The sequence below is a fragment of the Synchiropus splendidus genome, chromosome 13 (genome assembly GCF_027744825.2).
Source record: "Synchiropus splendidus isolate RoL2022-P1 chromosome 13, RoL_Sspl_1.0, whole genome shotgun sequence".
NCBI classification, from domain to species: domain Eukaryota; kingdom Metazoa; phylum Chordata; class Actinopteri; order Syngnathiformes; family Callionymidae; genus Synchiropus; species Synchiropus splendidus.
The window spans coordinates 19882713-21036145 of NC_071346.1; the positions used below are offsets into that span (position 1 = coordinate 19882713).

A 1153433-nucleotide genomic window follows, 5' to 3' on the forward strand; every position below is an offset into this window, starting at 1 on the left:
AGAAAACGCGTATTCAGCCTGAGATTAGGTCGATTCCGGAACGCCAAACATAAAAATGTTTATAACTTTGGAAAAACACTTCAGACAGCTTAGATGTGATGTGCAACTACTAGAAAGACCCTTTCTGCAATAGTGGGATATGAAAATTTCATCTTCTGAAGATTCCCTGCAAAGTTCAAGCAGAATGCGTGAATCGCGTTTTCAGCCTGAGATAAGGTCGATTCCAGAACGCCAAACATAAAAATGTTGATAACTTTGGAAAAATACTTCAAACAGATTAGATTTGATGTGTAACTACTAGAAGGACCCTTTCTACTATAGTGGGAGGTTAAAATTTCATGTTCTGAAGCTTCCCTCCAAAGTTATTGCACAATGCAGAAAACGCGTTTACAGCCAGAGATAAGGTCGATTCTGGAAAGCCAAACATAAAAATGTTGATAACTTTGGAAAAACACTTCAGACAGCTTAGATTTGATGTGCAACTACTAGAAGGACCCCTACTGCTATAGTGGCAGGTTAAAATTTCATGTTCTGAAGCTTCCCTCCAAAGTTATTGCACAATGCAGAAAACGCGTTTACAGCCAGAGATAAGGTGGGTTCCGGAAAGCCAAACATAAAAATGTTGATAACTTTGGAAAAACACTTCAGGCAGCTTAGATTTGACGTGCAACTACTAGAAAGACCCTTTCTGCTACAGTGGGAGGTTAAAATTTCATGTTCTGAAGCTTCCCTGCAAAGTTATGGCACAATGCAGAAAATGCGTTATCAACCTGAGATAAGGTGGGTTCCGGAACGCCAAACATAAAAATGTTGATAACTTTGGAAAAACACTTCAGACAGCTTAGATCTGAGGTGCAGCTACTAGAAAGACCCTTTCTGCTATAGTCGGAGGTGAAAATTTCATTTTTGAAGCTCTCCTGCAAAGTTATGGCACAATGCAGAAAACGCGTTTTCAGCCTGAGATAAGGTGGGTTCCGGAACGCCAAACATAAAAATGTTGATAACTTTGGAAAAACACATCAGACAGCTTATGTTTGATGTGCAACTACTAGAAAGAGCCTTTCTGCTACAGTGCGTAGTTAAAATTTCATGTTCTGAAGCTTCCCTGCAGTTATGGCACAATTCAGAAAACGCGTTTTCAGCCTGAGATAAGGTTGGTTCCGGAACGCCAAACATAAAAATGTTGATAACTTTGGAAAAACACTTCAGACAGCTTAGATCTGAGGTGCAGCTACTAGAAAGACCCTTTCTGCTATAGTCGGAGGTGAAAATTTCATTTTTGAAGCTCTCCTGCAAAGTTATGGCACAATGCAGAAAACGCGTTTTCAGCCTGAGATAAGGTGGGTTCCGGAACGCCAAACATAAAAATGTTGATAACTTTGGAAAAACACATCAGACAGCTTATGTTTGATGTGCAACTACTAGAAAGAGCCTTTCTGCTACAGTGCGTAGTTAAAATTTCATGTTCTGAAGCTTCCCTGCAGTTATGGCACAATTCAGAAAACGCGTTTTCAGCCTGACATAAGGTTGGTTCCGGAACGCCAAACATAAAATTCTTGATAACTTTGGAAAAAACTTGTCAGACAGCTTAGATTTGATGTGCAACTACTAGAAAAACCCTTTCTGCTATTGTGGGAGGTGAAAATGTCATTTTCTGAAGCTTCCCTGCAAAGTTATCGCACAATGCAGAAAACGTATTTTCAGCCTCTGATGAGGTGGGTTCTGGAACGCCAAACATAAAAATGTTGATAACTTTGGAAAAACACTTCAGACAGCTTATATTTGATGTGCAACTACTACAATGACAATTTCTGCTATAGTGGTAGGTGAAACTTTCATGTTCTGAAGCTTTCCTTCAAAGTTATGGCACAATGCAGAAAACGCGTTTTCAGCCTGAGATAAGGTGGGATCCGGAATGCCAAACATAAAAATGTTGATAACTTTGGAAAAACATTTCAGACAGCTTAGATTTGATGTGTATCTACTAGAAAGACCCTTTCTGCTATAGTGGGATGTGAAAATTTCATGTTCTGAAGTTTCCCTGCAAAGTTATATCACAATGCAGAAAACGCGTTTTCAGCCAGAGATAAGGTCGATTCCGGAACGCCAAACATAAAAATGTTGATAACTTTGGAAAAACACTTCAAACAGCTTAGATTTGATGTGCAACTACTAGAAAGAACCTTTCTTTTATAGTGGGAGGTGAAAATTTCATGTTCTGAAGATTCCCTGCATAGTTATGGCACAATGCAGAAAACGCGTATTCAGCCTGAGATTAGGTCGATTCCGGAACGCCAAACATAAAAATGTTTATAACTTTGGAAAAACACTTCAGACAGCTTAGATGTGATGTGCAACTACTAGAAAGACCCTTTCTGCAATAGTGGGATATGAAAATTTCATCTTCTGAAGATTCCCTGCAAAGTTCAAGCAGAATGCGTGAATCGCGTTTTCAGCCTGAGATAAGGTCGATTCCAGAACGCCAAACATAAAAATGTTGATAACTTTGGAAAAATACTTCAAACAGATTAGATTTGATGTGTAACTACTAGAAGGACCCTTTCTACTATAGTGGGAGGTTAAAATTTCATGTTCTGAAGCTTCCCTCCAAAGTTATTGCACAATGCAGAAAACGCGTTTACAGCCAGAGATAAGGTCGATTCTGGAAAGCCAAACATAAAAATGTTGATAACTTTGGAAAAACACTTCAGACAGCTTAGATTTGATGTGCAACTACTAGAAGGACCCCTACTGCTATAGTGGCAGGTTAAAATTTCATGTTCTGAAGCTTCCCTCCAAAGTTATTGCACAATGCAGAAAACGCGTTTACAGCCAGAGATAAGGTGGGTTCCGGAAAGCCAAACATAAAAATGTTGATAACTTTGGAAAAACACTTCAGGCAGCTTAGATTTGACGTGCAACTACTAGAAAGACCCTTTCTGCTACAGTGGGAGGTTAAAATTTCATGTTCTGAAGCTTCCCTGCAAAGTTATGGCACAATGCAGAAAATGCGTTATCAACCTGAGATAAGGTGGGTTCCGGAACGCCAAACATAAAAATGTTGATAACTTTGGAAAAACACTTCAGACAGCTTAGATCTGAGGTGCAGCTACTAGAAAGACCCTTTCTGCTATAGTCGGAGGTGAAAATTTCATTTTTGAAGCTCTCCTGCAAAGTTATGGCACAATGCAGAAAACGCGTTTTCAGCCTGAGATAAGGTGGGTTCCGGAACGCCAAACATAAAAATGTTGATAACTTTGGAAAAACACATCAGACAGCTTATGTTTGATGTGCAACTACTAGAAAGAGCCTTTCTGCTACAGTGCGTAGTTAAAATTTCATGTTCTGAAGCTTCCCTGCAGTTATGGCACAATTCAGAAAACGCGTTTTCAGCCTGACATAAGGTTGGTTCCGGAACGCCAAACATAAAATTCTTGATAACTTTGGAAAAAACTTGTCAGACAGCTTAGATTTGATGTGCAACTACTAGAAAAACCCTTTCTGCTATTGTGGGAGGTGAAAATGTCATTTTCTGAAGCTTCCCTGCAAAGTTATCGCACAATGCAGAAAACGTATTTTCAGCCTCTGATGAGGTGGGTTCTGGAACGCCAAACATAAAAATGTTGATAACTTTGGAAAAACACTTCAGACAGCTTATATTTGATGTGCAACTACTACAATGACAATTTCTGCTATAGTGGTAGGTGAAACTTTCATGTTCTGAAGCTTTCCTTCAAAGTTATGGCACAATGCAGAAAACGCGTTTTCAGCCTGAGATAAGGTGGGATCCGGAATGCCAAACATAAAAATGTTGATAACTTTGGAAAAACATTTCAGACAGCTTAGATTTGATGTGTATCTACTAGAAAGACCCTTTCTGCTATAGTGGGATGTGAAAATTTCATGTTCTGAAGTTTCCCTGCAAAGTTATATCACAATGCAGAAAACGCGTTTTCAGCCAGAGATAAGGTCGATTCCGGAACGCCAAACATAAAAATGTTGATAACTTTGGAAAAACACTTCAAACAGCTTAGATTTGATGTGCAACTACTAGAAAGAACCTTTCTTTTATAGTGGGAGGTGAAAATTTCATGTTCTGAAGATTCCCTGCATAGTTATGGCACAATGCAGAAAACGCGTATTCAGCCTGAGATTAGGTCGATTCCGGAACGCCAAACATAAAAATGTTTATAACTTTGGAAAAACACTTCAGACAGCTTAGATGTGATGTGCAACTACTAGAAAGACCCTTTCTGCAATAGTGGGATATGAAAATTTCATCTTCTGAAGATTCCCTGCAAAGTTCAAGCAGAATGCGTGAATCGCGTTTTCAGCCTGAGATAAGGTCGATTCCAGAACGCCAAACATAAAAATGTTGATAACTTTGGAAAAATACTTCAAACAGATTAGATTTGATGTGTAACTACTAGAAGGACCCTTTCTACTATAGTGGGAGGTTAAAATTTCATGTTCTGAAGCTTCCCTCCAAAGTTATTGCACAATGCAGAAAACGCGTTTACAGCCAGAGATAAGGTCGATTCTGGAAAGCCAAACATAAAAATGTTGATAACTTTGGAAAAACACTTCAGACAGCTTAGATTTGATGTGCAACTACTAGAAGGACCCCTACTGCTATAGTGGCAGGTTAAAATTTCATGTTCTGAAGCTTCCCTCCAAAGTTATTGCACAATGCAGAAAACGCGTTTACAGCCAGAGATAAGGTGGGTTCCGGAAAGCCAAACATAAAAATGTTGATAACTTTGGAAAAACACTTCAGGCAGCTTAGATTTGACGTGCAACTACTAGAAAGACCCTTTCTGCTACAGTGGGAGGTTAAAATTTCATGTTCTGAAGCTTCCCTGCAAAGTTATGGCACAATGCAGAAAATGCGTTATCAACCTGAGATAAGGTGGGTTCCGGAACGCCAAACATAAAAATGTTGATAACTTTGGAAAAACACTTCAGACAGCTTAGATCTGAGGTGCAGCTACTAGAAAGACCCTTTCTGCTATAGTCGGAGGTGAAAATTTCATTTTTGAAGCTCTCCTGCAAAGTTATGGCACAATGCAGAAAACGCGTTTTCAGCCTGAGATAAGGTGGGTTCCGGAACGCCAAACATAAAAATGTTGATAACTTTGGAAAAACACATCAGACAGCTTATGTTTGATGTGCAACTACTAGAAAGAGCCTTTCTGCTACAGTGCGTAGTTAAAATTTCATGTTCTGAAGCTTCCCTGCAGTTATGGCACAATTCAGAAAACGCGTTTTCAGCCTGAGATAAGGTTGGTTCCGGAACGCCAAACATAAAAATGTTGATAACTTTGGAAAAACACTTCAGACAGCTTAGATCTGAGGTGCAGCTACTAGAAAGACCCTTTCTGCTATAGTCGGAGGTGAAAATTTCATTTTTGAAGCTCTCCTGCAAAGTTATGGCACAATGCAGAAAACGCGTTTTCAGCCTGAGATAAGGTGGGTTCCGGAACGCCAAACATAAAACTGTTGATAACTTTGGAAAAACACATCAGACAGCTTATGTTTGATGTGCAACTACTAGAAAGAGCCTTTCTGCTACAGTGCGTAGTTAAAATTTCATGTTCTGAAGCTTCCCTGCAGTTATGGCACAATTCAGAAAACGCGTTTTCAGCCTGAGATAAGGTTGGTTCCGGAACGCCAAACATAAAATTCTTGATAACTTTGGAAAAAACTTGTCAGACAGCTTAGATTTGATGTGCAACTACTAGAAAAACCCTTTCTGCTATTGTGGGAGGTGAAAATGTCATTTTCTGAAGCTTCCCTGCAAAGTTATCGCACAATGCAGAAAACGTATTTTCAGCCTCTGATGAGGTGGGTTCTGGAACGCCAAACATAAAAATGTTGATAACTTTGGAAGAACACTTCAGACAGCTTATATTTGATGTGCAACTACTAGAATGACAATTTCTGCTATAGTGGTAGGTGAAACTTTCATGTTCTGAAGCTTTCCTTCAAAGTTATGGCACAATGCAGAAAACGCGTTTTCAGCCTGAGATAAGGTGGGATCCGGAATGCCAAACATAAAAATGTTGATAACTTTGGAAAAACATTTCAGACAGCTTAGATTTGATGTGTATCTACTAGAAAGACCCTTTCTGCTATAGTGGGAGGTGAAAATTTCATGTTCCGAAGCTTCCCTGCAAAGTTATGGCACAATGCAGAAAACGCGTTTTCAGCCTCAAAAAAGGTGGGTTCCGGAACACCAAACATAAAAATGTTGATAACTTTGGAAAACCACTTCAGACAGCTTAGATTTGATGTGCAACTACTACAAAGACCCTGTCTGTTAAAGTGGGAGTTGAACATTTCATGTTCTGAAGCTTCCCTGCAAAGTAATCGCACAATGCAGAAAACGCGTTTTCAGCTTGAGATAAGGTGTGTTACGGAACGTCAAATATAAAAATGTTGATAATTTTCGAAAAACACTTCAGACAGCTTAGAATTGATGTGCAACTACTAGAAAAACCCTTTCTGTTATAGTGGGAGGTGAAAATTTCATTTTCTGAAGCTTCACTGGAAAGTAGTGGCACAATGCGTAAAACGCGTTTTCAGCCTGAGATAAGGTAGATTCCGGAACGCCAAACATGAAAATGTTGAAAACTTTGGAAAAACACATCAGACAGCTTAGATTTGATGTGCAACTACTAGAAAGACACTTTCTGGAATAGTGGGAGGTTAAAATTTCATGTTCTGAAGCTTCCCTGCAAAGTTATGGCACAATGCAGAAAACGCGTATTCAGCCTGAGATAAGGTGGGTTCCGGAACGCCAAACATAAAAATGTTGATAACTTTGGAAAAACACTTCAGACAGCTTAGATTTGTTGTGCAACTACTAGAAATACCCTTTCTGCTATAGTGGGAGGTGAACATTTCATGTTCTGAAGCTTCCCTGAGAAGTTATGGCACAATGCAGAAAACGCGTTTTCAGCCTGAGATAAGGTGGGTTCCGAAACGCCAAACGTGAAAATGTTGATCACTTTGGAACAACACTTCAGACAGCTTTGATTTGATAGGCAACTTCTAAAAAGACCCTTTCTGCTATAGTGGGATGTTAAAATTTCATGTTCTGAAGCTTCCATGCAAAGTTATGGGACAATGCAGAAAACGCATTTTCATCCTGAGATTAGGTCGATTCCGGAACGCCAAACATAAAAATGTTGATTACTTTCGAAAAACACTTCAGACAGCTTAGATTTGATGTGCAACTACTAGAAAGACCCTTTCAGCTATAGTGGGAGGTGAACATTTCATGTTCTGAAGCTTCCTTGCAAAGTTATGGCACAATGCAGAAAATGCGTTTTCAGCCTGAGATAATGTTGATTCCGGAACGCCAAACATGAAAATGTTGAAAACTTTGGAAAAACACATCAGACAGCTTAGATTTGATGTGCAACTACTAGAAAGACACTTTCTGGAATAGTGGGAGGTTAAAATTTCATGTTCTGAAGCTTCCCTGCAAAGTTATGGCACAATGCAGAAAACGCGTATTCAGCTTGAGATAAGGTGTGTTACGGAACGTCAAATATAAAAATGTTGATAATTTTCGAAAAACACTTCAGACAGCTTAGAATTGATGTGCAACTACTAGAAAAACCCTTTCTGTTATAGTGGGAGGTGAAAATTTCATTTTCTGAAGCTTCACTGGAAAGTAATGGCACAATGCGTAAAACGCGTTTTCAGCCTGAGATAAGGTAGATTCCGGAACGCCAAACATGAAAATGTTGAAAACTTTGGAAAAACACATCAGACAGTTTAGATTTGATGTGCAACTACTAGAAAGACACTTTCTGGAATAGTGGGAGGTTAAAATTTCATGTTCTGAAGCTTCCCTGCAAAGTTATGGCACAATGCAGAAAACGCGTATTCAGCCTGAGATAAAGTGGGTTCCGGAACGCCAAACATAAAAATGTTGATAACTTTGGAAAAACACTTCAGACAGCTTAGATTTGTTGTGCAACTACTAAAAATACCCTTTCTGCTATAGTGGGAGGTGAACATTTCATGTTCAGAAGCTTCACTGAGAAGTTATGGCACAATGCAGAAAACGTGTTTTCAGCCTGAGATAAGGTGGTTTCCGGAACGCCAAATATAAAAATGTTGATAACTTTGGAAAAACACTTCAGACAGCTTAGATTTGATGTGCAACTACTAGAAAGACCCTTTTTGGAATAGTGGGAGGTTAAAATTTCATGTTCTGAAGCTTCCCTGCAAAGTTATGGCACAATGCAGAAAACGCGTATTCAGCTTGAGATAAGGTGTTACGGAACGTCAAATATAAAAATGTTGATAATTTTCGAAAAACACTTCAGACAGCTTAGAATTGATGTGCAACTACTAGAAAGACCCTTTCTGCTATAGTGGGAGGTTAAAATTTCATGTTCGTAAGCTTCCATGCGAAGTTATGGCACAATGCAGACAACGCGTTTTCAGCCTGAGATAAGGTCGATTCTGGAACGCCAAACATAAAAATGTTGGTAACTTTCGAAAAACACTTCAGACAGCTTAGATTTGATATGCAACTACGAGAAAGACCCTTTTTGCTATAGTGGGAGGTCAAAATTTCATGTTCTAAAGCTTCCCTGTAAAGTTATGGGACAATGCAGAAAACGCATTTTCATCCTGAGATTAGGTCGATTCCGGAATGCCAAACATAAAAATGTTGATTACTTTCGAAAAACACTTCAGACAGCTTAGATTTGATGTGCAACTACTAGAAAGACCCTTTCAGCTATAGTGGGAGGTGAACATTTCATGTTCTGAAGCTTCCTTGCAAAGTTATGGCACAATGCAGAAAATGCGTTTTCAGCCTGAGATAAGGTAGATTCCGGAACGCCAAACATGAAAATGTTGAAAACTTTGGAAAAACACATCAGACAGCTTAGATTTGATGTGCAACTACTAGAAAGACACTTTCTGGAATAGTGGGAGGTTAAAATTTCATGTTCTGAAGCTTCCCTGCAAAGTTATGGCACAATGCAGAAAACGCGTATTCAGCTTGAGATAAGGTGTGTTACGGAACGTCAAATATAAAAATGTTGATAATTTTCGAAAAACACTTCAGACAGCTTAGAATTGATGTGCAACTACTAGAAAAACCCTTTCTGTTATAGTGGGAGGTGAAAATTTCATTTTCTGAAGCTTCACTGGAAAGTAATGGCACAATGCGTAAAACGCGTTTTCAGCCTGAGATAAGGTAGATTCCGGAACGCCAAACATGAAAATGTTGAAAACTTTGGAAAAACACATCAGACAGTTTAGATTTGTTGTGCAACTACTAGAAAGACCCTTTCTGGTATAGTGGGAGGTGAAAATTTCATGATCTGAAGCTTCCCTGCAAAGTTATGGCACAAAGCGTAAAAAGCATTTTCAGCCTGAGATAAGATAGATTCCGGAACGCCAAACATAAAAATGTTGATAACTTTCGAAAAACACTTCAGACAGCTTAGATTTTATGTCCAACTACTAGAAGGACCCTTTCTGCTATAGTGGGAGGTTCAAATTTCATGTTCGGAAGCTTCCATGCAAAGTTATGGCACTATGCAGACAACGCGTTTTCAGCCTGAGATAAGGTCGATTCTGGAACGCCAAACATAAAAATGTTGGTAACTTTCGAAAAACACTTCAGACAGCTTAGATTTTATGTGCAACTACTAGAAACACCCTTTTTGCTATAGTGGGAGGTCAAAATTTCATGTTCTAAAGCTTCCCTGTAAAGTTATGGGACAATGCAGAAAACGCATTTTCATCCTGAGATTAGGTCGATTCCGGAACGCCAAACATAAAAATGTTGATTACTTTCGAAAAACACTTCTGAGAGCTTAGATTTGATGTGCAACTACTAGAAAGACCCTTTCTGCTATAGTGGGAGGTGAACATTTCATGTTCTGAAGCTTCCCTGAGAAGTTATGGCACAATGCTTAAAACGCGTTTTCAGCCTGAGATAAGGTGGGTTCCGATACGCCAAACCTGAAAATGTTGATCACTTTGGAACAACACTTCAGACAGCTTAGATTTGATGTGCAACTACTAGAAAGACCCTTTCTGCTATAGTGGGAGATGAAAATTTCATGTTCTAAAGGTTCTCTGCAAAGTTATGGCACAATGCGTAACACGCATTTTCATCCTGAGATTAGGTAGATTCCGGAACGCCAAACATAAAAATGTTGATAACTTTCGAAAAACACTTCAGACAGCTTAGATTTGATGTGCAACTACTAGAAAGATCCTTTCTGCTATAGTGGGAGGTGAAAATTTCATGTTCTGAAGCTTCCTTGCAAAGTTATGGCACAATGCAGAAAACGCGTTTTCAGCCTGAGATAAGGTGGGTTCCGGAACGCCAAACATAAAAATGTTGATAAATTTCGAAAAACACTTCAGACAGCTTAGATTTGATGTGCAACTACTAGAAACACCCTTTTTGCTATAGAGGGAGGTCAAAATTTCATGTTCTAAAGCTTCCCTGTAAAGTTATGCGACAATGCAGAAAACGCATTTTCATCCTGAGATTAGGTCGATTCCGGAACGCCAAACATAAAAATGTTGATTACTTTCGAAAAACACTTCTGAGAGCTTAGATTTGATGTGCAACTACTAGAAAGACCCTTTCTGCTATAGTGGGAGGTGAACATTTCATGTTCTGAAGCTTCCCTGAGAAGTTATGGCACAATGCAGAAAACACGTTTTCAGCCAGAGATAAGGTGGGTTCCGAAACGCCAAACGTGAAAATGTTGATCACTTTGGAACAACACTTCAGACAGCTTAGATTTGATGTGCAACTACTAGAAAGACCCTTTCTGCTATAGTGGGAGGTGAAAATTTCATGTTCTAAAGGTTCCCTGCAAAGTTATGGCACAATTCGTAAAACGCATTTTCATCCTGAGATTAGCTCGATTCCGGAACGCCAAACATAAAAATGTTGATATCTCTCGAAAAACACTTCAGACAGCTTAGATTTGATGTGCAACTACTAGAAAGACCCTTTCTGCTATAGTGGGAGGTTAAAATTTCATGTTCGGAAGCTTCCATGCAAAGTTATGGCACAATGCAGACAACGCGTTTTCAGCCTGAGATAAGGTCGATTCTGGAACGCCAAACATAAAAATGTTGATTACTTTCGAAAAACACTTCAGACAGCTTAGATTTGATGTGCAACTACTAGAAAGACCCTTTCAGCTATAGTGGGAGGTGAACATTTCATGTTCTGAAGCTTCCTTGCAAAGTTATGGCACAATGCAGAAAATACGTTTTCAGCCTGGGATAATGTTGATTCCGGAACGCCAAACATAAAAATGTAGATAACTTTGGAAAAACACTTCAGACAGCTTAGATTTGATGTGCAACTACTAGAAAAACCCTTTCTGTTATAGTGGGAGGTGAAAATTTCATTTTCTGAAGCTTCACTGGAAAGTAATGGCACAATGCGTAAAACGCGTTTTCAGCCTGAGATAAGGTAGATTCCGGAACGCCAAACATGAAAATGTTGAAAACTTTGGAAAAACACATCAGACAGCTTAGATTTGATGTGCAACTACTAGAAAGACACTTTCTGGAATAGTGGGAGGTTAAAATTTCATGTTCTGAAGCTTCCCTGCAAAGTTATGGCACAATGCAGAAAACGCGTATTCAGGTTGAGATAAGGTGTGTTACGGAACGTCAAATATAAAAATGTTGATAATTTTCGAAAAACACTTCAGACAGCTTAGAATTGATGTGCAACTACTAGAAAGACCCTTTCTGCTATAGTGGGAGGTTAAAATTTCATGTTCGTAAGCTTCCATGCAAAGTTATGGCACAATGCAGACAACGCGTTTTCAGCCTGAGATAAGGTCGATTCTGGAACGCCAAACATAAAAATGTTGGTAACTTTCGAAAAACACTTCAGACAGCTTAGATTTGATATGCAACTACGAGAAAGACCCTTTTTGCTATAGTGGGAGGTCAAAATTTCATGTTCTAAAGCTTCCCTGTAAAGTTATGGGACAATGCAGAAAACGCATTTTCATCCTGAGATTAGGTCGATTCCGGAATGCCAAACATAAAAATGTTGATTACTTTCGAAAAACACTTCAGACAGCTTAGATTTGATGTGCAACTACTAGAAAGACCCTTTCAGCTATAGTGGGAGGTGAACATTTCATGTTCTGAAGCTTCCTTGCAAAGTTATGGCACAATGCAGAAAATGCGTTTTCAGCCTGAGATAATGTTGATTCCGGAACGCCAAACATAAAAATGTAGATAACTTTGGAAAAACACTTCAGACAGCTTAGATTTGATGTGCAACTACTAGAAAAACCCTTTCTGTTATAGTGGAAGGTGAAAATTTCATTTTCTGAAGCTTCACTGGAAAGTAATGGCACAATGCGTAAAACGCGTTTTCAGCCTGAGATAAGGTAGATTCCGGAACGCCAAACATGAAAATGTTGAAAACTTTGGAAAAACACATCAGACAGCTTAGATTTGATGTGCAACTACTAGAAAGACACTTTCTGGAATAGTGGGAGGTTAAAATTTCATGTTCTGAAGCTTCCCTGCAAAGTTATGGCACAATGCAGAAAACGCGTATTCAGCTTGAGATAAGGTGTGTTACGGAACGTCAAATATAAAAATGTTGATAATTTTCGAAAAACACTTCAGACAGCTTAGAATTGATGTGCAACTACTAGAAAAACCCTTTCTGTTATAGTGGGAGGTGAAAATTTCATTTTCTGAAGCTTCACTGGAAAGTAATGGCACAATGCGTAAAACGCGTTTTCAGCCTGAGATAAGGTAGATTCCGGAACGCCAAACATGAAAATGTTGAAAACTTTGGAAAAACACATCAGACAGTTTAGATTTGATGTGCAACTACTAGAAAGACACTTTCTGGAATAGTGGGAGGTTAAAATTTCATGTTCTGAAGCTTCCCTGCAAAGTTATGGCACAATGCAGAAAACGCGTATTCAGCCTGAGATAAGGTGGGTTCCGGAACGCCAAACATAAAAATGTTGATAACTTTGGAAAAACACTTCAGACAGCTTAGATTTGTTGTGCAACTACTAGAAATACCCTTTCTGTTATAGTGGGAGGTGAAAATTTCATTTTCTGAAGCTTCACTGGAAAGTAGTGGCACAATGCGTAAAACGCGTTTTCAGCCTGAGATAAGGTAGATTCCGGAACGCCAAACATGAAAATGTTGAAAACTTTGGAAAAACACATCAGACAGCTTAGATTTGATGTGCAACTACTAGAAAGACACTTTCTGGAATAGTGGGAGGTTAAAATTTCATGTTCTGAAGCTTCCCTGCAAAGTTATGGCACAATGCAGAAAACGCGTATTCAGCCTGAGATAAGGTGGGTTCCGGAACGGCAAACATAAAAATGTTGATAACTTTGGAAAAACACTTCAGACAGCTTAGATTTGTTGTGCAACTACTAGAAATACCCTTTCTGCTATAGTGGGAGGTGAACATTTCATGTTCTGAAGCTTCCCTGAGAAGTTATGGCACAATGCAGAAAACGCGTTTTCAGCCAGAGATAAGGTGGGTTCCGAAACGCCAAACGTGAAAATGTTGATCACTTTGGAACAACACTTCAGACAGCCTAGATTTGATGTGCAACTACTAGAAAGACCCTTTCTGCTATAGTGGGAGGTGAAAATTTCATGTTCTAAAGGTTCCCTGCAAAGTTATGGCACAATGCGTACAACGCATTTTCATCCTGAGATTAGCTCGATTCCGGAACGCCAAACATAAAAATGTTGATAACTCTCGAAAAACACTTCAGACAGCTTAGATTTGATGTGCAACTACTAGAAAGACCCTTTCTGCTATAGTGGGAGGTGAAAATTTCATGTTCGGAAGCTTCCATGCAAAGTTATGGCACAATGCAGACAACGCGTTTTCATCCTGAGATAAGGTCGATTCTGGAACGCCAAACATAAAAATGTTGGTAACTTTCGAAAAACACTTCAGACAGCTTAGATTTGATATGCAACTACGAGAAAGACCCTTTTTGCTATAGTGGGAGGTGAAAATTTCATTTTCTGAAGCTTCACTGGAAAGTAATGGCACAATGCGTAAAACGCGTTTTCAGCCGGAGATAAGGTAGATTCCGGAACGCCAAACATGAAAATGTTGAAAACTTTGGAAAAACACATCAGACAGCTAAGATTTGATGTGCAACTACTAGAAAGACACTTTCTGGAATAGTGGGAGGTTAAAATTTCATGTTCTGAAGCTTCCCTGCAAAGTTATGGCACAATGCAGAAAACGCGTATTCAGCTTGAGATAAGGTGTGTTACGGAACGTCAAATATAAAAATGTTGATAATTTTCGAAAAACACTTCAGACAGCTTAGAATTGATGTGCAACTACTAGAAAGACCCTTTCTGCTATAGTGGGAGGTTAAAATTTCATGTTCGTAAGCTTCCATGCGAAGTTATGGCACAATGCAGACAACGCGTTTTTAGCCTGAGATAAGGTCGATTCTGGAACGCCAAACATAAAAATGTTGGTAACTTTCGAAAAACACTTCAGACAGCTTAGATTTGATATGCAACTACGAGAAAGACCCTTTTTGCTATAGTGGGAGGTCAAAATTTCATGTTCTAATGCTTCCCTGTAAAGTTATGGGACAATGCAGAAAACGCATTTTCATCCTGAGATTAGGTCGATTCCGGAATGCCAAACATGAAAATGTTGAAAACTTTGGAAAAACACATCAGACAGTTTAGATTTGATGTGCAACTACTAGAAAGACACTTTCTGGAATAGTGGGAGGTTAAAATTTCATGTTCTGAAGCTTCCCTGCAAAGTTATGGCACAATGCAGAAAACGCGTATTCAGCCTGAGATAAGGTGGGTTCCGGAACGCCAAACATAAAAATGTTGATAACTTTGGAAAAACACTTCAGACAGCTTAGATTTGTTGTGCAACTACTAGAAATACCCTTTCTGTTATAGTGGGAGGTGAAAATTTCATTTTCTGAAGCTTCACTGGAAAGTAGTGGCACAATGCGTAAAACGCGTTTTCAGCCTGAGATAAGGTAGATTCCGGAACGCCAAACATGAAAATGTTGAAAACTTTGGAAAAACACATCAGACAGCTTAGATTTGATGTGCAACTACTAGAAAGACACTTTCTGGAATAGTGGGAGGTTAAAATTTCATGTTCTGAAGCTTCCCTGCAAAGTTATGGCACAATGCAGAAAACGCGTATTCAGCCTGAGATAAGGTGGGTTCCGGAACGCCATACATAAAAATGTTGATAACTTTGGAAAAACACTTCAGACAGCTTAGATTTGTTGTGCAACTACTAGAAATACCCTTTCTGCTATAGTGGGAGGTGAACATTTCATGTTCTGAAGCTTCCCTGAGAAGTTATGGCACAATGCAGAAAACGCGTTTTCAGCCTGAGATAAGGTGGGTTCCGAAACGCCAAACGTGAAAATGTTGATCACTTTGGAACAACACTTCAGACAGCTTTGATTTGATAGGCAACTTCTAAAAAGACCCTTTCTGCTGTAGTGGGAGGTGAAAATTTCATGTTCTAAAGGTTCCCTGCAAAGTTATGGCACAATGCGTAAAACGCATTTTCATCCTGAGATTAGCTCGATTCCGGAACGCCAAACATAAAAATGTTGATAACTCTCGAAAAACACTTCAGACAGCTTAGATTTGATGTGCAACTACTAGAAAGACCCTTTCTGCTATAGTGGGATGTTAAAATTTCATGTTCTGAAGCTTCCATGCACAGTTATGGCACAATGCAGACAACGCGTTTTCAGCCTGAGATAAGGTCGATTCTGGAACGCCAAACATAAAAATGTTGATAACTTTCGAAAAACACTTCAGTCAGCTTAGATTTGATGTGCAACTACTAGAAACACCCTTTTTGCTATAGTGGGAGGTCAAAATTTCATGTTCTAAAGCTTCCCTGTAAAGTTATGGGACAATGCAGAAAACGCATTTTCATCCTGAGATTAGGTCGATTCCGGAACGCCAAACATAAAAATGTTGATTACTTTCGAAAAACACTTCTGAGAGCTTAGATTTGATGTGCAACTACTAGAAAGACCCTTTCTGCTATAGTGGGAGGTGAACATTTCATGTTCTGAAGCTTCCCTGAGAAGTTATGGCACAATGCAGAAAACGCGTTTTCAGCCAGAGATAAGGTGGGTTCCGAAACGCCAAACGTGAAAATGTTGATCACTTTGGAACAACACTTCAGACAGCTTAGATTTGATGTGCAACTACTAGAAAGACCCTTTCTGCTATAGTGGGAGGTGAAAATTTCATGTTCTAAAGGTTCCCTGCAAAGTTATGGCACAATGCGTACAACGCATTTTCATCCTGAGATTAGCTCGATTCCGGAACGCCAAACATAAAAATGTTGATAACTCTCGAAAAACACTTCAGACAGCTTAGATTTGATGTGCAACTACTAGAAAGACCCTTTCTGCTATAGTGGGAGGTTAAAATTTCATGTTCGGAAGCTTCCATGCAAAGTTATGGCACAATGCAGACAACGCGTTTTCAGCCTGAGATAAGGTCGATTCTGGAACGCCAAACATAAAAATGTTGGTAACTTTCGAAAAACACTTCAGACAGCTTAGATTTGATATGCAACTACGAGAAAGACCCTTTTTGCTATAGTGGGAGGTCAAAATTTCATGTTCTAAAGCTTCCCTGTAAAGTTATGGGACAATGCAGAAAACGCATTTTCATCCTGAGATTAGGTCGATTCCGGAATGCCAAACATAAAAATGTTGATTACTTTCGAAAAACACTTCAGACAGCTTAGATTTGATGTGCAACTACTAGAAAGACCCTTTCAGCTATAGTGGGAGGTGAACATTTCATGTTCTGAAGCTTCCTTGCAAAGTTATGGCACAATGCAGAAAATGCGTTTTCAGCCTGAGATAATGTTGATTCCGGAACGCCAAACATAAAAATGTAGATAACTTTGGAAAAACACTTCAGACAGCTTAGATTTGATGTGCAACTACTAGAAAAACCCTTTCTGTTATAGTGGGAGGTGAAAATTTCATTTTCTGAAGCTTCACTGGAAAGTAATGGCACAATGCGTAAAACGCGTTTTCAGCCTGAGATAAGGTAGATTCCGGAACGCCAAACATGAAAATGTTGAAAACTTTGGAAAAACACATCAGACAGCTTAGATTTGATGTGCAACTACTAGAAAGACACTTTCTGGAATAGTGGGAGATTAAAATTTCATGTTCTGAAGCTTCCCTGCAAAGTTATGGCACAATGCAGAAAACGCGTATTCAGCTTGAGATAAGGTGTGTTACGGAACGTCAAATATAAAAATGTTGATAATTTTCGAAAAACACTTCAGACAGCTTAGAATTGATGTGCAACTACTAGAAAAACCCTTTCTGTTATAGTGGGAGGTGAAAATTTCATTTTCTGAAGCTTCACTGGAAAGTAATGGCACAATGCGTAAAACGCGTTTTCAGCCTGAGATAAGGTAGATTCCGGAACGCCAAACATGAAAATGTTGAAAACTTTGGAAAAACACATCAGACAGTTTAGATTTGTTGTGCAACTACTAGAAAGACCCTTTCTGGTATAGTGGGAGGTGAACATTTCATGTTCTGAAGCTTCCCTGAGAAGTTATGGCACAATGCAGAAAACGCGTTTTCAGCCTGAGATGTGGTGGGTTCCGAAACGCCAAACGTGAAAATGTTGATCACTTTGGAACAACAATTCAGACAGCTTTGATTTGATAGGCAACTACTAGAAAGACCCTTTCTGCTGTAGTGGGAGGTGAAAATTTCATGATCTGAAGCTTCCCTGCAAAGTTATGGCACAAAGCGTAAAAAGCATTTTCAGCCTGAGATAAGATAGATTCCGGAACGCCAAACATAAAAATGTTGATAACTTTCGAAAAACACTTCAGACAGCTTAGATTTTATGTCCAACTACTAGAAGGACCCTTTCTGCTATAGTGGGAGGTTCAAATTTCATGTTCGGAAGCTTCCATGCAAAGTTATGGCACTATGCAGACAACGCGTTTTCAGCCTGAGATAAGGTCGATTCTGGAACGCCAAACATAAAAATGTTGGTAACTTTCGAAAAACACTTCAGACAGCTTTGATTTGATGTGCAACTTCTAGAAAGACCCTTTCTGCTATAGTGGGAGGTCAAAATTTCATGATCTGAAGCTTCCCTGCAAAGTTATGGCACAAAGCGTAAAAAGCATTTTCAGCCTGAGATAAGATAGATTCCGGAACGCCAAACATAAAAATGTTGATAACTTCGGAAAAACACTTCAGACAGCTTAGATTTGATCTGCAACTACTAAAAAGACCCTTTCTGCTATAGTGGGATGTTAAAATTTCATGTTCTGAAGCTTCCATGCACAGTTATGGCACAATGCAGACAACGCGTTTTCAGCCTGAGATAAGTTCGATTCTGGAAGGCCAAACATAAAAATGTTGATAACTTTCGAAAAACACTTCAGACAGCTTAGATTTTATGTGCAACTACTAGAAACACCCTTTTTGCTATAGTGGGAGGTCAAAATTTCATGTTCTAAAGCTTCCCTGTAAAGTTATGGGACAATGCAGAAAACGCATTTTCATCCTGAGATTAGGTCGATTCCGGAACGCCAAACATAAAAATGTTGATTACTTTCGAAAAACACTTCTGAGAGATTAGATTTGATGTGCAACTACTAGAAAGACCCTTTCTGCTATAGTGGGAGGTGAACATTTCATGTTCTGAAGCTTCCCTGAGAAGTTATGGCACAATTCATAAAACGCGTTTTCAGCCTGAGATAAGGTGGGTTCCGATACGCCAAACCTGAAAATGTTGATCACTTTGGAACAACACTTCAGACAGCTTAGATTTGATGTGCAACTACTAGAAAGACCCTTTCTGCTATAGTGGGAGATGAAAATTTCATGTTCTAAAGGTTCTCTGCAAAGTTATGGCACAATGCGTAACACGCATTTTCATCCTGAGATTAGGTAGATTCCGGAACGCCAAACATAAAAATGTTGATAACTTTCGAAAAACACTTCAGACAGCTTAGATTTGATGTGCAACTACTAGAAAGATCCTTTCTGCTATAGTGGGAGGTGAAAATTTCATGTTCTGAAGCTTCCTTGCAAAATTATGGCACAATGCAGAAAACGCGTTTTCAGCCTGAGATAAGGTGGGTTCCGGAGCGCCAAACATAAAAATGTTGATAACTTTCGAAAAACACTTCAGACAGCTTAGATTTGATGTGCAACTACTAGAAACACCCTTTTTGCTATAGTGGGAGGTCAAAATTTCATGTTCTAAAGCTTCCCTGTAAAGTTATGGGACAATGCAGAAAACGCATTTTCATCCTGAGATTAGGTCGATTCCGGAACGCCAAACATAAAAATGTTGATTACTTTCGAAAAACACTTCTGAGAGCTTAGATTTGATGTGCAACTACTAGAAAGACCCTTTCTGCTATAGTGGGAGGTGAACATTTCATGTTCTGAAGCTTCCCTGAGAAGTTATGGCACAATGCAGAAAACGCGTTTTCAGCCAGAGATAAGGTGGGTTCCGAAACGCCAAACGTGAAAATGTTGATCACTTTGGAACAACACTTCAGACAGCTTAGATTTGATGTGCAACTACTAGAAAGACCCTTTCTGCTATAGTGGGAGGTGAAAATTTCATGTTCTAAAGGTTCCCTGCAAAGTTATGGCACAATGCGTACAACGCATTTTCATCCTGAGATTAGCTCGATTCCGGAACGCCAAACATAAAAATGTTGATAACTCTCGAAAAACACTTCAGACAGCTTAGATTTGATGTGCAACTACTAGAAAGACCCTTTCTGCTATAGTGGGAGGTTAAAATTTCATGTTCGGAAGCTTCCATGCAAAGTTATGGCACAATGCAGACAACGCGTTTTCAGCCTGAGATAAGGTCGATTCTGGAACGCCAAACATAAAAATGTTGGTAACTTTCGAAAAACACTTCAGACAGCTTAGATTTGATATGCAACTACGAGAAAGACCCTTTTTGCTATAGTGGGAGGTCAAAATTTCATGTTCTAAAGCTTCCCTGTAAAGTTATGGGACAATGCAGAAAACGCATTTTCATCCTGAGATTAGGTCGATTCCGGAATGCCAAACATAAAAATGTTGATTACTTTCGAAAAACACTTCAGACAGCTTAGATTTGATGTGCAACTACTAGAAAGACCCTTTCAGCTATAGTGGGAGATGAACATTTCATGTTCTGAAGCTTCCTTGCAAAGTTATGGCACAATGCAGAAAATACGTTTTCAGCCTGAGATAATGTTGATTCCGGAACGCCAAACATAAAAATGTAGATAACTTTGGAAAAACACTTCAGACAGCTTAGATTTGATGTGCAACTACTAGAAAAACCCTTTCTGTTATAGTGGGAGGTGAAAATTTCATTTTCTGAAGCTTCACTGGAAAGTAATGGCACAATGCGTAAAACGCGTTTTCAGCCGGAGATAAGGTAGATTCCGGAACGCCAAACATGAAAATGTTGAAAACTTTGGAAAAACACATCAGACAGCTAAGATTTGATGTGCAACTACTAGAAAGACACTTTCTGGAATAGTGGGAGGTTAAAATTTCATGTTCTGAAGCTTCCCTGCAAAGTTATGGCACAATGCAGAAAACGCGTATTCAGCTTGAGATAAGGTGTGTTACGGAACGTCAAATATAAAAATGTTGATAATTTTCGAAAAACACTTCAGACAGCTTAGAATTGATGTGCAACTACTAGAAAGACCCTTTCTGCTATAGTGGGAGGTTAAAATTTCATGTTCGTAAGCTTCCCTGTAAAGTTATGGGACAATGCAGAAAACGCATTTTCATCCTGAGATTAGGTCGATTCCGGAATGCCAAACATAAAAATGTTGATTACTTTCGAAAAACACTTCAGACAGCTTAGATTTGATGTGCAACTACTAGAAAGACCCTTTCAGCTATAGTGGGAGGTGAACATTTCATGTTCTGAAGCTTCCTTGCAAAGTTATGGCACAATGCAGAAAATGCGTTTTCAGCCTGAGATAATGTTGATTCCGGAACGCCAAACATGAAAATGTTGAAAACTTTGGAAAAACACATCAGACAGTTAAGATTTGATGTGCAACTACTAGAAAGACACTTTCTGGAATAGTGGGAGGTTAAAATTTCATGTTCTGAAGCTTCCCTGCAAAGTTATGGCACAATGCAGAAAACGCGTATTCAGCCTGAGATAAGGTGGGTTCCGGAACGCCAAACATAAAAATGTTGATAACTTTGGAAAAACACTTCAGACAGCTTAGATTTGTTGTGCAACTACTAGAAATACCCTTTCTGCTATAGTGGGAGGTGAACATTTCATGTTCAGAAGCTTCACTGAGAAGTTATGGCACAATGCAGAAAACGTGTTTTCAGCCTGAGATAAGGTGGTTTCCGGAACGCCAAACATAAAAATGTTGATAACTTTGGAAAAACACTTCAGACAGCTTAGATTTGATGTGCAACTACTAGAAAGACCCTTTTTGGAATAGTGGGAGGTTAAAATTTCATGTTCTGAAGCTTCCCTGCAAAGTTATGGCACAATGCAGAAAACGCGTATTCAGCTTGAGATAAGGTGTTACGGAACGTCACATATAAAAATGTTGATAATTTTCGAAAAACACTTCAGACAGCTTAGAATTGATGTGCAACTACGAGAAAGACCCTTTCTGCTATAGTGGGAGGTTAAAATTTCATGTTCGTAAGCTTCCATGCGAAGTTATGGCACAATGCAGACAACGCGTTTTCAGCCTGAGATAAGGTCGATTCTGGAACGCCAAACATAAAAATGTTGGTAACTTTCGAAAAACACTTCAGACAGCTTAGATTTGATATGCAACTACGAGAAAGACCCTTTTTGCTATAGTGGGAGGTCAAAATTTCATGTTCTAAAGCTTCCCTGTAAAGTTATGGGACAATGCAGAAAACGCATTTTCATCCTGAGATTAGGTCGATTCCGGAATGCCAAACATAAAAATGTTGATTACTTTCGAAAAACACTTCAGACAGCTTAGATTTGATGTGCAACTACTAGAAAGACCCTTTCAGCTATAGTGGGAGGTGAACATTTCATGTTCTGAAGCTTCCTTGCAAAGTTATGGCACAATGCAGAAAATGCGTTTTCAGCCTGAGATAATGTTGATTCCGGAACGCCAAACATAAAAATGTAGATAACTTTGGAAAAACACTTCAGACAGCTTAGATTTGATGTGCAACTACTAGAAAAACCCTTTCTGTTATAGTGGGAGGTGAAAATTTCATTTTCTGAAGCTTCACTGGAAAGTAATGGCACAATGCGTAAAACGCGTTTTCAGCCTGAGATAAGGTAGATTCCGGAACGCCAAACATGAAAATGTTGAAAACTTTGGAAAAACACATCAGACAGCTTAGATTTGATGTGCAACTACTAGAAAGACACTTTCTGGAATAGTGGGAGATTAAAATTTCATGTTCTGAAGCTTCCCTGCAAAGTTATGGCACAATGCAGAAAACGCGTATTCAGCTTGAGATAAGGTGTGTTACGGAACGTCAAATATAAAAATGTTGATAATTTTCGAAAAACACTTCAGACAGCTTAGAATTGATGTGCAACTACTAGAAAAACCCTTTCTGTTATAGTGGGAGGTGAAAATTTCATTTTCTGAAGCTTCACTGGAAAGTAATGGCACAATGCGTAAAACGCGTTTTCAGCCTGAGATAAGGTAGATTCCGGAACGCCAAACATGAAAATGTTGAAAACTTTGGAAAAACACATCAGACAGTTTAGATTTGTTGTGCAACTACTAGAAAGACCCTTTCTGGTATAGTGGGAGGTGAACATTTCATGTTCTGAAGCTTCCCTGAGAAGTTATGGCACAATGCAGAAAACGCGTTTTCAGCCTGAGATGTGGTGGGTTCCGAAACGCCAAACGTGAAAATGTTGATCACTTTGGAACAACAATTCAGACAGCTTTGATTTGATAGGCAACTACTAGAAAGACCCTTTCTGCTGTAGTGGGAGGTGAAAATTTCATGATCTGAAGCTTCCCTGCAAAGTTATGGCACAAAGCGTAAAAAGCATTTTCAGCCTGAGATAAGATAGATTCCGGAACGCCAAACATAAAAATGTTGATAACTTTCGAAAAACACTTCAGACAGCTTAGATTTTATGTCCAACTACTAGAAGGACCCTTTCTGCTATAGTGGGAGGTTCAAATTTCATGTTCGGAAGCTTCCATGCAAAGTTATGGCACTATGCAGACAACGCGTTTTCAGCCTGAGATAAGGTCGATTCTGGAACGCCAAACATAAAAATGTTGGTAACTTTCGAAAAACACTTCAGACAGCTTTGATTTGATGTGCAACTTCTAGAAAGACCCTTTCTGCTATAGTGGGAGGTCAAAATTTCATGATCTGAAGCTTCCCTGCAAAGTTATGGCACAAAGCGTAAAAAGCATTTTCAGCCTGAGATAAGATAGATTCCGGAACGCCAAACATAAAAATGTTGATAACTTCGGAAAAACACTTCAGACAGCTTAGATTTGATCTGCAACTACTAAAAAGACCCTTTCTGCTATAGTGGGATGTTAAAATTTCATGTTCTGAAGCTTCCATGCACAGTTATGGCACAATGCAGACAACGCGTTTTCAGCCTGAGATAAGTTCGATTCTGGAAGGCCAAACATAAAAATGTTGATAACTTTCGAAAAACACTTCAGACAGCTTAGATTTTATGTGCAACTACTAGAAACACCCTTTTTGCTATAGTGGGAGGTCAAAATTTCATGTTCTAAAGCTTCCCTGTAAAGTTATGGGACAATGCAGAAAACGCATTTTCATCCTGAGATTAGGTCGATTCCGGAACGCCAAACATAAAAATGTTGATTACTTTCGAAAAACACTTCTGAGAGATTAGATTTGATGTGCAACTACTAGAAAGACCCTTTCTGCTATAGTGGGAGGTGAACATTTCATGTTCTGAAGCTTCCCTGAGAAGTTATGGCACAATTCATAAAACGCGTTTTCAGCCTGAGATAAGGTGGGTTCCGATACGCCAAACCTGAAAATGTTGATCACTTTGGAACAACACTTCAGACAGCTTAGATTTGATGTGCAACTACTAGAAAGACCCTTTCTGCTATAGTGGGAGATGAAAATTTCATGTTCTAAAGGTTCTCTGCAAAGTTATGGCACAATGCGTAACACGCATTTTCATCCTGAGATTAGGTAGATTCCGGAACGCCAAACATAAAAATGTTGATAACTTTCGAAAAACACTTCAGACAGCTTAGATTTGATGTGCAACTACTAGAAAGATCCTTTCTGCTATAGTGGGAGGTGAAAATTTCATGTTCTGAAGCTTCCTTGCAAAATTATGGCACAATGCAGAAAACGCGTTTTCAGCCTGAGATAAGGTGGGTTCCGGAGCGCCAAACATAAAAATGTTGATAACTTTCGAAAAACACTTCAGACAGCTTAGATTTGATGTGCAACTACTAGAAACACCCTTTTTGCTATAGTGGGAGGTGAACATTTCATGTTCTAAAGCTTCCCTGTAAAGTTATGCGACAATGCAGAAAACGCATTTTCATCCTGAGATTAGGTCGATTCCGGAACGCCAAACATAAAAATGTTGATTACTTTCGAAAAACACTTCTGAGAGCTTAGATTTGATGTGCAACTACTAGAAAGACCCTTTCTGCTATAGTGGGAGGTGAACATTTCATGTTCTGAAGCTTCCCTGAGAAGTTATGGCACAATGCAGAAAACGCGTTTTCAGCCTGAGATAAGGTGGGTTCCGATACGCCAAACCTGAAAATGTTGATCACTTTGGAACAACACTTCAGACAGCTTAGATTTGATGTGCAACTACTAGAAAGACCCTTTCTGCTATAGTGGGAGATGAAAATTTCATGTTCTAAAGGTTCTCTGCAAAGTTATGGCACAATGCGTAAAACGCATTTTCACCCTGAGATTAGGTCGATTCCGGAACGCCAAACATAAAAATGTTGATAACATTCGAACAACACTTCAGACAGCTTAGATTTGATGTGCAACTACTAGAAAGACCCTTTCTGCTATAGTGGGAGGTGAAAATTTCATGTTCTGAGGCTTCCTTGCAAAGTTATGGCACAATGCAGAAAACGCGTTTTCAGCTTGAGATAAGGTCGATTCTGGAACGCCAAACATAAAAATGTTGGTAACTTTCGAAAAACACTTCAGACAGCTTAGATTTGATGTGCAACTACTAGAAAGACCCTTTCTGCTATAGTGGGAGGTGAACATTTCATGTTCTGAAGCTTCCCTGAGAAGTTATGGCACAATGCAGAAAACGCGTTTTCAGCCAGAGATAAGGTGGGTTCCGAAACGCCAAACGTGAAAATGTTGATCACTTTGGAACAACACTTCAGACAGCTTAGATTTGATGTGCAACTACTAGAAAGACCCTTTTTGCTATAGTGGGAGGTCAAAATTTCATGTTCTAAAGCTTCCCTGTAAAGTTATGGGACAATGCAGAAAACGCATTTTCATCCTGAGATTAGGTCGATTCCGGAATGCCAAACATAAAAATGTTGATTACTTTCGAAAAACACTTCAGACAGCTTAGATTTGATGTGCAACTACTAGAAAGACCCTTTCAGCTATAGTGGGAGGTGAACATTTCATGTTCTGAAGCTTCCTTGCAAAGTTATGGCACAATGCAGAAAACGCGTTTTCAGCCTGAGATAAGGTCGATTCTGGAACGCCAAACATAAAAATGTTGGTAACTTTCGAAAAACACTTCAGACAGCTTAGATTTGATGTGCAACTACTAGAAAGACCCTTTCTGCTATAGTGGGAGGTGAACATTTCATGTTCTGAAGCTTCCCTGAGAAGTTATGGCACAATGCAGAAAACGCGTTTTCAGCCAGAGATAAGGTGGGTTCCGAAACGCCAAACGTGAAAATGTTGATCACTTTGGAACAACACTTCAGACAGCTTAGATTTGATGTGCAACTACTAGAAAGACCCTTTCTGTTATAGTGGAAGGTGAAAATTTCATTTTCTGAAGCTTCACTGGAAAGTAATGGCACAATGCGTAAAACGCGTTTTCAGCCTGAGATAAGGTAGATTCCGGAACGCCAAACATGAAAATGTTGAAAACTTTGGAAAAACACATCAGACAGCTTAGATTTGATGTGCAACTACTAGAAAGACACTTTCTGGAATAGTGGGAGGTTAAAATTTCATGTTCTGAAGCTTCCCTGCAAAGTGATGGCACAATGCAGAAAACGCGTATTCAGCTTGAGATAAGGTGTGTTACGGAACGTCAAATATAAAAATATTGATAACTTTGGAAAAACACTTCAGACAGCTTAGATTTGTTGTGCAACTACTAGAAATACCCTTTCTGCTATAGTGGGAGGTGAACATTTCATTTTGAGAAGCTTCACTGAGAAGTTATGGCACAATGCAGAAAACGTGTTTTCAGCCTGAGATAAGGTGGTTTCCGGAACGCCAAACATAAAAATGTTGATAACTTTGGAAAAACACTTCAGACAGCTTAGATTTGATGTGCAACTACGAGAAAGACACTTTCTGGTATAGTGGGAGGTGAAAATTTCATGATCTGAAGCTTCCCTGCAAAGTTATGGCACAAAGCGTAAAAAGCATTTTCAGCCTGAGATAAGGTAGATTCCGGAACGCCAAACATAAAAATGTTGATAACTTCGGAAAAACACTTCAGACAGCTTAGATTTGATGTGCAACTACTAGAAAAACCCTTTCTGCTATAGTGGGAGGTGAAAATTTCATGTTCTGAAGCTTCCTTGCAAAGTTATGGCACAATGCAGAAAACGCGTTTTCAGCCTGAGATAAGGTGGGTTCCGGAACGCCAAACGTGAAAATGTTGATCACTTTGGAACAACACTTCAGACAACTTAGATTTGATGTGCAACTACTAGAAAGACCCTTTCTGCTATAGTGGGAGGTGAAAATTTCATGTTCTAAAGGTTCCCTGGAAAGTTATGGCACAATGCGTAAAACGCATTTTCATCCTGAGATTAGGTCGATTCCGGAACGCCAAACATAAAAATGTTGATAACTTTCGAAAAACACTTCAGACAGCTTAGATTTTATGTCCAACTACTAGAAGGACCCTTTCTGCTATAGTGGGAGGTTCAAATTTCATGTTCGGAAGCTTCCATGCAAAGTTATGGCACTATGCAGACAACGCGTTTTCAGCCTGAGATAAGGTCGATTCTGGAACCCCAAACATAAAAATGTTGGTAACTTTCGAAAAACACTTCAGACAGCTTAGATTTGATATGCAACTACGAGAAAGACCCTTTTTGCTATAGTGGGAGGTCAAAATTTCATGTTCTAAAGCTTCCCTGTAAAGTTATGGCACAATGCAGAAACCGCGTTTTCAGCCTGAGATAAGGTTGATTCCGGAACGCCAAACATAAAAATGTTGATAACTTTGGAAAAACACTTCAGACAGCTTAGATTGGATGTGCAACTGCTAGAAAGACCCTTTCTGCTATAGTGGGAGGTGAAAATTTCATGTTCTAAAGGTTCCCTGGAAAGTTATGGCACAATGCGTAAAACGCATTTTCATCCTGAGATTAGGTCGATTCCGGAACGCCAAACATAAAAATGTTGATAACTTTCGAAAAACACTTCAGACAGCTTAGATTTGATGTCCAACTACTAGAAGGACCCTTTCTGCTATAGTGGGAGGTTCAAATTTCATGTTCGGAAGCTTCCATGCAAAGTTATGGCACTATGCAGACAACGCGTTTTCAGCCTGAGATAAGGTCGATTCTGGAACGCCAAACATAAAAATGTTGGTAACTTTCGAAAAACACTTCAGACAGCTCAGATTTGATATGCAACTACGAGAAAGACCCTTTTTGCTATGGTGGGAGGTCAAAATTTCATGTTCTGAAGCTTCCCTGTAAAGTTATGGGACAATGCAGAAAACACATTTTCATCCTGAGATTAGGTCGATTGCGGAATGCCAAACATAAAAATGTAGATAACTTTGGAAAAACACTTCAGACAGCTTAGATTTGATGTGCAACTACTAGAAAAACCCTTTCTGCTATAGTGGGAGGTGAAAATTTCATGTTCTGAAGCTTCCTTGCAAAGTAATGGCACAATGCAGACAACGCTTTTTTAGCCTGAAATAATGTCGATTCTGGAACGGCAAACATAAAAATGTTGATAACTTTCGAAAAACACTTCAGACTGCTTCGATTTGATGAGCAACTACTAGAAAGACACTATCTGCTATATCGGGAGGTGAACATTTTATGTTCTGAAGCTTCCATGCAAAGTTATGGCACAATGCAGAAAATGCGTTTTCAGCTTGATATAGGGTGGGTTCCGGAACGCCAAACATAAAAATGTTGATAACTTTCGAAAAACACTTCAGACAGCTTAGATTTGATGTGCAACTACTTGAAAGACCCTTTCTGCTATAGTGGGACGTCAAAATTTCATGTTCTGAAGCTTCCCTGGAAAGTTATGGGACAATGCAGAAAACGATTTTTCATCCTGAGATAAGGTCGATTCCGGAACGCCAAACATAAAAATGTTGATAACTTTCGAAAAACACTTCAGACAGCTTAGATTTGATGTTCAACTACTAGAAAGACCCTTTCTGCAATAGTGGGAGGTGACAGTTTCATGTTCTGAATCTTCCTTGCAAAGTTATGGCACAATGCAGAAAATACGTTTTCAGCCTGAGATAAGGTTGATTCCGGAACGCCAAACATAAAAATGTTGATAACTTTGGAAAAACACTTCAGACAGCTTAGATTTGATGTGCAACTACTAGAAAGACCCTTTCTGCTATAGTGGGAAGTTAAAATTTCATGTTCGGAAGCTTCCATGCAAAGTTATGGCACAATGCAGACAACGCGTTTTCAGCCTGAGATAAAGTCGATTCTGGAACGCCAAACATAAAATTGTTGATAACTTTCGAAAAACACTTCAGACAGCTTAGATTTGATGTTCAACTACTAGAAAGACCCTTTCTGCAATAGTGGGAGGTCAAAATTTCATGTTCTGAAGCTTCCCTGGAAAGTTATGGGACAATGCAGAAAACGCATTTTCATCCTGAGATTAGGTCGATTCCGGAACGCCAAACATAAAAATGTTGATAACTTTGGAAAAACACTTCAGACAGCTTAGATTTGATGTGCAACTACTAGAAAGACCCTTTCCGCTATAGTGGGAGGTGAAAATTTCATTTTCTGAAGCTTCCCTGCAAATTTATGGCGCAAAGCGCAAAAAGCGTTTTCAGCCTGAGATCAGGTAGATTCCGGAACGCCAAACATAAAAATGTTGATAACTTTGGAAAAACACTTCAGACAGCTTAGATTTGATGTGCAACTACTAGAAAGACCCTTTTTGCTGTAGTGGGAGGTGAAAACTTCATTTTCTGAAGCTACCCTGCAAAGTTATGGCACAATGCAGAAATCGCGTTTTCAGACTGAGATAAGGTGGGTTCCGAAACGCCAAACGGAAAAATGTTGATCACTTTGGAACAACACTTCAGACAGCTTAGATTTTATGTGCAACTACTAGAAGGACCCTTTCTGCTATAGTGGCAGGTTAAAATTTCATGTTCTGAAGCTTCCCTGCAAAGTTATGGCACAATGCAGAAAACGCGTTTTCAGCCTGAGATAAGGTGGGTTCCGAAACGCCAAACGTAAAAATGTTGATCACTTTGGAACAACACGTCAGACAGCTTAGATTTGATGTACAACTACTAGAAAGACCCTTTCTGCTATAGTGGGAGGTTAAAATTTCATGTTCGGAAGCTTCCATGCAAAGTAATGGCACAATGCAGACAACGCTTTTTTAGCCTGAAATAAGGTCGATTCTGGAACGGCAAACATAAAAATGTTGATAACTTTCGAAAAACACTTCAGACTGCTTCGATTTGATGAGCAACTACTAGAAAGACACTATCTGCTATAGTGGGAGGTGAACATTTTATGTTCTGAAGCTTCCATGCAAAGTTATGGCACAATGCAGAAAACGCGTTTTCAGCTTGAGATAAGGTGGGTTCCGGAACGCCAAACATAAAAATGTTGATAACTTTCGAAAAACACTTCAGACAGCTAAGATTTGATGTGCAACTACTTGAAAGACCCTTTCTGCTATAGTGGGAGGAGAAAATTTCATGTTCTGAAGCTTCCCTGGAAAGTTATGGGACAATGCAGTAAACGATTTTTCATCCTGAGATAAGGTCGATTCCGGAACGCCAAACATGAAAATGTTGATAACTTTGGAAAAACACTTCAGACAGCTTAGATTTGATGTGCTACTACTTAAAAGACCCTTTCTGCTGTAGTGGGAGGTGACAATTTCATGTTCTGAATCTTCCTTGCAAAGTTATGGCACAATGCAGAAAATACGTTTTCAGCCTGAGATAAGGTTGATTCCGGAACGCCAAACATAAAAATGTTGATAACTTTGGAAAAACACTTCAGACAGCTTAGATTTGATGTGCAACTACTAGAAAGACCCTTTCTGCTATAGTGGGAAGTTAAAATTTCATGTTCGGAAGCTTCCATGCAAAGTTATGGCGCAATGCAGACAACGCGTTTTCAGCCTGAGATAAAGTCGATTCTGGAACGCCAAACATAAAATTGTTGATAACTTTCGAAAAACACGTCAGACAGCTTAGATTTGATGTTCAACTACTAGAAAGACCCTTTCTGCAATAGTGGGAGGTCAAAATTTCATGTTCTGAAGCTTCCCTGGAAAGTTATGGGACAATGCAGAAAACGCATTTTCATCCTGAGATTAGGTCGATTCCGGAACGCCAAACATAAAAATGTTGATAACTTTGGAAAAACACTTCAGACAGCTTAGATTTGATGTGCAACTACTAGAAAGACCCTTTCTGCTATAGTGGGAGGTGAAAATTTCATTTTCTGAAGCTTCCCTGCAAATTTATGGCGCAAAGCGCAAAAAGCGTTTTCAGCCTGAGATCAGGAAGATTCCGGAACGCCAAACATAAAAATGTTGATAACTTTGGAAAAACACTTCAGACAGTTTAGATTTGATGTGCAACTACTAGAAAGACCCTTTCTGCAATAGTGGGAGGTTAAAATTTCATGTTCTGAAGCTTCCCTTTAAAGTTATGGTACAATGCAGAAAACGCGTTTTCAGACTGAGATAAGGTGGGTTCCGAGACGCCAAACGTAAAAATGTTGATAACTTTGGAAAAACACTTCAGACAGCTTAGATTTGATGTGCAACTACTAGAAAGACCCTTTTTGCTGTAGTGGGAGGTGAAAATTTCATTTTCTGAAGCTTCCCTGCAAAGTTATGGCACAATGCAGAAAACGCGTTTTCAGACTGAGATAAGGTGGGTTCCGAAACGCCAAACGGAAAAATGTTGATCACTTTGGAACAACACTTCAGACAGCTTAGATTTGATGTGCAACTACTAGAAAGACCCGTTCTGCTATGGTGGGAGGCGAAAATTTCATGCTCTAAAGGTTCCCTGCAAAGTTATGGCACAATCCGTAAAACGCGTTTTCAGCCAGAGATAAGGTCGATTCCGGAACGCCAAACATAAAAATGTTGATAACTTTGGAAAAACACTTCAGACAGCTTAGATTTTATGTGCAACTACTAGAAGGACCCTTTCTGCTATAGTGGCAGGTTAAAATTTCATGTTCTGAAGCTTCCCTGCAAAGTTATGGCACAATGCAGAAAACGCGTTTTCAGCCTGAGATAAGGTGGGTTCCGAAACGCCAAACGTAAAAATGTTGATCACTTTGGAACAACACTTCAGACAGCTTAGATTTGATGTGCAACTACTAGAAAGACCCTTTCTGCTATAGTGGGAGGTGAAAATTTCATGTTCTAAAGGTTCCCTGCAAAGTTATGGCACAATCCGTAAAACGCGTTTTCAGCCTGAGATAAGGTTGATTCCGGAACGCCAAACATAAAAATGTTGATAACTTTCGAAAAACACTTCAGTCTGCTTCGATTTGATGAGCAACTACTAGAAAGACACTATCTGCTATAGTGGGAGGTGAACATTTTATGTTATGAAGCTTCCATGCAAAGTTATGGCACAATGCAGAAAACGCGTTTTCAGCTTGAGATAAGGTGGGTTCCGGAACGCCAAACATAAAAATGTTGATAACTTTCGAAAAACTCTTCAGACAGCTTAGATTTGATGTGCAACTACTAGAAAGACCCTTTCTGCTATAGTGGGAGGTCAAAATTTCATGTTCTGAAGCTTCCCTGGAAAGTTATGGGACAATGCAGAAAACGATTTTTCATCCTGAGATAAGGTCGATTCCGGAACGCCAAACATAAAAATGTTGATAACTTTGGAAAAATACTTCAGACAGCTTAGATTTGATGTGCAACTACTAGAAAGACCCTTTCTGCTGTAGTGGGAGGTGGAAATTTCATGTTCTGAAGCTTCCTTGCAAAGTTATCGCACAATGCAGAAAATGCGTTTTCAGCCTGAGATAAGGTTGATTCCGGAACGCCAAACATAAAAATGTTGATAACTTAGGAAAAACACTTCAGACAGCTTAGATTTGATGTGCAACTACTAGAAAGACCCTTTCTGCTATAGTGGGAGGTTAAAATTTCATGTTCGGAAGCTTCCATGCAAAGTTATGGCACAATGCAGACAACGCGTTTTCAGCCTGACATAAAGTCGATCCTGGAACGCCAAACATAAAAATGTTGATAACTTTCGAAAAACACTTCAGACAGCTTAGATTTGATGTGCAACTACTAGAAAGACCCTTTCTGCTATAGTGGGAGGTCAAAATTTCATGTTCTGAAGCTTCCCTGGAAAGTTATGGGACAATGCAGAAAACGCATTTTCATCCATAGATAAGGTCGATTCCGGAACGCCAAACATAAAAATGTTGATAACTTTGGAAAAACACTTCAGACAGCTTAGATTTGATGTGCAACTACTTAAAAGACCCTTTCTGCTGTAGTGGGAGGTGACAATTTCATGTTCTGAATCTTCCTTGCAAAGTTATGGCACAATGCAGAAAATACGTTTTCAGCCTGAGATAAGGTTGATTCCGGAACGCCAAACATAAAAATGTTGATAACTTTGGAAAAACACTTCAGACAGCTTAGATTTGATGTGCAACTACTAGAAAGACCCTTTCTGCTATAGTGGGAAGTTAAAATTTCATGTTCGGAAGCTTCCATGCAAAGTTATGGCACAATGCAGACAACGCGTTTTCAGCCTGAGATAAAGTCGATTCTGGAACGCCAAACATAAAATTGTTGATAACTTTCGAAAAACACTTCAGACAGCTTAGATTTGATGTTCAACTACTAGAAAGACCCTTTCTGCAATAGTGGGAGGTCAAAATTCATGTTCTGAAGCTTCCCTGGAAAGTTATGGGACAATGCAGAAAACGCATTTTCATCCTGAGATTAGGTCGATTCCGGAACGCCAAACATAAAAATGTTGATAACTTTCGAAAAACACTTCAGACAGCTTAGATTTGATGTGCAACTACTAGAAAGACCCTTTCTGCTATAGTGGGAGGTGAAAATTTCATGTTCTGAAGCTTACTTGCAAAGTTATGGCACAATACAGAAAATGCGTTTTCAGCCTGAGATAAGGTTGATTCCGGAACGCCAAACATAAAAATGTTGATAACTTTGGAAAAACACTTCAGACAGCTTAGATTTGATGTGCAACTACTAGAAAGACCCTTTCTGCTATAGTGGGAGGTGAAAATTTCATTTTCTGAAGCTTCCCTGCAAATTTATGGCGCAAAGCGCAAAAAGCGTTTTCAGCCTGAGATCAGGTAGATTCCGGAACGCCAAACATAAAAATGTTGATAACTTTGGAAAAACACTTCAGACAGCTTAGATTTGATGTGCAACTACTAGAAAGACCCTTCCTGCTATAGTGGGAGGTTAAAATTTCATGTTCTGAAGCTTCCCTTTAAAGTTATGGCACAATGCAGAAAACGCGTTTTCAGACTGAGACAAGGTGGGTTCCGAAACGCCACACGTAAAAATGTTGATAACTTTCGAAAAACACTTCAGACAGCTTAGATTTGATGTGCAACTACTAGAAAGACCCTTTCTGTTATAGTGGGACGTCAAAATTTCATGTTCTGAAGCTTCCCTGGAAAGTTATGGGACAATGCAGAAAACGATTTTTCATCCTGAGATAAGGTCGATTCCGGAACGCCAAACATAAAAATGTTGATAACTTTGGAAAAACACTTCAGACAGCTTAGATTTGATGTGCAACTACTAGAAAGACCCTTTTTGCTGTAGTGGGAGGTGAAAATTTCATTTTCTGAAGCTTCCCTGCAAAGTTATGGCACAATGCAGAAAACGCGTTTTTAGACTGAGATAAGGTGGGTTCCGAAACGCCAAACGGAAAAATGTTGATCACTTTGGAACAACACTTCAGACAGCTTAGATTTGATGTGCAACTACTAGAAAGACCCGTTCTGCTATAGTGGGAGGTGAAAATTTCATGCTCTAAAGGTTCCCTGCAAAGTTATGGCACAATCCTTAAAACGCGTTTTCAGACAGAGATAAGGTCGATTCCGGAACGCCATACATAAAAATGTTGATAACTTTGGAAAAACACATCAGAGAGCTTAGATTTGACGTGCAACTACTAGAAAGACCCTTTCTGCTATAGTGGGAGGTGTAAATTTCATGTTCTGAAGCCTCCTTGCAAAGTTATGGCACAATGCAGAAAATGCGTTTTCAGCCTGAGGTAAGGTTGATTCCGGAACGCCAAACATAAAAATGTTGATAACTTTGGAAAAACACTTCAGACAGCTTAGATTTGATGTGCAACTACTAGAAAAACCCTTTCTGCTATAGTGGGAGGTTAAAATTTCATTTTCTGAAGCTTCCCAGCAAAGTTATGGCGCAAAGCGTAAAAGCGTTTTCAGCCTGTGATAAGGTAGATTCCGGAACGCCAAACATAAAAATGTTGATAACTTTGGAAAAACACATCAGAGAGCTTAGATTTGACGTGCAAATACTAGAAAGACCCTTTCTGCTATAGTGGGAGGTGTAAATTTCATGTTCTGAAGCTTCCTTGCAAAGTTATGGCACAATGCAGAAAATGCGTTTTCAGCCTGAGGTAAGGTTGATTCCGGAACGCCAAACATAAAAATGTTGATTACTTTGGAACAACACTTCAGACAGCTTAGATTTGATGTGCAACTACTAGAAAGACCCGTTCTGCTATAGTGGGAGGTGAAAATTTCATGCTCTAAAGGTTCCCTGCAAAGTTATGGCACAATCCTTAAAACGCGTTTTCAGACAGAGATAAGGTCGATTCCGGAACGCCATACATAAAAATGTTGATAACTTTGGAAAAACACATCAGAGAGCTTAGATTTGACGTGCAACTACTAGAAAGACCCTTTCTGCTATAGTGGGAGGTGTAAATTTCATGTTCTGAAGCCTCCTTGCAAAGTTATGGCACAATGCAGAAAATGCGTTTTCAGCCTGAGGTAAGGTTGATTCCGGAACGCCAAACATAAAAATGTTGATAACTTTGGAAAAACACTTCAGACAGCTTAGATTTGATGTGCAACTACTAGAAAAACCCTTTCTGCTATAGTGGGAAGTTAAAATTTCATTTTCTGAAGCTTCCCAGCAAAGTTATGGCGCAAAGCGTAAAAGCGTTTTCAGCCTGTGATAAGGTAGATTCCGGAACGCCAAACATAAAAATGTTGATAACTTTGGAAAAACACATCAGAGAGCTTAGATTTGACGTGCAAATACTAGAAAGACCCTTTCTGCTATAGTGGGAGGTGTAAATTTCATGTTCTGAAGCTTCCTTGCAAAGTTATGGCACAATGCAGAAAATGCGTTTTCAGCCTGAGGTAAGGTTGATTCCGGAACGCCAAACATAAAAATGTTGATAACTTTGGAAAAACACTTCAGACAGCTTAGATTTGATGTGCAACTACTAGAAAAACCCTTTCTGCTATAGTGGGAGGTTAAAATTTCATTTTCTGAAGCTTCCCAGCAAAGTTATGGCGCAAAGCGTAAAAGCGTTTTCAGCCTGTGATAAGGTAGATTCCGGAACGCCAAACATAAAAATGTTGATAACTTTGGAAAAACACTTCAGACAGCTTAGATTTTATGTGCAACTACTAGAAGGACCCTTTCTGCTATAGTGGCAGGTTAAAATTTCATGTTCTGAAGCTTCCCTGCAAAGTTATGGCACAATGCAGAAAACGCGTTTTCAGCCTGAGATAAGGTGGGTTCCGAAACGCCAAACGTAAAAATGTTGATCACTTTGGAACAACACTTCAGACAGCTTAGATTTGATGTGCAACTATTAGAAAGACCCTTTCTGCTATAGTGGGAAGTTAAAATTTCATGTTCGGAAGCTTCCATGCAAAGTTATGGCACAATGCAGACAACGCGTTTTCAGCCTGAGATAAAGTCGATTCTGGAACGCCAAACATAAAATTGTTGATAACTTTCGAAAAACACTTCAGACAGCTTAGATTTGATGTGCAACTACTAGAAAGACCCTTTCTGCTATAGTGGGACGTCAAAATTTCATGTTCTGAAGCTTCCTTGCAAAGTTATGGCACAATGCAGAAAACACGTTTTCAGCCTGAGATAAGGTTGATTCCGGAACGCCAAACATAAAAATGTTGATAACTATGGAAAAACACTTCAGACAGCTTAGATTTGATGTGAAACTACTAGAAAAACCCTTTCTGCTATAGTGGGAGGTGAAAATTTCATTTTCTGATGCTTCCCTGAGAAGTTATGGCACAATGCAGAAAACGTGTTTTCAGCCTGAGATAAGGTGGGTTCCGAAACGCCAAACGTAAAAATGTTGATAACTATCGAAAAAACACTTCAGACAGCTTAGATTTGATGTGCAACTACTAGAAAGAACCTTTCTGCTATAGTGGGAGGTCAAAATTTCATGTTCTGAAGCTTCCCTGGAAAGTTATGGGACAATGCAGAAAACGCATTTTCATCCTGAGATAAGGTCGATTCTGGAACGCCAAACATAAAAATGTTGATAACTTTGGAAAAACACTTCAGACAGTTTAGATTTGATGTACAACTACTAGAAAAACCCTTTCTGCTATAGTGGGAGGTGAAAATTTCATTTTCTGAAGCTTCCCTGCAAAGTTATGGCACAAAGCATAAAAAGCGTTTTCAGCCTGAGATAAGGTAGATTCCGGAACGCCAAACATAAAAATGTTGATAACTTTGGAAAAACACTTCAGACAGCTTAAATTTGATGTGCAACTACTAGAAGGACCCTTTCTGCTATAGTGGCAGGTTAAAATTTCATGTTCTGAAGCTTCCCTGCAAAGTTATGGCATAATGCAGAAAAGGCGTTTTCAGCCAGAGATGAGGTGGGTTCCGGAACGCCAAACATAAAAATGTTGATAACTTTCGAAAAACACTTCAGACAGCTTAGATTTGATGTGCAGCTACTAGAAAGAACCTTTCTGCTATAGTGGGAGGTCGCAATTTCATGTTCTGAAGCTTCCCTGGAAAGCTATGGGACAATGCAGAAAACGCATTTTCATCCTGAGATAAGGTCGATTCCGGAACGCCAAACATAAAAATGTTGATAACTTTCGAAAAACACTTCAGACAGCTTAGATTTGATGTGCAACTACTAGAAAAACCCTTTCTGCTATAGTGGGAGGTGAAAATTTAATTTTCTGATGCTTCCATGCAAAGTTATGGCAAAATGCGTAAAACGCGTTTTCAGCCTGAGATAAGGTCGATTCTGGAACGCCTAGCATAAAAATGTTGATAACTTTGGAAAAACACTTAAAACAGCTTAGATTTGATCTGCAACTACTAGAAAAACCCTTTCTGCTATAGTGGGAGGTGAACATTTCATGTTCTGAAGCTTCCTTGCAAAGTTATGGCACAATGCAGAAAACGTGTTTTCAGCCTGAGATAAGGTTGATTCCGGAACACCAAACATAAAAATGTTGATAACTTTGTAAAAACACTTCAGACAGCTTAGATTTGATGTGCAACTACTAGAAAAACCCTTTCTGCTATAGTGGGAGGTGAAAATTTCATTTTCTGATGCTTCCCTGAGAAGTTATGGCACAATGCAGAAAACGCGTTTTCAGCCTGAGATAAGGTGGGTTCCGAAACGCCAAACGTAAAAATGTTGATAACTATCGAAAAACACTTCAGACAGCTTAGATTTGATGTGCAACTACTAGGAAGAACCTTTCTGCTATAGTGGGAGGTCAAAATTTCATGTTCTGAAGCTTCCCTGGAAAGTTATGGGACAATGCAGAAAACGCATTTTCATCCTGAGATAAGGTCGATTCTGGAACGCCAAACATAAAAATGTTGATAACTATCGAAAAACACTTCAGACAGCTTAGATTTGATGTGCAACTACCAGAAAGAACCTTTCTGCTATAGTGGGAGGTCAAAATTTCATGTTCTGAAGCTTCCCTGGAAAGTTATGGGACAATGCAGAAAACGCGTTTTCATCCTGAGATAAGGTGGGTTCCGGAACGCCAAACATAAAAATGTTGATAACTTTGGAAAAACACTTCAGACAGCTTTGATTTGATGTGCAACTACTAGAAAAACCCTTTCTGCTATAGTGGGAGGTGAAAATTTCATTTTCTGAAGCTTCCCTGCAAAGTTATGGCACAAAGCGTAAAAAGCGTTTTCAGCCTGAGATAAGGTAGATTCCGGAACGCCAAACATAAAAATGTTGATAACTTTGGAAAAACACTTCAGACAGCTTAAATTTGATGTGCAACTACTAGAAAGACCCTTTCTGCTATAGTGGGAGGTCAAAATTTCATGTTCTGAAGCTTCCCTGCAAAGTTATGGCACAATGCAGAAAATGCGTTTTCAGCCAGAGACAAGGTGGGTTCCGGAACGCCAAACATAAAAATGTTGATAACTTTCGAAAAACACTTCAGACAGCTTAGATTTGATGTGCAGCTACTAGAAAGAACCTTTCTGCTATAGTGGGAGGTCAAAATTTCATGTTCTGAAGCTTCCCTGGAAAGTTATGGGACAATGCAGAAAACGCATTTTCATCCTGAGATAAGGTCGATTCCGGAACGCCAAACATAAAAATGTTGATAACATTCGAAAAACACTTCAGAGAGCTTAGATTTGATGTGCAACTACTAGAAAAACCCTTTCTGCTATAGTGGGAGGTGAAAATTTAATTTTCTGATGCTTCCATGCAAAGTTATGGCAAAATGCGCAAAACGCGTTTTCAGCCTGAGATAAGGTCGATTCTGGAACGCCAAACATAAAAATGTTGATAAATTTGGAAAAACACATCAGACAGCTTAGATTTGATGTGCAACTACTAGAAAGACCCTTTCTGCTATAGTGGGAGGTGAACATTTCATGTTCTGAAGCCTCCCTGCAAAGTTATGGCACAATGCAGAAAAAGCATTTTCAGCTTGAGATAAGGTGGGTTCCGGAACGCCAAACATAAAAATGTTGATAACTTTCGAAAAACACTTCAGACAGCTTAGATTTGATGTGCAACTACTAGAAAAACCCTTTCTGCTATAGTGGGAGGTGAAAATTTCATTTTCTGATTCTTCCCTGCAAAGTTATGGCACAATGCGTAAAACGCGTTTTCAGCCTGAGATAAGTTTGATTCTGGAACGCCAAACATAAAAATGTTGACAACTTTGGAAAAACACTTCAAACAGCTTAGATTTGATGTGCAACTACGAGAAAGAACCTTTCTGCTATAGTGGGAGGTCAAAATTTCATGTTCTGAAGCTTCCCTGGAAAGTTATGGGAAAATGCAGAAAACGCATTTTCATCCTGAGATAAGGTCGAGTCCGGAACGCCAAACATAAAAATGTTGATAACTTTGGAAAAACACTTCAGACAGCTTAGATTTGATGTGCAACTAATAGAAAGACCCTTTCTGCTATAGTGGGAGGTGAAAATTTCATGTTCTGAAGCTTCCTTGCAAAGTTATGGCAAAATACAGAAAACACGTTTTCAGCCTGAGATAAGGTTGATTCCGGAACGCCAAACATAAAAATGTTGATAACTCTGGAAAAACACTTCAGACAGCTTAGATTTGATGTGCAACTACTAGAAAAACCCTTTCTGCTATAGTGGGAGGTGAAAATTTCATTTTCTGAAGCTTCCTTGCAAAGTTATGGCACAATGCAGAAAACGTGTTTTCAGCCTGAGATAAGGTTGATTCCGGAACGCCAAACATAAAAATGTTGATAACTCTGGAAAAACACTTCAGACAGCTTAGATTTGATGTGCAACTACTAGAAAGACCCTTTCTGCTATAGTGGGAGGTGAAAATTTCATTTTCTGAGTTTTCCCTGAGAAGTTATGGCACAATGCGGAAAACGCGTTTTCAGCCTGTGATATGGTGGGTTCCGAAACGCCAAACGTAAAAATGTTGATAACTATCGAAAAACACTTCAGACAGCTTAGATTTGGTGTGCAACTACTAGAAAGAACCTTTCAGCTATAGTGGGAGGTCAAAATTTCATGTTCTGAAGCTTCCCTGGAAAGTTATGGGACAATGCAGAAAACACATTTTCATCCTGAGATAAGGTTGATTCCGGAACGCCAAACATAAAAATGTTGATTACTTTGGAAAAACACTTCAGACAGCTTAGATTTGATGTGCAACTACTAGAAAAACCCTTACTGCTATAGTGGGAGGTGAAAATTTCTTTTTCTGAAGCTTCTCTGCAAAGTTAAGGCACAATGCAGAAAACAAGTTTTCAGCTTGAGATAAGGTGGTTTCCGAAACGCCAAACATAAAAATGTTGATAACTTTAGAAAAACACTTCAGACAGCTTAGATTTGATATGCAACTACTAGAAAGACCTTTTCTACTATAGTTTGACGTGAAAATTTCAAGTTCTGAAGCTTCCCTGCAAAGTTATGGCACAATGCATAAAACGCGTTTTCAGCTTGAGATAAGGTGGGTTCCGGAACGCCAAACATAAAAATGTTGATAACTTTCGAAAAACACTTCAGACAGCTTAGATTTGATGTGCAACTACTAGAAAGACCCTTTCTGCTATAGTGGGAGGTGAACATTTCATGTTCTGAAGCCACCCTGCAAAGTTATGGCACAATGCATAAAACACGTTTTCAGCTTGAGATAAGGTGGGTTCCGGAACGCCAAACATAAAAATGTTGATAACTTTGGAAAAACACATCAGACAGCTTAGATTTGATGTGCAACTACTAGAAAGACCCTTTCTGCTATAGTGGGAGGTTAAAATTTCATGTTCGGAAGCTTCCATGCAAAGTTAAGGCACAATGCAGACAAAGCGTTTTCAGCCTGAGATAAGGTCGATTCTGGAACGCCAATCATAAAAATGTTGATAACTTCCGAAAAACACTTCAGACAGCTTAGATTTGATGTGCAACTACTAGAAAGACCCTTTCTGCTATAGTGGGAGGTGAAGATTTCATGTTCTGAAGCTTCCTTGCAAAGTTATGGCACAATGCAGAAAACGCGTTTTCAGCCTGAGATAAGGTCGATTCCGGAACGCCATACATAAAAATGTTTATAACTTTCGAAAAACACATCAGACAGCTTAGATTTGATGTGCAACTACTAGAAAGACCCTTTCTGCTATAGTGGGACGTGAAAATTTCATGTTCTGAAGCTTCCTTGCAAAGTTATGGCACAAGGCAGAAAACGCGTTTTCAGCTTGAGATAAGGTGGGTTCCGGAACGCCAAACATAAAAATGTAGATAACTTTCGAAAAACACTTCAGACAGCTTAGATTTGATGTGCAACTACTAGAAAAACCCTTACTGCTATAGTGGGAGGTGAAAATTTCTTTTTCTGAAGCTTCTCTGCAAAGTTAAGGCACAATGCAGAAAACAAGTTTTCAGCTTGAGATAAGGTGGGTTCCGAAACGCCAAACATAAAAATGTTGATAACTTTAGAAAAACACTTCAGACAGCTTAGATTTGATATGCAACTACTAGAAAGACCTTTTCTACTATAGTTTGACGTGAAAATTTCAAGTTCTGAAGCTTCCCTGCAAAGTTATGGCACAATGCATAAAACGCGTTTTCAGCTTGAGATAAGGTGGGTTCCGGAACGCCAAACATAAAAATGTTGATAACTTTCGAAAAACACTTCAGACAGCTTAGATTTGATGTGCAACTACTAGAAAGACCCTTTCTGCTATAGTGGGAGGTGAACATTTCATGTTCTGAAGCCTCCCTGCAAAGTTATGGCACAATGCATAAAACACGTTTTCAGCTTGAGATAAGGTGGGTTCCGGAACGCCAAACATAAAAATGTTGATAACTTTCGAAAAACACTTCAGACAGCTTAGATTTGATGTGCAACTACTAGAAAGACCCTTTCTGCTATAGTGGGAGGTGAAAATTTCATGTTCTGAAGCTTCCTTGCAAAGTTATGGCACAATGCAGAAAACGCGTTTTCAGCCTGAGATAAGGTAGATTCCGGAACGCTATACATAAAAATGTTTATAACTTTGGAAAAACACATCAGACAGCTTAGATTTGATGTGCAACTACTAGAAAGACCCTTTCTGCTATAGTGGGAGGTTAAAATTTCATGTTCGGAAGCTTCCATGCAAAGTTAAGGCACAATGCAGACAAAGCGTTTTCAGCCTGAGAGAAGGTCGATTCTGGAACGCCAATCATAAAAATGTTGATAACTTTCGAAAAACACTTCAGACAGCTTAGATTTGATGTGCAACTACTAGAAAGACCCTTTCTGCTATAGTGGGAGGTGAAAATTTCATGTTCTGAAGCTTCCTTGCAAAGTTATGGCACAATACAGAAAACACGTTTTCAGCCTGAGATAAGGTTGATTCCGGAACGCCAAACATAAAAATGTTGATAACTCTGGAAAAACACTTCAGACAGCTTAGATTTGATGTGCAACTACTAGAAAAACCCTTTCTGCTATAGTGGGAGGTGAAAATTTCGTTTTCTGAAGCTTCCTTGCAAAGTTATGGCACAATGCAGAAAACGTGTTTTCAGCCTGAGATAAGGTTGATTCCGGAACGCCAAACATAAAAATGTTGATAACTCTGGAAAAACACTTCAGACAGCTTAGATTTGATGTGCAACTACTAGAAAAACCCTTTCTGCTATAGTGGGAGGTGAAAATTTCATTTTCTGAGTCTTCCCTGAGAAGTTATGGCACAATGCGGAAAACGCGTTTTCAGCCTGTGATATGGTGGGTTCCGAAACGCCAAACGTAAAAATGTTGATAACTATCGAAAAACACTTCAGACAGCTTAGATTTGGTGTGCAACTACTAGAAAGAACCTTTCTGCTATAGTGGGAGGTGAAAATTTCATGTTCTGTAGCTTCCTTGCAAAGTTATGGCACAATGCAGAAAACGCGTTTTCAGCATGAGATAAGGTTGATTCCGGAACGCCAAACATAAAAATGTTGATAACTTTGGAAAAACACTTCAGACAGCTTAGATTTGATGTGCAACTACTAGAAAAACCCTAACTGCTATAGTGGGAGGTGAAAATTTCTTTTTCTGAAGCTTCTCTGCAAAGTTAAGGCACAATGCAGAAAACAAGTTTTCAGCTTGAGATAAGGTCAATTCCGAAACGCCAAACATAAAAATGTTGATAACTTTGGAAAAACACTTCAGACAGCTTTGATTTGATGTGCAACTACTAGAAAGACCCTTTCTGCTATAGTGGGAGGTGAACATTTCATGTTCTGAAGCTTACCAGCAAAGTTATGGCACAATGCAGAAAACAAGTTTTCAGCTTGAAATAAGGTGGGTTCCGGAACGCCAAACATAAAAATGTTGATAACTTTAGAAAAACACTTCAGACAGCTTAGATTTGATATGCAACTACTAGAAAGACCTTTTCTACTATAGTTTGACGTGAAAATTTCATGTTCTGAAGCCTCCCTGCAAAGTTATGGCACAATGCATAAAACGCGTTTTCAGTTTGAGATAAGGTGGGTTCCGGAACGCCAAACATAAAAATGTTGATAACTTTCGAAAAACACTTCAGACAGCTTAGATTTGATGTGCAACTACTAGAAAGACCCTTTCTGCTATAGTCGGAGGTGAAAATTTCATGTTCTGAAGCTTCCTTGCAAAGTTATGGCACAATGCAGAAAACGCGTTTTCAGCCTGAGATAAGGTAGATTCCGGAACGCCATACATAAAAATGTTTATAACTTTGGAAAAACACATCAGACAGCTTAGATTTGATGTGCAACTACTAGAAAGACCCTTTCTGCTATAGTGGGAGGTGAAAATTTCATGTTCTGAAGCTTCCTTGCAAAGTTATGGCACAATGCAGAAAACGCGTTTTCAGCCTGAGATAAGGTCGATTCCGGAACGCCATACATAAAAATGTTTATAACTTTCGAAAAACACATCAGACAGGTTAGATTTGATGTGCAACTACTAGAAAGACCCTTTCTGCTATAGTGGGAGGTGAACATTTCATGTTCTGAAGACTCCCTGCAAAGTTATGGCACAATGCAGAAAACGCGTTTTCAGCTTGAGATAAGGTGGGTTCCGGAACGCCAAACATAAAAATGTTGATAACTTTCGAAAAACACTTCAGACAGCTTAGATTTGATGTGCAACTACTAGAAAGACCCTTTCTGCTATAGTGGGAGGTGAAAATTTCATTTTCTGAAGCTTCCTTGCAAAGTTATGGCACAATGCAGAAAACGTGTTTTCAGCCTGAGATAAGGTTGATTCCGGAACGCCAAACATAAAAATGTTGATAACTCTGGAAAAACACTTCAGACAGCTTAGATTTGATGTGCAATTACTAGAAAAACCCTTTCTGCTACAGTGGGAGGTGAAAATTTGATTTTCTGAGTCTTCCCTGAGAAGTTATGGCACAATGCGGAAAACGCGTTTTCAGCCTGTGATATGGTGGGTTCCGAAACGCCAAACGTAAAAATGTTGATAACTATCGAAAAACACTTCAGACAGCTTAGATTTGGTGTGCAACTACTAGAAAGAACCTTTCTGCTATAGTGGGAGGTGAAAATTTCATGTTCTGTAGCTTCCTTGCAAAGTTATGGCACAATGCAGAAAACGCGTTTTCAGCATGAGATAAGGTTGATTCCGGAACGCCAAACATAAAAATGTTGATAACTTTGGAAAAACACTTCAGACAGCTTAGATTTGATGTGCAACTACTAGAAAGACCCTTTCTGCTATAGTGGGAGGTGAACATTTCATGTTCTGAAGCTTACCAGCAAAGTTATGGCACAATGCAGAAAACAAGTTTTCAGCTTGAAATAAGGTGGGTTCCGGAACGCCAAACATAAAAATGTTGATAACTTTAGAAAAACACTTCAGACAGCTTAGATTTGATATGCAACTACTAGAAAGACCTTTTCTACTATAGTTTGACGTGAAAATTTCATGTTCTGAAGCCTCCCTGCAAAGTTATGGCACAATGCATAAAACGCGTTTTCAGCTTGAGATAAGGTGGGTTCCGGAACGCCAAACATAAAAATGTTGATAACTTTCGAAAAACACTTCAGACAGCTTAGATTTGATGTGCAACTACTAGAAAGACCCTTTCTGCTATAGTGGGAGGTGAAAATTTCATGTTCTGAAGCTTCCTTGCAAAGTTATGGCACAATGCAGAAAACGCGTTTTCAGCCTGAGATAAGGTAGATTCCGGAACGCCATACATAAAAATGTTTATAACTTTGGAAAAACACATCAGACAGCTTAGATTTGATGTGCAACTACTAGAAAGACCCTTTCTGCTATAGTGGGAGGTGAAAATTTCATGTTCTGAAGCTTCCTTGCAAAGTTATGGCACAATGCAGAAAACGCGTTTTCAGCCTGAGATAAGGTCGATTCCGGAACGCCATACATAAAAATGTTTATAACTTTCGAAAAACACATCAGACAGGTTAGATTTGATGTGCAACTACTAGAAAGACCCTTTCTGCTATAGTGGGAGGTGAACATTTCATGTTCTGAAGCCTCCCTGCAAAGTTATGGCACAATGCAGAAAACACGTTTTCAGCTTGAGATAAGGAGGGTTCCGGAACGCCAAACATAAAAATGTTGATAACTTTCGAAAAACACTTCAGACAGCTTAGATTTGATGTGCAACTACTAGAAAGACCCTTTCTGCTATAGTGGGACGTGAAAATTTCATGTTCTGAAGCTTCCCTGCAAAGTTATGGCACAATGCGTAAAACGCGTTTTCAGCCTGAGATAAGGTCGATTCCGGAACGCCAAACATAAAAATGTTGATAACTTTGGAAAAACACATCAGACAGCTTAGATTTGATGTGCAACTACTAGAAAGACCCTTTCTGCTATAGTGGGAGGTTAAAATTTCATGTTCTGAAGCTTCCTTGCAAAGTTATGGCAGAATGCAGAAAATGCGTTTTCAGCCTGAGATAAGGTCGATTCCGGAACGCCAAACATAAAAATGTTCATAACTTTGGAAAAACACTTCAGACAGCTTAGATTTGATGTGCAACTACTAGAAAAACCCTTTCTGCTATAGTAGGAGATGAAAATTTAATTTTCTGAAGCTTCCCTGCAAAGTTATGGCACAATGCAGAAGAACGCGTTTTCAGCTTGAGATAAGGTGGGTTCCGGAACGCCAAACATAAAAATGTTGATAACTTTCGACAAACTCTTCAGACAGCTTAGATTTGATGTGCAACTACTAGAAAGACCCTTTCTGCTATAGTGGGACGTGAAAATTTCATGTTCTGAAGCTTCCCTGGAAAGTTATGGCACAATGCAGAAAACGCGTTTTCAGCCTGAGATAATGTGGGTTCCGGAACGCCAAACATAAAAATGTTGATAACTTTGGAAAAACACTTTAGACAGCTTTGATTTGATGTGCAACTACTAGAAAGACCCTTTCTGCTATAGTGGGAGGTGAACATTTCATGTTCTGAAGCTTACCAGCAAAGTTATGGCACAATGCGTAAAACGCGTTTTCAGCCTGAGATAAGGTCGATTCCGGAACGCCAGACATAAAAATGTTGATAACTTTGGAAAAACACATCAGACAGCTTAGATTTTATGTGCAACCACTTGAAAGACCCTTTCTGCTATAGTGGGAGGTGAAAATTTCATGTTCTGAAGCTTCCTTGCAAAGTTATGGCACAATGCAGAAAACGCGTTTTCAGCAGATAAGGTCGATTCCGGAACGCCAAACATAAAAATGTTGATAACTTTGGAAAAACACATCAGACAGCTTAGATTTGACGTGCAACTACTAGAAAGACCCTTTCTGCTATAGTGGGAGGTTAAAATTTCATGTTCTGAAGCTTCCTTGCAAAGTTATGGCACAATGCAGAAAATGCGTTTTCAGCCTGAGATAAGGTTGATTCCGGAACGCCAAACATAAAAATGTTCATAACTTTGGAAAAACACTTCAGACAGCTTAGATTTGATGTGCAACTACTAGAAAAACCCTTTCTGCTATAGTAGGAGGTGAAAATTTAATTTTCTGAAGCTTCCCTGCAAAGTTATGGCACAATGCAGAAAACGCGTTTTCAGCTTGAGATAAGGTGGGTTCCGGAACGCCAAACATAAAAATGTTGATAACTTTCGACAAACTCTTCAGACAGCTTAGATTTGATGTGCAACTACTAGAAAGACCCTTTCTGCTATAGTAGGATGTGAAAATTTCATGTTCTGAAGCTTCCCTGCGAAGTTATGGCACAATGCAGAAAACGCGTTTTCAGCTTGAGATAAGGAGGGTTCCGGAACGCCAAACATAAAAATGTTGATAACTTTGGACAAACACATCAGACAGCTTAGATTTGATGTGTAACTACTAGAAAGACCCTTTCTGCTATAGTGGGAGGTGAACATTTCATGTTCTGAAGATTCCATGCAAAGTTATGGCACAATGCAGAAAACGCGTTTTCAGCTTCAGATAAGGTGGGTTCCAGAACGCCAAACATAAAAATGTTGATAACTTTCGAAAAACACTTCAGACAGCTTAGATTTGATGTGCAACTACTAGAAAGACCCTTTCTGCTATAGTGGGAGGTCAAAATTTCATGTTCTGAAGCTTCCCTGGAAAGTTATGGCACAATGCAGAAAACGCGTTTTCAGCCTGAGATAATGTGGGTTCCGGAACGCCAAACATAAAAATGTTGATAACTTTGGAAAAACACCTTAGACAGCTTTGATTTGATGTGCAACTACTAGAAAGACCCTTTCTGCTATAGTGGGAGGTGAACATTTCATGTTCTGAAGCTTACCAGCAAAGTTATGGCACAATGCGTAAAACGCGTTTTCAGCCTGAGATAAGGTCGATTCCGGAACGCCAGACATAAAAATGTTGATAACTTTGGAAAAACACATCAGACAGCTTAGATTTTATGTGCAACTACTTGAAAGACCCTTTCTGCTATAGTGGGAGGTGAAAATTTCATGTTCTGAAGCTTCCTTGCAAAGTTATGGCACAATGCAGAAAACGCGTTTTCAGCAGATAAGGTCGATTCCGGAACGCCAAACATAAAAATGTTGATAACTTTGGAAAAACACATCAGACAGCTTAGATTTGATGTGCAACTACTAGAAAGACCCTTTCTGCTATAGTGGGAGGTTAAAATTTCATGTTCTGAAGCTTCCTTGCAAAGTTATGGCACAATGCAGAAAATGCGTTTTCAGCCTGAGATAAGGTTGATTCCGGAACGCCAAACATAAAAATGTTCATAACTTTGGAAAAACACTTCAGACAGCTTAGATTTGATGTGCAACTACTAGAAAAACCCTTTCTGCTATAGTAGGAGGTGAAAATTTAATTTTCTGAAGCTTCCCTGCAAAGTTATGGCACAATGCAGAAAACGCGTTTTCAGCTTGAGATAAGGAGGGTTCCGGAACGCCAAACATAAAAATGTTGATAACTTTGGACAAACACATCAGACAGCTTAGATTTGATGTGTAACTACTAGAAAGACCCTTTCTGCTATAGTGGGAGGTGAACATTTCATGTTCTGAAGCTTCCATGCAAAGTTATGGCACAATGCAGAAAACGCGTTTTCAGCTTGAGATAAGGTGGGTTCCGGAACGCCAAACATAAAAATGTTGATAACTTTCGAAAAACACTTCAGACAGCTTAGATTTGATGTGCAACTACTAGAAAGACCCTTTCTGCTATAGTGGGAGGTCAAAATTTCATGTTCTGAAGCTTCCCTGGAAAGTTATGGCACAATGCAGACAACGATTTTTCATCGTGAGATAAGGTCGATTCTGGAACGCCAAACATAAAAATGTTGATAACTTTCGAAAAACACTTCAGACAGCTTAGATTTGATGTGCAACTACTAGAAAGACCCTTTCTGCTATAGTGGGAGGTGAAAATTTCATGTTCTGAAGCTTCCTTGCAAAGTTATGGCACAATGCAGAAGACACGTTTTCAGCAGATAAGGTTGATTCTGGAACGCCAAACATAAGAATGTTGATAACTTTGGAAAAACACTTCACACAGCTTAGATTTGATGTGCAACTACTAGAAAGACCCTTTCTGCTATAGTGGGAGGTGAACATTTCATGTTCTGAAGCTTCCATGCAAAGTTATGGCACAATGCAGAAAACGCGTTTTCAGCTTCAGATAAGGTGGGTTCCAGAACGCCAAACATAAAAATGTTGATAACTTTCGAAAAACACTTCAGACAGCTTAGATTTGATGTGCAACTACTAGAAAGACCCTTTCTGCTATAGTGGGAGGTCAAAATTTCATGTTCTGAAGCTTCCCTGGAAAGTTATGGCACAATGCAGAAAACGCGTTTTCAGCCTGAGATAATGTGGGTTCCGGAACGCCAAACATAAAAATGTTGATAACTTTGGAAAAACACTTTAGACAGCTTTGATTTGATGTGCAACTACTAGAAAGACCCTTTCTGCTATAGTGGGAGGTGAACATTTCATGTTCTGAAGCTTACCAGCAAAGTTATGGCACAATGCGTAAAACGCGTTTTCAGCCTGAGATAAGGTCGATTCCGGAACGCCAGACATAAAAATGTTGATAACTTTGGAAAAACACATCAGACAGCTTAGATTTTATGTGCAACTACTTGAAAGACCCTTTCTGCTATAGTGGGAGGTGAAAATTTCATGTTCTGAAGCTTCCTTGCAAAGTTATGGCACAATGCAGAAAACGCGTTTTCAGCAGATGAGGTTGATTCCGGAACGCCAAACATAAAAATGTTGATAGCTTTGGAAAAACACTTCAGACAGCTTAGATTTGATGTGCAACTACTAGAAAGACCCTTTCTGCTATAGTGGGACCTGAAAATTTCATGTTCTGAAGCTTCCCTGCAAAGTTATTGCACAATGCGTAAAACGCGTTTTCAGCTTGTGATAAGGTTGATTCCGGAACGCCAAACATAAAAATGTTGATAACTTTGGAAAAACACATCAGACAGCTTAGATTTGATGTGCAAATACTAGAAAGACCCTTTCTGCTATAGTGGGAGGTGAACATTTCATGTTCTGAAGCTTCCCTGAGAAGTTATGGCACAAAGCAGAAAACGGGTTTTCAGTCTGAGATAAGGTGGTTTCCGAAACGTCAAACGTAAAAATGTTGATAACTTTGGAACAACACTTCAGACAGCTTAGATTTAATGTGCAACTACTAGAAATACCCTTTCTGCTATAGTGGGAGGTGAACATTTCATGTTCTGAAGCTTCCCTGCAAAGTTATGGCACAATGCCGAAAACGCGTTTTCAGCTTGAGATAAGGTGGGTTCCGGAACGCCAAACATAAAAATGTTGATAACTTTCGAAAAACACTTCAGACAGCTTAGATTTGATGTGCAACTACTAGAAAGACCCTTTCTGCTATAGTGGGAGGTGAAAATTTCATGTTCTGAAGCTTCCTTGCAAAGTTATGGCACAATGCAGAAAACGCGTTTTCAGCAGATGAGTTTGATTCCGGAACGCCAAACATAAAAATGTTGATAGCTTTGGAAAAACACTTCAGACAGCTTAGATTTGATGTGCAACTACTAGAAAACCCCTTTCTGCTATAGTGGGAGGTGAAAATTTCTTTTTCTGAAGCTTCCCTGCAAAGTTATGGCACAATGCAGAAAACGCGTTTTCAGCTTGAGATAAGGTGGGTTCCGGAACGCCAAACATAAAAATGTTGATAACTTTCGAAAAATACTACAGACAGCTTAGATTTGATGTGCAACTACTAGAAAGACCCTTTCTGCTAGAGTGGGACGTGAAAATTTCATGTTCTGAAGCTTCCCTGCAAAGTTATGGCACAATGCCGAAAACGCGTTTTCAGCCTGAGATAAGATGGGTTCCGGAACGCCAAACATAAAAATGTTGATAACTTTGGAAAAACACTTCAGACAGCTTTGATTTGATGTGCAACTACTAGAAAGACCCTTTCTGCTATAGTGGGAGGTGAACATTTCATGTTCTGAAGCTTACCAGCAAAGTTATGGCACAATGCGTAAAACGCGTTTTCAGCCTGAGATAAGGTCGATTCCGGAACGCCAGACATAAAAATGTTGATAACTTTCGAAAAACACTTCACACAGCTTAGATTTGATGTGCAACTACTAGAAAGACCCTTTCTGCTATAGTGGGACGTGAAAATTTCATGTTCTGAAGCTTCCCTGCAAAGTTATGGCACAATGCCGAAAACGCATTTTCAACCTGAGATAAGGTGGGTTCCGGAACGCCAAACATAAAAATGTTGATAACTTTTGAAAAACACTTCAGACAGCTTAGATTTGATGTGCAACTGCTAGAAAGACCATTTTTGCTATAGTGGGAGGTGAAAATTTCATGTTCTGAAGCTTCCCTGCAAAGTTATGGCACAATGCGTAAAACGCGTTTTCAGCCTGAGATTAGGTCGATTCCGGAACGCCAGACATAAAAATGTTGATAACTTCGGAAAAACACATCAGACAGCTTAGATTTGATGTGCAACTACTAGAAAGACCCTTTCTGCTATAGTGGGAGGTTCAAATTTCATGTTCGGAAGCTTCCATGCAAAGTTATGGCACAATGCAGACAACCCGTTTTCAGCCTGAGATAAGGTCGATTCTGGAATGCCAAACATAAAAATGTTGATAACTTTCGAAAAACACTTCAGACAGCTTAGATTTGATACGCAACTACTAGAAAGACCTTTTCTACTATAGTTTGACGTGAAAATTTCATGTTCTGAAGCTTCCCTGCAAAGTTATGGCACAATGCCGAAAACGCGTTTTCAGCTTGAGATAAGGTGGGTTCCGGAACGCCAAACATAAAAATGTTGATAACTTTCGTAAAACAGTTCAGACAGCTAACATTTGATGTGCAACTCCTAGAAAGACCCTTTCTGCTATAGTGGGAGGTGAACATTTCATGTTCAGAATCTTCCCTGCAAAGTTATGGCACAATGCAGAAAACGCGTTTTCAGCTTGAGATAAGGTGGGTTCCGGAACGCCAAACATAAAAATGTTGATAACTTTCGAAAAACACTTCAGACAGCTTAGATTTGATGTGCAACTACTAGAAAGACCCTTTCTGCTGTAGTGGGAAGTTAAAATTTCATGTTCGGAAGCTTCCATGCAAAGTTATGGCACAATGCAGACAACGCGTTTTCAGCCTGAAATAAGGTCGATTCTGGAACGCCAAACATAAAAATGTTGATAACTTTCGAAAAACACTTCAGACAGCTTAGATTTGATGTGCAACTACTAGAAAAACCCTTTCTGCTATAGTGGGAGGTGAAAATTTCATTTTCTGACGCTTCCCTGCAAAGTTATGGCACAAAGCGTAAAAAGCGTTTTCTGCCTGAGATAAGGTCTATTCCGGAACGCCAAACATAAAAATGTTGATAACTTTCGGAAAACACTTCAGACATCTTAGTTTTGATGTGCAACTCCTAGAAAGACCCTTTCTGCTATAGTGGGAGGTTAAAATTTCATATTCGGAAGCTTCCATGCAAAGTTATGGCACAATGCAGACAATGCGTTTTCAGCTTGAGATAAGGTCGATTTTGGAACGCCAAACATAAAAATGTTGATAACTTCCGAAAAACACTTCAGACAGCTTAGATTTGATGTGCAACTACTAGAAAGACCCTTTCTGCTATAGTGGGACGTGAAAATTTCATGTTCTGAGGCTTCCCTGCAAAGTTATGGCACAATGCAGAAAACGCGTTTTCAGGCTGAGATAAGGTCGATTCTGGAACGCCAAACATAAAAATGTTGATAACTTTCGAAAAACACTTCAGACAGCTTAGATTTGATGTGCAACTACTAGAAAGACCCATTCTGCTGTAGTGGGAGGTGAAACTTTCATGTTCTGAAGCTTCCTTGCAAAGTTATGGCACAATGCAGAAAATGCGTTTTCAGCCTGAGATAAGGTAGATTCCGGAACGCCAAACATAAAAATGTTGAAAACTTTGGAAAAACACTTCAGACAGCTTAAATTTGATGTGCAACTACTAGAAGGACCCTTCCTGCTATAGTGGCAGGTTAAAATTTCATGTTCTGAAGCTTCCCTGCAAAGTTATGGCACAATGCAGAAAATGCGTTTTCAGCCAGAGACAAGGTGGGTTCCGGAACGCCAAACATAAAAATGTTGATAACTTTCGAAAAACACTTCAGACAGCTTAGATTTGATGTGCAGCTACTAGAAAGAACCTTTCTGCTATAGTGGGAGGTCAAAATTTCATGTTCTGAAGCTTCCCTGGAAAGTTATGGGACAATGCAGAAAACGCATTTTCATCCTGAGATAAGGTCGATTCCGGAACGCCAAACATAAAAATGTTGATAACTTTCGAAAAACACTTCAGACAGCTTAGATTTGATGTGCAACTACTAGAAAAACCCTTTCTGCTATAGTGGGAGGTGAAAATTTAATTTTCTGATGCTTCCATGCAAAGTTATGGCAAAATGCGCAAAACGCGTTTTCAGCCTGAGATAAGGTCGATACTGGAACGCCAAACATAAAAATGTTGATAAATTTGGAAAAACACATCAGACAGCTTAGATTTGATGTGCAACTACTAGAAAGACCCTTTTTGCTATAGTGGGATGTGAAAATTTCATGTTCTGAAGCTTCCCTGCAAAGTTATGGCACAATGCAGAAAACGCGTTTTCAGCTTGAGATAAGGTGGGTTCCGGAACACCAAACATAAAAATGTTGATAACTTTGGAAAAACACATCAGACAGCTTAGATTTGATGTGCAGCTACTAGAAAGACCCTTTCTGCTAGAGTGGGACGTGAAAATTTCATGTTCTGAAGCTTCCCTGCAAAGTTATGGCACAATGCCGAAAACGCGTTTTCAGCCTGAGATAAGGTGGGTTCCGGAACGCCAAACATAAAAATGTTGATAACTTTGGAAAAACACTTCAGACAGCTTTGATTTGATGTGCAACTACTAGAAAGACCCTTTCTGCTATAGTGGGAGGTGAACATTTCATGTTCTGAAGCTTACCAGCAAAGTTATGGCACAATGCGTAAAACGCGTTTTCAGCCTGAGATAAGGTCGATTCCGGAACGCCAGACATAAAAATGTTGATAACTTTCGAAAAACACTTCACACAGCTTAGATTTGATGTGCAACTACTAGAAAGACCCTTTCTGCTATAGTGGGACGTGAAAATTTCATGTTCTGAAGCTTCCCTGCAAAGTTATGGCACAATGCCGAAAACGCATTTTCAACCTGAGATAAGGTGGGTTCCGGAACGCCAAACATAAAAATGTTGATAACTTTTGAAAAACACTTCAGACAGCTTAGATTTGATGTGCAACTGCTAGAAAGACCATTTTTGCTATAGTGGGAGGTGAAAATTTCATGTTCTGAAGCTTCCCTGCAAAGTTATGGCACAATGCGTAAAACGCGTTTTCAGCCTGAGATTAGGTCGATTCCGGAACGCCAGACATAAAAATGTTGATAACTTCGGAAAAACACATCAGACAGCTTAGATTTGATGTGCAACTACTAGAAAGACCCTTTCCGCTATAGTGGGAGGTTCAAATTTCATGTTCGGAAGCTTCCATGCAAAGTTATGGCACAATGCAGACAACCCGTTTTCAGCCTGAGATAAGGTCGATTCTGGAATGCCAAACATAAAAATGTTGATAACTTTCGAAAAACATCTCAGACAGCTTAGATTTGATACGCAACTACTAGAAAGACCTTTTCTACTATAGTTTGACGTGAAAATTTCATGTTCGGAAGCTTCCATGCAAAGTTATGGCACAATGCAGACAACGCGTTTTCAGCCTGAAATAAGGTCGATTCTGGAACGCCAAACATAAAAATGTTGATAACTTTCGAAAAACACTTCAGACATCTTAGTTTTGATGTGCAACTCCTAGAAAGACCCTTTCTGCTATAGTGGGAGGTTAAAATTTCATGTTCGGAAGCTTCCATGCAAAGTTATGGCACAATGCAGACAATGCGTTTTCAGCTTGAGATAAGGTCGATTTTGGAACGCCAAACATAAAAATGTTGATAACTTCCGATAAACACTTCAGACAGCTTAGATTTGATGTGCAACTACTAGAAAGACCCTTTCTGCTATAGTGGGACGTGAAAATTTCATGTTCTGAGGCTTCCCTGCAAAGTTATGGCACAATGCAGAAAACGCGTTTTCAGGCTGAGATAAGGTCGATTCTGGAACGCCAAACATAAAAATGTTGATAACTTTCGAAAAACACTTCAGACAGCTTAGATTTGATGTGCAACTACTAGAAAGACCCTTTCTGCTGTAGTGGGAGGTGAAAATTTCATGTTCTGAAGCTTCCTTGCAAAGTTATGGCACAATGCAGAAAATGCGTTTTCAGCCTGAGATAAGGTTGATTCCGGAACGCCAAACATAAAAATGTTGATAACTTTGGAAAAACACTTCAGACAGCTTAGATTTGATGTGCAACTACTAGAAGGACCCTTTCTGCTATAGTGGCAGGTTAAAATTTCATGTTCTGAGGCTTCCCTGCAAAGTTATGGCACAATGCAGAAAACGCGTTTTCAGGCTGAGATAAGGTCGATTCTGGAACGCCAAACATAAAAATGTTGATAACTTTCGAAAAACACTTCAGACAGCTTAGATTTGATGTGCAACTACTAGAAAGACCCTTTCTGCTGTAGTGGGAGGTGAAACTTTCATGTTCTGAAGCTTCCTTGCAAAGTTATGGCACAATGCAGAAAATGCGATTTCAGCCTGAGATAAGGTAGATTCCGGAACGCCAAACATAAAAATGTTGATAACTTTGGAAAAACACTTCAGACAGCTTAAATTTGATGTGCAACTACTAGAAGGACCCTTCCTGCTATAGTGGCAGGTTAAAATTTCATGTTCTGAAGCTTCCCTGCAAAGTTATGGCACAATGCAGAAAATGCGTTTTCAGCCAGAGACAAGGTGGGTTCCGGAACGCCAAACATAAAAATGTTGATAACTTTCGAAAAACACTTCAGACAGCTTAGATTTGATGTGCAGCTACTAGAAAGAACCTTTCTGCTATAGTGGGAGGTCAAAATTTCATGTTCTGAAGCTTCCCTGGAAAGTTATGGGACAATGCAGAAAACGCATTTTCATCCTGAGATAAGGTCGATTCCGGAACGCCAAACATAAAAATGTTGATAACTTTCGAAAAACACTTCAGACAGCTTAGATTTGATGTGCAACTACTAGAAAAACCCTTTCTGCTATAGTGGGAGGTGAAAATTTAATTTTCTGATGCTTCCATGCAAAGTTATGGCAAAATGCGCAAAACGCGTTTTCAGCCTGAGATAAGGTAGATTCTGGAACGCCAAACATAAAAATGTTGATAAATTTGGAAAAACACATCAGACAGCTTAGATTTGATGTGCAACTACTAGAAAGACCCTTTTTGCTATAGTGGGATGTGAAAATTTCATGTTCTGAAGCTTCCCTGCAAAGTTATGGCACAATGCAGAAAACGCGTTTTCAGCTTGAGATAAGGTGGGTTCCGGAACACCAAACATAAAAATGTTGATAACTTTGGAAAAACACATCAGACAGCTTAGATTTGATTTGCAGCTACTGGAAAGACCCTTTCTGCTATAGTGGGAGGTGAACATTTCATGTTCTGAAGCCTCCCTGCAAAGTTATGGCACAATGCAGAAAAAGCATTTTCAGCTTGAGATAAGGTGGGGTCCGGAACGCCAAACATAAAAATGTTGATAACTTTCGAAAAACACTTCAGACAGCTTAGATTTGATGTGCAACTACTAGAAAAACCCTTTCTGCTATAGTGGGAGGTGAAAATTTCATTTTCTGATTCTTCCCTGCAAAGTTATGGCACAATGCGTAAAACGCGTTTTCAGCCTGAGATAAGTTTGATTCTGGAACGCCAAACATAAAAATGTTGATAACTCTGGAAAAACACTTCAGACAGCTTAGATTTGATGTGCAACTACTAGAAAAACCCTTTCTGCTATAGTGGGAGGTGAAAATTTCATTTTCTGAAGCTTCCTTGCAAAGTTATGGCACAATGCAGAAAACGTGTTTTCAGCCTGAGATAAGGTTGATTCCGGAATGCCAAACATAAAAATGTTGATAACTCTGGAAAAACACTTCAGACAGCTTAGATTTGATGTGCAACTACTAGAAAAACCCTTTCTGCTATAGTGGGAGGTGAAAATTTCATTTTCTGAGTCTTCCCTGAGAAGTTATGGCACAATGCGGAAAACGCGTTTTCAGCCTGTGATATGGTGGGGTCCGAAACGCCAAACGTAAAAATGTTGATAACTATCGAAAAACACTTCAGACAGCTTAGATTTGATATGCAACTACTAGAAAGACCCTTTCTGCTATAGTGGGAGGTGAACATTTCATGTTCTGAAGCCTCCCTGCAAAGTTATGGCACAATGCATAAAACACGTTTTCAGCTTGAGATAAGGTGGGTTCCGGAACGCCAAACATAAAAATGTTGATAACTTTCGAAAAACACTTCAGACAGCTTAGATTTGATGTGCAACTACTAGAAAGACCCTTTCTGCTATAGTGGGAGGTGAAAATTTCATGTTCTGAAGCTTCCTTGCAAAGTTATGGCACAATGCAGAAAACGCGTTTTCAGCCTGAGATAAGGTAGATTCCGGAACGCTATACATAAAAATGTTTATAACTTTGGAAAAACACATCAAACAGCTTAGATTTGATGTGCAACTACTAGAAAGACCCTTTCTGCTATAGTGGGAGGTTAAAATTTCATTTTCGGAAGCTTCCATGCAAAGTTAAGGCACAATGCAGACAAAGCGTTTTCAGCCTGAGAGAAGGTCGATTCTGGAACGCCAATCATAAAAATGTTGATAACTTCCGAAAAACACTTCAGACAGCTTAGATTTGATGTGCAACTACTAGAAAGACCCTTTCTGCTATAGTGGGAGGTGAAGATTTCATGTTCTGAAGCTTCCTTGCAAAGTTATGGCACAATGCAGAAAACGCGTTTTCAGCCTGAGATAAGGTCGATTCCGGAACGCCATACATAAAAATGTTTATAACTTTCGAAAAACACATCAGACAGCTTAGATTTGATGTGCAACTACTAGAAAGACCCTTTCTGCTATAGTGGGAGGTGAACATTTCATGTTCTGAAGCCTCCCTGCAAAGTTATGGCACAATGCAGAAAACGCGTTTTCAGCTTGAGATAAGGTTCGTTCCAGAACGCCAATCATAAAAATGTTGATAACTTTCGAAAAACACTTTACAGAGCTTAGATTTGATGTGCAACTACTAGAAAGACCCTTTCTGCTATAGTGGGACTTGAAAATTTCATGTTCTGAATCTTCCCTGCAAAGTTATGGCACAAGGCAGAAAACGCGTTTTCAGCTTGAGATAAGGTGGGTTCCGGAACGCCAAACGTAAAAATGTTGATAACTTTCGAAAAACACTTCAGACAGCTTAGATTTGATGTGCAACTAGTAGAAAGACCCTTTCTGCTATAGTGGGAGGTTAAAATTTCATGTTCGGAAGCTTCCATGCAAAGTTATGGCACAATGCAGACAATGCGTTTTCAGTCTGAGATAAGGTCGATTCTGGAACGCCAATCATAAAAATGTTGATAACTTCCGAAAAAAACTTCAGACAGCTTAGATTTGATGTGCAACTACTAGAAAGACCCTTTCTGCTATAGTGGGAGGTGAACATTTCATGTTCTGAAGCCTCCCTGCAAAGTTATGGCACAATGCAGAAAACACGTTTTCAGCTTGAGATAAGGAGGGTTCCGGAACGCCAAACATAAAAATGTTGATAACTTTCGAAAAACACTTCAGACAGCTTAGATTTGATGTGCAACTACTAGAAAGACCCTTTCTGCTATAGTGGGATATGAAAATTTCATGTTCTGAAGCTTCCCTGCAAAGTTATGGCACAAGGCAGAAAACGCGTTTTCAGCCTGAGATAAGGTGGGTTCCGGAACGCCAAACAAAAAAACATTGATAACTTTCGAAAAACACATCAGACAGCTTAGATATGATGTGCAACTACTAGAAAGACCCTTTCTGCTATAGTGGGATATGAAAATTTCATGTTCTGAAGCTTCCCTGCAAAGTTATGGCATAAGGCAGAAAACGCGTGTTCAGCCTGAGATAAGGTGGGTTCCGGAACGCCAAACAAAAAAATGTTGATAATTTTCGAAAAACACATCACACAGCTTAGATTTGATGTGCAACTAGTAGAAAGACCCTTTCTGCTATAGTGGGAGGTGAAAATTTCATATTCTGCAGCTTTCCTGCAAAGTTATGGCACAATGCAGAAAACGCGTTTTCAGCCTGAGATAAGGTTTATTCCGGAACGCCAAACATAAAAATGTTGATAACTTTGGAAAAACACTTCAGACAGCTTAGATTTGATGTGCAACTACTAGAAAGACCCTTTTTGCTATAGTGGGAGGTGAAAATTTCATGTTCTGAAGCTTCCCTGCAAAGTTATGGCACAATGCAGAAAAGGCGTTTTCAGCGTGAGACAAGGTCAATTCTGGAACGCCAAACATAAAAATATGATAACTTTGGAAAAATACTTTAGACAGCTTAGATTTGATGTGCAGCTACTAGAAAGACCCTTTCTGCTATAGTGGGAGGTGAAAATTTCATATTCTGAAGCTTCCCTGCAAAGTTATGGCACAATGCAGAAAACACGTTTTCAGCCTGAGATAAGGTTGATTCCGGAACGCCAAACGTAAGAATGTTGATAACTTTGGAAAAACACTTCAGACAGGTTAGATTTGATCTGCAACTACTAGAGAGACCCTTTCTGCTATAGTGGCAGGTTAAAATTTCATGTTCTGAAGCTTCCCTCCAAAGTTATGGCACAATGCAAAAAACGGGTTTACAGCCTGAGATATGGTGGGTTCCGGAACGCCCAACATAAAAATGTAGATAACTTTGGGAAAACACTTCAGACAGGTTAGATTTGATCTGCAACTACTAGAAAGACCCTTTCTGCTATAGTGGCAGGTTAAAATTTCATGTTCTGAAGCTTCCCTCCAAAGTTATGGCACAATGCAGAAAAAGCGTTTTCAGCCTGAGATAAGGTGGGTTCCGGAACGCCAAACATAAAAAAAACTGTGTATAAAATGTGATGTGTAACTACTAGAAAGACCCTTTCTGCTATAGTGGGAGGTGAAAAGTTCATGTTCTGAAGCTTCCCTGCAAAGTTATGGCACAATGCAGAAAATGCGTTTTCAATAAGGTGCGATCCGGAACGCCAAACATAAAAATGTTGATAACTTTGGATAAACACTTCAGACAGCTTAGATTTGATGTGCAACTACTAGAAAGACCCTTTCGGCTATTGTGGGAGGTGAAAATTTCATGTTCTGAAGCTTCCCTGCGAAGTTATGGCACAATGCAGAAAACGCGTTTTCAGCCTGAGATAAGATGGTTTCCGGAACGCCAAAAATAAAAATGTTGATGACTTTGGAAAAACACTTCAGACAGCTTAGATTTGAGGTGCAACTACGAGAAAGACCCTTTCTGCTATTGTGGGATGTGAAAATGTTATGTTCTGAAGCTTCCCTGCAAAGTTATGGCACAAGGCATAAAACGCGTTTTCAGCCTGAGATAAGGTGGTTACCGGAACGCCAAACATAAAAATGTTGATAACTTTGGAAAAACACTTCAGACAGCTTAGATGTGATGTGCAACTACTAGAAAGACCCTTTTTGCAATAGTGGGATATGAAAATTTCATGTTCTGAAGATTCCCTGCAAAGTTATGGCACAATGCAGAAAACGCGTTTTCAGCCTGAGATAAGGTGGGTTCCGGAACGCCAAACATAAAAATGTTGATAACTTTGGAAAAACACTTCAGGCAGATTAGATTTGATGTGCAACTACTAGAAAGAGCCTTTCTGCTACAGTGGGTGGTTAAAATTTCATGTTCTGAAGCTTCCCTGCAAAGTTATGGCACAATGCAGAAAACGCGTTTTCAGCCTGAGATAAGGTGGGTTCCGGAACGCCAAACATAAAAATGTTGATAACTTTGGAAAAACACTTCAGACAGCTTAGATTTTATGTGCAACTACTAGAAAGAGCCTTTCTGCTACAGGGGGTGGATAAAATTTCATGTTCTGAAGCTTCCCTGCAAAGTTATCGCACAATGCAGAAAACGCATTTTCAGCAAGAGATAAGGTCGATTCAGGAACGCCAAATATAAAAATGTTGAAAACTTTGGAAAAACACTTCATACTGCTTAGATTTGATGTGCAACTACTAGAAAGACCCTTTGTGCTATAGTGGGAGGTGAAAATTTCATGTTCTGAAGCTTCCCTGCAAAGTTATGTCACAATGCAGAAAACGCGTTTTCAGCCTCACATAAGGTCAATTCCGGAATGCCAAACATAAAAATGTTGATAACTTTGGAAAAACACTTCAGACAGCTTAGATTTGATGTGCAACTACTAGAAAGACCCTTTCTGCTATAGTGGGAGGTGAAAATTTCAGGTTCTGAAAATTCCCTGCAAAGTTATGGCACAATGAAGAAAACGCGTATTCAGCCGGAGATAAGATCGATTCCTGAACGCCAAACATAAAAATGTTTATAACTTTGGAAAAACACTTCAGACAGCTTAGATTTGATGTGCAACAACTAGAAAGACCCTTTCTGCTACAGTGGGAGGTGAAAAATTTTTGTTCTGAAGCTTCCCTGCAAAGTTATGGCACAATTCAGAAAACGCATTTTCAGCCTCACATAAGGTCGATTCCAGAACGCCAAACATAAAAATGTTGATAACTTCGGAAAAACACTTCAGACAGCTTAGATTTGATGTGCAACTACGAGAAAGACCCTTTCTGCTATAGTGGGAGGTGAAAATTTCATGTTCTGAAGCTTCGCTGCAAAGTTATGGCACAATGCAGAAAACGCGTTTTCAGCCTGAGATAAGGTCGATTCAGGAACACCAAACATAAAAATGTTGAAAACTTTGGAAAAACACTTCAGACAGCTTAGAGTTGATGTGCAACTTTGAGAAAGACCCTTTCTGCTATAGTGGGATGTGAAAATTTAATGTTCTGAAGCTTTATGCAAAGTTATGGCACAATGCGTAAAACGAGTTTTCAGCCTGAGATAAGTTCGATTCCGGTACGCGATACATAAAAAAGTTGATAACTTTTGAAATACACTTCAGATCGCTTACATTTGATGTGCAACTACTAGAAAGACCCTTTCTGCTATAGTGGGAGGTGAAAATTTCATGTTCTGAAGCTTCCCTGCAAAGGTATGGCACAATGCAGAAAACGCGATTTCAGCGTGAGATAAGGTCGATTCCGGAACGCCAAACATAAAAATGTTGATAATTCTGGAAAAACACTTCAGACAGCTTAGATTTGATGTGCAAACACTAGAAAGACCCTTTCTGCCATTGTGGGAGGTGAAAATTCGATGTTCTGACGTTTCCCTGCAAAGTTATGACAAAATTCGTAAATCGTGTTTTCAGCCTGAGATAAGGTCGATTCCGGAACGCCAAACATAAAAGTGTTGATAACTTTGGAAAAACAATTCAAGCAGCATCGATTTGATGTGCAACTACTAGAAAGACCCTTTCTGCTATAGTGGGATATGGAAATTTCATGTTCTGAAGCTTCCCTGCAAAGTTATGGCAGAATGCGTGAATCGTATTTTCAGCCTGAGATAAGGTCGATTCCGGAACGCCAAACATAAAAGTGTTGATAACTTTGGAAAAACAATTCAAACAGCATCGATTTGATGTGCAACTACTAGAAAGACCCTTTCTGCTATAGTGGGATATGGAAATTTCATGTTCTGAAGCTTCCCTGCAAAGTTATGGCAGAATGCGTTAATCGTATTTTCAGCCTGAGATAAGGTCGATTCCGGAACGCCAAACATAAAAGTGTGGATAACTTTGGAAAAACAATTCAAACAGCATCGATTTGATGTGCAACTACTAGAAAGACCCTTTCTGCTATAGTGGGACGTGAAAATTTCATGTTCTGAAGCTTCCCTGCAAAGTTATGGCACAATGCAGAAAACGCGTTTTCAGCCAAAGATAAGGTCGATTCTGAAATGCCAAACATAAAAATGTTGATAACTTTGGATAATCACTTCAGACAGCATATATTTGACGTGCAACTACTAGAAAGACCCATTCTGCTATAGTGGGAGTTGAAAATTTCATGTTCTGAAGCTTCCCTGCAAAGTTATGGCAGAATGCGTAAATCGTGTTTTCAGCCTGAGATAAGGTCGATTCCGGAACGCCAAATATAAAAATGTTGATAATTCTGGAAAAACACTTCAGACAGCTTAGATTTGATGTGCAAACACTAGAAAGACCCTTTCTGCCATTGTGGGAGGTGAAAATTCGATGTTCTGAAGCTTCCCTGCAAAGTTATGGCACCCTGCGTTATACGCGTTTTCAGCCTGAGATAAGGTCGATTCCGGAACGCCAAACATAAAAGTGTTGATAACTTTGAAAAGACACTTCAGACAGCTTAGATTTGATGTGCAACTACTAGAAAGACCCTTTCTACTTTAGCGGGAGATGAAAATTTCATGTTCTGAGGCTTCCCTGCAAAGTTATGGCACAATGCAGAAATCGCGTTTTCAGCCTGAGATAAGGTGTTTTCCGGAACGCCAAACATAAAGATGTTGATAACTTTGCAAAAACACTTCAGACAGCTTAGATTTGATGTGCAACTACTAGAAAGACCCTTTCTGCTATAGTGGGATATGGAAATTTCATGTTCTGAAGCTTCCCTGCAAAGTTATGGCAGAATGCGTGAATCGTATTTTCAGCCTGAGATAAGGTCGATTCCGGAACGCCAAACATAAAAGTGTTGATAACTTTGGAAAAACAATTCAAACAGCATCGATTTGATGTGCAACTACTAGAAAGACCCTTTCCGCTATAGTGGGACGTGAAAATTTCATGTTCTGAAGCTTCCCTGCAAAGTTATGGCACAATGCAGAAAACGCGTTTTCAGCCAAAGATAAGGTCGATTCTGAAATGCCAAACATAAAAATGTTGATAACTTTGGATAATCACTTCAGACAGCATATATTTGACGTGCAACTACTAGAAAGACCCTTTCTGCTATAGTGGGAGTTGAAAATTTCATGTTCTGAAGCTTCCCTGCAAAGTTATGGCAGAATGCGTGAATCGTGTTTTCAGCCTGAGATAAGGTCGATTCCGGAACGCCAAACATGAAAGTGTTGATAACTTTGGAAAAACACTTCAAACAGCTTCGATTTGATGTGCAACTACTAGAAAGACCCTTTCTGCTATAGTGGGACGTGAAAATTTCATGTTCTGAAGCTTCCCTGCAAAGTTATGTCACAATGCAGAAAATCGCTTTTTCAGCCTCACATAAGGTCAATTCCGATACGCCAAACATAAAAATGTTGATAACTTTGGAAAAATACTTTCGACAGCTTAGATTTGATGTGCAAGTACTAGAAAGACCCTTTCTGCGATAGTGGGAAATGAACATTTCATGATCTGAAGCTTCCATGCAAAGTTATGGCACAATGCAGAAAACGCGTATCCAGCCTGAGATAAGGTCGATTCAGGAACACCAAACATAAAAATGTTGAAAACTTTCGAAAAACACTTCAGACAGCTTAGATTTGATGTGCAACTACTAGAGAGACCCTTTCTTCTATAGTGGGATATGAAAATGTCATGTTCTGAAGCTTCCCTGCAAAGTTATGGCAGAATGCGTAAATCGTGTTTTAAGCCTGAGATAAGGTCGATTCAGGAACCCCAATCATAAAAGTGTTGATAACTTTGGAAAAACACTTCAAACAGCTTCGATTTGATGTGCAACTACTAGAAAGACCCTTTCTGCTATAGTGGGATGTGAAAATTTCATATTCTGCAGCTTTCCTGCAAAGTGATGGCACAATGCAGAAAACACGTTTTCAGCCTGAGATAAGGTTGATTCCGGAACGCCAAACATAAGAATGTTGATAACTTTGGAAAAACACTTCAGACAGGTTAGATTTGATGTGCAACTACTAGAAGGACCCTTTCTGCTGTAGTGGGAGGTGAAAATTTCATGTTCTGAAGCTTCCCTGCAAAGTTATGGCACAATGCAGAAAAGGCGTTTTCAATAAGGTGCGATCCGGAACGCCAAACATAAAAATGTTGATAACTTTCGAAAAACACTTCAGACAGCTAAGATTTGATGTGCAACTACTAGAAAGACCCATTCTGCTATAGTGGGAGGTTAAAATTTCATGTTCTGAAGCTTCCCTGCAAAGTTATGGCACAATGCAGAAAACGCGTTTTCAGCCTGAGATAAGGTCGATTCAGGAACGCCAAATATAAAAATGTTGAAAACTTTCGAAAAACACTTCAGACAGCTTAGATTTGATGTGCAACTACTAGAAAGACCCTTTCTGCTACAGTGGGAGGTGAAAATTTCATGTTCTGAAGCTTCCGTGCAAAGTTATGGCACAATGCAGAAAAGGCGTTTGCAGCCTGAAATAAGGTTGATTCCAGAGCGACAAACATTAAAATGTTGATAACTTTGGAAAAACACTTCAAACAGCTTAGATTTCATGTGCAACTACTAGAAAGACCATTTCTGCTATAGTGGGAGGTGTAAATTTCATGTTCTGAAACTTCCCTGCAAAGTTATGGCACAATGCAGAAAACGCGTTTTCAGCATGAGACAAGGTCAATTCCGGAACGCCAAACATAAAAATATGATAACTTTGGAAAAACACTTCAGACAGCTTAGATTTGATGTGCAACTATTAGAATGACCTTTTCTGCTTTAGTGGGAGGTGAAATTTTCATGTTCTGAAGCTTCCCTGCAAAGTTATGGCACAATGCAGAAAACGCAGTATTAGCCGGAGATAAGGTCGATTCCGAAAAGCCAAACATAAAAATGTTGATAACTTTGGAAAAACACTTTCGACAGCTTAGATTTGATGTGCAACTAATAGAAAGACCCTTTCTGCTGTAGTGGGAGTTGAAAATTTCATGTACTGAAGCTTCCCTGGAAAGTTATGGCACAATGCAGAAAACGCGTTTTCAGCCTGAGATAAGGTCGATTCAGGAACGCCAAATATAAAAAGGTTGAAAACTTTCGAAAAACACTTCAGACAGCTTAGATTTGATGTGCAAGAAGGAGAAAGACCCTTTCTGCTTTAGTGGGAATTGAAAATTTCATGTTCTGAAGCTTCCCTCCAAATTTATGGCACAATGCAGAAAACGCGTTTTCAGCCAGAGATAAGTTCGATTCTGGAATGCCAAACATAAAAATGTTGATAGCATTGGAGAAACACTTCAGACAACTTATATTTGATGTGCAACTACTAGAAAGACCCTGTCTGTTATAGTGGGAGTTGAAAATTTCATGTTCTGAAGCTTCCCTGCAAAGTCAAGGAACAATGCAGTAAACGCGTTTTCAGCCTGAGATAAGGTGTGTTCCGGAACGCCAAACACAAAAATGTTGACAACTTTGGAAAAACACTTCAGACAGCTTAGATTTGATGTGCAACTACAAGAAAGACCCTTTCTGCTATAGTGGGAGGTCAAATTTTCATGTTCTTAAGCTTCCCTGCAAAGTCAAGGAACAATGCAGTAAACGCGTTTTCAGCCTGAGATAAGGTGTGTTCCGGAACGCCAAACGTAAAAATGTTGATAACTTTCGAACAACACTTCAGACAGCTTAGATTTGATGTGCAACTACGAGAAAGACCCTTTCTGTTATAGTGGGAGGTGAAAATTCCATGTTCTGAAGCTAACCAGAAAAGTAAAGGCACAATGCAGTAAACGCGTTTTCAGCCTGAGATAAGGTGTGTTCCGGAACGCCAAACGTAAAAATGTTGATAACTTTCGAACAACACTTCAGACAGCTTAGATTTGATGTGCAACTACTAGAAAGACCCTTTCTGCCATTGTGGGAGGTGAAAATTTCATGTTCTGAATCTTCCCTGGAAAGTTATGGAACAATGCGTTAAACGCGTTTTCAGCCTGAGATAAGGTTGATTCAGGAACACCAAACATAAAAAAATATGATAACTTTTGAAATACACTTCAGAGAGCTTAGATTTGCTGTGCAAGTACTAGAAAGACCCTTTCTGCTATCGTGGGAGGTGAAAATTTCATGTTCTGAAGCTTCCATGCAAAGTTATGGCACAATGGAAAAAACGCGTTTTCAGCATGAGATAAGGTGGGTTCCGGAACACCAAACATAAAATTGTTGATAACTTTGGAAAAACACTTCAGACAGCTTAGATTTGATGTGCAACTACTAGAAAGACCCTTTCTGCTATAGTGGGAGGTGAAAATTTCATTTTCTGAAGCTTCCCTCCAAAGTTGTGGCACAAAGCGTAAAAAGCGTTTTCAGCCTGAGACAAGGTAGATTCCGGAACGCCAAACATAAAAATGTTGATAACTTTGGAAAAACACTTCAGACAGCTTAGATTTGATGTGCAACTAATAGAAAGACCCTTTCTGCTAAAGTGGGAGTTTAAAATTTCATGTTCTGAAGCTTCCCTGCAAAGTTATGGCACAATGCAGAAATCGCCTTTTCAGCCTGAGATAAGGTCGATTCCGAAACGCCAAACATAAAAATGTTGATTACTTTGGAAAAATACTTTCGACAGCTGAGATTTGATGTGCAACTACTAGAAAGACCCTTTCTGCTATAGTGGGAGGTGAAAATTTCATGTTCTAATGTATCCCTGCAAAGTTATGGCAAAATGCAGAAAAAGCGTTTTCAGACTGAGATAATGTGGGTTCCGAAACTCCAAACATAAAAATGTTGATAACTTTGGACAAACACTTTAGACAGCTTAGATTTGATGTGCTACTACGAGAAAGACCCTTTCTGCTATAGTGGGACGTGAAAATTTCATATTCTGCAGCTTTCCTGCAAAGTTATGGCACAATGCAGAAAACGCGTTTTCAGCCTGAGATAAGGTCGATTCCGGAACGCCCAACATGAAAATGTTGATAACTTTCAAAAAACACTTCAGACCGCATAGATTTGATGTGCAACTGCTAGAAAGACCCTTTCTGCTATAATGGAATGTTTAAATGTCATGTTCTGAAGTTTCCCTGCAAAGTTATGGCACAATGCAGAAAAGGCGTTTTCAATAAGGTGCGATCCGGAACGCCAAACATAAAAATGTGGATAACTTTGGAAAAACACTTCAGACAGCTTAGATTTGATGTGCAAGTACTAGAAAGACCCTTTCTGCTATAGTGGGAGGTGAATATTTCATGTTCTGAGGCTTCCCTGCAAAGTTATGGCACAATGCAGAAAACACATTTTCAGACTGAGATAAGGTGGGTTCCGAAACTCCAAACAAAAAAATGTTGATAACTTTGGACAAACACTTTAGACAGCTTAGATTTGATGTGCAACTACGAGAAAGACCCTTTCTGCTATAGTGGGTGGTTAAAATTTCATATTCTGCAGCTTTCCTGCAAAGTTATGGCACAATGCAGAAAACGCGTTTTCAGCCTGAGATAAGGTTGATTCCGGAACGCCAAACATGAAAATGTTGATAACTTTCAAAAAACACTTCAGACCGCATAGATTTTGTGTGCAACTGCTAGAAAGACACTTTCTGCTATAGTGGGAGGTGAAAATTTCATGTTCTGAAGCTTCCCTGCAAAGTTATGTCACAATGCAGAAAACGCGTTTTCAGCCTCACATAAGGTCAATTCCGATACGCCAAACATAAAAATGTTGATAACTTCGGAAAAACACTTCAGACAGCTTAGATTTGATGTGCAAGTACTAGAAAGACCCTTTCTGCTATAGTGGGTGGTTAAAATTTCATATTCTGCAGCTTTCCTGCAAAGTTATGGCACAATGCAGAAAACGCGTTTTCAGCCTGAGATAAGGTGGGTGCCAGAACACCAAACATAAAAATGTTGAGAACTTTGGAAAAACACTTCAGACAGCTTAGATTTGATGTGCAACTACTAGAAAGACCCTTTCTGCTATAATGGGATGTTTAAATGTCATGTTGTGAAGTTTCCCTGCAAAGTTATGGCACAATGCAGAAAAGACGTTTTCAATAAGGTGCGATCCGGAACGCCAAACATAAAAATGTTGATAACTTTCGAAAAACACTTCAGACAGCTTAGATTTGTTGTGCAACTCCTAGAAAGACCCTTTGTGCTATAGTGGGAGGTGAAAATTTCATGTTCTAAAGGTTCCCAGCAAAGTTATGGCACAATGCGTAAAACGCGTTTTCAGCCTGAGATAAGGTAGATTCCGGAACGCCATACATAAAAATGTTAATAAGTTTGGAAAAACACATCAGACAGCTTAGATTTGATGAGCAACTACTAGAAAGACCCTTTCTGCTATAGTGGGAGGTTAAAATTTCATGTTCGGAAGCTTCCATGCAAAGTTATGGCACAATGGAGAAAACGCGTTTTCAGCTTGAGGTAAGGTGGGTTCCGGAACGCCAAACATAAAAATGTTGACAACTTTCGAAAAATACTTCAGACAGCTTAGATTTGATGTGCAAATACTAGAAAGACCCTTTCTGCTATAGTGGGATGTGAAAATTTCATGTTCTGAATCTTCCCTGCAAAGTTTTGGGACAATGCAGAAAACGATTTTTCATCCTGAGATAAGGTCGATTCCGGAACGCCAAACATAAAAATGTTGATAACTTTCGAAAAACACTTCAGACAGCTTAGATTTGATGTGCAACTACTAGAAAGACCCTTTCTGCTATAGTGGGAGGTGAAAATTTCATGTTCTGAAGCTTCCTTGCAAAGTTATGGCACAATGCAGAAAACCTGTTTTCAGCCTAAGATAAGGTCGATTCTGGAACGCCAAACATAAAAATGTTGATAACTTTCGAAAAACACTTCAGACAGCTTAGATTTGTTGTGCAACTCCTAGAAAGACCCTTTGTGCTATAGTGGGAGGTGAAAATTTCATGTTCTAAAGGTTCCCAGCAAAGTTATGGCACAATGCGTAAAACGCGTTTTCAGCCTGAGATAAGGTAGATTCCGGAACGCCATACATAAAAATGTTAATAAGTTTGGAAAAACACATCAGACAGCATAGATTTGATGAGCAACTACTAGAAAGACCCTTTCTGCTATAGTGGGAGGTTAAAATTTCATGTTCGGAAGCTTCCATGCAAAGTTATGGCACAATGGAGAAAACGCGTTTTCAGCTTGAGGTAAGGTGGGTTCCGGAACGCCAAACATAAAAATGTTGACAACTTTCGAAAAATACTTCAGACAGCTTAGATTTGATGTGCAAATACTAGAAAGACCCTTTCTGCTATAGTGGGACGTGAAAATTTCATGTTCTGAATCTTCCCTGCAAAGTTTTGGGACAATGCAGAAAACGATTTTTCATCCTGAGATAAGGTCGATTCCGGAACGCCAAACATAAAAATGTTGATAACTTTCGAAAAACACTTCAGACAGCTTAGATTTGATGTGCAACTACTAGAAAGACCCTTTCTGCTATAGTGGGAGGTGAAAATTTCATGTTCTGAAGCTTCCTTGCAAAGTTATGGCACAATGCAGAAAACCCGTTTTCAGCCTAAGATAAGGTCGATTCTGGAACGCCAAACATAAAAATGTTGATAACTTTCGAAAAACACTTCAGACAGCTTAGATTTGATGTGCAACTACTAGAAAGACCCTTTCTGCTATAGTGGGACGTAAAAATTTCATGTTCTGAAGCTTCCCTGCAAAGTTATGGCACAATGCAGAAAACGCGTTTTCAGCCTGAGATACGGTAGATTCCGGAACGCCATACATAAAAATGTTTATAACTTTGGAAAAACACATCAGACAGCTTAGATTTGATGTGCAACTACGAGAAAGACCCTTTCTGCTATAGTGGGAGGTTAAAATTTCATGTTCGGAAGCTTCCATGCAAAGTTATGGCTCAATGCAGACAACGCGATTTCAGCATGAGATAAGGTCGATTCTGGAACGCCAAACATAAAAATGTTGATAACTTCCGAAAAACACTTCAGACAGCTTAGATTTGATGTGCAACTACTAGAAAGACCCTTTCTGCTATAGTGGGACGTGAAAATTTCATGTTCTGAATCTTCCGTGCAAAGTTACGGGACAATGCAGAAAACGATTTTTCATCCTGAGATAAGGTCGATTCCGGAACGCCAAACATAAAAATGTTGATAACTTTGGGAAAACACTTCAGACATCTTAGATTTGATGTGCAACTACTAGAAAGACCCTTTCCGGTACAGTGGGAGGTGAAAAATTCATTTTCTGAAGCTTCCCTGCAAAGTTATGCGACAAAGCGTAAAAAGCGTTTTGTGCCTGAGATAAGGTCGATTCCGGAACGCCAAACATAAAAATGTTGATAACTTTGGGAAAACACTTCAGACATCTTAGATTTGATGTGCAACTACAAGAAAGACCCTTGCTGCTATAGTGGGAGGTTAAAATTTCATGTTCGGAAGCTTCCATGCAAAGTTATGGCACAATGTAGACAACGCGTTTTCAGCCTGAGATAAGTTCGATTCCGGAACGCCAAACATAAAAATGTTGATAACTTTGGGAAAACACTTCAGACATCTTAGATTTGATGTGCAACTACAAGAAAGACCCTTTCTGCTATAGTGGGAGGTTAAAATGTCATGTTCTGAAGCTTCCCTCCAGAGTTATGGCACAATGCAAAAAAAGCGTTTAGAGCCTGAGATAAGGTCGATTTAGGAACGCCAAACATAAAAATGTTGATAACTTTCGAAAAACACTTCAGACAGCTTAGATTTGATGTGCAAATACTAGGAAGATCCTTTCTGCAATAGTGGGACGTGAAAATTTCATGTTCTGAATCTTCCGTACAAAGTTTTGGGACAATGCAGAAAACAATTTTTCATCCTGACATAAGGTCGATTCCGGAACGCCAAACATAAAAATGTTGATAACTTTCGAAAAACACTTCAGACAGCTTAGATTTGATGTCCAACTACTAGAAAGACCCTTTCTGCTATAGTGGGACGTGAAAATTTCATGTTCTGATGCTTCCCTGCAAAGTTATGGCACAATGCGTAAAACGCGTTTTTAGCCTGAGATAAGGTCGATTCCGGAACGCCATACATAAAAATGTTGATAACTTTGGAAAAACACATCAGACAGCTTAGATTTGATGTGCAACTAGTAGAAAGACCCTTTCTGGTACAGTGGGAGGTGAAAATTTCATGTTCTGAAGCTTCCTTGCAAAGTTATGGCACAATGCAGAAAATGCGTTTTCAGCCCGAGATAAGGTTGATTCCGGAACGCCAAACATAAAAATGTTGATAACTTTGGAAAAACAATTCAGACAGCTTAGATTTGATGTGCAACTACTAGAAAAACCCTTTCTGCTATAGTGGGAGGTGAAAATTTCATTTTCTGAAGCTTCCCTGCAAAGTTATGTCACAAAGCGTAAAAAGCGTTTTCTGCATGAGATAAGGTCGATTCTTGAACGCCAAACTTAAAAATGTTGATAACTTTGGGAAAACACTTCAGACAGCTTAGATTTGATGTGCAACTACTAGAAAGACCCTTTCTGGTCCAGTGGGAGGAGAAAAATTCATTTTCTGAAGCTTCCCTGCAAAGTTATGGGACAAAGCGTAAAAAGCGTTTTCTGCATGAGATAAGGTCGATTCCGGAACGCCAAACATAAAAATGTTGATAACTTTCGAAAAACACTTCAGACAGCATAGATTTGATGTGCAACTACTAGAAAGACCCTTTCTACTATAGTGGGAGGTGAACATTTCATGTTCTGAAGCCTCCCTGCAAAGTTATGGCACAATGCAGAAAACGCGTTTTCAGCTTTAGATAAGGTCGATTCCGGACCACCAAACATAAGAATGTCGATAACTTTGGAAAAACACATCAGACAGGTTAGATTTGATGTGCAACTACTAGAAACACCCTTTCTGCTATAGTGGGAGGTTAAAATTTCGTGTTCTGAAGCTTCCCTCCAAAGTTATGGCACAATGCAAAAAAAGCGTTTAGAGCCTGAGAAAAGGTCGATTCAGGAACGCCAAACATAAAAATGTTGATAACTTTGGAAAAACACTTCAGACAGCTTAGATTTGATGTGCAACTACTAGAAAGACCCTTTCTGCTATAGTGGGACGTGAAAATTTCATGTTCTGAAGCTTCCCTGCAAAGTTTTGGCACAATGCATAAAACGCGTTTTCAGCTTGAGATAAGGTGGGTTCCGAAACGCCAAACATAAAAATGTTGATAACTTTCGAAAAACACTTCAGACAGCTTAGATTTGATGTGCAAATACTAGAAAGACCCTTTCTGCTATAGTGGGACATGAAAATTTCATGTTCTGAAGCTTCCCTGCAAAGTTATGGCACAATGCCGAAAACGCGTATTCAACATGAGATAAGGTGGGTTCCGGAACGCCAAACATAAAAATGTTGATAACTTTAGAAAAACACTTCAGACAGCTTAGATTTGATGTGCAACTACTAGAAAGACCCTTTCTGGTACAGTGGGAGGTGAAAATTTCATGTTCTGAAGCTTCCTTGCAAAGTTATGGCACAATGCAGAAAATGCGTTTTCAGCCTGAGATAAGGTTGATTCCGGAACGCCAAACATAAAAATGTTGATAACTTTGGAAAAACACTTCAGACAGCTTAGATTTGATGTGCAACTAGTAGAAAAACCCTTTCTGCTATCGTGGGAGGTGAAAATTTCATTTTCTGAAGCTTCCCTGCAAAGTTATGGCACAAAGCGTAAAAAGCGTTTTCTGCATGAGATAAGGTCGATTCCGGAACGCCAAACATAAAAATGTTGATAACTTTGGGAAAACACTTCAGACATCTTAGATTTGATGTGCAACTACAAGAAAGACCCTTTCTGCTATAGTGGGAGGTTAAAATTTCACATTCTGCAGCTTTCCTGCAAAGTTATGGCAAAATGCAGAAAACGCGTTTTTAGCCTGAGAAAAGGTTGATTCCGGAACACCAAACATAAGAATGTTGATAACTTCGGAAAAACACTTCAGACAGGTTAGATTTGATGTGCAACTACTAGAAAGACCCTTTCTGCTATAATGGGAATTGAAAATTTCGTGTTCTCAAGCTTTCCTCCAAAGTTATGGCACAATTCAGAAAACGCGCTCACAGCCTGAGATAAGGTGGGTTCCGGAATGCCAAACAAAAAAATGTTGATAACTTTAGAAAAACACTTCAGACAGCTTAGATTTGATGTGCAAGTATGAGAAAGACCCTTTCTGCTATAATGGGAATGGAAAATTTCATGTTCTGAAGCTTCCCTCCAAATTTATGGCACAATGCAAAAAAAGCGTTAACAGCCTGAGATAAGGTGGGTTCCGGAACGCCAAACATGAAAAATGTTGAAAACTTTGGAAAAACACTTCAGACAACTTGGATTTGATGTGCAACTACTATAAAGACCTTTTCTGCTATAGTGGAAGTTTAAAATGCCATGTTCTGAAGCTCCCCTGAAAAGTTATGGCACAACGCAGAAAAAGTGTTTTCAGCCTGAGATAAGGTGGGTTCCGGAACACCAAACATAAAAATGTTGATAACTTTGGAAAAACACTTCAGACAGCTTAGATTTGATCTGCAACTACTAGAAAGACTCTTTCTGCTATAGTGGGAGGTGAAAATTTCATGTTCTGAAGCTTGATGCAAAGTTATGGCACAATGCGTAAAACGCGTTTTCAGCCCGAGATAAGGTCGATTCCGGAATGCCAAACATAAAAATGTAGATACCTTTGGAAAAACACTTCAGACAGCTTAGATTTGATGTGCAACTACTAGAAAGACCTTTTCTGCTATAGGGGAAGTTTAAAATTTCATGTTCTGAAGCTTCCCTGCAAAGTTATGGCACAATGCGTAAAACGCGTTTTCAGCCCGAGATAAGGTCGATTCCGGAATGCCAAACATAAAAATGTTGATAACTTTGGAAAAAGACTTCTGACAGCTTAGATTTCACGTGAAACTGCTAGAAAGACCCTTTCTGCTATAGTGGGGGGTGAAAATTTCATGTTCTGTAGCGTCCCAGCAAAATTATCGCACAATGCAGAAAACTAGTTTTCAGCCTGAGATAAGGTGGGTTCCAGAACGCCAAACATAAAAATGTGGACAACTTTGGATAAACACTTCAGACAGCTTAGATTTGATGTGCAACTACTAGAAAGACCCTTTGTGCTATAGTGGGATGTGAAAATTTCATGTTCTGAAGCTTTATGCAAAGTTATGGCACAATGCGTAAAACCCGTTTTCAGCCTGAGATAAGGTCGATTCCGGAACGCCAAACACAAAAATGTTGATAACTTTGGAAAAACACTTCAGACACCTTAGATTTCACGTGAAACTACTAGAAATACCCTTTCTGCTATAGTGGGAGGTGAAAATTTCATGTTCTGAGGCATCCCTGCAAAGTTTTGGCACAATGCAGAAAACACGTTTTCAGCCTGGGTTCCGGAACGCCAAACATAAAAATGTTGATAAGTTTGGAAAAACACTTCAGACAGCTTAGCTTTGATATGCAACCACTAGAAAGACCCTTTCTGCTGTAGTGGGATGTGAAAATTTCATGTTCTGAAGCTTCCCTGCAAAGTTTTGGCACAATGCAGAAAACACGTTTTCAGCCTGAGATAAGGTCGATTCCGGAACGCCAAACATAAAAATGTAGATAACTTTTGAAATACACTTCAGACAGCTTAGATTTGATGTGCAACTACTAGAAAGACCCTTTCTGCTATAGTGGGAGGAGAAAATGTCATGTTCTGAGGCATCCCTGCAAAGTTTTGGCACAATGCAGAAAACACGTTTTCAGCCTGAGATAAGGTCGATTCCGGAACGCCAAACATAAAAATGTAGATAACTTTTGAAATACACTTCAGACAGCTTCGATTTGATGTGCAACTACTAGAAAGACCCTTTCTGCTATTGTGGGAGGTGAAAATTTTATGTTCTGAAGCTCCCCTGCAAAGTTATGGCACAATGCGTAAAACGTGTTTTCAGCCTGAGATAAGGTCGATTCCGGAACGCCAAACATAAAAAAGTTGATAACTTTTGAAATACACTTCAGACCGCTTACATTTGATGTGCAACTACTAGAAAGACCCTTTCTGCTATAGTGGGAGGTGAAAATTTTATGTTCTGAAGCTCCCCTGCAAAGTTATGGCACAATGCGTAAAACGCGTTTTCAGCCTGAGATAAGGTGGGTTCCAGAACGCCAAACATAAAAAATGTTGAAAACTTTGGAAAAACACTTCAGACAGCTTAGATTTGATGTACAACTACTAGAAAGACCCTTTCTGCTATAGCGCAAGTTTAAAATTTCATGTTCTGAAGCTTCCCTGCAAAGTTATGGCACAATGCAGAAAACGCGTTTTCAGCCAGAGATAAGGTTGATTCCGGTACGCCAAACATAAAAATGTTGATAACTTTGGGAAAACACCTCAGACTGCTTAGATTTGATGTGCAACTACGTGAAAGACCCTTTCTGATATCGTGGGTGGTGAAAATTCGATGTTCTGAAGCTTCCCTGCAAAGTTATGGCACAATGCGTAAAATGCGTTTTCAGCCTGAAATAAGGTGGGTTCCGGAACGCCAAACATAAAAATGTTGAAAACGTTGGAAAAACACTTCAGACAGCTTAGATTTGATGTGCAACTACTAGAAAGACCTTTTCTGCTTTAGCGGAAGTTTAAAATGTCATGTTCTGATGCATCCCTGCAAAGTTATGGCACAATGCAGAAAACGGGTGTTCAGCCTGACAAAAGGTTGTTTCCGGAACTCCAAACATAAAAATGTTGATAACTTTGGAAAGCCACTTCAGACAGCTTGGATTTGATGTGCAACTACTAGAACGACCCTTTCTAATATAGCGGCAGGTGAAAATTTCATGTTCTGTGGCATCCCTGCAAAGTTTCGGGACAATGCAGAAAACACATTTTCAGACTGAGATAAGGTGGGTTCCAGAACGCCAAACATAAAAATGTTGATAACTTTGGAAAAAACATTTCAGACAGCTTAGATTTGATCTGCAACTACTTGAGAGACCCTTTCTGCGATAGTGGGAGGTGAAAATTTCATGTTCTGAAGCTTTATGCAAAGTTATGGCACAATGCGTAAAACGCGTTTTCAGCCTGAGATAAGGTCAATTCCGGAACGCCAAACATTAAAATGTTGATAACTTTGGAAAAACACTTCAGACAGCTTAGATTTGATGTGCAACTACTAGAAAGACCCTTTCTGCTATAGTGGGATGTGAAAATTTCATGTTCTGAAGCTTCCCTGCAAAGTTATGGCACAATGCAGAAAACGCGTTTTCAGCCTGAGATAAGGTCGATTCTAGAACGCCAAACATAAAAATGTTGATAACTTTCGAAAAACACTTCAGACAGCTTAGATTTGATGTGCAACTACTAGAAAGACCCTTTCTGCTATAGTAGGAGGTGAACATTTCATGTTCTGAAGCTTCCATGCAAAGTTATGCCACAATGCAGAAAACGCGTTTTCAGCGTGAGATAAGATCGATTCTGGAACGCCAAACATAAAAATGTTGATAACTTCCGAAAAACACTTCAGACAGCTTAGATTTGATGTGCAACTACGAGAAAGACCCTTTCTGCTACAGTGGGAGGTGAACATTTCATGTTCTGAAGCCTCCCTGCAAAGTTATGGCACAATGCAGAAAACGCGTTTTCAGCTTGAGATAAGGTGGGTTCCGGAACGCCAAACATAAAAATGTTGATAACTTTCGAAAAACACTTCAGACAGCTTAGATTTGATGTGCAAATACTAGAAAGACCCTTTCTGCTATAGTGGGACGTGAAAATTTTATGTTCTTAATCATCCCTGCAAAGTTATGGGACAATGCAGAAAACGATTTTTCATCCTGAGATAAGGTCGATTCCGGAACGCCAAACATAAAAATGTTGATAACTTTCGAAAAACACTTCAGACAGCTTAGATTTGATGTGCAACTACTAGAAAGAACCTTTCTGCTATAGTGGGAGGTGAAAATTTCATGTTATGAAGCTTCCTTGCAAAGTTATGGCACAATGCAGAAAATTCGTTTTCAACCTGAGATAAGGTTGATTCCGGAACGCCAAACATAAAAATGTTGATAACTTTGGAAAAACACTTCAGACAGCTCAGATTTGATGTGCAACTACTAGAAAGACCCTTTCTGCTATAGTGGGAGGTGAAAATTTCATTTTCTGAAGCTTCCCTTCAAAGTTATGGCAAAAAGCGTAAAAAGCGTTTTCAGCCTGAGATAAGGCAGATTCCGGAACGCCAAACATAAAAATGTTGATAACTTTGGAACAACATTTCGGACAGCTTAGATTTGATGTGCAACTACTAGAAGGACCCTTTCTGCTATAGTGGCAGGATAAAATTTCAAGTTCTGGAGCTTCCCTGCAAAGTTATGGCACAACGCAGAAAACGCGTTTTCAGCCTGAGATAAGGTGGGTTCCGGAACGCGAAACATAAAAATGTTGATAACTTTGGAAAAACCCTTCAGACAGCTTAGATTTGATGTGCAACTACTAGAAAGACCCTTTCTGCTATAGTGGGAGGTAGAAATTTCATGTTCTGAAGCTTCCCTGCAAAGTTATGGCACAATGCAGAAATCGCGTTTTCAGCCTGAGATAAGGTGGGTTCCAGAACGCCAAACATAAAAATGTTGATAACTTTGGAAAAACAATTCAAACAGCTTCGATTTGATGTGCAACTACTAGAAAGACCCTTTCTGCTCTAGTGGGAGGTGAAAATTTCAAGTTTTGAAGCTTCCCTGGAAAGTTTTGGGACAATGCAGAAAACGATTTTTCAGCCTGAGATAAGGTGGGTTTCGGAACGCCAAACATAAAAATGTTGATAACTTTGGAAAAACACTTCAGACAGCTTAGATTTGATGTGCAACTACTAGAAAGACCCTTTCTGCTATAGTGGGAGGTGAACATTTCATGTTCTGAAGCTTCCCTGCAAAGTTATGGCACAATGCGTAAAACGCGTTTTCAGCCTGAGATAAGGTCGATTCCGGAACGCCAAACATAAAAACGTTGATAACTTTCTAAAAACACTTCAGACAGCTTAGATTTGATGTGCAACTACTAGAAAGACCCTTTCTGCTCTAGTGGGATGTAGAAATTTCATGTTCTGAAGCTTCCCTGCAAAGTTATGGCACAATGCAGAAAACGCGTTTTCAGCCTGAGATAAGGTGGGTTCCAGAACGCCAAACATAAAAATGTTGATAACTTTGGAAAAACAATTCAAACAGCTTCGATTTGATGTGCAACTACTAGAAAGACCCTTTCTTCTCTAGTGGGAGGTGAAAATTTCATGTTCTGAAGCTTCCCTGGAACGTTTTGGGACAATGCAGAAAACGATTTTTCAGCCTGAGATAAGGTGGGTTTCGGAACGCCAAACATAAAAATGTTGATAACTTTGGAAAAACACTTCAGACAGCTTAGATTTGATGTGCAACTACTAGAAAGACCCTTTCTGCTATAGTGGGAGGTGAACATTTCATGTTCTGAAGCTTCCCTGCAAAGTTATGGCACAATGCGTAAAACGCGTTTTCAGCCTGAGATAAGGTCGATTCCGGAACGCCAAACATAAAAACGTTGATAACTTTCTAAAAACACTTCAGACAGCTTAGATTTGATGTGCAACTACTAGAAAGACCCTTTCTGCTCTAGTGGGATGTAGAAATTTCATGTTCTGAAGCTTCCCTGCAAAGTTATGGCACAATGCAGAAAACGCGTTTTCAGCCTGAGATAAGGTGGGTTCCAGAACGCCAAACATAAAAATGTTGATAACTTTGGAAAAACAATTCAAACAGCTTCGATTTGATGTGCAACTACTAGAAAGACCCTTTTTGCTCTAGTGGGAGGTGAAAATTTCATGTTCTGAAGCTTCCCTGGAAAGTTTTGGGACAATGCAGAAAACGATTTTTCAGCCTGAGATGAGGTGGGTTTCGGAACGCCAAACATAAAAATGTTGATAACTTTGGAAAAACACTTCAGACAGCTTAGATTTGATGTGCAACTACTAGAAAGACCCTTTCTGCTCTAGTGGGAGATGAACATTTCATGTTCTGAAGCTTCCCTGCAAAGGAATGGCACAACGCAGAAAACGCGTTTTCAGCCTGAGATAACATGGGTTCCGGAACGCCAAACATTAAAATGTGGATAACTTTGGAAAAACACTTCAGACAGCTTAGATTTGATGTACAATTACTAGAAAGACCTTTTCTGCTATAGCGCAAATTTAAAATTTCATGTTCTGAAGCTTCCCTGCAAAGTTATGGCACAATGCAGAAAACACGTCTTCAGCCTGAGATAAGATAGATTCCGGTACGCCAAACATAAAAATGTTGATAACTTTGAAAAAACACTTCAGACTGCTTAGATTTTATGTGCAACTACTAGAAAGACCCTTTCTGATATAGTGGGTGGTGAAAATTCGATGATCTGAAGCTTCCCACCAAAGTTATGGCACAATGCGTAAAACGCGTTTTCAGCCTGAGATGAGGTCGATTCCGGAACGCCAAACATAAAAATGTTGATAACTTTGGAAAAACACTTCAGACAGCTTAGATTTGATGTGCAACTACGAGAAAGACCCTTTCTGCTATAGTGGGAGGTGAAAATGTCATGTTCTGAAGCTTCCCTGCAAAGTTATGGCACCATGCGTAAAACGCGTTTTCAGCCTGAGATAAGGTCGATTCCGGAACGCCAAACATAAACATGTTCATAATTCTGGAAAAACACTTCAGACAGCTTAGATTTGATGTGCAACTACTAGAAAGACCATTTCTGCCATTGTGGGAGGTGAAAATTCGATGTTCTGAAGCTTCCCTGCAAAGTTATGCCACAATGCAGGAAACGCGTTTTCAGCCTGAGATCAGGTCGATTCCGCAACGCCAAACATAAAAATATTGATAGCTTTGGAAAAACTCTGTAGACAGCTTAGATTTGATGTGCAACTACTAGAAAGACCCTTTCTGCTATAGTGGGAGGTTAAAATTTCTTGTTCTGAAGCTTCCCTGCAAAGTTATGTCACAATGCAGAAAACGCGTTTTCAGCCTCACATAAGGTCAATTCCGGAACGCCAAACATAAAAATGTTGATAACTTTGGAAAAACACTTCAGACAGCTTAGATTTGATGTGCAACTACTAGAGAGACCCTGTATGCTATAGTGGGAGGTGAAAATGTCATGTTCTGAAGCTTCCCTGCAAAGTTATGGCACAATGCAGAAAACGCGTTTTCAGCCTGAGATAAGGTTGATTCCGGAACGCCAAACATAAAAATGTTGATAACTTTGGAAAAACACTTCAAACAGCTTAGATTTGATGTGCAACTACTAGAAAGACCCGTTCTGCTATAGTGGGAGGTGGAAAATTTTTGTTCTGAAGCTTCCCTGCAAAGTTATGGCACAATGCAGAAAACGCGTTTTCAGCCTGAGATAAGGTTGATTCCGGAACGCCAAACATAAAAATGTTGATAACTTTGGACAAACACTTCTGACAGCTTCGATTTGATGTGCAACTACGAGAAAGACCCTTTCTGCTATAGTGGGAAATGAACATTTCATGATCTGAAGCTTCTCTGCAAAGTTATGGCACAATGCAGAAAACGCGTTTTCAGCCTGAGATAAGGTCGATTCAGGAACACCAAACATAAAAATGTTGAAAACTTTCGAAAAACACTTCAGACAGCTTAGATTTGATGTGCAACTACGAGAAAGACCCTTTCTGCTATAGTGGGAGGTGAAAATTTCATGTTCTGAAGCTTCGCTGCAAAGTTCTGGCACAATGCGTAAAACTCGTTTTCAGCCTGAGATGAGGTTGATTTCAGAACGACAAACATAAAAATGTTGCTAACTTTGGAAAAACACTTCAGACAGCTTAGATTTGATGTGCAACTACTAGAGAGACCCTTTATGCTATAGTAGGAGGTGAAAATGTCATGTTCTGAAGCTTCCCTGCAAAGTTATGGCACAATGCAGAAAACGCGTTTTCAGCCTGAGATAAGGTTGATTCCGGAACGCCAAACATAAAAATGTTGATAACTTTGGAAAAACACTTCAGACAGCTTAGATTTGATGTGCTAATACTAGAAAGACCCTTTCTGCTAAAGTGGGACATGAAAATTTCATGTTCTGAAGCTTCCCTCCAAAGTTATGGCACAATGCAGAAAACGCGTTTTCAGCCTGAGATAAGGTGGTTTCCAAAACGCCAAACGTACAAATGTTGATTACTTTGGAACAACACTTCAGACAGCTTAGATTTGATGTGCAACTACGAGAAAGACCCTTTCTGCGATAGTGGGAGGTGAACATTTCATGTTCTGAAGCTTCCCTGAGAAGTTATGGCACAATGCAGAAAACGCGTTTTCAGCCTGAGATAAGGTGGGTTCCGAAAAGCCAAACGTAAAAATGTTGATCACTATGGAACAACACTTCAGACAGCTTAGATTTGATGTGCAACTACTAGAAAGACCCTTTCTGTTATAGTGGGAGGTGAAAATTTCATGTTCTGAAGCTTCCCTGAGAAGTTATGGCACAATGCAGAAAATGCGTTTTCAGCCTGAGATAAGGTGGTTTCCAAGACGCCAAACGTAAAAATGTTGATTACTTTGGAACAACACTTCTGACAGCTTAGATTTAATGTGCAACTACTAGAAAGACCCTTTCTGCAAAAGTGGGAGGTGAACATTTCATGTTCTGAAGCTTCCCTGAGAAGTTATGGCACAATGCAGAAAATGCGTTTTCAGCCTGAGATAAGGTCGATTACGGAACGCCAAACATAAATATGTTGATAACTTTCGAAAAACACTTCAGACAGCTTAGATTTGATGTGCAACTATTAGAAAGACCCTTTCTGCTATAGTGGGACCTGAAAATTTCATATTCTGAAGCTTCCCTGCAAAGTTATGGCACAATGCAGAAAACGCGTTTTCAGCTTGTGATAACGTGGGTTCCGGAACGCCAAACATAAAAATGTTGATGACTTTCGAAAAACACTTCAGACAGGTTAGATTTGATGTGCAACTACTAGAAAGACCCTCTTTGCTATAGTGGGACGTGAAAATTTCATGTTTTGAAGCTTCCCAGCAAAGTTATGGCACAATGCCGAAAACGTGTTTTCAGCCTGAGATAAGGTGGGTTCCGGAACGCCAAACATAAAAATGTTGATAACTTTGGAAAAACACTTCAGACAGCTTAGATTTGATGTGCAAATACTAGAAAGACCCTTTCTGCTGTAGTGGGACGTGAAAATTTCATGTTCTGAAGCTTCCCTGCAAAGTTATGGCACGATGCAGAAAACGCGTTTTCAGCTTGAGATAAGGTGGGTTCCAAAACGCCAAACTTAAAAATGTTGACTACTTTGGAACAACACTTCTGACAGCTTAGATTTAATGTGCAACTACTAGAAAGACCCTTTCTGCTATAGTGGGAGGTGAAATTTTCATTTTCTGAATCTTCCCTGCAAAGTTATGGCACAATGCGTAAAACGCATTTTCAGCCTGAGATAAGGTCGATTACGGAACGCCATACATAAAAATGTTGATAACTTTGGAAAAACACTTCAGACAGCTTCGATTTGATGTGCAACTACTAGAAAGACCCTTTCTGCAATAGTGGGAGGTGAAAATTTCATGTTCTGAAGCTTGCATGCAAAGTTATGGGACAATGCAGAAAACGCGTTTTCAGCTTGTGATAACGTGGGTTCCGGAACGCCAAACATAAAAATGTTGATAACTTTCGAAAGACACTTCAGACAGCTTAGATTTGATGTGCTAATACTAGAAAGACCCTTTCTGCTAAAGTGGGACATGAAAATTTCATGTTCTGAAGCTTCCCTCCAAAGTTATGGCACAATGCAGAAAACGCGTTTTCAGCCTGAGATAAGGTGGTTTCCAAAACGCCAAACGTACAAATGTTGATTACTTTGGAACAACACTTCAGACAGCTTAGATTTGATGTGCAACTACGAGAAAGACCCTTTCTGCGATAGTGGGAGGTGAACATTTCATGTTCTGAAGCTTCCCTGAGAAGTTATGGCACAATGCAGAAAACGCGTTTTCAGCCTGAGATAAGGTGGGTTCCGGAACGCCAAACGTAAAAATGTTGATAACTTTGGAACAACACTTCAGACAGCTTAGATTTGATGTGCAACTACTCGAAAGACCCTTTCTGCTATAGTGTTAGGTCAAAATTTCATGTTCTGAACCTTCCCTGGAAAGTTATGGGACAATGCAGAAAACAATTTTTCATCCTTAGATACGGTCGATTCTGTAACGCCAAACATTAAAATGTTGATAACTTTGGAAAAACACTTCAGACAGCTTAGATTTGAAGTGCAACAACTAGAAAGACCCTTTCTGCGATAGTGGGAGGTGAACATTTCATGTTCTGAAGCTTCCCTGAGAAGTTATGGCACAATGCAGAAAACGCGTTTTCAGCCTGAGATAAGGTGGGTTCCGAAAAGCCAAACGTAAAAATGTTGATCACTATGGAACAACACTTCAGACAGCTTAGATTTGATGTGCAACTACTAGAAAGACCCTTTCTGTTATAGTGGGAGGTGAAAATTTCATGTTCTGAAGCTTCCCTGCAAAGTTATGGCACAATGCGTAAAACAGCGTTTTCAGCCTGAGATAAGGTCGATTCTGGAACGCCAAACATAAAAATGTTGATAACTTTCGAAAAACACTTCAGACAGCTTAGATTTGATGTGCAACTACTCGAAAGACCCTTTCTGTTATAGTGGGAGGTCGAAAATTCATGTTCTGAAGCTTCCCTGGAAAGTCATGGCACAATGCAGAAAACGCGTTTTCAGCCTGAGATAAGGTGGGTTCCGGAACGCCAAACATGAAAATGTTGATGACTTTGGAAAAACACCTCAGACAGCTTAGATTTGATGTGCAAGTACTAGAAAGACCCTTTCTGCTATAGTGTTAGGTCAAAATTTAATGTTCTGAAGCTTCCCTGGAAAGTTATGGGACAATGCAGAAAACAATTTTTCATCCGGAGATACGGTCGATTCTGTAACGCCAAACATTAAAATGTTGATAACTTTGGAAAAACACTTCAAACAGCTTATCTTTGATGTGCAACTACTAGAAAAACCCTTTCTGCTATAGTGGGAGGTGAAAATTTCATTTTCTGAAGCTTCCCTGCAAAGATATGGCACAATGCAGAAAACGCGTTTTCAGCCTGAGATAAGGTGGGTTCCGGAACGCCAAACATAAAAATGTTGATAACTTTGGAAAAACACTTCAGACAGCTTCGATTTGATGTGCAACTACGAGAAAGACCATTTCTGCAATAGTGGGAGGTGAACATTTCATGTTCTGAAGCTTCCCTGAGAAGTTATGGCACAATGCAGAAAACGCGTTTTCAGCCTGAGATAAGGTCGGTTCCGGAACGCCAAACGTAAAAATGTTGATAACTTTCGAAAAACACTTCAGACAGCTTAGATTTGATGTGCAACTACTCGAAAGACCCTTTCTGCTATAGTGGGAGGTCGAAAATTCATGTTCTGAAGCTTCCCTGGAAAGTCATGGGACAATGCAGAAAACGATTTTTCATCCTGAGATAAGGTCGATTCCGGAACACCAAACATAAAAATGTTGATAACTTTCGAAAAACACTTCGGACAGCTTAGATCTGATGTGCAACTACTAGAAAGACCCTTTCTGCTATCGTGGGAGGTGAACATTTCATGTTCTGAAGCCTCCCTAGAAAGTTATGGCACAATGCGTAAAACGTGTTTTCAGCCTGAGATAAGGTCGATTCCGGAACGCCAAACGTAAAAATGTTGATAACTTTGGAACAACACTTCAGACAGCTTTACATTTGATTTGCAAGTACTAGAAAGACCCTTTCTGTTATAGTGGGAGGTGAAAATTTCATGTTCTGAAGCTTCCCTGCAAAGTTATGGCACAATGCGTAAAACGTGTTTTCAGCCTGAGATAAGGTCGATTCTGGAACGCCAAACATAAAAATCTTGATCACTTTGGAACAACACTTCAGACAGCTTAGATTTGATGTGCAAGTACTAGAAATGTCACGGTACGAAGGGACGAGGGAGCTAAAGCCACGTAGGAGGACTTGACCAAGACCCAAGTGCGAGTGGTGAAAGGCACTGGAGGAAGGACGGAGTAAAAATTAGATATTTAATAATTAAACAAACAACTGAATCAGAACTGAAAGCGTCACCAAACCGGGAAGAAACAGAGCAAACGCAGAGTGTAAAAACAGCAATGAAACTAACAGAAGTACACAAAAATTAGTAAAAAGTCAAAACAGAAAGCGTCACCGAACCGGGAGTTAAATGAACTTAAATCACAAATGAAACCGAGAATAAACTACAAAAGAAAACCAAGGAACACGCGGCAAACAGCAAGAAACCAAAAACACTAACTCAGGATAGCAGGGTTAAACAATGTAATAAAAGAACTAGCAAGCGCACAGAAGTAAAAGCCGAACACAGGGAGAGAGACACAAGAACCGCAGAAGCCGAACACAGGGAGAGACACAAGAACCGCAGAAGCCGAACACGGGGAGAGACACGAGAACCGCAGAAGCCGAACACAGGGAGAGACACGAGAACCGTGAGTTACCACAGGGGATCGAGAGGAGTCCAAAATCACAGCAATCACCACAGGGAACGTGGAAACACACAGGGACTAGGAGAAGTGGCAGGAAACAAAGACACAACGATCTGGCACACGTTGCTAGAGCCCAGGTGTTCTTGAAGAGCGTAATCAGGGGATAATCGGCTCCAGCCGTGTGCCAAAGGAACAGAGGGAGAGAAGCAAAACCAGGACTCTGAGCCTGGAAGCGGAGCCATGACAGTACCCCCCCCTTAAAGAACACCTCTCGGTGTTCAACCAGTCATGGATGGACGGTCGTCGTAGACAAGGGGAGGAGGAGGCCCATTGGAGCGACAGGATGAGCCGGGCTGCAGCGACCCGGAAGACAAGCTGGGGTCCTGGGGAGGTGGTGACGCTGGAGACGTCGGGAGGCCGCGGCGGCGGCGGCTTGGGAGCCATGCTGGAGACGTCGGGAGGCCGCGGCTTGGGAGCCATGCTGGAGACGTCGGGAGGCCGCGGCGGCGGCGGCTTGGGAGCCACGCTGGAGATGTCGGGAGGCCGCGGCGGCTTGGGAGCCACGCTGGAGACGTCGGGAGGCCACGGCGGCTTGGGAGCCACGCTGGAGACGTCGGGAGGCCGCGGCGGCTTGGGAGCCACGCTGGAGACGTCGGGAGGCCGCGGCGGCGGCGGCTTGGGAGCCACGCTGGAGACGTTGGGAGGCCGCGGCGGCGGCGGCTTGGGAGCCACGCTGGAGACGTCGGGAGGCCGCGGCGGCGGCTTGGAAGCCATGCTGGAGACGTCGGGAGGCCGCGGCGGCGGCGGCTTGGAAGCCCCGCTGGAGACGTCGGGAGGCCACGGCGGCGGCGACTTGGGAGCCCCGCTGGAATCGTCAGGAGACGGCGGCTTGGGAGCCGCGTAGGGGCCCTCGAGAGGAGACGGCGGCTTGGGAGCCGCGCAGGGCCCCTCGGGAGGAGACGGCGGCTTGGGAGCCGCGCAGGAGGGTTCGGGAGACGGCGGCCTGGGAGCCGCACAGGAGGGTTCGGGAGACGGCGGCTTGGGAGCCGCGTAGGGACCCTCGGGAGGAGACGGCGGCTTGGGAGCCGCGCAGGGGCCCTCGGGAGGAGACGGCCTTACCAGGGGAGGCGCCGGCTGGAGAACCGCGCCGGAGAACAGGGGAGGCCCCGGCTGGAGAGCCGCGCCTGAGAGCAGGGAAGGCGTCGGCTGGAGAGCCGCGCCGGAAAACACGGGAGGCGCCGGCTGGAGAGCCGCGCCGGAAAACAGAAAATTTCATGTTCTAAAGGTTCCCTGCAAAGTTATGGCACAATGCGTAAAAAGCGTTTTAAGCCTGAGATAAGGTCGATTCCGGAACGCCATACATAAAAATGTTGATAACTTTGGAAAAACACTTCAGACAGCTTAGATTTGATGTGCAACTACTAGAAAGACCCTTTCTGCTACAGTGGGAGGTGAAAATTTCATGTTCTGAAGCATCCCTGCAAAGTTATGGCACAATGCAGAAAACGCGTTTTCAGCCTGAGATAAGGTGGGTTCCGGAACGCCAAACGTAAAAATGTTGATAACTTTCGAAAAACACTTCAGACAGCTTAGATTTGATGTGCAACTACTCGAAAGACCCTTTCTGCTATAGTGAGAGGTCGAAAATTCATGTTCTGAAGCTTCCCTGGAAAGTCATGGGACAATGCAGAAAACGATTTTTCATCCTGAGATAAGGTCGATTCCGGAACACCAAACATAAAAATGTTGATAACTTTCAAAAAACACTTCGGACAGCTTAGATCTGATGTGCAACTACTAGAAAGACCCTTTCTGCTATCGTGGGAGGTGAACATTTCATGTTCTGAAGCCTCCCTAGAAAGTTATGGGACAATGCAGAAAACGCGTTTTCAGCCTGAAATAAGGTGGGTTCCGAAACGCCAAACGTAAAAATGTTGATCACTTTGGAACAACACTTCAGACAGCTTAGATTTGATGTGCAAGTACTAGAAAGACCCTTTCTGCTATAGTGGGAGGTGAAAATTTCATGTTCTGAAGCTTCCTTGCAAAGTTATGGCACAATGCAGAAAATGCGTTTTCAGCCTGAGATAAGGTTGATTCCGGGACGCCAAACATAAAAATGTTGATAACTTTGGAAAAACACTTCAAACAGCTTAGATTTGATGTGCAACTACTAGAAAAACTCTTTCTGCTATAGTGGGAGATGGAAATTTCATTTTCTGAAGCTTCCCTGCAAAGTTATGGGACAATGCAGAAAACAATTTTTCATCCTTAGATACGGTCGATTCTGTAACGCCAAACATTAAAATGTTGATAACTTTGGAAAAACACTTCAGACAGCTTAGATTTGAAGTGCAACAACTAGAAAGACCCTTTCTGCGATAGTGGGAGGTGAACATTTCATGTTCTGAAGCTTCCCTGAGAAGTTATGGCACAATGCAGAAAACGCGTTTTCAGCCTGAGATAAGGTGGGTTCCGAAACGCCAAACGTAAAAATGTTGATCACTTTGGAACAACACTTCAGACAGCTTTACATTTGATGTGCAAGTACTAGAAAGACCCTTTCTGTTATAGTGGGAGGTGAAAATTTCATGTTCTGAAGCTTCCCTGCAAAGTTATGGCACAATGCGTAAAACGTGTTTTCAGCCTGAGATAAGGTCGATTCTGGAACGCCAAACATAAAAATGTTGATAACTTTCGAAAAACACTTCAGACAGCTTAGATTTGATGTGCAACTACTCGAAAGACCCTTTCTGCTATAGTGGGAGGTCGAAAATTCATGTTCTGAAGCTTCCCTGGAAAGTCATGGCACAATGCAGAAAACGCGTTTTCAGCCTGAGATAAGGTGGGTTCCGGAACGCCAAGCGTAAAAATCTTGATCACTTTGGAACAACACTTCAGACAGCTTAGATTTGATGTGCAAGTACTAGAAAGACCCTTTCTGTTATAGTGGGAGGTGAAAATTTCATGTTCTGAAGCTTCCCTGCAAAGTTATGGCACAAAGCGTAAAAAGTGTTTTCAGCCTGAGATAAGGTCGATTCCGGAACGCCAAACATAAAAATGTTGATAACTTTGGAAAAACACTTCAGACAGCTTAGATTTGATGTGCAACTACTAGAAAGACCCTTTCTGCTATAGTTGGACGTGAACATTTCATGTTCTGAAGTTTCCCTGCAAAGTTATGGGACAATGCAGAAAACGATTTTTTATCCTGAGATAAGGTCGATTCCGGAACGCCAAACATAAAAATGTTGATAACTTTCGGAAAACATATCAGACAACTTAGATTTGATGTGCAACTACTAGAAAGACCCTTTATGCTATAGTGGGATGTGAAAATTTCATGTTCTGAAGCTTCCTTGCAAAGTTATGGCACAATGCAAAAAACGTGTTTTTAGCCTATGATAATGTGGGTACCGGAGCGCCAAACGTAAAAATGTTGATAACTTTGGAAAAACACTTCAGATAGCTTAGATTTGATGTACAACGACTAGAAAGACCGTTTCTGCTATAGTGGGAGGTGAAAATTTCATGTTCTGAAGCTTCCCTGCAAAGTTATGGCACAATGCAGAAAATGCGTTTTCAGCCTGAGGTAAGGAGGGTTCCGGAACGCCAAACATAAAAATGTTTATAAATTTGGAAAAAACATTTCAGACAGCTTAGATTTGATGTGCAACTACTAGAAAGACCCTGTCTGTTATAGTGGGAGTTGAAAATTTCATGTTCTGAAGCTTCCCTGCAAAGTTATGGAACAATGCGGAAAACACATTTTCAGCCTGAGATAAGGTGGGTTCTGGGACGCCAAACTTGAAAATGTTGATAACTTTCGAAAAACACTTCAGACAGCTTAGATTTGATGTGCAAGTACTAGAAAGACCCTTTCTGTTATAGTGGGAGGTGAAAATTTCATGTTCTGAAGCTTCCCTGCAAAGTTATAGCACAATGCGTAAAACGTGTTTTCAGCCTGAGATAAGGTCGATTCCGGAACGCCAAACGTAAAAATGTTGATAACTTTGGAACAACACTTCAGACAGCTTAGATTTGATGTGCAACTACTAGAAAGACCCTTTCTGCTATAGTGGGAGGTAAAAATGTCATGTTCGGAAGCTTCCATGCAAAGTTATGGCACAATGCAGACAACGCGTTTTCAGCCTGAGATAAGGTCGATTCTGGAACGCCAAACATAAAAATGTTGATAACTTTCGAAAAACACTTCAGACAGCTTAGATTTGATGTGCAACTACTCGAAAGACCCTTTCTGTTATAGTGGGAGGTGAAAATTTCATGTTCTGAAGCTTCCCTGCAAAGTTATGGCACAATGCGTAAAACGTGTTTTCAGCCTGAGATAAGGTCGATTCTGGAACGCCAAACATAAAAATGTTGATAACTCTCGAAAAACACTTCAGACAGCTTAGATTTGATGTGCAACTACTCGAAAGACCCTTTCTGCTATAGTGGGAGGTCGAAAATTCATGTTCTGAAGCTTCCCTGGAAAGTCACTGCACAATGCAGAAAACGCGTTTTCAGCTTGAGATAAGGTGGGTTCCGGAACGCCAAACATAAAAATGTTGATAACTTTGGAAAAACACCTCAGACAGCTTAGATTTGATGTGCAACTACTAGAAAAACCCTTTCTGCTATAGTGGGAGGTGAAAATTTCATTTTCTGAAGCTTCCCTGCAAAGATATGGCACAATGCAGAAAACGCGTTTTCAGCCTGAGATAAGGTGGGTTCCGGAACGCCAAACGTAAAAATGTTGATAACTTTCGAAAAACACTTCAGACAGCTTAGATTTGATGTGCAACTACTCGAAAGACCCTTTCTGCTATAGTGGAAGGTCGAAAATTCATGTTCTGAAGCTTCCCTGGAAAGTCATGGGACAATGCAGAAAACGATTTTTCATCCTGAGATAAGGTCGATTCCGGAACACCAAACATAAAAATGTTGATAACTTTCGAAAAACACTTCGGACAGCTTAGATCTGATGTGCAACTACTAGAAAGACCCTTTCTGCTATCGTGGGAGGTGAACATTTCATGTTCTGAAGCCTCCCTAGAAAGTTATGGAACAATGCAGAAAACGCGTTTTCAGCCTGAAATAAGGTGGGTTCCGAAACGCCAAACGTAAAAATGTTGATCACTTTGGAACAACACTTCAGACAGCTTAGATTTGATGTGCAAGTACTAGAAAGACCCTTTCTGCTATAGTGGGAGGTGAAAATTTCATGTTCTGAAGCTTCCTTGCAAAGTTATGGCACAATGCAGAAAATGCGTTTTCAGCCTGAGATAAGGTTGATTCCGGGACGCCAAACATAAAAATGTTGATAACTTTGGAAAAACACTTCAAACAGCTTAGATTTGATGTGCAACTACTAGAAAATCTCTTTCTGCTATAGTGGGAGGTGAAAATTTCATTTTCTGAAGCTTCCCTGCAAAGTTATGGGACAATGCAGAAAACAATTTTTCATCCTTAGATACGGTCGATTCTGTAACGCCAAACATTAAAATGTTGATAACTTTGAAAAAACACTTCAGACAGCTTAGATTTGAAGTGCAACAACTAGAAAGACCCTTTCTGCGATAGTGGGAGGAGAACATTTCATGTTCTGAAGCTTCCCTGAGAAGTTATGGCACAATGCGTAAAACGCGTTTTCAGCCTGAGATAAGGTGGGTTCCGAAACGCCAAACGTAAAAATGTTGATCACTTTGGAACAACACTTCAGACAGCTTTACATTTGATGTGCAAGTACTAGAAAGACCCTTTCTGTTATAGTGGGAGGTGAAAATTTCATGTTCTGAAGCTTCCCTGCAAAGTTATGGCACAATGCGTAAAACGTGTTTTCAGCCTGAGATAAGGTCGATTCTGGAACGCCAAACATAAAAATGTTGATAACTTTCGAAAAACACTTCAGACAGCTTAGATTTGATGTGCAACTACTCGAAAGACCCTTTCTGCTATAGTGGGAGGTCGAAAATTCATGTTCTGAAGCTTCCCTGGAAAGTCATGGCACAATGCAGAAAACGCGTTTTCAGCCTGAGATAAGGTGGGTTCCGGAACGCCAAGCGTAAAAATCTTGATCACTTTGGAACAACACTTCAGACAGCTTTGATTTGATGTGCAAGTACGAGAAAGACCCTTTCTGCGATAGTGGGAGGTGAACATTTCATGTTCTGAAGCTTCCCTGAGAAGTTATGGCACAATGCAGAAAACGCGTTTTCAGCCTGAGATAAGGTGGGTTCCGGAACGCCAAACGTAAAAATGTTGATAACTTTCGAAAAACACTTCAGACAGCTTAGATTTGATGTGCAACTACTCGAAAGACCCTTTCTGCTATAGTGGAAGGTCGAAAATTCATGTTCTGAAGCTTCCCTGGAAAGTCATGGGACAATGCAGAAAACGATTTTTCATCCTGAGATAAGGTCGATTCCGGAACACCAAACATAAAAATGTTGATAACTTTCGAAAAACACTTCGGACAGCTTAGATCTGATGTGCAACTACTAGAAAGACCCTTTCTGCTATCGTGGGAGGTGAACATTTCATGTTCTGAAGCCTCCCTAGAAAGTTATGGAACAATGCAGAAAACGCGTTTTCAGCCTGAAATAAGGTGGGTTCCGAAACGCCAAACGTAAAAATGTTGATCACTTTGGAACAACACTTCAGACAGCTTAGATTTGATGTGCAAGTACTAGAAAGACCCTTTCTGCTATAGTGGGAGCTGAAAATTTCATGTTCTGAAGCTTCCTTGCAAAGTTATGGCACAATGCAGAAAACGCGTTTTCAGCCTGAGATAAGGTGGGTTCCAGAACGCCAAAAATAAAAATGTTGATAACTTTGGAAAAACACTTCAGACAGCTTAGTTTTGATGTGCAACTACTAGAAAGACCCTTTCTGCTATAGTGGGAGGTGAAAATTTCATGTTCTGAGGCTTTCCTGCAAAGTTATGTCAAATTGCCTAAAACGCGTTTTCAGCCTGAGATAAGGTTGTGTCTGGAACGCCAAACATAAAAATGGTGTTAACTTTGGAAAAACACTTCAAACAGCTTAGATTTGATGTGCAACTACAAGAAAGAACCTTTCTGCTATAGTTGGACGTGAAAATTTCATGTTCTGAAGTTTCCCAGCAAGGTTATGGCACAATGCTGAAAACACGTTTTCAGTCAGAGATAAGGTTGATTCCGGAACGCCAAACATAAAATTGTTGATAACTTTGGAAAAACACTTCAGACAGCTTAGATTTGATGTGCAACTACTAGAAAGACCCTTTCTGCTATAGTTGGAGGTGAAAATTTCATGTTCTGAAGTTTCCCTGCAAAGTTATGGCACAATGCAGAAAACACGTTTTCTGTCTGAGATAAGGTTGATTCCGGAACGCCAAACATAAAAATATTGATAACTTTGGAAAAACACTTCAGACAGCTTAGATTTGATGTGCAACTACTAGAAAGACCCTATCTGCTATAGTGGGAGGCGAACATTTCATGTTCTGAAGCTTCCCTGCAAAGTTATGGCACAATGCAGAAAACGATTTTTCAGCCTGAGACAAGGTGGGTTCCGAAACGCCAAACATAAAAATGTTGATAACTTTGGAACAACACTTCAGACAGCTTCGATTAGAAGTGCAACAACTAGAAAGACCCTTTCTGCTATAGTGGGGTGTTTAAATGTCATGTTCTGAAGCTACCCTGCAAAGTTATGGCACAATGCAGAAAACGCGTTTTCAGCCTGAGATAAGGTGGGGTCCGGAACGCCAAACATGAAAATGTTGTTAACTTTGGAAAAACACTTCAGACAGCTTAGATCTGATGTGCAACTACTAGAAAGACCCTTTCTGCTATCGTGGGAGGTGAACATTTCATGTTCTGAAGCCTCCCTAGAAAGTTATGGAACAATGCAGAAAACGCGTTTTCAGCCTGAAATAAGGTGGGTTCCGAAACGCCAAACGTAAAAATGTTGATCACTTTGGAACAACACTTCAGACAGCTTAGATTTGATGTGCAAGTACTAGAAAGACCCTTTCTGCTATAGTGGGAGCTGAAAATTTCATGTTCTGAAGCTTCCTTGCAAAGTTATGGCACAATGCAGAAAATGCGTTTTCAGCCTGAGATAAGGTTGATTCCGGGACGCCAAACATAAAAATGTTGATAACTTTGGAAAAACACTTTCGACAGCTTAGATTTGATGTGCAACTACTAGAAAGACACTTTCTGCTATAGTGGGAGGTGAAAATTTCATTTTCTGAAGCTTCCCTGCAAAGTTATGGGACAATGCAGAAAACAATTTTTCATCCTTAGATACGGTCGATTCTGTAACGCCAAACATTAAAATGTTGATAACTTTGGAAAAACACTTCAGACAGCTTAGATTTGAAGTGCAACAACTAGAAAGACCCTTTCTGCGATAGTGGGAGGTGAACATTTCATGTTCTGAAGCTTCCCTGAGAAGTTATGGCACAATGCAGAAAACGCGTTTTCAGCCTGAGATAAGGTGGGTTCCGAAACGCCAAACGTAAAAATGTTGATCACTTTGGAACAACACTTCAGACAGCTTTACATTTGATGTGCAAGTGCTAGAAAGACCCTTTCTGTTATAGTGGGAGGTGAAAATTTCATGTTCTGAAGCTTCCCTGCAAAGTTATGGCACAATGCGTAAAACGTGTTTTCAGCCTGAGATAAGGTCGATTCTGGAACGCCAAACATAAAAATGTTGATAACTTTCGAAAAACACTTCAGACAGCTTAGATTTGATGTGCAACTACTCGAAAGACCCTTTCTGCTATAGTGGGAGGTCGAAAATTCATGTTCTGAAGCTTCCCTGGAAAGTCATGGCACAATGCAGAAAACGCGTTTTCAGCCTGAGATAAGGTGGGTTCCGGAACGCCAAGCGTAAAAATCTTGATCACTTTGGAACAACACTTCAGACAGCTTAGATTTGATGTGCAACTACTAGAAGGACCCTTTCTGCTATAGTGGGAGGTTAAAATTTCATGTTCTGAAGCTTCCCTGCAAAGATATGGCACAATGCAGAAAACGCGTTTTCAGCCTGAGATAAGGTCGATTCCGGAACGCCGTACATAACAATGTTGATAACTTTGGAAAAACACTTCAGACAGCTTAGATTTGATGTGCAACTACTAGAAAGACCCTTTCTGCTATAGTGGGATGTGAATATTTCATGTTCTGAAGCTTCCTTGCAAAGTTATGGCACAATGCAAAAAACGTGTTTTTAGCCTATGATAATGTGGGTTCCGGAGCGCCAAACGTAAAAATGTTGATAACTTTGGAAAAACACTTCAGATAGCTTAGATTTGATGTGCAACTACTAGAAAGACCCTTTCTGCTATAGTGGGATGTGAAAATTTCATGTTCTGAAGCTTCCTTGCAAAGTTATGGCACAATGCAAAAAAAGCGTTTACAGCCTGAGATAAGGTGGGTTCCGGAACGCCAAACATAAAAATGTTTATAAATTTGGAAAAACATTTCAGACAACTTAGATTTGATGTGCAACTACTTGAAATACCCTTTCTGCTATAGTGGGAAGAGAAAATTTCATGTTCTGAAGTCTGCCTGCAAAGTTATGGCACTATCCAGAAAACGCGATTTCAGCCTGAGTTGAGGTTGATTTCAGAACACCAAACATAAAAATGTTGAGAACTTTGGAAAAACACTTCAGACAGCTTAGATTTGATGTGCAACTACTAGAAAGACCCTTTCTGCTATAGTGGGATATGAAAATTTCATGTTCTGAAGCTTCCCTGCAAAGTTATGGCAGAATGCGTAAATCCTGTTTTCAGCCTGAGATAAGGTCGATTCCGGAACGGCAAACATAAAAGTGTTGATAACTTTGGAAAAACACTTCACACAGCTTCGATTTGATGTGCACCTACTAGAAAGATCCTTTCTGCTATAGTGGGACCTGAAAATTTCATGTTCTGAAGCTTCCCTGCAAAGTTATGGCACAATGCGTAAAACGCGTTTTCAGCCTGAGATAAGGTTGATTTCAAAACGCCAAACATAAAAATGTTGAGAACTTTGGAAAAACACTTCAGACAGCTAAGACTTGATGTGCAACTACTAGAAAGACGCATTCTGCTATAGTGGGAGGTGAACATTTCATGTTCTAAAGCTTCCCTGCAAAGTTATGGCACAATGCGTAAAACGCGTTTTCAGCCTGAGATAAGGTCGATTCCGGAACGCCAAACGTAAAAATGTTGATTACTTTGGAAAAACACTTCAGACAGCTTAGATTTGATGTGCAACTACGAGAAAGACCCTTTCTGCTATAGTGGGAGCTGTAAATTTCATGTTCTGAAGCTTCCCTGCAAAGTTATGGCACAATGCAGAAAACTCGTGTTCAGCCTCACATAAGGTCAATTCCGGAACGCCAAACATAAAATTGTTAATAACTTCGGAAAAACACTTCAGACAGCTTAGATTTGATGTGCAAGCACTAGAAAGACCCTTTCTGGTATAGTGGGAGGTGAAAATGTCATGTTCTGAAGCTTGCCTGCAAAGTTATGGCACAATGCAGAAAACATGTTTTCAGCCTGAGATATGGTTGATTCCGGAACGCCAAACATAAGAATGTTGATAACTTTGGAAAAACACTTCAGACAGCTTAGATTTGATGTGCAACTACGAGAAAGACCCTATCTGCTATAGTGGGAATGAACATTTCATGATCTGAAGGTTCCCTGCAAAGTTATTGCACAATGCAGAAAACGCGTTTTCAGCCTGAGAAAAGGTCGATTCAGGAACACCAACCATAAAAATGTTGAAAACTTTCGAAAAACACTTCAGACAGCTTAGATTTGATGTGCAACTACTAGAAATACCCTTTCTGCTATAGTTGGAGGTGAAAATTTCATGTTCTGAAGTCGACCTGCAAAGTTATGGCACAATGCAGAAAACGCGTTTTCAGCCTGAGATAAGGTGGGTTCCAGAACGCCAAAAATAAAAATGTTGATAACTTTGGAAAAACACTTCAGACAGCTTAGTTTTGATGTGCAACTACTAGAAAGACCCTTTCTGCTATAGTGGGAGGTGAAAATTTCATGTTCTGAGGCTTTCCTGCAAAGTTATGTCAAATTGCCTAAAACGCGTTTTCAGCCTGAGATAAGGTTGTGTCTGGAACGCCAAACATAAAAATGGTGTTAACTTTGGAAAAACACTTCAAACAGCTTAGATTTGATGTGCAACTACAAGAAAGAACCTTTCTGCTATAGTTGGACGTGAAAATTTCATGTTCTGAAGTTTCCCAGCAAGGTTATGGCACAATGCTGAAAACACGTTTTCAGTCAGAGATAAGGTTGATTCCGGAACGCCAAACATAAAATTGTTGATAACTTTGGAAAAACACTTCAGACAGCTTAGATTTGATGTGCAACTACTAGAAAGACCCTTTCTGCTATAGTTGGAGGTGAAAATCTCATGTTCTGAAGTTTCCCTGCAAAGTTATGGCACAATGCAGAAAACACGTTTTCTGTCTGAGATAAGGTTGATTCCGGAACGCCAAACATAAAAATATTGATAACTTTGGAAAAACACTTCAGACAGCTTAGATTTGATGTGCAACTACTAGAAAGACCCTATCTGCTATAGTGGGAGGCGAACATTTCATGTTCTGAAGCTTCCCTGCAAAGTTATGGCACAATGCAGAAAACGATTTTTCAGCCTGAGACAAGGTGGGTTCCGAAACGCCAAACATAAAAATGTTGATAACTTTGGAACAACACTTCAGACAGCTTCGATTAGAAGTGCAACAACTAGAAAGACGCTTTCTGCTATAGTGGGAGGTGAAAATTTCATGTTCTGAAGCTTCCCTGCAAAGTTATGGCACAATGCCGAAAACACGTTTTCAGCCTGAGATAAGGTGGGTTCCGGAACGCCAAACATAAAAATGTTGATAATTTTGGAAAAACACTTCAGACAGCTTAGATTTAATGTGCAACTACTAGAAAGACCCTTTCTGCTATAGTGGGAGGTGAACATTTCATTTTCTGAAGCTTCCCTGCAAAGTTATGGCACAATGCGTAAAAGGCGTTTTCAGCCTAAGATAAGGTCGATTCCGGAACGCCAAACATAAAAATGTTGATAACTTTGGAAAAACACATCAGACAGCTTAGATTTGATCTGCAACTACTAGAAAGACCCTTTCTGCTATAGTGGGAGGTGAAAATTTCATGTTCTGAAGCTTCCCTGCAAAGTTGTGGGACAATGCAGAAAACGATTTTTCAGCCTGAGATAAGGTCGATTCAGGAACACCAAACATAAAAATGTTGATAACTTTCGAAAAACACTTCAGACAGCTTAGATTTGATGTGCAACTACGAGAAAGACCCTTTCTGCTATAGAGGAAGTTGAAAATTTCATGTTCTGAAGCTTCCCTGCAAAGTTATGGCACATTGCAGAAAACGCGTTTACAGCCATAGATAAGGTGGGTTCCGGAACGCCAAACATAAAAATGTTGAAAACTTTCGAAAAACACTTCAGACAGCTTAGATTTGATGTGCAAGTACGAGAAAGACCCTTTCTGCTATAGTGGGAGGTGAAAATTTCATGTTCTGAAGCTTCCCTGCAAAGTTATTGCACAATGCGTAAAATGCGTTTTCAGCCTGAGATAAGGTCGATTCCGGAACGCCATACTTAAAAATGTTGATAACTTTGGAAATACACTTCAGACAGCTTAGATTTGATGCGCAACTTCTAGAAAGACCCTTTCTGCTATATTGGGAGGTCAGAATTTCATGTTCTGAAGCTTCCCTGCAAAGTTATGGGACAATGCAGAAAACGATTTTTCATCCTGAGATAAGGTCGATTCCGGAACGCCAAACATAAAAATGTTGATAACTTTCGAAAAACACTTTAGACAGCTTAGATTTGTTGTGCAACTACTAGAAATACCCTTTCTGCTCTAGTGGGAGGTGAAAATTTCATGTTCTGAAGCTTCCCTGCAAAGTTATGGCACAATGCAGAAAACGCGTTTTCAGCCTGAGATAAGGTCGATTCCGGAACGCCAAACATAAAAATGTTGATAACTCAGGAAAAACTCTACAGACAGCTTAGATTTGTTGTGCAACTACTAGAAATACCCTTTCTGCTGAAGTGGGAGGTGAACATTTCATGTTCTGAAGCTTCCCTGAGAAGTTATGGCACAATGCAGAAAATGCGTTTTCAGTCTGAGATAAGGTTTGTTCCGGAACGCCAAACATAAAAATGTTGATAACTTTGGAAAAACACCTCAGACAGCTTAGATTTGATGTGCAACTACTAGAAAGACCCTTTCTGCAATAGTGGGACTTGAACATTTCATGTTCTGAAGCTTCCCTGAGAAGTTATGACACAATACAGAAAACGCGTTTTCAGCCTGAGATAAGGTGGGTTCCGGAACGCCAAGCATAAAAATGTTGATAACTTTGGTTCAACACTTCAGACAGCTTAGATTTGATGTGCAACTACGAGAAAGACCCTTTCTGCTATAGTGGGAGGTGAACATTTCATGTTCTGAAGCTTCCATGCAAAGTTATGGCACAATGCAGAAAACGCCTTTTCAGCCTGAGATAAGGTTGATTCCGGAACGCCAAACATAAAAATGTTCATAACTTTGGAAAAACACTTCAGACAGCTTACATTTGATGTGCAACTACTAGAAAGACCCTTTCTGCTATAGTGGGAGGTGAACATTTCATGTTATGAAGCTTCCCTGCAAAGTTATGGCACAATGCGTAAAACGCGTTTTCAGCCTGAGATAAGGTCGATTCCGGAACGCCAAACATAAAAATGTTGATAACTTTGGAAAAACACATCAGACAGCTTAGATTTGATCTGCAACTACTAGAAAGACCCTTTCTGCAATAGTGGGAGGTGAAAATTTCATGTTCTGAAGCTTCCCTGCAAAGTTATGGCACCATGCAGAAAACGCCTTTTCAGCCTGAGATAAGGTTGATTCCGGAACGCCAAACATAAAAATGTTCATAACTTTTGAAAAACACTTCAGACAGCTTACATTTGATGTGCAACTACTAGAAAGACCCTTTCTGCTGAAGTGGGAGGTGAAAATTTCATGTTCTGAAGCTTCCCTGCAAAGTTATGGCACAATGCGTAAAACGCGTTTTCAGCCTGAGATGAGGTTGATTTCAGAACGCCAAACATAAAAATGTTGATAACTCAGGAAAAACTCTACAGACAACATAGATTTGATGTGCAACTACTAGAAATACCCTTTCTGCTATAGTGGGAGTTGAAAATATCATGTTCTGAAGCTTCCCTGCAAAGTTATGGCACAATGCGTAAAACGCGTTTTCAGCCTGAGATAAGGTTGATTCCGGAACGCCAAACATAAGAATGTTGATAACTTTGGAAAAACACTTCAGACAGCTTAGATTTGATGTGCAACTACTAGAAAGACCCTTTCTGCTATAGTGGGATATGAAAATTTCATGTTCTGAAGCTTCCCTGCAAAGTTATGGCAGAATGCGTAAAACGTGTTTTCAGCTTGAGATAAGGTCGATTCCGGAACGCCAAACATAAAAGTGTTGATAACTTTGGAAAAACACTTCAGACAGCTTCGATTTGATGTGCACCTACTAGAAAGACCCTTTCTGCTATAGTGGGAGGTGAAAATTTCATGTTCTGGAGCTTACCTACAAAGTTTTGGCACAATGCAGAAAACGCGTTTTCATCCTGAGATAAGGTGGGTTCCAGAACGCCAAACATAAAAATGTTGATAACTTTGGAAAAACACTTCAGACAGCTTAGATTTGATGTGCAACTACTCGAAAGACCCTTTCTGCTACAGTGGGAGGTGAAAATCTCATGTTCTGAAGCTTCCCTGCAAAGTTATGCCACAATGGAGGAAACGCGTTTTCAGCATGAGATAAGGTCGATTCCGGAACGCCAAACATAAGAATGTTGATAACTTTGGAAAAACACTTCAGACAGCTTAGATTTGATGTGCAACTACTCGAAAGACCCTGTCTGCTATAGTGGGAGGCGAATATTTCATGTTCTGAAGCTTCCCTGAAAAGTTTTGGCACAATGCAGAAAACGCGTTTTCAGCCTGAGATAAGGTCGATTCCGGAACGCCAAACATAAAAATATTGATAACTTTGGAAAAACACTTCAGACAGCTTAGATTTGATGTGCAACTACTAGAAAGACCCTTTCTGCTATAGTGGTAGTTGAAAATTTCATGTTCTGAAGCTTTCCTACAAAGTTATGGCACAATGCGTAAAACGCGTTTTCAGCCTGAGAGAAGGTTGATTCCGGAACGCCAAACATAAGAATGTTGATAACTTTGGAAAAACACATCAGACAGCAAAGATTTGATGTGCAACTACTAGAAAGACCCTTTCTGCTATAGTGGGAAATGAACATTTCATGATCTGAAGGTTCCCTGCAAAGTTATGGCACAATGCAGAAAACGCGTTTTCAGCCTGAGAAAAGGTCGATTCAGGAACACCAAACATAAAAATGTTGAAAACTTTCAAAAAACACTTCAGAGAGCTTAGATTTGATGTGCAACTACTAGAAAGACCCTTTCTGCTATAGTGGGAGGTGAAAATTTCATGTTCTGAAGCTTCCCTGCAAAGTTATGGCACAATGCACAAAAAGCGTTTTCGGCCTGAGATAAGGTCGATTCAGGAACACCAAACAAAAAAATGTTGAAAACTTTCGAAAAACACTTCAGACAGCTTAGATTTGATGTGCAACTACTAGAAATACCCTTTCTGATATAGTGGGATGTGAAAATATCATGTTCTGAAGCTTCCCTGCAAAGTTATGGCACAATGCGTAAAACGCGTTTTCAGCCTGAGATAAGGTGGGTTCCAGAACGCCAAACATAAAAATGTTGATAACTTTCGAAAAACACTTCAAACAGCTTAGATTTGATGTGCAACCACTAGAAAGACCCTTTCTGCTATAGTGGCAGGTTAAAATTTCATGTTCTGAAGCATCCCTCCAAAGTTATGGCACAATGCATGAAAACGCGTTTTCAGCCTGAGATAAGGTCGATTCCGGAAAGCCAAACATAAAAATGTTGATAACTTTGGAAAAACACTTCAGACAGCTTAGATTTGATGTGCAACTGCTGGAAAGAGCCTTTCTGCTATAGAGGAAGTTGAAAATTTCATGTTCTGAAGCTTCCCTGCAAAGTTATGGCACATTGCAGAAAACGCGTTTACAGCCATAGATAAGGTGGGTTCCGGAACGCCAAACATAAAAATGTTGAAAACTTTTGAAAAACACTTCAGACAGCTTAGATTTGATGTGCAAGTACGAGAAAGACCCTTTCTGCTATAGTGGGAGGTGAAAATTTCATGTTCTGAAGCTTCCCTGCAAAGTTATTGCACAATGCGTAAAACGCGTTTTCAGCCTGAGATAAGGTCGATTCCGGAACGCCATACATAAAAATGTTGATAACTTTGGAAATACACTTCAGACAGCTTAGATTTGATGCGCAACTTCTAGAAAGACCCTTTCTGCTATATTGGGAGGTCAGAATTTCATGTTCTGAAGCTTCCCTGCAAAGTTATGGGACAATGCAGAAAACGATTTTTCATCCTGAGATAAGGTCGATTCCGGAACGCCAAACATAAAAATGTTGATAACTTTCGAAAAACACTTTAGACAGCTTAGATTTGTTGTGCAACTACTAGAAATACCCTTTCTGCTCTAGTGGGAGGTGAAAATTTCATGTTCTGAAGCTTCCCTGCAAAGTTATGGCACAATGCAGAAAACGCGTTTTCAGCCCGAGATAAGGTCGATTCCGGAACGCCAAACATAAAAATGTTGATAACTCAGGAAAAACTCTACAGACAGCTTAGATTTGTTGTGCAACTACTAGAAAGACCCTTTTTGCTATAGTTGGAGGTGAAAATTTCATTTTCTAAAGCTTCATTGCAAAGTTATGGCACAATGCAGAAAACACGTTTTCAGCCTGAGATAAGGTGGATACCAGAACGCAAAACATAAAAATGTTGATAACTTTGGAAATACACTTCAGACAGCTTAGATTTGATGTGTAACTACTAGAAAGACCCTTTCTGCTATAGTGGGAGGTGAAAATTTCATGTTCTAAAGCTTCCCTGCAAAGTTATGGCACAATGCAAAAAACGCGTTTTAAGCTTGAGATAAGGAGAGTTCCGGAACGCCGAACATAAAAATGTTGATAACTTTGGAACAACACATCAGACCGCTTAGATTTGATGTGCAACTACTAAAAAGACCATTTCTGCTATAGTGGGAGGTGAAAATTTCATGTTCTGAAGCTTCCCTGCAAAGCTTTGTCACAATGCAGAAAACGCGTTTTCGGCCTGAGATAAGGTCGATTCAGGAACACCAAACAAAAAAAATGTTGAAAACTTTCGAAAAACACTTCAGACAGCTTAGATTTGATGTGCAACTATGAGAAAGACCCTGTCTGCTATAGTGGGAGGTAAAAATATCATGTTCTGAAGCTTCCCTGCAAAGTTATGGCACAATGGAGAAAACGCGTTTTCAGCCTGAGATAAGGTGGGTTCCGGAACGCCAAATATAAAAATGTTGATAACTTTGGAAAAACACTTCAGACAGCTTAGATTTGATGTGCAACTACAAGACAGACCCTTTCTACTATAGCGGCAGGTGAAAATTTCATGTTCTCTGGCATCCCTGCAAAGTTATGGCACAATGCAAACAACAATTTTTCAGACTGAGATAAGGTGGGTTCCAGAACGCCAAACATAAAAATGTTGATAACTTTCGAAAAACACTTCAGACAGCTTAGCTTTGATGTGCAACTACTAGAAAGACCCTTTCTGATATAGTGGGTGGTGAAAATTCGATGATCTGAAGCTTCCCACCAAAGTTATGGCACAATGCGTAAAACGCGTTTTCAGCCTGAGATAAGGTCGATTCCGGAACGCCAAACATAAAAATGTTGATAACTTTCGAAAAACACTTCAGAGAGCTGAGATTTGAAGTGCAACTACTAGAAAGACCCTTTCTGCTATAGTGGGATGTGAAAATTTCATGTTCCGAAGCTTCCCTGCAAAGTTATGGCACAATTCAGAAAACGCGTTTTCAGCCTGAGATAAGGTCGATTCCGGAACGCCAAACATAAAAATGTTGATAACTTTGGAAAAACATTTCAGACAGCTTAGATTTGATCTGCAACTACTAGAAAGACCCTTTCTGCTATCGTGGGAGGTGAAAATTCCATGTTCTGAAGCTTTATGCAAAGTTGTGGCACAATGCGTAAAAAGCGTTTTCAGCCTGAGATAAGGTCGACTCCGGAACGCCAAACATAAAAATGTTGATAAGTTTGGAAAAACACTTCAGACAGCTTAGCTTTAATGTGCAACTACGAGAAAGACCCTTTCTGCTATTGTGGGATGTGAAAATTTAATGTTCTGAAGCTTCCCTGCAAAGTTATGGCACAATGCAGAAAAAACGTTTTCAGCCTGAGAAAAGGTCGATTCCGGAACGCCAAACATAAAAATGTTGATAACTTTGGAAAAACACTTCAGACAGCTTAGATGTGATGTGCAACTACTCGAAAGACCGTTTCTGCTATTGTGGGAGGTGAAAATTCGATGTTCTGAACCTTCCCTGCAAAGTTATGGCACCATGCGTAAAACGCATTTACAGCCTGAGATAAGGTCGATTCCGGAATGCCAAACAAAAAACTGTTGATAATTTTGGAAAAACACTTCAGACAGCTTAGATTTGATGTGCAACTACTAGAAAGACCCTTTCTGCCATTGTGGGAGGTGAAAAATTCATGTTCTGAAGCTTCCTTGCAAAGTTATGGCACCATGCGTAAAACGCGTTTTCAGCTTGAGATATGGTCGATTCCGGAACGCCAAACATAAAAATGTTGATAACTTTGGAAAAACACTTCAGACAGCTTAGATTTGATGTGCAACTACTAGAATTACCATTTCTGCTATAGTGGTAGGTCAAAATTTGATGTTATGAAGCTTCCCTGGAAAGTTATGGGACAATGCAGAAATCGCATTTTCATCCTGAGATTAGGTCGATTCCAGAACGCCAAACATAAAAATGTTGCTAACTTTGGAACAACATTTCAGACAGATTAGATTTGATGTGCACCTACTAGAAAGTCCGTTTCTGCTATAGTGGGAGGTGAAAATTTCATGTTCTAAAGGTTCCCTGCAAAGTTATGGCACAATGCGTAAAACGCGTTTTCAGCCTGAGATAAGGTCGATTCTGGAACGCCAAACAGAAAAATGTTGATAACTTTGGAAAAACACTTCAGACAGCTTAGATTTGATGTGCAACTACTAGAAAGACCCTTCCTGCTATAGTGGGAGGTGAGCATTTCATTTTCTGATGCTTCCCTCCAAAGTTATGGCACAATGCAGAAAACACGTTTTCAGCTTGAGATAAGGTGGGTTCCGGAACGCCAAACATAAAAATGTTGATAACTTTCGAAAAACACTTCAGACAACTTAGATTTGATGTGCAACTACTAGAAAGACCCTTTCTGCTATAGTGGGAGGTCAAAATCTCATGTTCTGAAGCTTCCCATGGAAAGTTATGGGACAATGCACAAAATGATTTTTCATCCTGAGATAAGGTCGATTCCGGAACGCCAAACATAAAAATGTTGATAACTTTCGAAAAACACTTCAGACAGCTTAGATTTGATGTGCAACTACTAGAAAGACCCTTTCTGCTCTCGTGGGAGGTGAAAATTTCATGTTCTAAAGGTTCCCTGCAAAGTTATGGCACAATGCAGAAAACACGTTTTCAGCTTGAGATAAGGTGGGTTCCGGAACGCCAAACATAAAAATGTTGAAAACTTTGGAAAAAACATTTCAGACAGCTTAGATTTGTTGTGCAACTACAAGAAAGACCCTTTATGCTATTGTGGGAGGTTAAAATTTCATGTTCTGAAGATTCCCAGCAAAGTTATGGCATAAAGCAGAAAACGCGTTTTCAGCCAGAGATAAGGTGGGTTCCGGAACGCCAAACATAAAAATGTTGATAACTTTGGAAAAACACTTCAGATAGCTTAGATTTGATGTGTAACTTACTAGAAAGACCCTTTCTGCTATAGTGGGATGTGAAACTTTCATGTTCTGAAGCTTTCCTCCAAAGTTATAGCACAATGCAGAAAACGCGTTTTCAGCCTGAGACAAGGTGGGTTCCGGAACGCCAAACATAAAAATGTTGATAACTTTGGAAAAACACTTCAGACAGCTTAGATTTGATGTGCAACTACTAGAAAGACCATTTCTACTATAGTGGCAGGTGAAAATTTCATTTTCTGAATCTTCCCTGAGAATTTATGGCACAATGCACAAAACGCGTTTTCAGCCTGAGATAAGGTGGGTTCCGGAACGCCAAACGTAAAAATGTTGATAACTTTGGAAAAAACATTTCAGACAGCTTAGATTTGATGTGCAACTACTAGAAAGACCCTTTCTGCCACAGTGGGAGCTTAAAATTTCATGTTCTGAAGCTTCCCTGCATAGTTATGGCACAATGCTGAAAACGCGTTTTCAGCCTGAGTTAAGGTGGGTTGAGATAAGGTGGGTTCCGGAACGCCAAACATAAAAATGTTGATGACTTTCGAAAAACACTTCAGACAGCTTAGATTTGATGTGTAACTACTAGAAAGACCCTTTCTGCTATAGTGGGAGGTGAAAATTTCATGTTCTGAAGCTTCACTGCAAAGTTATGGCACAATGCAGAAAACGCGTTTTCAGCCTGAGATAAGGTGGGTTCCGGAACGCCAAACATAAAAATGTTGATGACTTTCGAAAAACACTTCAGACAGCTTAGATTTGATGTGCAACTACTAGAAAGACCATTTCTACTATAGTGGCAGGTGAAAATTTCATGTTCTGAAGCTTCCCTGCAAAGTTATGGCACTATGCGTAAAACGCGTTTTCAGCCTGAGATAACGTCGATTCCGGAACGCCAAACATACAACAGTTGATAACTTTGGAAAAACACTTCAGACAGCTTAGATTTGAATTGAAACTACTAGAAAGACCCTTTCTGCTATAGTGGGAAGAGAAAATTTCATGTTCTGAAGCTTCCCTGCAAAGTTATGGGACAATGCAGAAAACGCGTTTTCAGCCTGAGATAAGGAGGGTTCCGGAACGCCAAACATAAAAATGTTGATAACTTTTGAAAAAACATATCAGACAGCTTAGATTTGATGTGCAACTACTAGAAAACCTTTCTGCTATAGTGGGAGCTGAAAATTTCATGTTCTGAAGCTTCCCTGCAAAGTTATGGCACAATGCAGAAAACGCGTTTTCAGCCTGAGATAAGGTGGGTTCCGGAACGCCAAACATAAAAGTGTTGATAACTTTGGAAAAACACTTCAGACAGCTTATATTTGAAGTGCAACTACTAGAAAGACCCTTTCTGCTATAGTGGGAGGTGAAACTTTCATGTTCTGAAGCTTTCTTTCAAAGTTATGGCACAATGCAGAAAACGCATTTTCAGCCTGAGATAAAGTGGGTTCCGGAACGCCAAACATAAAAATGTTGATAACTTTCGAAAAACACTTCAGACAGATTAGATTTGATGTGCAACTACTAGAAAGAGCCTTTCTGCTACAGTGGGTGGTTAAAATTTCATGTTCTGAAGCTTCCCTGCAAAGTTGTGGCACAATGCAGAAAACGCGTTTTCAGCCTGAGATAAGGTGGGTTCCGGAACGCCAAACATAAAAATGTTGATAACTTTGGAAAACCACTTCAGACAGCTTAGGTTTGATGTGCAACGACTACAAAGACCCTGTATGTTATAGTGGGAGTTGAAAATTTCATGTTCTGAAGCTTCCCTGCAAAGTTAAGGATCAATGCAGAAAACGCGTTTTCAGCCTGACATAAGGTGGGTTCCGGAACGCCAAACATAAAAATGTTGATAACTTTGGAAAACCACTTCAGACAGCTTAGATTTGATGTGTAACTACTAGAAAGACCCTTTCTGCTATAGTGGGAGGTGAAACTTTCATGTTCTGAAGCTTTCCTTCAAAGTTATGGCACAATGCAGAAAACGCGTTTTCAGCTTGAGACAAGGTGGGTTCCGGAACGCCAAACATAAAAATGTTGATAACTCTGGAAAAACACTTCAGACAGCTTAGATTTGATGCGCAACTACTAGAAAGACCCTTTCTGCTATAGTGGGAGGTGAAAATTTCATGTTCTGAAGCTTCCCTGCAAAGTAATGGCACAATGCAGAAAACGCGTTTTCAGCTTGAGATAAGGTGGGTTCCGGAACGCCAAACATAAAAATGTTGATAACTTTCGAAAAACACTTCAGACAGCTTAGATTTGATGTGCAACTACTAGAAAGACCCTTTCTGCTATAGTGGGAGGTGAAAATTTCATGTTCTGATGTTTCCCTGCAAATTCAAGGAACAATGCAGAAAATGCGTTTTCAGCCTGAGATAAGGTGGGTTCCGGAACGCCAAACATAAAAATGTTGATAACTTTGGAAAAACACTTCAGACAGCTTAGATTTGATGTGTAACTACTAGAAAGACCCTTTCTGCTATAGTGGGAGATGAAACTTTCATGTTCTGAAGCTTTCCTTCAAAGTTATGGCACAATGCAGAAAACGCATTTTCAGGCTGAGATAAGGTGGGTTCCGGAACGTCAAACGTAAAAATGTTGATAATTTTGGAACAACACTTCAGACAGCTTTGATTTGATGTGCAACTACAACAAAGACCGTTTCTGCTTTAGAGGGAGGCGAAAATTTCATGTTCTGAAGCTTCCCTGCAAAGTTATGGGACAATGCAGAAAACGATTTTTCATCCTGAGATAAGGTCGATTCCGGAACGCCAAACATAAAAATGTTGATAACTTTCGAAAAACACTTCGGACAGCTTAGATTTGATGTGCAACTACTAGAAAGACCTTTTCTGCTATAGTGGGAGGTGAACATTTCATGTTCTGAAGCTTCCGTGCAAAGTCATGGCACAATGCGTAAAACGCGTTTTCAGCCTGAGATAAGGTCGATTCCGGAACGCCATACATAAAAATATTGATAACTTTGGAAAACCACTTCAGACAGCTTCGATTTGATGTGCAACTACTAGAAAGACCCATTCTGCTATAGTGGGAGGTGAAATTTTCATGTTCTAAAGGTTCCCTGCAAAGTTATGGCACAATGCGTAAAACACGTTTTCAGCCTGAGATAAGGTGGGTTCCGGAAGGCCAAGCGTAAAAATGTTGATAACTTTGGAACAACACTTCAGACAGCTTAGATTTCATGTGCAACTACTAGAAAGACCCTTTCTGCTATCGTGGGAGGTGAAAATTTCATTTTCTGAAGCTTCCCTGAAAAGTTATGGCACAATGCGTAAAACGCGTTTTCAGCCTGAGATAAGGTCGATTCTGGAACGCCAAACATAAAAATGTTGATAACTTTCGAAAAACACTTCAGACAGCTTAGATTTGATGTGCAACTACTAGAAATACCCTTTCTGCTATAGTGGGAGGTAAAAATTTCATGTTCGGAAGCTTCCATGCAAAGTTATGGGACAATGCAGAAAACAATTTTTCATCCTGAGATAAGGTCGATTCTGTGACGCCAAGCGTAAAAATGTTGATAACTTTGGAACAACTCTTCAGACAGCTTAGATTTGATGTGCAACTACGAGAAAGACCCTTTCTGCTATAGTGGGATTTGAAAATTTCATGTTCTGAAGCTTCCCTGCAAAGTTAAGGAACAATGCAGAAAACGCGTTTTGAGCCTGAGACAAGGTGGGTTCCGGAACGCGAAACATAAAAATGTTGATAACTTTCGAAAAACACTTCAGACAGATTAGATTTGATGTGCAACTATTAGAAAGACCATGTTTGTCATAGTGGGAGCTGAAAATTTCATGTTCTGATGCTTCCCTGCAAAGTTAAGGAACAATGCAGAAAACGCATTTTCAGCCTGACATAAGGTGGGTTCCGGAACGCCAAACATAAAAATGTTGATAACTTTGGAAAAACACTTCAGACAGCTTAGATTTGATGTGCAACGACTACAAAGACCCTTTCTGCTACAGTGGGAGGTTAAAATTTCATGTTCTGAAGCTTCCCTGCAAAGTTATGGCACAATGCAGAAAACGCGTTTTCAGCCTGAGATAAGGTGGGTTCCGGAACGCCAAACATAAAAATGTTGATAACTTTCGAAAAACACTTCAGACAGATTAGATTTGATGTGCAACTATTAGAAAGACCATATTTGTCATAGTGGGAGCTGAAAATTTCATGTTCTGATGCTTCCCTGCAAAGTTAAGGAACAATGCAGGAAACGCGTTTTCAGTCTGAGATAAGGTGGGTTCCGGAACGCCAAACATAAAAATGTTGATAACTTTGGAAAACCACTTCAGACAGCTTAGATTTGATGTGCAACGACTACAAAGACCCTTTCTGCTATTGTGGGAGGTTAAAATTTCATGTTCTGAAGATTCCCAGCAAAGTTTTGGCATAAAGCAGAAAACGCGTTTTCAGCCAGAGATAAGGTGGGTTCCGGAACGCCAAACATAAAAATGTTGATAACTTTGGAAAAAACATATCAGACAGCTTAGATTTGATGTGCAACTACTAGAAAGACCCTTTCTGCTATAGTGGGAGGTTAAAATTTCATGTTCTGAAGCTTCCCTGCAAAGTTATGGCACAATGCAGAAAACGCGTTTTCAGCCTGAGATAAGGTGGGTTCCGGAACGCCAAACATAAAAGTGTTGATAACTTTGGAAAAACACTTCAGACAGCTTATATTTGAAGTGCAACTACTAGAAAGACCCTTTCTGCTACAGTGGGAGGTTAAAATTTCATGTTCTGAAGCTTCCCTGCAAAGTTATGGCACAATGCAGAAAACGCGTTTTCAGCCTGAGTTAAGATGGCTTCCGGAACGCCAAACATAAAAATGTTGATAATTTTGGAAAAAACATTTCAGACAGCTTAGATTTGATGTGCAACTACTAGAAAGACCCTTTCTGCTATAGTGGGAGCTGAAAATTTCATGTTCTGAAGCTTCCCTGCAAAGTTATGGCACAATGCAGAAAACGCGTTTTCAGCCTGAGATAAGGTGGGTTCCGGAACGCCAAACATAAAAATGTTGATCACTTTGGAAAACCACTTCAGACAGCTTAGATTTGATGTGCAACTACAAGAAAGACCCTTTATGCTATTGTGGGAGGTTCAAACTTCATCTTCTGAAGATTCCCAGCAAAGTTATGGCATAAAGCAGAAAACGCGTTTTCAGCCAGAGATAAGGTGGGTTCCGGAACGCCAAACATAAAAATGTTGATAACTTTCGAAAAACACTTCAGACAGCTTAGATTTGATGTGCAACTACTACAAAGACCGTTTCTGCTTTAGAGGGAGGTGAAAATTTCATGTTCTGAAGCTTCCCTGCAAAGTTATGGCACAATGCAGAAAACGCGTTTTCAGCCTGAGATAAGGTGTGTTCCGAAACGCCAAACGTAAAAATATTGATCACTTTGGAACAACACTTCAGACAGCTTAGATTTGATGTGCAAGTACCAGAAAGACCCTTTCTGCTATAGTGGTAGGTGAAAATTTCATTTTCTGAAGCTTCCCTGCAAAGTTATGGCGCAATGCGTAAAACCCGTTTTCAGCCTGAGATGAGGTTGATTTCAGAACGCCAAACATAAAAATGTTGAGAACTTTGGAAAAACACATCAGACAACTAAGATTTGATGTGCAACTACTAGAAAGACGCATTCTGCTGTAGTGGGAGGTGAAAATTTCATGTTCTGAAGCTTACCTGGAAAGTTATGGGACAATGCAGAAAACGATTTTTCATCCTGAGATAAGGTCAATTCCGGAACACGAAACATAAAAATGTTGATAACTTTAGAAAAACACTTCAGACAGATTAGATTTGATGTGCAACTATTAGAAAGAACCTGTTAGTCATAGTGGGAGCTGAAAATGTCATGTACTGATGCTTCCCTGCAAAGTTAAGGAACAATGCGTAAAACGCGTTTTCAGGCTGAGATAAGGTCGATTCCGGAACGCCAAACATTAAAATGTTGATAACTTTGGAAAAACACTTCAGACACCTTAGATTTGATGTGTAACTACTAGAAAGACCCTTTCTGCTATAGTGGGAGGTGAAACTTTCATGTTCTGAAGCTTTCCTTCAAAGTAATGGCACAATGCGTAAAACGCGTTTTCAGGCTGAGATAAGGTCGATTTCGGAACGCCAAACATTAAAATGTTGATAACTTTCGAAAAACACTTCGGACAGCATAGATCTGATGTGCAACTACTAGAAAGACCCTTTCTGCTATAGTGGGAGGTGAACATTTCATGTTCTGAAGCTTTCCTTCAAAGTTATGGGACAATGCAGAAAACGCATTTTCAGCCTGAGATAAGGTGGGTTCCGGAACGCCAACATAAAAATGTTAATAACTTACAAAAAACACTTAATTCAGATTAGATTTGATGTGCAACTACTAGAAAGACCCTTTCTGCTATAGTGGGAGCTGAAAATTTGATGTTCTGAAGCTTTCCTTCAAAGTTATGGGACAATGCAGAAAACGCATTTTCAGCCTGAGATAAGGTTGTTTCTGGAACGCCAAACATAAAAATGTTAATAACTTTCGAAAAACACTTCAGACAGATTAGATTTGATGTGCAACTACTAGAAAGACCCTTTCTGCTACAGTGGGAGCTGAAAATTTCATGTTCTGAAGCTTCCCTGCAAAGTTATGACACAATGCAGAAAACGCGTTTTCAGCCTGAGATAAGGTGGGTTCCGGAACGCCAAACATAAAAATGTTGATAACTTTGGAAAAACACTTCAGACAGCTTATATTTGATGTGCAACTACTACAAAGACCCTTTCTGCTATAGTGGGAGGTGAAACTTTCATGTTCTGAAGCTTTCCTTCAAAGTTATGGGACAATGCAGAAAACGCATTTTCAGCCTGAGATAAGGTGGGTTCCGGAACGCCAACATAAAAATGTTAATAACTTACGAAAAACACTTCATTCAGATTAGATTTGATGTGCAACTACTAGAAAGACCCTTTCTGCTACAGTGGGTGATTAAAATTTCATGTTCTGAAGCTTCCCTGCAAAGTTATGGCATAAAGCAGAAAACGCGTTTTCAGCCTGAGATAAGGTGGGTTCCAGAACGCCAAACTTAAAAATGTTGATAACTTTGGAAAAACACTTCAGACAGCTTAGATTTGATGTGCAACTACTAGAAAGACCCTTTCTGCTACAGTGGGAGGTTAAAATTTCATGTTCTGAAGCTTCCCTGCAAAGTTATGGCACAATGCAGAAAACGCGTTTTCAGCCCGAGATAATGTGGGTTCCGGAGTGGCAAACGTAAAAATGTTGATAACTTTGGAAAAACACTTCAGACAGCTTAGATTTAATGTGCAACGACTAGAAAGACCCTTTCTGCTATAGTGGGAGGTCAAAATCTCATGTTCTGAAGCTTCCCTGCAAAGTTATGGCACAATGCAGAAAACGCGTTTTCAGCCCGAGATAATGTGGGTTCCGGAGTGGCAAACATAAAAATGTTGATAACTTTCGAAAAACACTTCAGACAGCTTAGATTTGATGTGCAACTACTAGAAAGACCCTTTCTGCTATAGTGGGAGGTGAACATTTCATGTTCTGAAGCTTCCTTGCAAAGTTATGGCACAATGCAGAACACGCGTTTTCAGCTTGAGATAAGGTGGGTTCCGAAAAGCCAAACATAAAAATGTTGATAAGTTTCGAAAAACACTTCAGACAGCTTAGATTTGAAGTGCAACTACTAGAAAGCCCCTTTCTGCTATAGTGGGACTTGAACATTTCATGTTCTGAAGCTTCCCTGAGAAGTTATGGCACAATGCAGAAAACGCGTTTTAAGCTTGAGATAAGGTGGGTTCCGGAACGCCAAACATAAAATTGTTGATAACTTTGGAAAAACACATCAGACAGCTTAGATTTGATGTGCAACTACTAGAAAGACCCTTTCTGCTATAGTGGGAGATTAAAATTTCATGTTCGGAAGCTTCCATGCAAAGTTATGGCACCATGCAGACAAGGCGTTTTCAGCCTGAGATAAGGTCGATTCTGGAACGCCAAACATAAATATGTTGATAACTTTCGAAAAACACTTCAGACAGCTTAGATTTGATGTGCAGCTACTAGAAAGACCCTTTCTGCTATAGTGGGAGGTGAAAATTTCATTTCTGAAGCTTCCCTGCAAAGCTATGGCACAATGCGTAAAACGCATTTTCAGCCTGAGATAAGGTCGATTCCGGAATACCAAACATAAAAATGTTGATAACTTTCGAAAAACACTTCGGACAGCTTAGATCTGATGTGCAACTACTAGAAAGACCCTTTCTGCTATAGTGGGAGGTGAACATTTCATGTTCTGAAGCTTCCCTGAGAAGTTATGGGACAATGCAGAAAACGATTTTTCAGCCTGAGACAAGGTGGGTTCCAAAAAGCCAAACATAAAAATGTTGATAACTTTGGAACAACACTTCAGACAGCTTAGATTTGAAGTTCAACAACTAGAAAGACCCTTTCTGCTATAGTGGGAGGTCGAAATTTCATGTTCTGAAGCTTCCCTGAGAAGTTATGGGACAATGCAGAAAATGCGTTTTCAGCCGGAGATAAGGTTGATTCCGGAACGCCAAACATAAAAATGTTGATAACTTTCGAAAAACACTTCAGACAGTTTAGATTTGATGTGCAATTACTAGAAAGACCCTTTCTGCTATAGTGGGAGGTGAAAATTTCATGTTCTGAAGCTTCCCTGCAAAGTCATGGCACAATGCAGAAAACGCGTTTTCAGCTTGTGATAACGTGGGTTCCGGAACGCCAAACATAAAAATGTTGATAACTTTCGAAAAACACTTCAGACAGCTTAGATTTGATGTGCAACTACTAGAAAGACCCTTTCTGCTATAGTGGGATGTGAACATTTCATGTTCTGAAGCTTCCCTGCAAAGTCATGGCACAATGCGTAAAACGCGTTTTCAGCCTGAGATAAGGTCGATTCCGGAACACCAAACATAAAAATGTTGATAACTTTCGAAAAACACTTCAGACAGCTTAGATTTGATGTGCAACTTCTAGAAAGACCCTTTCTGCTATAGTAGGAAGTCAAAATTTCATGTTCTGAAGCTTCCCATGGAAAGTTATGGAACAATGCAGAAAACGATTTTTCATCCTGAGATAAGGTCGATTACGGAACGCGAAACATAAAAATGTTCATAACTTTCGAAAAACACGTCAGACAGCTTAGATTTGATGTGCAACTACTAGAAAGACCCTTTCTGCTATAGTGGGACCTGAAAATTTCATGTTCTGAACCTTCACTGCAAAGTTATCGCACAATGCAGAAAATGCGTTTTCAGCTTGTGATATCGTGGGTTCCGGAACGCCAAACATAAAAATGTTGATAACTTTCGAAAAACACTTCAGACAGCCTAGATTTGATGTGCAAATACTCGAAAGACCCTTTCTGCGATAGTGGGAGGTGAACATTTCATGTTCTGAAGCTTCCCTGCAAAGTTATGGCACAATGCAGAAAACGCGTTTTCAGCCTGAGATAAGGTGGTTTCCAAAACGCCAAACGTAAATATGTTGATTACTTTGGAACAACACTTCTGACAGCTTAGATTTAATGTGCAAATACTAGAAAGACCCTTTCTGCTATAGTGGGAGGTGAAAAGTTCATTTTCTGAAGCTTCCCAGCAAAGTTATGGCACAATGCGTAAAACGGGTTTTCAGCCTGAGATAAGGTCGATTCCGGAACGGCAAACATAAAAATGTTGATAACTTTCGAAAAACACTTCAGACAGCTTAGATTTGATGAGCAACTACTAGAAAGACCCTTTCTGCTATAGTGGGACCTGAAAATTTCATGTTCTGAAGCTTCCCTGCAAGGTTATGGCACAATGCCGAAAACGCGTTTTCAGCCTGAGATAAGGCGGGTTCCGGAACGCCAAATATAAAAATGTTGATAATTTTGGAAAAACACTTCAGACAGCTTAGATTTGATGTGCAACTACTAGAAAGACCCTTTCTGCTATAGTGGGAGGTGAAAATTTCATTTTCTGAAGCTTCCCTGCAAAGTTATGGCACAATGCGTAAAACGCGTTTTCAGCCTGAGATAAGGTCGATTCCGGAACGCCAAACATAAAAATGTTGATAACTTTGGAAAAACACATCAGACAGCTTAGATTTGATGTGCAACTACTAGAAAGACCCTTTCTGGTATAGTGGGAGGTGAAAATTTCATGTTCTGAAGCTTCCCTGCAAAGTTATGGCACAATGCAGAAAACTCGTTTTCAGCTTGAGATAAGGTGGGTTCCGGAACGCCAAACATAAAAATGTTGATAACTTTCGAAAAACACTTCAGACAGCTTAGATTTGATGTGCAAATACTAGAAAGACCCTTTCTGCTATAGTGGGACGTGAAAATTTCATGTTCTGAAGCTTCCCTGCAAAGTCATGGGACAATGTAGAAAACGATTTTTCATCCTGAGATAAGGTCGATTCCGGAACGCCAAACATAAAAATGTTGATAACTTTCGAAAAACACTTCAGACAGCTTAGATTTGATGTGCAACTACTAGAAAGACCCTTTCTGCTATAGTGGGACGTGAAAATTTCATGTTCTGAAGCTTCCCTGCAAAGTTATGGCACAATGCACAAAACGCGTTTTCAGCTTGTGATAACGTGGGTTCCGGAACGCCAAACATAAAAACGTTGATAACTTTCGAAAAACACTTCAGACAGCTTAGATTTGATGTGCAAATACTAGAAAGACCCTTTCTGCTATAGTGGGACGTGCAAATTTCATGTTCTGAAGCTTCCCTGCAAAGTTATGGGACAATGCAGAAAACGATTTTTCATCCTGAGATAAGGCGGGTTCCGGAAAGCCAAACATAAAAATGTTGATAACTTTTCAAAAACACTTCAGACAGCTTAGATTTGATGTGCAACTACTAGAAAGACCCTTTCTGCTATAGTGGGAGGTGAACATTTCATGTTCTGAAGCTTCCCTGCAAAGTTATGGCACAATGCAGAAAACGCGTTTTCAGCTTGAGATAAGGTGGGTTCCGGAACGCCAAACATAAAAATGTTGATGACTTTGGAAAAACACTTCAGACAGCTTAGATTTGATGTGCAACTACTAGAAAGACCCTTTCTGCTATAGTGGGAGGTGAACATTTCATGTTCTGAAGCTTCCCTGAGAAGTTATGGCACAATGCAGAAAACGCGTGTTCAGTATGAGATAAGGTGGTTTCCGAAACGCCAAACGTAAAAATGTTGATAACTTTGGAACAACACTTCAGACAGCTTAGATTTAATGTGCAACTACTAGAAACACCCTTTCTGCTATAGTGGGAGGTGAAAATTTCATTTTCTGAAGCTTCCCTGCAAAGTTATTGCACAATGCGTAAAACGCGTTTTCAGCCTGAGATGAGGTCGATTCCGGAACGCCAAACATAAAAATGTTGATAACTTTCGAAAAACACTTCAGACAGCTTAGATTTGATGTGCAACTACTAGAAAGACCCTTTCTACTATAGTGGGACCTGAAAATTTCATGTTCTGAAGCTTCCCTGCAAAGTTATGGCACAATGCCGAAAACGCGTTGTCAGCCTGAGATAAGGTGGGTTCCGGAACGCCAAACATAAAAATGTTGATAACTTTGGAACAACACTTCAGACAGCTTAGATTTAATGTGCAACTACTAGAAAGACCCTTTCTGCTATAGTGGGAGGTGAAAATTTCATTTTCTGAAGCTTCCCTGCAAAGTTATTGCACAATGCGTAAAACCCGTTTTCAGCTTGTGATAAGGTCGATTCCGGAATGCCAAACATAAAAATGTTGATAACTTTGGATAATCACATCAGACAGCTTAGATTTGATGTGCAACTACTAAAAAGACCCTTTCTGGTATAGTGGGAGGTTAAAATTTCATGTTCTGAAGCTTCCCTGCAAAGTTATGGGACAATGCAGAAAACGATTTTTCATCCTGAGATAAGGTCGATTCCGGAACGCCAAACATAAAAATGTTGATAACTTTCGAAAAACACTTCAGACAGCTTAGATTTGATGAGCAACTACTAGAAAGACCCTTTCTGCTATAGTGGGACGTGAAAATTTCATGTTCTGAAGCTTCCCTGCAAAGTTATGACACAATGCCGAAAACGCGTTTTCAGCCTGAGATAAGGCGCGTTCCGGAACGCCAAATATAAAAATGTTGATAATTTTGGAAAAACACTTCAGACAGCTTAGATTTGATGTGCAACTACTAGAAAGACCCTTTCTGCTATAGTGGGAGGTGAACATTTCATGTTCTGAAGCTTCCCTGCAAAGTTATGGCACAATGCAGAAAACGCGTGTTCAGTATGAGATAAGGTGGTTTCCGAAACGCCAAACGTAAAAATGTTGATAACTTTGGAACAACACTTCAGACAACTTAGATTTAATGTGCAACTACTAGAAACACCCTTTCTGCTATAGTGGGAGGTGAAAATTTCATTTTCTGAAGCTTCCCTGCAAAGTTATTGCACAATGCGTAAAACGCGTTTTCAGCCTGAGATAAGGTCGATTCCGGAACGCCAAACATAAAAATGTTGATAACTTTCGAAAAACACTTCAGACAGCTTAGATTTGATGTGCAACTACTAGAAAGACCCTTTCTACTATAGTGGGACCTAAAAATTTCATGTTCTGAAGCTTCCCTGCAAAGTTATGGCACAATGCCGAAAACGCGTTGTCAGCCTGAGATAAGGTGGGTTCTGGAACGCCAAACATAAAAATGTTGATAGCTTTCGAAAAACACTTCAGTCAGCTTAGATTTGATGTGCAACTACTAGAAAGACCCTTTCTGCTACAGTGGGAGGTTAAAATTTCATGTTCTGAAGCTTCCTTGCAAAGTTATGGCACGATGCAAAAAACGTGTTTTTAGCCTATGATAATGTGGGTTCCGGAGCGCCAAACGTAAAAATGTTGATAACTTTGGAAAAACACTTCAGATAGCTTAGATTTGATGTACAACGACTAGAAAGACCGTTTCTGCTATAGTGGGAGGTGAAAATTTCATGTTCTGAAGCTTTCCTTCAAAGTTATGGCACAATGCAGAAAATGCGTTTTCAGTCTGAGATAAGGTGGGTTCCGGAACGCCAAACATAAAAATGTTGATAACTTTGGAAAAACACTTCAGACAGCTTGGATTTGATGTGCAACTAATACAAGGACCCTGTCTGTTATAGTGGGAGTTGAAAATTTCATGTTCTGAAGCTTCCCTGCAAAGTTAAGGAACAATGCAGAAAACGCGTTTTCAGCCTGAGATAAGGTGGGTTCCGGAACGCCAAACATAAAAATGTTGATAACTTTGGAACAACACTTCAGACAGCTTAGATTTAATGTGCAACTAGTAGAAAGACCCTTTCTGCCATAGTGGGAGGTCAAAATTTTATGTTCTGAAGCTTCCCTGCAAGGTTATGGCACAATGCCGAAAACGCGTTTTCAGCCTGAGATAAGGCGGGTTCCGGAACGCCAAATATAAAAATGTTGATAATTTTGGAAAAACACTTCAGACAGCTTAGATTTGATGTGCAACTACTAGAAAGACCCTTTCTGCTATAGTGGGAGGTGAACATTTCATGTTCTGAAGCTTCCCTGCAAAGTTATGGCACAATGCAGAAAACGCGTTTTCAGCTTGAAATAAGGTGGGTTCCGGAACGCCAAACATAAAAATGTTGATGACTTTGGAAAAACACTTCAGACAGCTTAGATTTGATGTGCAACTACTAGAAAGACCCTTTCTGCTATAGTGGGAGGTGAACATTTCATGTTCTGAAGCTTCCCTGAGAAGTTATGGCACAATGCAGAAAACGCGTGTTCAGTATGAGATAAGGTGGTTTCCGAAACGCCAAACGTAAAAATGTTGATAACTTTGGAACAACACTTCAGACAACTTAGATTTAATGTGCAACTACTAGAAACACCCTTTCTGCTATAGTGGGAGGTGAAAATTTCATTTTCTGAAGCTTCCCTGCAAAGTTATGGCACAATGCCGAAAACGCGTTGTCAGCCTGAGATAAGGTGGGTTCTGGAACGCCAAACATAAAAATGTTGATAGCTTTCGAAAAACACTTCAGTCAGCTTAGATTTGATGTGCAACTACTAGAAAGACCCTTTCTGCTATAGTGGGACCTGAATATTTCATGTTCTGAAGCTTCCCTGCAAAGTAATGGCACAATGCCGAAAACGCGTTTTCAGCCTGAGTTAAGGTGGGTTCCGGAACGCCAAACATAAAAATGTTGATAATTTTGGAAAAACACTTCAGACAGCTTAGATTTGATGTGAGACTACTAGAAAGACCCTTTATGCTATAGTGGGATATGAAAATTTCATGTTCTGAAGCTTCCCTGCAAAGTTATGGCAGAATGCGTAAATCGTGTTTTCAGCCTGAGATAAGGTCGATTCTGGAACGCCAAACATAAAAATGTTGATAACTCAGGAAAAACTCTTCAGACAGCTTAGATTTGATGTGCAACTACTAGAAATACCCTTTCTGCTCTAGTGGGAGGTGAAAATTTCATGTTCTACAGCTTCCCTGCAAATTTATGGCGCAATGCAGAAAACACGTTTTCAGCTTTAGATAAGGTCGATTCCGGAACGCCAATCATAAAAATCTTGATAACCTTGGAAAAAAACTTCAGACAGCTTAGATTTGATGTGCAACTACTAGAAAGACCCTTTCGGCTATTGTGGGAGGTGAACATTTCATGTTCTGAAGCTTCCCTGAAAAGTAATGGCACAATGCGTAAAACGCGTTTTCAGCCTGAGATAAGGTCGATTCCGGAATGCCAAACATAAAAATGTTGATAACTTTGGAAAAACACTTCAGACAGCTTAGATTTGATGTGCAACTACTAGAAAGACCCTATCTGCTATAGTGGGAGGCGAACATTTCATGTTCTGAAGCTTCCCTGAAAAGTTATGGCACAAAGCAGAAAACGCGTTTTCAGCCGGAGATAAGGTCGATTCCGTAACGCCAAACATAAAAATGTTGATAACTTTGGAAAAACACTTCAGACAGCTTAGATTTGATGTGCAACTACTAGAAAGACCCTATCTGCTATAGTGGGAGGCGAACATTTCATGTTCTGAAGCTTCCCTGAAAAGTTATGGCACAATGCAGAAAACGCGTTTTCAGCCGGAGATAAGGTCGATTCCGTAACGCCAAACATAAAAATGTTGATAACTTTGGAAAAACACTTCAGACAGCTTTGATTTGATGTGCAACTACTAGAAAGACCATATCTGCTATAGTGGGATTTGAAAATTTCATGTTCTGAAGCTTCCCTGCAAAGTTATGGCAGAATGCGTAAATCGTGTTTTCAGCCTGAGATAAGGTCGATTCCGGAACGCCAAACATAAAAGTGTTGATAACTTTGGAAAAACACTTCAAACAGCTTTGATTTGATGTGCAACTACTAGAAAGACCCATTCTGCTATAGTGGGAGGTTAAAATTTCATGTTCTGAAGCTTCCCTGCAAAGTTATAGCAGAATGCGTAAATCGTGTTTTCAGCCTGAGATAAGGTCGATTCCGGAACGCCAAACATAAAAGTGTTGATAACTTTGGAAAAACACTTCAGACAGCTTAGATTTGATGTGCAACTACTAGAAATACCCTTTCTGCAATAGTGGGGGGAGAAAATGTCATGTTCTGAAGTCTCCCTGCAAAGTTATGGCACAATGCAGAAAACGCGTTTTCAGCCAGAGATAAGGTTGATTCCGGAACGCCAAACATAAAAGTGTTGATAACTTTGGAAAAACACTTCAGACAGCTTAGATTTGATGTGCAACTACTAGAAATACCCTTTCTGCAATAGTGGGAGGTGAAAATTTCATGTTCTGAAGCTTCCCTGCAAAGTTATGGCACAATGCGTAAAACGCGTTTTCAGCCTGAGATAAGGTTGATTCCGGAACGCCAAACATAAAAATGTTGATAACTTTGGAAAAACACTTCAAACAGCTTTGATTTGATGTGCAACTACTAGGAAGACCCTTTCTGCTATAGTGGGAGGTGAAAATTTCATGTTCTGAAGCTTCCCTGCAAATTTATGGCGCAATGCAGAAAACGCGTTTTCAGCTTTAGATAAGGTCGATTCCGGAACGCCAATCATAAAAATCTTGATAACCTTGGAAAAAAACTTCAGACAGCTTAGATTTTATGTGCAACTACTAGAAAGACCCTTTCGGCTATTGTGGGAGGTGAACATTTCATGTTCTGAAGCTTCCCTGAAAAGTAATGGCACAATGCGTAAAACGCGTTTTCAGCCTGAGATAAGGTCGATTCCGGAATGCCAAACATAAAAATGTTGATAACTTTGGACAAACACTTCTGACAGCTTCGATTTGATGTGCAACTACGAGAAAGACCCTTTCTGCTATAGTGGGAAATGAACATTTCATGATCTGAAGCTTCCCTGCAAAGTTATGGCACAATGCAGAAAACGCGTTTTCAGCCTGAGATAAGGTCGATTCAGGAACACCAAACATAAAAATGTTGAAAACTTTCGAAAAACACTTCAGACAGCTTAGATTTGATGTACAACTACTAGAAAGACCTTTTCTGCTATAGCGCAATTTTAAAATTTCATGTTCTGAAGCTTCCTTGCAAAGTTATGGCACAATGCAGAAAACGCGTTTTCAGCCTGAGATAAGGTCGATTCCTGTACGTCAAACATAAAAATGTTGATAACTTTGGGAAAACACTTCAGACTGCTTAGACTTGATGTGCAACTACTTGAAAGACCCTTTCTGCTATAGTGGGAGGTGGAAATTTCATGTTCTGAAGCTTCCCTGCAAAGTTATGGTACAATTCAGAAAACGCGTTTTCAGCCTGAGATAAGGTGGGTTCCGGAACGCCAAACATAAAAATGTTAATAACTTTGGAAAAACACTTCAGACAGCTTAGATTTGATGTGCAACTACTAGAAAGACCTTTTCTGCTATAGTGGAAGTTTAAAATGTCATGTTCTGATGCATCCCTGCAAAGTTATGGCACAATGCAGAAAACGGGTGTTCAGCCTGAGAAAAGGTTGTTTCCGGAACTCCAAACATAAAAATGTTGATAACTTTGGAAAGCCACTTCAGACAGCTTGGATTTGATGTGCAACTACTAGAACGACCCTTTCTACTATAGCGGCAGGTGAAAATGTCATGTTCTGAAGCTTCCCTGCAAAGTCATGGCACCATGCGTAAAACGCGTTTTCAGCCTGAGATAAGGGCGATTCCGGAACGCCAAACATAAACATGTTCATAATTCTGGAAAAACACTTCAGACAGCTTAGATTTGATGTGCAACTACTAGAAAGACCATTTCTGCCATTGTGGGAGGTGAAAATTCGATGTTCTGAAGCTTCCCTGCAAAGTTATGCCACAATGCAGGAAACGCGTTTTCAGCCTGAGATCAGGTCGATTCCGGAACGCCAAACATAAAAATATTGATAGCTTTGGAAAAACTCTGTAGACAGCTTAGATTTGATGTGCAACTACTAGAAAGACCCTTTCTGCTATAGTGGGAGGTTAAAATTTCATGTTCTGAAGCTTCCCTGCAAAGTTATGGCACAATGCAGAAAACGCGTTTTCAGCCTGAGATAAGGTTGATTCCGGAACGCCAAACATAAAAATGTTGATAACTTTGGAAAAACACTTCAAACAGCTTAGATTTGATGTGCAACTACTAGAAAGACCCGTTCTGCTATAGTGGGAGGTAGAAAATTTTTGTTCTGAAGCTTCCCTGCAAAGTTATGGCACAATGCAGAAAACGCGTTTTCAGCCTGAGATAAGGTTGATTCCGGAACGCCAAACATAAAAATGTTGATAACTTTGGACAAACACTTCTGACAGCTTCGATTTGATGTGCAACTACGAGAAAGACCCTTTCTGCTATAGTGGGAAATGAACATTTCATGATCTGAAGCTTCCCTGCAAAGTTATGGCACAATGCAGAAAACGCGTTTTCAGCCTGAGATAAGGTCGATTCAGGAACACCAAACATAAAAATGTTGAAAACTTTCGAAAAACACTTCAGACAGCTTAGATTTGATGTGCAACTACGAGAAAGACCCTTTCTGCTATAGTGGGAGGTGAAAATTTCATGTTCTGAAGCTTCGCTGCAAAGTTCTGGCACAATGCGTAAAACTCGTTTTCAGCCTGAGATGAGGTTGATTTCAGAACGACAAACATAAAAATGTTGCTAACTTTGGAAAAACACTTCAGACAGCTTAGATTTGATGTGCAACTACTAGAAAGACCCTTTCTGCTATAGTGGGGGGTTAAAATTTCATGTTCTGAAGCTTCGCTGCAAAGTTATGGCAGAATGCAGAAAAGGCGTTTTCAGCCTGAGATAAGGTGGGTTCCGGAATGCAAAACAAAAAAACGTTGATAACTTTCGAAAAACCCATCAGACAGCTTAGATTTGATGTGCAACTACGAGAAAGACCCTTTCTGCTATAGTGGTAGGTGAAAATTTCATGTTCTGACGCTATACTGCAAAGTTATGGCACAATGCAAAAAATGCGATTTCAGCCTGAGATAAGGTCGATTCCGGAATGCCAAACGTAAAAATGTTGATAACTTTGGAAAAACACTTCAGACAGCTTAGATTTGATGTGCAACTACTAGAGAGACCCTTTATGCTATAGTGGGAGGAGAAAATTTCATGATCTGAAGCTTCCCTGCAAAGTTATGGCACAATGCAGAAAACGCGTTTTCAGCCTGAGATAAGGTTGATTCCGTAACGCCAAACATAAAAATGTTGATAACTTTGGAAAAACACTTCAAACAGCTCAGATTTGATGTGCAACTACTAGAAAGACCCTTTCTGCTACAGTGGGAGGTGAAAATTTCATGTTCTGAAGCTTCCATGCAAAGTTATGGCACAATGCAGAAAAGGCGTTTTCAGCCTGAGATAAGGTTGATTCCGGAACGCCAAACATAATAATGTTGATAATGTCATGGCTCCGCTTCCAGGCTCCGAGTCCTGGTTTTGCTTCTCTCCCTCTGTTCCTTTGGCACACGGCTGGAGCCGATTACCCCCTGATTACGGTCTTCAAGAACACCTGGGCTCCAGCAACGTGTGCGAGATCGTTGTCTTTGTTTCCTGCCAGTTCTCCTAGTCCCTGTGTGTTTCCACGTCCCCTGTAATGTTTCCTCTGGTTCCTGTGCTTCTGGACTCCTCTCGTTCCCCCGTGGTAACTCCTGGTTCTCGTGTCTCTCCCTGTGTTCGGCTTCTTTTGTTCCATTTGCTAGCTCTCCTGGTTCTCGTGTCTCTCCCTGTGTTCGGCTTCTTTTGTTCCATTTGCTAGCTCTCCTGGTTCTCGTGTCTCTCCCTGTGTCCAGCTTCTTTTGTTCCATTTGTTAGCTCTCCTGGTTCTCGTGTCTCTCCCTGTGTTCGGCTTCTTTCGTTCCATTTGCTAGCTCTCCTGGTTCTCGTGTCTCTCCCTGTGTTCGGCTTCTTTCGTTCCATTTGCTAGCTCTCCTGGTTCTCGTGTCTCTTCCTGTGTTCGGCTTTTAGTTCTGTTTGCTAACAAGTTAATTGAACTCGTGGCTCTCTTTGTTTTCGTTCTCTTGTTCTGTGCGCTTGCTAGTTCTTTTGTTACACTGTTTAACCCTGCTGTCTTGAGTTAGTGTTTTTGGTTTCTTGCTGTTTGCCGTGTTTCTTGGTTTCTTTTGTAGTTTATTCTCGGTCTCATTAGTGATTTAAGTTCATTTAACTCCTGGTTCGGTGACGCTTTCTGTTTTGACTTTTTACTCATGTTTGTGCACTTCCGTTAGTATTGGTTACTCTGTTTTTACATTCTGTGTTCGCTCTGTTTCTCCCGGTTCGGTGACGCTTTCTGTTCTGTTTTAGTTTGTTTAATTATTAAATATTATTTATAATTCCCTCCTGCCTCCTGTGCCTATAACCACTTGCACTTGGGTCCTACACCACGTCCTCCTACGTGGCTTTAGCTCCCTCGTCGCTTCGTTCCCGTGACAGAAATGATCTGGCCATAATTATGGACCCAGCAGTGGTGAAAGGCTGGCAGGAGGAACTAGACGCTCAGGCCACCAGTATAGGTAATACGGAGAGGATGACTCTGTCCATTTTTGAGGTGTTGGACTCAATATCTCAATCAGTCGCGCGGCTTTCCTCCCACTCTGCTCTGTCCGGTGTTCCGCTTGCTTCCTCTGCTCATCCGTCGGAGCCAATTCTGTCGGTTCCCGTCCGTGATATTTTTTTTCGAGACTCTTGTGTTTACCCGTCTTCGCCTCCCGTGGACACCGGCGCGACTCTCAAGCCGGCGCCTCCCGTGGACACCGGCGCGACTCTCAAGCCGGCGCCTCCCGTGGTCTCCGGCGCAGCTCTCAAGCCGGCGCCTCCCGTGGTCTCCGGCGCTGCTCTCAAGCCGGTGCCTCCTGTGGTCTCCGGCGCTGCTCTCCAGACGGCGCCTCCCGTGGTCTCCGGCGCTGCTCTCCAGACGGCGCCTCCCGTGGTCTCCGGCGCGGCCCTCCAGCCAGCGGCCCTCCAGCCGGCGCCTCCCGAGCTGGCGCCTCCCGTGTTTTCTGGCGCGGCTCTCCAGCCGGCGCCTCCCATGTTTTCCGGCACGGCTCTTCAGCCGGCGCCTTCCCTGGTCTCTGGCGCGGCTCTCCAGCCGGCGCCTTCCCTGGTCTCTGGCGCGGCTCTCCAGCCGGCGCCTTCCCTGGTCTCCGGCGCGGCTCTCCCGCCGGCGCCTCCCGTGTTTTCCGGCGCGGCTCTCCAGCCGGCGCCTTCCCTGGTCTCCGGTGCGGCTCTCCAGCCGGCGCCTCCCGTGTTCTCCGGCGCGGCTCTCAAGCCGGCGCCTTCCCTGGTCTCCGGCGCGGCTCTCCAGCCGGCGCCTTCCCTGGTCTCCGGCGCGGCTCTCCAGCCGGCGCCTTCCCTGGTCTCCGGTGCGGCTCTCCAGCCGGCGCCTTCCCTGGTCTCCGGCGCGGCTCTCCAGCCGGCGCCTTCCCGTTTTCCGGCGCGGCTCTCCAGCCGGCGCCTCCCCTGTGTTCCGGCGCGGATCTCCAGCCTGCACCTCCCGTGTTTTCCGGCGCGGCTCTCCAGCCGACGCCTTCCCTGGTCTCAGGCGCGGCTCTCCAGCCGGCGCCTTCCCTGGTCTCCGGCGCGGCTCTCCAGCCGGCGCCTCCCCTGGTCTCCGGCGCGGCTCTCCAGCCGGCGCCTCCCCTGTTCCCCTGTTCTCCCAAGCCGCCGCCGCCGCGGCCTCCCGACGTCTCCAGCGTGGCTCCCAAGCCGCCGCCGCCGCCGCCTCCCGACGTCTCCAGCGTGGCTCCCAAGCCGCCGCCGCCGCCTCCCGACGTCTCCAGCGTGGCTCCCAAGCCGCCGCCGCCGCCTCCCGACGTCTCCAGCGTGGCTTCCAAGCCGCCGCCACGGCCTCCCCACGTCTCCTGCGTGGCTCCCAAGCCGCCGCCGCGTCCTCCCGAAGACCCCAGCCGCAACTTCCCACCTGCCACCTCCCCAGTACCCCAGCTTGTCTTTCTGGTCGCTGCAGCCCGGCTCTTCCAGTCGCTCCAATGGGCCTCCTCCTCCCCTCGTCTACGACGACCGTCCATCCAGGACTGGTAACTCCAAGAGGTGTTCTTTAAGGGGGGGGTACTGTCATGGCTCCGCTTCCAGGCTCCGAGTCCTGGTTTTGCTTCTCTCCCTCTGTTCCTTTGGCACACGGCTGGAGCCGATTACCCCCTGATTACGGTCTTCAAGAACACCTGGGCTCCAGCAACGTGTGCCAGATCGTTGTCTTTGTTTCATGCCAGTTCTCCTAGACCCTGTGTGTTTCCACGTCCCCTGTGATGTTTCCTCTGGTTCCTGTGCTTCTGGGCTCCTCTCGTTCCCCCGTGGTAACTCCTGGTTCTCGTGTCTCTCCCTGTGTTCGGCTTCTTTTGTTCCATTTGCTAGCTCTCCTGGTTCTCGTGTCTCTCCCTGTGTTCGGCTTCTTTTGTTCCATTTGCTAGCTCTCCTGGTTCTCGTGTCTCTCCCTGTGTCCGGCTTCTTTTGTTCCATTTGTTAGCTCTCCTGGTTCTCGTGTCTCTCCCTGTGTTAAGGCTTCTTTCGTTCCATTTGCTAGCTCTCCTGGTTCTCGTGTCTCTTCCTGTGTTCGGCTTTTAGTTCTGTTTGCTAACAAGTTAATTGAACTCGTGGCTCTCTTTGTTTTCCTTCTCTTGTGCTGTGCGCTTGCTAGTTCTTTTGTTACACTGTTTAACCCTGCTGCCTTAAGTTAGTGTTTTTGGTTTCTTGCTGTTTGCCGTGTTTCTTGGTTTCTTTTGTAGTTTATTCTCGGTCTCATTTGTGATTTAAGTTCATTTAACTCCCGGTTCGGTGACGCTTTCTGTTTTGACTTTTTACTCATGTTTGTGCACTTCCGTTAGTATTGGTTACTCTGTTTTTACATTCTGTGTTCGCTCTGTTTCTCCCGGTTCGGTGACGCTTTCTGTTCTGTTTTAGTTTGTTTAATTATTAAATATTATTTATAATTCCCTCCTGCCTCCTGTGCCTATAACCACTTGCACTTGGGTTCTACACCACGTCCTTCTACGTGGCTTTAGCTCCCTCGTCCCTTCGTTCCCATGACAGATAACTTTGGAAAAACACTTCAAACAGCTTAGATTTGATGTGCAACTACTAGAAAGACCCTTTCCGCTATAGTGGGAGGTGAAAACTTCATGTTCTGAAGCTTCCCTGCAAAGCTATGGCACAATTCCGAAAACGCGTTTTCTGCCTGAGATAAGGTCGATTCCGGAACGAAAAACATAAAAATGTAGAAAACTTCGGAAAAACACATCAGACAGCTTAGATTTCATTTGCAACTACGAGAAAGACCTTTTCTGCTATAGTGGTTCGTGAAAATTCGATGTTCGGAAGCTTCCCTGCAAAGTTATGGAACAGTGCGTTAAACGCGTTTTCAGCCTGAGATAAGGTCGATTCCGGAACGCCAAACATAAAAATGTTGTTAACTTTGGAAAAACACGTCAGACAGCTTAGATGTGATGTGCTACTACTGGAAAGATCCTTTCTGATATAGTGGGTGGTGAAAATTCGATGTTCTGAAGCTTCCCTGCAAAGTTATGGCACAATGCGTAAAACCCATTTTCAGCCTGATATAAGGTCGATTCCGGAACGCCAAACAAAAAAATGTTGATAACTTTCGAAAAACACTTCAGACAGCTTAGATTTGATGTGCAACTATTAGAAAGACCCTTTCTGCTATAGTGGGAGGTGAACATTTCATGTTCTGATGCTCCCCTGAAAAGTTATGGCACAAAGCAGAAAATGCGTTTTCAGCCTGAGATAAGGTGGGTTTCGGAACGCCAAACATAAAAATGTTGATGACTTTGCAAAAACACTTCAGACAGCTTAGATATCATGTGCAACTACTAGAAAGACCCGTTCTACTATACTGGGAGGTAAAAATTTCATGTTCTGAAGCTTTATGCAAAGTTATGGCACAATGCGTAAAACGCGTTTTCAGCCTGAGATAAGGTCGATTCCGGAACGCCAAACATAAAAATGTTGATAACTTTGGAAAAACACTTCAGACAGCTTAGATTTGATGTGCAACTACTAGAAAGACCCTTTCTGATATAGTGGGCGGTGAAAATTTCATGTTCTGAAGCTTTCCTGCAAAGTTATGGCACAATGCGTAAAACGCGTTTTCAGCCTGAGATAAGGTCGATTCCGGAACGCCAAACAAAAAAATGTTGATAACTTTCGAAAAACACTTCAGACAGCTTAGATTTGATGTGCAACTATTAGAAAGACCCTTTCTGCTAAACTGGGAGGTGAACATTTCATGTTCTGATGCTCCCCTGAAAAGTTATGGCACAATGTAGAAAACGCGTGTTTAGCCTGAGATAAGGTCGATTCCGTAACGCCAAACATAAAAATGTTTATAACTTTGGAAAAACACTTCAGACAGCTTAGATTTGATGTGCAACTACTAGAAAGCCCCTTTCTGCTATAGTGGGATATGAAAATTTCATGTTCTGAAGATTCCCTGCAAAGTTATGGCAGAATGCGTAAATCGCGTTTTCAGCCTGAGATAAGGTCGATTCCGGAACGCCAAACATAAAAATGTTGATAACTTTGGAAAATCACTTCAGACAGCTTAGATTTGATCTGCAACTACTAGAAAGACCCTTTCTGCTATAGTGGGAGGTGAAAATTTCATGTTCTGAAGCTTTATGCAGAGTTATGGCACAATGCGTAAAACGTTTTTCAGTCTGAGATAAGGTGGGTTCCCGAACGCCAAACATAAAAATGTTGAAAACTTTGGAAAAACACTTCAGACAGCTTAGATCTGATGTGCAACTCCTAGAAAGACCCTTTCTGCTATAGTGGGAGGTTAAAATTTCATGTTCTGAAGCTTCCATGCAAAGTTATGGCACAATGCAGACCACCCGTTTTCAGTCTGAGATAAGGTCGATTCTGGAACGCCAAACATAAAAATGTTGATAACTTTCTAAAAACACTTCAGACAGCTTAGATTTGATGTGCAACTACTAGAAAGACCCTTTCTGCTATAGTGGGAGGCGAACATTTCATGTTCTGAAGCTTCCCTGAAAAGTTATGGCACAATGCAGAAAACGCGTTTTCAGCCTGAGATTAGGTGGGTTACAGAACGCCAAACATAAGAATGTTGATAACTTTGGAAAAACACTTCAGACAACTTAGATTTGATGTGCAACTATTAGAAAGACCCTTTCTGCTACAGTGGGAGGTGAAAATTTCATGTTCTGAAGCATCCATGCAAAGTTATGCCACAATGCAGGAAACGCGTTTTCAGCCTGAGATAAGGTCGATTCCGGAACGCCAAACATTAAAATATTGAGGTCTGTTTCAAGATGGCGCCGACGAAGGCTGGCCTGGAATTACCGTGCATGTTATTTTGTTTATTTTTGTGTTTTGGTGGAGCATCTGCGTCTTCTTACACACGAGATCAGTTGATGAACATCAGTGCTATGACTCCGTCTGACTTACTACCAGTATTTTTGGTGTCAGTCGCGGAGTTAGTTCATCTTTTGGCGGGGCGGAAGAAACTGAGGAGGAGAGGGAAACGTGCCGGTGCGCTCGTTCGCCTTCGTCGAAGAGGATCGCGCACTCCACTTCCCGGGATAATACTCTCCAACGTCCGCTCGCTCAGCAATAAGATGGATGAACTGGCGCTGATGTTGAGACGGAACAGAGACTTCTCCTCCTCTTGTGTTTTGTGTTTCACGGAGACGTGGTTGAGCGATCTCATCCCGGACACTGCGCTTCATCTGGAGGGTTTCCAGCTTCACCGCGCGGACCGGGTTCCGGAGCTCACCGGCAAAACCAAAGGCGGAGGAGTGTGTTTCTACATCAACAATCGCTGGTGTACGGACGTGACGGTGATCTTCCAGCACTGCTCTCCCTCTCTGGAATGTCTGATCGTGAACTGTAAGCCGTTTTACTCCCCACGTGAGTTCGCTTCGTTCATTCTGGCTGCCGTGTATATCCCGCCCAGCGCGGATGTACGTGAGGCTCAGAGTGCGCTCGCGGATCAGGTCCTGCATGTGGAGCGAACTTTCCCGGACTCTCCTGTGATTGTGCTTGGTGACTTCAACAAGGCAAATCTGAGTGAGGAGCTTCCCAGGTACAGGCAGGTTGTAAAATGTCCCACCAGAGAGCAGAGCGTGCTGGATCACTGTTACTCATCGCTCCGCAACTCTTATACCGCCCTCCCTCGAGCTGCACTGGGACTCTCTGACCACTTGATGGTTCATCTTGTTCCTACATACAAGCAGAAGCTGAAGCTGGCAAAGCCTGTTGTGAGGAGCATGAGGATCTGGACAAGTGAAGCTAAGGAGGAGCTGCAGGCTTGTATGGAGACCACAGACTGGGAGGTGTTCAGGACTGCGACCAATAATCTGGATGAGTACACAGACACTGTGACTTCATGGATCAACTACTGTGAAGAGTGCATAGTTCCAACACGCACCAAGGTCAGTTATGCAAATGACAAACCTTGGTTCACAGCTAAACTCAGCCAGATCAGACGGGAGAAGGAGGCAGCTCGCAAGAGTGGGGACAGGAACTGCTACAAAGAGCTGAAGTATGGGTTTCAGAGGGAGCTGAAGAAAGCTAAGGCCGCATACTCTGACAAACTCACGCAGCAGTTCTCAGCCAATGACTCGGCTGCGGTGTGGAGAGGGCTCAAGGTGATCACTAACTACAAGCCACGTGCCCCCCACACTCTGAACAACCTCGCTCTTGCACAGGACCTCAACAACTTCTATTGTCGCTTTGAGCAGCCATTTTGCACCAACACCTCTGTGGTCTCTCCAGCCCCAAGTTCCACTTTAAAACAAAGGACTGTGCTGTCTCTTAGTGACACAACTAAGAGCAATGATGTCACTGAGACAGCAAAGACCGCAGTCACTTTTGATGAGCCACCCCCTCACCTCCCCCCTCTTTCTCTTGACATCATGGAGCAAGACGTGCGCACTCAGTTCAGGAAGCTGAACCTTCGGAAGGCGGCAGGTCCGGACAGAGTTTCCCCTGCCATCCTGAATCATTGTGCTGCTGAGCTGGCTCCAGTGTTCACGGACATCTTCAATGCTTCCTTGGTGTCCTGTCATGTACCTGCCTGCTTTAAGTCCACCACTATCATCCCTGTTCCCAAGAAGACCAGGATCACAGGACTGAATGACTACAGACCGGTGGCACTGACGTCTGTGGTCATGAAGTCCTTTGAGCGCCTGGTTCTCTCTCACCTGAAGTCCATCACTGCTTCTCACCTGGACTCATTGCAGTTTGCCTACAGAGCCAACAGATCTGTGGACGATGCAGTGAACCAGGCCCTTCATTTCGTTCTGGAGCATCTGGACTGCCCAGGAACCTATGCCAGGATCCTGTTTGTGGACTTCAGCTCTGCCTTTAATACAATTCTTCCAGCTCTGCTTGAAGACAAGCTTCGCCAGCTGGACGTGCCTGACTCCCTCTGCAGATGGATTACAGACTTCCTGACCAGCCGGAGTCAGCGTGTGCGGCTAGGGACGACTGTCTCTGACACTCGGACCCTCAACATCGGGTCTCCTCAGGGCTGTGTTCTCTCTCCATGGCTCTTCTCTCTGTACACTAACTGCTGCACCTCCAGCCACGAGTCCGTGAAGCTGATCAAGTTTGCGGACGACACCACCATCATCGGGCTCATCTCAGATGGAGATGAGTCGGCTTACAGGAGGGAGGTGGAGCGGCTGGTGTCTTGGTGCAGCCACAACAACCTGGAGCTCAACGCTCAGAAGACAGTGGAGATGGTCATGGACTTCAGAAGAGTAACAGCTCCTCTGTCCCCTCTCATTTTGGCTGGTTCACCTATACCTATTGTAGACTCCTTCTGCTTCCTGGGAACCACCATCACTGAGGACCTCAAATGGGAGCAAACCATCAGGTCCCTCATCAGGAAGGCCCAGCAGAGAATGTTCTTTCTGAAGCAGCTACGAAAACTACGACTGCCGACGAAGTTGCTGGTGGAGTTCTACACGGCCATCATCCAGTCCATCCTCACCTCCTCTATCACCGTCTGGTACAACAGTGCCACCTCCAGGGACAAGAGCAGACTGCAGCGCATCGTACGTTCTGCTGAGAAGGTGATCGGTTGCAGCCTGCCACCTCTTCAGGACCTGTATGTCTCTAGGACCCAGAGACGTGCAGGTCGGATCAGAGCCGACCCTTCTCACCCTGGACATGGACTGTTTGTTCCTCTTCCCTCTGGCAGGAGGCTACGGTCCATCCAGACCAGAACCTCCCGTCACAGGAACAGCTTCTTCCCCTCGGCCGTCAGACTGTTAAATTCGTGAACAGCCTTGTTGTTATGTTATTCTATTTATTTTATTTTATTTATTTATTTATTTATTTATTTATTTATATTTTTATTTTTATTTTTATTTTTATTTTTATTTTTTTATTTATTTACTTATTTTTGTTGCACTTTATTCCAAGGCACTTTCCTAGTCAGTGGGCTCCCCACTGACCATGGCAATAAATTTGATTCTGATTCTGATTCTGATTCTGATTCTGAAAAACACTTCAGACAGCTTAGATTTGATGTGCAACTACTAGAAAGACCCTTTCTGCTATAGTTGGAGGTGAAAATTTCATGTTCTGAAGTTTCCCTGCAAAGTTACGGCACAATGAAGAAAACACGTTTTCAGTCTGAGATAAGGTTGATTCCGGAACGCCAAACATAAAAATGTTGATAACTTTGGAAAAACACTTCAGACAGCTTAGATTTGATGTGCAACTACTAGAAAGACCCTTTCTGCTACAGTGGGAGGTGAAAATTTCATGTTCTGAAGCATCCCTGCAAAGTTATGCCACAATGCAGGAAACGCGTTTTTAGCCTGAGATAAGGTCGATTCTGGAAAGCCAAACATAAAAATGTTGATAACTTTGGAAAAACACTTCAGACAGCTTAGATTTGATGTGCAACTACTGGAAAGACACTTTCTGCTATAGTGGGAGGTGAAAATTTCATGTTCTGAAGCTTTCCTGCAAAGTTATGGCACAATGCGTAAAACGCATTTTCAGCCTGAGATAAGGTGGGTTCCAGAACGCCAAACATAAAAATGTTGATAACTTTGGAAAAACACTTCAGACAGCTTAGATTTGATGTGCAACTACTAGAAAGACACTTTCTGCTATAGTGGGAGGTGAAAATTTCATGTTCTGAAGCTTCCCTGCAAAGTTATGGCACAATGCAGAAAACGCGTTTTCAGCCTGAGATAAGGTGGGTTCCGGAACGCCAAACAAAAAAATATGATAACTTTGGAACAACACTTCAGACAGCTTAGATTTGATGTGCAACGACTAGAAAGACCCTTTCTGCTATAGTGGGTTTTGAAAATTCAATGTTCTGAAGCTTCCCTGCAAAGTTATGGCACAATGCGTAAAACGCGTTTTCAGCCTGAGATAAGGTCGATTCCGGAACGCCAAACATAAAAATGTTGATAACTTTGGAAAAACACCTCAGACAGCTTAGATTTGATGTGCAACTACTAGAAAGACCCTTTCTGCTATAGTGGGAGGTGAAACTTTCATTTTCTGAAGCTTTCCTTAAAAGTTATGGCACAATGCAGAAAACGCGTTTTCAGCCTGAGATAAGGTGGGTTCCGGAACGCCAAACATAAAAATGTTGATATCTTTCGAAAAACACTTCAGACAGATTAGATTTGATGTGCAACTACTAGAAAAACCCTTTCTGCTATAGTGGGAGGTTAAAATTTTATGTTCTGAAGCTCCCCAGCAAAGTTATGGCACAATGCAGAAAACGCGTTTTCAGCCTGAGATAAGGTGGGTTCCGGAACGCCAAACATAAAAATGTTGATAAGTTTGGAAAAACACTTCAGACAGCTTAGATTTGATGTGCAACTACAAGAAAGACCCTTTATGCTATTGTGGGAGGTTAAAATTTCATATTCTGAAGCTTCCCTGCAAAGTTATGGCACAATCCAGAAAACGCGTTTTCAGCCTGAGATAAGGTGGGTTCCAGAACGCCAAACTTAAAAATGTTGATAACTTTGGAAAAACATTTCAGACAGCTTAAATTTGATGTGCAACTACTAGAAAGACCCTGTCTGTTATAGTGGGAGGTTAAAATTTCATGTTCTGAAGCTTCACTGCAAAGTTATGGCACAATGCAGAAAACGCGTTTTCAGCCTGAGATAATGTGGGTTCCGGAACGCCAAACATAAAAGTGTTGATAACTTTGGTAAAACACTTCAGACAGCTTAGATCTGATGTGCAACTACTAGAAAGTCCCTTTCTGCTAGAGTGGGCGGTTAAAATTTCATGTTCTGAAGCTTCCCTGCAAGGTTATGGCACAATGCAGAAAACGCGTTTTCAGCCTGAGAAAAGGTGGGTACCGGAACGCCAAACATAAAAATGTTGATAAGTTTGGAAAAACACTTCAGACAGCTTAGATTTGATGTTCAACTACCAGAAAGTCCGTTTTTGCTATAGTGGGATGTGAAAATTTCATGTTCGGAAGCTTCCCTGCAAAGTTATGGCACAACGCAGAAAACACGTTTCCAGCCTGAGATAAGGTGGGTTCTAGAACGCCAAACATAAAAATGTTGATAACTTTGGAAAAACACTTCAGACAGCTTAGATTTGATGTGCAACTACAAGAAAGACCCTTTATGCTATTGTGGGAGGTTAAAATTCCATATTCTGAAGCTTCCCTGCAAAGTTATGGCACAATCCAGAAAACGCGTTTTCAGCCTGAGATAAGGTGGGTTCCAGAACGCCAAACTTAAAAATGTTGATAACTTTGGAAAAACACTTCAGACAGCTTAGATTTGATGTGCAAATACTAGAAAGACCCTTTCTGCTATAGTGGGACGTGAAAATTTCATGTTCTGAAGCTTCCCTGCAAAGTCATGGGACAATGCAGAAAACGATTTTTCATCCTGAGATAAGGTCGATTCCGGAACGGCAAACATAAAAATGTTGATAACTTTGGAAAAACACATCAGACAGCTTAGATTTGATGTGCAACTACTAGAAAGACCCTTTCTGGTATAGTGGGAGGTGAACATTTCATGTTCTGAAGCTTCCCTGCAAAGTTATGGCACAATGCACAAAACGCGTTTTCAGCTTGTGATAACGTGGGTTCCGGAACGCCAAACATAAAAACGTTGATAACTTTCGAAAAACACTTCAGACAGCTTAGATTTGATGAGCAACTACTAGAAAGACCCTTTCTGCTATAGTGGGAGGTGAACATTTCATGTTCTGAAGCTTCCCTGCAAAGTTATGGCACAATGCAGAAAACGCGTTTTCAGCTTGAGATAAGGTGGGTTCCGGAACGCCAAACATAAAAGTGTTAATAACTTTGGAACAACACTTCAGACAGCTTAGATTTGATGTGCAACGACTAGAAAGACCCTTTCTGCTATAGTGGGTTTTGAAAATTCAATGTTCTGAAGCTTCCCTGCAAAGTTATGGCACAATGCGTAAAACGCGTTTTCAGCCTGAGATAAGGTCGATTCCGGAACGCCAAACATAAAAATGTTGATAACTTTGGAAAAACACCTCAGACAGCTTAGATTTGATGTGCAACTACTAGAAAGACCCTTTCTGCTATAGTGGGAGGTGAAACTTTCATTTTCTGAAGCTTTCCTTAAAAGTTATGGCACAATGCAGAAAACGCGTTTTCAGCCTGAGATAAGGTGGGTTCCGGAACGCCAAACATAAAAATGTTGATATCTTTCGAAAAACACTTCAGACAGATTAGATTTGAAGTGCAACTACTAGAAAAACCCTTTCTGCTATAGTGGGAGGTTAAAATTTTATGTTCTGAAGCTCCCCAGCAAAGTTATGGCACAATGCAGAAAACGCGTTTTCAGCCTGAGATAAGGTGGGTTCCGGAACGCCAAACATAAAAATGTTGATAACTTTGGAAAAACACTTCAGACAGCTTAGATTTGATGTGCAACTACAAGAAAGACCCTTTATGCTATTGTGGGAGGTTAAAATTTCATATTCTGAAGCTTCCCTGCAAAGTTATGGCACAATCCAGAAAACGCGTTTTCAGCCTGAGATAAGGTGGGTTCCAGAACGCCAAACTTAAAAATGTTGATAACTTTGGAAAAACATTTCAGACAGCTTAAATTTGATGTGCAACTACTAGAAAGACCCTGTCTGTTATAGTGGGAGGTTAAAATTTCATGTTCTGAAGCTTCACTGCAAAGTTATGGCACAATGCAGAAAACGCGTTTTCAGCCTGAGATAATGTGGGTTCCGGAACGCCAAACATAAAAGTGTTGATAACTTTGGTAAAACACTTCAGACAGCTTAGATCTGATGTGCAACTACTAGAAAGTCCCTTTCTGCTAGAGTGGGCGGTTAAAATTTCATGTTCTGAAGCTTCCCTGCAAGGTTATGGCACAATGCAGAAAACGCGTTTTCAGCCTGAGAAAAGGTGGGTACCGGAACGCCAAACATAAAAATGTTGATAAGTTTGGAAAAACACTTCAGACAGCTTAGATTTGATGTTCAACTACCAGAAAGTCCGTTTTTGCTATAGTGGGATGTGAAAATTTCATGTTCGGAAGCTTCCCTGCAAAGTTATGGCACAACGCAGAAAACACGTTTCCAGCCTGAGATAAGGTGGGTTCTAGAACGCCAAACATAAAAATGTTGATAACTTTGGAAAAACACTTCAGACAGCTTAGATTTGATGTGCAACTACAAGAAAGACCCTTTATGCTATTGTGGGAGGTTAAAATTCCATATTCTGAAGCTTCCCTGCAAAGTTATGGCACAATCCAGAAAACGCGTTTTCAGCCTGAGATAAGGTGGGTTCCAGAACGCCAAACTTAAAAATGTTGATAACTTTGGAAAAACACTTCAGACAGCTTAGATTTGATGTGCAAATACTAGAAAGACCCTTTCTGCTATAGTGGGACGTGAAAATTTCATGTTCTGAAGCTTCCCTGCAAAGTCATGGGACAATGCAGAAAACGATTTTTCATCCTGAGATAAGGTCGATTCCGGAACGGCAAACATAAAAATGTTGATAACTTTGGAAAAACACATCAGACAGCTTAGATTTGATGTGCAACTACTAGAAAGACCCTTTCTGGTATAGTGGGAGGTGAACATTTCATGTTCTGAAGCTTCCCTGCAAAGTTATGGCACAATGCACAAAACGCGTTTTCAGCTTGTGATAACGTGGGTTCCGGAACGCCAAACATAAAAACGTTGATAACTTTCGAAAAACACTTCAGACAGCTTAGATTTGATGAGCAACTACTAGAAAGACCCTTTCTGCTATAGTGGGAGGTGAACATTTCATGTTCTGAAGCTTCCCTGCAAAGTTATGGCACAATGCAGAAAACGCGTTTTCAGCTTGAGATAAGGTGGGTTCCGGAACGCCAAACATAAAAATGTTGATAACTTTGGAAAAACACTTCAGACAGCTTAGATTTGATGTGCAACTACTAGAAAGACCCTTTCTGCTATAGTGGGAGGTGAACATTTCATGTTCTGAAGCTTCCCTGAGAAGTTATGGCACAATGCAGAAAACGCGTGTTCAGTATGAGATAAGGTGGTTTCCGAAACGCCAAACGTAAAAATGTTGATAACTTTGGAACAACACTTCAGACAGCTTAGATTTAATGTGCAACTACTAGAAAGACCCTTTCTGCTATAGTGGGAGGTGAAAATTTCATTTTCTGAAGCTTCCCTGCAAAGTTATTGCACAATGCGTAAAACGCGTTTTCAGCTTGTGATAAGGTCGATTCCGGAACGCCAAACATAAAAATGTTGATAACTTTGGATAATCACATCAGACAGCTTAGATTTGATGTGCAACTACTAAAAAGACCCTTTCTGGTATAGTGGGAGGTTAAAATTTCATGTTCGGAAGCTTCCATGCAAAGTTATGGCACAATGCAGACAACGCGTTTTCAGCCTGAGATAAGGTCGATTCTGGAACGCCAAACATAAAAATGTTGATAGCTTTCGAAAAACACTTCAGTCAGCTTAGGTTTGATGTGCAACTACTAGAAAGACCCTTTCTGCTATAGTGGGAGGTGAACATTTCATGTTCTGAAGCTTCCCTGCAAAGTTATGGCACAATGCAGAAATCGCGTTTTCAGCTTGAGATAAGGTCGATTCCGGAACGCCAAACATAAAAATGTTGATAACTTTGGAAAAACACTTCAGACAGCATAGATTTGATGTGCAACTACTAGAAAGACCCTTTCTGCTATAGTGGGACCTGAATATTTCATGTTCTGAAGCTTCCCTGCAAAGTAATGGCACAATGCCGAAAACGCGTTTTCAGCCTGAGTTAAGGTGGGTTCCGGAACGCCAAACATAAAAATGTTGATAACTTTGGAAAAACACTTCAGACAGCTTAGATTTGTTGTGCAACTACTAGAAAGACCCTTTCTGCTATAGTGGGAGGTGAACATTTCATGTTCTGAAGCTTCCCTGCAAAGTAATGGCACAATCCGTAAAACGCGTTGTCAGCCTGAGATAAGGTCGATTCCGGAACGACAAACATAAAAATGTTGATAACTTTGGAAAAACACTTCAGACAGCATAGATTTGATGTGCAACTACTAGAAAGACCCTTTCTGCTATAGTGGGAGGTGAAAATATCATTTTCTGAAGCTTCCCCGCAAAGTTATTGCACAATGCGTAAAACGCGTTTTCAGCCTGAGATAAGGTCGATTCCGGAACGACAAACATAAAAATGTTGATAACTTTGGAAAAACACTTCAGACAGCATAGATTTGATGTGCAACGACTAGAAAGACCCTTTCTGCTATAGTGGGTTTTGAAAATTCAATGTTCTGAAGCTTCCCTGCAAAGTTATGGCACAATGCGTAAAACGCGTTTTCAGCCTGAGATAAGGTCGATTCCGGAACGCCAAACATAAAAATGTTGATAACTTTGGAAAAACACCTCAGACAGCTTAGATTTGATGTGCAACTACTAGAAAGACCCTTTCTGCTATAGTGGGAGGTGAAACTTTCATTTTCTGAAGCTTTCCTTAAAAGTTATGGCACAATGCAGAAAACGCGTTTTCAGCCTGAGATAAGGTGGGTTCCGGAACGCCAAACATAAAAATGTTGATATCTTTCGAAAAACACTTCAGACAGATTAGATTTGATGTGCAACTACTAGAAAAACCCTTTCTGCTATAGTGGGAGGTTAAAATTTTATGTTCTGAAGCTCCCCAGCAAAGTTATGGCACAATGCAGAAAACGCGTTTTCAGCCTGAGATAAGGTGGGTTCCGGAACGCCAAACATAAAAATGTTGATAAGTTTGGAAAAACACTTCAGACAGCTTAGATTTGATGTGCAACTACAAGAAAGACCCTTTATGCTATTGTGGGAGGTTAAAATTTCATATTCTGAAGCTTCCCTGCAAAGTTATGGCACAATCCAGAAAACGCGTTTTCAGCCTGAGATAAGGTGGGTTCCAGAACGCCAAACTTAAAAATGTTGATAACTTTGGAAAAACATTTCAGACAGCTTAAATTTGATGTGCAACTACTAGAAAGACCCTGTCTGTTATAGTGGGAGGTTAAAATTTCATGTTCTGAAGCTTCACTGCAAAGTTATGGCACAATGCAGAAAACGCGTTTTCAGCCTGAGATAATGTGGGTTCCGGAACGCCAAACATAAAAGTGTTGATAACTTTGGTAAAACACTTCAGACAGCTTAGATCTGATGTGCAACTACTAGAAAGTCCCTTTCTGCTAGAGTGGGCGGTTAAAATTTCATGTTCTGAAGCTTCCCTGCAAGGTTATGGCACAATGCAGAAAACGCGTTTTCAGCCTGAGAAAAGGTGGGTACCGGAACGCCAAACATAAAAATGTTGATAAGTTTGGAAAAACACTTCAGACAGCTTAGATTTGATGTTCAACTACCAGAAAGTCCGTTTTTGCTATAGTGGGATGTGAAAATTTCATGTTCGGAAGCTTCCCTGCAAAGTTATGGCACAACGCAGAAAACACGTTTCCAGCCTGAGATAAGGTGGGTTCTAGAACGCCAAACATAAAAATGTTGATAACTTTGGAAAAACACTTCAGACAGCTTAGATTTGATGTGCAACTACAAGAAAGACCCTTTATGCTATTGTGGGAGGTTAAAATTCCATATTCTGAAGCTTCCCTGCAAAGTTATGGCACAATCCAGAAAACGCGTTTTCAGCCTGAGATAAGGTGGGTTCCAGAACGCCAAACTTAAAAATGTTGATAACTTTGGAAAAACACTTCAGACAGCTTAGATTTGATGTGCAAATACTAGAAAGACCCTTTCTGCTATAGTGGGACGTGAAAATTTCATGTTCTGAAGCTTCCCTGCAAAGTCATGGGACAATGCAGAAAACGATTTTTCATCCTGAGATAAGGTCGATTCCGGAACGGCAAACATAAAAATGTTGATAACTTTGGAAAAACACATCAGACAGCTTAGATTTGATGTGCAACTACTAGAAAGACCCTTTCTGGTATAGTGGGAGGTGAACATTTCATGTTCTGAAGCTTCCCTGCAAAGTTATGGCACAATGCACAAAACGCGTTTTCAGCTTGTGATAACGTGGGTTCCGGAACGCCAAACATAAAAACGTTGATAACTTTCGAAAAACACTTCAGACAGCTTAGATTTGATGAGCAACTACTAGAAAGACCCTTTCTGCTATAGTGGGAGGTGAACATTTCATGTTCTGAAGCTTCCCTGCAAAGTTATGGCACAATGCAGAAAACGCGTTTTCAGCTTGAGATAAGGTGGGTTCCGGAACGCCAAACATAAAAGTGTTAATAACTTTGGAACAACACTTCAGACAGCTTAGATTTGATGTGCAACGACTAGAAAGACCCTTTCTGCTATAGTGGGTTTTGAAAATTCAATGTTCTGAAGCTTCCCTGCAAAGTTATGGCACAATGCGTAAAACGCGTTTTCAGCCTGAGATAAGGTCGATTCCGGAACGCCAAACATAAAAATGTTGATAACTTTGGAAAAACACCTCAGACAGCTTAGATTTGATGTGCAACTACTAGAAAGACCCTTTCTGCTATAGTGGGAGGTGAAACTTTCATTTTCTGAAGCTTTCCTTAAAAGTTATGGCACAATGCAGAAAACGCGTTTTCAGCCTGAGATAAGGTGGGTTCCGGAACGCCAAACATAAAAATGTTGATATCTTTCGAAAAACACTTCAGACAGATTAGATTTGAAGTGCAACTACTAGAAAAACCCTTTCTGCTATAGTGGGAGGTTAAAATTTTATGTTCTGAAGCTCCCCAGCAAAGTTATGGCACAATGCAGAAAACGCGTTTTCAGCCTGAGATAAGGTGGGTTCCGGAACGCCAAACATAAAAATGTTGATAACTTTGGAAAAACACTTCAGACAGCTTAGATTTGATGTGCAACTACAAGAAAGACCCTTTATGCTATTGTGGGAGGTTAAAATTTCATATTCTGAAGCTTCCCTGCAAAGTTATGGCACAATCCAGAAAACGCGTTTTCAGCCTGAGATAAGGTGGGTTCCAGAACGCCAAACTTAAAAATGTTGATAACTTTGGAAAAACATTTCAGACAGCTTAAATTTGATGTGCAACTACTAGAAAGACCCTGTCTGTTATAGTGGGAGGTTAAAATTTCATGTTCTGAAGCTTCACTGCAAAGTTATGGCACAATGCAGAAAACGCGTTTTCAGCCTGAGATAATGTGGGTTCCGGAACGCCAAACATAAAAGTGTTGATAACTTTGGTAAAACACTTCAGACAGCTTAGATCTGATGTGCAACTACTAGAAAGTCCCTTTCTGCTAGAGTGGGCGGTTAAAATTTCATGTTCTGAAGCTTCCCTGCAAGGTTATGGCACAATGCAGAAAACGCGTTTTCAGCCTGAGAAAAGGTGGGTACCGGAACGCCAAACATAAAAATGTTGATAAGTTTGGAAAAACACTTCAGACAGCTTAGATTTGATGTTCAACTACCAGAAAGTCCGTTTTTGCTATAGTGGGATGTGAAAATTTCATGTTCGGAAGCTTCCCTGCAAAGTTATGGCACAACGCAGAAAACACGTTTCCAGCCTGAGATAAGGTGGGTTCTAGAACGCCAAACATAAAAATGTTGATAACTTTGGAAAAACACTTCAGACAGCTTAGATTTGATGTGCAACTACAAGAAAGACCCTTTATGCTATTGTGGGAGGTTAAAATTCCATATTCTGAAGCTTCCCTGCAAAGTTATGGCACAATCCAGAAAACGCGTTTTCAGCCTGAGATAAGGTGGGTTCCAGAACGCCAAACTTAAAAATGTTGATAACTTTGGAAAAACACTTCAGACAGCTTAGATTTGATGTGCAAATACTAGAAAGACCCTTTCTGCTATAGTGGGACGTGAAAATTTCATGTTCTGAAGCTTCCCTGCAAAGTCATGGGACAATGCAGAAAACGATTTTTCATCCTGAGATAAGGTCGATTCCGGAACGGCAAACATAAAAATGTTGATAACTTTGGAAAAACACATCAGACAGCTTAGATTTGATGTGCAACTACTAGAAAGACCCTTTCTGGTATAGTGGGAGGTGAACATTTCATGTTCTGAAGCTTCCCTGCAAAGTTATGGCACAATGCACAAAACGCGTTTTCAGCTTGTGATAACGTGGGTTCCGGAACGCCAAACATAAAAACGTTGATAACTTTCGAAAAACACTTCAGACAGCTTAGATTTGATGAGCAACTACTAGAAAGACCCTTTCTGCTATAGTGGGAGGTGAACATTTCATGTTCTGAAGCTTCCCTGCAAAGTTATGGCACAATGCAGAAAACGCGTTTTCAGCTTGAGATAAGGTGGGTTCCGGAACGCCAAACATAAAAATGTTGATAACTTTGGAAAAACACTTCAGACAGCTTAGATTTGATGTGCAACTACTAGAAAGACCCTTTCTGCTATAGTGGGAGGTGAACATTTCATGTTCTGAAGCTTCCCTGAGAAGTTATGGCACAATGCAGAAAACGCGTGTTCAGTATGAGATAAGGTGGTTTCCGAAACGCCAAACGTAAAAATGTTGATAACTTTGGAACAACACTTCAGACAGCTTAGATTTAATGTGCAACTACTAGAAAGACCCTTTCTGCTATAGTGGGAGGTGAAAATTTCATTTTCTGAAGCTTCCCTGCAAAGTTATTGCACAATGCGTAAAACGCGTTTTCAGCTTGTGATAAGGTCGATTCCGGAACGCCAAACATAAAAATGTTGATAACTTTGGATAATCACATCAGACAGCTTAGATTTGATGTGCAACTACTAAAAAGACCCTTTCTGGTATAGTGGGAGGTTAAAATTTCATGTTCGGAAGCTTCCATGCAAAGTTATGGCACAATGCAGACAACGCGTTTTCAGCCTGAGATAAGGTCGATTCTGGAACGCCAAACATAAAAATGTTGATAGCTTTCGAAAAACACTTCAGTCAGCTTAGATTTGATGTGCAACTACTAGAAAGACCCTTTCTGCTATAGTGGGAGGTGAACATTTCATGTTCTGAAGCTTCCCTGCAAAGTTATGGCACAATGCAGAAATCGCGTTTTCAGCTTGAGATAAGGTCGATTCCGGAACGCCAAACATAAAAATGTTGATAACTTTGGAAAAACACTTCAGACAGCATAGATTTGATGTGCAACTACTAGAAAGACCCTTTCTGCTATAGTGGGACCTGAATATTTCATGTTCTGAAGCTTCCCTGCAAAGTAATGGCACAATGCCGAAAACGCGTTTTCAGCCTGAGTTAAGGTGGGTTCCGGAACGCCAAACATAAAAATGTTGATAACTTTGGAAAAACACTTCAGACAGCTTAGATTTGTTGTGCAACTACTAGAAAGACCCTTTCTGCTATAGTGGGAGGTGAACATTTCATGTTCTGAAGCTTCCCTGCAAAGTAATGGCACAATCCGTAAAACGCGTTGTCAGCCTGAGATAAGGTCGATTCCGGAACGACAAACATAAAAATGTTGATAACTTTGGAAAAACACTTCAGACAGTATAGATTTGATGTGCAACTACTAGAAAGACCCTTTCTGCTATAGTGGGAGGTGAAAATATCATTTTCTGAAGCTTCCCCGCAAAGTTATTGCACAATGCGTAAAACGCGTTTTCAGCCTGAGATAAGGTCGATTCCGGAACGACAAACATAAAAATGTTGATAACTTTGGAAAAACACTTCAGACAGCATAGATTTGATGTGCAACTACTAGAAAGACCCTTTCTGCTATAGTGGGACCTGAATATTTCATGTTCTGAAGCTTCCCTGCAAAGTTATGGCACAATGCCGAAAACGCGTTTTCAGCCTGAGTTAAGGTGGGTTCCGGAACGCCAAACATAAAAATGTTGATAACTTTGGAAAAACACTTCAGACAGCTTAGATTTGATGTGCAACTACTAGAAAGACCCTTTCTGCTATAGTGGGAGGTGAACATTTCATGTTCTGAAGCTTCCCTGAGAAGTTATGGCACAATGCAGAAAACGCGTGTTCAGTCTGAGATAAGGTGGTTTCCGAAACGACAAACGTAAAAATGTTGATAACTTTGGAACAACACTTCAGACAGCTTAGATTTAATGTGCAACTACTAGAAATACCCTTTCTGCTATAGTGGGAGGTGAAAATTTCATTTTCTGAAGCTTCCCTGCAAAGTTATGGCACAATGCAGAAAACGCGTTTTCAGCCTGAGGTCATTTGGGTTCCGGAACGCCAAACATAAAAATGTTGATAACTTTGGGAAAAACATTTCAGACAGCTTAGATTTGAAGTGCAACTACTAGAAAGACCCTTTATGCTATAGTGGGATGTGAAAATTTCATGTTCTGAAGCTTCCTTGCAAAGTTATGGCACGATGCAAAAAACGTGTTTTTAGCCTATGATAATGTGGGTTCCGGAGCGCCAAACGTAAAAATGTTGATAACTTTGGAAAAACACTTCAGATAGCTTAGATTTGATGTACAACGACTAGAAAGACTGTTTCTGCTATAGTGGGAGGTGAAAATTTCATGTTCTGAAGCTTTCCTTCAAAGTTATGGCACAATGCAGAAAATGCGTTTTCAGTCTGAGATAAGGTGGGTTCCGGAACGCCAAACATAAAAATGTTGATAACTTTGGAAAAACACTTCAGACAGCTTGGATTTGATGTGCAACTAATACAAGGACCCTGTCTGTTATAGTGGGAGTTGAACATTTCATGTTCTGAAGCTTCCCTGCAAAGTTAAGGAACAATGCAGAAAACGCGTTTTCAGCCTGAGATAAGGTGGGTTCCAGAACGCCAAACATAAAAATGTTGATTACTTTGGAAAAACACTTCAAAAAGCTTAGATTTGATGTACAACTACTAGAAAGACCCTTTCTGCTTTAGTGGGAGGTGAAATTTTTATGTTCTGAAGCTTCCCTGCAAAGTGATGGCACAATGCAGAAAACGCTTTTACAGCCTGGGATAAGGTGGGTTCCGGAACGCCAAACATAAAAATGTTGATAACTTTGGAAAAACACTTCAAACAGCTTAGATTTGATGTGCAACTACTGGAAAAAGCATTTCTGCTATAGTGGGAGTTGAAAATTTCATGTTCTGAAGCTTCCCTGCAAAGTTATGGCACAATGCAGAAAACGCGTTTTCAGCATGAGACAAGGTCAATTACGGAACGCCAAACATAAAAATATGATAACTATGAAAAAACACTTCAGACAGCTTAGATTTGATGTGCAACTACTAGAAAGACCCTTTCTGCTATAGTGGGAGGTGAAAATTTCATGTTCTGAAGCTTCCCTGCAAAGTTATGGCACAATGCAGAAAACGTGTTTTCAGCCTGAGATAAGATCGATTCTGGAACGCCAAACATAAGAATGTTGATAACTTTGGAAAAACACTTCAGACAGGTTAGATTTGATGTGCAACTACTAGAAGGACCCTTTCTGCTATAGTGGCAGGTTAAAATTTCATGTTCTGAAGCTTCCCTCCAAAGTTATGGCAAAATGCAGAAAACGCTTTTACAGCGTCAGATAAGGTGGGTTCTGGAACGCCAAACATAAAAATGTTGATAACTTTGGAAAAACACTTCAAAAAGCTTAGATTTGATGTACAACTACTAGAAAGACCCTTTCTGCTTTAGTGGGAGGTGAAATTTTTATGTTCTGAAGCTTCCCTGCAAAGTGATGGCACAATGCAGAAAACGCTTTTACAGCCTGGGATAAGGTGGGTTCCGGAACGCCAAACATAAAAATGTTGATAACTTTGGAAAAACACTTCAAACAGCTTAGATTTGATGTGCAACTACTGGAAAAAGCATTTCTGCTATAGTGGGAGTTGAAAATTTCATGTTCTGAAGCTTCCCTGCAAAGTTATGGCACAATGCAGAAAACGCGTTTTCAGCATGAGACAAGGTCAATTACGGAACGCCAAACATAAAAATATGATAACTATGAAAAAACACTTCAGACAGCTTAGATTTGATGTGCAACTACTAGAAAGACCCTTTCTGCTATAGTGGGAGGTGAAAATTTCATGTTCTGAAGCTTCCCTGCAAAGTTATGGCACAATGCAGAAAACGTGTTTTCAGCCTGAGATAAGATCGATTCTGGAACGCCAAACATAAGAATGTTGATAACTTTGGAAAAACACTTCAGACAGGTTAGATTTGATGTGCAACTACTAGAAGGACCCTTTCTGCTATAGTGGCAGGTTAAAATTTCATGTTCTGAAGCTTCCCTCCAAAGTTATGGCAAAATGCAGAAAACGCTTTTACAGCGTCAGATAAGGTGGGTTCTGGAACGCCAAACATAAAAATGTTGATAACTTTGGAAAAACACTTCAAACAGCTTAGATTTGATGTGCAACTACTAGAAAGACCCTATCCGCTATAGTGGTAGGCGAACATTTCATGTTCTGAAGCTTCCCTGAAAAGTTATGGCACAATGCAGAAAACGCGTTTTCAGCCTGAGATTAGGTGGGTTCCAGGACGCCAAACATAAAAATGTTGATAACTTTGGAAAAACACTTCAGACAGCTTAGATTTGATGTGCAACTACTAGAAAGATCCTTTCTGCTACAGTGGGAGGTGAAAATTTCATGTTCTGAAGCATCCCTGCAAAGTTATGCCACAATGCAGGAAACGCGTTTTCAGCCTGAGATAAGGTTGATTCCGGAAAGCCAAACATAAAAATGTTGACAACTTTGGAAAAACACTTCAGACAGCTTAGATTTGAAGTGCAACTACTAGAAAGACCCTTTCTGCTATAGTGGGATGTTAAAATTTCATGTTCTGAAGCTTCCCTGCAAAGTTATGGCAAAATATGTAAAACGCGTTTTCAGGCTGAGATAAGGTGGGTTCCGGAACGCCAAACATAAAAATGTTGATAACTTTGGAAAAACACTTCAGACAGCTTAGATTTGATGTGCAAATACTAGAAAGACCCTTTCTGGTATAGTGGGAGGTGAAAATTTCATGTTCTGAAGCTTCCCATCAAATTTATGGCACAAAGCAGAAAACGCGTTTTCAGCCGGAGATAAGGTGGGTTCCAGAACGCCAAACATAAAAATGTTGATAACTTTGGAAAAACACTTCAGACAGCTTAGATTTGATGTGCAACTATTAGAAAGACCCTGTTTGTCATAGTGGGAGTTGAAAATTTCATTTTCTGAAGCTTGCCTGCAAAGTTAAGGAACAATGCAGAAAACGCGTTTTCAGCCTGAGATAGGGTGGGTTCCGGAACGCCAAACTTAAAAATGTTGATAACTTTGGAAAAACACTTCAGACAGCATAGATTTGATGAGCAACTACTAGAAAGACCCTTTCTGCTACAGTGGGAGGTTAAAATTTCATGTTCTGAAGCTTCCCTGCAAAGTTATGGCACAATGCAGAAAACGTGTTTTCAGCCTGAGGTAATGTGGGTTCCGGAACGCCAAACGTAAAAATGTTGATAACTTTGGAAAAACACTTCAGACAGCTTAGATTTGATGTGCAACTACTACAAAGACCCTGTCTGCCATAGTGGGAGGTGAAAATTTCATGTTCTGAAGCTTCCCTGCAAAGTTATGGCACAATGCAGAAAATGCGTTTTCAGCCTGAGATAAGGTAGATTCCGGAACGCCAAACATAAAAATGTTTTTAACTTTGGAAAAACACTTCAGACTGCTTAGATTTGATGTGCTACTACTAGAAAGACCCTTTCTGCTATAGTGGGAGGTTAAAATTTCATGTTCTGAAGCTTCCCTGCAAAGTTATGGCACAATGCAGAAAACGCGTTTTCAGCCTGAGATAAGGTCGATTCCGGAACGCCAAACGTAAAAATGTTGATAACTTTGGAAAAACACTGCAGACAGCTTAGATTTGATGTGCAACTACTAGAAAGACCCTTTCTGCTATAGTGGGAAATGAACATTTCATGATCTGAAGGTTCCCTGCAAAGTTATGGCACAATGCAGAAAACGCGTTTTCAGCCTGAGAAAAGGTCGATTCAGGAACACCAAACATAAAAATGTTGAAAACTTTCAAAAAACACTTCAGACAGCTTAGATTTGATGTGCAACTACGAGAAAGACCCTTTCTGCTTTAGTGGGAGGTGAAAATTTCATGTTCTGAAGCCTTCCTGCAAAGTTATGGCACAATGCAGAAAACGCGTTTTCAGCCTGAGATAAGGTGGGTTCCAGAACGCCAAACATAAAAATGTTGATAACTTAGGAAAAACACTTCAGACAGCTTAGATTTGATGTGCAACTGCTAGAAACACCCTTTCTACTTTCGTGGGACGTGAAAATTTCATGTACTGAAGCTTCGCTGCAAAGTTAATGCACAATGCAGAAAAAACGTTTTCTCCCTGAGATAAGGTGGGTTCCGGAACGCCAAACATAAAAATGGTGATAACTGGGAAAACAATTCAGACAGCTTAGATTAGATGTGCAACTACTAGAAAGACCCCTTCTGCTATAGTGGGAGGTGAAAATTTCATGTTCTGAAGCTTCCCTGCAAAGTTATGGCACAATGCGTAAAACGCGTTTTCGGCCTAGGATAAGGTCGATTCCGGAACGCCAAACATAAAAATGTTGATAACTTTGGAAAAACACTTCAGACGGCTTAGATTTGATGTGCAACTGCTAGAAAGACCATTTCTGCTATTGTGGGATGTGAAAAGTTCATGTTCTGAAGCTTCCCTGCAAAGTTATGGCACAAAGCAGAAAACTCGATTTCAGCCTGAGATCAGGTGGGTTCCGGAACGCCAAACATAAAAATGTTGATAACTTTGGAAAAACACTTCAGACAGCTGAGATTTGATGTACAACTACTAGAAAGACCCTTTCTGCTATAGTGGGAGGTGAAAATTTCATGTTCTGAAGCTTCCCTGCAAATTCATGGCACAATGCAGAAAACGCGTTTTCAGCCTGAGATAAGGTTGGTTCCGGAACGCCAAACATAAAAATGTTGATAACTTTGGAAAAAAACTCTTCAGATAGCTTAGATTTGATGTGCAACTACTAGAAAGACCCTTTCTGCTATAGTGGGAGGTGAAAATTTCATGTTCTTAGGATTCCCTGCAAAGTTATGGCACAACGCAGAAAACACGTTTTCAGCCTGAGATAAGGTCGATTCCGGAACGCCAAACATAAAAATGTTGATAACTTTGGAAAAATACTTCAGACAGCTTAGATTTGATATCCAACTATTAGAAAGACCCTTTCTGCTATAGTGGGAGGTGAAAATTTCATGTTCTGAAGCTTCCCTGCAAAGTTATGGCACAATGCAGAAAACGCGTTTTCAGCCTGAGATAAGGTCGATTCCGGAACACCAAACCTAAAAATGGTGATAACTTTGGAAAAACACTTCAGACAGCTTAAATTTAGAGATAAGGTCGATTCCATGTGCTACTAACTACTAGATGCTCTGAACTCAGGGTGAACTTGTAAGCAGACAATGTTTTTAAGCTGAGCTTGCAATTATGGTTAACGCTTAGAAGGTACGTCGTATTAATAGAACATTGCGGTCTTCACTTAGAAGATAAGTTACATTTATCAAAACAATGAAAGTAACACTCAGCATGTTCAATAAATCTAAAACATTTGCATAAGACATGATGGGTGTCTCTAATGAAGTTAAAACTTTCCACAAAGGACGACAGCTAGAACACGTGATATAAATTAAAACTTTCCACTGAAGATGACAAGAACACGTCATCCATTAATGACGCATTGGGGGATTGTTTATTGAAATCAGCAATGTTACTATAAATGTCTAGGATAAACTGACCCCTCTCTCTCTTGCTCTCTCGCTTTTGGCTTCATCCGTTTGCTGTAAGGTCTTGTATCTTAACTTGGGACGGTGCTCTTTCTCTTGCTCTTAGGCAATTTGATTTAACTCATTTTGTTGTTCTCTTATGGTTTTTATTATTGATTGGCTGATTTTTATTATTGATTCTTTTGACTTAATCTCTTTTATTGCATATACTTTGAATATATTTTTATGATCTTTGACTTAATCCTTTTTATTGTTCGCATTTTGATTTTATGATTTTTTGACATTTATGTATGTGCACTAGCGTCTGGCAGTGCCTTTGACTTTGTTGGGTTTTAGCGTCTGGCAATACCCTTGAGCTTATTGATGTTTATTGATTTTATTGTTTTTATTATCCTTTTTTGAATTTTACTGTTTTGTTATCCTTTTTATCATTTTTTGAAGAAATACTTTTGATATAAAAACAAAATAAAACTGAGTACGAATTAAGTACTGAAAAGGCACAAGGGCATTGATCCCTGACTACTAAAGAATCGACTGGCTCCTGTACTACCATCAACTGGGTTATAGGTGAGTTAATGCTCGATTGAATTAATGTTTGATTTCCTTCCCTGTGCACATGTAGTGAATGTCTCGACTGGTAACATTATTCCATCCTGAGTTATTATGTCAATGATAAAGTGGTAGTTCAGAAGGCTGAGGTAATATTTCATTTAAGGAATGGATTGAGGATCTAATCATGTGTCCCTAAACGAAGGTAAGTACAGAGACTACGGTAGAAGGTGTAGCATTGTAAGGTCAAGAACCTGTTTCTCAACAGGTCGGGCGAATTAAATAACCCGTTCAGTGAAGCGCCGACACTACTCACTAATATAATCAGATGAAGTTGATACATCTATTATAGTTTTTGAACCATGTCTGCAACAATAGGCTGACTGAGTTGACCACACGAGGGGGCCCTTTACCAAAAAAGGCAAAGGGAGGTAGTGTACTCGGAACTTGGGACGGCTTATGTTATTGCCAATTGCCCTGTACACAAAACCTTGAAATCCAAACCCGACGACATGGCGCCCGAACAGGGACATGATTGAAAAACGTACAATCTATTTGTGAGTAACTGGACACCAGAGTGAAACTCTGACCGGAAAAGTTCGGTAGTAAATACATAGATCCTACTATCTCTGAGTTTTGATATAGATTCAGACTCTATCACTCGACATAGTACGATTTAGTTGACTCTGTAATTTACCAAATTGTCTAAGGTGACCCTTGACCTCAATCCTCCTGAATCATTGGGGGTTGTCACAAATACGCAATTAGCACGATGGATGACGGCTACTTATGCGACGCTGGCCTCACTGGGTTATTTTGAAACAGTTAAGTGTCTGGTAGGAAACCGACAGCTGGCAAAACCACTCTATGACACAGTATTACTTTTAAAACAGGATAACTTTGCAATATATCTAGATAATTCTCCTCAGCTGCAGCGTGGCCTAGAGGAGGAGGAGCGCAGAGAGCCAGAGGAGCCTCGGGTTTTCTTCCGACCCTCCTCTGCGTCTACACCATGCCCCCCAACTTCTCTACCCAGGTCCCCACGTGACGAACGCCCCTCAACCCCTCTACCCAGGTCCCCACAGGGCGAACGACCATCAACGCCCCCTGTTAACCGCCAGCCCACCCGAATGGTTCGAGCAAAAGACTCGAGAGGGCGTAGGATAACCTGGGGAGAGTACGACGCCACCAAGTGGCCGTGCGACCCCGGCGAGGAAGAATTAAGAGAACACCCTATGGCTCATGAGTATGATCCGCTGGTACACCAGCAGCCTCCGGAGCCAGGGTGGAATAAAGAAATAATTACACCCCAGTGGTTTCCTCATGATAGGAAGGAAAGGGCCCGGAGAATGCGATCTCCCTCAGCAGAGGAAATAGGTGAGTGGCAAGGAGTGTCAAAATCTTTTAAGCAAGGAGTGTCAAAATCTTTTTAGCGGGCGTATCTTGCACGAGGGTATGATGCACACCGAGATTCATTAACTGATATTTACTCTCATATGCCCAGGGCCACTCGCCAGCCGACGGAGCCCTGGGAGGGACAGTCTCCATGTCCCTCTGAACCCGACGATCAGAGTAGCGATGAATCCGGCAGCGATAGTGACTCGCCTCTGGGTCCGCAGCCAGATCCCCCAACTCCCCCAAGACAGGGTGGCAGGATGGCCCCCACAGGTAGGATAGGACGGCAGCGCACGAAGCTGGCAGTGTTGATTCTTGCAGGAGGCCCCCTATCGGAGCCCAGGCAAGACAGTGATGTCAGGGTGTCGAATAAAATTACCCTGGCAGACCTATGCAAAGCACTCCCAAAAAGAAGAGATAAAGAATCCAACTGTGAGTATGTCAGGAGATTGAATAAGGAGTTATCTCCTGCTCAAATGACTGACCCGTTTATTAGCAAATATGTCTCCAGAGAGAATGGATTAGATTTAGTCCAAGGGCAGACATTAATGGATTTGTTAACCTCCAACGTGGCTACTTTACTTACTAGTCAGGTAGAAGCAACCATACGAGATCTGGTTGATAAAGTAAATAGAGGAGAAATGTCTCTTTTACAGGCTTATTCTTTTCTGGCAGAAGAGGGGGCAGATGAGTCACAGGTTAAGAGTTTTCTGATTCAGATTAACTGCCCTGAGCAAGCAAAATTAGTTCTGGAGTTCCTCCAAAGCGAAAGGACTCGATGCAAAAACTGAGGTTATCACACGTCACAGCTCCCTCATGGGTGTGAGAAGAGCTCTTAGACAGCAAAAAGAGAAACAACAATACTTGCAGCGGCAGGGCGAAATCAGGATCAGGAAGGGAACTGACCGCAGCCCAGAGGAAAGTGTTAGAGAAATACGAACCCAAAACCCAATAATGAGGCCTTATAAAGTGCAGATATGGGTTAAAGATCAAAAAAGAGATTGCTATTATGATACTGGAACAGATATATCCATATTACCGAGAGAATGGATAGATGAAGAACTCGATCGATATTTAATGGAAAAACTGTGGCAATAGGGCCTAACCCTTTATTTTCTCCGAATGATTCAGAATGGATTATTGATGCCCCTTCCTCAAATTGGATGAGAGAACAGGATTACGGCCATAGAAAAATTAGTATGTGCCTCGCACATAAAAGACAAGGCACGCTTAGAAAAGATTCTCTATTCGGCCGAAAGGGCTCGATTTAAAAATGATGTAGGATTAATGAAAACAGAACCATATGTCATTAGGGGTGGTCTCCCCGGTAAACATAAACAATACCCATTAGGAAAATATGAAGATCAACTGCTGGCAGTGTTTAAAGAATTAGACCAATTAGGGGTCATTGAGAAAATTAAAGAACCACCCTGCTTAATGCCAGTGCAGGCAGTACCAAAAAAGGACGGTACCGTTAGGCCTGTCCATAATCTGAAAATGTTAAATGACGTGACAGTGAAAGATACTAGACAAATAATCAATCCCCGACAAACCATGTTAAAAATACGCCCGGGAGAATATAACTCCAGTATTGACCTCGCCAATGGATTCTGGTCAGTGCCACTGGCGGAGGAGAGCAGGCCAAAAACTTGTTTTATGATAAAAGGACAGGGCTACATGTGGACCAGGCTGCCCCAAGGATTTGTAAATTCCCCAAACGCATTTCAGGAAAGAATGGAGAAATTGTTGCATGACTTGCCAGTCACGTGTTATATAGACGATATATTTATCTCCACAGAGACAGAAGAAAAACATCTCGAGCTTTTAGAGGAAGTGATCCGGAGACTGAAAGATCATGGAATGAAGATTGGAATTGCTAAATGTGAGATAGGAGTACCGCAAGTTAAGTATCTGGGTGTTTTGGTTACAAAGCCCGCGATAACTTCCACTAACGAATATCTCCAACATGTGCACCCTACTACGCTTAAAGAGCTAGAAAAATGCTTTGGAAAATCGGGGTGGCTGCGAAGCATGATTCCTTATTACTCTACTTTAGCGAGACCTGTTGAGATAATTAAAAATAAGGTCACGTCATTCGACAAGCGGTCCCTAAAATTAATAGAGCACAATAGAATGCTAACGCCGGAAGAAACAGAAACCTGGAACTGTCTTATTCAACACATTCTTACAGATGGGGTGAAGCTCGCTCCGTATCGAGATGGACAGAATATCTAGTGTTGGAGGAAAAGGAAAATGGGGGATACTCGGCAGTCTACGAGGAAAGTAATGACACACCGATTTGCTACGTATCTGTTAGATATTCACCCACTGAAAGTCGATTTGCCCCAGCAGAAAGAGAACTGAGGTTATTATGGAAAGTCAATACTGAACTGCCTTCTAACTTAGGCCAGGTTTATGTAAAATGTACAGTACAGAATGACCTCACCAAAGAAATGGTCAAGGACACGGTGGAGTTTGCTAAAGCTTATGCCTCTAGATGGGGAAAGTGGAAGCAAATGCTTCTAGATCCAAATTGGTCATTTGTAATGGCTAAGTCTAGGCAGCAGCCTAAAATCCCTACGATGTCTCAACCAGACTATATAGGGATATACACACTTTTTCCCGAGGGATATTGGGGTTTTCTGTTATACAAACGAGACAACCCGATATATCAGGAAAAAGGAAGAATAGGCAAAACAGCACAGGAAGCCGTGCTACAGGCAGTTGTCAGCGGGCTACAATATGTGAAAAAGAGGGGAATAAAATCCATATGGATTGTGAAAGTGTGAAAGATAACCTTAAATACTGGCAGCAACGAGACTTCCAGAATTATAAAGGTAAAGAGCTGGAGCACCGTGACTTATGGACAGTGGTGAACCAGGTGCTGGAACATATAAAATTGTGGGTGACACATGTCAATAGTCACATGGGACTACAAGATTTTGATCACATGGGAAATGATGTGGTCGACAGACTAGTGCAGACGAGAGCAGTTGTAGTGGGCACCTTGATTTTTCCTGATAAATGGAAGAATGATCAAGGGAAGCTTGTCATCCCTCAGGAAGAGAGGCTGGATTATGTCCAGCATATATATTGCGCTTTGCTACATGTTGGTAATGAGAGAACGCGGCGATGGATGGTTGATAACGGGATTGAGGCCGGCCCTCTCAAAGACACAATATCGCTGGTTAGACATAATTGTGAGATATGCATGGAGAAGGGATTGTTACCTCCTATTGCTTATCAAGAAGGCAAAATAGCTGAAGAATTCCCAGGCGTCTATGGACGTAGGTGTCCTGGGGAGTCACTTTGGTCATTATAAAAAATTCCTGGTAATAGCTGATAATGGGGGAGGACACACCCGAGTCTACCCCATCAAAAAAGAAACCACAACGACAGCAAAATAGTGTGTGATGTCATTTATTCAGGGGAACCCAGTCAGAAGCCTCAGATCGGATAATGCCGCCATGTTTACTTCTCAACACTTTCGTTCGTGGTTGGAACAGGAGGGGATACGACATGTCTTATCTATCCCGCACCAATCCAACACTAATGGAGTCGCGGAAGGAGGAGCTGAAAACCTGGTGGGCGGGGTTGAATTAATGAGATCTGCCCCTTTCACGTTCTGCATGTGGTGCTGGGAGTCGTGGGGGGGTCGATACCAAATATTACGTAAAGACACCAACTGCAAGCCATGCATCTGTGGCCGAAGTGCGGGGGACTGGGCCGTGTGTGATACAGGCACCCCCTGGCAGATAAACCCAGCACAATTTTTGGCGCTACGGCATCGTTTTCATTCAAACGATCACCTCATGCAGCTCCCGCTTGCCTTAAGGGCCAGTACTGTTGATTCCTGGAACTGCCCCATCCTGATATATCAGACTATGATGTCTACTAGTGATGATAAATTGTCATCGAAGCTGAAAAGGAAACTTTCATTGATCCCCAAGGATACCACCATGAAATGGGAAGACTTCCTCCCGTGGAAGTGGGAGAATGGCTTACATCTGTCTAGAGACGGAAACCTATCTTTGCCAGGCTTTAGTTGGAGAAATTGGGAATCCACCTCTTTGGGAAGGTGGTGGACCGAACAATTATGGCCCCACAATAAGGAGGTTAAGGGGAAAGTGTACCACCCTGATGTGTACAACTACCCCCATTTATCCAACAATAAAAGGATTTTTACAACTTCTGGGACCTTGCCCAGACATCCTAATGAAGCAAAAGAAGTTAGGGTCTGCACTATTAAGCGTACTCTTATTCTTGTTACTGAAGGTGGCCCTCGAACAGTGTCCGGGGCGGCCCATGTCCTTATTGCGTCCACCCGCATCGCATGGTACCCGTTGGGGGTCTTCATAGAGGTAAAGACTGGGGATTTGATGATTTTGACCAATGTCTCGATCCCGGTTGTGCCCTTAGCAAAAGAAAAATTGACTTGGTGGAGGTCAGCTTGGCTGAGGAAAAAATCTAAGCTAAGTCGTACTGGATTTTCTGAGGCTGTTCTGGATCTGGAGATGCCAGGCAGCACATTTTTCCAGCAGCACCTGAGGCCCCGCCTAGCTGTATATGAGATTGGTCCAGAGGGGGAGAGGAATAATCCCAAAAACAACTCGGCTATTATGAACCAATCAGGAGAAAAAAGGGAGTCCGAGTTGCAAGAATTAATGCCACTGCCCACTTCTCACCCGCAGGATCTCGATAATCCTGGGTCAGAAGAGGGAGGGCCCTTAAAAAACGCGATAAAATTAAAAACAGTACACTGTAAAAACTGCACCATTCTGACTCCAGAAACTAGAGAAATACCCCTACCAATTGCAACAGAGAAAAATGGCACTCAATTTGATCAAGCTTTATGGATGAGACAAGCAGTTGTCTACCTAATATACACGGAGCTGTAAGTGGCACGTGTCAATATGCTGAGCAAAAATCTGCTGAACAGGAAATGACAGGTCGGGCTGTCACCGCAAAACCCAGACAGAGACAGCGCCGGAGTGTGAAAAGCTCTGTGAACAAAATCACAGAAGCAGCTACTATTTGGACAGCTACCATCATGACAATTACCCCCACTATAAATAGTCAGAAACAAAATGCCAATACTACTCAAAACCAAATGACCACTAGCACAGCTACTTCTGAATCTGAAAGCACCACCATGGCGACCACCAAGCTCCACCCTGATCTCTGACCAAATAGAAACCTATGTTTCCCCGCCTGCTATTATTAAGACAATCCCATTATCAAACCACATTGAAATTAATAATGACACTTCAGAATCTGCGAGTCCAGATAAGAAGGACACCGCAGATTGTGATATCCAATTTAAAAGTGCCAACGTGTCAGATTGTGATAAAGGACTCATGAGCTGGCTTCTTCAGGCATCTCAGGCAGCATATGAAAGGCTGTGTAGATACAAGGCTCAGTGTGGTCAGCAGAACGAAACCTTATGTAGTTACAATACCTGGGAGGATATAGTATCTCGTTATGGACCCACATCCAAGGAATTCGTAACAGTAAAAGTAAAGCTAATAAATCATGAGGAGATGAGACTCTCTGGATGGTCCATCGGCATTAGCCCTGTTAAAACCTGCCATTATAGAGTTTTTGCCCAACAGACGAGACGAGGCTGGATGATGGGAGAAGATAGGTATTATCAGACGAAAACATGTCAGAAGATTAATGCTACCCATATATGGGATGCCCCGATTATCAAAAGAATTGAACCAGACAGCTATGATAATAAGACATGGGAACAAGAACTGTGGGCAACCACGGAAACGCATGGAAATGATGAATGGGATAAATGTAATCAAATAGGACAGCTCCTGTTAGATATAGCCCCCCTGCCTTTTTCGGCCAACCCTGACCCCGATGTGTTAAACACTGATCCGTCTGACCCTGCTCCTAGAAGAGTGAGAAGAGGGCAGGAGTACACACTTGAGAGCCTATGCACTAAAGGAATGTTCCAAAAGGTAGAGGCATAAACCACGTTGTTATCATCTAGTGTTATTTTTGCCTCTATAGTAGCAGCCACTCAAACTAAACACAAAGGAAAGAAGAAACAACAAATTGCGTTCCTTCTCTCCAAACACGAAGACAGACAATTTGAGAATTGTTTTTATTTGATGGCAAATGGTTCCAGACCATGGTCGGACGGCAAGCCTCCCCCTGACACTCATTTCAGAGAAGAGGAGGTTTATCCGAGGTGTCAACCAGGAAAAAATTGCAGAAACAGAGGACCTGAAAATGATGGAGATGATGCCGACGCACGAGACACCGGATTACGCAATGTTTATTGGAGATGGCATTTGCTATCCACCACCAGTGAACTAAATAAGAACAAAATTAACGGGACAGGAAAGGCGTACATTGCAGATCAGCACTCAGATAGTAAATTTTGGAAATTATGGCTAAAATACCCTGTCGTGCAGCGAAGGGTCATGTGGTACAAATTAGGGGCGCTGCAAGAAAATGGTATATTTTGCCATAACATGCAGTTTAATGATAAAGGAATGGAAGAAGGAAATGATTGTCACAAAGAGCCCTGTGAGTGTCGAAGGGATCAGATAGGACTAGCAATTCCCATGATGACTCAACAACCCTGGAGGAATTGGGTCAATAATATCGACCTGGTGGGCTGAGGCTAAGCAATGTTTGTCCAAAGTACTAAGGATAAACATTACTCATGTAAGATATGCATATCAGCTCATTAATGAAAAACCTAACAATACAGAAAACAGAATATTTTATCCTATGAGGGGAGAAGATTGGGCAAGAGCAATGGAGGACTGTACCAAAGACCTACCGGTCAATCTATCCTGTCCACTCCCATCTAGAAACTCCATTGGTCGACGACCTAGTGGTCAAGGGCAAGGAGACCATAAGTATACTATTTCTCCGACATGTCTAAATAATGAGGCTGAAAAAGACCCCACGGTTTTCTTTAAAGCATGGGAATGGTCTCAGTTAGCCGGCCTTTTGTTAGGAAAAGGATTAGGATGGAACTCGTTTGACACAGAAAGCTTAGGAATGCTGATATGGCCCCATATTGTGTCATATAAAGAACTAAAAGAAAATACTCTTACTGCTCACCAGAAAGGAAAAAAGAATACTACGATAATACATCAATTTCTGGTGGGCTCCGGACTCCCACATCTAACAAACCCATTGAACAATTTGAAGGAAAGAGCTAAAAAATATGAGATAGAAGTACAGACTGAGCAAGGGATGTGGGGTTACGACTCAGTGTTCCAAGAAAATATTACTGAATGGAAGAGACCATCTACGGAAGGACTCCGAGATAATGACCAAAGGACGTGGTATGCTACACTTAAAGAAGCAACATTATTGTTTAACCCAAGCCAACTGTGGGGAGATATTACACAAATTACAGGAGGTGAAAGAACCTCGGGAATGGCCCTTCAGGATCAATTAGCTAATTATCAGAACTTTCTCAGAAGGAAAGAAGTCTCCTGGAATGATTCCAATGGAGAAGTGTCTATTCGGGCCTGGCCCCATTTTAATAACATGATAATTGTCCCGGGGAAAAATAGTGTACAAAAGGAGGGAATGGGGGTAGAACCTCCCATGAAGTACACAGCGCAGTTTCTGTTGCCCAATCATCTGAAAACAGTCAGACAATATTTTAAATGATACTCGGAATGGCACCGCGTAAGAACAATTCAGTCATCATTCCCGTTTGTCCACACTACTCTAATGACTACGGAGAGGTTTTTAATAGCAGGTCTAGACCTCTTTGAGATCAATAATATGAAGAAGACAAAAAACAAAAGATTTGACAAAACTGAATTTAGGAAAACCTGGTTCCCCATCCTAAGCAACATTCAGTACCCACAGCTCAGATGGCAACCCAATGACCCTGAGTATTTTAATTTAAGTATTACAGGATACCAAAAATGCTTTCGTGCACCTAATTTGAAACCTGAGGCGGTATACAGTCATGATTCTAATCCATGCGATCCACACCTCTGGGGTTATATTCCGTGTAATACCTCCAGATGTTTTAATGGATCTCGAATAGCTAAACAATTAAAAAGAAAACATGAGTCCTATTTTACCACAAGGTGGAGGACACATGGTATACTGTCGAAAAATAGGGAAGAAATGTGTGGACGACTAGGAGTCCATGTAGCCGTACCACACTGGCCAAAAGTAGCAGCTCCATTCGGGTTTCTGGAAAGCATAAACCCGGGATTCTTAATGTACAATCGCTATGAAACATACCGGGATCAGCTATGTGATAAAGACAATGTGCATGCTAAATCACGGACACAGGTATACTCTATAGATGATACTTTCATCTATAGAGTATATTCTTTCAAAAATATCCTATGCCGAAACATCCCCACTAGGAAATAGGAGTTGTGTCTATGAAGATTATAGTGCCCCTAAGATTGATACAACTCAAGATATATTTGCTTGTGAAAAATTGGACGACTATTGGCATATTGTACGTGATTTCCGCACTAAAACCCCGACAGCAGGATGGTTAGGATTCATAGGTATGGTAGCAGAAGCGACGGTGTATGGGGTAGGACAAGGAGTTCTAGACACGGTAGACGCCGTGTGGGAAATAATTGAATTAATGTTGTGGTACATAAAATGGATACTTATTGTGTTAGCAGTCCTCATAGGTCTTGCTGCAATCTCTAAAGTAGTCACCTCATGTCGGTGTTTTAACAGTATATGCTGCTATCCGTGCCGTGCAGCCAGCAGACGAAAAGATAGACAAGAAAGAGAGTTCTTGAAGAAAGCTCTTCGAGACGTTAAGGAAGACATAAGGAAAAAGAAACAAGGAAAATGGAAAAAATCATCGGACGAAGGCTATAGTGAGGTTTAACTCAGGGACCTTGCTTATGTCTTACAGATATGAAGACCAAGGTATCGGCTACAAAAGTACCTGAGGGGGAAGCGAATAAGGAAAACCTCAGGATTAAATTTATGACCTTAATATGGGTGTTCGGCACCATCATAATAATATATGAATCACTTAATTTTAAAATTACCTACTTCTCCAACAGAGAAGATTGGTGTCAGAGAACAAACATTACTCTTTGTAGATCCATAACCACTCAGAGTACTTATAGATCTCTACTGGAATGGAGAAAGGTTGAAACAACCACTATAATAACAGAAAAATACATCCTAATCAGTGCCAAGGCATTGGTTTATGACATCACTGTAGGATTGACTAAATGGCAAAATGATACAATGTTACAGAACGATACACTGAGCTCCATGGCTTATTACCCACGTTACATTAAACACCCAAAAGTGTTTGAACACTGCACGGATCCAGGAGATAGTGTTTGGACTATCATCTGGATGATGCTGACATGGGCATACATTGGAGCAGACATGCTGATGTTCCATCTACGTCAACAGGAAACTGAAGGTAACACCTCCATCTACAAGCACACAGGCAAAGCTGTGCAGGAAGTATCTCACATTTAGTCGCACTGAGCATGGCAAGCAACCAGACGAACAACACCGGGTATGACCCAGCAAATCCTCCTCAGGTAGGGACAGATTTTATTGATCTTATGATACTGTCCATGTTACAAGTAGTATTTGTTCCTCCATTACACAAGCAAAAAACTTGCCTAGGGTGCATCTTCGGATTAGTAGTAGGATGCATTCGTTTTTTAGTTAGGAAAGTAACCCCTTTACACACATCATTCGGCCTCATTGGAGTCGCTGCATTGAATCTTAATCCTCAGAAACCGTGGCTTTGGCCGACCGCGGTCACCGTAGTATACATTCTGGACAGTTTGTACACCGAATTGACTTTACTATTTTGCACAGATTCTCAGTGCACCTATTGCAATATAGCAGGGACAGTGATATATCTTATACTCATAGGTTTATTGCTGACATTAATTTGGTCAACCCTGGGGAGGTATAAAAAGGCAGCACTAAATCTTACAGGACAATGGATGATTCTGATGATATGGGTCCTGATTAAAAAATTAGCTGGAGGAACTTCCTTGTATGTCTCTGTGTTTTATATAGGTTATCTGATGGGGACTTGTTATCCCATGAAACTATGGAAAACTCCTAATGACATTAGGTTGTTTGGAATGGCGTCTGCTGTTAGTAGACCTTCTCAAAATTGACATTTTGTAATGTTTCTGCAGGGCCCAATTGTGATTACGGACGGGAACGACAAGGCGGATCAATGGGATCCATGGGGCACAAAGGAGACGAATGTGCTGTTAGCTCTGGATGTGATCATGGAGCCCCTTGATCCTAAAACCAAAGTCCGCCCTGCAGACATAGGACGCCGTAGGGTTTTTAGTTGGGGACCCTCCACCAAAATGATTGAATATTGGAGGAATAAGCCCCTCATGAGATTTACAGCAAAAGTATCACGCGGCGTCGTCACCCAAGAACAACGAAAGAAGGTCCAAAAGATATGGGTGCCCCTGGAAATCAAACCAACGAGAAAGATCGTGTGGTTATTTGAAAAAGAGACCCCGTTCATCCTACAGGCATGGCCACGTTTCGTGGTAATGTGCCAGGAGAATGAGCCATTAGTACACTGGCTTCCAGTGGTATGTGCCGAACACTGGGAGTTCACGTTCCCAGGGGATGATAAGCTGCCCCCATTGACCACGTACGCCCTTAGGGTGTACCACTGTACTATAGGACCTGGGCAGACATCCTGGATTGAACAGGGAGGATTTCATCCTCCATATGTGGTGCAGGGAATGTTGTTGAAAACGGAACAGGTGGGAGAAGTGTATGATAAAGATTTGGGGTTCATTAGTCCCGCTAGACCTTGGGGGCCGGGAAACATACAGCCAGGTTACCGACGTCCAGGGGACCAGATTCACCTCTGTGACCCAAACTTACTGATGGTGACTCAGTGGCAAAGAGACGCTGTGAGCGTGTATGAGGACTGGGAGGACTTGATACTCAGTGAACATGGTAGATTATGGCATGGGGGGTTTCGTCTACACCATTATCAGGGAGGATTTTGCCCTCGTGGTTACTTCGAGTGGATGAGCGAATTATTGAAAAATAGAACAACAGTGCCCACCGCATTGGGGTGGCATGTTCAAGGACCAGTCTCATGGCAGAATTTTGCCCAACTGGTAATAAGCGGAAATGAGAAAGAAGCTCTGGCTGTGTTGAAGGGAGAACGTGACTGGAAGCGCCCTGCTATGCTCGAGCAGCACAAGCAGAGATTTAGGCGCGGTGGGAGGCCCTTTCCTCGGAGAACAAATCCGGCGAGACGCTGGGTAGAGAGAGCTGCGACATCCAGAAGCGGTTGGGTATTTCAGTTTGCTTCGCCTCCTGGGCAGGGGAACAACTGTCTGCCTGATAAAGGACCATCTGCTAACTCGGATTCGGGAGCTACTCCCGCCCCAAGGGCACCCAGACGTCCAAGGGCCTCCGTGTCCGTACCAACGTACGTACACCTGCAGTCCTTTCCCCGATCACAGCAGAGTGACACCTCGCTAACTGAAGGTGAGACGGATGAAGAAAATCCGAAAGATCAATCAAAATCTCCGGAAGACACCGGTGCAACAAATTGCAACTATTGTGAAGGTAATGTAATGACTCTCAAAAATCTACTCCTATGTAAACATGAGGGCCATGTCCTGAAAAATTGTCATCAATGTGGGTTAAATATGATAAAAAACAAATTTGTCTTCCCAGACTCAAAACAGCTCACAGATGTCCCAGCTAATGTTACCTCCACAGGGTCGGCTGACCCTGTGAACACATCTTCACACATCATCTCCGGTGCGTCCGAATACCCCCAGAGTTTCGACCCCTGTTACGCCTGAGCGGAACGAATACTCTCCTACCACCCCCCGAGATGAGAGTCCAGATCCCACCATGCCTAATCGTCCGAGCAGAGGAAGCGACCTCACTCCTCCTTCAACGCACGCCGCCGCGACATCTACCGGTAGAGGCAAGGAGTCTGCACAGAAATTGTTCGATTACTATATGAATGTGCTGAGAAGGCTGAAGGAGGAAGATTTGAAGGAGCTTGAGTCCCGAATGAATGAAAGAGATGAAAAAGATGAAGAAGATGAATCAATGGACTTAGACAAATGGTGAAGGAGGATATTTTGGGAGGGGGATGTTGTATATACTGGAAAATCGAAAATATTATAACCATGCTTTGCACTTATTATGAGCACTTATTGAACCTGTATGCTTTGCACTTTTGAACTTACAAGCAGGGCATGCTCTAACCTCAGGGTGAATTTGTAAGCAGAACATGTTTTTAAGCCGAGCTTGCGATTATGGTTAACACTTAGAAGGAACGTTGAATTAATAGAACATTGTGGTCTTCACTTAGAACATAAGTTACATTTATCAAAACAATGAAACTAACACTCAGCATGTTCAATGAATCTAAAACATCTGCATAAGACATAAGGGGTGTCTCTAATGAAGTTAAAACTTTCCACTAAGGACGACAGTTAGAACACGTGATGAAAGTTAAAACTTTCCACTAAGGACGACAGCAAGAACACGTGATGAAAATTAAAACTTTCCACTGAAGATGACAAGAACACGTCACCCATTAATGACGCACTGGGGGATTGTTTATTGAAATCGGCAATGTTGCTATAAAGGTCTAGGATAAACTGACCTCTCGCTCTCGCTCTTGTTCCACGCTTTTGGCTTCATCCGTTTGCTGTAAGGTCTTGTATCTTAACTTGGGACGGTGCTCTTGCTCTTGCTCTTAGGCCATTTGATTTAACTCTTTTTGTTGTTCTCTTATGGTTTTTTATTATTGATTGGTTGATTTTTATGATTAATTCTTTTGACTAAATCTCTTTTATTGCATATACTTTGAATATATTTTTAGGATCTTTGACTTAATCCTTTTTATTGTGTATGCATTTTGATTATATGATTTTTGACATTTATGTATGTGCACTAGCGTCTGGCAGTGCCTTTGACTTTGTTGGGTATTAGCGTCTGGCAATACCCTTGAGTTCATTGATGTTTATTGATTTTATTGTTTTTATTATCCTTTTTTGAATTTTATAGTTTTATTACCCTTTTATCATTTTTGTATTGAATTTTGTTCTTTATTGATTTTACTGTTTTGTTATCCTTTTTATCAATTTTTTGGAGAAATACTTTTGATATAAAAACAAAATAAAACTGAGTACGAATTAAGTACTGAAAAGGCACAACGGCATTGATCCCTGACTACTAAAGAATCGACTGGCTCCTGTACTACCATCAACTGGGTTATAGGTGAGTTAATGCTGGATTGAATTAATGTTTGATTCCCTTTCCTGTGCACATGTAGTGAATGTCTCGCCTGGTAGCATTATTCCATCCTGAATTATTATGTCAATGATAAAGTGGTAGTTCAGAAGGCTGAGGTAATATTTTATTGAAGGAATGGATTGAGGATCTAATCATGTGTCCCTAAACGAAGCTAAGTAAAGAGACTACGGTAGAAGGTGTAGCATTGTAAGGTCAAGAACCTGTTTCTCAACAGGACGGGCGAATTAAATAACCCGCTCAGTGAAGCGCCGACACTACTCACTAATATAATAGGTGAAGTTGATACATCTATTATAGTTTTAGAACCGTGTCTGCAACAAGAGGCTGACTGAGTTGACCACACGAGGGGGCCCTTTACCAGAGAGGCAAAGGGAGGTAGTATACTCGGAACTAGGGACGGCTTGTTACAGCCAATTGCCCTGTACACAAAACCTTGAAATCCAAACCCGAGCGACATGAGATAAGGTGGATTCCGGAACGCCAAACATAAAAAAGTTGATAACTTTGGAAAAACACTTCAGACAGCTTAGATTTGATGTGCAACTACTAGAAAGACCCTTTCTGCTATAGTGGGAGGTGAAAATTTAATGTTCTGAAGCTTCCCTGCAAAGTTATGGCACAATGGAGAAAACGCGTTTTCAGCCTGAGATAAGGTCGATTCCGGAACGCCAAATTTAAAAATGTTGATAACTTTGACAAAACACTTCAGACATCTTAGATTTGATGTGCAACTACTAGAAAGACCCTTTCTGCTATAGTGGGAGGTGAAAATTTCATGTGCTGAAGCTTTATGCAAAGTTATGGCACAATGCGTAAAACACGTTTTCAGCCTGAGATAAGGTCGATTCCGGAACGCCAAACATAAAATTGTTGATGACTTCTGAAAAACAATTCAGACCGCTTAGATTTGATGTGCAACTACTAGAAAGACCCTTTCTGCTATAGTGGGAGGTAAAAATTTCATGTTCTGAAGCTTCCCTGCAAAGTTATAGCACAATTCAGAAAACGCGTTTTCAGCTGGAGATGAGGTCGATTCCGGAACGCTAAACATAAAAATGGTGATAACTTTGGAAAAATACTTCAGACAGCTTAGATTTGATGTGCAACTACCAGTAAGACCCTTTCTGCTATAGTGGGAGGTGAAAATTTCATGTTCTGAAGCTTCCCTGCAAAGTTATGGAACAATGCAGAAAACGTGTTTTCAGCCTGAGATAAGGTCGATTCCGGAACGCCAAACATAAAAATGTTGATAACTTCTGAAAAACACTTCAGACCGCTTAGATTTGTTGTGCAACTACTAGAAAGACCCTTTCTGCTATAGTGGGAGGTGAAAATTTTATGTTCTGAAGCTTCCCTGCAAAGTTATAGCACAATTCAGAAAACGCGTTTTCAGCCGGAGATAAGGTCGATTCCGGAACGCCAAACATAAAAATGGTGATAACTTTGGAAAAACACTTCATACAGTTTAAATTTGATGTGCAACTACCAGAAAGATCCTTTCTGCCATAGTGGGAGGTGAAAATTCCATGTTCTGAAGCTTCCCTGCAAAGTTATGGCACAATGCAGAAAACGCGTTTTCAGCCTGAGATAATGTCGATTCCGGAACGCCAAACATAAATAAGTTGATAACTTTGGAAAAACACTTCAGTACGTTTAGATTTGATGTGCATCTACTAGAAAGACCCTTTCTGCTATAGTGGGTGCTGATAATTTCATGTTCTGAAGCTTTATGCAAAGTTTTGGAACAATGCGTAAAAAGCGTTTTCAGCCTGAGATAAGGTGGGTTCCGGAACGCCAAACGTAAAAATGTTGACAACTTTGGAAAAGTACTTCAGACAGCTTAGATTTGATGTGCAACTACTAGAAAGGCCCTTTCTGCTATAGTGGGAAGTGAAAATTTCATGTTCTGAAGCTTTATGCAAAGTTTTGGAACAATGCGTAAAACGCGTTTTCAGCCTGAGATAAGGTGGGTTCCGGAACGCCAAATGTAAAAATGTTGATAACTTTAGAAAAACATTTCAGACAGCTTAGATTTGATGTGCAACTACTAGAGAGACCCTTTCTGCTATAGTGGGAGGTTAAAATTTCATGTTCTGAAGCTTCCCTGCAAAGTTATGGCACAATGCAGAAAACGCGTTTTCAGCCTGAGATAATGTCGATTCCGGAACGCCAAACATAAATAAGTTGATAACTTTGGAAAAACACTTCAGTACGTTTAGATTTGATGTGCATCTACTAGAAAGACCCTTTCTGCTATAGTGGGTGCTGATAATTTCATGTTCTGAAGATTTATGCAAAGTTTTGGAACAATGCGTAAAACGCGTTTTCAGCCTGAGATAAGGTGGGTTCCGGAACGCCAAATGTAAAAATGTTGATAACTTTGGAAAAACATTTCAGACAGCTTAGATTTGATGTGCAACTACTAGAGAGACCCTTTCTGCTATAGTGGGAAGTGAAAATTTCATGTTCTGATGCTCGCCTGCAAAGTTATGGCACATTGGGTCAAACGCATTTTCAGCCTGAGATAAAGTCGATTCCGGAACGCCAAGCAAAAAAATGTTGATAACTTTGGAAAAACACTTCAGACCGCTTAGATTTGATGTGCAACTACTAGAAAGACCCTTTCTGCTATAGTGGGAGGTGAAAATTTGATGTTCTGAAGCTTCCCTGCAAGTTATGGCACAATGCAGAAAACGCGTTTTCACCCTGAGATAAGGTCAATTCCGGTACGCCAAACATAAAAATGTTGATAACCTTTGAAAAACACTTCAGACAGATTAGATTTGATGTGCATCTACTAGAAAGACCCTTTCTGTTATAGTGGGAGGTGAAAATTTCATGTTCTGAAGATTTATGCAAAGTTATGGAAAAATGCGTGAAACGCGTTTTTAGCCTGAGATAAGGTGGGTTCCGGAATGCCAAACATAAAAAAGTTGATAACTTTGGAAAAACACTTCAGACAGCTTAGATTTGATGTGCAACTACTAGAAAGACCCTTTCTGCTATAGTGGGAGGTGAAATTTTCATGTTCGAAAGCTTCCCTGCAAAGTTATGGCACAATGCAGAAAACACAATTTCAAACTGAGATTAGGTCGATTCCGGAACGCCAAACATAAAAATGTTGACAACTTTGGAAAAACACTTCAGACAGCTTTTATTTGATGTGCAACGACTTGAAAGACCCTTTCTCCTGATGTGGGAGGTGAAAATTTTATGTTCTGAAGCTTCCCAGCAAAGTTATGGCACAATGCAGAAAATACGTTTTCAGAATGAGATAAGGTGATTTCCGGAACGCCAAAAGTAAAAATTTTGATAACTTTGGAAAAACACTTCAGACAGCTTAGATTTGATGTGCAACTACTAGAAAGACCCTTTCTGCTTTAGTGGGATGTGAAAATTTCATGTTCTGAAGCTTTATGCAAAGTTATGGCACAATGTGTAAAACACGTTTTCAGCCTGAGATACGGTCGATTCCGGAACGGCAAACATAAAAATGGTGATAACTTTGGAAAGACAATTCAGACAGCTTAAATTCGATGTGCAACTACTAGAAAGACCATTTCTGCTAAAGTGGGAGGTGAAATTTTCATGTTCTGAAGCTTCCCTGCAAGGTTATGGCACAATGCGTAAAACGCGTTTTAAGCCTGAGACAAAGTCGATTCCGGAACGCCAAACATGAAAATTTTGATAACTTTGGAAAAACAATTCAGACAGCTTAAATTTGATGTGCAACTACCAGAAAGACCCTTTCTGATATAGTGGGAGGTGAAAATTCCATGTTCTGAAGCTTCCCTGCAAAGTTATGGCACAAAGCAGAAAACGCGTTTTCAGCCTGAGATAAGGTCGATTCCGGGACGCCAAACATAAAAATGTTGATAACTTTTTAAAAACACTTCAGACAGCTTAGATTTGATGTGCAACTACTAGAAAGACCCTTTCTGCTATAGTGGGAGGTGAAATTTTCATGTTCTGAAGGTTCCCTGCAAAGTTATGGCACAATGCGAAAAACGCGATTTCAGCCTGAGATAAGGTCAATTCCGGAACGCCAAACATAAAAATTGTGATAACTTTGATAAAACACTTCAGATAGCTTATATTTGAAGTGCAAGTACTTGACAGACCCTTTCTGCTATAGTGGAAGGTGAAAGTTTTATGTTCTGAAGCGTCCCTGCAAAGTTATAGCACAATGCAGAAAACGCGTTTTCAAACTGAGATTAGGTCGATTCCGGAATGCCAAACATAAAAATGTTGATAACTTTGGAAAAACACTTCAGACAGCTTAGATTTGATGTGCAACTACTAGAAAGACCCTTTCTGCTATAGGGTGAGGAGAAAATTTCATGTTCTTAAGCTTCCCTGCAAAGTTTTGGCACAATGCAGAAAACGCGTTTTCAGCCTGAGATAAGGTTGGTTCCGGAACGCCAAACATAAAGATGTTGATAACTTTGAAAAAACACTTCAGACAGGTTGGATTTGTTGTGCAACTACTAGAAAAACCCTTTCTGCTATAGTGGGATCTGAAAAATTCATGTTCTGAAGCTTCCCTGCAAAGTTATTGCACAATGCAGAAAACTCGTTTTCAGCCTGAGAAACGGTGGGTTCCGGAACGCAAAACAAAAAAATGTTGATAACTTTGGGAAAACACTTCAACCACCTTAGATTTGATGGTCAACTACTAGAAAGACCCTTTCTGCTATAGTGGGAGGTGAAATTTTCATTTTCTGAAGTTTCTCTGCAAAGTTATGGCACAATGCAGAAAACGCATTTTCAGCCTGAGATAAGGTGGGTTCCGGAACGCCAAACATAAAAATGTTGATAACTTTGGGAAAACACTTCAACCACCTTAGATTTGATGGTCAACTACGAGAAAGACCCTTTGTGCTATAGTGGGAGGTTAAAATTTAATGTAAAGAAGCTTCTCTGCGAAGTTATAGCACAATGCAGAAAACGCATTTTGAGCCTGAGATAAGGTCGATTTCGGAACGGTAAACATAAAAGTGTTGATAACTTTGGAAAAACACTTTAGACAGCTTAGATTTAATGTGCAACTACAAGAAAATCCCTTTCTGCTATAGTGGGAGGTTCAAATTTCATGTTCTGAAGCTTCCCTGCAAAGTCATGGCAAAATGCGTAAAACGCGTTTTCAGCCTGAGATAAAGTCGATTCCAGAACGCCAAACATAAAAATGTTGATAACTTTTGAAAAACACTTCAGACAGCTTAGATTTGGTGTGCAACTACTAGAAAGACCCTTTCTCCTGTTGTGGGAGGTGAAAATTTCATGTTCTGAAGCTTCCCTGCAAAGTTATGGCACAATGCAGAAAACACGTTTTCAGACTGAGATAAGGTGATTTCCGGAACGCCAAACATAAAAATGTTGATAACTTTGACAAAACACTTCAGACAGCTTAGATTTGATGTGCAACTACTAGAAAGACCCTTTCTGCTATAGTGGGATGTGAAAATTTCATGTTCTGAAGCTTTATGCAAAGTTATGGCACAATATGTAAAGCACGTTTTCAGCCTGAGATAAGGTCGATTCCGGAACGGCAACCATAAAAATGTAGATAACTTAGGAAAAACACTTCAGACAGCTGAGATTTGATGTGCAACTACTAGAAAGATCCTTTCTGATATAGTGGGAGGTGAAAAGTCCATGTTCTGAAGCTTCCCTGCAAAGTTATGGTACGATGCGTAAAACGCGATTTCAGCCTGAGATAAGGTGGGTTCCGGAACGCCAAACATAAAAGTGTTGATAACTTTGGAAAAACACTTCAGACAGCTTAAATTTGATATGCAACTACTAGAAAGACCATTTCTGCTACAGTGGGAGGATAAAATTTCCTGTTCTGAAGATTCACTGCAGAGTTTTGGCACAATGCAGAAAACGCGTTTTCAGCCTGAGATAAGGTTGGTTCCGGAACGCCAAACATAAAAATGTTGATAACTTTGAAAAAACACTTCAGACAGGTTGGATTTGAAGTGCAACTACTAGAAAAACCCTTTCTGCTATAGTGGGATCTGAAAAATTCATGTTCTGAAGCTTCCCAGCAAAGTTATTGCAAAATGCAGAAAACGTGTTTTCAGCCTGAGATAAGGCGGGCTCCGGAACGCCAAACATAAAAATGTTGATGACTTTGGAAAAACACTTCAGTCAGCTAAAATTTGATGTGCAACTACTAGAAAGACCCTTTCTGCGACAGTGGCAGGTGAAAATTTTATGTTAAGAAGCTTCTCTGCAAAGTTATAGCACAAAGCAGAAAACGCATTTTGAGCCTGAGATAAGGTCGATTTCGGAACGGCAAACTTGAAAGTGTTGATAACTTTGGAAAAGCTCTTCAGACAGCTTAGATTTGATGTGCAACTACTAGAAAGACCCTTTCTGCTATAGTGGGAGGTTAAATTTCCATGTTCTGAAGCTTCCCTGCAAAGTTAAGGCACAAAGCAGGAAACACATTTTCAGCCTGAGATAAGGTGGGTTCCGGAACGCAAAACAAAAAAATGTTGATAACTTTGGGAAAACACTTCAGACAGCTTAGATTTGATGTGCAACTACGAGAAAGACCCTTTCTGCTATAGTGGGAAGTAAAAATGTCATGTTCTGAAGCTTCCCTGCAAAGTTATGGCACAATGTAGAAAACACGTTTTCAGCCTGAGATAAGGTGGGTTTCGGAACGGCAAACATAAAAATGTTGATAACTTTGGAAAAACACTTCAGACAGCTTCGATTTGATGTGCAACTACGAGAAAGACCCTTTCTGCTATAGTGGGAAGTAAAAATGTCATGTTCTGAAGCTTCCCTGCAAAGTTATGGCACAATGCAGAAAAGGTGTTTTCAGCCTGAGATAAGGTCGGTGCCGGAAACGCCAAACATAAAAATTGTGATAACTTTGACGAAACACTTCAGACAGCTTAGATTTGATGTGCAACGACTAGAAAGACCCTTTCTGCTATAGTGGGAGGTTAAAATTTCATGTTCTGAAGCTTCCCTGCAAAGTTATGGCACAATGCAGAAAAACGCTTTTCAGCCTGAGATAAGGTGGGTTTCGGAACGCCAAACATAAAAATGTTGATAACTTTGGAAAAACACTTCAGACAGCTTCGATTTAATGTGCAAATACTAGAAAAATCTCTGTTTGCTATAGTGGAATGTGAAAAATTCATGTTCTGAAGCTTCCAAGCAAATTATGGCACTAAGCAGAAAACGCGTTTTCAGCCTTAGATAAGGTTTGTTCCGGAACGCCAAACATAAAAATGTTGATGACTTTGGAAAAACACTTCAGTCAGCTTAAATTTCATGTGCAACTACTAGAAAGACCCTTTATGCTATAGTAGGAGGTGAAATTTTCATTTTCTGAAGCTTCTCTGCAAAGTTATGGCACAATGCAGAAAACGCATTTTCAGCCTGAGATAAGGTGGGTTCCGGAACGCCAAACATAAAAATGTTGATAACTTTGGGAAAACACTTCAAACACCTGAGATTTGATGTGCAACTACGAGAAAGACCCTTTGTGCTATAGTGGGAGGTTAAAATTTAATGTTAAGAAGCTTCTCTGCAAAGTTATAGCACAATGCAGAAAACGCATTTTGAGCCTGAGATAAGGTCGATTTCAGAACGGTAAACATAAAAGTGTTGATAACTTTGGAAAAACACTTTAGACAGCTTAGATTTAATGTGCAACTACTAGAAAAACACTTTCTGCTATAGTGGGAGGTTAAAATTTCATGGTCTGAAGCTTCCCTGCAAAGTTATGGCACAAAGCAGGAAACTCATTTTCAGCCTGAGATAAGGTGGGTTCCGGAACGCCAAACATATAAATGTTGATAACTTTGAAAAAACGCTTCAGACAGTTTAGATTTGAAGTGCAACTACTAGAAAAACCCTTTCTCCGATAGTGGGATCTGAAAAATTCATCTTCTGAAGCTTCCCTGCAAAGTTATTGCACAATGCAGAAAACGCGTTTTCAGCCTGAGATAAGGCGGGCTCCGGAACGCCAAACATAAAAATGTTGATAACTTTGTAGTGAAAGTGACGGATTGTCGGGTCACGGACGCCTGCGTCTGTGACGTGGATATTATGAAAAATAATATCTCCTCGAAAGTTTGGGGCACCACCTGAAATATAGTTTCCAGGAGACTATTAAGCTCTCTTGATTAACACTTAATTAATTAATTAACTGTGGTAACTTAATTAATTATTAGCGTAATCAATCTATTTATCTGAAGTCACTACTCGTGATGTAATGTCCTTTACTGATCAGAGGCTCTTAGATTGATTATAATACACTCCAAAGTAACGTGATCAAGACCAACGCAATTTCATAGATTTATTTAGGAATAAAAGAACAGAAAGAAACAGGAAAGATGCAGAAGTAGAATAATATGATCCCAACAATATCGCGATGGAAACGCAAACCAGTTATGAAGCAATGTCAATACTGCATCAGACGCGTATGTAACTGATGGGAAAGTTGAGACGTTCTAGTCTAACTGTGAACCTCAGGCAAGTAATGATATTACTAAACCCCAACACACCACTCTGTGCAGAGATGACAAGCAGCGGCTTACTTTGGCGATGAGTGGAGGGATGAATGGGATGGAGGGATGGATGAGAGGGTGATGAGTAGATGCAGAAGGTCGGTCAGGAGGTGAGGGAGGAGGCAGGCGGCTTTGGAAGGAGGCGTCCTGGTTCTCAGCGTGGTGGCTTGGAGGTGATGAGGACACGCAGCTTCAGGCGTCGATGGCACTCTCGGATCGTCTTCCGGACCGCCGTGGATCTTTCGTCGCAGACGGGGTGATCGTAGCTGGCAGAGAGCGGCGTAGGACCGAAGGCGTATCTTTCTCTCGTGCCAGGTGATTCACCGGTCTGAACAACCTTCTAGAGTGGTCGCCTTAATGACACACTCCAGGCAGCGGAAGGTTGTTGGAAGTTGGACTCGCGTGCTCGTCACGGCCGCCGGCTGTGATCACATGGTGTGACTGGGCCGTTCCTGAAGGAAGCTCTGGCTTGGCAGACCGCTGGAGGACGAGGGTGATGTGCAACTTTGAAAAAGTTCCTCAATCACTCTCACACTTGGATGGGCAGCGAGTGGAACGCTGGCACGGCTTCAAGGGTGGAGGAGAAGCAAGAGTCTTTGCAGGAAACTTGAGCAGGAACCGTCGAGGAAGTTGGTTGTAGTTGGTTGTAAGAGGTGAAGTATCCAGAGGAAGCGGCAGAAGGAGGGGAAAGAGGGCAACCGAGGGCAACAGAGGGACAGAGGGGAACAGAGCAGAGAGGGGAACAGAGGGCTGAACAGAGGGTCACAGAGGGCTGAACAGAGGGGAACAGAGCGCACAGAGGGCAGAACCTCTGTAGACTGGGTCTTTTGAACTCTCATGAAGAGTCTCCTTGTCCAGTTTTGATTGGTTGAAGGAGTTCCATCACCTATTGCTGATTGGACGAGGGTTTCCAAGCCTGGCCTTCCTCCTCCTCCTCCAACGGGGTCGTAAATTCCAGTCTTGAGATGGGAGATTTTGACCCCCCCCGGGTACCAGAGTTTTATTTGACAATAAAACATTACCTGAGTTGTAAAGTTGCTCGCAATCTGTCAAAACTTTCCCATCTCAATTTAAGCATTCAGACGACACCAAACATGACCATTCTAGCACATTCTCCTCTATAATGATCAATATAACAATCGACCATTCATGTCAAGTTTACCATCACATGTTCAGGGCATCTGGTTTGCTTGAACATCCTGTGGAAATCATGGGTTATTATGGGAAACAAAGTCCTTTTTAAGAAATACACATTAAGACACATTCACATACAAGTCTGTCTTTGTTCATCTGGAACCTGGAGAAGGAGGAGCTGTGTGTGTCCCCCACCAAACAGGGTTCATGAGTTGGTCAGGTTTTTTTTTCTCTTACGGCACAGCATCCTGGACTGTTGCTCTAGTCTCTCCCCCCTTTGACCATTCCAATGATTTATGGTCCTTATCGGAGGGTTCAGAAACCTCTGAGCTGCAACAGGCATGGTGGGCACCCAAGGAGATGTCTCCGAGTTGAAGTTACACATTCCAGAAAAGTCCACCAGGTCCATGCTTGAATCTCTGGAGAAGGAATCACTACAGTGATATAATAGCGATACAAACGTCCTATAACTTGTCATGTAACACAATGTAGGAGGGACTGAACATTCATTGAATGAACATTCATTTATACTTGATGCTATCCCTAGTCAGACAAGTAGTGTAGAAATATCCAAAGTATGTCAACCCTTAATTTTATTTTATTTTATTTTATTTTACTTATTTTTTGCCTTACCAGTGGCTTAAATGTGTATATTACAAGCCGTGCTTTTCACTGATTTAAATGTGTCTTTATTCTGTATTTTCAGGTGAAAACAGCCAAATGCGGGAGCAGTACGGTGCAACATGTTCGTTTTGTAGTGTGCATTTTGTGTTTAGCATTTTTTAAAAAGTAACTTGTGACTATTCAAAACCAGGCAACTAGTGTAGAAATAATTGAATGTTTTAACTCTTTAAAAGTTGCACCAAAGGATAAAAATAAATATCACAGTTGTTAGGTATTATCAGGATTAATCAACCAGTTATGCATGCATTACGCAATTACTCCAGCATCATATGTGGTATTTAGATCAGATCCAGAGACTAACCTGCTTCTAGCTGAGGTGAAACTATGAATGTACGAATTGAGAATTATAAAAAAAAAAGTAACCCGAGTCGAAATCGAAATGTGTTGAAATTAAATCTTTCCATTTTAAAAAAACTGTGTTTCTATTGTTCATTTTCACAAAATTTTAATGCTGAAGTAAAGCTTGTGAACAAATTCAGATATTGTATTTTCATATTTCTTCACAAGTTACAGGTGTATTCTAAGTTTTTATTTATCAACTGTGTCTCAAATTTTAAAACTTTTTCAGTGTTTTTAAAAACAAACAACTGGCAATCATTAAACTGGTTGACATTGTAGGTTCGTGAACCTGTTTTTGTCTTGTCTGTTTTGTCTGTGTTCGCAAGTTACCATAAAAGAATAGTTTTGGTAGGCAAGCTGTTCATGCTATAAAATCTAAAAGTACATTTTTCCTTCTAATTCAAACTTTTCTCCATCCATTAGATTCTCAAATATCTGTTTCACTGTTAAAAACTCCTAATTGTCAGTACAAGAAATTGAATTGTTTGTAAAAACAACAAATTTCTTCCAGCAGTTTTCTTTCAGCACTCACTCACACACACACACACACACACACACTCGTGCATCAAATTTAAGACTTTCCATTCTCACTATAAGACAACAAGCCATTTTAGCATGTGCGAGCAGCATGTTCCCAATCTTCTTAATCTTTTCATTCACCTGACACTGTCTGCTTACACAAATTGTACTAGTAATCCTGAACTAAAGCCTGACATTTTTGTACAACCATCTACGATATGGTAAATAAATGAATATTATTAGAAATGTTATTAGAAACTAGATATAGTTTTATATAATTTTGACAAACTTTTTTCATTTGTTCAGCCATTTTTCAAATTTGAAAAAAAATAAAAGATGTATAACTTTTGAGATGTCAAGAACTTTTTATTTTTCGCTACCGGTCACAACCCCACTTTTGCATGAAATAGTATGAAATATAATTTATTTTTTTTTTACAAGTAAAGCTTTTTACTACTCACTGTCAATTCTAACTGACAAACAACAAATCACAGGGTTGACATTGTAGTTTCTGACATACTTTCAGTTTTTTCATTTTTAATCGTCCTAGACCTACATTTTCTTTACATATCTTCAAGCTAAAGAGTATATTATCTTTTATTTGTTTACATTCACAAGGTGTACGAATTGCGTGGAAGCATTTTTTTTTTTTTTTTTATGTTAGTAGTCTCTCAATGAGGCGCTGAATCCTGCAGAAGGCTTTTATTCCTTTTTATGAACTTGCATCTACCTATCCATCCATCAGTCAGTTAAGTTTTAAAGTGTAACTGCATAAGACGGAATATGCACACAGAAAATATTAGAACAAATAAATACGAGAATATACTTCAAAGAACAACTCTGTTCATTGAGAAGGGAGAGAATAGAAACTCCATAGAAAGAACATCTGAGAAAAACAACAACAACAACAACAAGAAAAACAATATAACAAAACTAACAAAGATTTTTGAAAGCAACAGTGTGATTATATCTCATTTTTCACTCAAATTAAATTTTTAACTGAGTGAATGTCTGCAAACACATGAAAGCATGTTTGTGAACATGACAACGCTTGGTGATCCAATATCCAATCCTATGGGAAGATGTCCCGGATCATACTCAGGCCGCCTTCGTTCAACATATACAGCCAATGACTAGTTTCTCGCCCCTAAAATCAGCCTCGATGCACTTTTTAAAAACGGTGGCAAAATTCGCTGTTCTGCCCATAAGAGGGGGAAAGTGATAGAATGAGATTAAGATTTGTCTTTTTTTTCTTGAACAATTACAGTAATTGTGTGTGTCATTCTCCCTTAAATCGGTTGCTATCATTTAGCGTAAATGTTGCGAGCCGCCCAAAATGTCGAGGGTGACCACGGTGATGAATACAATCTTGAATCTTGAGCACAGAGTGCCCCTTGTTTGTCCCGCAGTGGGGAAATGTTGGACTTGTTGGATCTACGCATACGTAGGTAAATGCGGAATTGATGAACATCTCATAAACATCTCATACGAGAACTTTAAACGGAAGGAAGGAACACATATTGGATATGAAGTTCTATGAAGCTTTTCCACTGGACCTTTGGAGTCAAAGCGTAGACTGACATTCATGTTTGCATGTTACTACAGTACTTTTTGGGTTTTATTTTGTAATTATGTATGTATTGTTTCTGTTGGTTGGGGAGAAACTCTTGAAAGTGCTGCAATTTCTGGGACCACGTTGACATTTTCAAACGTTACTGTCAACGTTTGCGTCAAAAGGATACTTCTGCAAGGAATCTCAATTAATTCCAAAAGCAAACGGATACCTACAATATCCTTGAACAAAATCTGAAATTTTGAGAGTTAAATGTAATGCTGTTGTAATATATTCTCACTATGATGTGGTTTAAACATAAATGATGCAATAGTTATCTCCTGCAAAAGATGATGATGATGATAAAAGTTGAAAATTAAAAGTTGAATGCAGGCAAATATTTATGTTGAATGTTTGTGAGTAGCTTGTAAAATCTTCGATGTATGACTTCATTTTACCCTTTCCTCACTAATAGCCATCACAAATTGGCGACCTCCATCTTGATCTGAGATGCACCCTCCTCCTATGAAAACCTGGCCATCAATTCAGACATATGTGACTCTGCTTGTCTGCCTGTGTAGCAGTCTCTAAACCATACATCATGGCAGGTCCTTTGTATTGTATTGTTTGTAAAGAACAAGTACAACAATACGTGGTATCCTCAGTTTAGACAGAACGTGGGTGATTCAACAAGTTACACATGTTCAATGGTGCTCATTCAGAGAACCAATGATTGAGACCTAACAGATATTTCTTGTTGATGCCAGTGAGGAGAGAGTGACTGTACGTCTCGCAGAAGAATATAAACGCATTAATTGATAATCTGAGGATCAAAAAACTTGAACAATGACCCATCTTTCAGGATGGCCTCAAATTTTCATCCACGATCTAACAGTCATGTGTAAAGGGTTCCCGGGTTGTTTGTGGTGACATTGGATGACTTGTTTTGACATAATTCACCTGATGGGCTGCCTGAGACCCGTCAACACAACATTGTCAGGGATAAAAAGAACATCACTTTAAAAAACAGATCAGTTACTAAAAAAACTCTGGGTCGTGTACACTAAGAGGCGATTGTTTTCAGACGCACAACCAAACCTTTTGGGTTCTGAGTTTTGAGTGGATGAGGGGTCATTATGGAAGAAATTCATTTCGATCCTCGTTTGAAAACACCATTTTCATGTCTAGTGGTGGGACCATCAGGGTCAGGAAAGACCCATTTTGTAAAATGTATACTTGAAAATTGTGAACATGTTATGGATGATGCCAATGTAAATATTGTATGGATTTATACTTCTTTTCAACCGATGTACAGTGAATTGCAAAAGATGAATTAAAATATCAAATTCATTGAAGGTTTACCTGAATCTTTTGAAAATGAAGATGTATTTCCTTCTGATAGAAAACATTTGATTATTCTTGACGATGTTTTTTGTTGATTTTTGAAGCTTCTGAAAACCCTGAGGTTGTTCGCATTTTTACACAGTACACACATCATAAAAATATGAGTGTTATAATGCTGACGCAAAACTCATTTCATCGTGGTAAATATAGTCGCAGTATTAGTCTGAATAGCAATTACTTAGTACTGTTTAAGAATCCTCGTGATAAAATGCAGGTAAAAGTTCTTGCTCAACAGGTTTACCCGTCTCAAAGAGCTTTCTTTCTAGAAAGCTTTGAAGATGCTACAGCTGACGCACACGGGTACTTAATTGTTGATCTAACACCCTCATGTCCAGAACGCTACAGACTAAGGACCGGGATACTTCCTCATCAACGTCACACGGTGTACATACCAAAAACGTCTGCTTAAGTTATGTCAGCGCGTACAAAAAGAAACACGGGTTTACTTAAGGAACTATACCATGCTCCGTCAAAGAAACGTAAAGACATTTTGATGCGTAGTTCTCGGGACTTTATTCAAGCTCTCGGTGAGATCGCCCTGAATGTTTTGAAGGGGAATGTACCATTGTCACAGGCTCAGTTCAAAAAACTGAAAAAACAGAAGAAAAACATCAGACTCTTGGCTAATAAAAAGGCATGCGTGAAGCGTAAACGAAGGATTCTTAAAAAGCAATCGGGAGGATTCATTTTGCCATTGCTAGCGGCTGCCGTTCCAATCATTGGAAATCTAATAGGAGGACTTGTAAAGAAGTAAAACACCATGAGGACTGTCCAGAAAATGTATCTTGTCTCTCCTCAGCAAATTAACCAGTTATCACGTCCAACCTCCGACATCCGTGAAACTGCCGAAGATGAATTAAATGACAAGATGAGGTCCATTCTAAATGATTCTCAGTTAAACCCGTATGAGAAGATTAAAAAGTACGATGCTCTATTGCAAAGATATTTAACCTTTGCAAAACAGGATCAGAGAGACCAAAGGAGAGTAACTCCGACTTTACAACGAGACGGAGTCAGCGATCATCCACACGACTCTGACAGTCGTGTCGAAAGTGTTCTAAAAACACTCTCTGTAACAGATGACTTGGGTAAGGATATTCTAAATAGCCTTCCGGCAAAAGCTCGAAGAAATGCTGAATACATTATCCAGAGGATATCCAAAAACGGTGATGGTTGGAATATGAATGGCGAATTTATGTATGAAGGAAATGCTGTAAAAGGCTCTCATGTGATTGATTTATTCAAGTACCTTTCCCTACCGTATAAGAAAACAAGTTCTTCATTACCTGAGGGCTGGTCCGAGTTTCTCGTCACATTATTAAAGCTAAACATCCCTCTCACACTGCTGTCCAACCCTGAAGCGAGGGCTCAATATCAGAGACTTAAATCAAATTCTATCTCGCGAAAGAAAAGTATAGCTGAGAGCTGGTCTCCCGACCCAAAGGATCCTAAAGCGACACCTCGACGACGCTTGACGCGTGTAGTGACCAAAGGGAAGAAATTGTCTCTAACACCTTGATGGGTTTCCTGAATAATTGTCTTGTACACGGTTATTGTCATTTCATCAATAAAATGTTGTCTTTTAAACACACGTACAAACAAAATAAGATTAGTCACACGTTACAATAGTCTTTAAAATACAGAAGAGAACCGTTTTGTTGTTTCCACGGACAGTGTGCACATCTTTTTAGACATTTTTGATGTCCATTCACAAAGTTGTATACCATGAGGTCGTTTTTTAAGGTATCGTCGCTGTATAGACTTAATACTTCTTCCATAGACAGCCCTCTAGCACGATGACAGAGGTAGAACACGCAATGATGACCACATACAAACGATAGAGCGTGCTGTAGTTGGCCATTGTTGTACTTGATGTCGCTTGAATGTTTCTTGAGAAACTTTAAAATATTTTCAGGGTAATGTGAAAAGTACGGCCCCATTCCAAATGAGTCAAAGAAAGTTGTTCTACCGTCTTCTTTGAGAGTTAAAGCCAACCAGTGCTCTCCTGGTTTATGTGCTGGATGTGTGTTGACGACGAAATATGCAGGCGGTCTGAGGGGTTGAGTGAATTGAGGCAACTCATCCGGCGGCCATACACCGTAAAATGTGTCGCCCAAGAGACCTCTCAGCAGCCTCTGTAACTGGAGACTATCCATAACTTTTTTTAATAATAGTCCACCAGCACTTGTCTTTTTGCATCAATCTCCAGAATGGAATCGTAACAAGCGTACACAATCAGTGTTACGGTGTTCGGTAAGGGTACTCTGAATCTCATCTCCAGTCTTAAATTCCCTTTTGAGACAGGGGAGAGAGCGTCGTTGTCGTCGGCTGGATTGAGATTAAACGCAAACAATGAATAACCGCCTTAAAACCTTCGCGGTCAATGCTTAGCGGTAGATCCTTCAAATGTCTTCCTGTAGCTAGAATCATGTTATAAAACTCTCTGACCGCCATACTGTTATTAAACTGAGGTTGAAAAGCTTTAGCGGGGATCTGTCGGCCGTCCTGACAGAGGGCGAGATATTCAGTGTTGTAATGATGAAAATTGAACGGGGAGAGATCTCTCCTACCGGTAAATGCCTCATGATGCACCATCCCTAAAACCACGTATTTAGGTATTGAACCCAGAAATAAATTCTCCTGGGTACATATTCTTGAGTTTTCAGGAATGGAGTATGTTTTTACGTTGACTCGTGAGAGGGGGTAGAGAGCATTTCCTTTTAACAAACCCGCTGCATGACCTATTCTCACAGCTGGCGAAACAGTGACTTTCTTCACAAACAGAGAGGCGCCGAGGATTTTCAGACGAAAGGTGGAGTCGCGGGGTCCGGTCAGGCAGAAGGCATCGTTCGCCCTGGTGAGTTTAATTCTTAAATCGACCGAGTTTAATAACAGTCTCTCGCAGAAAAATATGTCGCTGTGGAGAGGACCGAGAAGGTGTACTTCTCTGGATCTGCTCGTGAACTCTGCCCCTTTATTAAGGCCTGCGTTGGGTCCGTTTACAGTGACGATCGAGTCAACTGACCCGGGTAAAAAAGACCGGCGCTAAACTGTGTTTTAAGAGTGTCGCCGGAAAAGTTGAGAAGTGTTTCAATCATAGCTCTGTACGGGTGAGTGGAACTGGACTGCGAAATCATCCGATCCCCCAGAACCACATCGCACTGATCAAAGATTGTGTTTAGAGGATAATTGATGAGACCGACTGCTGCGTCGTTAGCCAGCGGTGTGCCATCGGCGTTAGTAATTCTTGCACGCACGTGTAGAAGGGTGTCGTTTAGGTCTAGATACTTTTCGCTGTCTCCCGGTATAAAAAACTCAATCGGTCCTCCTTCGCGGATAGCGGCTACTGGAGCAATTTCAGTGTAAATTTTGTCCTCGATGGAAAGCTGCGTCACCGGCGCCGTGAATAAATCCAGTTCTGCTAATGTGCATTCAGCAGATTTCTGGTGTAGGAGCGCCATGTTACTGTATATAAGGTTTTTTAAAATATATCGGAGCTCCCTCTGGACTTCCTCTTGGCCCGTTTGCTTCTGTCAACTGGCTTCTTTCTTTTTTTGTTTGTACGTTTATTAGAGCTCTGTGTTACACGGCGACCTGGAGGGCGTCTCTTTGTCCTTCGTGATAAGACGGCTATACCGCCTGACCCTTCCTGTCTCTGTTGATCGCTCATTCCTCTCACGGTACGGGTGAACATATCCGAGGCTATGTTACCCACCGCTTATTTGAGATGGGGTTTCGCTATGGCAATACCTCTTTTCAACAGAGGTGATACAAACCGAAACATTTTTGAGAAGAGGGAACCGATGCCTCGTCCGTACATAACCGGGGCGCCGTAGAACCCGGGTAGATCTCCGCCCACCTGTTTTTCATAATATTGTACAAATCTGTGCGGGTCGTCTCTTAAGCCTGCATGTACCATTGTGTTTGTTTATGACGGGTCTACACAGGGGGTTATCTCTCTCCGGCGTTGTGATGATGAATGGATTTCCAGACGACGATACGAGGGTTATATAATATCCTCTCAAGTAACAGGTCTAAAGTGTAGAGTCACCACCACTTTTCCAAAGGTAAAATTGACTGGTTTGTTAAGATCTGATTTAATTTGTACCTGAATATTTTCAATATGGTTCTTGGCAACCGGTAAATAGTAGCAGGCTTAAAATGTTGTGTGATTATATCTGAGTAACTACCCTTGATTTCCACCGTTCTTAAAAGCGGTGCATATGCATCCCCTACAAGCTGCGGTCTTACAACGTCGCTGTAACAGTAAAGATGGTAAAACCCCGCTTTTAAATCAACTGCATGGGGCGCTCTGAACTCGCAAAAATTGATCCAATGACCAGGCTCTACACCTAACATGTAAGCTAAAGGCGAGTTAAAAAGCACTAAGTTCTGACCGTCTCCTTGAAGATCAATTTTTTGCCGTGCACCGTCAAACAGGAAGCGTATATTGTTATTGGTTTTTTTAAAGGTTTGCTCCAACTCGGTTGTAATCTGATTAATAGAGCTGTAATATCCACCCTTGAACTTCAGTTTAGAAATATCTGTTCCTGCAGTTTTGAAATGTCGATCAACCCCTCGTGATTCGTCTTTTTTCCTCTGAGGTGAGGCGCTGGCGTCAGGATCCGGAGCCCGAAGTCTCGCCATGGCTCTATGAAATTCATCTTTATGCCGCCTCGACGTGTTAGCATCTGAATCTGATCCTCTTGGGGGAGCCGTGTTTGTGTTGGAATCAGGTCCTCTAGGGTTCGGTTTCCAGTAAAATAACGCCGCATCCTCCGGAATATTATGCCATGTGTGAGGGTATGTAATCTCCGTCAAAGCCACCTCCCATTTCCCGTTTAAATCAATATGTTGTGCTAAATCAACGCGGAAAGTACCGATCGAGTTGTCTTTAAAAACTTTTGCACTGGCGTTTGATGGTAAAGTCACATAGAAGCCAGTGTTCTTTGAGTTGTACATGATGATATGACGTCTGGTGTAAAGAAGGATCGTCTTATATATTTTTTATATCTGAAGCTTTTACCCAACTGTTGAATTTTTCAGGCCAGTTCTTCCACTGGACAAAGACCTGTCTCTCTCCTTTAACGCAGCGTTCCTTGAGAATCTTTTCTACGTGAAATACTTTATCCTTATTGAGTTGTACTTTTTGTAATTCTTGATCATAAAATGACCCCTGGATGGGTTCGCCATCGAAATCTTTCAATTTATACACAGACGGGTTGCGGTGAATACATTCAGTTATCGTAAATATCTCGTCTGTAAAACTCTGCTCATACTTATTGTCAAATATACCTCGTAGTTTTGATATCCTAACATGATCGCCCTCCTTAAATTTCGGCTTCTGTCGACCTTTCGACGGTCTAATGTAAAGATTGTCAAACACTTGCAGAGTATTTTCTTTAGTTACTTCCATCGGTGTCATTTTTATACTACTGTGATAGCTGTGATTATAACTCTTTACTAGATCCTGTAAAACTTCGATGTAACGTAGAGTGTTTTTAGCTGTAAAATATCTCCACATCCGATTTTTAAGAGTGCGGTTAAATCTCTCAACCACAGAGGCCTTAAAGTCACTCGCTGTTGAAAAATGAATAATTCTCTTCCTTTCCATCAAAGCCCGGAAACTCTTGCTAAAAAATGCTTTCCCATCATCCGTCTGTAGCTTTGCAGGCGTCCCGCTCTCATCCAGCACTGATTCAAATGCCTTCATTGTCTCAATCGCAGTCTTTCTTTTTAAAACGCGTACATAGGCCTTCTTTGAAAATACATCTATAACGGTCAACAAGTAATTTTGATCGTCGTTATATCTAGCCAACGCCTGCATGTCGCATAGGTCGGCCTGGAATTGTTGAAGCGGCCTGTGAACAAATACTCTGTTTCTCGGAAAGTTTACTCTGGCCGGTTTATGCAGGGTGTAAGCATCCTGTTTTGATAAAAAATCTTCAATAGATTTAGAACTGACTGGTTTTCCAGTCTCAACCGGCACCCCTTGACGAAGGCGATCCGCGCCTCCGTAGCTCCCGGGGTGAAGAGGATTGTAATAAACTCTTTTAATGATGTGTTTCACCGACATGTTAAATGAGAAATGAATGAGCCGAGATCCGAATATGCTTCTTAATGTTTTTTTATTAAACAGGTTATGTCAGGATTCGATCGTAAAGTTATACAAAGACAGTAAAAGCAAAAAAAAAAAAAAAAAAAATATCACATACGAGGGTATCTCGTGTTTGTGACATTGCCCAGGACCGGCGTTCTATTCCAGATTCTACTTGCTGATTCCAGACGTTCAATTAGAAGATCCTCTGGCTCGTGTTTGATGTATTCGTTCCAGACGCTTGATTTTGGAGACCTCATTTCGAGCAAGACTGTCTCAGCCGTAGCCTTGGTTCTCATTTTCTCCGGTTGTACGTCATTCAGGGTCAAGTAGTGTTGTATAGCAGGCAGAAAGTTGTTGTTACAGAGTCTCTTCATCAACGGGTAGAAGTTAAGGCTGTAGAAATCATCCTCCATCTCTTCAAGACAGCTGTGTTGTACTTGGCTCGGATGGTCTACTTGGCAGCCGTAGCAGATCTCCCTCCAATATCTGCGCATGATTTTACCTAGTAGATGAAATACAACTGTCTTTACAGCTTTCAGGAAGAAACCGCTTATCCATCCATCCGTTTCATCATTAGCTGCTGGTTCTTGGTCTTGAGAAGCTGAGGATGAAGCAGGCGGATGCACGCAGACAGTTCCGTTCTCGGGACAGGAGGTTGTTGCTCTCCCTACAGGTTCCTCTTCATCGTCCACGTCTTCCATTTCACTTGCATCAGAGTCGTCTGTGTCGTCTTTGATGGTCAATGAAGGACAGGCTCCGTCCGCCATGCCGTTGTTAGAACCCTCGTACTCATGACCATCACCTGTAACGTCTTCTACCACAGGAAGTAGACGGGTCGGCGAGGGGTTGTTCATTCCGTACCCAGCACCGCCTGTAGCAGCTCCGAGGAAGATAGTGGCAATACGTCTCGGAACACCTTCGGTCCTCATTGTTTTCCTGGATGCGTTTGTTCCGCCGGATACGTCTGCAGGGTGTCGCTCTGGAAAACACCCTCTTTATAACAACCGCCAGCCAGTAGGCGGTCCAAAGGGCGGGACTAAAAGGTCAGTGCTTTTTTCAACACAAGGGTATCAACCCACAAGCGGCTATGGTAGAAGAGGCCGTCGATTTTTGCAGAAATCTCGCGGATTTTTTCACTCCAAGCATCCAAAGGTATGGTTAACAGAGTACGAAATACACCGCAATCAGAATTAAAATACTCCAGGACGAAATCTTCTTCTTCTTCACCCGTGACTCCTGTTGATACTTTATGGAGGGCTCTGAAGGACCATCGTCCTGATCCTGAGATTTTAGCCAGCCATATAGCCACGAAGGACGGCATCCTCTCCGTTCGATCAGGTTTGTTAGACACAGCTCCAGCCTTCTGACGTTGTTGTTGTTGTTCTTCTTCTTCAGCCCTTGGAAAATTTTCCGGCTTCACCTCTCTCAGCACACCCCAGTCGTTAGACGATAACACGGCCATCTCCGTATAGGCACTCAAGGTTTCGTTGTCATCCAGTTGATAAATGTACAATTCAGCTGTTTCATACTTAAACGCGTACCCCCATCTCCCTCAACGTCCGTAAGGCTCTAGAGACCACTCATCCTGCAAAGATTCCCCGGGCGGCGCCTGCGTACGCCGTAGGTACATTACAGATTTACGGGGAGCCCCAGCACCCATCCACGGGTCCTCAATAACAGTCACAGCTGTCTCGCTGATCACTGGTGATCCACGCGCCGTTGTAGGGATAGACATTGCGAGTTGGTTGTGTTTGCCGGTTCCTTGCTCCTTGCGACGGTCTGAATTACATATATATACACACAGGTCGATGTTTATTCAGCGGTCAGAACCCTCCCTTTGTTATTTTCCTTCCTGTTATAAAACAAGGAATGATAGGGTTAATTATTACCCTTCCTGTCATAAAACAAGGGGGAGGGTTATAATTTTAATTCCCTGTTGATATAAAAAAGGGGGAGGGGTATTATTTTAATTTCTTTTTATATAAAAAGGGGAGGGGTTATTATTTTAATTGCTTTTTATATAAAAAAGGGGAGGGGTTATTATTTGAATTTCTTTTTTATATAAAAGGGGGGAGGGGGTGGTTTTATTACCTCCGGAAGGGGAGGTGTTTTATTATCTCCAGGGCCATAAATCAAACAATTTTGACATTTTGGTGTATCCTTCTTCTCTCTCATGACCCTTGATGAGGAAAAGTCACAAGATTTCATGAAGAAAAAGTCAGGATAACCACTACTTTTTTCAACACAAAAACGGATATCGGTCAAATTGACCCTAAGCATAATATGAGGGTTAAAGCTTTTCTAGGTCTGCTAAGCTTTTATAACAAATTCTTGCCAAACTTGTCTACTGTGCTCTCTCCATTACACAAGTTACTGAGGAAAGATGAGAAACGGAGGTGGGAGGTTGAGCAAGAAGAGGCTTTTAAGCAGGCAAAAAAGTTACAACAAAGCGTTTAAGTGTTGGTTCATTATGATGAACAAAAAGAACTGGCACTGTCATGTGATACCTCACCTTATGGGGTGGGGGCAGTCTTGGCACATAGGCTGGAAAAGGGAGCAGAAAAGCCTATTGGATATGCCTCACGCACACTCACAGCAGCACAAAAAAACTATTCGCAGTTGGATAAAGATGGGAGTTATCAGCAGTTATTTTTTGGGTGCAGTACTTCCACAAATATTTGTGTGGATGTAAATTTGTGATTTGTACACAGACCATAAGCCCTTAATCAGTCTGTTTCATGAAGGAAAAGCTGTGCCACACATGAGTTCTCAGAGGATCATGAGATGCGCTATTCTGTTAAGAGCAAATGAATATGCCGTGGTGTACCGACGTGGACAGGACAATGCAAACGCAGATGCTCTCAGTAGACTTCCACTTCCAGAGAAAACTGGGGATCCAGACTCAGAAGACCAGGTATTGATGGTAGAGCAGGATCAGAGTTCAGTGGTCAACTCGGAAGAGCTTCGTAACCATCGTGGACCAGTGAAGACCCCGTACTCGCACCAGTCCGTGAATACATACTCAGAGGGTGGCCCTGTAACCTCGATGTTGCTTTCAGGCCATACACTATGAAGCAACAGGAGCTGAATGTACAAGATGGGTGTGTACTGTGGGGGTGCTGTGTGGTGATTCCGGAAACAGGATGTGGTCTGATGTTGAAGCAGTGGTGGTGATTGATGCACATTCAAAGTGGTTGGAGGTCTACCCTGTTTCATCAGCATCTGCAGTGGCTACTATGAACTGCTTGAGGGCCAGTTTCAGCACTCATGGTATCCCAGAAATGATAGTGTCAGATAATGCCCAGTGTTTTGTGAGCGAACACACTAAAGAGCTTTTGGCACGCAATGGGATCACTCATGTCACATCAGCACCGTATCATCCTTCTTCTAATGGGATGGCAGAGAGAGCGATACAAACGTTCAAACAGTTGATGAAAAAAACATCCGGTGATTCTCCGGAAACCAAACTGAGTAGAGCTTTATTCAGTTATCAGATGGGGAGGAAGTTGAGGTGCATGTTGGATCTGATATACCCAAATTTGAAGACGAAAGTGGAACTGAAACTGGCAAACCAGAAAGTTCAGCATGATCAACATGCTCGGTTCAGAAGTTTTCAGACAGGTGACCGGATGTTCACAAAAAACTATGGTTATGGGTCTAAGTGGGTTCCAGGGTTAATACATTACTCCGGGTGTGCATGTGACCGGTAAGAATTTACAGGGAGACGGCGACCCTGCAGTTTACCGCATGAAGTCCGACATGCCTCGGTGCTCGACTGAAGCTAAATGGCGTTGCTCCCGTGAATAGGAGGATGTCGGCATCACTAGCTATGAAAGACCAGCGCGTCACGGCACGCGGCAATCATTCTCCCCTGACTGCGATGAGACCTCAGTCCTGCCTGAAGTTTTCATGGTCCAGACAAGGCACTCCGCTCGTCTTCAGGTCTCAAGCTTCTTCTCTTGTTGTGCCAGATGCGCCAGCTTCGGCTGCAATTTCACAATTACAGAGTCACTCACTCACGCCTCGGTAATTTCACAATCACATTTTGCGGAGTGCCCTGGCACTTCCAGTGAAGTAGAAAGGCTGGTGTAATATTCCTAGCAAAAATTATGAGCGGACCTCCGATCCTGGGGCGTCCCCTCAAAGTGTGGCTACTTCAAGCTTAGCAGGCAGTCCTCTGTCCCCCGAAATGCAGTTCACTATTCGAAATCCTAAAGCAACTGCAACACTCAAAGGATATAATGCCAAATGGGTGTGGACTGCCGTCTGTTGGGTAAACATCCACTGCTAGTCCAATTCAATCCGGACTATTCCCGGTGCAGCTCTGAAACTCCACTGGCACTAGGCCCGCACGTGGTCAGGTACGGAGCCCCCCCTGAGGAGGGACCATCCCACCCGGCGTTGACAGAGCCACTTTCGCACAGTAGAATGGCGTCTACGCTGTCGGCAACCGGCTCATAGCACTTGAGAACATCATTGCGCTCTTTATGAGCTCCATGGACAGGCTCATCCATCACAGAACCTTTCTTACTCCACCTGAGATTTTGGAGATTCAACAGTCCATCGGCGTGGTGCTCTACTCGCAGCGCTTCCTCCACACATAGCTGCTGCCCGGGAGGAACAGCCGTATAATAGCCGCGCTGATCATCGCTGCTCCTCTTGGAGAGACCAGTCGGCTGCTCTCACATCTGCTCCCTCCAAAAGCGTAGAAAGAACTTTGTATCTAAAAGTATGCATCTAAACCAAAGTCTAACTTGAATAAAAAATAAGATGCATTACTTTGGTATCGAGTCTGTTTTTTCTCTGCCCAAAATGAGGGTTTATCACCTGCCAAGTTCTCTTCCGGTTCCAGTCAGTGCGAACTCTGGCTTCATTTTTTTTTTTTTTTGTTTGACATTGTCTCAGGAGACCAAGCAGTATAGTAACAGACTCTCTGCCTCCTTATCCCTGACATCCTTTGGAAGTATCTGGAGCCAAGAAGTTATGTTTTTCCTCAGCTTTGGCACAATAAGAAGCGTAGGCGTAAAATAACTCTTTCCCGTCTCTCAACAGATTCCGTTTCCAACCAAAAGTCAGGAGAGTTTCAATTCTGCCATTAACTCTTCTGATTCCACAGACTCGGCAGTTTCCAGCAGGGGTCGCCAGAGGACCGCGAAAGCCACCGCGCTGCGTGCGAGACCTGCTCTGTTCTCAGCTCCCTCGTGCGATGTCTGATGGGATGTCCGTCTGTGACTCTGCAGCCCTCCAAACCTCTCAGAGGCAAGCAGGACGTTGTCATCGAGAGAGTCATCTCTTTCTGAGGATGATTGGGCCGGTACCTCGGGGCTCCATCTTAGGAGAATTGCAGTGTCAGATCCAGGTACACTGCAAGTTTGGGGTACTTCCTCTGACGGCTCAGAACCAGCCGGACCTGAAGTCCCCAGAGGAGTAGGCGCTGATCATCGACGACCCTTTCGTCTTGTACCCGCCCTGGAGGCCGGGTCCGCTCCTGTGCTCAGGCCGCCTATCATGACAGAGTATCTTCTGAATTGAAAGCGCCTGTGTCCTCACCTGCCCATATGGATCAAGAATATACTCGATCATTGACACGCCCTTCAGTTTCACAGTCAACCTCCAGGTTCTGCGACACCACGTGGACCTGAGTGAACTCAAAGAAACAACATGTCTGATGGAGGAGGACCACGCTCTCCTGTCAAAGGAAATAATCGAGCTAGTACCAATGCGATCCTCTTACACTGGCTATTACTCCAGGTACTTCCTGGAACCCAAGAAGACAGGAGAGTGGAGACCTGTTCTGGATCTCAGTCTCCTCAACCAATTTATGACCAGACAGCGGTTCCGGACTACCAGCAGACTCCTGGAGTGTGTCAGAGTGTGAGAGTGGATGACCTCCATAGATCTTGCAGACTCCTACTTCCACAACACGGTCTCCAGTGTCTTGTGCCTCGTAAATTCGCCAAGTGCGTGGAGGCGTTGCTCGAACCACTTAGAAGACAGCGTCTGCGGATTCTGACATACTTGGACTACTCGTTGATTCTAGCCAGGTCCAAACAGGAGTCATGAGCGCACACCAGCTTAGCAGAAGGGGTCTTTTTCGTAGCTGCAGAACAAATTCAACGTCTCTGAAGTGGTTTCAGAGAGTTATCAACAATTTTATGTATGTTGTTCTGAAAGACACAGGTCCCTCGTGCTGAAAACGCGTTTTCTCCACTGTTCACTCACTGCTCAGGGCTGTCTCAGAACATAAAAATTTCACCTGGCACTATATCAGAAGCTGTTATTCTAGTAGGTGCCGAACTAATTCAACGTGTCTGAAGTGGTTTCAGAGTGATAACACTTTAATGTTTGTCGATTCCGAAAACGACCTTCGCTTGGGTGAAAACCCGTTTACTGCACTGTTCACACAGTGATCAGAATAGTCCCAGAGCATGAAAATATCAGCTGCAACTGTTGGAAAAAGACTCTTTTGAATATATTCCGCACTAAATCCACGTTACTGAACTATTTTCAGGGTGTAATCAACAATTTTATTTTTTTTTTGGTCGGATATCTCGCGCTGAAAACGCATTTTCTACACCTTCACTCACTGCTCAGGGATGCCTCAGAACAAGAAAATTTCAACTGAATTTCCACCAGAAGTGGTATTTCTAGTAGTTGCAGAACTAATTCAACATGACAGAAGTGATTTCAGAGTGATAATAACATTTTTTTATTTGTCGATTCTGACAACTCGGGCCGAAAACGGGTTTTACATACTGTGCACTCGCTGGTCAACGATTCCTCAGAAGATGAAAATTTCACTTGCCACAATAAAAAAAGGCATTTCTATTGGGTGCAGAACTAATTCAACCTGACTAAAGTGATTTAACAGAGTTATCAACATTTTTATTTTTATCGGTCTTTAAACCACCATTCCTTTGGCTGACAACGTGTTTTATGCACTGTTCACTCACTGCTCAAGGATGCCTGAGAACATGAAAATGTCTCCTGCAACTATAGAAAAAACACTCTTTCTCGTAAAATTAACACTAAAGCTACATTTCTGAACTGTATTTCAGGGAGTTTTGAACTTTTTTTTTTCCTGGTCAGAAACCGAGCCTGGAGAGTTTTCTGCACAGTGCACTCACTTATCAGAATACACTCAGAACAAGAAAATATCACCTGCAACTGTTAGAAAAACACTCTTTCGAGTACATTCAACACTAAACATACATTTCTGAACTGTTTTTAAAGGGTCATAAACAATTTTATTTTTGACGGTCCGAAACCCACTTTCTCTTTGTCTGAAAACACTTTTTACGCACTGTTCACTCACTGCTAAGCGATTCCACAGAAGATGAAAATTGCAACTGCCTCTATAACATAAATGGAATTTCTACTGGGTGATGAACTAATTCAACATGTCTAAAGTGATTTCCGAGAGTTATCAACATTTTTATTTTTGTCGGTCTTTAAACCACCTTTTATTTGGCCGAAAACGCATTTTACGGACTGTTCACTCACTGCTCAGGGATACCTGAGAACATAAAAATTTCTCCTGCAACTGTAGGAAAAACACGCTTTCTAATATAATTAACACTAAACCTACATTTCTGAAATATATTTCATGGGGTTATCAACTATTTTTTTCCTGGTCAGAATCCAAGCCTCTCTCGGACTGAAAACACGTTTTCTGCACTGTTCACTCACTGTTCAGGGATGCCTCTGAACATCAAAATTTCACCTGGCACTATAGCGGAAGCAATCTTTCTAGTAGGTGCCGAACAAATTCAACATGTCCGAAGTGTTTTGAGCGAGGTAACATTTTTATTTTTGTTGGTCTGAAAACCACTGTCATTCGGGCTGAAAATGCGTTTTCTGCACTGTTCACTCACTGATCAAAATAGCCTCAGAACATGAAAATATCACGAGCAACTATAGGAAAAAGACTCTTTCTAGTATATACAACCCTAAACTTACATTTCTGAACTGTATTTCAGGGGGTTATGAACAATTTCATTTTGCCGGTGCGAAACCACTTTCTTTCTTGCTAAAAACTCATACCTAAGATAAAGTTATCAACATTTTTATGTTGTTCTGAAAACCACAGTCCCTCGGGCTGAAAACGTGTTTTCTGCACAAGTCACTCACTGCTTAGAGGGGTTACTCGAATCATGAAAATTTCACCTGCAATTATCGGAAAAACAGTTTTTCTCGTATATTCAACACTAATCCTCTCCGAAAAGGGCACTGCGACAGGCCTACAAACAGCCGAACCGTTCCACAATTTTCTGCTTCCAAGCCATGGGATGAGTTTGACGAAAGCCAGGCGCTGCTCTGACGTGGATCCGGAGACTCTGTTCCCAGAGTTGGATGAGTTCCGTTTGGTGGAGTCAGGCAGGTTCCCGTTTGATCTGCACCTGTGCCTCATGGCATCCGCCGCCCATCGTATCGAAGTTGAGCTCTCTCTCCGATGCCTGTTCAAGAATCATCCCACTTCACTAACGGCGTGCTGGTGTTGCATGGTGAGACAACACACGGTGCACGCCCGCATGTTGTCTGCCCACAACTGGAAGAAATCCGGACTATTCCCGCCACAGTTCTGACACTCCACTGGCACTGGGATCGCACGTGGTGCGGAACAGAGCTTACTGCCAGGTGGAGGTTTTGGATTTGCGGTGCGGCGTTCCCTTTCACTCAGCCGTCATGCGCGATGTGCGATGCATGATGCCCTCGCCCCTGGAGCTCGACCTCTCTCCTGAGGTGTGACCATCCCACCTGTGGACAGGCTCATCCATCGCAGAACCTCTCTCACTCCACCAGAAATTTCGGAGACTCAACACTCCGTCGGCGCGGTGTTCCGCTCGTGGCCCCTCCTACACACAGCCACTGCCCTTGGGGAACACCGTCGCTGGTCGAAGGGGCGGGGTGAGCACAGCCGCCCGGATCATAGGTGCCCTGATCATTGCTGCTTATCTTGGAGAGACCAGTCGGCTGCTCTCACCTCTGCTCCTTCCACAAGCGTAGGAAGAAAAAGGTATCTAAAATTATGCATCTAAAGCAAAGTCTAATTTGAATAAAAAAATAATATGCTTTACTTTGGTATCGGTTCTGTTTTGTCTCTGCCCAAAATTAGGGTTTATCACCTGCCAAGTTCTCTTCCGGTTCCAGTCAGTGCAAACTCGAGTGGCAGCTCTCTGGCTTCAAAAATTTGTTTTTGTTTGACATCGTCTCAGGAGTCCGAGCAGTATAGTAATAGTATAGTCTCTCTGCCTCATTAACCCTGATGCCAGAACTGTCCGTGTGAAGTTTCTTGAGCCAAGAAGTTTTGTTTTTCCTCAGCTTCGCCACAATAAGTAGCATGAGCGTCAAATAACTCTTTCCCATCTCTCAACAGATCCTGGTTCCATCCAAAAGTCGAGAGAGTTTCAATTCTGCCATTAACTCTTCTTATTCCTTAGACTCGCCAGTTTCCAGCAGGGGTCGCCACTGGACAGCGAATGGACCTCTTCAGAGGATCACTTAGTAGGCACTGCATGCCGGCTCTGTTCTCAGCTCCCTCGCGCGATGTCTAATGCTCTGTCTGTCTGTGATTCTGTTCTCTGCCGCCCTCCAAACCTCTCAGAGGCAAGCAGGACATCTTCATCTAAAGACTCATCTCTTTCTGAGGATTGCTTCGCAGAGAGAACTTCAAAAGTCCTCTCTGGTTCTCTCTCTATAGATCCAACGACCCTCCACTTGGAGTGGACGCCCTGGCTCATCCAAGGTGGACAGAAGGCCTCCTATATGCTTTTCCTCCTCCTTGCCTTCTTCTTTCTCTGATGAGGAGAATTCAGCTGGAGAGAGTGAGAATGATTCTCGTGCCTCCAGAAAGCCCCAGCTCCAGCTGGTATCCGGAGATGTATCAGATGCGGATCAAAGGCCCCTGGGAGTTTCCTCCATCCAGGTCAGGGCATCTGCAAGCATCAGGAACCCCGAGGGCTCCCCCGGCTCCCCCAATACTAGGACGACCCCTCAAGGTTCGGCTTCTCCAGGGTTAACAATTAATCACATGCCCCCTGATGTTCAATTAACTCTTCAGAACGCTAAAGCTCTGTCAACCGTCAGAGCATACAATGCTAATTGGACATTTTTTTCCCGGTGGTGTGGAACCCAGTCAGCTTCCGCAGATTCAGCACCTCTTTCTCTAATCCTCTCTTTTCTCCAGTATCTGGTTAGCGAATGTTGTAGCAGCGCTACATTACGGGTTTTTGTAGCAGCCCTTTCGATGCTACACAATGGTCTGGACAGCCACCCCGTCGGTGAGCATGGTCAAGTGAGCCGTTTCATGAGAGGAGTGAAAAGGCTTAGACCGACCTCAAGACCTTTATGCCACGACTAGGACCTGCAGCTGGTCCTCAATTCACTCTCCAAAGCCACTTGATCAGGCCTCCCTGGTGCTACCAGCTGGGACACCAGTATCTGCTTCATTACAATGCTGTGGAGTGTGCAGCGACCCAAGATTCATCGGATTCCTGCATAACTTTCTGTTCTTTTGTTAATAAACTCATTCTTTCTTGCTCAGCTCAGACTAGAACCCTGACTGCAGCTGCTCAGTAAATGTTTTCTCTCTACTTATGGAGGATTGTTAATGCCACTTTCTGTTTCAGCCGTATATTGGCTAAAAGAAGGCAACACAGTTCCTACTGATCCAGAGTGTAAGTTACACTCTATATATGAGGGGTTGTTAATGCCACCTTCTATTTCGGGGGGCTGACCCCCCGATCACTAGACGGAGGCTCTACCCACTGAGCTAACCAGCCACTTCTCTCCATGGGTCTTCGGGGATTCGAACCGGTAAGCCCCCATACCCGATCACTTGACGGAAGCCCTACCCACTTCTCTCTCCTTGGCACTTCAGGGATTCGAACCCCTGACCAACCAATCACAAGATGGCCGCTCTACCCACTGAGCAGACCTGCCAGTTCTCTGGCCATGGATCTTCAGTGATTCGCACAACTTACCCCCGATCACGAGACAGACGCTCTACCTACTGAGCTAAACAGACCCCTCTCTCACCATGGCCATTTAGGCATTGAAACGCCTGACCCCCGATCACTAGACGAACACTATACACACTGAGCTAAAGAGCCACTTCTCTCTCCATGGCTCTTCAAGGATTTGAACCCCTGACGACACGATCACTAGACGGACGCACTATACCCAGAGCTAACCAGCCACTGGGCTAACAAGATTCAATCCCTCGACCACCCGATCACAATACTTTCGCTCTAGCCACAGAGGAAAGCAGCCACTTCTCACTCCGGAGCTCATCAGGGATTCAAACCCCTGACGGCATGATCACTAGAGCGATGCTCTACCCACTGGGCTTGCCAACCACTGAGCTAATAAGCGACTTGTATCTCTTTGGCTCTTCTGGAGCTAACCTGCCACTTCTCTCTTGATGGCTCTTCAGTGGCAGGTTAGCTCAGTGGCTAGAACGTTCGTCTAGTGTTCGGGGGTTTGGGGGTTGGAATCACTGAAGTGGGTCACCGGTTTGAATCCCCGAAGAGCCATTGGAAGAGATGAGATGGAAGTGGCTTGTTAGCTCAGTGGCTGGTTAGGGTAAGCGGTTCGAATCCCTTAAGTGCCATGCAGTGAGAAATGGCTGGTTAGCTCAGTGGGTAGAGCGTCTGTGTCGTGGTCAGGGGGTGAGGTGTTCAAATCCCTGAAGAGCCAAAGAGATTGTAGTGGCTTGTTAGCTCTGTCGGTACAGCGTCCGTCTAGTGATCAGGCGGTCAGGCGTTCAAATCCCTGAAGGCCATGGTGAGAGTTGTGGCTGGTTAGCTCAGTGGGTAGAGCGCGCGATGGAGATGAGAACCGAGCAGGTCTGGCACGCAGCAGCTACTGTGTGATCCTTTGAAGAAGTGGCATTCGCAGCAAACTGGCGAGTCTGAGGAATAGGAAGAGTTAATGGCAGAATTGAAACTCTCTTGACTTTTGGCTGGAAGCGGAATCTGTTGAGAGACGGAAAAGAGTTATTTGGGGCCGATGCTTGTTATTGTGTCGAAGCTGAGTAAAAACAGAATTTCTTGCCTCCAGAATCTTCCCCAGGGACAGTTCTGGCGTCAGGGATAAGGAGGCAGAGAGGCCGTTACTATTCTGCTCGGTCCCCTTAGACGATGTCAAACGAAAACAAAATTTTGAAGCCGGAGTTCGCATTGACTGGAACGGGAAGGAGAACTTGGAGAGTGACAAAGCCTAATTTTGGGCAGAGAAGAAATGGACCCGATACCAACGTAATGCATCTTGTTTTTTATTCAAGTTAGACTTTGGTTTCGATGCTTACTTTTAGAAATAAAGTTTTCTTCCTACGCTTTTGGAGGGAGCAGAGGTGAGAGCAGCCGACAGGTCTTTCCATAAGGAACAGCAATGATCACCGCGGCTATGATCCGGACGGCTGGGCTCACTCCGCCCCTTCGACCAGCGACGGTGTTCACCCCGGGCGGTGGCAGTGAGTGGAGGAGGGGCCGCGCACCACGCCGACGAACTGTTGAATCTCCAAAATCTCTCGTCGATTGAGAGAGGTTCTGCGATTGATGAGATTGATGGGTGGCGGATGACATGAGGCACGGGTGGAGATCAAGCGGGAACCTGCCATCCACCTCATAGCAGCGCCTGGGTTTTGTCAAACTCATCCCATGGCTTCGAAGCAGGAAATGTGGAAAGGTTCGGCTGCTAGTAGGCCGGTCGCAGCGCCTTATTCGTAGAGGTTTAGTGTTCAATATACTACAAAGAGTGTTTTTCCAATCGCTGTAGGTGATGTTTTCATGTTCTGAGGCTATTCTGATGAGCGAGTGAACAGTGCACAAAACACGTTTTCAGCCCGAGTGAGGGTGGTTTTCTGATTGACCTGAGCCTTCGGTTTCAGAAGGCCAAACATAAAAATGTGGATAACGTTCAAAAACGAGTTCAGATAGCTGAGATTTGAAGTGCAACTACTAGAAAGACAATTTCTGCTATAGTGGGAGGTGAAAATGTCATGTTCTGAAGCTTCCCTGAGAAGTTGTGGCACAATGCAGAAAACGCGTTTTCAACCTGAGATAAGGCGGGTTTTGGAACACCAAACTTAAAAATGTTGACAACGCACAAAAAACACTTCAGACCGCTTAGATTTGATGTGCAACTACTAGAAAGACAATTTCTGCTATAGTAGGAGGTGAAAATGTCATGTTCTGAAGCTTCCCTGACAAGTTATGGCACAATGCAGAAAACGCGTTTTCAGCCTGAGATAAGGTGGGTTTCGGAACGCCAAACAAAAAAATGTTGATAACTTTCAAAAAACACTTCAGACAGCTTAGATTTGATGCACAGCGACGAGAAAGACCCTTTCTTCCATAGTGGGAGGTGAAAATTTCATATTCTGAAGCTTCCCTGAGAAGTTGTTGCACAATGTAGCAAACGCGTCTTCAGCCTGAGATCAGGTGGGTTTCGGAACGCTAAATATAAAGATGTTGATAACTTTTGGAAAACACTTCAGACCGCTTAGATTTGATGTGCAACTACGAGATAGAAAGTTTCTGCTATAGCGGGATGTGAAAATTTTATGTTTTGATTCTTCGCTGAGAAGTTGTGGCACAATGCAGAAAACGCGTTTTCAGCCTGAGATAAGGTGGGTTTCGGAACGCCAAGCATAAAAATGTGGATAACTTTCAAAAAACACTTCAGACAGCTTAACAACAGGTATTATGCAGGTATTATGCTTGACTCTTTCTCAGACACTGAAACAGAGTCTGTGATAATCGGTTAATTTGCAGGGGAGACGTGAGTTCTTTCCCACACGATTGAATCTTCAAAAGAGACAATTTGAAGGCAGACCTCATTGTCTTTCAGACAACGTTGTTTAGGCCGAGTTCACACCCAGGCCGCCCCACCTGTAGACCTTCCTTTTCAAATTGTGCCATTTGGTGGAGGGTCAGTTCACACCTCTTAGCTACCTAGCAGACACTGGGCTCTTCCTCCCTATTGTTTTGAAGTATTCAAATCAACAAAGGCGTCACCTAGGCCCTGCCCACACAAACGGAGTATTTAGGTGACCCTGATTCAGACCACATTTTACACCAGTTCAGGGGTAACCTTTGCTGTTGACCAGACCTTCCAGAACCTCAGCCACCTCTCCAAACGACTCCAGACTTGGCATGGACGCCTCTTCCTCTGCACATCGTAGGTGAATATTTATCTGTCTATCTATCTGTCTGTCTATCTATCTATCTATCTATATCTATACAGTATACAGTACATATATGTATATACATATATGTATATCTATGTATCTACATTTACATATATAAGTATAATAAAAACGTTACGCCATGTTTATCACGTACCATGTCTCTTTTCATTGACAGATGTCGTCACTCATCTGTGTGACGTTCATTTAACGCAGAGTGATACAGGTAAAAAGATTTCATTATTCGAGCAGCTAATGCGACTAACTTTTGAAGACGGTGGTGTACACGCGGATCCGACGGCGGTGCTCCCTTCAATAGATACCAGTCTAGCCACGGATGCTTATAGGTGAATATAAAAAGCTATTATAAAAACTTTGTCATGTTGGTTTATCATATTCATCTCTACTTTTATAGGAATTATTACCCATCTGGGTGATGTTCATTTAACGCAGAGTGATACAGGTAAATATATTTAATCAATTATAAGCTGCTCTTAATATCTCATGATATTATGTACTAGATGCATTGTCTCTTCTAATATTAGATTCGAGTCAGCCGATAACCTTCTGGTGGCGATAGAAGGACCTCTGGAGCTGGAACAAACAGAGATTTTATTATTTTAAAGTTACATGATGCTGTTTCAAGTCAGACGATAAAATACAGAAACATTCTGTTTTCATCAGTCGTTGCTTGACTGAGTCATGCTTTTCGAAAAAAATCTAGTCACACTAAAGGAAAAAAAAAGACTACTTTTTGTTTGTACTGTACCCTGTAATTTAGGGCTAAAACAATCAAACGTGCAAGCAGTACAAAATTACTTCATCATTAGCTGTGACATTTAGATCAGACCAGACTGAGCAACACAACGTTTGAGCCTTCGAGAAGTTACTACTCAACACTAATACATACATACTGAACACAAGCACAAAATGTACTGTAACACACAACAAAGTTAACACACAGCGACACGCAAACACTGTGGCAAAAATGAGGGAAAGTGAGAATAAGTTACAAGAACTGTTCTTCACTCTGCTTCTTTTCAATCCCTGTATCATGCAAGATGAAATGACTGAATGTGTTCCTGCAATGTAACAATTGTGAAGCAATGCGATATAATAGCTATACAAACGTCCTATAACTTGTCATGTAACACATCTACAATGTAGGAGGGACAGAACATTCATTGAATGAACATTCATTTATACTTGATGCTATCGCTAGTCAGACAAGTAGTGTAGAAATATCCAAAGTATGTTAACCCTTAATTTTATTTTATTTTTTTTTTTTTTGCCTTACGAGTGGCTAAAATGTGTATATTACAAGCCATGCTTTTCATTGATTTAAATGTGTCTTTATTCTGTATTTTCAGGTGAAAATAGCCAAATGCAGGAGCAGTACGGTGCGACATGTTAGTTTTGTAGTGTGCATTTTGTGTTCGGGGGTCGGGTCGCGGAGGCAGCATTCGGAGCAGGGAAGCCCAAACTTTCCGGTCCGCACAAACCTCCTCCAGCTCATCCCGGGGGATCCCGAGGCGTTCCCAGGCCAGACCGGAGACATAATATCTCCAGCGAGTCCTGGGTCTTCCCCGGGGTCTCCTCCTGGTAGAACATGCCCGGAACACCTCCCCAGGGAGGCGTCCAGGGGGCATCCAGATCAGATGCCCGAGCCACCTCAACTGGTTCCTCTCCATGTGGAGGAGCAGCGGCTCCACCCCGAGTTCCTCCCGGATGACCGAACTCCTCACCCTATCTCTAAGGGTGCGCCCAGCCGGAGGAAACTCAATGACGCAATTACTCCAACATCATATGTGATATTTAGATCAGATCCAGAGACTAACATGCTTCGAGCTGAGGTGAAACTATGAATGTATGAATTGAGAATTATAAAAAAGTAACCCGAGTCGAAATCGAAATGTGTTTAAATTAAATCTTTCCATTTTAAAAAACAGTGTTTCTGTTGTTCATTTTCACAAAATTTTAATGCTGAAGTAAGGCATGTGAACAAATTCAGATATTGTATTTTCATATTTTTTCACAAGTTACAGGTGTATTCTCAGTTATTATTTATCAACTGTGTCTCAAATTTTAAAACTTTTTTTTTCAGTGTTTTAAAAACAAACAACTGGCAAATTAAACTGGTTGACATTGTAGGTTCGTGAACCTGTTTTTGTCTTGTCTGTTTTGTCTGTGTTCACAAGTTTCCATAAAAGAATAGTTTTGGTAGGCTGGTTGTTCATCTTATGAAATCTAACCGACGCACTGAAGCCTGTAAGTACATTTTTCCTTTTACTTCAAGCTTTTCTCCATCCATTAGAATCTCAAATATCTGTTTCACTGTTAAAAACTTCTAATTGTCAGTACCAGAAATTGAATTGTTTGAAAAAACAACAAATAAAGTTTTTTTCAGCACACACACACACACACACACACACACACACACACACACACACACGTGCATCAAATTTAAGACATACCATTCTCACTATAAGACAACAAGCCATTTTAGTATGTACGAGCATGTTGGCATGTTCCCAATCTTCTTAATCTTTTCATTTACCTGAAACTGTCTGCTTACACAAATTGTATTACTAATCCTGAACTAAAGCCTGACGTTTTTGTACAACCATCTACGATAGGATAAATAGATGAATATTATTAGAAACTAGATATAGTTTATTTAAAAATTTTAACAAACTTTTTTCATTTGTTCAGCCATTTGTCAAATTTGAAAAAATAAAAGATGTATAACTTTTGAGATGTCAAGAGCTTTTTATTTTCGCTACCAGTCACAAACCCCGCTTTTTTCACGAAATAGTATGAAATATATATATAAATATATATATTTTTTTTACAAGTAAAGCTTTTTTACTAATCACTGCCAATTCTAACTGACAAACAACAAATCACAGGGTTGACATTGTAGTTTCTGACATACATTCAGTTTTTCATTTTTAATCGTCCTAGACCTACATTTTCTTTACATATCTTCAAGCTGAATAGTGTTTTATCTTCTATTTGTTTACATTCACAAGGTGTACGGATTGCGCGGAAGCATTTATTTTTTTTTTTTACGCTAGTAGTCTCTCAATGAGGCACTGAATCCTGCAGAAGGCTTTTATTCCTTTTTATGAACTTGCATCTACCTATCTATCCATCAGTCAGTTAAGTTTTAAAGTGTAAATGCATACGACGGAATATGCACATAGAAAATATCAGAAAAGTAAATATGAGAATCTACTTCAAAGAACAACTTTGTTCATAGTGAAGGGAAAGAATAGAAACTCCATAGAAAGAACACCTGAGAAACAACAACAACAACAAAAAAAAAACAATCTAACAAAGCTAACAAACATTTTTGAAAGCAACAGTGTGATTATGTCTCATTTTTCACTCAAATTGAATTTTAACCGAGTGAATGTCTGCAAACGCATGAAAGCATGTTTGTGAACACATCCTGATAACGCTTGGTGACCCAATATCCAATCCTATGGGAAGATGTCCCGGATCATACTCAGGCCGCCTTCGTTCAACGTATACAGCCAATGACTAGTACCTCGCTCCTAAAATAAGCCTCGATGCACTTTTTTTAAAAACGGTGGCAAAATTCGCCGTTCTGCCCATAAGAGGGCGAAAGTGATAGAATGAGATTAAGATTTAAAATGAGAAGACCCAAAATGTCGAGGGTGACTACGGTGATTAATACAATCTTGAATCTTGAGCACAGAGTGTCCCTTATTTGTCCCACAGAGGGGGAATGTTGGACTTGTTGGATCTACGCATCCGTAGGTAAATGCGGAATTGATGAACATATCACTTACAACTCCGAGACAATGCTTGTTATTGGTTTGGGTGTGTTCTTCTTGGTAGAATTTGTATGAACATCTTATAAACACCTCATCAACAACTCATACGAGAACTTTAAACGGAAGGAAGGAACACATATTGGATATGAAGTTCTATGAGGCTTTTCCACTGGACCTTTGGAGTCAAAGTGTAGACTGAGGTTCATGTTTGCATGTTACTACAGTACTTTTTGGGTTTTATTTTGTAATGATGTAGTGTTTCTGTTGGTTGGGGAGAAACTCTTGAAGGTGCTGCAATTTCCAGGACCATGTTACGATTTTCAAACGTTACTGTCAACATTTGCGTCAAAAGGATGCTTCTGCAAGGAATCTCAATTAATTCCAAAAGCAAATGGATACCGACAATATCCTTGAACAAAATCTGAAATTTTGAAAGAGCTAAATCTAATGCTGTTGTAATATATTCTCACTATGATGTGCTTTAAACATAAATGATGGAATAGTTATCTCCTGCAAAAGATAGAAATGATAAAAGTTGAAAATTAAAAGTTGAATGCAGGCAAATATTTATGTTGAATGTTTGTGAGTAGCTTGTAAAATCTTTGATGTATGACTTCATTTTACCCTTTCCTCACTAGTAGCCATCACAAATCGGCGACCTCCATCTTGATCTTAGATGCTCACTCCGCCTATGAAAACCAGGCCATCAATTCAGACACATGTGACTCTGCTTGTCTGCCTGTGTAGCAGTCTCTCAACCATACATCATGGCAGGTCCCTTGTATTGTATTGTTTCTAAATAACAAGTACAACAATACATGGTATCCTCAGTTTAGACCTAGAACCTGGGCGATTCAACAAGTTACACGTGTTCAAAGGTGCTCATTCAGAGAAACAATGATTGAGTTCTGGACCAGCAGGAGACCTTACAGATATTTCTTGTTGATGCAAGTGAGGAGAGAGTAACCGTACGTCTCGCAGAAGAATATTAACACATTAATTGATAATCTGAGGATCAAAAAACTTGAACAATGATCCCTCTTTCAGGATGGCCTCAAACTTTTCATCCACAATCTAACAGTCATGTGTAAAGGGTTCCCCCATTGTTTGTGGTGACACTGGATGACTTGTTTTTACAGTATTCTCCTGACGGCGTGCTTGAGACCCGTCAACACAACATTGTCAGGGATAAAAAAGAACATCACTTTAAAAAACAGATCAGTTACGAAAAAACTCCGGGTCGTGTACGATAAGAGGCGCTTGTTTTCGGACGGCACAACCAAACCTTTCGGGTTTTGCACTGAGTTGCAAAAGATGAATAAAAATATCAAATTCATTGAAGGTTTACCTGAATCTTTTGAAAATGAAGATGTATTTCCTACTGATAGAAAACATTTGATTATTCTTGACGATGTTATTTTTGAAGCTTCTGAAAACCCAGAGGTTGTCCATGTTTTTACGCAGTACAGACATCATAAAAATATGAGTGTTATAATGCTGACGCAAAACTTATTTCATCGTGGTAAATATAGTCGTACTATTAGTCTGAATAGCAATTACTTTGTATTGTTTAAGAATCCTCGCGATAAAATGCAGATAAAAGTTCTTGCTCAACAGATTTACCCGTCTCAAAGAGCTTTCTTTCTAGAAAGCTTTGAAGATGCTACAGCCGACGCACACGGGTACTTAATTGTTGATCTAACACCCTCATGTCCAGAACGCTACAGACTAAGGACTGGGATACTTCCTCACGAGCGTCACACTGTGTACATACCAAAAACGTCTGCTTAAGTTATGTCAGCGCGTATAAAAAGAAACGATGGTTTACTTAAGGAACTATACCACGCTCCGTCAAAGAAACGTAAAGACATTTTAATGCGTAGTTCTCGGGACTTTATTCAAGCTCTTTGCGAGATCGCCCTGAATGTTTTGAAGGGGAATGTACCATTGTCGCAAGCTCAGTTAAAAAAACTGAAAAATCAGAAGAAAAACATCAGACTCTTGGCTAAAAAAAAGCGTGCGTGAAGCGTAAACGAAGGATTCTTAAAAAGCAATCGGGTGGATTCCTGTTGCCGTTGCTAGCGGCTGCCGTTCCAATCATTGGAAATCTAATAGGAGGACTTGTAAAGAAGTAAAACGCCATGAAGACTGTCCAGAAAATGTATCTCGTCTCTCCTCAGCAAATTAACCAGTTATCGCGCCCATCCTCTGACATCCGTGAAACAGCCGAAGATGAATTGAATGAGAAGATGAGGACCGTTCTAAATGATTCTCAGTTAAACTCGTATGAGAAGATTAAACAGTATGATGGTCTATTGCAGAGATATTTAACCTTTACAAAACAGGATCAGAGAGACCAAAGGAGAGTAACTCTGACTTTACAACGAGACGGAGATCATCCCCACGACTCTGACAGTCGCGACCAAAGCGTTCTAAAAACACCCTCTGTAACGGACGTCGTGGGTAAGGATATTCTAAACAGCCTTCCGTCAAAAGCTCGAAGAAATGCTGAATACATTATCCAGAGGATATCCAAAAACGGCGACGGTTGGAATATGAATGGTGAATTTATGTATGAAGGAAATGCTGTAAAAGGCTCTCATGTGATTGATATATTCAAGTACCTTTCCCTACCGTATAAGAAAACAAGTTCTTCATTACCTGAGGGATGGTCCGAGTTTCTCGTCACATTATTAAAGCTAAACATCCCTCTCACCCTGCTGTCCAATCCTGAAGCGCGGCCTCAATATCAGAGACTTAAATCGAATTCTACCTCACGAAAGAAAAGTATAGCCGAGGGCTCGTCTCCCGACCCAAAGGACTCTAAAGTGACACCTCGACGACGCTTGACGCGTGTAGCGACCAAAAGGAAGAAATTGTCTCTAACACCTCGATGGGTTTCATGAATAATTACCTTGTACACGGTTATTGCCTTTTCATCAATAAAATGTTTTATTGAATTACTATAAGATTACAGATTTTCTTTTCAACACACGTACAAACAAAATAAGATTAGTCACACGTTACAATAGTCATTAAAATACAGAAGAGAACAGTTTTATTGTTTCCACGGACAGTGGGCGCATCTTTTTAGACATTGTTGATGACCTTTCACAAAGTTGTATACCATGAGGTCATTTGTTAAGGTATCGTCGCTTTATAGACTTAATACTTCTTCGATAGACAACCCTCTAGCGCGATGACAGAGGTAGATGACGCAGTGATGACCACATACAAACGATAGGGGGTGCTGTAGTTGACCATTGTTGTACTTGATGTCGACTGAATGTTTTTTGAGAAACTTTAAAATATTTTCAGGGTAATGTGCAAAGTAGGGTCCCATTCCAAATGAGTCAAAGAAAGTTGTTCTACCGTCTTCTTCGAGAGTTAAAACCAGTGCTCTCCTGGTTTATGTGCCGGATGTGTGTTGACGATGAAATATGCAGGCAGTCTGAGGGGTTGTGTCAATTGAGGCAACCTGTCCGACGGCCATACACCGTAAAATGTGTCGCCCAAGAGACCTCTCAGCAGCCTCTGTAACTGGAGACTATCCATAACTTTTATAATAATAGTCCACCAGCACTTGTCTTTTTGCATCAATCTCCAGAATGGAATCGTAACAAGCGTACACAATCAGTGTTACGGTGTTCGGTAAGGGTACTCTGAATCTCATCTCCAGTCTTAAATTCCCATTTGAGAGAGGAGAGAGAGCGTAGTTGTCGTCGGCTGGATTGAGATTAAATGCAAACAACGAATAACCGCTGCTAAAACCTTCGCGGTCAATGCTTAGAGGCAGATCCTTCAAATGTCTTCCTGTAGCTAGAATCATGTTATAAAACTCTCTGACCGCCATACCGTTATTAAACTGAGGTTGAAAAGCTTTAGCGGGGATCTGTTGGCCGTCCTGATAGAGGGCTAGATATTCGGTGTTGTAATGATGAAAATTGAACGGGGAGAGATCTCTCCTACCGGTAAATGCCTCGTGATGTACCAACCCTAAAACCACGTATTTAGGTATTGAACCCAGAAATAAATTCTCCTGGGTGCATATTCTTGAGTTTTCTGGAATGGAGTATGTTTTTACATTGACTCGTGAGAGCGGGAAGAGAGCATTTCCTTTTAACACACCCGCTGCATGACCTATTCTCACAGCTGGCGAAACAGTGACTTTCTTCACAAACAGAGAGGCGCCGAGGATTTTCAGACGAAAGGTGGAGTCGCGGGGTCCGGTCAGGCAGAAGGCATCATTCGCTCTGGTGAGTTTAATTCTTAAATCGACAGAGTTTAATAACAGTCTCTCGCAGAAAAATATGTCGCCGTGGAGAGGACCGAGAAGATGTACTTCTCTGGATCTGCTCGTGAACTCGGCCCTCTTATTAAGACCTGCGTTGGGACCGTTTACAGTGATGATCGAGTCAACTGACCCAGTTGTGTCTTGGTAAAAAAGACCGGCGCTAAACTGTGTTTTAAGAGTGTCGCCTGAAAAGTTGAGAAGTGTTTCAATCATAGCTCTGTACGGATTTGTGGAACTGGATTGTGAAATCATCCGATCGCCCAGAACCACATTGCACTGGTCAAAGATTGTGTTTAGAGGGTAATTGATGAGACCGACCGCTGCGTCGTTAGCCAGCGGTGTGCCATCGGCGTTAGTAATTCTTGCACGCACGTGTAGAAGGGTGTCGTTTAGGTCTAGATACTTTTCACCGTCTCCCGGTATAAAAAACTCAATAGGTCCTCCTTCGCTGATAGCGGCTACTGGTGCAATTTCAGTGTAAATTTTGTCTTTGATGGAAAGTTGCGTCATCGGGGGCGTGAATAAATCCAGTTCTGCCAATGTGCATTCAGCAGATTTCTGGTGTAGGAGTGCCATGTTACTGTATATAAGGTTTTTTAAAATATATCAGAGCTCCCTCTGGACTTCCTCTTGGACCGTTTGCTTCTGTCAACAGACTTCTTTCTTTTTTTGTTTGTACGTTTATTAGAGCTCTGTGTTACACATCGTCCTGGAGGGCGTCTCTTTGTCCTCCGCGATAAGACGGCTGTACCTCCTGACCCTTTCTGTCTCTGTTGATCGCTCATTCCTCTCAAGGTACGGGTGAACATATCCGTAGCTATGTTACCCACCGCTGATTTGAGATGTTGTTTCGCGATGGCAATACCTCTTTTCAAGAGCGGTGAATCAAACCGAAACATTTTCGAGAAGAGGGAACCGATGCCACGTTCGTACATAACAGGGGCACCGTAGAAACCGGGTAGATCTCCGCCCACCTGTTTTTCATAATATTGTACAAATCTGTGAGGGTCGTCTCTTAAGCCTGCATGAACCATTGTGTTTGTTTACGACTTGGCCTGCAAAGACTGGTTATCTCTCTCCGGCGTTGTGATGGTGAATGAATTTCCACATGACGATACAAGGGTTATATAATACCCTCTCAAGTAACAGGTCTAAAGTATAGAGTCACCACGACCTTTCCAAAGGTAAAATTGACGGGTTTGTTAAGATTCGATTTAATTTGTATCTGAATATTTTCAATATGGTTCTTGGCCACCGGTAAATAGTAAGCAGGGTTAAAATGTTGTGTGATTATATCTGAGTAGCTACCCTTGATTTCCACAGTTCTTAAAAGCGGTGCATATGCATCCCCTACAAGCTGCGGTCTTACAACGTCGCTGTAACAGTAGAGATGGTAAAACCCCACTTTTAAATCAACTGGATGGGGCGCTCTGTAGTCGCAAAAATGTATCCAATTACCAGGCTCTACACCTAGCATGTAAGCCAAAGGCGAGTTAAAAAGCACTAGGTTCTGCCCGTCTCCTTGAAGATCAATTTTTTGCCGTGCACTGTTAAACAGGAAGCGTATGTCGTTATTGGTTTTTTTAAAGGTTTGCTCCAACTCGGTTGTAATCTGATTAATAGAGCTGTAATATCCTCCCTTAAACTTCAGTTTGGAAATATCTGTTCCCGCCGTTTTGAAATGTCGATCAACCCCTTGTGATTCGTCTTTTTTCCTCTGAGCAGAGGCGCTGGCATCGGGATCTGGAGCCCTAAGACGAGCCATGGCTCTATGAAATTCATCTTTATACCGTCGTGTTGTGTTAGCCTCCGAATCTGATCCTCTAGGGGGAGCCGTGTTTGTGTTGGAATCAAGTACTCTATGGTTCGGTTTCCAGGAAAATGATGCTGTATCCTCTGGAATATTATGCCACGTGTGAGGGTATGTAATCTCCGTCAAAGCGACCTCCCATTTTCCGTTTAAATCGATATGTTGTGCTAAATCAACGCGGAAAGTACCAATGGAGTTGTCTTTAAAAACATTTGCGCTGGCGTTTGATGGTAAAGTCACATAGAAGCCTGCGTTCTTTGAGTCGTACATGGTGATATGATGCCTGGTGTAAAGAAGGACCTCCTTATATATTTTTTATATCCGAAGCTTTTACCCAGCTGTTGAATTTTTCAGGCCAGTTCTTCCACTGGACAAAGACCTGCCTCTCTCCTTTAACGCAGCGTTCCATGAGAATCTTTTCAACGTGAAATACTTTATCCTTTACGAGTTGTACTTTTTGTAATTCTTGATCATAAAATGACCCCTGGATGGTCTCGCCGTCGAAATCTTTCAATTTATACACAGGCGGGGTGCGATGAATACATTCAGTTATCGTAAATATCTAATCTGTAAAACTCTGCTCATACTTTTTGTCAAATACACCTCGTAGTTTTGATATCCTAACATGATCGCCCTCCTTTAATTTTGCCTTTTGCAGATCTTTCGATGGTCTAATGTAAAAATTGCAGAGTATTTTCTTTAGTTACTTCCATCGGTGTCATTTTTATACTACTGTGATAGCTGTGATTATAACTCTTTACTAGATCCTGTAAAACCTCGATGTAACGTAATGTGTTTTTAGCCGTGAAATATCTCCACATCCGACTTTTAAGAGTGAGGTTAAATCTCTCAACCACAGAGGCCTTAACGTCACTCGCTGTTGAAAAATGATTAATACCCTTCCTTTCCATCAAAGCCCTGAAACTCTTGTTAAAAAAATCTTTCCCATCATCCGTCTGTAGCTTTGCAGGCGTCCCGCACTCCTCCAGCACTGTTTTGAACGCCTTCATTCTCTCGATCGGAGTCTTTCTTTTTAAAACGCGTACATAGGCCCTCTTTGAAAATACATCTATAACGGTCAACAAGTAATTTTGATCGTCGTTATATCTAGCCAACGCCTGCATGTCGCATAGGTCGGCCTGGAATTGTTGAAGAGGCCTGTGAACAAATACTCTGTATCTCGGAAAGTTTACTCTGGCTGGTTTATGCAGGGTGTAGGCATCCTGTTTTGATAAAAAAATCTTTAATAGATTTAGAACTGACTGGTTTTCCAGTCTCAACCTGCACCCCTGGACGAAGGCGACTCACACCTCCAGAGGTCCCGGGGTGAAGAGGATTGTATAATAAACTCTTTTAATGATGTGTTTCACCGTCATGTTAAACGAGAAATGAATGAGCTGAGATCCAAATATACTTCTTAATGTTTTTTATTCCACAGGTTATGTAAGGATTCAAACGTAATGTTATACAAAGACAGTAAAAGAGTAAAAAAAAATAAACATCACATACGAGGGAATCTCGTGTTTGTGACATCGCCCAGGACCGGCGTTCTATTCCAGATTCTACTTGCTGATTCCAGACGTTCAATTAGAAGATCCTCAGGCTCATGTTTGATGTATTCATTCCAGACAGTTGATTTTCGACACCTCATTTCGAGCAAGACTGTCTCAGCCGTAGCCTTCGTTCTCATTTTCCCCGGTTGTACGTCATTCAGGGTCAAGTAGTGTTGTACAGCAGGCAGAAAGTTCTTGTTACAGAGTCTCTTCATCAACGGGTGGAAATTAAGGCGGTAGAAATCATCCTCCATCTCTTCAAGACAGCTGTGTTGTAGTTGGCTGGGATGGTCTACTTGGCAACCGTAGCAGATCTCCCTCCAATACCTGCGTATGGTTTTACCTAGTAGATGAAATACAACTGTCTTTAAAGCTTTCAAGAAGAAACCGCTTATCCATCCATCCGTGTCATCATTAGCTGCTGGTTCTTGGTCTTGAGAAGCAGTGGATAAAGCAGGCGGATGCACGTCGACAGTTTCGTTCCTGGGGCAGGCGGTTGCTGCCTTCCCTACAGGTTCCTCCTCGTCATCCACATCTTGCATTTCAGTTGCAACAGAGTCGTCTGTGTCGTCTTTGACGTCCAATGAAGGACGGGCTCCGTCTGTCGTGTCGTTGTTAGAACCCTCGTACTTATGACCGTCAGCCGCAACGTGTTCTACCGCAGGATGTAGAGGTGACGGCGAGGAGTTGTTCATCCCGTACCCGGGGCCGCCTGTAGCAGCTCCGAGGAAGGTAGTGACGATACGTCTCGGAACACCTTCTGGCCTCATCGTTGTCTTGGACGGTCTTGTTCCAACAGGTACGTCTGCATGGTGTTGCTCTGGAAAAAATCCTCTTTATAACAGCCATCAACAAGTAGGCGGTCCAGGGTGGGGCGGTCCTAAAACACAAGGGCATCATTCCATAAGCGGCTATGGTAGAAGAGACCGTCGATTTTTGGAGAAATCTCCTGGATTGTCTCACTCCAAGCATCCATCGGTATGGTTAACAGAGTACGAAAAACACCACAATCGGAATTAATATACTCCAGGACGAAATCTTCTTCTTCTTCACCTGTGACTCCTGTTGATACTTTATGGATGGCCCTGAAGGACCAACGTCCTGATCCTAACATTTGAATCACATCGTCTTTTGCACCTGCACGTCACTAACATGCTGGTGCTTGACCTCGGCTTGCTTGCACCGTCACTTGAAATTACTGCATTTAATAAAAACAAGAGAAAAGAAACGCCCTTTAAACTTGACTGTAGCTTGCTGAATAATAAATAATATAATAACATAAATAATAAATTTGGTCGATGCTGAGCCAGGATAATTAATAATTTAGCGATAACTTCCTTGGAGAAACATCTCACCCGTCCAGCTGGAGTTGCTGTCCTGGCAGCTGCCTCACTGTCCAGCTCATATTTGATGTCACAGCAGTGTTTCTGTGAATGGAGATGCACTGCCAGTGTCCAGCTGAATCAGGTGTAACTGGATCACACGTCACCATCTTTGTATCTGCGGCCAATTTAAGCGCAGAAAAACAAGGCGTTTGACAAATTTTATTGATGGTAAAGGCATAAAGGGAAATTTTAGGCGTGTTTTCCTTCTCCCATAGCTATTAATAGTAATATTGAAATGTTTATTTTTATCTTTGCTGAAGGGGACCCCACATATGACCTTGAAATGAATAAGGATCGGGCATGCGCATGATGTAACTTACTGAAATTCAGTGACCGTTTTCTCCCACCAACTTTCATCTATTTGAAAACCTGATTCCCTGTTGTATGCTCCTCTCGTTTTTGACCTCAATCTCATTAATATATTTCAGAAACAATTCTCTTCTAGGGCTGAGTAGATTGTTGCTGAGTCAGGAGGTAGAGAAGGAAACCTGTGAAAGTTTTTATTTTTTTATTTATTTTAGACAAAATATATGATTTGATATTGTTTTGAGAGACTATTGTACGAGCGTGACAAGCATTTCTCCAAGTAAGAGGGAGGAAACACACGATTCTCTTTTTGGGCCAGAATTCTGAGTGGCTGAATTATATTTACAGCACTTCTGAAATTGGGAGCAAACTTTAATAGCATGGAACGTAACCTTGGGATTCTTGACATTGGTAGGTCTTTTCATAGGCAGTGAGGAATATACTGGAGCATTAATAGAGGATGAGCATGAAAACATTTCCAGTTTGGACTAAGGTAAACATCAGTAAGACAGCAGATTTTATGAATATAAGAGGCTCAATAATAAAACTGTTTTGAATTTACACTTATGGAGTAACGATCTGCTGACCCGAGGAGACTTCCCACTCCAAACAAAATCACTTGCTGTAGTTTATCAATGATTTTTTTTTTTTTTCTTTTTAAATTTCTCCACCTCTGAAGGTCAGATTTGACTAGAGTCGTGCGTGAAGGTAAAGGTAGAGGATTTATTGTCAATTCTGCCATATGCATTACATATCAAGGATTGAAATGTGCAGCCACATGAACGCAGAGAGATTTAAAACAAGATTCTTTAAATCAAAGTGCAGGTTCTTGAAGCCTACCCCTTTTAATTGGATGACATATGCTTTTCTCATTTTTGACCCTATATCCTGAAAACATGAATAATAATTCACTATTGTTATGCATGATGCCTTTAAACCCTAGAGATGAGCTCTGTGTGACTCTGCTAAAGACTTAATGCCCAAGTGGTTTCCATAATACCTCTTATGAAGACCCTCCAATATTTATAACGTACAGAACATTAAGAATCACCCGTTATAATGTACTTAAATATGTAATAATAATGTATATGTAATAATGTATAATCAAAAAACATGTTTTATTAGTGCATAATTTACATTTTCCCTTTGGTTTCCTTGTTTATACATTCTGTTTATAAATGCTAATGATAATGCTAATAACAGACATATGTAGATCGTAGTTATGAGAACACAGAAGTGTAAGAGCTGTTGCCACGAAAGAGCATTACAAGGGTACTGTGCTATAAAACGGTTATTATTCATGATGCTAATGTCGAATCAGCGTAGCATTTTTGTGTGGTCATCTTTGCTAAGTATGGAAGTCAAAAGTCGTGGGACAACCTGGGAGTAAGTTCAGGTGGTCATGGAAAAGTGGACAGGAAGTTAATATACTGTAGGATTTCACAGCTTCTATTGACTGAATTGACTGATCTGCATCTTGTGACATTTATGAGACATTTATCTGAGAAACTTAAGGGAAATCAAACATATGCAGTGGCAGGAAGTAGCAATGAAAGCAATCGTGAAGCTATTTAGTGAAATCTCGCAGAAAAGCATTTCCTCCTCCCAGAGGCTCTTTGACTGTGTGTGTGATTGCAATGGCAATGATCTTGAATCCACTTCGTGGGGACTGTCTTTCCTTATTTTATACTGAACAACAAGCACGGCTCTATTTACTGTTTCGTTCAAATGAAACACAACATACCAGGGCCCATCACTGTGTTCTGAAACCTCCTTTGAGTTGGGTCTGTTTCAAGCACTGAGTCAATAAGCGTCATGCAATCTTGAGCTGCGTTTTTAATGTGTGCAGTTTTGGTGCGTGTTGCTCGCTCGGTGCCCAGAGAGTACAGAGAGCTGCAGATGGTAACAGGCAGGGAGGTGGGAAACCTTGTCTCTCTTGCACCTCAGACTGTGCTGAAACCTGATTTGTAAACATGCTCACAGGAACCATCTGCCGCTGAGTTCATGTTTTCCTCTGCATTTTTTGATTTGGGATTCTATAAATAGACAGAGAGATGAAGGAGACCACTATATGTCAAATCTGTATGATTGATGGTCCCCCGGGAGTAATAAAACCCTCCCCTTCCGGAAGTAATAAACCCCACCCCTTTTTATATCAAAAAGAAATTAAAATAATTACCCTCCCCATTTTTATATCAACAGGAAATTAAAATAATGAAGGTCCAAGGGGTAGCTTCACCCTTGTGTGATGCAGGGGGTGGGGGTCAGCTACATCCTCACAGACGCAAGGGTCAGGCAGGGTCAGCGGGAGGGTGGGTGTGTGATGAGACACCGGGAGGATTACCTTAGGGGTGTGGGTAAAAAAAAAGGGGTAAAACAAAAAGAAAGAAATACTTTTAGTTTTCAGCATTAGTCAATGTTTGAACTGTTTCTGCATTGCAGGCTAAATAATCAAAACACATTAGTAGCTACAATATTATTTCGGGTTTAAACATTTTAGAAGTTATTTAACATCTTATGAAGAAGTTTTTCATTCTTGAAATATTTTTTAAAGATAAAACAGTAGAAAGAAAACACTTCTTAGTCTTCACTAATAGTTCAAACGACGCAGCTACCCAACTCATGCACCATTTTTCAAAATGCGTTTAAACAGATAATTTGTACTTGTTTGAGAAATACTTTTAGTTTTCAGAATAGAACAAAAGAAAGAAATACTTTTAGTTTTCAGAAAATAAGGTTGAGTGAACAAGGATAAAACAAAAGAAAGAAATACTTTTAGTTTTCAGAAAATAAGGTTGAGTGAACAAGGATAAAACAAAAGAAAGAAATACTTTAGTTTTCAGCATTAGTTCAAATAACACAGCTATTCAACTCATATGAGTTTCTGTTGAATCAGTCTATTTAATTTTACACCCTGTGTGAGTTTTAAACGATGCAATTTTACTTACTCAGGAAATACTTTAAAAAGGGGTAAACAGCGGTGTGACAACAGGCATTATGCCTGACTCTTTCTCAGACACCGAAACATACCACATTTTACATCAGTTCCGGGGTAACCTTCGCTGTTGACCAGACCTTCCAGAACTTCATCCTCCTTTCCAAAAGGACTCCAGACTACCCATGGATGCCTCTTCCTCTGCACGTCGTAGGTGAATATTTATCTATCTATCCATCTATCTATATCTATACAGTATACATATAAGTATATACATATATGTGTATCTATGTATTTACATTTACATATATAAGTATAATAAAAACGTTACGCCATGTTTATCACGTACCATGTCTCTTTTCATTGACAGGCGTCGTCACTCATCTGTGTGACGTTCATTTAACGCAGAGTGATACTGGTAAAAATATTGAATTATTTTATAATTCGTTGTTAATATCTCTATTATGTGTTACAACAGCCGCACTTCTATTTTTCAGATATTATCGCCTCCGCGAATAACTTCCCGGAGACGCTGATCGGCGCTGAGGAGCTTGAGCGGTTAATGCGTGTAACTTTTGAAGACGGAGATGCCCGTGCGGATCTGTCGGCTGTGAATCTGAGAGCGAGTCTTCAAGTCAGCGGCACCTAGGCTCAGAACACGCCGTGTATTATAATAATCGACAGCGAGGACGAGTTCGTCCGGGGCCGAGTACAGGAAATCGATCGAAGGGGAGTAACCAACGCTCTCTGAGCCGTAAGCGACGGTTAATTCGGCACGGAAGACAGGACCGGCGCGAGTCATTGGTGAGAAGGAGACAGCGATTCTAATCATAATTACGATAACTAGGTAAAGAATAGCGGTATTTATTAAGTGTATATACATGCGTATGTGTGTGTGTGTGTGTGTGTGTGTGTGTGTGTGTGTGTGTGTGTGTGTGTGTGTGTGTGTGTGTGTGTGTGTGTGTGTGCATGAAAAGGTCACCCGGAACCCGGAAATCAGACACGACCGGGAAGTCATCCGGACCCTGTGGATGCTGATCATTCATTGAACGGGTCGCTCCAACTGTTCAACGGTGAGAGCAAAACATTCAGTTCAATAAAAAAAAAGTATTTTAACCACAGTCTGTCGATGTATTTTATATTTAACTACCTATGTTTTTTGTTTTATTCAACACCTGTGCGTATGAAAACAGACGATCAGTCAGAGGTCGAAGGAGTAGGGCACACGCTCGTTGATTCTTTAACTCACCAGACGCCTCAGCTGATAGGAGGTGGGAAAAAACATTTTGGAGTGATAGTTTACGTTTCACTGCTGTATTTATTTATTTATTTTTTCACATGAAAACAGATACAAAGACAACGAGCACGCCACACCTTCTACCTGTCGCTTCAACACCAACACCAACACCAACGTTTGGTAAGATACGAATCTCAATTTTTTTCAACACATCTCTACCGTTCAGTATCAGTTGAATGGTTGTATGTTCGCTATTGTGTGTGTGTGTGTGTGTGTGTGTGCGCGTACGTGCGTGCGTGCGTGCGTGCGTGTGTGTGTGTTTTATCTGTAATGCGGTTTGTCTATGTTCCGGCTATGTGCTTTTAGACGGTGTCATTTTACTATTGAAGGTGTTTGAGTAACTGTTGCTGCTAAGCGTCATTGTGATTTTACTACTATGCTTTAACGACGACGGACACTAGAGGTCGCGATTACTATTTCACACTGTGCCTTAACGACGGCGACCACTAGAGGTCGGGATTACTATTTTACACTATGCTTTAACGACGGCGGCCACTAGAGGTCGTGATTTTACTAACTGTAATGTGCTTTAACGACGGCGGCCACTAGAGGACGTGATTTTACTAACTGTAATGTGCTTTAACGACGGCGGCCGCTAGAGGTCGTGATTTTACTAACTGTAATGTGCTTTAACGACGCCGGCCGCTAGAGGTCGTGATTTTACTAACTGTAATTTGGTTTAACGACGGCGGCCGCTAGAGGTCGTGATTTTACTAACTGTAATGTGCTTTAACGACGGCGGCCACTAGAGGTCGTGATTTTACTAATTGTAATGTGCTTTAACGACGGCGGCCACTAGAGGTCGTGATTTTACTTTTTTATATTTAACTACCTATGTTTTTTGTTTTATTCAACGCCTGTGCGTATGAAAACAGACGATCAGTCAGAGGTCGAAGGAGTAGGGCACACGCTCGTTGATTCTTTGACTCACCAGACGCCTCAGCTGATAGGAGGTGGGAAAAAACATTTTGGAGTGATAGTTTACGTTTCACTGCTGTATTTATTTATTTATTTTTTCACATGAAAACAGATACAAAGACAACGAGCACGCCACACCTTCTACCTGTCGCTTCAACACCAACACCAACACCAACGTTTGGTAAGATACGAAGGTCGTGATTTTACTAATTGTAATGTGCTTTAACGACGGCGGCCACTAGAGGTCGTGATTTTACTAACTGTTATGTGCTTTAACGACGGCGGCCACTAGAGGTCGTGATTTTACTAATTGTAATGTGCTTTAACGGCGGCGGCCACTAGAGGTCGTGATTTTACTAACTGTAATGTGCTTTAACGACGGCGACCACTAGAGGTCGTGATTTTACTAATTGTAATGTGGTTTAACGACGGCGTCCACTAGAGGTCGTGATTTTACTAACTGTAATGTGGTTTAACGACGGCGGCCGCTAGAGGTCGTGATTTTACTAATTGTAATGTGCTTTAACGACGGCGGCCACTAGAGGTCCTGATTTTACTAATTGTAATGTGCTTTAACGACGGCGGCCGCTAGAGGTCGTGATTTTACAAACTGTAATGTGCTTTAACGACGCCGGCCGCTAGAGGTCGTGATTTTACTAACTGCAATGTGCTTTAACGACGGCGGCCGCTAGAGGTCGTGATTTTACTAATTGTAATGTGCTTTAACGACGGCGGCCACTAGAGGTCGTGATTTTACTAACTGTAATGTGCTTTAACGACGGCGGCCACTAGAGGTCGTGATTTTACTAATTGTAATGTGCTTTAACGACGGCGGCCACTAGAGGTCGTGATTTTACTAACTGTAATGTTCTTTAACGACGGCGGCCACTAGAGGTCGTGATTTTACTAACTGTAATGTGCTTTAACGACGGCGGCCACTAGAGGTCGTGATTTTACTAATTGTAATGTGCTTTAACGACGGCGGCCACTAGAGGTCGTGATTTTACTAATTGTAATGTGCTTTAACGACGGCGGCCACTAGAGGTCGTGATTTTACTAATTGTAATGTGCTTTAACGACGGCGGCCACTAGAGGTCGCGATTTTACTAACTGTAATGTGGTTTAACGACGGCGTCCACTAGAGGTCGTGATTTTACTTATTGTAAAGTGGTTTAATGAGAGTATACACTAGTGATTTACTATTTGTTTTGACGCTTTAAATGTTGATCCTTTGTAGATCCCTACATTTACACTCTGTTTATATTAATATCATATTAACTGCTATCCGAGGTCTTGCTTCTAGATTGTATTTACATATGTGTTGTTGTCGGTATTCTGTTTCAGCTCTCCCCTCTGGGTCTTGGCCTTTGTGGGAGACATCGACGCCGGTTTCCTCAGTACCTCTGGATCTACTATCCGGACCGTTCCCTGCTGAAGACTCGACGTCGGCATCTGGGCTATCCGCACCTCCACAGCCACCGTCGCCGACACCATCAGCACAGCCAGCAACCACAGACAAGCCGCGGACATCGCCCCGGATACCAAAACAAAAAGAAAGAAATACTTGTGTGTGTGTGTGTGTGTGTGTGCATGAGAAGATCACCCGGAACCCGGAAATCAGACACGACCGGGAAGTCATCCGGACCCTGTGGATGCTGATCATTCATTGAACGGGTCGCTCCAACTGTTCAACGGTGAGAGCAAAACATTCAGTTCAATAAAAAAAAAGTATTTTAAGCACAGTCTGTCGATGTATTTTATATTTAACTACCTATGTTTTTTGTTTTATTCAACGCCTGTGCGTATGAAAACAGACGATCAGTCAGAGGTCGAAGGAGTAGGGCACACGCTCGTTGATTCTTTAACTCACCAGACGCCTCAGCTGATAGGAGGTGGGAAAAAACATTTTGGAGTGATAGTTTACGTTTCACTGCTGTATTTATTTATTTATTTTTTCACATGAAAACAGATACAAAGACAACGAGCACGCCACACCTTCTACCTGTCGCTTCAACACCAACACCAACACCAACGTTTGGTAAGATACGAATCTAAATTTTTTTCAACACATCTCTACCGTTCAGTATCAGTTGAATGGTTGTATGTTCGCTATTGTGTGTGTGTGTGTGTGTGTGTGTGTGTGTGCGTACGTGCGTGCGTGCGTGCGTGTGCGTGTGTGTGTGTTTTATCTGTAATGCGGTTTGTCTATGTTCCGGCTGTGTGCTTTTAGACGGTGTCATTTTACTATTGAAGGTGTTTGAGTAACTGTTGCTGCTAAGCGTCATTGTGATTTTACTACTATGCTTTAACGACAACGGACACTAGAGGTCGCGATTACTATTTCACACTATGCTTTAACGACGGCGGCCACGTGAGGTCGTGATTACTATTTCACACTATGCTTTAACGATGGCGACCACTAGAGGTCGGGATTACTATTTTACACTATGCTTTAACGACGGCGGCCACTAGAGGTCGAGATTTTACTAATTGTAATGTGCTTTAACGACGGCGGCCGCTAGAGGTGGTGATTTTACTAACTGTTATGTGGTTTAACGACGGCGGCCAATAGAGGTCGTGATTTTACTAATTGTAATGTGCTTTAACGACGGCGGCCACTAGAGGTGGTGATTTTACTAACTGTAATGTGCTTTAACGACGGCGTCCACTAGAGGTCGTGATTTTACTAACTGTAATGTGGTTAAAGGACGGCGTCCACTAGAGGTCGTGATTTTACGAATTATAATGTGGTTTAATGACAGTATACACTAGTGATTTACTATTTGTTTTTACGCTTTAAATGTTGATCCTTAGTAGATCCCTACATTTACACTCTGTTTATATTAATATCATATTAACTGCTATCCGAGGTCTTGCTTCTAGATTGTATTTACATTTGTATTGTTGTCGGTATTCTGTTTCAGCTCTCCCCTCTGGGTCTTGGCCTTTGTGGGAGACATCGACGCCGGTTTCCTCAGTACCTCTGGATCTACTATCCGGACCGTTCCCTGCTGGAGACTCGACGTCGGCATCTGGGCTATCCGCACCTCCACAGCCACCGTCGCCGACACCATCAGCACAGCCAGCAACCACAGACAAGCCGCGGACATCGCCCCGGATAGCAAAACAAAAAGAAAGAAATACTTGTGTGTGTGTGTGTGTGTGTGTGTGCATGAAAAGATCACCCGGAACCCGGAAATCAGACACGACCGGGAAGTCATCCGGACCCTGTGGATGCTGATCATTCATTGAACGGGTCGCTCCAACTGTTCAACGGTGAGAGCAAAACATTCAGTTCAATAAAAAAAAAGTATTTTAACCACAGTCTGTCGATGTATTTTATATTTAACTACCTATGTTTTTTGTTTTATTCAACGCCTGTGCGTATGAAAACAGACGATCAGTCAGAGGTCGAAGGAGTAGGGCACCCGCTCGTTGATTCTTTAACTCACCAGATGCCTCAGCTGATAGGAGGTGGGAAAAAACATTTTGGATTGATAGTTTACGTTTCACTGCTGTATTTATTTATTTATTTTTTCACATGAAAACAGATACAAAGACAACGAGCACGCCACACCTTCGACCTGTCGCTTCAACACCAACACCAACACCAACGTTTGGTAAGATACGAATCTCAATTTTTTTCAACACATCTCTACCGTTCAGTATCAGTTGAATGGTTGTATGTTCGCTATTGTGTGTGTGTGTGTGTGTGTGTGCGCGCGCGTGCGTGCGTACGTGCGTGCGTGCGTGTGTGTGTGCGTGTGTGTGTGCGTGTGTGTGTGTTTTATCTGTAATGCGGTTTGTCTATGTTCCGGCTATGTGCTTTTAGACGGTGTCATTTTACTATTGAAGGTGTTTGAGTAACTGTTGCTGCTAAGCGTCATTGTGATTTTACTACTATGCTTTAACGACGACGGACACTAGAGGTCGCGATTACTATTTCACACTATGCTTTAACGACGGCGGCCACGTGAGGTCGAGATTACTATTTCACACTATGCTTTAACGATGGCGACCACTAGAGGTCGGGATTACTAATTTACACTATGCTTTAACGACGGCGGCCACTAGAGGTCGTGATTTTACTAACTGTAATGTGCTTTAACGACGGCGGCCACTAGAGGTCGTGATTTTACTAATTGTAATGTGCTTTAACGACGGCGGCCGCTAGAGGTCGTGATTTTACTAACTGTAATGTGCTTTAACGACACCGGCCGCTAGAGGTCGTGATTTTACTAACTGCAATGTGCTTTAACGACGGCGGCCGCTAGAGGTCGTGATTTTACTAATTGTAATGTGCTTTAACGACGGCGGCCACTAGAGGTCGTGATTTTACTAACTGTTATGTGCTTTAACGACGGCGACCACTAGAGGTCGTCATTTTACTAACTGTAATGTGGTTAAACGACGGCGTCCACTAGAGGTCGTGATTTTACTAATTGTAATGTGGTTTAATGACAGTATACACTAGTGATTTACTATTTGTTTTTACGCTTTAAATGTTGATCCTTAGTAGATCCCTACATTTACACTCTGTTTATATTAATATCATATTAACTGCTATCCGAGGTCTTGCTTCTAGATTGTATTTACATTTGTATTGTTGTCGATATTCTGTTTCAGCTCTCCCCTCTGGGTCTTGGCCTTTGTGGGAGACATCGACGCCGGTTTCCTCAGTACCTCTCGATCTACTATCCGGACCGTTCCCTACTGAAGACTCGACGTCGGCATCTGGGCTATCCGCACCTCCACAGCCACCGTCGCCGACACCATCAGCACAGCCAGCAACCACAAACAAGCCGCGGACATCGCCCCGGATAGCAAAACAAAAAGAAAGAAATACTTGTGTGTGTGTGTGTGTGTGTGTGTGCATGAAAAGATCACCCGGAACCCGGAAATCAGACACGACCGGGAAGTCATCCGGACCCTGTGGATGCTGATCATTCATTGAACGGGTCGCTCCAACTGTTCAACGGTGAGAGCAAAACATTCAGTTCAATAAAAAAAAAGTATTTTAACCACAGTCTGTCGATGTATTTTATATTTAACTACCTATGTTTTTTGTTTTATTCAACGCCTGTGCGTATGAAAACAGACGATCAGTCAGAGGTCGAAGGAGTAGGGCACCCGCTCGTTGATTTTTTAACTCACCAGACGCCTCAGCTGATAGGAGGTGGGAAAAAACATTTTGGAGTGATAGTTTACGTTTCACTGCTGTATTTATTTATTTTTTTTTTCACATGAAAACAGATACAAAGACAACGAGCACGCCACACCTTCTACCTGTCGCTTCAACACCAACACCAACACCAACGTTTGGTAAGATACGAATCTCAATTTTTTTCAACACATCTCTACCGTTCAGTATCAGTTGAATGGTTGTATGTTCGCTATTGTGTGTGTGTGTGTGTGTGTGTGTGTGTGTGTGTGTGCGCGTACGTGCGTGCGTGCGTGTGTGTGTGCGTGTGTGGGTGTTTTATCTGTAATGCGGTTTGTCTATGTTCCGGCTATGTGCTTTTAGACGGTGTCATTTTACTATTGAAGGTGTTTGAGTAACTGTTGCTGCTAAGCGTCATTGTGATTTTACTACTATGCTTTAACGACGGCGGCCGCTAGAGGTCGTGATTTTACTAATTGTAATGTGATTTAACGACGGCGGCCACTAGAGGTCGTGATTTTACTAACTGTAATGTGCTTTAACGACGGCGGCCACTAGAGGTCGTGATTTTACTAATTGTAATGTGCTTTAACGACGGCGGCCACTAGAGGTCGTGATTTTACTAACTGTAATGTGCTTTAACGACGGCGGCCACTAGAGGTCGTGATTTTACTAACTGTAATGTGCTTTAATGACGGCGGCCACTAGAGGTCGTGATTTTACTAACTGTAATGTGCTTTAACAACGGCGGCCCCTAGAGGTCGTGATTTTACTAATTGTAATGTGCTTTAACGACGGCGGCCGCTAGAGGTCGTGATTTTACTAATTGTAATGTGCTTTAACGACGGCGGCCACTAGAGGTCGTGATTTTACTAACTGTAATGTGCTTTAACGACGGCGGCCACTAGAGGTCGTGATTTTACTAACTGTAATGTGCTTTAACGACGGCGGCCACTAGAGGTCGTGATTTTACTAATTGTAATGTGCTTTAACGACGGCGGCCAGTAGAGGTCGGGATTTTACTAATTGTAATGTGGTTTAACGACGGCGTCCACTAGAGGTCGTGATTTTACTAACTGTAATGTGGTTTAACGACGGCGGCCTCTAGAGGTCGTGATTTTACTAATTGTAATGTGCTTTAACGACGGCGGCTACTTGAGGTCGTGATTTTACTAACTGTAATGTGGTTTAACGACGGCGTCCACTAGAGGTCGTGATTTTACTTATTGTAAAGTGGTTTAATGAGAGTATACACTAGTGATTTACTATTTGTTTTTACGCTTTAAATGTTGATCCTTAGTAGATCCCTACATTTACACTCTGTTTATATTAATATCATATTAACTGCTATCCGAGGTCTTGCTTGTAGATTGTATTTACATTTGTGTTGTTGTCGGTATTCTGTTTCAGCTCTCCCCTCTGGGTCTTGGCCTTTGTGGGAGACATTGACGCCGGTTTCCTCAGTACCTCTGGATCTACTATCCGGACCGTTCCCTGCTGAAGACTCGACGTCGGCATCTGGGCTATCCGCACCTCCACAGCCACCGTCGCCGACACCATCAGCACCGCCAGCAACCACAGACAAGCCGCGGACATCGCCCCGGATACCAAAACAAAGAGAAAGAAATACTTGTGTGTGTGTGTGTGTGTGTGTGTGCGCGTACGTGCGTCCGTGCGTGTGTGTGTGCGTGTGTGTGTGTTTTATCTGTAATGCGGTTTGTCTATGTTCCGGCTATGTGCTTTTAGACGGTGTCATTTTACTATTGAAGGTGTTTGAGTAACTGTTGCTGCTAAGCGTCATTGTGATTTTACTACTATGCTTTAACGACGACGGACACTAGAGGTCGCGATTACTATTTCACACTATGCTTTAACGATGGCGACCACTAGAGGTCGTGATTTTACTAACTGTAATGTGCTTTAACGACGGCGGCCACTAGAGGACGTGATTTTACTAATTGTAATGTGCTTTAACGACGGCGGCCGCTAGAGGTCGTGATTTTACTAATTGTAATGTGCTTTAACGACGGCGGCCACTAGAGGTCGTGATTTTACTAACTGTAATGTGCTTTAACCACGGCGGCCACTAGAGGTCGTGATTTTACTAACTGTAATGTGCTTTAATGAGGGCGGCCACTAGAGGTCGTGATTTTACTAATTGTAATGTGCTTTAACGACGGCGGCCACTAGAGGTCGTGATTTTACTAATTGTAATGTGCTTTAACGACGGCGGCCACTAGAGGTCGTGATTTTACTAACTGTTATGTGCTTTAACGACGGCGGCCACTAGAGGTCGTAATTTTACTAACTGTAATGTGGTTAAACGACGGCGTCCACTAGAGGTCGTGATTTTACTAATTGTAATGTGGTTTAATGACAGTATACACTAGTGATTTACTATTTGTTTTTACGCTTTAAATGTTGATCCTTAGTAGATCCCTACATTTACACTCTGTTTATATTAATATCATATTAACTGCTATCCGAGGTCTTGCTTCTAGATTGTATTTACATTTGTATTGTTGTCGATATTCTGTTTCAGCTCTCCCCTCTGGGTCTTGGCCTTTGTGGGAGACATCGACGCCGGTTTCCTCAGTACCTCTCGATCTACTATCCGGACCGTTCCCTGCTGAAGACTCGACGTCGGCATCTGGGCTATCCGCACCTCCACAGCCACCGTCGCCGACACCATCAGCACAGCCAGCAACCACAGACAAGCCGCGGACATCGCCCTGGATACCAAAACAAAAAGAAAGAAATACTTGTGTGTGTGTGTGTGTGTGTGTGTGCATGAAAAGATCACCCGGAACCCGGAAATCAGACACGACCGGGAAGTCATCCGGACCCTGTGGATGCTGATCATTCATTGAACGGGTCGCTCCAACTGTTCAACGGTGAGAGCAAAACATTCAGTTCAATAAAAAAAAAAGTATTTTAACCACAGTCTGTCGATGTATTTTATATTTAACTACCTATGTTTTTTGTTTTATTCAACGCCTGTGCGTATGAAAACAGACGATCAGTCAGAGGTCGAAGGAGTAGGGCACCCGCTCGTTGATTCTTTAACTCACCAGATGCCTCAGCTGATAGGAGGTGGGAAAAAACATTTTGGAGTGATAGTTTACGTTTCACTGCTGTATTTATTTATTTATTTTTTCACATGAAAACAGATACAAAGACAACGAGCACGCCACACCTTCTACCTGTCGCTTCAACACCAACACCAACACCAACGTTTGGTAAGATACGAATCTCAATTTTTTTCAACACATCTCTACCGTTCAGTATCAGTTGAATGGTTGTATGTTCGCTATTGTGTGTGTGTGTGTGTGTGTGTGTGTGTGTGTGTGTGCGCGTACGTGCGTGCGTGCGTGAGTGTGTGCGTGTGTGTGTGTTTTATCTGTAATGCGGTTTGTCTATGTTCCGGCTATGTGCTTTTAGACGGTGTCATTTTACTATTGAAGGTGTTTGAGTAACTGTTGCTGCTAAGCGTCATTGTGATTTTACTACTATGCTTTAACGACGGCGGCCGCTAGAGGTCGTGATTTTACTAATTGTAATGTGCTTTAACGACGGCGGCCACTAGAGGTCGTGATTTTACTAACTGTTATGTGCTTTAACGACGGCGGCCACTAGAGGTCGTGATTTTACTAATTGTAATGTGCTTTAACGACGGCGGCCGCTAGAGGTTGTGATTTTACTAATTGTAATGTGCTTTAACGACGGCGGCCACTAGAGGTCGTGATTTTACTAACTCTAATGTGCTTTAATGAGGGCGGCCACTAGAGGTCGTGATTTTACTAATTGTAATGTGCTTTAACGACGGCGGACGCTAGAGGTCGTGATTTTACTAACTGTAATGTGCTTTAACGACGGCGGCCACTAGAGGTTGTGATTTTACGAACTGTAATGTGCTTTAATGACGGCGGCCACTAGAGGTCGTGATTTTACTAACTGTAATGTGCTTTAACGACGGCGGCCGCTAGAGGTCGTGATTTTACTAACTGTAATGTGCTTTAACGACACCGGCCACTAGAGGTCATGATTTTACTAACTGCAATGTGCTTTAACGATTGCGGCCGCTAGAGGTCGTGATTTTACTAATTGTAATGTGCTTTAACGACGGCGGCCACTAGAGGTCGTGATTTTACTAACTGTAATGTGCTTTAACGACGGCGGCCACTAGAGGTCGTGATTTTACTAACTGTAATGTGCTTTAATGAGGGCGGCCACTAGAGGTCGTGATTTTACTAATTGTAATGTGCTTTAACGACGGCGGCCACTAGAGGTCGTGATTTTACTAATTGTAATGTGCTTTAACGACGGCGGCCACTAGAGGTCGTGATTTTACTAATTGTAATGTGCTTTAACGACGGCGGCCGCTAGAGGTCGTGATTTTACTAATTGTAATGTGCTTTAACGACGGCGGCCACTAGAGGTCGTGATTTTACTAACTCTAATGTGCTTTAATGAGGGCGGCCACTAGAGGTCGTGATTTTACTAATTGTAATGTGCTTTAACGACGGCGGACGCTGGAGGTCGTGATTTTACTAACTGTAATGTGCTTTAACGACGGCGGCCACTAGAGGTCGTGATTTTACTAATTGTAATGTGCTTTAACGACGGCGGCCACTAGAGGGCGTGATTTTACTAATTGTAATGTGCTTTAACGACGGCGGCCACTAGAGGTCGTGATTTTACTAATTGTAATGTGCTTTAACGACGGCGGCCACTAGAGGTCGTGATTTTACTAATTGTAATGTGCTTTAACGACGGCGGCCACTAGAGGTCGCGATTTTACTAACTGTAATGTGGTTTAACGACGGCGTCCACTAGAGGTCGTGATTTTACTTATTGTAAAGTGGTTTAATGAGAGTATACACTAGTGATTTACTATTTGTTTTTACGCTTTAAATGTTGATCCTTAGTAGATCCCTACATTTACACTCTGTTTATATTAATATCATATTAACTGCTATCCGAGGTCTTGCTTCTAGATTGTATTTACATTTGTGTTGTTGTCGGTATTCTGTTTCAGCTCTCCCCTCTGGGTCTTGGCCTTTGTGGGAGACATCGACGCCGGTTTCCTCAGTACCTCTGGATCTACTATCCGGACCGTTCCCTGCTGAAGACTCGACGTCGGCATCTGGGCTATCCGCACCTCCACAGCCACCGTCGCCGACACCATCAGCACAGCCAGCAACCACAGACAAGCCGCGGACATCGCCCCGGATACCAAAACAAAAAGAAAGAAATACTTGTGTGTGTGTGTGTGTGTGTGCGCGTACGTGCGTCCGTGCGTGTGTGTGTGCGTGTGTGTGTTTTTATCTGTAATGCGGTTTGTCTATGTTCCGGCTATGTGCTTTTAGACGGTGTCATTTTACTATTGAAGGTGTTTGAGTAACTGTTGCTGCTAAGCGTCATTGTGATTTTACTACTATGCTTTAACGACGACGGACACTAGAGGTCGCGATTACTATTTCACACTATGCTTTAACGATGGCGACCACTAGAGGTCGTGATTTTACTAACTGTAATGTGCTTTAACGACGGCGGCCACGAGAGGCCGTGATTTTACTAATTGTAATGTGCTTTAACGACGGCGGCCAGTAGAGGTCGGGATTTTACTAATTGTAATGTGGTTTAACGACGGCGTCCACTAGAGGTCGTGATTTTACTAACTGTAATGTGGTTTAACGACGGCGGCCGCTAGAGGTCGTGATTTTACTAACTGTAATGTGCTTTAATGACGGCGGCCACTAGAGGTCGTGATTTTACTAACTGTAATGTGCTTTAACGACGGCGGCCACGAGAGGCCGTGATTTTACTAATTGTAATGTGCTTTAAAGACGGCGGCCAGTAGAGGTCGGGATTTTACTAATTGTAATGTGGTTTAACGACGGCGTCCACTAGAGGTCGTGATTTTACTAATTGTAATGTGCTTTAACGACGGCGGCTACTAGAGGTCGTGATTTTACTAACTGTAATGTGGTTTAACGACGGCGTCCACTAGAGGTCGTGATTTTACTTATTGTAAAGTGGTTTAATGAGAGTATACACTAGTGATTTACTATTTGTTTTTACGCTTTAAATGTTGATCATTAGTAGATCCCTACATTTACACTCTGTTTATATTAATATCATATTAACTGCTATCCGAGGTCTTGCTTCTAGATTGTATTTACATTTGTGTTGTTGTCGGTATTCTGTTTCAGCTCTCCCCTCTGGGTCTTGGCCTTTGTGGGAGACATTGACGCCGGTTTCCTCAGTACCTCTGGATCTACTATCCGGACCGTTCCCTGCTGAAGACTCGACGTCGGCATCTGGGCTATCCGCACCTCCACAGCCACCGTCGCCGACACCATCAGCACAGCCAGCAACCACAGACAAGCCGCGGACATCGCCCCGGATACCAAAACAAAAAGAAAGAAATACTTGTGTGTGTGTGTGTGTGTGTGCGCGTACGTGCGTCCGTGCGTGTGTGTGTGTGCGTGTGTGTGTGGGGTTTTCTCTGTAATGCGGTTTGTCTATGTTCCGGCTATGTGCTTTTAGACGGTGTCATTTTACTATTGAAGGTGTTTGAGTAACTGTTGCTGCTAAGCGTCATTGTGATTTTACTACTATGCTTTAACGACGACGGACACTAGAGGTCGCGATTACTATTTCACACTATGCTTTAACGATGGCGACCACTAGAGGTCGTGATTTTACTAACTGTAATGTGCTTTAACGACGGCGGCCACTAGAGGTCGTGATTTTACTAATTGTAATGTGCTTTAACGACGGCGGCCGCTAGAGATCGTGATTTTACTAACTGTAATTAGCTTTAACGACGGCAGCCACTAGAGGTCGTGATTTTACTAACTGCAATGTGCTTTAACGACGGCGGCCGCTAGAGGTCGTGATTTTACTAACTGTAATGTGCTTTAACGACGGCGGCCACGAGAGGTCGTGATTTTACTCACTGTAATGTGCTTTAACGACGGCGGCCACTAGTGGTCGTGATTTTACTAATTGTAATGTGCTTTAATGACGGCGGCCACTAGAGGTCGTGATTTTACTAACTGTAATGTGCTTTAACGACGGCGGCCACTCGAGGTCGTCATTTTACTAACTGTAATGTGCTCTAACGACGGCGGCCACTAGAGGTCGTGATTTTACTAACTGTAATGTGGTTTAACGACGGCGGCCACTAGAGGTCGTGATTTTACTAATTGTAATGTGCTTTAACGACGGCGGCCACTAGAGGTCGTGATTTTACTAATTGTAATGTGCTTTAACGACGGCGGCCGCTAGAGGTCGTGATTTTACAAACTGTAATGTGCTTTAACGACGCCGGCCGCTAGAGGTCGTGATTTTACTAACTGCAAAGTGCTTTAACGACGGCGGCCGCCAGAGGTCGTGATTTTACTAATTGTAATGTGCTTTAATGACGGCGGCCACTAGAGGTCGTGATTTTACTAACTGTAATGTGCTTTAACGACGGCGGCCACTAGAGGTCGTGATTTTACTAATTGTAATGTGCTTTAACGACGGCGGCCACTAGAGGTCGTGATTTTACTAACTGTAATGTGCTTTAACGACGGCGGCCACTAGAGGTCGTGATTTTACTAACTGTAATGTGCTTTAACGACGGCGGCCACTAGAGGTCGTGATTTTACTAATTGTAATGTGCTTTAACGACGGCGGCCACTAGAGGTCGTGATTTTTCTAATTGTAATGTGCTTTAACGACAGCGGCCACTAGAGGTCGTGATTTTACTAATTGTAATGTGCTTTAACGACGGCGGCCACTAGAGGTCGCGATTTTACTAACTGTAATGTGGTTTAACGACGGCGTCCACTAGAGGTCGTGATTTTACTTATTGTAAAGTGGTTTAATGAGAGTATACACTAGTGATTTACTATTTGTTTTTACGCTTTAAATGTTGATCCTTAGTAGATCCCTACATTTACACTCTGTTTATATTAATATCATATTAACTGCTATCCGAGGTCTTGCTTCTAGATTGTATTTACATTTGTGTTGTTGTCGGTATTCTGTTTCAGCTCTCCCCTCTGGGTCTTGGCCTTTGTGGGAGACATCGACGCCGGTTTCCTCAGTACCTCTGGATCTACTATCCGGACCGTTCCCTGCTGAAGACTCGACGTCGGCATCTGGGCTATCGGCACCTCCACAGCCACCGTCGCCGACACCATCAGCACAGCCAGCAACCACAGACAAGCCGTGGACATCGCCCCGGATACCAAAACAAAAAGAAAGAAATACTTGTGTGTGTGTGTGTGTGTGTGCATGAAAAGATCACCCGGAACCCGGAAATCAGACACGACCGGGAAGTCATCCGGACCCTGTGGATGCTGATCATTCATTGGACGGGTCGCTCTAACTGTTCGACGGTGAGAGCAAAACAAAAAAAGTATTTTAAGCACATTCTGTTGATGTGTTTTATATTTAACTACCTATGTTTTTGTTTTATTCAACACCTGTGCGTATGAAAACAGACAGCCAGTCAGAGATCGAAGGAGTAGGGCGCCCGCTCGTGGATTCTTTCACTCACCAGACGCCTCAGCTGATAGGAGGCGGGAAAAAACATTTGGAGTGATAGTTTACGTTTCACTGCTGTATTTATTTATTTATTTTTTCACATGAAAACAGATACAAAGGCAACGAGCACGCCACACCTTCTGCCTGTCGCTTCAACGCCACCACCACCGTTTGGTAAGATGTAAATCTCCAATTTTTTTTCAACACATCTCTACCGTTCAGTATCAGCTGAATGGCTGTATGTTCGCTATTATGTGTGTGTGTGTGTGTGTGTGTGTGTGTGAGTGTGTGTGTGTGTGTGTGTGTGTGTGTGTGTGTGTGTGGTTTAATGATGTGTCTGCAATTCGTTGTGTTAGAGCATCAAGGTGCCTGTTATCTGTAATGTGGTTTATCTATGTTCCGGCTTTATGCTTTTAGATAGCGTAATTTTATTATTGAAGGTGTTTGGGTAACTGTTACTGCTAAACAACATTGTGATTTTACTACTATGCTTTAACGGCGCCGGACACTAGAGGTCACGATTACTATTTGCACTATGCTTTAACGTCACTGGTCGCTAGAGGTCGCAATTACTATTAACACTATGCTTTAATGACTGCGGCCACTAGAGGTCGTGATTACTATTTACACTATGCTTTAACGACGTTGACCACTAGAGGTCATGATTACTATTTGCACTATGCTTTAACGTCACCGGTCGCTAGAGGTCGCAATTACTATTAACACTATGCTTTAACGACGGCGGTCACTAGAGGTCGCGATTGCTATTTACACTGTGCTTTAACGATGATGACCACTAGAGGTAATTGTAATGTGCTTTAATACATATACACTACGTATTATACTATATACTATATATATATATATATATATATATATATATATATATATATATATGTATATATATATATAGTATTCTTATACACTAATGATTCGTGATTTGCTATTTGTTTTTATGCTTTAAATGACGGTCCTGAGTAGGTCCATACGTTGAGTTTTTTATTTATTTATTTTTAACGCTCTTTAGGATATGCTTCTGTTGTGATGATGGTTTTGTCCATGAGTATTGATATGTATGCTACACGTGTTGTTGTTTTATTATAGCCATCGCTAGAAAACAACACGGCTCAACACCGGTTATATGATTACGTAATTTTGTTTTTCCGCAGGTCGTATTTTTTCATATTGTACTAGGGTTATTTTCATACTACTCTGTTTATATTAATATCATATTAACTGCTATCCGAGGTCTTGCTTCTAGATTGTATTTACATTTGTATTGTTGTCAAAATTCTGTTTCAGCTCTCCCTCCTGGGTCTTGGCCTTTGTGGGAGACATCGACGCTGGTTTCCGCAGTACCTCTGGATCCACTATCCGGATCGTTCCCTACTGAAGACTCGACGTCGGCATCTGGGCAATCCGCACCTCCACAGCCACCGTCGCCGCCACCATCAGCACCGCCAGCAACCACAGACAACCCGCGGATAGCACCCCGGACACCAACGTCGACTTGCGCCGCATCACCCCCTGACCAAACCCTGCCTCTACCCCCTGCCCCCGAGCGCTCTGTCACAGCTACCCAAGACAGACCCCACGCTCCAGTGTCGCCGACCCTATTAGCGTTCCATGATGCAATGGCTGTAAAACAACAGCTTGAATTCAGAGTACGTACGCTTGGACGTCGTCTTCATCAGAGTGAAATACAGAGTCGTCGTCTAGCACGTCAAGCGCGTCAAGCACGTAAATACCGCCGTTCTGCGAGAAATATACGTGAAGGTAAGATTAACAACCATTTCAACGAGTAATCAGCAGGGATGCATATGTCTTAAATATTATGATAATCGTTACAGAACTCATCTTTAAGGACGTCACGAATAAAGCGCTGGTGTCTGAAGTTCTGAGACTCCTAAAACAACAAGGACCTGGTGGTAACAGACGTCGTGGACTGATCTGACTGAAGTTCGACCCCAGTAAGGTCCATTTGGATCCTCATTATTTAAAAGCAGTGATGGGTGATTACGGTTTGAGGTTGCTGTTGCACTGCGGGTGATTGTGTTTTGAGGTCGCTGTTGCATCGCGGGTGATTGTGTTTTGAGACTGTTGTTTTGTTTATTAAATGTTTTTTAATTATTATTTTATTGTTATTGTTATTATTGTTATTACGCTATGGCCAACCATGATGGTTTTCCTTCCGGTTCTGACCCTGAATCCACACACAACCAGGACACTACACCACACCTCATTGACCAGAGTGCTTCACCAACACGTATGTTTCTGTCTCACTTGTTTGACAACGTGTCTGAGGAGGATGTAGTGCAGGTCTATGATCCGAGTATGAAAACATGGAGTCAATTTTTTTCGGCGAGAGAGAGGATAACCGAATTTTAAATATGGTTCCTGCATCATCTCGTGAGGGTAGGACTGATACCTCTTTAGACAATGGCGATCGGTTAGAAAGGTTTGTTGATAATCTGCAGACGACTGATTCAGGGACAACTGCTCTTGACCCTCTGGTAGATGTGTCTGACTCTAACTGTAGCGATGACAATGTTGATGATGACGGTGATTCGCTTCAGGAAGGATGTTGTATTAGAGGTACCGGTATTGAATCAGAAGTCATAGAGCCTTTTAACACCGATAGGATAAGAAGGGTGCTAACACGTCCTGCTGTACCGGACACTCCTGATTTAGCTACTTTCTACAGAGGTTGGATGCAACAGGTCAGGGAGTTGGCTGATGAAGCGCAGAGACTGGCAGATCGAGAGGATGTGGTTCAGCTTGAAGTGGTAGGTGAAGATGTTCAAGAACACGTTAATGTTGTGGTTGAAGGCGACGGTGGAAATATCTACCCTGCTTTTGAGGACCTCCTTAGCAACACAGTGCAATCTGACAGAGTCATCGCTATGGGTAAGAGAATTGAATTAACGGTCCAAATTGTACATATCCCTTGAGGAGGCGCGAAACGCAAGCTCGAGAAGATGCTGGATGCCAAAATTTTTGTTAAAAAAAGACGACATCTCTATGTAGTTGGTGGTGATGGAACCAAGCAGCTTTGCGTCGCAATCAGCCTTTCTTGTCTCCTTAATCCTAACCGTGCGTATCAAGATTGTGTTGAGTTGGGGAGGGAATTATTAAACAAAGCTGGTTTAGATTCTCAAACACCTATCATATTCACAGATATACCCCTGTTTGAACGGATAGTGAGGCGTAAAATTGTTGTGTTTAATAAAACGACAGCAAACCAGCCATTAGCGCATTATGCCACCGGTTTTGCTGATGGTTCGGAGCCCTTATTCTTGTTTCTACTTCAGGGACACTATTACGGGGTGAAGAACCCTAAAGGTTTGTTAGGAACACGTTACTTTTGTGTCAGCTGTCATAAGGGGTATGAAGATAAATCAAAACACATATGCAAAGCTCACTGTAGCGTTTGTCACGATCCTGTTTGCCCTACAGAGGTCCCAGACCCGGTAACTTGTGACGACTGTCGCAGGGTTTGTCACAACCCAGCAAAGAGACAGGTGGCTAAGGCTTGTCTTAATAGCCTTTGGGGAAAGTTTTGTCAGAGAGTGAACATGTCTCAGGTTTCTGTAGTGTCAGACCCCAACGAGTTTTTCAGTTTCATGTTTTCAGGGAAATACGAGGTCAGCTACTTTAACGTGCTGGATGAGAAAAAAGTTGTGATCCAGTGGCGTTACAATGGTCTCTACCCTCCTGGTAAAAGCAGCAATGTTTTTATCGGAGCTTTTACCACTGCTTATGCTCGTCTGAAGTTGTACAGTTACATGGAGAAATTGCAGGAGAATGTTCTCTACGTTGACCCAGACAGCTTGATATATGTTGTGAAAGACGGCGAGACACCTTTTAAAATTAGGTAACTATCTCGGTGATCTGACTGATGAACTCGATGGGGATAGCATCGAGGACATTGTTTCGGCGGGTCCTAAGACGTATGCTTATAGGACCAAAGGACAGAAGATGGTTGTGATGAAAGTTAAAGGTATCACGCAAACAAAAGAATCTTGTCAGCGGATAAACTTTGACTCCGTCAGAGATCTTGTAGAGGGCTATTTGCAGAATTCACCTGATGGGGTGCTTGAGACCCGGGAATGCAACATTGTGAGGGATAAAAAGAACATCGCAGTTAAAAACAGATCAGTTATTAAAAAACTCCGAGTCGTGTACGATAAGAGGCGATTGTTTTCGGACGGCACAACCAAACCTTTCGGGTTCTGATTTTTGAGTGGATGAGGGGTCATTATGGAAGGAATTAATTTCGATCCGCGTTTGAAAACACCATTTTCATGTCTAGTGGTGGGACCGTCGGGGTCGGGAAAGACCCATTTTGTAAAATGTATACTTGAAAATTGTGAACATGTTATGGATGATGTCAATATAAATATTGTATGGATTTATACTTCTTTTCAACCTATGTACAGTGAATTGCAAAAGATGAATAAAAATATCAAATTCATTGGAGGTTTACCTGAATCTTTTGAAAATGAAGATGTATTTCCTTCTGATAGAAAACATTTGATTATTCTTGACGACGATTTTTGAAGCGTCTGAAAGCCCAGAGGTTGTTCGCATTTTTACACAGTATAGACATCATAAAAATATGAGTGTTATATTGCTGACGCAAAACTTATTTCATCGCGGTAAATATAGTCGTGCTATTAGTCTGAATAGCAATTACTCTGTATTGTTTACCCGTCTCAAAGAGCTTTCTTTCTAGAAAGCTTTGAAGATGCTACAGCTGACGTTCACGGGTACTTAATCGTTGATCTAACACCCTCCTGTCCAGAACGCTGCAGACTAAGGACTGGGATACTACCTCATCAGCGTCACACTGTGTACACACCAAAAACGTCTGCTTGAGTTATGTCAGCGCGTATAAAAAGAAACGCTCGTTTACTTAAGGAACTATACCATGCTCCGTACCAAGAAACGAGTAAAGACATTTTGACACGTAGTTCCCGGGACTTCATTCAAGCTCTCGGTGAGATCGCCCTGAATGTTTTGAAGGGGAATGTACCATTGTCGCAGGCTCAGTTAAAAAAACTGAAAAAACAGAAGAAAAACATCAGACTCTTGGCTAATAAAAAAGCATGCTTGAAGCGTAAACAAAGGATTCTTAAAAAGCAATCGGGTGGATTCCTGTTGCCGTTGCTAGCGGCTGCCGTTCCAATAATTGGAAATCTAATATGAGGACTTGTAAAGAAGTAAAACGCTATGAAGACTGTCCAGAAAGTGTATCTCGTCTCTCCTCGACAAATTAACCAGTTATCACGTCCAACCTCTGACATCCGTGAAACTGCCAAAGATGAATTGAATGAGAAGATGAGGACCATTCTAAATGATTCTCAGTTAAACTTGTATGAGAAGATTAAAAACTACGATGCTCTATTGCAGAGATATTTAACCTTTACTAAACAGGATCAGATAGACCAAAGGAGAGTAACTCTGACTTTACAATGAGACGGAGTCAGCGATCATCCCCTCGACTCTGACAGACGTGTCGAAAGCGTTCTAAAATCACCCTCTGTAACAGATGACCTGGGTAAGGATATTCTAAATAGCCTTCCGTCAAAAGCTCGAAGAAATGCTGAACACATTATCCGGAGGATATCCAAAAACGGCGACGGTTGGAATATGAATGGTGAATTTATGTATGAAGGAAATGCTGTAAAAGGCTCTCATGTGATCGATATATTCAAGTACCTTTCCCTACCGTATGAGAAAACAAGTTCTTCATTACCTGAGGGATGGTCCGAGTTTCTCGTCACATTATTAAAGCTAAACATCCCTCTCACCCTGCTGTCAAATCCTTAAGCGAATCGAATTCTATCTCGTGATAGAGGATTCTTTCAATTTCAGGAGTGAAGCTATTCACTATTGTAAAAACGATGTTGACATTCTGGCCAGAGGATGCATGATATTTAGAGACGAGTTTTTTAAAGAAACAGGTGTTGATGCACTCTCGTCCATAACAATCGCCTCTGCGTGTATGGCTGTTGTCAGGACCAACTTTTTAAAACCAGACACATTAGCCATGTCCCAACAATTATGTAACGAGCGGTAACAAGAGGTTCTCAGATGCTTCCATCCAGTGGCTGCACAATCACACAGACAGGGCATTTTCATACAACATGCCCTGAACCGTGGGGAGATGGTGTTTGGCCAGTATTTTGTTGACGGTTATCCTGAAGTTGACGGTGTTACGCAGGTCTGGGAGTTTAACGGATGTTTATTCCACGGTTGTCCTTCATGTGTTGACCCTCATGCAGTTTTTCCGTTAAGAGGTAGACCATACGGTGAATACTACTCTGCTACGATGGAGAGAGAGCAGGCGTTAAAGTCTGATCATGGGGTGCGTCTTTTTACCATCTGGGAACACGAATGGCATTCGCTTCGACAGTCGTTTGATGATCTCAGAGATTTTCTCTTAGATTTTGACACCCCTGAGCCTCTCAACCCTCGTAATGCCCTCTACGGCGATAGAACCAGCGCTTTAAAGCTGCGTTACACGGCCAAGCCTGATGAAAAAGTTTATTACGCTGATGTCACCTCTCTGTATCCTTACGTCAACAGCACGTGCTCCTACCTCCTAGGTCACCCCCGAATAATTCACGAAGACTTCGGGGATTCCAGTCAGTACTTCGGTCTTATCAAGGCGGTTGTCTATCCTCCTCGGGGTTTATATGTACCTGTTTTACCCTACAGAGGACCGGGGGTAAATTACACTTCACGTTATGCAGTATCTGTTCATGTCGTAATGTTCAAGGCAGTGACTGTACGCATAATGATGACGAACTTGTTTTGACAGGGGTCTGGGTCACGGTTGAGTTCAACAAGGCTCTGGACAAGGGATACAAGGTGGCCAAGATTATCGAAGTATGGCATTTTGATAGATCTAGCGATTGTATTTTCGCAGGTTACATCCGTACATTCCTGAAGGACAAGCAGGAGGCTTCTGGTTACCCTGCTGAGGCCGTTGATCAGGAAAGCCGTGACAAATACATTGAGGATTATCAAGCCCATCAGGGGATTTTGCTTTGCGCTGATAAGATTTGTCACAACCCAGCAAAGAGACAGGTGGCTAAGGCTTGAATTAATAGCCTGTGGGGCAAGTTTTATCAGAAAGAGAACATGTCTCAGGTTTCTGTAGTGTCAGACCCCAACAAGTTTTTCAGTTTCTTGTTTTCAGGGAAATACGAGGTCAGCTACTTTAACGTGCTGGATGACAAAAAAAGTTGTGATCCAGTGGCGTTTCAAGGGTCTCTACCCTCCCGGTAAATGCAGCAATGTTTTTATCAGAGCTTTTACCACTACTTATGCTCGTCTGACGTTGTACAGTTACATGGAGAAATTGCAGGAGAATGTTCTCTATGTTGACACAGACAGCTTGATATATGTGGTGAAAGACGGCAAGACGCCTTTAAAATTAGGTAACTATCTCGGTGATCTGACTGATGAACTCGACGGGGATAGCATCAAGGACTTTGTTTCGGCGGGTCCTCGGTCGTAAGCTTATAGGAACAAAGGACAGAAGAAGGTTGTGATTAAAATTAAAGGTATCACGCAAACAAAAGAATCTTGTGAGCGGATAAACTTTGACTCCGTCTGTAGAGGGCTATTTGCAGAATTCACCTGATGGGGTGCTTGAGACCTGCCAACACAACATTGAGAGGGATAAAAAGAACATCGCAGGAAAAAACAGATCAGTTATTAAAAAACTCCGGGTCGTGTACGATAAGAGGCGATTATTTTCGGATGGGACAACCAAACCTTTCGGGTTCTGAGTTTTGGGTGGATGAGGGGTCATTATCGAAGAAATTAATTTCGATCCACATTTGAAAACACCATTTTCATGTCTAGTGGTGGGACCATCAGGGTCAGGAAAGACCCATTTTGTAAAATGTATACTTGAAAATTGTGTGGACTTGAAAAAAATGTAATGGATGATGTCAATGTAAATATTGTACGGATTTATACTTCTTTTCAACCTTTGTACAGTGAATTGCAAAAGATGAATAAAAATATCAAATTCATTGAAGGTTTACCTGAATCTTTTGAAAATGAAGATCTATTTCCTTCTGATAGAAAACATTTGATTATTCTTGACAATGTTATTTTTGAAACTTCTGAAAACCCTGAGGCATTTTTACACAGTAGAGACATCATAAAAATATGAGTGTTATAATGCTTACGCAAAACTTATTTCATCGTGGTAAATATAGTCGTACTATTAGTCTGAATATCAATTACTTTGTATTGTTTAAGAATCCTCGCGATAAAATGTAGATAAAAGTTGTTGCTCAACAGGTTTACCCGTCTCAAAGAGCTTTCTTTCTAGAAATCTTTGAAGATGTTACAGCTGGCGCTCACGGGTACTTAATTGTTGATCTAACACCCTCATGTCCAGAACGCTACAGACTAAGGACTGGGATACTTCCTCATCAACGTCACACTGTGTCCATACCAAAAACGTCTGCTTAAGTTATGTCAGTGCGTATAAAAAGAAACGCGGGTTTACTTAAGGAACTATAGCATGCTCCTTCAAAGAAACGTAAAGACATTTTGATGCATAGTTCTCGGGACTTTATTCAAGCTCTCGGTGAGATCGCCCTGAATGTTTTGAAGGGGACTGTACCATTGTCGCAGGCTCAGTTCAAAAAACTGAAAAAACAGAAGAAAAACATCAGACTCTTGGCTAATAAAAAAGTGTGCGTGAAGCGTGAAGGATTCTTAAAAAGCTGTTGCCGTTGCTATCGGCAGCTGTTCCAATCATTGGAAATCTAATAGGACGACTTGTAAAGAAGTAAAACACGATGAAGACTGTCCAGAAAATGTATCTCGTCTTTCCTCAGCAAATTATCCAGTTATGACGTCCAACCACCGACATCCGTGAAACTGCCAAAGATGAATTGAATGAGAAGATGAGGACCATTCTAAATGATTCTCAGTCTAACTCGTATGAGAAGATAAAAAAGTATAATGCTCGATTGCAGAGATATTTAACCTTTACTAAAGAGGATCAGAGAGACCAAAGGAGAGTAACTCTGACTTTACAATGAGATGGAGTCAGCGATCATCCCCACGACTCTGACAGTCGTGTCGAAAGTGTTCTAAAAACACCCACTGTAACAGATGACTTGGGTAAGGATATTCTAAATAGCCTTCCGTCAAAAGCTCGAAGAAATGCTGAATACATTATCCAGAGGATATCCAAAGACGGTGGTGGTTGGAATATGAATGGTGAATTTATGTATGAAGGAAATGCTGTAAAAGGCTCTCATGTGATCGATATATTCAAGTACCTTTCCCTACCGTATAAAAAAACAAGTTCTTCGTTACCTGAGGGATGGTCCGAGTTTCTCGTCACATTATTAAAGCTAAACATCCCTCTCACACTGCTGTCCAATCCTGAATCGAGGGCTCAATATCAGAGACTTAAATTGAATTCTATCTTACGAAAGAAAAGTATAGCTGAGAGCTGGTCTCCCGACCCAAAGGACCCTAAAGTGACACCTCAACGACGCTTGACGCGTGTAGTGACCAAAGGGAAGAAATTGTCTCTAACACCTCGATGGGTTTCCTGAATAATTGTCTTGTACACAGTTATTGTCTTTTCATCAAAGAAATGTTTTATTGAATTACCATGAGATTACAGATTTTTTTTAAATACACACACGCACAATAAGATTAGTCACACGTTACAATAGTCTTTAAAATACAGAAGAGAACAGTTTTGTTGTTTCCATGGACAGTGTGCACATCTTTTTAGACATTGTTGATGTCCTTTCACAAAGTTGTATAGCATGAGGTCGTTTTTTAAGTTATCGTCACTGTATAGACTTAATACTTCTCCGATAGACAGCCCTCTAGCACGATGACAGAGGTAGAAGACGCAATGATGACCACATACAAACGATAGAGGGTGCTGTAGTTGACCATTGTTGTACTTGATGACCTCTGAATGTTTCTTGAGGAACTTTAAAATATTTTCAGGGTAATGTGCAAAGTAGGGCCCCATTCCAAACGAGTCAAAGAAAGTTGTTCTCCCGTCTTCTTTGAGAGTTAAAGCCAGCCAGTGCACTTCTGGTTTATGTGCCGGATGTGTGTTGACGATGAAATATGCAGGCAGTCTGAGGGGTTGTGTCAATTGAGGCAACTTATCCGACGGCCACACACCGTAAAATGTGTCGCCCATGAGACCTCTCAGCAGCCTCTGTAACTGGAGACTATCCATAACTTTTATAATAATAGTCCACCAGCACTTGTCTTTTTGCATCAATCTCCAGAATGGAATCATAACAAGCGTACACAATCAGTGTTAGGGTGTTTGGTGAAGCAACTCTGAATCTCATCTCCAGTCTTAAATTCCCTTTTGAGACAGCTGAGAGAGCGTCGTTGTCATCGGCTGGATTGAGATTAAATGCAAACAGCGAATATCCGCTGTTAAAACCTTCGCGGTCAATGCTTAGATACTTCAAATGTCTTCCTGTAGCTAGAATCATGTTATAAAACTCTTTGACCGCCATACCGTTGTTAAACTGAGATTGAAAAGCTTTAGCGGGGATCTGTCGACCGTCCTGACAGAGGGCTAGATATTCATGTTGAACGGGCAGAGATCTTTCCTACCGGAAAATGCCTCATGATGCACCATCCCTATAACCACGGATTTAGGTCTTGAACCCAGAAATAAACTCTCCTGGGTACATATTCTCGAGTTCTCTGGAATGGAGTATGTTTTTACGTTGACTCGTGAGAGGGGGTAGAGAGCATTTCCTTTTAACAAACCCGCTGCATGACGTATTCTCACAGCTGGCGAAACAGTGACTTTCTTCACAAACAGAGAGGTGCCAAGGATTTTCAGACGAAAGGTGGAGTTGCGAGGTCCGGTCAGGCAGAAGGCATCATTCGCCCTGGTGAGTTTAATTCTTAAATCGACCGAGTTTAATAACAGTCTCTCACAGAAAAATATGTCGCTGTGCAGAGGACTGAGAAGATGTACTTCTCTGGACCTGCTCGTGAACTCAGCCCGTTTATTAAGGCCTGCGTTGGGACCGTTTACAGTGATGATCGAGTCAACCGACCCAGGTGTGTCTTGGTAAAAAAGGCCGGCGCTAAACTGTGTTTTAAGAGTGTCGCCTGAAAAGTTGAGAAGTGTTTCGATCATAGCTCTGTACGGGTGAGTGGAACTGGACTGCGAAATCATCCGATCCCCCAGAACCACATCGCACTGGTCAAAGATTGTGCTTAGAGGATAATTGATGAGACCGACTGCTGCGTCGTTAGCCAGCGGTGTGCCATCGGCGTTAGTAATTCTTGCACGCACGAGTAGAAGGGTGTCGTTTAGGTCTAGATACTTTTCGCCGTCTCCTGGTATAAAAAACTCAATCGCTGATCGCGGCTACTGGAGCAATTTCAGTGTAAATTTTGTCCTCGATGGAAAGCCGTGTCATCGGCGGCGTGAATAAATCCAGTTCTGCCAATGTGCATTCAGCAGATTTCTGGTGTAGGAGTGCCATGTTACTGTATATAAGGTTTTTTAAAGTATATCAGAGCTCCCTCTGGACTTCCTCTTGGCCCGTTTGCTTCTGTCAACTGATTTCTTTCTTTTTTTGTTTGTACGTTTATTAGAGCTCTGTGTTACATGTCGTCCTGGAGGGCGTCTCTTTGTTCTTCGTGATAAGACAGCTATACCTCCTGACCCTTCCTGTCTCTGTTGATCGCTCATTCCTCTCATGGTACAGCTGAACATATCTGTGGCTATGTTACCCACTGCTGATTTGAGATGGGGTTTCGCTATGGCGATACCTCTTTTCAACAAAGGTGATATAAACCGAAACATTTTTGAGAAGAGGGAACCGATGCCTCGTCCGTACATAACCGGGGCACCGTCAAAACCGGGTAGCTCTCCGCCCACCTGTTTTTCATAATATTGTACAACTCTGTGCGGGTCGTCTCTTAAGCCTGCATGAACCATTGTGTTTGTTTTTGACTTGGTCTGCAAAGGCTGGTTATCCCTTTGGTGTTGTTGTGATCAATGAATTTCCAGACGTCGATGCAAGGGCTATATAATATCCTCTCAAGTAACAGGTCTAAAGTGTAGAGTCAACACCACCTTTCCAAATGTAAAATTGACGGGTTTGTTAAGATCTGGTTTAATTTGTGTCTGAATATTTTCAATATGGTTCTTGGCAACCGGTAAATAGTAAGCAGGGTTAAAATGCTGTGTGATTATATCTGAGTAACTACCCTTGATTTCCACCGTTCTTAAAAGCGGTGCATATGCATCCTCTACAAGCTGCGGTCTTACAACGTCAGTAGAGATGGTAAAACCCCACTTTTAAATCAACAGGATGGGGCGCTCTGAACTCGCAATAAATGATGCAATTAGCAGGATCTACACCTAACATGTAAGCCAAAGGCGAGTTAAAAAGCACTAGGTTCTGACTGTCTCCTTGAAGATCAATGTTTTGCCGTGCACGGTCAAACAGGAAGCGTATATTCTCATTGTTTTTTTTTTTAAAGTTTGCTCCATCTCGGTTGTAATCTGATTAAGTGAGCTGTAATATCCAACCGTCTTTTTTCCTCTGAGCTGAGTCCCTGGCGTCAGGATCCGGAGCCCAAAGTCTCGCCATGGCTCTATGAAATTCATCTTTATGAAGCCGCGACGTGTTACCATCTGAATCTGATCCTCTCGGAGCAGCCGTGTTGGTGTTGGAGTCAGCTCCTCTATGGTTTGGTTTCCAGTAAAATGACGACGTATCCTCTGGAATATTATGCCACGTGTGAGGGTATGTAATCTCCGTCAAAGCAACCTCCCATTTTCCGTTTAAATCGATATGTTGTGCTAAATGCGGAAAGTACCAATTGAGTTGTCTTTAAAAACTTTTGCACTGGCGTTTGATGGTAAAGTCACATAGAAGCCCCATTCTTTGAGCCCTACATGATGATATGATGCCTGGTGTCAAGGAGGATCGTCTTATATATATTTTACATCTGTAGCTTTTACCCAGCTGTTGAATTTTTCAGGCCAGTTCTTCCACTGGACAAAGACTTGTCTCTCTCCTTTAACGGCGCGTTCCTTGAGAACGAGTTGTACTTTTTGTAATTCTTGATCATAAAATGACCCCTGGATGGGTTTGCCATCGAAATCTTTCAATTTATACACAGGCGGGTTGCGATTAATACATCCAGTTATTGTAAATATCTCATCTGTAAAACTCTGCTCGTACTTTTTGTCAAATACACCTCGTAGTTTTGATATCCTAACATGATCGCCCTCCATAAATTTGGCTTCTGCCGACCTTTTGACGGTCTAATGTAAAGATTGTCAAACACCAATCTAAAGAAATTTCGACAGGAGGCAAAATTTATTTACTTACTTCCATCGGTGTCATTTTTATACGACTGTGATAGCTGTGATTATAACTCTTTACTAGATCCTGTAAAACCTCGATGTAACGTTTGTGTAATGTAATGTTTTTAGCTGTAAAATATCTCCACATCAGATTTTTAAGAGTGCGGTTAAATCTCTTTACCACAGGGGCCTTAACGTCACTCGCTGTTGAAAAATTTCCATCAAAGCCCGGAAACTCTTCTTAAAAAAATTATTTACCGTCATCCGTCTGTAGCTTTGCAGGCGTCTCGCTCTCCTCCAGCACTGATTCGAACGCCTTCACTGTCTCAATCGCAGTCTTTCTTTTTAAAACGCGTACATAGGCCTTTTTTGAAAATACATCGATAACGGTCAACAAGTAATTTTGATCGTCGTTATATCTAGCCAATGCCTGCATGTCTTCTGTTCATCACTTTTATGGACAGAATTTCTAGGCGTAGCCAGGGGTTGGAGGGGATCCGGTTCGGGAACCACAGAATTTCATCTCTGCTATTTGCGGACGATGTTGTTCTGCTGGCCTCATCGGACCGGGACCTTCAGCATGCACTGGGGGGGTTTGCAGCCGAGTGTGAAGCGGCCGGGATGAGGATCAGCACCTCCAAGTCTGAGGCCATGGTTCTCGACCGGAATAAGGTGGTTTGCTTTCTCCGGGTCGGTGCAGAGTTCTTGCCCCAAGTGGTGGAATTTAAGTATCTCGGGGTCTTGTTCTCGAGTGAGGCAAAAGGGGAGCGTGAGATTGATAAACGGGTCGGTGCAGCGGCAGCAGTGATGCGGTCGCTGTATCGGACCGTCGTGGTGAAGAGGGAGCTGAGTCGCAAGAGGAAGCTCTCGATTTACCGATCGATCTACGTTCCCACCCTCACCTATGGTCACGAGCTTTGGGTAATGACCGAAAGGATGAGATCGCGGATACAACCGGCTGAAATGAGTTTCCTCCGCCCGGTGGCTGGGCGCACCCTTAGAGATAGGGTGAGGAGTTCGGTCATCCGGGAGGAGCTCGGGGTGGAGCCGCTGCTCCTCCACATCGAGAGGAACCAGTTGAGGTGGCTCGGGCATCTGATCCTGGACGCTTCCCTGGGGAGGTGTTCGGGGCATGTCCTACCGGGAGGCGAAGGCGATCCACCCCTCCATAGCTCCCGGGGTGAAGAGGATTGTAATAAACTCTTTTAATGATGTGTTTCACCGACATGTTAAACGAGAAATGAATGAGCTGAGATCCGAATATGCTTCTTAATGTTTTTTATTCAACAGGTTATGTCAGCATTCGAACGTAATGCTATACGAAGATATAAGATATAAAAAGATATTAAATATATATACATATATACACATAAATATATATATATATATATATATATATATATATATATATATATATATATATATTGTTGCATTTCACAAAACAGGTACTTGTTTTACTGTCAGATCTGGCATCTTTTCCGTTTCTTCACAACTGTATCCAATGCATCCATTGCAGATTGGTTGGGTGATGTGAGCTTGAGCTTTTCAATGACGGCAGTTGCTGGGCATCGAGGTGGCCTGGCTCGACTCTGCAGCTTGGTAGTGACAAGTGCTTTGCCAAGTTCTTCCAGGAAAAGCCGACGTATATATATATATATATATATATATATATATATATATATATATATATATATATATATATATATATATATATATATATATATATATATATATATATATATATATATATATATATATATATATATATATATATTTATACACACAGGGTGATATTTATACAGCTGTCCAAACCCCTCCCTTCGTTATTTTCCTTCCAGTTATAAAACAAGGTAGGATAGGGTTAATTATTCCCCTTCCTGTCATAAAACAAGCGGGGTGGTTACTATTTTAATTTCCTTTTGACATAAAAAAGGGAGAGGGGTATTATTTTAATTACTTTTTGATATAAAAAGGGGGAGGGGTTGTTATTTTAATTTCTTTTTTATATAAAAATGGGGCGGGAGGGGTTTTATTACCTCCGGGGGACCATAAAGCAATACAGGTTTGACATTTTGGTGTATGCTTCTACTCTCTCACACCCTTATTTTACAAACCCAGGTCGGTTTCATTTGCCATTAAAAGAAAAGTGGAAATGGAACTTCAAAGTCTCCACGACCGAACAGCATCCGATTCCAAGAATGGAGGATATGATGTCAAGCCTGGCAGGGGGACAGAAGTTCACAAAACTCAATATGAGCCATGCATATCAGCAAATAGTCCTTGAAGAGGAATCAAGGAAGTTTGTGAGTGTCAGCACTCACAAAGGTCTTTTTACAGATACACGTCTGCCTTTTGGAGTAAACTCCAGTCCTGCTATTTTCCAACGCACCATGGAGAATGTACTTCAAGGTATGGCAAATGTGGCAGTGTATTTAGAGGACATTATATTGAGAGGAAGAGATGACAGCATCTGCAAACACTCAACGAAGTGCTGCAGAGGTTGGAGGATAAAGGGCTGTGGTTGAAACGGAGCAAGCGTCAGTTCATGGAAAACAAAGTAACATTCTTGAGTAATCAAGTGGACAGGACAGGCCTGCATCCAATGTCAGCGAAGGTCAAAGCAGTCCAGGATGCTCTGGTACCATATCTGCCCCATTTTTCAATGTTCATCTTGTTCAATGCTCTCCACATAATGGACAGAATGTAACAGATGTTATTCTTGCATTTCACAAAACAGGTACTTGTTTTACTGTCAGATCTGGCATCTTTTCCGTTTCTTCACAATTGTATCCAATGCATCCATTGCAGATTGGTTGGGTGATGTGAGCTTGACCTTTTCAATGACGGCAGTTGCTGGGCATCGAGGTGGCCTGGCTCGACTCTGCAGCTTGGGAGTGACAAGTGCTTTGCTAAGTTCTTCCAGGAAAAGCCGACGTCGGTTCCGTTTGAGCAAATATTGAGCAATGCAGAGGTCTGCCCTGCACCTTCAGAATTTCCTTGGGAAGTTCTGGCTTATTTTTTCTGACTGTTCCCGCTGTTCAGCTTTCTATTCTGCAGTTCATCTCCAAGGCGATAGGATGTAAATGTAAATGTGACGTCACGTGATTTTATGACATTGCAGCCCTTTATTCATCTCCAGCACCACACGCATCCCCTGATTCTTCTCGGCTGCTCCTCCAGGTAGCTTTCCACTGTATACGTGCATATTCCCGGCATAGCTAGATTTTGCTTCACAGGCCACCCATATTTTGATGCCATACTTGGCGGGCTTGTTAGGCATGTACTGTAAACCTTCTGGAGCTCATTTTTGGTGTGTTTGTCAAAGAGACTACATGAGAACACTGACAAGAACAAGGGAGAGAAAGTTTCCCCTCTACACACAGCTGGGTCTGAATGGCTATTCAGACAATCAAATCAATCAAAATACACATAGCTGGGCAGTCTAAATAGGTATATCAGAGAGACATGTTTATTTTGGGTCTGAACAGCCACTTACCCACATTAAAGAATCCGGGTCAAAATGACCTGCAACATCATCTTTGTGTACCAACTCTGTACAGACACTTCACTTGACATCAAATTGTCCAGATTTTACACATCTGTTCATGACCCTTAATGAGGAAAAGTCACAAAATTTCATGAAGAAAAAGTCAGGATAACCACTACTTTTATGAACACAAAAACGGATATGGGTCAAATTGACCCTAAGCATAATACGAGGGTTAAAGCTTTTCTAGGTTTGCTAAACTTTTATAACAAATTCTTGCCGAACTTGTCTACTGTGCCGGCTCCATTACACAAGTTACTGAGGAAAGATGAGAAATGGAGGTGGGCGGTTGAGCAAGAAGAGGCTTTTAAGCAGGCAAAGAAGTTACTACAAAGCAGTCAAGTGTTGGTTCATTACGATGAACAAAAACAACTGGTACTGTCATGTGATACCTCACCTTATGGGGTGGGGGCAGTCTTGGCACACAGACTGGAAGGGGGAGCAGAAAACTCATGGGAGGCACAGCTTTTCCTTCATGAAACAGACTGAATAAGGGCTTATGGTCTGTGTACAAATCACAAATTTAAGTCCACACAAATATTTGTGAAAGTACTGCACCCCAAAAATAACTGCTAAGCCCTCTTTATCCAACTGCAAATAGTTTTTTTCTGCTGCTGTGAGTGTGTGTGACGCATGAGTTCTCAGAGGATCATGAGATGGGCTATTCTGTTAAGAGCATATGAATATGCCATGGTGTACCGACGTGGACAGGACAATGCAAACGCAGATGCTCTCAGTAGACTTCCACTTCCAGAGAAACTTGGGCATCCAGACTCAGAAGACCAGGTATTATTGGTAGAGCAGGATCAGAGTTCAGTGGTCAACTCGGAAGAGCTTTGTAGGTGGACCAGTAAAGACCCCGTACTCGCCCGAAAGAATAAATACATACTCAGAGGGTGGCCCTGTAACCTGGATGTTGCTTTCAGTCCATACACTATGAAGCAACAGGAGCTGAGTGTACAAGATGGGTGTGTACTGTGGGTGTGCCGTGTGGTGATTCGGGAAAAAGGATGTGGTCTTACGTGGAAGCAGCATCAATTGCACCCTGAAATGAGTTAAATGAAGGGTTTGGCTCGTAGCTATATGTGGTGGCCTAATATAGACAGTGATATTGAAAGTTCGGTCAAATCGTGTTCCACTTGTCAGGAACACCAGAACGCTTCGGCCTGTGCACCGCTACACCCGTGGGAGTGACCTGACCAACGGTGACGACGACTTTATGTTGATTATGCTGGGCCGTTCATGGGAAAGATGTTCTTGGTGGTGATTGATGCACATTCAAAGTGGTTGGAGGTCTACCCTGTTTCGACAGTAGAGTTTTATTCAGTTATCGGATAACTTCATAGTCAACAACAGGACTGTCTCCTGCAGAAATGTTGATGGGGAGGAAGTTGAGGTGCATGTTGGATCTGCTACACCCAAATTTGAAGAAGAAAGTGGAACTGAAACAGTCAAACCAGAAAGTTCAGCATGATCAACATGCTCGGTTCAGAAGTTTTCAGAATAGGCGACCAGGCCCGGAAGAGCGCTCGAGGCCGAGGCGCTGGAAGGAGCGAATTCAATACGAATAATAATAAAAAAAAAGTCAGCCAACTACCCCGGGAGAAGCTGCTGCCGATGATCGTCCACGCACAGAGCGGCACAAGCGCTGAGTCTCCTGCTGTTAAATCCACTCCTGCGGTGATGCGACAAGTCTCTGCCGTCACTGCGATGAGACCTCAGTCCTGCCTGAAGTTTCCGTGGTCCAGATGAGCCGCTCCACACCCCTTCAAGTCTCAAGCTTCTTCTCTTGATGTGCCAGATGCGCCGGCTCCAGCTGTAATTTCACAATTACAGAGTCACTCATTCACGCCTCTGTAATTTCACAATCACATTTTGCGGAGTGCCCTGGCACTTCCAGTGAAGTAGAAAGGCTGGTGTAATATTCCTGGAATATGTTTGTGTCCAGCTGTCCGTGGAGCCTGCCTCCCTCGCAAACAGTCCTTTAGCACGGGGCAGAAATTTTGAGCGGACCTCCAATCCTGGGGCGTCCCCCCAAAGCATGGCTACTTCAAGGCTAGCAGGCAGTCCTCTGCCCCCCTAAGTGCAGTTCACTATTCGAAATGCTAAAGCACCCGCAACACTCAAAGCAAATAATGCCCAATGGGTGTGGACTGCCGTCTGTTGGGTAAACATCCACTGCTAGTCTCATTCAATCCAGACTATTTCCCGGCGCAGTTCTGACACTCTACTGGCACGAGGACCGCACGTGGTCAGGTACGGAGCTTAATAGGTGGAGGGTTTGGATTTGTGGCGCAGCGTTCCCTCTCACTCAGCGGTCATGCGCGATGCCCTCGCACCTGGAGCTTGACCTCCCCCTTGAGGAGTGACCATCCCACCCGGCGCTGACAGAGCCGCCATCGCGCAGTAGAATGGTGTCTGCACTGTCGGCAACCGGCTCATAGCGCTTGAGAACATCATTGCGCTCTTTATGAGCTCCGTGGACTCCCACAGAGATTTTGGAGACACAATAATCCGTGGTGCTCTGCTCGCGGCGCCTCCTCCACACACAGCCGCCGCCTGGGGGGAACAGCCGCATAATAGCCGAGCTGATCATCGCCACTCCTCTTGGAGAGACCAGTCGTCTGCTCTCACCTCTGCTCCCTCCAAAAGCGTAGGAAGAACTTTGTATCTAAAAGTATGCATCTAAACCTAGTCTAACTTGGAAAAAAAATAAGATGCATTACTTTGGTATCGGGTCTGTTTCTTCTATGCCCAAAATTAGGGTTTATCATCCGCCAAGTTCTCTTCCGGTTCCAGTCAGTCCGAACTCCGGCTTCAAAATTTTTTTTTTGTTTGACATCGTCTCAGGAGACCGAGCAGTATAGTAACGGTCTCTGCCTCCTTATACCTGATGCCAGAACTGTCCCTGGGGAAGTTTATGGAGCCAAGACGTTATGTTTTTCCTCAGTTTCGCCACAATAAGAAGCATAGGCGTCAAATAACTCTTTGCCGTCTCTCAACAGATCCCGGTTCCAGCCAAAAGTCAGGGGAGTTTCAATTCTGCCATTAACTCTTCTGATTACTCAGACTCGCCAGTTTTTAGCAGGGGTCGCCACAGGACCGCGAAAGCCACCACTTCAGAGGATCACTCAGTAGGAACTGCGTGCCAGACCTGCTCTGTTCTCAGCTCCCTCGTGTGATGTCTGAAGCGATGTCTGTCTGTGATTCTGTTCAGAGGCAAGCAGGACATCGTCATCTACAGAGTCATCTCTTTCTGAGGCTGATTGGGCCGGTCCCTCGGGTCTCCATCTTAGGAGAATCTTGATCAGATCTTGATCTTTGTACACTGCAAGTTTGGGGAACCAAATTCCTCTGACGGCTCAGCTGACAAAAGCGAGTGTGTTTTTGAAGAACCAGCGGGGCTTGAAGTTCCCAGAGGAGTGGGCACTGTGCACCGATGACCCTTTCGTCCTAGACCCGCCCCGGAGTCCGGGTCCGCTCCTGTGCTCAAGGCTCCTATCTTGAAAGAGTATCTTCCGAATTGAAAGAGCCTGTCTCCTCACCTGCCCATATGGATCGAGAAAATACACGGTCATTGAAACGGCCTTCAGTTACACAGTCGACCCCCAGGTTCTGCGTCACCACATGGACCTGAGTGAACTCAGAGAACCAGCGGTCATGTCTGATGGAGGAGGACAGCGCTCTCCTGACAAAGCAAATAATTGAGCTACTGCCAAAGCAATCCTCCTACACTGGATTTTACTCCAGATACTTTCTGGAACCCAAGAAGACAGGAGAGTGGAGACCTGTTCTGAATCTCAGTCTCCTCAACCAATTCATGACCAGACAGCGGTTCCGGACTACCAGCAGACTCCTGGAGTGTGAGAGTGGATGACCTCCATAGATCTTGCAGAGGCCTACTTCCACAACACGGTCTCTAGTGTCTAGTGCCTCGTTTTTTCACCAAGTGCGTGGAGGAGTGGCTCGAACCACTAAGAAGACAGGGTCTGCGGATTGTGACGTACTTGGACTACTGGTTGATTGAGTCCAAACAGGATTCATGAGCGCCCACCAGCTTAGCTTAAGGGGTGTTTCTCGTAGCTGCAGAACAAATTCAATGTCTCCGAAGGGGTTTCAGAGAGTTATCTACATTTTTATGTTTGTTGGTCTGAAAGGTACAGGTCCCGCGGACTGAAAACACGTTTTCTGCACTGTTTAATCTCTGCTCAGGGCTGTCTCAGAACATGAAAATTTCGCCTGGCACGATAGCTGAAGCGGTCATTCTAGTAGGTGCTGAACTAATTCAACATTTCTGAAGTGGTTGCAGAGTGATAACATTTTTATGTTTGTCAATTCTGAAAATCACCGTCACTCGGGTGAAAACCTGTTTTTCTGAACAGTTCACTCACTGCTCAGAATAGTGCCAGAACATGAAAATATCAGCTGCAACTGTTGGAAAAAGAGTCTTTCGAGTATATTCGGCACTAAATCCACTTTTTTGGACTATTTTCAGGGTGGAATCAACAATTTTTATTCTTCCTGGTCAGAAACCGAACCTCTCTCGGGCTGAAAACGCATTTTTGCACTGTTCACTCTCTGCTCAGCGATGCCTCAGAACATGAAAATTTCACCTGACACTGTAGCAGAAGCTGTCTTTCTAGCAGCAGCAGAACTAATTCAACCTCTCTGACTGGCCTACAAGCAGCCGTTCCACATTTCCTGCTTCCAAGCCATGGGATGAGTTTGACGAGAGCCAGGTGCTGCTATGAGGTGGATCTGGAGACTCTGTTCCCAGAGTTGGCTGAGTTCCGTGTGGTGGAGTCAAGTACGTTCCCGCTTGATCTTCTCCTGCGCCTCATGTCATCCGCCGCCATCGTATCGAAGTTGAGCTCTCTCTCCGCCGCCAGCTCAAGAATCATCCCACTTCACTAACGGCCTGCTGGCGTTGGATGGCGAGACTACACCAAGGGCACGACCGCATGTTGTCTGACCACAACTGGAAGAAATCTGGACTATTCCCGGCGCGGTTCTTACACTCCACTGGCACTCGGACCGCACTTGGTCAGGTACGGAGCTTACTGCCTGGTGGAGGGTTTGGATTCCCACCGCGGCGTTCCCGCTCATTCAGCCGTCATGCACTATGCATGATGCGTTCGCCCCGGGAGGAGTGACCATCCCACCCATGTTTACACCGTCGGCAACCAGCTCATAGTGCTTGAGAACATCACGCGCTCTTTATGAGCTCCGTGGACAGGCTCATACATCGCAGATCCTCTCTCACTTTACCAGAGATTTTGGAGTTTCAACAGTCTGTCGGCGTGGTGCTACGCTCGTGGCGCCTCCTCCACACACAGCCACTGCCCGGGGGGGAACACCGTCACTGGTCGAAGGGGCGGGGTGACCTCAGCCGTCCAAATCATAGCTGTGCTGATCATCGCTTCTCATCTTGGAGAGACCAGTCCGCTGCTCTCACCTCTGCTCCCTCCAAAAGCGTGAAGAAAACTTTGTATCTGAAACTATGCATCTGTAACAGGTCTGAATACTGTGACCTTGTCTTCAGTTCAAACGTGGCGTCTCAATGTGGTCAGTAGAACGCCGTCTGAAACAAAATGCGGACAGAGCCACACAAAGCTTTCACATTTGTCGATGGTGAGAAAAGTAATCCAAGGGATTCTGTTTTTTCTTTGTGGTAACCCACACCACAATTAGATGTCTTTCTGAAACATCACTCCCAAACATCTCACTTTGTCATACAACAACTGTCATACATCATGAACCACAAGCATAATTTATTTTCATCTGAATGTATAACTCTGCCATTAAACCTTTTGGCTAGTGTTGGGAAATAATAAAACTTTACTTTTCACCGTTATTCACCACAAGGAAACCGAACTCCACACAACTCAATCACCCGTGCTATGTCAGCGTAGGTTGTCAGTATGAGCTTACAAGTGCCACATCCACACAGAGCGAACTCAAAGTACGAAGGAAAAACAGTATACTTAAAAACCATGTCACCATCCACACACTCAGACCCCCAATCAATCAATCCCAAGTGGAACAAGCATTATAAACAAATGGATTTGACTAACCTGAAACTAAATGAGGACAGAGTCACACTAGGCTTCCACATTTGTCGATGGTGAGAAAAGTAATAAAAAAAAGTGTCACTTCCTATTTACCCACACATCTTCAATGCCTAACCTCTGTCCTTTCCTGCCCTCTACTGACCTAATTATGTACCTGCCGGTTAATCAACTCCATTAAATTATTTAATTAAAATAATTAAATGACATCTAACACATACTCTGTGACCACACATAAATGGCCGTCACACTAGAAAGGCAGTTTTTTGTCATCAAATTGTCATGTTCTGAGGCCTTCGCTGAGCAGTGACTGAACATTGCAGAAAACGCTTTTTCAGCCCGAGGGACTGTGGTTTTGAGACAGATAGACATGAAAATGTTGTAACCTCTCTGAAACCACTTCAGACAAGTTGAATTAGTTTGGCACTTACTAAAAACACTCCTTCTGCTTATATTGGCACGTGAAATGTTTATGTTCTGAGGCATCCCTGTGCAGTGAGTGAACAGTGCATAAAACATGTTTTCAGGCTGAGAGAAGCTCGGTTTCTGACCAGGAAAAAAGAAGTTGATAACACACTGATAAACAGTTCAGAAAGGTACATTTAGTGCTGAATATACTAGAAAGAGAGTTTTTCCTATTGTTGCAGTTGAAGTTTTCATGTTCTGAGTCACGACTGAGCAGTGTTTGAACAGTGCAGTGAACGCCATTTTCAAAATATAAAATCGCTTTGAATGTGTGAGTGCTGAATATACTAGAAATAGTCTTTTTGCTATATTTACACTTGATATTTTCACTGCTCTCAGGCTATTCTGATTAGTCAGTGAAGAGTGCAGAAAATGCTTTTTCTCCCGAGGGACAGTGGTTTTCAGACCGACAATCATTAAAATGTTGATAACTCATTGAAACCACTTCAGAGAGGTTGAATTAGTTCTGCAGCTACTAGAAAGACTATAGCAGATTCTGCTATAGTATTAGTTGAAATTTTCATGTTCTGAGGCATCGCTGAGAAAAAGTCTAAAAAAAGTTCTGAAATGTACGTTTAGTGTTGAATATACTAGAAAGAGTGCCTTTCCTATAGTGGCAAGTGAAATTTTCATGTTGTGAGGCATCCCTGAGCAGTGAGTAAACAGTGCATAAAACGTGTTTTCAGCCAAAGGAATAATAGTAATAGAGATAGAAGTAAAAATGTTGATAACTCTCTTAAATCACTTTAGACAGGTTGAGTTAGTTCTGCACCTTGTCGAAATACCTTTTCTGCTATAGTGGCAGGTGAAATTTTCATCTTCTGGGGAATCGCTGAGCAGTGAGTGAACAGTGCGTAAAATGCGTTTCCGGCCAAAGAGAATGTAGGTTTCGGAACGGCAAAAATAAAATTGTTGATAACCCTCTAAAAACAGTTCAAAAATGTAGGTTTATTGTTGAATATATTAGAAAGACTGTTTTTGCAGGTAATATTTTCAGGTTCTTAAAATATTCTGATCAGTGAGTGAACAGTGCAAGAAAACACGTTTTCAGCTCGAGAGAAGCTCGGTTTCTAAAACAGGAAAAAAAATAGTTGATAACCCCCTGAAATACAGTTCAGAAATGTAGGTTCAGTGTTTATTTTACGAGAAAGAGTGTTTCTCCTATAGCTGCTCGAGAAATTTTCATGTTATCTGGCATCCCTGAGCAGTGAGTGAACAGTGCATAAAATGCGTTTTCACCCAAAGAAAACGTGGTTTACAGACCGACAAAAATAAAAATGTTAACACTCTTAAAACACTTCAGACAGGTTGAGTTAGTTCTGCACCTTGTAGTAATACCGTTTCTGCTATAGTGGCAGGTGAAAATTTCATTTTCTGGGGCATCGCTCTGCAGTGAGTGAACAGTGCGTAAAACGCGTTTTCGTCTGAAGAGAATGTGGGTTGGGGACCGGCAAAAATAAAATTGTTGATAACCCTCTAAAAACAGTTCAGACAGCGTAGATTTCTGCTGCAACTACAAAAAAGACCCTTTCTGCTGTCGTGGGAGGTGAAAATTTAATCTTCTGAAGCTTCCCTCAGAAGTTGTGGCACAATGCAGAAAACGCGTTTTCAGTCTGAGATAAGGTGGGTTTCGGAACGCCAAACCTAAAATGTTAATAACTTTCGAAAAACACTTCAAACAGCTTAGATTTGATGTGCAACTACTAGAAAGACCCATTCTGCTATACTGGGAGGTCAAAATGTCATGTTCTGAAGATTCCCTGAGACGTTATGGCACAATGCAGAAAATGCTTTTTCAGTCTGAGATAAGGTTGGTTTCGGAACGCCAAGCACCTTTATCTGCCCTTTATCTTCTCTTTATCTGCTTTCAATCGTTCCTTATTTCCATCTCTCTTTGACCGTAGTCCGAGTGTAGGAGAAATGGAAGGAATATTGAGATCAGGAGGCAAAGCCCTTGCTTCGCCTGCTGGTCTCTCCCTCTGGCCAAGAACTTGACCGTGCAGAAGAGGAGACCACATGGCGATGGATGCACCCCCACCAGGAACCTTGTGTGACCCAGCTGGATTGCTCCGTCGCTTCTCCCATCCATCAATGACTGAAGTCCGGGTGTAGCAGAGATGGGAGAACCTTTGGCTAATGTGGAGATGCGCTAGTCGGGGCTCCGCCCGTAACTCCAGGTTCGCCAGGCAGGTCAACTTGACTAGGTGGAGAGAGAATCCTCACCACATAGACTGTCCTGAGATAAACGGAGTGCAAACAGGAAAGAACTACAACGTCCAGACGCCTTAATGATTGGAGCTGGACCTTGTGTGGGGAGCAACACTGCGGATAAGTGCGCAGGAGAAGCGTCACCAAATTAGGTGAAGATTCACCGGTGGCCTGTCTCTAATCACAGAGGGGTGGCGTGCCAAGAGACCTGCTGCTATCTCCAAACGCCAGGTCTCACGCCAGTCCGGCCTACTCGATGTCTTACGGCAATGACCTCACCCCCAAGGTCGCGCAAAATGTTGTTAGTCCGAATGTAGTGAAGTTTCACGAGTAACCCTCCATACAGCGGGTATGGGTGTCCCCCTGGGGCCCTCTTGTTGCCAAACCAGGTACTTCCCTGCTCCGGCGACTACACAGGGGAACCTGACGCCATCCCATGGCCACAGCACTAGTTTGAGCCCAACGTGGAAGAACTAGGCACTAATAACCGTCCATATTTGGAGGGAGAACTCGCCAGTGGAGACACGTTTGGCCCATGACAAAGCGCTGCCAAAGAGAGCGATTCTCTCATCTATTGTCCAGAGCTGCTGGAAGCACCTGTAAACAGGACAACGTGAGGCAAAGAAGAAGGTGCTCCGTCAGACAAATAGAAATCTGCAAAAGATGAGGCAGAAGCCGAGGAGGCTGCTTGGCAGGTTTCTGCCAAGGAAACTCCTCTGATGGCAGCTATGGATGTTGTCCCTTTTTACCACCTGCCAGAGCCACCCACAGCTTATCTGTTTTCCTGAAGGCTCTCACTGCAAGCGCCAGTGATTCTCCTCCGGGTGGCGGGTAAGACAGAAAGCCTTCACTGAAAAATTGCTGACCTTGGCACAAAGAAATTTGTGAAAAAAGACTAATCGAGAAGGCACATAGTTCTCCAAACCCTCCTGATGGAGGCCAGGCCCAGGAGGAGAGCTGCTCCAAAGGAGCCTGATCAAGGGGCTTGAAGGGAGCTTCAGAGAGAGTATTATATACCAATTGAAGATCCCAATAGGGGCAGATGCGTTTGGAGATAGGTCTGAGTCTTCGAGATCCCTGCATGAACTGGACTAGCAACGGACAACAGTCCACACCCATTTAGCATTACATGCTTTGAGTGTTGAGGGTGATTTAGCATTTAGGACCACCTGCTAGCCTTGAAGTAGCCCCCTGCTGCAGGACTGTTTGCAGGACATGAACTGGTTGCAGCACACCCTTGTGTGAGTGTGTGTGTGAGCACAGGTGGCAGAGTTACGCAGTCCAGAACACCTCCCGGGACTCTGGAACACCTATGAGGTCATCTTGACCACAAAGCTTAAACCCCAGCCTTGCAATGTGGCCTGACCTGAGAACCATGAGCAATTACCATGGCCATCCATACCGGACGTCTGACTGGCACCGCTGGCTCCTTTGCAGACAGCCTTCAAGGAGATGCACGTTTTACTGCACTGAACCGCCTGTAATGTCACCGGCGATGTTGCTTTGGTATGACGGAAGGTGGTGTGCCCATGGTCCTGTCAATATCTCCGATGGCCAGGGCCTCACACGGGACCGGCCTATGAGACTTCTTATGCAACCGCCACGCCCAGGGTCTATCCAGCGTGAATGAATTAATGAATGGGTTGTGAAGATGTAGCATTAACAACCCCTCATACATAGAGTGTAATTTTACACTCTGGGTGGCAGGAGCTGCCGCCTCATCTTTGTCACCTTAAGCTGATATAGAAGGTGGCGTTTACAACCCCTCATATATGGTGTGTACCCTACACTGTGGATCAGCAGGAACTGCGTTGCCCTCGTTTAGCCACTCTGCGGCTGAAATAGAAAGTGGCATTAACAGTCCTCCAAACCTATAGGGAAAACATTTACTGAGCAGCTACAGTCAGGGTTCTAGTCTGAGCTGAGCAAGAAAGAGGGAGTTTATTCACAAATGAATAAACAGTCATGCAGGAATCCGGTGGATCTCGGGACGCTGCACTCTGCACAGCACTGTAATGAAGCAGATACTGGTGTCCCAGAGCCAGTGCTGTGAATGAGGGCCGAAGGTTTGCAGGGTTCGGCTGCTCCTGAAGACAGAATGACATGAGACATGAGATACTCCCTTGAAAGCAGCCACAGATGTTGCCAGGCATCTCGTCAAGTGTGCTCTCAGGGATTCCGGTGCCCGTTTTTTCGCAGTCTCATAGGCTTTCATGATGGCAATTCTAAGCCAATGTGAAAACCTGTGAGTGGACAGCGCCTGCCTCTTCTTACCACCAGGGAGAGCCACCCACAGACTGTCCGTCTTTCCGAAGGTTTGGACTCGATCCAGTTAAGCTTTTAGCGCTGCTCGTATGAATGGGGAGGAGGGCAGAAAGTCTTTACTGATAAGGTGCTGACCTGTGAAGAAGAAGAGAGCCATTTAGGTGCGATGGCAGGGTTGGGTCTAAGTGATACCGCCGAGTCATCGACACCAAAAGAGATGCAATCAGGGCTGATCGAAAAAGAGCTACTAGCTCCTTGGAGGCCTGATCAAGTGGCTCAAAAGGGGCTTCGGAGAGTGAATTGAGTACCAGCTGCAGGTCCCAGTAATGACATAAAGGTCTTGAGGTTGGTCTAAGCCTTTTCACTCATCTCATGAAACGGCTCACTTGACGATGCTTGCCGAAGGGGTGGCCGTCCAGACCATTGTGTAGCATGGAAAGGGCTGCTACATAAACCCGTAATGTAGGGCTGCTCCGACCTTGGTTAACCAGATGCTGCAGAAACAAGAGGATGAGAGAAATAGTTGCCGATAATGGGCAGGCTGACTGGGTTCCACACCACCGGGGAAACATGTCCAATTAGCATTGTATACTCTGAGGGTTGGCAGAGCTTAAACGTTCTGAAAAGTCAATTGGACATCAGGGGGCAAGTGACTGATTGTTAACCCTGGAGAAGCCAAACCTTGCGGGGTGGTTCTAGACCTCAGGGTTCCTGATGTTTGCAGAAGCGCTGACCTCGATGGAGGGAACTCCCAGTGGCCTTTGATCCGCATATGACACATCTCCGGATACCAGCTGGAGCTGGGGCTGTTTGGATTAAGGGAAGGAGGGGGAAAGGCATACAGGAGGCCTTTTGGCCACCTTGGATGAGCCAGGGCGTCCACATCCAGTGGAAGGTCATCAGATCTACGGGGAGAGAACCAGAGAGGACATTTGAAGCTCTATCTGCTGGCAAAGACATCAGCCACTGGGTGGCCGAAAAACTCGCTGATCATGTTTGCCATCTCCTGAGATAAACTCCATTAATCTGGCAGAGCCCTCAATGAGGCTAAATGTACATCAGCCCAGAGAAAAAATCTTTGTGGCGAGGTTGTGTGACACAGACGACCTCACGCCACCCTGACGGTTGATGTAGGCCACTGTGGTGGCGCTGTCTGATCTCACCATAACGTCGTTCCCAATTAGATGGAGAGAAAGGGCCACCAACACTCTAAAACCGCCAACAGTTCCATCGGGTTCATGTGACGACCTTCGGAACTGCTCCAGATCCCGCTGACGCAGATCTGATCCAGGTGGCCTCCCCCGCCGGACAGAGATGCATCTGTAAAGACTTGTAGGAATTGTTGGATCCTGAAAAGCGCGCTGAGTCCCAGTCAGAGCACGACTTTCCTGGGGGTCATGCTGGACTCAGTCTCCGGTCAGGCCCGACACTCGAGATTTGTCTTCTGGTCTTTGGTCTGGAGTCGGGTGAGGGTGCAGACCGCGAAACCACTTCTGAAGACCTCGCATGTTGAGCAGACCAAGGCGTGGGCCCCTGCCTCAATCGCGCGATGTGGTCCAACACCAATCTGGTGTGTGCTCATGACTCCTGTTTGGACCTGGCTAGAATCAACCAGTAGTCCAAGTACGTCAGAATCCGCACACCCTGTCTCCTTAGTGGTTCGAGCCCCGCCTTCATGCACTTGGCGAAGGTGCGAGGCACAAGACACTAGAAACTGTGTTGTGGAAGTAGGCGTGTGCAAGATCTATGGAGGTCATCCACTCTCACACTCTGACGCACTCCAGGAGTCTCCTGCTGGTCCGGAACCGCTATCTGGTCATGAATTGGTTGAGGAGACTGAGGTGCAGAACATGTCTCCACTGTGTCTTTTTGGGTCCTAGAAAGTACCTGGAGTAAAACCTAGCATATCTGGATCGCTTTGCCACTCGTACAATTACTTCCTTTGACAGGAGAGCGCGGTCCTTCTCCATCAGACACGACAGCTGGTTCTCTGAGTTCACCCAGGTCCACGTGGTGTCGCAGAACCTCGGGGTTGACTGTGAATCTGAAAGACGTGTCAATGACCGAATATCTTCTCGATCCATATGGGCAGGTGAGGAGACAGGCGCTTTCAATTCAGAAGATACTCTTTCAAGACTGGCGACCTGACCACAGGAGAGGACTCCGGGTAGGGTCCAGGATGACAGGGTCGTCGGTGCACAGCGCCCACTCCTCTGGGCACTTCAAGTCCCGCTGGTTGTTCAAAAACAGACTTGCTTTTTTCAGCTGAGCCATCAGAGGAAGTAGGGCCACCAAACTTGTATTGTACCTTGATCTGACACAGCAATTCTTCTGAGATGGACACCCGAGGGACCGGCCCAATCTCAGAAAGAGATGACTAGGCAGGACGATGTCCTGCTTGCCTCTGAGAGGTTTGGAGGGCTGCAGAGAACAGAATCACAGACAGACATCGCATCAGACATCGCGTGAGGGAGCTGAGAACAGAGCAGGTCTGGCACGCAGCGCCTACTGTGAGAGCCTCTCAAGTGGTGGCTTTCACAGTCCTGTGGCGACCCCTGCTAAAAACTGGCGAGTCTGAGGAATAAGAAGAGTTAATGGCAGAATTGAAACTCCCCTGACTTTTGGCTAGAACGAAACGTGAGAGAGTGGAAAGAGTTATCTGACACCTCTGCTTCTAATTGTGGAGAAGCTAAGGAAAAACATAACTTCTTGGCTCCTGAAACCTCCCCGTCTCCTGAGACAACGTCAAACAAAAACACATTTTTGAAGCCGGAGTTCGCACTGACTGGAACCGGAGGTGAACTTGGCAGTGATAAGCCCTAATTTTGGGCAGACAGGAAACAGACCCGATACCAATGTAATGCAGCTTATTTTTTATTTTACATACAATGATTTATTTGTAGGCTTTTGGAGGGAGCGGAGGTGAGAGCAGCCGACTGGTCTCTCCAAGAGGAGCTGCGAGGATCAGTGCAGCTACGATCCAGATGGCTGGGCTCACCCCGCCCCTTCGACCAGCGACAGTGTTCCACCTGGGCGGCGGCTGTGTGTGGAGGAGGCGCCGCGAGCAGAGCACCACGCCAACAGGCTGTTGGATCTCCAAAATCTCTGGTGGAGTGAGAGAGGTTCTGCGATGGATGAGTCTGTCCATGGAGCTCATAAAGAGCGCGATGATCTTCTCAAGCGCTATGTGCTGGTTGCCGACTGCGTTGACACCATTCCACTGCGCGATGCTAGGATGGTCACTCCTCAGGGGAGAAGTCAAGCTCAAGGGGCGGGGGTATCGCGCATCGCAAATCGCGCACGACTTCTGAGTGAGAGGGAACACAGCGCCACAATTCCAAACCCTCCACCTAAGCAGTAAACTCCTTACCTGACCACGTGTAGTGCTAGTGCCACCGGAGTGTCAGAACTGCGCCGGGAATAGTCCGGATATCTTCCAGAATCAGAATCAGAATCAGAATCAGAATCAGAATGAGATTTATTGCCATGGTCAGTGGGGAGCCCACTGACTAGGAAAGTGCCTTGGAATAAAGTGCAACAAAAAACAAATAAAATAAAATAAAATAAAATAAATAGAATAACATAACAACAAGGCTGTTCACAAATTTAACAGTCTGATGGCCGAGGGGAAGAAGCTGTTCCTGTGACGGGAGTTTCTGGTCGGGATGGACCGTAGCCTCCTGCCAGAGGGAAGAGGAACAAACAGTCCATGTCCAGGGTGAGAAGGGTCGGCTCTGATCCGACCTGCACGTCTCTGGGTCCTAGAGGCATACAGGTCCTGAAGAGGTGGCAGGCTGCAACCGATCACCTTCTCAGCAGAACGTACGATGCGCTGCAGTCGGCTCTTGTCCCTGGAGGTGGTGCTGTTGTACCAGACGGTGATAGAGGAGGTGAGGATGGACTGGATGATGGCCGTATAGAACTCCACCAGCAACTTCGTCGGCAGTCGTAGTTTCCGTACCTGCCTCAGAAAGAACATTCTCTGCTGGGCCTTCCTGATGAGGGACCTGATGGTTGGCTCCCATTTGAAGTCCTCATTGATGGTGGTTCCCAGGAAGTAGAAGGAGTCCACAATAGGAATAGGTAAACCAGCCAACATGAGAGGGGACCGAGAAACTGTGACTCTCCTGAAGTCTATGACCATCTCCACTGTCTTCTGGGCATTGAGCTCCAGGTTGTTGTGGCTGCACCAGGACACTAGCCGCTCCACCTCCCTCCTGTAAGCCGACTCATCTCCATCTTAGATGAGCCCAATGATGGTGGTGTCATCCGCAAACTTGATCAGCTTCACGGACTCGTGGCTGGAGGTGCAGCAGTTAGTGTACAGAGAGAAGAGCCATGGTGAGAGAACACAGCCCTGAGGAGACCCGATGTTGAGGGTCCGAGTGTCGGAGACAGTCGTCCCCAGCCTCACACGCTGACTTCGGCTGGTCAGGAAGTCTGTAATCCATCTGCAGAGGGAGTCAGGCACGTCCAGCTGGCCAAGCTTGTCTTCAAGCAGAGCTGGAAGAATTGTGTTAAAGGCAGAGCTGAAGTCCACAAACAGGATCCTGGCATAGGTTCCTGGGCAGTCCAGATGCTCCAGAACGAAATGAAGGGCCTGGTTCACTGCATCGTCCGCAGATCTGTTGGCTCTGTAGCCAAACTGCAATGAGTGCAGGTGAGAAGCAGTGATAGATTTCAGGTGGGACAGAACCAGGCGCTCAAAGGACTTCATGACCACAGACGTCAGTGCCACCGGTCTGTAGTCATTCAGTCCTGTGATCCTGGCCTTCTTGGGAACAGGGATGATAGTGGTGGACTTAAAGCAGGCAGGTACATGACAGGACACCAAGGAAGCATTGAAGATGTCCGTGAACACTGGAGCCAGCTCAGCAGCACAATGCCTCAGGATGGCAGGGGAAACTCTGTCCGGACCCGCCGCCTTCTGAAGGTTCAGCCTCCTGAACTGAGTGCGCACGTCCTGCTCCATGATGTCAAGAGAAAGAGGAAGAGGGGGGAGGTGAGGGGGTGGCTCATCAAAAGTGTCTGTGATCGACTTTGCTGTCTCAGTGACATCGTTCATCTTAGTTGTGTCACTAAGAGACAGCATAGTCCTTTGTTGTAAAGTGGAACATGGGGCTGGAGAGACCGCAGAGGTGTTGGTGCAAAAGGGCTGCTCAAAGCGACAATAGAAGTTGTTCAAGTCCTGTGCAAGAGCGAGGTTGTTCAGAGTGTGGGGGGCACGTGGCTTGTAGTTAGTGGGCACCTTGAGCCCTCTCCACACCACAGCCGAGTCATTGGCTGAGAACTGCTGCGTTAGTTTGTCAGAGTATGCGGCCTTAGCTTTCTTCAGCTCCCTCTGAAACCGATACTTCATCTCTTTGTAGCAGTTCCTGCCCCCACTCTTGCGAGCTGCCACCTTCTCCTGTCTGATCTGGTTGAGTTTAGCTGTGAACCAAGGTTTGTCATTTGCATAACTCACCTTGGTGCGGGTTGGAACTATGCACTCTTCACAGTAGCTGATCCATGAAGTCACAGTGTCTGTATACTCATCCAGATTGTTGGTGGCAGCCCTGAACACTTCCCAGTCTGTGGTCTCCATGCAAGACTGCAGCTCCTCTTTAGCTTCACTTGTCCAGATCTTCATGCTCCTCACAACAGGCTTTGCCAGCTTCAGCTTCTGCTTGTATGTAGGAACAAGATGAACCATCAAGTGTTCAGAGAGACCCAGTGCAGCTCGAGGGAGGGCGGTATAAGAGTTGCGGAGCGATGAGTAACAGTGATCCAGCATGCTCTGCTCTCTGGTGGAACATTTTACAACCTGCCTGTACCTGGGAAGCTCCTCACTCAGAGTCGCCTTGTTGAAGTCACCAAGCACAATCACAGGAGAGTCCGGGAAAGTTCGCTCCACATGCAGAACCTGATCCGCGAGCGCACTCTGAGCCTCACGTACATTCGCGCTGGGCGGGATATATATGGGAGCCAGAATGAATGAAGCGAACTCACGTGGGGAGTAAAACGGCTTACAGTTCACGATCAGACATTCCAGAGAGGGAGAGCAGTGCTGAAAGATCACCGTCACGTCCGTACATCACGTCTCCGTGAAACACAAAACACAAGAGGAGGAGAAGTCTCTGTTCCGTCTCAACATCAGCGCCAGTTCATCCATCTTATTGCTGAGCGACCGGACGTTGGAGAGGATTATCCCGGGAAGCGGAGTGCGCGATCCTCTTCGACGAAGGCGAACGAGTGCACCGGCACGTTTCCCTCTCCTCCTCAGTTTCTTCCGCCCAGCCAAAAGATGAACTAACTCCGTAACTGACACCACAAATACTGGTAGTAAGTCAGACGGAGTCAGAGCCCTGATGTTCATCAACTGATCTCGTGTGTAAAAACACGCAGATGCTCCATCAAAACACAAAAATAAACAAAATAACATGCACGATAATTCCAGGTCAGCCTTCGTCGGCGCCATCTTGTCAGCATTACCTCTTACCTGCAGTTATGGGCAGACAACACGCGGTCGTGCCCTGTGTGTAGTCTCGCCATTCAACGCCAGCGGGCCGTTAGTGAAGTGGGATGATTCTTGAGATGGCGGTGGAGAGAGAGCTCAACTTCGATACGACGGGCAGCGGATGTGCTTGACTCCACCACACGGAACTCAGCTAACTCTGGGAACAGAGTCTCCAGATCAACCTCATAGCAGCGGCTGGCTCTCGTCAAACTCATCCCATGGCTTGGAAGCAGGAAATGTGGAACGGTTCAGCTGCTTGTAGGCCAGTCGCAGCGCCCTATTCGTCGAGGTTTAGTGTTGAATATACTAGAAAGAGTGTTTCTCCTATAGCTGTAGGTGAAATTCTCATATTCTAAGTCACCCCTCTAAGCAGTGAGTGAACAGCGCAGAAAACATGTTTTCAGCCGGAGGGACTGTGGTTTTCAGACCAACAAAAATAGAAATCTTGATAACTCTCTGAAACCACTTGAATTAGTTCTGAGGTTGAATTAGTCCTGCAGCTACTAGAATGAAGGCTTCTGCTGTGAAGTCAGGATAAATTTTCATGTTCTCAGGCTTCCCTGAGCAGTGACTGAACAGTACAGAATATAATATATATAATATAATAATATAGAGTTTTCAGCAAGAAAGAAAGTGGGTTTCGGACTGGCAAAAATAAAATTGTTGATTACCCTCAAAAAACACACGTTTAGTGTTGTATATACTAGAAAGAATTTTTTTCCTATAGTTGCTGGTGATATTTTCATGTTCTGAGGCACTTTTGATCAGTGAGTGAACAGTGCAGAAAAAGTTTTCAGCCTGAGTGAAGCTGGTTTTCAGACCGACTTAAATAATAAAACAATTAATATAAATAATCTTGATAACTCTCTTAAATCACTTTAGACAGGTTGAATTAGTTCTGCAACCAGTAGAAATACCTTTTCTGCTGTAGTGGCAGGTGAAATTTTAATCTTCTGAGAAATCGCTGGGCAGTGAGTGAACAGTGTGTTCACTCACTGTCACAAATGCGTTGTCGGCCAAAGAAAAAGTGGGTTTCGGACAGTCAAAGATAAAAATGTTAATAACCCTCTAAAAACAGTTCAAAATGTAGGTTTAGTGTTGAATATACTCGAAAGAGTGAAATCAGTAACAGTTGCAGGAGACATTTTTATGTTCGGAGTCTATTCTGATAAGTGAGTGCACGGTGCAGAAAACGCGTTCTCAGCCCGAGTGATTGTGGTTTTCAGACCAACAACGATAAAAATGTTGATAACTCTCTGAAACCACTCTGAGTGGTTGAATTAGTTCTGCAGCTCCAAGAAAGACGCCTTCTGCTATAGAGTCAGGTGAAATTTTCATGTTCTTTGGCATCGATGAGAGTGAACAGAGCAGAAAAAGCCTTTTCAGGCCGAGAGAAGCTCGGTTTCTGACCAGGAAAAAAAAAAAAAAAAGTTGATAACCCCCTGAAATTTTGTTCAGAAATGTAGGATTCGTGTTAATTATACTAGATAGAGAGTTTTTCCTATAGTTGCAGGAGAAATTTTCATGATCTCAGGCATCCGTGAGCAGTGAGTGAACGGTGCGTAAAACGCATTTTCGGCCAAAAAAAGGTGGTTTAAAGACCGACACAAATAAAAATGTTGATTGCTCTCTTCAATCACTTCAGACAGGTTGAATTAGTTCTGCACCCAGGAGAAATACCTTTTCTGCTAAAGTGGCAGGTCAAATTTTCATCTTCTGAGGAATCGCTCAGCAGTGAGTGAACAGTGCGTAAAATGCGTTTTCGGACCGGCAAAAATTTAATTTTTGATAACCCTCTAAAAACATGTCAGAAATGTAGGTTTACTGTTGAATATACCAGGAAGAATGTTTTTCCTATAGTTGCAGGTGATATTTTCATGTTCTGAGACTATTCTGAGCAGTGGGTGAACAGGGCAGAAAACGCGTTTTCAGCCCGAGAGAGGCTGAGCAGGAAAAAAAAAAACTTTATAACCCCCTGAAATACAGTTCAGAAATCTTGGTGTTGGTGGTGGTGTTAATTATACTAGAAAGAGTGTTTTTCCTTTAGTTGCAGGAAAAAAATTTCATTATCTCAAGCATACATGAGCAGTGAGTGAACAGTGCATAAAACGCATTGTCAGCCAAAGAAAAGGTGGTTTACAGATCGTCGAAAATAAGTGTTCATAACTCTGTTAAATCACTTTAGACAGGTTGAATTAGTTCTGCACCCAGTACAAAGACCCTTTCTGCTATAGTGGCAGGTGAAATTTGCATCTTCTGAGGAACACTCTATGTATGAGGGGCTGTTAATGCTACATCTTCACAACCCATTCATTCATTCAGGCTGAATAGACCACGGGCGAGGTGTTCCGGACTGCGCGAATCTGCCACCTGTGCACACACTCACACGAGGGTGTGCTGCAACCTGTTCATGCGAGGGGTTTGTTTGGTCGCAGTGTTATCCAGTTTCATATACTGCTGGTGCCTTCGCATATAATTGGAAGCGGATTAGGTGCAATAAAATGCGCATTACCTTGACGGCCATCCGGCAAAGAAGACAGCGCTGCCAGTCAGGACGCCGGTTAAGGATGGCCATGGTTTTGTCCCATGGATTCCTGGTCAGTCCGCAAAGCCATGTGCTCAAGATGACTTCATGGGTGATTCAGAATTCCAGATGGGTTCTTGACATACGGCGACCCTGCAGTTTACCAGATCATGACTACATGCTTTGGTGGTCGGCAGAAGCTAAACGGCGTTGCTCCCGTAACTAGAAGGATGATGGCATCACTAGCTATGAATGACTGGCGCATCAGGGCCCACGGCAATCCTTCTCCCCTGAGTGTGATGACACCTCAGTCCTGCCTGACGTTTCCGTGGTCCAGAGGAGGCGCTCCGCTCGTCTTCAGATCTCAAGATTCTTCGCTTCATGTGCCAGATGTGCCGGCTCCAGCTGTAATTTCACAATTGTAATTTCACAATTACAGAGTCACTGACTCACTCCTCTCTAATTTCACAATCATATTTTGCAGAGTGCCCTGGCACTTCCAGTGAAGTAGAAAGGCTGGTGTAATATTCCTTGTGACGAGTGGGGTTTGTCATAGGACATGGTCGACATGATTTGGGCCAAGTTTGGGCTCCCACTGGCGGACCTCTTTGCCAACAGTGTTTGTTGCCGGAGGGCCTCCTTCACACCTTCCCTCCACCTCGCCTCCTCCTTCAGTTGATGAGGAGGATTCAGAAGGTGAGAGTGATTCTATTGGCGGCAGATAACCCCAGCTCGATCTGGTACCCAGAGATGTCGCAGATGTGAGCCTGCAGCAGGTAGTAGAAATTATGAGGGGTCTACACCCGTTTAATGCTGAACGGGTGTGGACTGCTGTCTGTTGGGTAAACATCCACTGCTAGTCCAGTTAAAGCAGGGAGACAAGACAAAGACCCACCTCGCATCTGCCCCTATTGGGATCTTCAATTGGTATTAAGTCTGACTCTGAAGCTCTCTTGGAGCCACTTGATCAGACTCCTTTGGAGCTGGTGGCTTACAAAACAGCTCTTCTCCTGGCTCTGGCCTCCATCAGGAGGGTTTGGAGAACTATGTGCCTTCTCGATTAGTCCTGACTGTATTTCATGTATTCCTGTGAGGGCACTGAGAGCTTATCTAAATGCAGTCAAGGCCTTCAGGAAAACAGAGAAGCTGTGGGTGGCACTGGCAGGTGGTAAAATGGGGCAACATCCATAGCAGCCTTCAGAGGAGTTTCTTTGGCAGAAATCTGCCACGCTGCCTCCTGGGCTTCCGTCTCAACTTTTGCAGAATTCTATTTATCTGAAGTAGCTGCTTCTTCTTTGCCTCACTTTGTCCTGTCTTCAGGTGCTTCCAGCAGCTCTGGCCAATAAATGAGAGAATTGTTAGTGTAGTCCGGCCAGCGGGGTACACTTCTCAGGGCGTCGAGTCGGGAGCAGAAGAAACCACAGAAGTAGTGGGATACAAGCTTTGTTTTATTCCACATCAGCGTAACATAATTTCATCGCTTGACATCGCTCAGTATCAAATTGTTCAAAGTACAAACACATTAGGTAGGGGCTGGATCAAGGGCGTTCCTTGTACCAGATACACATTGTCACAAACATGCATGTCCACCTTTGGCCTCCTGGCTGAATCACAAAAACAAGAGCTTCTGGCAGCTCCAGAGAAAACATACATTCCTGTTTTCACTTCAAGGGTACCATCTCTGGCGTATTTGGAATACAGAGTGGGTGGATATCTGTTCAACATTCCATTGGTACTGAAAAACAAGTTATCATTGTAACCCTAATGACACAGGTCAAATTATTCCACAACATATCTCCCCTTTGTGGGTCTCAGAATTTAGCAAACTATCCCATTTTATTTTATTGAAGATTATTTCGTACTGTAACAGAGCAGTGACAATATACTGGATATAAGTATGTAGAAAATGTTAACTAAATGATTCATATAGCTGTAGTTAGTTCAATATGTTTACTGCTGTCTGGTTAAATAAAAATCTCAACCGCGTCGCAGGAAAATGTTAGTCAGTTCGTTTCCGGAAGCATCAAAAGTTTTCCCCAATTGTTTTTTGTTGTCACTTTTCGTCATAGGTGAAATTTTCTTTCTTTTTTTTTTTTTTTTTTAGTGAAACAATAATCAAGTAATTATACTGGCAAAGAAACATAGGATCATGATTTAAACACATTTGTCATGTAATCATAACAACACCTCATTCTTCAGTCACCTCTGGAGTATGATCAGAGTCCTCCAATTAATCAGGTGATGGCTACAGATGTGGTCTCTCAGTCACCACGAGAGCCAGTTGTTCAGCAGGCATCATGTTCAGCATCTGTGCGTTCCAAAGTCCCGTCGTGACCGCTAACTGCTTCTCAGTCATTCGCAGACACAGTTTCCTCATCATGGGTACGATGCAACATGCCAGAAGAAAAATGACGATGAGTATGATTGCAGTAGTCATCCTCACTTCTGCAAAAAATGCTCCACATTTTCTTCGGTGTCCATCTAACCAATCCCAGGCCCAACTTATAGCTCCTGCATGCTCTTTTATCTCATTTTTTGAATCTCTAAGTTTATCCATTGCAATGGCAAATGTTCCATCAGGCGCGGTGTTGTTGGAATGTAAGTGCAACACTGATCTGCAAACATGTGACACACACCAACCAATCTAACACCTGACGATTTCGTAACACCATTTTACCAGTTTCATGCAGTTGTTCTCCCAGTAGTTTAAATATTTCATAGGTATGGTTTGTGTAAATAGTAAATATAATTAATCGAATAATGTGGTTTTATTACAGAGAGGACTAGTGGTGGTCAAAACTGGACGGTCATCTTCGTTTCCTTTTTTTTGACTGTGGTGTGGTTCCAAGTTTGGCAGACAGTGTTTTACCTAGAGCTCCCTGACCTCTGACATGGATCCCACTTTTACTCCGCCTGTCCTGCACCAATACGCTTAACGTTTTGTGTTTCTGGGCATTTTTCACACAACGGGTGATCGCATCGTACTTAACTGAGTCCCTGTTATGCTCGAGTTTTTTAGCTGGAACTTAGGGTGTCACGGTCTGGACTTTGGTCGGCTGCTGCGGTCTCGCAAGCTGCGCGAGCTCGTCTCCTGGTGACAACCAAACCAGACAACTTATTATCACAGCAAGCCTTGTCATCAACATTTTGACTATCTAAATCATTGACTTCACTGCCTGTTTTATTACCTCTTTGGTTGTGATGGCCTTGGGCCTTTGTGCAATGGCTCAGATGGTACCAAGTGGCGCTGCCTTCGACTTGGACAGCTGTTGGTGTTGCTCGGACCACGGTGTATGGACCTTCACATCTCGGCTGGTGCCACTTCCTTCGGAAGACCTTGATATACTCCTGGTCGCCGGGAACCACCAAATGCCCGGCCTCACGATCGGCCTCAAGCTCCCGTTTTCTCTCCTGCAGATAGATAGTCTTATGGATAGAAGTTAGTTGCTTCGTATAACTTCTAAGTTCAGATTGTAGTTGCTCAAGTGGAGGCCCCTTGTAGGGTCCCCTCAAGTGTGGTGCCGGCATCGGCCATCCCGTCAACATCTTGTGTGGTGTCAAATGCGTGCTTTGATGAGTTTGCATGCGATAACTCATCAGTGCTAATGGTAACGCATCAACCCAGTTTAGCTTCGTGCTAGCACAGATCTTATTCAGTTTCGCTTTCAGGGTTCCATTTATCCCCTCAACCATTCCCTGACTCTGGGGGTGATAAACGGCACCCAATCGTTGTTTGATTCGAAGTTGCTGCAAGATGCCCTTCACAACCTTTTGTACAAATGCAGCACCGTTGTCTGAGCTTATTTCTGACGGAATGCCAACTCGAGGAATGATTTATCTGGTCAGGAATTTGATTACTGTTTCAGCACTCAAGTCTTTAGATGGTGCTGCTTCAACCCAGCAGCTTAACCGATCAATTACCACCAACATGTTGCGTCTCCCTTGAACCGTTTTTATCATGTCAACGTAATCGATCACAAGATGTTTAAATGGACCTTCTGGGACTGGAATATGACCTATTGGTATCTTGATGTTTTTTCGTTGTTTTCTTCACAAATCTCACATTGATTCAGCACTTCATCTGTTGTTGTCTGCAAAAATGGGGACCAATATCCCTGCTGTCTGATTTTCTTCACCACTTCCCCCCTTGCGTGCAGTGCAGATCACTGTGCACCTCCGAAATCAAGATGGTCAAAAGTGCAGTTGGAGCTACGAGCTTGCCTTCATGTGATCGCCAGAGACCCTGATTGTCCACAGTAGCTCCTTTTTGTTTCCACAAAACCTTTTCATTTTCATCTGCATTTTCTTGGATCAAGTATGGTAGTGGAGTATCAAGTAGTGGAGTATTTTAATTCTGATTGCGGTGTATTTCGTACTCTGTTAACCATACCAATGGATGCTTGGAGTAAGAAAATTCAGCAGTTTCTCCGAAAATCGACGGCCTCTTTTAGCATAGCCGCTGATGGAATGATGCCCTTGTGCCGAAAGAGGCACTGACCTTTTAGTCCTGCCCCCTTTGGACCGCCTACTCACTGATGGCTGCTATAAAGAGGATTTTTTCCAGAGCGACACCCTGCAGACGTACCTGTCGAAACAAGAGCAACTAAGACAACGATGAGGACCGAAGGGAAGAGAGGTATTGGCACTATCTTCCTCGGAGCTGCTACAGGCGGCACTGGGTACGGAATGAACAACTCCTCGACGAGCCCTCTATTTCCTGTGGTAGAACACGTAACTGGTGATGGTCATGAGTACGATGGTTCTAACAACAACACGACAGATGGAGCCTGTCCTTCAGCGACCATCAAAGACGACACAGACGACTTTGATGCAACTGAAATGGAAGATGTGGATGATGAGGAGGAACCTGTAGGGAGAGCACCAACCTCCTACCCCAAGAACGAAACTGTCGGCGTGCATCCGCCTGCTTCATCTTCAGCTTCTCAAGACCAAGAACCAGCAGCTAATGATGACACGGATGGATGGATAAGCGGTTTCTTCTTGAAAGCTTTAAAGACAGTTAGATTTCATCTACCAGGTAAAACCATGCGCAGGTATTGGAGGGAGATCTGCTACGGTTGCCAAGTAGACCATCCCAGCCAACTACAACACAGCTGCCTTGAAGAGATGGAGGATGATTTATACAGTCTTAACTTCCACCCGTTGATGAAGAGACTCTGTAACAAGAACTTTCTGTCTGCTATACAACACTACTTGACCCTGAATGACGTACAACCGGAGAAAATGAGAACCAAGGCTACGGCTGAGACAGTCTTGCTCGAAATGAGGTCTCCAAAATCAAGTGTCTGGAATGAATACATCAAACATGAGCATGAGGATCCTCTAATTGAACGTCTGGATTCAGCAAGTAGAATCTGGAATAGAACGCCGGTCCTGGTCGATGTCACAAACACGAGATTCCCTCGTATGTGATACTTTTTTTATTTTTTTTTACTCTTTTACTCTCTTTGTATAACATTACGTTTGAATCCTTACATAACCTGTGGAATAAAAAACATTAAGAAGTATATTTGGATCTCAGCTCATTCATTTCTCGTTTAACATGACGGTGAAACACATCATTAAAAGAGTTTATTACAATCCTCTTCACCCCGGGACCTCTGGAGGTGTGAGTCGCCTTCGTCCAGGGGTGCAGGATGAGACTGGAAAACCAGTCAGTTCTAAATCTATTGAAGATTTTTCATCAAAACAGGATGCTTACACCGTGCGTAAACCAGCCGAGAGTATTTGTTCACAGGCCTCTTCAACAATTCCAGGCCGACTGATGGGACATGCAGGCATTGGCTAGATATAACGACGATCAAAATTACTTATTGACCGTTATAGATGTATTTTCAAAGAAGGCCTATTTACGCGTTTTAAAAAGAAAAACTGCGATTGAGACAATGAAGGCGTTTGAATCAGTGCTGGATGAGAGCGGGAGGCCTGCAAAGCTACAGACGGATGATGGGAAAGCATTTTTTAGCAAGAGTTTCCGGGCTTTGATGGAAAGGAAGAGAATTATTCATTTTTCAACAGCAAGTGACTTTAAGGCCTCTGTGGTTGAGAGATTTAACTGCACTCTTAAAAATCGGATGTGGAGATATTTTACAGCTAAAAAGATTACATTACATCGAGGTTTTACAGGATCTAGTAAAGAGTTATAATCACAGCTATCACAGTAGTATAAAAATGACACCGATGGAAGTAACTAAAGAAAATAGTCTGCAAGTGTTTGACAATCTTTACATTAGACCGTCGAAAGGTCGGCAGAAGCCAAAATTTAAGGAGGGCGATCATGTTAGGATATCAAAACTATGAGGTGTATTTCACAAAAAGTATGAGCAGAGTTTTACAGAAGAGATATTCACGATAACTGAATGTATCCACCGCAACCCGCCTGTACATAAATTGAAAGATTTCGACGGTGAACCCATCCAGCGGTCATTTTATGATCAAGAATTACAAAGAGTGCAACTGGTTAAGGAAGTATTTCACGCTGAAAAGATTCTCAAGGAACGCGTCGTTAAAGGAGAAAGACAGGTCTTTGTCCAGTGGAAGAACTGGCCTGAAAAATTCAAAAGGTGGGAAAAAGCTTCAGGTATAAAAAATATATAAGACGATCCTCCTTTACAACAGGCATCATATCATCATGTACGGCTCAAAGAACGCACGCTTCTATGTGACTTTACCATCAAAGGCCAGTGCAAAAGTTTTTAAAGACAACTCGATTGGTACTTTCCGCGTTGATTTAGCACAACATATCGATTTAAACGGAAAATGGGAGGTTGCTTTGACGGAGATTACATACCCTCACACATGGAATAATATTCCGGAGGATGCGGCATCATTTTACTGGAAACCGAACCCTAGAGGACCTGATTCCAACACAAACACGACTCCCCCGAGGGGATCAGAATCAGATGCGGCGCTATAAAGATGAATTTCACAGAGCCATGAGACGCCAGCGCCTCAGCTCAGAGGACAAAAGACGAATCGCGAGTGGTTGATTGACATTTCAAAATGGCGGGAAGAGATATTTCCAAACTGAAGTTCAAGGGTGGATATTAAAACTCTATTAATCAGATTTCAACCGAGTTGGAGCAAACCTTTAAAAAAACCAATGACGATATACGCTTCCTGTTTGACGGTGCACGGCAAAAAATTGATCTTCAAGGAGACGGTCAGAACCTAATGCTTTTTAAGTGAGTTCAGAGCGCCCCATCCTGATTTAAAAGCGGGGTTTTACCATCGCTACTGTTACAGCGACGCTGTAAGACCGCAGCTTGTAGGGGATGCGTATGCACCGCTCTTAAGAATGGTGGAAATCAAGGGTAGTTACTCAGATATAATCACACAGCATTTTAACCCTGCTTACTATTTACCGGTTGCCAAGAGCCATATTGAAAATATTCAGTTACAAATTAAATCAGATCTTAACAAACCAGTCAATTTTACCTTTGGAAAGGTGGTGGTGACTCTACACTTTAGACCTGTTACTTGAGAGGATATTATATAACCCTTTAATCGTCGTCTGGAAATCCATTCATCATCACAACACCAGGGAGATAACCAGCCTTTGCAGACCAAGTCATAAACAAACACAATGGTCCACACAGGCTTAAGAGACGACCCGCACAGATTTGTACAATATTATGAAAAACAGGTGGGCGGAGATCTACCCGGTTTCTACGGTGACCCGGTTATGTACGGACGAGGCATCCGTTCCCTCTTCTCAAAAATGTTTTGGTTTGTATCATGGATCATCAGGAATTGTCAAAGCGAAACCCCATCTCAAATAAGACGTGGGTAACATAGCCTTGGATATGTTCACCCATACCGTGAGAGGAATGAGCGATCAACAGAGACAGGAAGGGTCAGGCGGTATAGCCGTCTTATCACGAAGGACAAAGAGACGCCCTCCAGGACGACGTGTAAGACAGAGCTCAAATAAACGTCCAAACAAAAAAAGAAAGAAGTCAGTTGACAGAAGCAAACGGGCCAAGAGGAAGTCCAGAGGGAGCTCTGATATATTTTAAAAAACCTTATATACAGTAACATGGCACTCCTACACCAGAAATCTGCTGAATGCACATTGGCAGAACTGGATTTATTCACGCCGCCAATTACGCAGCTTTCCAATTTACACTGAAATTGCTCCAGTAGCCGCTATCAGCGAAGGAGGACCGATTGAGTTTTTTTATAGCAGGAGACGGTGAAAAGTATCTAGACCTAAACGACACCCTTCTACACGTGCGTGCAAGAATTACTAACACTGATAGCACACCGCTGGCTAACGACGCAACAGTCGGTCTCATGAATTATCCTCTAAAAACCATCTTTGACCAGTGTGATGTGGTCCTGGGGGATCGGAGGATTTCGCAGTCCAGTTCCACTCACCCGTACAGAGCTATGATCAAAACACTTCTCAACTTTTCAGGCGACACTCTTAAAACACAGTTTAGCGCCGGTCTTTTTTACCAAGACACACCTGTGTTGGTTGACTGTAAACGGTCCCAACGCAGGCCTGAATAAACGGGCAGAGTTCACGAGCAGATCCAGAGAAGAACATCTTCTCGGTCCTCTCCACGGCGACATATTTTTCTGTGAGACACTGTTATTAAACTCACTAGGGCGAATGATGCCTTCTGCCTGACCGGACCCCGCGACTCCACCTTTCGTCTGAAAATCCTTGGCGCCTCTCTGTTTGTGAAGAAAGTCTGTCACAACCTCTTCCGCTGACGTCACCGCCCAACCCACCTAGTCACATCCATACCTGCCTCCAATCTCCTGAAGGTATAAAGACCCGACCAACCTGCCAGTCCTCGCCTGTTCGTCAACCCTTCGTGGTTTGTCTTCAAGCGAGATATTCCGCTATTTGCCACTGCCTGGATATTGCATTATCTGAGTTATTTCAGTCGGTCTTTTCTGCCTTAGAACTTCAGCCTGCCTGCACCTCTACTCCACAACCTTCACCTCCTTCATTGCCATAGCGCAGCCAGCTGGACTCCTGGACCCTCACCAGCCACTTGTCTGGGATCTCCACCACGGCATCAGAAGACTCTTCCTGTTCTGCACAATTAAATACCCATCTTCTGATTCCAATCTGCGTTTGAGTCACCTGCTTAAATCAACGTTACAAAGTCACTGTTTCGCCAGCTGTGAGAATAGGTCATGCAGAGCGTTTCTTTAAAGGAAATGCTCTCTGCCCACTCTCACGAGTCAATGTAAAAACATACTCCATTCCAGAAAACTCATTAATATGTACCCAGGATAATTTATTTCTGGGTTCAATACCTAAATATGTGGTTTTAGGGATGGTGCATCATGAGGCATTTACCGGTATGAGAGATCTCTCCCCGTTCAATTTTCATCATTACAACACTGAATATCTCGCCCTCTGTCAGGACGGCCAACAGATCCCCGCTAAAGCTTTTCAACCTCAGTTTAATCACGGTATTTCAGTCAGTGAGTTTTATACCATGATTTTAGCTACAGGAAGACATTTGAAGGATCTACCTCTAAGCATTGATTGCGAAGGTTTTAACAGCGGTTATTCACTGTTTGCATTTAATCTCAATCCAGCCGACGACAACGACGCTCTCTCCCCTGTCTCAAATGGGAATTTAAGACTGGAGATGAGATTCATAGTACCCTTACCAAACACCGTAATACTGATTGTGTACGCTTGTTATGATTCCATTCTGGAGATTGATGCGAAAAGACAAGTGCTGGTGGACTATTATTAAAAAGTTATGGACAGTCTCCAGTTACAGAGGCTGCTGAGAGGTCTCTTGAGCGACACATTTTACGGTGTATGGCCGTCGGATAAGTTGCCTCAATTTACACAACCCCCTCAGACCGCCTGAATATTTAATCGTCAACACACATCCGGCACATAAACCAGGAGAGCACTGGCAGAGTTTAACTCTCGAAGAAGACGGTAGAACAACTTTCTTTGACTCATTTGGAATGGGGCCCTACTTTGCACATTACCCTGAAAGTATTTTAAAGTTTCTCAAGAAACATTCAGGCAACATCAAGTACAACAATGGTCTACTACAGAACCCTCTATCGTTTGTATGTGGTCATTGTAAGTGCCAAAGAAAGTTTCACTTGATATTGTTTACACTGTTAGGTAGTCGTTTTGTGGTTTAGTGCTTTACATAAATATATGTGGGTTTTAATTTGAAGGCCACTTTTGTCTTTTGAAAAAAACGGCGGATGCGCAAGGTAAGCTCGTGGTTGATTTGTGTTGGGTTGTTAAGAACAACATGGACATATAGGTTTTGACCGTTAAGTTTGGATTTTTGGATGTTCCTGAGACCATTACTTTCAATAAAGGAGGATCAAGTTCCACGGCACAAGCTTCAGTTAGTTTTTTATGTTTTTTTGATTCCCGTCCAGGAGAAGCTCGGGGAAAATATATTCGTACGGATGTACTGGTGAGAACGATGAAAATGGAAACATTCGGGGCAAAGGAGGAACAAGTCAGAAACTAACGTCGTTCACAACAATAGAGGTAGCAAACTATTGGAGTTTGCAATCACAGTCATCATTGCATCTTCTACCTCCATCATCGTGCTAGAGGGCTGTGTATCCAAGAAGTATTAAGTCTATACAGTGACGATACCTTAAAATATGACCTCATGGTATACAACTTTGTGAAAGGACATCAACAATGTCTAAAAAGATGTGCACACTGTCCGTGGAAACAACATACTCTGTTCTCTTCAGTATTTTAAAGACTATTGTGACTAATCCTATTTTGTTTGTTCGTGTGTTAAAAAAAATCTGTAATCAGGAGACCAGCTTTCAGCTATACTTTTCTTTCGCAAGATAGAATTCGATTTAAGTCTCTGATATTGAGCCCTCGCTTCAGGATTGGACAGCAGTGTGAGAGGGATGTTTAGCTTTAATAATGTGACGAGAAACTAGGACCATCCCGCAGGTAATGGAGAACTTCTTTTATTATGCGGTAGGGAAAGGTACTTGAATATATCAATCACATGAGAGCCTTTTACAGCATTTCCTTCATACATAAATTTGCCATTCATATTCCAACCATCACCATTTTTGGATATCCTCTGGATAATGTATTCAGCATTTCTTCGAGCTTTTGACGGAAGGATATTTAGAATATCCTGACCCAAGTCATCTGTTACAAAGGGTGTTTTTAGAACACTTTCGACACGACTGTCAGAGTCGTGGGGGTGATCGCTGACTCTGTCTCGTTGTAAAGTCAGAGTTACTCTCCTTTGGTCTCTCTGATCCTGTTTTGTAAAGGTTAAATATCTCTGCAATAGAGCATCATACTTTTTAATCTTCTCATACGAGTTTAACTGAGAATCATTCAGAATGGTCCTCATCTTCTCATTCAATTCATCTTTGGCAGTTTCACAGATGTCGGAGGTTGGACTTGATAACTGGTTAATTTGCTGAGGAGAGACCAGATACATTTTCTGGACAGTCTTCATCGTGTTTTACTTCTTTACAAGTCCTCCTATTAGATTTCCAATGATTGGAACGGCAGCCGCTAGCAACGGCAACAGGAATCGATTGCTTTATAAGAATCCTTCATCTACGCTTCACGCACGCCTTTTTATTAGCCAAGAGTCTGATGTTCTCATGATTCCGCTTTTATTTTGTCATGCGAGTCTTGTTTTGTTTTCTTCCTCCGTTCTTCCTGTTTGTGTGGCACATGGCTGGAGCCAATCAACCCCAGATCACCTGAGTATTAGAGCACCTGGACTCCAGCACCGTGTGCCAGATCGTCCCCTATTATTCCCTGTGATCGACTCCTCTAGTTCCTGCAGATGGAGTCCTTTGTTCCCTGTGATTTCTTCTCTAGTTTCTGTGACGCTCTCCTTTGTTCCCTGTGGTAACTCCTCGTTCTCTTGGCTCTCCTTGTTCGTTCTCTTGTTCTGTGCGCTAGTTAGCTTATTTTGGATTTCTTTGTCTTAAACCCTGGTGCCTGAGTTAGTGTTCGGTTTCTTCCTGTTTCCGCCTTTCCTGGTTTCTTTTGTCTCTATCTCTGTTCATTGTACTTTCGTCTCTCCGTTCCCAAATTTAAGTTGGTTTGATTCTCCCAGTTTGGTGACGCTTTCTGTTTGGTCTCTTATTCTTGTATATGGACTTCGGCTCGTTTGGTTACTCTGTTTTGGACATTTAGACTTTATCTTGTGTCTCCCGGTTCGGTGACGCTTTCTGTCGTGATTTTGTTGTTTAATTATTAAAATATTGTTTTTGACTCGGTCCTGCCTTTTGTGACTTTCACCACTGCGCTTGGGTCCCGCTCCACGTCCTTGACCCGTGACAGATGTTTTTCTTCTGTTTTTTCAGTTTTTTTTAACTGAGCCTGCGACAACAGTACATTCCCCTGAAACGTTCAGGGCGATCTCATCGAGAGCTTGAATAAAGTCCCGAGAACTATGCATCAAAATGTCTTTACGTTTCATTTAAGGAGCATGGTATAGTTCCTTAAGTAAACCTGCGTTTCTTTTTATATGTGCTGACATGACTTAAGCAGACGATTTTGGTATGGACACAGTGTGACGTTGATGAGGAAGTATCCCAGTCCTTAGTCTGTAGCGTTCTGGACATGAGGGTGTTAGATCAACAATTAAGTACCCGTGAGCGCCAGCTGTAGCATCTTCAAAGCTTTCTTGAAAGAAAACTCTTTGAGACGGGTAAACTTGTTGAGCAAGAACTTTTATCTGCGTTTTATTGCGAGGATACAACTATATTTACTACGATGAAATAAGTTTTGCGTCACCATTATAACACTCATATTTTTATGATGTCTGTCAAATGTTTTCTATCAGAAGGAAATACATCTTCATTTTCAAAAGATTTAGGTAAACCTTCAATGAATTTGATATTTTTATTCATCTTTTGCAATTCACTGTACATAGGTTCAAAAGACGTATACATACATACAATCTTTATTTACAATTGACATCATCCATCACAAGTATACATGGGTCTTTCCTAACCCTGATGGTCCCACCACTAGACATGAAAATGATGTTTTCAAGCGCGGATCAAAATGAATTTCTTCCATAATGACCCAGTCATCCACTCAAAACTCAGAACCCAAAAGGTTTGGTTGTGCCGTACAAAAAAAATCGTCTCTTATTGCACATGTCTCTTATCGAGTTTTGTAGGAACTGATCTGTTTTTTAAAGTGATGTTCTTTTTATCCCTCACAATATTGTGTTGATGGGTCTCAAGCACCCCATCAGGTGAATTCTGTAAATAGCCCTCTACACGATCTCTGACGGAGTCAAAGTTTATCTGCTGAAAAGACTCTTTTGTTTGCATGATACCTTTAACTTTCATCACAACCTTCTTCTGTCCTTTGGTCCTATAACCATATGTCTTAGGACCCGCCGAAGCGAAGTCCTCGATGCTATCCCCGTCGAGTTCATCAGTCAGATCACTGAGATAGTTACCTAATTTTAAAGGCGTCTTGCTGTCTTTCACCACATATATCAAGCTGTCTGTGTCAACATAGAGAACATCCTTCTGCAAGTAAAAGCTCCCATAAAAACATTGGTGCTTTTACCAGGAGGGTAGAGACCCTTGTAACGCCACTGGATCACAACTTTTTTCTCATCCAGCATGTTAAAGTAGCTGACCTCGTATTTCCCTGAAAGCAAGAAACTGAAAAACTCGTTGGGGTCTGACACTACAGAAACCTGAGACATGTTCTCTTTCTGACAGAACTTGCCTCAAAGGCTATTAACCAAAGCCTTAGCCACCTGTCTCTTTGCAGGGTTGTGACAAATCTTATCAGCACAAAGCAAAATCCCCCGATGTGCTTGATAATCCTAAATGTATTTGTCGTGGCTTTCCTGATCAACGGCCTCAGCAGGGTAACCAGAAGCCTCCTGCTTGCCCTTCAGGAATGTACGGATGTAACCTGTGAAAATACAATCGCTAGATCTATCAAAATGCCATACTTCGATAATCTTGGCCACCTTGTATCCCTTGTCCAGAGCCTTGTTGAACTCAACCGTGACCCAGACCCCTGTCGAAGCACGCTCATCATCATTATGCGTACAGCCACTGTCTTGGACAATACGACTTGAACAGATACTGCATAACGTGAAGTGTAATTTACCGCCTGGTCCTCTGTAGGGTAAAACGGGTAATATAAAACCCGAGGAGGATAGACAACCGCCTTGATAAGACCAAAGTACTGTCTGGGATCCCCAAAGTCCTTGTGAATTTTTCGGGGGTGACCTAGGAACACGTGCTGTTGACGTAAGGATACAGAGGTGACATCAGCGTAATCAACTTTTTCACCAGGTTGGCCGTGTAACGCAGCTTTAAAGCGCTGGTTCTACCGCCGTAGAGGGCATTACGAGGGTTGAGAGGCTCAGGGGTGTCAAAATCTAAGAGAAAATCTCTGAGATTATCACACGATTGTCGAAGTGAACGCCATTCGTGTTCCCAGATGGTAATAAGATGCACCTCATGATCAGACTTTAACGCCTGCTCTCTCTCCATCGTAGCAGAGTAGAATTCACCATATGGTCTACCTCTTAACAGACAGACTGCATATGGGTCGACACATGAAGGACAACCGTGGGAGAAACATCCATAAAACTCCCAGACCTGCTTAACACCGTCAACTTTAGCATAACCGTCAACAAAATACTGGCCAAACACCATCTCCCCACGGTTCAAGGCATGTTGTATCAAAATGCCCTGTCTGTGTGATTCCCATAGCTACCAATGGATGGAAGCATGTGAGAACCTCTTGTTACCTTTTATTACATAATTGTTGGGACATGGTATTGCTAATGTGTCTGGTTTTAAAAAGTTGGTCCTGAAAACAGCCATACACACAGAGGTGATTGTTATGGACGAGAGTGCAACACCTGTTTCTTTAAAAAACTCCTCTCTAAATATCATGCATCCTCTGGCCAGAATGTCAACATCATTTTTACAATAGTGAATAGCTTCACTCCTGAAATTGAAAGAATCATCACGCACAGTATCATACCAGCTTTAAAAATCTTTCTGTTCAGGGTCTGACATGCCCTCGAAGCCGTAGTCTGATGGAGGAGGATACACCCCTATGTAATGCAGACGATCTTTCAAGCTCAACTTGTGTGGAAAAAAAACCCTTGCACTGCTCGGTGAAACCTAGAGCTTTATGCATGAAGCTGAGTCGCATGGCTAGGAATGAGAGAGAGTCGATAAATTTTAGCTTGTAGTGAGGATCCTCAAGACAAATATCTTACTACCGGTCATGATTATCCTCTTACGTATTAACCCTTCGTCAAGCATACCTCTCAAGACAATGACGCTGTCAAAGCCCCTGGCATTATGTGCAACAAAAACACAACTCTAAACCAATTCTTTCTGAAATATAAAAGAAACGCTCGAACACATTCGAGACCATTAAACATCTATTCTTCACCTCTCTGCGTCTTTACACACACTAAAGAAGGGACATGTCTACCTTGGTCGTCTGTAAACGTTTCAAAATCACAACAAAACAGATCAGGATGCTCAGTCTTCCTGGCAATGGGCTGAATGTAGCACTGGTGGACCTCGTTTGTCGATGATAATTCTACATTGCAGATTTTACATTTAAGCACACCGCAACAACTGTTAGGTTTACCCTGTTTTAATGGGATATACCGGCACCTTCCGCATTTTTCACATTTTTTGTATATCTGGCAGAGACTGCTCCCATTAGCGCCAATCTCTTTGTGTCTCACAATGCAGGAAGGTGTTCTACAAACCCGGCAACCATCGCCACAAGTTACAGGCTTTGGGACCTCTGTAGGGCAAACAGGATTGTGACAAACGCTACGGTGACCTTTGCAGATGTGTTGTGATTTATCTTCATACCCCTTATGACAGCTGACGCAAAAGTGACGTCTTCCTAAAAAACCCTTTGGGTTTTTTACCCCGCAATAGTGTCCCTGAAGTAGAAACAAGTATGAAGGATCCGAACCATCAGCAAAACCTGTGGCATAATGCGCTAATGGTTGGTTTGCTGTTGTTTTATGAAACACAACAATTTTACGCCTCACTATCCATTCAAACAGGGGTATATCTGTGAATGTGATAGGTGTTTGAGAATCTAAACCAGCTTTGTTTTGTAATTCCCTCCCCAACTCAACACAATCTTGATACGTACGGTTAGGATTAAGGAGACAAGAAAGGCTGATTGCAAAGCAAAGCTGATCAGTTCCATCACTACCAACTAGAGACTGTAGAGATGTCATCATTTTTTACCAATAATTTTGGCATGCAGTGTCTTCTTGAGTTTGCGTTTAGCGCCACCTCGAGGGTTATGCACAATTTGGACCGTTAATTCAATTATCTTACCCATAACTATGACTCTGTCAGATTGCATGGTGTTGCTCAGGAGGGCCTCAAAAGCAGGGTAGATATTTTCCCCGTCACCTTCAACCACAACATTAACATGTTCTTGAACATCTTCACCAACCACTTCAAGCTGAACCACATCCTCTCGATGTGCTAGTCTCTGCGTTTCATCTGCCAACTCTCTGACCTCTGTAGAAAGTTGCTAAATCAGGAGTGTCGGGTACAGCAGGACGTGTTAGCACCCTTCTCATCCTATCGGTGTTAAAAGGCTCTATGACTTCTGATTCAATACCGGTACCTCTTACACAGCATCCTTCCTGAACCGAATCATCGTCATCATCAACATTGTCATCGCTACAGCTGGAGCCGGACACATCTATCAGAGGGTCAAGAGCTGGTGTCCCTGAATCAGCCGTCTGTTGATTATCAACAAACCTTTCTTACCAATCGCCATTGTCTAAAGAGGTATCAGCCCTACCTTCCCGAGATGATGCAGGAACAATATTTAAAATACGATTATCCTCTCTCTCAGCGAAAAAAAAAATGGACTCATGTTTTCATTTATACTCGGATCATAGACCAGCTCTACATCCTCCTCAGACATGCCGTCAAACAAGCCAGACAGAAACATGCGTGTCGGTGAAGCACTCTGGTCAATGAGGTGTGGTGTAGTGTCCTGGTTGTGGGTGGATTCAGGGTCAGAACCAGAAGGAAAACCATCATGGTTGGCCACAATTTAATAATAATAACAATAAAATAATAATTTAAAATAATTAATAAACAAAACAGCAACCTCAAAACACAATCACCCACGGTGCTTTTAAAAATTCAGGCTCCAAATGGACCTTACTGTGGTTGAACTTCAGTCAGGTCAGTCCACGACGTCTGTTACCACCAGGTCCTTGTAGTTTTAGGAGCCTCACGACTTCAGACACCAGCGCTTTATTCGTTATGTCCTTCCTGACGATTTCTGTAACGTCACCTTACCTTCACCTTCACCTTCTTCTACCGCTTATCCGGGGTCGGGTCGCGGAGGCACTATTCGGAGCACGGAAGCCCAAACTTCCCGGTCCGCACAAACCTCCTCCAGCTCATCCCTGGGGTTCCCGAGGCGTTCCCAGGCCAGACCGGAGACATAATCTCTCCAGCGAGTCCTGGGTCTTCCCCGGGGTCTCCTCCCGGTAGGACATGCACGGAACACCTCCCCAGGGAGGCGTCCAGGGGGCATCCGGATCAGATGCCCGAGCCACCTCAACTGGTTCCTCTCGATGTGGAGGAGCAGCGGCTCCACCCCGAGCTCCTCCCGGATGACCGAACTCCTCGCCCAGCCACCCTGCGGAGGAAACTCATCTCAGCCGGTTGTATCCGCGATCTCATCCATTCGGTCATTACCCAAAGCTCGTGACCATAGGTGAGGGTGGGAACGTAGATGGGTAAATCGAGAGCTTCGTCTTGTGACTGAGCTCCCTCTTCACCACGACGGTCCGATACAGCGACCGCATCACTGCTGCAGCTGCACCAACCCGTCTATCAATCTCACGCTCCCCTTTTCCCTCACTCGAGAACAAGACCCTGAGATACTTAAACTCCGCCACTTGGGGCAAGAACTCTCCACCAACCTGGAGAGAGCAAACCACCTTATTCCGGTGAAGAACCATGGCCTCAGACTTGTAGGTGCTGATCAATAGATAAAAGGCCTTTAGGCCAAGTTGGTTGCTATTTTCTTATTCTTTAGCATAAATAGGCATGTTTTTGTTTTGTTTTGTTTTGGTTTCGTCGTTTAAGTTCCACACTATTTTATGACTATTTTATTATTTTATTTTAGACTTAAGTTTTAGACTTATTTGGGGACAAGAGTTTTGGGAGTGAAGTTGGAAGACGTGAACATTTTGAGGGAGACGAGATGTTGTGACGTGTCATGGGATTATTTGGGGTCACAACTTGGGGGCGCTCTTGTTATGTTGCCGTGTCACCATCCGGTTTGTTGGAAGTTGGAACCGTGCATAAAACCTGCTGTGTTGATACATCCTGTGTGTATTCCTTTCAGCTTTGGCTACCACAGGGCGTGTCTCTTCAACCCACTTGGGAGAACGAATCAAATGTCCGGACCATCATTGTGCAGTGTCGCCAGGTTCACGGACAGGGCCCCAGGCTACCAGGCCCAGTGGAGCGCTCAAGGCCGAGGCACTGGAAGGAGCGAATTCAATATGAATAATAATAATTAAAAAAAAAAAAAAAAAAAAAACGCAAATACTATGCTCCAAGCAATGCTTTTATTTAAAACAAATTTCCGCACAAACAGAAATTTCCTCCGGTCAGCCGACTGCCCCGGGGGAAGCTGCCGAAGTCCCGATGTCCACGTACGGAGCTCCACAAGCGCCGAGTCTCCTGCGGTTAAATCCACTGCTGTGGTGATGAGACAAGTCTCTCCCGTGACTGCGACGAGACCTCAGTCCTGCCTGAAGTTTCCGTGGTCCAGATGAGCCGCTCCGCACCTCTTCAAGTCTCAAGCTTCTTCTCTTGTTGTGGCAGATGCGCCGGCTCCGGCTGTAATTTCACAATGACAGAGTCAGTCACTCACGCCTCTGTAATTTCACAATCACATTTTGCGGAGTGCCCTGGCACTTCCAGTGAAGTAGAAAGGCTGGTGTAATATCCCTGGAATATGTTTGTGTCCAGCTGTCCCTGGAGCCTGCCTGCCTCCCAAACAGTCCTGTAACACGGGGCAGAAATTACTCTATTAAGAACTCTGATCCTGGGGCATGACTACTTCAAGGCTAGCAGGCAGTCCTCTGCCCCCTAAGTGCAGTTCACTATTCGAAATGCTAAAGCACCCGCAACACTCAAAGCATATAATGCCAAATGAATGTGAACTGCCGTCTGTTAGGTAAACATCCGCTTCTAGTCCAATTCAATCCGGACTATTCCCGGCGCAGTTCTGACACTCCACAGAAGGACCGCACGTGTTCAGGTACGGAGCTTAATAGGTGGAGGGCTTGGATTTGCAGCGCAGCGTTCCCTCTCAATCAGCCGTAATGCGCGATGCCCTCGCCCCTGGAACTTGACCTCCCCCATGAGGAGTGACCATCCCACCCGGCGCTGACAGAGCCACCATCGCTCAGTAGAATTGTGTCTATGCTGTCGTCAAACGGCTCATAGCGCTTGAGAACATCATCGCGCTCTTTAAGAGCTCCATGGAGTCCACCAGAGATTTTGGAGACATAACAGTCCGCCGCCGTGGTGCTCTGCTCGCGGGGCCTCCTCCACACACAGCCGCCGGCTTTGGGGAACAGCCGTATAATAGCCGCGCTGATCATCGCCGCTCCTCTTAGAGAGACCAGTCGGCTGCTCTCACCTCTGCTCCCTCCAAAAGCATAGGAAGAACTTTGTATCTAAAAGTATGCATCTAAACCAAAGTCGAACTTGGAAAAAAAGATGCATTACTTTGGTATCGGGTCTGTTTCTTCTCTGCCCAAAATAAAGGTTTCTCACTCGCCAAATTCTCTTCCGGCTCCAGTCAGTCCGAACTCCGGCTTCAAAAATTAGTTTTTGTTTGACATCGTCTCAGGAGACCGAGCAGTATAGTAACAGGCTCTCTGCCTCCTTATACCTGACGCCAGAACTGTCCCTGGGGAAGTTTCTGGAGCCAAGACGTTATGTTTTTCCTCAGATTCGCCACAATATGAAGCACAGACATCAAATAACTCTTTCCCGTCTCTCAAAAGATCCTGGTACCAGCCAAAAGTCAGGGGAGTTTCAATTCTGCCATTAACTCTTCTTATTCCTCAGACTCGCCAGTTTTTAGCAGGGGACGCCACAGGGCCGCGAAAGTCACCACTTCAGAGGAACACTGAGTAGGCGCAGCGTGCCAGACATGCTCGGTTCTCAGCTCCCTCGTGCAACGTCTGATAGGATGTGTGTCTGTGATTCTGTTCTCTGCAGCCCTGCAAACCTCTCAGAGGCAGGTAGGACATCGTCATCTACAGAGTCATCTCTTTCTGAGGATGATTGGGCCAGTCCATCGGGTGTACATCTTAGGAGAATTGCAGTGTCAGATCAAGGTACACTGCTAGTTTGGGGAACCGAATTCCTCTGACGGCTCAGCTGACAAAAGCGAGTCTGTTTTTGAAGAACCAGCGGGACTTGAAGTCCCCAGAGGAGAGGGCGTTGTGCACCGACGACCCTTTCGTCCTCGACCCGCCCCGGAGGCCGGGTCTGTTCTTGTCCTCTGGGCACGTGTCTTGACAGAATATCTTCCGAACTGAAAGCGCCTGTCTCCTCACCTGCCCATATGGATCGAGAAAATACACGGTCATTGACACGTCCTTCAGTTTCACAGTCAACCCCCAGGTTCTGCGTCACCACATGGACCTGAATGAACTCAGAGAACCAGCTGTCATGTCTGATGGAGGAGGACCGCGCTCTCCTGACAATGGGAATAATCGAGTTAGTTCCTAAGCGATCCTCCTACACTGGGTTTTACTCCGGGTACTTTCTGGAACCCAAGAAGACAGGAGAGTGGACACCTGTTCTGGATCTCAGTCTCCTCAACCAATTCATGACCAGACAGCGGTTCCGGACTACCAGGAGACTCCTGGAGTGTGTCAGAGTGTGAGAGTGGATGACCTCCATAGATCTTGCAGAGGCCTACTTCCACAACACGGTCTCTAGTGTCGAGTGCCTCGTTTTTTTGCCAAGTGCGTGGAGGAGTGCCTCAAACCACTAAGGAGACAGGGTCTGCGGATTCTGACGTACTTGGACTCCTTTTTGATTCTAGCCAGAGTCCAAACAGGAGTCATGAGCGCACACCAGCTTAGCAGAAGGGGTCTGTCTCGTAGCTGCAGAACAAATTCAATGTCTCCGAAGTGGTTTCAGAGAGTTATCAACATTTTTATGTTTGTTGGTCTGAAAGGTACAGGTCCCACGGGCTGAAAACGCGTTTTATGCACTGTTTACTCTCTGCTCAGGGCTGTCTCAGAACATTAAAATTTCACCTGGCACTATAGCTAGAGTGGTCATACTAGCAGGTGCTGAACTAATTCAACATTTCTGAAGTGGTTGCAGAGTGATAACATTTTTATGTTTGTCGATTCTGAAAACCATCCTCACTCGGGTGAAAACCCGTTTTCTGCACTGTTCATTCACTGCTCAGAATAGTGCCAGAACATGAAAATATCAGCTGCGACTGTTGGAAAAAGGCTCTTTCGAGTATATTCGGCACTAAATCAGTTTCTGGACTATTTTCATGGTGTAATCAACAATATTTTTTTTTCCTCGTCAGAAACCAAGCCTCTCTCGGGCTGAAAACGCGTTTTCTGCACAGTTCAGTCACTGCTCAGCGATGCCTCAGAACATGAAAATTTCACCTGACTGTATAGCAGAAGCGTTATTTCTTGTAGCAGCAGAACTAATTAAACCTCTCTGTGTGGTTTCAGAAAGTAATCAACATTTTAATCCTTGTTGGTCTGAAAACCACCTTTTCGTGGGCTGAATACGTGTTTTCTGCTCTGCTTAGGCGGGACTCAGAAGATGAAAATATCACCTGCAACTACAGGCAAAACGTTTTTTATCCTGCAACTATAGGGAAAACACTCTCTCTAGCATATTCAACACTAAACCTACATTTCTGAACTGTTTTTAGAGGGTTATCAACTATTGTATTTTTGACAGTCCGAAACCCAGCTTCTCTCAGGCTAAAAATGCATATTCTGTACTGGTCACTCACTGATCAGAAAAGCCTCAGAACATGAAAACATCACCTGCAACTATAGCAGAAGGCGTCTTTGTCGTAGCTGAGGACGAATTCAACCTGTCTGAAGTAGTTTCACAGAGTTATCAACATTTTTATGTTTGTCGGACAAAAAAACACAATCCCTCGGGCTGAAAACGCGTTTTCTGCACTGTTCACTCACTGCTCAGCGATGCCTCAGAACATGAAAGTTTCACCTGCAACTATAGGAAAAAAAAACTTTCTCGTATATTCAACACTAAACCTCTATGAATAGGGCGCTGCGACTGGGCTACAAGCAGCCAAACCGTTTTCATTCCATCCACATTTCCTGCTTCCAAGCCATGGGATGAGGTTGACGAGAGCCAGGCGCTTCTATGAGGTGCGTCTGGAGACTTCCCAGAGTTGGATGAGTTCCGTGTGGTGGAATCAAGCACGTTCCCGCTTGATCTTCTCCTGCGCCTCATGTCATCCACCTCCGTCGTATCAAAGTTGAGCTCTCTCTCCACCGGCAGCTCAAGAATCATACCACTTCACTAACGGCCAGCTGGCGTTGGATGGCGAGACTACACCAAGGGCAGGACCGCATGTTGTCTGCCCACAACTGGAAGAAATCCGGACTATTCCCGGCACGGTCCTTACACTCCACTCCCACTAGGACCGCACTTGGTCAGGTACGGAGCTTACTGCCTGGTGGAGGGTTTGGATTGGCGGCTCACCGTTCCCGCTCACTCAGCCGTCATGCGCCATGCCTGATGCGTTCGCCCCGGGAGCTCGACCTCCCCCCTGAGGGGTGACCATCCCACCCACCGCTGACAGAGTCTCCATTGCGCAGTGGAATGGTGTTTACGCCGTCGGCAACCAGCTCACAGCGCTTGAGAACATCATTGCGCTCTTTTTGTGCTCCGTGGACCGGCTCATCCATCACAGATCCTTTCTCACTCTACAGAGATTTTGAGTTTCAACAGTCCGTCGGCGTGGTTCTCCGCTCGTGGCGCCTCCTCCTCACACAGCCGCTGCCCCGGGGGGGGGGAACACCGTCGCTTGTCGAAGGGGCGGGGTTATCCCAGCTGTCCAAATCATAGCCGTGCTGATCATTGCTGCTCATCTTGGAGAGACCAGTCGACTGCTCTCACCTCTGCTCCATCTAAAAGCGTAGGAAGAAAACTTCTATCTAAAACTATGCATCTGTAACAGGTCTGAATACTGTGACCTTGTCCACAGTTAAAAAGTGGTGTCTTAATGTGGTCAGTAGAATGCCGTCTGAAACAAAATGCGGACAGTCACACACGGCTTCCACATTTGTCGATGGTGAGAAAAGTAATCCAAGGGATTATGTTTTTTTATTGTGGTAACCCACACCACAATTAAATGTCTTTCTGAAACATCACTCACAAACATCTCACTTTGTCATACAACAACTGTCAGACATCATGAACCACATGCATAATTGCTTTCCATCTGAATGTATAATTCTGCCATTAAACCTTTTGGCTAGTGTTGAGAAATAATAAAACCTTACTTTTTACCAAACACCGTTATTCACCACAAGCAAACTGAACTCCACACAACTCAATCACCCGTGCCATGTCAACGTCGGTTGTCAGTATTAGCTTACAAGCGCCACATCTACACAGAGCGAACTCAACGTACGAAGGAAAAACAGTATACTTAAAAACTGAATCACCATCCTCACACTCAGACTCAGAATCAGTCAATCCCAAGTGGAACAAACATTATAAAAAAATGGATTTGACTAACCTGAAACAGAATGTGGACAGAGTCATACGAGGCTTTTGTCGATGGTGAGAAAAGCAATGAAAAAAAGTGTCACCTCCTATTTACCCACACATCTTCAATGCCCAACCTCTGTCCTACCCTTCCCTCTACTGACCGAATTATATACCTGCCGGTTAATCAACTCTTCAAAAACCACCCATGAAACACATCATTTACCGGCTGCTGCATATTGGCCCTTTTAAGCGTCTCTAGTCTGATGACTTGGGAGGCAGCATGGAGATAAACTGCGTTTTTGGGCCCCCGGTGATGAGGCCCCTGACGCAGCCGACCAAGCTTGCATCACAGTGACGTTTGCATATTGGCAATGGAAAACATGAAGCAGTAGTTTGTGGGAGCAGTTTTCATCTGCACTTTTTTCCCTCCGGCGTTTCTACATGTTGATGGATGGAGCTTCATTTGTGTTGGGCGTGGGGTCTGCTGACAGGAAATCCACAGTCCTATAGGCAGGAAATGCTGCTGTAGACCGAGTGAGAAGTAAACAAGACGTGCTAATGACCCTGCTGCTGCAGATCACATCTGCTTAACAAGCTGTCGTTCTGAATCATGTCAATGACGTTTGCACTTCACATTTCCATCTGTTTTTATCAAACAATTCAAATAAAAGTAGAACATGACATGTATTTCGCTCTGATTTTACATTTAAATGATAAAGTTTTTGTACAATGTAAACACTTGATTCTTATGATTGTAAATTACTCTTTTAAACATTTTGCAAAATAATCATTTTACTGCCTTACATCCAGTAAAATCATATTTATCTTGTTTGAAACTCAGTGTCACAGATGTGATGAGTATTTATATAGATGATACATTCGATTTTCTCGTTTGAACGGTTGAACCAGGACCTCAGTGCAATGTAATTATTCGCTTTCATGGAACAAAACACGGTCCTTGCACTCTCCTGAAGCCACTTTGGTCGACAAAACTACTGTACAATGCAATCACAAAAAACTATATTCTGATATGACAACCATATAATCAACTAACCTGAAACAAAATGTGGACAGATTCACGTGAGGCTTCCACATTTTTCGATGGTGAGAAAAGTAATGAAAAAATGTCACTTCCTATTTACCCACGCATCTTCAATGCCCAACCTCTGTCCTATCCTGCCCTCTACTGACCTAATCATATACCTGCCGGTTAATCAACTCCATGCTGAACAATTAAATGACATCTAACACACACTCTGTGACCACACATAAGTGGGCGTCACACTGGAAAGGCTGTTTTTCCTATAGTTGTATGTGATATTTTCATGTTCAGAAGCTTTTCCATTCAGTCAGTGAACAGTGCAGAAAACGCCTTTTCAGCCCGTCAAAAGCTGGTATTCAGACCAGAAAAAAAAAGTTAACCACCTGAAATACCGTTCAGAAATGTAGGTTTAATGTTGAATATATGAGAAAGAGTGTTTATCCTATCGTTGCAGGTGAAATTTTCATGTTGTGAGTAATGCCTGAGCAGTGAGTGAAGAGAGCAGAAAACGCGTATTCAGCTCAAGAAAAGGTGGTTTTCAGACCGACAAAAATAAAAATCTTGATAACTCTCTGAAACCACCTTAGACAGGTTGAATTAGTTCTGCACCCTCTAAAAACACCTTTTCTGCTGATATTGGCAGGTAAAATTGTCATGTTCTGTGGCCTTCGCTGAGCAGTGAGTGAACACTGCAGAAAACGCGTTTTCAGCCCGAGGGACTGTGGTTTTGAGACAGATAGACATGAAAATGTTGTTACCTCTCTGAAACCACTTCAAACAAGTTGAATTAGTTCGGCACTTACTAAAAACACTCCTGCTACTATATTGGCAGGTGAAATGTTCATGTTCTGAGGCATCCCTGAGCAGTGAGTGAACAGTGCATAAAACACGTTTTCAGGCTGAGAGAAGCTCGGTTTCTGACCAGGAAAAAAGAAGTTGATAACCCCCTGATAAACAGTTCAGAAAGGTACATTTAGTGCTGAATATACGAGAAAGAGTGTTTTTCCTATTGTTGCAGTTGAAATTTTCATGTTCTCAGTCACGCCTAAGCACTGTGTGAACAGCAGTGAACGCATAAAATAAAATATAAAATTGTCGCTTTGAAAACAGTTCAGAAAGTTTTATTTAGTGCTGAATATACTAGAAATAGTCTTTTTGCTATATTTACACTTGATATTTTCATTGTTCTGAGGCTGTTCTGATCAGTCAGTGAACAGTGCAGAAAACGCGTTTTCTACCGAAGGACTGTGGTTTTCAGACCAACAAACATTAAAATGTTGATGACACATTGAAACCACTTCAGAGAGGTTGAATTAGTTCTGCAGCTACTAGAAAGACTTTAGCAGATTCTGCTATAGTATAGGTGAAATTTTCATGTTCTCAGTCACGCCTAAGCACTGTGTGAACAGCAGTGAACGCATAAAATAAAATATAAAATTGTCGCTTTGAAAACAGTTCAGAAAGTTTTATTTAGTGCTGAATATACTAGAAATAGTCTTTTTGCTATATTTACACTTGATATTTTCATTGTTCTGAGGCTGTTCTGATCAGTCAGTGAACAGTGCAGAAAACGCGTTTTCTACCGAAGGACTGTGGTTTTCAGACCAACAAACATTAAAATGTTGATGACACATTGAAACCACTTCAGAGAGGTTGAATTAGTTCTGCAGCTACTAGAAAGACTTTAGCAGATTCTGCTATAGTATAGGTGAAATTTTCATGTTCTGAGGCATCGCTGAGAAAAAGTTAAAAAAAAAAAAATCTGAAATGTATGTTTAGTGTTGAATATACTAGAAAGAGTGCTTTTCCTATAGTTGCTGGTGAAATTTTCATGTTGTGAGGCATCACTGAGCAGTGAGTGAACAGTGCAGAAAACGCGTTTTCAGCCTGAGTGATTGTGGTTTTCATACCAGAAAAAAAAAAAAAAAAAAATAATTAATCAAATCGTTAACGCGCTGGAATACAGTTCAGAAAGGTAGATTGAGTGCTGTATATACTAGAGAGTGTTTTCCTATAATTGTAGATGATAATTTAATGTTCAGAGGGTATTCTGTCCATAATAAAACGCGTATTCAGCCCGAGGCACTGTGGTTTTCAGACCAACATAAAAATGTTAACTCTCTGAAGCCACTTCAGAGACGTTGAATTATTTCTGCACCTACGAGAAAGACCTTTTCTGCTATTGTGGCAGGTGAAATTTTCATCTTCTGTGGAATCTCTGAGCAGTGAGTGAGCAGTGTATAAAAAGTGTGTTTGGCCTAAGACAAAGTGGGTTTTGGACAGACGAAAAAAAAATTGTTGATAACCCTGCAAAAACATTTCAGAAATGTAGGTTTGGTCTTGAATATATTAGAAAGACTATTTTTCCTATAGTTGCAGGTAATATTTTCAGGATCTGAAACTATTCTGATCAGTGAGTGAACAGTGCAGAAAACTAGTTTTCAGCCGAAGAGAAACTCGGTTTCTAAACAGGAAAAAAAGAAGCAGCTGATAACCTCCTGAAATACATTTCCTAAAGGTAGGCCTAATGTTTATTATACTACAAAGAGTGTTCTTCCTTTACTTGCAGGAGAAATTTTCATGTTCTAAGGCATCGATGAGCAGTGAGTGAACAGTGCAGAAATCGCGTTTTCAGCCCGAGTGACAGTGGTTTTCAGAATCGACAAACATAAAAATGTTGTTATCACTCTGAAATCACGTCAGACATGTTGAATTAGTTCTGCAGCTGCTAGAAAGACCGCTTCTGCTGTAAATTCAGGAGAAACTTTTATGTTCTGAGGCATCACTAAGCAGTGAGTGAACAGTGCAGAAAACACGTTTTCAGCCCGAGATAAGCTGAGTTTCTGTCCAGGAAAAAAAAAAAAAAAAGGTGATAACCCCCTGAAATACAGTTCACGAATGTAGGTTTAGTGTTTATTATCCTAGAAAGAGTGTTTCTCCTATAGTTGCACGAGAAATTTTCTTGTTCTCAGGAATTGCTGAGCAGTGAGTAAACTGCATAAAACGCGTTTTCAGCCAAAGCAAAGATAGTTTACAGACCGACACAAATAAAAATGTTGATAACTCTCTTAAATCACTTTAGACAAGTTGAGTTAGTTCTGCACCTTGTAGAAATACCTTTTCTGCTATAGTGGCAGGTGAAAACTTCATCTTCTGGGGCATCGCTGAGCAGTGAGTGAACTGTCCGTAAAACTTGTTTTCGTCCAAAGAGAAAGTGGGTTTTGGACCGACAAAAATAAAATTGTTGATAACCCTCTAAAAACGGTTCAGACAGCTTAGATTTGTTCTGCAACTACTAGAAAGACCCTTTCTGCTTAAGTGGGAGGTGAAAATTTCATGTTCTGAAGCTTCCCTGCAAAGTTATGGCAAATTGCGTAAAACGCGTTTTCAGCCTGAGATAAGATGGGTTTTGGAACGGCAAACATTAAAATGTTGATAACTTTAAAACACTTCAGACAGCTTAGATTTGATGTGCAACTATTAGTAAGACCCTTTCTGCTATAGTGGGAGAAGAAAATTTCATTTTTTTGAAGTTTCCCTGAGAAGTTGTGGCAGCGTGCAGAAAACGCATTTTTATGGGTTTCGGAACCAAACCATGAAAATGTTAACAACTCTGAAAAAAGTTCAGAAATATAGATTTAGTCCTGAATTCATTAGAATGAGTCTTTCTGCTATGGTTTGACATTTTCAAGTTCTGAGACTTTTCTGGTCACTGAGTGAACAGTGTAGAAAACGTTTGATAAGAGTGAGAGAAATTGGATTTCCGACAGAAAACATTATGTTGACGGATGATATGATGGTGATGGATATACCGCCACCGGTCCCCTACCTATGACCTATCGTGAGAGATTTCAATCGTTCCTTATTTCCATCAATCTTTGACCATAATCCGACTGTAGCAGAAATGGGAGGAAAGTTGAGATCAGGAGTCAAAGCCATCGCTTCGCCTGCTGGTCTCTCCCACGGACCAAGAACTTGACCGTGTAGAAGAGGAGACCACATGGCGAAGGATGCACCACCTCCAGGAACCTCGCGGGACCCAGCTGGCACATAGTTCTCCAAACTCTCCTGATGGAGGCCAGGACCAGGAGGACAGCTGCTCTCTAAGCCACCAGCTCCAAAGGAGCCTGACCAAGTGGCTCGAAGGGAGCTTCACAGAGAGACTTTAATACCAATTGTAGATCCCCATAGGGGCAGATGCGTCTGGAGGTCTGAGTCTTCGAAATCCCTGCATGAACTGGACTAGCAGTGGATGTTTACCCAACGGACAGCAGTCCACACCCATTTAGCATTATATGCTTTGAGTGTTACCGGTGATTTTGCATTTCGAATAGTTAACTCTACCTCAGTGGGCAGAGGACCACCTGCTAGCCTTGAAGTAGCCATGCATTGAGGGGATGCCCCAGGATAGGCGGTCCCCTCATAATTTCTGCCCCCTGCTGCAGGACTTTTGCAGGACTTGAACAGGTTGCAGCACACCCTTGTGTGAGTGTATGTGTGAGCACAGGTGGCAGAGTTGCTCAGTCCAGAACACCTCCCGGGACTCTGGAACACCTATGAGGTCATCTTGATCACAAAGCTTAACCCCCAGCCTTGCAATGTGGCCTGACCTGAGAACCACGGGCAATTACCATGGCCGCCCATACCGGACGTCTGACTTGCACCGCTGCCTCCTTTGCAAGACGGTCGTCAAGGAGATGCACGTTTTACAGCACTAAAACACCTGCAATGTCACCGGCGATGTTGCTTTGGTATGACGGAAGGTGGTATGCCCAGTGTCCTGTCGCTATCTCGGATGGCCAGGGCCTCATACGGGACCGGCCGATGAGACTTCCTATGCCACCGCCACGCCCGGGGTCTATCCAGCCTGAATGAATTAATGAATGGGTTGCGAAGATGTAGCATTAACAACCCCTCATACGTAGAGTGTAATTTTACACTCTGGGTGGCAGGCCTCGCCTTTGCCACCGTAAGCTGATATAGAAGGTGGCGTTAACAACCCCTCATATATGGTGTGTACCCTACACTGTGGATCAGCAGGAACTGCGTTGTCCACTTTTAACCACTATATGACTGAAATAGAAAGTGGCATTAACAATCCTCCACACCTATAGAGAAAACATTTACTGAGCAGCTACAGCCAGGGTTCTAGTCTGAGCTGAGCAAGGAAGAGGGAGTTTATTCGCAAATGAATAGACAGTTATGTAGGAATACGGTGGATCTTGGGACGCTGCACACTCCACTGCACTGAAATGAAGCTGATACCAGTGTCCCAAAGCTAGTGCTGTGAATGAGGGCCTACTGGTCGCAGGGTTCGGCTGCTCCTGAAGACAGATTGACATGAGGGAAGGAGGATGCAGACACATTAGACACATAGTGGTCAGCAAAAGTAGACATTGATGATCAAGAAGCTGCCTGGCAGTTTTCTTTAAGAGATACTCTCTTGAAAGCAGCAACAGCTGTTTCCAGGGATTCCTGTATTCTCATAGGCTTTCATGATGGAAATTCTAAGCCAATTTTACAACCTGTGAGGGGACAGTGCCTGCCGCTTCTTTCCACCAGGGAGAGCCATCCACAGAGTGTCCGACTTTCTGAAGGGTGGGACTCGATCCAATTAAGCTTTTAGCTTTCTAACCGGACACATTTTGTGTAAACTGTCATGCTCCTCGTCTGAATGTGGAGGAGGTCAGAAAGCCTTTACTGATAAGGTGCTGACCTGTGTAGAAGAAGAGAGACATTTAGGTGCGAAGTCAGTCATAGAACCAGCGTTCTATGAGTTCACCCAGGTCCACGTGGTGTCGCAGAATCTCGGGGTTGACTGTGAAACTGAAGGACGTGTCAATGACGGAGTATCTTCTTGATCTATATGGGCAGGTGAGGAGACAGGCACTTTCAATTCGGAAGATACTCTGTCAAGACAGGCGACCTGAGCACAGGAGAGCACCAGGCCTCCGGAGCGGATCTAGGATAGAAGGGTCATCGTTCTCAGCGCCCACTCCTCAGGGCACTTCAACTCCGGTGGTTCTTCAAAAACAGACTTGCTTTTGTCAGTTGAGCTGTGAGTGGAAGCAGGGCCCCCAAACTTGCAGTGTACTTTGATCTGACAAAAACAAATTTTTGAAGCCAGAGTTCGCACTGACTGGAACCGGAAGAGAACTTGTCCAGTGAGAAACTGTAATTTTGGGCAGAGAGGAAACAGACCCGATACCAAAGTAATCCATCTTATATTTTATTCAACTTAGACTTTGGTTTAGATGCATACTTTTAGATACAAAGTTTTCTTCGTACACTTTTGGAGGGAGCAGAGGTGAGAGCAGCCGACTGGTCTCTCCAAGAGGAGCAGCGATGATCTGTGCGGCTATGATCCAGACAGCTGGGCTCTCCGCGCCCCTTCAACCAGCGATGGTGTTCGACCCGGGCGGCGGCTGTCTGTGGAGGAGGCGCCGCGAGCAGAGCACCACACCGACGGACTGTTGAATCTCCAAAATCTCTGGTGGAGTGACAGAGGTTCTGGAATGGATGAGCCTGTCCACGGAGCTCATAAAGACCACAATGATGTCTGCAAGCGCTATGAGCTGGTTGCCGATAGTGTAGACACCATTCCACTGCGTGATGGTGGGATGGTCACTCCTCAGGGGAGAAGTCGAGCTCCAGGGGCGAGGGCATCGCGCATCGCAAATCGGGCATGACTTCTGAGTGAGAGGGAACACAGCGCTGCAAATCCAAACCCTCCACCTGGCAGTAAGCTCTGTACCTGATCACGTGCGGTGCGAGTGCCAGTGGAGTGTCAGAACTGCGACGGGAATAGTCCAGATTTCTTCCAGATGTGGGCAGACAACATGCGGTAGCGCCACGTGTGTAGTCTCGCCAACCACCGCCAGTGGGCCGTCAGTGAAGTGGGATGATTCTTGAGCAGGAGGTGGAGAGAGAGCTCAACTTCGATACGACGGCCGGCGGATGCCATGAGGCACAGGTGAAGATCAAGCGGGAACTTGCCTGACTCCACCACACGGAACTCAGCCAAGTCTGGGAACACAGTCTACAGATCCACCTCATAGCAGTGCCTGGCTCTCGTCAAACTCATCCCATGGCTTGGAAGCAAGCGCCCTATTCGTAGAGGTTTAGTGTTGATCACACTAGAAAGAGTGTTATTCCTATTGCTGTAAGTGAAAATTTCATGTTCTCAGTCACCCCTCTAACTGCGGTCCTCCTCCATCAGACATGACCGCTGGAACTCTGAGTTCACTCAGGTCCACATGGTGTGGCAGAACCTGGGGGTTGACTGTGAAACTGAAGGGCGTGTCAAAGACCGTGTATTTTTTCGATCCATATGGGCTGGTGAGGAGACAGGCGCTTTCAATTCGGAAGATACTCTGTCAAGACAGGCGCCCTGAGCACAGGAGCGGACCCGGCCTCCCGGGAGGGCCTAGAATGAAAGGCTCGTCGGTGCTCAGCGCCCACTCCTCTGGGCACTTCAAGTCCCGCTGGTTCTTCAAAAACAGACTCGCTTTTGTCAGTTGAGCCGTCAGAGGAATTCGGTTCCCCAATCTTGCAGTGTACCTTGATCTGACGCTGCAATTCTCCTAAGATGAAGACCCGAGGGACCGGCCCAATCATCCTCAGAAAGAGATGACTCTGTAGATGACGATGTCGTGCTTGCCTCTGAGAGGTTTGGAGGGCTGCAAAGAACAGAATTGCAGACAGACATCGCAGACAGACATCGCAGACAGACATCGCATCAGACATCGCGTGAAGGAGCTGAGAACAGAGCAGGTCTGGCACGCAGCGCCTACTGTGAGATCCTCTGAAGAGGTGGCTTTCGTGGTCCTGTGGCGACACCTGCTGGAAACTGGCGAGTCTGAGGAATAAGAAAAGTTAATGGCAGAATTGAAACTCTCCTGACTTTTGGCTGCAACCGGGATCTGTAGAGAGACGGGAAAGTGATATTTGATGCCTATGCTTCCTATTGTGGCTAATCTGAGGAAAACCACCAAGCTCCAGAAACTTCCCCAGGTACAGTTCTGACGTCAGGGATAACGTGGCAGATAGACCATTACTTTACTGCTCTGTCTCATGAGACGATGTCAAACAAAAACACATTTTTTTAAGCCGGAGTTCGGACTGACTGGAACCGGAAGAGATCTTGGCGGGTGATGATCCTTAATTTTAGGCAGAGAAGAAGCGGACCCGATACCAAAGTAATGAATCTTATTTTTTTACAAGTTAGACTTTGGTTTAGATGTATGCTTTTAGATACAAAGCATACAGCAGAGGTGAGAGCAGCCGACTGGTCTCTCCAAGAGAAGCAGCGATGATCAGCGCGGCTATTATACGGTGTTCCCCCCGGGCGGCTGTGTGTGGAGGAGGCGCCGCGAGCAGAGCACCATGCCGACGGACTGTTGAATCTCTGGTGGACTGAGAGAGGTTCTGCGATGGATGAGCCTGTCCACGGAGCTCATAAGGAGTGCGATGATGTTCTCAAGCGCTATGAGCCGGTTGCCGACGGCTGAGACACCATTCTACTGCGCGATGGTGGCTCTGTCACGCTGGGTGTGATGGTCACTCCTCATGTGGGATGTCAAGCTCCAGGGGCGAGGGAATCGCACATTACGGCTGAGTGAGAGCGAGCGTCGTGCCGCAAAATCCAAACCCTCAGTGGAGTGTCAGAACTGCGCCGGGAATAGTCCGGAATGAATTGGACGAGCAGTTGATGTTTACCCAACAGACGGCAGTCCACACTCATTTGGGATTATATACTTTGAGTGTTGCGGGTACTTTAGCATTTCGAATAGTGAACTGCACTTCGGGGGGCAAAAGACTGCCTGCCAGCCTTGAAGTAGCCATGCTTTGAGGGGACGCCCCAGGATCAGAGGTCCGCTCATAATTTCTGCCCCGTGTTAAAGGAATGTTTGGGAGGGAGGCAGGCTCCAGGGACAGCTGGACACAAACATATTCCAGGAATATTACACCAGCCTTTCTACTTCACTGGAAGTGCCAGGGCACTCCACAAAATCTGATTGTGAAATTAAAGAGGCGTGAGTGAGTGACTCTGTAATTGTGAAATTACAGCCGGCGCATCTGGCACATCAAGAGAAGAAGAGGTGCGGAGCGGCTCATCTGAACCACGGAAACTTCATGCAGGACTGAAGTCTCATCGCAGTCAGGGGAGAACGATTGCCGCGCTTCCTGGCAAACCGATCCACTCAAATATTTGTGAAAGTGCTGCACCCCAAAAATGACTGCTAAGCCCTCTTTATCCAACTGTGAATAGTTTTTTTCTGCTGCTGTGGGTGTGCGCGAGGCATAACCCACAGGCTTTTCTGCTCCCCCTTCCAGCCTGTGTGCCAAGACTGCCCCCACCCCATAAGGTGAGGTATCATATGACAGCAGTAAGATTTGTTCATCATAATGAACCAACACTTGACTGCTTTGTAGTAACTTCTTTGCCTGCTTAAAAGCCTCTTCTTGCTCAACCTCCCACCTCCGTTTGTCATCTTTCCTCAGTAACTTGTGTAATGGAGCCGGCACAGTAGACAAGTTCGGCAAGTTATAAAAGTTTAGCAGACCTAGAAAAGCTTTAACCCTCGTATTATGCTTAGGGTCAATTTGACCGATATCCGTTTTTGTGTTCATAAAAGTAGTGGTTATCCTGACTTTTTCTTCATAAAATTTTGTGACTTTTCCTCATCAAGGGTAATGAACAGGTGTGTAAAATCTGGACACTTTGATGTCAAGTGGCATGTCTGTACAGAGCTTGTATACAAAGATGATGTTGCGGGTCATTTTGACCCGGATTCTTTAATGTGGGTAAGTGGCTGTTCAGATCCAAAATAAACATGTCTCTTTGATATACCTATTTAGACTGCCCAGCTATGTGTATTTTGATTGATTTGATTGTCTGAATAGCCATTCAGACCCAGCTGTGTGTAGAGGGATAACTTTCTCTCCCTTGTTCTTGTCAGTGTTCTCATGTAGTCTCTTTGACAAACCAAAAATGAGCTACAGAAGGTTTACAGTACATGCCCAACAAGCCCGCCAAGTATGGTATCAAAATATGGGTGGCCTGTGATGCAAAATCTAGCTATGCCTGTAATATGAAAGTATACGCTGGAAAGCTACCTGGAAGAGCACCCGAGAACAATCAGGGGATGCGTGTAGTGATGGACATGAGTGAAGGGCTTACATTCTATCTCCTTGGAGATGAACTTCAGAAGAGAAAGCTGGACAGCGGGAACAGTCAGAAGAAAGAAGCCAGACCTTCCCAAGGAAATTCTGAAGGTGCAGGGCAGACCTCTGCATTGCTCAATATTTGCTTTCAGTGACAAGGCAACAGTTGTTTCATACTGCCCAAAGAGAAACAAGAATGTTCTTGTAATGAGCACAATGCACAGAGATGCATCTCTAAGCACAAGAGAAGACATGCAGCCACACATGATCCTGGACTGAAACTGCACCAAAAAAGGAGTTGACAAAGTCACAGCAACATACAGCTGCCAGCGCAAGACTGCCCATTGGCCCTTGGTGATTTTCTGCAACATCGTTGTTGTGTCTGCTTACAATGCCTATGTCCCGTCACTCCCAAGCTGCAGAGTCAAGCCAGGCCACCTCGATGCCCAGCAACTGCTGCTGTCATTGACAAAGGTCAAGCTCACATCACCCTACCAATCTGCCAAGGATGCATTGGATACAGGTGTGAAGAAACGGAAAAGATGCGAGATCTGACAGTAAAACAAGTACCTGTTTTGTGAAATGCAAGAATTGCATCTACAAAACACACAGTTACAGTCTGTCCATCATGTGGAGAGCATTGAACATATTGAACATTGAAAAATGGGTCAAGTTAAATGAAAATAAAAGTGTTTGTGAGGAGGGAAAAACTGAAATTGCTCTTAAATATAGGGTTGAAATTGAAAATGTGTTCTATGTCTGTTTTACAAATTTTTATATAATCTAAAATGAAGATGTTTTGAAGATTGAAGATTGGTTCAATCTGTTTTTTTGACTGTTTTGAGTGGATTTACACAGTGTGTGTCAAAATGACCCCCAACATAATCAATGTAATTTTTTTTCATCATAATACGAGGGTTAAGTTCACTTACAGACCGTGGCACCAGAGCCTCCTGGACTGCTTTGACCTTCGCTGGCATTGGATGCAGGCCTGTCCTGTCCACCTGATGACCCAAGAATGTTACTTTGTTTTCCATGGACTGACGCTTTCTCCGTTACAACTTCAGGCCTTTATCCTCCAACCTCTGCAGCACTTCGTTGAGTGTTTGCAGATGAGAGCTGTCATCTCTTCCTCTCAATAAAATTTCATGTAAATACACTGCCACATTTAACATACCTTGAAGTACATTCTCCATGGTGCGTTGGAAAATAGCAGGACTGGAGTTTACTCCAAAAGGCAGACGTGTATATGTTAAAAGACCTTTGTGAGTGTTGACAGTCACAAAATTCCTTGATTCCTTTTCAAGGACTATTTGCTGATATGCTTGGCTCATATCGAGTTTTGTGAACTTCTGTCCCCCTGCAGGCTTGCCATCATATCCTCCATTCTTGGAATCGGATACTGTTCGGTCGTGGAGACTTTGTTCACTGTTAATTTATAATCTCCACAAATCCTCACACCACCATCAGGTTTGAACACAGGCACAATAGGTGCTGCCCATTCAGAGAACATCACAGGTTCCAATATTCTTTCCTCTGCTAGTCTCTGAAGTTCGATTTCCACTTTTCTTTTAATGGCAAATGGAACCGACCTGGGTTTGTAAAATAAGGGCGTGGCATCCTGAGCCACATGAATCTTGGCTGTGGCCCTTAATGACCCTAACTCTTCTTTGAATACCTTCTCATGTCGGGAGAGAACCTCTTGCAGGGAACTGTCCACCTCATCTGTTTTGTGGACAAACTGCCCCTCTATCTGGAATGCTTTCATCCTGCCTCTGCCCAGAAGACTTGCTCCTGAACCTTTCACCAACCTTTCAACAATGACAGGCAGCCATTTGATCTGATCATTGTGTTCAACCTTGACCTTAATTGCCCCCACCACTGGAACCTGATGACCTCCATATGTTTTTAACTTTATCTTGCAGTCCACAAGTTTAGTGTTAGTTCTGTTTTGTCAACCATCTGTTGAGCCATAATAGTGTAACTGCAGCCGGTGTCTACCTCAAAAACCACCTTCTTTCCATTTACCCTCAACGGCTCTACTCTAGGAATGTCCAGTTCCTCACTGCTGCATCTTCTTTTATCTGTCACTGTAAACATCTCTTCATTTTCACTGTCATCCTTCTCCTGCATGAAATTTGTTCGACGGCGTTGTACCTTTCCCCCTTTTTCTTGTTTGTTTTGTCTCCCTCACCTCTGTCATACTTTTACGTACTGTCTTTAAGTGATCCACTTTTCCACAGTTATGACATTTGACCTCAGCAAACCGGCAATCACTGGCCAAGTGAGTCTCTCCACCACATCTATAGCACCTTCTCGACTCCATGGACACTACTGCCCTCGTCTCTTCCACTTTGTTGACCGGTGATGATCCACTTCCTTGGAGTGAGTCCTTCACACCTCGTGGGTTCATCAAGTCTCTATCTGCAGCTTCCATCGCTAAGGCCACTTTGAACGCTCTGTCAAATGTCAGTCCATCCTGCGACAGCAGCTTCCTCTGTATCCTGTCGTCGTTGAACCCACACACCAAGCGGTCTCTCAGCATCACAGTCAGTGTCTCACCATAGTTACAATCATGAGCCAGTTCCTCAACTCCGCCACGTAGTCACAAACGGTCTCTTCAGTCCTTCTATTCTTCTTCCATCGTTGCATAATCTCACTCGGTTTCAGATGGAAATGATTCCTCAAAAGGATGACCAGTTCAGCATACGAACGATCCCCTGGTTTTTCCGGTCTCAACAGGTTCCTCAAATGCTCCGCATATGCCTGGGCCCCGACACTGCTGAGCAACACTGCGCGCTGTATATCCTCATCTTCAATGACGTTTGCAATAAAAAAATGTTCCAAAATTTCACAATAGTCCTCCCATGAATGCGAACTAGCTTCGAAAGGCGTCACTGTACCCACAGTAGCCGCCATGATTATCGCTATGATGAACAAACTACACAAAAACGTTGCCGTCAGTTACCACAGTGACCGGTTTGCAAAAAGTCTCGTTCTTTATCCTCGTCGCTAACAGTGATGGCCGAAACTGAAAGGACTCACAGGAGGTATCAACACAGCAGGTTTTATTCACGATTCCAACTTCCAACAAACCGGTTGGTGACACGGCAACATAACAAGAGCGCCCCCAAGTTGTGACCCCAAATAATCCCATGACACATCACAACACGTCCATTGAAGAACTTCTTCTCCGGTTTGCTGTGCAGTCTGAATATGAGGCCTGAGGCATTCTGAGGACTCATGCGCTGACTCCTCCGAGAGGCGCACTGGACCCTGGAGCAGAGGATGGTCCGATGTTGGCAGTCAGCTGCACCTGGGTCACCTCATCCCCCGGACAGAGTTGTCTTGAGAGCACAAAAAGGCCAAACTGTTGGCCATCGCTCTGATCTGTGCAGCTCCCTTCCCCCCATGCAGGTCCGGTAGTAGAGGGGAGCCGTCGTACGATCTCCGGACACTGAGAGGGTTCCGTCCCAGCCAGGTTTTGGCCGAACCCCGGCATCAGCGTGGCTCTCATTACGTCGGTGATGGACGTTGCACTTTCTTCTTACCCCTCAAATGCGCCGCCGGAGCCGATGCACCTGGCACATCAAGCGAGGGAGCTTGAGAAATGAAGATGAGCGGAGTGCCTCATCTGGACCACGGAAACTTCAGCAGAGACTGACGTCTCATCGCAGTCATGGGAGAACGATTGCCGCACGCCGTGACGCACCGGTATTTCATAGCTCGTGATGCCGACATCCTCCTATTTAAGGGAGCAACGCCGTTTAGCTTCAGCCAAGCACAGAGGCATGTCGGACTTGATCGGGTAAACTGGATGGTCGCCATCTGCCTGTAAATTGTTACCGGTCACATGCGCCGCCGGAATATAGGCACGATTCACACTCTCATCCCACCCCGTTGAAGTAAGATGGAGAGAGAAGTGTTGTGATGGCTTTACAAATCACTCCCAATGTTTCAAAAGAAACTAGCCTCATAACTGTGCTGGATTTGAGATCGTAGAACAACCTATATGCTTATTAACGTTGTCTTTGTTTGGATGAACCGAAGGAGACAAGTGATCAAAACACTAAAGCACAGCATGGCACAAAAAGTGCAAGAAGCAACGCAGTCCTTGGCCACTCCGGGGCCAGGAGGCGATGAGTTAATCTCGTCCATCCTGCAGTGACTGGAATCCGAGTGTAGCCAGGATGAAGGGGGAGCTCAGGTGAGCAATCCGGAACCCATCCGGAACTCTGAATCACCCAAGAGGTCATCTTGACCACAAAGCTTAACCGCCAGCCTTGCAACATGGCCTGACCTGAGAACCATGGGCCGTCCAGACCGGAAGTCTGACTGGCACAGCTGGCTCTTTTGCCAGACTGCTGTCAATGAGATGCACATTTTGCTGCACTGAACCGTCTGCAATGTCACCGGCGATGTTGCTTCGGTATGACGGACGGAGGTGAGGCCAGAGTCCTGTCGATATCTCGGATGGGCCATCTTATGATAGTCCCTACGCCACCAGCCTGTCTGTCCAGCCTGATTGAATGAATGGGTTGTGAAGATGTAGCATTAACAACCCCTCATACGTAGAGTGTAATTTTACACTCAAGGTGGCAGGAGCTGCCGCCTCGCCTTTACCACCGTAAGCTGAAATAGAGGGTGGCGTTAACAACCCCTCATATATAGAGTGAAACTTACACTCTGAATCAGCAGGAACTGCGTTGCCCTCTTTTAGCCACGATACGGCTGAAATAGAATGTGGCATTAACAATCCTCCATACCTGGAGAGAAATCATTTACTGAGCAGCTGCAGTGAGGGTTTTAGTCTCAGCTGAGCAAGAAAGAGGGAGTTTATTCACAAATGAATAGACAGTTATGCAGGAATCCGGTGGATCTTGGTACGCTGCACACCCCACAGCAATGTAATGAAGCAGATACTGGTGTCCCAGAGCCAGTGCTGTCAATGAGGGACTATTCGTCGAAGGGTTCGGCTGCTCCTGAAGACAGAACGACATGAGGGAAGGAGGATGGAGACACATTAGACAAATAGTGGTGAGCAAAAGTCGAGATTGATGACCAAGAAGCTGCCTGGCAGATTTCTGCCAGAGATACTCCCTTGAAAGCAGCCACAGATGTTGCCAGGTCATTTTTCATGATGGCAATTCTAAGCCAATGCGACAACCTGTGAGGGGACAGCGCCTGCCCCATCTTACCATCTGCGACAGCCACCCACAGACTGTCCGTCTTTTATGTAGGGTGGGACTCGACCCAATTAAGATTTTAGCTCTCTCACCGGACACATTTTGTGTAAATGCTCATGCTCCTCGTCTGAATGGGGAGGAGGGCATAAAACCTTTCTTGAAAAGGAGCTGACCTGTGAAGAAGAAGAGAGTCATTTAGGTGCGATGGCAGGGTTGGGTCTAAGTGACACCGCCGAGTCATTGTCACCAAAAGAGATGCAATCAGGGCAGATGGAAAAAGAACTCAGCTCTCCCACTCTCTTTGGTGAAGCTAAGGCTATAAGATGAGCTGCCTTGTAAGCTGCTAGCTCCAGGGAGGCCTCATCGAGTGGCTCGAAAGGAGAGTGAATTGAGTACCAGCGGCAGGACCCAGTAGAGACATAAATGTCTTGAGGTTGGTCTAAGCCTTTTCACTCCTCTCATGAAACGGCTCACTCGACGATGCTCGCCAAAGGGGTGGCCGTCCAGACCATTGTGTAGCATGGAATGGGCTGCTACATAAACCCGTAATGTGGTGCAGCTCCGATCTTCGTTAACCAGATGCTGGAGAAAAGAGAGGATTAGAGAAACAGGCGCCGATTCTGGGAAGGCTGACTGGGTTCCACACCATTGGGGAAAAAATGTGCAATTAGCATTGTATGCTCTGAGGGTTGGCAGAGCTTAAACGTTCTGAAGAGTCAATTGGACATCAGGAGGCAAGTGACTAATTCTTAACCCTGGAGAAGCCAAACCGTGAGGGGTCGTCCTATTATTGGCGGAGACCTCAGGGTTTCTGATGCTTGCAGAAGCGCTGACCTCGATGGAGAGAACTCCCAGGGGCCTTTGATCCCCATCTGACACATGTCCGGATACCAGCTGGAGCTGGGGCTGTTTAGATTAAGGCAATGAGGAGGAAAGGCATACAGGAATCCTTCTGGCCACCTTGGATGAGCCAGGGCGTCCACTCCCAGTGGAGGGTCATCGGATCTACGGAAAGAGAACCAGCGAGGACATTTGTAGTTCTCTCTGCTCGCAAAGAGATCAGCCACTGGGTGGCCGAAAAACTCCAAGATCATATTTGCCGTCTCCTGAGATAAACTCCATTCAACTGGCAGTGGTCTCCGAGATAATCCATCTGCTGCCACATTGTCTCCACCTGGAACATGCAGAGTCCTCAATGAGGCTAATTCTACATCAGCCCAGAGAAAAAATCTTTCTTGCTAGGTTGTGTAACACAGACGACCTCACGCCACCCTGGTGGTTGATATAGGCCACTGTGGTGGAGCTGTCTGATCTCACCATAACGTGGTTCCCACTTAGATGGAGAGAAAGAGCCACTAACACTTTAAAAACTGCGAACAGTTCCAGCAGGTTAGTGGAACGACTTTTGGAACTGCTCCAGATCCCAATGACGCATGTTGATCATGGTGGCCTACCCAGCCTGACAGAGATGCATCTGTAAATACTTTTAAAGAAGTGTTTTGACAATGCAAGGATAAAGTGCGATGGAGGTTTGAAGCAGAGTTCCTAAACCTCACAATTGTCAGAGCTCGTGGAGACACTTTCACCAACCGTCTCTGATCCCGGACAGGTTGAAGATTGAGCGGTCGGAACCCTGACTGCAGACTACGCATGTTCAGGAGACCCTGGCGGACGACGGAGTGGGCTGCTGACATCATGCCCAGGAGCCTCATAATCCATAAGGCTGGAACCACACGTTTTCAGAGTTATCAACGTTTTTATTTTTGTCGGACTGAAAACCACATTTTCTTGGGCTGAATACACTTTTTCTGCTCTATTCAGTCACTGCTTTGGGGGGACACAGAACATTAAAATTTCACCTGCAACTACAGGAAAAACACTCTTTGTTGTATGTTCAACACTTAATCTACCTTTCTGAACTGTATTTCAAGGGGTTATCAACTTTTTTTCTTTTTCCTGCTCTGAATCTGAGCTTCTCTCGGGCTGAAAACGCGTTTTCTGCACTGTTCACTTACTGCTCGGGGATGCCTCAGAACATGAAAATTCCACCTGAAACTATAGGAAAAAGGGGCGGGGTGAGCCCAGCTGTCCGGATCATAGACGTGCTGATCATCGCTGCTCCTCCTGGAGAGACCAGTCGGCTGCTCTCACCTCTGCTCCCTCCAAAAGCGTAAGAAGAAAACTTTGTATCTAAAAGTATGCATCTAAACCAAAGTCTAAATTGAATAAAAAATAAGAGCCATTACTTTGGAATCGGGTCTGTTTCTTCTCTGCCCAAAATTAGGGTTTATTACCTGCCAAGTTATCTTCCGGTTACAGTTAGTGCGAATTTGAGTGGCAGCTCTCCGGCTTCAAAAATGTGTTTTTGTACATACAGCTCTCTAGTGCCTTGCACCTTGGCCAAGTGCGTGGAGGTGGGGCTCGAACCACTAAGGAGACATGGTCTGCGGATTCTGACGTACTTGGACTACTGGTTGATTCTCACCAGGTCCAAACAAGAGTCATGAGCGCACACCGGCTTGGTGTTGGAGCACATTGTGTTATTGAGGTTCAGAGTAAACCTCCTGATAAGCGCGCTTATTCTCAGTCAGAGCACGACCTTTCTGGGGGTCATGCTGGACTCAGTCTCGGGTCAGGCCCGCCTTCCACCGGCCAGCGTTCTCCCCATCACACAGCACACATTGTTTGTTTTGAAGGCCGCCAAAAGGAGTTACAAATGTCCATGCGCGCGGTGATTGTGGCGTTGCGGAGAGGCAAAACTCAAGTGCTGATGGCTGTCGGAACTGATACCCAGCCTGCTGTGTCGCTCGACCGAAACCTGGGGGATACTGGAGGGACGAGACCGACAGCTGCTCATCCCGTTGCCACGGACGCTTCAGGCAGGACTTACATCAGAGGTGTCAAATGGATGTCGAGATAACACAGGTTTCATCCAGAGCTTGCTATGTTCTCCTATGTGGGAAGCTCACTATCCAGCTTATTCTATATGGATCAAAAGGATTCTGAAGGTGGGTTATCCTCTCCAATTCAGCCAGTGCCAACCTCAGTTTAATGGCATTCTGAGAATGCGTCAGATCCGGCAAAAAATGTCTTCAGAACGAGGTCAGTGTTTGATTGAGGCATGATTGAGTCAGTTACTCCTCAAAAGTCTCCTGAAGTGCATGCGTCATGGAGACTGGCTGACGTCCATCGACCTCACGGACGCTTATTGTCACGTGCCAATTTGGCCTGCTCATAAGCGATATCTCCACTTCGCATTGGACGGCCGACTTTTTCAGTTCCGGAGGCTCCCGTTTGGCTACTCTCTGGCTCAGAGAACCTTCTTTAAGATGGTCGACACAGCCCTACAGTCCTTGAGGGCAAGGGGCCTCAGGATCTTGTCTTACCTAGACGACTGGTTAATGCTCGCCAGATCGAGGGAAGAGTCGTTAGCTCACACCAGAATGGTGTTGGACCACGAAAGCCACCTTGGCTTTCCGGTGAACCAAGAAAAGAGTCAACTCCAGCCATCTCAGCTTACAGCTTTTCTTGGTGTACTTCTGAACTCTCATGAAGAGTGCGCTCGCTTGACAGACGAGAAGATACTTTCTATTTCAAATCTGTCAGCCCAGGTTCTGGCGGTTCGTCTATGTGTGGTCCCAGCCTAATGGAATATGACGCTCCTGGGCATGATGTCAGCAGCCCACTCCGTCATACGCCTGGGTCTCCTGAACATGCGAAGTCGGCAGTCATGGTTCAGCCGGCTCAATCTTCATCCTGTTTGGGATCAGAGACGGTTGGTGAAAGTGTATCCAAGAGCTTTGAGAGATGTGACTCTGCTTCAAACCTCCATCGCACTTGGATTGTAAGAACTCTTCTTTCTGGAGCAGTTCCGAAGGTCGTCACATTAACGTACTGGAACTGTTGGCAGTTTTTGGCCCTTTCTCTCCATCTTAGTGGGAACCACGTTATGGTGAGATCAGACAGCTCCACCACAGTGGCCAATTTCAACCGCCAGGGTGGCGTGAGGTCGTCTACGTTACACAACCTAGCCAGAAAGATTTTTTCCCTGAGCTGCTACATTTAGCCTCATTGAGGGCTCTGCATGTGCCAGGTGGAGACAATGTGGCACCAGATGGATTATCTCGGAGACCACTGCCAGATGAATGGAGTTTATCTCAGGAGATGTCAAATATGATCTGGGAGTTTTTCGGCCACCCAGTGGCTGATGTCTTTGCGAGCAGAGAGAACTTCAAATGTCCTCTCTGGTTCTCTCCCCGTAGATCCGACGACCCTCCACAGGGAGTGGACGCCCTGGCTCATCCAAGGTGGCCAGAAGGCCTCCTGTATGCCTTTCCTCCTCATTGCCTTCTTCATTTTCTTATGAGGAGAATTCAACTGTAGAGAGTGAGAATGATTCTCGTAGCTCCAGACAGCCCCAGCTCCAGCTGGTATCCGGAGATGTGTCAGATGCAGATCTTTTTCGATCAGCCCTGATTGCATCTCTTTTGGTGACGATGACTCGGCGGTATCACTTACACCCAACCCTGCCTTCGCACCTAAATGTCTCTCTTCTTCTTCGCAGGTCAGCTCCTTTTCAGTAATGGCTTTCTGCACTCCTCCACATTCAGACGAAGAGCATGAGCGTTTACTCAAAATATGTCCGGTCAGAGAGCTAAAAGCTTAACTGGATCGAGTCCCACCCTTCAGAAAGTCCGACACTCTGTGGGTGGCTCTCCCTGGTGGAAAGAAGCGGCAGGCACTGTCCCCTCAAAGGTTGTAAAATTGGCTTAGAATTTCCATCATGAAAGCCTATGAGACAGCGGGAAAACAGGCACCGGAATCCCTGAGAGCACAGTCGACGAGATGCCTGGAAACATCTGTTGCTGCTTTCAAGGACTTCTTAAAGAAAACTGCCAGGCAGCTTCTTGGTCATCAATCTCTACTTTTGCTTACCACTATTTGTCTGTTGTGTCTGCATCCTCCTTCCCTCTTGTCTTTCTGTCTTCAGGAGCAGCCAAACCCTGCGACCAGTAGGCCCACAGCACTCGCTCTGGGACACCGGTATCTGCTTCATTACAGTGCAGTGGAGTGTGCAGCGTCTCAATATCCACCAGATTCCTGCATAACTGTCTATTCATTTGTGAATAAACTCCCTCTTCCTTGCTCAGCTCAGACTAGAACCCTGACTGTTGCTGCTCAGTAAATGATTTCTCTCCAGGAATGGAGGATTGTTAATGCCACTTTCTATTTCAGCCATATAGTGGCTAAAAGAGGGCAACACAGTTCCTGCTGATCCAGAGTGTAAGTTACACTCCATATATGAGGGGTTGTTAATGCCACCTTCTATTTCAGCTTACGGTGGCAAAGTTGAGGCGGCAGTCCTGCCACCTGCGGTGTAAAATTACACTCTATGTATGAAGGGATGTTAATGCTACATCTTCACAACCCATTCATTCATTCATTCAGGCTGGATAGACCCCAGGTGTGGCGGTGGCCTCGGAACTGTCATAGGCCGGTCAAGTTTGAGGCCCTGGCCATCCGAGATATCGACAGGAGTCTGGGCACTCCTCCATCAGTCATACCAAAGCAACATCGCCGGTGACAATGCAGGCGGTTCAGTGCAGCCAAACGTGCATCTCATTGATGGCAGTCTGGCAAAGGAGCCAGCTGTGCCAGTCAGACGTCCGGTATGGACGGCCCATGGTTCTCAGGTCAGGCCACGTTGCAAGGCTGGCGGTTAAGCTTTGTGGTCAAGATGACCTCATGGCTGATTCAGAGTTCCGGATGGGTTTCAGATTGCTCACCTGTGCTCCCCCTTAATCCTGGCTACACTCGGATTATGGTCACTGCAGGATGGAGAAGTTGAACACATCGCCCCCTGGCCCCAGAGTGGCCAAGGACTGCATTGCTTCTTGCACTGTTTGTGTCAAGCTCTGCTTTTGTGTTTGGATCACTTGTCTCCTTCGGTTCATTCAAAGACAACGTTAATATGCATATTGTTAGATTGTTCTACTATCTCAAATCCAGCACAGTTATGCAATTATATTCCGGCGGCGCATGTGACCGGAAAGAAGAAAGTGCCACCTCCATCACCGACGTAATGAGAGCCACGCTGATGCCGGGGTTCGGCCAGGCTGGGATGGAGCCCTCTCAGTGTCCGGAGATCGCAAGGCGGCTCGCCTCTACTTCCGGACCTGCATGGGGGGAAGGGCGGAAGGGAGGTGCACAGATCAGAGCAATGGCCAACAGTTTGGCCTATTTGTGCACTCAAGACAACTCTGTCCGGGGGATGAGGTGACCCAGGTGCAGCTGACTGCCAACATCAGACCATCCTGTGCTCCAGGGTCCAGTGCGGCTCTCGGAAGAGACAGCGCATGAGGCCTCAAAATGCCTGAGGCTTCATATTCAGCCTGCACAGCAAACCGGAAAAGAAGTTCTTCAATGGACGTTTTGTTATGTGTCATGGGATTATTTGGGATCACAAATTTGGGGCGCTCTTTTTATGTTGCCGTGTCATCATTTGGTTTGTTGAAAGTTGGAACCGTGAATAAAACCTGCTGTGTTGATACCTCCTGCCTGAAGTTTCCGTGGTCCATATCCAAATTATGAGCGGACCTCCAATCCTGGGGCGTCCCCTCAAAGCATGGCTACTTCAAGGCTAGCAGGCAGTCCCCTGCCCCCCCTAAGTGCAGTTCACTATTTGAAATGCAAAAGCACCCGCAACACTCAAAGCATATAATGCCAAATGGATGTGGACTGCCGTCTGTTGGGTAAACATCCACTGCTAGTCCAATTCAATCCGGACTATTCCCGGCGCATTTCTGACACTCCACTGGCACTAGGACCGCACGTGGTCAGGTACGGAGCTTAATTGGTGGAGGGTTTGGAGTTATGGGCCAGCGTTCCCTCTCACTCAGCCGTCATGCACGATGCTCGATGCCCTCGCCCCTGGAGCTTGACCTCCCCCCTGAGGAGTGACCATCCCACCCGGCACTGACAGAGCCACCATCGCGCAGTAGAATGGTGAATGGTGTCCGCAAACAGCTCATAGCGCTTGAGAACATCATCGCGCTCTTTATGAGCTCCGTGGACTCCACCAGAGATTTTGGAGACACAACAGTCGCCGCCTGGGGGGAACACCGTATAATTGCCGGGCTGATCATCGCCGCTCCTCTCGGAGAGACCAGTCGACTGCTCTCACCTCTGCCCCCTCCAAAAGCGTAGGAAGAACTTTTTATCTACAAGTATGCATCTAAACCAAAGTCTAACTTGAAAAATAATAAGATGCATTTCTTTGGTATCGGGTCTGTCTCTTCTCTGCCCAAAATTAGGGTTTATCAGCCGCCATGTTCTCTTCCGGTTCCAGTGAGTCCAAACTCCGGCTTCTAAACTTTGTTTTTGTTTGACATCGTCTCAGGAGACCAAGCAGAATAGTAACGGTCTCTCTGCCTCTTTATCCCTGATGCCAGAACTGTCCCTGGGGAAGTTTCTGGAGCCAAGAAGTTATGTCTTTCCCCAGATTCACCATAATAAGAAGCACAGGCGTCAAATAACTCTTTCCCGTCTCACAACAGATCCCGGTTCCAGCCAAAAGTCAGGGAAGTTTCAATTCAGCTATTGACTCTTCTTATTGCTCAGACACGCCAGTTTCCAGCAGGGGTCGCCACAGGACCGTGAAAGCCACCACTTCAGAGGATCACTCAGTAGGTGCCACTTGCCAGACCTGCTCTGTTCTCAGCTCCCTCGTGCGATGTCTGATGTGATGTCTGTCTGTTATTCTGTTCTCTGCAGCCCTCCAATCCTCTCAGAGGCAAGCAGGACATCGTCATCTACAGAGTCATCTCTTTCTGAGGATGATTGGGCCAGTCCCTCGGGTCTCCATCTTAGGAGAATTGCAGTGTCAGATCAAGGTACACTGCAAGTTTGGGGAACCGAATTCCTCTGACGGCTCAGATGACAAAAGCGAGTCTGTTTTTGACAAACCAGACTTGAAGTCACCAGAGGAGAGGGCGCAGAGCACCAACGACCCTTTCGTCCTTGACCCGCCCTGGAGGCCAGATCCGCTCCTGTGCTCAGGGCGCCTGTCTCCTCACCTCCACATATGGATTGAGAAAATAAACGGTCATTGACACGCCCTTCAGCTTCACAGTCAACCCCCAGGTTCTGCGTCACCACATGGACCTGAGTGAACTCAGAGAACGAGCGGTCATGTCTGATGGAGGAGGACCGCGATCTCCTGTCAAAGGAAATAATCGAGCTACTGCCAAAGCGATCCTCCTACACTGGGTTTTACTCCGGGTTCTTTCTGGAACCCAAGAAGACAGGAGAGAGGAGACCTGTTGTGGATCTCAGTCTCCTCAACCAATTCATGATCAGACAGCGGTTCCGGACTACCAGCAGATTCCTGGAGTGAATCATAGTGTGAGAGTGTATGACCTCCATAGATCTTGCAGACGTCTACTTCCACAACACGGTCTCTAGTGTCTAGGGCCTCGTTTTTTCGCTAAGTGCATGGAGGAGTGGCTCGAACTACGAAGGAGAGAGAGTCTGCCGATTATGACGTACTTGGACTGCTGGTTGATTCTAGCCAGAGTCCAAACGGGAGTCATGAGCGCACACCAGCTTAGCAGAAGGGGTCTTTCTAGTAGCTGCAGAACAAATTCAATTGCAAATTCAATTTTTATGTTTGTTGGTCTGAAAGCTACAGGTCCCTCGGGCTGAAAACCCATTTTCTGCACTGTTCACTCACTGCTCAGCGAAGCCTCAGAACATGAAAATTTCACCTGCAACTATAGCGAAAAAACTATTTAGAGTATATTCAACAGTAAACCTCTGCAAATAGGGCGCTGCGACTGGCCTACAAGCAGTCGAACCGTTCCACATTTTCTTCTTCCAAGCCATGGGATGAGTTTGACGAGTGCCAGGCGCTGCTATGAGTTGGATCTGTAGACTGTGTTCCCAGACTTGGTTGAGTTCCGTATGGTGGAGTCAGGTTCCTGCTTGATCTTCTCCTGCGCCTCATGTCATCCGCCAGTTGACTTCGATACGACGCTCTCTCTCCACCAGAAGCTCAAAAATCATCCCTCTTCACTAACGGCCAGCTGGCGTTGGATGGCGAGACCACATACAGATCACGACCGCATGTTGTCTGCCCACAACTGGAAGAAATCTGGACTATTCCCGGCGCGGTTCTGACACTCCACTGGCACTAGGACCGCACTTGGTCAGGTACGGAGCTTACTGCCACGTGGAGGGTTTGGATTGGCAGTGCGGCGTTCCGGCTCACTCAGTCGTCATGCACAATGCCTGATGCGTTCGCCCCGGGATCTCGACCTCTCCTCTGAGGAATGACCATCCCAACCACCTCTGACAGAGCCACCATAGCGCAGAGGAATGGTGTTTACGCCGTCGGCAACCAGCTCATAGCGCTTGAGAACATCATCGCTCTCTTTATGAGCTCCGTGGACCGGCTCATCCATCGCAGAACCTCTCTCACTCTCCCAGAAATTTTGGAGTTTCAACAGTCCGTCAGCCTGGTGCTCTGCTCGTGGCGCCTACTCCACACACAGCCGCTGCCCATGGGAGAACACCGTCGCTGTTCGAAGGGGCAGGGTGACCCTAGCAATCCAAATCATAGCCGTGCTGATCATCGTTACACCTCTTGGAGAGACCAGTCGGCTGCTCTCACCTCTGCTCACTCTAAAAGCTTAGGAAGAAAACGTTGTATCAAGAACTTTGCATCTGTAACAGGTCTGAATACTGTGACCTTGTCTACAGTTAAAAAGTGGTGTCTCAATGTGGTTAGTAGAACGCCGTCTGAAACAAAATGCGGACAGAGTCACACAAGGCTTCCACATGTGTCGATGGTGAGAAAAGTAATCCAAGGGATTCTTTTTTTTTCATTGTGGTAACCCAGACCACAATTAGATGTCTTTCTGACACCATCTGATCACTCACAAACATGTCACTTTGTCATACGACAAGTGTTAGACATCATGAACGACATGCATAATTGCTTTTCATCTGAATGTATAATTCTGCCATTAAACCTTTTGGCTAGTGTTGAGAAATAATAAAACCTTACTTTTTACCAAACACCGTTATTCACCACAAGCAAACTGAACTCCACACAACTCAATCACCCGTGCCATGTCAACGTCGGTTGTCAGTATTAGCTTACAAGCGCCACATCCACACAGAGCGAACTCAACGCACGAAGGAAAAACAGTATACTTAAAAATTGAGTCACCATCCTCACACTCAAGACCCCAAATCAGTCAATCCGATGTGGAACAAACATTATAAAACAATGGATTTGACTAACCTGAAACTAAATGTAGACAGATTCACACGAGGCTTCCACATTTGGCGATGGGAAAGTAATGAAAAAATGTGTCACTTCCTATTTACCCACACATCTTCAATGCCCAACCTCTGCCCTATCCTGCTCTCTACTGACCTAATTATATACCTGCCGGTTAATCAACTCCATGCTGAACAATTAAATGACATCTAACACACAATCTGTGACCACACATAAGTGGGCGTCACACTAGAAAGGCTCTTTTTCCTATAGTTGTGTGTGATATTTTCATGTTCAGAGGCTATTCCGATCAGTGAGTGAACAGTGCAGAAAATGCCTTTTCAGCCCGTCAAAAGCTGGGTTTCAGACCACAAAAAAAAAGTTAACCACCAGAAATACCGTTCAGAAATGTAGGTTTAGTGTTGAATATACAAAAAAGAGTGTTTATCCTATTGTTGCAGATGAAATTTTCATGTTGTGAGGAATCCCAGAGCAGTGAGTGAAGAGAGGAGAAAAAGTGTATTCAGCCCGAGAGAAGCTGAGTTTCTGACCAAGAAAAAAAAAAAAAAGTTGATAACCCCCTGAAATACAGTTCCGAAAAGTAGGTTTAGTGTTTATGATACAAGAAAGAGTGTTTCTCCTATAGTTGCATGAGAAATTTTCCTGTTGACAGGCATCCCAGAGCAGTGAATAAACAGTGCATAAAATGCATTTTAAGCCAAAGGAAAGGTAGTTTACAGACCGCCAAAAATAAAATTATTGACAACCCTCTAAAAACACTTCAGACAGCTTAGATTTGTTCTGTAACTACTAGAAAACCCCTTTCTGCTATAGTGGAATGTGAAAATGTCATATTCTGAAGCGTCCCTGAGAAGTTGTGGCAGAATGCAGAAAACGGGTTTTCAGCCTGAGATAAGGTGGGTCTCGGAACGCCAAACATAAAAATGTTGATAACTTTCGAAAAACACTTCAGACAGCTTAGATTTAATGTGCAACTACTCGAAAGACCCTTTCTGCTATAATGGTAGGTGAAAATTTCATATTCTGAAGCGTCCCTGAGAAGTTGTGGCAGAATGCAGAAAACGGGTTTTCAGCCTGAGATAAGGTGCGTTTCGAACGCCAAATATAAAAATGTTGATAGCTTTGGTAAAACACTTCAGACAGCTTAGATTTGATGTGCAATTTATAGAAAGACCCTTTCTGCTATAGTGGGAGGTGAAATTTTCATGTTCTGAAGCTTCCCTGCAAAGTTATGGCACAATGCAGAAAACGCGTTTTCAGAGTGAGAAAAGGTGGGTTCCGGAACGCCAAACATAAAAATGTTGATAACTTTGGAAAAACAATTCAGACAGCTTAGATTTGATGTGAAACTACTAGAGAGACCCTTTCTGCTATAGTGGGTGGTGATAATTTCATGTTCTGAAGCTTCCCTGCAAAGTTATGGCACAATGCCTAAAACACGTTTTCAGCCTGAGATAAGGTCGATTCCGGAACGCCAAACATAAAAATGTTGATAACTTTGGAAAAACACTTCAGACAGCTTAGATTTGATGTGCAACTACGAGAAAGACCCTTTCTGCGATAGTGGGATGTGAAAATTTCATGTTCTGAAGCTTCCCTGCAAAGTTATGGCAAAATGCAGAAAACGCGTTTTCAGCCTGAGATAAGGTGGGTTCCGGAACGCCTAACACAAAAATATTGATAAGTTTGGAAAAACACTTCAGACAGCTTAGACTTGATGTGCAACTACTAGAAACACCCTTTCTGTTATAGTGGGAGGTGAAAATTTCATGTTCTGAAGCTTCCCTGCAAAGTTATGGCACAGTGCAGAAAACGCGTTTTCAGCGTGAGATAAGGTGGGTTCCGGAACGCCAAACATAAAAATGTTGATAACTTTGGAAAAACACTTCAGACAGCTTAGATTTGATGTGCAACTACTAGAAAGACCCTTTCTGCTATAGTGGGATGTGAAAATTTCATGTTCTGAAGCTTCCCTGCAAAGTTATGGCACAACGCAGAAAACGCATTTTAAAACTGAGATAAGGTGGGTTCTTGAACGCCAAACATAAAAATGTTGATAACTTTCGAAAAACACTTCAGACAGCTTAGATTTGATGTGCAACTACTACAAAGACCCTTTCTGCTATAGTGGGAGGTGAAAATTTCATGTTCTGAAGCTTCCCTGCAAAGTCATGGCACAACGCAGAAAACGCGTTTTCAGCCTGAGATAAGGTCGATTCCGGAACACCAAACATAAAAAAGTTGACAACTTTGGAAAAACACTTCAGACAGCTTACGTTTGATGTGCAACTACTAGAAAGACCCTTTCTGCTATAGTGGGAGGTGAAAATTTCATGTTCTGAAGCTTCCCTGCAAAGTCATGGCACAATGCTGAAAATGCGTTTTCAGCCTGAGATAAGGTGGGTTCCGGTACGCCAAACATAAAAATGTTGATAACTTTGGGAAAACACTTCAGACATCTTAGATTTGATGTGCAATTTCTAGAATGACCCTTTCTGCTATAGTGGGTGGTGATAATTTCATGTTCTGAAGCTTCCCTGCGAAGTTATGGCACAATGCAGAAAACGCGTTTTCAGGCTGAGATCAGGTGGGTTCCGGAACGCCAAACATAAAAATGTTGATAACTTTCGAAAAACACTTCAGACAGCTTAGATCTGATGGGCAACAACGAGAAAGACCCTTTCTGCTATAGTGGGAACTGAAAATTTCATGTTCTGAAGCTTCCATGCAAAGTTATGGCACAATGCAGAAAAAGCGTTTTCAGCCTGAGAAATGGTCGATTCCGGAACGCCAAGCATAAAAATGTTGATAACTTTGGAAAAACACTTCAGACAGCTTAGATGTGTTGTATAACTACTTGAAATATCCTTTCTGCTATAGTGGGAAGTGAAAATTTCATGTTCAGAAGCTTCCCTGCAAAGTTATGGCACAATGCAGAAAACGCGTTTTCAGCCAGAGATAAGGTGGGTTCAGGAACGCCAAAAATAAAAATGTTGATAACTTTGGAAAAACACTTCAGACAGCTTAGATTTGATGTGCAACAACTAGAAGGACCCTTTCTACTATAGCGGGAGGTGAAAATTTCATGTTAGGAGGCTTCCCTGCAAAGTTATGGCACATTGCAGAAAACACGTTTTCAGACTGAGATAAGGTGGGTTCCAGAACGCCAAACATAAAAATGTTCATTACTTTGGAAAAACACTTCAGACAGCTTAGATTTGATGTGCAACAACGAGAAAGACCCTTTCTGCTATAGTGGGAACTGAAAATTTCATGTTCTGAAGCTTCCATGCAAAGTTATGGCACAATGCAGAAAAAGCGTTTTCAGCCTGAGAAATGGTCGATTCCGGAACGCCAAGCATAAAAATGTTGATAACTTTGGAAAAACACTTCAGACAGCTTAGATGTGTTGTATAACTACTGGAAAGATCCTTTCTGCTATAGTGGGAAGTGAAAATTTCATGTTCTGAAGCTTCCCTGCAAAGTTATGGCACAATGCAGAAAACGCGTTTTCAGCCAGAGATAAGGTGGGTTCAGGAACGCCAAAAATAAAAATGTTGATAACTTAGGAAAAACACTTCAGACAGCTTAGATTTGATGTGCAACAACTAGAAGGACCCTTTCTACTATAGCGGGAGGTGAAAATTTCATGTTAGGAGGCTTCCCTGCAAAGTTATGGCACATTGCAGAAAACACGTTTTCAGACTGAGATAAGGTGGGTTCCAGAACGCCAAACATAAAAATGTTCATTACTTTGGAAAAACACTTCAGACAGCTTAGATTTGATGTGCAACAACGAGAAACACCCTTTCTGCTATAGTGGGAGGTGAAAATTTCATGTTCTGAAGCTTCCCTGCAAAGTTATGGCACAATGCAGAAAACGCGTTTTCAGCCTGAGATGAGGTGGGTTCCGGAACACCAAACATAAAAATGTTGATAACTTTCGAAAAACACTTCAGACAGCTTAGATTTGATGTGCAACTACTAGAAAGACTCTTTCTGCTATAGTGGGAGGTGAAAATTTCATGTTCTGAAGCTTCCCTGCGAAGTTATGGCACAATGCAGAAAACGCGTTTTCAGGCTGAGATCAGGTGGGTTCCGGAACGCCAAAAATAAAAATGTTGATAACTTTCGAAAAACACTTCAGACAGCTTAGATCTGTTGGGCAACAACGAGAAAGACCCTTTCTGCTATAGTGGGAACTGAAAATTTCATGTTCTGAAGCTTCCATGCAAAGTTATGGCACAATGCAGAAAAAGCGTTTTCAGCCTGAGAAATGGTCGATTCCGGAACGCCAAGCATAAAAATGTTGATAACTTTGGAAAAACACTTCAGACAGCTTAGATGTGTTGTATAACTACTGGAAAGATCCTTTCTACTATAGTGGGAAGTGAAAATTTCATGTTCTGAAGCTTCCCTGCAAAGTTATGGCACAATGCAGAAAACGCGTTTTCAGCCAGAGATAAGGTGGGTTCAGGAACGCCAAAAATAAAAATGTTGATAACTTTGGAAAAACACTTCAGACAGCTTAGATTTGATGTGCAACAACTAGAAGGACCCTTTCTACTATAGCGGGAGGTGAAAATGTCATGTTAGGAGGCTTCCCTGCAAAGTTATGGCACATTGCAGAAAACACGTTTTCAGACTGAGATAAGGTGGGTTCCAGAACGCCAAACATAAAAATGTTCATTACTTTGGAAAAACACTTCAGACAGCTTAGATTTGATGTGCAACAACGAGAAAGACCCTTTCTGCTATAGTGGGAACTGAAAATTTCATGTTCTGAAGCTTCCATGCAAAGTTATGGCACAATGCCTAAAACACGTTTTCAGCCTGAGATAAGGTCGATTCCGGAACGCCAAACATAAAAATGTTGATAACTTTGGAAAAACACTTCAGACAGCTTAGATTTGATTTGCAACTACGAGAAAGACCCTTTCTGCGATAGTGGGATGTGAAAATTTCATGTTCTGAAGCTTCCCTGCAAAGTTATGGCAAAATGCAGAAAATGCGTTTTCAGCCTGAGATAAGGTGGGTTCCGGAACGCCAAACATAAAAATGTTGATAACTTTCGAAAAACACTTCAGACAGCTTAGATTTGATGTGCAACTACTAGAAAGACTCTTTCTGCTATAGTGGGAGGTGAAAATTTCATGTTCTGAAGCTTCCCTGCGAAGTTATGGCACAATGCAGAAAACGCGTTTTCAGGCTGAGATCAGGTGGGTTCCGGAACGCCAAACATAAAAATGTTGATAACTTTCGAAAAACACTTCAGACAGCTTAGATGTGTTGTATAACTACTGGAAAGATCCTTTCTGCTATAGTGGGAAGTGAAAATTTCATGTTCTGAAGCTTCCCTGCAAAGTTATGGCACAATGCAGAAAACGCGTTTTCAGCCAGAGATAAGGTGGGTTCAGGAACGCCAAAAATAAAAATGTTGATAACTTTGGAAAAACACTTCAGACAGCTTAGATTTGATGTGCAACAACTAGAAGGACCCTTTCTACTATAGCGGGAGGTGAAAATTTCATGTTAGGAGGCTTCCCTGCAAAGATATGGGACATTGCAGAAAACACGTTTTCAGACTGAGATAAGGTGGGTTCCAGAACGCCAAACATAAAAATGTTCATTACTTTGGAAAAACACTTCAGACAGCTTAGATTTGATGTGCAACTACAAGAAAGACCCTTTCTGCTATAGTGGGAGGTGAAAATTTCATGTTCTGAAGCTTTATGTAAAGTTATGGCACAATGCGTAAAACGCGTTTTCAGCCTGAGATAAGGTCGATTCCGGAACGCCAAACATAAAAATGTACATTACTTTGGAAAAACACTTCTGACAGCTTAGATTTGATGTGCAACTACTATAAAGACATTTTCTGCTACAGTGGAAGTTTAAAATTTCATGTACTGAAGCTTCCTTGCAAAGTTTTGGCACAATGCAGAAAACGCATTTTCAGCCTGATATAAGGTGGGTTCAGGAACGACAAACTTAAAAATGTTGATAACTTTGGAAAAACACCAGAAAACTTAGATTTGATGTGCAACGACTAGAAAGACCCTTTCTGCTATAGTGCTTTGTGACAATTTCATGTTCTGAAGCTTCCCTGAGAAGTTATGGCACAATGCAGAAAACACGTTTTCAGCCTGAGATACGGTGGGTTCCGGAACGCCAAGCGTAAAAATGTTGATAACTTTGGAAAAACACTTCAGACAGCTTAGATTTGATGTGCAACTACTAGAAAGACCCTTTCTGCTATAATGGTAGGTGAAAATTTCATGTTCTGAAGCTTCCCTGAGAAGTTATGGCACAACGCACAAAACGCTTTTTCAGCCTGAGATAAGGTGCGTTTCGGAACGCCAAACATAAAAATGTTGATAGCTTTGGTAAAACACTTCAGACAGCTTAGATTTGATGTGCAATTTATAGAAAGACCCTTTCTGCTATAGTGGGAGGTGAAATTTTCATGTTCTGAAGCTTCCCTGCAAAGTTATGGCACAATGCAGAAAACGCGTTTTCAGAGTGAGAAAAGGTGGGTTCCGGAACGCCAAACATAAAAATGTTGATAACTTTGGAAAAACAATTCAGACAGCTTAGATTTGATGTGAAACTACTAGAGAGACCCTTTCTGCTATAGTGGGTGGTGATAATTTCATGTTCTGAAGCTTCCCTGCAAAGTTATGGCACAATGCCTAAAACACGTTTTCAGCCTGAGATAAGGTCGATTCCGGAACGCCAAACATAAAAATGTTGATAACTTTGGAAAAACACTTCAGACAGCTTAGATTTGATGTGCAACTACTAGAAACACCCTTTCTGTTATAGTGGGTGGTGATAATTTAATGTACTGAAGCTTCCCTGCAAAAATATGGCACAATGCAGAATTCGCGTTTTCAGCCTGAGATAAAGTCGATTCCGGAACGCCAAACACAAAAATGTTGATAACTTTGGAAAAGCAATTCAGACAGCTTAGATTTGATGTGCAACTACTAGAAAGACCCTTTCTGCGATAGTGGGTGGTGATAATTTCATGTTCTGAAGCTTCCCTCCAAAGTTATGGCACAATGTGTAAAACACGTTTTCAGCCTGAGATAAGGTCGATTCCAGAACGCCAAACATAAAAATGTTGATAACTTTGGAAAAACACTTCAGACAGCTTTGATTTGATGTGCAACTACTAGAAAGACCCTTTCTGCTATAGTGGGATGTGAAAATTTCATGTTCTGAAGCTTCCCTGCAAAGTTATGGCACAACGCAGAAAACGCATTTTAAAACTGAGATACGGTGGGTTCTTGAACGCCAAACATAAAAAGTTGATAACTTTCGAAAAACACTTCAGACAGCTTAGATTTGATGTGCAAGTACTACAAAGACCCTTTCTGCTATAGTGGGTGGTGATAATTTCATGTTCTGAAGCTTCCCTCCAAAGTTATGGCACAACGCAGAAAACGCGTTTTCAGCCTGAGATAAGGTCGATTCCGGAACACCAAACATAAAAAAGTTGACAACTTTGGAAAAACACTTCAGACAGCTTACGTTTGATGTGCAACTACTAGAAAGACCCTTTCTGCTATAGTGGGAGGTGAAAATTTGATGTTCTGAAGCTTCCCTGCAAAGTCATGGCACAATGCTGAAAATGCGTTTTCAGCCTGTGATAAGGTGGGTTCCGGAACGCCAAACATAAAAATGTTGATAACTTTGGAAAAACAATTCAGACAGCTTAGATTTGATGTGCAACTACTAGAAAGACCCGTTCTGCTATACTGGGTGGTGATAATTTCATGTTCTGAAGCTTACCTGCAAAGTTATGGCACAATGCAGAAAACGCGTTTTCAGCCTGAGATAAGGTCGATTCCAGAACGCCCAACATAAAAATGTTGATGACTTTGGAAAAACACTTCAGACAACTTAGATTTGATGTGCAACTACTAGAAAGACCCTTTCTGTTATTGTGGGATGTGAAATTTTCATGTTCTGAAGCTTCCCTGCAAAGTTATGGCACAATGCAGAAAACACGTTTTCAGCCTGAGATAAGGAGGGTTCCGGTACGCCAAACATAAAAATGTTGATAACTTTGGGAAAACACTTCAGACATCTTAGATTTGATGTGCAATTTCTAGAATGACCCTTTCTGCTATAGTGGGTGGTGATAATTTCATGTTCTGAAGCTTCCCTCCGAAGTTATGGCACAATGCAGAATTCGCGTTTTCAGCCTGAGATAAGGTCGATTCCAGAACGCCAAACATAAAAATGTTGATAACTTTGCAAAAACATTTCAGACAACTTAGATTTGATCTGCAACTACTAGAAAGACCCTTTCTGCCATAGTGGGAGGTGAAAATTCCATGTTCTGAAGCTTCCCTGCAAAGTTATGGCACAATGCAGAATACACGTTTTCAGCCTGAGATAAGGTGGGTTCCGGAATGCCAAACATGAAAATGTTGATAACTTTGGAAAAACACTTCAGACAGCTTAGATATCATGTGCAACTACAAGAAAGACCCTTTCTGCTATAGTGGGAGGTGAAATTTTCATGTTCTGAAGCTTCCCTGCAAAGTTATGGCACAATGCAGAAAATGCGTTTTCAGCCTGAGATAAGGTGGGTTCCGGAACGCCAAACATAAAAATGTTGATAACTTTCGAAAAACACTTCAGACAGCTTAGATTTGATGTGCAACTACTAGAAACACCCTTTCTGCTATAGTGGGAGGTGAAAATTTCATGTTCTGAAGCTTCCCTGCAAAGTTATGGCACAATGCAGAAAACGCGTTTTCAGCCTGAGATGAGGTGGGTTCCGGAACACCAAACATAAAAATGTTGATAACTTTCGAAAAACACTTCAGACAGCTTAGATTTGATGTGCAACTACTAGAAAGACTCTTTCTGCTATAGTGGGAGGTGAAAATTTCATGTTCTGAAGCTTCCCTGCGAAGTTATGGCACAATGCAGAAAACGCGTTTTCAGGCTGAGATCAGGTGGGTTCCGGAACGCCAAACATAAAAATGTTGATAACTTTCGAAAAACACTTCAGACAGCTTAGATCTGATGGGCAACAACGAGAAAGACCCTTTCTGCTATACTGGGAACTGAAAATTTCATGTTCTGAAGCTTCCATGCAAAGTTATGGCACAATGCAGAAAAAGCGTTTTCAGCCTGAGAAATGGTCGATTCCGGAACGCCAAGCATAAAAATGTTGATAACTTTGGAAAAACACTTCAGACAGCTTAGATGTGTTGTATAACTACTGGAAAGATCCTTTCTGCTATAGTGGGAAGTGAAAATTTCATGTTCTGAAGCTTCCCTGCAAAGTTATGGCACAATGCAGAAAACGCGTTTTCAGCCAGAGATAAGGTGGGTTCAGGAACGCCAAAAATAAAAATGTTGATAACTTTGGAAAAACACTTCAGACAGCTTAGATTTGATGTGCAACAACTAGAAGGACCCTTTCTACTATAGCGGGAGGTGAAAATTTCATGTTAGGAGGCTTCCCTGCAAAGTTATGGCACATTGCAGAAAACACGTTTTCAGACTGAGATAAGGTCGATTCCGGAACGCCAAACATAAAAATGTACATTACTTTGGAAAAACACTTCTGACAGCTTAGATTTGATGTGCAACTACTATAAAGACATTTTCTGCTACAGTGGAAGTTTAAAATTTCATGTACTGAAGCTTCCTTGCAAAGCTTTGGCACAATGCAGAAAACGCATTTTCAGCCTGATATAAGGTGGGTTCAGGAACGACAAACTTAAAAATGTTGATAACTTTGGAAAAACACTTCTGACAGCTTAGATTTGATGTGCAACTACTATAAAGACATTTTCTGCTACAGTGGAAGTTTAAAATTTCATGTACTGAAGCTTCCTTGCAAAGCTTTGGCACAATGCAGAAAACGCATTTTCAGCCTGATATAAGGTGGGTTCAGGAACGACAAACTTAAAAATGTTGATAACTTTGGAAAAACACCAGAAAACTTAGATTTGATGTGCAACGACTAGAAAGACCCTTTCTGCTATAGTGCTATGTGACAATTTAATGTTCTGAAGCTTCCCTGAGAAGTTATGGCACAATGCAGAAAACGCGTTTTCAGCCTGAGATACGGTGGGTTCCGGAACGCCAAGCGTAAAAATGTTGATAACTTTGGAAAAACACTTCAGACAGCTTAGATTTCATGTGCAACTACTAGAAAGACACTTTCTGATATAGTGGGATGTGAAAATTCGATGTACTGAAGCTTCCCTGCAAAGTTATGGCACAATGCAGAAAACGCATTTTTAGCCTGAGATAAGGTCGATTCCGGAACGTCAAACATAAAAATGTAGATAACTTTGGAAAAACACTTCGGACAGCTTAGATTAGATGTGCAACTACTAGAAAGACCCTTTCTGCTATAGTGGTGGGGCGAAAATGTCATGTTCTGAAGCTTCCCTGCAAAGTTATGCCAAAATGCTTAAAATGCGTTTTCAGTCTGAGATAAGGTGGGTTCCGGAACGCCAAACATGAAAATGTTGATAACTTTGGAAAAACATTTCAGACAGCTTAGATTAGATCTGCAACTACTAGAAACACTCTTTCTGCTATAGTGGGAGGTGAAAATTCCATGTTCTGAAGCTTCATGCAAAGTTATGGCACAATGCGTAAAACGCGTTTTCAGCCTTAGATAAGGTCGATTCCGGAACGCCAAACATAAAAATGTTGATAACTTTGTAAAAACACTTCAGACAGATTAGATTTGATGTGCAACTACTAGAAAGACCCTTTCTGCTATAGTGGGAGGTTAAAATTTCATGTTCTGAAGCTTCCCTGAAAAGTTATGGCACAATGCACAAAAACGCTTTTCAGCCTGAGATAAGGTGAGTTTCGGAACGCCAAACATAAAAGTGTTGATAACTTTGGAAAAACACTTCAGACAGCTTAGATTTGATGTGCAACTACTAGAAAGACCCTTTCTGCTATAGTGGGAGGTTAAAATTTCATGTTCTGAAGCTTCCCTGAAAAGTTATGGCACTATGCACAAAAACGCTTTTCAGCCTGAGATAAGGTGAGTTTCGGAACGCCAAACATAAAAGTGTTGATAACTTTGGAAAAACACTTCAGACAGCGTAGATTTGATGTGCAACTACTAGAAAGACCCTTTCTGCTATTGTGGGAGGTGAAAATTTCATGTTCTGAAGTTTCCCTGCAAAGTTATGACACAATGCGTAAAACGCGTTTTCAGCCTGAGATAAGGTCGATTCCGTAAAGCCAAAAATAAAAAATGTTTATAACTTTGGAAAAACAATTCAGACAGCTTAGGTTTGGTGTGCAACTACTAGAAAGACCCTTTCTGCTTTAGTGGGAGGTGAAATTTTCATGTTCTGAAGCTTCCCTGCAAAGTTATAGCACAATGCAGAAAAGGCGTTATCAGTCAGACATAAGGTGGGTTCCGGAACGCCAAACATAAAAATGTCGATAACTTTGGAAAATCACTTCAGACAGCCTAGATTTGATGCGCAACTACTATAAAGACCCTTTCTGATATAGTGGGTGGTGAAAATTCCATGTGCTGAAGCTTCCCTGCAAAGTTATGGCACAATGCAGAAAACACGTTTTCAGCCTGCGATAAGGTGGGTTCCGGTACGCCAACCATAAAAATGTTGATAACTTTGGAAAAACACTTCAGACAGCTTAGATTTGATGTGCAACTACTAGAAAGACCCTTTCTGCTATAGTGGGATGTGAAAATTTCATGTTCTGAAGCTTCCCTTAGAAGTTATGGCACAAGGCAGAAAACTAGTTTTCAGCCTGAGATAACGTGGGTTCCGCAACACCAAAAATAAAAATGTTGATAACTTTGGAAAAACATTTCAGACAGCTTAGATTTCATGTGCAACTGCTAGAAAGACCCTTTCTGCTATAGTGGGTGGTGATAATTTCATGTTCTGAAGCTTCCCTGCAAAGTTATGGCACAATGCAGAAAACGCGTTTTTAGCCTGAGATAAGGTCGATTCCGGAACGCCAAACATAAAAATGTTGATAACTTTGTAAAAACACTTCAGACAGCTTAGATATGATGTGCAAGTACTAGAAAGACCCTTTCTGCTATAGTGTGAGGTTAAAATTTCATGTTCGGAAGCTTTCATGCAAAGTTATGGTACAATGCGTAAAACGCGTTTTCAGCCTGAGATAAGGTCGATTCCGGAACGCCAAACATAAAAATGTTGATAACTTTCGAAAAACATTTCAGACAGCTTAGATTTGATGTGCAACTACTAGAAAGACCCTTTCTGCTATTGTGGGAGGTCAAAATTTTATGTTCTCAAGCTTACCTGCAAAGTTATGGCACAATGCAGAAAACGATTTTTCATCCTGAGATAAGGTCGATTTCGGAACGCTAAACATAAAAATGTTGATATCTTTTGAAAAACACTTCAGCCAGCTTAGATTTGTTGCGCAACTACTAAAAAGACCCTTTCTGCTATAGTGGGAGATTAAAATTTCATGTTCGGAAGCTTTCATGCAAAGTTATGGTACAATGCGTAAAACGCGTTTTCAGCCTGAGATAAGGTCGATTCCGGAACGCCAAACATAAAAATGTTGATAACTGTCGAAAAACAGTTCAGACAGCTTAGATTTGATGTGCAACTATTAGAAAGACCCTTTCTGCTATAGTGGGAGGTCAAAATTTCATGTTCTGAAGCTTACCTGCAAAGTTATTACACAATGCAGAAAACGCGTTTTCAGCCTCAGATAAGGTCGATTCCGGAACGCCAAACATCAAAATGTTGAAAACTTTCGAAAAACACTTCAGACAGCTTAGATTTGATGTGCAACTACGAGAAAGACCCTTTCTGCTATAGTGGGAGGTGAAAATTTCATGTTCTGAAGCTTCTCTGCAAAGTTATGGCACAATGCAGAAAACGTGTTTTCAGCCTGAGATGAGGTCGATTCCGGAACGCCAAACATAAAAATGTTGATAACTCAGGAAAAACTCTACAGACAGCTTAGATTTGATGTGCAACTACTAGAAACACCCTTTCTGCTATAGTGGGAGGTGAAAATTTCATGTTCTGAGGCTTTCCTGCAAAGTTATGGCAAATTGCGTATAACGCGTTTTCAGCTTGAGATAAGGTTGATTCCGGAACGCCAAACATAAGAATGTTGATAACTTTGGAAAAACACTTCAAACAGCTTAGATTTGATGTGCAACGACTAAAAAGAACCTTTTTGCTATAGTTGGACGTGAAAATTTCATGTTCTGAAGTTTCCCTGCAAAGTTATGGCACAATGCAGAAAACACGTTTTCAGTCTGAGATAAGGTTGATTCCGGAACGCCAAACATAAGAATGTTGATAACTTTGGAAAAACACTTCAGACAACTTAGATTTGATGTGCAACTATTAGAAATACCCTTTCTGATATAGTGGGAGGTGAAAATTTCATGTTCTGAAGCTTCCCTGAAAAGTTATGGCACAATGCAGAAAACGCGTTTTCAGCCTGAGATTAGGTGGGTTCCAGAACGCCAAACATAAAAATGTTGATAACTTTGGAAAAACACTTCAGACATCTTAGATTTGATGTGCAACTACTAGAAAGACCCTTTCTGTTGTAGTGGGATGTTAAAATTTCATGTTCTGAAGCTTGCCTGCAAAGTTATGGCAAAATATGTAAAACGCGTTTTCAGGCTGAGATAAGGTGGGTTCCGGAACGCCAAATATAAAAATGGTGTTAACTTTGGAAAAACACTTCAAACAGCTTAGATTTGATGTGCAACTACTAGAAATACCCTTTCTGATATAGTGGGAGGAGAAAATTTCATGTTCTGAAGTCGCCCTGCAAAGTTATGGCACAATGCAGAAAATGCGTTTTCAGCCTGAGATAAGGTGGGTTCCAGAACGCCAAACATAAAAATGTTGATAACTTTGGAAAAACACGTCAGACAGCTTAGATTTGATGTGCAACTACTCGAAAGACCCTTTCTGCTATAGTGGGAGGTGAACATTTCATGTTCTGAAGCTTCCCTGCAAAGTTATGGCACAATGCGTAAAACGCGTTTTCAGCCTGAGATAAGGTTGATTCCGGAACGCCAAACATAAAAATGTTGATAACTTTGGAAAAACACATCAGACAGCTTAGATTTGATGTGCAACTACTAGAAAGACCATTTCTGCTATTGTGGGAGGTCAAAATTTCATGTTCTGAAGCTTCCCTGCAGAGTTATGGCACAATGCAGAAAACGCGTTTTCAGTCTGAGATAAGGTTGATTCCGGAACGCCAAACATAAGAACGTTGATAACTTTGGAAAAACACTTCAGACTACTTAGATTTGACGTGCAACTATTAGAAATACCCTTTCTGATATAGTGGGAGGTGAAAATTTCATGTTCTGAAGCTTCCCTGCAAAGTTATTACACAATGCAGAAAACGCGTTTTCAGCCTCAGATAAGGTCGATTCCGGAACGCCAAACATCAAAATGTTGAAAACTTTCGAAAAACACTTCAGACTGCTTAGATTTGATGTGCAACTACGAGAAAGACCCTTTCTGCTATAGTGGGAGGTGAAAATTTCATGTTCTGAAGCTTCTCTGCAAAGTTATGGCACAATGCAGAAAACGTGTTTTCAGCCTGAGATGAGGTCGATTCCGGAACGCCAAACATAAAAATGTTGATAACTCAGGAAAAACTCTACAGACAGCTTAGATTTGATGTGCAACTACTAGAAACACCCTTTCTGCTATAGTGGGAGGTGAAAATTTCATGTTCTGAGGCTTTCCTGCAAAGTTATGGCAAATTGCGTATAACGCGTTTTCAGCTTGAGATAAGGTTGATTCCGGAACGCCAAACATAAGAATGTTGATAACTTTGGAAAAACACTTCAAACAGCTTAGATTTGATGTGCAACGACTAAAAAGAACCTTTTTGCTATAGTTGGACGTGAAAATTTCATGTTCTGAAGTTTCCCTGCAAAGTTATGGCACAATGCAGAAAACACGTTTTCAGTCTGAGATAAGGTTGATTCCGGAACGCCAAACATAAGAATGTTGATAACTTTGGAAAAACACTTCAGACAACTTAGATTTGATGTGCAACTATTAGAAATACCCTTTCTGATATAGTGGGAGGTGAAAATTTCATGTTCTGAAGCTTCCCTGAAAAGTTATGGCACAATGCAGAAAACGCGTTTTCAGCCTGAGATTAGGTGGGTTCCAGAACGCCAAACATAAAAATGTTGATAACTTTGGAAAAACACTTCAGACATCTTAGATTTGATGTGCAACTACTAGAAAGACCCTTTCTGTTGTAGTGGGATGTTAAAATTTCATGTTCTGAAGCTTGCCTGCAAAGTTATGGCAAAATATGTAAAACGCGTTTTCAGGCTGAGATAAGGTGGGTTCCGGAACGCCAAATATAAAAATGGTGTTAACTTTGGAAAAACACTTCAAACAGCTTAGATTTGATGTGCAACTACTAGAAATACCCTTTCTGATATAGTGGGAGGAGAAAATTTCATGTTCTGAAGTCGCCCTGCAAAGTTATGGCACAATGCAGAAAATGCGTTTTCAGCCTGAGATAAGGTGGGTTCCAGAACGCCAAAAATAAAAATGTTGATAACTTTGGAAAAACACTTCAGACATCTTAGATTTGATGTGCAACGACGAGAAAGACCCTTTCTGCTACAGTGGGAGGTGAAAATTTCATGTTCTGAAGCATCCCTGCAAAGTTATGCCACAATGCAGGAAACGCGTTTTCAGCCTGAGATAAGGTCAATTCCGGATCGCCAAAAATAAAAATGTTGATAACTTTGGAAAAACACTTCAGACAGCTTAGATTTGATGTGCAACTTCTAGAAATACCCTTTCTGCTATAGTGGGAGGTGAAAATTTCATGTTCTAAGGCTTTCCTGCAAAGTTATGGCAAATTGCGCAAAACGCGCTTTCAGCCTGAGATAAGGTTGTTTCTGGAACGCCAAACAAAAAAATGGTGTTTACTTTGGAAAAACACTTCAGACTACTTAGAGTTGATGTGCAACTATTAGAAATACCCTTTCTGATATAGTGGGAGGTGAAAATTTCATGTTCTGAAGCTTCCCTGCAAAGTTATGGCACAATGCAGAAAACGCGTTTTCAGCCTCAGATAAGGTCGATTCCGGAACGCCAAACATCAAAATGTAGATAACTTTGGAAAAACACTTCAGACAGCTTAGATTTGATGTGCAACTACTAGAAAGACCCTTTCTACAAAAGTGGGAGGTGAAAATTTCATGTTCTGAAGCTTCCCTGCAAAGTTATGGCACAATGCAGAAAACGCGTTTTCGGCCTGAGATAAGGTCGATTCAGGAACACCAAAACATAAAAATGTTGAAAACTTTCGAAAAACACTTCAGACAGCTTAGATTTGATGCGCAACTACAAGAAAGACCCTTTCTGCTATAGTGGGAGGTGAAAATATCATGTTCTGAAGCTTCCCTGCAAAGTTATGGCACAATGCGTAAAATGCGTTTTCAGCCTGAGATAAGGTGGGTTCCAGAACGCCAAAATAAAAATGTTGATAACTTTGGAAAAACACTTCAGACAGCTTAGATTTGATGTGCAACTACTAGAAAGACCCTTTCTGCTATAGTGGGTGGTAAAAAAATCATGTTCTGAAGCTTTCCTGCAAAGTTATGGCAAATTGTGTAAAACGCGTTTTCAGCCTGAGATAAGGTTGTTTCTGGAACGCCAAACATAAGAATGGTGTTAACTTTGGAAAAACACTTCAAACAGCTTAGATTTGATGTGCAACTACAAGAAAGACCCTTTCTGCTATAGTGGGAGGTGAAAATATCATGTTCTGAAGCTTCCCTGCAAAGTTCTGGCACAATGCGTAAAATGCGTTTTCAGCCTGAGATAAGGTGGGTTCCAGAACGCCAAAATAAAAATGTTGATAACTTTGGAAAAACACTTCAGACATCTTAGATTTGATGTGCAACTACGAGAAAGACCCTTTCTGCTACAGTGGGAGGTGAAAATTTCATGTTCTGAAGCATCCCTGCAAAGTTATGCCACAATGCAGGAAACGCGTTTTCAGCCAGAGATAAGGTCGATTCCGGATCGCCAAAAATAAAAATGTTGATAACTTTGGAAAAACACTTCAGACAGCTTAGATTTGATGTGCAACTATTAGAAATACCCTTTCTGCTATAGTGGGAGGTGAAAATTTCATGTTCTAAGGCTTTCCTGCAAAGTTATGGCAAATTGCGCAATACGCGTTTTCAGCCTGAGATAAGGTTGTTTCTGGAACGCCAAACATAAAAATGGTGTTTACTTTGGAAAAACACTTCAGACTACTTAGATTTGATGTGCAACTATTAGAAATACCCTTTCTGATATAGTGGGAGGTGAAAATTTCATGTTCTGAAGCTTCCCTGCAAAGTTATGCCACAATGGAGAAAACGCGTTTTGGGCCTGAGATAAGGTGGGTTCCGGAACGCCAAACATAAAAATGTTCTTAACTTTGGAAAAACACTTCAGACAGCTTAGATTTGATGTGCAACTACAAGACAGACCCTTTCTGCTATAGTGGGAGGTGAATTTTCATGTTCTGAAGCTTCCCAGCAAAGTTATGGCACAATGGAGAAAACACGTTTTGTGCCTGAGATTAGGTGGGTTCGGGAAAGCCAAACATAAAAATGTTGATAACTTAGGAAAAGCACTTCAGACAGCTTTGATTTGATGTGCAACTAGAAGACAGATCCTTTCAGAAATAGTGGGAGGTTAAAATTTCATATTCTGAAGTTTCCTGCACATTTATGCCACAATGCAGAAAACATGTTTTCAGCCTGAGATAAGGTGGGTTCCCGAACGCCAAACATAAAAATGTTGATAACTTTGAAAAAACACTTCAGACAGCTTAGATTTGATGTGCAACTTCTAGAAAGACCCTTTCTGCTTTAGTGGGAGGTGAAAATTTCATTTCCTGAAGCTTCCCTGCAAAGTTATGGCACAAAGCGAAAAAGCATTTTCAGCCTGAGATAAGGTCGATTCCGGAACGCCAAACATAAAAATGTTGATAAGTTTCGAAAACCACTTCAGACAGCTTAGATTTGATGTGCAACTAATAGAAAGACCGTTTCTGCTATAGTGTTAGGTCAAAATTTAATGTTCTGAAGCTTCCCTGGAAAGTTATGGGACAATGCAGAAAACAATTTTTCATCCTGAGATACGGTCGATTCTGTAACGCCAAACATTAAAATGTTGATAACTTTGGAAAAACACTTCTGACAGCTTAGATTTGGTGTGCAACAACTAGAAAGACCCTTTCTGCTATAGTGGGAGGTCGAAATTTCATGTTCTGAAGCTTCCCTGAGAAGTTATGGGACAATGCAGAAAATGATTTTTCAGCCTGAGACAAGGTGGGTTCCGAAACGCCAAACATAAAAATGTTGATAACTTTCGAAAAACACTTCAGACAGCTTAGATCTGACGTGCAACTACTAGAAAGACCCTTTCTGCTATAGTGGGAGGTGAAAATTTCATGTTCTGAAGCTTCCTTTCAAAGTTATGGCACAATGCAGAAAATGCGTTTTCAGCCTGAGATAAGGTTGATTCCAGAACGCCAAACATAAAAATGTTGATAACTTTGGAAAAACACTTCAAACAGCTTAGATTTGATGTACAACGACTAGAAAGACCCTTTGTGCTATAGTGGGAGGTGAAAATTTCATTTTCTGAAGCTTCCCTGCAAAGTTATGGCACAAAGCGTAAAAAGCGTTTTCAGCCTGAGATAAGGTCGATTCCGGAACGCCAAACATAAAAATGTTGATAACTTTGGAAAAACACTTCAGACAGCTTAGATTTGATGTGCAACTCCGAGAAAGACCCTTTCTGCTCTAGTGGGAGGTGAAAAATTCATGTTCTAAAGGTTCCCTGCAAAGTTATGGCACAATGCGTAAAACGCGTTTTCAGCCTGAGATAAGGTTGATTCCGGAACGCCATACATAAAAATGTTGATAACTTTCGAAAAACTCTTCAGACAGCTTAGATTTGATGTGCAACTACTAGAAAGACCCTTTCTGCTATAGTGGGAGGTGAACATTTCATGTTCTGAGGCTTCCCTGAGAAGTTATGGCACAATGCAGAAAACGCGTTTTCAGCCTGAGATAAGGTGGGTTCCGGAACGCCAAGCGTAAAAATGTTGATAACTTTGGAACAACACTTCAGACAGCTTAGATTTGATGTGCAACTACTAGAAAGATCCTTTCTGCTTTAGTGGGAGGTGAAAATTTCATTTTCTGAAGCTTCCCTGCAAAGTTATGGCACAATGCGTAAAACGCGTTTTCAGCCTGAGATAAGGTGGGTTCCGATACGCCAAACGTAAAAATGTTGATCACTTTGGAAAAACACTTCAGACAGCTTAGATTTGATGTGCAAGTACTAGAAAGACCCTTTCTGCTATAGTGGGAGGTGAAAATTTCATGTTCTGAAGCTTCGCTGCAAAGTTATGGCACAATGCAGAAAATGCATTTTGTGCCAGAGATAAGGTCGATTCCGGAACGCCAAACATAAAAATGTTGATAACTTTCGAAAAACGCTTCAGACATCTTAGATTTGATGTGCAACTACTAGAAAGACCCTTTCTGCTATAGTGGGAGGTCAAAATTTCATGTTCTGAAGCTTCCCATGGAAAGTTATGGGACAATGCAGAAAACGATTTTTCATCCTGAGATAAGGTCGATTACGGAACGCGAAACATAAAAATGTTCATATCTTTCGAAAAACACTTTAGACAGCTTAGATTTGATGTGCAACTACTAGAAAGACCCTTTCTGCTATAGTGGGAGGTGAAAATTTCATGTTCTGAAGCTTCCCTGCAAAGTTATGGGACAATACAGAAAACGATTTTTCATCCTGAGATAAAGTCGATTCCGGAACGCCAAACGTAAAAATGTTGATAACTTTCGAAAAACACTTCAGACAAATTAGATTTGATGTGCAACTACTAGAAAGACTCTTTCTGCTATAGTGGGACGTGAAAATTTCATGTTCTGAAGCTTCCCAGCAAAGTTATGGCACAATGCCGAAAACGCGTTTTCAGCCTGAGATAAGGTGGGTTCCGGAACGCCAAACGTAAAAATGTTGATAACTTTGGAACAACACTTCAGACAGCTTAGATTTGATGTGCAACTACTAGAAAGATCCTTTCTGCTTTAGTGGGAGGTGAAAATTTCATTTTCTGAAGCTTCCCTTCAAAGTTATGGCACAATGCGTAAAACGCCTTTTCAGCCTGAGATAAGGTCGATTCTGGAACGCCAAACATAAAAATGTTGATAAAGACCCTTTCTGCTATAGTCGGAGGTCAAAATTTCATGTTGTAAAGCTTCCCTGGAAAGTTATGGGACAATGCAGAAAACGCGTTTTCAGCCTGAGATAAAGTCGATTCCGGAACGCCAAACGTAAAAATGTTGATTACTTTGGAACAACACTTCTGACAGCTTAGATTTAATGTGCAAGTACGAGAAAGACCCTTTCTGCTATAGTGGGAGGTGAAAATTTCATTTTCTGAAGCTTTCCTGCAAAGTTATGGCACAATGCGTAAAACGCGTTTTCAGCCTGAGATAAGGTCGATTCCGGAACGCCAAACATAAAAATGTTGATAACTTTCGAAAAACACTTCAGACAGCTTAGATTTGATGTGCAACTACTAGAAAGACCCTTTCTGCTATAGTGGGAGGTGACAATTTCATGTTCTGAAGCTTCCCTGCAAAGTTATGGGACAATGCAGAAAACGATTTTTCATCCTGAGATAAAGTCGATTCCGGAACGCCAAACGTAAAAATGTTGATAACTTTCGAAAAACACTTCAGACAGCTTAGATTTGATGTGAAACTACTAGAAAGACCCTTTCTGCTATAGTGGGAGGTGAAAATTTCATGTTCTGAAGCTTCCATGCAAAGTTATGGCACAATGCAGACAACTCGTTTTCAGCCTGAGATAAGATCGATTCTGGAATGCCAAACATAAAAATGTTGATAACTTTCGAAAAACACTTCAGACAGCTTAGATTTGATGTGCAACTGCTAGAAAGACCCTATCTGCTATAGTGGGAGGTGAACATTTCATGTTCTGAAGCGTCCCTGCAAAGTTATGGGACAATGCAGAAAACGCGTTTTCAGCCTGAGATAAGGTCGATTCAGGAATGCCAAACATAAAAATGTTGAAAACTTTCGAAAAACACTTCAGACAGCTTAGATTTGATGTGCAACTACTGGAAAGACCCTTTCTGCTACAGTGGGAGGTTAAAATTTCATGTTCTGAAGCTTCCCTGCAAAGTTATGGCACATTGCAGAAAACGCGTTTTCAGCCTGAGATATGGGGGGTTCCGGAACGCCAAACATAAAAATGTTGATAACTTTAGAAAAACACTTCAAGACAGCTTAGATTTGATGTGGAACTACTAGAAAGACCCTTTCCGCTACAGTGGGAGTTGAAAATTTCATGTTCTGAAGCTTCCCTGCAAAGTTATGGCAAAATATGTAAAACGCGTTTTCAGACTGAGATAAGGTGGGTTCCGGAACGCCAAACATAAAAATGTTGATAACTTTAGAAAAACACTTCAAGACAGCTTAGATTTGATGTGCAACTACTAGAATGACCTTTTCTGCCATAGTGGGAGGTTAAAATTTCATGTTCTGAAGCTTCCCTGCAAAGTTATGGCACAATGCAGAAAACGCGTTTTCAGCCGGAGATAAGGTCGATTCCGAAACGCCAAACATAAAAATGTTGATAACTTTGGAAAAACACTTCAAACAGCTTAGATTTGATGTGCAACTACTACAAAAACCCTTTGTGCTATAGTGGGAGGTGAAAATTTCATTTTCTGAAGCTTCCCTGCAAAGTTATGGCACAAAGCGTAAAAAGCGTTTTCAGCCTGAGATAAGGTCGATTCCGGAACGCCAAACATAAAAATGTTGATAACTTTGGAAAAACACTTCAGACAGCTTAGATTTGATGTGCAACTCCGAGAAAGACCCTTTCTGCTATAGTGGGAGGTGAAAAATTCATGTTCTAAAGGTTCCCTGCAAAGTTATGGCACAATGCGTAAAACGCGTTTTCAGCCTGAGATAAGGTTGATTCCGGAACGCCATACATAAAAATGTTGATAACTTTCGAAAAACACTTCAGACAGCTTAGATTTGATGTGCAACTACTAGAAAGACCCTTTCTGCTATAGTGGGAGGTGAACATTTCATGTTCTGAGGCTTCCCTGAGAAGTTATGGCACAATGCAGAAAACGCGTTTTCAGCCTGAGATAAGGTGGGTTCCGGAACGCCAAGCGTAAAAATGTTGATAACTTTGGAACAACACTTCAGACAGCTTAGATTTGATGTGCAACTACTAGAAAGATCCTTTCTGCTTTAGTGGGAGGTGAAAATTTCATTTTCTGAAGCTTCCCTGCAAAGTTATGGCACAATGCGTAAAACGCGTTTTCAGCCTGAGATAAGGTGGGTTCCGATACGCCAAACGTAAAAATGTTGATCACTTTGGAAAAACACTTCAGACAGCTTAGATATCATGTGTAACTACTAGAAAGACGCTTTCTACTATACTGGGAGGTGAAAATTTCATGTTCTGAAGCTTCCCTGCAAAGTTATGGCACAATGCAGAAAACGCCTTTTCGGCCTGAGATAAGGGGGGTTCCGGAACGCCAAACATAAAAATGTTGATAACTTTCGAAAAACACTACAGACAACTTAGATTTGATGTGCAACTACTAGAAAGACCCTTTCTGCTATAGTGGGAGGTGAACATTTCATGTTCTGAAGCTTCCCTGCAAAGTTTTGGGACAATGCTGAAAACGATTTTTCATCCTGAGAAAAGGTCGATTCCGAAACGCCAAACATAAAAATGTTGATAACTTTCGAAAAACGCTTCAGACAGCTTAGATTTGATATGCAACTACGAGAAAGACCCTTTCTGCTATAGTGGGACGTGAAAATTTCATGTTCTGAAGCTTCCCTGCAAAGTTATGGCAAAATATGTAAAACGCGTTTTCAGACTGAGATAAGGTGGGTTCCGGAACGCCAAACATAAAAATGTTGATAACTTTAGAAAAACACTTCAAGACAGCTTAGATTTGATGTGCAACTACTAGAATGACCTTTTCTGCCATAGTGGGAGGTTAAAATTTCATGTTCTGAAGCTTCCCTGCAAAGTTATGGCACAATGCAGAAAACGCGTTTTCAGCCGGAGATAAGGTCGATTCCGAAACGCCAAACATAAAAATGTTGATATGTTTGGAAAAACACTTTCGACAGCTTAGATTTGATGTGCAACTACTAGAAAGACCCTTTCTGCTATAGTGGGAGGTTAAAATTTCATGTTCTGAAGCTTCCCTGCAAAGTTATGGCACAATGCAGAAAACGCGTTTTCAGCCGGAGATAAGGTCGATTCCGAAACGCCAAACATAAAAATGTTGATATGTTTGGAAAAACACTTTCGACAGCTTAGATTTGATGTGCAACTACTAGAAAGACCCTTTCTGCTATAGTGGGAGGTTAAAATTTCATTTTCTGAAGCTTCCCTGCAAAGTTATGGCACAATGAGTTAAACGCGTTTTCAGCCTGAGATGAGGTTGATTTCATAATGCCAAACATAAAAATGTTGAGAACTTTGAAAAAACACTTCAGACAGCTAAGATTTGATGTGCAACTGCTAGATAGACCCATTCTGCTATAGTGGGGCGTTAAAATTTCATGTTCTGAAGCTTCCCTGCAAAGTTATGGCACAATGCAGAAAACGCGTTTTCAGCCTGAGATAAGGTCGATTCCGAAACGCCAAACATAAAAATGTTGATATGTTTGGAAAAACACTTTCGACAACTTAGATTTGATGTGCAACTACTAGAAATACCCTTTCTGCTGTAGTGGGAGGAGAAAATTTCATGTTCTGAAGTCTCCCTGCAAAGATATGGCACAATGCAGAAAACGCGTTTTCAGCTTGAGATAAGGTGGGTTCCAGAAAGCCAAACATAAAAATGTTGATAACTTTGGAAAAACACTTCAGACAGCTTAGATTTGATGTGCTAATACTAGAAAGACCCTATCTGCTATAGTGGGAGGCGAACATTTCATGTTCTGAAGCTTCCCTGAAAAGTTATGGCACAATGCAGAAAACGCGTTTTCAGCTTGAGATAAGGTGGGTTCCAGAACGCCAAACATAAAAATGTTGATAACTTTGGAAAAACACTTCAGACAACTTAGATTTGATGTGCAAATACTAGAAAGACCCTATCTGCTATAGTGGGAGGCGAACATTTCATATTCAGAACCTTCCCTGAAAAGTTGTGGCACAATGCAGAAAACGCGTTTTCAGCCTGAGATTAGGTGGGTTCCAGAACGCCAAACATAAAAATGTTGATAACTTTGGAAAAACACTTCAGACAGCTTAGATTTGATGTGGAACTACTAGAAAGACCCTTTCTGCTACAGTGGGAGTTGAAAATTTCATGTTCTGAAGCTTCCCTGCAAAGTTATGCCACAATGCAGGAAACGCGTTTTCAGCCTGAGATAAGGTCGATTCCGGAACACCAAACATAAGAAAGTTTATAACTTTGGAAAAACACTTCAGACAACTTAGATTTGATGTGCAACTACTAGAAATACCCTTTCTGCTATAGTGGGAGGAGAAAATTTCATGTTCTGAAGTCTCCCTGCAAAGTTATGGCACAATGCAGAAAACGCGTTTTCAGCCTGAGATAAGGTGGGTTCCAGAACGCCAAACATAAAAATGTTGATAACTTTGGAAAAACACTTCAGATAGCTTAGATTTGATGTGCAACTACTAGAAAGAACCTTTCTGCTATAGTGGGATGTGAACATTTCATGTTCTGAAGCTTCCCTGCAAAGTTATTGCACAATGTGTATAACGCGTTTTCAGCCTAAGATAAGGTCGATTCCGGATCGCCAAACATAAAAATGTTGATAACTTTGGAAAAACACATCAGACAGCTTAGATTTGATCTGCAACTACTAAAAAGACCCTTTCTGCTATAGTGGGAGGTGAACATTTCATGTTCTGAAGCTTCCCTGCAAAGTTATGGCACAATGCAGACAACTCGTTTTCAGCCTGAGATAAGGTCGATTCTGGAACGCCAAACATAAAAATGTTGATAACTTTCGAAAAACACTTCAGACAGCTTAGATTTGATGTGCAACTACTAGAAAGACCCTTTCTGCTATAGTGGGAGGTGAACATTTCATGTTCTGAAGCTTCCCTGCAAAGTTATGGCACAATGCAGACAACTCGTTTTCAGCCTGAGATAAGATCGATTCTGGAATGCCAAACATAAAAATGTTGATAACTTTCGAAAAACACTTCAGACAGCTTAGATTTGATGTGCAACTGCTAGAAAGACCCTTTCTGCTATAGTGGGAGGTGAACATTTCATGTTCTGAAGCTTCCCTGAAAAGTTATGGGACAATGCAGAAAACGCGTTTTCAGCCTGAGATAACGTCGATTCAGGAACACCAAACATAAAAATGTTGAAAACTTTCGAAAAACACTTCACACAGCTTAGATTTGATGTGCAACTACTTGAAAGACCCTTTCTGCTACAGTGGGAGGTTAAAATTTCATGTTCTGAAGCTTCCCTGCAAAGTTATGGCACAATGCAGAAAACGCCTTTTCGGCCTGAGATAAGGGGGGTTCCGGAACGCCAAACATAAAAATGTTGATAACTTTCGAAAAACACTACAGACAGCTTAGATTTGATGTGCAACTACTAGAAAGACCCTTTCTGCTATAGTGGGAGGTGAACATTTCATGTTCTGAAGCTTCCCTGCAAAGTTATGGGACAATGCTGAAAACGATTTTTCATCCTGAGATAAGGTCGATTCCGAAACGCCAAACATAAAAATGTTGATAACTTTCGAAAAACGCTTCAGACAGCTTAGATTTGATATGCAACTACGAGAAAGACCCTTTCTGCTATAGTGGGACGTGAAAATTTCATGTTCTGAAGCTTCCCTGCAAAGTTATGGCAAAATATGTAAAACGCGTTTTCAGACTGAGATAAGGTGGGTTCCGGAACGCCAAACATAAAAATGTTGATAACTTTAGAAAAACACTTCAAGACAGCTTAGATTTGATGTGCAACTACTAGAATGACCTTTTCTGCCATAGTGGGAGGTTAAAATTTCATGTTCTGAAGCTTCCCTGCAAAGTTATGGCACAATGCAGAAAACGCGTTTTCAGCCGGAGATAAGGTCGATTCCGAAACGCCAAACATAAAAATGTTGATATGTTTGGAAAAACACTTTCGACAGCTTAGATTTGATGTGCAACTACTAGAAAGACCCTTTCTGCTATAGTGGGAGGTTAAAATTTCATTTTCTGAAGCTTCCCTGCAAAGTTATGGCACAATGCGTTATACGCGTTTTCAGCCTGAGATGAGGTTGATTTCAGAATGCCAAACATAAAAATGTTGAGAACTTTGAAAAAACACTTCAGACAGCTAAGATTTGATGTGCAACTGCTAGATAGACCCATTCTGCTATAGTGGGACGTTAAAATTTCATGTTCTGAAGCTTCCCTGCAAAGTTATGGCACAATGCAGAAAACGCGTTTTCAGCCGGAGATAAGGTCGATTCCGAAACGCCAAACATAAAAATGTTGATATGTTTGGAAAAACACTTTTGACAACTTAGATTTGATGTGCAACTACTAGAAATACCCTTTCTGCTGTAGTGGGAGGAGAAAATTTCATGTTCTGAAGTCTCCCTGCAAAGATATGGCACAATGCAGAAAACGCGTTTTCAGCTTGAGATAAGGTGGGTTCCAGAACGCCAAACATAAAAATGTTGATAACTTTCGAAAAACACTTCAGACAGCTTAGATTTGATGTGCAACTGCGAGAAAGACCCTTTCTGCTATAGTGGGAGGTGAACATTTCATGTTCTGAAGCTTCCCTGCAAAGTTATCGCACAATGCAGAAAACACCTTTTCAGCCTGAGATTAGGTTGATTCCCGAACGATAAATAAAAAAATGTTCATAACTTTGGAAAAACATTTCAGACAGCTCACATTTGATGTGCAATTTCTAGAAAGACCTTTTCTGCTATAGTGGGAGGTGAACATTTCATGTTCTGAAGCTTCCCTGAAAAGTTATGGCACAATGCGTAAAACGCGTTTTCAGCCTGAGATAAGGTCGATTCCGGAAGGCCAAACATAAAAATGTTGATAACTTTGGAAAAACACTTCAGATAGCTTAGATTTGATGTGCAACTACTAGAAAGAACCTTTCTGCTATAGTGGGATGTGAACATTTCATGTTCTGAAGCTTCCCTGCAAAGTTATTGCACAATGTGTATAACGCGTTTTCAGCCTAAGATAAGGTCGATTCCGGATCGCCAAACATAAAAATGTTGATAACTTTGGAAAAACACATCAGACAGCTTAGATTTGATCTGCAACTACTAAAAAGACCCTTTCTGCTATAGTGGGAGGTGAACATTTCATGTTCTGAAGCTTCCCTGCAAAGTTATGGCACAATGCAGACAACTCGTTTTCAGCCTGAGATAAGGTCGATTCTGGAACGCCAAACATAAAAATGTTGATAACTTTCGAAAAACACTTCAGACAGCTTAGATTTGATGTGCAACTACTAGAAAGACCCTTTCTGCTATAGTGGGAGGTGAACATTTCATGTTCTGAAGCTTCCCTGCAAAGTTATGGCACAATGCAGACAACTCGTTTTCAGCCTGAGATAAGATCGATTCTGGAATGCCAAACATAAAAATGTTGATAACTTTCGAAAAACACTTCAGACAGCTTAGATTTGATGTGCAACTGCTAGAAAGACCCTTTCTGCTATAGTGGGAGGTGAACATTTCATGTTCTGAAGCTTCCCTGCAAAGTTATGGGACAATGCAGAAAACGCGTTTTCAGCCTGAGATAACGTCGATTCAGGAACACCAAACATAAAAATGTTGAAAACTTTCGAAAAACACTTCACACAGCTTAGATTTGATGTGCAACTACTTGAAAGACCGTTTCTGCTACAGTGGGAGGTTAAAATTTCATGTTCTGAAGCTTCCCTGCAAAGTTATGGCACAATGCAGAAAACGCCTTTTCGGCCTGAGATAAGGGGGGTTCCGGAACGCCAAACATAAAAATGTTGATAACTTTCGAAAAACACTACAGACAGCTTAGATTTGATGTGCAACTACTAGAAAGACCCTTTCTGCTATAGTGGGACGTGAAAATTTCATGTTCTGAAGCTTCCCTGCAAAGTTATGGCAAAATATGTAAAACGCGTTTTCAGACTGAGATAAGGTGGGTTCCGGAACGCCAACATAAAAATGTTAATAACTTACGAAAAACACTTCATTCAGATTAGATTTGATGTGCAACTACTAGAAAGACCTTTTCTGCCATAGTGGGAGGTTAAAATTTCATGTTCTGAAGCTTCCCTGCAAAGTTATGGCACAATGCAGAAAACGCGTTTTCAGCCGGAGATAAGGTCGATTCCGAAACGCCAAACATAAAAATGTTGATATGTTTGGAAAAACACTTTCGACAGCTTAGATTTGATGTGCAACTACTGGAAAGACCCTTTCTGCTATAGTGGGAGGTTAAAATTTCATGTTCTGAAGCTTCCCTGCAAAGTTATGGCACAATGCGTTAAACGCGTTTTCAGCCTGAGATGAGGTTGATTTCAGAATGCCAAACATAAAAATGTTGAGAACTTTGAAAAAACACTTCAGACAGCTAAGATTTGATGTGCAACTGCTAGATAGACCCATTCTGCTATAGTGGGACGTTAAAATTTCATGTTCTGAAGCTTCCCTGCAAAGTTATGGCACAATGCAGAAAACGCGTTTTCAGCCGGAGATAAGGTCGATTCCGAAACGCCAAACATAAAAATGTTGATATGTTTGGAAAAACACTTTTGACAACTTAGATTTGATGTGCAACTACTAGAAATACCCTTTCTGCTGTAGTGGGAGGAGAAAATTTCATGTTCTGAAGTCTCCCTGCAAAGATATGGCACAATGCAGAAAACGCGTTTTCAGCTTGAGATAAGGTGGGTTCCAGAACGCCAAACATAAAAATGTTGATAACTTTCGAAAAACACTTCAGACAGCTTAGATTTGATGTGCAACTGCGAGAAAGACCCTTTCTGCTATAGTGGAAGGTGAACATTTCATGTTCTGAAGCTTCCCTGCAAAGTTATCGCACAATGCAGAAAACACCTTTTCAGCCTGAGATTAGGTTGATTCCCGAACGATAAATAAAAAAATGTTCATAACTTTGGAAAAACATTTCAGACAGCTCACATTTGATGTGCAATTTCTAGAAAGACCTTTTCTGCTATAGTGGGAGGTGAACATTTCATGTTCTGAAGCTTCCCTGAAAAGTTATGGCACAATGCGTAAAACGCGTTTTCAGCCTGAGATAAGGTCGATTCCGGAAGGCCAAACATAAAAATGTTGATAACTTTGGAAAAACACTTCAGATAGCTTAGATTTGATGTGCAACTACTAGAAAGAACCTTTCTGCTATAGTGGGATGTGAACATTTCATGTTCTGAAGCTTCCCTGCAAAGTTATTGCACAATGTGTATAACGCGTTTTCAGCCTAAGATAAGGTCGATTCCGGATCGCCAAACATAAAAATGTTGATAACTTTGGAAAAACACATCAGACAGCTTAGATTTGATCTGCAACTACTAAAAAGACCCTTTCTGCTATAGTGGGAGGTGAACATTTCATGTTCTGAAGCTTCCCTGCAAAGTTATGGCACAATGCAGACAACTCGTTTTCAGCCTGAGATAAGGTCGATTCTGGAACGCCAAACATAAAAATGTTGATAACTTTCGAAAAACACTTCAGACAGCTTAGATTTGATGTGCAACTACTAGAAAGACCCTTTCTGCTATAGTGGGAGGTGAACATTTCATGTTCTGAAGCTTCCCTGCAAAGTTATGGCACAATGCAGACAACTCGTTTTCAGCCTGAGATAAGATCGATTCTGGAATGCCAAACATAAAAATGTTGATAACTTTCGAAAAACACTTCAGACAGCTTAGATTTGATGTGCAACTGCTAGAAAGACCCTTTCTGCTATAGTGGGAGGTGAACATTTCATGTTCTGAAGCTTCCCTGCAAAGTTATGGGACAATGCAGAAAACGCGTTTTCAGCCTGAGATAACGTCGATTCAGGAACACCAAACATAAAAATGTTGAAAACTTTCGAAAAACACTTCACACAGCTTAGATTTGATGTGCAACTACTTGAAAGACCCTTTCTGCTACAGTGGGAGGTTAAAATTTCATGTTCTGAAGCTTCCCTGCAAAGTTATGGCACAATGCAGAAAACGCCTTTTCGGCCTGAGATAAGGGGGGTTCCGGAACGCCAAACATAAAAATGTTGATAACTTTCGAAAAACACTACAGACAGCTTAGATTTGATGTGCAACTACTAGAAAGACCCTTTCTGCTATAGTGGGAGGTGAACATTTCATGTTCTGAAGCTTCCCTGCAAAGTTTTGGGACAATGCTGAAAACGATTTTTCATCCTGAGATAAGGTCGATTCCGAAACGCCAAACATAAAAATGTTGATAACTTTCGAAAAACGCTTCAGACAGCTTAGATTTGATATGCAACTACGAGAAAGACCCTTTCTGCTATAGTGGGACGTGAAAATTTCATGTTCTGAAGCTTCCCTGCAAAGTTATGGCAAAATATGTAAAACGCGTTTTCAGACTGAGATAAGGTGGGTTCCGGAACGCCAAACATAAAAATGTTGATAACTTTAGAAAAACACTTCAAGACAGCTTAGATTTGATGTGCAACTACTAGAATGACCTTTTCTGCCATAGTGGGAGGTTAAAATTTCATGTTCTGAAGCTTCCCTGCAAAGTTATGGCACAATGCAGAAAACGCGTTTTCAGCCGGAGATAAGGTCGATTCCGAAACGCCAAACATAAAAATGTTGATATGTTTGGAAAAACACTTTCGACAGCTTAGATTTGATGTGCAACTACTAGAAAGACCCTTTCTGCTATAGTGGGAGGTTAAAATTTCATGTTCTGAAGCTTCCCTGCAAAGTTATGGCACAATGCAGAAAACGCGTTTTCAGCCGGAGATAAGGTCGATTCCGAAACGCCAAACATAAAAATGTTGATATGTTTGGAAAAACACTTTCGACAGCTTAGCTTTGATGTGCAACTACTAGAAAGACCCTTTCTGCTATAGTGGGAGGTTAAAATTTCATTTTCTGAAGCTTCCCTGCAAAGTTATGGCACAATGAGTTAAACGCGTTTTCAGCCTGAGATGAGGTTGATTTCATAATGCCAAACATAAAAATGTTGAGAACTTTGAAAAAACACTTCAGACAGCTAAGATTTGATGTGCAACTGCTAGATAGACCCATTCTGCTATAGTGGGGCGTTAAAATTTCATGTTCTGAAGCTTCCCTGCAAAGTTATGGCACAATGCAGAAAACGCGTTTTCAGCCTGAGATAAGGTCGATTCCGAAACGCCAAACATAAAAATGTTGATATGTTTGGAAAAACACTTTCGACAACTTAGATTTGATGTGCAACTACTAGAAATACCCTTTCTGCTGTAGTGGGAGGAGAAAATTTCATGTTCTGAAGTCTCCCTGCAAAGATATGGCACAATGCAGAAAACGCGTTTTCAGCTTGAGATAAGGTGGGTTCCAGAACGCCAAACATAAAAATGTTGATAACTTTGGAAAAACACTTCAGACAGCTTAGATTTGATGTGCTAATACTAGAAAGACCCTATCTGCTATAGTGGGAGGCGAACATTTCATGTTCTGAAGCTTCCCTGAAAAGTTATGGCACAATGCAGAAAACGCGTTTTCAGCTTGAGATAAGGTGGGTTCCAGAACGCCAAACATAAAAATGTTGATAACTTTGGAAAAACACTTCAGACAGCTTGGATTTGATGTGGAACTACTAGAAAGACCCTTTCTGCTACAGTGGGAGTTGAAAATTTCATGTTCTGAAGCTTCCCTGCAAAGTTATGCCACAATGCAGGAAACGCGTTTTCAGCCTGAGATAAGGTCGATTCCGGAACACCAAACATAAGAAAGTTGATAACTTTGGAAAAACACTTCAGACAACTTAGATTTGATGTGCAACTACTAGAAATACCCTTTCTGCTATAGTGGGAGGAGAAAATTTCATGTTCTGAAGTCTCCCTGCAAAGTTATGGCACAATGCAGAAAACGCGTTTTCAGCCTGAGATAAGGTGGGTTCCAGAACGCCAAACATAAAAATGTTGATAACTTTGGAAAAACACTTCAGACAGCTTAGATTTGATGTGCAACTACTAGAAAGAACCTTTCTGCTATAGTGGGATGTGAACATTTCATGTTCTGAAGCTTCCCTGCAAAGTTATTGCACAATGTGTATAACGCGTTTTCAGCCTAAGATAAGGTCGATTCCGGATCGCCAAACATAAAAATGTTGATAACTTTGGAAAAACACATCAGACAGCTTAGATTTGATCTGCAACTACTAAAAAGACCCTTTCTGCTATAGTGGGAGGTGAACATTTCATGTTCTGAAGCTTCCCTGCAAAGTTATGGCACAATGCAGACAACTCGTTTTCAGCCTGAGATAAGGTCGATTCTGGAACGCCAAACATAAAAATGTTGATAACTTTCGAAAAACACTTCAGACAGCTTAGATTTGATGTGCAACTACTAGAAAGACCCTTTCTGCTATAGTGGGAGGTGAACATTTCATGTTCTGAAGCTTCCCTGCAAAGTTATGGCACAATGCAGACAACTCGTTTTCAGCCTCAGATAAGATCGATTCTGGAATGCCAAACATAAAAATGTTGATAACTTTCGAAAAACACTTCAGACAGCTTAGATTTGATGTGCAACTGCTAGAAAGACCCTTTCTGCTATAGTGGGAGGTGAACATTTCATGTTCTGAAGCTTCCCTGCAAAGTTATGGGACAATGCAGAAAACGCGTTTTCAGCCTGAGATAACGTCGATTCAGGAACACCAAACATAAAAATGTTGAAAACTTTCGAAAAACACTTCACACAGCTTAGATTTGATGTGCAACTACTTGAAAGACCCTTTCTGCTACAGTGGGAGGTTAAAATTTCATGTTCTGAAGCTTCCCTGCAAAGTTATGGCACAATGCAGAAAACGCCTTTTCGGCCTGAGATAAGGGGGGTTCCGGAACGCCAAACATAAAAATGTTGATAACTTTCGAAAAACACTACAGACAGCTTAGATTTGATGTGCAACTACTAGAAATACCCTTTCTGCTATAGTGGGAGGTGAACATTTCATGTTCTGAAGCTTCCCTGCAAAGTTATGGGACAATGCTGAAAACGATTTTTCATCCTGAGATAAGGTCGATTCCGAAACGCCAAACATAAAAATGTTGATAACTTTCGAAAAACGCTTCAGACAGCTTAGATTTGATATGCAACTACGAGAAAGACCCTTTCTGCTATAGTGGGACGTGAAAATTTCATGTTCTGAAGCTTCCCTGCAAAGTTATGGCAAAATATGTAAAACGCGTTTTCAGACTGAGATAAGGTGGGTTCCGGAACGCCAAACATAAAAATGTTGATAACTTTAGAAAAACACTTCAAGACAGCTTAGATTTGATGTGCAACTACTAGAATGACCTTTTCTGCCATAGTGGGAGGTTAAAATTTCATGTTCTGAAGCTTCCCTGCAAAGTTATGGCACAATGCAGAAAACGCGTTTTCAGCCGGAGATAAGGTCGATTCCGAAACGCCAAACATAAAAATGTTGATATGTTTGGAAAAACACTTTCGACAGCTTAGATTTGATGTGCAACTACTAGAAAGACCCTTTCTGCTATAGTGGGAGGTTAAAATTTCATTTTCTGAAGCTTCCCTGCAAAGTTATGGCACAATGCGTTAAACGCGTTTTCAGCCTGAGATGAGGTTGATTTCAGAATGCCAAACATAAAAATGTTGATAACTTTGGAAAAACACTTCAGACAGCTTAGATTTGATGTGCTAATACTAGAAAGACCCTATCTGCTATAGTGGGAGGCGAACATTTCATGTTCTGAAGCTTCCCTGAAAAGTTATGGCACAATGCAGAAAACGCGTTTTCAGCTTGAGATAAGGTGGGTTCCAGAACGCCAAACATAAAAATGTTGATAACTTTGGAAAAACACTTCAGACAACTTAGATTTGATGTGCAAATACTAGAAAGACCCTATCTGCTATAGTGGGAGGCGAACATTTCATATTCAGAACCTTCCCTGAAAAGTTGTGGCACAATGCAGAAAACGCGTTTTCAGCCTGAGATTAGGTGGGTTCCAGAACGCCAAACATAAAAATGTTGATAACTTTGGAAAAACACTTCAGACAGCTTAGATTTGATGTGCAACTACCAGATAGACCCTATCTGCTATAGTGGGAGGCGAACATTTCACGTTCCGAAGCTTCCCTGCAAAGTTATGGCACAATGCGTAAAACGCGTTTTCAGCCTGAGATAAGGTTGATTCCGGAACGCCAAACATAAGAATGTTGATAACTTTGGAAAAACACTTCAGACAGCTTAGATTTGATGTGCAACTACTAGAAAGACCATTTCTGCTATAGTGGAATGTTAAAATTTCATGTTCTTAAGCTTCCCTGCAAAGTTATGGCAAAATATGTAAAACGCGTTTTCAGCCTGAGATAAGGTGGGTTCCGGAACGCCAAACATAAAAATGTTGATAACTTTCGAAAAGCACTTCAGACAGCTTAGATTTGATGTGCAACTACTAGAAAGACCCTTTCTGCTATAGTGGGACGTGAAAATTTCATGTTCTGAAGCTTCCCTGCAAAATTTTGGCACAATGCAGAAAACCTGTTTTCAGCCTGAGATATGGTGGGTTCCGGAACGCCAAACAAAAAAATGTTGATAACTTTGGAAAAACACTTCAGACAGCTTAGATTTGATGTGAAACTACTAGAAAGACCCTTTCTGCTATAGTGGGAGGTGAACATTTCATGTTCTGAAGCTTCCCTGCAAAGTTATGGCACAATGCAGACAACTCGTTTTCAGCCTGAGATAAGATCGATTCTGGAATGCCAAACATAAAAATGTTGATAACTTTCGAAAAACACTTCAGACAGCTTAGATTTGATGTGCAACTGCTAGAAAGACCCTTTCTGCTATAGTGGGAGGTGAACATTTCATGTTCTGAAGCTTCCCTGCAAAGTTATTGCACAATGCAGAAAACACCTTTTCAGCCTGAGATAAGGTTGATTCCCGAACGATAAATAAAAAAATGTTCATAACTTTGGAAAAACATTTCAGACAGCTCACATTTGATGTGCAATTTCTAGAAAGACCTTTTCTGCTATAGTGGGAGGTGAACATTTCATGTTCTGAAGCTTCCCTGAAAAGTTATGGCACAATGCGTAAAACGCGTTTTCAGCCTGCGATAAGGTCGATTCCGGAACGCCAAACATAAAAATGTTGATAACTTTGGAAAAACACTTCAGATAGCTTAGATTTGATGTGCAACTACTAGAAAGACCCTTTCTGCTATAGTGGGATGTGAACATTTCATGTTCTGAAGCTTCCCTGCAAAGTTATTGCACAATGTGTAAAACGCGTTTTCAGCCTAAGATAAGGTCGATTCCGCAACGCCAAACATAAAAATGTTGATAACTTTGTAAAAACACATCAGACAGCTTAGATTTGATCTGCAACTACTAGAAAGACCCTTTCGGCTATTGTGGGAGGTGAAAATTTTATGTCCTGAAGATTCCCTGCAAAGTTATAGCACAATGCAGAAAACGCGTGTTCAGCCTGAGATAAGGTGGGTTCCGGAACACCAAACGTAAAAATGTTGATAACTTTGGAAAAACATTTCAGACCGCTTAGATTTGATGTGCAACTACTAGAAAGACCCTTTCTGCTATAGTGGGAGGTGAATATTTCATGTTCTGAAGCTTACCTGCAAAGTTATGGCACAATTCCGAAAACGCGTTTTCAGCCTGAGATAAGGTGGGTTCCGGAACGCCAAACATAAAAATGTTGATAACTTTCGAAAAGCACTTCAGACAGCTTAGATTTGATGTGCAACTACTAGAAAGACCCTTTCTGCTATAGTGGGACGTGAAAATTTCATGTTCTGAAGCTTCCCTGCAAAGTTATGGCACAATGCAGAAAACCTGTTTTCAGCCTGAGATATGGTGGGTTCCGGAACGCCAAACAAAAAAATGTTGATAACTTTGGAAAAACACTTCAGACAGCTTAGATTTGATGTGCAACTACTAGAAAGACCCTTTCTGCTATAGTGGGAGGTGAAAATTTCATGTTCTGAAGCTTCCATGCAAAGTTATGGCACAATGCAGACAACTCGTTTTCAGCCTGAGATAAGATCGATTCTGGAATGCCAAACATAAAAATGTTGATAACTTTCGAAAAACACTTCAGACAGCTTAGATTTGATGTGCAACTGCTAGAAAGACCCTTTCTGCTATAGTGGGAGGTGAACATTTCATGTTCTGAAGCTTCCCTGCAAAGTTATGGGACAATGCAGAAAACGCGTTTTCAGCCTGAGATAACGTCGATTCAGGAACACCAGACATAAAAATGTTGAAAACTTTCGAAAAACACTTCACACAGCTTAGATTTGATATGCAACTACTAGAAAGACCCTTTCTGCTATAGTGGGACGTGAAAATTTCATGTTCTGAAGCTTCCTTGCAAAGTTATGGCAAAATATGTAAAATGCGTTTTCAGACTGAGATAAGGTGGATTCCGGAACGCCAAAGATAAAAATGTTGATAACTTTAGAAAAACACTTCAAGACAGCTTAGATTTGATGTGCAACTACTAGAATGACCTTTTCTGCCATAGTGGGAGGTTAAAATTTCATGTTCTGAAGCTTCCCTGCAAAGTTATGGCACAATGCAGAAAACGCGTTTTCAGCCGGAGATAAGGGCGATTCCGAAACGCCAAACATAAAAATGTTGATATGTTTGGAAAAACACTTTCGACAGCTTAGATTTGATGTGCAACTACTAGAAAGACCCTTTCTGCTATAGTGGGAAGTTAAAATTTCATTTTCTGAAGCTTCCCTGCAAAGTTATGGCACAATGTGTTAAACGCGTTTTCAGCCTGAGATGAGGTTGATTTCAGAATGCCAAACATAAAAATGTTGAGAACTTTGGAAAAACACTTCAGACAGCTAAGATTTGATGTGCATCTACTAGAAAGACCCTTTCTGCTCTAGTGGGAGGTGAAAATTTCATGTTCTGAAGCTTCCCTGAGAAGTTTTGGCACAATGAAGAAAACGCGTTTTCAGCCTGAGATAAGGTGGGTACCAGAACGCCAAACATAAAAATGTTGATAACTTTGGAAATACACTTCAGACAGCTTAGATTTGATGTGCAACTACTAGAAATACCCTTTCTGCTGTAGTGGGAGGAGAAAATTTCATGTTCTGAAGTCTCCCTGCAAAGTTATGGCACAATGCAGAAAACGCGTTTTCAGCCTGAGATAAGGTCGATTCCGGAACGCCAAACATAAAAATGTTGATAACTTTGGAAAAACACTTCAGACAGCTTAGATTTGATGTGCATCTACTAGAAAGACCCTTTCTGCTATAGTCGGAGGTGAAATTTTCATGTTCTGAAGCTTCCCTGCAAAGTTATGGCACAATGCATAAAACGCGTTTTCGGCCTGAGATAAGGTCGATTCAGGAACACCAAACATAAAAATGTTGAAAACTTTCGAAAAACACTTCAGACAGCTTAGATTTGATGTGCATCTACTAGAAAGACCCTTTCTGCTCTAGTGGGAGGTGAAAATTTCATGTTCTGAAGCTTCCCTGAGAAGTTTTGGCACAATGAAGAAAACGCGTTTTCAGCCTGAGATAAGGTGGGTACCAGAACGCCAAACATAAAAATGTTGATAACTTTGGAAATACACTTCAGACAGCTTAGATTTGATGTGCAACTACTAGAAATACCCTTTCTGCTGTAGTGGGAGGAGAAAATTTCATGTTCTGAAGTCTCCCTGCAAAGTTATGGCACAATGCAGAAAACGCGTTTTCAGCTTGAGATAAGGTGGGTTCCAGAACGCCAAACATATAAATGTTGATAACTTTGGAAAAACACTTCAGACAGCTTAGATTTGATGTGCAAATACTATAAAGACCCTATCTGCTATAGTGGGAGGCGAACATTTCATGTTCTGAACCTTCCCTGAAAAGTTGTGGCACAATGCAGAAAACGCGTTTTCAGCCTGAGATTAGGTGGGTTCCAGAACGCCAAACATAAAAATGTTGAGAACCTTGGAAAAAAACTTCAGACAGCTTAGATTTGATGTGCAACTACTAGAAAGACCCTTTCGGCTATTGTGGGAGGTGAAAATTTTATGTCCTGAAGATTCCCTGCAAAGTTATAGCACAATGCAGAAAACGCGTGTTCAGCCTGAGATAAGTTGGGTTCCGGAACGCCAAACATAAGAATGTTGATAACTTTGGAAAAACACTTCAGACAACTTAGATTTGATGTGCAACTACTAGAAATACCCTTTCTGCTATAGTGGGAGGAGAAAATTTCATGTTCTGAAGTCTCCCTGCAAAGTTATGGCACAATGCAGAAAACGCGTTTTCAGCCTGAGATAACGTGGGTTCCAGAACGCCAAACATAAAAATGTTGATAACTTTGGAAAAACACTTCAGACAGCTTAGATTTGCTCTGCAACTACTAGAAAGACCCTTTTTGCTGTAGTGGGAGGTGAAAATTTCATGTTCTGAAGCTTCCCTGCAAAGTTATGGCACAATGCAGAAAACGTGTTTTCAGCCTGAGATAAGGTGGGTTCCAGAACGCCAAACATAAAAATGTTGATTACTTTGGAAAAACACTTCAGACAGCTTAGATTTGCTCTGCAACTACTAGAAAGACCCTATCTGCTGTAGTGGGAGGCGAACATTTAATGTTCTGAAGCTTCCTTGCAAAGTTATGGCACAATGCGTAAAACGCGTTTTCAGCCTGAGATAAGGTTGATTCCGGAACGCCAAACATAAGAATGTTGATAACTTTGGAAAAACACTTCAGACAACTTAGATTTGATGTGCAACTACTAGAAAGACCATTTCTGCTATAGTGGGATGTTAAAATTTCATGTTCTTAAGCTTCCCTGCAAAGTTATGGCAAAATATGTAAAACGCGTTTTCAGACTGAGATAAGGTGGGTTCCGGAACGCCAAACATAAAAATGTTGATAACTTTAGAAAAACACTTCAAGACAGCTTAGATTTGATGTGCAACTACTAGAATGACCTTTTCTGCTATAATGGGAGGTTAAAATTTCATGTTCTGAAGCTTCCCTGCAAAGTTATGGCACAATGCAGAAAACACGTTTTCAGCCGGAGATAAGGTCGATTCCGAAACGCCAAACATAACAATGTTGATAACTTTGGAAAAACACTTCAAGACAGCTTAGATTTGATGTGCAACTACTAGAATGACCTTTTCTGCTATAATGGGAGGTTAAAATTTCATTTTCTGAAGCTTCCCTGCAAAGTTATGGCACAATGCGTTAAACGCGTTTTCAGCCTGAGATGAGGTTGATTTCAGAACGCCAAACATAAAAATGTTGAGAACTTTAGAAAAACACTTCAGACAGCTAAGATTTGATGTGGAACTACTAGAAAGACCCATTCTGCTATTGTGGGAGGTGAAATTTTCATGTTCTGAAGCTTCCCTGCAAAGTTATGGCACAATGCAGAAAACGCGTTTTCAGCCTGAGATAAGGTCGATTCCGGAACACCAAACATAAAAATGTTGAAAACTTTCGAAAAACACTTCAAGACAGCTTAGATTTGATGTGCAACTACTAGAATGACCTTTTCTGCCATAGTGGGAGGTTAAAATTTCATGTTCTGAAGCTTCCCTGCAAAGTTATGGCACAATGCAGAAAACGCGTTTTCAGCCGGAGATAAGGGCGATTCCGAAACGCCAAACATAAAAATGTTGATATGTTTGGAAAAACACTTTCGACAGCTTAGATTTGATGTGCAACTACTAGAAAGACCCTTTCTGCTATAGTGGGAAGTTAAAATTTCATTTTCTGAAGCTTCCCTGCAAAGTTATGGCACAATGTGTTAAACGCGTTTTCAGCCTGAGATGAGGTTGATTTCAGAATGCCAAACATAAAAATGTTGAGAACTTTGGAAAAACACTTCAGACAGCTAAGATTTGATGTGCATCTACTAGAAAGACCCTTTCTGCTCTAGTGGGAGGTGAAAATTTCATGTTCTGAAGCTTCCCTGAGAAGTTTTGGCACAATGAAGAAAACGCGTTTTCAGCCTGAGATAAGGTGGGTACCAGAACGCCAAACATAAAAATGTTGATAACTTTGGAAATACACTTCAGACAGCTTAGATTTGATGTGCAACTACTAGAAATACCCTTTCTGCTGTAGTGGGAGGAGAAAATTTCATGTTCTGAAGTCTCCCTGCAAAGTTATGGCACAATGCAGAAAACGCGTTTTCAGCCTGAGATAAGGTCGATTCCGGAACGCCAAACATAAAAATGTTGATAACTTTGGAAAAACACTTCAGACAGCTTAGATTTGATGTGCATCTACTAGAAAGACCCTTTCTGCTATAGTCGGAGGTGAAATTTTCATGTTCTGAAGCTTCCCTGCAAAGTTATGGCACAATGCATAAAACGCGTTTTCGGCCTGAGATAAGGTCGATTCAGGAACACCAAACATAAAAATGTTGAAAACTTTCGAAAAACACTTCAGACAGCTTAGATTTGATGTGCATCTACTAGAAAGACCCTTTCTGCTCTAGTGGGAGGTGAAAATTTCATGTTCTGAAGCTTCCCTGAGAAGTTTTGGCACAATGAAGAAAACGCGTTTTCAGCCTGAGATAAGGTGGGTACCAGAACGCCAAACATAAAAATGTTGATAACTTTGGAAATACACTTCAGACAGCTTAGATTTGATGTGCAACTACTAGAAATACCATTTCTGCTGTAGTGGGAGGAGAAAATTTCATGTTCTGAAGTCTCCCTGCAAAGTTATGGCACAATGCAGAAAACGCGTTTTCAGCTTGAGATAAGGTGGGTTCCAGAACGCCAAACATATAAATGTTGATAACTTTGGAAAAACACTTCAGACAGCTTAGATTTGATGTGCAAATACTAGAAAGACCCTATCTGCTATAGTGGGAGGCGAACATTTCATGTTCTGAAGCTTCCCTGAAAAGTTATGGCACAATGCAGAAAACACGTTTTCAGCTTGAGATAAGGTGGGTTCCAGAACGCCAAACATAAAAATGTTGATAAGTTTGGAAAAACACTTCAGACAGCTTAGATTTGATGTGCAAATACTAGAAAGACCCTATCTGCTATAGTGGGAGGCGAACATTTCATGTTCTGAACCTTCCCTGAAAAGTTGTGGCACAATGCAGAAAACGCGTTTTCAGCCTGAGATTAGGTGGGTTCCAGAACGCCAAACATAAAAATGTTGAGAACCTTGGAAAAAAACTTCAGACAGCTTAGATTTGATGTGCAACTACTAGAAAGACCCTTTCGGCTATTGTGGGAGGTGAAAATTTTATGTCCTGAAGATTCCCTGCAAAGTTATAGCACAATGCAGAAAACGCGTGTTCAGCCTGAGATAAGTTGGGTTCCGGAACGCCAAACATAAGAATGTTGATAACTTTGGAAAAACACTTCAGACAACTTAGATTTGATGTGCAACTACTAGAAATACCCTTTCTGCTATAGTGGGAGGAGAAAATTTCATGTTCTGAAGTCTCCCTGCAAAGTTATGGCACAATGCAGAAAACGCGTTTTCAGCCTGAGATAACGTGGGTTCCAGAACGCCAAACATAAAAATGTTGATAACTTTGGAAAAACACTTCAGACAGCTTAGATTTGCTCTGCAACTACTAGAAAGACCCTTTTTGCTGTAGTGGGAGGTGAAAATTTCATGTTCTGAAGCTTCCCTGCAAAGTTATGGCACAATGCAGAAAACGTGTTTTCAGCCTGAGATAAGGTGGGTTCCAGAACGCCAAACATAAAAATGTTGATTACTTTGGAAAAACACTTCAGACAGCTTAGATTTGCTCTGCAACTACTAGAAAGACCCTATCTGCTGTAGTGGGAGGCGAACATTTAATGTTCTGAAGCTTCCTTGCAAAGTTATGGCACAATGCGTAAAACGCGTTTTCAGCCTGAGATAAGGTTGATTCCGGAACGCCAAACATAAGAATGTTGATAACTTTGGAAAAACACTTCAGACAACTTAGATTTGATGTGCAACTACTAGAAAGACCATTTCTGCTATAGTGGGATGTTAAAATTTCATGTTCTTAAGCTTCCCTGCAAAGTTATGGCAAAATATGTAAAACGCGTTTTCAGACTGAGATAAGGTGGGTTCCGGAACGCCAAACATAAAAATGTTGATAACTTTAGAAAAACACTTCAAGACAGCTTAGATTTGATGTGCAACTACTAGAATGACCTTTTCTGCTATAATGGGAGGTTAAAATTTCATGTTCTGAAGCTTCCCTGCAAAGTTATGGCACAATGCAGAAAACACGTTTTCAGCCGGAGATAAGGTCGATTCCGAAACGCCAAACATAAAAATGTTGATAACTTTGGAAAAACACTTCAAGACAGCTTAGATTTGATGTGCAACTACTAGAAAGACCCTTTCTGCTATAGTGGGAGGTTAAAATTTCATTTTCTGAAGCTTCCCTGCAAAGTTATGGCACAATGCGTTAAACGCGTTTTCAGCCTGAGATGAGGTTGATTTCAGAACGCCAAACATAAAAATGTTGAGAACTTTAGAAAAACACTTCAGACAGCTAAGATTTGATGTGGAACTACTAGAAAGACCCATTCTGCTATTGTGGGAGGTGAAATTTTCATGTTCTGAAGCTTCCCTGCAAAGTTATGGCACAATGCAGAAAACGCGTTTTCAGCCTGAGATAAGGTCGATTCCGGAACACCAAACATAAAAATGTTGAAAACTTTCGAAAAACACTTCAGAGAGCTTAGATTTGATGTGCATCTACGAGAAAGACCCTTTCTGCTCTAGTGGGAGGTGAAAATTTCATGTTCTGAAGCTTCCCTTCAAAGTTATGGCACAATGAAGAAAACGCGTTTTCAGCTTGAGATAAGGTGGGTTCCAGAACGCCAAACATAAAAATGTTGATAACTTTGGAAAAACACTTCAGACAGCTTAGATTTGTTGTGCAAATACTAGAAAGACCCTATCTGCTATCGTGGGAGGCGAACATTTCACGTTCTGAACCTTCCCTGAAAAGTTATGGCACAATGCAGAAAACGCGTTTTCAGCCTGAGATTAGGTGGGTTCCAGAACGCCAAACATAAAAATGTTGATAACTTTGGAAAAACACTTCAGACAGCTTAGATTTGATGTGCAACTACTAGAAAGACCATTTCTGCTATAGTGGGATGTTAAAATTTCATGTTCTTAAGCTTCCCTGCAAAGTTATGGCAAAATATGTAAAACGCGTTTTCAGGCTGAGATAAGGTGGGTTCCGGAACGCCAAACATAAAAATGTTGATAACTTTAGAAAAACACTTCAAGACAGCTTAGATTTTATGTGCAACTACTAGAATGACCTTTTCTGCTATAATGGGAGGTTAAAATTTCATGTTCTGAAGCTTCCCTGCAAAGTTATGGCACAATGCAGAAAACACGTTTTCAGCCGGAGATATGGTCGATTCCGAAACGCCAAACATAAAAATGTTGATAACTTTGGAAAAACACTTCAGACAGCTTAGATTTGCTCTGCAACTACTAGAAAGACCCTTTCTGCTGTAGTGGGAGGTGAAAATTTCATGTTCTGAAGCTTCCCTGCAAAGTTATGGCACAATGCAGAAAACGTGTTTTCAGCCTGAGATAAGGTGGGTTCCAGAACGCCAAACATAAAAATGTTGATAACTTTGGAAAAACACTTCAGACAGCTTAGATTTGATGTGCAACTACTAGAAAGACCCTATCTGCTATAGTGGGAGGCGAACATTTCATGTTCTGAAGCTTCCCTGCAAAGTTATGGCACAATGCGTAAAACGCGTTTTCAGCCTGAGATAAGGTGGGTTCCGGAACACCAAACATAAAAATGTTGATAACTTTGGAAAAACACTTCAGACAGCTTAGATATGATGTGCAACTACTAGAAAGACCCTTTCGGCTATTGTGGGAGGTGAAAATGTCATGTTCTGAAGCTTCCCTGCAAAGTTATGGCACAATGCGTAAAACGCGTTTTCAGCCTGACATAAGGTCGATTCCGGAATGCCAAACAAAAAAATGTTGATAACTTTGGAAAAACACTTCAGACAGCTTAGATTTGATGTGCAACTACTGGAAAGACCCTTTCTGCTACAGTGGGAGATTAAAATTTCATGTTCTGAAGCTTCCCTGCAAAGTTATGGCACAATGCAGAAAACGCGTTTTCAGCCTGAGATATGGGGGGTTCCGGAACGCCAAACATAAAAATGTTGATAACTTTCGAAAAACGCTTCAGACAGCTTAGATTTGATATGCAACTACTAGAACGACCCTTTCTGCTATAGTGGGACGTGAAAATTTCATGTTCTGAAGCTTCCCTCAAAGTTATGGCAAAATATGTAAAACGCGTTTTCAGTCTGAAATATGGTGGGTTCCGGAACGCCAAACATAAGAATGTTGATAACTTTGGAAAAACACTTCAGACAACTTAGATTTGATGTGCAACTACTAGAAATACCCTTTCTGCTATAGTGGGAGGAGAAAATTTCATGTTCTGAAGTCTCCCTGCAAAGTTATAGCACAATGCAGAAAACGCGTTTTCAGCCTGAGATAAGGTGGGTTCCAGAACGCCAAACATAAAAATGTTGATAACTTTGGAAAAACACTTCAGACAGCTTAGATTTGCTCTGCAACTACTAGAAAGACCCTTTCTGCTGTAGTGGGAGGTGAAAATTTCATGTTCTGAAGCTTCCCTGCAAAGTTATGGCACAATGCAGAAAACGTGTTTTCAGCCTGAGATAAGGTGGGTTCCAGAACGCCAAACATAAAAATGTTGATAACTTTGGAAAAACACTTCAGACAGCTTAGATTTGATGTGCAACTACTAGAAAGACCCTATCTGCTATAGTGGGAGGCGAACATTTCATGTTCTGAAGCTTCCCTGCAAAGTTATGGCACAATGCGTAAAACGCGTTTTCAGCCTGAGATAAGGTGGGTTCCGGAACGCCAAACATAAAAATGTTGATAACTTTGGAAAAACATTTCAGACAGCTTAGATTTGATGTGCAACTACTAGAATGACCTTGTCTGCTATAATGGAAGGTTAAAATTTCATGTTATGAAGCTTCCCTGCAAAGTTATGGCACAATGCAGAAAACACGTTTTCAGCCGGAGATAAGGTCGATTCCGAAACGCCAAACATAAAAATGTTGATAACTTTGGAAAAACACTTTCGACAGCTTAGATTTGATGTGCAACTACTAGAAAGACCCTTTCTGCTATAGTGGGAGGTTAAAATTTCATTTTCTGAAGCTTCCCTGCAAAGTTATGGCACAATGCGTGAAACGCGTTTTCAGCCTGAGATGAGGTTGATTTCAGAACGCCAAACATAAAAATGTTGAGAACTTTAGAAAAACACTTCAGACAGCTAAGATTTGATGTGCAACTACTAGAAAGACCCATTCTGCTATAGTGGGAGGTTAAAATTTCATGTTCTGAAGCTTCCCTGCAAAGTTATGGCACAATGCAGAAAACGCGTTTTCAGCCTGAGATAAGGTCAATTCCGGAACGCCAAACATAAAAATGTTGATAACTTTCGAAAAACACTTCAGACAGCGTAGATTTGATGTGCAACTACGAGAAAGACCCTTTCTGCTATAGTGGGATGTGAAAATTTCATGTTCTGAAGCTTCCCTGCAAAGTTATGGCACAATGCAGAAAACCTGTTTTCAGCCTGAGATAAGGTGGGTTCCGGAACACCAAACATAAAAATGTTGATAACTTTGGAAAAACACTTCAGACAGCTTAGATATGATGTGCAACTACTAGAAAGACCCTTTCGGCTATTGTGGGAGGTGAAAATGTCATGTTCTGAAGCTTCCCTGCAAAGTTATGGCACAATGCGTAAAACGCGTTTTCAGCCTGACATAAGGTCGATTCCGGAATGCCAAACAAAAAAATGTTGATAACTTTGGAAAAACACTTCAGACAGCTTAGATTTGATGTGCAACTACTGGAAAGACCCTTTCTGCTACAGTGGGAGATGAACATTTCATGTTCTGAAGCTTCCCTGCAAAGTTATGGGACAATGCAGAAAACGATTTTTCATCCTGTTATAAGGTCGATTCCGGAACGCCAAACGTAAAAATGTTGATAACTTTGGAACAACACTTCAAAAAGCTTAGATTTGATGTACAACGACTAGAAATACCCTTTCTGCTATAGTGGGATGTTAAAATTTCATGTTCTGAAGCTTCCCTCAAAGTTATGGCAAAATATGTAAAACGCGTTTTCAGGCTGAAATAAGGTGGGTTCCGGAACGCCAAACATAAGAATGTTGATAACTTTGGAAAAACACTTCAGACAACTTAGATTTGATGTGCAACTACTAGAAATACCCTTTCTGCTATAGTGGGAGGAGAAAATTTCATGTTCTGAAGTCTACCTGCAAAGTTATGGCACAATGCAGAAAACGCGTTTTCAGCCTGAGATAAGGTGGGTTCCAGAACGCCAAACATAAAAATGTTGATAACTTTGGGAAAACACTTCAGACAGCTTAGATTTGATGTGCAACTACTAGAAAGACCCTGTCTGCTATAGTGGGAGGCGAACATTTTATGTTCTGAAGCTTCCCTGCACAGTTATGGCACAATGCGTAAAACGCGTTTTCAGCCTGAGATAAGGTTGATTCCGGAACGCCAAACATAAGAATGTCGATAACTTTGGAAAAACACTTCAGACAGCTTAGATTTGATGTGCAACTACTAGAAAGACCCTGTCTGCTATAGTGGGAGGCGAACATTTTATGTTCTGAAGCTTCCCTGCACAGTTATGGCACAATGCGTAAAACGCGTTTTCAGCCTGAGATAAGGTGGGTTCCGCAACGCCAAACATAAAAATGTTGATAACTTTGGAAAAACACATTCGACAGCTTAGATTTGATGTGCAACTACTAGAAAGACCCTTTCTGCAATAGTGGGAGGTTAAAATTTCATTTTCTGAAGCTTCCCTGCAAAGTTATGGCACAATGCAGAAAACGCGTTTTAAGCCGGAGATAAGGTCGATTCCGAAACGCCAAACATAAAAATGTTGATAACTTTGGAAAAACACTTTCGACAGCTTAGATTTGATGTGCAACTACTAGAAAGACCCTTTCTGCTATAGTGGGAGGTGAAACTTTCATGTTCTGAAGCTTCCCTGCAAACTTATGGCACAATGCGTTAAACGCGTTTTCAGCCTAAGATGAGGTTGATTTCAGAACGCCAAACATAAAAATGTTGAGAACTTTGGAAAAACACTTCAGACAGCTTAGATTTGATGTGCAACTACTAGAAATACCCTTTCTGCTATAGTGGGAGGAGAAAATTTCATATTCTGAAGTCTCCCTACCAAGTTATGGCACAATGCAGAAAACGCGTTTTCATCCTGAGATAAGGTGGGTTCCAGAACGCCAAACATAAAAACGTTGATAACTTTGCAAAAACACTTCAGACAGCTTAGATTTGATGTGCAACTACTAGAAAGACCCTTTCTGCTATAGTGGGATGTCAAAATTTCATGTTCTGAAGCTTCCCTGCAAAGTTATGGCAAAATATGTAAAAGGCATTTTCAGCCTCAGATAAGGTTGATTCCGGAACGCCAAACATAAGAATGTTGATAACTTTGGAAAAACACTTCAGACAACTTAGATTTTATGTGCAACTACTAGAAAGACCCTTTCTGCTATAGTGGGATGTTAAAAATTCATCTTCTGAAGCTTCCCTGCAAAGTTACGGCAACATATGTAAAACGCGTTTTCAGGCTGAGATAAGGTGGGTTCCTGAACGCCACACATAAAAATGTTGATAACTTTGGAAAAACACTTCAGACAGCTTAGATTTGATGTGCAACTACTAGAAAGACACTTTCTGCTATAGTGGGAGGTGAAAATTTCATGTTCTGAAGCTTCCCTGCAAAGTTATGGCACAATGCAGAAAACGCGTTTTCAGCCTGAGATAAGGTGGGTTCCAGAACGCCAAACATAAAAATGTTGATAACTTAGGAAAAACACTTCAGACAGCTTAGATTTGATGTGCAACTCCTCGAAAGACCCTGTCTGCTATAATGGGAGGCGAACATTTCATGTTCTGAAGCATCCCTGCAAAGTTATGCAACAATGCAGGAAACGCGTTTTCAGCCAGAGATTAGGTGGGTTCCAGAACGCCAATCATAAAAATGTTGATAACTTTGGAAAATCACTTCAGACAACTTAGATTTGATGTGCAACTACTAGAAAGACCCGTTTAGCTACAGTGGGAGGTGAAAATTTCATGTTCTGAAGCTTCCCTGCAAAGTTATGCCACAATGCAGGAAATGCGTTTTCAGCCTGAGATAAGGTCGATTCCGAAACGCCAAACATAAAAATATTGATAACTTTGGAAAAACACTTCAGACAGCTTAGATTTGATGTGCAACTACTAGAAAGACCCTTTCTGCTATAGTGGGAGGTGAAAATGTCATGTTCTGAAGCTTCCCTGCAAAGTTATGGCACAATGCAGAAAACGCGTTTTCAGCGTGAGATAAGGTCGATTCCGGAATGCCAAACATAAAAATTTTGATAAATTTGGAAAAACACTTCAGACAGCTTAGATTTGATGTGCAAGTACGAGAAAGACTCTTTGTGCTATAATGGGAATTGAAAATTTCATGTTCTGAAGCTTTCCTCCAAAGTTATGCCACAATGCAGAAAACGCGCTCACAGCCTGAGATAAGGTGGGTTCCGGAACGCCAAACATAAAAATGTTGATAACTTTGGAAAAACACTTCAGACAGCTTAGATTTGATGTGCAACTACTAGAAAAACCCTTTCTGCTGTAGTGGGAGGTGAAAATTTGATGTTCTCAACCTTCCCTGCAAAGTTATGGCACAATGCGTAAAACGCGTTTTCAGCCTGACATAAGGTCGATTCCGGAATGCCAAACAAAAAAATGTTGATAACTTTGGAAAAACACTTCAGACAGCTTAGATTTGATGTGCAACTACTGGAAAGACCCTTTCTGCTACAGTGGGAGATGAACATTTCATGTTCTGAAGCTTCCCTGCAAAGTTATGGGACAATGCAGAAAACGATTTTTCATCCTGTTATAAGGTCGATTCCGGAACGCCAAACATAAAAATGTTGATAACTTTCGAAAAACGCTTCAGACAGCTTAGATTTGATATGCAACTACTAGAACGACCCTTTCTGCTATAGTGGGACGTGAAAATTTCATGTTCTGAAGCTTCCCTGCATAGTTATGGCAAAATATGTAAAACGCGTTTTCAGACTGAGATAAGGTGGGTTCCGGAACGCCAAACATAAAAATGTTGATAACTTTGGAAAAACACTTCAGACAACTTAGATTTGATGTGCAACTACTAGAAATACCCTTTCTGCTATAGTGGGAGGAGAAAATTTCATGTTCTGAAGTCTACCTGCAAAGTTATGGCACAATGCAGAAAACGCGTTTTCAGCCTGAGATAAGGTGGGTTCCAGAACGCCAAACATAAAAATGTTGATAACTTTGGGAAAACACTTCAGACAGCTTAGATTTGATGTGCAACTACTAGAAAGACCCTGTCTGCTATAGTGGGAGGCGAACATTTTATGTTCTGAAGCTTCCCTGCACAGTTATGGCACAATGCGTAAAACGCGTTTTCAGCCTGAGATAAGGTTGATTCCGGAACGCCAAACATAAGAATGTCGATAACTTTGGAAAAACACTTCAGACAGCTTAGATTTGATGTGCAACTACTAGAAAGACCCTGTCTGCTATAGTGGGAGGCGAACATTTTATGTTCTGAAGCTTCCCTGCACAGTTATGGCACAATGCGTAAAACGCGTTTTCAGCCTGAGATAAGGTGGGTTCCGCAACGCCAAACATAAAAATGTTGATAACTTAAGAAAAACACTTCAAGACAGCTTAGATTTGATGTGCAACTACTAGAATGACCTTTTCTGCTATAATGGGAGTTTAAAATTTCATGTTCTGAAGCTTCCCTGCAAAGTTATGGCACAATGCAGAAAACGCGTTTTCAGCCTGAGATAAGGTGGGTTCCGGAACGCCAAACATAAAAATGTTGATAACTTTGGAAAAACACATTCGACAGCTTAGATTTGATGTGCAACTACTAGAAAGACCCTTTCTGCTATAGTGGGAGGTTAAAATTTCATTTTCTGAAGCTTCCCTGCAAAGTTATGGCACAATGCGTTAAACGCGTTTTCAGCCTGAGATGAGGTTGATTTCAGAACGCCAAACATAAAAATGTTGATAACTTTGGAAAAACACTTCAGACAGCTTAGATTTGATGTGCAACTACTAGAAAGACCATTTCTGCTATAGTGGGATGTTAAAATTTCATGTTCTTAAGCTTCCCTGCAAAGTTATGGCAAAATATGTAAAACGCGTTTTCAGCCTGAGATAAGGTTGATTCCGGAACGCCAAACATAAGAATGTCGATAACTTTGGAAAAACACTTCAGACAGCTTAGATTTGATGTGCAATTACTAGAAAGACCCTGTCTGCTATAGTGGGAGGCGAACATTTTATGTTCTGAAGCTTCCCTGCACAGTTATGGCACAATGCGTAAAACGCGTTTTCAGCCTGAGATAAGGTGGGTTCCGCAACGCCAAACATAAAAATGTTGATAACTTAAGAAAAACACTTCAAGACAGCTTAGATTTGATGTGCAACTACTAGAATGACCTTTTCTGCTATAATGGGAGGTTAAAATTTCATGATCTGAAGCTTCCCTGCAAAGTTATGGCACAATGCAGAAAACGCGTTTTAAGCCGGAGATAAGGTCGATTCCGAAACGCCAAACATAAAAATGTTGATAACTTTGGAAAAACACTTTCGACAGCTTAGATTTGATGTGCAACTACTAGAAAGACCCCTTCTGCTATAGTGGGAGGTGAAACTTTCATGTTCTGAAGCTTCCCTGCAAACTTATGGCACAATGCGTTAAACGCGTTTTCAGCCTAAGATGAGGTTGATTTCAGAACGCCAAACATAAAAATGTTGAGAACTTTGGAAAAACACTTCAGACAGCTTAGATTTGTTCTGCAACTACTAGAAAGACCCTTTCTGCTGTAGTGGGAGGTGAAAATTTCATGTTCTGAAGCTTTCCTGCAAAGTTATGGCACAATGCGTAAAACGCGTTTTCAGCTTGAGATAAGGTTGATTCCGGATCGCCAAACATAAGAATGTTGATAACTTTGGAAAAACACTTCAGACAGCTTAGATTTGATGTGCAATTACTAGAAAGACCCTTTCTGCTATAGTGGGATGTCAAAATTTCATGTTCTGAAGTTTCCCTGCAAAGTTATGGCACAATGCAGAAAACGCGTTTTCAGCCTGAGATAAGGTGGGTTCCAGAACGCCAAACATAAAAATGTTGATAACTTAGGAAAAACACTTCAGACAGCTTAGATTTGATGTGCAACTACTAGAAAGACCCATTCTGCTATAGTGGGAGTTGAAAATTTCATGTTCTGAAACTTCCCTGCAAAGTTATGGCACATTGCAGAAAACGCATTTTCAGCCTGAGATAAGGTCGATTCAGGAACGCCAAACTTAAAAATGTTGAAAACTTTCAAAAAAAACTTCAGACAGCTAAGATTTGATGTGCAAGTACGAGAAAGACCCTTTGTGCTACTGTGGGAGGTGAAAATTTCATGTTCTGAAGCTTACTTACAAAGTTATGCCACAATGCAGAAAACGCGCTCACAGCCTGAGATAAGGTGGGTTCCGGAACGCCAAACATAAAAATGTTGATAACTTTGGAAAAACACTTCAGACAGCTTAGATTTGATGTGCAACTACTAGAAAAACCCTTTCTGCTGTAGTGGGAGGTGAAAATTTGATGTTCTCAACCTTCCCGGCAAAGTTATGAAACAATGTGTAGAAGGCGTTTTCAGCCTGAGATAAGGTCGATTCCGGAACGCCAAACATAAAAATGTTAATAACTTCGGAAAAACACATCAGTCAGCTTAGATTTGATGTGCAACTACTCGAAAGACCCTTTCTGCTACAGTGGGAGGTGAAAATTTCATGTTCTGAAGCATCCCTGCAAAGTTATGCCACAATGCAGGAAACGCGTTTTCAGCCTGAGATAAGGTCGATTCCGGAAAGCCAAACATAAAAATATTGATAACTTTGGAAAAACACTTCAGACAGCTTAGATTTGATGTGCAACTACTAGAAAGACCCTTTCTGCTATAGTGGGAGTTGAAAATTTCATGTTCTGAAGCTTTCCTGCAAAGTTATGGCACAATGCGTAAAACGCGTTTTCAGCCTGAGATAAGGTGGGTTCCGGAACGCCAAACATGAAAATGTTGATAACTTTCGAAAAACACTTCAGACAGCTTAGATTTGATGTGCAACTACTAGAAAGACCCTTTCTGCTATAGTGGGAGGTAAAAATTTCATTTTCTGAAGCTTCCCTGCAAAGTTATGGCACAATGCAGAAAACGCGTTTTCAGCCTGAGATTAGGTGGGTTCCAGAACGCCAAACATAAAAATGTTGATAACTTTCGAAAAACACTTCAGACAGCTTAGATTTGATGTGCAACTTCTCGAATGACCTTTTCTGCTATAGTGGGAGGTTAAAATTTCACGTTCTGAAGCTTCCCTGTAAAGTTATGGCACAATGCAGAAAACGCGTTTTCATCCGGAGATAAGTTCGCTTCCGAAACGCCAAAAATAAAAATGTTGATAACTTTGGAAAAACACTTTCGACAGCTTAGATTTGATGTGCAACTACTAGAAAGACACTTTCTGCTATAGTGGGAGGTGAAAATTTCATGTTCTGAAGCTTCCCTGCAAAGTTATGGCACAATGCAGAAAACGCGTTTTCAGCATGAGATAAGGTGGGTTCCAGAACGCCAAACATAAAAATGTTGATAACTTTGGAAAAACACTTCAGACAGCTTAGATTTGATGTGCAACTACTAGAAAGAACCTTTCTGCTATAGTTGGACGTGAAAATTTCATGTTCTGAAGTTTCCCTGCAAAGTTATGGCACAATGCAGAAAACACGTTTTCAGTCTGAGATAAGTTTGATTCCGGAACGCCAAACATAAGAATGTTGATAACTTTGGAAAAACACTTCAGACAACTTAGATTTGATGTGCAACTATTAGAAAGACCCTTTCTGCTATAGTGGGATGTTAAAATTTCATCTTCTGAAGCATCCCTGCAAAGTTATGGCAAAATATGTAAAACGCGTTTTCAGGCTGAGATAAGGTGGGTTCCGGAACGCCACACATAAAAATGTTGATAACTTTGGAAAAACACTACAGACAGCTTAGATTTGATGTGCAACTACTAGAAAGACACTTTCTGCTATCGTGGGAGGTGAAAATTTCATGTTCTGAAGTTTCCCTGCAAAGTTATGGCACAATGCAGGAAACGCGTTTTCAGCCTGAGATAAGGTCGATTCCGGAAAGCCAAACATAAAAATATTGATAACTATGGAAAAACACTTTAGACAGCTTAGATTTGATGTGCAACTACTAGAAAGACCCTTTCTGCTATAGTGGGATGTTAAAATTTCATGTTCTGAAGCTTCCTTGCAAAGTTATGGCAAAATATGTAAAACGCATTTTCAGCCTGAGATAAGGTCGATTCCGGAACGCCAAACATAAAAATATTGATAACTTTGGAAAAACACTTCAGACAGCTTAGATTTGATGTGCAACTACTCGAAAGACCCTTTCTGCTATCGTGGGAGGTGAAAATTTCAGATTCTGAAGCTTCCCTGCAAAGTTATGGCACAATGCAGAAAACGAGTTTTCAGCATCACATAAGGTCGATTCCGGAACGGCAAACATAAAAATGTTGATAACTTCGGAAAAACACTTCAGACAGCTTAGATTTGATGTGCAACTACTATAAAGACCCTTTCTGCTATAGTGGGAGTTGAAAATTTCATGTTCTGAAGCTTTCCTGCAAAGTTATGGCACAATGCGTAAAACGCGTTTTCAGCCTGAGATAAGGTTGATTCCGGATCGCCAAACATAAGAATGTTGATAACTTTGGAAAAACACTTCAGACAACTTAGATTTGATGTGCAACTACTAGAAAGACCCTTTCTGCTATAGTGAGAGGTGAAAATTTCTTGTTCTGAAGCTTCCCTGCAAAGTTATGGCACAATGCAGAAAATGCGTTTTCAGCCTCACATAAGGTCGATTCTGGTACGCCAAACATAAAAATGTTGATAACTTTGGAAAAACACTTCAGACAGCTTCGATTTGATGTGCAACTACTAGAGAGACCCTTTCTGCTATAGTGGGAGGTGAACATTTCATGTTCTGAAGCTTCCCTGCAAAGTTATGGCACAATGCAGAAAACGCGTTTTCAGCCTGAGATATGGTTGATTCCGGAACGCCAAACATAAAAATGTTGATAACTTTGGAAAAACACTTCAGACAGCTTAGATTTGATGTGCAACTACTAGAAAGACCCTTTCTGCTATAGTGGGAGGTGAAAATTTCATGTTCTGAAGCTTCCCTGCAAAGTTGTGGCACAATGCAGAAAACGCATTTTCAGCCTGAGAAAAGGTGGGTTCCGGAACGCCAAACATAAAAATGTTGATAACTTTGGAAAAACACTTCAGACAGCTTAGATTTGATGTGCAACTACTAGAGAGACCCTTTCTGCTATAGTGGGAGGTGAACATTTCATGTTCTGAAGCTTCCCTGCAAAGCTATGGCACAATACAGAAAACGCGTTTTCAGCCTGAGATAAGGTTGATTCCGGAACGCCAAACATAAAAATGTTGATAACTTTGGAAAAACACTTCAAACAGCTTGGATTTGATGTGCAACTACTAGAAAGACCCTTTCTGCTATAGTGGGAGGTGAAAATTTCATGTTCTGAAGTTTCCCTGGAAAGTTATGGCACAATGCAGAAAACGCGTTTTCAGCCAGAGATAAGGTCGATTCTGGAATGCCAAACATAAAAATGTTGATAACTTTGGAAAAACACTTCAGACAGCTTAGATTTGACGTGCAACTACTAGAAAGACCCTTTCTGCTGTAGTGGGAGTTGAAAATTTCATGTTTTGAAGCTTCCCTGCAAAGTTATGGCACAATGCAGAAAACGTGTTTTCAGCCTGAGATAAGGTCGATTAAGGAAAGCCAAATATAAAAATGTTGAAAACTATCGAAAAACACTTCAGACAGCTTAGATTTGATGTGCAAGTAGGAGAAAAACCCTTTCTGCTTTAGTGGGAATTGAAAATTTCATGTTCTGAAGCTTTCCTGCAAAGTTATGGCGCAATGCGTAAAACGCGTTTTCAGCCTGAGATAAGGTTGATTCAGGAACGCCAAACATAAAAATGTTTACAACTTTGGAAAAACACTTCAGACAGCTTAGATTTTATGTGCAACTACTAGAAAGACCCTTTCTGCTATAGTGGGATATGAAAATTTTGTGTTCTGAAGGTTCCCTGCAAAGTTATGGCAGAATGCGTAAATCGCGTATTCAGCTTCAGATAAGATCGATTCCGGCACGCCAAACATAAAAATGTTGATAACTTTGAAAAAACACTTCAGACAGCTTAGATTTGATGTGCAACTACTAGAAAGACCCTTTCTGCTATAGTGGGAGGTGAAAATTTAATATTCTGCAGCTTTCCTGCAAAGTGATGGCACAATGCTGAAAACGCGTTTTCAGCCTGAGATAAGGTTGATTCCGAAACGCCAAACATAAGAATGTTGATAACTTTGGAAAAACACTTCAGACAGCTTAGATTTGATGTGCAACTATTAGAAAAACCCTTTCAGCTATAGTGGGAGGTGAACATTTCATGTTCTGAAGCTTCCCTGAGAAGTTATGGCACAATGCGTAAAACGCGTTTTCAGCCTGAGATAAGGTCGATTCCGGAAAGCCAAACATAAAAATGTTGATAAGTTTAGAAAAACACTTCAGACAGCTTAGATTTGATGTGCAACTACTGGAAAAAGCCTTTCTGCTATAGTGGGAGTTGAAAATTTCATGTTCTGAAGCTTCCCTGCAAAGTTATGACACAATGCGTCAAACGCGTTTTCAGCCTGAGACAAGGTTGATTCCGGAACGCCAAACATTAAAATGTTTATAACATTGGAAATACACTTCAGACAGCTTAGATTTGATGTGCAACTACTAGAAAGACCCTTTCTGCTATAGTGGGATGTGAAAATGTCATTTTCCGAAGCTTCCCTGCAAAGTTATGCCACAAAGCAGAAAACGCGTTTTCAGCCTGAGATAAGGTGGGTTCCGGAACGCCAAACAAAAAAATGTTGATAACTTTCGAAAAACACATCAGACAGCTTAGTTTGATGTGCAACTACTAGAAAGACCCTTTCTGCTATAGTGGGAGGTGAAAATGTCAAGTTCTGAAGCTTCCCTGCAAAGTTATGGCACAATGCAGAAAAGGCGTTTTCAATAAGGTGCGATCCGGAACACTTAACATAAAAATGTTGATAACTTTGGAAAAACACTTCAGACAGCTTAGATTTGATGTGCAACTACTAGAAAGACCCTTTCTGCTATAGTGGGACGTCAAAATTTCATGTTCTGAAGCTTCCTTGCAAAGTTATGGCACAATGCAGAAAACACGTTTTCAGCCTGAGATAAGATCAATTCAGGAACGCCAAACATAAGAATGTTGATAACTTTGGAAAAACACTTCAGACAGCTTAGATTTGATGTGCAACTACTAGAAAGACCCTTTCTGCTATACTGGGAGGTGAAAATTTTATATTCTGCAGCTTTCCTGCAAAGTGATGGCACAATGCTGAAAACGCGTTTTCAGCGAGAGATAAGGTTGATTCCGAAACGCCAAACATAAGAATGTTGATAACTTTGGAAAAACACTTCAGACAACTTAGATTTGATGTGCAACTACTGGAAAAAGCCTTTCTGCTATAGTGGGAGTTGAAAATTTCATGTTTTGAAGCTTCCCTGCAAAGTTATGGCACATTGCAAAAAAAGCGTTTACAGCCTGAGATAAGGTCGATTCCGGAATGCCAAACATAAAAATGTTGATAACTTTGGAAGAACACTTCAGACAGCTTAGATTTGATGTGCAACTACTAGAAAGACCCATTCTGCTATAGTGGGAGTTGAAAATTTCATGTTCTGAAACTTCCCTGCAAAGTTATGGCCCATTGCAGAAAACGCATTTTCAGCCTGAGATAAGGTCGATTCAGGAACGCCAAACATAAAAATGTTCAAAACTTTCAAAAAACACTTCAGACAGCTAAGATTTGATGTGCAACTACTAGAAAGACCCTTTCTGCTATAGTGGGAGGTGAAAATTAGATGTTCTCAACCTTCCTGGCAAAGTTATGAAACAATGTGTAAAAGGCGTTTTCAGCCTGAGATACGGTCGATTCCGGAACGCCAAACATAAAAATGTTGATAACTTTCGAAAAACACTTCAGACAGCTTAGATTTGATGTGCAACTACTAGAAAGAACCTTTCTGCTATAGTTGTACGTGAAAATTTCATGTTCTGAAGTTTCCCTGCAAAGTTATGGCACAATGCAGAAAACACGTTTTCAGTCTGCGATAAGGTTGATTCCGGAACGCCAAACATAAGAATGTTGATAACTTTGGAAAAACACTTCAGACAACTTAGATTTGATGTGCAACTATTAGAAATACACTTTCTGATATAGTGGGAGGTGAAAATTTCATGTTCTGAAGCTTCCCTGCAAAGTTATGGCACAATGCGTAAAACGCGTTTTCAGCCTGAGATAAGGTTGATTCCGGATCGCCAAACATAAAAATATTGATAACTTTGGAAAAACACTTCAGACAGCTTAGATTTGATGTGCAACTACTAGAAAGACCCTTTCTGCTATAGTGGGAGTTGAAAATTTCATGTTCTGAAGCTTTCCTGAAGAGTTATGGCACAATGCAGAAAACACGTTTTCAGTCTGAGATAAGGTTGATTCCCGAACGCCAAACATAAGAATGTTGATAACTTTGGAAAAACACTTCAGACAACTTAGATTTTATGTGCAACTACTAGAAAGACCCTTTCTGCTATAGTGGGATGTTAAAATTTCATCTTCTGAAGCTTCCCTGCAAAGTTATGGCAAAATATGTAAAACGCGTTTTCAGGCTGAGATAAGGTGGGTTCCGGAGCGCCACACATAAAAATGTTGATAACTTTGGAAAAACACTTCAGACAGCTTAGATTTGATGTGCAACTAGTAGAAAGACACTTTCTGCTATAGTGGGAGGTGAAAATTTCATGTTCTGAAGCTTCCCTGCAAAGTTATGGCACAATGCAGAAAACGCGTTTTCAACCTGAGATAAGGTGGGTTCCAGAACGCCAAACATAAAAATGTTGATAACTTTGGAAAAACACTTCAGACAGCTTAGATTTGATGTGCAACTCCTCGAAAGACCCTATCTGCTATAGTGGGAGGCGAACATTTCATGTTCTGAAGCATCCCTGCAAAGTTATGCAACAATGCAGGAAACGCGTTTTCAGCCAGAGATTAGGTGGGTTCCAGCACGCCAAACTTAAAAATGTTGATAACTTTGGAAAATCACTTCAGACAGCTTAGATTTGATGTGCAACTACTAGAAAGACCCTTTTAGCTACAGTGGGAGGTGAAAATTTCATGTTCTGAAGCTTCCCTGCAAAGTTATGGCACATTGCAGAAAACGCATTTTCAGCCTGAGATAAGGTTGATTCCGGATCGCCAAACATAAGAATGTTGATAACTTTGGAAAAACACTTCAGACAGCTTAGATTTGATGTGCAACTACTAGAAAAACCCTTTCTGTTATAGTGGGAGGTGAAAATTTGATGTTCTCAACCTTCCCGGCAAAGTTATGAAACAATGTGTAAAAGGCGTTTTCAGCCTGAGATAAGGTCGATTCCGGAAAGCCAAACATAAAAATATTGATAACTTTGGAAAAACACTTCAGACAGCTTAGATTTGATGTGCAACTACTAGATAGACCCTTTCTGCTATAGTGGGAGTTGAAAATTTCATGTTCTGAAGCTTTCCTGCAAAGTTATGGCACAATGCAGAAAACGTGTTTTCAGCCTGAGATAAGGTCGATTAAGGAAAGCCAAATATAAAAATGTTGAAAACTATCGAAAAACACTTCAGACAGCTTAGATTTGATGTGCAAGTAGGAGAAAAACCCTTTCTGCTTTAGTGGGAATTGAAAATTTCATGTTCTGAAGCTTTCCTGCAAAGTTATGGCGCAATGCGTAAAACGCGTTTTCAGCCTGAGATAAGGTTGATTCAGGAACGCCAAACATAAAAATGTTTACAACTTTGGAAAAACACTTCAGACAGCTTAGATTTTATGTGCAACTACTAGAAAGACCCTTTCTGCTATAGTGGGATATGAAAATTTTGTGTTCTGAAGGTTCCCTGCAAAGTTATGGCAGAATGCGTAAATCGCGTATTCAGCTTCAGATAAGATCGATTCCGGCACGCCAAACATAAAAATGTTGATAACTTTGAAAAAACACTTCAGACAGCTTAGATTTGATGTGCAACTACTAGAAAGACCCTTTCTGCTATAGTGGGAGGTGAAAATTTAATATTCTGCAGCTTTCCTGCAAAGTGATGGCACAATGCTGAAAACGCGTTTTCAGCCTGAGATAAGGTTGATTCCGAAACGCCAAACATAAGAATGTTGATAACTTTGGAAAAACACTTCAGACAGCTTAGATTTGATGTGCAACTATTAGAAAAACCCTTTCAGCTATAGTGGGAGGTGAACATTTCATGTTCTGAAGCTTCCCTGAGAAGTTATGGCACAATGCGTAAAACGCGTTTTCAGCCTGAGATAAGGTCGATTCCGGAAAGCCAAACATAAAAATGTTGATAAGTTTAGAAAAACACTTCAGACAGCTTAGATTTGATGTGCAACTACTAGAAAGACCCTTTCTGCTATAGTGGGATGTGAAAATGTCATTTTCCGAAGCTTCCCTGCAAAGTTATGCCACAAAGAAGAAAACGCGTTTTCAGCCTGAGATAAGGTGGGTTCCGGAACGCCAAACAAAAAAATGTTGATAACTTTCGAAAAACACATCAGACAGCTTAGTTTGATGTGCAACTACTAGAAAGACCCTTTCTGCTATAGTGGGAGGTGAAAATGTCAAGTTCTGAAGCTTCCCTGCAAAGTTATGGCACAATGCAGAAAAGGCGTTTTCAATAAGGTGCGATCCGGAACACTTAACATAAAAATGTTGATAACTTTGGAAAAACACTTCAGACAGCTTAGATTTGATGTGCAACTACTAGAAAGACCCCTTCTGCTATAGTGGGAGTTGAAAATTTCATGTTTTGAAGCTTCCCAGCAAAGTTATGGCACATTGCAGAAAACGCGTTTTCAGCCTGAGATAAGATCAATTCAGGAACGCCAAACATAAGAATGTTGATAACTTTGGAAAAACACTTCAGACAGCTTAGATTTGATGTGCAACTACTAGAAAGACCCTTTCTGCTATACTGGGAGGTGAAAATTTTATATTCTGCAGCTTTCCTGCAAAGTGATGGCACAATGCTGAAAACGCGTTTTCAGCGAGAGATAAGGTTGATTCCGAAACGCCAAACATAAGAATGTTGATAACTTTGGAAAAACACTTCAGACAACTTAGATTTGATGTGCAACTACTGGAAAAAGCCTTTCTGCTATAGTGGGAGTTGAAAATTTCATGTTTTGAAGCTTCCCTGCAAAGTTATGGCACATTGCAAAAAAAGCGTTTACAGCCTGAGATAAGGTCGATTCCGGAATGCCAAACATAAAAATGTTGATAACTTTGGAAGAACACTTCAGACAGCTTAGATTTGATGTGCAACTACTAGAAAGACCCATTCTGCTATAGTGGGAGTTGAAAATTTCATGTTCTGAAACTTCCCTGCAAAGTTATGGCCCATTGCAGAAAACGCATTTTCAGCCTGAGATAAGGTCGATTCAGGAACGCCAAACATAAAAATGTTCAAAACTTTCAAAAAACACTTCAGACAGCTAAGATTTGATGTGCAACTACTAGAAAGACCCTTTCTGCTATAGTGGGAGGTGAAAATTAGATGTTCTCAACCTTCCTGGCAAAGTTATGAAACAATGTGTAAAAGGCGTTTTCAGCCTGAGATACGGTCGATTCCGGAACGCCAAACATAAAAATGTTGATAACTTTCGAAAAACACTTCAGACAGCTTAGATTTGATGTGCAACTACTAGAAAGAACCTTTCTGCTATAGTTGTACGTGAAAATTTCATGTTCTGAAGTTTCCCTGCAAAGTTATGGCACAATGCAGAAAACACGTTTTCAGTCTGCGATAAGGTTGATTCCGGAACGCCAAACATAAGAATGTTGATAACTTTGGAAAAACACTTCAGACAACTTAGATTTGATGTGCAACTATTAGAAATACACTTTCTGATATAGTGGGAGGTGAAAATTTCATGTTCTGAAGCTTCCCTGCAAAGTTATGGCACAATGCGTAAAACGCGTTTTCAGCCTGAGATAAGGTTGATTCCGGATCGCCAAACATAAAAATATTGATAACTTTGGAAAAACACTTCAGACAGCTTAGATTTGATGTGCAACTACTAGAAAGACCCTTTCTGCTATAGTGGGAGTTGAAAATTTCATGTTCTGAAGCTTTCCTGCAAAGTTATGGCACAATGCAGAAAACACGTTTTCAGTCTGAGATAAGGTTGATTCCCGAACGCCAAACATAAGAATGTTGATAACTTTGGAAAAACACTTCAGACAACTTAGATTTTATGTGCAACTACTAGAAAGACCCTTTCTGCTATAGTGGGATGTTAAAATTTCATCTTCTGAAGCTTCCCTGCAAAGTTATGGCAAAATATGTAAAACGCGTTTTCAGGCTGAGATAAGGTGGGTTCCGGAGCGCCACACATAAAAATGTTGATAACTTTGGAAAAACACTTCAGACAGCTTAGATTTGATGTGCAACTAGTAGAAAGACACTTTCTGCTATAGTGGGAGGTGAAAATTTCATGTTCTGAAGCTTCCCTGCAAAGTTATGGCACAATGCAGAAAACGCGTTTTCAACCTGAGATAAGGTGGGTTCCAGAACGCCAAACATAAAAATGTTGATAACTTTGGAAAAACACTTCAGACAGCTTAGATTTGATGTGCAACTCCTCGAAAGACCCTATCTGCTATAGTGGGAGGCGAACATTTCATGTTCTGAAGCATCCCTGCAAAGTTATGCAACAATGCAGGAAACGCGTTTTCAGCCAGAGATTAGGTGGGTTCCAGCACGCCAAACTTAAAAATGTTGATAACTTTGGAAAATCACTTCAGACAGCTTAGATTTGATGTGCAACTACTAGAAAGACCCTTTTAGCTACAGTGGGAGGTGAAAATTTCATGTTCTGAAGCTTCCCTGCAAAGTTATGGCACATTGCAGAAAACGTATTTTCAGCCTGAGATAAGGTTGATTCCGGATCGCCAAACATAAGAATGTTGATAACTTTGGAAAAACACTTCAGACAGCTTAGATTTGATGTGCAACTACTAGAAAAACCCTTTCTGTTATAGTGGGAGGTGAAAATTTGATGTTCTCAACCTTCCCGGCAAAGTTATGAAACAATGTGTAAAAGGCGTTTTCAGCCTGAGATAAGGTCGATTCCGGAAAGCCAAACATAAAAATATTGATAACTTTGGAAAAACACTTCAGACAGCTTAGATTTGATGTGCAACTACTAGATAGACCCTTTCTGCTATAGTGGGAGTTGAAAATTTCATGTTCTGAAGCTTTCCTGCAAAGTTATGGCACAATGCGTAAAGCGCGTTTTCAGCCTGAGATAAGGTGGGTTCCGGAACGCCAAACATAAAAATGTTGATAACTTTCGAAAAACACTTCAGACAGCTTAGATTTGATGTGCAACTACTAGAAAGAACCTTTCTTCTTTAGTTGGACGTGAAAATTTCATGTTCTGAAGTTTCCCTGCAAAGTTATGGCACAATGCAGAAAACACGTTTTCAGTCTGCGATAAGGTTGATTCCGGAACGCCAAACATAAGAATGTTGATAACTTTGGAAAAACACTTCAGACAACTTAGATTTGATGTGCAACTATTAGAAATACCCTTTCTGATATAGTGGGAGGTGAAAATTTCATGTTCTGAAGCTTCCCTGCAAAGTTATGGCAAAATATGTAAAACGCATTTTCAGCCTGAGATAAGGTTGTTTCTGGAACGCCAAACATAAGCTTCCCTGCAAAGTTATGGCACAATGCAGAAAACGCGTTTTCAGCCTGAGATAAGGTGGGTTCCAGAACGCCAAACATAAAAATCTTGATAACTTTGGAAAAACACTTCAGACAGCTTAGATTTGATGTGCAACTACTAGAAAGACCCTTTCTGCTACAGAGGGAGGCGAACATTTCATGTTCTGAAGCATCCCTGCAAAGTTATGCTACAATGCAGGAAACGCGTTTTCAGCCTGAGATTAGGTCGATTCCGGAACGCCAAACATAAAAATATTGATAACTTTGGAAAAACACTTCAGACAGCTTAGATTTGATGTGAAACTACTAGAAAGACCCTTTCTGCTATAGTTGGAGGTGACAATTTCATGTTCTGAAGTTTCCCTGCAAAGTTATGGCACAATGCAGAAAACACGTTTTCAGTCTGAGATAAGGTTGATTCCGGAACGCCAAACATAAGAATGTTGATAACTTTGGAAAAACACTTCAGACAACTTAGATTTTATGTGCAACTACTAGAAAGACCATTTCTGCTATAGTGGGATGTTAAAATTTCATCTTCTGAAGCATCCCTGCAAAGTTATGGCAAAATATGTAAAACGCGTTTTCAGGCTGAGATAAGGTTGATTCCGGAACGCCAAACATAAGAATGTTGATAACTTTGGAAAAACACTTCAGACAGCTTAGATTTGATGTGCAACTACTAGAAAGACCCTTTTAGCTACAGTGGGAGGTGAAAATTTCATGTTCAAAAGCTTCCCTGCAAAGTTATGCCACAATGCAGGAAATGCGTTTTCAGCCTGAGATAAGGTCGATTCCGAAACGCCAAACATAAAAATATTGATAACTTTGGAAAAACACTTCAGACAGCTTAGATTTGATGTGCAACTACTAGAAAGACCCTTTCTGCTTTAGTGGGATGTGAAAATGTAATGTTCTGAAGCTTTATGCAAAGTTATGGCACAATGCGTAAAACGCGTTTTCAGCCTGAGATAAGGTCGATTCCGGAACGCCAAACATAAAAATGTTGATAACTTTGGAAAAACACTTCAGACAGCTTAGATTTGACGTGCAACTATTAGAAAGACCCTTTCTGCAATAGTGGGAGGTTAAAATTTCATATTCTGAAGTTTCCTGCAAAGTTATGGCACAATGCAGAAAACGCGTTTTCAGCTTGAGATAAGGTGGGTTTCCGAACGCCAAACATAAAAATGTTGAAAAGTTTGGAAAAACACTTCAGACAGCTTAGATTTGATGTGCAACTACCAGAAAGACCTTTTCTGCAATGGTGGAAGTTTAAAATTTCATGTTCTGAAGCTTCCTTGCAAAGTTATGGCACAATGCGGAAAACACGTTTTCAGCCTGAGATAAAGTCGATTCCGGAACGCCAAACATAAAAATGTTGATAACTTTGGAAAAACACTTCAGACAGCTTAGATTTGAAGTGCAACTACTAGAAAGACCGTTTCTGCTATTGTGGGAGGTGAAAATTTGATGTTCTGAATCTTCCCAGCAAAGTTATGGCACCATGCGTAAAACGCGTTTACAGCCTGAGATAAGGTTGATTTCGGAATGCCAAGCATAAAACTGTTGATAACTTTGGAAAAACACTTCAGACAGCTTAGATTTGATGTGCAACTACAAGACAGACCCTTTCTGCAATAGCGGGAGGTTAAAATATCATATTCTGAAGCTTCCCTGCAAAGTTATGGCACAATGCAGAAAACGCGTTTTCAGCCTGAGATAAGGTGGGTTCCAGAACGCCAAACATAAAAATGTTGATAACTTTGGAAAAACATTTCAGACAGCTTAGATTTGATGTGCAACTACTAGAAAGACCCTTTCTGCCATTGTGGGAGGTGAAAATTTGATGTTCTGAAGCTTCCCTGCAAAGTTATGGCACCATGCGTAAAACGCGTTTTCAGGCTGAGATAAGGTCGATTCTGGAACGCCAAACATAAAAGTGTTGATAACTTCGAAAAGACACTTAAGACAGCTTAGATTCGATGAGCAACTACTAGAAAGACCCTTTCTACTATAGCGGCAGGTGGAAATTTCATGTTCTGAGGCTTCCCTGCAAAGATATGGCACAATGCAGAAAACACGTTTTCAGCCTGAAATAAGGTCGATTCAGGAACGCCAAACATAAAAAATACGATAACTTTTGAAATACACTTCAGACAGCTTAGATTTGATGTGCAACTACTAGAAAGACCCTTTCTGCTTTAGTGGGATGTGAAAATGTAATGTTCTGAAGCTTTATGCAAAGTTATGGCACAATGCGTAAAACGCGTTTTCAGCCTGAGATAAGGTCGATTCCGGAACGCAAACATAAAAATGTTGATAACTTAGGAAAAACACTTCAGACAGCTTAGATTTGATGTGCAACTATTAGAAAGACCCTATATGCTATTGTGGGAGGTGAAAATTTCATGTTCTGAAGTTTCCCTGCAAAGTTGTGGCACAATGCAGAAAACGCGTTTTCAGCCAGAGATAAGGTCGATTCTGGAATGTCAAACATAAAAATGTTGATAACTTATTAAAGACACTTCAGACAGCTTAGATTAGATGTGCAACTACTAGAAAGGCCCTTTCTACTATAGCGGTAGGTGAAAATTTCTTGTTCTGAGGCTTCCCTGCAAAGTTATGGCACAATGCAGAAAACACGTTTTCAGACTGAGATAAGGTGGGTTCCAGAACGGCAAACATAAAAATGTTGATAACTTTGGAAAAACATTTCAGACAGCTTAGATTTGATCTGCAACTACTCGAAAGACCCTTTCTGCTATAGTGGGAGGTGAAAATTTCATGTTCTGAAGCTTTATGCAAAGTTATGGCACAATGCGTAAAACGCGTTTTCAGCCTGAGATAAGGTCGATTCCGGAACGCCAAACATGAAAATGTTGATAACTTTGGAAAAACACATCAGACAGCTTAGATTTGATGTGCAACAACAAGACAGACCCTTTCTGCAATAGTGGGAGGTTAAAATTTCATATTATGAAGTTTCCTGCAAAGTTATGGCACAATGCGTAAAACGCGTTTTCAGCCTGAGATAAGGTCGATTCCGGAACGCCAAACATGAAAATGTTGATAACTTTGGAAAAACACATCAGACAGCTTAGATTTGATGTGCAACAACAAGACAGACCCTTTCTGCAATAGTGGGAGGTTAAAATTTCATATTCTGAAGTTTCCTGCAAAGTTATGGCACAATGCAGAAAACGCGTTTTCAGCTTGAGATAAGGTGGGTTCCCGAACGCCAAACATAAAAATGTTGAAAAGTTTGGAAAAACACTTCAGACAGCTTAGATTTGATGTGCAACTACCAGAAAGACCTTTTCTGCAATGGTGGAAGTTTAAAATTTCATGTTCTGAAGCTTCCTTGAAAAGTTATGGCACAATGCGGAAAACACGTTTTCAGCCTGAGCTAAAGTCGATTCCGGTACGCCAAACATAAAAGTGTTGATAACTTTGGAAAAACACTTCAGACAGCATACATTTGATTTGCAACTACTAGAAAGACCGTTTCTGCTATTGTGGGAGGGGAAAATTTGATGTTCTGAATCTTCCCAGCAAAGTTATGGCACCATGCGTAAAACGCGTTTACAGCCTGAGATAAGGTCGATTCCAGAATGCCAAGCATTAAACTGTTGATAACTTTGGAAAAACATTTCAGACAGATTAGTTTTGATCTGCAACTACTAGAAAGACCCTTTCTGCTATCGTGGGAGGTGAAAATTTCATGTTCTGAAGCTTGATGCAAAGTTATGGGACAATGCGTTAAACGCGTTTTCAGCCTGAGATAAGGTTGATTCAGGAACGCCAAACATAAAAAAGTTGATAACTTTTGAAATACACTTCAGACAGCTTAGATTTGATGTGCAAGTACTAGAAAGACCCTTTCTGCTATAGTGGGAGGTGAAAATTTCATGTTCTGAAGCTTCCCTGCAAAGTTATGGCACAATGGAGAAAACGCGTTTTCAGCCTGAGATAAGGTGGGTTCCGGAACGCCAAACATAAAAATGTTGATAACTTTGGAAAAACATTTAAGACAGCTTAGATTTGATGTGCAACTATTAGAAAGACCCTTTCTGCCATTGTGGGAGGTGAAAATTTGATGTTCTGAAGCTTCCCTGCAAAGTTATGGCACCATGCGTAAAACGCGTTTTCAGGCTGAGATAAGGTCGATTCTGGAACGCCAAACATAAAAGTGTTGATAACTTCGAAAAGACACTTGAGACAGCTTAGATTCGATGAGCAACTACTAGAAAGACCCTTTCTACTATAGCGGCAGGTAGAAATTTCATGTTCTGAGGCTTCCCTGCAAAGTTATGGCACAATGCAAAAAACACGTTTTCAGACTGAGATAAGGTGGGGTCCAGAACGCCAAACATAAAAATGTTGATAACTTTGGAAAAACATTTCAGACAGCTTAGATTTGATCTGCAACTACTTGAAAGACCCTTTCTGCTATGGTGGGATGTGAAAATGTAATGTTCTGAAGCTTTATGCAAAGTTATGGCACAATGCGTAAAACACGTTTTCAGCCTGAGATAAAGTCGATTCCGGAACTTCAAACATAAAAATGTTGATAACTTTGGAAAAACACTTCAGACAGCTTAGATTTGATTTGCAATTACTAGAAAGACCCTTTCTGCTATAGTGGGAGGTGAAAATTTCATGTTCTGAAGCTTCCCTGCAAAGGTATCGCACAATGCAGAAAACGCGTTTTCAGCCTGAGATAAGATGGGTTCCGGAACGCCAAACATAAAAATGTTGATAAGTTTGGAAAAACACTTCAGACCTCTTAGCTTTAATGTGCAACTACTAGAAAGACCCTTTCTGCTATAGTGGGATGTGGAAATTTCATGTTCTGAAGCTTCCCTGCAAAGCTATGGCACAATGCAGAAAACACGTTTTCAGCCTGAGATAAGTTCGATTCCGGAACGCCAAACATAAAAATGTAGATAACTTTGGAAAAACACTTCAGACAGCTTAGATTTGGTGAGCAACTACTAGAAAGACCGTTTCTGCTATTGTGGGAGGTGAAAATTTGATGTTCTGAAGCTTCCCAGCAAAGTTATGGCACCATGCGTAAAACGCGTTTACAGCCTGAGATAAGGTCGTTTCCGGAATGCCAAACATAAAACTGTTGATAACTTTGGAAAAATATTTCAGACAGCTTAGTTTTGATCTGCAACTACTAGAAAGACCCTTTCTGCTATCGTGGGAGGTGAAAATTTCATGTTCTGAAGCTTTATGCAAAGTTATGGCACAATGCGTAAAACGCGTTTTCAGCCTTAGATAAGGTCGATTCCGGAACGCCAAACATTAAAATGTGGATAACTTTGGAAAAACACTTCAGAGAGCTTAGATTTGATGTACACCTACTAGAAAGACCTTTTCTGCTATAGCGCAATTATAAAATTTCATGTTCTGAAGCTTCCTTGCAAAGTTATCGCACAATGCAGAAAACACCTTTTCAGCCTGAGATAAGGTTGATTCCCGAACGATAAATAAAAAAATGTTCATAACTTTGGAAAAACATTTCAGACAGCTCACATTTGATGTGCAATTTCTAGAAAGACCTTTTCTGCTATAGTGGGAGGTGAACATTTCATGTTCTGAAGCTTCCCTGAAAAGTTATGGCACAATGCGTAAAACGCGTTTTCAGCCTGCGATAAGGTCGATTCCGGAACGCCAAACATAAAAATGTTGATAACTTTGGAAAAACACTTCAGATAGCTTAGATTTGATGTGCAACTACTAGAAAGACCCTTTCTGCTATAGTGGGATGTGAACATTTCATGTTCTGAAGCTTCCCTGCAAAGTTATTGCACAATGTGTAAAACGCGTTTTCAGCCTAAGATAAGGTCGATTCCGCAACGCCAAACATAAAAATGTTGATAACTTTGGAAAAACACATCAGACAGCTTAGATTTGATCTGCAACTACTAAAAAGACCCTTTCTGCTATAGTGGGAGGAGAACATTTCATGTTCGGAAGCTTCCCTGCAAAGTTATGGCACAATGCAGACAATGCGTTTTCAGCCTGAGATAAGGTCGATTCTGGAACGCCAAACATAAAAATGTTGATAACTTTCGAAAAACACTTCAGACAGCTTAGATTTGATGTGCAACTACTAGAAAGACCCTTTCTGCTATAGTGGGAGGTGAACATTTCATGTTCTGAAGCTTCCCTGCAAAGTTATGGCACAATGCAGAAAACGCGTTTTCAGCTTGAGATTAGGTCGATTCCGGAACGCCAAACATAAAAATGTTGACAACCTTGGAAAAAAACTTCAGACAGATTAGATTTGATCTGCAACTACTAGAAAGACCCTTTCGGCTATTGTGGGAGGTGAAAATTTTATGTCCTGAAGATTCCCTGCAAAGTTATAGCACAATGCAGAAAACGCGTGTTCAGCCTGAGATAAGGTGGGTTCCGGAACACCAAACGTAAAAATGTTGATAACTTTGGAAAAACATTTCAGACCGCTTAGATTTGATGTGCAACTACTAGAAAGACCCTTTCTGCTATAGTGGGAGGTGAATATTTCATGTTCTGAAGCTTACCTGCAAAGTTATGGCACAATGCCGAAAACGCGTTTTCAGCCTGAGATAACGTGGGTTCCGGAACGCCAAACATAAAAATGTTGATAACTTTCGAAAAGCACTTCAGACAGCTTAGATTTGATGTGCAACTACTAGAAAGACCCTTTCTGCTATAGTGGGACGTGAAAATTTCATGTTCTGAAGCTTCCCTGCAAAGTTATGGCACAATGCAGAAAACCTGTTTTCAGCCTGAGATAAGATCGATTCTGGAATGCCAAACATAAAAATGTTGATAACTTTCGAAAAGCACTTCAGACAGCTTAGATTTGATGTGCAACTACTAGAAAGACCCTTTCTGCTATAGTGGGAGGTGAAAATTTCATGTTCTGAAGCTTCCTTGCAAAGTTATGGCAAAATATGTAAAATGCGTTTTCAGACTGAGATAAGGTGGATTCCGGAACGCCAAAGATAAAAATGTTGATAACTTTAGAAAAACACTTCAAGACAGCTTAGATTTGATGTGCAACTACTAGAATGACCTTTTCTGCCATAGTGGGAGGTTAAAATTTCATGTTCTGAAGCTTCCCTGCAAAGTTATGGCACAATGCAGAAAACGCGTTTTCAGCCGGAGATAAGGGCGATTCCGAAACGCCAAACATAAAAATGTTGATATGTTTGGAAAAACACTTTCGACAGCTTAGATTTGATGTGCAACTACTAGAAAGACCCTTTCTGCTATAGTGGGAAGTTAAAATTTCATTTTCTGAAGCTTCCCTGCAAAGTTATGGCACAATGTGTTAAACGCGTTTTCAGCCTGAGATGAGGTTGATTTCAGAATGCCAAACATAAAAATGTTGAGAACTTTGGAAAAACACTTCAGACAGCTAAGATTTGATGTGCAATTACTAGAAAGACCCATTCTGCTATAGTGGGAGGTTAAAATTTCATGTTCTGAAGCTTCCCTGCAAAGTTATGGCACAATGCAGAAAACGCGTTTTCAGCCTGAGATAAGGTCGATTCCGGAACGCCAAACATAAAAATGTTGATAACTTTGGAAAAACACTTCAGACAGCTTAGATTTGATGTGCATCTACTAGGAAGACCCTTTCTGCTATAGTCGGAGGTGAAATTTTCATGTTCTGAAGCTTCCCTGCAAAGTTATGGCACAATGCATAAAACGCGTTTTCGGCCTGAGATAAGGTCGATTCAGGAACACCAAACATAAAAATGTTGAAAACTTTCGAAAAACACTTCAGACAGCTTAGATTTGATGTGCATCTACTAGAAAGACCCTTTCTGCTCTAGTGGGAGGTGAAAATTTCATGTTCTGAAGCTTCCCTGAGAAGTTTTGGCACAATGAAGAAAACGCGTTTTCAGCCTGAGATAAGGTGGGTACCAGAACGCCAAACATAAAAATGTTGATAACTTTGGAAATACACTTCAGACAGCTTAGATTTGATGTGCAACTACTAGAAATACCCTTTCTGCTGTAGTGGGAGGAGAAAATTTCATGTTCTGAAGTCTCCCTGCAAAGTTATGGCACAATGCAGAAAACGCGTTTTCAGCTTGAGATAAGGTGGGTTCCAGAACGCCAAACATATAAATGTTGATAACTTTGGAAAAACACTTCAGACAGCTTAGATTTGATGTGCAAATACTAGAAAGACCCTATCTGCTATAGTGGGAGGCGAACATTTCATGTTCTGAAGCTTCCCTGAAAAGTTATGGCACAATGCAGAAAACACGTTTTCAGCTTGAGATAAGGTGGGTTCCAGAACGCCAAACATAAAAATGTTGATAAGTTTGGAAAAACACTTCAGACAGCTTAGATTTGATGTGCAAATACTAGAAAGACCCTATCTGCTATAGTGGGAGGCGAACATTTCATGTTCTGAACCTTCCCTGAAAAGTTGTGGCACAATGCAGAAAACGCGTTTTCAGCCTGAGATTAGGTGGGTTCCAGAACGCCAAACATAAAAATGTTGAGAACCTTGGAAAAAAACTTCAGACAGCTTAGATTTGATGTGCAACTACTAGAAAGACCCTTTCGGCTATTGTGGGAGGTGAAAATTTTATGTCCTGAAGATTCCCTGCAAAGTTATAGCACAATGCAGAAAACGCGTGTTCAGCCTGAGATAAGGTGGGTTCCGGAACGCCAAACATAAGAATGTTGATAACTTTGGAAAAACACTTCAGACAACTTAGATTTGATGTGCAACTACTAGAAATACCCTTTCTGCTATAGTGGGAGGAGAAAATTTCATGTTCTGAAGTCTCCCTGCAAAGTTATGGCACAATGCAGAAAACGCGTTTTCAGCCTGAGATAACGTGGGTTCCAGAACGCCAAACATAAAAATGTTGATAACTTTGGAAAAACACTTCAGACAGCTTAGATTTGCTCTGCAACTACTAGAAAGACCCTTTCTGCTGTAGTGGGAGGTGAAAATTTCATGTTCTGAAGCTTCCCTGCAAAGTTATGGCACAATGCAGAAAACGTGTTTTCAGCCTGAGATAAGGTGGGTTCCAGAACGCCAAACATAAAAATGTTGATAACTTTGGAAAAACACTTCAGACAGCTTAGATTTGCTCTGCAACTACTAGAAAGACCCTTTCTGCTGTAGTGGGAGGCGAACATTTAATGTTCTGAAGCTTCCCTGCAAAGTTATGGCAAAATATGAAAAACGCGTTTTCAGACTGAGATAAGGTGGGTTCCGGAACGCCAAACATAAAAATGTTGATAACTTTAGAAAAACACTTCAAGACAGCTTAGATTTGATGTGCAACTACTAGAATGACCTTTTCTGCTATAATGGGAGGTTAAAATTTCATGTTCTGAAGCTTCCCTGCAAAGTTATGGCACAATGCAGAAAACACGTTTTCAGCCGGAGATAAGGTCGATTCCGAAACGCCAAACATAAAAATGTTGATAACTTTGGAAAAACACTTCAAGACAGCTTAGATTTGATGTGCAACTACTAGAAAGACCCTTTCTGCTATAGTGGGAGGTTAAAATTTCATTTTCTGAAGCTTCCCTGCAAAGTTATGGCACAATGCGTTAAACGCGTTTTCAGCCTGAGATGAGGTTGATTTCAGAACGCCAAACATAAAAATGTTTAGAACTTTAGAAAAACACTTCAGACAGCTAAGATTTGATGTGGAACTACTAGAAAGACCCATTCTGCTATTGTGGGAGGTGAAATTTTCATGTTCTGAAGCTTCCCTGCAAAGTTATGGCACAATGCAGAAAACGCGTTTTCAGCCTGAGATAAGGTCGATTCCGGAACACCAAACATAAAAATGTTGAAAACTTTCGAAAAACACTTCAGAGAGCTTAGATTTGATGTGCATCTACGAGAAAGACCCTTTCTGCTCTAGTGGGAGGTGAAAATTTCATGTTCTGAAGCTTCCCTTCAAAGTTATGGCACAATGAAGAAAACGCGTTTTCAGCTTGAGATAAGCTGGGTTCCAGAACGCCAAACATAAAAATGTTGATAACTTTGGAAAAACACTTCAGACAGCTTAGATTTGATGTGCAAATACTAGAAAGACCCTATCTGCTATCGTGGGAGGCGAACATTTCACGTTCTGAACCTTCCCTGAAAAGTTATGGCACAATGCAGAAAACGCGTTTTCAGCCTGAGATTAGGTGGGTTCCAGAACGCCAAACATAAAAATGTTGATAACTTTGGAAAAACACTTCAGACAGCTTAGATTTGATGTGCAACTACTAGAAAGACCATTTCTGCTATAGTGGGATGTTAAAATTTCATGTTCTTAAGCTTCCCTGCAAAGTTATGGCAAAATATGTAAAACGCGTTTTCAGACTGAGATAAGGTGGGTTCCGGAACGCCAAACATAAAAATGTTGATAACTTTAGAAAAACACTTCAAGACAGCTTAGATTTTATGTGCAACTACTAGAATGACCTTTTCTGCTATAATGGGAGGTTAAAATTTCATGTTCTGAAGCTTCCCTGCAAAGTTATGGCACAATGCAGAAAACACGTTTTCAGCCGGAGATATGGTCGATTCCGAAACGCCAAACATAAAAATGTTGATAACTTTGGAAAAACACTTCAGACAGCTTAGATTTGATGTGCAACTACTGGAAAGACCCTTTCTGCTACAGTGGGAGGTTAAAATTTCATGTTCTGAAGCTTCCCTGCAAAGTTATGGCACAATGCAGAAAACGCGTTTTCAGCCTGAGATATGGGGGGTTCCGGAACGCCAAACATAAAAATGTTGATAACTTTCGAAAAACGCTTCAGACAGCTTAGATTTGATATGCAACTACTAGAACGACCCTTTCTGCTATAGTGGGACGTGAAAATTTCATGTTCTGAAGCTTCCCTCAAAGTTATGGCAAAATATGTAAAACGCGTTTTCAGTCTGAAATATGGTGGGTTCCGGAACGCCAAACATAAGAATGTTGATAACTTTGGAAAAACACTTCAGACAACTTAGATTTGATGTGCAACTACTAGAAATACCCTTTCTGCTATAGTGGGAGGAGAAAATTTCATGTTCTGAAGTCTCCCTGCAAAGTTATAGCACAATGCAGAAAACGCGTTTTCAGCCTGAGATAAGGTGGGTTCCAGAACGCCAAACATGAAAATGTTGATAACTTTGGAAAAACACTTCAGACAGCTTAGATTTGCTCTGCAACTACTAGAAAGACCCTTTCTGCTGTAGTGGGAGGTGAAAATTTCATGTTCTGAAGCTTCCCTGCAAAGTTATGGCACAATGCAGAAAACGTGTTTTCAGCCTGAGATAAGGTGGGTTCCAGAACGCCAAACATAAAAATGTTGATAACTTTGGAAAAACACTTCAGACAGCTTAGATTTGATGTGCAACTACTAGAAAGACCCTATCTGCTATAGTGGGAGGCGAACATTTCATGTTCTGAAGCTTCCCTGCAAAGTTATGGCACAATGCGTAAAACGCGTTTTCAGCCTGAGATAAGGTGGGTTCCGGAACGCCAAACATAAAAATGTTGATAACTTTAGAAAAACACATCAAGACAGCTTAGATTTGATGTGCAACTACTAGAATGACCTTGTCTGCTATAATGGAAGGTTAAAATTTCATGTTATGAAGCTTCCCTGCAAAGTTATGGCACAATGCAGAAAACACGTTTTCAGCCGGAGATAAGGTCGATTCCGAAACGCCAAACATAAAAATGTTGATAACTTTGGAAAAACACTTTCGACAGCTTAGATTTGATGTGCAACTACTAGAAAGACCCTTTCTGCTATAGTGGGAGGTTAAAATTTCATTTTCTGAAGCTTCCCTGCAAAGTTATGGCACAATGCGTGAAACGCGTTTTCAGCCTGAGATGAGGTTGATTTCAGAACGCCAAACATAAAAATGTTGAGAACTTTAGAAAAACACTTCAGACAGCTAAGATTTGATGTGCAACTACTAGAAAGACCCATTCTGCTATAGTGGGAGGTTAAAATTTCATGTTCTGAAGCTTCCCTGCAAAGTTATGGCACAATGCAGAAAACGCGTTTTCAGCCTGAGATAAGGTCAATTCCGGAACGCCAAACATAAAAATGTTGATAACTTTGGAAAAACACTTCAGACAGCTTAGATTTAATGTGCATCTACTAGAAAGACCCTTTCTGCTATAGTGGGAGGTGAAATTTTCATGTTCTGAAGCTTCCCTGCAAAGTTATGGCACAATGCAGAAAACGCGTTTTCGGCCTGAAATAAGGTCGAATCAGGAACACCAAACATAAAAATGTTGAAAACTTTCGAAAAACACTTCAGACAGCGTAGATTTGATGTGCAACTACGAGAAAGACCCTTTCTGCTATAGTGGGATGTGAAAATTTCATGTTCTGAAGCTTCCCTGCAAAGTTATGGCACAATGCAGAAAACCTGTTTTCAGCCTGACATAAGGTCGATTCCGGAATGCCAAACAAAAAAATGTTGATAACTTTGGAAAAACACTTCAGACAGCTTAGATTTGATGTGCAACTACTGGAAAGACCCTTTCTGCTACAGTGGGAGATGAACATTTCATGTTCTGAAGCTTCCCTGCAAAGTTATGGGACAATGCAGAAAACGATTTTTCATCCTGTTATAAGGTCGATTCCGGAACGCCAAACATAAAAATGTTGATAACTTTCGAAAAACGCTTCAGACAGCTTAGATTTGATATGCAACTACTAAAACGACCCTTTCTGCTATAGTGGGACGTGAAAATTTCATGTTCTGAAGCTTCCCTGCAAAGTTATGGCAAAATATGTAAAACGCTTTTTCAGACTGAGATAAGGTGGGTTCCGGAACGCCAAACATAAAAATGTTGATAACTTCAGAAAAACACTTCAAGACAGCTTAGATTTGAAGTGCAACTGCGAGAAAGACCCATTCTGCTCTAGTGGGAGGTGAAAATTTCATGTTCTGAAGCTTCCCTGCAAAGTTATGGCACAATGCGTTAAACGCGTTTTCAGCCTGAGATGAGGTTGATTTCAGAACGCCAAACATAAAAATGTTGATAACTTTGGAAAAACACTTCAGAAAGCTTAGATTTGATGATCAACTACTAGAAATACCCTTTCTGCTATAGTGGGATGTTAAAATTTCATGTTCTGAAGCTTCCCTCAAAGTTATGGCAAAATATGTAAAACGCGTTTTCAGGCTGAAATAAGGTGGGTTCCGGAACGCCAAACATAAGAATGTTGATAACTTTGGAAAAACACTTCAGACAACTTAGATTTGATGTGCAACTACTAGAAATACCCTTTCTGCTATAGTGGGAGGAGAAAATTTTATGTTCTGAAGCTTCCCTGCACAGTTATGGCACAATGCGTAAAACGCGTTTTCAGCCTGAGATAAGGTTGATTCCGGAACGCCAAACATAAGAATGTCGATAACTTTGGAAAAACACTTCAGACAGCTTAGATTTGATGTGCAACTACTAGAAAGACCCTGTCTGCTATAGTGGGAGGCGAACATTTTATGTTCTGAAGCTTCCCTGCACAGTTATGGCACAATGCGTAAAACTCGTTTTCAGCCTGAGATAAGGTGGGTTCCGCAACGCCAAACATAAAAATGTTGATAACTTTGGAAAAACACATTCGACAGCTTAGATTTGATGTGCAACTACTAGAAAGACCCTTTCTGCTATAGTGGGAGGTTAAAATTTCATTTTCTGAAGCTTCCCTGCAAAGTTATGGCACAATGCAGAAAACGCGTTTTAAGCCGGAGATAAGGTCGATTCCGAAACGCCAAACATAAAAATGTTGATAACTTTGGAAAAACACTTTCGACAGCTTAGATTTGATGTGCAACTACTAGAAAGACCCTTTCTGCTATAGTGGGAGGTGAAACTTTCATGTTCTGAAGCTTCCCTGCAAACTTATGGCACAATGCGTTAAACGCGTTTTCAGCCTAAGATGAGGTTGATTTCAGAACGCCAAACATAAAAATGTTGAGAACTTTGGAAAAACACTTCAGACAGCTTAGATTTGATGTGCAACTACTAGAAATACCCTTTCTGCTATAGTGGGAGGAGAAAATTTCATATTCTGAAGTCTCCCTACCAAGTTATGGCACAATGCAGAAAACGCGTTTTCATCCTGAGATAAGGTGGGTTCCAGAACGCCAAACATAAAAATGTTGATAACTTTGCAAAAACACTTCAGACAGCTTAGATTTGTTCTGCAACTACTAGAAAGACCCTTTCTGCTGTAGTGGGAGGTGAAAATTTCATGTTCTGAAGCTTCCCTGCAAAGTTATGGGACAATGCAGAAAACGATTTTTCATCCTGTTATAAGGTCGATTCCGGAACGCCAAACATAAGAATGTTGATAACTTTGGAAAAACACTTCAGACAGCTTAGATTTGATGTGCAATTACTAGAAAGACCCTTTCTACTATAGTGGGATGTCAAAATTTCATGTTCTGAAGCTTCCCTGCAAAGTTATGGCAAAATATGTAAAAGGCATTTTCAGCCTGAGATAAGGTTGTTTCTGGAACGCCAAACATAAGCTTCCCTGCAAAGTTATGGCACAATGCAGAAAACGCGTTTTCAGCCTGAGATTAGGTGGGTTCCAGAACGCCAAACATAAAAATGTTGATAACTTTGGAAAAACACTTCAGACAGCTTAGATTTGATGTGCAACTCCTCGAAAGACCCTTTCTGCTATTGTGGGAGTTGAAAATTTCATGTTCTGAAGCTTTCCTGCAAAAGTATGGCACAATGCGTAAAACGCGTTTTCAGCCTCAGATAAGGTTGATTCCGCAACGCCAAACATAAGAATGTTGATAACTTTGGAAAAACACTTCAGACAGCTTAGATTTGATGTGCAACTACTAGAAAGACCCTTTCTGCTATAGTGGGATGTTAAAAATTCATCTTCTGAAGCTTCCCTGCAAAGTTACGGCAACATATGTAAAACGCGTTTTCAGGCTGAGATAAGGTGGGTTCCTGAACGCCACACATAAAAATGTTGATAACTTTGGAAAAACACTTCAGACAGCTTAGATTTGATGTGCAACTACTAGAAAGACACTTTCTGCTATAGTGGGAGGTGAAAATTTCATGTTCTGAAGCTTCCCTGCAAAGTTATGGCACAATGCAGAAAACGCGTTTTCAGCCTGAGATAAGGTGGGTTCCAGAACGCCAAACATAAAAATGTTGATAACTTAGGAAAAACACTTCAGACAGCTTAGATTTGATGTGCAACTCCTCGAAAGACCCTGTCTGCTATAATGGGAGGCGAACATTTCATGTTCTGAAGCATCCCTGCAAAGTTATGCAACAATGCAGGAAACGCGTTTTCAGCCAGAGATTAGGTGGGTTCCAGAACGCCAATCATAAAAATGTTGATAACTTTGGAAAAACACTTCAGACAGCTTAGATTTGATGTGCAACTACTAGAAAGACCCTTTCTGCTATAGTGGGAGGTGAAAATGTCATGTTCTGAAGCTTCCCTGCAAAGTTATGGCACAATGCAGAAAACGCGTTTTCAGCGTGAGATAAGGTCGATTCCGGAATGCCAAACATAAAAATTTTGATAAATTTGGAAAAACACTTCAGACAGCTTAGATTTGATGTGCAAGTACGAGAAAGACTCTTTGTGCTATAATGGGAATTGAAAATTTCATGTTCTGAAGCTTTCCTCCAAAGTTATGCCACAATGCAGAAAACGCGCTCACAGCCTGAGATAAGGTGGGTTCCGGAACGCCAAACATAAAAATGTTGATAACTTTGGAAAAACACTTCAGACAGCTTAGATTTGATGTGCAACTACTAGAAAAACCCTTTCTGCTGTAGTGGGAGGTGAAAATTTGATGTTCTCAACCTTCCCTGCAAAGTTATGGCACAATGCGTAAAACGCGTTTTCAGCCTGACATAAGGTCGATTCCGGAATGCCAAACAAAAAAATGTTGATAACTTTGGAAAAACACTTCAGACAGCTTAGATTTGATGTGCAACTACTGGAAAGACCCTTTCTGCTACAGTGGGAGATGAACATTTCATGTTCTGAAGCTTCCCTGCAAAGTTATGGGACAATGCAGAAAACGATTTTTCATCCTGTTATAAGGTCGATTCCGGAACGCCAAACATAAAAATGTTGATAACTTTCGAAAAACGCTTCAGACAGCTTAGATTTGATATGCAACTACTAGAATGACCTTTTCTGCCATAGTGGGAGGTTAAAATTTCATGTTCTGAAGCTTCCCTGCAAAGTTATGGCACAATGCAGAAAACGCGTTTTCAGCCGGAGATAAGGTCGATTCCGAAACGCCAAACATAAAAATTTTGATAACTTTGGAAAAACACTTTCGACAGCTTAGATTTGATGTGCAACTACTAGAAAGACCCTTTCTGCTATAGTGGGAGGTTAAAATTTCATGTTCTGAAGCTTCCCTCCAAAGTTATGGCACAATGCAGAAAACGCGTTTTCAGCCTGAGATAAGGTCGATTCCGGAACGCCAAACATAAAAATGTTGATAACTTTCGAAAAACACTTCAGACAGCTTAGATTTGATGTGCAACTGCGAGAAAGACCCATTCTGCTCTAGTGGGAGGTGAAAATTTCATGTTCTGAAGCTTCCCTGCAAAGTTATGGCACAATGCGTTAAACGCGTTTTCAGCCTGAGATGAGGTTGATTTCAGAACGCCAAACATAAAAATGTTGATAACTTTGGAAAAACACTTCAGAAAGCTTAGATTTGATGATCAACTACTAGAAATACCCTTTCTGCTATAGTGGGATGTTAAAATTTCATGTTCTGAAGCTTCCCTAAAAGTTATGGCAAAATATGTAAAACGCGTTTTCAGGCTGAAATAAGGTGGGTTCCGGAACGCCAAACATAAGAATGTTGATAACTTTGGAAAAACACTTCAGACAACTTAGATTTGATGTGCAACTACTAGAAATACTATTTCTGCTATAGTGGGAGGAGAAAACTTCATGTTCTGAAGTCTACCTGCAAAGTTATGGCACAATGCAGAAAACGCGTTTTCAGCCTGAGATAAGGTGGGTTCCAGAACGCCAAACATAAAAATGTTGATAACTTTGGGAAAACAATTCAGACAGCTTAGATTTGATGTGCAACTACTAGAAAGACCCTGTCTGCTATAGTGGGAGGCGAACATTTTATGTTCTGAAGCTTCCCTGCACAGTTATGGCACAATGCGTAAAACGCGTTTTCAGCCTGAGATAAGGTGGGTTCCGCAACGCCAAACATAAAAATGTTGAGAACTTTGGAAAAACACTTCAGACAGCTTAGATTTGATGTGCAACTACTAGAATGACCTTTTCTGCTATAATGGGAGGTGAAACTTTCATGTTCTGAAGCTTCCCTGCAAACTTATGGCACAATGCGTTAAACGCGTTTTCAGCCTAAGATGAGGTTGATTTCAGAACGCCAAACATAAAAATGTTGAGAACTTTGGAAAAACACTTCAGACAGCTTAGATTTGTTCTGCAACTACTAGAAAGACCCTTTCTGCTGTAGTGGGAGGTGAAAATTTCATGTTCTGAAGCTTTCCTGCAAAGTTATGGCACAATGCGTAAAACGCGTTTTCAGCTTGAGATAAGGTTGATTCCGGATCGCCAAACATAAGAATGTTGATAACTTTGGAAAAACACTTCAGACAGCTTAGATTTGATGTGCAACTACTAGAAAAACCCTTTCTGCTGTAGTGGGAGGTGAAAATTTCATGTTCTGAAGCATCCCTGCAAAGTTATGCCACAATGCAGGAAACGCGTTTTCAGCCTGAGATAAGGTCGATTCCGGAAAGCCAAACATAAAAATATTGATAACTTTGGAAAAACACTTCAGACAGCTTAGATTTGATGTGCAACTACTAGAAAGACCCTTTCTGCTATAGTGGGAGTTGAAAATTTCATGTTCTGAAGCTTTCCTGCAAAGTTATGGCACAATGCGTAAAACGCGTTTTCAGCCTGAGATAAGGTGGGTTCCGGAACGCCAAACATGAAAATGTTGATAACTTTCGAAAAACACTTCAGACAGCTTAGATTTGATGTGCAACGACTAGAAAGACCCTTTCTGCTATAGTGGGAGGTAAAAATTTCATTTTCTGAAGCTTCCCTGCAAAGTTATGGCACAATGCAGAAAACGCGTTTTCAGCCTGAGATTAGGTGGGTTCCAGAACGCCAAACATAAAAATGTTCATAACTTTCGAAAAACACTTCAGACAGCTTAGATTTGATGTGCAACTACTAGAAAGAACCTTTCTGCTATAGTTGGACGTGAAAATTTCATGTTCTGAAGTTTCCCTGCAAAGTTATGGCACAATGCAGAAAACACGTTTTCAGTCTGCGATAAGGTCGATTCCGGAACGGCAAACATAAAAATGTTGATAACTTCGGAAAAACACTTCAGACAGCTTAGATTTGATGTGCAACTACTATAAAGACCCTTTCTGCTATAGTGGGAGTTGAAAATTTCATGTTCTGAAGCTTTCCTGCAAAGTTATGGCACAATGCGTAAAACGCGTTTTCAGCCTGAGATAAGGTTGATTCCGGATCGCCAAACATAAGAATGTTGATAACTTTGGAAAAACACTTCAGACAACTTAGATTTGATGTGCAACTACTAGAAAGACCCTTTCTGCTATAGTGGGAGGTGAAAATTTCTTGTTCTGAAGCTTCCCTGCAAAGTTATGGCACAATGCAGAAAATGCGTTTTCAGCCTCACATAAGGTCGATTCTGGTACGCCAAACATAAAAATGTTGATAACTTTGGAAAAACACTTCAGACAGCTTCGATTTGATGTGCAACTACTAGAGAGACCCTTTCTGCTATAGTGGGAGGTGAACATTTCATGTTCTGAAGCTTCCCTGCAAAGTTATGGCACAATGCAGAAAACGCGTTTTCAGCCTGAGATATGGTTGATTCCGGAACGCCAAACATAAAGATGTTGATAACTTTGGAAAAACACTTCAGACAGCTTAGATTTGATGTGCAACTACTAGAAAGACCCTTTCTGCTATAGTGGGAGGTGAAAATTTCATGTTCTGAAGCTTCCCTGCAAAGTTGTGGCACAATGCAGAAAACGCATTTTCAGCCTGAGAAAAGGTCGATTCCGGAACGCCAAACATAAAAATATTGATAACTTTGGAAAAACACTTCAGACAGCTTAGATTTGATGTGCAACTACTCGAAAGACCCTTTCTGCTATCGTGGGAGGTGAAAATTTCAGATTCTGAAGCTTCCCTGCAAAGTTATGGCACAATGCAGAAAACGAGTTTTCAGCATCACATAAGGTCGATTCCGGAACGGCAAACATAAAAATGTTGATAACTTCGGAAAAACACTTCAGACAGCTTAGATTTGATGTGCAACTACTATAAAGACCCTTTCTGCTATAGTGGGATGTTGAAATGTCATGTTCTGAATCTTCCCTGCAAAGTTATGGCACAATGCAGAAAACGCGTTTTCAGCATGAGACAAGGTCAATTACGGAACGCCACACATAAAAATATGATAACTTTGAAAAAACACTTCAGACAGCTTAGATTTGATGTGCAACTACTAGAAAGACCCTTTCTGCTATAGTGGGAGGTGAAAATTTCATGTTCTGAAGCTTCCCAGCAAAGTTATGGCACATTGCAGAAAACGCGTTTTCAGCCTGAGATAAGATCAATTCAGGAACGCCAAACATAAAAATGTTGCAAACTTTCAAAAAACACTTCAGACAGCTTAGATTTGATGTGCAAGTATGAGAAAGACCCTTTCTGTTATAATGGGAATTGAAAATTTTCTTGTTCTGAAGCTTCCCTCCAAAGTTATGAAACAATGTGTAAAAGGCGTTTTCAGCCTGAGATAAGGTCGATTCCGGAACGCCAAACATAAAAATGTTGATAACTTTGGAAAAACACTTCAGACAGCTTAGATTTGATGTGCAACTACTAGAAAGACCCTTTCTGCTATAGTGGGAGGTGAACATTTCATGTTCTGAAGCTTCCCTGCAAAGTTATGGCACAATGCAGAAAACGCGTTTTCAGCCTGAGATAAGGTCGATTCCGGAACGCCAAACATAAAAATGTTGATAACCTTGGAAAAACACTTCAAACAGCTTAGATTTGATGTGCAACTACTAGAAAGACCCTTTCTGCTATACTGGGAGGTGAAAATTTTATATTCTGCAGCTTTCCTGCAAAGTGATGGCACAATGCTGAAAACGCGTTTTCAGCGAGAGATAAGGTTGATTCCGAAACGCCAAACATAAGAATGTTGATAACTTTGGAAAAACACTTCAGACAACTTAGATTTGATGTGCAACTACTGGAAAAAGCCTTTCTGCTATAGTGGGAGTTGAAAATTTCATGTTTTGAAGCTTCCCTGCAAAGTTATGGCACATTGCAGAAAACACGTTTTCAGCCTGAGATAAGGTCAATTCCGGAACGCCAAACATAACAATATGATAACTTTGAAAAAACACTTCAGACAGCTTAGATTTGATGTGCAAGTATGAGAAAGACCCTTTCTGTTATAATGGGAATTGAAAATTTCATGTTCTGAAGCTTCCCTCCAAAGTTATGGCACAATGCAAAAAAAGCGTTTACAGCCTGAGATAAGGTTGATTCCGGAATGCCAAACATAAAAATGTTGATAACTTTGGAAGAACACTTCAGACAGCTTAGATTTGATGTGCAACTACTAGAAAGACCCATTCTGCTATAGTGGGAGTTGAAAATTTCATGTTCTGAAACTTCCCTGCAAAGTTATGGCCCATTGCAGAAAACGCATTTTCAGCCTGAGATAAGGTCGATTCAGGAACGCCAAACATAAAAATGTTCAAAACTTTCAAAAAACACTTCAGACAGCTAAGATTTGATGTGCAAGTACGAGAAAGACCCTTTCTGCTATAATGGGAATTGAAAATTTCATGTTCTGAAGCTTTCCTCCAAAGTTATGCCACAATGCAGAAAACGAGCTCACAGCCTGAGATAAGGTGGGTTCCGGAACGCCAAACATAAAAATGTTGATAACTTTGGAAAAACACTTCAGACAGCTTAGATTTGATGTGCAACTACTAGAAAGACCCTTTCTGCTATAGTGGGAGGTGAAAATTAGATGTTCTCAACCTTCCTGGCAAAGTTATGAAACAATGTGTAAAAGGCGTTTTCAGCCTGAGATACGGTCGATTCCGGAACGCCAAACATAAAAATGTTGATAACTTTCGAAAAACACTTCAGACAGCTTAGATTTGATGTGCAACTACTAGAAAGAACCTTTCTGCTATAGTTGGACGTGAAAATTTCATGTTCTGAAGTTTCCCTGCAAAGTTATGGCACAATGCAGAAAACACGTTTTCAGTCTGCGATAAGGTTGATTCCGGAACGCCAAACATAAGAATGTTGATAACTTTGGAAAAACACTTCAGACAACTTAGATTTGATGTGCAACTATTAGAAATACACTTTCTGATATAGTGGGAGGTGAAAATTTCATGTTCTGAAGCTTCCCTGCAAAGTTATGGCACAATGCGTAAAACGCGTTTTCAGCCTGAGATAAGGTTGATTCCGGATCGCCAAACATAAAAATATTGATAACTTTGGAAAAACACTTCAGACAGCTTAGATTTGATGTGCAACTACTAGAAAGACCCTTTCTGCTATAGTGGGAGTTGAAAATTTCATGTTCTGAAGCTTTCCTGCAAAGTTATGGCACAATGCAGAAAACACGTTTTCAGTCTGAGATAAGGTTGATTCCCGAACGCCAAACATAAGAATGTTGATAACTTTGGAAAAACACTTCAGACAACTTAGATTTTATGTGCAACTGCTAGAAAGACCCTTTCTGCTATAGTGGGATGTTAAAATTTCATCTTCTGAAGCTTCCCTGCAAAGTTATGGCAAAATATGTAAAACGCGTTTTCAGGCTGAGATAAGGTGGGTTCCGGAGCGCCACACATAAAAATGTTGATAACTTTGGAAAAACACTTCAGACAGCTTAGATTTGATGTGCAACTACTAGAAAGACACTTTCTGCTATAGTGGGAGGTGAAAATTTCATGTTCTGAAGCTTCCCTGCAAAGTTATGGCACAATGCAGAAAACGCGTTTTCAACCTGAGATAAGGTGGGTTCCAGAACGCCAAACATAAAAATGTTGATAACTTTGGAAAAACACTTCAGACAGCTTAGATTTGATGTGCAACTCCTCGAAAGACCCTATCTGCTATAGTGGGAGGCGAACATTTCATGTTCTGAAGCATCCCTGCAAAGTTATGCAACAATGCAGGAAACGCGTTTTCAGCCAGAGATTAGGTGGGTTCCAGCACGCCAAACTTAAAAATGTTGATAACTTTGGAAAATCACTTCAGACAGCTTAGATTTGATGTGCAACTACTAGAAAGACCCTTTTAGCTACAGTGGGAGGTGAAAATTTCATGTTCTGAAGCTTCCCTGCAAAGTTATGGCACATTGCAGAAAACGCATTTTCAGCCTGAGATAAGGTTGATTCCGGATCGCCAAACATAAGAATGTTGATAACTTTGGAAAAACACTTCAGACAACTTAGATTTGATGTGCAACTATTAGAAATACCCTTTCTGATATAGTGGGAGGTGAAAATTTCATGTTCTGAAGCTTCCCTGCAAAGTTATGGCACATTGCAGAAAACGCATTTTCAGCCTGAGATAAGGTTGATTCCGGATCGCCAAACATAAGAATGTTGATAACTTTGGAAAAACACTTCAGACAGCTTAGATTTGATGTGCAACTACTAGAAAAACCCTTTCTGTTATAGTGGGAGGTGAAAATTTGATGTTCTCAACCTTCCCGGCAAAGTTATGAAACAATGTGTAAAAGGCGTTTTCAGCCTGAGATAAGGTCGATTCCGGAAAGCCAAACATAAAAATATTGATAACTTTGGAAAAACACTTCAGACAGCTTAGATTTGATGTGCAACTACTAGATAGACCCTTTCTGCTATAGTGGGAGTTGAAAATTTCATGTTCTGAAGCTTTCCTGCAAAGTTATGGCACAATGCGTAAAGAGCGTTTTCAGCCTGAGATAAGGTGGGTTCCGGAACGCCAAACATAAAAATGTTGATAACTTTCGAAAAACACTTCAGACAGCTTAGATTTGATGTGCAACTACTAGAAAGAACCTTTCTTCTTTAGTTGGACGTGAAAATTTCATGTTCTGAAGTTTCCCTGCAAAGTTATGGCACAATGCAGAAAACACGTTTTCAGTCTGCGATAAGGTTGATTCCGGAACGCCAAACATAAGAATGTTGATAACTTTGGAAAAACACTTCAGACAACTTAGATTTGATGTGCAACTATTAGAAATACCCTTTCTGATATAGTGGGAGGTGAAAATTTCATGTTCTGAAGCTTCCCTGCAAAGTTATGGCACAGTGCAGAAAACGCGTTTTCAGCCTGAGATTAGGTGGGTTCCAGAACGCCAAACATAAAAATGTTGATAACTTTGGAAAAACACTTCAGACAGCTTAGATTTGATGTGCAACTACTAGAAAGACCCTTTCTGCTATAGTGGGAGTTGAAAATTTCATGTTCTGAAGCTTTCCTGCAAAGTTATGGCACAATGCGTAAAACGCGTTTTCAGCCTGAGATAAGGTTGATTCCGGATCGCCAAACATAAGAATGTTGATAACTTTGGAAAAACACTTCAGACAGCTTAGATTTGATGTGCAACTACTAGAAAGACCCTTTCTGCTATAGTGGGATGTCAAAATATCATGTTCTGAAGTTTCCCTGCAAAGTTATGGCAAAATATGTAAAACGCATTTTCAGCCTGAGATAAGGTTGTTTCTGGAACGCCAAACATAAGCTTCCCTGCAAAGTTATGGCACAATGCAGAAAACGCGTTTTCAGCCTGAGATAAGGTGGGTTCCAGAACGCCAAACATAAAAATCTTGATAACTTTGGAAAAACACTTCAGACAGCTTAGATTTGATGTGCAACTACTAGAAAGACCCTTTCTGCTACAGTGGGAGCCGAACATTTCATGTTCTGAAGCATCCCTGCAAAGTTATGCTACAATGCAGGAAACGCGTTTTCAGCCTGAGATTAGGTCGATTCCGGAACGCCAAACATAAGAATGTTGATAACTTTGGAAAAACACTTCAGACAGCTTAGATTTGATGTGAAACTACTAGAAAGACCCTTTCTGCTATAGTTGGAGGTGACAATTTCATGTTCTGAAGTTTCCCTGCAAAGTTATGGCACAATGCAGAAACCACGTTTTCAGTCTGAGATAAGGTTGATTCCGGAACGCCAAACATAAGAATGTTGATAACTTTGGAAAAACACTTCAGACAACTTAGATTTTATGTGCAACTACTAGAAAGACCATTTCTGCTATAGTGGGATGTTAAAATTTCATCTTCTGAAGCATCCCTGCAAAGTTATGGCAAAATATGTAAAACGCGTTTTCAGGCTGAGATAAGGTTGATTCCGGAACGCCAAACATAAGAATGTTGATAACTTTGGAAAAACACTTCAGACAGCTTAGATTTGATGTGCAACTCCTCGAAAGACCCTATCTGCTATAGTGGGAGGCGAACATTTCATGTTGTGAAGCATCCCTGCAAAGTTATGCAACAATGCAGGAAACGCGTTTTCAGCCCGAGATTAGGTGGGTTCCAGAACGCCAAACATAAAAATGTTGATAACTCTGGAAAAACACTTCAGACAGCTTAGATTTGATGTGCAACTACTAGAAAGACCCTTTTAGCTACAGTGGGAGGTGAAAATTTCATGTTCAAAAGCTTCCCTGCAAAGTTATGCCACAATGCAGGAAATGCGTTTTCAGCCTGAGATAAGGTCGATTCCGAAACGCCAAACATAAAAATATTGATAACTTTGGAAAAACACTTCAGACAGCTTAGATTTGATGTGCAACTACTAGAAAGACCCTTTCTGCTTTAGTGGGATGTGAAAATGTAATGTTCTGAAGCTTTATGCAAAGTTATGGCACAATGCGTAAAACGCGTTTTCAGCCTGAGATAAGGTCGATTCCGGAACGCCAAACATAAAAATGTTGATAACTTTGGAAAAACACTTCAGACAGCTTAGATTTGACGTGCAACTATTAGAAAGACCCTTTCTGCAATAGTGGGAGGTTAAAATTTTATATTCTGAAGTTTCCTGCAAAGTTATGGCACAATGCAGAAAACGCGTTTTCAGCTTGAGATAAGGTGGGTTTCCGAACGCCAAACATAAAAATGTTGAAAAGTTTGGAAAAACACTTCAGACAGCTTAGATTTGATGTGCAACTACCAGAAAGACCTTTTCTGCAATGGTGGAAGTTTAAAATTTCATGTTCTGAAGCTTCCTTGCAAAGTTATGGCACAATGCGGAAAACACGTTTTCAGCCTGAGATAAAGTCGATTCCGGAACGCCAAACATAAAAATGTTGATAACTTTGGAAAAACACTTCAGACAGCTTAGATTTGAAGTGCAACTACTAGAAAGACCGTTTCTGCTATTGTGGGAGGTGAAAATTTGATGTTCTGAATCTTCCCAGCAAAGTTATGGCACCATGCGTAAAACGCGTTTACAGCCTGAGATAAGGTTGATTCCGGAATGCCAAGCATAAAACTGTTGATAACCTTGGAAAAACACTTCAGACAGCTTAGATTTGATGTGCAACTACAAGACAGACCCTTTCTGCAATAGTGGGAGGTTAAAATATCATATTCTGAAGCTTCCCTGCAAAGTTATGGCACAATGCAGAAAACGCGTTTTCAGCCTGAGATAAGGTGGGTTCCAGAACGCCAAACATAAAAATGTTGATAACTTTGGAAAAACATTTCAGACAGCTTAGATTTGATGTGCAACTACTAGAAAGACCCTTTCTACTATAGCGGCAGGTGGAAATTTCATGTTCTGAGGCTTCCCTGCAAAGATATGGCACAATGCAGAAAACACGTTTTCAGCCTGAAATAAGGTCGATTCAGGAACGCCAAACATAAAAAATACGATAACTTTTGAAATACACTTCAGACAGCTTAGATTTGATGTGCAACTACTAGAAAGACCCTTTCTGCTTTAGTGGGATGTGAAAATGTAATGTTCTGAAGCTTTATGCAAAGTTATGGCACAATGCGTAAAACGCGTTTTCAGCCTGAGATAAGGTCGATTCCGGAACGCAAACATAAAAATGTTGATAACTTTGGAAAAACACTTCAGACAGCTTAGATTTGATGTGCAACTATTAGAAAGACCCTATATGCTATTGTGGGAGGTGAAAATTTCATGTTCTGAAGTTTCCCTGCAAAGTTGTGGCAGAATGCAGAAAACGCGTTTTCAGCCAGAGATAAGGTCGATTCTGGAATGTCAAACATAAAAATGTTGATAACTTATTAAAGACACTTCAGACAGCTTAGATTAGATGTGCAACTACTAGAAAGGCCCTTTCTACTATAGCGGTAGGTGAAAATTTCTTGTTCTGAGGCTTCCCTGCAAAGTTATGGCACAATGCGTAAAACGCGTTTTCAGCCTGAGATAAGGTCGATTCCGGAACGCCAAACATGAAAATGTTGATAACTTTGGAAAAACACATCAGACAGCTTAGATTTGATGTGCAACAACAAGACAGACCCTTTCTGCAATAGTGGGAGGTTAAAATTTCATATTCTGAAGTTTCCTGCAAAGTTATGGCACAATGCAGAAAACGCGTTTTCAGCTTGAGATAAGGTGGGTTCCCGAACGCCAAACATAAAAATGTTGAAAAGTTTGGAAAAACACTTCAGACAGCTTAGATTTGATGTGCAACTACCAGAAAGACCTTTTCTGCAATGGTGGAAGTTTAAAATTTCATGTTCTGAAGCTTCCTTGAAAAGTTATGGCACAATGCGGAAAACACGTTTTCAGCCTGAGATAAAGTCGATTCCGGTACGCCAAACATAAAAGTGTTGATAACTTTGGAAAAACACTTCAGACAGCATACATTTGATTTGCAACTACTAGAAAGACCGTTTCTGCTATTGTGGGGGGGGAAAATTTGATGTTCTGAATCTTCCCAGCAAAGTTATGGCACCATGCGTAAAACGCGTTTACAGCCTGAGATAAGGTCGATTCCAGAATGCCAAGCATTAAACTGTTGATAACTTTGGAAAAACATTTCAGACAGATTAGTTTTGATCTGCAACTACTAGAAAGACCCTTTCTGCTATCGTGGGAGGTGAAAATTTCATGTTCTGAAGCTTGATGCAAAGTTATGGGACAATGCGTTAAACGCGTTTTCAGCCTGAGATAAGGTTGATTCAGGAACGCCAAACATAAAAAAGTTGATAACTTTTGAAATACACTTCAGACAGCTTAGATTTGATGTGCAAGTACTAGAAAGACCCTTTCTGCTATAGTGGGAGGTGAAAATTTCATGTTCTGAAGCTTCCCTGCAAAGTTATGGCACAATGGAGAAAACGCGTTTTCAGCCTGAGATAAGGTGGGTTCCGGAACGCCAAACATAAAAATGTTGATAACTTTGGAAAAACACTTCAGACAGCTTAGATTTGATGTGCAACTACAAGAAAGACCCTTTCTGCAATAGCGGGAGGTTAAAATATCATATTCTGAAGCTTCCCTGCAAAGTTATGGCACAATGCAGAAAACGCGTTTTCAGCCTGAGATAAGGTGGGTTCCAGAACGCCAAACATAAAAATGTTGATAACTTTGGAAAAACATTTAAGACAGCTTAGATTTGATGTGCAACTATTAGAAAGACCCTTTCTGCCATTGTGGGAGGTGAAAATTTGATGTTCTGAAGCTTCCCTGCAAAGTTATGGCACCATGCGTAAAACGCGTTTTCAGGCTGAGATAAGGTCGATTCTTGAACGCCAAACATAAAAGTGTTGATAACTTCGAAAAGACACTTGAGACAGCTTAGATTCAATGAGCAACTACTAGAAAGACCCTTTCTACTATAGCGGCAGGTAGAAATTTCATGTTCTGAGGCTTCCCTGCAAAGTTATGGCACAATGCAAAAAACACGTTTTCAGACTGAGATAAGGTGGGGTCCAGAACGCCAAACATAAAAATGTTGATAACTTTGGAAAAACATTTCAGACAGCTTAGATTTGATCTGCAACTACTTGAAAGACCCTTTCTGCTATGGTGGGATGTGAAAATGTAATGTTCTGAAGCTTTATGCAAAGTTATGGCACAATGCGTAAAACACGTTTTCAGCCTGAGATAAAGTCGATTCCGGAACTTCAAACATAAAAATGTTGATAACTTTGGAAAAACACTTCAGACAGCTTAGATTTGATTTGCAATTACTAGAAAGACCCTTTCTGCCATTGTGGGAGGTGAAAATTTCATGTTCTGAAGCTTCACGGCAAAGTTATGGAACAATGCGTAAAACGCGTTTTCTGCCTGTGATAAGGTCGATTCAGGAACGTCAAACATAAAAAAGTTGATAACTTTTGAAATACACTTCAGACCGCTTACATTTGATGTGCAACTACTAGAAAGACCCTTTCTGCTATAGTGGGAGGTGAAAATTTCATGTTCTGAAGCTTCCCTGCAAAGGTATCGCACAATGCAGAAAACGCGTTTTCAGCCTGAGATAAGATGGGTTCCGGAACGCCAAACATAAAAATGTTGATAAGTTTGGAAAAACACTTCAGACCTCTTAGCTTTAATGTGCAACTACTAGAAAGACCCTTTCTGCTATAGTGGGATGTGGAAATTTCATGTTCTGAAGCTTCCCTGCAAAGCTATGGCACAATGCAGAAAACACGTTTTCAGCCTGAGATAAGTTCGATTCCGGAACGCCAAACATAAAAATGTAGATAACTTTGGAAAAACACTTCAGACAGCTTAGATTTGATGAGCAACTACTAGAAAGACCGTTTCTGCTATTGTGGGAGGTGAAAATTTGATGTTCTGAAGCTTCCCAGCAAAGTTATGGCACCATGCGTAAAACGCGTTTACAGCCTGAGATAAGGTCGTTTCCGGAATGCCAAACATAAAACTGTTGATAACTTTGGAAAAACATTTCAGACAGCTTAGTTTTGATCTGCAACTACTAGAAAGACCCTTTCTGCTATCGTGGGAGGTGAAAATTTCATGTTCTGAAGCTTTATGCAAAGTTATGGCACAATGCGTAAAACGCGTTTTCAGCCTTAGATAAGGTCGATTCCGGAACGCCAAACATTAAAATGTGGATAACTTTGAAAAAACACTTCAGAGAGCTTAGATTTGATGTACACCTACTAGAAAGACCTTTTCTGCTATAGCGCAATTATAAAATTTCATGTTCTGAAGCTTCCTTGCAAAGTTATGGCACAATGCAGAAAACGCGTTTTCAGCCTGAGATAAGGTGGGTTCCGGAACGCCAAACATAAAAATGTTGATAACTTTGGAAAAACACTTCAGACAGATTAGAATTTTTTTGTGCAACTACTAGAAAGACCTTTTCTGCTATAGTGGAAGTTTAAAATGTCATGTTCTGATGCATCCCTGCAAAGTTATGGCACAATGAAGAAAACGGGTGTTCAGCCTGAGATAAGGTTGATTCCGGAACTCCAAACATAAAAATGTTGATAACTTTGGAAAGCCACTTCAGACAGCTTGGATTGGATGTGCAACTACTAGAACGACCCTTTCTACTACAGCGGCAGGTGAAAATTTCATGTTCTGTGGCATCCCAGCAAAGTTATGGCACCATGCGTAAAACGCGTTTACAGCCTGAGATAAGGTCGATTCCAGAATGCCAAGCATTAAACTGTTGATAACTTTGGAAAAACATTTCAGACAGATTAGTTTTGATCTGCAACTACTAGAAAGACCCTTTCTGCTATCGTGGGAGGTGAAAATTTCATGTTCTGAAGCTTGATGCAAAGTTATGGGACAATGCGTTAAACGCGTTTTCAGCCTGAGATAAGGTTGATTCAGGAACGCCAAACATAAAAAAGTTGATAACTTTTGAAATACACTTCAGACAGCTTAGATTTGATGTGCAAGTACTAGAAAGACCCTTTCTGCTATAGTGGGAGGTGAAAATTTCATGTTCTGAAGCTTCCCTGCAAAGTTATGGCACAATGGAGAAAACGCGTTTTCAGCCTGAGATAAGGTGGGTTCCGGAACGCCAAACATAAAAATGTTGATAACTTTGGAAAAACACTTCAGACAGCTTAGATTTGATGTGCAACTACAAGAAAGACCCTTTCTGCAATAGCGGGAGGTTAAAATATCATATTCTGAAGCTTCCCTGCAAAGTTATGGCACAATGCAGAAAACGCGTTTTCAGCCTGAGATAAGGTGGGTTCCAGAACGCCAAACATAAAAATGTTGATAACTTTGGAAAAACATTTCAGACAGCTTAGATTTGATCTGCAACTACTTGAAAGACCCTTTCTGCTATGGTGGGATGTGAAAATGTAATGTTCTGAAGCTTTATGCAAAGTTATGGCACAATGCGTAAAACACGTTTTCAGCCTGAGATAAAGTCGATTCCGGAACTTCAAACATAAAAATGTTGATAACTTTGGAAAAACACTTCAGACAGCTTAGATTTGATTTGCAATTACTCGAAAGACCCTTTCTGCCATTGTGGGAGGTGAAAATTTCGTGTTCTGAAGCTTTATGCAAAGTTATGGCACAATGCGTAAAACGCGTTTTCAGCCTTAGATAAGGTCGATTCCGGAACGCCAAACATTAAAATGTGGATAACTTTGGAAAAACACTTCAGAGAGCTTAGATTTGATGTACACCTACTAGAAAGACCTTTTCTGCTATAGCGCAATTATAAAATTTCATGTTCTGAAGCTTCCTTGCAAAGTTATTGCACAATGCAGAAAACGCGTTTTCAGACTGAGATAAGGTGGGTTCCGGAACGCCAAACATAAAAATGTTGATAACTTTGGAAAAACACTTCAGACAGATTAGAATTTTTTTGTGCAACTACTAGAAAGACCTTTTCTGCTATAGTGGAAGTTTAAAATGTCATGTTCTGATGCATCCCTGCAAAGTTATGGCACAATGAAGAAAACGGGTGTTCAGCCTGAGATAAGGTTGATTCCGGAACTCCAAACATAAAAATGTTGATAACTTTGGAAAGCCACTTCAGACAGCTTGGATTGGATGTGCAACTACTAGAACGTCCCTTTGTACTACAGCGGCAGGTGAAAATTTCATGTTCTGTGGCATCCCTGCAAAGTTATGGCACAATGCAAAAAACACGTTTTCAGACTGAGATAAGGTGGGTTCCAGAACGCCAAACATAAAAATGTTCATTACTTTGGAAAAACATTTCAGACAGCTTAGATTCGATGTGCAACTACTAGAAAGACCCTTTCTGCTATAGCGGGAGGTGAAAATTTCATGTTCTGAAACTTCCCTGCAAAGTTAGGGCACAATGCAGAAAACACATTTTCAGACTGAGATAAGGTCAATTCCGGAACGCCAAACATAAACATGTTCATAATTCTGGAAAAACACTTCAGACAGCTTAGATTTTATGTGCAAGAATGAGAAAGACCCTTTCTGCTATAGTAGGAGTTGAAAATTTCATGTTCTGAAGCTTTCCTGCAAAGTTATGGCACAATGCGTAAAACGCGTTTTCAGCCTAAGATAAGGTTGATTCCGGAAAACCAAACATAAAAGTGTTGATAACTTTGGAAAAACAATTCAAACAGCTTCGATTTGATGTGCAACTACTAGAAAGACCCTTTCTGCTATCGTGGGAGGTTAAAATTTCATGTTCTGAAGCTTCCCTGCAAAGGTATGTCACAATGCAGAAAACGCGTTTTCAGCCTCACATATGGTCAATTCCGGAACGCCAAACATAAAAATGTTGATAACTTCGGAAAAACACTTCAGACAGCTTAGATTTTATGTACAAGTACTAGAAAGACCCTTTCTGCTATAGTGGGAGGTTAAAATGTAATGTTCTGAAGCTTCCCTGCAAAGGTATGGCACAATGCAGAAAACGCGTTTTCAGCCTGAGATAAGGTTGATTCCAGAACGCCAAACATAAAAATGTTGATAACTTTGGAAAAACACTTCAGACAGCTTAGATTTGATGTGCAACTACTAGAAAGACCCTTTCTGCTATAGTGGGAGGTGAAAATTTCATATTTTGCAGCTTTCCTGCAAAGTTATGGCACAATGCAGAAAACGCGTTTTCAGCCTGAGATAAGGTGGGTTCCAGAACGCCAAACATAAAAATGTTGAGAACTTTGGAAAAACACTTCAGACAGCTTAGATTTGATATGCAATTACTAGAAAGACCCTTACTGCTATAGTGGGAGTTGAAAATTTCATGTTCTGAAAATTCCCTGCAAAGTTATGGCACAATGAAGAAAACGCGTTTTCAGCCTCACATAAGGTCGATTCCGGAACGCCAAATATAAAAATGTTGATAACTTCGGAAAAACACTTCAGACAGCTTAGATTTGATGTGCAACTACTAGAAAGACCCTTTCTGCTATAATGGGAGGTGAAAATTTCATGTTCTGAAGCTTTCCTGCAAAGTTATGGCACAATGCGTAAAATGCGTTTTCAGCCTGAGATAAGGTTGATTCCGGAACGCCAAATATAAAAATGTTGATAACTTTGGACAAACACTTCAGACAGCTTCGATTTGATGTGCTTTTTACGAGAAAGACCCTTTCTGCTATAGTGGGAAATGAACATTTCATGATCTGAAGCTTCCCTGCAAAGTTATGGCACAATGCAGAAAACGCGTTTTCAGCCTGAGATAAGGTCGATTCAGGAACACCAAACATACAAATCTTGAAAACTTTCGAAAAACACTTCAGACAGCTTAGATTTGATGTGTAACTACGAGAAAGACCCTTTCTGCTATAGTGGGAGGTTAAAATTTCATGTTCTGAAGCTTCCCTGCAAAGTTATGGCACAATGCAGAAAACGGGTTTTTAGCCTGAGAAAAGGTAGATTCCGGAACATCAAACATAAAAATGTTGACAACTTTGGAAAAACACTTCAGACAGCTTAGATTTGATGTGTAACTACTAGAAAGACCATTTCTGCTACTGCTATAGTGGCAGGTGAAAATTTCATGTTCTGAAGCTTCCCTGCAAATTTATGGCACAATGCAGAAATCGCATTTTCATCCTGACATAAGGTGGGTTCCGAAACGCCAAACATAAAAATGTTGATAACTTTGGAAAGACACTTCAGACAGCTTAGGTTTGATGTGCAACTACTAGTAAGACCCTTTCTGCTATAGTTGGTAGTGAAAATTCCATGTTCTGAAGCTTCCCTGCAAATTTATGCAAAAGGCGTAAAACGCGTTTTCAGCCTGAGATAAGGTCGATTCCGGAACGCCAAACATAAAAATGTTGATAACTTTGGAAAAACACATCAGACAGCTTAGATTTGATGTGCAACTACTGGAAAGACCCTTTCTGCTATAGTGGGAGGTGAAAATGTCATGTTCTGAAGCTGCCCTGCAAAGTTATGGCACACAACAGAAAACGCGTTTTCAGCCTGAGATAAGGTGGGTTCCGGAACGCCAATCATAAAAATGTTGATATTTTTGGAAAAACACTTCAGACAGCTTAGATTTGATGTGCAACTACTCGAAAGACCCTGTCTGTTATAGTGGGAGTTGAAAATTTCATGTTCTGAAGCTTCTCTGCAAAGTTAAGGAACAATGCAGAAAACGCGTTTTCAGCCTGAGATAAGGTGAGTTCCGAAACGCCAAACATAAAAATGTTGATAACTTCAGAAAAACACTTCAAGACAGCTTAGATTTGATGTGCAACTACTAGAATGACCTTTTCTGCTATAGTGGGAGGTTAAAACTTCATGTTCTCAAGCTTCCCTGCAAAGTTATGGCACAATGCAGAAAACGCATTTTCAGCCGGACATAAGGTCGATTCCGAAACGCCAAACATAAAAATGTTGATAACTTTGGAAAAACACTTCAGACAGCTTAGATTTGATGTGCAACTACTAGAAAGACCCTATCTGCTATAGTGGGAGGTTAAAACTTCATGTTCTGAAGCTTCCCTGCAAAGTTATGGCACATTGCAGAAAACGCGTTTTCAGCCTGAGATAAGGTGGGTTCCAGAACGCCAAACATAAAAATGTTGATAACTTTGGAAAAACACTTCAGACAGCTTAGATTTGATGTGCAACTCCTCGAAATACCCTATCTGCTATAGTGGGAGACGAACATTTCATGTTCTGATGCTTCCCTGCAAAGTTATGGCAAAATATGTAAAACGCGTTTTCAGGGTGAGATGAGGTGGGTTCCGGAACGCCAAACATAAAAATGTTGATAACTTCAGAAAAACACTTCAGACAGCTTACATTTGATGTGCAACTACTAGAAAGACCCTATCTGCTATAGTGGGAGGCGAACATTTCATGCTCTGAAGCTTCCCTGAAAAGTTATGGCACAATGCAGAAAACGCGTTTTCAGCCTGAGATTAGATGGGTTCCAGAACGCCAAACATAAAAATGTTGATAACTTTGGAAAAACACTTCAGACAGCTTAGATTTGATGTGCAACTACTAGAAAGACCCTTTCTGCTATAGTGGGATTTAAAAATGTCATGTTCTGAAGCTTCCCTCCAAAGTTATGGCAAAATATGTAAAACGCGTTTTCAGGCTGAGATAAGGTGGGTTCCGGAACGCCAAACATAAAAATGTTGATAACTTCAGAAAAACACTTCAAGACAGCTTAGATTTGATGTGCAACTGCTAGAATGACCTTTTCTGCTATAGTGGGAGGTTAAAACTTCATGTTCTCAAGCTTCCCTGCAAAGTTATGGCACAATGCAGAAAACGCATTTTCAGCCGGAGATAAGGTCGATTCCGAAACGCCAAACATAAAAATGTTGATAACTTCGGAAAAACACTTCAAACAGCTTAGATTTGATGTGCAACTACTAGAAAGACCCTTTTTGCTATAGTGGGAGGTGAAAATCTCATGTTCTGAAGCTTCCCTGCAAAGTTAAGGCACAATGCAGAAAACGGGTTTTCAGCCTGAGATAAGGTCGATTCCTGAACGGCAAACATAAAAATGTTGATAAATTTCGAAAATCATTTCAGACAGCTTAGATTTGATGTGCAAGTAGGAGAAAAACCCTTTCTGCTTTAGTGGGAATTGAAAATCTCATGTTCTGAAGCTTCCCTGCAAAGTTAAGGCACAATACAGAAAACGCGTTTTCAGCCTGAGATAAGGTTGATTCCGGAACGCCAAACATAAAAATGTTGATAACTTTGGAAAAACACATCAGACAGCTTAGATTTGATGTGCAACTACTAGAAAGACCCTTTCTGCTATAGTGGGAGGTCAAAATTTCATGTTCTGAAGCTTCCATGGAAAGTTATGGGACAATGCAGACAACGCGTTTTCCGCCTGAGATAAGGTCCATTCTGGAACGCCAAACATAAAAATGTTGATAACTTTCGAAAAACACTTCGGACTGCTTAGATCGGATGCGCAACTACTAGAAAGACCCTTTCTGCTATAGTGGGAGGTGAACATTTCATGTTCTGAAGCTTCCCTGAGAAGTTATGGCACAATGCAGAAAACGCGTTTTCAGCCTGAGATAAGGTCGATTCCGGAACGCCATACATAAAAATGTTGATAACTTTGGAAAAAAACTTCAGATCGCTTCGATTTGATGTGCAACTACTAGAAAGACCCTTTCTGCTATAGTGGGAGGTAAAAATTTCATGTTCTGAAGCTTCCATGGAAAGTTATGGGACAATGCAGACAACGCGTTTTCCGCCTGAGATAAGGTCGATTCTGGAACGCCAAACATAAAAATGTTGATAACTTTCGAAAAACACTTCAGACAGCTTAGAATTGATGTGCAACGACTAGAAAGACCCTTTCTGCTATAGTGGGAGGTGAAAATTCCATGTTCTGAAGCTTCCTTGCAAAGTTATGGCACAATGCAGAAAATGCGTTTTCAGCCTGAGATAAGGTCGATTCTGGAACGCCAAACATAAAAATGTTGATAAATTTCGAAAAACACTTCAGACAGCTTAGATTTGATGTGCAACTACTAGAAAGACCCTTTCTGCTATAGTGGGAGGTGAACATTTCATGTTCTGAAGCTTTCCTGAGAAGTTATGGCACAATGCAGAAAATGCGTTTTCAGCCTGTGATAAGGTCGATTCTGGAACGCCAAACATAAAAATGTTGATAACTTTGGAAAAACATTTCAGACAGCTTAGATTTGATGTGCAACTACGAGAAAGACCCTTTCTGCTATAGTGGGAGGTCAAAATTTCATGTTCTGAAGCTTCCATGGAAAGTTATGGGACAATGCAGACAACGCGTTTTCCGCCTGAGATAAGGTCGATTCTGGAACGCCAAACATAAAAATGTTGATAACTTTCGAAAAACACTTCAGACAGCTTAGAATTGATGTGCAACGACTAGAAAGACCCTTTCTGCTATAGTGGGAGGTGAAAATTTCATTTTCTGAAGCTTCCCTGCAAAGTTATGGCACAAAGCGTAAAAAGCGTTTTCAGCCTGAGATAAGGCCGATTCCGGAACGCCAAACATAAAAATGTTGATAACTTTGGAAATACATTTCAGACAGCTTAGATTTGATGTGCAACTACTAGAAGGACCCCTTCTGCTATAGTGGGAGGTTAAAATTTCATGTTCTGAAGCTTCCCTGCAAAGATATGGCATAATGCAGAAAACGTGTTTTCAGCCAGAGATAAGGTGGTTTCCAGAACGCCAAACATAAAAATGTTGATAACTTTGGAAAAACACTTCAGACAGCTTAGATTTGATGTGCAACTACTAGAAAGACCCTTTCTGCTATAGTGGGAGGTGAACATTTCATGTTCTGAAGCTTCCCTGAGAAGTTATGGCACAATGCAGAAAACGCGTTTTCAGCCTGAGATAAGGTCGGTTCCAGAACGCCAAGCGTAAAAATGTTGATAACTTTGGAACAACACTTCAGACAGCTTAGATTTGATGTGCAACTACTAGAAAGACCCTTTCTGCTATAGTGGGAGGTGAAAATTTCATTTTCTGAAGCATCCCTGCAATGTTATGGCACAATGCGTAAAACGCGTTTTCAGCCTGAGATAAGGTTGATTCTGGAACGCCAAACATAAAAATGTTGATAACTTTGGAAAAACACTTCAGACAGCTTAGATTTGATGTGCAACTACTAGAAAGACTCGTTCTGCTATCGTGGGGGGTCAAAATTTCATGTTATGAACCTTCCCTGCAAAGTTATGGCACAAAGCCTAAAAAGCGTTTTCAGCCTGAGATAAGGCCGATTCCGGAACGCCAAACATAAAAATGTTGATAACTTTGGAAAAACATTTCAGACAGCTTAGATTTGATGTGCAACTACTAGAAGGACCCCTTCTGCTATAGTGGGAGGTTAAAATTTCATGTTCTGAAGCTTCCCTGCAAAGATATGGCACAATGCGTAAAACGCGTTTTCAGCCTGAGATAAGGTCGATTCCGGAACGCCATACATAACAATGTTGATAACTTTGGAAAAACACATCAGACAGCTTAGATTTGATGTGCGACTACTAGAAACACCCTTTCTGCTATAGTGGTAGGTTAAAATTTCATGTTCGGAAGCTTCCCTGCAAAGTTATGGCACAATGCGTAAAACGCGTTTTCAGCCTGAGATAAGGTCGATTCCGGAACGCCAAACATAAAAAAGTTGATAACTTTGGAAAAACACTTCAGATAGCTTAGATTTGATGTGCAACTACTAGAAAGACCCTTTCTGCTATAGTGGGAGGTGAAATTTTCATGTTCTGAAGCTTCCCTCCAAATTTATGGCACAATGCAGAAATCGCCTTTTCAGCCTGAGATAAGGTCGATTCCGGAACGGCAAACATAAAAATGTTGATACCTTTGGCAAAACACTTCAGACCGCTTGGATTTGATGTGCAACTACTGGAAAGATCCTTTCTGTTACTGTGGGAGGTGAAAATTTCATGTTCTGAAGCTTCCCTGCAAAGTTATGGCAGAATGCAGAAAGCGCGTTTTCAGCAAGAGATAAGATGGGTTACGGAACGCCTAGAATAAAAATGTTGATAACTTTGGAAAAACACTTCAGACAGCTTAGATTTGATGTGCAACTACTTGAAGGACCCTTTCTGTTATAGTGGGAGGTGAAAATTTCATGTTCTGAAGCTTCCCTGCAAAGTTATGGCACAATGCAGAAAACGCCTTTTCAGCCTGAGATAAGGTCGATTCCGGAACGGCAAACATAAAAATGTTGATAACTTTGAAAAAAAAACTTCAGACCGCTTAGATCTGATGTGCAACTACTAGAAAGACCCTTTCTGCTATAGTGGGAGGTGAAATTGTCATGTTCTGAAGCTTCCCTCCAAATTTATGGCACAATGCAGAAAACGCCTTTTCAGCCTGAGATAAGGTCGATTCCGGAACTGCAAACATAAAAATGTTGATAACTTTGGAAAAAACATTTCAGACAGCTTAGATTTGATGTGCAACTACTAGAAAGACCCTTTCTGGTATAGTGGGACGTGAAAATTTCATGTTCTGAAGCTTCCCTGCAAAGTTATGGCACAATGCAGAAAACGCGTTTTCAGCTTGTGATAAGGTGGGTTCCAGAACGCCAAATATAAAAATGTTGATAACTTTCGAAAAACACTTCAGACAGCTTAGATTTGATGTGCAACTACTAGAAAGACCCTTTCTGCTATAGTGGGAGGTGAAAATTTCATGTTCTGAAGCTTCCCTGCAAAGTTATGGCACAATGCAGAAAACGCGTTTTCAGAATGAGATAAGGTGGATTCCGGAACGCCAAACATAAAAATGTTGATAACTTTGGAAAAACACTTCAGACAGCTTATATTTGATGTGCAACTAGTAGAACGACGCTTTCTGCTATAGTGGGATGTTAAAACTCCATGTTCTGAAGCTTCCCTGCAAAGTTATGGCACAAAGCAGGAAACGCGTTTTCAGCCTGAGATAAGGTGGGTTCCGGAACGCCAAACATAAAAATGTTGATAACTGTCTTCGGGTTTAGGTTTTCAAGGTCTTGTGTACAAGGCGATTAGCTATAACATAAGCCGTCCCTAGTTCCAAGCACACTACCTCCCTTTGCCTCTCTGGTAAAGGGCCCCTCGGTTGGTCAACTCAGTCAGCCTCTTGTTGCGGACACGGTTCTAAAACTATAATAAGCATATCAACTATACCTTATTATATTAGTGAGTAGTGTCGGCGCTTCACTGAGCGGGTTATTTAATTAGCCCGACCTGTTAAGAAACAGGTTCTTGACCTTACAATGCTACACCTTATCGTAGTCTCTTTACTTAACTTCGTTTAGGGACTCATGATCGGATCCTAAATCCATTCCTTTCAAATAACATTTTCCCCATAAATGCCTAAAACTACCACCTAATCATTGACACAATAATTCAGGATGGAATAATGCTACCATGTGAGACACTCATTAAATGTGCAACAGGAGGAAATCAAACAATAACTCACCTATAACCCAATTGATGGTACTAGGTAGGAGCCAGTTGATTCTTTAGTAGTCAGGGATCAACGCCGTTGTGCCTTTTCAGTACTTAATTTGTACTCAATTTTATTTTGTTTTTTGTCACAAAAATGTTTCTTCAAAAAATTAATAAAAGAATAGTAAAAACAGCAAAGTCAACCAAAAACAATAAAATCCATAAACTCAAGGGTATTGCCAGACGCTGATACCCAACAATATCAAAAGTACCGCCAGACGCTGGTACTAGTACATATACTTCAAAAACCATATAATCAAAAATACTTCAATAACCGTATAATTAAAAATACTTCAAAACCATATAGTCAAAAATACTTCAACAAAAAGGATTAATTCAAAAATAGTAAGAGAGAAATAAAAGATGAGTTAAAATCAAATGGTCCGAGAGCAAACAGCAAGAGCACCGTCCCAAGATAAGATAAAAACTTACGGCGGACAGACGCGGGCGAAGATCCAAAAAGAGCAAGAGCCCAGGGTCACATCTCCGAGCGCTTATATAGCCACACACGGCTTTGAAGACATACCGACATCCGTTTTCTCACGCCAAGCCAATTAGTCATATCTATAACTTATCTTGTTTTTTCTCCAGGTGGCCTTTTGAAGTCCGTCCCTCAAAAGGATACATGTTCGGTGATAGATCATATTAGTGTCAATTGTGTCAGCACTTACATCATTTTTTACGTCACTGATGCCCGGTTCACCATATTAGGTCAGTACATCCACTCCATTTTGTCAGCACGTGCGCACAGGTTCAAACTAAGTTCAAGATGGCCACTTTCTCATGACTTCAAACGAGCGCGCCTTCAAGGTCATTCTCAGATCCAAGCAATCAGCTGTTCGTGAGTACAAACGCGCATGATCAAAAGCATACAGGTTCACTAAAGTTCGAAACATTAAACAATTAATGATAAAAAATCAGAAACAATATCAAATATTATTTAGCAGGTCCATTAATGATAAAAACAGAAACAATATCAAATATTATTTAGCAGGTCCATTAATGATAAAAACAGAAACAATATCAAATATTATTTAGCAGGTTTTGATTATAATATTTTCGAACTTCCAGTGTATACAACAATAACTTTGGAAAAACACTTCAGACAGCTTAGATTTGATGTGCAACTTCTAGAAAGACCATTTGTCCTATAGTGGGAGGTTAAAATTTAATGTTCAGAAGCGTCTCTGCAAAGTTATGGCACAATGCAGAAAACGCATTTTGAGCCTGAGAAAAGGTTGATTCCGGAACGCCAAACATAAAAGTTTTGATAACTTTGGAAAAACATTTCAGACAGCTTAGATTTGATGTGCAACTACTCGAAAGACCATATCTGTTATAGTGGGAGGTGAAAATAAAATTTTATGTTCTGAAGCTTCCCTGCAAAGTTTTGGCTCAATGAAGAAAACGCGTTTTCAGCTGCAGATAAGGTCGATTCCAGAACTCCAAACATAAAAGTGTTGATAACTTTGGAAAAACACTTCAGACAGCTTAGATTTGATGTTCAACTACTAGAAAGACCCTTTCTGCTATAGTCGCATGTGAATATTTCATGTTCTGAAGCTTCCCTGCAAAGTTATGGCACAATGCAGAAAACGCGTTTTCAGCCTAAGATAAGGTGATTTCCCGAACGCCAAAGATAAAAATGTTGATAACTTTGGAAAAAATCTTCAGACAGCATAGATTTGATGTGCACCTATCAGAAAGACCCTTTCTGCTATAGTGGGATGTGAAAAATTCGTGTTCTGAATCTTCGCTGCAAAGTTATGGCACAATGCAGAAAATGCATTTTCAGCCTGAGATAAGGTCGATTCCGGAACGCCAAACATAAAAGTGTTGATAACTTTGGAAAAACACTTCAGACAGCTTACATTTGATGTGCAACTACTTGAAAGACCCTTTTTGTTAGAGTGGGAGGTTAAAATTTCATGTACTGAAGCTTCCCAGCAAAGACATGGCCCAATGCGGAAAACCCGTTTTCAGTCTGAGATAAGGTGGGTTCCGGAACGCCAAACATAAAAATGTTGTTAACATTGGAAAAACACTTCAGACAGCTAAGATTTTATATGCAACTACAAGAAAGACCCTTTCTGCTATAGTCGGAGGTGAAAATTTCATGTCCTGAAGCTTCCCTGAGAAGTTATGGCACAAAGAAAGAAACACGTTTTCAGCCTGAGATAAGGTGGGTTCTGGAATGCCCAACATAAAAATGTTGATAACTTTGGAAAAACACTTCAGACAGCTTAGATTTGATGTGCAACTACTAGAAAGACAATTTGTCCTATAGTGGGAGGTTAAAATTTCATGTTCGGAAGCTTCCATGCAAAGTTATGGCACAATGCAGACAACCCGTTTTCAGCCTGAGATAAGTCGATTCTGGAACGCCAAACATAAAAATGTTGATAACTTTCGAAAAACACTTCAGACAGCTTAGATTTGATGTGCAACTACTAGAAAGACCCTTTCTGCTATAGTGGGAGGTCAAAATTTCATGTTCTGAAACTTCCCTGGAAAGTTATAGGACAATGCAGAAAACGATTTTTCATCCTGACATAAGGTCGATTCCGGAACGCCAAACATAAAAATGTTGATAACTTTCGAAAAACACTTCGGACAGCTTCGATTTGATGTGCAACTACTAGAAAGACCCTTTCTGCTACAGTGGGAGGTGAATATTTCATGTTCTGACGCTTCCCTGCAAAGTTATGGCACGATGCAGAAAACGCATTTTCAGCCTGAGAAAAGGTCGATTCCGAAACGCCAAACGTAAAAATGTTGATAACTTTGGAAAAACACTTCAGACAGCTTAGATTTGATGAGCAACTACTAGAAAGATCCTTTCTGCAATAGTGGGAGGTTAAAATTTCATGTTCTGAAGCTTCCATGCAAAGTTATGGCACAATGTTGACAAAGCTTTTTCAGCCTGAGATAAGGTCGATTCTGGAACGCCAAACATAAAAATGTTGATAACTTTCGAAAAACACTTCAGACAGCTCAGATTTGATGTGCAACGACTAGAAAGACCCTTTCTGCTATAGTGGGAGGTCAAAATTTCATGTTCTGAAGTTTCCCTGGAAAGTTATGGGACAGCGCAGTAAATGATTTTTCATCCTGAGATAAGGTCGATTCCGGAACGCCAAACATAAAAATGTTGATAACTTTCGAAAAACACTTCGGACAGCTTAGATTTGATGTGCAACTACTAGAAAGACCCTTTCTGCTATAGTGGGAGGTGAAAATTTCATGTTCTAAAGGTTCCCTGCAAAGTTATGACACAATGCAGAAAACGCGTTTTCAGCTTGAGATAAGGTCGAATCCGGAACCCCAAACATAAAAATGTTGAAAACTTTGGAAAAACACTTCAGACAGCTTAGATTTGATGTGCAAGTACGAGAAAGATCCTTTCTGCTATAGTGGCAAGTGAAAATTTCATGTTCTGAAGTTTCCCTGGAAAGTTATGGGACAGCGCAGTAAATGATTTTTCATCCTGAGATAAGGTCGATTCCGGAACGCCAAACATAAAAATGTTGATAACTTTGGAAAAACACTTCAGACAGCTTAGATTTGATGTGCAACTACTAGAAGGACCATTCTTGCTATAGTGGGAGGTTAAAATTTCATGTTCTGAAGCTTCCCTGTATAGATATGGCACAATGCAGAAAACGCGTTTTCAGCCTGAGATAAGGTGGGTTCCGGAACGCCAAACATAAAAATGTTGATAACTTTGGAAAAACACTTCAAACAGCTTAGATTTGATGTGCAACTACTAGAAAGACCCTTTCTGCTATAGTGGGAGGTGAACATTTCATGTTCTGAAGATTCCCAGCAAAGTTATGGCATAAAGCAGAAAACGCGTTTTCAGCCAGAGATTAGGTGGGTTCAGGAACGCCAAACATAAAAATGTTGATAACTTTGGAAAAACACTTCAGACAGCTTAGATTTGATGTGTAACTACTAAAAAGACCCTTTTTGCTATAGTGCGAGGTGAAACTTTCATGTTCTGAAGCTTTCCTTCAAAGTTATGGCACAATGCAGAAAACGCGTTTTCAGGCTGAGACAAGGTGGGTTCCGGAACGCCAAACATAAAAATGTTGATAACTTTGGAAAAACACTTCAGAGAGCTTAGATTTGATGTGCAACTACTAGAAAGACCCTTTCTGCTATAGTGGGAGGTGAAAATTTCATTTTCTGAAGCTTCCCCGCAAAGTTATGGCACAATGCGTAAAACGCGTTTTCAGCCTGAGATGAGGTCGATTCCAGAACGCCAAACATAAAAATGTTGATAACTTTGGAAAAACACTTCAGACAGCTTAGATTTGATGTGCAACTACTAGAAAGACCCTTTCTGCTATAGTGGGAGGTGAAAATTTCATTTTCTGAATCTTCCCTGAGAATTTATGGCACAATGCACAAAACGCATTTTCAGCCTGAGATAAGGTGGGTTCCGGAACGCCAAACATAAAAATGTTGATAACTTTGGAAAAACACTTCAGACAGCTTAGATTTGATGTGTAACTACTTGAAAGACCCTTTCTGCTATAGAGGGAGGTGAAACTTTCATGTTCTGAAGCTTTCCTTCAAAGTTATGGCATAATGCAGAAAACGCGTTTTCAGCCTGAGACAAGGTGGGTTCCGGAACGCCAAACATAAAAATGTTGATAACTTTCGAAAAACACTTCAGACAGCTTAGATTTGTGTGCAACGACTACAAAGACCCTGTCTGTTATAGTGGGAGTTGAAAATTTCATGTTCTGAAGCTTCCCTGCAAAGTTAAGGAACAATGCAGAAAACGCGTTTTTAGCCTGACATAAGGTGGGTTCCGGAACGCCAAACATAAAAATGTTGATAACTTTGGAAAAACACTTCAGACAGCTTAGATTTGATGTGCAACTACTACAAAGACCCCTTCTGCTACAGTGGGAGGTTAAAATTTCATGTTCTGAAGCTTCCCTTCAAAGTTAAGGAACAATGCAGAAAACGCGTTTTCAGCCTGAGATAAGGTGGATTCCGGAACGCCAAAGTTGATAAGTTTGGAAAAACACTTCAGACAGCTTAGATTTGATGTGTAACTACTAAAAAGACCCTTTCTGCTATAGTGGGAGGTGAAACTTTCATGTTCTGAAGCTTTCCTTCAAAGTTATGGCATAATGCAGAAAACGCGTTTTCAGCCTGAGACAAGGTGGGTTCCGGAACGCCAAACTTAAAAATGTTGATAACTTTCGAAAAACACTTCAGACAGCTTAGATTTGTGTGCAACGACTACAAAGACCCTGTCTGTTATAGTGGGAGTTGAAAATTTCATGTTCTGAAGCTTCCCTGCAAAGTTAAGGAACAATGCAGAAAAAGCGTTTTTAGCCTGACATAAGGTGGGTTCCGGAACGCCAAACATAAAAATGTAGATAACTTTGGAAAAACACTTCAGACAGCTTAGATTTGATGTGCAACTACTAGAAAGACCCTTTCTGCTACAGTGGGAGGTTAAAATTTCATGTTCTGAAGCTTCCCTGGAAAGTTGTGGGACAATGCGTAAAACACGTTTTCAGCCTGAGATAAGGTCGATTCCGGAACGCCAAACATAAAAATGTTGATAACTTTCGAAAAACACTTCAGACAGATTAGATTTGATGTGCAACTATTAGAAAGAACCTGTTTGTCATAGTGGGAGCTGAAAATTTCATGTTCTGATGCTTCCCTGCAAAGTTAAGGACCAATGCAGAAAACGCGTTTTCAGCCTAAGATAAGGTGGGTTCCGGAACGCCAAACATAAAAATGTTGATAACTTTCGAAAAACACTTCAGACAGATTAGATTTGATGTGCAACTATTAGAAAGAACCTGTTTGTCATAGTGGGAGCTGAAAATTTCATATTCTGATGCTTCCCTGCAAAGTTAAGGAACAATGCAGAAAACGCGTTTTCAGCCTGAGATAAGGTGGGTTCCGGAACACCAAACATAAAAATGTTGATAAATTTGGAAAAACACTTCAGACAGCTTAGATTTGATGTGTAACTACTAGAAAGACCCTTTCTGCTATTGTGGGTGGTGAAACTTTCATGTTCTGAAGCTTTCCTTCAAAGTTATGGCACAATGCAGAAAACGCGTTTTCACCCTGACATAAGGTGGGTTCCGGAACGCCAAACATAAAAATGTTGATAACTTTGGAAAAACACTTCAGACAGCTTAGATTTGATGTGCAACTACTAGAAACACCCTTTCTGCGATAGTGGGAGGTGAACATTTCATGTTCTGAAGCTTCCCTGAGAAGTTATGGCACAATGCAGAAAACACGTTTTCAGCCTGAGACAAGGTGGGTTCCGGAACGCCAAACGTAAAAATGTTGATAACTTTGGAACAACACTTCAGACAGCTTAGATTTGATGTGCAACTACTACAAAGACCGTTTCTGCTTTAGAGGGAGGTGAAAATTTCATTTTCTGAAGCTTCCCTGCAAAGTTATGCCACAATGCGTAAAACACGTTTTCGCATGAGATAAGGTTGATTCCGGAACGCCATACATAAAAATGTTGATAACTTTAGAAATACACATCAGACAGCTTAGATTTGATGTGCAACTACTAGAAAGACCCTTTCTGCTATAGTGGGACGTGAACATTTCATGTTCTGAAGCTTCCCTGCAAAGTAATGGCACAATGCATAAAACGCGTGTTCAGCTTGAGATAAGGTGTGTTCCGGAACGCCAAACATAAAAATGTAGATAATTTTCGAAAAGCACTTCAGACAGCTTAGATTTGATGTGCAACTACTAGAAAGAGCCTTTCTGCTATAGTGGGAGGTGAAAATTTCATTTTCTGAATCTTCCCTGAGAATTTATGGCACAATGCACAAAATGCGTTTTCAGCCTGAGATAAGGTGGGTTCCGGAAAGCCAAACGTAAAAATGTTGATAACTTTGGAACAACACTTCAGACAGCTTAGATTTGATGTGCAACTACTAGAAAAACCCTTTCTGCTATAGTGGGAGGTGAAAATTTCATTTTCTGGAACTTCCCTGCAAAGTTATGGCACAATGCGTAAAACGCGTCTTCAGCCTGAGATAAGGTCGATTCCGGAACGCCAAACATGAAAATGTTGATAACTTTGGAAAAACTCATCAGACTGCATAGATTTGATGTGCAAATACTAGACAGACACTTTCTGCAATAGTGGGAGGTTAAAATTTCATGTTCTGAAGCTTCCCTGCAAAGTTATGGCACAATGCAGAAAACGCGTTTTCAGCTTGAGATAAGGTGGGTTCTGGAACGTCAAACATAAAAATGTTGATAACTTTGGAAAAACACATCAGACAGTTTAGATTTGATGTGCAACTACTAGAAAGACCCTTTCTGCTATAGTGGGAGGTGAACATTTCATGTTCTGAAGCTTCCCTGCAAAGTAATGGCACAAAGCAGAAAACGCGTTTTCAGCTTGAGATAAGGTGTGTTCCGGAACGCCAAAGATAAAAATGTTGATAATTTTCGAAAAGCACTACAGACAGCTTAGATTTGATGTGCAAATACTAGAAAGACCCTTTCTGCTATAGTGGGAGGTCAAAATTTCATGTTCTGAAGCTTCCCTGGAAAGTTATGGGACAATGCAGAAAACAATTTTTCAACCTGACATAAGGTCGATTCCGGGACGCCAAACATAAAAATGTTGATAACTTTCGAAAAACACTTCAGACAGCTTAGATTTGATGTGCAACTACTAGAAAAACCCTTTCTGCTATAGTGGGAGGTGAAAATTTCATTTTCTGGAACTTCCCTGCAAAGTTATGGCACAATGCGTAAAACGCGTCTTCAGCCTGAGATAAGGTCGATTCCGGAACGCCAAACATGAAAATGTTGATAACTTTGGAAAAACTCATCAGACTGCATAGATTTGATGTGCAAATACTAGAAAGACACTTTCTGCAATAGTGGGAGCTTAAAATTTCATGTTCTGAAGCCTCCCTGCAAAGTTATGGCACAATGCAGAAAACGCGTTTTCAGCCTGAGATAAGGTGTGTTCCGGAACGCCAAACATAAAAATGTTGATAACTTTGGAAAAACACTTCAGACGGCTTAGATTTGATGTGCAACTACTAGAAAGACCCTTTCTGCCATAGTGGGAGGTGAAAATTTCATTTTCTGAAGCTTCCCTGCAAAGTTATGGCACAATGCGTAAAAAGCGTTTTCAGCCTGAGATAAGGTCGATTCCAGAACGCCAAACATAAAAATGTTCATAACATTGGAAAAACACTTCAGACAGCTTAGATTTGATGTGCAACTACTAGAAAGACCCTTTCTGCCATAGTGGGAGGTGAAAATTTCATGTTCTGAAGCTTCCCTGGAATGTTATGGGACAATGCATATAACGCGTTTTCAGCCTGAGATAAGGTCGATTCCGGAACGAAAAACATAAAAATGTTGATAACTTTCGAAAAACACTTCAGACAGCTTAGATTTGATGTGCAACTTCTAGAAAGACCATTTCTGCTATAGTGGGAGGTGAAAATTTCATGTTCTGAAGCTTCCCTGCAAAGTTATGGCACAATGCAGAAAACGCGTTTTCAGCCTGAGATAAGGTGGGTTCCGGAACGCCAAACATAAAAATGTTGATAACTTTCGAAAAACACTTCAGACAGCTTAGATTTGATGTGCAACTAATAGAAAAACCCTTTCTGCTACAGTGGGATGTTAAAATTTCATGTTCTGAAGCTTCCCTGCAAAGTTATGGCAAAATATGTTAAACGCGTTTTCAGGCTGAGATAAGGTGGGTTCCGGAACGCCAAACATAAAAATGTTGATAACTTTGGAAAAACACTTTCGACAGCTTAGATTTGATGTGCAACTACTAGAAAGACCCTTTCTGCTATAGTGGGAGTCAAACATTTCATGTTCTGAAGCATCCCTGAAAAGTTATGGCACAATGCAGAAAACGCGTTTTCAGCCTGAGATTAGGTGGGTTCCAGAACGCCAAACATAAAAGTGTGGATAACTTTGGAAAAACTCTTCAGACATCTTAGATTTGATGTGCAACTACTAGAAAGACCCTTTCTGCTATAGTGGGAGGTGAAAATTTCATGTTCTGAAGCATCCCTGCAAAGTTATGCCACAATGAAGGAAACGCGTTTTCAGCCTGAGATAAGGTCGATTCCGTAACGCCAAACATAAAAATGTTGATAACTTTGGAAAAACACTTTCGACAGCTTAGATTTGATGTGCAACTACTAGAAAGACCCTTTCTGCTATAGTGGGAGGTTACAATTTCATGTTCTGAAGCTTCCATGCAAAGTTATGGCACAATGCAGAAAACGCATTTTCAGCCGGAGATAAGGTCGATTCCGTAACGCCAAACATAAAAATGTTGATAACTTTGGAAAAACACTTTCGACAGCTTAGATTTGATGTGCAACTACTAGAAAGACCCTTTCTGCTATAGTACGAGGTTAAAATTTCATGTTCTGAAGTTTCCCTGCAAAGTTATGGCACAATGCAGAAAACACGTTTTCAGTCTGAGATCAGGTTGATTCCGGAACGCCAAACATAATAATGTTGATAACTTTGGAAAAACACTTCAGACAACTTAGATTTGATGTGCAACTACTAGAAATACCCTTTCTGATATAGTGGGAGGAGAAAATTTCATGTTCTGAAGTCTCCCTGCAAAGTTACGGCACAATTCAGGAAACGCGTTTTCAGCCTTAGATAAGGTGGGTTCCAGAACGCCAAACATAAAAATGTTGATAACTTTGGAAAGACACTTCAGACAGCTTAGATTTGATGTGCAACTACTAGAAAGACCCTTTCTGCTATAGTGGGAGGTCAAAATTTCATGTTCTGAAGCTTCCCTGCAAAGTTATGGCACAATTCAGAAAACGCGTTTTCAGCCTTAGATAAGGTGGGTTCCAGAAAGCCAAACATAAAAATGTTGATAACTTTGGAAAAACACTTCAGACAGCTTAGATTTGATTTGCAACTACTAGAAAGACCCTATCTGCTATACTGGGAGACGAACATTTCATGTTCTGAAGCTTCCTTGAAAAGTTATGGCACAATGCAGAAAAATCGTTTTCAGCCTGAGATTAGGTGGGTTCCAGAACGCCAAACATAAAAATGTTGATAACTTTGGAAAAACACTTCAGATAGCTTAGATGTGATGTGCAACTACTAGAAAGACCCTTTCTGCTGTAGTGGGAGGTGAACATTTCATGTTCTGAAGCTTCCCTGCAAAGTTATGGCACAATGCGTAAAACGCGTTTTCAGCCTGAGATAAGGTTGATTCCGGAACGCCATACATGAAAATATGATAACTTTGAAAAAACACTTCAAACAGCTTAGATTTGATGTGCAACTACTAGAAAGACCCTTTCTGCTATAGTGGGAGGTGAAAATTTCATGTTCTGAAGCTTCCTTGAAAAGTTATGGCACAATGCAGAAAACGCGTTTTCAGCCTGAGATAAGGTGGGTTTCCGAACGCCAAACATAAAAATGTTGATAACTTTGGAAAAACACTTCAGACAGCTTAGATTTGATATGCAACTACTAGAAAGACCCTTTCTGCTATGGTGGGAGGTTCAAATTTCATGTTCTGAAGCTTCCCTGCAAAGTTATGGCACAATGCAGAAAACGCGTTTTCAGCCTGAGATAAGGTCGATTCCGGAACGCCAAACATAAAAATATTGATAACTTTGGAAAAACACTTCAGACAGCTTAGATTTGACGTGCAACTACTAGAAAGACCATTTCTGCTATAGTGGGAGGTGAAAATTTCATGTTCTGAAGCTTTCCTGCAAAGTTAAGGCACAGTGCAGAATACGCGTTTTCAGCCTGAGATATGGTCGATTCCGGAACGCCAAACATAAAAATGTTGAAAACTTTGGAAAAACACTTCAGACAGCTTAGATTTGATGTGCAACTACTAGAAAGACCCTTTCTGCTATAGTGGGAGGTGATAATTTCATGGTCTGAAGCTTTATGCAAAGTTATGGCACAATGCGTAAAACGCGTTTTCAGCCTGAGATAAGGTCGATTCCGGAACGCCAAACATGAAAATGTTGATAACTTTGGAAAAACACTTCAGACAGCTTCGATTTGATGTGCAACTACAAGACAGACCCTTTCTGCAACAGTGGGAGGTTAAAATTTCTTATTCTGAAGTTTCCTGCAAAGTTATGGCACAATGCAGAAAACGCGTTTTCAGCTTGAGATAAGGTGGGTTCCCGAACGCCAAACATAAAAATGTTGAAAACTTTGGAAATACACTTCAGACAGCTTAGATTTGATGAGCAACTACTAGAAAGACCCTTTCTGCTATAGTGGGAGTTGAAAATTCGATGTTCTGAAGCTTCCCTGCAAAGTTATGGCACAATGCGTAAAACGCATTTTCAGCCTGAGATTAGGTCGATTCCGGTACGCCAAACATAAAAATGTTGATAATTTTGGAAAAACACTTCAGACAGCTTAGATGTGATGTGCAACTACTACAAATACCCTGTCTGTTGTAGTGGGAGGTGAAAATTTCATGTTCTGAAGCTTCCCTGCAAAGTTATGGCACAATGCAGAAAACGCGTTTTCAGCCTGAGATAATGTGGGTTCCGGAACGCCAAACATAAAAATGTTGATAACTTTGGAAAACCACTTCAGACAGCTTAGATTTGATGTGCAACTACTAGAAAGACCCTGTCTGTTATAGTGGGAGGTGAAAATTTCATGTTCTGAAGCTTCCCTGCAAAGTTATGGCACAATGCAGAAAACGCGTTTTCAGCCCGAGATAAGGTCGTTTCCGGAACGCCAAACATAAAAATGTTGATAGCTTTCGAGAAACACTTCAGACAACTTATATTTGATGTGCAACTACTCGAAACACCCTGTCTGTTATAGTGGGAGTTGAAAATTTCATGTTCTGAAGCTTCTCTGCAAAGTTAAGGAACAATGCAGAAAACGCGTTTTCAGCCTGAGATAAGGTGAGTTCCGGAACGCCAAACATAAAAATGTTGATAACTTTGGAAAAACACCTCAGACAGCTTAGATTTGATGTGCAACTACTAGAAAGACCCTTTCTGCTATAGTGGGAGTTTAAAATTTCATGTTCTGAAGCTTCCCTGCAAAGTTATGTCACAATGCAGAAAACGCGTTTTCAGCCTCACATAAGGTCAATTCCGGAACGCCAAACATGAAAATGTTCATAACTTCGGAAAAACACTTCAGACAGCTAGGATTTGATGTACAAGTACTAGAAAGACCCTTTCTGCTATAGTGGGAGATGAAAATTTCATGTTCTGAAGCTTCCCTGCAAAGTTATGGCACAATGCGTAAAACGTGTTTTCAGCCTGAGATAAGGTCGATTCCGGAACGCCAAACGTAAAAATGTTGATAACTTTGGAACAACACTTCAGACAGCTTAGATTTGATATGCAACTACTTGAAAGACCCTTTCTGCTATAGTGGGAGGTAAAAATTTCATGTTCGGAAGATTCCATGCAAAGTTATGGCACAATGCAGAAAACACGTTTTCAGTCTGAGATCAGGTTGATTCCGGAACGCCAAACATAATAATGTTGATAACTTTGGAAAAACACTTCAGACAACTTAGATTTGATGTGCAACTACTAGAAATACCCTTTCTGATATAGTGGGAGGAGAAAATTTCATGTTCTGAAGTCTCCCTGCAAAGTTACGGCACAATTCAGGAAACGCGTTTTCAGCCTTAGATAAGGTGGGTTCCAGAACGCCAAACATAAAAATGTTGATAACTTTGGAAAGACACTTCAGACAGCTTAGATTTGATGTGCAACTACTAGAAAGACCCTTTCTGCTATAGTGGGAGGTCAAAATTTCATGTTCTGAAGCTTCCCTGCAAAGTTATGGCACAATTCAGAAAACGCGTTTTCAGCCTTAGATAAGGTGGGTTCCAGAAAGCCAAACATAAAAATGTTGATAACTTTGGAAAAACACTTCAGACAGCTTAGATTTGATTTGCAACTACTAGAAAGACCCTATCTGCTATACTGGGAGACGAACATTTCATGTTCTGAAGCTTCCTTGAAAAGTTATGGCACAATGCAGAAAAATCGTTTTCAGCCTGAGATTAGGTGGGTTCCAGAACGCCAAACATAAAAATGTTGATAACTTTGGAAAAACACTTCAGATAGCTTAGATGTGATGTGCAACTACTAGAAAGACCCTTTCTGCTGTAGTGGGAGGTGAACATTTCATGTTCTGAAGCTTCCCTGCAAAGTTATGGCACAATGCGTAAAACGCGTTTTCAGCCTGAGATAAGGTTGATTCCGGAACGCCATACATGAAAATATGATAACTTTGAAAAAACACTTCAAACAGCTTAGATTTGATGTGCAACTACTAGAAAGACCCTTTCTGCTATAGTGGGAGGTGAAAATTTCATGTTCTGAAGCTTCCTTGAAAAGTTATGGCACAATGCAGAAAACGCGTTTTCAGCCTGAGATAAGGTGGGTTTCCGAACGCCAAACATAAAAATGTTGATAACTTTGGAAAAACACTTCAGACAGCTTAGATTTGATATGCAACTACTAGAAAGACCCTTTCTGCTATGGTGGGAGGTTCAAATTTCATGTTCTGAAGCTTCCCTGCAAAGTTATGGCACAATGCAGAAAACGCGTTTTCAGCCTGAGATAAGGTCGATTCCGGAACGCCAAACATAAAAATATTGATAACTTTGGAAAAACACTTCAGACAGCTTAGATTTGACGTGCAACTACTAGAAAGACCATTTCTGCTATAGTGGGAGGTGAAAATTTCATGTTCTGAAGCTTTCCTGCAAAGTTAAGGCACAGTGCAGAATACGCGTTTTCAGCCTGAGATATGGTCGATTCCGGAACGCCAAACATAAAAATGTTGAAAACTTTGGAAAAACACTTCAGACAGCTTAGATTTGATGTGCAACTACTAGAAAGACCCTTTCTGCTATAGTGGGAGGTGATAATTTCATGGTCTGAAGCTTTATGCAAAGTTATGGCACAATGCGTAAAACGCGTTTTCAGCCTGAGATAAGGTCGATTCCGGAACGCCAAACATGAAAATGTTGATAACTTTGGAAAAACACTTCAGACAGCTTCGATTTGATGTGCAACTACAAGACAGACCCTTTCTGCAACAGTGGGAGGTTAAAATTTCTTATTCTGAAGTTTCCTGCAAAGTTATGGCACAATGCAGAAAACGCGTTTTCAGCTTGAGATAAGGTGGGTTCCCGAACGCCAAACATAAAAATGTTGAAAACTTTGGAAATACACTTCAGACAGCTTAGATTTGATGAGCAACTACTAGAAAGACCCTTTCTGCTATAGTGGGAGTTGAAAATTCGATGTTCTGAAGCTTCCCTGCAAAGTTATGGCACAATGCGTAAAACGCATTTTCAGCCTGAGATTAGGTCGATTCCGGTACGCCAAACATAAAAATGTTGATAATTTTGGAAAAACACTTCAGACAGCTTAGATGTGATGTGCAACTACTACAAATACCCTGTCTGTTGTAGTGGGAGGTGAAAATTTCATGTTCTGAAGCTTCCCTGCAAAGTTATGGCACAATGCAGAAAACGCGTTTTCAGCCTGAGATAATGTGGGTTCCGGAACGCCAAACATAAAAATGTTGATAACTTTGGAAAACCACTTCAGACAGCTTAGATTTGATGTGCAACTACTAGAAAGACCCTGTCTGTTATAGTGGGAGGTGAAAATTTCATGTTCTGAAGCTTCCCTGCAAAGTTATGGCACAATGCAGAAAACGCGTTTTCAGCCCGAGATAAGGTCGTTTCCGGAACGCCAAACATAAAAATGTTGATAGCTTTCGAGAAACACTTCAGACAACTTATATTTGATGTGCAACTACTCGAAACACCCTGTCTGTTATAGTGGGAGTTGAAAATTTCATGTTCTGAAGCTTCTCTGCAAAGTTAAGGAACAATGCAGAAAACGCGTTTTCAGCCTGAGATAAGGTGAGTTCCGGAACGCCAAACATAAAAATGTTGATAACTTTGGAAAAACACCTCAGACAGCTTAGATTTGATGTGCAACTACTAGAAAGACCCTTTCTGCTATAGTGGGAGTTTAAAATTTCATGTTCTGAAGCTTCCCTGCAAAGTTATGTCACAATGCAGAAAACGCGTTTTCAGCCTCACATAAGGTCAATTCCGGAACGCCAAACATGAAAATGTTCATAACTTCGGAAAAACACTTCAGACAGCTAGGATTTGATGTACAAGTACTAGAAAGACCCTTTCTGCTATAGTGGGAGATGAAAATTTCATGTTCTGAAGCTTCCCTGCAAAGTTATGGCACAATGCGTAAAACGTGTTTTCAGCCTGAGATAAGGTCGATTCCGGAACGCCAAACGTAAAAATGTTGATAACTTTGGAACAACACTTCAGACAGCTTAGATTTGATATGCAACTACTTGAAAGACCCTTTCTGCTATAGTGGGAGGTAAAAATTTCATGTTCGGAAGATTCCATGCAAAGTTATGGTACAATGCAGACAACGCGTTTTCAGCCTGAGATAAGGTGGGTTCCAGAACGCCAAACATAAAAATGTTGATAACTTTGGAAAAACACTTCAGACAGCTTAGATTTGATGTGCAACTACTGGAAAAAGCCTTTCTGCTATAGTGGGAGTAGAAAATTTCATGTTCTGAAGCTTCCCTGCAAAGTTATGGCACAATGCAGAAAACGCGTTTTCAGCCAGAGATAAGGTGGATTCTGGAATGCCAAACATAAAAATGTTGATAACTTTGGAAAAACATTTCAGACAGCTTAGATTTGATGTGCAACTACTAGAAAGGCCTTTTCTGCTATAGTGGAAGTTTAAAATGTCATGTTCTGATGCATCCCTAAAAAGTTATGGCACAATGCAGTAAACGGGTGTTCAGCCTGAGATAAGGTTGATTCCGGAACGCCAAACATAAAAATGTTGATAACTTTGGAAAGCCACTTCAGACAGCTTGGATTTGATGTGCAACTACTAGAACGACCCTTTCTGCCATTGTGGGAACTGAAAATTTGATGTTCTGAAGCTTCCCTGCAAAGTTTCGGGACAATGCAGAAAACACGTTTTCAGACTGAGATAAGGTGGGTTCCAGAACGCCAAACATAAAAATGTTGATAACTTTGGAAAAACACTTCAGACAGCTTAGATTTGATGTGCAACTACTAGAAAGACCCTTTCTGCTGTAGTGGGAGTTGAAAATTTCATGTTCTGAAGCTTCCCTGCAAAGTTATGGCACAATGCAGAAAACGCGTTTTCAGCCTGAGATAAGGTCGATTCAGGAACGCCAAATATAAAAATGTTTAAAACTATCGAAAAACACTTCAGACAGCTTAGATTTGATGTGCAAGTAGGAGAAAAACCCTTTCTGCTTTAGTGGGATGTGAAAATGTAATGTTCTGAAGCTTTATGCAAAGTTATGGCACAATGCGTAAAACGCGTTTTCAGCCTGAGATAAGGTCGATTCTGGAACGCCAAACAAAAAAATGTTGATAACTTTGGAAAAACACTTCAGACAGCTTAGATTTGATGTGCAACTATTAGAAAGACCCTATATGCTATTGTGGGAGGTGAAAATTTCATGTACTGATGCATCCCTGCAAAGTTATGGCACAATGCAGAAAACGCGTTTTCAGGCTGAGATAAGGTTGATTCCGGAACGCCAAACATAAAAATGTTGATAACTTATGAAAGACACTTCAGACTGCTTAGATTCGATGTGCAACTACTAGAAAGACCCTTTCTACTATAGCGGTAGATGAAAATTTCATGTTCTGAGGCTTCCCTGCAAAGTTATGGCACAATGCAGAAAACACGTTTTCAGACTGAGATAAGGTGGGTTCCAGAACGGCAAACATAAAAATGTTGATAACTTTGGAAAAACATTTCAGACAGCTTAGATTTGATCTGCAACTACTAGAAAAACCCTTTCTGCTATAGTGGGAGGTGAAAATTTCATGTTCTTAAGCTTCCCTGCAAAGTGATGGCACAATGCAGAAAACGCGTTTTCAGCTTGAGATAAGGTGGGTTCCCGAACGCCAAACGTAAAAATGTTGAAAAGTTTGGAAAAACACTTCAGACAGCTTAGATTTGATGTGCAACTACCAGAAAGACCTTTTCTGCTATAGTGGAAGTTTAAAATGTCATGTTCTGAAGCTTCCCTGCAAAGGTATGGCACAATGCAGCAAACGCGTTTTCAGCCTGAGATAAGGTGGGTTCCAGAACGCCAAACATAAAAATGTTGATGACTTTGCAAAAACACTTCAGACAGCTTAGATTTGATGTGCAACTATTAGAAAGACCCTTTCTGTTATAGTGGGTGGCGAACATTCGATGTTCTGAAGCTTCCCTGGAAAGTTATGGCACAATGCGTGAAACGCGTTTTCAGCCTGAAATAATGTCGATTCCGGAACGCTAAACATAATAATGTTGATGACTTTGGAAAAACAATTCAGACAGCTTAGATTTGATCTGCAACTACTAGAAAGACCCTTTCTGCTATAGTGGGAGGTGAAAATTTCATGTTCTGAAGCTTTATGCAGAGTTATGGCACAATGCGTAAAACGCGTTTTCATCCTGAGATGAGGTGGGTTCCCGAACACCAAACATAAAAATGTTGAAAACTTTGGAAAAACACTTCAGACAGCTTAGATTTGATGTGCAACTACTAGAAAGACCCTTTCTGGTTTCGAGGGAGGTGAAAATTTCATGTTCTAAAGGTTCCCTGCAAAGTTATAGCACAATGCGTAAAACGCGTTTTCAGCCTGAGATAAGGTCGATTCCGGAACGCCAAACATGAACAGGTTGATAACTTTCGAAAAACACAACAGACAGCTTAGATTCGTTGTGCAACTACTAGAAAGACCCTTTTTGCTATAGTGGGAGGTTAAAATTTCATGTTCGGAAGCTTCAATGCAAAGTTATGGCAAAATGCAGACAACGCGTTTTCAGCCTGACATAAGGTCGATTCTGGAACGCCAAACATAAAAATGTTGATAACTTTCGAAAAACACTTCAGACAGCTTAGATTTGATGTGCAACTACTAGAAAGACCCGTTCTGCTACAGTGTGAGGTTAAAATTTCATGTTCTCAAGCTTCCCTGCAAATTTATGGCACAATGCAGAAAACGCGTTTTCAGCCCGAGATAATGTGGGTTCCGGAACGCCAAACATAAAAATGCTGACAGCTTTCGAGAAACACTTCAGACAACTTATATTTGATGTGCAACTACTAGAAAGACCCTGTCTGATATAGTGGGAGTTGAAAATTTCATGTTCTGAAGCTTCTCTGCAAAGTTATGGCACAATGCTGAAAACGCGTCTTCAGCCTGAGATAAGGTGCGTTCCGGAACGCTAAACATAAAAATGTTGATCACTTTGGAAAAACACTTCAGACAGCTTATATTTGATGTGCAACTACTAGAAAGACCCTTTCTGCTATAGTGGGAGGTGAAACTTTCATGTTCTGAAGCTTTCCTTCAAAGTTATGGCACAATGTAGAAAACGCGTCTTCAGCCTGAGATAAGATGGGTTCCGGAACGCCAAACATAAAAATGTTGATAGCTTTCGAAAAACACTTCAGACAACTTAGATTTGATGTGCAACTACGAGAAAGAACCTTTCTTTTATAGTGGGAGGTGAAAATTTCATGTTCTGAAGCTTCCCTGCAAAGTTATGGCACAATGCAGAAAATGCGTTTTCAGCCCGAGATAAGGTCGTTTCCGGAACGCCAAACATAAAAATGTTGACAGCTTTCGAGAAACACTTCAGACAACTTATATTTGATGTGCAACTACTAGAAAGACCCTGTCTGTTATAGTGGGAGTTGAAAATTTCATGTTCTGAAGCTTCTCTGCAAAGTTATGGCACAATGCAGAAAACGCGTATTCAGCCTGAGATAAGGTGGGTTCCGGAACGCCAAACATAAAAATGTTGATAACTTTGGAAAAACACATCAGACAGGTTAGATTTCATGTGCAACTACTAGAAAGACCCTTTCTGCTATAGTGGGAGGTGAAAATTTCATGTTCTGAAGCTTCCCTGGAAAGTTATGGGACAATGCAGAAAACGATTTTTCATTGTGAGATAAGTTCGATTCTGGAACACCAAACATAAAAATGTTGATAACTTTGGAAAAACACTTCAGACAGCTTATATTTGATGTGCAACTACTAGAAAGACCCTTTCTGCAATATTGGGAGGTGAACATTTCATGTTCTGAAGCTTCCCTGCAAAGTTATGGCACAATGCAGAAAACGCGTTTTCAGCTTGAGATAAGGTGGGTTCCGGTACGCCAAACATAAAAATGTTGATAACTTTCGAAAAACACTTCAGTCAGCTTAGATTTGATGTGCAACTACTAGAAAGACCCTTTCTGCTATAGTGGGATGTGAAAATTTCATGTTCTGAAGCTTCCCTTCCAAGTTATGGCACAATGCAGAAAACGCGTTTTCAGCCTGAGATAAGGTGGGTTCCGGAACGCCAAACATAAAAATGTTGATAACTTTCGAAAAACACTTCAGACAGCTTAGATTTGATGTGCAACTACTAGAAAGACCCTTTCTGCTATAGTGGGAGGTCAAAATTTCATGTTCTGAAGGTTCCCTGGAAAGTTATGGGACAATGCAGAAAATGCATTTTCATCCTGAGATAAGGTCGATTCCGGAACGCCAAACATAAAAATGTTGATAACTTTGGAAAAACACTTCAGACAGCTTAGATTTGATGTGCAACTACTAGAAAGTCCCATTCTGCTATAGTGGGAGGTGAACATTTCATGTTCTGAACTGTCCCTGAGAAGCTATGGCACAATGCAGAAAACGCGTTTTCAGCTATAGATAAGGTGGGTTCCGGAACGCCAATCGTAAAAATGTTGATTACTTTGGAACAACACTTCAGACAGCTTAGATTTGATGTGCAACTACTAGACAGACCCTTTCTGCTATAGTGGGCGGTGAAAATTTCATTTTCTGAAGCTTCCCTGCAAAGTTATGGCACAATGCGTAAAACGCGTTTTCAGCCTGAGATAAGGTCGATTCTGGAACGCCAAACATAAAAATGTTGATAACTTTGGAACAACACTTCAGACAGCTTAGATTTGATGTGCAACTACTAGAAAGACCCTTTCTGCTATAGTGGGAGGTGAAAATTTGATGTTCTAACGGTTCCCTGCAAAGTTATGGCACAATGCGTAAAACGCGTTTTCAGTCTGAGATAAGGTCGATTCCGGAACGCCAAACATAAAAATGTTGATGACTTTCGAAAAACACTTCAGACAGCTTAGATTTGATGTGCAACTACTAGAAAGACCCTTTCTGCTATAGTGGGAGGTGAAAATTTCATGTTCGGAAGCTTCCATGCAAAGTTATGGCACAATGCAGACAACGCGTTTTCAGCCTGAGATAAGGTCGATTCTGGAACGCCAAACATAAAAATGTTGATAACTTTCGAAAAACACTTCAGACAGCTTAGTTTTGATGTGCAACTTCGAGAAAGAACCTTTCTGCTATAGTGGGAGGTCAAAATTTCATGTTCTGAACCTTCCCTTCAAAGTTATGGCACAATGCAGAAAACGCGTTTTCAGCTTGAGATAAGGTGGGTTCCGGTACGCCAAACGTAAAAATGTTGATAACTTTCGAAAAACACTTCAGACAGCTTAGATTTGATGTGCAACTACTAGAAAGAACCTTTCTGCTATAGTGGGAGGTAAAAATTTCATGTTCTTAAGCTTCCTTACAAAGTTATGGCACAATGCAGAAAATGCGTTTTCAGCCTGAGATAAGGTGGGTTCCGGAACGCAAAACGTAAAAATGTTGATAACTTTGGAACAACACTTCAGACAGCTTAGATTTGATATGCAACTACTTGAAAGACCCTTTCTGCTATAGTGGGAGGTAAAAATTTCATGTTCGGAAGATTCCATGCAAAGTTATGGTACAATGCGAAAAACGGGTTTTCAGACTGAGATAAGGTCGATTCCGGAACGCCAAACATAAAAATGTTGATAACTTTGGAAAAACACTTCAGACAGCTTAGATTTGATGTGCAACTACTCGAAAGACCCTTTCTGCTATAGTGGGAGGAGAACATTTCATGTTCTGAACTGTCCCTGAGAAGCTATGGCACAATGCAGAAAACGCGTTTTCAGCCTGAGATAAGGTGGGTTCCGGAATGCCAATCGTAAAAATGTTGATTACTTTGGAACAACACTTCAGACAGCTTAGATTTGATGTGCAACTACTAGACAGACCCTTTCTGCTATAGTGGGCGGTGAAAATTTCATTTTCTGAAGCTTCCCTGCAAAGTTATGGCACAATGCGTAAAACGCGTTTTCAGCCTGAGATAAGGTCGATTCTGGAACGCCAAACATAAAAATCTTGATAACTTTGGAACAACACTTCAGACAGCTTAGATTTGATGTGCAACTACGAGAAAGACCCTTTCTGCTATAGTGGGAGGTGAAAATTTCATGTTCTGAAGCTTCCATGCAAAGTTATGGCACAATGCAGAAAATGCGTTTTCATCCTGAGATTAGGTCGATTCCGGAACGCCAAACATAAAAATGTTGATAACTTTCGAAAAACACTTCAGACAGCTTAGATTTGATGTGCAACTACGAGAAAGAACCTTTCTGCTATAGTGGGAGGTCAAAATTTCATGTTCTGAAGCTTCCCTGGAAAGTTATGGGACAATGCAGAAAACGATTTTTCATCCTGAGATAAGGTCGATTCCGGAACGCCAAACATAAAAATGTTGATAACTTTCGAAAAACACTTCAGACAGCTTAGATTTGATGTGCAACTACTAGAAAGACTCTTTCTGCTATAGTCGGAGGTCAAAATTTCATTTTCTGAAGCTTCCCTGCAAAGTTATGGCACAATGCGTAAAACGCGTTTTCAGTCCGAGATAAGGTCGATTCTGGAACGCCAAACATAAAAATGTTGATAACTTTGGAACAACACTTCAGACAGCTTAGATTTGATGTGCAACTACTAGAAAGACCCTTTCTGCTATAGTGGGAGGTGAAAATTTCATGTTCGGAAGCTTCCATGCAAAGTTATGGCACAATGCAGACAACGCGTTTTCAGCCTGAGATAAGGTCGATTCTGGAACGCCAAACATAAAAATGTTGATAACTTTGGAAAAACACTTCAGACAGCTTAGATTTGATGTGCAACTACTAGAAAGACCCTTTCTGCTATAGTGGGAGGTGAAAATTTCATGTTCGGAAGCTTCCATGCAAAGTTATGGCACAATGCAGACAACGCGTTTTCAGTCTGAGATAAGGTCGATTCCGGAACGCCAAACATAAAAATGTTGATAACTTTGGAAAAACACTTCAGACAGCTTAGATTTGATGTGCAACTACTAGAAAGACCCTTTCTGCTATAGTGGGAGGTGAAAATTTCATGTTCGGAAGCTTCCATGCAAAGTTATGGCACAATGCAGACAACGCGTTTTCAGTCTGAGATAAGGTCGATTCCGGAACGCCAAACATAAAAATGTTGATAACTTTGGAAAAACACTTCAGACAGCTTAGATTTGATGTGCAACTACTAGAAAGACCCTTTCTGCTATAGTGGGAGGTGAAAATTTCATGTTCGGAAGCTTCCATGCAAAGTTATGGCACAATGCAGACAACGCGTTTTCAGCCTGAGATAAGGTCGATTCTGGAACGCCAAACATAAAAATGTTGATAACTTTCGAAAAACACTTCAGACAGCTTAGATTTGATGTGCAACTACGAGAAAGAACCTTTCTGCTATAGTGGGAGGTCAAAATTTCATGTTCTGAAGCTTCCCTTCAAAGTTATGGCACAATGCAGAAAACGCGTTTTCAGCTTGAGATAAGGTGGGTTCCGGAACGCCAAACGTAAAAATGTTGATAACTTTCGAAAAACACTTCAGACAGCTTAGATTTGATGTGCAACTACTAGAAAGAACCTTTCTGCTATAGTGGGAGGTCAAAATTTCATTTTCTGAAGCTTCCCTACAAAGTTATGGCACAATGCAGAAAACGCGTTTTCAGCTTGAGATAAGGTGGGTTCCGTTACGCCAAACGTAAAAATGTTGATAACTTTCGAAAAACACTTCAGACTGCTTAGATTTGATGTGCAACTACTAGAAAGAACCTTTCTGCTATAGTGGGAGGTGAAAATTTCATGTTCTGAAGATTCCTTACAAAGTTATGGCACAATGCAGAAAATGCGTTTTCAGCCTGAGATAAGGTGGGTTCCGGAACGCAAAACGTAAAAATGTTGATAACTTTCGAAAAACACTTCAGACAGCTTAGATTTGATGTGCAACTACTAGAAAGACCCTTTCTGCCATAGTGGGAGGTCAAAATTTCATGTTCTGAAGCTTCCCTGGAAAGTTATGGGACAATGCAGAAAACGATTTTTCATCCTGAGATAAGGTCGATTCCGGAACGCCAAACATAAAAATGTTGATAACTTTCGAAAAACACTTCAGACAGCTTAGATTTGATGTGCAACTACTAGAAAGACCCTTTCTGCTATAGTGGGATGTGAAAATTTCATGTTCTGAAGCTTCCCTTCAAAGTTATGGCACAATGCAGAAAACGCATTTTCAGCTTGAGATAAGGTGGGTTCCGGAACGCCAAACGTAAAAATGTTGATAACTTTCGAAAAACACTTCAGACAGCTTAGATTTGATGTGCAACTACTAGAAAGAACCTTTCTGCTATAGTGGGAGGTCAAAATTTCATTTTCTGAAGCTTCCCTGCAAAGTTATGGCACAATGCGTAAAACGCGTTTTCAGCCTGAGATAAGGTCGATTCTGGAACGCCAAACATAAAAATGTTGATGACTTTGGAACAACACTTCAGACAGCTTAGATTTGATGTGCAACTACTAGAATGACCCTTTCTGCTATTGTGGGAGGTGAAAATTTCATGTTCTAAAGGTTCCCTCCAAAGTTATGGCACAATGCGTAAAACGCGTTTTCAGACTGAGATAAGGTGGATTCAGGAACTCCAAACATAAAAATGTTGATAACTTTGGAAAAACACTTCAGACAGCTTAGATTTGATGTGCAACTACTAGAAAGACCCTTTCTGCTATAGTGGGAGGTTAAAATTTCATGTTCGGAAGCTTCCATGCAAAGTTATGGCACAATGCAGACAACGCGTTTTCAGCCTGAGATATGGTCGATTCTGGAACGCCAAACATAAAAATGTTGATAAATTTCGAAAAACACTTCAGACAGCTTAGATTTGATGTGCAACTACGAGAAAGAACCTTTCTACTACAGTGGGAGGTCAAAATTTCATGTTCTGAAGCTTCCCTGGAAAGTTATTGGACAATGCAGAAAATGCATTTTCATCCTGAGATAAGGTCGATTCCGGAATGCCAATCATAAAAATGTTGATAACTTTCGAAAAACACTTCAGACAGCTTAGATTTGATATGCAACTACTAGAAAGACCCTTTCTGCTATAGTGGGAGGTGAAAATTTCATGTTCTAAAGGTTCCCTGCAAAGTTATGGCACAATGCGTAAAACGCGTTTTCAGACTGAGATAAGGTCGATTCCGGAATGCCAATCATAAAAATGTTGATAACTTTCGAAAAACACTTCAGACAGCTTAGATGTGATGTGCAACTACAAGACAGACCGTTTCTGCTATAGTGGGAGGTGAAAATTTCATATTCTGAAGCTTCCCTGCAAAGTTATGGCACAATGCAGAAAACGCGTTTTCAGCCTGAGATAAGGTGGGTTCCGGAAAGCCAAACATAAAAGTGTTAATAACTTTGGAAAAACACTTCAGACAGCTTAGATTTGATGTCCGACTACGAGAAAGAACCTTTCTGCTATAGTGGGATGTCAATATTTCATGATCTGAAACTTCCCTGGAAAGTTATGGGACAATGCAAAAAATACATTTTCATCCTGAGATAAGGTCGATTCCGGAACGCCAAACATAAAAATGTTGATGACTTTCGAAAAACACTTCAGACAGCTTAGATTTGATGTGCAACTACTAGAAAGACCCTTTCTGCTATAGTGGGAGGTGAAAATTTCATGTTCTGAAGCTTCCATGCAAAGTTATGGCACAATGCAGAAAAAGCGTTTTCAGCATGAGACAAGGTCAATTCCGGAACGCCAAACATAAAAATATGATAACTTTGGAAAAACACTTCAGACAGCTTAGATTTGATGTGCAACTACCAGAAAGACCCTTTCTGATATAGTGGGTGGTGAAAATTCGATGTTCTGAAGCTTTCCTGGAAAGTTATTGCACAATGCGTAAAACGCGTTTTCAGCCTGAGATAAGGTCAATTCCGGAACGCCAAACATAAAAATGTTGATAACTTTGGAGAAACACTTCAGACAGCTTAGATTTGATGTGCAACTACTAGAAAGACCCTTTCTACTATAGTGGGAGGTGAAAATTTCATGTTGTGAGGCTTCCCTGCAAAGTTATGGCACAATCCAGAAAAGACGTTTTCAGACTGAGATAAGGTGTGTTCCAGAACGCCAAACATAAAAATGTTGATAACTTTGGAAAAATATTTCAGTCAGCTTAGATTTGATCTGCAACTACTAGAAAGACCCTTTCTGCTATAGTGGGAGGTGAAAATTTCATGTGCTGAAGCTTTATGCAAAGTTATGGCACAATGCATAAAACACGTTTTCAGCCTGAGATAAGGTCGATTCCGGAACGCCAAACATAAAAATGTTGATAACTTTCGAAAAACACTTCAGACAGCTTAGATTTGAAGTGTAACTACTAGAAAGACCCTTTCTGCTATAGTGGGAGGTGAAAATTTCATGTTCTGAAGCTTCCCTGCAAAGTTATGGCACAATGCAGAAAACTCATCTTCAGCCTGATATAAGGTGGGTTCCAGAACGCTAAACATAAAAATGTTGATGACTTTGGAAAAAACACTTCAGACAGCTTTGATTTGATGTGCAACTACTAGAAAGACCCTTTCTGCTATAGTGGGAGGTGAAAATTTCATGTTCTGAAGCTTCCCTGCAAAGATATGGCACAATGCAGAAAACGTGTTTTCAGCCTGAGATAAGGTGGGTTCCGAAACGCAAAACGTAAAAATGTTGATCACTTTGGAAAAACACTTCAGACAGCTTAGATTTGATGTGCAACTACTAGAAAGACCCTTTCTGCTATAGTGGGAGGTGAAAATTTCATTTTCTGAAGCTTCCCTCCAAAGTTATGGCACAATGCAGAAAACGCGTTTTCAGCCTGAGATGTGGTCGATTCCGGAACGCCAAACATAAAAATGTTGATAACTTTGGAAAAACACTTCAGACAGCTTAGATTTGATGTGCAACTACTAGAAAGACCCTTTCTGCTATAGTGGGAGGTGAAAATTTCATGTTCTGAAGCTTCGCTGCAAAGTTCTGGCACAATGCGTTAAACTCGTTTTCAGCCTGATATAAGGTGGATTTCGGAAGGCCAAACATAAAATGTTGATAACTTTGGAAAAACACTTCACACAGCTTACATTTGATGTGCAACTACTAGAGAGACCCTTTCTGCTATAGTGGGAGGAGAAAATTTCATGTTCTGAAGCTTCCCTGCAAAGTTATGCACAATGCAGAAAACGCGTTTTCAGCCTGAGATAAGGTGGGTTTCGGAACGCCAAGCATAAAAATGTTGATAACTTTGGAAAAACACTTCACACAGCTTCCATTTGATGTGCAACGTCTAGAAGGACCATTTCTGCTATACTGGGAGGTGTAAATTTCAAGTTCTGAAACTTCCCTGCAAAGTTATGGCACAATGCAGAAAACGCGTTTTCAGCATCAGACAAGGTCAATTCCGGAACGCCAAATATAAAAATATGATAACCTTTGAAAAACACTTCAGACAGCTGAGATTTGATGTGCAACTACTAGAAAGATCCTTTCTGCTACAGTGGGAGGTGAAAATTTCATGTTCTGAAGCTTCCGTGCAAAGTTATGGCACAATGCAGAAAAGGCGTTTTCAGCCTGAGATAAGGTTGATTCCGGAACGCCAAACATAATAATGTTGATAATGTCATGGCTCCGCTTCCAGGCTCCGAGTCCTGGTTTTGCTTCTCTCCCTCTGTTCCTTTGGCACACGGCTGGAGCCGATTACCCCCTGATTACGGTCTTCAAGAACACCTGGGCTCCAGCAACGTGTGCCAGATCGTTGTCTTTGTTTCCTGCCAGTTCTCCTAGTCCCTGTGTGTTTCCACGTCCCCTGTAATGTTTCCTCTGGTTCCTGTGCTTCTGGACTCCTCTCGTTCCCCCGTGGTAACTCCTGGTTCTCGTGTCTCTCCCTGTGTTCGGCTTCTTTTGTTCCATTTGCTAGCTCTCCTGGTTCTCGTGTCTCTCCCTGTGTCCGGCTTCTTTTGTTCCATTTGTTAGCTATCCTGGTTCTCGTGTCTCTCCCTGTGTTTGGCTTCTTTCGTTCCATTTGCTAGCTCTCCTGGTTCTCGTGTCTCTTCCTGTGTTCGGCTTTTAGTTCTGTTTGCTAACAAGTTAATTGAACTCGTGGCTTTCTTTGTTTTAGTTCTCTTGTTCTGTGCGCTTGCTAGTTCTTTTGTTACACTGTTTAACCCTGCTGCCTTGAGTTAGTGTTTTCGGTTTCTTGCTGTTTGCCGTGTTTCTTGGTTTCTTTTGTAGTTTATTCTCGGTCTCATTTGTGATTTAAGTTCATTTAACTCGCGGTTCGGTGACGCTTTCTGTTTAGACTTTTTACTCATGTTTGTGCACTTCCGTTAGTATTGGTTACTCTGTTTTTACATTCTGTGTTCGCTCTGTTTCTCCCGGTTCGGTGACGCTTTCTGTTCTGTTTTAGTTTGTTTAATTATTAAATATTATTTATAATTCCCTCCTGCCTCCTGTGCCTATAACCACTTGCACTTGGGTCCTACACCACGTCCTCCTACGTGGCTTTAGCTCCCTCGTCCCTTCGTTCCCGTGACAGAAACGATCTGGCCATAATTATGGACCCAGCAGTGGTGAAAGGCTGGCAGGAGGAACTAGACGCTCAGGCCACCAGTATAGGTAATATGGAGAGGATGACTCTGTCCATTTTTGAGGTGTTGGACTCAATATCTCAATCAGTCGCGCGGCTTTCCTCCCACTCTGCTCTGTCCGGTGTTCCGCTTGCTTCCTCTGCTCATCCGTCGGAGCCAATTCTGTCGGTTCCCGTCCGTGATATTTTTTTTCGAGACTCTTGTGTTTCCCCGTCTTCGCCTCCCGTGGACACCGGCGCAGCTCTCAAGCCGGCGCCTCCCGTGGTCTCCGGCGCAGCTCTCAAGCCGGCGCCTCCCGTGGTCTCCGGCGCTGCTCTCAAGCCGGTGCCTCCCGTGGTCTCCGGCGCTGCTCTCAAGCCGGTGCCTCCTGTGGTCTCTGGCGCTGCTCTCCAGACGGCGCCTCCCGTGGTCTCCGGCGCTGCTCTCCAGACGGCGCCTCCCGTGGTATCCGGCGCGGCCCTCCAGCCAGCGGCTCTCCAACCGGCGCCTCCCCAGCCGGCGCCTCCCGTGTTTTCCGGCGCGGCTCTCCAGCCGCCGCCTCCCATGTTTTCCGGCGCGGCTCTCCAGCCGGCGCCTTCCCTGGTCTCTGGCGCGGCTCTCCAGCCGGCGCCTTCCCTGGTCTCCGGCGCGGCTCTCCCGCCGGCGCCTCCCGTGTTTTCCGGCGCGGCTCTCCAGCCGGCGCCTTCCCTGGTCTCCGGTGCGGCTCTCCAGCCGGCGCCTCCCGTGTTCTCCGGCGCGGCTCTCAAGCCGGCGCCTTCCCTGGTCTCCGGTGCGGCTCTCCAGCCGGCGCCTCCCGTGTTCTCCGGCGCGGCTCTCAAGCCGGCGCCTTCCCTGGTCTCCGGCGCGGCTCTCCAGCCGGCGCCTTCCCTGGTCTCCGGCGCGGCTCTCCAGCCGGCGCCTTCCCTGGTCTCCGGCGCGGCTCTCCAGCCGGCGCCTTCCCTGGTCTCTGGCGCGGCTCTCCAGCCGGCGCCTCCCCTGTTTTCCGGCGCGGCTCTCCAGCCGGCGCCTCCCCTGTGTTCCGGCGCAGCTCTCCAGCCGGCGCCTCCCGTGTTTTCCGGCGCGGCTCTCCAGCCGACGCCTTCCCTGGTCTCAGGCGCGGCTCTCCAGCCGGCGCCTTCCCTTTTCTCCGGCGCGGCTCTCCAGCCGGCGCCTTCCCTGGTCTCCGGCGCGGCTCTCCAGCCGGCGCCTTCCCTGGTCTCTGGCGCGGCTCTCCAGCCGGCGCCTCCCCTGTTTTCCGGCGCGGCTCTCCAGCCGGCGCCTCCCCTGTGTTCCAGCGCGGCTCTCCAGCCGGCGCCTCCCGTGTTTTCCGGCGCGGCTCTCCAGCCGACGCCTTCCCTGGTCTCAGGCGCGGCTCTCCAGCCGGCGCCTTCCCAGGTCTCCGGCGCGGCTCTCCAGCCGGCGCCTCCCCTGTTCTCCGGCGCGGCTCTCCAGCCGACGCCTTCCCTGGTCTCAGGCGCGGCTCTCCAGCCGGCGCCTTCCCAGGTCTCCGGCGCGGCTCTCCAGCCGGCGCCTCCCCTGTTCTCCGGCGCGGCTCTCCAGCCGGCGCCTCCCCTGGTCAGGCCGCTGCCTCCCAAAAACTCCGGCGCCGTTCCCAGGCCGTCGCCTCCCGAACCAGTACCCCAGCATGTCTTTCGGGTCGCTGCAGCCCGGCCCTTCCAGTCGCTCCAATGGGCCTCCTCCTCCCCTCGTCTACGACGACCGTCCATCCAGGACTGGTAACACCAAGAGGTGTTCTTTAAGGGGGGGGTACTGTCATGGCTCCGCTTCCAGGCTCCGAGTCCTGGTTTTGCTTCTCTCCCTCTGTTCCTTTGGCACACGGCTGGAGCCGATTACCCCCTGATTACGGTCTTCAAGAACACCTGGGCTCCAGCAACGTGTGCCAGATCGTTGCCTTTGTTTCCTGCCAGTTCTCCTAGTCCCTGTGTGTTTCCACGTCCCCTGTGATGTTTCCTCTGGTTCCTGTGCTTCTGGACTCCTCTCGTTCCCCCGTGGTAACTCCTGGTTCTTGTGTCTCTCCCTGTGTTCGGCTTCTTTTGTTCCATTTGCTAGCTCTCTTGGTTCTCGTGTCTCTCCCTGTGTTCGGCTTCTTTTGTTCCATTTGCTAGCTCTCCTGGTTCTCGTGTCTCTCCCGGTGTCCGGCTTCTTTTGTTCCATTTGTTAGCTCTCCTGGTTCTCGTGTCTCTCCCTGTGTTAAGGCTTCTTTCGTTCCATTTGCTAGCTCTCCTGGTTCTCGTGTCTCTTCCTGTGTTCGGCTTTTAGTTCTGTTTGCTAACAAGTTAATTGAACTCGTTGCTCTCTTTGTTTTTGTTCTCTTGTTCTGTGCGCTTGCTAGTTCTTTTGTTACACTGTTTAACCCTGCTGCCTTGAGTTAGTGTTTTTGGTTTCTTGCTGTTTGCCGTGTTTCTTGGTTTCTTTTGTAGTTTATTCTCGGTCTCATTTGTGATTTAAGTTCATTTAACTCCCGGTTCGGTGACGCTTTCTGTTTTGACTTTTTACTCATGTTTGTGCACTTCCGTTAGTATTGGTTACTCTGTTTTTACATTCTGTGTTCGCTCTGTTTCTCCCGGTTCGGTGACGCTTTCTGTTCTGTTTTAGTTTGTTTAATTATTAAATATTATATATTATTCCCTCCTGCCTCCTGTGCCTATAACAACTTTGGAAAAACACTTCAGACAGCTAAGATTTGATGTGTAACTACTAGAAAGACCCTTTCTGCTATAGTGGGAGGTGAAAACTTCATGTTCTGAAGTTTCCCAGCAAAGCTATGGCACAATTCCGAAAACGCGTTTTCAGCCTGAGATAAGGTCGATTCCGGAACGCCAAACATAAAAATGTTGTTAACTTTGGAAAAACACGTCAGACAGCTTAGATGTGATGTGCTACTACTGGAAAGATCCTTTCTGATATAGTGGGAGCTGAAAATTTCATGTTCTGAAGCTTCCCTGCAAAGTTATGGCACAATGCAGAAAACGCGTTTTCAGCCTGAGATATGGTCGATTCCGGAACGCCAAACATAAAAATGTTGATAACTTTGGAAAAACACTTCAGACAGATTAGATTTGATGTGCAACTACTAGAAAGACCCCTTCTGCTATAGTCTCATGTGAATATTTCATGTTCTGAAGCTTGCCTGCAAAGTTATGGCACAATGCAGAAAATGCGTTTTCAGCCTCAGATAAGGTGGGTTTCGGAACGCCAAACATAAAAATGTTGATAACTTTGGAAAAACACTTCAGACAGCTTAGATTTGATGTGCAACTACTAGAAAGATCCTTTCTGCTATAGTGGGAGGAGAAAATTTCATGTTCTGAAGTCTCCCTGAAAAGTTATGGCACAATGTAGAAAACGCGTTTTCAGCCTGAGATAAGGTGGGTTTCAGAACGCCAAACATAAAAATGTTGATAACTTTGGAAAAACACTTCAGACAGCTTAGATTTGATGTGCAACTACTAAAAAGACCCTTTCTGCTATAGTGGGAGGTAAAAATTTCATGTTCTGAAGCTTTCCTGCAAAGTCAGGGCAAATTGCGTAAAACGCGTTTTCAGCCTGAGATAAGGTGGGTTTCAGAACGCCAAACATAAAAATGTTGATAACTTTGGAAAAACACTTCAGACAGCTTAGATTTGATGTGCAACTACTAGAAAGACCCTTTCTGCTATAGTGGGAGGTGAAAATTTCATGTTCTGAAGCTAGCCTTCAAAGTTATGGCACAATGCAGAAAACGCGTTTTCAGCCTGAGATAAGGTGGGTTCCAGAACGCCAAACATAAAATTGTTGATAACTTGGGAAAAACACTTCAGACAGCTTAGATTTGATGTGCAACTACTAGAAAGACCCTATCTGCTATAGTGGGAGTCAAACATTTCATGTTCTGAAGCTTCCCTGAAAAGTTATGGCACAATGCAGAAAACGCGTTTTCAGCCTGAGATTAGGTGGGTTCCAGAACGCCGAACATAAAAATGTTGATAACTTTGGAAAAACACTTCAGACATCATAGATTTGATGAGCAACTACTAGAAAGACCCTTTCTGCTATAGTGGGATGTGAAAATTTCATGTTCTGAAGCATCCCTGCAAAGTTATGCCACAATGCAGGAAACGCGTTTTCAGCCTGAGATAAGGTCGATTCCGGAACGCCAAACATAAAAATATTCATAACTTTGGAAAAACACTTCAGACAGCTTAGATTTGATGTGCAACTACTAGAAAGACCCTTTCTGCTATAGTGGGAGTTGAAAATTTCATGTTCTGAAGCTTCCCTGCAAAGTTATGGCAAAATATGTTAAACGCGTTTTCAGCCTAAGATAAGGTTGTTTCTGGAACGCCAAACATAAAAATGGTGTTAACTTTGGAAAAACAGTTCAAACAGCTTAGATTTGATGTGCAACTACTAGAAAGACCCATTCTGCAATAGTTGGAGGTGAAAATTCCATGTTCTGAAGTTTCCCTGCAAAGTTATGGCACAATGCAGAAAACACGTTTTCAGTCTGAGATAAGGTTGATTCCGGAACGCCAAACATAAAAATGTTGATAACTTTGGAAAAACACTTCAGACAGCTTAGATTTGATGTGCAACTACTAGAAAGACCCTGTCTGCTATAGTGGGAGGTGAAAATTTCATGTTCTGAAGTTTCCCTGCAAAGTTATGGCACAATGCAGAAAACGCGTTTTCAGCCTGAGATAAGGTGGGTTCCAGAAAGCCAAACATAAAAATGTTGATAACTTTGGAAAAACACTTCAGACAGCTTAGATTAGATGTGCAACTACTAGAAAGACCCTTTCTGCTACAGTGGGAGGTGAAAATTTAATGTTCTGAAGCTTCCCTGCAAAGTTATGGCAAATTGCGTAAAACGCGTTTTCAGCCTGAGATAAGGTTGTTTCTGGAACGCCAAACATAAAAATGGTGTTAACTTTGGAAAAACACTTCAAACAGCTTAGATTTGATGTGCAACTACTAGAAAGACCCTTTCTGCTATAGTTGGAGGTGAAAATTCCATGTTCTGAAGTTTCCCTGCAAAGTTATGGCACAATGCAGAAAACACGTTTTTAGTCTGAGATAAGGTTGATTCCGGAACGCTAAACATAAGAATGTTGATAACTTTGGAAAAACACTTCAGACAACTTAGATTTGATGTGCAACTACTAGAAAGACCCTTTCTGCAATAGTTGGAGGTGAAAATTCCATGTTCTGAAGTTTCCCTGCAAAGTTATGGCACAATGCAGAAAACACGTTTTCAGTCTGAGATAAGGTTGATTCCAGAACGCCAAACATAAGAATATTGATAACTTTGGAAAAACACTTCAGACAACTTAGATTTGATGTGCAACTACTAGAAATACCCTTTCTGATATAGTGGGAGGAGAAAATTTCATGTTCTGAAGTCTCCCTGCAAAGTTACGGCACAATTCAGAAAACGCGTTTTCAGCCTTAGATAAGGTGGGTTCCAGAACGCCAAACATAAAAATGTTGATAACTTTGGAAAAACACTTCAGACAGCTTAGATTTGATGTGCAACTACTAGAAAGACCCTTTCTGCTATAGTGGGAGGTGAAAATTTCATGTTCTGAAGTTTCCCTGCAAAGTTATGGCATAATGCAGAAAACGCGTTTTCAGCCTGAGATAAGGTGGGTTCCAGAAAGCCAAACATAAAAATGTTGATAACTTTGGAAAAACACTTTAGACAGCTTAGATTTGATGAGCAACTACTAGAAAGACCCTTTCTGCTACAGTGGGAGGTGAAAATTTCATGTTCTGAAGCTTTCCTGCAAAGTTTTGGCAAAATATGTAAAACGCGTTTTCAGCCTGAGATAAGGTTGTTTCAGGAACACCAAACATAAAAATGGTGTTAACTTTGGAAAAACACTTCAAACAGCTTAGATTTGATGTGCAACGACTAGAAAGACCCTTTCTGCTATAGTGGGATGTTAAAATTTCATGTTCTGAAGCTTCCCTGCAAAGTTATGGCAAAATATGTAAAACGCGTTTTCAGGCCGAGATAAGGTGGGTTCCGGAACGCCAAACGTAAAAATGTTGATAACTTTGGAACAACACTTCAGACAGCTTAGATTTGATGTGCAACTACGTGAAAGACCCTTTCTGCTTTAGAGGGAGGTGAAAATTTCATGTTCTGAAGCTTCCCTGCAAAGTTATGGCACAATGCAAAAAACTCGTTTTGAGCCTGAGATAAGGTGGGTTTCTGAACGCCAAACATAAAAATGTTGATAACTTTGGAAAAACACTTCAAACAGCTTAGATTTGATGTGCAACTATTAGAAAAACCCTTTCTGCTATTGTGGGAGGTGAAAATTTTATGTTCTGAGGCTTCCCTGCAAAGTTATGGCACAATGCAGGAAACGCGTTTTCAGCCTGAGATTAGGTCGATTCCGGAAAGCCAAACATAAAAATGTTGATAACTTTGGAAGAACACTTCAGACAGCATAGATTTGATGTGCAACTACTAGAAAGACCCTTTCTGCTATAGTGGGATTTGAAAATGTCATGTTCTGAAGCTTCCCTGCAAAGTTATGGCACAATGCGTAAAATGCGTTTTCAGCCTGAGATAAGGTCGATTCCGGAACGCCAAACATAAAAATGTTGATAACTTTGGAAAAACACTTCAGACAGCTTAGATTTGATGTGCAACTACTAGAAAGACCCTTTCTGCTATAGTGGGATGTGAAAATGTAATGTTATGAAGCTTTATGCAAAGTTATGGCACAATGCGTAAAACGCGTTTTCAGCCTGAGATAAGGTCGATTCCGGAACGCCAAACATAAAAATGTTGATAACTTTGGAAAAACACTTCAGACAGCATAGATTTGATGTGCAACTAGTAGAAAGACCCTTTCTACTATAGTGGGATGTTTAAATGTCATGTTCTGAAGCTTCCCTGCAAAGTTATGGCACAATGCAGAAAACGCGTTTTCAGCATGAGACAAGGTCAATTCCGGAACGCCAAACATAAAAATATGATAACTTTGAAAAAACACTTCAGACAGCTTAGATTTGATTGCAACTACTAGAAAGACCCCTTCTGCTATAGTGGCAGGTTAAAATTTCATGTTCTGAAGCTTCCCTCCAAAGTTATGGCACAATGCAGAAAAAAAGTTTTCAGCCTGAGATAAGGTCGATTCCGGAAAGCCAAACATAAAAATGTTGATAACTTTGGAAGAACACTTCAGACAGCATAGATTTGATGTGCAACTAATAGAAAGACCCTTTCTGCTATAGTGGGAGGTGAAAATTTCATGTTCTGAAGCTTCCCTGCAAAGTTATGGCACAATGCAGAAAACGCTTTTATAGCCTGAGATAAGGTCGATTCCGGAAAGCCAAACATAAAAATGTTCATAACTTATGAAAGACACTTCAGACAGCTTAGATTTGATGTGCAACTAGTAGAAAGAGCCTTTCAACTATAGCGGTACGTGAAAATGTCATGTTCTGAGGCTTCCCTGCAAAGTTATGGCACAATGCAGAAAACACGTTTTCAGACTGAGATAAGGTGGGTTCCAGAACGGCAAACATAAAAATGTTGATAACTTTGGAAAAACACTTCAGACAGCTTAGATTTGATCTGCAACTACTAGAAAGACCCTTTCTGCTATAGTGGGAGGTGAAAATTTCATGTTCTGAAGCTTTATGCAAAGTTGTGGCACAATGCGTAAAACGCGTTTTCAGCCTCAGATAAGGTCGATTCCGGAACGCCAAACATAAAAATGTTGATAACTTTGGAAAAACATTTCAGACAGCTTAGATTTGATGTGCAACTACTAGAGAGACCCTTTCTGCCATTGTCGGAGGTGAAAATTTCATGTTCTGAAGCTTCACGGCAAAGTTATGGTACTATGCGTAAAACGCGTTTTCAGCCTGTGATAAGGTCGATTCAGGAACGTCAAACATAAAAAAGTTGATAACTTTTGAAATACATTTCAAACCGCTTACAGTTGATGTGCAACTACGAGAAAGACCCTTTCTGCTATAGTGGGAGTTGAGAATTTCATGTTCTGAAGCTTCCCTGCAAAGTTATGTCACAATGCAGAAAACCTGTTTTCAGCCTGAGATAAGGTGGATTCCGGAATGCCAAACATAAAACTGTTGATAACTTCGGAAAAACTTTTTAGACAGCTTAGTTTTGATCTGCAACTACGAGAAAGACCCTTTCTGCTATAGTGGGAGGTGAAAATTTCATGTTCTGAAGCTTTATACAAAGTTATGGCACAATGCGTAAAACGCATTTTCAGCCTGAGATAAGTTCGATTCCGGAACGCCAAACATAAGAATGTTGATAACTTTGGAAAAACACTTCAGACAACTTAGATTTGATGTGCAACTACTAGAAATACCCTTTCTGCTATAGTGGGAAGTGTACATTTCATGTTCTGAAGCTTCCCTGAAAAGTTATGGCACAATGCAGAAAACACGTTTTCAGACTGAGATAAGGTGGGTTCCAGACAGCAAACATAAAAATGTTGATAACTTTGGAAAAACATTTCAGACAGCTTAGATTTGATCTGCAACTACTAGAAAGACCCTTTCTGCTATAGTGGGAGTTGAAAATTTCATGTTCTGAAGCTTTATGCAAAGTTGTGGCACAATGCGTAAAACGCGTTTTCAGCCTCAGATAAGGTCGATTCCGGAACGCCAAACATAAAAATGTTGATAACTTTGGAAAAACATTTCAGACAGCTTAGATTTGATGTGCAACTACTAGAAAGACCCTTTCTGCCATTGTGGGAGGTGAAAATTTCATGTTCTGAAGCTTCCCTGCAAAGTTATGGCACAATGCAGAAAACACGTTTTCAGCCTGAGATAAGTTCGATTCCGGAACGCCAAACATAAAAATTTGGATAACTTTGGAAAAACACTTCAGACAGCTTAGATTTGATGTGCAACTATTAGAAAGACCCTATATGCTCTTGTGGGAGGTGAAAATTTCATGTACTGATGCTTCCCTGCAAAGTTAAGGCACAATGCAGAAAACACGTTTTCAGCCTGAGATAAGTTCGATTCCGGAATGCCAAACATAAAACTGTTGATAACTTCGGAAAAACATTTTACACAGCTTAGTTTTGATCTGCAACTACTAGAAATACCCTTTCTGTTATAGTGGGTGGTTAAAATTTCATGTTCGGAAGCTTCCCTGCAAAGTTATGGCACAATGCAGAAAAAGCGTTTTCAGCCTGAGATAAGGTGGGTTCCAGAACGCCTAACATAAAAATGTTGATAACTTTGGAAAAACACTTCAGACAGCTTAGATTTGATGTGCAACTACTAGAAAGACCCTATCTGCTATAGTGGGAAGTGAACATTTCATGTTCTGAAGCTTCCCTGAAAAGTTATGGCACAATACAGAAAACGTGTTTTCAGCCTGAGATAAGGTGGGTTCCAGAACGCCAAACATAAAAATGTTCATAACTTTGGAAAAACACTTCAGTCAGCTTAGATTTGATGTGCAACTACTAGAAAGACACATTCTGCTTCAGTGGGAGTTGAAAATTTCATGTTCTGAAGCTTTCCTGCAAAGTTATGGCACAATGCGTAAAACGCGTTTTCAGCCTGAGATAAGGATGTTTCTGGAACGCCAAACATAAAAATGGTGTTAACTTTGGAAAAACACTTCAAACAGCTTAGATCTGATGTACAACTACTAGAAAGACCATTTCTGCATTGTGCCATAACTTTGCAGGGAGACTTCAGAACATGAAATTTTCTCCTCCCACTATAGCAGAAAGGTTATTTCTAGTAGGCTGAGATAAGGTTGATTCAGGAACGCCAAACATAAAAAAGTTGATAACTTTGGAAAAACACTTCAGACAGCTTAGATTTGATGTTCAACTCCTATAAAGACCTTTTCCGCTATAGTGGAAGTTTAAAATGTCATGTTCTGATGCATACCTGCAAAGTTATGGCACAATGCAGAAAACGGGTGTTCAGCCTGAGATAAGGTGGATTCCGGAACTCCAAACATAAAAATGTTGATAACTTTGGAAAGCCACTTCAGACAGCTTGGATTTGATGTGCAATTACTAGAAAGACCCTTTCTGCTATAGTGGGAGGTGAAAATTTCATGTTCTGAAGTTTCCCTGCAAAGTTTTGGCACAATACAGAAAACACGTTTTCAGTCTGAGATAAGGTTGATTCCGGAACGCCAAACATTAGAATGTTGATAACTTTCGAAAACCACTTCAGACAGCTTAGATTTGATGTGCAACTAGTAGAAATACCCTTTCTGTTATAGTGGGAGGTTAAAATTTCATGTTATGAAGTTTCCCTGCAAAGTTATGGCACAATGCAGAAAACGCGTTTTCAGCCTGAGATAAGGTGGGTTCCAGAACGCCAAACATAAAAATGTTGATAACTTTGGAAAAACACTTCAGTCAGCTTAGATTGGATGTGCAACTACTAGAAAGACACTTTCTGCTTCAGTGGGAGTTGAAAATTTCATGTTCTAAAGCTTTCCTGCAAAGTTATGGCAAAATGCGTAAAACGCGTTTACAGCCTGAGATAAGGTTGATTCCGGAACGCCAAACATAAGAATGTCGATAACTTTGGAAAAACACTTCAAACAGCATAGATTTGATGTGCAACTACTAGAAAGACCCATTCTGCTATAGTGGGAGGTTAAAATTTCATGTTCTGATGCTTCCCTGCAAAGTTATGGCACAGTGCGTAAAACGCGTTTTCAGCCTGAGATAAGATTGATTTCAGAACACCAAACATAAAAATGTTCAGAACTTTGGAAAAACACTTCAGACAGCTAAGATTTGATGTGCAACTACTAGAAATACCCTTTCTGCTAGAGTGGGAGGAGAAAATTTCATGTTCTGAAGTCTCCCTGCAAAGTTACGGCACAATGCAGAAAACGCATTTTCAGGCAGAGATGAGGTTGATTTCAGAACGCCAAACATAAAAATGTTGAAAACTTTCGAGAAACACTTCAGACAGCTTAGATTTGATGTGCAACTACTAGAAAGACCCTTTCTGCTATAGTGGGATGTTAAAATTTCATGTTCTGAAGCTTCCCTGCAAAGTTATGGCAAAATATGTAAAACGCGTTTTCAGGCTGAGATAAGGTGGGTTCCGGAACGCCAAACATAAGAATGTTGATTACTTTGGAAAAACACTTCAGACAACTTAGTTTTGATGTGCAACTACGAGAAAGACCCTTTCTGCTATAGTGGGAGGTGAAAATTTCATGTTCTGAACCTTCCCTGCAAATTTATGGCACAATGCAGAAAACGCGTTTTCAGCCTGATATAAGGTCGATTCCGGAACGCCAAACATGTTGATAACTTTGGAAAAACACTTCAGACAGCTTCGATTTGATGTGCAACTGCTGGAAAGAGCCTTTCTGCTATAGTGGACGATGAAAATTTCATGTTCTGAAGCTTCCCTGCAAAGTTATGGCACATTGCAGAAAACGCGTTTTCAGCCTGAAATAAGGTCGATTCAGGAACGCCAAACATAAAAATGTTGAAAACTTTCGAGAAACACTTCAGACAGCTTAGATTTGATGTGCAACTACTAGAAAGACCCTTTCTGATATAGCGGGAGGTGAAAATTTCATGTTCTGAAAATTCCCTGCAAAGTTATGGCACAATGAAGAAAACGAGTATTCAACCTGAGATAAGATCGATTCCGGAACGCCAAACATAAAAATGTTGAAAACTTTCGAGAAACACTTCAGACAGCTTAGATTTGATGTGCAACTACTAGAAAGACCCTTTCTGCTATAATGGGATGTTAAAATTTCATGTTCTGAAGCTTCCCTGCAAAGTTATGGTAAAATATGTAAAACGCGTTTTCAGGCTGAGATAAGGTGGGTTCCGGAACGCCAAACATAAGAATGTTGATTACTTTGGAAAAACACTTCAGACAACTTAGATTTGATGTGCAACTACTTGAAATACCCTTTCTGCTATAGTGGGAGGAGAAAATTTCATGTTCTGAAGTCTCCGTGTAAAGTTATGGCACTATCCAGAAAACGCGTTTTCAGCCTGAGATAAGGTGGGTTCCAGAACGCCAAACATAAAAATGTTGATAACTTTGGAAAAACACTTCAGACAGTTTAGATTTGATGTGCAACTACTAGAAAGACCCTTTCAGCGAGAGTGGGAGGTGAAAATGTCATGTTCTGAAGCTTCCCTGCAAAGTTATGGCAAAATATGTAAAGCGCGTTTTCAGGCTGAGATAAGGTCGGTTCCGAAACGCCAAACATGAAAATGTTGATAACTTTGGAAAAACACTTTCGACAGCATAGATTTGATGTGCAACTACTAGAAAGACCCTTTCTGCTATAGTGGGAGGTGAAAATTTCATGTTCTGAAGCTTCCCTGCAAAGTTATGGCACAATGAAGAAAACGAGTATTCAACCTGAGATAAGGTTTATTCCGGAACGCCAAACATAAAAATGTTGATAACTTTCGAAAAACACTTCAGACAGCTTAGATTTGTTGTGCAACTACTAGAAAGACCCTTTCTGCTATAGTGGGAGGTGAAAATTTCATATTCTGCAGCTTTTCTGCAAAGTGATGACACAATGCAGAAAACGCGTTTTCAGCCTGAGATAAGGTTGATTCCGGAACGCCAAACATAAGAATGTTGATAACTTTGGAAAAACACTTCAGCCAGGTTAGATTTGATGTGCAACTACTAGAAGGACCCTTTCTGCAATAGTGGCAGGTTAAAATTTCATGTTCTGAAGCTTCCCTCCAAAGCTATGGCACAATGCAGAAAACGCGTTTAAAGCCAGAGATAAGGTGGGTTCCGGAACGCCAAACATAAAAATGTTGATAACTTTGGAAAAACACTTCAGACAGCTTAGATTTGATGGGCAACTACTAGAAAGACCCTTTCTGCCATAGTGGGAGGTGAAAATTTCTTGTTCTGAAGCTTCCCTGCAAAGTTATGACACAATGCAGAAAACGCGTTATCAGCCTGATATAAGTTCCATTCAGGAACACCAAACATAAAAAATGTTGAAAACTTTCGAAAAACACATCAGACAGCGTAGTTTTGATGTGCAACTACGAGAAAGACCCTTTCTGCTATAGTGGGAGGTGAAAATGTCATGTTCTGAAGTTTCCCTGCAAAGTTATGGCACATTGCAGAAAACGCGTTTTCAGCCTGAAATAAGGTCGATTCAGGAACGCCAAACATAAAAATGTTGAAAACTTTCGAGAAACACTACAGACAGCTTAGATTTGATGTGCAACTACTAGAAAGACCCTTTCTGATATAGTGGGAGGTGAAAATTTCTTGTTCTGAAAATTCCCTGCAAAGTTATGGCACAATGAAGAAAACGAGTATTCAACCTGAGATAAGATCGATTCCGGAACGCCAAACATAAAAATGTTGAAAACTTTCGAGAAACACTTCAGACAGCTTGGATTTGATGTGCAACTACTAGAAAGACCCTTTCTGCTATAGTGGGTTTTGAAAATGTCATGTTCAGAAGCTTCCCTGCAAAGTTTTGGCAGAATGCGTAAATCGCGTTTTCAGCCTGAGATTAGTTCGATTCCGGAACGCCAAACATAAAAATGTTGATAACTTTCGAAAAACACTTCAGACAGCTTAGATTTGTTGTGCAACTACTAGAAGGACCCTTTCTGCAATAGTGGCAGGTTAAAATTTCATGTTCTGAAGCTTCTCTGAAAAGTTATGGCACAATGCAGAAAACACGTTTAAAGCCTGAGATAAGGTCGATTCCGGAACGCCAAACATAAAAATGTTGATAACTTTGGAAAAACACTTCAAACTGCTTAGAATTTATGTGCAAGTACGAGAAAGACCCTTTCTGCTATAGTGGGAGGTGAAAATGTCATGTTCTCAATCTTCCCTGCAAAGTTATGGCACAATGCAGAAAACGCGTTTTCAGCCTGAGATAAGGTTGATTCCGGAACGCCAAACATAAAAATGTTGATAACTTTGGAAAAACACTTCAGACAGCTTAGATTTGATGTGTACCTACTAGAAAGACCCTTTCTGCTATAGTGGGAGGTTAAAATTTCATGTTCTGAAGCTTCCCTGCAAAGTTATGGCAGAATGCAGAAAACGCGTTTTCAGCCAGAGATAAGATGGGTTCCGGAATGCAGAGCATAAAAATGTTGATAACTTTGGAAAAACACTTCAGACAGCTTAGATTTGATGTGCAACTACTAGAAAGACCCTTTCTGCGATAGTGGGACATGAAAATTTCATGTTCGGAAGTATCCATGCAAAGTTATGGCACAATGCAAAAAACGCGTTTTCAGGCAGAGATAAGGTCCATTCCGGAACGCCAAACATAAAAATGTTGATTACTTTCGAAAAACACTTCAGACAACTTAGATTTGATGTGCAACTACTAGAAACACCCTTTCTGTTGTAGTGGGAGGTGAAAATTTCATGTTCTGAACCTTCTCTGCAAAGTTATGGCACAATGCAGAAAACGCGTTTTCAGCCTGAGATGAGGTCGATTCCGGGACGCCAAACATAAAAATGTTGATAACTTTGGAAAAACACATCAGACAGCTTAGATTTGATGTACAACTACTAGAAAGACCCTTACTGCGATAGTGGGACATGAAAATTTCATGTTCGGAAGCATCCATGCAAAGTTATGGCACAATGCAAAAAACGCGTTTTCAGCCAGTGATAAGGTCGATTCCGGAACGCCAAACATAAAAATGTTGATAACTTTCGAAAAACACTTCAGACAGCTTAGATTTAATGTGCAACTACTAAAAAGACCCTTTCTGCTATAGTAGGAGGCCAAAATTTCATGTTCGGAAGCATCAATGCAAAGTTATGGCACAATGCAGAAAACGCGTTTTCAGCCTGAGATGAGGTGGGTTCCGGGACGCCAAACATAAAAATGTTGATAACTTTGGAAAAACACTTCCGACAGCTTAGATTTGATGTGCACCTACGAGAAAGACCCTTTCTGCTTTAGTGGGAGGTGAAAATTTCTTGTTCTGAAGTTTCCCTGCAAAGTTCTGGCACAAAAAAAGAAACACGTTTTCAGCCTGAGACAAGGTGGGTTCCGGAACGCCAAACATAGAAATGTTGTTAACTTTCGAAAAACACTTCAGACAGCTTAGATTTGATGTGCAACTACCAGAAAGACCCTTTCTGCGATAGTGGGATGTGAACATTTCTTGTTCTGAAGCTTCCTTGCAAAGTTATGGCACAACGCAGAAAACGCTTTTTCAGCCTGAGATAAGGTGGGTTCCGGAACGCCAAACATAAAAATGTTGATAACATTGGAAAAATACTTCAGACTGCTTAGATTTGATATGCAACTACTAGAAAGACCCTTTCTGCAATAGTCGGAAGTGGAAATTTCATGTTCTGAAGCTTCCCTGCAAAGTTATGGCACAATGCAAAAAACGCGTTTACTGCCTAAGATAAGGTGAGTTCCCGACCGCCAAAGATAAAAATGTTCATAACTTCGGAAAAAATCTTCAGACAGCTTAGATTTGATGTGCACCTACTAGAAAGACCCTTTCTACTATAGTGGGAGGTTGAAAATTTCATGTTTTGAAGCTTCCCAGCAAAGTTATGGCGCAATCCAGAAAACGCGTTTTCAGTCTGAGATAAGGTGGGTTCCGGAACGCCAAGCGTAAAAATGTTGATAACTTTCGTAAAACACTTAAGACAGCTTAGATTTGATGTGCAACTACTAGAAAGACCCTTTCTGCTTTAGTCAGAGGTGAAAAATTCATGTTCTGAAGCTTCCCTGCAAAGTTATGGTACAAAGAAAGAAACATGTTTTCAGCCAGAGATAAGGTGGGTTCCGGAACGCCAAACATAAAAATGTTGATAACTTTGGAAAAACACTTCAGACAGCTTAGATTTGATGTGAAACTACTAGAAAGACCCTTTCTGCTATCATGGGAGGTGAAATTGTCATGTTCTGAAGCTTCCATGCAAAGTTATGGCACAATGCAGAAAATGCGTTTTCAGCCTGAGATAAGGTTGATTCCGGAACGCAAAACGTAAAAATGTTGATCACTTTAGAATAACACTTCAGACAGCTTAGATTTGATGTGCAACTACTAGAAAGACCCTTTCTGCTATAGTGGGAGGTGAAAATTTCATGTTCTAAAGGTTCCCTGCAAAGTTTTGGCACAATGCAGAAAACGCGTTTTCAGCCTGAGATAAGGTTGATTCTGGAACGCCAAACATAAAAATGTTGATAACTTTGGAAAAAAACTTCAGACAGCTTAGATTTGATGTGCAACTACTAGAAATACCCTTTCTGCTATAGTGGGAGGTGAAAATTTCATTTTCTGAAGCTTCCCTGCAAAGTTATGGCTCAAAGCGTAAAAAGCGTTTTCAGCCTGAGATAAGGTCGATTCCGGAACGCCAAACATCAAAATGTTGATTACTTTCGAAAAACACTTCAGACAGCTTAGATTTGATGTGCAACTACTAGAAAGACCTTTTCTGCTATAGTGGGAGGTGAACATTTCATGTTCTGAAGCTTCCCTGCAAAGTTATGGCACAATGCGTAAAACGCGTTTTCAGCCTGAGATAAGGTCGATTCCGGAACGCCATACATAAAAATGTTGATAACTTTGGAAAAACACTTCAGACAGCTTCGATTTGATGTGCAACTACTAGAAAAACCGTTTCTGCTATAGTGGGAGGTGAAAATTTCATTTTCTGAAGGTTCCCTGCAAAGTTATGGCACAAAGCGTAAAAAGCGTTTTCAGCCTGAGATAAGGTCGATTCCGGAACGCCAGACATAAACATGTTGATAACTTTGGAAAAACACTTCAGACAGCTTAGATTTGATGTGCAACTACTAGAAAGACCTTTTCAGCTACAGTGGGAGGTGAACATTTCATGTTCTGAAGCTTCCCTGAGAAGTTATGGCACAATGCAGAAAACGTGTTTTCAGCCTGAGATACGGTGGGTTCCGAAACGCAAAACGTAAAATTGTTGATCACTTTGGAATAACACTTCAGACAGCTTAGATTTGATGTGCAACTACTAGAAAGACCCTTTCTGCTATAGTGGGAGGTGAAAATTTCATTTCCTGAAGCTTCCCTGCAAAGTTATGGCACAATGCAGACAACGCGTTTTCAGCCTGAGTTAAGGTCGATTCTGGAAAGCCAAACATAAAAATGTTGATAACTTTGGAAAAACACATCAGACAGCTTAGATTTGATGTGCAACTACTAGAAAGACCCTTTCTGCTATAGTGGTAGGTTAAAATTTCATGTTCGGAAGCTTCCATGCAAAGTTATGGCACAATGCAGACAACGCGTTTTCAGCCTGAGATAAGGTGGGTTCCGGAACGCCAAGCGTAAAAATGTTGATAACTTTGGAAAAACACTTCAGACAGCTTAGATTTGATGTGCAACTACTAGAAAAACCCTTTCTGCTATAGTGGGAGGTGAAAATTTCATTTTCTGAAGCTTCCCTGCAAAGTTATGGCACAAAGCGTAAAAAGCGTTTTCAGCCTGAGATAAGGTCGATTCCGGAACGCCAAACATAAAAATGTTGATAACTTTGGAAAAACACTTCAGACATCTTAGATTTGATGTGCAACTACTAGAAAAACCCTTTCTGCTATAGTGGGAGGTGAAAATTTCATTTTCTGAAGCTTCCCTGCAAAGTTATGGCACAATGCAGACAACGCGTTTTCAGCCTGAGATAAGGTCGATTCCTGAACGCCAAACATAAAAATGTTGATAACTTTCGAAAAACAGTTCAGACAGCTTAGATTTGATGTGAAACTACTAGAAAGACCCTTTCTGCTATAGTGGGAGGTGAACATTTCATGTTCTGAAGCTTCCCTTCAAAGTTATGGCACATAGAAAGAAAGACGTTTTCAGCCCGAGATAAGATGGGTTCCGGAACGCGAAACATAAAAATGTTGATAACTTTGGAAAAACACTTCAGACAGCTTAGATTTGATGTGCAACTGCTAGAAAGACCCTTTCTGCTATAGTGGGATGTGAAAATTTCATGTTCTGAAGCTTCCCTGCAAACTTAATGCACAATACAGAAAACGCGTTTTCAGCCTGAGATAAGGTGGGTTCCGGAATGCCATAAATAAAAATGTTGATAACTTTGGAAAAAAACTTCAGACAGCTTAGATTTGATGTGCAACTACTAGAAAGACCCATTCTGCTTTCGTGGGAGGTTAAAATTCCATGTTCTGAAGCTTCCCTGCAAAGTTATGGCAAAAAAAGCAGGAAACGCGTTTTCAGCCTGAGATAAGGTGGATTCCGGAACGCCAATCATAAAAATGTTGATAACTTTGGAAAAACACTCCAGACAGCTTAGATTTGATGTGCAACTACTAGAAAGACCCTTTCTGCTTTCGTGGGAGGTTAAAATTCCATGTTCTGAAGCTTCCCTGCAAAGTTATGGCACAAAGCAGGAAACGCGTTTTCAGCCTGAGATAAGGTGGGTTCCGGAACGCCAATCATAAAAATGTTGATAACTTTGGAAAAACACTCCAGACAGCTAAGATTTGAGTGCAACTACGAGAAAGACCCTTTCTGCTAGAGTGGGAGGTTAAAATATCATGTTCTGAAGCTTCCCTGCAAAGTTATGGCACAATGCATAAAACGCATTTTCAGCCTGAGATAAGGGGGTTTCCGGGAAGCCAAACATAAAAATGTTGATAACTTTCGAAAAACACTTCCGACAGCTTAGATTTGATGTACACCTTCTAGAAAGACCCTTTCTGCTATAGTGGGAGGTGTAAATTTCATGTTCTGAAGTTTCCCTGCAAAGTTAAGGCACAATGCAGAAAACGCGTTTTCAGTCTGAGATATGGTGGGTTCCGGAACGCCAAACATAAAAATGTTGCTAACTTTCGAAAAACACTTCAGACAGCTGAGATTTTGATATGCAACTACGAGAAAACCCCTTTTTTGCTATAGTGGGAGGTGAAAATTTCATTTTCTGAAGCTTCCCTGGAAGGTTATGGCACAAAGCGTAAAAAGCGTTTTCAGCCTGAGATAAGGTAGATTCCGGAACGCCAAACATAAAAATGTTGATAACTTCGAAAAAACACTTCAGACAGCTCAGATTTGATGTGCAACTACCAGAAGGACCCTTTCTGCTATAGTGGGAGGTTAAAATTTCATGTTCTGAAGCTTCCCTGCAAAGTTATGGCACAATGCAGAAAACGCGTTTTCAGCGTGAGATAAGGTGGGTTCCGGAACGCCAAACATAAAAATGTTGTTAACATTGGAAAAACACTTGAGACAGCTTAGATTTGATATGCAACTACTAGAAAGACCCTTTTTGCTATAGTCGGAGGTGAAAATTTCATGTCCTGAAGCTTCCCTGAGAGGTTATGGCACAATGAAAGAAACACGCTTTCAGCCAGGGATAAGGTGGGTTCTGGAATGCCAAACATAAAAATGTTGATAACTTTGGAAAAACACTTCAGACAGCTTAGATTTGATGTGCAACTGCTTAAGAGACCCTTTCTGCTATAGTGGGAGGTGAAAATTTCATGTTCTGAAGCTTCCCTGAGAAATTATGGCACAAAGAAAGATCCACGTTTTCAGACTGAGATGAGGTGGGTTCTGGAATGCCAAACATAAAAATGTTGATAACTTTGGAAAAACACTTCAGACAGCTTAGATTTGATGTGCAACGACTAGAAAGACCCTTTCTGCTATAGTGGGAGGTGAACGTTTAATGTTCTGATGCTTCACTGCAAAGTTATGGCACAATGCGTAATACGCGTTTTCAGCCTGAGATAATGTCGATTCCGGAACGCCAAACATAAAAATGTTGATAACTTTCGAAAAACACTTCAGACAGCTTAGATTTGATGTGCAACTACTAGAAAGACCCTTTCTGCTATAGTGGGAGGTGAACATTTCATGTTCTGAAGCTTCCCAGAGAAGTTATGGCACAATGCAGAAAACGCGTTTTCAGCCTGAGATAAGGTCGATTCTGGAACGCCAATCATAAATATGTTGATAACTCTCGAAAAACACTTCAGACAGCTTAGATTTGATGTGCAGCTACTAGAAAGACCCTTTCTGCTATAGTGGGAGGTGAAAATTTCATTTCTGAAGCTTCCCTGCAAAGTTATGGCACAATGCGTAAAACGCGTTTACAGCCTGAGATAAGGTCGATTCCGAAACGCCAAACATAAAAATGTTGATAACTTTGGAAAAACACTTCAGACAGCTTAGATTTGATGTGCAACTACTAGAAAGACCCTTTCTGCTGTAGTGGGAGGTAAAAATTTCGTGTTCGGAAGCTTCCATGCAAATTTATGGCACAATGCGTAAAACGCGTTTACAGCCTGAGATAAGGTTGATTCCGGAACGCCAAACATAAAAATGTTGATAACTTTGGAAAAACACTTCAGACAGCTTAGAGTTGATGTGCAACTACTAGAAAGACCCTTTCTGCTATAGTGGGATGTCAAAATTTCATGTACTGAAGCTCCCCTGAAAAGTTAAGGCACAATGCAGAAAACGCGTTTTCAGCCTGAGATAAGGTGGGTTCCGGAACGCCAAACATAAAAATGTTGATAACTTTGGAAAAACACTTCAGACAGCTTAGAGTTGATATGCAACGACTAGAAGGACCCTTTCTGTTATAGTGGGAGGTGAAAATTTCATTTTCTGAAGCTTCCCTGCAAAGTTATGGCACAATGTGTAAAACGCGTTTTCAGCCTGAGATAAGGTTGATTCTGGAACGCCAGACATAAAAATGTTGATAACTTTGGAAAAACACTTCAGACAGCTTAGATTTGATGTGCAACTACTAGAAAGACCCTTTCTGCTATAGTGGGAGGTGAACCTTTCATGTTCTGAAGCTTCCCTGAGAAGTTATGGCACAATGCAGAAAACGCGTTTTCAGCCTGAGATAAGGCGGATTCCGAAACGCCAAACATAAAAATGTTGATAACTTTTGAAAAACACTTCAGACAGCTTAGATTTGATGTGCAACTACTAGAAAGACCCTTTCTGCTATAGTGGGATGTCAAAATTTCATGTACTGAAGCTCCCCTGAAAAGTTAAGGCACAATGCTGAAAACGCGTTTTCAGCCTGAGATAAGGTGGGTTCCGGAACGCCAAACATAAAAATGATGTTAACTTTGGAAAAACACTTCAGACAGCTTAGAGTTGATATGCAACGACTAGAAGGACCCTTTCTGTTATAGTGGGAGGTGAAAATTTCATTTTCTGAAGCTTCCCTGCAAAGTTATGGCACAATGTGTAAAACGCGTTTTCAGCCTGAGATAAGGTTGATTCTGGAACGCCAGACATAAAAATGTTGATAACTTTAAAAAACACTTCAGACAGCTTAGATTTGATGTGCAACTACTAGAAAGACCCTTTCTGCTATAGTGGGAGGTGAACCTTTCATGTTCTGAAGCTTCCCTGAGAAGTTATGGCACAATGCAGAAAACGCGTTTTCAGCCTGAGATAAGGCGGGTTCCGAAACGCCAAACATAAAAATGTTGATAACTTTCGAAAAACACTTCAGACAGCTTAGATTTGATGTGCAACTACTAGAAAGACCCTTTCTGCTATAGCGGGAGGTGAACATTTCATGTTCTGAAGCTTCCCAGAGAAGTTATGGCACAATGCAGAAAACGCGTTTTCTGCCTGAGATAAGGTCGATTCTGGAACGCCAAACATAAATATGTTGATAACTTTCGAAAAACACTCCAGACAGCTTAGATTTGATGTGCAGCTACTAGAAAGACCCTTTCTGCTATAGTGGGAGGTGAAAATTTCATGTTCTGAAGCTTCCCTGCAAAGTTATGGCAGAATGCAGAAAACGCGTTTTCAGCCTGAGATAAGATGGGTTCCGGAACGCCCAACATAAAAAATTTGATAACTTTAGAAAAACACTTCAGACAGCTTACATTTGATGTGCAACTACTAGAAAGACCGTTTCTGCTAAAGTGGGGGGTTAAGATTTCATGTTCTGAAGCTTCCCAACACAGTTATGGCACAAAGCAGAAAACACGTTTTCAATCTGAGATAAGGTGGGTTCCGGAACGCCAAACATAAAAATGTTGTTAACATTGGAAAAACACTTGAGACAGCTTAGATTTGATATGCAACTACTAGAAAGACCCTTTTTGCTATAGTCGGAGCTGAAAATTTCATGTCCTGAAGCTTCCCTGAGAGGATATGGCACAATGAAAGAAACACGTTTTCAGCCAGAGATAAGGTGGGTTCTGGAATGCCAAACATAAAAATGTTGATAACTTCGAAAAACACTCCAGACAGCTTAGATTTGATGTGCAGCTACTAGAAAGACCCTTTCTGCTATAGTGGGAGGTGAAAATTTCATGTTCTGAAGCTTCCCTGCAAAGTTATAGCAGAATGCAGAAAACGCGTTTTCAGCCTGAGATAAGATGGGTTCCGGAACGCCCAACATAAAAAATTTGATAACTTTAGAAAAACACTTCAGACAGCTTACATTTGATGTGCAACTACTAGAAAGACCGTTTCTGCTAAAGTGGGGGGTTAAGATTTCATGTTCTGAAGCTTCCCAACACAGTTATGGCACAAAGCAGAAAACACGTTTTCAATCTGAGATAAGGTGGGTTCCGGAACGCCAAACATAAAAATGTTGTTAACATTGGAAAAACACTTGAGACAGCTTAGATTTGATATGCAACTACTAGAAAGACCCTTTTTGCTATAGTCGGAGGTGAAAATTTCATGTCCTGAAGCTTCCCTGAGAGGATATGGCACAATGAAAGAAACACGTTTTCAGCCAGAGATAAGGTGGGTTCTGGAATGCCAAACATAAAAATGTTGATAACTTCGGAAAAACACTTCAGACAGCTTAGATTTGATGTGCAACTACTTAAGAGACCCTTTCTGCTATAGTGGGAGGTGAAAATTTCATGTTCTGAAGCTTTCCTGAGAAATTATGGCACAAAGAAAGATACACGTTTTCAGACTGAGATAAGGTGGGTTCTGGAATGCCAAACATAAAAATGTTGATAACTTTGGAAAAACACTTCAGACAGCTTAGATTTGATGTACAACTACTAGAAAGACCCTTTGTCCTATAGTCGGAGGTTAAAGTTTAATGTTCAGAAGCTTCTCTGCAAAGTTATGGCACAGTGCAGAAAACGCATTTTGAGCCTGAGAAAAGGTCCATTCCGGAACGCCAAACATAAAAGTGGTGATATCTTTGGAAAAACACTTCAGACAGCTTAGATTTGATGTGCAACTACTAGAAAGACCCTTTCTGCGATAGTAGGTAGTGAAAATGTCATGTTCTGAAACTTCTCTGCAAAGTTATGGCAAAATGCGTAAAACGCGTTTTCAGCCTGAGATAAGGTCGATTCTGGAAGGCCAGACATAAAAATGTTGATAACTTTTGAAAAACACTTCAGACAGCTTAGATTTGATCTGCAACGACTAGAAAGACCCTTTCTGCTACAGTGGGAGGTGAATATTTCCTGTTCTTAAGCTTCCCTGAGAAGTTATGGCACAATGCAGAAAACGCGTTTTCAGCCTGAGATAAGGTGGGTTCAGAAACGCCAAACGTAAAAATGTTGATCACTTTGGAATAACACTTCAGACAGCTTAGATTTGATGTGCAACTATTAGAAAGACCCTTTCTGCTACAGTGGGAGGTGAATATTTCATGTTCTGTAGCATCCCTGCAAAGTTATGGCACAATGCAGAAATCGAGTTTTCAGCCTGAGATAAGGTGGGTTCCGGAACGCCAAACATAAAAATGTTGATAACTTTGGAAAAACACTTCAGACAGGTTAGGGTTGATGTGCAACGACTAGAACGACCCTTTCTGTAATAGTGGGAGGTGAAAATTTCATGCACTGAAGCTCCCCTGAAAAGTTAAGGCACAATGCGTAATACGCGTTTTCAGCCTGAGATAATGTCGATTCCGGAACGCCATACATAAAAATGTTGATAACTTTCGAAAAACACTTCAGACAGCTTAGATTTGATGTGCAACTACTAGAAAGACCCTTTCTGCTATAGTGGGAGGTGAACATTTCATGTTCTGAAGCTTCCCTGCAAAGTTATGGCACAATGCGTAAAACGCGTTTACAGCCTGAGATAAGGTCGATTCCGAAACGCCAAACATAAAAATGTTGATAACTTTGGAAAAACACTTCAGACAGCTTAGATTTGATGTGCAACTACTAGAAACACCCTTTCTGCTATAGTGGGAGGTCAAAATTTCATGTTCTGAAGCTTCCCTGGAAAGTTATGGGACAATGCAGAAAACGATTTTTCATCCTGACATAATGTCGATTCCGGAACGCCAAACATAAAAATGTTGATAACTTTGGAAAAACACTTCAGACAGCTTAGAGTTTATGTGCAACTACTAGAAAAACCCTTTCTGTTATAGTGGGAGGTGAAAATTCCATGTACTGAAGGTCCCCTGAATAGTTAAGGCACAATGCAGAAAACGCGTTTTCAGCCTGAGATAAGGTGGGTTCCGGAACGCCAAACATAAAAATGTTGATAACTTTGGAAAAACACTTCAGACAGCTTAGAGTTGATGTGCAACTACTAGAAAGACCCTTTCTGCTATAGTGGGATGTCAAAATTTCATGTACTGAAGCTCCCCTGAAAAGTTAAGGCACAATGCAGAAAACGCGTTTTCAGCCTGAGATAAGGTGGGTTCCGGAACGCCAAACATAAAAATGTTGATAACTTTGGAAAAACACTTCAGACAGCTTAGAGTTGATATGCAACGACTAGAAGGACCCTTTCTGTTATAGTGGGAGGTGAAAATTTCATTTTCTGAAGCTTCCCTGCAAAGTTATGGCACAATGTGTAAAACGCGTTTTCAGCCTGAGATAAGGTTGATTCTGGAACGCCAGACATAAAAATGTTGATAACTTTAAAAAACACTTCAGACAGCTTAGATTTGATGTGCAACTACTAGAAAGACCCTTTCTGCTATAGTGGGAGGTGAACCTTTCATGTTCTGAAGCTTCCCTGAGAAGTTATGGCACAATGCAGAAAACGCGTTTTCAGCCTGAGATAAGGCGGGTTCCGAAACGCCAGACATAAAAATGTTGATAACTTTCGAAAAAAACTTCAGACAGCTTAGATTTGATGTGCAACTACTAGAAAGACCCTTTCTGCTATAGCGGGAGGTGAACATTTCATGTTCTGAAGCTTCCCAGAGAAGTTATGGCACAATGCAGAAAACGCGTTTTCTGCCTGAGATAAGGTCGATTCTGGAACGCCAAACATAAATATGTTGATAACTTTCGAAAAACACTCCAGACAGCTTAGATTTGATGTGCAGCTACTAGAAAGACCCTTTCTGCTGTAGTGGGAGGTAAAAATTTCGTGTTCGGAAGCTTCCATACAAATTTATGGCACAATGCAGACAACGCGTTGTCAACCTGAGATAAGGTCGATTCTGGAACGCCAAACATAAAAATGTTGATAACTTTCGAGAAACACTTCAGACAGCTTAGATTTGATGAGCAACAACTAGAAAGACCCTTTCTGCTATAGTGGGAGGTGAAAATTTCATTTTCTGAAGCTTCCCTGCAAAGTTATGGCACAATGCGTAAAACGCGTTTTCAGCCTGAGATAAGGTTGATTCTGGAACGCCAGACATAAAAATGTTGATAACTTTGGAAAAACACTTCAGACAGCTTAGATTTGATGTGCAACTACTAGAAAGACCCTTTCTGCTTTTGTGGGAGGTGAACCTTTCATGTTCTGAAGCTTCCCTGAGAAGTTATGGCACAATGCAGAAAACGCGTTTTCAGCCTGAGATACGGCGGGTTCCGAAACGCCAAACATAAAAATGTTGATAACTTTCGAAAAACACTTCAGACAGCTTTGATTTAATGTGCAACTACTAGAAAGACCCTTTCTGCTATAGTGGGAGGTTAAAATTTCATGTTCTGAAGCTTCCATGCAAAGTTATGGCACAATGCAGACAACGCGTTTTCAGCCTGAGATAAGGTCGATTCTGGAACGCCAAACATAAAAATTTTGATAACTTTCGAAAAACACTTCAGACAGCTTAGATTTGATGTGCAACGACTAGAAAGACCCTTTCTGCTATAGTGGGAGGTCAAAATTTCATGTTCTGAAGCTTCCTTGCAAAGTTATGGCACAATGCAGAAAATGCGTTTTCATCCTGAGATAAGGTCGATTCCGGAACGCCAAACATAAAAATGTTGATAACTTTCGAAAAAACTTCGGACAGCTTAGATCTGATGTGCAACTACTAGAAAGACCCTTTCTGCTATAGTGGGAGGTTAAAATTTCATGTTCTGAAGCTTCCTTGCAAAGTTATGGCACAATGCAGAAAACGTGTTTTCAGCCTGAGATAAGGTGGGTTCCGGAACGCCAAACATAAAAATGTTGATAACTTTGGAAATACACTTCAGACAGCTTAGATTTGATGTGCAACTACTAGAAAGACCCTTTCTGCTATAGTGGGAGGTGAACATTTCATGTTCTGAAGATTCCCTGAGAAGTTATGGCACAATGCAGAAAACGCGTTTTCAGCCTGAGATAAGGTGGGTTCCGAAACGCAAAACGTAAAAATGTTGATCACTTTGGAATAACACTTCAGACAGCTTAGATTTGATGTTCAACTACTAGAAAGACCCTTTCTGCTATAGTGGTAGGTTAAAAGTTCATGGTAGGAAGCTTCCATGCAAAGTTATCGCACAATGCAGACAACGCGTTTTCAGCCTGAGATAAGGTCGATTCTGGAACGACAAACATAAAAATGTTGATAGCTTTCGAAAAACACTTCAGACAGCTTAAATTTGATGTGCAACTACTTGAAAGACCCTTTCTGCTATAGTGGTAGGTTAAAATTCCATGTTCGGAAGCTTCCATGCAAAGTTATGGCACAATGCAGAAAACGCGTTTTCATCCTGAGATAAGGTGGGTTCCGGAACGCCAAGCGTAAAAATGTTGATAACTTTGGAACAACACTTCAGACAGCTTATATTTGATGTGCAACTACTAGAAAGACCCTTTTTGCTATAGTGGGAGGTGAAAATTTCATTTTCTGAAGCATCCCTACAATGTTATGGCACAATGCGTAAAACGCGTTTTCAGCCTGAGATAAGGTCGATTCCGGAACGCCAAACATAAAAATGTTGATAACTTTCGAAAAACACTTCGGACAGCTTAGATCTGATGCGCAACTACTAGAAAGACCCTTTCTGCTATAGTGGGAGGTGAACATTTCATGTTCTGAAGCTTCCCTGAGAAGTTATGGCACAATGCAGAAAACGCGTTTTCAGCCTGAGATAAGGTGGGTTCGGGAACGCCAAGCGAAAAAATGTTGATAACTTTGGAACAACACTTCAGACAGCTTAGATTTGATGTGCAACTACTAGAAAGACCCTTTCTGCTATAGAGGGAGGTGAAACTTTCATGTTCTGAAGCTTTCGTTCAAAGTTATGGCACAATGCAGACAACGCGTTTTCAGCCTGAGATAAGGTCGATTCTGGAACGCCAAACATAAAAATGTTGATAACTTTCGAGAAACACTTCGGACAGCTTCGATTTGATGTGCAACTACTAGAAAGACCCTTTCTGCTACAGTGGGAGGTGAAAATTTCATGTTCTGAAGCATCCCTGCAAAGTTATGGCACAATGCAGAAATCGAGTTTTCAGCCTGAGATAAGGTGGGTTCCGAAACGCCAAACGTAAAAATGTTGATAACTTTGGAACAACACTTCAGACAGCTTAGATTTGATGTGCAACTACTAGAAAGACCCTTTCTGAAATAGTGGGAGGTTAAAATTTCATGTTCTGAAGCTTCCATGCAAAGTTATGGCGCAATGCAGACAACGCGTTTTCAGCCTGAGATAAGGTCGATTCCGGAACGCCATACATAAAAATGTTGATAACTTTGGAACAACACTTCAGACAGCTTAGATTTGATGTGCAACGACTAGAAAGACCCTTTCTGCTATAGTGGGAGGTCAAAATTTCATGTTCTGAAGCTTCCCTGGAAAGTTATGGGACAATGTAGAAAACGATTTTTCTTCCTGAGATAAGGTCGATTCCGGAACGCCAAACATAAAAATGTTGATAACTTTCGAAAAACACTTCGGACAGCTTAGATTTGATGTGCAACTACTAGAAAGACCCTTTCTGCTATAGTGGGAGGTGAAAATTTCATGTTCTGAAGCTTCCCTGCAAATTTATGGCACAATGCAGACAACGCGTTTTCAGCCTGAGATAAGGTTGATTCCGGAACGCCAAACATAAAATGTTGATAACCTTGGAAAAACACTTCAAACAGCTTAGATTTGATGTGCAACTACTAGAAAAACCCTTTCTGCTATAGTGGGAGGTGAAAATTTCATTTTCTGAAGCTTCCCTGCAAAGTTATGGCACAAAGCGTAAAAAGCGTTTTCCGCCTGAGATAAGGTCGATTCCGGAACGCCATACATAAAAATGTTGATAACTTTGGAAAAACACTTCAGACAGCTTCGATTTGATGTGCAACTACTAGAAAGACCCTTTCTGCTATAGAGGGAGGTGAACATTTCATGTTCTGAAGCTTCCCTGAGAAGTTATGGCACAATGCAGAAAACGCGTTTTCAGCCTGAGATAAGGTGGGTTCCGAAACGCAAAACGTAAAAATGTTGATCACTTTGGAATAACACTTCAGACAGCTTAGATTTGATGTGCAACTACTAGAAAGACCCTTTCTGCTATAGTGGGAGGTGAAAATTTCATGTTCTAAAGCTTCCCTGCAAAGTTATGGCACAATGCGTAAAACGCGTTTTCAGCATGACATAAGGTCGATTCCGGAACGCCATACATAACAATGTTGATAACTTTGGAAAAACACATCAGACAGCTTAGATTTGATGTGCAACTACTAGAAAGACCCTTTCTGCTATAGTGGGAGCTGAAAATGTCATGTTCTGAAGCTTTATGCAAAGTTATGGCACAATGCGTAAAATGTGTTTTCAGCCTGAGATAAGGTCGATTCCGGAACGCCAAACATGAAAATGCTGATAACTTTGGAAAAACACTTCAGACAGCTTAGATTTGATGTGCAACTACAAGACAGACCCTTTCTGCAATAGTGGGAGGTTAAAATTTCATGTTCTGAAGCTTCCGTGCAAAGGTATGGCACAATGCAGAAAACACGTTTTCAGCCTGAGATAAGGTCGATTCCGGAACGCCAAACATAAAAATGTAGATAACTTTGGAAAAACACTTCAGACAGCTTAGATTTGATGTGCAACTACTAGAAAGACCCTTTCTACTATAGCGGGAGGTGAAAAATTCATGTTCTGAAGCATCCCTGCAAAGTTATGGCACAATGCAGAAAACGCGTTTTCAGCCTGAGATAAGGACGATTCTGGTACGCCAAACATAAAAATGTTGATAACTATGGAAAAACATTTCAGACAGCTTAGATTTGATGTGCAACTACTAGAAAGACCCTTTCTGCCATTGTGGGAGGTGAAAATTCGATGTTCTGAAGCTTCCCTGCAAAGTTATGGCACCATGCGTAAAACGCGTTTTCAGCCTGAGATAAGGTCGATTCCGGAACGCCAAACATAAAAGTGTTTATAACTTTGAAAAGACACTTCAGACAGCTTAAATTTGATGTGCAACTACTAGAAAGACCCTTTCTGATATAGTGGGTGGTGAAAATTCGATGTTGTGAAGCTTCCCTCCAAAGTTATGGCACAATGCGTAAAACGCGTTTTCAGCCTGAGATAAGGTCGATTCCGGAACGCCAAACATAAAAATGTTGATAACTTTGGAAACCCACTTCAGACAGCTGAGATTTGATGTGCAACTACTAGAAAGACCCTTTCTACTATAGCGGCAAGTGAATATTTCATGTTCTGTGGCATCCCTGCAAAGTTATGGCATAATGCAAAAAAACACGTTTTCAGACTGAGATAAGGTGGTTTCCAGAACGCCAAACGTAAAAATGTTGATAACTTTGGAAAAACACTTCAGACAGCTTAGATTTGATGTGCAACTACTAGAAAGACCCTTTCTGCTATAGTGGGATGTGAAAATGTAATGTTCTGAAGCTTTATGCAAAGTTATGGCACAATGCGTAAAACGCGTTTTCAGCCTGAGATAAGGTCGATTCCGGAACGCCAAACATAAAAATGTTGATAAATTTGGAAAAACACTTCAGACAGCTTAGATTTGATGTGCAACTACTAGAAAGACCCATTCTGCTATAGTGGGAGTTGAAAATTTCATGTTCTGAAACTTCCCTGCAAAGTTATGGCACATTGCAGAAAACGCATTTTCAGCCTGAGATAAGGTCGATTCAGGAACGCCAAACATAAAAATGTTGAAAACTTTCAAAAAACACTTCATACAGCTTAGATTTGATGTGCAAGTACGAGAAAGACCCTTTCTGCTATAATGGGAATTGAAAATTTCATGTTCTGAGGCTTTCCTCCAAAGTTATGCCACAATGCAGAAAACGCGCTCACAGCCTGAGATAAGGTGGGTTCCGGAACGCCAAACATAAAAATGTTGATAACTTTGGAAGAACACTTCAGACAGCTTAGACTTGATGTGCAACTACTAGAAAGACCCTTTCTGCTATAGTGGGATGTTAAAATTTCATGTTCTGAAGCTTTCCTGCAAAGTTATGGCAAATTGTGTAAAACGCGTTTTCAGCCTGAGGTAAGGTTGTTTCTGGAACGCCAAACATAAAAATGTTGATAACTTTGGAAAAACACATCAGACAGCTTAGATTTGATGTGCAACTACTAGAAAGACCCTTTCTGCTATAGTGGGAGCTGAAAATTTCATGTTCTGAAGCTTTCCTGCAAAGTTATGGCAAATTGTGTAAAACGCGTTTTCAGCCTGACGTAAGGTTGTTTCTGGAACGCCAAACATAAAAATGGTGTTAACTTTGGAAAAACACTTCAAACAGCTTAGATTTGATGTGCTACTACTAGAAAGTACCTTTCTGCTATAGTTGGAGGTGAAAATTTCATGTTCTGAAGTTTCCCTCCAAAGTTATGGCACAATGCAGAAAACACGTTTTCAGTCTGAGATAAGGTTGATTCCGGAACGCCAAACATAAGAATGTTGATAACTTTGGAAAAACACTTCAGACAACTTAGATTTGATGTGCAACTACTAGAAAGACCCTTTCTGCTATAGTGGGAGGAGAAAATTTCATGTTCTGAAGTCTCCCTGCAAAGTTATGGCAGAATGCAGAAAATGCGTTTTCAGCCTGAGATAAGGTGGGTTCCAGAACGCCAAACATAAAAATGTTGATAACTTTGGAAAAACACTTCAGACAGCTTAGATTTGATGTGCAACTACTGGAAAAAGCCTTTCTGCTATAGTGGGAGTTGAAAATTTCATGTTCTGAAGCTTCCCTGCAAAGTTATGGCACAATGCAGAAAACGCGTTTTCAGCATGAGACAAGGTCAATTACGGAACGCCAAACATAAAAATATGATAACTTTGAAAAAACACTTCAGACAGCTTAGATTTGATGTGCAAGTAGGAGAAAAACCCTTTCTGCTTTAGTGGGAATTGAAAATTTCATGTTCTGAAGCTTTCCTGCAAAGTTATGGCACAATGCGTAAAACGCGTTTTCAGCCTGAGATAAGGTCGATTCCGGAACGCCAAACATAAAAATGTTGATAACTTTGGAAAAACACTTCAGACAGCTTAGATTTGATGTGCAACTACTAGAAAGACCCTTTCTGCTATAGTGGGATGTGAAAATTTCATGTTCTGAAGCTTCCCTGCAAAGTTATGGCACAATGCAGAAAACACGTTTTCAGCCTGAGATAAGTTCGATTCCGGAACGCCTAACATAAAAATGTAGATAACTTTGGAAAAACACTTCAGACAGCTTAGATTTGATGTGCAACTACTAGAAAGACCTTTTCTGATATAGTGGGTGGTGAAAATTCGATGTTCTGAAGCTTCCCTCCAAAGTTATGGCACAATGCGTAAAACGCATTTTCAGCCTGAGATAAGGTCGATTCCGGAACGCCAAACATTAAAATGTTGATAACTTTGGATAAACACTTCAGACAGCTTAGCTTTGATGTGCAACTACTAGAAATACCCTTTCTGCTACAGTGGGAGTTGAAAATTCAATGTTCTGAAGCTTCCCTGCAAAGTTATGGCACAATGCGTAAAACGCATTTTCAGCCTGAGATAAGGTCGATTCCGGAACGCCAAACATAAAAATGATGATAATTTTGGAAAAACACTTCAGACAGCTTAGATTTGATGTGCAACTACTAGAAAGACCCTTTCTGCTATAGTGGGAGGTGAAAATGTCATGTTCTGAAGCTTCCCTGCAAAGTTATGGAACAATGCGTTAAACGCGTTTTCAGCCTGAGATAAGGTTGATTCAGGAACGCCAAACATAAAAAATATGATAACTTTTGAAATACACTTCAGACAGCTTAGATTTGATGTGCAAGTACTAGAAAGACCCTTTCTGCTATAGTGGGAGGTGAAAATTTCATGTTCTGAAGCTTCCCTGCAAAGTTATGGCACAATGCAGAAAACGGGTTTCAGCCTGAGATAAGGTGGGTTCCACGACGCCAAACATAAAAATGTTGATAACTTTGGAAATACACTTCAGACAGCTTAGATTTGATGCGCAACTACTAGAAAGACCCTTTCTGCTATATTGGGAGGTCAGAATTTCATGTTCTGAAGCTTCCCTTCAAAGTTATGGGACAATGCAGAAAACGATTTTTCATCCTGAGATAAGGTCGATTCCGGAACGCCAAACATAAAAATGTTGATAACTTTCGAAAAACACTTCAGACAGCTTAGATTTGTTGTGCAACTACTAGAAAGACCCTATCTGCTATAGTGGGAGGTGAAAATTTCATGTTCTGAAGCTTCCATGCAAATTTATGGCACAATGCAGACAACGCGCTGTCAACCTGAGATAAGGTCGATTCTGGAACGCCAAACATAAAAATGTTGATAACTTTCGAAAAACACTTCAGACAGCTTAGATTTGATGTGCAACTACTAGAAAGACCCTTTCTGCTATAGTGGGAGGTTAAAATTTCATGTTCTGAAGCTTCCATGCAAAGTTATGGCACAATGTAGACAACGCTTTTTCAGCCTGAGATAAGGTCGATTCTGGAACGCCAAACATAAAAATGTTGATAACTTTCGAAAAACACTTCAGACAGCTTAGATTTGATGTGCAACGACTAGAAAGACCCTTTCTGCTATAGTGGGAGGTCAAAATTTCATGTTCTGAAGCTTCCCTGGAAAGTTAATGGAGAATGCAGAAAACGATTTTTCATCCTGACATAAGGTCGATTCCGGAACGCCAAACATAAAAATGTTGATAACTTTCGAAAAACACTTCGGACAGCTTCGATGTGATGTGCAACTACTAGAAAGACCCTTTCTGCTACAGTGGGAGGTGAAAATTTCATATTCTGAAGCTTCCCTGCAAAGTTATGGCACAATGCAGAAAACGCGTTTTCAGCCTGAGATAAGGTCGATTCTGGAACGCCAAACATAAATATGTTGATAACTTTCGAAAAACACTTCAGACAGCTTAGATTTGATGTGCAGCTACTAGAAAGACCCTTTCTGCTACAGTGGGAGGTGAAAATTTCATTTCTGAAGCTTCCCTGCAAAGTTATGGCACAATGCGTAAAACGCGTTTTCAGCCTGAGATAAGGTCGATTCTGGAACGCCAAACATAAATATGTTGATAACTTTCGAAAAACACTTCAGACAGCTTAGATTTGATGTGCAGCTAATAGAAAGACCCTTTCTGCTGTAGTGGGAGGTAAAAATTTTGTGTTCGGAAGCTTCCATGCAAATTTATGGCACAATGCAGACAACACGTTGTCAACCTGAGATAAGGTCGATTCTGGAACGCCAAACATCAAAATGTTGATAACTTTCGAGAAACACTTCAGACAGCTTAGATTTGTTGTGCAACTACTAGAAAGACCCTTTCTGCTATAGTGGGAGGTGAAAATTCGATGTACTGAAGCTCCCCTGAAAAGTTAAGGCACAATGCAGAAAACGCGTTTTCAGCCTGAGATAAGGTGGGTTCCGGAACGCCAAACATAAAAATGTTGATAACTTTGGAAAAACACTTCAGACAGCTTAGAGTTGATGTGCAACGACTAGAAGGACCCTTTCTGTTATAGTGGGAGGTGAAAATTCCATGTACTGAAGCTCCCCTGAAAAGTTAAGGCACAATGCAGAAAACGCGTTTTCAGCCTGAGATAAGGTGGGTTCCGGAACGCCAAACATAAAAATGTTGATAACTTTGGAAAAACACTTCAGACAGCTTAGAGTTGATGTGCAACGACTAGAAAGACCCTTTCTGCTATAGTGGGAGGGGAAAATTTCATATTCTGAAGCTTCCCTGCAAAGTCATGGCACAATGCAGAAAACGAGTTTTCTGCCTGAGATAAGGTGGGTTCCGAAACGCCAAACGTAAAAATGTTGATAACTTTGGAACAACACTTCAGACAGCTTAGATTTGATGTGCAACTACTAGAAAGACCCTTTCTGCTATAGTGGGAGGTGAACATTTCATGTTCTGAAGCTTCCGTGAGAAGTTATGGCACAATGCAGAAAATGCGTTTTCAGGCTGAGATAAGGTGGGTTCCGGAACGCCAAGCGTAAAAATGTTGATAACTTTGGAACAACACTTCAGACAGCTGAGATTTGATGTGCAAATACTAGAAAGAGCCTTTCTGCTATAGTGGGAGGTGAAATTTTCATTTTCTGAAGCTTCCCTGCAAAGTTATGGCACAATGCGTAAAACGCGTTTTCAGCCTGAGATAAGGTTGATTCTGGAACGCCAGACATAAAAATGTTGATAACTTTAAAAAACACTTCAGACAGCTTAGATTTGATGTGCAACTACTAGAAAGACCCTTTCTGCTATAGTGGGAGGTGAACCTTTCATGTTCTGAAGCTTCCCTGAGAAGTTATGGCACAATGCAGAAAACGCGTTTTCAGCCTGAGATAAGGCGGGTTCCGAAATGCCAAACATAAAAATGTTGATAACTTTCGAAAAACACTTCAGACAGCTTAGATTTGAAGTGCAACTACTAGAAAGACCCTTTCTGCTATAGTGGGAGGTGAACATTTCATGTTCTGAAGCATCCCTGAGAAGTTATGGCACAATGCAGAAATCGAGTTTTCTGCCTGAGATAAGGCGGGTTCCGAAATGCCAAACATAAAAATGTTGATAACTTTGGAAAAACACTACAGACAGCTTAGAGTTGATGTGCAACTACTAGAAGGACCCTTTCTGTTATAGTGGGAGGTGAAAATTCGATGTACTGAAGCTCCCCTGAAAAGTTAAGGCACAATGCAGAAAACGCGTTTTCAGCCTGAGATAAGGTGGGTTCCGGAACGCCAAGCGTAAAAATGTTGATAACTTTCGAAAAACACTTCAGACAGCTTAGAGTTGATGTGCAACGACGAGAAGGACCCTTTCTGTTATAGTGGGAGGTGAAAATTCCATGTACTGAAGCTCCCCTGATAAGTTAAGGTACAATGCAGAAAACGCGTTTTCAGCCTGAGATAAGGTGGGTTCCGGAACGCCAAGCGTAAAAATGTTGATAACTTTGGAACAACACTTCAGACAGCTGAGATTTGATGTGCAAATACTAGAAAGAGCCTTTCTGCTATAGTGGGAGGTGAACATTTCATGTTCTGAAGCTTCCCTGAGAAGTTATGGCACAATGCAGAAAACGCGTTTTCAGCTAGAGATAAGGTGGGTTCCGAAACGCCAAACGTAAAAATGTTGATAACTTTGGAAAAACACTTCAGACAGCTTAGATTTGATGTGCAACTACTAGAAAGACCCTTTCTGCTATAGTGGGAGGTGAAAATTTCATGTTCTGAAGCTTCCCTGCAAAGTTATGGCACAATGCAGAAATCGAGTTTTCAGCCTGAGATAAGGTGGGTTCCGAAACGCCAAACGTAAAAATGTTGATTACTTTAGAACAACACTTCAGACAGCTTAGATTTGATGTGCAACTACTAGAAAGACCCTTTCTGCTATAGTGGGAGGTGAAAATTTCATGTTCTGAAGCTTCCTTGCAAAGTTATGGCACAATGCAGAACATGCGTTTTCATCCTGAGATAAGGTCGATTCCGGAACGCCAAACATAAAAATGTTGATAACTTTCGAAAAACACTTCGGACAGCTTAGATCTGATGTGCAACTACTAGAAAGACCCTTTCTGCTATAGTGGGAGGTGAACATTTCATGTTCTGAAGCTTCCCTGAGAAGTTATGGCACTATGCAGAAAACGCGTTTTCAGCCTGAGATAAGGTCGATTCTGGAACGCCAAGCGTAAAAATGTTGATAACTTTCGAAAAACACTTCAGACAGCTTAGATTTGATGTGCAACTACTGGAAAGACCCATTCTGCAATAGTGGGAGGTCAACATTTCATGTTCTGAAGCTTCCCTGGAAAGTTATGGGACAATGCAGAAAACGATTTTTCATCCTGAGATAAGGTCGATTCCGGAACGCCAAACGTAAAAATGTTGATAACTTTCGAAAAACACTTCGGACAGCTTAGAGTTGATGTGCAACTACTAGAAGGACCCTTTCTGTTATAGTGGGAGGTGAAAATTCGATGTACTGAAGCTCCCCTGAAAAGTTAAGGCACAATGCAGAAAACGCGTTTTCAGCCTGAGATAAGGTGGGTTCCGGAACGCCAAGCGTAAAAATGTTGATAACTTTCGAAAAACACTTCAGACAGCTTAGAGTTGATGTGCAACGACGAGAAGGACCCTTTCTGTTATAGTGGGAGGTGAAAATTCCATGTACTGAAGCTCCCCTGATAAGTTAAGGTACAATGCAGAAAACGCGTTTTCAGCCTGAGATAAGGTGGGTTCCGGAACGCCAAGCGTAAAAATGTTGATAACTTTGGAACAACACTTCAGACAGCTGAGATTTGATGTGCAAATACTAGAAAGAGCCTTTCTGCTATAGTGGGAGGTGAACATTTCATGTTCTGAAGCTTCCCTGCAAAGTTATGGCACAATGCAGAAATCGAGTTTTCAGCCTGAGATAAGGTGGGTTCCGAAACGCCAAACGTAAAAATGTTGATTACTTTAGAACAACACTTCAGACAGCTTAGATTTGATGTGCAACTACTAGAAAGACCCTTTCTGCTATAGTGGGAGGTGAAAATTTCATGTTCTGAAGCTTCCTTGCAAAGTTATGGCACAATGCAGAACATGCGTTTTCATCCTGAGATAAGGTCGATTCCGGAACGCCAAACATAAAAATGTTGATAACTTTCGAAAAACACTTCGGACAGCTTAGATCTGATGTGCAACTACTAGAAAAACCCTTTCTGCTATAGTGGGAGGTGAACATTTCATGTTCTGAAGCTTCCCTGAGAAGTTATGGCACTATGCAGAAAACGCGTTTTCAGCCTGAGATAAGGTCGATTCTGGAACGCCAAGCGTAAAAATGTTGATAACTTTCGAAAAACACTTCAGACAGCTTAGATTTGATGTGCAACTACTGGAAAGACCCATTCTGCAATAGTGGGAGGTCAAAATTTCATGTTCTGAAGCTTCCCTGGAAAGTTATGGGACAATGCAGAAAACGATTTTTCATCCTGAGATAAGGTCGATTCCGGAACGCCAAACGTAAAAATGTTGATAACTTTCGAAAAACACTTCGGACAGCTTAGATCTGATGTGCAACTACTAGAAAGACCCTTTCTGCTATAGTGGGAGGTGAACATTTCATGTTCTGAAGCTTCCCTGAGAAGTTATGGCACAATGCAGAAAACGCGTTTTCAGCCTGAGATAAGGTGGGTTCCGGAACGCCAAGCGTAAAAATGTTGATAACTTTGGAACAACACTTCAGACAGCTGAGATTTGATGTGCAAATACCAGAAAGAGCCTTTCTGCTATAGTGGGAGGTGAAAATTTCATTTTCTGAAGCTTCCCTGCAAAGTTTTGGCACAATGCAGACAACGCGTTTTCAGCCTGAGATAAGGTCGATTCTGGAACGCCAGACATAAAAATGTTGATAACTTTGGAAAAACACTTCAGACAGCTTAGATTTGATGTGCAACTACTAGAAAGACCCTTTCTGCTATAGTGGGAGGTGAAAATTTCATTTCTGAAGCTTCCCTGCAAAGTTATGGCACAATGCGTAAAACGCGTTTTCAGCCTGAGATAAGGTCGATTCCGGAACGCCAAACATAAAAATGTTGATAACTTTGGAAAAACACTTCAGACAGCTTAAATTTGATGTGCAACTACTGGAAAGACCCTTTCTGCTATAGTGGGAGGTCAAAATTTCATGTTCTGAAGCTTCCCTGGAAGGTTATGGGACAATGCAGAAAACGATTTTTCATCCTGAGATAAGGTCGATTCCGGAACGCCAAACATAAAAATGTTGATAACTTTCGAAAAACACTTCGGACAGCTTAGATCTGATGTGCAACGACTAGAAAGACCCTTTCTGCTATAGTGGGAGGTGAACATTTCATGTTCTGAAGCTTCCCTGAGAAGTTATGGCACTATGCAGAAAACGCGTTTTCAGCCTGAGATAAGGTCGATTCTGGAACGCCAAACATAAAAATGTTGATAACTTTGGAAAAACACTTCAGACAGCTTAGATTTGATGTGCAACTACTAGAAAGACCCTTTCTGCTATAATGGGAGGTCAAAATTTCATGTTCTGAAGCTTCCCTGGAAAGTTATGGGACAATGCAGAAAACGATTTTTCATCCTGAGATAAGGTCGATTCCGGAACGCCAAACATAAAAATGTTGATAACTTTCGAAAAACACTTCGGACAGCTTAGATCTGATGTGCAACTACTAGAAAGACCCTTTCTGCTATAGTGGGAGGTGAAAATTTCATGTTCTGAAGCTTCCTTGCAAAGTTATGGCACAATGCAGAACATGCGTTTTCATCCTGAGATAAGGTCGATTCCGGAACGCCAAACATAAAAATGTTGATAACTTTCGAAAAACACTTCGGACAGCTTAGATCTGATGTGCAACTACGAGAAAGACCCTTTCTGCTATAGTGGGAGGTGAACATTTCATGTTCTGAAGCTTCCCTGAGAAGTTATGGCACTATGCAGAAAACGCGTTTTCAGCCTGAGATAAGGTCGATTCTGGAACGCCAAACATAAAAATGTTGATAACTTTCGAAAAACACTTCAGACAGCTTAGATTTGATGTGCAACTACTGGAAAGACCCTTTCTGCTATAGTGGGAGGTCAAAATTTCATGTTCTGAAGCTTCCCTGGAAAGTTATGGGACAATGCAGAAAACGATTTTTCATCCTGAGAAAAGGTCGATTCCGTAACGCCAAACATAAAAATATTGATAACTTTCGAAAAACACTTCGGACAGCTTAGAACTGATGTGCAACTACTAGAAAGACCCTTTCTGCTATAGTGGGAGGTGAACATTTCATGTTCTGAAGCTTCCCTGAGAAGTTATGGCACAATGCAGAAAACGCGTTTTCAGCCTGAGATAAGGTGGGTTCCGAAACGCCAAACGTAAAAATGTTGATAACTTTGGAACAACACTTCAGACAGCTTAGATTTGATGTGCAACTACTAGAAAGACCCTTTCTGCTATAGTGGGAGGTGAAAATTTCATGTTCTGAAGCTTCCTTGCAAAGTTATGGCACAATGCAGAACATGCGTTTTCATCCTGAGATAAGGTCGATTCCGGAACGCCAAACATAAAAATGTTGATAACTTTCGAAAAACACTTCGGACAGCTTAGATCTGATGTGCAACTACTAGAAAGACCCTTTCTGCTATAGTGGGAGGTGAACATTTCATGTTCTGAAGCTTCCCTGAGAAGTTATGGCACTATGCAGAAAACGCGTTTTCAGCCTGAGATAAGGTCGATTCTGGAACGCCAAACATAAAAATGTTGATAACTTTCGAAAAACACTTCAGACAGCTTAGATTTGATGTGCAACTACTGGAAAGACCCTTTCTGCTATAGTGGGAGGTGAAAATTTCATTTCTGAAGCTTCCCTGCAAAGTTATGGCACAATGCGTAAAACGCGTTTTCAGCCTGAGATAAGGTCGATTCCGAAACGCCAAACATAAAAATGTTGATAACTTTGGAAAAACACTTCAGACAGCTTAAATTTGATGTGCAACTACTGGAAAGACCCTTTCTGCTATAGTGGGAGGTCAAAATTTCATGTTCTGAAGCTTCCCTGGAAGGTTATGGGACAATGCAGAAAACGATTTTTCATCCTGAGATAAGGTCGATTCCGGAACGCCAAACATAAAAATGTTGATAACTTTCGAAAAACACTTCAGACAGCTTAGATCTGATGTGCAACTACTAGAAAGACCCTTTCTGCTATAGTGGGAGGTTAAAATTTCATTTTCTGAAGCTTCCCTGCAAAGTTATGGCACAATGCGTAAAACGCGTTTTCAGCCTGAGATGAGGTTGATTTCAGAACGCCAAACATAAAAATGTTGATAACTCAGGAAAAACTCTACAGACAGCTTAGATTTGATGTGCAACTACAAGAAAGACCCTTTCTGCTATATTGGGAGTTGAAAATGTCATGTTCTGAAGCTTTCCTGCAAAGTTATGGCACAATGCGTAAAACCTGTTTTCAGCCTGAGATAAGGTGGTTTCCAGAACGCCAAACATAAAAGTGTTGATAACTTTGGAAAAACACTTCAGACAGCTTAGATTTGATGTGAGACTACTAGAAATACCCTTTCTGCTCTAGTGGGATATGAAAATTTCATGTTCTGAAGCTTCCCTGCAAAGTTATGGCAGAATGCGTAAATCGTGTTTTCAGCCTGAGATAAGGTCGATTCTGGAACGCCAAACATAAAAATGTTGATAACTCAGGAAAAACTCTTCAGACAGCTTAGATTTGATGTGCAACTACTAGAAATACCCTTTCTGCTCTAGTGGGAGGTGAAAATTTCATGTTCTACAGCTTCCCTGCAAAGTTATGGCACAATGCAGAAAACGCGTTTTCAGCCGGGGATTAGGTCGATTCCGAAACCCCAAACATAAAAATGTTGATAACTTTGGAAAAACACTTCAGACAGCTTAGATTTGATGTACAACTACTAGAAAGACCCTTTCTGCTATAGTGGGAGGTGAAAATTTCATGTTCTGAAGCTTCCCTGCAAAGTTATGGCACAATGCAGAAAACGCGTTTTCAACCTGAGATTAGGTGGGTTCCAGAACGCCAAACATAAAAATGTTCATAACTTTGGAAAAACACTTCAGACAGCTTAGATTTGATGTGCAACTACGAGAAAGATCCTTTTAGCTACAGTGGGAGCTGAAAATTTCATGTTCTGAAGCTTCCCTGCAAAGTTATGCCACAATGCAGGAAACGCGTTTTCAGCCTGAGATAAGGTCGATTCAGGAACACCAAACATAAAAATGTTGATAACTTTGGAAAAACACTTCAGACAGCTTAGATTTGATGTGCAACTACTAGAAAGACCCTTTCTGCTATAGTGGGATGTGAACATTTCATGTTCTGAAGCTTCCCTGAGAAGTTATGGCACAATGCGTGAAACGCGTTTTCAGCCTGAGATAAGGTGGTTTCCGCAACGCCAAATGTAAAAATGTTGATAACTTTGGAACAACACTTCAGACAGCTTAGATTTAATATGCAACTACTAGAAAGACCCTTTCTGCTATAGTGGGATGTTAAAATTTCATGTTCTTAAGCTTCCCTGCAAAGTTATGGCTAAATATGTAAAACGCGTTTTCAGGCTGAGATAAGGTGGCTTCCGGAACGCCAAACATAAAAATGTTGATAACTTTAGAAAAACACTTCAAGACAGCTTAGATTTGATGTGCAACTACTAGAAAGACCCTTTCTGCTATATTGGGAGTTGAAAATGTCATGTTCTGAAGCTTTCCTGCAAAGTTATGGCACAATGCGTAAAACCTGTTTTCAGCCTGAGATAAGGTGGTTTCCAGAACGCCAAACATAAAAGTGTTGATAACTTTGGAAAAACACTTCAGACAGCTTAGATTTGATGTGCAACTACTAGAAATACCCTTTCTGCTCTAGTGGGAGGTGAAAATTTCATGTTCTACAGCTTCCCTGCAAAGTTATGGCACAATGCAGAAAACGCGTTTTCAGCCGGGGATTAGGTCGATTCCGAAACCCCAAACATAAAAATGTTGATAACTTTGGAAAAAAACTTCAGACAGCTTAGATTTGATGTACAACTACTAGAAAGACCCTTTCTGCTATAGTGGGAGGTGAAAATTTCATGTTCGGAAGCTTCCTTCAATGCAGACAATGCGTTTTCAGCCTGAGATAAGGTCGATTCTGGAACGCCAAACGTAAAAATGTTGATAACTTTCGAAAGACACTTCAGACAGCTTAGATTTGATGTGCAACTACTAGGAAGACCCTTTCTGCTATAGTGGGAGGTGAAAATTTCATGTTCTGATGCTTCCCTGCAAATTTATGGCGCAATGCAGAAAACGCGTTTTCAGCTTTAGATAAGGTCGATTCCGGAACGCCAATCATAAAAATCTTGATAACCTTGGAAAAAAACTTCAGACAGCTTAGATTTGATGTGCAACTACTAGAAAGACCCTTTCGGCTATTGTGGGAGGTGAACATTTCATGTTCTGAAGCTTCCCTGAAAAGTAATGGCACAATGCGTAAAACGCGTTTTCAGCCTGAGATAAGGTCGATTCCGGAATGCCAAACATAAAAATGTTGATAACTTTGGAAAAACACTTCAGACAGCTTAGATTTGATGTGCAACTACTCGAAAGACCCTATCTGCTATAGTGGGAGGCGAACATTTCTTGTTCTGAAGCTTCCCTGAAAAGTTATGGCACAATGCAGAAAACGCGTTTTCAGCCGGAGATAAGGTCGATTCCGTAACGCCAAACATAAAAATGTTGATAACTTTGGAAAAACACTTCAGACAGCTTAGATTTGATGTGCAACTACTAGAAAGACCCTATCTGCTATAGTGGGAGGCGAACATTTCATGTTCTGAAGCTTCCCTGAAAAGTTATGGCACAATGCAGAAAACGCGTTTTCAGCCGGAGATAAGGTTGATTCCGTAACGCCAAACATAAAAATATTGATAACTTTGGAAAAACACTTCAGACAGCTTAGATTTGATGTGCAACTACTAGAAAGACCCTATCTGCTATAGTGGTATGTGAAAATTTCATGTTCTGAAGCTTCCCTGCAAAGTTATGGCAGAATGCGTAAATCGTGTTTTCAGCCTGAGATAAGGTCGATTCCGGAACGCCAAACATAAAAGTGTTGATAACTTTGGAAAAACACTTCAAACAGCTTTGATTTGATGTGCAACTACTAGAAATACCCTTTCTGATATAGTGGGAGGAGAAAATTTCATGTTCTGAAGTCTCCCTGCAAAGCTAGGGCACAATGCATGAAATGCGTTTTCAGCCTGAGATGAGGTTGATTTCAGAATGCCAAACGTAAAAATGTTGATAACTCAGGAAAAACTCTTCAGACAGCTTAGATTTGATGTGCAACTACTAGAAATACCCTTTCTGCTCTAGTGGGAGGTGAAAATTTCATGTTCTACAGCTTCCCTGCAAAGTTATGGCACAATGCAGAAAACGCGTTTTCAGCCGGGGATAAGGTCGATTCCGAAACCCCAAACATAAAAATGTTGATAACTTTGGAAAAACACTTCAGACAGCTTAGATTTGATGTGCAACTACTAGAAAGACCCTTTCTGCTATAGTGGGAGGTGAAAATTTCATGTTCTGAAGCTTCCCTGCAAAGTTATGGCACAATGCAGAAAACGCGTTTTCAACCTGAGATTAGGTGGGTTCCAGAACGCCAAACATAAAAATGTTGATAACTGTGGAAAAACACTTCAGACAGCTTAGATTTGATGTGCAACTACTAGAAAGACCCTTTCTGCTATAGTGGGAGGTGAAAATTTCATGTTCTGAAGCTTCCCTGCAAAGTTATGGCACAATGCAGAAAATGCGTTTACAGCCTGAGATAAGGTGGTTTCCGCAACGCCAAACATAAAAATGTTGATAACTTTGGAACAACACTTCAGACAGCTTAGATTTAATATGCAACTACTAGAAAGACCCTTTCTGCTATAGTGGGAGGTGAAAATTTCATGTTCTGAAGCTTGCCTGCAAAGTTATGGCACAATGCGTAAAACGCGTTTTCAGCCGAAGATAACGTCGATTCCGGAACGCCAAACATAAAAATGTTGATAACTTTGGAAAAACACATCAGACAGCTTAGATTTGATCCGCAACTACTAGAAAGACCCTTTCTGCTATAGTGGGATGTGAAAATTTAATGTTCTGAAGCTTTATGCAAAGTTATGGCACAATGCGTAAAACGAGTTTTCAGCCTGAGATAAGTTCGATTCCGGTACGCGATACATAAAAAAGTTGATAACTTTTGAAATACACTTCAGATCGCTTACATTTGATGTGCAACTACTAGAAAGACCCTTTCTGCTATAGTGGGAGGTTAAAATTTCATGTTCGGAAGCTTCCTTCAATGCAGACAACGCGTTTTCAGCCTGAGATAAGGTCGATTCTGGAACGCCAAACGTAAAAATGTTGATAACTTTCGAAAGACACTTCAGACAGCTTAGATTTGATGTGCAACTACTAGGAAGACCCTTTCTGCTATAGTGGGAGGTGAACATTTCATGTTCTGAAGCTTCCCTGCAAATTTATGGCGCAATGCAGAAAACGCGTTTTCAGCTTTAGATAAGGTCGATTCCGGAACGCCAATCATAAAAATCTTGATAACCTTGGAAAAAAACTTCAGACAGCTTAGATTTGATGTGCAACTACTATAAAGACCCTTTCGGCTATTGTGGGAGGTGAACATTTCATGTTCTGAAGCTTCCCTGAAAAGTAATGGCACAATGCGTAAAACGCGTTTTCAGCCTGAGATAAGTTGGGTTCCAGAACGCCAAACATAAAAATGTTGATAACTTTGGAAAAACACTTCAGACAGCTTAGATTTGATGTGCAACTACTAGAAAGACCCTTTCTGCTATAGTGGGATGTGAACATTTCATGTTCTGAAGCTTCCCTGCAAAGTTATTGCACAATGTGTAAATCGCGTTTTCAGCCGAACATAAGGTCGATTCCGGAACGCCAAACGTAAAAATGTTGATAACTTTGGAAAAACATTTCAGACAGCTTAGATTTGATGTGCAACTACTAGAAAGACCCTTTCTGCTATAGTGGGAGGTTAAAATTTCATGTCCTGAAGCTTCCTTGCAAAGTTATGGCACAATGCAGAAAACGCCTTTTCAGCCTGAGATAAGGTCGATTCCGGAATGCCAAACATACAAATGTTGATAACTTTGGAAAAACACAGCTTAGATTTGATGTGCAACTACTAGAAAGACCCTTTCTGCAATAGTGGGATGTGAACATTTCATGTTCTGAAGCTTCCCTGCAAAGTTATTGCACAATGTGAAAATCGCGTTTTCAGCCTAACATAAGGTCGATTCCGGAACGCCAAACGTAAAAATGTTGATAACTTTGGAAAAACATTTCAGACAGCTTAGATTTGATGTGCAACTACTAGAAAGACCCTTTCTGCTATAGTGGGAGGTGAACATTTCATGTTCTGAAGCTTCCCTGCAAAGTTATTGCACAATGCGTAAAACGCGTTTTCAGCCTAAGATAAGGTCGATTCCGAAACGCCAAACATAAAAATGTTGATAACTTTGGAGAAACACATCAGACAGCTTAGATTTGTTGTGCAACTACTAGAAAGAGCCTTTCTGCTATAGTGGGAGGTTAAAATTTCATGTTCGGAAGCTTCCATGCAAAGTTATGGCACAATGCAGACAACGCATTTTCAGCCTGAGATAATGTCGATTCCGGAACGCCAATCATAAAAATGTTGATAACCTTCGAAAAAAACTTCAGACAGCTTAGATTTGTTGTGCAACTACTAGAAAGAGCCTTTCTGCTATAGTGGGAGGTTAAAATTTCATGTTCGGAAGCTTCCATGCAAAGTTATGGCACAATGCAGAAAACGCCTTTTCAGCCTGAGATAAGGTCGATTCCGGAATGCCAAACATAAAAATGTTGATAACTTTGGAAAAACACAGCTTAGATTTGATGTGCAACTACTAGAAAGACCCTTTCTGCAATAGTGGGATGTGAACATTTCATGTTCTGAAGCTTCCCTGCAAAGTTATTGCACAATGTGTAAATCGCGTTTTCAGCCTAACATAAGGTTGATTCCGGAACGCCAAACGTAAAAATGTTGATAACTTTGGAAAAACATTTCAGACAGCTTAGATTTGATGTGCAACTACTAGAAAGACCCTTTCTGCTATAGTGGGAGGTGAACATTTCATGTTCTGAAGCTTCCCTGCAAAGTTATGGCACAATGCAGAAAATGCGTTTTCAGCCTGAGATAAGGTGGGTTCCGGAACGCCAAACATAAAATGTTGATAACTTTGGAAAAACACTTCAGACAGCTTAGACATGATGTGCAACTACTAGAAAGACCCTTTCTGCTATCGTGGGAGGTGAACATTTCATGTTCTGAAGCTTCCATGAGAAGTTATGGCACAATGCAGAAAATGCGTTTTCAGCCTGAGATAAGGTTGATTCCGGAACGCCAAACATAAAAATGTTGATAACTTTGGAAAAACACTTCAAACAGCTTAGATTTGATGTGCAACTACTAGAAAAACCCTTTCTGCGATAGGGGGGAGGTGAAAATTTCATTTTCTGAAGCTTCCCTGCAAAGTTATGGCACAATGCAGAAAACGCGTTTTCAGCCTGAGATAAGGTGGGTTCCGAAACGCAAAACGTAAAAATGTTGATCACTTTGGACAAACACTTCAGACAGCTTAGATTTGATGTGCAACTACTAGAAGGACCCTTTCTGCTATAGTGGGAGGTGAAAATTTCATGTTCTGAAGCTTCCCTGCAAAGATATGGCACAATGCAGAAAACGCGTTTTCAGCCTGAGATAAGGTGGGTTCCGAAACGCCAAACGTAAAAATGTTGATAACTATGGAACAACACTTCAGACAGCTTAGATTTGATGTGCAACTACGAGAAAGACCCTTTCTGCTATAGTGGGAGGTGAAAAATTCATGTTCTAAAGGTTCCCTGCAAAGTTATGGCACAATGCGTAAAACGCGTTTTCAGCCTGAGATAAGGTTGATTCCGGAACGCCATACATAACAATGTTGATAACTTTGGAAAAACACATCAGACAGCTTAGATTTGATGTACAACTACTAGAAAGACCCTTTCTGCTATAGTGGTAGGTTAAAATTTCATGTTCGGAAGCTTCCATGCAAAGTTATGGGACAATGCAGAAAACGATTTTTCAGCCTGAGACAAGGTGGGTTCCGAAACGCCAAACATAAAAATGTTGATAACTTTCGAAAAGCACTTCGGACAGCTTAGATCTGATGTGCAACTACTAGAAAGACCCTTTCTGCTATAGTGGGAGCTGAAAATTTCATGTTCTGAAGCTTCCTTGCAAAGTTGTGGCACAATGCAGAAAATGCGTTTTCAGCCTAAGATAAGGTGGGTTCCGGAACGCCAAACATAAAAATGTTGATAACTTTGGAAAAACACTTCAGACAGCTTAGATTTGATGTGCAACTACTAGAAAGACCATTTCTGCTGAAGTGGAAGGTGAAAATTTCATGTTCTAAAGATTCCCTGCAAAGTTATGGCACAATGCAGAAAACGCGTTTTAAGCGTGAGATAAGGAGAGTTCCGGAACGCCAAACATAAAAATGTTGATAACTTTGGAACAACACATCAGACAGCTTAGATTTGATGTGCAACTACTAGAAAGACCCTTTCTGTTACAGTGGGAGGTGAAAATTTCATGTTCTGAAGCATCCCTGCAAAGTTATGCCACAATGCAGGAAACGCGTTTTCGGCCTGAGATAAGGTTGATTCAGGAACACCAAACAAAAAAATGTTGAAAACTTTCGAAAAACACTTCAGACAGCTTAGATTTAATGTACAACTACTAGAAAGACCCTTTCTGCTACAGTGGGAGGTGAAAATATCATGTTCTGAAGCTTCCCTGCTAAGTTATGGCACAGTGCGTAAAACACGTTTTCAGCCTGAGATGAGGTTGATTTCAGAACGCCAAACATAAAAATGTTGATAACTCAGGAAAAACTCTACAGACAACATAGATTTGATGTGCAACTACTAGAAATACCCTTTCTGTTACAGTGGGAGGTGAAAATTTCATGTTTTGAAGCATCCCTGCAAAGTTATGCCACAATGCAGGAAACGCGTTTTCAGCCTGAGATAAGGTGGGTTCCAGAACGCCAAACATAAAAATGTAGATAACTTTGGAAAAACACTTCAGACAGCTTAGATTTGATGTGCAACTACTAGAAAGACCCTTTCTGTTACAGTGGGAGGTGAAAATTTCATGTTCTGAAGCATCCCTGCAAAGTTATGCCACAATGCAGGAAACGCGTTTTCAGCCTGAGATAAGGTCGATTCCGGAACGCCAAACATAAAAATATTGATAACTTTGGAAAAACACTTGAGACAGCTTAGATTTGATGTGCAACTACTAGAAAGACCCTTTCTGCTATAGTGGGAGTTGAAAATTTCATGTTCTGAAGCTTTCCGGCAAAGTTATGGCACAATGCGTAAAACGCGTTTTCAGCCTGAGATAAGGTTGATTCCGGAACGCCAAACATAAGAATGTTGATAACTATGGAAAAACACTTCAGACAGCTTAAATTTGATGTGCAACTACTAGAAAGATCCTTTCTACTATAGTTGGAGGTGAAAATTTCATGTTCTGAAGTTTCCCTGCAAAGTTATGGCACAATGCAGAAAACACGTTTTCAGTCTGATATAAGGTTGATTCCGGAACGCCAAACATAAGAATGTTGATAACTTTGGAAAAACACTTCAGACAGCTTAGATTTGATGTGCTACTACTAGAAAGACCCTTTCTGCTACAGTGGGAGTTCAAAATTTCATGTTCTGAAGCATCACTGCAAAGTTATGCCACAATGCAGGAAACGCGTTTTCAGCCTGAGATAAGGTTGATTCCGGAACGCCAAACATAAGAATGTTGATAACTTTGGAAAAACACATCAGACAGCTTAGATTTGATGTGCAACTACTAGAAAGACCCTTTCTGCTATAGTGGGAGGTGAAAATTTCATGTTCTGAGGATTTCCTGCAAAGTTATGGCACAATGCAGAAAACGCGTTTTCAGCGCGAGATAAGGTGGGTCCCAGAACGCCAAACATAAAAATGTAGATAACTTTGGAAAAACACTTCAGACAGCTTAGATTTGTTGTGCAACTACTAGAAATACCCTTTCTGCTCTTGTGGGAGGTGAAAATTTCATGTTCTAAAGATTCCCTGCAAAGTTATGGCACAATGCAGAAAACACGTTTTCTGCCTGAGATAAGGTCGATTCCGGAACGCCAAACATAAAAATGTTGATAACTTTGGAAAAAGACTTCAGACAACTTAGATTTGATGTGCAACTATTAGAAAGACCCTTTCTGGTATAGTGGGAGGTGAAAATTTCATGTTCTGAGGCTTTCCTGCAAAGTTATGGCAAATTGAGTAAAACGCGTTTTCAGCCTGAGATAAGGTTGATTCCGGAACGCCAAACATAAGAATGTTGATAACTTTGGAAAAACACTTCAGACAGCTTAGATTTGATGTGCAACTACTAGAAAGACCCTTTCTGCTACAGTGGGAGGTGAAAATTTCATGTTCTGAAGCATCCCCGCAAAGTTATGCCACAATGCAGGAAACGCGTTTTCAGCCTGAGATAAGGTCGATTCCGGAAAGCCAAACATAAAAATGTTGATAACTTTGGAAAAACACTTCAGACAGCTTAGATTTGATGTCCAACTACTAGAAAGAACCTTTCTGTTATAGTTGGAGGTGAAAATTTCATGTTCTGTAGTTTCCCTCCAAAGTTATGGCACAATGCAGAAAATGCGTTTTCAGCCTGAGATAAGGTGGGTTCCAGAACGCCAAACATAAAAATGTTGATAACTTTGGAAAAACACTTCAGACAGCTTAGATTTGATGTGCAACTACTAGAAAGACCCTTTCTGCTATAGTGGGATGTAGAAATTTCATGTTCTGAAGCTTCCCTGCAAAGTTATGGCACATTGCAGAAAACGCGTTTTCAGCCTGAAATAAGGTCGATTCAGGAACGCCAAACACAAAAATGTTGAAAACTTTCAAAAAACACTTCAGACAGTTTAGATTTGAAGTGCAAGTACGAGACAGACCCTTTCTGCTATATTGGGAATTGAAAATTTCATGTTCTGAAGCTTTCCTCCAAAGTTATGGCACAATGCAGAAAACGCGCTCACAGCCTGAGATAAGGTGGGTTCCGGAACGAAAAACATAAAAATGTTGATAACTTCGGAAAAACACATCAGACAGCTTAGATTTCATTTGCAACTACGAGAAAGTCCCTTTCTGCTATAGTGGTTCGTGAAAATTCGATGTTCGGAAGCTTCCCTGCAAAGTTATGGAACAGTGCATTAAACGCGTTTTCAGCCTGAGATAAGGTCGATTCCGGAACGCCAAACATAAAAATGTTGTTAACTTTGGAAAAACACGTCAGATAGCTTAGATGTGATGTGCTACTTCTAGAAAGATCCTTTCTGATATAGTGGGAGCTGAAAATTTCATGTTCTGAAGCTTCTCTGCAAAGTTATGGCATAATGCAGAAAACACGTTTTCAGCCTGAGATGAGGTGGGTTCCGGAACGCCAAACATAAAAATGTTTAAAACTTTGGAAAAACACTTCAGACAGCTTAGATTGGACGTGCAACTACTACAAAGACCATTTCTGCTCTAGTGGGAGTTGAAAATTTCATGTTCTGAAGCTTGCCTGCAAAGTTATGGCACAATGCAGAAAATGCGTTTTCAGCCTCATATAAGGTGGGTTCCAGAACGCCAAACATAAAAATGTTGATAAGTTTGGAAAAACACTTCAGACAGCTTAGATTTGATGAGCCATTACTAGAAAGACCCTTTCTGCTATAGTGGGTGGTGAAAATTCGATGTTCTGAAGCTTCCCTGCGAAGTTATGGCACAATGTGTAAAATGCGTTTTCAGCCTGAGATAAGGTGGGTTCCGGAACGCCAAACATAAAAATGTTGATAAGTTTGGTAAAACACTTCAGACAGCTTAGATTTGATGTGCAACTACTAGAAAGACCTTTTCTGCTATAGTGGAAGTTTAAAATGTCTTGTTCTGATGCTCCCCTGAAAAGTTATGGCACAATGCAGAAAACACGTTTTCTGCCTGAGATAAGGTCGATTCCGGAACGCCAAACATAAAAATGTTGATAACTTTGGAAAAAGACTTCAGACAACTTAGATTTGATGTGCAACTATTAGAAAGACCCTTTCTGGTATAGTGGGAGGTGAAAATTTCATGTTCTGAGGCTTTCCTGCAAAGTTATGGCAAATTGAGTAAAACGCGTTTTCAGCCTGAGATAAGGTTGATTCCGGAACGCCAAACATAAGAATGTTGATAACTTTGGAAAAACACTTCAGACAGCTTAGATTTGATGTGCAACTACTAGAAAGACCCTTTCTGCTACAGTGGGAGGTGAAAATTTCATGTTCTGAAGCATCCCCGCAAAGTTATGCCACAATGCAGGAAACGCGTTTTCAGCCTGAGATAAGGTCGATTCCGGAAAGCCAAACATAAAAATGTTGATAACTTTGGAAAAACACTTCAGACAGCTTAGATTTGATGTCCAACTACTAGAAAGAACCTTTCTGTTATAGTTGGAGGTGAAAATTTCATGTTCTGTAGTTTCCCTCCAAAGTTATGGCACAATGCAGAAAATGCGTTTTCAGCCTGAGATAAGGTGGGTTCCAGAACGCCAAACATAAAAATGTTGATAACTTTGGAAAAACACTTCAGACAGCTTAGATTTGATGTGCAACTACTAGAAAGACCCTTTCTGCTATAGTGGGATGTAGAAATTTCATGTTCTGAAGCTTCCCTGCAAAGTTATGGCACATTGCAGAAAACGCGTTTTCAGCCTGAAATAAGGTCGATTCAGGAACGCCAAACACAAAAATGTTGAAAACTTTCAAAAAACACTTCAGACAGTTTAGATTTGAAGTGCAAGTACGAGACAGACCCTTTCTGCTATATTGGGAATTGAAAATTTCATGTTCTGAAGCTTTCCTCCAAAGTTATGGCACAATGCAGAAAACGCGCTCACAGCCTGAGATAAGGTGGGTTCCGGAACGAAAAACATAAAAATGTTGATAACTTCGGAAAAACACATCAGACAGCTTAGATTTCATTTGCAACTACGAGAAAGTCCCTTTCTGCTATAGTGGTTCGTGAAAATTCGATGTTCGGAAGCTTCCCTGCAAAGTTATGGAACAGTGCATTAAACGCGTTTTCAGCCTGAGATAAGGTCGATTCCGGAACGCCAAACATAAAAATGTTGTTAACTTTGGAAAAACACGTCAGATAGCTTAGATGTGATGTGCTACTTCTAGAAAGATCCTTTCTGATATAGTGGGAGCTGAAAATTTCATGTTCTGAAGCTTCTCTGCAAAGTTATGGCATAATGCAGAAAACACGTTTTCAGCCTGAGATGAGGTGGGTTCCGGAACGCCAAACATAAAAATGTTTAAAACTTTGGAAAAACACTTCAGACAGCTTAGATTGGACGTGCAACTACTACAAAGACCATTTCTGCTCTAGTGGGAGTTGAAAATTTCATGTTCTGAAGCTTGCCTGCAAAGTTATGGCACAATGCAGAAAATGCGTTTTCAGCCTCATATAAGGTGGGTTCCAGAACGCCAAACATAAAAATGTTGATAAGTTTGGAAAAACACTTCAGACAGCTTAGATTTGATGAGCCATTACTAGAAAGACCCTTTCTGCTATAGTGGGTGGTGAAAATTCGATGTTCTGAAGCTTCCCTGCGAAGTTATGGCACAATGTGTAAAATGCGTTTTCAGCCTGAGATAAGGTGGGTTCCGGAACGCCAAACATAAAAATGTTGATAAGTTTGGTAAAACACTTCAGACAGCTTAGATTTGATGTGCAACTACTAGAAAGACCTTTTCTGCTATAGAGGAAGTTTAAAATGTCTTGTTCTGATGCTCCCCTGAAAAGTTATGGCACAATGTAGAAAACGCGTGTTTAGCCTGAGATAAGGTCGATTCCGGGACGCCAAACTTAAAAATGTTGATAACTTTGGAAAAACACTTCAGACAGCTTAGATTTGATATGCAACTACTAGAAAGACCCTTTCTACTATAGCGGGAAGTGAAAATTTCATGTTCTGACGCTATACTGCAAAGTTATGGCACAATGCAGAAAACGCGTTTTCAGCCTGAGATGAGGTCGATTCCGGTACGCCAAACATAAAAATGTTGATAACTATGGAAAAACATTTCAGACAGCTTAGATTTGATGTGCAACTACGAGAAAGACCCTTTCTGCTATAGTGGGATATGAAAATTTCATGTTCTGAAGATTCCCTGCAAAGTTATGGCAGAATGCGTAAATCGCGTTTTCAGCCTGAGATAAGGTCGATTCCTGAACGCCAAACATAAAAATGTTGATAACTTTGGAAAAACACTTCAGACAGCTTAGATTTGATCTGCAACTACTACAAAGACCCTTTCTGCTATAGTGGGTGGTGAAAATTTCATGTGCTGAAGCTTTATGCAAAGTTATGGCACAATGCGTAAAACGCGTTTTCAGCCTGAGATAAGGTCGATTCCGGAACGCCAAACATAAAAATGTTGATAACTTTGTAAAAACACTTCAGACAGCTTAGATTTGATGTGCAACTACAAGACAGAGCCTTTCTGCAATAGTGGTAGGTGAAAAATTCATGTTCTGAACCTTCCCTTAGAATATATGGCACAAAGCAGAAAATGCGTTTTCAGCCTGAGTTAAGGTGGGTTTCGGAACGCCAAACATAAAAATGTTGACAACTTTGGAAAAACACTTCAGACAGCTTAGATATCATGTGCAACTACTAGAAAGACCCGTTCTACTATACTGGGAGGTGAAAATTTCATGTTCTGAAGCTTTATGCAAAGTTATGGCACAATGCGTAAAACGCGTTTTCAGCCTGAGATAAGGTCGATTCCGGAACGCCAAACATATAAATGTTGATAACTTTGGAAAAACACTTCAGACAGCTTAGATTTGATGTGCAACTACTAGAAAGACCCTTTCTGATATAGTGGGTGGTGAAAATCCGATGTTCTGAAACTTCCCTGCAAAGTTATGCCACAATGCGTAAAACCCATTTTCAGCCTGATATAAGGTGGGTTCAGTAACGGCAAACATAAAAATGTTGATAACTTTGGGAAAACACTTCAGACAGCTTAGATTTGATGTGCAACTTCTAGAAAGACCCTTTCTGCTAGAGTGGGAGGTGAACATTTCATGTTCTGAAGCTTCCCTGAGAAGTTATGGCACAATGCAGAAAACGCGTTTTCAGCCTGAGATAAGGTTGATTCCGGAACGCCAAACATAAAAATATTGATAACTTTGGAAAAACTCTTTAGACAGCTTAGATTTGATGTGCAACTACTAGAAAGAGCCTTTCTGCTATAGTGGGAGGTGAACATTTCATGTTCTGAAGCTTCTCTGCAAATTATGGCACAATGCAGAAAACGCGTTTTCAGCCTGAGATAAGATGGGTTCCGGAACGCCAAACATAAAAATGTGGATAACTTCAGAAAAACACTTCAGACAGCTTAGATTTGATGTGCAACTAACAGAAAGACCCTTTTTGCTCTAGTGGGATGTGAAATTTTCATGTTCTGAAGCTTCCCTGTAAAGTTATGGCACAACGCAGAAAAGACGTTTCCAGCCTGACATAAGGTGGGTTCCAGAACGCTAAACATAAAAATGTTGATAACTTTGGAAAAACACTTCAGACAGCTTAGATCTGATGTGCAACTACTAGAAAGACAATTTCTGCTATAGTGGTAGGTGAAACTTTCGTGTTCTGAAGCTTTCCTTCAAAGTTATGGCACAATGCGTAAAACGCGTTTTCAGCCTGAGATAAGGTCGATTCCGGAACGCCAAACATTATAATGTTGATAACTTTGGAAAAACACTTCAGACAGCTTAGATTTGATGTGCAACTATTAGAAAGACCGATTCTGCTATAGTGGGAGGTGAACATTTCATGTTCTGAAGCTTCCCTGAGAAGTTATGGCACAATGCAGACCACGCGTTTTCAGCCTGAGATAAGGTCGATTCTGGAACGCCAAACATAAAAATGTTGATAACATTCGAAAAACACTTCAGAGAGCTTAGATTTGATGTGCAACTACTAGAAAGATCCTTTCTGCTATAGTTGGACGTGAAAATTTCATGTTCTGAAACGTCCCTGCAAAGTTATGGCACAATGCAGAAAAAGCGTTTTCAGCTTGAGATAAGGTGGGTTCCGGAACGCCAAACATAAAGATGTTGATAACTTTCGAAAAACACTTCAGACAGCTTAGATTTGATGTGCCACTACTAGAAAGACCCTTTCTGCTATAGTGGGACGTGAAAATTTCATGTTCTGAAGTTTCCCTGCAAAGTTATGGGACAATGCAGAAAACGATTTTTCATCCTGAGATAAGGTCGATTCCGGAACGCCAAACATAAAAATGTTGATAACTTTCGGAAAACATTTCAGACAGCTTAGATTTGATGTGCAACTACTAGAAAGACCCATTCTGCTATAGTGGGAGGTGAAAATTTCATGTTCTAAAGGTTCCCTGCAAAGCAATGGCACAATGCGTAAAACGCGCTTTCAGCCTGAGATAAGGTCGATTCCGGAACGCCAAACATAAAAATGTTGATAACTTTCGAAAAACACTTCAGACAGCTTAGATTTGATGTGCAACTACTAGAAAGACCCTTTCTGCTATAGTTGGAGGTCAAAATTTCATGTTCTGAAGCTTCTCTGGAAAGTTATGGGACAATGCAGAATACGCATTTTCATCCTGAGATTAGGTCGATTCCGGAACGCCAAACATAAAAATGTTGATAACTTTCGAAAATCACTTCAGACAGCTTAGATTTGATATCCAACTACTAGAAAGACGCTTTCTGCTATAGTGGGAGGTGAAAATTTCATGTTCAGAAGCTTCCTTGCAAAGTTATGGCACAAAGCGTAAAAAGCGTTTTCTGCCTGAGATAAGGTAGATTCCGGAACGCCAAACATAAAAATGTTGATAACTTTGGAAAAACTCATCAGACAGCTTAGATTTGATGTGCAACTACTAGAAAGACACTTTCTGCAATAGTGGGAGGTTAAAATTTCATGTTCTTAAACTTCCCTGCAAAGTTATGGCACAATGCAGAAAACGCGTTTACAGCATGAGATAAGGTGGGTTCCGGAACGCCAAACATAAAAATGTTGATAACTTTGGAAAAACACTTCAGACAGCTTAGATTTGATGTGCAACTACTAGAAAGACCCTTTCTGCTATAGTGGGAGGTGAACATTTCATTTTCTGAAGCTTCCCTGCAAAGTTATGGCACAATGCAGACAACGCGTTTTCAGCCTGAGATAACGTGGGTTCCGGAACGCCAAACGTAAAAATGTTGATAACTTTGGAACAACACTTCAGACAGCTTAGATTTGATGTGCAACTACTAGAATTACCATTTCTGCTATAGTGGGAGGTCAAAATTTGGTGTTATGAAGCTTCCCTGGAAAGTTATGGGACAATGCAGAAAACGCAATTTCATCCTGAGATTAGGTCGATTCCGGAACGCCAAACATAAAAATGTTTATAACTTTCGAAAAACACTTCAGACAGCTTAGATTTGATGTGCAACTACTAGAAAGACACTTTCTGCAATAGTGGGAGGTTAAAATTTCATGTTCTGAAGCTTCCCTGCAAAGTTATGGCACAATGCAGAAAACGCGTTTACAGCATGAGATAAGGTGGGTTCCGGAACGCCAAACATAAAAATGTTGATAACTTTGGAAAAACACTTCAGACAGCTTAGATTTGATGTGCAACTACTAGAAAGACCCTTTCAGCTATAGTGGGAGGTGAACATTTCATTTTCTGAAGCTTCCCTGCAAAGTTATGGCACAATGCAGACAATGCGTTTTCAGCCTGAGATAACGTGGGTTCCGGTACGCCAAACATAAAAATGTTTATAACTTTCGAAAAACACTTCAGACAGCTTAGATTTGATGTGCAACTACTAGAAAGACCCTTTCTGCTATAGTGGGAGGTGAAAAGTTCATTTTCTGAAGCTTCCCTGCAAAGTTATGGCACAAAGTGTAAAAAGCGTTTTCAGCCTGAGATAAGGTGGGTTCCGGAACGCCAAACACAAAAATGTTGATAACTTTGGAAAAACACATCAGACAGCTTAGATTTGATATGAAACTACTAGAAAGACCGTTTCTGCTATAGTGGGACGTGAAAATTTCATGTTCTTAAGCTTCCCAGCAAAGTTATGGCACAATGCAGAAAACACGCTTTCAGCTTGAGATAAGGTGGGTTCCGGAACGCCAAACATAAAAATGTTGATGACTTTCGAAATACACTTCAGACAGCTTAGATTTGATGTGCAACTACTAGAAAGACCCTTTCTGCTATAGTGGGAGGTGAAAATTTCATGTTCTGAAGCTTCCCTGCAAAGTTATGGCACAATGCAGAAAACGCGTTTTCAGCCTGAGATAAGTTTGATTCCGGAACGCCAAACATAAAAATGTTGATAACTTTCGAAAAACACTTCAGACAGCTTAGATTTGATGTGCAACTACTAGAAAGACCCTTTCTGCTATAGTTGGAGGTCAAAATTTCATGTTCTGAAGCTTCTCTGGAAAGTTATGGGACAATGCAGAAAACGCATTTTCATCCTGAGATTAGGTCGATTCCGGAACGCCAAACATAAAAATGTTGATAACTTTCGAAAAACACTTCAGACAGCTTAGATTTGATATCCAACTACTAGAAAGACGCTTTCTGCTATAGTGGGAGGTGAAAATTTCATGTTCAGAAGCTTCCTTGCAAAGTTATGGCACAAAGCGTAAAAAGCGTTTTCTGCCTGAGATAAGGTAGATTCCGGAACGCCAAACATAAAAATGTTGATAACTTTGGAAAAACTCATCAGACAGCTTAGATTTGATGTGCAACTACTAGAAAGACACTTTCTGCAATAGTGGGAGGTTAAAATTTCATGTTCTTAAACTTCCCTGCAAAGTTATGGCACAATGCAGAAAACGCGTTTACAGCATGAGATAAGGTGGGTTCCGGAACGCCAAACATAAAAATGTTGATAACTTTGGAAAAACATTTCAGACAGCTTAGATTTGATGTGCAACTACTAGAAAGACCCTTTCTGCTATAGTGGGAGGTGAACATTTCATTTTCTGAAGCTTCCCTGCAAAGTTATGGCACAATGCAGACAACGCGTTTTCAGCCTGAGATAACGTGGGTTCCGGAACGCCAAACGTAAAAATGTTGATAACTTTGGAACAACACTTCAGACAGCTTAGATTTGATGTGCAACTACTAGAATTACCATTTCTGCTATAGTGGGAGGTCAAAATTTGGTGTTATGAAGCTTCCCTGGAAAGTTATGGGACAATGCAGAAAACGCAATTTCATCCTGAGATTAGGTCGATTCCGGAACGCCAAACATAAAAATGTTTATAACTTTCGAAAAACACTTCAGACAGCTTAGATTTGATGTGCAACTACTAGAAAGACACTTTCTGCAATAGTGGGAGGTTAAAATTTCATGTTCTGAAGCTTCCCTGCAAAGTTATGGCACAATGCAGACAATGCGTTTACAGCATGAGATAACGTGGGTTCCGGTACGCCAAACATAAAAATGTTTATAACTTTCGAAAAACACTTCAGACAGCTTAGATTTGATGTGCAACTACTAGAAAGACCCTTTCAGCTATAGTGGGAGGTGAACATTTCATTTTCTGAAGCTTCCCTGCAAAGTTATGGCACAATGAAAACAATGCGTTTTCAGCCTGAGATAACGTGGGTTCCGGTACGCCAAACATAAAAATGTTTATAACTTTCGAAAAACACTTCAGACAGCTTAGATTTGATGTGCAACTACTAGAAAGACCCTTTCTGCTATAGTGGGAGGTGAAAAGTTCATTTTCTGAAGCTTCCCTGCAAAGTTATGGCACAAAGTGTAAAAAGCGTTTTCAGCCTGAGATAAGGTGGGTTCCGGAACGCCAAACACAAAAATGTTGATAACTTTGGAAAAACACATCAGACAGCTTAGATTTGATATGAAACTACTAGAAAGACCGTTTCTGCTATAGTGGGACGTGAAAATTTCATGTTCTTAAGCTTCCCAGCAAAGTTATGGCACAATGCAGAAAACACGCTTTCAGCTTGAGATAAGGTGGGTTCCGGAACGCCAAACATAAAAATGTTGATGACTTTCGAAATACACTTCAGACAGCTTAGATTTGATGTGCAACTACTAGAAAGACCCTTTCTGCTATAGTGGGAGGTGAAAATTTCATGTTCTGAAGCTTCCCTGCAAAGTTATGGCACAATGCAGAAAACGCGTTTTCAGCCTGAGATAAGTTTCATTCCGGAACGCCAAACATAAAAATGTTGATAACTTTCGAAAAACACTTCAGACAGCTTAGATTTGATGTGCAACTACTAGAAAGACCCTTTCTGCTATAGTTGGAGGTCAAAATTTCATGTTCTGAAGCTTCTCTGGAAAGTTATGGGACAATGCAGAATACGCATTTTCATCCTGAGATTAGGTCGATTCCGGAACGCCAAACATAAAAATGTTGATAACTTTCGAAAAACACTTCAGACAGCTTAGATTTGATATCCAACTACTAGAAAGACGCTTTCTGCTATAGTGGGGGGTGAAAATTTCATGTTCAGAAGCTTCCTTGCAAAGTTATGGCACAAAGCGTAAAAAGCGTTTTCTGCCTGAGATAAGGTAGATTCCGGAACGCCAAACATAAAAATGTTTATAACTTTCGAAAAACACTTCAGACAGCTTAGATTTGATGTGCAACTACTAGAAAGACCCTTTCTGCTATAGTGGGACGTGAAAATTTCATGTTCTTAAGCTTCCCAGCAAAGTTATGGCACAATGCAGAAAACACGCTTTCAGCTTGAGATAAGGTGGGTTCCGGAACGCCAAACATAAAAATGTTGATGACTTTCGAAATACACTTCAGACAGCTTAGATTTGATGTGCAACTACTAGAAAGACCCTTTCTGCTATAGTGGGAGGTGAACATTTCATTTTCTGAAGCTTCCCTGCAAAGTTATGGCACAATGCAGACAACGCGTTTTCAGCCTGAGATAACGTGGGTTCCGGAACGCCAAACGTAAAAATGTTGATAACTTTGGAACAACACTTCAGACAGCTTAGATTTGATGTGCAACTACTAGAATTACCATTTCTGCTATAGTGGGAGGTCAAAATTTGGTGTTATGAAGCTTCCCTGGAAAGTTATGGGACAATGCAGAAAACGCAATTTCATCCTGAGATTAGGTCGATTCCGGAACGCCAAACATAAAAATGTTTATAACTTTCGAAAAACACTTCAGACAGCTTAGATTTGATGTGCAACTACTAGAAAGACACTTTCTGCAATAGTGGGAGGTTAAAATTTCATGTTCTGAAGCTTCCCTGCAAAGTTATGGCACAATGCAGACAATGCGTTTACAGCATGAGATAACGTGGGTTCCGGTACGCCAAACATAAAAATGTTTATAACTTTCGAAAAACACTTCAGACAGCTTAGATTTGATGTGCAACTACTAGAAAGACCCTTTCAGCTATAGTGGGAGGTGAACATTTCATTTTCTGAAGCTTCCCTGCAAAGTTATGGCACAAAGTGTAAAAAGCGTTTTCAGCCTGAGATAAGGTGGGTTCCGGAACGCCAAACACAAAAATGTTGATAACTTTGGAAAAACACATCAGACAGCTTAGATTTGATATGAAACTACTAGAAAGACCGTTTCTGCTATAGTGGGACGTGAAAATTTCATGTTCTTAAGCTTCCCAGCAAAGTTATGGCACAATGCAGAAAACACGCTTTCAGCTTGAGATAAGGTGGGTTCCGGAACGCCAAACATAAAAATGTTGATGACTTTCGAAATACACTTCAGACAGCTTAGATTTGATGTGCAACTACTAGAAAGACCCTTTCTGCTATAGTGGGAGGTGAAAATTTCATGTTCTGAAGCTTCCCTGCAAAGTTATGGCACAATGCAGAAAACGCGTTTTCAGCCTGAGATAAGTTTGATTCCGGAACGCCAAACATAAAAATGTTGATAACTTTCGAAAAACACTTCAGACAGCTTAGATTTGATGTGCAACTACTAGAAAGACCCTTTCTGCTATAGTTGGAGGTCAAAATTTCATGTTCTGAAGCTTCTCTGGAAAGTTATGGGACAATGCAGAATACGCATTTTCATCCTGAGATTAGGTCGATTCCGGAACGCCAAACATAAAAATGTTGATAACTTTCGAAAAACACTTCAGACAGCTTAGATTTGATATCCAACTACTAGAAAGACGCTTTCTGCTATAGTGGGGGGTGAAAATTTCATGTTCAGAAGCTTCCTTGCAAAGTTATGGCACAAAGCGTAAAAAGCGTTTTCTGCCTGAGATAAGGTAGATTCCGGAACGCCAAACATAAAAATGTTGATAACTTTGGAAAAACTCATCAGACAGCTTAGATTTGATGTGCAACTACTAGAAAGACACTTTCTGCAATAGTGGGAGGTTAAAATTTCATGTTCTTAAACTTCCCTGCAAAGTTATGGCACAATGCAGAAAACGCGTTTACAGCATGAGATAAGGTGGGTTCCGGAACGCCAAACATAAAAATGTTGATAACTTTGGAAAAACACTTCAGACAGCTTAGTTTTGATGTGCAACTACTAGAAAGACCCTTTCTGCTATAGTGGGAGGTGAACATTTCATTTTCTGAAGCTTCCCTGCAAAGTTATGGCACAATGCAGACAACGCGTTTTCAGCCTGAGATAACGTGGGTTCCGGAACGCCAAACGTAAAAATGTTGATAACTTTGGAACAACACTTCAGACAGCTTAGATTTGATGTGCAACTACTAGAATTACCATTTCTGCTATAGTGGGAGGTCAAAATTTGGTGTTATGAAGCTTCCCTGGAAAGTTATGGGACAATGCAGAAAACGCAATTTCATCCTGAGATTAGGTCGATTCCGGAACGCCAAACATAAAAATGTTTATAACTTTCGAAAAACACTTCAGACAGCTTAGATTTGATGTGCAACTACTAGAAAGACACTTTCTGCAATAGTGGGAGGTTAAAATTTCATGTTCTGAAGCTTCCCTGCAAAGTTATGGCACAATGCAGACAATGCGTTTACAGCATGAGATAACGTGGGTTCCGGTACGCCAAACATAAAAATGTTTATAACTTTCGAAAAACACTTCAGACAGCTTAGATTTGATGTGCAACTACTAGAAAGACCCTTTCTGCTATAGTGGGACGTGAAAATTTCATGTTCTTAAGCTTCCCAGCAAAGTTATGGCACAATGCAGAAAACACGCTTTCAGCTTGAGATAAGGTGGGTTCCGGAACGCCAAACATAAAAATGTTGATGACTTTCGAAATACACTTCAGACAGCTTAGATTTGATGTGCAACTACTAGAAAGACCCTTTCTGCTATAGTGGGAGGTGAAAATTTCATGTTCTGAAGCTTCCCTGCAAAGTTATGGCACAATGCAGAAAACGCGTTTTCAGCCTGAGATAAGTTTGATTCCGGAACGCCAAACATAAAAGTGTTGATAACTTTGGAAAAACACTTCAGACAGCTTAGATTTCACGTGAAACTACTAGAAAGACCCTTTCTGCCATTGTGGGAGGTGAAAATTTCATGTTCTGAAGCTTCACGGCAAACTTATGGAACAATGCGTGAAACGCGTTTTCAGCCTCTGATCAGGTCGATTCAGGAACGTCAAACATAAAAAAGGTGATAACTTTTGAAATACACTTCAGACCGCTTACAATTGATGTGCAACTACAAGAAACACCCTTTCTGCTATAGTGGGAGGTGAAAATTTCATGTTCTGAAGCTTCCCTGCAAAGGTATGGCACAATGCAGAAAACGCGTTTTCAGCCTGAGATAAGGTGGGTTCCGGAACGCCAAACATAAAAATGTTGATAACTTTGGAAAAACACTTAAGACAGCTTAGATTTGACATGCAACTACGTAAAAACCCTTTCTGCTATAGTGGGAGGTTAAAATTTCATGTTCTGAAGCTTTATGCAAAGTCATGGCACAATGCGTAAAACGCGTTTTCAGCCTGAGATAAGGTTGATTCCGGAATGCCAAACATAAAAATGTTGATAACTTTGGAAAGACACTTCAGACAACTTAGATTTGAAGTGCAACTACTAGAAAGACCCTTTCTACTATATCGGCAGGTGAAAATTTCATGTTCTGAGGCTTCCCTGCAAAGTTATGGCACAATGCAGAAAACACGTTTTCATACTGAGATGCGGTGGGTTCCAGAGCAGCAAACATAAAAATGTTGATAACGTTGGAAAAACATTTCAGACAGCTTAGATTTGATCTGGAACTACTAGAAAGACCCTTTCTGCTATAGTGGGAGGTGAAAATTTCATGTTCTGAAGCTTTATGCAAAGTTATGGCACAATGCGTAAAAAGCGTTTTCAGACTGAGATAAGGTCGACTCCGGAACGCCAAACATAAAAATGTTGATAAGTTTGGAAAAACACTTCAGACTGCTTAGATTTGATATGCAACTACTAGAAAGACCCTTTCTGCTATAGTGGAAGTTTAAAATGTCATGTTCTGAAGCTTCCCTGCAAAGTTATGGCACCATGCGTAAAACGCGTTTTCAGCCTGAGATAAGGTCGATTCCGGAACGCCAAACATAAAAGTGTTGATAACTTTGAAAAGACACTTCAGACAGCTTAGATTTGATGTCCAACTACTAGAAAGACCCTTTCTGCTATAGCGCAAGTTTAAAATTTCATGTTCTGAAGCTTCCCTGCAAAGTTATTGCACAATGCAGAAAACACGTCTTCAGCCTGAGATAAGATAGATTCTGGTACGCCAAACATAAAAATGTTGATAACTTTGGAAAAACACTTCAGACAGCTTAGATTTGATGTGCAACTACGAGAAAGACCGTTTCTGCTATAGTGGGAGGTGAAAAATCGATGTTCTGAAGCTTCCCTGCAAAGTTATGGCACAATGCGTAAAACGCGTTTTCAGCCTGAGATAAGGTAGATTCCGGAACGCCAAACATAAACATGTCCATAATTCTGGAAAAACACTTCAGACAGCTTAGATTTGATGTCCAACTACTAGAAAGACCATTTCTGCCATTGTGGGAGGTGAAAATTCGATGTTCTGAAGCTTCCCTGCAAAGTTATGCCACAATGCAGGAAATGCGTTTTCAGCCTGAGATAAGGTCGATTCCGGAACGCCAAACATAAAAATATTGATAAGTTTGGAAAAACTCTTTAGACAGCTTAGATTTGATGTGCAACTACTAGAAAGAGCCTTTCTGCTTTAGTGGGAGTTGAAAATTTCATGTTCTGAAGCTTTCCTGCAAAGTTATGGCACAATGCGTAAAACGCGTTTTCAGCCTCAGATAAGGTTGATTCCGGAACACCAAACATAAAAGTGTTGATAACTTTGGAAAAACACTTCAGACAGCTTAGATTTGATGTGCAACTACTATAAAGACCTTTTCTGCTATTGTGGAACTTTAAAATGTCATTTTCTGATGCATCCCTGCAAAGCTATGGCACAATGCAGAAAACACGCTTACAGAGTGAGATAAGGTTGATTCCGAAACGTCAAACATAAAAATCTTGATAACTTTGGAAAGCCACTTCAGACAGCTTAGATTTAATCTGCAACTACTAGAAAGACCCTTTCTGCTATAGTGGGAGGTGAAAATTTCATGTTCTAAAGCTTTATGCAAAGTTATGGCACAATGCAGAAAATGCGTTTTCAATAAGGTGCGATCCGGAACGCCAAACATAAAAATGTTGATAACTTGCGAAAAACACTTCAGACAGCTTAGATTTGTTGTGCAACTACTAGAAAGACCCTTTCTGCTATAGTGAGAGCTGAAAATTTCATATTCTGCAGCTTTCCTGCAAAGTGATGGCACAATGCAGAAAACGCGTTTTCAGCCTGAGATCAGGTCGATTCCGAAAGACCAAACAGAAAAATGTTGATAACTTCGGGAAAACACTTCAGACAGCTTAGATGTGATGTGCAACTACTAGAAAGATCCTTTCAGATATAGTGGGAGGTGAAAAATTCATGTTCTGAAGCTTCCCTGCAAAGTTAAGGCACAGTGCAGAATACGCGTTTTCAGCCTGAGATATGGTCGATTCCGAAACTCCAAACAGAAAAATGTTGATAACTTTGGAAAAACACTTCAGACAGCTTAGATGTGATGTGCAACTACTAGAAAGATCCTTTCTGATATAGTGGGAGGTGAAAATTTCATGTTCTGAAGCTTCCCTGCAAAGTTAAGGCACAGTGCAGAATACGCGTTTTCAGCCTGAGATATGGTCGATTCCGGAACGGCAAACATAAAAATGTTGATAACTTTGGAAAAACACTTCAGACAGCTTACATTTGATGTGCAACTACTAGAAAGACCATTTCTGCCATTGTGGGAGGTTAAAATTTCATGTTCTGAAGCTTTCCTGCAAAGTTATGGCAGAATGCGTAAAACGCGTTTTCAGCCTCACATAAGGTCAATTCCGGAACGCCAAACATAAAAATATTGATAACTTTGGAAAAACTCTTTAGACAGCTTAGATTTGATGTGCAACTACTAGAAAGAGCCTTTCTGCTATAGTGGGAGGTGAAAATTCGATGTTCTGAAGCTTACCTGCAAAGTTATGGCACCATGCGTAAAACGCGTTTTCAGCCTGAGATAAGGTTGATTCCGGAACGCCAAACATAAAAATGTTCATAATTCTGAAAAAACACTTCAGACAGCTTAGATTTGATGTGCAACTACTAGAAAGACCATTTCTGCCATTGTATGAGGTGAAAATTCGATGTTCTGAAGCTTCCCTGCAAAGTTATGCCACAATGCAGGAAACGCGTTTTCAGCCTGAGATAAAGTCGATTCCGGAACGCCAAACATAAAAAGGTTCATAATTCTGGAAAAACACTTCAGACAGCTGAGATTTGATGTGCAACTACTAGAAAGACTCTTTCTGCTATATTGGGAGGTTAAAATTTCATTTTCTGAAGCTTCCCTGAAAAGTTATGGCACAATGCAGAAAACGCGTTTTCAGCCTGAGATAAGGTCGATTCCGGAACGCCAATCATAAAAATGTTGATAACTTCGGAAAAACACTTCAGACAGCTTAGATTTGATGTGCAACTACTAGAAAGACCCTTTCTTCTAAAGTGGGAGGTGAAAATTTCATGTTCTGAAGATTCCGTGTAAAGTTACGGCACAATGCAGAAAAGGCGTTTTCAGCCTGAGATAAGGTTGATTCCGGAACGCCAAACATAAAAATATTGATAACTTTGGAAAAACTCTTTAGACAGCTTAGATTTGATGTGCAACTACTAGAAAGAGCCTTTCTGCTATCGTCGGAGGTTAAAATTTCATGTTCTGAAGCTTTCCTGCAAAGTTATGGCACAATGCGTAAAACGCGTTTTCAGCCTCAGATAAGGATGATTCTGGAACACCAAACATAAAATTGTTGATAACTTTGGAAAAACAATTCAAACAGCTTCGATTTGATGTGCAACTACTAGAAAGACCCTTTCTGCTATCGTCGGAGGTTAAAATTTCATGTTCTGAAGCTTCCCTGCAAAGTTATGCCACAATGCGTAAAACGCGTTTTCAGCCTGAGATAAGGTCGATTCCTGAACGCCAAACATAAAAATGTTCATAATTCTGGAAAAACACTTCAGACAGCTTAGATTTGATGTGCAACTACTAGAAAGACCATTTCTGCCATTGTGGGAGGTGAAAATTCGATGTTCTGAAGCTTCCCTGCAAAGTTATGCCACAATGCAGGAAACGCGTTTTCAGCCTGAGATAAGGTCGATTCCGGAACGCCAAACATAAAAATATTGATAACTTTGGAAAAACTCTTTAGACAGCTTAGATTTGATGTGCAACTACTAGAAAGAGCCTTTCTGCTATAGTGGGAGGTTAAAATTTCATGTTCTGAAGATTCCCTGCAAAGTTATGTCACAATGCAGAAAACGCGTTTTCAGCCTCACGTAAGGTCAATTCCGGAACGCCAAACATAAAAATGTTCATAACTTTGGAAAAACACTTCAGACAGCTAGGATTTGATGTACAAGAACTAGAAAGACCCTTTCTGCTATAGTGGGAGGTGAAAATTTCATGTTCTGAAGCTTTCCTGCAAAGCTATGGCACAATGCGTAAAACGCGTTTTCAGCCTGAGATAAGGTCGATTCCGGAACGCCAAACATAAAAAGGTTCATAATTCTGGAAAAACACTTCAGACAGCTTAGATTTGATGTGCAACTACTAGAGAGACCCGTTATGCCATAGTCGGAGGTGAAAATGTCATGTTCTGAAGCTTCCCTGCAAAGTTATGGCACAATGCAGAAAACGTGTTTTCAGCCTGAGATGAGGTTGATTTCAGAACGGCAAACATAAAAATGTTGATAACTTTGGAAAAACACTTCAGACAGCTTAGATTTGATGTGCAACTACTAGAAAGACTCTTTCTGCTATATTGGGAGGTTAAAATTTCATTTATTGAAGCTTCCCTGCAAAGTTATGGCACAATGCAGAAAATGCGTTTTCAGCCTGAGATAAGGTCGATTCCGAAACGCCTAACATAAAAATGTTGATAACTTTGGAAAAACACTTCAGACAGCTTAGATTTGATGTGCACCAACTAGAAAGACCCTTTCTGCTATAGTGGGAGGTGAAAATTTCATGTTCTGACGCTATACTGTGAAGTTATGGCACAATGCAGAAAATGCGTTTTCAGCCTGAAATAAGGTCGATTCAGGAATGCCAAACACAAAAATGTTGAAAACTTTCAAAAAACACTTCAGACAGTTTAGATTTGAAGTGCAAGTACGAGAAAGACCCTTTCTGCTATAATGGTTATTGAAAATTTCATGTTCTGAAGCTTTCCTCCAAAGTTATGGCACAATGCAGAAAACGCGCTCACAGCCTGAGATAAGGTGCGTTCCGGAACGCCAAACATAAAAATGTTGATAACTTTGGAAAAACACTTCAGACAGCTAAGATTTGATGTGTAACTACTCGAAAGACCCTTTCTGCTATGGTGGGAGGTGAAATTTTCATGTTCTGAAGCTTCCCTGCAATGTTATGGCACAATGCAGGAAACGCGTTTTCAGCCTGAGATAAGGTGGGTTTCAGAACGCCAAGCATAAAAATATTGATAACTTTGGAAAAACACTTCAGACAGCTTAGATTTGATGTGCAACTACAAGAAAGACCCTTTCTGCTATAGTGGGAGGTGAAAATTTCATATTCTGCCGCTTTCCAGCAAAGTGATGGCACAATGCAGAAAACGCGTTTTCAGCCTTAGATAAGGTTGATTCCGGAACGCCAAACATAAAAATGTTGTTAACTTTGGAAAAACACGTCAGACAGCTTAGATGTGATGTGCCACTACTAGAAAGATCGTTCTGATATAGTGAGAGCAGAAAATTTCATGTTCTGAAGCTTCCCTGCAAAGTTATGGCACAATGCAGAAAACACGTATTCAGCCTGAGATGAGGTGGGTTCCGGAACGCCAAACATAAAAATGTTGTTAACTTTGGAAAAACACGTCAGACAGCTTAGATTTGACGTGCAACTACTAGAAAGACCATTTCTGCTATAGTGGGAGTTGAAAATTTCATGTTCTGAAGATTCCTTTCAAAGTTATGGCACAATGCAGAAAATGCGTTTTCAGCCTCAGATAAGGTGGGTTCCAGAACGCCAAACATAAAAATGTTGATAACTTTGGAAAAACACTTCAGACAGCTTAGATTTGATGTGCAACTACTAGAAAGACCCTTTCTGCTATAGTGTTAGGTCAAAATTTCATGTTCTGAAGCTTCCCTGCAAAGTTATGGCACATTGCAGAAAACGCGTTTTCAGCCTGAAATAAGGTCGATTCAGGAACGCCAAACACAAAAATGTTGAAAACTTTCAAAAAACACTTCAGACAGTTTAGATTTGAAGTGCAAGTACGAGAAAGACCCTTTCTGCTATAATGGGAATTGAAAATTTCATGTTCTGAAGCTTTCCTCCAAAGTTATGGCACAATGCAGAAAACGCGCTCACAGCCTGAGATAAGGTGGGTTCCGGAACGCCAAGCAAAGAAATGTTGATAACTTTGGAAAAACACTTCAGACAGCTAAGATTTGATGTGTAACTACTCGAAAGACTCTTTCTGCTATGGTGGGAGGTGAAAATTTCATGTTCTGAAGCTTCCCTGCAAAGTTATGGCACAATGCAGAAAACGTGTTTTCAGCCTGAGATTTGATGGGTTCCGGAACGCCAAACATAAAAATGTTGATAACTTTGGAAAAACACTTCAGACAGCTTAGATTTGATGTGCAACTACTAGAAAGACCCTTTCTGCTATAGTGGGAGGTGAAAATTTCATGTTCTGACGCTATACTGCAAAGTTATGGCACAACGCAGAAAATGCGTTTACAGCCTGAGATAAGTTGGGTTCCGGAAGGCCAAACATAAGAATCTTGATAACTTTGGAAAAACACTTCAGACAGCCTAGATTTGATGTGCAACTACGAGAAAGACCCTTTCTGCTATAGTGGGAGTTGAAAATTTCATGTTCTGAAGCTTCCCTGCAAAGTGATGGCACAATGCAGAAAACGCATTTTGAGCCTGAGAAAAGGTGGATTCAGGAACGCCAAACACAAAAATGTTGAAAACTTTCAAAAAACACTTCAGACAGCTTAGATTTGATGTGCAACTACTAGAAAGACCATTTCCGCTATAGTCGCATGTGAATATTTCATGTTCTGAAGCTTCCCTGCAAAGTTATGGCACAATGCAGAAAATGCGTTTTCAGCCTCAGATAAGGTGGGTTCCTGAACGCCAAACATAAGAATGTTGATAACTTTGGAAAAACACTTCAGACAGCTTAGATTTGATGTGCAACTACTAGAAAGACCCTTTCTGCTATAGAGGGAGGTGAAAATTTCATGTTCTGACGCTATACTGCAAAGTTATGGCACAATGCAGAAAATGCGTTTTCAGCCTGAGATAAGGTCGATTCCGGAATGCCAAACGTAAAAATGTTGATAAGTTTGGAAAATCACTTCAGACAGCTTAGATTTGATGAGCCATTACTAGAAAGACCCTTTCTGCTATAGTGGCTGGTGAAAATTCGATGTTCTGAAACTTCCCTGCAAAGTTATGGCACAATGTGTAAAATGCGTTTTCAGCCTGAGATAAGGTGGGTTCCGGAACGCCAAACATAAAAATGTGGACAACTTTGGAAAAACACTTCAGACAGCTTAGATTTGATGTGCAACTACTACAAAGACCCTTTCTGTTATAGTGGCATGTGAATATTTCATGTTCTGAAGCTTCCCTCCAAAGTTATGGCACAATGCGTTAAACGCGTTTTCAGCCTGAGATAAGGTCGATTCCGGAATGCCAAACGTAAAAATGTTGATAACTTTGGAAAAACACTTCAGACAGCTTAGATTTGATGTGCAACTACTAGAAAGACCCATTCTGCTATAGTGGGAGTTGAAAATTTCATGTTCTGAAGCTTCCCTGCAAAGTGTTGGCACAATGCAGAAAACGCATTTTGAGCCTGAGAAAAGGTGGATTCAGGAACGCCAAACACAAAAATGTTGAAAACTTTCAAAAAACACTTCAGACAGCTTAGATTTGATGTGCAACTACGAGAAAGACCCTTTCTGCTATAGTGGGAGTTGAAAATTTCATATTCTGCAGCTTTCCTGCAAAGTGATGGCACAATGCAGAAAACGCGTTTTCAGCCTGAGATAAGGTGGGTTTCAGAACGCCAAGCATAAAAATATTGATAACTTTGGAAAAACACTTCAGACAGCTTAGATTTGATGTGCAACTACTAGAAAGACCCTTTCTGCTATAGTGGGAGGTGAAAATTTCGTATTCTGCAGCTTTCCTGCAAAGTGATGGCACAATGCAGAAAACGCGTTTTCAGCCTTAGATAAGGTTGCTTCCGGAACGCCAAACATAAAAATGTTGTTAACTTTGGAAAAACACGTCAGACAGCTTAGATTTGACGTGCAACTACTAGAAAGACCATTTCCGCTATAGTCGCATGTGAATATTTCATGTTCTGAAGCTTCCCTGCAAAGTTATGGCACAATGCAGAAAATGCGTTTTCAGCCACAGATAAGGTGGGTTCCAGAACGCCAAATATAAGAATGTTGATAACTTTGGAAAAACACTTCAGACAGCCTAGATTTGATGAGCAACTACTAGAAAGACCCTTTCTACTATAGCGGCAAGTGAATATTTCATGTTCTGTGGCATCCCTGCAAAGTTATGGCACAATGCAAAAAACACGTTTTCAGACTGAGATAAGGTGGGTTCCAGAACGCCAAACATAAAAATTTTGATAACTTTGGAAAAACATTTCAGACAGCTTAGATTTGATCTGCAACTACTAGAAAGACCCTTTCTGCTATAGTGGGGGGTGAAAATTCGATGTTCTGAAGCTTCACTGCAAAGTTATGGCACCATGCGTAAAACTCGTTTTCAGTCTGAGATAAGGTCGATTCCGGAACGCCAAACATAAAAATGTTGATAATTTTGGAAAAACACTTCAGACAGCTTAGATTTGATGTGCAACTACGAGAAAGACCCTTTCTGCTATAGTGGGAGGTGAAAATTTCATGTTCTAAAGGTTCCCTGCAAAGTTATGGCACAATGCGTGAAACGCGTTTTCAGCCTGAGATAAGGTCGATTTTGTAACGCCAAACATAAAAATGTTCATAACTTTCGAAAAAAACTTCAGACAGCTTAGATTTGATGTGCAACTACTAGAAAGACCCTTTCTGCTATAGTGGGAGGTGAAAATTTCATGTTCTGAAGCTTCCCTGCAAAGTTTTGTCACAATGCAGAAAACGCGTTTTCAGCCCGAGATAAGGTCGTTTCTGGAACGCCAACCTAAAAAATGTTGATTGCTTTTGAAAAACACTTCAGACAACTTAGATTTGATGTGCAACTACTAGAAACAGCCTTTCTGCTACAGTGGGTGGTTAAAATTTCATGTTCTGAAGCTTCCCTGCAAAGTTTTGTCACAATGCAGAAAACGCGTTTTCAGCCTGAGATAAGGTGGGTTTCGGAACGCCAAACATAAAAGTGTTGATAACTTTCAAAAAACACTTCAGACAACTTAGATTTGATGTGCAACTACTAGAAAGACCCTTTCTGCTATAGTGGGACCTGAAAATTTAATGTTCTGAAGCTTCCCTGCAAAGTTATGGCACAATGCGTAAAACGCGTTTTCAGCCTGAGATAAGGTCGATTCCGGAACGCCAAACATAAAAATGTTGATAACTTTGGAAAAACACTTCAGACAGCTTAGATTTGATGTGCAACTACTAGAACGACCCTTTCTGCTACAGTGGGAGGTGAAAATTTCATGTTCTGAAGCATCCCTGCAAAGTTATGCCACAATGCAGAAAACACGTTTTCAGTCTGAGATAAGGTTGATTCCGGAACGCCAAACAAAAAAATATGATAACTTTGGAACAACACTTCAGACAGCTTAGATTTGATGTGCAACTACTAGAAACAGCCTTTCTGCTACAGTGGGTGGTTAAAATTTCATGTTCTGAAGCTTCCCTGCAAAGTTTTGTCACAATGCAGAAAACGCGTTTTCAGCCTGAGATAAGGTGGGTTTCGGAACGCCAAACATAAAAGTGTTGATAACTTTCAAAAAACACTTCAGACAACTTAGATTTGATGTGCAACTACTAGAAAGACCCTTTCTGCTTTCGTGGGTGGTGAAAATTCGATGTTCTGAAGCTTCCCTGGAAATTTATTGCACAATGCGTAAAACGCGTTTTCAGCCTGAGATAAGGTCGATTCCGGAACGAAAAAAAAAGAATGTTGATGACTTTGGAAAAACACTTCAGACAGATTAGATTTGACGTGCAACAACTAGAAGGACCCTTTCTGTTATAGTGGCAGGTTAAAATTTCATATTCTGAAGCTTCCCTCCAAAGTTATGGCACAATGCAGAAAACGCGTTTTCAGCCAGAGATAAGGTCGATTCAGGAATGCCAAACATAAAAATGTTGATCACTTTGGAAAAACACTTCAAACCGCTTAGATTTGATGTGCAACTACTAGAAAGACCCTTTCTGCTATAGTGGGATGTAGAAATTTCATGTTCTGAAGCTTCCCTGCAAAGTTATGTCACAATGCAGAAAACGCGTTTTCAGCCTCACATAAGGTCAATTCCGGAACGCCAAACATAAAAGTGTTAATAACTTCGGAAAAACACTTCAGACAGCTTAGATTTGATGTACAAGTACTAGAAAGACCATTTCTGCTAAAGTGCGATGTGAAAATTTCATGTTCTGAAGCTTCCCTGCAAAGTTATGGCACAATGCAGAAAAAGCGTTTTGAGCCTGAGATGAGGTGGGTTCCGGAACGCCAAACATAAAAATGTTGATAACTTTGGAAAAACACCTCAGACAGCTTAGATTTGATGTGCAACTACTAGAAAGACCCTTTCTGCTATAGTGGGAGGTGAAACTTTCATTTTCTGAAGCTTTCCTTAAAAGTTATGGCACAATGCAGAAAACGCGTTTTCAGCCTGAGATAAGGTGGGTTCCGGAACGCCAAACTTAAAAATGTTGATAACTTTGGAAAAACATTTCAGACAGCTTAAATTTGATGTGCAACTACTAGAAAGACCCTTTATGCTATAGTGGGAGGTGAAAATGTCATGTTCTGAAGCTTCCCTGCAAAGTTATGGCACAATGCAGAAAACGCGTTTTCAGCCTGAGATAAGGTTGATTCCGGAACGCCAAAGATAAAAATGTTGATAACTTTGGAAAAACACTTCAAACAGCTTAGATTTGATGTACATGTACTAGAAAGACCCTTTCTGCTATAGTGGGAGGTGAAAATTTAATGTTCTGAAGCTTTCCTGCAAAGTTATGGCACAATGCGTAAAATGCGTTTTCAGGCTGAGATAAGGTTGATTACGGAACGCCAAACATAAAAATGTTGATCACTTTGGAAAAACACTTCAAACCGCTTAGATTTGATGTGCAACTACTAGAAAGACCCTTTCTGCTATAGTGGGATGTAGAAATTTCATGTTCTGAAGCTTCCCTGCAAAGTTATGTCACAATGCAGAAAACGCGTTTTCAGCCTCACATAAGGTCAATTCCGGAACGCCAAACATAAAAATGTTAATAACTTCGGAAAAACACTTCAGACAGCTTAGATTTGATGTGCAAGTACTAGAAAGACCATTTCTGCTAAAGTGCGATGTGAAAATTTCATGTTCTGAAGCTTCCCTGCAAAGTTATGGCACAATGCAGAAAAAGCGTTTTGAGCCTGAGATGAGGTGGGTTCCGGAACGCCAAACATAAAAATGTTGATAACTTTGGAAAAACACCTCAGACAGCTTAGATTTGATGTGCAACTACTAGAAAGACCCTTTCTGCTACAGTGGGAGGTGAAACTTTCATTTTCTGAAGCTTTCCTTAAAAGTTATGGCACAATGCAGAAAACGCGTTTTCAGCCTGAGATAAGGTGGGTTCCGGAACGCCAAACATAAAAATGTTGATATCTTTCGAAAAACACTTCAGACAGATTAGATTTGATGTGCAACTACTAGAAAAACACTTTCTGCTATAGTGGGAGGTTAAAATTTTATGTTCTGAAGCTCCCCAGCAAAGTTATGGCACAATGCAGAAAAAGCGTTTTGAGCCTGAGATAAGGTGGGTTCTAGAACGCCAAACATTAAAATGTTGATAACTTTGGAAAAACACTTCAGACAGCTTAGATTTGATGTGCAACTACAAGAAAGACCCTTTATGCTATTGTGGGAGGTTAAAATTTCATATTCTGAAGCTTCCCTGCAAAGTTATGGCACAATGCAGAAAACGCGTTTTCAGCCTGAGAAAAGGTGGATTCCGGAACGCCAAACATAAAAATGTTGATAAGTTTGGAAAAACACTTCAGACAGCTTAGATTTGATGTGCAACTACCAGAAAGTCCGTTTTTGCTATAGTGGGATGTGAAAATTTCATGTTCGGAAGCTTCCCTGCAAAGTTATGGCACAACGCAGAAAACACGTTTCCAGCCTGAGATAAGGTGGGTTCTAGAACGCCAAACATAAAAATGTTGATAACTTTGGAAAAACACTTCAGACAGCTTAGATTTGATGTGCAACTACAAGAAAGACCCTTTATGCTATTGTGGGAGGTTAAAATTCCATATTCTGAAGCTTACCTGCAAAGTTATGGCACAATCCAGAAAACGCGTTTTCAGCCTGAGATAAGGTGGGTTCCAGAACGCCAAACTTAAAAATGTTGATAACTTTGGAAAAACACTTCAGACTGCTTAGATGTGATGTGCAACTGCTAGAAAGTCCCTTTCTACTATAGTGCGATGTGAAAATTTCATGTTCGGAAGCTACCCTGCAAAGTTACGGCACAATGCAGAAAAAGCGTTTTGAGCCTGAGATAAGGTGGGTTCTAGAACGCCAAACATAAAAATGTTGATAACTTTTGAAAAACACTTCAGACAGCTTAGATTTGATGTGCAACTACTAGAAAGACCCTTTCTGCTATAGTGGGATGTGAAAAATTCATGTTCTTAAGCTCCCCAGCAAAGTTATGGCACAATGCAGAAAACGCGTTTTCAGCCTGAGATAAGGTCTATTCCGGAAGGCCAAACATAAAAGTGTTGATAACTTTGGAAAAACACTTCAGACAGCTTAGATCTGATGTGCAACTACTAGAAAGTCCCTTTCTACTATAGTGCGATGTGAAAATTTCATGTTCTGAAGCTTTCCTGCAAAGTTATGACACAATGCAGAAAAAGCGTTTTGAGCCTGGGATAAGGTGGGTTCCGGAACGCCAAACATAAAAATGTTGATAACTTTGGAAAAACACATCAGACAGCTTAGATTTGATGTGCAACTACTAGAAAGACCCTTTCTGGTATAGTGGGAGGTGAAAATTTCATTTTCTGAAGCTTCCCTGCAAAGTTATGGCACAATGCGTAAAACGCGTTTTCAGCCTGAGATAAGGTCGATTCCGGAACGCCAAACATAAAAATGTTGATAACTTTCGTAAAACACTTCAGACAGCTTAGAATTGATGTGCAAATACTAGAAAGACCCTTTCTGCTATAGTGGGACGTGAAAATTTCATGTTCTGAAGCTTCCCTGCAAAGTCATGGGACAATGCAGAAAACGATTTTTCATCCTGAGATAAGGTCGATTCCGGAACGCCAAACATAAAAATGTTGATAACTTTCGAAAAACACTTCAGACATCTTAGATTTGATGTGCAACTACTAGAAAGACCCTTTCTGCTATAGTGGGACGTGAAAATTTCATGTTCTAAAGCTTCCCTGCAAAGTTATGGCACAATGCACAAAACGCGTTTTCAGCTTGTGATAACGTGGGTTCCGGAACGCCAAACATAAAAACGTTGATAACTTTCGAAAAACACTTCAGACAGCTTAGATTTGATGTGCAAATACTAGAAAGACCCTTTCTGCTATAGTGGGACGTGAAAATTTCATGTTCTGAAGCTTCCCTGCAAAGTTATGGGACAATGCAGAAAACGATTTTTCATTCTGAGATAAGGTCGATTCCGGAACGCCAAACATAAAAATGTTGATAACTTTGGAAAAACACTTCAGACAGCTTAGATTTGATGAGCAACTACTAGAAAGACCCTTTCTGCTATAGTGGGAGGTGAAAATTTCATTTTCTGAAGCTTCCCTGCAAAGTTATGGCACAATGCGTAAAACGCGTTTTCAGCCTGAGATAAGGTCGATTCCGGAACGGCAAACATAAAAATGTTGATAACTTTGGAAAAACACATCAGACAGCTTAGATTTGATGTGCAACTACTAGAAAGACCCTTTCTGGTATAGTGGGAGGTGAACATTTCATGTTTTGAAGCTTCCCTGCAAAGTTATGGCACAATGCACAAAACGCGTTTTCAGCTTGTGATAACGTGGGTTCCGGAACGCCAAACATAAAAACGTTGATAACTTTCGAAAAACACTTCAGACAGCTTAGATTTGATGTGCAAATACTAGAAAGACCCTTTCTGCTATAGTGGGACGTGAAAATTTCATGTTCTGAAGCTTCCCTGCAAAGTTATGGGACAATGCAGAAAACGATTTTTCATTCTGAGATAAGGTCGATTCCGGAACGCCAAACATAAAAATGTTGATAACTTTCGAAAAACACTTCAGACAGCTTAGATTTGATGAGCAACTACTAGAAAGACCCTTTCTGCTATAGTGGGACCTGAAAATTTCATGTTCTGAAGCTTCCCTGCAAGGTTATGGCACAATGCCGAAAACGCGTTTTCAGCCTGAGATAAGGCGGGTTCCGGAACGCCAAACATAAAAATGTTGATAATTTTGGAACAACACTTCAGACAGCTTAGATTTAATGTGTAACTACTAGAAATACCCTTTCTGCTATAGTGGGAGGTTAAAATTTCATTTTCTGAAGCTTCCCTGCAAAGTTATTGCACAATGCGTAAAACGCGTTTTCAGCTTGTGATAAGGTCGATTCCGGAACGCCAAACATAAAAATGTTGATAACTTTGGATAATCACATCAGACAGCTTAGATTTGATGTGCAACTACTAAAAAGACCCTTTTTGGTATAGTGGGAGGTGAAAATTTCATGTTCTGAAACTTCCCTGCAAAGTTATGGCACAATGCAGAAAACGCCTTTTCAGCCTGAGATAAGGTTGATTCCCGAACGCCAAACATGAAAATGTTCATAACTTTGGAAAAACACTTCAGACAGCTTACATTTGATGTGCAACTACTAGAAAGACCCTTTCTGCTATAGTGGGAGGTGAAAATTTCATGTTCTGAAGCTTCCCTGCAAAGTTATGGCACAATGCGTAAAACGCGTTTTCAGCCTGAGATAAGGTCGATTCCGGAACGGCAAACATAAAAATGTTGATAACTTTGGAAAAACACATCAGACAGCTTAGATTTGATGTGCAACTACTAGAAAGACCCTTTCTGGTATAGTGGGAGGTGAACATTTCATGTTCTGAAGCTTCCCTGCAAAGTTATGGCACAATGCACAAAACGCGTTTTCAGCTTGTGATAACGTGGGTTCCGGAACGCCAAACATAAAAACGTTGATAACTTTCGAAAAACACTTCAGACAGCTTAGATTTGATGTGCAAATACCAGAAAGACCCTTTCTGCTATAGTGGGACGTGAAAATTTCATGTTCTGAAGCTTCCCTGCAAAGTTATGGGACAATGCAGAAAACGATTTTTCATCCTGAGATAAGGTCGATTCCGGAACGCCAAACATAAAAATGTTGATAACTTTCGAAAAACACTTCAGACAGCTTAGATTTGATGAGCAACTACTAGAAAGACCCTTTCTGCTATAGTGGGACCTGAAAATTTCATGTTCTGAAGCTTCCCTGCAAGGTTATGGCACAATGCCGAAAACACGTTTTCAGCCTGATATAAGGCGGGTTCCGGAACGCCAAATATAAAAATGTTGATAATTTTGGAAAAACACTTCAGACAGCTTAGATTTGATGTGCAACTACAAGAAAGACCCTTTATGCTATTGTGGGAGGTTAAAATTCCATATTCTGAAGCTTACCTGCAAAGTTATGGCACAATCCAGAAAACGCGTTTTCAGCCTGAGATAAGGTGGGTTCCAGAACGCCAAACTTAAAAATGTTGATAACTTTGGAAAAACACTTCAGACTGCTTAGATGTGATGTGCAACTACTAGAAAGACCCTTTCTACTATAGTGCGATGTGAAAATTTCATGTTCTGAAGCTACCCTGCAAAGTTACGGCACAATGCAGAAAAAGCGTTTTGAGCCTGAGATAAGGTGGGTTCTAGAACGCCAAACATAAAAATGTTGATAACTTTTGAAAAACACTTCAGACAGCTTAGATTTGATGTGCAACTACTAGAAAGACCCTTTCTGCTATAGTGGGATGTGAAAAATTCATGTTCTGAAGCTCCCCAGCAAAGTTATGGCACAATGCAGAAAATGCGTTTTCAGCCTGAGATAAGGTGGGTTCCGGAACGCCAAACATAAAAATGTGGACAACTTTGGAAAAACACTTCAGACAGCTTAGATTTGATGTGCAACTACTACAAAGACCCTTTCTGTTATAGTGGCATGTGAATATTTCATGTTCTGAAGCTTCCCTCCAAAGTTATGGCACAATGCGTTAAACGCGTTTTCAGCCTGAGATAAGGTCGATTCCGGAATGCCAAACGTAAAAATGTTGATAACTTTGGAAAAACACTTCAGACAGCTTAGATTTGATGTGCAACTACTAGAAAGACCCATTCTGCTATAGTGGGAGTTGAAAATTTCATGTTCTGAAACTTCCCTGCAAAGTGATGGCACAATGCAGAAAACGCATTTTGAGCCTGAGAAAAGGTGGATTCAGGAACGCCAAACACAAAAATGTTGAAAACTTTCAAAAAACACTTCAGACAGCTTAGATTTGATGTGCAACTACGAGAAAGACCCTTTCTGCTATAGTGGGAGTTGAAAATTTCATATTCTGCAGCTTTCCTGCAAAGTGATGGCACAATGCAGAAAACGCGTTTTCAGCCTGAGATAAGGTGGGTTTCAGAACGCCAAGCATAAAAATATTGATAACTTTGGAAAAACACTTCAGACAGCTTAGATTTGATGTGCAACTACGAGAAAGACCCTTTCTGCTATAGTGGGAGGTGAAAATTTCATATTCTGCAGCTTTCCTGCAAAGTGATGGCACAATGCAGAAAACGCGTTTTCAGCCTTAGATAAGGTTGCTTCCGGAACGCCAAACATAAAAATGTTGTTACCTTTGGAAAAACACTTCAGACAGCTTAGATTTGACGTGCAACTACTAGAAAGACCATTTCCGCGATAGTCGCATGTGAATATTTCATGTTCTGAAGCTTCCCTGCAAAGTTATGGCACAATGCAGAAAATGCGTTTTCAGCCTCAGATAAGGTGGGTTCCAGAACGCCAAATATAAGAATGTTGATAACTCAGGAAAAACTCTACAGACAGCTTAGATTTGATGTGCAACTACTAGAAATACCCTTACTGATATAGTGGGAGGAGAAAATTTCATGTTCTGAAGTCGCCCTGCAAAGTTATGGCACAATGCAGAAAATGCGTTTTCAGCCTGAGATAAGGTGGGTTCCAGAACGCCAAACATAAAAATTTTGATAACTTTGGAAAAACATTTCAGACAGCTTAGATTTGATCTGCAACTACTAGAAAGACCCTTTCTGCTATAGTGGGGGGTGAAAATTCGATGTTCTGAAGCTTCACTGCAAAGTTATGGCACCATGCGTAAAACGCGTTTTCAGCCAGAGATAAGGTCGATTCAGGAACGCCAAACATAAAAATGTTGATAATTCTGGAAAAACACTTCAGACAGCTTAGATTTGATGTGCAACTACTAGAAAGACCCTTTCAGCCATTGTGGGAGGTGAAAATTTCATGTTCTGAAGCTTCCCTGCAAAGTTATGGCACCATGCGTAAAACGCGTTTTCAGCCTGAGATAAGGTTGATTCCGGAACGCCAAACATAAAAGTGTTGATAACTTTGAAAAAACACTTCAGACAGCTTAGATTTGAAGTGCAACTACTAGAAAGACCCTTTCTACTATAGCGGGAGGTGAAAATTTCATGTTCTGAGGCTTCCCGGCAAAGTTACGGCACAAAGCAGAAAACACATTTTCAGACTGAGATAAGTTGGGTTCCAGAACGCCAAACATAAAAAAGTAGATAATTTTGGAAAAACACTTCAGACAGCTTAGATTTGATGTGCAACTACGAGAAAGACCCTTTCTGCCATTGTGGGAGGTGAAAATTTCATGTTTTGAAGCTTCCCTGCAAAGTTATGGAACAATGCGTGAAACGCGTGTTCAGCCTGAGATAAGGTTGATTACGGAACGCCAAAACTAAAAATGTTGATAACTTTGGAACAACACTTCAGACAGCTTAGATTTGATGTGCAACTACTAGAAAGACCCTTTCTGCTATAGTGGGAGGTGAAAATTTCATGTTCTAAAGGTTCCCTGCAAAGTTATGGCACAATGCGTGAAAAGCGTTTTCAGCCTGAGATAAGGTCGATTTTGTAACGCCAAACATAAAAATGTTGATAACTTTCGAAAAAAACTTCAGACAGCTTAGATTTGATGTGCAACTACTAGAAAGACCCTTTCTGCTATAGTGGGAGGTGAAAATTTCATGTTCTGAAGCTTCCCTGCAAAGTTTTGTCACAATGCAGAAAACGCGTTTTCAGCCCGAGATAAGGTCGTTTCTGGAACGCCAACCTAAAAAATGTTGATTGCTTTTGAAAAACACTTCAGACAACTTAGATTTGATGTGCAACTACTAGAAACAGCCTTTCTGCTACAGTGGGTGGTTAAAATTTCATGTTCAGAAGCTTCCCTGCAAAGTTTTGTCACAATGCAGAAAACGCGTTTTCAGCCTGAGATAAGGTGGGTTTCGGAACGCCAAACATAAAAGTGTTGATAACTTTCAAAAAACACTTCAGACAACTTAGATTTGATGTGCAACTACTAGAAAGACCCTTTCTGCTATAGTGGGACCTGAAAATTTAATGTTCTGAAGCTTCCCTGCAAAGTTATGGCACAATGCGTAAAACGCGTTTTCAGCCTGAGATAAGGTCGATTCCGGAACGCCAAACATAAAAATGTTGATAACTTTGGAAAAACACTTCAGACAGCTTAGATTTGATGTGCAACTACAAGAAAGACCCTTTCTGCTACAGTGGGAGGTGAAAATTTCATGTTCTGAAGCATCCCTGCAAAGTTATGCCACAATGCAGAAAACACGTTTTCAGTCTGAGATAAGGTTGATTCCGGAACGCCAAACAAAAAAATATGATAACTTTGGAACAACACTTCAGACAGCTTAGATTTGATGTGCAACGACTAGAAAGACCCTTTCTGCTACAGTGGGTTTTGAAAATTCGATGTCCTGAAGCTTCCCTGCAAAGTTATGGCACAATGCGTAAAACGCGTTTTCAGCCTGAGATAAGGTCGATTCCGGAACGCCAAACATAAAAATTTTGATAACTTTGGAAAAACACTTCAGACAGCTTAGATTTGATGTGCAACTACTAGAAAGACCCTTTCTGCTTTCGTGGGTGGTGAAAATTCGATGTTCTGAAGCTTCCCTGGAAATTTATTGCACAATGCGTAAAACGCGTTTTCAGCCTGAGATAAGGTCGATTCCGGAACGAAAAAAAAAGAATGTTGATGACTTTGGAAAAACACTTCAGACAGATTAGATTTGACGTGCAACAACTAGAAGGACCCTTTGTGTTATAGTGGCAGGTTAAAATTTCATATTCTGAAGCTTCCCTCCAAAGTTATGGCACAATGCAGAAAACGCGTTTTCAGCCAGAGATAAGGTCGATTCAGGAATGCCAAACATAAAAATGTTGATCACTTTGGAAAAACACTTCAAACCGCTTAGATTTGATGTGCAACTACTAGAAAGACCCTTTCTGCTATAGTGGGATGTAGAAATTTCATGTTCTGAAGCTTCCCTGCAAAGTTATGTCACAATGCAGAAAACGCGTTTTCAGCCTCACATAAGGTCAATTCCGGAACGCCAAACATAAAAATGTTAATAACTTCGGAAAAACACTTCAGACAGCTTAGATTTGATGTGCAAGTACTAGAAAGACCATTTCTGCTAAAGTGCGATGTGAAAATTTCATGTTCTGAAGCTTCCCTGCAAAGTTATGGCACAATGCAGAAAAAGCGTTTTGAGCCTGAGATGAGGTGGGTTCCGGAACGCCAAACATAAAAATGTTGATAACTTTGGAAAAACACCTCAGACAGCTTAGATTTGATGTGCAACTACTAGAAAGACCCTTTCTGCTACAGTGGGAGGTGAAACTTTCATTTTCTGAAGCTTTCCTTAAAAGTTATGGCACAATGCAGAAAACGCGTTTTCAGCCTGAGATAAGGTGGGTTCCGGAACGCCAAACATAAAAATGTTGATATCTTTCGAAAAACACTTCAGACAGATTAGATTTGATGTGCAACTACTAGAAAAACACTTTCTGCTATAGTGGGAGGTTAAAATTTTATGTTCTGAAGCTCCCCAGCAAAGTTATGGCACAATGCAGAAAAAGCGTTTTGAGCCTGAGATAAGGTGGGTTCTAGAACGCCAAACATTAAAATGTTGATAACTTTGGAAAAACACTTCAGACAGCTTAGATTTGATGTGCAACTACAAGAAAGACCCTTTATGCTATTGTGGGAGGTTAAAATTTCATATTCTGAAGCTTCCCTGCAAAGTTATGGCACAATGCAGAAAACGCGTTTTCAGCCTGAGAAAAGGTGGATTCCGGAACGCCAAACATAAAAATGTTGATAAGTTTGGAAAAACACTTCAGACAGCTTAGATTTGATGTGCAACTACCAGAAAGTCCGTTTTTGCTATAGTGGGATGTGAAAATTTCATGTTCGGAAGCTTCCCTGCAAAGTTATGGCACAACGCAGAAAACACGTTTCCAGCCTGAGATAAGGTGGGTTCTAGAACGCCAAACATAAAAATGTTGATAACTTTGGAAAAACACTTCAGACAGCTTAGATTTGATGTGCAACTACAAGAAAGACCCTTTATGCTATTGTGGGAGGTTAAAATTCCATATTCTGAAGCTTACCTGCAAAGTTATGGCACTATCCAGAAAACGCGTTTTCAGCCTGAGATAAGGTGGGTTCCAGAACGCCAAACTTAAAAATGTTGATAACTTTGGAAAAACACTTCAGACTGCTTAGATGTGATGTGCAACTGCTAGAAAGTCCCTTTCTACTATAGTGCGATGTGAAAATTTCATGTTCGGAAGCTACCCTGCAAAGTTACGGCACAATGCAGAAAAAGCGTTTTGAGCCTGAGATAAGGTGGGTTCTAGAACGCCAAACATAAAAATGTTGATAACTTTTGAAAAACACTTCAGACAGCTTAGATTTGATGTGCAACTACTAGAAAGACCCTTTCTGCTATAGTGGGATGTGAAAAATTCATGTTCTTAAGCTCCCCAGCAAAGTTATGGCACAATGCAGAAAACGCGTTTTCAGCCTGAGATAAGGTCTATTCCGGAAGGCCAAACATAAAAGTGTTGATAACTTTGGAAAAACACATCAGACAGCTTAGATTTGATGTGCAACTACTAGAAAGACCCTTTCTGGTATAGTGGGAGGTGAAAATTTCATTTTCTGAAGCTTCCCTGCAAAGTTATGGCACAATGCGTAAAACGCGTTTTCAGCCTGAGATAAGGTCGATTCCGGAACGCCAAACATAAAAATGTTGATAACTTTCGTAAAACACTTCAGACAGCTTAGAATTGATGTGCAAATACTAGAAAGACCCTTTCTGCTATAGTGGGACGTGAAAATTTCATGTTCTGAAGCTTCCCTGCAAAGTCATGGGACAATGCAGAAAACGATTTTTCATCCTGAGATAAGGTCGATTCCGGAACGCCAAACATAAAAATGTTGATAACTTTCGAAAAACACTTCAGACATCTTAGATTTGATGTGCAACTACTAGAAAGACCCTTTCTGCTATAGTGGGACGTGAAAATTTCATGTTCTAAAGCTTCCCTGCAAAGTTATGGCACAATGCACAAAACGCGTTTTCAGCTTGTGATAACGTGGGTTCCGGAACGCCAAACATAAAAACGTTGATAACTTTCGAAAAACACTTCAGACAGCTTAGATTTGATGTGCAAATACTAGAAAGACCCTTTCTGCTATAGTGGGACGTGAAAATTTCATGTTCTGAAGCTTCCCTGCAAAGTTATGGGACAATGCAGAAAACGATTTTTCATTCTGAGATAAGGTCGATTCCGGAACGCCAAACATAAAAATGTTGATAACTTTGGAAAAACACTTCAGACAGCTTAGATTTGATGAGCAACTACTAGAAAGACCCTTTCTGCTATAGTGGGAGGTGAAAATTTCATTTTCTGAAGCTTCCCTGCAAAGTTATGGCACAATGCGTAAAACGCGTTTTCAGCCTGAGATAAGGTCGATTCCGGAACGGCAAACATAAAAATGTTGATAACTTTGGAAAAACACATCAGACAGCTTAGATTTGATGTGCAACTACTAGAAAGACCCTTTCTGGTATAGTGGGAGGTGAACATTTCATGTTTTGAAGCTTCCCTGCAAAGTTATGGCACAATGCACAAAACGCGTTTTCAGCTTGTGATAACGTGGGTTCCGGAACGCCAAACATAAAAACGTTGATAACTTTCGAAAAACACTTCAGACAGCTTAGATTTGATGTGCAAATACTAGAAAGACCCTTTCTGCTATAGTGGGACGTGAAAATTTCATGTTCTGAAGCTTCCCTGCAAAGTTATGGGACAATGCAGAAAACGATTTTTCATTCTGAGATAAGGTCGATTCCGGAACGCCAAACATAAAAATGTTGATAACTTTCGAAAAACACTTCAGACAGCTTAGATTTGATGAGCAACTACTAGAAAGACCCTTTCTGCTATAGTGGGACCTGAAAATTTCATGTTCTGAAGCTTCCCTGCAAGGTTATGGCACAATGCCGAAAACGCGTTTTCAGCCTGAGATAAGGCGGGTTCCGGAACGCCAAACATAAAAATGTTGATAATTTTGGAACAACACTTCAGACAGCTTAGATTTAATGTGTAACTACTAGAAATACCCTTTCTGCTATAGTGGGAGGTTAAAATTTCATTTTCTGAAGCTTCCCTGCAAAGTTATTGCACAATGCGTAAAACGCGTTTTCAGCTTGTGATAAGGTCGATTCCGGAACGCCAAACATAAAAATGTTGATAACTTTGGATAATCACATCAGACAGCTTAGATTTGATGTGCAACTACTAAAAAGACCCTTTTTGGTATAGTGGGAGGTGAAAATTTCATGTTCTGAAACTTCCCTGCAAAGTTATGGCACAATGCAGAAAACGCCTTTTCAGCCTGAGATAAGGTTGATTCCCGAACGCCAAACATGAAAATGTTCATAACTTTGGAAAAACACTTCAGACAGCTTACATTTGATGTGCAACTACTAGAAAGACCCTTTCTGCTATAGTGGGAGGTGAAAATTTCATGTTCTGAAGCTTCCCTGCAAAGTTATGGCACAATGCGTAAAACGCGTTTTCAGCCTGAGATAAGGTCGATTCCGGAACGGCAAACATAAAAATGTTGATAACTTTGGAAAAACACATCAGACAGCTTAGATTTGATGTGCAACTACTAGAAAGACCCTTTCTGGTATAGTGGGAGGTGAACATTTCATGTTCTGAAGCTTCCCTGCAAAGTTATGGCACAATGCACAAAACGCGTTTTCAGCTTGTGATAACGTGGGTTCCGGAACGCCAAACATAAAAACGTTGATAACTTTCGAAAAACACTTCAGACAGCTTAGATTTGATGTGCAAATACCAGAAAGACCCTTTCTGCTATAGTGGGACGTGAAAATTTCATGTTCTGAAGCTTCCCTGCAAAGTTATGGGACAATGCAGAAAACGATTTTTCATCCTGAGATAAGGTCGATTCCGGAACGCCAAACATAAAAATGTTGATAACTTTCGAAAAACACTTCAGACAGCTTAGATTTGATGAGCAACTACTAGAAAGACCCTTTCTGCTATAGTGGGACCTGAAAATTTCATGTTCTGAAGCTTCCCTGCAAGGTTATGGCACAATGCCGAAAACACGTTTTCAGCCTGATATAAGGCGGGTTCCGGAACGCCAAATATAAAAATGTTGATAATTTTGGAAAAACACTTCAGACAGCTTAGATTTGATGTGCAACTACAAGAAAGACCCTTTATGCTATTGTGGGAGGTTAAAATTCCATATTCTGAAGCTTACCTGCAAAGTTATGGCACAATCCAGAAAACGCGTTTTCAGCCTGAGATAAGGTGGGTTCCAGAACGCCAAACTTAAAAATGTTGATAACTTTGGAAAAACACTTCAGACTGCTTAGATGTGATGTGCAACTACTAGAAAGACCCTTTCTACTATAGTGCGATGTGAAAATTTCATGTTCTGAAGCTACCCTGCAAAGTTACGGCACAATGCAGAAAAAGCGTTTTGAGCCTGAGATAAGGTGGGTTCTAGAACGCCAAACATAAAAATGTTGATAACTTTTGAAAAACACTTCAGACAGCTTAGATTTGATGTGCAACTACTAGAAAGACCCTTTCTGCTATAGTGGGATGTGAAAAATTCATGTTCTGAAGCTCCCCAGCAAAGTTATGGCACAATGCAGAAAATGCGTTTTCAGCCTGAGATAAGGTGGGTTCCGGAACGCCAAACATAAAAATGTGGACAACTTTGGAAAAACACTTCAGACAGCTTAGATTTGATGTGCAACTACTACAAAGACCCTTTCTGTTATAGTGGCATGTGAATATTTCATGTTCTGAAGCTTCCCTCCAAAGTTATGGCACAATGCGTTAAACGCGTTTTCAGCCTGAGATAAGGTCGATTCCGGAATGCCAAACGTAAAAATGTTGATAACTTTGGAAAAACACTTCAGACAGCTTAGATTTGATGTGCAACTACTAGAAAGACCCATTCTGCTATAGTGGGAGTTGAAAATTTCATGTTCTGAAACTTCCCTGCAAAGTGATGGCACAATGCAGAAAACGCATTTTGAGCCTGAGAAAAGGTGGATTCAGGAACGCCAAACACAAAAATGTTGAAAACTTTCAAAAAACACTTCAGACAGCTTAGATTTGATGTGCAACTACGAGAAAGACCCTTTCTGCTATAGTGGGAGGTGAAAATTTCATATTCTGCAGCTTTCCTGCAAAGTGATGGCACAATGCAGAAAACGCGTTTTCAGCCTTAGATAAGGTTGCTTCCGGAACGCCAAACATAAAAATGTTGTTACCTTTGGAAAAACACTTCAGACAGCTTAGATTTGACGTGCAACTACTAGAAAGACCATTTCCGCGATAGTCGCATGTGAATATTTCATGTTCTGAAGCTTCCCTGCAAAGTTATGGCACAATGCAGAAAATGCGTTTTCAGCCTCAGATAAGGTGGGTTCCAGAACGCCAAATATAAGAATGTTGATAACTTTGGAAAAACACTTCAGACAGCTTAGATTTGATGTGCAACTACTAGAAAGACCCTTTCTGCTATAGAGGGAGGTGAAAATTTCATGTTCTGACGCTATACTGCAAAGTTATGGCACAATGCAGAAAATGCGTTTTCAGCCTGAGATAAGGTGGGTTCCAGAACGCCAAACATAAAAATTTTGATAACTTTGGAAAAACATTTCAGACAGCTTAGATTTGATCTGCAACTACTAGAAAGACCCTTTCTGCTATAGTGGGGGGTGAAAATTCGATGTTCTGAAGCTTCACTGCAAAGTTATGGCACCATGCGTAAAACGCGTTTTCAGCCAGAGATAAGGTCGATTCAGGAACGCCAAACATAAAAATGTTGATAATTCTGGAAAAACACTTCAGACAGCTTAGATTTGATGTGCAACTACTAGAAAGACCCTTTCAGCCATTGTGGGAGGTGAAAATTTCATGTTCTGAAGCTTCCCTGCAAAGTTATGGCACCATGCGTAAAACGCGTTTTCAGCCTGAGATAAGGTTGATTCCGGAACGCCAAACATAAAAGTGTTGATAACTTTGAAAAAACACTTCAGACAGCTTAGATTTGAAGTGCAACTACTAGAAAGACCCTTTCTACTATAGCGGGAGGTGAAAATTTCATGTTCTGAGGCTTCCCGGCAAAGTTACGGCACAAAGCAGAAAACACATTTTCAGACTGAGATAAGTTGGGTTCCAGAACGCCAAACATAAAAAAGTAGATAATTTTGGAAAAACACTTCAGACAGCTTAGATTTGATGTGCAACTACGAGAAAGACCCTTTCTGCCATTGTGGGAGGTGAAAATTTCATGTTTTGAAGCTTCCCTGCAAAGTTATGGAACAATGCGTGAAACGCGTGTTCAGCCTGAGATAAGGTTGATTACGGAACGCCAAAACTAAAAATGTTGATAACTTTGGAACAACACTTCAGACAGCTTAGATTTGATGTGCAACTACTAGAAAGACCCTTTCTGCTATAGTGGGAGGTGAAAATTTCATGTTCTAAAGGTTCCCTGCAAAATTATGGCACAATGCGTGAAAAGCGTTTTCAGCCTGAGATAAGGTCGATTTTGTAACGCCAAACATAAAAATGTTGATAACTTTCGAAAAAAACTTCAGACAGCTTAGATTTGATGTGCAACTACTAGAAAGACCCTTTCTGCTATAGTGGGAGGTGAAAATTTCATGTTCTGAAGCTTCCCTGCAAAGTTTTGTCACAATGCAGAAAACGCGTTTTCAGCCCGAGATAAGGTCGTTTCTGGAACGCCAACCTAAAAAATGTTGATTGCTTTTGAAAAACACTTCAGACAACTTAGATTTGATGTGCAACTACTAGAAACAGCCTTTCTGCTACAGTGGGTGGTTAAAATTTCATGTTCAGAAGCTTCCCTGCAAAGTTTTGTCACAATGCAGAAAACGCGTTTTCAGCCTGAGATAAGGTGGGTTTCGGAACGCCAAACATAAAAGTGTTGATAACTTTCAAAAAACACTTCAGACAACTTAGATTTGATGTGCAACTACTAGAAAGACCCTTTCTGCTATAGTGGGACCTGAAAATTTAATGTTCTGAAGCTTCCCTGCAAAGTTATGGCACAATGCGTAAAACGCGTTTTCAGCCTGAGATAAGGTCGATTCCGGAACGCCAAACATAAAAATGTTGATAACTTTGGAAAAACACTTCAGACAGCTTAGATTTGATGTGCAACTACAAGAAAGACCCTTTCTGCTACAGTGGGAGGTGAAAATTTCATGTTCTGAAGCATCCCTGCAAAGTTATGCCACAATGCAGAAAACACGTTTTCAGTCTGAGATAAGGTTGATTCCGGAACGCCAAACAAAAAAATATGATAACTTTGGAACAACACTTCAGACAGCTTAGATTTGATGTGCAACGACTAGAAAGACCCTTTCTGCTACAGTGGGTTTTGAAAATTCGATGTCCTGAAGCTTCCCTGCAAAGTTATGGCACAATGCGTAAAACGCGTTTTCAGCCTGAGATAAGGTCGATTCCGGAACGCCAAACATAAAAATTTTGATAACTTTGGAAAAACACTTCAGACAGCTTAGATTTGATGTGCAACTACTAGAAAGACCCTTTCTGCTTTCGTGGGTGGTGAAAATTCGATGTTCTGAAGCTTCCCTGGAAATTTATTGCACAATGCGTAAAACGCGTTTTCAGCCTGAGATAAGGTCGATTCCGGAACGAAAAAAAAAGAATGTTGATGACTTTGGAAAAACACTTCAGACAGATTAGATTTGACGTGCAACAACTAGAAGGACCCTTTGTGTTATAGTGGCAGGTTAAAATTTCATATTCTGAAGCTTCCCTCCAAAGTTATGGCACAATGCAGAAAACGCGTTTTCAGCCAGAGATAAGGTCGATTCAGGAATGCCAAACATAAAAATGTTGATCACTTTGGAAAAACACTTCAAACCGCTTAGATTTGATGTGCAACTACTAGAAAGACCCTTTCTGCTATAGTGGGATGTAGAAATTTCATGTTCTGAAGCTTCCCTGCAAAGTTATGTCACAATGCAGAAAACGCGTTTTCAGCCTCACATAAGGTAAATTCCGGAACGCCAAACATAAAAGTGTTAATAACTTCGGAAAAACACTTCAGACAGCTTAGATTTGATGTACAAGTACTAGAAAGACCATTTCTGCTAAAGTGCGATGTGAAAATTTCATGTTCTGAAGCTTCCCTGCAAAGTTATGGCACAATGCAGAAAAAGCGTTTTGAGCCTGAGATGAGGTGGGTTCCGGAACGCCAAACATAAAAATGTTGATAACTTTGGAAAAACACCTCAGACAGCTTAGATTTGATGTGCAACTACTAGAAAGACCCTTTCTGCTATAGTGGGAGGTCAAACTTTCATTTTCTGAAGCTTTCCTTAAAAGTTATGGCACAATGCAGAAAACGCGTTTTCAGCCTGAGATAAGGTGGGTTCCGGAACGCCAAACATAAAAATGTTGATATCTTTCGAAAAACACTTCAGACAGATTAGATTTGATGTGCAACTACTAGAAAAACCCTTTCTGCTATAGTGGGAGGTTAAAATTTTATGTTCTGAAGCTCCCCAGCAAAGTTATGGCACAATGCAGAAAAAGCGTTTTGAGCCTGAGATAAGGTGGGTTCTAGAACGCCAAACATTAAAATGTTGATAACTTTGGAAAAACACTTCAGACAGCTTAGATTTGATGTGCAACTACAAGAAAGACCCTTTATGCTATTGTGGGAGGTTAAAATTTCATATTCTGAAGCTTCCCTGCAAAGTTATGGCACAATGCAGAAAACGCGTTTTCAGCCTGAGATAAGGTGGGTTCCAGAACGCCAAACTTAAAAATGTTGATAACTTTGGAAAAACATTTCAGACAGCTTAAATTTGATGTGCAACTACTAGAAAGACCCTTTATGCTATAGTGGGAGGTGAAAATGTCATGTTCTGAAGCTTCCCTGCAAAGTTATGGCACAATGCAGAAAACGCGTTTTCAGCCTGAGATAAGGTTGATTCCGGAACGCCAAAGATAAAAATGTTGATAACTTTGGAAAAACACTTCAAACAGCTTAGATTTGATGTACAAGTACTAGAAAGACCCTTTCTGCTATAGTGGGAGGTGAAAATTTAATGTTCTGAAGCTTTCCTGCAAAGTTATGGCACAATGCGTTAAATGCGTTTTCAGGCTGAGATAAGGTTGATTACGGAACGCCAAACATAAAAATGTTGATCACTTTGGAAAAACACTTCAAACCGCTTAGAATTGATGTGCAACTACTAGAAAGACCCTTTCTGCTATAGTGGGATGTAGAAATTTCATGTTCTGAAGCTTCCCTGCAAAGTTATGTCACAATGCAGAAAACGCGTTTTCAGCCTCACATAAGGTCAATTCCGGAACGCCAAACATAAAAGTGTTAATAACTTCGGAAAAACACTTCAGACAGCTTAGATTTGATGTACAAGTACTAGAAAGACCATTTCTGCTAAAGTGCGATGTGAAAATTTCATGTTCTGAAGCTTCCCTGCAAAGTTATGGCACAATGCAGAAAAAGCGTTTTGAGCCTGAGATGAGGTGGGTTCCGGAACGCCAAACATAAAAATGTTGATAACTTTGGAAAAACACCTCAGACAGCTTAGATTTGATGTGCAACTACTAGAAAGACCCTTTCTGCTATAGTGGGAGGTCAAACTTTCATTTTCTGAAGCTTTCCTTAAAAGTTATGGCACAATGCAGAAAACGCGTTTTCAGCCTGAGATAAGGTGGGTTCCGGAACGCCAAACATAAAAATGTTGATATCTTTCGAAAAACACTTCAGACAGATTAGATTTGATGTGCAACTACTAGAAAAACCCTTTCTGCTATAGTGGGAGGTTAAAATTTTATGTTCTGAAGCTCCGCAGCAAAGTTATGGCACAATGCAGAAAAAGCGTTTTGAGCCTGAGATAAGGTGGGTTCTAGAACGCCAAACATTAAAATGTTGATAACTTTGGAAAAACACTTCAGACAGCTTAGATTTGATGTGCAACTACAAGAAAGACCCTTTATGCTATTGTGGGAGGTTAAAATTTCATATTCTGAAGCTTCCCTGCAAAGTTATGGCACAATGCAGAAAACGCGTTTTCAGCCTGAGATAAGGTTGATTCCGGAACGCCAAAGATAAAAATGTTGATAACTTTGGAAAAACATTTCAGACAGCTTAAATTTGATGTGCAACTACTAGAAAGACCCTTTATGCTATAGTGGGAGGTGAAAATGTCATGTTCTGAAGCTTCCCTGCAAAGTTATGGCACAATGCAGAAAACGCGTTTTCAGCCTGAGATAAGGTTGATTCCGGAACGCCAAAGATAAAAATGTTGATAACTTTGGAAAAACACTTCAAACAGCTTAGATTTGATGTACAAGTACTAGAAAGACCCTTTCTGCTATAGTGGGAGGTGAAAATTTAATGTTCTGAGGCTTTCCTGCAAAGTTATGGCACAATGCGTAAAATGCGTTTTCAGGCTGAGATAAGGTTGATTACGGAACGCCAAACATAAAAATGTTGATCACTTTGGAAAAACACTTCAAACCGCTTAGATTTAATGTGCAACTACTAGAAAGACCCTTTCTGCTATAGTGGGATGTAGAAATTTCATGTTCTGAAGCTTCCCTGCAAAGTTATGTCACAATGCAGAAAACGCGTTTTCAGCCTCACATAAGGTCAATTCCGGAACGCCAAACATAAAAATGTTAATAACTTCGGAAAAACACTTCAGACAGCTTAGATTTGATGTGCAAGTACTAGAAAGACCATTTCTGCTAAAGTGCGATGTGAAAATTTCATGTTCTGAAGCTTCCCTGCAAAGTTATGGCACAATGCAGAAAAAGCGTTTTGAGCCTGAGATGAGGTGGGTTCCGGAACGCCAAACATAAAAATGTTGATAACTTTGGAAAAACACCTCAGACAGCTTAGATTTGATGTGCAACTACTAGAAAGACCCTTTCTGCTACAGTGGGAGGTGAAACTTTCATTTTCTGAAGCTTTCCTTAAAAGTTATGGCACAATGCAGAAAACGCGTTTTCAGCCTGAGATAAGGTCGATTCCAGAACGCCAAACATAAAAATGTTGATATCTTTCGAAAAACACTTCAGACAGATTAGATTTGATGTGCAACTACTAGAAAAACACTTTCTGCTATAGTGGGAGGTTAAAATTTTATGTTCTGAAGCTCCCCAGCAAAGTTATGGCACAATGCAGAAAAAGCGTTTTGAGCCTGAGATAAGGTGGGTTCTAGAACGCCAAACATTAAAATGTTGATAACTTTGGAAAAACACTTCAGACAGCTTAGATTTGATGTGCAACTACAAGAAAGACCCTTTATGCTATTGTGGGAGATTAAAATTTCATATTCTGAAGCTTCCCTGCAAAGTTATGGCACAATGCAGAAAACGCGTTTTCAGCCTGAGAAAAGGTGGATTCCGGAACGCCAAACATAAAAATGTTGATAAGTTTGGAAAAACACTTCAGACAGCTTAGATTTGATGTGCAACTACCAGAAAGTCCGTTTTTGCTATAGTGGGATGTGAAAATTTCATGTTCGGAAGCTTCCCTGCAAAGTTATGGCACAACGCAGAAAACACGTTTCCAGCCTGAGATAAGGTGGGTTCTAGAACGCCAAACATAAAAATGTTGATAACTTTGGAAAAACACTTCAGACAGCTTAGATTTGATGTGCAACTACAAGAAAGACCCTTTATGCTATTGTGGGAGGTTAAAATTCCATATTCTGAAGCTTACCTGCAAAGTTATGGCACAATCCAGAAAACGCGTTTTCAGCCTGAGATAAGGTGGGTTCCAGAACGCCAAACTTAAAAATGTTGATAACTTTGGAAAAACACTTCAGACTGCTTAGATGTGATGTGCAACTACTAGAAAGACCATTTCTGCTAAAGTGCGATGTGAAAATTTCATGTTCTGAAGCTACCCTGCAAAGTTACGGCACAATGCAGAAAAAGCGTTTTGAGCCTGAGATGAGGTGGGTTCCGGAACGCCAAACATAAAAATGTTGATAACTTTGGAAAAACACCTCAGACAGCTTAGATTTGATGTGCAACTACTAGAAAGACCCTTTCTGCTACAGTGGGAGGTGAAACTTTCATTTTCTGAAGCTTTCCTTAAAAGTTATGGCACAATGCAGAAAACGCGTTTTCAGCCTGAGAAAAGGTGGGTTCCGGAACGCCAAACATAAAAATGTTGATATCTTTCGAAAAACACTTCAGACAGATTAGATTTGATGTGCAACTACTAGAAAAACACTTTCTGCTATAGTGGGAGGTTAAAATTTTATGTTCTGAAGCTCCCCAGCAAAGTTATGGCACAATGCAGAAAAAGCGTTTTGAGCCTGAGATAAGGTGGGTTCTAGAACGCCAAACATTAAAATGTTGATAACTTTGGAAAAACACTTCAGACAGCTTAGATTTGATGTGCAACTACAAGAAAGACCCTTTATGCTATTGTGGGAGGTTAAAATTTCATATTCTGAAGCTTCCCTGCAAAGTTATGGCACAATGCAGAAAACGCGTTTTCAGCCTGAGAAAAGGTGGATTCCGGAACGCCAAACATAAAAATGTTGATAAGTTTGGAAAAACACTTCAGACAGCTTAGATTTGATGTGCAACTACCAGAAAGTCCGTTTTTGCTATAGTGGGATGTGAAAATTTCATGTTCGGAAGCTTCCCTGCAAAGTTATGGCACAACGCAGAAAACACGTTTCCAGCCTGAGATAAGGTGGGTTCCAGAACGCCAAACTTAAAAATGTTGATAACTTTGGAAAAACACTTCAGACTGCTTAGATGTGATGTGCAACTACTAGAAAGTCCCTTTCTACTATAGTGCGATGTGAAAATTTCATGTTCTGAAGCTACCCTGCAAAGTTACGGCACAATGCAGAAAAAGCGTTTTGAGCCTGAGATAAGGTGGGTTCTAGAACGCCAAACATAAAAATGTTGATAACTTTTGAAAAACACTTCAGACAGCTTAGATTTGATGTGCAACTACTAGAAAGACCCTTTCTGCTATAGTGGGATGTGAAAAATTCATGTTCTGAAGCTCCCCAGCAAAGTTATGGCACAATGCAGAAAACGCGTTTTCAGCCTGAGATAAGGTCTATTCCGGAAGGCCAAACATAAAAGTGTTGATAACTTTGGAAAAACACTTCAGACAGCTTAGATCTGATGTGCAACTACTAGAAAGTCCCTTTCTACTATAGTGCGATGTGAAAATTTCATGTTCTGAAGCTTTCCTGCAAAGTTATGACACAATGCAGAAAAAGCGTTTTGAGCCTGGGATAAGGTGGGTTCCGGAACGCCAAACATAAAAATGTTGATAACTTTGGAAAAACACATCAGACAGCTTAGATTTGATGTGCAACTACTAGAAAGACCCTTTCTGGTATAGTGGGAGGTGAAAATTTCATTTTCTGAAGCTTCCCTGCAAAGTTATGGCACAATGCGTAAAACGCGTTTTCAGCCTGAGATAAGGTCGATTCCGGAACGCCAAACATAAAAATGTTGATAACTTTCGAAAAACACTTCAGACAGCTTAGATTTGATGTGCAAATACTAGAAAGACCCTTTCTGCTATAGTGGGACGTGAAAATTTCATGTTCTGAAGCTTCCCTGCAAAGTCATGGGACAATGCAGAAAACGATTTTTCATCCTGAGATAAGGTCGATTCCGGAACGCCAAACATAAAAATGTTGATAACTTTCGAAAAACACTTCAGACAGCTTAGATTTGATGTGCAACTACTAGAAAGACCCTTTCTGCTATAGTGGGAGGTGAACATTTCATGTTCTGAAGCTTCCCTGCAAAGTTATGGCACAATGCACAAAACGCGTTTTCAGCTTGTGATAACGTGGGTTCCGGAACGCCAAACATAAAAACGTTGATAACTTTCGAAAAACACTTCAGACAGCTTAGATTTGATGAGCAACTACTAGAAAGACCCTTTCTGCTATAGTGGGACCTGAAAATTTCATGTTCTGAAGCTTCCCTGCAAGGTTATGGCACAATGCCGAAAACGCGTTTTCAGCCTGAGATAAGGCGGGTTCCGGAACGCCAAACATAAAAATGTTGATAATTTTGGAACAACACTTCAGACAGCTTAGATTTAATGTGTAACTACTAGAAATACCCTTTCTGCTATAGTGGGAGGTTAAAATTTCATTTTCTGAAGCTTCCCTGCAAAGTTATTGCACAATGCGTAAAACGCGTTTTCAGCTTGTGATAAGGTCGATTCCGGAACGCCAAACATAAAAATGTTGATAACTTTGGATAATCACATCAGACAGCTTAGATTTGATGTGCAACTACTAAAAAGACCCTTTTTGGTATAGTGGGAGGTGAAAATTTCATGTTCTGAAACTTCCCTGCAAAGTTATGGCACAATGCAGAAAACGCCTTTTCAGCCTGAGATAAGGTTGATTCCCGAACGCCAAACATGAAAATGTTCATAACTTTGGAAAAACACTTCAGACAGCTTACATTTGATGTGCAACTACTAGAAAGACCCTTTCTGCTATAGTGGGAGGTGAAAATTTCATGTTCTGAAGCTTCCCTGCAAAGTTATGGCACAATGCGTAAAACGCGTTTTCAGCCTGAGATAAGGTCGATTCCGGAACGGCAAACATAAAAATGTTGATAACTTTGGAAAAACACATCAGACAGCTTAGATTTGATGTGCAACTACTAGAAAGACCCTTTCTGGTATAGTGGGAGGTGAACATTTCATGTTCTGAAGCTTCCCTGCAAAGTTATGGCACAATGCACAAAACGCGTTTTCAGCTTGTGATAACGTGGGTTCCGGAACGCCAAACATAAAAACGTTGATAACTTTCGAAAAACACTTCAGACAGCTTAGATTTGATGTGCAAATACCAGAAAGACCCTTTCTGCTATAGTGGGACGTGAAAATTTCATGTTCTGAAGCTTCCCTGCAAAGTTATGGGACAATGCAGAAAACGATTTTTCATCCTGAGATAAGGTCGATTCCGGAACGCCAAACATAAAAATGTTGATAACTTTCGAAAAACACTTCAGACAGCTTAGATTTGATGAGCAACTACTAGAAAGACCCTTTCTGCTATAGTGGGACCTGAAAATTTCATGTTCTGAAGCTTCCCTGCAAGGTTATGGCACAATGCCGAAAACACGTTTTCAGCCTGAGATAAGGCGGGTTCCGGAACGCCAAATATAAAAATGTTGATAATTTTGGAAAAACACTTCAGACAGCTTAGATTTGATGTGCAACTACAAGAAAGACCCTTTATGCTATTGTGGGAGGTTAAAATTCCATATTCTGAAGCTTACCTGCAAAGTTATGGCACAATCCAGAAAACGCGTTTTCAGCCTGAGATAAGGTGGGTTCCAGAACGCCAAACTTAAAAATGTTGATAACTTTGGAAAAACACTTCAGACTGCTTAGATGTGATGTGCAACTACTAGAAAGTCCCTTTCTACTATAGTGCGATGTGAAAATTTCATGTTCTGAAGCTACCCTGCAAAGTTACGGCACAATGCAGAAAAAGCGTTTTGAGCCTGAGATAAGGTGGGTTCTAGAACGCCAAACATAAAAATGTTGATAACTTTTGAAAAACACTTCAGACAGCTTAGATTTGATGTGCAACTACTAGAAAGACCCTTTCTGCTATAGTGGGATGTGAAAAATTCATGTTCTGAAGCTCCCCAGCAAAGTTATGGCACAATGCAGAAAACGCGTTTTCAGCCTGAGATAAGGTCTATTCCGGAAGGCCAAACATAAAAGTGTTGATAACTTTGGAAAAACACTTCAGACAGCTTAGATCTGATGTGCAACTACTAGAAAGTCCCTTTCTACTATAGTGCGATGTGAAAATTTCATGTTCTGAAGCTTTCCTGCAAAGTTATGACACAATGCAGAAAAAGCGTTTTGAGCCTGGGATAAGGTGGGTTCCGGAACGCCAAACATAAAAATGTTGATAACTTTGGAAAAACACATCAGACAGCTTAGATTTGATGTGCAACTACTAGAAAGACCCTTTCTGGTATAGTGGGAGGTGAAAATTTCATTTTCTGAAGCTTCCCTGCAAAGTTATGGCACAATGCGTAAAACGCGTTTTCAGCCTGAGATAAGGTCGATTCCGGAACGCCAAACATAAAAATGTTGATAACTTTCGAAAAACACTTCAGACAGCTTAGATTTGATGTGCAACTACTAGAAAGACCCTTTCTGGTATAGTGGGAGGTGAACATTTCATGTTCTGAAGCTTCCCTGCAAAGTTATGGCACAATGCACAAAACGCGTTTTCAGCTTGTGATAACGTGGGTTCCGGAACGCCAAACATAAAAATGTTGATAACTTTGGATAATCACATCAGACAGCTTAGATTTGATGTGCAACTTCTAAAAAGACCCTTTCTGGTATAGTGGGAGGTTAAAATTTCATGTTCGGAACCTTCCATGCAAAGTTATGGCACAATGCAGACAACGCGTTTTCAGCTTGAGATAAGGTCGATTCCGGAACGCCAAACATAAAAATGTTGATAACTTTGGAAAAACACTTCAGACAGCATAGATTTGATGTGCAACTACTAGAAAGACCCTTTCTGCTATAGTGGGACCTGAATATTTCATGTTCTGAAGCTTCCCTGCAAAGTAATGGCACAATGCCGAAAACGCGTTTTCAGCCTGAGTTAAGGTGGGTTCCGGAACGCCAAACATAAAAATGTTGATATCTTTGGAAAAACACTTCAGACAGCTTAGATTTGATGTGCAACTACTAGAAAGACCCTTTCTGCTATAGTGGGAGGTGAACATTTCATGTTCTGAAGCTTCCCTGAGAAGTTATGGCAAAATGCAGAAAACGCGTGTTCAGTCTGAGATAAGGTGGTTTCCGAAACGCCAAACGAAAAAATGTTGATAACTTTGGAAAAACACTTCAGACAGCTTAGATTTAATGCGCAACTACTAGAAAGACCCTTTCTGGTATAGTGGGAGGTGAAAATTTCATGTTCTGAAGCTTCCCTGCAAAGTTATGGCACAATGCGTAGAACGCGTTTTCAGCCTAAGATAAGGTCGATTCCGGAACGCCAAACATAAAAATGTTGATAACTTTGGAAAAGCACATCAGACAGCTTAGATTTGATGTGCAACTACTAGAAAGACCCTTTCTGGTATAGTGGGAGGTTAAAATTTCATGTTCGGAAGCTTCCATGCAAAGTTGTGGCACAATGCAGAAATCGCGTTTTCAGCTTGAGATAAGGTCGATTCCGGAACGCCAAACATAAAAATGTTGATAACTTTGGAAAAACACATCAGACAGCTTAGATTTGATGTGCAACTACTAGAAAGACCCTTTCTGGTATAGTGGGAGGTGAAAATTTCATTTTCTGAAGCTTCCCTGCAAAGTTATGGCACAATGCGTAGAACGCGTTTTCAGCCTGAGATAAGGTCGATTCCGGAACGCCAAACATAAAAATGTTGATAACTTTGGAAAAACACTTCAGACAGCATACATTTGATGTGCAACTACTAGAAAGACCCTTTCTGCTATAGTGGGACCTGAATATTTCATGTTCTGAAGCTTCCCTGAGAAGTTATGGCACAATGCCGAAAACGCGTTTTCAGCCTGAGTTAAGGTGGGTTCCGGAACGCCAAACATAAAAATGTTGATAATTTTGGAAAAACACTTCAGACAGCTTAGATTTGATGTGCAACTACTAGAAAGACCCTTTCTGCTATAGTGGGAGGTGAACATTTCATGTTCTGAAGCTTCCCTGCAAAGTTATGGCACAATGCAGAAAACGCGTTTTCAGCTTGAGATAAGGTGGGTTCCGGAACGCCAAACATAAAAATGTTGATAACTTTGGAAAAACACTTCAGACATCTTAGATTTGATGTGCAACTACTAGAAGGACCCTTTCTGCTATAGTGGGAGGTTAAAATTTCATGTTCTGAAGCTGAAAATTTCATGTTCTGAAGCTTCCCTGCAAAGTTATGGCACAATGCCGAAAACGCGTTTTCAGCCTGAGATAAGGTCGATTCCGGAACGCCAAACATAAAAATGTTGATAACTTTGGAAAAACACTTCAGACAGCTTAGATTTGATGTGCAAATACTAGAAAGACCCTTTCTGCTATAGTGGGAGGTGAAAATTTCATGTTCTGAAGCTTCCCTGCAAAGTTATGGCACAATGCCGAAAACGCGTTTTCAGCCTGAGATAAGGTCGATTCCGGAACGCCAAACATAAAAATGTTGATAACTTTCGAAAAACACTTCAGACAGCTTAGATTTGATGTGCAACTACTAGAAAGACCATTTCTGTTATAGTGGGACGTGAACATTTCATGTTCTGAAGCTTCCCTGCAAAGTTATGGCACAATGCAGATAACGCGTTTTCAGCTTGAGACAAGGTGGGTTCCGGAACGCCAAACATAAAAATGTTGATAACTTTGGAAAAACACTTCAGACAGCATAGATTTGATGTGCAACTACTAGAAAGACCCTTTCTGCTATAGTGGGAGGTGAACATTTCATGCTCTGAAGCTTCCCTGCAAAGTTATGGCACAATGCAGAAAACGCGTTTTCAGCTTGAGATAAGGTGGGTTCCGGAACGCCAAACATAAAAATGTTGATAACTTTGGAAAAACACTTCAGACAGCTTAGATTTGATGTGCAACTACTAGAAAGACCCTTTCTGCTATAGTGGGAGGTGAACATTTCATGTTCTGAAGCTTCCCTGAGAAGTTATGGCACAATGCAGAAAACGCGTGTTCAGTCTGAGATAAGGTGGTTTCCGAAACGCCAAACGTAAAAATGTTGATAACTTTGGAACAACACTTCAGACAGCTTAGATTTAATGTGCAACTACTAGAAATACCCTTTCTGCTATAGTGGGAGGTGAAAATTTCATTTTCTGAAGCTTCCCTGCAAAGTTATGGCACAATGCGGAAAACGCGTTTTCAGCCCGAGATAAGGTCGTTTCCGGAACGCTGTCGCTCGGGTTTGGATTTCAAGGTTTTGTGTACAGGGCAATTGGCTGTAACAAGCCGTCCCTAGTTCCGAGTACACTACCTCCCTTTGCCTCTCTGGTAAAGGGCCCCCTCGTGTGGTCAACTCAGTCAGCCTCTTGTTGCGGACACGGTTCTAAAACTATAATAGATGTATCAACTTCACCTATTATATTAGTGAGTAGTGTCGGCGCTTCACTGAGCGGGTTATTTAATTCGCCCGACCTGTTGAGAAACAGGTTCTTGAACTTACAATGCTACACATTCTACCGTAGTCTCTTTACTTAGCTTCGTTTAGGGACACATGATTAGATCCTCAATCCATTCCTTAAATAAAATATCACCTCAACCTTCTGAACTACCACTTTATCATTGACATAATAATTCAGGATGGAATAATGCTACCAGTCGAGACATTCACTACATGTGCACAGGAAAGGGAATCAGACATTAATTCAATCCAGCATTAACTCACCTATAACCCAGTTGATGGTAGTACAGGAGCCAGTCGATTCTTTAGTAGTCAGGGATCAATGACGTTGTGCCTTTTCAGTACTTAATTCGTACTCAGTTTTATTTTGTTTTTATGTCAAAAGTATTTCTCCAAAAATTTGATAAAAAGGATAAGAAAACAGTAAAATCAATAAAGAATCAAATTCAATACAAAAATGATAAAAGGGTAATAAAACAATAAAATTCAAAAAAGGATAATGAAAACAATAAAATCAATAAACATCAATAAACTCAAGGGTATTGCCAGACGCTAATACCCAACAAAGTCAAAGGCACTGCCAGATGCTAGTGCACATACATAAATGTCAAAAATCATATAATCAAAATGCATACACAATAAAAAGGATTAAGTCAAAGATCCTAAAAAATATATTCAAAGTATATGCAATAAAAGAGATTAAGTCAAAAGAATCAATCATAAAAATCAACCAATCAATAATAAAAAACCATAAGAGAACAACAAAAAGAGTTAAATCAAATGGCCTAAGAGCAAGAGCAAGAGCACCGTCCAAAGTTAAGATACAAGACCTTACAGCAAACGGATGAAGCCAAAAGCGTGGATCAAGAGCGAGAGCGAGAGGTCAGTTTATCCTAGACCTTTATAGCAACACTGCCGATTTCAATAAACAATCCCCCAATGCGTCATTAATGGGTGACGTGTTCTTGTCATCTTCAGTGGAAAGTTTTAATTTTCATCACGTGTTCTAGCTGTCGTCCTTAGTGGAAAGTTTTTAACTTCATTAGATACACCCCTTATGTCTTATGCAGATGTTTTAGATTCATTGAACATGCTGAGTGTTAGTTTCATTGTTTTGATAAATGTAACTTATGTTCTAAGTGAAGACCACAAGGTTCTATTAATACAACGTTCCTTCTAAGTGTTAACCATAATCGCAAGCTCGGCTTAAAAAACTTGTTCTGCTTACAAATTCACCCTGAGGTTAGAGCATGCCCTGCAAGTTCAAAAGTGCAAAGCATACAGATTCAATAAGTGCTCATAATAAGTGCAAAGCATAGTTATAATATTTTCGATTTTCCAGTATATACAACAAACGCCAAACATAAAAATGTTGAGAGCTTTCGAAAAACACTTCAGACAACTTAGATTTGATGTGCAACTACTAGAAAGACCCTGTCTGTTATAGTGGGAGTTGAAACTTTCATGTTCTGAAGCTTCCCTGCAAAGTTAAGGAACAATGCAGAAAACGCGTTTTCAGCCTGAGGTCATTTGGGTTCCGGAACGCCAAACATAAAAATGTTGATAACTTTGGAAAAACACTTCAAACAGCTTAGATTTGATGTGCAACTACGAGAAAGACCCTTTCTGCTACAGTGGGAGGTTAAAATTTCATGTTCTGAAGCTTCCCTGCAAAGTTATGGCACAATGCAGAAAACGCGTTTTCAGCCTGAGATAAGGTCGATTCCGGAACGCCAAACATAAAAATGTTGATAACTTTGAAAATTTTGATGTGCAACTACTAGAAAGACCCTTTCTGCTTTAGTGGGAGGTGAAAATGTCATGTTCTGAAGCTTCCCTGCAAAGTTATGGCACAATGCAGAAAACGCGTTTTCAGCCTGAGATAAGGTCGATTCCGGAACGCCAAACATAAAAATGTTGATAACTTTGGGAAAAACATTTCAGACAGCTTAGATTTGAAGTGCAACTACTAGAAAGACCCTTTATGCTATAGTGGGATGTGAAAATTTCATGTTCTGAAGCTTCCTTGCAAAGTTATGGCACGATGCAAAAAACGTGTTTTTAGCCTATGATAATGTGGGTTCCGGAGCGCCAAACGTAAAAATGTTGATAACTTTGGAAAAACACTTCAGACAGCTTGGATTTGATGTGCAACTAATACAAGGACCCTGTCAGTTATAGTGGGAGTTGAAAATTTCATGTTCTGAAGCTTCCCTGCAAAGTTAAGGAACAATGCAGAAAACGCGTTTTCAGCCTGAGATAAGGTGGGTTCCGAAACGTCAAATATAAAAATGTTGATAACTTTGGAAAAAACATTTCAGACAGCTTAGATTTGATGTGCAACTACTAGAAAGACCCTTTCTGCTATAGTGGGTGGTGAAAATTTCATGTTCTGGAGCTTCCCTGCAAAGTTATGGCACAATGCAGAAAACGCGTTTTCAGCCTGAGATAAGGTCGATTCCAGAACGCCAAACATAAAAATGTTGATAACTTTGGAAAAACACTTCAGACAGCTTAGATTTGATGTGCAACTACTAGAAAGACCCTTTCTGCTATAGTGGGAGGTGAACATTTCATGTTCTGAAGCTTCCCTGCAAAGTTATGGCACAATGCAGAAAACGCGTTTTCAGCTTGAGATAAGGTGGTTTCCGAAACGCCAAACGTAAAAATGTTGATAACTTTGGAACAACACTTCAGACAGCTTAGATTTAATGTGCAACTACTAGAAACACCCTTTCTGCTATAGTGGGAGGTGAAAATATAATTTTCTGAAGCTTCCCCGGAAAGTTATTGCACAATGCGTAAAACGCGTTTTCAGCCTGAGATAAGGTCGATTCCGGAACGCCAAACATAAAAATGTTGATAACTTTGGAAAAACACTTCAGACAGCTTATATTTGATGTGCAACTACTAGAAAGACCCTTTCTGCTTTAGTGGGAGGTGAAAATTTCATGTTCTGAAGCTTCCCTGCAAAGTTATGGCACAATGCCGAAAACGCGTTTTCAGCCTGAGATAAGGTCGATTCCGGAACGCCAAACATAAAAATGTTGATAACTTTGGAAAAACACTTCAGACAGCTAAGATTTGATGTGCAAATACTAGAAAGACCCTTTCTGCTATAGTGGGAGGTGAACATTTCATGTTCATAGGCTTCCCTGCAAAGTTATGGCACAATGCAGAAAACGCGTTTTCAGCTTGAGAAAAGGTCGATTCCGGAACGCCAAACATAAAAATGTTGATAACTTTCGAAAAACACTTCAGACAGCTTAGATTTGATGTGCAACTACTAGAAAGACCATTTCTGTTATAGTGGGACGTGAACATTTCATGTTCTGAAGCTTCCCTACAAAGTTATGGCACAATGCAGATAACGCGTTTTCAGCTTGAGACAAGGTGGGTTCCGGAACGCCAAACATAAAAATGTTGATAACTTTGGAAAAACACTTCAGACAGCATAGATTTGATGTGCAACTACTAGAAAGACCCTTTCTGCTATAGTGGGACCTGAATATTTCATGTTCTGAAGCTTCCCTGCAAAGTTATGGCACAATGCCGAAAACGCGTTTTCAGCCTGAGTTAAGGTGGGTTCTGGAACGCCAAACATAAAAATGTTGATAATTTTGGAAAAACACTTCAGACAGCTTAGATTTGATGTGCAACTACGAGAAAGACCCTTTCTGCTATAGTGGGAGGTGAACATTTCATGTTCTGAAGCTTCCCTGCAAAGTTATGACACACTGCAGAAAACGCGTTTTCAGCTTGAGATAAGGTGGGTTCCGGAACGCCAAACATAAAAATGTTGATAACTTTGGAAAAACACTTCAGACAGCTTAGATTTGATGTGCAACTACTAGAAAGACCCTTTCTGCTATAGTGGGAGGTGAACATTTCATGTTCTGAAGCTTCCCTGCAAAGTGATGGCACAATGCAGAAAACGCTTTTTCATCCCGAGATAAGGTCGATTCCGGAAAGCCAAACATAAAAATGTTGGCAACTTTGGAAAAACACTTCAGACAGTTTAGATTTGATGTGCAACTACTAGAAAGACCCTTTCTGCTATAGTGGGATGTTAAAATTTCATGTTCTGAAGCTTCCCTGCAAAGTTATGGCAAAATATGTAAAACGCGTTTTCAGGCTGAGATAAGGTGGGTTCCGGAACGCCAAACATAAAAATGTTGATAACTTTTAAAAAACACTTCAGACAGCTTAGATTTGATGTGCAACTACTAGAAAGACCCTTTATGCTATAGTGGGAGGTAAAAATTTCATGTTCTGAAGCTTTCCTGCAAAGTTATGGCAAATTGTGTAAAACGCGTTTTCAGCCTGAGATAAGGTTGTTTCTGGAACGCCAAACATAAAAATGGTGTTAACTTTGGAAAAACACTTCAAACGGCTTAGATTTGATGTGCAACTACTAGAAAGAACCTTTCTGCTATAGTTGGAGGTGAAAATTTCATGTTCTGAAGTTTCCCTCCAAAGTTATGGCACAATGCAGAAAACACGTTTTCAGTCTGAGATAAGGTTGATTCCGGAACGCCAAACATAAGAATGTTGATAACTTTGGAAAAACACTTCAGACAACTTAGATTTGATGTGCAACTACTAGAAATACCCTTTCTGCTATAGTGGGAGGTGAAAATTTCATGTTCTGAAGCTTCCCTGCAAAGTGATGGCACAATGCAGAAAACGCTTTTACAGCCTGGGTTAAGGTGGGTTCCGGAACGCCAAACATAAAAATGTTGATAACATTGGAAAAACACTTCAAACAGCTTAGATTTGATGTGCAACTAATGGAAAAAGCCTTTCTGCTATAGTGGGAGTTGAAAATTTCATGTTCTGAAGCTTCCCTGCAAAGTTATGGCACAATGCAGAAAACGCGTTTTCAGCATGAGACAAGGTCAATTACGGAACGCCAAACATAAAAATATGATAACTATGAAAAAACACTTCAGACAGGTTAGATTTGATGTGCAACTACTAGAAGGACCCTTTCTGCTATAGAGGCAGGTTAAAATTTCATGTTCTGAAGCTTCCCTCCAAAGTTATGGCAAAATGCAGAAAACGCTTTTACAGCGTGAGATAAGGTGGGTTCTGGAACGCCAAACATAAAAATGTTGATAACTTTGGAAAAACACTTCAAACAGCTTAGATTTGATGTGCAACTACTAGAAAGACCCTATCCGCTATAGTGGTAGGCGAACATTTCATGTTCTGAAGCTTCCCTGAAAAGTTATGGCACAATGCAGAAAACGCGTTTTCAGCCTGAGATTAGGTGGGTCCCAGGACGCCAAACATAAAAATGTTGATAACTTTGGAAAAACACTTCAGACAGCTTAGATTTGATGTGCAACTACTAGAAAGATCCTTCCTGCTACAGTGGGAGGTGAAAATTTCATGTTCTGAAGCATCCCTGCAAAGTTATGCCACAATGCAGGAAACGCGTTTTCAGCCTGAGATAAGGTCGATTCCGGAAAGCCAAACATAAAAATGTTTACAACTTTGGAAAAACACTTCAGACAGCTTAGATTTGAAGTGCAACTACTAGAAAGACCCTTTCTGCTATAGTGGGATGTTAAAATTTCATGTTCTGAAGCTTTCCTGCAAAGTTATGGCAAATTGAGTAAAACGCGTTTTCAGCCTGAGATAAGGTTGTTTCTGGAACGCCAAACATAAAAATGCTGTTAACTTTGGAAAAACACTTCAAACAACTTAGATTTGATGTGCAACTACTAGAAAGAACCTTTCTGCTATAGTTGGAGGTGAAAATTTCATGTTCTGAAGTTTCCCTCCAAAGTTATGGCACAATGCAGAAAACACGTTTTCAGTCTGAGATAAGGTTGATTCCGGAACGCCAAACATAAGAATGTTGATAACTTTGGAAAAACAATTCAGACAACTTAGATTTGATGTGCAACTACTAGAAATACCCTTTCTGCTATAGTGGGAGGAGAAAATTTCATGTTCTGAAGTCTCCCTGCAAAGTTATGGCACAATGCAGAAAATGCGTTTTCAGCGTGAGATAAGCTGGGTTCCAGAACGCCAAACATAAAAATGTTGATAACTTTGGAAAAACACTTCAGACAGCTTAGATTTGATGTGCAACAACTAGAAAGACACTTTCTGCTATAGTGGGAGATGAACATTTCATGTTCTGAAGTATTCCTGCAAAGTTAGGGCAAATTGCGTAAAACGCGTTCTCAACCTGAGATAAGGTTGTTTCTGGAACGCCAAACATAAAAATGGTGTTAACTTTGGAAAAACACTTCAAACAGCTTAGATTTGATGTGCAACTACTAGAAAGACCCATTCTGCTATAGTGGGAGGTGAAAATTTCATGTTCTGAAGCTTCCCTGCAAAGTTATGGCACAATGCAGAAAACGCTTTCGCAGCCTGGGATAAGGTGGGTTCCGGAACGCCAAACATAAAAATGTTGATAACTTTGGAAAAACACTTCAAACAGCTTAGATTTGATGTGCAACTACTGGAAAAAGCCTTTCTGCTATAGTGGGAGTTGAAAATTTCATGTTCTGAAGCTTCCCTGCAAAGTTATGGCACAATGCAGAAAACGCGTTTTCAGCCTGAGATAAGGTCGATTCCGGAACGCCAAACATAACAATGTTGATAACTTTGGAAAAACACTTCAGACAGCTTAGATTTGATGTGCAACTACTAGAAAGACCCTGTCTGTTATAGTGGGAGTTGAAAATTTCATGTTCTGATGCTTCTCTGCAAAGTCAAGGAACAATGCAGAAAACGCGTTTTCAGCATGAGATAAGGTGGGTTCCGGTACGCCAAACTTAAAAATGTTGATAACCTTGGAAAAACACTTCAGACAGCTTAGATTTGATGAGCAACTACTAGAAAGACCCTTTCTGCTATAGTGGGACGTGAAAATTTCATGTTCTGAAGCTTCCCTGCAAAGTTATGGCACAATGCAGAAAACGTGTTTTCAGCCTGAGGTAATGTCGGTTCCGGAGCACCAAACGTAAAAATGTTGATAACTTTGGAAAAACACTTCAGACAGCTTAGATTTGATGTGCAACTACAAGAAAGACCCTTTATGCTAATGTGGGAGGTTAAAATTTCATGTTCTAAAGATTCCCAGCAAAGTTATGGCACAAAGCAGAAAACGCGTTTTCAGCCAGAGATAAGGAGGGTTCCGGAACGCCAAACATAAAAATGTTGATAACTTTGGAAAAAACATTTCAGACAGCTTAGATTTGATGTGCAACTACTAGAAAGAGCCTTTCTGCTACAGTGGGTGGTTAAAATTTCATGTTCTGAAGCTTCTCTGCAAAGTTGTGGCACAATGCAGAAAACGCGTTTTCAGCCTGAGACAAGGTGGGTTCCGGAACGCCAAACTCAAAAATGTTGATATCTTTGGAAAAACACTTCAGACAGCTTAGATTTGATGAGCAACTACTAGAAAGACCCTTTCTGCGATAGTGGGAGGTGAACATTTCATGTTCTGAAGCTTCCCTGAGAAGTTATGGCACAATGCAGAAAACGCTTTTTCATCCCGAGATAAGGTCGATTCCGGAAAGCCAAACATAAAAATGTTGGCAACTTTGGAAAAACACTTCAGACAGTTTAGATTTGATGTGCAACTACTAGAAAGACCCTTTCTGCTATAGTGGGATGTTAAAATTTCATGTTCTGAAGCTTCCCTGCAAAGTTATGGCAAAATATGTAAAACGCGTTTTCAGGCTGAGATAAGGTGGGTTCCGGAACGCCAAACATAAAAATGTTGATAACTTTTAAAAAACACTTCAGACAGCTTAGATTTGATGTGCAACTACTAGAAAGACCCTTTATGCTATAGTGGGAGGTAAAAATTTCATGTTCTGAAGCTTTCCTGCAAAGTTATGGCAAATTGTGTAAAACGCGTTTTCAGCCTGAGATAAGGTTGTTTCTGGAACGCCAAACATAAAAATGGTGTTAACTTTGGAAAAACACTTCAAACGGCTTAGATTTGATGTGCAACTACTAGAAAGAACCTTTCTGCTATAGTTGGAGGTGAAAATTTCATGTTCTGAAGTTTCCCTCCAAAGTTATGGCACAATGCAGAAAACACGTTTTCAGTCTGAGATAAGGTTGATTCCGGAACGCCAAACATAAGAATGTTGATAACTTTGGAAAAACACTTCAGACAACTTAGATTTGATGTGCAACTACTAGAAATACCCTTTCTGCTATAGTGGGAGGTGAAAATTTCATGTTCTGAAGCTTCCCTGCAAAGTGATGGCACAATGCAGAAAACGCTTTTACAGCCTGGGTTAAGGTGGGTTCCGGAACGCCAAACATAAAAATGTTGATAACATTGGAAAAACACTTCAAACAGCTTAGATTTGATGTGCAACTAATGGAAAAAGCCTTTCTGCTATAGTGGGAGTTGAAAATTTCATGTTCTGAAGCTTCCCTGCAAAGTTATGGCACAATGCAGAAAACGCGTTTTCAGCATGAGACAAGGTCAATTACGGAACGCCAAACATAAAAATATGATAACTATGAAAAAACACTTCAGACAGGTTAGATTTGATGTGCAACTACTAGAAGGACCCTTTCTGCTATAGAGGCAGGTTAAAATTTCATGTTCTGAAGCTTCCCTCCAAAGTTATGGCAAAATGCAGAAAACGCTTTTACAGCGTGAGATAAGGTGGGTTCTGGAACGCCAAACATAAAAATGTTGATAACTTTGGAAAAACACTTCAAACAGCTTAGATTTGATGTGCAACTACTAGAAAGACCCTATCCGCTATAGTGGTAGGCGAACATTTCATGTTCTGAAGCTTCCCTGAAAAGTTATGGCACAATGCAGAAAACGCGTTTTCAGCCTGAGATTAGGTGGGTCCCAGGACGCCAAACATAAAAATGTTGATAACTTTGGAAAAACACTTCAGACAGCTTAGATTTGATGTGCAACTACTAGAAAGATCCTTCCTGCTACAGTGGGAGGTGAAAATTTCATGTTCTGAAGCATCCCTGCAAAGTTATGCCACAATGCAGGAAACGCGTTTTCAGCCTGAGATAAGGTCGATTCCGGAAAGCCAAACATAAAAATGTTTACAACTTTGGAAAAACACTTCAGACAGCTTAGATTTGAAGTGCAACTACTAGAAAGACCCTTTCTGCTATAGTGGGATGTTAAAATTTCATGTTCTGAAGCTTTCCTGCAAAGTTATGGCAAATTGAGTAAAACGCGTTTTCAGCCTGAGATAAGGTTGTTTCTGGAACGCCAAACATAAAAATGCTGTTAACTTTGGAAAAACACTTCAAACAACTTAGATTTGATGTGCAACTACTAGAAAGAACCTTTCTGCTATAGTTGGAGGTGAAAATTTCATGTTCTGAAGTTTCCCTCCAAAGTTATGGCACAATGCAGAAAACACGTTTTCAGTCTGAGATAAGGTTGATTCCGGAACGCCAAACATAAGAATGTTGATAACTTTGGAAAAACAATTCAGACAACTTAGATTTGATGTGCAACTACTAGAAATACCCTTTCTGCTATAGTGGGAGGAGAAAATTTCATGTTCTGAAGTCTCCCTGCAAAGTTATGGCACAATGCAGAAAATGCGTTTTCAGCGTGAGATAAGCTGGGTTCCAGAACGCCAAACATAAAAATGTTGATAACTTTGGAAAAACACTTCAGACAGCTTAGATTTGATGTGCAACAACTAGAAAGACACTTTCTGCTATAGTGGGAGATGAACATTTCATGTTCTGAAGTATTCCTGCAAAGTTAGGGCAAATTGCGTAAAACGCGTTCTCAACCTGAGATAAGGTTGTTTCTGGAACGCCAAACATAAAAATGGTGTTAACTTTGGAAAAACACTTCAAACAGCTTAGATTTGATGTGCAACTACTAGAAAGACCCATTCTGCTATAGTGGGAGGTGAAAATTTCATGTTCTGAAGCTTCCCTGCAAAGTTATGGCACAATGCAGAAAACGCTTTCGCAGCCTGGGATAAGGTGGGTTCCGGAACGCCAAACATAAAAATGTTGATAACTTTGGAAAAACACTTCAAACAGCTTAGATTTGATGTGCAACTACTGGAAAAAGCCTTTCTGCTATAGTGGGAGTTGAAAATTTCATGTTCTGAAGCTTCCCTGCAAAGTTATGGCACAATGCAGAAAACGCGTTTTCAGCCTGAGATAAGGTCGATTCCGGAACGCCAAACATAACAATGTTGATAACTTTGGAAAAACACTTCAGACAGCTTAGATTTGATGTGCAACTACTAGAAAGACCCTGTCTGTTATAGTGGGAGTTGAAAATTTCATGTTCTGATGCTTCTCTGCAAAGTCAAGGAACAATGCAGAAAACGCGTTTTCAGCATGAGATAAGGTGGGTTCCGGTACGCCAAACTTAAAAATGTTGATAACCTTGGAAAAACACTTCAGACAGCTTAGATTTGATGAGCAACTACTAGAAAGACCCTTTCTGCTATAGTGGGACGTGAAAATTTCATGTTCTGAAGCTTCCCTGCAAAGTTATGGCACAATGCAGAAAACGTGTTTTCAGCCTGAGGTAATGTCGGTTCCGGAGCACCAAACGTAAAAATGTTGATAACTTTGGAAAAACACTTCAGACAGCTTAGATTTGATGTGCAACTACAAGAAAGACCCTTTATGCTAATGTGGGAGGTTAAAATTTCATGTTCTAAAGATTCCCAGCAAAGTTATGGCACAAAGCAGAAAACGCGTTTTCAGCCAGAGATAAGGAGGGTTCCGGAACGCCAAACATAAAAATGTTGATAACTTTGGAAAAAACATTTCAGACAGCTTAGATTTGATGTGCAACTACTAGAAAGAGCCTTTCTGCTACAGTGGGTGGTTAAAATTTCATGTTCTGAAGCTTCTCTGCAAAGTTGTGGCACAATGCAGAAAACGCGTTTTCAGCCTGAGACAAGGTGGGTTCCGGAACGCCAAACTCAAAAATGTTGATATCTTTGGAAAAACACTTCAGACAGCTTAGATTTGATGAGCAACTACTAGAAAGACCCTTTCTGCGATAGTGGGAGGTGAACATTTCATGTTCTGAAGCTTCCCTGAGAAGTTATGGCACAATGCAGAAAACACGTTTTCAGCCTGAGATAAGGTGGGTTCCGGAACGCCAAACGTAAAAATGTTGATAACTTTGGAACAACACTTCAGACAGCTTAGATTTGATGTGCAACTACTACAAAGACTGTTTCTGCTTTAGAGGAAGGTCAAAATTTCATGTTCTGAAGCTTCCCTGCAAAGTTATGGCACAATGCAAAAAACGCATTTTCAGCCTGAGATAAGGTCGATTCCGGAATGCCAAACATAAAAATGTTGATAACTTTGGAAAAACATTTCAGACAGCTTATATTTGATGTGCAACTACTAGAAAGACCCTTTCTGCTATAGTGGGAGGTGAAACTTTCATGTTCTGAAGCTTTCCTTCAAAGTTATGGGACAATGCAGAAAACGCATTTTCAGCCAGAGATAAGGTGGGTTCCGGAACGCCAAACATAAAAATGTTGATAACTTTCGAAAAACACTTCAGACAGATTAGATTTGATGTGTAACTATTAGAAGGACCCTGTTTGTCATAGTGGGAGCCGAAAATTTCATGTTCTGATGCTTCCCTGCAAAGTTAAGGAACAATGCAGAAAACGCGTTTTCAGCCTGAGATAAGGTGGGTTCCGGAACGCCAAACTTAGAAATGTTGATAACTTTGGAAAAACACTTCAGACAGCTTAGATTTAATGTGCAACTGCTAGAAAGAGCCTTTCTGCTACAGTGGGTGGTTAAAATTTCATTTTCTGAAGCTTCCCTGCAAAGTTATGGCACAATGCAGAAAACGCGTTTTCAGCTTGAGATAAGGTGGGTTCCGAATCGCCAAACGTAAAAATGTTGATAACATTGGAAAAACACTTCCGACAACTGAGATTTGATGTGCAACTACTAGAAAGAACCTTTCTGCTATAGTGGGAGGTGAACATGTCATGTTCTGAAGCTTCCCATGGAAAGTTATGGGACAATGCAGAAAACGATTTTTCATCCTGAGATAAGGTCGATTACGGAACGCGAAACATAAAAATGTTCATAACTTTCGAAAAACACTTCAGACAGCTTAGATTTGATGTGCAACTACTAGAAAGACCCTTTCTGCTATAGTGGGAGGTGAAAATTTCATGTTCTGAAGCTTCCCTGCAAAGTTATGGGACAATGCAGAAAACAATTTTTCATCCTGAGATAAAGTCGATTCCGGAACGGCAAACGTGAAAATGTTGATAACTTTCGAAAAACACTTCAGACAGCTTAGATTTGATGTGCAACTACTAGAAAGACCCTTTCTGCTACAGTGGGAGGTCAAAATTTCATGTTCTGAAGCTTCCCATGGAAAGTTATGGGACAATGCAGAAAACGATTTTTCATCCTGTGATAAGGTCGATTACGGAACGCGAAACATAAAAATGTTCATAAGTTTCGAAAAACACTTCAGACAGCTTAGATTTGATGTGCAACTACTAGAAAGACCCTTTCTGCTATAGTGGGAGGTGAAAATTTCATGTTCTGAAGCTTCCCAGCAACGTTATGGCACAATGCCGAAAACGCGTTTTCAGCCTGAGATAAGGTGGGTTCCGGAACGCCAAACATAAAAATGTTGATAACTTTGGAAAAACACTTCAGACAGCTTAGATTTGATGTGCAACTACTAGAAAGACCCTTTCTGCTATAGTGGGAGGTGAACATTTCATGTTCTGAAGCTTCCCTGCAAAGTTATGGCACTATGCAGAAAACGCGTTTTCAGCTTGAGATAAGGTGGGTTCCGGAACGCCAAACATAAAAATGTTGATAACTTTGGAAAAACACTTCAGACAGCTTAGATTTAATGTGCAACTACTAGAAAGACCCTTTCTGCTATAGTGGGAGGTGAAAATTTCATGTTCTGAAGCTTCCCTGCAAAGTTATGGCACAATGCGTAAAACGTGTTTTCAGCCTGAGATCAGGTCGATTCCGGAAGGCCAAACATAAAAATGTTGATAACTTTGGAAAAACACATCAGACTGCTTAGATTTGATGTGCAACTACTAGAAACACCCTTTCTGCGATAGTGGGAGGTCAAAATTTCATGTTCGGAAGCATCCATGCAAAGTTATGGCACAATGCAGAAAACGCGTTTTCAGCCAGAGATAAGGTCGATTCCGGAACGCCAAACATAAAAATGTTGATAACTTTGGAAAAACACTTCAGACAGCTTAGATTTGATGTGCAACTACTCGAAAGACTATTTCTGTTATAGTGGGAGGTGAAAATAAAATTTTATGTTCTGAAGCTTCCCTGCAAAGTTTTGGCTCAATGAAGAAAACGCGTTTTCACCCTCAGATAAGGTCGATTCCGGAACTCCAAACATAAAAGTGTTGATAACTTTGGAAAAACACTTCAGACGGCTTAGATTTGATGTTCAACTACTAGAAAAACCCTTTCTGCTATTTTGGGAGGTGAAAATGTCATGTTCTGAAACTTCCCTGCAAAGTTATGGCACAATGCAGAAAACGCGTTTTCAGCCAAAAGATAAGGTGAGTTCCCGAACGCCAAAGATAAAAATGTTGATAACTTTGGAAAAGATCTTCAGACAGCTTAGATTTGATGTGCACCTACTAGAAAGACCCTTTCTACTATAGTGGGAGGTTGAAAATTTTATGTTTTGAAGCTTCCGTGCAAAGTTATGGCACAATCCAGAAAACGCGTTTTCAGTCTGAGATAAGGGGGATTCCGGAACGCCAAACATAAAAATGTTGATAACTTAGGAAAAACACTTCAGACAGCTTAGATTTGAGGTGCAACTACTAGAAAGACCATTTCTGCTATAGTGGGAGGTGACAACATGTTCGGAAGCTTCTCTACAAAGTTATGGTACAATGCGTAAAACGCGTTTTCAGCCTGAGATTAGGTCGATTCCGGAACGCCAAACATAAAAATGTTGATAACTTTCGAAAAACAGTTCAGACAGCTTAGATTTGATGTGCAATTACTAGAAAGACCCTTTCTGCTATAGTGGGAGGTCAAAATTTCATGTTCTGAAGCTTCCCTGCAAAGTTATGGCACAATGCGTAAAACGCGTTTTCAGCCTGAGATAAGGTCGATTCCGGAACGCCAAACATAAAAATGTCGATAACTTTGGAAAAACACATCAGACAGCTTAGATTTGATGTGCAACTACTAGAAAGACCCTTCCTGCGATAGTGGGAGGTGAACATTTCATGTTGGGATGCATCCATGCAAAGTTTTGGCTCAATGAAGAAAACGCGTTTTCAGCCTCAGATAAGGTCGATTCCGGAACTCCAAACATAAAAGTGTTGATAACTTTGGAAAAACACTTCAGACGGCTTAGATTTGATGTTCAACTACTAGAAAAACCCTTTCTGCTATTTTGGGAGGTGAAAATGTCATGTTCTGAAACTTCCCTGCAAAGTTATGGCACAATGCAGAAAACGCGTTTTCAGCCAAAAGATAAGGTGAGTTCCCGAACGCCAAAGATAAAAATGTTGATAACTTTGGAAAAGATCTTCAGACAGCTTAGATTTGATGTGCACCTACCAGAAAGACCCTTTCTACTATAGTGGGAGGTTGAAAATTTTATGTTTTGAAGCTTCCGTGCAAAGTTATGGCACAATCCAGAAAACGCGTTTTCAGTCTGAGATAAGGGGGATTCCGGAACGCCAAACATATAAATGTTGATAACTTTCGAAAAACACTTAAGACAGCTTAGATTTGATGTGCAACTACTAGAAAGACCCTTTCTGCTATAGTCAGAGGTGAAAATTTCATGTTCTGAAGCTTCCCTGCAAAGTCATGGGACAAAGAAAGAAACACGTTTTCAGCCTGAGATATGGAGGGTTCCGGAACGCCAAACATAAAAATGTTGATAACTTAGGAAAAACACTTCAGACAGCTTAGATTTGAGGTGCAACTACTAGAAAGACCATTTCTGCTATAGTGGGAGGTGAAAACATGTTCGGAAGCTTCTCTGCAAAGTTATGGTACAATGCGTAAAACGCGTTTTCAGCCTGAGATTAGGTCGATTCCGGAACGCCAAACTTAAAATGTTGATAACTTTCGAAAAACAGTTCAGACAGCTTAGATTTGATGTGCAATTACTAGAAAGACCCTTTCTGCTATAGTGGGAGGTCAAAATTTCATGTTCTGAAGCTTCCCTGCAAAGTTATGGCACAATGCGTAAAACGCGTTTTCAGCCTGAGATAAGGTCGATTCCGGAACGCCAAACATAAAAATGTCGATAACTTTGGAAAAACACATCAGACAGCTTAGATTTGATGTGCAACTACTAGAAAGACCCTTCCTGCGATAGTGGGAGGTGAACATTTCATGTTGGGATGCATCCATGCAAAGTTATGGCACAATGCAGAAATCGCGTTTTCAGCCAGAGATAAGGTCGATTCCGGAACGCCAAACATAAAAATGTTGATAACTTTCGAAAAACACTTCAGACAGCTTAGATTTGATGTACAACGACTAGAAAGACCCTTTCTGTTATAGTGGGAGGTGAAAATTCCATGTTCTGAAGCTCCCCAGTAAAGTAAAGGCACAATGCAGAAAACGCGTTATCAGCCAGAGATAAGGTGGGTTCCGGAACGCCAAACATAAAAATGTTGATAACTTTGGAAAAACACTTCAGACAGCTTAGATTTGATGTGCAACTACTAAAAAGACCCTTTCTGCTTTTGTGGGAGGTGCAAATTTCATGTTCGGAAGCATCCATGCAAAGTTATGGCACAATGTAGACAACGCGTTTTCAGCCTGAGATAAGGTTGATTCCGGAACGCCAAACATGAAAATGTTGATAACTTTTGAAAAACACTTCAGACAGCTTAAATTTGATGTGCAACTGCTACAAACACCCTTTTTGTTGTATTGGGAGGTGAAAATATCATGTTCTGAAACTTCCCTGCAAATTTATGGCACAATGCGTAAAACGCGTTTTCAGCCTGAGATGAGGTTGATTTCAGAACGCCAAACATAAAAATGTTGATAACTCAGGAAAAACTCTACAGACAGCTTAGATTTGATGTGCAACTACTAGAAATACCCTTTCTGATATAGTGGGAGGAGAAAATTTCATGTTCTGAAGTCGCCCTGCAAAGTTATGGCACAATGCAGAAAACGCGTTTTCAGCCTGAGATAAGGTGGGTTCCAGAACGCCAAACATAAAAATGTTGATAACTTTGGAAAAACACTTCAGACAGCTTAGATTTGATGTGCAACTACAAGAAAGACCCTTTCTGCTATAGTGGGAGGTGAAAATTTCATATACTGAAGCTTCCCTGCAAAGTTATGGCACAATGCAGAAAACGCGTTTTAAGCGTGAGATAAGGTGAGTTCCGGAACGCCAAACATAAAAATGTTGATAACTTTGGAACAACACATCAGACAACTTAGATTTTATATGCAACTACTAGAAATACCCTTTCTGCTATAGTGGGACGTGAAAATTTCATATTCTGAAGCTTCCCTGAAAAGTTTTGGCACAATGCAGAAAACGCGTTTTCAGCCTGAGATTAGGTGGGTTCCAGAACGCCAAACATAAAAATGTTGATAACTTTGGAAAAACACTTCAGACAGCTTAGATTTGATGTGCAACTACTAGAAAGACCCTTTCTGCTATAGTGGGAGGTAAAAATTTCATGTTCTGAAGCTTTCCTGCAAAGTTATGGCAAATTGTGTAAAACGCGTTTTCAGCCTGAGATAACGTTGTTTCTGGAACGTCAAACATAAAAATGGTGTTAACTTTGGAAAAACACTTCAAACAGCTTAGATTTGATGTGCAACTACTAGAAAGACCCTTTCTGCTATAGTTGGAGGTGAAAATTTCATGTTCTGAAGTTTCCCTGCAAAGTTATGGCACAATGCAGAAAACACGTTTTCAGTCTGAGATAAAGATGATTCCGGAACGCCAAACATAAGAATGTTGATAACTTTGGAAAAACACTTCAGACAGCTTAGATTTGATGTGCAACTACTAGAAAGACCCTTTCTGCTTTAGTGGGAGGTGAAAATTTCATTTTCTGACGCTTCCCTGCAAAGTTATGGCAAAATATGTAAAACGCGTTTTCAGGCTGAGATAAGGTGGGTTCCGGAACGCCAAACATAAAAATGTTGATAACTTTGGAAAAACACTTCAGACAGCTTAGATTTGATGTGCAACTACTAGAAAGACACTTTCTGCTATAGTGGGAGGTGAAAATTTCATGTTCTGAAGCTTTCCTGCAAAGTTATGGCACATTGCAGAAAACACGTTTTCAGCCTGAGACAAGGTCGATTCCGGAACGCCAAACATAAAAATGTTGATAACTTTCGAAAAACACTTCAGACAGCTTAGATTTGATGTGCAACTACTAGAAAGACCCTTTCTGCTATAGTGGGAGGTGAAAATTTCATGTTCTGAAGTTTCCCTGCAAAGTTATGGCACAATGCAGAAAACGCGTTTTCAGCCAGAGATAAGGTCGATTCTGGAATGCCAAACATAAAAATGTTGATAACTTTGGAAAAACACTTCAACCAGCTTAGATTTGATGTGCAACTACTATAAAGACCTTTTCTGCTATAGCGCAAGTTTAAAATTTCATGTACTGAAGCTTCATGCAAAGTTATGGCACAATGCGTAAAACGGGTTTTCAGCCTGAGATATGGTTGATTCCGGAACGCCAAACATAAGAATGTTGATAACTTTGGACAAACACTTCAGACAGCTTAGATTTGATGTGGAACTACGAGAAAGACCCTTTGTGCTATAGTGGGATATGAAAATTTCATGTTCTGAAGCTTCCCTGCAAAGTTATGGCAGAATGCGTAAATCGTGTTTTCAGCCTGAGATAAGGTCGATTCCGGAACGCCAAACATAAAAATGTTGATAACTTCGGAAAAACACATCAGACAGCTTAGATTTCATTTGCAACTACGAGAAAGACCCTTTCTGCTATAGTGGTTCGTGAAAATTTGATGTTCGGAAGCTTCCCTGCAAAGTTATGGCACAATGCGTAAAACGCGTTTTCAGCCTGAGATAAGGTCGATTCCGGAACGCCAAACATAAAAATGTTGATAACTTTGGAAAAGTACTTCAGACAGCTTAGATTTGATGTGCAACTACTAGAAAGACCGTTTCTGCTCTCGTGGGAGGTGAAAATTCGATGTTCTGAAGCTTCCCTGCAAAGTTATGTCACCATGCGTGAAACGCGTTTTCAGCCTGAGGTAAGGTCGATTCCTGAACGCCAAACATAAACATGTTCATAATTCTGGAAAAACACTTCAGACAGCTTAGATTTGATGTGCAAATACTAGAAAGACCATTTCTGCCATTGTGGGAGGTGAAAGTTCGATGTTCTGAAGCTTCCCTGCAAAGATACGCCACAATGCAGGAAACGCGTTTTCAGCCTGAGATAAGGTCGATTCCGGAACGCCAAACATAAAAATGTTGATAACTTTGGAAAAACTCTTTAGACAGCTTAGATTTGATGTGCAACTACTAGAAAGACTCTTTCTGCTATAGTGGGAGTTGAAAATTTCATGTTCTGAAGCTTCCCTGCAAAGTTATGGCACAATGCAGAAAACGAGTTTTCAGCATCACATAACGTCGATTCCGGAACACCAAACATAAAAATGTTGATTACTTTGTAAAAACACTTCAGACAGCTTAGATTTGATGTGCAACTACTAGAAAGACCCTTTCTGCTATAGTGGGATGTTAAAATTTCATGTTCTGAAGCTTCGCTGCAAAGTTATGGCACAATGCGTAAAACGCGTTTTCAGCCTGAGATAAGGTCGATTCCGGAACGCCAAACATAAAAATGTTGATAACTTTGTAAAAACACTTCAGACAGCTTAGATTTGATGTGCAACTACTAGAAAGACCATTTCTGCCATTGTGGGAGGTGAAAGTTCGATGTTCTGAAGCTTCCCTGCAAAGATACGCCACAATGCAGGAAACGCGTTTTCAGCCTGAGATAAGGTCGATTCCGGAACGCCAAACATGAAAGTGTTGATAAATTTGGAAAGCCACTTCAGACATCTTAGAGTTGATGTGCAACTACTAGAAAGACCCTTTCTGCTTCAGTGGGAGGTGAAAATTTCATGTTCTGAAGCTTCCCTGCAAAGTTATGGCACAATGCAGAAAACAGGTGTTCAGCCTGAGATAAGGTTGATTCCGGAACGCCAAACATAAAAGTGTTGATAACTTTGGAAAAAGACTTCAAACAGCTTAGATTTGATGTGCAACTACTAAAAAGACCCTTTCTGCTATAGTGGGAGGCGAAAATTTCATTTTCTGAAGCTTCCTTGCAAAGTTATGGCACAATCCGTAAAACGCGTTTTCATCCTGAGATAAGGTCGATTCCGGAACGCCAAACATAAAAATGTTGATAACTTTCGAAAAACACTTCAGACAGCTTAGATTTGATGTGCAATTACTAGAAAGACCCTTTCTGCTATAGTGGGAGGTGAACATTTCATTTTCTGAAGCTTCCTTGCAAAGTTATGGCACAATGCAGAAAACGCGTTTTCAGCTTGTGATAAGGTGGGTTCCAGAACGCCAAACATAAAAATGTTGATAACTTTCGAAAAACACTTCAGAATGCTTAGATTTGATGTGCAACTTCAAGAAAAACCCTTTCTGCTATAGTGGGGGGTGAAAATTTCATTTTCTGAAGCTTCCCTGCAAAGTTATGGCACAAAGCGTAAAAAGCGTTTTCAGCCTGAGATAAGGTAGATTCCGGAACGCCAAACATAAAAATGTTGATAACTTTGGAAAAACTCATCAGACAGCTTAGATTTGATGTGCAACTACTAGAAAGACCCTTTCTGCTATAGTGGGAGGTGAAAATTTCATGTTCTGAAGCTTCCTTGCAAAGTTATGGCACAATGCAGAAAATGCGTTTTCAGCCTGAGATAAGGTGGGTTCCAGAACGCCAAGCATAAAAATGTTGATAACTTTGGAAAAACACTTTAGACAGCTTAGATTTGATGTGCAACTACGAGAAAGACCCTTTCTGCGATAGTGGGAGGTGAACATTTCATGTTCTGAAGCTTCCCTGAGAAGTTATGGCACAATGCAGAAAACGCATTTTCAGCCTGAGATAAGGTCGATTCTGGAACGCCAAACATAAAAATGTTGATAACTTTCGAAAAACACTTCAGACAGCTTAGATTTGATGTGCAACTACTCGAAAGACCCTTTCTGCATTAGTGGGAGGTCGAAAATTCATGTTCTGAAGCTTCCCTGGAAAGTCATGGGACAATGCAGAAAACGATTTTTCATCCTGAGATAAGGTCGATTCCGGAATACCAAACATACAAATGTTGATAACTTTCGAAAAACACTTCGGACAGCTTAGATCTGATGTGCAACTACTAGAAAGACCCTTTCTGCTATCGTGGGAGGTGAACATTTCATGTTCTGAAGCTTCCCTGAGAAGTTATGGCACAATGCAGAAAATGCGTTTTCAGCCTGAGATAAGGTGGGTTCAGAAACGCCAAACGTAAAAATGTTGATCACTTTGGAACAACACTTCAGACAGCTTAGATTTGATGTGCAACTACTAGAAAGACCCTTTCTGCTTTAGTGGGAGGTCGAAATTTCATGTTCTGAAGCTTCCCTGAGAAGTTATGGGACAATGTAGAAAACAATTTTTCATCCTGAGATACGGTCGATTCTGTAACGCCAAACATTAAAATGTTGATAACTTTGGAAAAACACTTCAGACAGCTTAGATTTGAAGTGCAACAACTTGAAAGACCCTTTCTGCTATAGTGGGAGGTCGAAATTTCATGTTCTGAAGCTTCCCTGAGAAGTTATGGGACAATGCAGAAAACGCGTTTTCAGCCTGAGATAAGGTGGGTTCCGAAACGCCAAACATAAAAATGTTGATAACTTTCGAAAAACACTTCAAACAGCTTAGATTTGATGTGCAACTACTAGAAAGACCCTTTCTGCTATAGTGGGAGGTCAAAATTTCATGTTCTGAAGCTTCCCGTGGAAAGTTATGGCACAATGCCGAAAACGCGTTTTCAGCCCGAGATAAGGTGGGTTCCGGAACGCCAAACATAAAAATGTTGATAACTTTGGAAAAACACTTCAGACAGCTTAGCTTTGATGTGCAACTACCAGAAAGACCCTTTCTGCTATAGTGGGAGGTGAACATTTCATTTTCTGAAGCTTCCCATGGAAAGTTATGGGACAATGCAGAAAACGATTTTTCATCCTGAGATAAAGTCGGTTCCGGAACGCCAAAAGTGAAAATGTTGATAACTTTCGAAAAACATTTCAGACAGCTTAGATTTGATGTGCAACTACTAGAAAGACCCTTTCTGCAAAAGTGGGACGTGAAAATTTCATGTTCTGAAGCTTCCCAGCAAAGTTATGGCACAATGCCGAAAACGCGTTTTCAGCCTGAGATAAGGTGGGTTCCAGAACGCCAAACATAAAAATGTTGATAACTTTGGAAAAACACTTCAGACAGCTTAGATTTGATGTGCAACTACGAGAAAGACCCTTTCTGCTTTAGTGGGAGGTGAACATTTCATGTTCTGAAGCTTCCCATGGAAAGTTATGGGACAATGCAGAAAACGATTTTTCAGCCTGAGATAAGGTCGATTCCGGAACGCCAAACATAAAAATGTTGATTACTTTGGAAAAACATTTCAGACAGCTTAGATTTGATGTGCAACTACTAGAAAGACCCTTTCTGCTATAGTGGGACGTGAAAATGTCATGTTCTGAAGCTTCCCAGCAAAGTTATGGCACAATGCCGAAAACGCGTTTTCAGCCTGAGATAAGGTGGGTTCCGGAACGCCAAACATGAAAATGTTGATAACTTTGGAAAAACACTTCAGACAGCTTAGATTTGATGTGCAACTACTAGAAAGACCCTTTCTGCTATAGTGGGAGGTGAACATTTCATGTTCTGAAGCTTCCCTGAGAAGTTATGGCACAATGCAGAAAACGCGTTTTCAGCCTGAGATAAGGTGGTTTCCAAAACGCCAAACGCAAAAATGTTGATTACTTTGGAACAACACTTCTGACAGCTTAGATTTAATGTGCAACTACTAGTAAGACCCTTTCTGCTAGAGTGGGAGGTGAAAATTTCATTTTCTGAAGCTTCCCTGCAAAGTTATGGCACAATGCGTAAAACGCGTTTTCAGCCTGAGATAAGGTCGATTCCGGAACGCCAAACATAAAAATGTTGATAACTTTCGAAAAACACTTCAGACAGCTTAAATTTGATGTGCAACTACTAGAAAGACCCTTTCTGCGATAGTGGGAGGTCAAAATTGCATGTTCTGAAGCTTCCCATGGAAAGTTATGGGACAATGCAGAAAACGATTTTTCATCCTGAGATAAAGTCGATTCCGGAACGCCAAAAGTAAAAATGTTGATAACTTTCGAAAAACACTTCAGACAGCTTAGATTTAATGTGCAACTACTAGAAAGACCCTTTCTGCTTTAGTGGGAGGTGAACATTTCATGTTCTGAAGCTTCCCTGCAAAGTTATGGCACAATGCCGAAAACGCGTTTTCAGCCTGAGATAAGGTGGGTTCCGGAACGCCAAACATAAAAATGTTGATAACTTTCGAAAAACACTTCAGACAGCTTAGATTTGATGTGCAACTACTAGAAAGACCCTTTCTGCTATAGTGGGAGGTTAAAATTTCATGTTCGAAAGCTTCCATGCAAAGTTATGGCACAATGCAGACAACGCGTTTTCAGCTTGTGATAACGTGGGTTCCGGAACGCCAAACATAAAAATGTTGATAACTTTGGAAAAACACTTTAGACAGCTTAGATTTGATGTGCAACTACGAGAAAGACCCTTTCTGCGATAGTGGGAGGTGAACATTTCATGTTCTGAAGCTTCCCTGAGAAGTTATGGCACAATGCAGAAAACGCATTTTCAGCCTGAGATAAGGTCGATTCTGGAACGCCAAACATAAAAATGTTGATAACTTTTGAAAAACACTTCAGACAGCTTAAATTTGATGTGCAACTGCTACAAACACCCTTTTTGTTGTATTGGGAGGTGAAAATATCATGTTCTGAAACTTCCCTGCAAATTTATGGCACAATGCGTAAAACGCGTTTTCAGCCTGAGATGAGGTTGATTTCAGAACGCCAAACATAAAAATGTTGATAACTCAGGAAAAACTCTACAGACAGCTTAGATTTGATGTGCAACTACTAGAAATACCCTTTCTGATATAGTGGGAGGAGAAAATTTCATGTTCTGAAGTCGCCCTGCAAAGTTATGGCACAATGCAGAAAACGCGTTTTCAGCCTGAGATAAGGTGGGTTCCAGAACGCCAAACATAAAAATGTTGATAACTTTGGAAAAACACTTCAGACAGCTTAGATTTGATGTGCAACTACAAGAAAGACCCTTTCTGCTATAGTGGGAGGTGAAAATTTCATATACTGAAGCTTCCCTGCAAAGTTATGGCACAATGCAGAAAACGCGTTTTAAGCGTGAGATAAGGTGAGTTCCGGAACGCCAAACATAAAAATGTTGATAACTTTGGAACAACACATCAGACAACTTAGATTTTATATGCAACTACTAGAAATACCCTTTCTGCTATAGTGGGACGTGAAAATTTCATATTCTGAAGCTTCCCTGAAAAGTTTTGGCACAATGCAGAAAACGCGTTTTCAGCCTGAGATTAGGTGGGTTCCAGAACGCCAAACATAAAAATGTTGATAACTTTGGAAAAACACTTCAGACAGCTTAGATTTGATGTGCAACTACTAGAAAGACCCTTTCTGCTATAGTGGGAGGTAAAAATTTCATGTTCTGAAGCTTTCCTGCAAAGTTATGGCAAATTGTGTAAAACGCGTTTTCAGCCTGAGATAACGTTGTTTCTGGAACGTCAAACATAAAAATGGTGTTAACTTTGGAAAAACACTTCAAACAGCTTAGATTTGATGTGCAACTACTAGAAAGACCCTTTCTGCTATAGTTGGAGGTGAAAATTTCATGTTCTGAAGTTTCCCTGCAAAGTTATGGCACAATGCAGAAAACACGTTTTCAGTCTGAGATAAAGATGATTCCGGAACGCCAAACATAAGAATGTTGATAACTTTGGAAAAACACTTCAGACAGCTTAGATTTGATGTGCAACTACTAGAAAGACCCTTTCTGCTTTAGTGGGAGGTGAAAATTTCATTTTCTGACGCTTCCCTGCAAAGTTATGGCAAAATATGTAAAACGCGTTTTCAGGCTGAGATAAGGTGGGTTCCGGAACGCCAAACATAAAAATGTTGATAACTTTGGAAAAACACTTCAGACAGCTTAGATTTGATGTGCAACTACTAGAAAGACACTTTCTGCTATAGTGGGAGGTGAAAATTTCATGTTCTGAAGCTTTCCTGCAAAGTTATGGCACATTGCAGAAAACACGTTTTCAGCCTGAGACAAGGTCGATTCCGGAACGCCAAACATAAAAATGTTGATAACTTTCGAAAAACACTTCAGACAGCTTAGATTTGATGTGCAACTACTAGAAAGACCCTTTCTGCTATAGTGGGAGGTGAAAATTTCATGTTCTGAAGTTTCCCTGCAAAGTTATGGCACAATGCAGAAAACGCGTTTTCAGCCAGAGATAAGGTCGATTCTGGAATGCCAAACATAAAAATGTTGATAACTTTGGAAAAACACTTCAACCAGCTTAGATTTGATGTGCAACTACTATAAAGACCTTTTCTGCTATAGCGCAAGTTTAAAATTTCATGTACTGAAGCTTCATGCAAAGTTATGGCACAATGCGTAAAACGGGTTTTCAGCCTGAGATATGGTTGATTCCGGAACGCCAAACATAAGAATGTTGATAACTTTGGACAAACACTTCAGACAGCTTAGATTTGATGTGGAACTACGAGAAAGACCCTTTGTGCTATAGTGGGATATGAAAATTTCATGTTCTGAAGCTTCCCTGCAAAGTTATGGCAGAATGCGTAAATCGTGTTTTCAGCCTGAGATAAGGTCGATTCCGGAACGCCAAACATAAAAATGTTGATAACTTCGGAAAAACACATCAGACAGCTTAGATTTCATTTGCAACTACGAGAAAGACCCTTTCTGCTATAGTGGTTCGTGAAAATTTGATGTTCGGAAGCTTCCCTGCAAAGTTATGGCACAATGCGTAAAACGCGTTTTCAGCCTGAGATAAGGTCGATTCCGGAACGCCAAACATAAAAATGTTGATAACTTTGGAAAAGTACTTCAGACAGCTTAGATTTGATGTGCAACTACTAGAAAGACCGTTTCTGCTCTCGTGGGAGGTGAAAATTCGATGTTCTGAAGCTTCCCTGCAAAGTTATGTCACCATGCGTGAAACGCGTTTTCAGCCTGAGGTAAGGTCGATTCCTGAACGCCAAACATAAACATGTTCATAATTCTGGAAAAACACTTCAGACAGCTTAGATTTGATGTGCAAATACTAGAAAGACCATTTCTGCCATTGTGGGAGGTGAAAGTTCGATGTTCTGAAGCTTCCCTGCAAAGATACGCCACAATGCAGGAAACGCGTTTTCAGCCTGAGATAAGGTCGATTCCGGAACGCCAAACATAAAAATGTTGATAACTTTGGAAAAACTCTTTAGACAGCTTAGATTTGATGTGCAACTACTAGAAAGACTCTTTCTGCTATAGTGGGAGTTGAAAATTTCATGTTCTGAAGCTTCCCTGCAAAGTTATGGCACAATGCAGAAAACGAGTTTTCAGCATCACATAACGTCGATTCCGGAACACCAAACATAAAAATGTTGATTACTTTGTAAAAACACTTCAGACAGCTTAGATTTGATGTGCAACTACTAGAAAGACCCTTTCTGCTATAGTGGGATGTTAAAATTTCATGTTCTGAAGCTTCGCTGCAAAGTTATGGCACAATGCGTAAAACGCGTTTTCAGCCTGAGATAAGGTCGATTCCGGAACGCCAAACATAAAAATGTTGATAACTTTGTAAAAACACTTCAGACAGCTTAGATTTGATGTGCAACTACTAGAAAGACCATTTCTGCCATTGTGGGAGGTGAAAGTTCGATGTTCTGAAGCTTCCCTGCAAAGATACGCCACAATGCAGGAAACGCGTTTTCAGCCTGAGATAAGGTCGATTCCGGAACGCCAAACATGAAAGTGTTGATAAATTTGGAAAGCCACTTCAGACATCTTAGAGTTGATGTGCAACTACTAGAAAGACCCTTTCTGCTTCAGTGGGAGGTGAAAATTTCATGTTCTGAAGCTTCCCTGCAAAGTTATGGCACAATGCAGAAAACAGGTGTTCAGCCTGAGATAAGGTTGATTCCGGAACGCCAAACATAAAAGTGTTGATAACTTTGGAAAAAGACTTCAAACAGCTTAGATTTGATGTGCAACTACTAAAAAGACCCTTTCTGCTATAGTGGGAGGCGAAAATTTCATTTTCTGAAGCTTCCTTGCAAAGTTATGGCACAATCCGTAAAACGCGTTTTCATCCTGAGATAAGGTCGATTCCGGAACGCCAAACATAAAAATGTTGATAACTTTCGAAAAACACTTCAGACAGCTTAGATTTGATGTGCAATTACTAGAAAGACCCTTTCTGCTATAGTGGGAGGTGAACATTTCATTTTCTGAAGCTTCCTTGCAAAGTTATGGCACAATGCAGAAAACGCGTTTTCAGCTTGTGATAAGGTGGGTTCCAGAACGCCAAACATAAAAATGTTGATAACTTTCGAAAAACACTTCAGAATGCTTAGATTTGATGTGCAACTTCAAGAAAAACCCTTTCTGCTATAGTGGGGGGTGAAAATTTCATTTTCTGAAGCTTCCCTGCAAAGTTATGGCACAAAGCGTAAAAAGCGTTTTCAGCCTGAGATAAGGTAGATTCCGGAACGCCAAACATAAAAATGTTGATAACTTTGGAAAAACTCATCAGACAGCTTAGATTTGATGTGCAACTACTAGAAAGACCCTTTCTGCTATAGTGGGAGGTGAAAATTTCATGTTCTGAAGCTTCCTTGCAAAGTTATGGCACAATGCAGAAAATGCGTTTTCAGCCTGAGATAAGGTGGGTTCCAGAACGCCAAGCATAAAAATGTTGATAACTTTGGAAAAACACTTTAGACAGCTTAGATTTGATGTGCAACTACGAGAAAGACCCTTTCTGCGATAGTGGGAGGTGAACATTTCATGTTCTGAAGCTTCCCTGAGAAGTTATGGCACAATGCAGAAAACGCATTTTCAGCCTGAGATAAGGTCGATTCTGGAACGCCAAACATAAAAATGTTGATAACTTTCGAAAAACACTTCAGACAGCTTAGATTTGATGTGCAACTACTCGAAAGACCCTTTCTGCATTAGTGGGAGGTCGAAAATTCATGTTCTGAAGCTTCCCTGGAAAGTCATGGGACAATGCAGAAAACGATTTTTCATCCTGAGATAAGGTCGATTCCGGAATACCAAACATACAAATGTTGATAACTTTCGAAAAACACTTCGGACAGCTTAGATCTGATGTGCAACTACTAGAAAGACCCTTTCTGCTATCGTGGGAGGTGAACATTTCATGTTCTGAAGCTTCCCTGAGAAGTTATGGCACAATGCAGAAAATGCGTTTTCAGCCTGAGATAAGGTGGGTTCAGAAACGCCAAACGTAAAAATGTTGATCACTTTGGAACAACACTTCAGACAGCTTAGATTTGATGTGCAACTACTAGAAAGACCCTTTCTGCTTTAGTGGGAGGTCGAAATTTCATGTTCTGAAGCTTCCCTGAGAAGTTATGGGACAATGCAGAAAACAATTTTTCATCCTGAGATACGGTCGATTCTGTAACGCCAAACATTAAAATGTTGATAACTTTGGAAAAACACTTCAGACAGCTTAGATTTGAAGTGCAACAACTTGAAAGACCCTTTCTGCTATAGTGGGAGGTCGAAATTTCATGTTCTGAAGCTTCCCTGAGAAGTTATGGGACAATGCAGAAAACGCGTTTTCAGCCTGAGATAAGGTGGGTTCCGAAACGCCAAACATAAAAATGTTGATAACTTTCGAAAAACACTTCAAACAGCTTAGATTTGATGTGCAACTACTAGAAAGACCCTTTCTGCTATAGTGGGAGGTCAAAATTTCATGTTCTGAAGCTTCCCGTGGAAAGTTATGGCACAATGCCGAAAACGCGTTTTCAGCCCGAGATAAGGTGGGTTCCGGAACGCCAAACATAAAAATGTTGATAACTTTGGAAAAACACTTCAGACAGCTTAGCTTTGATGTGCAACTACCAGAAAGACCCTTTCTGCTATAGTGGGAGGTGAACATTTCATTTTCTGAAGCTTCCCATGGAAAGTTATGGGACAATGCAGAAAACGATTTTTCATCCTGAGATAAAGTCGGTTCCGGAACGCCAAAAGTGAAAATGTTGATAACTTTCGAAAAACATTTCAGACAGCTTAGATTTGATGTGCAACTACTAGAAAGACCCTTTCTGCAAAAGTGGGACGTGAAAATTTCATGTTCTGAAGCTTCCCAGCAAAGTTATGGCACAATGCCGAAAACGCGTTTTCAGCCTGAGATAAGGTGGGTTCCAGAACGCCAAACATAAAAATGTTGATAACTTTGGAAAAACACTTCAGACAGCTTAGATTTGATGTGCAACTACGAGAAAGACCCTTTCTGCTTTAGTGGGAGGTGAACATTTCATGTTCTGAAGCTTCCCATGGAAAGTTATGGGACAATGCAGAAAACGATTTTTCAGCCTGAGATAAGGTCGATTCCGGAACGCCAAACATAAAAATGTTGATTACTTTGGAAAAACATTTCAGACAGCTTAGATTTGATGTGCAACTACTAGAAAGACCCTTTCTGCTATAGTGGGACGTGAAAATGTCATGTTCTGAAGCTTCCCAGCAAAGTTATGGCACAATGCCGAAAACGCGTTTTCAGCCTGAGATAAGGTGGGTTCCGGAACGCCAAACATGAAAATGTTGATAACTTTGGAAAAACACTTCAGACAGCTTAGATTTGATGTGCAACTACTAGAAAGACCCTTTCTGCTATAGTGGGAGGTGAACATTTCATGTTCTGAAGCTTCCCTGAGAAGTTATGGCACAATGCAGAAAACGCGTTTTCAGCCTGAGATAAGGTGGTTTCCAAAACGCCAAACGCAAAAATGTTGATTACTTTGGAACAACACTTCTGACAGCTTAGATTTAATGTGCAACTACTAGTAAGACCCTTTCTGCTAGAGTGGGAGGTGAAAATTTCATTTTCTGAAGCTTCCCTGCAAAGTTATGGCACAATGCGTAAAACGCGTTTTCAGCCTGAGATAAGGTCGATTCCGGAACGCCAAACATAAAAATGTTGATAACTTTCGAAAAACACTTCAGACAGCTTAAATTTGATGTGCAACTACTAGAAAGACCCTTTCTGCGATAGTGGGAGGTCAAAATTGCATGTTCTGAAGCTTCCCATGGAAAGTTATGGGACAATGCAGAAAACGATTTTTCATCCTGAGATAAAGTCGATTCCGGAACGCCAAAAGTAAAAATGTTGATAACTTTCGAAAAACACTTCAGACAGCTTAGATTTAATGTGCAACTACTAGAAAGACCCTTTCTGCTTTAGTGGGAGGTGAACATTTCATGTTCTGAAGCTTCCCTGCAAAGTTATGGCACAATGCCGAAAACGCGTTTTCAGCCTGAGATAAGGTGGGTTCCGGAACGCCAAACATAAAAATGTTGATAACTTTCGAAAAACACTTCAGACAGCTTAGATTTGATGTGCAACTACTAGAAAGACCCTTTCTGCTATAGTGGGAGGTTAAAATTTCATGTTCGAAAGCTTCCATGCAAAGTTATGGCACAATGCAGACAACGCGTTTTCAGCTTGTGATAACGTGGGTTCCGGAACGCCAAACATAAAAATGTTGATAACTTTGGAAAAACACTTTAGACAGCTTAGATTTGATGTGCAACTACGAGAAAGACCCTTTCTGCGATAGTGGGAGGTGAACATTTCATGTTCTGAAGCTTCCCTGAGAAGTTATGGCACAATGCAGAAAACGCATTTTCAGCCTGAGATAAGGTCGATTCTGGAACGCCAAACATAAAAATGTTGATAACTTTCGAAAAACACTTCAGACAGCTTAGATTTGATGTGCAACTACTCGAAAGACCCTTTCTGCATTAGTGGGAGGTCGAAAATTCATGTTCTGAAGCTTCCCTGGAAAGTCATGGGACAATGCAGAAAACGATTTTTCATCCTGAGATAAGGTCGATTCCGGAATACCAAACATACAAATGTTGATAACTTTCGAAAAACACTTCGGACAGCTTAGATCTGATGTGCAACTACTAGAAAGACCCTTTCTGCTATCGTGGGAGGTGAACATTTCATGTTCTGAAGCTTCCCTGAGAAGTTATGGCACAATGCAGAAAATGCGTTTTCAGCCTGAGATAAGGTGGGTTCAGAAACGCCAAACGTAAAAATGTTGATCACTTTGGAACAACACTTCAGACAGCTTAGATTTGATGTGCAACTACTAGAAAGACCCTTTCTGCTTTAGTGGGAGGTCGAAATTTCATGTTCTGAAGCTTCCCTGAGAAGTTATGGGACAATGCAGAAAACAATTTTTCATCCTGAGATACGGTCGATTCTGTAACGCCAAACATTAAAATGTTGATAACTTTGGAAAAACACTTCAGACAGCTTAGATTTGAAGTGCAACAACTTGAAAGACCCTTTCTGCTATAGTGGGAGGTCGAAATTTCATGTTCTGAAGCTTCCCTGAGAAGTTATGGGACAATGCAGAAAACGATTTTTCAGCCTGAGACAAGGTGGGTTCCGAAACGCCAAACATAAAAATGTTGATAACTTTCGAAAAACACTTCAAACAGCTTAGATTTGATGTGCAACTACTAGAAAGACCCTTTCTGCTATAGTGGGAGGTCAAAATTTCATGTTCTGAAGCTTCCCGTGGAAAGTTATGGCACAATGCCGAAAACGCGTTTTCAGCCCGAGATAAGGTGGGTTCCGGAACGCCAAACATAAAAATGTTGATAACTTTGGAAAAACACTTCAGACAGCTTAGCTTTGATGTGCAACTACCAGAAAGACCCTTTCTGCTATAGTGGGAGGTGAACATTTCATTTTCTGAAGCTTCCCATGGAAAGTTATGGGACAATGCAGAAAACGATTTTTCATCCTGAGATAAAGTCGGTTCCGGAACGCCAAAAGTGAAAATGTTGATAACTTTCGAAAAACATTTCAGACAGCTTAGATTTGATGTGCAACTACTAGAAAGACCCTTTCTGCAAAAGTGGGACGTGAAAATTTCATGTTCTGAAGCTTCCCAGCAAAGTTATGGCACAATGCCGAAAACGCGTTTTCAGCCTGAGATAAGGTGGGTTCCAGAACGCCAAACATAAAAATGTTGATAACTTTGGAAAAACACTTCAGACAGCTTAGATTTGATGTGCAACTACGAGAAAGACCCTTTCTGCTTTAGTGGGAGGTGAACATTTCATGTTCTGAAGCTTCCCATGGAAAGTTATGGGACAATGCAGAAAACGATTTTTCAGCCTGAGATAAGGTCGATTCCGGAACGCCAAACATAAAAATGTTGATTACTTTGGAAAAACATTTCAGACAGCTTAGATTTGATGCGCAACTACTAGAAAGACCCTTTCTGCTATAGTGGGACGTGAAAATGTCATGTTCTGAAGCTTCCCAGCAAAGTTATGGCACAATGCCGAAAACGCGTTTTCAGCCTGAGATAAGGTGGGTTCCGGAACGCCAAACATGAAAATGTTGATAACTTTGGAAAAACACTTCAGACAGCTTAGATTTGATGTGCAACTACTAGAAAGACCCTTTCTGCTATAGTGGGAGGTGAACATTTCATGTTCTGAAGCTTCCCTGAGAAGTTATGGCACAATGCAGAAAACGCGTTTTCAGCCTGAGATAAGGTGGTTTCCAAAACGCCAAACGCAAAAATGTTGATTACTTTGGAACAACACTTCTGACAGCTTAGATTTAATGTGCAACTACTAGTAAGACCCTTTCTGCTAGAGTGGGAGGTGAAAATTTCATTTTCTGAAGCTTCCCTGCAAAGTTATGGCACAATGCGTAAAACGCGTTTTCAGCCTGAGATAAGGTCGATTCCGGAACGCCAAACATAAAAATGTTGATAACTTTCGAAAAACACTTCAGACAGCTTAAATTTGATGTGCAACTACTAGAAAGACCCTTTCTGCGATAGTGGGAGGTCAAAATTGCATGTTCTGAAGCTTCCCATGGAAAGTTATGGGACAATGCAGAAAACGATTTTTCATCCTGAGATAAAGTCGATTCCGGAACGCCAAAAGTAAAAATGTTGATAACTTTCGAAAAACACTTCAGACAGCTTAGATTTAATGTGCAACTACTAGAAAGACCCTTTCTGCTTTAGTGGGAGGTGAACATTTCATGTTCTGAAGCTTCCCTGCAAAGTTATGGCACAATGCCGAAAACGCGTTTTCAGCCTGAGATAAGGTGGGTTCCGGAACGCCAAACATAAAAATGTTGATAACTTTCGAAAAACACTTCAGACAGCTTAGATTTGATGTGCAACTACTAGAAAGACCCTTTCTGCTATAGTGGGAGGTTAAAATTTCATGTTCGAAAGCTTCCATGCAAAGTTATGGCACAATGCAGACAACGCGTTTTCAGCTTGTGATAACGTGGGTTCCGGAACGCCAAACATAAAAATGTTGATAACTTTCGAAAAACACTTCAGACAGCTTAGATTTGATGTGCAACTACTAGAAAGACCCTTTCTGCTATAGTGGGAGGTGAACATTTCATGTTCTGAAGCTTCCCTGCAAAGTTATGGCACAATGCGTAAAACGCGTTTTCAGCCTGAGATAAGGTCGATTCCGGAACGCCAAACATAAAAATGTTGATAACTTTGGAAAAACACTTCAGACAGCTTAGATTTGATGTGCAACTACTAGAAAGACCCTTTCTGCTATAGTGGGACGTGAAAATTTCATGTTCTGAAGCTTCCCTGCAAAGTTATGGCACAATGCAGACAACGCGTTTTCAGCCTGAGATAAGGTCGATTCCGGAACGCCAAACATAAAAATGTTGATAACTTTGGAAAAACACATCAGACAGCTTAGATTTGATCTGCAACTACTAGAAAGACCCTTTCTGCTATAGTGGGAGGTTAAATTTTCATGTTCGGAAGCTTCCATGCAAAGTTATGGCAGAATGCAGACAACGCGTTTTCAGCCTGAGATAAGGTCGATCCTGGAACGCCAAACGTAAAAATGTTGATAACTTTGGAAAAACATTTCAGACAGCTTAGATTTGTTGTGCAACTACTAGAAAGACCCTTTCTGCTGTAGTGGGAGGTGAAAATTTCATGTTCTGAAGATTCCCTGCAAAGTTATGGGAAAATGCAGAAAACAATTTTTCATCGTGAGATAAGGTCGATTCCTGAACGCCAAACATAAAAATGTTGATAACTTTCGAAAAACACTTCAGACAGCTTAGATTTCATGTGCAACTACTAGAAAGACCCTTTCTGCTGTAGTGGGAGTTGAAAATTTCATGTTCTGAAGCTTCCCTGCAAAGTTATGGCACAATGCAGAAAACGCGTTTTCAGCCTGAGATAAGGTCGATTCTGGAACGCCAAACATTAAAATGTTTATAACTATGGAAAAACACTTCAGACAGCTTAGATTTGATGTGCAACTGCTAGAAAGACACTTTCTGCTATAGTGGGATGTGAAAATGTCATGTTCTGAAGCTTCCCTGCAAAGTTATGCCACAAAGCACAAAACTCGTTTTCAGCCTGAGATAAGGTCGATTCCGGAACGCCAAACATAAAAATGTTTCTAACTTTGGAAAAACACTTCAAACAGCTTAGATTTGATGTGCAACTACTAGAAAGACCCTTTCTGCTATAGTGGGATGTGAAAATGTCATGTTCTGAAGCTTCCCTGCAAAGTTATGCCACAAAGCAGAAAACGCGTTTTCAGCCTGAGATAAGGTCGATTCCGGAACGCCAAACATAAAAATGTTGATAACTTTGGAAAAACACTTCAACCAGCTTAGATTTGATGTGCAACTGCTAGAAAGTCCCTTTCTGCTATAGTGGGAGGTGAAAATGTCATGTTCTGAAGCTTCCCTGCAAAGTTATGGCACAATGCAGAAAAGGCGTTTTCAGTAAGGTGCGATCCGGAACGCTAAACATAAAAATGTTGATAACTTTGGAAAAACAGTTCAAACAGCTTAGATGTGACGTGCAACTACTAGAAATACCCTTTCTGCTATAGTGGGAGGAGAAAATTTCATGTTCTGAAGTCTCCCTGCAAAGTTATGGCACAATGCAGAAAACGCGTTTTCAGCCTGAGATAAGGTCGATTCAGGAACACCAAACATAAAAATGTTGAAAACTTTGGAAAAACACTTCAGACAGCTTAGATTTGATGTGCAACTACTAGAAAGACCCTTTCTGCTATAGTGGGGTTGAAAATTTCATGTTCTGAAGCTTTCCTCCAAAGTTATGGCACAATGCGTAAAACGCGTTTTCAGCCTGAGATAAGGTTGATTCAGGAACACCAAACATAAAAATGGTGTTAACTTTGGAAAAACACTTCAAACAGCTTAGATTTGATGTGCATCTACTAGAAAGACCCTTTCTGCTATATTGGGAGGTCAAAATTTCATGTTCTGAAGCTTCCCTGCGAAGTTATGGGACAATGCAGAAAACGATTTTTCATCCCGAGATAAGGTCGATTCCGGAAGGCCAAACATAAAAATGTTGATAACTTTCGAAAAACACTTCAGACAGCTTAGATTTGATGTGCAACGACAAGAAAGACCCTTTCTGCTGTAGTGGGAGGTGAAAATTTCAAGTTCTGAAGATTCCCTGCAAAGTTATGGCACGATGTAGAAAACGCGTTTTCAGCCTGAGATAAGGTCGATTCTGGAACGCCAAACGTAAAAATGTTGATAACTTTGGAAAAACATTTCAGACAGCTTACATTTGATGTGCAAATACTAGAAAGACCCTTTCTGCTATAGTGGGAGGTTAAATTTTCATGTTCGGAAGCTTCCATGCAAAGTTATGGCACAATGCAGACAACGCGTTTTCAGCCTGAGATAAGGTCGATTCCGGAACGCCAAACATAAAAATGTTGATAACTTTGGAAAAACACATCAGACAGCTTAGATTTGATCTGCAACTACTAGAAAGACCCTTTCTGCTATAGTGGGAGGTTAAATTTTCATGTTCGGAAGCTTCCATGCAAAGTTATGGCAGAATGCAGACAACGCGTTTTCAGCCTGAGATAAGGTGGGTTCCAGAACGCCAAACATAAAAGTGTTGATAACTTTGGAAAAACACTTCAGACAGCTTCGATTTGATGTGCACCTACTAGAAAGATCCTTTCTGCTATAGTGGGAGCTGAAAATTTCATGTTCTGAAGCTTCCCTGCAAAGTTATGGCACAATGCGTAAAACGCGTTTTCAGCCTGAGATAAGGTTGATTTCAGAACGCCAAACATAAAAATGTTGAGAACTTTGGAAAAACACTTCAGACAGCTAAGATTTGATGTGCAACTACTAGAAAGACGCATTCTGCTATAGTGGGAGGTTAAAATTTCATGTTCTAAAGCTTCCCTGCAAAGTTATGGCACAATGCGTAAAACGCGTTTTCAGCCTGACATAAGGTCGATTCCGGAACGCCAAACATAAGAATGTTGAGAACTTTGGAAAAACACTTCAGACAGCTTAGATTTGATGTGCAACTACTCGAAGGACCCTTTCTGGTATAGTGGGAGGTGAAAATTTCATGTTCTGAAGCTTGCCTGCAAAGTTATGGCACAATGCAGAAAACATGTTTTCAGCCTGAGATATGGTTGATTCCGGAACGCCAAACATAAGAATTTTGATAACTTTGGAAAAACACTTCAGACAGCTTAGATTTGATGTGCAACTACGAGAAAGACCCTTTCTGCTATAGTGGGAATGAACATTTCATGATCTGAAGGTTCCCTGCAAAGTTATTGCACAATGCAGAAAACGCGTTTTCAGCCTGAGAAAAGGTCGATTCAGGAACACCAAACAAAAAAATGTTGAAAACTTTCGAAAAACACTTCAAACAGCTTAGATTTGATGTGCAACTACTAGAAAGACCCTTTCTGCTATAGTGGGAGTTGAAAATTTCATGTTCTGAAGCTTTCCTGCAAAGTTATGGCACAATGCAGAAAACGCGTTTTCAGCCTGAGATAAGGTGGGTTCCAGAACGCCAAACATAAAAATGTTGATAACTTTGGAAAAACACTTCAGACAGCTTAGATTTGATGTGCAACTACAAGAAAGACCCTTTCTGCTATAGTGGGAAAATATGTGGTGAAAATATGATGTTCTGAAGCTTCCCTGCAAAGTTATGGCACAATGCGTAAAACGCGTTTTCAGCCTGAGATAAGGTTGATTCCGGAACGCCAAACATAAGAATGTTGTTAACTTTGGAAAAACACTTCAGACAACTTAGATTTGATGTGCAACTACTAGAAATACCCTTTCTGATATAGTGGGAGGAGAAAATTTCATGTTCTGAAGTCGACCTGCAAAGTTATGGCACAATGCAGAAAACGCGTTTTCAGCCTGAGATAAGGTGGGTTCCAGAACGCCATACATAAAAATGTTGATAACTTTGGAAAAACACTTCAGACAGCTTAGATTTGATGTGCAACTACTAGAAAGACCCTTTCTGCTATAGTTGGAAGTGAAAATTTCATGTTCTGAAGTTTCCCTGCAAAGTTATGGCACAATGCAGAAAACGCGTTTTCAGTCTGAGATAAGGTTGATTCCGGAACGCCAAACATAAGAATGCTGATAACTTTGGGAAAACACTTCAGACAACTTAGATTTTATGTGCAACTACTAGAAATACCCTTTCTGCTATAGTGGGAGGAGAAAATTTCATGTTCTGAAGTCTCCCTGCAAAGTTATGGCACAATGCAGAAAACGCGTTTTCAGCCTGAGATAAGGTCGATTCAGGAACACCAAACATAAAAATGTTGAAAACTTTGGAAAAACACTTCAGACAGCTTAGATTTGATGTGCAACTACTAGAAAGACCCTTTCTGCTATAGTGGGAGGTGAAAATTTCATGTTCTGAGGCTTTCCTGCAAAGTTATGTCAAATTGCGTAAAACGCGTTTTCAGCCTGAGATAAGGTCGATTCCGGAACGCCAAACATAAAAATGTTGATAATTCTGGAAAAACACTTCAGACAGCTTAGATTTGATGTGCAACTACTAGAAAGACCCTTTCTACTATAGTGGGAGGTGAAAATTTCATGTTCTGAAGCTTCCCTGCCAAGTTATGGAACAATGCGTGAAACGCGTTTTCAGCCTGAGAAAAGGTCCATTCAGGAACGCAAAACATAAAAAAGTTGATAACTTTGGAAAAACACTTCAGGCAGCTTAGATTTGATGTGCAACTACTAGAAAGACCTTTTCTGCGATAGTGGAACTTTAAAATGTCATGTTCTGATGCATCCCTGCAAAGATATGGCACAATGCAGAAAGCGGGTGTTCAGCCTGAGATAAGGTTGATTCCGGAACGCCAAACATAAAAATGTTGATAATTCTGGAAAAACACTTCAGACAGCTTAGATTTGATGTGCAACTACTAGAAAGACCCTTTCTGCTATAGTGGGAGGTGAAAACTTCATGTTCTGAACCTTCCCTTAGAATATATGGCACAATGCAGAAAACGCGTTTTGAGCCTCAGATAAGGTGGGTTTCGGAACGCCAAAAATAAAATTGTTGACAACTTTGGAAAAACACTTCAGACAGCATAGATATGATGTGCAACTACTAGAATGACCCTTTCTGCTATTGTGGGAGGTGAAAATTTTATGTTCTGTAGCTTCCCTGCAAAGTTATGGCACAATGCAGAAAACGCGTTTTCAGCCAGAGATAAGGTCGATTCCGGAACGGCAAACATAAAATTGTTGACAACTTTGGAAAAACACTTCAGACAGCATAGATTTGATATGCAACTACTAGAAATACCCTTTGTACTATACTGGGAGGTGAAAATTTCATGTTCTGAAGCTTTATGCAAAGTTATGGCACAATGCGTAAAACGCGTTTTCAGCTGAGATAAGGTCGATTCCGGAACGCCAAACATAAAAATGTTGATAACTTTGGAAAAACACTTCAGACAGCTTAGATTTGATGTGCAACTACTAGAAAGACCCTTTCTACAAAAGCGGCAGGTGAAAATGTCATGTTCTGAGGCTTCCCTGCAAAGTTATGGCACAATGCAAAAAACACGTTTGCAGACTGAGATAAGGTGGGTTCCAGAAAGCCAAACATAAAAATGTTGATAACTTTGGAAAAACATTTCAGACAGCTTAGATTTGATCTGCAACTGCTAGAAAGACCCTTTATGCTATAGTGGGAGGTGAAAATTTCATGTGCTGAAGCTTTATGCAAAGTTATGGCACAATGCGTAAAACATGTTTTCAGCCTGAGATAAGGTGGGTTTCAGAACGCCAAACATAAAAATGTTGACAACTTTGGAAAAACATTTCAGACAGTATGGATTTGATGTGCAACTACTCAAAAGGCCATTTCTGCTATAGTGGGAGGTGAACATTTCATGTTCTGACGCTTCCCTGCAAAGTTATGGAACAATGCAAAAAACGCGTTTTCAGCCTGAGATAAGGTGGATTCCGGAACGCCAAACATAAAAATGTTGATAACTTTGGAAAAACACCAGACAGCTTAGATTTGAAGTGTAACTACTAGAAATACCCTTTCTGCTATAGTGGGATGTGAAATTTTTATGTTCTGAAGCTTCCTTGCAAAGTTATGGCTCAATGCGTAAAACACGTTTTCAGCCTGACATAAGGTCGATTCCGGAACTGGAAACATAAAAAAGTTGATAACTTTGTAAAAACACTTCAGACAGCTTAGATTTGATGTGCAACTACTAGAAAGACCATTTCTGCTATAGTGGGAGGTGAAAATTTCATGTTCTGAAGTTTCCCTGCAAAGTTATGGCACAATGCAGAAAACGCGTTTTCAGCCAGAGATAAGGTCGATTCTGGAATGCCAAACATAAAAATGTTGATAACCTTGGAAAAACACTTCAGACAGCTTAGATTTGATGTGCAACTACTAGAAAGACCCTTTCTGCTGTAGTGGGAGTTGAAAATTTCATGTTCTGAAGCTTCCCTGCAAAGTTATGGCACAATGCAGAAAACGTGTTTTCAGCCTGAAATAAGGTCGATTCTGGAACGCCAAACAAAAAAATGTTGATAACTTTGGAAAAACACTTCAGACAGCTTAGATTTGATGTGCAACTACTAGAAAGACCTTTTCTGCGATAGTGGAACTTTAAAATGTCATGTTCTGATGCATCCCTGCAAAGATATGGCACAACGCAGAAAGCGGGTGTTCAGCCTGAGATAAGGTTGATTCCGGAACGCCAAACATAAAAATGTTGATAATTCTGGAAAAACACTTCAGACAGCTTAGATTTGATGTGCAACTACTAGAAAGACCCTTTCTGCTATAGTGGGAGGTGAAAACTTCATGTTCTGAACCTTATCTTAGAATATATGGCACAATGCAGAAAACGCGTTTTGAGCCTCAGATAAGGTGGGTTTTGGAACGCCAAAAATAAAATTGTTGACAACTTTGGAAAAACACTTCAGACAGCATAGATATGATGTGCAACTACTAGAAAGACCCTTTCTGCTATTGTGGGAGGTGAAAATTTTATGTTTTGTAGCTTCCCTGCAAAGTTATGGCACAATGCAGAAAACGCGTTTTCAGCCTGAGATAAGGTCGATTCCGGAACGCCAAACATAAAATTGTTGACAACTTTGGAAAAACACTTCAGACAGCATAGATTTGATGTGCAACTACTAGAAATACCCTTTGTACTATACTGGGAGGTGAAAATTTCATGTTCTGAAGCTTTATGCAAAGTTATGGCACAATGAGTAAAACGCGTTTTCAGCTGAGATAAGGTCGATTCCGGAACGCCAAACATAAAAATGTTGATAACTTTGGAAAAACACTTCAGACAGCTTAGATTTGATGTGCAACTACTAGAAAGACCCTTTCTACAAAAGCGGCAGGTGAAAATGTCATGTTCTGAGGCTTCCCTGCAAAGTTATGGCACAATGCAAAAAACATGTTTTCAGCCTGAGATAACGTGGGTTTCAGAACGCCAAACATAAAAATGTTGACAACTTTGGAAAAACACTTCAGACAGTATGGATTTGATGTGCAACTACTCAAAAGGCCATTTCTGCTATAGTGGGAGGTGAACATTTCATGTTCTGACGCTTCCCTGCAAAGTTATGGAACAATGCAAAAAACGCGTTTTCAGCCTGAGATAAGGTGGATTCCGGTACGCCAAACATAAAAATGTTGATAACATTGGAAAAACACCAGACAGCTTAGATTTGAAGTGTAACTACTAGAAATACCCTTTCTGCTATAGTGGGATGTGAAATTTTTATGTTCTGAAGCTTCCTTGCAAAGTTATGGCTCAATGCGTAAAACACGTTTTCAGCCTGACATAAGGTCGATTCCGGAACTGGAAACATAAAAAAGTTGATAACTTTGTAAAAACACTTCAGACAGCTTAGATTTGATGTGCAACTACTAGAAAGACCCTTTCTACTATAGCGGCAGGTGAAAATTTCATGTTCTGAGGCTTCCCTGCAGAGTTATGGCACAATGCAAAAAACACGTTTTCAGACTGAGATAAGGTGGGTTCCAGAACGCCAAACATAAAAATATGATAACTTTGAAAAAACACTTCAGACAGCTTAGATTTGATGTGCAACTACTAGAAAGACCATTTCTGCTATAGTGGGATGTGAAAATTTCATGTTCTGAAGTTTCCCTGCAAAGTTATGGCACAATGCAGAAAACGCGTTTTCAGCCAGAGATAAGGTCGATTCTGGAATGCCAAACATAAAAATGTTGATAACCTTGGAAAAACACTTCAGACAGCTTAGATTTGATGTGCAACTACTAGAAAGACCCTTTCTGCTGTATTGGGAGTTGAAAATTTCATGTTCTGAAGCTTCCCTGCAAAGTTATGGCACAATGCAGAAAACGTGTTTTCAGCCTGAAATAAGGTCGATTCTGGAACGCCAAACAAAAAAATGTTGATAACTTTGGAAAAACACTTCAGACAGCTTAGATTTGATGTGCAACTTCTAGAAAGACCCTTTCTGCTATAGTGGGAGGTGAAAATTTCATGTTCTGAAGCTTCCCTGCAAAGTTATGGCACAATGCCGAAAAAGCGTTTTCAGCCTGAGATAAGGTTGATTCCGGAACGCCAAACATAAAAGTGTTGATAACTTTGGAAAAACACTTCAAACAGCTTAGATTTGATGTGCAACTACTAGAAAGACCCTTTCTGCGATAGTGGGAGGTGAAAATTTCATGTTCTGGAGCTTACCTACAAAGTTTTGCCACAATGCAGAAAACGCGTTTTCATCCTCAGATAAGGTCGATTCCGGAACGCCAAACATCAAAATGTAGATAACTTTGGAAAAACAGTTCAGACAGCTTAGATTTGATGTGCAACTACTAGAAAGACCCTTTCTGATATAGTGGGAGGTGAAAATTTCATGTTCTGAGGCTTCCCTGCAAAGTTATGGCACAATGCAGAAAACACGTTTTCAGACTGAGATAAGGTGGGTTCCAGAAAGGCAAACATAAAAATGCTGATAACTTTGGAAAAACATTTCAGACAGCTTAGATTCGATCTGCAACTACTAGAAAGACCCTTTCTGCTATAGTGGGAGGTGAAAATTTCATGTTCTGAAGCTTTATGCAAAGTTATGGCACAATGCGTATAACGCGTTTTCAGCCTGAGATAAGGTCGATTCCGGATCGCCAAACATGAAAATGTAGATAACTTTGGAAAAACACTTCAGACAGCTTAGATTTGATGTGCAACTACTAGAAAGACCCTTTCTGCAATAGTGGGAGGTTAAAATTTCATATTCTGAAGTTTCCTGCAAAGTTATGGCACAATGCAGAAAACGCGTTTTCAGCTTGAGATAAGGTGGGTTCCCGAACGCCAAACGTAAAAATGTTGAAAAGTTTGGAAAAACACTTCAGACCGCTTAGATTTGATGTGCAACTACTAGAAAGACCCTTTCTGCTATAGTGGGAGGTGAACATTTCATGTTCTGAAGCTTCCCTGCAAAGGTATGGCACAATGCAGAAAATGCGTTTTCAGCTTGAGATAAGGTGGGTTTCGGAACGCCAAACATAAAAGTGTTGATAACTTTCGAAAAACACTTCAGACAGCTTAGATGTGATGTGCAACTACTAGAAAGACCCTTTCTGCTATAGTGGGATGTTAAAATTTCATGTTCTGAAGCTTCCCTGCAAAGTTATGGCAAAATATGTAAAACGCGTTTTCAGGCTGAGATAAGGTGGGTTCCGAAACGCCAAACATAAAAATGTTGATAACTGTAGAAAAACACTTCAGACAGCTTAGATTTGATGTGCAAATACTAGAAAGACCCTTTCTGCTATAGTGGCAGGTTAAAATTTCATGCTCTGAAACTTCCCTGCAAAGTTATGGCACAATGCGTAAAACGCGTTTTCAGCGTGAGATAAGCTCGATTCCGTAACGCTAAACATAAAAATGTTGAGAACTTTGGAAAAACACTTCAGACAGCTTAGATTTGATGTGCAACTATTAGAAAGACCCTTTCTGCTATTGTGGGAGGTGAAAATGTCATGTTCTGATGCATCGCTGCAAAGTTATGGCACAATGCAGAAAAAGCGTTTTCAGCCTGAGAAAAGGTGGGTTCCGGAACGCCAAACATAAAAATGTTGAAAACTTTGGAAAAACACTTCAAACAGCTTAGATTTGATGTGCAACTACTAGAAAGACCCTTTCTGCTATAGTGGGAGGTGAAAATTTCATGTTCGGAAGATTCCCTGTAAAGTTATGGCACTATGCAGAAAACGCGTATTCAGCCTGAGATAAGGTCGATTCCGTAACGCCAAACATAAAAATGTTCATAACTTTGGAAAAACACTTCAGACAGCTTAGATTTGATGTGCAACTACTAGAAAGACCCTTTCTGCTATAGTGGGATATGAAAATTTCATGTTCTGAAGATTCCCTGCACAGTTATGGCAGAATGCGTAAATCACGTTTTCAGCCTGAGATAAGGTGTGTTCCAGAACGCCAAACATAAAAATGTTGATAAGTTTGGAAAAACACTTCTGACAGCTTAGCTTTGATGAGCCATTACTAGAAAGACCCTTTCTGCTATAGTGGGTGGTGAAAATTCGATGTTCTGAAGCTTCCCTGCAAAGTTATGGCACAATGCGTAAAATGCGTTTTCAGCCTGAGATAAGGTCGATTCCGGAACGCCAAACATAAAAATGTTGATAACTTTGGAAAAACACTTCAGACAGCTTAGGTTTCACGTGAAACTACTAGAAAGACCCTTTCTGCTATAGTGGGTTGTGAAAATTTCATGTTCTGAAGCTTCCCTGCAAAGTTATGGTACAATGCAGAAAACGCGTTTTTAGCCTGAGATAAGGTGGATTTCGGAACGCCAAACAAAAAAATGTTGATAACTTTCGAAAAACACTTCAGGCAGCTTAGATTTGATGTGCAACTACTCGAAAGACCCTTTCTGCTATAGTGGGAGGTGAAAATTTCATGTTCTGACGCTATACTGCAAAGTTATGGCACAATGCAGAAAATGCGTTTTCAGCCTGAGATAAGGTCGATTCCGGAATGCCAAACGTAAAAATGTTGATAACTTTGGAAAAACACTTCAGACAGCTTAGATTTGATGTGCAACTACTAGAAAGACCCTTTCTACAATAGCGGGAAGTGAAAATTTCATGTTCTGAAGCATCCCTGCAAAGTTATGGCACCATGCGTAAGACGCGTTTTAGCCTGAGATAAGGTCGATTCCGGAACGCCAACCATAAAAATGTTGATAACTTTGAAAAGACACGTCAGACAGCTTAGATTTGATATGCAACTACTAGAAAGACCCTTTCTACCATAGCGGGAGGTGAAAATTTCATGTTCTGAAGCTTCACTGCAAAGTTATGGCACCATGCGTAAAACGCGTTTTCAGCCAGAGATAAGGTCGATTCCGGAACGCCAAACATAAAAATGTTGATAATTCTGGAAAAACACTTCAGACAGCTTAGATTTGATGTGCAACTACTAGAAAGACCCTTTCTACTATAGCGGGAGGTGAAAATTTCATGTTCTGAAGATTCCCTGCCAAGTTATGGCACAATGCAAAAAACACGTTTTCAGACTGAGATAAGGTGGGTTCCAGAACGCCAAACATAAAAATGTTGATAACTTTGGAAAAACACTTCAGACAGCTTAGATTTGATGTGCAACTACTAGAAAGACCCTTTCTACTATAGCGGGAAGTGAAAATTTCATGTTCTGAAGCATCCCTGCAAAGTTATGGCACCATGCGTAAGACGCGTTTTCAGCCTGAGATAAGGTCGATTCCGGAACGCCAACCATAAAAATGTTGATAACTTTGAAAAGACACGTCAGACAGCTTAGATTTGATATGCAACTACTAGAAAGACCCTTTCTACCATAGCGGGAGGTGAAAATTTCATGTTCTGAAGCTTCACTGCAAAGTCATGGCACCATGCGTAAAACGCGTTTTCAGCCAGAGATAAGGTCGATTCCGGAACGCCAAACATAAAAATGTTGATAACTTTGGAAAAACACTTCAGACAGCTTAGATTTGATGTGCAACTACTAGAACGACCCTTTCTACAAAAGCGGCAGGTGAAAATGTCATGTTCTGAGGCTTCCCTGCAAAGTTATGGCACAATGCAAAAAACACGTTTGCAGACTGAGATAAGGTGGGTTCCAGAAAGCCAAACATAAAAATGTTGATAACTTTGGAAAAACATTTCAGACAGCTTAGATTTGATCTGCAACTGCTAGAAAGACCCTTTCTGCTATAGTGGGAGGTGAAAATTTCATGTGCTGAAGCTTTATGCAAAGTTATGGCACAATGCGTAAAACATGTTTTCAGCCTGAGATAAGGTGGGTTTCAGAACGCCAAACATAAAAATGTTGACAACTTTGGAAAAACACTTCAGACAGTATGGATTTGATGTGCAACTACTCAAAAAGCCCTTTCTGCTATAGTGGGAGGTGAACATTTCATGTTCTGACGCTTCCCTGCAAAGTTATGGAACAATGCAAAAAACGCGTTTTCAGCCTGAGATAAGGTGGATTCCGGAACGCCAAACATAAAAATGTGGATAACTTTGGAAAAACACCAGACAGCTTAGATTTGAAGTGTAACTACTAGAAATACCCTTTCTGCTATAGTGGGATGTGAAATTTTTATGTTCTGAAGCTTCCTTGCAAACTTATGGCTCAATGCGTAAAACACGTTTTCAGCCTGACATAAGGTCGATTCCGGAACTGGAAACATAAAAAAGTTGATAACTTTGTAAAAACACTTCCGACAGCTTAGATTTGATGTGCAACTACTAGAAAGACCCTTTCTACTATAGCGGCAGGTGAAAATTTCATGTTCTGAGGCTTCCCTGCAGAGTTATGGCACAATGCAAAAAACACGTTTTCAGACTGAGATAAGGTGGGTTCCAGAACGCCAAACATAAAAATATGATAACTTTGAAAAAACACTTCAGACAGCTTAGATTTGATGTGCAACTACTAGAAAGACCATTTCTGCTATAGTGGGAGGTGAAAATTTCATGTTCTGAAGTTTCCCTGCAATGCAGAAAACGCGTTTTCAGCCAGAGATAAGGTCGATTCTGGAATGCCAAACATAAAAATGTTGATAACCTTGGAAAAACACTTCAGACAGCGTAGATTTGTTGTGCAACTACTAGAAAGACCCTTTCTGCTATAGTGGGATGTTTAAATGTCATGTTCTGGAGCTTCCCTGCAAAGTTATGGCACAATGCAAGAAAAGGCGTTTTCAATAAGGTGCTATCCGGAACGCCAAACATAAAAATGTTGATAACTTTCGAAAAACACTTCAGACAGCTTAGATTTGTTGTGCAACTACTAGAAAGACCCATTCTGCTATAGTGGGAGGTCAAAACTTCATGTTCTGAAGCTTCCCTGCAAAGTTATGGCACAATGCAGAAAACGCGTTTTCAGCCTGAGATAAGATGGGTTCTGGAACGCCAAACATAAAAATGTTGATAAGTTTGGAAAAACACTTCAGACAGCTTAGCTTTAATGTGCAACTACTAGAAAGACCCTTTCTGCTATAGTGGGATGTGAAAATTTCATGTTCTGAAGCTTCCCTGCAAAGTTATGGCACAATGCAGAAAACACGTTTTCAGCCTGAGATAAGTTCGATTCTGGAACGCCTAACATAAAAATGAAGATAACTTTGGAAAAACACTTCAGACAGCTTAGATTTGATGTGCAACTACTAGAAAGACCGTTTCTGCTATTGTGGGAGGTGAACATTTGATGTTCTGAAGCTTCCCAGCAAAGTTATGGCACCATACGCAAAAATGCGTTTACAGCGTGAGATAAGGTCGATTCCGGAATGCCAAACATATAACTGTTGATAACTTTGGAAAAACATTTCAGACAGCTTAGTTTTGATCTGCAACTACTAGAAAGACCCTTTTTGCGATCGTGGGAGGTGAAAATTTCATGTTCTGAAGCTTTATGCAAAGTTATTGCACAATGCGTAAAACGCGTTTTCAGCCTGAGATAAGGTCGATTCCGGAACGCCAAACACAAAAATGTTGATAACTTTGGGAAAACACCTCAGACTGCTTAGATTTGATGTGCAACTACTAGAAAGACCCTTTCTGATATAGTGGGTGGTGAAAATTCGATGTTCTGAAGCTTCCCTCCAAAGTTATGGCACAATGCGTAAAACGCATTTTCAGCCTGAGATAAAGTCGATTCCGGAACGCCAAACGTTAAAATGTTGATAACTTTGGAAAAACACTTCAGACAGCTTAGCTTTGATGGTGCAACTACTAGAACGACCCTTTCTGCTATAGTGGGATGTGAAAATTTCATGTTCCGAAGCTTCCCTGCAAAGTTATGGCACAATTCCGAAAACGCGTTTTCAGCCTGAGATAAGGTCGATTCCGGAACGCCGAACATGAAAATGTTGATAACTTTGGAAAAACACTTCAGACAGCTTCGATTTGATGTGCAACTACAAGACAGACCCTTTCTGCAACAGTGGGAGGTGAAAATTTCATGTTCTGAAGCTTCCCTGCAAAGTTATGGCAGAATGCAGAAAACGCGTTTTCAGCCTGAGATTAGGTTGATTCCGAAACACCAAACAGAAAAATGTTGATAACTTCGGGAAAACACTTCAGACAGCTTAGATGTGATGTGCAACTACTAGAAAGATCCTTTCTGATATAGTGGGAGGTGAAAATTTCATGTTCTGAAGCTTCCCTGCAAAGTTTTGGCACAATGCAGAAAACACGTTTTCAGCCTGAGATGAGGTGGGTTCCTGAACGCCAAACATAAAAATGTTGAAAACTTTGGAAAAACACTTCAGACAGCTTAGATTTGATGTGCAACTACTAGAAAGACCCTTTCTGCTATAGTGGGAGGTGAAAATTTCATGTTCTGAAGCTTTATGCAAAGTTATGGCACAATGCGTAAAACGCGTTTTCAGCCTGAGATAAGGTCGATTCCGGAACGCCAAACATGAAAATGTTGATAACTTTGGAAAAACACTTCAGACAGCTTCGATTTGATGTGCAACTACAAGACAGACCCTTTCTGCAACAGTGGGAGGTTAAAATTTCTTATTCTGAAGTTTCCTGCAAAGTTATGGCACAATGCAGAAAACGCGTTTTCAGCTTAAGATAAGGTGGGTTCCCGAACGCCAAACATAAAAATGTTGAAAACTTTGGAAAAACACTTCAGACAGCTTAGATTTGATGTGCAACTACTAGAAAGACACTTTCTGCTATAGTGGGAGGTGAAAATTTCATGTTCTGAAGCTTCCCTGCAAAGGTATGGCACAATGCAGAGAACGCGTTTTCAGCCTGAGATAAGATGTGTTCCGGAACGCCAAACATAAAAATGTTGATAAATTTGGAAAAACACTTCAGACAGCTTAACTTTGATGGTGCAACTACTAGAACGACCCTTTCTGCTATAGTGGGATGTGAAAATTTCATGTTCCGAAGCTTCCCTGCAAAGTTATGGCACAATTCCGAAAACGCGTTTTCAGCCTGAGATAAGGTCGATTCCGGAACGCCAAACATAAAAATGTTGATAACTTTGGAAAAACACTTAAGACAGCTTAGATTTGATGTGCAACTACTAGAAAGACCCTTTCTGCTATAGTGGGAGTTGAAAATTCGATGTTCTGAAGCTTCCCTGCAAAGTTATGGCACAATGCGTAAAACGCATTTTCAGCCTGAGATAAGGTCGATTCCGGAACGCCAAACATAAAAATGTTGATAATTTTGGAAAAACACTTCAGACAGCTTAGATTTGATGTGCAACTACTAGAAAGACCCTTTCTGCCATTGTGGGAGGTGAAAATTTCATGTTCTGAAGCTTCCCTGCAAAGTTATGGCACAATGCAGAAAACGGGTGTTCAGCCTTAGATAAGGTGGGTTCCGGAACGCCAAACATAAAAGTGTTAATAACTTTGGAAAAACACTTCAGACAGCTTAGATTTGATGTGCAACTACTATAAAGACCTTTTCTGTTATTGTGGAACTTTAAAATGTCATTTTCTGATGCATCCCTGCAAAGTTATGGCACAATGCAGAAAACGGGGTGTTCAGCCTGAGATAAGGTGGATTCCGGAACGTCAAACATAAAAATGTTGATAACTTTGGAAAGCCACTTCAGACAGCTTAGATTTGATGTGTAACTACTAGAAAGACCCTTTCTGCTATAGTGGGAGGAGAAAATTTCATGTTCTGAAGTCTCCCTGCAAAGTTATGGCACAATGCTGAAAATGGGTTTTCAACCTGAGATAAGGTGGGTTCCAGAACGCCAAACATAAAATTGTTGATAACTTTGGAAAAACACTTCAGACAGCTTAGATTTGATGTGCAACTACTAGAAAGACACTTTCTGCTATAGTGGGAGGTGAAAATTTCATGTTCTGAAGCTTTCCTGCAAAGTTATGGCACAATGCGTAAAACGCGTTTAGCCTGAGATAAGGTTGATTCCGGAACGCCAAACATAAGAATGTTGATAACTTTGGAAAAACACTTCAGACAGCTTAGATTTGATGTGCAACTACTAGAAAGACCCTTTCTGCTATAGTGGGAGGTGAAAATTTCATGTTCTGAAGCTTCCCTGCAAAGTTATGGCACAATGCAGAAAACGCGTTTTCAGCCTGAGATAAGGTGGGTTCCAGAACGCCAAACATAAAAATGTTGATAACTTTGGAAAAACACTTCAGACAGCTTAGATTTGATGTGCAACTACTAGAAAGACCCTATCTGCTATAGTGGGAGGCGAATATTTCATGTTCTGAAGCTTCCCTTCAAAGTTATGGCACAATGCAGAAAACGCGTTTTCGGCCTGAGATAAGGTCGATTCAGGAACACCAAACATAAAAGTGTTGATAACTTTGGAAAAACACTTCAAACAGCTTTGATTTGATGTGCAACTACTAGAAAGACCCTTTCTGCTATAGTGGGAGGTAAAATTTTCATGTTCTAAAGCTTCCCTGCAAAGTTATGGCACAGTGCAGAAAACGCGTTTTCGGCCTGAGATAAGGTCGATTCAGGAACACCAAACATAAAAATGTTGAAAACTTTCGAAAAACACTTCAGACAGCTTAGATTTGATGTGCAACTACGAGAAAGACCCTTTCTGCTATAGTGGGAGTTGAAAATATCATGTTCTGAAGCTTCCCTGCAAAGTTATGGCACAATGCGTAAAACGCGTTTTCAGCCTGAGATTAGGTTGATTTCAGAACCCCAAACATAAAAATGTTGATAACTCAGGAAAAACTCTACAGACAGCTTAGATTTGATGTGCAACTACTAGAAAAACCCTTTCTGCTACAGTGTGAGGTGAAAATTTCATGTTCTGAAGCTTCACTGCAAAGTTATGCCACAATGCAGGAAACGCGTTTTCAGCCTGAGATAAGGTCGATTCCGGAACGCAAAACATAAAAATATTGATAACTTTGGAAAAACACTTCAGACAGCTTAGATTTGATGTGCAACTATTAGAAAGACCCTTTCTGCTATAGTGGGAGGAGAAATTTTCATGTTCTGAAGTCTCTCTGCAAAGTTATGGCACTATCCAGAAAACGCGTTTTCAGCCTGATATAAGGTGGGTTCCAGAACGCCAAACATAAAAATGTTGATAACTTTGGAAAACCCTTCAGACAGCTTAGATTTGATGTGCAACTACTAGAAAGACCCTTTCTGCTATAGTGGGAGTTGAAAATATCATGTTCTGAAGCTTCCCTGCAAAGTTATGGCACAATGCGTAAAACGCGTTTTCAGCCTGAGATTAGGTTGATTTCAGAACCCCAAACATAAAAATGTTGATTACTCAGGAAAAACTCTACAGACAGCTTAGATTTGATGTGCAACTACTAGAAAAACCCTTTCTGCTACAGTGTGAGATGAAAATTTCATGTTCTGAAGCTTCACTGCAAAGTTATGCCACAATGCAGGAAACGCGTTTTCAGCCTGAGATAAGGTCGATTCCGGAACGCAAAACATAAAAATATTGATAACTTTGGTAAAACACCTCAGACAGCTTAGATTTGATGTGCAACTACTAGAAAGACCCTTTCTGCTAAAGTGGGAGGAGAAATTTTCATGTTCTGAAGTGTCCCTGCAAAGTTATGGCACTATCCAGAAAACGCGATTTCAGCCTGAGATAAGGTGGGTTCCAGAACGCCAAACATAAAAATGTTGATAACTTTGGAAAAACACTTCAGACAGCTTAGATTTGATGTGCAACTACTAGAAAGACCCTTTCTGCTACAGTGGGAGGTGAAAATTTCATGTTCTGAAGCTTCCCTGCAAAGTTATGCCACAATGCAAGAAACGCGTTTTCAGCCTGAGATAAGGTCGATTCCGGAACGCCAGACATAAAAGTGTTGATAACTTTGGAAAAACACTTCAGACAGCTTCGATTTGATGTGCACCTACTAGAAAGACCCTTTCTGCTATAGTGGGAGGTGAAAATTTCATGTTCCTGAGCTTACCTACAAAGCTTTGGCACAAAGCAGAAAACGCGTTTTCAGCCTGAGATAAGGTGGGTTCCAGAACGCCAAACATAAAAATGTTGATAACTTTGGAAAAACACTTCAGACAGCTTAGATTTGATGTGCAACCACTAGAAAGACCCTTTCTGCTATAGTGGGAGTAGAAAATTTCATGTTCTGAAGCTTTCCTGCAAAGTTATGGCACAATGCGTAAAACGCTTTTTCAGCCTGAGATAAGGTTGATTCTGGAACGCCAAACATAAGAATGTTGATAACTTTGGAAAAACACTTCAGACAGCTTAGATTTGATGTGCAACTACTAGAAAGACCCTTTCTGCTATAGTGGGAAGTTAAAATTTCATGTTCTGAAGCTTCCCTGCAAAGTTATGGCACAATGCGTAAAACGCGTTTTCAGCCTGAGATGAGGTTGATTTCAGAATGCCAAACATAAAAATGTTGAGAACTTTGGAAAAACACATCAGACAGCTAAGATTTGATGTGCAACTACTAGAAAGACGCATTCTGCTATAGTGGGAGGTGAAAATTTCATGTTCTGAAGCTTCCCTGCAAAGTTATGGCAGAATGCGTAAATCGTGTTTTCAGCCTGAGATAAGGTCGATTCCGGAACGCCAAACATAAAAATGTTAATAACTTCGGAAAAACACTTCAGACAGCTTAGATTTGATGTGCAACTACTAGAAAGACCCTTTCTGCTATAGTGGGAAATGAACATTTCATGATCTGAAGGTTCCCTGCAAAGTTATGGCACAATGCAGAAAACGTGTTTTCAGCCTGAGATAAGGTCGATTCCGGAACGCCAGACATAAAAGTGTTGATAACTTTGGAAAAACACTTCAGACAGCTTCGATTTGATGTGCACCTACTAGAAAGACCCTTTCTGCTATAGTGGGAGTAGAAAATTTCATGTTCTGAAGCTTTCCTGCAAAGTTATGGCACAATGCGTAAAACGCTTTTTCAGCCTGAGATAAGGTTGATTCCGGAACGCCAAACATAAGAATGTTGATAACTTTGGAAAAACACTTCAGACTGCTTAGATTTGATGTGCAACTACTAGAAAGACCCTTTCTGCTATAGTGGGAAGTTAAAATTTCATGTTCTGAAGCTTCCCTGCAAAGTTATGGCACAATGCGTAAAACGCGTTTTCAGCCTGAGATAAGGTGGGTTCCAGAACGCCAAACATAAAAATGTTGATAACTTTGGAAAAACACTTCAGACAGCTTAGATTTGATGTGCAACTACTAGAAAGACCCTTTCTGCTACAGTGGGAGGTGAAAATTTCATGTTCTGAAGCTTCCCTGCAAAGTTATGCCTCAATGCAAGAAACGCGTTTTCAGCCTGAGATAAGGTCGATTCCAGAACGCCAAACATAAAAATATTGATAACTTTGGAAAAACACTTCAGACAGCTTAGATTTGATGTGCAACCACTAGAAAGACCCTTTCTGCTATAGTGGGAGTAGAAAATTTCATGTTCTGAAGCTTTCCTGCAAAGTTATGGCACAATGCGTAAAACGCTTTTTCAGCCTGAGATAAGGTTGATTCCGGAACGCCAAACATAAGAATGTTGATAACTTTGGAAAAACACTTCAGACAGCTTAGATTTGATGTGCAACTACTAGAAAGACCCTTTCTGCTATAGTGGGAAGTTAAAATTTCATGTTCTGAAGCTTCCCTGCAAAGTTATGGCACAATGTGTAAAACGCGTTTTCAGCCTGAGATGAGGTTGATTTCAGAATGCCAAACATAAAAATGTTGAGAACTTTGGAAAAACACATCAGACAGCTAAGATTTGATGTGCAACTACTAGAACGACGCATTCTGCTATAGTGGGAGGTGAAAATTTCATGTTCTGAAGCTTCCCTGCAAAGTTATGGCAGAATGCGTAAATCGTGTTTTCAGCCTGAGATAAGGTCGATTCCGGAACGCCAAACATAAAAATGTTAATAACTTCGGAAAAACACTTCAGACAGCTTAGATTTGATGTGCAACTACTAGAAAGACCCTTTCTGCTATAGTGGGAAATGAACATCTCATGATCTGAAGGTTCCCTGCAAAGTTATGGCACAATGCAGAAAACGTGTTTTCAGCCTGAGAAAAGGTCGATTCAGGAACGCCAAACATAAAAATGTTAATAACTTTCGAAAAACACTTCAGACAGCTTAGATTTGATGTGCAACTACTAGAAAGACCCTTTCTGCTACAGTGGGAGGTGAAACTTTCATGTTCTGATGCTTTCCTTCAAAGTTATGGCACAATGCAGAAAACGCATTTTCAGCCTGAGATAAGGTGGGTTCCGGAACGCCAAACATAAAAATGTTGATAACTTTCGAAAAACACTTCAGACAGCTTAGATTTGATGTGCAACTACTAGAAAGACCCTTTCTGCTATAGTGGAAGTTTAAAATGTCATGTTCTGATGCTCCCCTGCAAAGTGATGGCACAATGCAGAAAACGCGTTTTCAGCCTGAGATAAGGTTGATTCTGGAACGCCAAACATAAGAATGTTGATAACTGTAGTGAGAATTGTATTGTGTCCGAAATGTGATTGCCGTAGTGACCGGTGACGTGTGTGTTAGTATATAGACACCGGAGCAGGTTTTCCATTAGGCAGAAATCCACGTGTGCTACCTGTGAACTGTTGAGACTCAAATAAATCAGAGAAACCAACACGGCACGTCTCTTCTCATGACATGGTGTCAGAAGTAAAGTCGACACGGGAATATTGAACAGAAGATGGCGAAGTTTGGTCCTCCAGAGCCGTTTGATTTTTCCGTTCCGGCGGAGTGGCCGATTTGGAGACAACGTTTTTCCCGTTTTCGTGTAGCCTCGAAACTGGACCGTGAGAGTCGGGAAGTCCAAGTTAATTCACTTCTTTATTCGATGGGAAGAGATGCGGAGCCAATATATGCCTCGTTCGTGTTTCCGGCTGCTTCAGACGCAATGCCACATCCGGAGTACGACTTTAAAACGGTGGTGGAGAAGTTCGACGAGCACTTCGTCCCAAGACGGAACGTCATCCACGACCGCGCGTGTTTCCATCGAAGAACACAGAAGACGGAGGAGACAGTGGAAGCTTTCGTGCGGAGCCTGTATGAGCTCGCGCAACACTGTGAGTTTGGCAACGCTAAGGATGAGCACATCCGGGATCGGATTGTCATCGGAATACGGGACAAGGAGGTGTCACAAAAACTCCAACTGGAACCGGATTTAACGTTGGAACGAGCAATTCAGCTTGCACGGCAGAACGAGCAAATTAAACAACAGAGTGCGGAGCGTGTGGAGAATGGATTGAACGAGGTGAGACTCAAACGGTTCAGCAGAGCGAGGCGGAGCTGCGATGTGACACAGCAGACGCCGGCACGAGGACAGAGGTTCGAGGAGAGTCGACGCTGCCCACGGTGCAATAGAGGCCATAGTAAAAGTGAGCAGTGTCCCGCTTATAATAAAAAGTGCAATAAGTGCCATAAGAAAGGACATTTTGCTGTGGTTTGTAGGAGTAGGATGATAAAAGAAGTCAGAGCAGAGTCGGTGATGGATTCTGACGAAGAGACATTTTTCATTGGCGGACTTTTCCAAGGAGGCGTGGCAAATCAAAACCCCACAATCATAGAAGAGTCAGGGTCAGATACTGACTGGGACGTTGAGCTGCAAGTGAATGGCTGTATGGTCGATTTTAAAATAGATACAGGGGCAGACACTACAGTTATATCAGAGAGGGCATATAACAAGCTACAGCCCAAACCCGAACTAGTGCGGTCTAGGCAGTTGGTGTACAGTCCAGGTGGAAAAGTCACTTGTGTGGGGAAGTTCAGAGCTGAGACCAAGTATAAAGGAGGAAAATACACACATTGGATAACAGTCATCAAAGGGCCATTTGCTAGCAACCTGCTAGGGAAAACAGTGGCGAAGCAGATGGGACTGGTGGCGAGAGTTAACGAAATAAAAAAATGTCTGACTGGAGATTTGTTTGGAGAAATGGGACTACTGAACTGTGAGCCAGTTAAGATAGAGCTGACCAGTGATGCTGTACCCTACAGTGTCAATACACCCCGCAGGGTCCCCTTTCCGCTTCTCCCCAAAGTTGAAAAAGAATTGAAGCGCATGTTAGATTTGGGGATCATCGAGGAAGTGACTGAGCCCACAGACTGGTGCGCCCCAATGGTCCCAGCCCCAAAGCGCAACAAAGACGAAGTCAGGGTGTGTGTGGACCTGAAGCACCTGAACAAAGTCGTGAAGCGGGAGCGCTACATATTACCCACACTGGACGATATTACTCCAAAACTAATCGGAGCCAAAGTGTTCTCGACTCTGGATGCCTCAAGCGGTTTCTGGCAGATTCCGTTTTCATCCCAGCTGCTGGAAGTTAACCACATTTATCACGCCCATGGGTAGGTTTTGTTTTAAACGTCTTCCATTTGGGATTACTTCTGCACCCGAAATATTTCAGAGACTAATGAGCACGTTGTTAAAAGACCTGGATGGTGTGGTTGTTGTCATGGATGATGTGCTGGTCTTTGGCTCAAGTGAGGAAGAGCATGACCGTCGCATGGATGCAGTGTTACAGAGAATTATGGCATCAGGACTCAAGCTCAACAGAGCTAAGTGTCATTTTAAAAGGAGTGCGCTACAGTTCTTTGGACATGTCATAAGCGCGGACGGTGTCAAACCAGACAAAAGCAAAGTGGAGGCTATCACCAGGATGCCCAACCCCACAAATGTAGAACAGTTACGACAAGTGTTGGGATTGATAAATTATGTTGGAAAATTCCTTCCAGGACTGTCCACAATGCTACATCCAATTACCAGTTTACTCAAGAAAGAGAGCGTCTGGATCTGGGGTGAGCCTCAACAGCAGGCATTCGATAAAGCAAAGGCAACGTTAGTCAGCGCGCCTGCACTTTGTTACTACAATGCAGCCCGGCCAACGGTGGTCAGTGCAGATGCGAGTAGCTATGGGTTGGGAGCTGCGCTGCTACAAGACCACGATGGAGAACTGCGTCCTGTTGCCTTCTGTTCCCGCACCCTCACAGACGCAGAGAAAAAATATTCCCAAATTGAAAAGGAGTGCTTGGCTTCGATGTGGGCATGTGAACGTTTCGCCAGATACATTCAGGGCATGGGGAGTGTGCGACTGCAAACCGATCACAAACCTTTGGTGCCACTGATTAACACTTATGATATCGACAAGACACCACTGAGATGTCAGAGGCTATTGATGCGCCTCATGCGCTTTAACATTGTGGCTGAGCATGTTCCTGGGAAACAGCTGATTGTTGCAGACACATTGTCCAGACACCCACTGGAGGGAAACGACCAGTCAGACACAGAGAGTCACGTGGAAGCCTACATCAACAATGTTGTCAAACATAAGCCAATCAAGTCAAGTAAACTAGAAGAAATACGGGAAGCTACAAAGGATGATGAGGAACTCCAACTGGTGATCTCACACATGAGAAAGGGGTGGCCGCAGAGGATGCCTGAGTTTGCACCACTGCGTGCTTTCCATTCTGCCAGAGCTCACCTATCAGAACTGAGTGGCCTGGTACTTTATGATGATCGGATCGTAATTCCTAAAGCACTAGAACAAATGTTCTAAAACTATTACATGAGGGTCATCAGGGACTGACTAAGTGTAGAGAAAGAGCTAAGGCGACGGTCTGGTGGCCAGGTATTGGAGCTCAAATAACAAAACAAGTAACATCATGTGACTTTTGTCTCAAGCACAAGCCAAGGCAGAGACGCGAGCCACTGGTGACAACTCCCTTACCTGAGGGTCCATGGCAGAGAGTCGGAGCTGACTTATGTGAGCTGAATGGGAAAAACTACCTCATTGTGGTGGACTATTATTCAAGAGACATTGAAATAGCATCTCTCACCACCACATCAAGCAAACAGGTCATCGGCAAGATGAAACATATGTTCGTGAGATGGGGAATTCCTATAGAACTAGTCAGCGATAATGCAACTCAGTTCACATCAGCAGAGTTCCAGGATTTCAGAAAGAAGTATGGATTTACTCACATTACTTCAAGCCCTCACTACCCCCAAGCAAATGGAGCTGCAGAGCGGGCCGTTCAAACTGCTAAACGCATATTAAAACAGCCAGACCCCTGCTTAGCTTTGATGAGCTATCGCTCTACACCTACTGCTGCAACTGGTGTGAGCCCAGCGCAGCTAATGACTGGACGACAGATCCGCACCACAGTGCCAGCACTTGAAAAGACTTTACTCCCTCAACCAGTAGACAAAGATCTGGTCTCCCGGAAGGATACAGCGGCAAAGGAGGGTTACAGATTTTTCTATAACAGACGACATTCAGCCCGTCCCCTGACTGAGCTGCTTCCAGGCCAAAGTGTACGGGTGAGACATGATGGACAGAAGGAGTGGACAACACCAGCCAGAGTTGTCAGCAAGTTGAAGGAGCCAAGGTCATATGTGGTGGAGATGGATAACGGGGTAGTTCGTCGCAACAGGCGTCATCTTCAGGCAGTTCCAGAGGTGACCGATCCAGTGGAACAGCAAGAAGTTGTCACATTAACACAGCCTGAGACAAGTCCACCGGTTCAAGCAACTTCTACTTCTGAGGAACCAACATCTTCATCTTCAGGTTCTTCCCTGGAGTCTCCTCCTCTGTCTGCAACTCCGCAGAGGCCTGTGAAATTCTCATCGCGGGGGCGTGAGATAAAACTACCGGCTAGGTTCAGGAACTAACAATTGACTGTACAGGTGTTTGCACAAGTTCTGTTTGGTAAAAAAAAAAAAAAAAAAAAAAAAAAAAGGGCAGAATAATCCCTTTCAGACTGAGGGTAGTCTACCCCGATGATGTCTGATGTTCGAAAAGCACTAAAGTTTAGTTGATGAGCATTTTAGGTTTGGTTTGAGTGTTTGTTGAGTATATTCCCTTTTCATTTCACATGCACATTGTAGTCTGAACATTTCAGTTGGTTACGTTTTCCTAAAAGGGGGAGATGTAGTGAGAATTGTATTGTGTCCGAATGTGATTGCCGTAGTGACCGGTGACGTGTGTGTCAGTATATAGACACCGGAGCGGGTTTTCCATTAGGCAGAAATCCACGTGTACTACCTGTGAACTGTTGAGACTCAAATAAATCAGAGAAACCAACACGGCACGTCTCTTCTCATGACAATAACTTTGGAAAAACACTTCAGACAGCTAAGATTTGATGTGCAACTACTAGAAAGACCCTTTCTGCTATAGTGGGATGTGAAAATTTCATGTTCTGAAGCTTCCCTGCAAAGTTATATCACAATGCAGAAAACGCATTTTCAGCCAGAGATAAGGTCGATTCTGGAATGCCAAACATAAAAATGTTGATAACTTTGGAAAAACACTTCAAACAGCTTAGATTTGATGTGCAACTACTAGAAAGACCCTTTCTGCTATAGTGGGAGGTGAAAATTTCATGTTCTGAAGCTTCTCTGCAAAGTTATGGCACAATGCAGAAAACGCGTTTTCAGCCTGAGATAAGGTGGGTTTCGGAACGCCAAGCATAAAAATGTTGATAACTTTGGAAAAAGACTTCAAACAGCTTAGATTTGATGTGCAACTACTAAAAAGACCCTTTCTGCTATAGTGGGAGGTGAAAATTTCATGTTCTGAAGCTTCCCTGCAAAGTTATATCACAATGCAGAACACGCATTTTCAGCCAGAGATAAGGTTGATTCCGGAACGCCAAACATAAGAATGTTGATAACTTTGGAAAAACACTCCAGACAGCTAAGATTTGATGTGCAACTACTAGAAAGACCCTTTCTGCTATAGTGGGATGTGAAAATTTCATGTTCTGAAGCTTCCCTGCAAAGTTATATCACAATGCAGAACACGCATTTTCAGCCAGAGATAAGGTTGATTCCGGAACGCCAAACATAAGAATGTTGATAACTTTGGAAAAACACTCCAGACAGCTAAGATTTGATGTGCAACTACTAGAAAGACCCTTTCTGCTATAGTGGGATGTGAAAATTTCATGTTCTGAAGCTTCCCTGCAAAGTTATATCACAATGCAGAAAACGCATTTTCAGCCGGAGATAAGGTCGATTCTGGAATGCCAAACATAAAAATGTTGATAACTTTGGAAAAACACTTCAAACAGCTTAGATTTGATGTGCAACTACTAGAAAGACCCTTTCTACTATAGTGGGTGGTGAAAATTCGATGTTCTGAAGCTTCCATGCAAAGTTATGGCACAATGCGTAAAACACGTTTTCAGCCTGAGATAAGGTCGATTCCGGAACGCCAAACATAAAAATGTTGATAACTTTGGAAAAACACTTCAGACAGCATAGATTTGATGTGCAACTACTAGAAAGACCCTTCCTGCTATAGTGGGAGGTGAAAATTTCATGTTCTGAAGCTTCCCTGCAAAGTTATGGCACAATGCGTGAAACGCTTTTTCAGCCTGAGATAAGGTGGGTTCCCGAACGCCAAACATAAAAATGTTGAAAACTTTGGAAAAACACTTTAGACAGCTTAGATTTGATGTGCAACTACTAGAAAGACCCTTTCTGCTGTAGTAGGATGTGAAAATGTAATGTTCTGAAGCTTTATGCAAAGTTATGGCACAATGCGTAAAACGCGTTTTCAGCCTGAGATAAGGTCGATTCCGGAAGGCCAAAAATAAAAATGTTGAAAACTTTGTAAAAACACTTCAGACAGCTTAGATTTGATGTGCAACTCCGTGAAAGACCCTTTCTGCTATAGTGGAAGTTTAAAATTTCATGTTCTGAAGCTTCCTTGCAAAGTTATGGCACAATGCGGAAAACACGTTTTCACCCTGAGATAAAGTCGATTCCGGAACGCCAAACATAAAAATGTTGATAACTTTGGAAAAACACTTAAGACAGCTTAGATTTCACGTGAAACTACTAGAAAGACCCTTTGTGCTATAGTGGGAGGTGAAAATTTCATGTTCTGAAGCTTCCCTGCAAAGTTGTGGCACAATGCGTAATACGCGTTTTCAGCCTGAGATAAGGTCGATTCCGGAACGCCAAACATAAAAATGTTGATGACTTTGGAAAGCCACTTCAGACAGCTGAGATTTGAAGTGCAACTACTAGAAAGACCCTTTCTACTATAGCGGGAGGTGAAAATTTCATGTTCTGAAGCTTCCCTGCAAAGTTATGGCACAATGCAAAGAACACGTTTTCAGACTGAGATAAGGTGGGTTCCAGAACGCCAAACATAAAAATGTTGATAACTTTGGAAAAACATTTCAGACAGCTTAGATTTGATCTGCAACTACTAGAAAGACCATTTCTGCAATAGTGGGAGGTGAAAATTCGATGTTCTGAAGCTTCACTGCAAAGTTATGGCACCATGCGTAAAACGCGTTTTCAGCCTGAGATAAGGTTGATTCCGGAACGCCAAACATAAAAGTGTTGATAACTTTGAAAAAACACTTCAGACAGCTTAGATTTGAAGTGCAACTACTAGAAAGACCCTTTCTACTATAGCGGGAGGTGAAAATGTCATATTCTGAGGCTTCCCCGGCAAAGTTATGGCACAAAGCAGAAAACACATTTTCAGACTGAGATAAGGTGGGTTCCAGAACGCCAAACATAAAAAAGTAGATAACTTTGGAAAAACACTTCAGACAGCTTACATTTGATGTCTAACTACTAGAAAGACACTTTCTGCTATAGTGGGAGGTGAAAATTTCATGTTCTGAAGCTTCCCTGCCAAGTTGTGGCACATTTCCGAAAACGCGTTTTCAGTCTGAGATAAGGTCGATTCCGGAACGCCAAACATAAAAATGTTGATAATTTTGGAAAAACACTTCAGACAGCTTAGATTTGATGTGCAACTAATAGAAAGACCCTTTCTGCCATTGTGGGAGGTGAAAATTTCATGTTCTGAAGCTTCCCTGCAAAGTTATGGAACAATGCGTGAAACGCGTTTTCAGCCTGAGAAAAGGTCCATTCAGGAACGCAAAACATAAAAAAGTTGATAACTTTGGAAAAACACTTCAGACAGCTTAGATTTGATGTGCAACTACTAGAAAGACCCTTTCTGCTATTGTGGGAGGTGAAAATTTTATGTTCTGAAGCTTCCCTGCAAAGTTATGGCACAATGCAGAAAACGCGTTTTCAGCCTGAGATAAGGTCGATTCCGGAACGCCAAACATAAAAATGTTGATAACTTTCGAAAAAAACTTCAGACAGCTTAGATATCATGTGCAACTACTAGAAAGACCCTTTCTACTATACTGGGAGGTGAAAATTTCATGTTCTGAAGCTTTATGCAAAGTTATGGCACAATGCGTAAAACGCGTTTTCAGCCTGAGATAAGGTCGATTCCGGAACGCCAAACATAAAAATGTTGATAACTTTGGAAAAACACTTCAGACAGCTTAGATTTGATGTGCAACCACTAGAAAGACCCTTTCTACTATAGCGGCAGGTGAACATTTCATGTTCTGAAGCTTCCCTGCAAAATTATGGCACAATGCAGAAAACGCATTTTCAGCCTGATATAAGGTGGGTTCAGGAACGAGAAACATAAAAATGTTGATAACTTTGGAAAAACACCAGACAGCTTAGATTTGAAGAGTAACTACTAGAAATACCCTTTCTGCTATAGTGGGATGTGAAATTTTTATGTTCTGAAGCTTCCTTGCAAAGCTATGGCACAATGCGTAAAACGCGTTTTCAACCTGACATAAGGTCGATTCCGGAACGTGAAACATTAAAAAGTTGATAACTTTGTAAAAACACTTCAGACAGCTTAGATTTTATGTGCAACTACTAGAAAGACCCTTTCTACTATAGTGGGAGGTGAAAATTTCATGTTCTGAAGCTTCCCTGCAAAGTTATGGCACAATGCGTGAAATGCGTTTTCAGCCTGAGATAAGGTCGATTCCGGAACGCCAAACATAAAAATATTGATAACTTTGTAAAAACACTTCAGACAGCTTAGATTTGATGTGCATCTAGAAGACAGATCCTTTCTGCAATAGTGGGAGGTTAAAATTTCATATTCTGAAGTTTCCTGCACAGTTATGCCACAATGCAGAAAACATGTTTTCAGCCTAAGATAAGGTGGGTTCCCGAACGCCAAACATAAAAATGTTGATAACTTTGAAAAAACACTTCAGACAGCTTCGATTTCACGTGAAACTACTACAGAGACCCTTTCTGCTATAGTTGGAGGTGAAAATTTCATGTTCTGAACCTTCCCTTAGAATATATGGCACAATGCAAAAAATACGTTCTCAGCCTGAGATAAGGTGGGTTTCGGAACGCCAAACATAAAAATGTTGATAACTTTCGAAATACACTTCAGACAGCTTAGATATCATGTGCAACTACTAGAAACACCCTTTCTACTATACTGGGAGGTGAAAATTTTATGTTGTGAAGCTTCCTTGCAAAGCTATGGCACAATGCGTAAAACGCGTTTTCAACCTGACATAAGGTCGATTCCGGAACGGTAAACATAAAAATTGTGATAACTTTGATAAAACACTTCAGATAGCTTAGATTTGAAGTGCAAGTACGAGACAGACCATTTCTGCTATAGTGGGAGGTGAAAGTTTTATGTTCTGGAGCGTCCCTGCAAAGTTATAGCACAACGCAGAAAACGCGTTTTCAAACTGAGATTAGGTCGATTCCGGAACGCCAAACATAAAAATGTTGATAACTTTGGAAAAACACTTCAGACAGCTTAGATTTGATGTGCAACTACTAGAAAGACCCTTTCTGCTATAGGGTGAGGAGAAAATTTCATGTTCTTAAGCTTCCCTGCAAAGTTTTGGCACAATGCAGAAAACACGTTTTCAGCCTGAGATAAGGTTGGTTCCGGAACGCCAAACATAAAGATGTTGATAACTTTGAAAAAACACTTCAGACAGGTTGGATTTGTTGTGCAACTACTAGAAAAAACCTTTCTGCTATAGTGGGATCTGAAAAATTCATGTTCTGAAGCTTCCCTGCAAAGTTATTGCACAATGCAGAAAACTCGTTTTCAGCCTGAGAAACGGTGGGTTCCGGAACGCAAAACAAAAAAATGTTGATAACTTAGGAAAAACACTTCAGTCAGCTTAAATTTCATGTGCAACTACTAGAAAGACCCTTTCTGCTATAGTGGGAGGTGAAATTTTCATTTTCTGAAGCTTCTCTGCAAAGTTATGGCACAATGCAGAAAACGCATTTTCAGCCTGAGATAAGGTGGGTTCCGGAACGCCAAACATAAAAATGTTGATAACTTTGGGAAAACACGTCAAACACCTTAGATTTGATGTGCAACTACGAGAAAGACCCTTTGTGCTATAGTGGGAGGTTAAAATTTAATGTTAAGAAGCTTCTCTGCGAAGTTATAGCACAATGCAGAAAACACATTTTGAGCCTGAGATAAGGTCGATTTCGGAACGGTAAACATAAAAGTGTTGATAACTTTGGAAAAACACTTTAGACAGCTTAGATTTAATGTGCAACTACTAGAAAATCCCTTTCTGCTATAGTGGGAGGTTCAAATTTCATGGTCTGAAGCTTCCCTGCAAAGTTATGGCACAAAGCAGGAAACTCATTTTCAGCCTGAGATAAGGTGGGTTCCGGAACGCCAAACATAAACATGTTGATAACTTTGAAAAAACGCTTCAGACAGATTATATTTGAAGTGCAACTACTAGAAAAACCCTTTCTCCGATAGTGGGATCTGAAAAATTCATCTTCTGATGCTTCTCTGCAAAGTTATTGCACAATGCAGAAAACGCGTTTTCAGCCTGAGATGAGGCGGGCTCCGGAACGCCAAACATAAAAATGTTGATAACTTTCGAAAAACACTTCAGACAGCTTAGATTTGATGTACAACTACTAGAAAGACCCTTTCTGTTATAGTGGGTGGTTAAAATTTCATGTTCTGAAGCTTCCCTGCAAAGTTATGGCACAATGCAGAAAACGCGTTTTCAGCCTGAGATAAGGTCGATTGTCGAACGCCAAACATAAAAATGTTGATAACTATGGGAAAACACTTCAGACAGCTTAGATTTGATGTGCAACTACTAGAAAAACCCTTTCTGCTATAGTGGGAGGTGAAAATTTCATTTTCTGAAGCTTCTCTGCAAAGTTATGGCACAATGCAGAAAACGCATTTTCAGCCTGAGACCTGGTGGGTTCCGGAACGCCAAACATAAAAATGTTGATAACTTTGGGAAAACACTTCAGACAGCTTAGATTTGATGTGCAACTACTAGAAAGACCCTTTCTGCTATAGTGGGAGGTGAAAATGTCATGTTCTGAAGCTTCGCTGCAAAGTTATCGCACGATGCAGAAAACTCGTTTTCAGCCTGAGATAAGGTTGATTCCGGAACGCCAAACATAAGAATGTTGATAACTTTGGAAAAACACTCCAGACAGCTAAGATTTGATGTGCAACTACTAGAAAGACCCTTTCTGCTATAGTGGGATGTGAAAATTTCATGTTCTGAAGCTTCCCTGCAAAGTTATATCACAATGCAGAACACGCATTTTCAGCCAGAGATAAGGTTGATTCCGGAACGCCAAACATAAGAATGTTGATAACTTTGGAAAAACACTCCAGACAGCTAAGATTTGATGTGCAACTACTAGAAAGACCCTTTCTGCTATAGTGGGATGTGAAAATTTCATGTTCTGAAGCTTCCCTGCAAAGTTATATCACAATGCAGAAAACGCATTTTCAGCCGGAGATAAGGTCGATTCTGGAATGCCAAACATAAAAATGTTGATAACTTTGGAAAAACACTTCAAACAGCTTAGATTTGATGTGCAACTACTAGAAAGACCCTTTCTACTATAGTGGGTGGTGAAAATTCGATGTTCTGAAGCTTCCATGCAAAGTTATGGCACAATGCGTAAAACACGTTTTCAGCCTGAGATAAGGTCGATTCCGGAACGCCAAACATAAAAATGTTGATAACTTTGGAAAAACACTTCAGACAGCATAGATTTGATGTGCAACTACTAGAAAGACCCTTCCTGCTATAGTGGGAGGTGAAAATTTCATGTTCTGAAGCTTCCCTGCAAAGTTATGGCACAATGCGTGAAACGCTTTTTCAGCCTGAGATAAGGTGGGTTCCCGAACGCCAAACATAAAAATGTTGAAAACTTTGGAAAAACACTTTAGACAGCTTAGATTTGATGTGCAACTACTAGAAAGACCCTTTCTGCTGTAGTAGGATGTGAAAATGTAATGTTCTGAAGCTTTATGCAAAGTTATGGCACAATGCGTAAAACGCGTTTTCAGCCTGAGATAAGCTCGATTCCGTAACGCTAAACATAAAAATGTTGAGAACTTAGGAAAAACACTTCAGACAGCTTAGATTTGATGTGCAACTATTAGAAAGACCCCATATGCTATTGTGGGAGGTGAAAATGTCATGTTCTGATGCATCCCTGCAAAGTTATGGCACAATGCAGATAAAGCGTTTTCAGCCTGAGATAAGGTGGGTTCCGGAACGCCAAACATAAAAATGTTGACAACTTTGGAAAAACATTTCAGACAGCTTAGATTTGATGTGCAACTACTAGAAAGACCCTTTCGGCTATAGTGGGAGCTGAAAATTTCATGTTCTGAAGCTTTATGCAAAGTTATGGCACAATGCGTAAAATGCGTTTTCAGCCTGAGATAAGGTCGATTCCGGAAGGCCAAAAATAAAAATGTTGAAAACTTTGTAAAAACACTTCAGACAGCTTAGATTTGATGTGCAACTCCGTGAAAGACCCTTTCTGCTATAGTGGAAGTTTAAAATTTCATGTTCTGAAGCTTCCTTGCAAAGTTATGGCACAATGCGGAAAACACGTTTTCACCCTGAGATAAAGTCGATTCCGGAACGCCAAACATAAAAATGTTGATAACTTTGGAAAAACACTTAAGACAGCTTAGATTTCACGTGAAACTACTAGAAAGACCCTTTGTGCTATAGTGGGAGGTGAAAATTTCATGTTCTGAAGCTTCCCTGCAAAGTTGTGGCACAATGCGTAATACGCGTTTTCAGCCTGAGATAAGGTCGATTCCGGAACGCCAAACATAAAAATGTTGATGACTTTGGAAAGCCACTTCAGACAGCTGAGATTTGAAGTGCAACTACTAGAAAGACCCTTTCTACTATAGCGGGAGGTGAAAATTTCATGTTCTGAAGCTTCCCTGCAAAGTTATGGCACAATGCAAAGAACACGTTTTCAGACTGAGATAAGGTGGGTTCCAGAACGCCAAACATAAAAATGTTGATAACTTTGGAAAAACATTTCAGACAGCTTAGATTTGATCTGCAACTACTAGAAAGACCATTTCTGCAATAGTGGGAGGTGAAAATTCGATGTTCTGAAGCTTCACTGCAAAGTTATGGCACCATGCGTAAAACGCGTTTTCAGCCTGAGATAAGGTTGATTCCGGAACGCCAAACATAAAAGTGTTGATAACTTTGAAAAAACACTTCAGACAGCTTAGATTTGAAGTGCAACTACTAGAAAGACCCTTTCTACTATAGCGGGAGGTGAAAATGTCATATTCTGAGGCTTCCCCGGCAAAGTTATGGCACAAAGCAGAAAACACATTTTCAGACTGAGATAAGGTGGGTTCCAGAACGCCAAACATAAAAAAGTAGATAACTTTGGAAAAACACTTCAGACAGCTTACATTTGATGTCTAACTACTAGAAAGACACTTTCTGCTATAGTGGGAGGTGAAAATTTCATGTTCTGAAGCTTCCCTGCCAAGTTGTGGCACATTTCCGAAAACGCGTTTTCAGTCTGAGATAAGGTCGATTCCGGAACGCCAAACATAAAAATGTTGATAATTTTGGAAAAACACTTCAGACAGCTTAGATTTGATGTGCAACTAATAGAAAGACCCTTTCTGCCATTGTGCGAGGTGAAAATTTCATGTTCTGAAGCTTCCCTGCAAAGTTATGGAACAATGCGTGAAACGCGTTTTCAGCCTGAGAAAAGGTCCATTCAGGAACGCAAAACATAAAAAAGTTGATAACTTTGGAAAAACACTTCAGACAGCTTAGATTTGATGTGCAACTACTAGAAAGACCCTTTCTGCTATTGTGGGAGGTGAAAATTTTATGTTCTGAAGCTTCCCTGCAAAGTTATGGCACAATGCAGAAAACGCGTTTTCAGCCTGAGATAAGGTCGATTCCGGAACGCCAAACATAAAAATGTTGATAACTTTCGAAAAAAACTTCAGACAGCTTAGATATCATGTGCAACTACTAGAAAGACCCTTTCTACTATACTGGGAGGTGAAAATTTCATGTTCTGAAGCTTTATGCAAAGTTATGGCACAATGCGTAAAACGCGTTTTCAGCCTGAGATAAGGTCGATTCCGGAACGCCAAACATAAAAATGTTGATAACTTTGGAAAAACACTTCAGACAGCTTAGATTTGATGTGCAACCACTAGAAAGACCCTTTCTACTATAGCGGCAGGTGAACATTTCATGTTCTGAAGCTTCCCTGCAAAATTATGGCACAATGCAGAAAACGCATTTTCAGCCTGATATAAGGTGGGTTCAGGAACGAGAAACATAAAAATGTTGATAACTTTGGAAAAACACCAGACAGCTTAGATTTGAAGAGTAACTACTAGAAATACCCTTTCTGCTATAGTGGGATGTGAAATTTTTATGTTCTGAAGCTTCCTTGCAAAGCTATGGCACAATGCGTAAAACGCGTTTTCAACCTGACATAAGGTCGATTCCGGAACGTGAAACATTAAAAAGTTGATAACTTTGTAAAAACACTTCAGACAGCTTAGATTTTATGTGCAACTACTAGAAAGACCCTTTCTACTATAGTGGGAGGTGAAAATTTCATGTTCTGAAGCTTCCCTGCAAAGTTATGGCACAATGCGTGAAATGCGTTTTCAGCCTGAGATAAGGTCGATTCCGGAACGCCAAACATAAAAATATTGATAACTTTGTAAAAACACTTCAGACAGCTTAGATTTGATGTGCATCTAGAAGACAGATCCTTTCTGCAATAGTGGGAGGTTAAAATTTCATATTCTGAAGTTTCCTGCACAGTTATGCCACAATGCAGAAAACACGTTTTCAGCCTAAGATAAGGTGGGTTCCCGAACGCCAAACATAAAAATGTTGATAACTTTGAAAAAACACTTCAGACAGCTTCGATTTCACGTGAAACTACGAGAAAGACCCTTTCTGCTATAGTGGGAGGTGAAAATTTCATGTTCTGAACCTTCCCTTAGAATATATGGCACAATGCAAAAAATACGTTCTCAGCCTGAGATAAGGTGGGTTTCGGAACGCCAAACATAAAAATGTTGATAACTTTCGAAATACACTTCAGACAGCTTAGATATCATGTGCAACTACTAGAAAGACCCTTTCTACTATACTGGGAGGTGAAAATTTCATGTTCTGAAGCTTCCCTGCAAAGTTATGGCACAATGCGTTAAATGCGTTTTCAGCCTGAGATAAGGTAGATTCCGGAACGCCAAACATAAAAGTGTTGATAACTTTGGAAAAACACTTCAGACAACTTAGATTTGATGTGCAACTGCTCGAAAGACCCTTTCTGCTACAGTGGGTGGAGAAGATTCGATGTTCTGAACCTTCCCTGGAAAGTTATGGCCCAATGCGTAAAACACGTTTTCAGCCTGAGATAAGGTCGATTCCGGAACGCCAAACATAAAAAATGTTGATAACTTTTGAAATACACTTCAGACAGCTTTGATTTGATGTGAAACTACTAGAAAGACCCTTTCTGCTATAGTGGGTGGTGAAAATTCAATGCTCTTAACCTTCCCTGGAAAGTTATGGTACAATGCGTAAAACGTGTTTTCAGCCTGAGATAAGGTCGATTCCGAAACGCCAAACGTAAAAATGTTTATCACTTTGGAACAACACTTCAGACAGCTTAGATTTGATGTGCAACTACTAGAAAGACCCTTTCTGCTATAGTGTTAGGTCGAAATTTCATGTTCTGAAGCTTCCCTGGAAAGTTATCGCACAATGCAGAAAACGCGTTTTCAGCCTGAGATCAGGTGGGTTCCGGAACGCCAAACTTAAAAATGTTGATAACTTTTGAAAAACACTTCAGACAGATTAGATTTGATGTGTAACTACAAGAAAGACCCTTTATGCTATTGTGGGAGGTTAAAATTTCATGTTCTGAAGATTCCCAGCAAAGTTATGGCACAAAGCAGAAAACGCGTTTTCAGCAAGAGAAAAGGTGGGTTCCGGAACGCCAAACATAAAAATGTTGATAACTTTGGAAAAACACTTCAGATAGCTTAGATTTGATGTGCAACTACGAGAAAGACCCTTTCTGCTATAGTGGGAGGTGAAAATTTCATATTCTGAAGCTTCCCTGCAAAGTTATGGCACAATGTGGAAAACCCGTTTTTAGCCTGAGAAAAGATGGGTTCCGGAACGCCAAACTTAAAAATGTTGATAACCTTGGAAAAACACTTCAGACAGCTTAGATTTGATGTGCAACTACTAGAAAGGCCCTTTCTGCTGCAGTGGGGGGTTAAAATTTCATGTTCTGAAGCTTCCCTGCAAAGTAATGGCACAATGCAGAAAACGCGTTTTCAGCCTGAGATAATGTGGGTTCCGGAACGGGAAACATAAAAGTGTTGATAACTTTCGAAAAACACTTCAGACAGCTTAGATTTGATGTGCAACTACTACAAAGACCCTGTCTGTTATAGTGGGAGGTGAAAATTTCGTGTTCTGAAGCTTCCCTGCAAAGTTAAGGAACAATGCAGAAAACGCGTTTTCAGCCTGAGATAGGGTGGGTTCCGGAACGCCAAACATAAAAATGTTGATAACTTTGGAAAAAACATTTCAGACAGCATAGATTTGACGTGCAACTACGAGAAAGACCCTTTCCACTATAGTGGGAGGTGAAAATTTGATGTTCTGAAGCTTCCCTACAAAGTTATGCCACAATGCGTAAAAGGCGTTTTCTGCCTGAGATAAGGTCGTTTCCGGAACGCCAAACATAAAAATGTTGATAACTTCGGAAGAAAACATCAGACAGCTTAGATTTGACGTGCAACTACGAGAAAGACCCTTTCTGCTATCGTTGGGAGGTGAAAATTTCATGTTCTGAAGCTTCCCTGCAAAGTTATGGCACAATTCCGAAAACGCGTATTCAGCGTTAGATAAGGTCGATTCCGGAACGCCAAACATAAAAATGTTGATAACTTTGAAAAAACACTTCAGACAGCTTAGATATGATGTGCAACTACTAGAAAGACCCTTTCTGCAATAGTGGGATTTGAAAATTTCATGTTCTGAAGCTTTAAGCAAAGTTATGGCACAATGTGTAAAACGCGTTTTCAGCCTGAGATAAGGTTGATTCCGGAACGCCATACATAAAAATGTTGATAACTTTGGAAAAACACTTCAGACAGCTTAGATTTGATGTGCAACTACCAGAAAGACCCTTTCTGATATAGTGGGAGGTGAAAATTCCATGTTCTGAAGCTTCCTTGCAAAGTTATGCCACAAAGCAGAAAACGCGTTTTCAGCCTCAGATAAGGTGGGTTCCGGAACGGCAAACATAAAAATGTTGATAACTTTGGAAAAACACTGCAGACAGCTTAGATTTGATGTGCAACTACTAGAAAGACCCTTTCTGCTATAATGGGAGGTGAAATTTTCATGTTCTGAAGCTTCCCTGCAAAGTCATGGCAAAATGCGTAAAACGCGTTTTCAGCCTGAGATAAGGTCGATTACGGAACGCCAAACATAAAAATGTTGATAACTTTTAAAAAACACTTCAGACAGCTTAGATTTGATGTGCAACTACTAGAAAGACCCTTTCTGCTATAGTGGGAGGTGAAATTTTCATGTTCTGAAGGTTCCCTGCAAAGTTATGGCACAATGCGAAAAACGCGATTTCAGCCTGAGATAAGGTCAATTCCGGAACGCCAAACATAAAAATTGTGATAACTTTGATAAAACACTTCAGATAGCTTAGATTTGAAGTGCAAGTACGAGACAGACCATTTCTGCTATAGTGGGAGGTGAAAGTTTTATGTTCTGGAGCGTCCCTGCAAAGTTATAGCACAACGCAGAAAACGCGTTTTCAAACTGAGATTAGGTCGATTCCGGAACGCCAAACATAAAAATGTTGATAACTTTGGAAAAACACTTCAGACAGCTTAGATTTGATGTGCAACTACTAGAAAGACCCTTTCTGCTATAGGGTGAGGAGAAAATTTCATGTTCTTAAGCTTCCCTGCAAAGTTTTGGCACAATGCAGAAAACACGTTTTCAGCCTGAGATAAGGTTGGTTCCGGAACGCCAAACATAAAGATGTTGATAACTTTGAAAAAACACTTCAGACAGGTTGGATTTGTTGTGCAACTACTAGAAAAAACCTTTCTGCTATAGTGGGATCTGAAAAATTCATGTTCTGAAGCTTCCATGCAAAGTTATTGCACAATGCAGAAAACTCGTTTTCAGCCTGAGAAACGGTGGGTTCCGGAACGCAAAACAAAAAAATGTTGATAACTTAGGAAAAACACTTCAGTCAGCTTAAATTTCATGTGCAACTACTAGAAAGACCCTTTCTGCTATAGTGGGAGGTGAAATTTTCATTTTCTGAAGCTTCTCTGCAAAGTTATGGCACAATGCAGAAAACGCATTTTCAGCCTGAGATAAGGTGGGTTCCGGAACGCCAAACATAAAAATGTTGATAACTTTGGGAAAACACGTCAAACACCTTAGATTTGATGTGCAACTACGAGAAAGACCCTTTGTGCTATAGTGGGAGGTTAAAATTTAATGTTAAGAAGCTTCTCTGCGAAGTTATAGCACAATGCAGAAAACACATTTTGAGCCTGAGATAAGGTCGATTTCGGAACGGTAAACATAAAAGTGTTGATAACTTTGGAAAAACACTTTAGACAGCTTAGATTTAATGTGCAACTACTAGAAAATCCCTTTCTGCTATAGTGGGAGGTTCAAATTTCATGGTCTGAAGCTTCCCTGCAAAGTTATGGCACAAAGCAGGAAACTCATTTTCAGCCTGAGATAAGGTGGGTTCCGGAACGCCAAACATAAACATGTTGATAACTTTGAAAAAACGCTTCAGACAGATTATATTTGAAGTGCAACTACTAGAAAAACCCTTTCTCCGATAGTGGGATCTGAAAAATTCATCTTCTGATGCTTCTCTGCAAAGTTATTGCACAATGCAGAAAACGCGTTTTCAGCCTGAGATGAGGCGGGCTCCGGAACGCCAAACATAAAAATGTTGATAACTTTCGAAAAACACTTCAGACAGCTTAGATTTGATGTACAACTACTAGAAAGACCCTTTCTGTTATAGTGGGTGGTTAAAATTTCATGTTCTGAAGCTTCCCTGCAAAGTTATGGCACAATGCAGAAAACGCGTTTTCAGCCTGAGATAAGGTCGATTGTCGAACGCCAAACATAAAAATGTTGATAACTATGGGAAAACACTTCAGACAGCTTAGATTTGATGTGCAACTACTAGAAAAACCCTTTCTGCTATAGTGGGAGGTGAAAATTTCATTTTCTGAAGCTTCTCTGCAAAGTTATGGCACAATGCAGAAAACGCATTTTCAGCCTGAGACCTGGTGGGTTCCGGAACGCCAAACATAAAAATGTTGATAACTTTGGGAAAACACTTCAGACAGCTTAGATTTGATGTGCAACTACTAGAAAGACCCTTTCTGCTATAGTGGGAGGTGAAAATGTCATGTTCTGAAGCTTCGCTGCAAAGTTATCGCACGATGCAGAAAACTCGTTTTCAGCCTGAGACAACGTGGGTTCCGGAACGCCAAACATAAAAATGTTGATAACTTTGGAAAAAAAACTTTAGACAGCTTAGATTTGATGAGCAACTACTAGTAAGACCCTTTCTGCTATCGTGGGACCTGAAAATTTCATGTTCTGAAGCTTCCCTGCAAAGTTATGGCACAAAGCAGAAAACTCGTTTTCAGCCTGAGAAACGGTGGGTTCCGGAACGCCAAACATAAAAATGTTGATAACTTTGAAAAAACACTTCAGACAGATTAGATTTGATGTGCAACAACGAGAAAGACCCTTTCTGCTATAGTGGGAGGTGAAATTTTCATGTTCTGAAGCTTCCCTGGAAAGTCATGGCAAAATGCGAAAAAAGCGTTTTCAGCCTGAGATAAGGTCGATTCCGGAACGCCAAACATAAAAATTGTGGTAACTTTGACAAAACACTTCAGACAGCTTAGATTTGATGTGCATCTACTAGAAAGACCCTTTCTGCTATAGTGGGAGGTGAAAATTTCATGTTCTGAAGCTTCCCTGCAAAGTTATTGCACAATGCAGAAAACGCGATTTCAAACTGAGATTAGGTCGATTCCGGAACGCCAAAAATAAAAATGTTGATAATTTTGGAAAAACACTTCAGGCAGCTTAGATTTGATGGGCAACTACGAGAAAGACCCTTTCTGCTATAGTGGGAGGTGAAAATTTCATGTTCTGAAGGTTCCATGCAAAGTTATGGCACAATGCGTAAAACGCGAATTCAGCCTGAGATAAGGTCGATTCCGGAACGCCAAACATAAAAATGTTGATAACTTTGGAAAAACACTTCAGACAGCTTAGATTTGAAGTGCAAGTACTAGAAAGACAGTTTCTGCTATAGTGGGAGGTGAAATTTTCATGTTCTGAAGGTTCCCTCCAAAGTTATAGCACAATGCGTAAAACGCATTTTCAGCCTGAGATAACGTCGATTCCGGAACGCCAAACATAAAAATTGTGATAACTTTGACAAAACACTTCAGACAGCTTTGATTTGATGTGCATCTACTAGAAAGACCCTTTCTGCTATAGAAGGAGGTGAAAATTTCATGTTCTGAAGCTTCCCTGCAAAGTTATTGCACAAATGCAGAAAACGCGATTTCAAACTGAGATAAGTTCGATTCCGGAACGCCAAACATAAAAATGTTGATAACTTTGGAAAAACACTTCTGACAGCTTAGATTTAATGTCCAACTACGAGAAAGACCCTTTCTGAAATAGTGGGAGGTGAAAATTTCATGTTCTGAAGCTTCCCTGCAAAGTTATGGGACAATGCGAAAAATGCGTTTTCAGCCTGAGATAAGGTCGATTCCGGAACGCCAAACATAAAAATGTTGATAACTTAGCAAAAACACATCAGACAGCATAGATTTGATATGCAACTACTTGAAAGACCCTTTCTGCTATAGTGGGAGGTGAAATTTTCATGTTCTGAAGCTTCCCTGTAAAGTTATTGCACAATGCAGAAAACGCGTTTTCAAACTGAGATAAGGTCGATTCCGGAACGCCAAACATAAAAATGTTGATAACTTTGGAAAAACACTTCAGACACCTTAGATTTGAAGTGCAAGTACTAGAAAGACCCTTTCTGGTATATTGGGAGGTGAAAGTTTCATGTTCTCAAGCTTCCCTGCAAAGGTATTGCGCAATGCAGAAAACGCGTTTTCAAACTGAGATTAGGTCGATTCCGGAACGACAAACATAAAAATGTTGATAACTTTGGAAAAACACTTCAGACAGCTTAGATTTGATGTGCAACTACGAGAAAGACCCTTTCTGCTATAGTGGGAGGTGAAAATTTCATTTTCCGAAGCTTCCCTGCAAAGTTATGGAACAATGCAGAAAACGCGTTTTCAGCCAGAGATAAGGTCGATTCCGGAACGCCAAACATAAAAATGGTGATATCTCAGGAAAAACACTTCAGACAGCTTAGATTTGATGTGCAACCCCTAGAAAGACCCTTTCTGCTATAGTGTGAGGTGAAATTTTCATGTTCTGAAGCTTCCATGCAAAGTCATGGCAAAATGCGAAAAACGCGTTTTTAGCCTGAGATAAAGTCGATTCCAGAACGCCAAACATAAAAATGTTGATAACTTTTGAAAAACACTTCAGACAGCTTAGATTTGATGTGCAACTACTAGAAAGACCCTTCTTGCTATAGTGGGAGGTGAAATTTTCATGTTCTGAAGGTTCCCTGCAAAGTTATGGCACAATGCGTAAAACGCGATTTCAGCCTGAGATAAGGTCGATTCCGGAAACGCCAAACATAAAAATTGTGATAACTTTGACGAAACACTTCAGACAGCTTAGATTTGATGTGCAACGACTAGAAAGACCCTTTCTCCTGTTGTGGGAGGTGAAAATTTCATGTTCTGAAGCTTCCCTGCAAAGTTATGGCACAATGCAGAAAACACGTTTTCAGACTGAGATAAGGTGATTTCCGGAACGCCAAACATAAAAATGTTGATAACTTTGACAAAACACTTCAGACAGCTTAGATTTGATGTGCAACTACTAGAAAGACCCTTTCTGCTATAGTGGGATGTGAAAATTTCATGTTCTGAAGCTTTATGCAAAGTTATGGCACAATATGTAAAACATGTTTTCAGCCTGAGATAAGGTCGATTCCGGAACGGCAACCATAAAAATGTAGATAACTTAGGAAAAACACTTCAGACAGCTGAGATTTTATGTGCAACTACTAGAAAGACCCTTTCTGCTATAGTGGGAAGTAAAAATGTCATGTTCTGAAGCTTCCCTGCAAAGTTATGGCACAATGCAGAAAACACGTTTTCAGCCTGAGATAAGGTCGGTGCCGGAAACGCCAAACATAAAAATTGTGATAACTTTGACGAAACACTTCAGACAGCTTAGATTTGATGTGCAACGACTAGAAAGACCCTTTGTGCTATAGTGGGAGGTTAAAATTTCATGTTCTGAAGCTTCCCTGCAAAGTTATGGCACAATGCAGAAAAACGCTTCTCAGCCTGAGATAAGGTGGGTTTCGGAACGCCAAACATAAAAATGTTGATAACTTTGGAAAAACACTTCAGACAGCTTCGATTTAATGTGCAAATACTAGAAAAAACTCTGTTTGCTATAGTGGAATGTGAAAAATTCATGTTCTGAAGCTTCCAAGCAAATTATGGCACTAAGCAGAAAACGCTTTTTCAGCCTTAGATAAGGTTTGTTCCGGAACGCCAAACATAAAAATGTTGATGACTTTGGAAAAACACTTCAGTCAGCTTAAATTTCATGTGCAACTACTAGAAAGACCCTTTCTGCTATAGTGGGAGGTGAAATTTTCATTTTCTGAAGCTTCTCTGCAAAGTTATGGCACAATGCAGAAAACGCATTTTCAGCCTGAGATAAGGTGGGTTCCGGAACGCCAAACATAAAAATGTTGATAACTTTGGGAAAACACTTCAAACACCTGAGATTTGATGTGCAACTACGAGAAAGACCCTTTGTGCTATAGTGGGAGGTTAAAATTTAATGTAAAGAAGCTTCTCTGCAAAGTTATAGCACAATGCAGAAAACGCATTTTGAGCCTGAGATAAGGTCGATTTCAGAACGGTAAACATAAAAGTGTTGATAACTTTGGATAAACACTTTAGACAGCTTAGATTTAATGTGCAACTACTAGAAAAACCCTTTCTGCTATAGTGGGAGGTTAAAATTTCATGGTCTGAAGCTTCCCTGCAAAGTTATGGCACAAAGCAGGAAACTCATTTTCAGCCTGAGATAAGGTGGGTTCCGGAACGCCAAACATAAAAATGTTGATAACTTTGAAAAAACGCTTCAGACAGTTTAGATTTGAAGAGCAACTACTAGAAAAACCCTTTCTCCAATAGTGGGATCTGAAAAATTCATCTTCTGAAGCTTCCCTGCAAAGTTATTGCACAATGCAGAAAACGCGTTTTCAGCCTGAGATAAGGCGGGCTCCGGAACGCCAAACATAAAAATGTTGATAACTTTGTAGTGAAAGTGACGGATTGTCGGGTCACGGACGCCTGCGTCTGTGACGTGGATATTATGAAAAATAATATCTCCTCGAAAGTTTGGGGCACCACCTGAAATATAGTTTCCAGGAGACTATTATGCTCTCTTGATTAACACTTAATTAATTAATTAACTGTGGTAACTTAATTAATTATTAGCGTAATCAATCTATTTATCTGAAGTCACTACTCGTGATGTAATGTCCTTTACTGATCAGAGGCTCTTAGATTGATTATAATACACTCCAAAGTAACGTGATCAAGACCAACGTAATTTTATAGATTTATTTAGGAATAAAAGAACAGAAAGAAACAGGAAAGATGCAGAAGTAGAATAATATGATCCCAACAATATCGCGATGGAAACGCAAACCAGTTATGAAGCAATGTCAATACTGCATCAGACGCGTATGTAACTGATGGGAAAGTTGAGACGTTCTAGTCTAACTGTGAACCTCAGGCAAGTAATGATATTACTAAACCCCAACACACCACTCTGTGCAGAGATGACAAGCAGCGGCTTACTTTGGCGATGAATGGAGGGATGAATGGGATGGATGGATGGATGAGAGGGTGATGAGTAGATGCAGAAGGTCGGTCAGGAGGTGAGGGAGGAGGCAGGCGGCTTTGGAATGAGGCGTCCTGGTTCTCAGCGTGGTGGCTTGGAGGTGATGAGGACCCGCAGCTTCAGGCGTCGATGGCACTCTCGGATCGTCTTCCGGACCGCCGTGGATCTTTCGTCGCTGACGGGGTGATCGTAGCTGGCAGAGAGCGGCGTAGGACCGAAGGCGTATCTTTCTCTCGTGCCAGGTGATTCACCGGTCTGAACAACCTTCTAGAGTGGTCGCCTTAATGACACACTCCAGGCAGCGGAAGGTTGTTGGAAGTTGGACTCGCGTACTCGTCACGGCCGCCGGCTGTGATCACGTGGTGTGACTGGGCCGTTCGTGAAGGAGGCTCTGGCTTGGCAGACCGCTGTAGGACGAGGGCGACGTGCAACTTTGGAGAAGTTCTCGATCACTCTCACACTTGGATGGGCAGCGAGTGGAATGCTGGCACGGCTTCAAGGGTGGAGGAGAAGCAAGAGTCTTTGCAGGAACTTGAGCAGGAACCGTCGAAGAAGTTGGTTGTAGTTGGTTGTAGGAGGCGAAGGAGCCAGAGGAAGCGGCAGAAGGAGGGCAAAGAGCGCAACCGAGGGCAACAGAGGGACAGAGGGGAGAGGAGCACAGAGGGACACAGAGGGCTGAACAGAGGGGTGAACAGAGGCTGAACCTCTGTAAACTGGGTCTTTTAAACTCTCATGAAGAGTCTCCTTGTCCAGTCTTGATTGGTTGAAGGAGTTCCATCACCTATTGCTGATTGGACGAGGATTTCCAAGCCTGGCCTTCCTCCTCCTCCTCCAACGGGGTCCTAAATTCCAGTCTTGAGATGGGAGATTTTGATCCCCCCAGTACCAGAGTTTTATTTGACAATAAAACATTACCTGAGTTGTAAAGTTGCTCACAATCTGTCAAAACTTTCCCATCTCAATTCAAGCATGCAAACGACACCAAACATGACCATTCTAGCACATTGTCTTCTTATAACGATCAACATAACAATCAACCATTCATGTCAAGTTTAACATCACATGTTCAGGGCATCTGGTTTGCTTGAACATCCTGTGGAAACCATGGGTTAAGTGGGAAACAAAAGTCCTTTTTCAGAAATACACATTAAGACACATTCACATACAAGTCTGTCTTTGTTCATCTGGAACCAGGAGAAGGGGAGCTGTGTGTGTCCCCCACCAAACAGGGTTCACGAGTTGGTCAGGGTTTTTCCTCTTACGGCACAGCATCCTGGACTGTTGCTCTAGTCTCTCCCCCCTTTGACCATTCCAATGATTTATGGTCCTTATCGGAGGGTTCCGAAACCTCTGACCTGCCAAAGGCATGGTGGGAACCCAAGGAGATGTCTCCAAGTTGAAGTTACACATTCGGGAAAAGTTCACCAGGTCCATGCTTGAATCTCTGGAGAAGGAATCACTACATATCCCCCCTCTTGGCGTCGTGTGGAATTGTCGCAGGTATTCCATCGGGGCCAAGATGAGTTGAGTCCTTCGGGTGGTCGTAGATGCCGCATGGATCCTGGTGATGAGAGTCACTCATACACTGACTGGTGTGTTCTAACATCCCCCACTCCCCTTAGTCAACTGAGAGAGAGTGAGTCAGTAGAATGACCCCCGGGGGTCGCATGCATTTAGCTAATATCACCTAGACCGAGGTTGATGGAAACTAGATTCACGAGGGAAGTGTAGTTAGGTGGGTGAAGGTGAACCCGGTTCACCTAACATTGTTTGTGGCGAAGTTTGGAGTTCGGACTTGAATAAGGGTAAGTTGAGAGGAACTGGTGAGACTCCGTGAGGAAAATTGTTAGATTTATCCTTCTCAAGTTCACTTTATTTAATTTCTTGAACTAGGCATAAGACAGCTTCATAGTGAATGGAATAAGTGTGGCTTAACTGATGAGGAAAATGTTTTTTTTCAAAAAGAAGGAGAAGGAGAAGATAGAAGAAGAAGAAGAAGAAGAAACATGCAATAATCAAGATCGACACGCCTATGAACACAACTATCACAGAGACTAGATATGTTTTTTTTTTTGGTGAGAGAGATAATAGTTGACCTTTGAACTTGTATCAAGGTGGAGCCATGTTCTGCTGTTGGAGGAGCGCTTACATCATTAAGTTTTCTTGAGTGTTCTTTAGTTTTGGTTTGAACACCTAACAGCGATTAAACGAGTCCTTGAGATCTTTTATTCTTCTGAGAGAGAATGAAGCTGACGCTGACTATGGAAATTAGCAGGGTATTGGCTCCCGACCAAACACGAGTTAAAGGGGTAACCAGGTTTCTTATGGTGGTGTCGAGGTCTTGAAAGGCAGAATTGATAGGGGCCAGGTAAATGGTTTGTTCATGTTGTGTGTGTTGAACGAAACGAAACATTAGAATATTTCAGTCTTGACTCCCTAGACAGTGATTTGATGTTAATTTTTAACCGTAAAACTTATTCTCATGCATTCATCACACATTGGCCACTTCATCTTAACAGTAACAGCAACCAAACAGCAACCAAACAACACGGATATGACACAGGTGTAAATTCAATAACTTATCATTTTTATACAGTCTGTAGTTATGCTTGATGCGGGTTTTCGTATCAGCCTATCCTAGTTATTATCCGGTGTTAGTTTTTTTTTTTTGGAGATGTTGGGGTGTGGTGCCGTTTAATTTGGTTTCGGTGAGCCCAGTTGCAAGAAGATTCATTGCTTCTGGTAGATTTGACCAGGGGTCCCACCCAATCGGTTTGCAGGTCTGACTATGGGGAATGTGACTCCCCTGTTTCAGATTAGGTTGAGTCGGCTGGAACTGACAGCATGCTAAGCACCCTTTTATGTAGTCAGCTACATCTTGATGCATGCATGGCCAGTAGGCTACCTGCTGTAGTGCATCAACAGTTGCTTTGACACCCCTGTGACCTGTGCATGGTGCAACATGTGCATATGCTAGCATTACCCCCCTTAGGCTCAGTGGAACTGCAAGTCTTGGCGTGGCATGTTCATCTGAGACATAAACCAGCAAGCCATCAACCATGCGCAGTTTGTTTTTGACCGTGAGCCAGTGGGACAGTTCCCTGTCCGGCGGGCCGCTATTGGGATTGGGGACGTCATTGTCATGGTCAGCCGTGACGCTGCGAATAAGAGATGACAGGGTGGGATCTTGGTTCTGCCGATTTACCAGATCTGAGTTTTGAAAAACCTGGTCGCATGCCAAATGTAAAGATGTGTTACATTGTGTGGGAGTACTTCTGGATTGTTGGCGAGTTGCGGCCAACACGGCTGGCATGGACTCTGTGTGGATCCGAGCAGGTCGAACGCTCCATGGCTTCCCGTGGGGAGCACCTTCTTTGGCCAAAGTATCTGTGAGGTCATTATACTCTCTGTCTCGGCTGGGAATGTGTGATTGACCCCGTACCTTCTTCCAATGCACTCGCATGTCATGGGTGCTGACTGGGTGATCACAGACAGTGAACAAGTCTTTGTGTTTCACTGGCTTGCGTTTGGCCATGAGGAAACGGTTGCGTTTCTGGCCTGGAAGGTGGTAGAGAACGGTGTCAACATTTGAGTTTGAGGGTGTTCGTGGGTTGCTGCACGGGTCGTGTCTCGCCGAGTCACCCCCATTTGCTACTGTATAGTAAGAAGGGTGTGAGTCATGCTCTAGCGGCAGAGGTTGACGAACTTGGGCCCAGATTTTAAGACGTTGGAAATCTATAATCGGATCAAACCTGTTGAGTAAATCTTTGCCGATAAGCAGAGGGATGTTGTTATGTGGTGACACATAGACCGGGTGGACTACAGTCATGGGTCCAATGGTCCAGTGTATTAGCGTTAAGGGGTTCAACTGTGTGCCAACGGTGGAGAATGCCCAGACATCTAATTTACATTTCTGTAATTTGAGAGTTTTATCTTGGGCGTGGGCAGCTCGCTGTAATTGGTCAAACACTTGTGTCGACATGGTAGTGATGTCTGCTGCCGTGTCAACAAGGGCTTCATAGTGAAGCAGATCTTCGAGAGTCGTGGCAAGGTAAAACTTGCGAGCCACCCCCCTTTCTGTCAACTCACCCAAAAGCTGTTGTGTGGGTTGAGCTGGGTGTTTGACCCATGAGTTTTCACCCAAGGGTGGCGAGTCCTGATCATAGTTGACGACTCGGACTGCTGGGTTTGGTGGGTTTGAGGTTAGGTTCTTGTCTGCCGGTGGTGTGGCTTGACTCTCAGTTGCCTCCAGGCCTAGTCTGGTGGGAGGCTTCTTTGGATTTTGTTCCTTGTACCACTGGGCGAACAGCTTGTACATCTGTTCCTCCTCAGGACTGGGATTTTTCTGATTGTCACTTTTCTTATGACGACGGTTAGCCTGGGAATCTGCTTGAGTGGAGGGGACCGGTTTTACGTGGCCATCTCCATGGTTAGCGTGACGACGCCAAACGTTTCCAGGGTGTGGGGGTTTGTGGAAACCCGTCTGGTTGACCACGGACTGCGGTGGCGCTGTGGAGTCATCTGACCATGCCTTCTGTGAGAAGAATGCCTTACGGGCCTGACGAGGACTCGCTTTGCGCTCTGGTTGTCGGTGTGTCTGTGACAAAGGTTTTACTTCTGGCGGGGATACTGGTGCATCCCCTTCAAGTTCCATGTGGGAACTTTGGACACCCAGTGGCAGCAGTGAATAAGGTGGTTCACCATTTTTCCAGTTGCCCAGCATCTGTTTTGCGAAGCCTTTATCTGCTAGGTCACGCAACTGAAAGCTATTCATAGTGCGGGGGCAGGCTGTCACTCCAAGGTGGTGGCTTGTGCCAGGATGAAGATTTCGGAGGAACAGGGCTTTGAAGTTGAGGTCTTCTTCCATATTTTGCTCATTTTTGTCACCGAAGAATGCTTGTCGGAGTCGGTGATAGTATTGAGCTGGTGGCTCATTTCTCCCTTGTTTGACAGCGATAGCTGACAACAGACCTAGTGAGGGTTCGGGGCTGGAGTATTCCCTCAGCATCATTTTGGTGAGGGTGTCAAAATCATTTTGAACAGCTGGTGGCTGCCTGTCAATGAAGTTGCCTACCTCCCTGCTGGATGTGATTTTGAGGAGGTAGATTTTGTCTGGGGTGGTTGCCTCTGGGAACCGCTGAAGGTGATATTCGATGTCCCTCAGATATGACCTGGTCTCTGTATTACCTCCAGGTTTGGGCTCAAACCGAGGTATGTTGCGAGCCAGTTTGTTTAGTACATTTGTGGTCAGGCCCTGTGTTGGGGCTCTGTCGGGTGGGGCTGCGGCTGCATAACCTCCCTGGTGAGGAGGGTTATTAGGCCAGTGAAGGGAAGCAGAGTCATAGTTTGGTTGTGATCTGCTGCCTTCTGGGTGAGCGGTCCACTGAGAGAAGGGATTGAGAGATTTAAAGGTGATTGGTTGTTCCTTGGAATCTCTGAGCAGAGACCCTGGCTTAGATGGGGGCTTGTGGGCCGCGTCTCTAGCTCTTTGGGTTTGCTCTACTGTGTTTTGCAGCTCATTCTTTGTCCTGCTAAGGTCTTCTTGGAGCTGACTTACATGGTCCTCTAAGGACTTTACGTGGCGGAGGAGGTGGTAGTCCTTTTCTACTTCTTCCTCCTTTTCCGCCGTAATTGAGTCAACCTGACTTTGGAGGGACTGGACCTTTTCATTGGCTTGTTGTAACAACTGCCTGGTTTTATCATGTTCGTCCAGAAGTCGAAGGTAGAGCTCTGTTTGTCGAGGTGCTTGTTTCCTTAATGCTTCTGACAAGGTCTCCACTTCTGCAAGTGCATCAGACAGTTCTTTCTGACAAAAGGATAATCTTGCCTCCACCCGCTTGAGTTCATTCTGAGAGGTCAGTGACTCAGCCAGGGTATCTAGGAGGTCTTGCGTTTGTTGATCTCTGACGGCCTCATGGTCAGTTAGATCTTGTCTCAGTTGAGACACCTCTTGAGTAAGCTCTAGGTTGTCTTGTTTCAGCTTACTAAGTTCTGTGGTGTTTGACTGAGATTCAACCATGTCGAGTCTCTCTGTTAAGAGGGACTCCCTTTGTCTCAGCAGGGCTAGGTCCTGTTGTCCACGCTCCCATTGTCGTTCCCTGTTTTCAATTTCTTTGTCTTTAATTTTTAATTGTGCCACCAAGTTCAGGGTCATGCAACTTAGGGCTTTAACCAGGGATTTATCTTTGGGGTCCGTGGACTCCAATATGCTCATGAGCTGAGCGATATTATCATTGATAGCGTCAGGTTGATCTGCTGCCAGGGTTGTCCTATAACCTGGGCACATCTTATCAGTGATTGTGGCGAGCAGGTGCTCTAACGAATCCAGGTTTTCGTAGTCGACCGGGGATTCTCTGCTTTCAGCCATTTAATCGTTTGTTTTGTTTTATTGCTGAATTCCTTAATTTACGCTTGTAAGCTAGTTAAAATGTTAAAGGAAAACTTATCAGCGAATTGTTCTTAAGTTATTGAAAACCAACTTAAATTATTGGGATGTTAAAAGTAACGGTTTAAGTAATTGCTATTGTTATTACTCAGGTTGTTGAGATAACCAGGGGATCACTTTAGGTGCGTTACTTTTAGCGGATTTGATTTCTAAAATTTCAATGTTAATTTAAAATTTGTTTGAATCAAATCTCAAATTGTTTAATTGTTTCTACTAATAACTCTTTAAGTTATTTAAGTGAGTAACAAGTTTTTTTTTGTTTTTTTTTTCAAATTCAATAGTTGGTTTGTCAACTTGGATGCAAGATTTAATTGTGTGGGCTATTTATGGACTGGTTGAATTATTTAATTAATAAGTAATTATTAATTAAAAAGGCAAGGTTTGTTTCTATTGTCGATGTTTCTAATTGAGTAGTGAGACAGCTATTCAATAAAAATATTCAAGTGTATCTGTGTATAAATTTGTAATCTTAATTCTTAATTAAAATTATTTTTATACACAAGTGGGGTTGGAATTACTAGGTTTGTAATTTTAAATCCAAACTGTAGTTTGACTTTGGGTTGGTGACAACAGGTGAAGCGTGTAAGCTGGACAGGTAGAGAAAGACTGTGGAGCAAGAATCTGCAAACACTGAAAAAAAAAAAAAAAATAGACAAAGCTTTTTTTTTTTTAAAACACACTGCACAATGGACAGGCAGCACCACAAGCATCAGCAATTTGCAGGATGGCAGAAAGCAAACAGCTAATTTGTGTGCAAAGCAAAACAAACAACACAAGCTAATCGTGGCAGATTAGCATTACCAGCTATTGCAGCTGCAGACTGTAACACCGCTAGTGGTGGCCTCGCAAGTAGCACAGCACAAACAAGGCACGGAGGCCCCAACTGTCAACTTAAACAAGTTGGCACTGTAACAAAATAAGCCAAAGACTAAAGTTATCCAACCTCAGTACCTTAGCATCTGACATGGTAACTAAACAATAGCTTTCACCGCAGTTAGGCTATCAGTAGAAGTGAGCATCACACGCCTTAGCATTAGCAACAACAAATAGCCTTCAACAGTGTTAAACCTATTGTCAATGGCAGGCTAGCTGTTAGCCGGCTAGCCTAGCAACAGTTGCTACGCTGACGTCACTTCCTTTAATGAGGCGGGACTTCCTGTCCGCCCTCCAGTGGGGTACAATTACTACAGAGACGTGCGCTTCTTTCACTGGGAAGAAGAAGCTGCGACCACGCATATGAGATCAAAATCTCTGCTCTACACACAGCAATAAATAAGTGAATGAGGCGGGACTTTCTGTCCGCCCTCCAGTGATGTGGAATGACTCCAGAGGAGCGCGCTTCTTCCACTGGGAAAAAGAAGCTGCGACCACGCATGCGCGAAAGTCTTATGAGATCAAAATCTCTGCTCTATGCACAGCAATACAAGAATAGGTCAATTACGCTCACCACACCCAACACAAGCTCACGTCAATTGATCACTATTGTTCCCGTAGGCAGAAACTCGTGCGACGGGCAAATGTAAGACTCCCGTCGTGTTGGAACAACGTTTTAATAACTGGTTAGCTACGCCAATTATTAAAGTTGGAGTTGGACGTGAAGGTTCACTGTTGGTTAGACGCTCGTAACTCGGCCGTGAATTCCGTCCGCAGGCCTGATGAATTAATGCTCAGCGTTTGTCACTAGAGCAAACACATGTATATTCTCTCGATAAGACTTGTAGTCTTTTTTTTTTTTTTTTTTTTCGAGGCAGTAGGTACCATCAAAGTAATTTCAGTGCTTTTGAAGCACAGACAAAGTGGTTTAAACGCGTTATTAATTTTGTTCTTATTTTTATTTATTTATTTTTCTTAATAATGTCTCAGCGCAGGCTGGGCACACGCTTTGAAGAGAGTGAGAGGGAAGAAACGGGGTGAAGCAAGGGGGGGGAACACTCTACCTTTATGGAATGGTTTACAATCAAAATTTAGCAATTAATCAGCCTCACACGGGGCACCAATAAGGCTGTAGTGAAAGTGAAGGATTGTCTGGTCACGGACGCCTGCGTCTGTGACGTGGATATTATGAAAAATAATATCTCCTCGAAAGTTTGGGGCACCACCTGAAATATAGTTTCCAGGAGACTATTAAGCTCTCTTGATTAACACTTAATTAATTAATTAACTGTGGTAACTTAATTAATTATTAGCGTAATCAATCTATTTATCTGAAGTCACTACTTGTGATGTAATGTCCTTTACTGATCAGAGGCTCTTAGATTGATTATAATACACTCCAAAGTAATGTGATGTGTCAAGACCAACGTAATTTTATAGATTTATTTAGGAATAAAAGAACAGAAAGAAACAGGAAAGATGCAGAAGTAGAATAATATGATCCCAACAATATCGCGATGGAAACGCAAACCAGTTATGAAGCAATGTCAATACTGCATCAGACGCGTATGTAACTGATGGGAAAGTTGAGACGTTCTAGTCTAACTGTGAACCTCAGGCAAGTAATGATATTACTAAACCCCAACACACCAATCTGTGCAGAGATGACAAGCGGCGGCTTACTTTGGCGATGAATGGAGGGATGAATGGGATGGATGGATGGATGAGAGGGTGATGAGTAGATGCAGAAGGTCGGTCAGGAGGTGAGGGAGGAGGCAGGCGGCTTTGGAGGGAGGCGTCCTGGTTCTCAGCGAGGTGACTTGGAGGTGATGAGGACCCGCAGCTTCAGGCGTCGATGGCACTCTCGGATCGTCTTCCGGACCGCCGTGGATCTTTCGTCGCAGACGGGGTGATCGTAGCTGGCAGAGAGCGGCGTAGGACCGAAGGCGTATCTTTCTCTCGTGCCAGGTGATTCACCGGTCTGAACAACCTTCTAGAGTGGTCGCCTTAATGACACACTCGAGGCAGCGGAAGGTTGTTGGAAGTTGGACTCGCGTGCTCGTCACGGCCGCCGGCTGTGATCACGTGGTGTGACTAGGCCGTTCCTGAAGGAGGCTCTGGCTTGGCAGACCGCTGTAGGACGAGGGCGACGTGCAACTTTGGAGAAGTTCTCGATCACTCTCACACTTGGATGGGCAGCGAGTGGAACGCTGGCACGGCTTCAAGGGTGGAGGAGAAGCAAGAGTCTTTGCAGGAACTTTTCCAGGAACCGTCGAAGAAGTTGGTTGTAGTTGGTTGTAGGAGGCGAAGGAGCCAGAAGAAGCGGCAGAAGGAGGGGAAAGAGGGCAACCGAGGGCAACAGAGGGACAGAGGGGAACAGAGCGCACAGAGGGACACAGAGGGCTGAACAGAGGGGTGAACAGAGCTGAACAGAGGGGGGTGAACAGAGAAGAACCTCTGTAAACTGGGTCTTTTAAACTCTCATGAAGAGTCTCCTTGTCCAGTCTTGATTGGTTGAAGGAGTTCCATCACCTATTGCTGATTGGACGAGGATTTCCAAGCCTGGCCTTCCTCCTCCTCCTCCAACGGGGTCGTAAATTCCAGTCTTGAGATGGGAGATTTTGATCCCCCCAGTACCAGAGTTTTATTTGACAATAAAACATTACCTGAGTTGTAAAGTTGCTCACAATCTGTCAAAACTTTCCCATCTCAATTCAAGCATTCAAACGACACCAAACATGACCATCCTAGCACATTGTCTTCTTATAATGATCAACATAACAATCAACCATTCATGTCAAGTTTAACATCACATGTTCAGGACATCTGGTTTGCTTGAACATCCTGTGGAAACCATGGGTTAAGTGGGAAACGAAGTCCTTTTTAAGAAATACACATTAAGACACATTCACATACAAGTCTGTCTTTGTTCATCTGGAACCTGGAGAAGGAGGAGCTGTGTGTGTCCCCCACCAAACAGGGTTCACAAGTTGGTCAGGGTTTTTTCCTCTTACGGCACAGCATCCTGGACTGTTGCTCTAGTCTCTCCCCCCTTTGACCATTCCAACGATTTATGGTCCTTATCGGAGGGTTCAGAAACCTCTGAGCTGCCAAAGGCATGGTGGGAACCCAAGGAGATGTCTCCGAGTTGAAGTTACACATTCCAGAAACGTTCACCAGGTCCATGCTTGAATCTCTGGAGAAGGAATCACTACATCTGTGTCTGGCCAAGTTGGCTGTTTCACTGGTTGTGTGTTGGTGCAGGATGCAAAAGGACTTTGTTCAGGCTCTGATACATTTGGGGTCTGACTCACTCATGGTATCTTGTTGAATCAGCTTGGTAAAAATAAACAGAAATTTCCAGTAACACTACCACATTTTATAATTTATTAGATCTATTTACATATGACAGTCGTGGTACATTCCTCGTTGGCGCAGCAGGCAGCGCGTCAGTCTCATCACCTAAAGGTCGTGAGTTCCAGCCTCACTGTCTTTTTGAATAGTTAGAAAGTTATATGGATTTCCATTCCATTCAATTAAGTTCAACTGTTTTGGGGAACAAGCTTTGCAACATGACTCCAAATCTTTAGTCATCTACCACTTTAAATATTAACCATGTCATATTCGCATTTCTGTTTTTACACTCTTGTCTCGTATATACTGTAGTATTGCGATGATTCTAATGTATATGGAGAAGTGTTTTTGTTTCTCGTTCTTGGTCCGTGGGAGAGACCAGCAGGCGAAGTGAGGGCTTTGCCTTGTAATCTCAATATTCCTCCCATCTCTGCTGCACTCGGACGACGGTCAAAGAGAGATGGAAAAAAGGAACGATTGAAAACTCCCAAGATAAGACATAATAAGTGGACCGGTGGAGGTATATCCATCACCATCACATAATCCATCAACATTGTTTTCTTTCAGTTTCTTTCCAGTTCTGACACTCCACTGGCACTAGGACCACACGTGGTCAGGTACGGCGCTTACTACAAGGTGGAGGGTTTGGATTTGCGGCGCAGCGTTCCCTCTCACTTAGCCATCATGCACGATGCGTGATGCCCTCGCTTGACCTACCCCCTGAGGAGTGACTACCCGGTGACAGAGCCACCATCACGCAGTAGAATGGTGTCTACGTTGTCGTCAACCAGCTCATAGCGCTTGAGAACATCATCGCGCTCCTTATGAGCTCCATGGACAGGCTCATCCATCGCAGAACCTCGCTCACTCCACAAGAGATTTTAGAGTTTCAGCAGTCCATCGGCGTGGTCTTCTGCTCGCGGCGCCTCCTCCACACACAGCCGCTGCCCGGGGGAAATACCGTCGCTGGTCGAAGGGGCTGCTCCTCTTGGAGAGACCGGTCGGCTGCGCTCACCTCTGCTCGCTCCAAACAAGTAGGAAGCACTTTGTATCTAAAAGTATGCATCTAAACCAAAGTCTAACTTAAAAAAAATAAGATGCATTACTTTGGTATCTGGCCTGTTCCTTCTCTCCCCAAAATTACGGTTTATCACCCGCCACGTTTTCTTACGGTTCGATTTGTTTTTGCTTGAGATCGTCTCAGGAGTCCGAGCAGTATAGTAACAGTCTCTCTGCATCTTTATCCCTGACGTCAGAACTGTCCCTGAAGAAGTTTCTGGAGCTAAGAAGTGATGTTTTTCCTCAGCTTTGCCACAATAAGAAGCATAGGCGTCAAATTACTCTTGCCCGTCTCTCGACAGATCCCAGTTCCAGCCAAAAGTCAGGAGAGTTTCATTTCTGCAATTAATTCTATTTATTACACTTTCCAGCAGGGGTCGCCACAGGACCGTGAAAGCCACCTCTTCAGAGGACCACACAGTAGGCGCAGCGTGCCAGACGGGCTCTGTCCTCAGCTCCCTCGTGCGATGTCTGATGCGATGTCTGTCTGTGATTCTGTTCTCTGCAGCCCTCCAAACCTTTCAGAGGCAGGTAGGACATCGTCATCTACGGAGTCATCTCTTTCTGAGGATGATTGGGCCGGTCCCTCGGGGTCCATCTTAGGAGAATTGCAGTGTCAGATCAAGGTACACTGCAGCCACTGAGTTCATCACACAAGTCGTCACAAGTTTGGGGGCCCTACTTCCTCTGACGGCTCACCTAACAAATGCGAGTCTGTTTTTGAAGATCCAGCGGGACAGGAATTCCCCAGAGGAGTGGTCGCTGAGCACCGACTGCCCTTTCGACCAGGACACGTCCCGGAGGGCGGGTCTGCTCCTGTGCTCAGGGCGCCGCCACCTGGACCTGGGTGAACTCAGAGAACCAGCGGTCATTTCTGATGGAGGAGGCACGCTCTCCTGTCAAAGGAAGTAATCGAGCTAGTGCCAAAGCGATCCACCTACACTGGGTTTTACTCTGGGTACTTTCTGGAACCCAAGAAGACAGGAGAGTGGACACCTGTTCTGGACCTCAGTCTCCTCAACCAATTCATGACCAGACAGCGGTTCTGGACTACCTGGAGACTCCTGCAGTGAGTCAGAGTGTGAGAGTGGAAGACCTCCATAGATCTTGCAGACGCCTACTAACACGGTTCGGCCGAGTCACACGAAGTTTCTCCGGTTTGGGCTTGAGGGTCAGGTGTATCTACACAACTCTCTAGTGCCTCGCACCTTCGCCAAGTGTGGGGAGGCGGGGCTCGAACCACTAAGGAGACAGGGTCTGTGGATTCTGACAGTCTCTTGGATTCTTCGACCACTGGTTGTTTCTAGCCAGGTCCAAACAGGACTCATGAGCGCACACCAGCTTGGTGTTGGAGCACATCGCGCAATTGAGATTCAGCGTAAACCTGTCCCTGAGTCCCTGAAAACTCAGATTCGGCGTGCGATCATTGTGACCCTGGTGTGCCCCAGTGCCTCTGGTTTCCAGGACTAGTGTAACTCGTGAAGGGCGAGTTTTGGGACTTGCACCTGCTCCAAGCAGGAGGAGCCCTGAAGTCACCACCCCCGCACCTACGTGCCCTGTCTGTCCACCCTGACTGTATTTGTTTTTGTATTGATGGCTCCCCAGTCACCGTCCGTCCCAACCCAGCCATCCAACCCGAAGTTAACTCTTCGTCCCACAGATGCATCAGTTCATCATCAGTTCATGCATCACCTCCACACGAGGATGCATCACAGGCTCACCTGCACACTCTGTGGCCGTTGAGGGCACTGGATTGCTACTTACAAAGGGTGAAATGTTTTAAATGGTCAGAGAGTCTCCTTATCTGCTATGGCGGCTGCCAGCACGGAGTAGCACTCTCTACTCAGCGTCTTTCTTTCTGTCCAAGGTCAGCCATCTGCCTGGCTTACGAGTTAGCGGGACAGGCTGCACCGGAGGGCACTCAGACACTGTGGTAATCCAGGCCAGAGTAGGTGTTGGAGGCAGACGCTGGAGACACTTTTCTTGCTTCACCAAAGAAATTAATTAAGAAGCTGCTCCAGGATGCAAAAATAGCCAGGAAAAGTTAAAAAAAAACCATGGATTGCCAAGAAACTCAACAGTTAACTCAACGTAACCGAAAAGACTGAAATAATTTCAACAGAAATTACTCATACGCACTTGTGCACACCTCTGCACACTGCAGCCTCCCCCTCTCTGGTCTGCCCGCTTCTCTCTTTATGCGTTTGAATCTGGACTGTACCTCTCAACAGGTAAATCCCAAATACCACCAACAACCATAACTCATTTCTGCTGTAAGAAACAAAGTCCTCTGCTCACCATACTTTTAACACAATCTGCCACCTGACGCTCAACCTCGCTCCATTACTCCATCATAGATAATAAAACAAAACAAAACACTTCCCTACCTTGGCCTCCACCACAATTGAAACTTTCCATGATGTCACTAATGACATCACCAAGGTGATAAAACCAGGAATTGAGCCGCCACGTCCTCCTTTTTACCTGAAGGCCTCGTGGTGAGTAACACAACCAACATGCTTAACAAGTACGACATAATACCTAAATAACTGACATTTAATTGAACCAATAAACGTGCTTTAACGTAACCATACTCCTTTGTGTTGATTTTTGATACACCAGAAGATGCAACTCAAACATGACCCGGGATAGTTTGAACGCATGATTCAGGTTAAAGATGGAATTAAATCAACCAAAAAAAGCATACAACAATAACTTAAAATGAGACAAATGGGTGATTCTCAGCCACTTTGTCCCAGACACACTCTCCCTGTAGCATGGCTTCCTCCACAGCCCTGCCGCCTGGAGTACCAATGGAAGAGAAATTTCCCACAGCGTCATCGTCTTTGGTCTCCATCTTTGCCAGAGCTTATCTTGTGGAGGAGTCAGCGAACTCCATGGCCCATTTGTTGATCATGGAGGTCTGGTCAGGTGCATGCTCTTCAGTTACAATCCTTCACCTTCTTACGAATTCCATGGGAGCTTGATGCTGATATCACAGATCCAATCATACTCCGGCATCATATCCATCATTCCCTCACGATATGTTTTGTTATTTTTCCACAGTCTTACAACCTCTGGTCTGGAAGAAAAGACCAGAATTCCCCTTTTGGGCATCTCCTTCCATCATGTTAAGCCACTTGAACCTCATAGTGCTGTATTGAACCTTATAGTGTTGTATTGCTAACGGGTTAGTGGCTCAGCAACACCTCGCTCACCTTTCTCACAGAGCTTGACCATCCAACCCGGCCCTGACATAGCAAACATTGCTCAGTGGAATGGTGTCTACGCCATCGACAACCAGCTCACAGCGCTTGAGAACATCAGCGCGTTCTTTATGAGCTCCGTGTACCAGCCCATCCATCGCAGAACCTCTCTCACTCCACCAAAGATTCTGGAGATTCAACAGTCCATCCGTGTGGTGCTCCGCTCGTGGCGCCTCCTCCACACACACGCTGGGGGGAACACCGTTGCTGGTCGAAGGGACGGGGTGAGCCCAGCCGCCGGGATCATAGTCGCGATGATCATCGCTGCTTCTCTTGGAGAGACCAGTCGGCTGCTCTCACCTCTGCTCCTTCCAAAAACGTAGGAAGAAAACTTTGTATCTAAAATTATACATCTGAGCCAAAGTCTAACTTGAACAAAAAATAAGATCCTTTACTTTGATATCGGGTCTGTTTTGTCTCAGCCCAAAATTAGGGTTTATCACCCGCCAAGTTCTCTTCCGGTTCCAGTCAGTGCGAACTAGAGCGGCAGCTCTCCGGCTGTTGGACATACACCTCCCGTGTACCTCCACGCGTTCGTTTACTCGTCAGAATGACGACCAAGAAGCCAACAAGTTATATCCAAGATTTATTCCCTAACAGATGACTCTAACACAAAGGCAGAATTCTGGGTCAGCAACTACGCCTGACTTAGCTTTAGCAGAAGTCCGATAGGGCGACAAAAAACTATCTGAGGTCTTGACCCTTTATTCACAAAAGTTTCTCTACGTGGGCTCCGTCCTCGATTGGTCCCTCTAACGAGTTACAATTTTTGTTCCTCCAGTGTGGTTCACTCCAGTCTTTGGACTCCACCTGCAACTTCAAATTCTCACACACACTCAACCACACTGCCTCATCCAGCATTCCTGTGTCTGTAAATAACTTCAATATTAGTAGTACAAACAATGATTAATATTCATACCGTAGAATAAATGCCCAATTCTCATTACGGTTTCAAAAATTTGTTTTTGTTTGACATCGTCTCAGGAGACCGAGCAGAATAGTAACGGTCTCTCTGCCTCCTTATCCCTGACGCCAGAACGGTCCCTGGGGAAGTTTCTGGAGCCAAGAAGTTTCGTCTTTTCTTAACATCGCCACAATAATAAGCATAGGGGTCAAAAAACTCTTTCCCGTCTCTAAACAGATCCCGTTTCCAGCCAAGTGTCAGGAGAGTTTCAATTCTGCCATTAACTCTTATGATTCCTCAGACTCGCCAATGTCCAGCAGGGGTCGCCACAGGACCGCGAAAGCCACCACTTCAGAGGATCACACAGTAGGATCGGCGTGCCAGACCGGCTCTGTTCTCAGCTCCCTCACGGGATGTCTGATGTGATGTCTGTCTGTGATTCTGTTCTCTGCAACCCTCCAAACCTCTCAGAGGCAGGTAGGACATCGACATCTACAGTGTCATCTCTTTCTGAGGATGATTGGGCCGGTCCCTCGGGTCTCCATCTTCGGAGAATTGCAGTGTCAGATCAAGGTACACTGCTAGATTGGGGGCTCTACTTCCTGTGACGGTTCAGCTGACAAAAGCGAGTCTGTTTATGGAGAACCAGCGGGACTTGAAGTCCCCAGAGGAGCGCTGAGCACCGACGGCCCTTTCGACCTGGACCTGCGCCGGAGGGCGGGTCCGCTCCTGTGCTCAGGGCGCCTGTGTTACAGGTCTCGGTTACCGGGCCCAGCTGCAGATGAGTTGCGTGTTTTAAAAACAGTAGAAATGATCAGGGGCGACACCTGCTTCCACTCCGTACAGCGCAGCTCAGCAGACTGATCAGTGCTGACGACGCAGTTAATCAAGAGCGCCCCCGGATGCAAACAGCGGCACTTCGCCTCCTGCTGGCCATGGGACCACCCAAAATACTTGAATAAATTTAACTATAAGTCTTTCCCCTGCACCGAAACCACGCCCCTAATAATAGCAACCAGCAACTTATCTCCATAAAAAAAAAAAAAATATGAACACTATTATATATATTTTTTAATAACAAAAATTGTGATCACACATTTTCCGTCACTCAGGCCTACCGGCCTACTAGATGTCTTGCGCCAATGACCTCACCCCTAAGGTCGAGCAAAACATTGTTAGTCCGGATGCAGTGTAGTGGCACCAATGAGCCTCCATACAGTGGGTCTGGGTGTCCCCCTGGTGCCCCTCTCGTTGCCAAATCAGGTGCTTCCCTGCTCTGGCGACTCCACAGGGGAACCTGACGCCATCCCATAGCCACAGCACTAACGTGGAAGAACACACTTGGCACCGTCCATATTTGGAGGGAGAACTCGGCAGCGGAGAGACGTTCGGCTCATGAAGAAGCGCTGCCAAAGAGAAACACTTTATTGCACCAAAAACACAAAAGCATCAGCCCTATTAATGTTCGCTCCACTCAGGAGGGAGGGCGTTGCACCACCTGACCGAAGGAAAAAGGTGCATTTAGATGAAGAGAGCCTCCCCTCGGTCAGCTAGCGATTCTCTCATCTATTGGCCACAGCTGCTGGAAGCACCTGTAAACAGGACAACATGAGGCAAAGAAGAAGTTGCTGCCTCAGACAAATAGAAATCTGCAAAAGTTGAGCCGTAAGCTCAGGAGGCTGCTTGAAAGATTTCTGCCAAAGAAAGTCCTCTGAAGGCAGCTATGGATGGTGCCCCTTTTTACCACCTGCCAGAGCCACCCACATCTTATCTGTTTTCCTGAAGGCCTTGACTCCATTCAGATATGCTCTCAGTGCACTCACGGGACACACCTTGTGGAAGCGCTAGTGGTTCTCATCCGGGTGGGGGGTAAGACAGAAAGCCTTCACTGAAAAATTCCTGACCTCAGAAGAGGCACAAATGAATTTGGGAAAAAAAAGACTAATCGAGAAGGCACATAGTTCTCCAAACCCTCCTGATGGAGGCCAGGACTAGGAGGAGAGCTGCTATGTGAGCCTCCAGCTATAAAGGAGCCTGATCAAGTGGCTCGAAGGGAGCTTCAGAGAGAGACTTTAATACCAATTGAAGACTCCTTCATGCAGGGATCTCGAAGAATCAGACCGACCGGTGCGTCTGAGTCTTCGAGATCCCTGCATGAACTGGAATAGCAGTGGATGTTTGCCCAACGGACACCAGTCCAAACCCATTGAGCATTATATGCTTTGAGTGGTGATTTAGCATTTCGAATAGTGAACTGCACCTCGTGGGCAGAGGACCACCTGCTAGCCTTGAAGTAGCCATGCTTTGAGGGGACGACCCAGGACATGCGGTCCCCTCATCATTTCTGGCCCCTGCTGCAGGACTGTTTGCAGTTTGCAGCACACCCCTGTGTGAGTGTGTGTGTGAACACAGGTGGCAGAGTCGCGCAGTCCAAAACACCTCGCGGGACTCTGGAACACCTATGAGGTCATCTTGACCAAAGACCAAAGCTTAACCCCCAGCCTTGCAATGTGGCCTGACCTGAGAACCATGGTCAATTACCATGTTTTTCCATACCGGACGTCTAACTTGCACCGCTGGCTCCTTTGCCAGACGGCCGTCAAGGAGATGCACGTTTTACTGCACTAAAGCGCCTGCAATGTCACCGACAATGTTGCTTTGGTATGACGGAAGGTGGTGTGCCCAGTGTCCTGTCGCTATCTCGGATGGCCAGGGCCTCACACGGGACCTGCCTATGAGAGTTCCTACCTCACCGCCACTCCCAGGGTCTATCCAGCCTGAATGAATGAATGGGTTGTGAAGATGTAGCTTTAACAACCCCTCATAAATAGAGTGTAATTTTACACCCCGGGTGGCAGGACTGCCGCCTCAACTTTGCCACCGTAAGCTGAAACTGAAGGTGGCGTTAACAACCCCTCATATATCGAGTGTAACTTACACTCTGGATCAGCAGGAACTGCGTTGCTCCCTTTTAGCCACTATACCGCTGAAATAGAAAGTGGCAGTAACAATCCTGCATACTTGGAGAGAAACCATTTACTGAGCAGCTACAGTCAGGGTTCTAGTCTGAGCTGAGCAAGAAAGAGGGAGTTTATTCACAAATGAAAAAACAGCTATGCAGGAATTCGGTGGATCTTGGGACGCTGCACACTCCACTGCACTGAAATGAAGCAGATACCGGTGTCCCAGGGCCAGGGCTGTGAATGAGGGCCTCCTGGTCGCAGGGTTCGGCTGCACCTGAAGACAAAATTACATGAGGGAAGGAGGATGCAGACACATTAGACACATAGTGGTCAGCAAACGTAGACATTGATGACCAAGAAGCTGCCTGGCAGTTATCTTTAAGAGACACTTCCTTGAAAGCAGCCACAGATGTTGCCAGGCCTCTGGTCGAGTGTGCTCTCAGTGATTCCGGTGCCTGTTTTCCCGCTGTCTCATAGGCTTTCATGATGGAAATTCTAAACCAATTTTACAACCTGTGAGGGGACAGTGCCTGACGCTTCTTTCCACAGGGGAGAGACACCCACAGAGTGTCCGACTTTCTGGAGGGTGGGACTCGATCCAAATAAACTTTTAGCTTTCTAACCAGACACATTTTGTGTAAACTGTCATGCTCCTCGTCTGAAAGTGGAGGAGGGCAGAAAGACTTTACTGCCAAGGTGCTGATCTACGGGAAGAGAACCAGAGAGGACATTTGAAGTTATCTCTGCTGGCAAAGACATCAGCGACATGGTGGCCGAATAACTCCCTGATTATGTTTGCCATCTCCTGAGATAAACTCCACTTATCTGGCAGTGGTCTCCGAGATAATCCATCTGCTGCCACATTGTCTACACCTGGCACATCCAGAGCCCTCAATGAGGCTAAATGTACATCAGCCCAGAGCCAATTATTTCTGGCTAGGTTGTGTAACGCAGACGACCTCACCCTACCCTGGCGGTTGACAAAGCTGCCTGATCTCACCATAACGTGGTTCCCAATTTGATAGAGAGAAAGAGCCACCAACACTTTCAAAACTGCCAACATTTCCAGCAGGTTAATTTGACGACCTTCGGAACTGCTCCAGATCCCGCTGACGCTGATCAGAACCATGTGGCCTCCCCAGCCTCACCGAGATGCATCTGCAAAGACTTGTAGGACTTGCTGGATCCTGAAAAGCGCGCTGAGTCCCAGTCAGAGCACGACCTTCCTGGGGTTCATGCTGGACTCAGTCTCGGGTGAGGCCCGATTCCCGTGACTCGAGATTTGTGTTCTGGTCTCTGATCCCGAGTCGGGTGAGGGTGCAGGCCGCCAAACCACTTCTGAAGACTTCGGATGTGGGGCAGACCCAGCCGGACCAAGGCGTGGCCCGCTGCCTCATTAGCGCGATGTGGTCCAACACAAAGCTGGTGTGCACTCATGACTCCTGTTTGGACCTGGCTAGAATCAACCAGTAGTCCAAGTACCTCAGAATCCACAGACCCGGTCTCCTTAGTGGTTTGAGCTCCGCCTCCACGCACTTGGTGAAGGTGCGAGGCACATGACACTAGAGACCGTGTTGTGGAAGTAGGCGTCTGCAAGATCTATGGAGGTCTTCCACTCTCACACTCAGACGCACTCCACGAGTCTCCTGGTAGTCCGGAACCGCTGTCTGGTCATGAATTGGTTGAGGAGACTGAGGTCCAGAACAGGTCTCCACTCTCCTGTCTTCTTGGGTGCCAGAAAGTACCTAGAATAAAACCCAGCGTAGGAGGATCGCTTTGGCACGAGCTCGTTTACTTCCTTTGACAGGAGAGCGCGGTTCTCCTCCATCAGAGATGACCGCTGGTTCTCTGAGTTCACCCTGGTCCACGTGGTGTCGCAGAACCTCGGGGTTGACTGTGAAACTGAAGGACGTGTCAATGACCGAATATCTTCTCGATCCATATGGGCAGGTGAGGAGACAGGCACTTTCAATTCGGAAGATACACTGTCAAGACAGGCGACCTAAGCACAGGAGCGCACCCGGCCTCCGGGGCGGGTCAAGGTTAAAAGAGTCGTCGGTTCTCAGCGCCCACTCCTCAGGTCACTTCAACTCCGGTGGTTCTTCAAAAACTGACTTGCTTTTGTCAGCTGAGCCGTCAGTGGAAGCAGGGCCCCCAAACTTGCAGTGTACCTTGATCTGACAAAAACACATTTTTGAGCCCAGAGTTCGCACTGACTTGAACCGGAAGAGAACTTGTCCGGTGAGAAACCATAATTTTGGGCAGAGAATAAACAGACGCGAAACCGTAAACCGTTTTTATTCAAGTTAGACTTTGGTTTAGATGCATACTTTTAGATACAAAGTGTTCTTCGTACACCGTTGGAGGGAGCAGTGGTGAGAGCAGCCGACTTGTTTCTCCAATAGGAGCAGCGATGATCAGAGCGGCCATGATCCAGACGGATGCGCTCTCCTTGCCCCTTCGACCAGCGACGGTGTTCGACCCGGGCGGCGGCTGTGTGTGGAGGAGGCGCCGCAAGCAGAGCACCACACCGACGGACTGTTGAATCTCCAAAATCTGTGGTGGAGTGAGAGAGGTTCTGCGATGGATGAGTCTGTCCACGGAGCTCATAAAGAGCTCAATGATGTCCGCAAGCGCTATGAGCTGGTTGCCGATGGCGTATACACCATTCCACTGCGTGATGGTGGGATGGTCACTCCTCAGGGGAGAAGTCGAGCTCCAGCGGCGAGGGCATCGCGCATCGCAAATCGCGCATGACTTCTGAGTGAGAGGGAACACAGCGCTGCAAATCAAACACTCCACCTGGCAGTAAGCTCCGTACCTGATCACGTGCGGTGCGAGTGCCAGTGGAGTGTCGTAACTGCGACGGGAATAGTGCAGATTTCTTCCAGTTGTGGGCAGACAACATGCGGTCGCGCCCTGTGTGTAGTCTCGCCATCCATCGCCAGCGGGCCATCAGTGAAGTGGGATGATTCTTGAGCAGGAGGTGGAGAGAGAGCTCAACTTCGATACGACGGCCGGCGGATGCCATGAGGGACAGATGAAGATCAAGCGGGAACCTGCCTGACTCCACCACACGGAACTCAGCGAAGTCTGGGAACACAGTCTACAGATCCACCTCATAGCAGCGCCTGGCTCTCGTCAAACTTATCCCATGGCTTGGAAGCAGGAAATGTGGAACGGTTCGACTGCTTGTAGGCCAGTCGCAGCGCCCTATTCGTAGAGGTTTAGTGTTGATCACACTAGAAAGAGTGTTTTTCCTATTGTTGGAGGTGAAATTTTCATGTTCTCAGTCACCCCTTTAACAGCGGTCCTCCTCCATCAGACATGACCGCTGGAGCTCTGAGTTCACTCAGGTCCACATAGTGTCGCGGAACCAGGGGGTTGACTGTGAAACTGAAGGGCGTGTCAATGACCGTATATTTTCTCGATCCATATGGGCTCGTGAGGAGACAGGCGCTTTCAATTTGGAAGATACTCTCTCAAGACAGATGCCCTGAGCACAGGAGCGGACCCGGCTTCCAGGGAGGGCCTACGATGAAAGGGTCTTCGGTGCTCAGCGCCCACTCCTCTGGGCACTTCAAGTCCCGCTGGTTGTTCAAAAACAGACTTGCTTTTGTCAGCTGAGCCATCAGAGGAAGTAGGGCCACCAAACTTGCAGTGTACCTTGATCTGACACTGCAATTCTTCTGAGATGGACACCCGAGGGACCGGCCGAATCTCAGAAAGAGATGACGAGGTAGGACGATGTCCTGCTTGCTTCTGAGAGGTTTGGAGGGCTGCAGAGAAAAGAATCACAGACAGACATCGCATCAGACATTGCGGGAGGGAGCTGAGAACAGAGTAGGTCTGGCACGCAGCGCCTAATGCGAGTTCCACTGAAGTGATGGCTTTCACGGTCCTGTGGCGACCCCTGCTAAAAACTGCTGAGTCTGAGGAATAAGAAGAGTTAATGGCAGAATTGAAACTCCCTTGACTTTTGTCGAGAACGAGACGGGAGAGACGGGAAAGAGTTATTTGACGCCTATGCTTCTTATTGTGGAGAAGCTAAGGAAAAACCTAACTTCTTTGCTCCAGAAACTTCCCCGTCTCCTGAGACGATGTCAAACAAAAACACATTTTTGAAGCCGGAGTTCGCTGGAGGTGAACTTGGCGGTGATAAACCCTAATTTTGGGCAGAGAGGAAACAGACCTGATACCAATGTAATGCATCTTATTTTTTATTCAAGTTAGACTTTGCTACAGATGCATTCTTTTACATAGAAAGATTTATTCGTACGTGTTTGGAGGGAGCAGAGGTGAGAGCAGCCGACTGGTTTCTTCAAGAGGAGCTGCGAGGATCAGTGCGGCTATGATCCTGATGGCTGGGCTCACCCCGCCCCTTCGACCAGCGACAGTGTTCCACCCGGGCGGCGTCTGTGTGTGGAGGAGGCACCGCAAGCAGAGCACCACGCCCACGGACTGTTGAATCTCCAAAATCTCTGGTGGAGTGAGAGAGGTTCTGCGATGGATGAGTCTGTCCACGGAGCTCATAAAGAGCGCAATGATGTTCTCAAGCGCTATGTGCTGGTTGCGGACAGCGTCACCAGACACCATTCCACTGCGCGATGCTAGGATGGTCACTCCTCAGGGGAGAAGTCGTGCTCCAGGGGCGAGGGCATTGCAAATCGTAAATCGCGCACGACTTCTGACTGAGAGGGAACACAGTGCGACAAATCCAAACCCTCCACCTAAGCAGTAAGCTTCGTACCTGACCACGTGTGGAACCAGTGCCACCGGAGTGTCAGAACTGCGCCGGTAATAGTCCGGATATCTTACAGTTGTGGGCAGACAACATGCGGTCGTGACCTGTGTGTAGTCTCGCCATCCAACGCCAGCGGGGTCTGAATGGCTATTCAGACAATCAAATCAATCAAAATACACATAGCTGGGCAGTCTAAATAGGTGTATCAAAGAGACATGTTTATTTTGGATCTGAACAGCCACTTACCCACATTAAAGAATCCGGGTCAAGATGACCCGCAACATCATCTTTGTATACAAACTCTGCACAGACATGTCACTTGACATCAAAGTGTCCAGATTTTTCACACCTGTTCAAGACCCTTGATGAGGAAAAGTCACAAAATTTCATGAAGAAAAAGTCAGGATAACCACTATTTTTATGAACACAAAAACGGATATTGGTCAAATTGACCCTAAGCATAATATGAGGGTTAAAGCTTTTCTTGGTCTGATAAACTTTTATAACAAATTCTTGCCGAACTTGTCTGCTTTGTTGGTTCCACTACACAAGTTACTGAGGAAGGATGAGAAATGGTGGTGGGAGGTTGCGCAAGAAGAGGCTTTTAAGCAGGCAAAGAAGTTACTATAAAGCAGTCAAGTGTTGGTTCATTATGATGAACAAAAACTTACTGCTGTCATATGATACCTCACCTTATGGGGTGGGGGCAGTCTTGGCACACAGGCTGGAAGGGGGAGCAGAAAAGCCTATTGGTTATGACTCACAGCAGCAGAAAAAAACTATTCGCAGTTGGATAAAGAGGGCTTAGCAGTCATTTTTGGGGTGCAGTACTTTCACAAAAATTTGTGTGGACTGGTTTGCCAGGACGCGCAGCAATCGTTCTCCCCTGACTGCGATGAGACCAGCATGAAGTTTCCGTGGTCCAGATGAGCCGCTCCGCACCTCTTCAAGTCTCAAGCTTCTTCTCTTGATGTGCCAGATGCGCCGGCTCCGGCTGTAATTTCACAATTACAGAGTCACTCACTCACGCCTCTGTAATTTCACAATCACATTTTGCGGAGTGCCCTGGCACTTCCAGTGAAGTAGAAAGGCTGGTGTAATATTCCTAGAATATGTTTGTGTCCAGCTGTCTGTGGAGTCTGCCTCCCTCCCAAACAGTCCTGCAGCAGGGGGCAGAAATTATGAGCGGACCTCCGATCCTGGGGCGTCCCCTCAAAGCATGGCTACTTCAAGGCTAGCAGGTGGTCCTCTGCCCCCCGAAGTGCAGTTCACTATTCGATATGCTAAAGCAACCGCAACACTCAAAGTATATAATCCGAAATGAGTGTGGACTGCCGTCTGTTGGGTAAACATCAACTGCTCGTGCAATTCATTCCGGACTATTCCCGGCGAAGTTCTGACACTCCACTGGCACTCGGACCGCACGTGGCTAGGTACGGAGCTTAATAGGTGGAGGGTTTGGATTTGCGGCACGGCGTTCCCTCTCACTCAGCCGTAATGCGCGATGCGCGCCCTCGCCCCTGGAGCTTGACCTCCCCCCTGAGGAGTGACCATCCCACCCGGCGGTGACAGAGCCACCATCGCGCAGTAGAATGGTGTCTACGCCGTCAGCAACCGGCTCTTAGCGCTTGAGAACATCATCGCACTCCTTATGAGCTCCGTGGACAGGCTCATCCATCGCAGAACCTCTCTCAGTCCACCACAGATTTTGGAGATTCAACAGTCTGTCGGCGTGGTGCTCTGCTCGCGGCGCCTCCTACACACACAGCCGCCGCCCGGGGGGGAACACCGTATAATAGCCTCGCTGATCCTCGCAGCTCCTCTTGGAGAGACCAGCCGGCTGCTCTCACCTCTGCTCCCTCCAAAAGCGTAGGAAGAACTTTGTATCTAAAAGCATACATCTAAACCAAAGTCTACCTTGAAAAAAAAAAAGATTCATTACTTTGGTTGATAACTTTCGAAAAACACTTCAGAAAGCTCAGATTTGATATGCAACTACTAGACAGACCCTTTCTGCTATAGTGGGAGGTAAAAATGTCTTGTTCATAAGCTTTCCTTATAAATTATGGCACAATGCACAAAATGCGTTTTCAGCCTGATATAAGGTGGGTTTCGCAACGCCAAACATAAAAGTGATGACAACTTTTGAAAAACACTTCAGACAGCTTAGATTTCATGTCCAACTACGAGAAAGACCCTTTCTGAAATAGTGGGAGGTGAAAATGTCATGTTCTGAAGCTTCCCTGCAAAGTTATGGGACAATGCGAAAAATGCGTTTTCAGCCTGAGATAAGGTCGATTCCGGAACGCCAAACATAAAAATGTTGATAACTTAGCAAAAACACATCAGACAGCATAGATTTGATATGCAACTACTTGAAAGACCCTTTCTGCTATAGTGGGAGGTGAAATTTTCATGTTCTGAAGCTTCCCTGCGAAGTTATTGCTCAATGCAGAAAACGCGTTTTCAAACTGAGATAAGGTCGATTGCAGAACGCCAAACATAAAAAGTGTGATAACTTTGACAAAACACTCATACAGCTTAGATTTGATGTGCATCGACCAGGAAGATGCTTTCTGCTATAGTGGGAGGTGAAAATTTCATGTTCTGAAGCTTCCCTGTAAAGTTATTGCACAATGCAGAAAACGCGTTTTCAAACTGAGATAAGGTCGATTCCGGAACGCCAAACATAAAAATGTTGATAACTTTGGAAAAACACTTCAGACACCTTAGATTTGAAGTGCAAGTACTAGAAAGACCCTTTCTGGTATATTGGGAGGTGAAAGTTTCATGTTCTCAAGCTTCCCTGCAAAGGTATTGCGCAATGCAGGAAACGCGTTTTCAAACTGAGATTAGGTCGATTCCGGAACGACAAACATAAAAATGTTGATAACTTTGGAAAAACACTTCAGACAGCTTAGATTTGATGTGCAACTACGAGAAAGACCCTTTCTGCTATAGTGGGAGGTGAAAATTTCATTTTCCGAAGCTTCCCTGCAAAGTTATGGAACAATGCAGAAAACGCGTTTTCAGCCTGAGATAAGGTCGATTCCGGAACGCCAAACATAAAAATGGTGATAACTCAGGAAAAACACTTCAGACAGCTTAGGTTTGATGTGCAACTCCTAGAAAGACCCTTTCTGCTATAGTGTGAGGTGAAATTTTCATGTTCTGAAGCTTCCATGCAAAGTCATGGCAAAATGCGAAAAACGCGTTTTCAGCCTGAGATAAAGTCAATTCCAGAACGCCAAACATAAAAATGTTGATAACTTTTGAAAAACACTTCAGACAGCTTAGATTTGATGTGCAACTACTAGAAAGACCCTTCTTGCTATAGTGGGAGGTGAAAGTTTCATGTTCTGAAGGTTCCCTGCAAAGTTACGGCACAATGCGTAAAACGCGATTTCAGCCTGAGATAAGGTCGATTCCGGAAACGCCAAACATAAAAATTGTGATAACTTTGACGAAACACTTCAGACAGCTTAGATTTGATGTGCAACGACTAGAAAGACCCTTTCTCCTGTTGTGGGAGGTGAAAATTACATGTTCTGAAGCTTCCCTGCAAAGTTATGGCACAATGCAGAAAACACGTTTTCAGACTGAGATAAGGTGATTTCCGGAACGCCAAACATAAAAATGTTGATAACTTTGACAAAACACTTCAGACAGCTTAGATTTGATGTGCAACTACTAGAAAGACCCTTACTGCTATAGTGGGATGTGAAAATTTCATGTTCTGAAGCTTTATGCAAAGTTATGGCACAATATGTAAAACACGTTTTCAGCCTGAGATAAGGTCGATTCCGGAACGGCAACCATAAAAATGTAGATAACTTAGGAAAAACACTTCAGACAGCTGAGATTTTATGTGCAACTACTAGAAAGATCCTTTCTGATATAGTGGGAGGTGAAAAGTCCATGTTCTGAAGCTTCCCTGCAAAGTTATGGCACGATGCGTAAAACGCGATTTCAGCCTGAGACAAGGTGGGTTCCGGAACGCCAAACATAAAAGTGTTGATAACTTTGGAAAAACACTTCAGACAGCTTAAATTTGATATGCAACTACTAGAAAGACCACTTCTGCTACAGTGGGAGGTTAAAATTTCATGTTCTGAAGCTTCACTGCAGAGTTTTGGCACAATGCAGAAAACGCGTTTTCAGCCTGAGATAAGGTTGGTTCCGGAAGGCCAAACATAAAAATGTTGATAACTTTGGAAAAACACTTCAGACAGCATAGATTTGATGTGCAACTACTAGAAAGACCCTTTCTGCTATAGGGTGAGGAGAAAATTTCATGTTCTTAAGCTTCCCTGCAAAGTTCTAGCACAATGCAGAAAACGCGTTTTCAGCCTGAGATAAGGTTGGTTCCGGAACGCCAAACATAAAAATGTTGATGACTTTGGAAAAACACTTCAGTCAGCTAAAATTTGATGTGCAACTACTAGAAAGACCCTTTCTGCGACAGTGGCAGGTGAAATTTTAATGTTAAGAAGCTTCTCTGCAAAGTTATAGCACAAATCAGAAAACGCATTTTGAGCCTGAGATAAGGTCGATTTCGGAACGGCAAACTTGAAAGTGTTGATAACTTTGGAAAAGCTCTTCAGACAGCTTAGATTTGATGTGCAACTACTAGAAAGACCCTTTCTGCTATAGTGGGAGGTTAAATTTCCATGTTCTGAAGCTTCCCTGCAAAGTTAAGGCACAAAGCAGGAAACACATTTTCAGCCTGAGATAAGGTGGGTTCCGGGACGCAAAACAAAAAAATGTTGATAACTTTGGGAAAACACTTCAGACAGCTTAGATTTGATGAGCAACTACGAGAAAGACCCTTTCTGCTATAGTGGGAAGTAAAAATGTCATGTTCTGAAGCTTCCCTGCAAAGTTATGGCACAATGCAGAAAACACGTTTTCAGCCTGAGATAAGGTGGGTTTCGGAACGGCAAACATAAAAATGTTGATAACTTTGGAAAAACACTTCAGACAGCTAAGATTTGATGTGCAACTACGAGAAAGACCCTTTCTGCTATAGTGGGAAGTAAAAATGTCATGTTCTGAAGCTTCCCTGCAAAGTTATGGCACAATGCAGAAAAGGTGTTTTCAGCCTGAGATAAGGTCGGTGCCGGAAACGCCAAACATAAAAATTGTGATAACTTTGACGAAACACTTCAGACTGCTTAGATTTGATGTGCAACGACTAGAAAGACCCTTTCTGCTATAGTGGGAGGTTAAAATTTCATGTTCTGAAGCTTCCCTGCAAAGTTATGGCACAATGCAGAAAAACGCTTCTCAGCCTGAGATAAGGTGGGTTTCGGAACGCCAAACATAAAAATGTTGATAACTTTGGAAAAACACTTCAGACAGCTTCGATTTAATGTGCAAATACTAGAAAAAAACTCTGTTTGCTATAGTGGAATGTGAAAAATTCATGTTCTGAAGCTTCCAAGCAAATTATGGCACTAAGCAGAAAACGCGTTTTCAGCCTTAGATAAGGTTTGTTCCGGAACGCCAAACATAAAAATGTTGATGACTTTGGAAAAACACTTCAGTCAGCTTATATTTCATGTGCAACTACTAGAAAGACCCTTTCTGTTATAGTGGGAGGTGAAATTTTCATTTTCTGAAGCTTCTCAGCAAAGTTATGGCACAATGCAGAAAACGCATTTTCAGCCTGAGATAAGGTGGGTTCCGGAACGCCAAACATAAAAATGTTGATAACTTTGGGAAAACACTTCAAACACCTGAGATTTGATGTGCAACTACGAGAAAGACCCTTTGTGCTATAGTGGGAGGTTAAAATTTAATGTTAAGAAGCTTCTCTGCAAAGTTATAGCACATTGCAGAAAACGCATTTTGAGCCTGAGATAAGGTCGATTTCAGAACGGTAAACATAAAAGTGTTGATAACTTTGGATAAACACTTTAGACAGCTTAGATTTAATGTGCAACTACTAGAAAAACCCTTTCTGCTATAGTGGGAGGTTAAAATTTCATGGTCTGAAGCTTCCCTGCAAAGTTATGGCACAAAGCAGGAAACTCATTTTCAGCCTGAGATAAGGTGGGTTCCGGAACGCCAAACATAAAAATGTTGATAACTTTGAAAAAACTCTTCAGACAGTTTAGATTTGAAGAGCAACTACTAGAAAAACCCTTTCTCCGATAGTGGGATCTGAAAAATTCATCTTCTGAAGCTTCCCTGCAAAGTTATTGCACAATGCAGAAAACGCGTTTTCAGCCTGAGATAAGGCGGGCTCCGGAACGCCAAACATAAAAATGTTGATAACTTTGTAGTGAAAGTGACGGATTGTCGGGTCACGGACGCCTGCGTCTGTGACGTGGATATTATGAAAAATAATATCTCCTCGAAAGTTTGGGGCACCACCTGAAATATAGTTTCCAGGAGACTATTAAGCTCTCTTGATTAACACTTAATTAATTCATTAACTGTGGTAACTTAATTAATTATTAGCGTAATCAATCTATTTATCTGAAGTCACAACTCGTGATGTAATGTCCTTTACTGATCAGAGGCTCTTAGATTGATTATAATACACTCCAAAGTAACGTGATCAAGACCAACGTAATTTTATAGATTTATTTAGGAATAAAAGAACAGAAAGAAATAGGAAAGATGCAGAAGTAGAATAATATGATCCCAACAATATCGCGATGGAAACGCAAACCAGTTATGAAGCAATGTCAATACTGCATCAGACGCGTATGTAACTGATGGGAAAGTTGAGACGTTCTAGTCTAACTGTGAACCTCAGGCAAGTAATGATATTACTAAACCCCAACACACCACTCTGTGCAGAGATGACAAGCAGCGGCTTACTTTGGCGATGAATGGAGGGATGAATGGGATGGATGGATGGATGAGAGGGTGATGAGTAGATGCAGAAGGTCGGTCAGGAGGTGAGGGAGGAGGCAGGCGGCTTTGGAAGGAGGCGTCCTGGTTCTCAGCGTGGTGGCTTGGAGGTGATGAGGACCCTCAGCTTCAGGCGTCGATGGCACTCTCGGATCGTCTTCCGGACCGCCGTGGATCTTTCGTCGCAGACGGGGTGATCGTAGCTGGCAGAGAGCGGCGTAGGACCGAAGGCGTATCTTTCTCTCGTGCCAGGTGATTCACCGGTCTGAACAACCTTCTAGAGTGGTCGCCTTAATGACACACTCCAGGCAGCGGAAGGTTGTTGGAAGTTGGACTCGCGTACTCGTCACGGCCGCCGGCTGTGATCACGTGGTGTGACTGGGCCGTTCCTGAAGGAAGCTCTGGCTTGGCAGACCGCTGGAGGACGAGGGTGATGTGCAACTTTGAAAAAGTTCCTCAATCACTCTCACACTTGGATGGGCAGCGAGTGGAACGCTGGCACGGCTTCAAGGGTGGAGGAGAAGCAAGAGTCTTTGCAGGAAACTTGAGCAGGAACCGTCGAGGAAGTTGGTTGTAGTTGGTTGTAAGAGGTGAAGTATCCAGAGGAAGCGGCAGAAGGAGGGGAAAGAGGGCAACCGAGGGCAACAGAGGGACAGAGGGGAACAGAGCAGAGAGCTGAACAGAGGGGAACAGAGCGCACAGAGGGCAGAACCTCTGTAGACTGGGTCTTTTGAACTCTCATGAAGAGTCTCCTTGTCCAGTTTTGATTGGTTGAAGGAGTTCCATCACCTATTGCTGATTGGACGAGGGTTTCCAAGCCTGGCCTTCCTCCTCCTCCTCCAACAGGGTCGTAAATTCCAGTCTTGAGATGGGAGATTTTGACCCCCCCCGGTACCAGAGTTTTATTTGACAATAAAACATTACCTGAGTTGTAAAGTTGCTCGCAATCTGTCAAAACTTTCCCATCTCAATTTAAGCATTCAGACGACACCAAACATGACCATTCTAGCACATTCTCCTCTATAATGATCAATATAACAATCGACCATTCATGTCAAGTTTACCATCACATGTTCAGGGCATCTGGTTTGCTTGAACATCCTGTGGAAATCATGGGTTATTATGGGAAACAAAGTCCTTTTTAAGAAATACACATTAAGACACATTCACATACAAGTCTGTCTTTGTTCATCTGGAACCTGGAGAAGGAGGAGCTGTGTGTGTCCCCCACCAAACAGGGTTCATGAGTTGGTCAGGTTTTTTTTTCTCTTACGGCACAGCATCCTGGACTGTTGCTCTAGTCTCTCCCCCCTTTGACCATTCCAATGATTTATGGTCCTTATCGGAGGGTTCAGAAACCTCTGAGCTGCAACAGGCATGGTGGGCACCCAAGGAGATGTCTCCGAGTTGAAGTTACACATTCCAGAAAAGTCCACCAGGTCCATGCTTGAATCTCTGGAGAAGGAATCACTACAGTGATATAATAGCGATACAAACGTCCTATAACTTGTCATGTAACACAATGTAGGAGGGACTGAACATTCATTGAATGAACATTCATTTATACTTGATGCTATCCCTAGTCAGACAAGTAGTGTAGAAATATCCAAAGTATGTCAACCCTTAATTTTATTTTATTTTATTTTATTTTACTTATTTTTTGCCTTACCAGTGGCTTAAATGTGTATATTACAAGCCGTGCTTTTCACTGATTTAAATGTGTCTTTATTCTGTATTTTCAGGTGAAAACAGCCAAAGGCGGGAGCAGTACGGTGCAACATGTTCGTTTTGTAGTGTGCATTTTGTGTTTAGCATTTTTTAAAAAGTAACTTGTGACTATTCAAAACCAGGCAACTAGTGTAGAAATAATTGAATGTTTTAACTCTTTAAAAGTTGCACCAAAGGATAAAAATAAATATCACAGTTGTTAGGTATTATCAGGATTAATCAACCAGTTATGCATGCATTACGCAATTACTCCAGCATCATATGTGGTATTTAGATCAGATCCAGAGACTAACCTGCTTCTAGCTGAGGTGAAACTATGAATGTACGAATTGAGAATTATAAAAAAAAAAGTAACCCGAGTCGAAATCGAAATGTGTTGAAATTAAATCTTTCCATTTTAAAAAAACTGTGTTTCTATTGTTCATTTTCACAAAATTTTAATGCTGAAGTAAAGCTTGTGAACAAATTCAGATATTGTATTTTCATATTTCTTCACAAGTTACAGGTGTATTCCAAGTTTTTATTTATCAACTGTGTCTCAAATTTTAAAACTTTTTCAGTGTTTTTAAAAACAAACAACTGGCAATCATTAAACTGGTTGACATTGTAGGTTCGTGAACCTGTTTTTGTCTTGTCTGTTTTGTCTGTGTTCGCAAGTTACCATAAAAGAATAGTTTTGGTAGGCAAGCTGTTCATGCTATAAAATCTAAAAGTACATTTTTCCTTCTAATTCAAACTTTTCTCCATCCATTAGATTCTCAAATATCTGTTTCACTGTTAAAAACTCCTAATTGTCAGTACAAGAAATTGAATTGTTTGTAAAAACAACAAATTTCTTCCAGCAGTTTTCTTTCAGCACTCACTCACACACACACACACACACACACACTCGTGCATCAAATTTAAGACTTTCCATTCTCACTATAAGACAACAAGCCATTTTAGCATGTGCGAGCAGCATGTTCCCAATCTTCTTAATCTTTTCATTCACCTGACACTGTCTGCTTACACAAATTGTACTAGTAATCCTGAACTAAAGCCTGACATTTTTGTACAACCATCTACGATATGGTAAATAAATGAATATTATTAGAGATGTTATTAGAAACTAGATATAGTTTTATATAATTTTGACAAACTTTTTTCATTTGTTCAGCCATTTTTCAAATTTGAAAAAAAATAAAAGATGTATAACTTTTGAGATGTCAAGAACTTTTTATTTTTCGCTACCGGTCACAACCCCACTTTTGCATGAAATAGTATGAAATATAATTTTTTTTTTTTTTTACAAGTAAAGCTTTTTACTACTCACTGTCAATTCTAACTGAAAAACAACAAATCACAGGGTTGACATTGTAGTTTCTGACATACTTTCAGTTTTTTCATTTTTAATCGTCCTAGACCTACATTTTCTTTACATATCTTCAAGCTAAAGAGTATATTATCTTTTATTTGTTTACATTCACAAGGTGTACGAATTGCGTGGAAGCATTTTTTTTTTTTTTTTTACGTTAGTAGTCTCTCAATGAGGCGCTGAATCCTGCAGAAGGCTTTTATTCCTTTTTATGAACTTGCATCTACCTATCCATCCATCAGTCAGTTAAGTTTTAAAGTGTAACTGCATAAGACGGAATATGCACACAGAAAATATTAGAACAAATAAATACGAGAATATACTTCAAAGAACAACTCTGTTCATTGAGAAGGGAGAGAATAGAAACTCCATAGAAAGAACATCTGAGAAAAACAACAACAACAACAACAACAAGAAAAACAATATAACAAAACTAACAAAGATTTTTGAAAGCAACAGTGTGATTATATCTCATTTTTCACTCAAATTAAATTTTTAACTGAGTGAATGTCTGCAAACACATGAAAGCATGTTTGTGAACATGACAACGCTTGGTGATCCAATATCCAATCCTATGGGAAGATGTCCCGGATCATACTCAGGTCTTCGTTCAACATATACAGCCAATGACTAGTTTCTCGCCCCTAAAATCAGCCTCGATGCACTTTTTAAAAACGGTGGCAAAATTCGCTGTTCTGCCCATAAGAGGGGGAAAGTGATAGAATGAGATTAAGATTTGTCTTTTTTTTCTTGAACAATTACAGTAATTGTGTGCGTCATTCTCCCTTAAATCGGTTGCTATCATTTAGCGTAAATGTCGCGAGCCGCCCAAAATGTCGAGGGTGACCACGGTGATGAATACAATCTTGAATCTTGAGCACAGAGTGCCCCTTGTTTGTCCCGCAGTGGGGAAATGTTGGACTTGTTGGATCTACGCATACGTAGGTAAATGCGGAATTGATGAACATCTCATAAACATCTCATACGAGAACTTTAAACGGAAGGAAGGAACACATATTGGATATGAAGTTCTATGAAGCTTTTCCACTGGACCTTTGGAGTCAAAGCGTAGACTGACATTCATGTTTGCATGTTACTACAGTACTTTTTGGGTTTTATTTTGTAATTATGTATGTATTGTTTCTGTTGGTTGGGGAGAAACTCTTGAAAGTGCTGCAATTTCTGGGACCACGTTGACATTTTCAAACGTTACTGTCAACGTTTGCGTCAAAAGGATACTTCTGCAAGGAATCTCAATTAATTCCAAAAGCAAACGGATACCTACAATATCCTTGAACAAAATCTGAAATTTTGAAAGAGTTAAATGTAATGCTGTTGTAATATATTCTCACTATGATGTATATGTTGTTTGTGGTGACATTGGATGACTTGTTTTGACATAATTCACCTGATGGGCTGCCTGAGACCCGTCAACACAGCATTGTCAGGGATAAAAAGAACATCACTTTAAAAAACAGATCAGTTACTAAAAAAACTCTGGGTCGTGTACACTAAGAGGCGATTGTTTTCAGACGCACAACCAAACCTTTTGGGTTCTGAGTTTTGAGTGGATGAGGGGTCATTATGGAAGAAATTCATTTCGATCCTCGTTTGAAAACACCATTTTCATGTCTAGTGGTGGGACCATCAGGGTCAGGAAAGACACATTTTGTAAAATGTATACTTGAAAATTGTGAACATGTTATGGATGATGCCAATGTAAATATTGTATGGATTTATACTTCTTTTCAACCGATGTACAGTGAATTGCAAAAGATGAATAAAAATATCAAATTCATTGAAGGTTTACCTGAATCTTTTGAAAATGAAGATGTATTTCCTTCTGATAGAAAACATTTGATTATTCTTGACGATGTTTTTTGTTGATTTTTGAAGCTTCTGAAAACCCTGAGGTTGTTCGCATTTTTACACAGTACAGACATCATAAAAATATGAGTGTTATAATGCTGACGCAAAACTCATTTCATCGTGGTAAATATTGTCGCAGTATTAGTCTGAATAGCAATTACTTTGTACTGTTTAAGAATCCTCGCGATAAAATGCAGGTAAAAGTTCTTGCTCAACAGGTTTACCCGTCGCAGAGAGCTTTCTTTCTAGAAAGCTTTGAAGATGCTACAGCTGACGCACACGGGTACTTAATTGTTGATCTAACACCCTCATGTCCAGAACGCTACAGACTAAGGACCGGGATACTTCCTCATCAACGTCACACGGTGTACATACCAAAAACGTCTGCTTAAGTTATGTCAGCGCGTACAAAAAGAAACACGGGTTTACTTAAGGAACTATACCATGCTCCGTCAAAGAAACGTAAAGACATTTTGATGCGTAGTTCTCGGGACTTTATTCAAGCTCTCGGTGAGATCGCCCTGAATGTTTTGAAGGGGAATGTACCATTGTCACAGGCTCAGTTCAAAAAACTGAAAAAACAGAAGAAAAACATCAGACTCTTGGCTAATAAAAAGGCATGCGTGAAGCGTAAACGAAGGATTCTTAAAAAGCAATCGGGAGGATTCATTTTGCCATTGCTAGCGGCTGCCGTTCCAATCATTGGAAATCTAATAGGAGGACTTGTAAAGAAGTAAAACACGATGAAGACTGTCCAGAAAATGTATCTCGTCTCTCCTCAGCAAATTAACCAGTTATCACGTCCAACCTCCGACATCCGTGAAACTGCCGAAGATGAATTAAATGACAAGATGAGGTCCATTCTAAATGATTCTCAGTTAAACCCGTATGAGAAGATTAAAAAGTACGATGCTCTATTGCAAAGATATTTAACCTTTGCAAAACAGGATCAGAGAGACCAAAGGAGAGTAACTCCGACTTTACAACGAGACGGAGTCAGCGATCATCCACACGACTCTGACAGTCGTGTCGAAAGTGTTCTAAAAACACCCTCTGTAACAGATGACTTGGGTAAGGATATTCTAAATAGCCTTCCGGCAAAAGCTCGAAGAAATGCTGAATACATTATCCAGAGGATATCCAAAAACGGTGATGGTTGGAATATGAATGGCGAATTTATGTATGAAGGAAATGCTGTAAAAGGCTCTCATGTGATTGATTTATTCAAGTACCTTTCCCTACCGTATAAGAAAACAAGTTCTTCATTACCTGGGGGCTGGTCCGAGTTTCTCGTCACATTATTAAAGCTAAACATCCCTCTCACACTGCTGTCCAATCCTGAAGCGAGGGCTCAATATCAGAGACTTAAATCGAATTCTATCTCGCGAAAGAAAAGTATAGCTGAGAGCTGGTCTCCCGACCCAAAGGATCCTAAAGCGACACCTCGACGACGCTTGACGCGTGTAGTGACCAAAGGGAAGAAATTGTCTCTAACACCTTGATGGGTTTCATGAATAATTGTCTTGTACACGGTTATTGTCATTTCATCAATAAAATGTTATATTGAATTATTATGTGATTACAGATTTTTCTTTTAAACACACGTACAAACAAAATAAGATTAGTCACACGTTACAATAGTCTTTAAAATACAGAAGAGAACCGTTTTGTTGTTTCCACGGACAGTGTGCACATCTTTTTAGACATTTTTGATGTCCATTCACAAAGTTGTATACCATGAGGTCGTTTTTTAAGGTATCGTCGCTGAATAGACTTAATACTTCTTCCATAGACAACCCTCTAGCGCGATGACAGAGGTAGAAGACGCAATGATGACCACATACAAACGATAGAGCGTGCTGTAGTTGGCCATTGTTGTACTTGATGTCGCTTGAATGTTTCTTGAGAAACTTTAAAATATTTTCAGGGTAATGTGAAAAGTACGGCCCCATTCCAAATGAGTCAAAGAAAGTTGATCTACCGTCTTCTTTGAGAGTTAAAGCCAACCAGTGCTCTCCTGGTTTATGTGCCGGATGTGTGTTGACGACGAAATATGCAGGCGGTCTGAGGGGTTGAGTGAATTGAGGCAACTCATCCGGCGGCCATACACCGTAAAATGTGTCGCCCAAGAGACCTCTCAGCAGCCTCTGTAACTGGAGACTATCCATAACTTTTTTTAATAATAGTCCACCAGCACTTGTCTTTTTGCATCAATCTCCAGAATGGAATCGTAACAAGCGTACACAATCAGTGTTACGGTGTTCGGTAAGGGTACTCTGAATCTCATCTCCAGTCTTAAATTCCCTTTTGAGACAGGGGAGAGAGCGTCGTTGTCGTCGGCTGGATTGAGATTAAACGCAAACAATGAATAACCGCCTTAAAACCTTCGCGGTCAATGCTTAGCGGTAGATCCTTCAAATGTCTTCCTGTAGCTAGAATCATGTTATAAAACTCTCTGACCGCCATACTGTTATTAAACTGAGGTTGAAAAGCTTTAGCGGGGATCTGTCGGCCGTCCTGACAGAGGGCGAGATATTCGGTGTTGTAATGATGAAAATTGAACGGGGAGAGATCTCTCCTACCGGTAAATGCCTCATGATGCACCATCCCTAAAACCACGTATTTAGGTATTGAACCCAGAAATAAATTCTCCTGGGTACATATTCTTGAGTTTTCAGGAATGGAGTATGTTTTTACGTTGACTCGTGAGAGGGGGTAGAGAGCATTTCCTTTTAACAAACCCGCTGCATGACCTATTCTCACAGCTGGCGAAACAGTGACTTTCTTCACAAACAGAGAGGCGCCGAGGATTTTCAGACGAAAGGTGGAGTCGCGGGGTCCGGTCAGGCAGAAGGCATCGTTCGCCCTGGTGAGTTTAATTCTTAAATCGACCGAGTTTAATAACAGTCTCTCGCAGAAAAATATGTCGCTGTGGAGAGGACCGAGAAGGTGTACTTCTCTGGATCTGCTCGTGAACTCTGCCCCTTTATTAAGGCCTGCGTTGGGTCCGTTTACAGTGACGATCGAGTCAACTGACCCGGGTAAAAAAGACCGGCGCTAAACTGTGTTTTAAGAGTGTCGCCGGAAAAGTTGAGAAGTGTTTCAATCATAGCTCTGTACGGGTGAGTGGAACTGGACTGCGAAATCATCCGATCCCCCAGAACCACATCGCACTGATCAAAGATTGTGTTTAGAGGATAATTGATGAGACCGACTGCTGCGTCGTTAGCCAGCGGTGTGCCATCGGCGTTAGTAATTCTTGCACGCACGTGTAGAAGGGTGTCGTTTAGGTCTAGATACTTTTCGCTGTCTCCCGGTATAAAAAACTCAATCGGTCCTCCTTCGCGGATAGCGGCTACTGGAGCAATTTCAGTGTAAATTTTGTCCTCGATGGAAAGCTGCGTCACTGGCGCCGTGAATAAATCCAGTTCTGCTAATGTGCATTCAGCAGATTTCTGGTGTAGGAGCGCCATGATACTGTATATAAGGTTTTTTAAAATATATCGGAGCTCCCTCTGGACTTCCTCTTGGCCCGTTTGCTTCTGTCAACTGGCTTCTTTCTTTTTTTGTTTGTACGTTTATTAGAGCTCTGTGTTACACGGCGACCTGGAGGGCGTCTCTTTGTCCTTCGTGATAAGACGGCTATACCGCCTGACCCTTCCTGTCTCTGTTGATCGCTCATTCCTCTCACGGTACGGGTGAACATATCCGAGGCTATGTTACCCACCGCTTATTTGAGATGGGGTTTCGCTATGGCAATACCTCTTTTCAACAGAGGTGATACAAACCGAAACATTTTTGAGAAGAGGGAACCGATGCCTCGTCCGTACATAACCGGGGCACCGTAGAACCCGGGTAGATCTCCGCCCACCTGTTTTTCATAATATTGTACAAATCTGTGCGGGTCGTCTCTTAAGCCTGCATGTACCATTGTGTTTGTTTATGACGGGTCTACACAGGGGGTTATCTCTCTCCGGCGTTGTGATGATGAATGGATTTCCAGACGACGATACGAGGGTTATATAATATCCTCTCAAGTAACAGGTCTAAAGTGTAGAGTCACCACCACTTTTCCAAAGGTAAAATTGACTGGTTTGTTAAGATCTGATTTAATTTGTACCTGAATATTTTCAATATGGTTCTTGGTAACCGGTAAATAGTAGCAGGGTTAAAATGTTGTGTGATTATATCTGAGTAACTACCCTTGATTTCCACCGTTCTTAAAAGCGGTGCATATGCATCCCCTACAAGCTGCGGTCTTACAACGTCGCTGTAACAGTAAAGATGGTAAAACCCCGCTTTTAAATCAACTGGGTGGGGCGCTCTGAACTCGCAAAAATTGATCCAATGACCAGGCTCTACACCTAACATGTAAGCTAAAGGCGAGTTAAAAAGCACTAAGTTCTGACCGTCTCCTTGAAGATCAATTTTTTGCCGTGCACCGTCAAACAGGAAGCGTATATTGTTATTGGTTTTTTTAAAGGTTTGCTCCAACTCGGTTGTAATCTGATTAATAGAGCTGTAATATCCACCCTTGAACTTCAGTTTAGAAATATCTGTTCCTGCAGTTTTGAAATGTCGATCAACCCCTCGTGATTTGTCTTTTTTCCTCTGAGGTGAGGCGCTGGCGTCAGGATCCGGAGCCCGAAGTCTCGCCATGGCTCTATGAAATTCATCTTTATGCCGCCTCGACGTGTTAGCATCTGAATCTGATCCTCTTGGGGGAGCCTTGTTTGTGTTGGAATCAGGTCCTCTAGGGTTCGGTTTCCAGTAAAATAACGCCGCATCCTCCGGAATATTATGCCATGTGTGAGGGTATGTAATCTCCGTCAAAGCCACCTCCCATTTCCCGTTTAAATCAATATGTTGTGCTAAATCAACGCGGAAAGTACCGATCGAGTTGTCTTTAAAAACTTTTGCACTGGCGTTTGATGGTAAAGTCACATAGAAGCCAGTGTTCTTTGAGTTGTACATGATGATATGACGTCTGGTGTAAAGAAGGATCGTCTTATATATTTTTTATATCTGAAGCTTTTACCCAACTGTTGAATTTTTCAGGCCAGTTCTTCCACTGGACAAAGACCTGTCTCTCTCCTTTAACGCAGCGTTCCTTGAGAATCTTTTCTACGTGAAATACTTTATCCTTATCGAGTTGTACTTTTTGTAATTCTTGATCATAAAATGACCCCTGGATGGGTTCGCCGTCGAAATCTTTCAATTTATACACAGACGGGTTGCGGTGAATACATTCAGTTATCGTAAATATCTCGTCTGTAAAACTCTGCTCATACTTTTTGTCAAATATACCTCGTAGTTTTGATATCCTAACATGATCGCCCTCCTTAAATTTCGGCTTCTGTCGACCTTTCGACGGTCTAATGTAAAGATTGTCAAACACTTGCAGAGTATTTTCTTTAGTTACTTCCATCGGTGTCATTTTTATACTACTGTGATAGCTGTGATTATAACTCTTTACTAGATCCTGTAAAACTTCGATGTAACGTAGAGTGTATTTAGCTGTAAAATATCTCCACATCCGATTTTTAAGAGTGCGGTTAAATCTCTCAACCACAGAGGCCTTAAAGTCACTCGCTGTTGAAAAATGAATAATTCTCTTCCTTTCCATCAAAGCCCGGAAACTCTTGCTAAAAAATGCTTTCCCATCATCCGTCTGTAGCTTTGCAGGCGTCCCGCTCTCATCCAGCACTGATTCAAACGCCTTCATTGTCTCAATCGCAGTCTTTCTTTTTAAAACGCGTACATAGGCCTTCTTTGAAAATACATCTATAACGGTCAACAAGTAATTTTGATCGTCGTTATATCTAGCCAACGCCTGCATGTCGCATAGGTCGGCCTGGAATTGTTGAAGCGGCCTGTGAACAAATACTCTGTTTCTCGGAAAGTTTACTCTGGCCGGTTTATGCAGGGTGTAAGCATCCTGTTTTGATAAAAAATCTTTAATAGATTTAGAACTGACTGGTTTTCCAGTCTCAACCTGCACCCCTTGACGAAGGCGATCCGCGCCTCCGTAGCTCCCGGGGTGAAGAGGATTGTAATAAACTCTTTTAATGATGTGTTTCACCGACATGTTAAATGAGAAATGAATGAGCCGAGATCCGAATATGCTTCTTAATGTTTTTTTATTAAACAGGTTATGTCAGGATTCGATCGTAAAGTTATACAAAGACAGTAAAAGCAAAAAAAAAAAATAAAAAATATCACATACGAGGGTATCTCGTGTTTGTGACATTGCCCAGGACCGGCGTTCTATTCCAGATTCTACTTGCTGATTCCAGACGTTCAATTAGAAGATCCTCTGGCTCGTGTTTGATGTATTCGTTCCAGACGCTTGATTTTGGAGACCTCATTTCGAGCAAGACTGTCTCAGCCGTAGCCTTGGTTCTCATTTTCTCCGGTTGTACGTCATTCAGGGTCAAGTAGTGTTGTATAGCAGGCAGAAAGTTGTTGTTACAGAGTCTCTTCATCAACGGGTAGAAGTTAAGGCTGTAGAAATCATCCTCCATCTCTTCAAGACAGCTGTGTTGTACTTGGCTCGGATGGTCTACTTGGCAGCCGTAGCAGATCTCCCTCCAATATCTGCGCATGATTTTACCTAGTAGATGAAATACAACTGTCTTTACAGCTTTCAGGAAGAAACCGCTTATCCATCCATCCGTTTCATCATTAGCTGCTGGTTCTTGGTCTTGAGAAGCTGAGGATGAAGCAGGCGGATGCACGCAGACAGTTCCGTTCTCGGGACAGGAGGTTGTTGCTCTCCCTACAGGTTCCTCTTCATCGTCCACGTCTTCCATTTCACTTGCATCAGAGTCGTCTGTGTCGTCTTTGATGGTCAATGAAGGACAGGCTCCGTCCGCCATGCCGTTGTTAGAACCCTCGTACTCATGACCATCACCTGTAACGTCTTCTACCACAGGAAGTAGACGGGTCGGCGAGGGGTTGTTCATTCCGTACCCAGCACCGCCTGTAGCAGCTCGGAGGAAGATAGTGGCAATACGTCTCGGAACACCTTCGGTCCTCATTGTTTTCCTGGATGCGTTTGTTCCGCCGGATACGTCTGCAGGGTGTCGCTCTGGAAAACACCCTCTTTATAACAACCGCCAGCCAGTAGGCGGTCCAAAGGGCGGGACTAAAAGGTCAGTGCTTTTTTCAACACAAGGGTATCAACCCATAAGCGGCTATGGTAGAAGAGGCCGTCGATTTTTGCAGAAATCTCGCGGATTTTTTCACTCCAAGTATCCAAAGGTATGGTTAACAGAGTACGAAATACACCGCAATCAGAATTAAAATACTCCAGGACGAAATCTTCTTCTTCTTCACCCGTGACTCCTGTTGATACTTTATGGAGGGCTCTGAAGGACCTTCGTCCTGATCCTAAGATTTTAGCCAGCCATATAGCCACGAAGGACGGCATCCTCTCCGTTCGATCAGGTTTGTTAGACACAGCTCCAGCCTTCTGACGTTGTTGTTGTTCTTCTTCTTCTTCAGCCCTTGGAAAATTTTCCGGCTTCACCTCTCTCAGCACACCCCAGTCGTTAGACGATAACACGGCCATCTCCGTATAGGCACTCAAGGTTTCGTTGTCATCCAGTTGATAAATGTACAATTCAGCTGTTTCATACTTAAACGCATACCCCCATCTCCCTCAACGTCCGTAAGGCTCTAGAGACCACTCATCCTGCAAAGATTCCCCGGGCGGCGCCTGCGTACGCCGTAGGTACATTACAGATTTACGGGGAGCCCCAGCACCCATCCACGGGTCCTCAATAACAGTCACAGCTGTCTCGCTGATCACTGGTGATCCACGCGCCGTTGTAGGGATAGACATTGCGAGTTGGTTGTGTTTGCCGGTTCCTTGCTCCTTGCGACGGTCTGAAGGTTACATATATATACACACAGGTCGATGTTTATTCAGCGGTCAGAACCCTCCCTTTGTTATTTTCCTTCCTGTTATAAAACAAGGAATGACAGGGTTAATTATTACCCTTCCTGTCATAAAACAAGGGGGGGGGGTTATAATTTTAATTCCCTGTTGATATAAAAAAGGGGGAGGGGTATTATTTTAATTTCTTTTTATATAAAAAGGGGAGGGGTTATTATTTTAATTTCTTTTTATATAAAAAAGGGGAGGGGTTATTATTTGAATTTCTTTTTTATATAAAAAGGGGGAGGGGGTGGTTTTATTACCTCCGGAAGGGGAGGTGTTTTATTATCTCCAGGGCCATAAATCAAACAATTTTGACATTTTGGTGTATCCTTCTTCTCTCTCATGACCCTTGATGAGGAAAAGTCACAAGATTTCATGAAGAAAAAGTCAGGATAACCACTACTTTTTTCAACACAAAAACGGATATCGGTCAAATTGACCCTAAGCATAATATGAGGGTTAAAGCTTTTCTAGGTCTGCTAAGCTTTTATAACAAATTCTTGCCAAACTTGTCTACTGTGCTCTCTCCATTACACAAGTTACTGAGGAAAGATGAGAAACGGAGGTGGGAGGTTGAGCAAGAAGAGGCTTTTAAGCAGGCAAAAAAGTTACAACAAAGCGTTTAAGTGTTGGTTCATTATGATGAACAAAAAGAACTGGCACTGTCATGTGATACCTCACCTTATGGGGTGGGGGCAGTCTTGGCACATAGGCTGGAAAAGGGAGCAGAAAAGCCTATTGGATATGCCTCACGCACACTCACAGCAGCACAAAAAAACTATTCGCAGTTGGATAAAGATGGGAGTTATCAGCAGTTATTTTTTGGGTGCAGTACTTCCACAAATATTTGTGTGGATGTAAATTTGTGATTTGTACACAGACCATAAGCCCTTAATCAGTCTGTTTCATGAAGGAAAAGCTGTGCCACACATGAGTTCTCAGAGGATCATGAGATGCGCTATTCTGTTAAGAGCAAATGAATATGCCGTGGTGTACCGACGTGGACAGGACAATGCAAACGCAGATGCTCTCAGTAGACTTCCACTTCCAGAGAAAACTGGGGATCCAGACTCAGAAGACCAGGTATTGATGGTAGAGCAGGATCAGAGTTCAGTGGTCAACTCGGAAGAGCTTCGTAACCATCGTGGACCAGTGAAGACCCCGTACTCGCACCAGTCCGTGAATACATACTCAGAGGGTGGCCCTGTAACCTCGATGTTGCTTTCAGGCCATACACTATGAAGCAACAGGAGCTGAATGTACAAGATGGGTGTGTACTGTGGGGGTGCTGTGTGGTGATTCCGGAAACAGGATGTGGTCTGATGTTGAAGCAGTGGTGGTGATTGATGCACATTCAAAGTGGTTGGAGGTCTACCCTGTTTCATCAGCATCTGCAGTGGCTACTGTGAACTGCTTGAGGGCCAGTTTCAGCACTCATGGTATCCCAGAAATGATAGTGTCAGATAATGCCCAGTGTTTTGTGAGCGAACACACTAAAGAGCTTTTGGCACGCAATGGGATCACTCATGTCAGATCAGCACCGTATCATCCTTCTTCTAATGGAATGGCAGAGAGAGCGATACAAACGTTCAAACAGTTGATGAAAAAAACATCCGGTGATTCTCCGGAAACCAAACTGAGTAGAGCTTTATTCAGTTATCAGATGGGGAGGAAGTTGAGGTGCATGTTGGATCTGATATACCCAAATTTGAAGACGAAAGTGGAACTGAAACTGGCAAACCAGAAAGTTCAGCATGATCAACATGCTCGGTTCAGAAGTTTTCAGACAGGTGACCGGATGTTCACAAAAACTATGGTTATGGGTCTAAGTGGGTTCCAGGGTTAATACAGGAATGCACAGGACCAGTCTCCTACACAATGGTGCTGGGAAATGGGCAAAGTGCGTAGACTCGTAGACCAGGTTTTCAGTGGGAAACTGTCCATTTTAACAGGTCAGACATCCTCCGCGCCCACTGTGGAGGATGTCAAAGTGGAGAATCCACTTGGGGATGGGATCTCACTGGAGACTGAGACAAGTGAAGGGAACAGTGAAGAAGTCAGTCTAAAAAAAAAAAAAAAAAGCAGACCAGTGATCTGGTATGCTCACCGTCTCAAGGAAGAGTACGACCACAAAAGAACAGGAATCCCCCAGTGTATCTGAATGACAATGTTCAAAAAGTGGAATAGGAGATAAAAGTTTTGGACCAAGGTGCTTGCAATTTTCTTATTCTTTAGCGTAAAGAGGCATGTTTTTGTTTTGTTTTGTTTTGGGTTAGTCGTTTAAGTTGCATTCTATTTTATGACTGTTTTATTATTTTATTAAGTTTTAGGCTTACCCAAGTGTTTATGGTGGTTTTGGGGACATGGGTTTTGGGAGTGAAGTTGGAAGACGTGAACAGTTTGGCGAAGAGGTGTTATGATGTGTCATGGGATTATTTGGGGTCACAACTTGGGGGCGCTCTTGTTATGTTGCCGTCATCCGGTTTGTTGGAAGTTGGAACCGTGAATAAAACCTGCTGTGTTGATACCTCCTGTGTGTTTTCCTTTCCGCTTCGGCTATCACAGGGTGTGTCACTTCAACCCACTTGGGAGAACGAATCAAATGTCCGGACCATCATTGAGCAGTGTCACCAGGTTCGCGGACAGGACCCCAGGCGACAAGGCCCGGATTAGCGCTCGAGGCCGAGGCTTCAAGCAATTGTTTTATTTAAAGCAAATTTTCCACACAAACAGAAATTTCCTCCGGTCAGCTGACTGCCCGGGGAGAAGCTGCTGCCGAAGATTCCGACGTCCACGCTCGGAGCATGACAAGCGCTGAGTCACCTGCCTTTAAATCCGCTCCTGCGCTGATGCGACAAGTCTCTGCCGTGACTGCAACGAGACCTCAGTCCTACCAGAAGTTTCCGTGGTCCAGATGAGCCGCTCCGCACCTCTTCAAGTCTCAAGCTTCATCGCTTGATGTGCCAGATTCGCCGACTCCGGGTGTGCATGTGACCGGTAAGAATTTACAGGGAGACGGCGACCCTGCAGTTTACCGCATGAAGTCCGACATGCCTCGGTGCTCGACTGAAGCTAAATGGCGTTGCTCCCGTGAATAGGAGGATGTCGGCATCACTAGCTATGAAAGACCAGCGCGTCACGGCACGCGGCAATCATTCTCCCCTGACTGCGATGAGACCTCAGTCCTGCCTGAAGTTTTCATGGTCCAGACAAGGCACTCCGCTCGTCTTCAGGTCTCAAGCTTCTTCTCTTGTTGTGCCAGATGCGCCAGCTTCGGCTGCAATTTCACAATTACAGAGTCACTCACTCACGCCTCGGTAATTTCAGAATCACATTTTGCGGAGTGCCCTGGCACTTCCAGTGAAGTAGAAAGGCTGGTGTAATATTCCTAGCAAAAATTATGAGCGGACCTCCGATCCTGGGGCGTCCCCTCAAAGTGTGGCTACTTCAAGCTTAGCAGGCAGTCCTCTGTCCCCCGAAATGCAGTTCACTATTCGAAATCCTAAAGCAACTGCAACACTCAAAGGATATAATGCCAAATGGGTGTGGACTGCCGTCTGTTGGGTAAACATCCACTGCTAGTCCAATTCAATCCGGACTATTCCCGGTGCAGCTCTGAAACTCCACTGGCACTAGGCCCGCACGTGGTCAGGTACGGAGCCCCCCCTGAGGAGGGACCATCCCACCCGGCGTTGACAGAGCCACTTTCGCACAGTAGAATGGCGTCTACGCTGTCGGCAACCGGCTCATAGCACTGGAGAACATCATTGCGCTCTTTATGAGCTCCATGGACAGGCTCATCCATCACAGAACCTTTCTTACTCCACCTGAGATTTTGGAGATTCAACAGTCCATCGGCGTGGTGCTCTACTCGCAGCGCTTCCTCCACACATAGCTGCTGCCCGGGAGGAACAGCCGTATAATAGCCGCGCTGATCATCGCTGCTCCTCTTGGAGAGACCAGTCGGCTGCTCTCACATCTGCTCCCTCCAAAAGCGTAGAAAGAACTTTGTATCTAAAAGTATGCATCTAAACCAAAGTCTAACTTGAATAAAAAATAAGATGCATTACTTTGGTATCGAGTCTGTTTTTTCTCTGCCCAAAATGAGGGTTTATCACCTGCCAAGTTCTCTTCCGGTTCCAGTCAGTGCGAACTCTGGCTTCATTTTTTTTTTTTTTGTTTGACATTGTCTCAGGAGACCAAGCAGTATAGTAACAGACTCTCTGCCTCCTTATCCCTGACATCCTTTGGAAGTATCTGGAGCCAAGAAGTTATGTTTTTCCTCAGCTTCGGCACAATAAGAAGCGTAGGCGTAAAATAACTCTTTCCCGTCTCTCAACAGATTCCGTTTCCAACCAAAAGTCAGGAGAGTTTCAATTCTGCCATTAACTCTTCTGATTCCACAGACTCGGCAGTTTCCAGCAGGGGTCGCCAGAGGACCGCGAAAGCCACCGCGCTGCGTGCGAGACCTGCTCTGTTCTCAGCTCCCTCGTGCGATGTCTGATGGGATGTCCGTCTGTGACTCTGCAGCCCTCCAAACCTCTCAGAGGCAAGCAGGACGTTGTCATCTAGAGAGTCATCTCTTTCTGAGGATGATTGGGCCGGTACCTCGGGGCTCCATCTTAGGAGAATTGCAGTGTCAGATCCAGGTACACTGCAAGTTTGGGGTACTTCCTCTGACGGCTCAGCTGACAAAAGCGAATCTATTTTTGAAGAACCAGCCGGACCTGAAGTCCCCAGAGGAGTAGGCGCTGATCATCGACGACCCTTTCGTCTTGTACCCGCCCTGGAGGCCGGGTCCGCTCCTGTGCTCAGGCCGACAGAGTATCTTCTGAATTGAAAGCGCCTGTGTCCTCACCTGCCCATATGGATCAAGAATATACTCGATCATTGACACGCCCTTCAGTTTCACAGTCAACCTCCAGGTTCTGCGACACCACGTGGACCTGAGTGAACTCAAAGAAACAACATGTCTGATGGAGGAGGACCACGCTCTCCTGTCAAAGGAAATAATCGAGCTAGTACCAATGCGATCCTCTTACACTGGCTATTACTCCAGGTACTTCCTGGAACCCAAGAAGACAGGAGAGTGGAGACCTGTTCTGGATCTCAGTCTCCTCAACCAATTTATGACCAGACAGCGGTTCCGGACTACCAGCAGACTCCTGGAGTGTGTCAGAGTGTGAGAGTGGATGACCTCCATAGATCTTGCAGACTCCTACTTCCACAACACGGTCTCCAGTGTCTTGTGCCTCGTAAATTCGCCAAGTGCGTGGAGGCGTTGCTCGAACCACTTAGAAGACAGCGTCTGCGGATTCTGACATACTTGGACTACTCGTTGATTCTAGCCAGGTCCAAACAGGAGTCATGAGCGCACACCAGCTTAGCAGAAGGGGTCTTTTTCGTAGCTGCAGAACAAATTCAACGTCTCTGAAGTGGTTTCAGAGAGTTATCAACAATTTTATGTATGTTGTTCTGAAAGACACAGGTCCCTCGTGCTGAAAACGCGTTTTCTGCACTGTTCACTCACTGCTCAGGGCTGTCTCAGAACATAAAAATTTCACCTGGCACTATATCAGAAGCTGTTATTCTAGTAGGTGCCGAACTAATTCAACATGTCTGAAGTGGTTTCAGAGTGATAACATTTTAATGTTTGTCGATTCCGAAAACGACCTTCGCTTGGGTGAAAACCCGTTTACTGCACTGTTCACACAGTGATCAGAATAGTCCCAGAGCATGAAAATATCAGCTGCAACTGTTGGAAAAAGACTCTTTTAAATATATTCCGCACTAAATCCACGTTACTGAACTATTTTCAGGGTGTAATCAACAATTTTTTTTTTTTTTTGGTCGGATATCTCGCGCTGAAAACGCGTTTTCTACACCTTCACTCACTGCTCAGGGATGCCTCAGAACAAGAAAATTTCAACTGAATTTCCATCAGAAGTGGTATTTCTAGTAGTTGCAGAACTAATTCAACATGACAGAAGTGATTTCAGAGTGATAATAACATTTTTTTATTTGTCGATTCTGACAACTCGGGCCGAAAACGGGTTTTACATACTGTGCACTCGCTGGTCAACGATTCCTCAGAAGATGAAAATTTCACTTGCCACAATAAAAAAGGCATTTCAATTGGGTGCAGAACTAATTCAACCTGACTAAAGTGATTTAACAGAGTTATCAACATTTTTATTTTTATCGGTCTTTAGACCACCATTCCTTTGGCTGACAACGTGTTTTATGCACTGTTCACTCACTGCTCAGGGATGCCTGAGAACATGAAAATGTCTCCTGCAACTATAGAAAAAACACTCTTTCTCGTAAAATTAACACTAAAGCTACATTTCTGAACTGTATTTCAGGGAGTTTTGAACTTTTTTTTTTCCTGGTCAGAAACCGAGCCTGGAGAGTTTTCTGCACAGTGCACTCACTTATCAGAATACACTCAGAACAAGAAAATATCACCTGCAACTGTTAGAAAAACACTCTTTCGAGTACATTCAACACTAAACATACATTTCTGAACTGTTTTTAAAGGGTCATAAACAATTTTATTTTTGACGGTCCGAAACCCACTTTCTCTTTGTCTGAAAACACTTTTTACGCACTGTTCACTCACTGCTAAGCGATTCCACAGAAGATGAAAATTGCAACTGCCTCTATAACATAAATGGAATTTCTACTGGGTGATGAACTAATTCAACATGTCTAAAGTGATTTCCGAGAGTTATCAACATTTTTATTTTTGTCGGTCTTTAAACCACCTTTTATTTGGCCGAAAACGCATTTTACGGACTGTTCACTCACTGCTCAGGGATACCTGAGAACATAAAAATTTCTCCTGCAACTATAGGAAAAACACGCTTTCTAATATAATTAACACTAAACCTACATTTGTGAAATATATTTCATGGGGTTATCAACTATTTTTTTCCTGGTCAGAATCCGAGCCTCTCTCGGACTGAAAACACGTTTTCTGCACTGTTCACTCACTGTTCAGGGATGCCTCTGAACATCAAAATTTCACCTGGCACTATAGCGGAAGCAATCTTTCTAGTAGGTGCCGAACAAATTCAACATGTCCGAAGTGTTTTGAGCGAGGTAACATTTTTATTTTTGTTGGTCTGAAAACCACTGTCATTCGGGCTGAAAATGCGTTTTCTGCACTGTTCACTCACTGATCAAAATAGCCTCAGAACATGAAAATATCACGAGCAACTATAGGAAAAAGACTCTTTCTAGTATATACAACCCTAAACTTACATTTCTGAACTGTATTTCAGGGGGTTATGAACAATTTCATTTTGCCGGTGCGACACCACTTTCTTTCTTGCTAAAAACTCATACCTAAGATAAAGTTATCAACATTTTTATGTTGTTCTGAAAACCACAGTCCCTCGGGCTGAAAACGTGTTTTCTGCACAAGTCACTCACTGCTTAGAGGGGTTACTCGAATCATGAAAATTTCACCTGCAATTATCGGAAAAACCGTTTTTCTCGTATATTCAACACTAATCCTCTCCGAAAAGGGCACTGCGACAGGCCTACAAACAGCCGAACCGTTCCACAATTTTCTGCTTCCAAGCCATGGGATGAGTTTGACGAAAGCCAGGCGCTGCTCTGACGTGGATCCGGAGACTCTGTTCCCAGAGTTGGATGAGTTCCGTTTGGTGGAGTCAGGCAGGTTCCCGTTTGATCTGCACCTGTGCCTCATGGCATCCGCCGCCCATCGTATCGAAGTTGAGCTCTCTCTCCGATGCCTGTTCAAGAATCATCCCACTTCACTAACGGCGTGCTGGTGTTGCATGGTGAGACAACACACGGTGCACGCCCGCATGTTGTCTGCCCACAACTGGAAGAAATCCGGACTATTCCCGCCACAGTTCTGACACTCCACTGGCACTGGGATCGCACGTGGTGCGGAACAGAGCTTACTGCCAGGTGGAGGTTTTGGATTTGCGGTGCGGCGTTCCCTTTCACTCAGCCGTCATGCGCGATGTGCGATGCATGATGCCCTCGCCCCTGGAGCTCGACCTCTCTCCTGAGGTGTGACCATCCCACCTGTGGACAGGAGCATCCATCGCAGAACCTCTCTCACTCCACCAGAAATTTCGGAGACTCAACACTCCGTCGGCGCGGTGTTCCGCTCGTGGCCCCTCCTACACACAGCCACTGCCCTTGGGGAACACCGTCGCTGGTCGAATGGATCATAGGTGCCCTGATCATTGCTGCTTATCTTGGAGAGACCAGTCGGCTGCTCTCACCTCTGCTCCTTCCACAAGCGTAGGAAGAAAAAGGTATCTAAAATTATGCATCTAAAGCAAAGTCTAATTTGAATAAAAAAATAATATGCTTTACTTTGGTATCGGTTCTGTTTTGTCTCTGCCCAAAATTAGGGTTTATCACCTGCCAAGTTCTCTTCCGGTTCCAGTCAGTGCAAACTCGAGTGGCAGCTCTCTGGCTTCAAAAATTTGTTTTTGTTTGACATCGTCTCAGGAGTCCGAGCAGTATAGTAATAGTATAGTCTCTCTGCCTCATTAACCCTGATGCCAGAACTGTCCGTGTGAAGTTTCTTGAGCCAAGAAGTTTTGTTTTTCCTCAGCTTCGCCACAATAAGTAGCATGGGGGCGTCAAATAACTCTTTCCCATCTCTCAACAGATCCTGGTTCCATCCAAAAGTCGAGAGAGTTTCAATTCTGCCATTAACTCTTCTTATTCCTTAGACTCGCCAGTTTCCAGCAGGGGTCGCCACTGGACAGCGAATGGACCTCTTCAGAGGATCACTTAGTAGGCACTGCATGCCGGCTCTGTTCTCAGCTCCCTCGCGCGATGTCTAATGCTCTGTCTGTCTGTGATTCTGTTCTCTGCCGCCCTCCAAACCTCTCAGAGGCAAGCAGGACATCTTCATCTAAAGACTCATCTCTTTCTGAGGATTGCTTCGCAGAGAGAACTTCAAAAGTCCTCTCTGGTTCTCTCTCTATAGATCCAACGACCCTCCACTTGGAGTGGACGCCCTGGCTCATCCAAGGTGGACAGAAGGCCTCCTATATGCCTTTCCTCCTCCTTGCCTTCTTCTTTCTCTGATGAGGAGAATTCAGCTGGAGAGAGTGAGAATGATTCTCGTGCCTCCAGAAAGCCCCAGCTCCAGCTGGTATCCGGAGATGTATCAGATGCGGATCAAAGGCCCCTGGGAGTTTCCTCCATCCAGGTCAGGGCATCTGCAAGCATCAGGAACCCCGAGGGCTCCCCCGGCTCCCCCAATACTAGGACGACCCCTCAAGGTTCGGCTTCTCCAGGGTTAACAATTAATCACATGCCCCCTGATGTTCAATTAACTCTTCAGAACGCTAAAGCTCTGTCAACCGTCAGAGCATACAATGCTAATTGGACATTTTTTTCCCGGTGGTGTGGAACCCAGTCAGCTTCCGCAGATTCAGCACCTCTTTCTCTAATCCTCTCTTTTCTCCAGTATCTGGTTAGCGAATGTTGTAGCAGCGCTACATTACGGGTTTTTGTAGCAGCCCTTTCGATGCTACACAATGGTCTGGACAGCCACCCCGTCGGTGAGCATGGTCAAGTGAGCCGTTTCATGAGAGGAGTGAAAAGGCTTAGACCGACCTCAAGACCTTTATGCCACGACTAGGACCTGCAGCTGGTCCTCAATTCACTCTCCAAAGCCACTTGATCAGGCCTCCCTGGTGCTACCAGCTGGGACACCAGTATCTGCTTCATTACAATGCTGTGGAGTGTGCAGCAACCCAAGATTCATCGGATTCCTGCATAACTTTCTGTTCTTTTGTTAATAAACTCATTCTTTCTTGCTCAGCTCAGACTAGAACCCTGACTGCAGCTGCTCAGTAAATGTTTTCTTATGGAGGATTGTTAATGCCACTTTCTGTTTCAGCCGTATATTGGCTAAAAGAAGGCAACACAGTTCCTACTGATCCAGAGTGTAAGTTACACTCTATATATGAGGGGTCGTTAATGCCACCTTCTATTTCAGCTTACGGTGGCAAAGGCGAGGCAGTAGCTCCTGCCACCCAGAGTGTAAAATTTAACCCTATGTATTACCTCATAGGTGTTCCAGAGTCCCTGGAGGTGTTCCGGACTGCGTGACTCCGCCACCTGTGCTCACACACACACTCACACAAGGTTGTGCTGCAACCTGTTCAAGTCCTGCAAACAGTCCTGCAGGAGGGGGCAGAAATTATGAGGGGTCCGCCGATCCCGGGCCGTCCCCTCAAAGCATGGCTACTTCAAGGTTAGCAGGCAGTCCTCTGCCCCTCGAGGTGCAGTTCACTATTTGAAATGCTAAAGCACCCTTAACACTCAGCTCATATAATGCTATATGGGTGTGGACTGCTGTCCTTTGGCTAAACATCCACTGCTAGTCCAGTTCATGCAGGGATCTCGAAGACTCAGACACACCTCCAGACACATGTGACCCTATTGGGATTTTCAATTGGTATTAAAGTCTCTCTCTGAAGCTGCCTTCGAGCCACTTGAAGAGGCTCCTTTGGAGCTGGTGGCTTTCAACGGAGCTCTACTCCTGGTCCTGGCCTCCATCAGGAGGGTTTGGAGAAATTTGTGCCTTGTCGAATAGACTCTTTTCCCCAAATCTCTTTGTGTCTCTTCTGAGGTCAGCAATTTTTCAGTGAATGCTTTCTGTCCTAAAATGCATTTTACGCATTGTTCTCTCACTGCTCAGCGATTCCTCAGAAGATGAAGATTTCGAAACCCTGATCTCCCTATCACGAGACTGACACTCTACCCACTGAGTAAAGCAGCTAAATCTTTCTTCATTATCCTTCAGGGATTTGAACCCCTCACCCCTGATGACTAGACGGACACTCTATCCACTGAGCTAGCCAGCCACTCAGCTAACCAGCCACTTCTCTCTCCATCGCAGTTCAGGCATTCAAACCCCCGACCTCCTGATCACTAGACGGACGCTCTACCCAATGAGCGACTGAGCTACTTCTTTCTCCATGGCACTACAGGGATTTGAACCCTTCACCTCTGATCACTATACGGACTCTCTGCCTTCTGAGATAATGAGCCACTGAATTAACTAGCCACTGCTGTCTCCATGTCAGTTCAGGGATTCGAACTCCCGACCCCCTGATTACTTGATGGATGCTCAACCTACTGAGGTAACCTGCCACTTCTCATTCCATGGGTCTTCGGTGATTCGAGCGGCTGACCCCCGGATCACTAGACCGATGCTCTACCCACTGACCAAACCAGCCACAACTCTGACCATGGCTCTTTGGGGATTCGAAACACTGAACCCCAATCACTAGACGGCCACTCTACCGACTTAACTAACCAGCCACTTCTCTATCGATTGCTCTTCAGTAATTCGAACAACTTACCCCCATTGCTAGACGGACGCTCTACCCGCTGATCTAACAAGCCACTTCTCTCGATCACACTTCAGGGATTTAAAGCCCTGACCGTAAAAAGCCCTGAAGCGATGACTAGACGGACGCTCTACCCGCTGAGCTAACCAGGCACATCTGTCACCATGGCTCTTCAGGGATTAGCACCCATCAATCCCTGATCACTAGTCTGATACTCTACCCACTGAACTAAGCAGCCACTGAGCTAACCTGCCACTTCTCTCTGCATGGCCCTTCAGTGATTCAATCCCTCGACTCCCCCGATCACTATACTTTCGCTCTACCCACTGAGCAAAGCAGCTCACTCCATGGCACTTCAGGGATTGGAACCCCTGACAACACGATCACGAGACGGATGCACTATACCCAGATCTAACCAGCCACTGTGCTAACAAGCCACTTCTACCGCTTTGGTTCTTCAGGAATTCGAACCCCTCACGCCATGATCACTCGACAGATGCTCTACCCACTGACCTAAACTGCCACTTCTCTCTGCTTGGCTCTTCGGTGATTCGAACCGGTAAGCCCCCATACCCGATCACTTGACGGAAGCCCTACCCACTTCTCTCTCCTTGGCACTTCAGGGATTCGAACCCCTGACCAACCAATCACAAGATGGCCGCTCTACCCACTGAGCAGACCTGCCAGTTCTCTGGCCATGGATCTTCAGTGATTCGCATAACTTACCCCCGATCACGAGACAGACGCTCTACCTACTGAGCTAAACAGACCCCTCTCTCACCATGGCCATTTAGGCATTGAAACGCCTGACCCCCGATCACTAGACGAACCCTATACACACTGAGCTAAAGAGCCACTTCTCTTGGAATCACTGAAGTGGGTCACCGGTTCGAATCCCCGAAGAGCCATTGGAAGAGATGAGATGGAAGTGGCTTGTTAGCCCAGTGGCTGGTTAGGGTAAGCGGTTCGAATCCCTTAAGTGCCATGCAGTGAGAACTGGCTGGTTAGCTCAGTGGGTAGAGCGTCTGTATCGTGGTCAGGGGGTGAGGTGTTCAAATCCCTGAAGAGCCAAAGAGATTGTAGTGGCTTGTTAGCTCTGTCGGTACAGCGTCCGTCTAGTGATCAGACGGTCAGGCGTTGAAATCCCTGAAGGCCATGGTGAGAGTTGTGGCTGGTTAGCTCAGTGGGTAGAGCGCGCGATGGAGATGAGAACCGAGCAGGTCTGGCACGCAGCGGCTACTGTGTGATCCTCTGAAGAAGTGGCATTCGCAGCAAACTGGCGAGTCTGAGGAATAGGAAGAGTTAATGGCAGAATTGAAACTCTCTTGACTTTTGGCTGGAAGCGGAATCTGTTGAGAGACGGAAAAGAGTTATTTGGGGCCGATGCTTGTTATTGTGTCGAAGCTGAGTAAAAACAGAATTTCTTGCCTCCAGAATCTTCCCCAGGGACAGTTCTGGCGTCAGGGATAAGGAGGCAGAGAGGCCGTTACTATTCTGCTCGGTCCCCTTAGACGATGTCAAACGAAAACAAAATTTTGAAGCCGGAGTTCGCATTGACTGGAACGGGAAGGAGAACTTGGAGAGTGACAAAGCCTAATTTTGGGCAGAGAAGAAATGGACCCGATACCAACGTAATGCATCTTGTTTTTTATTCAAGTTAGACTTTGGTTTCAATGCTTACTTTTAGAAATAAAGTTTTCTTCCTACGCTTTTGGAGGGAGCAGAGGTGAGAGCAGCCGACAGGTCTTTCCATAAGGAACAGCAATGATCACCGCGGCTATGATCCGGACGGCTGGGCTCACTCCGCCCCTTCGACCAGCGACGGTGTTCACCCCGGGCGGTGGCAGTGAGTGGAGGAGGGGCCGCGCACCACACCGACGAACTGTTGAATCTCCAAAATCTCTCGTCGATTGAGAGAGGTTCTGCGATTGATGAGATTGATGGGTGGCGGATGACATGAGGCACGGGTGGAGATCAAGCGGGAACCTGCCATCCACCTCATAGCAGCGCCTGGGTTTTGTCAAACTCATCCCATGGCTTCGAAGCAGGAAATGTGGAAAGGTTCGGCTGCTAGTAGGCCGGTCGCAGCGCCTTATTCGTAGAGGTTTAGTGTTCAATATACTACAAAGAGTGTTTTTCCAATCGCTGTAGGTGATGTTTTCATGTTCTGAGGCTATTCTGATGAGCGAGTGAACAGTGCACAAAACACGTTTTCAGCCCGAGTGAGGGTGGTTTTCTGATTGACCTGAGCCTGAGATAAGTTCGGTTTCAGAAGGCCAAACATAAAAATTTGGATAACGTTCAAAAAGGAGTTCAGATAGCTGAGATTTGAAGTGCAACTACTAGAAAGACAATTTCTGCTATAGTGGGAGGTGAAAATGTCATGTTCTGAAGCTTCCCTGAGAAGTTGTGGCACAATGCAGAAAACGCGTTTTCAACCTGAGATAAGGCGGGTTTCGGAACGCCAAACAAAAAAATGTTGATAACTTTCAAAAAACACTTCAGACAGCTTAGATTTGATGCACAGCGACGAGAAAGACCCTTTCTTCCATAGTGGGAGGTGAAAATTTCATATTCTGAAGCTTCCCTGAGAAGTTGTTGCACAATGTAGCAAACGCGTCTTCAGCCTGAGATCAGGTGGGTTTCGGAACGCTAAATCTAAAGATGTTGATAACTTTTGGAAAACACTTCAGACCGCTTAGATTTGATGTGCAACTACGAGATAGAAAGTTTCTGCTATAGCGGGATGTGAAAATTTTATGTTTTGATTCTTCGCTGAGAAGTTGTGGCACAATGCAGAAAACGCGTTTTCAGCCTGAGATAAGGTGGGTTTCGGAACGCCAAACATAAAAATGTGGATAACTTTCAAAAAACACTTCAGACAGCTTAACAACAGGTATTATGCAGGTATTATGCTTGACTCTTTCTCAGACACTGAAACAGAGTCTGTGATAATCTGTTCATTTTCAGGGGAGACGTGAGTTCTTTCCCACACGATTGAATCTTCAAAAGAGACAATTTGAAGGCAGACCTCATTGTCTTTCAGACAACGTTGTTTAGGCCGAGTTCACACCCAGGCCGCCCCACCTGTAGACCTTCCTTTTCAAATTGTGCCATTTGGTGGAGGGTCAGTTCACACCTCTTAGCTACCTAGCAGACACTGGGCTCTTCCTCCCTATTGTTTTGAAGTATTCAAATCAACAAAGGCGTCACCTAGGCCCTGCCCACACAAACGGAGTATTTAGGTGACCCTGATTCAGACCACATTTTACACCAGTTCAGGGGTAACCTTTGCTGTTGACCAGACCTTCCAGAACCTCAGCCACCTCTCCAAACGACTCCAGACTTGGCATGGACGCCTCTTCCTCTGCACATCGTAGGTGAATATTTATCTGTCTATCTATCTATCTGTCTATCTATCTATCTATCTATATCTATACAGTATACAGTACATATATGTATATACATATATGTATATCTATGTATCTACATTTACATATATAAGTATAATAAAAACGTTACGCCATGTTTATCACGTACCATGTCTCTTTTCATTGACAGATGTCGTCACTCATCTGTGTGACGTTCATTTAACGCAGAGTGATACAGGTAAAAATATTTCATTATTCGAGCAGCTAATGCGACCAACTTTTGAAGACGGTGGCGTACACGCGGATCCGACGGCGGTGCTCCCTTCAATAGATACCAGTCTAGCCACGGATGCTTATAGGTGAATATAAAAAGCTATTATAAAAACTTTGTCATGTTGGTTTATCATATTCATCTCTACTTTTATAGGAATTATTACCCATCTGGGTGATGTTCATTTAACGCAGAGTGATACAGGTAAATATATTTAATCAATTATAAGCTGCTCTTAATATCTCATGATATTATGTACTAGATGCATTGTCTCTTCTAATATTAGATTCGAGTCAGCCGATAACCTTCTGGTGGCGATAGAAGGACCTCTGGAGCTGGAACAAACAGAGATTTTATTATTTTAAAGTTACATGATGCTGTTTCAAGTCAGACGATAAAATATAGAAACATTCTATTTTCATCAGTCGTTGCTTGACTGAGTCATGCTTTTCGAAAAAAATCTAGTCACACTAAAGGTAAAAAAACGACTACTTTTTGTTTGTACTGTACCCTGTAATTTAGGGGTAAAACAATCAAACGTGCAAGCAGTACAAAATTACTTCATCATTAGCTGTGACATTTAGATCAGACCAGACTGAGCAACACAACGTTTGAGCCTTCGAGAAGTTACTACTCAACACTAATACATACATACTGAACACAAGCACAAAATGTACTGTAACACACAACAAAGTTAACACACACACACAGCGACACGCAAACACTGTGGCAAAAATGAGGGAAAGTGAGAATAAGTTACAAGAACTGTTCTTCACTCTGCTTCTTTTCAATCCCTGTATCATGCAAGATGAAATGACTGAATGTGTTCCTGCAATGTAACAATTGTGAAGCAATGCGATATAATAGCTATACAAACGTCCTATAACTTGTCATGTAACACATCTACAATGTAGGAGGGACAGAACATTCATTGAATGAACATTCATTTATACTTGATGCTATCGCTAGTCAGACAAGTAGTGTAGAAATATCCAAAGTATGTTAACCCTTAATTTTATTTTATTTTTTTATTTTTTGCCTTACGAGTGGCTAAAATGTGTATATTACAAGCCATGCTTTTCATTGATTTAAATGTGTCTTTATTCTGTATTTTCAGGTGAAAATAGCCAAATGCGGGAGCAGTACGGTGCGACATGTTAGTTTTGTAGTGTGCATTTTGTGTTCGGGGGTCGGGTCGCGGAGGCAGCATTCGGAGCAGGGAAGCCCAAACTTTCCGGTCCGCACAAACCTCCTCCAGCTCATCCCGGGGGATCCCGAGGCGTTCCCAGGCCAGACCGGAGACATAATATCTCCAGCGAGTCCTGGGTCTTCCCCAGGGTCTCCTCCTGGTAGAACATGCCCGGAACACCTCCCCAGGGAGGAGTCCAGGGGGCATCCGGATCAGATGCCCGAGCCACCTCAACTGGTTCCTCTCCATGTGGAGGAGCAGCGGCTCCACCCCGAGTTCCTCCCGGATGACCGAACTCCTCACCCTATCTCTAAGGGTGCGCCCAGCCGGAGGAAACTCAATGACGCAATTACTCCAACATCATATGTGATATTTAGATCAGATCCAGAGACTAACATGCTTTGAGCTGAGGTGAAACTATGAATGTATGAATTGAGAATTATAAAAAAGTAACCCGAGTCGAAATCGAAATGTGTTTAAATTAAATCTTTCCATTTTAAAAAACAGTGTTTCTGTTGTTCATTTTCACAAAATTTTAATGCTGAAGTAAGGCATGTGAACAAATTCAGATATTGTATTTTCATATTTTTTCACAAGTTACAGGTGTATTCTCAGTTATTATTTATCAACTGTGTCTCAAATTTTAAAACTTTTTTTTTCAGACAAACAACTGGCAAATTAAACTGGTTGACATTGTAGGTTCGTGAACCTGTTTTTGTCTTGTCTGTTTTGTCTGTGTTCGCAAGTTACCATAAAAGAATAGTTTTGGTAGGCTGGTTGTTCATCTTATAAAATCTAACCGACGCACTGAAGCCTGTAAGTACATTTTTCCTTTTACTTCAAGCTTTTCTCCATCCATTAGAATCTCAAATATCTGTTTCACTGTTAAAAACTTCTAATTGTCAGTACCAGAAATTGAATTGTTTGAAAAAACAACAAATAAAGTTTTTTTCAGCACACACACACACACACACACACACACACACACACACACACACACACACACACACACACACACACACACACACACACACACACACACGTGCATCAAATTTAAGACATACCATTCTCACTATAAGACAACAAGCCATTTTAGTATGTACGAGCATGTTGGCATGTTCCCAATCTTCTTAATCTTTTCATTTACCTGAAACTGTCTGCTTACACAAATTGTATTACTAATCCTGAACTAAAGCCTGACGTTTTTGTACAACCATCTACGATAGGATAAATAGATGAATATTATTAGAAACTAGATATAGTTTATTTAAAAATTTTAACAAACTTTTTTCATTTGTTCAGCCATTTGTCAAATTTGAAAAAATAAAAGATGTATAACTTTTGAGATGTCAAGAGCTTTTTATTTTCGCTACCAGTCACAAACCCCGCTTTTTTCACGAAATAGTATGAAATATATATATAAATATATATATATTTTTTACAAGTAAAGCTTTTTTACTAATCACTGCCAATTCTAACTGACAAACAACAAATCACAGGGTTGACATTGTAGTTTCTGACATACATTCAGTTTTTCATTTTTAATCGTCCTAGACCTACATTTTCTTTACATATCTTCAAGCTGAATAGTGTTTTATCTTCTATTTGTTTACATTCACAAGGTGTACGGATTGCGCGGAAGCATTTTTTTTTTTTTTTTTACGCTAGTAGTCTCTCAATGAGGCACTGAATCCTGCAGAAGGCTTTTATTCCTTTTTATGAACTTGCATCTACCTATCTATCCATCAGTCAGTTAAGTTTTAAAGTGTAAATGCATACGACGGAATATGCACATAGAAAATATCAGAAAAAGTAAATATGAGAATCTACTTCAAAGAACAACTTTGTTCATAGTGAAGGGAAAGAATAGAAACTCCATAGAAAGAACACCTGAGAAACAACAACAACAACAAAAAAAAAACAATCTAACAAAGCTAACAAACATTTTTGAAAGCAACAGTGTGATTATGTCTCATTTTTCACTCAAATTGAATTTTAACCGAGTGAATGTCTGCAAACGCATGAAAGCATGTTTGTGAACACATCCTGATAACGCTTGGTGACCCAATATCCAATCCTATGGGAAGATGTCCCGGATCATACTCAGGCCGCCTTCGTTCAACGTATACAGCCAATGACTAGTACCTCGCTCCTAAAATAAGCCTCGATGCACTTTTTTTAAAAACGGTGGCAAAATTCGCCGTTCTGCCCATAAGAGGGCGAAAGTGATAGAATGAGATTAAGATTTAAAATGAGAAGACCCAAAATGTCGAGGGTGACTACAGTGATTAATACAATCTTGAATCTTGAGCACAGAGTGTCCCTTATTTGTCCCACAGAGGGGAAATGTTGGACTTGTTGGATCTACGCATCCGTAGGTAAATGCGGAATTGATGAACATATCACTTACAACTCCGAGACAATGCTTGTTATTGGTTTGGGTGTGTTCTTCTTGGTAGAATTTGTATGAACATCTTATAAACACCTCATCAACAACTCATACGAGAACTTTAAACGGAAGGAAGGAACACATATTGGATATGAAGTTCTATGAGGCTTTTCCACTGGACCTTTGGAGTCAAAGTGTAGACTGAGGTTCATGTTTGCATGTTACCACAGTACTTTTTGGGTTTTATTTTGTAATGATGTAGTGTTTCTGTTGGTTGGGGAGAAACTCTTGAAGGTGCTGCAATTTCCAGGACCATGTTACGATTTTCAAACGTTACTGTCAACATTTGCATCAAAAGGATACTTCTGCAAGGAATCTCAATTAATTCCAAAAGCAAATGGATACCGACAATATCCTTGAACAAAATCTGAAATTTTGAAAGAGCTAAATCTAATGCTGTTGTAATATATTCTCACTATGATGTGCTTTAAACATAAATGATGGAATAGTTATCTCCTGCAAAAGATAGAAATGATAAAAGTTGAAAATTAAAAGTTGAATGCAGGCAAATATTTATGTTGAATGTTTGTGAGTAGCTTGTAAAATCTTTGATGTATGACTTCATTTTTGTCATGATTCGCTTTTATTTTGCACCACTTCCTCTTTTCGTCTGCTCTGATTTTTTGGAGCTTCACTTTGGAGCCGGCACTCAGCTGGAACTAATCTACACATCATCATCCCTCCCCTTCTTAAGCACCTTGGTTCCAGCAGTGAGTGCCAGATCGAATCAACTTGTTGCTAGGTAATTGGCTTCCGCGTTTTCTTCCCTTTGTCCGCTCGCTCTGTATTTTCTAATCTCTTGGTTTAGTCTCCCTGGTGCCTGAGTTAGGTTTGTCTTATTCCTGGTTTAGTTCAGATCTCCGTGTACTTCTTGTTTATTCTGATTGTAGCTTAGTTATTTCGTATTCTCGTCTTAACAACCGCGTTTTGTGACCTTACTATTTGTCCCTGATCAACATTATCTTGTACTTTCAGATTCCTCATTCGTGATCTCCCGGTTCGGTGACGCTTTTTGTTGGACTTATCTCCGTTGTGTTCTTCTCCCGGTTCGGTGACGCCTTCTGTTTGTATTTTTTCATCTCTGGTATTGATTATTGTGGAGTTTTTGTTGAGATTAAATATCGTTGATTTCTACTCCGTGAGTCTATTTCATTAAGGCATTTGGGTCCCGCTCCGCGAACCCCAACAATTTTACCCTTTCCTCACTAGTAGCCATCACAAATCGGCGACCTCCATCTTGATCTTAGATGCTCACTCCGCCTATGAAAACCAGGCCATCAATTCAGACACATGTGACTCTGCTTGTCTGCCTGTGTAGCAGTCTCTCAACCATACATCATGGCAGGTCCCTTGTATTGTATTGTTTCTAAATAACAAGTACAACAATACATGGTATCCTCAGTTTAGACCTAGAACCTGGGCGATTCAACAAGTTACACGTGTTCAAAGGTGCTCATTCAGAGAAACAATGATTGAGTTCTGGACCAGCAGGAGACCTTACAGATATTTCTTGTTGATGCCAGTGAGGAGAGAGTAACCGTACGTCTCGCAGAAGAATATTAACACATTAATTGATAATCTGAGGGTCAAAAAACTTGAACAATGATCCCTCTTTCAGGATGGCCTCAAACTTTTCATCCACAATCTAACAGTCATGTGTAAAGGGTTCCCCCATTGTTTGTGGTGACACTGGATGACTTGTTTTTACAGTATTCTCCTGACGGCGTGCTTGAGACCCGTCAACACAACATTGTCAGGGATAAAAAAGAACATCACTTTAAAAAACAGATCAGTTACGAAAAAACTCCGGGTCGTGTACGATAAGAGGCGCTTGTTTTCGGACGGCACAACCAAACCTTTTGGGTTTTGCACTGAGTTGCAAAAGATGAATAAAAATATCAAATTCATTGAAGGTTTACCTGAATCTTTTGAAAATGAAGATGTATTTCCTACTGATAGAAAACATTTGATTATTCTTGACGATGTTATTTTTGAAGCTTCTGAAAACCCAGAGGTTGTCTGTGTTTTTACGCAGTACAGACATCATAAAAATATGAGTGTTATAATGCTGACGCAAAACTTATTTCATCGTGGTAAATATAGTCGTACTATTAGTCTGAATAGCAATTACTTTGTATTGTTTAAGAATCCTCGCGATAAAATGCAGATAAAAGTTCTTGCTCAACAGATTTACCCGTCTCAAAGAGCTTTCTTTCTAGAAAGCTTTGAAGATGCTACAGCCGACGCTCACGGGTACTTAATTGTTGATCTAACACCCTCATGTCCAGAACGCTACAGACTAAGGACTGGGATACTTCCTCACGAGCGTCACACTGTGTACATACCAAAAACGTCTGCTTAAGTTATGTCAGCGCGTATAAAAAGAAACGCTGGTTTACTTAAGGAACTATACCACGCTCCGTCAAAGAAACGTAAAGACATTTTAATGCGTAGTTCTCGGGACTTTATTCAAGCTCTTTGCGAGATCGCCCTGAATGTTTTGAAGGGGAATGTACCATTGTCGCAAGCTCAGTTAAAAAAACTGAAAAATCAGAAGAAAAACATCAGACTCTTGGCTAAAAAAAAGCATGCGTGAAGCGTAAACGAAGGATTCTTAAAAAGCAATCGGGTGGATTCCTGTTGCCGTTGCTAGCGGCTGCCGTTCCAATCATTGGAAATCTAATAGGAGGACTTGTAAAGAAGTAAAACGCCATGAAGACTGTCCAGAAAATGTATCTCGTCTCTCCTCAGCAAATTAACCAGTTATCACGCCCATCCTCTGACATCCGTGAAACAGCCGAAGATGAATTGAATGAGAAGATGAGGACCGTTCTAAATGATTCTCAGTTAAACTCGTATGAGAAGATTAAACAGTATGATGGTCTATTGCAGAGATATTTAACCTTTACAAAACAGGATCAGAGAGACCAAAGGAGAGTAACTCTGACTTTACAACGAGACGGAGTCAGCGATCATCCACACGACTCTGACAGTCGCGACCAAAGCGTTCTAAAAACACCCTCTGTAACGGACGTCGTGGGTAAGGATATTCTAAACAGCCTTCCGTCAAAAGCTCGAAGAAATGCTGAATACATTATCCAGAGGATATCCAAAAACGGCGACGGTTGGAATATGAATGGTGAATTTATGTATGAAGGAAATGCTGTAAAAGGCTCTCATGTGATTGATATATTCAAGTACCTTTCCCGACCGTATAAGAAAACAAGTTCTTCATTACCTGAGGGATGGTCCGAGTTTCTCGTCACATTATTAAAGCTAAACATCCCTCTCACCCTGCTGTCCAATCCTGAAGCGCGGCCTCAATATCAGAGACTTAAATCGAATTCTACCTCACGAAAGAAAAGTATAGCCGAGGGCTGGTCTCCCGACCCAAAGGACTCTAAAGTGACACCTCGACGACGCTTGACGCGTGTAGCAACCAAAAGGAAGAAATTGTCTCTAACACCTCGATGGGTTTCATGAATAATTACCTTGTACACGGTTATTGCCTTTTCATCAATAAAATGTTTTATTGAATTACTATAAGATTACAGATTTTCTTTTCAACACACGTACAAACAAAATAAGATTAGTCACACGTTACAATAGTCATTAAAATACAGAAGAGAACAGTTTTGTTGTTTCCACGGACAGTGGGCGCATCTTTTTAGACATTGTTGATGTCCATTCACAAAGTTGTATACCATGAGATCATTTGTTAAGGTATCGTCGCTTTATAGACTTAATACTTCTTCGATAGACAACCCTCTAGCGCGATGACAGAGGTAGATGACGCAGTGATGACCACATACAAACGATAGGGGGTGCTGTAGTTGACCATTGTTGTACTTGATGTCGACTGAATGTTTTTTGAGAAACTTTAAAATATTTTCAGGGTAATGTGCAAAGTAGGGTCCCATTCCAAATGAGTCAAAGAAAGTTGTTCTACCGTCTTCTTCGAGAGTTAAAACCAGTGCTCTCCTGGTTTATGTGCCGGATGTGTGTTGACGATGAAATATGCAGGCAGTCTGAGGGGTTGTGTCAATTGAGGCAACCTGTCCGACGGCCATACACCGTAAAATGTGTCGCCCAAGAGACCTCTCAGCAGCCTCTGTAACTGGAGACTATCCATAACTTTTATAATAATAGTCCACCAGCACTTGTCTTTTTGCATCAATCTCCAGAATGGAATCGTAACAAGCGTACACAATCAGTGTTACGGTGTTCGGTAAGGGTACTCTGAATCTCATCTCCAGTCTTAAATTCCCATTTGAGAGAGGAGAGAGAGCGTAGTTGTCGTCGGCTGGATTGAGATTAAATGCAAACAACGAATAACCGCTTCTAAAACCTTCGCGGTCAATGCTTAGAGGCAGATCCTTCAAATGTCTTCCTGTAGCTAGAATCATGTTATAAAACTCTCTGACCGCCATACCGTTATTAAACTGAGGTTGAAAAGCTTTAGCGGGGATCTGTTGGCCGTCCTGACAGAGCGCTAGATATTCAGTGTTGTAATGATGAAAATTGAACGGGGAGAGATCTCTCATACCGGTAAATGCCTCGTGATGTACCAACCCTAAAACCACGTATTTAGGTATTGAACCCAGAAATAAATTCTCCTGGGTGCATATTCTTGAGTTTTCTGGAATGGAGTATGTTTTTACATTGACTCGTGAGAGCGGGAAGAGAGCATTTCCTTTTAACACACCCGCTGCATGACCTATGCTCACAGCTGGCGAAACAGTGACTTTCTTCACAAACAGAGAGGCGCCGAGGATTTTCAGACGAAAGGTGGAGTCGCGGGGTCCGGTCAGGCAGAAGGCATCATTCGCTCTGGTGAGTTTAATTCTTAAATCGACAAAGTTTAATAACAGTCTCTCGCAGAAAAATATGTCGCCGTGGAGAGGACCGAGAAGATGTACTTCTCTGGATCTGCTCGTGAACTCGGCCCTCTTATTAAGACCTGCGTTGGGACCGTTTACAGTGATGATCGAGTCAACTGACCCAGTTGTGTCTTGGTAAAAAAGACCGGCGCTAAACTGTGTTTTAAGAGTGTCGTCTGAAAAGTTGAGAAGTGTTTCAATCATAGCTCTGTACGGATTTGTGGAACTGGATTGTGAAATCATCCGATCGCCCAGAACCACATTGCACTGGTCAAAGATTGTGTTTAGAGGGTAATTGATGAGACCGACCGCTGCGTCGTTAGCCAGCGGTGTGCCATCGGCGTTAGTAATTCTTGCACGCACGTGTAGAAGGGTGTCGTTTAGGTCTAGATACTTTTCACCGTCTCCCGGTATAAAAAACTCAATAGGTCCTCCTTCGCTGATAGCGGCTACTGGTGCAATTTCAGTGTAAATTTTGTCTTTGATGGAAAGTTGCGTCATCGGGGGCGTGAATAAATCCAGTTCTGCCAATGTGCATTCAGCAGATTTCTGGTGTAGGAGTGCCATGTTACTGTATATAAGGTTTTTTAAAATATATCAGAGCTCCCTCTGGACTTCCTCTTGGACCGTTTGCTTCTGTCAACAGACTTCTTTCTTTTTTTGTTTGTACGTTTATTAGAGCTCTGTGTTACACATCGTCCTGGAGGGCGTCTCTTTGTCCTCCGCGATAAGACGGCTGTACCTCCTGACCCTTTCTGTCTCTGTTGATCGCTCATTCCTCTCAAGGTACGGGTGAACATATCCGTAGCTATGTTACCCACCGCTGATTTGAGATGTTGTTTCGCGATGGCAATACCTCTTTTCAAGAGCGGTGAATCAAACCGAAACATTTTCGAGAAGAGGGAACCGATGCCACGTTCGTACATAACAGGGGCACCGTAGAAACCGGGTAGATCTCCGCCCACCTGTTTTTCATAATATTGTACAAATCTGTGAGGGTCGTCTCTTAAGCCTGCATGAACCATTGTGTTTGTTTACGACTTGGCCTGCAAAGACTGGTTATCTCTCTCCGGCGTTGTGATGGTGAATGAATTTCCACATGACGATACAAGGGTTATATAATATCCTCTCAAGTAACAGGTCTAAAGTATAGAGTCACCACGACCTTTCCAAAGGTAAAATTGACGGGTTTGTTAAGATTCGATTTAATTTGTATCTGAATATTTTCAATATGGTTCTTGGCCACCGGTAAATAGAAAGCAGGGTTAAAATGTTGTGTGATTATATCTGAGTAACTACCCTTGATTTCCACAGTTCTTAAAAGCGGTGCATATGCATCCCCTACAAGCTGCGGTCTTACAACGTCGCTGTAACAGTAGAGATGGTAAAACCCCACTTTTAAATCAACTGGATGGGGCGCTCTGTAGTCGCAAAAATGTATCCAATTACCAGGCTCTACACCTAGCATGTAAGCCAAAGGCGAGTTAAAAAGCACTAGGTTCTGCCCGTCTCCTTGAAGATCAATTTTTTGCCGTGCACTGTTAAACAGGAAGCGTATGTCGTTATTGGTTTTTTTAAAGGTTTGCTCCAACTCGGTTGTAATCTGATTAATAGAGCTGTAATATCCTCCCTTAAACTTCAGTTTGGAAATATCTGTTCCCGCCGTTTTGAAATGTCGATCAACCCCTCGTGATTCGTCTTTTTTCCTCTGAGCAGAGGCGCTGGCATCGGGATCTGGAGCCCTAAGACGAGCCATGGCTCTATGAAATTCATCTTTATACCGTCGTGTTGTGTTAGCCTCCGAATCTGATCCTCTAGGGGGAGCCGTGTTTGTGTTGGAATCAAGTACTCTATGGTTCGGTTTCCAGGAAAATGATGCTGTATCCTCTGGAATATTATGCCACGTGTGAGGGTATGTAATCTCCGTCAAAGCGACCTCCCATTTTCCGTTTAAATCGATATGTTGTGCTAAATCAACGCGGAAAGTACCAATGGAGTTGTCTTTAAAAACATTTGCGCTGGCGTTTGATGGTGAAGTCACATAGAAGCCTGCGTTCTTTGAGTCGTACATGGTGATATGATGCCTGGTGTAAAGAAGGACCTTCTTATATATTTTTTATATCCAAAGCTTTTACCCAGCTGTTGAATTTTTCAGGCCAGTTCTTCCACTGGACAAAGACCTGCCTCTCTCCTTTAACGCAGCGTTCCATGAGAATCTTTTCAACGTGAAATACTTTATCCTTTACGAGTTGTACTTTTTGTAATTCTTGATCATAAAATGACCCCTGGATGGTCTCGCCGTCGAAATCTTTCAATTTATACACAGGCGGGGTGCGATGAATACATTCAGTTATCGTAAATATCTCATCTGTAAAACTCTGCTCATACTTTTTGTCAAATACACCTCGTAGTTTTGATATCCTAACATGATCGCCCTCCTTAAATTTTGCCTTCTGCAGATCTTTCGATGGTCTAATGTAAAAATTGCAGAGTATTTTCTTTAGTTACTTCCATCGGTGTCATTTTTATACTACTGTGATAGCTGTGATTATAACTCTTTACTAGATCCTGTAAAACCTCGGTGTAACGTAATGTGTTTTTAGCCGTGAAATATCTCCACATCCGACTTTTAAGAGTGAGGTTAAATCTCTCAACCACAGAGGCCTTAACGTCACTCGCTGTTGAAAAATGATTAATACCCTTCCTTTCCATCAAAGCCCTGAAACTCTTGTTAAAAAAATCTTTCCCATCATCCGTCTGTAGCTTTGCAGGCGTCCCGCACTCCTCCAGCACTGTTTTGAACGCCTTCATTCTCTCGATCTTTCTTTTTAAAACGCGTACATAGGCCCTCTTTGAAAATACATCTATAACGGTCAACAAGTAATTTTGATCGTCGTTATATCTAGCCAACGCCTGCATGTCGCATAGGTCGGCCTGGAATTGTTGAAGAGGCCTGTGAACAAATACTCTGTATCTCGGAAAGTTTACTCTGGCTGGTTTATGCAGGGTGTAGGCATCCTGTTTTGATAAAAAAAATCTTTAATAGATTTAGAACTGACTGGTTTTCCAGTCTCAACCTGCACCCCTGGACGAAGGCGACTCACACCTCCAGAGGTCCCGGGGTGAAGAGGATTCTAATAAACTCTTTTAATGATGTGTTTCACCGTCATGTTAAACGAGAAATGAATGAGCTGAGATCCAAATATACTTCTTAATGTTTTTTATTCCACAGGTTATGTAAGGATTCAAACGTAATGTTATACAAAGACAGTAAAAGAGTAAAAAAAAATAAACATCACATACGAGGGAATCTCGTGTTTGTGACATCGCCCAGGACCGGCGTTCTATTCCAGATTCTACTTGCTGATTCCAGACGTTCAATTAGAAGATCCTCAGGCTCATGTTTGATGTATTCATTCCAGACAGTTGATTTTCGACACCTCATTTCGAGCAAGACTGTCTCAGCCGTAGCCTTCGTTCTCATTTTCCCCGGTTGTACGTCATTCAGGGTCAAGTAGTGTTGTACAGCAGGCAGAAAGTTCTTGTTACAGAGTCTCTTCATCAACGGGTGGAAATTAAGGCGGTAGAAATCATCCTCCATCTCTTCAAGACAGCTGTGTTGTAGTTGGCTGGGATGGTCTACTTGGCAACCGTAGCAGATCTCCCTCCAATACCTGCGTATGGTTTTACCTAGTAGATGAAATACAACTGTCTTTAAAGCTTTCAAGAAGAAACCGCTTATCCATCCATCCGTGTCATCATTAGCTGCTGGTTCTTGGTCTTGAGAAGCAGTGGATAAAGCAGGCGGATGCACGTCGACAGTTTCGTTCCCGGGGCAGGCGGTTGCTGCCTTCCCTACAGGTTCCTCCTCGTCATCCACATCTTGCATTTCAGTTGCAACAGAGTCGTCTGTGTCGTCTTTGACGTCCAATGAAGGACGGGCTCCGTCTGTCGTGTCGTTGTTAGAACCCTCGTACTTATGACCGTCAGCCGCAACGTGTTCTACCGCAGGATGTAGAGGTGACGGCGAGGAGTTGTTCATCCCGTACCCGGGGCCGCCTGTAGCAGCTCCGAGGAAGGTAGTGACGATACGTCTCGGAACACCTTCTGGCCTCATCGTTGTCTTGGACGGTCTTGTTCCAACAGGTATGTCTGCATGGTGTTGCTCTGGAAAAAATCCTCTTTATAACAGCCATCAACAAGTAGGCGGTCCAGGGTGGGGCGGTCCTAAAAGGCCAGTGCTTTTTTCAACACAAGGGCATCATTCCATAAGCGGCTATGGTAGAAGAGACCGTCGATTTTTGGAGAAATCTCCTGGATTGTCTCACTCCAAGCATCCATCGGTATGGTTAACAGAGTACGAAAAACACCACAATCGGAATTAATATACTCCAGGACGAAATCTTCTTCTTCTTCACCTGTGACTCCTGTTGATACTTTATGGATGGCCCTGAAGGACCAACGTCCTGATCCTAACATTTGAATCACATCGTCTTTTGCACCTGCACGTCACTAACATGCTGGTGCTTGACCTCGGCTTGCTTGCACCGTCACTTGAAATTACTGCATTTAATAAAAACAAGAGAAAAGAAACGCCCTTTAAACTTGACTGTAGCTTGCTGAATAAACGCATCCAACATACGCACTGGTGGATGCATTTAGACAATCATCAGCAGGTCATTTGGTCGATGCTGAGCCAGGATAATTAATAATTTAGCGATAACTTCCTTGGAGAAACATCTCACCCGTCCAGCTGGAGTTGCTGTCCTGGCAGCTGCCTCACTGTCCAGCTCATATTTGATGTCACAGCAGTGTTTCTGTGAATGGAGATGCACTGCCAGTGTCCAGCTGAATCAGGTGTAACTGGATCACACGTCACCATCTTTGTATCTGCGGCCAATTTAAGCGCAGAAAAACAAGGCGTTTGACAAATTTTATTGATGGTAAAGGCATAAAGGGAAATTTTAGGCGTGTTTTCCTTCTCCCATAGCTATTAATAGTAATATTGAAATGTTTATTTTTATCTTTGCTGAAGGGGACCCCACATATGACCTTGAAATGAATAAGGATCGGGCATGCGCATGATGTAACTTACTGAAATTCAGTGACCGTTTTCTCCCACCAACTTTCATCTATTTGAAAACCTGATTCCCTGTTGTATGCTCCTCTCGTTTTTGACCTCAATCTCATTAATATATTTCAGAAACAATTCTCTTCTAGGGCTGAGTAGATTGTTGCTGAGTCAGGAGGTGGAGAAGGAAACCTGTGAAAGTTTTTATTTTTTTATTTATTTTAGACAAAATATATGATTTGATATTGTTTTGAGAGACTATTGTACGAGCGTGACAAGCATTTCTCCAAGTAAGAGGGAGGAAACACACGATTCTCTTTTTGGGCCAGAATTCTGAGTGGCTGAATTATATTTACAGCGCTTCTGAAATTGGGAGCAAACTTTAATAGCATGGAACGTAACCTTGGGATTCTTGACATTGGTAGGTCTTTTCATAGGCAGTGAGGAATATACTGGAGCATTAATAGAGGATGAGCATGAAAACATTTCCAGTTTGGACTAAGGTAAACATCAGTAAGACAGCAGATTTTATGAATATAAGAGGCTCAATAATAAAACTGTTTTGAATTTACACTTATGGAGTAACGATCTGCTGACCCGAGGAGACTTCCCACTCCAAACAAAATCACTTGCTGTAGTTTATCAATGATTTTTTTTTTTTTTTCTTTTTAAATTTCTCCACCTCTGAAGGTCAGATTTGACTAGAGTCGTGCGTGAAGGTAAAGGTAGAGGATTTATTGTCAATTCTGCCATATGCATTACATATCAAGGATTGAAATGTGCAGCCACATGAACGCAGAGAGATTTAAAACAAGATTCTTTAAATCAAAGTGCAGGTTCTTGAAGCCTACCCCTTTTAATTGGATGACATATGCTTTTCTCATTTTTGACCCTATATCCTGAAAACATGAATAATAATTCACTATTGTTATGCATGATGCCTTTAAACCCTAGAGATGAGCTCTGTGTGACTCTGCTAAAGACTTAATGCCCAAGTGGTTTCCATAATACCTCTTATGAAGACCCTCCAATATTTATAACGTACAGAACATTAAGAATCACCCGTTATAATGTACTTAAATATGTAATAATAATGTATATGTAATAATGTATAATCAAAAACATGTTTTATTAGTGCATAATTTACATTTTCCCTTTGGTTTCCTTGTTTATACATTCTGTTTATAATATGCTAATGATAATGCTAATAACAGACATATGTAGATCGTAGTTATGAGAACACAGAAGTGTAAGAGCTGTTGCCACGAAAGAGCATTACAAGGGTACTGTGCTATAAAACGGTGATTATTCATGATGCTAATGTCGAATCAGCGTAGCATTTTTGTGTGGTCATCTTTGCTAAGTATGGAAGTCAAAAGTCGTGGGACAACCTGGGAGTAAGTTCAGGTGGTCATGGAAAAGTGGACAGGAAGTTAATATACTGTAGGATTTCACAGCTTCTATTGACTGAATTGACTGATCTGCATCTTGTGACATTTATGAGACATTTATCTGAGAAACTTAAGGGAAATCAAACATATGCAGTGGCAGGAAGTAGCAATGAAAGCAATCGTAAAGCTATTTAGTGAAATCTCGCAGAAAAGCATTTCCTCCTCCCAGAGGCTCTTTGACTGTGTGTGTGATTGCAATGGCAATGATCTTGAATCCACTTCGTGGGGACTGTCTTTCCTTATTTTATACTGAACAACAAGCACGGCTCTATATACTGTTTCGTTCAAATGAAACACAACATACCAGGGCCCATCACTGTGTTCTGAAACCTCCTTTGAGTTGGGTCTGTTTCAAGCACTGAGTCAATAAGCGTCATGCAATCTTGAGCTGCGTTTTTAATGTGTGCAGTTTTGGCGCGTGTTGCTCGCTCGGTGCCCAGAGAGTACAGAGAGCTGCAGATGGTAACAGGCAGGGAGGTGGGAAACCTTGTCTCTCTTGCACCTCAGACTGTGCTGAAACCTGATTTGTAAACATGCTCACAGGAACCATCTGCCGCTGAGTTCATGTTTTCCTCTGCATTTTTTGATTTGGGATTCTATAAATAGACAGAGAGATGAAGGAGACCACTATATGTCAAATCTGTATGATTGATGGTCCCCCGGGAGTAATAAAACCCTCCCCTTCCGGAAGTAATAAACCCCACCCCTTTTTATATCAAAAAGAAATTAAAATAATTACCCTCCCCATTTTTATATCAACAGGAAATTAAAATAATGAAGGTCCAAGGGGTAGCTTCACCCTTGTGTGATGCAGGGGGTGGGGGTCAGCTACATCCTCACAGACGCAAGGGTCAGGCAGGGTCAGCGGGAGGGTGGGTGTGTGATGAGACACCGGGAGGATTACCTTAGGGGTGTGGGTAAAAAAAAGGGGTAAAACAAAAAGAAAGAAATACTTTTAGTTTTCAGCATTAGTCAATGTTTGAACTGTTTCTGCATTGCAGGCTAAATAATCAAAACACATTAGTAGCTACAATATTATTTCGGGTTTAAACATTTTAGAAGTTATTTAACATCTTATGAAGAAGTTTTTCATTCTTGAAATATTTCTTAAAGATAAAACAGTAGAAAGAAAACACTTCTTAGTCTTCACTAATAGTTCAAACGACGCAGCTACCCAACTCATGCACCATTTTTCAAAATGCGTTTAAACAGATAATTTGTACTTGTTTGAGAAATACTTTCAGTTTTCAGAATAGAACAAAAGAAAGAAATACTTTTAGTTTTCAGAAAATAAGGTTGAGTGAACAAGGATAAAACAAAAGAAAGAAATACTTTTAGTTTTCAGAAAATAAGGTTGAGTGAACAAGGATAAAACAAAAGAAAGAAATACTTTAGTTTTCAGCATTAGTTCAAATAACACAGCTATTCAACTCATATGAGTTTCTGTTGAATCAGTCTATTTAATTTTACACCCTGTGTGAGTTTTAAACGATGCAATTTTACTTACTCAGGAAATACTTAAAAAAGGGGTAAACAGCGGTGTGACAACAGGCATTATGCCTGACTCTTTCTCAGACACCGAAACATACCACATTTTACATCAGTTCCGGGGTAACCTTCGCTGTTGACCAGACCTTCCAGAACTTCATCCTCCTTTCCAAAAGGACTCCAGACTACCCATGGATGCCTCTTCCTCTGCACGTCGTAGGTGAATATTTATCTATCTATCCATCTATCTATATCTATACAGTATACATATAAGTATATACATATATGTGTATCTATGTATTTACATTTACATATATAAGTATAATAAAAACGTTACGCCATGTTTATCACGTACCATGTCTCTTTTCATTGACAGACGTCGTCACTCATCTGTGTGACGTTCATTTAACGCAGAGTGATACTGGTAAAAATATTGAATTATTTTATAATTCGTTGTTAATATCTCTATTATGTGTTACAACAGCCGCACTTCTATTTTTCAGATATTATCGCCTCCGCGAATAACTTCCCGGAGACGCTGATCGGCGCTGAGGAGCTTGAGCGGTTAATGCGTGTAACTTTTGAAGACGGAGATGCCCGTGCGGATCTGTCGGCTGTGAATCTGAGAGCGAGTCTTCAAGTCAGCGGCACCGAGGCTCAGAACACGCCGTGTATTATAATAATCGACAGCGAGGACGAGTTCGTCCGGGGCCGAGTACAGGAAATCGATCGAAGGGGAGTAACCAACGCTCTCTGAGCCGTAAGCGACGGTTAATTCGGCACGGAAGACAGGACCGGCGCGAGTCATTGGTGAGAAGGAGACAGCGATTCTATTCATAATTACGATAACTAGGTAAAGAATAGCGGTATTTATTAAGTGTATATACATGCGTATGTGTGTGTGTGTGTGTGTGTGTGTGTGTGTGTGTGTGTGTGTGTGTGCATGAAAAGGTCACCCGGAACCCGGAAATCAGACACGACCGGGAAGTCATCCGGACCCTGTGGATGCTGATCATTCATTGAACGGGTCGCTCCAACTGTTCAACGGTGAGAGCAAAACATTCAGTTCAATAAAAAAAAAGTATTTTAACCACAGTCTGTCGATGTATTTTATATTTAACTACCTATGTTTTTTGTTTTATTCAACGCCTGTGCGTATGAAAACAGACGATCAGTCAGAGGTCGAAGGAGTAGGGCACCCGCTCGTTGATTCTTTAACTCACCAGATGCCTCAGCTGATAGGAGGTGGGAAAAAACATTTTGGAGTGATAGTTTACGTTTCACTGCTGTATTTATTTATTTATTTTTTCACATGAAAACAGATACAAAGACAACGAGCACGCCACACCTTCTACCTGTCGCTTCAACACCAACACCAACACCAACGTTTGGTAAGATACGAATCTCAATTTTTTTCAACACATCTCTACCGTTCAGTATCAGTTGAATGGTTGTAAGTTCGCTATTGTGTGTGTGTGTGTGTGTGTGTGTGTGTGCGCTTACGTGCGTACGTGCGTGCGTGCGTGCGTGTGTGTGTGTGTGCGTGTGTGTGTGTTTTATATGTAATGCGGTTTGTCTATGTTCCGGCTATGTGCTTTTAGACGGTGTCATTTTACTATTGAAGGTGTTTGAGTAACTGTTGCTGCTAAGCGTCATTGTGATTTTACTACTATGCTTTAGCGACGACGGACACTAGAGGTCGCGATTACTATTTCACACTGTGCCTTAACGACGGCGACCACTAGAGGTCGGGATTACTATTTTACACTATGCTTTAACGACGGCGGCCACTAGAGGTCGTGATTTTACTAACTGTAATGTGCTTTAACGACGGCGGCCGCTAGAGGTCGTGATTTTACTAATTGTAATGTGCTTTAACGACGGCGGCCGCTAGAGGTCGTGATTTTACTAACTGTAATGTGGTTTAACGACGGCGGACGCTAGAGGTCGTGGTTTTACTAATTGTAATGTGCTTTAACGACGGCGGCCACTAGAGGTCGTGATTTTACTAACTGTAATGTGCTTTAACGACGGCGGCCACTAGAGGTCGTGATTTTACTAATTGTAATGTGGTTTAACGACGGCGTCCACTAGAGGTCGTGATTTTACTAACTGTAATGTGGTTTAACGACGGCGGCCGCTAGAGGTCGTGATTTTACTAATTGTAATGTGCTTTAACGACGGCGGCCACTAGAGGTCGTGATTTTACTAATTGTAATGTGGTTTAATGACAGTATACACTAGTGATTTACTATTTGTTTTTACGCTTTAAATGTTGATCCTTAGTAGATCCCTACATTTACACTCTGTTTATATTAATATCATATTAACTGCTATCCGAGGTCTTGCTTCTAGATTGTATTTACATTTGTATTGTTGTCGGTATTCTGTTTCAGCTCTCCCCTCTGGGTCTTGGCCTTTGTGGGAGACATCGACGCCGGTTTCCTCAGTACCTCTGGATCTACTATCCGGACCGTTCCCTGCTGAAGACTCGACGTCGGCATCTGGGCTATCCGCACCTCCACAGCCACCTTTGCCGACACCATCAGCACCGCCAGCAACCACAGACAAGCCGCGGACATCGCCCCGGATACCAAAACAAAAAGAAAGAAATACTTTTAGTTTTCAGCATTAGTCAATGTTTGAACTGTTTCTGCATTGTAGGCTAAATAATCAAAACACGTTAGTAGCTACAATATTATTTCGGGTTTAAACATTTTTGAAGTTATTTAACATCTTATGAAGAAGTTTTTCATTCTTGAAATATTTCTTAAAGATAAAACAGTAGAAAGAAAACACTTTTTAGTCTTCACTAATAGTTCAAACGACACAGCTACCCAACTCATGCACCATTTTTTCAAAATGCTTTTAAACAGATAATTTGAACTTGTTTGAGAAATACTTTTAGTTTTCAGAATAGAACAAAAGAAAGAAATACTTTTAGTTTTCAGAAAACAAGGTTGAGTGAACAATGATGAAACAAAAAAGAAAGAAATACTTTAGTTTTCAGCATTAGTTCAAATGACACAGCTATTAAACTCACATGAGTTTCTGTTGAATCAGTCTATTTAATTTTACACCCTGTGTGAGTTTGAAACGATGCATTTTTAGAGTCTGTGATAACCAGTTAATTTGCTGCGGAGACGCGAGTTCTTTCCTGGACGGTTGAATCTTCAAAAGAGACAGTCTGAAGGCGGACCTCATTGTCTTCAGACAACATTGTTTAGGCTGTAGGAAATACACTTCTGTACCTTCCACGTGTTCGTTTTCTCGTGAGAATGACAACCAAAAACACCCCAACTTAAAATCCAAAAGAATTTACACCCTGACAGAGGCGTCTAATTACCCTAACAGAGCTCTCGGCCCGCAACTACACCTGGCTTTGCCTCAGCTCCGATGGTGTAGAGTGACAAAGACTATCTCAGGCCCTGACCCCTTTTATTACACATTTCAGTTCATTTTGGGGGTGCAGTCTCCACTGATTGATCCTGGTCTTCTTACGGTCCAGGTCGTCATGGGTCAAATTCCAGATCTTGTGCCGTCTCCACCACATCTGGAAACACCTTTAGAATATTCATACATCTGTCTTTAATTGGCGACAATGGCAGAGTGGGTGACCCGATCCAAATCAACAAAGACGTCACCGAGGACCTACCCACACGGACGGAGTATTTAGGTGACCCGATTCAGACCACATTTTACATCAGTTCCGGGGTAACCTTCGCTGTTGACCAGACCTTCCAGAATTTCATCCTCCTTTCCAAAAGGACTCCAGACTACCCATGGATGCCTCTTCCTCTGCACGTCGTAGGTGAATATTTATCTGTTTATCTATCCATCTATCTATATCTATACAGTATACATATAAGTATATACATATATGTGTATCTATGTATTTACATTTACATATATAAGTATAATAAAAACGTTACGCCATGTTTATCACGTACCATGTCTCTTTTCATTGACAGACGTCGTCACTCATCTGTGTGACGTTCATTTAACGCAGAGTGATACTGGTAAAAATATTCAATTATTTTATAATTCGTTGTTAATATCTCTATTATGTGTTACAACAGCCGCACTTCTATTTTTCAGATATTATCGCCTCCGCGAATAACTTCCCGGAGACGCTGATCGGCGCTGAGGAGCTTGAGCAGTTAATGCGTGTAACTTTTGAAGACGGAGATGCCCGTGCGGATCTGTCGGCTGTGAATCCGAGAGCGAGTCTTCAAGACAGCGGCACCGAGGCTCAGAACACGCCGTGTATTATAATAATCGACAGCGAGGACGAGTTCGTCCGGGGCCGAGTACAGGAAATCGACTGAAGGGGAGTAACCAACGCTCTCTGAGCCGTAAGCGACGGTATAATTCGGCACGGAAGACAGGACCGGCGCGAGTCATTGGTGAGAAGGAGACAGCGATTCTAATCATAATTACGATAACTAGGTAAAGAACAGCGGTATTTATTAAGTGTATATACATGCGTATGTGTGTGTGTGTGCGTGTGTGTGTGTGTGTGTGTGTGTGTGTGTGTGTGTGTGTGTGTGTGTGTGTGTGTGTGCATGAAAAGATCACCCGGAACCCGGAAATCAGACACGACCGGGAAGTCATCCGGACCCTGTGGATGCTGATCATTCATTGGACGGGTCGCTCCAACTGTTCGACGGTGAGAGCAAAACAAAAAAAGTATTTTAACCACATTCTGTTGATGTGTTTTATATTTACACCTGTGCGTATGAAAACAGACAGCCAGTCAGAGGTCGAAGGAGTAGGGCACCCGCTCGTGGATTCTTTCACTCACCAGACGCCTCAGCTGATAGGAGGCGGGAAAAAACATTTGGAGTGATAGTTTACGTTTCACTGCTGTATTTATTTATTTATTTTTTCACATGAAAACAGATACAAAGGCAACGAGCACGCCACACCTTCTGCCTGTCGCTTCAACGCCACCACCACCGCTTGGTAAGATGTAAATCTCCAATTTTTTTTCAACACATCTCTACCGTTCAGTATCAGCTGAATGGCTGTATGTTCGCTATTATGTGTGTGTGTGTGTGTGTGTGTGTGTGTGAGTGTGTGTGTGTGTGTGTGTGTGTGTGTGTGTGTGTGTGTGTGTGTGTGTGTGTGTGTGTGTGTGTGTGTGTGGTTTAATGATGTGTCTGCAATTCGTTGTGTTAGAGCATCAAGGTGCCTGTTATCTGTAATGTGGTTTATCTATGTTCCGGCTTTATGCTTTTAGATAGCGTAATTTTATTATTGAAGGTGTTTGGGTAACTGTTACTGCTAAACAACATTGTGATTTTACTACTATGCTTTAACGGCGCCGGCCACTAGAGGTCGCGATTACTATTTACGCTATGCTTTAACGACGTTGACCACTAGAGGTCATGATTACTATTTGCACTATGCTTTAACGTCACCGGTCGCTAGAGGTCGCAATTACTATTAACACTATGCTTTAACGACGGCGGTCACTAGAGGTCGCGATTGCTATTTACACTGTGCTTTAACGATGATGACCACTAGAGGTAATTGTAATGTGCTTTAATACATATACACTATGTATTATACTATATACTATATATATATATATATATATATATATATATATATATATATATATATATATATATATATATATATAGTATTCTTATACACTAATGATTCGTGATTTGCTATTTGTTTTTATGCTTTAAATGACGGTCCTGAGTAGGTCCATACATTGAGTTTTTTATTTATTTATTTTTAACGCTCTTTAGGATATGCTTCTGTTGTGATGATGGTTTTGTCCATGAGTATTGATATGTATGCTACACGTGTTGTTGTTTTATTATAGCCATCGCTAGAAAACAACACGGCTCAACACCGGTTATATGATTACGTAATTTTGTTTTTCCGCAGGTCGTATTTTTTCATATTGTACTGGGGTTATTTTCATACTACTCTGTTTATATTAATATCATATTAACTGCTATCCGAGGTCTTGCTTCTAGATTGTATTTACATTTGTATTGTTGTCAAAATTCTGTTTCAGCTCTCCCTCCTGGGTCTTGGCCTTTGTGGGAGACATCGACGCTGGTTTCCGCAGTACCTCTGGAACTACTATCAGGATCGTTCCCTACTGAAGACTCGACGTCGGCATCTGGGCAATCCGCACCTCCACAGCCACCGTCGCCGCCACCATCAGCACCGCCAGCAACCACAGACAACCCGCGGATAGCACCCCGGACACCAACGTCGACTTGCGCCGCATCACCCCCTGACCAAACCCTGCCTCTACCCCCTGCCCCCGAGCGCTCTGTCACAGCTACCCAAGACAGACCCCACGCTCCAGTGTCACCGACCCTATTAGCGTTCCATGATGCAACGGCTGTAAAACAACAGCTTGAATTCAGAGTACGTACGCTTGAACGTCGTCTACATCAGAGTGAAATACAGAGTCGTCGTCTAGCACGTCAAGCGCGTCAAGCACGTAAATACCGCCGTTCGGCGAGAAATATACGTGAAGGTAAGATTAACAACCATTTCAACGAGTAATCAGCAGGGATGCATATGTCTTAAATATTATGATAATCGTTACAGAACTCATCTTTAAGGACGTCACGAATAAAGCGCTGGTGTCTGAAGTTCTGAGACTCCTAAAACAACAAGGACCTGGTGGTAACAGACGTCGTGGACTGATCTGACTGAAGTTCGACCCCAGTAAGGTCCATTTGGATCCTCATTATTTAAAAGCAGTGCTGGGTGATTACGGTTTGAGGTTGCTGTTGCACTGCGGGTGATTGTGTTTTGAGGTCGCTGTTGCATCGCGGGTGATTGTGTTTTGAGACTGTTGTTTTGTTTATTAAATGTTTTTTAATTATTATTTTATTGTTATTGTTATTATTGTTATTACGCTATGGCCAACCATGATGGTTTTCCTTCCGGTTCTGACCCTGAATCCACACACAACCAGGACACTACACCACACCTCATTGACCAGAATGCTTCACCAACACGTATGTTTCTGTCTCACTTGTTTGACAACGTGTCTGAGGAGGATGTAGTGCAGGTCTATGATCCGAGTATAAATGAAAACATGGAGTCAATTTTTTTCGGCGAGAGAGAGGATAACCGAATTTTAAATATGGTTCCTGCATCATCTCGTGAGGGTAGGGCTGATACCTCTTTAGACAATGGCGATTGGTTAGAAAGGTTTGTTGATAATCTGCAGACGACTGATTCAGGGACAACTGCTCTTGACCCTGTGGTAGATGTGTCTGACTCTAACTGTAGCGATGACAATGTTGATGATGACGGTGATTCGCTTCAGGAAGGATGTTGTATTAGAGGTACCGGTATTGAATCATAGAGCCTTTTAACACCGATAGGATAAGAAGGGTGCTAACACGTCCTGCTGTACCGGACACTCCTGATTTAGCTACTTTCTACAGAGGTTGGATGCAACAGGTCAGGGAGTTGGCTGATGAAGCGCAGAGACTGGCAGATCGAGAGGATGTGGTTCAGCTTGAAGTGGTAGGTGAAGATGTTCAAGAACACGTTAATGTTGTGGTTGAAGGCGACGGTGGAAATATCTACCCTGCTTTTGAGGACCTCCTTAGCAACACAGTGCAATCTGACAGAGTCATCGCTATGGGTAAGAGAATTGAATTAACGGTCCAAATTGTACATATCCCTCGAGGAGGCGCGAAACGCAAGCTCGAGAAGACGCTGGATGCCAAAATTTTTGTTAAAAAAAGACGACATCTCTATGTAGTTGGTGGTGATGGAACCAAGCAGCTTTGCGTCGCCATCAGCCTTTCTTGTCTCCTTAATCCTAACCGTGCGTATCAAGATTGTGTTGAGTTAGGGAGGGAATTATTAAACAAAGCTGGTTTAGATTCTCAAACACCTATCATATTCACAGATATACCCCTGTTTGAACGGATAGTGAGGCGTAAAATTGTTGTGTTTAATAAAACGACAGCAAACCAGCCATTAGCGCATTATGCCACCGGTTTTGCTGATGGTTCGGAGCCCTTATTCTTGTTTCTACTTCAGGGACACTATTACGGGGTGAAGAACCCTAAAGGTTTGTTAGGAACACGTTACTTTTGCGTCAGCTGTCATAAGGGGTATGAAGATACATCAAAACACATATGCAAAGCTCACTGTAGCGTTTGTCACGATCCTGTTTGCCCTACAGAGGTCCCAGACCCGGTAACTTGTGACGACTGTCGCAGGGTTTGTCACAACCCAGCAAAGAGACAGGTGGCTAAGACTTGTCTTAATAGCCTTTGGGGAAAGTTTTGTCAGAGAGTGAACATGTCTCAGGTTTCCAACGAGTTTTTCAGTTTCATGTTTTCAGGGAAATACGAGGTCAGCTACTTTAACGTGCTGGATGAGAAAAAAGTTGTGATCCAGTGGCGTTACAATGGTCTCTACCCTCCTGGTAAAAGCAGCAATGTTTTTATCGGAGCTTTTACCACTGCTTATGCTCGTCTGAAGTTGTACAGTTACATGGAGAAATTGCAGGAGAATGTTCTCTACGTTGACCCAGACAGCTTGATATATGTTGTGAAAGACGGCGAGACACCTTTAAAATTAGGTAACTATCTCGGTGATCTGGCTGATGAACTCGATGGGGATAGCATCGAGGACATTGTTTCGGCGGGTCCTAAGACGTATGCTTATAGGACCAAAGGACAGAAGATGGTTGTGATGAAAGTTAAAGGTATCACGCAAACAAAAGAATCTTGTCAGCGGATAAACGTGGACTCCGTCAGAGATCTTGTAGAGGGCTATTTGCAGAATTCACCTGATGGGGTGCTTGAGACCCGGCAATGCAACATTGTGAGGGATAAAAAGAACATCGCAGTAAAAAACAGATCAGTTATTAAAAAACTCCGAGTCGTGTACGATAAGAGGCGATTGTTTTCGGACGGCACAACCAAACCTTTCGGGTTCTGATTTTTGAGTGGATGAGGGGTCATTATGGAAGGAATTAATTTCGATCCGCATTTGAAAACACCATTTTCATGTCTAGTGGTGGGACCGTCGGGGTCGGGAAAGACCCATTTTGTAAAATGTATACTTGAAAATTGTGTGGACTTGAAAAAAATGTAATGGATGATGTCAATGTAAATATTGTTCGGATTTATACTTCTTTTCAACCTTTGTACAGTGAATTGCAAAAGATGAATAAAAATATCAAATTCATTGAAGGTTTACCTGAATCTTTTGAAAATGAAGATCTATTTCCTTCTGATAGAAAACATTTGATTATTCTTGACAATGTTATTTTTGAAACTTCTGAAAACCCTGAGGCATTTTTACACAGTAGAGACATCATAAAAATATGAGTGTTATAATGCTTACGCAAAACTTATTTCATCGTGGTAAATATAGTCGTACTATTAGTCTGAATATCAATTACTTTGTATTGTTTAAGAATCCTCGCGATAAAATGTAGATAAAAGTTGTTGCTCAACAGGTTTACCCGTCTCAAAGAGCTTTCTTTCTAGAAATCTTTGAAGATGTTACAGCTGGCGCTCACGGGTACTTAATTGTTGATCTAACACCCTCATGTCCAGAACGCTACAGACTAAGGACTGGGATACTTCCTCATCAACGTCACACTGTGTCCATACCAAAAACGTCTGCTTAAGTTATGTCAGTGCGTATAAAAAGAAACGCGGGTTTACTTAAGGAACTATAGCATGCTCCTTCAAAGAAACGTAAAGATATTTTGATGCACAGTTCTCGGGACTTTATTCAAGCGCTCGGTGAGATCGCCCTGAATGTTTTGAAGGGGACTGTACCATTGTCGCAGGCTCAGTTCAAAAAACTGAAAAAACAGAAGAAAAACATCAGACTCTTGGCTAATAAAAAAGTGTGCGTGAAGCGTGAAGGATTCTTAAAAAGCTGTTGCCGTTGCTATCGGCAGCTGTTCCAATCATTGGAAATCTAATAGGACGACTTGTAAAGAAGTAAAACACGATGAAGACTGTCCAGAAAATGTATCTCGTCTTTCCTCAGCAAATTATCCAGTTATGACGTCCAACCACCGACATCCGTGAAACTGCCAAAGATGAATTGAATGAGAAGATGAGGACCATTCTAAATGATTCTCAGTCTAACTCGTATGAGAAGATAAAAAAGTATAATGCTCGATTGCAGAGATATTTAACCTTTACTAAAGAGGATCAGAGAGACCAAAGGAGAGTAACTCTGACTTTACAATGAGATGGAGTCAGCGATCATCCCCACGACTCTGACAGTCGTGTCGAAAGTGTTCTAAAAACACCCACTGTAACAGATGACTTGGGTAAGGATATTCTAAATAGCCTTCCGTCAAAAGCTCGAAGAAATGCTGAATACATTATCCAGAGGATATCCAAAGACGGTGGTGGTTGGAATATGAATGGTGAATTTATGTATGAAGGAAGTGCTGTAAAAGGCTCTCATGTGATCGATATATTCAAGTACCTTTCCCTACCGTATAAGAAAACAAGTTCTTCGTTACCTGAGGGATGGTCCGAGTTTCTCGTCACATTATTAAAGCTAAAATGCCTCTCACACTGCTGTCCAATCCTGAATCGAGGGCTCAATATCAGAGACTTAAATCGAATTCTATCTTACGAAAGAAAAGTATAGCTGAGAGCTGGTCTCCCGACCCAAAGGACCCTAAAGTGACACCTCAACGACGCTTGACGCGTGTAGTGACCAAAGGGAAGAAATTGTCTCCAACACCTCGATGGGTTTCCTGAATAATTGTCTTGTACACAGTTATTGTCTTTTCATCAAAGAAATGTTTTATTGAATTACTATGAGATTACAGATTTTTTTTAAATACACACACGCACAATAAGATTAGTCACACGTTACAATAGTCTTTAAAATACAGAAGAGAACAGTTTTGTTGTTTCCATGGACAGTGTGCACATCTTTTTAGACATTGTTGATGTCCTTTCACAAAGTTGTATAGCATGAGGTCGTTTTTTAAGTTATCGTCACTGTATAGACTTAATACTTCTTCGATAGACAGCCCTCTAGCACGATGACAGAGGTAGAAGACGCAATGATGACCACATACAAACGATAGAGGGTGCTGTAGTTGACCATTGTTGTACTTGATGACCTCTGAATGTTTCTTGAGGAACTTTAAAATATTTTCAGGGTAATGTGCAAAGTAGGGCCCCATTCCAAACGAGTCAAAGAAAGTTGTTCTCCCGTCTTCTTTGAGAGTTAAAGCCAGCCAGTGCACTTCTGGTTTATGTGCCGGATGTGTGTTGACGATGAAATATGCAGGCAGTCTGAGGGGTTGTGTCAATTGAGGCAACTTATCCGACGGCCACACACCGTAAAATGTGTCGCCCATGAGACCTCTCAGCAGCCTCTGTAACTGGAGACTATCCATAACTTTTATAATAATAGTCCACCAGCACTTGTCTTTTTGCATCAATCTCCAGAATGGAATCATAACAAGCGTACACAATCAGTGTTAGGGTGTTTGGTGAAGCAACTCTGAATCTCATCTCCAGTCTTAAATTCCCTTTTGAGACAGCTGAGAGAGCGTCGTTGTCATCGGCTGGATTGAGATTAAATGCAAACAGCGAATATCCGCTGTTAAAACCTTCGCGGTCAATGCTTAGATACTTCAAATGTCTTCCTGTAGCTAGAATCATGTTATAAAACTCTTTGACCGCCATACCGTTGTTAAACTGAGGTTGAAAAGCTTTAGCGGGGATCTGTCGACCGTCCTGACAGAGGGCTAGATATTCATGTTGAACGGGCAGAGATCTTTCCTACCGGAAAATGCCTCATGACGCACCATCCCTAAAACCACGGATTTAGGTCTTGAACCCAGAAATAAACTCTCCTGGGTACATATTCTCGAGTTCTCTGGAATGGAGTATGTTTTTACGTTGACTCGTGAGAGGGGGTAGAGAGCATTTCCTTTTAACAAACCCGCTGCATGACGTATTCTCACAGCTGGCGAAACAGTGACTTTCTTCACAAACAGAGATGTGCCAAGGATTTTCAGACGAAAGGTGGAGTTGCGAGGTCCGGTCAGGCAGAAGGCATCATTCGCCCTGGTGAGTTTAATTCTTAAATCGACCGAGTTTAATAACTCTCTCACAGAAAAATATGTCGCTGTGCAGAGGACTGAGAAGATGTACTTCTCTGGACCTGCTCGTGAACTCAGCCCGTTTATTAAGGCCTGTGTTGGGACAGTTTACAGTGATGATCGAGTCAACTGACCCAGGTGTGTCTTGGTAAAAAAGGCCGGCGCTAAACTGTGTTTTAAGAGTGTCGCCTGAAAAGTTGAGAAGTGTTTCGATCATAGCTCTGTACGGGTGAGTGGAACTGGACTGCGAAATCATCCGATCCCCCAGAACCACATCGCACTGGTCAAAGATTGTGTTTAGAGGATAATTGATGAGACCGACTGCTGCGTCGTTACCCAGCGGTGTGCCATCGGCGTTAGTAATTCTTGCACGCACGAGTAGAAGGGTGTCGTTTAGGTCTAGATACTTTTCGCCGTCTCCTGGTATAAAAAACTCAATCGCTGATCGCGGCTACTGGAGCAATTTCAGTGTAAATTTTGTCCTCGATGGAAAGCAGTGTCATCGGCGGCGTGAATAAATCCAGTTCTGCCAATGTGCATTCAGCAGATTTCTGGTGTAGGAGTGCCATGTTACTGTATATAAGGTTTTTTAAAATATATCGGAGCTCCCTCTGGACTTCCTCTTGGCCCGTTTGCTTCTGTCAACTGACTTCTTTCTTTTTTTGTTTGTACGTTTATTAGAGCTCTGTGTTACATGTCGTCCTGGACGGCGTCTCTTTGTTCTTCGTGATAAGACGGCTATACCTCCTGACCCTTCCTGTCTCTGTTGATCGCTCATTCCTCTCATGGTACAGGTGAACATATCTGTGGCTATGTTACCCACTGCTGATTTGAGATGGGGTTTCACTATGGCGATACCTCTTTTCAACAAAGGTGATATAAACCGAAACATTTTTGAGAAGAGGGAACCGATGCCTCGTCTGTACATAACCAGGGCACCGTCAAAACCGGGTAGCTCTCCGCCCACCTGTTTTTCATAATATTGTACAACTCTGTGCGGGTCGTCTCTTAAGCCTGCATGAACCATTGTGTTTGTTTTTGACTTGGTCTGCAAAGGCTGGTTATCCCTTTGGTGTTGTGGTGATCAATGAATTTCCAGACGTCGATGCAAGGGCTATATAATATCCTCTCAAGTAACAGGTCTAAAGTGTAGAGTCAACACCACCTTTCCAAATGTAAAATTGACTGGTTTGTTAAGATCTGGTTTAATTTGTGTCTGAATATTTTCAATATGGTTCTTGGCAACCGGTAAATAGTAAGCAGGGTTAAAATGCTGTGTGATTATATCTGAGTAACTACCCTTGATTTCCACCGTTCTTAAAAGCGGTGCATATGCATCCTCTACAAGCTGCGGTCTTACAACGTCAGTAGAGATGGTAAAACCCCACTTTTAAATCAACAGGATGGGGCGCCCTGAACTCGCAATAAATGATGCAATTAGCAGGATCTACACCTAACATGTAAGCCAAAGGCGAGTTAAAAAGCACTAGGTTCTGACTGTCTCCTTGAAGATCAATGTTTTGCCGTGCACGGTCAAACAGGAAGCGTATATTCTCATTGTTTTTTTTTTAAAGTTTGCTCCATCTCGGTTGTAATCTGATTAAGTGAGCTGTAATATCCAACCGTCTTTTTTCCTCTGAGCTGAGGCGCTGGCGTCAGGATCCGGAGCCCAAAGTCTCGCCATGGCTCTATGAAATTCATCTTTATGAAGCCGCGACGTGTTACCATCTGAATCTGATCCTCCTGGAGCAGCCGTGTTGGTGTTGGAGTCAGCTCCTCTATGGTTTGGTTTCCAGTAAAATGACGACGTATCCTCTGGAATATTATGCCACGTGTGAGGGTATGTAATCTCCGTCAAAGCAACCTCCCATTTTCCGTTTAAATCGATATGTTGTGCTAAATGCGGAAAGTACCAATTGAGTTGTCTTTAAAAACTTTTGCACTGGCGTTTGATGGTAAAGTCACATAGAAGCCCCATTCTTTGAGCCCTACATGATGATATGATGCCTGGTGTCAAGGAGGATCGTCTTATATATATTTTACATCTGAAGCTTTTACCCAGCTGTTGAATTTTTCAGGCCAGTTCTTCCACTGGACAAAGACTTGTCTCTCTCCTTTAACGGCGCGTTCCTTGAGAATCTTTTCAACGTGAAATACGTTATCCTTTACGAGTTGTACTTTTTGTAATTCTTGATCATAAAATGACCCCTGGATGGGTTTGCCATCGAAATCTTTCAATTTATACACAGGCGGGTTGCGATGAATACATTCAGTTATTGTAAATATCTCATCTGTAAAACTCTGCTCGTACTTTTTGTCAAATACACCTCATAGTTTTGATATCCTAACATGATCGCCCTCCATAAATTTGGCTTCTGCCGACCTTTTGACGGTCTAATGTAAAGATTGTCAAACACCAATCTAAAGAAATTTCGACAGGAGGCAAAATTTATTTACTTACTTCCATCGGTGTCATTTTTATACGACTGTGATAGCTGTGATTATAACTCTTTACTAGATCCTGTAAAACCTCGATGTAACGTTTGTGTAATGTAATGTTTTTCGCTGTAAAATATCTCCACATCAGATTTTTAAGAGTGCGGTTAAATCTCTTTACCACAGGGGCCTTAACGTCACTCGCTGTTGAAAAATTTCCATCAAAGCCCGGAAACTCTTATTATATAAAATTATTTACCGTCATCCGTCTGTAGCTTTGCAGGCGTCTCGCTCTCCTCCAGCACTGATTCGAACGCCTTCACTGTCTCAATCGCAGTCTTTCTTTTTAAAACGCGTACATAGGCCTTTTTTGAAAATACATCGATAACGGTCAACAAGTAATTTTGATAGAATTTTGACAGAATTTCTAGGCGTAGCCAGGGGTTGGAGGGGATCCGGTTCGGGAACCACAGAATTTCATCTCTGCTATTTGCGGACGATGTTGTTCTGCTGGCCTCATCGGACCGGGACCTTCAGCATGCACTGGGGGGGTTTGCAGCTGAGTGTGAAGCGGCCGGGATGAGGATCAGCACCTCCAAGTCTGAGGCCATGGTTCTCGACCGGAATAAGGTGGTTTGCTTTCTCCGGGTCGGTGGAGAGTTCTTGCCCCAAGTGGTGGAATTTAAGTATCTCGGGGTCTTGTTCTCGAGTGAGGCAAAAGGGGAGCGTGAGATTGATAAACGGGTCGGTGCAGCGGCAGCAGTGATGCGGTCGCTGTATCGGACCGTCGTGGTGAAGAGGGAGCTGAGTCGCAAGAGGAAGCTCTCGATTTACCGATCGATCTACGTTCCCACCCTCACCTATGGTCACGAGCTTTGGGTAATGACCGAAAGGATGAGATCGCGGATACAACCGGCTGAAATGAGTTTCCTCCGCCCGGTGGCTGGGCGCACCCTTAGAGATAGGGTGAGGAGTTCGGTCATCCGGGAGGAGCTCGGGGTGGAGCCGCTGCTCCTCCACATCGAGAGGAACCAGTTGAGGTGGCTCGGGCATCTGATCCTGGACGCCTCCCTGGGGAGGTGTTCGGGGCATGTCCTACCGGGAGGCGAAGGCGATCCACCCCTCCATAGCTCCCGGGGTGAAGAGGATTGTAATAAACTCTTTTAATGATGTGTTTCACCGACATGTTAAACGTGAAATGAATGAGCTGAGATCCGAATATGCTTCTTAATGTTTTTTATTCAACAGGTTATGTCAGCATTCGAACGTAATGCTATACGAAGATATAAGATATAAAAAGATATTAAATATATATACACATATACACATAAAAAATATGTATATATATATATATATATATATATATATATATTCTTGCATTTCACAAAACAGGTACTTGTTTTACTGTCAGATCTGGCATCTTTTCCGTTTCTTCACAACTGTATCCAATGCATCCATTGCAGATTGGTTGGGTGATGTGAGCTTGACCTTTTCAATGACGGCAGTTGCTGGGCATCGAGGTGGCCTGGCTCGACTCTGCAGCTTGGTAGTGACAAGTGCTTTGCCAAGTTCTTCCAGGAAAAGCCGACGTATATATATATATATATATATATATATATATATATATATATATATATATATATATATATATATATATATATATATATATATATATATATATATATATATATATATATACACACACAGGGTGATATTTATACAGCTGTCCAAACCCCTCCCTTCGTTATTTTCCTTCCAGTTATAAAACAACGTAGGATAGGGTTAATTATTCCCCTTCCTGTCATAAAACAAGCGGGGTGGTTACTATTTTAATTTCCTTTTGATATAAAAAAGGGAGAGGGGTATTATTTTAATTACTTTTTGATATAAAAAGGGGGAGGGGTTGTTATTTTAATTTCTTTTTTATATAAAAAAGGGGCGGGAGGGGTTTTATTACCTCCGGGGGACCATAAAGCAATACAGGTTTGACATTTTGGTGTATGCTTCTACTCTCTCACACCCTTATTTTACAAACCCAGGTCGGTTTCATTTGCCATTAAAAGAAAAGTGGAAATGGAACTTCAAAGTCTCCACGACCGAACAGCATCCGATTCCAAGAATGGAGGATATGATGTCAAGCCTGGCAGGGGGACAGAAGTTCACAAAACTCAATATGAGCCATGCATATCAGCAAATAGTCCTTGAAGAGGAATCAAGGAAGTTTGTGAGTGTCAGCACTCACAAAGGTCTTTTTACATATACACGTCTGCCTTTTGGAGTAAACTCCAGTCCTGCTATTTTCCAACGCACCATGGAGAATGTACTTCAAGATATGGCAAATGTGGCAGTGTATTTAGAGGACATTATATTGAGAGGAAGAGATGACAGCATCTGCAAACACTCAACGAAGTGCTGCAGAGGTTGGAGGATAAAGGGCTGTGGTTGAAACGGAGCAAGCGTCAGTTCATGGAAAACAAAGTAACATTCTTGAGTAATCAAGTGGACAGGACAGGCCTGCATCCAATGTCAGCGAAGGTCAAAGCAGTCCAGGATGCTCTGGTACCATATCTGCCCCATTTTTCAATGTTCATCTTGTTCAATGCTCTCCACATAATGGACAGAATGTAACAGATGTTATTCTTGCATTTCACAAAACAGGTACTTGTTTTACTGTCAGATCTGGCATCTTTTCCGTTTCTTCACAATTGTATCCAATGCATCCATTGCAGATTGGTTGGGTGATGTGAGCTTGACCTTTTCAATGACGGCAGTTGCTGGGCATCGAGGTGGCCTGGCTCGACTCTGCAGCTTGGGAGTGACAAGTGCTTTGCCAAGTTCTTCCAGGAAAAGCCGACGTCGGTTCCGTTTGAGCAAATATTGAGCAATGCAGAGGTCTGCCCTGCACCTTCAGAATTTCCTTGGGAAGTTCTGGCTTATTTTTTCTGACTGTTCCCGCTGTTCAGCTTTCTATTCTGCAGTTCATCTCCAAGGCGATAGGATGTAAATGTAAATGTGACGTCACGTGATTTTATGACATTGCAGCCCTTTATTCATCTCCAGCACCACACGCATCCCCTGATTCTTCTCGGCTGCTCCTCCAGGTAGCTTTCCACTGTATACGTGCATATTCCCGGCATAGCTAGATTTTGCTTCACAGGCCACCCATATTTTGATGCCATACTTGGCGGGCTTGTTAGGCATGTACTGTAAACCTTCTGGAGCTCATTTTTGGTGTGTTTGTCAAAGAGACTACATGAGAACACTGACAAGAACAAGGGAGAGAAAGTTTCCCCTCTACACACAGCTGGGTCTGAATGGCTATTCAGACAATCAAATCAATCAAAATACACATAGCTGGGCAGTCTAAATAGGTATATCAGAGAGACATGTTTATTTTGGGTCTGAACAGCCACTTACCCACATTAAAGAATCCGGGTCAAAATGACCTGCAACATCATCTTTGTGTACCAACTCTGTACAGACACTTCACTTGACATCAAATTGTCCAGATTTTACACATCTGTTCATGACCCTTAATGAGGAAAAGTCACAAAATTTCATGAAGAAAAAGTCAGGATAACCACTACTTTTATGAACACAAAAACGGATATGGGTCAAATTGACCCTAAGCATAATACGAGGGTTAAAGCTTTTCTAGGTTTGCTAAACTTTTATAACAAATTCTTGCCGAACTTGTCTACTGTGCCGGCTCCATTACACAAGTTACTGAGGAAAGATGAGAAATGGAGGTGGGCGGTTGAGCAAGAAGAGGCTTTTAAGCAGGCAAAGAAGTTACTACAAAGCAGTCAAGTGTTGGTTCATTACGATGAACAAAAACAACTGGTACTGTCATGTGATACCTCACCTTATGGGGTGGGGGCAGTCTTGGCACACAGACTGGAAGGGGGAGCAGAAAACTCATGGGAGGCACAGCTTTTCCTTCATGAAACAGACTGAATAAGGGCTTATGGTCTGTGTACAAATCACAAATTTAAGTCCACACAAATATTTGTGAAAGTACTGCACCCCAAAAATAACTGCTAAGCCCTCTTTATCCAACTGCGAATAGTTTTTTTCTGCTGCTGTGAGTGTGTGTGACGCATGAGTTCTCAGAGGATCATGAGATGGGCTATTCTGTTAAGAGCATATGAATATGCCATGGTGTACCGACGTGGACAGGACAATGCAAACGCAGATGCTCTCAGTAGACTTCCACTTCCAGAGAAACTTGGGCATCCAGACTCAGAAGACCAGGTATTATTGGTAGAGCAGGATCAGAGTTCAGTGGTCAACTCGGAAGAGCTTTGTAGGTGGACCAGTAAAGACCCTGTACTCGCCCGAGAGAATAAATACATACTCAGAGGGTGGCCCTGTAACCTGGATGTTGCTTTCAGTCCATACACTATGAAGCAACAGGAGCTGAGTGTACAAGATGGGTGTGTACTGTGGGTGTGCCGTGTGGTGATTCGGGAAAAAGGATGTGGTCTTACGTGGAAGCAGCATCAATTGCACCCTGAAATGAGTTAAATGAAGGGTTTGGCTCGTAGCTATATGTGGTGGCCTAATATAGACAGTGATATTGAAAGTTCGGTCAAATCGTGTTCCACTTGTCAGGAACACCAGAACGCTTCGGCCTGTGCACCGCTACACCCGTGGGAGTGACCTGACCAACGGTGACGACGACTTTATGTTGATTATGCTGGGCCGTTCATGGGAAAGATGTTCTTGGTGGTGATTGATGCACATTCAAAGTGGTTGGAGGTCTACCCTGTTTCGACAGTAGAGTTTTATTCAGTTATCGGATAACTTCATAGTCAACAACAGGACTGTCTCCTGCAGAAATGTTGATGGGGAGGAAGTTGAGGTGCATGTTGGATCTGCTACACCCAAATTTGAAGAAGAAAGTGGAACTGAAACAGTCAAACCAGAAAGTTCAGCATGATCAACATGCTCGGTTCAGAAGTTTTCAGAATAGGCGACCAGGCCCGGAAGAGCGCTCGAGGCCGAGGCGCTGGAAGGAGCGAATTCAATACGAATAATAATAAAAAAAAAGTCAGCCAACTACCCCGGGAGAAGCTGCTGCCGATGATCGTCCACGCACAGAGCGGCACAAGCGCTGAGTCTCCTGCTGTTAAATCCACTCCTGCGGTGATGCGACAAGTCTCTGCGATGAGACCTCAGTCCTGCCTGAAGTTTCCGTGGTCCAGATGAGCCGCTCCACACCCCTTCAAGTCTCAAGCTTCTTCTCTTGATGTGCCAGATGCGCCGGCTCCAGCTGTAATTTCACAATTACAGAGTCACTCATTCACGCCTCTGTAATTTCACAATCACATTTTGCGGAGTGCCCTGGCACTTCCAGTGAAGTAGAAAGGCTGGTGTAATATTCCTGGAATATGTTTGTGTCCAGCTGTCCGTGGAGCCTGCCCCCCTCGCAAACAGTCCTTTAGCACGGGGCAGAAATTTTGAGCGGACCTCCAATCCTGGGGCGTCCCCCCAAAGCATGGCTACTTCAAGGCTAGCAGGCAGTCCTCTGCCCCCCTAAGTGCAGTTCACTATTCGAAATGCTAAAGCACCCGCAACACTCAAAGCAAATAATGCCAAATGGGTGTGGACTGCCGTCTGTTGGGTAAACATCCACTGCTAGTCTCATTCAATCCGGACTATTTCCCGGCGCAGTTCTGACACTCTACTGGCACGAGGACCGCACGTGGTCAGGTACGGAGCTTAATAGGTGGAGGGTTTGGATTTGTGGCGCAGCGTTCCCTCTCACTCAGCGGTCATGCGCGATGCCCTCGCACCTGGAGCTTGACCTCCCCCTTGAGGAGTGACCATCCCACCCGGCGCTGACAGAGCCGCCATCGCGCAGTAGAATGGTGTCTGCACTGTCGGCAACCGGCTCATAGCGCTTGAGAACATCATTGCGCTCTTTATGAGCTCCGTGGACTCCCACAGAGATTTTGGAGACACAATAATCCGTGGTGCTCTGCTCGCGGCGCCTCCTCCACACACAGCCGCCGCCTGGGGGGAACAGCCGTATAATAGCCGAGCTGATCATCGCCACTCCTCTTGGAGAGACCAGTCGTCTGCTCTCACCTCTGCTCCCTCCAAAAGCGTAGGAAGAACTTTGTATCTAAAAGTATGCATCTAAACCTAGTCTAACTTGGAAAAAAAATAAGATGCATTACTTTGGTATCGGGTCTGTTTCTTCTATGCCCAAAATTAGGGTTTATCATCCGCCAAGTTCTCTTCCGGTTCCAGTCAGTCCGAACTCCGGCTTCAAAATTTTTTTTTTGTTTGACATCGTCTCAGGAGACCGAGCAGTATAGTAACGGTCTCTGCCTCCTTATACCTGATGCCAGAACTGTCCCTGGGGAAGTTTATGGAGCCAAGACGTTATGTTTTTCCTCAGTTTCGCCACAATAACAAGCATAGGCGTCAAATAACTCTTTGCCGTCTCTCAACAGATCCCGGTTCCAGCCAAAAGTCAGGGGAGTTTCAATTCTGCCATTAACTCTTCTGATTACTCAGACTCGCCAGTTTTTAGCAGGGGTCGCCACAGGACCGCGAAAGCCACCACTTCAGAGGATCACTCAGTAGGAACTGCGTGCCAGACCTGCTCTGTTCTCAGCTCCCTCGTGTGATGTCTGAAGCGATGTCTGTCTGTGATTCTGTTCAGAGGCAAGCAGGACATCGTCATCTACAGAGTCATCTCTTTCTGAGGCTGATTGGGCCGGTCCCTCGGGTCTCCATCTTAGGAGAATCTTGATCAGATCTTGATCTTTGTACACTGCAAGTTTGGGGAACCGAATTCCTCTGACGGCTCAGCTGACAAAAGCGAGTGTGTTTTTGAAGAACCAGCGGGACTTGAAGTTCCCAGAGGAGTGGGCACTGTGCACCGATGACCATTTCGTCCTAGACCCGCCCCGGAGTCCGGGTCCGCTCCTGTGCTCAAGGCTCCTATCTTGAAAGAGTATCTTCCGAATTGAAAGAGCCTGTCTCCTCACCTGCCCATATGGATCGAGAAAATACACGGTCATTGAAACGGCCTTCAGTTACACAGTCAACCCCCAGGTTCTGCGTCACCACATGGACCTGAGTGAACTCAGAGAACCAGCGGTCATGTCTGATGGAGGAGGACAGCGCTCTCCTGACAAAGCAAATAATTGAGCTACTGCCAAAGCAATCCTCCTACACTGGATTTTACTCCAGATACTTTCTGGAACCCAAGAAGACAGGAGAGTGGAGACCTGTTCTGAATCTCAGTCTCCTCAACCAATTCATGACCAGACAGCGGTTCCGGACTACCAGCAGACTCCTGGAGTGTGAGAGTGGATGACCTCCATAGATCTTGCAGAGGCCTACTTCCACAACACGGTCTCTAGTGTCTAGTGCCTCGTTTTTTCACCAAGTGCGTGGAGGAGTGGCTCGAACCACTAAGAAGACAGGGTCTGCGGATTCTGACGTACTTGGACTACTGGTTGATTGAGTCCAAACAGGATTCATGAGCGCCCACCAGCTTAGCTTAAGGGGTGTTTCTCGTAGCTGCAGAACAAATTCAATGTCTCCGAAGGGGTTTCAGAGAGTTATCAACATTTTTATGTTTGTTGGTCTGAAAGGTACAGGTCCCGCGGACTGAAAACACGTTTTCTGCACTGTTTAATCTCTGCTCAGGGCTGTCTCAGAACATGAAAATTTCGCCTGGCACGATAGCTGAAGCGGTCATTCTAGTAGGTGCTGAACTAATTCAACATTTCTGAAGTGGTTGCAGAGTGATAACATTTTTATGTTTGTCAATTCTGAAAACCACCGTCACTCGGGTGAAAACCTGTTTTTCTGAACAGTTCACTCACTGCTCAGAATAGTGCCAGAACATGAAAATATCAGCTGCAACTGTTGGAAAAAGAGTCTTTCGAGTATATTCGGCACTAAATCCACGTTTTTGGACTATTTTCAGGGTGGAATCAACAATTTTTATTCTTCCTGTTCAGAAACCGAACCTCTCTCGGGCTGAAAACGCATTTTTGCACTGTTCACTCACTGCTCAGCGATGCCTCAGAACATGAAAATTTCACCTGACACTGTAGCAGAAGCTGTCTTTCTAGCAGCAGCAGAACTAATTCAACCTCTCTGTGTGGTTTCAGAGAGTTATCAGGATTTTAATGCTTGTTCGTCTGAAAACCACCTTTTCGTGGCCTGAATACGTGTTTTCTGCTCGGTTCACTTACTGCTTAGGCTGGACTCAGAACATGAAAATGTCACCTCAAACTATAGCAGAAGTGGTATTTCTAGTAGTTGCAGAATTTAATCACGATGTCTGAAGTGGTTTCAGAGGTAAGTACATTTTTATGTTTGAAAATGCGTTTTCTGCACTGTTCACTCACTGCTAAGGACTGACTCAGAACATAAAAATTTCACCTGCTACTAAAGCAGACTGGGGTCTTATTAGTAGGTGCCGATCTAATTCAACATGTTAAAATGTTGACTCGTTCCTGCCTCCTGTGACTTTCACCACTGCACTTGGGTCCTGCTCCACGTCTTGACCCGTGACAGTCAGAAGTGGTTTCAAAGATGTAACAAAATCTTTATCTTTTTCGGTGTGAAACGCAGCTTCTCTCGGGCAGAAAACGCATTTTTTGCGCTGTTCACTCACTCATCAGAATAGCCTCGGAACTTGACAATATCACCTGCAACTATAGGCAAAACGTTTTTAGAGGGTTATCAACTATTGTATTTTTGACAGTCTGAAACCAAGCTTCTCTCAGGCTGAAAATGCATATTCTGCACTGTTCACTGACTGATCAGAATAATCTCAGAACATAAAAATATCACCTGCCTCTATTCCAGAAGGGGTCTTTCTCATAGCTGCAGAACGAATCCAACCTGTCAGAAGAGTTATCAACATTTTTATGTTTGTCGGAAAAAAAAACACAATCCCTCGGGCTGAAAACGCGTTTTCTGCACTGTTCACTCACTGCTCAGCGATGCCTCAGAACATGAAAGTTTCGCCTGCAACTACAGAAAAAACACTCTTTCGACTATATTCAACACTAATCCCATACGAATAGGGCGCTTCGACTGGCCTACAAGCAGCCGTTCCACATTTCCTGCTTCCAAGCCATGGGATGAGTTTGACGAGAGCCAGGTGCTGCTATGAGGTGGATCTGGAGACTCTGTTCCCAGAGTTGGCTGAGTTCCGTGTGGTGGAGTCAAGTACGTTCCCGCTTGATCTTCTCCTGCGCCTCATGTCATCCGCCGCCGTCGTATCGAAGTTGAGCTCTCTCTCCGCCGCCAGCTCAAGAATCATCCCACTTCACTAACGGCCTGCTGGCGTTGGATGGCGAGACTACACCAAGGGCACGACCGCATGTTGTCTGACCACAACTTGAAGAAATCTGGACTATTCCCGGCGCGGTTCTTACACTCCACTGGCACTAGGACCGCACTTGGTCAGGTACGGAGCTTACTGCCTGGTGGAGGGTTTGGATTCCCACCGCGGCGTTCCCGCTCATTCAGCCGTCATGCACTATGCATGATGCGTTCGCCCCGGGAGGAGTGACCATCCCACCCATGTTTACACCGTCGGCAACCAGCTCATAGTGCTTGAGAACATCACGCGCTCTTTATGAGCTCCGTGGACAGGCTCATACATCGCAGATCCTCTCTCACTTTACCAGAGATTTTGGAGTTTCAACAGTCTGGCGGCGTGGTGCTACGCTCGTGGCGCCTCCTCCACACACAGCCACTGCCCGGGGGGGAACACCGTCACTGGTCGAAGGGGCGGGGTGACCTGAGCCGTCCAAATCATAGCTGTGCTGATCATCGCTTCTCATCTTGGAGAGACCAGTCCGCTGCTCTCACCTCTGCTCCCTCCAAAAGCGTGAAGAAAACTTTGTCTCTGAAACTATGCATCTGTAACAGGTCTGAATACTGTGACCTTGTCTTCAGTTCAAACGTGGCGTCTCAATGTGGTCAGTAGAACGCCGTCTGAAACAAAATGCGGACAGAGCCACACAAAGCTTTCACATTTGTCGATGGTGAGAAAAGTAATCCAAGGGATTCTGTTTTTTCTTTGTGGTAACCCACACCACAATTAGATGTCTTTCTGAAACATCACTCCCAAACATCTCACTTTGTCATACAACAACTGTCATACATCATGAACCACATGCATAATTTATTTTCATCTGAATGTATAACTCTGCCATTAAACCTTTTGGCTAGTGTTGGGAAATAATAAAACTTTACTTTTCACCGTTATTCACCACAAGGAAACCGAACTCCACACAACTCAATCACCCGTGCCATGTCAGCGTAGGTTGTCAGTATGAGCTTACAAGTGCCACATCCACACAGAGCGAACTCAAAATACGAAGGAAAAACAGTATACTTAAAAACCATGTCACCATCCACACACTCAGACCCCCAATCAATCAATCCCAAGTGGAACAAACATTATAAACAAATGGATTTGACTAACCTGAAACTAAATGAGGACAGAGTCACACTAGGCTTCCACATTTGTCGATGGTGAGAAAAGTAATAAAAAAAAGTGTCACTTCCTATTTACCCACACATCTTCAATGCCTAACCTCTGTCCTTTCCTGCCCTCTACTGACCTAATTATATACCTGCCGGTTAATCAACTCCATTAAATTATTTAATTAAAATAATTAAATGACATCTAACACATACTCTGTGACCACACATAAATGGCCGTCACACTAGAAAGGCAGTTTTTTGTCATCAAATTGTCATGTTCTGTGGCCTTTGCTGAGCAGTGACTGAACATTGCAGAAAACGCTTTTTCAGCCCGAGGGACTGTGGTTTTGAGACAGATAGACATGAAAATGTTGTAACCTCTCTGAAACCACTTCAGACAAGTTGAATTAGTTTGGCACTTACTAAAAACACTCCTTCTGCTTATATTGGCACGTGAAATGTTTATGTTCTGAGGCATCCCTGTGCAGTGAGTGAACAGTGCATAAAACATGTTTTCAGGCTGAGAGAAGCTCGGTTTCTGACCAGGAAAAAAGAAGTTGATAACACACTGATAAACAGTTCAGAAAGGTACATTTAGTGCTGAATATACGAGAAAGAGAGTTTTTCCTATTGTTGCAGTTGAAGTTTTCATGTTCTGAGTCACGACTGAGCAGTGTTTGAACAGTGCAGTGAACGCCATTTTCAAAATATAAAATCACTTTGAATGTGTGAGTGCTGAATATACTAGAAATAGTCTTTTTGCTATATTTACACTTGATATTTTCACTGCTCTCAGGCTATTCTGATTAGTCAGTGAAGAGTGCAGAAAATGCTTTTTCTCCCGAGGGACAGTGGTTTTCAGACCGACAATCATTAAAATGTTGATAACTCATTGAAACCACTTCAGAGAGGTTGAATTAGTTCTGCAGCTACTAGAAAGACTATAGCAGATTCTGCTATAGTATTAGTTGCAATTTTCATGTTCTGAGGCATCGCTGAGAAAAAGTCTAAAAAAAGTTCTGAAATGTACGTTTAGTGTTGAATATACTAGAAAGAGTGCCTTTCCTATAGTGGCAAGTGAAATTTTCATGTTGTGAGGCATCCCTGAGCAGTGAGTAAACAGTGCATAAAACGTGTTTTCAGCCAAAGGAATAATAGTAATAGAGATAGAAGTAAAAATGTTGATAACTTTCTTAAATCACTTTAGACAGGTTGAGTTAGTTCTGCACCTTGTCGAAATACCTTTTCTGCTATAGTGGCAGGTGAAATTTTCATCTTCTGGGGAATCGCTGAGCAGTGAGTGAACAGTGCGTAAAATGCGTTTCCGGCCAAAGAGAATGTAGGTTTCGGAACGGCAAAAATAAAATTGTTGATAACCCTCTAAAAACAGTTCAAAAATGTAGGTTTAGTGTTGAATATATTAGAAAGACTGTTTTTGCAGGTAATATTTTCAGGTTCTTAAAATATTCTGATCAGTGAGTGAACAGTGCAAGAAAACACGTTTTCAGCTCGAGAGAAGCTCGGTTTCTAAAACAGGAAAAAAAAATAGTTGATAACCCCCTGAAATACAGTTCAGAAATGTAGGTTCAGTGTTTATTTTACGAGAAAGAGTGTTTCGCCTATAGCTGCTCGAGAAATTTTCATGTTATCTGGCATCCCTGAGCAGTGAGTGAACAGTGCATAAAATGCGTTTTCACCCAAAGAAAACGTGGTTTACAGACCGACAAAAATAAAAATGTTAACACTCTTAAAACACTTCAGACAGGTTGAGTTAGTTCTGCACCTTGTAGTAATACCGTTTCTGCTATAGTGGCAGGTGAAAATTTCATTTTCTGGGGCATCGCTCTGCAGTGAGTGAACAGTGCGTAAAACGCGTTTTCGTCTGAAGAGAATGTGGGTTTGGGACCGGCAAAAATAAAATTGTTGATAACCCTCTAAAAACAGTTCAGACAGCGTAGATTTCTGCTGCAACTACAAAAAAGACCCTTTCTGCTGTCGTGGGAGGTGAAAATTTAATCTTCTGAAGCTTCCCTCAGAAGTTGTGGCACAATGCAGAAAACGCGTTTTCAGTCTGAGATAAGGTGGGTTTCGGAACGCCAAACCTAAAATGTTGATAACTTTCGAAAAACACTTCAAACAGCTTAGATTTGATGTGCAACTACTAGAAAGACCCATTCTGCTATACTGGGAGGTCAAAATGTCATGTTCTGAAGATTCCCTGAGACGTTATGGCACAATGCAGAAAATGCTTTTTCAGTCTGAGATAAGGTTGGTTTCGGAACGCCAAGCACCTTTATCTGCCCTTTATCTTCTCTTTATCTGCTTTCAATCGTTCCTTATTTCCATCTCTCTTTGACCGTAGTCCGAGTGTAGGAGAAATGGAAGGAATATTGAGATCAGGAGGCAAAGCCCTTGCTTCGCCTGCTGGTCTCTCCCTCTGGCCAAGAACTTGACCGTGCAGAAGAGGAGACCACATGGCGATGGATGCACCCCCACCAGGAACCTTGTGTGACCCAGCTGGATTGCTCCGTCGCTTCTCCCATCCATCAATGACCGAAGTCCGGGTGTAGCAGAGATGGGAGAACCTTTGGCTAATGTGGAGATGCGCTAGTCGGGGCTCCGCCCGTAACTCCAGGTTCGCCAGGCAGGTCAACTTGACTAGGTGGAGAGAGAATCCTCACCACATAGACTGTCCTGAGATAAACAATGAGGAGTGCAAACAGGAAAGAACTACAACGTCCAGACGCCTTAATGATTGGAGCTGGACCTTGTGTGGGGAGCAACACTGCGGATAAGTGCGCAGGAGAAGCCTCACCAAATTAGGTGAAGATTCACCGGTGGCCTGTCTCTAATCACAGAGGGGTGGCGTGCCAAGAGACCTGCTGCTATCTCCAAACGCCAGGTCTCACGCCAGTCCGGCCTACTCGATGTCTTACGGCAATGACCTCACCCCCAAGGTCGCGCAAAATGTTGTTAGTCCGAATGTAGTGAAGTTTCACGAGTAACCCTCCATACAGCGGGTATGGGTGTCCCCCTGGGGCCCTCTTGTTGCCAAACCAGGTACTTCCCTGCTCCGGCGACTACACAGTGGAACCTGACGCCATCCCATGGCCACAGCACTAGTTTGAGCCCAACGTGGAAGAACTAGGCACTAATAACCATCCATATTTGGAGGGAGAACTCGCCAGTGGAGACACGTTTGGCCCATGACAAAGCGCTGCCAAAGAGAGCGATTCTCTCATCTATTGTCCAGAGCTGCTGGAAGCACTTGTAAGCAGGACAACGTGAGGCAAAGAAGAAGGTGCTCCGTCAGACAAATAGAAATCTGCAAAAGATGAGGCAGAAGCCGAGGAGGCTGCTTGGCAGGTTTCTGCCAAGGAAACTCCTCTGATGGCAGCTATGGATGTTGTCCCTTTTTACCACCTGCCAGAGCCACCCACAGCTTATCTGTTTTCCTGAAGGCTCTCACTGCAAGCGCCAGTGATTCTCCTCCGGGTGGCGGGTAAGACAGAAAGCCTTCACTGAAAAATTGCTGACCTTGGCACAAAGAAATTTGTGAAAAAAGACTAATCGAGAAGGCACATAGTTCTCCAAACCCTCCTGATGGAGGCCAGGCCCAGGAGGAGAGCTGCTCCAAAGGAGCCTGATCAAGGGGCTTGAAGGGAGCTTCAGAGAGAGTATTATATACCAATTGAAGATCCCAATAGGGGCAGATGCGTTTGGAGATAGGTCTGAGTCTTCGAGATCCCTGCATGAACTGGACTAGCAACGGACAACAGTCCACACCCATTTAGCATTACATGCTTTGAGTGTTGAGGGTGATTTAGCATTTAGGACCACCTGCTAGCCTTGAAGTAGCCCCCTGCTGCAGGACTGTTTGCAGGACATGAACTGGTTGCAGCACACCCTTGTGTGAGTGTGTGTGTGAGCACAGGTGGCAGAGTTACGCAGTCCAGAACACCTCCCGGGACTCTGGAACACCTATGAGGTCATCTTGACCACAAAGCTTAAACCCCAGCCTTGCAATGTGGCCTGACCTGAGAACCATGAGCAATTACCATGGCCATCCATACCGGACGTCTGACTGGCACCGCTGGCTCCTTTGCAGACAGCCTTCAAGGAGATGCACGTTTTACTGCACTGAACCGCCTGTAATGTCACCGGCGATGTTGCTTTGGTATGACGGAAGGTGGTGTGCCCATGGTCCTGTCAATATCTCCGATGGCCAGGGCCTCACACGGGACCGGCCTATGAGACTTCTTATGCAACCGCCACGCCCAGGGTCTATCCAGCGTGAATGAATTAATGAATGGGTTGTGAAGATGTAGCATTAACAACCCCTCATACATAGAGTGTAATTTTACACTCTGGGTGGCAGGAGCTGCCGCCTCATCTTTGTCACCTTAAGCTGATATAGAAGGTGGCGTTTACAACCCCTCATATATGGTGTGTACCCTACACTGTGGATCAGCAGGAACTGCGTTGCCCTCGTTTAGCCACTCTGCGGCTGAAATAGAAAGTGGCATTAACAGTCCTCCAAACCTATAGGGAAAACATTTACTGAGCAGCTACAGTCAGGGTTCTAGTCTGAGCTGAGCAAGAAAGAGGGAGTTTATTCACAAATGAATAAACAGTCATGCAGGAATCCGGTGGATCTCGGGACGCTGCACTCTGCACAGCACTGTAATGAAGCAGATACTGGTGTCCCAGAGCCAGTGCTGTGAATGAGGGCCGAACACTCTAAAACCGCCAACAGTTCCATCGGGTTCATGTGACGACCTTCGGAACTGCTCCAGATCCTGCTGACGCAGATCTGATCCAGGTGGCCTCCCCCGCCGGACAGAGATGCATCTGTAAAGACTTGTAGGAATTGTTGGATCCTGAAAAGCGCGCTGAGTCCCAGTCAGAGCACGACTTTCCTGGGGGTCATGCTGGACTCAGTCTCCGGTCAGGCCCGACACTCGAGATTTGTCTTCTGGTCTTTGGTCTGGAGTCGGGTGAGGGTGCAGACCGCGAAACCACTTCTGAAGACCTCGCATGTTGAGCAGACCAAGGCGTGGGCCCCTGCCTCAATCGCGCGATGTGGTCCAACACCAATCTGGTGTGTGCTCATGACTCCTGTTTGGACCTGGCTAGAATCAACCAGTAGTCCAAGTACGTCAGAATCCGCACACCCTGTCTCCTTAGTGGTTCGAGCCCCGCCTTCATGCACTTGGCGAAGGTGCGAGGCACAAGACACTAGAAACTGTGTTGTGGAAGTAGGCGTGTGCAAGATCTATGGAGGTCATCCACTCTCACACTCTGACGCACTCCAGGAGTCTCCTGCTGGTCCGGAACCGCTATCTGGTCATGAATTGGTTGAGGAGACTGAGGTGCAGAACATGTCTCCACTGTGTCTTTTTGGGTCCTAGAAAGTACCTGGAGTAAAACCCAGCGTATCTGGATCGCTTTGCCACTCGTACAATTACTTCCTTTGACAGGAGAGCGCGGTCCTCCTCCATCAGACACGACAGCTGGTTCTCTGAGTTCACCCAGGTCCACGTGGTGTCGCAGAACCTCGGGGTTGACTGTGAATCTGAAAGATGTGTCAATGACCGAATATCTTCTCGATCCATATGGGCAGGTGAGGAGACAGGCGCTTTCAATTCAGAAGATACTCTTTCAAGACTGGCGACCTGACCACAGGAGAGGACTCCGGGTAGGGTCCAGGATGACAGGGTCGTCGGTGCACAGCGCCCACTCCTCTGGGCACTTCAAGTCCCGCTGGTTGTTCAAAAACAGACTTGCTTTTATCAGCTGAGCCATCAGAGGAAGTAGGGCCACCAAACTTGTATTGTACCTTGATCTGACACAGCAATTCTTCTGAGATGGACACCCGAGGGACCGGCCCAATCTCAGAAAGAGATGACTAGGCAGGACGATGTCCTGCTTGCCTCTGAGAGGTTTGGAGGGCTGCAGAGAACAGAATCACAGACAGACATCGCATCAGACATTGCGTGAGGGAGCTGAGAACAGAGCAGGTCTGGCACGCAGCGCCTACTGTGAGAGCCTCTCAAGTGGTGGCTTTCACAGTCCTGTGGCGACCCCTGCTAAAAACTGGCGAGTCTGAGGAATAAGAAGAGTTAATGGCAGAATTGAAACTCCCCTGACTTTTGGCTAGAACGAAACGTGAGAGAGTGGAAAGAGTTATCTGACACCTCTGCTTCTAATTGTGGAGAAGCTAAGGAAAAACATAACTTCTTGGCTCCTGAAACCTCCCCGTCTCCTGAGACAACGTCAAACAAAAACACATTTTTGAAGCCGGAGTTCGCACTGACTGGAACCGGAGGTGAACTTGGCGGTGATAAGCCCTAATTTTGGGCAGACAGGAAACAGACCCGATACCAATGTAATGCAGCTTATTTTTTATTTTACATACAATGATTTATTTGTAGGCTTTTGGAGGGAGCGGAGGTGAGAGCAGCCGACTGGTCTCTCCAAGAGGAGCTGCGAGGATCAGTGCAGCTACGATCCAGATGGCTGGGCTCACCCCGCCCCTTCGACCAGCGACAGTGTTCCACCTGGGCGGCGGCTGTGTGTGGAGGAGGCGCCGCGAGCAGAGCACCACGCCAACGGGCTGTTGGATCTCCAAAATCTCTGGTGGAGTGAGAGAGGTTCTGCGATGGATGAGTCTGTCCATGGAGCTCATAAAGAGCGCGATGATCTTCTCAAGCGCTATGTGCTGGTTGCCGACTGCGTTGACACCATTCCACTGCGCGACGCTAGGATGGTCACTCCTCAGGGGAGAAGTCGAGCTCAAGGGGCGGGGGTATCGCGCATCGCAAATCGCGCACGACTTCTGAGTGAGAGGGAACACAGCGCCACCATTCCAAACCCTCCACCTAAGCAGTAAACTCCTTACCTGACCACGTGTAGTGCTAGTGCCACCGGAGTGTCAGAACTGCGCCGGGAATCGTCCGGATATCTTCCAGAATCAGAATCAGAATCAGAATCAGAATGAGATTTATTGCCATGGTCAGTGGGGAGCCCACTGACTAGGAAAGTGCCTTGGAATAAAGTGCAACAAAAAACAAATAAAATAAAATAAAATAAAATAAATAGAATAACATAACAACAAGGCTGTTCACAAATTTAACAGTCTGATGGCCGAGGGGAAGAAGCTGTTCCTGTGACGGGAGGTTCTGGTCGGGATGGACCGTAGCCTCCTGCCAGAGGGAAGAGGAACAAACAGTCCATGTCCAGTGTGAGAAGGGTCGGCTCTGATCCGACCTGCACGTCTCTGGGTTCTAGAGGCATACAGGTCCTGAAGAGGTGGCAGGCTGCCACCGATCACCTTCTCAGCAGAACGTACGATGCGCTGCAGTCGGCTCTTGTCCCTGGAGGTGGTGCTGTTGTACCAGACGGTGATAGAGGAGGTGAGGATGGACTGGATGATGGCCGTATAGAACTCCACCAGCAACTTCGTCGGCAGTCGTAGTTTCCGTACCTGCCTCAGAAAGAACATTCTCTGCTGGGCCTTCCTGATGAGGGACCTGATGGTTGGCTCCCATTTGAGGTCCTCATTGATGGTGGTTCCCAGGAAGTAGAAGGAGTCCACAATAGGAATAGGTAAACCAGCCAACATGAGAGGGGACCGAGAAACTGTGACTCTCCTGAAGTCTATGACCATCTCCACTGTCTTCTGGGCATTGAGCTCCAGGTTGTTGTGGCTGCACCAGGACACTAGCCGCTCCACCTCCCTCCTGTAAGCCGACTCATCTCCATCTTAGATGAGCCCAATGATGGTGGTGTCATCCGCAAACTTGATCAGCTTCACGGACTCGTGGCTGGAGGTGCAGCAGTTAGTGTACAGAGAGAAGAGCCATGGTGAGAGAACACAGCCCTGAGGAGACCCGATGTTGAGGGTCCGAGTGTCGGAGACAGTCGTCCCCAGCCTCACACGCTGACTTCGGCTGGTCAGGAAGTCTGTAATCCATCTGCAGAGGGAGTCAGGCACGTCCAGCTGGCCAAGCTTGTCTTCAAGCAGAACTGGAAGAATTGTGTTAAAGGCAGAGCTGAAGTCCACAAACAGGATCCTGGCATAGGTTCCTGGGCAGTCCAGATGCTCCAGAACGAAATGAAGGGCCTGGTTCACTGCATCGTCCGCAGATCTGTTGGCTCTGTAGCCAAACTGCAATGAGTGCAGGTGAGAAGCAGTGATAGATTTCAGGTGGGACAGAACCAGGCGCTCAAAGGACTTCATGACCACAGACGTCAGTGCCACCGGTCTGTAGTCATTCAGTCCTGTGATCCTGGCCTTCTTGGGAACAGGGATGATAGTGGTGGACTTAAAGCAGGCAGGTACATGACAGGACACCAAGGAAGCATTGAAGATGTCCGTGAACACTGGAGCCAGCTCAGCAGCACAATGCCTCAGGATGGCAGGGGAAACTCTGTCCGGACCCGCCGCCTTCTGAAGGTTCAGCCTCCTGAACTGAGTGCGCACGTCCTGCTCCATGATGTCAAGAGAAAGAGGAAGAGGGGGGAGGTGAGGGGGTGGCTCATCAAAAGTGTCTGTGATCGACTTTGCTGTCTCAGTGACATCGTTCATCTTAGTTGTGTCACTAAGAGACAGCATAGTCCTTTGTTGTAAAGTGGAACATGGGGCTGGAGAGACCGCAGAGGTGTTGGTGCAAAAGGGCTGCTCAAAGCGACAATAGAAGTTGTTCAAGTCCTGTGCAAGAGCGAGGTTGTTCAGAGTGTGGGGGGCACGTGGCTTGTAGTTAGTGGGCACCTTGAGCCCTCTCCACACCACAGCCGAGTCATTGGCTGAGAACTGCTGCGTTAGTTTGTCAGAGTATGCGGCCTTAGCTTTCTTCAGCTCCCTCTGAAACCGATACTTCATCTCTTTGTAGCAGTTCCTGCCCCCACTCTTGCGAGCTGCCACCTTCTCCTGTCTGATCTGGTTGAGTTTAGTTGTGAACCAAGGTTTGTCATTTGCATAACTCACCTTGGTGCGGGTTGGAACTATGCACTCTTCACAGTAGCTGATCCATGAAGTCAGAGTGTCTGTATACTCATCCAGATTGTTGGTGGCAGCCCTGAACACTTCCCAGTCTGTGGTCTCCATGCAAGACTGCAGCTCCTCTTTAGCTTCACTTGTCCAGATCTTCGTGCTCCTCACAACAGGCTTTGCCAGCTTCAGCTTCTGCTTGTATGTAGGAACAAGATGAACCATCAAGTGTTCAGAGAGACCCAGTGCAGCTCGAGGGAGGGCGGTATAAGAGTTGCGGAGCGATGAGTAACAGTGATCCAGCACGCTCTGCTCTCTGGTGGAACATTTTACAACCTGCCTGTACCTGGGAAGCTCCTCACTCAGAGTCGCCTTGTTGAAGTCACCAAGCACAATCACAGGAGAGTCCGGGAAAGTTCGCTCCACATGCAGAACCTGATCCGCGAGCGCACTCTGAGCCTCACGAACATTTGCACTGGGCGGGATATATATGGGAGCCAGAATGAATGAAGCGAACTCACGTGGGGAGTAAAACGGCTTACAGTTCACGATCAGACATTCCAGAGAGGGAGAGCAGTGCTGAAAGATCACCGTCACGTCCGTACACCAGCTCCTGAACCCGGTCCGCGCGGTGAAGCTGGAAACCCTCCAGATGAAGCGCAGTGTCCGGGATGAGATCGCTCAACCACGTCTCCGTGAAACACAAAACACAAGAGGAGGAGAAGTCTCTGTTCCGTCTCAACATCAGCGCCAGTTCATCCATCTTATTGCTGAGCGACCGGACGTTGGAGAGGATTATCCCGGGAAGCGGAGTGCGCGATCCTCTTCGACGAAGGCGAACGAGTGCACCGGCACGTTTCCCTCTCCTCCTCAGTTTCTTCCGCCCAGCCAAAAGATGAACTAACTCCGTAACTGACACCACAAATACTGGTAGTAAGTCAGACGGAGTCAGAGCCCTGATGTTCATCAACTGATCTCGTGTGTAAAAGCACGCAGATGCTCCATCAAAACACAAAAATAAACAAAATAACATGCACGATAATTCCAGGTCAGCCTTCGTCGGCGCCATCTTGTCAGCATTACCTCTTACCTGCAGTTATGGGCAGACAACACGCGGTCGTGCCCTGTGTGTAGTCTCGCCATTCAACGCCAGCGGGCCGTTAGTGAAGTGGGATGATTCTTGAGATGGCGGTGGAGAGAGAGCTCAACTTCGATACGACGGGCAGCGGATGTGCTTGACTCCACCACACGGAACTCAGCTAACTCTGGGAACAGAGTCTCCAGATCAACCTCATAGCAGCGGCTGGCTCTCGTCAAACTCATCCCATGGCTTGGAAGCAGGAAATGTGGAACGGTTCAGCTGCTTGTAGGCCAGTCGCAGCGCCCTATTCGTCGAGGTTTAGTGTTGAATATACTAGAAAGAGTGTTTCTCCTATAGCTGTAGGTGAAATTCTCATATTCTAAGTCACCCCTCTAAGCAGTGAGTGAACAGCGCAGAAAACATGTTTTCAGCCGGAGGGACTGTGGTTTTCAGACCAACAAAAATAGAAATCTTGATAACTCTCTGAAACCACTTGAATTAGTTCTGAGGTTGAATTAGTCCTGCAGCTACTAGAATGAAGGCTTCTGCTGTGAAGTCAGGATAAATTTTCATGTTCTCAGGCTTCCCTGAGCAGTGACTGAACAGTACAGAATATAATATATATAATATAATAATATAGAGTTTTCAGCAAGAAAGAAAGTGGGTTTCGGACTGGCAAAAATAAAATTGTTGATTACCCTCAAAAAACACACGTTTAGTGTTGTATATACTAGAAAGAATTTTTTTCCTATAGTTGCTGGTGATATTTTCATGTTCAGAGGCACTTTTGATCAGTGAGTGAACAGTGCAGAAAACGTTTTCAGCCTGAGTGAAGCTGGTTTTCAGACCGACTTAAATAATAAAACAATTAATATAAATAATCTTGATAACTCTCTTAAATCACTTTAGACAGGTTGAATTAGTTCTGCAACCAGTAGAAATACCTTTTCTGCTGAAGTGGCAGGTGAAATTTTAATCTTCTGAGAAATCGCTGGGCAGTGAGTGAACAGTGTGTTCACTCACTGTCACAAATGCGTTGTCGGCCAAAGAAAAAGTGGGTTTCGGACAGTCAAAGATAAAAATTTTAATAACCCTCTAAAAACAGTTCAAAATGTAGGTTTAGTGTTGAATATACTCGAAAGAGTGAAATCAGTAACAGTTGCAGGAGACATTTTTATGTTCGGAGTCTATTCTGATAAGTGAGTGCACGGTGCAGAAAACGCGTTCTCAGCCCGAGTGATTGTGGTTTTCAGACCAACAACGATAAAAATGTTGATAACTCTCTGAAACCACTCTGAGTGGTTGAATTAGTTCTGCAGCTCCAAGAAAGACGCCTTCTGCTATAGAGTCAGGTGAAATTTTCATGTTCTTTGGCATCGATGAGAGTGAACAGAGCAGAAAAAGCCTTTTCAGGCCGAGAGAAGCTCAGTTTCTGACCAGGAAAAAAAAAAAAAAGGTTGATAACCCCCTGAAATTTTGTTCAGAAATGTAGGATTCGTGTTAATTATACTAGATAGAGAGTTTTTCCTATAGTTGCAGGAGAAATTTTCATGATCTCAGGGATCCGTGAGCAGTGAGTGAACGGTGCGTAAAACGCGTTTTCGGCCAAAAAAAGGTGGTTTAAAGACCGACACAAATAAAAATGTTGATTGCTCTCTTCAATCACTTCAGACAGGTTGAATTAGTTCTGCACCCAGGAGAAATACCTTTTCTGCTAAAGTGGCAGGTCAAATTTTCATCTTCTGAGGAATCGCTCAGCAGTGAGTGAACAGTGCGTAAAATGCGTTTTCGGACCGGCAAAAATTTAATTTTTGATAACCCTCTAAAAACATGTCAGAAATGTAGGTTTACTGTTGAATATACCAGGAAGAATGTTTTTCCTATAGTTGCAGGTGATATTTTCATGTTCTGAGACTATTCTGAGCAGTGGGTGAACAGGGCAGAAAACGCGTTTTCAGCCCGAGAGAGGCTGAGCAGGAAAAAAAAAAACTTTATAACCCCCTGAAATACAGTTCAGAAATCTTGGTGTTGGTGGTGGTGTTAATTATACTAGAAAGAGTGTTTTTCCTTTAGTTGCAGGAAAAAAATTTCATTATCTCAAGCATACATGAGCAGTGAGTGAACAGTGCATAAAACGCATTGTCAGCCAAAGAAAAGGTGGTTTACAGATCGTCGAAAATAAGTGTTCATAACTCTGTTAAATCACTTTAGACAGGTTGAATTAGTTCTGCACCCAGTACAAAGACCCTTTCTGCTATAGTGGCAGGTGAAATTTGCATCTTCTGAGGAACACTCTATGTATGAGGGGCTGTTAATGCTACATCTTCACAACCCATTCATTCATTCAGGCTGAATAGACCACAGGCGAGGTGTTCCGGACTGCGCGAATCTGCCACCTGTGCACACACTCACACGAGGGTGTGCTGCAACCTGTTCATGCGAGGGGTTTGTTGGTCGCAGTGTTATCCAGTTTCATATACTGCTGGTGCCTTCGCATATAATTGGAAGCGGATTAGGTGCAATAAAATGCGCATTACCTTGACGGCCATCCGGCAAAGAAGACAGCGCTGCCAGTCAGGACGCCGGTTAAGGATGGCCATGGTTTTGTCCCATGGATTCCTGGTCAGTCCGCAAAGCCATGTGCTCAAGATGACTTCATGGGTGATTCAGAATTCCAGATGGGTTCTTGACATACGGCGACCCTGCAGTTTACCAGATCATGACTACATGCTTTGGTGGTCGGCAGAAGCTAAACGGCGTTGCTCCCGTAACTAGAAGGATGATGGCATCACTAGCTATGAATGACTGGCGCGTCAGGGCCCACGGCAATCCTTCTCCCCTGAGTGTGATGACACCTCAGTCCTGCCTGACGTTTCCGTGGTCCAGAGGAGGCGCTCCGCTCGTCTTCAGATCTCAAGATTCTTCGCTTCATGTGCCAGATGTGCCGGCTCCAGCTGTAATTTCACAATTGTAATTTCACAATTACAGAGTCACTGACTCACTCCTCTCTAATTTCACAATCATATTTTGCAGAGTGCCCTGGCACTTCCAGTGAAGTAGAAAGGCTGGTGTAATATTCCTTGTGACGAGTGGGGTTTGTCATAGGACATGGTGGACATGATTTGGGCCAAGTTTGGGCTCCCACTGGCGGACCTCTTTGCCAACAGTGTTTGTTGCCGGAGGGCCTCCTTCACACCTTCCCTCCACCTCGCCTCCTCCTTCAGTTGATGAGGAGGATTCAGAAGGTGAGAGTGATTCTATTGGCGGCAGATAACCCCAGCTCGATCTGGTACCCAGAGATGTCGCAGATGTGAGCCTGCAGCAGGTAGTAGAAATTATGAGGGGTCCACACCCGTTTAATGCTGAACGGGTGTGGACTGCTGTCTGTTGGGTAAACATCCACTGCTAGTCCAGTTAAAGCAGGGAGACAAGACAAAGACCCACCTCGCATCTGCCCCTATTGGGATCTTCAATTGGTATTAAGTCTGACTCTGAAGCTCTCTTGGAGCCACTTGATCAGACTCCTTTGGAGCTGGTGGCTTACAAAACAGCTCTTCTCCTGGCTCTGGCCTCCATCAGGAGGGTTTGGAGAACTATGTGCCTTCTCGATTAGTCCTGACTGTATTTCATGTGTTCCTGTGAGGGCACTGAGAGCTTATCTAAATGCAGTCAAGGCCTTCAGGAAAACAGAGAAGCTGTGGGTGGCACTGGCAGGTGGTAAAATGGGGCAACATCCATAGCAGCCTTCAGAGGAGTTTCTTTGGCAGAAATCTGCCACGCTGCCTCCTGGGCTTCCGTCTCAACTTTTGCAGAATTCTATTTATCTGAAGTAGCTGCTTCTTCTTTGCCTCACTTTGTCCTGTCTTCAGGTGCTTCCAGCAGCTCTGGCCAATAAATGAGAGAATTGTTAGTGTAGTCCGGCCAGCGGGGTACACTTCTCAGGGCGTCGAGTCGGGAGCAGAAGAAACCACAGAAGTAGTGGGATACAAGCTTTGTTTTATTCCACATCAGCGTAACATAATCTCATCGCTTGACATCGCTCAGTATCAAATTGTTCAAAGTACAAACACATTAGGTAGGGGCTGGATCAAGGGCGTTCCTTGTACCAGATACACATTGTCACAAACATGCATGTCCACCTTTGGCCTCCTGGCTGAATCACAAAAACAAGAGCTTCTGGCAGCTCCAGAGAAAACATACATTCCTGTTTTCACTTCAAGGGTACCATCTCTGGCGTATTTGGAATACAGAGTGGGTGGATATCTGTTCAACATTCCATTGGTACTGAAAAACAAGTTATCATTGTAACCCTAATGACACAGGTCAAATTATTCCACAACATATCTCCCCTTTGTGGGTCTCAGACCCACACACCGAATTTAGCAAACTATCCCATTTTATTTTATTGAAGATTATTTCGTACTGTAACAGAGCAGTGACAATATACTGGATATAAGTATGTAGAAAATGTTAACTAAATGATTCATATAGCTGTAGTTAGTTCAATATGTTTACTGCTGTCTGGTTAAATAAAAATCTCAACCGCGTCGCAGGAAAATGTTAGTCAGTTCGTTTCCGGAAGCATCAAAAGTTTTCCCCAATTGTTTTTTGTTGTCACTTTTCGTCATAGGTGAAATTTTCTTTTTTTTTTTTTTTTTTTTTTTTTGTGAAACAATAATCAAGTAATTATACTGGCAAAGAAACATAGGATCATGATTTAAACACATTTGTCATGTAATCATAACAACACCTCATTCTTCAGTCACCTCTGGAGTATGATCAGAGTCCTCCAATTAATCAGGTGATGGCTACAGATGTGGTCTCTCAGTCACCACGAGAGCCAGTTGTTCAGCAGGCATCATGTTCAGCATCTGTGCGTTCCAAAGTCCCGTCGTGACCGCTAACTGCTTCTCAGTCATTCGCAGACACAGTTTCCTCATCATGGGTACGATGCAACATGCCAGAAGAAAAATGACGATGAGTATGATTGCAGTAGTCATCCTCACTTCTGCAAAAAATGCTCCACATTTTCTTCGGTGTCCATCTCACCAATCCCAGGCCCAACTTATAGCTCCTGCATGCTCTTTTATCTCATTTTTTGAATCTCTAAGTTTATCCATTGCAATGGCAAATGTTCCATCAGGCGCGGTGTTGTTGGAATGTAAGTGCAACACTGATCTGCAAACATGTGACACACACCAACCAATCTAACACCTGACGATTTCGTAACACCATTTTACCAGTTTCATGCAGTTGTTCTCCCAGTAGTTTAAATATTTCATAGGTATGGTTTGTGTAAATAGTAAATATAATTAATCGAATAATGTGGTTTTATTACAGAGAGGACTAGTGGTGGTCAAAACTGGACGGTCATCTTCGTTTCCTTTTTTTTGACTGTGGTGTGGTTCCAAGTTTGGCAGACAGTGTTTTACCTAGAGCTCCCTGACCTCTGACATGGATCCCACTTTTACTCCGCCTGTCCTGCACCAATACGCTTAACGTTTTGTGTTTCTGGGCATTTTTCACACAACGGGTGATCGCATCGTACTTAACTGAGTCCCTGTTATGCTCGAGTTTTTTAGCTGGAACTTAGGGTGTCACGGTCTGGACTTTGGTCGGCTGCTGCGGTCTCGCAAGCTGCGCGAGCTCGTCTCCTGGTGACAACCAAACCAGACAACTTATTATCACAGCAAGCCTTGTCATCAACATTTTGACTATCTAAATCATTGACTTCACTGCCTGTTTTATTACCTCTTTGGTTGTGATGGCCTTGGGCCTTTGTGCAATGGCTCAGATGGTACCAAGTGGCGCTGCCTTCGACTTGGACAGCTGTTGGTGTTGCTCGGACCACGGTGTATGGACCTTCACATCTCGGCTGGTGCCACTTCCTTCGGAAGACCTTGATATACTCCTGGTCGCCGGGAACCACCAAATGCCCGGCCTCACGATCGGCCTCAAGCTCCCGTTTTCTCTCCTGCAGATAGATAGTCTTATGGATAGAAGTTAGTTGCTTCGTATAACTTCTAAGTTCAGATTGTAGTTGCTCAAGTGGAGGCCCCTTGTAGGGTCCCCTCAAGTGTGGTGCCGGCATCGGCCATCCCGTCAACATCTTGTGTGGTGTCAAATGCGTGCTTTGATGAGTTTGCATGCGATAACTCATCAGTGCTAATGGTAACGCATCAACCCAGTTTAGCTTCGTGCTAGCACAGATCTTATTCAGTTTCGCTTTCAGGGTTCCATTTATCCCCTCAACCATTCCCTGACTCTGGGGGTGATAAACGGCACCCAATCGTTGTTTGATTCGAAGTTGCTGCAAGATGCCCTTCACAACCTTTTGTACAAATGCAGCACCGTTGTCTGAGCTTATTTCTGACGGAATGCCAACTCGAGGAATGATTTATCTGGTCAGGAATTTGATTACTGTTTCAGCACTCAAGTCTTTAGATGGTGCTGCTTCAACCCAGCAGCTTAACCGATCAGTTACCACCAACATGTTGCGTCTCCCTTGAACCGTTTTTATCATGTCAACGTAATCGATCACAAGATGTTTAAATGGACCTTCTGGGACTGGAATATGACCTATTGGTATCTTGATGTTTTTTCGTTGTTTTCTTCACAAATCTCACATTGATTCAGCACTTCATCTGTTGTTGTCTGCAAAAATGGGGACCAATATCCCTGCTGTCTGATTTTCTTCACCACTTCCCCCCTTGCGTGCAGTGCAGATCACTGTGCACCTCCGAAATCAAGATGGTCAAAAGTGCAGTTGGAGCTACGAGCTTGCCTTCATGTGATCGCCAGAGACCCTGATTGTCCACAGTAGCTCCTTTTTGTTTCCACAAAACCTTTTCATTTTCATCTGCATTTTCTTGGATCAAGATTATGTCTTCAGGTGTGACTGAGGGTTCTAATGTCACCATAGGTGACAAAATGGCTATTTTGCATCTTGACACTTCTTTTGCTGCCTCGTCAGAGAGAAGAAGAATACACCAAAATGTCAAACCTGAAAACTGAATTGTACATTTATCAGCTGGATGATGACAAAACCTACGGAGATGGCTGTGTTATCAGTCTAACGACTGTGGTGTGCTAATAGAGGTGAAGCCAGAAAATTTTCCAAGGGCTGAAGAAGAAGAAGAAGAACAACAACAACAACGTCAGAAGGCTGGAGCCGTGTCTAACAAACCTGATCGAATGGAGAGGAAGCCGTCCTTCGTGGCTATATGGCTGGCTAAAATCTCAGGATCAGGACGATGGTCCTTCATGGCCATCCATAAAGTATCGACAGGAGTCACGGGTGAACAAGAACAAGATTTCGTACTGGAGTATTTTAATTCTGATTGCGGTGTATTTCGTACTCTGTTAACCATACCAATGGATGCTTGGAGTAAGAAAATTCAGGAGTTTCTCCGAAAATCGACGGCCTCTTCTAGCATAGCCGCTGATGGAATGATGCCCTTGTGCCGAAAGAGGCACTGACCTTTTAGTCCTGCCCCCTTTGGACCGCCTACTCACTGATGGCTGCTATAAAGAGGATTTTTTCCAGAGCGACACCCTGCAGACGTACCTGTCGAAACAAGAGCAACTAAGACAACGATGAGGACCGAAGGGAAGAGAGGTATTGGCACTATCTTCCTCGGAGCTGCTACAGGCGGCACTGGGTACGGAATGAACAACTCCTCGACGAGCCCTCTATTTCCTGTGGTAGAACACGTAACTGGTGATGGTCATGAGTACGATGGTTCTAACAACAACACGACAGATGGAGCCTGTCCTTCAGCGACCATCAAAGACGACACAGACGACTTTGATGCAACTGAAATGGAAGATGTGGATGATGATGAGGAACCTGTAGGGAGAGCACCAACCTCCTACCCCAAGAACGAAACTGTCGGCGTGCATCCGCCTGCTTCATCTTCAGCTTCTCAAGACCAAGAACCAGCAGCTAATGATGACACGGATGGATGGATAAGCGGTTTCTTCTTGAAAGCTTTAAAGACAGTTGTATTTCATCTACCAGGTAAAACCATGCGCAGGTATTGGAGGGAGATCTGCTACGGTTGCCAAGTAGACCATCCCAGCCAACTACAACACAGCTGCCTTGAAGAGATGGAGGATGATTTATACAGTCTTAACTTCCACCCGTTGATGAAGAGACTCTGTAACAAGAACTTTCTGTCTGCTATACAACACTACTTGACCCTGAATGACGTACAACCGGAGAAAATGAGAACCAAGGCTACGTCTGAGACAGTCTTGCTCGAAATGAGGTGTCGAAAATCAACTGTCTGGAATGAATACATCAAACATGAGCCTGAGGATCTTCTAATTGAACGTCTGGAATCAGCAAGTAGAATCTGGAATAGAACGCCGGTCCTGGGCGATGTCACAAACACGAGATTCCCTCGTATGTGATACTTTTTTTTTATTTTTTTTTTACTCTTTTACTCTCTTTGTATAACATTACGTTTGAATCCTTACATAACCTGTGGAATAAAAAACATTAAGAAGTATATTTGGATCTCAGCTCATTCATTTCTCGTTTAACATGATGGTGAAACACATCATTAAAAGAGTTTATTACAATCCTCTTCACCCCGGGACCTCTGGAGGTGTGAGTCGCCTTCGTCCAGGGGTGCAGGATGAGACTGGAAAACCAGTCAGTTCTAAATCTATTGAAGATTTTTCATCAAAACAGGATGCTTACACCGTGCGTAAACCAGCCGAGAAGCAGAGTATTTGTTCACAGGCCTCTTCAACAATTCCAGGCCGACTGATGGGACATGCAGGCATTGGCTAGATATAACGACGATCAAAATTACTTATTGACCGTTATAGATGTATTTTCAAAGAGGGCCTATGTACGCATTTTAAAAAGAAAAACTGCGATTGAGACAATGAAGGCGTTTGAATCAGTGCTGGATGAGAGCGGGACGCCTGCAAAGCTACAGACGGATGATGGGAAAGCATTTTTTAGCAAGAGTTTCCGGGCTTTGATGGAAAGGAAGAGAATTATTCATTTTTCAACAGCGAGTGACTTTAAGGCCTCTGTGGTTGAGAGATTTAACTGCACTCTTAAAAATCGGATGTGGAGATATTTTACAGCTAAAAAGATTACATTACATCGAGGTTTTACAGGATCTAGTAAAGAGTTATAATCACAGCTATCACAGTAGTATAAAAATGACACCGATGGAAGTAACTAAAGAAAATAGTCTGCAAGAGTTTGACAATCTTTACATTAGACCGTCGAAAGGTCGGCAGAAGCCAAAATTTAAGGAGGGCGATCATGTTAGGATATCAAAACTATGAGGTGTATTTCACAAAAAGTATGAGCAGAGTTTTACAGAAGAGATATTTACGATAACTGAATGTATCCACCGCAACCCGCCTGTACATAAATTGAAAGATTTCGACGGTGAACCCATCCAGCGGTCATTTTATGATCAAGAATTACAAAGAGTGCAACTGGTTAAGGAAGTATTTCACGCTGAAAAGATTCTCAAGGAACGCGTCGTTAAAGGAGAAAGACAGGTCTTTGTCCAGTGGAAGAACTGGCCTGAAAAATTCAAAAGGTGGGTAAAAGCTTCAGGTATAAAAAATATATAAGACGATCCTCCTTTACAACAGGCATCATATCATCATGTACGGCTCAAAGAACGCACGCTTCTATGTGACTTTACCATCAAAGGCCAGTGCAAAAGTTTTTAAAGACAACTCGATTGGTACTTTCCGCGTTGATTTAGCACAACATATCGATTTAAACGGAAAATGGGAGGTTGCTTTGACGGAGATTACATACCCTCACACATGGAATAATATTCCGGAGGATGCGGCATCATTTTACTGGAAACCGAACCCTAGAGGACCTGATTCCAACACAAACACGACTCCCCCGAGGGGATCAGAATCAGATGCTAACAGGTTGCGGCGCTATAAAGATGAATTTCACAGAGCCATGAGACGCCAGCGCCTCAGCTCAGAGGACAAAAGACGAATCGCGAGTGGTTGATTGACATTTCAAAATGGCGGGAAGAGATATTTCCAAACTGAAGTTCAAGGGTGGATATTAAAACTCTATTAATCAGATTTCAACCGAGTTGGAGCAAACCTTTAAAAAAACCAATGACGATATACGCTTCCTGTTTGACGGTGCACGGCAAAAAATTGATCTTCAAGGAGACGGTCAGAACCTAATGCTTTTTAAGTGAGTTCAGAGCGCCCCATCCTGATTTAAAAGCGGGGTTTTACCATCGCTACTGTTACAGCGACGCTGTAAGACCGCAGCTTGTAGGGGATGCGTATGCACCGCTCTTAAGAATGGTGGAAATCAAGGGTAGTTACTCAGATATAATCACACAGCATTTTAACCCTGCTTACTATTTACCGGTTGCCAAGAGCCATATTGAAAATATTCAGTTACAAATTAAATCAGATCTTAACAAACCAGTCAATTTTACCTTTGGAAAGGTGGTGGTGACTCTACACTTTAGACCTGTTACTTGAGAGGATATTATATAACCCTTTAATCGTCGTCTGGAAATCCATTCATCATCACAACACCAGAGAGATAACCAGCCTTTGCAGACCAAGTCATAAACAAACACAATGGTCCACACAGGCTTAAGAGACGACCCGCACAGATTTGTACAATATTATGAAAAACAGGTGGGCGGAGATCTACCCGGTTTCTACGGTGACCCGGTTATGTACGGACGTGGCATCCGTTCCCTATTCTCAAAAATGTTTTGGTTTGTATCATGGATCATCAGGAATTGTCAAAGCGAAACCCCATCTCAAATAAGACGTGGGTAACATAGCCTTGGATATGTTCACCCATACCGTGAGAGGAATGAGCGATCAACAGAGACAGGAAGGGTCAGGCGGTATAGCCGTCTTATCACGAAGGACAAAGAGACGCCCTCCAGGACGACGTGTAAGACAGAGCTCAAATAAACGTCCAAACAAAAAAAGAAAGAAGTCAGTTGACAGAAGCAAACGGGCCAAGAGGAAGTCCAGAGGGAGCTCTGATATATTTTAAAAAACCTTATATACAGTAACATGGCACTCCTACACCAGAAATCTGCTGAATGCACATTGGCAGAACTGGATTTATTCACGCCGCCAATTACGCAGCTTTCCAATTTACACTGAAATTGCTCCAGTAGCCGCTATCAGCGAAGGAGGACCGATTGAGTTTTTTTATAGCAGGAGACGGTGAAAAGTATCTAGACCTAAACGACACCCTTCTACACGTGCGTGCAAGAATTACTAACACTGATAGCACACCGCTGGCTAACGACGCAACAGTCGGTCTCATGAATTATCCTCTAAACACCATCTTTGACCAGTGTGATGTGGTCCTGGGGGATCGGAGGATTTCGCAGTCCAGTTCCACTCACCCGTACAGAGCTATGATCAAAACACTTCTCAACTTTTCAGGCGACACTCTTAAAACACAGTTTAGCGCCGGTCTTTTTTACCAAGACACACCTGTGTTGGTTGACTGTAAACGGTCCCAACGCAGGTCTGAATAAACGGGCAGAGTTCACGAGCAGATCCAGAGAAGAACATCTTCTCGGTCCTCTCCACGGCGACATATTTTTCTGTGAGACACTGTTATTAAACTCACTAGGGCGAATGATGCCTTCTGCCTGACCGGACCCCGCGACTCCACCTTTCGTCTGAAAATCCTTGGCGCCTCTCTGTTTGTGAAGAAAGTCTGTCACAACCTCTTCCGCTGACGTCACCGCCCAACCCACCTAGTCACATCCATACCTGCCTCCAATCTCCTGAAGGTATAAAGACCCGACCAACCTGCCAGTCCTCGCCTGTTCGTCAACCCTTCATGGTTTGTCTTCAAGCGAGATATTCCGCTATTTGCCACTGCCTGGATATTGCATTATCTGAGTTATTTCAGTCGGTCTTTTCTGCCTTAGAACTTCAGCCTGCCTGCACCTCTACTCCACAACCTTCACCTCCTTCATTGCCATAGCGCAGCCAGCTGGACTCCTGGACCCTCACCAGCCACTTGTCTGGGATCTCCACCACGGCATCAGAAGACTCTTCCTGTTCTGCACAATTAAATACCCATCTTCTGATTCCAATCTGCGTTTGAGTCACCTGCTTAAATCAACGTTACAAAGTCACTGTTTCGCCAGCTGTGAGAATAGGTCATGCAGAGCGTTTCTTTAAAGGAAATGCTCTCTGCCCACTCTCACGAGTCAATGTAAAAACATACTCCATTCCAGAAAACTCATTAATATGTACCCAGGATAATTTATTTCTGGGTTCAATACCTAAATACGTGGTTTTAGGGATGGTGCATCATGAGGCATTTACCGGTATGAGAGATCTCTCCCCGTTCAATTTTCATCATTACAACACTGAATATCTCGCCCTCTGTCAGGACGGCCAACAGATCCCCGCTAAAGCTTTTCAACCTCAGTTTAATCACGGTATTTCAGTCAGTGAGTTTTATACCATGATTTTAGCTACAGGAAGACATTTGAAGGATCTACCTCTAAGCATTGACTGCGAAGGTTTTAACAGCGGTTATTCACTGTTTGCATTTAATCTCAATCCAGCCGACGACAACGACGCTCTCTCCCCTGTCTCAAATGGGAATTTAAGACTGGAGATGAGATTCATAGTACCCTTACCAAACACCGTAATACTGATTGTGTACGCTTGTTATGATTCCATTCTGGAGATTGATGCGAAAAGACAAGTGCTGGTGGACTATTATTAAAAAGTTATGGACAGTCTCCAGTTACAGAGGCTGCTGAGAGGTCTCTTGAGCGACACATTTTACGGTGTATGGCCGTCGGATAAGTTGCCTCAATTTACACAGCCCCTCAGACCGCCTGAATATTTAATCGTCAACACACATCCGGCACATAAACCAGGAGAGCACTGGCAGAGTTTAACTCTCGAAGAAGACGGTAGAACAACTTTCTTTGACTCATTTGGAATGGGGCCCTACTTTGCACATTACCCTGAAAGTATTTTAAAGTTTCTCAAGAAACATTCAGGCAACATCAAGTACAACAATGGTCTACTACAGAACCCTCTATCGTTTGTATGTGGTCATTGTAAGTGCCAAAGTAAGTTTCACTTGATATTGTTTACACTGTTAGGTAGTCGTTTTGTGGTTTAGTGCTTTACATAAATATATGTGGGTTTTAATTTGAAGGCCACTTTTGTCTTTTGAAAAAAACGGCGGATGCGCAAGGTAAGCTCGTGGTTGATTTGTGTTGGGTTGTTAAGAAAAACATGGACATATAGGTTTTGACCGTTAAGTTTGGATTTTTGGATGTTCCTGAGACCATTACTTTCAATAAAGGAGGATCAAGTTCCACGGCACAAGCTTCAGTTAGTTTTTTATGTTTTTTTGATTCCCGTCCAGGAGAAGCTCGGGGAAAATATATTCGTACGGATGTACTGGTGAGAACGATGAAAATGGAAACATTCGGGGCAAAGGAGGAACAAGTCAGAAACTAACGTCGTTCACAACAATAGAGGTAGCAAACTATTGGAGTTTGCAATCACAGTCATCATTGCATCTTCTACCTCCATCATCGTGCTAGAGGGCTGTGTATCCTGTGTTAAAAAAAATCTGTAATCAGGAGACCAGCTTTCAGCTATACTTTTCTTTCGCAAGATAGAATTCGATTTAAGTCTCTGATATTGAGCCCTCGCTTCAGGATTGGACAGCAGTGTGAGAGGGATGTTTAGCTTTAATAATGTGACGAGAAACTAGGACCATCCCGCAGGTAATGGAGAACTTCTTTTATTATGCGGTAGGGAAAGGTACTTGAATATATCAATCACATGAGAGCCTTTTACAGCATTTCCTTCATACATAAATTTGCCATTCATATTCCAACCATCACCATTTTTGGATACCCTCTGGATAATGTATTCAGCATTTCTTCGAGCTTTTGACGGAAGGATATTTAGAATATCCTGACCCAAGTCATCTGTTACAAAGGGTGTTTTTAGAACACTTTCGACACGACTGTCAGAGTCGTGGGGGTGATCGCTGACTCTGTCTCGTTGTAAAGTCAGAGTTACTCTCCTTTGGTCTCTCTGATCCTGTTTTGTAAAGGTTAAATATCTCTGCAATAGAGCATCATATTTTTTAATCTTCTCATACGAGTTTAACTGAGAATCATTCAGAATGGTCCTCATCTTCTCATTCAATTCATCTTTGGCAGTTTCACAGATGTCGGAGGTTGGACTTGATAACTGGTTAATTTGCTGAGGAGAGACCAGATACATTTTCTGGACAGTCTTCATCGTGTTTTACTTCTTTACAAGTCCTCCTATTAGATTTCCAATGATTGGAACGGCAGCCGCTAGCAACGGCAACAGGAATCCTCCCGATTGCTTTATAAGAATCCTTCATCTACGCTTCACGCACGCCTTTTTATTAGCCAAGAGTCTGATGTTCTCATGATTCCGCTTTTATTTTGTCATGCGAGTCTTGTTTTGTTTTCTTCCTCCGTTCTTCCTGTTTGTGTGGCACATGGCTGGAGCCAATCAACCCCAGATCACCTGAGTATTAGAGCACCTGGACTCCAGCACCGTGTGCCAGATCGTCCCCTATTATTCCCTGTGATCGACTCCTCTAGTTCCTGCAGATGGAGTCCTTTGTTCCCTGTGATTTCTTCTCTAGTTTCTGTGACGCTCTCCTTTGTTCCCTGTGGTAACTCCTCGTTCTCTTGGCTCTCCTTGTTCGTTCTCTTGTTCTGTGCGCTAGTTAGCTTATTTTGGATTTCTTTGTCTTAAACCCTGGTGCCTGAGTTAGTGTTCGGTTTCTTCCTGTTTCCGCCTTTCCTGGTTTCTTTTGTCTCTATCTCTGTTCATTGTACTTTCGTCTCTCCGTTCCCAAATTTAAGTTGGTTTGATTCTCCCAGTTTGGTGACACTTTCTGTTTGGTCTCTTACTCTTGTATATGGACTTCGGCTCGTTTGGTTACTCTGTTTTGGACATTTAGACTTTATCTTGTGTCTCCCGGTTCGGTGACGCTTTCTGTCGTGATTTTGTTGTTTAATTATTAAAATATTGTTTTTGACTCGGTCCTGCCTTTTGTGACTTTCACCACTGCGCTTGGGTCCCGCTCCACGTCCTTGACCCGTGACAGATGTTTTTTTTAACTGAGCCTGCGACAACAGTACATTCCCCTTCAAAACGTTCAGGGCGATCTCATCGAGAGCTTGAATAAAGTCCCGAGAACTATGCATCAAAATGTCTTTACGTTTCATTTAAGGAGCATGGTATAGTTCCTTAAGTAAACCTGCGTTTCTTTTTATATGTGCTGACATGACTTAAGCAGACGTTTTTGGTATGGACACAGTGTGACGTTGATGAGGAAGTATCCCAGTCCTTAGTCTGTAGCGTTCTGGACATGAGGGTGTTAGATCAACAATTAAGTACCCGTGAGCGCCAGCTGTAGCATCTTCAAAGCTTTCTTGAAAGAAAACTCTTTGAGACGGGTAAACTTGTTGAGCAAGAACTTTTATCTGCGTTTTATTGCGAGGATACAACTATATTTACTACGATGAAATAAGTTTTGCGTCACCATTATAACACTCATATTTTTATGATGTCTGTCAAATGTTTTCTATCAGAAGGAAATACATCTTCATTTTCAAAAGATTTAGGTAAACCTTCAATGAATTTGATATTTTTATTCATCTTTTGCAATTCACTGTACATAGGTTCAAAAGACGTATACATACATACAATCTTTATTTACAATTGACATCATCCATCACAAGTATACATGGGTCTTTCCTAACCCTGATGGTCCCACCACTAGACATGAAAATGATGTTTTCAAGCGCGGATCAAAATGAATTTCTTCCATAATGACCCAGTCATCCACTCAAAACTCAGAACCCAAAAGGTTTGGTTGTGCCGTACAAAAAAAATCGTCTCTTATCGCACATGTCTCTTATCGAGTTTTGTAGGAACTGATCTGTTTTTTAAAGTGATGTTCTTTTTATCCCTCACAATATTGTGTTGATGGGTCTCAAGCACCCCATCAGGTGAATTCTGTAAATAGCCCTCTACACGATCTCTGACGGAGTCAAAGTTTATCTGCTGAAAAGACTCTTTTGTTTGCATGATAACTTTAACTTTCATCACAACCTTCTTCTGTCCTTTGGTCCTATAACCATATGTCTTAGGACCCGCCGAAGCAAAGTCCTCGATGCTATCCCCGTCGAGTTCATCAGTCAGATCACTGAGATAGTTACCTAATTTTAAAGGCGTCTTGCTGTCTTTCACCACATATATCAAGCTGTCTGTGTCAACATAGAGAACATCCTTCTGCAAGTAAAAGCTCCCATAAAAACATTGGTGCTTTTACCAGGAGGGTAGAGACCCTTGTAACGCCACTGGATCACTACTTTTTTCTCATCCACCATGTTAAAGTAGCTGACCTCGTATTTCCCTGAAAGCAAGAAACTGAAAAACTCGTTGGGGTCTGACACTACAGAAACCTGAGACATGTTCTCTTTCTGACAGAACTTGCCTCAAAGGCTATTAACCAAAGCCTTAGCCACCTGTCTCTTTGCAGGGTTGTGACAAATCTTATCAGCACAAAGCAAAATCCCCCGATGTGCTTGATAATCCTAAATGTATTTGTCATGGCTTTCCTGATCAACGGCCTCAGCAGGGTAACCAGAAGCCTCCTGCTTGCCCTTCAGGAATGTACGGATGTAACCTGTGAAAATACAATCGCTAGATCTATCAAAATGCCATACTTCGATAATCTTGGCCACCTTGTATCCCTTGTCCAGAGCCTTGTTGAACTCAACCGTGACCCAGACCCCTGTCGAAGCACGCTCATCATCATTATGCGTACAGCCACTGTCTTGGACAATACGACTTGAACAGATACTGCATAACGTGAAGTGTAATTTACCGCCTGGTCCTCTGTAGGGTAAAACGGGTAATATAAAACCCGAGGAGGATAGACAACCGCCTTTATAAGACCAAAGTACTGTCTGGGATCCCCAAAGTCCTTGTGAATTTTTCGGGGGTGACCTAGGAACACCTGCTGTTGACGTAAGGATACAGAGGTGACATCAGCGTAATCAACTTTTTCACCAGGTTGGCCGTGTAACGCAGCTTTAAAGCGCTGGTTCTACCGCCGTAGAGGGCATTACGAGGGTTGAGAGGCTCAGGGGTGTCAAAATCTAAGAGAAAATCTCTGAGATTATCACACGATTGTCGAAGTGAACGCCATTCGTGTTCCCAGATGGTAATAAGATGCACCTCATGATCAGACTTTAACGCCTGCTCTCTCTCCATCGTAGCAGAGTAGAATTCACCATATGGTCTACCTCTTAACAGACAGACTGCATGTGGGTCGACACATGAAGGACAACCGTGGGAGAAACATCCATAAAACTCCCAGACCTGCTTAACACCGTCAACTTTAGCATAACCGTCAACAAAATACTGGCCAAACACCATCTCCACACGGTTCAAGGCATGTTGTATCAAAATGCCCTGTCTGTGTGATTCCCATAGCTACCAATGGATGGAAGCATGTGAGAACCTCTTGTTACCTTTTATTACATAATTGTTGGGACATGGTATTGCTAATGTGTCTGGTTTTAAAAAGTTGGTCCTGAAAACAGCCATACACGCAGAGGTGATTGTTATGGACGAGAGTGCAACACCTGTTTCTTTAAAAAACTCCTCTCTAAATATCATGCATCCTCTGGCCAGAATGTCAACATCATTTTTACAATAGTGAATAGCTTCACTCCTGAAATTGAAAGAATCATCACGCACAGTATCATACCAGCTTTAAAAATCTTTCTGTTCAGGGTCTGATATGCCCTCGAAGCCGTAGTCTGATGGAGGAGGATACACCCCTATGTAATGCAGACGATCTTTCAAGCTCAACTTGTGTGGAAAAAAAACCCTTGCACTGCTCGGTGAAACCTAGAGCTTTATGCATGAAGCTGAGTCGCATGGCTAGGAATGAGAGAGAGTCGATAAATTTTAGCTTGTAGTGAGGATCCTCAAGACAAATATCTTACTACCGGTCATGATTATCCTCTTACGTATTAACCCTTCGTCAAGCATACCTCTCAAGACAATGACGCTGTCAAAGCCCCTGGCATTATGTGCAACAAAAACACAACTCTAAACCAATTCTTTCTGAAATATAAAAGAAACGCTCGAACACATTCGAGACCATTAAACATCTATTCTTCACCTCTCTGCGTCTTTACACACACTAAAGAAGGGACATGTCTACCTTGGTCGTCTGTAAACGTTTCAAAATCACAACAAAACAGATCAGGATGCTCAGTCTTCCTGGCAATGGGCTGAATGTAGCACTGGTGGACCTCGTTTGTCGATGATAATTCTACATTGCAGATTTTACATTTAAGCACACCGCAACAACTGTTAGGTTTACCCTGTTTTAATGGGATATACCGGCACCTTCCGCATTTTTCACATTTTTTGTATATCTGGCAGAGACTGCTCCCATTAGCGCCAATCTCTTTGTGTCTCACAATGCAGGAAGGTGTTCTACAAACCCGGCAACCATCGCCACAAGTTACAGGCTTTGGGACCTCTGTCGGGCAAACAGGATTGTGACAAACGCTACGGTGACCTTTGCAGATGTGTTGTGATTTATCTTCATACCCCTTATGACAGCTGACGCAAAAGTGACGTCTTCCTAAAAAACCCTTTGGGTTTTTTACCCCGCAATAGTGTCCCTGAAGTAGAAACAAGTATGAAGGATCCGAACCATCAGCAAAACCTGTGGCATAATGCGCTAATGGTTGGTTTGCTGTTGTTTTATGAAACACAACAATTTTACGCCTCACTATCCATTCAAACAGGGGTATATCTGTGAATGTGATAGGTGTTTGAGAATCTAAACCAGCTTTGTTTTGTAATTCCCTCCCCAACTCAACACAATCTTGATACGTACGGTTAGGATTAAGGAGACAAGAAAGGCTGATTGCAAAGCAAAGCTGATCAGTTCCATCACTACCAACTAGAGACTGTAGAGATGTCATCTTTTTTTACCAATAATTTTGGCATGCAGTGTCTTCTTGAGTTTGCGTTTAGCGCCACCTCGAGGGTTATGCACAATTTGGACCGTTAATTCAATTATCTTACCCATAACTATGACTCTGTCAGATTGCATGGTGTTGCTCAGGAGGGCCTCAAAAGCAGGGTAGATATTTTCCCCGTCACCTTCAACCACAACATTAACATGTTCTTGAACATCTTCACCAACCACTTCAAGCTGAACCACATCCTCTCGATGTGCTAGTCTCTGCGTTTCATCTGCCAACTCTCTGACCTGTTGCATCAAACCTCTGTAGAAAGTTGCTAAATCAGGAGTGTCGGGTACAGCAGGACGTGTTAGCACCCTTCTCATCCTATCGGTGTTAAAAGGCTCTATGACTTCTGATTCAATACCGGTACCTCTTACACAGCATCCTTCCTGAACCGAATCACCGTCATCATCAACATTGTCATCGCTACAGCTGGAGCCGGACACATCTATCAGAGGGTCAAGAGCTGGTGTCCCTGAATCAGCCGTCTGTTGATTATCAACAAACCTTTCTTACCAATCGCCATTGTCTAAAGAGGTATCAGCCCTACCTTCCCGAGATGATGCAGGAACAATATTTAAAATACGATTATCCTCTCTCTCAGCGAAAAAAAAAATGGACTCCATGTTTTCATTTATACTCGGATGATAGACCAGCTCTACATCCTCCTCAGACATGCCGTCAAACAAGCCAGACAGAAACATGCGTGTCGGTGAAGCACTCTGGTCAATGAGGTGTGGTGTAGTGTCCTGGTTGTGGGTGGATTCAGGGTCAGAACCAGAAGGAAAACCATCATGGTTGGCCACAATTTAATAATAATAACAATAAAATAATAATTTAAAATAATTAATAAACAAAACAGCAACCTCAAAACACAATCACCCACGGAGCTTTTAAAAATTCAGGCTCCAAATGGACCTTACTGTGGTTGAACTTCAGTCAGGTCAGTCCACGACGTCTGTTACCACCAGGTCCTTGTAGTTTTAGGAGCCTCACGACTTCAGACACCAGCGCTTTATTCGTTACGTCCTTCCTGACGATTTCTGTAACGTCACCTTACCTTCACCTTCACCTTCTTCTACCGCTTATCCGGGGTCGGGTCGCGGAGGCACTATTCGGAGCACGGAAGCCCAAACTTCCCGGTCCGCACAAACCTCCTCCAGCTCATCCCTGGGGATCCCGAGGCGTTCCCAGGCCAGACCGGAGACATAATCTCTCCAGCGAGTCCTGGGTCTTCCCCGGGGTCTCCTCCCGGTAGGACATGCACGGAACACCTCCCCAGGGAGGCGTCCAGGGGGCATCCGGATCAGATGCCCGAGCCACCTCAACTGGTTCCTCTCGATGTGGAGGAGCAGCGGCTCCACCCCGAGCTCCTCCCGGATGACCGAACTCCTCACCCTATCTTGAAGGGTGCGCCCAGCCACCCTGCGGAGGAAACTCATCTCAGCCGCTTGTATCCGCGATCTCATCCATTCGGTCATTACCCATAGCTCGTGACCATAGGTGAGGGTGGGAACGTAGATGGGTAAATCGAGAGCTTCGTCTTGTGACTGAGCTCCCTCTTCACCACGACGGTCCGATACAGCGACCGCATCACTGCTGCAGCTGCACCAACCCGTCTATCAATCTCACGCTCCCCTTTTCCCTCACTCGAGAACAAGACCCTGAGATACTTAAACTCCGCCACTTGGGGCAAGAACTCTCCACCGACCTGGAGAGAGCAAACCACCTTATTCCGGTGAAGAACCATGGCCTCAGACTTGTAGGTGCTGATCAATAGATAAAAGGCCTTTAGGCCAAGTTGGTTGCTATTTTCTTATTCTTTAGCATAAATAGGCATGTTTTTGTTTTGTTTTGTTTTGGTTTCGTCGTTTAAGTTCCACACTATTTTATGACTATTTTATTATTTTATTTTAGACTTAAGTTTTAGACTTATTTGGGGACAAGAGTTTTGGGAGTGAAGTTGGAAGACGTGAACATTTTGAGGGAGACGAGAAGTTATGACGTGTCATGGGATTATTTGGGGTCACAACTTGGGGGCGCTCTTGTTATGTTGCCGTGTCACCATCCGGTTTGTTGGAAGTTGGAACCGTGCATAAAACCTGCTGTGTTGATACATCCTGTGTGTATTCCTTTCAGCTTTGGCTACCACAGGGCGTGTCTCTTCAACCCACTTGGGAGAACGAATCAAATGTCCGGACCATCATTGTGCAGTGTCGCCAGGTTCACGGACAGGGCCCCAGGCTACCAGGCCCAGTGGAGCGCTCGAGGCCGAGGCACTGGAAGGAGCGAATTCAATATGAATAATAATAATAAAAAAAAAAAAAAAAAAAAAAAAAAAAACGCAAATACTATGCTCCAAGCAATGCTTTTATTTAAAACAAATTTCCGCACAAACAGAAATTTCCTCCGGTCAGCCGACTGCCCCGGGGGAAGCTGCCGAAGTCCCGATGTCCACGTACGGAGCTCCACAAGCGCCGAGTCTCCTGCGGTTAAATCCACTGCTGTGGTGATGAGACAAGTCTCTCCCGTGACTGCGACGAGACCTCAGTCCTGCCTGAAGTTTCCGTGGTCCAGATGAGCCGCTCCGCACCTCTTCAAGTCTCAAGCTTCTTCTCTTGTTGTGGCAGATGCGCCGGCTCCGGCTGTAATTTCACAATGACAGAGTCAGTCACTCACGCCTCTGTAATTTCACAATCACATTTTGCGGAGTGCCCTGGCACTTCCAGTGAAGTAGAAAGGCTGGTGTAATATCCCTGGAATATGTTTGTGTCCAGCTGTCCCTGGAGCCTGCCTGCCTCCCAAACAGTCCTGTAACACGGGGCAGAAATTACTCTATTAAGAACTCTGATGCTGGGGCATGACTACTTCAAGGCTAGCAGGCAGTCCTCTGCCCCCTAAGTGCAGTTCACTATTCGAAATGCTAAAGCACCCGCAACACTCAAAGCATATAATGCCAAATGGATGTGAACTGCCGTCTGTTAGGTAAACATCCGCTTCTAGTCCAATTCAATCCGGACTATTCCCAGCGCAGTTCTGACACTCCACAGAAGGACCGCACGTGTTCAGGTACGGAGCTTAATAGGTGGAGGGCTTGGATTTGCAGCGCAGCGTTCCCTCTCAATCAGCCGTAATGCGCGATGCCCTCGCCCCTGGAACTTGACCTCCCCCATGAGGAGTGACCATCCCACCCGGCGCTGACAGAGCCACCATCGCTCAGTAGAATTGTGTCTATGCTGTCGTCAAACGGCTCATAGCGCTTGAGAACATCATCGCGCTCTTTAAGAGCTCCATGGAGTCCACCAGAGATTTTGGAGACATAACAGTCCGCCGCCGTGGTGCTCTGCTCGCGGGGCCTCCTCCACACACAGCCGCCGGCTTTGGGGAACAGCCGTATAATAGCCGCGCTGATCATCGCCGCTCCTCTTGGAGAGACCAGTCGGCTGCTCTCACCTCTGCTCCCTCCAAAAGCATAGGAAGAACTTTGTATCTAAAAGTATGCATCTAAACCAAAGTCGAACTTGGAAAAAAAGATGCATTACTTTGGTATCGGGTCTGTTTCTTCTCTGCCCAAAATAAAGGTTTCTCACTCGCCAAATTCTCTTCCGGCTCCAGTCAGTCCGAACTCCGGCTTCAAAAATTAGTTTTTGTTTGACATCGTCTCAGGAGACCGAGCAGTATAGTAACAGGCTCTCTGCCTCCTTATACCTGACGCCAGAACTGTCCCTGGGGAAGTTTCTGGAGCCAAGACGTTATGTTTTTCCTCAGATTCGCCACAATATGAAGCACAGACATCAAATAACTCTTTCCCGTCTCTCAAAAGATCCTGGTACCAGCCAAAAGTCAGGGGAGTTTCAATTCTGCCATTAACTCTTCTTATTGCTCAGACTCGCCAGTTTTTAGCAGGGGTCGCCACAGGGCCGCGAAAGTCACCACTTCAGAGGAACACTGAGTAGGCGCAGCGTGCCAGACATGCTCGGTTCTCAGCTCCCTCGTGCAACGTCTGATAGGATGTGTGTCTGTGATTCTGTTCTCTGCAGCCCTGCAAACCTCTCAGAGGCAGGTAGGACATCGTCATCTACAGAGTCATCTCTTTCTGAGGATGATTGGGCCAGTCCCTCGGGTGTACATCTTAGGAGAATTGCAGTGTCAGATCAAGGTACACTGCAAGTTTGGGGAACCGAATTCCTCTGACGGCTCAGCTGACAAAAGTGAGTCTGTTTTTGAAGAACCAGCGGGACTTGAAGTCCCCAGAGGAGAGGGCGCTGTGCACCGACGACCCTTTCGTCCTAGACCCGCCCCGGAGGCCGGGTCTGTTCTTGTGCTCTGGGCACGTGTCTTGACAGAATATCTTCTGAACTGAAAGCGCCTGTCTCCTCACCTGCCCATATGGATCGAGAAAATACACGGTCATTGACACGTCCTTCAGTTTTACAGTCAACCCCCAGGTTCTGCGTCACCACATGGACCTGAATGAACTCAGAGAACCAGCTGTCATGTCTGATGGAGGAGGACCGCGCTCTCCTGACAATGGGAATAATCGAGTTAGTTCGTAAGCGATCCTCCTACACTGGGTTTTACTCCGGGTACTTTCTGGAACCCAAGAAGACAGGAGAGTGGACACCTGTTCTGGATCTCAGTCTCCTCAACCAATTCATGACCAGACAGCGGTTCCGGACTACCAGGAGACTCCTGGAGTGTGTCAGAGTGTGAGAGTGGATGACCTCCATAGATCTTGCAGAGGCCTACTTCCACAACACGGTCTCTAGTGTCGAGTGCCTCATTTTTTTGCCAAGTGCGTGGAGGAGTGGCTCAAACCACTAAGGAGACAGGGTCTGCGGATTCTGACGTACTTGGACTCCTTTTTGATTCTAGCCAGAGTCCAAACAGGAGTCATGAGCGCACACCAGCTTAGCAGACGGGGTCTGTCTCGTAGCTGCAGAACAAATTCAATGTCTCCGAAGTGGTTTCAGAGAGTTATCAACATTTTTATGTTTGTTGGTCTGAAAGGTACAGGTCCCATGGGCTGAAAACGCGTTTTATGCACTGTTTACTCTCTGCTCAGGGCTGTCTCAGAACATTAAAATTTCACCTGGCACTATAGCTAGAGTGGTCATACTAGCAGGTGCTGAACTAATTCAACATTTCTGAAGTGGTTGCAGAGTGATAACATTTTTATGTTTGTCGATTCTGAAAACCATCCTCACTCAGGTGAAAACCCGTTTTCTGCACTGTTCATTCACTGCTCAGAATAGTGCCAGAACATGAAAATATCAGCTGCGACTGTTGGAAAAAGGCTCTTTCGAGTATATTCGGCACTAAATCCACGTTTCTGGACTATTTTCATGGTGTAATCAACAATATTTTTTTTCCTCGTCAGAAACCAAGCCTCTCTCGGGCTGAAAACGCGTTTTCTGCACAGTTCAGTCACTGCTCAGCGATGCCTCAGAACATGAAAATTTCACCTGACTGTATAGCAGAAGCGTTATTTCTTGTAGCAGCAGAACTAATTAAACCTCTCTGTGTGGTTTCAGAAAGTAATCAACATTTTAATCCTTGTTGGTCTGAAAACCACCTTTTCGTGGGCTGAATACGTGTTTTCTGCTCTGCTTAGGCGGGACTCAGAAGATGAAAATATCACCTGCAACTACAGGCAAAACGTTTTTTCTCCTGCAACTATAGGGAAAACACTCTCTCTAGCATATTCAACACTAAACCTACATTTCTGAACTGTTTTTAGAGGGTTATCAACTATTGTATTTTTGACAGTCCGAAACCCAGCTTCTCTCAGGCTAAAAATGCATATTCTGTACTGGTCACTCACTGATCAGAAAAGCCTCAGAACATGAAAACATCACCTGCAACTATAGCAGAAGGCGTCTTTGTCGTAGCTGAGGACGAATTCAACCTGTCTGAAGTAGTTTCACAGAGTTATCAACATTTTTATGTTTGTCGGACAAAAAAACACAATCCCTCGGGCTGAAAACGCGTTTTCTGCACTGTTCACTCACTGCTCAGCGATGCCTCAGAACATGAAAGTTTCACCTGCAACTATAGGAAAAAAAAACTTTCTCGTATATTCAACACTAAACCTCTACGAATAGGGCGCTGCGACTGGGCTACAAGCAGCCAAACCGTTTTCATTCCATCCACATTTCCTGCTTCCAAGCCATGGGATGAGTTTGACGAGAGCCAGGCGCTTCTATGAGGTGCGTCTGGAGACTTCCCAGAGTTGGATGAGTTCCGTGTGGTGGAATCAAGCACGTTCCCGCTTGATCTTCTCCTGCGCCTCATGTCATCCGCCTCCGTCGTATCAAAGTTGAGCTCTCTCTCCACCGGCAGCTCAAGAATCATACCACTTCACTAACGGCCAGCTGGCGTTGGATGGCGAGACTACACCAAGGGCAGGACCGCATGTTGTCTGCCCACAACTGGAAGAAATCCGGACTATTCCCGGCACGGTCCTTACACTCCACTCCCACTAGGACCGCACTTGGTCAGGTACGGAGCTTACTGCCTGGTGGAGGGTTTGGATTGGCGGCTCACCGTTCCCGCTCACTCAGCCGTCATGCGCCATGCCTGATGCGTTCGCCCCGGGAGCTCGACCTCCCCCCTGAGGGGTGACCATCCCACCCACCGCTGACAGAGTCTCCATTGCGCAGTGGAATGGTGTTTACGCCGTCGGCAACCAGCTCACAGCGCTTGAGAACATCATTACGCTCTTTTTGTGCTCCGTGGACCGGCTCATCCATCACAGATCCTTTCTCACTCTCCAGAGATTTTGAGTTTCAACAGTCCGTCGGCGTGGTTCTCCGCTCGTGGCGCCTCCTCCTCACACAGCCGCTGCCCCGGGGGGGGGGGACACCGTCGCTTGTCGAAGGGGCGGGGTTATCCCAGCTGTCCAAATCATAGCCGTGCTGATCATTGCTGCTCATCTTGGAGAGACCAGTCGACTGCTCTCACCTCTGCTCCATCTAAAAGCGTAGGAAGAAAACTTCTATCTAAAACTATGCATCTGTAACAGGTCTGAATACTGTGACCTTGTCCACAGTTAAAAAGTGGTGTCTTAATGTGGTCAGTAGAATGCCGTCTGAAACAAAATGCGGACAGTCACACACGGCTTCCACATTTGTCGATGGTGAGAAAAGTAATCCAAGGGATTATGTTTTTTTATTGTCGTAACCCACACCACAATTAAATGTCTTTCTGAAACATCACTCACAAACATCTCACTTTGTCATACAACAACTGTCAGACATCATGAACCACATGCATAATTGCTTTTCATCTGAATGTATAATTCTGCCATTAAACCTTTTGGCTAGTGTTGAGAAATAATAAAACCTTACTTTTTACCAAACACCGTTATTCACCACAAGCAAACTGAACTCCACACAACTCAATCACCCGTGCCATGTCAACGTCGGTTGTCAGTATTAGCTTACAAGCGCCACATCTACACAGAGCGAACTCAACGTACGAAGGAAAAACAGTATACTTAAAAACTGAATCACCATCCTCACACTCAGACTCAGAATAAGTCAATCCCAAGTGGAACAAACATTATAAAAAAATGGATTTGACTAACCTGAAACAGAATGTGGACAGAGTCATACGAGGCTTCCACATTTGTCGATGGTGAGAAAAGCAATGAAAAAAAGTGTCACCTCCTATTTACCCACACATCTTCAATGCCCAACCTCTGTCCTACCCTTCCCTCTACTGACCGAATTATATACCTGCCGGTTAATCAACTCTTCAAAAACCACCCATGAAACACATCATTTACCGGCTGCTGCATATTGGCCCTTTTAAGCGTCTCTAGTCTGATGACTTGGGAGGCAGCATGGAGATAAACTGCGTTTTTGGGCCCCCGGTGATGAGGCCCCTGACGCAGCCGACCTAGCTTGCATCACAGTGACGTTTGCATATTGGCAATGGAAAACATGAAGCAGTAGTTTGTGGGAGCAGTTTTCATCTGCACTTTTTTCCCTCCGGCGTTTCTACATGTTGATGGATGGAGCTTCATTTGTGTTGGGCGTGGGGTCTGCTGACAGGAAATCCACAGTCCTATAGGCAGGAAATGCTGCTGTAGACCGAGTGAGAAGTAAACAAGACGTGCTAATGACCCTGCTGCTGCAGATCACATCTGCTTAACAAGCTGTCGTTCTGAATCATGTCAATGACGTTTGCACTTCACATTTCCATCTGTTTTTATCAAACAATTCAAATAAAAGTAGAACATGACATGTATTTCGCTCTGATTTTACATTTAAATGATAAAGTTTTTGTACAATGTAAACACTTGATTTTTATGATTGTAAATTACTCTTTTAAACATTTTGCAAAATAATCATTTTACTGCCTTACATCCAGTAAAATCATATTTATCTTGTTTGAAACTCAGTGTCACAGATGTGATGAGTATTTATATAGATGATACATTCGATTTTCTCGTTTGAACGGTTGAACCAGGACCTCAGTGCAATGTAATTATTCGCTTTCATGGAACAAAACACGGTCCTTGCACTCTCCTGAAGCCACTTTGGTCGACAAAACTACTGTACAATGCAATCACAAAAAACTATATTCTGATATGACAACCATATAATCAACTAACCTGAAACAAAATGTGGACAGATTCACGTGAGGCTTCCACATTTTTCGATGGTGAGAAAAGTAATGAAAAAATGTCACTTCCTATTTACCCACGCATCTTCAATGCCCAACCTCTGTCCTATCCTGCCCTCTACTGACCTAATCATATACCTGCCGGTTAATCAACTCCATGCTGAACAATTAAATGACATCTAACACACACTCTGTGACCACACATAAGTGGGCGTCACACTGGAAAGGCTGTTTTTCCTATAGTTGTATGTGATATTTTCATGTTCAGAAGCTTTTCCATTCAGTCAGTGAACAGTGCAGAAAACGCCTTTTCAGCCCGTCAAAAGCTGGTATTCAGACCAGAAAAAAAAAGTTAACCACCTGAAATACCGTTCAGAAATGTAGGTTTAATGTTGAATATATGAGAAAGAGTGTTTATCCTATCGTTGCAGGTGAAATTTTCATGTTGTGAGTAATGCCTGAGCAGTGAGTGAAGAGAGCAGAAAACGTATTCAGCTCAAGAAAAGGTGGTTTTCAGACCGACAAAAATAAAAATCTTGATAACTCTCTGAAACCACCTTAGACAGGTTGAATTAGTTCTGCACCCTCTAAAAACACCTTTTCTGCTGATATTGGCAGGTAAAATTGTCATGTTCTGTGGCCTTCGCTGAGCAGTGAGTGAACACTGCAGAAAACGCGTTTTCAGCCCGAGGGACTGTGGTTTTGAGACAGATAGACATGAAAATGTTGTTACCTCTCTGAAACCACTTCAAACAAGTTGAATTAGTTCGGCACTTACTAAAAACACTCCTGCTACTATATTGGCAGGTGAAATGTTCATGTTCTGAGGCATCCCTGAGCAGTGAGTGAACAGTGCATAAAACACGTTTTCAGGCTGAGAGACGCTCGGTTTTTGACCAGGAAAAAAGAAGTTGATAACCCCCTGATAAACAGTTCAGAAAGGTACATTTAGTGCTGAATATACGAGAAAGAGTGTTTTTCCTATTGTTGCAGTTGAAATTTTCATGTTCTCAGTCACGCCTAAGCACTGTGTGAACAGCAGTGAACGCATAAAATAAAATATAAAATTGTCGCTTTGAAAACAGTTCAGAAAGTTTTATTTAGTGCTGAATATACTAGAAATAGTCTTTTTGCTATATTTACACTTGATATTTTCATTGTTCTGAGGCTGTTCTGATCAGTCAGGGAACAGTGCAGAAAACGCGTTTTCTACCGAAGGACTGTGGTTTTCAGACCAACAAACATTAAAATGTTGATGACACATTGAAACCACTTCAGAGAGGTTGAATTAGTTCTGCAGCTACTAGAAAGACTTTAGCAGATTCTGCTATAGTATAGGTGAAATTTTCATGTTCTGAGGCATCGCTGAGAAAAAGTCAAAAAAAAAAAAAATCTGAAATGTATGTTTAGTGTTGAATATACTAGAAAGAGTGCTTTTCCTATAGTTGCTGGTGAAATTTTCATGTTGTGAGGCATCACTGAGCAGTGAGTGAACAGTGCAGAAAACGCGTTTTCAGCCTGAGTGATTGTGGTTTTCATACCAGAAAAAAAAATAAAATAATAATAATTAATCAAATCGTCGCTAACGCGCTGGAATACAGTTCAGAAAGGTAGATTGAGTGCTGTATATACTAGAGAGTGTTTTCCTATAATTGTAGATGATAATTTAATGTTCAGAGGGTATTCTGTCCATAATAAAACGCGTATTCAGCCCGAGGCACTGTGGTTTTCAGACCAACATAAAAATGTTAACTCTCTGAAGCCACTTCAGAGACGTTGAATTATTTCTGCACCTACGAGAAAGACCTTTTCTGCTATTGTGGCAGGTGAAATTTTCATCTTCTGTGGAATCTCTGAGCAGTGAGTGAGCAGTGTATAAAAAGTGTGTTTGGCCTAAGACAAAGTGGGTTTTGGACAGACGAAAAAAAAATTGTTGATAACCCTGCAAAAACAGTTCAGAAATGTAGGTTTGGTCTTGAATATATTAGAAAGACTATTTTTCCTATAGTTGCAGGTAATATTTTCAGGATCTGAAACTATTCTGATCAGTGAGTGAACAGTGCAGAAAACTAGTTTTCAGCCGAAGAGAAACTCGGTTTCTAAACAGGAAAAAAAGAAGCAGCTGATAACCTCCTGAAATACATTTCCTAAAGGTAGGCCTAATGTTTATTATACTACAAAGAGTGTTCTTCCTTTACTTGCAGGAGAAATTTTCATGTTCTAAGGCATCGATGAGCAGTGAGTGAACAGTGCAGAAATCGCGTTTGCCCGAGTGACAGTGGTTTTCAGAATCGACAAACATAAAAATGTTATCACTCTGAAATCACGTCAGACATGTTGAATTAGTTCTGCAGCTGCTAGAAAGACCGCTTCTGCTGTAAATTCAGGAGAAACTTTTATGTTCTGAGGCATCACTAAGCAGTGAGTGAACAGTGCAGAAAACACGTTTTCAGCCCGAGATAAGCTGAGTTTCTGTCCAGGAAAAAAAAAAAAAAGGTGATAACCCCCTGAAATACAGTTCACGAATGTAGGTTTAGTGTTTATTATCCTAGAAAGAGTGTTTCTCCTATAGTTGCACGAGAAATTTTCTTGTTCTCAGGAATCGCTGAGCAGTGAGTAAACTGCATAAAACGCGTTTTCAGCCAAAGCAAAGATAGTTTACAGACCGACACAAATAAAAATGTTGATAACTCTCTTAAATCACTTTAGACAAGTTGAGTTAGTTCTGCACCTTGTAGAAATACTTTTCTGCTATAGTGCCTGGTGAAAACTTCATCTTCTGGGGCATCGCTGAGCAGTGAGTGAACTGTCCGTAAAACTTGTTTTCGTCCAAAGAGAAAGTGGGTTTTGGACCGACAAAAATAAAATTGTTGATAACCCTCTAAAAACGGTTCAGACAGCTTAGATTTGTTCTGCAACTACTAGAAAGACCCTTTCTGCTTAAGTGGGAGGTGAAAATTTCATGTTCTGAAGCTTCCCTGAGAAGTTATGGCACAATGCAGAAAACACTTTTTCAGCCTGAGATAAGGTGGGTTTTGGAACGGCAAACATTAAAATGTTGATAACTTTAAAACACTTCAGACAGCTTAGATTTGATGTGCAACTATTAGTAAGACCCTTTCTGCTATAGTGGGAGAAGAAAATTTCATTTTTTTTAAGTTTCCCTGAGAAGTTGTGGCAGCGTGCAGAAAACGCATTTTTATGGGTTTCGGAACCAAACCATGAAAATGTTAACAACTCTGAAAAAAGTTCAGAAATATAGATTTAGTCCTGAATTCATTAGAATGAGTCTTTCTGCTATGGTTTGACATTTTCAAGTTCTGAGACTTTTCTGGTCACTGAGTGAACAGTGTAGAAAACGTTTGATAAGAGTGAGAGAAATTGGATTTCCGACAGAAAACATTATGTTGACGGATGATATGATGGTGATGGATATACCGCCACCGGTCCCCTACCTATGACCTATCGTGAGAGATTTCAATCGTTCCTTATTTCCATCAATCTTTGACCATAATCCGACTGTAGCAGAAATGGGAGGAAAGTTGAAATCAGGAGTCAAAGCCATCGCTTCGCCTGCTGGTCTCTCCCACGGACCAAGAATTTGACCGTGTAGAAGAGGAGACCACATGGCGAAGGATGCACTACCTCCAGGAGCCTCGCGGGACCCAGCTGGCACATAGTTCTCCAAACTCTCCTGATGGAGGCCAGGACCAGGAGGACAGCTGCTCTCTAAGCCACCAGCTCCAAAGGAGCCTGACCAAGTGGCTCGAAGGGAGCTTCACAGAGAGACTTTAATACCAATTGTAGATCCCCATAGGGGCAGGTGCGTCTGGAGGTCTGAGTCTTCGAAATCCCTGCATGAACTGGACTAGCAGTGGATGTTTACCCAACGGACAGCAGTCCACACCCATTTAGCATTATATGCTTTGAGTGTTACCGGTGATTTTGCATTTCGAATAGTTAACTCTACCTCGGTGGGCAGAGGACCACCTGCTAGCCTTGAAGTAGCCATGCATTGAGGGGATGCCCCAGGATAGGCGGTCCCCTCATAATTTCTGCCCCCTGCTGCAGGACTTTTTGCAGGACTTGAACAGGTTGCAGCACACCCTTGTGTGAGTGTATGTGTGAGCACAGGTGGCAGAGTTGCTCAGTCCAGAACACCTCCCGGGACTCTGGAACACCTATGAGGTCATCTTGATCACAAAGCTTAACCCCCAGCCTTGCAATGTGGCCTGACCTGAGAACCACGGGCAATTACCATGGCCGCCCATACCGGACGTCTGACTTGCACCGCTGCCTCCTTTGCAAGACGGTCGTCAAGGAGATGCACGTTTTACAGCACTAAAACACCTGCAATGTCACCGGCGATGTTGCTTTGGTATGACGGAAGGTGGTATGCCCAGTGCCCTGTCGCTATCTCGGATGGCCAGGGCCTCATACGGGACCGGCCGATGAGACTTCCTATGCCACCGCCACGCCCGGGGTCTATCCAGCCTGAATGAATTAATGAATGGGTTGCGAAGATGTAGCATTAACAACCCCTCATACGTAGAGTGTAATTTTACACTCTGGGTGGCAGGCCTCGCCTTTGCCACCGTAAGCTGATATAGAAGGTGGCGTTAACAACCCCTCATATATGGTGTGTACCCTACACTGTGGATCAGCAGGAACTGCGTTGTCCACTTTTAACCACTATATGACTGAAATAGAAAGTGGCATTAACAATCCTCCACACCTATAGAGAAAACATTTACTGAGCAGCTACAGCCAGGGTTCTAGTCTGAGCTGAGCAAGGAAGAGGGAGTTTATTCGCAAATGAATAGACAGTTATGTAGGAATACGGTGGATCTTGGGACGCTGCACACTCCACTGCACTGAAATGAAGCTGATACCAGTGTACCAAAGCTAGTGCTGTGAATGAGGGCCTACTGGTCGCAGGGTTCGGCTGCTCCTGAAGACAGATTGACATGAGGGAAGGAGGATGCAGACACATTAGACACATAGTGGTCAGCAAAAGTAGACATTGATGATCAAGAAGCTGCCTGGCAGTTTTCTTTAAGAGATACTCTCTTGAAAGCAGCAACAGCTGTTTCCAGGGATTCCTGTATTCTCATAGGCTTTCATGATGGAAATTCTAAGCCAATTTTACAACCTGTGAGGGGACAGTGCCTGCCGCTTCTTTCCACCAGGGAGAGCCATCCACAGAGTGTCCGACTTTCTGAAGGGTGGGACTCGATCCAATTAAGCTTTTAGCTTTCTAACCGGACACATTTTGTGTAAACTGTCATGCTCCTCGTCTGAATGTGGAGGAGGTCAGAAAGCCTTTACTGATAAGGTGCTGACCTGTGTAGAAGAAGAGAGACATTTAGGTGCGAAGTCAGTCATAGAACCAGCGTTCTATGTGTTCACCCAGGTCCACGTGGTGTCGCAGAATCTCGGGGTTGACTGTGAAACTGAAGGACGTGTCAATGACGGAGTATCTTCTTGATCTATATGGGCAGGTGAGGAGACAGGCACTTTCAATTCGGAAGATACTCTGTCAAGACAGGCGACCTGAGCACAGGAGAGCACCAGGCCTCCGGAGCGGATCTAGGATAGAAGGGTCATCGTTCTCAGCGCCCACTCCTCAGGGCACTTCAACTCCGGTGGTTCTTCAAAAACAGACTTGCTTTTGTCAGTTGAGCTGTGAGTGGAAGCAGGGCCCCCAAACTTGCAGTGTACTTTGATCTGACAAAAACAAATTTTTGAAGCCAGAGTTCGCACTGACTGGAACCGGAAGAGAACTTGTCCAGTGAGAAACTGAAATTTTGGGCAGAGAGGAAACAGACCCGATACCAAAGTAATCCATCTTATATTTTATTCAACTTAGACTTTGGTTTAGATGCATACTTTTAGATACAAAGTTTTCTTCGTACACTTTTGGAGGGAGCAGAGGTGAGAGCAGCCGACTGGTCTCTCCAAGAGGAGCAGCGATGATCTGTGCGGCTATGATCCAGACAGCTGGGCTCTCCGCGCCCCTTCAACCAGCGATGGTGTTCGACCCGGGCGGCGGCTGTCTGTGGAGGAGGCGCCACGAGCAGAGCACCACACCGACGGACTGTTGAATCTCCAAAATCTCTGGTGGAGTGACAGAGGTTCTGGAATGGATGAGCCTGTCCACGGAGCTCATAAAGACCACAATGATGTCTGCAAGCGCTATGAGCTGGTTGCCGATAGTGTAGACACCATTCCACTGCGTGATGGTGGGATGGTCACTCCTCAGGGGAGAAGTCGAGCTCCAGGGGCGAGGGCATCGCGCATCGCAAATCGGGCATGACTTCTGAGTGAGAGGGAACACAGCGCTGCAAATCCAAACCCTCCACCTGGCAGTAAGCTACGTACCTGATCACGTGCGGTGCGAGTGCCAGTGGAGTGTCAGAACTGCGACGGGAATAGTCCAGATTTCTTCCAGATGTGGGCAGACAACATGCGGTAGCGCCACGTGTGTAGTCTCGCCAACCACCGCCAGTGGGCCGTCAGTGAAGTGGGATGATTCTTGAGCAGGAGGTGGAGAGAGAGCTCAACTTCGATACGACGGCCGGCGGATGCCATGAGGCACAGGTGAAGATCAAGCGGGAACTTGCCTGACTCCACCACACGGAACTCAGCCAAGTCTGGGAACACAGTCTACAGATCCACCTCATAGCAGTGCCTGGCTCTCGTCAAACTCATCCCATGGCTTGGAAGCAAGCGCCCTATTCGTAGAGGTTTAGTGTTGATCACACTAGAAAGAGTGTTATTCCTATTGCTGTAAGTGAAAATTTCATGTTCTCAGTCACCCCTCTAACTGCGGTCCTCCTCCATCAGACATGACCGCTGGAACTCTGAGTTCACTCAGGTCCACATGGTGTCGCAGAACCTGGGGGTTGACTGTGAAACTGAAGGGCGTGTCAAAGACCGTGTATTTTTTCGATCCATATGGGCTGGTGAGGAGACAGGCGCTTTCAATTCGGAAGATACTCTGTCAAGACAGGCGCCCTGAGCACAGGAGCGGACCCGGCCTCCCGGGAGGGCCTAGAATGAAAGGCTCGTCGGTGCTCAGCGCCCACTCCTCTGGGCACTTCAAGTCCCGCTGGTTCTTCAAAAACAGACTCGCTTTTGTCAGTTGAGCCGTCAGAGGAATTCGGTTCCCCAATCTTGCAGTGTACCTTGATCTGACGCTGCAATTCTCCTAAGATGAAGACCCGAGGGACCGGCCCAATCATCCTCAGAAAGAGATGACTCTGTAGATGACGATGTCGTGCTTGCCTCTGAGAGGTTTGGAGGGCTGCAAAGAACAGAATCGCAGACAGACATCGCAGACAGACATCGCAGACAGACATCGCATCAGACATCGCGTGAAGGAGCTGAGAACAGAGCAGGTCTGGCACGCAGCGCCTACTGTGAGATCCTCTGAAGAGGTGGCTTTCGTGGTCCTGTGGCGACCCCTGCTGGAAACTGGCGAGTCTGAGGAATAAGAAAAGTGAATGGCAGAATTGAAACTCTCCTGACTTTTGGCTGCAACCGGGATCTGTAGAGAGACGGGAAAGTGATATTTGATGCCTATGCTTCCTATTGTGGCTAATCTGAGGAAAACCACCAAGCTCCAGAAACTTCCCCAGGTACAGTTCTGACGTCAGGGATAACGTGGCAGATAGACCATTACTTTACTGCTCTGTCTCATGAGACGATGTCAAACAAAAACACATTTTTTAAGCCGGAGTTCGGACTGACTGGAACCGGAAGAGATCTTGGCGGGTGATGATCCTTAATTTTAGGCAGAGAAGAAGCGGACCCGATACCAAAGTAATGAATCTTATTTTTTTACAAGTTAGACTTTGGTTTAGATGTATGCTTTTAGATACAAAGCATACAGCAGAGGTGAGAGCAGCCGACTGGTCTCTCCAAGAGAAGCAGCGATGATCAGCGCGGCTATTATACGGTGTTCCCCCCGGGCGGCTGTGTGTGGAGGAGGCGCCGCGAGCAGAGCACCATGCCGACGGACTGTGGAATCTCTGGTGGACTGAGAGAGGTTCTGCGATGGATGAGCCTGTCCACGGAGCTCATAAGGAGTGCGATGATGTTCTCAAGCGCTATGAGCCGGTTGCCGACGGCTGAGACACCATTCTACTGCGCGATGGTGGCTCTGTCACGCTGGGTGTGATGGTCACTCCTCATGTGGGATGTCAAGCTCCAGGGGCGAGGGAATCGCACATTACGGCTGAGTGAGAGCGAGCGTCGTGCCGCAAAATCCAAACCCTCCACCTGGCAGAAAGCTCCGTACCAGACCACGTGCGTTCCGAGTGCCAGTGGAGTGTCAGAACTGCGCCGGGAATAGTCCGGAATGAATTGGACGAGCAGTTGATGTTTACCCAACAGACGGCAGTCCACACTCATTTGGGATTATATACTTTGAGTGTTGCGGGTACTTTAGCATTTCGAATAGTGAACTGCACTTCGGGGGGCAAAAGACTGCCTGCCAGCCTTGAAGTAGCCATGCTTTGAGGGGACGCCCCAGGATCTGAGGTCCGCTCATAATTTCTGCCCCGTGTTAAAGGACTGTTTGGGAGGGAGGCAGGCTCCAGGGACAGCTGGACACAAACATATTCCAGGAATATTACACCAGCCTTTCTACTTCACTGGAAGTGCCAGGGCACTCCACAAAATCTGATTGTGAAATTAAAGAGGCGTGAGTGAGTGACTCTGTAATTGTGAAATTACAGCCGGCGCATCTGGCACATCAAGAGAAGAAGAGGTGCGGAGCGGCTCATCTGAACCACGGAAACTTCATGCAGGACTGAAGTCTCATCGCAGTCAGGGGAGAACGATTGCCGCGCTTCCTGGCAAACCGATCCACTCAAATATTTGTGAAAGTGCTGCACCCCAAAAATGACTGCTAAGCCCTCTTTATCCAACTGTGAATAGTTTTTTTCTGCTGCTGTGGGTGTGCGCGAGGCATAACCCACAGGCTTTTCTGCTCCCCCTTCCAGCCTGTGTGCCAAGACTGCCCCCACCCCATAAGGTGAGGTATCATATGACAGCAGTAAGTTTTTGTTCATCATAATGAACCAACACTTGACTGCTTTGTAGTAACTTCTTTGCCTGCTTAAAAGCCTCTTCTTGCTCAACCTCCCACCTCCGTTTGTCATCTTTCCTCAGTAACTTGTGTAATGGAGCCGGCACAGTAGACAAGTTCGGCAAGTTATAAAAGTTTAGCAGACCTAGAAAAGCTTTAACCCTCGTATTATGCTTAGGGTCAATTTGACCGATATCCGTTTTTGTGTTCATAAAAGTAGTGGTTATCCTGACTTTTTCTTCATAAAATTTTGTGACTTTTCCTCATCAAGGGTAATGAACAGGTGTGTAAAATCTGGACACTTTGATGTCAAGTGGCATGTCTGTACAGAGCTTGTATACAAAGATGATGTTGCGGGTCATTTTGACCCGGATTCTTTAATGTGGGTAAGTGGCTGTTCAGATCCAAAATAAACATGTCTCTTTGATATACCTATTTAGACTGCCCAGCTATGTGTATTTTGATTGATTTGATTGTCTGAATAGCCATTCAGACCCAGCTGTGTGTAGAGGGATAACTTTCTCTCCCTTGTTCTTGTCAGTGTTCTCATGTAGTCTCTTTGACAAACCAAAAATGAGCTACAGAAGGTTTACAGTACATGCCCAACAAGCCCGCCAAGTATGGCATCAAAATATGGGTGGCCTGTGATGCAAAATCTAGCTATGCCTGTAATATGAAAGTATACGCTGGAAAGCTACCTGGAAGAGCACCCGAGAACAATCAGGGGATGCGTGTAGTGATGGACATGAGTGAAGGGCTTACATTCTATCTCCTTGGAGATGAACTTCAGAAGAGAAAGCTGGACAGCGGGAACAGTCAGAAGAAAGAAGCCAGACCTTCCCAAGGAAATTCTGAAGGTGCAGGGCAGACCTCTGCATTGCTCAATATTTGCTTTCAGTGACAAGGCAACAGTTGTTTCATACTGCCCAAAGAGAAACAAGAATGTTCTTGTAATGAGCACAATGCACAGAGATGCATCTCTAAGCACAAGAGAAGACATGCAGCCACACATGATCCTGGACTGAAACTGCACCAAAAAAGGAGTTGACAAAGTCACAGCAACATACAGCTGCCAGCGCAAGACTGCCCATTGGCCCTTGGTGATTTTCTGCAACATCGTTGTTGTGTCTGCTTACAATGCCTATGTCCCGTCACTCCCAAGCTGCAGAGTCAAGCCAGGCCACCTCGATGCCCAGCAACTGCTGCTGTCATTGACAAAGGTCAAGCTCACATCACCCTACGAATCTGCCAAGGATGCATTGGATACAGGTGTGAAGAAACGGAAAAGATGCGAGATCTGACAGTAAAACAAGTACCTGTTTTGTGAAATGCAAGAATTGCATCTACAAAACACACAGTTACAGTCTGTCCATCATGTGGAGAGCATTGAACATATTGAACATTGAAAAATGGGTCAAGTTAAATGAAAATAAAAGTGTTTGTGAGGAGGGAAAAACTGAAATTGCTCTTAAATATAGGGTTGAAATTGAAAATGTGTTCTATGTCTGTTTTACAAATTTTTATATAATCTAAAATGAAGATGTTTTGAAGATTGAAGATTGGTTCAATCTGTTTTTTTGACTGTTTTGAGTGGATTTACACAGTGTGTGTCAAAATGACCCCCAACATAATCAATGTAATTTTTTTTCATCATAATACGAGGGTTAAGTTCACTTACAGACCGTGGCACCACAGCCTCCTGGACTGCTTTGACCTTCGCTGGCATTGGATGCAGGCCTGTCCTGTCCACCTGATGACCCAAGAATGTTACTTTGTTTTCCATGGACTGACGCTTTCTCCGTTACAACTTCAGGCCTTTATCCTCCAACCTCTGCAGCACTTCGTTGAGTGTTTGCAGATGAGAGCTGTCATCTCTTCCTCTCAATAAAATTTCATGTAAATACACTGCCACATTTAACATACCTTGAAGTACATTCTCCATGGTGCGTTGGAAAATAGCAGGACTGGAGTTTACTCCAAAAGGCAGACGTGTATATGTTAAAAGACCTTTGTGAGTGTTGACACTCACAAAATTCCTTGATTCCTTTTCAAGGACTATTTGCTGATATGCTTGGCTCATATCGAGTTTTGTGAACTTCTGTCCCCCTGCAGGCTTGCCATCATATCCTCCATTCTTGGAATCGGATACTGTTCGGTCGTGGAGACTTTGTTCACTGTTAATTTATAATCTCCACAAATCCTCACACTACCATCAGGTTTGAACACAGGCACAATAGGTGCTGCCCATTCAGAGAACATCACAGGTTCCAATATTCTTTCCTCTGCTAGTCTCTGAAGTTCGATTTCCACTTTTCTTTTAATGGCAAATGGAACCTGGGTTTGTAAAATAAGGGCGTGGCATCCTGAGCCACATGAATCTTGGCTGTGGCCCTTAATGACCCTAACTCTTCTTTGAATACCTTCTCATGTCGGGAGAGAACCTCTTGCAGGGAACTGTCCACCTCATCTGTTTTGTGGACAAACTGCCCCTCTATCTGGAATGCTTTCATCCTGCCTCTGCCCAGAAGACTTGCTCCTGAACCTTTCACCAACCTTTCAACAATGACAGGCAGCCATTTGATCTGATCATTGTGTTCAACCTTGACCTTAATTGCCCCCACCACTGGAACCTGATGACCTCCATATGTTTTTAACTTTATCTTGCAGTCCACAAGTTTAGTGTTAGTTCTGTTTTGTCAGCCATCTGTTGAGCCATAATAGTGTAACTGCAGCCGGTGTCTACCTCAAAAACCACCTTCTTTCCATTTACCCTCAACGGCTCTACTCTAGGAATGTCCAGTTCCTCACTGCTGCATCTTCTTTTATCTGTCACTGTAAACATCTTTTCATTTTCACTGTCATCCTTCTCCTGCATGAAATTTGTTCGACGGCGTTGTACCTTTCCCCCTTTTTCTTGTTTGTTTTGTCTCCCTCACCTCTGTCATACTTTTACGTACTGTCTTTAAGTGATCCACTTTTCCACAGTTATGACATTATTTTATTCACGATTCCAACTTCCAACAAACCGGATGGTGACACGTAACAAGAGCGCCCCCAAGTTGTGACCCCAAATAATCCCATGACACATCACAACACGTCCATTGAAGAACTTCTTCTCCGGTTTGCTGTGCAGTCTGAATATGAGGCCTGAGGCATTCTGAGGACTCATGCGCTGACTCCTCCGAGAGGCGCACTGGACCCTGGAGCAGAGGATGGTCCGATGTTGGCAGTCAGCTGCACCTGGGTCACCTCATCCCCCGGACAGAGTTGTCTTGAGAGCACAAAAAGGCCAAACTGTTGGCCATCGCTCTGATCTGTGCAGCTCCCTTCCCCCCATGCAGGTCCGGTAGTAGAGGGGAGCCGTCGTACGATCTCCGGACACTGAGAGGGTTCCGTCCCAGCCAGGTTTTGGCCGAACCCCGGCATCAGCGTGGCTCTCATTACGTCGGTGATGGACGTTGCACTTTCTTCTTACCCCTCAAATGCGCCGCCGGAGCCGATGCACCTGGCACATCAAGCGAGGGAGCTTGAGAAATGAAGATGAGCGGAGTGCCTCATCTGGACCACGGAAACTTCAGCAGAGATTGACGTCTCATCGCAGTCATGGGAGAACGATTGCCGCACGCCGTGACGCACCGGTATTTCATAGCTCGTGATGCCGACATCCTCCTATTTAAGGGAGCTACGCCGTTTAGCTTCAGCCAAGCACAGAGGCATGTCGGACTTGATCGGGTAAACTGGATGGTCGCCATCTGCCTGTAAATTGTTACCGGTCACATGCGCTGCCGAAATATAGGCACGATTCACACTCTCATCCAACCCCGTTGAAGTAAGATGGAGAGAGAAGTGCTGTGATGGCTTTACAAATCACTCCCAATGTTTCAAAAGAAACTAGCCTCATAACTGTGCTGGATTTGAGATCGTAGAACAACCTATATGCTTATTAACGTTGTCTTTGTTTGGATGAACCGAAGGAGACAAGTGATCCAAACACTAAAGCACAGCATGGCACAAAAAGTGCAAGAAGCAACGCAGTCCTTGGCCACTCCGGGGCCAGGAGGCGATGAGTTAATCTCGTCCATCCTGCAGTGACTGGAATCCGAGTGTAGCCAGGATGAAGGGGGAGCTCAGGTGAGCAATCCGGAACCCATCCGGAACTCTGAATCACCCAAGAGGTCATCTTGACCACAAAGCTTAACCCCCAGCCTTGCAACATGGCCTGACCTGAGAACCATGGGCCGTCCAGACCGGAAGTCTGACTGGCACAGCTGGCTCTTTTGCCAGACTGCTGTCAATGAGATGCACGTTTTGCTGCACTGAACCGCCTGCAATGTCACCGGCGATGTTGCTTCGGTATGACGGACGGAGGTGAGGCCAGAGTCCTGTCGATATCTCGGATGGGCCATCTTATGATAGTCCCTACGCCACCAGCCTGTCTGTCCAGCCTGATTGAATGAATGGGTTGTGAAGATGTAGCATTAACAACCCCTCATACATAGAGTGTAATTTTACACTCAAGGTGGCAGGAGCTGCCGCCTCGCCTTTACCACCGTAAGCTGAAATAGAGGGTGGCGTTAACAACCCCTCATATATAGAGTGAAACTTACACTCTGAATCAGCATGAACTGCGTTGCCCTCTTTTAGCCACGATACGGCTGAAATAGAATGTGGCATTAACAATCCTCCATACCTGGAGAGAAATCATTTACTGAGCAGCTGCAGTGAGGGTTTTAGTCTCAGCTGAGCAAGAAAGAGGGAGTTTATTCACAAATGAATAGACAGTTATGCAGGAATCCGGTGGATCTTGGGACGCTGCACACCCCACAGCAATGTAATGAAGCAGATACTGGTGTCCCAGAGCCAGTGCTGTCAATGAGGGACTATTCGTCGAAGGGTTCGGCTGCTCCTGAAGACAGAACGACATGAGGGAAGGAGGATGGAGACACATTAGACAAATAGTGGTGAGCAAAAGTCGAGATTGATGACCAAGAAGCTGCCTGGCAGATTTCTGCCAGAGATACTCCCTTGAAAGCAGCCACAGATGTTGCCAGGTCATTTTTCATGATGGCAATTCTAAGCCAATGCGACAACCTGTGAGGGGACAGCGCCTGCCCCATCTTACCATCTGCGACAGCCACCCACAGACTGTCCGTCTTTTATGTAGGGTGGGACTCGACCCAATTAAGATTTTAGCTCTCTCACCGGACACATTTTGTGTAAATGCTCATGCTCCTCGTCTGAATGGGGAGGAGGGCATAAAACCTTTCTTGAAAAGGAGCTGACCTGTGAAGAAGAAGAGAGTCATTTAGGTGCGATGGCAGGGTTGGGTCTAAGTGACACCGCCGAGTCATTGTCACCAAAAGAGATGCAATCAGGGCAGATGGAAAAAGAACTCAGCTCTCCCACTCTCTTTGGTGAAGCTAAGGCTATAAGATGAGCTGCCTTGTAAGCTGCTAGCTCCAGGGAGGCCTCATCGAGTCGCTCGAAAGGAGAGTGAATTGAGTACCAGCGGCAGGACCCAGTAGAGACATAAATGTCTTGAGGTTGGTCTAAGCCTTTTCACTCCTCTCATGAAACGGCTCACTCGACGATGCTCGCCAAAGGGGTGGCCGTCCAGACCATTGTGTAGCATGGAATGGGCTGCTACATAAACCCGTAATGTGGTGCAGCTCCGATCTTCGTTAACCAGATGCTGGAGAAAAGAGAGGATTAGAGAAACAGGCGCCGATTCTGGGAAGGCTGACTGGGTTCCACACCATTGGGGAAAAAATGTGCAATTAGCATTGTATGCTCTGAGGGTTGGCAGAGCTTAAACGTTCTGAAGAGTCAATTGGACATCAGGAGGCAAGTGACTAATTCTTAACCCTGGAGAAGCCAAACCGTGAGGGGTCGTCCTATTATTGGCGGAGACCTCAGGGTTTCTGATGCTTGCAGAAGCGCTGACCTCGATGGAGAGAACTCCCAGGGGCCTTTGATCCCCATCTGACACATGTCCGGATACCAGCTGGAGCTGGGGCTGTTTAGATTAAGGCAATGAGGAGGAAAGGCATACAGGAATCCTTCTGGCCACCTTGGATGAGCCAGGGCGTCCACTCCCAGTGGAGGGTCATCGGATCTACGGAAAGAGAACCAGCGAGGACATTTGTAGTTCTCTCTGCTCGCAAAGAGATCAGCCACTGGGTGGCCGAAAAACTCCAAGATCATATTTGCCGTCTCCTGAGATAAACTCCATTCAACTGGCAGTGGTCTCCGAGATAATCCATCTGCTGCCACATTGTCTCCACCTGGAACATGCAGAGTCCTCAATGAGGCTAATTCTACATCAGCCCAGAGAAAAAATCTTTCTTGCTAGGTTGTGTAACACAGACGACCTCACGCCACCCTGGTGGTTGATATAGGCCACTGTGGTGGAGCTGTCTGATCTCACCATAACGTGGTTCCCACTTAGATGGAGAGAAAGAGCCACCAACACTTTAAAAACTGCGAACAGTTCCAGCAGGTTAGTGGAACGACTTTTGGAACTGCTCCAGATCCCAATGACGCATGTTGATCATGGTGGCCTACCCAGCCTGACAGAGATGCATCTGTAAATACTTTTAAAGAAGTGTTTTGACAATGCAAGGATAAAGTGCGACGGAGGTTTGAAGCAGAGTTCCTAAACCTCACAATTGTCAGAGCTCGTGGAGACACTTTCACCAACCGTCTCTGATCCCGGACAGGTTGAAGATTGAGCGGTCGGAACCCTGACTGCAGACTTCGCATGTTCAGGAGACCCTGGCGGACGACGGAGTGGGCTGGTGACATCATGCCCAGGAGCCTCATAATCCATAAGGCTGGAACCACACGTTTTCAGAGTTATCAACGTTTTTATTTTTGTCGGACTGAAAACCACATTTTCTTGGGCTGAATACACTTTTTCTGCTCTATTCAGTCACTGCTTTGGGGGGACACAGAACATTAAAATTTCACCTGCAACTACAGGAAAAACACTCTTTGTTGTATGTTCAACACTTAATCTACCTTTCTGAACTGTATTTCAAGGGGTTATCAACTTTTTTTCTTTTTCCTGCTCTGAATCTGAGCTTCTCTCGGGCTGAAAACGCGTTTTCTGCACTGTTCACTTACTGCTCGGGGATGCCTCAGAACATGAAAATTCCACCTGAAACTATAGGAAAAAGGGGCGGGGTGAGCCCAGCTGTCCGGATCATAGACGTGCTGATCATCGCTGCTCCTCCTGGAGAGACCAGTCGGCTGCTCTCACCTCTGCTCCCTCCAAAAGCGTAAGAAGAAAACTTTGTATCTAAAAGTATGCATCTAAACCAAAGTCTAAATTGAATAAAAAATAAGAGCCATTACTTTGGAATCGGGTCTGTTTCTTCTCTGCCCAAAATTAGGGTTTATTACCTGCCAAGTTATCTTCCGGTTACAGTTAGTGCGAATTTGAGTGGCAGCTCTCCGGCTTCAAAAATGTGTTTTTGTACATACAGCTCTCTAGTGCCTCGCACCTTGGCCAAGTGCGTGGAGGTGGGGCTCGAACCACTAAGGAGACATGGTCTGCGGATTCTGACGTACTTGGACTACTGGTTGATTCTCACCAGGTCCAAACAAGAGTCATGAGCGCACACCAGCTTGGTGTTGGAGCACATTGTGTTATTGAGGTTCAGAGTAAACCTCCTGATAAGCGCGCTTATTCTCAGTCAGAGCACGACCTTTCTGGGGGTCATGCTGGACTCAGTCTCGGGTCAGGCCCGCCTTCCACCGGCCAGCGTTCTCCCCATCACACAGCACACATTGTTTGTTTTGAAGGCCGCCAAAAGGAGTTACAAATGTCCATGCGCGCGGTGATTGTGGCGTTGCGGAGAGGCAAAACTCAAGTGCTGATGGCTGTCGGAACTGATACCCAGCCTGCTGTGTCGCTCGACCGAAACCTGGGGGATACTGGAGGGACGACGAGACCGACAGCTGCTCATCCCGTTGCCACGGACGCTTCAGGCAGGACTTACATCAGAGGTGTCAAATGGATGTCGAGATAACACAGGTTTCATCCAGAGCTTGCTATGTTCTCCTATGTGGGAAGCTCACTATCCAGCTTATTCTATATGGATCAAAAGGATTCTGAAGGTGGGTTATCCTCTCCAATTCAGCCAGTGCCAACCTCAGTTTAATGGCATTCTGAGAATGCGTCAGATCCGGCAAAAAATGTCTGTCTTCAGAACGAGGTCAGCGTTTGATTGAGGCATGATTGAGTCAGTTACTCCTCAAAAGTCTCCTGAAGTGCATGCGTCATGGAGACTGGCTGACGTCCATCGACCTCACGGACGCTTATTGTCACGTGCCAATTTGGCCTGCTCATTAGCGATATCTCCACTTCGCATTGGACGGCCGACTTTTTCAGTTCCGGAGGCTCCCGTTTGGCTACTCTCTGGCTCAGAGAACCTTCTTTAAGATGGTCGACACAGCCCTACAGTCCATGAGGGCAAGGGGCCTCAGGATCTTGTCTTACCTAGACGACTGGTTAATGCTCGCCAGATCGAGGGAAGAGTCGTTAGCTCACACCAGAATGGTGTTGGACCACGAAAGCCACCTTGGCTTTCCGGTGAACCAAGAAAAGAGTCAACTCCAGCCATCTCAGCTTACAGCTTTTCTTGGTGTACTTCTGAACTCTCATGAAGAGTGCGCTCGCTTGACAGACGAGAAGATACTTTCTATTTCAAATCTGTCAGCCCAGGTTCTGGCGGTTCGTCTATGTGTGGTCCCAGCCTAATGGATTATGACGCTCCTGGGCATGATGTCAGCAGCCCACTCCGTCATACGCCTGGGTCTCCTGAACATGCGAAGTCGGCAGTCATGGTTCAGCCGGCTCAATCTTCATCCTGTTCGGGATCAGAGACGGTTGGTGAAAGTGTATCCAAGAGCTTTGAGAGATGTGACTCTGCTTCAAACCTCCATCGCACTTGGATTGTAAGAACTCTTATTTCTGGAGCAGTTCCGAAGGTCGTCACATTAACGTACTGGAACTGTTGGCAGTTTTTGGCCCTTTCTCTCCATCTTAGTGGGAACCACGTTATGGTGAGATCAGACAGCTCCACCACAGTGGCCAATTTCAACCGCCAGGGTGGCGTGAGGTCGTCTACGTTACACAACCTAGCCAGAAAGATTTTTTCCCTGAGCTGCTACATTTAGCCTCATTGAGGGCTCTGCATGTGCCAGGTGGAGACAATGTGGCACCAGATGGATTATCTCGGAGACCACTGCCAGATGAATGGAGTTTATCTCAGGAGATGTCAAATATGATCAGGGAGTTTTTCGGCCACCCAGTGGCTGATGTCTTTGCGAGCAGAGAGAACTTCAAATGTCCTCTCTGGTTCTCTCCCCGTAGATCCGACAACCCTCCACAGGGAGTGGACGCCCTGGCTCATCCAAGGTGGCCAGAAGGCCTCCTGTATGCCTTTCCTCCTCATTGCCTTCTTCATTTTCTTATGAGGAGAATTCAACTGTAGAGAGTGAGAATGATTCTCTTAGCTCCAGACAGCCCCAGCTCCAGCTGGTATCCGGAGATGTGTCAGATGCAGATCTTTTTCGATCAGCCCTGATTGCATCTCTTTTGGTGACGATGACTCGGCGGTATCACTTACACCCAACCCTGCCTTCGCACCTAAATGTCTCTCTTCATCTTCGCAGGTCAGCTCCTTTTCAGTAATGGCTTTCTGCACTCCTCCACATTCAGACGAAGAGCATGTGCGTTTACTCAAAATATGTCCGGTCAGAGAGCTAAAAGCTTAACTGGATCGAGTCCCACCCTTCAGAAAGTCCGACACTCTGTGGGTGGCTCTCCCTGGTGGAAAGAAGCGGCAGGCACTGTCCCCTCAAAGGTTGTAAAATTGGCTTAGAATTTCCATCATGAAAGCCTATGAGACAGCGGGAAAACAGGCACCGGAATCCCTGAGAGCACAGTCGACGAGATGCCTGGAAACATCTGTTGCTGCTTTCAAGGACTTCTTAAAGAAAACTGCCAGGCAGCTTCTTGGTCATCAATCTCTACTTTTGCTTACCACTATTTGTCTGTTGTGTCTGCATCCTCCTTCCCTCTTGTCTTTCTGTCTTCAGGAGCAGCCAAACCCTGCGACCAGTAGGCCCACAGCACTCGCTCTGGGACACCGGTATCTGCTTCATTACAGTGCAGTGGAGTGTGCAGCGTCTCAATATCCACCAGATTCCTGCATAACTGTCTATTCATTTGTGAATAAACTCCCTCTTCCTTGCTCAGCTCAGACTAGAACCCTGACTGTTGCTGCTCAGTAAATGATTTCTCTCCAGGAATGGAGGATTGTTAATGCCACATTCTATTTCAGCCATATAGTGGCTAAAAGAGGGCAACACAGTTCCTGCTGATCCAGAGTGTAAGTTACACTCCATATATGAGGGGTTGTTAATGCCACCTTCTATTTCAGCTTACGGTGGCAAAGTTGAGGCGGCAGTCCTGCCACCTGGGGTGTAAAATTACACTCTATGTATGAAGGGATGTTAATGCTACATCTTCACAACCCATTCATTCATTCATTCAGGCTGGATAGACCCCAGGTGTGGCGGTGGCCTCGGAACTGTCATAGGCCGGTCAAGTTTGAGGCCCTGGCCATCCGAGATATCGACAGGAGTCTGGGCACTCCTCCATCAGTCATACCAAAGCAACATCGCCGGTGACAATGCAGGCGGTTCAGTGCAGCCAAACGTGCATCTCATTGATGGCAGTCTGGCAAAGGAGCCAGCTGTGCCAGTCAGACGTCCGGTATGGACGGCCCATGGTTCTCAGGTCAGGCCACGTTGCAAGGCTGGCGGTTAAGCTTTGTGGTCAAGATGACCTCATGGCTGATTCAGAGTTCCGGATGGGTTTCAGATTGCTCACCTGTGCTCCCCCTTAATCCTGGCTACACTCGGATTACGGTCACTGCAGGATGGAGAAGTTGAACACATCGCCCCCTGGCCCCAGAGTGGCCAAGGACTGCATTGCTTCTTGCACTGTTTGTGTCAAGCTCTGCTTTTGTGTTTGGATCACTTGTCTCCTTCGGTTCATTCAAAGACAACGTTAATATGCATATTGTTAGATTGTTCTACTATCTCAAATCCAGCACAGTTATGCAATTATATTCCGGCGGCGCATGTGACCGGAAAGAAGAAAGTGCCACCTCCATCACCGATGAGAGCCACGCTGATGCCGGGGTTCGGCCAGGCTGGGATGGAGCCCTCTCAGTGTCCGGAGATCGCAAGGCGGCTCGCCTCTACTTCCGGACCTGCATGGGGGGAAGGGCGGAAGGGAGGTGCACAGATCAGAGCAATGGCCAACAGTTTGGCCTATTTGTGCACTCAAGACAACTCTGTCCGGGGGATGAGGTGACCCAGGTGCAGCTGACTGCCAACATCAGACCATCCTGTGCTCCAGGGTGCAGTGCGGCTCTCGGAAGAGACAGCGCATGAGGCCTCAAAATGCCTGAGGCTTCATATTCAGCCTGCACAGCAAACCGGAAAAGAAGTTCTTCAATGGACGTTTTGTTATGTGTCATGGGATTATTTGGGATCACAAATTTGGGGCGCTCTTTTTATGTTGCCGTGTCATCATTTGGTTTGTTGAAAGTTGGAATCGTGAATAAAACCTGCTGTGTTGATACCTCCTGTAAGTTTTCCTTTCAGCTTTGGCTATCATAGGGCATGTCTCTTCAACCCACTTGGGAGAACGAATCAAATGTCTGGACCATCATTGAGCAGTGTCGCCAGGTTCGCGGACAGGCCCCCAGGCTACCAGGCCGGAGGAGAGGTTGAGGCCAAGGCGCTGGAAGGAGCGAATTCAATACGAATAATAATAAAAAAAACGCAAATGCGATGCTTCAAGCAATGCTTTTATTTCAAACAAGTTTTCCACACAAACAGAAATTTCCTCCGGTCTGCCGACTGCCCCGGGAAAAGCTGCTGTCAAAGATCCCGATGTCCTCCGGTCTCACGCTGAGTCTCCTCCGGTTAAATCCACTCCTGCGGTGATGTGACAAGTCTCTCCCGTGACTGCGACCAGACCTCAGTCCTGCCTGAAGTTTCCGTGGTCCATATCCAAATTATGAGCGGACCTCCAATCCTGGGGCGTCCCCTCAAAGCATGGCTACTTCAAGGCTAGCAGGCAGTCCCCTGCCCCCCCTAAGTGCAGTTCACTATTTGAAATGCTAAAGCACCCGCAACACTCAAAGCATATAATGCCAAATGGATGTGGACTGCCGTCTGTTGGGTAAACATCCACTGCTAGTCCAATTCAATCCGGACTATTCCCGGCGCATTTCTGACACTCCACTGGCACTAGGACCGCACGTGGTCAGGTACGGAGCTTAATTGGTGGAGGGTTTGGAGTTATGGGCCAGCGTTCCCTCTCACTCAGCCGTCATGCACGATGCTCGATGCCCTCGCCCCTGGAGCTTGACCTCCCCCCTGAGGAGTGACCATCCCACCCGGCACTGACAGAGCCACCATCGCGCAGTAGAATGGTGAATGGTGTCCGCAAACAGCTCATAGCGCTTGAGAACATCATCGCGGTCTTTATGAGCTCCGTGGACTCCACCAGAGATTTTGGAGACACAACAGTCGCCGGCTGGGGGGAACACCGTATAATTGCCGGGCTGATCATCGCCGCTCCTCTCGGAGAGACCAGTCGACTGCTCTCACCTCTGCCCCCTCCAAAAGTGTAGGAAGAACTTTTTATCTACAAGTATGCATCTAAACCAAAGTCTAACTTGAAAAATAATAAGATGCATTTCTTTGGTATCGGGTCTGTCTCTTCTCTGCCCAAAATTAGGGTTTATCAGCCGCCATGTTCTCTTCCGGTTCCAGTGAGTCCAAACTCCGGCTTCTAAACTTTGTTTTTGTTTGACATCGTCTCAGGAGACCAAGCAGAATAGTAACGGTCTCTCTGCCTCTTTATCCCTGAGGCCAGAACTGTCCCTGGGGAAGTTTCTGGAGCCAAGAAGTTATGTCTTTCCCCAGATTCACCATAATAAGAAGCACAGGCGTCAAATAACTCTTTCCCGTCTCACAACAGATCCCGGTTCCAGCCAAAAGTCAGGGAAGTTTCAATTCAGCTATTGACTCTTCTTATTGCTCAGACACGCCAGTTTCCAGCAGGGGTCGCCACAGGACCGTGAAAGCCACCACTTCAGAGGATCACTCAGTAGGTGCTACTTGCCAGACCTGCTCTGTTCTCAGCTCCCTCGTGCGATGTCTGATGTGATGTCTGTCTGTTATTCTGTTCTCTGCAGCCCTCCAATCCTCTCAGAGGCAAGCAGGACATCGTCATCTACAGAGTCATCTCTTTCTGAGGATGATTGGGCCAGTCCCTCGGGTCTCCATCTTAGGAGAATTGCAGTGTCAGATCAAGGTACACTGCAAGTTTGGGGAACCGAATTCCTCTGACGGCTCAGATGACAAAAGCGAGTCTGTTTTTGACAAACCAGACTTGAAGTCACCAGAGGAGAGGGCGCAGAGCACCAACAACCCTTTCGTCCTTGACCCGCCCTGGAGGCCAGATCCGCTCCTGTGCTCAGGGCGCCTGTCTCCTCACCTCCACATATGGATTGAGAAAATAAACGGTCATTGACACGCCCTTCAGCTTCACAGTCAACCCCCAGGTTCTGCGTCACCACATGGACCTGAGTGAACTCAGAGAACGAGCGGTCATGTCTGATGGAGGAGGACCGCGATCTCCTGTCAAAGGAAATAATCGAGCTACTGCCAAAGCGATCCTCCTACATTGGGTTTTACTCCGGGTTCTTTCTGGAACCCAAGAAGACAGGAGAGAGGAGACCTGTTCTGGATCTCAGTCTCCTCAACCAATTCATGATCAGACAGCGGTTCCGGACTACCAGCAGATTCCTGGAGTGAATCATAGTGTGAGAGTGTATGACCTCCATAGATCTTGCAGACGTCTACTTCCACAACACGGTCTCTAGTGTCTAGGCCCTCGTTTTTTCGCTAAGTGCATGGAGGAGTGGCTCGAACTACGAAGGAGAGAGAGTCTGCCGATTATGACGTACTTGGACTGCTGGTTGATTCTAGCCAGAGTCCAAACAGGAGTCATGAGCGCACACCAGCTTAGCAGAAGGGGTCTTTCTAGTAGCTGCAGAACAAATTCAATTGCAAATTCAATTTTTATGTTTGTTGGTCTGAAAGCTACAGGTCCCTCGGGCTGAAAACCCATTTTCTGCACTGTTCACTCACTGCTCAGCGAAGCCTCAGAACATGAAAATTTCACCTGCAACTATAGCGAAAAAACTATTTAGAGTATATTCAACAGTAAACCTCTGCAAATAGGGCGCTGCGACTGGCCTACAAGCAGTCGAACCGTTCCACATTTTCTTCTTCCAAGCCATGGGATGAGTTTGACGAGTGCCAGGCGCTGCTATGAGTTGGATCTGTAGACTGTGTTCCCAGACTTGGTTGAGTTCCGTATGGTGGAGTCAGGTTCCTGCTTGATCTTCTCCTGCGCCTCATGTCATCCGCCAAAGTCGTATCGAAGTCAACTTCGATACAACGCTCTCTCTCCACCAGAAGCTCAAAAATCATCCCTCTTCACTAACGGCCAGCTGGCGTTGGATGGCGAGACCACATACAGATCACGACCGCATGTTGTCTGCCCACAACTGGAAGAAATCTGGACTATTCCCGGCGCGGTTCTGACACTCCACTGGCACTAGGACCGCACTTGGTCAGGTACGGAGCTTACTGCCACGTGGAGGGTTTGGATTGGCAGTGCGGCGTTCCGGCTCACTCAGTCGTCATGCACAATGCCTGATGCGTCCGCCCCGGGATCTCGACCTCTCCTCTGAGGAATGACCATCCCAACCACCTCTGACAGAGCCACCACAGCGCAGAGGAATGGTGTTTACGCCGTCGGCAACCAGCTCATAGCGCTTGAGAACATCATCGCGCTCTTTATGAGCTCCGTGGACCGGCTCATCCATCGCAGAACCTCTCTCACTCTCCCAGAAATTTTGGAGTTTCAACAGTCCGTCAGCCTGGTGCTCTGCTCGTGGCGCCTACTCCACACACAGCCGCTGCCCATGGGGGAACACCGTCGCTGTTCGAAGGGGCAGGGTGACCCTAGCAATCCAAATCATAGCCGTGCTGATCATCGTTACGCCTCTTGGAGAGACCAGTCGGCTGCTCTCACCTCTGCTCACTCTAAAAGCTTAGGAAGAAAACGTTGTATCAAAAACTTTGCATCTGTAACAGGTCTGAATACTGTGACCTTGTCTACAGTTAAAAAGTGGTGTCTCAATGTGGTTAGTAGAACGCCGTCTGAAACAAAATGCGGACAGAGTCACACAAGGCTTCCACATGTGTCGATGGTGAGAAAAGTAATCCAACGGATTCTTTTTTTTTTATTGTGGTAACCCAGACCACAATTAGATGTCTTTCTGACACCATCTGATCACTCACAAACATGTCACTTTGTCATACGACAAGTGTTAGACATCATGAACGACATGCATAATTGCTTTTCATCTGAATGTATAATTCTGCCATTAAACCTTTTGGCTAGTGTTGAGAAATAATAAAACCTTACTTTTTACCAAACACCGTTATTCACCACAAGCAAACTGAACTCCACACAACTCAATCACCCGTGCCATGTCAACGTCGGTTGTCAGTATTAGCTTACAAGCGCCACATCCACACAGAGCGAACTCAACACACGAAGGAAAAACAGTATACTTAAAAATTGAGTCACCATCCTCACACTCAGACCCCAAATCAGTCAATCCGATGTGGAACAAACATTATAAAACAATGGATTTGACTAACCTGAAACTAAATGTAGACAGATTCACACGAGGCTTCCACATTTGGCGATGGGAAGAAAAGTAATGAAAAAAAGTGTCACTTCCTATTTACCCACACATCTTCAATGCCCAACCTCTGTCCTATCCTGCTCTCTACTGACCTAATTATATACCTGCCGGTTAATCAACTCCATGCTGAACAATTAAATGACATCTAACACACAATCTGTGACCACACATAAGTGGGCGTCACACTAGAAAGGCTCTTTTTCCTATAGTTGTGCGTGATATTTTCATGTTCAGAGGCTATTCCGATCAGTGAGTGAACAGTGCAGAAAATGCCTTTTCAGCCCGTCAAAAGCTGGGTTTCAGACCACAAAAAAAAAGTTAACCACCAGAAATACCGTTCAGAAATGTAGGTTTAGTGTTGAATATACAAAAAAGAGTGTTTATCCTATTGTTGCAGATGAAATTTTCATGTTGTGAGGAATCCCAGAGCAGTGAGTGAAGAGAGGAGAAAAAGTGTATTCAGCCCGAGAGAAGCTGAGTTTCTGACCAAGAAAAAAAAAAAAAAAGTTGATAACCCCCTGAAATACAGTTCCGAAAAGTAGGTTTAGTGTTTATTATACAAGAAAGAGTGTTTCTCCTATAGTTGCATGAGAAATTTTCCTGTTCAGAGGCATCCCAGAGCAGTGAATAAACAGTGCATAAAATGCAGGTAGTTTACAGACCGACAAAAATAAAATTATTGACAACCCTCTAAAAACACTTCAGACAGCTTAGATTTGTTCTGTAACTACTAGAAAACCCCTTTCTGCTATAGTGGAATGTGAAAATGTCATATTCTGAAGCGTCCCTGAGAAGTTGAGGCAGAATGCAGAAAACGGGTTTTCAGCCTGAGATAAGGTGGGTCTCGGAACGCCAAACATAAAAATGTTGATAACTTTCGAAAAGCAGTTCAGACAGCTTAGATTTGTGCTGCAACTGCTAGAATGACCCTTTCTGCTATAGTGGGAGGTCAAAAGCTTCCCTGAGAAGTTATGGCACAATGCACAAAACGCGTTTTCAGCCTGAGATAAGGAGGGTTTCGGAACACCAAACATAAAAATGTTGATAGCATTCCAAAAACACTTCAGACAGCTTAGATTTGATGTGCAACTACTCGAAAGACCCTTTCTGCTATAATGGTAGGTGAAAATTTCATGTTCAGAAGCTTCCTTGAGAAGTAATGGCACAACGCACAAAACGCTTTTTCAGCCTGAGATAAGGTGCGTTTCGGAACGCCAAACATAAAAATGTTGATAGCTTTGGTAAAACACTTCAGACAGCTTAGATTTGATGTGCAATTTATAGAAAGACCCTTTATGCTATAGTGGGAGGTGAAATTTTCATGTTCTGAAGCTTCCCTGCAAAGTTATGGCACAATGCAGAAAACGCGTTTTCAGAGTGAGATAAGGTGGGTTCCGGAACGCCAAACATAAAAATGTTGATCACTTTGGAAAAACAATTCAGACAGCTTAGATTTGATGTGAAACTACAAGAGAGACCCTTTCTGCGATAGTGGGAGGTGAACATTTCATGTTCTGAAGCTTCCCTGCAAAGTTATGGCACGATGCAGAAAACGTGTTTTCAGACTGAGATAAGGTTGGTTCCGGAACGCCAAACATAAAAATGTTGATAACTTTGGAAAAACACTTCAGACAGCTTAGATTTGATGTGCAACTACTAGAAAGACCCTTTCTGCGATGGTGGGACTTGAAAATTTCATGTTCGGAAGCATCCATGCAAAGTTATGGCACAATGCAGAAAACGCGTTTTCAGCCAGCGATATGGTCGATTCCGGAACGCCAAACAAAAAAATGTTGATAACTTTCGAAAAACACTTCAGACAGCTTAGATTTGATGTGCAACAACTAGAAAGACCCTTTCTACTATAGTGGGAGGTGAAAATTTCATGTTCTGAAGCTTCTCTGCAAAGTTATGCCAAAAAGCAGAAAATGCATTTTCAGCCTGAGATAAGGTCGATTCCGGAACGCCAAACATAAAAATGTTGATAACTTTCGAAAAACAGTTCAGACAGCTTAGAGTTGATGTGCAACTACTAGAAAGACCATTTTTGCTATAGTGGGAGGTCAAAATTTCATGTTCTGAAGCTTCCCTGCAAAGTTATGGGACAATGCAGAAAAGGATTTTTCATCCTGAGATAAGGTCGATTCCGGAACGCCAAAAATAAAAATGTTGTTAACTTTTGAAAAACACTTCAGGCAGCTTAGATTTGATGTGCAACTACTAGAAAGAGCCTTTCTGCTATAGTGGGAGGTGAACATTTCATGTTCTGAAGCTTCTCTGCAAAGTTATGGCACGATGCAGAAAACGTGTTTTCAGCCTGAGATAAGGTTGGTTCCGGAATGCCAAACATGAAAATGTTGATAACTTTTGAAAAACACTTCAGACAGCTTGGATTTGATGTGCAACTCCTAGAAAGACCCTTTCTGCTATAGTGGGAGGTGAACATTTCATGTTCTGAAGCTTCCCTGCAAAGTTATGGCACGATGCAGAAAACGTGTTTTCAGCCTGAGATAAGGTTGGTTCCGGAACGCCAAACATAAAAATGTTGATAACTTTGGAAAAACACTTCAGACAGCTTAGATTTGATGTGCAACTACTAGAAAGACCCTTTCTGCGATAGTGGGACCTGAAAATTTCATGTTCGGAAGCATCCATGCAAAATTATGGCACAATGCAGAAAACGCGTTTTCAGCCAGAGATAAGGTCGATTCCGGAACGCCAAACATAAAAATGTTGATAACTTTCGAAAAACACTTCAGACAGCTTAGATTTGATGTGCAACTACTAGAAAGACCCTTTCTGCTGTAGTGGGAGGTGAAAATTTCATGTTCTGAAGCTTCTCTGCAAAGTAATGGCACAATGCAGAAAACGCGTTTTCAGCCTGAGATGAGGTCGATTCCGGAACGCCAAACATAAAAATGTTGATAACTTTGGAAAAACACGTCAGACAGCTTAGATTTGATGTGCAACTACTAGAAAGACCATTTTTGCTATAGTGGGAGGTCAAAATTTCATGTTCTGAAGCTTCCCTGCAAAGTTATGGGACAATGCAGAAAACGCATTTTCAGCCTGAGATAAGGTGGGTTCCGGAACGCCAAACATAAAAATGTTGATAACTTTGGAAAAACACTTCAGACAGCTTAGATTTGATGTGCAACTACTAGAAAGACCCTTTCTGCGATAGTGGGACTTGAAAATTTCATGTTCGGAAGCATCCATGCAAAGTTATGGCACAATGCAGAAAACGCGTTTTCAGCCAGAGATAAGGTCGATTCTGGAACGCCAAACATAAAAATGTTGATAACTTTGGAAAAACATTTCAGACAGCTTAGATTTGATGTGCAAGTACTAGAAAGACCCTTTTTGCGATAGTGGGATGTGAAAATTTCATGTTCTGATGCATCCCTGCATAGTTATGCCAAAAAGCAGAAAATGCATTTTCAGCCTGAGATAAGGTCGATTCCGGAACGCCAAACATAAAAATGTTGATAACTTTCGAAAAACAGTTCAGACAGCTTAGATTTGATGTGCAACTACTAGAAAGACCATTTTTGCTATAGTGGGAGGTCAAAATTTCATGTTCTGAAGCTTCCCTGCAAAGTTATGGGACAATGCAGAAAAGGATTTTTCATCCTGAGATAAGGTCGATTCCGGAACGCCAAAAATAAAAATGTTGATAACTTTTGAAAAACACTTCAGACAGCTTAGATTTGATGTGCAACTACTAGAAAGACCCTTTCTGCTATAGTGGGAGGTGAACATTTCATGTTCTGAAGCTTCTCAGCAAAGTTATGGCACGATGCAGAAAACGTGTTTTCAGCCTGAGATAAGGTTGATTCCGGAACGCCAAACATAAAAATGTTGATAACTTTCGAAAAACAGTTCAGACAGCTTAGATTTGATGTGCAACTACTAGAAAGACCATTTTTGCTATAGTGGGAGGTCAAAATTTCATGTTCTGAAGCTTCCCTGCAAAGTTATGGGACAATGCAGAAAAGGATTTTTCATCCTGAGATAAGGTCGATTCCGGAACGCCAAAAATAAAAATGTTGATAACTTTTGAAAAACACTTCAGACAGCTTAGATTTGATGTGCAACTACTAGAAAGACCCTTTCTGCTATAGTGGGAGGTGAAGATTTCATGTTCTGAAGCTTCCCTGCAAAGTTATGGCACGATGCAGAAAACGTGTTTTCAGCCTGAGATAAGGTTGGTTCCGGAACGCCAAACATAAAAATGTTGATAACTTTGGAAAAACACTTCAGACAGCTTACATTTGATGTGCAACTACTAGAAAGACCCTTTCTGCGGTAGTGGGACGTGAAAATTTCATGTTCGGAAGCATCCATGCAAAATTATGGCACAATGCAGAAAACGCGTTTTCAGCCAGAGATAAGGTCGATTCCGGAACGCCAAACATAAAAATGTTGATAACTTTCGAAAAACACTTCAGACAGCTTAGATTTGATGTGCAACTACTAGAAAGACCCTTTCTGTTGTAGTGGGAGGTGAAAATTTCATGTTCTGAAGCTTCTCTGCAAAGTTATGGCACAATGCAGAAGACGTGTTTTCAGCCTGAGATGAGGTCGATTCCGGACCGCCAAACATAAAAATGTTGATAACTTTGGAAAAACACGTCAGACAGCTTAGATTTGATGTGCAACTACTAGAAAGACCATTTTTGCTATAGTGGGAGGTGAAAATTTCATGTTCTGAAGCTTCTCTGCAAAGTTATGGCACAATGCAGATAACACGTTTTCAGCCTGAGATAAGGTGGGTTCCGGAACGCCAAACATAAAAATGTTGATAACTTTGGAAAAACACTTCAGAAAGCTTAGATTTGATGTGCATCTACTAGAAAGACCCTTTCTGCGATAGTGGGACTTGAAAATTTCATGTTCGGAAGCATCCATGCAAAGTTATGGCACAATGCAGAAAACGCGTTTTCAGCCTGAGATAAGGTGGGTTCCGGAACGCCAAACATAAAAATGTTGATAACTTTGGAAAAACACTTCAGAAAGCTTAGATTTGATGTGCATCTACTAGAAAGACCCTTTCTGCGATAGTGGGACTTGAAAATTTCATGTTCGGAAGCATCCATGCAAAGTTATGGCACAATGCAGAAAACGCGTTTTCAGCCAGAGATAAGGTCGATTCCGGAACGCCAAACATAAAAATGTTGATAACTTTCGAAAAACACTTCAGACAGCTTAGATTTGATGTGCAACTACTAGAAAGACCCTTTCTGCTATAGTGGGATGTGAACATTTCATGTTCTGAAGCTTCCCTGTAAAGTTATGGCACAATGCGTAAAACGCGTTTTCAGCCTGAGATAAGGCCGATTCCGGAATGCCAAACATAAAAATGTTGATAACTTTGGAAAAACACTTCAGACCGCATAGATTTGATGTGCAACTACTAGAAAGACCCTTTCTGCTATAGTGGGAGGTGAAAATTTCATGTTCTGAAGCTTCCCTGCAAAGTTATGGCACAATGCAGAAAACGGGTTTTCAGCCTGAGATAAGGCCGATTCCGGAATGCCAAACATAAAAATGTTGATAACTTTGGAAAAACACTTCAGACAGCTTAGATTTGATGTGCAACTACTAGAAAGACCCTTTCTGCGATAGTGGGACATGAAAATTTCATGTTCGGAAGCATCCATGCAAAGTTATGGCACAATGCAGAAAACGCGTTTTCAGCCTGAGATGAGGTGGGTTCCGGAACGCCAAACATAAAAATGTTGATAACTTTGGAAAAACACTTCAGACAGCTTCGATTTGATGTGCAACTACTAGAAAGACCCTTTCTGCTACAGTGGGAGGTGAACATTTCATGTTCTGAAGCTTCCCTGTAAAGTTATGTCACAATGCGTAAAACGCGTTTTCAGCCCGAGATAAGGTCGATTCCGGAACGCCAAACATAAAAACGTTGATAACTTTTGAAAAACACTTCAGACAGCTTAGATTTGATGTGCAACTGCAAGAAAAACCCTTTCTGTTGTAGTGGGAGGTGAAAATTTCATGTTCTGAAGCTTCTCTGCAAAGTAATGGCAAAATGCAGAAAACACGTTTTCAGCCTGAGATGAGGTCGATTCCGGAACGCCGAACATAAAAATGTTGATAACTTTGGAAAAACACGTCAGACAGCTTAGATTTGATGTGCAACTGCTAGAAACACCCTTTCTGCTAAGCTGGGAGGTGAAATTTTCATGTTCTGAAGCTTCCCTCCAAATTTATGGCACAATGCTGAAAACGCGTATTCAGCCTGAGATAAGGTCGATTCCGGAACGCCAAACATAAAAATGTTGATAACTTTGTAAAATCACTTCTGACCGCACAGATTTGATGTGCAACTACTTGAAAGACCCTTTCTGCTATAGTGGGAGGTGAAAATTTCATGTTCTGAAGCTTCCCTGCAAAGTTATGGCACAATGCAGAAAACGCGTTTTCAGCCTGAAATAAGGTCGATTCCGGAATGCCAAAAATAAAAATGTTGATAACTTTTGAAAAACACTTCAGACAGCTTAGATTTGATGTGCAACTACTAGAAAGACCCTTTCTGCGATAGTGGGACATGAAAATTTCATGTTCGGAAGCATCCATGCAAAGTTATGGCACAATGCAGAAAACGCGTTTTCAGCCTGAGATGAGGTGGGTTCCGGAACGCCAAACATAAAAATGTTGATAACTTTCGAAAAACACTTCGGACAGCTTAGATTTGATGTGCAACTACTAGAAAGACCCTTTCTGCTATAGTGGGAGGTGAAAATTTCATGTTCTGGAGCTTCCTTGCAAAGTTATGGCACAATGCAGAAAATGCGTTTTCAGCCTGAGATAAGGTCGATTCTGGAAAGCCAAACATAAAAATGTTGATAACTTTCGAAAAACACTTCAGACAGCTTAGATTTGATGTGCAACTACTAGAAAGACCCTTTCTGCTATAGTGGGAGGTCAAAATTTCATGTTCTGAAGCTTCCCTGGAAAGTTATGGGAAAATGCAGAAAACGATTTTTCATCCTGAGATAAGGTGGGTTCCGGAACGTCAAGCGTAAAAATGTTGATAACTTTGGAACAACACTTCAGACGGCTTAGATTTGATGTGCAACTACTAGAAAGACCCTTTCTGCTACAGTGGGAGGTGAACATTTCATGTTCTGAAGCTTCCCTGAGAAGTTATGGCACAATGCAGAAAACGCGTTTTCAGCCTGAGATAAGGTGGGTTCCGGAACGTCAAGCGTAAAAATGTTGATAACTTTGGAACAACACTTCAGACAGCTTAGATTTGATGTGCAACTACTAGAAAGTCCCTTTCTGCTATAGTGGGAGGTGAAAATTTCATTTCCTGAAGCTTCCCTGCAAAGTTATGGCACATTGCGTAAAACGCGTTTTCAGCCTGAGATAAGGTCGATACCGGAACGCCATACATAACAATGTTGATAACTTTGGAAAAACACATCAGACAGCTTAGATTTGATGTGTAACTACGAGAAAGACCCTTTCTGCTATAGTGGTTGGTTAAAATTTGATGTTCGGAAGCTTCCATGCAAAGTTATGGCACAATGCAGACAATACGTTTTCAGCCTGAGATAAGGTCGATTCTGGAACGCCAAACATAAAAATGTTGATTACTTTCGAAAAACACTTCAGACAGCTTAGATTTGATATGCAACTACTAGAAAGACCCTTTCTGCTATAGTGGGAGGTGAACATTTCATGTTATGAAGCCTCCCTGAGAAGTTATGGCACAATGCAGAAAACGCGTTTTCAGCCAGAGATAAGGTGGATTCCGGAACGCCAAACATAAAAATGTTAATAACTTTGGAAAAACACTTCAGACAGCTTAGATTTGATGTGCAACTACTAGAAAGACCCTTTCTGCTATAGTGGGAGGTCAAAATTTCATGTTCTGAAGCTTCCCCGCAAAGTTATGGCACAATGAAGAAAACGATTTTTCATCCTGAGATAAGGTCGATTCCGGAACGCCAAACAAAAAAATGTTGATAACTTTCGAAAAACACTTCGGACAGCTTAGATCTGATGTGCAACTACTAGAAAGACCCTTTCTGCAACAGTGGGAGGTGAACATTTCATGTTCTGAAGCTTCCCTGAGAAGTTATGGCACAATGCAGAAAACGCGTTTTCAGCCTGAGATAAGGTCGATTCTCGATCGCCAAACATAAAAATGTTGATAACTTTCGAAAAACACTTCAGACAGCTTAGATTTGATGTGCAACTACTAGAAAGACCCTTTCTGCTATAGTGGGAGGTGAAAATTTCATGTTCTGAAGCTTCCTAGCAAAGTTATGGCACAGTGCAGAAAATGCATTTTCAGCCTGAGATAATGTCGATTCCGGAACGCCAAACATAAAAATGTTGATAACTTTGGAAAAACACTTCAGACAGCTTAGATCTGATGTGCAACTACTAGAAGGACCCTTTCGGCTATAGTGGGAGGTTAAAATTTCATGTTCTGATGCTTCCCTGCAAAGATATGGCACAATGCAGAAAACGCGTTTTCAGCCTGAGATAAGGTGGGTTCCGGAACGCCACACATAAAAATGTTGATAACTTTGGAAAAACACTTCAGACAGCTTAGATTTGATGCGCAACTACTAGAAAGACCCATTCTGCTATAGTGGGAAGTGAAAATTTCATGTTCTAAAGGTTCCCTGCAAAGTTATGGCACAATGCGTAAAACGCATTTTCAGCCTGAGATAAGGTCGATTCTGGAACGCCAAACATAAAAATGTTGATAACTTTCGAAAAACACTTCGTACAGCTTAGATTTGATGTGCAACTACTAGAAAGACCCTTTCTGCTATAGTGGGAGGTGAAAATTTCATTTTCTGAAGCTTCCCTGCAAAGTTTTGGCAGAATGCAGACAACGCGTTTTCAGCCTGAGATAAGGTCGATTCTGGAACGCCAAACATAAAAATGTTGATAACTTTCGAAAAACACTTCAGACAGCTTAGATTTGATGTGCAACTAATAGAAAGACCCTTTCTGCTATAGTGGGAGGTGAAAATTTCATTTTCTGAAGCTTCCCTGCAAAGTTTTGGCACAATGCAGACAACGCATTTTCAGCCTGAGATAAGGTCGATTCTGGAACGGCAAACATAAAAATGTTGATAACTTTGGAAAAACACTTCAGACAGCTTAGATTTGATGTGCAACTACTAGAAAGACCCTTTCTGCTATAGTGGGAGGTGAACATTTCATGTTCTGAAGCTCCCCTGCAAAGTTATGGCAGAATGCAGACAACGCGTTTTCAGCCTGAGATAAGGTCGATTCTGGAACGCCAAACATAAAAATGTTGATAACTTTCGAAAAACACTTCAGACAGCTTAGATTTGATGTGCAACTAATAGAAAGACCCTTTCTGCTATAGTGGGAGGTGAAAATTTCATTTTCTGAAGCTTCCCTGCAAAGTTTTGGCACAATGCAGACAACGCGTTTTCAGCCTGAGATAAGGTCGATTCTGGAACGGCAAACATAAAAATTTTGATAACTTTGGAAAAACACTTCAGACAGCTTAGATATGATGTGCAACTACTAGAAAGACCCTTTCTGCTATAGTGGGAGGTGAACATTTCATGTTCTGAAGCTTCCCTGCAAAGTTATGGCACAATGCGTAAAACGCGTTTTCAGCCTGAGATAAGGTCGATTCCGGAACGCCATACATAAAAATGTTGATAACTTTGGAAAAACACTTCAGACAGCTTCGATTTGATGTGCAACTACTAGAAAGACCCTTTCTGCTATAGTGGGAGGTGAACATTTCATGTTCTCAAGCTTCCCTGAGAAGTTATGGCACAATGCAGAAAACGCGTTTTCAGAATGAGATAAGGTGGATTCAGGAACGCCAAACATAAAAATGTTGATAACTTTCGAAAAACACTTCAGACAGCTTAGATTTGATGTGCAACTACTAGAAAGACCCTTTCTGCTATTGTGGGAGGTGAAAATGTCATGTTCTGAAGCTTCCTTGCAAAGTTATGGCACCATGCAGAAAATGCATTTTCAGCCTGAGATAAGGTTGATTCGGGAACGCCAAACATAAAAATGTTGATAACTTTGGAAAAACACTTCAGACAGCTTAGATTTGATGTGCAACTACTAGAAAAACCCTTTCTGCTATAGTGGGAGGTGTAAGTTTCATTTTCTGAAGCTTCCCCGCAAAGTTATGGCACAAAGCGTAAAAAGCGGTTTCAGTCTGAGGTAAGGTTGATTCCAGAACGCCAAACTTAAAAATGTTGATAACTTTGGAAAAACACTTCAGACAGCTTAGATTTGATGTGCAACTACTAGAAAGACCTTTTCTGCTATAGTGGGAGGTGAAAATTTCATGTTCTAAAGGTTCCCTGCAAAGTTATGGCACAATGCGTAAAACGCATTTTCAGCCTGAGATACGGTCGATTCCGGAACGCCATACATAACAATGTTGATAACTATGGAAAAACACTTCAGACAGCTTAGATTTGATGTGCAACTACTAGAAAGACCCTTTCTGCAATAGTGGGAGGTTAAAATTTCATGTTCTGAAGCTTCCCTGGAAAGTTATGGGACAATGCAGAAAACGATTTTTCATCCTGAGATAAGGTCGATTCCGGAACGCCAAACATAAAAATGTTGATAACTTTCGAAAAACACTTTGGACAGCTTAGATCTGATGTGCAACTACTAGAAAGACCCTTTCTGCTATAGTGGGAGGTGAACATTTCATGTTCTGAAGATTCCCTGAGAAGTTATGGCACAATGCAGAAAACGCGTTTTCAGCCTGATACAAGGTGGGTTCCGGAACGCCAAGCGTAAAAATGTTGATAACTTTGGAAAAACACTTCAGACAGCTTAGATTTGATGTGCAACTACTAGAAAGACCATTTCTGCTATAGTGGGAGGTGAAAATTTCATTTTCTGAAGCATCCCTGCAAAGTTATGGCACAATGCGTAAAACGCGTTTTCAGGCTGAGATAAGGTCGATTCTGGAACGCCAAACATAAAAATGTTGATAACTTTGGAAAAACACTTCAGACAGCTTAGATTTGATGTGCAACTACTAGAAAGACCCTTTCTGCTATACTGAGAGGTGAAAATTTCATTTCATGAAGCTTCCCTGCAAAGTTATGGCACAAGGCAGACAAGGCGTTTTCAGCCTGAGATAAGGTCGATTCTGGAACGCCAAACATAAAAATGTTGATAACGTTCGAAAAACACTTCAGACAGCTTCGATTTGATGTGCAACTACTAGAAAGACCCTTTATGCTTTAGTGGGAGGTGAAAATGTCATGTTCTGAAGCTTCCTTGCAAAGTTATGGCACAATGCAGAAAATGCATTTTCAGCCTGAGATAAGGTTGATTCCGGAACGCCAAACATAAAAATGTTGATAACTTTGGAAAAACACTTCAGACAGCTTAGATTTGATGTGCAACTACTAGAAAAACCCTTTCTGCTATAGTGGGAGGTGTAAATTTCATTTTCTGAAGCTTCCCCGCAAAGTTATGGCACAAAGCGTAAAAAGCGGTTTCAGTCTGAGATAAGGTTGATTCCAGAACGCCAAACTTAAAAATGTTGATAACTTTGGAAAAACACTTCAGACAGCTTAGATTTGATGTGCAACTACTAGAAAGACCTTTTCTGCTATAGTGGGAGGTGAAAATTTCATGTTCTAAAGGTTCCCTGCAAAGTTATGGCACAATGCGTAAAACGCATTTTCAGCCTGAGATAAGGTCGATTCCGGAACGCCAAACATAAAAATGTTGATAACTTTGGAAAAACACTTCAGACAGCTTAGATTTGATGTGCAACTACTAGAAAGACCCTTTCTGCTATAGTGGGAGGTGAAAATTTCATGTTCTGAAGCTTCCTTGCAAAGTTATGGCACAATGCAGAAAATGCGTTTTCAGCCTGAGATAAGGTTGATTCCGGAACGCCAAACATAAAAATGTTGATAACTTTGGAAAAACACTTCAGACAGCTTAGATTTGATGTGCAACTACTAGAAAAACCCTTTCTGCTATAGTGGGAGGTGAAAATTTCATTTTCTGAAGCTTCCCTGCAAAGTTATGGCACAAAGCGTAAAAAGCGTTTTCAGCCTGAGATAAGGTCAATTCCGGAACGCCAAACATAAAAATGTTGATAACTTTGGAAAAACACTTCAGACAGCTTAGATTTGATGTGCAACTACTAGAAGGACCCTTTCTGCTATAGTGGGAGGTTAAAATTTCATGTTCTGAAGCTTCCCTGCAAAGATATGGCACAATGCAGAAAACGTGTTTTCAGCCTGAGATAAGGTCGATTCCGGAACGCCATACATAAAAATGTTGATAACTTTGGAAAAACACTTCAGACAGCTTCGATTTGATGTGCAACTACTAGAAAGAACCTTTCTGCTATAGTGGGAGGTGAACATTTCATGTTCTGAAGCTTCCCTGAGAAGTTATGGCACAATGTAGAAAACGCGTTTTCAGCCTGAGATAAGGTGGGTTCCGAAACGCAAAACGTTAAAATGTTGATCACTTTGGAATAACACTTCAGACAGGTTAGGTTTGATGTGCAACTACTAGAAAGACCCTTTCTGCTATAGTGGGAGGTGAACATTTCATGTTCTGAAGATTCCCTGAGAAGTTATGGCACAATGCAGAAAACGCGTTTTCAGCCTGAGATAAGGTTGATTCCGGAACGCCAAACATAAAAATGTTGATAACTTTGGAACAACACTTCAGACAGCTTAGATTTGATGTGCAACTACTAGAAGGACCCATTCTGCTATAGTGGGAGGTTAAAATTTCATGTTCTGAAGCTTCCCTGCAAAGATATGGCACAATGCAGAAAACGTGTTTTCCGCCTGAGATAAGGTCGATTCCGGAACGCCATACATAAAAATGTTGATAACTTTGGAAAAACACTTCAGACAGCTTCGATTTGATGTGCAACTACTAGAAAGACCCTTTCTGCTATAGTGGGAGGTGAACATTTCATGTTCCGAAGCTTCCCTGAGAAGTTATGGCACAATGTAGAAAACGCGTTTTCAGCCTGAGATAAGGTGGGTTCCGAAACGCAAAACGTTAAAATGTTGATCACTTTGGAATAACACTTCAGACAGCTTAGGTTTGATGTGCAACTACTAGAAAGACCCTTTCTGCTATAGTGAGAGGTGAAAATTTCATGTTCTAAAGGTTCCCTGCAAAGTTATGGCACAATGCGTAAAACGCGTTTTCAGCCTGAGATAAGGTCGATTCCGAAACGCCATACATAACAATGTTGATTACTTTGGAAAAACACATCAGACAGCTTATATTTGATGTGCAACTACTAGAAAGACCCTTTCTGCTATAGTGGTAGGTTAAAATTTCATGTTCGGAAGTTTCCATGTAAAGTTATGGCACCATGCAGACAACGCGATTTCAGCCTGAGATAAGGTCGATTCTGGAACGTCAAACATAAAAATGTTGATAACTTTGGAAAAACACTTCAGACAGCTTAGATTTGATGTGCAACTACTAGAAGGACCCTTTCTGCTATAGTGGGAGGTTAAAATTTCATGTTCTGAAGCTTCCTTGCAAAGTTATGGCACAATGCAGAAAATGCGTTTTCAGCCTGAGATAAGGTTGATTCCGGAACGCCAAACATAAAAATGTTGATAACTTTGGAAAAACACTTCAGACAGCTTAGATTTGATGTGCAACTACTAGAAAAACCCTTTCTGCTATAGTGGGAGGTGAAAATTTCATTTTCTGAAGCTTCCCTGCAAAGTTATGGCACAAAGCGTAAAAAGCGTTTTCAGCCTGAGATAAGGTCAATTCCGGAACGCCAAACATAAAAATGTTGATAACTTTGGAAAAACACTTCAGACAGCTTAGATTTGATGTGCAACTACTAGAAGGACCCTTTCTGCTATAGTGGGAGGTTAAAATTTCATGTTCTGAAGCTTCCCTGCAAAGATATGGCACAATGCAGAAAACGTGTTTTCAGCCTGAGATAAGGTCGATTCCGGAACGCCATACATAAAAATGTTGATAACTTTGGAAAAACACTTCAGACAGCTTCGATTTGATGTGCAACTACTAGAAAGAACCTTTCTGCTATAGTGGGAGGTGAACATTTCATGTTCTGAAGCTTCCCTGAGAAGTTATGGCACAATGTAGAAAACGCGTTTTCAGCCTGAGATAAGGTGGGTTCCGAAACGCAAAACGTTAAAATGTTGATCACTTTGGAATAACACTTCAGACAGGTTAGGTTTGATGTGCAACTACTAGAAAGAACCTTTCTGCTATAGTGGGAGGTGAACATTTCATGTTCTGAAGATTCCCTGAGAAGTTATGGCACAATGCAGAAAACGCGTTTTCAGCCTGAGATAAGGTTGATTCCGGAACGCCAAACATAAAAATGTTGATAACTTTGGAACAACACTTCAGACAGCTTAGATTTGATGTGCAACTACTAGAAGGACCCATTCTGCTATAGTGGGAGGTTAAAATTTCATGTTCTGAAGCTTCCCTGCAAAGATATGGCACAATGCAGAAAACGTGTTTTCCGCCTGAGATAAGGTCGATTCCGGAACGCCATACATAAAAATGTTGATAACTTTGGAAAAACACTTCAGACAGCTTCGATTTGATGTGCAACTACTAGAAAGACCCTTTCTGCTATAGTGGGAGGTGAACATTTCATGTTCCGAAGCTTCCCTGAGAAGTTATGGCACAATGTAGAAAACGCGTTTTCAGCCTGAGATAAGGTGGGTTCCGAAACGCAAAACGTTAAAATGTTGATCACTTTGGAATAACACTTCAGACAGCTTAGGTTTGATGTGCAACTACTAGAAAGACCCTTTCTGCTATAGTGAGAGGTGAAAATTTCATGTTCTAAAGGTTCCCTGCAAAGTTATGGCACAATGCGTAAAACGCGTTTTCAGCCTGAGATAAGGTCGATTCCGAAACGCCATACATAACAATGTTGATTACTTTGGAAAAACACATCAGACAGCTTATATTTGATGTGCAACTACTAGAAAGACCCTTTCTGCTATAGTGGTAGGTTAAAATTTCATGTTCGGAAGTTTCCATGTAAAGTTATGGCACCATGCAGACAACGCGATTTCAGCCTGAGATAAGGTCGATTCTGGAACGTCAAACATAAAAATGTTGATTACTTTCGAGAAACACTTCAGACAGCTTAGATTTGATGTGCAACTACTAGAAAGACCCTTTCTGCTATAGTGGGAGGTGAACATTTGATGTTCTGAAGCCTCCCTGAGAAGTTATGGCACCATGCAGACAACGCGATTTCAGCCTGAGATAAGGTCGATTCTGGAACGTCAAACATAAAAATGTTGATTACTTTCGAGAAACACTTCAGACAGCTTAGATTTGATGTGCAACTACTAGAAAGACCCTTTCTGCTATAGTGGGAGGTGAACATTTGATGTTCTGAAGCCTCCCTGAGAAGTTATGGCACAATGCAGAAAACGCGTTTTCAGCCTGAGTTAAGGTGGGTTCCGGAACGTCAAGCGTAAAATTGTTGATAACTTTGGAACAACACTTCAGACAGCTTAGATTTTATGTGCAACTACTAGAAAGACCCTTTCTGCTATAGTGGGAGGTGAAAATTTCATTTTCTGAAGCATCCCTGCAAAGTTATGGCACAATGCGTAAAACGCGTTTTCAGGCTGAGATAAGGTTGATTCTGGAACGCCAAACATAAAAATGTTGATAACTTTGGAAAAACACTTCAGACAGCTTAGATCTGATGTGCAACTACTAGAAAGACCCTTTCTGCTATAGTGGCAGGTCAAAATTTCATGTTCTGAAGCTTGCCTGGAAAGTTATGGGACAATGCAGAAAACGATTTTTCAGCCTGAGATAAGGTGGGTTCCGGAACGCCAAGCGTAAAAATGTTGATAACTTTGGAACAACACTTCAGACAGCTTAGATTTGATGTGCAACTACTAGAAAGCCCCTTTCTGCTATAGTGGGAGGTGAACATTTCATGTTCTGAAGCTTCCCTGAGAAGTTATGGCACAATGCGTAAAACGCGTTTTCAGCCTGAGATAAGGTGGGTTCCGAAACGCCAAACGTAAAAATGTTGATAACTTTGGAACAACACTTCAGACAGCTTAGATTTGATGTGCAACTACTAGAAAGACCCTTTCTGCTATAGTGGGAGGTCAAAATTTCATGTTCTGAAGCTTCCCCGGAAAGTTATGGCACAATGAAGAAAACGATTTTTCATCCTGAGATAAGGTCGATTCCGGAACGCCAAACATAAAAATGTTGATAACTTTCGAAAAACACTTCGGACAGCTTAGATTTGATGTCCAATTACTAGAAAGACCCTTTCTGCTATAGTGGGAGGTCAAAATTTCATGTTCTGAAGCCTCCCTGGAAAGTTATGGCACAATGCAGAAAACGATTGTTCATCCTGAGATAAGGTCGATTCCGGAACGCCAAACATAAAAATGTTGATAACTTTCGAAAAACACTTTGGACAGCTTAGATCTGATGTGCAACTACTAGAAAGACCCTTTCTGCAACAGTGGGAGGTGAACATTTCATGTTCTGAAGCTTCCCTGAGAAGTTATGGCACAATGCAGAAAACGCGTTTTCAGCCTGAGATAAGGTCGATTCTCGATCGCCAAACATAAAAATGTTGATAACTTTCGAAAAACACTTCAGACAGCTTAGATTTGATGTGCAACTACTAGAAAGACCCTTTCTGCTATAGTGGGAGGTGAAAATTTCATGTTCTGAAGCTTCCTAGCAAAGTTATGGCACAATGCAGAAAATGCATTTTCAGCCTGAGATAATGTCGATTCCGGAACGCCAAACATAAAAATGTTGATAACTTTGGAAAAACACTTCAGACAGCTTAGATCTGATGTGCAACTACTAGAAGGACCCTTTCGGCTATAGTGGGAGGTTAAAATTTCATGTTCTGAAGCTTCCCTGCAAAGATATGGCACAATGCAGAAAACGCGTTTTCAGCCTGAGATAAGGTGGGTTCCGGAACGCCACACATAAAAATGTTGATAACTTTGGAAAAACACTTCAGACAGCTTAGATTTGATGTGCAACTACTAGAAAGACCCATTCTGCTATAGTGGGAAGTGAAAATTTCATGTTCTAAAGGTTCCCTGCAAAGTTATGGCACAATGCGTAAAACGCATTTTCAGCCTGAGATAAGGTCGATTCAGGAACGCCAAACATAAAAATGTTGATAACTTTCGAAAAACACTTCGTACAGCTTAGATTTGATGTGCAACTACTAGAAAGACCCTTTCTGCTATAGTGGGAGGTGAAAATTTCATTTTCTGAAGCTTCCCTGCAAAGTTTTGGCAGAATGCAGAGAACGCGTTTTCAGCCTGAGATAAGGTCGATTCTGGAACGCCAAACATAAAAATGTTGATAACTTTCGAAAAACACTTCAGACAGCTTAGATTTGATGTGCAACTAATTGAAAGACCCTTTCTGCTATAGTGGGAGGTGAAAATTTCATTTTCTGAAGCTTCCCTGCAAAGTTTTGGCACAATGCAGACAACGCATTTTCAGCCTGAGATAAGGTCGATTCTGGAACGGCAAACATAAAAATGTTGATAACTTTGGAAAAACACTTCAGACAGCTTAGATTTGATGTGCAAATACTAGAAAGACCCTTTCTGCTATAGTGGGAGGTGAACATTTCATGTTCTGAAGCTTCCCTGCAAAGTTATGGCAGAATGCAGACAACGCGTTTTCAGCCTGAGATAAGGTCGATTCTGGAACGCCAAACATAAAAATGTTGATAACTTTCGAAAAACACTTCAGACAGCTTAGATTTGATGTGCAACTAATAGAAAGACCCTTTCTGCTATAGTGGGAGGTGAACATTTCATGTTCTGAAGCTTCCCTGCAAAGTTATGGCACAATGCGTAAAACGCGTTTTCAGCCTGAGATAAGGTCGATTACGGAACGCCATACATAAAAATGTTGATAACTTTGGAAAAACACTTCAGACAGCTTCGATTTGATGTGCAACTACTAGAAAGACCCTTTCTGCTATAGTGGGAGGTGAACATTTCATGTTCTGAAGCTTCCCTGAGAAGTTATGGCACAATGTAGAAAACGCGTTTTCAGCCTGAGATAAGGTGGGTTCCGAAACGCAAAACGTTAAAATGTTCATCACTTTGGAATAACACTTCAGACAGGTTAGGTTTGATGTGCAACTACTAGAAAGACCCTTTCTGCTATAGTGGGAGGTGAACATTTCATGTTCTGAAGATTCCCTGAGAAGTTATGGCACAATGCAGAAAACGCGTTTTCAGCCTGATACAAGGTGGGTTCCGGAACGCCAAGCGTAAAAATGTTGATAACTTTGGAACAACACTTCAGACAGCTTAGATTTGATGTGCAACTACTAGAAAGACCCTTTCTGCTATAGTGGGAGGTGAAAATTTCATGTTCTGAAGCTTCCTTGCAAAGTTATGGCACAATGCAGAAAATGCGTTTTCAGCCTGAGATAAGGTTGATTCCGGAACGCCAAACATAAAAATGTTGATAACTTTGGAAAAACACTTCAGACAGCTTAGATTTGATGTGCAACTACTAGAAAGACCCTTTCTGCTATTGTGGGAGGTGAAAATTTCATTTTCTGAAGCATCCCTGCAAAGTTATGGCACAATGCGTAAAACGCGTTTTCAGGCTGAGATAAGGTCGATTCTGGAACGCCAAACATAAAAATGTTGATAACTTTGGAAAAACACTTCAGACAGCTTAGATTTGATGTGCAACTACTAGAAAGACCCTTTCTGCTATACTGAGAGGTGAAAATTTCATTTCATGAAGCTTCCCTGCAAAGTTATGGCACAAGGCAGACAAGGCGTTTTCAGCCTGAGATAAGGTCGATTCTGGAACGCCAAACATAAAAATGTTGATAACGTTCGAAAAACACTTCAGACAGCTTCGATTTGATGTGCAACTACTAGAAAGACCCTTTATGCTATAGTGGGAGGTGAAAATGTCATGTTCTGAAGCTTCCTTGCAAAGTTATGGCACAATGCAGAAAATGCATTTTCAGCCTGAGATAAGGTTGATTCCGGAACGCCAAACATAAAAATGTTGATAACTTTGGAAAAACACTTCAGACAGCTTAGATTTGATGTGCAACTACTAGAAAAACCCTTTCTGCTATAGTGGGAGGTGTAAATTTCATTTTCTGAAGCTTCCCCGCAAAGTTATGGCACAAATCGTAAAAAGCGGTTTCAGTCTGAGATAAGGTTGATTCCAGAACGCCAAACTTAAAAATGTTGATAACTTTGTAAAAACACTTCAGACAGCTTAGATTTGATGTGCAACTACTAGAAAGACCTTTTCTGCTATAGTGGGAGGTGAAAATTTCATGTTCTAAAGGTTGCCTGCAAAGTTATGGCACAATGCGTAAAACGCATTTTCAGCCTGAGATAAGGTCGATTCCGGAACGCCAAACATAACAATGTTGATAACTTTGGAAAAACACTTCAGACAGCTTAGATTTGATGTGCAACTACTAGAAAGACCCTTTCTGCAATAGTGGGAGGTTAAAATTTCATGTTCTGAAGCTTCCCTGGAAAGTTATGGGACAATGCAGAAAACGATTTTTCATCCTGAGATAAGGTCGATTCCGGAACGCCAAACATAAAAATGTTGATAACTTTCGAAAAACACTTTGGACAGCTTAGATCTGATGTGCAACTACTAGAAAGACCCTTTCTGCTATAGTGGGAGGTGAACATTTCATGTTCTGAAGATTCCCTGAGAAGTTATGGCACAATGCAGAAAACGCGTTTTCAGCCAGATACAAGGTGGGTTCCGGAACGCCAAGCGTAAAAATGTTGATAACTTTGGAACAACACTTCAGACAGCTTAGATTTGATGTGCAACTACTAGAAAGACCCTTTCTGCTATAGTGGGAGGTGAAAATTTCATGTTCTGAAGCTTCCTTGCAAAGTTATGGCACAATGCAGAAAATGCGTTTTCAGCCTGAGATAAGGTTGATTCCGGAACGCCAAACATAAAAATGTTGATAACTTTGGAAAAACACTTCAGACAGCTTAGATTTGATGTGCAACTACTAGAAAAACCCTTTCTGCTATAGTGGGAGGTGAAAATTTCATTTTCTGAAGCTTCCCTGCAAAGTTATGGCACAATGCGTAAAACGCGTTTTCAGGCTGAGATAAGGTCGATTCTGGAACGCCAAACATAAAAATGTTGATAACTTTGGAAAAACACTTCAGACAGCTTAGATTTGATGTGCAACTACTAGAAAGACCCTTTCTGCTATACTGAGAGGTGAAAATTTCATTTCATGAAGCTTCCCTGCAAAGTTATGGCACAAGGCAGACAAGGCGTTTTCAGCCTGAGATAAGGTTGATTCCGGAACGCCAAACATAAAAATGTTGATAACGTTCGAAAAACACTTCAGACAGCTTCGATTTGATGTGCAACTACTAGAAAGACCCTTTATGCTATAGTGGGAGGTGAAAATGTCATGTTCTGAAGCTTCCTTGCAAAGTTATGGCACAATGCAGAAAATGCATTTTCAGCCTGAGATAAGGTTGATTCCGGAACGCCAAACATAAAAATGTTGATAACTTTGGAAAAACACTTCAGACAGCTTAGATTTGATGTGCAACTACTAGAAAAACCCTTTCTGCTATAGTGGGAGGTGTAAATTTCATTTTCTGAAGCTTCCCCGCAAAGTTATGGCACAAATCGTAAAAAGCGGTTTCAGTCTGAGATAAGGTTGATTCCAGAACGCCAAACTTAAAAATGTTGATAACTTTGTAAAAACACTTCAGACAGCTTAGATTTGATGTGCAACTACTAGAAAGACCTTTTCTGCTATAGTGGGAGGTGAAAATTTCATGTTCTAAAGGTTGCCTGCAAAGTTATGGCACAATGCGTAAAACGCATTTTCAGCCTGAGATAAGGTCGATTCCGGAACGCCAAACATAACAATGTTGATAACTTTGGAAAAACACTTCAGACAGCTTAGATTTGATGTGCAACTACTAGAAAGACCCTTTCTGCAATAGTGGGAGGTTAAAATTTCATGTTCTGAAGCTTCCCTGGAAAGTTATGGGACAATGCAGAAAACGATTTTTCATCCTGAGATAAGGTCGATTCCGGAACGCCAAACATAAAAATGTTGATAACTTTCGAAAAACACTTTGGACAGCTTAGATCTGATGTGCAACTACTAGAAAGACCCTTTCTGCTATAGTGGGAGGTGAACATTTCATGTTCTGAAGATTCCCTGAGAAGTTATGGCACAATGCAGAAAACGCGTTTTCAGCCAGATACAAGGTGGGTTCCGGAACGCCAAGCGTAAAAATGTTGATAACTTTGGAACAACACTTCAGACAGCTTAGATTTGATGTGCAACTACTAGAAAGACCCTTTCTGCTATAGTGGGAGGTGAAAATTTCATGTTCTGAAGCTTCCTTGCAAAGTTATGGCACAATGCAGAAAATGCGTTTTCAGCCTGAGATAAGGTTGATTCCGGAACGCCAAACATAAAAATGTTGATAACTTTGGAAAAACACTTCAGACAGCTTAGATTTGATGTGCAACTACTAGAAAAACCCTTTCTGCTATAGTGGGAGGTGAAAATTTCATTTTCTGAAGCTTCCCTGCAAAGTTATGGCACAAAGCGTAAAAAGCGTTTTCAGCCTGAGATAAGGTCAATTCCGGAACGCCAAACATAAAAATGTTGATAACTTTGGAAAAACACTTCAGACAGCTTAGATTTGATGTGCAACTACTAGAAGGACCCATTCTGCTATAGTGGGAGGTTAAAATTTCATGTTCTGAAGCTTCCCTGCAAAGATATGGCACAATGCAGAAAACGTGTTTTCCGCCTGAGATAAGGTCGATTCCGGAACGCCATACATAAAAATGTTGATAACTTTGGAAAAACACTTCAGACAGCTTCGATTTGATGTGCAACTACTAGAAAGACCCTTTCTGCTATAGTGGGAGGTGAACATTTCATGTTCTGAAGCTTCCCTGAGAAGTTATGGCACAATGTAGAAAACGCGTTTTCAGCCTGAGATAAGGTGGGTTCCGAAACGCAAAATGTTAAAATGTTGATCACTTTGGAATAACACTTCAGACAGCTTAGGTTTGATGTGCAACTACTAGAAAGACCCTTTCTGCTATAGTGAGAGGTGAAAATTTCATGTTCTAAAGGTTCCCTGCAAAGTTATGGCACAATGCGTAAAACGCGTTTTCAGCCTGAGATAAGGTCGATTCCGAAACGCCATACATAACAATGTTGATTACTTTGGAAAAACACATCAGACAGCTTATATTTGATGTGCAACTACTAGAAAGACCCTTTCTGCTATAGTGGTAGGTTAAAATTTCATGTTCGGAAGTTTCCATGTAAAGTTATGGCACCATGCAGACAACGCGTTTTCAGCCTGAGATAAGGTCGATTCTGGAACGTCAAACATAAAAATGTTGATTACTTTCGAGAAACACTTCAGACAGCTTAGATTTGATGTGCAACTACTAGAAAGACCCTTTCTGCTATAGTGGGAGGTGAACATTTGATGTTCTGAAGCCTCCCTGAGAAGTTATGGCACAATGCAGAAAACGCGTTTTCAGCCTGAGATAAGGTGGGTTCCGGAACGTCAAGCGTAAAATTGTTGATAACTTTGGAACAACACTTCAGACAGCTTAGATTTGATGTGCAACTACTAGAAAGACCCTTTCTGCTATAGTGGGAGGTGAAATTTTCATTTTCTGAAGCATCCCTGCAAAGTTATGGCACAATGCGTAAAACGCGTTTTCAGGCTGAGATAAGGTTGATTCTGGAACGCCAAACATAAAAATGTTGATAACTTTGGAAAAACACTTCAGACAGCTTAGATCTGATGTGCAACTACTAGAAAGACCCTTTCTGCTATAGTGGCAGGTCAAAATTTCATGTTCTGAAGCTTCCCTGGAAAGTTATGGGACAATGCAGAAAACGATTTTTCATCCTGAGATAAGGTCGATTCCGGAACGCCAAACATAAAAATGTTGATAACTTTGGAAAAACACTTCAGACAGCTTAGATTTGAAGTGCAACTACTAGAAAGACCCTTTCTGCTCTAGTGGGAGGTGAACATTTCATGTTCTGAAGCTTCCTTGAGCAGTTATGGCACAATGCAGAAAACGCTTTTCAGCCTGAGATAAGGTGGATTCCGGAACGCCAAGCGTAAAAATGTTGATAACTTTGGAACAACACTTCAGACAGCTTAGATTTGATGTGCAACTACTAGAAAGCCCCTTTCTGCTATAGTGGGAGGTGAACATTTCATGTTCTGAAGCTTCCCTGAGAAGTTATGGCACAATGCGTAAAACGCGTTTTCAGCCTGAGATAAGGTGGGTTCCGAAACGCCAAACGTAAAAATGTTTATCACTTTGGAACAACACTTCAGACAACATAGATTTGATGTGCAACTGCTAGAAAGACCCATTCTGCTATAGTGGGAGGTAAACATTTCATGTTCAGAAGCTTCCATGCAAAGTTATGGCACAATGCAGACAACGCGTTTTCAGCCTGAGATAAGGTCGATTCTGGAACGCCAAACATAAAAATGTTGATAACTTTGGAAAAACACTTCAGACAGCTTAGATTTGATGTGCAACTACTAGAAAGACCCTTTCTGCTATAGTGTTAGGTCAAAATTTCATGTTCTGAAGCTTCCCTGGAAAGTTATGGAACAATGCAGAAAACAATTTTTCATCCTGAGATAAGGTCGATTCTGTAACGCCAAACATAAAAATGTTGATAACATTGGAAAAAGACTTCAGACAGCTTAGATTTGATGTGGAACTTCTAGAAAGACCCTTTCTGCTATAGTGGGAGGTGAACATTTCATGTTCTGAAGCTTCCCTGAGAAGTTATGGCACAATGCAGAAAACGCTTTTTCAGCCTGAGATAAGGTTGATTTAGGAACCCCAAACATAAAAATGTTGATAACTATGGAAAAACACTTCAGACAGCTTAGATTTGATGTGCAACTACTAGAAAGCCCCTTTCTGCTATAGTGGGAGGTGAACATTTCATGTTCTGAAGCTTCCCTGAGAAGTTATGGCACAATGCGTAAAACGCGTTTTCAGCCTGAGATAAGGTGGGTTCCGAAACGCTAAAAGGTAAAAATGTTTATCACTTTGGAACAACACTTCAGACATCTTAGATTTGATGTGCAACTACTATAAAGAGCCTTTCTGCTATAGGGGGAGGTAAAAATTTCATGTTCGGAAGCTTCCATGCAAAGTTATGGCACAATGCAGACAACGCGTTTTCAGCCTGAGACAAGGTCGATTCTGGAACGCCAAACATAAAAATGGTGATAACTTTCGAAAAAACACTTCAGACAGCTTAGATTTGATGTGCAACTACTAGAAAGACCCTTTCTGCTATAGTGTTAGGTCAAAATTTCATGTTCTGAAGCTTCCCTGGAAAGTTATGGAACAATGCAGAAAACAATTTTTCATCCTGAGATAAGGTCGATTCTGTAACGCCAAACATAAAAATGTTGATAACTTTGGAAAAACACTTCAGACAGCTTAGATTTGATGTGGAACTTCTAGAAAGACCCTTTGTGCTATAGTGGGAGGTGAACATTTCATGTTCTGAAGCTTCCCTGAGAAGTTATGGCACAATGCAGAAAACGCGTTTTCAGCCTGAGATAAGGTCGATTTAGGAACGCCAAACATAAAAATGTTGATATCTATGGAAAAACACTTCAGACAGCTTAGATTTGATGTGCAACGACTAGAAAGACCCTTTCTGCTATAGTGGGAGGTGAACATTTCATTTTCTGAAGCTTCCCTGAAAAGTTATGGCACAATGCGTTAAACGCATCTTCAGCCTGAGATAAGGTCGATTCCGGAACGCCAAACAAAAAAATGTTGATAACTATGGAAAAACACTTCAGACAGCTTATATTTGATGTGCAACTACTAGAATGACCCTTTCTGCTATAGTGGGAGGTGAACATTTCATGTTCTGAAGCTTCCCTGAGAAGTTGTGGCACAATGCGTAAAACGCGTTTTCAGCCTGAGATAAGGTGGGTTCCGAAACGGCAAACGTAAAAATGTTTATCACTTTGGAACAACACTTCAGACAACATAGATTTGATGTGCAACTGCTAGAAAGACCCTTTCTGCTATGGTGGGAGGTAAACATTTCATGTTCAGAAGCTTCCATGCAAAGTTATGGCACAATGCAGACAACGCGTTTTCAGCCTGAGATAAGGTCGATTCTGGAACGCCAAACATAAAAATGTTGATATCTATGGAAAAACACTTCAGACAGCTTAGATTTGATGTGCAACTACTAGAAAGACCCTTTCTGCTATAGTGTTAGGTCAAAATTTCATGTTCTGAAGCTTCCATGCAAAGTTATGGCACAATGCAGAAAACTATTTTTCATCCTGAGATTAGGTCGATTCTGTAACTCCAAACATAAAAATGTTGATAACTTTGGAAAAACACTTCAGACAGCTTAGATTTGATGTGCAACTACTAGAAAGACCCTTTCTGCTATAGTGGGAGGTGAACATTTCATGTTCTGAAGCTTCCCTGAGAAGTTGTGGCACAATGCGTAAAACGCGTTTTCAGCGTGAGATAAGGTGGGTTCCGAAACGCCAAACGTAAAAATGTTTATCACTTTGGAACAACACTTCAGACAGCTTAGATTTGATGTGCAACTGCTAGAAAGACCCTTTCTGCTATAGTGGGAGGTAAAACTTTCATGTTCGGAAGCTTCCATGCAAAGTTGTGGCACAATGCAGACAACGCGTTTTCAGCCTGAGATAAGGTCGATTCTGGAACGCCAAACATAAAAATGTTGATAACTTTGGAAAAACATTTCAGACAGCTTAGATTTGATGTGCAACTACTAGAAAGACCCTTTCTGCTATAGTGGGAGGTGAACATTTCATGTTCTGAAGCTTCCCTGAGAATTATGGCACAATGCAGAAAACGCGTTTTCAGCCTGAGATAAGGTGGGTTCCGAAACGCCAAACGTAAAAATATTGATCACTTTGAAACAACACTTCAGACAGCTTAGATTTGATGTGCAAGTACTAGAAAGACCCTTTCTGCTATAGTGGGAAGTGAACATTTCATTTTCTGAAGCTTCCCTGAGAAGTTATGGCACAATGCAGAAAACGCGTTTTAAGCCTGAGATAAGGTGGGTTCCGAAACGCCAAACGTAAAAATGTTGATCACTTTGGAACAACAATTCAGACAGCTTAGATTTGATGTGCAAGTACTAGAAAGACCCTTTCTGTTACAGTGGGAGGTGAAAATTTCATGTTCTAAAGGTTCCCTGCAAAGTTATGGCACAATGCGTAAATCGCGATTTCAGCCTGAGATGAGGTCGATTCTGGAACGCCAAACATAAAAATATTGATAACTTTGGAAAAACACTTCAGACAGCTTAGATTTGATGTGCAACTACTAGAAAGACCCTTTCTGCTATAGTTCGAGGTCGAAATTTCATGTTCTGAAGCTTCCTTGGAAAGTTATGGGACAATGCAGAAAACGATTTTTCATCCTGAGATAAGGTCGATTCCGGAAAACCAAACGTAAAAATGTTGATAACTTTCGAAAAACACTTCAGACAGCTTAGATTTGATGTGCAACTACTAGAAAGACCCTTTCTGCTATAGTGGGATGTGAACATTTCATGTTCTGAAGCTTCCCTGTAAAGTTATGGCACAATGCGTAAAACGCGTTTTCAGCCTGAGATAAGGTAGATTCTGGAACGCCAAACATAAAAATGTTGATAACTTTTGAAAAACACTTCAGACAGCTTGGATTTGATGTGCAAATGCTAGAAACACCCTTTCTGTTGTAGTGGGATGTGAAAATTTCATGTTCTTAAGCTTCTCTGCAAAGTTATGGCACGATGCAGAAAACGTGTTTTCAGACTGAGATAAGGTCGATTCCGGAACGCCAAACATAAAAATGTTGATAACTTTGGAAAAACACGTCAGACAGCTTAGATTTGATGTGCAACTACTCGAAAGACCCTTTCTGCTATAGTGGGAGGTGAAATTTTCATGTTCTGAAGCTTCCCTCCAAATTTATGGCACAATGCAGAAAACGCGTTTTCAGCCTGAGATAAGGTCGATTCCGGAACGGCAAACATAAAAATGTTGATAACTTTGGAAAAACACTTCAGACCGCATAGATTTGATGTGCAACTACTAGAAAGACCCTTTCTGCTATAGTGGGAGCTGAAAATTTCATGTTCTGAAGCTTCCCTGCAAAGTTATGGCACAATGCAGAAAACGCGTTTTCAGCCTTAGATAAGGTCGATTCCGGAACGCCAAACATAAAAATGTTGATAACTTTGGAAAAACACTTCAGACAGCTTAGATTTGATGTGCAACTACTAAAAAGACCCTTTCTGCTATAGTAGGAGGCCAAAATTTCATGTTCGGAAGCATCCATGCAAAGTTATGGCACAATGCAGAAAACGCGTTTTCAGCCAAAGATGAGGTGGGTTCCGGAACGCCAAACATAAAAATGTTGATAACTTTGGAAAAACACTTCAGACAGCTTCGATTTGATGTGCAACTACTAGAAAGACCCTTTCTGCTACAGTGGGAGGTGAACATTTCATGTTCTGAAGCTTCCCTGTAAAGTTATGTCACAATGCGTAAAACGCGTTTTCAGCCTGAGATGAGGTGGGTTCCGGAACGCCAAACATAAAAATGTTGATAACTTTGGAAAAACACTTCAGACAGCTTCGATTTGATGTGCAACTACTAGAAAGACCCTTTCTGCTACAGTGGGAGGTGAACATTTCATGTTCTGAAGCTTCCCTGTAAAGTTATGTCACAATGCGTAAAACGCGTTTTCAGCCTGAGATAAGGTCGATTCCGGAACGCCAAACATAAAAACGTTGATAACTTTTGAAAAACACTTCAGACAGCTTAGATTTGATGTGCAACTGCTAGAAACACCCTTTCTGCTATAGTGGGAGGTGAAATTTTCATGTTCTGAAGCTTCCCTCCAAATTTATGGCACAATGCTGAAAACGCGTTTTCAGCCTGAGATAAGGTCGATTCCGGAACGCCAAACATAAAAATGTTGATAACTTTGGAAAATCACTTCTGACCGCACAGATTTGATGTGCAACTACTAGAAAGACCCTTTCTGCTATAGTGGGAGGTGAAAATTTCATGTTCTGAAGCTTCCCTGCAAAGTTATGGCACAATGCAGAAAACGCGTTTTCAGCCTGAAATAAGGTCGATTCCGGAATGCCAAACATAAAAATGTTGATAACTTTGGAAAAACACTTCAGACAGCTTAGATTTGATGTGCAACAACTAGAAAGACCCTTTCTACTATAGTGGGAGGTGAAAATTTCATGTTCTGAAGCTTCTCTGCAAAGTTATGGCACAATGCAGAAAACACGTTTTCAGCCTGAGATAAGGTCAATTCTGGAACGCCAAACATAAAAATGTTGATAACTTTGGAAAAACATTTCAGACAGCTTAGATTTGATGTGCAAGTACTAGAAAGACCCTTTCTGCTATAGTGGGAATTGAAAATTTCATGTTCTGAAGCTTCCCTGTAAAGTTATGCCACAATGCAGAAAACGCATTTTCAGCTTGAGATTAGGTGGGTTCCGGAAGGCCAAACATAAAAATGTTGATAACTTTGGAAAAACACTTCAGACAGTTTAGATTAGATGTGCAACAACTAGAAAGACCCTTTCTACTATAGTGGAAGGTGAAAATTTCATGTTCTGAAGCTTCTCTGCAAAGTTATGGCACAATGCAGAAAACATGTTTTCAGCCTGAGATAAGGTCGATTCTGGAACGCCAAACATAAAAATGTTGATAACTTTCGAAAAACACTTCAGACAGCTTAGATTTGATGTGCAACTACTAGAAAGACCCTTTCTGCTATAGTGGGAGGTGAACATTTCATGTTCTGAAGCTTCTCTGCAAAGTTATGGCACGATGCAGAAAACGTGTTTTCAGCCTGAGATAAGGTTGGTTCCGGAATGCCAAACATAAAAATGTTGATAACTTTTGAAAAACACTTCAGACAGCTTGGATTTGATGTGCAACTCCTAGAAAGACCCTTTCTGCTATAGTGGGAGGTGAACATTTCATGTTCTGAAGCTTCCCTGCAAAGTTATGGCACGATGCAGAAAACGTGTTTTCAGCCTGAGATAAGGTTGGTTCCGGAACGCCAAACATAGAAATGTTGATAACTTTGGAAAAACACTTCAGACAGCTTAGATTTGATGTGCAACTACTAGAAAGACCCTTTCTGCGATAGTGGGACGTAAAAATTTCATGTTCGGAAGCATCCATGCAAAATTATGGCACAATACAGAAAACGCGTTTTCAGCCAGAGATAAGGTCGATTCCGGAACGCCAAACATAAAAATGTTGATAACTTTCGAAAAACACTTCAGACAGCTTAGATTTGATGTGCAACTACTAGAAAGACCCTTTCTGCTGTAGTGGGAGGTGAAAATTTCATGTTCTGAAGCTTCTCTGCAAAGTAATGGCACAATGCAGAAAACGCGTTTTCAGCCTGAGATGAGGTCGATTCCGGAACGCCAAACATAAAAATGTTGATAACTTTGGAAAAACACGTCAGACAGCTTAGATTTGATGTGCAACTACTAGAAAGACCATTTTTGCTATAGTGGGAGGTCAAAATTTCATGTTCTGAAGCTTCCCTGCAAAGTTATGGGACAATGCAGAAAATGCATTTTCAGCCTGAGATGAGGTGGGTTCCGGAACGCCAAACATAAAAATGTTGATAACTTTGGAAAAACACTTCAGACAGCTTAGATTAGATGTGCAACAACTAGAAAGACCCTTTCTACTATAGTGGGAGGTTAATATTTCATGTTCTGAAGCTTCTCTGCAAAGTTATGGCACAATGCAGATAACGCGTTTTCAGCCTGAGATAAGGTGGGTTCCGGAACGCCAAACATAAAAATGTTGATAACTTTGGAAAAACACTTCAGACAGCTTAGATTTGATGTGCAACTACTAGAAAGACCCTTTCTGCTATTGTGGGAGGTGAACATTTCATGTTCTGAAGCTTCCCTGCAAAGTTATGGCACGATGCAGAAAACGTGTTTTCAGACTGAGATAAGGTTGGTTCCGGAACGCCAAACATAAAAATGTTGATAACTTTGGAAAAACACTTCAGACAGCTTAGATTTGATGTGCAACTACTAGAAAGACCCTTTCTGCGATAGTGGGACTTGAAAATTTCATGTTCGGAAGCATCCATGGAAAGTTATGGCACAATGCAGAAAACGCGTTTTCAGCCAGAGATAAGGTCGATTCCGGAACGCCAAACATAAAAATGTTGATAACTTTCGAAAAACACTTCAGAAAGCTTAGATTTGATGTGCAACAACTAGAAAGACCCTTTCTACTATAGTGGGAGGTGAAAATTTCATGTTCTGAAGCTTCTCTGCAAAGTTATGGCACAATGCAGAAAACACGTTTTCAGCCTGAGATAAGGTCGATTCCGGAACGCCAAACATAAAAATGTTGATAACTTTCGAAAAACAGTTCAGACAGCTTAGATTTGATGTGCAACTACTAGAAAGACCATTTTTGCTATAGTGGGAGGTCAAAATTTCATGTTCTGAAGCTTCCCTGCAAAGTTATGGGACAATGCAGAAAAGGATTTTTCATCCTGAGATAAGGTCGATTCCGGAACGCCAAAAATAAAAATGTTGATAACTTTTGAAAAACACTTCAGACAGCTTAGATTTGATGTGCAACTACTAGAAAGACCCTTTCTGCTATAGTGGGAGGTGAACATTTCATGTTCTGAAGCTTCTCTGCAAAGTTATGGCACGATGCAGAAAACGTGTTTTCAGCCTGAGATAAGGTTGGTTCCGGAACGCCAAACATAAAAATGTTGATAACTTTTGAAAAACACTTCAGACAGCTTGGATTTGATGTGCAACTCCTAGAAAGACCCTTTCTGCTATAGTGGGAGGTGAACATTTCATGTTCTGAAGCTTCCCTGCAAAGTTATGGCACGATGCAGAAAATGTGTTTTCAGCCTGAGATAAGGTCGATTCCGGAACGCCAAACATAGAAATGTTGATAACTTTCGAAAAACACTTCAGACAGCTTAGATTTGATGTGCAACTACTAGAAAGACCCTTTCTGATGTAGTGGGAGGTGAAAATTTCATGTTCTGAAGCTTCTCTGCAAAGTAATGGCACAATGCAGAAAACGCGTTTTCAGCCTGAGATGAGGTCGATTCCGGACCGCCAAACATAAAAATGTTGATAACTTTGGAAAAACACGTCAGACAGCTTAGATTTGATGTGCAACTACTAGAAAGACCATTTTTGCTATAGTGGGAGGTCAAAATTTCATGTTCTGAAGTTTCCCTGAAAAGTTATGGGACAATGCAGAAAACGCATTTTCAGCCTGAGATAAGGTGGGTTCCGGAACGCCAAACATAAAAATGTTGATAACTTTGGAAAAACACTTCAGACAGCTTAGATTAGATGTTCAACAATTAGAAAGACCCTTTCTACTATAGTGGGAGGTGAAAATTTCATGTTCTGAAGCTTCCCTGCAAAGTTATGGCACAATGCAGAAAACGTGTTTTCAGACTGAGATAAGGTTGGTTCCGGAACGCTGTCGTCGGGTTTAGGTTTTCAAGGTCTTGTGTACAAGGCGATTAGCTATAACATAAGCCGTCCCTAGTTCCAAGCACACTACCTCCCTTTGCCTCTCTGGTAAAGGGCCCCTCGGTTGGTCAACTCAGTCAGCCTCTTGTTGCGGACACGGTTCTAAATCTATAATAAGCATATCAACTATACCTTATTATATTAGTGAGTAGTGTCGGCGCTTCACTGAGCGGGTTATTTAATTAGCCCGACCTGTTAAGAAACAGGTTCTTGACCTTACAATGCTACACCTTATCGTAGTCTCTTTACTTAACTTCGTTTAGGGACTCATGATCGGATCCTAAATCCATTCCTTTCAAAATAACATTTTCCCCATAAATGCCTAAAACTACCACCTAATCATTGACACAATAATTCAGGATGGAATAATGCTGCCATGTGAGACACTCATTAAATGTGCAACAGGAGGAAATCAAACAGTAACTCACCTATAACCCAATTGATGGTAGTAGGTAGGAGCCAGTTGATTCTTTAGTAGTCAGGGATCCACGCCGTTGTGCCTTTTCAGTACTTAATTCGTACTCAATTTTATTTTGTTTTTTGTCACAAAAATGTTTCTTCAAAAAATTAATAAAAGAATAGTAAAAACAGCAAAGTCAACCAAAAACAATAAAATCCATAAACTCAAGGGTATTGCCAGACGCCGATACCCAACAATATCAAAAGTACCGCCAGACGCTGGTACTAGTACATATACTTCAAAAACCATATAATCAAAAATACTTCAAAAACCGTATAATTAAAAATACTTCAAAACCATATAATCAAAATTACTTCAATAACCATATAATCAAAAACACTTCAAAAACCGTATAATTAAGAATACTTCAAAACCATATAATCAAAATTACTTCAAAAGCCGTATAATTAAAATACTTAAATCATATAATCAAAATTACTTCAATAAAAAGGATTAATTCAGAAATAGTAAAAGAGAAATAAAAGATGAGTTGAAATCAAATGGTCCGAGAGCAAACAGCAAGAGCACCGTCCCAAGATAAGATAAAAACTTACGGCGGACAAACGCGGGCGAAGATCCAAAAAGAGCAAGAACTCAGGGTCACATCTCCGAGCGCTTATATAGCGACACACGGCTTTGAAGACATACCGACATCCGTTTTCTCACGCCAAGCCAATTAGTCATATCTATAACTTATCTTGTTTTTTCTCCAGGTGGCCTTTTGAAGTTCCTCCCTCAAAAGGATACATGTTCGGTGATAGATCATATTAGTGTCAATTGCGTCAGCACTTACATCATTTTTTACGTCACTGATGCCCGGTTCACCATATTAGGTCAGTACATCCACTCCATTTTGTCAGCACGTGCGCACAGGTTCAAACTAAGTTCAAGATGGCCGCTTCAAATGAGCGCGCCTTCAAGGTCATTCTCAGATCCAAGCACACAGCTGTTCGTGAGTTCAAACGCGCATGATCAAACGCATACAGGTTCACTAAAGTTTGAAACATTAAACAATTAATGATAAAAAATCAGAAACAATATCAAATATTATTTAGCAGGTCCATTAATGATAAAAAACAGAAACAATATCAAATATTATTTAGCAGGTTTTGATTATAATATTTTCGAACTTCCAGTGTATACAACATCCCCCTCCGAAAATATCCTCCTTCACCATTTGTCTAAGTCCATCGATTCATCTTCTTCATCTTTCTCATCTTTTTCATTCATTCGGGACTCAAGCTCCTTCAATTCTTCCTCCTTCAGCCTTCTCAGCACATTCATATAGTAGTCAAACAATTTCTGTGCAGACTCCTTGGATCTACCGGTAGATGTCGTGGCGGCGTGCGTTGAAGGAGGAGTGAGGTCGCTTCCTCTGCTCGGACGATTAGGCATGGTGGGATCTGGACTCTCAGCTCGGGGGGTGGTAGGAGAGTATTCGTTCCGCTCAGGCGTAACAGGGGTCGAAACTCTGGGGGTATTCGGACGCACCGGAGATGATGTGTTCACAGGATCAGCCGACCCCGAAGATGTATTCACAGGGTCAGCCGACCCCGAGGAGGTAACATTAGCTGGGACATCTGTGAGCTGTTTTGAGTCTGGGAAGACAAATTTGTTTTTTATCATATTTAACCCACATTGATGACAATTGTTCAGGACACGGCCCTCATGTTTACATAGGAGTAGATTTTTAAGAGTCATTACATTACCTTCACAATAGTTGCAATTTGTTGCACCGGTGTCTTCCGGAGATTTTGATTGATCTTTCGGATTTTCTTCATCCGTCTCACCTTCAGTTAGCGAGGTGTCACTCTGCTGTGATCGAGGAAAGGACTGCAGGTGTACGTACGTTGGTACGGACACGGAGGCCCTTGAACGTCTGGGTGCCCTTGGGGCGGGAGTAGCTCCCGAATCCGAGTTAGCAGATGGTCCTGTATCAGACAGACAGTTGTTCCCCTGCCCAGAAGGCGAAGCAAACTGAAATACCCAACCGCTTCTGGATGTCGCAGCTCTCTCTACCCAGCGTCTCGCCGGATTTGTTCTCCGAGGAAAGGGCCTCCCACCGCGCCTAAATCTCTGCTTGTGCTGCTCGAGCATAGCAGGGCGCTTCCAGTCACGTTCTCCCTTCAACACAGCCAGAGCTTCTTTCTCATTTCCGCTTATTACCAGTTGGGCAAAATTCTGCCATGAGACTGGTCCTTGAACATGCCACCCCAATGCGGTGGGCACTGTTGTTCTATTTTTCAATAATTTGCTCATCCACTCGAAGTAACCACGAGGGCAAAATCCTCCCTGATAATGGTGTAGACGAAACCCCCCATGCCATAATCTACCATGTTCACTGAGTATCAAGTCCTCCCAGTCCTCATACACGCTCACATCGTCTCTTAGCCACTGAGTCACCATCAGTAAGTTTGGGTCACGGAGGTGAATCTGGTCCCCTGGACGTCGGTAACCTGGCTGTATGTTTCCCGGCCCCCAAGGTCTAGCGGGACTAATGAACCCCAAATCTTTATCATACACTTCTCCCACCTGTTCCGTTTTTAACACCATTCCCTGCACCACATATGGAGGATGAAATCCTCCCTGTTCAATCCAGGATGTCTGCCCAGGTCCTATAGTACAGTGGTACACCCTAAGGGCGTACGTGGTCAATGGGGGCAGCTTATCATCCCCTGGGAATGTGAACTCCCAGTGTTCGGCACATACCACTGGAAGCCAGTGTACTAATGGCTCATTCTCCTGGCACATTACCACGAAACGTGGCCATGCCTGGAGGATGAACGGGGTCTCTTTTTCAAATGACCACACGATCTTTCTCGTTGGTTTGATTTCGAGGGGCACCCATATCTTTTGGACCTTCTTTCGGTGATCTTGAGTGACGACGCCGCGTGATACTTTTGCTGTAAATCTCATGTGGGGCTTATTCCTCCAATATTCAATCATTTTGGTGGAGGGTCCCCAACTAAAAACCCTACGGCGTCCTATGTCTGCAGGGCGGACTTTGGTTTTAGGATCAAGGGGCTCCATGATCACATCCAGAGCTAACAGCACATTCGTCTCCTTTGTGCCCCATGGATCCCATTGATCCGCCTTGTCGTTCCCGTCCGTAATCACAATTGGGCCCTGCAGAAACATTACAAAATGTCAATTTTAAGAAGGTCTACTAACAGCAGACGCCATTCCAAACAACCTAATGTCGTTAGGAGTTTTCCATAATTTCATGGGATAACAGGTCCCCATCAGATAACCTATATAAAACATAGAGACATACAAGGAAGTTCCTCCAGCTAACTTTTTGAACAGAATCCATATCATCAGAATTATCCATTGCGCAGTAAGATTAAGTGCTGCCTTTTTATACCTCCCCAGGGTTGACCAAATTAATGTCAGCAATAAACCTATGAGTATAAAATATATCGCCGTTCCTGCTATAATGCAATAGGTACACTGAGAATCTGTGCAAAATAGTAAAGTCAATTCGGTGTACAAACTGTCCAGAATATATACTACGTTGACCGCGGTCGGCCAAAGCCACGGTCTCTGAGGACTAAGATTCAATGCAGCGACTCCAATGAGGCCGAATGATGTGTGTAAAGGGGTTACTTTCCTAACTAAAAAGCGAATGCACCCTACTATTAATCCGAGGATGCATCCCAGACAAGTTTTTTGCTTATGTAATGGAGGAACAAATATTACTTGTAAAATGGACAGTATTGCAAGATCAATAAAATCTGCCCCTACCTGGGGAGGACTCTCGGGGTGATACCCGGTGGTGTTCGTCTGGTTGCTTGCCATGTTCAGCGCGACTAAACGTGAGAAATTTGCTGCGCTGCTCTTTGCAGCTGCTTGCGGGTGGAGGCGTTACCTTGAGTCCCCTGTTGATGTAGGCGGAGCGTCAGTATGTCTCCTCCAATGTATGCCCATGTCAGCATCATCCAGAAGATAGTCCAAACACTATCTCCTGGATCCGTGCAGTGTTCAAACACTTTTGGGTGTATAATGTAACGTGGGTAATAAGCCATGGAGCTCAGTGTATCGTTCTGTAACATTGTATCATTTTGCCATTTAGTCAATCCTTCAGTGATGTCATAAACCAATGCCTTGGCACTGATTAGGATGTATTTTTCTGTTATTATAGTGGTTGTTTCAACCTTTCTCCATTTTGACAAGTATTTGGCTGAAGGCGGCACTCATCCACATCCTCTGTACAGTGTTGGCCAGTCCACTCTGGAGGGCACTGACAGTTGTAAGTGTTGACTCCATCCATGCAAGTCCCTCTGTTAGCTTGGCCGCCACAAGCCAGTTATCCCTGTGGTAACTTTTCTGACACCAATCTTCTCTGTTGGAGAAGTAGGTAATTTTAAAATTAAGTGATTCATATATTATTATGATGGTGCCGAACACCCATATTAAGGTCATAAATTTAATCCTGAGGTTTTCCTTATTCGCTTCCCCCTCAGGTACTTTTGTAGCCGATACCTTGGTCTTCATATCTGGACCTGAGTGCAGGCGTGTGTACATGTGCACGCCAGGACCCTGACTGGGGATCAGCTCATACTGGAAAGCAGTGATCCTCCGGCTGATGTCGGTCTGGGGAACAGCCTCCACAAACAGAGCCCCGTCGTCTTTGCTGAAGCAGTGCACCGACCCAGAGGCCTGCTCCTTCTCCGCCAGCAGCAGCTTCAACTCCCCGGCTTTTTCCAAATACATGTTGGCCCCTTGAGAGTGAGCATGAGGTCTGATGCACATGTATGACAGCAAAATGGTCGTATGGCGAGAGCCAAGCTGAGGCGGTTCATACCGCACAGTCACACTATGCCTCTTCGTGTTGGGGTCTTCATAATATAGTGCCAGTTGGCTGCCCTCGAGCCGAATCAAGTGGCTGCTGTTTTCTGCAGCGTCCTCCTTGGTTTTAGGAGCGTTTTTTTTTAGTCTTGGGCGCTTCTTTCTTGTTCATCTTGAAAGAGCCGGATGCTCCGGTGCCCTTGGTCTGGATCACGACACCATTAGCCACCAGTTTCTTGATGGCGAGCTTGACGCGAGCATTGTTCTTCTCCACATCGTATTCACCGGCGGCCAGAGCTTTCTTGATGGCGGCCAGTGACACACCTCCACGCTCGTTGGAGGCGGACACGATCTTGACAATGCGCTCGCGAACACTCGGTCCAGAACTGGCGGACTTGCCTGACTTCCTCTTCGGCTTGGAAGCTTTTGCCGGGGCGGCGGCGGACCACCTCTGCCACGTGCTCCGTTTTAGTGTCTTGACGGTCACCTGACTCTTCACTTCCTGACTATTTATAGTGGGGGCAATTGTCATGATGGTAGCTGTCAAAATAGTAGCTGCTTCTGTGATTTTGTTCACAGAGCTTTTCACACTCTGACGCTGTCTCTGTCTGGGTTTTGCGGTGACAGCCCGACCTGTCATTTCCTGTTCAGCAGATTTTTGCTCAGCATATTGACACGTGCCACTTACAGCTCCGTGTATATTTAGGTAGACAATTGCTTGTTTTATCCACAGAGCTTGATCAAATTGAGTGCCATTTTTATCTGTTGCAATTGGCAAAGATATTTCTTTCGTATCCGGGGTCAAGACGGTGCAGTTTCTACAACGTACTGTTTTCGATTTCCAACGTCGGGTGACACTGCTGGTATAGGTCATATGTTCATAGACTATATTTGACCATGAGGCTATTACTAATATTAATATAAATAGTAGCATTCCAATTATAAAAAGACTCAAGGGAGACATCCTAGTGGTTTTCTCCCATTCCTTGATCATTTTGTCGCGTTTCATTTGTTTCCTGGAAATTGTAGCTGGTGTCTGGTGCTGTATATCCTTGGCCTGATCTTTATATGCCAATTGTTGTCTCGCCTTAAACTGCCACCAGCGCCTAGCTCTCCAATACCAGAATTTATCCCATAAATTCATTATTCTTCTTTCCCTTTCTTCTTTTGAGAAGGAGGGCTAATCGCGATTGCTTACCACTAGCTGGTCGCTTGCCTTTATCGCGTACTTTAGGCACCTCCTCGTCTTCTGACCCAGGACTATCAAGATCCTGTGGGTGAGAAGAGGGTGGTGGCATTAGTTCTTGCGACGCCGTCTTTTTGATCTCTCCTGATTGGTTCATAATAGCCGAACTGTTCTTGGGATTATTCCTCTCCCCCTCTGGACCAATCGCACCACCCTGGCATGGTCCTAGGTGCTGCTGGAAAAACGTGCTGCCTGGCATCTCATGATCCAAGACAGCTTCAGTAAATCCAGTACGGCTGAGCTTAGCTCTCCTCCTCAGCCAGGCTGACCACCATCCAGTCACCTTTGTCCTTGCTACAGGTCTGACCGGGATCGAGACATTAGTCAGTATCATCAAGTCCTTTGTGTCAACTTCTATGAAGACCCCCAACGGGCACCATATGAAGCCAGTGAACGAGATAAGGACATGGGCGGTCCCAGACACTACACGTGGGCCGCATTCAGTAACAAGAATAAGGTTACGTTCAATAGTGGAGACCCTGGCTTCCTGTACCTCCTTAGCATGCCTGGGCAAGGTTCCAGAAGTTGTAAAAATCCTCTTATTGTTGGTTAAATGCGGGTAGTTGTACACGTCTGGGCAGAATATTTTCCCCTTAGCCACTCTATCTTGGGGCCATATTTGCTCGGTCCACCACCTCCCCATGGAGGTGGATTCCCAATCTCTCTGGCTATAGCCTGGCAAGGATAGGCTTCCATCTCCAGGCAAACGCAAGCCATCCTCCCACTTCCAAGGGAGAAAGTCTTCCCACTTCATGGTGGTATCCCTGGGGATGACTGAGAGTTTCTTTTCCTGTTTAGATGACAATTTGTCATAGCCAATAGTCATCACAGTCTGGTATATCAGAATGGGGCAGTTCCAAGAATCTATGACACTGGCCCGTAAAGCAAACGGCGGCTGAGGAAGGTGATCGTTTGAGTGGAAACGATACCGCAGCGCCAAGAACTGTGCTGGGTTTATCTGCCAGGGGGTGCCAGTATCGCACACATTCCAAACCCCGTTACGTCGGCCACAGGTGCATGGCCCACAATGGGTGTCTTTGCGTAGTATTTGATATCGACATCCCCACGAGTCCCAGCAGCATTTGCAAAACGTGAAGGGGGCAGACCCCATTAATTCAATCCCGCACATCAAGTGTTCAGCGCCCACTTCCGCTCGCTTAGGACGGTGCTCATGCTTGTACTTTGCATCTCCAGACCAAATGAGGGCAAAAACAGGCGCAGCACAAAGGACACAGTCACCAGGCTCATAGTTAGACCAACTAACACTGGTGGTGGGGTGAGTATAGGGCATAACAATCCCTTTTTTCCAGGAATGATTAACACCATCCCAGGCCATGACCAAAAGGCCATTATTTGGGAAGACTCGGTCGGGGAGCATCTTCACATAGTCCTCCCCAACCCCCTGAACCCAACCTGGCACATGGTCTCGGTCAGCTTCCATCCTGATTTTTATACTTAAGTCGTAGTTGCTTGGGGTGGTACTTGTGGCCATCTTTACCCGTAAGTACGTTCCCTTCGACTTTTACTATTGTGGTAGATTTTCCGGTGGCGAGTATCCACACCTCACTTCCCATCTGTAACGATACAGAGGGCTTGTGAGAGTGGGCAGGGGTAGAACCCCGTAACTTGGGGAGACTGAGTTGTTGGTTAATGGCAAAGAGGTTTTCAGGTAAGTGCCATCTGTGCTTATACAGTAGTATTTGTGATTTTGCCGCGCGTACTGCACGTTCCGCGGACTCCGTTAGTGTTGGATTGATGCGGGATGGATAAGACATGTCGTATCCCTTCCTGCTCCAACCATGAACGAAAGTGCTTGGAAGTGCACACGGCGGCATTATCCATGGAAGCTCTTCTCGTAAGAGCTCCACCACTTTTTGGCACAACCTCCTTGCTCATTTCCATTTTTCAATCTCAGTCAAATTATTTTTAAGGAATTCACTTTACCGGCTATGAACAGTTTCCCGAACTATGCCGCTGCTTCCTGCTGCAGTTCCCCAGTTGTCCTTAGCGGACTCTTTACCATGGGGTGCCCGTTATAAGGCCTCACGGGACTTTTTGCTGTACTTCTGTATTCCAGCTATATTATATAGTTGTACTACAATTACCTTAATACTTTAACTATCCTGCTTGGGGTGATCAGTCCCAAGGGACAGTCTTTCGGTAAATTGTAGAATCAACACAATCGTACGTTGTCGAGTGATAGAGCCTGAATCTTTCTCTTTGATTCAAAACTCAGAGATTGTAGGATCCATCTATTCACTACCGAACTTTTCCCGCCAGAATTTTAATCTGTGGTCCAGTTACTCACAAATAGATTGTACGTTTTTCAATCATGTCCCTGTTCGGGCGCCATGTCGTCGGGTTTAGGTTTTCAAGGTCTTGTGTACAAGGCGATTAGCTATAACATAAGCCGTCCCTAGTTCCAAGCACACTACCTCCCTTTGCCTCTCTGGTAAAGGGCCCCTCGGTTGGTCAACTCAGTCAGCCTCTTGTTGCGGACACGGTTCTAAATCTATAATAAGCATATCAACTATACCTTATTATATTAGTGAGTAGTGTCGGCGCTTCACTGAGCGGGTTATTTAATTAGCCCGACCTGTTAAGAAACAGGTTCTTGACCTTACAATGCTACACCTTATCGTAGTCTCTTTACTTAACTTCGTTTAGGGACTCATGATCGGATCCTAAATCCATTCCTTTCAAAATAACATTTTCCCCATAAATGCCTAAAACTACCACCTAATCATTGACACAATAATTCAGGATGGAATAATGCTGCCATGTGAGACACTCATTAAATGTGCAACAGGAGGAAATCAAACAGTAACTCACCTATAACCCAATTGATGGTAGTAGGTAGGAGCCAGTTGATTCTTTAGTAGTCAGGGATCCACGCCGTTGTGCCTTTTCAGTACTTAATTCGTACTCAATTTTATTTTGTTTTTTGTCACAAAAATGTTTCTTCAAAAAATTAATAAAAGAATAGTAAAAACAGCAAAGTCAACCAAAAACAATAAAATCCATAAACTCAAGGGTATTGCCAGACGCTGATACCCAACAATATCAAAAGTACCGCCAGACGCTGGTACTAGTACATATACTTCAAAAACCATATAATCAAAAATACTTCAAAAACCGTATAATTAAAAATACTTCAAAACCATATAATCAAAATTACTTCAATAACCATATAATCAAAAACACTTCAAAAACCGTATAATTAAGAATACTTCAAAACCATATAATCAAAATTACTTCAAAAGCCGTATAATTAAAATACTTAAATCATATAATCAAAATTACTTCAATAAAAAGGATTAATTCAGAAATAGTAAAAGAGAAATAAAAGATGAGTTGAAATCAAATGGTCCGAGAGCAAACAGCAAGAGCACCGTCCCAAGATAAGATAAAAACTTACGGCGGACAAACGCGGGCGAAGATCCAAAAAGAGCAAGAACTCAGGGTCACATCTCCGAGCGCTTATATAGCGACACACGGCTTTGAAGACATACCGACATCCGTTTTCTCACGCCAAGCCAATTAGTCATATCTATAACTTATCTTGTTTTTTCTCCAGGTGGCCTTTTGAAGTTCCTCCCTCAAAAGGATACATGTTCGGTGATAGATCATATTAGTGTCAATTGCGTCAGCACTTACATCATTTTTTACGTCACTGATGCCCGGTTCACCATATTAGGTCAGTACATCCACTCCATTTTGTCAGCACGTGCGCACAGGTTCAAACTAAGTTCAAGATGGCCGCTTCAAATGAGCGCGCCTTCAAGGTCATTCTCAGATCCAAGCACACAGCTGTTCGTGAGTTCAAACGCGCATGATCAAACGCATACAGGTTCACTAAAGTTTGAAACATTAAACAAGTAATGATAAAAAATCAGAAACAATATCAAATATTATTTAGCAGGTCCATTAATGATAAAAAACAGAAACAATATCAAATATTATTTAGCAGGTTTTGATTATAATATTTTCGAACTTCCAGTGTATACAACAAACGCCAAACATAAAAATGTTGATAACTTTGGAAAAACACTTCAGACAGCTTAGATTTGATGTGCAACTACAAGAAAGACCCTTTCTGCGATGGTGGGACTTGAAAATTTCATGTTCGGAAGCATCCATGCAAAGTTATGGCACAATGCAGAAAACGCGTTTTCAGCCAGAGATAAGGTCGATTCCGGAACGCCAAACATAAAAATGTTGATAACTTTCGAAAAACACTTCAGACAGCTTAGATTTGATGTGCAACAACTAGAAAGACCCTTTCTACTATAGTGGGAGGTGAAAATTTCATGTTCTGAAGCTTCTCTGCAAAGTTATGGCACAATGCAGATAACGCGTTTTCAGCCTGAGATAAGGTGGGTTCCGGAACGCCAAACATAAAAATGTTGATAACTTTGGAAAAACACTTCAGACAGCTTAGATTTGATGTGCAACTACTAGAAAGACCCTTTCTGCTATAGTGGGAGGTGAACATTTCATGTTCTGAAGCTTCCCTGCAAAGTTATGGCACGATGCAGAAAACGTGTTTTCAGACTGAGATAAGGTTGGTTCCGGAACGCCAAACATAAAAATGTTGATAACTTTGGAAAAACACTTCAGACAGCTTAGATTAGATGTGCAACTACTAGAAAGACCCTTTCTGCGATAGTGGGACTTGAAAATTTCATATTCGGAAGCATCCATGCAAAGTTATGGCACAATGCAGAAAACGCGTTTTCAGCCAGAGATAAGGTCGATTCCTGAACGCCAAACATAAAAATGTTGATAACTTTCGAAAAACACTTCAGACAGCTTAGATTTGATGTGCAACAACTAGAAAGACCCTTTCTACTATAGTGGGAGGTGAAAATTTCATGTTCTGAAGCTTCTCTGCAAAGTTATGGCACAATGCAGAAAACACGTTTTCAGCCTGAGATAAGGTCGATTCTGGAACGCCAAACATAAAAATGTTGATAACTTTGGAAAAACATTTCAGACAGCTTAGATTTGATGTGCAAGTACTAGAAAGACCCTTTTTGCGATAGTGGGATCTGAAAATTTCATGTTCAGATGCATCCCTGCATAGTTATGCCAAAAAGCAGAAAATGCATTTTCAGCCTGAGATAAGGTCGATTCCGGAACGCCAAACATAAAAATGTTGATAACTTTCGAAAAACAGTTCAGACAGCTTAGATTTGATGTGCAACTACTAGAAAGACCCTTTCTGCTATAGTGGGAGGTGAACATTTTATGTTCTGAAGCTTCCCTGCAAAGTTATGGCACGATGCAGAAAACGTGTTTTCAGACTGAGATAAGGTGGGTTCCGGAACGCCAAACATAAAAATGTTGATAACTTTGGAAAAACACTTCAGACAGCTTAGATTTGATGTGCAACTACTAGAAAGACCCTTTCTGCTATAGTGGGAGGTGAACATTTCATGTTCTGCAGCTTCCCTGCAAAGTTATGGCACGATGCAGAAAACGTGTTTTCAGACTGAGATAAGGTTGGTTCCTGAACGCCAAACATAAAAATGTTGATAACTTTGGAAAAACACTTCAGACAGCTTAGATTTGATGTGCAACTACAAGAAAGACCCTTTCTGCGATGGTGGGACTTGAAAATTTCATGTTCGGAAGCATCCATGCAAAGTTATGGCACAATGCAGAAAACGCGTTTTCAGCCAGAGATAAGGTCGATTCCGGAACGCCAAACATAAAAATGTTGATAACTTTCGAAAAACACTTCAGACAGCTTAGATTTGATGTGCAACTACTAGAAAGACCCTTTCTGCTGTAGTGGGAGGTGAAAATTTCATGTTCTGAAGCTTCTCTGCAAAGTAATGGCACAATGCAGAAAACGCGTTTTCAGCCTGAGCTGAGGTCGATTCCGGAACGCCAAACATAAAAATGTTGATAACTTTGGAAAAACACTTCAGACAGCATAGATTAGATGTGCAACAACTAGAAAGACCCTTTCTACAATAGTGGGAGGTGAAAATTTCATGTTCTGAAGCTTCTCTGCAAAGTTATGGCACAATGCAGATAACGCGTTTTCAGCCTGAGATAAGGTGGGTTCCGGAACGCCAAACATAAAAATGTTGATAACTTTGGAAAAACACTTCAGACAGCTTAGATTTGATGTGCAACTACTAGAAAGACCCTTTCTGCTATAGTGGGAGGTGAACATTTCATGTTCTGAAGCTTCCCTGCAAAGTTATGGCACGATGCAGAAAACGTGTTTTCAGACTGAGATAAGGTTGGTTCCGGAACGCCAAACATAAAAATGTTGATAACTTTGGAAAAACACTTCAGACAGCTTAGATTAGATGTTCAACAATTAGAAAGACCCTTTCTACTATAGTGGGAGGTGAAAATTTCATGTTCTGAAGCTTCTCTGCAAAGTTATGGCACAATGCAGATAACACGTTTTCAGCCTGAGATAAGGTGGGTTCCGGAACGCCAAACATAAAAATGTTGATAACTTTGGAAAAACACTTCAGACAGCTTAGATTTGATGTGCAACTACTAGAAAGACCCTTTCTGCTATAGTGGGAGGTGAACATTTCATGTTCTGAAGCTTCCCTGCAAAGTTATGGCACGATGCAGAAAACGTGTTTTCAGACTGAGATAAGGTTGGTTCCGGAACGCCAAACATAAAAATGTTGATAACTTTGGAAAAACACTTCAGACAGCTTAGATTTGATGTGCAACTACAAGAAAGACCCTTTCTGCGATGGTGGGACTTGAAAATTTCATGTTCGGAAGCATCCATGCAAAGTTATGGCACAATGCAGAAAACGCGTTTTCAGCCAGAGATAAGGTCGATTCCGGAACGCCAAACATAAAAATGTTGATAACTTTCGAAAAACACTTCAGACAGCTTAGATTTGATGTGCAACAACTAGAAAGACCCTTTCTACTATAGTGGGAGGTGAAAATTTCATGTTCTGAAGCTTCTCTGCAAAGTTATGGCACAATGCAGATAACGCGTTTTCAGCCTGAGATAAGGTGGGTTCCGGAACGCCAAACATAAAAATGTTGATAACTTTGGAAAAACACTTCAGACAGCTTAGATTTGATGTGCAACTACTAGAAAGACCCTTTCTGCTATAGTGGGAGGTGAACATTTCATGTTCTGAAGCTTCCCTGCAAAGTTATGGCACGATGCAGAAAACGTGTTTTCAGACTGAGATAAGGTTGGTTCCGGAACGCCAAACATAAAAATGTTGATAACTTTGGAAAAACACTTCAGACAGCTTAGATTTGATGTGCAACTACTAGAAAGACCCTTTCTGCGATAGTGGGACTTGAAAATTTCATGTTCGGAAGCATCCATGCAAAGTTATGGCACAATGCAGAAAACGCGTTTTCAGCCAGAGATAAGGTCGATTCCTGAACGCCAAACATAAAAATGTTGATAACTTTCGAAAAACACTTCAGACAGCTTAGATTTGATGTGCAACAACTAGAAAGACCCTTTCTACTATAGTGGGAGGTGAAAATTTCATGTTCTGAAGCTTCTCTGCAAAGTTATGGCACAATGCAGAAAACACGTTTTCAGCCTGAGATAAGGTCGATTCTGGAACGCCAAACATAAAAATGTTGATAACTTTGGAAAAACATTTCAGACAGCTTAGATTTGATGTGCAAGTACTAGAAAGACCCTTTTTGCGATAGTGGGATCTGAAAATTTCATGTTCAGATGCATCCCTGCATAGTTATGCCAAATAGCAGAAAATGCATTTTCAGCCTGAGATAAGGTCGATTCCGGAACGCCAAACATAAAAATGTTGATAACTTTCGAAAAACAGTTCAGACAGCTTAGATTTGATGTGCAACTACTAGAAAGACCCTTTCTGCTATAGTGGGAGGTGAACATTTCATGTTCTGAAGCTTCCCTGCAAAGTTATGGCACGATGCAGAAAACGTGTTTTCAGACTGAGATAAGGTGGGTTCCGGAACGCCAAACATAAAAATGTTGATAACTTTGGAAAAACACTTCAGACAGCTTAGATTTGATGTGCAACTACTAGAAAGACCCTTTCTGCTATAGTGGGAGGTGAACATTTCATGTTCTGAAGCTTCCCTGCAAAGTTATGGCACGATGCAGAAAACGTGTTTTCAGACTGAGATAAGGTTGGTTCCGGAACGCCAAACATAAAAATGTTGATAACTTTGGAAAAACACTTCAGACAGCTTAGATTTGATGTGCAACTACAAGAAAGACCCTTTCTGCGATGGTGGGACTTGAAAATTTCATGTTCGGAAGCATCCATGCAAAGTTATGGCACAATGCAGAAAACGCGTTTTCAGCCAGAGATAAGGTCGATTCCGGAACGCCAAACATAAAAATGTTGATAACTTTCGAAAAACACTTCAGACAGCTTAGATTTGATGTGCAACTACTAGAAAGACCCTTTCTGCTGTAGTGGGAGGTGAAAATTTCATGTTCTGAAGCTTCTCTGCAAAGTAATGGCACAATGCAGAAAACGCGTTTTCAGCCTGAGCTGAGGTCGATTCCGGAACGCCAAACATAAAAATGTTGATAACTTTGGAAAAACACTTCAGACAGCATAGATTAGATGTGCAACAACTAGAAAGACCCTTTCTACTATAGTGGGAGGTGAAAATTTCATGTTCTGAAGCTTCTCTGCAAAGTTATGGCACAATGCAGATAACGCGTTTTCAGCCTGAGATAAGGTGGGTTCCGGAACGCCAAACATAAAAATGTTGATAACTTTGGAAAAACACTTCAGACAGCTTAGATTTGATGTGCAACTACTAGAAAGACCCTTTCTGCTATAGTGGGAGGTGAACATTTCATGTTCTGAAGCTTCCCTGCAAAGTTATGGCACGATGCAGAAAACGTGTTTTCAGACTGAGATAAGGTTGGTTCCGGAACGCCAAACATAAAAATGTTGATAACTTTGGAAAAACACTTCAGACAGCTTAGATTTGATGTGCAACTACTAGAAAGACCCTTTCTGCGATAGTGGGACTTGAAAATTTCATGTTCGGAAGCATCCATGCAAAGTTATGGCACAATGCAGAAAACGCGTTTTCAGCCAGAGATAAGGTCGATTCCTGAACGCCAAACATAAAAATGTTGATAACTTTCGAAAAACACTTCAGACAGCTTAGATTTGATGTGCAACAACTAGAAAGACCCTTTCTACTATAGTGGGAGGTGAAAATTTCATGTTCTGACGCTTCTCTGCAAAGTTATGGCACAATGCAGAAAACACGTTTTCAGCCTGAGATAAGGTCGATTCTGGAACGCCAAACATAAAAATGTTGATAACTTTGGAAAAACATTTCAGACAGCTTAGATTTGATGTGCAAGTACTAGAAAGACCCTTTTTGCGATAGTGGGATCTGAAAATTTCATGTTCAGATGCATCCCTGCATAGTTATGCCAAAAAGCAGAAAATGCATTTTCAGCCTGAGATAAGGTCGATTCCGGAACGCCAAACATAAAAATGTTGATAACTTTCGAAAAACAGTTCAGACAGCTTCGATTTGATGTGCAACTACTAGAAAGACCCTTTCTGCTATAGTGGGAGGTGAACATTTCATTTTCTGAAGCTTCCCTGCAAAGTTATGGCACGATGCAGAAAACGTGTTTTCAGACTGAGATAAGGTGGGTTCCGGAACGCCAAACATAAAAATGTTGATAACTTTGGAAAAACACTTCAGACAGCTTAGATTTGATGTGCAACTACTAGAAAGACCCTTTCTGCTATAGTGGGAGGTGAACATTTCATGTTCTGAAGCTTCCCTGCAAAGTTATGGCACGATGCAGAAAACGTGTTTTCAGACTGAGATAAGGTTGGTTCCGGAACGCCAAACATAAAAATGTTGATAACTTTGGAAAAACACTTCAGACAGCTTAGATTTGATGTGCAACTACAAGAAAGACCCTTTCTGCGATGGTGGGACTTGAAAATTTCATGTTCGGAAGCATCCATGCAAAGTTATGGCACAATGCAGAAAACACGTTTTCAGCCAGAGATAAGGTCGATTCCGGAACGCCAAACATAAAAATGTTGATAACTTTCGAAAAACACTTCAGACAGCTTAGATTTGATGTGCAACTACTAGAAAGACCCTTTCTGCTGTAGTGGGAGGTGAAAATTTCATGTTCTGAAGCTTCTCTGCAAAGTAATGGCACAATGCAGAAAACGCGTTTTCAGCCTGAGCTGAGGTCGATTCCGGAACGCCAAACATAAAAATGTTGATAACTTTGGAAAAACACTTCAGACAGCATAGATTAGATGTGCAACAACTAGAAAGACCCTTTCTACTATAGTGGGAGGTGAAAATTTCATGTTCTGAAGCTTCTCTGCAAAGTTATGGCACAATGCAGATAACGCGTTTTCAGCCTGAGATAAGGTTGGTTCCGGAACGCGAAACATAAAAATGTTGATAACTTTGGAAAAACACTTCAGACAGCTTAGATTTGATGTGCAACTACTAGAAAGACCCTTTCTGCGATAGTGGGACGTGAAAATTTCATGTTCGGAAGCATCCATGCAAAATTATGGCACAATGCAGAAAACGCGTTTTCAGCCAGAGATAAGGTCGATTCCGGAACGCCAAACATAAAAATGTTGATAACTTTCGAAAAACACTTCAGACAGCTTAGATTTGATGTGCAACTACTAGAAAGACCCTTTCTGCTGTAGTGGGAGGTGAAAATTTCATGTTCTGAAGCTTCTCTGCAAAGTAATGGCACAATGCAGAAAACGCGTTTTCAGCCTGAGATGAGGTCGATTCCGGACCGCCAAACATAAAAATGTTGATAACTTTGGAAAAACACGTCAGACAGCTTAGATTTGATCTGCAACTACTCGAAAGACCCTTTCTGCTATAGTGGGAGGTGAAAATTTCATGTTCTGAAGCTTCCCTGCAAAGTTATGGCACAATGCAGAAAACGCGTTTTCAGCCTGAGATGAGGCCGATTCCGGAATGCCAAACATAAAAATGTTGATAACTTTGGAAAAACACTTCAGACAGCTTAGATTTGATCTGCAACTACTCGAAAGACCCTTTCTGCTTTAGTGGGAGGTGAAATTTTCATGTTCTGAAGCTTCCCTCCAAATTTATGGCACAATGCAGAAAACGCGTTTTCAGCCTGAGATAAGGTCGATTCCGGAACGGCAAACATAAAAATGTTGATAACTTTGGAAAAACACTTCAGGCCGCATAGATTTGATGTGCAACTACTAGAAAGACCCTTTCTGCGATAGTGGGACATGAAAATTTCATGTTCAGAAGCATCCATGCAAAGTTATGGCACAATGCAAAAAACGCGTTTTCAGCCTGAGATAAGGTCGATTCCGGAACGCCAAACATAAAAATGTTGATAACTTTCGAAAAACACTTCAGCCAGCTTAGATTTGATGTGCAACTACTAAAAAGACCCTTTCTGCTATAGTAGGAGGCCAAAATTTCATGTTCGGAAGCATCCATGCAAAGTTATGGCACAATGCAGAAAACGCGTTTTCAGCCTGAGATGAGGTGGGTTCCGGAACGCCAAACATAAAAATGTTGATAACTTTCGAAAAACACTTCGGACAGCTTACATTTGATGTGCAACTACTAGAAAGACCCTTTCTGCTATAGTGGGAGGTGAAAATTTAATGTTCTGGAGCTTCCTTGCAAAGTTATGGCACAATGCAGAAAATGCGTTTTCAGCCTAAGATAAGTTTGATTCCGGAACGCCAAACATAAAAATGTTGATAACTTTGGAAAAACACTTCAGACAGCTTAGATTAGATGTGCAACTACTAGAAAAACCCTTTCTGCTATAGTGGGAGTTGAAAATTTCATTTTCTGAAGCTTCCCTGCAAAGTTATGGCACAATGCAGACAACTCGTTTTCAGCATGAGATAAGGTCGATTCTGGAAAGCCAAACATAAAAATGTTGATAACTTTCGAAAAACACTTCAGACAGCTTAGATTTGATGTGCAACTACTAGAAAGACCCTTTCTGCTATAGTGGGAGGTCAAAATTTCATGTTCTGAAGCTTCCCTGGAAAGTTATGGGAAATTGCAGAAAACGATTTTTCATCCTGAGATAAGGTGGGTTCCGGAACGCCAAGCGTAAAAATGTTGATAACTTTGGAACAACACTTCAGACAGCTTAGATTTGATGTGCAACTACTAGAAAGACCCTTTTTGCTATAGTGGGAGGTGAACATTTCATGTTCTGAAGCTTCCCTGCACAGATATGGCACAATGCAGAAAACGCGTTTTCAGCCTGAGATAAGGTGGGTTCCGGAACGTCAAGCGTAAAAATGTTGATAACTTTGGAACAACACTTCAGACAGCTTAGATTTGATGTGCAACTACTAGAAAGTCCCTTTCTGCTATAGTGGGAGGTGAAAATTTCATTTCCTGAAGCTTCCCTGCAAAGTTATGGCACATTGCGTAAAACGCGTTTTCAGCCTGAGAAAAGGTCGATACCGGAACGCTATACATAACAATGTTGATAACTTTGGAAAAACACATCAGACAGCTTAGATTTGATGTGTAACTACTAGAAAGACGCTTTCTGCTATAGTGGATGGTTAAAATTTCATGTTCTGAAGCTTCCCCGGAAAGTTATGGCACAATAAAGAAAACGATTTTTCATCCTGAGATAAGGTCGATTCCGGAACGCCAAACATAAAAATGTTGATAGCTTTCGAAAAACACTTCGGACAGCTTAGATTTGATGTCCAATTACTAGAAAGACCCTTTCTGCTATAGTGGGAGGTCAAAATTTCATGTTCTGAAGCTTCCCTGAGAAGTTATGGCACAATGCAGAAAACGCGTTTTCAGCCTGAGATAAGGTCGATTCTCGATCGCCAAACATAAAAATGTTGATAACTTTCGAAAAACACTTCAGACAGCTTAGATTTGATGTGCAACTACTAAAAAGACCCTTTCTGCTATAGTGGGAGGTGAAAATTTCATTTTCTGAAGCTTCCCTGCAAAGTTTTGGCAGAATGCAGACAACGCGTTTTCAGCCTGAGATAAGGTAGATTCTGGAACGCCACACATTAAAATGTTGATAACTTTCGAAAAACACTTCGGACAGCTTAGATTTGATGTCCAATTACTAGAAAGACCCTTTCTGCTATAGTGGGAGGTCAAAATTTCATGTTCTGAAGCTTCCTAGCAAAGTTATCGCACAATGCAGAAAATGCATTTTCAGCCTGAGATAATGTCGATTCCGGAACGCCAAACATAAAAATGTTGATAACTTTGGAAAAACACTTCAGACAGCTTAGATCTGATGTGCAACTACTAGAAGGACCCTTTCGGCTATAGTGGGAGGTTAAAATTTCATGTTCTGAAGCTTCCCTGCAAAGATATGGCACAATGCAGAAAACGCGTTTTCAGCCTGAGATAAGGTGGGTTCCGGAACGCCACACATAAAAATGTTGATAACTTTGGAAAAACACTTCAGACAGCTTAGATTTGATGTGCAACTACTAGAAAGACCCATTCTGCTATAGTGGGAAGTGAAAATTTCATGTTCTAAAGGTTCCCTGCAAAGTTATGGCACAATGCGTAAAACGCATTTTCAGCCTGAGATAAGGTCGATTCTGGAACGCCAAACATAAAAATGTTGATAACTTTCGAAAAACACTTCGTACAGCTTAGATTTGATGTGCAACTACTAGAAAGACCCTTTCTGCTATAGTGGGAGGTGAAAATTTCATTTTCTGAAGCTTCCCTGCAAAGTTTTGGCAGAATGCAGACAACGCGTTTTCAACCTGAGATAAGGTCTATTCTGGAACGCCAAACATAAAAATGTTGATAACTTTGGAAAAACACTTCAGACAGCTTAGATTTGATGTGCAACTACTAGAAAGACCCTTTCTGCTATAGTGGGAGGTGAAAATTTCATTTTCTGAAGCTTCCCTGCAAAGTTTTGGCACAATGCAGACAACGCGTTTTCAGCCTGAGATAAGGTCGATTCTGGAACGGCAATCATAAAAATGTTGATAACTTTGGAAAAACACTTCAGACAGCTTAGATTTGATGTGCAACTACTAGAAAGACCCTTTCTGCTATAGTGGGAGGTGAACATTTCATGTTCTGAAGCTTCCCTGCAAAGTTATGGCACAATGCGTAAAACGCGTTTTCAGCCTGAGATAAGGTCGATTCCGGAACGCCATACATAAAAATGTTGATAACTTTGGAAAAACACTTCAGACAGCTTAGATTTGATGTGCAACTACTAGAAAGACCCTTTCTGCTATAGTGGGAGGTGAACATTTCATGTTCTGAAGCTTCCCTGAGAAGTTATGGCACAATGCAGAAAACGCGTTTTCAGCCTGAGATAAGGTGGGTTCCGAAACGCAAAACGTAAAAATGTTGATCACTTTGGAAAAATACTTCAGACAGCATAGATTTGATGTGCAACTACTAGAAAGACCCTTTCTGCTATAGTGGTTGGTTAAAATTTCATGTCCGGAAGCTTCCATGCAAAGTTATGGCACAATGCAGACAAAGCGTTTTTAGCCTCAGATAAGGTCGATTCCGGAACGCCATACATAAAAATGTTGATAACTTTCGAAAAACACTTCAGACAGCTTAGATTTGATGTGCAACTACTAGAAATACCCTTTCTGCTATTGTAGGAAGTGAAAATTTCATTTTCTGAAGCATCCCTGCAAAGTTATGGCACAATGCGTAAAACGCGTTTTCAGGCTGAGATAAGGTCGATTCTGGAACGCCAAACATAAAAATGTTGATAACTTTGGAAAAACACTTCAGACAGCTTAGATTTGATGTGCAACTACTAGAAAGACCTTTTCTGCTATAGTGGGACGTGAAAATTTCATGTTCTAAAGGTTCCCTGCAAAGTTATGGCACAATGCGTAAAACGCGTTTTCAGCCTGAGATAAGGTCGATTCCGGAACGCCATACATATAAATGTTGATAACTTTGGAAAAACACTTCAGACAGCTTAGATTTGATGTGCAACTACTAGAAAGACCCTTTCTGCTATAGTGGGAGGTGAACATTTCATGTTCTGAAGCTTCCCTGAGAAGTTATGGCACAATGCAGAAAACGCGTTTTCAGCCTGATACAAGGTGGGTTCCGGAACGCCAAGCGTAAAAATGTTGATAACTTTGGAACAACACTTCAGACAGCTTAGATTTGATGTGCAACTACTAGAAAAACCCTTTCTGCAATAGTGGGAGGTGAAAATTTCATTTTCTGAAGCTTCCCTGCAAAGTTATGGCACAAAGCGTAAAAAGCGTTTTCAGCCTGAGATAAGGTCGATTCCGGAACGCCAAACATAAAAATGTTGATAACTTTGGAAAAACACTTCAGACAGCTTAGATTTGATGTGCAACTACTAGAAGGACCTTTTCTGCTATAGTGGGAGGTTAAAATTTCATGTTCTGAAGCTTCCCTGCAAAGATATGGCACAATTCAGAAAACGTGTTTTCAGCCTGAGATAAGGTCGATTCCGGAACGCCATACATAAAAATGTTGATAACTTTGGAAAAACACTTCAGACAGCTTCGATTTGATGTGCAACTACTAGAAAGACCCTTTCTGCTATAGTGGGAGGTCAAAATTTCATGTTCTGAAGCTTCCCTGCACAGTTATGGCAAAATGCAGAAAACGCGTTTTCAGCCTGAAATAAGGTGGATTCCGGAACGCCAAAGATAAAAATGTTGATAACTTTGGAAAAACACTTCAGACAGCTAAGATTTGATGTGCAACTACTAGAAAGACCCTTTCTACTATAGTGGGAGGTGAAAATTTCATGTTCTGAAGCTTCTCTGCAAAGTTATGGCACAATGCAGATATCGCGTTTTCAGCCTGAGATAAGGTGGGTTCCGGAAGGCCAAACATAAAAATGTTGATAACTTCGGAAAAACATTTCAGACAGCTTAGATTTGTTGTGCAAGTACTAGAAAGACCCTTTCTGCTATAGTGGGATGTGAAAATTTCATGTTCTGAAGCTTCCCTGCAAAGTTATGCCACAATGCAGAAAACGCATTTTCAGCCTGAGATTAGGTGGGTTCCGGAAGGCCAAACATAAAAATGTTGATAACTTTTGAAAAACACTTCAGACAGCTTGGATTTGATGTGCAACTACTAGAAAGACCCTTTCTGCTGTAGTGGGAGGTGAAAATTTCATGTTCTGAAGCTTCTCTGCAAAGTAATGGCACAATGCAGAAAACGCGTTTTCAGCCTGAGATGAGGTCGATTCTGGAACGCCAAACATAAAAATGTTGATAACTTTGGAAAAACAGGTCAGACAGCTTAGATTTGATGTGCAACTACTAGAAAGACCATTTTTTCTATAGTGGGAGGTCAAAATTTCATGTTCTGAAGCTTCCCTGCAAAGTTATGGGACAATGCAGAAAACGCATTTTCAGCCTGAGATAAGGTCGATTCTGGAACGCCAAACATAAAAATGTTGATAACTTTTGAAAAACACTTCAGACAGCTTAGATTTGATGTGCAAATGCTAGAAACACCCTTTCTGTTGTAGTGGGATGTGAAAATTTCATGTTCTTAAGCTTCTCTGCAAAGTTATGGCACGATGCAGAAAACGTGTTTTCAGACTGAGATAAGGTCGATTCCGGAACGCCAAACATAAAAATGTTGATAACTTTGGAAAAACACGTCAGACAGCTTAGATTTGATGTGCAACTACTCGAAAGACCCATTCTGCTATAGTGGGAGGTGAAATTTTCATGTTCTGAAGCTTCCCTCCAAATTTATGGCACAATGCAGAAAACGCATTTTCAGCCTGAGATAAGGTCGATTCCGGAACGGCAAACATAAAAATGTTGATAACTTTGGAAAAACACTTCAGACCGCATAGATTTGATGTGCAACTACTAGAAAGACCCTTTCTGCGATAGTGGGACGTGAAAATTTCATGTTCAGAAGCATCCATTCAAAGTTATGGCACAATGCAGAAAACGCGTTTTCAGGCTGAGATAAGGTCGATTCTGGAACGCCAAACATAAAAATGTTGATAACTTTTGAAAAACACTTCAGACAGCTTAGATTTGATGTGCAAATGCTAGAAACACCCTTTCTGTTGTAGTGGGATGTGAAAATTTCATGTTCTTAAGCTTCTCTGCAAAGTTATGGCACGATGCAGAAAACGTGTTTTCAGACTGAGATAAGGTCGATTCCGGAACGCCAAACATAAAAATGTTGATAACTTTGGAAAAACACGTCAGACAGCTTAGATTTGATGTGCAACTACTCGAAAGACCCATTCTGCTATAGTGGGAGGTGAAATTTTCATGTTCTGAAGCTTCCCTCCAAATTTATGGCACAATGCAGAAAACGCATTTTCAGCCTGAGATAAGGTCGATTCCGGAACGGCAAACATAAAAATGTTGATAACTTTGGAAAAACACTTCAGACCGCATAGATTTGATGTGCAACTACTAGAAAGACCCTTTCTGCTATAGTGGGAGGTGAAAATTTCATGTTCTGAAGCTTCCCTGCAAAGTTATGGCACAATGCAGAAAACGCGTTTTCAGCCTGAGACAAGGTCGATTCCGGAACGCCAAACATAAAAATGTTGATAACTTTGGAAAAACACTTCAGACAGCTTAGATTTGATGTGCAACTACTAAAAAGACCCTTTCTGCTATAGTAGGAGGCCAAAATTTCATGTTCGGAAGCATCCATGCAAAGTTATGGCACAATGCAGAAAACGCGTTTTCAGCCTGAGATGAGGTGGGTTCCGGAACGCCAAACATAAAAATGTTGATAACTTTGGAAAAACACTTCAGACAGCTTCGATTTGATGTGCAACTACTAGAAAGACCCTTTCTGCTACAGTGGGAGGTGAACATTTCATGTTCTGAAGCTTCCCTGTAAAGTTATGTCACAATGCGTAAAACCCGTTTTCAGCCTGAGATGAGGTGGGTTCCGGAACGCCAAACATAAAAATGTTGATAACTTTGGAAAAACACTTCAGACAGCTTCGATTTGATGTGCAACTACTAGAAAGACCCTTTCTGCTACAGTGGGAGGTGAACATTTCATGTTCTGAAGCTTCCCTGTAAAGTTATGTCACAATGCAGAAAACGCGTTTTCAGCCTGAGATAAGGTCGATTCCGGAACGCCAAACATAAAAATGTTGATAACTTTGGAAAATCACTTCTGACCGCACAGATTTGATGTGCAACTACTAGAAAGACCCTTTCTGCTATAGTGGGAGGTGAAAATATCATGTTCTGAAGCTTCCCTGCAAAGTTATGGCACAATGCAGAAAACGCGTTTTCAGCCTGAAATATGGTCGATTCCGGAATGCCAAACATAAAAATGTTGATAACTTTGGAAAAACACTTCAGACAGCTTAGATTTGATGTGCAACAACTAGAAAGACCCTTTCTACTATAGTGGGAGGTGAAAATTTCATGTTCTGAAGCTTCTCTGCAAAGTTATGGCACAATGCAGAAAACATGTTTTCAGCCTGAGATAAGGTCGATTCTGGAACGCCAAACATAAAAATGTTGATAACTTTGGAAAAAGATTTCAGACAGCTTAGATTTGATGTGCAAGTACTAGAAAGACTCTTTTTGCGATAGTGGGATGTGAAAATTTCATGTTCTGATGCATCCCTGCATAGTTATGCCAAAAAGCAGAAAATGCATTTTCAGCCTGAGATAAGGTCGATTCCGGAACGCCAAACATAAAAATGTTGATAACTTTCGAAAAACAGTTCAGACAGCTTAGATTTGATGTGCAACTACTAGAAAGACCATTTTTGCTATAGTGGGAGGTCAAAATTTCATGTTCTGAAGCTTCCCTGCAAAGTTATGGCACAATGCAGAAAAGGATTTTTCATCCTGAGATAAGGTCGATTCCGGAACGCCAAAAATAAAAATGTTGATAACTTTTGAAAAACACTTCAGACAGCTTAGATTTGATGTGCAACTACTAGAAAGACCCTTTCTGCTATAGTGGGAGGTGAACATTTCAAGTTCTGAAGCTTCTCTGCAAAGTTATGGCACGATGCAGAAAACGTGTTTTCAGCCTGAGATAAGGTTGGTTCCGGAATGCCAAACATAAAAATGTTGATAACTTTTGAAAAACACTTCAGACAGCTTGGATTTGATGTGCAACTCCTAGAAAGACCCTTTCTGCTATAGTGGGAGGTGAACATTTCATGTTCTGAAGCTTCCCTGCAAAGTTATGGCACAATGCAGAAAAGGATTTTTCATCCTGAGATAAGGTCGATTCCGGAACGCCAAAAATAAAAATGTTGATAACTTTTGAAAAACACTTCAGACAGCTTAGATTTGATGTGCAACTACTAGAAAGACCCTTTCTGCTATAGTGGGAGGTGAACATTTCAAGTTCTGAAGCTTCTCTGCAAAGTTATGGCACGATGCAGAAAACGTGCTTTCAGCCTGAGATAAGGTTGGTTCCGGAACGCCAAACGTAAAAATGTTGATAACTTTCGAAAAACACTTCAGACAGCTTAGATTTGATGTGCAACTACTAGAAACACCCTTTCTGCTGTAGTGGGAGGTGAAAATTTCATGTTCTGAAGCTTCTCTGCAAAGTAATGGCACAATGCAGAAAACGCGTTTTCAGCCTGAGATAAGGTGGGTTTCGGAACGCCAAACATAAAAATGTTGATAACTTTGGAAAAACACGTCAGACAGCTTAGATTTGATGTGCAACTACTAGAAAGACCATTTTTGCTATAGTGGGAGGTCAAAATTTCATGTTCTGAAGCTTCCCTGCAAAGTTATGGGACAATGCAGAAAACGCATTTTCAGCCTGAGATAAGGTGGGTTCCGGAACGCCAAACATAAAAATGTTGATAACTTTGGAAAAACACTTCAGACAGCTTAGATTAGATGTGCAACAACTAGAAAGACCCTTTCTACTATAGTGGGAGGTGAAAATTTCATGTTCTGAAGCTTCTCTGCAAAGTTATGGCACAATGCAGATAACGCGTTTTCAGCCTGAGATAAGGTGGGTTCCGGAACGCCAAACATAAAAATGTTGATAACTTTGGAAAAACACTTCAGACAGCTTAGATTTGATGTGCAACTACTAGAAAGACCCTTTCTGCTATCGTGGGAGGTGAAAATTTCATGTTCTGAAGCTTCTCTGCAAAGTTATGGCACAATGCAGATAACGCGTTTTCAGCCTGAGATAAGGTGGGTTCCGGAACGCCAAACATAAAAATGTTGATAACTTTGGAAAAACACTTCAGACAGCTTAGATTTGATGTGCAACTACTAGAAAGACCCTTTCTGCTATCGTGGGAGGTGAACATTTCATGTTCTGAAGCTTCCCTGCAAAGTTATGGCACGATGCAGAAAACGTGTTTTCAGACTGAGATGAGGTCGATTCCGGAACGCCAAACATAAAAATGTTGATAACTTTGGAAAAACACTTCAGACAGCTTAGATTTGATGTGCAACAACTAGAAAGACCCTTTCTAATATAGTGGGAGGTGAAAATTTCATGTTCTGAAGCTTCTCTGCAAAGTTATGGCACAATGCAGAAAACACGTTTTCAGCCTGAGATAAGGTCGATTCTGGAACGCCAAACATAAAAATGTTGATAACTTTGGAAAAACATTTCAGACAGCTTAGATTTGATGTGCAACTACTAGAAAGACCATTTTTGCTATAGTGGGAGGTCAAAATTTCATGTTCTGAAGTTTCCCTGCAAAGTTATGGGACAATGCAGAAAACGCATTTTCAGCCTGAGATAAGGTGGGTTCCGGAACGCCAAACATAAAAATGTTGATAACTTTGGAAAAACACTTCAGACAGCTTAGTTTAGATGTGCAACAACTAGAAAGACGCTTTCTACTATAGTGGGAGGTGAAAATTTCATGTTCTGAAGCTTCTCTGCAAAGTTATGGCACAATGCAGATAACACGTTTTCAGCCTGAGATAAGGTGGGTTCCGGAACGCCAAACATAAAAATGTTGATAACTTTGGAAAAACACTTCAGACAGCTTAGATTTGATGTGCAACTACTAGAAAGACCCTTTCTGCGATAGTGGGACTTGAAAATTTCATGTTCGGAAGCATCCATACAAAGTTATGGCACAATGCAGAAAACGCGTTTTCAGCCAGAGATAAGGTCGATTCCGGAACGCCAAACATAAAAATGTTGATAACTTTCGAAAAACACTTCAGACAGCTTAGATTTGATGTGCAAATGCTAGAAACACCCTTTCTGTTGTAGTGGGATGTGAAAATTTCATGTTCTTAAGCTTCTCTGCAAAGTTATGGCACGATGCAGAAAACGTGTTTTCAGACTGAGATAAGGTCGATTCCGGAACGCCAAACATAAAAATGTTGATAACTTTGGAAAAACACGTCAGACAGCTTAGATTTGATGTGCAACTACTCGAAAGACCCTTTCTGCTATAGTGGGAGGTGAAATTTTCATGTTCTGAAGCTTCCCTCCAAATTTATGGCATAATGCAGAAAACGCGTTTTCAGCCTGAGATAAGGTCGATTCCGGAACGGCAAACATAAAAATGTTGATAACTTTGGAAAAACACTTCAGACCGCATAGATTTGATGTGCAACTACTAGAAAGACCCTTTCTGCTATAGTGGGAGGTGAAAATTTCATGTTCTGAAGCTTCCCTGCAAAGTTATGGCACAATGCAGAAAACGCGTTTTCAGCCTGAGATAAGGTCGATTCCGGAACGCCAAACATAAAAATGTTGATAACTTTGGAAAAACACTTCAGACAGCTTAGATTTGATGTGCAACTACTAAAAAGACCTTTCTGCTATAGTAGGAGGCCAAAATTTCATTTTCGGAAGCATCCATGCAAAGTTATGGCACAATGCAGAAAACGCGTTTTCAGCCTGAGATGAGGTGGGTTCCGGAACGCCAAACATAAAAATGTTGATAACTTTGGAAAAACACTTCAGACAGCTTCGATTTGATGTGCAACTACTAGAAAGACCCTTTCTGCTACAGTGGGAGGTGAACATTTCATGTTCTGAAGCTTCATTGTAAAGTTATGTCTCAATGCGTAAAACGCGTTTTCAGCCTGAGATGAGGTGGGTTCCGGAACGCCAAACATAAAAATGTTGATAACTTTTGAAAAACACTTCAGACAGCTTAGATTTGATGTGCAACTGCTAGAAACACCCTTTCTGTTGTAGTGGGACGTGAAATTTTCATGTTCTGAAGCTTCTCTGCAAAGTAATGGCACAATGCAGAAAACGCGTTTTCAGCCTGAGATGAGGTCGATTCCGGAACGCCAAACATAAAAATGTTGATAACTTTGGAAAATCACTTCTGACCGCACAGATTTGATGTGCAACTACTAGAAAGACCCTTTCTGCTATAGTGGGAGGTGAAAATTTCATGTTCTGAAGATTCCCTAAGAAGTTATGGCACAATGCAGAAAACGCGTTTTCAGCCTGAAATAAGGTCGATTCCGGAATGCCAAACATAAAAATGTTGATAACTTTGGAAAAACACTTCAGACAGCTTAGATTTGATGTGCAGGTACTAGAAAGACCCTTTCTGCTATAGTGGGATGTGAAAATTTCATTTTCTGAAGCTTCCCTGCAAAGTTATGCCACAATGCAGAAAACGCGTTTTCAGCCTGAGATGAGGTGGGTTCCGGAACGCCAAACATAAAAATGTTGATAACTTTGGAAAAACACTTCAGACAGCTTGGATTTGATGTGCAACTCCTAGAAAGACCCTTTCTGCTATAGTGGGAGGTGAACATTTCATGTTCTGAAGCTTCCCTGCAAAGTTATGGCACGATGCAGAAAACGTGCTTTCAGCCTGAGATAAGGTTGGTTCCGGAACGCCAAACATAAAAATGTTGATAACTTTGGAAAAACACTTCAGACAGCTTAGATTTGATGTGCAACTACTAGAAAGACCCTTTCTGCGATAGTGGGACGTGAAAATTTCATGTTCGGAAGCATCAATGCAAAATTATGGCACAATGCAGAAAACGCGTTTTCAGCCAGAGATAAGGTCGATTCCGGAACGCCAAACGTAAAAATGTTGATAACTTTCGAAAAACACTTCAGACAGCTTAGATTTGATGTGCAACTACTAGAAACACCCTTTCTGCTGTAGTGGGAGGTGAAAATTTCATGTTCTGAAGCTTCTCTGCAAAGTAATGGCACAATGCAGAAAACGCGTTTTCAGCCTGAGATGAGGTCGATTCCGGAACGCCAAACATAAAAATGTTGATAACTTTGGAAAAACACGTCAGACAGCTTAGATTTGATGTGCAACTACTAGAAAGACCATTTTTGCTATAGTGGGAGGTCAAAATTTCATGTTCTGAAGCTTCCCTGCAAAGTTATGGGACAATGCAGAAAACGCATTTTCAGCCTGAGATAAGGTGGGTTCCGGAACGCCAAACATAAAAATGTTGATAACTTTGGAAAAACACTTCAGACAGCTTAGATTAGATGTGCAACAACTAGAAAGACCCTTTCTACTATAGTGGGAGGTGAAAATTTCATGTTCTGAAGCTTCTCTGCAAAGTTATGGCACAATGCAGATAACGCGTTTTCAGCCTGAGATAAGGTGGGTTCCGGAACGCCAAACATAAAAATGTTGATAACTTTGGAAAAACACTTCAGACAGCTTAGATTTGATGTGCAACTACTAGAAAGACCCTTTCTGCTATCGTGGGAGGTGAACATTTCATGTTCTGAAGCTTCCCTGCAAAGTTATGGCACGATGCAGAAAACGTGTTTTCAGACTGAGATGAGGTCGATTCCGGAACGCCAAACATAAAAATGTTGATAACTTTGGAAAAACACTTCAGACAGCTTAGATTTGATGTGCAACAACTAGAAAGACCCTTTCTAATATAGTGGGAGGTGAAAATTTCATGTTCTGAAGCTTCTCTGCAAAGTTATGGCACAATGCAGAAAACACGTTTTCAGCCTGAGATAAGGTCGATTCTGGAACGCCAAACATAAAAATGTTGATAACTTTGGAAAAACATTTCAGACAGCTTAGATTTGATGTGCAACTACTAGAAAGACCATTTTTGCTATAGTGGGAGGTCAAAATTTCATGTTCTGAAGTTTCCCTGCAAAGTTATGGGACAATGCAGAAAACGCATTTTCAGCCTGAGATAAGGTGGGTTCCGGAACGCCAAACATAAAAATGTTGATAACTTTGGAAAAACACTTCAGACAGCTTAGTTTAGATGTGCAACAACTAGAAAGACGCTTTCTACTATAGTGGGAGGTGAAAATTTCATGTTCTGAAGCTTCTCTGCAAAGTTATGGCACAATGCAGATAACACGTTTTCAGCCTGAGATAAGGTGGGTTCCGGAACGCCAAACATAAAAATGTTGATAACTTTGGAAAAACACTTCAGACAGCTTAGATTTGATGTGCAACTACTAGAAAGACCCTTTCTGCGATAGTGGGACTTGAAAATTTCATGTTCGGAAGCATCCATACAAAGTTATGGCACAATGCAGAAAACGCGTTTTCAGCCAGAGATAAGGTCGATTCCGGAACGCCAAACATAAAAATGTTGATAACTTTCGAAAAACACTTCAGACAGCTTAGATTTGATGTGCAAATGCTAGAAACACCCTTTCTGTTGTAGTGGGATGTGAAAATTTCATGTTCTTAAGCTTCTCTGCAAAGTTATGGCACGATGCAGAAAACGTGTTTTCAGACTGAGATAAGGTCGATTCCGGAACGCCAAACATAAAAATGTTGATAACTTTGGAAAAACACGTCAGACAGCTTAGATTTGATGTGCAACTACTCGAAAGACCCTTTCTGCTATAGTGGGAGGTGAAATTTTCATGTTCTGAAGCTTCCCTCCAAATTTATGGCATAATGCAGAAAACGCGTTTTCAGCCTGAGATAAGGTCGATTCCGGAACGGCAAACATAAAAATGTTGATAACTTTGGAAAAACACTTCAGACCGCATAGATTTGATGTGCAACTACTAGAAAGACCCTTTCTGCTATAGTGGGAGGTGAAAATTTCATGTTCTGAAGCTTCCCTGCAAAGTTATGGCACAATGCAGAAAACGCGTTTTCAGCCTGAGATAAGGTCGATTCCGGAACGCCAAACATAAAAATGTTGATAACTTTGGAAAAACACTTCAGACAGCTTAGATTTGATGTGCAACTACTAAAAAGACCTTTCTGCTATAGTAGGAGGCCAAAATTTCATGTTCGGAAGCATCCATGCAAAGTTATGGCACAATGCAGAAAACGCGTTTTCAGCCTGAGATGAGGTGGGTTCCGGAACGCCAAACATAAAAATGTTGATAACTTTGGAAAAACACTTCAGACAGCTTCGATTTGATGTGCAACTACTAGAAAGACCCTTTCTGCTACAGTGGGAGGTGAACATTTCATGTTCTGAAGCTTCATTGTAAAGTTATGTCTCAATGCGTAAAACGCGTTTTCAGCCTGAGATGAGGTGGGTTCCGGAACGCCAAACATAAAAATGTTGATAACTTTTGAAAAACACTTCAGACAGCTTAGATTTGATGTGCAACTGCTAGAAACACCCTTTCTGTTGTAGTGGGAGGTGAAATTTTCATGTTCTGAAGCTTCTCTGCAAAGTAATGGCACAATGCAGAAAACGCGTTTTCAGCCTGAGATGAGGTCGATTCCGGAACGCCAAACATAAAAATGTTGATAACTTTGGAAAATCACTTCTGACCGCACAGATTTGATGTGCAACTACTAGAAAGACCCTTTCTGCTATAGTGGGAGGTGAAAATTTCATGTTCTGAAGATTCCCTAAGAAGTTATGGCACAATGCAGAAAACGCGTTTTCAGCCTGAAATAAGGTCGATTCCGGAATGCCAAACATAAAAATGTTGATAACTTTGGAAAAACACTTCAGACAGCTTAGATTTGATGTGCAGGTACTAGAAAGACCCTTTCTGCTATAGTGGGATGTGAAAATTTCATTTTCTGAAGCTTCCCTGCAAAGTTATGCCACAATGCAGAAAACGCGTTTTCAGCCTGAGATGAGGTGGGTTCCGGAACGCCAAACATAAAAATGTTGATAACTTTGGAAAAACACTTCAGACAGCTTCGATTTGATGTGCAACTACTAGAAAGACCCTTTCTGCTACAGTGGGAGGTGAACATTTCATGTTCTGAAGCTTCCCTGCAAAGTTATGGGACAATGCAGAAAACGCATTTTCAGCCTGAGATAAGGTGGGTTCCGGAACGCCAAACATAAAAATGTTGATAACTTTGGAAAAACACTTCAGACAGCTTAGATTAGATGTGCAACAACTAGAAAGACCCTTTCTACTATAGTGGGAGGTGAAAATTTCATGTTCTGAAGCTTCTCTGCAAAGTTATGGCACAATGCAGATAACGCGTTTTCAGCCTGAAATAAGGTGGGTTCCGGAACGCCAAACATAAAAATGTTGATAACTTTGGAAAAACACTTCAGACAGCTTAGATTTGATGTGCAACTACTAGAAAGACCCTTTCTGCTACAGTGGGAGGTGAACATTTCATGTTCTGAAGCTTCATTGTAAAGTTATGTCTCAATGCGTAAAACGCGTTTTCAGCCTGAGATGAGGTGGGTTCCGGAACGCCAAACATAAAAATGTTGATAACTTTTGAAAAACACTTCAGACAGCTTAGATTTGATGTGCAACTGCTAGAAACACCCTTTCTGTTGTAGTGGGACGTGAAATTTTCATGTTCTGAAGCTTCTCTGCAAAGTAATGGCACAATGCAGAAAACGCGTTTTCAGCCTGAGATGAGGTCGATTCCGGAACGCCAAACATAAAAATGTTGATAACTTTGGAAAATCACTTCTGACCGCACAGATTTGATGTGCAACTACTAGAAAGACCCTTTCTGCTATAGTGGGAGGTGAAAATTTCATGTTCTGAAGATTCCCTAAGAAGTTATGGCACAATGCAGAAAACGCGTTTTCAGCCTGAAATAAGGTCGATTCCGGAATGCCAAACATAAAAATGTTGATAACTTTGGAAAAACACTTCAGACAGCTTAGATTTGATGTGCAGGTAGTAGAAAGACCCTTTCTGCTATAGTGGGATGTGAAAATTTCATTTTCTGAAGCTTCCCTGCAAAGTTATGCCACAATGCAGAAAACGCGTTTTCAGCCTGAGATGAGGTGGGTTCCGGAACGCCAAACATAAAAATGTTGATAACTTTGGAAAAACACTTCAGACAGCTTCGATTTGATGTGCAACTACTAGAAAGACCCTTTCTGCTACAGTGGGAGGTGAACATTTCATGTTCTGAAGCTTCCCTGCAAAGTTATGGGACAATGCAGAAAACGCATTTTCAGCCTGAGATAAGGTGGGTTCCGGAACGCCAAACATAAAAATGTTGATAACTTTGGAAAAACACTTCAGACAGCTTAGATTAGATGTGCAACAACTAGAAAGACCCTTTCTACTATAGTGGGAGGTGAAAATTTCATGTTCTGAAGCTTCTCTGCAAAGTTATGGCACAATGCAGATAACGCGTTTTCAGCCTGAAATAAGGTGGGTTCCGGAAGGCCAAACATAAAAATGTTGATTACTTTGGAAAAACACTTCAGACAGCTTAGATTTGATGTGCAACAACTAGAAAGACCCTTTCTACTATAGTGGGAGGTGAAAATTTCATGTTCTGAAGCTTCTCTGCAAAGTTATGGCACGATGCAGAAAACGTGTTTTCAGACTGAGATAAGGTTGGTTCCGGAACGCCAAACATAAAAATGTTGATAACTTTGGAAAAACACTTCAGACAGCTTAGATTTGATGTGCAACTACTAGAAAGACCCTTTCTGCGATAGTGGGACTTGAAAATTTCATGTTCGGAAGCATCCATGCAAAGTTATGGCACAATGCAGAAAACGCGTTTTCAGCCAGAGATAAGGTCGATTCCGGAACGCCAAACATAAAAATGTTGATAACTTTCGAAAAACACTTCAGACAGCTTAGATTTGATGTGCAACAACTAGAAAGACCCTTTCTACTATAGTGGGAGGTGAAAATTTCATGTTCTGAAGCTTCTCTGCAAAGTTATGGCACAATGCAGAAAACACGTTTTCAGCCTGAGATAAGGTCGATTCTGGAACGCCAAACATAAAAATGTTGATAACTTTGGAAAAACATTTCAGACAGCTTAGATTTGATGTGCAAGTACTAGAAAGACCCTTTTTGCGATAGTGGGATGTGAAAATTTCATGTTCTGATGCATCCCTGCATAGTTATGCCAAAAAGCAGAAAATGCATTTTCAGCCTGAGATAAGGTCGATTCCGGAACGCCAAACATAAAAATGTTGATAACTTTCGAAAAACAGTTCAGACAGCTTAGATTTGATGTGCAACTACTAGAAAGACCATTTTTGCTATAGTGGGAGGTCAAAATTTCATGTTCTGAAGCTTCCCTGCAAAGTTATGGGACAATGCAGAAAAGGATTTTTCATCCTGAGATAAGGTCGATTCCGGAACGCCAAAAATAAAAATGTTGATAACTTTGGAAAAACACTTCAGACAGCTTAGATTTGATGTGCAACTACTAGAAAAACCCTTTCTGCTATAGTGGGACGTGAAAATTTCATGTTCGGAAGCATCCATGCAAAATTATGGCACAATGCAGAAAACGCGTTTTCAGCCAGAGATAAGGTCGATTCCGGAACGCCAAACATAAAAATGTTGATAACTTTCGAAAAACACTTCAGACAGCTTAGATTTGATGTGCAACTACTAGAAAGACCCTTTCTGCTGTAGTGGGAGGTGAAAATTTCATGTTCTGAAGCTTCTCTGCAAAGTAATGGCACAATGCAGAAAACGCGTTTTCAGCCTGAGATGAGGTCGATTCCGGACCGCCAAACATAAAAATGTTGATAACTTTGGAAAAACACGTCAGACAGCTTAGATTTGATGTGCAACTACTAGAAAGACCATTTTTGCTATAGTGGGAGGTCAAAATTTCATGTTCTGAAGTTTCCCTGCAAAGTTATGGGACAATGCAGAAAACGCATTTTCAGCCTGAGATAAGTGGGTTCCGGAACGCCAAACATAAAAATGTTGATAACTTTGGAAAAACACTTCAGACAGCTTAGTTTAGATGTGCAACAACTAGAAAGACCCTTTCTACTATAGTGGGAGGTGAAAATTTCATGTTCTGAAGCTTCTCTGCAAAGTTATGGCACAATGCAGATAACACGTTTTCAGCCTGAGATAAGGTGGGTTCCGGAACGCCAAACATAAAAATGTTGATAACTTTGGAAAAACACTTCAGACAGCTTAGATTTGATGTGCAACTACTAGAAAGACCCTTTCTGCGATAGTGGGACTTGAAAATTTCATGTTCGGAAGCATCCATGCAAAGTTATGGCACAATGCAGAAAACGCGTTTTCAGCCAGAGATAAGGTCGATTCCGGAACGCCAAACATAAAAATGTTGATAACTTTCGAAAAACACTTCAGACAGCTTAGATTTGATGTGCAAATGCTAGAAACACCCTTTCTGTTGTAGTGGGATGTGAAAATTTCATGTTCTTAAGCTTCTCTGCAAAGTTATGGCACGATGCAGAAAACGTGTTTTCAGACTGAGATAAGGTCGATTCCGGAACGCCAAACATAAAAATGTTGATAACTTTGGAAAAACACGTCAGACAGCTTAGATTTGATGTGCAACTACTCGAAAGACCCTTTCTGCTACAGTGGGAGGTGAAATTTTCATGTTCTGAAGCTTCCCTCCAAATTTATGGCATAATGCAGAAAACGCGTTTTCAGCCTGAGATAAGGTCGATTCCGGAACGGCAAACATAAAAATGTTGATAACTTTGGAAAAACACTTCAGACCGTATAGATTTGATGTGCAACTACTAGAAAGACCCTTTCTGCTATAGTGGGAGGTGAAAATTTCATGTTCTGAAGTTTCCCTGCAAAGTTATGGCACAATGCAGAAAACGCGTTTTCAGCCTGAGATAAGGTCAATTCCGGAACGCCAAACATTAAAATGTTGATAACTTTGGAAAAACACTTCAGACAGCTTCGATTTGATGTGCAACTACTAGAAAGACACTTTCTGCTACAGTGGGAGGTGAACATTTCATGTTCTGAAGCTTCCCTGTAAAGTTATGTCACAATGCGTAAAACGCGTTTTCAGCCTGAGATGAGGTGGGTTCCGGAACGCCAAACATAAAAATGTTGATAACTTTTGAAAAACACTTCAGACAGCTTAGATTTGATGTGCAACTGCTAGAAACACCCTTTCTGTTGTAGTGGGAGGTGAAAATTTCATGTTCTGAAGCTTCTCTGCAAAGTAATGGCACAATGCAGAAAACGCGTTTTCAGCCTGAGATGAGGTCGATTCCGGAACGCCAAACATAAAAATGTTGATAACTTTGGAAAATCACTTCTGACCGCACAGATTTGATGTGCAACTACTAGAAAGACCCTTTCTGCTATAGTGGGAGGTGAAAATTTCATGTTCTGAAGATTCCCTAAGAAGTTATGGCACAATGCAGAAAACGCGTTTTCAGCCTGAAATAAGGTCGATTCCGGAATGCCAAACATAAAAATGTTGATAACTTTGGAAAAACACTTCAGACAGCTTAGATTTGATGTGCAACAACTAGAAAGACCCTTTCTACTATAGTGGGAGGTGAAAATTTCATGTTCTGAAGCTTCTCTGCAAAGTTATGGCACAATGCAGAAAACACGTTTTCAGCCTGAGATAAGGTCGATTCTGGAACGCCAAACATAAAAATGTTGATAACTTTGGAAAAACATTTCAAACAGCTTAGATTTGATGTGCAAGTACTAGAAAGACCCTTTCTGCTATAGTGGGATGTGAAAATTTCATTTTCTGAAGCTTCCCTGCAAAGTTATGCCACAATGCAGAAAACGCATTTTCAGCTTGAGATTAGGTGGGTTCCGGAAGGCCAAACATAAAAATGTTGATAACTTTGGAAAAACACTTAAGACAGTTTAGATTAGATGTGCAACAACTAGAAAGACCCTTTCTACTATAGTGGGATGTGAAAATTTCATGTTCTGACGCATCCCTGCATAGTTATGCCAAAAAGCAGAAAATGCATTTTCAGCCTGAGATAAGGTCGATTCCGGAACGCCAAAAATAAAAATGTTGATAACTTTTGAAAAACACTTCAGACAGCTTAGATTTGATGTGCAACTACTAGAAAGACCCTTTCTGCTATAGTGGGAGGTGAACATTTCATGTTCTGAAGCTTCTCTGCAAAGTTATGGCATGATGCAGAAAACGTGTTTTCAGCCTGAGATAAGGCTGGTTCCGGAATGCCAAACATAAAAATGTTGATAACTTTTGAAAAACACTTCAGACAGCTTGGATTTGATGTGCAACTCCTAGAAAGACCCTTTCTGCTATAGTGGGAGGTGAACATTTCATGTTTTGAAGCTTCCCTGCAAAGTTATGGCACGATGTAGAAAACGTGTTTTCAGCCTGAGATAAGGTTGGTTCCGGAACGCCAAACATAAAAATGTTGATAACTTTGGAAAAACACTTCAGACAGCTTAGATTTGATGTGCAACTACTAGAAAGACCCTTTCTGCGATAGTGGGAAGTGAAAATTTCATGTTCGGAAGCATCCATGCAAAATTATGGCACAATGCAGAAAACGCGTTTTCAGCCAGAGATAAGGTCGATTCCAGAACGCCAAACATAAAAATGTTGATAACTTTCGAAAAACACTTCAGACAGCTTAGATTTGATGTGCAACTACTAGAAAGACCCTTTCTGCTGTAGTGGGAGGTGAAAATTTCATGTTCTGAAGCTTCTCTGCAAAGTAATGGCACAATGCAGAAAACGCGTTTTCAGTCTGAGATGAGGTCGATTCCGGAACGCCAAACATAAAAATGTTGATAACTTTCGAAAAACACGTCAGACAGCTTAGATTTGATGTGCAACTACTAGAAAGACCATTTTTGCTATAGTGGGAGGTCAAAATTTCATGTTCTGAAGCTTCCCTGCAAAGTTATGGGACAATGCAGAAAACGCATTTTCAGACTGAAATAAGGTGGGTTCCGGAACGCCAAACATAAAAATGTTGATAACTTTGGAAAAACACTTCAGACAGCTTAGATTAGATGTGCAACAGCTAGAAAGACCCTTTCTACTATAGTGGGAGGTGAAAATTTCATGGTCTGAAGCTTCTCTGCAAAGTTATGGCACAATGCAGATAACGCGTTTTCAGCCTGAGATAAGGTGGGTTCCGGAACGCCAAACATAAAAATGTTGATAACTTTGGAAAAACACTTCAGACAGCTTAGATTTGATGTGCAACTACTAGAAAGACCCTTTCTGCGATAGTGGGACGTGAAAATTTCATGTTCGGAAGCATCCATTCAAAGTTATGGCACAATGCAGAAAACGCGTTTTCAGCCAGAGATAAGGTCGATTCCGGAACGCCAAACATAAAAATGTTGATAACTTTCGAAAAACACTTCAGACAGCTTAGATTTGATGTGCAACTACTAGAAAGACCCTTTCTGCTATAGTGGGATGTGAACATTTCATGTTCTGAAGCTTCCCTGTAAAGTTATGGCACAATGCGTAAAACGCGTTTTCAGCCTGAGATAAGGTAGATTCTGGAACGCCAAACATAAAAATGTTGATAACTTTTGAAAAACACTTCAGACAGCTTGGATTTGATGTGCAAATGCTAGAAACACCCTTTCTGTTGTAGTGGGATGTGAAAATTTCATGTTCTTAAGCTTCTCTGCAAAGTTATGGCACGATGCAGAAAACGTGTTTTCAGACTGAGATAAGGTCGATTCCGGAACGCCAAACATAAAAATGTTGATAACTTTGGAAAAACACGTCAGACAGCTTAGATTTGATGTGCAACTACTAAAAAGACCATTTCTGCTATAGTAGGAGGCCAAAATTTCATGTTCGGAAGCATCCATGCAAAGTTATGGCACAATGCAGAAAACGCGTTTTCAGCCTGAGATGAGGTGGGTTCCGGAACGCCAAACATAAAAATGTTGATAACTTTGGAAAAACACTTCAGACAGCTTCGATTTGATGTGCAACTACTAGAAAGACCCTTTCTGCTACAGTGGGAGGTGAACATTTCATGTTCTGAAGCTTCCCTGCAAAGTTATGGCACGATGCAGAAAACGTGTTTTCAGCCTGAGATAAGGTTGGTTCCGGAACGCCAAACATAAAAATGTTGCTAACTTTGGAAAAACACTTCAGACAGCTTAGATTTGATGTGCAACTACTAGAAAGACCCTTTCTGCGATAGTGGGACGTGAAAATTTCATGTTCGGAAGCATCCATGCAAAATTATGGCACAATGCAGAAAACACGTTTTCAGCCAGAGATAAGGTCGATTCCGGAACGCCAAACATAAAAATGTTGATAACTTTCGAAAAACACTTCAGACAGCTTAGATTTGATGTGCAACTACTAGAAAGACCCTTTCTGCTGTAGTGGGAGGTGAAAATTTCATGTTCTGAAGCTTCTCTGCAAAGTAATAGCAGAATGCAGAAAACGCGTTTTCAGCCTGAGATGAGGTCGATTCCGGAACGCCAAACATAAAAATGCTGATAACTTTGGAAAAACACGTCAGACAGCTTAGATTTGATGTGCAACTACTAGAAAGACCATTTTTGCTATAGTGGGAGGTCAAAATTTCATATTCTGAAGCTTCCCTGCAAAGTTATGGGACAATGCAGAAAACGCATTTTCAGCCTGAGATAAGGTGTGTTCCGGAACGCCAAACATAAAAATGTTGATAACTTTGGAAAAACACTTCACACAGCTTAGATTTGATGTGCAAGTACTAGAAAGACCCTTTCTGCTATAGTGGGATGTGAAAATTTCATTTTCTGAAGCTTCCCTGCAAAGTTATGCGACAATGCAGAAAACGCATTTTTAGCTTGAGATTAGGTGGGTTCCGGAAGGCCAAACATAAAAATGTTGATAACTTTGGAAAAACACTTCAGACAGTTTAGATTAGATGTGCAACAACTAGAAAGACCCTTTCTACTATAGTGGGAGGTGAAAATTTCATGTTCTGAAGCTTCTCTGCAAAGTTATGGCACAATGCAGAAAACATGTTTTCAGCCTGAGATAAGGTCGATTCTGGAACGCCAAACATAAAAATGTTGATAACTTTGGAAAAACATTTCAGACAGCTTAGATTTGATGTGCAAGTACTAGAAAGACCCTTTTTGCGATAGTGGGATGTGAAAATTTCATGTTCTGAAGCTTCCCTGCAAAGTTATGGCACAATGCAGAAAAGGATTTTTCATCCTGAGATAAGGTCGATTCCGGAACGCCAAACATAAAAATGTTGATAACTTTTGAAAAACACTTCAGACAGCTTAGATTTGATGTGCAACTACTAGAAAGACCCTTTCTGCTATAGTGGGAGGTGAACATTTCATGTTCTGAAGCTTCTCTGCAAAGTTATGGCACGATGTAGAAAACGTGTTTTCAGCCTGAGATAAGGTTGGTTCCGGAACGCCAAACATAAAAATGTTGATAACTTTGGAAAAACACTTCAGACAGCTTAGATTTGATGTGCAACTACTAGAAAGACCCTTTCTGCGATAGTGGGAAGTGAAAATTTCATGTTCTGAAGCTTCCCTGCAAAGTTATGGCACAATGCAGAAAAGGATTTTTCATCCTGAGATAAGGTCGATTCCGGAACGCCAAAAATAAAAATGTTGATAACTTTTGAAAAACACTTCAGACAGCTTAGATTTGATGTGCAACTACTAGAAAGACCCTTTCTGCTATAGTGGGAGGTGAACATTTCATGTTCTGAAGCTTCTCTGCAAAGTTATGGCATGATGCAGAAAACGTGTTTTCAGCCTGAGATAAGGCTGGTTCCGGAATGCCAAACATAAAAATGTTGATAACTTTGGAAAAACACTTCAGACAGCTTAGATTTGATGTGCAACTACTAGAAAGACCCTTTCTGCGATAGTGGGAAGTGAAAATTTCATGTTCGGAAGCATCCATGCAAAATTATGGCACAATGCAGAAAACGCGTTTTCAGCCAGAGATAAGGTCGATTCCGGAACGCCAAACATAAAAATGTTGATAACTTTCGAAAAACACTTCAGACAGCTTAGATTTGATGTGCAACTACTAGAAAGACCCTTTCTGCTGTAGTGGGAGGTGAAAATTTCATGTTCTGAAGCTTCTCTGCAAAGTAATGGCACAATGCAGAAAACGCGTTTTCAGCCTGAGATGAGGTCGATTCCGGAACGCCAAACATAAAAATGTTGATAACTTTGGAAAAACACGTCAGACAGCTTAGATTTGATGTGAAACTACTAGAAAGACCATTTTTGCTATAGTGGGAGGTCAAAATTTCATGTTCTGAAGCTCCCCTGCAAAGTTATGGGACAATGCAGAAAACGCATTTTCAGCCTGAGATAAGGTGTGTTCCGTAACGCTAAAGATAAAAATGTTGATAACTTTGGAAAAACACTTCAGACAGCTTAGATTAGATGTGCAACAACTAGAAAGACCCTTTCTACTATAGTGGGAGGTGAAAATTTCATGTTCTGAAGCTTCTCTGCAAAGTTATGGCACAATGCAGATAACGCGTTTTCAGCCTGAGATAAGGTGGGTTCCGGAACGCCAAACATAAAAATGTTGATAACTTTGGAAAAACACTTCAGACAGCTTTGATTTGATGTGCAACTACTAGAAAGACCCTTTCTGCTATAGTGGGAGGTGAACATTTCATGTTCTGAAGCTTCCCTGCAAAGTTATGGCACGATGCAGAAAACGTGTTGTCAGACTGAGATAAGGTTGGTTCCGGAACGCGAAACATAAAAATGTTGATAACTTTGGAAAAAAACTTCAGACAGCTTAGATTTGATGTGCAACTACTAGAAAGACCCTTTCTGCGATATTGGGACTTGAAAATTTCATGTTCGGAAGCATCCATGCAAAGTTATGGCACAATGCAGAAAACGCGTTTTCAGCCAGAGATAAGGTCGATTCCGGAACGCCAAACATAAAAATGTTGATAACTTTCGAAAAACACTTCAGACAGCTTAGATTTGATGTGCAACAACTAGAAAGACCCTTTCTACTATAGTGGGAGGTGAACATTTCATGTTCTGAAGCTTCTCTGCAAAGTTATGGCATGATGCAGAAAACGTGTTTTCAGCCTGAGATAAGGCTGGTTCCGGAATGCCAAACATAAAAATGTTGATAACTTTTGAAAAACACTTCAGACAGCTTGGATTTGATGTGCAACTCCTAGAAAGACCCTTTCTGCTATAGTGGGAGGTGAACATTTCATGTTTTGAAGCTTCCCTGCAAAGTTATGGCACGATGTAGAAAACGTGTTTTCAGCCTGAGATAAGGTTGGTTCCGGAACGCCAAACATAAAAATGTTGATAACTTTGGAAAAACACTTCAGACAGCTTAGATTTGATGTGCAACTACTAGAAAGACCCTTTCTGCGATAGTGGGAAGTGAAAATTTCATGTTCGGAAGCATCCATGCAAAATTATGGCACAATGCAGAAAACGCGTTTTCAGCCAGAGATAAGGTCGATTCCAGAACGCCAAACATAAAAATGTTGATAACTTTCGAAAAACACTTCAGACAGCTTAGATTTGATGTGCAACTACTAGAAAGACCCTTTCTGCTGTAGTGGGAGGTGAAAATTTCATGTTCTGAAGCTTCTCTGCAAAGTAATGGCACAATGCAGAAAACGCGTTTTCAGTCTGAGATGAGGTCGATTCCGGAACGCCAAACATAAAAATGTTGATAACTTTCGAAAAACACGTCAGACAGCTTAGATTTGATGTGCAACTACTAGAAAGACCATTTTTGCTATAGTGGGAGGTCAAAATTTCATGTTCTGAAGCTTCCCTGCAAAGTTATGGGACAATGCAGAAAACGCATTTTCAGACTGAAATAAGGTGGGTTCCGGAACGCCAAACATAAAAATGTTGATAACTTTGGAAAAACACTTCAGACAGCTTAGATTAGATGTGCAACAGCTAGAAAGACCCTTTCTACTATAGTGGGAGGTGAAAATTTCATGGTCTGAAGCTTCTCTGCAAAGTTATGGCACAATGCAGATAACGCGTTTTCAGCCTGAGATAAGGTGGGTTCCGGAACGCCAAACATAAAAATGTTGATAACTTTGGAAAAACACTTCAGACAGCTTAGATTTGATGTGCAACTACTAGAAAGACCCTTTCTGCGATAGTGGGACGTGAAAATTTCATGTTCGGAAGCATCCATTCAAAGTTATGGCACAATGCAGAAAACGCGTTTTCAGCCAGAGATAAGGTCGATTCCGGAACGCCAAACATAAAAATGTTGATAACTTTCGAAAAACACTTCAGACAGCTTAGATTTGATGTGCAACTACTAGAAAGACCCTTTCTGCTATAGTGGGATGTGAACATTTCATGTTCTGAAGCTTCCCTGTAAAGTTATGGCACAATGCGTAAAACGCGTTTTCAGCCTGAGATAAGGTAGATTCTGGAACGCCAAACATAAAAATGTTGATAACTTTTGAAAAACACTTCAGACAGCTTGGATTTGATGTGCAAATGCTAGAAACACCCTTTCTGTTGTAGTGGGATGTGAAAATTTCATGTTCTTAAGCTTCTCTGCAAAGTTATGGCACGATGCAGAAAACGTGTTTTCAGACTGAGATAAGGTCGATTCCGGAACGCCAAACATAAAAATGTTGATAACTTTGGAAAAACACGTCAGACAGCTTAGATTTGATGTGCAACTACTAAAAAGACCATTTCTGCTATAGTAGGAGGCCAAAATTTCATGTTCGGAAGCATCCATGCAAAGTTATGGCACAATGCAGAAAACGCGTTTTCAGCCTGAGATGAGGTGGGTTCCGGAACGCCAAACATAAAAATGTTGATAACTTTGGAAAAACACTTCAGACAGCTTCGATTTGATGTGCAACTACTAGAAAGACCCTTTCTGCTACAGTGGGAGGTGAACATTTCATGTTCTGAAGCTTCCCTGCAAAGTTATGGCACGATGCAGAAAACGTGTTTTCAGCCTGAGATAAGGTTGGTTCCGGAACGCCAAACATAAAAATGTTGCTAACTTTGGAAAAACACTTCAGACAGCTTAGATTTGATGTGCAACTACTAGAAAGACCCTTTCTGCGATAGTGGGACGTGAAAATTTCATGTTCGGAAGCATCCATGCAAAATTATGGCACAATGCAGAAAACACGTTTTCAGCCAGAGATAAGGTCGATTCCGGAACGCCAAACATAAAAATGTTGATAACTTTCGAAAAACACTTCAGACAGCTTAGATTTGATGTGCAACTACTAGAAAGACCCTTTCTGCTGTAGTGGGAGGTGAAAATTTCATGTTCTGAAGCTTCTCTGCAAAGTAATAGCACAATGCAGAAAACGCGTTTTCAGCCTGAGATGAGGTCGATTCCGGAACGCCAAACATAAAAATGCTGATAACTTTGGAAAAACACGTCAGACAGCTTAGATTTGATGTGCAACTACTAGAAAGACCATTTTTGCTATAGTGGGAGGTCAAAATTTCATATTCTGAAGCTTCCCTGCAAAGTTATGGGACAATGCAGAAAACGCATTTTCAGCCTGAGATAAGGTGTGTTCCGGAACGCCAAACATAAAAATGTTGATAACTTTGGAAAAACACTTCACACAGCTTAGATTTGATGTGCAAGTACTAGAAAGACCCTTTCTGCTATAGTGGGATGTGAAAATTTCATTTTCTGAAGCTTCCCTGCAAAGTTATGCGACAATGCAGAAAACGCATTTTTAGCTTGAGATTAGGTGGGTTCCGGAAGGCCAAACATAAAAATGTTGATAACTTTGGAAAAACACTTCAGACAGTTTAGATTAGATGTGCAACAACTAGAAAGACCCTTTCTACTATAGTGGGAGGTGAAAATTTCATGTTCTGAAGCTTCTCTGCAAAGTTATGGCACAATGCAGAAAACATGTTTTCAGCCTGAGATAAGGTCGATTCTGGAACGCCAAACATAAAAATGTTGATAACTTTGGAAAAACATTTCAGACAGCTTAGATTTGATGTGCAAGTACTAGAAAGACCCTTTTTGCGATAGTGGGATGTGAAAATTTCATGTTCTGAAGCTTCCCTGCAAAGTTATGGCACAATGCAGAAAAGGATTTTTCATCCTGAGATAAGGTCGATTCCGGAACGCCAAAAATAAAAATGTTGATAACTTTTGAAAAACACTTCAGACAGCTTAGATTTGATGTGCAACTACTAGAAAGACCCTTTCTGCTATAGTGGGAGGTGAACATTTCATGTTCTGAAGCTTCTCTGCAAAGTTATGGCATGATGCAGAAAACGTGTTTTCAGCCTGAGATAAGGCTGGTTCCGGAATGCCAAACATAAAAATGTTGATAACTTTTGAAAAACACTTCAGACAGCTTAGATTTGATGTGCAACTACTAGAAAGACCCTTTCTGCTATAGTGGGAGGTGAACATTTCATGTTCTGAAGCTTCTCTGCAAAGTTATGGCACGATGTAGAAAACGAGTTTTCAGCCTGAGATAAGGTTGGTTCCGGAACGCCAAACATAAAAATGTTGATAACTTTGGAAAAACACTTCAGACAGCTTAGATTTGATGTGCAACTACTAGAAAGACCCTTTCTGCGATAGTGGGAAGTGAAAATTTCATGTTCTGAAGCTTCCCTGCAAAGTTATGGCACAATGCAGAAAAGGATTTTTCATCCTGAGATAAGGTCGATTCCGGAACGCCAAAAATAAAAATGTTGATAACTTTTGAAAAACACTTCAGACAGCTTAGATTTGATGTGCAACTACTAGAAAGACCCTTTCTGCTATAGTGGGAGGTGAACATTTCATGTTCTGAAGCTTCTCTGCAAAGTTATGGCATGATGCAGAAAACGTGTTTTCAGCCTGAGATAAGGCTGGTTCCGGAATGCCAAACATAAAAATGTTGATAACTTTGGAAAAACACTTCAGACAGCTTAGATTTGATGTGCAACTACTAGAAAGACCCTTTCTGCGATAGTGGGAAGTGAAAATTTCATGTTCGGAAGCATCCATGCAAAATTATGGCACAATGCAGAAAACGCGTTTTCAGCCAGAGATAAGGTCGATTCCGGAACGCCAAACATAAAAATGTTGATAACTTTCGAAAAACACTTCAGACAGCTTAGATTTGATGTGCAACTACTAGAAAGACCCTTTCTGCTGTAGTGGGAGGTGAAAATTTCATGTTCTGAAGCTTCTCTGCAAAGTAATGGCACAATGCAGAAAACGCGTTTTCAGCCTGAGATGAGGTCGATTCCGGAACGCCAAACATAAAAATGTTGATAACTTTGGAAAAACACGTCAGACAGCTTAGATTTGATGTGAAACTACTAGAAAGACCATTTTTGCTATAGTGGGAGGTCAAAATTTCATGTTCTGAAGCTCCCCTGCAAAGTTATGGGACAATGCAGAAAACGCATTTTCAGCCTGAGATAAGGTGTGTTCCGTAACGCTAAAGATAAAAATGTTGATAACTTTGGAAAAACACTTCAGACAGCTTAGATTAGATGTGCAACAACTAGAAAGACCCTTTCTACTATAGTGGGAGGTGAAAATTTCATGTTCTGAAGCTTCTCTGCAAAGTTATGGCACAATGCAGATAACGCGTTTTCAGCCTGAGATAAGGTGGGTTCCGGAACGCCAAACATAAAAATGTTGATAACTTTGGAAAAACACTTCAGACAGCTTTGATTTGATGTGCAACTACTAGAAAGACCCTTTCTGCTATAGTGGGAGGTGAACATTTCATGTTCTGAAGCTTCCCTGCAAAGTTATGGCACGATGCAGAAAACGTGTTGTCAGACTGAGATAAGGTTGGTTCCGGAACGCGAAACATAAAAATGTTGATAACTTTGGAAAAAAACTTCAGACAGCTTAGATTTGATGTGCAACTACTAGAAAGACCCTTTCTGCGATATTGGGACTTGAAAATTTCATGTTCGGAAGCATCCATGCAAAGTTATGGCACAATGCAGAAAACGCGTTTTCAGCCAGAGATAAGGTCGATTCCGGAACGCCAAACATAAAAATGTTGATAACTTTCGAAAAACACTTCAGACAGCTTAGATTTGATGTGCAACAACTAGAAAGACCCTTTCTACTATAGTGGGAGGTGAAAATTTCATGTTCTGAAGCTTCTCTGCAAAGTTATGGCACAATGCAGAAAAAACGTTTTCAGCCTGAGATAAGGTCGATTCTGGAACGCCAAACATTAAAATGTTGATAACTTTGGAAAAACATTTCAGACAGCTTAGATTTGATGTGCAAGTACTAGAAAGACCCTTTTTGCGATAGTGGGGTGTGAAAATTTCATGTTCTGATGCATCCCTGCATAGTTATGCCAAAAAGCAGAAAATGCATTTTCAGCCTGAGATAAGGTCGATTCCGGAACGCCAAACATAAAAATGTTGATAACTTTCGAAAAACAGTTCAGACAGCTTAGATTTGATGTGCAACTACTAGAAAGACCATTTTTGCTATAGTGGGAGGTCAAAATTTCATGTTCTGAAGCTTCCCTGCAAAGTTATGGGACAATGCAGAAAAGGATTTTTCATCCTGAGATAAGGTCGATTCCGGAACGCCAAAAATAAAAATGTTGATAACTTTTGAAAAACACTTCAGACAGCTTAGATTTGATGTGCAACTACTAGAAAGACCCTTTCTGCTATAGTGGGAGGTGAACATTTCATGTTCTGAAGTTTCCCTGCAAAGTTATGGGACAATGCAGATAACACGTTTTCAGCCTGAGATAAGGTGGGTTCCGGAACGCCAAACATAAAAATGTTGATAACTTTGGAAAAACACTTCAGACAGCTTAGATTTGATGTGCAACTACTAGAAAGACCCTTTCTGCTATAGTGGGAGGTGAACATTTCATGTTCTGAAGCTTCGCTGCAAAGTTATGGCACGATGCAGAAAACGCGTTTTCAGCCAGAGATAAGGTCGATTCCGGAACGCCAAACATAAAAATGTTGATAACTTTCGAAAAACACTTCAGACAGCTTAGATTTGATGTGCAAGTACTAGAAAGACCCTTTTTGCGATAGTGGGGTGTGAAAATTTCATGTTCGGAAGCATCCATGCATAGTTATGCCAAAAAGCAGAAAATGCATTTTCAGCCTGAGATAAGGTCGATTCCGGAACGCCAAACATAAAAATGTTGATAACTTTCGAAAAACAGTTCAGACAGCTTAGATTTGATGTGCAACTACTAGAAAGACCATTTTTGCTATAGTGGGAGGTCAAAATTTCATGTTCTGAAGCTTCCCTGCAAAGTGATGGGACAATGCAGAAAAGGATTTTTCATCCTGAGATAAGGTCGATTCCGGAACGCCAAAAATAAAAATGTTGATAACTTTTGAAAAACACTTCAGACAGCTTAGATTTGATGTGCAACTACTAGAAAGACCCTTTCTGCTATAGTGGGAGGTGAACATTTCATGTTCTGAAGCTTCCCTGCAAAGTTATGGCACGATGCAGAAAACGCGTTTTCAGCCAGAGATAAGGTCGATTCCGGAACGCCAAACATAAAAATGTTGATAACTTTCGAAAAACACTTCAGACAGCTTAGATTTGATGTGCAACTACTAGAAAGACCCTTTCTGCTATAGTGGGATGTGAACATTTCATGTTCTGAAGCTTCCCTGTAAAGTTATGGCACAATGCGTAAAACGCGTTTTCAGCCTGAGATAAGGTAGATTCTGGAACGCCAAACATAAAAATGTTGATAACTTTTGAAAAACACTTCAGACAGCTTGGATTTGATGTGCAAATGCTAGAAACACCCTTTCTGTTGTAGTGGGATGTGAAAATTTCATGTTCTTAAGCTTCTCTGCAAAGTTATGGCACGATGCAGAAAACGTGTTTTCAGACTGAGATAAGGTCGATTCCGGAACGCCAAACATAAAAATGTTGATAACTTTGGAAAAACACGTCAGACAGCTAAGATTTGATGTGCAACTACTCGAAAGAACCTTTCTGCTATAGTGGGAGGTGAAATTTTCATGTTCTGAAGCTTCCCTCCAAATTTATGGCACAATGCAGAAAACGCGTTTTCAGCCTGAGATAAGGTCGATTCCGGAACGGCAAACATAAAAATGTTGATAACTTTGGAAAAACACTTCAGACCGCATAGATTTGATGTGCAACTACTAGAAAGACCCTTTCTGCTATAGTGGGAGGTGAAAATTTCATGTTCTGAAGCTTCCCTGCAGGGTTATGGCACAATGCAGAAAACGCGTTTTCAGCCTGAGATAAGGTCGATTCCCGAACGCCAAACATAAAAATGTTGATAACTTTGGAAAATCACTTCTGACCGCACAGATTTGATGTGCAACTACTAGAAAGACCCTTTCTGCTATAGTGGGATGTGAAAATTTCATGTTCTGAAGCTTCCCTGCAAAGTTATGCCACAATGCAGAAAACGCATTTTCAGCTTGAGATTAGGTGGGTTCCGGAAGGCCAAACATAAAAATGTTGATAACTTTGGAAAAACATTTCAGACAGCTTAGATTTGATGTGCAAGTACTAGAAAGACCCTTTTTGCGATAGTGGGATGTGAAAATTTCATGTTCTGATGCATCCCTGCATAGTTATGCCAAAAAGCAGAAAATGCATTTTCAGCCTGAGATAAGGTCGATTCCGGAACGCCAAACATAAAAATGTTGATAACTTTCGAAAAACAGTTCAGACAGCTTAGATTTGATGTGCAACTACTAGAAAAACCATTTTTGCTATAGTGGGAGGTCAAAATTTCATGGTCTGAAGCTTCCCTGCAAAGTTATGGCACAATGCAGAAGAGGATTTTTCATCCTGAGATAAGGTCGATTCCGGAACGCCAAAAATAAAAATGTTGATAACTTTTGAAAAACACTTCAAACAGCTTAGATTTGATGTGCAACTACTAGAAAGACCCTTTCTGCGATAGTGGGAAGTGAAAATTTCATGTTCGGAAGCATGCATGCAAAATTATGGCACAATGCAGAAAACGCGTTTTCAGCCAGAGATAAGGTCGATTCCGGAACGCCAAACATAAAAATGTTGATAACTTTCGAAAAACACGTCAGACAGCTTAGATTTGATGTGCAACTACTAGAAAGACCATTTTTGCTATAGTGGGAGGTCAAAATTTCATGTTCTGAAGCTTCCCTGCAAAGTTATGGGACAATGCAGAAAACGCATTTTCAGCCTGAGATAAGGTGGGTTCCGGAACGCCAAACATAAAAATGTTGATAACTTTGGAAAAACACTTCAGACAGCTTAGATTTGATGTGCAACTACTAGAAAGACCCTTTCTGCGATAGTGGGACCTGAAAATTTCATGTTCGGAAGCATCCATTCAAAGTTATGGCACAATGCAGAAAACGCGTTTTCAGCCAGAGATAAGGTCAATTCCGGAACGCCAAACATAAAAATGTTGATAACTTTCGAAAAACACTTCAGACAGCTTAGATTTGATGTGCAACTACTAGAAAGACCCTTTCTGCTATAGTGGGATGTGAACATTTCATGTTCTGAAGCTTCCCTGTAAAGTTATGGCACAATGCGTAAAACGCGTTTTCAGCCTGAGATAAGGTAGATTCTGGAACGCCAAACATAAAAATGTTGATAACTTTTGAAAAACACTTCAGACAGCTTGGATTTGATGTGCAAATGCTAGAAACACCCTTTCTGTTGTAGTGGGATGTGAAAATTTCATGTTCTTAAGCTTCTCTGCAAAGTTATGGCACGATGCAAAAAACGTGTTTTCAGACTGAGATAAGGTCGATTCCGGAACGCCAAACATAAAAATGTTGATAACTGTGGAAAAACACGTCAGACAGCTTAGATTTGATGTGCAACTACTCGAAAGACCCTTTCTGCTATAGTGGGAGGTGAAATTTTCATGTTCTGAAGCTTCCCTCCAAATTTATGGCACAATGCAGAAAACGCGTTTTCAGCCTGAGATAAGGTCGATTCCGGAACGGCAAACATAAAAATGTTGATAACTTTGGAAAAACACTTCAGACCGCATAGATTTGATGTGCAACTACTAGAAAGACCCTTTCTGCTATAGTGGGAGGTGAAAATTTCATGTTCTGAAGCTTCCCTGCAAAGTTATGGCACAATGCAGAAAACGCGTTTTCAGCCTGAGATGAGGTGGGTTCCGGAACGCCAAACATAAAAATGTTGATAACTTTGGAAAAACACTTCAGACAGCTTCGATTTGATGTGCAACTACTAGAAAGACCCTTTCTGCTACAGTGGGAGGTGAACATTTCATGTTCTGAAGCTTCCCTGCAAAGTTATGGCACGATGCAGAAAACGTGTTTTCAGCCTGAGATAAGGTCGATTCCGGAACGCCAAACATAAAAATGTTGATAACTTTGGAAAAACACGTCAGACAGCTTAGATTTGATGTGCAACTACTCGAAAGACCCTTTCTGCTATAGTGGGAGGTGAAAATTTCATGTTCTGAAGCTTCCCTCCAAATTTATGGCACAATGCAGAAAACGCGTTTTCAGCCTGAGATAAGGTCGATTCCGGAACGGCAAACATAAAAATGTTGATAACTTTGGAAAAACACTTCTGACCGCATAGATTTGATGTGCAACTACTAAAAAGACACTTTCTGCTATAGTAGGAGGCCAAAATTTCATGTTCGGAAGCATCCATGCAAAGTTATGGCACAATGCAGAAAACGCGTTTTCAGCCTGAGATGAGGTGGGTTCCGGAACGGCAAACATAAAAATGTTGATAACTTTGGAAAAACACTTCAGACAGCTTCGATTTGATGTGCAACTACTAGAAAGACCCTTTCTGCTACAGTGGGAGGTGAACATTTCATGTTCTGAAGCTTCCCTGTAAAGTTATGTCACAATGCGTAAAACGCGTTTTCAGCCTGAGATAAGGTCGATTCCGGAACGCCAAACATAAAAACGTTGATAACTTTTGAAAGACACTTCAGACAGCTTAGATTTGATGTGCAACTGCTAGAAACACCCTTTCTGTTGTAGTGGGAGGTGAACATTTCATGTTCTGAAGCTTCTCTGCAAAGTAATGGCACAATGCAGAAAACGCGTTTTCAGCCTGAGATGAGGTCGATTCCGGAACGCCAAACATAAAAATGTTGATAACTTTGGAAAATCACTTCTGACCGCAAAGATTTGATGTGCAACTACTAGAAAGACCCTTTCTGCTATAGTGGGAGGTGAAAATTTCATGTTCTGAAGCTTCCCTGCAAAGTTATGGCACAATGCAGAAAACGCGTTTTCAGCCTGAAATAAGGTCGATTCCGGAATGCCAAACATAAAAATGTTGATAACTTTGGAAAAACACTTCAGACAGCTTAGATTTGATGTGCAACAACTAGAAGGACCCTTTCTACTATAGTGGGAGGTGAAAATTTCATGTTCTGAAGCTTCTCTGCAAAGTTATGGCACAATGCAGAAAACACGTTTTCAGCCTGAGATAAGGTCGATTCTGGAACGCCAAACATAAAAATGTTGATAACTTTGGAAAAACATTTCAGACAGCTTAGATTTGATGTGCAAGTACTAGAAAGACCCTTTCTGCTATAGTGGGATGTGAAAATTTAATGTTCTGAAGCTTCCCTGCAAAGTTATGCCACAATGCAGAAAACGCATTTTCAGCTTGAGATTAGGTGGGTTCCGGAAGGCCAAACATAAAAATGTTGATAACTTTGGAAAAACACTTCAGACAGCATAGATTTGATGTGCAACTACTAGAAAGACCCTTTCTGCTATAGTGGGAGGTGAAAATTTCATGTTCTGAAGCTTCCCTGCAAAGTTATGGCACAATGCAGAAAACGCGTTTTCAGCCTGAGATGAGGTGGGTTCCGGAACGCCAAACATAAAAATGTTGATAACTTTGGAAAAACACTTCAGACAGCTTCGATTTGATGTGCAACTACTAGAAAGACCCTTTCTGCTACAGTGGGAGGTGAACATTTCATGTTCTGAAGCTTCCCTGCAAAGTTATGGCACGATGCAGAAAACGTGTTTTCAGCCTGAGATAAGGTCGATTCCGGAACGCCAAACATAAAAATGTTGATAACTTTGGAAAAACACGTCAGACAGCTTAGATTTGATGTGCAACTACTCGAAAGACCCTTTCTGCTATAGTGGGAGGTGAAAATTTCATGTTCTGAAGCTTCCCTCCAAATTTATGGCACAATGCAGAAAACGCGTTTTCAGCCTGAGATAAGGTCGATTCCGGAACGGCAAACATAAAAATGTTGATAACTTTGGAAAAACACTTCTGACCGCATAGATTTGATGTGCAACTACTAAAAAGACACTTTCTGCTATAGTAGGAGGCCAAAATTTCATGTTCGGAAGCATCCATGCAAAGTTATGGCACAATGCAGAAAACGCGTTTTCAGCCTGAGATGAGGTGGGTTCCGGAACGGCAAACATAAAAATGTTGATAACTTTGGAAAAACACTTCAGACAGCTTCGATTTGATGTGCAACTACTAGAAAGACCCTTTCTGCTACAGTGGGAGGTGAACATTTCATGTTCTGAAGCTTCCCTGTAAAGTTATGTCACAATGCGTAAAACGCGTTTTCAGCCTGAGATAAGGTCGATTCCGGAACGCCAAACATAAAAACGTTGATAACTTTTGAAAGACACTTCAGACAGCTTAGATTTGATGTGCAACTGCTAGAAACACCCTTTCTGTTGTAGTGGGAGGTGAACATTTCATGTTCTGAAGCTTCTCTGCAAAGTAATGGCACAATGCAGAAAACGCGTTTTCAGCCTGAGATGAGGTCGATTCCGGAACGCCAAACATAAAAATGTTGATAACTTTGGAAAATCACTTCTGACCGCAAAGATTTGATGTGCAACTACTAGAAAGACCCTTTCTGCTATAGTGGGAGGTGAAAATTTCATGTTCTGAAGCTTCCCTGCAAAGTTATGGCACAATGCAGAAAACGCGTTTTCAGCCTGAAATAAGGTCGATTCCGGAATGCCAAACATAAAAATGTTGATAACTTTGGAAAAACACTTCAGACAGCTTAGATTTGATGTGCAACAACTAGAAGGACCCTTTCTACTATAGTGGGAGGTGAAAATTTCATGTTCTGAAGCTTCTCTGCAAAGTTATGGCACAATGCAGAAAACACGTTTTCAGCCTGAGATAAGGTCGATTCTGGAACGCCAAACATAAAAATGTTGATAACTTTGGAAAAACATTTCAGACAGCTTAGATTTGATGTGCAAGTACTAGAAAGACCCTTTCTGCTATAGTGGGATGTGAAAATTTAATGTTCTGAAGCTTCCCTGCAAAGTTATGCCACAATGCAGAAAACGCATTTTCAGCTTGAGATTAGGTGGGTTCCGGAAGGCCAAACATAAAAATGTTGATAACTTTGGAAAAACACTTCAGACAGCTTAGATTTGATGTGCAACTACTAGAAAGACCCTTTCTGCTATAGTGGGATGTGAACATTTCATGTTCTGAAGCTTCCCTGTAAAGTTATGGCACAATGCGTAAAACGCGTTTTCAGCCTGAGATAAGGTAGATTCTGGAACGCCAAACATAAAAATGTTGATAACTTTTGAAAAACACTTCAGACAGCTTGGATTTGATGTGCAAATGCTAGAAACACCCTTTCTGTTGTAGTGGGATGTGAAAATTTCATGTTCTTAAGCTTCTCTGCAAAGTTATGGCACGATGCAAAAAACGTGTTTTCAGACTGAGATAAGGTCGATTCCGGAACGCCAAACATAAAAATGTTGATAACTGTGGAAAAACACGTCAGACAGCTTAGATTTGATGTGCAACTACTCGAAAGACCCTTTCTGCTATAGTGGGAGGTGAAATTTTCATGTTCTGAAGCTTCCCTCCAAATTTATGGCACAATGCAGAAAACGCGTTTTCAGCCTGAGATAAGGTCGATTCCGGAACGGCAAACATAAAAATGTTGATAACTTTGGAAAAACACTTCAGACCGCATAGATTTGATGTGCAACTACTAGAAAGACCCTTTCTGCTATAGTGGGAGGTGAAAATTTCATGTTCTGAAGCTTCCCTGCAAAGTTATGGCACAATGCAGAAAACGCGTTTTCAGCCTGAGATGAGGTGGGTTCCGGAACGCCAAACATAAAAATGTTGATAACTTTGGAAAAACTCTTCAGACAGCTTCGATTTGATGTGCAACTACTAGAAAGACCCTTTCTGCTACAGTGGGAGGTGAACATTTCATGTTCTGAAGCTTCCCTGTAAAGTTATGTCACAATGCGTAAAACGCGTTTTCAGCCTGAGATGAGGTGGGTTCCGGAACGCCAAACATAAAAATGTTGATAACTTTGGAAAAACACTTCAGACAGCTTCGATTTGATGTGCAACTACTAGAAAGACCCTTTCTGCTACAGTGGGAGGTGAACATTTCATGTTCTGAAGCTTCCCTGCAAAGTTATGGCACGATGCAGAAAACGTGTTTTCAGCCTGAGATAAGGTCGATTCCGGAACGCCAAACATAAAAATGTTGATAACTTTGGAAAAACACGTCAGACAGCTTAGATTTGATGTGCAACTATTAGAAAGACCCTTTCTGCTATAGTGGGAGGTGAAAATTTCATGTTCTGAAGCTTCCCTGCAAAGTTATTGCACAATGCAGAAAACGCGTTTTCAGCCTGAGATGAGGTCGATTCCGGAACGCCAAACATAAAAATGTTGATAACTTTGGAAAATCACTTCTGACCGCAAATATTGGTTTGTGCAACTACTAGAAAGACCCTTTCTGCTATAGTGGGAGGTGAAAATTTCATGTTCTGAAGCTTCCCTGCAAAGTTATGGCACAATGCAGAAAACGCGTTTTCAGCCTGAAATAAGGTCGATTCCGGAATGCCAAACATAAAAATGTTGATAACTTTGGAAAAACACTTCAGACAGCTTAGATTTGATGTGCAACAACTAGAAGGACCCTTTCTACTATAGTGGGAGGTGAAAATTTCATGTTCTGAAGCTTCTCTGCAAAGTTATGGCACAATGCAGAAAACACGTTTTCAGCCTGAGATAAGGTCGATTCTGGAACGCCAAACATAAAAATGTTGATAACTTTGGAAAAACATTTCAGACAGCTTAGATTTGATGTGCAAGTACTAGAAAGACCCTTTCTGCTATAGTGGGATGTGAAAATTTAATGTTCTGAAGCTTCCCTGCAAAGTTATGCCACAATGCAGAAAACGCATTTTCAGCTTGAGATTAGGTGGGTTCCGGAAGGCCAAACATAAAAATGTTGATAACTTTGGAAAAACACTTCAGACAGTTTAGATTAGATGTGCAACAACTAGAAAGACCCTTTCTACTATAGTGGGAGGTGAAAATTTCATGTTCTGAAGCTTCTCTGCAAAGTTATGGCACAATGCAGAAAACATGTTTTCAGCCTGAGATAAGGTCGATTCTGGAACGCCAAACATAAAAATGTTGATAACTTTGGAAAAACATTTCAGACAGCTTAGATTTGATGTGTAAGTACTAGAAAGACCCTTTTTGCGATAGTGGGATGTGAAAATTTCATGTTCTGATGCATCCCTGCATAGTTATGCCAAAAAGCAGAAAATGCATTTTCAGCCTGAGATAAGGTCGATTCCGGAACGCCAAACATAAAAATGTTGATAACTTTCGAAAAACAGTTCAGACAGCTTAGATTTGATGTGCAACTACTAGAAAGACCATTTTTGCTATAGTGGGAGGTCAAAATTTCATGTTCTGAAGCTTCCCTGCAAAGTTATGGCACAATGCAGAAAAGGATTTTTCATCCTGAGATAAGGTCGATTCCGGAACGCCAAAAATAAAAATGTTGATAACTTTTGAAAAACACTTCAGACAGCTTAGATTTGATGTGCAACTACTAGAAAGACCCTTTCTGCTATAGTGGGAGGTGAACATTTCATGTTCTGAAGCTTCTCTGCAAAGTTATGGCACGATGCAGAAAACGTGTTTTCAGCCTGAGATAAGGTTGGTTCCGGAATGCCAAACATAAAAATGTTGATAACTTTTGAAAAACACTTCAGACAGCTTGGATTTGATGTGCAACTCCTAGAAATACCCTTTCTGCTATAGTGGGAGGTGAACATTTCATGTTCTGAAGCTTCCCTGCAAAGTTATGGCACGATGCAGAAAACGTGTTTTCAGCCTGAGATAAGGTTGGTTCCGGAACGCCAAACATAAAAATGTTGATAACTTTGGAAAAACACTTCAGACAGCTTAGATTTGATGTGCAACTACTAGAAAGACCCTTTCTGCGATAGTGGGACGTGAAAATTTCATGTTCTGAAGCATCCATGCAAAATTATGGCACAATGCAGAAAACGCGTTTTCAGCCAGAGATAAGGTCGATTCCGGAACGCCAAACATAAAAATGTTGATGACTTTCGAAAAACACTTCAGACAGCTTAGATTTGATGTGCAAATACTAGAAAGACCCTTTCTGCTGTAGTGGGAGGTGAAAATTTCATGTTCTGAAGCTTCTCTGCAAAGTAATGGCACAATGCAGAAAACGCGTTTTCAGCCTGACATGAGGTCGATTCCGGACCGCCAAACATAAAAATGTTGATAACTTTGGAAAAACACGTCAGACAGCTTAGATTTGATGTGCAACTACTAGAAAGACCATTTTTGCTATAGTGGGAGGTCAAAATTTCATGTTCTGAAGTTTCCCTGCAAAGTTATGGGACAATGCAGATAACACGTTTTCAGCCTGAGATAAGGTGGGTTCCGGAACGCCAAACATAAAAATGTTGATAACTTTGGAAAAACACTTCAGACAGCTTAGATTTGATGTGCAACTACTAGAAACACCCTTTCTGTTATAGTGGGTGGTGATAATTTAATGTACTGAAGCTTCCCTGCAAAAATATGGCACAATGCAGAATTCGCATTTTCAGACTGAGATAAGGTCGATTCCAGAACGCCAAAAATAAAAAAAGTTGATAACTTAGGAAAAACACTTCAGACAGCTTAGATTTGATGTGCAACTACTAGAAAAACCCTTTCTGCGATAGTGGGAGGTGAAAATTTCATGTTCTGAAGCTTCCCTGCAAAGTTATGGCACAATGCAGAAAACGCGTTTTCAGCGTGAGATAAGGTGGGTTCCGTAATGTCAAACATAAAAATGTTAATAACTTTGGAAAAACAATTCAGACAGCTTAGATTTGATGTGCAACTACTAGAAAGACCCTTTCTGCTATAGTGGGTGGTGATAATTTCATGTTCTGAAGCTTCCCTGCAAAGTTATGGCACAATGCGTATAACACGTTTTCAGCCTGAGATAAGGTCGATTCCGGAACGCCAAACATAAAAATGTTGATAACTTTGGAAAAACACTTCAGACAGTTTAGATTAGATGTGCAACAACTAGAAAGACCCTTTCTACTATAGTGGGAGGTGAAAATTTCATGTTCTGAAGCTTCTCTGCAAAGTTATGGCACAATGCAGAAAACATGTTTTCAGCCTGAGATAAGGTCGATTCTGGAACGCCAAACATAAAAATGTTGATAACTTTGGAAAAACACTTCAGACAGCTTAGATTTGATGTGCAAATACTAGAAAGACCCTTTCTGCTGTAGTGGGAGGTGAAAATTTCATGTTCTGAAGCTTCTCTGCAAAGTAATGGCACAATGCAGAAAACGCGTTTTCAGCCTGAGATGAGGTCGATTCCGGACCGCCAAACATAAAAATGTTGATAACTTTGGAAAAACACGTCAGACAGCTTAGATTTGATGTGCAACTACTAGAAAGACCATTTTTGCTATAGTGGGAGGTCAAAATTTCATGTTCTGAAGTTTCCCTGCAAAGTTATGGGACAATGCAGATAACACGTTTTCAGCCTGAGATAAGGTGGGTTCCGGAACGCCAAACATAAAAATGTTGATAACTTTGGAAAAACACTTCAGACAGCTTAGATTTGATGTGCAACTACTAGAAAGACCCTTTCTGCTATAGTGGGTGGTGATAATTTCATGTTCTGAAGCTTCCCTGCAAAGTTATGGCACAATGCGTATAACACGTTTTCAGCCTGAGATAAGGTCGATTCCGGAACGCCAAACATAAAAATGTTGATAACTTTGGAAAAACACTTCAGACAGCTTAGATTTGATGTGCAACTACTAGAAAGACCCTTTCTGCGATAGTGAGAGGTGAAATTTTCATGTTCTGAAGCTTCCCTGCAAAGTTATGGCACAATGCAGAAAACGCGTTTTCAGCCTGAGATAAGGTGGGTTCCGGAACGCCTAACACAAAAATATTGATAAGTTTGGAAAAACACTTCAGACAGCTTAGATTTTATGTGCAACTACTAGAAACACGCTTTCTGCTATAGTGGGAGTTGAAAATTTCATGTTCTGAAGCTTCCCTGCAAAGTTATGGCACAATGCAGAATTCGCGTTTTCAGCCTGAGATAATGTCGATTCCGGAACGCCAAACATAAAAATGTTGATAACTTTTGGAAAACACTTCAGACAGCTTAGATTTGATGTGCAATTTCTAGAAAGACCATTTCTGCTATAGTGGGAGGTGAAAATTTCATGTTCTGAAGCTTCCCTGCAAAGTTATGGTACAGTGCAGAAAACGCGTTTTCAGCGTGAGAAAAGGTGGGTTCCGGAACGCCAAACATAAAAATGTTGATAACTTTGGAAAAGCAATTCAGACAGCTTAGATTTGATGTGCAACTACTAGAAAGACCCTTTCTGCTATAGTGGGTGGTGATAATTTCATGTTCTGAAGCTTCCCTGCAAAGTTATGGCACAATGTGTAAAACACGTTTTCAGCCTGAGATAAGGTCGATTCCAGAACGCCAAACATAAAAATGTTGATAACTTTCGAAAAACACTTCAGACAGCTTAGATTTGATGTGCAAGTACTAGAAAGACCCTTTTTGCGATAGTGGGGTGTGAAAATTTCATGTTCTGATGCATCCCTGCATAGTTATGCCAAAAAGCAGAAAATGCATTTTCAGCCTGAGATAAGGTCGATTCCGGAACGCCAAACATAAAAATGTTGATAACTTTCGAAAAACAGTTTAGACAGCTTAGATTTGATGTGCAACTACTAGAAAGACCATTTTTGCTATAGTGGGAGGTCAGAAGTTCATGTTCTGAAGCTTCCCTGCAAAGTTATGGGACAATGCAGAAAAGGATTTTTCATCCTGAGATAAGGTCGATTCCGGAACGCCAAAAATAAAAATGTTGATAACTTTTGAAAAACACTTCAGACAGCTTAGATTTGATGTGCAACTACTAGAAAGACCCTTTCTGCTATAGTGGGAGGTGAACATTTCATGTTCTGAAGCTTCTCTGCAAAGTTATGGCACGATGCAGAAAACGTGTTTTCAGCCTGAGATAAGGTTGGTTCCGGAACGCCAAACATAAAAATGTTGATAACTTTTGAAAAACACTTCAGACAGCTTGGATTTGATGTGCAACTCCTAGAAAGACCCTTTCTGCTATAGTGGGAGGTGAACATTTCATGTTCTGAAGCTTCCCTGCAAAGTTATGGCACGATGCAGAAAACGTGTTTTCAGCCTGAGATAAGGTTGGTTCCGGAACGTCAAACATAAAAATGTTGATAACTTTGGAAAAACACTTCAGACAGCTTAGATTTGATGTGCAACTACTAGAAAGACCCTTTCTGCGATAGTGGGACGTGAAAATTTCATGTTCGGAAGCATCCATGCAAAATTATGGCACAATGCAGAAAACGCGTTTTCAGCCAGAGATAAGGTCGATTCCGGAACGCCAAACATAAAAATGTTGATAACTTTCGAAAAACACTTCAGACAGCTTAGATTTGATGTGCAACTACTAGAAAGACCCTTTCTGCTGTAGTGGGAGGTGAAAATTTCATGTTCTGAAGCTTCTCTGCAAAGTAATGGCACAATGCAGAAAACGCGTTTTCAGCCTGAGATGAGGTCGATTCCGGACCGCCAAACATAAAAATGTTGATAACTTTGGAAAAACACTTCAGATAGCTTAGATTTGATGTGCAACTACTAGAAAGACCATTTTTGCTATAGTGGGAGGTCAAAATTACATGTTCTGAAGTTTCCCTGCAAAGTTATGGGACAATGCAGATAACACGTTTTCAGCCTGAGATAAGGTCGATTCCGGAACGCCAAACATAAAAATGTTGATAACTTTGGAAAAACACTTCAGACAGCTTAGATTTGATGTGCAACTACTAGAAAGACCCTTTCTGCTATAGTGGGAGGTGAACATTTCATGTTCTGAAGCTTCCCTGCAAAGTTATGGCACGATGCAGAAAACGCGTTTTCAGCCTGAGATAAGGTAGATTCTGGAACGCCAAACATAAAAATGTTGATAACTTTTGAAAAACACTTCAGACAGCTTGGATTTGATGTGCAAATGCTAGAAACACCCTTTCTGTTGTAGTGGGATGTGAAAATTTCATGTTCTTAAGCTTCTCTGCAAAGTTATGGCACGATGCAGAAAACGTGCTTTCAGACTGAGATAAGGTCGATTCCGGAACGCCAAACATAAAAATGTTGATAAATTTGGAAAAACACGTCAGACAGCTTAGATTTGATGTGCAACTACTCGAAAGACCCTTTCTGCTATAGTGGGAGGTGAAATTTTCATGTTCTGAAGCTTCCCTCCAAATTTATGGCACAATGCAGAAAACGCGTTTTCAGCCTGAGATAAGGTCGATTCCGGAACGGCAAACATAAAAATGTTGATAACTTTGGAAAAACACTTCAGACCGCATAGATTTGATGTGCAACTACTAGAAAGACCCTTTCTGCTATAGTGGGAGGTGAAAATTTCATGTTCTGAAGATTCCCAAAGAAGTTATGGCACAATGCAGAAAACGCGTTTTCAGCCTGAAATAAGGTCGATTCCGGAATGCCAAACATAAAAATGTTGATAACTTTGGAAAAACACTTCAGACAGCTTAGATTTGATGTGCAAGTACTAGAAAGACCCTTTCTGCTATAGTGGGATGTGAAAATTTCATGTTCTGAAGCTTCCCTGCAAAGTTATGCCACAATGCAGAAAACGCATTTTCAGCTTGAGATTAGGTGGGTTCCGGAAGGCCAAACATAAAAATGTTGATAACTTTGGAAAAACATTTCAGACAGCTTAGATTTGATGTGCAAGTACTAGAAAGACCCTTTTTGCGATAGTGGGATGTGAAAATTTCATGTTCTGATGCATCCCTGCATAGTTATGCCAAAAAGCAGAAAATGCATTTTCAGCCTGAGATAAGGTCGATTCCGGAACGCCAAACATAAAAATGTTGATAACTTTCGAAAACCGTTCAGACAGCTTAGATTTGATGTGCAACTACTAGAAAGACCATTTTTGCTATAGTGGGAGGTCAAAATTTCATGGTCTGAAGCTTCCCTGCAAAGTTATGGCACAATGCAGAAGAGGATTTTTCATCCTGAGATAAGGTCGATTCCGGAATGCCAAAAATAAAAATGTTGATAACTTTTGAAAAACACTTCAGACAGCTTAGATTTGATGTGCAACTACTAGAAAGACCCTTTCTGCGATAGTGGGAAGTGAAAATTTCATGTTCGGAAGCATCCATGCAAAATTATGGCACAATGCAGAAAACGCGTTTTCAGCCAGAGATAAGGTCGATTCCGGAACGCCAAACATAAAAATGTTGATAACTTTCGAAAAACACTTCAGACAGCTTAGATTAGATGTGCAACAACTAGAAAGACCCTTTCTACTATAGTGGGAGGTGAAAATTTCATGTTCTGAAGCTTCTCTGCAAAGTTATGGCACAATGCAGATAACGCGTTTTCAGCCTGAGATAAGGTGGGTTCCGGAACGCCAAACATAAAAATGTTGATAACTTTGGAAAAACACTTCAGACAGCTTAGATTTGATGTGCAACTACTAGAAAGACCCTTTCTGCTATAGTGGGAGGTGAACATTTCATGTTCTGAAGCTTCCCTGCAAAGTTATGGCACGATGCAGAAAACGTGTTTTCAGACTGAGATAAGGTTGGTTCCGGAACGCCAAACATAAAAATGTTGATAACTTTGGAAAAACACTTCAGACAGCTTAGATTTGATGTGCAACTACTAGAAAGACCCTTTCTGCGATAGTGGGACGTGAAAATTTCATGTTCGGAAGCATCCATTCAAATTTATGGCACAATGCAGAAAACGCGTTTTCAGCCAGAGATAAGGTCGATTCCGGAACGCCAAACATAAAAATGTTGATAACTTTCGAAAAACACTTCAGACAGCTTAGATTTGATGTGCAACTACTAGAAAGACCCTTTCTGCTATAGTGGGATGTGAACATTTCATGTTCTGAAGCTTCATGCAAAGTTATGGCACAATGCGTAAAACGCGTTTTCAGCCTTAGATAAGGTCGATTCCGGAACGCCAAACATAAAAATGTTGATAACTTTGGAAAAACACTTCAGACAGCTTAGATTTGATGTTCAACTACTAGAAAGACCTTTTCTGCTATAGTGGAAGTTTAAAATTTCATGTTCTGAAGCTTCCCTGAAAAGTTATGGCACAATGCACAAAAACGCTTTTCAGCCAGAGATAAGGTGAGTTTCGGAACGCCAAACATAAAAGTGTTGATAACTTTGGAAAAACACTTCAGACAGCTTAGATTTGATGTGGAACTACTAGAAAGACACTTTCTGATATGGTGGGTGGTGAAAATTCGATGTTCTGAAGCTTCCCTGAAAAGTTATGGCGCAATGCGTAAAACGCGTTTTCAGCCTGAAATAAGGTCGATTCCGAAACGCCAAACATAAAAATGTTAATAACTTTCGAAAAACACTTCAGACAGCTTAGATTAGATGTGCAACAACTAGAAAGACCCTTTCTACTATAGTGGGAGGTGAAAATTTCATGTTCTGAAGCTTCTCTGCAAAGTTATGGCACAATGCAGATAACGCGTTTTCAGCCTGAGATAAGGTGGGTTCCGGAACGCCAAACATAAAAATGTTGATAACTTTGGAAAAACACTTCAGACAGCTTAGATTTGATGTGCAACTACTAGAAAGACCCTTTCTGCTATAGTGGGAGGTGAACATTTCATGTTCTGAAGCTTCCCTGCAAAGTTATGGCACGATGCAGAAAACGTGTTTTCAGACTGAGATAAGGTTGGTTCCGGAACGCCAAACATAAAAATGTTGATAACTTTGGAAAAACACTTCAGACAGCTTAGATTTGATGTGCAACTACTAGAAAGACCCTTTCTGCGATAGTGGGACGTGAAAATTTCATGTTCGGAAGCATCCATTCAAATTTATGGCACAATGCAGAAAACGCGTTTTCAGCCAGAGATAAGGTCGATTCCGGAACGCCAAACATAAAAATGTTGATAACTTTCGAAAAACACTTCAGACAGCTTAGATTTGATGTGCAACTACTAGAAAGACCCTTTCTGCTATAGTGGGATGTGAACATTTCATGTTCTGAAGCTTCATGCAAAGTTATGGCACAATGCGTAAAACGCGTTTTCAGCCTTAGATAAGGTCGATTCCGGAACGCCAAACATAAAAATGTTGATAACTTTGGAAAAACACTTCAGACAGCTTAGATTTGATGTTCAACTACTAGAAAGACCTTTTCTGCTATAGTGGAAGTTTAAAATTTCATGTTCTGAAGCTTCCCTGAAAAGTTATGGCACAATGCACAAAAACGCTTTTCAGCCAGAGATAAGGTGAGTTTCGGAACGCCAAACATAAAAGTGTTGATAACTTTGGAAAAACACTTCAGACAGCTTAGATTTGATGTGGAACTACTAGAAAGACACTTTCTGATATGGTGGGTGGTGAAAATTCGATGTTCTGAAGCTTCCCTGAAAAGTTATGGCGCAATGCGTAAAACGCGTTTTCAGCCTGAAATAAGGTCGATTCCGAAACGCCAAACATAAAAATGTTAATAACTTTGGAACTACACTTCAGACAGCTTAGATTAGATGTGTAACTACTAGAGAGACCATTTCTGCTATAGTGGGAGGTAAAAATTTCATCTTCTGACGCTTCCCTGCAAAGTCATGGCACAATGCAGAAAACGCATTTTCAGCCTGAGATAAGGTCGATACCGGAACGCCAAAGATAAAAACGTAGGTAACTTTGGAAAAACACTGCAGACAGCTTAGATTAGATGTGCAACTACTAGAAAGACCCTTTCTGCTATAGTGGGGGGTGCAAATGTCATGTTCTGAAGCTTCCCAGCAAAGTTATGGCACAATACGTAAAACGCGTTTTCAGCCTGAGATAAGGTCGATTCCGTAAAGCCAAAAATAAAAAATGTTTATAACTTTGGAAAAACAATTCAGACAGCTTAGATTTGGTGTGCAACTACTAGAAACACCCTTTCTGCTATAATGGGATGTAAAAATTTCATGTTCTGAAGCTTCCCTGCAAAGTTATAGCACAATGCAGAAAAGGCGTTTTCAGTCTGAGATAAGGTGGGTTCCGGAACGCCAAACATAAAAAAGTTGATGACTTTGGAAAAACACTTCAGACAGCTTATATTGTTGTACAACTACTAGTAAGACCCTTTCTGCTATTGTGGGAGGTGAAAATGTCATGTTCTGAAGCTTCCCTGCAAAGTTATGACACAATGCGTAAAACGCGTTTTCAGCCTGAGATAAGGTGGTTCCCGGAACGCCAAACATAAATATCTTGATATCTTTGGAAAAACACTTCAGACAGCTCAGATTTGATGTGGAACTACTAGAAAGACCCTTTCTGTTATATTGGGATGTGAAAATTTCATGTTCTGAAGCTTCCCAGCAAATTTATGGCACAAGGCAGAAAACTCGTTTTCAGCCTGAGATAACGTGGGTTCCCGAATGCCAAACATAAAAATGTTGATAACTTTGGAAAAACACTTCAGACAGCTTAGATTTGATGTGCAACTACTAAAAAGACCCTTTCTGCTATAGTGGGAGGTGAACATTTCATGTTCTGAAGCTTCCCTGTAAAGTTATGGCACAATGCAGAAAACGCATTTTGAGCCTGAGATAAGGTCGATTCCCGAACGCCAAACATAAAAATGTTGATCACTTCGGAAAAACAATTCAGACAGCTTAGATTTGATGCGCAACTACTAAAAAGACCCTTTCTGCTATAGTGGGAGGTTAAAATTTCATGTTCGGAAGCTTTCATGCAAAGTTATGGCACAATGCAGACAACGCGTTTTCAGACTGAGATAAGGTCGATTCCGGAACGCCAAACATAAAAATGTTGATAACTTTCGAAAAACAGTTCAGACAGCTTAGATTTGATGTGCAACTACTAGAAAGACCATTTTTGCTATAGTGAGAGGTCAAAATTTCATTTTCTGACGCTTTTCTGCAAAGTTATGGGACAATGCAGAAAACGATTTTTCATCGTGAGATAAGGTCGATTCCGGAACGCCAAACATAAAAATGTTGATAACTTTTGAAAAACACTTCAGACAGCTTAGATTTGATGTGCAACTACTAGAAAGACCCTTTCTGCTATAGTGGGAGGAGAACATTTCATGTTCTGAAGCTTCCCTGTAAAGTTATGGCACAATGCGTAAAACGCGTTTTGAGCCTGAGATAAGGTCTATTCCGGAACGCCAAACATAAAAATGTTGATAACATTTGAAAAACACTTCAGACAGCTTAGATTTGATGTGCAACTGCTACAAACACCCTTTTTGTTGTTGTGGGAGTTGAAAATTTCATGTTCTGAAGCTTCTCTGCAAAGTTATGGCACAATGCAGAAAACGCATTTTCAGCCTGAGATGAGGTCGATTCCGGAACGCCAAACATAAAAAAGTTGATACGTTTGGAAAACACTTCAGACAGCCTCGATTTGATGTGCAACTACTAGAAAGACCCTTTGTGCTATAGTGGGAGGTTAAAATTTAATGATCAGAAGCTTCTCTGCAAAGTTTTGGCACAATGCAGAAAACGCATTTTGAGCCTGAGATAAGGTCGATTCCGGAACGCCAAACATAAAAGTGTTGATAACTTTGGAAAAACACTTCAGACAGCTTAGATTTGATGTGCAACTACTAAAAAGACCCTTTCTGCTATAGTGGGAGGTTAAATTTCATGTTCGGAAGCTTTCATGCAAAGTTATGGCACAATGCAGACAACGCGGTTTCAGACTGAGATAAGGTCGATTCCGGAACGCCAAACATAAAAAATGTTGATAACTTTCGAAAAACACTTCAGACAGCTTAGATTTGATATGTAACTACTAGAAAGACCCTTTCTGCTATAGTGGGAGGTGAACATTTCATGTTCTGAAGCTTCCCTGTAAAGTTAGGGCACGTTGCAGAAAACGTGTTTTCAGCCTGAGATAAGGTAGGTTCTGGAACGCCAAACATAAAAATGTTGATAACTTTGGAAAAACATTTCAGACAGCTTAGATTTGATGTGCAACTACTAGAAAGACCCTTTCTGCTATTGTGGGAGGTGAAAATTTCATGTTCTGAAGCTTCCCCGTAAAGTTATGGCACAATGCGTAAAACGCGTTTTCAGCCTGAGATAAGGTCGATTCCCGAACGCCAAACATAAAAATGTTGATCACTTTCGAAAAACACTTCAGACTGCTTAGATTTGATGTGCAACTACTAGAAAGACCCTTTCTGCGATAGTGGGACGTGAAAATTTCATGTTCGGAAGCATCCATGCAAAGTTATGGCACAATGCAGAAAACGCGTTTTCAGCCTGAGATAAGGTCGATTCCGGAACGGCAATATAATAATGTTGATAACGTTGGAAAAACACTTCAGACCGCTTAGATTTGATGTGCAACTACTCGAAAAACCATTTCAGCTATAGTGGGATGTGAAAATAAAATTTTATGTTCTGAAGCTTCCCTGCAAAGTTATGGCACAATGCGTAAAACGCGTTTTCAGTCTGAGATAAAGTGGGTTCCGGAACGCCAAACATAAAAATGTTGATAAGTTTCGAAAAACATTTCAGACAGCTTAGATTTGATGTGCAACTACTCGAAAAACCATTTCAGCTATAGTGGGAGGTGAAAATAAAATTTTATGTTCTGAAGCTTCCCTGCAAAGTTATGGCACAATGCAGAAAACGCGTTTTCATCCTCAGATAAGGTCGATTCCAGAACGCCAAACATAAAAATGTTGATAACTTTGGAAAAACACTTCAGACAGCTTAGATTTGATGTGCAACTACGAGAAAGTCCGCTTCTGCTATTGTGGGAGGTGAAAATTTCATGTTCTGAAGCTTCCCCGTAAAGTTATGGCACAATGCGTAAAACGCGTTTTCAGCCTGAGATAAGGTCGATTCCGGAACGCCAAACATAAAAATGTTGATAACTTTGGAAAAACACTTCAGACAGCTTAGATTTGATGTGCAACTACTAGAAAGACCATTTCTGCTATAGTAGGAGGTGAAAATGTCATGTTCTGAAGCTTCTCTGCAAAGTTATGGCACAATGCAGAAAACGCATTTTGAGCCTGAGATAAGGTCGATTCCCGAACGCCAAACATAAAAATGTTGATCACTTTCGAAAAACACTTCAGACTGCTTAGATTTGATGTGCAACTACTAGAAAGACCCTTTCTGCGATAGTGGGACGTGAAAATTTCATGTTCGGAAGCATCCATGCAAAGTTATGGCACAATGCAGAAAACGCGTTTTCAGCCTGAGATAAGGTCGATTCCGGAACGGCAATATAATAATGTTGATAACGTTGGAAAAACACTTCAGACCGCTTAGATTTGATGTGCAACTACTCGAAAAACCATTTCAGCTATAGTGGGAGGTGAAAATAAAATTTTATGTTCTGAAGCTTCCCTGCAAAGTTATGGCACAATGCGTAAAACGCGTTTTCAGTCTGAGATAAAGTGGGTTCCGGAACGCCAAACATAAAAATGTCGATAAGTTTCGAAAAACATTTCAGACAGCTTAGATTTGATGTGCAACTACTCGAAAAACCATTTCAGCTATAGTGGGAGGTGAAAATAAAATTTTATGTTCTGAAGCTTCCCTGCAAAGTTATGGCACAATGCAGAAAACGCGTTTTCATCCTCAGATAAGGTCGATTCCAGAACGCCAAACATAAAAATGTTGATAACTTTGGAAAAACACTTCAGACAGCTTCGATTTGATGTGCAACTACTAGAAAGGCCCTTTCTACTATAGTGGGAGGTGAAAATTTCATGTTCTGAGGCTTCACTGCAAAGTTATGGCACAATGCAGAAAACACGTTTTCAGCCTGAGATAAAGTGGGTTCCGGAACGCCAAACATAAGAATGTTGATAACTTTGGAAAAACACTTCAGACAGCTTAGATTTGATGTGCAATTACTAGAAAGACCCTTTCTGCTATAGTGGGATGTGAAAATTTCATGTTCTGAAGCTTCCCTGCAAAGTTATATCACAATGCAGAAAACGCATTTTCAGCCAGAGATAAGGTCGATTCTGGAATGCCAAACATAAAAATGTTGATAACTTTGGAAAAACACTTCAGACAGCTTAGATTTGATGTGCAACTATTAGTAAACAGGAGTGGTTGCACGGGTTCAATTAGGTGCTACAGCAGTTCAAGATGGGGTATCGATTAGAATACCGGAGGAGGTCGAAGAGAGGAGGAGGATGGTCCTGATTCAGAGGTGTTTATTTGCAGCACTCAGTACAGCATCAATATTAGTTTCTGTAATAAAGGAAATCACAATTCACGTCAGGTTACTAACTACTGAACAAAGATGCAGGCGTCTCTAAGTCCACATACAACACAAGCAACACAGATCCATAAACGGCCCAACGGCGACACCTAGTGACCGACATAGAACTACACGCAACTCGGACTCTGTGACGAACGTTACGGACACACATAAACGACGACCAAACATGTGCATCCGTACAACACTGTGCTTAACATGAGTGAAGCTCAACTTACTTCTGCTCAGTCACTCAAACGCTTGAGTGCTGCTGAACTGGGACCCGACGCGACCACGACCGAACACGAGCTCCACACATAGGGAAAAGGAACGATGGGAAAAAGGAACGATGGGAAAAAGGAACGTGACGTAAATGCAAATGAGCAAAAGGCTCTTAAAGTGACAGACTCATGGTGGGAGCCTTTTATACAGCCGCCCCCAAATGTGTAAGGCACATTTGCTACAATAAATCTTAACCGTTCCTGACCATTGACCCTGAACACGGTGGAGGTTCTTCCTCCCCAGATGGAATAGCAGGTAGCACCACGAGCCGGGCAACTGGTCGAGTGTAGACATGTCCCTTGATGTTCACATCAGCTGACCGGATGCACCCGTCAGTACTGCGATGAACTTTCACCACGCGTCCTACAGACCATTGGGCGCGTGGCAATTGAGGCTCCACCACCATGACGACTGCTTCGTTCAGGAGTTCAGGAGGGGAGGAATTCCATTTCTGGCGGACCTGCAGACTGGGTAGATATTCCCTGATGAACCTGGACCAAAACTGATCCGCAAGAACCTGGGAGTGCCTCCATCGTTTACGGCTCAGAATCTCTGTTTCTGGGTAGACTACTTGGGGGAGGGATCCGTCAGGCCGCCCCATGAGTAGGCTATTTGGAGTGATGGGGTCGAGATCTGCAATATCCGCGGACACGTAGCCTAATGGCTTTGAGTTGAGGATGGCTTCGACTTCCAGCAGAACGGTAAGTAGGACCTCTTCTTGGACTGGTTGGGAGCCTAGGCAGGCATAGAGGGCAGCTTTGACCGACCGAATTTCCCTTTCCCACACTCCTCCGAAGTGTGGGGCCGCTGGAGGATTGAAAGAGAACTTGATCTGTTGCTGTGCCAGTTGGATTTGCAAGCTTTGGACCATGCTGCTATATGCCTCGTGGAGTTCTCTTTCTCCAGCTTTAAAGTTGGTCCCTCTGTCTGACCACACCTCTGCAGGGGTCCCTCTTCTTGCAATGAATCTCCGCAAGGCCATCAGGTAAGCATCAGCATCCAGGCTATTGAGGAGATCCAGGTGCACAGCTCTGGTCGTCATACATTTAAATATGAGCCCCCAGCGTTTCTCATGTCGTCTTCCAACTTTCACCACCATAGGCCCAAAACAATCCACGCCTGTGGAGTAGAATGCTGGCTTGTGCAGTCTGAGGCGGGCAACAGGGAGATCTGCCATCCTAGGAACAGAAGGCCGCGCTCGCCAGCGTTGACAGTCAGGACACGTACGTTGGTATATTCGAATCAGTTCCCGCCCTCGAAGGATCCAGTATGATCTTCGCAGCTCCGCAAAGACCCGTTCTGAGCCAGGGTGGTGTAGGTCTTTATCGTACTTCTGGACAAGTAGGTGTGTCGTAGGGTGAGAGGCATCCAGGACTACAGGGTGCAATGATGGGTGTTCTTGACCGGCCAAACGTCTGAACCGACCGCCGACCCTGATAAGGTTCAATGACATGTCCATTTCTGGGGAGAGGGTGAGCAAGCGACTCCCCGCTGAGACGGGCTTGCCTGCTGCTAGGAGCTTGTAGTCTTCAGGAAAGGACTGCTGTTGGGCTAGTCTAAGGACCTGATTCTCCGCTTGGTGGTAATGCTCTGCGATCAGGGAAGGACTACATGTCTCTGACTGGTACATGTCTTGTACAGTGGCATCTATGAGCTCCTGCCATGTGTTGTGCACCTTGTCACCTGTAAGAGAGGGTGAAGTAGCTGTTAGTCCACAGTGAGTGACCTTTCGGAGCTCGGTTTCCTCTTCGGCTGATCCCAGGGAAGGTTGCTCAGGCCAATGTTCAGGGCTTTGGAGGAGGAAGGTAGGTCCACAAACCCATCTATTTGGCTCTACCAGAGATGCTAGGGTCTTCCCCCTAGTCAGGTCATCGGCTGGGTTATTCTCGGACTCGACATAGCGCCAAGTGCACTTCTCAGTTAACTCCTGTATCTCTGCTACTCTCACCCCTACAAAGACCTTGTACCGGCAGGACTGAGATTGTAACCAGGTCAAAACAGTTGTGGAGTCTGACCACAATACAATGCGGTCCAGATTCAGGGTGAGTTCTTTCTCAATGAGATAGGCTAATTTGGCACCCACCAGGGCTGCACAGAGTTCTACACGTGGAATGGATTGGATACGCTTGGGGGCCACTCTTGATCGAGCCATGATGAATGACAAGCAGGTCCCTACAGAAGGGCTTTGTGTCCTGAGGTAGGCAACTGCTCCGTAGACCTGCTCAGAGGCATCTGCAAAAATGTGGATCTCGTGAGAAGCACCCTCTAGCTGGATGTCCTTAGGCATATATGGTCGTGGGAAGGATAGGTGAGGTAGGGACTGCAGTTCGGCCTCCCAGTTTGACCAGGCCTGTAGGAGCTCGGGAGGTAGATTGGGATCATCCCAGCTGCGCTGCTTGTCCCATAGCTGCCGAATGATGAGCTTGGCCCGAGTAGAGAAGGGCAGTAGGAGGCCTAAAGGGTCATATTGAGAGGCAAGAACTCGATAGATGTTCCTCAAGGTAGGTATCTCATAGGTCACTGGCCGGTGTTTATAACTCAGGGTGTCCGTGCTCCAGTTCCAACTGAGGCCAAGTGTTGACTCGAGGGGGTTTGACTTGTCCTGCACAAGCCACAGGTCAAGGCTCTCTGACCTGGCTTCATGAGGTAGGTGACTCAGGGCATCTGGATTGTTGCAGGCCCATTGTCGCAGATCAAAACCGGCGGGGGCCAGGAGTTCTCTGAGCTGATCAACTAAAAGTTTTGCTTCATCAGGAGTGCGCACACTCTGCAGGCAGTTGTCCACATAGAAACACTTTTCAACTGAAAATCTCAGCTTATCACCTGGCTGGCTGTTGGCTGCAACGTGACTCTGCAGGGCGTAAGTGGCACAGCATGGGCTACATGTGGTGCCAAATGGAAGGACTTGCCACTCATATACCTTGGGAGCTTCATCCCCATTTAGGTCACGCCACAGGAACCGCAACAGTGGTCGATCTTCAGGTAGGAGTCGAACCTGGTGGAACATTCCTTTGATGTCTCCACTAACCGCCACAGGATATTCACGGAACCTTAGCAGGACTCCGAGCAGGGAAGCGCCAAGAGTAGGTCCAGGAAGAAGGTATTGGTTAAGGGTCTGTCCCAAGTATTGGTGTGAACAGTTAAACACAAGGCGATTTTTCCCATTGTGGCTGACAAGGTGATGAGGAATATACCAACATTCTTTTGGTGGGATGGTTTCAGGAGCCACTTCTTGCACAATGCCCGAGTCGATGAGCCTTTGCATCTCCACCTTATAGGCTTTAGCTTGAATAGGGTTCTTACGGAGACGTCTCTCGGTGCTACGCAACAGCGGCATGACTGAGTCAGTTGGGGCACGGAGCTGTGGCATGTTGGGATGGCGCAACAATGGGGTGGCATACCTCGAAATTCCATCCACCTTGGTCCGGGCAGTCTTGGTCTCAAGCACCGCAACAGCCAGCTTATCTTGCTTTGAACGAGTAGCCTCTTTCTCGTTTCGGTAGGGGATTGTATCTATCTCCCAAAGCCTTTTGACGTGCTTGAACAATTCATCGCCAGTCGATGGTGAGGATATGAAGAGACACTGGGTTTCGTCAGTGAGCCGCCCCGTGCTTCTCACAGGACCCTGGAGGGTCCACCCGAGTCTTGTGTGGATAGCTGCTGGACCCCCAGGCGGTCCAAGCCGGACAGGCTCCACAGGGGTGATAAGATGAGGCTGATCTGATCCAATGAGAAGGGAGGGCTGGGCTCCCTTCAAAGCTGGAATGGGAAGCCCTCTGAGGTGTCGAAACCTCCTCTGCAGGCGATCAACGGAATAGCTGTGCTGAGCCAGGCTGAGACGGCTAGCTGTGAACGCTCCTGCAATGTTGTATCTGTTCTCAGGGTTGGTAGCTGGGGAGACGCTGAAAGACACCTTATGGCCATGGAGCACCTGGATGTCCTGACGTACTGTCCGCAGTGGGAGATCTTCAGGAAGGCCCTTCATACCAAGGAACTTAGCTGCAGCAGGGAGAAGCATAGTTCTCTCTGACCCATCATCTAGAATGGCAAAGGTCTCCAGAGTTCGCTTCCCATACTGTACGAGCACTGGCACAACTTTCAATAGGACTCTGTTCCCAGTTCCATGACGGTCAAGGTAGAGGGCATCTGAGGTGGAATTAGTTAGGCAGGCTTCTTCTCTAACTGCAGTATTCATGCTCCCACTTGTTGCTCTTGTATTTATTTCGTGAAGGGCCAAAAGGTGTTTCTTCTGGCAAATGTTGCAGGCTTTCTTCAATGTGCACTGTGCTGCTTGGTGTTGCCGAGCACATCGCCAGCACCGATTATTAGCCTGGATCCATTCTTTCAGTTGATCTTTGGAAAGCTTGGCGACGTCACTGCATTGACTGAAATAATGCTCCTTGCTCTCACAGTAAGCACAGTAGGCTTTTGTCTTAGTTTGGTTCTTCACTGGACTCTCTTTACCTGGCTGTATGGGGGGCACTGGTGGCTCTTCAGCACCATGCAGGATTGTAGTTGTTTGTTTCTTGGGGCTCTCACTCTTAGCATAGCTTCGATCTCGGCTTCCTCTTCCCCCGAGCTGATTATCGAATCCTTGACACCATGACTCATAACGGAGCCACTCGGATAGCTCATACAATGTATGTCCAGCTCTTGGTTGCTTGCCCTGGTGTCTACGAAAGTCAGCTCGCTGTTCTGGAGGTAGTTTGCTCAGCAATCGAGCTACATGTGAGCCACAGTTCAGTTCAATTTCACCTTCACGTCCCAGGGTCTGCAACAGGCCTACCAATGACTGGATTTGAAGTGAAAACCTTTGGAATGCTGCGGCATCTCCCCGCCTAACTTCAGGGGCCTCTAATACGCTAGCTATTTTTCGTAGAGCCAGGTGATGTGGCCAAACTTGTCATGTAGGGCCATCATTGTGTGAGTGTAGGGGGTTGGTGAGTTTAAATAAGCATCCGCTATGAGTTTGGCTTCATCGAACTTTAAATGATCAACCAGTACTTGGTACTTAAAGAGTTCAGTAGCATCGACTGGCAGGAGGTTTTCCAAAGCTATGCGAAGCCTCGCAAACTCACTTGGGTCAGGGTGCAGGAACTTTGGGATGGTCGGCTGTGGGCCTCTATATACCTGCTCAGGCACATGACGACCCGGGTTGGGTGACGTTGCATAGACTTCTGGAAGCTGATAGGCTGATGTAGACGTGGGGCGTGTGCGGCCTGGGTAGGAGGGAGTAAGCCGTGGCTGTGAGAAAGTCGGTTGTCTTCGGGGAAAGGGTCCCGAAGCATGGGAGTGATCTGGTTGGCCTGGTTTCACCAGCGGTGGAGGGGGAGGAGGGTAGGCAGCGGCGTTGTCCGCGTAGTAGATTGGACCAGCATGTTGTCGTTGATCAAGCTGAAGGTTGTGAATACTGTCATAAAGGTCAGTCTCCGCTGAGGGCCAGGGTGGGGGATCAGGCCAGTTCTCTTCCTCGTCTTCATCTGTTGCACTGTAGGTTTGGCAACCAACGACGACAGGTCTTGGCTCCCGACCTATGCGTGATGGAGCTCGACTAGCAGCTTGACCAATGTCTGCTTTCAAGGAACAGGCCAACTGGAGGAGCTCTTTAATCTCGCACCGCGCCTCGTCCAGTGCTCTCATGCCGGACTGAAAAACTTGTTGTTGGTGCATAAGTCGAGCATTCTCCTCTTGGATGGCTCTCATCTCGGAGTAGTAGGGCTCCTGACTTGAGTAGGAAGGTGAAGGGTTATCGGGACAGCGCCAGTCGCTTCCCTGGAGATGACCGGGGGTTCGTCGAGGAGTCTCTGGTTGAGCCGCATGCCCTGAAAGTCCACTGTAGGGGGCTGGGTCTGAATAGCGGGGCATGGTACACGATAAATCTTCTCTGGTGGTTGATGATGTTAATCCCTTCTGTCCACTGTGAGGGAGGCCTGCATACTCCACTTCAAAGTCTAGAAGTCTGACAGGAGGACGTGTTCGTCGCCGAGGTCTGACGACGGGGTGGATCTCTCCATCTGAGTCCATCTTGGACGCTGTATCCGGCTCGAAGGACCAAATAAACAGGAGTGGTTGCACGGGTTCAATTAGGTGCTACAGCAGTTCAAGATGGGGTATCGATTAGAATACCGGAGGAGGTCGAAGAGAGGAGGAGGATGGTCCTGATTCAGAGGTGTTTATTTGCAGCACTCAGTACAGCATCAATATTAGTTTCTGTAATAAAGGAAATCACAATTCACGTCAGGTTACTAACTACTGAACAAAGATGCAGGCGTCTCTAAGTCCACATACAACACAAGCAACACAGATCCATAAACGGCCCAACGGCGACACCTAGTGACCGACATAGAACTACACGCAACTCGGACTCTGTGACGAACGTTACGGACACACATAAACGACGACCAAACATGTGCATCCGTACAACACTGTGCTTAACATGAGTGAAGCTCAACTTACTTCTGCTCAGTCACTCAAACGCTTGAGTGCTGCTGAACTGGGACCCGACGCGACCACGACCGAACACGAGCTCCACACATAGGGAAAAGGAACGATGGGAAAAAGGAACGATGGGAAAAAGGAACGTGACGTAAATGCAAATGAGCAAAAGGCTCTTAAAGTGACAGACTCATGGTGGGAGCCTTTTATACAATTAGAAAGACCCTTTCTGCTATAGTGAGAGGTGAAAATTTCATGTTCTGAAGCTTCCCTGCAAAGTTATGGCACAATGCAGAAAACGCGTTTTCAGCCTGAGATAAGGAGGGTTCTGGAACGCCAAACAAAAAAATATGATAACTTTGGAACAACACTTCAGACAGCTTAGATTTGATGTGCAACGACTAGAAAGACCCTTTCTGCTATAGTGGGAGTTGAAATTTTCATGTTCTGAAGCTTCCCTGCAAATTTACGGCACAATGCAGAAAACGCGTTTTCAGCCTTAGATAAGGTCGTTTCAGGAACGCCAAACATAAAAATGTTGATAACTTTGGAAAAACACTTCAAACAGCTTAGATTTGATGTGCAACTACTAGACAGACCCTGTCTGCTATTGTGGGAGGTGAAAATTTCATGTTCTGAAGCTTCTCTGCAAAGTTATGGCACAATGCAGAAAACGCGTTTTCAGCCTGAGATAAGGTGGGTTTCGGAACGCCAAGCATAAAAATGTTGATAACTTTGGAAAAAGACTTCAAACAGCTTAGATTTGATGTGCAACTACTAAAAAGACCCTTTCTGCTATAGTGGGAGGTGAAAATTTCATGTTCTGAAGATTCCATGCAAAGTTATGGCACAATGCAGAAAACGCGTATTCAGCCTGAGATAAGGTCGATTCCGTAACGCCAAACATAAAAATGTTTATAACTTTGGAAAAACACTTCAGACAGCTTAGATTTGATGTGCAACTACTAGAAAGACCCTTTCTGCTATAGTGGGATATGAAAATTTCATGTTCTGAAGATTCCCAGCAAAGTCATGGCAGAATGCGTAAATCGCCTTTTCAGCCTGAGATAAGGTCGATTCCTGAACGCCAAACATAAAAATGTTGATAACCTTGGAAAAACACTTCAAACAGCTCAGATTTGATGTGCAACTACTAGAAAGACCCTTTCTACTATAGTGGGAGGTGAAAATTTCACGTTCTGAGGCTTCCCTGCAAAGTTATGGCACAAAGCAAAAAACACGTTTTCAGAATGAGATAAGGTGGGTTCAGTAACGCCAAACATAAAAATGTTGATAACTTTTGGAAAAAAATTCAGACAGCTTAAATTTGATCTGCAACTACTAGAATGACCCTTTCTGCTATAGTGGGAGGTGAAAATTTCATGTGCTGAAGCTTTATGCAAAGTTATGGCACAATGCGTAAAACACGTTTTCAGCCTGAGATAAGGTCGATTCCGGAACGCCAAACATAAAAATGTTGATAACTTTGTAAAAACACTTCAGACAGCTTAGATTTGATGTGCAACTACAAGACAAACCCTTTCTGCAATAGTGGAAGATTAAAATTTCATATTTTGAAGTTTCCTGCAAAGTTATGGCACAATGTAGAAAACAAGTTTTCAGGCTGAGATAAGGTGGGTTCCCGAACGCCAAACATACAAATGTTGATAACTTTGGAAAAACACTTCAGACAGCTTAGGTTTCACGTAAAACTACTAGAAAGACCCTTTCTGCTATAGTGGGAGGTGAAAATTTCATGTTCTGAACCTTCCCTTAGAATATATGGCACAATGCAGAAAATGCGTTTTCAGCCTGAGATAAGGTCGATTCCGGAACGACAAACATAAAAATGTTGATAACTTTCGAAAAACACTTCAGACAGCTTAGATTTGAAGTGTAACTACTATAAAGACCCTTTCTGCTATAGTGGGAGGTGAAAATTTCATGTTCTGAAGCTTCCCTGCAAAGTTATGGCACAATGCAGAAAACGCATCTTCAGCCTGATATAAGGTGGGTACCAGAACGCTAAACATAAAAATGTTGATGACTTTGGAAAAAACACTTCAGACAGCTCAGATTTGACGTGCAAGTAGGAGAAAGACCATTTCTGCTATAGTGGGTGGTGAAAATTTGATGTTCTGAAGCTTCCCTGCAAAGTTATGGCACAATGCGGAAAACGCGTTTTCAGCCTCAGATAAGGTCGATTCCGGAACGCCAAACATAAAAATGTTGATAACTTTGTAATAACACTTCAGACAGCTTAGATTTGATGTGCAACTACTAGAAAGACCCTCTCTGCTACAGTGGGTGGTGAAAATTCGATGTTCTGAAGCTTCCCTGGAAAGTTATGGCACAATGCGTAAAACGTGTTTTCAGCCTGAGATAAGGTCGATTCCGGAACGCCAAACATAAAGATTTTGATGACTTTGGAAAAACACTTCAGACAGCTTAGATTTGATGTGTAACTACTAGAAAGACCCTTTCTACTATAGTGGGAGGTGAAAATTTCATGTTCTGAGGCTTCCTTGCAAAGTTATGGCACAATCCAGAAAAGACGCTATCAGACTGAGATAAGGTGGGTTCCAGAACGCCAAACATAAAGATTTTGAGAACTTTGGAAAAACACTTCAGACAGCATAGATTTGATGTGCAACTACTAGAAAGACCCTTTCTGCTATCGTGGGAGGTGCAAATTTCGTGTTCTGAAGCTTCCCTACAAAGTTATGGCACAATGCGTAAAACGCGTTTTCAGCCTGAGATAAGGTCGATTCCGGAACGCCAAACATAAAAATGTTGATAATTCTGGAAAAACACTTCAGACAGCTTAGATTTGATGTGCAACTACTAGAAAGACCCTTTCAGCCATTGTGGGAGGTGAAAATTCGATGTTCTGAAGCTTCCCTGCAAAGTTATGGCACCATGCGTCAAACGCGTTTTCAGCCAGAGATAAGGTTGATTCCGGTACGCCAAAAATAAAACTGTTGATAACTTTGAAAAAATACTTCAGACAGCGTAGATTTGAAGTGCAACTACTAGAAAGACCCTTTCTACTATAGCGGGAGGTGAAAATTTCATGTTCTGAGGCTTCCCGGCAAAGTTACGGCACAAAGCAGAAAACACATTTTCAGACTGAGATAAGGTGGGTTCCAGAACGCCAAACATAAAAAGGTAGATAACTTTGGAAAAACACTTCAGACAGCTTAGATTTGATGTGCAACTACGAGAAAGACCCTTTCTGCTATAGTGGGAGGTGGAATTTTCATGTTCTGAAGCTTCCCTGCCAAGTTATGGCACAATTCCGAAAACGGGTTTTCAGTCAGAGATAAGGTCGATTCCGGAACGCCAAACATAAAAATGTTGATAATTTTGGAAAAACACTTCAGGCAGCTTAGATTTGATGTGCAACTACTAGAAAGACCTTTTCTGCTATAGTGGAACTTTAAAATGTCATGTTCTGATGCATCCCTGCAAAGAAATGGCACAATGCAGAAAACGGGTGTTCAGCCTGAGATAAGGTTGATTCCGGAACGCCAAACATAAAAATGTTGATAACTTTGGAAAGCCACTTCAGACTGCTTAGATTTGCTGTGCAACTGCGAGAAAGACCCTTTCTACTATAGTGGGAGCTGAAAATATCATGTTCTGAAGCTTCCCTGCAAAGTTATGGCACAATGCAGAAAACACGTTTTTGGCCTGAGATAAGGTGCGTTCCGGAACGCCAAACATAAAAATGTTGATAACTTTGGAAAAACACTTCAGACAGCTTAGATTTGAAGTGTAACTACTAGAAAGACCCTTTCTGCTATAGTGGGAGGTGAAAATTTCATGTTCTGAACCTTCCCTTAGAATATATGGCACAATGCAAAAAACACGTTTTCAGACTGAGATAAGGTGGGTTCCAGAACGCCAAACATAAAAATGTTGATAACATTGGAAAAACATATCAGACAGCTTAGATTTGATCTGCAACTACTAGAAAGACCCTTTCTGCTATAGTGGGTGGTGAAAATTTCATGTGCTGAAGCTTTATGCAAAGTAATGCCACAATGCGTAAAACGCGTTTTCAGCCTGAGATAAGGTCGATTCCGGAACGCCAAACATAAAAATGTTGATAACTTTGTAAAAACACTTCAGACAGCTTAGATTTGATGTGCAACTGCAAGACAGACCCTTTCTGCAATAGTGGGAGGTTAAAATTTCATTTTTTGAAGTTTCCTGCAAAGTTATGGCACAATGCAGAAAACACGTTTTCAGCCTGAGATAAGGTGGGTTCCCAAACGCCAAACATAAAAATGTTGATAACTTTGTAAAAACACTTCAGACAGCTTAGATTTCACGTGAAAGTACTAGAAAGACCCTTTCTGCTATAGTGGGAGGTGAAAATTTCATGTTCTGAACCTTCCCTTAGAATATATGGCACAATGCAAAAAACACGTTTTCAGACTGAGATAAGGTGGGTTCCAGAACGCCAAACATAAAAATGTTGACAACTTTGGAAAAAAACTTCAGACAGCAAAGATTTGATGTGCAACTACTAGAAAGACCCTGTGTGCTAGAGTGGGAGGTGAACATTTCATGTTCTGAAGCTTCCCTGCAAAGTTATTGCACAATGCAGAAAACGCGTTTTCAGACTGAGATAAGGTCGATTCCGGAACACCAAACATAAAAATGTTGATAACTTTCGAAAAACACTTTAGACAGCTTAGATATCATGTGCAACTACTAGAAAGACCCTTTCTACTATACTGGGAGCAGAAAATTTCATGTTCTGAAGCTTCCCTGCAAAGTTACGGAACAATGCGTAAAAAGCGTTTTCAGCCTGAGATAAGGTCGATTCAGGAACGCCAAACATAAAAGTGTTGATAACTTTGAAAAAACACTTCAGACAGCGTAGATTTGAAGTGCAACTACTAGAAAGACCCTTTCTACTATAGCGGGAGGTGAAAATTTCATGTTCTGAGGCTTCCCGGCAAAGTTACGGCACAAAGCAAGAAAACACATTTTCAGACTGAGATAAGGTGGGTTCCGGAACGCCAAACATAAAAAGGTAGATAACTTTGGAAAAACACTTCAGACAGCTTAGATTTGATGTGCAACTACTAGAAAGACCCTTTCTGCTATAGCGGGAGGTGGAAAATTCATGTTCTGAAGCTTCCCTGCCAAGTTATGGCACAATTCCGAAAACGCGTTTTCAGTCAGAGATAAGGTCGATTCCGGAACGCCAAACATAAAAATGTTGATAATTTTGGAAAAACACTTCAGACAGCTTAGATTTGATGTGCAACTACTAGAAAGACCCTTTCTGCCATTGTGGGAGGTGAAAATTTCATGTTCTGAAGCTTCCCTGCAAAATTATGGAACAATGCGTGAAACGCGTTTTCAGCCTGAGAAAAGGTCCATTCAGGAACGCCAAACATAAAAATGTTGATAACTTTGGAAAGCCACTTCAGACAGCTTAGATTTGATGTGCAACTGCTAGAAAGACCCTTTCTACTATGGCGGCAGGTGAAAATTTCATGTTCTGTGGCTTCCCTGCAAAGTTGTGGCACAATGCAAAAAACACGTTTTCAGACTGAGATAAGGTGGGTTCCAGAACGCCAAACATAAAAAAGTTGATAACTTTGGAAAAACATTTCAGACAGCTTAGATTTGATCTGCAACTACTAGAAAGACCCTTTCTGCTATAGTGGAAGGTGAAAATTTCATGTTCTGAAGCTTTATGAAAAGTTATGGCGCAATGCGTACAACGCGTTTTCAGCCTGAGATAAGGTGGGTTCCCGAAGGCCAAAAATAAAAATGTTGAAATCTTTGGAAAAACACTGCAGACAGCTTAGATTTCACGAGAAACTACTAGAAAGACGCTTTCTGCTATAGTGGGAGTTAAAGATTTCATGTTCTGAAGCTTCCCTGCAAAGTTATGGCACAATGCAGAAAACGCGTTTTTAGCCTGAGATAAGGTGGGTTCCGGAACGCCAAACATAAAAATGTTGATAACTTTCGAAAAACACTTCAGACAGCTTAGATTTGAAGTGTAACTACTAGAAAGACCCTTTCTGCTATAGTGGGAGGCGAAAATTTCATGTTCTGAACCTTCCCTTAGAATATATGGCACAATGCAAAAAACACGTTTTCAGACTGAGATAAGGTGGGTTCCAGAACGCCAAACATAAAAATGTTGATAACTTTGGAAAAACATTTCAGACAGCTTAGATTTGATCTGCAACTACTAGAAAGACCCTTTCTGCTATAGCGGGTGGTGAAAATTTCATGTGCTGAAGCTTTATACAAAGTTATGGCACAATGCGTTAAACGCGTTTTCAGCCTGAGATTAGGTCGATTCCGGAACGCCAAACATAAAAATGTTGATAACTTTGTAAAAACACTTCAGACAGCTTAGATTTGATGTGCAACTACAAGACAGACCCTTTCTGCAATAGTGGGAGGTTAAAATTTCATTTTTTGAAGTTTCTTGCAAAGTTATGGCACAGTGCAGAAAACACGTTTTCAGCCTGAGATAAGGTAGATTCCGGAAAGCCAAACATAAAAATGTTGATAACTTTGGAAAAACACTTCAAACAGCTTAGATGTGATGTGCAACTACAAGAAAGACCCTTTCTGCTATAGTGGGAGGTGAAAATTTCATTTTCTGAAGCTTCCCTGAAAAGTTATGGCAAAATGCGTAAAACGCGTTTTCAGCCTCAGTTAAGGTCGATTCTGGAACGCCAAACATAAAAATGTTGATAACTTTGGAAAAACACTTAAAACAGCTTAGATTTGATGTGCAACTACTAGAAAGACCCTTTCTGTTATAGTGGGAGGTGAAAATTTCATGTTCTAAAGGTCCCCTGCAAAGTTATGGCACAATGCGTAAAACGCGTTTTAAGCCTGAGATAAGGTCGACTCCGGAACGCCAAACATAAAAATGTTGATAACTTTGGAAAAACACTTCAGACAGCTTAGATTTGACGTGCAACTACTAGAAAGACCCTTTCTGCTTTAGTGGGAGGTGAACATTTCATGTTCTGAAGCTTCCCTGAGAAGTTATGGCACAATGCACAAAACGCGTTTTCAGCCTGAGATAAGGTGGGTTCCGGAACGCCAAACGTAAAAATGTTGATAACTTTGGAACAACACTTCAGAGAGCTTAGATTTGATGTGCAACTACTAGAAAGACCCTTTCTGCTATAGTGGGAGGTGAAAATTTCATTTTCTGAAGCCTCCCTCCAAAGTTATGGCAAAATGCGTAAAACACGTTTTCAGCGTCAGATAAGGTCGATTCCGGAACGCCAAACATAAAAATGTTGATAACTTTGGAAAAACACTTCAGACAGCTGAGATTTTGATATGCAACTACGAGAAAACCCCTTTTTTGCTATAGTGGGAGGTGAAAATTTCATTTTCTGAAGCTTCCCTGGAAGGTTATGGCACAAAGCGTAAAAAGCGTTTTCAGCCTGAGATAAGGTAGATTCCGGAACGCCAAACATAAAAATGTTGATAATTTTGGAAAAACACTTCAGGCAGCTTAGATTTGATGTGCAACTACTAGAAAGACCTTTTCTGCTATAGTGGAACTTTAAAATGTCATGTTCTGATGCATCCCTGCAAAGAAATGGCACAATGCAGAAAACGGGTGTTCAGCCTGAGATAAGGTTGATTCCGGAACGCCAAACATAAAAATGTTGATAACTTTTGAAAAACACTTCAGACAGCTTGGATTTGATGTGCAACTCCTAGAAAGACCCTTTCTGCCATTGTGGGAGGTGAAAATTTCATGTTCTGAAGCTTCCCTGCAAAATTATGGAACAATGCGTGAAACGCGTTTTCAGCCTGAGAAAAGGTCCATTCAGGAACGCCAAACATAAAAATGTTGATAACTTTGGAAAGCCACTTCAGACAGCTTAGATTTGATGTGCAACTGCTAGAAAGACCCTTTCTACTATGGCGGCAGGTGAAAATTTCATGTTCTGTGGCTTCCCTGCAAAGTTGTGGCACAATGCAAAAAACACGTTTTCAGACTGAGATAAGGTGGGTTCCAGAACGCGAAACATAAAAAAGTTGATAACTTTGGAAAAACATTTCAGACAGATTAGATTTGATGTGCAACTACTAGAAAGACCCTTTCTGCTATAGTGGAAGGTGAAAATTTCATGTTCTAAAGGTTCCCTGCAAAGTTATGGCACAATGCGTAAAACGCGTTTTAAGCCTGAGATAAGGTCGACTCCGGAACGCCAAACATAAAAATGTTGATAACTTTGGAAAAACACTTCAGACAGCTTAGATTTGACGTGCAACTACTAGAAAGACCCTTTCTGCTTTAGTGGGAGGTGAACATTTCATGTTCTGAAGCTTCCCTGAGAAGTTATGGCACAATGCACAAAACGCGTTTTCAGCCTGAGATAAGGTGGGTTCCGGAACGCCAAACGTAAAAATGTTGATAACTTTGGAACAACACTTCAGAGAGCTTAGATTTGATGTGCAACTACTAGAAAGACCCTTTCTGCTATAGTGGGAGGTGAAAATTTCATTTTCTGAAGCCTCCCTCCAAAGTTATGGCAAAATGCGTAAAACACGTTTTCAGCGTCAGATAAGGTCGATTCCGGAACGCCAAACATAAAAATGTTGATAACTTTGGAAAAACACTTCAGACAGCTGAGATTTTGATATGCAACTACGAGAAAACCCCTTTTTTGCTATAGTGGGAGGTGAAAATTTCATTTTCTGAAGCTTCCCTGGAAGGTTATGGCACAAAGCGTAAAAAGCGTTTTCAGCCTGAGATAAGGTAGATTCCGGAACGCCAAACATAAAAATGTTGATAACTTCGAAAAAACACTTCAGACAGCTCAGATTTGATGTGCAACTACCAGAAGGACCCTTTCTGCTATAGTGGGAGGTTAAAATTTCATGTTCTGAAGCTTCCCTGCAAAGTTATGGCACAATGCAGAAAACGCGTTTTCAGCGTGAGATAAGGTGGGTTCCGGAACGCCAAACATAAAAATGTTGATAACTTTGGTAAAAAACTTCAGACAGCTTAGATTTGATGTGCAACTACTAGAAAGACCCTTTCTGCTATAATGGGAGGTGAACATTTAATGTTCTGAGGCTTCCCTGAGAAGTTATGGCACAATGCAGAAAACGCGTTTTCAGCCTGAGATATGGTGGGTTCCGAAATGCCAAACGTAAAAATGCTGATCACTTTGGAACAACACTTCAGACAGCTAAGATTTGATGTGCAACTACTAGAAAGACCCTTTCTGCTATAGTGGGAGGTGAACATTTCATGTTCGGAAGCTTCCATGCAAAGTTATGGCACAATGCAGACAACGCGTTTTCAGCCTGAGATAAGGTCGATTCTGGAACGGCAAACATAAAAATGTAGATAACTTTCGAAAAACACTTCAGACTGCTTAGATTTGATGTGCAACTACTAGAAAGACCCTTCCTGCTATAGTGAGAGGTGAACATTTCATGTTCCGAAGCTTCCCTGCAAAGTTATGGCACAATGCAGAAAACGCGTTTTCAGCTTGAGATAAGGTGGGTTCCGGAACGCCAAACATAAAAATGTTGATAACCTTCGAAAAACACTTCAGACAGCTTAGATTTGATGTGCAACTACTAGAAAGACCCTTTCTGCTATAGTGGGAGGTCAAAATTTCATGTTCTGAAGCTTCCCTGGAAAGTTATGGGACAATGCAGAAAACGATTTTTCATCCTGAGATAAGGTCGATTCCGGAACACCAAACATAAAAATGTTGATAACTTTGGAAAAACACTTCAGACAGCTTAGATTTGATGTGCAACTACTAGAAAGACCCTTTCTGCTATAGTGGGAGGTGAAAATTTCATGTTCTAAAGGTTCCCTGCAAAGTTATGGCACAATGCGTAAAACGCGTTTTCAGCCTGAGATAAGGTTGATTCCGGAACACCATACATAAAAATGTTGATAACTTTGGAAAAACACATCAGACAGCTTAGATTTGATGTGCAACTACTAGGAAGACCCTTTCTGCTATAGTGGGAGGTTAAAATTTCATGTTCGGAAGCTTCCATGCAAAGTTATGGCACAATGCAGACAACGCGTTTTCAGCCTGAGATAAGGTCGATTCTGGAACGGCAAACATAAAAATGTAGATAACTTTCGAAAAACACTTCAGACTGCTTAGATTTGATGTGCAACTACGAGAAAGACCCTTTCTGCTATACTGGGAGGTGAACATTTCATGTTCTGAAGTTTCCCTGAGAAATTATGGCACAATGCGTAAAACGCGTTTTAAGCCTGAGAGAAGGTCGATTCCGGAACGCCAAACATAAAAATGTTGATAACTTTGGAAAAACACTTCAGACAGCTTAGATGTGACGTGCAACTACTAGAAAGACCCTTTCTGCTTTAGTGGGAGGTGAACATTTTATGTTCTGAAGCTTCCCTGAGAAGTTATGGCACAATGCACAAAACGCGTTTTCAGCCTGAGATAAGGTGGGTTCCGGAACGCCAAACGTAAAAATGTTGATAACTTTGGAACAACACTTCAGAGAGCTTAGATTTGATGTGCAACTACTAGAAAGACCCTTTCTGCTATAGTGGGAGGTGAAAATTTCATTTTCTGAAGCCTCCCTCCAAAGTTATGGCAAAATGCGTAAAACACGTTTTCAGCGTCAGATAAGGTCGATTCCGGAACGCCAAACATAAAAATGTTGATAACTTTGGAAAAACACTTCAGACAGCTGAGATTTTGATATGCAACTACGAGAAAACCCATTTTTTGCTATAGTGGGAGGTGAAAATTTCATTTTCTGAAGCTTCCCTGCAAAGTTATGGCACAAAGCGTAAAAAGCGTTTTCAGCCTGAGATAAGGTAGATTCCGGAACGTCAAACATAAAAATGTTGATAACTTCGAAAAAACACTTCAGACAGCTCAGATTTGATGTGCAACTACCAGAAGGACCCTTTCTGCTATAGTGGGAGGTTAAAATTTCATGTTCTGAAGCTTCCCTGCAAAGTTATGGCACAATGCAGAAAACGCGTTTTCAGCGTGAGATAAGGTGGGTTCCGGAACGCCAAACATAAAAATGTTGATAACTTTGGTAAAAAAACTTCAGACAGCTTAGATTTGATGTGCAACTACTAGAAAGACCCTTTCTGCTATAATGGGATGTGAACATTTAATGTTCTGAGGCTTCCCTGAGAAGTTATTGCACAATGCAAAAAACGCGTTTTCAGCCTGAGATATGGTGGGTTCCGAAATGCCAAACGTAAAAATGCTGATCACTTTGGAACAACACTTCAGACAGCTAAGATTTGATGTGCAACTACTAGAAAGACCCTTTCTGCTATAGTGGGAGGTGAACATTTCATGTTCGGAAGCTTCCATGCAAAGTTATGGCACAATGCAGACAACGCGTTTTCAGCCTGAGATAAGGTCGATTCTGGAACGGCAAACATAAAAATGTATATAACTTTCGAAAAACACTTCAGACTGCTTAGATTTGATGTGCAACTACTAGAAAGACCCTTCCTGCTATAGTGGGAGGTGAACATTTCATGTTCCGAAGCTTCCCTGCAAAGTTATGGCACAATGCAGAAAACGCGTTTTCAGCTTGAGATAAGGTGGGTTCCGGAACGCCAAACATAAAAATGTTGATAACTTTCGAAAAACACTTCAGACAGCTTAGATTTGATGTGCAACTACTAGAAAGACCCTTTCTGCTATAGTGGGAGGTCCAAATTTCATGTTCTGAAGCTTCCCTGGAAAGTTATGGGACAATGCAGAAAACGATTTTTCATCCTGAGATAAGGTCGATTCCGGAACACCAAACATAAAAATGTTGATAACTTTGGAAAAACACTTCAGACAGCTTAGATTTGATGTGCAACTACTAGAAAGACCCTTTCTGCTATAGTGGGAGGTGAAAATTTCATGTTCTAAAGGTTCCCTGCAAAGTTATGGCACAATGCAGACAACGCGTTTTCAGCCTGAGATAAGGTCGATTCTGGAACGGCAAACATAAAAATGTAGATAACTTTCGAAAAACACTTCAGACTGCTTAGATTTGATGTGCAACTACTAGGAAGACCCTTTCTGCTATAGTGGGAGGTTAAAATTTCATGTTCCGAAGCTTCCATGCAAAGTTATGGCACAATGCAGACAACGCGTTTTCAGCCTGAGATAAGGTCGATTCTGGAACGGCAAACATAAAAATGTAGATAACTTTCGAAAAACACTTCAGACTGCTTAGATTTGATGTGCAACTACGAGAAAGACCCTTTCTGCTATACTGGGAGGTGAACATTTCATGTTCTGAAGCTTCCCTGAGAAGTTATGGCACAGTGCACAAAACGCCTTTTCAGCCTGAGATAAGGTGGGTTCCGAAACGCCAAACTTAAAAATGTTGCTAACTTTGGATCGACATTTCAGACAGATTAGATTTGATGTGCAACTACTAGAAAAACCCTTTCTGCTATAGTGGGAGGTGAAAATTTCATGTTCTAAAGGTTCCCTGCAAAGTTATGGCACAATGCGTAAAACGCGTTTTCAGCCTGAGATAAGGTCGATTCCGCAGCGCCAAACATAAAAATGTTGATAGCTTTAGAAAAACACTTCAGACAGCTTAGATTTGATGTGCAACTACTAGAAAGACCGTTTCTGGCACAGTGGGAGGTGAAAATTTCATGTTCTGAAGCTTCTCTGCAAAGTTATGGCACAATGCAGAAAACGCATTTTCAGGCTGAGATAAGGAGGGTTCCGGAACGCCAAACATAAAAATGTTGATAACTTTGGAAAAACACTTCAGACAGCTTGGATTTGACGTGCAACTACTACAAAGAACCCTATCTGTTATAGTTGGAGTTGAAAATTTCATGTTCTGAAGCTTCCCTGCAAAGTTAAGGAACAATGCAGAAAACGCGTTTTCAGCCTGACATAAGGTGGGTTCCGGAACGCCAAACATAAAAATGTTGATAACTTTGGAAAAACACTTCAGACAGCTTAGATTTGATGTGCAACTACTAGAAAGACCCTTTCTGCTATAGTGGGAGGTGAAACTTTCGTGTTCTGAAGCTTTCCTTTAAAGTTATGGCACAATGCAGAAAACGTGTTTTCAGCCTGAGATAAGGTGGGTTCCGGAACGCCAAACATAAAAATGTTGATATCTTTGGAAAAACACTTCAGACAGCTTAGATTTGATGTGAATCTACTAGAAAGACCCTTTCTGTGATAGTGGGAGGTGAACCTTTCATGTTCTGAAGCTTCCCTGAGAAGTTATCGCACAATGCTGAAAACACGTTTTCAGCCTGAGATAAGGTGGGTTCCGGAACGCCAAACGTAAAAATGTTGATAACTTTGGAACAACACTTCAGACAGCTTAGATTTGATGTGCAACAACTAGAAAGACCCTTTCTGCTATAGTGGGAAGTGAAAATTTCATGTTCTGAAGCTTCCCTGCAAAGTAATGGGACAATGCAGAAAACGCGTTTTCAGGCTGAGATAAGGTGGGTTCCGGAACGCCAAACATAAAAATGTTGATAACTTTGGAAAAAACATATCAGACAGCTTAGATTTGATGTGCAACTACTAGAAAGACCCTTTCTGCTATAGTGGGAGCTGAAAATTTCATGTTCTGAAGCTTCCCTGCAAAGTTATGGCACAATGCAGAAAACGCGTTTTCAGCCTGAGATAAGGTGGGTTCCGGAACGCCAAACATAAAAATGTTGATAACTTTGGAAAAACTCTTCAGACAGCTTATATTTGAAGTGCAACTACTAGAAAGACCCTTTCTGCTATAGTGGGATGTGAAAATTTTATGTTCTGACGCTTCCCTGCAAAGTTATGGCACAATGCAGAAAACGCGTTTTCAGCCTTAGATAAGGTGGATTCCGGAACGCCAAACATAAAAATGTTGACAACTTTGGAAAACCACTTCAGACAGCTTAGATTTGATGTTCAACTACTAGAAAGACACTTTCTGCAATAGTGGGAGGTGAAAATTTCTTGTTCTGAAGCTTCCCTGCAAAGTTATGGCACAATGCAGAAAACGCGTTTTCAGCCCGAGATAAGGTGGGTTCCGGAACGCCAAACGTAAAAATGTTGATAACTTTGGAACAACACTTCAGACAGCTTAGATTTGATGTGCAACTACAAGAAAGACCCTTTCTGCTATAGTGGGAGGTGAAAATTTCATGTTCTGTAGCTTCCCTGCAAAGTTGTGGCACAATGCAGAAAATGCGTTTTCAGCCTTAGATAAGGTGGGTTCCGGAACGCCAAACTTGAAAATGTTGATAACTTTCGAAAAACACTTCAGACAGCTTAGATTTGATGTGCAACTACTAGAAAAACCCTTTCTGCTATAGTGGGAGGTGAAACTTTCATGTTCTGGAACTTCCCTGCAAAGTTATGGCACAATGCGTAAAACGCGTCTTCAGCCTGAGATAAGGTCGATTCCGGAACGCCAAACATAAAAATGTTGATAACTTTGGAAAAACATTTCAGACAGCTTATATTTGATGTGCAACTACTAGAAAGACCCTTTCTGCTATAGTGGGAGGTGAAAATTTCATGTTCTGAAGCTTTCCTTCAAAGTTATGGCACAATGCAGAAAACGCGTTTTCAGCCTGAGACAAGGTGGGTTCCGGAACGCCAAACTTAAAAATGTTGATAACTTTGGAAAAACACTTCAGACAGCTTAGATTTTATGTGCAACTACTAGAAAGACCCTTTCTGCTACAGTGGGAGGTTAAAATTTCATGTTCTGAAGCTTCCCTGCAAAGTTATGGCACAATGCAGAAAACGCGTTTTCAGCCCGAGATAATGTGGGTTCCGGAGCGGCAAACGTAAAAATGTTGATAATTTTTGAAAAGCACTTCAGACAGCTTAGATTTGATGTGCAACTACTAGAAAAACCCTTTCTGCTATAGTGGGAGGTGAAAATTTCATTTTCTGGAACTTCCCTGCAAAGTTATGGCACAATGCGTAAAACGCGTCTTCAGCCTGAGATAAGCTCGATTCCGGAACGCCAAACATGAAAATGTTGATAACTTTCGAAAAACACTTCAGACAGCTTAGATTTGATGTGCAACTACTAGAAAGACCCTTTCTGCTATAGTGGGAGGTGAAAATTTCATTTTCTGAATCTTCCCTGAGAATTAATGGCACATGCACAAAACGCGTTTTCAGCCTGAGATAAGGTGGGTTCCGGAACGCCAAACGTAAAAATGTTGATAACTTTCAAAAAACACTTCAGACAGCTTAGATTTGATGTGCAACTAATAGAAAGACCCTTTCTGCCATAGTGGGAGGTCATAATTTCATGTTCTGAAGCTTCCCTGGAAAGTTATGGGACAATGCGTAAAACGCGTTTTCAGCCTGAGATAAGGCCGATTCCGGAACGCCAAACATAAAAATGTTGATAACTTTCGAAAAACACTTCAGACAGCTTAGATTTGATGTGCAACTACTTGAAAGACCCTTTCTGCTATAGTGGGAGGTGAAAATTTAATGTTCTGAAGCTTCCCTTCAAAGTTATGGCACAATGCGTAAAACGCGTCTTCAGCCTGAGATAAGGTCGATTCCGGAACGCCGAACATAAAAATGTTGATAACTTTGGAAAAACATTTCAGACAGCTTAGATTTGATGTGCAACTACTAGAAAGACACTTTCTGCAATAGTGGGAGGTTAAAATTTCTTCTTCTGAAGCTTCCCTGCAAAGTTAAGGAACAATGCAGAAACCGCGTTTTCTGCCTGAGATAAGGTGGGTTCCGGAACGCCAAACATAAAAATGTTGATAACTTTGGAAAAAACATTTCAGACAGCTTAGATTTGATGTGCAACTACTAGAAAGACCCTTTCTGCTTTTGTGGGAGGAGAAAATTTCATGTTCTGAAGCTTCCCTGCAAAGTTATGGCACAATGCAGAAAACGCGTTTTCAGCCTGAAAAAAGGTGGGTTCCGGAACGCCAAACATAAAAATGTTGATAACTTTCGAAAAACACTTCAGACAGCTTAGATTTGATGTGCAACTACTAGATAGACCCTTTCTGCTATAGTGGGAGGTGAAAATTTAATGTTCTGAAGCTTCCCTGCAGAGTTATGGCACAATGCAGAAAACGCGTTTTCAGCCTGAGATAAGGTGGGTTCCGGAAAGCCAAACATAAAAATGTTGATAACTTTGGAAAAACATTTCAGACAGCTTAGATTTGATGTGCAACTACTAGAAAGACACTTTCTGCAATAGTGGGAGGTTAAAATTTCTTGTTCTCAAGCTTCCCTGCAAAGTTAAGGAACAATGCAGAAAACGCGTTTTCAGCCTGACATAAGGTGGGTTCCGGAACGCCAAACATAAAAATGTTGATAACTTTGGAAAAACACTTCAGACAGCTTAGATTTGATGTGCAACTACTAGAAAGACCCATTCTGCTATAGTGGGAGGTTAAAATTTCATGTTCTGAAGCTTCCCTGAAAAGTTATGGCACAATGCAGGAAACGCGTTTTCAGCCTGAGATTATTTGGGTTCCAGAACGCCAAACATAAAAATGTTGATAACTATGGAAAAACACTTTGGACAGCTTAGATTTGATGTGCAACTACTAGAAACACCCTTTCTGCTACAGTGGGAGGTGAAAATTTCATGTACGGAAGCTTGCATGCAAAGTTATGGCACAATGCAGACAACGCGTTTTCAGCCTGAGATAAGGTCGATTCCGGAACGCCAAACATAAAAATGTTGATAACTTTGGAAAAACACATCAGACAGCTTAGATTTGTTGTGCAACAACTAGAAAGACGTTTCTGCTATACTGGGAGGTGAACATTTCATGTTCTGAAGCTTCCCTGCAAAGTTATGGCACAATGCAGAAAACCTGTTTTCATACTGAGATAAGGTGGGTTCCGGAACGCCAAACATAAAAATGTTGATAACTTTCGAAAAACACTTTAGACAGCTTAGATTTGATGTGCAACTACTAGAAAGACCCTTTCTGCAATAGTGGGAGTTGAAAATTTCATGTTCTGAAGCTTTCCTGCAAAGTTATGGCACAATGCGTAAAACGCGTTTTCAGCCTGAGATAAGGTTGATTCCGGAACGCCAAACATAAGAATGGTGATAACTTTGGAAAAACACTACAGACAGCTTAGATTTGATGTGCAACTACTAGAAAGACCCTTTCTGCTACAGTGGGAGGTGAAAATTTCATGTCCTGAAGCTTCCCTGCAAAGTTATGGCACAATGCAGAAAACGCGTTTTCAGCCCGAGATAAGGTCGATTCCGGAACGCCAAACATAAAAATGTTGATAACTTTGGAATAACACTTCAGACAGCTTAGATTTGATGTGCAACTACTAGAAAGACCCTTTCTGCTATAGTGGGAGGTGAACATTTCATGTTCTGAAGCTTCCCTGCAAAGTTATTGCACAATGCGTAAAACGCGTTTTCAGCCTAAGATAAGGTTGATTCCGGAACGCCAAACATAAGAATGTTGATAACTTTGGAAAAACACATCAGACAGCTTAGATTTGTTGTGCAACTACTAGAAAGACCCCTTCTGCTATACTGGGAGGTGAACATTTCATGTTCTGAAGCTTCCCTGCAAAGTTATGGCACAATGCAGAAAACCTGTTTTCAGCCTAAGATAAGGTGGGTTCCGGAACGCCAAACATAAAAATGTTGATAACTTTCGAAAAACACTTCAGACAGCTTAGATTTGATGTGCAACTACTAGAAAGACCCTTTCTGCTATAGTGGGAGGTGAAAATTTCATGTCCTGAAGCTTCCCTGCAAAGTTATGGCACAATGCAGAAAACGCGTGTTCAGCCTGAGATAAGGTGGGTTCCGGAACGCCAAACATAAAAAAGTTGATAACTTAGGAAAAACACTTCAGACAGCTTAGATTTGATGTGCAACTACTAGAAAGACCCTTTCTGCTGTAGTGGGAGGTGAAAATTTCATGTTCTGATGATTCCCTCCAAAGTTATGGCACAATGCAGAAAACGCGTTTTCAGCCTGAGATAAGGTCGATTCCGGAACGCCAAACCTAAAAATATTGATAACTTTGGAAAAACACTTCAGACAGCTTTGATTTGATGTGCAACTACTAGAAAGACCCTTTCTGCTATCGTGGGAGTTGAAAATTTCATGTTCTGAAGCTTTCCTGCAAAGTTATGGCACAATGCGTAAAACGCGTTTTCAGCCTGAGATAAGGTGGGTTCCGGAGCGCCAAACATAAGAATGTTGATAACTTTGGAAAAACACTTCAGACAACTTAGATTTGATGTGCAACTACTAGAAATACCCTTTCTGCTATAGTGGGAGGCGAACATTTCATGTTCTGAAGCTTCCCTGCAAAGTTATGGCACAATGCAGAAAACGCGTTTTCAGTCTGAGATTAGGTGGGTTCCAGAACGCCAGACATAAAAATGTTGATAACTTTGGAAAAACACTTCAGACAGCTTAGATTTGATGTGCAACTACTAGAAAGACCCTTTCTGCTTTAGTGGGAGGTGAAAATTTCATGTTCTGAAGCTTCCCTGCAAAGTTATTCCACAATGCAGGAAACACGTTTTCAGCCTGAGTTAAGGTCGATTCCGGAACGCCAAACATAAAAATATTGATAACTTTGGAAAAACACTTCAGACAGCTTAGATTTGATGTGCAACTACTAGAAAGACCCTTTCTGCTGTAGTGGGAGTTGAAAATTTCATGTTCTGAAGCTTTCCTGCAAAGTTATGGCACAATGCGTAAAACGCGTTTTCAGCCTGAGATAAGGTCGATTCCGGAACGCCAAACATAAAAATGTTGATAACTTTGGAAAAACACTTCAGACAGCTTAGATTTGATGTGCAACTACTAGAAAGACCCTTTCTGCAATAGTGGGATGTTAAAATTTCATGTTCTGAAGCTTCCCTGCAAAGTTATGGCAAAATATGTAAAACCCGTTTTCAGGCTGAGATAAGGTGGGTTCCGGAACGCCAAACATAAAAATGTTGATAACTTTGGAAAAACACTTCAGACAACTTAGATTTGATGTGCAACTACTAGAAATACCCTTTCTGCTATAGTGGGAGGCAAACATTTCATGTTCTGAAGCTTCCCTGAAAAGTTATGGCACAATGCAGAAAACGCGTTTTCAGTCTGAGATTAGGTGGGTTCCAGAACGCCAAACATAAAAATGTTGATAACTTTGGAAAAACACTTCAGACAGCTTAGATTTGATGTGCAACTACTAGAAAGACCCTTTCTGCTATAGTGGGAGGTGAAAATTTCATGTTCTGAAGCTTCCCTGCAAAGTTATGCCACAATGCAGGAAACGCGTTTTCAGCCTGAGTTAAGGTCGATTCCGGAACGCCAAACATAAAAATGTTGATAACTTTGGAAAAACACTTCAGACAGCTTAGATTTGATGTGCAACTACTAGAAAGACCCATTCTGCTATAGTGGGAGGTTAAAATTTCATGTTCTGAAGCTTCCCTGCAAAGTTATGGCAAAATATGTAAAACGCGTTTTCAGGCTGAGATAAGGTGGGTTCCGGAACGCCAAACATAAAAATGTTGATAACTTTGGAAAAACACTTTCGAAAGCTTAGATTTGATGTGCAACTACTAGAAAGACCCTTTCTGCTATAGTGGGAGGTTAAAATTTCATGTTCTGAAGCTTCCCTACAAAGTTATGGCAGAATGCGTAAATCGTGTTTTCAGCCTGAGATAAGGTGGGTTCCGGAACGCCAAACATAAAAATGTTGATAACTTTAGAAAAACACTTCAAGACAGCTTAGATTTGATGTGCAACTACTAGAAGGACCTTTTCTGCTATAGTGGGAGGTTAAAATTTCATGTTCTGAAGCTTCCCTGCAAAGTTATGGCACAATGTTAAAACGCGTTTTCAGCCGGAGATAAGATCGATTGCGAAACGCCAAACATAAAAATGTTGATGACTTTGGAAAAACACTTTCGACAGCTTAGATTTGATGTGCAACTTCTAGAAAAACCCTATCTGCTATAGTGGGAGGTTAAAATTTCATGTTCTGAAGCTTCCCTGCAAAGTTATGGTACAATGCATAAAACGCATTTTCAGCCTGAGATAAGGTCGATTCCGGAACGCCAAACATAAAAGTGATGATAACTTTGGAAAAACACTTCATACAGCTTCGATTTGATGTGCACCTACTAGAAAGACCCTTTCTGCTAGAGTGGGAGGTGAAATTTTCATGTTTTGAAGCTTCCCTGCAAAGTTATGGCACAATGCAGAAACCGCGTTTTCGGCCTGAGATAAGGTCGATTCAGGAACACCAAACATAAAAATGTTGAAAACTGTCGAAAAAGACTTCAGACAGCTTAGATTTGATGTGCAACTACGGGAAAGACCCTTTCTGCTATAGTGGGAGGTGAAAATATCATGTTCTGAAGCTTCCCTGCAAAGTTATGGCAGAATGCGTAAATCGTGTTTTCAGCCTGAGATAAGGTGGGTTCCGGAACGCCAAACATAAAAATGTTGATAACTTTAGAAAAACACTTCAAGACAGCTTAGATTTGATGTGCAACTACTAGAAGGACCTTTTCTGCTATAGTGGGAGGTTAAAATTTCATGTTCTGAAGCTTCCCTGCAAAGTTATGGCACAAAGTTAAAACCCGTTTTCAGCCGGAGATAAGATCGATTGCGAAACGCCAAACATAAAAATGTTGATGACTTTGGAAAAACACTTTCGACAGCTTAGATTTGATGTGCAACTTCTACAAAAACCCTATCTGCTATAGTGGGAGGTTAAAATTTCATGTTCTGAAGCTTCCCTGCAAAGTTATGGCACATTGCAGAAAACGCGTTTTCAGCCGGAGATAAGGTCGATTCCGAAACGCCAAACATAAGAATGTTGATAACTTTGGAAAAACACTTCAGACAGCTTAGATTTGATGTGCAACTACTAGAAAGACCCTTTCTGCTATAGTGGGATGTTAAAATTTCATATTCTGAAGCTTCCCTGCAAAGTTATGGCAAAATATGTAAAACGCGTTTTCAGGCTGAGATTAGGTGGGTTCCGGAACGCCAAACTTAAAAATGTTGATATATTTGGAAAAACACTTCAGACAGCTTAGATTTGATGTGCACCTACTAGAAATACCCTTTCTGCTATAGTGGGAGGAGAAAATTTCATGTTCTGAAGTCTCCCTGCAAAGTTATGGCACAATGCAGAAAACGCGTTTTCAGCCTGAGATAAGGTGGGTTCCAGAACGCCAAACATAATAATGTTGATAACTTTGGAAAAACACTTCAGACAGCTTATATTTGATGTGCAACTACTAGAAAGACCCTTTCTGCTATAGTGGGAGGTGAAAATTTCATGTTCTGAAGCTTCCCTGCAAAGTTATGGCACAATGCAGAAAACGCCTTTTCAGCCTGAGATAAGGTTGATTCCGGAACGCCAAACATAAGAATGTTGATAACTTTGGAAAAACACTTCAGACAGCTTAGATTTGATGTGCAACTACTAGAAAGACCCTTTCTGCTATAGTGGGATGTTAAAATTTCATATTCTGAAGCTTCCCTGCAAAGTTATGGCAAAATATGTAAAACGCGTTTTCAGCCTGAGTTAAGGTCGATTCCGGAACGCCAAACATAAAAATGTTGATAACTTTGGAAAAACACTTCCGACAACTCAGATTTGATGTGCATCTATTAGAAATACCCTTTCTGATATAGTGGGAGGAGAAAATTTCATGTTCTGAAGCTTCCTTGCGAAGTTGTGGCACAATGCAGAAAGCGCGTTTTCAGGCTGAGATAAGGCGGGTTCCGGAACGCCAAACATAAAAATGTTGATAACTTTCGAAAAACACTTCAGACAGCTTAGATTTGATGTGCAGCTGCTAGAAAAACCCTTTTTGCTATAGTGGGATGTGAAAAATTCATGTTCTGAAGCTTCCCTGCAAAGTTATGCCACAAAGCAGAAACCGCGTTTTCAGCCTGAGATGAGGTGGGTTCCGGAACGGCAAACATAAAAATGCTGATAACTTTGGAAAAAACTTCAGACAGCTTAGATTTGATGTGCAACTGCGAGAAAAACCCTTTTTGCTATAGTGGGATGTGAAAATTTCTTGTTCTGAAGTTTCCCTGCAAAGTTATGGCAACATGCAGAAAACGCGTTTTCACCCTGAGATAAGGTGGGTCCCGGAAGGCCAAACAAAAAAATGTTGATAGCACTGGAAAAACACTTCAGACAGCTTAGATTTGATGTGCAACTACTAGAAAGACCCTATCTGCTATAGTGGGAGGCGAACATTTCATGTTCTGTAGCTTCCCTGAAAAGTTATGGCACAATGCAGAAAACGCGTTTTCAGACTGAGATGAGGTCGATTCCGGAACGTCAAACATAAAAATATTGATAACTTTGGAAAAACACTTCAGACAGCTTAGATTTGATGTGCAACTACTGGAAAGACCCTTCCTGCTATAGTGGGAGTTGAAAATTTCATGTTCTGAAGCTTTCCTGCAAAGTTATGGCAAAATATGTAAAACGCGTTTTCAGGCCGAGAAAAGGTGGGTTCCAGAACGCCAAACATAAAAATGTTGATAACTTCAGAAAAACACTTCAAGACAGCTTAGATTTGATGTGCAACTACTAGAAAGACCCTTTCTGCTATATTGGGAGGTGAAAAATTTATTTTCTGAAGCTTCCCTGCAAAGTTATGTCAAAATGCAGAAAATGCATTTTCAACCTGAGTTAAGGTCGATTCCGAAACGCCAAACATAAAAATGTTGATAACTTTGGAAAAACACTTTCGACAGCTTAGATTTGATGTGCAACTACTAGAAAGCCTTTTTCTGCTATAGTGGGAGGTTAAAATTCCATGTTCTGAAGTTTCCCTGCAAAGTTATGGCACAATGCAGAAAACACGTTTTCAGTCTGAAATAAGGTTCATTCCGGAACGCCAAACATAAAAATGTTGATAACTTTGGAAAAACACTTCCGACAACTCAGATTTGATGTGCATCTATTAGAAATACCCTTTCTGATATAGTGGGAGGAGAAAATTTCATGTTCTGAAGCTTCCTTGCGAAGTTGTGGCACAATGCAGAAAGCGCGTTTTCAGGCTGAGATAAGGCGGGTTCCGGAACGCCAAACATAAAAATGTTGATAACTTTCGAAAAACACTTCAGACAGCTTAGATTTGATGTGCAGCTGCTAGAAAAACCATTTTTGCTATAGTGGGATGTGAAAAATTCATGTTCTGAAGCTTCCCTGCAAAGTTATGCCACAAAGCAGAAACCGCGTTTTCAGCCTGAGATGAGGTGGGTTCCGGAACGCCAAACATAAAAATGCTGATAACTTTGGAAAAAACTTCAGACAGCTTAGATTTGATGTGCAACTGCGAGAAAAACCCTTTTTGCTATAGTGGGATGTGAAAATTTCTTGTTCTGAAGTTTCCCTGCAAAGTTATGGCAACATGCAGAAAACGCGTTTTCAGTCTGAGATCAGGTCGATTCCGGAACGCCAAACATAAAAATGTTGATAACTTTGGAAAAACACTTCAGACAGCTTAGATTTGATGTGCAACTACTAGAAAGACCCTTTCTGCGATAGTGGGACATGAAAATTTCATGTTCGGAAGCATACATGCAAAGTTATGGCACAATGCAAAAAACGCGTTTTCAGCCTGAGATAAGGTCGATTCCGGAACGCCAAACATAAAAATGTTGATAAGTTTCAAAAAACACTTCAGATAGCTTAGATTTGATGTGCAACTACTAAAAAGACCCTTTCTGCTATAGTAGGAGGCCAAAATTTCATGTTCGGAAGCATCCATGCAAAGTTATGGCACAATGCAGAAAACGCGTTTTCAGCCCGAGATAAGGTCGATTCCGGAACGCCAAACATAAAAATGTTGATAACTTTGGAAAAACACTTCAGACAGCTTCGATTTGATTTGCAACTACTAGAAAGACCCTTTCTGCTACAGGGGGAGGTGAACATTTTATGTTCTGAAGCTTCCCTGTAAAGTTATGGCACAATGCGTAAAACACGTTTTCAGCCTGAGATAAGGTTGATTCCGGAACGCCAAACATAAAAATGTTGATAACATTTGAAAAACACTTCAGACAGCTTAGATTTGATGTGCAACTGCTAGAAACACCCTTTCTGTTGTAGTTGGAAGTGAAAATGTTATTTTCTGGAGCTTCTGTGCAAAGTTACGGCGCAATGCAGAAAACGCGTTTTAAGACTGAGATGCGGTCGATTCCGGAACGCCAAACATAAAAATGTTGTGAAGTGGCACGAATAACCTTCCATACAGTGGGTCTTGGCGTCCCCCTTGGGCCCTCTCGTTGCCAAATCAGGTGCTTCGCTGCTCCGGCGACTACACAGGGGAACCAGACGCCATCCCGTCCATATTTGTACGGAGAACTCACCAGCGGAGACAAGTTTAGCCCATGACGAAGCACTGCGGAAGAGAAACACTTTATTGCACCAACAATACAAAAGCATCAGCGCTCCTGAAATTCGCGCAGCTCTGGAGGGTGGGGCCTGGTCCCCTTGATCGCAGGAAAAAGTTGGATTCAGATGAAGAGACCCTCCCCTCGGTCCGCGAACGATTCTCTGATCTCTTGGCCAGAGAGACCCTCCCCTCGGTCCGCGAACGATTCTCTGATCTCTTGGCCAGAGCTGCTGGAAGCACCTGCAGACAGGACAACGTGAGGCAAAGATGAAGCAGCTGCGTCCGACAAAGAAGAAGCAGCTACGTCCGACAAACAGAGATCTGCAAAAGTTAAGTCAGAAGCCCAGGAGGCTGTTTGGCAGATTTCTGCCAAAGAAACTCCTCTGAAGGCTCCTATGCATGATGCCTTTTATACCACCTGCCAGAGCCACCCACAGCTTATCTTTTTTCCTGAGGGCCTTGACTCCATTCAGACAAGCTCTCAGTGCCCTCACGGGACACACCTTTTGCAAGCGCCAGTGGTTCTCATCCGGGTGGGGGGGTAGTACAGAAAGCGTCTACTGAAAAATTGCTCACCTCAGAAGAGGCACAAAGAAAATTGGGAAAAAAAGACTAATCGAGAAGGCACATAGTTGTCCAAACCCTCCTGATGGAGGCCAGGACCAGGAGGAGAGCTGCTTTGTAAGCCACCAGCTCCAAAGGAGCCTGATCAAGTGGCTCGAAGGGAGCTTCAGAGAGAGCCTTTAATACCAATTGAAGATCCCAATGGGGCAGATGCGTCTGGAGGTGGGACTGAGTCTTCGAGATCCCTGCATGAACTGGACTAGCAGTGGATGTTTACCCAATGGACAGCAGTCCACACCCATTAAGCATTATATGCTTTGAGTGTTGCGGGTGCTTTAGCATTTCGACTAGTGAACTGCGCCTCGGGGGGCAGAGGACTGCCTGCTAGCCTTGATGTAGCCGTGCTTTGAGGAGACGCCCCAGGATAGGCGGTCCCCTCATAATTTCTGCCCCCTGCTGCAGGAATGTTTGCAGGACTTGAACAGGTTGCAGCACTCCCTTGTGTGAGTGTGTGTGTGAGCACAGGTGGCAGAGTTGCGCAGTCCAGGACTCTGGAACACGTATGAGGTCAACTTGAGCACAAAGCTTAACCCCCAGCCTTGCAACGTGGCCTGACTTGAGAACCATCGGCAATTACCATGGCCGTCCATACTGGACATCTGACTGGCACTGCCTGCTCCTTTGCCAGACGGCCGTCAAGGAGATGAACGTTTTGCTGCACTAAACCACCTGCAATGTCACCAGTGATGTTGCTTTGGTATGACGGAAGGTGGTGTGCCCAGAGTCCTGTCGATATATCGGATGGCCAGGGCGTCACACCGGACCGGCCTATGAGACTTCATACACCACCGCCACGCCCGGGGTCTATCCAGCCTGAATGAATGAATGAATGGGTTGTGAACAACCCCTCATTCATACACTCTGGGTGGCAGGAGCTGCCGCCTCGCCTTTGCCACCTTAAGCTGATATACAAGGTGGCGTTAACAACCCCTCATTAGTGGTGTGTAACTTACACTGTGGATCAGCAGGAACTGTGTTGACCTCTTTTAGCCACCTTACGGCTGAAATAGAAAGTGGCATTAACAATCCTCCATACAGATAGAGAAAACATTTACTGAGCCGCTACAGTCAGGCTTCTTGTCTGAGCTGAGCAAGAAAGAGATAGTTATGCAGGAATCTGGTGGATCTCAGGACGCTGCACACTCCACAACACTTTAATGAAGCAGATACTGGTGTCCCAGAGCCAGTGCTGTGAATGAGGCCCTACTGGTCGCAGGGTTCGGCTGCTCCTGAAGACAGAATGACATGAGGGAAGGAGGATGCTGACACATTAGACAAATAGTGGTCAGCAAAAGTAGAGATTGATGACCAAAAACGCTGCCAGGCAGATTTCTGCCAGAGATACACCCTTGAAGCAGCAACAGATGTTTCCAGGCCTCTGGTCGAGTGTGCTCTCAGGGATTCGGGTGCCTGTTTTCCTGCTGTCTCATAGGCTTTCATGATGGCAATTCCAAGCCAATGTGACAACCTGTGAGGGACACCCACAGACTGTCCGTCCTTCTGAAGGGTGGGACTCGATCCAGTTAAGCTTTTAGCGCTCTAACCGGACATATTTTGTGTAAACGCTCATGTACCTCTTTTGAATGGGTAGGAGAGCAGAAAGTTTTTACTGACAAGAAGTTTATACTGAAGAAGAAGAGAGACATTTAGGTGCAAAGGCAGGGTTGGGTCTAAGTGATACCGCCGAGTCATCGTCACCAAAAGAGATGCAATCAGGGCTGATCGAAAAAGCGCTTCTAGCTCCTGGGAGACCTGATCAAGTGGCTCAAAAGGGGCTTCAGAGAGTGAATTGAGTACCAGCTGCAGGTCCCAGTACTGACATAACGGTCTTGTGGTTGGTCTAAGCCTTTTCACTCCTCTCATGGAACGGCTCACTAGACGATGCTCGCAGACGGGGTGGCCGTCCAGACCATTGTGTAGCATGGAAAGGGCTGCTACATAAACCCGTAATGTAGCGCTGCTCCAAGCTTCATTAACCAGATGCTGGAGAAAAGAGAGGATGAGAGGAACAGGTGCCGATTCTGGGGAGGCTGACTGGGTTCCACACCACCGGGAAAAAAATGTCCATTTAGCATTGTATGCTCTGAGGGTTGACTGAGCTTTAGCGTTCTGAAGAGTCAATTGGACATCAGGGGGGAAGTGACTGATTGTTAACCCTGGCGAACCCAAACCTTGAGGGGTCGTCCTAGTATTGGGGGAGACCTGAGGGTTCCTGATGCTTGCAGAAGCGCTGAATTCGATGGAGGGAAGTCCCGAGGCCTTTGATCCGCATCTGACTCATCTCCGGATACCAGATGGAGCTGGGGCTGTCTAGAGCCACGAGAATCATTCTCACTCTCCGCAGTTGAATTCCCCTCATCAGACATAGAATAAGGCAAGGAGGAGGAAAGGCGTACAGGAGGCCTTTTGGCCACCTTGGATGAGCCAGGGCGTCCACTCCCAGTGGAGGGTCGTCGGATCTAGGGAGAGAGAACCAGAGAGGACATTTGAAGTTCTCTCTGCTCGCAAAGAGATCAGCCACTGGGTGGCCGAAAAACTCCCAGATCATATTTGCCATATCCTGAGATAAACTTCATTCATCTGGCAGTGGTCTCCAAGATAATCCATCTGCTGCCACATTGTCTACACCTGGCACATGCAGAGCCTCCAATGACGAAATGTACATCAGCCCAGAGCCAAATCTTTCTGGCCAGGTTTTATAACGCAGACGTCCTCACCCTACGCTGGCGGTTGATATAGGCCACGGTGGAAGAGCTGTCTGATCTCACCATAACGTGGTTCCCACTTAGATAAGGAGATAGAGCCACCAACACCTTAAAAACTGCCAACAGCTCGAGCAGGTTAATGTGACGACCTTCGGAACTGCTCCAGATCCCGCTGATGCAGATCTGATCCAGGTGGCCTCCCCCGCCTGACTGTCTGTAAAGACTTGTAGGACTTGCTGGATCCTGAAAAGCGCGCTGAGTCCCAGTAAGAGCACGACCTTCCTGGTGGTCATGCTGGACTCAGTCTCGGGTCAGGCCCGAGACCCGAGACTCGAGATTTGTGTTCTGATCTCTGGTCACGAGTCAGGTGAGGGTGCAGGCCGCCAAACCACTTCTGAAGGCCTTGCATGTTGAGCAGACCCAGCCGGACAAAGGCGTGGGACGCTGCCTCAATAGCGCGATGTGGTCCAACACCAAGCTGGTGTGCACTCATGACTCCTGTTTGGACCTGGCTAGAATCAACCAGTACTCCAAGTACGTCCACACTACAGACCGTGTTGTGGAAGTAGGAGTCTGCAAGATCTATGGAAGTCATCGCCTCTCACACTCTGACACACTCCAGGAGTCTCCTGGTAGTCCGGATCCGCTGTCTGGTCATGAATTGGTTTAGGAGACTGAGGTCCAGAACAGGTCTCCACTCTCCTGTCCAGAAAGTACCTGGAGTAAAACCCAGCGTAGGTGGATCGCTTTGGCACTAGCTCGATTACTTCCTTTGACAGGAGAGCGCGGTCCTCCTCCATCAGACATGACCGCTGGTTCTCTGAGTTCACCCAGATCCACGTGGTGTCGCAGAACCTCGGGGTTGACTGTGAAACCGAAGGGCGTGTCAATGACAAGTATCTTCTCGATCCATATGGGCAGGTGAGGAGACAGGCGCTTTAAATTCGGCGAACTGAGCACTGGAGCGGACCCGGCCTCCGGGGCGGGTCCAGGACAAAAGGGTCGTCGGTACTCAGCGCACACTCCTCTGGGCACTTCAAGTCCCGCTGGTTCTTCAAAAACAGACTCGCTTTTGTCAGTTGATCCTTCAGAGGAAGTAGGGCCCCCAAACTTGCAGTGTACCTTGATCTGACTCTGCAATTCTCCAAAGATGGAGACCCGAGGGACCGGCCCAATCATCTACAGAAAGAGATGACTGTAGATGATGATGTCCTACTTGCCTCTGAGAGGTTTGGAGGGCTGCAGAGAACAGAATCACAGACAGACATCGCATCAGACATCGCAGGAGGGAGCTGAGAACAGAGCAGGTCTGCCACGCAGCGCCTACTGTGTGATCCTCTGAAGACGCGGCTATCGCGGTCCTGTGGCGACCCCTGCTAGAAACTGGCGAGTCTGAGGAATAAGAAGAGTTAATGGCAGAATTGAGACTCTCCTGACTTTTGGCTAGAACCGGGATCTGTTGAGAGATGGGAAAGAGTTATTTGACGCATCTGCTTCTTATTGTGGCGAAGCTGAGGAAAAACATAACTTCTTGGCTCCAGGAACTTCCCTGTCTCCTGAGACGATGTCAAACCAAAACACATTTTTGAAGCCTGAGTTCGCACTGACTGGAACCGGAAGAGAAGAAACAGACCCGATACCAAAGTAGTGCATCTTATTTTTTATTCAAGTTAGACTTTGGTTCAGATGCATACTTTTTGATACAAAGTTTTCTTCGTTTTTTTGGAGGGAGCAGAGGTGAGAGCAGCCGGCTGGTCTCTCCAAGAGGAGCAGCGATGATCAGTGCGGCTATGATCCAGACGGCTGGGCTCACCCCGCCCCTTCGAACAGCGACAGTGTTCCACCCCGGCGGCGGCTGTGTGTGGAGGAGGCGCCGCAAGCACAGCACCACGTCGACGGACTGTTGAATCTCCAAAATCTCTGGTGGAGTGACAGAGGTTCTGCGATGGATGAGCCTGTCAACGGAGCTCATAAAGAGTGCGATGATGTTCTCAAGCGCTATGAACTGGTTGCTGATGGCGTAGACACCAGTCCACTGTGCTATGGTGACTCTGTTAAAGCCAGCTGGGATGATTGGTTACTCCTCAAGGGGGAGGTCGAGTATCGCGCATCGCGCATGACGGCTAACTGAGCGGGAACGTCGCGCCGCCAATCCAAACCCTCCACCAGGCAGTAAGCTCCGTACCTGACCAAGTGCAGTCCTAGTTCTAGTGGAGTGTCAGAACCGCGCTGGGAATAGAATGGATTTCTTCCAGTTGTGGGCAGACAACATGCTGTCGTGACTTTTGTGTAGTCTCGCTGTCCAACTCCAGCAGGCCGTTAGTGAAGTGAGATGATTCTTGAGCTGGCGGAGGAGAGAGAGCTCAACTTCGATACGACAGGCAGCGAATGAAATGAGGCGCAGGAGAAGATCAAGCGGGAACGTGCCTGACTCCACCACCCGGAACTCAGCCAACTCTGGGAACAGAGTCTCCGGATCCACCTCGTAGCAGGGCCTGGCTCTTGTCAAACTCATCCCATGGCTTGGAAGCAGGAAATGTGGAACGGTTCGGCTGCTTGAAGGCCAGTCGCAGCACCCTATTCAAAGAGGTTTAGAGTTGAATATAATAGAAATTGTGTTTTTTCCTATAGTTGCAGGTGAAATTTTCATGTTCTGAGGCATCCCTGAGCAGTCAGCGAACAGTGCAGAAAACGCGCTTTCAGCCCGAGAGAAGATGGGTTTTGGACAGGCAAAAATAAAAATGTCTCTTTGAAAACAGTTCAGAAAGTTTAATTTAGTGCTCAATATACGAGAAATAGTCTTTTCCCTATAGGTACAGTTGATATTTTCACTGTTCTTAGCCTATTCTGATCAGTGTGTGAACAGTGCAGAAAACGCGTTTTCAGGTCGAGTGACGGTGGTTTACAGACCGACAAACTGAAAAAACTGATCTGAAAACACTTCAGACAAGTTGAATTAGATCCGCACCTATTAGAAAGATCCCTTCTACTATAGTGGTGTGCTGCCCTACGGTGGGTGAGTGTGTGTGTGTGTGTGTGTGTGTGTGTGTGTGTGTGCAAGTGTATATGAAATGCAGCCCAAATTTGGAGTCCAGCTACACCACCTTGGGAATTTCACCCAAAGAATAATAACTAAGGACACGCAGGTCCGCTTACTCGGGAGACATGAGACAGGGTTCAAATTGCATATTAATAAGTATAGATACTTTATTAATACAAATGATTCTAAAATCCAACAATCAAAAATAAAAGTAACAAGAATATTGTAGATCTGGGACTTACTGGGATGGGGGACACCCTCTACGGCAGGTCCAACCACACAATAAACTGATGAACCCGAACAAACACATCCAAGCCGCACAAACATGCAAACGTGTCCCCAACAGCACAGGACACGATAAAATTAACCGCCACCAGGCCACCTACACCACCGGGCCCAGCAGCTACAAGAAGAGTGTCAATGGCAGACCGGGTCAGAGACACAAAGAAAACAAAATACGTGAAAGAAAATAACAGACTAACTCAATAATGAACTAACAAGAAAACGAATATCAGACACCACCCAGAGTTAACGAATCACAAAAGAAAAGAAACAAAATCAAAAAGAGAACGGACTCGACCAAAAAGGGAAGAGGAAAAGACAAACAAACAAAACTATACAAAACCGTTCAAGAACTGTTCAACACAGAACTGTACAAAACAGTGCGTCACGAAACAGAAGAAAACAACGGGGTACAAAACAGAACAAAACAATCCAAGTGCTGCGTCACTATATTGTTCGTCTCTTACCAGACTTCGGCACACGACGATGCACCTGCCCAAACGCAGGGCGATAGAGGACGCAGCGCAGCTACCGGCAACGCATCTATACATGTAAAACCCGCCATGAGCTTCACTAAAGTCCAAATCAGGAGGATGGGGGAGAACGACAGCTTACCAGCCATACCTGCGACAGCGATCACACCAGCATCGCCACGATCAAACTTACGCACCAACAAACTCCAGCCACTTTTCTGTGCTGACAGCCGGCTTACAGGACCAAAACCAGCAGTCCGGAAGCGGAGAGAGAGAGAGACCTGACGCTGCCCAGAGTCACTTAAATAGTAACGGCGTCCCCTGGTGATTGGTTGGTGCTACTAAACGCAGCGGGCGCATGAACTGCCTTTCCATCTGCTACATCAGTTTCGCTTTCTCTTTTGCGCTCCGCTTTCGTTCTGCTCTTCTAAATTTAATAGTTAGTCCGCGTGTGAGTCTTATTATACTCACCTTTTCATTTAATGATTGTGGTCTGTTTTTTTTTTTTTTTTTTTTTCCTGCGTGTGAGTTTGAGTGTTTCTCCTCCACGCAGCGCTTTAGGTTAATTGGACCTCGTGAGGTTGTTCTCCCCTTTTGTAGGTTGATATTAATTCACCTCTCTTGTTTTGCAGATTTTTCCCCAGTCCCTCTGTGTTTTTCCCAGTTCCCGTTCTGGCTCCGACGTCCTCGGTTCCTGTCTCCGTCTTCTATTGTATTGTATATCGTCATTTATTAAATTTCTTAATTTAATCTCGTTGTCCGTGTCTTCTGTCAGCCTACAATCATCTGCACCTGGGTCGAACCTTAGGCAAACATGACATATATATGTATTTTCCCGACTAAAAGCCACACATAAAATCCTTCAATGTAACGGAAGGTGAATGCACATCACAAATGGTCTCAGAATGAAGCATCACAACTATTGTGGTGCGCCTCATGGTGCAGAAAATACATGTGATAAAAATGTTTGTGAAAAATATTGAAGACAGACATTTGAGAAACTACTTCCAGTAGTAACCACTATGGGGATGTTCTTTATATGTGACATGAATATGGTGTCCTTCAGCCTTACAAAATATGAATGAAAATATGATATAAATATATCTGAAAAATATTGAGAATAGAAATTTAAGAAACTACTTGTAGTAACTCCAGGTGGATGTCCTTCATATGTTACATGAATATGGTGCCTGTCAGCCTTGTAATTACAGAGCTATTACAAAATGTGAATGAAAATTTGATTCAAATATTTTTGAAAAATATTGAGGACAGACATTTGAGAAACTACCTGTTTTATCAACACCATGTGGAGGTCCTTTATATGTGACATGAATATGGTGTCTGTCAGTCCTGTAATGACAGAACTTTTACAAAATATGAATGAAAATATGATACAAATATATCTGAAAAATATTGAGAACAGAAATTGGAGAAACTACTTGTTGTAGTTACACCATGCAGAGGTCCTTGATAAGTGACTATTACAAAACATGAATGAAAATGTGATAAAAATGTTTGTGAAAAATATTGAGGACAGACATTTGAGAAACTACCTGTTGTAGTAAAACCATGTGGAGGTCCTTTATCAATGATATGAATGTGTGATATGGTGTCTGTCAGTCCTGTAATTACAGAGTTATGACAAAATTTGAATGAAAATTTGATACAAAGATTTGTGAAAAATATTGAGGACAGATATTTGAGAAAATACTTTGAGTAACACCATGTGTATGTCCTTTATATGTGACATGAATATGGTGTCTGTCAGTGCTGTAATTACAGAGCTATTACAAAATATGAAAATATATGTGATACAAATATTTGTGAAAACTATTGAGAACAGAAATTTGAGGAACTACTTATTGCTGTAACACCATGTGGAGGTCCTTTATATGTGACATGAATATGGTGCCTGTCAGCATTGTAATTACAGAGCTATTATAAAATATGAACTTATATGTGATATAAGTATTTGTGAAAAATATTGAGGACAGATAATTGAAAAACTACCTGTTGTAGTAACACCATGTCGAGGTCCTTTATAAGTGACATGAATATGGTGTCTGTCAGTACTGTAATTACAGAGCTATTACAAAATGTGAATGAAAATCTGATTCGATTTGAATGAATTTGATTTGATAAATTGTGAGATTTTAAAACAATTAAATCCTTTTGTTGAGTTTTGATCACATTTCTAGCGACAAATATATCCTAGATTGTCATATAATATTCTCGTTTTATGTAAATGACGCTGAGTTTCTTTCGTTTGGACCGAGATTGTTTTGTGATTCCCCATTAAAATGTAGCATTGTGACATTGTTTTCTGCGCGGACTGAAAAAAATGCAATAACGACGTTTGTCCACTTGGCATACCGTAATAATTTTACGAATTTGCCTCAAAAATCGTTGCCCTCGTACGTTTCATTTCCCAATGGCTATGTGAATGGTGAGCCTCTGGTCACGTGACTGACAGCTTGCTCTCCTGTCTGAACACAAAACATGGTGGACATCAGTCCTATTTTGCTCTAAATTGTGAGATTTGAAAACAAAAGCTTTTGTTGGCTTTTGATCACATTTCTACGACAAATATATTCTATATTGGGTTGCAACGTCACTAGATAGTGGCATTTATAATCCTCCAAACATGGAGAGAAAACATTCAGTGAGCAGTCAGGGTTTTAGTCTGAGCTGAGCAAGAAAGAAGGAGTTTATTGACAAATGAATAAACAGTTATGCAGGAATCCGGTGGATCTCAGGACGCTGCACAGTCCACAGCACTGTAATGAAGCAGATACTGGTGTCCCAGAGCCAGTGCTGTGAATGTGGGCCTACTGGTCGCAGGGATCGGCTGCTCCTGAAGACAGAAAGACATGAGGGAAGGAGGATGCAGACACATTAGACAAATAGTGGTCAGCAAAAGTTGAGATTGATGACCAAGAAGCTGCTTTCCGAGATACTCCCTTGAAAGCAGCCACAGATGTTGCCAGCCTTCTGGTCGAGTGTGCTCTCAGGGATTCTGGTGCCTGTTTTCCCCCTGTCTCATCGGCTTTCATGATGGCAATTCTAAGCCAATATGACAACCTGTGAGGGGACAGTGCCTGCCCCTTCTTACCACCTGCGAGAGCCACCCACAGACTGTCCGTCTTTCTGAATGGTGGGACTCGATCCAGTTAAGCTATTAGCGCTCTAACCGGACACATTTTGTGTAAACGCTCATGCTCCTCGTCTAAATGGGGAGGAGGGCAGAAAGTCTTTACTGACAAGGTGCTGACCTGTGAAGAAAAAGAGAGACATTAAGTGCAAAGTCAGGGTTGGGTCTAAGTGACACCACTGAGTCATTGTCACCAAAAGAGATGCTATCAGGGCAGATGGAAAAAGAATTCAGCTCTCCCACTCTCTTTGCTGAAGCTAAGGCTATAAGAGCCTCCTTGTAAGCTGCTAGCTCCAAGTGGCTCAAAAGGGGCTTCGGAGAGTGAATTGAGTACCAGCTGCAGGTCCCATTAGTGACATAAAGGTCTTGAGGTTGGTCTAAGCCTTTTCAATGTGACGACCTTCGGAACGACTCCAGATCCCACCGACGCAGATCTGATCCAGGTGGCCTCCCCAGCCTGACAGAGATGCATCTGCAAAGACTTGTAAAGAAGTGTTTTGACAATCCAAGGATACAGTGCGATGGAGGTTTGAAGCAGAGTTCCCAAACTTCACATCTCTCAGAGCTCGTGGAGACACATTGACAATGTCAGCTGTGTGAAGGGGAGAACGCTGGCCGGTGGAAGGCGGTCCTGACCCGAGACTGAGTCCAGCATGACCCCCAGGAAGGTTGTGCTCTGACTGGTACTCAGCGCGCTTTTGAGGTTTACTCTGAACCTCAATATCGCGATGTGCTCCAACACCAAGCTGGTGTGCGCTCATGACTCCTGTTTGGACCTGGCTAGAATCAACCAGTAGTCCAAGTACGTCAGAATCCTCAGACCCTGTCTCCTTAGTGGTTCGAGCCCCGCCTCCACACACTTGGCGAAGGTGCCATGCACAAGAGAGCTGTATGTACACCTGACTCTAGCCCAAACCGGAAAAACTTCTTTTGACACTGCCAAACCGCGTTGTGGAAGTAGGCGTCTGCAAGATCGATGGAGGTCATCCACTCTCGATCAAACCGCTATCTGGTCATGAATTGGTTCAGACTGAGGTCCACAACAGGTCTCCACTCTCCTGTCTTCTTGGGTTCCAGAAAGTACCTGGAGTAAAATCCAGTGTCGGAGGAACGCTTTGTCACTAGCTTGATTACTTCCATTGACAGGGGAGCGTGGACCTCCTCCATCAGACATGACCGCTGGTTCTCTGAGTTCACCCAGGTCCACGTGGTGTCGCAGAACCTAGGGGTTGACTGTGAAACTGAAGGGTGTGTCAATGAGCGAGTATCTTCTCGATCCATATGGTCAGGCGTGGAGACAGGAGCACAGGAGCGGTCCACCGGGGTGGGTCCAGGACGAAGGGGCTGTCGGTGCTCACCGCCCACTCCTCTGGGGACATCAAGTCCTGATGGTTCTTCAAAAACAAACAGGGCACCGAAACTTGCAGTGTATCTAGATCTAAAACTGCAATTCTCCTAAGATGGAGTCCCAAGAGACCGGCCCAATCATCCTCAGAAAGAGATGACTCTGTAGATGATGATGTCCTACTTGCCTCTGACAGGTTTGGAGGGCTGCAGAGAACAGAATCGCAGACAGACATTGCATCAGACATCGTGCGAGGGAGCTGAGAACAGAGCTGGTCTGGTACGCAGCGCCTACTGTGTGATACTCTGAAGAGGTGGCTTTCGCGGTCCTGTGGTGACCCCTACTGGAAACTTGCGAGTCTGAGGAATAAGAAGAGTGAATGGCAGAATTGAAACTCTTCTGAATTTTGGCTGGAACCGGGATCTGTTGAGAACCGGGAAAGAGTGACGACTATGCTTCTTATTGTGGAGAAGCAGTGGAAAAAAAAAAAAAAAAAAAAAACAACGTAACGTCTTAGCTCCAGAAACTTCCCCAGGGACAGTTCTGGTGTCAGGGACAAGGAGGCAGAGAGACCGTTACTATACTGATCGGTCTCCTGAGACGATGTCAAACAAACAAATTTTTGTAGCCGGAGTTCGCACTGACTGGAACCGGAAGAGAACTTGACGGGTGATAAACCCTAATTTTGGGCAGAGAAGAAACAGACCCAAAACCAAAGTAAGGCATCGACTTTGGTTTAGATGCATACATTTAGACACAAAGTTTTCTTCCTATGCTTTTGGAGGGAGCTGAGGTGAGAGCAGCCAATTGGTCTCTCCAAGAGGAGCATCGATGACCAACGCGGCTATGATCCGGACAGCTGGGCTCATTCCGCCCCTTTGATCAGCGACGGTGTTCCCCGTGGGAGGCGGCTGTGTGTGGAGGAGGCGCCGCGAGCAGTGCACCACGTCGACGGACTGTTGAATCTCCAAAATCTCTGGTGGAGTGAGAGAGGTTCTGCGATGGTTGAGCCTCTCCACGGAGCTCATAAAGAGCGCGATGATGTTCTCAAGTGCATGAGTTGGTTGCCGATGGTGTAGACACCATTCCACTGCGCGAGGGTGGCTCTGTCAGTGCTGGGTGGCATGGTCACTCCTCAGGGGTGAGGTCGAGTACCTGTAGCGAGCACATCGCGCATAACGGCTAGTTGTGGGCACACAACATGCGGTCGTGCCCTGTGTGTAGTCTCGCCATCCAACGCCAGCAGGCCGTTAGTGAAGTGGGATGATTCTTGAGCTGGCGTTGGAGAGAGAGCTCAACTTTGATACGACGGACAGCGGATGCCATGAGGCACGGGTGAAGATCATGTCGGAACCTGCCTGACTCCACCACACGGAACTCAGACAACTCTGCGAACAGATTCTCCGGGTCCACCTCATAGCAGCGTCTGGCTCTCGTCAAACTCATCCCATGGCTTGGAACTTCAACACAACACTCAAACTCATCCCATGGCTTAGAAGCAGGAAATGTGGAAAGGTTTGGCTGATTGTAGGCCAGTCGCAGCGCCCTGTTCTTAGAGGTTTAGTGTTGAATATACTAGAAAGAGTGTTTTTTCCTATGACAGGTAATAAGTAATGTTAGTTGATGTTAATTTAGGTCATGTTTTCATGTTCTGAGGCTATTCTGATCAGGGAGTGAACAGTGCTGATAACGCGTTTTCAGCGCGAGAGAAGCTCGGTTTCTGACCAGGAAAAGAGTCGTTGATAACCCCCTGAAATACAGTTCAGAATGGTAGATTTAGTGCTGAATACACTAGAAAGAGTGTTTTTCCTTTCGTTGCAGGTGAAATTTTCATGTTCTGAGTGCCCCCTAAGCAGTGAGTGAACAGATAAAGGTACTTGGACTTCGGCGAGCGACACAACTGATTTGCATCCAAAGTCAATGGAATTGGGCGATTGACGGCGATCAGCAGCGACCAACATGGCCGCGACACGACTGGGGTGTGCGACGCTACGCGATTTGAGCTACATACTGCGATTCCAGCTCCTCAAGATGACACAACTGAGCTACTGTGACAGTCGCAGTAGTTCAATTTTTTTGAACTACTGCGACCAGTCGCTGTACCATTGACGTCCCTAGTGAGTTGTGATATTTATCATTTTGCTTAATATACGTAGTGCACGCGCTATAGTGGCTGTATTGTTGGGATATTAAACATAAATATTTACCTTTCCTTCAGTGGAGATCTGCAAAAAAATGGAAGGGACTCAGGGATAAATACATGAGAGAGATGAGGAAGGCCATGGAGAAAAAGAATGGGTCAGCAGCATCCAGCCAGTTAAAGTGGAGGAGGTTCGCCGTCCTCTCCTTCCTGGACCCCTTCATCACCCCGAGGGAGACGTCGGGGAACATGACTGCAGCAGCAGCACCACCACCACCACCAGCAGCAGGTAATAGTTGTTGTTGAGAATCTAAATACTTGCTATATTACAGTGTAATCTGCTTTCTGAATAGGAAACATAATCACACTATGTTCTCATTTTACAGAAACATGCCATCATGTTGATGATGAGGAAGAGGAGGAATTTGAAGAAACCCTTGATGAAGGTACAGAGGTGGAACCTCCTGCTTCCTCATCTGGTGCTGATGCTGCTGCGTCACCTCCTCCACCTTCACCTGCCACTGGCCCATCCACATCCTCTGCTGGTCCCCGAAGTATGTATAAAAACAATTTTTATGCATACAATATTGAATTAAAATGTTTAAACTCCATGACATAAAATGTCATAGCAACGTCATTTTACTTATCCTTTATATGTGATTTATGATATAGAGGTTATTGTTTTTAGTCATCATTGACTTGTATAATTGATATCAATATATGCCTTATTTACAGAACAAAAAAGGAAGCGTCATCCACATCATCTGTGGAAGAGGAGGACAGAGAGTTGCGAGGTTCTCATCGCCTCTCTGTCCAAACCCACTGCTCCACCTCCCTCAGCAGAGGAGTCATTTTTGCTGAGCCTGGTTCCTATGATCCAGAGATTGTCTTTAGAAAAAAAAGAAGCTCTTCTTTTGGACATACACAATTTAGTTTATGAACGTACTAGAGAAACAAGCAGCTGATTAGGTTATTAAATTCTGTTCTTGTTTAATTTCTTTATTTATTTATGTATTTTTCATTTCCAATTTCTGGATCATAGGAACCAGTCTCCCTGTCCTTCCTCTTCTCTCTCAAGTCCCTCATTCCTCCAGGCAAGCTCCTTTCATAACGAAAGTCTATTTAAGTTTTGTATGTACAGAAATGTCTTTTTGTGAATAAATGTGTTGAATGGGAACCTTGGTTTTGTTGTAGAAATGCTTAGTTTCTAGTAAGAAACTGAAAAACAGTGCATAACTCAACGACTCAAGTTAAACAAAAGGGACACAGTTTCATTTTATTGCAGACATTTCATCTTTTGAAATAGGTGTGTGGCTCTTACAAGAGCCATTGTGGTGCACTGAATGTGCTCTAGGTTTGTGGCTGCCATGGAACTGCCCCCTCAGTAGAGAAGTACTCCACAAAGGTTTCCCTCACCCGAGAACTTCCCTGCTTTGGTTGGTGGCTGCAACACAACCCAGACCTAGAAGTACCTTGCCTGCAACAAATGGCACGCACTGTCTTGCTGATGTATCCCCTGTTGACATCCGTATGTAAAAGTCCTCTGCGGCCATCTCCGGGAAGTGGACGGTCAGCAGGCAGGGAGAGAGAACCGGATCTTAGAGCCTGACCAAAGGCTGAATTTCCCACGATCCCACCATCGCTACTTGTACCGTACCCACCAACATCAATCACTCGGTAGCATTATCTGGAGTCTACAACTGCAAGGAGAACTAGAGAAAACGTTCCCTTGTAGTTGTAAAAAAGAGATCCTGAGTTTGGTGGGGATTTCATGATGATGTGTTTCCCGTCCAGGGCCCCACAGCAAAGCGGAAAGTTCCATCGCTCTTCAAATTGTTGAACAATGGACTGCCACTCGGCTGTGGAGGGCACAGCCATGAACTCACCCACAAGGCAATCCCAAATGGCAGCTGCAACTTCTGGGACAAATCCTTGGACAGTTGACACACCAACATGGAAGCTGTTGGCGATGGTCCTGAGGGAACCTCCAGTTGCAAGATACCTGCAAAATTGAATAAATACTGGTGAATACATAAACACGAATACTGTATAGATATTCATCTACATGAATATGTAAGCATGAGAACAAAAAAAAAAATATTAATCTTAAAACAGTACCTTCGCACAATACATATTGACTTTCTAACTGTTGAATTAAGTTTTCGCCACTGGTACCCACTGACAATTTTCACAAAGTTTTTATTTTAAACATCCACTTGTCATAATATATTCGAGGTTTGCAGTCTGTGTATCTTGCAAATGACGTCATGCATACAGTAATTGTTACTGTAACCACGTGCATATATATATATATATATATATATATATAAATATATATATATATATATATATATATAGAGAGAGAGAGAGAGAGAGAAAGAGAGAGAGAGATTGAGATTGACTTCTGCACATCATAACACGACACATTGACTACCTTACCGAAGGCAAATGGACAGCCGTTCAGGGATTGAGCGCCAGTAGTTGGTTTCCTCATGGGAAATCCGAGCACCCACACACGTAGTTTTTTCCTTTTTTTTTTCAAAAAGATAGGCAGGAGGCAACTAATCACTACTTGAGCAAGCTACCTGCTACTGACGACTGGCGCTACGGCAACAAAAAACTCGCGTTCGGTGAGAACGTACCTTAAGAGAACCCGTATTCAGCCCAAGAAAAGGTGGTTCACAGACCGACAAAAATAAAAATGTTGCTAACTCTCTGAAACCACTATAGACAGGTTAAAACCCTATTGCAGCTACTAGAAAGACCGTTTCTACTATTTTGGCAGGTAGAATTTTCATGTTCAGAGGCCTCGCTGAGCAATGAGTGAACAGTACAGAAAACGCGTTTTCAGCCAGAGTGACGGTGGTTTTGAGACTGACAAACATAAAAATGTTGATAACTTTCGAAAAACACTTCAGACAGCTTAGATTTGATGTGCACCAACTTGAAAGACCCTTTCTGCTATAGTGGGAAGTGAAAATTTCATGTTGGGAAGCTTCCCTGCAAAGTTATGGCACAATGCAGAAAACGCGTTTTCAGCCGGAGATAAGGTGGGTTCCGTAACGCCAAACATAAAAATGTTGATAACTTTGGAAAAACACTTCGGACAGCTTAGATTTGATGTGCAACTAGTCGAAAGAACCTTTCTGCTATAGTGGGAGGTGAAAATTTCATGTTCTGAAGCTTCCCTGCAAAGTTATGGCACAATGCGTAAAACGCATTTACAGCCCGAGATGAGGTCGATTCTGGAACGCCAAACATAAAAATGTTGATAACTTTAGAAAAACACTTCAGACAGCTTAGATTTGATGTGCAACTGTTAGAAAGACCCTTTTTGCTACAGTGGGATGTGAAAATTTCATGTTCTGAAGCTTCCCTGCAAAGTTATGCCACGAAGCAGCAACCGCGTTTTCAGCCTGAGATAAGGTGGGTTCCGGAACGCCAAACATACAAATGTTGATAACTTTCGAAAAACACTTCATACAGCTTAGATTTGATGTGCAACTGCGAGAAAAACCCTTTTTGCTAGAGTGGGATGTGAAAATTTCTTATTATGAAGCTTCTCTGCAAAGTTATGGCACAATGCGTAAAACGCGTTTTCAGCCTGAGATAAGGTCGATTCCGGAACGCCAAACATAAAACAGTTGATAACTTTGGAAAAACACTTCAGACAGCTTAGATTTGATGTACAACTACTAGAAAGACCCTTTCTGCCATAGTGGGTGGCGAAATTTTCATGTTCTGAAGCTTCCCTCCAAAGTTATGGCACAATGAAGAAAACGCCCTTTCATCCTGAGATAAGGTCGATTCCGGAACGGCAAACATAAAAATGTTGATAACTTTGGAAAAACACTTCAGACTGCATAGAATTAATGTGCAACTACTAGAAAGATCATTTCTGCTATAGTGGGAGGTGAAAATAAAATTTTATGATCTGAACCTTACCTGCAAAGTTATGTCACTATGTGTAAAACGCGTTTTCAGCCTGAGATAAGGTCGATTCCGGAACGCCAAACATAAAAATGTTGGTAACTTTGGAAAAACATTTCAGACACCTTAGATTTGATGTGCAACCACTAGAAAGGCCCTTTCTACTATAGTGAGAGGTGAAAATTTCATGTTCTGAGGCTTCACTGCAAAGTTATGGCACAATGCAGAAAACACGTTTTTAGCCTGAGATAAGGTGGGTTCCGGAACGCCAAACATAAAAATGTTGATAACTTTGGAAAAACACTTCAGACAGCTTAGATTAGATGTGCAACTACTAGAAAGACCCTTTCTGCTATAGTGGGATGTGAAAATTTCTTGTTCTGAAGCTTCCCTGCAAAGTTATGGCACAATGCGTAAAACGCGTTTTCAGTCTGAGATAATGTCGATTCCGGAACGCCAAACATAAAAATATTGATAACTTTGGAAAAACACTTCAGACAGCTTCGATTTGATGTGCAACTCCTAGAAAGACCCTTTCTGCTATAGTGGGAGGTGAACATTTCATATTCTGAAGCTTCCCTGCAAAGTTATGGCACGATGCAGAAAACGTGTTTTCAGCCTGAGATGAGGTTGGTTCCGGAACGCCAAACATAAAAATGTTGATAACTTTGGAAAAACACTTCAGACAGCTTAGATTTGATGTGCAACTACTAGAAAGACCCTTTCTGCGATAGTGGGACATGAAAATTTCATGTTCGGAAGCATCCATGCAAAATTATGGCACAATGCAGAAAACGCGTTTTCAGCCAGAGATAAGGTCGATTCCGGAACGCCAAACATAAAAATGTTGATAACTTTCGAAAAACACTTCAGACAGCTTAGATTTGATGTGCAACTACTAGAAAGACCCTTTCTGCTGTAGTGGGAGGTGAAAATTTCATGTTCTGAATCTTCTCTGCAAAGTTATGGCACAATGCAGAAAACGCGTTTTCAGCCTGAGATGAGGTTGATTCCGGAACGCCAAACATAAAAATGTTGATAACTTTGGAAAAACACGTCAGACAGCTTAGATTTGATGTGCAACTACTAGAAAGACCATTTTTGCTATAGTGGGAGGTCAAAATTTCATGTTCTGAAGCTTCCCTGCAAAGTTATGGGACAATGCAGAAAACGCATTTTCAGCCTGAGATAAGGTGGGTTCCGGAACGCCAAACATAAAAATGTTGATAACTTTGGAAAAACACTTCAGACAGCTTAGATTAGATGTGCAACAACTAGAAAGACCCTTTCTACTATAGTGGGAGGTGAAAATTTCATGTTCTGAAGCTTCTCTGCAAAGTTATGGCACAATGCAGATAACGCGTTTTCAGCCTGAGATAAGGTGGGTTCCGGAATGCCAAACATAAAAATGTTGATAACTTTGGAAAAACACTTCAGACAGCTTAGATTTGATGTGCAACTACTAGAAAGACCCTTTCTGGGATAGTGGGACTTGAAAATTTCATGTTCGGAAGCATCCATGCAAAGTTATGGCACAATGCAGAAAACACGTTTTCAGCCTGAGATAAGGTCGATTCTGGAACGCCAAACATAAAAATGTTGATAACTTTGGAAAAACATTTCAGACAGCTTAGATTTGATGTGCAAGTACTAGAAAGACCCTTTTTGCGATAGTGGGATGTGAAAATTTCATGTTCTGATGCATCCCTGCATAGTTATGCCAAAAAGCAGAAAATGCATTTTCAGCCTGAGATAAGGTCGATTCTGGAACGCCAAACATAAAAATGTTGATTACTTTGGAAAAACACTTCAGACAGCTTAGATTTGATGTGCAACTACTAGAAAGACCCTTTCTGCGATAGTGGGACATGAAAATTTCATGATCGGAAGCATCCATGCAAAGTTATGGCACAATGCAAAAAACGCGTTTTCAGCCTGAGATAAGGTCGATTCCGGAACGCCAAACATAAAAATGTTGATAACTTTGGAAAAACACTTCAGACAGCTTCGATTTGATGTGCAACTACTAGAAAGACCCTTTCTGCTATAGTGGGAGGTCAAAATTTCATGTTCTGAAGCTTCCCTGGAAAGTTATGGGAAATTGCAGAAAACGATTTTTCATCCTGAGATAAGGTGGGTTCCGGAACGCCAAGCGTAAAAATGTTGATAACTTTGGAACAACACTTCAGACAGCTTAGATTTGATGTGCAACTACTAGAAAGACCCTTTTTGCTATAGTGGGAGGTGAAAATTTCATGTTCTGAAGCTTCCCTGCACAGATATGGCACAATGCGTAAAACGCGTTTTCAGCCTGAGATAAGGTCGATTCTGGAACGCCAAACATAAAAATGTTGACTACTTTCGAAAAACACTTCAGACAGCTAAGATTTGATGTGCAACTACTAGAAAGACCCTTTCTGCTATAGTGGGAGGTCAGAATTTCATGTTCTGAAGCTTCCCTGGAAAGTTCTGGGACAATGCAGAAAACTATTTTTCATCCTGACATAAGGTCGATTCCGGAACGCCAAACATAAAAATGTTGATAACTTTCGAAAAACACTTCGGACAGCTTCGATTTGATGTGCAACTACTAGAAAGACCCTTTCTGCTACAGTGGAAGGTGAACATTTCATGTTCTGAAGCTTCCCTGAGAAGTTATGGCACAATGCAGAAAACGCGTTTTCAGCCTGAGATAAGGTGGGTTCCGGAACGTCAAGCGTAAAAATGTTGATAACTTTGGAACAACACTTCAGACAGCTTAGATTTGATGTGCAACTACTAGAAAGTCCCTTTCTGCTATAGTGGGAGGTGAAAATTTCATTTCCTGAAGCTTCCCTGCAAAGTTATGGCACATTGCGTAAAACGCGTTTTCAGCCTGAGATAAGGTCGATACCGGAACGCCATACATAACAATGTTGATAACTTTGGAAAAAGACATCAGACAGCTTAGATTTGATGTGTAACTACTAGAAAGACCCTTTCTGCTATAGTGGTTGGTTAAAATTTGATGTTCGGAAGCTTCCATGCAAAGTTATGGCACAATGCAGACAATACGTTTTCAGCCTGAGATAAGGTCGATTCCGGAACGCCAAACATAAAAATGTTGATAACTTTCGAAAAACACTTCGGACAGCTTCGATTTGATGTGCAACTACTAGAAAGACCCTTTCTGCTACAGTGGGAGGTGAACATTTCATGTTCTGAAGCTTCCCTGAGAAGTTATGGCACAATGCAGAAAACGCGTTTTCAGCCTGAGATAAGGTGGGTTCCGGAACGTCAAGCGTAAAAATGTTGATAACTTTGGAACAACACTTCAGACAGCTTAGATTTGATGTGCAACTACTAGAAAGTCCCTTTCTGCTATAGTGGGAGGTGAAAATTTCATTTCCTGAAGCTTCCCTGCAAAGTTATGGCACATTGCGTAAAACGCGTTTTCAGCCTGAGATAAGGTCGATACCGGAACGCCATACATAACAATGTTGATAACTTTGGAAAAACACATCAGACAGCTTAGATTTGATGTGTAACTACTAGAAAGACCCTTTCTGCTATAGTGGTTGGTTAAAATTTGATGTTCGGAAGCTTCCATGCAAAGTTATGGCACAATGCAGACAATACGTTTTCAGCCTGAGATAAGGTCGATTCTGGAACGCCAAACATAAAAATGTTGATTACTTTCGAAAAACACTTCAGACAGCTAAGATTTGATGTGCAACTACTAGAAAGACCCTTTCTGCTATAGCGGGAGGTGAACATTTCATGTTATGAAGCCTCCCTGAGAAGTTATGGCACAATGCAGAAAACGCGTTTTCAGCAAGAGATAAGGTGGATTCCGGAACGCCAAACATAAAAATGTTGATAACTTTGGAAAAACACTTCAGACAGCTTAGATTTGATGTGCAACTACTAGAAAGACCCTTTCTGCTATAGTGAGAGGTGAACATTTCATATTCTGATGCTTCCATGCAAAGTTATGGCACAAAGCAGAAAACGCGTTTTCAGGCTGAAATAAGGTCGATACCGGAACGCTAAACATAAAAATGTTGAAGACTTTGGAAAAACACTTCAGACAGCTTAGATTTGATGTGCAACTACGAGAAAGACCCTTTCTATTATAGTGGGATGTGAAATTTCTATGTTCTGAAGCTTCCCTGCAAAGTTATGGCACAATGCGTAAAACGCATTTTCAGCCTGATATAAGGTGGGTTCAGGAACGCCAAAAATAAAAATGTTGATAACTTTCGAAAAACACTTCGGACAGCTTCGATTTGATGTGCAACTACTAGAAAGACCCTTTCTGCTACAGTGGGACGTGGACATTTCATGTTCTGAAGCTTCCCTGAGAAGTTATGGCACAATGCAGAAAACGCGTTTTCAGCCTGAGATAAGGTGGGTTCCGGAACGTCAAGCGTAAAAATGTTGATAACTTTGGAACAACACTTCAGACAGCTTAGATTTGATGTGCAACTACTAGAAAGTCCCTTTCTGCTATAGTGGGAGGTGAAAATTTCATTTCCTGAAGCTTCCCTGCAAAGTTATGGCACATTGCGTAAAACGCGTTTTCAGCCTGAGATAAGGTCGATTCTGGAACGCCAAACATAAAAATGTTGATTACTTTCGAAAAACACTTCAGACAGCTTAGATTTGATGTGCAACTACTAGAAAGACCCTTTATGCTATAGTGGGAGGTGAACATTTCATGTTATGAAGCCTCCCTGAGAAGTTATGGCACAATGCAGAAAACGCGTTTTCAGCAAGAGATAAGGTGGATTCCGGAACGCCAAACATAAAAATGTTGATAACTTTGGAAAAACACTTCAGACAGCTTAGATTTGATGTGCAACTACTAGAAAGACCCTTTCTGCTATAGTGGGAGGTGAACATTTCATATTCTGATGCTTCCATGCAAAGTTATTGCACAAAGCAGAAAACGCGTTTTCAGGCTGAGATAAGGTCGATACCGGAACGCTAAACATAAAAATGTTGAAAACTTTGGAAAAACACTTCAGACAGCTTAGATTTGATGTGCAACTACGAGAAAGACCCTTTCTGTTATAGTCGGAGGTGAAAATGTCATGTTCTGAAGCTTCCCTGCAAAGTTATGGCACAATGCAGAAAACGCGTTTTCAGCCTGAGATAAGGTGGGATCCGGAATGCCAAACATAAAAGTATTGATAACTTTGGAAAAACACTTCAGACAATATGATTTGATGTGCAACTACTAGAAAGACCATTTCTGCTATCGTGGGAGGTGAAATTTTCATGTTCTGAAGCTTCCCTCCAAAGTTATGGAACAATGCAGAAAACGCGTTTTCAGCCTGAGATAAGGTCGATTCCGGAACGCCAAACATAAAAATGTTGATAACTTTGGAAAGACACTTCAGACAGTTGAGATTTGATGTGCAACAACTAGAAGGACCCTTTCTACTATAGCGGCAGGTGAAAATTTCATGTTCTGAGGCTTCCCTGCAAAGTTATGGCACAATGCAAAAAACACGTTTTCAGACTGAGATAAGGTGGGTTCCAGAACGCCAAACATAAAAACGTTGATAACTTTGGAAAAACATTTCAGACAGCTTAGATTTGATCTGCAAGTACTAGAAAGACCCTTTCTGCTACAGGCGGTGGTGAAAATTTCATGTGCTGAAGCTTTATGCAAAGTTATGGCACAATGCAGAAAACGCGTTTTCAGCCTGAGATAAGGTCAATTCCGGAACGCCAAACATAAAAATGTTGATAACTTTCGAAAAACACTTGAGACAGCTTAGATTTGATGTGCAACTGCTCGAAAGACCCTTTCTGCTATAGTGGGTGGAGAAAATTCGATGTTCTGAATCTTCCCTGGAAAGTTATGGCCCATTGCGTAAAACACGTTTTCAGCCTGAGATAAGGTCGATTCCGGAACGCCAAACATAAAAAAGTTGATAACTTTTGAAATACACTTCTGACAGCTTCGATTTGATGTGAAACTACTAGAAAGACCATTTCTGCTCTAGTGGGTGGTGAAAATTCGATGCTCTTAAGCTTCCCTGGAAAGTTATGGTACAATGCGTGAAACGCGTTTTCAGCCTGAGATAAGGTCGATTCCGGAACGCCAAACATAAAAATGTTGATAACTTTGGAAAAACACTTCATACAGCTTAGATTTGTTGAGCAACTACTAGAAAGACCCTTTCTACTACAGTGGAAGGTGAAAATTTCATGTTCTGAGGCTTCCCTGCAAAGTTATGGCACAATCCAAATAAGACGTTTTCAGACTGATATAAGCTGGGTTCCGGAACGCCAAACATAAAAATGTTGATAACTTTGGAAAAACACTTCAGACAGCTTAGATTTGATGTGCAACTACGAGAAAGACCCTTTCTGCTATAGTGGGAGGTGAACATTTCATGTTCTGAAACTTCCCTGAGAAGTTATGGCACAATGCGTAAAACGCGTTGTCAGCCTGAGATAAGGTCGATTCCGGAACGCCAAACATAAAAATGTTGATAACTTTGGAAAAACACTTAAGACAGCTTAGATTTGATGTGCAACTACGAGAAAGACCCTTTCTGCTATAGTGGGAGGTGAACATTTCATGTTCTGAAGCTTCCCTGAGAAGTTATGGCACAATGCAGAAAACGGGTTTTCAGCCTGAGATATGGTCGATTCCGAAACGCCAAACGTAAAAATGTTTATCACTTTGGAACAACACTTCAGACAGCTTAGATTTGATGTGCAACTACTAGAAAGACCCTTTCTGCTATAGTGGGAGGTGAAAATTTCATGTTCTGAGGCTTCGCTGCAAAGTTATGGCACAATGCAGAAAACGCGTTTTCAGCCTGAGACAAGGTCGATTCCGGAAAGCCAAAAATAAAAATGTTGATAACTTTGGAAAAACACTTCAGACAGCTTAGATTTGATGTGCAACTACTGGAAAAAGCCTTTCTGCTGTAGTGGGAGTTGAAAATTTCATGTTCTGAAGCTTCCCTGCAAAGTTATGGCACAATGCAGAAAACGCGTTTTCAGCATGAGACAAGGTCAATTACGGAACGCCAAACATAAAAATATGATAACTTTGAAAAAACACTTCAGATAGGTTAGATTTGATGTGCAACTACTAGAAAGACCCTTTCTGCTATAGTGGGAGGTGAAAATTTCATGTTCTGAAGTTTCCCTGCAAAGTTATGGCACAATGCAGAAAACGCGTTTTCAGCCAGAGATAAGGTCGATTCTGGAATGCCAAACATAAAAATGTTGATAACTTTGGAAAAACACTTCAGACAGCTTAAATTTGACGTGCAACTACTAGAAAGACCCTTTCTGCTGTAGTGGGAGTTGAAAATTTCATGTTCTGAAGCTTCCCTGCAAAGTTATGGCACAATGCAGAAAACGCGTTTTCAGCCAGAGATAAGGTCGATTCTGGAATGCCAAACATAAAAATGTTGATAACTTTGGAAAAACACTTCAGACAGCTTAAATTTGACGTGCAACTACTAGAAAGACCCTTTCTGCTGTAGTGGGAGTTGAAACTTTCATGTTCTTAAGCTTCCCTGCAAAGTTATGGCACAATGCAGAAAACGTGTTTTCAGCCTGAGATAAGGTCGATTCAGGAACGCCAAATATAAAAATGTTTAAAACTATCGAAAAACACTTCAGACAGCTTAGATTTGATGTGCAAGTAGGAGAAAAACCCTTTCTGCTTTAGTGGGAATTGAAAATTTCATGTTCTGAAGGTTTCCTGCAAAGTTATGGCACAATGCGTAAAACGCGTTTTCAGCCTGAGATAAGGTCGATTCCGTAACGCCAAACATAAAAATGTTGATAACTTTGGAAAAACACTTCAGACAGCTTAGATTTGATGTGCAACTACTAGAAAGACCCATTCTGCTATAGTGGGAGTTGAAAATTTCATGTTCTGAAACTTCCCTGCAAAGTTATGGCACATTGCAGAAAACGCAATTTCAGCCTGAGATAAGGACGATTCAGGAACGGCAAACATAAAAATGTTGAAAACTTTCAAAAAACACTTCATTCAGCATAGATTTGATGTGCAAGTACGAGAAAGACTGTAAATGTGAATGTTTTGGGTGCTTTGTTAATTGGTTGTGCATTGTTGTTGTTGTATTTTATTTTGAAAGTCTTTACCGGAAAGTACGTTTTTTATTGATGTTGCTTGAAAAAGACGAAAGAAAGTTTGTTTCCAGTCATCCATTTTTTGTTGAGGTATTTTTACTTTGCTGTTGCTGTTCACGATCCAAGTCTGCCGTCGATGCAAAGGAGACCAAAGTGGTTCGTTTGTCTATATTTGCGTTATTTTTCCGTGACAATTGAAGTTGTTCTTTGACCGAGCGAATGCTAATGACTGTGTCTGTTCAGTTCTACGGTGGCAATAAACATCAGTGAAGACGCTGACGACTCTCTTCATTCCATCGACGGCATAGTAGAACACTCCGGTGCTTAAGTAGACGACTGCGGTGCAGAAGCAGATGACTCCGGTGCAGAAGTACTACACTCGTGCAGAAAAGGAAACACGAGTTGACGACGCTAGCAAGCAAGCGAAGTGCAACATCGGGACCGAATCCTGAAGCCAAGGTGATCTCTGGGCAAGGCCACACAGGCAAACACATCGAGAGGGTTGTGCTGAAGGTATCAAAGCAATCCCTGACCACGGAGGTCTGTTTTTCTGTAATACGTGGACGAGGCAGTGTCCAGTCAGTGATCATCCGGCAAAGTAAAGTTGAACTAGACAATTAGTATTTAAGTTCTACAGCACTCAGTCTGATTTGATGTTAATTGTTTCATTGTATCTTTTGTTTGTGGTGACTACATTTGAGTGTAACTATAGATCTATTTTATGTGTTATTACAGAATAGGGAAAGGAACGTTTAGTTCAAATACCATCCCACTGACAAATTTAACATGTCACACACTCAGGAAAGTGCGTCTGCGCTAACTGAAGAGGTTACCTCACTGTCACGTCAAGCTAGATCAGGTGAGGAAGATGTGCAATCCCAGGTGAATGTGAACAACACGCAGTTACCTCCTAACATAAGAAGAAGCACACGCATACGGAAACCTACTGAGAAAGGGCAAGCCTTGATGGATGGAAAGCTGAGATATTTATATCAGGACTTTCTGAAGATCTACAGTAGATGGAAATATCACCTTAATGGACTGAAAAGAGCTATGAAGAACAAGGATGCGGCCGATTTAGTCGATGAAGTTATGACAGTAATCAACAGTATCCAAGTAGACATAGACAACATTTACCTGGAAATCAGAGCTATCTCAAGTCCTGAACCTGACATTAGGAGGATGAATGACACGTGCCATGCATTCACAAAGATTGCTAATATAAAGGTGCAACAACTCTGCAGTGGTGAGAGTGTAGAAGATATCCCTTGGCCTGACTCCAAGTCAGTGTTTGAAAGCTCTGTCTCCAGCGTCTCAACAAATCAAACAAGCAACTCTAGGGCATCATCTGTATTGTCTAGACACGCTTCTGTTCTGTCATTAAGTGCTAAACAAGCAGCAGCTGAAGTTGCAGCAACACAAGAGGTGATAAAGATAATGGATGCTCAACATCAGCAAGAAGAAGAAATTAAAAAACTTGAAAAGGAGGATATCATCTTACAGGCTGAGAGAGAAGCTGAGGAGAAGGAGCTTGAAGCAAAGAATGCTAAAAAGAGAGCTCAGTTCATTGCAGAAAGTGCAGATCGAAAAATGAAGTTGGATGGGAAAAGGAAAGAGTTAGGACGACTGGAAGAACTCAAAAGACACAATGCAGCACAAGCAAGGCTACAAGTGTATTCAGATTCTTTACGTCCGTCACTTAAACTGGACCCTTCATGTGAACCCTTATTTCCCTCACAACAAGATGCACACGTAGAAGCTACTCCTGTCCAACTTGCTCAGCCGATTCAAGCTCACACTCAAGCAAATGTTCCTACTCACACTCAAGAGACTGCTAATGACCTGGTGAGAGCACTTGCTGAAGCAATCACAGCTAACAGAGTCCCTATCGCAGAGCCTGAAATCTTCAAAGGAGATCCTTTAATGTACAATGATTGGAAACTTTCCTTCAGTACTCTAATTGATCGAAAAAACTTGCCCGCTCAAGAAAGGCTCTTCTTTTTACGAAAGTATGTGGGAGGCTCAGCAAAGAGGGCTATCGAAGGACATTTCCTGGTGGGAACGGAGGCAGCGTATCGGGCTGCTTTGGATACACTTGAAGACAGATTTGGTCATCCGTTTGTAGTTGCCAAGTCGTATCATGACAAGATACATTCATGGCACAAAATCAACCCCAGAGATAGTGAAGATCTCCGTGAGTTTGCTGATTTTCTGAGCAGTGTTGAGTCAGCCATGCCATATCTTCAAGGACTACAAACGCTTGACGATTGTGTGGAGAATCAAAGGATTGCAGCCAAGCTTCCAGAGTGGTTAACTGCACGATGGAATAGAGAAGTCACTATGTTCTTGGATGAGCACAAGATGTTCCCTGACTTCAAATATTTTGTGAGATTTCTAAACATGGAGGCTCGCATTGCATGCAATCCGATTACTTCATTTCAGGCTATGAAGTCAAAGGACTTCGAAAAACCAAGAGTGTCAGACAAAGAGACATCCAAGTCTAACAGACATGCCAGTTTCAGTGTTAAAACATTTACTACAAGTACACGTGAGAAAACGAGTCTCATGTGTGTCTTTTGCGATAAAAAAGGTCATACCATACAATACTGCCGCAAGATGATGAAAACCCCCATTGAAGCAAGAGTTAAGTTTGTACAACAGGCCAGACTGTGTTTTGGTTGCCTCAAGGTTGGTCACAACTCCAAGGCATGTCCATCCAGAAGTGAGTGCAACTTGTGTGGAAAACAACATCCAACTTGCTTACACCAAGATCGTGTAAAGAAAGAAGAAAGAGAAGGAAGCCAACAAGAAAGGTTTGAAGTTAACATGAGAAATACAGATCAAGAGTCTGAATCTCATGAAACACATGTTGCTACCTCAAACAGAGTCATTCAAGGCAAGAGTTGTACTCATACATCATCTATTGTTCCAGTTTATGTCTCTACCACACAGGAACCGAACAAAGAAGTTTTAATGTATGCGCTGCTTGACAGTCAGAGTGATACAACGTTCATCTTGAAGGATGTAGCTGAAGTACTGCATGCAGAAAGTGACCCGGTCAAGCTCAAGGTATCAACAATAACCTCCAGAAGTAAAGTGGTGAGTAGCCAGAGGGTGCAAGGACTGCAAGTTAGAGGAATTAAGTCGAACATTAAAATCAAGCTCCCAACAACTTACACAAGAGAATATATACCTGCGAATAGGTCTCATATACCTACAAGTACTACAGCAAGATCCTGGCCGCACTTGCAACATCTAGAAGGTGAAATGTCTCCAGAGCTTGACTGCGATGTAGGATTGCTTATAGGTTATAACTGTCCCCAAGCCTTGCAACCAAGAGACGTCATCACTGGCACTGAAGACCAGCCATATGCACAAAAATCCTTGTTAGGTTGGAGCATCATTGGCTACAGCAACGCAAACGTTGATCAAGATGAGGAAGATGAAATTGGTGTCAGTCACCGCATCATTATAAAGCAAGTTTTGCCAGTGACCACAGCTACCTCTGAGCTTAAGTCGGAGGTACACTTTGTTTGTAGAACTCAAGTAAAGGAAATCATCTCTCCTACAGACATACTCAAAGCTTTTGAGTCTGACTTCACTGAAAAATACAACGAAGAAATTTCAATCTCACAGGAAGATCTTAACTTTCTAACAATAATGAACGACAGCATAAAGCAAATGCCAAACGGACATTATGAAATGCCACTTCCTTTCAAGGAAAAAAGACCAAATTTGCCAAATAACAAAGTGTGTGCCGAACATCGACTGAGATGCCTGGAGAGGCGTCTGAAGAAAAATGATCAGTACCACAAGGACTATGTGGCATTTATGGAGGACATGATATCAAGAGGTGATGCAGAACGGGTCCCAGAGACAGAACTTGACAATGAGAATGTATGGTTTATCCCACACCATGGGGTTTATCATCCTCAAAAACCAGGAAAGATTCGTGTGGTGTTCGACTGCTCAGCCAGATTCCAGAATACTTCACTCAATGAACATCTGCTCACTGGACCAGACCTTACAAATACCCTTGTGGGTGTCTTGTGCCGCTTTCGGAAGGGGAGGATTGGCTTCATGTGTGATGTAGAAAGAATGTTTCACCAGTTTAATGTGACAAAGAAGGATCAAGACTACCTCAGATTTCTGTGGTGGGAAAAGGGCAGGATGGAGAGTTCACCTTGTGTATTTCGGATGAAAGTTCACCTGTTTGGTGCCGCATCCTCACCTGGATGCGCAAACTTTGGGCTTAAGCATATTGCTACAAAAGGATCAGACAAGTTCAGTCAAGCTACAGTGACATTCATACACCGCAACTTTTATGTTGATGATGGCTTAACAAGTGTGGATAGTGAAGTAGAAGTCATTCAGCTCATTCAAGAGTCAGTTGATCTCTGCAAAGGTGGTGGACTCCATCTACACAAATTTATAAGCAACAGCAATGTTGTGCTTGACTCAATTCCGAAGAATGAGTGTGTACAAGGTGTAACTGATCTGAACATGGCATTGGGAGAAGCGAAAATTGAACGAGCGCTTGGTGTTCAATGGTGCATCCGTTCAGATAAGTTCCAGTTCAGAGTGGTAGTGAAAGATCATGCATTCACCAGAAGAGGTGTACTATCAACAGTGGCTTCAATTTTTGATCCACTTGGGTTTGTTGCACCCTTCATTTTGAAAGGCAAACAGATTTTACAAAGAATGTGTCAAGACAAAGCTGGCTGGGATGAGCCACTTCCAGACAACCTGAGGCAATGTTGGGAAGAATGGCTACAAGATCTCCACAATCTGTCCGCACTGGAAATACCCAGAGCCTACATTCCTCTAACTGCCAGTGAAGTTGAACAATATGAGATTCATCATTTTTCTGATGCCAGTGTCTCTGGTTATGGAGTGTGTTCCTATCTTAGAGCTATTGCAAAATCAGGAGAAGCATATTGCTCTCTAGTTATGGGGAAGGCGAGAGTTGCGCCAACAAAGATAACAACTATTCCCAGACTAGAGCTCTCAGCTGCTGTGGTGGCTGCAAGAACAGGTGATCTGCTGAAAAGAGAAATGGAAATGAAAGATCTGAAGGAGTATTTTTGGACTGACTCAAAGATTGTTCTAGGTTACATTAGCAACGATGAAAAGCGGTTTCATGTGTTTGTAGCCAACCGAATCCAGCAGATTAAATCAAGCTCAGAGCCGAGTCAGTGGCATTATGTTCCATCAGAAAAGAATCCGGCTGATCATGCCTCTCGTGGTCTCACCATAACAGAGCTTGTTAAATCCAACTGGCTAACAGGGCCTGACTTCCTGTGGCAGAAGGAACTCCCTGAGGAAGAGGTTATGGTGGGAGAGCCTTTTGAGGAATATCCAGAAGTCAAAACCACACATGTTTGCGCGACGCAGGAGAGATCTCTGTCAGACCGTCTTCCAAGGTTTTCTGATTGGAGTAGAGTTGTAAGAGCCATTGCAAGATTGAAGCGCTTTGCAAAGAAGGTGAAAGGTCTTGAACATAGATCCAACAGATCTACAACTATTGAAGAAAGACTGGAGGCTGAAGAGTTCATAATCCAAGTCGTTCAGAAGGAAACATTCAGTCAAGAAATCCGCTGTTTAAATCAAAGGTTACAGATTCAAAGGATCAAGTCAAATGAGCTGCAAAGGCTAAACCCATTTGTGGACAGTCATGGCACCATGAGGGTAGGAGGTAGATTGACGCAAGCATCAATCCATCCCTATGTCAAACACCCTGCTATTCTGCCAAAAGGACATCACATATCTCGACTGCTAATAAAGCATTACCATGAGAAGGTCAAACATCAAGGTCGTGGGATGACTATCAATGAAATACGTTCCAATGGTATTTGGATTTTGGGATGTAGCAGTGAGGTTTCTTCCTTCATCTTCAAGTGTGTTAAGTGCAGGAAACTCAGAAGATCCTACCAGGAACAAAAAATGGCTGATCTTCCACTAGAAAGAATGGAAGCTACTCCTCCATTTACATATAGTGGTATGGATTGTTTTGGGCCTTTTTATGTGAAGGACGGAAGAAAGGAAGTCAAACGATATGGGCTTCTGTTCACCTGCATGTGCTCACGTGCAATCCACATTGAGCTATTGGATGACCTTTCCACAGATGCCTTTCTCAACGCATTGCGCTGTTTTATCGCAATTAGAGGCAAAGTAAGTCAACTTCACAGTGACCAAGGCACAAACTTTGTGGGTGCACGTAACGAGTTCCATGAACTGATGAAAAGAATGGATCAAGATTGCATGAAGGAATTCGGGTGCACATTCGTCATGAACCCACCAGCTTCAAGTCACATGGGTGGTGTCTGGGAGAGGCAGATACGCACGATCAGAGCAGTACTCACATCCATTTTGGATCAGTCTGCTGGAAGATTGGACAGCTCATCACTTAGAACCTACTTCAATGAAGTCATGGCAATAGTGAATAGTCGACCGTTGACGACAGAAAATCTCAATGATCCAGTGGGACCAGAGCCCCTCACTCCAAATCACATTTTGACAATGAAATCATCAATCATTGCACCACCTCCTGGAGAATTTGTGAGAGAAGACCTCTACCTTTGGAAGAGATGGAAAAGGGTTCAATTCTTGTCAAATGAATTTTGGAACAGGTGGAGGAAGGGGTTTTTGTTAAATCTTCAACAGAGGAGTAAATGGACCAAAGACAGAAGAAATGCAAAAGTGAATGATATCGTCCTGTTGAGTGATGACACTGTGCCAAGAAATCAATGGAAGTTGGCGAGGGTTGTTGAAGTCTGTCCTGGAGTTGATGGAAGGGTCAGAAAACTCAGGCTGTTAGTCGGTGTCACTACACGAAACAGTGCAGGCACTTGTTCAACAAAACCAGTTTATTTAGAAAGATCCATACACAAAACCGTGCTATTGCTAGAAGCTGATTAAGGGTTTTTATTTCAAGTACTTCGATTAATATCAGTTGTATAAGTTGTAATTAAACACCTGAAGTTCTTAGAGATTCACAATAGTTGTGAATGGTGGGAGTGTAAATGTGAATGTTTTGGGTGCTTTGTTAATTGGTTGTGCATTGTTGTTGTTGTATTTTATTTTGAAAGTCTTTACCGGAAAGTACGTTTTTTATTGATGTTGCTTGAAAAAGACGAAAGAAAGTTTGTTTCCAGTCATCCATTTTTTGTTGAGGTATTTTTACTTTGCTGTTGCTGTTCACGATCCAAGTCTGGCGTCGATGCAAAGGAGACCAAAGTGGTTCGTTTGTCTATATTTGCGTTATTTTTCCGTGACAATTGAAGTTGTTCTTTGACCGAGCGAATGCTAATGACTGTGTCTGTTCAGTTCTACGGTGGCAATCAACATCAGTGAAGACGCTGACGACTCTCTTCATTCCATCGACGGCATAAAGACCCTTTCTGCTATAATGGGAATTGAAAATTTCATGTTCTGAAGCTTCCCACCAAAGTTATGGCACAATGCGTAAAACGCGTTTTCAGCCTGAGATGAGGTCGATTCCGGAACGCCAAACATAAAAATGTTGATACTTTGGAAGAACACTTCAGACAGCTTAGATTTGATGTGCAACTACTAGAAAGACCCTTTCTGCTATAGTGGGATTTGAAAATTTCATGTTCTGAAGCTTCCCTGCAAAGTTATGGCACAATTCGTAAAACGCGTTTTCAGCCTGAGATAAGGTCGATTCCGGAACGCCAAACATAAAAATGTTGATAACTTTGGAAAAACACTTCAGACAGCTTAGATTTGATGTGCAACTACTAGAAAGACCCTTTCTACTATAGTGGGAGGTGAAAATTTGATGTTCTGAAGCTTCCCTGCAAAGTTATGAAACAATGTGTAAAAGACGTTTTCAGCCTGAGATAAGGTCGATTCTGGAACACCAAACATAAAAATGTTGATAACTTTGGAAAAACACTTCAGACAGCTTAGATTTGATGTGCAACTATTAGAAACACCCTATATGCTATTGTGGGAGGTGAAAATTTCATGTACTGATGCATCCCTGCAAAGTTATGGCACAATGCCGAAAAAGCGTTTTCAGCCTGAGATAAGGTTGATTCCGGAACGCCAAACATAAAAATGTTGATAACTTATGAAAGACACTTCAGACTGCTTAGATTTGATGTGCAACTACTAGAAAGACCCTTTCTACTATAGCGGTAGGTGAAAATTTCATGTTCTGAAGCTTCCCTGCAAAGTTATGGCACAATGCAGAAAACACGTTTTCAGACTGAGATAAGGTGGGTTCCAGAACGGCAAACATAAAAATGTTGATAACTTTGGAAAAACATTTCAGACAGCTTAGATTTGATCTGCAACTACTTGAAAGACCCTTTCTGCGATAGTCGGAGGTGAAAATTTCATGTTCTGAAGCTTGATGCAAAGTTATGGCACAATGCGTAAAACCCGTTTTCAGCCTGAGATAAGGTCAATTCCGGAACGCCAAACATTAAAATGTTGATAACTTTGGAAAAAAAATTCAGACAGCTTAGATTTGATGTACAACCACTAGAAAGACCTTTTCTGCTATAGCGCAAGTTTAAAATTTCATGTTCTGAAGCTTCCCTGCAAAGTTATGGCACAATGCAGAAAACGCGTTTTCAGACTGAGATAAGGTCGATTCCGGAACGCCAAACATAAAAATGTTGATAACTTTGGATAAACACTTCAGACAGCTTAGATTTGATGTGCAACTCCTAGAAAGACGATTTCTGCTATTGTGGGATGTGAAAATTTCATGTTCTGAATCTTGCCTGCAAAGTTATGGCACAATGCAGAAAACACGTCTTCAGCCTGAGATAAGATAGATTCCGGTACGCCAAACATAAAAATGTTGATAACTTTGGAAAAACACTTCAGACTGCTTAGATTTTATGTGCAACTACTAGAAAGACCCTTTCTGATATAGTGGGTGGTGAAAATTCGATGATCTGAAGCTTCCCACCAAAGTTATGGCACAATGCGTAAAACGCGTTTTCAGCCTGAGATGAGGTCGATTCCGGAACGCCAAACATAAAAATGTTGATAACTTTGGAAAAACACTTCAGACAGCTGAGATTTGATGTGCAACTACAAGACAGACCCTTTCTGCTATAGTGGGAGGTGAAAATTTCATGTTCTGAAGCTTCCTTGCAAAGTTATGGCACAATGCAGAAAACGCATTGTCAGCCTGATATAAGGTGGGTTCAGGAACGAGGAACATAAAAATGTTGATAACTTATGAAAGACACTTCAGACTGCTTAGATTTGATGTGCAACTACTAGAAAGACCCTTTCTACTATAGCGGTAGGTGAAAATTTCTTGTTCTGAGGCTTCCCTGCAAAGTTATGGCACAATGCAGAAAACACGTTTTCAGACTGAGATAAGGTGGGTTCCATAACGGCAAACATAAAAATGTTGATAACTTTGGAAAAACATTTCAGACAGCTTAGATTTGATCTGCAACTACTAGAAAGACCCTTTCTGCTATAGTGGGAGGTTAAAATTTCATATTCTGAAGTTTCCTGCAAAGTTATGGCACAATGCAGAAAACGCGTTTTCAGCTTGAGATAAGGTGGGTTCCCGAACGCCAAACGTAAAAATGTTGAAAAGTTTGGAAAAACACTTCGGACAGCTTAGATTTGATCTGCAACTACTTGAAAGACCCTTTCTGTGATAGTGGGAGGTGAAAATTTCATGTTCTGAAGCTTTATGCAAAGTTATGGCACAATGCGTAAAACGCGTTTTCAGCCTGAGATAAGGTCAATTCCGGAACGTCAAACATTAAAATGTTGATAACTTTGGAAAAAAAATTCAGACAGCTTAGATTTGATGTACAACCACTAGAAAGACCTTTTCTGCTATAGCGCAAGTTTAAAATTTCATGTTCTGAAGCTTCCCTGCAAAGTTATGGCACAATGCAGAAAAAGCGTTTTCAGGCTGAGATAAGGTCGATTCCGGAACGCCAAACATAAAAATGTTGATAACTTTGGATAAACACTTCAGACAGCTTAGATTTGATGTGCAACTCCTAGAAAGACCATTTCTGCTATTGTGGGATGTGAAAATTTCATGTTCTGAATCTTGCCTGCAAAGTTATGGCACAATGCGTAAAACGCGTTTTCAGCCTGAGATGAGGTCGATTCCCGAACGCCAAACATAAAAATGTTGATCACTTTTGAAAAACACGTCAGACAGCTTAGATTTGATGTGCAACTATTAGAAACACCCTACATGCTATAGTGGGAGGTGAAAATTCGATGTTCTGAAGCTTCCCTCCAAAGTTATTGCACAATGCGTAAAACGCATTTTCAGCCTGAGATAAGGTCGATTCCGGAACGCCAAACATAAAAATGTTGATAACTTTGGAGAAACACTTAAGATAGCTTAGATTTGATGTGCAACTACTAGAAAGACCCTTTCTGCTATAGTGGGAGTTGAAATTTCGATGTTCTGAAGCTTCCCGGCAAAGTTATGGCACAATGCGTAAAACGCATTTTCAGCCTGAGATAAGGTCGATTCAGGAACGCCAAACATAAAAAATATGATAACTTTTGAAATACACTTCAGACAGCTTAGATTGGATGTGCAAGTACTAGAAAGACCCTTTCTGCAATAGTGGGGGGTGAAAATTTCATCTTCTGAAGCTTCCCTGCAAAGTTATGGCACAATGCAGAAAACGGGTGTTCAGCCTGAGATGAGGTCGATTCCGGAACGCCAAACATAAAAATGTTGATAACTTTGGAAAAACACTTCAGACAGCTGAGATTTGATGTGCAACTACAAGACAGACCCTTTCTGCTATAGTGGGAGGTGAAAATTTCATGTTCTGAAGCTTTATGCAAAGTTATGGCACAATGCGTAAAACGCGTTTTCAGCCTGAGATAAGGTGGGTTCCGGAACGCCAAACATAAAAATGTTGATAACTTTCGAAAAACACTTCAGACAGCTTAGATTTGAAGTGCAACTACTAGAAAGACCCTTTCTGCTATGGTGGGAGGTGAAAATTTCATGTTCTGAAGCTTTATGGAAAGTTATGGCACAATGCGTAAAACGCGTTTACAGCCTGAGATAAGGTGGGTTTCGGAACGCCAAACATAAAAGTGTTGATAACTTTCGAAAAAAAATTCAGACAGCTTAGATGTGATGTGCAACTACTAGAAAGACCCTTTCTGCTATAGTGGGATGTTAAAATTTCATGTTCTGAAGCTTCCCTGCAAAGTTATGGCAAAATATGTAAAACGCGTTTTCAGGCTGAGATAAGGTGGGTTCCGGAACGCCAAACATAAAAATGATGATAACTGTAGAAAAACACTTCAAGACAGCTTAGATTTGATGTGCAACTACTAGAATGACCTTTTCTGCTCTAGTGGCAGGTTAAAATTTCACGCTCTGAAACTTCCCTGCAAAGTTATGGCACAATGCAGAAAACGCGTTTTCAGCCTGAGATAAGGTGGGTTCCAGAACGCCAAACATAAAAATGTTGATAACTTCTGAAAAACACTTCAGACAGCTTAGATTTGCTGTGTAAGTACTAGAAAGACCCTTTCAGCTATAGTGGGAGGTGAAAATTTCATATTCTGGAGCTTTCCTGCAAAGTTATGGCACAATGCAGATAACGCGTTTTCAGCCTGAGATAAGGTGGGTTTCAGAACGCCAAACCTAAAAATGTTGATAACTTCGGAAAAACACTTCAGACAGCTTATATTTGACGTGCAACTACTAGAAAGACCCTTTCTGCTGTAGTGGGAATTGAAAATTTAATGTTCTGAAGCTTCCCTGCAAAGTGATGGCACAATGCAGAAAACCCGTTTTCAGCCTGAGATAAGGTTGATTCCGGAACGCCAAACATAAGGATGTTGATAACTTTGGAAAAACACTTCAGACAGGTTAGATTTGATGTGCAACTACTAGAAGGTCCCTTTCTGCTATAGTGGCAGGTTAAAATTTCATGTTCTGAAGCTTCCCTCCAAAGTTATGGCACAATGCAGAAAACGCGTTTTCAGCCAGAGATAAGGTCGATTCTGGAATGCCAAACATAAAAATGTTGATAACTTTGGAAAAACACTTCAGACAGCTTAGATTTGACGAGCAACTACTAGAAAGACCATTTCTGCTATAGTGGGAGGTGAAAACTTCATGTTCTGAAGCTTCCCTGCAAAGTTATGGCACAATTCCGAAAACGCGTTTTCAGCCTGAGATTAGATCGATTCCGAAACACCAAACAGAAAAATGTTGATAACTTCGGGAAAACACTTCAGACAGCTTAGATTTGATGTGCAACTACTAGAAAGACCCTTTCTGCTATAGTGGGAGGTGAAAATTTCATGTTCTGAAGCTTCCCTGCAAAGTTATGGCACAATGCGTAAAACGCGTTTTCAGCCTGAGATAAGGTGGGTTCCAGAACGCCAAACATAAAAATGTTGATAACTTTGGAAAAACACTTCAGACAGCTTAGATTTGATGTGCAACTACTAGAAATACCCTATCTGCTATAGTGGGAGGCGAATATTTCATATTCTGAAGCTTCCCTGAAAAGTTATGGCACAATGCAGAAAACGCGTTTTCAGCCTTAGATATGGTCTATTCCGGAACGCCAAACATAAAAATGTTGATAACTTTGGAAAAACATTTCAGACAGCTTAGATTTGATCTGCAACTACTAGAAAGACCCTTTCTGCTATAGTGGGAGGTGAAAATTTCATGTTCTGAAGCTTTATGCAAAGTTATGGCACAATGCGTAAAACGCGTTTTCAGCCTGAGATAAGGTCGATTCCGGAACGCCAAACATGAAAATGTTGATTACTTTGGAAAAACACTTCAGACAGCTTCGATTTGATGAGCAACTACGAGAAAGACCCTTTCTGCTATAGTGGAAGTTTAAAATTTCATGTTATGAAGCTTCCTTGCAAAGTTATGGCACAACGCGGAAAAAAAGGTTTTCAGCCTGAGATAAGGTGGGTTCCGGAACGCCAAACATAAAAATGTTGATAACTTTGGAAAAACACTTCAGACAGCTTAGATTTCACGTGAAACTACTAGAAAGACCCTTTCTGCTATAGTGGGAGGTGAAAATTTCATGTTCTGATGCTTCCCAGCAAAGGTACGGCACAATGCGTAAAACGCGTTTTCAGCCTGAGATAAGGTTGATTCCGGAACACCAAACATGAAAGTGTTGATAACTTTGGAAAAACAATTCAAACAGCTTCGATTTGATGTGCAACTACGAGAAAGACCCTTTCTGCTATATTGGGAGGTTAAAATTTCATGTTCTGAAGCTTCCCTGCAAAGTTTTGTCACAATGCAGAAAACGCGTTTTCAGCCTCACATAAGGTCAATTCCGGAAGCCAAACGTAAAAATGTTGATAACTTTGGAAAAACACTTCAGACAGCTTAGATTTGATGTGCAACTACTAGAAAGACCCTTTCTGCTATAGTGGGATATGAAAATTTCATGTTCTGAAGCTTCCCTGCAAAGTTATGGCAGAATGCGTAAATCGTGTTTTCAGCCTGAGATAAGGTCGATTCCGGAACGTCAAACATAAAAGTGTTGATAACTTTGGAAAAACACTTCAGACAGCTTCAATTTGATGTGCACCTACTAGAAAGACCCTTTCTGCTATAGTGGGAGGTGAAAATTTCATGTTCTGGAGCTTACCTACAAAGTTTTGGCACAATGCAGAAAACGCGTTTTCAGCCTGAGATAAGGTGGGTTCCAGAACGCCAAACATAAAAATGTTGATAACTTTGGAAAAACACTTCAGACAGCTTAGATTTGATGTGCAACTACGAGAAAGACCCTTTCTGCTATAGTGGGAGCTGAAAATTTCATGTTCTGAAGCTTCCCTGCAAAGTTATGGCACAATGCATAAAACGCGTTTTCAGCCTGAGATAAGGTCGATTCAGGAACGCCAAACATATAAGTGTTGATAACTTTCGAAAAACACTTCAGACAGCTTAGATTTGATGTGCAACTACTAGAAAGACCCTTTCTGCTATAGTGGGAGGTGAAAATTTCATGTTCTGGAGCTTACCTACAAAGTTTTGGCACAATGCAGAACACGCGTTTTCAGCCTGAGATAAGGTGGGTTCCAGAACGCCAAACATAAAAATGTTGAAAACTTTCGAAAAACACTTCAGACAGCTTAGATTTGATGTGCAACTACGAGAAACACCCTTTCTGCTATCGTGGGAGTTGAAAATATCATGTTCTGAAGCTTCCCTGCAAAGTTATGGCACAATGCGTAAAACGCGTTTTCAGCCTGAGATGAGGTTGATTTCTGAACCCCAAACATAAAAATGTTGATAAATCAGGAAAAACTCTACAGACAGCTTAGATTTGATGTGCAACTACTAGAAAGACCCTTTCTGCTATAGTGGGAGGTGAAAATTTCATGTTCTGAAGCTTTCCTGCAAAGTTATGGCACAATGCAGAAAACGCGTTTTCAGCCTGAGATAAGGTTGATTCCGGAACGCCAAACATAAGAATGTTGATAACTTTGGAAAAACACTTCAGACAGCTTCGATTTGATGTGCACCTACTAGAAAGACCCTTTCTGCTATAGTGGGATGTTAAAATTTCATGTTCTGAAGTCTCCCTGCAAAGTTTTGGCACTATCCAGAAACCGCGTTTTTAGCCTGAGATAAGGTGGGTTCCAGAACGCCAAACATAAAAATGTTGATAACTTTGGAAAAACTATTTCGACAGCTTAGATTTGATGTGCAACTACTAGAAAGACCCTTTCTGCTATAGTGGGAAGTTAAAATTTCATGTTCTGAAGCTTCCCTGCAAAGTTATGGCACAATGCGTAAAACGCGTTTTCAGCCTGAGATGAGGTTGATTTCAGAACGGCAAACATAAAAATGTTGAGAACTTTGGAAAAACACATCAGACAGCTAAGATTTGATGTGCAACTACTAGAAAGACGCATTCTGCTATAGTGGGAGGTGAAAATTTCATGTTCTGAAGCTTCCCTGCAAAGTTATGGCAGAATGCGTGAATCTTGTTTTCAGCCTGAGATAAGGTCGATTCCGGAACGGCAAACATAAAAGTGTTGCTAACTTTGGAAAAACACTTCAGACAGCTTCGATTTGATGTGCACCTACTAGAAAGACCCTTTCTGCTATAGTGGGAGGTGAAATTTTCATGTTCTGAAGCTTCCCTGCAAAGTTATGGCACAATTCCGAAAACGCGTTTTCAGCCTGAGATTAGATCGATTCCGAAACACCAAACAGAAAAATGTTGATAACTTCGGGAAAACACTTCAGACAGCTTAGATTTGATGTGCAACTACTAGAAAGACCCTTTCTGCTATAGTGGGAGGTGAAAATTTCATGTTCTGAAGCTTCCCTGCAAAGTTATGGCACAATGCGTAAAACACGTTTTCAGCCTGAGATAAGGTGGGTTCCAGAACGCCAAACATAAAAATGTTGATAACTTTGGAAAAACACTTCAGACAGCTTAGATTTGATGTGCAACTACTAGAAATACCCTATCTGCTATAGTGGGAGGCGAATATTTCATATTCTGAAGCTTCCCTGAAAAGTTATGGCACAATGCAGAAAACGCGTTTTCAGCCTTAGATATGGTCTATTCCGGAACGCCAAACATAAAAATGTTGATAACTTTGGAAAAACATTTCAGACAGCTTAGATTTGATCTGCAACTACTCTACTAGAAAGACCCTTTCTGCTATAGTGGGAGGTGAAAATTTCATGTTCTGAAGCTTTATGCAAAGTTATGGCACAATGCGTAAAACGCGTTTTCAGCCTGAGATAAGGTCGATTCCGGAACGCCAAACATGAAAATGTTGATTACTTTGGAAAAACACTTCAGACAGCTTCGATTTGATGAGCAACTACGAGAAAGACCCTTTCTGCTATAGTGGAAGTTTAAAATTTCATGTTATGAAGCTTCCTTGCAAAGTTATGGCACAACGCGGAAAAAAAGGTTTTCAGCCTGAGATAAGGTGGGTTCCGGAACGCCAAACATAAAAATGTTGATAACTTTGGAAAAACACTTCAGACAGCTTAGATTTCACGTGAAACTACTAGAAAGACCCTTTCTGCTATAGTGGGAGGTGAAAATTTCATGTTCTGATGCTTCCCAGCAAAGGTACGGCACAATGCGTAAAACGCGTTTTCAGCCTGAGATAAGGTTGATTCCGGAACACCAAACATGAAAGTGTTGATAACTTTGGAAAAACAATTCAAACAGCTTCGATTTGATGTGCAACTACGAGAAAGACCCTTTCTGCTATATTGGGAGGTTAAAATTTCATGTTCTGAAGCTTCCCTGCAAAGTTTTGTCACAATGCAGAAAACGCGTTTTCAGCCTCACATAAGGTCAATTCCGGAAGCCAAACGTAAAAATGTTGATAACTTTGGAAAAACACTTCAGACAGCTTAGATTTGATGTGCAACTACTAGAAAGACCCTTTCTGCTATAGTGGGATATGAAAATTTCATGTTCTGAAGCTTCCCTGCAAAGTTATGGCAGAATGCGTAAATCGTGTTTTCAGCCTGAGATAAGGTCGATTCCGGAACGTCAAACATAAAAGTGTTGATAACTTTGGAAAAACACTTCAGACAGCTTCAATTTGATGTGCACCTACTAGAAAGACCCTTTCTGCTATAGTGGGAGGTGAAAATTTCATGTTCTGGAGCTTACCTACAAAGTTTTGGCACAATGCAGAAAACGCGTTTTCAGCCTGAGATAAGGTGGGTTCCAGAACGCCAAACATAAAAATGTTGATAACTTTGGAAAAACACTTCAGACAGCTTAGATTTGATGTGCAACTACGAGAAAGACCCTTTCTGCTATAGTGGGAGCTGAAAATTTCATGTTCTGAAGCTTCCCTGCAAAGTTATGGCACAATGCATAAAACGCGTTTTCAGCCTGAGATAAGGTCGATTCAGGAACGCCAAACATATAAGTGTTGATAACTTTCGAAAAACACTTCAGACAGCTTAGATTTGATGTGCAACTACTAGAAAGACCCTTTCTGCTATAGTGGGAGGTGAAAATTTCATGTTCTGGAGCTTACCTACAAAGTTTTGGCACAATGCAGAACACGCGTTTTCAGCCTGAGATAAGGTGGGTTCCAGAACGCCAAACATAAAAATGTTGAAAACTTTCGAAAAACACTTCAGACAGCTTAGATTTGATGTGCAACTACGAGAAACACCCTTTCTGCTATCGTGGGAGTTGAAAATATCATGTTCTGAAGCTTCCCTGCAAAGTTATGGCACAATGCGTAAAACGCGTTTTCAGCCTGAGATGAGGTTGATTTCTGAACCCCAAACATAAAAATGTTGATAAATCAGGAAAAACTCTACAGACAGCTTAGATTTGATGTGCAACTACTAGAAAGACCCTTTCTGCTATAGTGGGAGGTGAAAATTTCATGTTCTGAAGCTTTCCTGCAAAGTTATGGCACAATGCAGAAAACGCGTTTTCAGCCTGAGATAAGGTTGATTCCGGAACGCCAAACATAAGAATGTTGATAACTTTGGAAAAACACTTCAGGCAGCTTCGATTTGATGTGCACCTACTAGAAAGACCCTTTCTGCTATAGTGGGATGTTAAAATTTCATGTTCTGAAGTCTCCCTGCAAAGTTTTGGCACTATCCAGAAACCGCGTTTTTAGCCTGAGATAAGGTGGGTTCCAGAACGCCAAACATAAAAATGTTGATAACTTTGGAAAAACTATTTCGACAGCTTAGATTTGATGTGCAACTACTAGAAAGACCCTTTCTGCTATAGTGGGAAGTTAAAATTTCATGTTCTGAAGCTTCCCTGCAAAGTTATGGCACAATGCATAAAACGCGTTTTCAGCCTGAGATGAGGTTGATTTCAGAACGGCAAACATAAAAATGTTGAGAACTTTGGAAAAACACATCAGACAGCTAAGATTTGATGTGCAACTACTAGAAAGACGCATTCTGCTATAGTGGGAGGTGAAAATTTCATGTTCTGAAGCTTCCCTGCAAAGTTATGGCAGAATGCGTGAATCTTGTTTTCAGCCTGAGATAAGGTCGATTCCGGAACGGCAAACATAAAAGTGTTGCTAACTTTGGAAAAACACTTCAGACAGCTTCGATTTGATGTGCACCTACTAGAAAGACCCTTTCTGCTATAGTGGGAGGTGAAATTTTCATGTTCTGAAGCTTCCCTGCAAAGTTATGGCACAATGCAGAAAACTCGTGTTCAGCCTCACATAAGGTCAATTCCGGAACGCCAAACATAAAAATGTTAATAACTTTGGAAAAACACTTCAGACAGCTTAGATTTGATGTGCAACTACTAGAAAGACCCTTTCTGCAATAGTGGGAGGTGAAATTTTCATGTTCTGAAGCTTGCCTGCAAAGTTATGGCACAATGCAGAAAACATGTTTTCAGCCTGAGATATGGTTGATTCCGGAACACCAAACATAAAAATGTTGATAACTTTGGAAAAACACTTCAAACAGCTTAGATTTGATGTGCAACTACTAGAAAGAACCTTTCTGCTATAGTGGGAGGTGAAAATTTCATATTCTGCAGCTTTCCTGCAAAGTGATGACACCAAGCAGAAAACGCGTTTTCAGCCTGAGATAAGGTTGTTTCCGGAACGCCAAACATAAAAATGTTGATAACTTTCTAAAAACACTTCAAACAGCTTAGATTTGATGTGCAACTACTAGAAGGACCCTTTCTGCAATAGTGGCAGGTTAAAATTTCATGTTCTGAAGCTTCCCTGCAAAGTTGTGGGACAATGCAGAAAATGATTTTTCATCCAGTGATAAGGTCGATTCCGGAACGCCAAACATAAAAATGTTGATAACTTTGGAACAACTCATCAGACAGCTAAGGTTTGATGTGCAACTACTTGAAAGACCCTTTCTACTATAGCGGCAAGTGAATATTTCATGTTCTAAAGCTTCCCTGCAAATTTATGGCACAATGCAGAAAACACGTTTTAAGCGTGAGATAAGGAGAGTTCCGGAACGCCAAACATAAAAATGTTGATAACTTTGGAACAACACATCAGACCGCTTAGATTTGATGTGCAACTACTAGAAAGACCATTTCTGCTATAGTGGGAGGTGAAAATTTCATGTTCTGAAGTTTCCCTGCAAAGTTATGGCACAATGCAGAAAATGCGTTTTCAATAAGGTGCGATCCTGAACGCCAAACAAAAAAATGTTGATAACTTTCGAAAAGCACATCAGACATCTTAGATTTGCTGTGCAACTACTAGAAAGACCCTTTCTGCAATAGTGGGAGGTGAAAATTTCATATTCAGCAGCTTTCCTGCAAAGTGATGACACCATGCAGAAAACGAGTTTTCAGCCTGAGATAAGGTTGTTTCTGGAACGCCAAACATAAAAATGGTGATAACTCAGGAAAAACTCTACAGACAGCTTAGATTTGATGTGCAACTACTAGAAATACCCTTTCTGCTATAGTGGGACGTGAAAATTTCATATTCTGAAGCTTCCCTGAAAAGTTTATGCACAATGCAGAAAACGCGTTTTCATCCTGAGATAAGGTCGATTCCGGAACGCCAAAGATAAAAATGTTGATAACCTTCGAAAAACACTTCAGACAGCTTAGATTTGTTGTGCAACTACTAGAAATACCCGTTCTGCTCTAGTGGGAGGTGAAAATTTCATGTTCTAAAGCTTCCCTGCAAAGTTATGACACAATGCAGAAAACGCGTTTTCAGCCTGAGATAAGGTGGATAGCAGAACGCCAAACATAAAAATGTTCATAACTTTGGAAAAACACTTCAGGCAGCTTAGATTTGATGTGCAACTACTAGAAAGACCCTTTCTACTATAGCGGCAAGTGAATATTTCATGTTCTAAAGCTTCCCTGCAAAGTTATGGCACAATGCAGAAAACAGGTTTTAAGCGTGAGATAAGGAGAGTTCCGGAACGCCAAACATAAAAATGTTGATAACTTTGGAACAACACATCAGACCGCTTAGATTTGATGTGCAACTACTAGAAAGACCATTTCTGCTATAGTGGAAGTTGAAAATTTCATGTTCTGAAGCTTCCCTGCAAAGTTATGGCACATTGCAGAAAACGCGTTTACAGCCTGAGATAAGGTGGGTTCTGGAACGCCAAACATAAAAATGTTGAAAACCTCCGAAAAACACTTCAGACAGCTTAGATTTGATGTGCAAGTACGAGAAAGACCCTTTCTGCTATAGTGGGAGGTGAAAATTTCATGTTCTGAAACTTCCCTGCAAAGTTATTGCACAATGCGTAAAACGCGTTTTCAGCCTGAGATAAGGAGAGTTCCGGAACGCCAAACATAAAAATGTTGATAACTTTCGAAAAACACTTCAGACAGCTTAGATTTGTTGTGCAACTACTAGAAATACCCTTTCTGCTCTAGTGGGAGATGAAAATTTCATGTTCTGAAGCTTCCCTGCAAAGTTATGGCACAATCCGTAAAACGCGTTTTCAGCCTGAGATGAGGTTGATTTCAGAACGCCAAACATAAAAATGTTGATAACTCAGGAAAAACTCTACAGACAGCTTAGATTTGATGTGCAACTACTAGAAAGACCCTTTCTGCTATAGTGGGAGGTGGAAATTTCATGTTCTGAAGCTTCCCTGCCAAGTTATGGCACAATTCCGAAAACGCGTTTTCAGCCTGAGATAAGGTCGATTCCGGAACGCCAAACATAAAAAAGTTGATAACTTTTGAAATACACTTCAGACAGCTTAGATTTGATGTGCAAGTACTAAAAATACCCTTTCTGCTATAGTGGGATGTGAAAATTTCATGTTCTGAAGCTTCCCTGCAAAGTTATGGCACAATGGAGAAAACGCGTTTTCAGCCTGAGATAAGGTGGGTTCCGGAACGCCAAACATAAAAATGTTGATAACTTTGGAAAAACACTTCAGACAGCTTAGATTTGATGTGCAACTACTAGAAAGACCCTTTCTGCTATAGTGGGATATGAAAATTTCATGTTCTGAAGCTTCCCTGCAAAGTTATGGCAGAATGCGTAAATCGTGTTTTCAGCCTGAGATAAGGTCGATTCCGGAACGCCAAACACAAAAATGTTCATAACTTTGGAAAAATACTTCTGACAGCTGAGATTTGATGTGCAACTACAAGACAGACCCTTTCTGCTATAGTGGGAGGTGAAAATTTCACGTTCTGAAGCTTCCCTGCAAAGTTAAGGAAAAATGCAGAAAACGCGTTTTCAGCCGGAGATAAGGTGGGTTCCGGAACGCCAAACATAAAAATGTTGATAACTTTGGAAAAACACTTCAGACAGCTTAGATTTGATGTGCAACTACAAGAAAGACCCTTTATGCTATTGTGGGAGGTTAAAATTTCATGTTCTGAAGATTCCCAGCAAAGTTATGGCACAAAGCAGACAACGCGTTTTCAGCAAGAGAAAAGGTGGGTTCCGGAACGCCAAACATAAAAATGTTGATAACTTTGGAAAAACACTTCAGACAGCTTAGATTTGATGTGCAACTACAAGAAAGACCCTTTATGCTATTGTGGGAGGTTAAATTTTCATGTTCTGAAGCTTCCCTGCAAAGTTATGGGACAATGCAGAAAACGCGTTTTCAGACTGAGATAAGGTGGGTTTCGGAACGCCAAACATAAAAATGTTGATAACTTTGGAAAAAACATTTCAGACAGCTTAGATTTGATGTGCAACTACTAGAAAGACCCTTTCTGCTATAGTGCGAAGAGAAAATTTCATGTTCTGAAGCTTCCCAGCAAAGTTATGGCACATTGCAGAAAACGCGTTTTCAGGCTGAGATCAGGTGGGTTCCGGAATGCCAAACATATAAATGTTGATAATTTTGGAAAAACACTTCAGACAGCTTAGATTTGATTTGCAACTACTAGAAAGACCCTTTCTGCTATAGTTGGAGTTGAAAATTTCACGTTCTGAAGCTTCCCTGCAAAGTTAAGGAACAATGCAGAAAACGCGTTTTCAGCCGGAGATAAGGTGGGTTCCGGAACGCCAAACATAAAAATGTTGATAACTTTGGAAAAACACTTCAGACAGCTTAGATTTGATGTGCAACTACAAGAAAGACCCTTTATGCTATTGTGGGAGGTTAAAATTTCATGTTCTGAAGATTCCCAGCAAAGTTATGGCACAAAGCAGAAAACGCGTTTTCAGCAAGAGAAAAGGTGGGTTCCGGAACGCCAAAAATAAAAATGTTGATAACTTTGGAAAAACACTTCAGACAGCATAGATTTGATGTGCAACTACGAGAAAGACCCTTTCTGCTATAGTGGGAGGTGAAAATTTCATGTTCTGAAGCTTCCCTGCAAAGTTATGGCACAATGTGGAAAACCCGTTTTCAGCCTGAGAAAAGGTGGGGTCCGGAACGCCAAACATAAAAATGTTGATAACTTTGGAAAAACACTTCAGACAGCTTAGATTTGATGTGCAACTACGAGAAAGACCCTTTCTGCTATAGTGGGAGGTGAAAATTTCATGCTCTGAAGCTTTCCTTCAAAGTTATGGCACAATGCAGAAAACGCGTTTTCAGCCTGAGACAAGGTGAGTTCCGGAATGCCAAACGTAAAAATGTTGATAACTTTGGAAAAACACTTCAGATAGCTTAGATTTGATGTGCAACTACAAGAAAGACCCTTTATGCTATTGTGGGAGGTTAAAATTTCATGTTCTGAAGATTCCCAGCAAAGTTATGGCACAAAGCAGAAAACGCGTTTTCAGCAAGAGAAAAGGTGGGTTCCGGAACGCCAAAAATAAAAATGTTGATAACTTTGGAAAAACACTTCAGACAGCATAGATTTGATGTGCAACTACGAGAAAGACCCTTTCTGCTATAGTGGGAGGTGAAAATTTCATGTTCTGAAGCTTCCCTGCAAAGTTATGGCACAATGTGGAAAACCCGTTTTCAGCCTGAGAAAAGGTGGGGTCCGGAACGCCAAACATAAAAATCTTGATAACTTTGGAAAAACACATCAGACAGCTTAGATTTGATGTGCAACTACTAGAAAGACCCTTTCTGCTATAATGCGAAGTGAAAAATTCATGTTCTGAAGCTTCCCAGCAAAGTTATGGCACATTGCAGAAAACGCGTTTTCAGCCTGAGACAAGGTGAGTTCCGGAACGCCAAACATAAAAATGTTGATAACTTTCTGTCGCTCGGGTTTTGGATTTCAAGGTTTTGTGTACAAGGCGATTGGCTATAACATAAGCCGTCCCTAGTTCCGAGTACACTACCTCCCTCTGCCTCTCTGGTAAAGGGCCCCTCGTGTGGTCAACTCAGTCAGCCTCTTGTTGCAGACACGGTTCTAAAACTATAATAGATGTATCTACTTCACCTATTATATTAGTGAGTAGTGTCGGCGCTTCACTGAGCGGGTTATTTAATTCGCCCGACCTGTTGAGAAACAGGTTCTTGACCTTACAATGCTACACCTTCTACCGTAGTCTCTTTACTTAGCTTCGTTTAGGGACACATGATTAGATCCTCAATCCATTTCTTAAATAAAATATTACCTCAGCCTTCTGAACTACCACTTTATCATTGACATAATAATTCAGGATGGAATAATGCTACCAGTCGAGACATTCACTACATGTGCACAGGAAAGGGAATCAAACATTAATTCAATCCAGCATTAACTCACCTATAACCCAGTTGATGGTTGAAGGATAACAAAACAGTAAAATCAATAAAGAATCAAATTCAATACAAAAATGATAAAAGGGTAATAAAACAATAAAATTCAATACAAAAATGATAAAGGGGTAATAAAACAATAAAATTCAAAAAAGGATCATGAAAACAATAAAATCAATAAACATCAATAAACTCAAGGGTATTGCCAGACGCTAATACCCAACAAAGTCAAAGGCACTGCCAGACGCTAGTGCACATACATAAATGTCAAAAATCATATAATCAAAATGCATACACAATAAAAAGGATTAAGTCAAAGATCCTAAAAATTATATTCAAAGTATATGCAATAAAAGAGATAAGTCAAAAGAATTAATCATAAAAATCAACCAATCAATAATAAAAAAAAACCATAAGAGAACAACAAAAAGAGTTAAATCAAATGGCCTAAGAGCAAGAGCAAGAGCACCGTCCCAAGTTAAGATACAAGACCTTACAGCAAACGGATGAAGCCAAAAGCGTGGATCAAGAGCGAGAGCGAGAGAAGCCTGAGAAAAGGTGGGGTCCGGAACGCCAATCATAAAAATGTTGATAACTTTGGAAAAACACTTCAGACAGCTTAGATTTGATGTGCAACTACTAGAAAGTCCCTTTCTGCTATAGTGGGTGGTGAAAATTTCATTTTTGAACCTTTCCTGCAAAGTTATGGCACAATGAAGTAAACGCGTTTTAAGCCCGAGATAAGGTGGGTTCCGGAACGCCAAACTTAAAAATGTTGATAACCTTGGAAAAACACTTCAGACAGCTTAGATTTGATGTGCAACTACTAGAAAGGCCCTTTCTGCTGCAGTGGGGGGTTAAAATTTCATGTTCTGAAGCTTCCCTGCAAAGTTAGGGCACAATGCAGAAAAAGCGTTTTCAGCCTGAGATAAGGTGGGTTCCGGAACGCCAAACGTAAAAATGTTGATAACTTGCGAAAAACACTTCAGACAGCTTAGATTTGATGTGCAACAACAAGAAAGACCCTTTATGCTATTGTGGGAGGTTAAATTTTCATGTTCTGAAGCTTCCCTGCAAAGTTAAGGGACAATGCAGAAAACGCGTTTTCAGACTGAGATAAGGTGGGTTTCGGAACGCCAAACATAAAAATGTTGATAACTTTGGAAAAAACATTTCAGACAGCTTAGATTTGATGTGCAACTACTAGAAAGACCCTTTCTTCTATAGTGGGAGGTGAAAATTTCATGTTCTGAAGCTTCCCTGCAAAGTTATGGCACAATGCAGAAAATGCGTTTTCAGCCTGATATTAGTTGGGTTCGGGAGCGGCAAACATAAAAGTGTTGATAACTTTGGAAAAACACTTCAGACAGCTTAGATTTGATATGCAACTACTAGAAAGACCCTTTCTACTATAGCGGCAAGTGAATATTTCATGTTCTAAAGCTTCCCTGCAAAGTTATGGCACAATGCAGAAAACAGGTTTTAAGCGTGAGATAAGGAGAGTTCCGGAACGCCAAACATAAAAATGTTGATAACTTTGGAACAACACATCAGACCGCTTAGATTTGATGTGCAACTACTAGAAAGACCATTTCTGCTATAGTGGAAGTTGAAAATTTCATGTTCTGAAGCTTCCCTGCAAAGTTATGGCACATTGCAGAAAACGCGTTTACAGCCTGAGATAAGGTGGGTTCTGGAACGCCAAACATAAAAATGTTGAAAACCTCCGAAAAACACTTCAGACAGCTTAGATTTGATGTGCAAATACGAGAAAGACCCTTTCTGCTATAGTGGGAGGTGAAAATTTCATGTTCTGAAACTTCCCTGCAAAGTTATTGCACAATGCGTAAAACGCGTTTTCAGCCTGAGATAAGGAGAGTTCCGGAACGCCAAACATAAAAATGTTGATAACTTTCGAAAAACACTTCAGACAGCTTAGATTTGTTGTGCAACTACTAGAAATACCCTTTCTGCTCTAGTGGGAGATGAAAATTTCATGTTCTGAAGCTTCCCTGCAAAGTTATGGCACAATCCGTAAAACGCGTTTTCAGCCTGAGATGAGGTTGATTTCAGAACGCCAAACATAAAAATGTTGATAACTCAGGAAAAACTCTACAGACAGCTTAGATTTGATGTGCAACTACTAGAAACACCCTTTCTGCTATAGCGGGAGTTGAAAATTTCATGTTCTGAAGCTTCCCTCCAAAGTTATGGCACAATGCAGAAAACGCGTTTTCAGACTGAGATAAGGTGGGTTCCAGAACGCCAAACAGAAAAAAGTAGATAACTTTGGAAAAACACTTCAGACAGCTTAGATTTGATGTGCAACTACTAGAAAGACCCTTTCTGCTATAGTGGGAGGTGGAAATTTCATGTTCTGAAGCTTCCCTGCCAAGTTATGGAACAATTCCGAAAACGCGTTTTCAGCCTGAGATAAGGTCGATTCCGGAACGCCAAACATAAAAAAGTTGATAACTTTTGAAATACACTTCAGACAGCTTAGATTTGATGTGCAAGTACTAAAAATACCCTTTCTGCTATAGTGGGATGTGAAAATTTCATGTTCTGAAGCTTCCCTGCAAAGTTATGGCACAATGGAGAAAACGCGTTTTCAGCCTGAGATAAGGTGGGTTCCGGAACGCCAAACATAAAAATGTTGATAACTTTGGAAAAACACTTCAGACAGCTTAGATTTGATGTGCAACTACTAGAAAGACCCTTTCTGCTATAGTGGGATATGAAAATTTCATGTTCTGAAGCTTCCCTGCAAAGTTATGGCAGAATGCGTAAATCGTGTTTTCAGCCTGAGATAAGGTCGATTCCGGAACGCCAAACACAAAAATGTTCATAACTTTGGAAAAATACTTCTGACAGCTGAGATTTGATGTGCAACTACAAGACAGACCCTTTCTGCTATAGTGGGAGGTGAAAATTTCACGTTCTGAAGCTTCCCTGCAAAGTTAAGGAAAAATGCAGAAAACGCGTTTTCAGCCGGAGATAAGGTGGGTTCCGGAACGCCAAACATAAAAATGTTGATAACTTTGGAAAAACACTTCAGACAGCTTAGATTTGATGTGCAACTACAAGAAAGACCCTTTATGCTATTGTGGGAGGTTAAAATTTCATGTTCTGAAGATTCCCAGCAAAGTTATGGCACAAAGCAGACAACGCGTTTTCAGCAAGAGAAAAGGTGGGTTCCGGAACGCCAGACATAAAAATGTTGATAACTTTGGAAAAACACTTCAGACAGCTTAGATTTGATGTGCAACTACAAGAAAGACCCTTTATGCTATTGTGGGAGGTTAAATTTTCATGTTCTGAAGCTTCCCTGCAAAGTTATGGGACAATGCAGAAAACGCGTTTTCAGACTGAGATAAGGTGGGTTTCGGAACGCCAAACATAAAAATGTTGATAACTTTGGAAAAAACACTTCAGACAGCTTAGATTTGATGTGCAACTACTAGAAAGACCCTTTCTGCTATAGTGGGAGGTGGAAATTTCATGTTCTGAAGCTTCCCTGCCAAGTTATGGCACAATTCCGAAAACGCGTTTTCAGCCTGAGATAAGGTCGATTCCGGAACGCCAAACATAAAAAAGTTGATAACTTTTGAAATACACTTCAGACAGCTTAGATTTGATGTGCAAGTACTAAAAATACCCTTTCTGCTATAGTGGGATGTGAAAATTTCATGTTCTGAAGCTTCCCTGCAAAGTTATGGCACAATGGAGAAAACGCGTTTTCAGCCTGAGATAAGGTGGGTTCCGGAACGCCAAACATAAAAATGTTGATAACTTTGGAAAAACACTTCAGACAGCTTAGATTTGATGTGCAACTACAAGAAAGACCCTTTATGCTATTGTGGGAGGTTAAAATTTCATGTTCTGAAGATTCCCAGCAAAGTTATGGCACAAAGCAGACAACGCGTTTTCAGCAAGAGAAAAGGTGGGTTCCGGAACGCCAAACATAAAAATGTTGATAACTTTGGAAAAACACTTCAGACAGCTTAGATTTGATGTGCAACTACAAGAAAGACCCTTTATGCTATTGTGGGAGGTTAAATTTTCATGTTCTGAAGCTTCCCTGCAAAGTTATGGGACAATGCAGAAAACGCGTTTTCAGACTGAGATAAGGTGGGTTTCGGAACGCCAAACATAAAAATGTTGATAACTTTGGAAAAAACATTTCAGACAGCTTAGATTTGATGTGCAACTACTAGAAAGACCCTTTCTGCTATAGTGCGAAGAGAAAATTTCATGTTCTGAAGCTTCCCAGCAAAGTTATGGCACATTGCAGAAAACGCGTTTTCAGGCTGAGATCAGGTGGGTTCCGGAATGCCAAACATATAAATGTTGATAATTTTGGAAAAACACTTCAGACAGCTTAGATTTGATTTGCAACTACTAGAAAGACCCTTTCTGCTATAGTTGGAGTTGAAAATTTCACGTTCTGAAGCTTCCCTGCAAAGTTAAGGAACAATGCAGAAAACGCGTTTTCAGCCGGAGATAAGGTGGGTTCCGGAACGCCAAACATAAAAATGTTGATAACTTTGGAAAAACACTTCAGACAGCTTAGATTTGATGTGCAACTACAAGAAAGACCCTTTATGCTATTGTGGGAGGTTAAAATTTCATGTTCTGAAGATTCCCAGCAAAGTTATGGCACAAAGCAGAAAACGCGTTTTCAGCAAGAGAAAAGGTGGGTTCCGGAACGCCAAAAATAAAAATGTTGATAACTTTGGAAAAACACTTCAGACAGCATAGATTTGATGTGCAACTACGAGAAAGACCCTTTCTGCTATAGTGGGAGGTGAAAATTTCATGTTCTGAAGCTTCCCTGCAAAGTTATGGCACAATGTGGAAAACCCGTTTTCAGCCTGAGAAAAGGTGGGGTCCGGAACGCCAAACATAAAAATGTTGATAACTTTGGAAAAACACTTCAGACAGCTTAGATTTGATGTGCAACTACGAGAAAGACCCTTTCTGCTATAGTGGGAGGTGAAAATTTCATGCTCTGAAGCTTTCCTTCAAAGTTATGGCACAATGCAGAAAACGCGTTTTCAGCCTGAGACAAGGTGAGTTCCGGAATGCCAAACGTAAAAATGTTGATAACTTTGGAAAAACACTTCAGATAGCTTAGATTTGATGTGCAACTACAAGAAAGACCCTTTATGCTATTGTGGGAGGTTAAAATTTCATGTTCTGAAGATTCCCAGCAAAGTTATGGCACAAAGCAGAAAACGCGTTTTCAGCAAGAGAAAAGGTGGGTTCCGGAACGCCAAAAATAAAAATGTTGATAACTTTGGAAAAACACTTCAGACAGCATAGATTTGATGTGCAACTACGAGAAAGACCCTTTCTGCTATAGTGGGAGGTGAAAATTTCATGTTCTGAAGCTTCCCTGCAAAGTTATGGCACAATGTGGAAAACCCGTTTTCAGCCTGAGAAAAGGTGGGGTCCGGAACGCCAAACATAAAAATCTTGATAACTTTGGAAAAACACATCAGACAGCTTAGATTTGATGTGCAACTACTAGAAAGACCCTTTCTGCTATAATGCGAAGTGAAAAATTCATGTTCTGAAGCTTCCCAGCAAAGTTATGGCACATTGCAGAAAACGCGTTTTCAGCCTGAGACAAGGTGAGTTCCGGAACGCCAAACATAAAAATGTTGATAACTTTCTGTCGCTCGGGTTTTGGATTTCAAGGTTTTGTGTACAAGGCGATTGGCTATAACATAAGCCGTCCCTAGTTCCGAGTACACTACCTCCCTCTGCCTCTCTGGTAAAGGGCCCCTCGTGTGGTCAACTCAGTCAGCCTCTTGTTGCAGACACGGTTCTAAAACTATAATAGATGTATCTACTTCACCTATTATATTAGTGAGTAGTGTCGGCGCTTCACTGAGCGGGTTATTTAATTCGCCCGACCTGTTGAGAAACAGGTTCTTGACCTTACAATGCTACACCTTCTACCGTAGTCTCTTTACTTAGCTTCGTTTAGGGACACATGATTAGATCCTCAATCCATTTCTTAAATAAAATATTACCTCAGCCTTCTGAACTACCACTTTATCATTGACATAATAATTCAGGATGGAATAATGCTACCAGTCGAGACATTCACTACATGTGCACAGGAAAGGGAATCAAACATTAATTCAATCCAGCATTAACTCACCTATAACCCAGTTGATGGTAGTACAGGAGCCAGTCGATTCTTAGTAGATGGGATCAATGCCGTTGTGCCTTTTCAGTACTTAATTGGTACTCAGTTTTATTTTGTTTTTATGTCAAAAGTATTTCTCAAAAAAATTGATAAAAAGGATAACAAAACAGTAAAATCAATAAAGAATCAAATTCAATACAAAAATGATAAAAGGGTAATAAAACAATAAAATTCAATACAAAAATGATAAAGGGGTAATAAAACAATAAAATTCAAAAAAGGATCATGAAAACAATAAAATCAATAAACATCAATAAACTCAAGGGTATTGCCAGACGCTAATACCCAACAAAGTCAAAGGCACTGCCAGACGCTAGTGCACATACATAAATGTCAAAAATCATATAATCAAAATGCATACACAATAAAAAGGATTAAGTCAAAGATCCTAAAAATTATATTCAAAGTATATGCAATAAAAGAGATAAGTCAAAAGAATTAATCATAAAAATCAACCAATCAATAATAAAAAAAAACCATAAGAGAACAACAAAAAGAGTTAAATCAAATGGCCTAAGAGCAAGAGCAAGAGCACCGTCCCAAGTTAAGATACAAGACCTTACAGCAAACGGATGAAGCCAAAAGCGTGGATCAAGAGCGAGAGCGAGAGAAGCCTGAGAAAAGGTGGGGTCCGGAACGCCAATCATGAAAATGTTGATAACTTTGGAAAAACACTTCAGACAGCTTAGATTTGATGTGCAACTACTAGAAAGTCCCTTTCTGCTATAGTGGGTGGTGAAAATTTCATTTTTGAACCTTTCCTGCAAAGTTATGGCACAATGAAGTAAACGCGTTTTAAGCCCGAGATAAGGTGGGTTCCGGAACGCCAAACTTAAAAATGTTGATAACCTTGGAAAAACACTTCAGACAGCTTAGATTTGATGTGCAACTACTAGAAAGGCCCTTTCTGCTGCAGTGGGGGGTTAAAATTTCATGTTCTGAAGCTTCCCTGCAAAGTTATGGCACAATGTGGAAAACCCGTTTTCAGCCTGAGAAAAGGTGGGGTCCGGAACGCCAAACATAAAAATGTTGATAACTTTGGAAAAACACTTCAGACAGCTTAGATTTGATGTGCAACTACGAGAAAGACCCTTTCTGCTATAGTGGGAGGTGAAAATTTCATGCTCTGAAGCTTTCCTTCAAAGTTATGGCACAATGCAGAAAACGCGTTTTCAGCCTGAGACAAGGTGAGTTCCGGAATGCCAAACGTAAAAATGTTGATAACTTTGGAAAAACACTTCAGATAGCTTAGATTTGATGTGCAACTACAAGAAAGACCCTTTATGCTATTGTGGGAGGTTAAAATTTCATGTTCTGAAGATTCCCAGCAAAGTTATGGCACAAAGCAGAAAACGCGTTTTCAGCAAGAGAAAAGGTGGGTTCCGGAACGCCAAAAATAAAAATGTTGATAACTTTGGAAAAACACTTCAGACAGCATAGATTTGATGTGCAACTACGAGAAAGACCCTTTCTGCTATAGTGGGAGGTGAAAATTTCATGTTCTGAAGCTTCCCTGCAAAGTTATGGCACAATGTGGAAAACCCGTTTTCAGCCTGAGAAAAGGTGGGGTCCGGAACGCCAAACATAAAAATCTTGATAACTTTGGAAAAACACATCAGACAGCTTAGATTTGATGTGCAACTACTAGAAAGACCCTTTCTGCTATAATGCGAAGTGAAAAATTCATGTTCTGAAGCTTCCCAGCAAAGTTATGGCACATTGCAGAAAACGCGTTTTCAGCCTGAGACAAGGTGAGTTCCGGAACGCCAAACATAAAAATGTTGATAACTTTCTGTCGCTCGGGTTTTGGATTTCAAGGTTTTGTGTACAAGGCGATTGGCTATAACATAAGCCGTCCCTAGTTCCGAGTACACTACCTCCCTCTGCCTCTCTGGTAAAGGGCCCCTCGTGTGGTCAACTCAGTCAGCCTCTTGTTGCAGACACGGTTCTAAAACTATAATAGATGTATCTACTTCACCTATTATATTAGTGAGTAGTGTCGGCGCTTCACTGAGCGGGTTATTTAATTCGCCCGACCTGTTGAGAAACAGGTTCTTGACCTTACAATGCTACACCTTCTACCGTAGTCTCTTTACTTAGCTTCGTTTAGGGACACATGATTAGATCCTCAATCCATTTCTTAAATAAAATATTACCTCAGCCTTCTGAACTACCACTTTATCATTGACATAATAATTCAGGATGGAATAATGCTACCAGTCGAGACATTCACTACATGTGCACAGGAAAGGGAATCAAACATTAATTCAATCCAGCATTAACTCACCTATAACCCAGTTGATGGTAGTACAGGAGCCAGTCGATTCTTAGTAGATGGGATCAATGCCGTTGTGCCTTTTCAGTACTTAATTGGTACTCAGTTTTATTTTGTTTTTATGTCAAAAGTATTTCTCAAAAAAATTGATAAAAAGGATAACAAAACAGTAAAATCAATAAAGAATCAAATTCAATACAAAAATGATAAAAGGGTAATAAAACAATAAAATTCAATACAAAAATGATAAAGGGGTAATAAAACAATAAAATTCAAAAAAGGATCATGAAAACAATAAAATCAATAAACATCAATAAACTCAAGGGTATTGCCAGACGCTAATACCCAACAAAGTCAAAGGCACTGCCAGACGCTAGTGCACATACATAAATGTCAAAAATCATATAATCAAAATGCATACACAATAAAAAGGATTAAGTCAAAGATCCTAAAAATTATATTCAAAGTATATGCAATAAAAGAGATAAGTCAAAAGAATTAATCATAAAAATCAACCAATCAATAATAAAAAAAAACCATAAGAGAACAACAAAAAGAGTTAAATCAAATGGCCTAAGAGCAAGAGCAAGAGCACCGTCCCAAGTTAAGATACAAGACCTTACAGCAAACGGATGAAGCCAAAAGCGTGGATCAAGAGCGAGAGCGAGAGAAGCCTGAGAAAAGGTGGGGTCCGGAACGCCAATCATGAAAATGTTGATAACTTTGGAAAAACACTTCAGACAGCTTAGATTTGATGTGCAACTACTAGAAAGTCCCTTTCTGCTATAGTGGGTGGTGAAAATTTCATTTTTGAACCTTTCCTGCAAAGTTATGGCACAATGAAGTAAACGCGTTTTAAGCCCGAGATAAGGTGGGTTCCGGAACGCCAAACTTAAAAATGTTGATAACCTTGGAAAAACACTTCAGACAGCTTAGATTTGATGTGCAACTACTAGAAAGGCCCTTTCTGCTGCAGTGGGGGGTTAAAATTTCATGTTCTGAAGCTTCCCTGCAAAGTTAGGGCACAATGCAGAAAAAGCGTTTTCAGCCTGAGATAAGGTGGGTTCCGGAACGCCAAACGTAAAAATGTTGATAACTTGCGAAAAACACTTCAGACAGCTTAGATTTGATGTGCAACAACAAGAAAGACCCTTTATGCTATTGTGGGAGGTTAAATTTTCATGTTCTGAAGCTTCCCTGCAAAGTTATGGGACAATGCAGAAAACGCGTTTTCAGACTGAGATAAGGTGGGTTTCGGAACGCCAAACATAAAAATGTTGATAACTTTGGAAAAAACATTTCAGACAGCTTAGATTTGATGTGCAACTACTAGAAAGACCCTTTCTTCTATAGTGGGAGGTGAAAATTTCATGTTCTGAAGCTTCCCTGCAAAGTTATGGCACAATGCAGAAAATGCGTTTTCAGCCTGATATTAGTTGGGTTCGGGAGCGGCAAACATAAAAGTGTTGATAACTTTGGAAAAACACTTCAGACAGCTTAGATTTGATATGCAACTACTCGAAAGACCCTTTCTGCTATAGTGGGAAGTGAAAAATTCATGTTCTGAAGCTCCCCTGCAAAGTTATGGTACAATGCAGAAAACGCGTTTTCAGCCTGAGATAAGGTCTATTCCGGAACGCCAAACATAAAAGTGTTGATAACTTTGGAAAAACACTTCAGACAGCTTAGATTTGATGTGCAACTACTAGAAAGACCCTTTCTGCTATAGTGCGAAGTGAAAATTTCATGTTCTGAAGCTTCCCAGCAAAGTTATGGCACATTGCAGAAAACGCGTTTTCAGCCTGAGATAAGGTGGGTTCCGGAACGCCAAACGTATAAAATGTTGATAATTTTGGAAAAACACTTCAGATAGCTTAGATTTGATGTGCAACTACGAGAAAGACCCTTTCTGCTATAGTGGGAGGTGAAACTTTCATTTTCTGAAGCTTTCCTTCAAAGTTATGGCACAATGCAGAAAACGCGTTTTCAGCCTGAGATAAGGTGGGTTCCGGAACGCCAAACGTAAAAATGTGGATAACTTTCGAAAAACACTTCAGACAGCTTAGATTTGATGTGCAACTACTACAAAGACCCTGTCTGTTATAGTTGGAGTTGAAAATTTCACGTTCTGAAGCTTCCCTGCAAAGTTAAGGAACAATGCAGAAAACGCGTTTTCAGCCGGAGATAAGGTGGGTTCCGGAACGCCAAACATAAAAATGTTGATAACTTTGGAAAAACACTTCAGACAGCTTAGATTTGATATGCAACTACTAGAAAGAGCCTTTCTGCTACAGTGGGTGGTAAAAATTTCATGTTCTGAAGCTTCGCAGCAAAGTTATGGCACAATGCAGAAAACGCGTTTCCAGCCTGAGATAAGGTGGGTTCCGGAAGGCCAAACATAAAAATGTTGATAACTTTGGAAAAAACATTTCAGACAGCTTAGATTTCATGTGCAACTACAAGAAAGACCCTTTATGCTATTGTGGGAGGTTAAAATTTCATGTTCTGAAGATTCCCAGCAAAGTTATGGCACAAAGCAGAAAACGTGTTTTCAGCAAGAGAAAAGGTGGGTTCCGGAACGCCAAACATAAAAATGTTGATAACTTTGGAAAAACACTTCAGACAGCTTATATTTGATGTGCAACTACTACAAAAGACCCTTTCTGCTATAGTGGGAGGTGAAACTTTCATTTTCTGAAGCTTTCCTTCAAAGTTATGGCACAATGCAGAAAACGCGTTTTCAGGCTGAGATAAGGTGGGTTCCGGAACGCCAAACGTAAAAATGTTGATAACTTTCGAAAAACACTTCAGACAGCTTAGATTTGATGTGCAACTACTACAAAGACCCTGTCTGTTATAGTTGGAGTTGAAAATTTCACGTTCTGAAGCTTCCCTGCAAAGTTAAGGAACAATGCAGAAAACGCGTTTTCAGCCGGAGATAAGGTGGGTTCCGGAACGCCAAACATAAAAATGTTGATAACTTTGGAAAAACACTTCAGACAGCTTAGATTTGATATGCAACTACTAGAAAGAGCCTTTCTGCTACAGTGGGTGGTTAAAATTTCATATTCTGAAGCTTCGCAGCAAAGTTATGGCACAATGCAGAAAACGCGTTTTCAGCCTGAGATAAGGTAGATTCCGGAACGCCAAACATAAGAATGTTGATAACTTTGGAAAAAACATTTCAGACAGCTTAGATTTGATGTGCAACTACAAGAAAGACCCTTTATGCTATTGTGGGAGGTTAAAATTTCATGTTCTGAAGATTCCCAGCAAAGTTATGGCACAAAGCAGAAAACGCGTTTTCAGCAAGAGAAAAGGTGGGTTCCGGAACGCCAAACATAAAAATGTTGATAACTTTGGAAAAACACTTCAGATAGCTTAGATTTGATGTGCAACTACGAGAAAGACCCTTTCTGCTATAGTGGGAGGTGAAAATTTCATGTTCTGAAGCTTCCCTGCAAAGTTATGGCACAATGTGGAAAACCCGTTTTCAGCCTGAGAAAAGATGGGGTCCGGAACGCCAAACATAAAAATGTTGATAACTTTGGAAAAACACTTCAGACAGCTTAGATTTGATGTGCAACTACTAGAAAGTCCCTTTCTGCTATAGTGGGTGGTGAAAATTTCATTTTTGAACCTTTCCTGCAAAGTTATGGCACAATGAATTAAACGCGTTTTCAGCCCGAGATAAGGTGGGTTCCGGAACGCCAAACTTAAAAATGTTGATTACTTTGGAAAAAACATTTCAGACAGCTTAGATTTGATGTGCAACTACGAGAAAGACCCTTCATGCTATTGTGGGAGGTTAAAATTTCATGTTCTGAAGATTCCCAGCAAAGTTATGGCACAAAGCAGAAAACGCGTTTTCAGCAAGAGAAAAGGTGGGTTCCGGAACGCCAAACATAAAAATGTTGATAACTTTGGAAAAACACTTCAGACAGCTTATATTTGATGTGCAACTACTACAAAAGACCCTTTCTGCTATAGTGGGAGGTGAAACTTTCATTTTCTGAAGCTTTCCTTCAAAGTTATGGCACAATGCAGAAAACGCGTTTTCAGCCTGAGATAAGGTGGGTTCCGGAACGCCAAACGTAAAAATGTTGATAACTTTCGAAAAACACTTCAGACAGCTTAGATTTGATGTGCAACTACTACAAAGACCCTGTCTGTTATAGTTGGAGTTGAAAATTTCACGTTCTGAAGCTTCCCTGCAAAGTTAAGGAACAATGCAGAAAACGCGTTTTCAGCCGGAGATAAGGTGGGTTCCGGAACGCCAAACATAAAAATGTTGATAACTTTGGAAAAACACTTCAGACAGCTTAGATTTGATATGCAACTACTAGAAAGAGCCTTTCTGCTACAGTGGGTGACTAAAATTTCATGTTCTGAAGCTTCGCAGCAAAGTTATGGCACAATGCAGAAAACGCGTTTTCAGCCTGAGATAAGGTGGGTTCCGGAACGCCAAACATAAAAATGTTGATAACTTTGGAAAAAACATTTCAGACAGCTTAGATTTGATGTGCAACTACAAGAAAGACCCTTTATGCTATTGTGGGAGGTTAAAATTTCATGTTCTGAAGATTCCCAGCAAAGTTATGGCACAAAGCAGAAAACGCGTTTTCAGCAAGAGAAAAGGTGGGTTCCGGAACGCCAAACATAAAAATGTTGATAACTTTGGAAAAACACTTCAGATAGCTTAGATTTGATGTGCAACTACGAGAAAGACCCTTTCTGCTATAGTGGGAGGTGAAAATTTCATATTCTGAAGCTTCCCTGCAAAGTTATGGCACAATGTGGAAAACCCGTTTTCAGCCTGAGAAAAGATGGGGTCCGGAACGCCAAACATAAAAATGTTGATAACTTTTGAAAAACACTTCAGACAGCTTAGATTTGATGTGCAACTACTAGAAAGTCCTTTTCTGCTATAGTGGGTGGTGGAAATTTCATTTTTGAACCTTTCCTGCAAAGTTATGGCACAATGAATTAAACGCGTTTTTTGCCCGAGATAAGGTGGGTTCCGGAACGCCAAACTTAAAAATGTTGATAACGTTGGAAAAACATTTCAGACAGCTTAGATTTGATGTGCAACTACTAGAAAGGCCCTTTCTGCTGCAGTGGGGGGTTAAAATTTCATGTTCTGAAGCTTCCCTGCAAAGTTATGGCACAATGCAGAAAACGCGTTTTCAGCCTGAGACAAGGTGGGTTCCGGAGCGCCAAACATAAAAATGTTGATAACTTTCGAAAAACACTTCAGACAGCTTAGATTTGATGTGCAACTACTACAAAGACCCTGTCTGTTATAGTGGGAGGTGAAAATTTCGTGTTCTGAAGCTTCCCTGCAAAGTTAAGGAACAATGCAGAAAACGCGTTTTCAGCCTGAAATAGGGTGGGTTCCAGAACGCCAAACATAAAAATGTTGATAACTTTGAAAAAACACTTCAGACAGCTTAGATATGATGTGCAACTACTAGAAAGACCCTTTCTGCAATAATGTGATTTGAAAATTTAATGTTCTGAAGCTTCCCTGCAAAGTTAAGGCACAATGCATAAAACGCGTTTTCAGCCTGAGATAAGGTCGATTCCGGAACGCCAAACATAAAAATGTTGATAACTTTGGAAAAACACTTCAGACAGCTTAGATGTGATGTGCAACTACGAGAAAGATCCTTTCCGATATAGTGGGAGGTGAAAATTTCATGTTCTGAAGCTTCCCTGCAAAGTTATAGCACAATGCAGAAAACACGTTTTCAGCCTGAGATGAGGTCGATTCCGGAACGCCAAACATAAAAATGTTGATAACTTTCGAAAAACACTTCAGACAGCTTAGATTTGACGTGCAACTACTAGAAAGACCCTTTCTGCTATAGTGGGAGGTTAAAATTTCATGTTCGGAAGCTTCCCTGCAAAGTTATGGCACAATGCGTAAAACGCGTTTTCAGCCTGAGATAAGGTCGATTCCGGAACGCCCAAAATAAAAATGTTGATAACTTTGGAAAAACACTTCAGACAGCTTAGATTTGATGTGCAACTACTAGAAAGACCCTTTCTGCTATAGTGGGACGTGAAAATTTCATGTTCTGAAGCTTCCCTGAGAAGTTATGGCACAATGCAGAAAATGCGTTTCCGGCTTGAGATAAAGTGGGTTCCGGAACGCCAAACATAAAAATGTTGATAACTTTGGAAAAACAGTTCAGACAGCTTAGATTTGATGTGCAACTACTACAAAGACCCTTTCTGATAAAGTGGGAGGTGAAAATTTCATGTTCTGAAGCTTCCCTGCAAAGTTATAGCACAATGCAGAAAACACGTTTTCAGCCTGAGATGAGGTCGATTCCGGAACGCCAAACATAAAAATGTTGATAACTTTCGAAAAACACTTCAGACAGCTTAGATTTGATGTGCAACTACTAGAAAGACCCCTTCTGCTTGAGTGGGAGGTCAAATTTTCATGTTCTGAAGCTTCCCTGCCAAGTTATGGCAAAATGCGTAAAACGCGTTTTCAGCCTGAGATAAGGTCGATTCCGGAACGCCAAACATAAAAATGTTGCAAACTTTAGAAAAACACTTCATACAGCTTAGATTTTATTTGCAACTACTACAAAGACCCTTTCTGCTACAGCGGGTGGTGAAATTTTCATGTTCTGAAGGTTCCCTGCAAAGTTATGGCACAATGCGTAAAACGCGATTTCAGCCTGAGATAAGGTCGATTCCGGAACGCCAAACATAAAAATGTTGATAACTTTGACAAAACACTTCAGACAGCTTCAATTTGATGTGCACCTACTAGAAAGACCCTTTCTGCTATAGTGGGAGGTGAAAATTTCATGTTCTGGAGCTTACCTACAAAGTTTTGGCACAATGCAGAAAACGCGTTTTCAGCCTGAGATAAGGTGGGTTCCAGAACGCCAAACATAAAAATGTTGATAACTTTGGAAAAACACTTCAGACAGCTTAGATTTGATGTGCAACTACGAGAAAGACCCTTTCTGCTATAGTGGGAGCTGAAAATTTCATGTTCTGAAGCTTCCCTGCAAAGTTATGGCACAATGCATAAAACGCGTTTTCAGCCTGAGATAAGGTCGATTCAGGAACGCCAAACATATAAGTGTTGATAACTTTCGAAAAACACTTCAGACAGCTTAGATTTGATGTGCAACTACTAGAAAGACCCTTTCTGCTATAGTGGGAGGTGAAAATTTCATGTTCTGGAGCTTACCTACAAAGTTTTGGCACAATGCAGAACACGCGTTTTCAGCCTGAGATAAGGTGGGTTCCAGAACGCCAAACATAAAAATGTTGAAAACTTTCGAAAAACACTTCAGACAGCTTAGATTTGATGTGCAACTACGAGAAACACCCTTTCTGCTATCGTGGGAGTTGAAAATATCATGTTCTGAAGCTTCCCTGCAAAGTTATGGCACAATGCGTAAAACGCGTTTTCAGCCTGAGATGAGGTTGATTTCTGAACCCCAAACATAAAAATGTTGATAAATCAGGAAAAACTCTACAGACAGCTTAGATTTGATGTGCAACTACTAGAAAGACCCTTTCTGCTATAGTGGGAGGTGAAAATTTCATGTTCTGAAGCTTTCCTGCAAAGTTATGGCACAATGCAGAAAACGCGTTTTCAGCCTGAGATAAGGTTGATTCCGGAACGCCAAACATAAGAATGTTGATAACTTTGGAAAAACACTTCAGGCAGCTTCGATTTGATGTGCACCTACTAGAAAGACCCTTTCTGCTATAGTGGGATGTTAAAATTTCATGTTCTGAAGTCTCCCTGCAAAGTTTTGGCACTATCCAGAAACCGCGTTTTTAGCCTGAGATAAGGTGGGTTCCAGAACGCCAAACATAAAAATGTTGATAACTTTGGAAAAACTATTTCGACAGCTTAGATTTGATGTGCAACTACTAGAAAGACCCTTTCTGCTATAGTGGGAAGTTAAAATTTCATGTTCTGAAGCTTCCCTGCAAAGTTATGGCACAATGCATAAAACGCGTTTTCAGCCTGAGATGAGGTTGATTTCAGAACGGCAAACATAAAAATGTTGAGAACTTTGGAAAAACACATCAGACAGCTAAGATTTGATGTGCAACTACTAGAAAGACGCATTCTGCTATAGTGGGAGGTGAAAATTTCATGTTCTGAAGCTTCCCTGCAAAGTTATGGCAGAATGCGTGAATCTTGTTTTCAGCCTGAGATAAGGTCGATTCCGGAACGGCAAACATAAAAGTGTTGCTAACTTTGGAAAAACACTTCAGACAGCTTCGATTTGATGTGCACCTACTAGAAAGACCCTTTCTGCTATAGTGGGAGGTGAAATTTTCATGTTCTGAAGCTTCCCTGCAAAGTTATGGCACAATGCAGAAAACTCGTGTTCAGCCTCACATAAGGTCAATTCCGGAACGCCAAACATAAAAATGTTAATAACTTTGGAAAAACACTTCAGACAGCTTAGATTTGATGTGCAACTACTAGAAAGACCCTTTCTGCAATAGTGGGAGGTGAAATTTTCATGTTCTGAAGCTTGCCTGCAAAGTTATGGCACAATGCAGAAAACATGTTTTCAGCCTGAGATATGGTTGATTCCGGAACACCAAACATAAAAATGTTGATAACTTTGGAAAAACACTTCAAACAGCTTAGATTTGATGTGCAACTACTAGAAAGAACCTTTCTGCTATAGTGGGAGGTGAAAATTTCATATTCTGCAGCTTTCCTGCAAAGTGATGACACCAAGCAGAAAACGCGTTTTCAGCCTGAGATAAGGTTGTTTCCGGAACGCCAAACATAAAAATGTTGATAACTTTCTAAAAACACTTCAAACAGCTTAGATTTGATGTGCAACTACTAGAAGGACCCTTTCTGCAATAGTGGCAGGTTAAAATTTCATGTTCTGAAGCTTCCCTGCAAAGTTGTGGGACAATGCAGAAAATGATTTTTCATCCAGTGATAAGGTCGATTCCGGAACGCCAAACATAAAAATGTTGATAACTTTGGAACAACTCATCAGACAGCTAAGGTTTGATGTGCAACTACTTGAAAGACCCTTTCTACTATAGCGGCAAGTGAATATTTCATGTTCTAAAGCTTCCCTGCAAATTTATGGCACAATGCAGAAAACACGTTTTAAGCGTGAGATAAGGAGAGTTCCGGAACGCCAAACATAAAAATGTTGATAACTTTGGAACAACACATCAGACCGCTTAGATTTGATGTGCAACTACTAGAAAGACCATTTCTGCTATAGTGGGAGGTGAAAATTTCATGTTCTGAAGTTTCCCTGCAAAGTTATGGCACAATGCAGAAAATGCGTTTTCAATAAGGTGCGATCCTGAACGCCAAACAAAAAAATGTTGATAACTTTCGAAAAGCACATCAGACATCTTAGATTTGCTGTGCAACTACTAGAAAGACCCTTTCTGCAATAGTGGGAGGTGAAAATTTCATATTCAGCAGCTTTCCTGCAAAGTGATGACACCATGCAGAAAACGAGTTTTCAGCCTGAGATAAGGTTGTTTCTGGAACGCCAAACATAAAAATGGTGATAACTCAGGAAAAACTCTACAGACAGCTTAGATTTGATGTGCAACTACTAGAAATACCCTTTCTGCTATAGTGGGACGTGAAAATTTCATATTCTGAAGCTTCCCTGAAAAGTTTATGCACAATGCAGAAAACGCGTTTTCATCCTGAGATAAGGTCGATTCCGGAACGCCAAAGATAAAAATGTTGATAACCTTCGAAAAACACTTCAGACAGCTTAGATTTGTTGTGCAACTACTAGAAATACCCGTTCTGCTCTAGTGGGAGGTGAAAATTTCATGTTCTAAAGCTTCCCTGCAAAGTTATGACACAATGCAGAAAACGCGTTTTCAGCCTGAGATAAGGTGGATAGCAGAACGCCAAACATAAAAATGTTCATAACTTTGGAAAAACACTTCAGGCAGCTTAGATTTGATGTGCAACTACTAGAAAGACCCTTTCTACTATAGCGGCAAGTGAATATTTCATGTTCTAAAGCTTCCCTGCAAAGTTATGGCACAATGCAGAAAACAGGTTTTAAGCGTGAGATAAGGAGAGTTCCGGAACGCCAAACATAAAAATGTTGATAACTTTGGAACAACACATCAGACCGCTTAGATTTGATGTGCAACTACTAGAAAGACCATTTCTGCTATAGTGGAAGTTGAAAATTTCATGTTCTGAAGCTTCCCTGCAAAGTTATGGCACATTGCAGAAAACGCGTTTACAGCCTGAGATAAGGTGGGTTCTGGAACGCCAAACATAAAAATGTTGAAAACCTCCGAAAAACACTTCAGACAGCTTAGATTTGATGTGCAAGTACGAGAAAGACCCTTTCTGCTATAGTGGGAGGTGAAAATTTCATGTTCTGAAACTTCCCTGCAAAGTTATTGCACAATGCGTAAAACGCGTTTTCAGCCTGAGATAAGGAGAGTTCCGGAACGCCAAACATAAAAATGTTGATAACTTTCGAAAAACACTTCAGACAGCTTAGATTTGTTGTGCAACTACTAGAAATACCCTTTCTGCTCTAGTGGGAGATGAAAATTTCATGTTCTGAAGCTTCCCTGCAAAGTTATGGCACAATCCGTAAAACGCGTTTTCAGCCTGAGATGAGGTTGATTTCAGAACGCCAAACATAAAAATGTTGATAACTCAGGAAAAACTCTACAGACAGCTTAGATTTGATGTGCAACTACTAGAAAGACCCTTTCTGCTATAGTGGGAGGTGGAAATTTCATGTTCTGAAGCTTCCCTGCCAAGTTATGGCACAATTCCGAAAACGCGTTTTCAGCCTGAGATAAGGTCGATTCCGGAACGCCAAACATAAAAAAGTTGATAACTTTTGAAATACACTTCAGACAGCTTAGATTTGATGTGCAAGTACTAAAAATACCCTTTCTGCTATAGTGGGATGTGAAAATTTCATGTTCTGAAGCTTCCCTGCAAAGTTATGGCACAATGGAGAAAACGCGTTTTCAGCCTGAGATAAGGTGGGTTCCGGAACGCCAAACATAAAAATGTTGATAACTTTGGAAAAACACTTCAGACAGCTTAGATTTGATGTGCAACTACTAGAAAGACCCTTTCTGCTATAGTGGGATATGAAAATTTCATGTTCTGAAGCTTCCCTGCAAAGTTATGGCAGAATGCGTAAATCGTGTTTTCAGCCTGAGATAAGGTCGATTCCGGAACGCCAAACACAAAAATGTTCATAACTTTGGAAAAATACTTCTGACAGCTGAGATTTGATGTGCAACTACAAGACAGACCCTTTCTGCTATAGTGGGAGGTGAAAATTTCACGTTCTGAAGCTTCCCTGCAAAGTTAAGGAAAAATGCAGAAAACGCGTTTTCAGCCGGAGATAAGGTGGGTTCCGGAACGCCAAACATAAAAATGTTGATAACTTTGGAAAAACACTTCAGACAGCTTAGATTTGATGTGCAACTACAAGAAAGACCCTTTATGCTATTGTGGGAGGTTAAAATTTCATGTTCTGAAGATTCCCAGCAAAGTTATGGCACAAAGCAGACAACGCGTTTTCAGCAAGAGAAAAGGTGGGTTCCGGAACGCCAAACATAAAAATGTTGATAACTTTGGAAAAACACTTCAGACAGCTTAGATTTGATGTGCAACTACAAGAAAGACCCTTTATGCTATTGTGGGAGGTTAAATTTTCATGTTCTGAAGCTTCCCTGCAAAGTTATGGGACAATGCAGAAAACGCGTTTTCAGACTGAGATAAGGTGGGTTTCGGAACGCCAAACATAAAAATGTTGATAACTTTGGAAAAAACATTTCAGACAGCTTAGATTTGATGTGCAACTACTAGAAAGACCCTTTCTGCTATAGTGCGAAGAGAAAATTTCATGTTCTGAAGCTTCCCAGCAAAGTTATGGCACATTGCAGAAAACGCGTTTTCAGGCTGAGATCAGGTGGGTTCCGGAATGCCAAACATATAAATGTTGATAATTTTGGAAAAACACTTCAGACAGCTTAGATTTGATTTGCAACTACTAGAAAGACCCTTTCTGCTATAGTTGGAGTTGAAAATTTCACGTTCTGAAGCTTCCCTGCAAAGTTAAGGAACAATGCAGAAAACGCGTTTTCAGCCGGAGATAAGGTGGGTTCCGGAACGCCAAACATAAAAATGTTGATAACTTTGGAAAAACACTTCAGACAGCTTAGATTTGATGTGCAACTACAAGAAAGACCCTTTATGCTATTGTGGGAGGTTAAAATTTCATGTTCTGAAGATTCCCAGCAAAGTTATGGCACAAAGCAGAAAACGCGTTTTCAGCAAGAGAAAAGGTGGGTTCCGGAACGCCAAAAATAAAAATGTTGATAACTTTGGAAAAACACTTCAGACAGCATAGATTTGATGTGCAACTACGAGAAAGACCCTTTCTGCTATAGTGGGAGGTGAAAATTTCATGTTCTGAAGCTTCCCTGCAAAGTTATGGCACAATGTGGAAAACCCGTTTTCAGCCTGAGAAAAGGTGGGGTCCGGAACGCCAAACATAAAAATGTTGATAACTTTGGAAAAACACTTCAGACAGCTTAGATTTGATGTGCAACTACGAGAAAGACCCTTTCTGCTATAGTGGGAGGTGAAAATTTCATGCTCTGAAGCTTTCCTTCAAAGTTATGGCACAATGCAGAAAACGCGTTTTCAGCCTGAGACAAGGTGAGTTCCGGAATGCCAAACGTAAAAATGTTGATAACTTTGGAAAAACACTTCAGATAGCTTAGATTTGATGTGCAACTACAAGAAAGACCCTTTATGCTATTGTGGGAGGTTAAAATTTCATGTTCTGAAGATTCCCAGCAAAGTTATGGCACAAAGCAGAAAACGCGTTTTCAGCAAGAGAAAAGGTGGGTTCCGGAACGCCAAAAATAAAAATGTTGATAACTTTGGAAAAACACTTCAGACAGCATAGATTTGATGTGCAACTACGAGAAAGACCCTTTCTGCTATAGTGGGAGGTGAAAATTTCATGTTCTGAAGCTTCCCTGCAAAGTTATGGCACAATGTGGAAAACCCGTTTTCAGCCTGAGAAAAGGTGGGGTCCGGAACGCCAAACATAAAAATCTTGATAACTTTGGAAAAACACATCAGACAGCTTAGATTTGATGTGCAACTACTAGAAAGACCCTTTCTGCTATAATGCGAAGTGAAAAATTCATGTTCTGAAGCTTCCCAGCAAAGTTATGGCACATTGCAGAAAACGCGTTTTCAGCCTGAGACAAGGTGAGTTCCGGAACGCCAAACATAAAAATGTTGATAACTTTCTGTCGCTCGGGTTTTGGATTTCAAGGTTTTGTGTACAAGGCGATTGGCTATAACATAAGCCGTCCCTAGTTCCGAGTACACTACCTCCCTCTGCCTCTCTGGTAAAGGGCCCCTCGTGTGGTCAACTCAGTCAGCCTCTTGTTGCAGACACGGTTCTAAAACTATAATAGATGTATCTACTTCACCTATTATATTAGTGAGTAGTGTCGGCGCTTCACTGAGCGGGTTATTTAATTCGCCCGACCTGTTGAGAAACAGGTTCTTGACCTTACAATGCTACACCTTCTACCGTAGTCTCTTTACTTAGCTTCGTTTAGGGACACATGATTAGATCCTCAATCCATTTCTTAAATAAAATATTACCTCAGCCTTCTGAACTACCACTTTATCATTGACATAATAATTCAGGATGGAATAATGCTACCAGTCGAGACATTCACTACATGTGCACAGGAAAGGGAATCAAACATTAATTCAATCCAGCATTAACTCACCTATAACCCAGTTGATGGTTGAAGGATAACAAAACAGTAAAATCAATAAAGAATCAAATTCAATACAAAAATGATAAAAGGGTAATAAAACAATAAAATTCAATACAAAAATGATAAAGGGGTAATAAAACAATAAAATTCAAAAAAGGATCATGAAAACAATAAAATCAATAAACATCAATAAACTCAAGGGTATTGCCAGACGCTAATACCCAACAAAGTCAAAGGCACTGCCAGACGCTAGTGCACATACATAAATGTCAAAAATCATATAATCAAAATGCATACACAATAAAAAGGATTAAGTCAAAGATCCTAAAAATTATATTCAAAGTATATGCAATAAAAGAGATAAGTCAAAAGAATTAATCATAAAAATCAACCAATCAATAATAAAAAAAAACCATAAGAGAACAACAAAAAGAGTTAAATCAAATGGCCTAAGAGCAAGAGCAAGAGCACCGTCCCAAGTTAAGATACAAGACCTTACAGCAAACGGATGAAGCCAAAAGCGTGGATCAAGAGCGAGAGCGAGAGAAGCCTGAGAAAAGGTGGGGTCCGGAACGCCAATCATAAAAATGTTGATAACTTTGGAAAAACACTTCAGACAGCTTAGATTTGATGTGCAACTACTAGAAAGTCCCTTTCTGCTATAGTGGGTGGTGAAAATTTCATTTTTGAACCTTTCCTGCAAAGTTATGGCACAATGAAGTAAACGCGTTTTAAGCCCGAGATAAGGTGGGTTCCGGAACGCCAAACTTAAAAATGTTGATAACCTTGGAAAAACACTTCAGACAGCTTAGATTTGATGTGCAACTACTAGAAAGGCCCTTTCTGCTGCAGTGGGGGGTTAAAATTTCATGTTCTGAAGCTTCCCTGCAAAGTTAGGGCACAATGCAGAAAAAGCGTTTTCAGCCTGAGATAAGGTGGGTTCCGGAACGCCAAACGTAAAAATGTTGATAACTTGCGAAAAACACTTCAGACAGCTTAGATTTGATGTGCAACAACAAGAAAGACCCTTTATGCTATTGTGGGAGGTTAAATTTTCATGTTCTGAAGCTTCCCTGCAAAGTTAAGGGACAATGCAGAAAACGCGTTTTCAGACTGAGATAAGGTGGGTTTCGGAACGCCAAACATAAAAATGTTGATAACTTTGGAAAAAACATTTCAGACAGCTTAGATTTGATGTGCAACTACTAGAAAGACCCTTTCTTCTATAGTGGGAGGTGAAAATTTCATGTTCTGAAGCTTCCCTGCAAAGTTATGGCACAATGCAGAAAATGCGTTTTCAGCCTGATATTAGTTGGGTTCGGGAGCGGCAAACATAAAAGTGTTGATAACTTTGGAAAAACACTTCAGACAGCTTAGATTTGATATGCAACTACTAGAAAGACCCTTTCTACTATAGCGGCAAGTGAATATTTCATGTTCTAAAGCTTCCCTGCAAAGTTATGGCACAATGCAGAAAACAGGTTTTAAGCGTGAGATAAGGAGAGTTCCGGAACGCCAAACATAAAAATGTTGATAACTTTGGAACAACACATCAGACCGCTTAGATTTGATGTGCAACTACTAGAAAGACCATTTCTGCTATAGTGGAAGTTGAAAATTTCATGTTCTGAAGCTTCCCTGCAAAGTTATGGCACATTGCAGAAAACGCGTTTACAGCCTGAGATAAGGTGGGTTCTGGAACGCCAAACATAAAAATGTTGAAAACCTCCGAAAAACACTTCAGACAGCTTAGATTTGATGTGCAAATACGAGAAAGACCCTTTCTGCTATAGTGGGAGGTGAAAATTTCATGTTCTGAAACTTCCCTGCAAAGTTATTGCACAATGCGTAAAACGCGTTTTCAGCCTGAGATAAGGAGAGTTCCGGAACGCCAAACATAAAAATGTTGATAACTTTCGAAAAACACTTCAGACAGCTTAGATTTGTTGTGCAACTACTAGAAATACCCTTTCTGCTCTAGTGGGAGATGAAAATTTCATGTTCTGAAGCTTCCCTGCAAAGTTATGGCACAATCCGTAAAACGCGTTTTCAGCCTGAGATGAGGTTGATTTCAGAACGCCAAACATAAAAATGTTGATAACTCAGGAAAAACTCTACAGACAGCTTAGATTTGATGTGCAACTACTAGAAACACCCTTTCTGCTATAGCGGGAGTTGAAAATTTCATGTTCTGAAGCTTCCCTCCAAAGTTATGGCACAATGCAGAAAACGCGTTTTCAGACTGAGATAAGGTGGGTTCCAGAACGCCAAACAGAAAAAAGTAGATAACTTTGGAAAAACACTTCAGACAGCTTAGATTTGATGTGCAACTACTAGAAAGACCCTTTCTGCTATAGTGGGAGGTGGAAATTTCATGTTCTGAAGCTTCCCTGCCAAGTTATGGCACAATTCCGAAAACGCGTTTTCAGCCTGAGATAAGGTCGATTCCGGAACGCCAAACATAAAAAAGTTGATAACTTTTGAAATACACTTCAGACAGCTTAGATTTGATGTGCAAGTACTAAAAATACCCTTTCTGCTATAGTGGGATGTGAAAATTTCATGTTCTGAAGCTTCCCTGCAAAGTTATGGCACAATGGAGAAAACGCGTTTTCAGCCTGAGATAAGGTGGGTTCCGGAACGCCAAACATAAAAATGTTGATAACTTTGGAAAAACACTTCAGACAGCTTAGATTTGATGTGCAACTACTAGAAAGACCCTTTCTGCTATAGTGGGATATGAAAATTTCATGTTCTGAAGCTTCCCTGCAAAGTTATGGCAGAATGCGTAAATCGTGTTTTCAGCCTGAGATAAGGTCGATTCCGGAACGCCAAACACAAAAATGTTCATAACTTTGGAAAAATACTTCTGACAGCTGAGATTTGATGTGCAACTACAAGACAGACCCTTTCTGCTATAGTGGGAGGTGAAAATTTCACGTTCTGAAGCTTCCCTGCAAAGTTAAGGAAAAATGCAGAAAACGCGTTTTCAGCCGGAGATAAGGTGGGTTCCGGAACGCCAAACATAAAAATGTTGATAACTTTGGAAAAACACTTCAGACAGCTTAGATTTGATGTGCAACTACAAGAAAGACCCTTTATGCTATTGTGGGAGGTTAAAATTTCATGTTCTGAAGATTCCCAGCAAAGTTATGGCACAAAGCAGACAACGCGTTTTCAGCAAGAGAAAAGGTGGGTTCCGGAACGCCAAACATAAAAATGTTGATAACTTTGGAAAAACACTTCAGACAGCTTAGATTTGATGTGCAACTACAAGAAAGACCCTTTATGCTATTGTGGGAGGTTAAATTTTCATGTTCTGAAGCTTCCCTGCAAAGTTATGGGACAATGCAGAAAACGCGTTTTCAGACTGAGATAAGGTGGGTTTCGGAACGCCAAACATAAAAATGTTGATAACTTTGGAAAAAACACTTCAGACAGCTTAGATTTGATGTGCAACTACTAGAAAGACCCTTTCTGCTATAGTGGGAGGTGGAAATTTCATGTTCTGAAGCTTCCCTGCCAAGTTATGGCACAATTCCGAAAACGCGTTTTCAGCCTGAGATAAGGTCGATTCCGGAACGCCAAACATAAAAAAGTTGATAACTTTTGAAATACACTTCAGACAGCTTAGATTTGATGTGCAAGTACTAAAAATACCCTTTCTGCTATAGTGGGATGTGAAAATTTCATGTTCTGAAGCTTCCCTGCAAAGTTATGGCACAATGGAGAAAACGCGTTTTCAGCCTGAGATAAGGTGGGTTCCGGAACGCCAAACATAAAAATGTTGATAACTTTGGAAAAACACTTCAGACAGCTTAGATTTGATGTGCAACTACAAGAAAGACCCTTTATGCTATTGTGGGAGGTTAAAATTTCATGTTCTGAAGATTCCCAGCAAAGTTATGGCACAAAGCAGACAACGCGTTTTCAGCAAGAGAAAAGGTGGGTTCCGGAACGCCAAACATAAAAATGTTGATAACTTTGGAAAAACACTTCAGACAGCTTAGATTTGATGTGCAACTACAAGAAAGACCCTTTATGCTATTGTGGGAGGTTAAATTTTCATGTTCTGAAGCTTCCCTGCAAAGTTATGGGACAATGCAGAAAACGCGTTTTCAGACTGAGATAAGGTGGGTTTCGGAACGCCAAACATAAAAATGTTGATAACTTTGGAAAAAACATTTCAGACAGCTTAGATTTGATGTGCAACTACTAGAAAGACCCTTTCTGCTATAGTGCGAAGAGAAAATTTCATGTTCTGAAGCTTCCCAGCAAAGTTATGGCACATTGCAGAAAACGCGTTTTCAGGCTGAGATCAGGTGGGTTCCGGAATGCCAAACATATAAATGTTGATAATTTTGGAAAAACACTTCAGACAGCTTAGATTTGATTTGCAACTACTAGAAAGACCCTTTCTGCTATAGTTGGAGTTGAAAATTTCACGTTCTGAAGCTTCCCTGCAAAGTTAAGGAACAATGCAGAAAACGCGTTTTCAGCCGGAGATAAGGTGGGTTCCGGAACGCCAAACATAAAAATGTTGATAACTTTGGAAAAACACTTCAGACAGCTTAGATTTGATGTGCAACTACAAGAAAGACCCTTTATGCTATTGTGGGAGGTTAAAATTTCATGTTCTGAAGATTCCCAGCAAAGTTATGGCACAAAGCAGAAAACGCGTTTTCAGCAAGAGAAAAGGTGGGTTCCGGAACGCCAAAAATAAAAATGTTGATAACTTTGGAAAAACACTTCAGACAGCATAGATTTGATGTGCAACTACGAGAAAGACCCTTTCTGCTATAGTGGGAGGTGAAAATTTCATGTTCTGAAGCTTCCCTGCAAAGTTATGGCACAATGTGGAAAACCCGTTTTCAGCCTGAGAAAAGGTGGGGTCCGGAACGCCAAACATAAAAATGTTGATAACTTTGGAAAAACACTTCAGACAGCTTAGATTTGATGTGCAACTACGAGAAAGACCCTTTCTGCTATAGTGGGAGGTGAAAATTTCATGCTCTGAAGCTTTCCTTCAAAGTTATGGCACAATGCAGAAAACGCGTTTTCAGCCTGAGACAAGGTGAGTTCCGGAATGCCAAACGTAAAAATGTTGATAACTTTGGAAAAACACTTCAGATAGCTTAGATTTGATGTGCAACTACAAGAAAGACCCTTTATGCTATTGTGGGAGGTTAAAATTTCATGTTCTGAAGATTCCCAGCAAAGTTATGGCACAAAGCAGAAAACGCGTTTTCAGCAAGAGAAAAGGTGGGTTCCGGAACGCCAAAAATAAAAATGTTGATAACTTTGGAAAAACACTTCAGACAGCATAGATTTGATGTGCAACTACGAGAAAGACCCTTTCTGCTATAGTGGGAGGTGAAAATTTCATGTTCTGAAGCTTCCCTGCAAAGTTATGGCACAATGTGGAAAACCCGTTTTCAGCCTGAGAAAAGGTGGGGTCCGGAACGCCAAACATAAAAATCTTGATAACTTTGGAAAAACACATCAGACAGCTTAGATTTGATGTGCAACTACTAGAAAGACCCTTTCTGCTATAATGCGAAGTGAAAAATTCATGTTCTGAAGCTTCCCAGCAAAGTTATGGCACATTGCAGAAAACGCGTTTTCAGCCTGAGACAAGGTGAGTTCCGGAACGCCAAACATAAAAATGTTGATAACTTTCTGTCGCTCGGGTTTTGGATTTCAAGGTTTTGTGTACAAGGCGATTGGCTATAACATAAGCCGTCCCTAGTTCCGAGTACACTACCTCCCTCTGCCTCTCTGGTAAAGGGCCCCTCGTGTGGTCAACTCAGTCAGCCTCTTGTTGCAGACACGGTTCTAAAACTATAATAGATGTATCTACTTCACCTATTATATTAGTGAGTAGTGTCGGCGCTTCACTGAGCGGGTTATTTAATTCGCCCGACCTGTTGAGAAACAGGTTCTTGACCTTACAATGCTACACCTTCTACCGTAGTCTCTTTACTTAGCTTCGTTTAGGGACACATGATTAGATCCTCAATCCATTTCTTAAATAAAATATTACCTCAGCCTTCTGAACTACCACTTTATCATTGACATAATAATTCAGGATGGAATAATGCTACCAGTCGAGACATTCACTACATGTGCACAGGAAAGGGAATCAAACATTAATTCAATCCAGCATTAACTCACCTATAACCCAGTTGATGGTAGTACAGGAGCCAGTCGATTCTTAGTAGATGGGATCAATGCCGTTGTGCCTTTTCAGTACTTAATTGGTACTCAGTTTTATTTTGTTTTTATGTCAAAAGTATTTCTCAAAAAAATTGATAAAAAGGATAACAAAACAGTAAAATCAATAAAGAATCAAATTCAATACAAAAATGATAAAAGGGTAATAAAACAATAAAATTCAATACAAAAATGATAAAGGGGTAATAAAACAATAAAATTCAAAAAAGGATCATGAAAACAATAAAATCAATAAACATCAATAAACTCAAGGGTATTGCCAGACGCTAATACCCAACAAAGTCAAAGGCACTGCCAGACGCTAGTGCACATACATAAATGTCAAAAATCATATAATCAAAATGCATACACAATAAAAAGGATTAAGTCAAAGATCCTAAAAATTATATTCAAAGTATATGCAATAAAAGAGATAAGTCAAAAGAATTAATCATAAAAATCAACCAATCAATAATAAAAAAAAACCATAAGAGAACAACAAAAAGAGTTAAATCAAATGGCCTAAGAGCAAGAGCAAGAGCACCGTCCCAAGTTAAGATACAAGACCTTACAGCAAACGGATGAAGCCAAAAGCGTGGATCAAGAGCGAGAGCGAGAGAAGCCTGAGAAAAGGTGGGGTCCGGAACGCCAATCATGAAAATGTTGATAACTTTGGAAAAACACTTCAGACAGCTTAGATTTGATGTGCAACTACTAGAAAGTCCCTTTCTGCTATAGTGGGTGGTGAAAATTTCATTTTTGAACCTTTCCTGCAAAGTTATGGCACAATGAAGTAAACGCGTTTTAAGCCCGAGATAAGGTGGGTTCCGGAACGCCAAACTTAAAAATGTTGATAACCTTGGAAAAACACTTCAGACAGCTTAGATTTGATGTGCAACTACTAGAAAGGCCCTTTCTGCTGCAGTGGGGGGTTAAAATTTCATGTTCTGAAGCTTCCCTGCAAAGTTATGGCACAATGTGGAAAACCCGTTTTCAGCCTGAGAAAAGGTGGGGTCCGGAACGCCAAACATAAAAATGTTGATAACTTTGGAAAAACACTTCAGACAGCTTAGATTTGATGTGCAACTACGAGAAAGACCCTTTCTGCTATAGTGGGAGGTGAAAATTTCATGCTCTGAAGCTTTCCTTCAAAGTTATGGCACAATGCAGAAAACGCGTTTTCAGCCTGAGACAAGGTGAGTTCCGGAATGCCAAACGTAAAAATGTTGATAACTTTGGAAAAACACTTCAGATAGCTTAGATTTGATGTGCAACTACAAGAAAGACCCTTTATGCTATTGTGGGAGGTTAAAATTTCATGTTCTGAAGATTCCCAGCAAAGTTATGGCACAAAGCAGAAAACGCGTTTTCAGCAAGAGAAAAGGTGGGTTCCGGAACGCCAAAAATAAAAATGTTGATAACTTTGGAAAAACACTTCAGACAGCATAGATTTGATGTGCAACTACGAGAAAGACCCTTTCTGCTATAGTGGGAGGTGAAAATTTCATGTTCTGAAGCTTCCCTGCAAAGTTATGGCACAATGTGGAAAACCCGTTTTCAGCCTGAGAAAAGGTGGGGTCCGGAACGCCAAACATAAAAATCTTGATAACTTTGGAAAAACACATCAGACAGCTTAGATTTGATGTGCAACTACTAGAAAGACCCTTTCTGCTATAATGCGAAGTGAAAAATTCATGTTCTGAAGCTTCCCAGCAAAGTTATGGCACATTGCAGAAAACGCGTTTTCAGCCTGAGACAAGGTGAGTTCCGGAACGCCAAACATAAAAATGTTGATAACTTTCTGTCGCTCGGGTTTTGGATTTCAAGGTTTTGTGTACAAGGCGATTGGCTATAACATAAGCCGTCCCTAGTTCCGAGTACACTACCTCCCTCTGCCTCTCTGGTAAAGGGCCCCTCGTGTGGTCAACTCAGTCAGCCTCTTGTTGCAGACACGGTTCTAAAACTATAATAGATGTATCTACTTCACCTATTATATTAGTGAGTAGTGTCGGCGCTTCACTGAGCGGGTTATTTAATTCGCCCGACCTGTTGAGAAACAGGTTCTTGACCTTACAATGCTACACCTTCTACCGTAGTCTCTTTACTTAGCTTCGTTTAGGGACACATGATTAGATCCTCAATCCATTTCTTAAATAAAATATTACCTCAGCCTTCTGAACTACCACTTTATCATTGACATAATAATTCAGGATGGAATAATGCTACCAGTCGAGACATTCACTACATGTGCACAGGAAAGGGAATCAAACATTAATTCAATCCAGCATTAACTCACCTATAACCCAGTTGATGGTAGTACAGGAGCCAGTCGATTCTTAGTAGATGGGATCAATGCCGTTGTGCCTTTTCAGTACTTAATTGGTACTCAGTTTTATTTTGTTTTTATGTCAAAAGTATTTCTCAAAAAAATTGATAAAAAGGATAACAAAACAGTAAAATCAATAAAGAATCAAATTCAATACAAAAATGATAAAAGGGTAATAAAACAATAAAATTCAATACAAAAATGATAAAGGGGTAATAAAACAATAAAATTCAAAAAAGGATCATGAAAACAATAAAATCAATAAACATCAATAAACTCAAGGGTATTGCCAGACGCTAATACCCAACAAAGTCAAAGGCACTGCCAGACGCTAGTGCACATACATAAATGTCAAAAATCATATAATCAAAATGCATACACAATAAAAAGGATTAAGTCAAAGATCCTAAAAATTATATTCAAAGTATATGCAATAAAAGAGATAAGTCAAAAGAATTAATCATAAAAATCAACCAATCAATAATAAAAAAAAACCATAAGAGAACAACAAAAAGAGTTAAATCAAATGGCCTAAGAGCAAGAGCAAGAGCACCGTCCCAAGTTAAGATACAAGACCTTACAGCAAACGGATGAAGCCAAAAGCGTGGATCAAGAGCGAGAGCGAGAGAAGCCTGAGAAAAGGTGGGGTCCGGAACGCCAATCATGAAAATGTTGATAACTTTGGAAAAACACTTCAGACAGCTTAGATTTGATGTGCAACTACTAGAAAGTCCCTTTCTGCTATAGTGGGTGGTGAAAATTTCATTTTTGAACCTTTCCTGCAAAGTTATGGCACAATGAAGTAAACGCGTTTTAAGCCCGAGATAAGGTGGGTTCCGGAACGCCAAACTTAAAAATGTTGATAACCTTGGAAAAACACTTCAGACAGCTTAGATTTGATGTGCAACTACTAGAAAGGCCCTTTCTGCTGCAGTGGGGGGTTAAAATTTCATGTTCTGAAGCTTCCCTGCAAAGTTAGGGCACAATGCAGAAAAAGCGTTTTCAGCCTGAGATAAGGTGGGTTCCGGAACGCCAAACGTAAAAATGTTGATAACTTGCGAAAAACACTTCAGACAGCTTAGATTTGATGTGCAACAACAAGAAAGACCCTTTATGCTATTGTGGGAGGTTAAATTTTCATGTTCTGAAGCTTCCCTGCAAAGTTATGGGACAATGCAGAAAACGCGTTTTCAGACTGAGATAAGGTGGGTTTCGGAACGCCAAACATAAAAATGTTGATAACTTTGGAAAAAACATTTCAGACAGCTTAGATTTGATGTGCAACTACTAGAAAGACCCTTTCTTCTATAGTGGGAGGTGAAAATTTCATGTTCTGAAGCTTCCCTGCAAAGTTATGGCACAATGCAGAAAATGCGTTTTCAGCCTGATATTAGTTGGGTTCGGGAGCGGCAAACATAAAAGTGTTGATAACTTTGGAAAAACACTTCAGACAGCTTAGATTTGATATGCAACTACTCGAAAGACCCTTTCTGCTATAGTGGGAAGTGAAAAATTCATGTTCTGAAGCTCCCCTGCAAAGTTATGGTACAATGCAGAAAACGCGTTTTCAGCCTGAGATAAGGTCTATTCCGGAACGCCAAACATAAAAGTGTTGATAACTTTGGAAAAACACTTCAGACAGCTTAGATTTGATGTGCAACTACTAGAAAGACCCTTTCTGCTATAGTGCGAAGTGAAAATTTCATGTTCTGAAGCTTCCCAGCAAAGTTATGGCACATTGCAGAAAACGCGTTTTCAGCCTGAGATAAGGTGGGTTCCGGAACGCCAAACGTATAAAATGTTGATAATTTTGGAAAAACACTTCAGATAGCTTAGATTTGATGTGCAACTACGAGAAAGACCCTTTCTGCTATAGTGGGAGGTGAAACTTTCATTTTGTGAAGCTTTCCTTCAAAGTTATGGCACAATGCAGAAAACGCGTTTTCAGCCTGAGATAAGGTGGGTTCCGGAACGCCAAACGTAAAAATGTGGATAACTTTCGAAAAACACTTCAGACAGCTTAGATTTGATGTGCAACTACTACAAAGACCCTGTCTGTTATAGTTGGAGTTGAAAATTTCACGTTCTGAAGCTTCCCTGCAAAGTTAAGGAACAATGCAGAAAACGCGTTTTCAGCCGGAGATAAGGTGGGTTCCGGAACGCCAAACATAAAAATGTTGATAACTTTGGAAAAACACTTCAGACAGCTTAGATTTGATATGCAACTACTAGAAAGAGCCTTTCTGCTACAGTGGGTGGTAAAAATTTCATGTTCTGAAGCTTCGCAGCAAAGTTATGGCACAATGCAGAAAACGCGTTTCCAGCCTGAGATAAGGTGGGTTCCGGAAGGCCAAACATAAAAATGTTGATAACTTTGGAAAAAACATTTCAGACAGCTTAGATTTCATGTGCAACTACAAGAAAGACCCTTTATGCTATTGTGGGAGGTTAAAATTTCATGTTCTGAAGATTCCCAGCAAAGTTATGGCACAAAGCAGAAAACGTGTTTTCAGCAAGAGAAAAGGTGGGTTCCGGAACGCCAAACATAAAAATGTTGATAACTTTGGAAAAACACTTCAGACAGCTTATATTTGATGTGCAACTACTACAAAAGACCCTTTCTGCTATAGTGGGAGGTGAAACTTTCATTTTCTGAAGCTTTCCTTCAAAGTTATGGCACAATGCAGAAAACGCGTTTTCAGGCTGAGATAAGGTGGGTTCCGGAACGCCAAACGTAAAAATGTTGATAACTTTCGAAAAACACTTCAGACAGCTTAGATTTGATGTGCAACTACTACAAAGACCCTGTCTGTTATAGTTGGAGTTGAAAATTTCACGTTCTGAAGCTTCCCTGCAAAGTTAAGGAACAATGCAGAAAACGCGTTTTCAGCCGGAGATAAGGTGGGTTCCGGAACGCCAAACATAAAAATGTTGATAACTTTGGAAAAACACTTCAGACAGCTTAGATTTGATATGCAACTACTAGAAAGAGCCTTTCTGCTACAGTGGGTGGTTAAAATTTCATATTCTGAAGCTTCGCAGCAAAGTTATGGCACAATGCAGAAAACGCGTTTTCAGCCTGAGATAAGGTAGATTCCGGAACGCCAAACATAAGAATGTTGATAACTTTGGAAAAAACATTTCAGACAGCTTAGATTTGATGTGCAACTACAAGAAAGACCCTTTATGCTATTGTGGGAGGTTAAAATTTCATGTTCTGAAGATTCCCAGCAAAGTTATGGCACAAAGCAGAAAACGCGTTTTCAGCAAGAGAAAAGGTGGGTTCCGGAACGCCAAACATAAAAATGTTGATAACTTTGGAAAAACACTTCAGATAGCTTAGATTTGATGTGCAACTACGAGAAAGACCCTTTCTGCTATAGTGGGAGGTGAAAATTTCATGTTCTGAAGCTTCCCTGCAAAGTTATGGCACAATGTGGAAAACCCGTTTTCAGCCTGAGAAAAGATGGGGTCCGGAACGCCAAACATAAAAATGTTGATAACTTTGGAAAAACACTTCAGACAGCTTAGATTTGATGTGCAACTACTAGAAAGTCCCTTTCTGCTATAGTGGGTGGTGAAAATTTCATTTTTGAACCTTTCCTGCAAAGTTATGGCACAATGAATTAAACGCGTTTTCAGCCCGAGATAAGGTGGGTTCCGGAACGCCAAACTTAAAAATGTTGATTACTTTGGAAAAAACATTTCAGACAGCTTAGATTTGATGTGCAACTACGAGAAAGACCCTTCATGCTATTGTGGGAGGTTAAAATTTCATGTTCTGAAGATTCCCAGCAAAGTTATGGCACAAAGCAGAAAACGCGTTTTCAGCAAGAGAAAAGGTGGGTTCCGGAACGCCAAACATAAAAATGTTGATAACTTTGGAAAAACACTTCAGACAGCTTATATTTGATGTGCAACTACTACAAAAGACCCTTTCTGCTATAGTGGGAGGTGAAACTTTCATTTTCTGAAGCTTTCCTTCAAAGTTATGGCACAATGCAGAAAACGCGTTTTCAGCCTGAGATAAGGTGGGTTCCGGAACGCCAAACGTAAAAATGTTGATAACTTTCGAAAAACACTTCAGACAGCTTAGATTTGATGTGCAACTACTACAAAGACCCTGTCTGTTATAGTTGGAGTTGAAAATTTCACGTTCTGAAGCTTCCCTGCAAAGTTAAGGAACAATGCAGAAAACGCGTTTTCAGCCGGAGATAAGGTGGGTTCCGGAACGCCAAACATAAAAATGTTGATAACTTTGGAAAAACACTTCAGACAGCTTAGATTTGATATGCAACTACTAGAAAGAGCCTTTCTGCTACAGTGGGTGACTAAAATTTCATGTTCTGAAGCTTCGCAGCAAAGTTATGGCACAATGCAGAAAACGCGTTTTCAGCCTGAGATAAGGTGGGTTCCGGAACGCCAAACATAAAAATGTTGATAACTTTGGAAAAAACATTTCAGACAGCTTAGATTTGATGTGCAACTACAAGAAAGACCCTTTATGCTATTGTGGGAGGTTAAAATTTCATGTTCTGAAGATTCCCAGCAAAGTTATGGCACAAAGCAGAAAACGCGTTTTCAGCAAGAGAAAAGGTGGGTTCCGGAACGCCAAACATAAAAATGTTGATAACTTTGGAAAAACACTTCAGATAGCTTAGATTTGATGTGCAACTACGAGAAAGACCCTTTCTGCTATAGTGGGAGGTGAAAATTTCATATTCTGAAGCTTCCCTGCAAAGTTATGGCACAATGTGGAAAACCCGTTTTCAGCCTGAGAAAAGATGGGGTCCGGAACGCCAAACATAAAAATGTTGATAACTTTTGAAAAACACTTCAGACAGCTTAGATTTGATGTGCAACTACTAGAAAGTCCTTTTCTGCTATAGTGGGTGGTGGAAATTTCATTTTTGAACCTTTCCTGCAAAGTTATGGCACAATGAATTAAACGCGTTTTTTGCCCGAGATAAGGTGGGTTCCGGAACGCCAAACTTAAAAATGTTGATAACGTTGGAAAAACATTTCAGACAGCTTAGATTTGATGTGCAACTACTAGAAAGGCCCTTTCTGCTGCAGTGGGGGGTTAAAATTTCATGTTCTGAAGCTTCCCTGCAAAGTTATGGCACAATGCAGAAAACGCGTTTTCAGCCTGAGACAAGGTGGGTTCCGGAGCGCCAAACATAAAAATGTTGATAACTTTCGAAAAACACTTCAGACAGCTTAGATTTGATGTGCAACTACTACAAAGACCCTGTCTGTTATAGTGGGAGGTGAAAATTTCGTGTTCTGAAGCTTCCCTGCAAAGTTAAGGAACAATGCAGAAAACGCGTTTTCAGCCTGAAATAGGGTGGGTTCCAGAACGCCAAACATAAAAATGTTGATAACTTTGAAAAAACACTTCAGACAGCTTAGATATGATGTGCAACTACTAGAAAGACCCTTTCTGCAATAATGTGATTTGAAAATTTAATGTTCTGAAGCTTCCCTGCAAAGTTAAGGCACAATGCATAAAACGCGTTTTCAGCCTGAGATAAGGTCGATTCCGGAACGCCAAACATAAAAATGTTGATAACTTTGGAAAAACACTTCAGACAGCTTAGATGTGATGTGCAACTACGAGAAAGATCCTTTCCGATATAGTGGGAGGTGAAAATTTCATGTTCTGAAGCTTCCCTGCAAAGTTATAGCACAATGCAGAAAACACGTTTTCAGCCTGAGATGAGGTCGATTCCGGAACGCCAAACATAAAAATGTTGATAACTTTCGAAAAACACTTCAGACAGCTTAGATTTGACGTGCAACTACTAGAAAGACCCTTTCTGCTATAGTGGGAGGTTAAAATTTCATGTTCGGAAGCTTCCCTGCAAAGTTATGGCACAATGCGTAAAACGCGTTTTCAGCCTGAGATAAGGTCGATTCCGGAACGCCCAAAATAAAAATGTTGATAACTTTGGAAAAACACTTCAGACAGCTTAGATTTGATGTGCAACTACTAGAAAGACCCTTTCTGCTATAGTGGGACGTGAAAATTTCATGTTCTGAAGCTTCCCTGAGAAGTTATGGCACAATGCAGAAAATGCGTTTCCGGCTTGAGATAAAGTGGGTTCCGGAACGCCAAACATAAAAATGTTGATAACTTTGGAAAAACAGTTCAGACAGCTTAGATTTGATGTGCAACTACTACAAAGACCCTTTCTGATAAAGTGGGAGGTGAAAATTTCATGTTCTGAAGCTTCCCTGCAAAGTTATAGCACAATGCAGAAAACACGTTTTCAGCCTGAGATGAGGTCGATTCCGGAACGCCAAACATAAAAATGTTGATAACTTTCGAAAAACACTTCAGACAGCTTAGATTTGATGTGCAACTACTAGAAAGACCCCTTCTGCTTGAGTGGGAGGTCAAATTTTCATGTTCTGAAGCTTCCCTGCCAAGTTATGGCAAAATGCGTAAAACGCGTTTTCAGCCTGAGATAAGGTCGATTCCGGAACGCCAAACATAAAAATGTTGCAAACTTTAGAAAAACACTTCATACAGCTTAGATTTTATTTGCAACTACTACAAAGACCCTTTCTGCTACAGCGGGTGGTGAAATTTTCATGTTCTGAAGGTTCCCTGCAAAGTTATGGCACAATGCGTAAAACGCGATTTCAGCCTGAGATAAGGTCGATTCCGGAACGCCAAACATAAAAATGTTGATAACTTTGACAAAACAATTCAGAGAGCTTAGATTTGATGTGCAACTACGAGAAAGACCCTTTCTGCAATAGTGGGAGGTAAAAATTTCATGTTCAGAAGCTTCCCTGCAAAGTTATGGGACAATGCGAAAAACGCGTTTTCAGCCTGAGATAAGGTCGATTCCGGAACGCCAAACATAAAAAAGTTGATAACTATGGAAAAAAACTTCAGACAGCTTAGATTTGATGTGCAACTACGAGAAAGACCGTTTCTGCTATAGTGGGAGGTGAAATTTTCATGTTCTGAAGCTTCCCTGCAAAGTTATGGCACAATGCAGAAAACGCGTTTTCAGCCTGAGATAAGGTCAATTACGGACGCCAAACATAAAAATGGTGATAACTTTGGAAAAACAATTCAGACAGCTTAAATTTGATGTGCAACTACTAGAAAGACCCTTTCTGATATAGTGGGTGGTGAAAATTTCATGTTCTGAAGTTTGCCTGCAAAGTTATGGCACAAAGCAGAAAACGCGTTTTCAGCCTGAGATATGGTCGATTCCGGAACGGCAAACATAAAAATGTTGATAACTTTGACATAACACTTCAGACAGCTTAGATTTAATGTGCAACTACTAGAAAGAACCTTTCTGCTATAGTGGGCTGTGAAAATTTCATGTTCTGAAGCTTCCCTGCAAAGTTTTGGCACAATGCGTAAAACACGTTTTCAGCCTGAGATATGGTCGATTCCGGAACGGCAAACATAAAAATGTTGATAACTTTGGAAAAACACTTCAGACAGCTTAGATTTGATGTGCAACTACTAGAAAGAACGTTTCTGATATAGTGGGAGGTGAAAATTTCATGTTCTGAAGCTTCCCTGCAAAGTTATTGTAAAATGCATAAAACGCGTTTTCAGCCTGAGATAAGGTGGGTTCCGGAACGCCAAACATAAAAATGTTGATAACTTAGGAAAAACACTTCAGACAGCTTAGATTTGATGTGGAACTACTAGAAAGACCCTTTCTGCTATAGTGGGAGGTGAAAGTTTCATGTTCTAAAGCTTCCCTGCAAAGTTGTGGCACAATGCAAAAAACGCGTTTTCAGCCTGAGATAATGTGAGTTCGAGAACGCCAAACATAAAAATGTTGATAACTTTGGAAAAACACTTCAGACAGCTTAGATTTGATGTGCAACTACTATAAAGACCCTTTCTGCTATAGTGGGCTGTGAAAATTTCATGTTCTGAAGCTTCCCTGCAAAGTTTTGGCACGATGCGTAAAACACGTTTTCAGCCTGAGATATGGTCGATTTCGGAACGGCAAACATAAAAATGTTGATAACTTTGGAAAAACACTTCAGACAGCTTAGATTTGATGTGCAACTACTAGAAAGAACGTTTCTGATATAGTGGGAGGTGAAAATTTCATGTTCTGAAGCTTCCCTGCAAAGTTATGGCACAATGCAGAAAACGCGTTTTCAGCCTGAGATAAGGTCAATTACGGACGCCAAACATAAAAATGGTGATAACTTTGGAAAAACAATTCAGACAGCTTAGATTTGATGTGCAACTACTAGAAAGACCCTTTCTACTATAGTGGGAGGTGAAATTTTCATGTTCTGAAGCTTCCCTGCAAAGTTATGGCAAAATGCGTAAAACGCGTTTTAAGCCTGAGATAAGGTCGATTCCGGAATGCCAAATATAAAAATGTTGATAACTTTGACATAATACTTCAGAGAGCTTAGAATTGATGTGCAACTACGAGAAAGACCCTTTCTGATATATTCGGAGGTAATAATTTCATGTTCTGAAGCTTCCCTGCAAAGTTATGGGACAATGCGAAAAATGCGTTTTCAGCCTGAGATAAGGTCATTTACGGAACGCCAAACATAAAATTGTTGATAACTTTGGAAAAACAATTCAGACAGCTTAGATTTGATGTGCAACTACGAGAAAGACCGTTTCTGCTATAGTGGGTGGTGAAATTTTCATGTTCTGAAGCTTCCCTGCAAAGTTATTGTAAAATGCGTAAAACGCGTTTTCAGCCTGAGATAAGGTGTGTTCCGGAACGCCAAACATAAAAATGTTGATAACTTAGGAAAAACACTTCAGACAGCTTAGATTTAATGTGCAACTACTAGAAAGAACCTTTCTGCTATAGTGGACTGTGAAAATTTCATGTTCTGAAGCTTCCCTGCAAAGTTTTGGCACATTGCGTAAAACACGTTTTCAGCCTGAGATATGGTCGATTCCGGAACGGCAAACATAAAAATGTTGATAACTTTGGAAAAACACTTCAGACAGCTTAGATTTGATGTGCAACTACTAGAAAGAACGTTTCTGATATAGTGAGAGGTGAAAATTTCATGTTCTGAAGCTTCCCTGCAAAGTTATGGGACAATGCGAAAAATGCGTTTTCAGCCTGAGATAAGGTCAATTACGGAACGCCAAACATAAAAATGGTGATAACTTTGGATAAACAATTCAGACAGCTTACATTTGAAGTGCAACTACGAGAAAGACCGTTTCTGCTATAGTGGGTTGTGAAATTTTCATGTTCTGAAGCTTCCCCGCAAAGTTATGGCAAAATGAGTAAAACGCGTTTTCAGCCTGAGATAAGGTCGATTCCGGAACGCCAAACATAAAAATGTTGATAACTTAGGAAAAACACTTCAGACAGCTTAGATTTGATGTGGAACTACTAGAAAGACCCTTTCTGCTATAGTGGGAGGTGAAATTCTCATGTTCTCAAGGTTCCCTGCAAAGTTATGGGACAATGCGAAAAATGCGTTTTCAGCCTGAGATAAGGTCAATTACGGAACGCCAAACTTAAAAATGTTGATAACTTTGGAAAAACAATTCAGACAGCTTAGATTTGATCTGCAACGACAAGAAAGACCCTTTCTGCTATAGTGGGTGGTGAAATTTTCATGTTCTGAAGCTTCCCTGCAAAGTTATTGTAAAATGCATAAAACGCGTTTTCAGCCTGAGATAAGGTGGGTTCCGGAACGCCAAACATAAAAATGTTGATAACTTAGGAAAAACACTTCAGACAGCTTAGATTTGATGTGGAACTACTAGAAAGACCCTTTCTGCTATAGTGGGAGGTGAAAGTTTCATGTTCTAAAGCTTCCCTGCAAAGTTGTGGCACAATGCAAAAAACGCGTTTTCAGCCTGAGATAATGTGAGTTCGAGAACGCCAAACATAAAAATGTTGATAACTTTGGAAAAACACTTCAGACAGCTTAGATTTGATGTGCAACTACTAAAAAGACCCTTTCTGCTATAGTGGGCTGTGAAAATTTCATGTTCTGAAGCTTCCCTGCAAAGTTTTGGCACAAAGCAGAAAACGCGTTTTCAGCCTGAGATAAGGTGGGTTCCGGAACCGCAAAAAAAAAAATGTTGATAACTTTGGAAAAACACTGCAGACAGCTTAGATTTGATGTGCAACTACTAGAAAGACCCTTTCTGCTATAGTGGGCTGTGAAAATTTCATGTTCTGAAGCTTCCCTGCAAAGTTTTGGCACAATGCGTAAAACACGTTTTCAGCCTGAGATATGGTCGATTCCGGAACAGCAAACATAAAAATGTTGATAACTTTGGAAAAACACTTCAGACAGCTTAGATTTGATGTGCAACTACTAGAAAGAACGTTTCTGCTATAGTGGGAGGTGAAAATTTCATGTTCTAAATCTTCCCTGCATAGTTATGGCACAATGCGTAAAACGCGTTTTCAGCCTAGGATAAGGTTGATTCCGGAACGCCAAACATAAAAATGTTGATAACTTTGGAAAATCAATGCAGACAGCTTAGATTTGATGTGCAACTACAAGAAAGACCCTTTATGCTATTGTGGGAGGTTAAAATTTCATGTTCTGAAGATTCCCAGCAAAGTTATGGCACAAAGCAGACAACGCGTTTTCAGCAAGAGAAAAGGTGGGTTCCGGAACGCCAAACATAAAAATGTTGATAACTTTGGAAAAACACTTCAGACAGCTTAGATTTGATGTGCAACTACAAGAAAGACCCTTTATGCTATTGTGGGAGGTTAAATTTTCATGTTCTGAAGCTTCCCTGCAAAGTTATGGGACAATGCAGAAAACGCGTTTTCAGACTGAGATAAGGTGGGTTTCGGAACGCCAAACATAAAAATGTTGATAACTTTGGAAAAAACATTTCAGACAGCTTAGATTTGATGTGCAACTACTAGAAAGACCCTTTCTGCTATAGTGCGAAGAGAAAATTTCATGTTCTGAAGCTTCCCAGCAAAGTTATGGCACATTGCAGAAAACGCGTTTTCAGGCTGAGATCAGGTGGGTTCCGGAATGCCAAACATATAAATGTTGATAATTTTGGAAAAACACTTCAGACAGCTTAGATTTGATTTGCAACTACTAGAAAGACCCTTTCTGCTATAGTTGGAGTTGAAAATTTCACGTTCTGAAGCTTCCCTGCAAAGTTAAGGAACAATGCAGAAAACGCGTTTTCAGCCGGAGATAAGGTGGGTTCCGGAACGCCAAACATAAAAATGTTGATAACTTTGGAAAAACACTTCAGACAGCTTAGATTTGATATGCAACTACAAGAAAGACCCTTTATGCTATTGTGGGAGGTTAAAATTTCATGTTCTGAAGATTCCCAGCAAAGTTATGGCACAAAGCAGAAAACGCGTTTTCAGCAAGAGAAAAGGTGGGTTCCGGAACGCCAAAAATAAAAATGTTGATAACTTTGGAAAAACACTTCAGACAGCATAGATTTGATGTGCAACTACGAGAAAGACCCTTTCTGCTATAGTGGGAGGTGAAAATTTCATGTTCTGAAGCTTCCCTGCAAAGTTATGGCACAATGTGGAAAACCCGTTTTCAGCCTGAGAAAAGGTGGGGTCCGGAACGCCAAACATAAAAATGTTGATAACTTTGGAAAAACACTTCAGACAGCTTAGATTTGATGTGCAACTACGAGAAAGACCCTTTCTGCTATAGTGGGAGGTGAAAATTTCATGCTCTGAAGCTTTCCTTCAAAGTTATGGCACAATGCAGAAAACGCGTTTTCAGCCTGAGACAAGGTGAGTTCCGGAATGCCAAACGTAAAAATGTTGATAACTTTGGAAAAACACTTCAGATAGCTTAGATTTGATGTGCAACTACAAGAAAGACCCTTTATGCTATTGTGGGAGGTTAAAATTTCATGTTCTGAAGATTCCCAGCAAAGTTATGGCACAAAGCAGAAAACGCGTTTTCAGCAAGAGAAAAGGTGGGTTCCGGAACGCCAAAAATAAAAATGTTGATAACTTTGGAAAAACACTTCAGACAGCATAGATTTGATGTGCAACTACGAGAAAGACCCTTTCTGCTATAGTGGGAGGTGAAAATTTCATGTTCTGAAGCTTCCCTGCAAAGTTATGGCACAATGTGGAAAACCCGTTTTCAGCCTGAGAAAAGGTGGGGTCCGGAACGCCAAACATAAAAATCTTGATAACTTTGGAAAAACACATCAGACAGCTTAGATTTGATGTGCAACTACTAGAAAGACCCTTTCTGCTATAATGCGAAGTGAAAAATTCATGTTCTGAAGCTTCCCAGCAAAGTTATGGCACATTGCAGAAAACGCGTTTTCAGCCTGAGACAAGGTGAGTTCCGGAACGCCAAACATAAAAATGTTGATAACTTTCTGTCGCTCGGGTTTTGGATTTCAAGGTTTTGTGTACAAGGCGATTGGCTATAACATAAGCCGTCCCTAGTTCCGAGTACACTACCTCCCTCTGCCTCTCTGGTAAAGGGCCCCTCGTGTGGTCAACTCAGTCAGCCTCTTGTTGCAGACACGGTTCTAAAACTATAATAGATGTATCTACTTCACCTATTATATTAGTGAGTAGTGTCGGCGCTTCACTGAGCGGGTTATTTAATTCGCCCGACCTGTTGAGAAACAGGTTCTTGACCTTACAATGCTACACCTTCTACCGTAGTCTCTTTACTTAGCTTCGTTTAGGGACACATGATTAGATCCTCAATCCATTTCTTAAATAAAATATTACCTCAGCCTTCTGAACTACCACTTTATCATTGACATAATAATTCAGGATGGAATAATGCTACCAGTCGAGACATTCACTACATGTGCACAGGAAAGGGAATCAAACATTAATTCAATCCAGCATTAACTCACCTATAACCCAGTTGATGGTAGTACAGGAGCCAGTCGATTCTTAGTAGATGGGATCAATGCCGTTGTGCCTTTTCAGTACTTAATTGGTACTCAGTTTTATTTTGTTTTTATGTCAAAAGTATTTCTCAAAAAAATTGATAAAAAGGATAACAAAACAGTAAAATCAATAAAGAATCAAATTCAATACAAAAATGATAAAAGGGTAATAAAACAATAAAATTCAATACAAAAATGATAAAGGGGTAATAAAACAATAAAATTCAAAAAAGGATCATGAAAACAATAAAATCAATAAACATCAATAAACTCAAGGGTATTGCCAGACGCTAATACCCAACAAAGTCAAAGGCACTGCCAGACGCTAGTGCACATACATAAATGTCAAAAATCATATAATCAAAATGCATACACAATAAAAAGGATTAAGTCAAAGATCCTAAAAATTATATTCAAAGTATATGCAATAAAAGAGATAAGTCAAAAGAATTAATCATAAAAATCAACCAATCAATAATAAAAAAAAACCATAAGAGAACAACAAAAAGAGTTAAATCAAATGGCCTAAGAGCAAGAGCAAGAGCACCGTCCCAAGTTAAGATACAAGACCTTACAGCAAACGGATGAAGCCAAAAGCGTGGATCAAGAGCGAGAGCGAGAGAAGCCTGAGAAAAGGTGGGGTCCGGAACGCCAATCATAAAAATGTTGATAACTTTGGAAAAACACTTCAGACAGCTTAGATTTGATGTGCAACTACTAGAAAGTCCCTTTCTGCTATAGTGGGTGGTGAAAATTTCATTTTTGAACCTTTCCTGCAAAGTTATGGCACAATGAAGTAAACGCGTTTTAAGCCCGAGATAAGGTGGGTTCCGGAACGCCAAACTTAAAAATGTTGATAACCTTGGAAAAACACTTCAGACAGCTTAGATTTGATGTGCAACTACTAGAAAGGCCCTTTCTGCTGCAGTGGGGGGTTAAAATTTCATGTTCTGAAGCTTCCCTGCAAAGTTAGGGCACAATGCAGAAAAAGCGTTTTCAGCCTGAGATAAGGTGGGTTCCGGAACGCCAAACGTAAAAATGTTGATAACTTGCGAAAAACACTTCAGACAGCTTAGATTTGATGTGCAACAACAAGAAAGACCCTTTATGCTATTGTGGGAGGTTAAATTTTCATGTTCTGAAGCTTCCCTGCAAAGTTATGGGACAATGCAGAAAACGCGTTTTCAGACTGAGATAAGGTGGGTTTCGGAACGCCAAACATAAAAATGTTGATAACTTTGGAAAAAACATTTCAGACAGCTTAGATTTGATGTGCAACTACTAGAAAGACCCTTTCTTCTATAGTGGGAGGTGAAAATTTCATGTTCTGAAGCTTCCCTGCAAAGTTATGGCACAATGCAGAAAATGCGTTTTCAGCCTGATATTAGTTGGGTTCGGGAGCGGCAAACATAAAAGTGTTGATAACTTTGGAAAAACACTTCAGACAGCTTAGATTTGATATGCAACTACTCGAAAGACCCTTTCTGCTATAGTGGGAAGTGAAAAATTCATGTTCTGAAGCTCCCCTGCAAAGTTATGGTACAATGCAGAAAACGCGTTTTCAGCCTGAGATAAGGTCTATTCCGGAACGCCAAACATAAAAGTGTTGATAACTTTGGAAAAACACTTCAGACAGCTTAGATTTGATGTGCAACTACTAGAAAGACCCTTTCTGCTATAGTGCGAAGTGAAAATTTCATGTTCTGAAGCTTCCCAGCAAAGTTATGGCACATTGCAGAAAACGCGTTTTCAGGCTTAGATAAGGTGGGTTCCGGAATGCCAAACATATAAAATGTTGATAATTTTGGAAAAACACTTCAGATAGCTTAGATTTGATGTGCAACTACGAGAAAGACCCTTTCTGCTATAGTGGGAGGTGAAACTTTCATTTTCTGAAGCTTTCCTTCAAAGTTATGGCACAATGCAGAAAACGCGTTTTCAGCCTGAGATAAGGTGGGTTCCGGAACGCCAAACGTAAAAATGTTGATAACTTTCGAAAAACACTTCAGACAGCTTAGATTTGATGTGCAACTACTACAAAGACCCTGTCTGTTATAGTTGGAGTTGAAAATTTCACGTTCTGAAGCTTCCCTGCAAAGTTAAGGAACAATGCAGAAAACGCGTTTTCAGCCGGAGATAAGGTGGGTTCCGGAACGCCAAACATAAAAATGTTGATAACTTTGGAAAAACACTTCAGACAGCTTAGATTTGATATGCAACTACTAGAAAGAGCCTTTCTGCTACAGTGGGTGGTAAAAATTTCATGTTCTGAAGCTTCGCAGCAAAGTTATGGCACAATGCAGAAAACGCGTTTCCAGCCTGAGATAAGGTGGGTTCCGGAAGGCCAAACATAAAAATGTTGATAACTTTGGAAAAAACATTTCAGACAGCTTAGATTTGATGTGCAACTACAAGAAAGACCCTTTATGCTATTGTGGGAGGTTAAAATTTCATGTTCTGAAGATTCCCAGCAAAGTTATGGCACAAAGCAGAAAACGTGTTTTCAGCAAGAGAAAAGGTGGGTTCCGGAACGCCAAACATAAAAATGTTGATAACTTTGGAAAAACACTTCAGACAGCTTATATTTGATGTGCAACTACTACAAAAGACCCTTTCTGCTATAGTGGGAGGTGAAACTTTCATTTTCTGAAGCTTTCCTTCAAAGTTATGGCACAATGCAGAAAACGCGTTTTCAGGCTGAGATAAGGTGGGTTCCGGAACGCCAAACGTAAAAATGTTGATAACTTTCGAAAAACACTTCAGACAGCTTAGATTTGATGTGCAACTACTACAAAGACCCTGTCTGTTATAGTTGGAGTTGAAAATTTCACGTTCTGAAGCTTCCCTGCAAAGTTAAGGAACAATGCAGAAAACGCGTTTTCAGCCGGAGATAAGGTGGGTTCCGGAACGCCAAACATAAAAATGTTGATAACTTTGGAAAAACACTTCAGACAGCTTAGATTTGATATGCAACTACTAGAAAGAGCCTTTCTGCTACAGTGGGTGGTTAAAATTTCATATTCTGAAGCTTCGCAGCAAAGTTATGGCACAATGCAGAAAACGCGTTTTCAGCCTGAGATAAGGTAGATTCCGGAACGCCAAACATAAGAATGTTGATAACTTTGGAAAAAACATTTCAGACAGCTTAGATTTGATGTGCAACTACAAGAAAGACCCTTTATGCTATTGTGGGAGGTTAAAATTTCATGTTCTGAAGATTCCCAGCAAAGTTATGGCACAAAGCAGAAAACGCGTTTTCAGCAAGAGAAAAGGTGGGTTCCGGAACGCCAAACATAAAAATGTTGATAACTTTGGAAAAACACTTCAGATAGCTTAGATTTGATGTGCAACTACGAGAAAGACCCTTTCTGCTATAGTGGGAGGTGAAAATTTCATGTTCTGAAGCTTCCCTGCAAAGTTATGGCACAATGTGGAAAACCCGTTTTCAGCCTGAGAAAAGATGGGGTCCGGAACGCCAAACATAAAAATGTTGATAACTTTGGAAAAACACTTCAGACAGCTTAGATTTGATGTGCAACTACTAGAAAGTCCCTTTCTGCTATAGTGGGTGGTGAAAATTTCATTTTTGAACCTTTCCTGCAAAGTTATGGCACAATGAATTAAACGCGTTTTCAGCCCGAGATAAGGTGGGTTCCGGAACGCCAAACTTAAAAATGTTGATTACTTTGGAAAAAACATTTCAGACAGCTTAGATTTGATGTGCAACTACGAGAAAGACCCTTTATGCTATTGTGGGAGGTTAAAATTTCATGTTCTGAAGATTCCCAGCAAAGTTATGGCACAAAGCAGAAAACGCGTTTTCAGCAAGAGAAAAGGTGGGTTCCGGAACGCCAAACATAAAAATGTTGATAACTTTGGAAAAACACTTCAGACAGCTTATATTTGATGTGCAACTACTACAAAAGACCCTTTCTGCTATAGTGGGAGGTGAAACTTTCATTTTCTGAAGCTTTCCTTCAAAGTTATGGCACAATGCAGAAAACGCGTTTTCAGCCTGAGATAAGGTGGGTTCCGGAACGCCAAACGTAAAAATGTTGATAACTTTCGAAAAACACTTCAGACAGCTTAGATTTGATGTGCAACTACTACAAAGACCCTGTCTGTTATAGTTGGAGTTGAAAATTTCACGTTCTGAAGCTTCCCTGCAAAGTTAAGGAACAATGCAGAAAACGCGTTTTCAGCCGGAGATAAGGTGGGTTCCGGAACGCCAAACATAAAAATGTTGATAACTTTGGAAAAACACTTCAGACAGCTTAGATTTGATATGCAACTACTAGAAAGAGCCTTTCTGCTACAGTGGGTGACTAAAATTTCATGTTCTGAAGCTTCGCAGCAAAGTTATGGCACAATGCAGAAAACGCGTTTTCAGCCTGAGATAAGGTGGGTTCCGGAACGCCAAACATAAAAATGTTGATAACTTTGGAAAAAACATTTCAGACAGCTTAGATTTGATGTGCAACTACAAGAAAGACCCTTTATGCTATTGTGGGAGGTTAAAATTTCATGTTCTGAAGATTCCCAGCAAAGTTATGGCACAAAGCAGAAAACGCGTTTTCAGCAAGAGAAAAGGTGGGTTCCGGAACGCCAAACATAAAAATGTTGATAACTTTGGAAAAACACTTCAGATAGCTTAGATTTGATGTGCAACTACGAGAAAGACCCTTTCTGCTATAGTGGGAGGTGAAAATTTCATATTCTGAAGCTTCCCTGCAAAGTTATGGCACAATGTGGAAAACCCGTTTTCAGCCTGAGAAAAGATGGGGTCCGGAACGCCAAACATAAAAATGTTGATAACTTTTGAAAAACACTTCAGACAGCTTAGATTTGATGTGCAACTACTAGAAAGTCCTTTTCTGCTATAGTGGGTGGTGGAAATTTCATTTTTGAACCTTTCCTGCAAAGTTATGGCACAATGAATTAAACGCGTTTTTTGCCCGAGATAAGGTGGGTTCCGGAACGCCAAACTTAAAAATGTTGATAACCTTGGAAAAACATTTCAGACAGCTTAGATTTGATGTGCAACTACTAGAAAGGCCCTTTCTGCTGCAGTGGGGGGTTAAAATTTCATGTTCTGAAGCTTCCCTGCAAAGTTATGGCACAATGCAGAAAACGCGTTTTCAGCCTGAGACAAGGTGGGTTCCGGAGCGCCAAACATAAAAATGTTGATAACTTTCGAAAAACACTTCAGACAGCTTAGATTTGATGTGCAACTACTACAAAGACCCTGTCTGTTATAGTGGGAGGTGAAAATTTCGTGTTCTGAAGCTTCCCTGCAAAGTTAAGGAACAATGCAGAAAACGCGTTTTCAGCCTGAAATAGGGTGGGTTCCAGAACGCCAAACATAAAAATGTTGATAACTTTGAAAAAACACTTCAGACAGCTTAGATATGATGTGCAACTACTAGAAAGACCCTTTCTGCAATAATGTGATTTGAAAATTTAATGTTCTGAAGCTTCCCTGCAAAGTTAAGGCACAATGCATAAAACGCGTTTTCAGCCTGAGATAAGGTCGATTCCGGAACGCCAAACATAAAAATGTTGATAACTTTGGAAAAACACTTCAGACAGCTTAGATGTGATGTGCAACTACGAGAAAGATCCTTTCCGATATAGTGGGAGGTGAAAATTTCATGTTCTGAAGCTTCCCTGCAAAGTTATAGCACAATGCAGAAAACACGTTTTCAGCCTGAGATGAGGTCGATTCCGGAACGCCAAACATAAAAATGTTGATAACTTTCGAAAAACACTTCAGACAGCTTAGATTTGACGTGCAACTACTAGAAAGACCCTTTCTGCTATAGTGGGAGGTTAAAATTTCATGTTCGGAAGCTTCCCTGCAAAGTTATGGCACAATGCGTAAAACGCGTTTTCAGCCTGAGATAAGGTCGATTCCGGAACGCCAAACATAAAAATGTTGCAAACTTTAGAAAAACACTTCATACAGCTTAGATTTTATTTGCAACTACTACAAAGACCCTTTCTGCTACAGCGGGTGGTGAAATTTTCATGTTCTGAAGGTTCCCTGCAAAGTTATGGCACAATGCGTAAAACGCGATTTCAGCCTGAGATAAGGTCGATTCCGGAACGCCAAACATAAAAATGTTGATAACTTTGACAAAACAATTCAGAGAGCTTAGATTTGATGTGCAACTACGAGAAAGACCCTTTCTGCAATAGTGGGAGGTAAAAATTTCATGTTCAGAAGCTTCCCTGCAAAGTTATGGGACAATGCGAAAAACGCGTTTTCAGCCTGAGATAAGGTCGATTCCGGAACGCCAAACATAAAAAAGTTGATAACTATGGAAAAAAACTTCAGACAGCTTAGATTTGATGTGCAACTACGAGAAAGACCGTTTCTGCTATAGTGGGAGGTGAAATTTTCATGTTCTGAAGCTTCCCTGCAAAGTTATGGCACAATGCAGAAAACGCGTTTTCAGCCTGAGATAAGGTCAATTACGGACGCCAAACATAAAAATGGTGATAACTTTGGAAAAACAATTCAGACAGCTTAAATTTGATGTGCAACTACTAGAAAGACCCTTTCTGATATAGTGGGTGGTGAAAATTTCATGTTCTGAAGTTTGCCTGCAAAGTTATGGCACAAAGCAGAAAACGCGTTTTCAGCCTGAGATATGGTCGATTCCGGAACGGCAAACATAAAAATGTTGATAACTTTGACATAACACTTCAGACAGCTTAGATTTAATGTGCAACTACTAGAAAGAACCTTTCTGCTATAGTGGGCTGTGAAAATTTCATGTTCTGAAGCTTCCCTGCAAAGTTTTGGCACAATGCGTAAAACACGTTTTCAGCCTGAGATATGGTCGATTCCGGAACGGCAAACATAAAAATGTTGATAACTTTGGAAAAACACTTCAGACAGCTTAGATTTGATGTGCAACTACTAGAAAGAACGTTTCTGATATAGTGGGAGGTGAAAATTTCATGTTCTGAAGCTTCCCTGCAAAGTTATTGTAAAATGCATAAAACGCGTTTTCAGCCTGAGATAAGGTGGGTTCCGGAACGCCAAACATAAAAATGTTGATAACTTAGGAAAAACACTTCAGACAGCTTAGATTTGATGTGGAACTACTAGAAAGACCCTTTCTGCTATAGTGGGAGGTGAAAGTTTCATGTTCTAAAGCTTCCCTGCAAAGTTGTGGCACAATGCAAAAAACGCGTTTTCAGCCTGAGATAATGTGAGTTCGAGAACGCCAAACATAAAAATGTTGATAACTTTGGAAAAACACTTCAGACAGCTTAGATTTGATGTGCAACTACTATAAAGACCCTTTCTGCTATAGTGGGCTGTGAAAATTTCATGTTCTGAAGCTTCCCTGCAAAGTTTTGGCACGATGCGTAAAACACGTTTTCAGCCTGAGATATGGTCGATTTCGGAACGGCAAACATAAAAATGTTGATAACTTTGGAAAAACACTTCAGACAGCTTAGATTTGATGTGCAACTACTAGAAAGAACGTTTCTGATATAGTGGGAGGTGAAAATTTCATGTTCTGAAGCTTCCCTGCAAAGTTATGGCACAATGCAGAAAACGCGTTTTCAGCCTGAGATAAGGTCAATTACGGACGCCAAACATAAAAATGGTGATAACTTTGGAAAAACAATTCAGACAGCTTAGATTTGATGTGCAACTACTAGAAAGACCCTTTCTACTATAGTGGGAGGTGAAATTTTCATGTTCTGAAGCTTCCCTGCAAAGTTATGGCAAAATGCGTAAAACGCGTTTTAAGCCTGAGATAAGGTCGATTCCGGAATGCCAAATATAAAAATGTTGATAACTTTGACATAATACTTCAGAGAGCTTAGAATTGATGTGCAACTACGAGAAAGACCCTTTCTGATATATTCGGAGGTAATAATTTCATGTTCTGAAGCTTCCCTGCAAAGTTATGGGACAATGCGAAAAATGCGTTTTCAGCCTGAGATAAGGTCATTTACGGAACGCCAAACATAAAATTGTTGATAACTTTGGAAAAACAATTCAGACAGCTTAGATTTGATGTGCAACTACGAGAAAGACCGTTTCTGCTATAGTGGGTGGTGAAATTTTCATGTTCTGAAGCTTCCCTGCAAAGTTATTGTAAAATGCGTAAAACGCGTTTTCAGCCTGAGATAAGGTGTGTTCCGGAACGCCAAACATAAAAATGTTGATAACTTAGGAAAAACACTTCAGACAGCTTAGATTTAATGTGCAACTACTAGAAAGAACCTTTCTGCTATAGTGGACTGTGAAAATTTCATGTTCTGAAGCTTCCCTGCAAAGTTTTGGCACAATGCGTAAAACACGTTTTCAGCCTGAGATATGGTCGATTCCGGAACGGCAAACATAAAAATGTTGATAACTTTGGAAAAACACTTCAGACAGCTTAGATTTGATGTGCAACTACTAGAAAGAACGTTTCTGATATAGTGAGAGGTGAAAATTTCATGTTCTGAAGCTTCCCTGCAAAGTTATGGGACAATGCGAAAAATGCGTTTTCAGCCTGAGATAAGGTCAATTACGGAACGCCAAACATAAAAATGGTGATAACTTTGGATAAACAATTCAGACAGCTTACATTTGAAGTGCAACTACGAGAAAGACCGTTTCTGCTATAGTGGGTTGTGAAATTTTCATGTTCTGAAGCTTCCCCGCAAAGTTATGGCAAAATGAGTAAAACGCGTTTTCAGCCTGAGATAAGGTCGATTCCGGAACGCCAAACATAAAAATGTTGATAACTTAGGAAAAACACTTCAGACAGCTTAGATTTGATGTGGAACTACTAGAAAGACCCTTTCTGCTATAGTGGGAGGTGAAATTCTCATGTTCTCAAGGTTCCCTGCAAAGTTATGGGACAATGCGAAAAATGCGTTTTCAGCCTGAGATAAGGTCAATTACGGAACGCCAAACTTAAAAATGTTGATAACTTTGGAAAAACAATTCAGACAGCTTAGATTTGATCTGCAACTACTAGAAAGTCTCTTTCTGCTATTGTGGGAGGTGAAAATTTCATGTTCTGAAGCTTTATGCAAAGTTATGGCACAATGCGTAAAACGCGTTTTCAGCCTGAGATAAGGTCGATTCCGGAAGGCCAAACATAAAAATGGTGATAACTTTGGAAAAACACTTCAGACAGCTTAGATTTGATGTGCAACGACTAGAGAGTCCCATTCTCTTATAGTGGGAGGTGAAAATTTCATGTTCTGAAGCTTCCCTGCAAAGTTATGGTATAATGCAGAAAACGAGTTTTCAGCCTGAGATAAGGCCGATTCTCGAACGCCAAACATAAAAATGGTGATAACTTTGGAAAAACAATTCAGACAGCTTAAGTTTGATGTGCAACTACAAGAAAGACCCTTTCTGCTATAGTGGGTGGTGAAATTTTCATGTTCTGAAGCTTCCCTGCAAAGTTATTGTAAAATGCATAAAACGCGTTTTCAGCCTGAGATAAGGTGGGTTCCGGAACGCCAAACATAAAAATGTTGATAACTTAGGAAAAACACTTCAGACAGCTTAGATTTGATGTGGAACTACGAGAAAGACCCTTTCTGCTATAGTGGGAGGTGAAAGTTTCATGTTCTAAAGCTTCCCTGCAAAGTTGTGGCACAATGCAAAAAACGCGTTTTCAGCCTGAGATAATGTGAGTTCGAGAACGCCAAACATAAAAATGTTGATAACTTTGGAAAAACACTTCAGACAGCTTAGATTTGATGTGCAACTACTAAAAAGACCCTTTCTGCTATAGTGGGCTGTGAAAATTTCATGTTCTGAAGCTTCCCTGCAAAGTTTTGGCACAAAGCAGAAAACGCGTTTTCAGCCTGAGATAAGGTGGGTTCCGGAACCGCAAAAAAAAAAATGTTGATAACTTTGGAAAAACACTGCAGACAGCTTAGATTTGATGTGCAACTACTAGAAAGACCCTTTCTGCTATAGTGGGCTGTGAAAATTTCATGTTCTGAAGCTTCCCTGCAAAGTTTTGGCACAATGCGTAAAACACGTTTTCAGCCTGAGATATGGTCGATTCCGGAACAGCAAACATAAAAATGTTGATAACTTTGGAAAAACACTTCAGACAGCTTAGATTTGATGTGCAACTACTAGAAAGAACGTTTCTGCTATAGTGGGAGGTGAAAATTTCATGTTCTAAATCTTCCCTGCATAGTTATGGCACAATGCGTAAAACGCGTTTTCAGCCTAGGATAAGGTTGATTCCGGAACGCCAAACATAAAAATGTTGATAACTTTGGAAAATCAATGCAGACAGCTTAGATTTGATGTGCTACTACAAGAAAGACCCTTTCTGATATAGTGGGAGGTGAAAATTTCATGTTCTGAAGCTTCCCTGCAAACTTATGGCACAATCCAGAAAACGCGTTTTCAGCCTGAGATAAGGTCAATTACGGAACGCCAAACATAAAAATGGTGTTAACTTTGGAAAAACAATTCAGACAGCTTAAATTTGATGTGCAACTACTCGAAAGACCCTTTCTGATATAGTGGGAGGTGAAAATTTCATGTTCTGAAGCTTCCCTGCAAAGTTATGGCACAAAGCAGAAAACGCGTTTTCAACCTGAGATAAGGTGGGTTCCGGAACCGCAAAAAAAAAAATGTTGATAACTTTGGAAAAACACTGCAGACAGCTTAGATTTGATGTGCAACTACTAGAAAGACCCTTTCTGCTATAGTGGGAGGTGAAATTTTCATGTTCTGTAGCTTCCCTGCAAAGTTATGGCAAAATGCGTAAAACGCGTTTTAAGCCTGAGATAAGGTCGATTCCGGAACGCCAAACATAAAAATGTTGATAACTTTGGAAAAACACTTCAGACAGCTTAGATTTGATGTGCAACTACGAGAAAGACCCTTTCTGAAATAGTGGGAGGTAATAATTTCATGTTCTGAAGCTTCCCTGCAAAGTTATGGGACAATGCGAAAAATGCGTTTTCAGCCTGAGATAAGGTCAATTACGGAACGCCAAACATAAAAATGGCGATAACTTTGGAAAAACACTCCAGACAGCTTTAATTTGATGTGCAACTACTAGAAAGACCCTTTCTGCTATAGTGGGAGGTGAAATTCTCATGTTCTCAAGGTTCCCTGCAAAGTTATGGCACAATGCGTAAAACACGATTTCAGCCTGAGATAAGGTCGATTCCGGAATGCCAAACATAAAAATGTTGATAACTTTGACAAAACACTTCAGAGAGCTTAAATTTGATGTCCAACTACGATAAAGACCCTTTCTGATATAGTGGGAGGTAATAATTTCATGTTCTGAAGCTTCCCTGCAAAGTTATGGGACAATGCGAAAAATGCGTTTTCAGCCTGAGATAAGGTCAATTACGGAACGCCAAACTTAAAAATGGTGATAACTTTGGAAAAACAATTCAGACAGCTTAGATTTGATGTGCAACTACGAGAAACAACGTTTCTGCTGTAATGGGGGGTGAAATTTACATGTTCTGAAGTTTTATGCAAAGTTATGGCACAATGCGTAAAACACGTTTTCAGCCTGAGATAAGGTCGATTCCGGAACGCCAAACATAAAAATGTTGATAACTTATGAAAAACACTTCAGAGAGCTTAGATTTGATGTGCAACTACGAGAAACAACGTTTCTGCTATAGTGGGAGGTGAAAAGTTCATGTTCTAAAGCTTCCGTACATAGTTATGGCACAATGCGTAAAACGCGTTTTCAGCCTAGGATAAGGTTGATTCTGGAACGCCAAACATAAAAATGTTGATAACTTTGGAAAAACACTTCAGACAGCTTAGATTTGATGTGCATCTACCAGAAAGACCCTTTCTGCTATCGTGGGAGGTGAAAATTTCATGTTCTGAAGCTTCCCTGCAAAGTTATGGCAAAATGCGTAAAACCCGTTTTCAAACTGACATTAGGTCGATTCCGGAACGCCAAACATAAAAATGTTGATAACTTTGGAAAAACACTTCAGACAGCTTAGATTTGATTTGCAACTACGAAAAAGACCCTTTCTGATATAGTGGGAGGTGAAAATTTCATGTTCTGAAGCTTCCCTGCAAAGTTATGGGACAATGCGAAAAATGCGTTTTCAGCCTGAGATAAGGTCAATTACGGAACGCCAAACTTAAAAATGGTGATAACTTTGGAAAAACAATTCAGACAGCTTAGATTTGATGTGCAACTACGAGAAATAACGTTTCTGCTATAATGGGGGGTGAAATTTACATGTTCTGAAGTTTTATGCAAAGTTATGGCACAATGCGTAAAACACGTTTTCAGCCTGAGATAAGGTCGATTCCGGAACGCCAAACATAAAAATGTTGATAACTTATGAAAAACACTTCAGACAGCTTAGATTTGATGCGCATCTACCAGAAAGACCCTTTCTGCTATCGTGGGAGGTGAAAATTTCATGTTCTGAAGCTTCCCTGCAAAGTTATGGCAAAATGCGTAAAACCCATTTTCAAACTGAGATTAGGTCGATTCCGGAACGCCAAACATAAAAATGTTGATAACTTTGGAAAAACACTTCAGACAGCTTAGATTTGATGTGCATCTACCAGAAAGACCCTTTCTGCTATCGTGGGAGGTGAAAATTTCATGTTCTGAAGCTTCCCTGCAAAGTTATGGAACAATGCAGAAAACGCGTTTTCAGCTTGAGATAAGGTCGATTCCGGAACGCCAAACATAAAAATTGCGATAACTTTGGAAAAACACTCCAGACAGCTTTAATTTCATGTGCAACTACGAGAAAGACCCTTTCTGATATAGTGGGAGGTAAAAATTTCATGTTCTGAAGCTTCCCTGCAAAGTTATGGGACAATGCGAAAAACGCGTTTTCAGCCTGAGATAAGGTCGATTCCGGAACGCCAAACATAAAAAAGTTGATAACTTTGGAAAAACACTTCAGACAGCTTAGATTTGATGTGCAACTACGAGAAAGACCGTATCTGCTATAGTGGGTGGTGAAATTTTCATGTTCTGAAGCTTCCCTGCAAAGTTACGGCAAAATGCGTAAAACCCGTTTTCAGCCTGAGATAAGGTCGATTCCGGAACGCCAAACCTAAAAATGTTGATAACTTGGGAAAAACACTTCAGACAGCTTAGATTTGATGTGCAACTACTAGAAAGACCCTTTCTGCTTTCGTGGGACGTGAAAATTTCATGTTCTGAAGCTTCGCTGCAAAGTTAATGCACAATGCACAAAAACGTTTTCTGCCTGAGATAAGGTGGGTTCCCGAACGCCAAACATAAAAATGGTGATAACTTTGGAAAAACACTTCAGACGGCTTAGATTTGATGTGCAACTGCTAGAAAGACCCTTTCTGCTATTGTGGGATGTGAAAAGTTCATGTTCTGAAGCTTCCCTGCAAAGTTATGGCACAAAGCAGAAAACTCGATTTCAGCCTGAGATCAGGTGGGTTCCGGAACGCCAAACATAAAAATGTTGATAACTTTGGAAAAACACTTCAGACAGCTTAGATTTGATGTACAACTACTAGAAAGACCCTTTCTGCTATAGTGGGAGGTGAAAATTTCATGTTCTGAAGCTTCCCTGCAAATTCATGGCACAATGCAGAAAACGCGTTTTCAGCCTGAGATAAGGTTGGTTCCGGAACGCCAAACATAAAAAAGTTGACAACTTTGGAAAAACATTTAAGACAGCTTAGATTTGATGAGCAACGACTAGAAAGACCCTTTCTCCTGATGTGGGAGGTGAAAATTTTATGTTCTGAAGCTTCCCTGCAAAGTTATGGCACAATGCAGAAAATACGTTTTCAGAATGAGATAAGGTGATTTCCGGAACGCCAAAAGTAAAAATGTTGATAACTTTGGAAAAACACTTCAGACAGCTTAGATTTGATGTGCAACTACTAGAAAGACCCTTTCTGCTTTAGTGGGATGTGAAAATTTCATGTTCTGAAGCTTTATGCAAAGTTATGGCACAATGTGTAAAACACGTTTTCAGCCTGAGATACGGTCGATTCCGGAACGGCAAACATAAAAATGTAGATAACTTAGGAAAAACACTTCAGACAGCTGAGATTTGATGTGCAACTACTAGAAAAATCCTTTCTGATATAGTGGGAGGTGAAAAGTCAATGTTCTGAAGCTTCCCTGCAAAGTTATGGCACAATGTAGGAAACGCGTTTTCAGCCTGAGATAAGGTGGATTCCGAAAAGGCAAACATAAAAATGTTGATAACTTTGGAAAAACACTTCAGACAGCTTAGATTTGATGTGCAACTACTAGAAAGACCATTTCTGCTATAGTGGGAGGTGAAATTTTCATGTTCTGAAGCTTCCCTGCAAGGTTATGGCACAATGCGTAAAACGCGTTTTAAGCCTGAGACAAGGTCGATTCCGGAACGCCAAACATGAAAATTTTGATAACTTTGGAAAAACAATTCAGACAGCTTAAATTTGATGTGCAACTACCAGAAAGACCCTTTCTGATATAGTGGGAGGTGAAAATTCCATGTTCTGAAGCTTCCCTGCAAAGTTATGGCACAAAGCAGAAAACGCGTTTTCAGCCTCAGATAAGGTGGGTTCCGGAACGGCAAACATAAAAATGTTGATAACTTTGGAAAAACACTGCAGACAGCTTAGATTTGATGTGCAACTACTAGAAAGACCCTTTCTGCTATAGTGGGAGGTGAAATTTTCATGTTCTGAAGCTTCCCTGCAAAGTCATGGCAAAATGCGTAAAACGCGTTTTCAGCCTGAGATAAGGTCGATTCCGGAATGCCAAACATAAAAATGTTGATCACTTTTGAAAAACACTTCAGACAGCTTAGATTTGATGTGCAACTACGAGAAAGACCCTTTCTGCTATAGTGGGAGGTGAAATTTTCATGTTCTGAAGGTTCCCTGCAAAGTTATGGCACAATGCGAAAAACGCGATTTCAGCCTGAGATAAGGTCAATTCCGGAACGCCAAACATAAAAATTGTGATAACTTTGATAAAACACTTCAGATAGCTTAGATTTGAAGTGCAAGTACTAGACAGACCCTTTCTGCTATAGTGGGAGGTGAAAGTTTTATGTTCTGAAGCGTCCCTGCAAAGTTATAGCACAATGCAGAAAACGCGTTTTCAAACTGAGATTAGGTCGATTCCGGAACGCCAAACATAAAAATGTTGATAACTTTGGAAAAACACTTCAGACAGCTTAGATTTGATGTGCAACTACTAGAAAGACCCTTTCTGCTATAGGGTGAGGAGAAAATTTCATGTTCTTAAGCTTCCCTGCAAAGTTTTGGCACAATGCAGAAAACGAGTTTTCAGCCTGAGATAAGGTTGGTTCCGGAACGCCAAACATAAAGATGTTGATAACTTTGAAAAAACACTTCAGACAGGTTGGATTTGTTGTGCAACTACTAGAAAAACCCTTTCTGCTATAGTGGGATCTGAAAAATTCATGTTCTGAAGCTTCCCTGCAAAGTTATTGCACAATGCAGAAAACTCGTTTTCAGCCTGAGAAACGGTGGGTTCCGGAACGCAAAACAAAAAAATGTTGATAACTTAGGAAAAACACTTCAGTCAGCTTAAATTTCATGTGCAACTACTAGAAAGACCCTTTCTGCTATAGTGGGAGGTGAAATTTTCATTTTCTGAAGCTTCTCTGCAAAGTTATGGCACAATGCAGAAAACGCATTTTCAGCCTGAGATAAGGTGGGTTCCGGAACGCCAAACATAAAAATGTTGATAACTTTGGGAAAACACTTCAAACACCTTAGATTTGATGTGCAACTACGAGAAAGACCCTTTGTGCTATAGTGGGAGGTTAAAATTTAATGTTAAGAAGCTTCTCTGCGAAGTTATAGCACAATGCAGAAAACGCATTTTGAGCCTGAGATTAGGTCGATTTCGGAACGGTAAACGTAAAAGTTTTGATAACTTTGGAAAAAGACTTTAGACAGCTTAGATTTAATGTGCAACTACTTGAAAATCCCTTTCTGCTATAGTGGGAGGTTCAAATTTCATGGTCTGAAGCTTCCCTGCAAAGATATGGCACAAAGCAGGAAACTCATTTTCAGCCTGAGATAAGGTGGGTTCCGGAACGCCAAACATAAACATGTTGATAACTTTGAAAAAACGCTTCAGACAGATTATATTTGAAGTGCAACTACTAGAAAAACCCTTTCTCCGATAGTGGGATCTGAAAAATTCATCTTCTGAAGCTTCTCTGCAAAGTTATTGCACAATGCAGAAAACGCGTTTTCAGCCTGAGATGAGGCGGGCTCCGGAACGCCAAACATAAAAATGTTGATAACTTTCGAAAAACACTTCAGACAGCTTAGATTTGATGTACAACTACTAGAAAGACCCTTTCTGCTATAGTGGGTGGTTAAAATTTCATGTTCTGAAGCTTCCCTGCAAAGTTATGGCACAATGCAGAAAACGCGTTTTCAGCCTAAGATAAGGTCGATTGTCGAACGCCAAACATAAAAATGTTGATAACTATGGGAAAACACTTCAGACAGCTTAGATTTGATGTGCAACTACTAGAAAGACCCTTTCTGCTATAGTGGGAGGTGAAAATGTCATGTTCTGAAGCTTCCCTGCAAAGTTATCGCACGATGCAGAAAACTCGTTTTCAGCCTGAGACAACGTGGGTTCCGGAACGCCAAACATAAAAATGTTGATAACTTTGGAAAAAAAACTTTAGACAGCTTAGATTTGATGAGCAACTACTAGTAAGACCCTTTCTGCTATCGTGGGACCTGAAAATTTCATGTTCTGAAGCTTCCCTGCAAAGTTATGGCACAAAGCAGAAAACTCGTTTTCAGCCTGAGAAACGGTGGGTTCCGGAACGCCAAACATAAAAATGTTGATAACTTTGAAAAAACACTTCAGACAGATTAGATTTGATGTGCAACTACTAGAAAAACCCTTTCTACTGTCATGGGAGGTGAAAATGTCATGTTCTGAAGCTTCCCTGCAAAGTTATTGCACAATGCAGAAAACGCGATTTCAAACTGAGATTAGGTCGATACCGGAACGCCAAACATAAAAATGTTGATAACTTTGGAAAAACACTTCAGGCAGCTTAGATTTGATGTGCAACAACGAGAAAGACCCTTTCTGCTATAGTGGGAGGTGAAAATTTCATGTTCTGAAGCTTCCCTGCAAAGTTATGGCACAATGCAGAAAACGCGTTTTCAGCCTGAGATAAGGTCGATTGTCGAACGCCAAACATAAAAATGTTGATAACTATGGGAAAACACTTCAGACAGCTTAGATTTGATGTGCAACTACTAGAAAGACCCTTTCTGCTATAGTGGGAGGTGAAAATGTCATGTTCTGACGCTTCCCTGCAAAGTTATCGCACGATGCAGAAAACTCGTTTTCAGCCTGAGACAACGTGGGTTCCGGAACGCCAAACATAAAAATGTTGATAACTTTGGAAAAAAAACTTTAGACAGCTTAGATTTAATGAGCAACTACTAGTAAGACCCTTTCTGCTATCGTGGGACCTGAAAATTTCATGTTTTGAAGCTTCCCTGCAAAGTTATGGCACAAAGCAGAAAACTCGTTTTCAGCCTGAGAAAGGGTGGGTTCCGGAACGCCAAACATAAAAATGTTGATAACTTTGAAAAAACACTTCAGACAGATTAGATTTGATGTGCAACTACTAGAAAACCCTTTCTACTGTCATGGGAGGTGAAAATGTCATGTTCTGAAGCTTCCCTGCAAAGTTATTGCACAATGCAGAAAACGCGATTTCAAACTGAGATTAGGTCGATACCGGAACGCCAAACATAAAAATGTTGATAACTTTGGAAAAACACTTCAGGCAGCTTAGATTTGATGTGCAACAACGAGAAAGACCCTTTCTGCTATAGTGGGAGGTGAAAATTTCATGTTCTGAAGCTTCCCTGCAAAGTTATGGCACAATGCAGAAAACGCGTTTTCAGCCTGAGATAAGGTGGTTTTCGGAACGTCAAACATAAAAATGTTGATAACTTTGGAAAAACACTGCAGACAGCTTAGATTTGATCTGCAACTACTAGAAAGACCCTTTCTGCTATAGTGGGAGGTGAAATTTTCATGTTCTGAAGCTTCCCTGGAAAGTCATGGCAAAATGCGAAAAACGCGTTTTCAGCCTAAGATAAGGTCGATTCCGGAACGCCAAACATAAAAACTGTGATAACTTTGACAAAACACTTCAGACAGCTTAGATTTGATGTGCATCTACTAGAAAGACCCTTTCTGCTATAGTGGGAGGTGAAAATTTCATGTTCTGAAGCTTCCCTGCAAAGTTATTGCACAATGCAGAAAACGCGATTTCAAACTGAGATTAGGTCGATTCCGGAACACCAAAAATAAAAATGTTGATAATTTTGGAAAAACACTTCAGGCAGCTTAGATTTGATGGGCAACTACGAGAAAGACCCTTTCTGCTATAGTGGGAGGTGAAAATTTCATGTTCTGAAGGTTCCCTGCAAAGTTATGGCACAATGCGTAAAACGCGATTTCAGCCTGAGATAAGGTCGATTCCGGAACGCCAAACATAAAAATGTTGATAACTTTGGAAAAACACTTCAGACAGCTTAGATTTGAAGTGCAAGTACTAGAAAGACAGTTTCTGCTATAGTGGGAGGTGAAAATTTCATGTTGTGAAGCTTCCCTGCAAAGTTATTGCACAATGCAGAAAACGCGATTTCAAACTGAGATAAGTTCGATTCCGGAACGCCAAACATAAAAATGTTGATAACTTTGGAAAAACACTTCAGACAGCTTAGATTTGATGAGCATCTACGAGAAAGACCCTTTCTGCTATTGTGGGAGGTGAAAATTTCATGATCTGAAGCTTCCCTGCACAGTTATTGCACAATGCAGAAAACGCGTTTTCAAACTGAGATTAGGTCGATTCCGGAACGCCAAACATAAAAATGTTGGTAACTTTGGAAAATCACTTCTGACAGCTTAGATTTAATGTCCAACTACGAGAAAGACCCTTTCTGAAATAGTGGGAGGTGAAAATGTCATGTTCTGAAGCTTCCCTGCAAAGTTATGGGACAATGCGAAAAATGCCTTTTCAGCCTGAGATAAGGTTGATTCCGGAACGCCAAACATAAAAATGTTGATAACTTAGCAAAAACACATCAGACAGCATAGATTTGATATGCAAATACTTGAAAGACCCTTTCTGCTATAGTGGGAGGTGAAATTTTCATGTTCTGAAGCTTCCCTGCAAAGTTATTGCTCAATGCAGAAAACGCGTTTTCAAACTGAGATGAGGTCGATTGCGGAACGCCAAACATAAAAATTGTGATAACTTTGACAAAACACTTCAGACAGCTTAGATTTGATGTGTGACTACTAGGAAGATCCTTTCTGCTATAGTGGGAGGTGAAAATTTCATGTTCTGAAGGTTCCCTGCAAAGTTATGGCACAAAGCGTAAAACGCGATTTCAGCCTGAGATAAGGTCGATTCCGGGACGCCAAACATAAAAATTGTGATAACTTTGACAAAACACTCATACAGCTTAGATTTGATGTGCATCGACTAGTAAGATGCTTTCTGCTATAGTGGGAGGTGAAAATTTCATGTTCTGAAGCTTCCCTGTAAAGTTATTGCACAATGCAGAAAACGCGTTTTCAAACTGAGATAAGGTCGATTCCGGAACGGCAAACATAAAAATGTTGATAACTTTGGAAAAACACTTCAGACACCTTAGATTTGAAGTGCAAGTACTAGAAAGACCCTTTCTGGTATAGTGGGAGGTGAAAGTTCCATGTTCTGAAGCTTCCCTGCAAAGGTATTGCGCAATGCAGAAAACGCGTTTTCAAACTGAGATTAGGTCGATTCCGGAACGACAAACATAAAAATGTTGATAACTTTGGAAAAACACTTCAGACAGCTTAGATTTGATGTGCAACTACGAGAAAGACCCTTTCTGCTATAGTGGGAGGTGAAAATTTCATTTTCCGAAGCTTCCCTGCAAAGTTATGGAACAATGCAGAAAACGCGTTTTCAGCCTGAGATAAGGTCGATTCCGGAACGCCAAACATAAAAATGGTGATAACTCAGGAAAAACACTTCAGACAGCTTAGATTTGATGTGCAACTACTAGAAAGACCCTTTCTGCTATAGTGTGAGGTGAAATTTTCATGTTCTGAAGCTTCCATGCAAAGTCATGGCAAAATGCGTGAAACGCGTTTTCAGCCTGAGATAAAGTCGATTCCAGAACGCCAAACATAAAAATGTTGATAACTATTGAAAAACACTTCAGACAGCTTAGATTTGATGTGCAACTACTAGAAAGACCCTTCTTGCTATAGTGGGAGGTGAAATTTTCATGTTCTGAAGGTTCCCTGTAAAGTTATGGCACAATGCGTAAAACGCGATTTCAGCCTGAGATAAGGTCGATTCCGGAAACGCCAAACATAAAAATTGTGATAACTTTGACGAAACACTTCAGACAGCTTAGATTTGATGTGCAACGACTAGAAAGACCCTTTCTCCTGTTGTGGGAGGTGAAAATTTCATGTTCTGAAGCTTCCCTGCAAAGTTATGGCACAATGCAGAAAACGCGTTTTCAGCCTGAGATAAGGTGGGTTTCGGAACGTCAAACATAAAAATGTTGATAACTTTGGAAAAACACTGCAGACAGCTTAGATTTGATCTGCAACTACTAGAAAGACCCTTTCTGCTATAGTGGGAGGTGAAATTTTCATGTTCTGAAGCTTCCCTGGAAAGTCATGGCAAAATGCGAAAAACGCGTTTTCAGCCTAAGATAAGGTCGATTCCGGAACGCCAAACATAAAAACTGTGATAACTTTGACAAAACACTTCAGACAGCTTAGATTTGATGTGCATCTACTAGAAAGACCCTTTCTGCTATAGTGGGAGGTGAAAATTTCATGTTCTGAAGCTTCCCTGCAAAGTTATTGCACAATGCAGAAAACGCGATTTCAAACTGAGATTAGGTCGATTCCGGAACACCAAAAATAAAAATGTTGATAATTTTGGAAAAACACTTCAGGCAGCTTAGATTTGATGGGCAACTACGAGAAAGACCCTTTCTGCTATAGTGGGAGGTGAAAATTTCATGTTCTGAAGGTTCCCTGCAAAGTTATGGCACAATGCGTAAAACGCGATTTCAGCCTGAGATAAGGTCGATTCCGGAACGCCAAACATAAAAATGTTGATAACTTTGGAAAAACACTTCAGACAGCTTAGATTTGAAGTGCAAGTACTAGAAAGACAGTTTCTGCTATAGTGGGAGGTGAAAATTTCATGTTGTGAAGCTTCCCTGCAAAGTTATTGCACAATGCAGAAAACGCGATTTCAAACTGAGATAAGTTCGATTCCGGAACGCCAAACATAAAAATGTTGATAACTTTGGAAAAACACTTCAGACAGCTTAGATTTGATGAGCATCTACGAGAAAGACCCTTTCTGCTATTGTGGGAGGTGAAAATTTCATGATCTGAAGCTTCCCTGCACAGTTATTGCACAATGCAGAAAACGCGTTTTCAAACTGAGATTAGGTCGATTCCGGAACGCCAAACATAAAAATGTTGGTAACTTTGGAAAATCACTTCTGACAGCTTAGATTTAATGTCCAACTACGAGAAAGACCCTTTCTGAAATAGTGGGAGGTGAAAATGTCATGTTCTGAAGCTTCCCTGCAAAGTTATGGGACAATGCGAAAAATGCCTTTTCAGCCTGAGATAAGGTCGATTCCGGAACGCCAAACATAAAAATGTTGATAACTTAGCAAAAACACATCAGACAGCATAGATTTGATATGCAAATACTTGAAAGACCCTTTCTGCTATAGTGGGAGGTGAAATTTTCATGTTCTGAAGCTTCCCTGCGAAGTTATTGCTCAATGCAGAAAACGCGTTTTCAAACTGAGATGAGGTCGATTGCGGAACGCCAAACATAAAAATTGTGATAACTTTGACAAAACACTTCAGACAGCTTAGATTTGATGTGTGACTACTAGGAAGATCCTTTCTGCTATAGTGGGAGGTGAAAATTTCATGTTCTGAAGGTTCCCTGCAAAGTTATGGCACAAAGCGTAAAACGCGATTTCAGCCTGAGATAAGGTCGATTCCGGGACGCCAAACATAAAAATTGTGATAACTTTGACAAAACACTCATACAGCTTAGATTTGATGTGCATCGACTAGTAAGATGCTTTCTGCTATAGTGGGAGGTGAAAATTTCATGTTCTGAAGCTTCCCTGTAAAGTTATTGCACAATGCAGAAAACGCGTTTTCAAACTGAGATAAGGTCGATTCCGGAACGGCAAACATAAAAATGTTGATAACTTTGGAAAAACACTTCAGACACCTTAGATTTGAAGTGCAAGTACTAGAAAGACCCTTTCTGGTATAGTGGGAGGTGAAAGTTCCATGTTCTGAAGCTTCCCTGCAAAGGTATTGCGCAATGCAGAAAACGCGTTTTCAAACTGAGATTAGGTCGATTCCGGAACGACAAACATAAAAATGTTGATAACTTTGGAAAAACACTTCAGACAGCTTAGATTTGATGTGCAACTACTAGAAAGACCCTTTCTGCTATAGTGTGAGGTGAAATTTTCATGTTCTGAAGCTTCCATGCAAAGTCATGGCAAAATGCGTGAAACGCGTTTTCAGCCTGAGATAAAGTCGATTCCAGAACGCCAAACATAAAAATGTTGATAACTATTGAAAAACACTTCAGACAGCTTAGATTTGATGTGCAACTACTAGAAAGACCCTTCTTGCTATAGTGGGAGGTGAAATTTTCATGTTCTGAAGGTTCCCTGTAAAGTTATGGCACAATGCGTAAAACGCGATTTCAGCCTGAGATAAGGTCGATTCCGGAAACGCCAAACATAAAAATTGTGATAACTTTGACGAAACACTTCAGACAGCTTAGATTTGATGTGCAACGACTAGAAAGACCCTTTCTCCTGTTGTGGGAGGTGAAAATTTCATGTTCTGAAGCTTCCCTGCAAAGTTATGGCACAATGCAGAAAACACGTTTTCAGACTGAGATAAGGTGATTTCCGGAACGCCAAACATAAAAATGTTGATAACTTTGACAAAACACTTCAGACAGCTTAGATTTGATGTGCAACTACTAGAAAGACCCTTTCTGCTATAGTGGGATGTGAAAATTTCATGTTCTGAAGCTTCCCTGCAAAGTTATGGCACGATGCGTAAAACGCGATTTCAGCCTGAGACAAGGTGGGTTCCGGAACGCCAAACATAAAAGTGTTGATAACTTTGGAAAAACACTTCAGACAGCTTAAATTTGATATGCAACTACTAGAAAGACCATTTCTGCTACAGTGGGAGGTTAAAATTTCATGTTCTGAAGCTTCACTGCAGAGTTTTGGCACAATGCAGAAAACGCGTTTTCAGCCTGAGATAAGGTTGGTTCCGGAAGGCCAAACATAAAAATGTTGATAACTTTGGAAAAACACTTCAGACAGCATAGATTTGATGTGCAACTACTAGAAAGACCCTTTCTGCTATAGGGTGAGGAGGAAATTTCATGTTCTTAAGCTTCCCTGCAAAGTTATAGCACAATGCAGAAAACGCGTTTTCAGCCTGAGATAAGGTTGGTTCCGGAACGCCAAACATAAACATGTTGATAACTTTGAAAAAACACTTCAGACAGGTTGGATTTGAAGTGCAACTACTAGAAAAACCCCTTCTGCTATAGTGGGATCTGAAAAATTCATGTTCTGAAGCTTCCCAGCAAAGTTATTGCAAAATGCAGAAAACGTGTTTTCAGCCTGAGATAAGGCGGGCTCCGGAACGCCAAACATAAAAATGTTGATGACTTTGGAAAAACACTTCAGTCAGCTAAAATTTGATGTGCAACTACTAGAAAGACCCTTTCTGCGACAGTGGCAGTTGAAATTTTAGTGTTAAGAAGCTTCTCTGCAAAGTTATAGCACAAAGCAGAAAACGCATTTTGAGCCTGAGATAAGGTCGATTTCGGAACGGCAAACTTGAAAGTGTTGATAACTTTGGAAAAGCTCTTCAGACAGCTTAGATTTGATGTGTAACTACTAGAAAGACCCTTTCTGCTATAGTGGGAGGTTAAATTTCCATGTTCTGAAGCTTCCCTGCAAAGTTAAGGCACAAAGCAGGAAACACATTTTCAGCCTGAGATAAGGTGGGTTCCGGAACGCAAAACAAAAAAATGTTGATAACTTTGGGAAAACACTTCAGACAGCTTAGATTTGATGTGCAACTACGAGAAAGACCCTTTGTGCTATAGTGGGAGGTTAAAATTTAATGTTAAGAAGCTTCTCTGCGAAGTTATAGCACAATGCAGAAAACGCATTTTGAGCCTGAGATTAGGTCGATTTCGGAACGGTAAACGTAAAAGTTTTGATAACTTTGGAAAAAGACTTTAGACAGCTTAGATTTAATGTGCAACTACTTGAAAATCCCTTTCTGCTATAGTGGGAGGTTCAAATTTCATGGTCTGAAGCTTCCCTGCAAAGATATGGCACAAAGCAGGAAACTCATTTTCAGCCTGAGATAAGGTGGGTTCCGGAACGCCAAACATAAACATGTTGATAACTTCGAAAAAACGCTTCAGACAGATTATATTTGAAGTGCAACTACTAGAAAAACCCTTTCTCCGATAGTGGGATCTGAAAAATTCATCTTCTGAAGCTTCTCTGCAAAGTTATTGCACAATGCAGAAAACGCGTTTTCAGCCTGAGATGAGGCGGGCTCCGGAACGCCAAACATAAAAATGTTGATAACTTTCGAAAAACACTTCAGACAGCTTATATTTGATGTACAACTACTAGAAAGACCCTTTCTGCTATAGTGGGTGTTTAAAATTTCATGTTCTGAAGCTTCCCTGCAAAGTTATGGCACAATGCAGAAAACGCGTTTTCAGCCTAAAATAAGGTCGATTGTCGAACGCCAAACATAAAAATGTCGATAACTATGGGAAAACACTTCAGACAGCTTAGATTTGATGTGCAACTACTAGAAAAACCCTTTCTGCTATAGTGGGAGGTGAAAATTTCATTTTCTGAAGCTTCTCTGCAAAGTTATGGCACAATGCAGAAAACGCATTTTCAGCCTGAGACCTGGTGGGTTCCGGAACGCCAAACATAAAAATGTTGATAACTTTGGGAAAACACTTCAGACAGCTTAGATTTGATGTGCAACTACTAGAAAGACCCTTTCTGCTATAGTGGGAGGTGAAAATGTCATGTTCTGAAGCTTCCCTGCAAAGTTATCGCACGATGCAGAAAACTCGTTTTCAGCCTGAGACAACGTGGGTTCCGGAACGCCAAACATAAAAATGTTGATAACTTTGAAAAAACACTTCAGACAGATTAGATTTGATGTGCAACTACTAGAAAAACCCTTTCTACTGTCATGGGAGGTGAAAATGTCATGTTCTGAAGCTTCCCTGCAAAGTTATTGCACAATGCAGAAAACGCGATTTCAAACTGAGATTAGGTCGATACCGGAACGCCAAACATAAAAATGTTGATAACTTTGGAAAAACACTTCAGGCAGCTTAGATTTGATGTGCAACAACGAGAAAGACCCTTTCTGCTATAGTGGGAGGTGTAAATTTCATGTTCTGAAGCTTCCCTGCAAAGTTATGGCTCAATGCAGAAAACGCGTTTTCAGCCTGAGATAAGGTGGGTTTCGGAACGTCAAACATAAAAATGTTGATAACTTTGGAAAAACACTGCAGACAGCTTAGATTTGATGTACAACTACTAGAAAGACCCTTTCTGCGATAGTGGGTGGTTAAAATTTCATGTTCTGAAGCTTCCCTGCAAAGTTATGGCACAATGCAGAAAACGCGTTTTCAGCCTGAGATAAGGTCGATTGTCGAACGCCAAACATAAAAATGTTGATAACTATGGGAAAACACTTCAGACAGCTTAGATTTGATGTGCAACTACTAGAAAGACCCTTTCTGCTATAGTGGGAGGTGAAAATGTCATGTTCTGAAGCTTCCCTGCAAAGTTATCGCACGATGCAGAAAACTCGTTTTCAGCCTGAGACAACGTGGGTTCCGGAACGCCAAACATAAAAATGTTGATAACTTTGGAAAAAAAACTTTAGACAGCTTAGATTTAATGAGCAACTACTAGTAAGACCCTTTCTGCTATCGTGGGACCTGAAAATTTCATGTTCTGAAGCTTCCCTGCAAAGTTATGGCACAAAGCAGAAAACTCGTTTTCAGCCTGAGATAAGGTGGGTTTCGGAACGTCAAACATAAAAATGTTGATAACTTTGGAAAAACACTGCAGACAGCTTAGATTTGATCTGCAACTACTAGAAAGACCCTTTCTGCTATAGTGGGAGGTGAAATTTTCATGTTCTGAAGCTTCCCTGCAAAGTTATTGCACAATGCAGAAAACGCGATTTCAAACTGAGATTAGGTCGATTCCGGAACACCAAAAATAAAAATGTTGATAATTTTGGAAAAACACTTCAGGCAGCTTAGATTTGATGGGCAACTACGAGAAAGACCCTTTCTGCTATAGTGGGAGGTGAAAATTTCATGTTCTGAAGGTTCCCTGCAAAGTTATGGCACAATGCGTAAAACGCGATTTCAGCCTGAGATAAGGTCGATTCCGGAACGCCAAACATAAAAATGTTGATAACTTTGGAAAAACACTTCAGACAGCTTAGATTTGAAGTGCAAGTACTAGAAAGACAGTTTCTGCTATAGTGGGAGGTGAAAATTTCATGTTGTGAAGCTTCCCTGCAAAGTTATTGCACAATGCAGAAAACGCGATTTCAAACTGAGATAAGTTCGATTCCGGAACGCCAAACATAAAAATGTTGGTAACTTTGGAAAATCACTTCTGACAGCTTAGATTTAATGTCCAACTACGAGAAAGACCCTTTCTGAAATAGTGGGAGGTGAAAATGTCATGTTCTGAAGCTTCCCTGCACAGTTATTGCACAATGCAGAAAACGCGTTTTCAAACTGAGATTAGGTCGATTCCGGAACGCCAAACATAAAAATGTTGGTAACTTTGGAAAATCACTTCTGACAGCTTAGATTTAATGTCCAACTACGAGAAAGAACCTTTCTGAAATAGTGGGAGGTGAAAATGTCATGTTCTGAAGCTTCCCTGCAAAGTTATGGGACAATGCGAAAAATGCGTTTTCAGCCTGAGATAAGGTCGATTCCGGAACGCCAAACATAAAAATGTTGATAACTTAGCAAAAACACATCAGACAGCATAGATTTGATATGCAACTACTTGAAAGACACTTTCTGCTATAGTGGGAGGTGAAATTTTCATGTTCTGAAGCTTCCCTGCGAAGTTATTGCTCAATGCAGAAAACGCGTTTTCAAACTGAGATGAGGTCGATTGCGGAACGCCAAACATAAAAATTGTGATAACTTTGACAAAACACTTCAGACAGCTTAGATTTGATGTGTGACTACTAGGAAGATCCTTTCTGCTATAGTGGGAGGTGAAAATTTCATGTTCTGAAGGTTCCCTGCAAAGTTATGGCACAAAGCGTAAAACGCGATTTCAGCCTGTGATAAGGTCGATTCCGGAACGCCAAACATAAAAATTGTGATAACTTTGACAAAACACTCATACAGCTTAGATTTGATGTGCATCGACTAGTAAGATGCTTTCTGCTATAGTGGGAGGTGAAAATTTCATGTTCTGAAGCTTCCCTGTAAAGTTATTGCACAATGCAGAAAACGCGTTTTCAAACTGAGATAAGGTCGATTCCGGAACGCCAAACATAAAAATGTTGATAACTTTGGAAAAACACTTCAGACACCTTAGATTTGAAGTGCAAGTACTAGAAAGACCCTTTCTGGTATAGTGGGAGGTGAAAGTTCCATGTTCTGAAGCTTCCCTGCAAAGGTATTGCGCAATGCAGAAAACGCGTTTTCAAACTGAGATTAGGTCGATTCCGGAACGACAAACATAAAAATGTTGATAACTTTGGAAAAACACTTCAGACAGCTTAGATTTGATGTGCAACTACGAGAAAGACCCTTTCTGCTATAGTGGGAGGTGAAAATTTCATTTTCCGAAGCTTCCCTGCAAAGTTATGGAACAATGCAGAAAACGAGTTTTCAGCCTGAGATAAGGTCGATTCCGGAACGCCAAACATAAAAATGGTGATAACTCAGGAAAAACACTTCAGACAGCTTAGATTTGATGTGCAACTACTAGAAAGAACCTTTCTGCTATAGTGTGAGGTGAAATTTTCATGTTCTGAAGCTTCCATGCAAAGTCATGGCAAAATGCGTGAAACGCGTTTTCAGCCTGAGATAAAGTCGATTCCAGAACGCCAAACATAAAAATGTTGATAACTATAGAAAAACACTTCAGACAGCTTAGATTTGATGTGCAACTACTAGAAAGACCCTTCTTGCTATTGTTGGAGGTGAAATTTTCATGTTCTGAAGGTTCCCTGTAAAGTTATGGCACAATGCGTAAAACGCGATTTCAGCCTGAGATAAGGTCGATTCCGGAAACGCCAAACATAAAAATTGTGATAACTTTGACGAAACACTTCAGACAGCTTAGATTTGATGTGCAACTACTAGAAAGACCCTTTCTGCTATAGTGGGATGTGAAAATTTCATGTTCTGAAGCTTCCCTGCAAAGTTATGGCACGATGCGTGAAAGGCGATTTCAGCCTGAGACAAGGTGGGTTCCGGAACGCCAAACATAAAAGTGTTGATAACTTTGGAAAAACACTTCAGACAGCTTAAATTTGATATGCAACTACTAGAAAGACCATTTCTGCTACAGTGGGAGGTTAAAATTTCATGTTCTGAAGCTTCACTGCAGAGTTTTGGCACAATGCAGAAAACGCGTTTTCAGCCTGAGATAAGGTTGGTTCCGGAAGGCCAAACATAAAAATGTTGATAACTTTGGAAAAACACTTCAGACAGCATAGATTTGATGTGCAACTACTAGAAAGACCCTTTCTGCTATAGGGTGAGGAGGAAATTTCATGTTCTTAAGCTTCCCTGCAAAGTTATAGCACAATGCAGAAAACGCGTTTTCAGCCTGAGATAAGGTTGGTTCCGGAACGCCAAACATAAACATGTTGATAACTTTGAAAAAACACTTCAGACAGGTTGGATTTGAAGTGCAACTACTAGAAAAACCCTTTCTGCTATAGTGGGATCTGAAAAATTCATGTTCTGAAGCTTCCCAGCAAAGTTATTGCAAAATGCAGAAAACGTGTTTTCAGCCTGAGATAAGGCGGGCTCCGGAACGCCAAACATAAAAATGTTGATGACTTTGGAAAAACACTTCAGTCAGCTAAAATTTGATGTGCAACTACTAGAAAGACCCTTTCTGCGACAGTGGCAGTTGAAATTTTAATGTTAAGAAGCTTCTCTGCAAAGTTTTAGCACAAAGCAGAAAACGCATTTTGAGCCTGAGATAAGGTCGATTTCGGAACGGCAAACTTGAAAGTGTTGATAACTTTGGAAAAGCTCTTCAGACAGCTTAGATTTGATGTGCAACTACTAGAAAGACCCTTTCTGCTATAGTGGGAGGTTAAATTTCCATGTTCTGAAGCTTCCCTGCAAAGTTAAGGCACAAAGCAGGAAACACATTTTCAGCCTGAGATAAGGTGGGTTCCGGAACGCAAAACAAAAAAATGTTGATAACTTTGGGAAAACACTTCAGACAGCTTAGATTTGATGTGCAACTACTAGAAAGACCCTTTCTGCAATAGTGGGAGGTTAAAATTTCATGTTCTGAAGCTTCCCTGCAAAGTTATGGCACAATGCAGAAAAACGCTTCTCAGCCTGAGATAAGGTGGGTTTCGGAACGCCAAACATAAAAATGTTGATAACTTTGGAAAAACACTTCAGACAGCTTCGATTTAATGTGCAAATACTAGAAAAAACTCTGTTTGCTATAGTGGAATGTGAAAAATTCATGTTCTGAAGCTTCCAAGCAAATTATGGCACTAATCAGAAAACGCGTTTTCAGCCTTAGATAAGGTTTGTTCCGGAACGCCAAACATAAAAATGTTGATGACTTTGGAAAAACACTTCAGTCAGCTTAAATTTCATGTGCAACTACTAGAAAGACCCTTTCTGCTATAGTGGGAGGTGAAATTTTCATTTTCTGAAGCTTCTCTGCAAAGTTATGGCACAATGCAGAAAACGCATTTTCAGCCTGAGATAAGGTGGGTTCCGGAACGCCAAACATAAAAATGTTGATAACTTTGGGAAAACACTTCAAACACCTGAGATTTGATGTGCAACTACGAGAAAGACCCTTTGTGCTATAGTGGGAGGTTAAAATTTAATGTTAAGAAGCTTCTCTGCAAAGTTATAGCACAATGCAGAAAACGCATTTTGAGCCTGAGATAAGGTCGATTTCAGAACGGTAAACATAAAAGTGTTGATAACTTTGGATAAACACTTTAGACAGCTTAGATTTAATGTGCAACTACTAGAAAAACCCTTTCTGCTATAGTGGGAGGTTAAAATTTCATGGTCTGAAGATTCCCTGCAAAGTTATGGCACAAAGCAGGAAACTCATTTTCAGCCTGAGATAAGGTGGGTTCCGGAACGCCAAACATAAAAATGTTGATAACTTTGAAAAAACGCTTCAGACAGTTTAGATTTGAAGAACAACTACTAGAAAAACCCTTTCTCCGATAGTGGGATCTGAAAAATTCATCTTCTGAAGCTTCCCTGCAAAGTTATTGCACAATGCAGAAAACGCGTTTTCAGCCTGAGATAAGGCGGGCTCCGGAACGCCAAACATAAAAATGTTGATAACTTTGTAGTGAAAGTGACGGATTGTCGGGTCACGGACGCCTGCGTCTGTGACGTGGATATTATGAAAAATAATATCTCCTCGAAAGTTTGGGGCTCCACCTGAAATATAGTTTCCAGGAGACTATTAAGCTCTCTTGATTAACACTTAATTAATTAATTAACTGTGGTAACTTAATTAATTATTAGCGTAATCAATCTATTTATCTGAAGTCACTACTCGTGATGTAATGTCCTTTACTGATCAGAGGCTCTTAGATTGATTATAATACACTCCAAAGTAACGTGATCAAGACCAACGTAATTTTATAGATTTATTCAGGAATAAAAGAACAGAAAGAAACAGGAAAGATGCAGAAGTAGAATAATATGATCCCAACAATATCGCGATGGAAACGCAAACCAGTTATGAAGCAATGTCAATACTGCATCAGACGCGTATGTAACTGATGGGAAAGTTGAGACGTTCTAGTCTAACTGTGAACCTCAGGCAAGTAATGATATTACTAAACCCCAACACACCACTCTGTGCAGAGATGACAAGCAGCGGCTTACTTTGGCGATGAATGGAGGGATGAATGGGATGGATGGATGGATGAGAGGGTGATGAGTAGATGCAGAAGGTCGGTCAGGAGGTGAGGGAGGAGGCAGGCGGCTTTGGAAGGAGGCGTCCTGGTTCTCAGCGTGGTGGCTTGGAGGTGATGAGGACCCGCAGCTTCAGGCGTCGATGGCACTCTCGGATCGTCTTCCGGACCGCCGTGGATCTTTCGTCGCAGACGGGGTGATCGTAGCTGGCAGAGAGCGGCGTAGGACCGAAGGCGTATCTTTCTCTCGTGCCAGGTGATTCACCGGTCTGAACAACCTTCTAGAGTGGTCGCCTTAATGACACACTCCAGGCAGCGGAAGGTTGTTGGAAGTTGGACTCGCGTACTCGTCACGGCCGCCGGCTGTGATCACGTGGTGTGACTGGGCCGTTCCTGAAGGAGGCTCTGGCTTGGCAGACCGCTGTAGGACGAGGGCGACGTGCAACTTTGGAGAAGTTCTCGATCACTCTCACACTTGGATGGGCAGCGAGTGGAATGCTGGCACGGCTTCAAGGGTGGAGGAGAAGCAAGAGTCTTTGCAGGAACTTGAGCAGGAACCGTCGAAGAAGTTGGTTGTAGTTGGTTGTAGGAGGCGAAGGAGCCAGAGGAAGTGGCAGAAGGAGGGCAAAGAGCGCAACCGAGGGCAACAGAGGGACAGAGGGGAGAGGAGCACAGAGGGACACAGAGGGCTGAACAGAGGGGTGAACAGAGGCTGAACCTCTGTAAACTGGGTCTTTTAAACTCTCATGAAGAGTCTCCTTGTCCAGTCTTGATTGGTTGAAGGAGTTCCATCACCTATTGCTGATTGGACGAGGGTTTCCAAGCCTGGCCTTCCTCCTCCTCCTCCAACGGGGTCGTAAATTCCAGTCTTGAGATGGGAGATTTTGATCCCCCCAGTACCAGAGTTTTATTTGACAATAAAACATACCTGAGTTGTAAAGTTGCTCACAATCTGTCAAAACTTTCCCATCTCAATTCAAGCATTCAAACGACACCAAACATGACCATTCTAGCACATTGTCTTCTTATAACGATCAACATAACAATCAACCATTCATGTCAAGTTTAACATCACATGTTCAGGGCATCTGGTTTGCTTGAACATCCTGTGGAAACCATGGGTTAAGTGGGAAACAAAAGTCCTTTTTCAGAAATACACATTAAGACACATTCACATACAAGTCTGTCTTTGTTCATCTGGAACCAGGAGAAGGGGGAGCTGTGTGTGTCCCCCACCAAACAGGGTTCACGAGTTGGTCAGGGTTTTTCCTCTTACGGCACAGCATCCTGGACTGTTGCTCTAGTCTCTCCCCCCTTTGACCATTCCAATGATTTATGGTCCTTATCGGAGGGTTCAGAAACCTCTGAGCTGCAACAGGCATGGTGGGCACCCAAGGAGATGTCTCCGAGTTGAAGTTACACATTCCAGAAAAGTCCACCAGGTCCATGCTTGAATCTCTGGAGAAGGAATCACTACAGTGATATAATAGCGATACAAACGTCCTATAACTTGTCATGTAACACAATGTAGGAGGGACTGAACATTCATTGAATGAACATTCATTTATACTTGATGCTATCCCTAGTCAGACAAGTAGTGTAGAAATATCCAAAGTATGTCAACCCTTAATTTTATTTTATTTTATTTTTTTTTACTTATTTTTTGCCTTACCAGTGGCTTAAATGTGTATATTACAAGCCGTGCTTTTCACTGATTTAAATGTGTCTTTATTCTGTATTTTCAGGTGAAAACAGCCAAATGCGGGAGCAGTACGGTGCAACATGTTCGTTTTGTAGTGTGCATTTTGTGTTTAGCATTTTTTAAAAAGTAACTTGTGACTATTCAAAACCAGGCAACTAGTGTAGAAATAATTGAATGTTTTAACTCTTTAAAAGTTGCACCAAAGGATAAAAATAAATATCACAGTTGTTAGGTATTATCAGGATTAATCAACCAGTTATGCATGCATTACGCAATTACTCCAGCATCATATGTGGTATTTAGATCAGATCCAGAGACTAACCTGCTTCTAGCTGAGGTGAAACTATGAATGTACGAATTGAGAATTATAAAAAAAAAAGTAACCCGAGTCGAAATCGAAATGTGTTGAAATTAAATCTTTCCATTTTAAAAAAACTGTGTTTCTATTGTTCATTTTCACAAAATTTTAATGCTGAAGTAAAGCTTGTGAACAAATTCAGATATTGTATTTTCATATTTCTTCACAAGTTACAGGTGTATTCTAAGTTTTTATTTATTTAACTGTGTCTCAAATTTTAAAACTTTTTCAGTGTTTTTTAAAACAAACAACTGGCAATCATTAAACTGGTTGACATTGTAGGTTCGTGAACCTGTTTTTGTCTTGTCTGTTTTGTCTGTGTTCGCAAGTTACCATAAAAGAATAGTTTTGGTAGGCAAGCTGTTCATGCTATAAAATCTAAAAGTACATTTTTCCTTCTAATTCAAACTTTTCTCCATCCATTAGATTCTCAAATATCTGTTTCACTGTTAAAAACTCCTAATTGTCAGTACAAGAAATTGAATTGTTTGTAAAAATAACAAATTTCTTTCAGCAGTTTTCTTTCAGCACTCACTCACACACACACACACACACACACTCGTGCATCAAATTTAAGACTTTCCATTCTCACTATAAGACAACAAGCCATTTTAGCATGTGCGAGCAGCATGTTCCCAATCTTCTTAATCTTTTCATTCACCTGACACTGTCTGCTTACACAAATTGTACTAGTAATCCTGAACTAAAGCCTGACATTTTTGTACAACCATCTACGATATGGTAAATAAATGAATATTATTAGAAATGTTATTAGAAACTAGATATAGTTTTATATAATTTTGACAAACTTTTTTCATTTGTTCAGCCATTTTTCAAATTTGAAAAAAAATAAAAGATGTATAACTTTTGAGATGTCAAGAACTTTTTATTTTTCGCTACCGGTCACAACCCCACTTTTGCATGAAATAGTATGAAATATAATTTTTTTTTTTTACAAGTAAAGCTTTTTACTACTCACTGTCAATTCTAACTGACAAACAACAAATCACAGGGTTGACATTGTAGTTTCTGACATACTTTCAGTTTTTTCATTTTTAATCGTCCTAGACCTACATTTTCTTTACATATCTTCAAGCTAAAGAGTATATTATCTTTTATTTGTTTACATTCACAAGGTGTACGAATTGCGTGGAAGCATTTATTTTTTTTTTTTTACGTTAGTAGTCTCTCAATGAGGCGCTGAATCCTGCAGAAGGCTTTTATTCCTTTTTATGAACTTGCATCTACCTATCCATCCATCAGTCAGTTAAGTTTTAAAGTGTAACTGCATAAGACGGAATATGCACACAGAAAATATTAGAACAAATAAATACGAGAATATACTTCAAAGAACAACTCTGTTCATTGAGAAGGGAGAGAATAGAAACTCCATAGAAAGAACATCTGAGAAAAACAACAACAACAACAACAACAAGAAAAACAATATAACAAAACTAACAAAGATTTTTGAAAGCAACAGTGTGATTATATCTCATTTTTCACTCAAATTAAATTTTTAACTGAGTGAATGTCTGCAAACACATGAAAGCATGTTTGTGAACATGACAACGCTTGGTGATCCAATATCCAATCCTATGGGAAGATGTCCCGGATCATACTCAGGTCTTCGTTCAACATATACAGCCAATGACTAGTTTCTCGCCCCTAAAATCAGCCTCGATGCACTTTTTAAAAACGGTGGCAAAATTCGCTGTTCTGCCCATAAGAGGGGGAAAGTGATAGAATGAGATTAAGATTTGTCTTTTTTTTCTTGAACAATTACAGTAATTGTGTGTGTCATTCTCCCTTAAATCGGTTGCTATCATTTAGCGTAAATGTCGCGAGCCGCCCAAAATGTCGAGGGTGACCACGGTGATGAATACAATCTTGAATCTTGAGCACAGAGTGCCCCTTGTTTGTCCCGCAGTGGGGAAATGTTGGACTTGTTGGATCTACGCATACGTAGGTAAATGCGGAATTGATGAACATCTCATAAACATCTCATACGAGAACTTTAAACGGAAGGAAGGAACACATATTGGATATGAAGTTCTATGAAGCTTTTCCACTGGACCTTTGGAGTCAAAGCGTAGACTGACATTCATGTTTGCATGTTACTACAGTACTTTTTGGGTTTTATTTTGTAATTATGTATGTATTGTTTCTGTTGGTTGGGGAGAAACTCTTGAAAGTGCTGCAATTTCTGGGACCACGTTGAAATTTTCAAACGTTACTGTCAACGTTTGCGTCAAAAGGATACTTCTGCAAGGAATCTCAATTAATTCCAAAAGCAAACGGATACCTACAATATCCTTGAACAAAATCTGAAATTTTGAAAGAGTTAAATGTAATGCTGTTGTAATATATTCTCACTATGATGTGGTTTAAACATAAATGATGCAATAGTTATCTCCTGCAAAAGATAATGATGATGATGATAAAAGTTGAAAATTAAAAGTTGAATGCAGGCAAATATTTATGTTGAATGTTTGTGAGTAGCTTGTAAAATCTTCGATGTATGACTTCATTTTACCCTTTCCTCACTAATAGCCATCACAAATTGGCGACCTCCATCTTGATCTGAGATGCACCCTCCTCCTATGAAAACCTGGCCATCAATTCAGACATATGTGACTCTGCTTGTCTGCCTGTGTAGCAGTCTCTAAACCATACATCATGGCAGGTCCTTTGTATTGTATTGTTTGTAAAGAACAAGTACAACAATACGTGGTATCCTCAGTTTAGACAGAACGTGGGTGATTCAACAAGTTACACATGTTCAATGGTGCTCATTCAGAGAACCAATGATTGAGACCTAACAGATATTTCTTGTTGATGCCAGTGAGGAGAGAGTGACTGTACGTCTCGCAGAAGAATATAAACGCATTAATTGATAATCTGAGGATCAAAAAACTTGAACAATGACCCATCTTTCAGGATGGCCTCAAATTTTCATCCACGATCTAACAGTCATGTGTAAAGGGTTCCCGGGTTGTTTGTGGTGACATTGGATGACTTGTTTTGACATAATTCACCTGATGGGCTGCCTGAGACCCGTCAACACAGCATTGTCAGGGATAAAAAGAACATCACTTTAAAAAACAGATCAGTTACTAAAAAAACTCTGGGTCGTGTACACTAAGAGGCGATTGTTTTCAGACGCACAACCAAACCTTTTGGGTTCTGAGTTTTGAGTGGATGAGGGGTCATTATGGAAGAAATTCATTTCGATCCTCGTTTGAAAACACCATTTTCATGTCTAGTGGTGGGACCATCAGGGTCAGGAAAGACCCATTTTGTAAAATGTATACTTGAAAATTGTGAACATGTTATGGATGATGCCAATGTAAATATTGTATGGATTTATACTTCTTTTCAACCGATGTACAGTGAATTGCAAAAGATGAATAAAAATATCAAATTCATTGAAGGTTTACCTGAATCTTTTGAAAATGAAGATGTATTTCCTTCTGATAGAAAACATTTGATTATTCTTGACGATGTTTTTTGTTGATTTTTGAAGCTTCTGAAAACCCTGAGGTTGTTCGCATTTTTACACAGTACAGACATCATAAAAATATGAGTGTTATAATGCTGACGCAAAACTCATTTCATCGTGGTAAATATAGTCGCAGTATTAGTCTGAATAGCAATTACTTTGTACTGTTTAAGAATCCTCGCGATAAAATGCAGGTAAAAGTTCTTGCTCAACACGTTTACCCGTCTCAGAGAGCTTTCTTTCTAGAAAGCTTTGAAGATGCTACAGCTGACGCACACGGGTACTTAATTGTTGATCTAACACCCTCATGTCCAGAACGCTACAGACTAAGGACCGGGATACTTCCTCATCAACGTCACACGGTGTACATACCAAAAACGTCTGCTTAAGTTATGTCAGCGCGTACAAAAAGAAACACGGGTTTACTTAAGGAACTATACCATGCTCCGTCAAAGAAACGTAAAGACATTTTGATGCGTAGTTCTCGGGACTTCATTCAAGCTCTCGGTGAGATCGCCCTGAATGTTTTGAAGGGGAATGTACCATTGTCACAGGCTCAGTTCAAAAAACTGAAAAAACAGAAGAAAAACATCAGACTCTTGGCTAATAAAAAGGCATGCGTGAAGCGTAAACGAAGGATTCTTAAAAAGCAATCGGGAGGATTCATTTTGCCATTGCTAGCGGCTGCCGTTCCAATCATTGGAAATCTAATAGGAGGACTTGTAAAGAAGTAAAACACCATGAAGACTGTCCAGAAAATGTATCTCGTCTCTCCTCAGCAAATTAACCAGTTATCACGTCCAACCTCCGACATCCGTGAAACTGCCGAAGATGAATTAAATGACAAGATGAGGTCCATTCTAAATGATTCTCAGTTAAACCCGTATGAGAAGATTAAAAAGTACGATGCTCTATTGCAAAGATATTTAACCTTTGCAAAACAGGATCAGAGAGACCAAAGGAGAGTAACTCCGACTTTACAACGAGACGGAGTCAGCGATCATCCACACGACTCTGACAGTCGTGTCGAAAGTGTTCTAAAAACACCCTCTGTAACAGATGACTTGGGTAAGGATATTCTAAATAGCCTTCCGGCAAAAGCTCGAAGAAATGCTGAATACATTATCCAGAGGATATCCAAAAACGGTGATGGTTGGAATATGAATGGCGAATTTATGTATGAAGGAAATGCTGTAAAAGGCTCTCATGTGATTGATTTATTCAAGTACCTTTCCCTACCGTATAAGAAAACAAGTTCTTCATTACCTGAGGGCTGGTCCGAGTTTCTCGTCACATTATTAAAGCTAAACATCCCTCTCACACTGCTGTCCAACCCTGAAGCGAGGGCTCAATATCAGAGACTTAAATCGAATTCTATCTCGCGAAAGAAAAGTATAGCTGAGAGCTGGTCTCCCGACCCAAAGGATCCTAAAGCGACACCTCGACGACGCGTGTAGTGACCAAAGGGAAGAAATTGTCTCTAACACCTTGATGGGTTTCCTGAATAATTGTCTTGTACACGGTTATTGTCATTTCATCAATAAAATGTTTTATTGAATTATTATGTGATTACAGATTTTTCTTTTAAACACACGTACAAACAAAATAAGATTAGTCACACGTTACAATAGTCTTTAAAATACAGAAGAGAACCGTTTTGTTGTTTCCACGGACAGTGTGCACATCTTTTTAGACATTTTTGATGTCCATTCACAAAGTTGTATACCATGAGGTCGTTTTTTAAGGTATCGTCGCTGTATAGACTTAATACTTCTTCCATAGACAGCCCTCTAGCACGATGACAGAGGTAGAAGACGCAATGATGACCACATACAAACGATAGAGCGTGCTGTAGTTGGCCATTGTTGTACTTGATGTCGCTTGAATGTTTCTTGAGAAACTTTAAAATATTTTCAGGGTAATGTGAAAAGTACGGCCCCATTCCAAATGAGTCAAAGAAAGTTGTTCTACCGTCTTCTTTGAGAGTTAAAGCCAACCAGTGCTCTCCTGGTTTATGTGCCGGATGTGTGTTGACGACGAAATATGCAGGCGGTCTGAGGGGTTGAGTGAATTGAGGCAACTCATCCGGCGGCCATACACCGTAAAATGTGTCGCCCAAGAGACCTCTCAGCAGCCTCTGTAACTGGAGACTATCCATAACTTTTTTTAATAATAGTCCACCAGCACTTGTCTTTTTGCATCAATCTCCAGAATGGAATCGTAACAAGCGTACACAATCAGTGTTACGGTGTTCGGTAAGGGTACTCTGAATCTCATCTCCAGTCTTAAATTCCCTTTTGAGACAGGGGAGAGAGCGTCGTTGTCGTCGGCTGGATTGAGATTAAACGCAAACAATGAATAACCGCCTTAAAACCTTCGCGGTCAATGCTTAGCGGTAGATCCTTCAAATGTCTTCCTGTAGCTAGAATCATGTTATAAAACTCTCTGACCGCCATACTGTTATTAAACTGAGGTTGAAAAGCTTTAGCGGGGATCTGTCGGCCGTCCTGACAGAGGGCGAGATATTCGGTGTTGTAATGATGAAAATTGAACGGGGAGAGATCTCTCCTACCGGTAAATGCCTCATGATGCACCATCCCTAAAACCACGTATTTAGGTATTGAACCCAGAAATAAATTCTCCTGGGTACATATTCTTGAGTTTTCAGGAATGGAGTATGTTTTTACGTTGACTCGTGAGAGGGGGTAGAGAGCATTTCCTTTTAACAAACCCGCTGCATGACCTATAAACAGTGACTTTCTTCACAAACAGAGAGGCGCCGAGGATTTTCAGACGAAAGGTGGAGTCGCGGGGTCCGGTCAGGCAGAAGGCATCGTTCGCCCTGGTGAGTTTAATTCTTAAATCGACCGAGTTTAATAACAGTCTCTCGCAGAAAAATATGTCGCTGTGGAGAGGACCGAGAAGGTGTACTTCTCTGGATCTGCTCGTGAACTCGGCCCTCTTATTAAGACCTGCGTTGGGACCGTTTACAGTGATGATCGAGTCAACTGACCCAGTTGTGTCTTGGTAAAAAAGACCGGCGCTAAACTGTGTTTTAAGAGTGTCGCCTGAAAAGTTGAGAAGTGTTTCAATCATAGCTCTGTACGGATTTGTGGAACTGGATTGTGAAATCATCCGATCGCCCAGAACCACATTGCACTGGTCAAAGATTGTGTTTAGAGGGTAATTGATGAGACCGACCGCTGCGTCGTTAGCCAGCGGTGTGCCATCGGCGTTAGTAATTCTTGCATGCACGTGTAGAAGGGTGTCGTTTAGGTCTAGATACTTTTCACCGTCTCCCGGTATAAAAAACTCAATAGGTCCTCCTTCGCTGATAGCGGCTACTGGTGCAATTTCAGTGTAAATTTTGTCTTTGATGGAAAGTTGCGTCATCGGGGGCGTGAATAAATCCAGTTCTGCCAATGTGCATTCAGCAGATTTCTGGTGTAGGAGTGCCATGTTACTGTATATAAGGTTTTTTAAAATATATCAGAGCTCCCTCTGGACTTCCTCTTGGACCGTTTGCTTCTGTCAACAGACTTCTTTCTTTTTTTGTTTGTACGTTTATTAGAGCTCTGTGTTACACATCGTCCTGGAGGGCGTCTCTTTGTCCTCCGCGATAAGACGGCTGTACCTCCTGACCCTTTCTGTCTCTGTTGATCGCTCATTCCTCTCAAGGTACGGGTGAACATATCCGTAGCTATGTTACCCACCGCTGATTTGAGATGTTGTTTCGCGATGGCAATACCTCTTTTCAAGAGCGGTGAATCAAACCGAAACATTTTCGAGAAGAGGGAACCGATGCCACGTTCGTACATAACAGGGGCACCGTAGAAACCGGGTAGATCTCCGCCCACCTGTTTTTCATAATATTGTACAAATCTGTGAGGGTCGTCTCTTAAGCCTGCATGAACCATTGTGTTTGTTTACGACTTGGCCTGCAAAGACTGGTTATCTCTCTCCGGCGTTGTGATGGTGAATGAATTTCCACATGACGATACAAGGGTTATATAATATCCTCTCAAGTAACAGGTCTAAAGTATAGAGTCACCACGACCTTTCCAAAGGTAAAATTGACGGGTTTGTTAAGATTCGATTTAATTTTTGAAATCGTTTTGAAATGTCGATCAACCCCTCGTGATTCGTCTTTTTTCCTCTGAGCAGAGGCGCTGGCATCGGGATCTGGAGCCCTAAGACGAGCCATGGCTCTATGAAATTCATCTTTATACCGTCGTGTTGTGTTAGCCTCCGAATCTGATCCTCTAGGGGGAGCCGTGTTTGTGTTGGAATCAAGTACTCTATGGTTCGGTTTCCAGGAAAATGATGCTGTATCCTCTGGAATATTATGCCACGTGTGAGGGTATGTAATCTCCGTCAAAGCGACCTCCCATTTTCCGTTTAAATCGATATGTTGTGCTAAATCAACGCGGAAAGTACCAATGGAGTTGTCTTTAAAAACATTTGCGCTGGCGTTTGATGGTAAAGTCACATAGAAGCCTGCGTTCTTTGAGTCGTACATGGTGATATGATGCCTGGTGTAAAGAAGGACCTTCTTATATATTTTTTATATCCGAAGCTTTTACCCAGCTGTTGAATTTTTCAGGCCAGTTCTTCCACTGGACAAAGACCTGCCTCTCTCCTTTAACGCAGCGTTCCATGAGAATCTTTTCAACGTGAAATACTTTATCCTTTACGAGTTGTACTTTTTGTAATTCTTGATCATAAAATGACCCCTGGATGGTCTCGCCGTCGAAATCTTTCAATTTATACACAGGCGGGGTGCGATGAATACATTCAGTTATCGTAAATATCTCATCTGTAAAACTCTGCTCATACTTTTTGTCAAATACACCTCGTAGTTTTGATATCCTAACATGATCGCCCTCCTTAAATTTTGCCTTCTGCAGATCTTTCGATGGTCTAATGTAAAAATTGCAGAGTATTTTCTTTAGTTACTTCCATCGGTGTCATTTTTATACTACTGTGATAGCTGTGATTATAACTCTTTACTAGATCCTGTAAAACCTCGATGTAACGTAATGTGTTTTTAGCCGTGAAATATCTCCACATCCGACTTTTAAGAGTGAGGTTAAATCTCTCAACCACAGAGGCCTTAACGTCACTCGCTGTTGAAAAATGATTAATACCCTTCCTTTCCATCAAAGCCCTGAAACTCTTGTTAAAAAAATCTTTCCCATCATCCGTCTGTAGCTTTGCAGGCGTCCCGCACTCCTCCAGCACTGTTTTGAACGCCTTCATTCTCTCGATCGGAGTCTTTCTTTTTAAAACGCGTACATAGGCCCTCTTTGAAAATACATCTATAACGGTCAACAAGTAATTTTGATCGTCGTTATATCTAGCCAACGCCTGCATGTCGCATAGGTCGGCCTGGAATTGTTGAAGAGGCCTGTGAACAAATACTCTGTATCTCGGAAAGTTTACTCTGGCTGGTTTATGCAGGGTGTAGGCATCCTGTTTTGATAAAAAAATCTTTAATAGATTTAGAACTGACTGGTTTTCCAGTCTCAACCTGCACCCCTGGACGAAGGCGACTCACACCTCCAGAGGTCCCGGGGTGAAGAGGATTGTAATAAACTCTTTTAATGATGTGTTTCACCGTCATGTTAAACGAGAAATGAATGAGCTGAGATCCAAATATACTTCTTAATGTTTTTTATTCCACAGGTTATGTAAGGATTCAAACGTAATGTTATACAAAGACAGTAAAAGAGTAAAAAAAAAATAAACATCACATACGAGGGAATCTCGTGTTTGTGACATCGCCCAGGACCGGCGTTCTATTCCAGATTCTACTTGCTGATTCCAGACGTTCAATTAGAAGATCCTCAGGCTCATGTTTGATGTATTCATTCCAGACAGTTGATTTTCGACACCTCATTTCGAGCAAGACTGTCTCAGCCGTAGCCTTCGTTCTCATTTTCCCCGGTTGTACGTCATTCAGGGTCAAGTAGTGTTGTACAGCAGGCAGAAAGTTCTTGTTACAGAGTCTCTTCATCAACGGGTGGAAATTAAGGCGGTAGAAATCATCCTCCATCTCTTCAAGACAGCTGTGTTGTAGTTGGCTGGGATGGTCTACTTGGCAACCGTAGCAGATCTCCCTCCAATACCTGCGTATGGTTTTACCTAGTAGATGAAATACAACTGTCTTTAAAGCTTTCAAGAAGAAACCGCTTATCCATCCATCCGTGTCATCATTAGCTGCTGGTTCTTGGTCTTGAGAAGCAGTGGATAAAGCAGGCGGATGCACGTCGACAGTTTCGTTCCCGGGGCAGGCGGTTGCTGCCTTCCCTACAGGTTCCTCCTCGTCATCCACATCTTGCATTTCAGTTGCAACAGAGTCGTCTGTGTCGTCTTTGACGTCCAATGAAGGACGGGCTCCGTCTGTCGTGTCGTTGTTAGAACCCTCGTACTTATGACCGTCAGCCGCAACGTGTTCTACCGCAGGATGTAGAGGTGACGGCGAGGAGTTGTTCATCCCGTACCCGGGGCCGCCTGTAGCAGCTCCGAGGAAGGTAGTGACGATACGTCTCGGAACACCTTCTGGCCTCATCGTTGTCTTGGACGGTCTTGTTCCAACAGGTACGTCTGCATGGTGTTGCTCTGGAAAAAATCCTCTTTATAACAGCCATCAACAAGTAGGCGGTCCAGGGTGGGGCGGTCCTAAAAGGCCAGTGCTTTTTTCAACACAAGGGCATCATTCCATAAGCGGCTATGGTCGAAGAGACCGTCGATTTTTGGAGAAATGGATTGTCTCACTCCAAGCATCCATCGGTATGGTTAACAGAGTACGAAAAACACCACAATCGGAATTAATATACTCCAGGACGAAATCTTCTTCTTCTTCACCTGTGACTCCTGTTGATACTTTATGGATGGCCCTGAAGGACCAACGTCCTGATCCTAACATTTGAATCACATCGTCTTTGGCACCTGCACGTCACTAACATGCTGGTGCTTGACCTCGGCTTGCTTGCACCGTCACTTGAAATTACTGCATTTAATAAAAACAAGAGAAAAGAAACGCCCTTTAAACTTGACTGTAGCTTGCTGAATAAACGCATCCAACATACGCACTGGTGGATGCATTTAGACAATCATCAGCAGGTCATTTGGTCGATGCTGAGCCAGGATAATTAATAATTTAGCGATAACTTCCTTGGAGAAACATCTCACCCGTCCAGCTGGAGTTGCTGTCCTGGCAGCTGCCTCACTGTCCAGCTCATATTTGATGTCACAGCAGTGTTTCTGTGAATGGAGATGCACTGCCAGTGTCCAGCTGAATCAGGTGTAACTGGATCACACGTCACCATCTTTGTATCTGCGGCCAATTTAAGCGCAGAAAAACAAGGCGTTTGACAAATTTTATTGATGGTAAAGGCATAAAGGGAAATTTTAGGCGTGTTTTCCTTCTCCCATAGCTATTAATAGTAATATTGAAATGTTTATTTTTATCTTTGCTGAAGGGGACCCCACATATGACCTTGAAATGAATAAGGATCGGGCATGCGCATGATGTAACTTACTGAAATTCAGTGACCGTTTTCTCCCACCAACTTTCATCTATTTGAAAACCTGATTCCCTGTTGTATGCTCCTCTCGTTTTTGACCTCAATCTCATTAATATATTTCAGAAACAATTCTCTTCTAGGGCTGAGTAGATTGTTGCTGAGTCAGGAGGTAGAGAAGGAAACCTGTGAAAGTTTTTATTTTTTTATTTATTTTAGACAAAATATATGATTTGATATTGTTTTGAGAGACTATTGTACGAGCGTGACAAGCATTTCTCCAAGTAAGAGGGAGGAAACACACGATTCTCTTTTTGGGCCAGAATTCTGAGTGGCTGAATTATATTTACAGCGCTTCTGAAATTGGGAGCAAACTTTAATAGCATGGAACGTAACCTTGAGATTCTTGACATTGGTAGGTCTTTTCATAGGCAGTGAGGAATATACTGGAGCATTAATAGAGGATGAGCATGAAAACATTTCCAGTTTGGACTAAGGTAAACATCAGTAAGACAGCAGATTTTATGAATATAAGAGGCTCAATAATAAAACTGTTTTGAATTTACACTTATGGAGTAACGATCTGCTGACCCGAGGAGACTTCCCACTCCAAACAAAATCACTTGCTGTAGTTTATCAATGATTTTTTTTTTTCTTTTTAAATTTCTCCACCTCTGAAGGTCAGATTTGACTAGAGTCGTGCGTGAAGGTAAAGGTAGAGGATTTATTGTCAATTCTGCCATATGCATTACATATCAAGGATTGAAATGTGCAGCCACATGAACGCAGAGAGATTTAAAACAAGATTCTTTAAATCAAAGTGCAGGTTCTTGAAGCCTACCCCTTTTAATTGGATGACATATGCTTTTCTCATTTTTGACCCTATATCCTGAAAACATGAATAATAATTCACTGTTGTTATGCATGATGCCTTTAAACCCTAGAGATGAGCTCTGTGTGACTCTGCTAAAGACTTAATGCCCAAGTGGTTTCCATAATACCTCTTATGAAGACCCTCCAATATTTATAACGTACAGAACATTAAGAATCACCCGTTATAATGTACTTAAATATGTAATAATAATGTATATGTAATAATGTATAATCAAAAAACATGTTTTATTAGTGCATAATTTACATTTTCCCTTTGGTTTCCTTGTTTATACATTCTGTTTATAATATGCTAATGATCATGCTAATAACAGACATATGTAGATCGTAGTTATGAGAACACAGAAGTGTAAGAGCTGTTGCCACGAAAGAGCATTACAAGGGTACTGTGCTATAAAACGGTTATTATTCATGATGCTAATGTCGAATCAGCGTAGCATTTTTGTGTGGTCATCTTTGCTAAATATGGAAGTCAAAAGTCGTGGGACAACCTGGGAGTAAGTTCAGGTGGTCATGGAAAAGTGGACAGGAAGTTAATATACTGTAGGATTTCACAGCTTCTATTGACTGAATTGACTGATCTGCATCTTGTGACATTTATGAGACATTTATCTGAGAAACTTAAGGGAAATCAAACATATGCAGTGGCAGGAAGTAGCAATGAAAGCAATCGTGAAGCTATTTAGTGAAATCTCGCAGAAAAGCATTTCCTCCTCCCAGAGGCTCTTTGACTGTGTGTGTGATTGCAATGGCAATGATCTTGAATCCACTTCGTGGGGACTGTCTTTCCTTATTTTATACTGAACAACAAGCACGGCTCTATTTACTGTTTCGTTCAAATGAAACACAACATACCAGGGCCCATCACTGTGTTCTGAAACCTCCTTTGAGTTGGGTCTGTTTCAAGCACTGAGTCAATAAGCGTCATGCAATCTTGAGCTGCGTTTTTAATGTGTGCAGTTTTGGCGCGTGTTGCTCGCTCGGTGCCCAGAGAGTACAGAGAGCTGCAGATGGTAACAGGCAGGGAGGTGGGAAACCTTGTCTCTCTTGCACCTCAGACTGTGCTGAAACCTGATTTGTAAACATGCTCACAGGAACCATCTGCCACTGAGTTCATGTTTTCCTCTGCATTTTTTGATTTGGGATTCTATAAATAGACAGAGAAGGAGACCACTATATGTCAAATCTGTATGATTGATGGTCCCCCGGGAGTAATAAAACCCTCCCCTTCCGGAAGTAATAAACCCCACCCCTTTTTATATCAAAAAGAAATTAAAATAATTACCCTCCCCATTTTTATATCAACAGGAAATTAAAATAATGAAGGTCCAAGGGGTAGCTTCACCCTTGTGTGATGCAGGGGGTGGGGGTCAGCTACATCCTCACAGACGCAAGGGTCAGGCAGGGTCAGCGGGAGGGTGGGTGTGTGATGAGACACCGGGAGGATTACCTTAGGGGTGTGGGTAAATAAAAAGGGGTAAAACAAAAAGAAAGAAATACTTTTAGTTTTCAGCATTAGTCAATGTTTGAATTGTTTCTGCATTGCAGGCTAAATAATCAAAACACATTAGTAGCTACAATATTATTTCGGGTTTAAACATTTTAGAAGTTATTTAACATCTTATGAAGAAGTTTTTCATTCTTGAAATATTTCTTAAAGATAAAACAGTAGAAAGAAAACACTTCTTAGTCTTCACTAATAGTTCAAACGACGCAGCTACCCAACTCATGCACCATTTTTCAAAATGCGTTTAAACAGATAATTTGTACTTGTTTGAGAAATACTTTTAGTTTTCAGAATAGAACAAAAGAAAGAAATACTTTTAGTTTTCAGAAAATAAGGTTGAGTGAACAAGGATAAAACAAAAGAAAGAAATACTTTTAGTTTTCAGAAAATAAGGTTGAGTGAACAAGGATAAAACAAAAGAAAGAAATACTTTAGTTTTCAGCATTAGTTCAAATAACACAGCTATTCAACTCATATGAGTTTCTGTTGAATCAGTCTATTTAATTTTACACCCTGTGTGAGTTTTAAACGATGCAATTTTACTTACTCAGGAAATACTTAAAAAAGGGGTAAACAGCGGTGTGACAACAGGCATTATGCCTGACTCTTTCTCAGACTACCCATGGATGCCTCTTCCTCTGCACGTCGTAGGTGAATATTTATCTATCTATCCATCTATCTATATCTATACAGTATACATATAAGTATATACATATATGTGTATCTATGTATTTACATTTACATATATAAGTATAATAAAAACGTTACGCCATGTTTATCACGTACCATGTCTCTTTTCATTGACAGACGTCGTCACTCATCTGTGTGACGTTCATTTAACGCAGAGTGATACTGGTAAAAATATTGAATTATTTTATAATTCGTTGTTCATATCTCTATTATGTGTTACAACAGCCGCACTTCTATTTTTCAGATATTATCGCCTCTGCGAATAACTTCCCGGAGACGCTGATCGGCGCTGAGGAGCTTGAGCGGTTAATGCGTGTAACTTTTGAAGACGGAGATGCCCGTGCGGATCTGTCGGCTGTGAATCCGAGAGCGAGTCTTCAAGACAGCGGCACCGAGGCTCAGAACACGCCGTGTATTATAATAATCGACAGCGAGGACGAGTTCGTCCGGGGCCGAGTACAGGAAATCGACTGAAGGGGAGTAACCAACGCTCTCTGAGCCGTAAGCGACGGTTAATTCGGCACGGAAGACAGGACCGGCGCGAGTCATTGGTGAGAAGGAGACAGCGATTCTAATCATAATTACGATAACTAGGTAAAGAATAGCGGTATTTATTAAGTGTATATACATGCGTATGTGTGTGTGTGTGTGTGTGTGTGTGTGTGTGTGTGTGTGTGTGTGTGTGTGTGTGTGTGCATGAAAAGGTCACCCGGAACCCGGAAATCAGACACGACCGGGAAGTCATCCGGACCCTGTGGATGCTGATCATTCATTGAACGGGTCGCTCCAACTGTTCAACGGTGAGAGCAAAACATTCAGTTCAATAAAAAAAAAGTATTTTAACCACAGTCTGTCGATGTATTTTATATTTAACTACCTATGTTTTTTGTTTTATTCAACGCCTGTGCGTATGAAAACAGACGATCAGTCAGAGGTCGAAGGAGTAGGGCACCCGCTCGTTGATTCTTTAACTCACCAGACGCCTCAGCTGATAGGAGGCGGGAAAAAACATTTGGAGTGATAGTTTACGTTTCACTGCTGTATTTATTTATTTATTTTTTCACATGAAAACAGATACAAAGACAACGAGCACGCCACACCTTCTACCTGTCGCTTCAACACCAACACCAACACCAACGTTTGGGAAGATACGAATCTCAATTTTTTTCAACACATCTCTACCGTTCAGTATCAGTTGAATGGTTGTATGTTCGCTATTGTGTGTGTGTGTGTGTGTGTGTGTGTGTGCGCGTACGTGCGTGCGTGCGTGCGTGCGTGCGTGTGTGTGTGTTTTATCTGTAATGCGGTTTGTCTATGTTCCGGCTATGTGCTTTTAGACGGTGTCATTTTACTATTGAAGGTGTTTGAGTAACTGTTGCTGCTAAGCGTCATTGTGATTTTACTACTATGCTTTAACGATGGCGACCACTAGAGGTCGGGATTACTATTTTACACTATGCTTTAACGACGGCGGCCACTAGAGGTCGTGATTTTACTAACTGTAATGTGCTTTAACGACGCCGGCCGCTAGAGGTCGTGATTTTACTAACTGCAATGTGCTTTAACGACGGCGGCCGCCAGAGGTCGTGATTTCACTAATTGTAATGTGCTTTAACGACGGCGGCCACTAGAGGTCGTGATTTTACTAACTGTAATGTGCTTTAACGACGGCGGCCACTAGAGGTCGTGATTTTTACTAACTGTAATGTGCTTTGATGACGGCGGCCACTAGAGGTCGTGATTTTACTAACTGTAATGTGGTTTAACGACGGCGGCCGCTAGAGGTCGTGATTTTACTAACTGTAATGTGCTTTAACGACGGCGGCCACTAGAGGTCGTGATTTTACGAATTGAAATGTGGTTTAACGACGGCGTCCACTAGAGGTCGTGATTTTACTAACTGTAATGTGGTTTAACGACGGCGGCCGCTAGAGGTCGTGATTTTACTAATTGTAATGCGCTTTAACGACGGCGGCCACTAGAGGTCGTGATTTTACTTTTTTATATTTAACTACCTATGTTTTTTGTTTTATTCAACGCCTGTGCGTATAAAAACAGACGATCAGTCAGAGGTCGAAGGAGTAGGGCACCCGCTCGTTGATTCTTTGACTCACCAGACGCCTCAGCTGATAGGAGGTGGGAAAAAACATTTTGGAGTGATAGTTTACGTTTCACTGCTGTATTTATTTATTTATTTTTTCACATGAAAACAGATACAAAGACAACGAGCACGCCACACCTTCTACCTGTCGCTTCAACACCAACACCAACACCAACGTTTGGTAAGATACGAAGGTCGTGATTTTACTAATTGTAATGTGCTTTAACGACGGCGGCCACTAGAGGTCGTGATTTTACTAACTGTTATGTGCTTTAACGACGGCGACCACTAGAGGTCGTGATTTTACTAATTGTAATGTGGTTTAACGACGGCGTCCACTAGAGGTCGTGATTTTACTAACTGTAATGTGGTTAAACGACGGCGTCCACTAGAGGTCGTGATTTTACGAATTATAATGTGGTTTAATGACAGTATACACTAGTGATTTACTATTTGTTTTTACGCTTTAAATGTTGATCCTTAGTAGATCCCTACATTTACACTCTGTTTATATTAATATCATATTAACTGCTATCCGAGGTCTTGCTTCTAGATTGTATTTACATTTGTATTGTTGTCGGTATTCTGTTTCAGCTCTCCCCTCTGGGTCTTGGCCTTTGTGGGAGACATCGACGCCGGTTTCCTCAGTACCTCTGGATCTACTATCCGGACCGTTCCCTGCTGAAGACTCGACGTCGGCATCTGGGCTATCCGCACCTCCACAGCCACCGTCGCCGACACCATCAGCACAGCCAGCAACCACAGACAAGCCGCGGACATCGCCCCGGATAGCAAAACAAAAAGAAAGAAATACTTGCGTGTGTGTGTGTGTGTGTGTGTGTGCATGAAAAGATCACCCGGAACCCGGAAATCAGACACGACCGGGAAGTCATCCGGACCCTGTGGATGCTGATCATTCATTGAACGGGTCGCTCCAACTGTTCAACGGTGAGAGCAAAACATTCAGTTCAATAAAAAAAAAGTATTTTAACCACAGTCTGTCGATGTATTTTATATTTAACTACCTATGTTTTTTGTTTTATTCAACGCCTGTGCGTATGAAAACAGACGATCAGTCAGAGGTCGAAGGAGTAGGGCACCCGCTCGTTGATTCTTTAACTCACCAGATGCCTCAGCTGATAGGAGGTGGGAAAAAACATTTTGGAGTGATAGTTTACGTTTCACTGCTGTATTTATTTATTTATTTTTTCACATGAAAACAGATACAAAGACAACGAGCACGCCACACCTTCTACCTGTCGCCTCAACACCAACACCAACACCAACGTTTGGTAAGATACGAATCTCAATTTTTTTCAACACATCTCTACCGTTCAGTATCAGTTGAATGGTTGTATGTTCGCTATTGTGTGTGTGTGTGTGTGTGTGTGTGTGTGTGTGTGTGTGCGCGTACGTGCGTGCGTGCGTGTGTGTGTGCGTGTGTGTGTGTTTTATCTGTAATGCGGTTTGTCTATGTTCCGGCTATGTGCTTTTAGACGGTGTCATTTTACTATTGAAGGTGTTTGAGTAACTGTTGCTGCTAAGCGTCATTGTGATTTTACTACTATGGTTTAACGACGACGGACACTAGAGGTCGCGATTACTATTTCACACTATGCTTTAACGACGGCGGCCACGTGAGGTCGAGATTACTATTTCACACTATGCTTTAACGATGGCGACCACTAGAGGTCGGGATTACTAATTTACACTATGCTTTAACGACGGCGGCCACTAGAGGTCGTGATTTTACTAACTGTAATGTGCTTTAACGACGGCGGCCACTAGAGGTGGTGATTTTACTAATTGTAATGTGCTTTAACGACGCCGGCCGCTAGAGGTCGTGATTTTACTAACTGTAATGTGCTTTAACGACGGCGGCCGCTAGAGGTCGTGATTTCACTAACTGTAATGTGCTTTAACGACGGCGGCCGCTAGAGGTCGTGATTTTACTAATTGTAATGTGCTTTAACGACGGCGGCCACTAGAGGTCGTGATTTTACTAACTGTAATGTGCTTTAACGACGGCGGCCACTAGAGGTCGTGATTTTACTTACTGTAATATGCTTTAATGACGGCGGCCACTAGAGGTCCTGATTTTACTAACTGTAATGTGCTTTAACGACGGCGGCCACTAGAGGTCGTGATTTTACTAATTGTAATGTGCTTTAACGACGGCGGCCGCTAGAGGTGGTAATTTTACTAATTGTAATGTGGTTTAACGACGGCGTCCACTAGAGGTCGTGATTTTACTAACTGTAATGTGCTTTAACGACGGCGGCCACTAGAGGTCGTGATTTTACTAACTGTAATGTGCTTTAATGAGGGCGGCCACTAGAGGTCGTGATTTTACTAATTGTAATGTGCTTTAACGACAGCGGCCGCTAGAGGTCGTGATTTTACTAACTGTAATGTGCTTTAACGACGGCGGCCGCTAGAGGTCGTGATTTTACTAACTGTAATGTGCTTTAACGACGGCGGCCACTAGAGGTCGTGATTTTACTAACTGTTATGTGCTTTAACGACGGCGGCCACTAGAGGTCGTGATTTTACTAATTGTAATGTGCTTTAACGACGGCGGCCACTAGAGGTCGTGATTTTACTAACTGTAATGTGCTTTAACGACGGCGGCCACTAGAGGTCGAGATTTTACTAACTGTTATGTGCTTTAACGACGGCGGCCACTAGAGGTCGTGATTTTACTAACTGTAATGTGGTTAAACGACGGCGTCCACTAGAGGTCGTGATTTTACTAATTGTAATGTGGTTTAATGACAGTATACACTAGTGATTTACTATTTGTTTTTACACTTTAAATGTTGATCCTTAGTAGATCCCTACATTTACACTCTGTTTATATTAATATCATATTAACTGCTATCCGAGGTCTTGCTTCTAGATTGTATTTACATTTGTATTGTTGTCGGTATTCTGTTTCAGCTCTCCCCTCTGGGTCTTGGCCTTTGTGGGAGACATCGACGCCGGTTTCCTCAGTACCTCTCGATCTACTATCCGGACCGTTCCCTGCTGAAGACTCGACGTCGGCATCTGGGCTATCCGCACCTCCACAGCCACCGTCGCCGACACCATCAGCACAGCCAGCAACCACAGACAAGCCGCGGACATCGCCCCGGATACCAAAACAAAAAGAAAGAAATACTTGTGTGTGTGTGTGTGTGTGTGTGTGTGTGCATGAAAAGATCACCCGGAACCCGGAAATCAGACACGACCGGGAAGTCATCCGGACCCTGTGGATGCTGATCATTCATTGAACGGGTCGCTCCAACTGTTCAACGGTGAGAGCAAAACATTCAGTTCAATAAAAAAAAAGTATTTTAACCACAGTCTGTCGATGTATTTTATATTTAACTACCTATGTTTTTTGTTTTATTCAACGCCTGTGCGTATGAAAACAGACGATCAGTCAGAGGTCGAAGGAGTAGGGCACCCGCTCGTTGATTCTTTAACTCACCAGATGCCTCAGCTGATAGGAGGTGGGAAAAAACATTTTGGAGTGATAGTTTACGTTTCACTGCTGTATTTATTTATTTATTTTTTCACATGAAAACAGATACAAAGACAACGAGCACGCCACACCTTCTACCTGTCGCCTCAACACCAACACCAACACCAACGTTTGGTAAGATACGAATCTCAATTTTTTTCAACACATCTCTACCGTTCAGTATCAGTTGAATGGTTGTATGTTCGCTATTGTGTGTGTGTGTGTGTGTGTGTGTGTGTGTGTGTGTGTGCGCGTACGTGCGTGCGTGCGTGTGTGTGTGCGTGTGTGTGTGTTTTATCTGTAATGCGGTTTGTCTATGTTCCGGCTATGTGCTTTTAGACGGTGTCATTTTACTATTGAAGGTGTTTGAGTAACTGTTGCTGCTAAGCGTCATTGTGATTTTACTACTATGGTTTAACGACGACGGACACTAGAGGTCGCGATTACTATTTCACACTATGCTTTAACGACGGCGGCCACGTGAGGTCGAGATTACTAATTTACACTATGCTTTAACGACGGCGGCCACTAGAGGTCGTGATTTTACTAACTGTAATGTGCTTTAACGACGGCGGCCACTAGAGGTGGTGATTTTACTAATTGTAATGTGCTTTAACGACGCCGGCCGCTAGAGGTCGTGATTTTACTAACTGTAATGTGCTTTAACGACGGCGGCCGCTAGAGGTCGTGATTTCACTAACTGTAATGTGCTTTAACGACGGCGGCCGCTAGAGGTCGTGATTTTACTAATTGTAATGTGCTTTAACGACGGCGGCCACTAGAGGTCGTGATTTTACTAACTGTAATGTGCTTTAACGACGGCGGCCACTAGAGGTCGTGATTTTACTTACTGTAATATGCTTTAATGACGGCGGCCACTAGAGGTCCTGATTTTACTAACTGTAATGTGCTTTAACGACGGCGGCCACTAGAGGTCGTGATTTTACTAATTGTAATGTGCTTTAACGACGGCGGCCGCTAGAGGTGGTAATTTTACTAATTGTAATGTGGTTTAACGACGGCGTCCACTAGAGGTCGTGATTTTACTAACTGTAATGTGCTTTAACGACGGCGGCCACTAGAGGTCGTGATTTTACTAACTGTAATGTGCTTTAATGAGGGCGGCCACTAGAGGTCGTGATTTTACTAATTGTAATGTGCTTTAACGACAGCGGCCGCTAGAGGTCGTGATTTTACTAACTGTAATGTGCTTTAACGACGGCGGCCGCTAGAGGTCGTGATTTTACTAACTGTAATGTGCTTTAACGACGGCGGCCACTAGAGGTCGTGATTTTACTAACTGTTATGTGCTTTAACGACGGCGGCCACTAGAGGTCGTGATTTTACTAATTGTAATGTGCTTTAACGACGGCGGCCACTAGAGGTCGTGATTTTACTAACTGTAATGTGCTTTAACGACGGCGGCCACTAGAGGTCGAGATTTTACTAACTGTTATGTGCTTTAACGACGGCGGCCACTAGAGGTCGTGATTTTACTAACTGTAATGTGGTTAAACGACGGCGTCCACTAGAGGTCGTGATTTTACTAATTGTAATGTGGTTTAATGACAGTATACACTAGTGATTTACTATTTGTTTTTACACTTTAAATGTTGATCCTTAGTAGATCCCTACATTTACACTCTGTTTATATTAATATCATATTAACTGCTATCCGAGGTCTTGCTTCTAGATTGTATTTACATTTGTATTGTTGTCGGTATTCTGTTTCAGCTCTCCCCTCTGGGTCTTGGCCTTTGTGGGAGACATCGACGCCGGTTTCCTCAGTACCTCTCGATCTACTATCCGGACCGTTCCCTGCTGAAGACTCGACGTCGGCATCTGGGCTATCCGCACCTCCACAGCCACCGTCGCCGACACCATCAGCACAGCCAGCAACCACAGACAAGCCGCGGACATCGCCCCGGATACCAAAACAAAAAGAAAGAAATACTTGTGTGTGTGTGTGTGTGTGTGTGTGTGTGCATGAAAAGATCACCCGGAACCCGGAAATCAGACACGACCGGGAAGTCATCCGGACCCTGTGGATGCTGATCATTCATTGAACGGGTCGCTCCAACTGTTCAACGGTGAGAGCAAAACATTCAGTTCAATAAAAAAAAAGTATTTTAACCACAGTCTGTCGATGTATTTTATATTTAACTACCTATGTTTTTTGTTTTATTCAACGCCTGTGCGTATGAAAACAGACGATCAGTCAGAGGTCGAAGGAGTAGGGCACCCGCTCGTTGATTCTTTAACTCACCAGACGCCTCAGCTGATAGGAGGTGGGAAAAAACATTTTGGAGTGATAGTTTACGTTTCACTGCTGTATTTATTTATTTATTTTTTCACATGAAAACAGATACAAAGACAACGAGCACGCCACACCTTCTACCTGTCGCTTCAACACCAACACCAACACTAACGTTTGGTAAGATACGAATCTCAATTTTTTTCAACACATCTCTACCGTTCAGTATCAGTTGAATGGTTGTATGTTCGCTATTGTGTGTGTGTGTGTGTGTGTGTGTGTGTGCGCGTACGTGCGTACGTGCGTGCGTGCGTGCGTGTGTGTGTGTGTGCGTGTGTGTGTGTTTTATCTGTAATGCGGTTTGTCTATGTTCCGGCTATGTGCTTTTAGACGGTGTCATTTTACTATTGAAGGTGTTTGAGTAACTGTTGCTGCTAAGCGTCATTGTGATTTTAATACTATGCTTTAACGACGGCGGCCGCTAGAGGTCGTGATTTTACTAATTGTAATGTGCTTTAACGACGGCGGCCACTAGAGGTCGTGATTTTACTAACTGTAATGTGCTTTAACGACGGCGGCCACTACAGGTCGTGATTTTACTAATTGTAATGTGCATTAACGACGGCGGCCACTAGAGGTCGGGATTTCACTAACTGTAATGTGCTTTAACGACGGAGGCCACTAGAGGTCGTGATTTTACTAACTGTAATGTGCTTTAACGACGGCGGCCGCTAGAGGTTGTGATTTTACTAATTGTAATGTGCTTTAACGACGGCGGCCACTAGAGGTCGTGATTTTACTAACTGTAATGTGCTTTAATGAGGGCATCCACTAGAGGTCGTGATTTTACTAATTGTAATGTGCTTTAACGACGGCGGACGCTAGAGGTCGTGATTTTACTAACTGTAATGTGCTTTAACGACAGCGGCCGCTAGAGGTCGTGATTTTACTAACTGTAATGGGCTTTAACGACGGCGGCCGCTAGAGGTCGTGATTTTACTAACTGTAATGTGCTTTAACGACGGCGGCCGCTAGAGGTCGTGATTTTACTAACTGTTATGTGGTTTAACGACGGCGGCCGCTAGAGGTCGTGATTTTACTAATTGTAATGTGCTTTAACGACGGCGGCCACTAGAGGTCGTGATTTTACTAACTGTAATGTGCTTTAACGACGGCGTCCACTAGAGGTGGTGATTTTACTAACTGTAATGTGGTTTAACGACGGCGTCCACTAGAGGTCGTGATTTTACTAATTGTAATGTGGTTTAATGACAGTATACATTAGTGATTTACTATTTGTTTTTACGCTTTATATGTTGATCCTTAGTAGATCCCTACATTTACACTCTGTTTATATTAATATCATATTAACTGCTATCCGAGGTCTTGCTTCTAGATTGTATTTACATTTGTATTGTTGTCGGTATTCTGTTTCAGCTCTCCCCTCTGGGTCTTGGCCTTTGTGGGAGACATCGACGCCGGTTTCCTCAGTACCTCTGGATCTACTATCCGGACCGTTCCCTGCTGAAAACTCGACGTCGGCATCTGGGCTATCCGCACCTCCACAGCCACCGTCGCCGACACCATCAGCACAGCCAGCAACCACAGACAAGCCGCGGACATCGCCCCGGATACCAAAACAAAAAGAAAGAAATACTTGTGTGTGTGTGTGTGTGTGTGCGCGTACGTGCGTCCGTGCGTGTGTGTGTGCGTGTGTGTGTGTTTTTTCTGTAATGCGGTTTGTCTATTTTCCGGCTATGTGCTTTTAGACGGTGTCATTTTACTATTGAAGGTGTTTGAGTAACTGTTGCTGCTAAGCGTCATTGTGATTTTACTACTATGCTTTAACGACGACGGACACTAGAGGTCGCGATTACTATTTCACACTATGCTTTAACGACGGCGGCCACGTGAGGTCGAGATTACTATTTCACACTATGCTTTAACGATGGCGACCACTAGAGGTCGGGATTACTAATTTACACTATGCTTTAACGACGGCGGCCACTAGAGGTCGGGATTTTACTAACTGCAATGTGCTTTAACGACGGCGGCCACTAGAGGTCGTGATTTTACTAACTGTAATGTGCTTTAACGACGGCGGCCACTAGAGGTCGTGATTTTACTAATTGAAATGTGCTTTAACGACGGCGGCCGTTAGAGGTCGTGATTTTACTAATTGTAATGTGCTTTAACGACGGCGGCCACTAGAGGTCGTGATTTTACTAACTGTAATGTGCTTTAACGACGGCGGCCACTAGAGGTCGTGATTTTACTAACTGTAATGTGCTTTAATGAGGGCGGCCACTAGAGGTCGGGATTTTACTAATTGTAATGTGCTTTAACGACGGCGGACGCTAGAGGTCGTGATTTTACTAACTGTAATGTGCTTTAACGACAGCGGCCGCTAGAGGTCGTGATTTTACTAACTGTAATGTGCTTTAACGACGGCGGCCGCTAGAGGTCGTGATTTTACTAACTGTAATGTGCTTAAACGACGGCGGCCACTAGAGGTCGGAATTTTACTAATTGTAATGTGCTTTAACGACGGCGGCCACTAGAGGTCGTGATTTTACTAACTGTTATGTGGTTTAACGACGGCGGCCGCTAGAGGTCGTGATTTTACTAATTGTAATGTGCTTTAACGACGGCGGCCACTAGAGGTCGTGATTTTACTAACTGTAATGTGCTTTAACGACGGCGTCCACTAGAGGTCGTGATTTTACTAACTGTAATGTGGTTAAACGACGGCGTCCACTAGAGGTCGTGATTTTACTAATTGTAATGTGGTTTAATGACAGTATACACTAGTGATTTACTATTTGTTTTTACGCTTTAAATGTTGATCCTTAGTAGATCCCTACATTTACACTCTGTTTATATTAATATCATATTAACTGCTATCCGAGGTCTTGCTTCTAGATTGTATTTACATTTGTATTGTTGTCGGTATTCTGTTTCAGCTCTCCCCTCTGGGTCTTGGCCTTTGTGGGAGACATCGACGCCGGTTTCCTCAGTACCTCTGGATCTACTATCCGGACCGTTCCCTGCTGAAGACTCGACGTCGGCATCTGGGCTATCCGCACCTCCACAGCCACCGTCGCCGACACCATCAGCACAGCCAGCAACCACAGACAAGCCGCGGACATCGCCCCGGATACCAAAACAAAAAGAAAGAAATACTTGTGTGTGTGTGTGTGTGTGTGCATGAAAAGATCACCCGGAACCCGGAAATCAGACACGACCGGGAAGTTATCCGGACCCTGTGGATGCTGATCATTCATTGAACGGGTCGCTCCAACTGTTCAACGGTGAGAGCAAAACATTCAGTTCAATAAAAAAAAAGTATTTTAACCACAGTCTGTCGATGTATTTTATATTTAACTACCTATGTTTTTTGTTTTATTCAACGCCTGTGCGTATGAAAACAGACGATCAGTCAGAGGTCGAAGGAGTAGGGCACCCGCTCGTTGATTCTTTAACTCACCAGACGCCTCAGCTGATAGGAGGTGGGAAAAAACATTTTGGAGTGATAGTTTACGTTTCACTGCTGTATTTATTTATTTATTTTTTCACATGAAAACAGATACAAAGACAACGAGCACGCCACACCTTCTACCTGTCGCTTCAACACCAACACCAACACCAACGTAAGATACGAATCTCAATTTTTTTCAACACATCTCTACCGTTCAGTATCAGTTGAATGGTTGTATGTTCGCTATTATGTGTGTGTGTGTGTGTGTGTGCGCGTACGTGCGTACGTGCGTGCGTGTGTGTGTGTGTGCGTGTGTGTGTGTTTTATCTGTAATGCGGTTTGTCTATGTTCCGGCTATGTGCTTTTAGACGGTGTCATTTTACTATTGAAGGTGTTTGAGTAACTGTTGCTGCTAAGCGTCATTGTGATTTTACTACTATGCTTTAACGACGACGGACACTAGAGGTCGCGATTACTATTTCACACTGTGCCTTAACGACGGCGACCACTAGAGGTCGGGATTACTATTTTACACTATGCTTTAACGACGGCGGCCACTAGAGGTCGTGATTTTAGTAACTGTAATGTGCTTTAACGACGGCGGCCACTAGAGGACGTGATTTTACTAATTGTAATGTGCTTTAACGACGGCGGCCGCTAGAGGTCGTGATTTTACTAACTGTAATGTGCTTTAACGACGTCGGCCGCTAGAGGTCGTGATTTTACTAACTGCAATGTGCTTTAACGACGGCGGCAACTAGAGGTCGTGATTTTACTAACTGTAATGTGCTTTAACGACGGCGGCCACTAGAGGTCGTGATTTTACTAACTGTAATGTGCTTTAATGACGGCGGCCACTAGAGGTCGTGATTTTACTAACTGTAATATGCTTTAACGACGGCGGCCACTAGAGGTCGTGATTTTACTAATTGTAATGTGCTTTAACGACGGCGGCCACTAGAGGTCGTGATTTTACTAATTGTAATGTGCTTTAACGACGGTGGCCACTAGAGGTCGTGATTTTACTAATTGTAATGTGCTTTAACGACGGCGGCCACTAGAGGTCGCGATTTTACTAACTGTTATGTGCTTTAACGACGGCGGCCACTAGAGGTCGTGATTTTACTAACTGTTATGTGCTTTAACGACGGCGGCCACTAGAGGTCGGGATTTTACTGATTGTAATGTGCTTTAACGACGGCGGCCACTAGAGGTCGGGATTTTACTAATTGTAATGTGGTTTAACGACGGCGTCCGCTAGAGGTCGTGATTTTACTAACTGTAATGTGGTTTAACGACGGCGGCCGCTAGAGGTCGTGATTTTACTAATTGTAATGTGCTTTAACGACGGCGGCTACTAGAGGTCGTAATTTTACTAACTGTAATGTGGTTTAACGACGGCGTCCACTAGAGGTCGTGATTTTACTTATTGTAAAGTGGTTTAATGAGAGTATACACTAGTGATTTACTATTTGTTTTTACGCTTTAAATGTTGATCCTTAGTAGATCCCTACATTTACACTCTGTTTATATTAATATCATATTAACTGCTATCCGAGGTCTTGCTTCTAGATTGTATTTACATTTGTGTTGTTGTCGGTATTCTGTTTCAGCTCTCCCCTCTGGGTCTTGGCCTTTGTGGGAGACATTGACGCCGGTTTCCTCAGTACCTCTGGATCCACTATCCGGACCGTTCCCTGCTGAAGACTCGACGTCGGCATCTGGGCTATCCGCACCTCCACAGCCACCGTCGCCGACACCATCAGCACCGCCAGCAACCACAGACAAGCCGCGGACATCGCCCCGGATACCAATACAAAGAGAAAGAAATACTTGTGTGTGTGTGTGTGTGTGTGTGCGCGTACGTGCGTCCGTGCGTGTGTGTGTGCGTGTGTGTGTGTTTTATCTGTAATGCGGTTTGTCTATGTTCCGGCTATGTGCTCTTAGACGGTGTCATTTTACTATTGAAGGTGTTTGAGTAACTGTTGCTCCTAAGCGTCATTGTGATTTTACTACTATGCTTTAACGACGACGGACACTAGAGGTCGCGATTACTATTTCACACTATGCTTTAACGATGGCGACCAGTAGAGGTCGGGATTACTAATTTACACCATGCTTTAACGATGGCGGCCACTAGAGGTCGTGATTTTACTAACTGTAATGTGCTTTAACGACGGCGGCCACTAGAGGTCGTGATTTTACTAATTGTAATGTGCTTTAACGACGGCGGCCGCTAGAGGTCGTGTTTTACTAACTGTAATTAGCTTTAACGACGGCAGCCACTAGAGGTCGTGATTTTACTAACTGCAATGTGCTTTAACGACGGCGGCCGCTAGAGGTCGTGATTTTACTAACTGTAATGTGCTTTAACTACGGCGGCCACGAGAGGTCGTGATTTTACTAACTGTAATGTGTTTTAACGACGGCGGCCACTAGAGGTCGTGATTTTAATAATTGTAATGTGCTTTAACGACGGCGGCCACTAGAGGTCGTGATTTTACTAACTGTAATGTGCTCTAACGACAGCGACCACTAGAGGTCGTGATTTTACTAATTGTAATGTGCTTTAACGATGGCGGCCACTAGAGGTCGTGATTTTACTAATTGTAATGTGCTTTAAGGACGGCGGCCACTAGAGGTCGTGATTTTACTAACTGTAATGTGCTTTAACGACGGCGGCCACTAGAGGTCGTGATTTTACTAATTGTAATGTGCTTTAACGACGGCGGCTACTAGAGGTCGTAATTTTACTAACTGTAATGTGGTTTAACGACGGCGTCCACTAGAGGTCGTGATTTTACTTATTGTAAAGTGGTTTAATGAGAGTATACACTAGTGATTTACTATTTGTTTTTACGCTTTAAATGTTGATCCTTAGTAGATCCCTACATTTACACTCTGTTTATATTAATATCATATTAACTGCTATCCGAGGTCTTGCTTCTAGATTGTATTTACATTTGTGTTGTTGTCGGTATTCTGTTTCAGCTCTCCCCTCTGGGTCTTGGCCTTTGTGGGAGACATTGACGCCGGTTTCCTCAGTACCTCTGGATCCACTATCCGGACCGTTCCCTGCTGAAGACTCGACGTCGGCATCTGGGCTATCCGCACCTCCACAGCCACCGTCGCCGACACCATCAGCACCGCCAGCAACCACAGACAAGCCGCGGACATCGCCCCGGATACCAATACAAAGAGAAAGAAATACTTGTGTGTGTGTGTGTGTGTGTGTGTGCGCGTACGTGCGTCCGTGCGTGTGTGTGTGTGTGTGTTTTATCTGTAATGCGGTTTGTCTATGTTCCGGCTATGTGCTTTTAGACGGTGTCATTTTACTATTGAAGGTGTTTGAGTAACTGTTGCTGCTAAGCGTCATTGTGATTTTACTACTATGCTTTAACGACGACGGACACTAGAGGTCGCGATTACTATTTCACACTATGCTTTAACGATGGCGACCAGTAGAGGTCGGGATTACTAATTTACACCATGCTTTAACTACGGCGGCCACGAGAGGTCGTGATTTTACTAACTGTAATGTGTTTTAACGACGGCGGCCACTAGAGGTCGTGATTTTAATAATTTTAATGTGCTTTAACGACGGCGGCCACTAGAGGTCGTGATTTTACTAACTGTAATGTGCTTTAACGACGGCGGCCACTAGAGGTCGTCATTTTACTAACTGTAATGTGCTCTAACGACGGCGGCCACTAGAGGTCGTGATTTTACTAATTGTAATGTGCTTTAACGACGGCGGCCACTAGAGGTCGTGATTTTACTAATTGTAATGTGCTTTAAGGACGGCGGCCACTAGAGGTCGTGATTTTACTAACTGTAATGTGCTTTAACGACGGCGGCCACTAGAGGTCGTGATTTTACTAATTGTAATGTGCTTTAACGACGACGGCCACTAGAGGTCGTGATTTCACTAATTGTTATGTGGTTTAACGACGGCGGCCGCTAGAGGGCGTGATTTTACTAATTGTAATGTGCTTTAACGACGGCGGCCACTAGAGGTCGTGATTTTACTAACTGTAATGTGCTTTAACGACGGCGTCCACTAGAGGTCGTGATTTTACTAACTGTAATGTGGTTAAACGACGGCGTCGACTAGAGGTCGTGATTTTACTAATTGTAATGTGGTTTAATGACAGTATACACTAGTGATTTACTATTTGTTTTTACGCTTTAAATGTTGATCCTTAGTAGATCCCTACATTTACACTCTGTTTATATTAATATCATATTAACTGCTATCCGAGGTCTTGCTTCTAGATTGTATTTACATTTGTATTGTTGTCGGTATTCTGTTTCAGCTCTCCCCTCTGGGTCTTGGACTTTGTGGGAGACATCGACGCCGGTTTCCTCAGTACCTCTGGATCTACTATCCGGACCGTTCCCTGCTGAAGACTCGACGTCGGCATCTGGGCTATCCGCACCTCCACAGCCACCGTCGCCGACACCATCAGCACAGCCAGCAACCACAGACAAGCCGCGGACATCGCCCCGGATACCAAAACAAAAAGAAAGAAATACTTGTGTATGTGTGTGTGTGTGTGCGCGTACGTGCGTCCGTGCGTGTGTGTGTGCGTGTGTGTGTGTTTTATCTGTAATGCGGTTTGTCTATGTTCCGGCTATGTGCTTTTAGACGGTGTCATTTTACTATTGAAGGTGTTTGAGTAACTGTTGCTGCTATGCGTCATTGTGATTTTACTACTATGCTTTAACGACGACGGACACTTGAGGTCGCGATTACTATTTCACACTATGCTTTAACGATGGCGACCACTAGAGGTCGTGATTTTACTAACTGTAATGTGCTTTAACGACGGCGGCCACTAGAGGTCGTGATTTTACTAATTGTAATGTGCTTTAACGACGGCGGCCGCTAGAGGTCGTGATTTTACTAACTGTAATTAGCTTTAACGACGGCAGCCACTAGAGGTCGTGATTTTACTAACTGCAATGTGCTTTAACGACGGCGGCCGCTAGAGGTCGTTATTTTACTAACTGCAATGTGCTTTAACGACGGCGGCCACGAGAGGTCGTGATTTTACTAATTGTAATGTGGTTTAATGACAGTATACACTAGTGATTTACTATTTGTTTTTACGCTTTAAATGTTGATCCTTAGTAGATCCCTACATTTACACTCTGTTTATATTAATATCATATTAACTGCTATCCGAGGTCTTGCTTCTAGATTGTATTTACATTTGTATTGTTGTCGGTATTCTGTTTCAGCTCTCCCCTCTGGGTCTTGGCCTTTGTGGGAGACATCGACGCCGGTTTCCTCAGTACCTCTGGATCTACTATCCGGACCGTTCCCTGCTGAAGACTCGACGTCGGCATCTGGGCTATCCGCACCTCCACAGCCACCGTCGCCGACACCGTCAGCACAGCCAGCAACCACAGACAAGCCACGGACATCGCCCCGGATACCAAAACAAAAAGAAAGAAATACTTGTGTGTGTGTGTGTGCATGAAAAGATCACCCGGAACCCGGAAATCAGACACGACCGGGAAGTCATCCGGACCCTGTGGATGCTGATCATTCATTGAACGGGTCGCTCGAACTGTTCAACGGTGAGAGCAAAACATTCAGTTCAATAAAAAAAAAGTATTTTAACCACAGTCTGTCGATGTATTTTATATTTAACTACCTATGTTTTTTGTTTTATTCAACGCCTGTGCGTATGAAAACAGACGATCAGTCAGAGGTCGAAGGAGTAGGGCATCCGCTCGTTGATTCTTTAACTCACCAGATGCCTCAGCTGATAGGAGGTGGGAAAAAACATTTTGGAGTGATAGTTTACGTTTCACTGCTGTATTTATTTATTTATTTTTTCACATGAAAACAGATACAAAGACAACGAGCACGCCACACCTTCTACCTGTCGCTTCAACACCAACACCAACACCAACACCAACGTTTGGTAAGATACGAATCTCAATTTTTTTCAACACATCTCTACCGTTCAGTATCAGTTGAATGGTTGTATGTTCGCTATTGTGTGTGTGTGTGTGTGTGTGTGTGTGTGTGCGCGTACGTGCGTGCGTGCTTGTGTGTGTGCGTGTGTGTGTGTTTTATCTGTAATGCGGTTTGTCTATGTTCCGGCTATGTGCTTTTAGACGGTGTCATTTTACTATTGAAGGTGTTTGAGTAACTGTTGCTGCTAAGCGTCATTGTGATTTTAATACTATGCTTTAACGACGGCGGCCGCTAGAGGTCGTGATTTTACTAATTGTAATGTGCTTTAACGACGGCGGCCACTAGAGGTCGTGATTTTACTAACTGTAATGTGCTTTAACGACGGCGGCCACTAGAGGACGTGATTTTACTAATTGTAATGTGCTTTAACGACGGCGGCCGCTAGAGGTCGTGATTTTACTAATTGTAATGTGCTTTAACGATGGCGGCCACTAGAGGTCGTGATTTTACTAACTGTAATGTGCTTTAACGACGGCGGCCACTAGAGGTCGTGATTTTACTAACTGTAATGTGCTTTAATGAGGGCGGCCACTAGAGGTCGTGATTTTACTAATTGTAATGTGCTTTAACGACGGCGGACGCTAGAGGTCGTGATTTTACTAACTGTAATGTGCTTTAACGACAGCGGCCGCTAGAGGTCGTGATTTTACTAACTGTAATGTGCTTTAACGACGGCGGCCGCTAGAGGTCGTGATTTTACTAACTGTAATGTGCTTTAACGACGGCGGCCACTAGAGGTCGTAAATTTACTAATTGTAATGTGCTTTAACGACGGTGGCCACTAGAGGTCGTGATTTTACTAACTGTTATGTGGTTTAACGACGGCGGCCGCTAGAGGTCGTGATTTTACTAATTGTAATGTGCTTTAACGACGGCGGCCACTAGAGGTCGTGATTTTACTAACTGTAATGTGCTTTAACGACGGCGGCCACTAGAGGTCGAGATTTTAATAACTGTTATGTGCTTTAACGACGGCGGCCACTAGAGGTCGGGATTTTACTAACTGTAATGTGGTTAAACGACGGCGTCGACTAGAGGTCGTGATTTTACTAATTGTAATGTGGTTTAATGACAGTATACACCAGTGATTTACTATTTGTTTTTACGCTTTAAATGTTGATCCTTAGTAGATCCCTACATTTACACTCTGTTTATATTAATATCATATTAACTGCTATCCGAGGTCTTGCTTCTAGATTGTATTTACATTTGTATTGTTGTCGGTATTCTGTTTCAGCTCTCCCCTCTGGGTCTTGGCCTTTGTGGGAGACATCGACGCCGGTTTCCTCAGTACCTCTGGATCTACTATCCGGACCGTTCCTGCTGAAGACTCGACGTCGGCATCTGGGCTATCCGCACCTCCACAGCCACCGTCGCCGACACCATCAGCACAGCCAGCAACCACAGACAAGCCGCGGACATCGCCCCGGACACCAAAACAAAAAGAAAGAAATACTTGTGTGTGTGTGTGTGTGTGCATGAAAAGATCACCCGGAACCCGGAAATCAGACACGACCGGGAAGTTATCCGGACCCTGTGGATGCTGATCATTCATTGAACGGGTCGCTCCAACTGTTCAACGGTGAGAGCAAAACATTCAGTTCAATAAAAAAAAAGTATTTTAACCACAGTCTGTCGATGTATTTTATATTTAACTACCTATGTTTTTTGTTTTATTCAACGCCTGTGCGTATGAAAACAGACGATCAGTCAGAGGTCGAAGGAGTAGGGCACCCGCTCGTTGATTCTTTAACTCACCAGACGCCTCAGCTGATAGGAGGTGGGAAAAAACATTTTGGAGTGATAGTTTACGTTTCACTGCTGTATTTATTTATTTATTTTTTCACATGAAAACAGATACAAAGACAACGAGCACGCCACACCTTCTACCTGTCGCTTCAACACCAACACCAACACCAACGTAAGATACGAATCTCAATTTTTTTCAACACATCTCTACCGTTCAGTATCAGTTGAATGGTTGTATGTTCGCTATTGTGTGTGTGTGTGTGTGTGTGCGCGTACGTGCGTACGTGCGTGCGTGTGTGTGTGTGTGCGTGTGTGTGTGTTTTATCTGTAATGCGGTTTGTCTATGTTCCGGCTATGTGCTTTTAGACGGTGTCATTTTACTATTGAAGGTGTTTGAGTAACTGTTGCTGCTAAGCGTCATTGTGATTTTACTACTATGCTTTAACGACGACGGACACTAGAGGTCGCGATTACTATTTCACACTGTGCCTTAACGACGGCGACCACTAGAAGTCGGGATTACTATTTTACACTATGCTTTAACGACGGCGGCCACTAGAGGTCGTGATTTTAGTAACTGCAATGTGCTTTAACGACGGCGGCCACTAGAGGACGTGATTTTACTAATTGTAATGTGCTTTAACGACGGCGGCCGCTAGAGGTCGTGATTTTACTAACTGTAATGTGCTTTAACGACGTCGGCCGCTAGAGGTCGTGATTTTACTAACTGCAATGTGCTTTAACGACGGCGGCCGCTAGAGGTCGTGATTTTACTAATTGTAGTGTGCTTTAACGACGGCGGCAACTAGAGGTCGTGATTTTACTAACTGTAATGTGCTTTAACGACGGCGGCCACTAGAGGTCGTGATTTTACTAACTGTAATGTGCTTTAATGACGGCGGCCACTAGAGGTCGTGATTTTACTAACTGTAATGTGCTTTAACGACGGCGGCCACTAGAGGTCGTGATTTTACTAATTGTAATGTGCTTTAACGACGGCGGCCACTAGAGGTCGTGATTTTACTAATTGTAATGTGCTTTAACGACGGCGGCCACTAGAGGTCGTGATTTTACAAATTGTAATGTGCTTTAACGACGGCGGCCACTAGAGGTCGCGATTTTACTAACTGTTATGTGCTTTAACGACGGCGGCCACTAGAGGTCGGGATTTTACTAATTGTAATGTGCTTTAACGACGGCGGCCACTAGAGGTCGGGATTTTACTAATTGTAATGTGGTTTAACGACGGCGTCCGCTAGAGGTCGTGATTTTACTAACTGTAATGTGGTTTAACGACGGCGGCCGCTAGAGGTCGTGATTTTACTAATTGTAATGTGCTTTAACGACGGCGGCTACTAGAGGTCGTAATTTTACTAACTGTAATGTGGTTTAACGACGGCGTCCACTAGAGGTCGTGATTTTACTTATTGTAAAGTGGTTTAATGAGAGTATACACTAGTGATTTACTATTTGTTTTTACGCTTTAAATGTTGATCCTTAGTAGATCCCTACATTTACACTCTGTTTATATTAATATCATATTAACTGCTATCCGAGGTCTTGCTTCTAGATTGTATTTACATTTGTGTTGTTGTCGGTATTCTGTTTCAGCTCTCCCCTCTGGGTCTTGGACTTTGTGGGAGACATTGACGCCGGTTTCCTCAGTACCTCTGGATCCACTATCCGGACCGTTCCCTGCTGAAGACTCGACGTCGGCATCTGGGCTATCCGCACCTCCACAGCCACCGTCGCCGACACCATCAGCACAGCCAGCAACCACAGACAAGCCGCGGACATCGCCCCGGATACCAATACAAAGAGAAAGAAATACTTGTGTGTGTGTGTGTGTGTGTGTGCGCGTACGTGCGTCCGTGTGCGTGTGTGCGTGTGTGTGTGTTTTATCTGTAATGCGGTTTGTCTATGTTCCGGCTATGTGCTTTTAGACGGTGTCATTTTACTATTGAAGGTGTTTGAGTAACTGTTGCTGCTAAGCGTCATTGTGATTTTACTACTATGCTTTAACGACGACGGACACTAGAGGTCGCGATTACTATTTCACACTATGCTTTAACGATGGCGACCAGTAGAGGTCGGGATTACTAATTTACACCATGCTTTAACGACGGCGGCCACTAGAGGTCGTGATTTTACTAACTGTAATGTGCTTTAACGACGGCGGCCACTAGAGGTCGTGATTTTACTAATTGTAATGTGCTTTAACGACGGCGGCCGCTAGAGGTCGTGTTTTACTAACTGTAATTAGCTTTAACGACGGCAGCCACTAGAGGTCGTGATTTTACTAACTGCAATGTGCTTTAACGACGGCGGCCGCTAGAGGTCGTGATTTTACTAACTGTAATGTGCTTTAACTACGGCGGCCACGAGAGGTCGTGATTTTACTAACTGTAATGTGTTTTAACGACGGCGGCCACTAGAGGTCGTGATTTTAATAATTGTAATGTGCTTTAACGACGGCGGCCACTAGAGGTCGTGATTTTACTAACTGTAATGTGCTTTAACGACGGCGGCCACTAGAGGTCGTGATTTTACTAATTGTAATGTGCTTTAACGACGGCGGCCACTAGAGGTCGTGATTTTACTAAGTGTAATGTGCTTTAAGGACGGCGGCCACTAGAGGTCGTGATTTTACTAACTGTAATGTGCTTTAACGACGGCGGCCACTAGAGGTCGTGATTTTACTAATTGTAATGTGCTTTAACGACGACGGCCACTAGAGGTCGTGAATTCACTAATTGTTATGTGGTTTAACGACGGCGGCCGCTAGAGGGCGTGATTTTACTAATTGTAATGTGCTTTAACGACGGCGGCCACTAGAGGTCGTGATTTTACTAACTGTAATGTGCTTTAACGACGGCGTCCACTAGAGGTCGTGATTTTACTAACTGTAATGTGGTTAAACGACGGCGTCGACTAGAGGTCGTGATTTTACTAATTGTAATGTGGTTTAATGACAGTATACACTAGTGATTTACTATTTGTTTTTACGCTTTAAATGTTGATCCTTAGTAGATCCCTACATTTACACTCTGTTTATATTAATATCATATTAACTGCTATCCGAGGTCTTGCTTCTAGATTGTATTTACATTTGTATTGTTGTCGGTATTCTGTTTCAGCTCTCCCCTCTGGGTCTTGGACTTTGTGGGAGACATCGACGCCGGTTTCCTCAGTACCTCTGGATCTACTATCCGGACCGTTCCCTGCTGAAGACTCGACGTCGGCATCTGGGCTATCCGCACCTCCACAGCCACCGTCGCCGACACCATCAGCACAGCCAGCAACCACAGACAAGCCGCGGACATCGCCCCGGATACCAAAACAAAAAGAAAGAAATACTTGTGTATGTGTGTGTGTGTGTGCGCGTACGTGCGTCCGTGCGTGTGTGTGTGCGTGTGTGTGTGTTTTATCTGTAATGCGGTTTGTCTATGTTCCGGCTATGTGCTTTTAGACGGTGTCATTTTACTATTGAAGGTGTTTGAGTAACTGTTGCTGCTATGCGTCATTGTGATTTTACTACTATGCTTTAACGACGACGGACACTTGAGGTCGCGATTACTATTTCACACTGTGCCTTAACGACGGCGACCACTAGAGGTCGGGATTACTATTTTACACTATGCTTTAACGACGGCGGCCACTAGAGGTCGGGATTTTACTAACTGTAATGTGCTTTAACGACGGCGGCCGCTAGAGGTCGTGATTTTACTAACTGTAATGTGCTTTAACGACGTCGGCCGCAAGAGGTCGTGATTTTACTAACTGCAATGTGCTTTAACGACGGCGGCCGCTAGAGGTCGTGATTTTACTAATTGTAATGTGCTTTAACGACGGCGGCCACTAGAGGTCGTGATTTTACTAACTGTAATGTGCTTTAACGACGGCGGCCACTAGAGGTCGCGATTTTACTAACTGTTATGTGCTTTAACGACGGCGGCCACTAGAGGTCGTGATTTTACTAACTGTTATGTGCTTTAACGACGGCGGCCACTAGAGGTCGTGATTTTACTAATTGTAATGTGCTTTAACGACGGCGGCCACTAGAGGTCGGGATTTTACTAATTGTAATGTGGTTTAACGACGGCGTCCGCTAGAGGTCGTGATTTTACTAACTGTAATGTGGTTTAACGACGGCGGCCGCTAGAGGTCGTGATTTTACTAATTGTAATGTGTTTTAACGACGGCGGCTACTAGAGGTCGTGATTTTACTAACTGTAATGTGGTTTAACGACGGCGTCCACTAGAGGTCGTGATTTTACTTATTGTAAAGTGGTTTAATGAGAGTATACACTAGTGATTTACTATTTGTTTTAACGCTTTAAATGTTGATCCTTAGTAGATCCCTACATTTACACTCTGTTTATATTAATATCATATTAACTGCTATCCGAGGTCTTGCTTCTAGATTGTATTTACATTTGTGTTGTTGTCGGTATTCTGTTTCAGCTCTCCCCTCTGGGTCTTGGCCTTTGTGGGAGACATTGACGCCGGTTTCCTCAGTACCTCTGGATCGACTATCCGGACCGTTCCCTGCTGAAGACTCGACGTCGGCATCTGGGCTATCCGCACCTCCACAGCCACCGTCGCCGACACCATCAGCACCGCCAGCAACCACAGACAAGCCGCGGACATCGCCCCGGATACCAATACAAAGAGAAAGAAATACTTGTGTGTGTGTGTGTGTGTGTGCGCGTACGTGCGTGTGCGTGTGTGTGTGTTTTATCTGTAATGCGGTTTGTCTATGTTCCGGCTATGTGCTTTCAGACGGTGTCATTTTACTATTGAAGGTGTTTGAGTAACTGTTGCTGCTAAGCGTCATTGTGATTTTACTACTATGCTTTAACGACGACGGACACTAGAGGTCGCGATTACTATTTCACACTATGCTTTAACGATGGCGACCACTAGAGGTCGGGATTACTAATTTACACCATGCTTTAACGACGGCGGCCACTAGAGGTCGTGATTTTACTAACTGTAATGTGCTTTAACGACAGCGGCCACTAGAGGTCGTGATTTTACTAATTGTAATGTGCTTTAACGACGGCGGCCGCTAGAGGTCGTGTTTTACTAACTGTAATTAGCTTTAACGACGGCAGCCACTAGAGGTCGTGATTTTACTAACTGCAATGTGCTTTAACGACGGCGGCCGCTAGAGGTCGTGATTTTACTAACTGTAATGTGCTTTAACTACGGCGGCCACGAGAGGTCGTGATTTTACTAACTGTAATGTGCTTTAACGACGGCGGCCACTAGAGGTCGTGATTTTAATAATTGTAATGTGCTTTAACGACGGCGGCCACTAGAGGTCGTGATTTTACTAACTGTAATGTGCTTTAACGACGGCGGCCACTAGAGGTCGTCATTTTACTAACTGTAATGTGCTCTAACGACGGCGGCCACTAGAGGTCGTGATTTTACTAATTGTAATGTGCTTTAACGATGGCGGCCACTAGAGGTCGTGATTTTACTAATTGTAATGTGCTTTAAGGACGGCGGCCACTAGAGGTCGTGATTTTACTAACTGTAATGTGCTTTAACGACGGCGGCCACTAGAGGTCGTGATTTTACTAATTGTAATGTGGTTTAACGACGGCGTCCACTAGAGGTCGTGATTTTACTAACTGTAATGTGGTTTAACGACGGCGGCCGCTAGAGGTCGTGGTTTTACTAATTGTAATGTGCTTTAACGACGGCGGCCACTAGAGGTCGTGATTTTACTAACTGTAATGTGCTTTAACGACGGCGGCCACTAGAGGTCGTGATTTTACTAATTGTAATGTGGTTTAACGACGGCGTCCACTAGAGGTCGTGATTTTACTAACTGTAATGTGGTTTAACGACGGCGGCCGCTAGAGGTCGTGATTTTACTAATTGTAATGTGCTTTAACGACGGCGGCCACTAGAGGTCGTGATTTTACTAATTGTAATGTGGTTTAATGACAGTATACACTAGTGATTTACTATTTGTTTTTACGCTTTAAATGTTGATCCTTAGTAGATCCCTACATTTACACTCTGTTTATATTAATATCATATTAACTGCTATCCGAGGTCTTGCTTCTAGATTGTATTTACATTTGTATTGTTGTCGGTATTCTGTTTCAGCTCTCCCCTCTGGGTCTTGGCCTTTGTGGGAGACATCGACGCCGGTTTCCTCAGTACCTCTGGATCTACTATCCGGACCGTTCCCTGCTGAAGACTCGACGTCGGCATCTGGGCAATCCGCACCTCCACAGCCACCGTCGCCGACACCATCAGCACCGCCAGCAACCACAGACAAGCCGCGGACATCGCCCCGGATACCAAAGCAAAAAGAAAGAAATACTTTTAGTTTTCAGCATTAGTCAATGTTTGAACTGTTTCTGCATTGTAGGCTAAATAATCAAAACACGTTAGTAGCTACAATATTATTTCGGGTTTAAACATTTTTGAAGTTATTTAACATCTTATGAAGAAGTTTTTCATTCTTGAAATATTTCTTAAAGATAAAACAGTAGAAATAAAACACTTTTTAGTCTTCACTAATAGTTCAAACGACACAGCTACCCAACTCATGCACCATTTTTTCAAAATGCTTTTAAACAGATAATTTGAACTTGTTTGAGAAATACTTTTAGTTTTCAGAATAGAACAAAAGAAAGAAATACTTTTAGTTTTCAGAAAACAAGGTTGAGTGAACAATGATGAAACAAAAAAGAAAGAAATACTTTAGTTTTCAGCATTAGTTCAAATGACACAGCTATTCAACTCACATGAGTTTCTGTTGAATCAGTCTATTTAATTTTACACCCTGTGTGAGTTTGAAACGATGCATTTTTAGAGTCTGTGATAACCAGTTAATTTGCTGCGGAGACGCGAGTTCTTTCCTGGACGGTTGAATCTTCAAAAGAGACAGTCTGAAGGCGGACCTCATTGTCTTCAGACAACATTGTTTAGGCTATAGGAAATACACTTCTGTACCTTCCACGTGTTCGTTTTCTCGTGAGAATGACAACCAAAAACACCCCAACTTAAAATCCAAAAGAATTTACACCCTGACAGAGCCGTCTAATTACCCTAACAGAGCTCTGGGCCCGCAACTACACCTGGCTTTGCCTCAGCTCCGATGGTGTAGAGTGACAAAGACTATCTCAGGCCCTGACCCCTTTTATTACACATTTCAGTTCATTTTGGGGGTGCAGTCTCCACTGATTGATCCTGGTCTTCTTACGGTCCAGGTCGTCATGGGTCAAATTCCAGATCTTGTGCCGTCTCCACCACATCTGGAAACACCTTTAGAATATTCATACATCTGTCTTTAATTGGCGACAATGGCAGAGCGGATGACCCAAGCCATTCTTTTTTTGGCATCCTGCTTCTGTCACCATGTCCGTTCTCCATCTGATTATTTGTTTTACGTCGCCGCGGTTCATACCTCTGAGCTACCTAGCAGACATTGATCCTGGTCTTCTTATGGTCCAGGTCGTCATGGGTCAAATTCCAGATCTTGTGCTGTCTCCACCACATCTGGAAACACCTTTAGAATATTTATACATCTGTCTTTAATTGGCGACAATGGCAGAGTGGGTGACCCGATCCAAATCAACAAAGACGTCACCGAGGACCTACCCACACGGACGGAGTATTTAGGTGACCCGATTCAGACCACATTTTACATCAGTTCCGGGGTAACCTTCGCTGTTGACCAGACCTTCCAGAACTTCATCCTCCTTTCCAAAAGGACTCCAGACTATCTATCTATATCTATACAGTATACATATAAGTATATACATATATGTGTATCTATGTATTTACATTTACATATATAAGTATAATAAAAACGTTACGCCATGTTTATCACGTACCATGTCTCTTTTCATTGACAGACGTCGTCACTCATCTGTGTGACGTTCATTTAACGCAGAGTGATACTGGTAAAAATATTGAATTATTTTATAATTCGTTGTTAATAGCTCTATTATGTGTTACAACAGCCGCACTTCTATTTTTCAGATATTATCGCCTCCGCGAATAACTTCCCGGAGACGCTGATCGGCGCTGAGGAGCTTGAGCGGTTAATGCGTGTAACTTTTGAAGACGGAGATGCCCGTGCGGATCTGTCGGCTGTGAATCCGAGAGCGAGTCTTCAAGACAGCGGCACCGAGGCTCAGAACACGGCGTGTATTATAATAATCGACAGCGAGGACGAGTTCGTCCGGGGCCGAGTACAGGAAATCGACTGAAGGGGAGTAACCAACGCTCTCTGAGCCGTAAGCGACGGTATAATTCGGCACGGAAGACAGGACCGGCGCGAGTCATTGGTGAGAAGGAGACAGCGATTCTAATCATAATTACGATAACTAGGTAAAGAACAGCGGTATTTATTAAGTGTATATACATGCGTATGTGTGTGTGTGTGCGTGTGTGTGTGTGTGTGTGTGTGTGTGTGTGTGTGTGTGTGTGTGTGTGTGTGTGTGTGTGTGTATGAAAAGATCACCCGGAACCCGGAAATCAGACACGACCGGGAAGTCATCCGGACCCTGTGGATGCTGATCATTCATTGGACGGGTCGCTCCAACTGTTCGACGGTGAGAGCAAAACAAAAAAAGTATTTTAAGCACATTCTGTTGATGTGTTTTATATTTAACTACCTATGTTTTTGTTTTATTCAACACCTGTGCGTATGAAAACAGACAGCCAGTCAGAGGTCGAAGGAGTAGGGCGCCCGCTCGTGGATTCTTTCACTCACCAGACGCCTCAGCTGATAGGAGGCGGGAAAAAACATTTGGAGTGATAGTTTACGTTTCACTGCTGTATTTATTTATTTATTTTTTCACATGAAAACAGATACAAAGGCAACGAGCACGCCACACCTTCTGCCTGTCGCTTCAACGCCACCACCACCGTTTGGTAAGATGTAAATCTCCAATTTTTTTTCAACACATCTCTACCGTTCAGTATCAGCTGAATGGCTGTATGTTCGCTATTATGTGTGTGTGTGTGTGTGTGTGTGTGTGTGTGTGTGAGTGTGTGTGTGTGTGTGTGTGTGTGTGTGTGTGTGTGTGTGTGTGTGGTTTAATGATGTGTCTGCAATTCGTTGTGTTAGAGCATCAAGGTGCCTGTTATCTGTAATGTGGTTTATCTATGTTCCGGCTTTATGCTTTTAGATAGCGTAATTTTATTATTGAAGGTGTTTGGGTAACTGTTACTGCTAAACAACATTGTGATTTTACTACTATGCTTTAACGGCGCCGGCCACTAGAGGTCACGATTACTATTTGCACTATGCTTCAACGTCACTGGTCGCAAGAGGTCGCAATTACTATTAACACTATGCTTTAATGACTGCGGCCACTAGAGGTCGTGATTACTATTTACACTATGCTTTAACGACGTTGACCACTAGAGGTCATGATTACTATTTGCACTATGCTTTAACGTCACCGGTCGCTAGAGGTCGCAATTACTATTAACACTATGCTTTAACGACGGCGGTCACTAGAGGTCGCGATTGCTATTTACACTGTGCTTTAACGATGATGACCACTAGAGGTAATTGTAATGTGCTTTAATACATATACACTATGTATTATACTATATACTATATATATATATATATATATATATATATATATATATATATATATATATATAGTATTCTTATACACTAATGATTCGTGATTTGCTATTTGTTTTTATGCTTTAAATGACGGTCCTGAGTAGGTCCATACATTGAGTTTTTTATTTATTTATTTTTAACGCTCTTTAGGATATGCTTCTGTTGTGATGATGGTTTTGTCCATGAGTATTGATATGTATGCTACACGTGTTGTTGTTTTATTATAGCCATCGCTAGAAAACAACACGGCTCAACACCGGTTATATGATTACGTAATTTTGTTTTTCCGCAGGTCGTATTTTTTCATATTGTACTTGGGTTATTTTCATACTACTCTGTTTATATTAATATCATATTAACTGCTATCCGAGGTCTTGCTTCTAGATTGTATTTACATTTGTATTGTTGTCAAAATTCTGTTTCAGCTCTCCCTCCTGGGTCTTGGCCTTTGTGGGAGACATCGACGCTGGTTTCCGCAGTACCTCTGGATCTACTATCCGGATCGTTCCCTACTGAAGACTCGACGTCGGCATCTGGGCAATCCGCACCTCCACAGCCACCGTCGCCGCCACCATCAGCACCGCCAGCAACCACAGACAACCCGCGGATAGCACCCCGGACACCAACGTCGACTTGCGCCGCATCACCCCCTGACCAAACCCTGCCTCTACCCCCTGCCCCCGAGCGCTCTGTCACAGCTACCCAAGACAGACCCCACGCTCCAGTGTCGCCGACCCTATTAGCGTTCCATGATGCAACGGCTGTAAAACAACAGCTTGAATTCAGAGTACGTACGCTTGAACGTCGTCTTCATCAGAGTGAAATACAGAGTCGTCGTCTAGCACGTCAAGCGCGTCAAGCACGTAAATACCGCCGTTCTCCGAGAAATATACGTGAAGGTAAGATTAACAACCATTTCAACGAGTAATCAGCAGGGATGCATATGTCTTAAATATTATGATAATCGTTACAGAACTCATCTTTAAGGACGTCACGAATAAAGCGCTGGTGTCTGAAGTTCTGAGACTCCTAAAACAACAAGGACCTGGTGGTAACAGACGTCGTGGACTGATCTGACTGAAGTTCGACCCCAGTAAGGTCCATTTGGATCCTCATTATTTAAAAGCAGTGATGGGTGATTACGGTTTGAGGTTGCTGTTGCACTGCGGGTGATTGTGTTTTGAGGTCGCTGTTGCATCGCGGGTGATTGTGTTTTGAGACTGTTGTTTTGTTTATTAAATGTTTTTTAATTATTATTTTATTGTTATTGTTATTATTGTTATTATGCTATGGCCAACCATGATGGTTTTCCTTCCGGTTCTGACCCTGAATCCACACACAACCAGGACACTACACCACACCTCATTGACCAGAGTGCTTCACCAACACGTATGTTTCTGTCTCACTTGTTTGACAACGTGTCTGAGGAGGATGTAGTGCAGGTCTATGATCCGAGTATAAATGAAAACATGGAGTCAATTTTTTTCGGCGAGAGAGAGGATAACCGAATTTTAAATATGGTTCCTGCATCATCTCGTGAGGGTAGGGCTGATACCTCTTTAGACAATGGCGATCGGTTAGAAAGGTTTGTTGATAATCTGCAGACGACTGATTCAGGGACAACTGCTCTTGACCCTCTGGTAGATGTGTCTGACTCTAACTGTAGCGATGACAATGTTGATGATGACGGTGATTCGCTTCAGGAAGGATGTTGTATTAGAGGTACCGGTATTGAATCAGAAGTCATAGAGCCTTTTAACACCGATAGGATAAGAAGGGTGCTAACACGTCCTGCTGTACCGGACACTCCTGATTTAGCTACTTTCTACAGAGGTTGGATGCAACAGGTCAGGGAGTTGGCTGATGAAGCGCAGAGACTGGCAGATCGAGAGGATGTGGTTCAGCTTGAAGTGGTAGGTGAAGATGTTCAAGAACACGTTAATGTTGTGGTTGAAGGCGACGGTGGAAATATCTACCCTGCTTTTGAGGACCTCCTTAGCAACACAGTGCAATCTGACAGAGTCATCGCTATGGGTAAGAGAATTGAATTAACGGTCCAAATTGTACATATCCCTCGAGGAGGCGCGAAACGCAAGCTCGAGAAGACGCTGGATGCCAAAATTTTTGTTAAAAAAAGACGACATCTCTATGTAGTTGGTGGTGATGGAACCAAGCAGCTTTGCGTCGCAATCAGCCTTTCTTGTCTCCTTAATCCTAACCGTGCGTATCAAGATTGTGTTGAGTTGGGGAGGGAATTATTAAACAAAGCTGGTTTAGATTCTCAAACACCTATCATATTCACAGATATACCCCTGTTTGAACGGATAGTGAGGCGTAAAATTGTTGTGTTTAATAAAACGACAGCAAACCAGCCATTAGCGCATTATGCCACCGGTTTTGCTGATGGTTCGGAGCCCTTATTCTTGTTTCTACTTCAGGGACACTATTACGGGGTGAAGAACCCTAAAGGTTTGTTAGGAACACGTTACTTTTGCGTCAGCTGTCATAAGGGGTATGAAGATAAATCAAAACACATATGCAAAGCTCACTGTAGCGTTTGTCACGATCCTGTTTGCCCTACAGAGGTCCCAGACCCGGTAACTTGTGACGACTGTCGCAGGGTTTGTCACAACCCAGCAAAGAGACAGGTGGCTAAGGCTTGTCTTAATAGCCTTTGGGGAAAGTTTTGTCAGAGAGTGAACATGTCTCAGGTTTCTGTAGTGTCAGACCCCAACGAGTTTTTCAGTTTCATGTTTTCAGGGAAATACGAGGTCAGCTACTTTAATGTGCTGGATGAGAAAAAAGTTGTGATCCAGTGGCGTTACAATGGTCTCTACCCTCCTGGTAAAAGCAGCAATGTTTTTATCGGAGCTTTTACCACTACTTATGCTCGTCTGAAGTTGTACAGTTACATGGAGAAATTGCAGGAGAATGTTCTCTACGTTGACCCAGACAGCTTGATATATGTTGTGAAAGACGGCGAGACACCTTTAAAATTAGGTAACTATCTCGGTGATCTGACTGATGAACTCGATGGGGACAGCATCGAGGACATTGTTTCGGCGGGTCCTAAGACGTATGCTTATAGGACCAAAGGACAGAAGATGGTTGTGATGAAAGTTAAAGGTATCACGCAAACAAAAGAATCTTGTCAGCGGATAAACTTTGACTCCGTCAGAGATCTTGTAGAGGGCTATTTGCAGAATTCACCTGATGGGGTGCTTGAGACCCGGCAATGCAACATTGTGAGGGATAAAAAGAACATCGCAGTAAAAAACAGATCAGTTATTAAAAAACTCCGAGTCGTGTACGATAAGAGGCGATTGTTTTTGGACGGCACAACCAAACCTTTCGGGTTCTGATTTTTGAGTGGATGAGGGGTCATTATGGAAGGAATTAATTTCGATCCGCGTTTGAAAACACCATTTTCATGTCTAGTGGTGGGACCGTCGGGGTCGGGAAAGACCCATTTTGTAAAATGTATACTTGAAAATTGTGAACATGTTATGGATGATGTCAATATAAATATTGTATGGATTTATACTTCTTTTCAACCTATGTACAGTGAATTGCAAAAGATGAATAAAAATATCAAATTCATTGGAGGTTTACCTGAATCTTTTGAAAATGAAGATGTATTTCCTTCTGATAGAAAACATTTGATTATTCTTGACGACGATTTTTGAAGCGTCTGAAAGCCCAGAGGTTGTTCGCATTTTTACGCAGTATAGACATCATAAAAATATGAGTGTTATATTGCTGACGCAAAACTTATTTCATCGCGGTAAATATAGTCGTGCTATTAGTCTGAATAGCAATTACTCTGTATTGTTTACCCGTCTCAAAGAGCTTTCTTTCTAGAAAGCTTTGAAGATGCTACAGCTGACGTTCACGGGTACTTAATCGTTGATCTAACACCCTCCTGTCCAGAACGCTGCAGACTAAGGACTGGGATACTACCTCATCAGCGTCACACTGTGTACACACCAAAAACGTCTGCTTGAGTTATGTCAGCGCGTATAAAAAGAAACGCTCGTTTACTTAAGGAACTATACCATGCTCCGTACCAAGAAACGAGTAAAGACATTTTGACACGTAGTTCCCGGGACTTCATTCAAGCTCTCGGTGAGATCGCCCTGAATGTTTTGAAGGGGAATGTACCATTGTCGCAGGCTCAGTTAAAAAAACTGAAAAAACAGAAGAAAAACATCAGACTCTTGGCTAATAAAAAAGCATGCTTGAAGCGTAAACAAAGGATTCTTAAAAAGCAATCGGGTGGATTCCTGTTGCCGTTGCTAGCGGCTGCCGTTCCAATAATTGGAAATCTAATATGAGGACTTGTAAAGAAGTAAAACGCTATGAAGACTGTCCAGAAAGTGTATCTCGTCTCTCCTCGACAAATTAACCAGTTATCACGTCCAACCTCTGACATCCGTGAAACTGCCAAAGATGAATTGAATGAGAAGATGAGGACCATTCTAAATGATTCTCAGTTAAACTCGTATGAGAAGATTAAAAACTACGATGCTCTATTGCAGAGATATTTAACCTTTACTAAAGAGGATCAGAGAGACCAAAGGAGAGTAACTCTGACTTTACAATGAGATGGAGTCAGCGATCATCCCCTCGACTCTGACAGACGTGTCGAAAGCGTTCTAAAATCACCCTCTGTAACAGATGACCTGGGTAAGGATATTCTAAATAGCCTTCCGTCAAAAGCTCGAAGAAATGCTGAACACATTATCCGGAGGATATCCAAAAACGGCGACCGTTGGAATATGAATGGTGAATTTATGTATGAAGGAAATGCTGTAAAAGGCTCTCATTTGATCGATATATTCAAGTACCTTTCCCTACCGTATGAGAAAACAAGTTCGTCATTACCTGAGGGATGGTCCGAGTTTCTCGTCACATTATTAAAGCTAAACATCCCTCTCACCCTGCTGTCCAATCCTTAAGCGAATCGAATTCTGTCTCGTGATAGAGGATTCTTTCAATTTCAGGAGTGAAGCTATTCACTATTGTAAAAACGATGTTGACATTCTGGCCAGAGGATGCATGATATTTAGAGACGAGTTTTTTAAAGAAACAGGTGTTGATGCACTCTCGTCCATAACAATCGCCTCTGCGTGTATGGCTGTTGTCAGGACCAACTTTTTAAAACCAGAAACATTAGCCATGTCCCAACAATTATGTAACGAGCGGTAACAAGAGGTTCTCAGATGCTTCCATCCAGTGGCTGCACAATCACACAGACAGGGCATTTTCATACAACATGCCTTGAACCGTGGGGAGATGGTGTTTGGCCAGTATTTTGTTGACGGTTATCCTGAAGTTGACGGTGTTACGCAGGTCTGGGAGTTTAACGGATGTTTATTCCACGGTTGTCCTTCATGTGTTGACCCTCATGCAGTTTTTCCGTTAAGAGGTAGACCATACGGTGAATACTACTCTGCTACGAAGGAGAGAGAGCAGGCGTTGAAGTCTGATCATGGGGTGCGTCTTTTTACCATCTGGGAACACGAATGGCATTCGCTTCGACAGTCGTTTGATGATCTCAGAGATTTTCTCTTAGATTTTGACACCCCTGAGCCTCTCAACCCTCGTAATGCCCTCTACGGCGATAGAACCAGCGCTTTAAAGCTGCGTTACACGGCCAAGCCTGATGAAAAAGTTTATTACGCTGATGTCACCTCTCTGTATCCTTACGTCAACAGCACGTGCTCCTACCTCCTAGGTCACCCCCGAATAATTCACGAAGACTTCGGGGATTCCAGACAGTACTTCGGTCTTATCAAGGCGGTTGTCTATCCTCCTCGGGGTTTATATGTACCTGTTTTACCCTACAGAGGACCGGGGGTAAATTACACTTCACGTTATGCAGTATCTGTTCATGTCGTAATGTTCAAGGCAGTGACTGTACGCATAATGATGACGAACTTGTTTTGACAGGGGTCTGGGTCACGGTTGAGTTCAACAAGGCTCTGGACAAGGGATACAAGGTGGCCAAGATTATCGAAGTATGGCATTTTGATAGATCTAGCAATTGTATTTTCGCAGGTTACATCCGTACATTCCTGAAGGACAAGCAGGAGGCTTCTGGTTACCCTGCTGAGGCCGTTGATCAGGAAAGCCGTGACAAATACATTGAGGATTATCAAGCCCATCAGGGGATTTTGATTTGCGCTGATAAGATTTGTCACAACCCAGCAAAGAGACAGGTGGCTAAGGCTTGAATTAATAGCCTGTGGGGCAAGTTTTATCAGAAAGAGAACATGTCTCAGGTTTCTGTAGTGTCAGACCCCAACGAGTTTTTCAGTTTCTTGTTTTCAGGGAAATACGAGGTCAGCTACTTTAACGTGCTGGATGACAAAAAAAGTTGTGATCCAGTGGCGTTTCAAGGGTCTCTACCCTCCCGGTAAATGCAGCAATGTTTTTATCAGAGCTTTTACCACTACTTATGCTCGTCTGACGTTGTACAGTTACATGGAGAAATTGCAGGAGAATGTTCTCTATGTTGACACAGACAGCCTGATATATGTGGTGAAAGACGGCAAGACGCCTTTAAAATTAGGTAACTATCTCGGTGATCTGACTGATGAACTCGACGGGGATAGCATCAAGGACTTTGTTTCGGCGGGTCCTAGGTCGTAAGCTTATAGGAACAAAGGACAGAAGAAGGTTGTGATTAAAATTAAAGGTATCACGCAAACAAAAGAATCTTGTGAGCGGATAAACTTTGACTCCGTCTGTAGAGGGCTATTTGCAGAATTCACCTGATGGGGTGCTTGAGACCTGCCAACACAACATTGAGAGGGATAAAAAGAACATCGCAGTAAAAAACAGATCAGTTATTAAAAAACTCCGGGTCGTGTACGATAAGAGGCGATTATTTTCGGATGGGACAACCAAACCTTTCGGGTTCTGAGTTTTGGGTGGATGAGGGGTCATTATCGAAGAAATTAATTTCGATCCACATTTGAAAACACCATTTTCATGTCTAGTGGTGGGACCATCAGGGTCAGGAAAGACCCATTTTGTAAAATGTATACTTGAAAATTGTGTGAACTTGAAAAAAATGTAATGGATGATGTCAATGTAAATATTGTACGGATTTATACTTCTTTTCAACCTTTGTACAGTGAATTGCAAAAGATGAATAAAAATATCAAATTCATTGAAGGTTTACCTGAATCTTTTGAAAATGAAGATCTATTTCCTTCTGATAGAAAACATTTGATTATTCTTGACAATGTTATTTTTGAAACTTCTGAAAACCCTGAGGCATTTTTACACAGTAGAGACATCATAAAAATATGAGTGTTATAATGCTTACGCAAAACTTATTTCATCGTGGTAAATATAGTCGTACTATTAGTCTGAATATCAATTACTTTGTATTGTTTAAGAATCCTCGCGATAAAATGTAGATAAAAGTTGTTGCTCAACAGGTTTACCCGTCTCAAAGAGCTTTCTTTCTAGAAATCTTTGAAGATGTTACAGCTGGCGCTCACGGGTACTTAATTGTTGATCTAACACCCTCATGTCCAGAACGCTACAGACTAAGGACTGGGATACTTCCTCATCAACGTCACACTGTGTCCATACCAAAAACGTCTGCTTTAGTTATGTCAGTGCGTATAAAAAGAAACGCGGGTTTACTTAAGGAACTATAGCATGCTCCTTCAAAGAAACGTAAAGACATTTTGATGCATAGTTCTCGGGACTTTATTCAAGCTCTTGGTGAGATCGCCCTGAATGTTTTGAAGGGGACTGTACCATTGTCGCAGGCTCAGTTCAAAAAACTGAAAAAACAGAAGAAAAACATCAGACTCTTGGCTAATAAAAAAGTGTGCGTGAAGCGTGAAGGATTCTTAAAAAGCTGTTGCCGTTGCTATCGGCAGCTGTTCCAATCATTGGAAATCTAATAGGACGACTTGTAAAGAAGTAAAACACGATGAAGACTGTCCAGAAAATGTTTCTCGTCTTTCCTCAGCAAATTATCCAGTTATGACGTCCAACCACCGACATCCGTGAAACTGCCAAAGATGAATTGAATGAGAAGATGAGGACCATTCTAAATGATTCTCAGTCTAACTCGTATGAGAAGATAAAAAAGTATAATGCTCGATTGCAGAGATATTTAACCTTTACTAAAGAGGATCAGAGAGACCAAAGGAGAGTAACTCTGACTTTACAATGAGATGGAGTCAGCGATCATCCCCACGACTCTGACAGTCGTGTCGAAAGTGTTCTAAAAACACCCACTGTAACAGATGACTTGGGTAAGGATATTCTAAATAGCCTTCCGTCAAAACCTCGAAGAAATGCTGAATACATTATCCAGAGGATATCCAAAGACGGTGGTGGTTGGAATATGAATGGTGAATTTATGTATGAAGGAAGTGCTGTAAAAGGCTCTCATGTGATCGATATATTCAAGTACCTTTCCCTACCGTATAAGAAAACAAGTTCTTCGTTACCTGAGGGATGGTCCGAGTTTCTCGTCACATTATTAAAGCTAAAATGCCTCTCACACTGCTGTCCAATCCTGAATCGAGGGCTCAATATCAGAGACTTAAATTGAATTCTATCTTACGAAAGAAAAGTATAGCTGAGAGCTGGTCTCCCGACCCAAAGGACCCTAAAGTGACACCTCAACGACGCTTGACGCGTGTAGTGACCAAAGGGAAGAAATTGTCTCTAACACCTCGATGGGTTTCCTGAATAATTGTCTTGTACACAGTTATTGTCTTTTCATCAAAGAAATGTTTTATTGAATTACCATGAGATTACAGATTTTTTTTAAATACACACACGCACAATAAGATTAGTCACACGTTACAATAGTCTTTAAAATACAGAAGAGAACAGTTTTGTTGTTTCCATGGACAGTGTGCACATCTTTTTAGACATTGTTGATGTCCTTTCACAAAGTTGTATAGCATGAGGTCGTTTTTTAAGTTATCGTCACTGTATAGACTTAATACTTCTCCGATAGACAGCCCTCTAGCACGATGACAGAGGTAGAAGACGCAATGATGACCACATACAAACGATAGAGGGTGCTGTAGTTGACCATTGTTGTACTTGATGACCTCTGAATGTTTCTTGAGGAACTTTAAAATATTTTCAGGGTAATGTGCAAAGTAGGGCCCCATTCCAAACGAGTCAAAGAAAGTTGTTCTCCCGTCTTCTTTGAGAGTTAAAGCCAGCCAGTGCACTTCTGGTTTATGTGCCGGATGTGTGTTGACGATGAAATATGCAGGCAGTCTGAGGGGTTGTGTCAATTGAGGCAACTTATCCGACGGCCACACACCGTAAAATGTGTCGCCCATGAGACCTCTCAGCAGCCTCTGTAACTGGAGACTATCCATAACTTTTATAATAATAGTCCACCAGCACTTGTCTTTTTGCATCAATCTCCAGAATGGAATCATAACAAGCGTACACAATCAGTGTTAGGGTGTTTGGTGAAGCAACTCTGAATCTCATCTCCAGTCTTAAATTCCCTTTTGAGACAGCTGAGAGAGCGTCGTTGTCATCGGCTGGATTGAGATTAAATGCAAACAGCGAATATCCGCTGTTAAAACCTTCGCGGTCAATGCTTAGATACTTCAAATGTCTTCCTGTAGCTAGAATCATGTTATAAAACTCTTTGACCGCCATACCGTTGTTAAACTGAGGTTGAAAAGCTTTAGCGGGGATCTGTCGACCGTCCTGACAGAGGGCTAGATATTCATGTTGAACGGGCAGAGATCTTTCCTACCGGAAAATGCCTCATGACGCACCATCCCTAAAACCACGGATTTAGGTCTTGAACCCAGAAATAAACTCTCCTGGGTACATATTCTCGAGTTCTCTGGAATGGAGTATGTTTTTACGTTGACTCGTGAGAGGGGGTAGAGAGCATTTCCTTTTAACAAACCCGCTGCATGACGTATTCTCACAGCTGGCGAAACAGTGACTTTCTTCACAAACAGAGAGGTGCCAAGGATTTTCAGACGAAAGGTGGAGTTGCGAGGTCCGGTCAGGCAGAAGGCATCATTCGCCCTGGTGAGTTTAATTCTTAAATCGACCGAGTTTAATAACAGTCTCTCACAGAAAAATATGTCGCTGTGCAGAGGACTGAGAAGATGTACTTCTCTGGACCTGCTCGTGAACTCAGCCCGTTTATTAAGGCCTGCGTTGGGACCGTTTACAGTGATGATCGAGTCAACTGACCCAGGTGTGTCTTGGTAAAAAAGGCCGGCGCTAAACTGTGTTTTAAGAGTGTCGCCTGAAAAGTTGAGAAGTGTTTCGATCATAGCTCTGTACGGGTGAGTGGAACTGGACTGCGAAATCATCCGATCCCCCAGAACCACATCGCACTGGTCAAAGATTGTGTTTAGAGGATAATTGATGAGACCGACTGCTGCGTCGTTAGCCAGCGGTGTGCCATCGGCGTTAGTAATTCTTGCACGCACGAGTAGAAGGGTGTCGTTTAGGTCTAGATACTTTTCGCCGTCTCCTGGTATAAAAAACTCAATCGCTGATCGCGGCTACTGGAGCAATTTCAGTGTAAATTTTGTCCTCGATGGAAAGCCGTGTCATCGGCGGCGTGAATAAATCCAGTTCTGCCAATGTGCATTCAGCAGATTTCTGGTGTAGGAGTGCCATGTTACTGTATATAAGGTTTTTTAAAGTATATCAGAGCTCCCTCTGGACTTCCTCTTGGCCCGTTTGCTTCTGTCAACTGACTTCTTTCTTTTTTTGTTTGTACGTTTATTAGAGCTCTGTGTTACATGTCGTCCTGGAGGGCGTCTCTTTGTTCTTCGTGATAAGACAGCTATACCTCCTGACCCTTCCTGTCTCTGTTGATCGCTCATTCCTCTCATGGTACAGGTGAACATATCTGTGGCTATGTTACCCACTGCTGATTTGAGATGGGGTTTCGCTATGGCGATACCTCTTTTCAACAAAGGTGATATAAACCGAAACATTTTTGAGAAGAGGGAACCGATGCCTCGTCCGTACATAACCGGGGCACCGTCAAAACCGGGTAGCTCTCCGCCCACCTGTTTTTCATAATATTGTACAACTCTGTGCGGGTCGTCTCTTAAGCCTGCATGAACCATTGTGTTTGTTTTTGACTTGGTCTGCAAAGGCTGGTTATCCCTTTGGTGTTGTTGTGATCAATGAATTTCCAGACGTCGATGCAAGGGCTATATAATATCCTCTCAAGTAACAGGTCTAAAGTGTAGAGTCAACACCACCTTTCCAAATGTAAAATTGACTGGTTTGTTAAGATCTGGTTTAATTTGTGTCTGAATATTTTCAATATGGTTCTTGGCAACCGGTAAATAGTAAGCAGGGTTAAAATGCTGTGTGATTATATCTGAGTAACTACCCTTGATTTCCACCATTCTTAAAAGCGGTGCATATGCATCCTCTACAAGCTGCGGTCTTACAACGTCAGTAGAGATGGTAAAACCCCACTTTTAAATCAACAGGATGGGGCGCTCTGAACTCGCAATAAATGATGCAATTAGCAGGATCTACACCTAACATGTAAGCCAAAGGCGAGTTAAAAAGCACTAGGTTCTGACTGTCTCCTTGAAGATCAATGTTTTGCCGTGCACGGTCAAACAGGAAGCGTATATTCTCATTGTTTTTTTTTTAAAGTTTGCTCCATCTCGGTTGTAATCTGATTAAGTGAGCTGTAATATCCAACCGTCTTTTTTCCTCTGAGCTGAGGCGCTGGCGTCAGGATCCGGAGCCCAAAGTCTCGCCATGGCTCTATGAAATTCATCTTTATGAAGCCGCGACGTGTTACCATCTGAATCTGATCCTCTCGGAGCAGCCGTGTTGGTGTTGGAGTCAGCTCCTCTATGGTTTGGTTTCCAGTAAAATGACGACTGTCATGGCTCCGGTTCCAGGCTCCGAGTCCTGGTTTTGCTTCTCTCCTTCTGCTCCTTTGGCACACGGCTGGAGCCCATTACACCCTGATTACTGTCTTCAAAAACACCTGGGCTCCAGCAACGTGTGCCAGATCGTTGTGTCTTTGTTTCCTGCCACTTCTCCTAGTCCCTGTGTGTTTCCACGTTCCCTGTGGTGATTCCTGTGATTTTGGACTCCTCTCGATCCCCTGTGGTAACTCCCGGTTCTCGTGTCTCTCCCTGTGTTCGGCTTCAGCGGTTCTCGTGTCTCTCCCTGTGTTCGGCTTCTGCGGTTCTTGTGTCTCTCTCCCTGTGTTCGGCTTTTACTTCTGTGCGCTTGCTAGTTCTTTTGTTACATTGTTTAACCCTGCTGTCCTGAGTTAGTGTTTTTGGTTTCTTGCTGTTTGCCGCGTGTTTTCTTGGTTTTCTTTTGTAGTTTATTCTCGGTTTCATTTGTGATTTAAGTTCATTTAACTCCCGGTTCGGTGACGCTTTCAGTTCTGATTCAGTTGTTTGTTTAATTATTAAATATCTAATTTTTACTCCGTCCTGCCTCCAGTGCCTTTCACCACTCGCACTTGGGTCTTGGTCACGTCCTCCTACGTGGCTTTAGCTCCCTCGTCCCTTCGCCTCGTGACAGAAACGATCTGGCCATGTTAATAGACCCAGCAGTGTTGAAGGGCTGGCAGGACGAGCTAGACGCTCAGGCCACCAGTATAGGCAATATGGAGAGGATGACGGTGTCTATTTTTGAGCTGTTGGACTCCATGTCTGAGGCGGTTGCACGGCTTTCCTCCCGCTCTGCTCTGTCCGGTTCTCCGCTTGCTTCTTCTGCTCTTCCGTCGGAGCCAATTCTGTCTGTTCCCGTACGTGATTTTTTTTTTCGTGACTCTTGTGTTTCCCCGTCTTCGCCTCCCGTGTTTTCCGGCGCGGCTCTCCAGCCGGCGCCTCCCGTGTTTTCCGGCGCGGCTCTCCAGCCGGCGCCTTCCCTGGTCTCCGGCGCGGCTCTCCAGCCGCCGCCTCCCCTGTTTTTCGGCGCGGCTCCCCAGCCGGCGCCTCCCGGGTTTTCCGGCGCGGCTCTCCAGCCGACGCCTTCCCTGGTCTCAGGCGCGGCTCTCCAGCCGACGCCTTCCCTGGTCTCAGGCGCGGCTCTCCAGCCGGCGCCTCCCCTGTTCTCCGGCGCGGCTCCCCAGCCGGCGCCTTCCCTGGTCTCCGGTGCGGCTCTCCAGCCGGCGCCTTCCCTGGTCTCTGGCGCGGCTCTCCAGCCGGCGCCTTCCCTGGTCTCTGGCGCGACTCTCCAGCCGGCGCCTCCCCTGTTTTCCGGCGCGGCTCTCCAGCCGGCGCCTCCCCTGTTTTCCGGCGCGGCTCTCCAGCCGGCGCCTCCCCTGTTTTCCGGCGCGGCTCTCCAGCCGGCGCCTCCCCTGTTTTCCGGCGCGGCTCTCCAGCCGGCGCCTCCCCTGGTCTCCGGCGCGGCTCTCCAGCCGGCGCCTTCCCTGGTCTCCGGCGCGGCTCTCCAGCCGGCGCCTCCCCTGGTCAGGCCGCTGCCTCCCAAAAACTCCGGCGCGGTTCCCAAGCCGTCGCCTCCCGAACCTTCCTGCGCGGCTCCCAGGCCGCCGTCTCCCGAACCTTCCTGTGCGGCTCCCAGGCCGTCTCCTCCCGAGGGCCCCTACGCGGCTCCCAGGCCGTCTCCTCCCGAGGGCCCCTACGCGGCTCCCAGGCCGTCTCCTCCCGAGGGCCCCTACGCGGCTCCCAGGCCGTCTCCTCCCGAGGGCCCCTACGCGGCTCCCAGGCCGTCTCCTCCCGAGGGCCCCTACGCGGCTCCCAAGCCGTCTCCTCCCGAGGGCCCCTACGCGGCTCCCAAGCCGCTGTCTCCTCCCGAGGGCCCCTACGCGGCTCCCAAGCCGCTGTCTCCTCCCGATGGCCCCTACGCGGCTCCCAAGCCGCTGTCTCCTCCCGATGGCCCCTACGCGGCTCCCAAGCCGCTGTCTCCTCCCGATGGCCCCTACGCGGCTCCCAAGCCGCTGTCTCCCCCCGATGGCCCCTACGCGGCTCCCAAGTCGCTGTCTCCTCCCGATGGCCCCTACGCGGCTCCCAAGCCGCTGTCTCCTCCCGACGTCTCCAGCGTAGCTCCCAAGCCGCCGCCGCGGCCTCCCGACGTCTCCAGCGTGGCTCACAAGCCGCCGCCGCCGCGGCCTCCCGACGTCTCCAGCGTGGCTCACAAGCCGCCGCCGCCGCGGCCTCCCGACGTCTCCAGCGTGGCTCACAAGCCGCCGCTGCCGCGGCCTCCCGACGTCTCCAGCGTGGCTCACAAGCCGCCGCCGCCGCGGCCTCCCGACGTCTCCAGCGTGGCTCACAAGCCGCCGCGGCCTCCCGACGTCTCCAGCGTGGCTCCCAAGTCGCCGCCGCCGTGGCCTCCCGACGTCTCTAGCGTGGCTCCCAAGCAGCCGCCGCGGCCTCCCGCGTTCTCCAGCGTGGCTCCCAAACAGCCGACGCGGCCTCCCGATGTCTCCAGCATGGCTTCCAAGCCGCCGCCGCGGCCTCCCGACGCCTCCAGCGTGACCTCCAAGCCGCCGTCGCCGCGGCCTCCCGACGTCTCCAGCGTGACCTCCAAGCCGCCGTCGCCGCGGCCTCCCGACGTCTCCAGCATGACCTCCAAGCCGCCGTCGCCGCGGCCTCCTGACGTCTCCAGCGTGACCTCCAAGCCGCCGTCACCGCGGCCTCCCGACGTCTCCAGCGTGACCTCCAAGCCGCCGTCGCCGCGGCCTCCCGACGTCTCCAGCGTGACCTCCAAGCCGCCATCGCCGCGGCCTCCCGACGTCTCCAGCGTGACCCCCAAGCCGCCACCGTGGCCTCCCGACGTCCCCAGCGTGGCTACCAAGCCGCCGCCGCGACCTCCCGAAGACCCCAGCTGTGACTTCCCACCCGCCACCTCCCCAGGACTCCAGCTTGTCTTCCGGGCCGCTGCAGCCCGGCTCTTCCAGTCGCTCCAATGGGCCTCCTCCTCCCCTCGTCTACGACGACCAGTCCATCCAGGACTGGTAGAACACCAAGAGGTGTTCTTTAAGGGGGGGGTACTGTCATGGCTCCGGTTCCAGGCTCCGAGTCCTGGTTTTGCTTCTCTCCTTCTGCTCCTTTGGCACACGGCTGGAGCCCATTACACCCTGATTACTGTCTTCAAAAACACCTGGGCTCCAGCAACGTGTGCCAGATCGTTGTGTCTTTGTTTCCTGCCACTTCTCCTAGTCCCTGTGTGTTTCCACGTTCCCTGTGGTGATTCCTGTGATTTTGGACTCCTCTCGATCCCCTGTGGTAACTCCCGGTTCTCGTGTCTCTCCCTGTGTTCGGCTTCTGCGGTTCTCGTGTCTCTCCCTGTGTTCGGCTTCTGCGGTTCTTGTGTCTCTCTCCCTGTGTTCGGCTTTTACTTCTGTGCGCTTGCTAGTTCTTTTGTTACATTGTTTAACCCTGCTGTCCTGAGTTAGTGTTTTTGGTTTCTTGCTGTTTGCCGCGTGTTTTCTTGGTTTTCTTTTGTAGTTTATTCTCGGTTTCATTTGTGATTTAAGTTCATTTAACTCCCGGTTCGGTGACGCTTTCAGTTCTGATTCAGTTGTTTGTTTAATTATTAAATATCTAATTTTTACTCCGTCCTGCCTCCAGTGCCTTTCACCACTCGCACTTGGGTCTTGGTCACGTCCTCCTACGTGGCTTTAGCTCCCTCGTCCCTTCGCCTCGTGACAACGACGTATCCTCTGGAATATTATGCCACGTGTGAGGGTATGTAATCTCCGTCAAAGCGACCTCCCATTTTCCGTTTAAATCGATATGTTGTGCTAAATGCGGAAAGTACCAATTGAGTTGTCTTTAAAAACTTTTGCACTGGCGTTTGATGGTGAAGTCACATAGAAGCCCCATTCTTTGAGCCCTACATGATGATATGATGCCTGGTGTCAAGGAGGATCGTCTTATATATATTTTACATCTGAAGCTTTTACCCAGCTGTTGAATTTTTCAGGCCAGTTCTTCCACTGGACAAAGACTTGTCTCTCTCCTTTAACGGCGCGTTCCTTGAGAACGAGTTGTACTTTTTGTAATTCTTGATCATAAAATGACCCCTGGATGGGTTTGCCATCGAAATCTTTCAATTTATACACAGGCGGGTTGCGATGAATACATTCAGTTATTGTAAATATCTCATCTGTAAAACTCTGCTCGTACTTTTTGTCAAATACACCTCGTAGTTTTGATATCCTAACATGATCGCCCTCCATAAATTTGGCTTCTGCCGACCTTTTGACGGTCTAATGTAAAGATTGTCAAACACCAATCTAAAGAAATTTCGACAGGAGGCAAAATTTATTTACTTACTTCCATCGGTGTCATTTTTATACGACTGTGATAGCTGTGATTATAACTCTTTACTAGATCCTGTAAAACCTCGATGTAACGTTTGTGTAATGTAATGTTTTTAGCTGTAAAATATCTCCACATCAGATTTTTAAGAGTGCGGTTAAATCTCTTTACCACAGGGGCCTTAACGTCACTCGCTGTTGAAAAATTTCCATCAAAGCCCGGAAACTCTTCTTAAAAAAATTATTTACCGTCATCCGTCTGTAGCTTTGCAGGCGTCTTGCTCTCCTCCAGCACTGATTCGAACGCCTTCACTGTCTCAATCGCAGTCTTTCTTTTTAAAACGCGTACATAGGCCTTTTTTGAAAATACATCGATAACGGTCAACAAGTAATTTTGATCGTCGTTATATCTAGCCAATGCCTGCATGTCTTCTGTTCATCACTTTTATGGACAGAATTTCTAGGCGTAGCCAGGGGTTGGAGGGGATCCGGTTCGGGAACCACAGAATTTCATCTCTGCTATTTGCGGACGATGTTGTTCTGCTGGCCCCAAGTGGTGGAATTTAAGTATCTCGGGGTCTTGTTCTCGAGTGAGGCAAAAGGGGAGCGTGAGATTGATAAACGGGTCGGTGCAGCGGCAGCAGTGATGCGGTCGCTGTATCGGACCGTCGTGGTGAAGAGGGAGCTGAGTCGCAAGAGGAAGCTCTCGATTTACCGATCGATCTACGTTCCCACCCTCACCTATGGTCACGAGCTTTGGGTAATGACCGAAAGGATGAGATCGCGGATACAACCGGCTGAAATGAGTTTCCTGCGGCCGGTGGCTGGGCGCACCCTTAGAGATAGGGTGAGGAGTTCGGTCATCCGGGAGGAGCTCGGGGTGGAGCCGCTGCTCCTCCACATCGAGAGGAACCAGTTGAGGTGGCTCGGGCATCTGATCCTGGACGCTTCCCTGGGGAGGTGTTCGGGGCATGTCCTACCGGGAGGCGAAGGCGATCCACCCCTCCATAGCTCCCGGGGTGAAGAGGATTGTAATAAACTCTTTTAATGATGTGTTTCACCGACATGTTAAACGAGAAATGAATGAGCTGAGATCCGAATATGCTTCTTAATGTTTTTTATTCAACAGGTTATGTCAGCATTCGAACGTAATGCTATACGAAGATATAAGATATAAAAAGATATTAAATATATATACATATATACACATAAAAAATATGTATATATATATATATATATATATATATATATATATATATATATATATATATATATATATATATATATATATTCTTGCATTTCACAAAACAGGTACTTGTTTTACTGTCAGATCTGGCGTCTTTTCCGTTTCTTCACAACTGTATCCAATGCATCCATTGCAGATTGGTTGGGTGATGTGAGCTTGACCTTTTCAATGACGGCAGTTGCTGGGCATCGAGGTGGCCTGGCTCGACTCTGCAGCTTGGTAGTGACAAGTGCTTTGCCAAGTTCTTCCAGGAAAAGCCGACGTGTATATATATATATATATATATATATATATATATATATATATATATATATATATATTTATACACACAGGGTGATATTTATACAGCTGTCCAAACCCCTCCCTTCGTTATTTTCCTTCCAGTTATAAAACAAGGTAGGATAGGGTTAATTATTCCCCTTCCTGTCATAAAACAAGCGGGGTGGTTACTATTTTAATTTCCTTTTGACATAAAAAAGGGAGAGGGGTATTATTTTAATTACTTTTTGATATAAAAAGGGGGAGGGGTTGTTATTTTAATTTCTTTTTTATATAAAAAAGGGGCGGGAGGGGTTTTATTACCTCCGGGGGACCATAAAGCAATACAGGTTTGACATTTTGGTGTATGCTTCTACTCTCTCACACCCTTATTTTACAAACCCAGGTCGGTTTCATTTGCCATTAAAAGAAAAGTGGAAATTGAACTTCAAAGTCTCCACGACCGAACAGCATCCGATTCCAAGAATGGAGGATATGATGTCAAGCCTGGCAGTGGGACAGAAGTTCACAAAACTCAATATGAGCCATGCATATCAGCAAATAGTCCTTGAAGAGGAATCAAGGAAGTTTGTGAGTGTCAGCACTCACAAAGGTCTTTTTACATATACACGTCTGCCTTTTGGAGTAAACTCCAGTCCTGCTATTTTCCAACGCACCATGGAGAATGTACTTCAAGGTATGGCAAATGTGGCAGTGTATTTAGAGGACATTATATTGAGAGGAAGAGATGACAGCATCTGCAAACACTCAACGAAGTGCTGCAGAGGTTGGAGGATAAAGGGCTGTGGTTGAAACGGAGCAAGCGTCAGTTCATGGAAAACAAAGTAACATTCTTGAGTAATCAAGTGGACAGGACAGGCCTGCATCCAATGTCAGCGAAGGTCAAAGCAGTCCAGGATGCTCTGGTACCATATCTGCCCCATTTTTCAATGTTCATCTTGTTCAATGCTCTCCACATAATGGACAGAATGTAACAGATGTTATTCTTGCATTTCACAAAACAGGTACTTGTTTTACTGTCAGATCTGGCATCTTTTCCGTTTCTTCACAATTGTATCCAATGCATCCATTGCAGATTGGTTGGGTGATGTGAGCTTGACCTTTTCAATGACGGCAGTTGCTGGGCATCGAGGTGGCCTGGCTCGACTCTGCAGCTTGGGAGTGACAAGTGCTTTGCTAAGTTCTTCCAGGAAAAGCCGACGTCGGTTCCGTTTGAGCAAATATTGAGCAATGCAGAGGTCTGCCCTGCACCTTCAGAATTTCCTTGGGAAGTTCTGGCTTATTTTTTCTGACTGTTCCCGCTGTTCAGCTTTCTATTCTGCAGTTCATCTCCAAGGCGATAGGATGTAAATGTAAATGTGACGTCACGTGATTTTATGACATTGCAGCCCTTTATTCATCTCCAGCACCACACGCATCCCCTGATTCTTCTCGGCTGCTCCTCCAGGTAGCTTTCCACTGTATACGTGCATATTCCCGGCATAGCTAGATTTTGCTTCACAGGCCACCCATATTTTGATGCCATACTTGGCGGGCTTGTTAGGCATGTACTGTAAACCTTCTGGAGCTCATTTTTGGTGTGTTTGTCAAAGAGACTACATGAGAACACTGACAAGAACAAGGGAGAGAAAGTTTCCCCTCTCCACACAGCTGGGTCTGAATGGCTATTCAGACAATCAAATCAATCAAAATACACATAGCTGGGCAGTCTAAATAGGTATATCAGAGAGACATGTTTATTTTGGGTCTGAACAGCCACTTACCCACATTAAAGAATCCGGGTCAAAATGACCTGCAACATCATCTTTGTGTACCAACTCTGTACAGACACTTCACTTGACATCAAATTGTCCAGATTTTACACATCTGTTCATGACCCTTAATGAGGAAAAGTCACAAAATTTCATGAAGAAAAAGTCAGGATAACCACTACTTTTATGAACACAAAAACGGATATGGGTCAAATTGACCCTAAGCATAATACGAGGGTTAAAGCTTTTCTAGGTTTGCTAAACTTTTATAACAAATTCTTGCCGAACTTGTCTACTGTGCCGGCTCCATTACACAAGTTACTGAGGAAAGATGAGAAATGGAGGTGGGCGGTTGAGCAAGAAGAGGCTTTTAAGCAGGCAAAGAAGTTACTACAAAGCAGTCAAGTGTTGGTTCATTACGATGAACAAAAACAACTGGTACTGTCATGTGATACCTCACCTTATGGGGTGGGGGCAGTCTTGGCACACAGACTGGAAGGGGGAGCAGAAAACTCATGGGAGGCACAGCTTTTCCTTCATGAAACAGACTGAATAAGGGCTTATGGTCTGTGTACAAATCACAAATTTAAGTCCACACAAATATTTGTGAAAGTACTGCACCCCAAAAATAACTGCTAAGCCCTCTTTATCCAACTGCAAATATTTTTTTTCTGCTGCTGTGAGTGTGTGTGACGCATGAGTTCTCAGAGGATCATGAGATGGGCTATTCTGTTAAGAGCATATGAATATGCCATGGTGTACCGATGTGGACAGGACAATGCAAACGCAGATGCTCTCAGTAGACTTCCACTTCCAGAGAAACTTGGGCATCCAGACTCAGAAGACCAGGTATTATTGGTAGAGCAGGATCAGAGTTCAGTGGTCAACTCGGAAGAGCTTTGTAGGTGGACCAGTAAAGACCCCGTACTCGCCCGAGAGAATAAATACATACTCAGAGGGTGGCCCTGTAACCTGGATGTTGCTTTCAGTCCATACACTATGAAGCAACAGGAGCTGAGTGTACAAGATGGGTGTGTACTGTGGGTGTGCCGTGTGGTGATTCGGGAAAAAGGATGTGGTCTTACGTGGAAGCAGCATCAATTGCACCCTGAAATGAGTTAAATGAAGGGTTTGGCTCGTAGCTATATGTGGTGGCCTAATATAGACAGTGATATTGAAAGTTCGGTCAAATCGTGTTCCACTTGTCAGGAACACCAGAACGCTTCGGCCTGTGCACCGCTACACCCGTGGGAGTGACCTGACCAACGGTGACGACGACTTTATGTTGATTATGCTGGGCCGTTCATGGGAAAGATGTTCTTGGTGGTGATTGATGCACATTCAAAGAGGTTGGAGGTCTACCCTGTTTCGACAGTAGACTTTTATTCAGTTATCGGATAACTTCATAGTCAACAACAGGACTGTCTCCTGCAGAAATGTTGATGGGGAGGAAGTTGAGGTGCATGTTGGATCTGCTACACCCAAATTTGAAGAAGAAAGTGGAACTGAAACAGTCAAACCAGAAAGTTCAGCATGATCAACATGCTCGGTTCAGAAGTTTTCAGAATAGGCGACCAGGCCCGGAAGAGCGCTCGAGGCCGAGGCGCTGGAAGGAGCGAATTCAATACGAATAATAATAAAAAAAAAGTCAGCCAACTACCCCGGGAGAACCTGCTGCCGATGATCGTCCACGCACAGAGCGGCACAAGCGCTGTGTCTCCTGCTGTTAAATCCACTCCTGCGGTGATGCGACAAGTCTCTGCCGTCACTGCGATGAGACCTCAGTCCTGCCTGAAGTTTCCGTGGTCCAGATGAGCCGCTCCACACCCCTTCAAGTCTCAAGCTTCTTCTCTTGATGTGCCAGATGCGCCGGCTCCAGCTGTAATTTCACAATTACAGAGTCACTCATTCACGCCTCTGTAATTTCACAATCACATTTTGCGGAGTGCCCTGGCACTTCCAGTAAAATATAAAGGCGAGTGTAATATTCCTGAAATATGTTTGTGTCCAGCTGTCCGTGGAGCCTGCCTCCCTCGCAAACAGTCCTTTAGCACGGGGCAGAAATTTTGAGCGGACCTCCAATCCTGGGGCGTCCCCCCAAAGCATGGCTACTTCAAGGCTAGCAGGCAGTCCTCTGCCCCCCTAAGTGCAGTTCACTATTCGAAATGCTAAAGCACCCGCAACACTCAAAGCAAATAATGCCAAATGGGTGTGGACTGCCGTCTGTTGGGTAAACATCCACTGCTAGTCTCATTCAATCCGGACTATTTCCCGGCGCAGTTCTGACACTCTACTGGCACGAGGACCGCACGTGGTCAGGTACGGAGCTTAATAGGTGGAGGGTTTGGATTTGTGGCGCAGCGTTCCCTCTCACTCAGCGGTCATGCGCGATGCCCTCGCACCTGGAGCTTGACCTCCCCCTGGAGGAGTGACCATCCCACCCGGCGCTGACAGAGCCGCCATCGCGCAGTAGAATGGTGTCTGCACTGTCGGCAACCGGCTCATAGCGCTTGAGAACATCATTGCGCTCTTTATGAGCTCCGTGGACTCCCACAGAGATTTTGGAGACACAATAATCCGTGGTGCTCTGCTCGCGGCGCCTCCTCCACACACAGCCGCCGCCGGGGGGGAACAGCCGTATAATAGCCGAGCTGATCATCGCCACTCCTCTTGGAGAGACCAGTCGTCTGCTCTCACCTCTGCTCCCTCCAAAAGCGTAGGAAGAACTTTGTATCTAAAAGTATGCATCTAAACCTAGTCTAACTTGGAAAAAAAATAAGATGCATTACTTTGGTATCGGGTCTGTTTCTTCTATGCCCAAAATTAGGGTTTATCATCCGCCAAGTTCTCTTCCGGTTCCAGTCAGTCCGAACTCCGGCTTCAAAATTTTTTTTTTGTTTGACATCGTCTCAGGAGACCGAGCAGTATAGTAACGGTCTCTGCCTCCTTATACCTGATGCCAGAACTGTCCCTGGGGAAGTTTATGGAGCCAAGACGTTATGTTTTTCCTCAGTTTCGCCACAATAAGAAGCATAGGCGTCAAATAACTCTTTGCCGTCTCTCAACAGATCCCGGTTCCAGCCAAAAGTCAGGGGAGTTTCAATTCTGCCATTAACTCTTCTGATTACTCAGACTCGCCAGTTTTTAGCAGGGGTCGCCACAGGACCGCGAAAGCCACCACTTCAGAGGATCACTCAGTAGGAACTGCGTGCCAGACCTGCTCTGTTCTCAGCTCCCTCGTGTGATGTCTGAAGCAATGTCTGTCTGTGATTCTGTTCAGAGGCAAGCAGGACATCGTCATCTACAGAGTCATCTCTTTCTGAGGCTGATTGGGCCGGTCCCTCGGGTCTCCATCTTAGGAGAATCTTGATCAGATCTTGATCTTTGTACACTGCAAGTTTGGGGAACCGAATTCCTCTGACGGCTCAGCTGACAAAAGCGAGTGTGTTTTTGAAGAACCAGCGGGACTTGAAGTTCCCAGAGGAGTGGGCACTGTGCACCGATGACCCTTTCGTCCTAGACCCGCCCCGGAGTCCGGGTCCGCTCCTGTGCTCAAGGCTCCTATCTTGAAAGAGTATCTTCCGAATTGAAAGAGCCTGTCTCCTCACCTGCCCATATGGATCGAGAAAATACACGGTCATTGAAACGGCCTTCAGTTACACAGTCAACCCCCAGGTTCTGCGTCACCACATGGACCTGAGTGAACTCAGAGAACCAGCGGTCATGTCTGATGGAGGAGGACAGCGCTCTCCTGACAAAGCAAATAATTGAGCTACTGCCAAAGCAATCCTCCTACACTGGATTTTACTCCAGATACTTTCTGGAACCCAAGAAGACAGGAGAGTGGAGACCTGTTCTGAATCTCAGTCTCCTCAACCAATTCATGACCAGACAGCGGTTCCGGACTACCAGCAGACTCCTGGAGTGTGAGAGTGGATGACCTCCATAGATCTTGCAGAGGCCTACTTCCACAACACGGTCTCTAGTGTCTAGTGCCTCGTTTTTTCACCAAGTGCGTGGAGGAGTGGCTCGAACCACTAAGAAGACAGGGTCTGCGGATTCTGACGTACTTGGACTACTGGTTGATTGAGTCCAAACAGGATTCATGAGCGCCCACCAGCTTAGCTTAAGGGGTGTTTCTCGTAGCTGCAGAACAAATTCAATGTCTCCGAAGGGGTTTCAGAGAGTTATCAACATTTTTATGTTTGTTGGTCTGAAAGGTACAGGTCCCGCGGACTGAAAACACGTTTTCTGCACTGTTTAATCTCTGCTCAGGGCTGTCTCAGAACATGAAAATTTCGCCTGGCACGATAGCTGAAGCGGTCATTCTAGTAGGTGCTGAACTAATTCAACATTTCTGAAGTGGTTGCAGAGTGATAACATTTTTATGTTTGTCAATTCTGAAAACCACCGTCACTCGGGTGAAAACCTGTTTTTCTGAACAGTTCACTCACTGCTCAGAATATTGCCAGAACATGAAAATATCAGCTGCAACTGTTGGAAAAAGAGTCTTTCGAGTATATTCGGCACTAAATCCACGTTTTTGGACTATTTTCAGGGTGGAATCAACAATTTTTATTCTTCCTGGTCAGAAACCGAACCTCTCTCGGGCTGAAAACGCATTTTTGCACTGTTCACTCACTGCTCAGCGATGCCTCAGAACATGAAAATTTCACCTGACACTGTAGCAGAAGCTGTCTTTCTAGCAGCAGCAGAACTAATTCAACCTCTCTGTGTGGTTTCAGAGAGTTATCAGGATTTTAATGCTTGTTCGTCTGAAAACCACCTTTTCGTGGCCTGAATACGTGTTTTCTGCTCGGTTCACTAACTGCTTAGGCGGGACTCAGAACATGAAAATGTCACCTCAAACTATAGCAGAAGTGGTATTTCTAGTAGTTGCAGAATTTAATCACGATGTCTGAAGTGGTTTCAGACCACTTCAGACATCGATGTAACAAAATCTTTATCTTTTTCGGTGTGAAACGCAGCTTCTCTCGGGCAGAAAACGCATTTTTTGCGCTGTTCACTCACTGATCAGAAAAGTCTCGGAACTTGACAATATCACCTGCAACTATAGGCAAAACGTTTTTAGAGGGTTATCAACTATTGTATTTTTGACAGTCTGAAACCAAGCTTCTCTCAGGCTGAAAATGCATATTCTGCACTGTTCACTGACTGATCAGAATAATCTCAGAACATCAAAATATCACCTGCCTCTATTCCAGAAGGGGTCTTTCTCATAGCTGCAGAACGAATTCAACCTGTCAGAAGAGTTATCAACATTTTTATGTTTGTCGGACAAAAAGACACAATCACTCGGGCTGAAAACGCGTTTTCTGCACTGTTCACTCACTGCTCAGCGATGCCTCAGAACATGAAAGTTTCGCCTGCAACTACAGAAAAAACACTCTTTCGACTATATTCAACACTAATCCCATACGAATAGGGCGCTGCGACTGGCCTACAAGCAGCCGTTCCACATTTCCTGCTTCCAAGCCATGGGATGAGTTTGACGAGAGCCAGGTGCTGCTATGAGGTGGATCTGGAGACTCTGTTCCCAGAGTTGGCTGAGTTCCGTGTGGTGGAGTCAAGTACGTTCCCGCTTGATCTTCTCCTGCGCCTCATGTCATCCGCCGCCGTCGTATCGAAGTTGAGCTCTCTCTCCGCCGCCAGCTCAAGAATCATCCCACTTCACTAACGGCCTGCTGGCGTTGGATGGCGAGACTACACCAAGGGCACGACCGCATGTTGTCTGACCACAACTGGAAGAAATCTGGACTATTCCCGGCGCGGTTCTTACACTCCACTGGCACTAGGACCGCACTTGGTCAGGTACGGAGCTTACTGCCTGGTGGAGGGTTTGGATTCCCACCGCGGCGTTCCCGCTCATTCAGCCGTCATGCACTATGCATGATGCGTTCGCCCCGGGAGGAGTGACCATCCCACCCATGTTTACACCGTCGGCAACCAGCTCATAGTGCTTGAGAACATCACGCGCTCTTTATGAGCTCCGTGGACAGGCTCATACATCGCAGATCCTCTCACACTTTACCAGAGATTTTGGAGTTTCAACAGTCTGTCGGCGTGGTGCTACGCTCGTGGCGCCTCCTCCACACACAGCCACTGCCCGGGGGGGAACACCGTCACTGGTCGAAGGGGCGGGGTGACCTCAGCCGTCCAAATCATAGCTGTGCTGATCATCGCTTCTCATCTTGGAGAGACCAGTCCGCTGCTCTCACCTCTGCTCCCTCCAAAAGCGTGAAGAAAACTTTGTATCTGAAACTATGCATCTGTAACAGGTCTGAATACTGTGACCTTGTCTTCAGTTCAAACGTGGCGTCTCAATGTGGTCAGTAGAACGCCGTCTGAAACAAAATGCGGACAGAGCCACACAAAGCTTTCACATTTGTCGATGGTGAGAAAAGTAATCCAAGGGATTCTGTTTTTTCTTTGTGGTAACCCACACCACAATTAGATGTCTTTCTGAAACATCACTCCCAAACATCTCACTTTGTCATACAACAACTGTCATACATCATGAACCACATGCATAATTTATTTTCATCTGAATGTATAACTCTGCCATTAAACCTTTTGGCTAGTGTTGGGAAATAATAAAACTTTACTTTTCACCGTTATTCACCACAAGGAAACCGAACTCCACACAACTCAATCACCCGTGCCATGTCAGCGTAGGTTGTCAGTATGAGCTTACAAGTGCCACATCCACACAGAGCGAACTCAAAGTACGAAGGAAAAACAGTATACTTAAAAACCATGTCACCATCCACACACTCAGACCCCCAATCAATCAATCCCAAGTGGAACAAGCATTATAAACAAATGGATTTGACTAACCTGAAACTAAATGAGGACAGAGTCACACTAGGCTTCCACATTTGTCGATGGTGAGAAAAGTAATAAAAAAAAGTGTCACTTCCTATTTACCCACACATCTTCAATGCCTAACCTCTGTCCTTTCCTGCCCTCTACTGACCTAATTATATACCTGCCGGTTAATCAACTCCATTAAATTATTTAATTAAAATAATTAAATGACATCTAACACATACTCTGTGACCACACATAAATGGCCGTCACACTAGAAAGGCAGTTTTTTGTCATCAAATTGTCATGTTCTGAGGCCTTCGCTGAGCAGTGACTGAACATTGCAGAAAACGCTTTTTCAGCCCGAGGGACTGTGGTTTTGAGACAGATAGACATGAAAATGTTATAACCTCTCTGAAACCACTTCAGACAAGTTGAATTAGTTTGGCACTTACTAAAAACACTCCTTCTGCTTATATTGGCACGTGAAATGTTTATGTTCTGAGGCATCCCTGTGCAGTGAGTGAACAGTGCATAAAACATGTTTTCAGGCTGAGAGAAGCTCGGTTTCTGACCAGGAAAAAAGAAGTTGATAACACACTGATAAACAGTTCAGAAAGGTACATTTAGTGCTGAATATACTAGAAAGAGAGTTTTTCCTATTGTTGCAGTTGAAGTTTTCATGTTCTGAGTCACGACTGAGCAGTGTTTGAACAGTGCAGTGAACGCCATTTTCAAAATATAAAATCGCTTTGAATGTGTGAGTGCTGAATATACTAGAAATAGTCTTTTTGCTATATTTACACTTGATATTTTCACTGCTCTCAGGCTATTCTGATTAGTCAGTGAAGAGTGCAGAAAATGCTTTTTCTCCCGAGGGACAGTGGTTTTCAGACCGACAATCATTAAAATGTTGATAACTCATTGAAACCACTTCAGAGAGGTTGAATTAGTTCTGCAGCTACTAGAAAGACTATAGCAGATTCTGCTATAGTATTAGTTGAAATTTTCATGTTCTGAGGCATCGCTGAGAAAAAGTCTAAAAAAAGTTCTGAAATGTACGTTTAGTGTTGAATATACTAGAAAGAGTGCCTTTCCTATAGTGGCAAGTGAAATTTTCATGTTGTGAGGCATCCCTGAGCAGTGAGTAAACAGTGCATAAAACGTGTTTTCAGCCAAAGGAATAATAGTAATAGAGATAGAAGTAAAAATGTTGATAACGCTCTTAAATCACTTTAGACAGGTTGAGTTAGTTCTGCACCTTGTCGAAATACCTTTTCTGCTATAGTGGCAGGTGAAATTTTCATCTTCTGGGGAATCGCTGAGCAGTGAGTGAACAGTGCGTAAAATGCGTTTCCGGCCAAAGAGAATGTAGGTTTCGGAACGGCAAAAATAAAATTGTTGATAACCCTCTAAAAACAGTTCAAAAATGTAGGTTTAGTGTTGAATATATTAGAAAGACTGTTTTTGCAGGTAATATTTTCAGGTTCTTAAAATATTCTGATCAGTGAGTGAACAGTGCAAGAAAACACGTTTTCAGCTCGAGAGAAGCTCGGTTTCTAAAACAGGAAAAAAAATAGTTGATAACCCCCTGAAATACAGTTCAGAAATGTAGGTTCAGTGTTTATTTTACGAGAAAGAGTGTTTCTCCTATAGCTGCTTGAGAAATTTTCATGTTATCTGGCATCCCTGAGCAGTGAGTGAACAGTGCATGAAATGCGTTTTCACCCAAAGAAAACGTGGTTTACAGACCGACAAAAATAAAAATGTTAACACTCTTAAAACACTTCAGACAGGTTGAGTTAGTTCTGCACCTTGTAGTAATACCGTTTCTGCTATAGTGGCAGGTGAAAATTTCATTTTCTGGGGCATCGCTCTGCAGTGAGTGAACAGTGCGTAAAACGCGTTTTCGTCTGAAGAGAATGTGGGTTGGGGACCGGCAAAAATAAAATTGTTGATAACCCTCTAAAAACAGTTCAGACAGCGTAGATTTCTGCTGCAACTACAAAAAAGACCCTTTCTGCTGTCGTGGGAGGTGAAAATTTAATCTTCTGAAGCTTCCCTCAGAAGTTGTGGCACAATGCAGAAAACGCGTTTTCAGTCTGAGATAAGGTGGGTTTCGGAACGCCAAACCTAAAATGTTGATAACTTTCGAAAAACACTTCAAACAGCTTAGATTTGATGTGCAACTACTAGAAAGACCCATTCTGCTATACTGGGAGGTCAAAATGTCATGTTCTGAAGATTCCCTGAGACGTTATGGCACAATGCAGAAAATGCTTTTTCAGTCTGAGATAAGGTTGGTTTCGGAACGCCAAGCACCTTTATCTGCCCTTTATCTTCTCTTTATCTGCTTTCAATCGTTCCTTATTTCCATCTCTCTTTGACCGTAGTCCGAGTGTAGGAGAAATGGAGGGAATATTGAGATCAGGAGGCAAAGCCCTTGCTTCGCCTGCTGGTCTCTCCCTCTGGCCAAGAACTTGACCGTGCAGAAGAGGAGACCACATGGCGATGGATGCACCCCCACCAGGAACCTTGTGTGACCCAGCTGGATTGCTCCGTCGCTTCTCCCATCCATCAATGACTGAAGTCCGGGTGTAGCAGAGATGGGAGAACCACTGGCTAATGTGGAGATGCGCTAGTCGGGGCTCCGCCCGTAACTCCAGGTTCGCCAGGCAGGTCAACTTGACTAGGTGGAGAGAGAATCCTCACCACATAGACTGTCCTGAGATAAACAATGCGGAGTGCAAACAGGAAAGAACTACAACGTCCAGACGCCTTAATGATTGGAGCTGGACCTTGTGTGGGGAGCAACACTGCGGATAAGTGCGCAGGAGAAGCGTCACCAAATTAGGTGAAGATTCACCGGTGGCCTGTCTCTAATCACAGAGGGGTGGCGTGCCAAGAGACCTGCTGCTATCTCCAAACGCCAGGTCTCACGCCAGTCCGGCCTACTCGATGTCTTACGGCAATGACCTCACCCCCAAGGTCGCGCAAAATGTTGTTAGTCCGAATGTAGTGAAGTTTCATGAGTAACCCTCCATACAGCGGGTATGGGTGTCCCCCTGGGGCCCTCTTGTTGCCAAACCAGGCACTTCCCTGCTCCGGCGACTACACAGGGGAACCTGACGCCATCCCATGGCCACAGCACTAGTTTGAGCCCAACGTGGAAGAACTAGGCACTAATAACCGTCCATATTTGGAGGGAGAACTCGCCAGTGGAGACACGTTTGGCCCATGACAAAGCACTGCCAAAGAGAGCGATTCTCTCATCTATTGTCCAGAGCTGCTGGAAGCACCTGTAAACAGGACAACGTGAGGCAAAGAAGAAGGTGCTCCGTCAGACAAATAGAAATCTGCAAAAGATGAGGCAGAAGCCGAGGAGGCTGCTTGGCAGGTTTCTGCCAAGGAAACTCCTCTGATGGCAGCTATGGATGTTGTCCCTTTTTACCACCTGCCAGAGCCACCCACAGCTTATCTGTTTTCCTGAAGGCTCTCACTGCAAGCGCCAGTGATTCTCATCCGGGTGGCGGGTAAGACAGAAAGCCTTCACTGAAAAATTGCTGACCTTGGCACAAAGAAATTTGTGAAAAAAGACTAATCGAGAAGGCACATAGTTCTCCAAACCCTCCTGATGGAGGCCAGGCCCAGAAGGAGAGCTGCTCCAAAGGAGCCTGATCAAGGGGCTTGAAGGGAGCTTCAGAGAGAGTATTATATACCAATTGAAGATCCCAATAGGGGCAGATGCGTCTGGAGATAGGTCTGAGTCTTCGAGATCCCTGCATGAACTGGACTAGCAACGGACAACAGTCCACACCCATTTAGCATTACATGCTTTGAGTGTTGAGGGTGATTTAGCATTTAGGACCACCTGCTAGCCTTGAAGTAGCCCCCTGCTGCAGGACTGTTTGCAGGACATGAACTGGTTGCAGCACACCCTTGTGTGAGTGTGTGTGTGAGCACAGGTGGCAGAGTTACGCAGTCCAGAACACCTCCCGGGACTCTGGAACACCTATGAGGTCATCTTGACCACAAAGCTTAAACCCCAGCCTTGCAATGTGGCCTGACCTGAGAACCATGAGCAATTACCATGGCCATCCATACCGGACGTCTGACTGGCACCGCTGGCTCCTTTGCAGACAGCCTTCAAGGAGATGCACGTTTTACTGCACTGAACCGCCTGTAATGTCACCGGCGATGTTGCTTTGGTATGACGGAAGGTGGTGTGCCCATGGTCCTGTCAATATCTCCGATGGCCAGGGCCTCACACGGGACCGGCCTATGAGACTTCTTATGCAACCGCCACGCCCAGGGTCTATCCAGCGTGAATGAATTAATGAATGGGTTGTGAAGATGTAGCATTAACAACCCCTCATACATAGAGTGTAATTTTACACTCTGGGTGGCAGGAGCTGCCGCCTCATCTTTGTCACCTTAAGCTGATATAGAAGGTGGCGTTTACAACCCCTCATATATGGTGTGTACCCTACACTGTGGATCAGCAGGAACTGCGTTGCCCTCGTTTAGCCACTCTGCGGCTGAAATAGAAAGTGGCATTAACAGTCCTCCAAACCTATAGGGAAAACATTTACTGAGCAGCTACAGTCAGGGTTCTAGTCTGAGCTGAGCAAGAAAGAGGGAGTTTATTCACAAATGAATAAACAGTCATGCAGGAATCCGGTGGATCTCGGGACGCTGCACTCTGCACAGCACTGTAATGAAGCAGATACTGGTGTCCCAGAGCCAGTGCTATGAATGAGGGCCGAAGGTTTGCAGGGTTCGGCTGATCCTGAAGACAGAATGACATGAGACATGAGATACTCCCTTGAAAGCAGCCACAGATGTTGCCAGGCATCTCGTCAAGTGTGCTCTCAGGGATTCCGGTGCCCGTTTTTTCGCAGTCTCATAGGCTTTCATGATGGCAATTCTAAGCCAATGTGAAAACCTTTGAGTGGACAGCGCCTGCCCCTTCTTACCACCAGGGAGAGCCACCCACAGACTGTCCGTCTTTCCGAAGGTTTGGACTCGATCCAGTTAAGCTTTTAGCGCTGCTCGTATGAATGGGGAGGAGGGCAGAAAGTCTTTACTGATAAGGTGCTGACCTGTGAAGAAGAAGAGAGACATTTAGGTGCGATGGCAGGGTTGGGTCTAAGTGATACCGCCGAGTCATCGACACCAAAAGAGATGCAATCAGGGCTGATCGAAAAAGAGCTACTAGCTCCTTGGAGGCCTGATCAAGTGGCTCAAAAGGGGCTTCGGAGAGTGAATTGAGTACCAGCTGCAGGTCCCAGTAATGACATAAAGGTCTTGAGGTTGGTCTAAGCCTTTTCACTCATCTCATGAAACGGCTCACTTGACGATGCTTGCCGAAGGGGTGGCCGTCCAGACCATTGTGTAGCATGGAAAGGGCTGCTACATAAACCCGTAATGTAGGGCTGCTCCGACCTTGGTTAACCAGATGCTGCAGAAACAAGAGGATGAGAGAAATAGTTGCCGATAATGGGCAGGCTGACTGGGTTCCACACCACCGGGGAAACATGTCCAATTAGCATTGTATACTCTGAGGGTTGGCAGAGCTTAAACGTTCTGAAAAGTCAATTGGACATCAGGGGGCAAGTGACTGATTGTTAACCCTGGAGAAGCCAAACCTTGCGGGGTGGTTCTAGACCTCAGGGTTCCTGATGTTTGCAGAAGCGCTGACCTCGATGGAGGGAACTCCCAGTGGCCTTTGATCCGCATATGACACATCTCCGGATACCAGCTGGAGCTGGGGCTGTTTGGATTAAGGGAAGGAGGGGGAAAGGCAAACAGGAGGCCTTTTGGCCACCTTGGATGAGCCAGGGCGTCCACATCCAGTGGAAGGTCATCAGATCTACGGGGAGAGAACCAGAGAGGACATTTGAAGCTCTATCTGCTGGCAAAGACATCAGCCACTGGGTGGCCGAAAAACTCGCTGATCATGTTTGCCATCTCCTGAGATAAACTCCATTAATCTGGCAGAGCCCTCAATGAGGCTAAATGTACATCAGCCCAGAGAAAAAATCTTTGTGGCGAGGTTGTGTGACACAGACGACCTCACGCCACCGGTTGATGTAGGCCACTGTGGTGGCGCTGTCTGATCTCACCATAACGTCGTTCCCAATTAGATGGAGAGAAAGGGCCACCAACACTCTAAAACCGCCAACAGTTCCATCGGGTTCATGTGACGACCTTCGGAACTGCTCCAGATCCCGCTGACGCAGATCTGATCCAGGTGGCCTCCCCCGCCGGACAGAGATGCATCTGTAAAGACTTGTAGGAATTGTTGGATCCTGAAAAGCGCGCTGAGTCCCAGTCAGAGCACGACTTTCCTGGGGGTCATGCTGGACTCAGTCTCCGGTCAGGCCCGACACTCGAGATTTGTCTTCTGGTCTTTGGTCTGGAGTCGGGTGAGGGTGCAGACCGCGAAACCACTTCTGAAGACCTCGCATGTTGAGCAGACCAAGGCGTGGGCCCCTGCCTCAATCGCGCGATGTGGTCCAACACCAATCTGGTGTGTGCTCATGACTCCTGTTTAGACCTGGCTAGAATCAACCAGTAGTCCAAGTACGTCAGAATCCGCACACCCTGTCTCCTTAGTGGTTCGAGCCCCGCCTTCATGCACTTGGCGAAGGTGCGAGGCACAAGACACTAGAAACTGTGTTGTGGAAGTAGGCGTGTGCAAGATCTATGGAGGTCATCCACTCTCACACTCTGACGCACTCCAGGAGTCTCCTTCTGGTCCGGAACCGCTATCTGGTCATGAATTGGTTGAGGAGACTGAGGTGCAGAACATGTCTCCACTGTGTCTTTTTGGGTCCTAGAAAGTACCTGAAGTAAAACCTAGCGTATCTGGATCGCTTTGCCACTCGTACAATTACTTCCTTTGACAGGAGAGCGCGGTCCTCCTCCATCACACACGACAGCTGGTTCACTGAGTTCACCCAGGTCCACGTGGTGTCGCAGAACCTCGGGGTTGACTGTGAATCTGAAAGACGTGTCAATGACCGAATATCTTCTCGATCCATATGGGCAGGTGAGGAGACAGGCGCTTTCAATTCAGAAGATACTCTTTCAAGACTGGCGACCTGACCACAGGAGAGGACTCCGGGTAGGGTCCAGGATGACAGGGTCGTCGGTGCACAGCGCCCACTCCTCTGGGCATTTCAAGTCCCGCTGGTTGTTCAAAAACAGACTTGCTTTTTTCAGCTGAGCCATCAGAGGAAGTAGGGCCACCAAACTTGTATTGTACCTTGATCTGACACAGCAATTCTTCTGAGATGGACACCCGAGGGACCGGCCCAATCTCAGAAAGAGATGACTAGGCAGGACGATGTCCTGCTTGCCTCTGAGAGGTTTGGAGGGCTGCAGAGAACAGAATCACAGACAGACATCGCATCAGACATCGCGTGAGGGAGCTGAGAACAGAGCAGGTCTGGCACGCAGCGCCTACTGTGAGAGCCTCTCAAGTGGTGGCTTTCACAGTCCTGTGGCGACCCCTGCTAAAAACTGGCGAGTCTGAGGAATAAGAAGAGTTAATGGCAGAATTGAAACTCCCCTGACTTTTGGCTAGAACGAAACGTGAGAGAGTGGAAAGAGTTATCTGACACCTCTGCTTCTAATTGTGGAGAAGCTAAGGAAAAACATAACTTCTTGGCTCCTGAAACCTCCCCGTCTCCTGAGACAACGTCAAACAAAAACACATTTTTGAAGCCGGAGTTCGCACTGACTGGAACCGGAGGTGAACTTGGCGGTGATAAGCCCTAATTTTGGGCAGACAGGAAACAGACCCGATACCAATGTAATGCAGCTTATTTTTTATTTTACATACAATGATTTATTTGTAGGCTTTTGGAGGGAGCGGAGGTGAGAGCAGCCGACTGGTCTCTCCAAGAGGAGCTGCGAGGATCAGTGCAGCTACGATCCAGATGGCTGGGCTCACCCCGCCCCTTCGACCAGCGACAGTGTTCCACCTGGGCGGCGGCTGTGTGTGGAGGAGGCGCCGCGAGCAGAGCACCACGCCAACGGGCTGTTGGATCTCCAAAATCTCTGGTGGAGTGAGAGAGGTTCTGCGATGGATGAGTCTGTCCATGGAGCTCATAAAGAGCGCGATGATCTTCTCAAGCGCTATGTGCTGGTTGCCGACTGCGTTGACACCATTCCACTGCGCGATGCTAGGATGGTCACTCCTCAGGGGAGAAGTCAAGCTCAAGGGGCGGGGGTATCGCGCATCGCAAATCGCGCACGACTTCTGAGTGAGAGGGAACACAGCGCCACAATTCCAAACCCTCCACCTAAGCAGTAAACTCCTTACCTGACCACGTGTAGTGCTAGTGCCACCGGAGTGTCAGAACTGCGCCGGGAATAGTCCGGATATCTTCCAGAATCAGAATCAGAATCAGAATCAGAATCAGAATGAGATTTATTGCCATGGTCAGTGGGGAGCCCACTGACTAGGAAAGTGCCTTGGAATAAAGTGCAACAAAAAACAAATAAAATAAAATAAAATAAAATAAATAGAATAACATAACAACAAGGCTGTTCACAAATTTAACAGTCTGATGGCCGAGGGGAAGAAGCTGTTCCTGTGACGGGAGTTTCTGGTCGGGATGGACCGTAGCCTCCTGCCAGAGGGAAGAGGAACAAACAGTCCATGTCCAGGGTGAGAAGGGTCGGCTCTGATCCGACCTGCACGTCTCTGGGTCCTAGAGGCATACAGGTCCTGAAGAGGTGGCAGGCTGCAACCGATCACCTTCTCAGCAGAACGTACGATGCGCTGCAGTCGGCTCTTGTCCCTGGAGGTGGTGCTGTTGTACCAGACGGTGATAGAGGAGGTGAGGATGGACTGGATGATGGCCGTATAGAACTCCACCAGCAACTTCGTCGGCAGTCGTAGTTTCCGTACCTGCCTCAGAAAGAACATTCTCTGCTGGGCCTTCCTGATGAGGGACCTGATGGTTGGCTCCTATTTGAGGTCCTCATTGATGGTGGTTCCCAGGAAGTAGAAGGAGTCCACAATAGGAATAGGTAAACCAGCCAACATGAGAGGGGACCGAGAAACTGTGACTCTCCTGAAGTCTATGACCATCTCCACTGTCTTCTGGGCATTGAGCTCCAGGTTGTTGTGGCTGCACCAGGACACTAGCCGTTCCACCTCCCTCCTGTAAGCCGACTCATCTCCATCTTAGATGAGCCCAATGATGGTGGTGTCATCCGCAAACTTGATCAGCTTCACGGACTCGTGGCTGGAGGTGCAGCAGTTAGTGTACAGAGAGAAGAGCCATGGTGAGAGAACACAGCCCTGAGGAGACCCGATGTTGAGGGTCCGAGTGTCGGAGACAGTCGTCCCCAGCCTCACACGCTGACTTCGGCTGGTCAGGAAGTCTGTAATCCATCTGCAGAGGGAGTCAGGCACGTCCAGCTGGCCAAGCTTGTCTTCAAGCAGAGCTGGAAGAATTGTGTTAAAGGCAGAGCTGAAGTCCACAAACAGGATCCTGGCATAGGTTCCTGGGCAGTCCAGATGCTCCAGAACGAAATGAAGGGCCTGGTTCACTGCATCGTCCGCAGATCTGTTGGCTCTGTAGCCAAACTGCAATGAGTGCAGGTGAGAAGCAGTGATAGATTTCAGGTGGGACAGAACCAGGCGCTCAAAGGACTTCATGACCACAGACGTCAGTGCCACCGGTCTGTAGTCATTCAGTCCTGTGATCCTGGCCTTCTTGGGAACAGGGATGATAGTGGTGGACTTAAAGCAGGCAGGTACATGACAGGACACCAAGGAAGCATTGAAGATGTCCGTGAACACTGGAGCCAGCTCAGCAGCACAATGCCTCAGGATGGCAGGGGAAACTCTGTCCGGACCCGCCGCCTTCTGAAGGTTCAGCCTCCTGAACTGAGTGCGCACGTCCTGCTCCATGATGTCAAGAGAAAGAGGAAGAGGGGGGAGGTGAGGGGGTGGCTCATCAAAAGTGTCTGTGATCGACTTTGCTGTCTCAGTGACATCGTTCATCTTAGTTGTGTCACTAAGAGACAGCATAGTCCTTTGTTGTAAAGTGGAACATGGGGCTGGAGAGACCGCAGAGGTGTTGGTGCAAAAGGGCTGCTCAAAGCGACAATAGAAGTTGTTCAAGTCCTGTGCAAGAGCGAGGTTGTTCAGAGTGTGGGGGGCACGTGGCTTGTAGTTAGTGGGCACCTTGAGCCCTCTCCACACCACAGCCGAGTCATTGGCTGAGAACTGCTGCGTTAGTTTGTCAGAGTATGCGGCCTTAGCTTTCTTCAGCTCCCTCTGAAACCGATACTTCATCTCTTTGTAGCAGTTCCTGCCCCCACTCTTGCGAGCTGCCACCTTCTCCTGTCTGATCTGGTTGAGTTTAGTTGTGAACCAAGGTTTGTCATTTGCATAACTCACCTTGGTGCGGGTTGGAACTATGCACTCTTCACAGTAGCTGATCCATGAAGTCACAGTGTCTGTATCATCCAGATTGTTGGTGGCAGCCCTGAACACTTCCCAGTCTGTGGTCTCCATGCAAGACTGCAGCTCCTCTTTAGCTTCACTTGTCCAGATCTTCATGCTCCTCACAACAGGCTTTGCCAGCTTCAGCTTCTGCTTGTATGTAGGAACAAGATGAACCATCAAGTGTTCAGAGAGACCCAGTGCAGCTCGAGGGAGGGCGGTATAAGAGTTGCGGAGCGATGAGTAACAGTGATCCAGCACGCTCTGCTCTCTGGTGGAACATTTTACAACCTGCCTGTACCTGGGAAGCTCCTCACTCAGAGTCGCCTTGTTGAAGTCACCAAGCACAATCACAGGAGAGTCCGGGAAAGTTCGCTCCACATGCAGAACCTGATCCGCGAGCGCACTCTGAGCCTCACGTACATTCGCGCTGGGCGGGATATATATGGGAGCCAGAATGAATGAAGCGAACTCACGTGGGGAGTAAAACAGCTTACAGTTCACGATCAGACATTCCAGAGAGGGAGAGCAGTGCTGAAAGATCACCGTCACGTCCGTACACCAGCTCCTGAACCCGGTCCGCGCGGTGAAGCTGGAAACCCTCCAGATGAAGCGCAGTGTCCGGGATGAGATCGCTCAACCACGTCTCCGTGAAACACAAAACACAAGAGGAGGAGAAGTCTCTGTTCCGTCTCAACATCAGCGCCAGTTCATCCATCTTATTGCTGAGCGACCGGACGTTGGAGAGGATTATCCCGGGAAGCGGAGTGCGCGATCCTCTTCGACGAAGGCGAACGAGTGCACTGGCACGTTTCCCTCTCCTCCTCAGTTTCTTCCGCCCAGCCAAAAGATGAACTAACTCCGTAACTGACACCACAAATACTGGTAGTAAGTCAGACGGAGTCAGAGCCCTGATGTTCATCAACTGATCTCGTGTGTAAAAACACGCAGATGCTCCATCAAAACACAAAAATAAACAAAATAACATGCACGATAATTCCAGGTCAGCCTTCGTCGGCGCCATCTTGTCAGCATTACCTCTTACCTGCAGTTATGGGCAGACAACACGCGGTCGTGCCCTGTGTGTAGTCTCGCCATTCAACGCCAGCGGGCCGTTAGTGAAGTGGGATGATTCTTGAGATGGCGGTGGAGAGAGAGCTCAACTTCGATACGACGGGCAGCGGATGTGCTTGACTCCACCACACGGAACTCAGCTAACTCTGGGAACAGAGTCTCCAGATCAACCTCATAGCAGCGGCTGGCTCTCGTCAAGCTCATCCCATGGCTTGGAAGCAGGAAATGTGGAACGGTTCAGCTGCTTGTAGGCCAGTCACAGCGCCCTATTCGTCGAGGTTTAGTGTTGAATATACTAGAAAGAGTGTTTCTCCTATAGCTGTAGGTGAAATTCTCATATTCTAAGTCACCCCTCTAAGCAGTGAGTGAACAGCGCAGAAAACATGTTTTCAGCCGGAGGGACTGTGGTTTTCAGACCAACAAAAATAGAAATCTTGATAACTCTCTGAAACCACTTGAATTAGTTCTGAGGTTGAATTAGTCCTGCAGCTACTAGAATGAAGGCTTCTGCTGTGAAGTCAGGATAAATTTTCATGTTCTCAGGCTTCCCTGAGCAGTGACTGAACAGTACAGAATATAATATATATAATATAATAATATAGAGTTTTCAGCAAGAAAGAAAGTGGGTTTCGGACTGGCAAAAATAAAATTGTTGATTACCCTCAAAAAACACACGTTTAGTGTTGTATATACTAGAAAGAATTTTTTTCCTATAGTTGCTGGTGATATTTTCATGTTCTGAGGCACTTTTGATCAGTGAGTGAACAGTGCAGAAAACGTTTTCAGCCTGAGTGAAGCTGGTTTTCAGACCGACTTAAATAATAAAACAATTAATATAAATAATCTTGATAACTCTCTTAAATCACTTTAGACAGGTTGAATTAGTTCTGCAACCAGTAGAAATACCTTTTCTGCTGTAGTGGCAGGTGAAATTTTAATCTTCTGAGAAATCGCTGGGCAGTGAGTGAACAGTGTGTTCACTCACTGTCACAAATGCGTTGTCGGCCAAAGAAAAAGTGGGTTTCGGACAGTCAAAGATAAAAATGTTAATAACCCTCTAAAAACAGTTCAAAATGTAGGTTTAGTGTTGAATATACTCGAAAGAGTGAAATCAGTAACAGTTGCAGGAGACATTTTTATGTTCGGAGTCTATTCTGATAAGTGAGTGCACGGTGCAGAAAACGCGTTCTCAGCCCGAGTGATTGTGGTTTTCAGACCAACAACGATAAAAATGTTGATAACTCTCTGAAACCACTCTGAGTGGTTGAATTAGTTCTGCAGCTCCAAGAAAGACGCCTTCTGCTATAGAGTCAGGTGAAATTTTCATGTTCTTTGGCATCGATGAGAGTGAACAGAGCAGAAAAAGCCTTTTCAGGCCGAGAGAAGCTCGGTTTCTGACCAGGAAAAAAAAAAAAAAAGTTGATAACCCCCTGAAATTTTGTTCAGAAATGTAGGATTCGTGTTAATTATACTAGATAGAGAGTTTTTCCTATAGTTGCAGGAGAAATTTTCATGATCTCAGGCATCCGTGAGCAGTGAGTGAACGGTGCGTAAAACGCGTTTTCGGCCAAAAAAAGGTGGTTTAAAGACCGACACAAATAAAAATGTTGATTGCTCTCTTCAATCACTTCAGACAGGTTGAATTAGTTCTGCACCCAGGAGAAATACCTTTTCTGCTAAAGTGGCAGGTCAAATTTTCATCTTCTGAGGAATCGCTCAGCAGTGAGTGAACAGTGCGTAAAATGCGTTTTCGGACCGGCAAAAATTTAATTTTTGATAACCCTCTAAAAACATGTCAGAAATGTAGGTTTACTGTTGAATATACCAGGAAGAATGTTTTTCCTATAGTTGCAGGTGATATTTTCATGTTCTGAGACTATTCTGAGCAGTGGGTGAACAGGGCAGAAAACGCGTTTTCAGCCCGAGAGAGGCTGAGCAGGAAAAAAAAAAACTTTATAACCCCCTGAAATACAGTTCAGAAATCTTGGTGTTGGTGGTGGTGTTAATTATACTAGAAAGAGTGTTTTTCCTTTAGTTGCAGGAAAAAAATTTCATTATCTCAAGCATACATGAGCAGTGAGTGAACAGTGCATAAAACGCATTGTCAGCCAAAGAAAAGGTGGTTTACAGATCGTTGAAAATAAGTGTTCATAACTCTGTTAAATCACTTTAGACAGGTTGAATTAGTTCTGCACCCAGTACAAAGACCCTTTCTGCTATAGTGGCAGGTGAAATTTGCATCTTCTGAGGAACACTCTATGTATGAGGGGCTGTTAATGCTACATCTTCACAACCCATTCATTCATTCAGGCTGAATAGACCACGGGCGAGGTGTTCCGGACTGCGCGAATCTGCCACCTGTGCACACACTCACACGAGGGTGTGCTGCAACCTGTTCATGCGAGGGGTTTGTTGGTCGCAGTGTTATCCAGTTTCATATACTGCTGGTGCCTTCGCATATAATTGGAAGCGGATTAGGTGCAATAAAATGCGCATTACCTTGACGGCCATCCGGCAAAGAAGACAGCGCTGCCAGTCAGGACGCCGGTTAAGGATGGCCATGGTTTTGTCCCATGGATTCCTGGTCAGTCCGCAAAGCCATGTGCTCAAGATGACTTCATGGGTGATTCAGAATTCCAGATGGGTTCTTGACATACGGCGACCCTGCAGTTTACCAGATCATGACTACATGCTTTGCTGGTCGGCAGAAGCTAAACGGCGTTGCTCCCGTAACTAGAAGGATGATGGCATCACTAGCTATGAATGACTGGCGCGTCAGGGCCCACGGCAATCCTTCTCCCCTGAGTGTGATGACACCTCAGTCCTGCCTGACGTTTCCGTGGTCCAGAGGAGGCGCTCCGCTCGTCTTCAGATCTCAAGATTCTTCGCTTCATGTGCCAGATGTGCCGGCTCCAGCTGTAATTTCACAATTGTAATTTCACAATTACAGAGTCACTGACTCACTCCTCTCTAATTTCACAATCATATTTTGCAGAGTGCCCTGGCACTTCCAGTGAAGTAGAAAGGCTGGTGTAATATTCCTTGTGACGAGTGGGGTTTGTCATAGGACATGGTGGACATGATTTGGGCCAAGTTTGGGCTCCCACTGGCGGACCTCTTTGCCAACAGTGTTTGTTGCCGGAGGGCCTCCTTCACACCTTCCCCCCACCTCGCCTCCTCCTTCAGTTGATGAGGAGGATTCAGAAGGTGAGAGTGATTCTATTGGCGGCAGATAACCCCAGCTCGATCTGGTACCCAGAGATGTCGCAGATGTGAGCCTGCAGCAGGTAGTAGAAATTATGAGGGGTCCACACCCGTTTAATGCTGAACGGGTGTGGACTGCTGTCTGTTGGGTAAACATCCACTGCTAGTCCAGTTAAAGCAGGGAGACAAGACAAAGACCCACCTCGCATCTGCCCCTATTGGGATCTTCAATTGGTATTAAGTCTGACTCTGAAGCTCTCTTGGAGCCACTTGATCAGACTCCTTTGGAGCTGGTGGCTTACAAAACAGCTCTTCTCCTGGCTCTGGCCTCCATCAGGAGGGTTTGGAGAACTATGTGCCTTCTCGATTAGTCCTGACTGTATTTCATGTATTCCTGTGAGGGCACTGAGAGCTTATCTAAATGCAGTCAAGGCCTTCAGGAAAACAGAGAAGCTGTGGGTGGCACTGGCAGGTGGTAAAATGGGGCAACATCCATAGCAGCCTTCAGAGGAGTTTCTTTGGCAGAAATCTGCCACGCTGCCTCCTGGGCTTCCGTCTCAACTTTTGCAGAATTCTATTTATCTGAAGTAGCTGCTTCTTCTTTGCCTCACTTTGTCCTGTCTTCAGGTGCTTCCAGCAGCTCTGGCCAATAAATGAGAGAATTGTTAGTGTAGTCCGGCCAGCGGGGTACACTTCTCAGGGCGTCGAGTCGGGAGCAGAAGAAACCACAGAAGTAGTGGGATACAAGCTTTGTTTTATTCCACATCAGCGTAACATAATTTCATCGCTTGACATCGCTCAGTATCAAATTGTTCAAAGTACAAACACATTAGGTAGGGGCTGGATCAAGGGCGTTCCTTGTACCAGATACACATTGTCACAAACATGCATGTCCACCTTTGGCCTCCTGGCTGAATCACAAAAACAAGAGCTTCTGGCAGCTCCAGAGAAAACATACATTCCTGTTTTCACTTCAAGGGTACCATCTCTGGCGTATTTGGAATACAGAGTGGGTGGATATCTGTTCAACATTCCATTGGTACTGAAAAACAAGTTATCATTGTAACCCTAATGACACAGGTCAAATTATTCCACAACATATCTCCCCTTTGGGGGTCTCAGACCCACACACCGAATTTAGCAAACTATCCCATTTTATTTTATTGAAGATTATTTCGTACTGTAACAGAGCAGTGACAATATACTGGATATAAGTATGTAGAAAATGTTAACTAAATGATTCATATAGCTGTAGTTAGTTCAATATGTTTACTGCTGTCTGGTTAAATAAAAATCTCAACCGCGTCGCAGGAAAATGTTAGTCAGTTCGTTTCCGGAAGCATCAAAAGTTTTCCCCAATTGTTTTTTGTTGTCACTTTTCGTCATAGGTGAAATTTTCTTTTTTTTTTAGTGAAACAATAATCAAGTAATTATACTGGCAAAGAAATATAGGATCATGATTTAAACACATTTGTCATGTAATCATAACAACACCTCATTCTTCAGTCACCTCTGGAGTATGATCAGAGTCCTCCAATTAATCAGGTGATGGCTACAGATGTGGTCTCTCGGTCACCACGAGAGCCAGTTGTTCAGCAGGCATCATGTTCAGCATCTGTGCGTTCCAAAGTCCCGTCGTGACCGCTAACTGCTTCTCAGTCATTCGCAGACACAGTTTCCTCATCATGGGTACGATGCAACATGCCAGAAGAAAAATGACGATGAGTATGATTGCAGTAGTCATCCTCACTTCTGCAAAAAATGCTCCACATTTTCTTCGGTGTCCATCTAACCAATCCCAGGCCCAACTTATAGCTCCTGCATGCTCTTTTATCTCATTTTTTGAATCTCTAAGTTTATCCATTGCAATGGCAAATGTTCCATCAGGCGCGGTGTTGTTGGAATGTAAGTGCAACACTGATCTGCAAACGTTTTGTGTTTCTGGGCATTTTTCACACAACGGGTGATCGCATCGTACTTAACTGAGTCCCTGTTATGCTCGAGTTTTTTAGCTGGAACTTAGGGTGTCACGGTCTGGACTTTGGTCGGCTGCTGCGGTCTCGCAAGCTGCGCGAGCTCGTCTCCTGGTGACAACCAAACCAGACAACTTATTATCACAGCAAGCCTTGTCATCAACATTTTGACTATCTAAATCATTGACTTCACTGCCTGTTTTATTACCTCTTTGGTTGTGATGGCCTTGGGCCTTTGTGCAATGGCTCAGATGGTACCAAGTGGCGCTGCCTTCGACTTGGACAGCTGTTGGTGTTGCTCGGACCACGGTGTATGGACCTTCACATCTCGGCTGGTGCCACTTCCTTCGGAAGACCTTGATATACTCCTGGTCGCCGGGAACCACCAAATGCCCGACCTCACGATCGGCCTCAAGCTCCCGTTTTCTCTCCTGCAGATAGATAGTCTTATGGATAGAAGTTAGTTGCTTCGTATAACTTCTAAGTTCAGATTGTAGTTGCTCAAGTGGAGGCCCCTTGTAGGGTCCCCTCAAGTGTGGTGCCGGCATCGGCCATCCCGTCAACATCTTGTGTGGTGTCAAATGCGTGCTTTGATGAGTTTGCATGCGATAACTCATCAGTGCTAATGGTAACGCATCAACCCAGTTTAGCTTCGTGCTAGCACAGATCTTATTCAGTTTCGCTTTCAGGGTTCCATTTATCCCCTCAACCATTCCCTGACTCTGGGTGTGATAAACGGCACCCAATCGTTGTTTGATTCAAAGTTGCTGCAAGATGCCCTTCACAACCTTTTGTACAAATGCAGCACCGTTGTCTGAGCTTATTTCTGACGGAATGCCAACTCGAGGAATGATTTATCTGGTCAGGAATTTGATTACTGTTTCAGCACTCAAGTCTTTAGATGGTGCTGCTTCAACCCAGCAGCTTAACCGATCAATTACCACCAACATGTTGCGTCTCCCTTGAACCGTTTTTATCATGTCAACGTAATCGATCACAAGATGTTTAAATGGACCTTCTGGGACTGGAATATGACCTATTGGTATCTTGATGTTTTTTCGTTGTTTTCTTCACAAATCTCACATTGATTCAGCACTTCATCTGTTGTTGTCTGCAAAAATGGGGACCAATATCCCTGCTGTCTGATTTTCTTCACCACTTCCCCCCTTGCGTGCAGTGCAGATCACTGTGCACCTCCGAAATCAAGATGGTCAAAAGTGCAGTTGGAGCTACGAGCTTGCCTTCATGTGATCGCCAGAGACCCTGATTGTCCACAGTAGCTCCTTTTTGTTTCCACAAAACCTTTTCATTTTCATCTGCATTTTCTTGGATCAAGATTATGTCTTCAGGTGTGACTAAGGGTTCTAATGTCACCATAGGTGACAAAATGGCTATTTTGCATCTTGACACTTCTTTTGCTGCCTCGTCAGAGAGAAGAAGAATACACCAAAATGTCAAACCTGAAAACTGAATTGTACATTTATCAGCTGGATGATGACAAAACCTACGGAGATGGCTGTGTTATCAGTCTAACGACCGTGGTGTGCTAATAGAGGTGAAGCCAGAAAATTTTCCAAGGGCTGAAGAAGAAGAAGAAGAAGAACAACAACAACGTCAGAAGGCTGGAGCCGTGTCTAACAAACCTGATCGAATGGAGAGGAAGTCCTTCATGGCCATCCATAAAGTATCGACAGGAGTCACGGGTGAACAAGAACAAGATTTCGTACTGGAGTATTTTAATTCTGATTGCGGTGTATTTCGTACTCTGTTAACCATACCAATGGATGCTTGGAGTAAGAAAATTCAGGAGTTTCTCTGAAAATCGACGGCCTCTTTTAGCATAGCCGCTGATGGAATGATGCCCTTGTGCCGAAAGAGGCACTGACCTTTTAGTCCTGCCCCCTTTGGACCGCCTACTCACTGATGGCTGCTATAAAGAGGATTTTTTCCAGAGCGACACCCTGCAGACGTACCTGTCGAAACAAGAGCAACTAAGACAACGATGAGGACCGAAGGGAAGAGAGGTATTGGCACTATCTTCCTCGGAGCTGCTACAGGCGGCACTGGGTACGGAATGAACAACTCCTCGACGAGCCCTCTATTTCCTGTGGTAGAACACGTAACTGGTGATGGTCATGAGTACGATGGTTCTAGCAACAACACGACAGATGGAGCCTGTCCTTCAGCGACCATCAAAGACGACACAGACGACTTTGATGCAACTGAAATGGAAGATGTGGATGATGAGGAGGAACCTGTAGGGAGAGCACCAACCTCCTACCCCAAGAACGAAACTGTCGGCGTGCATCCGCCTGCTTCATCTTCAGCTTCTCAAGACCAAGAACCAGCAGCTAATGATGACACGGATGGATGGATAAGCGGTTTCTTCTTGAAAGCTTTAAAGACAGTTGTATTTCATCTACCAGGTAAAACCATGCGCAGGTATTGGAGGGAGATCTGCTACGGTTGCCAAGTAGACCATCCCAGCCAACTACAACACAGCTGCCTTGAAGAGATGGAGGATGATTTATACAGTCTTAACTTCCACCCGTTGATGAAGAGACTCTGTAACAAGAACTTTCTGTCTGCTATACAGCACTACTTGACCCTGAATGACGTACAACCGGAGAAAATGAGAACCAAGGCTACGGCTGAGACAGTCTTGCTCGAAATGAGGTCTCCAAAATCAAGTGTCTGGAATGAATACATCAAACATGAGCATGAGGATCCTCTAATTGAACATCTGGATTCAGCAAGTAGAATCTGGAATAGAACGCCGGTCCTGGTCGATGTCACAAACACGAGATTCCCTCGTATGTGATACTTTTTTTTATTTTTTTTTACTCTTTTACTCTCTTTGTATAACATTACGTTTGAATCCTTACATAACCTGTGGAATAAAAAACATTAAGAAGTATATTTGGATCTCAGCTCATTCATTTCTCGTTTAACATGACGGTGAAACACATCATTAAAAGAGTTTATTACAATCCTCTTCACCCCGGGACCTCTGGAGGTGTGAGTCGCCTTCGTCCAGGGGTGCAGGATGAGACTGGAAAACCAGTCAGTTCTAAATCTATTGAAGATTTTTCATCAAAACAGGATGCTTACACCGTGCGTAAACCAGCCGAGAAGCAGAGTATTTGTTCACAGGCCTCTTCAACAATTCCAGGCCGACTGATGGGACATGCAGGCATTGGCTAGATATAACGACGATCAAAATTACTTATTGACCGTTATAGATGTATTTTCAAAGAAGGCCTATTTACGCATTTTAAAAAGAAAAACTGCGATTGAGACAATGAAGGCGTTTGAATCAGTGCTGGATGAGAGCGGGACGCCTGCAAAGCTACAGACGGATGATGGGAAAGCATTTTTTAGCAAGAGTTTCCGGGCTTTGATGGAAAGGAAGAGAATTATTCATTTTTCAACAGCGAGTGACTTTAAGGCCTCTGTGGTTGAGAGATTTAACTGCACTCTTAAAAATCGGATGTGGAGATATTTTACAGCTAAAAAGATTACATTACATCGAGGTTTTACAGGATCTAGTAAAGAGTTATAATCACAGCTATCACAGTAGTATAAAAATGACACCGATGGAAGTAACTAAAGAAAATAGTCTGCAAGTGTTTGACAATCTTTACATTAGACCGTCGAAAGGTCGGCAGAAGCCAAAATTTAAGGAGGGCGATCATGTTAGGATATCAAAACTATGAGGTGTATTTCACAAAAAGTATGAGCAGAGTTTTACAGAAGAGATATTCACGATAACTGAATGTATTCACCGCAACCCGCCTGTACATAAATTGAAAGATTTCGACGGTGAACCCATCCAGCGGTCATTTTATGATCAAGAATTACAAAGAGTGCAACTGGTTAAGGAAGTATTTCACGCTGAAAAGATTCTCAAGGAACGCGTCGTTAAAGGAGAAAGACAGGTCTTTGTCCAGTGGAAGAACTGGCCTGAAAAATTCAAAAGGTGGGTAAAAGCTTCAGGTATAAAAAATATATAAGACGATCCTCCTTTACAACAGGCATCATATCATCATGTACGGCTCAAAGAACGCACGCTTCTATGTGACTTTACCATCAAAGGCCAGTGCAAAAGTTTTTAAAGACAACTCGATTGGTACTTTCCGCGTTGATTTAGCACAACATATCGATTTAAACGGAAAATGGGAGGTTGCTTTGACGGAGATTACATACCCTCACACATGGAATAATATTCCGGAGGATGCGGCATCATTTTACTGGAAACCGAACCCTAGAGGACCTGATTCCAACACAAACACGACTCCCCCGAGGGGATCAGAATCAGATGCTAACAGGTTGCGGCGCTATAAAGATGAATTTCACAGAGCCATGAGACGCCAGCGCCTCAGCTCAGAGGACAAAAGACGAATCGCGAGTGGTTGATTGACATTTCAAAATGGCGGGAAGAGATATTTCCAAACTGAAGTTCAAGGGTGGATATTAAAACTCTATTAATCAGATTTCAACCGAGTTGGAGCAAACCTTTAAAAAAACCAATGACAATATACGCTTCCTGTTTGACGGTGCACGGCAAAAAATTGATCTTCAAGGAGACGGTCAGAACCTAATGCTTTTTAAGTGAGTTCAGAGCGCCCCATCCTGATTTAAAAGCGGGGTTTTACCATCGCTACTGTTACAGCGACGCTGTAAGACCGCAGCTTGTAGGGGATGCGTATGCACCGCTCTTAAGAATGGTGGAAATCAAGGGTAGTTACTCAGATATAATCACACAGCATTTTAGCCCTGCTTACTATTTACCGGTTGCCAAGAGCCATATTGAAAATATTCAGTTACAAATTAAATCAGATCTTAACAAACCAGTCAATTTTACCTTTGGAAAGGTGGTGGTGACTCTACACTTTAGACCTGTTACTTGAGAGGATATTATATAACCCTTTAATCGTCGTCTGGAAATCCATTCATCATCACAACACCAGAGAGATAACCAGCCTTTGCAGACCAAGTCATAAACAAACACAATGGTCCACACAGGCTTAAGAGACGACCCGCACAGATTTGTACAATATTATGAAAAACAGGTGGGCGGAGATCTACCCGGTTTCTACGGTGACCCGGTTATGTACGGACGAGGCATCCGTTCCCTCTTCTCAAAAATGTTTTGGTTTGTATCATGGATCATCAGGAATTGTCAAAGCGAAACCCCATCTCAAATAAGACGTGGGTAACATAGCCTTGGATATGTTCACCCATACCGTGAGAGGAATGAGCGATCAACAGAGACAGGAAGGGTCAGGCGGTATAGCCGTCTTATCACGAAGGACAAAGAGACGCCCTCCAGGACGACGTGTAAGACAGAGCTCAAATAAACGTCCAAACAAAAAAAGAAAGAAGTCAGTTGACAGAAGCAAACGGGCCAAGAGGAAGTCCAGAGGGAGCTCTGATATATTTTAAAAAACCTTATATACAGTAACATGGCACTCCTACACCAGAAATCTGCTGAATGCACATTGGCAGAACTGGATTTATTCACGCCGCCAATTACGCAGCTTTCCAATTTACACTGAAATTGCTCCAGTAGCCGCTATCAGCGAAGGAGGACCGATTGAGTTTTTTTATAGCAGGAGACGGTGAAAAGTATCTAGACCTAAACGACACCCTTCTACACGTGCGTGCAAGAATTACTAACACTGATAGCACACCGCTGGCTAACGACGCAACAGTCGGTCTCATGAATTATCCTCTAAACACCATCTTTGACCAGTGTGATGTGGTCCTGGGGGATCGGAGGATTTCGCAGTCCAGTTCCACTCACCCGTACAGAGCTATGATCAAAACACTTCTCAACTTTTCAGGCGACACTCTTAAAACACAGTTTAGCGCCGGTCTTTTTTACCAAGACACACCTGTGTTGGTTGACTGTAAACGGTCCCAACGCAGGCCTGAATAAACGGGCAGAGTTCACGAGCAGATCCAGAGAAGAACATCTTCTCGGTCCTCTCCACGGCGACATATTTTTCTGTGAGACACTGTTATTAAACTCACTAGGGCGAATGATGCCTTCTGCCTGACCGGACCCCGCGACTCCACCTTTCGTCTGAAAATCCTTGGCGCCTCTCTGTTTGTGAAGAAAGTCTGTCACAACCTCTTCCGCTGACGTCACCGCCCAACCCACCTAGTCACATCCATACCTGCCTCCAATCTCCTGAAGGTATAAAGACCCGACCAACCTGCCAGTCCTCGCCTGTTCGTCAACCCTTCATGGTTTGTCTTCAAGCGAGATATTCCGCTATTTGCCACTGCCTGGATATTGCATTATCTGAGTTATTTCAGTCGGTCTTTTCTGCCTTAGAACTTCAGCCTGCCTGCACCTCTACTCCACAACCTTCACCTCCTTCATTGCCATAGCGCAGCCAGCTGGACTCCTGGACCCTCACCAGCCACTTGTCTGGGATCTCCACCACGGCATCAGAAGACTCTTCCTGTTCTGCACAATTAAATACCCATCTTCTGATTCCAATCTGCGTTTGAGTCACCTGCTTAAATCAACGTTACAAAGTCACTGTTTCGCCAGCTGTGAGAATAGGTCATGCAGAGCGTTTCTTTAAAGGAAATGCTCTCTGCCCACTCTCACGAGTCAATGTAAAAACATACTCCATTCCAGAAAACTCATTAATATGTACCCAGGATAATTTATTTCTGGGTTCAATACCTAAATACGTGGTTTTAGGGATGGTGCATCATGAGGCATTTACCGGTATGAGAGATCTCTCCCCGTTCAATTTTCATCATTACAACACTGAATATCTCGCCCTCTGTCAGGACGGCCAACAGATCCCCGCTAAAGCTTTTCAACCTCAGTTTAATCACGGTATTTCAGTCAGTGAGTTTTATACCATGATTTTAGCTACAGGAAGACATTTGAAGGATCTACCTCTAAGCATTGATTGCGAAGGTTTTAACAGCGGTTATTCACTGTTTGCATTTAATCTCAATCCAGCCGACGACAACGACGCTCTCTCCCCTGTCTCAAATGGGAATTTAAGACTGGAGATGAGATTCATAGTACCCTTACCAAACACCGTAATACTGATTGTGTACGCTTGTTATGATTCCATTCTGGAGATTGATGCGAAAAGACAAGTGCTGGTGGACTATTATTAAAAAGTTATGGACAGTCTCCAGTTACAGAGGCTGCTGAGAGGTCTCTTGAGCGACACATTTTACGGTGTATGGCCGTCGGATAAGTTGCAGATTTGTACAATATTATGAAAAACAGGTGGGCGGAGATCTACCCGGTTTCTACGGTGACCCGGTTATGTACGGACGAGGCATCCGTTCCCTCTTCTCAAAAATGTTTTGGTTTGTATCATGGATCATCAGGAATTGTCAAAGCGAAACCCCATCTCAAATAAGACGTGGGTAACATAGCCTTGGATATGTTCACCCATACCGTGAGAGGAATGAGCGATCAACAGAGACAGGAAGGGTCAGGCGGTATAGCCGTCTTATCACGAAGGACAAAGAGACGCCCTCCAGGACGACGTGTAAGACAGAGCTCAAATAAACGTCCAAACAAAAAAAGAAAGAAGTCAGTTGACAGAAGCAAACGGGCCAAGAGGAAGTCCAGAGGGAGCTCTGATATATTTTAAAAAACCTTATATACAGTAACATGGCACTCCTACACCAGAAATCTGCTGAATGCACATTGGCAGAACTGGATTTATTCACGCCGCCAATTACGCAGCTTTCCAATTTACACTGAAATTGCTCCAGTAGCCGCTATCAGCGAAGGAGGACCGATTGAGTTTTTTTATAGCAGGAGACGGTGAAAAGTATCTAGACCTAAACGACACCCTTCTACACGTGCGTGCAAGAATTACTAACACTGATAGCACACCGCTGGCTAACGACGCAACAGTCGGTCTCATGAATTATCCTCTAAACACCATCTTATGGCCGTCGGATAAGTTGCCTCAATTTACACAACCCCCTCAGACCGCCTGAATATTTAATCGTCAACACACATCCGGCACATAAACCAGGAGAGCACTGGCAGAGTTTAACTCTCGAAGAAGACGGTAGAACAACTTTCTTTGACTCATTTGGAATGGGGCCCTACTTTGCACATTACCCTGAAAGTATTTTAAAGTTTCTCAAGAAACATTCAGGCAACATCAAGTACAACAATGGTCTACTACAGAACCCTCTATCGTTTGTATGTGGTCATTGTAAGTGCCAAAGTAAGTTTCACTTGATATTGTTTACACTGTTAGGTAGTCGTTTTGTGGTTTAGTGCTTTACATAAATATATGTGGGTTTTAATTTGAAGGCCACTTTTGTCTTTTGAAAAAAACGGCGGATGCGCAAGGTAAGCTCGTGGTTGATTTGTGTTGGGTTGTTAAGAACAACATGGACATATAGGTTTTGACCGTTAAGTTTGGATTTTTGGATGTTCCTGAGACCATTACTTTCAATAAAGGAGGATCAAGTTCCACGGCACAAGCTTCAGTTAGTTTTTTATGTTTTTTTGATTCCCGTCCAGGAGAAGCTCGGGGAAAATATATTTGTACGGATGTACTGGTGAGAACGATGAAAATGGAAACATTCGGGGCAAAGGAGGAACAAGTCAGAAACTAACGTCGTTCACAACAATAGAGGTAGCAAACTATTGGAGTTTGCAATCACAGTCATCATTGCATCTTCTACCTCCATCATCGTGCTAGAGGGCTGTGTATCCAAGAAGTATTAAGTCTATACAGTGACGATACCTTAAAATATGACCTCATGGTATACAACTTTGTGAAAGGACATCAACAATGTCTAAAAAGATGTGCACACTGTCCGTGGAAACAACATACTCTGTTCTCTTCAGTATTTTAAAGACTATTGTGACTAATCCTATTTTGTTTGTTCGTGTGTTAAAAAAAATCTGTAATCAGGAGACCAGCTTTCAGCTATACTTTTCTTTCGCAAGATAGAATTCGATTTAAGTCTCTGATATTGAGCCCTCGCTTCAGGATTGGACAGCAGTGTGAGAGGGATGTTTAGCTTTAATAATGTGACGAGAAACTAGGACCATCCCGCAGGGAATGGAGAACTTCTTTTATTATGCGGTAGGGAAAGGTACTTGAATATATCAATCACATGAGAGCCTTTTACAGCATTTCCTTCATACATAAATTTGCCATTCATATTCCAACCATCACCATTTTTGGATATCCTCTGGATAATGTATTCAGCATTTCTTCGAGCTTTTGACGGAAGGATATTTAGAATATCCTGACCCAAGTCATCTGTTACAAAGGGTGTTTTTAGAACACTTTCGACACGACTGTCAGAGTCGTGGGGGTGATCGCTGACTCTGTCTCGTTGTAAAGTCAGAGTTACTCTCCTTTGGTCTCTCTGATCCTGTTTTGTAAAGGTTAAATATCTCTGCAATAGAGCATCATACTTTTTAATCTTCTCATACGAGTTTAACTGAGAATCATTCAGAATGGTCCTCATCTTCTCATTCAATTCATCTTTGGCAGTTTCACAGATGTCGGAGGTTGGACTTGATAACTGGTTAATTTGCTGAGGAGAGACCAGATACATTTTCTGGACAGTCTTCATCGTGTTTTACTTCTTTACAAGTCCTCCTATTAGATTTCCAATGATTGGAACGGCAGCCGCTAGCAACGGCAACAGGAATCCTCCCGATTGCTTTATAAGAATCCTTCATCTACGCTTCACGCACGCCTTTTTATTAGCCAAGAGTCTGATGTTCTCATGATTCCGCTTTTATTTTGTCATGCGAGTCTTGTTTTGTTTTCTTCCTCCGTTCTTCCTGTTTGTGTGGCACATGGCTGGAGCCAATCAACCCCAGATCACCTGAGTATTAGAGCACCTGGACTCCAGCACCGTGTGCCAGATCGTCCCCTATTATTCCCTGTGATCGACTCCTCTAGTTCCTGCAGATTGAGTCCTTTGTTCCCTGTGATTTCTTCTCTAGTTTCTGTGACGCTCTCCTTTGTTCCCTGTGGTAACTCCTCGTTCTCTTGGCTCTCCTTGTTCGTTCTCTTGTTCTGTGCGCTAGTTAGCTTATTTTGGATTTCTTTGTCTTAAACCCTGGTGCCTGAGTTAGTGTTCGGTTTCTTCCTGTTTCCGCCTTTCCTGGTTTCTTTTGTCTCTATCTCTGTTCATTGTACTTTCGTCTCTCCGTTCCCAAATTTAAGTTGGTTTGATTCTCCCAGTTTGGTGACGCTTTCTGTTTGGTCTCTTATTCTTGTATATGGACTTCGGCTCGTTTGGTTACTCTGTTTTGGACATTTAGACTTTATCTTGTGTCTCCCGGTTCGGTGACGCTTTCTGTCGTGATTTTGTTGTTTAATTATTAAAATATTGTTTTTGACTCGGTCCTGCCTTTTGTGACTTTCACCACTGCGCTTGGGTCCCGCTCCACGTCCTTGACCCGTGACAGATGTTTTTCTTCTGTTTTTTCAGTTTTTTTTAACTGAGCCTGCAACAACAGTACATTCCCCTGAAACGTTCAGGGCGATCTCATCGAGAGCTTGAATAAAGTCCCGAGAACTATGCATCAAAATGTCTTTACGTTTCATTTAAGGAGCATGGTGTAGTTCCTTAAGTAAACCTGCGTTTCTTTTTATATGTGCTGACATGACTTAAGCAGACGTTTTTGGTATGGACACAGTGTGACGTTGATGAGGAAGTATCCCAGTCCTTAGTCTGTAGCGTTCTGGACATGAGGGTGTTAGATCAACAATTAAGTACCCGTGAGCGCCAGCTGTAGCATCTTCAAAGCTTTCTTGAAAGAAAACTCTTTGAGACGGGTAAACTTGTTGAGCAAGAACTTTTATCTGCGTTTTATTGCGAGGATACAACTATATTCACTACGATGAAATAAGTTTTGCGTCACCATTATAACACTCATATTTTTATGATGTCTGTCAAATGTTTTCTATCAGAAGGAAATACATCTTCATTTTCAAAAGATTTAGGTAAACCTTCAATGAATTTGATATTTTTATTCATCTTTTGCAATTCACTGTACATAGGTTCAAAAGACGTATACATACATACAATCTTTATTTACAATTGACATCATCCATCACAAGTATACATGGGTCTTTCCTAACCCTGATGGTCCCACCACTAGACATGAAAATGATGTTTTCAAGCGCGGATCAAAATGAATTTCTTCCATAATGACCCAGTCATCCACTCAAAACTCAGAACCCAAAAGGTTTGGTTGTGCCGTACAAAAAAAATCGTCTCTTATCGCACATGTCTCTTATCGAGTTTTGTAGGAGCTGATCTGTTTTTTAAAGTGATGTTCTTTTTATCCCTCACAATATTGTGTTGATGGGTCTCAAGCACCCCATCAGGTGAATTCTGTAAATAGCCCTCTACACGATCTCTGACGGAGTCAAAGTTTATCTGCTGAAAAGACTCTTTTGTTTGCATGATACCTTTAACTTTCATCACAACCTTCTTCTGTCCTTTGGTCCTATAACCATATGTCTTAGGACCCGCCGAAGCGAAGTCCTCGATGCTATCCCCGTCGAGTTCATCAGTCAGATCACTGAGATAGTTACCTAATTTTAAAGGCGTCTTGCTGTCTTTCACCACATATATCAAGCTGTCTGTGTCAACATAGAGAACATCCTTCTGCAAGTAAAAGCTCCCATAAAAACATTGGTGCTTTTACCAGGAGGGTAGAGACCCTTGTAACGCCACTGGATCACAACTTTTTTCTCATCCAGCATGTTAAAGTAGCTGACCTCGTATTTCCCTGAAAGCAAGAAACTGAAAAACTCGTTGGGGTCTGACACTACAGAAACCTGAGACATGTTCTCTTTCTGACAGAACTTGCCTCAAAGGCTATTAACCAAAGCCTTAGCCACCTGTCTCTTTGCAGGGTTGTGACAAATCTTATCAGCACAAAGCAAAATCCCCCGATGTGCTTGATAATCCTAAATGTATTTGTCGTGGCTTTCCTGATCAACGGCCTCAGCAGGGTAACCAGAAGCCTCCTGCTTGCCCTTCAGGAATGTACGGATGTAACCTGTGAAAATACAATCGCTAGATCTATCAAAATGCCATACTTCGATAATCTTGGCCACCTTGTATCCCTTGTCCAGAGCCTTGTTGAACTCAACCATGACCCAGACCCCTGTCGAAGCACGCTCATCATCATTATGCGTACAGCCACTGTCTTGGACAATACGACTTGAACAGATACTGCATAACGTGAAGTGTAATTTACCGCCTGGTCCTCTGTAGGGTAAAACGGGTAATATAAAACCCGAGGAGGATAGACAACCGCCTTGATAAGACCAAAGTACTGTCTGGGATCCCCAAAGTCCTTTTCGGGGGTGACCTAGGAACACGTGCTGTTGACGTAAGGATACAGAGGTGACATCAGCGTAATCAACTTTTTCACCAGGTTGGCCGTGTAACGCAGCTTTAAAGCGCTGGTTCTACCGCCGTAGAGGGCATTACGAGGGTTGAGAGGCTCAGGGGTGTCAAAATCTAAGAGAAAATCTCTGAGATTATCACACGATTGTCGAAGTGAACGCCATTCGTGTTCCCAGATGGTAATAAGATGCACCTCATGATCAGACTTTAACGCCTGCTCTCTCTCCATCG

General features: G+C 42.0%; 3 long non-coding RNA genes across 4 annotated transcripts; all 3 read left to right on the plus strand.

Annotated features, from left to right (window-relative positions):
* Positions 1-220769: 220769 nt before the first annotated feature.
* LOC128770042 (uncharacterized) lies at positions 220770-222397 on the plus strand. The gene is made up of 3 exons (XR_008416449.1): positions 220770-220887; positions 220965-221033; positions 222197-222397. It is a non-coding gene; the product is annotated as an uncharacterized LOC128770042 (long non-coding RNA).
* Positions 222398-222626: 229 nt separating this feature from the next.
* On the plus strand, positions 222627-223921 carry LOC128770070 (uncharacterized). Its single transcript, XR_008416455.1, has 3 exons — positions 222627-222744; positions 222822-222890; positions 223777-223921. It is a non-coding gene; the product is annotated as an uncharacterized LOC128770070 (long non-coding RNA).
* Positions 223922-225910: 1989 nt separating this feature from the next.
* Positions 225911-228614, plus strand: LOC128770092 (uncharacterized). 2 transcript variants are annotated; one of them, XR_008416460.1, is made up of 3 exons: positions 225911-226028; positions 226106-226174; positions 228556-228614. It is a non-coding gene; the product is annotated as an uncharacterized LOC128770092 (long non-coding RNA). The 2 variants fall into 2 exon arrangements; XR_008416461.1 differs by lacking the exon at positions 228556-228614 and adding an exon at positions 227424-227568.
* Positions 228615-1153433: the final 924819 nt, after the last annotated feature.